Source organism: Bos indicus, chromosome 25 (assembly GCF_029378745.1).
Source record: "Bos indicus isolate NIAB-ARS_2022 breed Sahiwal x Tharparkar chromosome 25, NIAB-ARS_B.indTharparkar_mat_pri_1.0, whole genome shotgun sequence".
Classification (NCBI taxonomy): domain Eukaryota; kingdom Metazoa; phylum Chordata; class Mammalia; order Artiodactyla; family Bovidae; genus Bos; species Bos indicus.
The window spans coordinates 4,536,402-5,672,058 of record NC_091784.1 but is presented as its reverse complement, the minus strand read 5'-3'; the positions used below and the strand labels follow the sequence as shown (position 1 = coordinate 5,672,058).

At 50.5% G+C, this 1,135,657-nt stretch overlaps 28 protein-coding genes, 4 long non-coding RNA genes, 2 other non-coding genes and 4 pseudogenes across 99 annotated transcripts in view; 21 read left to right on the top strand and 17 right to left on the bottom strand.

Annotated features, from left to right (window-relative positions):
* RBFOX1 (RNA binding fox-1 homolog 1) overlaps nt 1-412,787 on the bottom strand; it is a 2,439,741-nt gene extending 2,026,954 nt beyond the window's left edge. The window contains exons 1-3 of one of the 7 annotated variants that reach the window (XM_070779612.1): nt 412,504-412,787; nt 209,560-209,598; nt 83,260-83,319 (exon numbers count right to left, since the gene is read on the bottom strand). In XM_070779612.1, the coding sequence (XP_070635713.1) occupies nt 83,260-83,319; nt 209,560-209,598; nt 412,504-412,713 (309 nt within the window). In that variant the 5' untranslated portion in view covers nt 412,714-412,787. The remainder of the gene's footprint in view (nt 1-83,259; nt 83,320-209,559; nt 209,599-412,503) is intronic. The other 6 variants (XM_070779617.1, XM_070779611.1, XM_070779616.1 and 3 more) reach the window with 6 other exon arrangements.
* A 55,710-nt stretch (nt 412,788-468,497) lies between these two features.
* Nucleotides 468,498-506,651, top strand: LOC109578085 (ectonucleotide pyrophosphatase/phosphodiesterase family member 7-like). Its single transcript, XM_019987073.2, has 5 exons — nt 468,498-468,750; nt 487,342-487,487; nt 496,371-496,997; nt 500,733-500,970; nt 506,521-506,651. The coding sequence occupies exons 1-5, from the start codon at nt 468,498-468,500 to the stop codon at nt 506,649-506,651; spliced, it is 1,395 nt and encodes a 464-aa protein (XP_019842632.2).
* A 281-nt stretch (nt 506,652-506,932) lies between these two features.
* Nucleotides 506,933-517,848, top strand: EEF2KMT (eukaryotic elongation factor 2 lysine methyltransferase). Its single transcript, XM_019988121.2, has 8 exons — nt 506,933-507,060; nt 508,611-508,673; nt 509,989-510,069; nt 510,633-510,734; nt 513,885-514,018; nt 514,103-514,398; nt 515,550-515,699; nt 517,586-517,848. Exons 1-8 carry the CDS (start codon nt 506,965-506,967, stop codon nt 517,684-517,686), a joined length of 1,023 nt encoding a protein of 340 aa, XP_019843680.2. The 5' UTR covers nt 506,933-506,964; the 3' UTR covers nt 517,687-517,848.
* On the top strand, nt 514,406-515,480 carry LOC139179698 (uncharacterized). The gene is made up of 2 exons (XR_011564006.1): nt 514,406-515,338; nt 515,425-515,480. It is a non-coding gene; the product is annotated as an uncharacterized lncRNA (long non-coding RNA).
* ALG1 (ALG1 chitobiosyldiphosphodolichol beta-mannosyltransferase) lies at nt 517,013-531,165 on the bottom strand. 2 transcript variants are annotated; one of them, XM_019988119.2, is made up of 14 exons: nt 530,920-531,056; nt 530,619-530,795; nt 529,870-529,947; nt 529,415-529,518; nt 527,635-527,783; nt 525,383-525,472; nt 524,792-524,902; nt 523,924-524,045; nt 523,734-523,772; nt 523,364-523,423; nt 522,146-522,256; nt 520,702-520,816; nt 519,750-519,825; nt 517,013-518,624 (listed from the first exon to the last, which is right to left on the bottom strand). In XM_019988119.2, exons 2-14 carry the CDS (start codon nt 530,647-530,649, stop codon nt 518,493-518,495), a joined length of 1,218 nt encoding a protein of 405 aa, XP_019843678.1. In that variant the 5' UTR covers nt 530,650-530,795; nt 530,920-531,056; the 3' UTR covers nt 517,013-518,492. The 2 variants fall into 2 exon arrangements, with proteins under 2 accessions (XP_019843678.1, XP_019843677.2); XM_019988118.2 differs by lacking the exon at nt 530,619-530,795 and having other exon boundaries at nt 530,920-531,165.
* Nucleotides 526,652-526,985, top strand: LOC139179697 (large ribosomal subunit protein eL33 pseudogene; annotated as a pseudogene).
* A 3,473-nt stretch (nt 531,166-534,638) lies between the features above and the next one.
* On the top strand, nt 534,639-549,284 carry C25H16orf89 (chromosome 25 C16orf89 homolog). 2 transcript variants are annotated; one of them, XM_019988393.2, is made up of 8 exons: nt 534,641-534,887; nt 538,489-538,638; nt 539,737-539,887; nt 541,613-541,730; nt 544,034-544,169; nt 545,471-545,575; nt 546,185-546,271; nt 548,932-549,284. In XM_019988393.2, exons 1-8 carry the CDS (start codon nt 534,680-534,682, stop codon nt 549,060-549,062), a joined length of 1,086 nt encoding a protein of 361 aa, XP_019843952.2. In that variant the 5' UTR covers nt 534,641-534,679; the 3' UTR covers nt 549,063-549,284. The 2 variants fall into 2 exon arrangements, with proteins under 2 accessions (XP_070635709.1, XP_019843952.2); XM_070779608.1 differs by lacking the exon at nt 538,489-538,638 and having other exon boundaries at nt 534,639-534,887.
* Nucleotides 549,285-549,957: 673 nt separating this feature from the next.
* NAGPA (N-acetylglucosamine-1-phosphodiester alpha-N-acetylglucosaminidase) lies at nt 549,958-559,609 on the top strand. Of its 3 annotated transcripts, XM_070779606.1 has the most exons (12): nt 549,960-550,996; nt 551,104-551,559; nt 552,021-552,089; nt 552,491-552,630; nt 553,576-553,684; nt 554,729-554,857; nt 555,399-555,604; nt 555,709-555,756; nt 556,833-556,961; nt 557,120-557,251; nt 557,340-557,403; nt 558,811-559,609. In XM_070779606.1, exons 1-12 carry the CDS (start codon nt 550,911-550,913, stop codon nt 559,019-559,021), a joined length of 1,779 nt encoding a protein of 592 aa, XP_070635707.1. In that variant the 5' UTR covers nt 549,960-550,910; the 3' UTR covers nt 559,022-559,609. The 3 variants fall into 3 exon arrangements, with proteins under 3 accessions (XP_070635708.1, XP_070635707.1, XP_019843809.2); XM_070779607.1 differs by lacking the exon at nt 554,729-554,857 and having other exon boundaries at nt 549,958-550,996; XM_019988250.2 differs by lacking the exon at nt 552,021-552,089 and having other exon boundaries at nt 549,961-550,996.
* Nucleotides 559,610-564,415: 4,806 nt separating this feature from the next.
* On the bottom strand, nt 564,416-604,399 carry SEC14L5 (SEC14 like lipid binding 5). 4 transcript variants are annotated; one of them, XR_011564005.1, is made up of 18 exons: nt 604,135-604,399; nt 603,385-603,497; nt 588,607-588,756; nt 587,986-588,117; nt 586,886-587,014; nt 585,851-586,043; nt 579,791-579,903; nt 578,379-578,568; nt 576,511-576,599; nt 576,342-576,412; nt 574,602-574,773; nt 573,106-573,240; nt 571,961-572,095; nt 571,100-571,327; nt 569,709-569,887; nt 567,182-567,286; nt 565,744-565,888; nt 564,416-564,817 (listed from the first exon to the last, which is right to left on the bottom strand). XR_011564005.1 is itself a non-coding variant. In XM_070779604.1 (18 exons), exons 2-18 carry the CDS (start codon nt 603,445-603,447, stop codon nt 564,732-564,734), a joined length of 2,256 nt encoding a protein of 751 aa, XP_070635705.1. In that variant the 5' UTR covers nt 603,448-603,497; nt 604,135-604,399; the 3' UTR covers nt 564,416-564,731. The 4 variants fall into 4 exon arrangements, 3 of the variants coding, with proteins under 3 accessions (XP_070635705.1, XP_070635706.1, XP_019843906.2); XM_070779604.1 differs by having other exon boundaries at nt 565,744-565,829; XM_070779605.1 differs by having other exon boundaries at nt 564,416-565,888.
* Nucleotides 604,400-606,439: 2,040 nt separating this feature from the next.
* LOC139179696 (uncharacterized) lies at nt 606,440-607,865 on the top strand. Its single transcript, XR_011564004.1, has 2 exons — nt 606,440-606,909; nt 607,551-607,865. It is a non-coding gene; the product is annotated as an uncharacterized lncRNA (long non-coding RNA).
* A 2,529-nt stretch (nt 607,866-610,394) lies between these two features.
* Nucleotides 610,395-610,467, bottom strand: TRNAS-GGA (transfer RNA serine (anticodon GGA)). Its single transcript has one exon. It is a non-coding gene; the product is annotated as a tRNA-Ser (tRNA).
* A 3,006-nt stretch (nt 610,468-613,473) lies between these two features.
* On the bottom strand, nt 613,474-616,980 carry LOC139179614 (uncharacterized). Its single transcript, XR_011563939.1, has 2 exons — nt 616,833-616,980; nt 613,474-613,704 (listed from the first exon to the last, which is right to left on the bottom strand). It is a non-coding gene; the product is annotated as an uncharacterized lncRNA (long non-coding RNA).
* A 5,601-nt stretch (nt 616,981-622,581) lies between these two features.
* PPL (periplakin) lies at nt 622,582-670,810 on the top strand. 4 transcript variants are annotated; one of them, XM_019987426.2, is made up of 22 exons: nt 622,582-622,853; nt 645,953-646,052; nt 651,705-651,859; nt 652,513-652,633; nt 653,208-653,321; nt 653,419-653,460; nt 654,679-654,840; nt 654,938-655,045; nt 656,639-656,734; nt 657,993-658,115; nt 658,213-658,359; nt 658,960-659,111; nt 660,068-660,165; nt 660,333-660,493; nt 661,449-661,627; nt 661,721-661,859; nt 662,593-662,786; nt 664,117-664,267; nt 664,981-665,064; nt 665,777-665,893; nt 666,378-666,470; nt 667,297-670,810. In XM_019987426.2, exons 1-22 carry the CDS (start codon nt 622,792-622,794, stop codon nt 669,967-669,969), a joined length of 5,271 nt encoding a protein of 1,756 aa, XP_019842985.2. In that variant the 5' UTR covers nt 622,582-622,791; the 3' UTR covers nt 669,970-670,810. The 4 variants fall into 4 exon arrangements, with proteins under 4 accessions (XP_019842985.2, XP_019842988.2, XP_019842986.2 ...); XM_019987429.2 differs by lacking the exon at nt 622,582-622,853 and having other exon boundaries at nt 645,810-646,052; nt 667,300-670,810; XM_019987427.2 differs by lacking the exon at nt 622,582-622,853 and having other exon boundaries at nt 645,811-646,052; nt 660,336-660,493.
* A 157-nt stretch (nt 670,811-670,967) lies between these two features.
* UBN1 (ubinuclein 1) lies at nt 670,968-704,169 on the bottom strand. Of its 2 annotated transcripts, none has more exons than XM_019987430.2 (18): nt 703,466-704,169; nt 699,934-700,221; nt 696,633-696,719; nt 695,977-696,072; nt 695,508-695,642; nt 694,716-694,819; nt 693,630-694,068; nt 686,736-686,806; nt 685,408-685,537; nt 685,111-685,232; nt 684,846-684,974; nt 684,519-684,662; nt 678,626-678,676; nt 678,488-678,530; nt 676,238-677,458; nt 674,977-675,220; nt 674,657-674,746; nt 670,968-672,996 (listed from the first exon to the last, which is right to left on the bottom strand). In XM_019987430.2, the coding sequence occupies exons 2-18, from the start codon at nt 700,180-700,182 to the stop codon at nt 672,947-672,949; spliced, it is 3,405 nt and encodes a 1,134-aa protein (XP_019842989.2). In that variant the 5' UTR covers nt 700,183-700,221; nt 703,466-704,169; the 3' UTR covers nt 670,968-672,946. The 2 variants fall into 2 exon arrangements, with proteins under 2 accessions (XP_019842989.2, XP_019842990.2); XM_019987431.2 differs by having other exon boundaries at nt 685,111-685,229.
* Nucleotides 704,170-704,316: 147 nt separating this feature from the next.
* Nucleotides 704,317-736,112, top strand: GLYR1 (glyoxylate reductase 1 homolog). 7 transcript variants are annotated; one of them, XM_070779596.1, is made up of 16 exons: nt 704,320-704,443; nt 705,488-705,524; nt 706,460-706,539; nt 714,652-714,790; nt 715,337-715,579; nt 719,082-719,168; nt 720,029-720,085; nt 720,797-720,847; nt 720,936-721,009; nt 723,384-723,483; nt 727,876-727,970; nt 728,655-728,751; nt 729,453-729,615; nt 729,932-730,111; nt 730,723-730,847; nt 733,979-736,112. In XM_070779596.1, exons 1-16 carry the CDS (start codon nt 704,406-704,408, stop codon nt 734,051-734,053), a joined length of 1,641 nt encoding a protein of 546 aa, XP_070635697.1. In that variant the 5' UTR covers nt 704,320-704,405; the 3' UTR covers nt 734,054-736,112. The 7 variants fall into 7 exon arrangements, with proteins under 7 accessions (XP_070635700.1, XP_070635699.1, XP_070635697.1 ...); XM_070779594.1 differs by having other exon boundaries at nt 727,858-727,970; XM_070779595.1 differs by having other exon boundaries at nt 704,321-704,443; nt 727,876-727,968; nt 728,650-728,751.
* A 340-nt stretch (nt 736,113-736,452) lies between these two features.
* On the top strand, nt 736,453-742,289 carry ROGDI (rogdi atypical leucine zipper). The gene is made up of 11 exons (XM_070779602.1): nt 736,453-736,604; nt 736,689-736,760; nt 737,457-737,539; nt 737,779-737,833; nt 738,510-738,590; nt 739,231-739,326; nt 740,526-740,624; nt 740,974-741,087; nt 741,163-741,212; nt 741,317-741,443; nt 741,739-742,289. Exons 1-11 carry the CDS (start codon nt 736,560-736,562, stop codon nt 741,778-741,780), a joined length of 864 nt encoding a protein of 287 aa, XP_070635703.1. The 5' UTR covers nt 736,453-736,559; the 3' UTR covers nt 741,781-742,289.
* Nucleotides 742,290-742,553: 264 nt separating this feature from the next.
* On the bottom strand, nt 742,554-749,718 carry LOC109578748 (male-specific sperm protein Mst84Dd-like). 3 transcript variants are annotated; one of them, XR_011563999.1, is made up of 5 exons: nt 749,628-749,718; nt 747,758-748,040; nt 747,371-747,518; nt 742,781-743,007; nt 742,554-742,669 (listed from the first exon to the last, which is right to left on the bottom strand). XR_011563999.1 is itself a non-coding variant. In XM_019988232.2 (3 exons), exons 1-2 carry the CDS (start codon nt 743,142-743,144, stop codon nt 742,808-742,810), a joined length of 261 nt encoding a protein of 86 aa, XP_019843791.2. In that variant the 5' UTR covers nt 743,145-743,344; the 3' UTR covers nt 742,554-742,669; nt 742,781-742,807. The 3 variants fall into 3 exon arrangements, 1 of the variants encoding a protein (XP_019843791.2); XR_011564000.1 differs by lacking the exons at nt 747,758-748,040; nt 749,628-749,718 and adding an exon at nt 747,596-747,743; XM_019988232.2 differs by lacking the exons at nt 747,371-747,518; nt 747,758-748,040; nt 749,628-749,718 and adding an exon at nt 743,084-743,344.
* Nucleotides 749,707-762,754, top strand: SEPTIN12 (septin 12). 2 transcript variants are annotated; one of them, XM_019988073.2, is made up of 10 exons: nt 749,707-749,817; nt 750,174-750,364; nt 752,786-752,911; nt 752,986-753,067; nt 753,792-753,929; nt 754,037-754,154; nt 754,255-754,350; nt 760,945-761,041; nt 761,716-761,767; nt 761,853-762,754. In XM_019988073.2, the coding sequence occupies exons 2-10, from the start codon at nt 750,202-750,204 to the stop codon at nt 762,064-762,066; spliced, it is 1,086 nt and encodes a 361-aa protein (XP_019843632.2). In that variant the 5' UTR covers nt 749,707-749,817; nt 750,174-750,201; the 3' UTR covers nt 762,067-762,754. The 2 variants fall into 2 exon arrangements, with proteins under 2 accessions (XP_019843632.2, XP_019843631.2); XM_019988072.2 differs by lacking the exon at nt 749,707-749,817 and having other exon boundaries at nt 749,836-750,364.
* On the top strand, nt 756,166-756,794 carry LOC109578662 (U4/U6.U5 small nuclear ribonucleoprotein 27 kDa protein pseudogene; annotated as a pseudogene).
* LOC139179695 (uncharacterized) lies at nt 758,414-777,015 on the bottom strand. Of its 3 annotated transcripts, XR_011564001.1 has the most exons (3): nt 776,875-777,015; nt 760,889-761,066; nt 758,414-758,561 (listed from the first exon to the last, which is right to left on the bottom strand). It is a non-coding gene; the product is annotated as an uncharacterized lncRNA (long non-coding RNA). The 3 variants fall into 3 exon arrangements; XR_011564003.1 differs by lacking the exons at nt 758,414-758,561; nt 760,889-761,066 and adding an exon at nt 762,879-772,593 and having other exon boundaries at nt 776,879-776,997; XR_011564002.1 differs by lacking the exons at nt 758,414-758,561; nt 760,889-761,066 and adding an exon at nt 762,879-772,593 and having other exon boundaries at nt 776,875-776,993.
* ZNF500 (zinc finger protein 500) lies at nt 766,855-785,913 on the top strand. 5 transcript variants are annotated; one of them, XM_070779587.1, is made up of 9 exons: nt 766,945-766,978; nt 772,040-772,129; nt 774,654-774,869; nt 777,953-778,456; nt 779,955-780,138; nt 780,334-780,401; nt 781,379-781,487; nt 783,088-783,201; nt 784,210-785,913. In XM_070779587.1, the coding sequence occupies exons 4-9, from the start codon at nt 778,049-778,051 to the stop codon at nt 784,833-784,835; spliced, it is 1,509 nt and encodes a 502-aa protein (XP_070635688.1). In that variant the 5' UTR covers nt 766,945-766,978; nt 772,040-772,129; nt 774,654-774,869; nt 777,953-778,048; the 3' UTR covers nt 784,836-785,913. The 5 variants fall into 5 exon arrangements, with proteins under 5 accessions (XP_019843625.2, XP_070635688.1, XP_070635689.1 ...); XM_019988066.2 differs by lacking the exon at nt 772,040-772,129 and having other exon boundaries at nt 766,855-766,978; XM_070779588.1 differs by lacking the exons at nt 766,945-766,978; nt 772,040-772,129 and adding an exon at nt 769,491-769,608.
* Nucleotides 785,914-787,473: 1,560 nt separating this feature from the next.
* On the bottom strand, nt 787,474-797,814 carry DNAAF8 (dynein axonemal assembly factor 8). 2 transcript variants are annotated; one of them, XM_070779600.1, is made up of 10 exons: nt 797,479-797,814; nt 796,217-796,358; nt 795,696-795,824; nt 794,061-794,546; nt 792,448-792,565; nt 790,307-790,571; nt 789,495-789,623; nt 789,008-789,094; nt 787,919-788,190; nt 787,474-787,838 (listed from the first exon to the last, which is right to left on the bottom strand). In XM_070779600.1, the coding sequence occupies exons 2-9, from the start codon at nt 796,322-796,324 to the stop codon at nt 787,923-787,925; spliced, it is 1,590 nt and encodes a 529-aa protein (XP_070635701.1). In that variant the 5' UTR covers nt 796,325-796,358; nt 797,479-797,814; the 3' UTR covers nt 787,474-787,838; nt 787,919-787,922. The 2 variants fall into 2 exon arrangements, with proteins under 2 accessions (XP_070635701.1, XP_019843628.2); XM_019988069.2 differs by having other exon boundaries at nt 790,430-790,571.
* Nucleotides 797,815-798,197: 383 nt separating this feature from the next.
* Nucleotides 798,198-818,190, top strand: ANKS3 (ankyrin repeat and sterile alpha motif domain containing 3). 6 transcript variants are annotated; one of them, XM_070779584.1, is made up of 17 exons: nt 798,198-798,461; nt 799,403-799,704; nt 800,917-801,115; nt 801,270-801,391; nt 802,540-802,621; nt 804,444-804,579; nt 806,647-806,805; nt 808,479-808,616; nt 808,947-809,050; nt 809,280-809,447; nt 810,651-810,775; nt 811,200-811,341; nt 811,553-811,725; nt 811,948-812,033; nt 812,409-812,492; nt 812,584-812,673; nt 817,253-818,190. In XM_070779584.1, exons 2-16 carry the CDS (start codon nt 799,535-799,537, stop codon nt 812,661-812,663), a joined length of 1,968 nt encoding a protein of 655 aa, XP_070635685.1. In that variant the 5' UTR covers nt 798,198-798,461; nt 799,403-799,534; the 3' UTR covers nt 812,664-812,673; nt 817,253-818,190. The 6 variants fall into 6 exon arrangements, with proteins under 6 accessions (XP_070635685.1, XP_019843423.2, XP_019843422.2 ...); XM_019987864.2 differs by lacking the exon at nt 817,253-818,190 and adding an exon at nt 812,761-813,058; XM_019987863.2 differs by lacking the exon at nt 817,253-818,190 and adding an exon at nt 812,741-813,058.
* On the bottom strand, nt 813,232-815,794 carry NUDT16L1 (nudix hydrolase 16 like 1). The gene is made up of 4 exons (XM_019987867.1): nt 815,604-815,794; nt 815,261-815,521; nt 814,336-814,558; nt 813,232-813,503 (listed from the first exon to the last, which is right to left on the bottom strand). Exons 1-3 carry the CDS (start codon nt 815,790-815,792, stop codon nt 814,337-814,339), a joined length of 672 nt encoding a protein of 223 aa, XP_019843426.1. The 5' UTR covers nt 815,793-815,794; the 3' UTR covers nt 813,232-813,503; nt 814,336.
* Nucleotides 818,191-826,832: 8,642 nt separating the features above from the next.
* On the bottom strand, nt 826,833-863,492 carry MGRN1 (mahogunin ring finger 1). Of its 8 annotated transcripts, none has more exons than XM_070779592.1 (19): nt 863,262-863,491; nt 850,265-850,383; nt 848,829-848,917; nt 848,044-848,190; nt 846,921-847,038; nt 842,874-842,940; nt 842,415-842,464; nt 840,805-840,852; nt 839,458-839,526; nt 838,727-838,886; nt 836,924-837,033; nt 835,346-835,375; nt 834,802-834,867; nt 833,178-833,416; nt 832,586-832,685; nt 832,395-832,440; nt 831,052-831,150; nt 829,595-829,639; nt 826,833-828,335 (listed from the first exon to the last, which is right to left on the bottom strand). In XM_070779592.1, exons 1-18 carry the CDS (start codon nt 863,347-863,349, stop codon nt 829,599-829,601), a joined length of 1,686 nt encoding a protein of 561 aa, XP_070635693.1. In that variant the 5' UTR covers nt 863,350-863,491; the 3' UTR covers nt 826,833-828,335; nt 829,595-829,598. The 8 variants fall into 8 exon arrangements, with proteins under 8 accessions (XP_070635693.1, XP_070635690.1, XP_019843157.1 ...); XM_070779593.1 differs by lacking the exon at nt 826,833-828,335 and adding an exon at nt 828,351-828,985 and having other exon boundaries at nt 863,262-863,492; XM_070779589.1 differs by lacking the exon at nt 829,595-829,639.
* Nucleotides 863,493-864,881: 1,389 nt separating this feature from the next.
* Nucleotides 864,882-865,015, bottom strand: LOC139179855 (small nucleolar RNA SNORA1). The gene has a single exon (XR_011564204.1). It is a non-coding gene; the product is annotated as a small nucleolar RNA SNORA1 (small nucleolar RNA).
* Nucleotides 865,016-869,157: 4,142 nt separating this feature from the next.
* UBALD1 (UBA like domain containing 1) lies at nt 869,158-873,589 on the top strand. The gene is made up of 3 exons (XM_070779582.1): nt 869,158-869,396; nt 872,679-872,741; nt 873,005-873,589. Exons 1-3 carry the CDS (start codon nt 869,277-869,279, stop codon nt 873,356-873,358), a joined length of 537 nt encoding a protein of 178 aa, XP_070635683.1. The 5' UTR covers nt 869,158-869,276; the 3' UTR covers nt 873,359-873,589.
* A 6,782-nt stretch (nt 873,590-880,371) lies between these two features.
* Nucleotides 880,372-939,768, bottom strand: C25H16orf96 (chromosome 25 C16orf96 homolog). 11 transcript variants are annotated; one of them, XM_070779574.1, is made up of 19 exons: nt 939,631-939,768; nt 927,660-927,711; nt 927,451-927,582; nt 907,099-907,203; nt 905,900-905,980; nt 905,613-905,699; nt 904,207-905,491; nt 899,928-900,013; nt 899,509-899,619; nt 895,167-895,241; nt 893,754-893,918; nt 890,556-890,674; nt 889,782-889,844; nt 888,352-888,444; nt 887,158-887,338; nt 886,952-887,054; nt 883,140-883,220; nt 882,081-882,306; nt 880,372-880,520 (listed from the first exon to the last, which is right to left on the bottom strand). In XM_070779574.1, exons 4-19 carry the CDS (start codon nt 907,120-907,122, stop codon nt 880,505-880,507), a joined length of 2,796 nt encoding a protein of 931 aa, XP_070635675.1. In that variant the 5' UTR covers nt 907,123-907,203; nt 927,451-927,582; nt 927,660-927,711; nt 939,631-939,768; the 3' UTR covers nt 880,372-880,504. The 11 variants fall into 11 exon arrangements, with proteins under 11 accessions (XP_070635675.1, XP_070635677.1, XP_070635676.1 ...); XM_070779576.1 differs by lacking the exon at nt 939,631-939,768 and adding an exon at nt 936,028-936,460; XM_070779575.1 differs by lacking the exon at nt 927,451-927,582.
* On the top strand, nt 939,583-963,960 carry CDIP1 (cell death inducing p53 target 1). 2 transcript variants are annotated; one of them, XM_070779580.1, is made up of 6 exons: nt 939,583-939,715; nt 960,450-960,532; nt 961,008-961,112; nt 961,217-961,372; nt 961,713-961,986; nt 962,094-963,960. In XM_070779580.1, the coding sequence occupies exons 3-6, from the start codon at nt 961,028-961,030 to the stop codon at nt 962,203-962,205; spliced, it is 627 nt and encodes a 208-aa protein (XP_070635681.1). In that variant the 5' UTR covers nt 939,583-939,715; nt 960,450-960,532; nt 961,008-961,027; the 3' UTR covers nt 962,206-963,960. The 2 variants fall into 2 exon arrangements, with proteins under 2 accessions (XP_070635681.1, XP_070635682.1); XM_070779581.1 differs by lacking the exon at nt 939,583-939,715 and adding an exon at nt 939,922-940,072.
* A 263-nt stretch (nt 963,961-964,223) lies between these two features.
* HMOX2 (heme oxygenase 2) lies at nt 964,224-992,396 on the bottom strand. Of its 2 annotated transcripts, none has more exons than XM_019987742.2 (6): nt 992,262-992,396; nt 968,031-968,141; nt 966,833-966,950; nt 966,005-966,496; nt 965,055-965,235; nt 964,224-964,973 (listed from the first exon to the last, which is right to left on the bottom strand). In XM_019987742.2, exons 2-6 carry the CDS (start codon nt 968,114-968,116, stop codon nt 964,846-964,848), a joined length of 1,005 nt encoding a protein of 334 aa, XP_019843301.1. In that variant the 5' UTR covers nt 968,117-968,141; nt 992,262-992,396; the 3' UTR covers nt 964,224-964,845. The 2 variants fall into 2 exon arrangements, with proteins under 2 accessions (XP_019843301.1, XP_070635679.1); XM_070779578.1 differs by lacking the exon at nt 992,262-992,396 and adding an exon at nt 977,265-977,372.
* Nucleotides 992,397-1,004,194: 11,798 nt separating this feature from the next.
* NMRAL1 (NmrA like redox sensor 1) lies at nt 1,004,195-1,010,153 on the top strand. 2 transcript variants are annotated; one of them, XM_019987650.2, is made up of 6 exons: nt 1,004,195-1,004,335; nt 1,004,501-1,004,574; nt 1,004,723-1,004,961; nt 1,007,312-1,007,561; nt 1,008,682-1,008,872; nt 1,009,865-1,010,153. In XM_019987650.2, exons 2-6 carry the CDS (start codon nt 1,004,535-1,004,537, stop codon nt 1,010,042-1,010,044), a joined length of 900 nt encoding a protein of 299 aa, XP_019843209.2. In that variant the 5' UTR covers nt 1,004,195-1,004,335; nt 1,004,501-1,004,534; the 3' UTR covers nt 1,010,045-1,010,153. The 2 variants fall into 2 exon arrangements, with proteins under 2 accessions (XP_019843209.2, XP_019843210.2); XM_019987651.2 differs by lacking the exon at nt 1,004,195-1,004,335 and adding an exon at nt 1,004,354-1,004,372.
* Nucleotides 1,010,154-1,012,543: 2,390 nt separating this feature from the next.
* On the bottom strand, nt 1,012,544-1,043,895 carry DNAJA3 (DnaJ heat shock protein family (Hsp40) member A3). Of its 2 annotated transcripts, XM_019987649.2 has the most exons (12): nt 1,043,666-1,043,895; nt 1,034,827-1,034,960; nt 1,029,874-1,029,957; nt 1,028,900-1,029,100; nt 1,027,730-1,027,882; nt 1,022,319-1,022,466; nt 1,021,206-1,021,270; nt 1,019,646-1,019,774; nt 1,019,083-1,019,198; nt 1,018,239-1,018,336; nt 1,014,259-1,014,375; nt 1,012,544-1,013,720 (listed from the first exon to the last, which is right to left on the bottom strand). In XM_019987649.2, the coding sequence occupies exons 1-11, from the start codon at nt 1,043,874-1,043,876 to the stop codon at nt 1,014,272-1,014,274; spliced, it is 1,443 nt and encodes a 480-aa protein (XP_019843208.2). In that variant the 5' UTR covers nt 1,043,877-1,043,895; the 3' UTR covers nt 1,012,544-1,013,720; nt 1,014,259-1,014,271. The 2 variants fall into 2 exon arrangements, with proteins under 2 accessions (XP_019843208.2, XP_070635666.1); XM_070779565.1 differs by lacking the exon at nt 1,014,259-1,014,375 and having other exon boundaries at nt 1,043,666-1,043,894.
* Nucleotides 1,031,709-1,032,126, top strand: LOC109578034 (small ribosomal subunit protein uS10-like; annotated as a pseudogene).
* On the top strand, nt 1,032,845-1,033,288 carry LOC109578445 (large ribosomal subunit protein eL37 pseudogene; annotated as a pseudogene).
* Nucleotides 1,043,896-1,052,464: 8,569 nt separating the features above from the next.
* Nucleotides 1,052,465-1,105,546, top strand: CORO7 (coronin 7). Of its 5 annotated transcripts, none has more exons than XM_070779559.1 (28): nt 1,052,466-1,052,626; nt 1,054,961-1,055,057; nt 1,055,857-1,055,931; nt 1,059,503-1,059,573; nt 1,059,956-1,060,139; nt 1,063,372-1,063,448; nt 1,071,526-1,071,576; nt 1,077,037-1,077,123; nt 1,077,579-1,077,661; nt 1,097,587-1,097,641; nt 1,098,035-1,098,092; nt 1,098,181-1,098,326; nt 1,098,408-1,098,500; nt 1,098,619-1,098,729; nt 1,099,185-1,099,311; nt 1,099,625-1,099,800; nt 1,100,286-1,100,394; nt 1,100,508-1,100,594; nt 1,100,675-1,100,817; nt 1,100,893-1,100,997; nt 1,101,075-1,101,160; nt 1,102,055-1,102,196; nt 1,102,286-1,102,375; nt 1,103,320-1,103,436; nt 1,103,700-1,103,835; nt 1,104,248-1,104,336; nt 1,104,657-1,104,743; nt 1,104,871-1,105,546. In XM_070779559.1, the coding sequence occupies exons 1-28, from the start codon at nt 1,052,567-1,052,569 to the stop codon at nt 1,104,874-1,104,876; spliced, it is 2,748 nt and encodes a 915-aa protein (XP_070635660.1). In that variant the 5' UTR covers nt 1,052,466-1,052,566; the 3' UTR covers nt 1,104,877-1,105,546. The 5 variants fall into 5 exon arrangements, with proteins under 5 accessions (XP_070635658.1, XP_070635660.1, XP_019843229.2 ...); XM_019987670.2 differs by having other exon boundaries at nt 1,098,619-1,098,750; XM_070779557.1 differs by lacking the exon at nt 1,104,248-1,104,336 and having other exon boundaries at nt 1,052,465-1,052,626.
* On the bottom strand, nt 1,081,624-1,092,332 carry VASN (vasorin). The gene is made up of 2 exons (XM_019987671.2): nt 1,092,181-1,092,332; nt 1,081,624-1,084,303 (listed from the first exon to the last, which is right to left on the bottom strand). Exon 2 carries the CDS (start codon nt 1,084,292-1,084,294, stop codon nt 1,082,273-1,082,275), a length of 2,022 nt encoding a protein of 673 aa, XP_019843230.2. The 5' UTR covers nt 1,084,295-1,084,303; nt 1,092,181-1,092,332; the 3' UTR covers nt 1,081,624-1,082,272.
* A 2,277-nt stretch (nt 1,105,547-1,107,823) lies between the features above and the next one.
* Nucleotides 1,107,824-1,113,574, top strand: PAM16 (presequence translocase associated motor 16). 3 transcript variants are annotated; one of them, XM_070779562.1, is made up of 6 exons: nt 1,107,868-1,107,973; nt 1,109,964-1,110,179; nt 1,111,722-1,111,806; nt 1,112,598-1,112,734; nt 1,113,069-1,113,134; nt 1,113,416-1,113,574. In XM_070779562.1, exons 1-6 carry the CDS (start codon nt 1,107,971-1,107,973, stop codon nt 1,113,500-1,113,502), a joined length of 594 nt encoding a protein of 197 aa, XP_070635663.1. In that variant the 5' UTR covers nt 1,107,868-1,107,970; the 3' UTR covers nt 1,113,503-1,113,574. The 3 variants fall into 3 exon arrangements, with proteins under 3 accessions (XP_019843232.1, XP_070635663.1, XP_070635664.1); XM_070779563.1 differs by lacking the exon at nt 1,107,868-1,107,973 and adding an exon at nt 1,108,092-1,108,229; XM_019987673.2 differs by lacking the exon at nt 1,109,964-1,110,179 and having other exon boundaries at nt 1,107,824-1,107,973.
* A 615-nt stretch (nt 1,113,575-1,114,189) lies between these two features.
* On the bottom strand, nt 1,114,190-1,134,939 carry GLIS2 (GLIS family zinc finger 2). The gene is made up of 7 exons (XM_070779561.1): nt 1,134,428-1,134,939; nt 1,120,403-1,120,652; nt 1,119,362-1,119,534; nt 1,118,691-1,118,867; nt 1,118,480-1,118,613; nt 1,118,264-1,118,382; nt 1,114,190-1,116,933 (listed from the first exon to the last, which is right to left on the bottom strand). The coding sequence occupies exons 2-7, from the start codon at nt 1,120,572-1,120,574 to the stop codon at nt 1,116,134-1,116,136; spliced, it is 1,575 nt and encodes a 524-aa protein (XP_070635662.1). The 5' UTR covers nt 1,120,575-1,120,652; nt 1,134,428-1,134,939; the 3' UTR covers nt 1,114,190-1,116,133.
* Between the last annotated feature and the right edge of the window lie 718 nt (nt 1,134,940-1,135,657).

Genomic DNA, 1,135,657 nt, shown 5'->3' with positions numbered 1-1,135,657 from the left:
CGGGGATGGGGGAGCCTGATGGGCTGCCGTCTATGGGGTCGCAGAGTCGGACACGACTCAAGTGACTTAGCAGCAGGAGGACATGGAAGCCAGGGTTCGAGATGAATGGAGAGAGTAGCATGGAAGCATATTCATGACCATATGTAACACAGATAGCCAGTGGAAATCTGCTGTGTGACTCAGGGAACTCAAACTGGGGCTCTATAGTGACCTGGGAGAGGGCGGTGGGAAAGGGTGGGAGACGGAAGGGAGGTTCACGAGGGAGGGGACATATGCACACCTATGGCTGATCCATGTTTATGTATGGCAGAAATCAAACCAATATTGTAAAGCAATTATCCTCCAATTAAAAATAAATTAAAAATTTTAAAAATGAGTGGGTGGAGAGGGTAGTTGGCAGGTGGACACAGCAGGTAGCTGGGGCAGGGGAGTGAAGAAATGCAAGTCATAGGTGGGGGGGTGCATATGTGGGGGGAGAGTGCCTTCTACCCGAAGGCAGACATGACTTAACTGAGTCAGAACTGCTGCATCACAGACCCCTTAGGTTTGATGGGACAACCAGTTCCAGTCTTGATAACGGTGATACCAATATCTGGAGACCAAGCAGAGGCCTCGTTGGGGCTGGAACGTGGAAATTCACAGTGAAACTGACCTTTCCTGGGAGACAGGGAGGGGAGGGGACATGCAAGGGATTAGTTCCGTCTTCAGGACAGTTTGACTTAGGGAGACAGCAACCTTCTGCACCTTCCCTTAGTGACTGTTGACCTTGAGCGAGACCCTGTCACCCTTGCCGCCTGTCTTCTGAGTAGCAGGCTCCCGCTTCCTTGTGACCCTGTAATATGAGCTGTTTCTCGTTGACTGGCTCCGTCCTTGCCCCTTTTCTGCGACTCCTACTTGAATAATGAGCTCTAAATATATTTTTCTTGTTCTAAACCATTTTTCTTTTCTAATGCTAAATTATAAGGCTTGTGTGTGTCAGCAGGAAAACATGCCCTGCTTTTCCAAGGGATGCAGAGATACTGTTCGATGTTCTTCCAAACTGCTGTGAGAGGGTGGGGGTGGGGTGTTCTACCCACTGAAGCACCAGCCCTGGAGTGGAGGCTTGTCTACGGCCAGCACATCGCCTCTGTAATTACTGGTCCAACCCCAAGTCCCCCAATTATTTCTGAAAAAGTTCAGGATAAAGAAGGACCTTCTATTAATTATTAAAAACAAAAACCCAGAGATACACACATATAGCAGAAGACTTCTTATCATGCCTCCTTTATTCTAAACATCTGGCCAAAACCATCAGATACCACTGAATTTAGCCAGGCTTCCTGTAAGTCACACAAATTACTGGCAACTCAAAACAGCCAGAGTTTTCCCCTCTTGATAGCATTATCTCCAGCTAATGGAGGCAGTGATTATGAAAAAAAAAAAAAAATTCAGAGATGGATGTTTCTGGCTCTTTCACGGCTGTGCTCTTTCCTGGAACAATATGACTTACTATTAGTACCCTGTTTGACTTAAAAAAATAATAATCAGGTGAAGTAGCAGTCAAGTGAAGATTCTGGAGAGTCCCTTGGACTGCAAGGAGATCAAACCTGTCAATCCTAAAGGAAATCAACCCTGAACATTCATTGGAAGCACTGATGCTGAAGCTGAAGCTCCAATACTTTGGCCATCTGATACAAAAAGTTGACTCATTGGAAAAGACCCTGATACTGGTAAAGATTGAGGGCAGGAGGAGAAGAGGGCAACAGACGATGAGATGGTTGGATGGCATCACTGACTCAATGGACATGAGTTTGAGCAAACTCCAGGAGATATGAAGGACAGGGAAGTCTGGCGTGCTGCAGTCCATGGAGTCACAGGGTTGGACATGACTTAGCAACTGAACAATAACAACACTCAGTCTTGTAGGTAATATACCACACTTACCCTTTTCTATAAGTTGGGTCCTTTCTAGGGTCTAGAGAGGAATGTATGTCCTTTAAGAAAGAAATACGCCCAAACCCAGACCCAAGAAGTTCAGCATAACAGATATAGCTTACAGTATGTGCCAAGGCCCTGTGGCATGTCCAGAACAGTCAGGAAGCAGTAGAGTGAGGTACAAACAAAGACAGGCAGGAAGTCAGGAGTCCTCCAGACACTTGCATCTGAATCACCCTTGGGCAAGTTTCATGACCCCTGAAACTGAGTTTCTGCATCCGAAACTGGGCTGGATCTGCCCAGATAGCCTCAAAGGGCCATTCTAAGGCTCATACAAGGCGATACAGGGAATTACGGTACTGACAATGGAAACTTTACATCCCTAAGGTTCTATCTGGTCCATTTCCAGCCTCTAGATTGATGCAAATATCCCAAAACAAATAAAAAGCCCATAAACTTTTAACTGGAAATCTGAGAAAATTCAGAGAAGTAGCACCTCTTTTATTTCAGTTCTCAAACATGCAAATCTCTCTACCCATTTAACTGGGTTATCCAAAGAACACAGCATGGGCTTTTATTATTCATCGCTTTGAGAGAAAACTGATTATATGTATGACTTTTACCTGGGAAAAGGCAATGGCTGTGATTTAAATTTGAATATTCTGCCAGGCTGGTGGGTGGCATCATTTACCACCCCACACCACCCACCCCCACCAAACACACACACTCCATCTTACATGAATATAGTGGGAAAAATTGAGTAGTAATTTTAAATTATAAAAAGACAAGGAGTCTTATATTGACTGGATGGTCTCCTCTCTCTGGGCAGCTCTGAATTAGCAAAAGCTTCGAGTCCTAAAAATAACAGGGTGAAAGAGGCACCGCTATCACAAAGGTTTGCATTAGCACTTTGATCACTTGCCCATCAAACTGTGCATTTCTGTATAGGAAATGGAGAACAGCTTGTCTCCACAGTCTATTATAATTACCACTAAATACTCCAGAAACTTGGCAGTTTTGAATTTCATAACACCCATGACTGACATTCCTAATTAATACTATTGTTTTTCTCCTCTGGCTGAATTTCCTGAATGCCAACATGCATCGCATACACTAAAAACAGACATTAAAGAAAATAACATCAGTGTTAATCTCCAGCACAAATATATCAAATGCCTCAGTGAAGTGTATAGAAAAGAGCTGGATTCCTATAAATAATGGAGCTCCCCTGCCTGATCATCTTTATCCTCCTACGCTAATAAGATGGTAATCTTTCTCCTCCTGTGTCCTTGCTCTGAGATTTCAGGACAGCTTTTGGTGAAGTGCACTCCCAGCTCTTTTCTTCTCTTGCTTTGCTTTTAAGTTGCGGATTGAAACTTTCAAAGAAAACCTTCTAGCTTAAGTTAGAAATAGCATCCACTGGGCACTCTATAAATAGGGGATCTGCAGAAGAGAGCAAGATGGTCTAATTTGTGCTTTCTAATGGATGTTTTTCTGGTTTGCGTGGGGCTAAGAGCACCCAGCATTTGCTGACGCTTCTCGTTTACTATGTGGGATGGTTCAGAGCTGGGACTTCGGCGTTTGGAGGCTTCGTGTTTTGAATCCTGCCTCTGCCATCCAGAAGCTGGGCCATTTTCTTAAGTTCTCTGAGCCTCAATTTTCTCATCTGTAAAATGCAAATTACCAACAGTACCTATTTCAGAGAGCTGTTCTGAGAATCCAATGAGAAGGTAAATAATGACTTTGGCAGAGGCTCTGACACATAGGACTACTTAAACTTAGTTATTAGATTTACCATTCAGTTCAGTTCAGTCACTCAGTCGTGTCTGACTCTTTGGGACCCCATGAATCGCAGCACACCAGGCCTCCCTGTCCATCACCAACTCCCAGAGTTCGCTCAGACTCACGTCCATCGAGTCAGTGATGCCATCCAGCCATCTCATCCTCTGTCGTCCCCTTCTCCTCCTGCCCCCAGTCCCTCCCAGCATCAGAGTCTTTTCCAATGAGTCAACTCTTCGCATGATGTGGCCAAAGTACTGGAGTTTCAGCTTCAGCATCAGTCCTTCCAAAGAAATCCCATTGCTGATCTCCTTCAGAACATACACTTAAGTGTGGAAAATAAGTCTCAGAAAAGCGGTGGTGTTAGTCACTCAGTTGTGTCTGACTCTATGACCCCATGGACTGTATTATATGGCCAGGCTCCTCTGTCCATGGAATTCTCCAGGCAAGAATACTGGAGTGGGTAGCCATTCCCTTCTCCAAGGGATCTTCCCAATCCAGGGATTGAACTCAGCTCCGCTAGATTGGCAGGTGGATTCTTCACCACCTAAGCCACCAGGGAAGCCCATCTAAGAAAAGTACCAGGCACCTAATAAGAACTCAATAAACTCATATGGCTGAACCGACAAGAAAGACATCTCTATGAGGTGCCCAGGACATTAAATTGTATTTAAATTAAAAAGAAGGGAACATACATGAGTCTAGGACTCACATTGTAAAGAGTGACAGCTGCCTCTTCTCAGATGGCCAGGACCTTGGACAGTATCAAAGAGCAGAAACTTGCAAGTGAAAATTAGACCTCGCAGCTTCGGAAGTGAATACACAGTTGTCTCCATACCTTTCATATCTCACTCCATGATCACAGTTTTATTGGTGTTGGTTTTGCTCTTGATGAGTTCCCTGTGGATATAGGCGATAGCAGGATTTCACTCACTCTGCATTTCTGTCTTGCTTCCTCTACTTTTTCTAATTCAAGATGGATTGATAGTTATTTTCTTATTGTGGCAAAATTAAGAAAAAAAAAACTTACCATTAGCAACATTTAGTACATTCACAATGGTGTGCAGCCATCACCCCTATCTAGTTCCAGAACATTTCAACACGCCAAAATGAAACCCCACACCCATTAAGTCCAACCCAGCCTCCCCTCCTCAGCCTCTAGCAATCATAAATCTGCTTTGTGTCTCTGTGAACTTTATTCTATTTAACAGATGCAGACACATACGATATTGGACGTTTTGTCTGGCTTCTCTCATTCAAGTAGAATGCTTTCAAGGTTCATCTACCTTGCAGCATGTATCAGTACTTCATTTCTTTATATGGCTGAATAATATTCCATTGTATGGATAATACCAAATTTATTCCTCCATTCATCCATTGATAGACATTATTATTTCCGCCTTTTGGCTATTGTGAATAGTGTCACTATGGACATTTGTGTACAAGTCTTTGTGTGGGTCTATGAACTAGGAATGGAAACAGTGTCAGACTTTATTTTTTGGGGCTCCAAAATCACTGCAGATGGTGACTGCAGCCATGAAATTAAAAGATGCTTACTCCTTGGAAGGAAAGTTATGACCAACCTAGACAGCATATTAAAAAGCAGAGACATTACTTTGTCAACAAAGGTCCATCTAGTCAAGGCTATGGTTTGTCCAGTGGTCATGTATGGATGTGAGAGTTGGACTACAAAGAAAGCTGAACACAGAAGAATTGTTGCTTTTGAACTGTGGTGTTGGAGAAGACTCTTGAGAGTCCCTTGGACTTCAAGGAGATCCAACCACTCCATCCTAAAGGAAATCAGTCCTGGGTGTTCATTGGAAGGACTGATGTTGAAGCTGAAACTCCAATATTTTGGCCACCTGATGCGAAGAGCTGACTTATTTGAAAAGACCCTGATGTTGGGAAAGATTGAAGGCAGGAGGAGAAGGGGATGACAGAGGATGAGATGGTTAGATGGCATCACAGACTCAATGGACATGAGTTTGGGTAAACTCCAGGAGTTGGTGATGGACAGGGAGGCCTGGCATGCTGTGGTTCATGGGGTCACAAAGAGTTGGACACAACTGAGCGACTGAACTGAATTGAACTGATGAACTAGGAATGGAATTTCTGGGTCATATGGTAATTCTATGTTTAACTTCTAGTGTTGATACCCTATATTTCTACTCAAGAATCACCCTTTCCTCACGATCCTTGACCTCAGGCAGTCAGTTTATATGATCCTGTGGCTTGACCTCAGGCAGTCAGCTTACTCTTACTCTGACAGGACTGGTTTAGGGATGGGTATCTGACTTGGGATAACCCAAGGAACAAAAACCCTGGGGCTTTTGCAGGAACTTAGCTCCCACATGGAGGTGGGTGGGCAAAGGTAGTAAAACTCAAATCTGGAGCTGCTGGCGCCCATTATCCCACTGAGAGGAGAAAGCCTGTCTGAGAAGGCAAAACAGAGGAAAGGAGTGGGATGAGACAGGTTCCTCAAGGCATCATTAGAGGACCCAGATTCCATCAGGGTAACAGGAAAACCCCACCCTCTAGAGTGTTCAGGTTTGTATGGTAACATTTCATTTTGTAGCACTTAGTTTTAAGTTGAGACTTCCTTGTTGCCTTGTCCAGCTGTTTACATGGGTGCTCAGATTGAGTGGGCAAGGGTCATTTGAACTTAAATTTTGTAATGCAGCCTGAATACTACATACGCAGCTGTGATGGTTATTTTATGCATCAACATGACCAGGCAAGAGAGTGCCCTGCATGCTAAGTTGCTTTAGTTGTGTCTGACTCTTTGTGACTCCATGGACTGTAGCCCGCCAGGCTCCTCTGTCCATGAGATTCTCCAGGCAAGTATACTAGAGTGGGTTGTCATGCCCTCCTCCAGGGGATCTTCCTGACCCTGGGACAGAACCGGCCTCTCACGTCTCCTGCATTGGCAGGTGGGTTCTTTATTGGGAAGCCTGTGTGATGGTTAATTTTATGCATCAACATGACCTGGCAAGAGAGTGTCCTGATATCAGATTAAATACTATTCTGGGTGTGTCTATGGAAGAGCTTCTGGATGAGATTAATATCTGAATCAGTGGACTGAGTAAAGCAGGCTTCTCTCCCCTATAGCCCCACCCAAGTCCTTGAAGACCTAATAGAACAAAAAGGCTGAGTGAGAGAGAATTTCTAGTCTCTCTGCCTCAAAGTCTTCCAGCAGGGACACTGGTCTTCTTCTGTCTTTGGACATAGACTCAGCCTGCACTTAAACCATCCATTGTCCTGGTTCTCAAGCATGTAGCCTTGGATTAGAACTCTACCTCATTGACCTTCCTGGGCCTCCAGCTTGTCAAGTGCAGTTCTTGGGACTTGTGAGTCTCCATCACTGTATAAGCCAACTCTTTGTAATAAATGAATATGTGTGTGTGTGTGTATCTACACACCTATATAACCTATTCTTTTGGTTCTGTTTCTCTGAAGAATACTAACAACAGTATCTAATTATGGTAATGATTTCTCTACTCAAAACATGGGACAACCAGCTCCAGAGCAACTGAATGAGACTTGAAAAAAAAAACAAACCAGAGGGAATATAACATATCAGGGGAGTCAAAAGTGTGCTCCACCTTCTACCAGTCCAGTGACTTCAGACCAGGTAGACGCATTTCCAAGGTAACAGTGCATGACCTCACCGTGTTAAGAGGCATATGAAACAGAAGCGCTTGGGAGAACAGGGTGGAGCCTGCTGTCAAAAGCTTTCTCACACACAAAGGAAAAACTGACATCTTTAGGACAGTGGGAAGGGGGAGAGAGAGGCTGCAGGTTGGGTTAAGTGAAGAGTTATGCACACCCACCTCCCTGTCACTTCCCCCAAAGCATTCAGAGGCTACAGTTTAATCTGAAGAGGAAAGAAAGGATCCAGCCTATTTATGCTTCCCAGCAAGATAAGGGGTTGCAGAGATGCCTGGGAGTGTAGGACTGTATCAAGGATCCCTCCAGAAGTACTTCCCAGCAGCCCCTGCAGTTCTTAGAACCACCTCTAGTGTTTCAGGCTACCAATCAAGCCTTCTGTTCAAAGTACTGTTCTTTCTCACAGACCTCTAAAGCTCTGCGATAAGCTTCTGAGAAAGATACGATTTTTGCTTCAAGGTTTATTCAGCTCAACCAAAGACCTCAGAGATGACCTTAATTTTATATATATATTTTTCCCCAGTCCTTTTCAAAAGTCCTTTTCTAAAAGTGTGCTGGTTGATAATGTGGTTGCTAGAATGTTTTTCCCCTCCCAGAGGACAAAGCGCAGCATTTCTAGAAATGCTTCATTAAGAAGCCAACCCACGCAACCACCGCCACCCCCTGATAGTAATCCAGAGGCAGACCCTCTGCCTTTGCAGAAACGTCCCCGCCATGGGCAGTTTCACTGCATCGACCAGTTCATTATAAAGTCTCACTGTCAGACCCATTCCCTCGACTAATCCAGAGAGGTGATGAAAGGGTTCTTTCTTTTTATTCTTGTTACTTTGGAATTTCTGCCTTGGTGGTAGAGATAAGCAAGAAGAAAAACTAATCCTAAAAGAGCATCCTCATAGAAACACCAACCAAAAAGGATAAATTAAAAGATGAAGCAGGAAACTAATCTAGAATATCTGATCAACCTAAATAATACAGACAGGCTACATATGATCTTTAGTAGATATTTTTATTATTGACTACATTGTTGTTGTTGTTTTTGTTGAGTCGCTAAGTTGTGTACGGCTCTTTGAGACCCCCATGGACTGCAGCACATCAAGCTTTCCTATCCTTCACTATCTCCCAGAGTTTGCTCAAATTCATGTCCCTTGAGTTGGTGATACCACCCAACCATCTCATCCTCTCCCACCATCTTCTGATTTACTATATACCAGACTGCTCAAGGCTATGGTTTTTCCAAAGGTCATGTATGGATGTGAGAGTTGGACTGTGAAGAAGGCTGAGTACCGAAGAATTGATGCTTTTGAACTGTGGTGTTGGAGAAGACTCTTGAGAGTCCCTTGGACTGCAAGGAGGTCCAACCAGTCCATCCTAAAGGAGATCAGCCCTGGGATTTCTTTGTAAGGAATGATGCTAAAGCTGAAACTCCAGTACTTTGGCCACCTCATGCGAAGAGTTGACTCATTGGAAAAGACTCTGATGCTGAGAGGGATTGGGGGCAGGAGGAGAAGGGGACAACAGGGGATGAGATGGCTGCATGGCATTACTGACTCGATGGATGTGAGTCTGAGCAAACTCCGGGAGTTGGTGATGGACAGGGAGGCCTGGTGTGCTGCAATTCATGGGGTCGCAAAGAGTCGGACACGACTGAGCTGCTGAACTGAACTGAACTGAGACTGCAAAAAAAGATGTCTCAAGATTTTAAGTTGATAGTTAATGAAGCACCTTTAACTCCATAAATCCTATGAAATTAGAAATAAATAACCCCAAATTGGCCCCCAGACTACCTATCTGTGTGTGTGTGTGTGTATGCACACTTGGTAATTTAAAATCATACTTTTAAAGAGAAAATCAAAATGGAAATTGCAAACTATGTAGAACTGAGTGGTAAGGTTTTTGCAGAGCAACAGTGATAGGGTACAGCCAAAGCTGTTCCCAAAGGAAAATATATAACCTTAAATGGATCTGTTAGACAACAAGAGAGTAGTTAACTAAACCGGGTTTTCAACTCAAAAAAAAAAAAAAGCAAGGGGTGGGGAGGGGATGAAATAAACCCAAAGAAAATACTAAGAAGATAATTACTAAAGTTAAAAGCAACTGTTAACGTAACCAGAAAACAAAACAAGCAACGATCACCATGAAAACAGTGGGATATACCAATAGTCAAATGCTTTTACTTTGTAAGTATCAGTAGAATAGGTAATGATTTTTCCTAAAAGTAGGTGGAGGCACCTTTAATGACCTCAGCTTAATTCTGGGGTGGACCCTGAACAGCCTTGCAAAGAAAAAGCCAGACACACAGAGCCGCACATCTGTAAGCTTTTCACCACTTTGTCCATATATTTGATTGGGAGATGGAATGAAACACTCAGAGCCACAAGCTGAAAGGTATTTAACGCATACAAAATGAGCTGTGGTGAAATGAGCTCAGTGAAAAATCCTGGCATAGCTCACAAACATCACATCTCTGCCTTTCAGCCCGACATTTTCGAATCATGATTTCTCTTTGATTCTTTAAACAGAAGTAGAGATCTCTTCTCTATTCAGAAAAAAAGTACAAGGGAGAGGGAAAATATGGGTCATAACTCATCCTTCAGGTTTCCAGCTTCATCCATCTAAAGTGGACAACCCCACCCCACCCCTAGGCCACTTCTTGTCACATCACCTGCTTCCTTCTTTTGTGAAATTTGTCAGTCTATAAGTGCCTTATTTCCTCGTGTCTGTCCCTCCTGGAATTCAGGTTTCAAGGAAATGGATCTGCTCTGTCTTACTTACTCTTCTCTCTCCCATACTCTCCATAATACCTGAGACATCCATGGAATATTAATTAAATGGAGTCATGTACCTTGTCACGGGAATAATATGCAATATTATTGAAGACTCGCCTTAAAAGACGTTTGCTCCTTGGAAGAAAAGCTATGACAAAGCTAGACAACATATTCCAAGGCAGAGACATCACTTTGCTGACAAAGTTCCATATAGTCAAAGCTATGGTTTTTCTAGTAGTCATGTACGGATATGAGAGTTGGACCATAAAGAAGGCTGAGAACCAAAGAATTGATGCTTTTGAATTGTGGTTTTGGAGAAGATCCTTGAGAGTTCTTTGGACTTCAAGGAGATGAAACCAGTCAATCATAAGGGAAATTAACCCTGAATATTCACTGGAAGGACTGATGCTGAAGATCCAATACTATGGCCACCTAATTTGAAGAGCAGACTCATTGGAAAAGACCCTGACTGAGAAAGATTGAGGGTAACAGGAGAAGGGGCAATGGAGGATGAGATGGTTGGATGGCATCACTGACTCAACGGACACGAATTTGAGCAAACTCCCAGAGATAGTGATAGAGAAGCCTGGCGTGCTGCATTCCATGGGGCTGCAAAGAGTCAGACACGACTGAGCGACTGAACAACAACTGAAGTCTCCCCTTAGCTCTGTTTGTTGTGCCAAGGGACTGCGGGGCCTTTGCTTTGTTTTGCGGGCACCCACATGGAAGAAATGAGAGAAGCGGAAATGGGATAACGAGTCTCATTCAGGCATCTGTTTCACACGTTGAGAACTTCATCTGACTCCACACTGATGGAACCCCCTCCCCTTCCTCCCCAGCTGCCACCCCCTCTGCACCGCCTTCATACCCACATTGGATTTGCCCGGCTGGGACTTGAGAAGGCCCCGGTCGATCAGCACCAGCCTCATGAGTCGCGCTTGGGTGCGCACTTTTCTCAGTCATTAGACACGTGAAGAAGCTGACACGTCTGGAGGATTTCTCCTGTGGAGTCTGGCAGGCTTGAGTGGGTGGCAGTTTTGACGGCTGGGGCCTGATTATCCCATTCACCCTATGACATTTCCTCAGCTCTGCTTCTCTCCCAACACTCATGCCAACAACTGCTTTCAGTGGACGCCTCCGAGACGTGGGGCCTGCTGGCACCTGCCCCCATTTCTGTGGGCTCTGAGGGCATGGCATGGCCCTGTCTGGCCTCTACAGGCATGTGGACAGGAGGCCTGGGAGGCCTTGGAACACAGGCCCAGGACCCCGTGAGAAGGCTCGAGGTGGGTGCAGCGGAACCTCTCCTTCTACCTAGCCCGAATTTTCTGGGATCTTCTCTAAGATTAGTGGTGCCAGGAAACAAACACAGGAAAACAGCTAGAGAAACACTAGCCACTCACCCACTCCCTCATTCATTCATTCATCCACTAAGTGCTGAACGAGTGCCAACTATATGCTAAACACTGAACCTAGTGCTGGGCTCACGGTGTGGTCCCAAAGCTCCCTCCCGCTGCAGCACTTGCTGGTTGGGGACACAGCAGAAACACACAGTCCCATATATTATGTCACTGTGACTGCTGCTAGAAATAGAAGGAAGAAGATGGTATATAAGGTAACAAAGTATGGTTTGTTTTTTTTTTTAGCAGTGAAGAGCTCAGAAACAACCTGTCTGATGGGATGGCCTTAAAGTTGAGACTAAAGCAGAATCAGCCGGCTGCCTGGAAAGCAAGAGGAACCACTCACAGGTGCACAGATTCTCAGACAGAAAACAGCTTGTCCGGGGGAACTGGAAGAAGACCACTGCAGCTGGTGCAGCGTGAACAAGGAGAGAGCCGCCGGGGGTGATGAGAGGGGTGGACAAGGAGCAGAGTGCACAGGGCTTGTATATCAGAAAAGGCCCGGGGTTATTTCACGCTGAAGACAGTGAGACACCAGAGGAGGATTTTCACCTGAAAGCAGCATTATCCTTCTATATCCACCCAGTCCCTTCAGTTGTGCCTGACTGTGCAGCCCTATGGACCCTAGCCCGCCAGGCTCCTCTGTCCATGGAGTTCTCCAGGCAAGAATACTGGAGTGGGTTGTCATGTCCTTCTCCAGGGGGTCTTCCTGACCCAGGGATCGAACCTGCGTCTCTTATGTCTCCTGACTTCTCAGGCGGGCTCTTTGCCACTAGCACCGCTTGTGAAGCTATTATCCTTCTATGGGTCCCAGGAATTAGGGAAAAAAAGGAAAAGGAACTTGGACCCCAAGCACCCAAGAGCAGCATTTCCCAAGGGCAGAATTCTCATTTTCTGACATGAAATGCACATTTTCTGGGACAAAGTCATGTATTCTAGACCTCAACTACAGGAATCCTTAGAGGAGTTTGTTAACATTAAGAGTACAGAGTCCTATTGCAGAATGTCTAGGAGGAAGCACCATACTCTGTGTTCTTTAACTAGGTCGTGACTGATGCTGGTGGACAGCTTGGCTTGAGAACCCCTGAGCCAAGACATGCAGTCTCTCTCAAGTGTTACAATTGACAAGTCAGCCAGTAAATAAACCAAGCACAAAGCAGGCAAACAGCCAGGGTGAGAAGGTGAACACAAGAAGGGCAGGATCCATGGGAGAAGACAGGGTGCCATAAACACCTGTCTCCTCAGTGAAAGGAGCACCAGGGAACCTTTCTGATGCCCACATGCCAAGGAATTCCACAGCCTCTGGGACATCTTGAGCACTGGCTGGTCCCTAAAGAGAAGGCTGCCACCCCGTTGATGAACACCTGCTTCACTGGGAACGAAACAGTAGAAGAATCCAAGGCAGGCTCCCTGATAAATTTCAACTACTGACTTGAAGACTGCTAAGACCCACGGGTGCCTCTTAATCATCTATTATGCGGAAAGCACGAATGTTAGGGTAAGTGCAGACCCAAGTGGTGACCCAGAGTGTGACCTGGTGCCTCCAGCTTTCCAACCACGTTCATGCTGGCTGGCCCCAGAGCGTTCTACCCGCAGCTGCATCCTCCACAGCACTGGGCACAGTGCCTCGCACTACGTAGGGGCTTTGTCATTGCTGACTACAATCAGTACATAACTAGTTTTGGAGGAGGCTAACATCAAAACTCAGATTGCATCTCCCAAGCTCTCAACTGATGATCGACTTGACTATGCCCATTATAGCTGGCTATAGAGAGCAATTTCTCAGCCTCTGCATTACTAGCATTTGCGTGCTAAGTCTCTTCAGTTGTGTCTGATTCTTTGTGACCCCATGGACTGTTGCCTGCCAGGCTCCTCTGTCCATGGGAGTCTCCAGACAAGAATGCTGGAGTGGGTTGCCATGCCCTCCTTCAAGTGATCTGGGATCAAACCCACATCTCTTATGTCTCCTGCATTGGCAGGCAGATTCTTTACCACTAGTGCCACCTGGGAAGCCCTGGTGGCTCAGACGGTAAAGAATGTGCCTGCAATGCAGAAGACCTGGGTTCAATCCCTGGGCTGGAAAGATTCCCCAGAGAATGGAATGGCTACTAGCATTTGGGGCTGCATAGCATAACTGTCCTGTGTATTATCGGATGTTTAACAATATCCCTGATGTTATGGAATGCTTGCATCCCCCACCAAAATACACAAGATGAAAGCAAACCCCCAGTGTGATAGTATCAGGAAGTGGGACTGAGAGATTGGATTAAGTCATAAAGGTGGAGCCCATGTGAATGAGATGAGTGTCCTTATAAAAGAGACCCCAGAGAGCTCCCTCAGCCCTTCCACCATGTGAGCACACAGCGGGAAGATGGTCATCTATGAACCAGGAAGCAGGCCCTCGCTAGACACCGAATCTGTCAGGACCTTGGTCTTGGACTTGCGGCCTCCAGAGCTATGGTATGATGTCCCGGCACAGCAGCCTGAACAGACTAGGACATCTGGCCTCTACTCACTTTATCCCAATAGTACATCCCCTCCCTCCACTTACAACTAACAAAAGTATCTCCAGACATTGCTCAATATATTCCCGGGGTGGGGGAGGGGTACAAACCACTCCCCACTGAAAGCCACTGCTATGGATAAGTAACATTTATCCAGCATTTATTCTATGTCAGGCACTGCCTTTGCCATGTGACACACACTTATTATTTAATCCTTGCAACACAGGGGTGAGAAAGGTGCAACTATGCTCATTTTACAGATGAGAAAACTGAGGCTCAGAGGTGGTGGAGCCGGATGTTGAACTTAACTGTCCAGCTCCAATAAGTTACCACTCCACCCACCACTTCCTGTGTCACTAGGGACTCGAGTATCACAAAGAGGCAAAAGAATCCCATGCAATTTTCTACTTTTTGTGTGTTTAAACTTCCTTAACAAATTTTTACAGAAAGAACAAAACTATCAGAATATAGAAGCTGTAGGGGATGACTTCAGGGCATTGGTTCTCAAAGGGTGCTCAGGCCCCCAAGTCTCCCACTGGGGATCTTCCAGGTCAAAACCCTTTCTCAGGAAGACTATGATGTTACCTGCCTGACTCACTGTCCTCACTCATGAGTGCACAGTGGAGTTTCCAAGAGATCACAGAGCATGTGATGATACCACTGCTGTAACAGATAATGGAATCTGTGGTCACATATTCCGGCATTTTAACAGTCCTCAGTTTTGAATTCTAACATGGTAAGTATCAACAGACAGCACTCACCTAAACAAAAGCTCTTCAATATATTTAAGAGTGTAAAGGGATCTTGAAACCAAAAAGATAGGGAATCTTTGCTCTAGATTTAAAGAAACTCAAAGTATACTGTAATGGTGTTTTTCTTTCCGGCTTACTTCACTCTGTATAGTAGGCTCCAGTTTCATCCACCTCATTAGAACTGATTCAAATGTATTCTTTTTAATGGCTGAGTAATACTCCATTGTGTATATGTACCACAGCTTTCTTATCCATTCATCTGCTGATGGACATCTAGGTTGCTTCCATGTCCTGGCTATTACAAACAGTGCTGCGATGAACATTGGGGTACACGTGTCTCTTTCCCTTCTGGTTTCCTTGGTGTGTATGCCCAGCAGTGGGATTGCTGGATTGTATGGCAGTTCTATTTCCAGTTTTTTAAGGAATCTCCACACTGTTCTCCATAGTGGCTGTACTAGTTTGCATTCCCACCAACAGTGTAAGAGGGTTCCCTTTTCTCCACACACTCTCCAGCATTTATTGCTTGTAGACTTTTGGATCGGAGCCATTCTGACTGGTGTGAAATGGTACCTCATTGTGGTTTTGATTTGCATTTCTCTGATAATGAGTGATATTGAGCATCTTTTCATGTGTTTGTTAGCCATCTGTATGTCTTTTTTGGAGAACTGTCTGTTTAGTTCTTTGCCCCATTTTTTGATTGGGTCATTTATTTTTCTGGAATTGAGCTGCAGGAGTTGCTTGTATATTTTTGAGATTAATCCTTTGTCAGTTGCTTCATTTGCTATTATTTTCTCCCATTCTGAAGGCTGTCTTTTCACCTTGCTTATAGTTTCCTTTGTTGTGCAGAAGCTTTTAATTTTAATTAGGTCCCTTTTGTTTATTTTTGCTTTTATTTCCAGTATTCTGAGAGTTGGGTCATAGAGGATCTGGCTGTGATTTATGTCAGAGAGTGTTTTGCCTGTGTTCTCCTCTAGGAGTTTTATAGCTTCTGGTCTTACGTTTAGATCTTTAATCCATTTTGAGTTTATTTTTGTGTATGGTGTTAGAAAGTGTTCTAGTTTCATTCTTTTACAAGTGGTTGACCAGTTTTCCCAACACCAATACAGTATACTAACACATATATATGGAATTTAGAAAGATGGTAACGTTAACCCTATATGCGAGACACCAAAAGAGACACAGATGTATGAAAAGTCTTTTGGACTCTGTGGGAGAGGGTGAGGGTGGGATGATTTGGGAGAATGGCATTGAAACATGTATAATATCATATGTGAAATGAATCGCCAGTCCAGGTTTGATGCATGATACAGGGTTCTGGGTCATCCCAGTGGGTGCACTGGGATGACCCAGAGGGATGGGATGGGGAGGGAGGTGGGAGGGGGTTCAGGATGGGGAACATGTGTACACCCGTGGCAGATTCATGTTGATGTATGGCAAAACCAATACAATATTGTAAAGTAATTAGCCTCCAATTAAATAAACTTATATTAAAAAAAAACAAACAGAAAAAAAAGAAAGAAACTCAAAGATACAATGGTCACAATGGAATGTGTGAACCTTGATGGGATCCTGGCTTTTAAAGGAGGATTTATGTGAATATTTAGGGGAGCAACTGGGAAAATCTGAATATTTATTGTTTTTTAGATATCATGAGGGAATCTTCATTAACTTTTTCTTGAGTGTATGAAAATCCTTGTTATGAAGAATGTTTTTTATTCTCAGGAGGCACAGGCTGAAGACTTTAGGGTTGATAACCTGAAGCTTACAGCAGTGTGCATACACACACACACACATGAACATGCCCACAAATAAAAACACACACATGCACACACATACCAATACACATATATGTTTAGACAAAGCAAAAGTGGAAAAATGTTCATTGGGCTTGGGTAGCGGGCTTCCCCAGTGGCTCATTGGTAAAGGATCTGCCTACAATGTAGGAGATGCGGGTTTAATCCCTGGGTTGGGAAGATCCCCTGAAAGAGGAAATGACAATCCACTCCAGTATTCTTGCCTGGAGAATCCCACGGACAGAGGAACCCAGTGGGCTGCAGTCCATGGGGTCAAAAAGAGTCGGACGTGACCAAGCACACTGACCAGGGCCTGACCGGTGGATCTGAGCCTACACTGCATGCCTCGTGTATTATATTATTCTCTTAAATGCTGTGCATGTTTAATAATAAATAAGTTGGAAAAATAGACTCAACTTCGAGTCATGAAACAATATGGGGAGGGAAGACAGGAGGCTTTTCTGTTTTCCAAAATGAAATCTCACAGGAAAAGTGGCAGCGGTGAAGTGGGCAGGTGACTGACTATATATGCCCCCATCATTGAATCAGAGCCACTGGCCAGGCCAAGGCACCACTTAAGGCTAATCCAACATGGCGCGCAACTCCTCAACCCTGTTTCAAGCCATTCCTGGAGGGACAGGACTCCCTCCTAGATGCAGACAATCCGCACACACAGATTCAGTTTCAATCTGCACACACAGCAGCTGCGGCAGCAACCGAAGCCAGTTCCTTACTTCTCTGTGTTGGGACCCTCATTCCCATATACTGTTCTGTCCCTTCAGGACCATCTCTCAGGCACAGCAGGCATCTCGAAGGATCGTTCACGGCCCCATTTATGGATCTGTTAGCTTTATCAGTTTAGCTCTAAACTAGTTACTTTAAGCATTTTACTTCTATGGCAACTACCAAAAAAATAATGAACCGTGCAGAAGGAAAAAAAAATGTCAAAACTATCTAAACAGAGAAAACTGCAACCATAAATTGTGTCTCTCTCCAAGAAATGATGAAAACACCCAAACAGAATGGCACCCGTGTGGTTTAATAAACCACACACACCATGAACACACTGCACAACACGCGGCAGTCATCACTCATGTTGAAACGGTAACAAATTTGAAAGTCTGGTACAAGCATCTGGTGGGTAGCACCTGCCTCTGGGTTCGAGGTGTGACGTGACGGGCTGAGATGTCCTTTCTAATCAATGGGCTTTGCCAGGGAGGCCCACTAGGGGACAGTGAAGGAAGCTCGGGAAGCTTTTTCTGGTTCTAAGGAAATCTGGTTATAAAACTCAACAGGAAATCAAGAGATTGCATGAAATTACCTTCTCTCAAGGCGGCACTTGGGAATACCATTTAATACCAATCGATCAGTTGAGTGAAGGAGCAGGTAGGTGAAGAGAAGATTTTGGCCCATGTGGTGGCCTCTCTCTAGCTCAGATCCATACTCCATCAGTTACTAATGTGGGCAGGTGATGGGATTTCCTAAGCAAGAATACTGGAGTGGGTAGCCATTCCCTTGTCCAGGGGATCTTCCTGACCCAGGGATCGAACCTGGGTCTCCTCCACTACAGGTGGATTTCTGATCATCTGAGCCACCAGGTACCCTCCCTATGCCCTTACCAGGCCTCAGCATTTGTTATTTTCTTCTTGGTACATCTCTGTATATTCTAAATTGTCTAAAATAAACATGCTATCCTACAATTAAAAAAAAAAAATACCAGCCAGTCAACCAAAACACCTTAGCTGTAAACATTGTCTCCCTGACCTCCTTCCTCCTGCAGTCCCAATAAACCTGAGTCTTATGCTCTCCAAATGCAGAAAAAGGGGTTTGTATCCTAAACCATATGTTCTTCACTTTGTGTTTATGCCTTGAACCCTTCTGGCCTAATGAAGACCATGAATCTCTTCTCAGGATGTTTATAAGTTCATAAAGATAGAATACAAAGGACTACAAAGGGTATCAATACTATTGCAATTGAGTTATCAAAATATTTTAAAAATAAATTCATAATTTGGCAAGAGATCATTTTCTTTATTAATGCATCAAATAATAAGATCCAGAAGCAGACCTAATAACTACCATAATTTCCAAGCAGTGAGTGATGGGCATAAATAATATTTGGGGATAACGGAAACAACTGTAATGTGATATGAAAAGATCCATGATTCGATTGATGACAGTCACAGATTCTGCTTAAAAAAACCACTGTAGTTTGCTGAATATGTTCATAATTAAAGGAAATGCTAGCTTGCAGTTAGAGTGAATGTAAACGAAGATGTCATTTTTTTTTTTTTTTTACATCAAAGTTAACAGACTCCTTGAATCCTATTTTCAGATCCCAGGTTTACAATGTCTGGTCCAGAACCTTCAGGAATCTAGGCAGTGGTTACTGAAAATCACAACCAGTTGGAGGAAGATATTTCTGGCTCACCCTCTGAATTCTTCTCTGCCTTCCTAGCTCTACCAGCTAGGAAGCTCTAAAATGGTGTCCTAACCTCATGCCCTGTCTCCCTAACTGGGCTGAGCTTCCTCTTCTCCTGACCTTGCATTCTTTTAACACTGTCTAGTGGTTTCTTCATTCATCCATCCATCATACATTTCTTGTGTGCTTATTACATAACAAGGAGGGTGTCAAGCCTAAAACAAAGATAAAAGACACAGTTCAGTTCAGTTGCTTAGTTGTGTCTGACTCTTTGCGACCCCATGGACTGCAGCACACCAGGCTTCCCTGTCCATCACTAACTCCTTGAGCTTACTCAAACTCTTGTCCATTGAGTCAGTGATGCTATCCAACCATCTCATCCTCTGTTGGCCCCTTCTCCTCCTGTCTTCAATCTTTCCCAGCATCAGGGTCTTTTCAGATGAGTCAGTTCTTCACATCAGGTAGCCAAAGTATTGGAGTTTCAGCTTCAACATCAGTCCTTCCAAAGAATATTCAGGACTGATTTCCTTTAGGGTGGACTGGTTGAATCTCTTTGCAGTCCAAGGGACTCTCAAGAGTCTTCTCCAACACTACAGTTCAAAAGCATCAATTCTTCAGCACTCAGCTTTCTTCACAGTCCAACTCTCACATCCATACATGACTACTGGAAAAACAATAGCCTTGACTAGACGGACCTTTGTTGGCAAAGTAATGTCTCTGCTTTTTCATATGCTGTCTAGGTTGGTCATAACTTTTCTTCCAAGGAGTAAGTGTATTTTAATTTCATGGCTGCAGTCACCATCTGCAGTGATTTTGGAGCCCAAAAAACATAAAGTCTATCACTGTTTCCCCATCTATTTGCCATAAAGTGATGGGACCAGATGCCATGATCTTAGTTTTCTGAATGATGAGCTTTAAGCCAACTTTTTCACTCTCCTCTTTCACTTTCATCAAGAGGCTCTTTAGTTCTCCTTGGCTTTCTGCCATAAGGGTGGTGTCACCTGCATATCTAAAGTTATTGATGTTTCTCCCAGCTATCTTGATTCCATCTTGTGCTTCATCCAGCCCAGTGTTTCTCATAATGTACTCTGTATATAAGTTAAATAAGCAGGGTGACAATATACAGCCTGACGTACTCCTTTCCCTGTTTGGAACCAGTCTATTGTTCCATGTCCAGTTCTAACTGTTGCTTCTTGACCTTCACACAGATTTCTCAAGAGGCAGATCAGGTGGTCTGGTATTCCCATCTGTTTAAGAATTTTCCAGAGTTTGTTGTGGTCCACACAGTCAAAGGCTTTGGCATAGTCAATAAAGAAGACACAGTTCCCAACCACAGTTCCCAACCACCTTAATCCTAAGACCATAAACTTTCTGCAGTCAGAGAACCATGTCTTTGATGCTTACTTCATACCCGCAGTGCTCAGTATACAGAAACACTCAATAAATATTTGTTGGATTGATGGATATTGCCAATATCTGCTGGATCATGGAAAAAGCAAGAGAGTTCCAGAAAAACATCTATTTCTGCTTTATTGACTATGCCAAAGCCTTTGACTGTGTGGATCACAATCAACTGTGGGAAATTCTGAAAGAGATGGGAATACTAGACCACCTGATCTGCCTCTTGAGAAATCTGTATGCACGTCAGGAAGCAACAGTTAGAACTGGACATGGAACAACAGACTGGTTCCAAATAGGAAAAGGAGTACGTTGGGGCTGTATATTGTCACCCTGCTTATTTAACTTATATGCAGCATACATCATGAGAAACGCTGGACTGGAAGAAACACAAGCTGGAATCAAGATTGCCAGGAGAAATATCAATAACCTCAGATATGCAGATGACACCACCCTTATGGCAGAAAGTGAAGAGGAACTCAAAAGCCTCTTGGTGAAAGTGAAAGTGGAGAGTGAAAAAGTTGGCTTAAAGCTCAACATTCAGAAAATAAAGATCATGGCATCCGGTCCCATCACTTCATGGGAAATAGATGGGGAAACAGTGGAAACAGTGTCAGACTTTATGTTTCTGGGCTTCAAAATCACTGCAGATGGTGACTGCAGCCATGAAATTAAAAGATGCTTAGTCCTTGGAAGGAAAGTTATGACCAACCTAGATAGCATGTTGAAAAGCAGAGACATTACTTTGCCAACAAAGGTCCATCTAGTCAAGGCTATGGTTTTTCCAGTGGTCATGTATGGATGTGAGAGTTGGACTGTGAAAAAGGCTGAGCACCGAAGAATTGATGCTTTTGAACTGTGGTATTAGAGAAGACTCTTGAGAGTCCCTTGGACTGCAAGGAGGTCCAACCAGTCCATTTTGAAGGAGATCAGCCCTGGGATTTCTTTGGAAGGAATGATGCTAAAGCTGAAACTCCAGTACTTTGGCCACCTCATGCGAAGAGTTGACTCATTGGAAAAGACTTTGATGCTGGGAGGGATTGGGGGCAGGAGGATAAGGGGACACATAGGATGAGATGGCTGGATGGCATCACCGACTCGATGGACGTGAGTCTGAGTGAACTCCGGAGTTGGTGATGGACAGGGAGGCCTGGTGTGCTGCGATTTATGAGGTCACAAAGAGTCGGACACAACTGAGTGACTGAACTGAACTGAACTGAAGTACGTGGAAGGGTGGATGGAGGAATAGGTGGATGGATGAATGGATGGGTGGATGGATGGGCATACTACTGTTTGTGTTTTTGATATTCACATTGCAGGTGTACCACCACACCTCAACTAAAATGTCCAGTTAGCTTTCCCAGTATGATACTGAGGCCCAGAATTGCTCTCTGTGTAATACCCATAGTCAAGCTCTGTCCTAGTGAAGGAATAGCAGAGATGGATGACCCCTCAACAGACTGATTGAGGTGGAAACTCACAGCATATTGTCCTTAATCAACAAGCCCCAATCCAAGTTTTATCAAGTAAATCAAGTGTACCAATGTGATGATCAAAAGTTCATGGTGACCCTAGATGTTATCTATTCGTGATTCACATTCAGAAGTACAGCCTGCATCCTGCCGGCTTGCTTCAGCCCCAGACTTGAATCACAGTGAGAATTTTGCCCTGCTTCTACCGGGCTACATTTCCAACCCTCACTGGCATCTTGGTCTTGGGGTCTAAATTTCCTAGCAGATGGTTTGCCTAAGTTCTCAAACAGCTGAAGAGACTAAAACACCCCGGGTCTGCTGGCATGTCTTCATCCCCTCTCTCCACCTCACTTGCTCTGTTAATCTTGGCGTTGCTTGCATGCATAACTGACTTGGAACCCACAGCAGGAATCCTCTCCAGCCCTGCCTAACAGACTAGATTATGAAATATGATCAAGAATCTGCAAGTCAGGCTTCCCTAGTGGCTCAGTGGTAAAGAATCTGCCTTCCAATGCAGGAGACATGGGTTCAATGACCAGTCCAGGAAGATCCCACATGCTGCGGAGCAACAAAGTCCATGTGCCACAACTACTGAGCCCGTGCTCCAGAGCCCGGGAGTCTCAACTACTGAGCCTGCGTGCTGCCGCCATCAAAGCCTGAGTGCCTGAGAGCCTGTGCTCTAGAGCCCGGGAGTCACAACTACTGAGCCTGTGCTCCAGAGCCCGGGAGTCTCAACTACTGAGCCTGTGCTCTAGAGCCCGGGAGTCACAACTACTGAGCCCACATGCTGCAGCCATCAAAGCCTGAGTGCCCGAGAGTCTGTGCTCTAGAGCCCGGGAGTCACAACTACTGAGCCCGTGCTCTAGAGCCCAGGAGTCTCAACTACTGAGCCCACGTGCTGCAGCCATCAAAGCCTGAGCGCCCTAGAGCCTGTGCTCTGCAACAAGAGAAGTCACTGCAATGAGAAGCCCATGCCCTGCAACTAGAGAGAAGCTCCCACTCTCTGCAACTAGAGAAAGCCCACCAAGCAACGAAGGCCCAGCACAGCCAAAAATAAATAATAAACTAAATATATAAAATTATTGAAAACCAAAAGAATCTGCAAGTCTCCCAATCTATCTCCTCCTTTACTCCACAGCTGAACGCTAAGAGTATCTCTGTGTGAAAGATAAACTGGAGTGCATAGGTCAATATTCCAGACTCTGGAGTCAGACTGTCTGGGTTCACATTTTTATCCCACTGCCTCCGACTGGTGCTGGGATTGTGGGATTATTCACTCAAGCTTCAGTTTCCTCCTCCATAAAATGGAGATAGAAAGGATGCACCACACTCTCTCGTTAATGGATTAAGTGTGAGAAAGACCACAAAGCATTTGTCACACACTAAGTGTTCATGTGTTAGCTGTTATATTAGTGTTGTTAGAAAATTATGGTTCTTAAGATCATTAGAGCTTGCTCTTAAGTTGGTGAAACCACATGGTTACAACTCTGAAAGGCCATTTCCAAAGAAAAATTAGTAAATAGGTCCTCAATTAGCAACATAAACCATACATACTGGGTGTTGAGTGTAGGAGATATAGACCTTATGGTAAGTGTTCTTATCATCATCATCATTAATATGAGCACAGGGGGAAACTTCTGGAGGTGATGGATAGATTTTTAGTATAGACTGCAGTGATGGTTTCAAGGGTATGTATTTATCCCCAAACTTATCAAGTTATACACATTTAATATGTATAGTATTTTGTATGTCAAGCATACCTCAATAAAGTGGTTTTAAAAATAATAATGCAACCTTCTCCAAACCAGCATTTTTAAATGAATGTGATAGAGTTACAAGATACACTAATGGTGAAATTTTATTAACAACAAATAGCAATTTTAAACTGTACGCTAGCCACTCTGCCAAGTGCTTGAGATGCATTATTTCTTTCAGCTTTCACAACAACCCTTTAAGGCAGGTGTTGCTGTTCACAATTTCTAAAATAAGATGCTCATGACTTCAGAGTTAAAATGATTTGCCTGAGCACACCCACTTCACAAGCAGTAAAGCAAAGATTTGAACCCAGTTTTTCCTGAGTCCCAAGTCATTCATGTTATTAATATTTTTGCTATTATTGATAATAACTGATATTATTATTCATTACTCTAGAATGGTGATTCCCAGTTAGTCACTCAACAAGCACACCTACCCCAAGCTGGACACTGAAAACTGCTGATGGAATGAATAGTGATGGACAAGACAGACAGCATGGACACCGTCCTTCCCCTCTCCTGGAGCTCAAAGTCTAGAGATACCGGACTATAGCAATATTCAGTCAATAATCACATGTCCTCTTAAAAATAATTTTCAGTGTAAAAAGTAGTTTCAAGGAGAAATCAAAACAATATAAGGGCTTCCATGACACCTCCTGCTAATTTATACAGCTGGGGAGCTAAGGCTTAGGTGTATTCTCAAGTTCCTAGAAGCTGCTGAATCCCACTCCGCATCCCTACCCTCCTCAAGGGTTGTGCTCTTGAGATGTGGAAAAAGTGAAAAAAAAAAAAAAGCACACTTGTTTCATTCGCCTGAAAAGCTTAAACAAGGACAGACGAGACACTCTGCCATGCAGAAGACAAGTGTGACAGCTCCTCACCCAATTATTCCCTCTGTAGCTGTAGCAGGACTCGCCTCAGAAAATTCTGGGAAGGAATACAAAGCACTATTCATCACTGAACCTGGCCCCACCCCATCTTCAGTTTCTTTGCAGCCAGCTGTTGCTACAGATGTCACTTCCTGCCAGATGTGTTCATAAAAAGCCTCAATCAACCTCCAGTCCCAACCAGCGGTAGAACGCTTGCAACTTTCGAGGTCTTTCTGCACTCGGGAAGCAAGACTCTTGACCAGTTTTTCCACACCAGTCTAGCTCCAAGAAATCAGTAAGAATTGTCATGAAGTCTGTGCTGAAAAGACCCATGGGACCCGTTTGTCTGTCAATAGTCCATGAGCCCACTCTTTCATCACAAACGCTGGTTTTCATAATTATAGAAGCTACGTCATTCTAGGAAATGCAAATCTCCTATTATTCACAATTTCTTTTCTGATTCTGAGGGTGGAAAATTAAAGGAATGAATTTCTCCTCACTTTATCAAGTGCTGGGAAAACCCCAAACTTCAAGTGAACTCAATCCCTGTTATCTGAGGAACATTAAAATGGTTAATACCCTCCACACAACTCAGTGGTAAAGAATCTGTACGCAGTGCAGGAGACCCAGGTTCGATCCCTGGGTTGGGAAGATCCCCTGGAGGAAAGAAATGGCAACTCACTCAAGTTTTCCTGCCTGGAAAATCCCATGGACAGAGGAGCCTGGTGGGCTACAGTCTATAGCCTTGCAAAGAGTTGGACACAACTGAGGAACTGAGCACATGTACAAAATGGTTAATGAGATACATGATTTTATATTCTGATCCAGCTATTATACAGTCTGGTGTAACTCACACAAACTCTTGACTCACCAGCTTTTTCACCCATTAAGTAGAAATCATCACACTACCTATTTCACTGAGATGCCAGGAGGATGGAATGAAATAATACACGAAAATGGTCACTACTTCTGGCACCCAGAAAGTATTTCATTTATATCTTTCCCCCATGCCCCCTCCAAACATAAAATATCAGTTAATAGAAGAGTCTCCTGTTGAAGATATCACTTCTAACTCCAACATACAGCATGAAATGACTTAGGGAGAGAGACCAAATTTATTCTGGGTTTTCAGGGCAGAACTAGGATCATTCATCATTCATCCGTTCATTTGCTCAACAAATATTTGCTGAGCACCTAATATGAGCCAGGCCCTGTGTCTGGTGCTGGAGGAACAGTGGAGAGGAAGACAGACATGATGTGACCTATTGTGGAGCTCAGATTTTGGGAAGAAATGGATGGAGTCACAAGAGACCCCAGAAATGCATTGTGTGGGTAACATTCCTAACAATTAAAGCTGAGAAAGGAGTGAAATAAAGTAAGTTTGGAATACATGGGTTATTGCCTATAGCTCAAACAGTAAAGAATCTGCCTGCAATGCAGGAAACCAAGGTTCAATCCCTGGGTCCGGAAGATCCTCTGGAGAAGGGAATGGCAATCCACTCTAGGATTCTTGACTGGAGGATCCCATAGACAGAGGAGCCTGGCAGGGCTACAGTTGCAAAAAGCCAGACATGACTGAGCAACTAACACATGTTCACTGGGGCTCTTTGGACATTGTAGTGGACACTCTGCATGAGGCTGAGGGTTGAAATTCTAAAACTGCTTCCAGCCTGGCAGTCCTTTGAGAACCAAGAGCCCAGAGTTCATTGCCTGGAGTTCATTTAAATTCTCTGCCCTTCTTATCCACACACCAGTGTTTATTAACCTACTTTAATGCCTAGCACGTGGCAGCAATTAAATACATATTCAATCTATCATACCTAGTTCCATCGATTTAATATCCATTTCACACATTATTTACCATATTGCTGTTTCTTTTAAAGCTATCACATATTTTCTTCCTTTCCCAAGAACAGACATTTTAAAAATATTGCTAGATTACAAGAAAAGGCACAAGAAATATGGACAGTCAGTCAATGCATTGATAATTACCCAGGTTGCGACTTTTAGATACAACTGTATGACCTTGGAAAAGTAACTTAAATTCTGGGAGATTCAACTTTCCCACCTGGACAATGGATAAAGTTAAATACTTTCTTGAACATTTAATATTGTAGGGATAATTAAATAAAGCAACAGAGTATTCAAATGCTCAGGTTTCTGCCTGGCATGTGCTTCTCCCCAATACCAGATACAGCAGAAAGTCATCTGAACTGGACAAGAACCTATAGGTCCCAATTGCTGGTTAACCAGACTGTCTGTGGTTGATTAATAACATCGTCTAGATGTCAGGGGAAAAAAATGAAAAGGCAAGTTAGTGTAATAGTTAAACAGCTGGACTGTCATGTAAGACTAAGTGTGCCCAGACATGCTGCTAAGGCGCATGCTAAGTCAGTCGTGTCCGACTCTGTGCGACCCCATAGATGGCAGCCCACCAGGCTCCCTCGTCCCTGGGATTCTCCAGGCAAGAACACTGGAGTGGGTCGCCATTTCCTTCTCCAATGCATGAAAGTGAAAAGTGAAAGTGAAGTCACTCAGTCCTGTCTGACTCTTCTCGACCCCATGGACTGCAGCCTACCAGGCTTCTCCATCCATGGGATTTTCCAGGCAAGAGTACTGGAGTGGGGTGCCATTGCCTTCTCCGGTGCCCAGACATAGGCATCTTCTTAACTGAATGACCATGACTAGTGCACTTCTCTGGACCTCACCATCCCCTTGTGTAAAGAGGTAATGAGCATTTTAACTATGGAGTGATGTAAAAATTGTTCACAAAGAACAGTGAGCCTGGCACAGAATATTCACTCAATGAAAATTTAGCCCTATTAGCCATGAACTTGGGCAAACTCCAGGAGATACTGACAGACAGGGAGGCCTGGTGGGTTGCAGTCCATAGGGCTGCAAAGAGTTGGACACAACTGAGCAACTGAACAACAACAAAGCTATATACTAGTTATCAGGATTCTTCCAAAATGAATACAGTCTGATAGTAAATGACTTAAACCAACTGGGACCTGATTGTTTTCCTCCTGTCTTTTTAGCCTGAAGTTGGGAATAGAGTAGAGACTACCATCAAGGGTGGCGGCAGGAAGATCTATGAGCTCCTGAGAAAAGAATTACTGGGATCTTTTCATTTTTTTTTTTTTTTTCTGAAAACTTCAAGCAAAGTCTTGCGCTCTTCGTGGAAGAGCATGATGCTGACATAATTGAAAGGAAAATGCTATAATCTACTGAAGATTCCAGCACTTAGACGGCACTTGTCCATTCTAGCAAAATCAAATCAAGAGATACTAATCTGATTCTTGCTTATTTCTAAAGGTTCATTAAAAGAAGACAAAGGAATTGCAGATGATTGATTCATTGATTCAAATATTTATGAGAACGAACCACTGTTGTAGCCATTTAGGTTCTGTGCTGGATCTGGCATCATGGTAAGGCCCTGTGAGTGCACCCTCACTTGGATCTGTAAAGGTTGGTTTGGGGTAGGAGGTACAGGCTGGACACAGAGTTCAGTGAAATACAGTGCCAAATACAACCCACAGCAAGAGAGTCGCAACTGACTGGGGAGCTGTCCTAGGTGCTGAACAGGTGCCATGGTGTAGAAGAGGCTCTAGGTCTAGGAGCTTATAAACAAAGGCAGGACACAGGAGAAGCCAGAAGAGTTGGGGGAGAGGAAGGAAGGGAAGGAGAACTACATGAGCTGCATGAGGCAGGGGAACATTCCAGCCAGTAGGAGCCTTGCGGGCAGGGTGGTCTCGATTGTATCAGCCCCAGAATGCCATGCCAAGCTGTGAAGGAAATGTGAGCAAACCTGAGGCTTTGACAGACTCACAGGGGTTGGGCAGGAAAGGAACAGTGTGCTTTCATGTCCAGTGCAGGCCAGGCCGACACAGAAATGTCTGCACTTTGAGTCTTGGGGGATAGTTCTGATCAGAAAAGAGAACATAGCTGGAAGGGAAAAAGTGAAGGAACAAACAATGCTTCAGCAACCTCCACACACAATCCTGTGGGTTCCAGGGAGGGCAGGGGAGGCCTGATCGGTAGTGTTTGCTGATTCCCGCAGTGTAAATACTCCCACTATGGTATGACAAGTTTCAACCTATAGTGGTTCAACCACTGACTTGCAAGATGCCTAAAAATTTTACAATTAGTTCTTAGAAGCTCATGTGGGGTGGCTCACTAGTACATCACTAATTATGGGACAAAGAGTAGCTTGGAGCACTTTCCATGTATTACCTCAATGATCAGTCACAGTCCCACGAAGTTGTCACTGTGAATCCATTCTGCACATGAGAAGACTGAGGCTCAGAGAATAAACTGACTTGTCTCAAGTGACACAGCAAGAGAATCATAGAGCAAGGATTTGACCCAGACTTATCCCACTGCAGAGTGTATGCACTTTCCATGGCAGGCATCAACCTCTTAACATCAAATTCATCAACCAAAAGCTGGGCCCCGGCCAGCCCACCCTGCCGAGTGAGTGACAGACCAGAAGGGATCTCAGAACATCCACAGAGCGAGAAGCAAGATAGACGAGCAGACACCAGATTTACTCCCTCATCCTTCAGGAGCTGAGAGAAGTCCTCCTGCCTACCAGCTTTGGCTGAGCTCTACAGAGCCCCCTGAACTCAGCATCCTTTACGAGAGGGCACATATGGCCTGGACTCCATGGCTGCAGGTAAACCAGCTGGACCTGAGCCACCCCAGCCTTGGCCTGTGGAAATGAGCAATTCTAAGCACTTTTGGAAGATGAATAAACTCTCCCTTACCCTGCACCTGCCCCTGAAGTCAAGCATTCTAAAGAGAGAAGGGCAGCTCTTTTTAAGGCAGAAAAGGCTATTCTGTTAGAACAGGGATTCACAAAGGATGCAGGCAGGAGGAAGTCACCACAAGCCCAACTCGGGGCTCAGTACCCCAACTTCTCCACATAGGTGAGCTCATATGTACATATGCAGGATGGGGCAGAGAGGGGCCTGGGGGAGGGTCCCCATTCACCCCTGACTTGATGCCAACCACTTATGTACTGGGTACATTACAGACAGTAACCCCACCCACCCCTACAGTTAACCTGTGAGTTGGAAAGCTTCTACAGATGCAATGAGCCAAGAAGGAGATATCTGTAATCTATCCAAGGTCCTATAGCAAGCAAGTGGCAGGACAGGGAATTGGGTTTCAGCTGTCTTGTTCTAAATCATATCTTCTTGCCTCTATACCTCCACAAAAGGGACACAGTGCACCTTCTACATAGCTGAGCTCCTGCACTCACTGGTCCTGGCCAAGCTTCTGAGTGCCAGGAGTCTGGAGCAGGATGTGCAAAGACTTGTGGAATGGAGGTCATGCTTATAGGGTCTTGATGGTAGAGCACAAAGAGGCTACACAAATATGGTCTTGTCACCAATCCTGCTGAGGGAGGACTCTGCTAAAAAAAATAATAACTTATTCTTGGCCTCCTGTATCATGTGGCTCCTCCCCTTGTCCCTACCATGCTCATGATCATGAGCACAGGCTTCGGCATCAGACAACCCTGCACGAGAATAAGACGGCTGGATGGCATCACTGATTCAATGGACATAAACTTGGGTGAACTCCGGGAGAAGGTGAGGGGCAGGGAGGCCTGGCATGCTGCAGTCCACAGGGTCACAAAGAATCAGACACAACTAAGCGACTGAACAGCAACAACCTGCATTCACCTCCTACACCTGGTCCTCTGTGTGAGTTCATTACTCGCACTGAGCCTCAGCTTTCCCTTCTGAAAAATAAAGGTTGATGATAGCAGCCACCTTCTGAGGCTGTTGCAAAAACTAAATGAGATCAAATATACGAAGTGCCACATAGTGTCTGATGACTGGCAATCTCTCAGGCTATGTTATCTCTGTAAATATCATCATTATTAAAAATATTTTGCTATCATTATACGCTTTCACTGATATGCAAATGAAGGTAATGTTTGGGCAGGACTGATTAGAAGAAATTATGTAACAAGCACTCCCCATGTATATGCAGACAGGAAAGCCTAAAAGATGGAGGAGGGGATGGCAGCCAGAGTGGACAGAAGCAGGATGAAATGGCTCACGGGGGGGACACCAGGAGCGTCGTGCTGGAGGTGGAAGACCAGGGCTGAGTGGGTGATAAACCAGGTCACACATAGAACAAAGGGCATTCCTTCCCCCAAAGGAGTGCTGGCTCCTCTCAGCCCTGGGAGGGCAGAAGATGATACAGACCCGAAAGGGTCCTGCAGCTCTGGGAGTGGCCAGGGGCAGGATCCCATGTGTCTCTGCATGGGGTGGACTCAGAGGGGCTCACTGTGTCCTCCAACCAACACCCTGCAGGTTGCTTTCGAGGTGGCTGTGAAGATGCTAGGACTCCGCCAGGGAAGAGAGGGAGAAAGGGAATGATGAGAAGGGGAGAAAAAACTGACAGCAAAGGAGGAGGGCAATGGGGGGAAGGAAAGAGAGAGAAATGAACCAGAAGGAAAGGAAGGGGTAGAAGATAAGAAAGAAGGATGGTGAGGGGGTGCAGATGGCAGTTGGCACTGCCCTGAGGAGTTCTCGCTACATCCTGTGTTTGCCGGGTTTCTGTCTCCACTGCCTGCAGCCTCAGCCTCCATGACAGCAAAGACAGTTCCTATCTGCAGTCAAGGCACACAGTCAGCACTCGATAAATGTGAGAGGGAAGGAGGGAGGGACGGAGAGAGAAACAGAGGGAGGAAAGAAAGAGAGAGGCCGGTGCCTCTGGAACCCCTGTTATCTGGGGAGAATAGCCAAGCTGTCCCCTCCCCTCCAGTGTTTATCTAAGCAGCTGGCAGAACTAAGGCAGTTTTGCTTAAAAATCATTTCCCAGGGGATTAGCATCCCCTTTCACACTTAAAAGCCTTCCCCAAAGCCAAAGAATGAATTGATTTTCCTATAACTAATCACACTCCTGTTTAATAGCAGGAAGCCGCTGCTTTATTTTCCATCTCTGTCTCTAAAAATGCAGCCTGGGCATTCACCTCGCCTCTCCTCCACCGAGTGCAGGACGCCAGGATGATGAAGATGGCCTCTCAGTGGGGTGGCCAGCCTCTCCCCTAAATCATTGCGGCCACAGCTGTCTCTGAAGAGCCTGTTGAGAGAGGCCAGAAAGCCCAGGAAGGGCACTTGACATTTCGTGATGCCGTCAAGACAACCTCTCGGGCCAAAGCATGAGTCTGTTTGTACAGGTAAGACCACGAGTCTCGACTTAAAGTCATTTCACCAGGAGTATAGGGCTGGAGGCTGTGGAGTTCCTGCCCAAACCACAGGGGTTGCTGAGAGCAGAAGTTAAGTGGCAGCTCATTCACAAGGACCCCAACTTGTGCCTTCAAAGCCTGTGTTGACTTTCGCAGCCCGAGGGCCAACGGGGGATGCAGAGAGAGACAGGGGAAGTGCGTGGCCTCTACTCTCAGCTAATCTCAGGGACTCCCGCCCTCTGTGGGAGGTACCAGACCCGAGACGGTTCTCAGGAACATGAGTGCCACCTCACCCCAGTGAAGCAGTTAAAATTGCTCTACATTATCAAGGACTAACAAGCTCCACTCCAAGGCAATCAGCTAGACTGCAGGGACCCAGATCAAACCCAACCCACCTACATGTTGTCAACATGAGTCACTGCTGAATAAAAAGAGCAAGTTGCAGGTGATACCTTTCCATCTGTGTTCACTGGGGAAAAATGTAAATGCACACAATGCTTTGTTCATGGTGACTGATGTATATAAAATACAAAAAAAAAAATGGGTGGAAAAGATGAAGATGAATTCATGATAGAGGCTGTGTCTCTGGAGGAGGGAAGGGAAATGAGAAAGGGAGATGATGGGGTAGCTCATCTGTGATATTTTTTTTAATTTATTAAAAATATCTGAAGAGAAGTGTAACTGCCAACTTTGAGTGGTGAGAACATGATTGTTTATTTTCCAGTTTTTAACATTATCTGCACCTTTAAACTACATCTGATATTTTTAATATGAAAAAAAAAAAGAGCATGGAGAAAAGGAAAACCCTCTCTGCATCCTCAATGGTTTCCTGTCCGAATCTCCACGTGTTACCATCTTCCTTCTAGGTCAGTTCCTCGGCACTGCTGACATTTTGGGCAGGATCATTCTCCACCGTGACGGGCTGGAGAGGTGTCCCGTGCACTGCGAGGAGGTTAACAGCATCTCTGCCCCTGCTAGACACCACCAGCAGATCTCCCCCAGCTGTGATGACCAAGGTGTCTGCAGACCTGGGCTAGGGTCCTCTTAGAGTGAAATCACTCTTAGATAAGAACCACGGGCTAAACGAAACCCTCTCTATGGCATCCCACTTCCTCTTCTGGTGCGGTGCACCACACCCACATAGCACTTCAGCGTTTCCTGAGGACAGTTGCCTTCATTTTCTTATGCTGATTTTGAGGTGTACCCACCCGAGGAGGTGGGGTTATTATCCCATTGCCTAGATGTGGAAACTGAGGCTCAGAGAAGCCAGCCAGCTTGTGCCAGGCCCTGCAGCCGAGCCGAGGCAGGATGTGGCCTTGACCTGGACCTTCAGGTTCTTGATGCTAAGCTGTGTGTCATCGTTCCTACCTGGATAATCCGGAGAGTCAACTCTTACTAACTTTCGCCCTTCTTCCCCCCTCCCTCCAATACAGGAGAAGTGGGGATGGGGGAGGAGAGGTGTTTGGGGAAAAGGACTAACAGTTCTGAGCACCTACTGTTTCCCCTGAGCTTTCAATAATCTATCTCTATTGACTATAATAATCTTGCAGAGTAGACAACAGTATTCATGTTCCACAGATGAAGAAACAACATAAAATCAAAGAATCATATTTAATTGTGGCAATCGCAGGCACACTGAAGAGTAAAAGGGGCCTTCTGGTATTTTGAAAATCCAATTTCCTCCAAGGCAGTTTAATATGATTAGATCCCAGCTGTGCTGCTTACAAGCTGCGTGACCCTGGGTGAATGACCCCACCTCCCTACACCCCACTGTTTTTACCCAAAAACCCAGAGAGGATCATATTCAATAAAATGGTGCGTGTGTAACCCGAAATATAACTGGGCTGCCTTGAGGTCCACTTCTGCCCACTGATGCACTAAACACCCACACCCATATGCCGTGAGTGAAACGGCGTAGGATCCTATGGTTCTGTCCCTCCTTGTCCTCTGCCTGCCTTTTGTCAGTGGAAACACTTGACTAGAATAAATTGAATCAGAGAAGTGAGAAAAGGCATAAGCAAAGGAAAGCAAACAGGACAAACTAATAACAGTTTAGTCACTAAACAAAGTCAAGAACCTTTAGTTCCTTCTCAAGGGCTTATAGATAAATGTTCTGAGCCATGTCCTGTGAGCCGTTTTGTAGATACCGAAACCTCCACTAGGCAGAAGTTAACTACACAGTAACCAGACATGACATAAGCTGCCACAATTCTGAGAACCGGCCTTGAAGAAATGGGAACAAACTGACCCTGGAACTGAAGTCTAACTTTATTTCCAACCGTCAAGATGACACTGATCAGACCATGGCAGGACCGATTTCAGGATGACTGTCAGAGCTGACTGTGCTGTTTCTGCTTAGAGCCCCCTCCCCCTGCCCATACCCACCCTCCCGAGACTCTCCTTTAAAAGTAGGAATGACATTCATACTCCACCCTGTGTAAAATAGATACCTAGTGGGAAGCTGCTGTGTAGCACAGGGAGCCCAGCCTGGCGCTCTGCAAAGACAGGAGGGTGGAATGGAGCGGGTGGGAGGGAGACTCAAGAGGGACGGTACATATATATATATATATTGCTCAGTCTTTTCAGTCATGTCTGACTCTTTACAACCCTACGGACTCCAGCCCGCCAGGCTCCTCTGTCCACAAGATTCTCCAGGCAAGAATACTGGAGTGGGTTGCCCTGTCCTCCTCCAGGGGATCTTCCCGACCCAGGGATCAAAGCTGTGTCTCTTGTGTCTCCCGCATTGCAGGCAGGTTCTTTACCCACAAAGCCACTTGGGAAGCAGTTAAGAACAATGCAGCATCCCTGGAAGAGGAGCGCAGGTAAAGGCAGTGCGCCACCGCAGAGTAGCACCTGCATCTGCCTGCTCCCTCGCAGCCTCCGCGCAGCCCCAGCTGTCGCCCTCCCAGTCTCCAGGCTGGCCCTCCTGCCATCACCTGGGAGATCTGCCCGCCTCTGTCTGCCCAGCCCCTGGCACTCCCCTCCCACATGCCAGGCCACCTTCCAGCAAGGCAGAGCTCCCTCCACACACTTCTCTCCTCCCGAATAACACCTCCAGAAACTGGGAAACAAACTCTTCATCTCCTCATCCTTACTGTTTTTTGTATTTGTTACTTACTTATGCTTGACTGCGCTGGGTCTTCGTTGCATGCATGGGCTTTCTCTAGTCGTGGTGAGCGGGGACGACTTTCTAGTTGTGGTCCACGGGCTTCTCTTCGCGGTGGCGTCTCTTGATGTGGAGCACGGGCTCTAGGCACACGGGCCTTGTACTTGTGGCCCACCAGCTTAGTTTGCTCTGCAGCCTGTGGCATCTTCCTGGACCAAGGATTGAACCTGTGTCCCCTGCATCAGCAGGAGGGCCTATTCTTGACCACTAGAACACCAGGGAAGTCCCTCTCCTCACTCTCAGGAAGGGCCTGGTCCAGTATCCAGCAGGTCACACGTTCTCAGTCAAAGTGGTTGGCTCTCACCGAGAGCCTACAAGTTGTCAAGCACTGCTGGAAACCAGGATTTCAAAATAAACAAATGTGGATTCTGTCCCAAGGAAGCTCAATACACGAACAGGCCAACTTATACAGCCTGTTCCAATACACATGGGTTTTTTAAAAAGAGAGAGAAACAAAAATCACATAACATAAAAATCTACCTACACATAAAATCAACCGTTTTAAAGTGAACAGTTCAGTGGCATTTAGTGTAGTCCGTTGTTACACAAGAATCACCTCTAATTCCAAAATACACACGGTCCTGAAAAGAAGCCCCCGTCCCACTCAGCCATCACTCTTCACTGCTCCAACCTCCCGGAGCCTGGAAACCACTAGTCTACTTCCTGTCTCTGTGGATTTGCCTGTTGTGGACACTTCATAGAAATGGACCCACAGAATGTGTTGTCTTTTGTGTCTGGGCTCTTTCACTGAGCATCACATGTCCAAGGTTCGTTCATGCTGTGACAGGTATCGGTACTTTATTCTTCCCAGGTATATATCCAAAACAATTGGAAACAGGGATTCGAACAAAAACTTGCACACGGATGTTCACGGCAGCATTATTCACAGTAGTCAAAAGGCAGAAACAACCCAAATGTCCATCAACTGATGAATGCATAGTCAAAATGTGGCAAAAACAAACAATGGAATATTATCCAGCCATACATGGGGCTCTTCATGTACATGACTTCAGTGAATCATCAGAAAGAGGCTGGAGAATGCATCATGTTTTATTTCCCCAGTTTCTGGAGGAAAAGATAGACTATCGGTCCCATCTTCAGCCTCATGTCTCCTAGCCAAACCTGCTTCAAAGTCAGCTGTGTCCCTGAAAACATGGGTATCGCAGGCTGACCCCCTGGCTCACATCCCTGGAGCATGCCCGCGCAGGTGGTTACAGAGTGTAAGGTGGAGCTCGCCTCCCCTCCATATAGTCCAGCCTCAGCCTGCATCTAACCCAAGAGCCATTGATGATGATGGGTGTGCTCTCTAGTGTCCAACTCTTTGTGACCCCATGGACTGTAGCCCACCAGGCTCCTCTGTCCATGGGATTCTCCAGGCAAGAATACTGGAGTGGGTTTCCATGCCCTCCTCCAGGAGATCTTCCCAGCCCAGGGATCAAACCCATGTCTCTTGTGTCTCCTGCATTGGCAGGTGGATTCTTTACCACTAGCGCCATCCGGGAAGCCCCAAGAGCCTTTAATGTGATCTTACAAAATTCTCCCTCCTCCACCACCCCAAGGGTGTTCCCTCCCACACTGGCCAAAATCACACTTTCACATTCAGGGTAACATTACTATGCCCTTGTCAAGGATCGCTGGCTTCTTATGAATCACAAATTCACTTTCCTGAACATAAATTGCATTCTCTTTCATATGTAGCTTTAACCTACTTAATTAGAGTCCTAATTTACTTTTTTTTAAGGGGGGGGAAACACACCTTAACCGTACCATGGGCTAAAATTATACCTTAGGAAGACGCGATTGTTTCCTGACCATGAACTTTTGCTTTTATGAATTGCTAATTTGGCTAATGGGCTCATTCTGCTCAGAAATTTGCATCATGAAAATTACTAGCTTCGAAGAGTCCTCTGTGTACGACGCAGTTTGCACGTTTTGTTGTAAAGGTCACATTTGACATCGTAAAACAGCGGGCCCTTTTGAAAAGGTACAAATGTAAGAATTTAAGTGGCCCCATTGGTATAATGTCATTGGGAAGGAGGGAGGAAAGATTTTTAAGTTAATTTTTATTCATGTTGTTTACGTAAATGCAGGCTGAGCTGGGTTCCATGTGAATCCCTTCTCATACCTGACACGTTATCAGCTGAACTTGTGGTCTGGGGACATCAGTGACCAGAAAGGTCCTGCCACAAGCACCGGTGGCATGGGGGGGGGTCTCAAGTCAACAAAAGAATAAACGATACAGAGGGCGCCATCGTCCTCATCTGAGTAGACCCAGGGTGTGGGCAACGCAGACATTGGACATCAAATCGTTATGTAAGTGCTGTCAGGGGGCCCTGTACTTAACACTATCTTGCTGGGATTCAGCTGTGTCTGACAGCGATGAGTCAAGAGATGTTCACCACCCTGGTTGATGGCGGGGCAGGAGTACACTTCTGGATATCCTTGGGCTGCGCACGTGAAGTCAGATATACATAGCATCTCCATCCCTCGGGGCAGAGCAACCTTACCTGGGGCTTTTAGAAAGCCTTGCAGGGCTCAGGGGAGGAGGAAATGGAACCCGGTCCTCATGCACAGAAGCACTGAGAAGAAAGTGTTGTTGCAAGAGGCTCGGTCACCTTCCTGAGCGCTTGAGGAAAGGAGCAGAGGCCAACAGTGCCCCAGAAAAAAGGGTGGCCACGAAAGCACATACATTTTTATGAAGAGGCAGTCTTATGTTAATGGAGGGGCACCCAGTTCATAGAACATTGATCCCATTTCTTCACTGTCTTGATCTGGGAGTCATTTTGCCTTGATTTTATGTCTCCACTGGGCGTGGCAATCTCCCACAGGGTGGGGTATTGTTGCAAAGCCCTTTTCAGCAGTAACACAGAGCAGACACCTCCCCGTGTCACCTGACTTGTAGGAGAGGGGACAGATCATGCGCTAATGTAAGGATGTAATCCTTTTGCTTCCTGCCAGGGCTTTAAGAAGTCCCTCCCAGAGGAGGCAGTGGGCGCCCTGCCTTGGGCATCAGGGGGTGGGTCAGGGGACGGCACTGAAGCAGGCATTTTGCTGGATGATGCGTGGGTTCCCAGGGAGGACAGGAACCCCACTCCTGGAGTCCCACGCATGCTGCCCTTGGGACTGGAAGCCCCGGGTGGAACTAGAAAGGAGGGCCACCTGGGTACACGGGCAGGGCCGAGTGAAATGGGCATGGAGCATGTGCTTTCGAATACACATCTCCCGGGGTCACAGGTGGCACCAAAGAGCACCCTCCCTGTGGTGCCTTCTCTTAACCAAGTCCTGGTAGAAAACGGGCTCACGAGAACAGCATCTGAGCAAACAGTCCTTTGTGACAAAGAGAAAGAAAGACCCCTTCCTCTCCCCGGAGCACGTGGGGCCTCCCTCCCCTCCTTCTGTAATTACCTCTAGTAAATTCCCCATTCATCTGCACAACGGTTTCTATTCAGGGAGGACTTGAGGCTGTGCTGTGGGGAGGCGGGGGGTGACCAGGCACATTCAAACTTGCACAATCTCCAATCACCGCACCTGATGGGATGAGCATTTGCTTATGTGAAATTTTCATTTCAATCCCAGCCTCAGATTGCACCATTTCACAGCCATGCTCCCCAAGCACTTACACACAGAAGGCTTTTCATTCTTCAAGTCCTGCACAAGTGTTACCTAATTAATGTTCAACAATGTTACCAAACCTCCCTCTTTTAAGATGTATCAACCTGGAAAGGTCTGGAATTAAGGATTTTGATCTCGAATGGATTGCTTTCATGTATTTCGGATAATTCACACAGCTGCTTAAAGACAGATATTCATCAACTATAAACAGCCTCAAGTTCGAGTAGCTACATAAATAAATCTTTTCCTTATCTCTCCCAGCAGCCTCCCTCTGCCTGCTTGGGCAGCGAAGGGATCAAAAATGCTCCCTCATGGACTCAGTCGATGAACACTTGGACTCTAAAGTGAAGGATGCTTCAGCCAAGCAGAATAAACTACCAGCCTGAGACTCTCCGGCAGCTTCCCTGAGTCCAGATCGCAGGCTCCAGCCTTGCTCCTCAAAGTGTGGTTGAGGCAGCATAACTGGGAGCTCACCTCAGACCTACTGGGCCAGAATCTGCATTTTAGCCAAATCCTCAGGTGACTCAAGATGCTCTGGTGTTAGAAGCCCTTCACGAACTGAACCCTGACCACCTCCAGGCATGGCACGGGTCCCCTCTCTCTATTTCACGGGCCTCCTTGTTGTTCCTCAAACTCAGCACGCATGCCCAGTCTCAAGACACTTACCCTGGCTCTTCTCTCTGCCCAGGTTGATTCCTCAAGCCACACCTGCAAACACATCCAGGGGGTGCCCTTCACGTGGCCACGGACATAAATGGCACCACCCATGGCCCAATTGCTGTCTACCATATGAGTAGTGTCCCTGGAGCTGGGCGGCTCAGCTACCCTGTGCAAGGATCCGGGTCAGTTCTCACCCTTCGAGGAAGACTCCCTGCTCACCATTAGCTGAAGAAAACTTCTGCAACTCTGTCCACCGCACCCCACTTCATAGCACTCACCACTGCCTGACACACATCATACACCCGTTTCCTTATGTAGTTTACTGCCTGTCTTTCGGAGAAGGCAATGGCACCCCCACTCCAGTACTCTTGCCTGGCAAATCCCATGGATGGAGGAGCCTGGAATGTTGCAGTCCATGGGGTTGCTGAGGGTCGGACACGACTGAGCAACTTCACTTTCACTTTTCACTTTCATGCATTGGAGAAGGCAATGGCAACCCAGTCCATTGTTCTTGCCTGGAGAATCCCAGGGACAGAGGAGCCTGGTGGGCTGCCGTCTTTGGGGTCGCACAGAGTCGGACACAACTGAAGTGACTTAGCAGCAGCAGCTGCAGCAGCCTGTCTTTCTCTGGTAGGATTCATTCTCTGTGAAATCAAGGACTTTGTATTTGCCACCACACACACGCACGCACACACACACACACACACACACACACACAGAACTTTCAGCACCTAGAACAGAGCCCTTTTCATAACTGGTACACAATGTGTGTGCGCATGTGTGAAGATGTATGTGTACACATGTATATGCACGTATAAGGTTAAGTATTCTCTCTCCCCTGGTTCACAATAGCTTGGGACGGATGGAAATAGTGAACTTTCGTGTAAAATAACCCCCTTCATTTCTGCAGATCTCTCAGAGAGTCACATGGTCTGGCTCAATGCCAAGGAAAGGGCGCCCACACCTGGGCAAGAGGCCACTTCTGTTCCTCAGCTGCTACAGAAGCCTCTCTATATTCTTCCAACGTCCCTCGGCTGCACATGTAGCAAAGATGACCCACATGACTCCAATCAAATGCAACTCCCAGCACCAAGGAAAGAAACAGTCAAGTGCCCAGTGAGCACCACTGATGGGAAAGTAAGGCTCTGTGCAGGCAGGGACCAAAGAGATGCTTGGTTTGTCTGGTTAACACAACAGTTCTTACGTTAGCGGGAGAGAGCTCATGACCAAAGTCTGTGTGGCTTCAAAGGCACAAGTGAATGAATCCTCAATCATAACGAGAAGAACAAAGTGGTGCCGACCCAGGGCGCTGGACACTATGATTACTCTCTGTCGACACCCAGGTAAACACAATCATCTGGTTGCAGTCGTGTGTTGACCAAGCTCCTGCCTCAGGACACACAGCCTGATAGAACCTGTAAATAAGTGAAGCGGTTCAGATGAAGACGGCGTCATTAGAGTGATGATGAATGGACACTCCCCTGATGCTTGGGGCAATAGAGAGTGGTGGGGACTGTGGCAGAGGGGTCATGCTCTTGACCAGGGTCAAGGGGGCAGCTGCTGACCGGTTGACCAGCGTTGTTTTGGGGTTTGGACCCAATGTTACCAGATCCTCTTCAGACTTTTTTTTAAACCTCCTTGTTTTGAAACACTGAGACATAGATCCAAACTTTTAACAACTCTGCAAGCAAATAAAGTACATCTGTGGGTGAGACGTACTCATAGGTCATCCTCATGAGGATTTCCAGCCTTTATGTAGTTCTTCATTAGTGCAATTGTGGGCACCTCCTATACACACATGCATGTGTGTGCACACACAATTCTAGAACATCTGTGATAGGAAGACAAGGAAAGGACCAAGCATGTAGTCAAAATCCATTCTGCCTCAGGATTACCTCAGTCTCTAGGCTAGAGGGGTGTAGGGGTCTCACCACTGGGAAAGGAGTACATCAAGGCTGTATACTGTCATCCTGCTTATTTGACTTATTTTACCCAAAGGACAGAATAGCCATGGACTTCCTGTATCTTCAGAGAGGAAACATTGCATAAAACTGGATTCCTCAGCACTTTTTCAAAGAGGCTTGGTGCTCAGCCAAGGAAAAGGTGGCATTTCCCCCGGGGGATGGCTGTTGTCTATAGCTGAGCAGGTGGGAGAGGTCCCTGGAACCGGAGTGGGATAAACCCTCCTTCCTCATCTTTCAACCAGGGACAGAAAGCTTTCAACATGGAACATGAGTTCTTTCTTATTACAGCCTGGGTGTAGGAATCTTTCTCCACCCTCGGAGGGCTCGTCCCCACCAGCTTCCTCAGTGAACTACTGAAATGACCGGAAGTGGAACTAGACAAGTGCCATCAGAGCCTCGTGCAGAGCAGGGTAGAAAGGGATCATTCCCTAAACAGTTCATAAGGGAACGAAAAATAATAAAAGCCGTATTTATGGAGCACACGAGGTGCTCAATATACCAGGTACATTACATTAAATGTGTTACAGACATTCACTCAGTAAGTCCACACGACTCTTATGAGTAGATATTATTTTATCATCTGAGGCTCAGAGACATTAAATTACATCCTAAGGGCCACCTGGAGGAAATAGCAGAGCAGAAACAAGACCCCTGGACACCGGGCTCAGGAGATCACCTCTCTAACGAGTGAGGTATGACTGAATACACTGCAGTCAGAGACGGGGATTCCAGGAAGCCAGCTACCCTCTCCCACCCTGGATGGTGACCCAGTGCTTAATTGTCAGAGGCAGTTTGAAAGCTTGCTTTAGGTTGATTTGCTTCTTTCTCAGCGGCATGTCAGCTGCTGCCCGGCATGATAGCTTATTTAAAATATCGGGTAGAAATAAGATTCGCTGTGAAATTAGTTGTAGACAAGCTCAGAAACTGCTAATGATGCAGAGATAATAAGGGGATTTGCAGAAAACACTGATATTGCATTATGATTAGTGAGCGGAGCTTCACCCCTTGAAGCCTGCAGGCCCCAGCTCCCACAAGAAGAACAAATGCATATGCATTAGCGGCGCACGCTGGCAGACCCAGGCTCCTGGGGCCAGCAGGCTCAGGCCTCCCGGTCAGGGGCTCAGAGCTCAGCTCTGATTTGCAAAGATGATTAATTTGTGGGTTTTGAGAATGAGAAATGTTTACTTCCCAGGTCTGAGAGAAACCAAAGGCCGGTCCTAAATCAAACTCCAATTTGAAAATGAGAACAAGCCACAGCAGTTCCGGAAGGAGGGCTCGCCGGTCCTGCCTGGTCCGCTGCCCAGGGCGCCTCAGGCAGCTCTCCCGGGGTTTGATCTCAAGTCTACCAAGAACTTCAATAGGTCCGTAAGCCTGCACAGCTGCCTGCAGCCCATTGGCACCAGAGAGGTGAGGCCAGCTGGGAAATCACGGGCATCTCGCACCGTTGTTGTTCAGGCGCTCAGTCGTGTCTGACTCTTTGCGGTCCCGTAGACTACAGCACACCAGGCACCAGGCTTCCCTGTCCTTCACTATCTCCCAGAGTTTACTCAAACTCATGCCAAACTCAATGAGCTGGTGATGCCATCCAACCATCTTATCCTTTGCCACCCCCTTCTCCTCATGCCCTCAACCTTTCCCAGCATCAGGGTCTTTTCCAATGAGTCAGTACTTCACATCAGGTGGCCAAAGTATTGGAGATTCAGCTTCAGTATCAGTCCTTCCAATGAATATGCAGGGTTGATTTCCTTTAGGACTGACTGGACTGATCTCCTTGCAGTCCAAGGGACTCTCAAGAGTCTTCTCCAGCATCACAGTTTGTTCTTTGGTGCTCAAACTTCTTTATGGTAAAACTCTGACATCCATACATGACTATTGGAAAAACCATATTGCCATACCAATTAGTAACAAATGGTTTCCCTGACCTTATGACATGGCCTGGCCTCATCCTCCCACCCTCTCTAAGACCCAGCAACTGAAGGGCTAGTGTTTGGGACCGTGAAGGTCTTCAAATTCAATTCCAACACTTTGGCCCAAGTCCATTTGGATATGTTGGTGTCCACACCTAATTGGTTGTTAACTTCTTTTTTCTTTATTTCTTTTCTTGGCTGCACTGTCTTTTGAGGTGGCACAAGGCTTCTCATTGTGGAGCACGGGCTCCAGAACACACGGGCTCAACACAGCTAAGCCCATGCAGGGTGGGCTTAGCTGCCCCACAGCACGCAGGATCTTAGCTCCCGGACCAGGGATTGAACCCACGGCCCCTGCATTAGAAGGTGGGTTCTTAACCACTGGACTGCTGAGGAAGTCCCTGTTAAATATTTTTAATATCACCCCCGCCTCCAGACCCAGCCCCAGACATGTCTGGTAGAGCTGTATCCTTCACATGAAATAGGCTACATGCTAGAAATCAGATAAAATCCTCAAGAAAAACCTATTAGTCCAAATCAACAGGATCTCAGTCCTGTTCTGGCTGAGCCTGTCCCTCAGTATTTACAGATGCGCCCAGGATGGCAGTCTGTGCACCCAGGGTGTGTAATTTGGCCAAGTTACAGCCTCTGCACTTTTGGCAGAGAAGGGGGAAAATGCAAATTGCATGCATGTCAATGACTAAGTCACCTGCATAATGAAATGCCAGAAAGTTTGAGGCTAAAACACTTATTTACATGAAAAACAAATCTGTATGGAATACGTATTTCTCTCCTTCACATCTCAACACATTTGTCACTCAAAGCCAGAAGGCTCTACTTGACAAAGTCCCTCAAGTCCCTGGCCCCATTTTCATTCTCTTTAGCCTTCAGCTTACCTCCTTGAGGGATGGAGGCCACCAGGTGTTCAAAACAGACGCCGCTGCTTTGCTGCCTAGGGAACCACATGCTGAGAGAGGGCTGGGCTGAGATGATGCAAATTCCCACCATGCCAAAACTATTTGTATGATCCTTGTACAGAATGTAAATTATTTATTCAATTTATGCAGCGAGGTTGATACAGCTGAATGGCTTGGGACTCTGTCAGATGGCTGACCACCAATACCATCAGTCCTTTTCTTTTAAATGTGATGAAACTGTGCACCAAAGTCAAAAGTGAAATATTAAATAAAGATAGGGAGGGAGTGTGGTTCCGTGATGGACGGATGGTACCCAGTGATGGGAGGGTTTGGCATATTTTTCCTCCATTCTTCCTCTCCCAGCAACAGACTCTGGGACTTCCAGATCACACAGGTGATCATGTGACCCTCCCTGAACAATCATGGCAACTCCTTCTACTAGACACAGTGACTGGGGAATGGGTGGATGCAGCATCCAAGGACAGCCCATCGGAACCTGTCATGGGAGTGATATGTAAATGCTCTGAGTAGAATATTCTCTTTCCTCTGGTGTTGATAAACACGAAGTTATAAAGCCAAGGAGCTGTGGATGCATCCTCTGCCATCTATGCCATCTGCAAGAGTCTGTCTGCAGAATGAAGCCAATCAGAAATTAGCAGACATGAGCGACAGATGCAAAGAGCGTGGTGGCCCTGACTCCTGGGTCTCCACCCGAAGCCCCTGTGCCCTACAATTCCTCCTTAACTCTTCAAATGACCCAGGATCCTTCCCACCTATGTAAGTCAATAAATTTCCCTTGGCTTAAACACTTTGAAATTGTGTCTGTCACTGAAAACATCCTGGCTTGCACCCAATCACAAAAAGGATGGCTATGTATCTTCCACACTTAGGTGTTTGATAATGAATATTTAGCATTTTGTGCAAGTTCTCTGATTTTGTTTTTCCCCCTTTGCAATTTAAAATGATTAATTAGTTTAAATCTAGTAAGTATCCAATTAAAGCTAAATAGTCTCTATTTTTGTCTCAATTGTACTTGAGGTCCCTGCTTTTGATCACTCATATGGGCATTTTAATTTGCCTGTTTTCCACTCTTTGTAAAATATTAAGGGTGAAAGCGGAAGGAAACAGTCAAACGAAGGCAGCAACACTGCATTAGGGACAAAACTGCAGACCTTCCCAAAGCCGAACCAGTAGCTCGCAGGCACCACCAGCGTGCCGTAATCCAAAACGTCAATTTGTTAACAGATAAAGAGTGAGGGTCAGCTGAAAGCTGGACTTCAGAAATTGCGCAAGACCACATCACTTATCACTTAGGTTCAAACCCATAGGTGGCCGTGGAGGGATGTGTTTAGTCACATCAGTCCGACTCTGTGAGACACTATGGACCGCAGCCCTCCAGGCTCCTCTGTCCATGGGATTCTCCAGGCAAGAATACTGGAGTGGGTTGCCTTTCCCTTCTCGAGGAGATCTTCCTGACCCAGGGATCGAACCCAGGTCTCTTGTATCTCCTGCATTGGCAGGCGGATTCTTTACCACTAGCGCCATCTGGGAAGCTCCAGTGGAGGGAATACCCAACATTATATTCATGGTGAGTTTGCCAATGGTAAGGAACTGGCTGTGAAATGTGCATCTATCCATGCTTTGGGTTGAGAAAAGCAGCCATAAGTGAGTGGTTTCCCAGCCCTGCATAGTTACTTAATGTCTACAGCTTCAATTTTCTCACCAGTTAAAGAAGGATGTAACAGTGCCTACCTCACAGGGGTGAAGAGCGGGCTAAGTCAAGACCATTTCTGCACAGCGTTGGCCATACAGCAAGCACTCACTAAAGCATGGACACAGGCCTCACTGTAGCTACCCCTGCCACTGCCCCCACCCCAGAGGCTCTCAAAACAGAAGACAAAATAAACACAGGCAGGGTTAGGAGGCCTGTAGGCAGAGACTGGAGATGATTGTCATTTCTGGATGAATCGCCACTGATACATGAAATGTTGAAATTCAAATATTCCTAAAAGATACCAAAGCCCTTGCCTCTCTGAGCAATAAAAAACAACAACAAATAACAAAAACGATGGCTCTCACTCACTAAGTCATTCCTATGTTAGGCACTTTCCATCTACTTACTTTGAACCTCACCACAAAGTACAGGCTAGGTATAGTTGTCTCCAGGGCTTCCCTGGTGGCTCAGGCGGTAAAGAATCCACCTACAAGGCAGGAGACTAGGATTTGATCCCTGGGTTGGGAGGATCCCCCGGAGAAGGGAAAGGGTACCATCTCACAGGGTGTACAGAAATATTGACCAGGACAACTCAGGTTCAGTGACTTGCTTGGGGGACACAGTTAGTGATGTGGAAGAGGAACCCAGCAGAAATCCATCCTGCTCTCAAACATCACCATGGCTCGTTGAGTTCTCTCACAACATCGTCCCTGCTATAAAATAACTTTAATGGTAACAATAACAATAACAGATTGACTGTGTACATGTGACCAGTGGACGTGTAAGCCGCTGACCTGCAGTCTGTGTCATTTATGAAAAGACCTCTGGTGTCTCCATGCCTTCCCTGGCTCACTAAGTAGCCTTGGGAAAATAAACCTCAGGTGTCCAGTCCTCCCTTGAGATCTCTGGACAGAAGCTTACAGAGAGCACACGTGTAGATGTCTAGCCCTTCTTTGCAGTGTGGGAATGCCATTTCACCTATCTGCCATCCCAGTATCCACCACAGGAAATGATACCATACTGGGAGATGCCTTTGGTCAAAACTCTGGCTCTCAAGAGAAAAGCCCACATGATAAATTATACGTAGGAGAACTAAAAGCTGCAATGGATACATAGAAGAAAGACTTTAAAACACATATTGGAGAGGGGAATTTCCTGGCAGTCTAGTGGTTAGATTTCACCTTCCAATGCAGAGGTAAAAGGTTCAATTTCTGGTCGAGAAGCTAAGATCCCACATGTCTCATGGCCCAAAACTCAAAACATAAAACAGAAGCAATACTGTAACAAATTCAATAAAGACTTTAAAAAATGGTCTACCCTAAAAAAAGAAAAAGCATATGGGGGAATTAGGAAGAGCCTCTGAGAGCCTAACCAGTAAGAGAAATCACCAACGTCATCACGATTATTGACACCATCACCTTCATCAGAGAAAATCCGGACATGCAGTTAACAGCCAGAAGAGCTTTGTTCTCTTTTCTTTGTATTCAAAGCAGATACAGCATCTCCAAGTGTCTACACTCACAGATTGGGAAACTGGTTTGGCCATTTGTCGTGGACAACCTCCAGATGCAAGCATGACCTTTCCAAGGGAAATAACTCCACTGACCTGCTTTCCCCTCTTAAATGTCAACTGTTGCCATTCTGTGGCTGTTTTGCAATAAATGGAGGAAATAACATCAGAATCCATCTAAAAACCAGATTTGGTCATTAAACATCAGCAACTGAAAGATGTAAAGCTCAAGTTGCTCCTCTTTGAAATGACTTCCTCATCCATACAGGCTTTCCTCCAACAGTTAAAGAGACAAGAGCAGAGTTGAGGGTCGGCCCCCTAGATCCTGCCTCAGTTTCATTGAGGTGGAAAAGGCATAAAAGAGTTGGTCTGTCTTCAAGAAATGATGGTTGATGAGGGCACTGGCACCAAAAATGAGAGACCCAAGTCCTGTCCATAATAATATCGAGCATTATTATGAGGGGAATCTGAAAAACTTTTATAGACACAATGATTATTAATCAGATGTTGGGGAGTGATGGCTAAAGTCCGGATGCCTGCTCCTCTCTTGCTTCTCCTGTGTGAGCGTGCTCAGTCACGTCTGACTCTTTGCGACCCCACGGACTGTAGCCCACCAGGCTTCTCTGTCCATGAAATTCTCCAGGCAAGAATACTTGGAGTCTCTTCCAAGGGATCTTCCCGACCCAGCTGGCATCTCTTGCGTCTCCTGCATTGCAGGTGGATTCTTCACCACTAGCGCCACCTGGCAAGCATACACTCCTCCTGCAGAAGGTGCCATACCCTGAGCTCTGAGCCTCAAATGACCTCTGAGGAATAGATGGAGACAGAGAAGGGAAAACAGAGGGTCCTGAGATGCATATGCACTCATCTGCAAGGAATACCCCCAGGACAGGGACAGATCCCCTCCCCAATCTAAAAAGAAGGGTTAGCAGGTGCTGTGTGCTGTTCAGAGTTAAGTAAGTGCAGGCTCACTGAATCATCCCTACAACGCTGTAAGGTGGGTACTCTCACAGTCACCAAGACTTAGAAAAATGAGACTTGAAACTAAGTTTGTAAGAACTCAGGATTTGACCCTGGTTCTAACGGACTCTGAAATCTGCCCTCTCGACCTTTTTGCTCTGCTGCCTCCAACTGAACTCAGGGGGCTAAATGCTGAGCCCAGGTCCTCCTGCTGAAACAGACAGCTGGGTAAATATGACCTTGCTTCCCAGGTGTCGCAGTGGTAAAGAATCCGCCTGCCAATGCAGGAGATGCAGGTTTGATCCCTGGGTCGGGAAGATCCCCTGGAGGAGGAACCAGCAACCCACTCCAGTATTCTTGCCCAGAAAATTCCACAGACAGAGGAGCCTGGTGGGCTGCAGTCCATGGGGTCACAAGGAGTCGGACATGACTTAGTGACTGAGCATGCACACGTACAACCTTAAGGCTGAAGGAAGGCAGGTGAGGACAAAACACTAAGGCTGAGGGGAAACACTGCCATTCCAGGACCCAAGCGGTGCCAAGGGTGAGACTGTTGGCGTCAAGAAGGAGGCAGCTGCAGTATCAGCCCTCAGCTGCACCGGCTTCTTCGTCTTTACTCAGACACCGTCCACCTGCCCATTACTGAGTTTTCTGTGCTCACCCGCCCGGCCTATGCATTCTTCTTTGGGCAGTGGCTTTGAGTCCTTGGGGACTGTCTGAGAATCTGTACACAAAGTCCTAAAGATACAACAGGGGGCATGAAACACTGCTGTTTTCGTCAGCCAGTTCACCTGGCACAGCTCTACAGGCTTCACGGTGCAATCTGTTCTGTTCCATTGCTGCCTCTATTTGATTTGACTGGCATCTGAGTCCTATGGGTTGTTAAACATTGAATACTACCCTGGTACCTCCTTAAAATATTGAGGAGTGGAGAAAGAGGGAAGGCCCTTCCAGATCACTTTTGGGTTGAATTCAGGTCCTGGTGGCATGCCTGTCACCACTGAGTCTCCTAGCCTTGCACTCTCGGAGAATGTAGAGTTGGTGGCTTGTTCCCTTTGGGGCTTGAGCTTCTCCTTTCTCTTCAGTGTCTACTGCAGCTCCAGTGCATTTGTTGGCTCTGTGATGGCTGCTCAGGGCCTGGACAGCATCATTAGAAAGGCATTCAGCCTCATTCACAGCTTACTCTGATGGCACTGGCATCAGCCTCACAGCGTGCCATATCCACACAAAGCTACAAGCCTCCTTTGTGCCTGATTTGATTAAGCTGAGGGCCGACTGCTCAGATGCCACAGGACTCATCACCGCACATGGAGCAGAGGCACTGGGACAAAGGATGAGCACGGGCCCCGTGGGATCTCACTTTAGCCATGAAGCTGCTCAGATCTGTCATTTCTTGGGGGGATGTGAAATGCTGTAGTCGGAACTTGGCAGGTGAAAATCAGGAAACAGCTCTGCCAGCCCTGGCTGGCTATCAAGGACTGTAATAGCAAGGTTCCCACCATCATTTATTCTAGACAGTTGAAAGTTCTTGGGAAGTCTCCACTCTCACTGGGGATGAAGAGAGAGCTATGACACCAGGAGATATCACGCCTCAGATCTGGGATCTGACCTAGAGCTAACTGCTACTCAGCCGGCTTAAAGGGTTCCTTCTCCAGCCTAGATCCTGGGAGCCTGAATGGTTCCTATAGCAATGGTTCCTTTCCTCCAGAACTTAGGAGCTTCTTCTGATCTGGTTCCCAGTGCAGAATGTTTCCAGGATCCAGAGAGGGCAATAAAGAGCAGAAATAAAGAAGAGAAAGAAGAAAGTAGTCTATGAAAACTGTCATCACAGATAGGACCACCGTTTGCATGTTAGAAAAGAAGAAAGAAAGAAAGTGAAGTCGCTCAGTCGTGTCCGACTCTTTGTGATCCCATGGACTGTAGTCTACTAGGCTTCTCTGTCCACGGGATTTTCCAGGCAAGAGTACTGGAGTGGGTTGCCATTTCAAAAGAGACTTCAATTCTTGGGTTCCTTCGGCCCTGAATCCTTAATTCAGACACTGGGCTGCATTATATTTATCAATAAAACATCTGATATGAAAGTAGTTATCCAGTACCAGACACAAAACTCTTCCAAGGATTGAAACTCTGTACAAAGTTTGTACTGATTGGGATGAAGATGGCAGAGGCTGAAAGATCACCATGCTTACACCAATTACCTTAGTACTCATGCATGCGTACTTAGTCCCTCAGTCCTGTCCCACTCTCTGCAGCCCCATGGATTGTAGCCCACAGGGCTCCTTGTCCATATAATTTTCCAGGCAAGAGTACTGGAGTGGGTTGCCATTTCTCACTCCAGGGGATCTTCCTGACCCAAGGATCAAACCCACGTCTCTTTTGTCTCCTGCATCGGCGGATGGATTCTTTACCACAAGCCCCACCTAAGAAGCCACGTTAGTACTCAACATATAAGAAATTCTCTCAGGTGCAGAGATGGCCAAACCTAAGGCTATGACAATGCCTCTAAGTACTTCTTTGACCACTTCTCACACGTTATAATTATGTGCTTCTCCTGTGAAATATTCTCTTCTTAATATCAATGTTATAAATGAGCTTACTGCTTTACTTCCAAAGGTTTAGAATTTTTTGTATAATAAATCTGAATCATTCGTTTTTAGATCTACTGCTCTGTGCTCAAATCTATTGCATTTTCTGTCCTTTACAATTGATTGTTTTCTTGGGGATACATAGACACTCACACACACACCATGATTACTATGATCAAAAGCGAAATTCTTATCTGTGAGGTACACAATTTGGTATATGTTTTGCAATTCTGCCTGATGAATTGTATTAGTCATTATTTCTCCATTTTATTCATTTGTTTACTAAGTCTGACACATCAATAAAATGAGACAAATTTTGAAAGAAAAAATAGTGACTTGGTGCCACTACACGGGATAGAATAGAATCATTTTCAGCTCAAAGTATTTAAAACTACAGAGCCATGAAGCTGAATTTAAAAAAAAATAATAATAAATTATTTCTAGTGGTGGAATTTTTCAGCATCTTAATTTGAGTAAAGGAAAGGTTTAAATAGATTTGAGGGCTTAAATACTTCTGAGGAAACAAGGGACTGCAGCCGGGATGTGTAATTCACCTAAAAGTAATTAACAAAAAGTAAGTTAGATCATTATTTCCTCCAAGATCATAATTTAAAAGGAAGCTGATTTATCTGAACTGATTGGGGCTTTCAATCCCAACAGAAATGTAGACGGTTGGTTGTTATGGGGAGAACAGAAATGAGACCCAATTAAGCAAAATTCTTTCTTATGGGAAAAAAAAAGACTTAGATAAAACGATTACTTAAATATGCTCAGAAGGGAGCTGAAAAAAGCAGAACTGAGGGGGGTTTTTTTTAGCCTCTGGTTGAAATCTCCACCCAATTCACAAGTAACATTCATCACAAGAAAATAAAGGAAATGGGACCTCCATAGTGGCCTAGCAGCTAAGACTCCGAGCTCCCAATGCAGGGGGCCCGGTTCCATCCCTGGTGGGGGAACTAGACCCCACACGCCACAGCTAAGACCCGGTGCAGCTAAATAAATGAAAATAAAGGTTTTAAAATGGGGAACTCATTTCCACCTAAACATTTGAGTGTAACCAGCGGTTTAGAACTGGGTATTATGTTGACATTTGACATCTGACTGCCATGAGAGGGGCAGGGAGCTGAGGACAGAAACAATATTGGAGGAATTTAGAAGCAAGCTTCCTGATCCTCTGTGAAGTGAAGTGAAGTGAAGTGAAAGTCACTCGCTTGTGTCCGACTCTTTGTGACCCCATGGACTATATAGTCCATGGAATTCTCCAGGCCAAAATACTAGAGTGGGTAGCCTTTCCCTTCTCTGGGGGATCTTTCCAACCAGGGACTGAACTCAGGTCTCCCACATTGCAGGCAGATTCTTTACCAGCTGACCCACAAGGGAAGCCCGACCCTCTGTGATTAGGGTCTATTATGGGCTGAGCAAATAGGGTCCCCCTAATGTTTGTATGTTGAAGTCCTAGCCTCCATTCCCTCCAAATGTTATCGTATCTAAAGACAAGGTCTTTAAAGAGATGGGTAAGGTAAAATGAGGTCATTAGAGTGGGCTCTCACCCAGTGTGACTGATGTCCTTGTAGGAAGAGATTAGGACACAGACATGAACAGAGGGAAGACACAGGGAGAAGATGGCCATCTACAAGCCACGGAGCAAGGTCTCAGAAAAACTGAGCCTGCTGAACCTTGATCTCAGACTTCTGGCCTTCAGCATTGTGAAGAAACAAAATGTCTGTTGTTTAACCCACCCAACCTGCAGTTCTTTGCTCTCACAGTCCTAGCTGACTAATACAGGGTCTCAGACAATCCTGGCTAGCCTACCAATTCTGTCTCTTCTCTTCCAATTACACTGCAACTCCACTGAGAGCAGAGTCTGTGTTTATTTCTGCATCACTGTACCAGTGGTGAATAAAGTAGATTTATTAACTGAATCATTCTTTCCTCAGAGGATAAACTGGAAGACTCGGGAAATTATAAAGTAAATTCAAACTAGTCCTCATGATTTGGCTGGTTATAAAGGACCTCGCGGTGGTTAGATGTGCCAGTCTGGGAGGAAATGCCCAAGTTCAAATCCCAACCAAACCACTGAGGATCTGTGTGACCCATAGCCAGTTCCCTAACCTCTCTGAGAACCACAATCAGGATCCAGAGTGGCACCTGACTCAGGGGGACTCAGCTAATGCACTGCTTCATTCACCCGCACAAATACGTCCTGAGCCCACACTCCATCCAGGAACTGCTGTAGATATGAGGATGTTGACAAAAATGTCCTGCCCTGTGGGGCTAAAATTCTGGTGTGTATGTGCTAAGTTGCTTCAGTCTTCTCTGACTGTTGGCGACCTATGAACTGTAGCCCGTCAGGCTCCTCTGTCCATGGGAGAATACTGGAGTGGGTTGCCTTTCCCTTCTCGAGGAGATCTTCCTGACCCAGGGATCGAACCCAGGTCTCTTGTATCTCCTGCATTGGCAGGCGGATTCTTTACCACTAGCGCCATCTGGGAAGCTCCAGTGGAGGGAATACCCAACATTATATTCATGGTGAGTTTGCCAATGGTAAGGAACTGGCTGTGAAATGTGCATCTATCCATGCTTTGGGTTGAGAAAAGCAGCCATAAGTGAGTGGTTTCCCAGCCCTGCATAGTTACTTAATGTCTACAGCTTCAATTTTCTCACCAGTTAAAGAAGGATGTAACAGTGCCTACCTCACAGGGGTGAAGAGCGGGCTAAGTCAAGACCGTTTCTGCATAGCGTTGGCCATACAGCAAGCACTCACTAAAGCATGGACACAGGCCTCACTGTAGCTACCCCTGCCACTGCCCCCACCCCAGAGGCTCTCAAAACAGAAGACAAAATAAACACAGGCAGGGTTAGGAGGCCTGTAGGCAGAGACTGGAGATGATTGTCATTTCTGGATGAATCGCCACTGATACACGAAATGTTGAAATTCAAATATTCCTAAAAGATACCAAAGCCCTTGCCTCTCTGAGCAATAAAAAACAACAACAAATAACAAAAACGATGGCTCTCACTCACTAAGTCATTCCTATGTTAGGCACTTTCCATCTACTTACTTTGAACCTCACCACAAAGTACAGGCTAGGTATAGTTGTCTCCAGGGCTTCCCTGGTGGCTCAGGCGGTAAAGAATCCACCTACAAGGCAGGAGACTAGGATTTGATCCCTGGGTTGGGAGGATCCCCTGGAGAAGGGAAAGGGTACCATCTCACAGGGTGTACAGAAATATTGACCAGGACAACTCAGGTTCAGTGACTTGCTTGGGGGACACAGTTAGTGATGTGGAAGAGGAACCCAGCAGAAATCCATCCTGCTCTCAAACATCACCATGGCTCGTTGAGTTCTCTCACAACATCATCCCTGCTATAAAATAACTTTAATGGTAACAATAACAATAACAGATTGACTGTGTACATGTGACAAGTGGACGTGTAAGCAGCTGACCTGCAGTCTGTGTCATTTATGAAAAGACCTCTGGTGTCTCCATGCCTTCCCTGGCTCACTAAGTAGCCTTGGGAAAATAAACCTCAGGTGTCCAGTCCTCCCTTGAGATCTCTGGACAGAAGCTTACAGAGAGCACACGTGTAGATGTCTAGCCCTTCTTTGCAGTGTGGGAATGCCATTTCACCTATCTGCCATCCCAGTATCCACCACAGGAAATGATACCATACTGGGAGATGCCTTTGGTCAAAACTCTGGCTCTCAAGAGAAAAGCCCACATGATAAATTATACGTAGGAGAACTAAAAGCTGCAATGGATACATAGAAGAAAGACTTTAAAACACATATTGGAGAAGGTAATTTCCTGGCAGTCTAGTGGTTAGATTTCACCTTCCAATGCAGAGGTAAAAGGTTCAATTTCTGGTCGAGAAGCTAAGATCCCACATGCCTCATGGCCCAAAACTCAAAACATAAAACAGAAGCAATACTGTAACAAATTCAATAAAGACTTTAAAAAATGGTCTAGCCTAAAAAAAGAAAAAGCATATGGGGGAATTAGGAAGAGCCTCTGAGAGCCTAACCAGTAAGAGAAATCACCAACGTCATCACGATTATTGACATCACCTTCATCAGAGAAAATCCGGACATGCCGTTAACAGCCAGAAGAGCTTTGTTCTCTTTTCTTTGTATTCGAAGCACAGATACAGCATCTCCAAGTGTCTACACTCACAGATTGGGAAACTGGTTTGGCCATTTGTCGTGGACAACCTCCAGCTGCAAGCATGACCTTTCCAAGGGAAATAACTCCACTGACCTGCTTTCCCCTCTTAAATGTCAACTGTTGCCATTCCGTGGCTGTTTTGCAATAAATGGAGGAAATAACATCAGAATCCATCTAAAAACCAGATTTGGTCATTAAACATCAGCAACTGAAAGATGTAAAGCTCAAGTTGCTCCTCTTTGGAATGACTTCCTCATCCATACAGGCTTTCCTCCAACAGTTAAAGAGACAAGAGCAGAGTTGAGGGTCGGCCCCCTAGATCCTGCCTCAGTTTCATTGAGATGGAAAAGGCATAAAAGAGTTGGTCTGTCTTCAAGAAATGATGGTTGATGAGGGCACTGGCACCAAAAATGAGAGACCCAAGTCCTGTCCATAATAATATCGAGCATTATTATGAGGGGAATCTGAAAAACTTTTATAGACACAATGATTATTAATCAGATGTTGGGGAGTGATGGCTAAAGTCCGGATGCCTGCTCCTCTCTTGCTTCTCCTGTGTGCGCGTGCTCAGTCGCGTCTGACTCTTTGCGACCCCACGGACTGTAGCCCACCAGGCTTCTCTGTCCATGAAATTCTCCAGGCAAGAATACTTGGAGTCTCTTCCAAGGGATCTTCCCAACCCAGCTGGCATCTCTTGCGTCTCCTGCATTGCAGGTGGATTCTTCACCACTAGCGCCACCTGGCAAGCACACACTCCTCCTGCAGAAGGTGCCATACCCTGAGCTCTGAGTCTCAAATGACCTCTGAGGAATAGATGGAGACAGAGAAGGGAAAACAGAGGGTCCTGAGATGCATATGCACTCATCTGCAAGGAATACCCCCAGGACAGGGACAGATCCCCTCCCCAATCTAAAAAGAAGGGTTAGCAGGTGCTGTGTGCTGTTCAGAGTTAAGTCAGTGCAGGCTCACTGAATCATCCCTACAACGCTGTAAGATGGGTACTTTCACAGTCACCAAGACTTAGAAAAATGAGACTTGAAACTAAGTTTGTAAGAACTCAGGATTTGACCCTGGTTCTAACGGACTCTGAAATCTGCCCTCTCGACCTTTTTGCTCTGCTGCCTCCAACTGAACGCAGGGGGCTAAATGCTGAGCCCAGGTCCTCCTGCTGAAACAGACAGCTGGGTAAATATGACCTGGCTTCCCAGGTGTCGCAGTGGTAAAGAATCCGCCTGCCAATGCAGGAGATGCAGGTTTGATCCCTGGGTCGGGAAGATCCCCTGGAGGAGGAACCAGCAACCCACTCCAGTATTCTTGCCCAGAAAATTCCACAGACAGAGGAGCCTGGTGGGCTGCAGTCCATGGGGTCACAAGGAGTCGGACACGACTTAGTGACTGAGCATGCACACGTACAACCTTAAGGCTGAAGGAAGGCAGGTGAGGACAAAACACTAAGGCTGAGGGGAAACACTGCCATTCCAGGACCCAAGCGGTGCCAAGGGTGAGACTGTTGGCGTCAAGAAGGAGGCAGCTGCAGTATCAGCCCTCAGCTGCACCGGCTTCTTCGTCTTTACTCAGACACCGTCCACCTGCCCATTACTGAGATTTCTGTGCTCACCCGCCCGGCCTATGCATTCTTCTTTGGGCAGTGGCTTTGAGTCCTTGGGGACTGTCTGAGAATCTGTACACAAAGTCCTAAAGATACAACAGGGGGCATGAAACACTGCTGTTTTCGTCAGCCAGTTCGCCTGGCACAGCTCTACAGGCTTCACGGTGCAATCTGTTCTGTTCCATTGCTGCCTCTATTTGATTTGACTGGCATCTGAGTCCTATGGGTTGTTAAACATTGAATACTACCCTGGTACCTCCTTAAAATATTGAGGAGTGGAGAAAGAGGGAAGGCCCTTCCAGATCACTTTTGGGTTGAATTCAGGTCCTGGTGGCATGCCTGTCACCACTGAGTCTCCTAGCCTTGCACTCTCGGAGAATGTAGAGTTGGTGGCTTGTTCCCTTTGGGGCTTGAGCTTCTCCTTTCTCTTCAGTGTCTACTGAAGCTCCAGTGCATTTGTTGGCTCTGTGATGGCTGCTTAGGGCCTGGACAGCATCATTAGAAAGGCATTCAGCCTCAGTCACAGCTTACTCTGATGGCACTGGCATCAGCCTCACAGCGTGCCATATCCACACAAAGCTACAAGCCTCCTTTGTGCCTGATTTGATTAAGCTGAGGGCCGACTGCTCAGATGCCACAGGACTCATCACCGCACATGGAGCAGAGGCACTGGGACAAAGGATGAGCACGGGCCCCGTGGGATCTCACTTTAGCCATGAAGCTGCTCAGATCTGTCATTTCTTGGGGGGATGTGAAATGCTGTAGTCGGAACTTGGCAGGTGAAAATCAGGAAACAGCTCTGCCAGCCCTGGCTGGCTATCAAGGACTGTAATAGCAAGGTTCCCTCCATCATTTATTCTAGACAGTTGAAAGTTCTTGGGAAGTCTCCACTCTCACTGGGGATGAAGAGAGAGCTATGACACCAGGAGATATCACGCCTCAGATCTGGGATCTGACCTAGAGCTAACTGCTACTCAGCCGGCTTAAAGGGTTCCTTCTCCAGCCTAGATCCTGGGAGCCTGAATGGTTCCTATAGCAATGGTTCCTTTCCTCCAGAACTTAGGAGCTTCTTCTGATCTGGTTCCCAGTGCAGAATGTTTCCAGGATCCAGAGAGGGCAATAAAGAGCAGAAATAAAGAAGAGAAAGAAGAAAGTAGTCTATGAAAACTGTCATCACAGATAGGACCACCGTTTGCATGTTAGAAAAGAAGAAAGAAAGAAAGTGAAGTCGCTCAGTCGTGTCCGACTCTTTGTGATCCCATGGACTGTAGTCTACTAGGCTTCTCTGTCCACGGGATTTTCCAGGCAAGAGTACTGGAGTGGGTTGCCATTTCAAAAGAGACTTCAATTCTTGGGTTCCTTCGGCCCTGAATCCTTAATTCAGACACTGGGCTGCATTATATTTATCAATAAAACATCTGATATGAAAGTAGTTATCCAGTACCAGACACAAAACTCTTCCAAGGATTGAAACTCTGTACAAAGTTTGTACTGATTGGGATGAAGATGGCAGAGGCTGAAAGATCACCATGCTTACACCAATTACCTTAGTACTCATGCATGCGTACTTAGTCCCTCAGTCCTGTCCCACTCTCTGCAGCCCCATGGATTGTAGCCCACAGGGCTCCTTGTCCATATAATTTTCCAGGCAAGAGTACTGGAGTGGGTTGCCATTTCTCACTCCAGGGGATCTTCCTGACCCAAGGATCAAACCCACGTCTCTTTTGTCTCCTGCATCGGCAGATGGATTCTTTACCACAAGCACCACCTAAGAAGCCACGTTAGTACTCAACATATAAGAAATTCTCTCAGGTGCAGAGATGGTCAAACCTAAGGCTATGACAATGCCTCTAAGTACTTCTTTGACCACTTCTCACACGTTATAATTATGTGCTTCTCCTGTGAAATATTCTCTTCTTAATATCAACGTTATAAATGAGCTTACTGCTTTACTTCCAAAGGTTTAGAATTTTTTGTATAATAAATCTGAATCATTCGTTTTTAGATCTACTGCTCTGTGCTCAAATCTATTGCATTTTCTGTCCTTTACAATTGATTATTTTCTTGGGGATACATAGACACTCACACACACACCATGATTACTATGATCAAAAGCGAAATTCTTATCTGTGAGGTACACAATTTGGTATATGTTTTGCAATTCTGCCTGATGAATTGTATTAGTCATTATTTCTCCGTTCTATTCATTTGTTTACTAAGTCTGACACATCAATAAAATGAGACAAATTTTGAAAGAAAAAATAGTGACTTGGTGCCACTACACGGGATAGAATAGAATCATTTTCAGCTCAAAGTATTTAAAACTACAGAGCCATGAAGCTGAATTTTAAAAAAAATAATAATAAATTATTTCTAGTGGTGGAATTTTTCAGCATCTTAATGTGAGTAAAGGAAAGGTTTAAATACATTTGAGGGCTTAAATACTTCTGAGGAAACAAGGGACTGCAGCCGGGATGTGTAATTCACCTAAAAGTAATTAACAAAAAGTAAGTTAGATCATTATTTCCTCCAAGATCATAATTTAAAAGGAAGCTGATTTATCTGAACTGATTGGGGCTTTCAATCCCAACAGAAATGTAGACGGTTGGTTGTTATGGGGAGAACAGAAATGAGACCCAATTAAGCAAAATTCTTTCTTATGGGAAAAAAAAAGACTTAGATAAAACGATTACTTAAATATGCTCAGAAGGGAGCTGAAAAAAGCAGAACTGAGGGGGGGTTTTTTTAGCCTCTGGTTGAAATCTCCACCCAATTCACAAGTAACATTCATCACAAGAAAATAAAGGAAATGGGACCTCCATAGTGGCCTAGCAGCTAAGACTCCGAGCTCCCAATGCAGGGGGCCCGGTTCCATCCCTGGTGGGGGAACTAGACCCCACACGCCACAGCTAAGACCCGGTGCAGCTAAATAAATGAAAATAAAGGTTTTAAAATGGGGAACTCATTTCCACCTAAACATTTGAGTGTAACCAGCGGTTTAGAACTGGGTATTATGTTGACATTTGACATCTGACTGCCATGAGAGGGGCAGGGAGCTGAGGACAGAAACAATATTGGAGGAATTTAGAAGCAAGCTTCCTGATCCTCTGTGAAGTGAAGTGAAGTGAAGTGAAAGTCACTCGCTTGTGTCCGACTCTTTGTGACCCCATGGACTATATAGTCCATGGAATTCTCCAGGCCAAAATACTAGAGTGGGTAGCCTTTCCCTTCTCTGGGGGATCTTTCCAACCAGGGACTGAACTCAGGTCTCCCACATTGCAGGCAGATTCTTTACCAGCTGACCCACAAGGGAAGCCCGACCCTCTGTGATTAGGGTCTATTATGGGCTGAGCAAATAGGGTCCCCCTAATTCGTATGTTTGTATGTTGAAGTCCTAGCCTCCATTCCCTCCAAATGTTATCGTATCTAAAGACAAGGTCTTTAAAGAGATGGGTAAGGTAAAATGAGGTCATTAGAGTGGGCTCTCACCCAGTGTGACTGATGTCCTTGTAGGAAGAGATTAGGACACAGACATGAACAGAGGGAAGACACAGGGAGAAGATGGCCATCTACAAGCCACGGAGCAAGGTCTCAGAAAAACTGAGCCTGCTGAACCTTGATCTCAGACTTCCGGCCTTCAGCATTGTGAAGAAACAAAATGTCTGTTGTTTAACCCACCCAACCTGCAGTTGTTTGCTCTCACAGTCCTAGCTGACTAATACAGGGTCTCAGACAATCCTGGCTAGCCTACCAATTCTGTCTCTTCTCTTCCAATTACACTGCAACTCCACTGAGAGCAGAGTCTGTGTTTATTTCTGCATCACTGTACCAGTGGTGAATAAAGTAGATTTATTAACTGAATCATTCTTTCCTCAGAGGATAAACTGGAAGACTCGGGAAATTATAAAGTAAATTCAAACTAGTCCTCATGATTTGGCTGGTTATAAAGGACCTCGCGGTGGTTAGATGTGCCAGTCTGGGAGGAAATGCCCAAGTTCAAATCCCAACCAAACCACTGAGGATCTGTGTGACCCATAGCCAGTTCCCTAACCTCTCTGAGAACCACAGTCAGGATCCAGAGTGGCACCTGACTCAGGGGGACTCAGCTAATGCACTGCTTCATTCACCTGCACAAATACGTCCTGAGCCCACACTCCATCCAGGAACTGCTGTAGATATGAGGATGTTGACAAAAATGTCCTGCCCTGTGGGGCTAAAATTCTGGTGTGTATGTGCTAAGTTGCTTCAGTCTTCTCTGACTGTTGGCGACCTATGAACTGTAGCCCGTCAGGCTCCTCTGTCCATGAGATTTCCCAGGCAAGAATGCTGGAGTGGGTAGTCCCCCTCCAGGGGATCTTCCCAACCCAGGGATCATACTTGCATCTCCTGTGACTCTTGAACTGCAGGCGGATTCTTTACCGCTGAGCCACTGGGGAAGCCCCAATCTTCTGGTGGATGTTAGCTAATAATTACAGTGAGGGCCCTTGAGTAAGAAAGGGAAGGATGGCATAAGTGCAAAATTCTAAAGCTTGGTTCATTTCCGTGCCCTCTGTGTAGTGACCCTGAATCTCGTTTTAAATCATCATCATAATAATAATCTGAGTCGCCCACCATGGGTGTCATTAATACTCTCTGCTGGCAGGCTCCCTGGCACCACAGTCACCCTCCATCACCCTGCTCTGCCCCAAATCAGGGCAGAGCCCTTGCAGATGCCTGTGCACTTTGCCGTTTGGCTGCAGAGAAACCTATTTGTTGATCTCAGAAGGTCAGTCTCCTCTCCCAGAGCCATTCAGCGAGCGACTCCCTCTGTCTCCCTGTCCCGCAACAAGAGCTCTGTGGTGCCAGCCGGTACTCAGCGTACGAGGTCCCTGAAGGGTCCCTGAGGCCCTGTCACCCCTCATGGGCGGCTGTGTCCAAACCAGCCAGGCTGATGTGTATGCAAGACGGGGCTGTGCCAACCTTTCAGGGAGTGGCTGGGAGCCTGGTTCCAACACCCTGGCCATCTCCACCACCTGTCTCTGTGCCTCCCGGGTGATGGGGGCAGGGGTAGGGACTGGCATCTGTGCTTAAGAAACCTTGGGAGCCCAGAGATTCCACAGGCTTGTTTCTAGGGACTCCCTGGCACCTTCAAGTATTAAAAAGGACCTAAAAGCTTCCCCTCAACTTCTGCAAATCATTAAACCCCCCAAGGCTTTGTTTGCCCTTCTGTAAAATGGGGGTGGAAACTGCCCTGCTCTTTTCATGCGGTTCTGCAAGGATAAAATAAGTCTGCAAAAGCCTTTGTAGGGCGTTTCTTTCTGGGGTGAAGAAAGTGTTCTAAAGTTGGTTGCAGTGATAGTTACATGACTGTAAATATACTGAAAACCATTGAATTGTACAGCTAAATGGGTGGGTTTTATAGTATGTGAATTATCTTACAATAAAGCTCGGTTTTTTTTAAGCTTTTATAAACTGTTAAGGAGTATGGCCATCCTATGACTTCAAGTCAGCTCTTAATCAGATGCAGTGTTGGGGGTAGTGGGTGGAGTGGGAGAGGTGGGGGACAGAGAGAGACACTAAAGGAGCTGGGGTCGGGGGCCAGGGCGGGGTGGTTACCAGCTTACTGAGAGGGACACAGGAAGAAGCAGGAGAGGATAGTGTCCCAGAGAACAGAAGACAGTGGCCATCACTCTGTGGTCCTCCACGGCCAACCAGGGACCGTGTCAGGATGCAGACTCCATTCCCAGACCTTCCCTCCATGCAGTCTTTCTGCCTCGCCTCCCTCAGGCCTCCACGCAGATGCTGCCACAGCAGCAGGGCCTACTCTGCAGCCCGTGTCACGGTCTGCGGCCCAGCCTTGCTCTCCTCTCTTCAGAGACCTCGTCCCCACTCCCCCTGTGCAGGTATGTGTGTGTGTGATGATTCTTAGTGCCCCCCCCCCCCCCCCCCCACTGAATGCAGGCCCTGCACGAGCTGGGACTTTGTCTGCTTCTTCCCTGGGTACACGGCCCCTAAAATAGCTCCTGGTATATAGTAAGTGCTCAGTATGCTGCTGCTACTGCTAAGTCGCTTCAGTCGTGTCAGACTCTGTGTGACCCCATAGACGGCAGCCCACCAGGCTCCCCCATCCCTGGGATTCTCCAGGCAAGAACACTAAAGTGGGTTGCCATTTCCTTCTCCAGGAAGTGCTCAGTATACATCTGATGAATTAATAAAGAAGACTAAGCACTGAAGAACTGATGCTTTTGAACTGTGGTGTTGGAGAAGACTCTTGAGAGTCTGTCGGACAGTAAGGAGATCAAACCAGTCCATCCTAAAGGAAATCAACCCTGAATATTCATTAGGAGGACTGATGCTGAAGCTGAAGCTCCAGTACTTTGGCCACCCAACACGAAGAGCCAACTCATTGGAAAAGACCCTGATGCTGGGAAAGATTGAGGGCAGGAAGAGAAGGGGACAACAGAGAATGAGATGGTTGGATGGCATCACCGACTCGATGGATATGAGTTTGAGCCAACTCCAGGAGATGGTGAAGGACAGGGAAGCCTGGCGTGCTGCAGTCCATGGGGTCGCAAAGAGTCGGACACGACTGAGCGACTGAACAACAGCAACAAATAACTGAGTAAATTCCTGGGTCCATCCCACAGTCACGGGTAGAAAGGCCTAGAAAGGCGCATTTTAAGCAACTGCTTAGGTGATTCTAACCCCCAGGACCTCAGAATGGGACCATTATTGGGAGGTAGGTTGTTTAAAGAGGTAATTAAGTTAAAATGAGTTATTAGGGTGGGCCCAAGATGACTGATGCTCTTATAAGCAGAGATTATGACACAGACACCGACAGAGGGTTGACGTATGAAGACACAGGAGGGAGACAGTCGCCTGCACGCCAAGGAGAGAGGCCTCAGAAGAAACCAGGCCTGCCGACACCTTCATCTCAGGCTACAGTCCTCCTGAGCTGTAAGAAAATGTATTTCTGTTGTTTAAACCACTCGGTCTGCGGGACTTCGTTATGGTCCTACATATGGAGGCGAAGACAGCACCTGGAAGAAAAGGTCGCAGTAGATGTTACCTGCTGCCTGTCTGCAGAGCGGCAATGCGGTGAAGAAAAAGGAAGAGGGATCAGACGGACCTGAGTTCAGACTGGGTGTGTCACGTCCCTCTGGGTCTCAGCTTCCTTGCCCATGAAATGCTGATCACGCAAGGACAATGTGAGTGTCACACAAAAAAGTGTACAAAGCACCCAGCCCAGAGCCTGGGCTACAGTAACTGCTCTGCAGGGTTCTGGAAGCATGGCGGCCAACCCAGGCCATCGTCCGGGTAAAATCTGACTTGACCTCTCCAAGTCCGGGATGTACGGAGAGACGGAGCTGGAGCCTCCTTTGCCAGCTTGAGCCACTGCCACTCTTCCCTGGACCAGGAGAGCAGACCAGGGCAAGGGGAGGGTGGGCATCAACCCAGGGGGCGCCATGAGCTCAGATCTTGAGGGAGTTTAAGAAAGAACTTTTTAGTGTAGCCCAGGAATCTACCACACTGCACAGGGATTTAATACAAAGCAGGATGGGTACTGGGAGAAGGCAATGGCACCCCACTCCAGTGTTCTTGCCTGGAGAATCCCAGGGATGGGGGAGCCTGGTGGGCTGCTGTCTATGGGGTCACACAGAGTCGGACACGACTGAAGTGACTTAGCAGCAGCAGCAGGATGGGTACGGGTTTCCAGGTGGCGCTCGTGGTAAAGAACCCACCTGCCAGTGCAGGAGATGCAGGTTCCATCCCAGGGTTGGGAAGATCCCCTGAAGGAGGAAATGGCAGCCCACTCTAGTATTCTTGCCTAGAGAATTTCCGTGGGCAGAGGAGCTGGACAGGCTGCAGTCCATGGGGTCGCAAGTGCGCAAGTGTCCAACATGACTGAGGGACTGAGTGGCAGTTGCAGAATGGGCGCAGCAAAAACAACAGGTGTCTCAGCACAGGTGCGCCCCTCCCCAAGCCCCCTGGGGCACCTGCAGAAGGCCTGGACCCCCATGTCCCCAGGCGACTCGCCCAGGTGTGACTGTCTTCCTGGAGACCTGTTGAGGGACGCACACAGGTAAGGGGGTGACTCCAGCACCGACAGGGGAGGTGACTCCCCACATCCTGCCGCGGGTCAGGCAGCAGCCCCCCATGGGGACTCCTGTCCAAGCGTCTCTGACAGCCGCCGGACAGAGGGACGCCCTCCCCTCTGTCACCCGCTAATGATGTGTGAAGGAAAGCAAGTCTCCCTGCCAGAGGGTCACCCACAGATGATGGAAAAGCTCTGTCCGGAGGCAGTCTGGCGAGATTTTTTCAATCCAATTTCTCTTGAGTGAAAGGCTAACAGGATAAGATCTCTCCGTGTTAACAACCTGGATTGTAAGTGAAGTCTCCAGGTTGGGGTGAGAGATGAGGTCATGAAATCAAGAGCTTACCTTGCAAAGCAATCTAGTCAGCGCTCCAGGTCCCCAAGCCACCCTCCAGAGCCTGTTTTTCGCATGTTGAACATGTCCCTCATGGGCACTTCCTGTCCAGGGACTCAGGCTGTCTACCCCAGGCTGGCCATCCGCCCTGGTGTCCAGTGGGAACCTGGAAGGCTTGTCACAGGGCATCCTACAGACTCCTCAGTGGGGAGAGAGTGGGGTGAATGCTACTGTCCAAGAATGGTCAGAGTCTCAGAGCTACAGCCTCGCAGGTGACCCCTCAGGATGGCTTGTGAACCAGTCAGTGTCCTCCTGAGGCTCCTGCCCTGTGGCAAACAGGCCGTGAGCTGCGTCCACAGTAGACGCACAAGGAATTGCGTCCAGTAGAGGCTGTCTAAGGAGGCTGGTCTCCCTGAAACCACAGGGAGCAAGTATCTAGGAAGAATTAGAGTCCATCAGTGACCCAGTGTACTCCACCCACGCCAGGCTCTTAGGATCCCACAGTCACACCTGGCCGCCATGGGAGACTGGGTGACACATTCTACATTCACTGGTGCCCAACTCAGTGAAGCTAGGGTGAAAGGCAAGGAGAAGTGAGGTTGAGCTGAAACTAACCTGATTCAGCCTCCTGAGATGGGTTCCACTCAAGCCAGTGTGAGAAGTCCAAAGCCAGGAGTTAAGTTCGACGAGCAGGTTCAGATGTGTCAACCTTCTGCAACATGGTCGGCGCTCACGGATAATGCAGAATGAAAGAAGTCAGGGGATTCCATTTATGTGCAGTGCAAAAGCAGACGAAATTATTCTAAAGAGGGGGCGAGCAGAGTGACGGAGACTCTGAGTGGGGTGGTCTGACTGGGAGGGGCACTTGGGAACCTTGCAAGTATGTAAATGGTCTCTTGAACTGGGTGGTGGTCTCCCAGGGGTAGGCACATGTGGAAATTCATGGAGCTGCCACTTAACCTGTGTACTTTATGATCTGTAAGCTATACCTTGAGCTTTCAAACTGCTGATGATTTATTGAGCACCTAGTATATATGCCAGAGCTTAGACACCAGCATCAGGACATTATCCTCTATTCAAATGGGATTGGTAAAACCCAAGGATGCAGAAAAACTTTTCATCTAACCATCCCATGTTGGTGCTTCAGTTTCTGGATTTCTGGGGATGCTATTGTGTACAGGGTGCCCTCAGGGAAAGAAACAAGAGTAACCACTGGAGTGCACAGAGTCCCAGGCAGTCAAAAACCAGCTTTGGGAGAGGGTGGGGGTTGACTCAATATAAGGCTGGCTTTGACTTCTGGGAAGCCCTGGACTGGGTTTGGAGGAAACAGAAGCAGTAAACTTTCAAAAAAAAAAAAAAAAAAAAACACCCAAAGCTAATGGGTGGGAGGAGTGATCACACACAGCCTAGTCTTTACCTCAACTTCAAAGTGAGTAGGAGATTTCCAGGCAGAGAAGAGAGAGCAAATGTTCTGCTAGACATCCAGAGTCAAAGCCAGAAGTGGGGTACATGCCTGGCATGATGCTTTACACACAGCTGGCCTCAAAAATATTTATTGAATCTGCATGCCCCTGTGAATGAGTGAATGACTGCATGCAGGTACCCCTGCATGAATGAATGAGTGAATGAGGGTGATCTCAAACCTTCAGCATCCACAGCTGGGCTCCTGGCTTAGCATCACGCAACTGACCCACACCTACGTTCCACCAAATATCGGAACCACTCAAAGTAGTTCATTAAAGGAAGGCTGGCTGAGCCAAGGGAAGAATGAGGAAGGAGGTGGGGGGCGGGGAGGAGGCAGGACTGGGAACAAGAGGACAGGATGGCGTGGGGAGGAGTGAGGGAGTCGGGGGAGGAAGAGACTGGGAAGGAAGACGGGGAGGGGAGGAAGAAACGAGGAGGAGGACCATGGAGGGGAGAAGAGGCAGGGAGGTGTCACTCCTGGGAGCCCATGTTCACAGAGGCAGGCTCCGCGGGAGCATCAGGGGCCAGTCTGACCTGAGTCATCCTGCCCTCAGGCAGCAGCAAGATGCTCCTCTGAGCCACACCCTCTCGGAGAGCAGCCGGGTCGGGGGACCTTGCTGACCAGCACACCCCGACCTCATTCCTGCCCAGAGAGACGTTTCCTGTTTCCTCCTGGACAGTGCGGGCAGTGGCAGTTCCGGCAAATGGTCACTAGGTGGCGAGTGCTCCGCGTGGTCCCTTCCCCAGGTCTCAGCTGTGGGATCCCGAGGCGGACACCTCAGCAATGTGAACGGTCCCAATGATGGATGCCCACAGCCAGCCCCCCCGGGGAGGGCCGGCAGAGCAGCCTGTGGGGCCAGATCGTCTCCCCGTCTGCCCGTGAAGGGGGTCCACGCTGTCCCTCTCATAACAGGGCTTGTCCGAGAGACGCCCCCCGAGATACGTCCAGAGAGGGGAGAGGGGAGGAGGAGGCCCGGATGCGTCCTGATCCACTCCAGCCCAGGGCAGTCACAGAAGTCGTTTCCTGAAGGTGCCTGCGAGCCCAGTCTGGAGAGGAAGGAAAAGGGCTCCCAGATGCAGAAGCTCCACTATTGTCTGTTTTACACCCCGGGATATTCATGCAACAAATAGTTTGGGAGGAAAATGAGTCCAGGGCTTAAAAAGCATTGAAGACCTTTCCACTTACCCTTGAGGACTCCACCATAGGGCAGAAACCCAGCCAAACATTCATAACCCGAGGTTCCTTTTCTTAGAAGTGTTACTCAGTCGTCCGACTCTTTGAGATCCCATGGACTGTAGCCTTGCAGGTGCCTCTGTCCGTGGGATTCTCCAGGCAAGAATTCTGAAGTGGGTAGCCATTCCCTTCTCCAAGGGATCTGTCCAAACCCAGGTCTCCTTCATTGCAGATGGATTCTTAAAGGGCCCCCCAAAAAATTGCTTCAGGTCCCACAAAACATGGATCTGCGCCTGCCAGGCACATACTAAGTGCTCAACCCACAGTAGCTAACCAATGAGCTGGATGAGTTCCATTTTACAGATGAAGAAATTAAGGCTCAAGAACACTGAGTGGTGAGCTCAAGACCAGGAGCATGAGAATCAGCTAGAACTCCCACCACGTCCTGGGGACCACAGTCGGCTGCCTTGTCAAAGCAGCACACCAACGGGCCATCGCTGCAGAGACCTGGCCCCACCCACCCCTCACCCTCTTCTCTGCCAAGCAGCCTCTGGAGCTCTTGGACCAAACCCCCGTGGCCGCCTGTCATGTCATGTGAGTCCCTATGTGGATTCTCCCTTTATCTGAATGGAAATGGACTGGAATGGGTGCATTTAACTCAGATGACCATTATATCTACTACTGTAGACAAGAATCCCTTAGAAGAAATGGAGTAGCCATCATGGTCAACAAAAGAGTGCGAAATGCAATACTTGGATCCAATCTCAAAAACGAGAGAATGATCTCTGTTCGTTTCCAAAGCAAACCATTCAATATCACAGTAATCCAAGTCTATGCCCCAACCAGTAATGCTGAAGAAGCTGAAGTTGAACGGTTCTACGAAGACCTATAAGACATTTTAGAATTAACACCCAAAAAAGATGTCCCTTTCATTATAGGGGACTGGAATGCAAAAGTAGGAAGTCAAGAAACACCTGGAGTAACAGGCAAATTTGGCCTTGGAATATGGAATGAAGCAGGGCAAAGGCTAATAGAGTTTAGCCAAGAGAATGCACTGGTCATAGCAAACACCCTCTTCCAACAACACAAGAGAAGACTCTACACATGGACATCACCAGATGGTCAACACCGAAATCAGATTGATTATATTCTTTGCAGCCAAAGATGGAGAAGCTCTATACAGTCAGCAAAAACAAGACCGGGAGCTGACTGTGGCTCAAATCATGAACTCCTTATTGCCAAATTCAGACTTAAATTGAAGAAAGTAGGGAAAACCACTAGACCATTCAGGTATGACCTAAATCAAATCCCTTATGATTATACAGTGGAAGTGAGAAATGGATTTAAGGGACTAGATCTGACAGAGTGCCTGATGAACTATGGACGAAGGTTCGTGACATTGTACAGGAGACAGGGATTAAGACCATCCCCATGGAAAAGAAATGCAAAAAAGCAAAATGGCTGTCTGGGGAGGTCTTACAAATAGCTGTGAAAAGAAGGGAAGTGAAAAGCAAAGGAGAAAAGGAAAGATATAAGCATTTGAATGCAGAGTTTCAAAGAATAGCAAGGAGAGAAAAGAAAGCCTTCCTCAGTGATCAGTGCAAAGAAATAGAGGAAAACAACAGAATGGGAAAGACTAGAGATCTCTTCAAGAAAATTAGAGATACCAAGGGAACATTTCATGCAAAGAAGGGCTTAATAAAGGACAGAAATGGTATGGACCTAACAAAAGCAGAAGATATTAAGAAGAGGTGGCAAGAATACACAGAAGAACTGTACAAAAAACATCTTCACGACCAAGATAATCACGATGGTGTGATCACTCACCTACAGCCAGACATCCTGGAATGTGAAGTCAAGTGGGCCTTAGAAAGCATCACTACAAACAAAGCTAGTGGAGGTGATGGAATTCCAGTTGAGCTATTTCAAATCTGAAAGATGATGCTGTGAAAGTGCTGCACTCAATATGCCAGCAAATTTGGAAAACTCAGCAGTGGCCACAGGACTGGAAAAGGTCAGTTTTCATTCCAATCCCAAAGAAAGGCAATGCCAAAGAATGCTCAAACTACCACACAATTGCACTCATCTCACACACTAGTAAAGTAATGCTCAAAATTCTCCAAGCCAGGCTTCAGCAATACATGAACCCTGAACTTCCAGATGTTCAAGCTAGTTTTAGAAAAGGCAGAGAAACCAGAGATCAAATTGCCAACATCCGCTGGATCATGGGAAAAGAGTCCCAGAAAAACGTCTATTTCTGCTTTATTGACTATGCCAAAGCCTTTGACTGTGTGGATCACAATAAACTGTGGAAAATTCTGAAAGAGATGGGAATACCAGACCACCTGACCTGCCTCTTGAGAAACCTATATGCAGGTCAGGAAGCAACAGTTAGAACTGGACGTGGAACAACAGACTGGTTCCAAATAGGAAAAGGAGAACGTCAAGGCTGTATATTGTCACCCTGCTTAGTTAACTTCTATGCAGAGTACATCATGAGAAAGGCTAGGCTGGAAGAAGCACAAGCTGGAATCAAGATTGCCGGGAGAAATCTCAATAACCTCAGGTATGCAGACACCACCCTTATGGCAGAAAGTGAAGAGGAACTAAAAAGCCTCTTGATGAAAGTGAAAGAGGAGAGTGAAAAAGTTGGCTTAAAGCTCAACATTCAGAAAACGAAGATCATGGTATCTGGTCCCATCACTTCATGGTAAGTAGATGAGGAAACAGTGGAAACAGGGCAGACTTTATTTGGGGGGGCTCCTAAATCACTGCAGATGGTGATTGCAGCCATGAAATTAAAAGATGCTTACTCCTTGGAAGGAAAGTTATGACCAACCTAGATAGCATATTAAAAAGCAGAGACATTACTTTGCCAACAAAGGTCTGTCTAGTCAAGGCTATGGTTTTTTCAGTAGTCATGTATGGATATGAGAGTTGGACTGTGAAGAAAGCTGAGTGCCAAAGAATTGATGCTTTTGAACTGTATTGTTGGAGAAAACTCTTGAGAGTCCCTTGGATTGCAAGGAGATCCTACCAGTCCATTCTAAAGGAGATCAGCCCTGGGATTTCTTTGGATGGACTGATGCTAAAGCTGAAACTCCAATACTTTGGCCACCTCATGCAAAGAGTTGACTCATTGGAAAAGACCCTGATGCTGGGAGGGATTGAGGGCAGGAGAAGGGGATGACAGAGGATGAGACGGCTGGATGGCATCACTGACTCGATGGACGTGAGTCTGAGCGAACTCTGGGAGTTGGTGATGGACAGGGAGGCCTGGTGTGCTGCAATTCATGGGGTCACAAAGAGTCGGACACAACTGAGCGACTGAACTGAACTGAACTGAACTGAAGGATGCCATTGGAAGAAATGTGTGCTTAATATACTGTGTATCTCCACTCACCCACAGCCTCTAGTACCCAGATATGCATTCAGTAAGCACTCAATAAATGTGTCTTCTTGCTGTTGGTACAGCCTAAGTGCAGAGAGTAAGGGCAGAGTGTTGACGACTGGAAAATGAGAGTGTTTCAGAATTACAGAGCAAATGAACAGGGAAATGTCTCGTCTATAATAAATATACCTCTGAAGAGTCTTAAAAGAAATCAATGAAGCACAACATCAAAGTCCCAGGGAGTTATAAATCAGCAGCCTGGTAGACAAAAGTGCATCTGAAATCATTTAAAGTGCACCAGAAATCATTTATGTCTGAGTAATTAGAACACATTGGAATGACTCTGTGCCATTGAACTGAAATTGAGCAACATAACGTTTAGAAATCCCCACAGACTCGGGGAGGAAAAGGAAGAAAGTTGCGTTGAAAACTCCCCCACCTGTCCGGAGCCCTCTTGAATGGTCCCCAGGAGGCCTGGAGGGAGACAGTTGTTATTTAGTTACTAAGTCTTGTCTGACTCTTTGGGACCCCATGGACTGCAGCAGGCCAGGCTTCCCTGTCCTTCACTATCTCCCAGAGTTTGATCAAACTCATGTCCACTGATTTAGTGATACCATCCAACCACCATCATCTTCTGTCAACCCCATTTCCTCCTGCCCTCAATCTTTCCCAGCATCAGGGGCTTTTCCTAAGAGTCAGCTCCTCCCATAGGGTGGCCAAAGTATTGGAGCTTCAGCTTCAGCATCAGTTCTTCCAATGAATATTCAGGGTTGATTTCCTTTAGGTTTGATCTCCTTGCAGTCGAAGAGACTCTCAAGAGTCTTCTCCAGCACCACAGTCTGAAAGCATCAGTTCTTCAGCACTCAGCTGGTCCAATTCTCACAACCTACATGACTACTAGAAAAACCATAGCTTTGACTATATGGAACTTTTTCAGAGAGACACAGAGTTTTTTTCTAATGTTTGCCCAAACTGGCTTTTTCCTTCTGGTTTAAAGATGTCTGTGGCCCCGGTTGTTGCAAGAAAAATGCAGGTCCCAGGCTGCATGTAACAGACTAGGGTCCCTCATCTGACCTCACTTCCGAACTGAGAGGGGTGTTTGATAAGACAGAAAAGACACCAGGGGAGTGTGAGAACTCATGTGTTTTCCCAGAGAGGTGGCCAGTCTTAGCAAGGAAAAGGCTGGACTTTCTTCCCAGGGCTCCCACCGGAGGTGACACTCCCTCCCACAGCCTCACGAGGGGGAAACTGATGGGGACTGGGGTCCTGGTGGGTGGGAGCAGAATGAAGGGTCCAAGGGCACCCCAGATGGGGAGAGCAGGAGGTGAGAAGGACCAGACAGAGGGGCTTCTGAAGGCTACCTACCAACCCAGTGGCCAGATTGATAGCTGGGAAACATAACCCTACCCTCTTTGATTTGGGGAATAAAATAACGAAATAGCAGGAAATAGCACATGAGTATTAAACACTCTTACAGCCCCTGCACTCTGCGATGGAACCTGGCCCGCCTCACATGGCCCCAGCATGGCCCCAGGACTGGAAGGCTTCCGCAGTCTAAACTGCCCCACGAGCCAAACCTGACATTCTTGAGTCACTGTCAACTTGCAGACAGAGAGGAATAAAAATCCCTGTCCGGGCCATGCCTCCCTCATTCTCTCCCCTGCTCCCCACTATTTTTAGACAACCTAACCTCAGGCTCTGGGAGTCGTGTCCTGGGCTGTCACCCGGCTCCATCAGCAGGTGGGCAGACATGAAAGTAAGCGGAAGACCCTGCATGCAGCATGGGATGGGGAGGGGGTAATGCTCAGCCCATTTACAGAAGCATGTCTACTCATGCCTCCCTGCCTAGAATCCAGAAGGTTATGTTGGGGAATCCATCTTCAACCGTATGACTGCAAATGTGGTGCGGGCATACGTGCACCTGGACGGCACATAGAGGTCCTGCTGGAGTCTGGAGAGGATGACCGCTGCCATGCCAACAGCTGTTTTCCCTTCTGGAGCCTTTGCAATCCTGCTCCTGCTCCAGATGAGTGAGACCCCTCAAAGGAGCCACAGGGACCTTCACAAAATGCGAATGGTGAAGCCTTTCAAGGCCTTCCAGGGCTTTGGGATAAAGACCAGTGTCTTCCCACAGCCTGGGAGCCCTGTGTGGGGTGACCCCTGTCCTCACATCCCTTTGGCCTCATCTGGGATACTGCCGCTCAGGCAGACTTCTGACGGTTCCTGGAAATAACCATGCCCCTTCTGGTCACAGGGCCTTTGCACATACTGCTGCCTCTGTCTGAAAGGCTGTACTCCCTACCTTAGTCCCAATCCTATTCTCCTCCTTGAGGCTTCAGCTCATGAGTCCCCTCCTGGGGGGACCCCAGATATGCCCCTCCATCTGGGCCAGCTTTCACTGTCAGAGGCCCTCCCAGGAACGCATCCCTCCCTTTGTAGACTCCTTTAGTGTTTATCTGCTTACTCTCTGTCTCTCCCACTAGACTTCAGGGTCTGGGAGGGCAGGGCTCGACATATCTCAGGTGATGACTGTAGTCTGAGCATCTACGCAGGGCCTGACACATGGTGTTGCCCAAAACTGGGCAGATGAATGGCTAGATGAATGTGCAGATGGGTGGATGGGTCACCGGTTTTTGTTGACAGTGGTTTGGGAGACTGATCATTTTTATCAGCTAGAAGAATACGAGGACATCAAAATACAAAGCAAAGGGTACTGGAAGTTGAAAAAAGCCAAAAAAGAAACAACAGCGATAATGCTGGCAGGGGGCAAGCCCACTAAGTCATTCATTCTGTCAGTCATTGACTCTCTCATAATCTGCTAGGCTCCTCCAACATGTGGGCTCCGGGATGGTGCTGGGGTGCAGGGAGCTGCTGGAGCCCACCTTGTGGACCAGGGTTTGGATCTAGGTCATGGAGTCTCACCAAGTTTGGCCAAGCTCTGGCCTGTGGTGGCCCTGGGTCAATGTTGGCCAAACACCTCTAAATGCATGGCACCTGCCAACCTTCCAGGAGGGTGCTTCCCCGTGTCCCCACATAAGGGGAACACAACCTTGGGGGACAACAGCCTGAGGGCTGACCTCTCCTTGGCACCCACTTCTCTCCAGGGGGGCACTCAGCATTCACATTCCACTCCCATCTCAGACCAGCGGTGAAAGACAGAAGTTGGCTCAATGTGTTTTGCTGGTAATGGGATAGACGGATGGCATATTGGAAATTCACATTTAAAATACATCTCTCCCTTCTGTAAATGAGATTGCATCTACCAATTCGGGTAATGAACATCTACTTAGATCCACGCCTCGGGCTGGAAGCAAGAGCCTAGGCACGGTTCAGCCTGTTCTGGGTGGTCCATCCCATTTCGGTGCTCATCACAGAGCCTCTCCCCTTCCTCTGGTCATTTTATTTCTTAGCAAAATCATTACTGAGAATATTGAACTGCCTTACAGAGACATATTTACTTCCCTTATCTTCCCTCCGTCTCTCTTGATTAAAAGCTATGTGTGATATTTGTAGTTATCAAACATCAATATTTGGCCTGGATTTGCGGGAGGGAGGTGGTGGAAGGAAAGGCGTCTGACCGTTTCTATAAAGGGGAAAACCTTGAGCAAACAGGCTGCGTTTCTTACCAGGGGCACTAAAGAGCAGGGACTCATTTCGGAAGGGACCGGCCAGACTGCACCCCGGCAGGCTTCGTGACACCAACGACTGGGGCTAGAAATTAGATTCCAGATTTCATCTGGAAGGCCGGCTACCTTCAGAGGGTTGGGAAAGGGGGTGACAATTATGCAGCCTGCCTGACAACTTGATCAGAGCGACTACAGCCTTCTTCCCCAACAGCTGAGTCCAGCAAAGTGCACAGAGCTGAAAAAAACAACAATAATAACAATATGAGTTAACCCTTCTGAAGTGCCCACCCCCTAACATTATATCTACATTAACTCAATCCTCACAACAACCCGATTTATCAACTCCAGACGTGGAAAGTGTGGGGCAGAAAGGTCCAGTCGCTTGCTCAGTCCTTCCATCTGGAGTAAGAGGCAGAGCTGGAAGTCAGTGCCCGCAGCCCAGCTCCTGAGCCTGTGCGTGTAACCACTCCACAACCCTGCCCTCTGTCTCACAGGCACTCCTGGACCCCGGCACCTCCACGGCAGAGCACGGTTGCCCAGAGTCAACCATGCCCTGAATTCACAGAACAAGATGCTGGTCTAAGAGCTGCTGTTGTTGCAGAAGTGGAGTCCTTGCTTTAAGCCCTCACCATCACTGACTCCATGCGCCCCTATGTCTATCAGTCAGCATGGTAATAACCACATCTGCCCTCTGGGGCATGACAACAAATCACAACTTATACTTTCAGAGGGCTTTTAGCATGCAAGTGGGATTTATATTCATTGATGGTAGGAGTGATCATTTGTAAAAACGCTTTAGAAAAGTTTAGGGGTCGCATCTACTGAAACTGAATGTGCATCCCTTCCACACCCAAATATACCCTGTGGTGGATTCCCAAGATAAATGGGTGCATATGTCCATTAAACAGCAGGCACATGAGAGTGTATAGCCCCAAACCGAAGACAGCCCAAGCGCTCATCAGTTGGAGAGCGGATGAATCAAGCATGGTATAATCAATCAATGAAATACTATTCGACAATTTTACCGAAAACAGTCAATGATGCATGCAATAATGTGGCTGAATCTCCCAGGGATGAGGCTGAATAAGGTAGATGTGTATAGGGTCCATTTATATGAAGTTCGCAAATGAGCAAAATCTATCTTTGGTGGTAAAAATCAGGAGGGTAGTTGGCAAAAAGTAGTAGCGACTTCGGTGAGGCACAAGGGAGCCTGTTGGGGTGTCCTCCACCCATAAGACTGATCTTGTTATTCACTCATTCATGTCAGCAGCAAGCATTTATTGAGCACCCACTGTATTTTACACGCCCCCTCTGGAGACGAGGAGAACACTCATTCCCAACTGGAAGTACGACGCTCGCCTTGGAAACCTCTCAGAAACCCAGTATCTCCAGGGGGCACAGCCAACTTCGGGGACCTGGGGACATCGCTAAGGAGATTTCCCCCTTTTATCTGGCAGCGAGTGGTGCAGAGAATGGCAGCGCGGCTCATTAGAGCCGCAGACCTCTGCACTCGCTGAGCCCGAGGTCGCGAGCACCACTCAGCATTTCATCGTGGCAAGCCTGGCTTGCTTTCATCAGAACCACGTGGCCAAAATCATGTGCGACATTTTGAAGGGAAAAGAATTTAAGCCTCCATGTCTCACTGCCCTGAGTATCAGCTTTGTCCTTCTGCTCTTAATGCTGTTATCTCGTCCGCACACTTGGTGTTCTGCTGAGCAGATGCTATGGAAAGGCAGATCAGCGAGGAGAAGCAGAGTGCGCCTGGCGGCCTGGGTATCGAGCCAGTGACCCCTCTGCTCTGGAAGCCAGCTCCAGTGGGGTGCAGGAGAAGATAACGCCTGAGGAGGACCAAGGCTTCCCCCAGTTCCACAGCTCCCAAGCCCGGTCCCAGGGAGCTCTTTCTCAAATGCAAATCGGATAAGACAATCATGAGCTTAAAACCCTCCAGTGGCCCCACGTGGATCACAGCCAAAACCCAACTGCTTGCCCACCGTGGAGCATGGGGCGGGCGGGGAGGTGGGTGACAGTGTCCACCCCTCCTGCTCATCCCTGGCATCCCCTACTCTAGAACCTAAGCCAGGTGTAAATCCATGCCCACGCTTCCCCTGCTCCTCCACAAGTGTGATGACCCACCCTTGTCTTCAAGATGCTTTGACATCTCTTCCATGACGCCTTCTCTGACTGCCTATTTATGCCACTACTAAATTTTGCATTGTGCCTCCGCTAAGAAGCAATCAGATGGTGCCTCCACGATGGGTTTCATTGTCATCTTCCCTCGTAGACCACAAGCACTCAGAGGGCAGGATCTGGGTCTCTTTCATCTTTGTACCTTCCGACTTTCACCAGTAACTGCAACAGAGTTTGCTTAAGGGTGGAGGGTGGAGAAGGGGAGGAGCGTGGAGGAAGGGAGAGATGAGGAGGAGGGGAGGTGAGCAAGACAGCAGGTGAGGAAGGGAGGGGGAGTGGAGGGGGGGGCATCTAGTCGGGGGAGAAACTCAGTGCAGCCACAGAGACTTGGGAAGAATTGGAGGGCAAAGCTTTTCCGAGGGATTTGTGTGGACGGTTAGGAATCCAGACAGATTTGGAAGGGGTGGGGGTGGGGGCGGGTGACCTGAAGCAGAGGAGATGACCTGGGTAAGGTCCACAGTTGGGGAAGATGGCAGGTGGAGACAGGAGGACCTGGGCTGGAGGAGTGGCAGGGTGGGGCCCACGGCCAGCTTGGAGGGGTCCCAGTGTGTTCTCACATCCCAGGGAGCCACTGAAACGTGGAGGAGAGCGAACCCTAGTCAAGAGGCTGACCAGCTTGGGGGGAAAGAACTGGAAGAGGAGGACGGGTTAGAGCTCGTTATGTAATCCAGACGCAACGTAAGGAAGGCATGGACCTGAGCCATGCATCCACTGGGGATGTGCTGATGGGGGCATGGATAAGCTGTGCTGACTTCAGAGAGGGGAGTGCCAAGGGTACCAGGGGCCAGGAGGGCGGCAGCGCATCTGAATGCACAGGAGGAGAAGCACTGGGGAAGGTGGGCAGATGGGCAGCTCCAAGTGAGCTCCGGGAGACTCTGTGTCTCCAGGAGGCACCTGGCATTGGGGTGGTGCCAGTGCAGCCTCCCCTCCCCAACTACCAGTTATAATCGATGGTTCCACTCCTTCCTGCTGAGGACAGGAACAGCCTTAGGTGCACTGGGCCCACTGACTGGCATCCATAAATGAGGTGCTACCTGTCTCCTACACCTGGCCACAGGCATCACGACCTGGGGTCAGGGGTGGGGAGCTAAAAGAGGCTGCTGGACCCACATTTCACAGGTGAGCTGTGGGCAGAACTGGGGATGAACTCCAGCCAGATGCACCAGAGCTCATTCTCGTACGTTCTGCTCCCTCTTGGAAAGTCAAACAGGCCTGTCAGGACTCACGGTAACTATGAACCGGAGAAGAAACGACCAGCAAATCCGCCTCAAGAAGAAACTGGCTCCTTTTCCTTTTTTTCCTCTAGAATCTGACACAAAACCTTGGTCAGCTCCCATCAGAAGTAAAGTCTGGGCGAACCGGTGCCAGTGGAAAAGAGAAAGGGATTGTGTTTCCTTTCCAGAGCTTCCTTCACCTCCATCCTTTGAAACAACACAGATCACTTTTGCTAAGTTCCAAAAGGTGGCAGCATTCTATTAAATATTCATTTGCTGCTGAGGCAAATTGAGGAGGAAGTTGAGACAAGCAGACGGCCAGATGGCCAAGGTCAGGATATCTGGGGGTATCCAGCACTGATGGGGGGCTGGTGTGTGTGGGGGAAGCTGTGAGCCCTCTACTGGGGCAGGAAGGGAGGATCCTGGACAAAGAGACCCCAGACCACCACCCTTGACCCCAAGACAAGGAGTGTTTTAGACTCATCTTAGGACTGTCATAGCACAGGGGTAGCGGAGATCAGACCCCAGAGTGTTCCCCTGTTTATGCCGCTTACGGTGGAGAGTATTAGACCTGTGACACGCCTCTCACCAACAGCGAAGGTGATGGGTCCCACTCAAATGATTCTGCCAGGATGGGCAGACCCAAAGCAAGCGTGCCCTACAGACTGTCCCACCGGCCTTGAGAAGGGAAGCTGCCATGAGGGGGGCAGATGGCCGGGAGATGCAGGCAGCCTCTGGGAGCAGAGGTCCACCGCCCTCCATCCACAAGGGACTGAATTCACCACAGCCAGCTCCAGGTGAGACCCCAGCCCAGGCTGACACCTTGCTTGCAGCCTCGTGAGACCCTAAGCAGAGTACCTAGCCATGCCAGGCCTGGGCCCTGGACACACGATAACTGCGATACAAGCTGCTGAGTGTCTGGTGAATTTTTAGGTCACAAAAGGAAGTGAACACAGTGCATATCTGTCACAGAGACACATACAGGTTATGGACTACAGCTCTGGAATGAGAGAGAACAAAATGCAATAGAAATTTGGATTCTGCTAGTGAACTGCGTCATGTCTCCTGGATAGTACAGAAAGAGAGAAAAATGCAAGCAGAATGTTATTGTGCTGGGCAATGTCACCGCCAACTGCTTAAGGAGGCATTTATACCAGAGAGAACCCCCAAATCAAGTGTGGGTCTATCTCATGCCTTTTCTATTTTGTTTTTTTTTTTTCTTTTGGTCTCATTTCTCATGCACCTCTCGTCACGTGACCTTTTGGCCGCAGTGACCCCGATGTTTACATACAGGTAACATGACCTCAACACAACTACTTCACCCAGCACCTAAGCAAAGACTCTAGTCTGTTCTAAGATTTGAGGAATGCATGGCTCACTCAGATGTGGGTGCGGAAAGGCTGGTCTCCAGCCTGGAATCTTCCTGTGGGGTCTTTAGCAGGTGACTCTGACCAGGTGTGAGTCACCAGCCTTACCTGCTGACTCTGAAGTCAATCTGACACCTAAAATGTTCCCAGAAATGCTCCCTGAAATGCCAAAACAGAACCAAGTGGCCTTCCCCTCAGCTCAACTCAGCTCGGGAAACAGCCCAATCCAGGTTCAAGTTCAGACCCAACACCCATGAGCTGTGAGGCTCAGCATGTCACTCTCTGCTGAGTCCCCTCACCTGGGAAGTGGGGTCAGGAACATTTCCCCCTCAGTGGGCTGCTTCAGGGATGGGTGAGATCACGCACTTGAAATACTGAGCACAATGCCAGCTACTTCCTAGGTGCCTAGTAATGCTGGCAATCATTATCATTTCCTTATTCTGGATGCAAGTGAGTGGCACCCAACGTGTCCAGGAAAGACCCTTTCTGGGAGGCAGGACTACAGCAGAAAGCTAGTGCCAGAAGCTGCAGCGCCGGCTGGTACCAAGGGGCAGTGAGTGGAAAGACACCAGGGCCTGAGGCGTCCTTTCTCCTGGGGCAGCCAAGGGTCAGAAAGTGTCTTCGGACCCTGGTCCAGTCTTATAAACTGCATTTTCACTCCTCTAAGGGGACTGCAACATTTCTATAACAACTGAGAGTGAAACTTTATTAAAATGCCATCAGCTGTCCTAGAAATCTCCCTTGACAGCTCAGAACCCACCACTTAATTTTAAAAATAGTCATTGTCATTATTATTATTATTGGGTTGGCCAAGAAGTTCATTTGGGTTCTTACAGAAAAATCTGAACAAACTTCTTGGCTGATCCGATACTTTTACTATCAAGGAAAACAACTACATACTATAAAATAAAACAAAACCTGTAGAGTCAAAAAAAAAAAAAAAGCAAAACCAACCAATTTAGTTGATTTTCCCATCTGCCTCTCTGACATCTCTCTCTGCTTTTCAGAGAAAAGGAGATATATGAATCTAATTGCATATAATTGAAATTATATGCAATATAATATATAATGTCATCCAGAAAGGTTGGTCACCATATGACATAGGCTGCATTTCTCACTCCACAATATGTCACGAGCATCTTTCCAAGTCAATAAACATAAATCCTCACCATGAAATCCTAGCAGCAGCTTAGAACTGGACTTTATAGATGCTCATAGTTTACTTTTAAAAATTCCTTATTGACAGATATTGAGGGTGTACCTTTTTATTATTTTTGCTAATAGAATTACCCCTCAACAAACACTGCTTTCTCACACTCATACAATCAACCGCAAGGTGTCCATTCCTAGAAGTGTAATTACTTGGATCAGAGAGTGAACACACTTTGCACACTGAGACAGGTGCCATAAACCACCCTCCAGAAAGGTTGGTCACCACGTGCTGCCACCGACGGAGGTCATGCTGTGACTGCTTCTGCCCGTGACACGCTGGCCTGGGAGGCTGACCTGCGGATTCCAGGCAGGGAGACCCGGACCAGAGAACTGGGAGGGTCGAGGGTAGGGAGAGAGGGGATGCTTACCATCCTCTGATCTTCAGAGCTCGAATCCCAGGGAAACTCTAAAAGTCTGCAGCCTCCAGGGGGAAACACGTGGGACAGTATCCCATCAGCCTTAATGAGGCGAGGCTGGAGGCCGGAGGCTGGAGAATACCCAGCCCAGCCCAAGGAGGCTGAGCATCCAGGGGTGCTCTTTTGGAAAACAGAGCTCTCGGCCACCACTGGTCTTATTGTGAACAACAAGCATTATGAGGTGGGGGGTTTCTCCCCACCTATACGACTACTTCCGAAGAAGCTTCTGCGCTGCACCCCCAACTGCAGGACTCTTTGGTGAGTCACTTTCCTGCTCCCCATTTCATCTTCTCACCTGCTAAATGTTTTTAGGACCGTTTTATTTTATTTCCATAGTCTTAGTGAGAGGTTACCAGAATCCTGCATGGAGCATGGATGGTTCTTTTAAAATTATGAAAAGTGTGGTAGCCAACCTCCAAAGTGACCCCCCAGTAATTCAGCAGAGGTGACGGCACGTGACTCCCCAGGGCACAGGAGGCATCCTGGTTTCTGCCTTGCTCTCTCTCTCCCAGGATTTCTCACCCTGGGGGAGCCCGCCAGCCACGTCATAGGAGCCTGCCTCCACGTCACAGCTTTATGGAGGCGTCCACACACGAGGAACTGAGGCCAGGTGACAACAATGACCTAAGCCATCTTGGAGGTGGATCCTCTAGCCTCAGTCAGGCCTCCAGGTGGCAGCAGCCCTGGCTCATGAGAAACCCTGAGCCAAAACCAGGCACCAAAGCCATTCCCAGAGTCCAGAGGCACTGACACTGTGAGATCACACACATTTCTGCTTTTACCCTGGACTGAAATCTAGGGTTCCTTTTCAATGTGGCAAGAGGTAACTAACACACTTTCCCACTCTATCAGTTAGCTTCCCATCCACAATAGGGAGAGACAGTTTCATGGGCTTGGGGTGAAGCCAGAAGACTGTGCCCCAGCGACGGAGTGGCTCAGTAGGTAGATGCAGCCTCTGAGCCCTGGGGTACATTACTGCACTCCGGTCTTGATTTCCTCATCAACACAGTGAAGACAGAGATGGTGTTTACCTTATGGGGTTGTTGAGGGGGCTTAGAACAAAGAAGCAATGTCTGGTCAGTGGCCAGGTAGCACAAGAAAATCGGTTGTGTGGTTGTCATTTTTCATCATCTTTCCTCTTCTTCCTCTTCCTCTCAGCAACTCAGATAAATGTCTCTTTCAGGTGACCCAGCAGTGAGGTTTATTATTTTAAAAAAAAAACAAAACACAACCTCAAAATCTTTTAGGGGGAACAGACAGAGGCCAAAAGGTGGGACCTTGGAGATCCAGCTTTGTACAAAACACCAGCGTTGACTGGGGAAAAAGAAGGAAGCATTTCAAATACACAGCACACATATGGACCCTGCCCAGGACCGCATGAACATCTCTGATAAAGGAATCCACTCTTAGCCATTAATTTGTCACTACCACAGCATCTTGCCATATTCTTTCCATGTTCTTCTTATTTCCATACTATTTTTTTCTTTAAGTCAACTCATCTTTTTTAAAACTTTAATATTTTCAAAATACATTTCACTACCATAAAGAGAAAGCCAGTATCCGTTGCTATAAAGAGAAGATCATCATGAAACCACATAACAACAGTCAATACAAAACAACAGAAACAAAAGCCCATGTGCCCCTTGACGTCATCGCGGGGTCACCACTAATACACAGGCTGACTGCACTTCGGGATCTCACCACGAGGTTAAACATCCTGGAGACATCGGGCAGGAGTGAACTTGGAACTGTAAAGGCAGGGAACATCTCTGGTACCTGGTTGACAGGTGGCGAGGGGGAGGGGGAGGGCGGGTGCACAGAAATCCACAGAGATCCTAATACCAACCACGGTCACGTGCCCTGAAGCCCCCAATCCAACGCCACAAGGTGGGCCCCCCAAGGCACTCAGTACGCATCCCTTTCTTTACCGTGGGGACAGTCAAATGATAAACTTCCTTCCCACTTTCCCAGCACCTTGGGGCCCACCGTCACATCAAGAAGTAAAGAGATTAGCCCGTGGCCCCTGCCCTGGTCACTGTTTCTCCCGGGTTTGCTCTCCCAAGGGACCTGGCCCTTCTCAGAGGAAGGTTCTTGTCTTTCACATCATGTGCCAGGGCTGAGGCTCTGGCCCCAGGTGTTTCCTAACAGAAATTCAGTGAGTGCCTGGGAACATTTATTCCCCTCTCAAACCCAGTTACTTCTCCAATGAGATCAGTTTTAAGTTACAAACACACACACACACATGCACTCCCAGTGATGGATGATGGTGACCAAGAAGGCTGAAAAGGATGCAAACGCAGTTTCAAACTCTAATCTGTTCAACAAAATGCTTCTACTTACTGAGGCATGCGGACTGTTGTTGGCACTGGAGAAGCAAGCTGAATGTTCAGATGTGTCGTCCTGGCGAAAACAAAGACAGGAGTAGGTGGGAAAACGGGTTGAGGAAACAAATTCTGATTTGGAGTATCCCAGTTTAGCACAATCCCACAGCAAGCTCGCGCGCCCTCCCATTCCCCCTCTCCAGTAGGGGGTCTAGACCCTCACTGCCCAAAACGGCAGCCGCTAGCCACCACGTATGTATGGCTAGTCTCAACTGAAATGTGCTGCAAGTATTAATTACATAGCAGATTTTGAAGACACAAGAAAAAAAAAAGAAATGTAAAATATCCTATTAATATTAATATCTCAATAATATTTTATATCGATTACATGTTAGAATGATAATACTTAATAATATATAAAAATAAAGCATTTTAGCATGCTTAAATATATAAATATATTATGCATATTTAAAATAAAATATATTGTTACAATTAATTTCATCTGTTTCTTTTTACTTTTTAATGTGTCTACAGGAAACATTTGAATTGCGTACATGGCCCTCATGACATCTCTATCAGGCAGCACCGGTCTAGATTTTTTTGAATGTGGACACTCCATCCTAGCCTGAGGACACAGGTGGCAGTTTCATGGCTTCCCTGGTGGCTCAGTTGGTAAAGAATCCGCCTGCAATGCAGGAGACCCAGGCCCAACCCCCGGGTCGGAAGAGGACACAGGTGGTCCCATGAAAACCATGCCCACCGTTACTTCCACTATAACTTGCCACTGTTTCACACTTGCGACAGCTCAAGCCTATGGAGCAGCTGGGATGCTGTGTGCCTAGAGATCTTCACGCATTTTCTTCTTTAACCCTCACAAGGACAGAGGAAGGAGGTTTTGCTCTCAGCCCCATTTTACAGGCAGAGAAACACAAGAGAGGCTGAGAACTCATCCAAGGCAACTCAGTAGGGATGCTGTGGAGCCAGGGCCTAAACCAAAAAGTTAAATGGATGGGTGTTAAGCGCTGTGGCTCCACTCTCCCTGTGGGGCTTTTACCCACTTCTCCATGTGCAGCACACAGGAGCCTGTCATAGCCACTCACTAACCAAGTCTGGGGAGCTTGCCGCCCGAAAGATGCCTGCAGTGCCTATAGCTCCAAATTTTCATTAACGTCATCAGGTTTCACCTCAAGTCACCCCTTAAACCTCCTGGACAGAGACAGGGGCAAGTATATGTGTGTGTGTTCATGCACAAAAGAGATGAAGATATAGACAGAGACACAGAGACCAGAAGAGAGAGGGAAGGAGCTGGACCAGGCAGTTACTCAGACCCACCACACAGTCCTGAGAGGGCGGTGTCCGTAAACAGATCTGAACTCACAATGAGGAGGCAGACCCCGCTCGTCACTTCCCTTTCTGCAGTTTTCCCACAGCCAGTGGTCACGGGAAAAGCTGACGACCAGAAAGTCAAACCCGTGTTTGTGCCTCTCCTCCCTCTACAAGGAGCAGTCCTCACGCCGCCCCCCACCCACCACCCCCAGGTTACTAAAATGAAGTAATGAATTAGGGAAAGAAGAAAGGAAGGGAGGGGTGGGCTTAAGCATGAATCAGAGCCCCCAGACAGGGACTGCACAAAGCAGCCCCTGAGTGGAGAGGAGGAAGATGTGGCCAAAGGGGTGATGCTTCTAAGAAGACACACTGATTCTCCTTTGACGGGTGTCCTGTGGCCTGAGAAAGGCTGGGCTTTCTTACTTCCTTCTTGGCCTCATCTTCTAAATGAGCCAACTAAAAGCCCTGCTTGAGTGATGAGTTCAGCCCAACGGCAGATCTCAACCAGGACCACATCCAAGCCGTTACAGACCCCCAGGGGCCCCTGCCTCCTGGGCACTCCTTTCTTTGAAAGGGATCCTGAGGCCACAGCTGCCCCAGGAGGACCCGGCCTCCACGCACTTCCCGCTGGTCTAGGGACACACAGCCACCCAAGAGCACCCATCTCGGGCTCTCCCAGGAACAGGAACCAAGACAGAGACAGCCCCCAGGCTCAGGGATCTGAAACACTCCCATTCAAAGCCGGGCTTGGGTCCATGAGCTGAGCTGCTCAGTCGTGTCCAACTCTGCGACCCCATGGACTGTAGCCCACCAGGCTTCTCTGTCCATGGGATTCTCCAGGCAAGAATACTGGAGTGGGTTGCCATTTCCTTCTCCAGGGGATCTTCCTGACCCAGGGATCGAACCTGGATTTTCTGCGTTGGCAGGAGTGTTCTTTACCACTAGCACCACCTTGAGTCCATAGCAGCCACCAGCTCTGGAAAGCTGAACTCAGGGTTAAGCCTAAATTAAGAGCCTTAATTTTAATAGCATCACGGATTCAACGGACATGAATTTGGGCAAACTCTGGGGGACAGTGAGGGACAGGGAGGCCTGGCGTGCTGCAGTCCATGGGCTTACAAAGAGTCGGACACAACTTCATGACAGAACAACAACAAAAGAGCCTCCCAGAGGAAGCTGATTGGAAAGGAAGAGAGGCCCCTGGTGAGCCGTTCCTCCCACCGAGGCAAGAACCCCTGGGCCTGGGAAGAGACAACTTGTACTCAAGCATGACCTTACTTGGGAACCTGGTCACCCAAGAAATTTCTATCTGCCTGGCCCTGTGAGCCTCTTCCTTCCCTCTGCCCCCTCCTCACTTCCCCCACCTCCCACAAGCAGGGGCCTCCTCTCCCCCAAGACCTGAGCCTGGGATCCCAGAGGCCCGGGCTCTGCTCAGCTGACCCTCCCTCACTATGCCCTACCTCCTTCCCAGGTCCATTATCGGGAGTAGAGACACCTTCACCCGAGGAGGTGCAGGGGGCACCAACTCAGTCTGTCGCCCTCCACGGGCCCCTTCTGTCCTCCCACCTCTTGGCGGCGTCTCACACCCGCAGGGGTTCACACACCTGCTGCACTGGCAGCCCCCACACCGCTCAGCACGGTCCCTGTTTATCCTGCACAAAGCAGCTGACTCTTCGCCCAAGCCCCTGGGTTTCCTTTACCTTGAAAACAGCGAGAAGCATGTGAATAGGTTCAGAACTAGATTACGGAGACAGAGATGAGAAAAGAGATGTTGTCTCTCAAAGAAGGGTGAGGAAGCAGCCGTCTGATGCTGTCCTCGTTTCCAGAAAGCCCCTCTTGTTCCCACCCCACCCCCCACCTATAAACATCTACAGCTTCTGACTCAAGCTGGTCCATCCTGATGAGATCTTTCAGCAGGAGAGAGACCTAACTGCCTCCCCTTCATGGGTCAAGGACCAGGCCCCCAAGCTGGCTGTATCCCTAGATGCCAGCTGTCTCCTTCCCTGGGCCTCACGGCCTCCCTGGAAGTCCAGTATTCTGCCCCTGGAATTATTGTCTTTTTTGTGACTGGGTTTACAGCTTTCAGAAGCTGGGGTACAAATTGCCAGCAGTGGGCACTGAGCCAGTTCAAACAATGACCGAGGTGGAGAGCCTGCAGAACCACCAACCATCACCTTCTCAGGGATTTGGCATGAACTGGTGTGAGCTTCCAGAGAGCCATGATTGGTGGCATTAGAATGCGATGTTCCCTGCACAAAAATGAACTGTAAAGGGTTTATCCTTCAGGTTGGGCTTCCCAGGTGGCGCTAGTGGTAAAGAATCTGCCTGCCAATGCAGGAGACACAAGAGATGCAGGTTTGATCCCTGGGTTGGGAAGATCCCCTGGAGAAGGAAATGGCAACCTGCTCCAGTATTCTTGCCTGGAGAATCCCATGGACAGAGGAGCCTGGTGGGCTACAGTCACGGGGTCACAAAGAGTCAGACATGGCTGAGTACACACACCACCACCCCATCCTTCAGGTTAACAGTAGGCCATGACCTTGGCTAGCTAAAGCCTCCTGAGTAATGGACAGAGGGTGAGGTGTCGGGGGTATGGTGGGGACCCAGCAGTGGACAGTAAGACCTGCAGGAAACTCAGCTATGAAAGAGAGGTGGGATCAGCTCTTCAAATGGCTGCTACCCAATTTCATTACATCCTAAATCATCCTGACCATGAGGGTTTGATACTCCTTGAAAAGTCTGAATGCTGAAAGAAACAGGGAGGGTTGAGAAGCCTGTGAGGCCAGATCGTGGTCCCTACGTGATCCCAAGCAACACACATTTTCACCACCCCATGAAGACTGCATTTTCAAAAAAAAAAAAAAAATCAAACCAATGCCTTAATTTGTGGACCAATTAAAGGACATAATGTATTCAAGCCACTCATGTAGGTATTTGTCACCTCAAAGTGGTGACGAGCTCTCTCATTACAAACCCCAAACCCATAAGATAAAAAATTTTGAACAGCTTTCTGCATGAAAAATAATACCATAATGTGAAAGATGACAAAGGTAACATAAAAGAAAAATTAAAACTCAAAGGAAAAAACAAGCAAAGGCGATGGACAGCCAGCTCACAAAGGGTGTGGTGATGCAAATGTCTGTTGTTGACATTAAGAAACCCTTAACGTCACACATAATAAAGCAAATGCAAATTAAGATGGCTTTTATTTGTTTTACCAAGATTGATAAAGATAAAAGCTGGACAAAGGATCATAGTTGTAGGAGTGCAGAGAAACAGGAATTCCTTTTCTTTAAGTGTGTTTATTTCTCTTTGTCTGCGTTGGGTCTCCACTGCTGTGCACGGGCTTTCTCCAGTTGCGGTGTGCAGGCTTCTCACTGTAGTGGCTTCTCTTGCTGGAAAGCATGGGCTCTAGGGTGCAGGCTTCCATAGTTGCAGCTCACAGGCTTAGTTGCCCTGCAGCCCGTGGGATCTTCCTGGACCAGGAATTGAACCTGTGTCCCCTACATTTGCAGGAGGTTCTCAACCGCTGGACCACCAGAGAAGTCCACTGGGCAACATTTTAAAAGTTGATAATATTTAAACCAGCAATTCCACTTCTTGGAATCTCTGCGATAGAGTGTCTGCACATGTGGGAAATGCCTGATGCCAAGGATGATCACTGAAGCAATTTTTTTGTGACTACAAAATATCGAGAGTAACCAAAATTTCCATTATATAGGGACCAAGTAAATAAGTTACGGTGTATCCAGACACCCCCAGTAAAGATAATGGGGCAGCTCAATACAGAACCTATCGTTCAAACAGTCAAATGCAGGGTGGTATGTATAGCAAGCCACAATCCGTGCCCTGCTTTAAGAATATATGCATATGTATCACATGCATTGAAACCTCCAGGAGATGGATAAGAAACTGACTTTAAAAAAAAAAAAAAAAGAAAAGCTGACTGTGGAGAGAGGAACTGTGCAGGATGGAATAGGAGAATTTTATTCTTCTGATGTTTGAATTACATGTTCCAACATGTATTAACAATTAAAATTTTTATTTAATCTCAAAATTTTAAGTTTATTTTGAAAAGAAAATAATTTGAGGGAATTTCATGCAACACACTAGCAGAGTCCTTTGGGTAGAGATTCGTTTACAGACATTTTCTGAAAAATAATTCAGCCTGCAGGATGTGTCGAGTGATTTGGGGTCACTTTGGGGGACAACAGCCCTGCCAATGTGGTCTGAATACAGAAATGTTGGTACTGGGGGGAACACTTTAATTTTTTTTTTTAAACCAGGAAATTCAAGTATGTGGCACACCAGCTACACTCGCCCATCCTGTTCCCAGGGCAGGCAGTATTAATCGAGTGCTGCATTTTCCTGCCAAACCCAGATGCAGCCTCAGAATCTATCCCAGCACATTCAGAAACGCTGCCCCATCCATGCATGCTGCCATGCCGGCTGAAATCAAACCCCACCCCTGAGAGGGCAGCCAGAAACCAGAAGCAGGGTCCCCACTCACATGGTTCCCCAGCAGATCCACCTGGGCCTGAGTGCAAGGTTATGTCACCAGCCGAGTCTCAGGGCCCCAGCTCCTCCTCCACAGGTGGGAGTGGGGCAGCCGCTCCCCAAGGCCCATCTTCTGAAAATGTCACCTGGGTCCCACCTGCCCTCCCTGAATGAAACCACCAGAGCCCTTCTGAGTAAACACTGGTTAACCTTCAGCAAGGAACTCGAGCTCCCTCATTCCCGCCAACTTAGAAAATTCCATGTAAATGTCAGATTAAGCTCTTCAGGCCTCTGCTTTTAAAATGAGAGATAAAATTTAGCTCCCTATTCCCAGATGTTAAAATCTCTGCTTCTCCCTGGGGCAAAGAAATCAATGTGAGTAAGCTCCGTATGCTTTTTCCCTTGGAACACGACCACTTCCAGCAATTTATTTGACTGACTATGCCTTCTATTACCATGTAAATTGTTTCAGACTGAAGGAAAAAAAAAAAGTATTAATCTCCTCTCAGTAAGTCATAAAATAAAGAAATCAATTTCAAGGTCAATTTAGCCCAAATAACACCTGCTGCCCTTTTTTTGTAACATGCAGACTCCTCTGAAAGGCTAGGCTGCTGTCTAAGGCATCAAATATGCAGCAATGGAAAACTGAGTTTCACACCAGGGAGACCCTGGCCCAGAGGCCCCATGGCTCTGAGAGTGAACTTGGGGAGGACAGGGTCAACAGGACTCAGATGAATAATCCTCTTCAGGTCAGGGCAGGACGATGAAAGAGGAGCTGCAAAGGGGGCCAGGTAGAGTTCCAGGAGGGTGTCTGGCTGACTTGCTGTGTGACTCTGGGAAAGTTACTTAACTTCTCTGAGCTTCAGAATCTATATCTGTAAAACTACTTTTTAAAAAACTGGAAAGAAAATGAGGGCTAGGTTATCTCACAGGACCCATGAACTCAGCCCATCATGGACTTTGTCCAAGGTTAGACACTCAGGGTTTTGTAGCCACCCTTCCCTAGTGGCTCAGACAGTAAAGAATCTGCCGGCAATGCAGGAGACCTGGGTTCAATCCCTAGGTCAGGAAGATCTCTTGGAGAAGGGAATGGCTACTCACTCAAGTATTCCTGCCTAGAGAATTCCACGGACAGAGGAGCCTGGTGGGTTACAGTCCAGGGTCAGACGCAAAGAGTCAGACACAACTGAGCGACTAACACTTTCACTTTGCACCGGTGGCGCTATAATGGTAAAGAATTCGCCTGCTAATGCAGGAGATGCAAGAGACAGGGCTGATCCCTGCGTTGGGAAAGATCCCCTGGAGGAGGGCATGGCAACCCACTCCAGTATTCTTGCCTGGAGAATCCCACAGACAGAGGAGCCTGGCGAGCTACAGTCCATGGGGTTGCAAACAGTCAGACATGACTGAGCGCGTTACACACACCCCTCCATACCCCCTGCCCTTGGTGACCACTGGTCTACCTTCTACCTCTATGGATCTCCCTGATCTGGACTTTCATAAAAAGGAATCATACAATATGTGGCCTTTTGTGACTGGCAAACTGTTTCAAGGCTGACCCATGTTGTGGCATGTATCAGAACTTTGTTCCTTTTTATGGCTGAAAAATATTTCACTGTATGAACAGACCACACTTTGTTCGGCTGCTAATTTGTTGATGGACATTTGGGTTGTTTCCACCTTCTGGCTATTAAGAGTAATGCTGCTGTAAACATTTGTGTGCATGCTTTTACGTGGATATATGTTTCCTTTCTCTTGGGTATATGCCTAGGAATACCGTTACTGGGTCCTATGGTGACCCACATGGCAAAGCATAATGGTCACATGGTTTAATCGTTTTAACAAGAACATTGTTTTCAGAGGGGCTGCACCATTTTACATTCCCAGCAATGGTGTATGAGGGCTCCGCTTTCTCAGCAACACTTGTTATTACCGGTGGTTTTCAGGATAGCCATCCTAGTCGCTATCAAGTGGGATCTCGTTCGTGGTTTTGATTTGCATTTCCTCGATGACTAACAATGTTGGACATCTTTTCGTATGCTTGTTGGCCATTTGTGGATCTTTCTTGGAGAGCTATGTATTCAGACCCTTTGCCGATTTTTAAATTGGGTTATTTGTTTTTATGTAATTAAATGGCAAGGGTTCTTTTTATATTCTAGATACAAGTCCCCTATAAGAGAGATCATTGGCAAATACCAGGGACTATCCAGTCACTTCTGAACAAAGCCTTATACTAAAGAAGCTGGGCCACGTCTGTTACAGGTAAGTAACCACCGGGGCAACGTCACAGCACTTTCTCAGAGCTTTCTATCCCGGCTTCCTCTGAGAGGTAGGACCCGGACTTGCATTTTGGAGGCCACTATTCAACCTTTTCAAGAGACAAACAAAAAAATGCCAGGACTTGACCCCACATAACTCAAGACAGACTCTCTGGAGGTAAAGTGGGAGTTTTAGTAATTCTTTTTTAAAATTTTTATTGGAGTATAGCCACTTCACCGTGTTGTATTTTCTGCTGTACAGCAAAGTGAATCACCCATGCGCATACATATATTCCCTGTCTTTTGGAATTCTTAAATCTCCCCAGGAAATGACAATATGCTGCCAGGCTGTGAACTATGGGTCTAAACCCAGAGGGGAGGTTTGGTAGGGGCTGTCCTTTGAGGAGTCAAGGCCACCCCCACGGAGTGGCAGGACATGTGCAAGCAGCCATGCCAGATTCCCCGTCGTGAGGCCCTGTAGCTCTCACTGACCACAGCAGTGCCCGGACCTCTTACCGCTCTCTCCGGAGAGAGGCAAATGGGTTAAGACGTAGGATATTCATGAAGAAAAAATCAGCTAAGAGCAGAGGGCAGCCACAGATCCCAGACAATGTCTGCAACGTTTAAAAACCCCAACTAGAGCCAGAAGGTGGAAACAACCCAGACGTCCATCAAGGAATGAATGGATAAACAAATGTGGTCCAGCTATGCAATGGACTATTTACTCAGCCATGAAAAGCAACGGGGTTCTGATTCATGCGACAACATGGGTGAACCTCGGAAATACCATACAAAGTGAAACAAACCAGATACGAAGGCCACAGAGTGTACAATCCCACTGAATTGAAATGCCAAGGGTAGGCAAGTCTATAGAGACAGGCAGTGCACTAGGGATCCTGAAGAGCTGGGAGAAGAAGGAGTCAGGAAGTAACTGCCTGACGGATACAAGGTTCTGTTCTAGGAAACAATTATGTTTTGGAACCAGCTGGACATGGCAGTTGCACAATACTGTACTAAATGCCACTGAGTTGTTCACTTCAAAAATGATTCATTGTATGTTATGTAAATTTTACCTCTTTTTATCTTAATAAGAACAACAACAACAACAAATCCCAACAGATCCAGACGTCTCTCTTTTCCTGCCTTGACCATATTTCCTTTCAAATAAAAATAAATCTATAAAGCCACATTTCTACATACATCTGAACAATCAAGAAAAGCTTTCTCCTCTATTCATCTCAAAAGCTGTTAAAATTAATTGAGTCTGTATCAGGAATGTCTAACAGAGTTACTGACTCACTGACTCAAGAAGGAAGCCTGAGTAAGAACAGAACTGTGGTCCCCGAAACGCCTGGAGAATTTCAGTCTCTGGTGAGCAAGCGAGGCGTGGGTAACTGCAGCCCCCTCCTCGTCCATCTGTGGCACAGGGATGGCCTCTGACCCCCCAGGGTACCCCACGCTCAGGAGAGGACAGTCCACCTGCTCATGCTGCCGTGTGAGGGATGCATTTTGAGAACAGAAGAGTTTTAACAGTCCTGGGAAGGACACAAGTCTGGGATAGAAGCAATGATTCATCGCTGCGCCCTTGCGAGGAAAACTCAAGGCATGAAAAGCATCTGCTGGCACATGGGCAACAATATCCAATGAGACGAGGGGTGACGGGACATTCAGAAGTCCCGGAAAAACGCTGGGAGATGCCGCGTGGAGAGAGAAGAGGGCATTAGGGATGCAAGAGGAAACCTGGACATATTTCTGGCTCGAGACGCTGAACACAGCACTCAAGTGTTCCCAAGGACGAGAGCAGCAGGGATGGCCGGGGGGCGGCGTTGCTGGTGAAGGAGACGTGGGTTATTATTACAGGAGCTTTTGCAAAATGAAGTCAGGGAGAATGGCAAAACAAGTGAAGTGTTAAATAAATACTTCCTGAATGGAATCACAGGGGAGAACGCTAAAATCAGGATGTCTGACAAGGGCTTTTTATCCAATCTGCCCAGGCTTTCTTCAGGGTTCCTGGGAGAGACGTTGTCAGTAGCCCACACAACATCATGGGCCATTTAATGCAGAAATGGGGCAGTTGGGGCACGGAGCACTGGGCAGGCTGATTAGAGGGAGGTGGACTGGACTCAACAGAATCTGAGGTGTCTGGGGCAGGCGGAGGTCTTGGGCCAATCCTGGAGGCAAGTCCCTGCAAAGGAAGAGGGCGCCAGCCAGAGAACCACTGTGATGCAGAGGTTAAGAGTGTGGGCTCTCGGTCAAGCATGCTACGCTGACTTCAAGTAGATGCATGACCTTGAACATCTCTCTATTTCCCTAAGCCTCAACTTTCCCAGCTGGCTGTTAAATGAGGTAATCATAGAAGCCCAATACAACCTAACACTATAGCTCACACTACTTAGGGAACTGCCTGTTCTTTGTACACAGCTCTGACTAGGAGGAAGAAGTATATTCTCAACTTATATTGTTTATTTTATTAAAGTTCCCATTAAAAAAAAATCAATAAATCACAGCTGTTGTTATCCCCATTTCACAGAGAGGAAACTGAGACTCAGGATGGTTCAATAACATTCATGGATGTCCCTGAACTATGTACTAGCTTTTGTTGTGTGTGTGGCAGGCTGTTGCAAGAATTTTGCATGAATCATGCCATTTGAGCTCTAGAGCAACCTAGGAAACTCAAGAGCCAAAGTGGACCTTTCCCTTGCTGTGTGACCTTGGGCATGTTACCTAGCCTCTCTGTGCCTTGGTTTCTGCCTCTGATAAAAGGAGGATAACAATAGCACCTTCCCCAGAGGGCCACTGCAAGGCTAAATGAGTTACTATGCGTAAAGTCTGAGAACAGAGCATGGCACATTCCTGTAAATGTGGCCATCAATATTATCACTGAAACTGGTTCATCTTACAAGACCCAAGCTATGGTTTTCCCAGTAGTCACATATGGATGTGAGAGTTGAACCATGGATGTGAGAGTTGAGCACCAAAGAACTGATGCTTTTGAACTGTGGTGTTGGAGAAGACTCTTGAGAGTCCCTTGGACTGCAAGGAGATCAAAGCAGTCCATGCTAAAGGAAATCAACTCTGAATATTCACCGGAAAGACTGATGCTGAAGCTGAAGTTCCAATACTTTGGCCACCTGATGTGAAGAGCCAACTCACTGGAAAAGACCTTGATGCTGGGAAAGACTGATGGCAGGAGAAGGGGGAAGCAGAGGAGGAGATGGTTGGATGGCATCACCAACTCAATGGACATGAATTTGAGCACGTTCCGGGAGATAGTGAAGGACAGGGAAGCCTGGGGTGCTGCAGTGCATGGGGTCGCCACTGGACAACAACAAAAACAAGACTCAGAGAAGGTAAGCAAGTTGCCCAGGGGTTTGCTTGGCTGCATTCGCACTAAGCTGATGAGGGACAGTCTGTCTGACTACAGCTCTCACTCTTCTTTCCTTTGCAACACTCGGTAGGCACTTGGGGCTTAACTGGCAGCTGCCTCTCCTAGGAAGCTCCCAGCCCCATCAGGGACACTGAAGTTAAGACGATGTGCTTCAGGCCCTGACATGCCTGGGTTCAAACGCTAGCTCTGCTCTCTCTTCCATATGTGACCATGGAAGGTTATGTAACCTGTCTGTCTTGATTTTCCCATCTTTAAGGGAATGGGGACCCCAATAGCACATCAAAACCTTGATGCGTGGTAACATTGATGCTTTCTGTGGCTCCAGTTAAAGTCCTGCAGAAGAGGAGACACTGATTTCAATCCCAAGCTGTGTCATCACTCCCTTTCACTCGGCTGCTCTGAATGCATCCAGAGTCCTTGCTAAGATGGCCCTTTCCCTTCCTCAGCCCCCCTCTACCTCATGGGCCACGTGAATCTGTCTGCGTGACCAGCCAATGAGAACAGCTTTGTGGGAGTGTGGTCTGGGGCTCAGGGGGCCGGGAGAAAGCCAAGTCCCTGGGATTAGAGCTCCCTTGGGACTGCCTCCGGCACAAGAGGGAACCGTCAGCTCTTTTAACAGTGAAATAATTGCAAGTTTGAATGTGGATTTGATGCCGAACAACTGCAATTAGAAGCCACCTTCTGTTCTCAACAACTGCTGCTTAAATGTAATCCCTGTCTCATGCACAAACCCCAAATGAGTGTTTCGATTTTTCTTTCAACTACACTTATTCGTCTACATCAGAGCATCCTCGCTCCCTTTCCTAAAGCTCACATGGCTCCCACCTCTGGGTGCCTCTCCCTTTTCTGGGTCAAGTCCACGTGCCCTACTCGGAGCAATAAGGCCTTGCCCACGGTCTGTCCCCAGCTCCCTTGTTCATCCTCTTCCTCCTCTCGGGACCCTCTCATTCTCTGAGCTCCAGCTCCAACTGCTATCACCCCTGCTTGGAAAGTGCTCTCGTTTGATTGTGCTCTTGAACTCCTAATGCACCATTTTGGCCAAAATCTAAACATCACCTCCTCCAGGAAGCCTTCTGTGATGTGCCATACCAGGTAAGATATATCCTTTGATTACCCTTGCAGCATCGTGTACAGCATGGCACCTCCTAAAGCTCACGATTACTAATTCACATTCATTACTTACATGATTCTGTGGGTAACTGTCTCCCCCAAGAACTGTGCCCCATCTGTGACGCCCAGATGCTGCTCTTTCTACCCCCAGTGCAGTCCCTGACGGCACATAGGAGGTATCACTGTGTGTGTGTGTTCAGTGTTATTTGATCATGCCAGTGGTTTATTCTCCCTACTGAGTGCCACCTGCTCAGGGTAGGGGCTGGGTCTTAGCTGTATTTCCATTCCTTGTGGAATGGAAAACCTGGCCTGGTCCCTGGCACATGAAAAGTGCTCAATCTGAATTGGCAGTATTTTTAAGCAGACTCATGCTTTAGCTACTATTTTTTTTTTTTTTTTTTGGTCAGGACAAAAAATGCAAATATGAGTCCAGGGCAGTCCTTCCCCCTCTTCCTCTGAAAGTGAAGTCACTCAGTCATGTCCAACTCTTTGCGACCCCATGGACTGTAGCCTGCCAGGCTCCTCCATCCATGGGATTTTCCAGGCAAGAATACTGGAGAGGGTTGCCACTTCCTTCTCCAGGGGATCTTCCCGACCTAGGGATCAAACCCTGGTCTCCCATAGCCCAAGCAGACTCCTCACCGTCTGAGCCACCAGGGAAGCCCAAAGAGATAGCACTAAATGCCTGGTACTTGGTTATAGGCCAGAATACTGGAGTGGGTGGCCTTTCCCTTCTCCAGGGGATCTTCCCAACCCAGGGATCAAACCCAAGTCTCCCGCACTGCAGGCAGATTCTTCACCAGCTGAGCCACCAGGGAAGCCCCCTCTTCCTCTAGATCCAGTCAAGTACAGTCTCCAGGGGTCCTCAGCTCGGGTGCCTGCACTCCCCCAGGAAGACAGACAACCCTGGCTATCTCATTAGGAACACTTCACAGCCCTGCCCAGATGAAGTCCCTTGAATCTTCAAGCCTGCAGACTTCCTCCTGGGAGAAGTCGAGATAAAGGAAAGGCCCCTGGTTTGGCCTGTGTGGGTAGAGCCCTGGCCTGTCCTCACCACCCCTCCACCCCAACCCGGTGAGACTGAGAAGGGCAGGGATGAGCCCGCCTCCAAGAGGAGGCTCCAGGCTCACCGTGGAGGAATGGGATCATTAAGGCAGGTTATGACATAAATGTAACGCCATCTGCTGAACAGATTCCTGCCTCTGGGTTGCCCTTGGCCTGAATCCCACCAGTTTGCCTTTCATTAAACCTGGATGTAGAAGTCCCCAGTCCCCAGGCAGACGATGGGGTCTGGAGGCACTGCCCGCAAGCACAGTCAGGGCAGCCCCAGACACCACAAAAGGTGAGGTTTCCACCTGCTCCCCAAAGAGGGTGTTGCAGGGAGCTCCAAGCCCACAGGAGGCTGACGTGTGCAGGCTCAGTGCCTCCCAGGGAGAGTGACGAGCTCCGATTCAGGACCAGCTGGAGGAGGCAGCCCCGCCGAGCAACCCTGGCCTTAGTCTAACGCCCGCCTTGCTGGCAGCTGGCACGGGCGCCATCCAAGTCACATGGGTGATGTGAAAAGCCTGCCCCCCCCCACAGAGGGGGAGGGGGTGGATGGGAGAGAGCCACTCCCCTCCAGCCCTTGAGAAGATCCACAGACTCTGTGGGCACTTATCCCACAAGGAAGCGGTGCTGGGCGAGGCTGAGACCCACGCAGCTGGGGATGGTTTCCCACAAGCTGCCTCACCAGTGAGTCCCACAGCTGCTCCCAGATCAGGGTGGATCCAACCAGCCAGTGTCATGCCCAGAAGAGCAGAACTGCACTCCCTGCCCCTCCAGGTGCAAGCTTTGCCCACCCCATCAGTGGCTGGGGTGCCCCCCCGCCCCAGCACCATCACTGCATGAGACCTGGGGAGCCCGCTACAGAGGAGAGAGGGGGGTGCTTGCCCTCTCGGGGCTTAGAGTCTATTGTGAGAGAAATTAAGTGGGGGATTACAGAAGTAATTGGGTAGTTAGGGGCATGAGAAGAGCCATATAAAGAGGAAGTCCTGGGAGCTACGAGATCGCCCCTGGGTGATGTCCAGATGTCCATCGGCAGATAGATTGATAAGGAGGTTGGGGTACACATACACAATGGAATATTACTCAGCCATAAAAAGGAATGCATTTGAGTCAATGCATTTGAGGTGGACAAACCTGGAGCCTATTATACAGAAGGAAGCAAGTCCCTCTCTAATATACATATATTAATGCATATTATATGTATACTGTATATTAATACTGTATATTAATGCATATATATGGAATCTAGAAAGACAGTAATGATGATCCTACATGCAGAACAGCAAAGGAGACACAGATGTAAAGAACAGAGTTTTAGACTCAGTGGGAGAAAGTGAGGACAGAATAATTTGAGAAAACACTATTGAAACACGTATATTACCATATGTAAAATCGATGACCAGTGCAAGTTCGATGCATGAACCAGGGCACCCAAAGTCAGTGCTCTGGGATAACCCACCAGGATAGAGTGGGGAGGGATATAGAAGGAGGATTCAGGATCAGGGTGGGGAAACATGTGTACCTGTGGCTGATTCATGTTGATGTATGGCAAAAACCATCACAATATTGTAAAGTAATTATTCTCCAATTAAAATTAATTAATTTTTTTAGAACAGATATGAAGAATGATGGGAGTTGGCAGAAGAAGTGGAGTTGGAAGCAACCCTGCCAGAGGGAGCAGCCTCAGTGAAGACCCTGGGGTGGTCCTTTCTAAACCAAACTGGTGTCGCTGGAGTGTGGCAATGGAAAGAGCTGTAGAATCAGGCAGGACTGGCAAGCCGGGGTCCTAAAGGGTATGCTAAGAACTTCAACCGTCCTCGGAGAGCAGCAGGTGTTTGAGCAAGGTCAGGTCTGCTGGCAAAGACTGCTTTTGATCTAAAGGGGTGCTGGAGTGGACAGGAAGGAAGCAGGAGGAGGCTTCAGGGGGATCCAGGAATCCAAGATGCTGGGGAAGTGGACAGAACAGGGGGATGGAGGGGAATGTGTTCGGGGATTTCCTAGGGTGTGGGAGTTGGGGAGGAGAGGCAAGGATGACTCCAGGGTCTCGGTATGAGCACCCAGGCAGCCGTCCACGCCGCCCCCTGAGCTGAGAGACCCTTGTGGATGCGTTGGTTGGGGAGAAGAGGCCAGGTTCCATTTTGACCTCATTGGAGAATTAGGGACATACAGCCTCCAAGCATGAGGATCTCTGGGGTGGAGGGGGTGTCTACAGCCTGGCCCCATGGAGTTTTTATCTTCATTTAACCTCCATTTCTTACATGATTCATTACTGGTACTTCACAGAGGGGTTCCCTAGGATTCGTTTAATATCTGCTGAGAACCTTGAAGGCCTCAGAACTAACAGCTGTCAGAACTAAATTAATAAAACAACAAGGCAGCTTTTCTTTTTCTCTTTTCTTTTTTCATAGCGTGAGTCACTCTGCAGGAATGTTTGCAGAAAGCACCTGATCTCCCACTGGCTTTTCATGTTTTGAAATTGACAATTCTTTCATTCCAGTCAATAAACTTCTAAATGTCAGGCCACGGATGGGGTTTTCCTGGTGGGGTTTGGGGTCCAAGGCTCTTCTTGAGAAGCAGGAAGGATGAGGGAGCTGAAACAGATCTGTCTCCCATCCTCCCTCTCTTTCCACACTTAGATTTATACTTACAGTTACATAAACACACACACACACACACCCTTCAATAAGTAAAATTCGGTTACTCAAAAGAACAGAGGCCAGTGTGCCTTCTGACAAATGAGGGCAAGTACATAGAAACCCAGGATATCCATCAGAAATTCCAAAACTAAAAAAAAAAAAAAAAAGAAATTCCAAAACTGAAAACCTCTTTGCAAATGGAAACTTTCTTCTTGAATCTTAGATTCTTCTGCTGGTAAACCCCCCTGACTTACTGTGAGACACTTTATATATGAACCAAAAGAAATCTCCAATAGCCTGCTGGCCTGTTTATGACCTAAAGAATAGGCATTCATCAGCCTAATGATATTTGTTTATCCATCTTAGTGTGGATATTGGCTGATTTGCAGAAACTCCTGTGTTTGCTTATGGAGTGCTGCCCCAGGCGCCAGGGAGGGGTGATGTCGAGTGCAGCACAGGCACCTAACAGCCTTTCTAAAATTTCAACAACGATGAATTCCAGACCATGACTGGCCCTGGGGTTGGCAAACCTGTAGTAATAGAAGTCATTAAAACTACTTATGGGACACATTTCATGTTGCAAGGGACTGGACATCGGATGATCCACTGGGAGTGAGGATGCAGAGAGACCATATGAATGCTAATTATATAGAAAAACATGAGGCACCAGTGTTCCCACTAAATACTAGCGGATGAAGCCCCGCACTGTCTTGACATCATGATGCTGGGGTGAGCCCACCCCTAGGACAGGTCTATGCCTCCCTAACACCCGCAATATGAAGGAAACCGCTGATTCAGTTACAAAGGGGTTGCTGTTGTTTAGTCAGTAAGTTGTGTCCAACTCTTTGCGATACCATGGACTGTAGCCCACCAGGCTCTTCTGTTCCTGTGATTTTGCAGACAAGATTATTGGAATGGGTTGCCATGCCATCCTCCACGGGATCTTCCCAACTCAAGGATCCAACCCACATCTCACACGTCTCCTGATTTCCCACATCTCCTGCACTGGCAGGCAGACTCTTTACCATTGCTCCACCTGGGAAGCCCAGCATCCAGTGGACGACAGGCCTGACACATCCCTTCCCTGTGTAGCTCTCCAGTACTCAGACGCTGCAGCACCTCACTCACCAGGACACCTGCCTCTAAGCCTCACTGCCTTTACCGACAGGGCAACTCCTAACACATCAGCCCAGAAGGTGCGCCTTTGAGAAATGGGTTCTGATGGAAACTCCCCATAACAGAGAAGCAAGAAGGACCAAAGAGATAAATGAGTCAGCTCGTGTGCAGCGTCTCCAAAACCAACCTAAAACTGATGTTGACCCTTCTCCTAGTTCCCCTTAACTCAAACTGTCATCAGGATGTGTGGGAGAAAGGGGCCAGAGTGTGCATCTTTTTGGATTGATCTGGGAAATTATCAGTACCCAGTTAACCAGCTTGAAGTATTGACAAGCGGAAATTTCTTTCTTTTATTTTTTTTTTTAAGTTCTTTTCTTGGGTGGGTAGGTAGATGCTATTTGGTTTGATTTTTAAAACGATTTTCTTGTTGGATATAGGCTTTGGACTGAACAGAAAGACAAGCAGGGAGGGAGCAAAGGAAAAGAGGGAGAAGGAACATGAAGTCCATCTTGACAGGACTCCATCAATAGAAGAAACAGCTGCAAAGCCCCCAACCCCAGAAGCCCCAGCCCAAATGAGCAGATGGCCTCACCTCAAAGTGCAAACACTGGGGATCCATTTGCTGCAAACTTCATATAATGCCAGCTCTTGATGCTACGATAAAAATGAGGGGAAATCGGGCACCTTGGCACCGGATTTCTCTGGGTGGTAATTCCAGCTTAAGAAGAGGTTATTACATCCTATTCCCTGGTGGCTCAGATGGTGAAGAATCTGCCTGCAATGCAGGAGACCTGGGTTCAATCCCTGGGTCAGGAAGATCCCCTGGAGAAGGAAATGGCAACCCACTCCAGTATTCTCGCCTGGAGAATCCCATGGATGGAGGAGCCTGATGGGCTACAGCCCATGGGGTCACAAAGAGTCAGACATAAAAAAGTGACTAACACACACACACATTCCAAGTAGAGATGAAGCCCTGTTTTGACAGAGAGGTGGTCAGCCCAGCTAGATCAGTCAAGGTTAATGGATTATCTACTGGTTAAGTCTATACCACATGGCACTTCTGGCCACTCCACATGCCTCTGGAAGGTGTACCTCTGAGACAGGTGTCTCCAAGCCTAGCTGGCTTGGGATGCATGTTCCACACAGATCAGATAGGAGTAGGTGTCAGGGAATGTGGTGCCTGAAATGGCCATTTTCCAGAGAGACCTCGACAGCTTTGGACAAGGAAGCTGACTTTTCCAAACTCCTGTATATCATCCACGAAATGAGAAAAATCGTACCATCCTGACATGGAATGGTTAGGGTGATCATCTGAGATAGCCCACATGATGGACAAGTTACCAGCAAACGGTGACTTTACTGATGATGCTGATGAAAATGCTGATAGTGATAACAACGGTAATGGGGATGACAACGGAAATGACTGTGATAACGGTGACAACAATGACAATGATGATGAAAGTGATGATGTAATGCTAATGGCGGTGGTGATGACGACGATGGCCTACTTTTCCTTTACTTCACCCATTCCTCAATATCCGATTTCTTAGAATTAAAATTAAGACACAGCCTACTCACCCTGCTTATTTAACTTATATGCAGAGTACATCATGAGAAACACTGGGCTGGAAGAAATACAAGCTGGAATCAAGATTGTCGGGAGAAATATCAATATCAATATGCAGATGACACCACCCTTATGGCAGAAAGTGAAGAGGAACTAAAAGCCTCTTGATGAAGGTGAAAGTGAAGAGTGAAAAAGTTGGCTCAAAGCTCAACATTCAGAAAACGAAGATCATGGCATCTGGTCCCATCACTTCATGGGAAATAGATGGGGAAACAGTGGAAACAGTGTCAGACTTTATTTTTCTGGGCTCCAAAATCACTGCAGATGGTGACTGCAGCCATGAAATTAAAAGACATTTACTCCTTGGAAGGAAAGTTATGACCAACCTAAATAGCATATTCAAAAGCAGAGACATTGCTTTGCCAACAAAGGTTCGTCTAGTCAAGGCTATGGTTTTTCCTGTGGTCATGTGTGGATGTGAGAGTTGGACTGTGAAGAAGGCTGAGCGCCGAAGAATTGATGCTTTTGAACTGTGGTGTTGGAGAAGACTCTTGAGAGTCCCTTGGACTGCAAGGAGATCCAACCAGTCCATTCTGAAAGAGATCAGCCCTGGGATTTCTGTGGAAGGAATGATGCTAAAGCTGAAACTCCAGTACTTTGGCTACCTCATGCGAAGAGTTGACTCATTGGAAAAGACTTTGATGCTGGGAGGGATTGGGGGCAAGAGGAGAAGGGGACGACAGAGGATGAGATGGCTGGATGGCATCACTGACTCGATGGACATGAGTCTGAGTGAACTCCAGGAGTTGGTGGTAGACAGGGAGGCCTGGTGTGCTGCAATTCATGGGGTCGCAAGGAGTCAGACACGACTGAGTGACTAATCTGATCTGATCTGATCTACTCAGGGAGAGCCATTTAGGATGAAAGATGTTCTTAGGGTAAAGGAGGGCTTCCCAGGTGGCACTAGCAGTAAAGAACCTGCCTGCCAATGCAGGAGACCTAATAGACGCAGGTTCAATCCCTGGGTCGGGAAGATTCCCCTGGAGGAGGGCATGGCAACCCACTGCAGTATTCTTGCCTGGAGAATTCCATGGACAGAGGAGCCTGGAAGGCTCCAGTCCATAAGGTCGGACACAATTGAAGTGACTTATCAAGCACATGCACCAAGGGTAAAGGAAGCTTCACAATTGTTATGAAGGAACGTCCCATTTATAAAGCAAATATGCTTTCACGATAATACAATGCGACCCCAATGTGAAATCCCTCAGCAGAAGCAGTTGCACCACAATGTAAATGACCCTTATTATCACAAAATTATTAAAGTACCTATTTGTAATCTGGTGAGTCAGGGGGATGGGGCCAAAGTCAAAGTCCACATAGCATGGAATTTATCAAGCTTCAAGAGTAGAAAAAGCAGGCTCTCCGCACAGCAGTTGGGCTGCCAGTCTCTACAGCTCACATCTAGCTTTGTGAAGCTTCCCCTGCTGGAGCCAGCACATTAAAATGGAGGGAAAAAAAAAAAAAAAACAAGACTTTCAAGAGTTTTTGATTTCCCTAAAAACATCTCCGATGTCCTGATTTTCCACAGCTCAGAGGGGTCAGGGACTGTAACGTGGAGGAGTTAGGAAAGTGCAGACACTCCACTCAAAAACAGTTTCCTTCAGTTAAAAATAAAAGCAGCGATTGAGGTGTGGCAGGACAGCCTGTGAGGGGATGGAACACCTTCCAGGGCTGCAAGGGGAGTCCTGTGAGGCAGCCTGCGGTCGGATCTTACGTTTTCCAGGCCAGGGCTACTAGCAGCGTTACTTGTTGGGTCGAACAGCACAAACTCACTTCTTCTCCTTCTGAGCCTTAGTTTCCTCGCCCAGGAAAAGCGATGAAACAGATGATCACAGCGTCCTCACGGGTCCCTTACCAGTGTGAAATTCTACCATTCTAAGATGATAGCTGTGCCTGCTGTCAGCTTTCTCAGGCTTCCACCCGAACAACAGATGAAAACCTGAAGATCTCATCAGAAAGGAGAGAAAACTACGGAGCTGAAGGATAAACACGAAATGGTACAGGACAGACCCATTTCATAGAGAGGAGCCTTGGGAGTCTGGCAGGAGGTAAGGGGAGGATAAACACAGGGATCAAGGTTTGGAGGCAGCCAGGCAAGGACGGCTCTGCTACAGGAAGCTAAAAACCTATTCCTGGGCAACGCCCCGGGACTGCAGCTCTCAAAACAAGCTGCGTCCAAATCATCTGGAGCTTATACCGAAATGCAGTTTCCCAGGCTCCACCCACAGTAATTCTAATTCAGTGTATTTGGGGTGAAGGGAAGGAATCTGCATTTTAAAAGCACCCCAATGTGATCATGATGCAGGTTGTGGGGCAGCTCAGGCCAAGCAGCGATGAGAAAACTGAAGAGGAACCACTGTAATGGGGGCTTCACCACCCCACCCGAGGGGACAAGGACCGGCGTGTCCAACAGCTGCTGGGGGGTGGTTCTGACAGGCTTTTCTTCCAGTGCTTGCTCCAAACGCCCCCAGAGTCAGCCCTGATGCCTTTCCTCCCCTCCCACCCCACCTGATTCATCAGTAAATCCTCCAGCTTTGCCCTTAGAACAACACAGCCAACAACCAGAGTTTCTCCGTCTCCACCTCCACCACCCTGATCTGGACCACCATCATTACAGCCACCTCCTCAATATCCTCCCTACACCCGCCCTTGCCCCACATGGCCAGGGCATCCTTCATAAAAAGAAGTCAGGTCACCCTGCTGTACTGCTTAAAGCCCCACCTCCCCCGTCCCTCAGAGGAAGAGTCTGCTGTGGCCTTCTGCCCCCAGCTCCCCCCACCATGACCCAGCAGGCCTCATGCCCTGGTGACCTTCCCTCCTGCTCACTCCATATCCTACACATTCTCCTGCGCTTGCTGGTCCCTCTGCTCAACCTCTCCTGCCGTGGATATCCACAGGGCACGCTCCCTCACCTCTTTACATCTTGGCTCAGATGTCATCTCAGTGGGCTTTGCTTGGCACCTTCTGTAGAAGAGCCAATCCTACCCCAGGTACCCCTCTCCTAGTCAGTGGTTCTCTATGATGCTGTTTTACAGACCATCCTCTCCCTCCCCACAGAAGAATGACTCCCAGCCATGGGTGGCTGGCCCCCCAGGGGCCATGTGGCAAGGCCTGGAGAGATTCTGGTTGTCACAACAGTGGGACGGGATGCTTCTGGCCTCTAGTAGGTAGAGACCAAGGATGATGCTAAGCACCCTACAAAGCACAGGACCATCTCCCATAACAAGACATCACCTGGCCCCAAATGATGATAATGCCAAGACTGAGAAAACCTGCCAAGAACATGAGATTGATGGGATCAGAGAGTTTTGTCTGTTTCATCCACTGCTGTGTCCCCACTGCTCACAAGAGCACTGTGAACATAGTGCCCACTCAGTAAATTTTGTCCAAAGATATGAAAAAACAGATGACTGGGTCCTTCCCACAAAGCCTGGAGAACTGAGCCACATTCACGTCTCCATCCTCTGATACAGGATGGGCTTGGTGAAAGATTCCTGGGGCTTCGTGGAACCACTTGGATTGTTGTTAATTGTTTAGTCGCTCAGTCATGTCCGACTCTTTGCGACCCCATGGACTGCAGCACACACAGGTTTCCCTTCCCTCCACTATCTCCTAGAGTTCGCTCAAGGTCATTGAGTCAGTGATGCTATCCAACCATCGCATCTTCTGCCACCCTCTTCTCTTTTTGCCTTCAGTCTTTCCCAGCATCACGGTCTTTTCCAAAGAGTCAGTTCCTCGCATCATGTGGCCAAAGTATTAAAGCTTCAGCTTCAGCATCAGTCCTTCCAATGAATATTCAGGGTTGATTTCCTGTAGGATTGATTGGTTTGATCTCCTTGCAGTCCAAGAGACTCTCAAGAGTCTTCTCCAGCACCACAATTTGAAAGCATCAATTTTTCAGTGCTCAGGCTTCTTTGGTCCAACTCTCACATCCATACTTGACTACTGGAAAAACCATAGCTTTTACTAGACGGACCCGTGTCAGCAAAGTGATGTCTCTGTTTTTTAAAATGCTGTCTAGGTTTGTCATAGCTTTCCTTCCAAGCAGCAAGTGTCTTTTAATTTCATGGCTGCAGTCATCATCCGCAGTGATTCTGGAGCCCAAGAAAAGAGTCTCTGTCCTCAGATGCAGAATGGACTTGGTGAAAGATTCCAGGGCTCCATGGAACCACCTGGATTGAGCCCTTCTGTTCCCAGGAAACCACAAGGGAGGGCACACATCTGAGATGTGCAGCAAAGGCTTGCTCTGCATCATAAGAGCACGCACCATGTGCCTTGTGATATTCCTGTTGGAAATAAGAAAGGGTCCACACCTCACTTATGAACATTGAAGATGAGTTGCCTCATCACTGGTCCACAAAGGAGAAAACACTCTCAGCTGATCTCTGACTCTTAGAGTTCTGGATTCATGGTCTTATTTTCTTAAAGGCCTCCAAGATATTTAAACATATGATACGTGGAATGCTTTTAAGATCCAACATTAGTCTGCCCACAGGGGGCTAACCTGGCCTGACCGGTGGTTAGGCACTCAGAATGGTCAACTGGCTGACATTGACTGAAGGCCTGCCAGGAAGCAGGGACTATTCTAAGGACATGACATGTGCTAACCCACACTGAAACCTCATGACAGTGACTTTATCCTCATTTTATTTTTTAAACTTAATTTCTTTTTAACTGGAGGATAATTGCTTTAAAACATTGTGTTGGTTACTGCCATACATCAGAGTGAATCACCCATAGGTATACACATGCCCCCTCCCTCCTGAACCTTCCTCCCACCCTCCCACCCCACCCCAGCCCTCTAGGTTGTCACAGAGCACCAGGAGCTCAAACCTGGTGCCCTCTATCCCCATTTTAGAGATGACAAAGTGGAGGTTCAAGGCACACAGCAAGGAAGGATTCAAGTCAGAATCAGAAACCAAACTTGAGGGACTCTCCCATGGTCTAGTAGCTAAGACTCTGCACTCCCAGGGTGCAAGGGGCCGGGTTGGATCCCTGGTTAGGGAACTAGGTCCCACATGCCACAACTAAAGCTCACGCACACCATGCAGCAAAGACCTAGAGCAGCCAAATAAATGAATATTTTCTTTAAAAAAAGAAGAATAAACCAGACCTGGCTCAAACCAATCAGGTGCTACATGTAACCGGTCTGTATATGATACTTTGGATTAGAAGGAAAAAGCAGATAGAGGAGCAGCCTTGGGAGGCTCTGATGCCTGGTCACGTGTTGGGTGAGTCAGGAGGACACACCCAGGAGCCTCATGGGGTGTCGCATTTCCATACCCTACAAAGTACTCCTCTGAATGTCACCGCACAGTGGTGCTAGGAAAAGGCCAATGAAGTTTAAGCGAAGTGAAGTGAAAGTCACTCAGTCACGTACAACTCTTCTATACAGTCCATGGAATTCTCCAGGCCAGAATACTGGAAGGGGTAGCCTTTCCCTTCTCCAGGAGATCTTCCCAACCCAGGGATCGAACCCAGGTCTCCCACATTGCAGGCGGATCCTTTACCAGCTGAGTCACAAACACCAGTCCTAATGTGGAAATTCTCCCTTAATTGCCAAGCTGCATCACTCTGGGTTTTTAATCTTTATGATATCTGAAATATGACGGACATTATGTCCTATTCTTTTATTAGGATCCTCTTATGTAGGAGACAGGACAGGAAGAAACTCAAACAGAAAGAACTGCATCAAGAAAGGAAGAGGGGGGAAAAAAATCCTTGTTTCTCATCCCCACCCAAAGTGAAATTGTTAGTTGCTCAGTCATGTCCCACTCTTTATGACCCCATGGACTGTAGCCCACTAGGCTCCTCTGACCATGGGGCTCTCGAGGCAAGAATCCTGCAGTGGGTTGCCATGTCTTCCAGGGGATCTTCCCGACCCAGGGATCAATCCCCATCTCCTGCATTTCAGGTGGATTCTTTACTGTTTGAGCCACCAGCGAAGCTCCATCCACAATGCCCCAAATAAAGACCGTATAGAGAGACCACAAGGAAGGGAAAAAGAAGAGTCACCAAATGCCTGACACGCTCCTGCTGAGAGGCTGAGAGAAATGGCTTTGGAGTCATACATGTTCCTGATCCCACCATTTCCCTGACTTTGGGCATTTTATTTCATCCCTCTAAGCCTCAGTTTCCTTATCCGTGAAATGGGGACAATAAAGTACCTACTTCACAGAGCTGTTCTGAGTTTCCAGTGAGATGATGAACTCAAGTTCCTAGCACAAAGACCAAAATATAGAGTGCTCAGAAGGAACATTAACTTTATCATTACTCCTTACCAAAAGTTTCTGAAAAGAATATCATTCCTTCCATTTTACAGAGAAGTAATCAGATAATCAGCTGATGTTGGGACCTGCCCTCGGTGAAACATAGGCAGAACCAGGTTTCAAATGTGTCTGTTTTCAAAGCCCATGCACTTACCTCCAAGGACACCCGCCTCACGCACACTGGGGCAGTCAGCCCCTAAGAGACAGTCTACCTTCCCTGACTAATGCCTCGAGTCAGGAGAGAAGTTTCAAGCCTTCACGAGAACATATGAAGAAGAGGTGCCGTGACTTCCCAACCCAGTCGTTTGGCACGATGAGTGAAAAAAAATCAAACATTTTAAGTATTGACATCAAAACATGAGTTCTTCTATACTCAACATCCTGTAATAAACCATAATGGAAAAGAATATGAAAAAGAATGCATTATATATATATATATTTATATATATATATATATATCTCCTGGAGGAGGAAATGGCAGTCTATTCCAGTAGTTTTGCCTGGAGAATCCTATGGACAGAGGAGCCTGGCATGCTACAGTCCATGGGTTCGCAAAGAGTCAGACGTGACTGAGTGACTGAGCGCACACACACACATATATACACATTTGCATGTAAAATTGAGTCACTTTGGTGGTACAGCAACAATTAACCCAACACTGTAATTCAACTATACTTCAACAAAAAATAAATTTAAAAAGACATGAGTTCTTCAGGCCGTCACTGAACAAAGTTGAGGACACAGGGAGAGTCTGATCAGAGAGAAAGCACAGGAGAGGAGAAACCCACACAGACACTGGGCAGAGAAAGAAATGCAGGAAATCTTGGAATTTATCCAAACGCTGCCAGCCCACTACCGATGACAAAAACTGATAAAGTGACAACTCTGCCCCAGGCCTGCGTCACTGTGTACCTAACTCTTAAATCCCGAAGTGCCAGGTGGTCACTCCCACGACCTTCACTCTGCTACCCATCCCATCTGCACCAACACTGACAATGAGTTTACCGACAAAACACAGCGATGATAAGTGGTGGAGGGGCGATGATGGTGGCTTCAGTGGTGACTTCACTTAGATGTAGACGTAGCCCTTCCAAGCAGAAGGTTCTTTTTCTGTTAATCTGCATGTCCCACTGCTATGGTTCGAGTTGGTGTCTCCTCCATCTATAGATACAGAAAGTAGCCCCATTCCTTATAGAAAGCCTAGTATTGAAGACCTGACTCCCCACCACCTCACTGTGGGACTCTGGATGCCTCATGTTCCCGTCTATAAAGCGGAGACTATACTGTGACCTGGGCTTCCCTGGTGGTCCAGCAAGTAAAGAATCTGCTTGCAGTGCAGGAGACGAGGGTTCAATCCCTGGGTCGGGAAGATCCCCTGGAGGAGGGCATGGCAACCCACTCCAGTATTCTTGCCTGAAAAATCCCACGGACAGAGGAGCCTGGAGGGCTACAGTCCATAGTGTCGCAAAGAATCAGACAAGACTGAAGCGATTTAGCACACATGCATAGTGCTACCTACTTCATGGGGTGGTCATAAAGATTAGATGAGTTGGTACTTGTAATGCACTTGGAAGAATGCTTGATGCCTCATAAAGATTCAGTATATGTTAGCTATCAACATGAGCATTTACTCTGACGTTAACTCACAACTGTTCCAAAGTGATGCAGTCCTGGGCCCACGCGTGCCCATCTGTCCCCCAGGCCATGGGGTCTGTGATGCAGCGAGATGACCCACCCTTCCTCTCCCAAGTGCAGGCTCCATCTGGTTTCCCGCAGGTGCTTGCAAGGCCTTTCTGTTTCATCCAAGCCAATCCATCTGGGGGCCTTTTTTTGGCATTTCCAGTCTCACTAATCACGAGGCTTACCGTCTAAGGCAAAAAACCCAATGTCTTTTGCTGGTTAAAGTGAAAGCGGGACCAGAAATGTGTTAAGAGTGTTTGGATGCCCAGCGGTGAAGCCACTTCCTTCTGATGAATTGCGACACGCGGAAATCAATCCAGGTCACTTAGGAGAACAACCTGGTATTTGGGGTCCAGGTGAATCGCTGCTAATTTATTATGCTGCTAATTGATTAAATACACAGGAAGGGAGAGCGTCGATATGGAGTGTCTGTGGTAGATTGTCTCATGGCTCATTTTGTGAGTGTCTCCCTGTCTACTGTGCAACAACAATGGAAAAAAAGAAAAACCCAACAGTTTCAAAGTACTCTAAAGCTATTCAAAAGGTTTCTCCTGATATTGAGTTTGATTTTTGTTTTATTCTTGTTCTTCTGAAATCTCTGGGAAACTGGACATATCAGGAAACCAGCCAGAGGCAAAATGTAATAACCAGAAGGAGAGAGTCAACCCGTATTGAACGCCATCTCCAAAATTTTTATTTTTAACCGCTCCATGCCATCACACACTTTACATTTGGCACCACCTTTAGCAAGTAGATAGCTTTGTGTTTGACCATGCATCTGTAGTCTATCTTCCTGGCGTGTGGAAGGCAACTGGAGAGATGACAAAAGCCAGTCTAAACAGGCTCGCACGTCAACCTCAGTATGAAAACTGAGAGTGATCAAGAAGAGCAAGACCAGGCTTGGCTAGATCAAGAGTTCCACCCCCAGGAGCCTCGCTGATGTTTCCTTTCCACATGGCACCAGCCTAAAGAGACTAGCTGTTGGAAAATATCTTAGAACAGCTTAGAGATGAGATTTCATAGGTTGCCATGAAGGAAAAGGAAGTGGGACCTCTAAATTCTGATGCAGAACAATTCATTCATACACATACACACACACACACGTACCACTTCTGCTTCTGAATCCCAGAATGCCATGGAGGCAGCTTAGCCAAGAACAGGAAGAGGCAGTTCTTGTTTACTCTATTTATTCGACCAGCCCATGTCATCTTTCTCACCCAGTATCTCTGTAAGGTTGCACCACAGTAAGGAAGCCCAGATGGTCTCCTTTTCCCAATATCACCAGTGCCTCCTGCTCCGGTGACAGGCAGAGCAATTGTTGGGTCTGGGTGACTGGAACCCTTTCAAGTGCTGTCCTTCGACCTGCAGGAGCCACAGAGCCAATCCACATAGGAAACTGGTTGTGGCTGCCAAGGTAGAGGTCTGATTCAGGGGCCTCTCACCAGCAGGACACCAGTCTCCAACTCTTTGTTTAAGAGGTGAGGTGACCACAATGATTGTGCATCAGCTAGAGAAGCAAGAATACTGGGGGGTAGCCCCAAAGTTTACCTTTGTAAAAAATGTATGGTTTTCACCTTATAACAAGTCTTCTTGGGGTTGTAAAAGATCATCTATTCTTTAGGTGACAGGCAGTCGGGACTGTACTTTTGCTCCCAGCAAACCCACAGGTGGCCTTGCATGACACAGAAAGGAGGGGATAAAGCCAACAGTAGAAGGATTCATTTCCTTAGCAAAGAGGGAGAAGTTAAAAGAGAAAGCCCACAATACTGAACAGAAATATTTGCACACAGCCAGGAACAAATACAGGGTGGAGGGGAACAGGTGAGGGTGGCTAAAGGCACTCTAGACAGGGAGTCAGTGACAGACAGCACACACACATACACGTGCACACGCATGCACACACACAAACACACATCAAGTTACATTTATAAATGATGGTAAGGGACAGAAAGCAGATCAGTGGTTGCCAGAGGCTGGGGATGGGGATGGGAAGCGGGAGGTGAGTGCTAATAGGTATGAAGATGTTGCAGAGTGGGGGAGGGGGTGGAAATGTTCTACAACTTACTGTGAAAATGGCTGCACAACTCAGTACACATCCTAGAAAGCACTGAATTGTACTCTTTAAATAGGTGAATTGTACAGAGTTTGGATTACAGCTCCAGAAAGATGCTATTCCAAAAACAAAAATCTATAGACTACAGAGGTGGGCACACCAGGAGCAAGCGTGCGTGGCCAGCAGGGCCCTGGATCCATTGTCGCACCCAGGATGCAAAGGTGGGTTCCCCAGCCCTCGAAAGTTTGAGGGCCTTGTTATCCACCCCCGAGAAAAGAGGATAGTGTTGCCAGCATGTCTGATTCTCTGATCCTTAAGAACAATTTCGCCTGAAGTTTTCTCTCCTCCCCCGTTTCTCTCCACTTCTTCTCCTCCCGACCCTGAAAAATTGCTCTGTACCTTTCGCGGGTTTCACAGACGCTCCTGGCACCAGAATCGACCATCACAGCCTTGATCTAATGCGTAAGCAAAGGTGACAAGACCAAGAGGTTCTTTCATTGAGTCCTGACCCTGGCAGTTCCAATATCTGGGGGAAAAGGCAGCCTTCACAGGCTCTTAAGTAAAATTGCTGGAGGCTCCGGTCTGACTTGACATATCACTGCAGATCCCCAATTACCACACTTTGCCACGGATGGTGTCCTTGGAAATAAAGTTGGATGGAACAGAAATAAATCTGTTCCATCAAATCTTTCTTTTTCCTGAATGATGAGAGGTCATTCTGACCTTGCCGCGAGCTCAGGAAGAACTCTGCCTTAGAGCTGGAGACGAAATTAGTGACGGGGATTTCAAAGCTTCTCACTCTGGAAATAAAAGACAGTCAATGAAAGATCATCTTTCCTGCACCCTCATAGCCACAGCACCATATTGGATGAGTGAATATATTAGCCAGTGAATAAACAAGTGACCAGGGGAATGAGGTCCTGGAAATAATAGTACAGGGTGGACTCAATAGATGTGATACACTGAGGGGAAATATTCTCATCAATTCCAGGATCATAACTCGAAACTTAAGTTGTAAAAAACACACACACACAAAATCCTAAGACCAAGATCCTCAAGTAATTTCTATTGAAATACATATGAAGGTAGAACAGATGACACTTCCATCCCAGAAGGGAGAGGACTGTCCATCAGAGAGGACCTGGGATCCTCCTAGAGAAGAAGCCCGGGAGCTTGTCGAGGGCGTATTATTGGTAATAGCCAGCACACAAAGGTCTGATGTGAAGATGGAATTGGAAACACATTCAAAAGCTTCCACTTTCATCCTTTCCCTGGTGTCCTCCAGAGGCCTGACATTTGCATAATGGCTTCCTTTTGTACTTTTTCTTCCCAGCTAATTGAGTTAGAACACCTCTGTTAAATAGAACCGCTTCCAGAAATCTCTATCAGGCATGAAAAGAGGAAAATGTCTGTTTCTCACCATGTGGTCTTCAAAATACGGAAGTGAGAATCTGAGTTTTGACCACGGGCCACAGAGGAGGATGCTTATGATCTTTCAGAAACATTCATCCAAGCCCCTCCAACCCCATTTCCACCTCCACCCCCAGATATTAAGGATCAGGCAGCAAACCGCCTCCATCCATTTTCCTGCCCTTCCAGCCTTAAGAATGGTCACTGTTTTGTACTGGAAAGGGGACAGAACTGGTAGAAGGAATGTGGAAATTTACAGACCTCAAAATTATAATAAAACCTTGATGAAATTCCCAGTCTTTGCAGGAGGTTATGTCTCAGCATTACCCATTCTCATGTCATAGGGCTTTGTGAGTAGCCAATGAAATCCATTCTCTGCCAGAATGGCTCTGCTTTGCCTGCATGTGGCAGCAAGATCTGGGCAACCACATTGCCATTATAGACAGACCGTCAAGGAGGACTGGTTGGCGGTATGAAGTGCTCCCAAAGAGGACAAATACGGTTAAGGCTGGAGGGTGTCTGATGGGTCTGGCAGCATGGAACCCATGGGAATCTTGCCCAGAAATGTTCAGTGACAGTCCCAAGAGTAAACTTGCAGAAATAAAAGAAGACATTGAGTATAGGGCTTCCCTGGTGGCTCAGAAGAATCTGAAGAATTCCTCTGGTCTCAAGAATCTTCCTGCAATGTGGGAGATCCAGGTTCGATCCCTGGATCAGGAAGATCCCCTGGAGAAGGGAATAGCAACCCACTCCAGTATTCTTGCCTGAGAAATCCCATGGGCAAAGGAGCCTGATGAGCTGCAGTCCATGGGGTCACAAACAGTCAGACACAACTGAATGACTAACACTTGAGTATGGACTACTTTTGAGATGTTTGAGGGGAAGAAAGGTCTTAGAGAGAATCAAGACAGAGGGTTAAAAATCAACATTCAGTCAATATTTATTGCATACTTACCAGGTACAGGCACTATGTTAGACTTTGTGGGAGGGAACTTAGGAGTCAAAAGTACACAAGAATCCAGGACCCTACAGTCCATAGAGGAATAAAACAAATGAATAGGTGATTGTAAATAGTGTAATAAGTACTATGGGAGCACACAGGAGAAACCCACCCCAAGTTGGGAGGTCATATAATGATTTGGACGAAGTGACATACTTCCTTCACATACTTCCTGGAGGAAGTAACATACATCTCTTGGAAAAGAGACCTATGAATTGAGAATTTAAGGATAAGTAAGAGTTAGCATTCAGATGCTTATATCTTTCCTTTTCTCCTTTGCTTTTCGCTTCTCTTCTTTTCACAGCTATTTGTAAGGCCTCCCCAGATAGCCATTTTGCTTTTTTGCATTTCTTTTCCATGGGTTCCAAAGAATAGCAAAAAGAGATAAGAAAGCCTTCTGCAGCGATCAATGCAAAGAAATAGAGGAAAACAACAGAATGGGAAAGACTAGAGATCTCTTCAAGAAAATTAGAGACACCAAGGGAACATTTCATGTAAAGATAAAGGATAGAAATGGTATGGACCTAACAGAAGCAGAAGATATTAAGAAGAGGTGGCAAGAACACACAGAAGAACTGTACAAAAAAGATCTTCACGACCCAGATAATCACAATGGTGTGATCACTGACCTAGAGCCAGACATCCTGGAATGTGAAGTCAAGTGGGCCTTAGAAAACATGACTACAAACAAAGCTAGTGGAGGTGATGGAATTCCAGTTGAGCTATTTCAAATCCTGAAAGACGATGCTGTGAAAGTGCTGCACTCAATATGCCAGCACATTTGGAAAACTCAGCAGTGGCCACAGGACTGGAAAAGGCCAATTTTCATTCCAATCCCAAAGAAAGGCAATGCCAAAGAATGCTCAAACTACCGCACAATTGCACTCATCTCACATGCTAGTAAAGTCATGCTCAAAATTCTCCAAGCCAGGCTTCAGCAATATGTGAACCGTCAACTTCCAGATGTTCAAGCTGGTTTTAGAAAAGGCAGAGGAACCAGAGATCAAATTGCCAACATCCGCTGGATCATCGAAAAAGCAAGAGAGTTCCAGAAAAACATCTATTTCTGCTTTATTGACTATGCCAAAGCCTTTGACTGTGTGGATCACAATAAACTGTGGAAAATTCTGAAAGAGATGGGAATACCAGACCACCTGACCTGCCTCTTGAGAAACCTATATGCAGATCAGGAAGCAACAGTTAGAACTGGACATGGAACAACAGACTGGTTCCAAATAGGAAAAGGAGTACGTCAAGTCTGTATATTGTCACCTTGCTTATTTAACTTCTATGCAGAGTACATCATGAGAAATGCTGGGCTGGAAGAAGCACAAGCTGGAATCAAGATTGCTGGGAGAAATATCAATAACCTCAGATATGCAGATGACACCACCCTTATGGCAGAAAGTAAAGAGGAACTAAAAAGCCTCTTGATGAAAGTGAAAGAGAGAGTGAAAAAGTTGGCCTAAAGCTCAACAGTCAGAAAACTAAGATCATGGCATCTGGTCCCATCACTTCATGGGAAATAGATGGGGAAACAGTGGAAACAGTGGCAGACTTTATTTTGGGGGGCTCCTAAATCACTGCAGATGGTGACGGCAGCCATGACATTAAAAGATGCTTACTCCTTGGAAGGAAAGTTATGACCAACCTAGATAGCATATTCAAAAGCAGAGACATTACTTTGCCAATAAAGGTCTGTCTAGTCAAGGCTATGGTTTTTCCAGTGGTCATGTATGGATGTGAGAGTTGGACTGTGAAGAAAGCTGAGTGCCGAAGAATTGATGCTTTTGAACTGTGGTGTTGGAGGAGACTCTGGAGAGTCCCTTGGACTGCAAGGAGATCCAGCCAGTCCATTCTAAAGGAAATCAGTCCTGGGTGTTCTTTGGAAGGAATGATGCTAAAGCTGAAACTCCAGTACTTTGGCCACCTCGTGTGAAGAGTTGACTCATTGGAAAAGACCCTGATGCTGGGAGGGATTGGGGGCAGGAAGAAAAGGGGATGACAGAGGATGAGATGGCTGGATGGCATCACTGACTTGATGCACATTTGTTTGAGTGAACTCCGGGAGTTGGTGGTGGACAGGGAGGCCTGGGTTGCAAAGAGTCGGACATGACTGAGCGACTGAACTGAACTGAACTGAAGAGTTAGCAGGCAAATTGTGCATCTGGAGGGGATACGAGAAGAGAGATTGTTAGACAGATGCAACAGTATATGCAAATACCCAGAAGAAAGAGAATGAATGTGTTCATTTAAATAATAAATATTTATCATCTATTTACATAAGGACTGTTTTAAATGCTTGGAATAGAGCAGAGAACAAGACAGATAAGATTTCCAAATTCATTAGTCTTTCATTCTAGACAGGGAGAGGTAAGCAATAAACAAGCATGATCATCCAGACACAAATAGATCGTTTAAGAAAGGCACAAGGTGGGGGGAAGCGCTGAACAGAATGAGAGGACTTCAGGATGGTTGGAGAGCAACAAGCAAGGGAATTTAGGGTAAGATGTGAGCTGGGAGAGGCAGGCAGGGGTAGTTTATGCAGAGGCTTATCAGGGAACTGGACTTCATGCTAACAGCAATGTGCTCACGGCAACATGAGAGAGTGAATCCCCACTGAAGAGTTGCACAGTTGTGCAAGAGAGCATAGTGAGTAGCAAGAATGAAATTTGAGATCAAGGGGGAATTTTCCTTCTTAGGATGAGAAAGGCCACAGTTTATTTATATTCCAAGAGGGAAAAAAAAGTAGAAAACGGATAGAACAACTTTCAGAAGAAGCGAAGGGGGTAGAAGGGTTCCCCTTTTTGGGGGGCCTCACCTTGCAGCCTGGGGGATCTTAATTCCTTGACTAGGGATCGAACCCATGCCCCCTGCATTGGGAGAGTGGAGTCTTAACCACCCAACTGTCAGGGAAGTCTCTGGAAGAGTCCCTTTAGAACAGAGGGTCTGATCAGGTTCAAAGAAGGAGGTGTAGACCACTCTCCCCAGTTTCAAATGACTATGCCCCAACCATGCTGGGACAGCTCAGTGTAGGTTTCATTTACCTGCAGAAATTCTGTGGCTTTGTTTTTCTTGTTCTAAGACTGCATAAATAAGTCTGTTTACTGATTTACAATCCCTCCAGCTGCCATATTCCAGATTTGGGGACCAGAGCCACACTAGATCACAAATGGAATGGCTTCTAAATCAAAGTTTACTATGGCTCTTAAGATGTACCTAGGCTCCCCTGATGGCTTAGCTAGTAAAGAATCCGCCTGTAATGTGGGAGACCTGGTTTCAATCCCTGGGTTGGGAAGACCCCCTGGAGAAGGGAAAGGCTATCCACTCCAGTATTCTGGCCAGGAGAATACCATGGACTGTATAGTCCAAAGAGTCGGACATAACTGAGTGACTTTCACTTAAGATGTACCTAATGGAGTTTATAAATCAAAAAATATACAGACTGTGCCTAAACGTCCCAGAACCAGAATAGGGACCAGAATGTTGTAAGCCTAACCAGTATGTCTTGGGCCTAGGTGTGCAAGCATCCTAGGCAGGTCCTGGGGAAGGGGGAGTGGGGGATGGATTGCGCATTAACAAATTCTCCATGTGTCTCTTTCATACACGGATAGGTGAGAACTCCTCTAGAAGTCTAACACCTTTTCATTCTCATTGCACACATGCTCAGTTGCTCAGTCGTGTCCGACCCTCTGTGATCCCATGGACTGTCGCCCGCCAGGCTCCTCTGTCCATGGGATTCTCCAGGCAAGAATACTGAAGTGGGTTGCCATTTCCTCCTCCAGGAGATCTTCCCAACCCAGGAATTGAACCTGCGTCTCCTGCATTGCAGGCAGACTCTTCACCACTGAGCCACCAGGCATCCCTTCACTCTCATTACTACACTTCAAATGGAGTATAAATTATATGGCTTGACGTGAACTGGGGGCTTTTACCAGAGAGCAACAAAGGCTGACCCTTTCCACTCCAGGGAGGGCAACAGTCTTAGGGTCCCACCCCACACACTGCTGGGTGAGCCTAAGATGATGCAGGAACAAAGCCATGGGGCTTACCTAAGACCAAGGCCTTTCTAGATGGCCATGCTCAGAATCTGTGGGACAAAGGAAGGGAGGGGGCTGATTCCACTTGGATTGGATACATTGTACCAGTCCCTTTGTAAAGACCTGAACAGTTTCTCTGGACGTAGGGTAGTTTACAAAAGCTATAGATCTTCAAATTGCATTTCTTAGAGCAAGAGCGTGTGATACCTCAGGGCCTTTTCACATGCCTCCTCATCTTTCTCCCCTACTTCCCAGGCTGCCTCTTTCTCGTGCTTTGGTTATCAACTACAGGTGGACTTATTGGAGCATCCCACCCTGTCCTCCACCAAATTCACCCTCCCACTATTCCATATCACAGCACCCCACCTATTTATTTCTTTAAGGTACACAATTCATAACTCTTCATTGTTTTATTTGGTCACCTGTTTGTTATCTATCAATAAGCTCCATGAGGCTACACAAGGCCCATCCATCTTCCTTACCACTGTATGTCTTGTCTGTGAATTATAAAATGACAGCTACATAACAGAAACTCAAAAATCTTTTTGAAAATTTCAAAACTTCTGATAAATTTGGGAAATTCATGATTTAAGAAAGTTTAACAAGTTTCTTTCCTGTAAGAATCCTCAGGGACTTAAAATGCTAACACAAGGGACATCCCTGGTGGTCCAGTGGCTAAGACTCTGTGCTCCCAGCACAGAGAACCTGGGTTCAATCCCTGGTCAGGGAACTAGATCCCATGTGCCTCCAGTAAGACCTAGCACAGCCAAAAAAAAAAAAAAAAACTAATATGAATCGTGTGTCAACAGAAATATAGTATGCAGTGTGTTTCAAACTCATTTGGCCACAGAACATTTTTTTTTTCATGGCATTTTTCCTTTGCTCGGAACATCTTGTGTGACTAATGTCCCATGTCCCGAGGAACAGTCTTTGGGAAACATGGCTTTTTAGGACTGTCAGCGTGTGCACACTTGAGCACTGAGGCTTGGAACGTAAACCCAGGAGGGGCAGGGCTGGCACCCTCTCCCAGCACCACCAGCCACCCCAGTAAACGTCTTCCTTCAAACACACAGGCAGCCAACCTGGAGAGCTGTCACCTCCTACTTACCACCAAGCAGAAAACATTTTTTTAAGCTTTAGGGGAAAAAAAACAGAAAAAAAAAAAAGATAAATACTTTCCCATTCTCTGAACTAATGTCAAATGACCTGGAAACGTTGCCTCTGGGAGCTGAAGCCATAGAACAAAGTAGCATTTCATCTTCCTCGTCTGACAGCTCAATTTCAGCAGCTCCCGGGGAAGGTGGGCGAGCCTCCACCGCAGCCAGTCTCAAATGTCACCGTTTACACCGTGATCCCTTTGATAACTCTCTCTATAGATGGCAGGCTTGCGATTATTCCTCAGGCAAAGCAAACTCTGCATTAATACAACGAGGACCCTCTGCAGACTCTACCTACACACCCACAAGAGGGAAATGTGTTCTTTAACTAACATGTGTTCATTTTTCCCCGTATAAACTCTTAACACTCCGGCTTAGGAATAAATCATAACAGCAGGATAGAGGAAGGGGTTCTTTCCAAGAAAAACACTTGATGAAAAACTTCCCAACCTCAACCCTCACTTCAGAAGAGCTACAACTAGGTCCCTGCCTCTATAAGACTGAAAAGGTACAATGTTATAAAATCATTTTATTACAAAAACTTGAGATCTCTCCATGTATTTTATATAGGGCCCTCTTTCTCCAGTGCAAGTCTCAAGCCATGGGCATTGGCTTGCCTCGGCCACAACCAGTGTCTTAGAAACAGAAGGGGAGTGAAGTTGGTTCAAGGGTAAGATTTCCATCTGCCCAGGGATCATATTGTGCGTTTAGGGGGGCTTTCTTCAACCCCATCTTCCATGTATTTCCACTGATCTGGGCTGATTTCATGCTTCTATGGGGTCACAAAGAGTCGGACACGACTGAGTGCCTACCACCACCACCACCGAGAGCTGGCTCAGTGTGGGAGTGAATACCTAGCGTATCCGTGAAGAGCTACCCTAGAGCCAGGGGTCCTACTGGCTTTTATTGGGGCCTTTCTCTTTTATGTGTTGGGCACATTGGTAATGAATACATACAGCAGGATCAGTAGCATGAAATCAGCCCAGATCAGAAGAAATACATATAAGACAGGGTTGAGGAAAGCCCCCCGCCCCAATGCACACTCTTACTGAACTACAAAACATGGTCTGCTCCAACCTATATTCTGAGGGATGACGTATCTTTACAGAGACATTTGAGGAGGGTATGGAAACCCACTCCAGTATTCTTGCCTGGAGAATCCCATGAACAGAGAAGCCTGGCGGGCTACGGTCCATAGGGTCGCACAGAGTCGGACATGATTGAAGCGACTGAACAACGCACAGAGAGACACTGAGGGGACCCTTCTGTACCCACTATTGTTTAGAGCAATAAAAGTATCAGATTCAAAGTATTTCTGGAGATTTATTTTTTCCTCACTTCCCATCATCCATCCATCCAGCATCCCGCATCTAAGCCCAGCATGATTCCACATACTCTTCTACCCAAGACTCATCTTCAAGCCATATCCCACTCCACAGGCTCCTGAAACTGTAAGCATAGACACACCATTTTACCAACAGAATCAGAAGGGAGTTGACTGGCCAGCAGGTGAAATCCCCTCTGCTGGACAGCATGTCACCAGTCAAGGCCAACCCCAGAGAGACCTATGTAACTATGCAACAAGCTCCAGAATTACAGTAACTTTCAAGGCCCCTTCCACTAATTCTATTCTGTCCATCGAATTGAAACCACCACAGCCACAGTGGGGAGATGGGGTGGGGGCGGGGGTGGCGGTGCAGCTGGGGAAGGGTGTGGAGAACTCCCCCACCACAGACCCAGGCAAGAGGGGCTCCTATCCTATGCCTGAACTTCAGAAAGCCCACACGTCACAACAACACGAAATTGTATGTCAATTATCTCTCAATGAGAAAACAATAAACCTAAGAGTTTAAAGATGTACACCCCGCCCCCCAGCCAAAAAAAAAGTAATTTTACAAAAGAAATGTGAGTACTTCTATCTTCCAAGATTTGGTGGTCGGGCTGGCCCAGCACAACTTGGGACCATAAACATCCACTCTTAGGACTAACTCCGTTCAACATCCAGGGAACCTCATCTCTGTATCATATCCTTAAAACAGCTCTTGTCGAATTTTCAGGATGGTGAAGGAGAGTGCTCATCAGAGAAAGTCTCTCACCTTTGAGATGGAGTTAAAGCTCCGCTTGCCCCACACCAGAAGGGAAGCCACCCCCAACTCTCAAGAGTTTGGAGGGGAAAGGGAGGCAAGCGTGGAAGAGAAGTGCCCAGTAAGGAAGGACCAGGGAGTGGGTATTTAGGAATATACTTTAACCTAGGATTGCTCACATAACTAATGGCTTAAATCAGCTCTCCTAGCTTTTAATATACAAGAGTTATGGTTTAGGGGCTTCCCAGGTGGCGCTAGTGGTAAAGAATCGGCCTATCAATGCAGGAGAGGTAAGAGACACAGGTTTCATCCCTGAGTCGGGAAGATCCCCCCAGAGGAGGAAAGGGCAACCCACTCCAGTATCCTTGCCTGGGAAATCCCATGGACAGAGGAGCCCGGCGGGCTACAGTCTATAGGGTCGCAAAGAGTCAGACACGACTAAAGCAACTGAGCACGCCCTCTCGGCTTACGAACAACAAAACAAAAGGCAGGGGTCGCAATTCAGTGTTCTTGAGTTCTCAAGGCTCAGTCCTACCCTACAGCCTTTTCCGTGTAACCTCGGTCTCTGGCACCAATGCTCCTTTCAAGTGCTCCTGCGCACAGCCCCTCTCTCCCTGTGGCACAGCCAGATCTGCAGTAACACTTGTTTTGAAAATGAATTTGTTCCAATGTGACTGATCCATTAGGGAACAATCTCAGCATAACACATATTTTGCATTTGCTTATGCATGATTTTGTCTGCAAGAGAAACACAAAGTGAATGCAGAAAGCTGTAACCAGCTGAACTGAAGCACTTATAAGGATGCAGAACACATGTATGTGCATACACACACACACACACACACTCAAACACATACCAGCCAGCTCAGTCCATTGCCTGTGTCAGGAGCCATACCCATCCACACCTGGGATCACTTCAGGCAACCGTGCCTCCACCAGCCTTGGCAACTCACAAACCACATTGCTTCTTCCAATGCCCACTTCCAACCCACAGGCCTTTTTCAAAGTAAAGTGTGATATTCATTGTAGTCTATGGGTACTCCTTATCCATTTAACACATATAAAACGGTGCTACTGTTTTTATTAGGTTTCCATCTTTTAAAATGTCTCACTGTTAACATTATTAAACTACATGCTCCGACACTGCTTTTTTCTTTTCCCCCAGACACAGTTTTACTGTGCGATTTTGTATATAGCACAGTGACTTTTAGGAGCACACATGTCATGGACAGCAGAACTGACTGTGTAATATTCCAGTTATCACATCACCATCTCCAAGCATCTTGCCAGCTAAGCCATCTCTACCAAAATGTTTCATAACCACTAAGTATAACTTTGTTTTAACAAGTAGAACCACCTACATGATATATTTCCTACACCTGTTAACTTTCCAAATTCTGATACAGTAAAATTTCCTTCTGATCAATATTACCTCTCTGACCTTAGTTACGGAGGTGACCACAAGCAAACCCAGTTCCCAGCAGAAAGGGCAGAGTTCACTCCAGAATGGTCAAACAGTCAAGCTCAGAGAACGTGACAATGAGACAGAGATGGGGCTCCTGGCTCTCCCAAACACTGACTACATTTCAATTCCTTCTCAACAGCTTCTCCATTTGCTTACAGCCACATCAGGGACAGCCCACCCAAGATGTGAAGACAGAGGAGGAAGCAAATGCGTTCAAATTAATCCTCAAATGCTGGGTTCCTCCAGGAGCCTCTTCCTCTTCAGAAGACGATCTACATAGCACTGCTTGGCAACCCGCATATAGATATTTCAGAATCCGTGTTAAATGAAGTCACCCTTCATTTAGTATCAGTAAGTGACAATCTTCACAAACAGCAAAGAGAAGATGTACAACGTGGAGGGTGTTTCATCTGGCAGAAACCCACTTGTGGGCCACCCCCCCATCTTCTTCCTGGCTGATTCTCACTTGATCCCTGAGATCTCATCTGAGATCAGGTGAGAATCAGGTGTTTTCATTTATACACACACACACACGATACCATCACCACATTCAAGACAGTGAAATACCCTTCAGCTCATCCCACCCTGGGCAACCAGTGATCTGCTTTCTTCCCTACAGATTACTTTGCATTTTTCAAAATTCATATAAATGGGATCATATAGTAAGGAGTCTCTTTTATCTGGTATCTTTCACTCAGCACAAAGCTATTCAGACTCATCCACATCACTGCATGTATAAATAGTTCATTCCTTCATGCCTGTGCCACAAATGTTTCCACACCCACCTACTAATAGACATTTGGGCTGTTTCAAGGTTTCAGTGATTACAAATAAAATGGCCATGACCGTTCATGCAAATGTCTTTGGGTATATGCTTTCCTTTCTCAGAGTGGAATAGCTAGATCGCATGGTGGGTGTATGTTTAATTAAGAAACTGCCAAGCTGTCTTCCCAAGTTGTTACACCATTTTCCACCCCGACCAGCAGCATATGAGAATTCCAGTCTCTCCCCATACTTGTCAGAACTTGGTGTGGTCAGTGTTTTTAATTTTAGTCATTCTACTAGATGTGTAGTGATATCACATGGTGGCTTTAATTTGTATTTCCCTAAAAACCAATAAAGAGAAGGCAATGGCACCCAACTCTAGTACTCTTGCCTGGCAAATCCCATGGACGGAGGAGCCTGGTAGGCTGCAGTCCATGGGGTTGCAAAGAGTAAGACACGACTGAGTGACTTCACTTTCACTTTTCACTTTCACACATTGGAGAAGGAAATGGCAACCCACTCCAGTGTTCTTACCTGGAGAATCCCAGGGATGGGGGAGCCTGGTGGGCTGCCGTCTATGGGGTTGCACAGAGTTGGACACGATTGAAGCGACTTAGCAGCAGCAATAACCGATAATGCTGAAAACCTTTTCATGTGATAATTTACCACGTATATCTAATTTGAAGTCTCTGTTGAAATATTTTATTGTTATTACATGTTTTCTTTTCTTGAGTTGTGAGAGTTCTTCATAGATTCTGGATACAAGTTCTTTATCAGATATGCAATTTGCAAACATTTTCTCTGAGTTTATGGCTTGTCATTCTCTTAATGGTACTTTTCAAGAAAGCAGAGTTTTCAATCATAAATTAAATTTATTATTTTTATGAGTCAGACTTTTTTGGTGTCACATGTATGAAATCTTTGCCTAATCAATGTCTAAGTCATATAGATTTTTCTCCTATAGTGTCTTCTAGAAGTTTATAGATTTAAGTTTTACACTGGGATGTAAAACACATTTTCAGTTAATTTTTGTATGTATTGCAAGCTATAGTTTGGAGTTGTTTGGTTGGCATATGGATGTCCAATTGTTCCAGCTTCTTTTGTTGAAAAGACTATTCTTTTTTTTATGATTCCACTGATCTAATTATCTATCTTGATGCCAGTATTCCACTGTTGATTACTATAGTTTTATAATAAACCCTAAAATCAGCTAATGGTAGCCCGCCAAGTCTGTTCTTTTTTTTTTTCAGAGTTGTTTTAGCTATTCTGTCTTTCATTTTACATACAAATTTCAGAGTTAGCATGCCAATTTCTACCCCAGAATTCACAAAAATCCTCAAAACCTATTGAGATTGTGATTTGGATTCCATTCAATCTGCAGATCAACTTGGGAGAAATGACACCTTAACAATATTTAGGTTTTTTGCTTTATAAACATCTGTCCATTTATTCAGGAAAAGGCAATGGCACCCTACTCCAGTACTCTTGCCTGGAAAATCCCATGGACAGAGGAGCCTGGTAGGCTGCAGTCCATGGGGTCACTAAGAGTCGGACATGACTGAGCGACTTCACTTTCACTTTTCACTTTCATGCACTGGAGAAGGAAATGGCAACCCACTCCAGTGTTCTTGCCTGGAGAATCCCAGGGACGGGGCAGCCTGGTGGGCTGATGTCTATGGGGTCACACAGAGTCGGACACGACTGAAGTGACTTAGCAGTAGCAGCAGTCCATTTATTTAGATCTTCATTGATTTCTCTCATCATTTTTTATAGTTTTCAGTGTACAGATCCTGTATAAACTTAGTCAGATTTGTCAATAAGTATTCTATATTGTTTGATGCTATCATAGATGGTATTTTTTTAAATTGAGTTTCCAATTTTTCATTGCCAACATATAGAAATACAATTGCTTTTCATATAATGATCTTGTTTTTCTGCAATCTTGCTAAAACTAATGTATTTGTTCTGCTAGATTTTTTTGGTAAATCTCACTGAATTTTCTTCATAGATCAACATGTCATCTACAAATAAACACAGATTTATTTCTTCATTTCCAATCTTAATGTCTTTTATTTATTTCTATTATCTTACTACAGTGACTTATTCCACAATAGAATTGAAAGCAGAAATCCTTGACTCATTCCTGATCTTAGGAAGAAAGCGTTCAGTCTTTTCACTATTAAGTTAGCTGGGAATTTCTCATTAATGTCTTTTATCAGGTTGAAGAAATTCTCTTTCATTACTAATTTGTCAAGGATTTTTTAAAATCAGGAAAGTTCATGCTAGATTCTTGCAAATAATTTCTTCTGTGTCTATTGAAATGATCATATGTTTTAATGTTTTCTTTTTTGTTTTTTTAATTAATTAATTTTATTTATTTATTTATTTTAATTGGAGGCTAATTACAATATTGTAGTGGGTTTTGCCATACATTGACAAGAATCAGCCATGGGTGTACATGTGTCCCCCATCCTGAACATCCCCCCACCTCCCTCCCCATCCCATCCCTCAGGATCGTCCCAGTGCACCAGCCCTGAGCACCCTGTCTCATGCATCGAACCTGGACTGGCCATCTATTTCACATATGGTAATATACATGTTTCAATGTTATTCTCTCAAATCATCCCACCCTCACCTTCTCCCACAGAGTCCAAAAGTCTGTTCTTTATCTCTGTGTCTTTTTTTGCTGCCTCGCATATGGGGTCATCAATTACCATCTTTCTAAATTCCATATATATGAGTTAATATATTATATTGGTGTTTTCCATTTTGTTTCTTAACATGGTGAATTATATTGATTGATTTCTGCATGTTAAAACCAACCTAGCATAACCCAGCATACTCTAGCCACTTTTGGCTGTGATACATTATCCTCTTAATATATTGCTGGATTAGGTTTGCTAAAATTGTGTTTAAAATATTTTCATGTATATACATGAGGGACATTGGTCTGTAGTTTCCTTTTCTTGTATTTTATGTCAGGTTTTGGTATCCGGGTAATGCTGGCCTCATAAAATAAATTAGTAAATATTCTCTCTTTGATTTTTCTGAAAGCATTTGTGTAGAATTGGTACTATTTCTTCCTATAATATTTGTTAGAATTTAATAGTAAAGCTAATTGTACCTGGAGTTTTCTCTGTGGGAAGATTCTTAACTACAAATTCAATTTTAAAAAATAGATAAACAATTAATCTGGTTATCTAGTTCTTCAGTGATCTTTGGCAGTTTGTGTTTTTCAAAGAATTTGTCCATTTCATCTGTGTTGTTGAACTTACGTGCATAAAATTGTTCATAATATTTTCTGATTATTTTTAATAGCTAAAGAAATCATAGTATTGTCACCTCTCCTAATGCTGTTAATTGGGATTTTTTTGTCTTTCCCACTCTGGCTAGATATTTCTTAACTCACTGACCTTGTTAAAGAACCAGCTTTAGATTTAATTGAGTTTCTCTATAATTTTTCTGTTTTTCACTTCATTGATTTTACCTTGTGTGTATTAGTTGCTCAGTTGTGTCCAATTCTTTGCAATGCCATGGACCGTAGTCCACCAGGCTCTTAATGGAATTCTCCAGGAATGAATTCTCCAGGCAAGAATACCGGAGTGGGCTGTCATTCCCTTCTCCAGGGGATCTTCCCAACCCAGTGAATGAACCCAGGTCTCCCGCACTGCAGGCGGATTCTTTGCCATCTGAGCCACCAGGGAAGATGATTTTACTTTGATGCTTATTATTTTCTTTCATCTGCTTACTTTGGGTTTAATTTGCTCTTCTCTTTCTAGTTTCTTAAGGTCGAATTTGAGACCTTTCTTCTTGCCGAATATAGGCATTTAGCGCTGCAAAATGCCTATATTAGAGTTATTTTAGAGTCTAAAATCTTAGAGATTTTCCAGAGATCCTTTCATTGTTGATTTCTAGTTTAATTCCATTGTGACCAAAGAACATACTTTGTGTAACTTGAATCCTTTTAAATCTACTGAGATGGGCTTTATGGCTCTGAACATAATCTATTTTATTAAATGTAATGTGTGTTCTTGAAAAGGATGTATATTCTGTTGTTGCTAGGTAAAAGTCAATTTAATCAAGTTGGTTGGTTATGTTGTTCAGGTCTTTTATATCCTTACTGATTTTCTCTCTACTCTTTGTATTAATTGTTGTGAGAAGTGTATTGACATATCCTACTATAATTACAGATTTGACTATCTCTTGATATTCTATCAGCTTTAGTCTATGTCCCCTTATACTTATATCAGTTTTGCATCATGCATTTTAATCTCTGTTATTTGGTACACAAAAATTTAATATTGTTGTGTCCTGATGAAATGACCCCATCATTATTTTTAAAAAAGCCTTCTTCATACCTGATAATAATGAACACTTTGAAATCTATTTTGTCTGAGATGGTTGGATGGCATCAGCCACTCAATGGACATGAGTCTGAGCAAGCTCCAGGAGATGGTGAAGGACAGGGAAGCCTGGCGTGCTGCAGTCCATGGGGTCGCAAAGAGTTGGATATGACTGAGTGATTGAACAACAACAATATAATCCCTTTGGCTTTTGGGGGGCATTATTGTTAGCATTCTGTATCTTTTTCTATCCTTTTCCTTTAATTCTATTTGTATCTTAATATTCAAAGTAAGTTTCTTATAAATGCATGTAGTTCAGTCTTAAACTAATAATCTAATAATCTCTGCCTTTTAAGTGGGGGTGGTTTTAATCATTTCCATTTATTGTGATTATTTTGTTATGTGTTATGTGTTTACGTGTTATTTCTTGTCTATCAGCTTGTCAGTTGTTTTCTGCTTATTACATCTGTTCTCTGTTCCTGTCCCTTTTTTTTTATGGCTTTTTTTCTTACCTTCTTTTTCTGCCAAAAATACTTTGGATTGATTACTTTAAATGATTCCTTTTTATCTTCTTTGTTGGCCTATCCACTATAACTCTTTTATTTATTTTTTTTCTTTTGGTAGTTGATTCCAGGTTTACAATATAGTCCTTTGATTTACCACAGTCTGCCATCAAGCGGCATTGTATCACTACTATCAGAGTCTTACACTGGTGTACTTCCATTTCTCTCCGCCTAGCCCTTGGGTTATTGTTGTCATACATTATACTATTACATACATTACAATCACCACATCATGTTGTTATGTTTATTTAAATAATCATTATTTTAAGGTAACTCCTGTATTATCCATGTAATTACTATTTCTAATGTTTTTGCCTTCCTTTTTGTAGAGTCCCTATTTCCATCTGTGGTATCATTTTTCTTCTGCCTGAAGGACTCCCTATAATATCTTTTATAGGGTGGGTGTGCTAGTGATGAATCCTTTCAGCTTTCATATGAAAAAAAATGTATTTATTTTGTTTCATTTGAAGAAGGTTTTTTGCTAGGCATAAACTTTTATGTTGATAATTGTTTTTTACAGGGAGGCCTGGCGTGCTGCGATTCATGGGGTCACAAAGAGTCGGACATGACTGAGTGACTGATCTGATCTGATCAGTATGTTAAATATTCTGTCATACTATCCTTTTTTAACCTGCACTGTTTCTGATGAGAAATCTGCTGTCAACTTATCTTCAGTCCTTCGCAAGTGACCTGCCTTCTGGATGCTTTTAAATCTTTCTCCTTGTCTGTCTATCTCTTTCTCTGGATCTCAGTGCTTGATCATGCTGTGCCTTAGTGCAGTTTTCTTAATTTCTCTTATGCATGGTATTCATTGAGCTTATTTGAGGGGGTCTCTGAATTTATGATTTTCTCAAACTTGGGCCACTTCTCCAAATATGTCTTTCCTATCTCTCCATCCCTCTCATTCCTTTAGAGATTCCAATTACAGATATATTAAATTGCTTGAAGTTGTCCCAGAGATCACAGGTTCTATGCTCACTTTTTCCCCCCATGATTATTCTTTTTTCTGTTTCATTTTGGATAATTTCTATTACTACTTTATTATGGTCAGTGATCTTGTGTCTGTGGGTGTGGGTGCAATGTCAAATCTGTTATTGATGACATTCAGCGCATTATGTCTTGGAGATTATAGGTTTCTATCTCCGGAGTTTTTATTTTGGTCTCTTATATGTCTTCCATGTTTCTCGTTAAACTTTTTAAACTTGTCCTTATCTGCTACTTCTAACATCTGTATAAGTTCTGTACTGGTTTCAGTTGATTGATTTCCCCCCTCATTTTACATTGTATTTTTAAGATTCTTATATATAATTCAGTTGGGCTGAACATCTTTGTATTCTTGAGCTTTGTTCTGCAATACAGTTAAGTTACTTGGAAATTGTTTGATCCCTTTAAGTCTTATTTTTAAGGTTTGTTAGATGAGACCAAAGCCATGTTTAATTTAGGGCTGACTAGTCCCACTGCTAAGACAGGAAACTTCTGAGTACTTCACTCAATGTCTCATGAATTCAGAGGTTTTCTACTCTGACTGGTAGAAACAGGCATTATTCTCAGCCATGGGTGACCACCAAGTGCCATATCCCCTAATCCTTATGAACGACCCTGAAAGTAATTTTCAGCTGCTGGATTATGTTTCCTGGAATGGGTCACCGAGTCTTCTGGGACCCTGCCTTATCATCGATTAACATGGATGGTCAAGTATCAAATCAAAGAACCTACAAAGAAATAAAGCATAACTGTGGCCTGCTGCTGCTGCTGCTGCTAAGTCACTTCAGTCGTGTCCGACTCTGTGCGACCCCATAGACGTAACTGTGGCCTACTTACTCAAAAACTCATGAAGCTAGTATTTTAAACTGACAGTTTTGGCTCTCTTTGATAGAAAACCAACATTTATAAAATACCGGCAGAAGTGTTAGGTGGTCTTTTTGTCCACTCAAAATCTGTTCTTTCATTGTTTTCCTAGACTGAGATGTAAGGTGGTTATATTCAGTAAAATCAATATACGAGTTATTAAGTTGAGATGACTACAAGCATTTCACAGATGGTATGGAAGGGGAGGTGGAATTAAGCTATATAGAGTCAATTACTCTTGACAGACATTCCACATTCTATACCTAAGAGTTATCATTATGTCCGTAAATTTGGAATAAAGCCAACCCCTGAGAGACTATTTTCTTTAGGTAATCTGAATAAAGTCAGTATACACTAAAGGCAATAGAACAGTGGTGTTTTTCAAAAGGTTCCTGATCTGAACAATAATACTTGCCACAGAGTAAACAAGAGAGAGGTCATCAAGTCTATCTCTTCAATTATGATTTCAACTAAAATAGAACTCTTTATTCAAATAGCTTTTCAAACAAAATACATAATTAGAGCAAGATATAAAAATACATAAATACCTAAGTAAAATGAGATGTGTCATTCTCAGAGTCACTGCTTCTCATCTGAAGTATATGTGTCACCTAGGGATCACCTAGGGATCTTGTTAAAAATACAGATTTAGAGTCAGTAGGAGCAGGATCGGTTTGCAGTTCTGCATTCTAACAAGTTCTGCATTCTATCCAGGCCATACGGATGCTGCTGGTCCACAGAGCATTTTAGCAGCGAGACTAAAATTTTCAGAATCCATGACATTAGCCCCAGAGATTCTTATACATCTAAAATCAAGCCCAGATCTCTGGATTTCTAACAAATGCTTCAGATGGTTCTGATACAGATGGTCTCATGAGCCACAATTAGAGAAATGCAACCCTCGTACAATTACCAGATTTCCCAGGTTTTACTGAAGCATTCCTTTCAACTTCAACCAGATGTCTCCAGAGAGAAATGTGCAATACTCCTCAAATCTACTTTTGGAACACTAAGAGTAAACCGGTGTGCTACACACCAAACCAAGGGGCAAATACATAAAGGCGTGGTCAAAGAGGTAGGGGAAATTTTGGCTACTTATTCCCACTCTTGATGTCAAAATACACATCATCTCTGAAAATTTTTGTAATATTAATAAAAGTGGTTCAACTTACTTATGTTATTTTTTTTTCCAAACTTTTTTGAACATGGAATTTTCCACCTCCCCTCTCCTATATATTTGGCTTAATAGCCTGCAGGCTAAAGTCAATAGTTTGGAGAACTCTGTGCTCCAGGGCATAAACAAACTGATATTTTACAGTGTCAAATGGTGTCTAAGAGCACCTTCAGTTTTTTGTTTTTTTTTTTTTAAGGCTTCTGCTTCCTCTGTTTTCCTGTTCGGCACTCTTGTTTTTGACATCTTCATCCTTACCTGGGTCTTTACTTTAGAAAAACAACTGCCCTCCAGTCAAGAAGACTGGGAGAAAGCAGAACAAAGAACAAATCTGTGAAGTAATGTAACACTCTGTTCTTGGTTAAGTGCTCAAATGTACTTCTTATAGTCAAAAATAATTCTACCCTTTTAAAGTCAAAATCCTCCTTTAAATACACATAAAAATGCTTATTTGCCTCTTGCAATGCTAACTTCATAAATTCCCTTGTGATCAAAATGAACTAAGTCTTTTAAAAATTTCCACATCACTTTTGCAATTATAAATACAAGTTGCAAGATCATAATGCTTAAAAAGTATATCTAAGCAGAATTCAAGTTTTGGTTTTAGGTTCTTCTTCATTGCCCAACATAAAAACATAATCTGGAGTGGAAAAATGAAAAAATTTCTTGTAATCTCCTCATACTTGTGAATCAATGGTTTCTATCTCTTTCTCAGAACTAGATTTTAAAACAAATAATCAGGGATATAAAGTTATTCCTCTACATTCTCCTTGGAGATGAAGCACTTTGCAGCATCCCCAGGGCCTCCCCCTAGACCTATTTTCTCCCATCATTTCCTGCTATTCCTGAACCACAGTGGTGTCTTAGAATTATGAGCCCCTAGGCAGGAAGAAGCAAGGACGAAAAGAGCTATTTTGTGTAACCCCTGGTGCATTTAACAGATCAACATGCATCTCCCAATCTCTTCTTCAAGAGCCCTCAGAAAGTCACTTATGTGTGAAAGATGTGGTATCAACACTTCATAGAGTTTGTTCCACTGAATTCTCTTCCAACAGTTAGTCTTGATGTAGGTGTTTTCATCATCAGTTCAGTTCAGTTCAGTTGCTCAGTCGTGTCCGACACTTTGCAACCCCATGGACTACAGCACGCCAGGCCTCCCTGTCCATCACCAACTCCGAGAGCTTACTCAAACTCATGTCCATTGAGTCAGTGATACCATCCAACCATCTCATCCTCTGTCATCCCCTTCTCCTCCTGCCTTCAATCTTTCCCAGCATCAGGGTCTTTTCCAATGAGTTAGTTCTTCACATCAGATGGCCAAAGTATTGGAGTTTCAGCTTCAGCATCAGTCCTTACAATGAATATTCAGGACTGATTTCCTTTAGGATTGACTGGTTTGATCTCCTTGCTGTCCAAGGGACTCTTAAGAGTCTTCTCCAACACCACTGATCAAAAGCATCACTTCTTCGGTGCTCAGTTTTCTTTACAGTCCAACTCTCACATCCATATATGACTACTGGAAAAGCCATAGCTTTGACCAGACAGACCTTTGTTGTCAAAGTAAAGTCTCTCCTTTTTAATATGTTGTCTAGGTTGGTCATAACTTTTCTTCTAAGGAGGAAGCATCTTTTAATTTCATGGCTGTAGCCACCAACTACAGTGATTTTGGAGCCCCCAAAAATAAAGTCTTTCACTGTTTCCACTGTTTCCCCATCTATTTGCCATTAAGTTATGGGACCGGATGCCATGATCTTAGTTTTCTGAATGTTGAGCTTTAAGGCAGCTTTTTCACTCTCCTCTTTCCTTTCATCAAGAGGCTCTTTAGTTCTTCTTCACTTTCTGTCATAAGGGTGGTGTCATCTGCATATCTGAGGTTATTGATATTTCTCCTGGCAATGTTGATTCTAGCTTGTACTTCATCATACCCATTTACATATGAGAAAACCAAGGCACAAAGAGGTTAGTTAACTTGTTCAATAAATTGTTCAAAGTCAAGTAGACAAGCTAGAATTTGAATCCATAGCTATCTAACAAGTTCAGGCTCTCAGCCTCTATGCTTCATGCCTTCACCCCCTTTTCCAAAGGTACAGACTATCTGATTATCAGTGTCTCCATAAATGACCATGCCCCAGTCAACCACAGCTTTGTGTCTCCAGAGCCCAGGCTGGTGTGCCACCAAAAATATGGAGAGGGAGAGGTTCTTGGTATCTCTGTGACTTTTACCTTGACCTGATTATCTGAGGATTACAGCTTTCAGTGAGTGTAGAAAAACTGTAAGAATCTTAGGCAGAATGACTCCTCAGTGACATCCACATACTAGTCTCCAGAACCTATGAATATGTTATTCTATATAGCAAAATACTTTACTTTGTTATTCTTTATAGCAAAAGACATTACTTTCCAACTAAGGTCCATCTAGTCAAGGTTATCGTTTTTCCAGTAGTCATGTATGGATGTGAGAGTTGGACTATAAAGAAAGCTGAGCGCTGAAGAATTGATGCTTTTGAACTGTGGTGTTGGAGAAGACTCTTGAGAGTCCCTTGGACTGCAAGGACATCCAACCAGTCCATCCTAAAGGAAATCAGTCCTGAATATTCATTGTAAGGACTGATGTTGAAGCTGAAACTCCAGTACTTTGGCTACCTGATGTGAAGAGCTGACTCATTGGAAAAGACCCTGATGCTGGGAAAGACTGAAGGTGGGAGGAGAAGGGGACGACAAAGGATGAGACAGTTGGATGGCATCACCAACTCAATGGACATGAGTTTAAGTAAGCTCTCGGAGTTGGTGATGGACAGGGAGGCCTGGCATGCTGCAGCCCATGAAGTCACAAAGAGTCAGACATGACTGAGAGACTGAACTGATATAGCAAAATCATGTTTGCATATGTGATTAAAAGCATGGACCTTGAGATAAGGAGATTAGCCTAGATTATCCAGATCAGCTCAACCTAATCACATGAGTCCATAAAAGCAAAGAACATCTTTCCCAGCTGAGTTAGGAAAGAGTTAGAAAGATGGGACATGAGAAGGACTCAATCTAGCATTGTTGGCTTGAAGATGGAGGGAGGAGGACACAGGTAGGTCAAGGAAAACAATGGCTTCTAGAGGCTGGGAACAACCTCAGTTTATAGCGAGAAAATAGGGCCCTCAATCCTGTAACCACAATGAACTGAACTCTGCCAACAACTCGAATGAGCAAGGAAACAGATTCCTCCCTAGAGTAAGGAAGGAAGTCCTGCCAACACTGATTTCAACATAGTAAGACCCATGCCAGGCTTCTGACCTACAGAACCATAAGATCATAAAAGTGTTCTCTCTTTTAAGATAATAAGTTTGTTGTAATTTTTAAATGTATTTTTATTTTTAATTGGAGGATAATTGCTTTACAATGCTGTGTTGGCTTCATTTCCTCGAGCGGCAATAGACAATTAACACAGATTTTGGTACCTAGAAGTGAAGTGCTACCGTGTGTGCATGTGTGTAAGTCACTCAGTCATGTCTGACTCTTTTCAAACCCCCTGGACTATAGCCCACAAGTCTCCTCTCTCCATGGAATTTTTCGGGCAAGAATGCTGGAGGGGGTTGCCATTTCCTACTCCAGAGCATCTTCCTGACCCAAAGATAGAACCCGCATCTCCTGAGTCACCTGCATGAGTAGGCAGATTCTTATCACTGAGCCACCTGGTAAGCCTGAAATGCACTCTGACAAATACCTTAAAATGCAGAAGGCGCTTTGGAGTTGAGCAATGGGTAGAGACTAGAAGAATTTTAAGGACAGAAGTAGTCTTGGTCACCTTGAAGAGTCTTAGCATTGATGAAAATATAAATGTCAAAGACTCTGCTGGTGAGACTCAGAAGGAAGTGAGAAGCATTATAGAAAAACCCAAATTGCCTTAGAGAACACCTAACTCAAGATGAACAGACTGTTGATAGAAATATGGGCATTAAGGATGCTGCCAGTGGGTCCACAGAAGGAAGGGAGAAACATGTTATAGAAAATGGGAGTAAGATGTTATACAGTAACAGAAAGTTTAGCAGTGTTTTCTGCACTTCAGTGGAGAGCAGAACTCATAAACAACCCTGGATACTTAAATATTTCCAAGCAAAAGGTTGAAGGTGCAACCTGGTTTTTTCTTGATGCTTATTGTAAAATATGAGAGGAGAGAAACAAATTGAGGGGAAAACTGATAAAGGAAAAAAAAAAAAAGACTGAATGATCTGAGAATTTCTAGGCCTCCCCAGATGGCAAAAGATGCTAAAATTAAAAGAGTCACACTCAGGAAAGGGTGCTCTAGAGAAAATGCTAAGGGTGTGACTGTACTACATCTGATTAACTGAGCAGGAAGCTTAAAATTTCAGGTTTGAAAACTTAGTCAAAAAAGGCTCTTTGACTAGTAAGGACCTACTGTTTAGCACAGGGAACTCTACTCACTACTCTGCAATGGCCTATACGGGAGAAGAATCTCAAAAAAGAGTAGATATATGTTTATGTATATAAACATATGCATATGTCTACACATGGACATCACCAGATGGTCAACACCAAAATCAGATTGATTATATTCTTTGCAGCCAAAGATGGAGAAGCTCTACCCAGTCAGCAAAAACAAGACTGGGAACTGACTGTGGTTCAGATCATTAACTCCTTATTGCAAAATTCAGACTTAAGTTGAAGAAAGGTTCCGTTCAGTCGCTCAGTCGTGTCTGACTCTTTGCGACCCCATGAATCGCAGCATGCCAGGCCTCCCTGTCCATCACCAACTCCCAGAGTTCACTCAGACTCATGTCCATCGAGTCAGTGATGCCATCCAGCCATCTCATCCTCTGTCATCCCCTTCTCCTCCTGCCCCCAATCCCTCCCAGCACCAGAGACTTTTCCAATGAGTCAGCTCTTCGCATGAGGTGGCCAAAGTACTGGAGTTTCAGCTTTAGCATCATTCCTTCCAAAGAAATCCCAGGGCTGATCTCCTTCACAATGGACTGGTTGGATCTCCTTGCTGTCCAAGGGACTCTCAAGAGTCTTCTCCAACACCACAGTTCAAAAGCATCAATTCTTCGGCACTCAGCCTTTTTCACAGTCCAACTCTCACATCCATACATGACCACTGGAAAAACCATAGCCTTGACTAGACAGACCTTTGTTGGCAAAGTAATGTCTCTGCTTTTGAATATGCTATCTAGGTTGGTCATAACTTTTCTTCCAAGAAGTAAGCGTTTTTTAATTTCATGGCTGCAGTCACCATCTGCAGTGATTTTGGAGCCCCAAATAATAAAGTCTGACACTGTTTCCACTGTTTCCCCATCTATTTCCCATGAAGTGATGGGACCAGACGCCACGATCTTCATTTTCTGAATGTTGAGTTTTAAGCCAAGTTTTTCACTCTCCTCTTTCACCTTCATCAAGAGGCTTTTTAGTTCCTCTTCACTTTCTGCCACTCTACACATGGACATCACCAGATGGTCAACACCGAAATCAGATTGATTATATTCTTTGCAGCCAAAGATGGAGAAGCTCTATACAGTCAACAAAAACAAGACCAGGAGCTGACTGTGGCTCAGATCATGAACTCCTTATTGCCAAATGCAGACTAAATTAAAGAAAGTAGGGAAAACCACTAGACCATTCAGATCATTCAGGTATGACCTAAATCAAATCCGTTACGATTATACAGTGGAAGTGAGAAATAGATTTAAGGGACTAGATCTGATAGAGTGCCTGATGAACTATGGACGGAGGTTCATGACACTGTACAGGAGACAGGGGTCAAGACTATCCCCAAGAAAAAGAAATGCAAAAAAAGCAAAATGGCTGTCTAAGGAGGCCTTACAAATAGCTGTGAGAAGAAGAGAAGGGAAAAGCAAAGGAAAAAATGAAAGATAAACCCATTTGAATGAAGAGCTCCAAAGACTACAAAGGAGAGATAAGAAAGCCTTCCTCAGTGATCAGTGCAAAGAAATTGAGGACATCAACAGAATGGGAAAGACCAGAGATCTCTTCAAGAAAATTAGAGATACCAAGGGAACATTTTATACAAAGAAGGGCTTAATAAAGGACAGAAATGGTATGGACCGAATAGAAGCAGAATGTTAGGTAGGTAGAATAGGGAAAAGGAGTCCAAAATGGCGGTGGCTAAAAGACAAGGAAGGTCAAAGGAAGGTCCGAGGACCAGAGTGAAGACCTCAGGCAGAACAAACAGCACTCCTGGCTAAGCCCAATTTGCATAGGGCAGGCCCAGGTGGAGGAAAAAACATATAAAAGGAGGAGCCAAAGCGCTTTCTCACAGACTCTCTCTCCTGCATGGGTGCGCTCTTTTCTTTCTCTCTCTCTCTCACTCTCTCTCTTCTGCTATCTTCTAAATAAAATAGAGCTGTAACACTGATTTGCCTAAGAGCTGTAGCACGGTTTGTCCAAGACCCGAGAGCTGTGACACGCTGTGACACGCCGAGGGCTTTAATGTCCATCACTCCAAATCTTTGTTGTGACGAGACAAAGAACCAAGGAACATACACTTGCATGACAAGAAGATATTAAGAAGAGGTGGAAAGAATACACAGAAGAACTGTACAAAAAAGACCTTTATGATCCAGATAATCATGATGGTGTGATGACTCATCTAGAGCCAGACATCCGGGAATGAGAAGTCAAGTAGGCCTTAGGAAGCATCACTACAAACAAAGCTAGTGGAGGTGATGAAATTCCAGTTGAGCTATTCCAAATCCTAAAAGATGATACTGTAAAAGTGCTGCACTCAATACGTCAGCAAATTTGGAAAACTCAGCAGTGGCCAAAGGACTGGAAAAGGTCAGTTTTCATTCCAATCCCCAAAAGGGCAATGCCAAAGAATGCTCAAACTACTGCACAATTACACTCATCTCACACACTAGTAATGTTCAAAATTCTCTAAGCCGGGCTTCAACAGTACATGAGCTGTGAACTTCCAGATGTTCAAGCTGGTTTTAGAAAAGGCAGAGGAACCAGAGATCAAATTGCCAACATCCGTTGGATCATCAAAAAAGCAAGAGAGTTCCAGAAAAACATCTATTTCTGCTTTATTGACTATGCCAAAGCCTTTGACTGTGTGGATCACAATAAATTGTGGAAAATTCTGAAAGAGATGGGAATACCAGACCACCTGACCTGCCTCTTGAGAAACCTATATGCAGGTCAGGAAGCAACAGTTAGAACTGGACATGGAACAACAGACTGGTTCCAAATAGGAAAAGGAGAATGTCAAGGCTGTATATTGTCACCCTGCTTATTTAACTTATATGCAAAGTACATCATGAGAAACACTGGGCTGGATGAAGCACAAGCTGGAATCAAGATTGCCAGGAGAAATATCAATAACCTCAGATATGCAGACAACACCATACTTATGGCAGAAAGTGAAGAACTACAGAGAACCTCTTGATGAAAGTGAAAGAGGAGAGTGAAAAAGTTGCCTTGAAGCTCAACATTCAGAAAATTAAGGCCATGGCATCCGGTCCCATCACTTCATGGCAAATAGATGGGGAAACAGGGGAAACTGTAAACAGTGACAGACTTTATTTTTGGGGGGCTCCAAAATCACTGCAGATGGTGATTATAGCCATGAAATTAAAAGACGCTCACTCCTTGGAAGGAAAGTTATGACCAACCTACGCAGCATATTAAAAAGCAGAGACATTTGCCAACAAAGGTCCATCTAGTCAAGTCTATGATTTTTCCAGTAGTCATGTATGGATGTGAGAGTTGGACTATAAAGAAAGCTGAGCGCTGAAGAACTGATGCTTTTGATCTGTGGTGTTGGAGAAGACTCTTGAGAGTCCCTTGGACTGCAAGGAGATCCAACCAGTCCATTCTAAAGGAAATCAGTCCTGAATATTCATTGTAAGGACTGATGTTGAAGATGAAACTCCAACACTTTGGCCACCTGATGCAAAGAACTGACTCATTTGAAAAGACTCTGATGCTGGGAAAGATTGAAGGCAGGAGGAGAAGGGGATAACAGAGGATGAGATGGTTGGATGGCATCAATGACTCAATGGACATGAGTTTGAGTAAACTCTGGGAGTTGGTGATGGACAGGGAGGCCTGGTGTGCTGCAGTCCATGGGGTTGCAAAGAGTCGGACACGACTGAGCAACTGAACTGAACTGATGTTTATGTATAACTGATTCACTCTGCTGTACACTCGAAACTAACACAATATTGTAAACTAACTACATGCCAGTAAAACTTTTTTTTAAAAGAGGTTCTTTGAAGAGATACAGAGTGTGATTCCTAGGCCCCTTCAGCTATCTCAGTAGAAGCCAAAATTAAAGATTATCTCAGAAATATCTATGAACAAGCCTCTTGTCTAAAGCAGTGAATCCTGGTGCAAACAGGAGAGATCTACAAAGTTCTTAAGAAACTTGTATCAGCAGAAACACTGTCATCTTGGACTGAGAGGAGAGTACAAAATGGAAGAAGACTATCAGTTCCCAAAATTCTATAGTCAAGAAACACACTGATAAAACAATTCAATTGCAAAATACTTGCTACCTGTCAGGGAAGAGGAAGGAGGGCCCCAAGGGCAGAGCCTTGAGCCTGGAAGGCAGAGATATGTATCTGAAGGTTGGAGCTGCAAATAGGAGGATTATTCCTGGAGCTCAAAACCTTATGGAACTCGCTCAGCTAGTTTTATAAGTTGCCAAGGACTAGTGATTCCTTTTGACTTTCCATTTTTTCCCCTTTTTGAACCAGAACGCCTATAGGTATTACCCTAAGCCTGCCCCACAATTGTGGTTTTAGGGATAGGTAACTTCCTTTTTTATATTAATATTTATTTATTAGGGCTATGCCAGGTCTCAGTTGTGGCATGCAAACTCTTAGTTGCAGCATGTGAGATCTACTTCCCTGACCAGGGATTGAACCTGGGCCCCCTACATTGAGAGCACACAGTCCCAGCCCATAGACCACAAGGAACTCCTGCAATAGGTAACTTCTTCCTGCACTTCTTTCTGCACTTTCTTCACAGGCTCACAGATGGAAAGGAACTGTCCTCCAGGGTGGATCATAGTCATAGTTTCCCCATACTGAATTTGGATAATTTAGATGAGCTGATGAGATTTTGGACTCTGGGTTTATAAGTTGTCCAATATAGTAGCCACTAGCCACATAGGTGATTGACCATTTAAAATTGATTACTATTGTCTAGCATGACTGAGTAACTGGAGGTTTAATTTTATTTAATTTAAATCAATTGTATACGTCTAAGTAGCTGCACATGGCTATTGATTACCATATTGGTCAACACAGTTCCATAATTTACTTCTCTTCTGTCTCCCCCCAGTAGAATATAAACCGTATGAGAATAGCTATTTTTGTTTTTTTTGCTTACTACGATTTCCCGAGCACATAGAACTGGCTCATAGTAAGGCCTCAATGAATATTCTGAGTGAATGAATGTTTATTCCACTATCCTGAACATTTGTCATTTTCAGTGGCCACAGAGCGTCTGCAGCCTCCTCCTTGTGTTTAAAAAATCCCTTCCTGGAAGGAGCAGGTGAGAGGAATTGAGAGAATAGCATGAATATATACAACGAAAGTGAAAGTCACTCAGTCGTGTTGATTCTCTGCGACCCCGTGGACTATACAGTTCATGGCATTCTCTAGGCCAGAATACAAGAGTGGGTAGCCTATCCCTTTTCCAGCAGATCTTCCTGGCCCAGGAATCGAACCAGGGTCTCCTGCCTTGCAGGCGGATTCTTTACCAACTGAGCTATGAGGGAAGCCCAATCGTGTGTAAATTAGTTACTGGGAAGCTGCTGCGGGCTCCCCAGGTGGCACTAATGGTAAAGAACCCATCTGCCAGTGCAGGAGACATAAGAGATGCAGGTTGCATCCCTGGGTCGGGAAGATTCCCCTGGAGAGGGGCATGACAATCCACTCCAATACTCTTGCCTGGAGAACCCCATGGACATAGGAGCGTGGTAGGACATGTGACCCGGTAGGTCACAAAGAGTTGGACGTGACTGAAGCAACCTAGCAAGCAAGCACAGGAAGCCACTGTACAGCTCAGGGAGCTCAGCTTGGTGCTCTGTGATGACACGGAGGGGTAGGGGTGGGGTGGGGGTGAAGGTGTGAGGGAGGTACAAGAGGGAAAGGGTATATGTATAGCCGATTCACATTTTTACATGGCAGAAACTATCACAGTTAAAGCAATTTAAAAAATAAAAATAAATTTGGTTTTTAAAAATACCCTCTTATTGTGACTAGTTTAATGGTACGATTTTAGGTAATGACTCTGCTACAGGGCCTCTAACTATGTGGGCTCCTTGTCACCATCTCAGGAATTCCTGTTCTCCAAAATCACCCTGCATCCCTTTCCATCTCTTGCATCTAAGGGCTTTAATGAGAACCCCTACCCAGCTCACCTTGGGAGAAGGTTCTCAGCTCCACTTCCAAGCCACACCACAAACCAAATCACACACACCAACCGCCCAGGCCACATCATACTCGGTGAGCTAATCACTCTGATGGGTTCAGAATTTCCCCAGTAACCTTGAAACACATTCCGCACGGTCGTTTTACAAGGCCGATTAATCTAATTGATTTCCAGAATTAGGATCTTCGAGAACCCAGTTATTTTAAAATCAATCTTCATCAGGAGTTGATAATACCTCATCCATGCTGAGATGGCCACTGGGGCTCAGGAGGGATTTCAGCCAAGCCTCTGTTTGAAGTTGTCATGGAGGCTGCTCAGACTTTAAATGTTCTGTTCATCTCCAGTGCATGCACACATGCACACAAGCGTGCACACGCCACCAACAGAAAAATGTGTTTTCAAGCAAGGAGCCTCCCTCTGTCTACCTGCAGCAGCCCATCGTCTCCTCCGCAGCAAGATTATCCACACCGAAGGGTAACTCTCACCATTCCCATCACGAGTATTTATTACGGCACATTTCCTCTTGGAATTGGCTCAGCAGCTATCATAAACCCTATTAAAACATAACGCTTGTTTCTCAAAACATCAGTGTTCAATCTCTGTGATTCAGCTTAACATTTCAAACCTGAGGCTTGCGAGAGGGGCTCAGTGACTGTCTTCATGCACCAGTGCAAATCCACCAGCCCCTGGCCCCAGATAAGAAGGTTCACCTCGCTTCTAAACGCTTCTGCCTTCCTCTTTTGCCTCCTTCTCCTACTTGAGATGAAAAATATGGCTTCGCCTGCTCTGTTCACCTTTGCTGAACTTTTAGGAGCAAAACAAGAAAATTTCTGAAGCATGTGCATGTATGTGTGCTCAGTCGCTTCAGTCATGTCCAGTTCTTCACAACCCCATGGACTGTAACCTGCCAGGCTCCTCTGCCCATGGACTTCTCCAAGCAAGAATACTGGAGTGGGTTGCCATTTCCTTCTCCAGGGGATCTTCCTGACCCACGGTTTGAACCCGTGCCTCTTGTATTTTCTGTATTATCAGGTGGATTCTTTACCATAAGCACCACCTGGGAAGCCCAGAAGCTACTACACTTGAAGCTTTTTCCAGTGTGTTCTCTTATAAACTCATTGCAACACAAACTTTAAAAATAAAAGCGGGGGGTGGATATAATTAATTCATATGCTTTAGCTCCTCAGCCATCACTATGAAGACCTGGGAAGCATTTAAAAATACTGCATCCATGTCTCCCGGATCATCCATATCGAGGTCACCAGGTGAAAAAGGAAAGGGAAGAACCCACTCAGGGGCTGGGAATGCACTGCACAGACTTCACAACCCTGCCCACAGCTATCTCTGCCTGCTCCACCATCCATCACCCCAATTCACCCTGACCCAGGAAGGCCTGGATGAATTAGGATCCCTGGGCAGAGACATTGACAAAGCATCGACCTCAGGCCTGTATCTGAGCCAGCAAACTCAGAGCATGGTAGTGGAAAATGCAGATGACTGTTAGAATCTTAAAGGGAGAATTTTTATGTTGGCCACAATTCACCTGTTCATTCCTTTAACACACTCAGTGCCTACGCTGAGCAGTGCCCTTCAGATCCACGCCCAAAAGCCCTGCTCCTCAAGCCTCAGGATGCATCTGACTTGCCTGGGGATCTTGTTGAAATGCAGCTTCTGATCAGTAAGCCTGGGACAGGGTTTGCAGTTCTGCATTTCTAACAAGCTCCCAAGTGAGCTGCTGAGTAGAAAGGCCTCAAGGAACTTACAATTGAGAATAGTGGTTCTTAACAAAGGGTAATATTGTCCCCCAAGAATGTTTGGAATATTCAGAGACATCTCTGGTTGTCAGGACTGGACTAAGAGAGTGCTATATGCATACTAAGTTCAGTCATGTCTGACTCTTTGCAACCCTATGGACTGCAGCCCCCCAGGCTCCTCTGTCCCTGGGATTTTCCAGGCAAGAATACTGGAGTGGATTGCCATACCCTTCTCCATGGATCTTCCCAATCAAGGGATCAAACCCACATCTCTTATGTCTCCTGCATTAACAGGTGGCTTCTTTACCACTAGTACCACCCGGAAAGCCCAAGAGAGTGTTCAGTTCAGTTCAGTTGCTCAGTCATGTCAGACTCTGTGACCCAACAGACTGCAGTACACCAGGCTTCCTTGTCCTTCACCAACTCCCAGAGCTTGCTCAGACTCATGTCCATTGAGTCCGTGATGTCTTCCAACCATGTCATCCTCTGTCGTCCCCTTCTCCTCCTGCCCTCAATCTTTCCCAGCATCTAGGTCTTTTCCAATGAGTCGGTTCTCCTCATCAGGTGGCCAAAGTATTGGAGCTTCAGCCTCAGCATCAGTCCTTCCAATGAATATTCAGGACTGATTTCCTTCAGGACTAACTGGTTGGATCCCCTTGCAGTCCAAGGGAGTCTCAAGAGTCTTCTCCAACACCACAGTTCAAAGACATCAATTCTTCAATACTCAGCTTTTTTTATGGTCCAACTCTCACATCTATACATGACGATTGGAAAAACCATAGTTCTGACTATACAGACCTTTGTTGGCAAAGTAATGTCTCTGCTTTTGAATATGCTGTCTAGGTTTTTCATAGCTTTTTCTTCCAAGGAGCAAGTGTCTTTTAATTTTACAGCTGCAGTCACCATATGCAGTGATTTTGTAGCCCAAGAAAATGAAGTCTCTCACTGTTTCCATTGTTTCCCTATATATTTGCCATGAAGTGATGGGACCAGATGCCCTGATCTTAATTTTTTGAATGCTGAGTTTTAAGTCAGCTTTTTGACTCTCCTTTTTCACTTTCAACAAGAGGCTCTATAGTTTCTCTTCACTTTCTGCCATAAGGGTGGTGTCATCTGTATATCTGAGGTTATTGATATTTTTCCTGGCAATCTTGATTCTAGCTTGTGCTTCATCTAGCCCATCATTTGGCATGATGTACTCTGCATACAAGTTAAATAAGCCAGGTGACAATATACAACCTTGTTTATTCTTTCCCAGTTTGGAAGCAGTCCATTGTTCCATGTCTGGTTCTAACTGCTGCTTCTTGACTTACATACAGATTTCACAGGAGACAGATAAGGTTGTCTGGTATTCCCATCTCTTTAAGAATTTTCCACACTGTGTTGTGATCCACACAGTCAAAGGCTTCGGCATAGTCAATGAAGTAGAAGTAGATGTTTTTCTGGAATTCTCTTGTTTTTTTCTATAATCCAAAGGATGTTGGCAATTTGATCTCTAGTTTACCTGCCTTTTCTAAATCCAGATTGAACATCTGAAAGTTCTCAGGTCACCCACAGTTGAAGCCTCGCTTGGGGAATTTTCAGTATTACTTTGCTTGCGTGTGAGATGCATGCAATTGTGTGATAGTTTGAACATTCTTTGGCATTGCCCTTCTTTGGGATTGGAATGAAAACTGACCTTTTCCAGTCCTGTGGCCACTGCTGAGTTTTCCAAATTTGCTGGCGTATTGAGTGCAGCACTTTCACAGCATCATCTTTCAGGATTTGAAGTAGCTCAGCTGGAATACCATCACCTCCACTAGCTTTGCTCATAGTGAGGCTTCTTAAGACCCACTTGACTTCGCACTCCAGGATGTCTAGCTCTAAGTGAGTAATCACATCATTGTAGTTATCTGGGTCATGAAGATCTTTTTGTATAGTTCTTCTGTGTATTCTTGCCACCTCTTCTTAATATCTTCTGCTTCTGTTAGATCCATACCATTTTTTTCCTTTATTGCGCCCATCTTTGTATGAAATGTTCCCTTGGTATCTCTAATTTTCTTGAAGAGATCTCTAGTCTTTCCCATTCTGTTGATTTCCTCAATTTCTTTGCACTGATCACTGAGGAAGGCTTTCTTATCTCTCCTTGCGATTCCTTGGAACTCTGCATTCAGATGTATATCTTTCCTTTTCTCCTTTACCTTTTGCTTCTCTTCTTTTCTCTGCTATTTGTAAGGCCTCCTCAGACCTTGTCTTTGCCTTTTTGCATTTCTTTTTTTGTGGGGATGTTTTTGATCACTGTCTCCTGTACAATGTCATGAACCTCTGTCCATAGTTCTTCAGACACTCTGTCTATCAGATCTAATCCCTTGAATCTATTGGTCACTTCCACTATATAATCATAAGGGATTTGATTTAGGTCATACCTGAATGGTCTAGTGGTTTTCCTACTTTCTTCGATTTAAGCCTGAATTTTGCAATAAAGAGTTCATGATCTGAGCCACAGTCAGTTCCTGGTCTTGTTTCTGCTGACTGTATAGAGCTTTTCCACCTTCGGCTGCAAAGAATATAATTAATCTGATTTTGGTATTGACCATCTGGTGATGTCCATGTGTAGAGTCATCTCCTGATTGTTGGAAGAGGGTGTTTGCTATGACCAATACGTTCTCTTGGCAAAACTCTGTTAGCCTTTGCCCTGCTTCATTTTGTACTCCAAGGCCTAACTTACCTGTTATTCCAGGTATCTCTTGACTTCCTATTTTTGCATTCCAGTCCCCTATGATGAAAAGGACATCTTTTTTTTTGGTGTTAGTTCTAGAAGGCCCTAAAGCATTACTGGTTGGGGCATAGACTTGGATTACTGTGATATTGAATGGTTTACCTTGGAAATGAACAGAGATCATTCTGTCATTTTTAAGATTGCACCGAAGTATTGCATTTTGGACTCTTTTGTTGACTATGATGGCTACTCCATTTCTTCTAAGGGATTCTTTCCCACAGTAGTAGATATAATGGTCATCTGAATTAAATTTGCCCATTCTGGTCTATTTTAGTTCACTGATTCCTAAAGTATCGATGTTCACTCTTGCCATCTCCTGTTTGACCACTTCCAATTTACCTTGATTCATGGACCTAACATTCCAGGTTCCTATGCAATATTATTCTTTACAGCATCGGACTTTACTTCCATCATCAGACATATCCACAACTGCACGCTGTTTTCACTTTGGCCTCTTCGTTCTTTCTGGAGCTGTTTCTCCACTCTTCTCCAGTAGCATATTGGGCACCTACCGACCTGGGGAATTCATCTTTCACTGTCCTTCTACTCCACTATCTATACTCTTACTCAAGAGAGTTCCACCTGTATGTATTAAAAGCAGGTAGAGGCCAGAGATGCTTCTCAACATCCCACAAGGCACAGGACAGCCCCCACCACAAAGAATTGTTAGTCTCACATGTTAACAGCTCCAAGGTTGAGAAACCCTAATCCAGAAGAGCTGGCTGTGTCCCTGTGACCTAGCTTCACCACTGGAAATGAGGCCTCATAGAAGCTACATATTTGATGAGCTCCTATATTGAACCAGGCAAGCATTAAGTACCTTAAATACATTGATTCATTTAATCCTCACAACAACCCCTTAAGGTACATGGTGTGATTAGTCCTACTGCACAGATGAGAAAATTGAGATGTTAAGAATATGGTCAAGGTCATCAGTTTGGATGTAGCAAAGCCAAGACAGTCCTTAAACAAAGTCCTTCATCACTGTCCCGTGCCAAAAGGAACACAAGAAGTGAACTGAACAGTGAGTTAAAGAAATAAACTAATCCTATCTTCCCCATTCCAATTCTCTTCCTTCACTGTAAAGATCTATCACGACATGGACAGATGGTAACCAAGGTTAGCATCAGAACCCCAGTCTTTCCTTTCTCTGCCTCTTTGCTGGAGCCACAGTGCACCCTCAGGCAGGCAAAATATTATCATCTCCATTTTAGAGATGGGGCAAGCAAGACTTGAAAGGTTAGACACTTTGCCTAAGTTACACAGCCTAAGAGAGTCTTCAGTCCATTTGACTTGCCCTGAGCAGGAAAATTCTACAGGAGTTCAAGAGAGGGAAATGAGGCCTGTGGCCCAAGAAGAGACCCAAGGAGAGAGTCAGGGAGACACTGGTCACTCTGCTTCATGCAACTAGACTGAATCAATTTCAAGGTAATAGTTGGAAAATTAGAGAATTAAGGATTTTTCCAGTAGTCATGAATGGATGTGACAGTTGAACATAACGTAGGCTTAGTGCCAAAAAATTGATGCTTTTGAACTGTGGTGCTGGAGAAGACTCTTGAGAGTCCCTTGGACTGCAAGGAGACCAAACCAGCAAAACCAGTCAATCCTAAAAGAATCAATACTGAATATTCATTGGAAGGACAGATGCTGAAGCTGAAGCTCCAATACTTTGGCCACCTGATGAGAAGAGCCGGCTCACTGGAAAAGACCCAGATGCTGGGGAAGATTGAGGGCAGGAGGAGAAGAGGGTGACAGAGGATGAGATGGTTGGATGGCATCATTGACTTAATGGACATGAGTTTGAGCAAACTCCGGGAGATAGTGAAGGACAGGGAAGTATGACGTGCTGCAGTCCATGGGGTCACAAAGAGTCAGACACAACTACGCAAATGAACAACAGCAACAGATCAGGCAGGGTGGAACGAAAAAACAAAGAACTGTGGGGAGGGATACTCAGGACCACACATTTGCATTGCCTTACAATTCTGTCCCCTTTAGGCAATAAGCACCACACACACAGCAATGTGGTCTGTTCTATTCTCAGATACAGCACAGAGCCTCACCCAGGATAAGTGTGCAATTCATGGACTGAAGGAATTACTTGGGTCTTTTTCCTGAAAATACAGGTTTCACACCACAGACCTACTGAGTCAGACTCTCTAGGTGGAGCCCAGGAGTGTACATTTCCTACACTCCTCCACGGAAAATGGACAGACACTACAGCTTCAAAACTCTGGCAAAGAGGAAAGTCTCTTTGGTCCCCATCAAGGAAGCTCATGGGAATGTCTGTAGCTGGAGAACCTTAGGACCCAGAAGGACAGCGCTGGGCACATACACTGAACTTAGATACTTTGAAATCATGTATTATTTAATCAGAAATAGGTCCTCCAGGATGACTAAATCCACGCTGTAAATAGGTGTTTGGAAAGCTCAGCACCCATTAGTGGTGGGTAATGACTATGAGGGCACTATTAGGCGCTCTGAGGGGCTGTTTAAACATCCTGACAGGCAATTTGGAGTCATAAAATCTCTCATAAAGGTAGAAGTCGCTGTGCATGCTCTTAGGGGAGCATCTATTTTTTACAGTTAAACTGATACCTAATATTTTCTTTGGATAAACCCACTTTGTTACCTGGGAAATCAAAGACAAAACCCAAAGGCTCATGACAACGGGGTGTCATGTACAGGGCCTCTAAGAGCGCCCTCAAACACGAAGTGTGAGGATTCCAGGAGAGATGGGCAGCAACTTTCAGGAATCAAGTCTCCTGAGGTCTCTCTCATGTGTCTGCTGCTCAAACTTAGAGCCAAGACCACCCTAACCCCTGCCCTGACTGCCAATGGGAGGAAGGGAAGAAGGAAGGGTGGCGAGACAACACTGGGGGCTGCAACAAACAAGCTCTTCCACGTATAATGGCTCAAACACAATAGAAAAGCACTTCTTGCTCACATAAAGTGCAAAACAACCACTCTAGGCCAGAGAGAAGCTCTCCTCCAACAGCGACGCAGGAATCTGGGCTCTTTCCACCTTGTTTCCATCTTTTCATTGCAATTTCCAAATGTGGCTGCTGCTGCTGCTGCTAAGTCGCTTCAGTCATGTCCGACTCTGTGTGACCCATAGACGGCAGCCTACCAGGCTTCCCGTCCCTGGGATTCTCCAGGCAAGAACACTGGAGTGGGTTGCCATTTCCTTCTCCAATGCATGAAAGTGAAAAGTGAAAGTGAAGTCGCTCAGTCGTGTCCGACTCTTAGCGACCCCATGGACTGCAGCCTACCAGGCTCCTCCGTCCATGGGATTTTCTAGGCAAAAGTACTGGAGTGGGGTGCCATTGCCTTCTCCATGTGGCTGCTAGGATGCCCATTCTCATCTACATCCAGCCAGTAAAAGAGGAAAGAGCAAGGAGGATGCTGTGTGGGAGAGGGTTGTGGACTCCATTTCCCAGCCTCCCTTGCAGTCAGGCGTGGTCATGTGACTAAGTCCTAGCCAATGAAATATGAACAGAAATGTTAGGGTCCAGTTTGGACCCATGAAGGGGAAATGGATTTGAAATGATGACCTGTTTTCTTTCACATTCACATACCTATTCAACCCAACCAGATTATTATGAAAGTGAAAGTGTTAGTTGCTCAGCGGTGTCCAACTCTTTGTGACCCCATGGACTGTAGCCCACCAGGCTGCTCTGTCCATGGAATCCTCCAGGCAAGAATACTGGAGTGGGTTGCCATTTCTTTCTCCAGGAGATCTTCCTGACCCAGGGATCAAAGCTGGGTGTCCTGCATTACAGGCAGATTCTTTACCATCTGAGCCACCAGGGTAGCTCAGATTATCATGCAGGAGTGAAAAATAAAGATGATAACAATCAGGATGACAATAATAGTATCAAGTGGACATTTTCCAGCTCCTCACCCAGGGTCCATTCACCCTGATTTGGGGATCAATCCTCCCCATTTCTATGACAATGCTGTCCTCATGGGGTTGTCTCCCCTTGAGCCCAGCATGGAGTCATGTGACCCAGGCTGCCTTGCCTAGGCCATGGCAGAGAATGGCTCAAAAGTGGGCATGTGATCTGAAGTAGGACGGTCAGAAGCAGTGAGTCCCAACGTGAGGCCTCTGTCTTGCTCTTAAGGAGGTAGCATTGGTCAGTCTGATACCGGAGATCTGGAATGCCCAGGACCCACCACAGTGAACTTAGCGCTCAGACGAGGAAAGACCCACTGAATGCAGCCAAGCCTCAAGTGTCAGTCTGCCACCAGACTCTCCAGTTACCGGGCTACCTAATTCCCTATGGTATAATCAAAGCTATGGTTTTTCCAGTAGTCATGCACGGATGTGAGAGTTCAACCATAAAGAAGGCTGAGCACCGAAGAATTGATGCTTTTCAAATTGTGGTGCTGGAGAAATCTCTTGAGAGTCCCTTGGACAACAAGGAGATCAAACCAGACAATCCTAAAGGAAATCAACTCTGAATATTCATTGGAAGGACTGATGCTGAAGCTGAAGCTCCAGTACTTTAGCCAGTTGATGCAAAGAGCCCACTCATTGGAAAGACCCTGATGCTAGGAAAGATGAAAAGCAAAAGGAGAAGGGGGCAACAGAGGATGAGATAGTTAGAAAGCATCACTAACTCAATGGGCATGAATTTGAGCAAACTCTGGGAGATAGAGAATGGAAGGGGAGCCTGGTGTGCTGCAGTCTATGGGGTCACAAAGAATTGGACACAAGTAAGCGGCTCAACAACAACAACAATTCCCTTTAAAAACTGATGAGAGTCGAGTTTTTGTCGCAGTTACTGAAAGAGCCCCCACTAACATTGCTAGTAATTCACTAACTCCTTTAATCCACCCCCAAAATCCCATGAAGGAATGTTGCTGTGGCTACCCCACTGCCATGATGAGGAGACTGAGGCATGAAGAGGCTAGCAAGCGTGTCCAAGGTCACACAGCCCATCCAATCTGGATTCCCATCCGTACATTCTTATTTTAAAGCCCTCAGTGTTGATGCATCATGACATGCATGTTGCCACAAATCCTGCTGCACACCAGGCACTTGGCCATGGGCTTTCTAAGCTGTAGGTCTGGCGAGTTCCCCAGCGGTCTAGTGGTTAGGACTCCACACTCTCACCGCCAAGGGCCCGGATTCAATCCCTGGTTGGGGAGCTAAGATCCCACGTTCTGCCAGTAAGAATAACAATAATAATAAAGCAAAATGTAAGTTTATACTGGGGGAGGAAGAGCAGGTACAGCAGGGGTGAGCTGTTCAGACTCTGCAGTTGAACAGACCAGGGTGTGGATCACAGCTCTACTCCCTTGGCTGTACAGCCTTAGGAAAATTACCTGGCCTCTCTGAGCCTCATAAAAGGGAGAGGAAACAGTTCCTGTTGCACAGGGTTGCTGCCAGGACACAGACGATCCTGGAAACTAAGGGAAACTCGAGCTTTCTTCTAAAGGCTTGATTATAAAATTAGCATGCAAATATCAGGACAGAGAGTAGCAGAGACATCCTGGAGACAGAGCAGCTCCCAAAGCATGTGGCTTAGTTGGATCCAGGCTGGGGGTCTCAGCCTCCCTGAAGGCTGAGGGGCCTGGGCAGCCAAGGAGACTGAGAAAAGGGTAACAGAGGGACTGGCAGATCCACTCTCGCACTGCCCAGGGATCAGTGTCCTCCACTGTGACAGCTCATCCCCGGCCAGGACTAGGGTCACTCACACCGCGGATCAGACTGTCGCAGTCACAGGGTCCCCAAGCATCAGCCTTGACACCTATTACCTTCTGTCTGTGGTCTCGCTTCTCAAGCAGCCTTCACATGGCACTTAGTTTACAAGAGGCATGCGTTCCAGGGAAGAGGCAAGCCTTGGACATTTTATGTCTTGGTTTAATGAACTGAAGCCTGCCAGGCTCCTCTGTCCATGGGAATCTCCAAGCAAGAATACTGGAGTAGGTTGCCATTTCTTTCTCCAGGGGATCTTCCTGACCCAGGTATCAAACCCAGGTCTCCTGCATTGCAGCCAGATTCCTTACCAACTGAGCTACAAGGGAAGATAATTAAAAAGCTAGCACTTGGTATATGGATCAACTGGGCTTCCCTGATGGCTCAGACAGTAAAGAATCTGCCTGCAATGTGGGAGACCTAGATTCAATCCCTGGGTTGGGAAGATCCCCTCGAGGAGGGCATGGCAACCCACTCCAGTATCCTTGCCTGGAGAATCCCCATGGACAGAGGAGCCTGGCTGGCTACTGTCCATGGGGCCACAAAGAGTCGGACATGACTGAGGGATTAAGCATAGCACACATGGAGCAACCAGGGAGCTTCAGAGTGAATCACTGTGTTAAAAGTGTGGTCTCTAAAGCTGGCCAGTCTAGGTGTGAACCTGAGCTCCACCCTTCCTGTGTGACCTTGTGTAAGCCACTCACCCTCTCTGTGCCTACTTCTTCCACTGGAACATCAGAGTAATAGTACCCTCTTCCTAGGGCTGTCGTGGGAAACAAAGGAGAGAGCTCCTGTAAAACTCTTAGAACTGCTTCATAAATGGCGGGGCTGAGTATTAATCCCCATGTCTGCTCAACTGAGGGACAGTCACCAGACCAAGTCCCCGACCCTGCAGGGAGGAAGGCCAGGCCCTGGGCCCCCTGACAAGCCCTTCTTCCCTGGGAACATTCCTCTCCCTGTCCATTCGTCCAGTGGACATGTTTACTGAGCACCTATTTGTTAGGCACCAGCAAAGCAATACTGAGAAAGAACACATTCCTTGACCTGAAAAATGTTAAGCTTTGCTGGGGGAAGACAGACATTAATAACATAATCACACAAACTTAAAGTTACAGCAAAGATACTGTGTCTGAAAGAAACGCACCCCATGGGGTGGGAGGATGAAGGAGAGAGAAGAGGGGACTCGTCAGGAAGATCTCCCCAAGGAAGCAACAAATGCACTGAAAGTAGAAGGAGGAATAGGAATTAACGAAGTGGAAGAGGAGAGGACCGTGGGCTTCCCAGGTGGCGTTATTGGTAAAGAATCCACCTGCTAAGGCAGGAGATGTAAGAGACATGGGTCCAATCCCTGGGTCCAGAACATCCCCTGGAGGAGGGCATGGCAACCCACTCCAGTGCTCTTGTCTGGGAAATCGCAGTGGAGCCTGGCGGGCTACAGTCCAAGGGGTCACAAAAAGTCGGACATGACTGAGCATGCCCGCACGCACTCAGCGATGATCCTGCTAGGCGGCTGGAACCGTGTGTGCCAAGGTCCTGGGGAATGAGGAAGGACAGACAGCAAGCCTGAGGGATCAAAAGGAGAGCAGCTGCAAGCAAGCACATTTCCACAGTGGGAGAAGAGGCTTTGCTGACTTTAAACTATCCCTCTCTCCATTTACATCCCACTTCAGGGCTCCTGAATCCCCAGACGCACCCCAAGAAATCCCAGTGGGCCAGCTCTCCAACCAAATAGGAGATTCACACATTTTAAAGTGACTTCCCGGGTTGATCCTCCCCAGAGAATTGTAATGGAAGAGCTTATTGAGGGCAATGCTTGACCCAGAGGAATGATGACTGAATGGTGGGGAGGGGGGTCAGAAGTTTCTGAGTGTGCTTCTCCTCCAGTGACACCCGTGGACAGAGGTCTACACTCTGCTCAGGTGACCCTGGTCTGGACATGAAGCTCAGACACTCAGGAGCTAAAAAGCTCGGCTTTGCTTCAGCTGTTAACGACTGCCTAGCTCACATTTATTCTTAAAATAGGTTCTCCCAGAGTGTGTCTTTGCTGCATCCTGTGGGGCTGGCAGGAGGAATTTGGCACTTTCTCAACCACAAACCCTTTAAATTGCTAACAGCACAGTTTATGAGGTGTCAGTGGGTCGTCTAGCTTTAGACAGGCCGCACACTTAAAGACCATTTGTCTTGTTCTGGGCCAGCCGGAGGTAAGGGGGCTGCTGAGGGCTCTTAACCCTCTCGCTGGCCGGCTCTTCAGTAGGACCAGATTGATGTAATAGCCTCTAAGAGACCCTCCGCTTTGTCTTCCAGGGGGCTCTGCGGTTTGTTCCCTCCCCACTTCCAAATCCTCTGCCCACCCTGGAGGCAGTGAGAAAGGAAAGTACTCTTTCTTGTGAGATAACCACACTCTAGGTATGTAAAGAGCTTTATGCACATTATGACACTGAGATAAGACCTATTACGGGACTCATTTACAGATGAGCAAACAGAGGCTCAAGGAGACATAATGACTTGCCCAAGGTCACACAACAAAAAAGTGAAAGAGTCAAAATTTGAACCCAGATTTTAACTTTCAGAAATGGAGACAAGGTCCTTAAAGATGAATGAAGCAGATAATTACCCCTAGGATTTGGCTGCCTCCAGCATGTATACAAATATTCTCTCAAAAAACCCCACCCCCACTAAATCCTGGGCACTGAGAATACAGAGGCGAGAAGTCACCGCCCTCGTGTATCTTACCACCTGGCTTTTCCCTCCTCAGCCCTTCCACTGTCTGACAGCTCCAGTGGATCATCTTCTCCATCCACCCATCTCCACAATTACTGGGCTCTTGCTATCAGCCAGGCTCTGGACAAATGCTGGGGTACAGAGAGGGATAAGATAATGACCTTCCTCAGGTGACAGACAGGTTAGTAAATAATAGCATTGTAGTAACAGTATGAAAAAAGATGAGTACCCAGAGATGGAAGTCCCTGACTCAGTCTTGGAGTCAGAAATGGTTTCCGAGGAGAGTCTAGGAGATGCTATTGCTTGCTCATCCAGCGGCAAGTTTCCCTTCCACGCCAGCACAGCCAATCATTCTTTCTGCAGTCCACCTGTCCCCTTGTGACTCTGCAAAATTCTAATTTGCCTGGACAGATCATGGTGGTCTCATGTACCATCCTAAGTGATAGATTCAGAATTTGGCATGTTAACCAGTGCAGTTCAATGAGATCCTGGGACAGGGTGTGGGTGGAGGGAGGGAGATGTCTGCTGAGAACTTATAAGAAATGATTTTAGATCCTGAAACCAGATGTGCATGGCTGGGATGATCTTTTATTTTCTCAGCAAAAGTTTTTGAGTGTGCATGGATTGTTGGACTTGAGACAGTAATTGTACAGATCTGCAGACTTGAGGGGTTTCACTTGCGAATACAGGAGATATGGCAAATGGCAAGATGAAAAGAGCTTGGGGCCCTGGAGATTCCACTGGCCTCCGAGTCAGTTCAGTTCAGTTCAGTCGCTCAGTCGTATGCGACCCCATGAATTGCAGCACGCCAGGCCTCCCTGTCCATCACCAACTCCCGGAGTTCACTCAGACTCACGTCCATCGAGTCGGTGATGCCATCCAGCCATCTCATCCTCTGTCATCCCCTTCTCCTCTTGCCCCCAATCCCTCCCAGCATCAGAGTCTTTTCCAATGAGTCAACTCTTCGCATGAGGTGGCCAAAGTACTGGAGTTTCAGCTTTAGCATCATTCCTTCCAAAGAACACCCAGGTCTGATCTCCTTCAGAATGGACTGGTTGGACTAATCTCAGTTGGGAATGCTTTTGGCTGCAAGGATCAGAAAATTCGACTACAAAAAATTAAATAGGGGCTTTCTCACAAAAGAAGAGTCTCAGAAATAGGAGCAGGTCAGGGCATCCTCTTGGCCTCTAGTAAGCCACTTTGCTAAAGTGATGGATGACCCCAATCTCTCAGGGGTCTTCAACAGCAATGTGCATGGCTCACTCAAGGGACATAGAGGCTGCAGTTGGCTGTGGCTCTGCCCTTGTATGACTTCATCCAGACTGAAGGAGTGGACTTTACATGGGCAAGGTCCATCTTACTAATCAAAGTGAAAGTGAAGTCGCTCAGTCGTGTCTGACTCTTTGCGACCCCATGGACTGTAGCCTATCAGGCTTCTCCGTCCATGGGATTTTCCAGGCAAGAGTGCTGGAGTGGATTGCCATTTCCTTCTCCAGGAGGTCTTCCTGACCCAGGGATCGAACCCAGGTCTCCCACATTGCAGGCAGATGCTTTACCATCTGAGCCACCAGGGAATACTAATCAAGGGAGTTCTAATAAAAAAATCCAACTATACAACTGCATTTGAGGCATCTGCTCAGACCATCAAAGATCACATCTGCTCACATCCTATTAGCCAAAATTATACATCCATACTTGGCAGTGGAGAACAAAAGAATGCTCCTTTTACAGGGAGGCTTTGTAAGCCAGGTACCAAGAAGAGGGTATATAATGTCCTTATAAGAGAGGGACAAATAGATGTGATCAAGACCACAATCTACCACATGGCCTTTTTTCCTTAAAGTTGTAAGATGGCTGCTGGAGCTCTAGCCATCTTGTCCCAGTCCGGGCAGAAAGAAACAGGGAGAGAAAAGTGCCAAACTTTCCCCAGAACTCCAGAGCAGCTTCACTTTCAGCTCATGGCCAAAATTAGATCACATGAACACTCGTGTATGGAAGGTGGCTAAGACAATGGTGGTTGAGTTAGTCATTCAAAGGAGCTGGCCCTACTCCCCTGCCTCCAGATTACTTATTGATATTTATCTCTATATTGTTTAAGCCATTTCAAGTTGACATTTCTGCTACTTACAGCTGAAAAAAATTCTAATGGGTAAGAAATCCAAAACTTTATCTCAACCTACAAGATCCTGGTCAGTCAGCCCACTCCCTGCCTTTGCCATCACCTCCCCTTCACTTGCTACGCCAGCCACGCTGACCTCCTCTCCCTCCTCACGCACAGGCAGTTCCTTCCATCTGGAATGCTGCTCCCCACATCCTCTGAATGTCTTTATCCCATCCTGCCACCTCTGCTTCATCGCACAACACACATTCCGTAACTATATGGCTATTGGTTTATCCCTCTACTATCTGCTTCCAAAAGACTTCAAGTGCCATGGAAACAGGCCCCGTGTTGACCACTGTCATGATCGCATTTATGCATTACAGTACCTGGCACAAAGCAGGGGCTTCATACAGAATTCACTGATGAGTGAATGGGATGAGATGAGACTCAAGAGAAGTCTTAAAAGAATGAGAAATTTAACAAGTCATCAGGAAGCAAGTCTCCCAGCCTGCCTTATCAATAGGTAATAATTCTGGGGTACTGCATAGCCTTTTTTGTCAGTGAAGCATGGATGAGCACACCCCTTCCTCCTGTATGTACCCCACAATGATGAGAGAGAGAGACGCTATAGATCTCCCCCTTTCGTACAAAGAGCAAAACCAGAAAAGGAAGATAAGTGCCCCCAGGCATGAAATGGGAACCCACTCTAGTATTCTTGCCTGGAAAATTCCACGGACAGAGAAACCTGGCAGGCGGGTTAGAGAGCCCCCAGGCATGAAAACCACTGTGCTAGCAACGTAACTCTGAATCTGCACACCAACTTGCCAATACTTCATACTAGCCATTTTTCCCACTTGTATTAGCTTTCTAGGAGCTTCCTAGGTGGCTAAAGTGGTAAAGAATCCATCCACCTGCCAATATAAGAGATGTAAGAAATCTGGTTTTCAATCCCTGGGGCAGGAAGATCCCCTGGAGAAGGAAATGGCAACCCACTCCGGTATTCTTGCCTGGAGAATCCCATGGACAGAGGAGCCTGGCGGGCTATAAGCCATGGGGTCGCAGAGTCAGACAGGACTGAGCACAGCCGCACACACACACCATTTTCCAGGGCTTCCATAACAGAGCACCTTACCCTGGGTGGCCTGAATGACAACAACTTGTTTTCTCACACTTCTGGAGGCTACAGGTCTGACATCAAGGTGTAAGAATGTTGATATTTGAAGCCTCCCTCCTTGGCTTGCAGACGGCTGTCACCTCCTTGGGTCCTCACGTGGTCATCCCCCGTGTGTGCCCATATCCTAAACTCCTCTTCTTACGGAGGCACCAGTCCTGTTGGACTAGGGCCCACGCATATGACCTCATTTTGGAAATGGCGACCCAGTCCAGTATTCTTGCCTGGAGAAGCCCACAGACAGAAGGGCCTAGCGGGCTGCAGCCCATAGGGTTGCAAAGAGTCGGACACCGCTAAAATGACTGAGCACCTCTTTAAAGGCCCTGACTTCAAATGCAGTCACATCCTGAGGCACGGGGAGAGGGAAGGGGTTAGGATCTGAATTTCAGGGCAACGAATGAGGAACGCTATTCAGCTCACAACCACCACTTCTTGAATCTGTGGTTTTCAGTGCAATTTCAGAAACTCAATTTTATGTGTTCCTTACACTAGGCCACTGCCTTAAACAGAGCAGGAATTCCTCATCCCCCTTCACAAGTGAGGAAATCAAGAGATAAAAGAACTCCCCTATGACGGTACTTCTGGAGAATCATGAAGTTAACCAGAACTCACTTAGTCCAAATCTCATCCTGGAGTTTTGGTATGGACATACCCTCGTGGATTTATGAGCTTCCTCTGAAAATCTTTTTACTTTAATAATTCTAAACTTAAATTTCAAGGGTAATCTTTTCAAATTGAACACATGCATTTCCTGTATCACCTGGCTGATTCCCTTAATTAGCTCATCCCACCGCATGCTTGAGCACTTGCAGTGGTGTTTGCAATCTCTTTGGTGCCACACAGTACAACCTGAACTTGAGCTGATAGGGAAGAAGAGAAGCAGTCATAACACTTCCATGATGAAGGTCAACAGTCAAGGTCAAACCCCATCATTTTGGAGACAGAAAGTGGTGGATGAACAGAATATTCACTTGGCAAACAGTAGTCCAGACAGATCTAACACACGCAGAAAAAATACTCCAGCCATTAGTACCCATTGCACTTTATGAGAAGTGATTCAGTTTCAGCCAAGGAACATCATCCATCACATTAAATTAATGTTGCTAATTTGGATTTTATTGGTTTTATAGGTTTGTTTGTATTCAACTTACAAATTTGTTTTAGCTTTACAGCTGTATAAAAGCAATAAGCATAAGGCATTTATAGGTAGTTTTATGTTTTGGGGCCCGCTTAAGTAATATTAATTTAAGATTAACATTAATATAAAATAATTTAAGTCAACAATGGGGCTCCATGAGAAAATCTTTTCCCATTAAGACCACCATATATATAATGTTTGTGTGCTAAGTTGCTTCAGTCGTGTCTGACTCTTTGCAACCCCATGGACTGTAGTCTGCCAGGTTCCTCTGTCGATGGGATTTCCCAGGCAAGAATACTGGAGTCTGTTGCCATTTCCTTCTCCAGGGGAATCTTCCTGATTCAGGGATCAAACCCACATCTCTTAAGTCTCCTGCATTGTCAGGCAGGTTCTTTACCACTAGGGCCACCTGGAAAGCGAGCTTGAGGAATACTGCAGTATATAACATTGTTCTACAGTCCTTGAGCCCCTGGATAAGAATCACTACATGAAATAAAAGGACATGAGCAAAGGGAGGATAGTCCTCAATCTACTGGATTGGCCCAACAGTTCATTGGAGTTTTTCCATTAACATCTTACAGAAAAATTAGAACAAACTTTTCAGCCAGCCCAATGTTTCTGATCTGGTTTGTTCCTTATCCCCTTAATGAATTTGCATTAAGTTCAACACATTGGAGATGCCAGACATTACCTCCTCAATTGCATGTCTTAGACAATGTGCCCTGTCCAACCCCTGGGAGAAGCAGAACCATCATTCATAGTCGATTGGACTAGGGTCAGACAACTGTTCAAATATGGACAAATCAGATTCTCCCTTCTGGGATTTTGGAATCAATGTATTGAAAGACTGAGCCAGTAAGCTGTTGGAAGCCAAGCCAGCAGGTCCTACAGACTCAGAGCAGAGGCCACAATTCAGGAGAAGCCATCAAGGGCTGGTGTGGATGGACGAGTGAGCAGAGAAGGCCAGTCTGTAACGAGATGAGAATGAAGTGGCTGGGCAGAGAGAAGCAGGCCTGGCAGCCTCTACGAGGGGGGCTGAGGCTGGCTGTGCAATCCTGCTGACTTCCCAGAGCCCAGCTACAGGCCCGGGAGATCAGCTAGAGATACAGCTGTCTTCTTTCAGCAAACCCCTCGGACTTGAGCCAGTCTGAGTGGGTTTTTGTCCCTGGTGACCAATGGAAGATAAGAAATGATGGAAGATAGGGGGACTTTGGGTTTCTCTGGTGACTCAGATGGTAAAGAATCTGCCTGCAATGCAGTAGACCTGGGTTTGATCTTTGGGTTGGGAAGATCCCCTGGAGAAGGGAATGGCTACCCACGCCAGTATTCTTGCCTAGAGAATCCCCATGGACAGAGGAGCCTGGTGGGCTACAGTCCATGGGGTCACAAAGAGTTGGACATGACGGAGTGATTAAACACAGCACAGGGGGACTTTCCTGGTGGTCTGGTGGTTAAGACTCTGCACTTCTACGGCAGGGGGAGAAGGTTTGACTCCTAGTTGGGGAACTAAGATCTCACATGCCATGCAGCACAGCCAAAAAAAAAAATTTTTTTAAAGAAAAAAAGAAATGATGGAAGACAGGAAGTGATGTGAAACAGGAAGTGACTGGGAGACAGGAAATGGTAAAACACAGAAAATAATGGATGATTGGAAATAGTGGAAAATAGATTGATCTGATTTCACAGCTTATTCATTTCCCATGAAGTCTGACTTCCTTTGGAGGGATGGCATTGCTGTACTGGGATCAGATACAAAACTCAGAATGCCACCCACAGTTCATCAGTATTCTTTGCTGACCACCTCCAGATAGAGGTGGGAACAGGTGCTCAACGAGCACCAGCTACCTTGGTAAACAGTTAAGAGGGAAGCAGTATAGTGGTTGAGATCGTGGACTCAGATCTTGGCTGTCACTCACTGTTTCAGGGACACCATCTTGGGCCTCAGTTTCTTTCTGTATAAATTGGAAATAATAATAGAATACCTCACTGGGCTGCTGTGAGGATTAATTAAGACAATGCATGCAAAAATGCCCGGCACTGAGCCCAAGAAGCCCCTTGAGGGGTGATAGGGGTTATTTAACAAGGTCTTAGAAAGTAAACAGAAAGTTACTTATCATGAACCAGCAAGACCCACCAGTCTTGATACTTCGCAAAGCTTCTCTATAGCAGAACTTGCCACATTTCCCTCAAACTATTGGGTATTGATTTCCAACGCGAATAATCTTAGATGAACTTCATTTATAGCAGCAACTGCTTCAAACTGACCTGAATTGATCAGCTGTAAAGATTTTCCATTAGGCAGAAATTAAGAAAATACATCTTCCAATATCTCAATTAAAACAGCCTCCATTTTGCAAAGGTTGGAGCCGCTGATTTGATTTTCGTGAACAAGCAGATCGATAAGACAGAAGGCCCGGGAGAGGACAACATGCCTCTCTGCACACCTCCTGGAGGCTGGATTCCTTCTTTGCACAAGATACCCAACCCCCCTCCATGGCTGATGGTGAAGCAGGACCCCTCAAAGCACTGAATCCTGTGAGAATAGTGCCAATAACCACTCCACTCGGCCACGTGGGGCTGACGGTTGCCACAGTCCTCTTGAGAGACTGAACAAAGTTGTCTCTTCTTCACTGCCGTCATCGTCATCACCACAGTGAGCTCCCCCAGGGCAGAGATCCGAGTCTGCCTCGTTCAGTGCTGTCCTGTCAGCGTCAACAGCAGTGTCCAGGTGTGGTGGACCAACAGCATAAAGGGCCTGGGTTCTTTGCCCCTCCCTGTATCCACACCTACGCCCTTTGCCACGTGATTTGTGTTCCTCTCCCTAATGAGGAAGATCCTGCCACCCCTTCCCCTTGGAACTGGGCTGTCCTCCTGACGTGCAGCAGAAGATAAGCAGAAATGATGACGCACCATTCTGAGCCTTGACTTCAGAAGGCTTTACATGCCTCCACGTTCCCTCTTAGTCTCTGTCATCACCAGGAGAAAGACACAACCCAGACGAGCCTGCTGGTCTTACAATCAGGATGAGGGTCACGGGGGGCCAAGTCAGGCTTCCCTGGTCATTCCAGCCGAGGCCACCCAAGATAAGCCAACAGTCAGCCAGCTGACCAACAGACACATAAGTGAGCCTGGGCAAGCTGGCAGGACCTTCCAGCTGACCCGCGGACCTGTGGGCTGAACTAAAGCTTGCTGTTTTAGGTCAACATGTTTTGGGGTAGTTTCTTTGTTTGGGAAAGAAATCACTGATATACTAGCACATCCATATGAATTGATAGAATTAATCTATTAAATGCTGTTAAAATATATATTAAATACTAGGCACCTGGTTAACTATTAATATATGTTACGGATCCTGACCTGATATAAAATGTTAATATTTTGTTCATCATGAAATCTGTCTCATTAATTTTTATCTGTTTTAAATCTTGCATTAACATATTATTTATCTTGGGACTTCCCTGGTAGTCCAGTGGCTAAGACACTGAGCTCCCAACATGGGCGGGAGCAGGGTGCAGGTTCTATCCCTCGTCAGGGAATTCGATCCCACATGGTGCCACTGAAGACCCCACATGCTGCAGCTGAGACCTGGCACAGCCAAATAAATACAAATAATTTTTTAATTTTAAAAAATACAATTTATCTTGATTACTGATCTCTTCGGTGCCTCCTTAAACTGGGTACCATTCAGGCTACCATATTTTCAGCCCAGATTATCACCACTTATTTCTTATTAAAGATGAATCTATCAAGAAAGTAAGGTCCCAATGAAGCTGGAATAATTTGCGTGACAAAATAAATAATGTGGTATTGGATTATAACTCAAAGCATAAAATTAATATCCATATTGATGTAAATAAATGACTGAATAAGTAAATATGGAAGAATGAATAAGTATCCCATACAGAAGAATCCTAAACAATTATGTAGACACCCACTGCCCTCAAGAAAGGGGATCATCAACCCTGACTCCTTAAGTGTGAACTGACACAGAGACTTCCTTCAAGGGCTACAGCTGGGAAAAGCGGGAAGGACGAACTGCACTGTGGAGACAGCTGACCGACACACCTCAGCCAGGTGACTGAGGCCAACAGCAGCAGCGACAGTCGTGCTGAGAGCTGGCAACCCTTGGTAGCGTCTGATGAGAATGGCGTTTTATCTCCGCGGTCTTCCTCGCCCAAACCCACGGCTCAGTCTAATCATGAGAAACACATCAGACAAATCCCAACTGAGGGACAGTCTGCAAGACACCTGATTAGTCCCCCTCAGAACTCTCAAGGTCACTAAAGACAAGGACTGTCTCAAACTCATAGAGACAGAAAGCACGCTGGTAGATGCCGGGGCCGGGGGGAGGGGGTGGGGAGGGGGAACAGGGAGTCGGTGTCAAATGGGGACAGAGTCTCAGTTTAGGAAGGTGAAAAATTCGGGAGACAGACGACCGTGAGAGTTGCACCACAGGGAGAATGTACTTAGTGCCACTAAACTGGACACTTAACTATGGCTCAAATAGCACATTTTGTATTATGTGACTTTTACCACAATTGAAAAAAAATGTTTAAAAAAACAAAGACAGCCTGAGGACTGTCTGGTGACTGTCATGGTGCCCTGGAGAGGATCCTGGAACAGTAAACAGGCAGGAGTAGGCGATAAGGAAAACTTGGTGAAGTATTTAGTTCAGTTCAGTTGCTCAGTTGTGTCCGACTCTTTGCGACCCCGCAGACTACAGCACGCCAGACTTCCCTGTCCATCACCAAGTCCCGTGTTAGCTGATGACAGCGCGTCAATACTGGCACATCAACTGTGACAAAGGTGCCATGGTGAGGTAAGGCGTTGACAATGGGCGAAGCGAGTAACAGGATATACGGGCGCACGCTGAGCTATCTTTGCAACATTTCTGTAGATGTAAAACTATTCTATTTTTATTTAAAAAAATTTTAAAATAAACCAAGGCCAAGAGAGATTAAGTAAATTGCCCAAAGTCACAGAGCTAACACACGACAAATCTAGGATTCTAATCCAGGACTGTGTTGGAGTCAACATCTATACCCCACAGCTCACCTACGCCCACTGAGACACTCCCCATGTGACAAAAATAGGGAGGGAGGCAGGGGGAGGAGGAGGAAAGAAGGGATGGATGGAGGGAGGTGGGAAGGAGAAAAGAGAGAATAACAGAGGGAGGGAGTGTGATTGCCACGTATTCGCCAGCTTTTCACTTTTTGATGAAACTGGCCGTCCAAAATGCCTTTTGTCTCCTCCTAAATGCATATTCAGCAGCTTTCAGCTGCACCGGGGGTTCTCATCCAGCTGTGCTCACTCTCCTGCAAACTCCCATGAAATCAATAGCACACATCCATCATTTTATCTCCACCACTTAGCGGAAGCAAAAAAACCACTTTGCCAAAGTACCCTCCACCGGACAAGACGTATCACCCCACTGCCATCGCACCCATCCATCTCACATACAATTGTTTAAGTGGTTTGGGGTCCTTTGGAATCAGAGATTTATTCCTGCTTCCCTTACGTTTTATTGGGGAAGGTTTATCATCGATATGAAACTTTAATTCCTCCAAAGCCGTGGATTAATAGACTCATAAACTTTAATACCTGGTGCTTTACACACTTCATTCAGGCTGTACTCCACACAGCTGGGGAGTAACAATTCACTTCAATCTTCTGGTCTCCCCCCCACCAGCAAGATTCTTAGACCTTTAGGGACATAGTTAGATTCACCCTGATAAAGTATTGTGTTGTGTTTAGGAGGCTGAACACTAGAATCAAACCAACATGAGTTCAATTCACTTACTTGCTGTACAACTCCAGGCTAGCTGCTTTACCTCTCTCAGCCTCAGCTTATTCATCTATAAAATGAGAATAATATTTGAAGCTATCTCCCAAGGTTATTAATTGCTCATGGGGTATGTGTGTGTGTGTGTGTTTATGTGTGTGTGAAGAGGGATGGAGGAGGGCTAGAGGGAGGGAGGGAGAGAGAGAAAATAATGAAAACCTTACATATGACAAGAAAAATAAAGGCACCCCCTGAGGATCTCTGCAGAGAAAACAAAGAGACCAGAATGCTCACTCCTCTAAACTTTGCACACGTCCTCAAACCGGAGGTTCAAAACTAAGAGCATTTGTGTTCAGCCTCTGCCACTGTTTAAGATGCAGCTACTAATGCTTCTAGGGACAAGAATAGCTAGTCTGAGCTTCTAAAACCTTTGGGAGCCAGGGCTTAGTCTGAGCTCTGTGTAACTTTCTAATTCCTTTGAAGACAAATTAGAAAAACAAACTGCACTGCTTTTTCACAGCTGACTGTTTCATGACATGGCTCCTCCCTTTTACAGCAATGGCTTCAATAAAACAGCAAAAGAGAACAATAATAATAATAGTCACGTGGATCCATGATATGCAGTGACTCAGATAATACTAAGGATGACTAACCTTTACACCAGTGGCTCTCAACCAGACGACCTCTGGCCAAGTCTAGAGACATTTCCGGTTGTGGTTGTCATGGCTGGGCAGTGTTACTGGCATCTACTAGGTGGAGGTCAGGGAAGCTGCTAAACACCCGACATGCAGGATGGGCCCCCACTGCTGCTGTGCTTAGTCACTCAGTCGTGTCTGACTCTTTGCAACCTCATGGACTATAGCCTGCCAGGCTCCTCTGTCCATGGGATTCTCCAGGCAAGAATACTGGAGTGGGTTGCCATGCCTTCCTCCAGGGGATCTTCCCAACCCAGAGATCGAACCCAGGTCTCCTGCTTTGCAGGCAGATTCTTTACTGTCTCAGCCACCAAGAAAACCCAAGAATACTGGAGTGGGTAGCCTATCTCTTCCCTAGGGGATCTTTCTGACCCTGGAATCGAACAAGGGTCTCCTGCATTGAAGTGGATTCGTTACCAGCTGAGCTACCAGGGAAGTCCCAGGGTAGAGAACTATTTGGCCCAAGGTGTCAACAATGCTGAGGCTAAGACATTCCAGTTTACACAGATCATTTATGACCTGCCAGGCTGGGTTCTAGGAGCTTTGTGTGGAGTAGCTCATTGTTCACTCTACTCATCAGAGAAACAGAACCAATGCATTAGGCAGAGAGACAAAGACAGACAGACAAAGAAACTTATCACAGCAGTTGGTTCATACAACTAAGGAGGTTGGTAAATGCAAAATCTGTAGGTGGGCCAGTAGTTCAGGAGCCCCACGGAGAGCTTATAGGCCAGTTCAAAGGCCAGTCAGGACTAAAAATCAATGCTGCAGAGGAATTCTGAAAGCTGTCAACTGGAGATTCCCTCTTGCTTGGAGGAGGCTGGTCTCTTGTTCTGTTCAGGTCTTCAGCTGATGGACGAAGCCCACTCACAGACAGACGGAATCTGCTTTACTCAAGTCCACCTATTTTTCAATGTCGGTCTCATCCTAAGAGGAGCACGGAGAATGTTTGACCAAAAGACAAGTACCCAGGGACCCAGCCAAGCTGACTCATAAAATTAACCGTCATACCCATCTCTGAGGAGGGCAACTCTATAGGTTAACAACCTTGGAAGACTGAACTGACGGCCTCGATTCTTCACCTCCCTCTATGTTCTCACCTTCACTCTGCCTTCACCCTGGGCAGAATGTTCTTCCCTGTCCTGAGTCTGGACTTGACCGTGTCCCTTGCTTTGGCCACTGGTGCCAGGTCCAGAGGTGACCGTGGGCCTTCAGAGGTTCCACGCCTTTCTGCTTCCCTCTTGCATCCTGCCAACTCCATGAGGTCAACAGGCCCTGCCTGCTGCACTGATCCCAGCGGGATGAGAAACACAAGGAACAGAGCCACCCACGGACTCACACGCCTGCAGGAAGAAGGACTTGCCCCACACCCAGCCAGGATCATCCGGGGCCCAGGTAACCCACAGCGACGTGAGCTAATGTGATTGCCATGTAAAGCCACCGAGTTCTGGAACGGTCTGTCCTGTTACAATCGCAGAACAGCAGGCTCTGTTTTAGCAACCAGGGAACTGAGGTGCAGAAAGGTTAAGCAGCCAGCCCAAGTCACACAGCTGGCAGGCTCTGGGCCAGGCCCTGTGCTGCTGCCTTCCCTCATTTGACCATCATGGATCTTTACAACGGTCCTGATAAGCAGGTGTGTCAGGCCCCTCGCGAAGGGAAGGTGATGAAATACCAGAAGTTTTAGCGACACGTCCTGGGAAGGGTGCAACTGAGCTTTGAACTTCTGTACTTGTGCCCTGATGCCATGTGGTCACCCTCTAAAAGCAAAGGATTAAAAGATAGACAACCTTCTGATTCAGGGGACACTCAACCAGGTCATGACACAGGCTACTGGGCATGATCTCAGCCTCTTACTTACATATCCACTGCCAAGGCATCACTTTTACCTCCGACAGAATCTCTTGGATCCATCCACTCCTCTCTGTGTATGTGACCACCTGGCTCTGAACATCCACCAGCCTGGCCCAGGGCCCTGCCCCTGGTCTATGCCCTCCTGCAACCCCTCTCTTGCTCCTCAATCCATCGTCCACACGACAGCCACGGGGACTATTGAAAATGCATCCCAAAGGCGGCTCTCCCCTGGAGAGCGGGGTAAACCTCGGAGGGCCCACCACTGCTCTTTGGAACAGGGACAGAGTTTCACAAAGCCTGCACCCCGGGCCCCCAGCCGCCTCCTCTCATTCCACTCTCCCCTTCACTCTCTCTGTTTTCTCACTTAACAGATATTCCTTGGGTGCCAACAGCACAGTGTGAGGTGCTGGAGACACATGTGTGACGATGACTGAGGGCCCTGCTGTGCTGAAGCTCACAGTCTGCAGGGGAGACAACAGAGGGCGCCCGCCAGCCTTCTCAGCCCAGAACTCGCCGCAGTCCATCCAGCTGCGGGACCTGTCCATCTGTGGCTTTTCCTGCTTGTACTCACCCCTCATCACCCAGGGCCACGTCTGATCCAAAGGCCCTCTGTTCCCACACTGCCCTTGCACGATACAGCACAGATCCCAGTGGGTCATCACACGCTCCGAGGCACGTGGCTGTCTACTGTCTAAATCTCACACTGGATGCTAAGGCTGTGAGAGTGGAAACGCAACTCGTCTCTGCTTCATGACGCATCCCTGGCATTTCAGACACAGTTACACTCAGTATGACTGAGTGGGTATAGCTGTGAGAGAAATCAGCTGAGTTTACAACAAGATCCCCAAGCTTATGTGCACCTCTGGCTTGAGCTGCTAAGTCGCCTCAGTCGTGTCCAACTCTGTGCGACCCCAGAGACAGCAGCCCACCAGGCTCCCCGTCCCTGGGATTCTCCAGGCAAGAACACTGGAGTGGGTTGCCATTTCCTTCTCCAGTGCGTGAAAGTGAAAAGTGAAAGTGAAGTCGCTCGGTCGTGTCCGACTCCTAGTGACCCCATGGACTGCAGCCTACCAAGCTCCTCCGTCCATGGGATTTTCCAGGCAAGAGTACTGGAGTGGGGTGCCATCACCTGAGAGGAACAAGCAAAGACAGAGTTCCCATGACCTTAGGGACCTGGCAGAACCCCCAGACTGTAAGTTGCCATAGGAACTGCTCCAAGTCTGCTTGCCCACAAAGAACACAATCCCACCAGATGTCAGAGGTCTGGTTGGCTCTCAACTTCTGCCAACCGGACTCTGCTCAACACGCTTTGAGGTGGCCTGTCATCCTCACCTCTTGAGAGCCATACTGTGCACTCCCCTGCCCTTGAGTGTGGGCAAGACCTGTGATTTTCTTTAAGTGAATAGAATATGGCAAAGGTAATTGTTGTTAGTTTCTAAGTTGTGTTCAACTCTTTGTGACCCCATAGACTGCAGCACACCAGGCTTCCATGCGTCCTTCACTATCTCCCAGAGTTTGCTCAAACTCATGTCCATTGAATCAGTGAAGCTGTCCAACCATCTCATCCTCTGTCATCCCCTTCTCCTCCCACCTTCAATTTTTCCCAGCATCAGTGTCTTTTCCAATGAGTCAGCTCTTCGCATCAGGTGGCCAAAGTATTGGAGCTTCAGCTTTAGCATCAGACCTTCCAGTGAATATTCAGGGTTGATTTCCTTTAGGATTGACTGGTTTGATCTGCTTGCTGTCTAAGGGATTCTCAAGAGTCTTTGCCAACACTACACTTTGAAAGTATCAGGGTGATTACACTACATGAAAACTGCAATGTCCACCTTCTGGAAACTCTCTCACCCTTTGCTGGCTTTGATGAAGCAAGTGGCCATGTTGGGGTGAGAAGACCCACAAAGCAAAGAATGGTGGGTGGCTTTTGAACAGAACTGGGGCTCCAGGACTCAGAGCAACAAGGGGTAGGATTCCTCCCAGTTGAGCCTCAGATGAGACCTCAGCCCTGGCCGACACCTTGATTGCTGCCTATATGGTTTAGAAGCAGAGGATCTAGCTAAGACCTGCCCAGAGTCCCGACTCACAGATGCAGTGAGATAATAAATATTTTATATGTGGGACTTCCCTGGTGGTCCAGAGACCAAGACTGCATTTCCAATGCAAGGGGCCTGGGGTTCCATCCATGGTCAGGGAACTGGATCCCACAAACCATACCTAAAGGTCCCACATGCCACAACAGAGATCAAAGATCCCTCAACTAAGATCCAGCAGAGCCAAATAAATAATAAACATTTTTTTTTAAGAAGAAGATAAATGTGTTGTATCAAGCTGCTAAGTTTGTATAATTCTATGGAGCAATGGAAAATGAACACACTGACTTGGGCTGACTCACCCACTTCTTTCCCATCCCGATGGGACATGAGCACACGGAAAAAGCTGTGCTAGCTCCCTAGGGGCTACCATGACAAGTCACCACAAACCAGATGGCCCCAAACAGCAGAAACCCTCTCTCTTACAGTTGTGAATAGCCAATGACTGGAATCAAGGTGTCAGCAAGGCCCTCCAAAGGCTCTAGGAAGACTCCTCACCTCTTCCTGTCTCCTGGTGGCTTCGAGTAACCCCTGGCATTCCCTGGTTTGCAGATGCAGCTCTCAAATCTGCCTCCATCCTTGCATGGCCTTCTTCCCTATGTCCATGTGCGTGTGTCCAGATTTCCTCCTCTTATAAGGACACCAGTCACTGGAGTAGTCATTTGAGTCATTTGCTGGCACAGAGGTCCTACAAGACCCCTCAGTCATGTCCGACCCTTTGCAACCCCATGGATAGTAGCCTGCCAGGCTCTTCTGCCTGTGGGATTCTCCAGGCAAGAATACTGGAGTGGGTTGCATTTCCTTCTCCAGGGGATCTTCTCAACCCAGGGATCAAACCCACGTCTCTTGCATCTCCTGCATTGGCAGACGGGTTCTTTACTACTAGCGCCACCTGGGAAGTCCACTGGAGTAGGGCAAACCCCAATCCAGCGTGACTTCATCTTAACTTGATTACATCTACGAAGACCCCATTTCCAAATAAGGTCACTTCCACAGGTACCAGGGGTTAGGACTTCAACACACCATTGTTGGGAGGGCGGGTGGATACGACTCAATGCACAGGAAATGCCGCCTTCATATCCAGAAAACAGAGCAGGTGGGTCTCTGCCACCTCCAGCCTCTTGGAAAATTGCCCATTCAGCCCGATGTCCACCAACATCTGGTTCATTCGTTCACCCCATGCTTACTGAACACCCACACATGCTCCCCACGGCAGAGAAACCGGAGGGAACAAAGGCGAGAAAACCTCTGTTCTCGTGGAGCTCACATGTTGCTGAGGGAAGAAAGACAGATGATCGACACCAACAAATAAGGAGATGATTTCCAGTCATGGCAAAGCATTCCAAAAATAAGAGCAGCAATTGTAGCAGGACAATAACCTCCACGCCAGGCATTGTTCTAAACACTTGACGTGAACATGTGCCCTTCGTCCTCACCACAAGCCCGTGAAGTAGCTTCTGTTCAATTCCATTTTTAAAGGTGGGGAAACCGAGGCACAGAAAGGTTGCACACAACTTATAGCAGAACCTGGATTCGAACCCAGGTTGTACTGAGCCCCAGGGACCCCCTATGAGGAAAACAAAATGCTGGGGGCAAGAATAGGACTCTAGATCTGGTGGTCTCTGGAAGGGGACTTTTGAGTCAAGGCTTGAGCGAACAGTAGGGCAGATGCCTGATAGTAGCAGATGAAAGAGGGACTATAAAGGGGGGTGTGAAGATGGCAAAAGAAGGGTTCACGCCCATTCTGAATGGGATGACGTCCTCCCAAACAGGACAGCTTCTGAAGCATCCATCGGCCACATCCGATAGAATCAAGATTGGTAGGGGCTCAGATGGTGAAGAATCTCCCTGCAATACAGGAGACCTGTGTTCAGTCCTTGGGTCAGGAAGATACCTGGAGAAGGGAATGGCAACCCACTCCAGAATTCTTGCCTGGAGAATCCCATGGACAGAGGAGCCCGGTAGGCTACAGTCCAAGGCGGGGGTCCCAAAGAGTCAGACACGACTGAGCAGCTAACACTTTCTTTACAGCACATTAAGGAAGGGTTTCTTAGAGAGCAGGTGCTGCCTCCCCCAGGGACACTGTGATCACTGGGTTCCCTTCTCACTGACTCATCTCCGTCCTAAAGCCTACCTTCCCAGGCTTGGCTCAGGCCAGCCCCACTGCCAGGGTTGATTAATAGGTTTAATTTATCTTTACATTCCGTGGAGCTGAGCTAGGCCGACGACGCCTCTGGAATGGTGTGTGAGTAATCAGTGGGCAAGCAGAAGCCTCTGCATCCTTATTTATATTCATGTTACTCTGGGGACATTTCTAATTTGTTTGTTTTTCTCTGATCTGGCTTCACCCACCCAGACTTGGATGACTGGGAAGAGACCAGAGAAGGGAAGGTCCAGGAGACCAGGAGACAAAGGAAGAGAGGCTGAGTCCATGAGGACAGAGGACAGAGGCAGGAAGCGACTGGACGAGGGCCTGTCAACCCTCCATCTCTGTGCCCACCAGCTGCTGGCACTGTATTCATCCACACATGGTCTCAGCCAGTTGTTGGTACAGGGGCCCAGCTGAACACCGGGAGGGGCTGACAAGAGGACTTTGGGGTCCTGCCTTCACAGGGCTCCCAGCAGGCAGAAGAGATGCACATGTTGAGGATGTCAAAGCCCAGCCGGCCCACCGATGGGTTCAAGGCAGCACAGGCTCAAAGTCAAGGGCAGGGCTCCTCATTCTCATTACTGGTAGGGGTTTCTGGATCCAGGACCCTCAGAGCCAGCCTGAAATCTGGGCAATGTCATCTCTCCTCCCAGGACCGGAATGCACCCAGCTCAGGGAATCGTGACCAGGCAGAGCCGGGAGAGAGGGTAAGAGAAGGTCTCCAGCACAGGGAGGGTGAGGCTGCGCCTGGGTTTGCTGGCTGATGCGTCCTGGCTGCGCGAGGCTTCGGCCCCTCCTAACACACCCCCACAGGGGATCCCCAACCAGCCCTGCAAAAGCCACAGGCTTCCAAAGTGTGCTGGGCGGGGTTTCCTTCGCTCTCACCCCTCCTGTGAGACAGATGTCTGTCATGCAGTCAGGGCTGACAAGGAGACAGAAACCTTCTCAGCAAAGTGAGAGGCAGGAGCCCACACAGACGAGGTGGCTCTCAGCGCAGAGCCTGGGTCTGTCTGTGCTCAGACTGGTCCCCAGAGCTAGGCCTCGATGAGGGCAAGCAAGGCAGCAGAAGAGGTACTGTGGGGTGGGGGTGGGGGCTGGGAGTCGGGAGGGGGTGTCTCGCCCACACACACATATCACACCTAGAATCTCAGACTGCAAAAGTTGCTCAGGGACCAGCCAGGTGGATTAAACCCAACCCAGACCCTCCCCGACTCTGTGGAAACATGTAGCTGGGATCCGAAATAAAAGACGGCACATTACCAGGATCCTGTGAGCAGCGATTGAAGTCAAACGAGACAGCAGCCAGCTGGGCAGGGCAACCAGAGGCTCTAGACAATGGTTTCTGCCATCTGGGGTTCAAGGTTATCCGAAGGACCGTTGAGTTAAATGTGAAGACGAGAAATTCCAGGTTTTACCTAGGGGGTGGTTGCGGAAGGTGTGGGATAGGAGGTTTACACAGCCTTGCAAACATCAATTCCTCATTTCTTCCTTTTTGGCCATAGCTTTATTGAGATATGATTCACCAACCACCCAGTTCACCCATTTAAGCGTACAAGTCAGCAGTTTTTAATCTATTCCTGGGTCATACGACCACCACCACAATTAGAACAGTGTCACACTATTATCTTCAGGAGGTAGAGGGCCTGTGCCATTCCCACCAAGCAAGCTGGGCAGCACACAATAGCAGAAAACCTCCTGGGGTGATGACAATGTTCTAACTGTGGTGGTTAGATTGACTGTGGTGGTCACACAACTTTTTGATTGCACCCGAGAGGATCTCCCTACCCTTAGCTATCACCTTCCAAATGCACCAATATTCCCAGCCTCTGCTGCTGAGTCGCTTCAGTCGTGTCCGACTCTGTGTGACCCCAAAGACAGCAGCCCACCAGGCTCCCCCGTCCCTGGGATTCTCTAGGCAAGAACACTGGAGTGGGTTGCCATTTCCCTCTCCAATGCATGAAAGTGAAAAGTGAAAGTGAAGTTGCTCAGTCATGTCCGACTCAGCAACCCCATGGACTGCAGCCTACCAGGCTCCTCCATCCATGAGATTCTCCCGGCAAGAGTACTGGAGTGGGTCGCCATTGCCTTCTTCTCCCAGCCTCTGGCAACCACTAATTTACTTGCAGCTTCTGTGGATTTGCTCAGGCTGGATGTTTTAAAGAAATGGCCTCCTTCCTTTGCTGGGGGTCAGCATGAGTTCTGCAGCCAGAAAGTCTGGCTTCAGCCCAGATCCGACCTTGCCACTCATGGCCTGGTCATGCTTCTGTCCTCCTAAGCTTCAGCCTTCTCACTGAAAGTGGAGCCAAGCGCTGGTCCTCACTCATCATGTGGCAGGGAGGAGTACAAAAGTTAACATCCACCATGGTGTCTGCACCCTGCGGGTGCTCAGCAAATGAGAGACACACATCTGCTCTCGTGTGTCTGCCCGGCTTGCTCGATGGAAATGGCACAGGCCCCCTTCACCACCTCATGGTGATAAAAGATAGAGTGCTAAGTTACACAAAAATACAAAGGTTCACACATGGAGGTCAATCCAAGCCTCAATGAATGGGGCCTATGGAGGACTGTGCCGACGTGGACGGTGAGTCTGGCCAAGTTTACGGTCACAGCAGTCAGGACCACTGGTCTCACTGTAGGAAACTGTCTCTACGTGGCCTGAAGACAGAAGCCAAGGGCAGCCTTGTTATCCAGGAGCTGGGGCCAGGCTGGGCAGGCTCCACTGAGCAGAGACGGAGGCCCAGCAGGCTCCTGGCAGGCCCCAGCTCGCTGGGCAGCTGTAGGTCCTGGGAGGTTGCCTGCTGCATGGTCCAGGCCCCCAGAGCCCAGGGTGGGTGGGTAGGGGGGCGGGAATAATCGGGTTACATGCTCAGGGGACGCTGCTGCTCTTGGCAGAGCCACAAATTGAGTTTGAAATGAGTAATCGGGAGCCAAGCTTCTTGTGCTGTGAGCGACAAGGCCTGGCTGGCAGGTTTCCTCCATGCCAAGCCCTCTGGGCAGGAGGAGGGGGCTGGGGAGACAGCCCCAAACCAGCTCCGGGGGTAACAGGTAAGCCATTTCCCCTCCCTGTCCTAGGGGGCAGGGCAGGGGCAGCTGACACCCAACCAAAAAGGAAGGAGGTCCTTTCTTTCTTTCTTTTTAAATTTTATGTTACATATATTTTGTTGTTGTTGTCTAGACACTAAGTCATGTCAGACTCTTTTGTGATCCTATAGACTGTAGCCTGTCCATGGGATTTCCCAGGCAAGAATACCAGAGTGGGTTTCCGTTTCCTCCTCCATGGCATCTTCCTGACCCAGGGATGGAACCCAGGTCTTCTTCATTGGCAGGTGGATTCTTTACTATCTGAGCCACCCAGGAAGCCCCAGGAGGTCATTTCTATGAAATGTCTCCTGCTGCTGCTGCTACGTCACTTCAGTCGTGTCCGACTGTATGGGACCCCAGAGATGGCAGCCCGCCAGGCTCCCCTGTCCCTGGGACTCTCCAGGCAAGAACACTGGAGTGGGTTGCCATTTCCTTCTCCAATGCATGAAAGTGAAAGTGAAAGTGAAGTCGCTCAGTCGTGTCCGGCGCTTAGCGACCCCATGGACTGCAGCCTTCCAGGCTCCTCTGTCCATGGGATTTTCAGGCAAGAGTACTGGAGTGGGGTGCCATTGCCTTCTCCGATGAAATGTCCAGGAGAGGCAAATCCAGAAACAGAAAGTAGATTAGTGGCTGCTGGGGGTCTGGGGGTGGGCAGGGTGGGAGGACTGGGGTTTGATAGCTAAAGGGTATGTTTCTCTTTTGGGGGGTGATGAGAATGCTCTAAAACTGATTGAGGCGGTGTTTGCACAACTGTGTACACTTGAAACCACAGACTTGCACACTTTGAGTGGGTGAAGTGTGTATAATATCTCAGCTCAGTGATACCTTCAGAGACCCATGCACTTCTCTTCCTCAGTCATGTCTGACTCTTTGGGACCCCAGAGACTAGCCCACCAGGCTCCTCTGTCCATGGGATTTCCCAGGCAAGAATACTGGAGTGGGTTGCCATTTCCTGCTTCAATGAAATGTATAAGATGTGAATTAAATCTCAACGTTGTTACAAAATGAGACAGTTTTTTGGGGGGTTGGGGAGGGGTGGGGGATGAAGAATGACTTCCCAAAGGCAGGCTGCTTTGTCCATAAAACCAAAGGTCTTCTCAGATCCTCCCATAAGAACAAAAATGAGAGCTAAGATGCAGGCGGTATATCTCACAGAGGAGAAAACTAAAGCACAGAGAGGTTAATTCTCTTGCCCAAAGTCACACAGAAACAAATAGCAGTCAAGCCCATCCCCTGCCCACCCAGAAAGAGGCCTGCACCTTAACCACTGGGCTGCCTTGCCTCTGGATGGCATCACTGACTCAATGGACGTGCGTTTGAGCAAACTCCAGGAGTTGGTAATGGGCAGGGAAGCCAGGTGTGCTGCAGTCCACAGGGTTGCAAAGAATCGGACACGACTGAGCGACTGTACTGAACTGTCTTGCCTCTGAGCGATAAGCACCTTAGGCACTTGCCTGGGGCACCGGGGAAAGAGGAGACAACACCGTGGAGGAGAGGCATGTATTTGACACCTCTGAATAGAAGAATCAAAGCGCCCGTCAGGGGCAAGAACAGAACTTGGCTGCATCAGTATACACTGCAGTGGGGAGTCGGTCTTTTCCGGGACTGGGTCTGTGAAGGTCTTGATCCAGCTCAGCATCTGTGCCCTGGTGTCCCTGCTCTGGCCGTCTCTCAGGGTCCCCCGGGGACAGGGGGGCAGGGGGCACCTGGAGCCAACAGAAGTCGATCTGATAAAGATCCAATTCGCGGGGCAGGCTCCGGCGCGGCAGAGTCCGCACACATCTGCAGAAAAGACTCTAACTCAATAGAGAAATCTGTTAATGCGGCTGCCGCCAGCCTGCACCCCCTCAGCTCCCAGTCTAACCACCGTGGTGATAACAGAGGCTGGAGACCACAGGGTCCTGATTACATCTCCTCCCCTCTCGCTGCCCTAAAGAGACAGGCTTTGTCGGGCTTCTGCTGCCACCTACAGCAGCTGCCACAAAAGGCAGGTCTCCAGCCAGACCTGGAGAAGCAGAGCACGGTGGTTCAGGGGAGAAGCAGGGCGCCAGGGGCCGAAGCCTGAGATCTGATACCTAAGTCCTCCCCATGGTCTCGGGCCGGTCTGGGGAAGAACACTCAGCAGCCTCTCACATCCTCCTCTGGAGAGGCCCCACCCACCGGGACACACCACCCAGAAGGAGGACCAGCCTCTCTTCTCTCCCTGAGGTTGTTCTGATCTTTCTGAACGGATCAACCATCCTCTGCACCACCTCATTCACCCCCTCCTCCAAGAAGTCCCTCTGGACTCCTTCCCGTGGTTTAACTAAGCCCACAGCTCCCTTCTGCCTGCCCCACTGATCAGTCTGCACTATAGCTCCTTACCTGCCTGTACCCCCCACAACAATGAAAACAGTCAGACTGACCTTCACTAAGCACTGACCATGTTACTACTTCCCATGTTTAGAGATTTGCACACACCTTCTCAGTTAATACTTCAGCAACTCAGGAAGGAGATGCCACCGTTGCCCTCATTTCGCAGGTCAGAAAACTGATGCTCTGAGAGCTTAAGTAACTTAGCCAAAGCCAGCTTGAGGTCTGACTACAGCCCCATCGGCTTCCAGAGAAAACCCTCTTAACGCAGGAGTCTCCCTGCCTACCCGCCACCTCCCACCCTCCACCAACCCTTTCATTTGATGGGCAGGGTGACCATATAGTTCATCTGCTATTAATTGATTTAGAAACTTGGGAGCCTGCTTGGCTGGGAAATGAATAATCATGTTTTCTTTTATGGGGCTCATGTAATGCTGAAAGCAGTTGCTGTAAAAAAAATATATTAAAAATTATGATGTCTGGTCACTGCAAGACACCTCTGGGGCATAACTTCTCTTAGTCACACATTCCTTGTCCTTACAGTCTGCTTCACTGGGATTTGGGGAGGATGAGAGGTAAAATGGAGCCAAAATTGCAATCCTAAAGGCAATGCAGAATTATGGATGGAAGCTGTCTTTAGGGAGACCAGCAAGCTGGTGAATCAACTGTGTGGTGAAGAAGTTACCATCCCAGGAGTTGATGGAATTGACACCAACAGGACTGCTTTGCCCTAATGGGACCAGACCTGGAGCCTCCGAAGGTGGCTCCACATTCGAAGGAGCACTGGCTGAGGAGGGTGTTCCCTGAGAGGTGCCCAGGGTAGGAGAGAACTCTGAGTCAGGAGGTATCATACATTAAGAGTCAAAAAACATGGGGGAAACCTAAGAGCTGCCTACAAACATTTGAAGGGTTGACCCTTGTACAGGGTAGACTAATCTGTTCTCCCCGAGGGCAGACCCGGGAGAATTTGAGGGTAGGAAGAGGGAAAAGGGAGACAGCGGGAGACTGGTGCCTGGCACGTGATAGGCACACAATAAATATTTGCTGATGGAGGGAAAAGAAGTGATGGGGGGTCCATTTTGGAGTCAGAGAATTCTGGGTTCCAATCTTTATCCTACCCTAACTGTGGGGTCTCGGTCAAGGGATCTAGCTTCTCTAAGCCTCCTTTTGTCCTTCTAAAAAGTGGGAGTGAAAGAATCAGTGCAGAGTTAACTTTCAAACCTGGACTGAGCAATCAGCAGGTATTACCAAGTAGAAGGAAGGGGGAAATCTGGGATCTGGGTAGGAAGAGTCCAACAGACGGGGAAGGGGGGCCATGCTGTCTGTGCCAGGACAGGCTGACCAGCCACAGGACAGACACTTGAGCACCTCTTCCTGCACAGCACTGGGCACAGGCACAGCAGGATGACATACATGAGGTAATGTCTGGTTCTACCCTCCAAGGGCGCATGATCTAGAACAGAAGATGCAGCGTGAGCTGGTTGAAATGTCAGAAGACAGAACAGAGCCAGACGGGGCTGCCAGCATCAGAACCAAGATGCTGCTTGTGAGAAGTCAGACTCCTGGGACCCGGGAAGACCCAGCGAATCAGAGGCCGCTGCAGGACAAGGTTCTGGAGACTGCATTTCATCCAGCTGACCTGGAGCCATTTAGCCACTCCACCCCTGAGAACCACTGACTTAGTGCTTTCTGAAAAAGGGCACAGGAGCTGGGGGTGAGGTCAGCAGACCAGCAGCAGCCAGAGAATTCATAGAGGAAAAATCGTGGGTCCCATCCTAAGAACCCAGGGATGAGAACAGGTGGAGAGGAAGTGCTGAGCAACATGGAGGGTGGGAGCAGGAGATTCAGCCCCACATTGGGATATTGCGCATCATAGGTAGGGACCATCGGGCAGAAAGAAGGTTTCTTCTGGGAAATAAGCCACCATCAAGCTGGATGTATGACTGTCCATCTCTCAACATGCCCACCTCTCTCCATCCCCACCACCAGTAGCCTGGTCCAAGGTACCATCGTTTCATCTCCAGCCTGAACAAAAGCCACAGCCTCCTCCATGGAACCACAGCCTCCGCCGAGGTACCAAGACTTCCCTCCACCCTACATCATCCTCACAGTAGCCAGCATGACCTTCTAAAAACACACACTAAACTGAGCACTAAACTAGCACTCATACACCACGGGGCTTCCCAGGTGGCTCCAGTGGTGGAGAACCCACCAGCCAATGCAAGAGACTCGAGAGAAGTAGGTTTGATCCCTGGTTCGGGAAGACCCCCCTGGAGGAGATGACAATCCATCCAGTATTGTTGCCTGGAAAATTCCATGGACAGAAGAGCCTGGCAGGCTACCGTCCACGGGGTCGCAGAGAGTCTGACATGACGTAATACACACAGAGTGCATACACCACTTAATTAAATGTCCCCAACCCACACTCTCAGAATAAAATGCAGTCCCTTTAATAAGACCTCCAGTGCCCTCCAGGGCCTGGCCTCTGCCTGCTTCCCCCCAACCCTTACTCACCCCAGCTACTCTGAGGTCCTTTCTATCGCTCAAAAGGGCCAGCTGGCCCCCATCTTCCAGCCTTTGCACCAGCTTTTCCTTCTTCCACAAATATTTTTCCTCCTCTCTCTCTTTGACGGGTTCCTCCTGATCTTTCAGGTGTCATTTCAAACGTCACCTCCTCAGAGACGCTCTCCTCAAAGCCAACCCACCTAGAGCGTCCTCCCCCTAAATTCCTATTTCATCACCCTGTTCCTGTGGGGCAATGATCAGAATCTGTAAATTCTCCTGCCCAAATCTGTTTCTTCATTGCCTGTCTCCCCAGCTGTATTGCAAGTTCCAGAAGGGGAGGAGAAATCTGTCTCGGTCACCATTGGATTTCCAGCACCCGGAACACACAATGCGTGGATGAGGCTTAACAAGCATTTTCTGAATCCATAAAAGATGCATCAGCCATAGGAGGCCTTGAATGCCAAGCTAAGGAGTACAGCGATGTGCCAACAGCTTCACAGAAGGAGTAATACCCAGCGTGATGAAAAGAAGAGCTTGTGTTATCTGAGAAAACCCTCCAGAGGATTTCTAAGATAATAATAGCAAAGTAAATTTCAGGAGTGAATCTAAATTCACCAACCCTGATGAAAGCTGAAAATTACTATCCCAGCTGGTGGAAATGTCAATTCAAACTTCATTTATAAAACCATTTCAGGCTCTGATTGCTAAATTATTATTTCATATGAGAATAAGCATTGTCTGGACAAAAAGTGATGGCAAAAAGAAAAAAAAAATTCAATTTAGTCAACATCCCCCTCTCCTCCCCAAAATAATATATTTTAACATTAAAAGTTACTCCAGATAATTGCAGATATAAATATCACTTAGTGCAGATGTTGTGTATAAAATGTAATTATTACTCATGGAAAATCAATGGTGGCAAATGATAAAATCCATGATCTGGGTCTTTCTACTGGGCAGAAACATATTAGTGCTTTGGCTGTGGTTTATGCACTTTTTAATTGAAAGTGATCTCTAACTAGAAAAGAATCGCAACACAGGCATGGAGCAGCCGGTTGCAAATAAAGATGCAATGACCATCAAACTCTCCAGCAATGGACGGAGTTCAAAGAAGGAGTCATTTCCCCACAAGGCAGCCCCTGCTTCCTCTCACTTGTTTGCTGAGTGCTTGCTCTGGGCCCACCCCGTGGTCAACAGCCATAAACCAGACAGATGAGGTTCCTCCTGATGGACATGTGCGAACAATGAGATGAGACACTGACAGACTGAGACAGGAGATGAAGGTACTAAACAGGGGGCTGGAATGCAGTGTGACCACAGAGGCCGCTCTCGGCTGGTGGGAAGGCCGCTCAGAGACGGGGACACGTAAGACCAGACCAAGTGTGAGGAGGAGCCAGACGTGGGAAGACAGGGCTGGGGGCGGGGGGTGGTGGCGGGGGGGGGGGGGGGGGGGGCAGGGAGAGAACAAGAAAAGGCAACAGCGAGAATGCCTGGGAGACGATCGGTACGTTTGCAGCATAAAGAACAAGGGCTGGAGAGGGTGCCATCCGGGGTCATATCTGCTACTGGAGCTTTCAATCACCTTGATTCCCCCAGCTTCATCTCTGAGCTCCCTCAGCTGGTCCACCTCAGATGCTCAGCAAGCAAAAGCTGTTGGGCACCTGCAATGAACTGAACACTTGTGTCTCCTCCAGAATTCATACGTTGGAACCCTAACCCCAAAGGCAACGGTATCAGGAGGTGGGGCCTTTGGGAAGTGATTAGGTCATGAGGGTGGAGTCCTCATGAATGGGATTAGTGCCCTTATAGATGAGACCCCAGAGAGCTCCTTCATCCCTTTTGTCCCATGAGGACCCAGCAAGAAGACAGCTGTCTCTGAACCAGGAAGCAGACCCCCATCAGAAACCAAGGCTGGCAAGCATTATGACCTCGGACTTTCAGCCTCCAGAACTGTGGGAAATAAATGTCTGTTTCTCACAAGCCACTCAGTCTATGGTGTTTTTGTTAGAGCAGCCAAACAAACTAAGACAGGACCTGAACCCAAATTTCACCTTGATCCCTCTGCACCCTTTTCTACTATTCAGTATCCCCATGACACCCGTGCACACAGCCCACCAACTGCCGGGTGGATGTGGCCCTCCTGTCATTGGCCCAGAGGCCCCAGGAACACACTGTCTCCAAGAGACCCTAGAGGAGTGGGGGGAAGAGGGAGCATGGCAAAACCCCCTAGTCCACTCCTCCCCTCACCCTACTGATGCAGCACCTGCCATCAGCTGCCCAGCTCCCCCATGGCCCCCAAAGCAGGGACTCAGAGTCAGATCTGGGTCCACAGATGCCCCTGGAGTAATTCATTATTGCCAGATTCCGAGCATGCAGGGGAAAGCAGTGATACAAGTCCTTCCTTCTCTCGTGCAGTCCCTGACACGAGGGGGGTCAGGGTCTGACAACCCTCCTTTGACACAAAAGTCAAGTGTCTGCTCCAGGTCGTGCAGTCTGCAGATTCTATGGCAAGTGTGCTTAGTCACTCAGTCAGGTCCTTGTAGCCCCCTGGAACGGAGCCCTCCAAGCTCCTCTCTTCGTGGGAGTTTCCAGACAAGAATACTGGAGTGGGTTGCCATTTCCTCCCCCTGGGGATCTTCCCAACCCAGGATAAAACCCACGACTACTGCATTGCGGGTGGATTCTTTTCTGCTGAGTCATCAGGGAAGCCCCTCTAATGCGAGACTGGAATCCAAATGTCTGGATTTGAGGAACAAGGTCCACCAAAGAGATGGCATCAACTGTTTGGGAAGAGAGCACAGTAAGAGTTCAGACTCATCTTCCTTAAGACACCAAGGCACACAAGCAAGGACGAGGCTTGTTCACTCAGTCGTGTCTGACTCTTTGCGACCTCATGGACCACAGCACACCAGGCTTCCCTGTCCTTCACCATCTCCCGGAGCTGGCTCAAACACGTCCATTGAGTCGGTGATGCCATCCAACCATCTCATCCTCTGTCGTCCCCTTCTCCTCCCACCTTCAATCTTTCCCAGCACCAGGGTCTTTTCCAATGAGTCAGTTCTTCACATCAGGTAGCCAAGTACTGGAGCTTCTGTTTCAGCATCAGTCCTTCCAATGAATATTCAGGACTGATTTCTTTTAGGATTGACTGATTTGATCTCCTTGCAACCTAAGGGACTCTCAAGACTCTTCTCCAATACCACAGTTCAACACCACAGTTCAAAAGCATCAAGTCTTTGCCACTCAGCCTTCTTTACAGTCCAACTCTCACATCGGATGAAAGAGAACAAAATATATGTCATTGCACGGGGACCCCCGTTCCTATTCCATCGTGAAGTAAATCACCATATTCCAAAGTCTTCACAAAGCCCCACAAGAAGGTTGTTTATCTCTGCCTTTCCAAAATCCTTTTCTTTTCCCTTTCTTTCCTCTTCTGCTGTCCCTTTCAGAACAGCCACAAAGGAGACAGGGTGATTAATTTCTTATTTTGGCTACTTTGCAGAAATACCTTCAAACCCTGATGCAAAAAGGAAAGATTTAATCAGTCTCTAGTGTGGCAGCCTCCTGTCTTTGAGATCATCTCTGATGGGAGGCAAAGAAGTTTTCAAGCATTAAACTTTAATGAGAAGAGCAGGCAAACATATTGCTGTGTCAACACCCAGCTTGGCCTCATTGGGGAGAAACCTGCGCTAGTCCATCAATCTCCCCAGATTGGTATTGTCATCACTCTCAGCTCTTATTACATTTGCCAAATCTGGGTGTGCATGGAAAATACTCTGTTAAATCAATCAGCGCCAGGGAACGCCAATGGGAGTGGGAACTTTGCAAAGTTTTGCCAGGCTGATGGAGACAAGGGATTTTTTTTTTTATGCTTCAAAATGGAAGTTAATTCTTTTGAGTTCTAAGTCACATCTTAGCTTTCAGATGGTTTTTATTGCAGCAGGAGAAAAAGCAAGGAGAGAGCAGAAGGTTTCTCTTGAGGAAGAAGATCAGGATGAGCGAAAGCTATATAGGTCTTGGGGATCTGAGTTTCTAGGATTATCTAGGCTAGTATTAACAGTCAGCAGTCTTTTCTGTAAAGGGCTAGGCAGTCCCTATTATATCTTTCAACTCTGCTCTTATACCATGAAAGCAGCCACAGTTAGTTAGTTCTGTCGCTCAGTCGTGTCCGACTCTTTGCGACCCCATGAATCGCAGCACGCCAGGCCTCCCTGTCCATCACCAACTCCCGGAGTCCACCCAAACCCATATTCATTGTGTCGGTGATCCCATCCAATCGTCTCATCCTCTGTTGTCCCCTTCTCCTCCTGCCTTCAATCTTTCCCAGCATCAGGGTCTTTTCAAATGAGTCAACTCCTTGCATCAGGTGGTTAAAGTATTGGAGTTTCAGCTTCAACATCAGTCCTTCCAATGAACACCCAGGACTGATCTCCTTTAAGATGGACTAGTTGGATCTCCTTGAAGTCCAAAGGACTCTCAAGAGTCTTCTCCAACACCACAGTTCAAAAGCATCAATTCTTCAGTGCTCAGCTTTCTTCACAGTCCAACTCTTACATCCATAAATGACCACAGGAAAAACCATAGCCTTGACTAGACGGACTTTTGTTGGCAAAGTAATGTCTCTGCTTTTCAATATGCTATCTAGGTTGGTCATAACTTTCCTTCCAAGGAGTAAGCGTTTTTTAATTTCATGGCTGCAATCACCATCTGCAGTGATTTTGGAGCTCAAAAAAATAAAGTCTGACTCTGTTTCCATGTTTCCCCACCTATTTCCCATGAAGTGATGGGACCAGATGCCATGATCTTCATTTTCTGAATGTTGAGCTTTAAGCCAACTTTTTCACTCTCCTCTTTCACCTTCATCAAGAGGCTTTTTTAGTTCCTCTTCACTTTCTGCCATAAGGGTGGTGTCATCTGCATATCTGAGGTTATTGATATTTCTCCTGGCAATCTTGATTCCAGCTTGTGCTTCTTCCAGCCCAGCGTTTCTCATGATGTACTCTGCATAGAAGTTAAATAAGCAGGGTGACAATATACAGCCTTGACGTACTCCTTTTCCTATTTAGAATCAGTCTGTTGTTCCATGTCCAGTTCTAACTGTTGCTTCCTGACCTGCATATAGGTTTCTCAAGAGGTAGGTCAGGTGGTCTGGTATTCCCATCTCTTTCAGAATTTTCCACAGTTTATTGTGATCCACACAGTCAAAGGCTTTGGCATAGTCATAAAGCAGAAATAGATGTTTTTCTGGAACTCTCTTGCTTTATTGATGATCCAGCGAATGTTGACAATTTGATCTCTGGTTCCTCTGCCTTTTCTAAAACCAGCTTAAATATCTGGAAGTTCACAGTTCACATATTGCTGAAGCCTGGCTTGGAGAATTTTGAGCATTATTTTACTAGCGTGTGAGATGAGTGCCATTGTGCAGTAGTTTGAGCATTCTTTGGCATTGCCTTTCTTTGGGATTGGAATGAAAATTGGCCTTTTCCAGTCCTGTGGCCACTGCTGAGTTTTCCAAATTTGCTGGCATATTAAGTGCAGCACTTTCACAGCATCGTCTTTCAGGATTTGAAATAGCTCAACTGGAATTCCATCACCTCCACTAGCTTTGTTTGTAGTCATGTTTTCTAAGGCCCACTTGACTTCACATTCCAGGATGTCTGGCTCTAGGTCAGTGATTACACCATCGTGATTATCTGGGTCGTGAAGATCTTTTTTGTACAGTTCTTCTGTGTATTCTTGCCATCTCTTCTTAATATCTTCTGCTTCTGTTAGGTCCATACCATTTGTGTCCTTTATCGAACCCATCTTTGCATGAAATGTTCCCTTGGTATCTCTAATTTTCTTGAAGAGATCTCTAGTCTTTCCCATTCTGTTGTTTTCCTCTATTTCTTTGCATTGATTGCTGAGGAAGGCTTTCTTATCTCTTCTTGCTATTCTTTGGAACTCTGCATTCAGATGCTTATATCTTTCCTTTTCTCCTTTGCTTTTCGCTTCTCTTCTTTTCACAGCTATTTGTAAGGCCTCCCCAGACAGCCATTTTGCTTTTTTGCATTTCTTTTCCATGGGGATGGTCTTGATCCCTGTCTCCTGTATAATGTCATGAACCTCCATCCATAGTTCATCAGGCACTCTATCTATCAGATCTAGTCCCTTGCAGCCATAGACAAAATATAAACAAATGGGCATAACTGTATTCTGATAAAACCTTATTTACCTGATGCGAAGAGCCAACTCACTAGAAAAGACCCTGATGCTGGGAAAGATTAGGGTAAGAGAAGAAGGGGGCAAGAGAGGATGAGATGGTGGGATGGTAACACCAACTCAATGGACATGAGTTTGAGCAAACTTGGGAGATAGTGAAGGACAGGGAAGCCTGGCTGTGTGTTGCCGTCCATGGTGTTGCAAAGTCAGACACGACTTAGAGATTGAACAACAACAATGATGATAACAGGTGGTTGACCAGATTTGGCCCATAGGCCATAGTTTGCCAATCCTAATCTGGGCTCTAAGGTTGAAAGAAGTGAATAGGATCCCATAGCAAATATGGACAAAACTAAGATCCACTTTTTCCTTCCATAAAGATCACTGCTTGAAGGGCAGAAGGAAAGAGTCTAGTCCTACCTCACTTCAATGGTTGATGGTTTAGTGGAGAAGGTAAATGTCATTTCATCCAGTGGCTCACCCATTATACCTCCAGCCAGAGGACCTTCGTACATGCTGTACTCCTTCTACTTAAAGTGTTCTTGGTTTCCCTTTTACTCAATTAAATCACCTTCATCTTCAGATCTCAGCTAAGATTACACCCTTCAGAGAAGATCTGCCTGGTGTTTCCCACTGCTGCCAAGCACTGAGCTTTCTGCACTCTGAAAAAGTGAAAGTGTTAATTGCTCTGTCGTGTCCAACTCTTTGCAACGCCATGGACTGTAGCCCATCAGGCTCCTCTGTCCATGGAATTCTCCAGGCAATAATACTGGAGTGGCTTGCCATTCCCTTCTCCAGGGGGTCTTCCTAACCCAGGGATCAAGCCCCAATCTCCCACATTGCAGGCAGATTCTTTGCCATCTAAGCCACCAGGGAAGCCTACGGTTCTGTTACAACTGTGTTTTAACAGAACAATGGCTCTTCCCTCATTTGGACTGCAAATCAGCACTGAGCATGTAGCAAGGGGAATGGGCAGTAAATAAAGGCTTTCCTTAGACCTAGGAAATGATTGTCTGTGATCTTCGAGTTCCCCTCACCCAACAAGTCTTCACCGAAACCCTCAGTCTCTGCAGAGAGAGAAGGGGATCCACTTGACTGTGCAGCAGCCCCCCATGGAGGGCTCTGTGACACAGACCCCACGCCCCACACCCTGAGTGTCTGAGTCAGCAGGTCTGGGATGGAGCCCGGGAATCTGCCATTTCAACCAGCTCACAGGTGATGCTGCTGCTTCTGGTCTAGGATCAAACTTTAGAGTCTCAACTCAAGTCACACATGAGAATCACCAGGAAAGCCTTAAAAAAAAAAAAAAAAAAAAAAAGACATCCGGTCCCTCCCCAGACCAGTTATATCAGAATCTCTGATGTTTTTTATCTTGTGTTCTCCTTTTGTTTTATAAAGCTCTGGGGAAGACTCTAATTTATAGCCAAGGCTTTCGACCAACTGAACTACAGGATGTTTATAGTATAAGAACTGTCCTGAGGGGCTGGGCTCCTGCCCTCCTCTGCAGTGGCAGTCTGAGAATGACCCAGGGAGTGCCCCACCAACCCACCCACCAACACACACCCCCGCCCAGGGCTACCTGCTGGGACAGCTCCCAAGACACACCTGAGAGGTATCTGTTGTTGTTATTGTTGTCACTAAGTCATGTCCAACTCTTTGCAATCCCATGGACTGCAGCACGCCAGACCTCCCTGCCTTTCACTATCTCCCAGAGTCTGCTCAAACTCATGTCCATTGAGTCAGTGATGCCATCCAATCATCTCATCCTCTAGCACTCCCTTCTCCTTCTGCTTTCAATCTTTCCCAGGTTCAAGGTTTTTTCCCAATGAGTTGGCTCTTTGTATCAGATGACCAAAGGATTGGAGCTTCAGCTTCAGCATCAGTCCTTCCAGTGAATATTCAGGGTTGATCTCCTTCAGGATTCACTGGTTTGATCTCCTTGCAGTCCAAGGGACTCTCAAGAGTCTTCTCCAGCAGCACAATTCAAAAGCATCAATTCTTTGGCACTCAGCCTTCTTTATGGTCCAACTCTCACATCTGTACATGACTACTGGACAAATCTTAGCTTTGATTATACGGACCTTTGTCAGCAAAGTGATGTCTCTCTGTTTTAACATGCTATCTACGTTTCTCATAGCTTTTCTTCCAAGGAGCAAGCATCTTTTAATTTCGTGGCGTAGTCACTGTCCACAGTGATTTTGGAGCCCAAGAAAATAAAATCTGTCACTGTTTTCACTTTTTACCCATCTATTTGCCATCAAATGATGGGACCGAATGCCATGATCTTAAGTTTTTGGAATGTTGAGTTTTAAGAAGCATGTGAACACCAAGTAAAGTTCAGTGAGGATTCATTGGGCATAGCAGTTGTTAATCTGTTTCCATTGCTGTAAAAACTTCACTGTATAAATATACTACAGTGTTTTCATCCACTCGCTGTCAATGACTTAGGGCTTCTGTGAGCAATGCTACTGTAAACATTCTTGTACACATCATCTGGTGAACGTATATGTGCATTTCTTGTGGGCAAAAGAAGCAGGTACAAAAGAAAGCACACTGTGTGACTCCATTTATATGAGGCTGAAACATGTAAAATTAATTATGGAAGTCAGTGCTGGGGAGGGTACATGCTGGGAGGAGAGTGGCCCTGGGTAATGTCCTGGGTATATTCTCTCTGTGATAACTCATCAACAAGCCATACTGGAGATTGTTTGCCTTTCTGTAGGTATATTATACTTCCATTAAATTAGAGGAGAAAAAAAAGGGTTGTTAAAAGCAAAACACTTGCTGTGCAAAGGCAGGTGCACTGCCAGCCCAATGGCCTGCAGGGGGCGCAGCGGCCTCATGAACTCTGTTCTCCCGGCTCCCGCCCGGAATCGCCGGCCAGGCCGCCTTGAAGTTTCGTCTGAAGAGCAGCAGATGCTCTGAGCTCACAGGCCGGAGGCCCCAGAGGAGCCGGGGCAAAGCCTGGCCATGCTCACCTCCCCCAGCCCTCAGCTCACCACCCACGGCAGGCTGGAAATTCTGTTCTCAGAAGTTCTTAGCCTCCCAAAGCAATACTACCCGAAAGAGAGCCCAGAACAGCAATGCTGGGTTCCCAGGCCTTTCTCCTCTCTCCTCCATGAGGCCATGAACACACACAGACACTCCTGAGCACAGGGCACTGTGCTCAGGAGTGAGGGCGACCTGGGTTCAAGTGCAGACACTGCCATTGCCAGCTGGGTGACCTTGAACAAACCACTTTACCTCCAATTCCAGTTCTGTTTAAAGAGAAGGTAAAACCTTCTGTAAACCCTCATGGGGTTGCCATGTCTAAGTGAGAATGTAACTGGTGGTTCTTATTCCTGGGGCTTCCCGTGTGTCGTTAGTGGTAAAGAACCTGCTGCCAATGCAAGAGACATAAGAGATTCGGGTTCAGTCCCTGGGTTGGGAAGATCCCCTAAAGGAGGGCATGGCAACCCACTCCAATATTCTTGCCTGAGAATCCCATGGACAGAGGAGCCTGGTGGGCTGCAGTCCATGGGGTCTCACAGTCGGACATGACTGAAGCCACTTAGCACGCACACATACACAGACATCTCTGCCAATCATAACTAGACACCAGCAGAGAGAGTGACCGCAGAAGGGCAGCTGGAATTCATCTCCTTGGGCCATCCAGCCCCGCCTCCTGGGGAAACTGAGGACAATGTCCTGCCAGGCCAGTGGCTGCAGCTCACGACCTTCTGCTCTGAGAGACCATAGCCGAGGTCACACTTATCTTGGTCAGCACCAAGATGGACGGCAGTTGGAAACAGTAGCCCAGGCCTGAGGCTGACCTCCTTCCAGATGCTCTGTGCTTTGAGACGTCCTAGGATTCAGCACTTATGGTGCCAAGAAGGTTGGCGGCTATCTGGAATGCCTGGGTCTGGTGGAGGGAAGATACCGGCTTGGGAGCCCTCTGAGTTCCACATCCCAACTCTGGTACCTAATTAACTGCATGGCCCTGAAATAGCTACTTGACCCCACAGGGAGCCATCCACTTCCCGGTGAAGTCTGTCATCTTATAGGATTTACACGAGTGCCCGGTGCAGTGAGTATCAAGCATCTGCCACACACTAGAGCTCAGGGGGTGTTGCCCCCACTCCTCGGTGGCTCTGCATTCATGAAACAGTAACAATACCAATGGTAATAATACCAGCTCCACAGGTGGAGACTCCATGCCATGACATCCATATGGGTAGGCACCAGTCCCCATTAAGAGTCTTAAGACAAGGAGATAAGGTCATCGTCTTACCCAAGGTCACATGGCCAGTGGGGGCTAAAAGTTGGATTTGAACCCAAACCTGTCTAATCTCAACACTGTGCTTTTTACCTACCTTGCTGAATTAGAACTTAAGCCACCATCTCGTCCCCACCGTGGGGAGCAAGGCTTGGACACTGAGGATGTTCACGCCGAGTTACTTGTCCTCTGTCCTCTTTCCAAGAAAGCTAACAGCTCTCACCTCACCACATGGTCCCTGAGTCTTTACCTTCAGTGCAGAGTCGAGCACAGTCAAGGGAGAGAGGACAGGAGGTCAGGAAAGAAAGCTGTATGAGGCTGCCAGTGGCCTGCGACCGCCACCCTGCAGAGATGCCACAGCCTTCTCCCTGCTCTGCCCACAGAGCCGCAGGGTCAGCCAGAGCAGGAGATCAGGCTTGGCTCTGCCACTCACCAGCAGAGTGAGGCCAGGCGAGTTAGACGATCCCGCTGTACTGTGGCGTCCTCATTTATGGAAACACAAATAGTGAAGGAAACGCAAACTATCAGAAAAAGTCCTTGCGAGGACAAAAGGAAATAATGTGTGTGACGCACTTGGTGGAGTACTGGCATTATAAGTTGGCCATTATCTCATCAGCAGCAGCGCCAGCAGAGCCATCCTCACCTTCTTTTTCATCATCATCCTCCTCTGTTATCGTATCACCAACATCACCCATTATCATCATCACCACCACCAACACCATCCGTTAACGTCACCATCGTCATCCGCACCACCTTCCATGATCGTCATGGACACTATCAGCATTCCAAGGGGAAAACGCAAGCAGAGCTCACTGAGGGCAGGGTGAGGTGTGGCAAAGCCCAGAAATGGAGTCTTGGATTTTATTCTTAAATTCCTGGAAGCCATTAAAAGAGAAATTTAAGTTAAAAGGAGAAAGTATCTGAGTCACACCAATGTCTGCTTCATACTCAGAAATAAGAAAGGCATGAGTCTTGGCCAATGTCTTCTCTATCTCCTGGGAGTGACCCAGGTAAAACCACAAGTGGACTCACACTCTCAGAGAGAGAGAGAGAGAGAACACCGACAGGCTGGTCAAGTTGACCGGGAAGGAAAGAGACACTCCAGGTACTTCTCTGAGCAGAGCACTGCTTCCTCCAAATCAAGACCTGACCGCCAACTGGCAGCTGGGCATCCCATGCACCTGCTGCCATCTGCCCAAACCTCCTGTCCTCCAGCTTCCCTGTCTGCCCCTGCCAGGGAGTCCATACTTAAAACCATTCACTCCCAACAGGCATGCACTTGAACACCGATGTCTGCCAAGAACATAGTTTCTCAATGGTCCCCTTGGCTCCTCTCACCTTGCTCAGAAGATAAGACATCCACCCTGGAGGTCAGATGGAGAACAAGAAGCATCATGGAGCCCCCTTGCCTCTCCCTCTGAATGTACTCTCCATCTCAGGCAGCTTCAGGAAGTCAGACAACCCTGGATGGATCTCAGAAGCTGACAGCCCTGCAGTCAGGTCTCTGCCAGAGACTTCTGAGTCGGGAGGCACTCTGAGTTGCAGAGCACTTTTTATAGGGTTTTAAGTGTTATTATTTTAAAGAATGACTGGTATAAAGCAGTTCCTAAAGGAAATGCTTCAGGGGAGAGAAAAGCATTGTCGAAATTAGAATAAATTATTGGGAAGAAGGGAAACTAGCTTGTACTGAATTCCTACCAGGAGCGGCATACTTTACACACGCTGCCTCTCTCAATTCTCACAAAAATCCTACAACAGAAGAACTCCACTTTGATCGTCTCCACTGCAGATGGAGAAAATGAGGTCCAAGAGGATAATAATATCCTTCAGGGCACAGTGTTAAGTGGCAGAGAAGGAAACCAAGCAAAGATTCTATCTCGGTCCCCAACCCACATCCGTTCTTATATTCCCAACACAGGCTGTGCATTCACTTCTCAAGTTCTTGTCAGTGTTTAAGGAAACTCATCAAAGTTGTTCAAAGGTAATGGAGCCTCATGGTTAAAAACCTGGGCTTCAGAATCAGGCAGCCAGGGCAAGTTACCGAGCCTCTGGAAGCCTCTAGTTCCTCATTTAGGAAATGGAGACAACCTCCAAAATGGCCCTAATGATCCCCACCTCTGGGTATCCACATCCTCATATAATCCCCTCCACTTGAGTGTGGGCTGAACTCACTCATTTGCTTGCTTTAATTCTAATGAAATTATTTTAATTTCATTCCTAATGAAAGGAATAAAGCAGAGGCAATGAGATGTCATGTCCAAGATTATGTTACAAAAATCTGCCCTTCTGTCTTGAGTGCCCTCTCTCACTAGCGGAAGCTAGTACCCTATGAGCTTCCCTTTGGAGGTGGGGGGCCCATGTGTCAAGCAACTAATGTCTCCAGCTAACAGTCAGTGAAGACCTGAGGCTCTACCAGCCTCCTGTGTGAGTTTAGAAATGACTCCTGCCGAGCAAAGCTTCAGTATGGCTGCACTCCTGGTTGACAACTTGATCAAAGTCTGCAAGAGATCTTCAAACAGAGGCCTCTGCGAAGTCACTGCACAACTTGTGACCCACAGAATCCATGAGATGATAAATGTTTGTTGTTTTAAGCTGCAAAGTTTTGGGGTAATTTGTTACACGGTGCTAGATAACTAATACATTCATCCATATTTGTATTCACTCGACATGCCTGTGCTTTATCAGCAGATCCAAAGGCGAATTGCAGCTCTGATCCTGTCTGTAGCATTATAAAGACAAATTGGCACATCCAGAAGTAGTGAGGTACACTGTATTTCACACTTCAACACATGGAGTCTGACAGCCAAGACAGTCATACAGATAGGAAGCCGTGGGTCTACAGGATGAGATCTGAAGGGTGTGGAAACCAAAGACAATTGGATCTGAAAGAGCCTTAGAAATTAAAGCAACTCCAGTGCGTTATCAGAGAAGGCAATGGCACCCCACTCCAGTACTCTTGCCTGGAAAATCCCATGGATGGAGGAGCCTGGTAGGCTGCAGTCCATGGGGTCTCGAAGAGTTGGACACGACTGAGCAACTTCACTTTCACTTTTCACTTTCATGCATTGGAGAAGGAAATGGCAACCCACTCCAGTGCTCTTGCCTGGAGAATCCCAGGGACAAGGGAGCCTGGTGGGCTGCCGTCTACGGAGTTGCACAGAGTTGGACACAACTGAAGCGACTTAGCAGCAGCAGCCAGTGCGTTATAAGTGTGGGTGGAGGGCGGGGTTAGGGGACATGCCTTATAGGATTAGTTGAGCAAGGCTTCCCCTAGGGGCCTCTGGAGCCAGGCTTGGGAGGAGTGATGAAGAGTGCTCACAGACCAAAGAGACCATCGAGTGCATCCTGATGGACTGACGATGCCTGCCAGGAGCACGGCGGCATGAACGTCAGGCTTGCCACCCCTGCTACTGGTGCTTCCAGAATGACTCCAGAGAAAATGCGACTATACCCCACCCTAGGAGCCCCCAAGTCATGAAAGATGATGAGAATATCTGCATCAATCCCCTCTAGCCCAACATCATGCTTTGTAAAATATTTTATGTACTCCCCTACACAGGGCCACAGACATTAAAGCTCTTGCTGAGGGAAGAGCTTTGTGACACCGATGTGTGACCCACTTCTTTGGCTGTGACAGATGATGGGCTGTAACTGCCCAGTGGTCACTTCTCAGAGAAAATTCAAAAGCAAGGGGTTGGAAAAGGGGCTTCTAACCCACAAGCTGCTCAGAGTCTCGGAAGAACAATGGTTCTCATCTTTCATTTGCCATCAGGACCCTGAGACGATTCCCTGTCCCGGAGCCCACTCAGCCCAAAGACGGCTCCTTCTCGCTTCCAGGAACAGTTGTTTGCTGTTTGCCAGAGGTGGCTCAGCAGGTAAAGAATCTGTCTGCAATGCAGAAGACACAGGAGACACAGCTTCTTCGATCCCTGGGTCTGGAAGATCCCCTGGAGAAGGAAAGGGCAACCCACTCCAGTATTCCTGCCTTCCACAGACGGAGGAGCCTGGTGGGCTATAGCCATGGGGTTGCAAAGAACTGGACATGACTAAACAACTCAGCAGCAGCAGAGGTCTCTGGAAGGCGACTTCAGGCCAGGCTGGCCTGCTCTGTGCACAGCTGTGGCAGGCCCGGATGGCCTGCTCTGTGCACAGCTGTGGCAGGCCCGGATGGCCTGCTCTGTGCACAGCTGTGGAGGCCCGGATGGCCTGCTCTGTGCACAGCTGTGGAGGCCCGGATGGCCTGCTCTGTGCGCCGCTGTGGAGGCCCGGATGGCCTGCTCTGTGCACAGCTGTGGAGGCCCGGATGGCCTGCTCTGTGCGCCGCTGTGGAGGCCCGGATGGCCTGCTCTGTGCACAGCTGTGGAGGCCCGGATGGCCTGCTCTGTGCGCCGCTGTGGAGGCCCGGATGGCCTGCTCTGTGCACAGCTGTGGAGGCCCGGATGGCCTGCTCTGTGCACAGCTGTGGAGGCCCGGATGGCCTGCTCTGTGCGCCGCTGTGGAGGCCCAGATGGCCTGCTCTGTGCACCGCTGTGGAGGCCCGGATGGCCTACTCTGTGCACCGCTGTGGAGGCCCGGATGGCCTGCAGGCTTAGAAGCGGGAGTAGCACCAGCGCCCCACATACTCTGCCCTCTGCCCTTGGCCGGCGTCCTGAATCGATCAAGACATTGTTTTTTAATGAACCCGGGCATGGTGTCAGAGTCCACGTACACACAGCACTTCCAGCCCTGCCTACAGTCGGCCGGTATTAACGTGAAAATCAGATCTGAGTCCAGGTCTGCTTTGTCTTCCTTCCTGGCTCACCCGCTGAGTTTTGCAACGAGCTGCCCTGGCTCTCTTTCCTCCACAGGCTTCACCTGTGAAAAGTCGCACCTCACCACCCAAGCCTGGTTGGGCTCCAAGAGGCAGGAGAATCGGCCAAACACACATCTGTCCCTCTTCTCCTCGGCCCAGGAAGTAAACTCTTTGTTTCTAAGTGTGGCGTGAAGTGTATAAGACTCCTTCAACCTGCAGGAGCACCAGGCATGGGACAGCCATCCGGGTTCACAGCCTGAGAAGTAATAAGGTCCAAGTTGCCCAGCCTCGGACACTTCAAGGTCCACCTGGGCCACGAGTCTTACAGGGGCTATAGGTCTCCAAAAGAGATCAAAAAAGACATCGTGATGGTGAAAAGTGCTGTCCCGTGGTCTTGTCATGTGACTCACCGTAGTGAAAGCTGTAAGTGTAGGCTCCTACCTGGGACGGGCACGCCGTGGTCACAACCCAAGAGGACAGCTGTTATGGGTTGAACTGTGCCCCCTCCAAAATTCATATGTCAAAGACCTGACCTCCTGAATCTAAGACCGTGACTGCACTTGGAGAGACAGTCTTCAGAGAGGTAATCAAGGTAAAAATGAGGTCACATGGGGAGCCTAACCAACATGACTCGTGTCCCAATAAGATGCTGCTGCTGCTAAGTCACTTCAGTCGTGTCCAACTCTGTGCGACCCCATAGATGGCAGCCCACCAGGCTCCCCCGTCCCTGGGATTCTCCAGGCAAGAATACTGGAGTGGGTTGCCATTTCCTTCTCCAATGCATGAGAGTGAAAAGTGAAAGTAAAGTGCCTCAGTTGTGTCCAACTCTTTGCAACCCCATGGACTGCAGCCCACCAGGCTCCTCCATCCATGGGATTTTCCAGGCAAGAGTACTGGAGTGGGGTGCCATTGCCTTCTCCGCCCAATAAGATGAGATTACGACAAACACTCACAGTGGGACGACCGTGGGAGGACATGGAGAAGACAGGGGCCCCAGAAGAAACGACCCCATGGCACCTTGATCTCGGACTTCCAGCCTGGTTTCTGTTGCTTCAGGCACCCAGTCTGTGATGAACTCGTTATTCGTTACAGCAACTCGAACACAGTAATCCAAAGACTGACCAGAAATTTCAGCCTAAGGAAGTACACGGTATCTTCCTTTTCTAAGACACAGCAACTGGCCATGATCAAGAAGAAAGACACACAGCTGGGGGATAATCGAATCCTTGAGAGTTGAGAACGTGTTTCCATGGCAGTCGTCGTATGGAACAGTGGAGAGATTCAAGCCAGCGTGTATGGTTATCAGCTGTAATCTCACTGCAGAGCTGGGGAAGGATGCTTAGTTTAAGACCCCCATCCAGCTTTAAAGGGCACTAGTGTAATGACGGAGCCAAGGGGAGTCAACAGGGTAAGTACTACCAGTGCAAGAGGAACCACAAACCACATCCTCCACTCCCAACAGTGACAGTCTTTGAGTGTTTTTAAACTTAATATACTGGTGTGGGGGTGCTTCCCAGGTGGTACTAGTGGTAAAGAACCCACCTTCCAACACAGGAGACATAAGAGACACAGGTTTGATCCCTGAGTCCAGAAGATCCCCTGGAGAAGAGCGTGGCAACCCATTCCAGTATTCTTGCCTGGAGAATCCCATGGGCAGAAGAGCCTGCTGCTGCTGCTGCTGTGTCGCTTCAGTCATGTCCGACTCTGTGCGACCCCATAGACGTCAGCCCGCCAGGTTCTCCCGTCCCTGGGATTCTCCAGGCAAGAACATTGGAGTGGGTTGCCATTTCCTTCTCCAATGCATGATAGTGAAAATTTAAAGTGATGTTGCTCAGTCGTGTCCGACTCTTAGCGACCCCATGGAACGCAGCCTACCAGACTCCTCCATCCATGGGATTTTCCAGGCAAGAGTACTGGAGTGGGGTGCCATTGCCTTCTCCGCATAAGAGCCTGGAGGGCTACAGTTCAGGGTCACAAAGAGTTGGACACAACTGTGGCGACTTAGCACGTACTTAGCCTTGTGTGGGGAACCAGGCTCTGATACTCAATGATAAGGTTATGTGTGCAGCTACAACCATCATGAAAGGTACTTTTGCAATATCTGCGGGAATTTAAAATGTTCTCATTGGGACTTCCCTGGTGAACCAGTGGCTAAGACTCCACACTCCCAATGCAAGGGACCCAGGTTCCATCCCTGGTTGGGAAACGAGATCCCACATACCACAACTAAAAGTTTTCATTCCACAAATTAAAAAAAAAAAGTACTGAATGCCACATCTAAGACCTGACACAGCCAAGTAAAGAATTTTTTTTTTTAATAAATAAAATGCTCTGACCTTTAACTGAGCCATTCCACCATCGGGGATATAGTCTGTACATGGATTTCTCTACAAATTTCAACTAGATGTATACACAGTGATGTTCACTGGAATATTGTTTCTGAGGACAAATCCGTGGAAACAGCCTACCTGTCGAGATCAAACAAATCATGACACAGACACAAGATGCCATCTCACAGAGCCATCGAGAAGAAAGGGATAGAGCTGACTGTGCTGATAGAGAAAGGGCTCCCAAATACAAGAAAAGAAAATCACATCTGAAAGAGTGTGTTCTGTGTGAGTACTCTGGTATCCGTGTTAAAGGCTGCTGTACACATTCACAGACACACTCACACACACATTCACACTCACACACACTTTACGACCCCATGGACTATAGACCGCCAGGCTCCTCTGTCCGTGGAATTCTCCAGGGAAGAATACTGGAGTGGAAAGCTATTCCCTTCTCCAGGGGCTCTTCCCAACCCAGGCAGGATTTGGACCCAGGGATCAAACCCGAGTCTCCTGCATTGCAGGTTGAGCCACCCAGAGTGGTACACACACACACACACACACACACACACACACACACACACACACGGCTTTCTGGAAGGAATTCTGGAGATGCTGGAAAGCAGGAGCTGTTGGGAAGTAAGATAGGCTGGAATAGGGTGGCCAGGGGGTGAGGCAGTTCGTTCCTTTCTGTCTCCCATGAATTGCCTAACCAAGTACATTTATAAAGTCAGCAGGAGTTACCTAGGTGATGGGATCACAGGACATTTTTTTGTATTCTCCTCTGCACCTGTGTTTTGGGGAGACAACGCTGCGGGTGTGGTTTTTTTAACCCATACATGATGCACAGAGGAGTGAGGAATTTCCAGACATGTAACAGGTAGGTATGTGCTTTTTATCTCAACCTTCATGGAACCTCAGACGGAGATTAGGAGGAAATACCCCATGGGCCTCAGCCTGTGGACAAACGCTTCAATACACATCATTAGCAATTCTGTAGAGCACAGCAGGGATTTCTTTTGTGTTTCTCCCTTGAAAGGAAACCAGATCACAAATTGCTCCATGAATCCGAGACAGCTCCTGTCTCTGGGGAGGGCCCAGCCACCTGAGCATCTGAGCAGCCCCGGAATTCCACAGACCCAGGCAGGGGAACCACCTCTGTACTGGAGAGCGCAGGGCTTGTGGACAGGGGTGAAGCTCCTGGGGGGTGAGCTGGAGGATGGGGAGAGGGAAACAGAAGGGAAGGGCCCAGGGTGCTGACGGCCAGTCTCTGCCTCTGCACCTGGGCGAAAAGCCTGGTGGGGAAGAAGAGTCAACTGTAGGCTCATAGATGTTTCAGCAAAGCCAACTTTCTCTGTCCACCGTGAATACAGGTAGCAGGGGTGGAGTGGTTCTAAGAAAATACTGCCCCACCTGCAGCTCGGCCTCTGGGCGTGGCTTTGGGGGAAGGTGGGTCTTTGAAATCAGAGTCCAGAGCTCAATCTAGCTGTGCAGCCTTAGACAAGTCACTTAACTTCTCTGTGCTTACATTTCTTCTTCTCGGCAAAGAAGCAACAAAGAAGCCAACAAGCCAGTCTACTGACAGCACCAAGATATGACAAGTGCCATAAAGGAAATCAAACAGATGCTGTGACCTCAAGGAGGTCTTTCTAAAAGGATGGCATTTAAACTGTGACTCCATTTATATGAAGTGAAATAAGCCATGTCTTGCCCATTGTATGAGCCAGGGCTTCGGGAGGGAACAAATGGTACACTCGAGTTAGGATCAGTTGACAGGAAGTTAATAAAGGGGCTGTTTATAAAGGTCGAGGTGGCAGGTAGGGCAGCCACAAGAGATGCAGTGCCCTGGGGCTGATAACAGTGGGATTTCAGGCTCTGCCCCACTGGCCCCCCTCCCACACCATCTCTGAGCCTGAACACAGAAGGAGAGAGTTGCCTGTTGTTTGTTTAGGAATGCAGCAGTCCATGGCAGGGAACAGGGTCTGTAAATGCCCTGCCCTCTCCTCCCTCCTCCCATAACCTGCTGTGGTTCCCTATTGCCCAAACCCAATCAGAAAACAGTGGGCAAGAGAGCCTGGTGTTGTGGTCTATACAGGGAAGGATCCCAGGACATGGAGAGGGTAGAGAAGAGCAGTGGGTGGATCTGGCGAGAGAAGCAGATGCTCTCCATCCATCCATCCATCCTTGTGGCACATCTGAGTTGGGCTGGCACCTCCGAGTTCACTGGCACTCCTAATCCTGCACGCATAAGGCCAATGAGAATTACCTTGTGTATGTCTTATGCGTGTCTGTTTAACTTTAAATGCTCAGTGATTTGCTACAGACACACTTCTTCATGCAAGGGGCTCTTGCTGTCTAGAGCTTTAGACGTTCCAGGTAATCGATGATGCTGCAGCTCTGACTCCAAATTAAATAACTGCACATTTATTACCCATTACTGGAAGGCACGCCGGGAACGCTACAGCCAGCGGCCCGCAGCCCCGCAAATGCTCACAGCCTTCCCTCTCTCTGTTGGTTCACTCGGATGAGACAGTGTAGAGACCATCGCACTTTTCAGAAATCAAACTCCCTCTTGCCAGTCTAACCTAAATGGGGATGAAGAACACCAAGGCTCTGAAATGACTCCACGGAGCCGAGCCTCCAAGGAGGAGGTAACATCTGGCTGTGGAATCGGGCAAGTCTGGCAGGCTCCAAGGCAGGCAGGAATGCAGAATTTCAGTTCTATGGGCTGTGGATTCCTTCCTTCCTTTCTACTGAGCCGCTGAAGCAGAAAGAAGGGGTCGCCTACAAGTGGGGAAGCCAGACTGGCTTCTCCCAGATGTGCAGTGAGAAGAACGGGATCTACATTTGGGTTGGGTAAGCTGATGGCCCTTCCATCACGTCCCTTCTGCCTGAGTGGACAGACGGAAAACTTCATCCTAATGGGTGGGGAAGAACAATAGAGCCAGAAATTCCCTTCAGGGACAAGACTCATTGTTTTGCAACTTTGCCTCCCTAGTAAGCCCTTTCTGCAATCAGAAAGCTGGTGAAGCATCCACCAGAGGAGCCAGAAGGAATCCATCCGGAGGAATAAGCCCATGGTCAGAGGGGAGAGTTAGGTACCAAGTGTACTCCAGCTCCTCCATGTGGGGCCTGCAATTAAGGAGAACAAGAAGGCAGTGCCTGGGAACAAAAACAATCTAGAGAAAATCAGAACTAACTCCTTGAGCTGTCCCATCCCTACTCAGCATCCTGTAGATTAAGAGAAACAGTCAGTGCAATTACTTCAATCACTTATGCAAAGTAAGACCGACTCCCAAATTGGAAGTGAGAGTCTGGGCCACCTGGTTAGTGAGGGCGGGCTGTCCCCAGGGGGCGAGTTGTGCTTTTCCTTTTCGTTCTTTGGGTCTTTGCTTGGTCGTGAGATGATCATAATTAAAATCACTACTCCTTCACCAGCACCACCATCATCATCAAATACACCAAAGTTAAAGCACCCAGAGGAACTTTCCAGTTCCCCTGAAATGGGCTCCAGGGACCACAGAGAAGCAGGCATCAAGTACCCACATGCTAAGAGATACTTCTCAAAAAAGTTGTATGGTCACAGCATATTATAAGCATAGTAAAGGTGCTGATAAGCCCTGCAGTGAAGATATCAAATTAGCTTTGTTCCCCAAAGCTTTGACCACCACCGTTTTTAGAAAATTGCTTTGGGCACTTAACATCATGAACACCCTACAGAACAAATGTGGGGAATGTGGCTTGATGTTGGTAGTCTCCAACCTTGGTTGTACGTCAGAAGTTTTCAAAGATACTAATACCTGAGTCCCATCTCAGAGTAGATGAGCTACCAATGCAGATGGCGGCCAACATGTCAACCTGACCCTGCTGTTCTGCTTGAGACCATACCTAGCACTTCACCACCATCCCCCAAACAGAACCAACATCGCAAAACACTAAGAGGAAATGGACATGGTGCTGAACTGTTCACGAGGTGACGGAAGGGGAAATGTTGCACACAAGGGTGCAAAACTTCCCAACAATTCCCTTTTAAAAAAAAAATCTTTGATTTTTCCCCAAAGTTTTTTTCCAAATGGCAGCTCCTTTGTTCTCTTTTCCCTTCTCCCATTGTTCTCCCTGCTGGATGGTCTCTAAAAGCCTCTATTATTCTGCCAATTCCCTTTGAATCTAAGCTTATACGATTCACTCACGAATAATAGTAGCACTCTGTTCTTACTCAAATCGTCCCCCAGGGGTCTTGCCCCCCAGTCCAAAATAGCTTATCAAAGTGTATTTTCCAAATCCACATCCACTAAAACATCCTTTACAAAGAGTTCAACATGAACTCTTACGGCTAGGTGGAGCCGAAGACATTTTTGTAAGACTAACTGGGGGGACTGGACTGAGAAAGATGGACCAGGAAGGTTGCATGGAAGAGGTGAGATTCCAGTCACCTTGAGGCAAGGATTCATGCAGAGGAAAACAGGAAGGACCCGGAGGGTAAGGACAGGGCCTGCACAAACCTCATCATCTGAGAAAGGAGCTGGGGAGCAGGGAGGAGGAAGAGAGGAGGGAGGTAGCGAAAGGTTTGTGTCGTGATAGATTGAAGAGCTTCAATGGAACAAATGATAATACCAAGCAAGTACCTTGCCCTCACCGTGTGCCAGACACCGTTCTAAACACTCCATTTGTCTTGCTTTGCTTAAACCCCACAACAACCCAGTGGAGTGGGCACTGTTTTCCCAGTGAGTGAGCAGCTGGGCTGAGATTTGAGTGAAGGCGCTTGTCTTCAGGGGCCATTTGCTTAACCACTGCATTAAAGAGTAATGAGCTAGAGCACCGATAAAAACCAAGCCAATTAAGCAGCCAGAGTGACAGGGTTCTGGAGTAACCCAGACTCTTGCTGTCACAGACAGGCACTCGGACCAAGAGCCTCAGCATCACCTGGGAGCTTATAAGAAATGCAGCATCTCAGGCCTCCCTCCAGATGTACTGAGTTGGATTCTGCGTCTTAACCAGAGCCCCCAGGGGTTTCCCCGACACGTGCAGTGTGGGTGATGCTGGTCTGGAAGTAGGGGGTCAGTGTCTAATTGGAGAAGAGGCACTGCAGACAGAAACAGAGCAGGTAAGAGCCCCCACAAGCTGCTGGGTATAAATACACTTCCACAGCCACACACAGCTGGCAGCTGGCATCTCTGACAGTGAGCAAGACAAGCGTGGCTAAGAGCTAGAACCAGACCCAGGTACTAATGGCTGCACAGCCCTCTCAGATGTGTGACCTTGGGCAAGTTATGAAATGCTGAAGACTCACTTTCACTGTTTAAATTGGAGGCGAAGGACAGTTCCTAGTGGGCTTGCCTAGAAGATTAGGTGAGAAACTCTATACCTGGTGCTCAGCACAGTGCCTCAGACATATTAACCCCTCTGCAAGCATTATCTGTTACTATGACCATATCAACGTGATAACTTACGGGCATTACGCTAGTTCTGAAGTCTCAATTATAGTGGCAATGCCTGGGCACACGAAAGAGGGTGCAGAGAAATGCAAAGTGCAGGTGAGCTCCTGGTCCTCATTGTGCCTGGATGGAGTTCAAAGATGCCATTTCACTCTTGACTTTGACTGTTAGAGAAACAAGGGTTACAGCCTCCTTTTCAAAGACGCGAAAGGCGACCAACATGTAGAATTAATAACAAGATGCCTACCTTCCAAATCAGCAGGTAAGATAAAAACAAATCGAACAGAATCTGCAGTGCCAAGAGACAGAAAATAAATGAAATGGCAAGAAAAGTTCTTTTTAAGGAATAACTTTTTAAATGACAGGTGGTCAAACTTACATAATGGCATATAGACTGGAGATGAACTCCTCAATTAAAAGGCTAAGATTCTCAGACGGGGAGCATAAACAAGATCTATCCACAGACTATTTCCAAGAGACATCTGCATTTCCAAGAGGAAATTTAAAAAGAGTTACAATGAAAAGATGTGCCCAGGCCTTTGGAAACCAAAGATGGAAAGCAACACTGATTTTAGAAAAAAAAACCCAAGGCAGAAAGCATTACCCAAGCTCAAGATAGTCGTTGTATATTAATAAAAACTTCAGTCTATAACCAGCACTAGTCAGTAAATCCCCCTTGTAAGTCAAAGAACATGGACTCAAAATATATAAAACATAAACCATGGACATTACCAAGAGAAACCAATGAAATATGGTAGTGTGGGAGACTTGAACCAACCCATCCCAGATCAACAAAAAAAGGATCCAAGGCCTTTATTATAAAATTTATAAGGTTTGTCAGATACAGACCACAACTTTATAAGTGTTCAAAAGAGTATCTCAGGAAAATTTAGCCAGACTTGCCCATTTATCAATTCGTTCACCCACCCACCCACCCAAACATCTACCCATTCACCCACCAACCCAAACTTCCACCCACCCATACATACATCCATCCACCCACCCACCCACCCAAATACTCACTTACCCACTCATTTACCCATCTATTCATTCACCTACCCACCCATTCATTCACCCATCCATCTGTCCACTGATCCATTCACACTCCCACCCGCCCACCCATCCAAGGTGCACTGAGAGTCTACTCCATACCAGGTACTACACAAAGTGCTGCAGCTCCAATGGAATAAAAGGTATGGTTCCTGCTATTAGGAATTTTACAGACCTTCTTCAAGCACAAAGAAAGGTGAGTAGACAAAGTTATTAAAAACAGAGGTGTGAAGACAAACAATGGGGTGTGACCGAGTGTAACAGGAATAATAAGGTGTCAGCAAAGGTCTCAGGTTTTCATTCAACAAGACATGTGAAGACAAGTGAGAAAGACATGGTTCTTGACCAAGCTTATATTTTAGTAAGACAGTCGAGTAAATAAACACGAGCAAAAGAAAAGAATACTATTCCAGATAATGCAGAGTGCCAGGAAGGAGGTAAAACAGAGCAATAGGAAAGAATGTGAGAGGGCCAGGAAAGACGCTGGCTCTTTGGCCAGTCCTCAGAGGCTCCTTAAAGGAGATGGCATTGGATGTGAGAGCCTCCAAGGTCAGAAAGGTGCCTGGGAGCCAGCCCCGGTCAGGGTGCCTGGATATTATTCTTAGAACCACGGGATGCCTCTGGATCTGCCTAGGTACTTTGAGCGGGTAATTCCATATGGTTCTTCGGGGCCCAGAAGACACCTCGGGTTCCCTGGGGAACCAGACACCTTTCGAAACCAGAGCTACCTATGCTGGCAGGCTTGCAGCATCCACAGAGGCTCAGATGGTAAATCCTGCTCTAATTACACTGGTAATTATGAACCGACACTTGCTGAGCTGGAAAGAGCATTCCTCCTGTTAGGAGATGATCGCTGGGAAGCCAGCCCCAGCCGCTCAAACAGGGAGGATGCCGTGAATTTACAAACGGCTGATGAAAGGAGGTGAGATGGGGGCACCGGAACCACCCTGAGAAGTGAGTGAGGAGCCTGGATGCTGGGAAGGAGACTCACTGCTGGCTCTCAAGGCAGCATCAGAAGGCATGAACACCATGGTTGGTCAAACCTGCATTTAGTCCCTGTCCTGCCTCCAGAGAGCTGGGTGGCCTGGGATGGTAATTTCCCTCTCTGGGTGTGAGGCTCCCCACCTGCAAGTGCGTTCACTGATACCCTTTCTTGCGGGAGTCCACCTGGCACACAGAGGGTCTGAAAACGCCAGACCCTTCCCTCTGGGCTCTCCCGCACTCTTGGTCGGAAGCTCTGGAGGGAGGAGGAAGGAAAGGAGGATAAAAGGAAGGGAACTGCCAACCACAGGGGTTATTATGCTCCCTGGTGATGCTGCAAGGGAGTTAAAGAACCCGTGATAATAAGATTCTCGCCCTGCGTTCCCCGTGACGGAGAACAACAGAGACACGGGAACAGAGCATCCATCAGAACTCACAGAGAGGAGGCAGGCGAAGGCAGGTGATCAAAGGAATAAATCCACTGCAATCTGAAAAACAGCCTGCCTGCTTTCATCCATCTGGGAGGTGATGGAAGGACTCACACTCCAGCCAAGAACACGCTTTTTTCTACCCAGACCACCCCGAGTGCGGCCATGGGTGTGGCAGGTTTCCAGAACAGACCCCTCGGGGCTCATCAATCTTCTCCTTGGTCTGGCCATGTCTCCCAGCTCCTCGGCCCCCACTCTGAGCTAAGCTTTGAGAAATATGCCACTGCCAAGGAGATTTATCCATTTTAAAAGGTCAGAGAATTACTGCCATTGAAACTTGTGCACGGAGCAGGTGTAAATATGCCCCAGCTCCCCCTCATTCTTTATCACGCTCAGGAGAGGAAACCTGGTGGAAGTTACCCCCCAGGCAGAGCATTTAACTGCTTGGTGCCTGGGGTGCCCGGGACTCCCCGGGGCAGGACCTACCTGCCCTTGTCACCCCTTATCACCCTCTTCCCCTGTCACCTGAGAAGCCTCCCGTCTCCAGCTTCCTGGGCTGCCTGCAATGCTGGGGACTGAGAGCCTCCCTGTGCAGTTTTGTGCAGCATCCCGCTGGCGGGAGAAGGATGAACAGCTACACACACAGAATACGGACCACACCCCAGTTACTGCCGAAGCACTGAGAAGGCAGGGCACAAAGTCAGCTCAAAACAACCACCTTGACCGTAGATACCAGATCATCTGTCCTGCAATAGGCCTCCTTGTGGTTTTACCAGGAAAAGAGAAGAATGGAATGTCTTCCTCCCTGCCCCGCCCCCACATAGGAATTCTCATTTTCTCACAACCAACTTAGAAGTTCTCAGCATCTCAAGATGTTCCAAGGACTATGTGGGTCCGGGAAAGCCCAAACAGTAGTGAGGTTTTAAAAAAAATCACCATGTGCGTGTATGCGTGCTCAGTCGCTTCAGTCGTGTCCGACTCTTTGCAACCCCATGGACTGTAGCCCATTAGGCTCCTCTGCCCATGGGATTCTCCAGGCAAGGATACTGGAGCGGATTTCCACGTCCTCCTCCAGGGGATCTTCCCAACCCAGGGAATGAATCCATGTCTCCCACAGCTCCTGCATTGAAAGCAGTTTCTTTACCACTGAGCCACTGGGAAAGCCCCCAAATCTCCACACCCATGTGGAAAATGCCTAAAGGAGTCTGGAGAAACCTGCAGACACAGCTGGGAGAAGCCAGGCTGCAGAGATGCACAGACTTGCATTCAAATTCTATCTCTGTCGCTTACAAGCTGTGTGACTGTAGGCAAATTACTTCACCTCTCTGGGCTTCCAAACCCCACCTCCAGTAGGAAAAGAAGGATGAAGAGATTTAGTCTGTGCAGGTGCTGTCTAGAGACTGAGACTATTTCAAGTAGTAGCACACAGCTCACAGCTGATACCCAGAGAGTTGTTATTATTTTGTCAAGTTGACTCTGTCAGCCCTGAGATACAGAAAGAGATTGAGTACCCGGGTCAAGCAACCTATCAACCAATCAAGTGACTGCTTGATCAAGTGGCCCAGCAACTGCAGAGTCTCCAAAGTGTAGAGGTCAAGATGCCACATGGACCGAGGGAGACTGGCTATGAATGACACAACAGTCCCTCAAGGTGACAGGAGCCTGCGCGCCCTCCACTCTTATTCCACCCCAGTTTTCCCCGGGGCAGTGCCCAGAACAGGACATGTTACACAAGGCTGGCACCCCCAAATGCAGGACGGATGGTGGTTGGAGACAAGGGCCCAAGAGCCAGCCTGCCAGGCTTCAAATCCTAGCAAACACCGGAGACCTTGCCGAGACTCTTTTTCCTCTTGTAATGGATGGGAAAGTTCTCCAAGAAGTTAAACAAAGTTGAATACAGTTCTTTGAAAAGTTAAACACAGAATTACCACATGACCATGCAAATCCACTCCTAGGTACATGCCCAAAAGAAATGAAAACAGGTGTCCAAACAAATACTTGTACACACATGTTCAGAGAAGCAATATTGACCACAGCCAAATGGTAGAAAAAAACCCAGATATCCACCAAGAGACAAATGTATAAACAAATGTGGTCCGTCCGTGCAATGGAACATTATCCATCCATAAAGGGGGTGAAGGGCTGACATGGCCACCATGTGGACAAGTCTCATAAACAAGATGCTCAGTGGAAGAAATCAGTCAAAGAGGCCATACATGGTTGGTTCCGTTTATCTGAAATGTCCAGAACAGGCCAATCCAGAGAGAGAGAAAGCAGATTGGTGGTTACTTAGGGCTTGGGAGGAGGGGGAAAGGGAAATGGGTGCGAATGGGGTCATCTTTTGGGATGATGAGGCGGAAGGTGATCAACAATATACCCGATGCCACAAAATTATCTGCTTTATAATGGATATTATTATGTTATATGGATCTCATATCAATGAATTGCTATGCTAAGTCACTTCAGTCATGTCCGACTCTGTGTGACCCCCATAGACAGCAGCCCACCAGGCTCCGCCATCCCTGGGATTCTCCAGGCAAGAACACTGGAGTGGGTTGCCATTTCCTTCTCCAATGCATGAAAGTGAAAAGTGAAAATGAAGTCGCTCAGTTGTGTCCGACTCAGCGACCCCATGGATTGCAGCCTACCAGGCTCCTCTGTCCATGGATTTTCCAGGCAAGAGTACTGGAGTGGGGTGCCATTGCCTTCTCCAATCAATGAATTACTTCCCCCCAAAAAAACCCACAGTTCCTCAGACTCTTCTGTCAGTAGCTTGCAGCAGACAGCAGGAGCCTGGGGAGCATTGCTTCAAATGATAGTGATGCTGGGAGGTGGGGAGGGGGCGGCGGAGCACAGAGCTCTCTCTAATCACCACTCAAACGACAGAGACCACTGGTTCAGTCTCTCCATGAAGCCTCTTCCACCACTTACCGCATCTCCAGTCCACTCGAGAGCCAGCCACACCCTCTCTCCAATCCCATCAAAAAGGAAATTTACATGAGTAATAAAAAGTTGCCGCCTTGACACTGATCTCAGAGAAAGGAAAAAAAATCCTTTACATCTGTATTAATTTTCCTTCCCGGGTTTTAACTGAAGAGACGAAACAGCATCACGAGGGAAATAAAACCTGCCTTTGTCTGTCTGAGGGCCATGTGGCTTCATTAGAAATTACATTAGTTCCTCATTAAGCAACAATAATAATGTAGAGTTGGAATCAATAAAAAAAAAGGCTTTGCCCCAAGGTATAGATCCGTTTTGTTCAATTATATTCTTATAAGGCCAAGCTCTGGTGGCTTGAACGCTAAAAAAAATGTGGCAGGGGTAATGCTGGAAGACAGAGGAAAGGGCAAGATTCCTGACAATTACTCTCATTGTTCCTAAAGAGAAGCCACCTAACCACCCACCTAGAGCGCATACATCAAGGGCGCAAGTAAGCGTCATCTCACCAGCCTTCCCTGATCAATCAGTAGTAACTGTTCTCTGGAAGGGTTGAATTGTGCTGTAGATGATTAGAGATGTCTGCCTTGAGCATGGGATTGGACATCTGCGCCTGGTAACAAGGTTAAAAAAAATGATAGGCTCTGAGCGCTGGCAGTGCCCACCCGCCTCCTTAGCCACGCCCACTGCATGGCTGGGCTGGGTTTGCACAGTAATAGAAAACAAGAGACGTGTTTAGCTCTTTCCTTTCCACCAGACTTAACAGCAATCCTAAGTCAGGACAAAATGAGTACTTACCTGACCCTCGACCAGGCTGTACGGCAGGGACGGTAGATCCTGCATAGAAAAAGACAAAGACAAGAAACGTTGAGTTTTGCATTGAAAACAACTGCTTTTCCTTTGTTTTTCTTTTTAAAGATTTTTTGATATGGAACATCTTTAAAGTCTTTACTGAATTTGTTACCGTATTGCTTCTGTTTTATGGTTTGGTGTTTTGGCCCCGAGGCATGTAGGATTTTTAGCTCCCTGACCAGGGATTGAGCCCTCACCCCTCACACTGGAAGGCGAAGTCTTAACCACTGGACCACCAGGGAGGTCCCTCCCTTGTTTTTCTCTTAGACAAAATAACTACATTCCTTGGAAAGAAATATTTGATCAATTCATTCCCAAGATACTGATGTGGTGCCAGCACATGCCAGATGCCACTGCTGGCTCCATGTCTTTCACAATAAACAGGATGGCAGGCCCCTGCCACCAGGTGGGAGAGAGGAAGAAGGACATAGCAAATAAGGAAGGTAATAAATTACCAAAAGTGAAGATAATGTCAGGTAGTGAAAAGTCCAACAATGGTTAAAAAAACAATGGGATGGAGAATGACGGGCGCTATTTTATGCTGAGGGTGAGAGAGGGCTGAGAAGCAGGCGGCGAGGAGCTGGACACATCTGGAGCAGGTATGTTCAGTGCAGGAACATCAGGTGCAAAGGCCCCGGGGCAGGCAGGAGTGGACAGGGGCAGGAAGGCTGGAGTCTCTGGGGACGGTCAGACATCAGAGAGGCAGGCAGGGGCCAGATCACGTCTGGCCTTGAAGGTCAACACATGGAATTTGGTCTTTTTTCTAAGCAGTTCAGTTGACTGTAAGCACACTTTCACAGAACAAAAAGCCACACCCTACTTGGGAGCCCCAAAGAGTCCCCATGCTTCTGACTGACTCACGCACATGCTCCACTTGTTCTCAGAATGCCAGGCCAGCTCCCAGCACAGAAGGGGTCCCAGCTGAGATGAAAGGGAAAAGTCGAGTTGCAAGGACACTTTGTGAAATGCAAACCCCAGGGCCAGCCTGCCCCCGAGCCCAGGACATCACTGTCCATGCCAAGTAAACCTTCCCTCCCTTCCTCTCTCCCTCTGCCCTTGGCTCGTGTTTCCATCTTATTTCCTATTGGTCCAGATGGTTTCCCAATGAAAAGGAGAGAAGACACTACGTCCTCCCCTTTTCCCCACGTTAAATCCAGATCAAGCCCCTTCATCACACGCCTGTGACCTCCACCAGCACCTCAGATTCACGGAAGAGAAGCAAGAGAAGCCCTTTCCTGGACCCTGCTGGACAAAAGAAAATGCCCTGGCACTGGCTAGTCCCAGTCCCCAGGCTTCAGGCCCAACAAGCTGTGGGGAGCTTAACCAAGCCAGTACCTTAAAGACAAAGAGAGGGGACGTTCAGTCCAAGGTCTCGGGTACAGCAGAGCTCTTCTCACAGCCACTGAGAAGATAACATTCCACTGTGACCTCCCACCCACCCCTGCTGAACTCCAGGCTCCCCTCCTACTTCACTGGGTGGTCGTGGGGATTAAATACCACACACCCAGTCCACAGAGGGCACTCATCAAAGATCCCAGTCTCAAGAGATGCTATCAGCCCGGACCAACGTTTTTTGCCATAAGCATCTTTGCCGCAAGCGTTTTCACCACAAACGTTTTCACTGCAAAACTAATTGACCATGAAGCGATTTGCTGTAAAAGATAAAATAACAAAAAACTAAAGAGGGACATTAAAAAGGACATAACGAAACAAGAAAAAATGAGTAACAAAATTTAAGAATTTATTGTGAAATACAAAATATTTGCACACATGTATAAAATGCATGTAGATCTATGCGATGGAACATTATTCATCCATAAAAAGGACACGTGACGGCCTTTGCACTGACATGTATGGATCTAGAGCTTATCACACTGAGTGAAGTAAGTCAGGCAGAGAAAGACAAATATCAGACGGTATCCTTACATGTGGCGTCTAAAAGCACTGGTACAACTGAACGTATTTACAAAACAGAAATAGCGTCACAGATATAGAAAACAAACTTACAGTTACCAAGGGGGCAAGGGGCAGGGAGAGGGGTAAACTGGGAGACTGGATTGAAATATGCACACAATACTATATACGCTATGTATAAAACAGATAACAGGAAGCACAGGGGACTCCATTCAGTGCTCTGTAATGACCTGTGTGGGGAAAGAATCTGAAAAAAAAAGTGGATATACGTATCAGTTCAGTTCAGTTCAGTTGCTCAGTCGTGTCCGACTCTCTGCGACCCCATGAATCGCAGCACGCCAGGCCTCCCTGTCCATCACCAACTCCCGGAGTTCACTCAGACTCACGTCCATCGAGTCGGTGACGCCATCCAGCCATCTCATCCTCTGTCGTCCCCTTCTCCTCCTGCCCCCAATCCCTCCCAGCATCAGAGTCTTTTATAACTAAATCACTTTGCTATACAGCAGAACCTAACACAACATCGTAAATCAACTATACACTAAAAAATTAATTTAAAAAATAAAATTCATGCAGATTCACAGCGATACTGGACAAATAACCGAGAGTGATCAGGTTCAGACCCCAGGATTTGCTGCTGTTGTTGTTCATTTGCTAAGTTTGCTCAAACTCATGTCCATTGAGTCAGTGATGCCATCCAACTGTCTCATCCTCTGTTGTCCCCTTCTCCTCCTGCCCTCAATCTTTCCCAGCATTAGGGTCTTTTTCAGTGAGTCAGCTCTTTGCATCAGGTGGCCAAAGTATTGGAGCTTCAGCTTTGGCATCAGTACCCCAATGAATATTCAGGTTGGTCAAAATGAATATCCTACAGCAGTTGTTTTTCTGAGTGTTGGTCATCTCGGTTTGCCATGATGTGGTTTTAAAGACATCTGATGCATATTGGAGAGGGTATCCATTCCCTTCTCCAGGAGATCTTCCTGCCCCAGGGAGTGAACCCAGGTTTCTTGCATTGCAGGCAAATGCTTTACTACCTGAGCCACCAGGGGAGCCCAAAGGCCAGGATGCATGCTTGTAACTAAACCATGAGTCACTGCTGTTTCTTCTTGGCAGACTGACATGTGTCCACTGGCGCACATTCCAAGTTCTACTGGAAACATGGGATCAACTCTGGTCCTTCAAATCACAAAAGGATTTGCAAACTAGTGTTACCATTTTCTAGTATAATATGTGACTTGGCTTTGCATTATTTCACACTTACAGTAAGTTTTATCTATCAAGTATTTTCTATCAAGTCAATGTACATATTTGTCACCATTCACTGTTTTAAGACAACCGTCTACTCATCACTGTTTAGACCATCATGAGGGCTGAGATTGACGAAAGACAAAAATGGGCGGCCTGCGTCAATGGAGAAATGAAACCAACTGTTAACCAGTTATTTTATCCTTTATGGCAAAATTTCCCTACAGCCAACTAGTTATGGGCAAAAATGTTTGCAGCAAAGGTGTTTACAGCAATGAAGACTTAGGACAAAAATACCCAGAACTGCTATGAGTATTTATTATCACCGTTGGTCAAGTTCACACACCACAGATTAACAATGAACATGGGGGAGGACCAGTCAGCACAGATCGTCCACATGAAAAGAAATCTTTGGGGACATGACAGAGCTACAGCTACAGTCTGGAAGCAGGTAACTCACAGAATAAATGTTGAGCTGTTTTTCCTACCCCTCCCAAAGACTGTTAGACCAGGCAGGACTCTGGTGTTTTTCTCTCCCGTTTGCAAAGTACAAACAAGAGGGCTCGTCCTGCCTGCCTGTGTGGAAAGGCACAGACGGGGCAGGTCGCCTGCCTTCTCCCCCATCGGTGCCTGGTCCAGGGTGCAGGCTCAGGTGGGTCTCTGACCTCGGCTTACAAGGGAGGCGCTCGGCGAGAGGGCAGGGGTAAGGTGGAGCCCAGGGTCTATGTGTAATGGGGCGAACCAACACAGACCTCTCTCCTGGGGTCTCAGAACCAAGCCCCGTGCCTACTCTGTCCAACCTCCCTCCCTGTATCTTCAAGCCCTCCTTCTACACCTCCTCCTTCTCTGGGCCCTTCTCTTCCTTACCCCCTCACCTCCATTAGACACTGTAAAAGCTGGGTTCTCTTTCCTTTTTTCCGTCTTCCCACCAGAACTATGCACGATATTGGAGACACAACGAGAAGCACAAGTGGACACGGTCCCCGAGGGCACCCAGAGTCAGGGAGGAGGAGCAGACAGGAACTCGGGAATCACAAACACAAGAGAGGCCACAGCTCTGCAGAAGAGCTCATGGGGGCTCCCACCTTCTCACTTACTCCTCAGTGCCCACCACCCCCTCCCACCCAAACAGCTTCACCACACAGCCCAGGACCCTCATCCCCTCTCACCTTCCGTAAACCCTCTGTAGTGAGTCTTAAAGCTCCATCTGTCTCCTCTCTGACATCCTTTCCCAACACCCTTCATCCTTCGGGCTCCACTTCCTACCCTATCCAGGGAACTCCAGCGTCCTCTAGGACTCACCTCTGCAAGCACACAACGCCCCCTCCCTTGGAAGCACTTATGGTCCCACCCAGACCGCAGCCCCCACCTTCTCCAGGACCCAGTGTGCGTGTCTGGTCATGGCTGCCGTCCTGAGCTCCAGACCCAACAAACTGGCTGTCCTCTTGCTCTGTCCACACAGGCATCCCACTGACATTTCAACATCACACGGGCCAAGCTATGCGCGCCTCGTTTCACCAGCTGCGCCTCTTCCATCTCCCGGGTGGGAGAAGCACATCCCAGTTCTGCCAGCCCACGGAGCCCAAAGCTGGGGTGCCTCCTCTCACTCAGCCCCATGTTCAGTTCCTCTTGATCCACAGCAGCTGTGTCTCTTGCACTGCGCCCTCCTCCCTGGTCTGGTTACCGCATAATAACTGCATAATAATAGATGCTTCTGGAAAAGTCTCTTTGTGCTACTGAAAACCGCTTGGCTGAAAGCAAAGGACCAGCAGGACCATTTGGTCAAAATGAATATTCTACTGCAGTTGTTTTTTTCTGAGTGTTGGTCATCTCATTGTGCCGTGATGTGGTTTTAAAGACTTATTATGCCTCTTTAGCCACTAGGAGCTGTTTAGTCCCCCATAATCGGAGTTTCATTTTATTTTGTTTGTTTAAGAAATCAAGACCTAGTATTGCCAGGCTCGGCTGTAACTAATGGCAGACACTGGGCAATGAAAAGAAAGAGTCTCCTATAAAAATCTCATTTATAGCATTCATCTAGATAGCCTCACATAACAGTCCCTTGAAAAGCAATGTATGTGCTGCCCCTGTGAAAATCCATTTTGCAGCGTGTGTGATCCTGGAAAGGTAGGGTGTCCGTCGAATCTATACAAATCAAAATCAATGTGATTTTCCTACCATTCTTTTCTGAATTATAAATTAAGAAAGCCCCCTACTATTCACCAAGCTCACCCCTGAAAAAAAAAACAATACAAATTAGACATGTTATTCTTCTGGTCTTTTCCCTAAACTTGCTCAAATATATCTACCTATGCATACATATACAGATGCCCACAATGTACACTTTTTAATTTAAAAACATGGGTTGGTGCTATAGATGCTGAACTACATAGTTGCTTTTTATAAACTTAACAATAGAGTATGAAAATTTTTTCCAGACAACTCACGTAGGATGGAGTTTCTTGATTGCAGCACTGTTGAAAATTTGGACGGGAAAAGTCTTTGTGGTGCAGGGCTGGGCGGTCATGTGCATTGTAGCATAATGCTGTTAACCACTGTTAACAACAACGGTTATTAACAACACCCCTGGCCTCTACCCACTAGATGCCAGGACCACATCCTCTCCCCCAAAGGCGACAACCAAAAATGTCTCCAGACACAGCCAAGGGTCCCCCCCAAGGGGATCACCAGCTGAGAACCCCCGGCGTGGAGCCATCACTTCCTTTTTTAGCAACTGCGTGGCATTCTGTTCTACGAATGTACTATCGTTTATATACTTATTCTTCGGGGCTTTCTAGGTGGCACTAGTGGTAAAGAACCCGCCCGCCAATGCAGGGATGTAAGAGATGCGGGTTTGACCCCTGGGTTGGCAAGAAGGGCATGGCAACCCACTCCAGTACTCTTGCCTGGAGAATCCCACAGACAGAACAGCCCAGGGGGCTACAGTCCATGGGGTCACAAAGAGTCTGACACGACTGAAGTGACTTGGCACGCATACATGCCTATCCATCAACATTCAACATCTACTTTAAAGGAGTCAGAGGGACTTGATGGTTAAAAAAATATTACAGCATATAAAGAGTCATTGTACTTTATCCTTCTCATAAAATCTGCACAGCTGTGCATCTGGGTTTGTTTAAAACAGACAGGTACTCTGTGTGCATTAGGCAGCTCTATGAGTTTCTTTTATGTTTGTTTCTATGATGTAGGCGTTGACAGAATTCCACCCTATGTCAGAAAGAGACGGGTGATCTTCCAAGCCGTGATGGCGTGGGGAAGCGACGCTCTCATCCACGGTTGGTGGGAGGGCAGCCATCGGTACCAGCTTTCGGGTGGCTGAGCAATCAGGCAAAACAGATCAAGAGCCATCACTGTGTCTAAGTATCTATTTCTTGTTCAGCAAAATTAGGTGGACAGCCACGGTCAGCCCCTCCTCTTCTCTTTAGCCTGGATGAACTCAGTAAGGCTAGATGGCTCTCAAAGATAAATGCCTGGCTCTTCTCAGAAAGACAATTAATGAGCTCCGAGACTGCTTAAACGGAGATGAAATGTGAGATTAACAGACGCAGGGCCATCTATCCACCCTGCCACCAGGTTCTCTCCTTCTCCCCGCGCTGTTTCATTAGACACCACCAAGGAAACCCACTGAATGCACCGTGGCTATCCGGTCTATTTTTGAGATAATTACAAGGCGCGGGCTTGGATCCACTTAGAGGCAGAAATATGGGACAGAGAAGGATTAAGGTGAACTCTACCCCTTTCTGCTCCACTGAAGATACCCCCACAGGCTTTAAACGGAAGAAAAAACCACATGAAACTTTCGTCAGAGCCTGGTTGGCTGCTGCGGGAGCTGTAGGGCCCACAGTTCTGATTCTGAGCAGCATCCAGTGCAGTAATGAGGTACTGTCCCCTGCTGCAGGCTCGTCTCCCCACCTACCCCCCTACTCACCCATCTGGGGGCGGAAGGAAGTGGTGAAGGAAGGAGTGGGGAATGAAAGAGAGAAGGGAAGAGGGGGAGAGAGGGGCAGAGGGCAGTGCAGAGCAGGATCCTGGTATCTAATGATCACACCACTCTCTCTCGGGAAGCTCAGAGGTCACTCCTCCACGCAACTGGACCTATCCTCTGCTCTCACGACCCTGCAAACAGGAAGACCAGGATGAGGTGAAGTACCTCTGAGCAAGCCTACCATCTCCTGTTTCCTGCCCAGCCTGCCATCTCCTAGAAGGCACAGCAAGAATGCAAACCTGCAGGAAAGAACCGGGCTTGCTTGCATCATCTCCATCCATCCCCCGCACCACAACCCAGCAGAGCATTTCTGCAGACACTTCTTCCATGTTGCCCATTTCATGAGCAGAATTTCCACCTTGACATCCGAGCGTGTCCTTGACTCCCCGCCCTGATGACGAAAACAATGACACTGGGACACGGAGCAACAATACTCATAACAGCTGCTACACTATACCCACATAAGGGGCTTCCCTTGTGGCTTAGCTTGTAAAGAATCTGCCTGCAATGCAGGAGACCTGGGTTTGATCCCTGGGTTGGGAAGATCCCCTGGAGAAGGAAAAGGCTACCCATTCCAGCATTCTGGCCTGGAGAATTCCATGAACTATACAGTCCATGGGGTCGCAAAGAGTCGGACACAACTGAGCGACTTTCACACGATACCCACTTTGCTCCTGCAGCAGGATTAGAACCTGGATTGAACTTGGTGCTTTTCCTTGATGCCTTTCCTTATATAAGACTTTCCATCAATCAGAGGCCTCTTCCTTGCCTCCAGGAAGATTAGGGTTACTTTAGCAGGAGCGAAAAGAAAAAGAAACAGTACTCAGTCTTTCTGATATCCAAAGGCAGCTGCCAAGCCAAGGCCTACAGAACAATCTTGCCCCTTTGAGGGAGGTCACATAACCCAAGATAAGGAGCCCCAGCAACACCTGGAAAGAGCCTTCCACGAACAGCTGCCCCAGGACCGTCGGTAGTCCAGAAGGACTCCTACTGCCCCGACGGAACCTCTCCATGTGCCCCTCACTTTCACAGGTGCCCCTCCTTCTTCAAAGGAGATTTATAGACCCTTTAAAAGATGGACAGGGGTGAGGAAGAGAAGTGGTAATGCTGCGGAGAGAACAGGGGCAACCCCCACCCACCCCCCTATCAAACATGAATTAAAATATTTAATCCTCACAAAAAGACCACATGGAAGGTGAATATTATTATTGTGTCTGATTCACAGAGCATGAAAACAGAGAAGTAAAAGGTCTCAGGGTCCCCGTGGTTGGTGAGCTGGGATTCAAACCTGCTTCATCTAATTCCAGGTCCTCTCTCATTCCCAGATTCTTTCACATACATGAAAGGTCATGCTTGGCCTTGTGCAGAAGGACACACGCTTGCCCTCAGGCAACTTCCAAGTGACTCAGGAAAGCAAAAAAAAAAAAAAGTTATTTAAGCAGAAGTGGAATATCATAACAGGCAAGGAACAGAACACTCCAGATGAGGGAAGAAAGCCTGTCAACTAAGTCTCCTGAAAAGCAGATGCCAAGGGGGTGTCAGGCGTGCAAAAGACTTACTGGGGAGTAACATCTGAGTGGGAGCTCAATAGTGTCCTCCCCCGAAAAAATATGTTCAAGTCCAATCCCCCAGAACCTGTGCATGTGACTTATTTGGGAAACGGTCTTTGCAGATGTAATCAAGGTAAGATGAGGTCACACTGGACTAGGGGGCCCTACATCCAAAGACAGGCTTCCCTAGTGGCTCAAACGGTAAAGAATTCACCTGCAATGCAGGAGACCTGGGTTCGATCCGTGGGTTGGGAAGATCCCCTGGAGAAGAAAATGGAAACCCACTCCAATATTCTTGCCTGGAAAATCCCATGGACAGAGGAGCCCGGCGGGCTACGCTCCACGGGGCTGCAAAGAGTTGGACACGATGGAGTGACTAACACATAAATCCAAAGACAGTGTTCTTAAGAGAGAAAAGGAAGGTTTGAGACAGAACAGACTCTGAGAAGAGGGTGATGTGAAGACAGAGGCAGAGACTGGAGTGACGAAGCCACAAGCCAAGGAAGACCTGGAGCCACAGAAGCTGGAAGAGACAGGTGGGGTCCCTCTCAGAGCCTTCAAGGGAGTACAGCCCCCTGGACTTTGGACTTCCGGCCTCCAGAAGCACGAGAGGAAAAAATTCTGCTGCTTTAAGGCACCCAGTTCATCATCAGTTTTTACTGCAACCACAGGACACTGACACAGCTGTGAGAGGAGAAGGCAGGAGGCAGCATTGGACAAAGGAAGCTGTCAGGCCGGGCTGCAGACCCGACAGTTTCTGGCTGCTCACCGGGGACTCCAGACTCAAGTGCCCCTTAGAGGAATCCTGTGTCGGGCAGAAACGGCCAGGCCCTAGGCCCACAGCCATGCAGTCAACGGCTGGGACCGGGCAGAGCAAGGCAGCTCAGGGGCTGAGGCGGCCCCAGGGTGTTGACGCTGGAGGCTGTCATCTGTCCACACTGCTCAGAGCTAGGTTCAGTCCCTTCTCAAAGGGAGGGTTCTGCGTCTGCCATAGCGTGGACACGGAAAGGACAGCATCCCAGTTCCACTCCACTTTTAAATCCCTCAGTGTGCGGCCCTACAAGTGAGAGAGCCCCAACTTGGAAGGAATCATCCTCTGTTCTGTCACCTGGCTGCCTCATTCCTTTGTTCATTCATTCACTCGTTCACTCATTCATTCATTCATTCCTTCACTTACACATTCATTCATTCACTCATTCATTCCTTCACTGCACCACTATTTCCTGGGGCCCGCTGTGTCCTGGCACTGTGCTTGGTGAACTGGCAATCCACAGGAGCCAGGGGCACTTCCTGAACTCTGGGGCTTGCATCCAAGTTGGAGACACAGAGCACCTAAAAGGTGCTATTAGGTGAGGTTGGAGGGACAAGTGGGTCTAAATTCCACCATGTTCCCTTGTTCTTAGGAGTAAAGACAACCAAAATTTAAAATTCCTTAAAATCCTTGAGTCCATTTTTATTAACATCAACCTGTAAGCTCCTCCTTCAAGAAAGAGCAAAGGATCATAGTTAAGAAAGTGATGACTCTGCCCATGATCACCCCACCAAGACTATGAGTCCCTGTGCACATCTCCCAACCTCTCTGAGACTCACCTGTGTGAGGTAGAACAATAAACATACCTGTTTCATTGGTCTCTAAGGAAATGAAATGAGATAATCCATGCAAATCCCTTAGGACAATACATGGTAAATAATGTTGTTTAGTCTCTAAGTCATGTCCGACTCTTTTGCAAACCCATGGACTGTAGCCCACCAGGCTTCTCTGTGCATAGGATTTTCCAGGCAAGAATACTTGTGTGGGCTACCATTTCCTTCTCCAGGGAATCTTCCCAACCCAGGGATCAAACCTGCATCTCCTGCACTGGCAGGTGGATTCTTTACCACTGAGCCACCAGGGAAGCCCTTGGTAAATAATAGATGCACAGTAAATTATATATCCCCCTGCTCCTCTCCTCTCTTCCCCCCTCCTCTCCTCTCTTCCCCCCTCCTCTCCTCTCTTCCCCCCTCCTCTCCTCTCTTCCCCCCTCCTCTCCTCTCTTCCCCCCTCCTCTCCTCTCTTCCCCCCTCCTCTCCTCTCTCCTCCCCTCCTCTCCTCTCTCCTCCCCTCCTCTCCTCTCTCCTCCTCTCTTCTCTTCTCTCCTCCTCTCCTCTCTTCCTCTCCTCTCTTCTCCCCTCCTCTCTTCTCTTCTCCTCTCCTCTCCTCTCTTCTCCCCTCCTCTCCTCTCTTCTCCTCTCCTCTCCTCTCTTCTCTCCTCCTCTCCTCTCTTCTCCTCTCCTCTCCTCTCTTCTCCTCTCCTCTCTTCTCTCTTCCTCTCCTCTCTTCTCTGCTCCTCTCCTCTCTTCTCCCCTCCTCTCCTCTCTTCTCCCCTCCTCTCTTCTCTTCTCCCCTCCTCTCCTCTCTTCTCCCCTCCTCTCCTCTCCTCTCCCCTCCTCTCCTCTCTTCCCTCCTCCTCTCCCCTCCTCTCCTCTCTTCTCCCCTCCTCTCCTCTCTTCTCTCCTCCTCTCCTCTCCTCCTCTCCTCTCTTCCCTCCTCCTCTCCTCTCTTCCCTCCTCCTCTCCTCTCCTCCTCTCTCTCCTCTCTCCTCCTGCCATCAGACACCAACTATCCCTGTGCAGCACTGCCCTGCTAGCCACACCAGCCATCTGCAAGCCCCTGAGGACTCTCGCCTTTCCCCTTGTTCCTATGGACTCTAATAAATCAACAGTGACACAGAAAGCAACCACACACAGTCGGCACATGCTGGGATGTTGTGCTAAACCCTTTATAATCCAACTTCAAGGAAGAGCATCTACTATTCAATTTTTAAAATGCAATATATATTTAATGCAATATTAATATTTAACTCACTTAATGCAATATTTAATTTGATCTCTAATGCAAATAAAAACAGTAAACAGATTTATTAATGATTTACACAAGCGTTTGCCTATTCTGTTTTTAAAGTGTTTTTCCGCCTAGAAGACAACTTTCTACCCCTGAGGAATTAAATATGGAAGGGCTTTCGAGCTGTTCTTGTTCGTGGGTGGGAGTTGTCATCTCGTAAGTGAGCTTGGTCAGCAAGCAGCAGCCGAGGCTCTCACATACTCTCACAGTTAATGAGGTATCCTCTGTCCTGGGCGCTGGGCTGAGCTCTGGTTGAGAGACAGAAGGGGGCACATGCTCTCAGAGGACAAAACAGAGTAGGTCTACTTCTTCCACAACCTTTCAAATCTGTTCCCCAAAATAAATGTAACCCGCGAAAGGTGCCAAAGGTCATGACAGACAAAGTGAGCTTCACTCGGTCTCATCCTACCTGAGCCAAACAACCCACCACAATGTTGAAATAACCCAAACGTCCAACGACAGGGGACAGGTTAAGTGAAGTACATCACAGTCATACAATTCAACATTATGTAACCTTTGGAAATCATGCTCCAATGTTATGTTTAATGACATGAAGAAATGGGCTTATGCATTACATCTTTTAAGCATCAGAGTACATAGAATCGGAGAAGGCAATGGCACCCCACTCCAGTACTCTTGCTTGGAAAATCCCATGGACAGAGGAGCCTTGTGGGCTGCAGTCCACGGGGTTGTGAAGAGTCAGACACAACTGAGCGACTTCACTTTCACTTTTCACTTTCATGCATTGGAGAAGGAAATGGCAACCCACTCCAGTGTTCTTGCCTGGAGAATCCAGGGACGGGGGAGCCTGATGGGCTGCCGTCTATGGGGTCACACAGAGTCAGACACGACTGAAGCAACTTAGCAGCAGCAGCAGCAGCAGCAGCAGTACATAGAATAATCTGCTTGTTTTAAGCACATGGTTGCAGTTTTTTTAGTGACATGTGCCACAAAATTAACATTTGTTTTCTGTTCATTTTCAATTTCTTTTATATTTTGCTATAGTCTCCATTTTTCCCACAGTGCATATTTATTGCTTTGGTATTCACAACATTATAAACATAAACAAAACTTATTTCATCCAAATAATACCTAATGAAAACCCTAGAAGCTTTGGGCTAATGCTATGAATTGTTCTCCCTAATGTGAGTGGCAAAGTCAAGGGCTAATTACTTTCCAAGACCAGTAGCCTTTATTTTAAGGACTTATTTCTCAAGACCAGGGCTCTCTGGCCAAGCGCCCTAAACCCTCATCTCTAGAATGCATCTAAGAAAATTTCTGCAGTATTGAAGGTGTCACTGGGCTTCTTCCAGATGCCTGTATTAAACTGGGCAAGGACATAGCTCGATTAAAGAATAAATGATATCATTTGGGGGAAAGCTGGCAGTAAATATAAAAAATCCAGGACAATCTTTCCAGCCGGCAAAAGGGCACTCAAAGTAAGAAAGGACACGGGTGAACTCCAGATTGTTATCAGAACATTATGTTTGTTTCAGAGTAAAAATGAAGCCAATGGTGACTGAAATCCTTTTGTTAAAATCTCAGAAACGCCGAAGAGAAGAAAGAAGGAGAGTGCAACAAATTAGGAGTTTGGGATTAATAGATACAAACTACTATAGATAAGCAACAGGATTTGCTGTCTGGCAAGAAGAATTATAGCCATTATCTTATAATAATCTGCAACAAAGTATAACCTACAAAAATACTTAATCACTGTGCTATACACCTGAAGCTAACATAATACTATAAATCAAATATACTTCGATTTTTTAAATCTCAGAAATATTTAAGGTGGTGCCTCCTAGACCATTTCAGTTGAACAAAACCCCATCTGAGGCTCTTAAGGAGGTACTGGAAGACAACCTAGTTGTCTGGTTGTCTTGGTTTTCTGAGGATATTAAGTGTGCTATTCCACAGAGGCCCTCCAGGGGGCCCAAGGACAGAGGACTCATCTCAAAGAGATGGGAGTGCCATTGTTCAAATGACATAGACAATGAATTGACACATAAGAAATCCACAGAGTCTTAAAAGGACTTATACAAGCTTGGACTAAAAAGAACTGAGATAGTGCTAATAAAATGAGTCCTTCAAATCCCCAAGGGGTTCCCTGGTGGCTTAGATGGTAAAGAGTCTGCCTGCAGTGTGGGAGACCCAGGTTTGATCCCTGCATCAGGAAGATCCCCTGGAGAAGGAAATAGCAACCCACTCCAGTATTCATGCCTGGAAAATACCATGACGGAGGAGCCTGGCTGGCTACAGTCCAGGGGGTTGCAAAGAGTCGGACACAACTGAGTGACTTCACTTCCACCTTCACTTTTCAGACGGCCAAACTTCTATGGGTAGAAAGAAAGTTGAAAAATCTACTCAGCTGCAAGTATAGCCTATTTCTTATGTGGGAAAAAATAGGTGACTCCAAGGTCAGAATCAAGATCTCAGAGGATGGAGCCAAAAGCCACAAAAATCATTCCCAGAGACCTGTTTTGAAACTTAGCCAAGAAATGGTCCTTTTATGCCAAGCTGAATTTCAGAATTACTAGGGCAACTGACTGCTATGTTTTCCCTTTTTTGAATGAGAACTTTCATTACAGTTATCCTACAGTTGTCTCATCATTTATTATTGGGTATAGTGGGGGAGTAGATAATTTGTCTCTTCAGTTTACAGGTCTTCAGATCTAGAGGAATTATATCCAAGGAACCCAATTCAAGGATCTTCACCCATATCTAGACCTTATATAAATTTTACGAGATCCTTGGTGTTAAGCCAAGCTTGATGGCGTAATGGAAAATAGTGTTAAGGGGTCTTGGGAGAGTCAAGTGTATTTTGCAGGTGAGATAAATGCAAATAATTTACAGCCAGATAACATACTGTTTGGGCTTTGTAAACATGGCCCCAAGTCCTTTAACACCCTACTGAGATAAGGGATCTGCCTCCCCGAGTCTCTAGCCCACTGGCCAACCTTAAAGATTGTAGACTTTCCAAGCTCCATAATATGTGAGCCAATTCCTTTTAATAAACGTCTTTCGATATATTACTTATCCTACTGGTTCTGTGCAGTTCAAGTCCAAAAGCTTTCTGCTGTAGAATTCCCTCTTGCTCAGTGTAGGGTTTTGGTTCTATTCAGACCTTCAACTGATTGGATAAGGCCCACCTACATGACGGCTAGCAGTCTGATTTACTCAAAGTCCACCAATTTAAAGGTAAATATCATCTAAAAATACCCTATCTCAGGAAAGCTCAGAAGAATATTTGGCCACCTATCTGAGCACTGTGGCCCAAGTCAAGCTGACACACCAAATTAACCACCACACTGGTCCAAACCTCTAACCCAGAGGTCAGAGGTCTAATAAAATAGTTATTGTTATATGTTTCTAAGTTGAAGGTTGATTGTTATACAGCAAGGCAATATTAGAACACCCCTTGGAGACACCGCTTTAGGAAAAATCCCAGTGTTCTCCTGGCTTGCTTCAAATAATAATAAATCCTTCCTCTAAAATAAAAAATAGAACACCCCTTGATACAAACTCTTACAGAGGAAGGCATGAAGGACTTTGGCCAGGCAACTCCGTAGCTGAAACACTGGGAGTGTGCATTCACTCTGTGAGAACACTGCATTTCACTCTAAGTGAGCAAGGACAAGGAATAAAATTCAAACTTCCCATAAAACCCAAGCTCCTCACACAGCATGGTATCACCCCAGCCCACCTCTTCAGCCCATTGCCTATGATTCTCCCTTTCACTTACCCTCCTGGAAAACACCAAACACTTCCCATTTTCTTTGAACACGATGCTCTTCCCCGCCTTTTTCCTACTTGGGAACTAAACTAAAACAGTATGATCCCTGACCACTCTATCTAAGGAAACCCCCCAGTGAGAGACGGGATAACAAGTCCCTTCCTCCGTCTGTATGAGAACTTAACCTTCAGTTAACTTCCTTACACTGTCTCCCTGGTAACCTAATTAGCTGAGATGTCAATTCTATTACCAAGCAACATTACCCAGGGTATAAATGACCTCTCACTGGTATGCTGCATCTGGCCTGGGAAGAGCTATAAATGGACTGCAAGCACCTGATGGGACGCCGTGCCTTGGACGTCACTGCTTGGTAATAAGATGCTCCTTGCAGCATTCCTGAGAGCTCTGCCTGTGGCACCGTGACAAGAGATACTGGCTTCTGTGACACAGGCATCTTCTAAGCCGGGACAGAGTCACCCCTGCCCAAGGTGGACTCATCTCCTTGCACTGGAGTGATGCTGCGTGGACCACTGAGGAGGAGGAACACCTGGTGTTGCCCTAGCAACCAGCTGGGTTTCCCATCCTTTATCTTCCTAGAGCTTGTGATGCTAAGCGTGAAGCATGGAATTCTTATGAGTCTGAATGTTTAGCTGAATCTTGGAAGACCCTTGGTTCACCTCCCCTCTCCCTTGTATTGCCTTGTATCTCCTTGTATTATTCTCTCTTGTATTGCCCTATTTTTGCTTCACCACACCTTTCACACTTAATTTACTAATTACCCATTTGTTTATTGAGAGGGAACTTGAAGAGGTCAAGGGCCATGTCCATCTTGTTCACCACTGTAAACTCAGCACTTACACGACTGCTTGTCACATAGTAGGAGCTTGATAAATACTGTATGGGTGGATGGATGGATGGACAAAATTAGGGGAGGAAGTTGCTAGAAAGTTGTAAGAGGCAAAGTAAACAGAATCCAAATTGCAGAAGGTCTTATTTGAAGTGCTCATGCACGAGCAGTGAACTACCCTAAGGACCTTGGAGAGATGCAGAAGAATTTCAGGTAAAATAGAGTAAAAGTATATGTGTATAAAATGGATGGCTAACGAGGACCTGCTGGGTAGCACAGGGAGCTCCACTTGGTACTCTGGCAATATGAAAACAGAGTGGACGTGTGTAAGCATATGGCTGAATCTGGTTGCTGTACAGCAGCCACAACACTGTAAAGCAACTATACGCCAATAAAAAATTAATTTAAAAAGAAAAGTAAAAGTCTATGGCTTACATTGCAGAAAGGTCATCCTGACAGCAGTGAGGATTGGGGGAGGAGAGAAATGAGAGACTCAGGAGTGTGTATGCATGCTCCCTTAGATGTGTCCGACCCTCTGTGACCCCATGGACTACAGCCCACAAGGCTCCTCTGCCCAGGGAATTCTCCCTCTGGAGAGGGTTGCCATTTCCTTCACCAGGAGATCTTCATGACCCAGGGATTGAACCCATGTCTTTTTGCATCTCCTGTGTTGGCAGGCAGGTTCTTTCCTGCTAGCGCCATCTGGGAGGCCTGAGACGAGAGACAGAGAACAGTTAGAGGAGTATTGTGGCTAATAGTCCTGGTCAGAGGCAGTGGGATGAGGAGGATAAAACAGTCTCAAGAGTCATTTAGGAAGCAAACTCTGGAGTACTCGGTGACCAAATTAGACATGGGAGGCAGAGAAATGGAGGAATCCAGAGTGGCCACAGAATGGACACTTATGACACTGGGCCCATGTGGTCACATTAACGTACAGAGGGACTCGGAATGGGCAACGGGTCTGGGGGTGGGAGAGACGGTGAGTTTGACCTTCCAGCAGAGATGTCAGCCAGACAGTTGGAGCCGGGAGATAGGGAAGCTGGGCGTCAGCACAGATGGAGGTAGCTGGCCTCCATTAAACCCACCCAGAAAGCGTGGAAAGTGGTATTTTAAAAGGCCAGTGACAACTCTAGGGTAGTCTGCTGCAGAAAGAAAAGCTGAAGAAAGGAGTTAGGACTATAGCCCACCAGGCTCCTCTGTCCATGGAATTTTCCAGGCAAGAATACTGGAGTGGGTTGACATTCCCTTCTCCAGGGTACCTTCCCAAGCCAGGGATCAAACCCAGGTCTCCTCCATTGCAGGCAGATTCTTCACCATCTGAGCCACCAGGGAAGCCCAAGATGGATCCTACATGGAGTCAGAGCAGACTGAAAGAAGATGCATGTCTTTGATTCCTCCTGACACTGAGCCCCTACATCTATCATGGAATTGATTTCTTTCTTAAATAATAGTCATTTCTGTTTGCATCTAATCTCTCTAGATTAGAATTTTTTTTTACCATCTTTGAGTACCCTTAAATCCTGCACATAGTAGGTACTTAATAACCTCTCCGTATCTGAACTGTCCCAAGAAGGGGAGGGGAATCACTAATTAGTTTCAATCCAGACTAATTGCTTTTCTAAACTCTCATATAAATCTGACTTTTAATAGGTTCTGAGAATCGATGTTTCATTATTTTTTGCCGCAGTGGAGTTTATCCCTGTTGATAGGTCATTACAAATCATCGGTCTCTGAGAGGTCCCCTTCCTATCTCTCATTTCCTGATCTTTCAGCAGGGTATCTGTGTTCTTGAGAGTGAAGGGGTAAAAAATTAAATGGGTCTTGGAAATTAACAACTGGGACCAACCAGACCAGAGGAAGAGACGCTTTGGTTTTCTCAAGGAGCCTACTCCAGACAGAATCCTATCACTCAAAAGGAATAAATGGAAGGCTGTATCTGCGGTCTCTGTCAAACAGATATTTTCGGTATATATCTGTCATTCAGTGAGCGCCCACTACACACCAGATGCTGGCTGAGCAATTTACGTGTGACCTCATTTAACCATCACAACAATGAGAGGCATGGACTATGGACCATAGACAATGATCAGTCCCATTTTCCAGATGGGAACACTAAAGCTCTGGGAAGCTGAGGAGCTCACGCAGGTCACGGAGCTATCACATGCCACACTCCTGCCTCACAGCCTGTCCACACTCCCACAAAGCATGCTGTGCCTCTCTGGTGCATATGGTTCAGCTCTGAATCACTGGGGCCCCAGAGGACCCCACCTGGAAGTTGCAAGGAGTCCCAGAGGACCCCCTACACGAATGTTACCCTGGAGTAAGTATTGTGGCAAGCTTCCTCCTAACTCTGACCTCAGACAACAATCGTTTCTCTTCTCCCTGGCACCAAGATTCCCCCGTAGAACTGTTTGTGTACAGCCAAGCAAAACACTGCACCCTGGAGAGCAAAGAAAGATCTGACGCCAAAGAGGCCTCTCCCACAGTCCCCCGATTTCAACCACAGCAGGGTCTGAGCATGAAAGAACCATCAAAAGGGGAGCTCCAAACTGGCTCAGATTCTCTCAGCTGTCTACATGCCGAGGCAGAAGGAATCAACAAGCAATAAACCTGCTTCAGCCATCTCACCGGAAAAAAATGAGGGTTAGTCTCATTCAGTCATTTACAACTCTTTGCAACACCATGGAGTGTAGCCCACCAGGCTCCTCTGTCCATGGAATTCTCCAGGCAAGAACACTGGAGTGGGTAACCGTTCCCTTCTCCAGGGGGCCTTCCTGACCCAGGGATTGAACCCAGGTCTCCTGCATTGCAGGCAGATTCTTTACCATCTGATCCACCAAGGTAGCTCCCCTTCGCAAATCTCAGGGTCTGTGGATGTAATCAGGGCCCAGGGCAGTAGGCTGGCCCCTTGTTATTCCACTTTCATTTCCTTTCTGGATGAGAGTGCCAGGAGGGAGACAGCAGAAGCTGTGGTGGCTGGGGATCCAGCAGGGCCAGGTTCAAACCCTGCCTCCTACCCAAGCCTCAGCTCTCTTATCTGTGCAACAGGGTTCATTATAGTGCTCCTGCCTCCTTAGATATACGGAGCTAATGCCTGGAGGGCACATATTTATCCCGGTGCCTCGTAAGCCATGCAACCTCAGCAAAGGGTTGTTGTTGTTTAGCTGCTCAGTCGTGTCCAACTCTTTTGCGGCCTCACAGACTGCAACTACCAGGCTCCTCTGTCCGTGAGATGGGGTTTCCCTGACATGAATACTAGAGTGGGTTGCCATTTCTTTCTCCAGGGGAAACTTCCCAACCCAGGGATCGAACCCACATCTCCTACACTGGCAGGTGGATTCTTTATCACCTGGGAAGCCCAGCAAAGGGTAGCTGTTATTATCTTCACACAGATTGCAAGTACAGAACTGTGCAAAGGTGTAGATAAATTAGGGAAAAAGATGTAAAAAGCCTCCAGGTGGCCCACATGCTTCCACATATTTCCAGCTCAATGTTAGACTATATAAGGAGCACAGAACAGACCTGCCCAAATCCTGACTCTCTCCACTCTGTCCCTGTGGATCCTGGGCAAGTTACTTAACCTCTCTGAGCCTCACAGAGTTTAGGGTCTAGTGTGAGAGAAAGGTAGACAAATAATGATGCAAGTAAACGTGTAAGGAGTGTGATTACTTTCTCACGTGTGCTACTGTGGGAAAGGGAAAGAAAGCAAAATGATTGTGAGTGTACAAGATAACCGAGCAACCTGGGCATGGACTGCCAGCCCGGGTGAGGGGCAGCAGTGCCAGAGACTTCTCTGAGGAAGCTGGGGTGAGTCAGAGACGGTCAGGTAAAGAGGCTCGAGGGAGCATTTCAGGCAGAGGAAAGCCACGTGCAAAGGCCTTGTGGTGGGAGGAAAAATGGCCTGGATGCAAGTTCCAAGCTGAAATTGGAGGGGCAGACAGCAGGCAGACCCTGCCAGCTTCAGGAATGAATATCTGAAAGGGCAGAGACTTTTAGCTCTTGATTTAGCCCAGGAGCCTAGAGCCATGCCAGGCACATCAATGGAGCTCAAAAAAATATTTGCCGAACCTAAATGCCCATCAACAGAGGAATGGATAGAGAAGGTGTGGTACATATATACAATGGAATATTACTGAGCCATAAAAAGGAAGGGAACTGGGTCATTTGCAGAGATGTGGGTGGACCTAGAGACTGTCACACAGAGTGAAATAAGTCAGAAGGAGAAAAACAAACAGTGTACATTAACACATATATGTGGAATCTAGAAAAATGGTACAGATGACCTTACTTGCAAAGCAGAAATAGAGACACAGACACGGGGAACAAACATAAGATGCCAATGGGAGAAGGGTGTGGTGGATGAACTGGGAGATTGGGACTGACATATATACACGACTGATGCGTGCTTGCAGGCATCCAGCTCTTTGAGACCCTACGGACTGCAGCCCAGCAGGCTCCTCCATCCATGGGATTCCTCAGGCAAGAACACTGGAGTGGGTTGCCGTGCCCTCCTCCAGGGGATCTTCCCAACTCAGGGACCGAACCAGCATCTTCTGTGTCTCCCGCTTTGGCGGGTGGGTTCTTTACTATTAGTGTCACCTGGGAAGCCCATACAATTGATGCTATGTATAAAATAGGTAACGACTGGAACCTACTGTCTAGCTCAGTGCTCTGTGGTGACCTAAATGGGAAGGAAATCCAAAAAGGAAGGGATGTATGTATACATACAGCTGATTCACTTCGCTGTGCAAGAGAAACTAACACAGCACTGTAAAGCAACTCCACTCCATTTAAAATTAATTTAAAATAAACAAAAAATTAAAATGAAACATCAAAAAAATGTATTTGCTGGACTTATAAAGTATGAGCTCATATAGTTTATTTTTAGCGAGTCAGCCATCTAGGGGTGGATGAACCTTGCTTCACTTTGACCCGTGGTGGGTGGGCAATGCCAGAGGGAGGTCAGGGGATCTAGACTTTCAACAGTCATGAGAAGCCACTGCCCAAGGACTTAATCCTGCCTCCTGCTGGGCCAGAGGCGCAGCAAACACAGGTATGCCATGGCAGGTCTTGGAAAGTGAGAAGCTTTCTTTGTGAAGTGATTTTCAAGGAAATTCTACACTTAACAGCCCACATAAGAGAGATGTTTCTTTCCCAGCTGTTCATTATATTTCAACGAATAGCCCCATTTTGTGGTAAAATGTCCCCAAACATCTAACTCGGGTTTTTTGCCTCTGGAACACAACACGGCATTTCCCTTCTTAGACTCAGTTAAGAGTGTGGGGTCGGGGAATGACTTAGAGTAGATGGCCCTGAGACCTTAAATTGGGTCCAGGAGTGGTGGACACAGTGTCTGTCTAATATAATATCCTGAAGAGCTGAAGAAATGGAGGTGTCGTTCTCAGAATCTCAGAAGACTAGGCCGTTCCTCCTGACACCCTGAACACCTCCTAACTTAGGAACCTGAGGTCAAAGGGCAGCTGCAGTCCACAGTTTAGGAACTGAACTCCGTCACACATCACTTCCCACTTACGGGGCTGCCACGTTGCCCCGTAAGACGTCACCACCAGCCTCACCTCACTGCACGAAGGCTGAGACCTGACCCAAAGGGAACAAGTCGACTGGATGGCAGGCAACCAAGCAGAGTCACTCCGTGCAGAATGAGTGGGAAGAGGCCACAGTCTGAGTGGATGGCCAATGAACTGAAAAGTCGCCACAGCAAAGGGTGGTGGCCGCCGCTTTGGCCCTGTGCGTCCACGCACTGGACACAAGAGACTGAACAGTGAGCAAAGCCAGATGGCCACTGGCTGCAGAGAAAAGGGGTCGGGGGGCAGGGGGATAGATACATTCTGAGAGAAACTGACGGCAGACTGCACAACCTGGAGAGAGAAGGGGGCACAGAGAGGGCAAGTCACAGACCTAAGGCCACACAGCTGTGCCCCAGCCAGGATTTTGAGCCCAAGCCTAACCCCGGTCTACTGAGTTCTTGCAAATGCACACACTGTTCTCTGCAGGAGGATGGCAGGATAAAACTGCTATTTTGTTCGGTTGCTAAGTCATGTCTGACTCTTTGCACCCCATGGACTGCAGCATGCCAGGCCTTCCTGTCCTTCACTGGAGTTTGATCAAAATTGTGTTCATCCGATCAGAGATCAGCCAAGAGGTATCTGCTGTTCTTACAGCATCATCTTCTTTGTCGCTAATGACGGTGTGTTTTCTTTGGGATTTCACCTTGACTGACTGCACAGATGTGCCAGGAAATGTCCCAAAGGCTCGCACCACTTATCCCAGTGATCCCCCCATTAGAAGTCTATGTGGGAGTCATTATTAACCTACATTACAGATGATACAGCCACTCCCTGGTAGAGCTAGGGTGTGTGCCCAGGGCTGTATGCTGCCCAAGACCACGCAGCTGCCTGGGATGTGACTTTCCCATCAGACTGAGCCAAGTAAGAGGCCAGCGAGGCTGCAGGAAGGGAGAGAAGGGACCCCAAGGACATTTCAGGAGATGAAGTGTCAGCTCACCCAGGGGACTATTTGGGGAGACGACCAGGGATGCTCAACAGGCTAATGAGGTGAAACCTTCCAAAATTCTTAGAGACAGGTGAGGACCAAAAAAAGGAAATAACATGTCTAGTTTTTGCTTCTGAGTCTTGAGAACTCCCAGATTTTTCTATAACTGCTAACACCCTCCATCCTTCTGTCCACATCCCTGTTTGGATTTTCTGAGTGTTTCTAGGCCACTGCACTCTCTGATGCTTTTCCAACAGAAGCCAGAAACCAGATCATCGTCCCTTTTACCTGACAAATGTCTCCACTTGAGTGTGAGGTACTCAACTTCTATTGTCCCTTGATGTGAGTCATCAGTTGGAATTGTTACGTTTGTGGCAAAATTTGTCTTCCTTCATTCACCATTAATGTCTTATAAGGGCAAAGTACAAGCCTGGACCAAGTGGGTCTTGCCCAGGGTAAAAATTCATGTTCAAAACCCTTTACATCCATCAGCAAAAATCAATGTGATTGTCAAAGGGTCTTTCACTTGTTTGGGCAATAAAGATTCTTTAAACTAAATGTTTTTACTCCTCACATTTTCATTCAAAAAAAAAACTGTAAGAAAGATTTTTTATTCTGCAGATGACAAAACTTCCCTTGTTTAAAAGCAATTTAGCATATAGTAATGTTCAAAGTGTTCCTCATTAAATAGTCCAGAAACATTTCATGGAAATGATCCAAACTAGCTGAGTTAAATGGATCAAGACATGTCACCCTGTAAACATGAGTGTTGAGTAATCGGTTGGTGAGTTCAAGATAGACCCACCAGGGTTACTGAGACGACACTGCAGAAATTGAAGGATGAGTGCAGGGTGGGTCATGAATATTTTTTTCCTCTTTTGACTGTCTCCATGTCAGGAAATTCAAAATTTCAGGAAACGGATATTCACTGATGAAGGCAGGATTCAAGACACTTGTAACTGAGTGCTTGTTCTGAAATCTTTCATCTTTTCAACGAATTCTGACTGCCTCCTAAGTAGCAGACACTATAATAATCCTATAATACCTGTGTGCTAAGTAACTTCAGTCGTGTCCGACTCTTTGTGACCCCATGGACTGCAGCCTGCCAGGCTCCTCTGTCCATGGGATTCTCCAGGCAAGAGTACTGGAGTGGGGTTGCCATGCCCTCCTCCAAGGGATCTTCCTGACCCAGAGGTCAAACACTTGTCTCTTATGCCTCTTGCACTGGCAGTCAAGCTCGTTATCATTAGTGCCACCTGGGAATGATGGTCCTAGGGATACCCTTAAAGGAGAGACGTGACTCCCACCCTTAGAGAGCTCACAGCTATTGGAGGCATGCATAGCAAAGACAAAATGGCAAATGTTATGAACATGCATTACACAGAGACACAGGAGCCGGGGAAGGAGAAGCCGGGGATGAAGTCCTTCCATCAAACACCGTGTCCTATCAATTCTCACATCTAAGTATTTCCCGAGTGAGTCCTCTTCTTGACACCTCCCCTGATGTCACTCTAGTCTAAGCCACCAAGTCATTCTACTTGGACTATCATAACAACTTCTTAAAGAGTTTTCAGGCTTCTCTGGTGGCTCACTTGGTAAAGAACCTGTCTGCTCATATGGGAGACACAAGAGATGTGGGTTCGATCCTTGGGTCAGGAAGATTCCCCTGCAGAAGGAAATGGCAATTCACTCCAGTATTCTTGCCAGGAAAACTTTATGAGTTGCCAAGAGTCAGAAATGACTGAGCGTGCGCGCACAAAGAGCTTTCTGGAATCCACTCTGGTTCCCCACATACACCCCCACAGTGCTACCAGTGTAACCCAGAAGGGCCTTCAAAGTGTACATCTGATCATCCACCACCACCAACCTCTGCCAATAAAAAGGAGAGGAGGGGGAAAGAGGAGAAAGAGGAGCCGGAGAGGGGAGGAGGTAGGGTGCTTTCCCAGAGGCAGCCCTGAATTGCGGGGAACTTTCTGGCATGTGATTCTAGGCAAGTGCCTTCGGCCTTCCTTTCCTCAGCTATAAACTAAGGATAAATATACCAGAGGTTGGGCTAAACAAAAATTGCCAATATTCAGCTCTTCCTGACTTACAATGACATTTTCACGTAGTTCCACCCGATGCCTCCATCACGGAGCTGCTGTGAGATGAAAGGAGATGAGCACGGTGCCTGGCACACAGGGATGCTCCTCGAACACTGGCTGTCGTTCACTTCCTGATTCCTCCCTCTGCTCGGTCCTACCTTCTTGCTTTGCAAAACCCACTCTGGCCATTTTGTGAAGCCAGGCTGCCAGCTCCATGGGCATCTGGGCTGGAGGGGTGCCCGGCGGCCTCCTTCTCCTCTTGTTACAGCCCATCAGTGGAGCGATCTTTATTTCTGGCCACTTCTGCAGAGCTGACATCTGCCTAGCACAGAGGAAAATTGTTTCTGCCACGTCCTCCAATAAGAATGATTTTCTTCATGCTCCGTTTGTCTACAACTGTCTTTCCGATCATTCTCACTGTTAGCACATGGTCTACATGCTTGAAATTCAGCCAGAGGAACTGGGTAAAATTTATGATCTACTGACTACTGAAGCTCCAAGCCATCAGATTTGAATATAAATGTCGGAATGAGGTCATCAGAACCAACAGGTAGCAAGACAGCCAATCTGCAGATTTGCATGGCGCAAATCCATACTTTAATCTGCTGCCAATTAAAAATATCGATCGGACAACTATGTTAATTAATAGAACACAGAAACTCTCCCAGCCTTTTATTTTGATATTATAATTTTTGATGGAGTTTCAAATGCCTCGATGTCACTATTAACGTCAGCATTTTCCCAATAATGCTCTGCTCAAACAGAACAATTCATTAGTGCTAAAACCAATTTACTGGAATGGTCTGAGAATCACCTCGGTTTTCTCTATTAATGTAGTACAAGATGAAATATTTCATGAGTCGCTGGTTGACATGCTTGACACTCCTCTCATACCGCTTAGCTCACTCAAGGTGGAAAGTCTCCATTCGGAAAATGAGATGCAAGGGACAAAAAAAAAAAAAAAAAAAGAAACAGGACTTTAAAAATAGTTTACTGCCCTTCAAAATTGAGACAGTCCCCATCGATATTTTTTAATGAACTTATCTCTTGCAAGGTAATCCTCAAGATACATGAAATCATTGAAGCAAAAGGCTTAAGATGGTGCTTGACTCAGAGTCATTGTTAAATAAATATTAGCTATTAATTGGAGGAGGCAGGAAGATTAGAGAGGTTGAGATCATAGACCACAAGTCACATGATTAAGTCAAAACCTATCTCTGCCATGTCTTAGGAGATTTAGAGAAAACTCTCCATGCATGAGGTTTTCTCCTAACTCTGAAATGGGCATTATTCTATCCTATTATTTTATTACTTTCCCGAGGCTGCCATAACAGGTTATCACAGACTCGGTGGCTTACAACAGTAGAAGTTTACTCTTGCAGTTCTTAATGGAGGCCAGCCGTTCCTCTGAAAGCTCTAGGGGAGAATCCTCCCCAGCCGCTTCCAGCTTCCGGGGTTCCTTGTGTCCTTGGCTTGGGGCCACATCACTCCAGTCTCTGCCTGTCTGTTTATCTCCTCAGAAGGACACTGGATTTAGGGTCCACTCTAAATCCAGGATGATTTCATCTCCAAATTATTAACTAATTACATCTATGAAGATTTTTATTTCCAAATAAGGTCATATCCCAAGGTTCCAGGTAGATTTGAATAAGGGAGGGAAGGGGGACACTATTCAACCCACTACAGAAGGAATGATATAATATGCTTTGTGGAATGGCAAGGAGGATTAAATTAGAAAATTGTATATAAGGTGCTTAGCCAGAAGTTCACATACAATGTGTATGTGTTAGTCGCTCAGTCATGTCCAACTCTTTATGATGCTATGGACTGTACCCCACCAAGTTCCTCTGTCCATGAGATTTCCCAGGCAAGAATACTGGAGTGGGTTGCCATTCCTACTCCAGGGCTCGAACCCAGGTCTCCCATATTACAGGTAGATTCTTTACTGTCTGAGCCACCAGGGAAGCAGGGTTCAGTAAAAAGAGCTAGACTTGGGACTCCCCTGGTGGTCCAGTGGCTAAGACTCCATGCTCCCGATGCAGGGAGCCCAGGTTCAATACCTGGTCAGGGAACGAGACCTCACACGCCACAGCTAAGACCTGACATAGCCAAATAAATTTTTTTAAGAAAAAGAAGAAGCTAGTCATAGAAACAACTACTCTAATGTACACTTCCCAAGACCACTTGGCTTTAAAGAGTTGCACATCTTCTAGGAAGCACAGCCATCCTCGCTTCCCTTGGTTATCTGGTTTTTCTCCCCCAACTTTCATGCCCAGTTTGGGTCATTATCATCGTATCAGCAGTTTACCTTTGCCATCTCTCCTCTAAATGTCCTGCAATGCTTCCCAGAGACACCAGAGGGGGCTGCCCTACAGGCAGGTAAGTTTGAGTGCTCATGGGCCCTTCCTGTGGTAATGTCCATCCCTTCTTGGCTTCCCAGAGCCCGCAGGACAGAGCCTAAGCTCTCTTGGCCTCATGATCCGACCCTGCCTCCCCCACCAGCTCTGGCTCCACCTCCAATCTCCTTCCTGAATGTGTCCCCACTAAGTCAGGCTCTAGTTTGCACTCTCAGATAAGGCATCACCTCCTTCAGGAAGCCTTCCTGGTTTGAGCCTCCAGGTCTGAGCTGAGTGCCTTGTTGTGTATTCCCTGTCTGCCTCTATCAAAAACCTGTGTGTGTGTGTGTGTGTGTGTGTGTGTGTAGTGTAATTGCTTGATTACATGCCTAGCTCCTTGGCCACAGGAAGAGTTTCTTATGGTCAAGGATGGTGTCTTACCATTGTGTATTCCCAAGACCAAAACTAGAGCCAGGTTCAGTGTAGAAAACTCAGTGAACAAAAGAATCAACAAAAGAGTTCTCACAGCTCTACCTACAAGAACCTGATAAATATGAGATTGAAATTGTGGGTGTCATTTAATTAAGGACCCACCACCTGGTTTTCTTGTGGCTCAGGGCATTAGCCGGAAGAGTCCAAACAACATTATCAGAATGATGGCCCAAATCAAGGCACCAGGATCCTGGAAAAGACTTGAATTTTCACATTAATTTGTTCATGGAAAGCTATATCTATACTTGCATACACACACACACAAGAAGCAAAGAGGAGTTTGCTGCTTGGGAGGAGTATGACAAAGTTGAGTTGGGAAAATGTGGTCTTAACCAGGACTGATGCTGAAGCTGAAGCTCCAATACTTTAGTCACTGGATGTGAAGAGCCAACTCATTGGAAAAGATCCTGATGCTGGGAAAGATTGAGGGCAAGAGGTGAAGGGGGTGACAGAAGATGAGATGGTTGGGTGGCATCATTGACTCGATGGACATAAGTTTGAGCAAACTCTGAGCAAAGCAGACAGGGAAGGACAGGGAGCAATTGAATAATAAGAACAACAAACCAGCCTTGTGACCTCTGAAAAACCACTGAACCTCTCCAGGCTTCAGAAGCCTCAACTATTAAACAGGTGGGTCAGTCTGGAAGACTGACTCAGAAGCATCTCATTCTGTGCCTTTGAAATTCACATAACTGCCTTTGAATTCATCCTCACCACCCACACCAACAACTAAATTTTTTTTAAAAACATATGCTCAGCTTCCTGAAAAAGAGATCCATTTGTCATGTGGTCCCTGGCCAGGTAGAGCATGGCCTCCAGCCAATCCTGCTGCTAAACCATAACCTCCAGAACTTCACAGGGATAAAATATTGACTGTTTACCCAGAGCCATGGAGAGTTCCAATTTGGCCTCAGCCAAAAAGCCCCTGGAAAAAAATGAGCATTGCACATTCACTGAACTCCCCTGCAAGTCGAGAGAAAACCCCAGAGACCCTGGTTCTTTTAGATTAAGGCTAAAATAACTCAACTGAAATTTTTTTCAACTGAACACAAGTCATCTTTGTCTCTGAAGCCTTATCTGTGTTTTCCAATATTCTGACACTTGGTAAGAATTCTTTCTAAAGCATTGGGCTACATTGACAGGCAGGTGCCCTCTAAGGAATCCGAAGGGGAGTATCTGATGGGGAGGGGATTTTGTGCCTGAGATCAAAGCTCAGCCCAGAGAACCGAAGGTCCCAGGATTACAGGGTGGTGGGAGGACAAAACATGATGGTGGTGTGAACAGTTACTGCGTCTGCCAAGCGTTGCACAGTTTCCAAGTGGTCTTATTACACATTTTTTCCAGTGATATAGTCAAACTTATATCTAACATGACATTCACTCGAGGAGGATAAATCATTCTGAATTTTTTATCATCTCCCCATATTATGGAACCAATTTAAATACTATCAAATGGTGGTAATGGCCAAACTAATATCTTCAGCTCTGGCATTTATCCTGAGCTACATACATAATATGATTCCCAGCTGCCAGCTTGACATTGCTGCCTGCATACCTACTCAGATAGTGCAAAGCCTAAACCAAACTCTCCATTTCCATCTCAGCCCCCACCCCAAACGCATGCTCTTCCCGTCTTTCTCATTTCAGCGAACGGCACCACTCTCCACCCAGCCGCCCAAGCCGAAAACCTCAAGGACGTCTCATCTGTGTCTCCTCATCCCTGGTGTCCAGTTCATCAGCGAGTCTCACTGGTTCTGCCTCTAAGATACATATGTTGGGTATGTTCTCCTGATTCAAACCACTGTGGTCCGTGGTACACACAAATAATGGAACATTACTCAGCCATAAAAAAGAACAAAATAATGCCATTTGCAGCAACTTGGATGGACTCAGAGAGTGTCATGCTGAATGAAGTACGTTAGACAGAGAAAGACGACACCATATGATCCCACTTATACCTGGAACCTAATAAAAGGGTACAAATGAACTTCTTTATAAGGTTTATAGAGTTTATTGACTTATTTATAAAGTTCAAAGAAATGGAGCCACAGATGTAGAAAATAAACTTGTGCATACCAAGGGATGGCAGAGGGGGCAAACTGGGAGATTGGGATTGACATATACACACACTATATAAATACACAATATATAACCTAGATAGATAATAGATGGATAACCTAATAGATAACCACAATAGATAATAAAGACCTACTATATAGCATAGGGAATTCTACTCAATACTCTGTAATGGGGTCTATATGGGGAAAGAATCTTAAAAAAGAGTGGATATATGTAACTGTATAACTGATTCACTTTGCTGTATAGCAGACACTAACACAACATTATAAAAAGCTATACTCCAATAAAAAATTTTAAAAAAAGAACTGCTGCAGGAGGCTCCTAACTCAACTATTTCCCCCTTCCCTTCTCCATCATCCATTTTCCACCCTAGAACCAAAATAATGTTTTATAAATATGAACCATGTCATGTTACATGCCTTCCTGGCTTAAAGGTCTTCAGCAAGGGATTCCCCGTTACATGTAAAATCCAGTCCAGCCTCTGCACCGTGGCCTCTAAAGCAAGGTGGGTTTAGTGCCTGACTACCTGTCCAGGGTCCTGCTGGCTCCTCCTCCTCCTGACTCTGAGGGCCTAGCCACGCTGGTCCAGCCCTAGCTCACCCAGCTCGCTGCTGCCCAGCCTTCCGCAGGGCTGGCTCCTTCCCAACCTGCAAGTTGAGCCCAAAGTTATCTTCTCAAAAAGCCTCCCCTGGTCGCCGACCCACAGCAGAATCACGTGTCCTCATTGCTCGTGATCACATCATTCTGTTTCCTCCATGATATTCAATATCGTTGGAAGTTAGCATAATCATTTATTGGACTTCCCTGGTGGCTCAGCAGTAAAGAATCCACCTGTAATGCAGGAGACTCAGGTTCAATCCCTGTGTGGGGAAGATCCCCTGGAGGAGGAAATGGCAACCCACTCCATTGTTCTTGCCTGGAGAATCCCATGGACAGAAATCCCATGGACAGAGGATCCTGGCGGGCTATAGTCCACGGAGTAGCAAAGAGTCAGACACGACTGAAGCAACTGATCATGCACACACACATACTTATTTATTACTTCCTCCCCATCTTCCCACCCACACTCCTACTAAAACACTAGCTCTGAAACAACCCGTCCTGTTATTCGGATCACCTCCCATTGCTGAGGGAGGGACCCTCATCCTCAATGATACGGGACACCTGACCCTGGACAGGGGAGAGCCACACATGTGCTCACAGCTGGAGGAGGAAACCTGTGTAGTAACAGAGGGTGGGATGCCCCCTGGTTCCTGCGGAGAATGTGATGGGCCGGTTGGAATAATTTTACAGGCTGGCTGGGAACTGAAGACTCTCAGGTGGAGGATGGGTGATCTGGCTGGTGGGGTGGAGGGCATTCCCTGCTGGTCAGGGGCATATCTGACAAGAGCAGGGGAATCCAGGGGGGCCTGGGTGGCTCGGAGATGTCCAGGCAGCACATGAAACTTTAAGCTTTACCATACGCATGTCCACTGGTTTATGTCCATTGCCTGCAACACTGCCTTTATAAACACTGGACTGATGAAGGAACGAACCCCAGGCAATAGGCCCTCCCTCTCCCCCACTTCTGGCTTGACTATGTGGACACTTCACGACTCAGAAGGTGGCTGAGGTGGCTGGGTGGGGACTATGACTCTGCTTCCCTGGGTTGCCCTCCTGTGAGTGTGTCTTCCTCCAGTTTCATCACCTAACCAGCTCTGTTTCTTTAGGATTCCCTGTGGATCGGAAGTGTAAAATCCATAAAAGAAAAGATCAATGCAATCTTTTATTTAAACTACAAATGTACGAGTGTTATGGCTGAAGCATGAGTCGTCTATCCAAGAACCTGTTCAACGTTTCCATTTATTTTTCATCTGAACCATTTCATTCCCGGTACTTTTACAACATGGAGACTTGGTCAGACTTTCTGTCTGAATATTCACCCATTAGCACTAGAAGGGGAAAAAATGGACATGCAAATATAATGTTCAAAAGCCAATGAACAATGCCCTGTCTTCATTAGTGCTTCTAATGTATATTTCAGTGGTTCTTCTAATACTTATTTTTAATATGAAAGAAGGGCATGCTCGTTAGAGAAGACTTGAAAAGTACAGAGCATAAGAAAGAACAGAATAATTGCTTGCAGCCCCACCACCCAAATTCAGCCACTGGGGGATAGTTTCTTCTGATTTATTTCCTAGGCATAAGTATCTTTAACAGAGCTAGATTTTTACAACATTGTGTCTTATTTTTAATTGATATCAGAGTACCACTATTTTATATTCGACTCCTTAACATCAGCATTTTTAACGGCAGTAAGAGTGCACCCCTGGATGGACCTTACATCCTAGAAATTCACCTGAGGTTGTATGTTTGTGTTGTTTGCAATTTAGGTTGTTGGCAACGTGAAACCAGCTCTGAGCACATTTTTATTCGTAAAGCTTTTATACTTCGGATGATTTTCTTCTGAGAAATTCTCAGACTCTCTGGACTAATGTTACAGATATCTTTAAGGCATTTGATCTGTATTATCAAGTTGTTTCCCAAAAGAGATGTGGAAAATTACCCTTAAAAAAAAAAAAAAAGAACAAAAGGGGTTTGCTTTTAAGCAGAGTGACATTGACTTTGGTTCTCTCTCTTCTGTTCCTAAGGATTTTTTGACATAATTCAAAAGACTCTTTCGATGCCTTACCTCCCATTTCTATCCTATGAAATTCTCACCCATGAATTTCCATTTATCACCACAGAATCCTGAGTCAATGCATTTTCCTGCTACAGTGTGTAAAAGTTCACAATCCAGCCCTGCGACGTAGGCAATAGCTCAGGCCGCAATCCCAGATGCCAGATTTAACCAATCAGAATGCCTGTCTCTTGCAGTCTTCTAAGCATGGCACTACAGCCCTTCCTGCCAGCAACAGGGGTGCGTACATATCCAGGGCAGAAAACCCAACATGGAAGAAAAGACTCTTGAGATTGACTTGGCCTGAAATGAAATTAAAAATTCAGTTCAAAGAGTTTAAGTGATCCGAAAGAACTATTTTCTTCTGGCATTTCAAATATAGCTCTGTCTTAGACACACACACACACAAAAAAGATGAGTTCTGAGGATTCCTTTATCTTTTCAAAAGAAGCACTTCTTAATAATTGAGCCTGAAAGCAAAGAGCTTAGAGAAGAGAAGCCCAGGCTTTGTACAAGTCTGAATCACTCAGCTAGGCAAAGTGATGGGTATTTCTGACCCTGAGTCTTCTGCAGCCCTGGACCCATCCACCAAATCCAGTGCCTACACCTTGAAACCAGGGGTACTGAACTACCAGATGGCCTCTTTTTTCTGTCATTGTTGAAGAAAAGCAACACAGGGCAGCCTAAGTCACAAGCCACTGTTTGAGTGATCCTGGGTGGGGATCAGAGCACAAGCCCCTTCCCAAAGGAGGGAGGAAAGTATTGGGTCCTCTCACGCTGCATTCCCCCCACTTGTCCTCTTTCCCACCCCCACCAAACCCCACCTCCACCCCCTTCAACCCCCTCTCCCCCCGCCAAGACTGATCCTGCAAAGGAGATTTTTTTAGTTTGTTCTCTGCTTTAAAACGTTCCCTGTGATGGGCAGTCTAGAGCCATGTGCCCAAAGCCTTCAAAGAGCTTCAAATTTCTAAGGAAATAACCTAAGGTATGTATCCAGATTGAGGCACCAGGGTTGGCCATTGCAATTCTTGCAATTTTCGTCAATTCCCAGTTGACAGAAACAGAAACAACCAGAAATGGAGAGCTGGCTGAGTAAATTGTGTACCTGTGTCCATACAGTGGAGCACCATGTGATCTCCAACAATTAAGTGACTAAACACTTCGTGGTTACAAAAAAAGAAAAAAGAGGCCCTGGGTGTTGCCTGTGGGGGGCACCCAGAAAAGGAGCCTGAGGGGTCCAATTTCTGACCCCAGTGGTGGCAGGGGCTTTGTCAGCCTGCCTAAGTGAAAGCCGCTCAGTCGTGTCTGACTCTTTGCGACCCCATGGACTGCAGCCTGCCAGGTTCCTCTGTCCACAGGATGCTCCAGGCAAGAATACTGGGGTGGAGAGCCTTTCCCTCCTCCAGGGGATCTTCCCGACCCAGGGATCAAACACAGGTCTTCCACATTGCAGGCGGATTCTTTACCAGCTGAATCACCATGGAAGCATGTCAGCCTGACTACTCTGGCCAAAAAAAAGCTGTACCTCTGAAGATCTCTAGAGTTGGCGGGGGTGAAAAAGGGCCAGCTTTCCACAGGCTCAGGCACAGGGAGCACTTCTTGAGCCCAGGTAACCCTGCCAGCCTCACACCGGCAGGGAGAAGTGACCTGCTCCCTGGTAGATAGGAGTTCCAGCCCCGCCCCTTCCCAGCTATGAGCCCCACTTGTCCCAGACGTCCCAATCTGGAATCTCCTTAATTGGAATCACTGTAAAGTTACTTTAACAGAATACTGCTACTTTGGAAAATGCTTTAAAGCCCAACGCACACTGTATCTGCCTTACTTAGTCACCCGGTAATTGCTGCAATAGGAAGATTTACTGATTGGGAACTGTCAAATGGTGTTTGCTTAGTGGTCAAGAATCTGCCTGCCAATGCTGGAGATGCAAGGTTTGGTCCCTGAGTCAGAAAGATCCCCTGGAGTAGGAAATGGCAACCCTCTACGGTATTCTTGTCTGGAAAAATCCCACGGACAGAAGAACCTGGAGGACTACAGTCCAAGGGTTCGCAAAGAATCAGACACGACTTTGCAACTGAGCACAGCTATCTAAGAGCCCTCAGTTCACTGTGAAGCCACCTGCCACATGAGACAAATTCATTTAATAAAGATTGAATATCACTGTTTTTAAAAGCAGGAAAAAAGAAATAATGTAATTGATCCAGCCTTAGAAAAAGACTGGCTATTTCAATATGGTAGCTTGAAGACACATGTTTACCTTCTCTTACTTCCCAAATCTCATGAAAACAAGAATAAATGAGATGTCTATGGTGGTGCTGGGCCTCCCTGGTGGCTCAGATGGTAAAGAATCCACTTGCAATGCAGGAGACCTGGGTTCAATTCCTGGGTTGGGAAGATCTCATGGAAGAGGGCATGGAAACCCACTCCAGTATTCTTGCCTGGAGAATCCCCATGGACAGAGGAGCCTGGTGGGGTACAGTCCACGGGTTCACAAAGAGTCAGACACGACTGAGCGACTAAGCACGTGATGGTGCTAAGGACTGGAAAGAGGAGGGTGGCTTTGCTGGATCCTACCTGTGTCCCAACTGGTAGTGATGGAATTTACTGAATACTACTGGAATGGAATTTGATTAAAGAAACTGAGCCCTCTCCATAAGGGCGATCCAGTCTTCCTGTCCCTCATGGGAGCCCTGTTCCTGCTGGCATTGGGGAAAGGTTGACCAGACTGCCTCCAGTTCCACTCTTGCACATCCTAAATCAAAGCCTGTCAGACACACATACACACACACCACGATCAGCCCTCAAACCATGGGTGAGGTCTAATGGGGAAGCAGACTCACACTCAACATAGGAGACCCACCTCAGTGTCTGTAAAGAGACATTCCCTTCTCTCGAGGCCAGTTGGATCATTTGTTCTACAGTAAGTATCCTTAACTGTTTTTAAGTTTCCTTAAATCAATCTACAGGCAAAGTTTGGGTGACAAGGCCAGTTACAGGAGGAATAGAAATGTTGTAAACCCTGACAATGTAAAATTAATTGGAAAAAGTATTAGGGCCCTAACCATTGTTCATTTTACTTAGTGGGTAATCAGGAGTTACAGTGCAACAGAGATTAAAAAAAAAAAAAAACACAGAGGCTGAGGATTGTTATTCAAAGATCTGAGTGTGTCTTAGTTATTCAGTCGTGTCCAACTCTTTGGGACCCCATGGACTGTAGCCTGCCAGGCTCCTCTGTCCATGGAATTCTCCAGGCAAGAATACTGGAGCGGGTTGCCATGCCCTCCTCCAAGGGATCTTCCTCACCCGGGAAGCGAATCCACATCTCTGCAGCTTCTGCATTGCAGGCGGATTCCTGACCATCTGAGCCATCAAGGGAAGCCCCATTTAAAGGCACAGAGGTAACCAATAGGATGTCTGATATTAATGACAGAAGGACCAAAAATGAGGCTAAGGAGACAAGAAGGGAAAGTGCAAGGTATTACAAATGAGCTGAAGTCCTCATTTGTCAATAGACAGATATTTGTCTGGTAGAGTCAATATTGATAGAGTCAATAGATATGGCATTTTAAATTGGGAAGGAGAAATAAGGGTATTGGTGCACGATTTAGAGGAACAGAGGTGGCCATCAGAACTTAATACAGAGTGCTCCAAACCGTTACCTCCAGTGTGTGGGGCGAGGGTGGGGGCACGTAGGAAAGTTTTTCTTCTAAAGCAATACACTCGTGCACTTCTTGACTTGCATAGCACAGACATGTTACATAAAGTGAAAAGTGAAAGTGTTAATCGCTCAGTCACGTCAGACTCTTTGTGACCGCATGGACTGTAGCCCACCAGGCTCCTCTGTCCATGGGATTCTCCAGACAAGAATACTGGAGTGAGTTGCCATTCCCTTCTCCAGGGGATCTTCCCAAGCCAGGGACTGAGTCCAGGTCTCCTGCATTGCAGACAGATTCTTTACCGTCTGAGCCACCTCCAGTGTATGGGTCGAGGTGGAGGCGCGGCTCATAGGAAAGTTTCGCTTCTAAAGCAACATACTGGTGCACTCTTCGACTTCCATAGCACAGACATATAACAACAACACAATTTTAAAATGAAGCTTTGACACACAGGACATACATCAGATTCGCTGCCTGTCTGCAGATGGGAGTCAGCTGGGGCCAAACTCTGATATCTGAGCACCGCACCCCCCCAGCTCTGATTTCAGATTGGATGGGTCTGGGGCCCAAGAATGGCTCAATTTGAAAGCTCTCCTGGGGGACTCCAATGAGCTGCCAGAGCTGAGAACCACTGCCTGCTAAGAGCAGTATTACCTTCCTCCTAATGTCTTCCATCTCTTAAATGTCCCAACCATCCCTGCAACAGCTATCTATTGAGTACCTCCTGTCCAGACACTGGGGATCAGATGGTGGACAAGAGCTTTACCAAGGGACTCACTGTGCAGAGAGGATGGTGCAGGAAGTCATTCAGCAAACGACTAACTCACTCATTCATTTTTTTTATTTAAATTTATTTTAATTGGAGGCTAATTACTTTACAATATTGTATTGGTTCTGCCACACATCAACATGAATCCGCCACAGGCGTACACGTGTTCCCCATCCTGAACCCCCCTCCCACCTCCCTCCACGTACCATCCCTCCGGGTCATCCCAGTGCACCAGCCCCAAGCATCCTGTATCGAACCTGGACTGGCGATTAATTTCTTATATGATATTATACATGTTTCATTCATTCACTTTTCACGGCAAATGCTACACAAAGAAGAAAGGGTATGAGAAAACAATGCATTATTTTTGTACATCAGGAGGAAATGGATATTTTTAAATCCACCTTTTTTTTTTTTTAATCCGTTAATGATTCTGCCCCTCCCTTTCCCAGAGACTGGAGGTCAACAGCTCCGTCCTTCCTGAAGACGCCATCAGGAGCTATAAATCCATCTCCAAGCAAGGGCTGGAATCCTGCCCCTTAAGCCATCATGAGCTACAACCATAAAATCCGTGTCCTGCCACCCTGGCAACTGGCCAGAGTGACTGCATGCTGCATGCACGTGGCTTAAATTCTCACCCCCAGCAAGGAGTGGAAAGAGCAGACAGCAAGCATGAATGAGGACCTCTCACCCCCAAAAAACATGCCTGCCTCTAGTGAGGTTCTGATATGACACCAGCTTGCAGTCAGGGTTTCTTTTTGAAATTTCCACGGATTCCTCCCCGGCCATAACAACCATCCTAGAGAGCCAAGGAAGCAATGAAAAATATGGATCTCGTTAATCCAGGGATAGCTAAAGGGGGGCGTCCATAAAATTGGGGCTCTGGACATCCACAGTCACCACCCCCTGACCCGCCGTGTTCTCACTTTGAAAAAAGCAAAGTGATTCTTTTTGTTTTGCCAGTTTATTTTTGCTGGAGGGGGAAAAAAATACAGCGAAAACTAAGAAAAATCTCCCTGGTTGTAAACTACAAGTATAAAATGGGAAATCAGAGAAAATCAGCGCCCTTAACTTAATCCAGAACCAATAAAGAGCAATAGAGAAGGCTAATGACCAACAGTAAACACAGGTACATCCTACAGTTGACTCACAGGGGCCGGACAGAGACCGAGGCGGCCGGGAGCTTGCCGCCAGGGCTATTACAGGCTAATTTGGTTAGCAGCAATGACAGGCTCCTTGTAGCGAGCACCTGCCTCTTTCCATTTCATCTCATTTTTATTGTAACCATGTTTTTATTTTCACAGGCCAATTCGATTCTGCCCCACGCTTGCAGAATTGAGTTTTTCAGATTTATGACACGAAAGCTTTCAAGTGGTCATGATGTCCAGGCTTCCTCATGCAGATCCCCACAGCCCTTCTCTAGATCTGAGACCACACGGTCCTACAAGGGGCTCCCTTGCCCGGAACCCCAAGGTCTCAGGGCCACAGAGGCTCCAAAAGAAACATCGTTATTCCCTTCATGAGAGAACCATCTGTGGTCATAACTCCCCTCCTTCCCCCTCCCCATGCCAATAGGCTGTATCTGTAGACATTTCCTGTCCCCAAACTCCCTCTATTATTATAACTCATCAGGACTTGAGTCCTAAGAGAATTGTGGCCCTGGGTGGGAGAAGGTGCTGCCCCCTAGAGGGAGCTCTGGGAATTTGTAGGGTTGATTTTGGTCCTCAAGGTGGTTCTGGGGACCCATCTGGCCTTTAGGGAGCAGAGAAGCTAGGGACAGACCTACACACATTGTCCTGTACATCTCTGGATCGCAGCCTCAGTGGAAAATGAGAATAATAAAGAAGCCTGTTTAAAATTATCTTCACTTATAGGACTTCCCTGGTGGCCCAGTGGCTAAAAGTCCATGCTCCCAAAGCAGAGGGCCTGGGTCCCATCTCCAGTCAGGGAACTAGATCCCACATGTGGCAACTGAGAGTTCACGTGCCACAACTTAGACCCAAATAAATAGTAAATACATAAATATTTTTTTAAATGATCTTCACCTAGAACCTAACTCAATTTCACGTGTAGATGCAAAGTATGTTTGCACGGTTGAAATACACACTGTTCAGACACAACATTAAAAGACTGTACTTTATGCCATTTAGAACTTGACCAATGGCTGTTCAGTATTTTGGGGAGTCAAGTCACCAAGAAAAATACAACCTGTGTTTCCAAGTTCCCAGGACAATGGGTCAGCATTGGTAGATGTCACAGTCAGAGTAGCTCAGAGTACCTATGCTTTCTTATATACTTACAGCATTCTGATGTGGCTCCCGTCCCAAAACATCATTTAAAGAAAGGGCATAACTACTACTCATTTGGACATTGTCATCTTAAATCCCAATATCCATTAGAAGTAGATTTGAGAGCAGTTATTCATCATGTCTCTGCCATAATCGATCATTTACATATTGAAGTACCTCCTTATTATAAATCTCCTTCTTTCATTTCTCCTTTATATTACGGCAAGATTTCTTTTGATGCTGTGTGTAAAGGTGAGTTTACACACCTTACACACCTTTATGTTCTTCAGGATAGGAAAGGGTTGAGGCAAAGTTTTTGTTCTAAAACAAGGGCATTCACTGTGATCATTTTTGCCTCACAAACAGCCTGCAATGCTTACATGCAGACACCTTGGCCAGGTAAGACTGGCCTGGGCTCTGACCACTAGGCGCCTGGAGTCACCCTACCTGAAAGTCCAGATTTCACACCCGAAGCTGGGCTTGCCCTTTGAGCCCAGGACAGGGTCTTGAAATCCCTTCCCACTCTTGCATGCGCTGCCTCCCCTGGCCCATGCCCAGCCCACCCGTCCATCCTCACCTTGCCTCCCTGGCTCACCACACCCTAGTCAGCTTTCCCTCTGACTATTTCTCAAACACTATGCTTCTTCCAACTCAGAACCTCTCCATAAGCAATTCCCCCCTCCTGGACTGTTCCTAGATGAGTGAGTGAGTGTGTTAAAGTCGCTCGGTCATGTCTGACTCTTTGTGATCCCATGGACTGTAACCTGCAAGTCTCCTTTGTCCATTGAATTCCCCAGGCAAGAATACTGGAGTAGGTAGCTGTTCCCTTCTCCAGGGAATCTTCTCAACCCAGGGATAGAACCCAGGTTTCCTACATGACAAGTGGCTTCTTTACCACCTGAGCCACCAGGGAAGCCCGTTCCTGGCTAGCTTCCATTTTCCCTCAGCTATCACCCTCTTTGACAGCCTTCCCCTGACTCTCAAACCCAGGTCAGGTCCTACCACCTGCCTGCATTTCTTGCAGAGCAGTGACCACGACTGTAATATGATTATCTGCATGACATCTACCTTCCTCTGCAGCTCGGTGCCCCATGAAAGGGACTTCCTCCTACTTTCTTCCTCACTGTGTGTTGAAAGTGTTAGTCACTCAGTCGTGTCCGACTCTCTGCAGCCCCATGGACTGCAGCCTACCAGGCTCCTCTGTCCTGGATTCTCCAGGCAAGAATACTGGAGTGGGTAGCCTTTCCCTTCTCCAGTGGATCTTCCTGACCCAGGGATCAAACCCGGGTCTCCAGCATTACAGGCAGATTCTTTACCATCTGACCCACCAGGGAAGCCCCTCCTTCCTCAATGCATCTCCCTAAATGGATGGTGACCAATCTATAGTTGGTGCTCAATAAATACTTCCTCATGTGTGAAACCCAAACTCACCATGAAACGTTCCTAAGATAATAACAGCCTTCTACCTCCCTGTGTGGTCAGTGCAATGGAAAGCTGCCCCAGATGCCCACCGGATGAAGACTTTCTAGGAAAGTCTTCACAGGGACATTGGCCTCCTGAGCAGGGACCTGGGTATGCTCCCGTCACTGATGCAACCCCAGCAGCTGACACAGTGTGTGACCCAATAGGGACCCAATAGATACTCATCCAACCAACTGATCAACCACCCCAGGCTAGACGCTGGCACTGGTTTCTTATCGATAACACCAGAATTACCCTGCAGTGGGGCATTTGAGATGGTTTCCACTGCCCATCCCAGGCAGGGCTGAAACTTCCAGGCCTTTGTGGTTCCCATCCCTCGTTGCCATGGGCTCCGTGCAGGACCACGGACTGTCGACATGTTCACCCCACCCTCGTCAGAGATAACACCTGCTGAAGTGCCCAAGAACCCCCATGCCCCCCAAATCCTCCTGAAACCCCCAGATGACTGAGTCTAAGGATCCTTGCCACTTCGGAGCTATCCTTCAATAAATGCCCAGAGCCTGAGCATCTGACCAGCACAAGGATTCATGGGGGCAGACTGACCCCAGTGCAAGCAAATCCTAACAAATCACAAAGGACCAGGAGCCGCAGAGAGCTCAATACACCCCCCGCCTCCTGCCCACTCCCCAGAGCCACTGCCTTAAGCAAAGAGATTACTGTGGGTAAATCATTATGAAAAGGCTCCCGCCGGAGACGATGAAAGGAGAACAGAGAGAAAGCAGTGCTTCGGCGGTCAGACAGGGGCAGGAGGCTGATTTTCCTGGCCCCTCCCCACCCGGAGAGCCAGGAGTGGCTAACTCCTCATTGCTAAGCAGATCCTCCTCAAGGCTTCCCATTAAAAAAAAAAAAAACAACACACACTGACGGTGGTCCTGAAGTAGAGGAAACCTCCTGCTTCTCTCACACAGGGACAAGCCAAAAACAACCTTGTCGAACAAACAAAACACTGAGGGTCCAGAAGAGATGCTTCCGTGTAACTCTGTCTGGGCATATGGTTTTCAACTTGGCTACACTCCCAAAAAGTCATACATCACTACAAATTGTTATATGCGCACGTGCTAAGTCACTTCAGTTGTGTCTGACACTGCGACCCTATGGACTGTGGACTCCCCTGTCCATGGGATTCTTCAGGCAAGAATACTGGAGTGGGTTGCCATGCCCTCCTCCAGGGGATCTTCCCAACCCAGGGATCAGACCCAAGTCTCTTATATCTCACTGCATTGGCAAGAGGGTTCTTTATCACTAGGGCCACCTGGGAAGCCCACAAATTGTTATATATTGAATTCTATTCAACAGAATAGTAGAGACATCATTTTGCTGACAAAGGTCCATCTAGTCAAAGCTATGGCTTTTCCAGTAGTCATGTACAGATGTGAGAGATGGACCATAAAGAAGGCTGAGCACTGAAGAATTGATGCTTTCAAACCGTGGTGCTGGTAAAGACTCTGGAAAGTCCCTTGGACAGCAAGGAGAACAAACCAGTCAATCCTAATGGAACTCAACCCTGAATATTCATTGGAAGGACTGATACTGAAGCTGAAGCTCAAATACTTCGGCCACCTGTGAAGAGCTGACTCCTTGGAAAAGACTTTGATGCTGGGAAAGACTGAAGGCAAAAGGATGAGATGGTTAGATAGCATCACCAACTCAATGGATGTGCATTTGAGCAAACTCTAGAAGATAGTGAAGGACAGGAAAGCCTGGCGTGCTGAAGTCCATGGGGTCACAGAGAGTCAGACATGACTTGGTGACTGAACAACAACAAAATTCAACTTCTCTTGAACCCACCAAGATCTCAGCTTCCTCTCCACCTGGTGCCCCATCTCCCTAAAGAAATCTTCCCAGTTCCTCCTCTCCCATCAAGTTTCAGCTTAAATATCACCTCCTCCCAGAAACCTTCCCAGACCTCCTTCTCCTGGTCCCTCTATCTCAGTAGGTTGTTTGCTTCCTTCATGGCTCTCAGGATAATCTGAAAGCTTTTAACTGAACTGCTTGACAACTGTCTTCCTGCAACTTTCCTACTAGAATGCAGCCAGCAGGAACCGTGGAGGCAGGAACCGTGTCTCTCAGTCACCCTGGAACGTCGTTGGCTCAGCTCAGTGTCTGGCACTTCACAGGCACCCACTCAGTTGTGATTGAGTAAAGGACTGAAGCTCTGTTGGGGACACTTGCTACTTAATCCAGCCATGTATTCATCCACGTATTCACCCTTACAGGGGTAACCACACTGTGCAGGGGCTGTGCTGGGTGCTCGAGCCATATTGTGAGTCATTTCACCAAGCCAGAAGAGACACGTCCACATCTGTTTGGCTCAAGAAGTGTGCCCAGGGTTGTTTCTGAAGTAGGGACAGTGCAGGTAAGGCGTCCCACCATCTACACACACACACACACACACACACACACACACACACACACACTCAGGAAGCCTATTGCAGCCCCCAGGGCTCCCCTGCTTCTACTCCCCAGGAGACAGCACCCTCAGGCAAAACCACCTCTGCAGCCTAACAACACTGCAAACCCCTGAGTCCCACAGTGTCCGTGTGGAGGGCAGCAGCTTCTAGTCAATGGTTTCCACTCTGGGCTGACTCTACTTGTGCTTGTTAATTTTAAGTGTTAACTTGGCTAGACCATGCTGTCCAGATATGCGGTCAGATGTTATTCTGGATGTTTCTTCTATGAGGATGTTTGTAGATGGGATCAATGTTTACATCAATGAACTCTGAGTAAAGCAGATTGCCCTCCATAACGTGGGTGGGCCTTGCGAAATCAGCTGAAGATCTAAGTAGAACAAAAGAATGACCTCCCCAGAGCAAGCATTCTGCGCCAGACGGCTCTTGAACTCAGACTGCACCATTGGCCCTTCTGGGGCTGCAGCCTGACAGTCCACCCTGCATACTGTGGGCTTCTCACTGTCCATCAGCATGTGGGCCAATTCCTTAAGACAAATCTGTTTACACACACATATACAGGGAGACAAAGACAGGCACACCCTGCTGGCTCTCTGGAAACCCTAATACCTCTCAAGGGCTCCAACCTTCCCTCCAAGTCACAACTGGCCCCAGACACATCAGGAAGATCAGGGACGCGGGGAAGGGACGGCTGGCCCCCAGGCCTGCATGAGACACACTCCCAGGGGGAGAGACAAGAAAACAGGGAAGCACCCATGAACGGAGGCAGGGTGCTGAGGGGCCCTGGGACTGGCCCCAGCTGGATACCAACGTGGATTTGAATACAGGCATTAACCACTCACTCAGGAATTAACTTGGTCCAGTTTCCTCATCTGTAAAAAGGGATTATTTCAGCTTCTGGGCCCTTGAGTTGCTTGTTTCCCACCTGTCCTGGTCCCCATCCCCAGAACTATCTGATGGTAATGGGGTCTGAGAGGACACCTCCTCGCAAATGCAGAGCCCTTGGCTGGTGAGTAACTGCTCCTCTGGGGTCAATCAGGAGAAGTTTCTCTGCCCTCCTCCCTGGAGCAAGAACAGAAAAGGCTGCCGGGTAGCTCTTTGCTCTCCAGAGAGCCCACGTTAGTAGCAAACAACCTGGTAAAAAGCCACCTCAGGACTCAACGCCGAGCAGGTAACAGCTGCTTCCTCCAGCAAAGAATTCAGTAATGAAAAGGCAGAATCGTGTTTCTGCATCATCTGTAGTATCTCCGGAGAGGAGGCAGCTCGGAGCACCTTGCTGACTCGAGGAGCTCCTCCCACAGACCTTCCATTACTCACAGCTACCCTGGCAGCGGCTGCAAACACTGGGTCCAATTTGAGTCTTTTAGGTTCAGTGTAATTGCTTCTTTTATCTGATGGTTTTAAATTAGTTATTCCTTTCCAAAGAAATATGCAGCAATTCTCTTCTTTACAGATGTCCTAATCAGATCGGGAATTCGGGGATACGCCACACACCCCTATGAAGGTGTGGGTCCCTGCAAGTTCCCTCGGACACACAGCAAACCAATTCCTCAGGTGGGACCACAAAGTAAGTCCTCCTGTGTGTATGCAGGCTAAGTCACTTCAGTCATGTCCAACTCTGTGTGACCCTCTGGACTGTAGGCTCCTGTCCATAGGATTCTCCAGGCAAGAATACTGGAGTGGGTTGCCATACCCTCCTCCAGGGGATCTTCCCGATCCAGGAATCGAACCAGCATTTCTTTACATCCCCTGCATTGGCAGACAGCTTCTTTACCACTAGCACCTCCTGGGAAGCCCCCGAGCCACAAGTGAAGCCCCAAGTAAGTCCACATGTGTCCTAAATAGAAGTGGGTGGGTTTGGAGTCACTGTAACTTCATCTGTTAAGAAGGGACTCATTTCAGGGAAAAAGAATCTTTGAATTTCACTTGAACATTAAATCAGATGTACAGAAGCGAGGAGGCACAAAGAATTTCGCTTTGGCGCTTTAAGCCTCGCTGCTTTCTGCCGGCACCACTCCAGCCCTCACACCCACCCCCTGCCCTCTTCTCCCACAGGTGAAATGAACTCGAGGCAGCCACCAGGTTTGCATTAAGGCCCAGGAAGGCACGCACTGCTGCACCCAGGGGAGGTTTGGGTTTGGGATTCCTCAAGGAGCAAAAAGCATGTCACTAAGAGCTGGAGTGAGCCGACTCAGGTCTTACCAAGCCCTCTTTCAGGAATGAGGCAAGGAGTTTCAAGACCAGCTGCGAGGGGTGGATAGCAGAAACGAGCGAGTGAGTATGTGGTTTCACTCCACGTATGCACAGATGCTCCACAGAAGCCCTTTCAGGTCTCTCCACTACTCCTGCACAGACCCCCCTGCTCTACACAAACACTGCTCTGCTTAGCCAAACACATTTGCCATATTCAAAAAGAACAGACATAGTCTCCGTTTCTTGCATGTGGGAACCACGATGAAGCAGGGGAATCCCACGGTTGACTTGGCACCAGGGTCCGCTTTGATAAGGAGCACCACTGCATCCTCTTTTCCTGGGAGCATCGTCAATGCAACAAGAGATTTGGCGGCTGCAGCAGGGAAGGCCCGTCATGCAGCAGGTCAGGGGCCCATACAACACTGACTGTAGACCCTGGACCCACTTTCCTCTCCAAACCCAGATTCTGGCATGGCATGCATCTTCCCAGTTGGTGCAATTATGGTCCTTGAGAGTATCAACTCCACCCCAATAAAGCTAACTGAAAGTGCTCCATAGTAAGAGTGTGTCTGCGTGCCAACTCACTGCAGTCGTGTCTGACTTTTTGAGATCCCGTGGACTGTAGCTCACCAGGCTCCTCTGTCCATGGGATTCTCCAGGCAAGAATACTGGAGTGGGTTGCCGTGCCCTCCTCCAGGGGATCTTCTCCACCCAGAAAATGAACCCCATCTTCCACATCTCCTGCTTTGGCAAGCGAGTTCCTTACCACTAGCACTACCCACGGAGAAGGCAATGGCACCCCACCCCAGTACTCTTGCCTGGAAAATCCCATGGACGGAGGAGCCTGGTGGGCTGCAGTCCATGGGGTCGCTAAGAGTCGGACACGACTGAGTGATTTCACTTTCACTTCTCACTTTCATGCATTGGAGAAGGAAATGGCAACCCACTCCAGTGTTCTTGCCTGGAGAATCCCAGGGACGGGGGAGCCTGGTGGGCTGCCATCTATGGGGTCGCACAGAGTCAGACACGACTGAAGCGACTAAGCAGCAGCAGCAGCACTACCCAGGAAGCCCAACAGTAAGAGCACAGGGAGAGAACACTTTACACAAAATTCCAAGGGACAACTCTGTAAGGCTGTATGAAATTCAACCATCTCTTCTCAAAGACTCAGACAGCCCTTTCCTCATAAACAAAGTATCATCTCACACACACACACACACACATCCAGTGATCGCAGGGGAAAGCATTCAAAATAGAAAACTAGTTTCACTTGGCTAGCAAAGAGGTGTTTAGTTTCTTTATCCATCTGACCAAAATTTGCAGAGTGTCCACTGTGGATAAGCCATTGGGTGAGAAATCCAGATGGATCAGAACCTCATGGAAACAATGCTCCATCATCGGGGGGACAAAAAGGCGGGGCATGAGCAAGTAATTTCAAGCCATCATCCAGTAGGAGATGAGGTTGCTAAGGTGGAGATAGAGATATTTACTGCCAGCATCTCCTGGGAGAAAAAGGCAAAACCAGCCCTGAGGAAAGTCCATCAGAATTCTAACCTGCCTGATGCAAGCACCAGCAGCCCCAAAAGGCATCCAGAACCTCCATGAAATGGGATTTTGCACAGTCGGTATTTTTAGAAATTTCTCATTCCTTTTTGCAGTCCTGATTTGGCACAGAGAGATGCACACCTTTTACTCTCCAGACGAAAGGAACACAGGGCTTCTTAGGTGGCACCAGTGGTAAACAATCCACCTGCAATGCAGGAGACACAGAAGATGTGGGTTCAGTCCCTGGGTCGGGAAGATCCCCTGGAGGAGGGCATGGCAACCCACTCCAGTATTCTTGCCTAGACAATCCCATGGACAGAAGAGCCTGGCGGGCTACACTCCATGGGGTCACAAAGAATTGGGCACGACTGAAGTGACTTAGCACAGCACAAAGCAACGCAAGTGGAACTTCAAGTTATATGGTAGAAAACCCAGGACTTCCTGTGACCCTGTACCTTAAGTGCAGAATGGACACATAGCAGGGGAAGAGGAAGGTGATCCTGGTGTGGCCATTCCCCCACTCCCCAAAGAGCCATCCAGGGGGTCCTTAGCATATACCTGGGGATAAGGCTGGCCCACGCTGAGTCCAGGCTGCTGCTGGACAAAGGCATGTTTTCACTGCAGGTCAGTTTTTGAGGGCTTTCTCCATCATTTTTTCAGCTCTGTTCCTATGGAATTGATATTAGCAAGAGTTATCACCCCTACTTTATAGACGTGGGAACAAGCACACCCTTATTTCCTACATGGAAGGCAGCACAGGGCACTGATTGGGTCGATGGACTCTGGCCCAAGACTGCCTGGATTCAATAACCAGCTCCGCTGCTTCCTAGCTCTGGAGTCTTGGAAAGACGCTTAACCTCTCTGTGCCCCTGTCCCCCCATCCAGACCCACAGAATTGCCAAAAATGTCAAGCACTGAAATTATCACCTGGCAATGTAAAACCTCTCCATAAATGGGAGCTACTGCATGCATGCTAAGTCATTTCAGTTGTGTCCCACTCTTTGAGACTCTATGGACTGTAGCCCGCCATCGTCCTCTGTCCGTGGGATTCCCCAGGCAAGAATACTGGAGTGGGTCAACATTTCTTCCTCCAGGGGAGCTTCCCAACCCAGGGATCAAATGTGCGTCTCTTATGTCTACTGCATTTTTAAGCAGGTTCTTCATCACCAGTGTCACCTGCGAAGCCCAAATGTGATCTATTACTTTACCCACCACCGAATAGGTTACCCTGCTTTCCAAAATCACATTAGGTAGCGGCGGACTTAGCCAACAGTCCAAGTTTCATACTACCCAACTCACTGGATTTTTTAAATTGAATTCTGCTGCTTCCTTTCAGTCCTCCTTTAAAGGAATGTGGTAACCCCCCTCTCCCATGCACAGGCTCAGCCATGCCTATGCAACATAAAGGCACTTTCCAACCACAGGTGTCTGGTCACCCGGCTAAAACTGAGCCAATCTGATTCCCTAGGAATTTGGAGTTGAAACAAGAGCCCAGTTTTTCTGGCTGCTGTCTTGAACGGGGGCCATGAGAACTTGAGGGCTGTTGATGGCAGCTGTTTCCTGTCATATAGACAGGAAAATGACAAGTTAGCCTTCGACGAGAGAGGGAAATGTGCTCAGTGTATGGAGGGCGGCAGTGATGCAGGGTGGAGGGAAAGAGGGGCAACCTGGGTCTCCAGGAGCTCTGGTGCTGGCTCCTCAGACCCAGCTGCGCCCTGACTTCAGGGTTCCCAACACATTCCCCGTAGTGACAACAAAGCCTGTCCTTTCCTTAGGCTACCACAGTCTGGTTTCCATAGTTGCAACCAGAGTCCTAGGGCATACCCGGAGATGCCCAATTACCTACTATGTGTGCATAGCTCAAGAGTCACAAGGATCAGGAGATGACAGTCTGAGCACCGAACAGGAGCAGATGCCTGGACCTCTCTGGACATCAGTCTCTTTTTCCCCTGCCTGTGGCATCATTAGAAATACCCTAAAAGTCCTGAAAAGAACATCAGTGTGGTGAAACGATATGAAACTAAAGTCTGGGAGTCCCTGAGGAGGCAGTGTGACCTAGAAGAAAGGGTACAAGCACTAGAATAAAAATATCCACTGTGTGACCTCAAGAAAGTTACTTAATCTCTCTGGGCTTCAGTTCAGTCGCTCAGTCATGTCCAACTCCAGAGAACGCAATGGCACCCCACTCCAGTACTCTTGCTTGCAAACTCCCATGGACGGAGGAGCCTGAAAGCCTGCAGTCCATGGGGTCGCTAAGAGTTGGACACGACTGAGCGACTTCACCTTCACTTTTCACTTTCATGCATTGGAGAAGGAAATGGCAACCCACTCCAGTGTTCTTGCCTGGAGAATCCCAGGGACGGGGGAGCCTGATGGGCTGCTGTCTATGGGGTTGCACAGAGTCGGACACGACTGAAGCGACTTAGCAGCAGCAGCAGCATGTCCAACTCTTTGCGACCCCATGGACTGCAGCACGCCCGGCCTCCCTGTCCATCATCAACTCCTGGAGATGACTCAAACTCAAGTCCATCGAGTCAGTGAGGCCATTCAACCATCTCATCCTGTCGGCCCCTTCTCCTCCCATCTTCAATCTTTCCCAGCATCAAGGTCTTTTCAAATGTGTCAGTTCTTTGCATCAGGTGGCCAAAGTATTGGAGTTTCAGCTTCAGCATCAGCCCTTCCAATGAATATTTAGGAATGATTTCCTTTAGGATGAACTGGTTGGATCTCCTTGCAGTCCAAGGGACTCTCAAGAGCCTTCTCCAACACCACAGTTCAGAAGCATCAATTCTTCAGCGCTCAGCTTTCTTTATGGTCCAACTCTCACATCCACACATGACTACTGGGAAAATGATAGCTTTGACAAGACAGACCTTTGCTGGCAAAGTAATGTCTCTGCTTTTTAATATGCTGTGTAGGTCGGTCATAGCTTTTCTTCCAAGGAGCAAGCATCTTTTAATTTCATGGCTGCAGTCACCAACTGCAGTGATTTTGGAGCCCCCAAAAAATAAAGTCTCTCACTGTTTCCATTGTTTCCCCATCTATTTGCCATGAAGTGATGGACCTGATGCCATGATCTTAGTTTTCTGAATGTTGAGTTTTAAGCCAAATTTTTCACTCTCCTCTTTCACTTTCATCAAAAGGCTCTTTAGTTCTTCGCTTTTTTGCCGTAAGGGTGGTGTCATCTGCACATCTGAGGTTTCTGATATTTCTCCCAGCAATCTTGATTCCAGCTTATGCTTCATCCAACCTGGCCTTTCACATGACGTACTCTGCATATAAGTTAAATAAGCAGGGTGACAGTATACAGCCTTGACATACTCCTTCCCTGATTTGGAACCAGTCTGCTGTTCCATGTCCAGTTCTAAGTGTTGCTTCCTGACCTGCATGAAGATTTCTCAGGAGGTAGGGAAGGTGGTCTGGTATTCCCATCTCTTTAAGAATTTTCCACAGTCTATTGTTATCAACACAGTCAAAGGCTTTGGCATAGTCAATAAAGCAGAAGTAGATGTTTTTCTGGAACTCTCTTGCTTTTTCAATGATGCCACAGATATTGGCAATTTGATCTCTGGTTCCTCTGCCTTTTCTAAAACCAGCTTGAACCTGCCAGGCTCCTCTGTCCATGGAATTTTCCCTGTGAGAATACTGGAGTAGGTAACCATTCCCTGCTCCAGGGGATCTACCAAACCCAGGGATCAAACCTAGGTCTCCTGCATTGCAGGCAGATTCTTTATCATCTCAGCCACCAAGGAAGTCCGATAAACCACACAGCCCTTCATCAAACTCTGGGTAATTGGGGCTTGCGTGGACAGGTTATAATATGTGTAATTTGGCCACAATTAGGTGGTATTAACTTTCAGTGCAATTCAGCAGATATTCACTGAGCACTTAGCACTGTGCTGAGTCACTCCCGAACTCCTTAGTTCCTCAGCATTTAGTGAATATTGAACACCTTCTAAGTTAGAGGCACACAGTGAGCAAGTGTGGAGAAGGCAATGGCACCCCACTCCAGTACTCTTGCCTGGAAAATCCCATGGATGGAGGAGCCTGGTAGGCTGCAGTCCATGGGGTCGCTAAGAGTCGGACACAACTGAGCGACTTCACTTTCACTTTCCACTTTCATGCATTGGAAAAGGAAATGGCAACCCACTCCAGTGTTCTTGCTTGGAGAACCCCAGGGATGGGGGAGCCTGGTGGGCTGCTGTCTATGGGGTCGAACTGAGTCGGACACGACTGAAGCGACTTAGCAGCAGCAGCAGTGGGCAAGTGAGACTAGAGGACGAGGAAATGCATGTTGTTGAAAGTGGCTAGTGGGCCCGAGCAGGACCAGAAGGACAAAGAGAGGCACAGGGCGCCCCTAGACAGTCAGGATTAGTTGAATTGCCTGAGAAATGGGAATTGTAGAACCCCTGAGCTTTGGGTAAGAACACCCAGACTTCTCAGGGTTGTCAGAAAAATGCATTTTATTTCATAAACTACTGTGATATGCTTGGAAAAAAAAAAAAAAAAGACAATGCCCAGTCCAAGGGAGTCAGGGCACTGTAGCTCCATAGGATAACAAGAACCCTTCCTGCCCAAACCAGGCCGGATACAGAAACCTGAGACAGAATGATGGGCAAGACTAATGAATGACCAGGGCCAGTTTCACAAGATGAGTCCAGGAGCTGCTCAGAACCACAGCCATCAAGGGAAGGGGGACAGAGCAACATCACAACAGATTTGCACAGCCAGGATGAGCCGCCCCTGGGCACAGGGAGGGGTGGGGAGGGACTCGGAGCAATAGCAGGCCTGGCATCTGCAGAACCCTTACCAGGACACAGTGGGGAGCTGAGGTTTCTGCTCCCATGATGCTTCTTATGGGACGACAACGGGAGGGTCCTTTATAGGAATGGGTCAATCTGTATCAGAAAGGTGGTGGTTACACAGATCTATACACGGGAGAAAATGGCATGGAACTACAAACACACACACACGAGTGCGTGTAAAACTGGAGATAACTGAATAGGGAGGGTCTGTAGGGCAGTCCACAGATTTCGTCAATGTCAGTTTCCTGGTTGTGACACTGCTACAAGCTGTCACTCCTGGGGTAAGCTGGGGAAGGGGTCACTGAACTCCACTTACTGTCGTTGCCTTCCTGAGTGTCTACAGTTGCTTCAAAATAAAAAGTTTTTTAAAATATGTTCCTCATTGTCTTTGCCTCTTCCCCTCCTTCTCCTCCTCTTTCCCCTCCCCCTCCTACCCCCTCCCTCCTCATCTTCCTCCTCTCTCTCTCTCCCTCTCGCTGTGCGCTCAGTCCCTCAGTCGTGTCCAACTCTTTGCAACCCCATGGACTGTAGCCCGCCAGCCTCCTCTGTCCATGGGATTTCCCAGGCAAGAATACTGGAGTGAGTTGCCATTTCCTACTCCAGGGACTTTTCCCAACCCAGGGATCAAACCTACATCTCTTATGTCTCCTGCCTTGGCAAGTGGATTCTTTACCACCTGGAAAGCCCTCTCACTACTGAGGACAATCTGACAATGTCACCAGGATAAAAAGGCCTCAGTGGATTACAACAATTACCCTGTTCAGTGGGCTTCCCTGTTGGCTCAGACAGTAAAGCGTCTGCCTGCAATGCAGGAAACACAGGTTCAATTCCTGGGTCGGGAAGATTCCCTGGGGAAGAAAATGGCAACCCACTCCAGTATTCTTGCCTAGAAAATTCCACGGACAGAGGAGCCTGGTGGGCTACAGTCCATGGGGTTGCAAAGATAGGGCTGAGCACGCACACATCAGCAGGATGACTCATCCCTTTGGGGTCATGTGTGTCTGAGCTTCATGTAATAACATTCCTGCACCTTCTGGCATTCTTTACTCACTCAACAGTATTTCAGAAATATCCATTTTCTTGATCCATTCTTTTCAATGACAGAAAAGTTTCCCTAATTCATTCATTAATTTAACCATTTCTCCAAAGTGATCTTTCACAGTCTTTCCCTCCCTCTCTGCCTCTGCCAACAATGCCACATTAAACATCCTTGGACACATATTCTTGCTTATGCTTATGCCTTCAGTTACACAGGCTGGACTTCCAGGAGTAAGAGAGCTCAGTGGAAAGGTTCGCATATTTTCATTTTAACTAAAAGCTACAGCCTGCTTTTCAAGGAAACCCTTCACTTCCTGGCAGCAAGGTATGGACATCCTTTCCCCGAATTTCCACCTGCAGCAGGCAGTCGCTTTATATTTTAGACTTTCCGAAGGACATAAACTGATACTGGATTTTTGTTCCTGCATCACTAACTGTGAGTGTGCTTCCAAGTTGTCTGTTGGCCTTTTGAATTTGCTCATCTGTCAGCTGCCTCCTCCTGCCCATTTTTCTAGTCAGCTTCTTAAGCTCGTCTGGATGACTTCTAAGATTCCCTTGCATATACTTGGCGTAATATTTTCCAAGTCTATGATTCATCTGTTGACTTTATTTATGATATGTTTTGCCATTCAAATGTCTTTTCGAATCATTAAGAACTGAATTTGCCTGACTCTTCTGTATGTCTGCGTGTTCCCAGGTTCTGATGGACGGGGCAGGGTGTATCTTTCTTAGGCTCACTGGGGCAAGATGCTGCTCTCCACTCTCCCTCCAGAGCTTCACTTCTCTCCTAGGGACCATGATCTACCCAGGGCCCGTGGCATTCTGAGCTTGCGTTGTTCTCCCTGCTGGGACTCCGAAGCCAAAGACCACGCCTGCATCCAGCCACCCGCAGGGCCCTGCAGCCATGTGACTCGAGATGGATTAGTGTTGATATCCCAGGAGAAAGAAGTCAAATTCGACCTCCATCTGTACAGCATCCCATTTTTTTAATTTAAGGAAAAGGTAAATGCAAAGTCTATATGAGGGTTGTGTATGTGTGTGTGATAAATTCAGCTGAAATTCACCAAAAAAATCTTCACTGAATTTTTAAATGGCTTCCAATAGAATGGAAGTGTGCATATTGAAGGGTTTCTATTTCCTTATTATTCCCTGTTTATCTAAGGCAACCAAGCCATGTTAACCAGAAGTAAAATATAAACGTTGGTGGCACAGTGGTAAAGAATCTGCCTGCTGATGCAGGAGATGTGGGTTCGATCCTTGTGTCAGAAAGATCCCCTGAAAGAGGAAATGGTAACCCACTCCAATATTCTTGCCTGGAAAATTCCATTGACAGACGAACCTGGCAGGCTGTAGTCCATGGGCTCAGAAAGAGTCAGACATGACTGACCAACTGAGCGCAACACACACAAAACATAAACTTACCTTGTTTATTTAAATCCACCTCAGTGCCCCGATCTAGACTTGCATTATGCAAATTTAGGTATGAATCTGGTCAAATCAGGCCCAGTGTGTTAGTCTGCTGTGGCTGCATAGCAAATTCTGGTAACTTTGGCAGTTTAAAGCCACACCCAGTGATCACCTCACAGGTGGGGACTCCAGTAGCCTCCACTAGGCCCTCTGCTCAGGGTCCCCCAGGTCTAAGTCACAGTATTGGCTGCCCTGAGCTTGTATCTGTGGAGAACTGGGGATGATTCTGCCACCCAGCTCACGCAGGCTGACATTCCTGTGACTGTAGGACTGAGGTCCCTCTCCGCTCCAAGATGCCGCCCGCACACTTTCTGGCCCTGCGGCATCTCCAGCCTGACTCTGACTTCAGCCAGATGCGCTCCAGGCCGCCTGGGGCTAATCCGTTCCACATTGTTTGCTTGCAACACTGTACAATCGACACTTTGTGCAGCTCTTCCATAGCATGTGAAGTCGCTTCAGTCGTGTCAAACTCTGTGCGACCCTATGGGCTGTAGCCCACCAGGCTCTTCTGCCCATGGGGTTCTCCAGGCAAGAATACTGCAATGGGATGCCATGCCCTCCTCCAGGGGATCTTCCTAACAGAGATCAAACCCCCATCTTTTATGTCTCCTGCACTGGCAGGCGGGTTCTTTACCACTAGCACCACCTCTTCCATAGACGGGGTTCTATTTTGCTAAGAGACACAGCACTACTGTAAGTTCTCCATAAATAGTGAGGGAGGAAGGGATGGGAGAAAGGAATAAAAGGAGAGGGAATCATAGGAGAAGGGATGGAAAGAAAGGCAAAAGGGAGGGGAGTAAGGAGGCATAGGAGGTCGAGCAGGAACCTCTCCTTGGCTTATACAGTTTAACTGGTTCACCTTCTCTCATGCAGGCAAAGCCCAAGCATTCTCTGATGGCCTCTCTCTCTCTGTACATTTTATTTTTTTAACTTACTTTTATTTATGTATTTTTGGCCGCACTGGATCTTCGTTGCTGCACTGGAGCTTTCTCTACTTGCTGCGAGCTGGGGCTATCTTCACTGAGGCGTGCGGGCTTTTCACTGCGGTGGCTTCTCTTGCAGAGCATGGGCTCTGGGGCACACAGGCTTCAGTAGTCATGGCTCCTGGGCTCTAAAGCCCAGGCTCCATAGTTGTGGTGAAAACGCTTAGTTGTTTTACCACATATGGAAGTTTTCCCTGTGTAGCATACAGAGGGATCAAACTTGTGTCCCCTACATTGGCAAGTGGACTCTTATCCACTGTATGCCACAAGGGAAGTCCTCTCTGTACATTTTAACACCTGCAGAAATCTCTCCAGAGTTCATCTCCTGGCCTCTGGGCTTTGGTCTTACCCAGTCTCACCCAGTCATTACCTGTGGCTTGATCACGTCGGACCTGATGCCTCACACTGTGCCCGGCTCCACTGGCTTCTCCTGGGAGGCCTCCTGAGCTCCCCCCTTGTACCCCACTGACACCTGTGGGCCCACCCCACCTCACTCCCTGACACCACCCAGGGCCAGACCCCAGCCCACCCACCCCACACCCCCTGCCTTGCCACAGTTTCCCAACACCGGCATCATAAGCAGATAACGTCTGCTGCATTTGCCACTAAACTACTGACCATTTACTATTCCTGCACTTTTAACTGGGCCTGGAAGAAGGTTTCGGGGCAGTGACATCATGTAGAATATTCAAGGACATTTCTGCATATTTTATTGATCTTAGTGGGGAACATCGGGCACTCTCTGAAGACACATTCACATCAATGCACCTGTCCATTATTTAAGTGCCTGCTTCTTTCCAACTGGGCAGGCCTCCTGCAAATAGCAGTCCTCACCAGATACAACCTGAAAACACCTTGCAAATAAGATCCCACCTGTCCACTCCATGCTTGCCCACCTGCACTCTGTTAGGGTTCCTTCTTCATCTCAAGCCAAGAATGCAAACTCCATGATTGATGAGACTTGTCCAGAAGCCACACACAAGGTGGGGAATGGGCACTTCATTAACCCCATTCTTGATTCTCACCATGCTCCTTCACCACTGAAATCTTAATTCATTGTCAGAAATGTGCTTTCTATCCCTTGGTGGAAGAAATAATGACTTTGTCAATCACTCCTCTTTTGCTGGTCTTAACCGAATTACCTAAAATGTCAAGATAATGTCTCCCCAGCCTGTTTTCACTATGGTACCAGTTTCTTCTCATTAAATTATGTTCAGATACATTGATTTCCTTCAACAGGGAGTAATGGAACCCTGCCAGAAATTAACACTAATCTTCTAATTCAGTAAGAATAAAATATGTGACTGATTTAATCTTAATTAACAGTTCACAAAAGGCTGCTTAATGTCAGGTGGCATATGCATCTTAATTATATAGCAGTGCTAATGCCGTGTGCAAGATAAGGTAGGGGTCTTTCAGAATTCTGTAGGGTTGGTTGTGTGTGCTTTTTTCTTTTTGTTCCACAGAATCTTCCTCCTTACTACCCCTCCATCATTGTGGTTGTTAGTGGGTTAGGTTTACATGCAAAAACTTCTATTACTGGGCTTTCTCCCACAAGTCATTCCTTTATTTCATCTGAAGGAAAGTGATAGAGTCTATTAGACAGGGTAGGCTGGGTTGTGCTACAATAACAAACATCCCTTAAAACTTGATAGCCAGAAAATTTATTTACTGCATGCTACATGCTCATGATGAGTCAGCTGGAGTCATTGGTCCACCCTGTCCTCACAACAGAACCTGGATCTAGAGAGTATCTTAAATGTTGTTTCCACTTTCCATGGGCAGTGGGAGAGAGAATATGGGAAAGTCTGTAAAGTCTCTTGAACCTTTGTTCATGTTCCACTGGCCAAAGCAAAGTTTCTTGGTCCTACTTACACTCATATGCCAGGAAGGAAGTTCAGTCCAACCATGACCCCAAAAGAGGAGATCAAGATAAAGTCCTGAAGACAACCAGAGAAAAAGGACACATTACATCCAGGGAACCAAGGATAAATATTTTTTAATTTATTTATTTGGCTGTGCTGGGTAGTTGTGGCATGTGGAATGTAGTTCCCTGACCAGGGATAGAACCCGGACCCCCTGCATTGGGAACTTGAAGTCTTAGCCACTGGACCACCAGGGAAGTCCCAAAGATAAGTATAAGAGACCTATAGTTAGAAACCACACAATCCAGAGGAACATGTAGAGACAATTTAAGGTGCTCAAAGAAAACAACAACAACAAAAAAAAACTGTCAAATCAGAATTCTATACCTTTCAAATTCTATTCTATTCTAATTCAATTCTATATCTTTCAAAAATGAAGGCTTCCAGTCCAGCATGGAAGGAGCTTGAAAGTCATCAGTCTCATCCAGACAACAAGGGGGGAAAAAAGAAGAAAAAATCCACAACTCTTCTTAGATCCATCAGAGAACTGAAGTCAAAAGAAGAGAAACAGAATATGTATAAGCAGCTCCAAGGATTAACCATGATGGAGATGCTAAGAGCAGGGTCTCTGGGGTCACGCTTCCTGCATGTACACCCTGCTCCACTGCACATAAATGCGTGGCTTAGTCAGATAACATCCTTCCAGAGCCTCAGTGTCCTCATCTGTAAAGTGGGAACCACCATGTCCAGGGGGATGTCGTCAGGATTCAATGAGATGCCGAGTATCAGTGGCTGGAACAAAGACCTCATGTCAACTCTTATTTAAAGAGATGTACAGGTGTTTTCCAGGGAGAGTTAAAATTTGGTCCTGCCCTGCATGGCCACAATTGAGCCTCCAGTTTCTAAGACTTTCTAGAGAAGTCTCCCATCTCCAACATCAATGCATTCCAACTTTCAATTCCACCACAGTGGTCCCCAAGCACACACACACACACACACACACACACACACACACAAATACACACATGGGAGGGCTCAGCATTTCACCTTCTGAATGCCCAGAAGCCCCTCCTATGATGCCCTGAAAATGAAAGTGTTAATCGTTCAGTCATGTCTGACTTTTTGTGACCCCAGGGACTATAGCTTGCCAGGCTCCTCTGTCCACAGGATTCTCCAGGCAAGAATCCTGGAGTGGGTAGCCATTCCCTTCTCCAGGGGGTCGTCCCAAACCAGGGACTGAACCCATGTCTCCCACATTACAGGCAGATTCTTTACTGTCTGAGCCACCAGGGAAGCCCTTTGCCCTAGGAACCAACAAATCAGTTGCCTTGCGTCTCAGCCTTCCCAGGAGGTGTGGGCATTCTCATGCCCCTGTCACTCCCTTTGCCACATCCACAGCACATTTAAATTACTCTCTTCATATTTTTATTTAAGTAGGACCACTTTTTTTTTTTTTTAACATAGAATACCTTGACGTTTAGAGGAAACTTTTATCACTACTGTAAATTGGAAGCCAGTATCATTTCAAGTGAAAACAAAAGCAATGAAAACAAACAGTGATACTGAATTCCGGCAGGGCACTATTTGCCTGCCAAGCCTCATCTCCTCGGCGTTTTCTGTTAAAGGCATACCCACCCCAGTGAGGAGAGTCGGTTCTGGATCTGGGCTCCGATACCGCAATCATCGTCTATGGCTCCATCACCCTGTGACTAGACATTATCTCAAACGTCTGACCTTCAGCTTGCTCGCCTGTAACGTGGGCAAGATGAATGGGGCCAAACGTACAGCACCGTTACAAGGACTGAGACAGACAACCTGGAGGATGGGACATACGGCCTAACACATAGTAAACACACCACAAATAAAAGCTATGAGACAGAGAGAATGAACGTCTCCACCAAGGGTAAAGAACAGGCACAAATCATTTCCCCAGATCCCACACTCCTTACATAAAACATAATCACAGCCTCCACTGGCTCCATAATTCCCTCCAGGAATGCCACCCAGGATTTTGATTGCAACAAGATACCCCAGCCTTTTTTGCCACCTTGTATCCTGTCAGTTGCCCAACTTCATCCATGATTTTCAAGCAGTAATCCTCTGCTCTGACTGATGGTGAATAAACAGCCAGAGGTCATTTCAAATTTCAGTGTTTTAAGTCGGAAGACATGATATCGCTGACTCCACTGTGGATATTAGAAGAAGCTGTGGGGGTCCACCTGTCACCTCCAGCTAAGCTCTCTGCAATTGGACACCAGCTGGAAGCAATGATTTAAGACACAATGCCCGGAGTGCCCCCCAACCACTGACCAACCCTCATCCAGGACCCTACCCCCCTAGGCAGAAGGAGACAGATGTCCACTGTAACCCTTCATTCTGTTGGTTGGAGGTAATAAATCTCCTCTCATCAGTGACAAGTCGCTTTGTTGCTTTAGGCAAGTCCTTCATTGTTTTAGTTACTATGTCGTGCTCAACTGTTTTGTGACCCCCATGGACTGTAGCCCACCAGACTCCTGTCCATGGGATTTCCCAGGCAAGAATGCTGTAGTGGGTTGCCATTTCCTCCTCCAGGAGATCTTCCAGACCCAGGAATGAAACCCGAGTCTCCTGAATTGGCAAGAGGGTTCTTTACCACTGAGCCCCCTGAGAAGCCCAGGCAAGTCCTTTATAAGGAGGAAAATGTCAATCCATGGTGTTGGGGGGTGGAAGAAGGTCCACTATAATATAAAGCTGGACTCTAATTCCTTAGCAATTAAGTGGTAACTGGGAAAGTCTGTGCTTTAGAGCAGAGACCACACCCACCACGTGACAACACTCTCTCTTCCCCTCAAGGGAAAGACCTGACACTCTGCCTTCACCAGCCTCTCAAGAGGTGATACACAAGCCCGCAGAGAGGAGAGGTCACCATTCCAGGGACACACCTGTTCATTCCCCGAAATCTGAGCAAGCACATCTGGACCAAACAGTGGGGAAGTCAAGAGCTTAGGGACACGGGTCAGCACTCACCTTGTGCTTGCTTTCCCCAACCACACCTATGACTGCCACTCACCATCACTCTGCATTTCCTCACCTTTGCTGGTTTCCTCGGGGCTCTTTTTGTATTCTGCAATGACTTTTCTGTTGATTGTCTCACCCACCATGGAGGTCACTCTGTAAGGGAAGAGATTTGCTTTTCCTTTTTTTTTTTTTTCTTTTTTTTTGGCCATGCCGCATGGCATGTGGGATGGTAGTTCCCCGACCAGGGATCAAACCCGGGCCCCCCTGCATAAAAAGTTCAGAGTCTTAATCACTGGACCATCATGAAAGTCCCGAGACTTGCTTTTCTTGTTTGACCATTTACTTCCCAAAACCTGGAACAGGGTCTGCCACAGAGCAGGTATTCAGTTAAGGAAGAGCTGAATGAGCCAATGAACGAATGCCCCAGACCCAGCGCTATCCAATAGAACTTTCAACGATAGAAATGCTCTGTCTGTGGGGGCCAGTGTGGCGGCCACAGCTGTTGGTCACATGGCTAGCCCAGTGGTAAATGATCATTGGGGATATGGCTCCTGCCACTAAGAAGCTGAGTTTCTCTTTTATTTTAACCAATTTAAATTTCAAAAGCCACAAGGGCAGTTCAGATACAGTATTGAATGCTGCAGTGGCAGACCAAGGTGAAGACGGAGTCCCTTCAATAGCAAGAAAGAGGGAAGAAAGAACAAAGGAAAAAGAAAGAGAGAGAAAGCTGCATGGTGCTCTCTGGGGAGTGCTGTGGACACCTTGTCAATGTTATAAGGAGCTCTAACAGTTGGGGCTCTTGGTAGAAAATGCCAGTATTTTTCTCTTCTTAGTTAAGAGGCACCCCACTTTCTGGAGCATGAAGCAATTTGGCGGCTGCACTAAGGACTCCCGAGGCTCAGGGACCAGAAATGAAGAAACTGTAAGCGTCGTGATGGGAAACATCAATAGCACAGCCTCTCTTCTACGCAGCCCCCTGGGGCAGCCTCGCTTCAAAACACACGCCCCGGTGGCGCTATCCGGAGCTGTCGCCAGGAAGGCTCTGCCAGCTCCACTCCTCCTCCTTCCACGGGGAGAACGGGGGCTGCCCTGTTTCAAGGGGAAAGCTGTGGTCCTGGGTGGGCTGCATCTCTTCCCTGGGGCATTCCAGCAACCGTTCACAGCCGTGGTGCCAGGCACTCCTGGACCCTCCCCCAGGAATGTGAAGTCCTGGAGGCATCAAGGCGGGGTAGGCTCTGAGCGTGTTCAGGTGCCAGACCTGGGGCGAGCTGCTTGACCTCCTTGACCTCTGGGGATGCTAATTCCCACTCTGCAGAGGGCTGTTAGGGACCATGAGTCAGCAAATGCATGCAAAGCCCTTAGCACTGGGCAGAGTGAGGGCTCGGTGTTACTTATTATATCAGATAGCCTCACTGCCCCACCCAAAACTCTCTTGAGGGACAGTCTTGCCCATCCCTCTGTATTCCATTCCTTTCTACATACGTGTGAAAAGTGTTAGTGGCTCAGTCGTGCCCAACTCTTGGCGTGACCTCATGGACTGCAGTCTGCCAGGCTCCTCTGTCCATAGCATTTCTCAGGCAAGAATAGTGGAGTGGGTTGCCATTCCTTTCTCCAAGGGATCTTCCCAGCCCCTGCCCAAACCCAGGTCTCCTGCATTGCATGCAGATTCTTTACTGCTGGAAGCACCAGGGAAGCCCCTACATATGTGTAACAAATCGTCCATGTGTGTGCTGTGTGGAGCATCAAGCAATAATATTTGGGATTTCTTAGGACGACAGCATCTACAATCCTTGAAAACTCACAAATTACCCTAAAACAGTCACAAGCCTGTGATCACATCAGAGTAAAAAAAAATAACAATTAAGGATAATAATAACAACCACTAATAGGTACTGAGTACTTGCTATGGAGAAGGAAGTGGCAACCCACTCCAGTGTTCTTGCCTGGAGAATCCCAGGGACGGGGGAGCCTGGTGGGCTGCCGTCTATGGGGTTGCACAGTTGGACACAACTGAAGCGACTTAGCAGCAGCAGCAACTTGCTACGCACCAGGCATGGCACTGAGAGCTGTATACACAGTGCTTCCTATATTCTTTAGAACCATCCTGAAGTAGTGTTTTTCCTAATTTATAGATGATGCGAAACTGGAGACAGGTAGTCCCTTCCCCAAGTCCTCACAGCAATTTAGGGGCCTCCCAGGATTCAAACCCAGGTCTGTGTGGGTTCAGAGCTCAGGCCTTTGACCTCTGGCCTCTGTCAGGTACTGCCAAGTTGTTCCACCTCTACAATGCAGACCTCCTCAGACGTAAGCAAGGCAAGAAATTCCTGCGCATCTAGGTGGAAAGTGCCCCACGGCTTTCACGCTAACTAGAAATACTGACTAGATAGTAATAACCTCCATAGAATCTTCCTGGTTTACCAAAGAGCATGAATCCCTGAAGATGGTTGAGCATTCAACATCACTCACTATCATAGAATTGCAAATCAAAACCACAATGAGGTACCATCTCATGCCAGTCAGAATGGCTGCGATCCAAAAGTCTACAAGCAATAAATGCTGGAGAGGGTGTGGAGAAAAGGGAACCCTCTTACACTGTTGGTGGGAATGCAAACTAGTACAGCCACTGTGGAGAACAGTGTGGAGATTCCTTAAAAAACTGGAAATAGAACTGCCTTATGACCCAGCAATCCCACTGCTGGGCATACACACCGAGGAAACCAGAATTGAAAGAGACACGTGTACCCCAATGTTCATCACAGCACTGTTTATAATAGCCAGGACATGGAAGCAACCTAGATGTCCATCAGCAGATGAATGGATAAGAAAGCTGTGGTCCATATACACAATGGAGTATTACTCAGCCATTAAAAAGAATACACTTGAATCAGCTCTAATGAGGTGGGTGAAACTGGAGCCTATTATACAGAGTGAAGTAAGCCAGAAAGAAAAACACCAATACAGTATACTAATGCATATATATGGAATTTAGAAAGATGGTAACAATAACCCTGTATGCGAGACAGCAAAAGAGACACAGATGTATAGAACAGTCTTTTGGACTCTGTGGGAGAGGGAGAGGGTGGGATGATTTGGGAGAATGGCATTTAAACATGTATAATATCATATAAGAAATGAATCACCAGTCCAGGTTCAATGCAGGATACAGGATGCTTGGGGCTGGTGCACTGGGATGACCCAGAGGGATGGTACAGGGAGGGAGGTGGAAGGGGGGTTCAAGATGGGGAGCACGTGTACACCCATGGCGGATTCATGTTGATATATGGCAAAACCAATACAATATTGTAAGGTAATTAGCCTCCAATTAAAATAAATAAATTTAAATTAAAAAAAAAGAGATGGTTGAGCATTAGTTTTCTATTGCTGCAGTAAAAAATCATCACAAACTTGGTCTCTTAACACAATTTGTCATCTTTTGTTGTTGTTGTTCAGGCACTAAGTCCCGTCTGACTCTTTGTGACCCCATGGACTACAGCACACCTGGCCTCCCTGTCCCTCACTCTCTCCTGGAGTTTGTCCAAGTTCACGTCCGTTGAGTTGATGATGCTATTGAAGCATCTCAGCCTCTGCCGCCCTCTTCTACAGCCCTGTAAATCGGAAGTCTGCAATGAGTCTCACGGGGCAAAAATCAAGGTGTCAGCCAGGCTGTGCTCCTCTGGAGGCCCCAGGGGAGAAACTGTTTCTTTGACTTTCCCAGCTTCTAGAAGATGCTTGCTTTCCTTGGCTCATGATGGTTCCTCCATCTGAAGCCAGTAGAGTCTCATCTTCCAATCAGTCCCTGACTTCAACCTTCCTGTCTCCCTCTTATGAAGACGTTGTAACTTCATTAAACCCACCCAGATAATCCAGGATATCTCCCCATCTGAAGATCCTTAACTTGACCACATCTGCCAAGTCCCTTTTGCCAAGTAAGACAATGTATTTACATTTTCCAGAGATTAAAAAGCTGATGTCTTTGAAGGCCTTTTTTTTTTTTTTTTTTTGTCTACCACACTCTACCCTTGGGCCCCAGAAGACTCATCAACGTGCAAAATATGTTCACCCCATCCCAACATCCCCAAAGTGTCAGCTCATTACAGGGGGAAGTAACCATGGCTCACTCTTAATGACCGCTTGCTATGTGTTACCCCATTAACCTTCATACCAACCCAGTACACAGATAAGAAATCAAAGGCTCAAAGCGGCCAAGTGATTGGCCCAAACTGAGGCAGGCCTTGAAATCAGGTATAATTGACTCACTCTGAACTGAGTTCAAATACTGTCAGTACTTACAGCTGGAGTTGGTTTTTTGTTTGTTTGTTTTCATTTCGCATCTAGTTCCCTGACCAGGGATCAAGTCTGGGCTCCCTGCATTGGGAGAACTGAGTCTTAGCCCCTGGATCACCAGAGAAGTCCCTGAAGTTGGGTTTCAAAAGTAGACTGAATTCAGAAAGTCCGAAAGGAGAGGAGAGGGCATTCTAAACAGGAAGAAGGGCTAGAGCGAAGGCTTGGAGGCAGGAAAGCACACTCCACGTGCAGGAGTCCACAGATCGGCTTGGTGTGACAGGGACATGGAGCTCATGAAGGGAAGGAGCAGGGACAAGACTTAGACAGGCACGTGGAAATCACAGTGAGGACCTTGAGTGACAAGTGACAGGAACGGATCTTCTCCTGCATGAACGTACAAGAACTGAATCTAGGGTTCAGGATGGGGAACACATGTATACTAATTAAATAATTTTCTATTAAAGAAAAAAAAAGTGAAAAAAAAAAAAAAAGAACTGAATCTCAGACTGGGCCACTCCGGTTGCTTTTCAAGAGATGCTCCATGAGGATAAGACAAGACGAAATTTTGAACTAGTCATTCTGTGCCTTTCTGTTTTACATCTCCCACTGGTCAAGGAGTCACATATTTTTTTACCTCTCCAGATTGGAATACGAGTTTCATGAGGGCATGGAGGTCTGTTTTATTCTCTGCTATACTCCCAGCACTCCGAACATCTTGCACATAACAAGTTCTTGATAAATACTTGCTGGGCGAGTACAAAGAGAAGAAAAAAAAAAGTTCCTTTTTTTTTTAACTTTTAAAGAGGACTCTTGATGCTACCTCAAAATCCATCATTTGGAAGTTCTAAACTTTTGATTTTCAAGATGACAGCTTGTGGGAAAAGAAAGAGCCTCTTAGGACTTAAAAGTCCATAAAAGCAAATTTGGAAAGTATCAGTTAGACTGGAAGAGGGTAGAGAAGGGGAGGAGATGCCACCTAAGGGGCTCAGTGGGGTCTCTGAGGGGACCAGACCCGGGGGTGGGGGGCACAAGGGGAGGAGTCATTGTGGAGAGGCAGCTGAACTCTGTCCACCAGCCCCAAGGATACACAGGGAGGCCAGCCGATGCCTCCTGTCCATCCCTGGCCATTTTTTTAATTAATTAAGTTATTTTAATAGGAGGCTAATTACTTTACAACATTGTGAGAGTTTTTGCCATACATCGACATGAATCAGCCACTGGAGTACATGTGTCCCCCATCCTGAACCCCCCTCCCATCTCCCTCTCCACCCTATCCCTCTGGGTTGTCCCAGACCACATTGAAACATCTATACTACCACATGTAAAATAGATGACCAGTGCAAGTTCGATGCATGAAGCAGGGCATCCCTGGCCATTTAAACAGACTTGTCACATGTCCCCTGCCCTGAAGACCCTGTGACTATGGCCTGTGCCATCTGTTGAAGGCATCCTTCCTGCTTCCTCCTTCCTTCTGCCACAGACGGTCCAGCAGAAGTTACATCCACTCCACCGAGACCCTTTGCACAACCCCATCCAAATGCCAACAGTGCAGGACATCCACAGGTCTTAGCTACCCACCCAAAGCCGGAAGGACTTTCCCTGATATGTGGAGGATTGTCCATGAGGAAGAGATATTTCTCAGAAACCAGGCTTGAGCGAGACAGGAGAGGAGCAAAACCCACTCCCACCACAGAGCACAGGCTGCAGCTTAAGGCCCTGGACAGTTCAGATGCTCTCCACACCCCAGTGGCCTCCCGTTCTGCCCACAGCCTGCCTTGCTTTTTTAGAACATGCATTCGAATACCGTGAGCAGCAGAAAATACACCACCATTCTCCTCAAACAGAAGCCGTAGTCGAAAATAAAGGAGAGAAACAAATCTGTGCCAAATCAAAGATAATTCACTGCATCAAAATAAGCAACCGCATTAAACACATAAGCACACAGAGTTCCCATCGGGGCCACATGGGGAGGCAGAAAGGGGCCCACAGCCCTGCCGCGATTTCAGAAGTCATTGTACCGCAGGATCGTGCTACAGCTTTTCAATCCACATGGTGGTTCTGTGCAATGATCTTCCAGAAATGTGGATCTGATCCCATCAAACCACTGCTTCAGTGACTCCCAGGGGTCTTGGGACAAAGTCCAGAGTGCTTGGTATGACACCCGCGGTTCCAAGTAGGCCAGCCCTTCTCGGCTTCCCTCCTGAGTCTGCACATGATGGTTAAATTTTACGTGTAAACTTGACTGGTCTAAGGCATGCTTAGTAAAACACTTCCGGGTGTGTCTATGAAGATGTTGCTGGAAGAACTGGCATCTGAGTCCATAGACTGAGCAAAGAAGGTCACCCTCACCCTCACCCACCAGTGAGGGCAGATGGGCACCAACCAATCCATCTAGGCAGGAAGAAAGCAAATGGCACAGAAATGGTGAATTTGCTTTCTTGCTTCAGCTGAGACATCCTCCCACCCTCGGACTTCAGTGAGCCTGGCTCTTGGGCCTTCGATCTCAGACTGGGACTTACACCACTGGGCCCCCTGGTAATCTGCTACACAGCCACAAAAAACTAGCATATCATTTGTTGTGCTTTTCCCTTGTTTAAGCAACACATACATGCATATATGCAGACTCCCTGATCCTACAACAGAAGTCTGCACCCCTGCCCAGCCTCATCTCACCTTGGTTCCATCTCCAGCCCCCATGTCCTTCCCCCAACCCCCGAAGACTCGAGCAAGACAAGCTTGCTTCCATCTGCTCTTTCCTCTATGTGAAGCTTTCTTCCCACCCACCCCATGCACTTCCCTAATCTGCACACAGTTGGGCGTTCTTGTCATTAGACGTCCTTCCTCAGAGGCATCTTCCCAGTGCACCTGACTAGAGTCGTGACCAGGTTACTCTCTTTCACTCTGCTCCTTGGCACAGTATGTTACACGGACTCACCCGTCCTGCCACTGCACATGAGGACCCAGGAACCAGGCATGGAATCATTTGAGTGAAAGCAACCAATAGGGTTTTCTCTTTTCTCTCTCTCTCTCTTTATTTTTAATTAATTTTTATTAAAGTATAGTTGCTCTACAATGTTGTGTTCATCTCTGCTGTACAGTGAAATGAGTCAGCTATATGTATACGTATATCCCCTTTAGGACTTGCATCTCTTTCAGGCCACCAGTGTGTTAGGAAAGCTCCCTGTGCTAGAGTGTGTTCCCATTAGTTACCTATGTTATATATAGTATCGATAGTGTATATGTATCAATTCCAATCTCCCAATTCCTCCCACCCACCACCTTCCCACTTGGTATCCATATATTTGTTCTCTACGTCTGTGGCTCTATTTCTGCCTTGCAAATAAGATCATGTATACCATTTTTATAAATAAAGTGAATTAGAATAGAAAATATCAGAGCACTTTTCATGCGCTGCTGTCCACATAATGAAAATTTAATGAAACTTTTGTTTCTGTGTGTCTGTGGAGACACAATATCAAATTAATTTCCTAGCGTGGGATGAGTTCACAAAGTTTGAGAAATGCTGCTCTGATATTTTTATTGTTCTTTTTTGCTTGTTTGCTCACAGCCTCTCTTGTTTGCCACTGAAGTGCCCAGTGCTTGAGGGTGGTTGGCACTTAAAATATTAGATGGATGGTTGAGGGGAGGGAGGGGAAGAAAGAAGGACAGAAGGAAGAGGAAAGGGAGACTAAGCCATAGGTTGCTCATGACGCTCAGAGCTGAAATTAAGTCTCTTAAAAGGGCATCTTTAAAACCATATATGACTTTATGGCAGCTCAGCTCCTACACTAGAAACAGGAAGTGAAATACACAACCATTGGAAGCAGGAAGACAAAACCATTACTTGTAGCTCATATAACAACACAGTGGGAATACCCAAGGGAACCAACTAGAAGATTCTTAGAATTGGCAAGACAGCAAGAATTTAGAAAAACATTTGGGTAATAGAATGAAGATAGAAACATCCGTTGCTCCTGGACAAATACGGATGGTATAGATGGTGGGGGAAGAACACAGGCTGGGGGAAGGTTGCTAGGTGGGTATCTTCCATCTGTCTCCATGCCTCCTCTCCTCTCATCTCCATCCGTTCCGGAAGCTGGTCCATGCGGACTGCATCGATGGGCCCCTGGATCTCTAGCTTCCAGTTGGGTTTAGCCAAAGGAGAACACCAACAGAATGTCAAAGGGAGGGAAGACAGCTTGAAGTATTCACTCCCCAACTCCCTTCTCTCCCAGTGTCCTCTGATAGGCTGGGTAGCATGCTTAGTCGCTCAGTAGTGTCCGACTCTTTGCGACCACCAGGATTATAGTCCACCAGGCTCCTCTGCCCATGGGGATTCTCCAGGCAAGAATACTGGAATGGATTGCCATGCCCTCCTACAGGGCATCTTCCCAATCCAGGGATCGAACCCAGGTCTCCCGCATTGAAGGCAGATCCTTTAGCATCTGAGTCACCAGGGAAGCCCAGATAGGCTAGGTATCCCAACATAAGGTTCCAGTTCCTGTGAAGGGGGCCCTCTCCACAGGACTCACCCTTCCGTGTTCTCATCTTTGCTGCCTCTTCTTGCCTCTTCAAGTTGGAGTGCAAACTGCCCCCTATTAAGGGATTCTCTAATGCCTTATGGTTTTCCTATCGTCTCCCTACCCCACATCTTGGTAAACAGTCCATGTATAAACTCCCTTTGAGTTACCCACCTTGAGTGTCTTTTGTCTCCAGCCAGAACAGCAACCTATATTGGGTGCGAGGGTTCCATTCCCAATAGCAATAAAAATCGATGAAACAGAAACAGCGAGTGAGAGAGAAGCAAAACAATAGTCAAAAATGAATTGGACCTACACAAGCTTGCCTGGGTGGGAAGACTAAATAGGTAAGGAAAAATATCAATTCTGCCCAAATTAATGTATACGCCTAAGACAGTCCCAACCAATTGCTCTTATGGGAAGAGTGACAAAACTACTCTGAAATTAAGAATCACGCCAACAATGCTTAAGAAACAAGCAAGAGTGCTTAAGAACCACAATACAAAGGAGGACAAATGCAAAGAGGATTCTTTCTATCATAAGGCTTGACATAAATACACTAAAATATGTGTGAAATAGATAGCTAGGAGAACCTGCTGCATATCACAGGGAGCTCAACCCAGTGTTCTGTGATGACCTAAATGGGTAGGATGGTGGGGAGAGGTCTAAGACAGCGGGGACCTAGGTATACTTATAGCTGATTCACTTCAATATAAGCGGAAACGAGTGCAACATTGTAAAGCAACAATAAAAATTAAAATTAACTAAAATATTATTTTAAATAAAATAATAAAAGTGAAAAAAAATAAGGCTCTAGCCATGGGATCACGTGAGAAGTGGAAGAGTTGATGGGAAACAAAGTTAAATTATAGAGATGCCTGAACCACACCAGAGCACAAACAGAAACATCTATCATATGTTAAAGGAGGCATCATAAGCCAGTGGGATAAGGAAAACTACTCACAAATCAGTCTCTAGAAAATTGGTTGTTTGTGGGAATATAACCCAGTTAGATCCTCAAACATATATCAAAACAAATTCCAAATCTATATAGGATTTAAAATGTAAAAACTGACCTGTAAACACTTAAAGAGAATCTAGATAAATTTTTAGCTGATGTTAAGAACGGAAAAGCTTTTCAAAGCATAAAATCAATGAGTGAAAAAAAAAAAAATCACCAAAGAAGAGACTGAATGAACTGATTACCTAAAAATAAAAAAAAATCTCTATTTCAGAACCATAATAAACTCAAATGAAAGCAAATGACAAACCTGGAAAAAACCCAAAATAACTATGACAGATTAGGAGTATCTTCTTTTATATATAAAGACTTCTTCCAAATCGATAAGAAGAACATTAATGCCCCAGTAGAAAAAATGAGCTATGGACATGGATGGAGAATTCACAGAAAAAAAATATATAAACAGCCAATAACACATGAAAATATGTGTTTTTTAAAAATAAGTTTAATAGCACTTTCCCCATATCACGCTGGCAACATTTTTAAAAAGACTTGCTGGGAGTGAGGGACACAGTGGGAGGCAGACAGCGATGTTTTTTACAACCTTTCTTAAAAGCAATTCAACAAAATACACTGAGAATCCTTCAAAAGTTTATATGGCATTATTTGCAACAGAAAAGAAATCAATTGGGAGTTTAGGATTAGCAGATGCAAAATATTATATATAGGATGAATAAACAACAAGGCCTTACTGCAGAGCACAGGGAGCTATATTCAATACCCTGTGATAAAGCATAATGGAAAGGAATATGAGAAAGAATATATATGTATAGCTGAATCAGTTTGCTGTACAGCAGAAATTAACACAACATTGTAAATCAACTATATTTCAATAAATTTTTTAAATAAAAATGTTTAAAAATGGGGAAAAAATCAATCAAAAATGCCCAAGTAGAAGGGGAAATTACAAATAAATGATGGTCCAGCCACAATATGGAATATTATGCAAGTATTACATTTTCTATTCCCAGAGACTTTTTAATGAGAAAGGGATTTATTCAGGAGGTAATGCTTTTTAATCAGGACCCAAACACCTACCTTACGGTATGATATCCATTTTGTTTTAAAAGAGAATTGTATGAAAACTGGAAAAAATAAATATCAGGCTTTGCAGAAATATATATAGATGCAAAAAAAAGAAAAGCAAGCAGTGCATGCTGGTTTCAGGTGATGGGTGTCTGGTGGGGAGGGAGGCATGAAGGGCAGTTGGACAGAAGTCCCTGTCGAGGACATAGCTCTTGTTTGGGGTGGTGGGTCTCATTACACTTCAAAACTGAAATAACTATTAAGATAAACCATATGAGATTGCTAACAATCAACTGCTTCTGATCTTCAAAAGTGGCAGAGTGAATATGCAGATGACAGACGGACAAAACTGGCCACAACAGAACCAAGGCTGAGATTATGTCATGACTAAGGGCTGTGATTAATTCAATTTTAAGAAGAGAAAGATTCGGGAGGCAATTCAGTAAAAATGTTAGTGGTACTCATCTCCCAGTGGGATAATTAAAAGTAATTATTCTTTTCTCCTTTATTTTCTACTTCTCAAATTGTCTGCCAGGAAAATGGAATATTTTACAGACTTCGAAATACATGTCAGTTTCCTTGCCCTTCTATCCTGCTCTAATATCTAGCCCTGGCTCAAGAAGACAAAAATCACGGTTTGAGCCCTTGACCCCACCTATGGTTAAGGTCCAGATCCTGGAGTTGTATAATGATTGTTAATAATTAAGTAAAATTGGCAATAATATCATGATTATTGGCCATGCACATGCTCTGTTTAACTCACTGACTTCTCCTAATCACCTGTGAAGGAGTGACTATAATTGTCCTCTTTTTACAGATGGAGAAACTGATGCTCTGAACAGTCAGGTAGCCTGTCCAAGGTCACAGAGTGAGTGAATGGCAGAGCTGGGAGTTGTACCCAAGACTCCAGAGACCTCTGTCTCTCCTGGCACACAGACCTGCTAGTCCCCTAAGGATAAATAAAAAGCCAAAAGCGTTTATTCTTATCAAACAGCAAGTCAGAGAGGCTCTGAGGAAGGGGCTAATCCCCTAGAGAGCAGCTGTCACCGAGGCAGGGCCCGGAACATGGGCTGAGAAGGAGAGCGCCCCAAGCAGAGAGCAGGGTGCCATGTCTAACACCAACTGCGGCCGCCTTTCTGGTCCAGGGCCTCGCCTGTGCAATGAAGCATCTAATAGGGTCCCTGGACACTGTGAGTCATGCCTGAAACATTTAACTTGAATCAGACTCAAATTCAATTCCTCAGAAACGAGCCCAGGGCTCTCAGGGTGCTGCTGCTCTCCAGAGTTGTCTTGAATATCCTCCCATGAACCCCTGGCATCATCGCTCACTCCAATCAGGAGACCAGACCCCAGCCTCCTCCCCTCCACCCTCTCTATTCACTCCCCTTCCACTGGCCACCCCTCAACACTGAATGTGCCTCCTATTTTTGCACAGCTGTTACTCTGTCCCCCGGTTCCCTCCCAACACATGCAAATACACACACACACCCATGTGCAAACACATGCACACTCATATGTGTACATGCACAAACATGCATACATTTGTCCAAGCTACCATCCTTCAAGTCTCAGCCTGCACATCAGGAAAACAGGAAAGCCTCTGTGATACTCTTTATCTGAGTCTGGGTCAGATCTCCCTACAACCATCTCTTACAGCACTGTGTGGTTTTCCTTTGCAGCTCTGACCACAGTTTAAGTTAAATGTTTCCCTGGGAAAATGTCTATTTAACATCTGTCTCTCCCACCAGGCGTGAGTTCCATGGGGGCAGAGACCCTCTGCCTTGCTCACTAAGCACATAGCACACACAGATACAGTGCCTGGAAGCCACTGAAGAAAACAAGGAGAAAAGGAGGTGTTGTGCCCATTTGAAAGATGGAGACACTGATCCCAGAGTGAATCAGCAGTCCCCAGGACTCAGCCTCCTAAACCCTAGGAGGTGACAGACATTTAATTCATTCACATTTGTTAAGGACATTTTCAAACACACACAGAAAAGCGAGCACCACCAGACTTCACGTGGCCATGGGTCAACTGCAACCCATCTTCTGCAGTTCTCTCATCTGCCCATCCTTGCCACTTTGGTTGGTTGGCTAGTTTTCTTAGAATATTTCAAAGCAAACCCCAAACATTATGTCATTTACCCGTAAATACTTCATTAGGTATTCCTAACAAGGAAGAGCCCATAACCATGACATCATTGTCACCCTCAACTTAATTGACAATGATTCCTTAATAAAATCAAATTAGTTCAGGTCTCAGAAATACCTTTTCAAAAAAAAAAAATTGGTTTGATTTCTAAATGGACTAAAGACCTAAATGTAAGACCAGAAACTATGAAACTAGAGGAAAACATAGAACACTCGATGACATAAATCAAAGCAAGATCCTCTATGATCCACCTCCTAGAGTAATGGAAATAAAAACGAAAGTAAACAAGTGGGACCTGATTAAACTTAAAAGCTTTTGCACAGCAAAGGAAACTATAAGCAAGGTGAAAACAGCCCTTAGAATGGGAGAAAATAATAGCAAATGAAACAACTGACAAAGGATTAATTTCCAAAATATACAAGCAGCTCATACAACTCAATACCAGAAAAACAAACAACCCAATCAAAAAGTGAAAAAAAGACCTAAACAGACATTTCTCCAAAGAAGACATATAGATGGCTAACAAACACATGAAAAGATGTTCAACATCACTCGTTAGAGAAATGCAAATCAAAACTACAATGAGATATCACCTCATACCAGTCAGAATGGCCTTCATCAAAAAGTCTACAAACAATAAATGCTGGACAGGGTGTGGAGAAAAGGGAACACTCTTGTACTGTTGGTGAGAATGTAAATTAATATGGCCACTATGGAAGACCATATGGAGATTCCTTAAAAAAGCTAGGAATATAACCACCATATGACCTGGCAATCCCACTTCTAGGCATATACCCTAAGGAAACCAAAATTGAAAGAGACACATGTATCCCATTGTTCATTGCAGCACTATTTACAATAGCTAGAACATGGAAGCAACCTAGACGTCCACAGACAGATGAATGGATAAAGAAGTTGTGGTACATACACACGATGGAATATTACTCAGCTGTAAAAAGGAACACATTTGAGTCAGTTCTAATAAGGTGGATGAATCTAGAACCTATTATACACTGTGAAGTAAGTCAGAAAGAGAAAGATAAATATGGTATTCTAACCCATATATACGGAATCTAGAAAAATAGTACTGAAGAATTTATTTACAGGGAAGCAGCGGAGAAACAGACATAGAGAATAGACTTATTATGGACAGAGTAACATGGAAACTTACATTACCATATGTAAAACAGATAGCCAACAGGAATTTGCTGTATGGCTCCAGAAACTCAAACAGGGGCTCTGTATCAACCTAGAGGGGTGGGATGGGGAGGGAGATGGGAGGAAGGTTCAAAAGGGAGGGGATATATGTACACCTATGGCTGACTCATGTTGAGGTTTGACAGAAAACAGCAAAATTCTGTAAAGCAATTATCCTTCAATTAAAAGATAAATAAATTTTTTAAAAACTGGTTTGATTTCTGCCATATGTCAACATGAATTAGCCATAGGTGTATATCTTCCAGTGGTTTTGTGTGTGTGTGTGAATCAGGGTCCTAAGAAGGCCCACACATCACATTTCGGTGATGAATCTCTTAAATCTCTTTTCATCTGTAACAGTTCTTCTCCTGTTCTTCATGCCCTTCATCCTTTGATGAAACTGGTTCATTTGTCGTCCTACATTTAATTTTCAGGAACAACTTCCCTATCTTGAATCAATGCCTTTAGCAGGGACCCACGGTGGGGGATTGCTGACACGGCATCTTCCCCCTGCCAGGACTCCCGGGGCAGCGCCCTGCCCTCTAGACTCTGCACGTGTCACCCTCCTTACATCTAGCCTTTGTTTCAGGTCAGCTCAAGGCAGAGAACAGCTGTCTGATCCTGTTCTGATAAAGTGAACCCCAACACTCCATCTGGGAACTGTCCAGAGTTGGGACCCAGAGGCCTGACAGCTCCAGAAGGTATTGAGCTCCCAGGTATTGAGCACCCGGATTAGAGAGGACACCGTGGAACCAGAGGAGGTACAGGGTTTCAAGAAGATGCCCTTGAGAATCCTCCTCTTTTCTCTGTGGATTGGAGAGTTAATCCAGGGGTGGGTCTAAGTAACCAGATGTCTGCAGTCTGACTTTGCTCCTACTCTGGCTACTGATCCCCCATATGCTCTTACCTAGATGGCCCAGAAAAACTAGACACCTTGGTCCTTACAAGAAGCTGGTATGAGCTACAGAGGGGCTGGAAGGTGGAAACACGTCCAGAGCTGTTGACAGGACTCTGGCCAGGGAGGCTGAACACTCCCTTCTAGCTGAGGGGCTCTATAAATCATGGCGGAAGTTTACCTCTTTGAGACAAGTGAGTCCAAGAAATCAATCTACTCTCTCTGCTGGAGTCTCCAGACTTCAAGGAGATAATAAAATGTTCCAACTAAATACAAATCACATTTATCTTTGGTTTTCCTAGGTGAAGCTAAGATCCCAATGAGCCCATGACTGCAGGGACACCGAGTGAAGCATTTTCACTCGTTAATTCATCCGTTCGGCCACCTACCAACCATCCTGATTGTCTGTTACAAGGTCAGGTCTAGTGGACATAGGGATGATGACAGTTGCAATGACATCTAACCGCATTCACATTTTACCACGTGGTATCATGCTATATCCTTCAGATGCTTCATTTCATTTACCCATCACGATGAGGACCGCCCACTTAGGGTAGATGCTGACACACTCATTGTATAAGTTCTCTCTGCCTCGTCACAGATTCTCATAAATTTAAAATGACCATATTAGGATTTCCGTGGCGGTCCAGTGGTTAAGAGTTTGCCTTCCATTGCAGGGGTTGCAGGTTTGATCCCTGATCAGGGAGCTGACATCCCACATACCTCATGGCCAAAAAAACCCAGAAAACTTAAAATAGCAATATTGTAACAACTTCAATAAAAAAATTTTTCTTTAAATGCTCCATGTTAAAAAAATATTTTTTTTTTAATAATCTGCCTCATAAAACAAAGGAATTGATAAATGACTCACCAACAGCAGGAAGCCGAAATAGTCTGGATAGACTCAGAACTCAAACCTTAGTTCTTTTGATTCCACATATTGTGATCTCTTACTGAACACAAACTTTTCCCCACACTCTTCCCTTTGTGGCTCGGACAGTAAAGAATCCGCCTGCAATGCGGGAGAGCCAGGTTCAATCCCTGGGTCGGGAAGATCCCCTGGAGAAGGGAATGGCAACCCACTCCAGTATTCTTATATGGAGAATCCCATGGACAGAGGAGCCTGGTGGGGTCCATGGGGTCACAAAGAGTCAGACATGAGTGAGTGAGTGACTGACACTTTCACTTTCTTTCAAAATGAAAACACAGGTACTGTATTTATTTTTTTAAGCGGCATATAAATGGACCTACACAATTCAAAAAAATTAAAAATTAAATAAAACAACAGCATTTAATATCTCACAGTTCCTGTAGGTCTGAGCACAACGTAGCTGGACCGCTACATCTGGGTCTCACCAGGCTGTGACTCAGATGTCAGTAGGGATGTGGCCTCATCAGAGACTCAACTAACGAAAGACCTGCTCCCTCACCCCCTCAGGCTGTGGGCAGAATGTACTTCCTTGTGGCTACAGGACAGAGGGCTTCAGCTTCTTGCTTCAGAGCAGCTTGCTTCTTCCAGGGCAGCAAGTCTGCTGGCAAACGGAGCTTTGTAGAACATAACATAATCATGGGCGTGGCATCCCATCTGTGAGTTAGAGGCAAGTCATGGGTACCATCCGCACGCAAGGGGAGGGCACCCCACAAAGTCAGGAACATGAGGAGGCTGAGATCATAAGGGCCACCTGAAAGTCTGTCCACTGTGTGTATTACAGAGACCAGGAAAGAAAAAAAAAAAGGCTCAGAGGGTGCATAACACTTCCCTTCTGTCACAGAGCCAAGTGACCTGGAATTGGAAGCCAAGTTTAAAGCACTTCAAGGCCCATGATCTCATCCATAAGTGCATTATTCAGAGTCATCACTACCCTTAAGGAGTCATGGTCTGCCTCACCTACAGTAGAGACAGCAAAAGATCCTGCTGATCCAGTTTGGCAAGAATCTAACAGATGAATAAACAGAGAGCTTGGTCTGGGGGGAAGATCGGTTCTGCCAGGGACCCTTTGTCCCTGGTCTTAGGACGAGTTAGATCAACAGAGAAGAGATGTGAGAGAACTCCGAGTAGATGTAACGAAAAATATGAAAATGAAGCAGTCTGAGATGCTGGCGTGTTCCAACACCTCCAGAAAGCTTTGTGTGATTGAGATCTTAATAAAATGAAAGAGGCTGGACAGGACCTGACAGGGAAAGGGCAGGTTGTAAAGAGTGTGGACCTCTTCCACCTGGAGTGGAGAGGGCCCTTACATCTCTGACACCATAGTAGCAGCAGCGGTGCCCATCACATGATGGATTTTTAAAATTTGTAGTTACACCAAGCAGGATGTGAAATCTTAGTTCCCCAACCAGGGATTGAATCCGCACCCCCTGCAGTGGAAGCATGAAGTCTTAACCACTGGATTGCAAGGGAAGTCCCTCACATGATGGACTTTTAAACTTTAAAAACCAAGAAGGTTTGACCAGCAACTTGAGAATGTTCTCTTTGGGCAAGGCTACTCTTTGCTGATCTAATAGTTCTCCAGAGATCTTGAGAAACGTGTTCCTACCATGGTCAGGCTACTTAACTCTGGGTTAGCAGGGATGTAAAACTATGCAGCAGGCTGAGGAAGGGAAGGGAACAAGGCCTGTGACAGTCCCAGGAGTAACAACGTTCAGACCAGCCCACCTTGGCCACCACCGCCAGAAGCACTGCCCACTAGCTTTGTGTTCCAACAGCCCAGGGCCTAAGCAGGCAACTGATACCCAGATTTTGGTTGGAAGGACTGACTCTGCTGCTGCTGCTGCTGCTGCTGCTAAGTCGCTTCAGTCGTGTCCAACTCTGTGCGACCCCATAAACGGCAGCCCACCAGGCTCCCCCGTCCCTGGGATTCTCCAGGCAAGAACACTGGAGTGGGTTGCCATTTTCTTCTCCAATGCATGAAAGTGAAAAGTGAAAGTGAAGTTGCTCAGTCGTGTCCAACTCATAGAGACCCCATGGACTGCTGCCTACCAGGCTCCTCTGTCCATGGGATTTTCCAGGCAAGAGGACTGGAGTGGGTCTCCACTGCCTTCTCCTGACTCTACTGAGAACCAAGTCAAAGAAAGGTACACCTCAACTACATCTGGACTTTCTTTCGTCTCCTCTTTGCTGGGAACAATAGTGTGATTAATCTGTCATTGGTTTGGATGGTGTTATTCCTTTATTGGCTTATTAAGAGATGTTATCCTCTATGTTATTGATTTGTGAAAAATTATTATTATAAATCATAATTCCTACAGAGAACCTGTGTCAAATAAATTACTGGCAAAGACAGCCTCAGTCTCTGAGCATAATTTGCCCCGAACAGAACATGGGGGCACAGTGCCTCCTGCTGTGCCAAGGAACCCAGGGAAGGCAGAGAACGGAGAAACACGGGCTCCCTGGAAATCGTTCAAAAGACATTGTTAAACTCCCCGTGCTAAGGGAAAAAGCCAGACCCAAAAAGATTTCCTGGTGGCTCGGATGGTAAAGAATCCCTGGATTGGGAAGATCCCCTGGAGAAGGGAATGGCTGTCCACTGTAGTATTCTTGCCTGGAGAATTCCATGGACAGAGGAGCCTGGTGGTCTATAATCCATGGGGATGCAAAGGGTCAGAAACAACTGAGTGACTAACATTTTCACTTTCAAAAAGACTCCATTTACATGAGGTACCTAGAATAGGCAAATTGATAGAGATAGAAAGTAGAATGGTGGTGACAAGGGCCTGAGTGGGGGAGGGGCAGTGGGTAGTATTGAATTAGTGCAGGGTTTCTGTCTGGAAGTTGAGAAAGTTCTGGAAATGAGTAGTAGTGACACAACATTGTAAATGAACTTAAAGCCACTGAATCATACACTTAAAATGGTTAAAATGATCATTTTATGTTGTGTGTATTTTATCCCAGGTATAAAGGGGGGGTGGTATGGAGAAGGCAATGGCACCCCACTCCAGTACCCTTGCCTGGAAAATCCCATGGATGGAGGAGCCTGGTAGGCTGCAGTCCATGGGGTCCCTGAGAGTCGGACACAACTGAGCGACTTCACTTTCACTTTTCACTTTCATGCATTGGAGAAGGAAATGGCAACCCTCTCTAGTGTTCTTGCCTGGAGAATTCCTGCTGTCTATGGGGTCGAACAGAGTTGGACACGACTGAAGTGACTTAGCAGCAGCAGCATAAAGGGGGGAAAGATCCTTTTCTTTTGGGAAAGGCGACAGGCAGGCGTTGGAAGGAAAAGCACAACTGAGTGTTCTCCAAACGCCGGCGCCCTGTCTGCTCCCCTCCAAGGGAAGCCACGGTCACAGGACAAAACCCCCAGGTGCCAGCTTTCAGAAAGAGCCATTTATCAAAAGTGACAGTCTAATGGATATCCCTGGTTGTCAGCTCCCTACCCACTGTCTTCCAACTTTGTCAAAATCAGAAACTAGATGTACTTGCTTAATGACTTAAGGGGCAGGAATAAAAGCAGAGAAGGGGAGGGTTATCTCCTTGCAAACCCTTCCCACAGAGCTGCCCTGCTTCCCTTAGACACATCCAGGCAGACAAGTATCGGCCACACTCTTTGAGGAAGCCAGGCCCAACCCCCAAGCACTCATTCAATTGATTGAGTGAGTGAATAGCTGTGGGGCTTCTAGGTTCTTTCTGTGCCAATGCTCGGGGCCAGAGACTCAGAACAGCCACCGCCTGGAGCTCAGAGTCCAGGGGCTGGGGAGACAGGAAGAGAGCAGAGACCATTCCCACGCAGAGACTGCAGATCCAGGGCCCTGCCCTGATCACTCTCCTGGATCCTGGGCTCTCTCTCCAGCTGACTTTGTACCATTTGCCCCTGAAGGCCTAACCTGCCCCTCAGGGTTACAGTGTCCTGTTCGACAACTCTTCAGTGCTCCATTATATTTGCATGAAAGAATGAGATCAGCCTGGCCCATGTATTGCAAAATGAGTAGATAAAGGCAAGGTTATAAAGGCTGTGGACGTGTGAACTGGCGGGCAGAGGAGCGTGCAGGCTCCGTGAAGTGTTCCCACTCTCCACACAGGCTCCGGGGGTGATTCCCCAGCCAACAGGCTGAGGATGAGCCATATTTGTTCACATGGATTCATTTGTTTCCGGACCTGCATTTGTTTCTCTCCCAAAAGTATACAAATTGAGGATTGAGGGAACTTCAGAAACATCTTGAGATGACATAGAGAACAGACTTACGGATCCAACAGGGGAAGGAGACGGTGGGACGAATTGAGAGAGCAGCACTGAAATAGAGAGATTATCACGTGTAAAACAGAAGCTAATGGGAGGTTTCCGTACAGTGCAGGGAGCTCAGCCTGGTGCTGTGTGACAATGTAGAGGGGTGGGATGGGGTGGGAGGTGGGAAGTGGGAGGGAGTTTCAAGAGGGAGCGGACATGTGATTCATGTTGATGTACAGCAGAAACCAACAAAGCATTGTAAAGCAACTATCCTCCAGTTAAAAAGAAATTTTAAACCGAAAAAAAAAAAGCAAATATTGAACTAATTAAAAATTTAAATGATCAACTAAAACAAAACATCCTGAGACATACTCCATCCCAAATGCACTAGAAAGAACAATAACCCTCAAAGACAGCGCTATGGTTTGAACCGTGTTCCTCAAAAGATGTCCAAGTCCTAACCCCCATACTTGTGAACATGATTTTATCTGGAAACAAGGTGTTTGCAGATGACCAAATCAAAGTGGGGTGCTTAGGGTGAACCCTAAGCTAATATGCCTGTGTCCTTATAAAAATGAGAAATCTGGAAAAGGAGACAGATGTGTATAGAAGAAAGATGATGTGAAGGTAAACGGAGACTGTCATCCACAGGCCGAGGCACCCTGGAGACTAGCAGAAGCTGGCAGAGAGTCATGGAACATATTCCTCCTCGGCCCTCACAGGGAAACCTGTGATACCTGCTGACACCTTCGTTTTCAGCCTTCAGAACTGCAAGAAATACATTCCTGTTGTCCATAAGGCTCCCAGTTTGTGGTATTTTGCTAGAGCAAACAAATTCGTACAGAAAAGTGGGGTGCCACAGTAACAAATACCTAAAAATGAGGAAGTGGCTTTGGATGTGGGAGATCAAACCATTCAACCCTAAAGGAAATCAATTCTGAATATTCATTGGAAGAACTGATGCTGAAGCTCCAGTACTTTGGCCACCTGATGCAAAGAGCTGACTCATTGGAAAGGACCCTGATGCTGGGAAAGATTGAAGGCAAGAGGAGAAGAGGGTGACAGAGGATGAGATGGTTGGATGGCATCACTGACTCCATGGACATGAGTTTGGGCAGAATTCAGAAGACAGTAGACGACAGAGAAGCCTGGTGTGCTGCAGTTCATGGAGTTGCAAAGAGTCAGACATGACTGAGTGACTGAACAACAAGTAGAGACTAGAAGAGTTTTGAAAGGCAGGTGTATGTGTCTGTGAACAGACCATTGAGGGCATTTTGGTTTGAGCTCAGAAAGAAAACAGAAGGGTTTTACAGAAAGCCTCCACCTTCACAGAGAACAACTAAGGACTCCTGACAGAAGGTTGGTAGAAACAAGGATGGCAAAGGCCATTCTGATGAGGCCTCAGACAGAAATGAGGAGCACATGGCTGGAAAAAGAGGAAACTAACTGAGAATTTATTTTCTTAACCTCTTCCAGCTTCTAGAAGCTGGCTACATTCTTTAGCTTGTGGCCCCTTACTCCATCATCAACTGTGGCAGCAACTGGTAGAGTCCTTCTCACGTCACATCACTGTGACTCTGATTCTCCTGCTTCCCTCTTCCCTGTTTAAGGACCTCAATGATTTGGGCCCACTTGGATAATCCAGGATAATCTCCTCATCTCCAAAGTCAGACAATCAGTAACCTTAATTTCTTCTGTTACTTTCATGTCCTTTGCTGTGTAACAGAGCATATTCATAGGTTGCAGAAATTAGGGTGTGGACATCTCCAAGGGTCATTATTCTGCCAACTATATCAGATCTCTACTCCTCTACCCCTCTGAAAGAACTTCAGCCTCCCTTGCAGCTAGATGTCCGCAGGATATTATGTATCCTGTGGGGGTTTTTTTGCAATTTCCAGAAAGTCTTCTTAAAAGGAGAGGATACTCCCTTCATTGCACCGCCTCAATTCTGCTATCCCAAATCAGATGTGATGGCTGGAGCTGCAGCAGCCATGCTGGGCCAGGACAATAGCACCTCATAGGCATGACAGAAGAGATAGCTGAAAGGAGCCTGCATCTGTGATGACGTTATGGAGTCACCACATCAACCTAGAGGGTCTGCCTTGCACCTGTTTATATGTGGTAACATAAAAGTTTGTGCTTAAACCTCTATGGGGGTGCGGAGGGTGCAGGTTCTCTCACAACAAAAAGAACATCCTCAACATTGTCAATCAACCATGTGTGGCAGTCACACTCAGTCGTGTCTGACTCTTCTCAACCCCATGGACTATAGCCCACCAGGCTGCTCTGTCCATGGAATTCTCCAAGTAAGAATACTGGAGTGGGTTGCCATTTCCATAAAAATTTTTTAAAAAGGGATGATGAGAAACCAAGAGAGGGTTTTGAATGGAGATTCAAATGAAACAAAAAGATAAAAAATAAAAATGAACTTCCTTACAGATTCTGAGGATGAAAACATTAATTTATTCATTTATTTTTCAACATGCATAAAGAGCCTACTGGGTGCAAGCAGAGTGCTAGATGTTGGATATACAAACAGAAACCTGCCATGGGCAGGTCCTTGGACCCCGTGGGTTTATGGCTTCGTGGAGAGAAAGTTTAAACATCAGTTGCCACACAGTGTGGTACTTGCTCCTTAGAAATAGGACAGGTGGGCTGGGGAGGCTTCAGCTCTCTCTGGGGAAAAAAGGACGTGTAGGAGCTGCAGCTGGTAAAGGGGAGAGAGCCATCCGAGCAGCAGGAACGTTGTGGACAAAGGTCCAGTGGGGAAGACAATGACACATCAGTGGGTCAACAGCCAAGTGGGCAGAGTGGGGAGGGCAGGACCAGCAATTTGCGGGGAGGCTATGGTTTTTCCTGTGGTCATATATGGATGTGAGAGCTGGACTGTGAAGAAAGCTGAGCGCCAAAGAATTGATGCTTTTGAACTGTGGTGTTGGAGAACACTCTTGAGAGTCCCTTGGACTGCAAGGAGATCCAACCAGTCCATTCTGAAGGAGATCAGCCCTGGGATTTCTTTGGAAGGAATGATGCTAAAGCTGAAACTCCAGTACTTTGGCCACCTCATGCGAAGAGTTGACTCATTGGAAAAGACTCTGATGCTGGGAGGGATTGGGGGCAGGAGGAGAAGGGGAGGACAGAGGATGAGATGGCTGGATGGCATCACTGACTTGACAGACGTGAGTCTGAGTGAACTTCGGGAGTTGGTGATGGACAGGGAGGCCTGGCGTGCTGTGATTCATGGGGTTGCAAAGAGTCGGACACGACTGAGCAACTGAACTGAACTGAACTGAGCAGAGTTTAGATGTGTGAAGCTAAAGAGCTTGGCTTGTATGTTGGGGCCACTAGGAAGGACCAACTGGGAGGCTGAGCAGCGAGGGGACAGGTATTAAGCATCTGAGCCCATTTCCCTGTTCCTGTGAGCCCCCCGTGATGCAAATGCTCTCAGGACCCTTCCCCACCCCCACCCTCCCCAAGCCCCACCCTACCCCCCATAGGTCTGTCCGTGAAGGAGGAAGACGGCCTCGCCCCCTCAGGCTTCCAGAACCTAGTTCTTATCACTAAACCTTCCACATCACAGCTGCTGATTTTATTTCCTATTTAAGTTTCCCGTTGGTAGCTTCGACCTCTCAGTTGGTGATTATTAATAAACCTAGATAAGACAAACAACTTTTGACCCCCACCCCCTCCCCCCCCCAAAAAAACTTGCAGATTTTCAAAGTTCAAAATGGTATCTATAAATGATTCGTCTTGGCAAACACAGTCCCTCCCCTAGGCAACGTGAACTGTTGGCAGCAGCTTAAAAAGAGGCATTCATTTCCTCCTCTCTTTGCATCTGTGGTTTAGATGTGCAAAAATATGGTTCAGCATTTTTACTCTAACGCTGATCTCGCCACACTCCTGCCCCCACTTGTCTCGCTGGCAGAGGACGAGGCCAATCAATCAGGCATTATATCAGTCGGGCTCGCCTGACAATTTCAATAGTGGTGCTGATTGAAGGATTTGCAGAAAACAGACAAGGTCATTGCTGAAGTGCAGGGTCAAGGGTGGCCATAACAAATAGCCCATTAAATGGGATGGTACTCACCTCTCTTCCCTGAGCAAAAAAAAAAAAAAAAAAAACGGAGAGAAGCTACAACCATACAGATAATGGGATGGAGTGGTGAGGAGCCTTCCAGCAAATTGTCATGTACATGTCATTTTGGCTTGTAAAGGACACTGGCAGCCCATTAGGCAGCTGATCCAGGTAATTTAAGGGGGAAAAGCAGCACGGCTCTGTGAGGACAGTGTTCTCTGATTGACTTTCTCTGTGTCACTTTATGGATGAAGACCTCCTCACTGCCTAGTGTCACTGTTGGTAGTGTTTAAGCATGCTCTGCTCAAAGGCTGGTTTTCATAACCCATAAAGTACACCAGGGGTCAAGGGAGGCTTTGATTCAGTATCTTTAGTATCTCTGGGAAACATTGTATATTCTCTCTACCTTCAAGTTGGACATTTCCAGGTTGAGAGAATATACAATATTTATATGTGCACATGTGACTATAAAGGCTCTGAGAAGGCCTGCAGAAAAGCATCATCGTAGCCTTAGAAGTAATAACTAGGTATCTGGAGTGATTGCAGCCATGAAAATAAAAGACACTTGCCCCTTGGAGGGAAAGCTATGACAAACCTAGACAGCATATTAAAAAGCAGAGACATCACTTTGCCAACAAAGCTCCATATAGTCAAAGCTATGGTTTTTTCAGTAGCCATGTATGGATGGGAGAGTTGGACCATAAAAAAGGCTGAACACCGAAGAATTGATGCTTTTGAATTGTGGTGCTGGAGAAGACTCTTGAGAGAGTCCCTTGGACTTCAAGGAGATCAAACCAGTCAATCATAAGGAAAATCAACCCTGAATATTCATTGGAAGGACTGATGCTGAAGCTGAAGCTCCAGTACTTTGGCCACCTGATGTAAAGAGCCAACTCATTGGAAAAGACCCTGATGCTGGGAAAGACTGAGGGCAGGAGGAGAAGGGTGTGGCAGAGGATGAGATTGTTAGATAGCATCACCAACTCAATGGACATGATTTTGAGCAAACTCAAGGACATGATGAAGGATGGAAGAGAAAGGCGTGCTGCAGTCTGTGGGGTCATAAAGAGTTGGACACAACTGACCAACTGACCAACAACAATCCAGTGGCCTTGCCACTTGATACTGTGTAACCCCGCAGGTTGTAAGAATTAAATTAGACAGGAAAAACATGTAAAGCATACTGCCTAGTACATGGTAAGCATATAACACATATGTACTAGAATAATAACTATTAATATTGAACCCAGTGTTTAATACAACTGACTCTCCTATCCATTTCTCAGGCAACACCTTTTATAGCCTATGAAACTGGTTTTCCTCAAAACACGATTTGGGAAAGACTAGAACAATCTCTAAACCTTAACTGAGTCTCTGAAAATTAACCCTGTGTAACTCATCTTCCCAGTGCCTGAGGCACAGTCTAAAATACCCTGCAAACATATGTCGAAATAAATTTGGAAATTTCAACCTGTTTCCCTGAGCACCAGCTCAGTTGATCCTGGGAACTTCATGTGCAGTCTTAACCCATTTCACAGATGGGGACAGTAAGGCCCAGAAAGTTTAAGAAACTTGCTCCACATAATCATAGAGCCCATCTGTGCTTTGCCTTCGACAATTCTCCTGCTGTTTTCCAGTGTGTGCACAGTTGGTGCTTCATCAGGGCCAGTTGCTCTCGCGCTGGCATTCTGCTGTCCTGGTTCAGCAGAGACTGACTGAGTTCTGGCAAGCGAGGCGGTGCCGGCTCAGATCTAAATGGCTGTCATCTTTCAGGCCAAGCACCTTTTCCTTCCACCCCACCTTCCTGGAGGGCCTAGAGCCTGAATGAATGAACACAGCCTACTTTTTGCCTCAAACCACCGCCACCGCCCCTTGCTCCTGAGCCCACTTGAGGAAGACTCACATGTATGTACTCTGGCACCATATATCCACTTGTGGATTTCAGATTCCACCAGGCCCTCAAGGTTGTGTGAAATCCTTCTGTTTCCCTAAGAATGAATGAAGACGTGTTGGCTGTATCTCTGTGGCTTTGGATATCCAGCTATTTCTCAGCAGTTGGAGTGTGAAATTAGGCAGATGGAACATCCAGATAACGGACGGCGCTGCATCTGGAAACCGTGGCATCAAACAGACAGTCGGAGCTGGTTGTTTTAGTGCGTGGGCAGAGAAGGCATTAATTCCAGCCCATTCCTGACTGCTAAATGCAGGCGTGCAAAGCAGAAAAGAGCATGAACCCTGTGATCTTTGGGCTCAGATCCCACCCCTATCACTTATCCTCTGTGTGATCATAAGTGGAGACTTAAGATTTGGGTTTTGCCCATAAAATAGGCATAAAATACCTCCAAGAAATGTTTGGAGGATTCAGAAAAATAAACCACCGTGGCACATTGCAAGCACTCAATAAATTATCTGATGTTTGCTCTTTAATATTCTTAAACATAAAAAGACACCCAAACCCTTGCCAACTGCATCAGAACATGGGTTTTACAAATAATTAAATGAGGTCAGCGTGATTTCATTGAAGGCTGTCAGGCAGCTTCCGTGATAAATAAGGCAAATTTTTACAGGCACATCTATTAGACCCTTAAATTAGTCAAACATAAGGAAGCACACTAGGAAAACACAGACTAGGAGGTGGATCCTGCTTGCAAATCAGAACAGTATAGAAATGGCCACAGATTGCAAATCATAAATTCCATTTTCCAGAAGCTCCATTATATGTAGATACCAGAAGGCAAATAAAAGCATACTTAAAGATGGTGTTGGCAACATCTATTTAAAAAAAAAAAAAAGACGAAAATGGCATGATTTCACAGCACCAAACTCAAACCAGCGGTAATATATAATATCAGACCCCAAATTTTTCAATGCGCACTGAATAATGATTGAATAACCGCTGAATTGGAACCATTCAAGCATTTAAAAAGAAAAAGCTGTGACTCCTGCAGTCACTGCATTAGAGATGATTCTTTCAAATACCACGTGTCTCCATTAACCCTTAGATGGCCTGAGTGTCAATATGACATCTCCAAGATGCCCTGGAAAAAAGCCTGAACCTTTGGGGTCGGGGGGACACAACTCAGGCTAGAGCTGATGTTCCCAGTTGTGGGGTGGGGGGTGATCTTGCCATCCCAGGGGCATTTGGCAACATCTGGGAACAGTTTTGATCATCACAACTGGGGGAAATGGGAACGCTACTGACATCTCTTGAGTAGAGACCAACAGAGTAGAGACTGGATGCTGCAAAGTTTCCTAGGGTACAGGATGTTCTTGTTGCTGCTGTTGCTACTGTTTAGTCACTAAGTCATGTCCGACTCTTTTGCAACCCCACAGACTGTAGCCCGCCAGGCTTCTCTGTCCATGAGGATTTCCCAGACAAGAATACTGGAATGGGTTGCCGTTTCCTCTTCCAGGGGATCTTTCCACCCCAGGGATCAAACCTGAGTCTCCCACATTGGCAGGCAGGTTCTTTACCAACTGAGCCACCTGAGAAGCCAGGGACACAGGATGGCCTCTGTAAAGATTGATCAGCCCCAATGTCAGCAATGTTGAGAAGGGGAAGCCCTGCTCTGGAGTTAGCCAGAATGCTTTTTTTTCTTCAGTTCAGTTGCTCAGTCGTGTCCAACTCTTTGCAACCCCATGGACTGCAGAACGCCAGGCTTCCCTGTCCATTACCAACTCCCAGAGCTTGCTCAAACTCATGTGCATCGAGTCAGTGATGCCATCCAACCATCTCATCCTCTGTCATCCCCTTCTCCTCCCGCCTTCAATCTTTCCCAGCATCAGAGTCTTTCAAATGAGTTAGCTCTTGGTATCAGATGGCCACAATATTGGAGTTTCAGCTTCAACATCAATCCTTCCAATGAACACCCAGGACTGATCTTCCTTAGGATGGATTGGTTGGATCTCCTTGCAGTCCAAGGGACTCTCAAGAGTCTGCTCCAACACCACAGTTCAAAAGCATCACTTCTTCAGTGCTCAGCTTTCTTTATAGTCCAACTCTAACATCCATACATGACTACTGGAAAAACCATAGCTTTGACTAGACAGACCTTTATTGACAAAGTAATGTCTCTGCTTTTTAATGTGTTGTCTAGATTGGTCTCATCTCACATGCTAGTAAAGTAACGCTCAAAATTCTCCAAGCCAGGCTTCAGTAATACGTGAACCGTGAACTTCCAGATGTTCAAGCTGGTTTTAGAAAAGGCAGAGGAACCAGAGATCAAATTGCCAACATCCACTGGATCATTGAAAAGCAAGAGAGTTCCAGAAAAATATCTATTTCTGCTTTATTGACTAAGCCAAAGCCTTTGACTATGTGGATCACAATAAACTGAAAAATTCTGAAAAAGATGGGAATACCAGACCACCTGACCTGCCTCTTGAGAAACCTGTACGCAGGTCAGGAAACAACACTTACAACTGAACATGGAACAACAGACTGGTTCCAAATGGTAAAAGGAGTATGTCAAGGCTATATACTGTCACCCTGCTTATTTAACTTATGTGCAGAATACATCATGGGAAACACTGGGCTGGATGAAGCACAAGCTGAAATCAAGACTTCTGGGAGAAATATCAATAACCTCAGATATGCAGATAACACCACCCTTGTGGTAGAAAGTGAAGAAGAACTACAGAGCCTCTTGATGAAAGTGAAAGAGGAGAGTGAACAAGTTGGCTTAAAACTCAACATTCAGAAAACTAAGATCATGGCATCTGGTCCCGTCACTTCATGGGAAATAGATGGGGAAACAGTGGAAACAGTGACAGACCTTATTCTGGGGGGCTCCAAAATCACTGCAGATGATGATTGCAGCCATGAAATTAAAAGACACTTACTCCTTGGAAGGAAAGTTATGACCAACCTAGACAGCATATTCAAAAGCAGAGACATTACTTTGTCAACAAAGGTCCATCTAGTCAAAACTATGGTTTTTCCAGTAGTCAGGTATGAATGTGAGAGTTGGATTATAAAGAAAGCTGAGCACCGAAGAATTGATACTTTTGAACTGTGGTGGTGGAGAAGACTCTTGAGAGTCCCTTGGACTTCAAGGAGATCCAACCAGTCCATTCTAAGGGAGATCAGTCCTGGGTGTTCATTGGAAGGACTGATGTTGAAGCTGAAACTCCAATACTTTGACCACCTGATGCGAAGAGCTGACTCATTGGAAAAGACTGATGCTGGGAGGGATTGGGGACAGGAAGAGAAGGGGATGACAGAGGATGAGATGGTTGGATGACATCACTGACTCAAATACATGGGTTTGGGTAAACTCTGGGAGTTGGTGATGGACAGGGAGGCCTGGCATGCTGTGGTTCATGGGGTCGCAGAGTCGGACACGACTGAGCAACTGAACTGAACTAGGTTGGTCATAGCTTTTCCTCCAAGGAGCAAGCGTCTTTTAACTTTGTGGCTGCAGTCACCATCTGCAGTGATTATGGAGCCCAAGAAAATAAAGTCTCTCACTGTTTCCATTATTTCCCCATCGATTTGCCATGAAGTGGTGGGACTGGATGCCATGATCTTCATTTTTTTAAAGTTGAGCTTTAAGTCAACTTTTCCACTCTGCTGTTTCACTTTCATTAAGAGGCTCTTTAGTTCTTCTTCTTCCATAAGAAAACTTCTGCCATAAATTTTCTTAAGATTTATTAATGTATTTATTCATTTATTTTTGGCTGTTCTGTGTCTTTGTTGCTGGGCACAGGCTTTCTCTAGTTGCTGTGAGCGGGGGCCTCTCTCTGCTGTGCTGCAGGAACTTCTCACTGCGGTGGCTTCTCTTCTTGCAAAGCATGGGTTCTAGGCATGTGGGCTTCAGTTGTTGTGGCACACGGGCTTAGTTACTCCAAGACACGTGAGATCTTCCAGCACCAGGGATCGAACCCATGTCCTCTGCCTTGGCAGGCAGATTCCTTACCACCACACCACCAGGGAAGCCTACCAGGATGCTTTTTAGTGGCGTGAGACTGACAGGCCGTTTAACCTTTCCAAGCCTCACTTCCCTCATTTGTGAAACGAGGGGAATATCATAAAACCTGCCTCTTAGGGTTGCAGAAGGTTTTGATGAGATATTAATAATAATAATCACTCCCATTCAGCAAGCTCTCACTGGGCACCAGGCACTGAGCCAAGAGCCTGTATGTGAGTTATTTGATTCAATATGTGTGACAACTATATAAAGTAAATAACACGGCTAAGATTTCGCTAGCAAGAAGAGATAAGAAAGCCTTCTTCAGTGATCAATGCAAAGAAATAGAGGAAAACAACACAATGGGAAAGACTAGGGATCTCTTCAAGAAAATCAGAGATACCAAAGGAACATTTCATGCAAAGATGGGCTCGATAAAGGACAGAAATGGTATGGACCTAACAGAAGCAGAAGATATTAAGAAGAGGTGGCAAGAATACACAGAAGAACTGTACAGAAAAGATCTTCACGACCCAGATAATCACGATGGTGTGATCACTGACCTAGAGCCAGACATGCTGGAATGTGAAGTCAAGTGGGCCTTAGAAAGCATCACTATGAACAAAGCTAGTGGAGGTGATGGAATTCCAGTTGAGCTATTTCAAATCCTGAAAGATGATGCTGTGAAAGTGCTGCACTCAATATGCCAGCACATTTGGAAAACTCAGCAGTGGCCACAGGACTGGAAAAGGTCAGTTTTCATTCCGATCCCAAAGAAAGGCAATGCCAGAGAATGCTCAAACTACCGCACAATTGCACTCATCTCACACGCTAGTAAAGTAATGCGAAAAATTCTCCAAGCCAGGCTTCAGCAATATGTGAACCGTGAACTTCCAGATGTTCAAGCTGGTTTTAGAAAAGGCAAAGGAACCAGAGATCAAATCACCAACATCCGCTGGATCATAGAAAAAGCAAGAGAGTTCCAGAAAAGCATCTATTTCTGCTTTATTGACTATGCCAAAGCCTTTGACTGTTTGGATCACAATCAACTGTGGAAAATTCTGAAAGAGATGGGAATACCAGACCACCTGATCTGCCTCTTGAGAAATTTGTATACAGGTCAGGAAGCAACAGTTAGAACTGGACATGGAACAACAGACTGGTTCCAAATAGGAAAAGGAGTTCGTCAAGGCTGTATATTGTCACCCTGTTTATTTAACTTATATGCAGAGTACATCATGAGAAATGCTGGACTGGAAGAAACAAGCTGAAATCAAGATTGCCGGGAGAAATATCAATAACCTCAGATATGCAGATGACACCACCCTTATAGCAGAAAGTGAAGAGGAACTAAAAAGCCTCTTGATGAAAGTGAAAGTGGAGAGTGGAAAAGTGGGCTTAAAGCTCAACATTCAGAAAATGAAGATCATGGCATCTGGTCCCATCACTTCATGGGAAATAGATGGGGAAACAGTGGAAACAGTGTCAGACTTTATTTTGGGGGGCTCCAAAATCACTGCAGATGGTGACTGCAGCCATGAAATTAAAAGACGCTTACTCCTTGGAAGGAAATTTATGACCAACCTAGAGAGCATATTCAAAAGCAGAAACATTACTTTGCCAACAAAGGTTCGTCTAGTCAAGGCTATGGTTTTTCCTGTGGTCATGTATGGATGTGAGAGTTGGACTGGGAAGAAGGCTGAGCGCCGAAGAATTGATGCTTTTGAACTGTGGTGGTGGAGAAGACTCTTGAGAGTCCCTTGGACTGCAAGGAGATCCAACCAGTCCATTCTGAAGGAGATCAGCCCTGGGATTTCTTTGGAAGGAATGATGCTAAAGCTGAAACTCCAGTACTTTGGCCACCTCACGTGGAGAGTTAACTCATTGGAAAAGACTCTGATGCTGGGAGGGATTGGGGGCAAGAGGAGAAGGTGACGACAGAGGATGAGATGGCTGGATGGCATCACTGACTCGATGGACGTGAGTCTGAGTGAACTTCGGGAGTTGGTGATGGACAGGGAGGCCTGGCCTGCTGCGATTCATGGGGTCGCAAAGAGTCGGACACAACTGAGCGACTGATCTGATCTGAAGATTTCGCTGCTGGGGGAGGGGGCAGGCTTCAAACCTCAGCAGTATATGTCTTGACCTCTTCATTCATCATGCAGTCCACAGACTAGAGACCTTGTTAGAGATGTAGAATCTAAGGCCCCACCCAGACCAACAGAGTCTGAATCTGCTTTTTGGGCGTATTTCCAAGTGATTCATGTGCATGTCAGAGTTTGAGAAGCAGTATGCTAAGGACAGTGCCTGGCTCCTTAGTAAACACTAAATAAATGTTCACCATTTGCTCTGTCATCACTGTTCATGGCCTACAGAGAAATCTGCTAAAGTCCGACTCTGAGTCATAACAGACATGGACGTGGCAAAAGATCTCACAGAGAAACCTTGTCAACACCAGGCACCCCCAAGGGCATCGGGTCTGCCCTGCCCTTTAGGAAGTCTCTCTCTATATGAATGAAGTCTGGCTGTCACAAGGGGGAAGAGCTGCAACCCTAGTCCAGCCCTTCTGATTCCTCAGCCATCATTCTTCCCTCCATGCCTCTCTCCTTGGCTTATCTATTTCACATTATGGTGTGAGTGACTCACAGCTGCCTGTCCCAGGGATACCTGCAAAACTCAAATCAAGAACCCAGAGCTCTGGCAGGAAACCTCAAGCACTGAGCTGTGCCCTTCTCTCATTAGCTGCCTCAGGGGCCTTAGAGGGTGACATCAAAAGGCACACTCCATCTCTCTAGCTTTGTCTACTTTTTTTTTTCTTTTTCTTTTTTTTTTTAATTTTATTTTATTTTTAAACTTTACAATATTGTATTGGTTTTGCCAAATATCGAAATGAATCCGCCACAGGTATACATGTGTTCCCCATCCTGAACCCTCCTCCCTCCTCCCTCTCCATACCATCCCTCTGGGTCGTCCCAGTGCACCAGCCCCAAGCATCCAGTATCGTGCATCGAACTTGGACTGGCGACTCGTTTCATACATGATAGCTTTGTCTACTTTTAAAATTATATAAACAATGCATGTGCATTCTCAGTGTAAAATAGTCAAATTATACACAACTGTACTGTATATGCTGCTAAGTCACTTCAATCGTGTCCAACTCTGTGTGACCCCATAGATGGCAGCCCATCAGGCTCCCCCGTCCCTGGGATTCTCCAGGCAAGAACACTGGAGTGGGTTGCCATTTCCTTCTCCAATGCATGAAAGTGAAAAGTGAAAGTGAAGTCACTCAGTCGTGTCCGACTCTTAGCAACCCCATGGACTGTAGCCTACCAGGCTCCTCCGTCCATGGGATTTTCCAGGCAAGAGTACTGGAGTGGGGTGCCATTGTCTTCTCCGGTACTGTATATAGTACAAAGCAAAAGTCCTTTTCATCAGAGAAGCCATCAAGAGCTCAAAGTAGAGACTCTGGACCCAGACTGCTTGGATTTGAATTCCAGCTCCACTCCTTAATAGCTGTGTGTCCTTGGACAACTTATTTAACCTTTCTGCGACTCAGTTTTCTCATCTGGGCCTCAAAGATTGGTTCAAGGATTAAATGTGACAATGCCCGCAAGATGCTTAGCTCAGAGTCTAGCACACATTATGTGTTAATGATCCCTGTTGCTCCCATGTCCCTCCTCAGAGGAAAGCCCTATTAAAGGCTTGGTGTAAAAATTTCCTACAAATGGGACTTCCCATATGGCTCAGCGGTAAAGAACCCACCTGCCAATGCAGGAGCCGCAGGAGACATGAGTTCTATCCCTGGGTCAAGAAGACCCCCTGGAGAAGGAAACGGCAACCCACTTCAATATTCTTGCCTGGAGAATTCTATGGACAGTGGAGCCTGGTGGGGTATAGTCCATGGGGTCGCAAAGAGTCGGACAAGACTCAGCAATTAATCGAGCAGGTAAATACCCTAAAAATACAAGTGCACTTTCGGCATAAAGATGACCACACCAGACCTTGGTTCTGCAACTTCCTTTACAGCTGAACCAAACCATGGGAATATTTTAATACTAGTCACACAGACATATCCCTCGTTCTCCTTAACAGCAAGCATCCTTTGGGTGGATGCAGCAAAGTATACTGAACCATTCCTCCTATTGGTGGGCATTTAAGCTGTTCCCATTTCTCCCTGCTGGAAGTGAACTGGATATGCAGAGGCAGCCGAGCTCTGAGCACGTCAGACTTGGGAAGCAGCACAGCCAGGAAGCAAAGCCAGGCGGAGGACGGGCTCATCAGCGTCTCTGCCAAGGACGGGAAGGATGACGACAATCTGTGGCACACTCAAAATAAGTCACTGCCCCCAGCCCTCCCCAAACTGAGAAATGCATCATTACTCTCCTGTCGGCTTCCTGTCACAGCTGGCGGCTGTGCCGCCCCTCACCCCCAAAACCTCCCACTAACAGGCCACGCCCAGGCCTCCAGGTTTCCATCAGCAAGGGTCCTGCTCCCTGAAACTTCTCCCTCCTACGGCGCCCCAAGTGCTCATCCTCCCCGGGACATACAAGATGCCTGAGTACAGAAGTTTCAAGGCTTGGTTAACACAGGACACTGAAACCTTACTCAGAACCCTAACTGCTAAAGCAGAGGCCTTGGCTGGACAGAGCTGGGTGCTCAGAGGAGCTAATGAAGAGCCTCATCTTCTGCCCAAGACCCCCATGTTCCTCTGGAACGCAACTGGTAAACCACTCATCTGGTCTGATCTGTTCTCCAGATTTGGTGGCTAGAGCTCATGGAGGGGAAGTAATTCAGCAAAGGCCACACAGAAAGTAAAGTAGCAGAGTGCTGGCCTTGATATCCTGACTCCTGACTCCCAGGCCACTGTGCTTTCTGCTACCCTCTGCAGCTACTCTAATGTTTGGGCTTGTTTAGACTAGGGTGTGAATGACTGCCTATCAGAGATGATTTTCTTTCCATGGACATTTTTCATGAGAGCCAGACTTCTCAACCCCAGAGCACAAGTATAACCTCCAGAATAAAACAGATCTTCCTGGATCAGGGGTTTCAGTGTGCAAAAGCTAAATATCAATTAGGGAAAAAATTATAAATATTGTTTTTATTTTTTTTTAAATTGATAGAAATCAGAAATGAACATGCAATTTACTGAACTTCTATGATTAAACTAGGAGGTTCAAATAAATCTTGCATGACAGACGGTGAAATGGTTGGATGGCATCACCAGTTCAATGAATATGAACTTGGGTAAACTCTGAGAGATGGTAAGGGATAGGGAGGCCTGGCGCGCTGCAGTCCATGGAGTCATAAGGAGTCAGACATGGCTTGACAACAGAACAACAACTGTAACCAGTGCCTTCAGGCCAATCCTCTGGCTCTAGCCCCTCCCTAATGATATGAAGTCACTCTCCTCTGTCACTGAGGTACTTTGGTGGAAAAAAATCTGAGAAACCCTGAGCTAAAGGAATGACTCTCTAATAGCAATATTATAGGCAGCAGAATAAAGGAGAGATTTTAAATGGGTGGAAGGTCATCCTAAGCCCCTGAAATCTCATGTATAACTTCCACTCTACCTAATACACAATTATAATAGCAGTAAACATTTATTGAGCACTTACTTCATGCCCACCACTAAGCGAAACACTTTACGAGGATGAGTCAGCACTAACATCATCTCCCATTTTACAGACGACAAAACCGAGGCTCTGCAAGCATACATCACCCAAATCCCAGTTCATCAGTGGTACAAACAGGATCCTTCCAGAAGGATGACCAGCCATCCCAGTTTAACCAGGACTGTCCCACTTTGAGCCCTAGAAGTACCACACCCTAGAAATCCCATGGACAGAGAAGCCTGGATGGCCTACAGCCCATGGTGTCTCAAAAGAGTCGGACACGACTTAGCAACTAAACAACAAAACTTGGAAATCCCAAATTCCCAATCTAACTGGGATAGCAGTTCACCCTAGTGGAGGGCTGGCTTGAGGCTGCTCAGAGAACAGAAATGTTTACTGTGAATGGTAAAGTTTTTCGCTAAGGGGTGCCTTTGGCAAAATTCCATGGGGTTTTTCCTGGGGAGTTAGGAGAGGTGCAAACTGCTGCTTCTGGGCTGGGTGGGATGAAAATAAAGATTGCAAGTGTGGATGCAGGCGCTGAAGAATGACCGTTCATCTGAGTGACACATTTCTGATGCATTGAGTGGGGTGACCAGCTAGCCTCGTTCTGCCAGGGACTTCCCAGGTTTAAGCTCCAAAAGTCCCTGTGACTCCCTCAGCTGAGGCAAGCCAATCACACACCCTACTTCCCTACTCACCATTATGGCAGAAAGTGAAGAAGAACTAAAGAGCCTCTTGATGAAAGTGAAAGAAGAGAGTGAAAAAGTTGGCTTAAAGCTCAACATTCAGAAAATTAAGGCCATGGCATCCAGTCCCATCATTTCATGGCAAATAGATGGAAAAACAGTGGAAACAGTGGCTGACTTTATTTTGGGTGGCCAAAATCACTGCAGATGGTGACTGCAGCCATGAAATTAAAAGACACTTACTCCTTGGAAGGAAAGTTATGACCAACCTAGACAGCATATTAAAAAGCAGAGACATTACTTTGCCAACAAAGCTCTGTCTAGTCAAGGCTATGGTTTTTCCAGTGGTCATGTATGGATGTGAGAGTTGGACTGTGAAGAAAGCTGAGCGCCAAAGAATTGATGCTTTTGAACTGTGGTGTTGGAGAAGACTCTTGAGAGTCCCTTGGACTGCAAGGAGATCCAACCAGTCCATCCTAAAGGAGATCAGTCCTGGGTGTTCATTGGAAGGACTGATGTTGAAGCTGAAACTCCAATACTTTGGCCACTTGATGCGAAGAGCTGACTCATTGGAAAAGACCCTGATGCTGGGAAAGATTGAGGGCAGGAGGAGAAGGGGAGGACAGAGGATGAGATGGTTGGATGGCATCACGGACTCGATGGACATGGGTTTGGGTGAACTCCAGGAGTTGGTGATGGACAGGGAGGCCTGGTGTGCTGTGGTTCATGGGGTCACAAAGAGTCGGACACAACTGAGCGACTAAACTGAACTGAACTGCACTTCCCTATTAGAAGCTGTTGCTGAATATTCCAGAAAATGCATACAACTTCAGCAACTATGTGTTCCACATCTCTGTCTCACTTCAATTTATTTTCCTTAAAAATTTTTTTTTTTAGTTTTCTTCCCCACTTAAATTGGCAGGCAAAGTGACACTGTGAGCTGTTGTCTTTCTCTCACCGTGAAAGACTATAGAGAGAAAAAAAATCGTAAAGGTCACGGTGCTTTTAAATGAGTCTTCTTAAAAAAAAAATGAGAGAAAGCAAAGAAAATTGCCTGAATGGGTTCCTATCAGTGGAAAGTAAGAAAAGGTTCCAAGTGGAAAACTGTTCTCAAGAGAAAGCATGTTGACCCTGTTACTGTATTTTAAACTTGTGTTTAAAATGTTCCCTGAATGTTTCAAAAGTCTCTTTTTGCATATTTATTTTCCCTTCCCTGCTAAAAGTCAGCATTAGGAGCACTTAATGACTAACACGGAGACAGGTTCCCATCTTCAGTCCCCCTCTGACACTGCTAAATCCTCCCCAGGGTGGCAAACCCCATCAGGAGAGAGGCGGCCCCACCATAAACAGCCGCCCATCTGCATTAATCTCAGCGCTCCCCTCCCTGTCTTTCTCCCCCTCCTCCCCACTCCTTGCTTCTCCTTCTCCCTCCCTCTGAACAGCCCACACTGGCTTTCTTCCAGTTCCGGCTTCTCATCAAGCTCCCTCTGGCCTCCACAACTTTGCACTTTCTGCTCCCTCTGTTCACACGCTCCTCCCCTTGTGCACTGCCTGACTGGCTCCTTCTCCTCCTTCAGGTCTCAGCTGGTGGGCATCCATCACCTCTCTCAAAAGGACACCCCACCCTCTACTCCCCACCAGCTCTGCTTCCTCCAGGCACGCACTCTACTCCTTATAATTACTTCATGTTTGTTTGTTTAATTGAACTATATTAGTTTGGGGTACATAACCCTGAGATTCAATGTTTCTATAGACTGGTCAGTTGTTAAGTCATCTCCAATTCAATTGCAACCCCCTGGACTATAGCCCGTCAGGCTCCTCTGTCCATGGGATTTCCCAGGCTAGAATACAGGAGGGGGTTGCCATTTCCTCCTCCAGGGAAATCTTCCCAGCCCAGGGATGGAACCCATGTCTCCTGCATTGGCAGGTGGATTGTTTACCACTGAGCTACCATTTGTAGATTACAAACCATTTCAAATTATCATAAAATATTGGCACTATTCCCTGTGATATACAATATACTTGTAGTTTATTTATTTTACATGGTAGCTCTTATTTCATAGGTTTGATGTGTGCGTCTCCATCATCAGGCCTTCTAGTCCACGGTCCCACAAGAATGTGAGCTTGGTGAAGGCAGGCACTGTGTCATTGCTCACATTTGTATCCCCAGGGCCCGTCGCTGTGACTAGCAGACACAGCAGTGCTCCATGGGGATATGCAATTGCATGATTGAGTGAATGACTCCCAGCCTCTTTCCCAACCTGCTCTGTGGATGGTGAGTGCAGGTAGCTGATCCCAGACAGGAGAAGGGAGGTGGGGAAGGGAAGGAGGCCAATACACGGAATGTCATCAAGAGGGCTATTGATGCAGTTTTTCCAAGTAGTTATGTATGGATGTGAGAGCTGGACCATAAAGAAGGCTGAGCGCTAAAGAATTGATGCTTTCCAATTGTGATGCTGGAGAAGACTCTTGAGGGTCCCTTGGACAGCAGGGAAATCAAGCCAGTCAGTCCTAAAGGAAATCAGTCCTGAATATTCACTGGAAGGACTGATGCTGAAGCTGAAGCTCCAATACTTTGGCCACCTGATGTGAAGAGCTGACTCACTGGAAAAGACCGTGATGCTGGGAAAGACTGAGGGCAGGAGGAGAAAGGCACGACGGAGGATGAGATAGTTGGATGGAATCACCAACTCGATGGACATTAAGTTTGAGCAAACTCCGGAAGATAGTGAAGGACAAGGAAGCCTGGTGTGCTGTAATCCATGGGGTCACAAAGAGTCAGATACAACTGAACGACAAACAACAACCACCTATGTGGGCAGGCGGGGCTCAATCAGGGGAGTCGGGAAGAGAATGCAGAATATGCCTCAGAGTTACCTGCTCCCCTGCCAAGTCCAGCACCACTGACTGAGAGCTGGAGCCCCACAACAGAAGACAAAGCCAAATAAATAATAAGCACATAAATAAATGGGCTTCCCAGGTGGCGCTAGTGGTTTTAAAAAAAACCATCTGCCAATGCAGGAGACATAAGAGACTCGGGTTCGACCCCTGAGTCAGGAAGATCCCCTGGAGGAGGGCATGGTCACCCACTCCAGTATTCTTGCCTGGAGAATCCCATGGACAGAGGAGCCTGGCAGGCTACAGTCCATGGCATCGGGAAGAGTCAGATAGGACTGAAGTGACTCAGCACAACAGTAACAGGTACGGCTTAGAGCAGCGTGGTGTGGGGTTGAGAGCACACTCTTGAGGTCCAGCCAGCGTCCACTCCTCACCAGTTCTGGGCTTGGACAAGTCACTGACTCTCTCAGAAAAGGTGGATAATGAAAGCCCCACCAAAAGGGCAGCTGTGGGCTTTGGACAATCTCAACTCCAGTAGATTGAAGTGTCCATCGTAGAGCAGAGGTGGGTGGACTACAGCAGGCAGACCAAATCCACCCGCCCGCTGCCTGGTTCTGTAAATAGGGTCTTGGAACAGCCTCGGCCCTCAGTTTACAGACAGCGGCTGCTTCCACATTACCACGACAGATCTGAGTCATGGGGACAGGGACTGGACAGCCCCGCAACGCAGAAGATATTTGCTATCTTGTCATTTACAGGAAAAGTTTACCAACGCCTGGCACACTGCCTGGCATGTGGCTACTGGTGTTTAATGAATATTGGATATCACAGTATTAGTATTATTTGTACTCCTATTAGAATTTGCCAGGCGCTGTGCTAAGCACTTCACACGTGTTATCTTATTTTCAGTCCTCATAAGGCTGAACATTGTGAACTCTTGTTACCCTCATTTTACAGACGAGGGCAGCGGCCAGGAGTCTCTGCCTCACACGATTCTCGCCCTTTTACAGTGCACCCCTTCCCCGGTCACTGCCACCGTCAGCAGCTCCAGGATCTCAGGCTGGGAGCCTGGAAATCCTTTTTCACTCGTCCTCTCACAAGTCCAGGAGATCCAGCCTCTGTGTGACCACATCCATTCCCTTCCTGCCATTTCCACTCCCTTCACCCACATTTCCCAAAGCGGGCACCCTGGTCCCCACAAAAGGGGTTCCACAGTCAATTAACTTTGGGAAAAACCCATGTCATATGCCCTTCCCCGAGAGTCACAATGAACATTAACATGGAAAAGGCTCTGAGAAGGCTCCTGCAGTGAGATCTGTTTGATTCTTTGTAACCTAGCATTTGGGACTCTCCTGGTGGTTTTGTGATAAAGAATCTGCCTTCCAATGCAGGAGATGCCAGTTCAATCCCTGGGTCAGGAAGATCCCCTGGAGAAGCGAATGGCAACCCACTCCAGTATTCTTGCCTGGAGAATCCCATGGACAGAGGAGCCAGTCCGTGGGATCACAGTCCGTGGGCTACAGTCCGTGGGACCACAGAAGAGTTAGACATGACAGAGTGGCTAAACAACAACAACAACCCAGCATTTAGAAAACACACGTGCTACACAATCCTATTTTTCCCAACTTGAAATCTGTTTCCACGCCAGGACACAGACTGGGAGCTGCTGCTAACGTCTCTCACAATGTCAGCCCCTCTGGAATTCCTGACCAGGCTTCTCTTCCCTGTCATCCATTCCAGGAATTCACAAACTTCTTCTGTGAAGAAGTAAATATTAGGGAGTATTTTCAGTTTTGTGGGCCAAGAGGCAAAGCTGAGGAATAGCACATCAGTGCTTATGTAACAAGACAGAAAACACATTTCCGTGTACTTTTTACTGGCAGGGTTCAGAACTTCATTGATGAGCACTGAAATTTGAACCTTGTATGATTTTCACATGTCACAAAATATCATTCTTCTTATTTTCTTTCCATCAACTTTTTAAAAGTGTGAAAGCTGATCACACGCAACAAGGCAGTGGGTGGAACTGGGAGCAGCCTGTAGTTTGGCCAGCCGTGACCTCCCACACAGCACCAAGAAGTCACATCTCCTGGAGTCCAGTTCCTAGAGCATCTGTGCTGAAGGACTGTTCAGAGACTCTGCTTGCCCTTCCAGAGTAAGTACCAGCCTACCCCAGGCATTCAAAGCCTCTTAGCCTGACCCCCACCAATCTGTTCAATTTGATATCCCACCTCCCCCTCCTCACCCCCGCTGTGTTTGATCCAGTTAATCTCGCTCACTGTTCCTCATGTCCCATCCTTCCTGCTCCTATGTCTTCGCTCACACAGCTCCCTCCTCCTACAATTCCTCCTCACAGTCTCTGCACATTCAAACTCTTATCCTTCAAGGACTGATTCACAGGCCACCTCCTCCAGAAAGCCTTCCCTGATCTTCACAAGTGGAGCTGACATTTCTTTTTTCTCAACCTCGAGGCCTTTTTATCTGCATATCACACAGGGCTCCGGTCACTATCTAGCTAAAACAGTGAGTACATGTCTCCCTGACGCAGTAATCTGTGCACAACACAGCACCTTGAAGCTGCAAAAATGGGTGCCCGTGAGTAATTTCAAAGCTGGGGGTTTCAGGGGTGATGATTCTGCCGAGAAAAACTCTTCTCAGCCTCCTCCCCACTCCATCCCTTCCCCTAGTTGCCCCATGAAGGCCCCTACATAAATGGGGAGGGCTGGTATAAGGACAGGAAAGATATTTCTTTAAACTCCAAAACACTTTGAAAGTTGAAGTGGAAAATGTAGAGCAGAGGTTGGCCCGAGTCTAGGAACTTCTTCCACTGGTGGTTCATCTCCCCAGCTGTGGAAGTGTAATGAAGCCAAAATCACAGTAATACACAAGATTGAAATAGTGAGTATGCCTAAACTCCAGAGGGATTCTAAAATGTTATCTTGCGGGTCAGCACGACCCAGCCTGAAGAATGTTCTCATCTGCTAATCTCTCCTCCCTGTGTAAGATAAAGTGGTTGAGCTAATGAGACATGACCTGGGTCTTAGGGGAGAGCTACCAGATGGGCGTGCAATGGCCTTCGAGAACTCAACTCCACGACTCTGTACAAAACCCTTCCTGTTTTGACTGACAAGAGAATAGGAGCTGAAGCTCCTCTACTTCAGCCACCTGATGCGAAGAGCCGGCTCATTGGAAAAGACCCTGATGCTGGGAAAGATTAAAGGCAAAAGAAGAAGACAGTAGCAGAGGATGAGATGATTAGATAGCATCACCAATTCAATGGACATCAATTTGGGCAGACTCTGGGAGATGGTGAGGGGCAGTAAGCCTGGTGTGCTACAGTCCATAGGGTCACGAGGAGTCGGACCCAACTTAGGGACCGAACAACAGGAGGGTCACGCCACAGCAGGCAGATGTGAGCCCAGCTCCCCGCTCTGCCTGGAGCATCACATCCAGCCCCAGTGCACAGAGACGCACGGGCCGGCCTGTGGACCACAGAGGGAGCAGCCAGAGTGTCGGCGGCTGGGTCCTTTCCAGCTTCTCTCTTTCATCCACACACCCAATTTGTAGGTCTCACTCCCCACCACCACTAGCTTTTTCAGTGACTTGTATTAAGAGGGCTTTACTTGGTTGACTCCTGTGGGTGGATGCAGGGAAAACTGAGATAAAGTTCTGCAGTTTATTACAGTAGCCCACAAACCCTTCTGATCCAGCATATCGTCCCCAGCCAGTCTCAGCTGCCACCAGTGCGGCCTAACCCACGTTAAAGCTGCTTTCAAACGTCTTCATAGATGCCCTGAAAGGAGACAGCTGAGGTCAGCACCCAGGCCCACCCCGTCTGGCTTTCACAAAGCCGTATCCTGACAGATGTGGTCACTTCCGAGGGCAGCACTGCTGGCCATTTAATCCATGAAAACCCTGAGTGGAAAGACTGGGGTGGGAGGGAGCTATAACAGGAAGGGGAAGCTGGATGGGGGCCGATTAGCCACCTTCGCCCTCAGGCAGCACCCTCTCCCAGTTAATGGCACCCACAGCTCACAGCAGCTGGCGCCAAGGATGCACTCGGATATTTGAATAACTGAAGAGAAAGAAAGGAGACAAAATCCTTGACAGTGCCGGAGACCTTGTGCTCGGGGACTGGGTCTGTCTCAGGGGTGGTTCTCCAATGCTGGGCTGTGCTGAATGGGGAGCACACAGAGGGTCCATCTCTGGGTTCTATAGAAGTGATGCTCTGAACTTCACCCAAGGGTGGGCAGGGGAGCACCCAGGAACTCCATGAGGAGGTGAAACGCCAACAAGAGCAGGTCTTTTCATCTCATTCCTTCCCTGCAGTATCTCTAGTGAGTAGAAGAGTATCCAGCCCAAAGCAGGTGTTCGGTGAGCTGAATGGGTGCACAGAAGGACACCCCGAGGAGGTTCAGAGCCACACTGCCCACCACTATGATCCCACCGCATTGCTCTTGCTTACATGATCCATCTTTTATATCCCATTATTTTAAATGACCATTTCTATGAGCAGAACCTTCCTACCTAACTAGAAGAGAGGGTAGGATATAAGGGAAGGAAAAGGATGAGAGGCAGCCAAACCCAGTGTTCTGACTGAGACCCATCTTCCAAGCAGGTATGCTCTGAAAATACCTGTAATTCTCTTAAAGGTTGGTCCAGCTTCCTAGGAGAGTGGTTCCCCTGGAGGTCAGGGAGGATGGATTCTCAGCATTGGGACTTTGTAAGTGTATGAACATTTAGGCACATTGCTGAACAATTCTACACCTCAGTCTCCTCCCTGAATCGGAGGATCACAGCACATACCACTGAGGGTGTCCAGGCCTTCAGTGAAGCCACGCACGTAGGCACTTCAGCATGCTGCCTGACACAGAGCAGCTTCTCTGTAAATGCAAGTGACCCGTGGAAACACGTCCACCTATCAGTTGCTTGTCCCTGGCTATTTCAAGCATCCTCATTGACCTTACAAAGAGAAAGAGGCTGGAGAATAGATAGAAACTAGCTGTTCATTTAAAACTTAGCCCTTGTGTTCTTTGCTTCTTCAGTGCTCTTGAGAGTACACAAGGAAGGGCTTTTCCTGGTGGTCCAGTGGCTAAGAATCTGCCTTGCAATGCAGAGGACGTGGGTTCAATCCTTTGTCAGGGAACTAAGATCCCACATGCCTTGGAACAATCAAACCTGTGTGCTGCAACTAAAGGGCCCAAGGACCACAACTGAGAGCCCATCAGTCGCTCAGTCGTCTCCGACTCTTTGTGACCCCATGGACTGCAGCACGCCAGGCTTCCCTGTCCTTCACTATCTCCTGGAGTTTGCTCAAACTCATGTCCATTGAGTCGGTGATGCCATCCAACCATCTCACCCAACCTTCTCCTCCTGTCCTCAGTCTTTCCCAGCATCAGGGTCTTTTCCAATAAGTCAGTTCTTCACATCAGGTGGCCAGAGTATTGGAGTTTCAGCTTCAGCATCAGTCCTTCCAATGAATATTCAGAGTTGATTTCCTTTAGGGTGACTGGTTTGATTTACTCATAGTCCAAGGGACTTTCAAGAGCTTTCTCTGGCACCGCAGTTAGAAAGCATCAGTTCTTTGGCACTCAGCCTTCTTTATGGTCCAACTCTCACATCCATACATGACTACTGGAAAAATCATAACTTTGACTAGATGGGCCTTTGTTGGCAAAATGATGTCTCTGCTTTTTATATGCTGCAACTAAGACCCTATGCAGCTAAATAAATAAATATTTTCAGAAACATCAGTAAAACAAAAAAGAACATATGAGGAATGTGGGCTAAAGTTACAGCCGTAAGATTGAGGGTAGAGGCCAGGGAACCCCTCCCAGCTCGTATTACTAAAAATGGGACTGTCACTGCCATGGGATGGTCTTCCTTGATGATAGACAACACACTTGGAGGTCTAGGGAGGGAGAAAGATCCAGAAGACTCTGAATTCAACTCAAAGGGAAGAAATCGACACTAAGACCCCCTGGTTGGAGAGGTCCCATGGAACCATGGCAACAAGAGACAACTTCTTCCTGCCCCCTGTGACAGCCAGATTTCTTTAAAGGAAGAGATTTGGGCTTTGATTTCTTAAACAGAATTCAGAAATGTGCACAATGGTGAGAGTTCAAAAAAAAAACATGTACTGCAGCTTGTTAAATCATTGGAAATATAAGCTAAGCAAGAATTGCTGAATTAGATTATCCAATATGAAGGAAGCATACTTTCATCTAAAGTTCCTCTAAATAGATGTTCTTTTCCCTTGCTGTAAAGGTAAGCTATTTCCCTTATTACTCTTTACTCCAGAAAAACAAGGAAGAGAGGAGGGTACACACACCCACACGGATCAGCTGCCTCCGTGTTACAAAAGCAATTCTTATCAGCATTAAAGTTGCAACAGCCACGCAGAAGACACTGGGAGGTTTTCCTTGTACAAGAACAAAACTGAGAGATGAAAATACCGTCGCAAGCATAAAGAAAGTTATTATGAAATCTGCTCGAGCCTCATGTTTCTCTAGTGATTCAAGATAATCGCATTAGTGGCTTCAAACATTATACAGTGACATCATTCCACAAGATAGCTCCCAGAGGTTGGATATCAGAGCAGGGAATTACCATCTGTCACATGCCTGTGACACACCTGACGGTCTGACCTGATTTGTTACCACCAGGAGCTCGTGTGGGTCTCTCCAACTGTGGTCACCTTTCTTGCTTAACGATCCTGTCTGACTATGAAGGACCCCCGTGGAACCCATAACCTCTCATTGGAATAAGGGATGGGGAACTCCTTACGACCCAAGGTCAAGTGAGCGAGGTGTTGACCTTCTCATTGCCCAGGGTCTGTCATTCACAGAGCAAGTGGGAAAACCTCCCCGCATCTCACAGACTGGTTTGAGCCTCACTAGACTGCAGGTGAAGTATTGCTATTCAGGAAACAGGCCCAGGTTGGCTAACCTGTTGTGCTTCTTTCTGGATATGGGACTCTGCTCACTTCCAACATCATGATAAAAATGGCCTCTAACTCTCAGGGTGGTTGTGAGAATTACATGAAATAATGTACGTATAGTATTTAACACAATGCTTGGCAAAGAGCAAGTATTTAATAAACATTAGCTAGGAGGGTTATTAAAATTTGAAATAACGCAGGAGCACCCATGAGGGAGGGTTTGCAGGAATCTAATACTCCCATGACTGTCTCAGTGTCACTCTGGGCTCCTCCTTCTCTGCTGTCCATGGAGCAGATATACGTGGGGCCCATACTGCTCAGGCCAACTCAGCTATCACAGCAGCTTCAGCAGACAGTTCCCACCCACACTCACTGGCTCCCTTCTCCAGCCCGGGTGCATGGTCAGCCTGTGTTCTGGGCAGCCTGGGAGTTGCAGAGTGACACCCCCTGGAGTGTCCTCAACCAGTGAGAAATGGGAACAGCTGGACCTCAGATGGGAAAGCTCTTAGGGGTGTCCTGGGCCATCCCCCCAAGGTCCCCCAGGGGGCAGAGCACAGGCTGCCCTCAGAGGGAAGCTGCTCACTGGCCTTGTTCATTCCCCCTCCTCCCCACTCTCTCATCATGCTGTTGCTGTTCAGTTGCTAAGTTGTGTCAGATTCTGCAACCCCAGGGACCGCAGCACTCCAGGCTCCCCTGTCCTCCACTAGCTCCCAGAGTTTGCTCAAATTTGTGCATTATTCTGTACAGCATCGGATTTCACTTTCACCACCAAACACATCCACAACTGAGCATCACTTCTGCTTTGGCCCAGCCACTTCATTCTTTCTGGACATGGGATCACCCCAAATAAAACCCTGCATCCAAATCCTTGTCTCAGAATCTGCTTTTTGAGGAACCCAAACCAAGACAAGCCAAAAGAGGCTCCCTCCTCCTGGGCATCTCCGAGCTTCTATGCAACCCCGTCCATCAACAAGGCATAACAGAGGGACCTCCTTGGGCAGTGGCGTTTGACAGACTGGGTTCAGATCCCAACTCTCCCGCTTACTAGTGGTGCAAGCAAACTAAACCCCTTCTCTGGACCTCCATCTCCCCATCAGAAAAGCAATACCAGGACTTCCTTAAGAATCTGCCTTGCAATGCAGGGGAGGTGGGTTCAATCCCTCATCAGGGAACTAAGATCCCACATTGCCTCAGAGCAATTAAGCCCTCGAGCTGCAACTAGAGACTGTGCACCGAAATGAAAGATCCCTCACGACACAACAAAGATCCCATGAGCCGCAAGTAGGACCCAACGCAGCCACATCAGTAAATAAATACTTTTTAAAGAAAAAAAAAAAAAAGGAAAGCAATACGTACCTCATAGGGCTTTTAGGGAGGATTCTGGCACAGAGTGGGTTCCATCTCTGTCACTTTTTATTACCTGGTTGGAGCATCCTAAAGAGAAGTACCCAAGGTTTCCAAAGATGCTGGGAGACCTTGAGAGCTTGGCACAAAGGAATGAGTGCCAATGAGTGACATTGCAAGGATTCACTGGGGAGACATTTTTAGACAGAGAACAAGGTGACTGTCATCATAGGGAGAGAAGCCTTCTCTAGGAACATAAAAGGCTGGTCCCCCTGCCAGACCCTTAGCACCAGGGGCCAGAGAAGCTGGTTCCTTGGCCGAGACCACACTTCCATTGGCAGCCAGTAATTGGAGCTGGAATGTTCCTTAGGTTTTGCCAAGTCGATCGGCAATTGATTTATTTTTCTAGGAAATGAGTGACAGCTGCAGAATAACTTGTAAGTCTTCAGGAGGGAAGGAAAAAAGCACAACGCCGCGGCTCTGCGTCCTCCCTGCTCACCCTAGGGGACCACTGGTAACTTCAGGTCTCAAATCGGCACACATCCAAGTTAAAACTTAGCACTTGGTTGGAACTTCTGGAAGGAGCTGTCCTTAAATAAATGTGAAGGAGGCTTAAAAATTAATAGAGGTATGGGCAACCTGAGCACTGACATTTTTCAAAACGCCCTCCAACGCTTTCCTAATTAAGGGGATCTGGCCGCCGGCTTCTGCGTCTGGTAACCTGAGTCGGGGAATTCCTGAGAGAGGGAAGGAAGAACTACCAGCTCTAGGTTGGGTTTTTGGTTTTTTGGGTTTTTTTTTTTCTCCTTCTCTTGGAAAAACCAACAGTGCAACTGTGAATTCACTTGTGGACTCTCTGGATGAAGGCTCTGACTAGGATGACAAAGGAGACCATTTGGGAGCTATGATTCCAGGGGAGAGCCCCATGCATATGCATGGCCCAGCTGAGCAAATATCTTGGCAGAAAAGTGAGTAGACAGAATCATTCAAGCAACCGAGAAATGGAAGTTTCCTGGGAGCCTGTGACTGCCCAAGGGAGGTGCCCCTGCCTCTTCTGATCCTGGTGAAATAGCAATCAGACAGACAGGGTCTCTGCCCCAAGGACATGCACATGTAGGGGGACAGACAGGCAGACAATCAGCAAGTAATCTCCTCCTGTGTACAGAAGAGCCACAGTCCCAAAGCATAAGGTGTTACCTTGGGGGTTGCAAAGTCAGATCAGCTGAGACCCGAAGGGTGAGTTCTGCAGGGATGGAGAAGAAAGGAAGACTGTTCCAGACAGAGCAAAGAGTCTGCTTGGAAGCACTGAATTCCATAACCAGTCCATTCTGAAGGAGATCAGCCCTGGGATTTCTTTGGAAGGAATGATGCTAAAGCTGAAACTCCAGTACTTTGGCCACCTCATGCGAAGAGTTGACTCATTGGAAAAGACTCTGATGCTGGGAGGGATTGGGAGCAGGAGGAGAAGGGGACGACAGAGGATGAGATGGCTGGATGGCATCACTGACTCGATGGATGTGAGTCTGAGTGAACTCCGGGAGTTGGTGAGGGACAGGGAGGCCTGGCGTGCTGCGATTCATGGGGTCGCAAAGAATCAGACACGACTGAGCGACTGATCTGATCTGATCTGGAGGATCTGAAAGAATGCTCTCATAACTGAACCTGGAGAGGGAGGGTAGAGTTAAACAAGATAACTCCTGCACTGTGCCTGGCACGTTGTAAGCTCTCAATGTTAATTGAGATACTGACTGTGGTGGCATCTTTACTGGCTCTCCTCAGGGGTGCTGTCTGGACACTCTCCATTTGTTGTTAAAACTGCTCTCAGAACATTGAGATGATTCCTGTGGTCACTCATGAACTCTGAGTTGGACAGAGGCCATCCTGCAGCCCCAGAAGTACCTTCTCTATGCCTCAGTGGCCTCCCTAGCTCTGCAGGTAACTGGGATAGCCCTTCTTTTTTTAAATGAGATTCAGTGTTATTCAGGGTCTTACTGAGGACTACAGCTGGGGAGACAGCCTCTCAGTAGCTCTGAGGAAATTGCTCCAAAAAAGTAGGGGAGGAGTATATTTGATTTTTTAACACTTTATTTTATATTGAAGTATAGAGAAGAATCTTGACAGTCCTTTGGACTGCAAGGAGATCAAACCAGTCCATCCTAAAGGAAGTCAACCCAGAATATTCATTGGAAAGGACTGATGCTGAAGGTGAAACTCTAATACTTTGGCCACCTGATGCAAAGAGCCAACTCACTGGAAAAGACCCTGATGCTGGCAAAGATTAAGGACAAAAGGAGAAGGGGGTGACAGAGGATGAGATGGTAGGATGGCGTCATCAACTCAATGGACATGAGTCTGAGCACACTCCAGGAGATGGGGAAGGACAGGGAAGCCTGGCGTGCTGCAGGCCATGGGGTCACAAAGAGTTGGACACGACCTAGTGACTGAACAACAGAAAGCCAATGAACAATGTTGTGATAGTTCCAGGAGGACAGCAAAGGGGCTCAGCCATACATAAACTTGTATCCATTGCCACTAAACTCCCCTTCCAGGACGGCCCTTCTTGATCAGGTTCAGCAACAGTCATCCATCATCCCAGGCCCAGGGCTGGATTCACAGGTTGTGCAACCTGAGTGGTCACATGTGCTCCACTGCTGCCTTCTAGAAATTCTTCACTTTTAAACAGGAGGCCTCACATTTTTACTCTGCACAAAGGAACCAGGCCATTTCCTTCTAGCATACCTCTGGGGCTGTTTTATAACCTGGCCCTCTGGGCAGCTACCCAGTTGGCCCACTCTTTAACCTATTTCTGGGGCCAAGAACTGCTGGGATCCCTGGGCAGCAACTGTGCTCATGTTTACAGCTCTTCTTTTCACCATGTTGGGAAATCTGGCAGCATCAGAAGCCAGAAGCTCATCACCAATAAAAGTAAAAACACCGGACCTGTAGTGTGTGTGTGTGTGTGTGTGTGTGTGTGTGCACGCGCGTGCGTCCGTGTTGTACTCAGTCGTGTCTAACTCTCTGCAACCCCACGGACTGTAGCCCAACCAGGCTCCTCTCTCCATGGGATTTCCCAGGCAAAAGTACCAGAGTGGGTTGCCATTTCCTCTTCCAAGGGATCTTCCCAACCCAGGGATCAAATCCATGTCTCTGTGTCTCCTGCATTGCCTGGCAGATTCTTACCAGTATCACCTGAGAAGCCCATGGACCTGCATAGACTTGGGTCCAAATCCCAGCTCTGCCTTTGACTCACTGAGTGACCTGCGTAAGGCACTTAACCTCTTCTCAAGCCTCCACTTCCTCTAAACCTCTAATGCTGACGTCTTTTCAGACGTCAGAATCCCAGGACTGTCACGGAGGTTAAGTGAGACCAGGACGCAGTGTGTCGCACACGTAGATAGTGCTCTGTGTTCACCACCAGCCTGTCTTGAGTTGCCATTGTCTCTCCCCACAGGGTGCATGGTCCTGGCACAAACATCCGTTGGGATACACATCTCCTCATCCCAGAAGCCAAAAGCGGGCTCTGGACACCTCAACCACTAAATCTTCCTCATGAGGTGCTTGTACCGCTGGGGAAGAGGCTATAAACTATGCCGATCATACTCCTGTCTAAGTGAGCTAGAGTGATAAAGATGGAAGACCTGGGAGCACGCTTTCATTGATTATACCATCCACCGATCCCAGACAAGACTGCTGGGCCATGTCAACCATGGAGACCTTCTGGATAGACCTTCTGGAGCTGTCTCCAGCCTTCCCTTTGGCCCTGGGAGCTCCCCTGCATCCTTCCAATAAGCCCCCTTCTTTCTTACATTAGTCACAGTGGCTACTGTTGCTGGCAACCAAACACTGTAACTCAGGCACCACTCACTCTTGGGGGAGTGAGGGCAGACATCCAGATTTTCAACTCGCTCAGAGCATCAGGCACAGCCCAAGGCAGCGCAAAGCTGATCACTGGAGTAAAGGAGGATGCGTTCACTCCCAGTACCTGTGCAGGTGGGAGGCGTGTGTGTACCTAGCCCAAGGGAAGGCTCTGGCAAGCCAGCCAGCCCAGGACCCTTCCTCCCATAGGAAAACACTTAGCGGGTTGAGTCTTGAGCCGTAGAACACAGCAAACAGGCAGAGCTGCTTGGCGCTGACGTGCTCCCCGAGCACAGGGCCCTGGACTCTGCAGCAGTGACCTCAGGAGGGAGGGGATATATATATATATAACTATGACTGATTCACGCTGCAGTGCAGCAGAAAGCAGCACAACATTGTAAAGCAAGTTTCCACTCGTTAAAAAATAAATAAAATTAATTTTAAAAACCAAGATCTCTATTATAGGTTAAATTGTGCCTCACCCTCACACACATACACAAATTCCCATGTTAAGGTCCTAACCTCTCTCATTACTTCAGACGGTGACTTATTTGAAATCAGGGTCATTGTAGACATAATTAGTTTAGATGGGGTCATACTGGAGTAGGGTGGGCCCTACTCCAATATAACTGGTGTCCTTCTGAAAAGGGGAACTTGGAGACAGACATGAACACAGGGAGAATGGGATATAAAGATGAAGGCACAGATTGGGGAGATGCATTTTCAAGCTAAGGAACACCAGAGACTGCCAGCAAACCAGCAGAAGCTAGGAGAAAGGCATGACACAGACTCTTTCTTCCTCACAGCTCTAAGGAGGAATTAGTCCTGCTGACACCTTGATCTTGGAACTCCAGCCTTGAGAACTATGAGATAATAAATTTATGTTGTTTAAGCCCCAGAGTTTGTCTGGCAATCTTAGGAAACTAATAAAGTCTCCTGGAAACTCTTCATGTATCCCAAAATCATTATTATTATTGTTACTCATTGTCATTTTTATATGATTTATATCCCATCTCATTCCATTAAGGATTTCAACACCACTTAAAGAACAGATGAAAAATACACATATATAAATAAGAAAAAGTACCAGGAAAAATAAAAAATGAAACAAATCAAGAATAGAGGGTAAAATGAGACCCACGAAGTCCTACCCAAGTACTAATTAAACCGCAAATTGGACTATAAGCTTCCTATCAGGCAAAGGCAAAACAGAAATATGATCAAGCAAGCAAATCTTTCTGAGTGCCGAACAATGTAAAGATAAAAGGATGCTGAGAAATCCAATGGGTCATGTTCTCAACAACACCCCTATAACAAATGGCATAACAATTTTATGAAGCAAAAGATTTATCCAGAAAGTCCCTGCTGGACTCAGGGTTTTTCCCATGGGATTCCTGCATCCTATGTGATGCTCTTTCTTGTATTCATTCAACAAACTCCCTTACTTATCGCCTGTGTGCCAAGTGCAGGGCACACAGTGATGAACGAGATACAACATGGCTGCAAGAGGCCCATGACCCGGGCTCTGGAATCTAGTGGGAGTGGGGTCAGACATACAGACAATGATCACGCTCTGAGACAATAGCTGTGGGTCCACAACCCCAGTACAGAGGTTCTGCCTGGTACACTATGGTTGGGAATCTTGGTTTCAAAGAACAGAAATTCCCTGTGATAACTCACAGAAAAGTTGCTGAATCAGAATCTGCATGTTTACAAGATCTTAGGGGGTTCCCATGAATGAACACTGAAGTTTGAGATGCGCTGCTGTGGGACTTCAGAATTCTCTTTCTCTCTCTTTCTCATGCACGTGCGCGCGCACACACACACACACCCCTTCCAGTCTCTACTGGCCACAAACCAAGCCACAGAGCCCTGAATGACCCTCTAACTATGCCAGCCAATGCCACCATATGGCTGCCAAGCTCACGCTGACAAGTGGCTCAAGTGACAAGAGTCTGAGAAGCTCTCCTTAGGTGGGGTTGGACTCTCCACTCCTTCCAACCTTCCCTGGTACCTTCCAAATCAATGAGATTCCCTGAGATTTGTCCTGTGGGCAGGGCTGCACTCAAAAGACAGCGTGCTCCAGAAAGGCAGAAGTGTCCTACCCAACGGTGACATGCAGATAAAGGGCTGGCACACACACTTTGTACAGAGGATGAGGCCTGGAGAGCAGCTCAAGATTAAAGAGAAAAATATTAACTGTGCAAATGTATTGATCCCTTCTCCGCCAGGCCCCACACAACATGTACTGCCTCACTCCATCACCACGGTGTCCCTGTTGGGGGAGGTGCCACTGTAACTCTATCCCCACAGGAGAAAACTGGGATTGAGCAAGGTGAGACAACTTGCCTACGGTCACACAGCCCACAAGGGGTGCAGGCAGAGCTGTAAATCAAGTTTATCACTTTTCATGGTTGGACCAGGTTACAAAGAGAGGGAGACTGAGAAACGGTGGAGAGAGAAAAGGTGGTAGGTCCAGAGTCAGTCCTAAGGTCTGACGAGAAACAAGGAGACTCATCCTTCAGTGCTCAGTGAAGTGAAAGTCGTTCAGTCGCATCCGACTCTTTGCAACCCCATGGACTATATAGTCCATGGAATTCTCCAGGCCAGAATACTGGAGTGGGTAGCCTTTTCCTTCTCCAGGGATCTTCCCAACCCAGGGATTGAACCCAGGCCTCCCACACTGCAGGTGGATTCTTCAACAGCTAAGACTACGACGGGCACCCAGGGCCCCCGTGTCCATCCTGCCCCAGGCACACCCTCAGTCTCACCACCTCCCCTGCTGCTCTGGGCTTATGTGTCCCGCAGCTGCTCCCTCCAGATGCTAGTCCCTCTGGGACCAGGGGCTGTGTCTGTTCACCTCACTCCCCCAGCACCTGGAGCCGTGCAGAGCTGGATGTGAGCAGCAGCACAGCATCGCCAGCCGTCCCACACAGGTGCTCAACGGCCCACGCGGCATTCTGGCCCTCAACAGGAAATCAGTTTCCAGCCTGGGTTTCAAGCAAGGAGTGACTCTTTCTCACCGGAGTGACTTTTAAAATGCCTTAATATGGGGGATAATGTCACACGCTGACATCATGCATCTCTTGATGTGATGCACCGGGAAGGACATGGCACGGCTTATGCAGGACTCCGGCCAAAACGGCTCACCTGAGGCCAAGCAAGAGGCAGCAGGCGGATAAACCCACCCTGCATCTGCCAGCAGGACGTTCTGGCAAACACCTGACCTGGACTGTTTAAAAACGTGGATGGCCTGAAACACAGATACAGACACACACACATACACACATACGTACATATATACACATGCATACCCACACACATACACCACTCACACACAAACACACATACATATTGTTGCTGTTCAGTCGCCCAGTCGTGTCCGACTCTTTGCGACCCCGTGGACTGCTGCACGCCAATAATATATATAATTAAATTTCTCAAGTGTGGTCGTTGCATTGTGGTCCATGTAGGAGAATGCTCTTGATCTGAGGTGATATGTGATCAGGTGTTCAAGTGTCATGGTGTCTACTAGTTACTCTCAATTTAGTTTAATAAAAATTGTATATGTGCATGCATGTATAGAGAGGTACAATGATGGAAAATACCTGACCCCTGGAGAAGGGTATATAGATACTCATTAAACTGTGTTAGCAACTTTTCTCGGAGAAGGCAATGGCACCCCACTCCAGTACTCTTGCCTGGAAACTCCCATGGATGGAAGAGCCTGGTAGGCTGCAGTCCATGGGGTCGCTAGAGTCGGACACGACTGAGCGACTTCACTTTGACTTTTCACTTTCATGCATTGGAGAAGGAAATGGCGACCCACTCCAGTGTTCTTGCCTGGAGAATCCCAGGGACGGGGAAGCCTGGTGGGCTCCCATCTATGGGGTCGCACAGAGTCGGACATGACTGAAGCGACTTAGCAGCAGCAGCAGCAACTTTTCTACAGGTTTAATATTTTTGAGATTAAAAAAAATTGGATGTGTTAGCAACAAAATCAAATGGAGACCCATCTAGAAACTTCCCTGGGCAGAAAAAAGCAGTTCAGTCACACAAGCAAAGTTTCTTTTAGCTTATTTTGCAAGACTAACTTGACCTGGGTCATTTCTGGCTTGTGCCTCTGGAAATGATGAGTGAAACTTAAACTGTTTCCTGAGGTGAATACACGGTGACCACTGGCCAATTCCCTATCATTTAATAAAAGCCTAATATTATAACCAATCACTGTGAAGAATAAACCACCACTGCTTTTTCACTAAGAAGCTACTTCCGAACAATATACCCCGGAGCCTCATTCTACATGTTAGTTTGAATGCTCTTGGTTTGCAGTCTTTTTGGCATGTGCACAATAAACTTGTACTAATTACCACTTTGGTGACTCACTGGTTTTGCTTCTGTTATTTCCAAACTTTTGACAAAAGAGATGCCTAGAAGTGGAATTGCTGGGCTATATGGTAACAGTATGCTAAAGTTTTTTTTTTTTTAACTCCAAACTGTTTTCCACAGCAACTGAACTATTTTACATTCCCACCAGCAATTCATGAGCGTTCCAATTTCTCCACATCCCCACCGGTGCCTGTTCGTGTTCATCTTCCTTATCACAGGCAACAAAGGTCTGTCTGGTCAAAGTTATCTTTCCAGTAGTCACGTACAGATGTGAGAGGTGAACATAAAGAAGGCTGAACACTGAAGAATTGATGATTTCAAATTGTGGTGATAGAGAAGACTCTTGAGAGTCCCTTAGATTGCAAGAAGATCAAACCTGTCAATCCTAAAGGAAATCAACCCTGAATATTCACTGGAAGGACTGATGGTGAAGCTGAAGCTCCAATACTTGGGCCACCTGATGTGAAGATGTGACTCATTGGAAAAGACCCTGATGCTGGGAATGATTAAAGGCAAAGGAAAAGGGGCCAGCAGAGGATGAGATGGTTGGATGGCATCACTGACTCAAAGGACATGAATTTGAGCAAACTCTGGCAGATAGTGAAGGACAGGGAAGCCTGGTGTGCTGTAGTCCATGGGGTCACAGAAAGTCAGACACAACCTAGCTTGTGTTGTTGAACAACAACAAAAAAAGCCACCCTAGTGCTATCTCAGGGTGGTTTTGGTTTGCATTTGCCTCATAGACTGATGATGCTGAGCATCTTTTCATATGCTTATTGGCCATTGGTATAACAGTTCAAAACGGGATCTTGATGATGGTCACACAACTCTGTGAACTTAGTAAAAATCACTGAATTGTGTCCTTATGTCGTGTGAATTTTACAGTATGTAAAGTGTACTTCAGGCTTCCCTTGTGGTTCCTGGTGGTAAAGAATCCACCTGCCAGTGCAGGAGACACAGAATCCATCCTTGGGTCGGGAAGATCCCCTGGAAAAGGAAATGGCAACCCATTCCAGTATTCTTGCCTGGGAAATCCCATGGACAGAGGAGCCTGGTGGGCCACAGTCCATGGAGTCGCAAAAGAGACATGACTTAGTGACTAAACAAGAACCACAGAGAATATTTCAGGGAAGTTTTTTTTCTTAAAGAGAGGGAAATAAATCAGTCAATACCATTTCCATCCCAGGAGAAGACTACAAAGCACCGATAACAGCAGGGCCACAGTAGCTGTGTTCTCACGGACACCAGTGACACCACTGAGAGGAGTGACAAGGGGCATGCAAGCCGGGTCCCCAGGCCTGGGAGATGCAGGGGTCCAAGCTGACTCCCTCCCTCAGCCACGGTCAGTAGCTGGAGGGTTTCATCAGCTCCTAAGTTCACAGGCGTAAAGTTAGCTGCACACAAGTCCCACTAGAGGGCAAAGGCTTACCCATGTTCAACAAAATCTTATGTCATCATCATAACACCTTGGGTTGAATGTATGCCATCACATGTAAGTTGGAGGGCTGTGTGACCATCCTGAGCCCCATCTTTTTTAATATTTATTTGTTTTATTTTTTATTTGTCTGCTTTGGGTCTTAGTTGCAGTGTGTGGGATCTTTAGCTGCGGCATGTGAGATCTAGTTGTTTCCTGACCAGAGATCGAACCCGGGCCCCCCCCCACATTGGGAATGTGGAATCCTAGCCACTGGACCACCAGGTAACTCCCCTGAGTCTCATCTATGAGAACAGTTTGACAAAATGGTTAAAACCCTAGCATCACATAGTCCCAAGTTCAAGTCCTGCCTTTCCCTTCCGCTAGCCATGCGACCCTCATCACTTCTCTGAGCCTCACTTACTTTCCTTATCTCTAAAGGGGGTATAATCAATGTACCTACTTTATAGGGTGGTTGGAAGATAAAGTGACGCCATGCACATTAAATTCTGGTTCAGAGCTCAATAGATAACTACCACCATCATCTATTGAAATAGTACCTGGAAGGTGCTTGGAGCCATGCCTGCACATAATAAGGGGAAATAAATCAGTAACCCAAGACTGACGCAGTCAAGATCCTGACTCACATCATGGGCAGACTCAGGGCAGCAGGCTCCCCTGAGAGATTCTCATCTTAACAAGGTGTGAGCCTGTCAGTCCCCACCAGCACAGTACCTGCTTCATGGTTGTGCTGCGTTGTGCTTAGTCACTCCGTCATGTCTGACTCTTTGTGACCCCGTGGACTGTAGCCCGCCAGGCTCCTCTGTCCATGGGGATTCTCCAGGCAAGGATACTGGAGTGGGTTGCCATGCCTTCCTCCAGGGGATGTTTCCAACCCAGGGATCGAACCCAGGTCTCCCACTTTGCAGGCAGATTTCTTACCATCTGAGCCACCAGAGAACCCCAAGAATACTGGAGTAGGTAGCCTATCCCTTCTCCAGGGGATCTTCCCAACCCAGGAATCGAACTGTGTTACTGCTTAACAAATGCTGGGTAGGTGAGCAATGGCTTCTGATACAGACATAAACAGCAGCTAATGTTTCTGTCATTCTTGACACGTATGGGGCAGTCTCCTGAGCTCATTTACTTCTCAACCACAGTCCTGCAAGGCCGTCCATTTTACAGAAGAGATTGAGCTTCCAGTGGATAGAGCAACTTGCAGAAAGACACATACATCTACCAAATGCAGAGGTGACGTGAGAACCAGACGGTATTGGACCCAAAACCACACAGGCCCCTTAACCATGGCACAGTCCTGGAGGCACCTCACCTCCTGTCCCCACAGTGCATCAGGCAGACACAGTCCATGAATCACTCAGAACCAAGAGCCATTTACCAGAACCTCCCCCTGGAGGTCAGAACCCACAGCCGACAATATGCTTTGAGCCCTATTTCCCTCCAAAGTTACAACCTTCCTGTCAAAACTCAAGAGCTGGTCTGAGTTTCTCATGACAAAAGGACTCCCAAGTTATTCTTCTCACCAGACAGCTGCTGTTTCCTAGTTAATTCTTTTTTTTTAATTAATTAAGTTATTTTAATTGGAGGATAATTACTTTACAGTACTGTGATGGTTTTTGCCACACATCAACATGAATCAGCCACGGGCGCACATGTGTCCCCCCAGCCTGAACCCCCCACCTCCCTCCCTCCCCACCCCATCCCTCTGGGTTGTCCCAGAGCACCGGCTTTGAGTGCCCTGCCTCATGCATCGAACTTGCACCGGTCATCTATTTTTGTTTCCTAGTTAATTCTGACAGTGAGTGCAGACATTATGCACACACACAGGGAAACAAAACCCCCTGAAAAAATTATTTTTCTTGAAAGTTAAAAGATCCCACTTCTACCCGGGGCTTTCATTTCCTCTCACTCAAGCGGTGGTTCTATTAAAGCCAAATTACAGCACAGAAATGACTGTGGAGTGTACATCAGCAGATCAATTTATTTAATTAGCCTGGGTAATTATAGAGGAGTGAAAAATGCCTGGTGGTGGGAACGAACGCAGGGTGAATAGGAACTGGAGGGCGCTACACGTGTGCTCCTGGCCGGTGAGGGCTCTGCGGAGCAGGCTGCTTCCCCAGCCTCTGAGCGGCGCTGGCGGAGGGGACCACGGCAGCCATGGAACAGCTCAGCTCCCAGGGTCTCTGCCAGACCACCCAGACATTCACAGCGGTGGTTTCCGAACCAGTCACAGGCTGGGAGGTTTTCTCTTCATTCTTTCTGTCTTTTGATCAGAATACACAAGGTCCACCCTCTTAACAAAATTTTAGGTGCACAATATAGTATCTATAGGCATCACGTTGTAGAACAGATGTCTAGAACTTACTCATCTTGTGTAACTGAAACTTTCTGCCCACGAACACAACTCCCCATTCCTCCTCCCCCAGCACCTGGCAACCAGCATTCCACTCCATGTAATAGAAAGCAGGGTCCGGCTCCTTGCCACTCAAAAGCCAATAAAGAGACAAGGTCAGTGGAAATGAATGTTTGCTTTCTTTTGGAAGCTGGCAACTGGGGGGGACAGGAGAGGGCAGACTCAAGAATCTGCCTGCCAATGCAGGAGACTTGAGTTTGACCCCTGGGTCAGGAAGACCTCTTAGAGTAGGAAATGGCAACCCACTCCAGTACTTTTGCCTGGGAAATCCCATGGACAGAGGAGCCTGGTGGGTTACAGTCCATGGGGTCACAAAGAGTCAGACAGGACTGAGCGACTAACACACACAGACACACACACTGCTCCACTAACAGTCAGTGGGCAAGAGCTTTTAGAGACAGAGGGAGGGGGTCACATGCAGAAACAACACACTCAGCTCTGACAGTCATCTTGAAATTGGTCATGCGGTGGCCTGACCAGTGTCATCTGGATGGTTCTCAGTACAGTTAATCTTCAGTTCCAGCGTCGGCTTATTCCCGTCTCTTGAGGGCAGTTCTCAGAATTGTGGTGATTTATGTCACGGCTACAGTCTGGTCATCATGCAGTTAACTTCTTCCACCTGGTGGGGGTTCTAGTATCTATAAGGCAGCTCACAGGACATGGCTCAGAACATTATCTATAGCCCTCAAAAGGAATAAAGGTCTTTGACTATTCTTACTTACTAAACTATTACTGTTTTGTCCTTTTTGATTATTTTCCTTTGTTTCTGTATTTTCTCATTTCTCTGATTAAACATACTCTTTGGCTAAAACTTTTCCACAGACAAAAGGCAGATGGAGGACGTGGAGAGGAAGGACCATCGGGTCCTGCTCCATTTCATCTGATTCTATGAGTTTGACTATTTTTGGTTCCATGTCATGTAGAATCGTGCACCATTTGTCCCTCTGTGACCGTTATTTCACTCAGCATGTCCCCCAGATCCATCCATGTTGTCACAAAGGACAAGAATCCCTTCTTTTTGAAGGCTGAACAATATTCTATTGTAGACAAGTGTTGAGAAGAATGTGGAGAAACTGGAACCCTTGCCCCCTGTTGGTAGGTGTGTAAAATCCAGGTGCAGCTACTTGGAAAACAGTACTGAGGTTTTTCAAAAAATTAAAAATAAAACTACTATGTGATCCAGCAATCCTACTTCTAGGTATTTATCCGGAAGAACTTAAATCAGGATCTCAAAGAGATGTCTGCACCTCCAAGTTCACCGTAGTGTTCCTCACAACAGCCAAGATACAGAAACAGCCTGAATGTCCATCCACACATGAAAGGGTAGAAGAAAAGCATCAAGGGTGGGAATCTTTACAAACCGGCCCTCTGCCCAGAAAGGGAGCCTCCATTCTTAACCAAGGTTCAGACAGCACACGTCCATTAAATACATTTATTGAGTGCCTGCTGTTTGCACAATTACTTGTTCCACATCCGTCTTTATTGTCAAGCTGTGAACTCTGTGTGAACAGGGACACAGAGGGGTTAAGGAAAACTGAGGTGTAAGCTGCCAACCTCAGTCTAAACCCAAGCTCTTCCTACATGGGTGATCGGGGGCAAGTTGCTAACCTCTGAGTGCCTCAGTTTCCTCATCTGTAAATGGGGCATGTGTCTACTTCATGAGGCTGTTGAAATACAATATTTTTTGCAAAATGCTTAATACAGTGTGTGGCATATGGTGAGTTCTCAGTAACTTTTGCCTGTTAATTTTGGTCATTAGTATTATTCCAATGCCTAGTAATCAATACACATCCAATAAGCATTTATTGCTGATGGACGGATGGATGATGGAACAGGATGGAATGAGATGGGTAGGTGAGTAGATGGATGGGTGGATAAATGAATGGGTATATGGATGACAGATGAACGAACAGATGGATGGGGTGAGTGGATGAGTAAATGGATGGATGAACGGGGAATGGGATAGCATGGAATGAGAGAGATGGGTGAGTGGATGGATGGAAGGACATATGGCTGACTAGGAGAGTATGTGGGTGAATTGAGGGATGAATGGATGAGTGGGTGGGTGGATGAAGGGCTGGGTGGGTGGGTAAGTGGATGGGTGAATAAATAGTAGTTTTTTAAGTTTATAGTGTCAATAAGAAAACAAACAACATGATCCTTGCCTTCAAAGATAGTTATCTAGTCCACATATCTAGTACTTTGTTACTTATAAAGCAGCATATTATAGTCTATCTGACATAGGCTAATAGTTCTATTTTAGAGGATAAAAGTATGGCTCAAGGAGAGTGCTCATCCAACGAGTATTTATTGAGCACCTATGTGTCACACACTATTCAACACGTACAGATCCGGCACCAAACTAAACAGATAAAATCCCTGCCTCCATGAGGCTTATACTCTATTTTGGAGAGACAGACAATAACGGGCAACTAAGGAAAACACACATATGAAGAAACATGAAGGAGGAAGAGAAGTTACAAGGTGCCAGGAGGTAGTTTCTGGTTTTTAATAGCGCAGCCAGGTAAGGTCTCACTGAAAAGGTGCACTTGAGCAAAGACCTGAGGGAATGAGAGAGCGGGCCCAGTGGGGAAGTGCTTTCCAGGCAGAGGGAGAAGCCAGCGCCAAGGGCAGACATCCGCCACCGGTGACAGGGCGCTTGCCCTACGTCCAGTCCTGATCCAAGTGCTGAACGTGTGATCAGGTATTTAACCCACAACAGCTCCTGAAGAGGTGCTGTCATCACACTCACCTTGCAGACGGGAAAACTGAACAGCAGAGAGACAAGGTCACCTGAGGAAAGAGCGAGGAGTGGGCTGGGGCGGCTCGGGTCCAGAGACCAGGCTCTGTGCTATGATACCCTTGACAAGGTGGGGATCACACCTTAGGAAACAGCAGAGCCAGGACTTGACCCACCGTCCCTGGCAGGCCATGTTCCACTCCACTTCAGGGCATTTAAAACCTAGGGGAGATGGTGGGACGTGCACACGGGGGAAAAGCAAGTGACAAACTCAAGAGCTGAGTGGGAGCACCAGGCCAAGCAGGGCCTCGGGAGCACCTGGTGAAAGGGATGAAAGGCCTCTGCTCCAGCTCTCACCCCTCTCTGCACGGCACCCTCTCCTTCTCATCCATCACGTGACAGACATCCGATGCAGCCCTTGAGTTGTGGTTCAAATGTCTTCAATTCCCCATAATTCACTACAAAATTAATTCCTCCCTCTTTTTTTTTTAATCCTGTGACAATTTATATAATGATAATGATTTAAATCAGACACTTTCTGAGCACCGAAGATGTGCTGGGCATGTGCTCACTAATTCTCATCACAGCCTTCCACGATGATACTGTTTTTATTCATCTTACAGCTGGGCATCCTGAGACCAGAGGCTGCAACCTGCAGGAGGTCACACAGACAGTAAGGACCCAATTCAGGATCTGACTCCCGTCTGCCTCTAGAACCCAGGAGCTCTGCCGACATAACACAGTTTGCCAAAGTGGTCTGCATGCATGCTTATCTGTCTCCTCTGCCACACTCTGGGTTGCTGGAAGGCATAGAGTCTTTGAGTTTCCCAATTCCAGCACCGATTCCAAAAGGCACCAATCAAGCATTTGGTGACTGTCCTCTAAACCACATTGTTTCACATGTCTTGAGAGAAGCAAGTTTCTCTGGTAGTTTCACACGGGCATAATTAGCAGGGTTTCTCCCACGCAATACGGTGGGGGAGCTTCCGGAAGTTCAAGCTCTCCTAAAATATCTCCCCGCAGCCCACTCATCATTCAAGTCTAGGCATTAGGTCCAGGAGACCCCTTGCTAAACCATTAACCTGGAGGGGGGTGGGGTGGGGTGGTGTGTGCTGTGCTAGCCCATCAGCTCCCACCCAGCTCTCCCACACATCGGAAGGAAATTCCTCCTCTGACTGAGGGGCTAAATGCAGACGGTAATTAAATTTTCCTAATGCTCCTGCTTCACACGAACAGAAATCCTCTGCTGAGAGTCAGGGAGACAGACAGAGCTGTGCTTCATGGTTTGGGAGCTGTAGTCCCTCAAGGCTATCTCAGCCCTCAGCCTTTGACAGAATCACTCAAAACCTGAGATTTGTCACATGGCAGATTTGAGTTTCCGAAGCCAGAGCTGCTAAGCCTCCTCAAGTCTCCAGGGATTGTGCAGAGCCCTTCCTTTGGAGCTGCTGGTCACCCCAGGCACCAGCAAAATAACGGTGTTGAGGGAAAGGGTGGATAGGAGGAAAGCAATCAGAAGAGGGAAACTATGCTTGTCCAGTAAGTCAGTGTGTACTGTCCATCCTGAGCTTTGGAATAAAAATGAAGACAAAGGCCACACTAAAGGCCATAACCAGCACCCTGCCCGCCACCAACCTCTTTTCTGTGCAGATGGTGGGGACAAGACATGGCGTATCCTCTTCTCAAAAGGCCAGTTCAAATCTCACCTGTTTCAGAATGACCTCCATGACTCCAGTCCTGACCAAGAGCCTTTCCCTTCTGAAGACTCTTCTAGACAACTATCTCAGCAGCTCCACTGGGGTGCCTATCCAGCCTCTCAAACTGACCATGGTCCAAACTCCATATCCTCCCCCAGATGTCCCTCTTCCGGCCCCCTCTATCTTCATAAACGGGGCCACCATTCACCTCCTGGCTCAAGCAAGGCCAGCTGCATAATTTGCAGGACTGAATGCAAAATAACGTACAAAAGCCTCTGTTCAGAATTATTGTGAATCTCAAGATGTCAGCGCAGAACACTAAACCAAGCACAAGGCCCCTGTAAGTCCTGGGCCCAGGCCACTGTACAGAAATTGCTTGTCCATGAAGCTGGCCCTGGGCTCAAGCAAAAAAATCCTATGAGCTATCTCAATTTCGCTCCACAGCCCATGTCTAACCTATCAGTGTGTGCTGTCAGCCCCAATTCTAAATATATCCTGAACCCACCACTTTCCATCAGCTCCATCATGACTACCTCGTTCTCGCCAGCACAATCTCTCCTGGACAATACTGCCGCTACCTCCTAAGGGAGCACCCTGGTTCGCTCTCATCCCTCGAGAGTCTAGTCTTCAAATAGCACCCAGTGCAACTGTTCAACATGAATCAGACCATGTCATTCCCTATGCAAAACCCTCCAACTGCTTCCCATCCAGCTCAAAGCAAAACTCTCAACTCCTCACCATGATCTAAGAAGGCCTGCACGCGGTGTCCCTTGCCAGCCTCTCCAACCTCACCTCCCTATACTGTTCTGTCACTCACTCTGCTCCAGTTACCCTGACCTCCTTGTTACACCTCTAATGCACCAGGTTGGTTCCTCCCTTGGGGTCTCTGTACTTGCCGCTCCCTCCACCTGGAACAGTCTTTCCACGGACCTTTGTGAATGTTTTTGTTTATTTGGCTCCCTCATATCACACAGATCTCTGCTCAACTGTCATCTTTTCTGAAAAGATATCCCTGAAACCTTGTCTAAAATAGCCATACAGCTCCCTCTGTTTCTTCCCACTCATCCAGCTGTACTTTTCTCCTGAACACTTGTCACTACCTGGACTTATATAATTTGCTTGTTTTTGCTTGTTGCCATTTTGTCCCCCACTCTAAAGTAGGAATTTGATCTGTCTTGTGTATGCATCACTGTGTCTCCAGCACCATGGACAGTGCTTGGCACATGGTAAACATTCTGTGTGAACTGATTAATCATTGGACTATTAGTTGCTGCTATTTAAACTATTAGGTCCTGTTCCATGTCTATACGCTTGATTTATATCAATTTTAAGTTCTCCAAGCCAGACTTCAACAGTATGTGAACTGTGAACTTCCAGATGTTCAAGATGGATTAGAAAAGGCAGAGGAACCAGAGGTCAAATTGCCAACATGTGTTGGATCATCAAAGCAAGAGAGTTCCAGAAAAATATCTACTTCTGCTTTATTGACTATGCCAAAGCCTTTGACTATGTGGATCACAACAAACTGTTCAAATTCTTCAAGAGATGGGAATACCAGACCACTTGACCTGCCTCCTGAGAAATCTGTATGCAGGTCAGGAAGCAACAGTTAGAACAGGACATGGAACAACAGACTGGTTCCAAATCGGGAAAGGACTACATCAAGGCTGTATATTGTCACCCTGCTTATTTAACTTATATGCAGAGTACATAATGAGAAATGCTAGGCTGGATGAAGCACAAGCTGAAATAAAGATTGCTGGGAGAAATATCAATAACCTCACATATGCAGATGACACCACCCTTATGGCAGAAAGTGAAGAGGAACTAAAGAGCCTCTTGATGAAAGTGAAAGAGGAGAGTGAAAAAGTTGGCCTAAAGCTCAACATTCAGAAAACTAAGATCATGGCATCTGGTCCCATCACTTCATAGCAAATAGATGGGGAAACAGGGAAAACAGTGGAAACAGTGGCTGACTTTATTTTGGGGGGCTCCAAAATCACTGCAGATGGTGACTGCAGCCATGAAATCAAAAGACACTTGCTCCTTGGAAGGAAAGTTATGACAACCTAGACAGCATATTAAAGAGCAGAGATATTACTTTGCCAACAAAGGTCCATCTAGTCAAGGCTATGGTTTTTCCAGTAAGAGTTGGACTATAAAGAAAGCTGAGGGTCAAAGAATTGATGCTTTTGAACTGTGGTAGTGGAGAAGACTCTTGAGAGTCCCTTGGACTGCAAGGAGATCCAACCAGTCCATCCTAAAGAAAATCAATCCTGAATATTCACTGGAAGGACTGATACTGAAGCTGAAACTCCAATACTTTGGCCACCTGATGCAAAGAACTGACTCACTTGAAAAGACTCTGATGCTGGGAAAGATTGAAGGCAGGAAGGGAAGGGGATGACAGAGGATGAGATGGTTGGATGGCATCACTGTCTCAATGGATATGAGTTTGAGTAAACTCCAGGAGTTAGCAATGGACAGGGAGGCCTGGCATGCTGCAGTCCATGGGTCACAAAGAGTCAGACACAAGTGAGTGACTGACTGAATTGAACTAGTGGAATTTTCCTAGAGGCAAGGGCCAGTACACATCTCTAAAACCTTTACATCACTGACCTCAATTCCACCCATAAACTAGATGTTTCATGAATGTGTTCATTGACTATTACCAAAAATTTCTCCAGGAGTTGAGGAATGAAAAATGCCAGCAGTCCCTATTATGCGTCTGTGGCAGACATCACTAATATATCACAGAATTCTTTCCCACTAAGCCTAGACACAGTCTCAGAATCCTTCTCAAAACAGCCTTCCAGGAAACCTTAACTAATAATAAAAGTTCATGCTTAAAGCAACATTCTTAGCACCATTATAGGATCTCAATGATAGGAAGAAAAAGATTTGCAAATCACTACTCTGGTCCAATTGTCTCCCTCCACCCCACTTTTTAATACATAGTCTACTTAATAGTCTGAAGACAGTACATTAATGCAGCCATACAATGTACTCTGGGTTTATGGGCAAACACAGAAAACCCTGTATGTGGAAAATTGCCTTTTGTTATAATTCAATCTAGAGTAAGTTAGACCTTTGCAGAAGAAATGCACTTAAAACAGAATACCAGGAAAAAGAAGGATAGATTAAAGCTCAGATTCCTTTGTGGTTGTTCAGTCGCTCAGTCATTTCAACTCTTTGTGACCCCATGGACTGCAGGTCCTTCACTATCTCCCGGAGTTTGATCAAATTCATGTCCATTATTCTAAGGTAATTCAAATCTAGTCCCGTGTTGATTTAACTGACACTGCTCACTGGGTAAACAGGCCATTTACCTTTCTCCACTCATTTCTTAACAGCTTGAAATTTAAATCTGGCACCACCCCCAAGGGCTGATGTGATTCCCAGGGTCACCTGAAATTTGGGGTATGGGTCCTCACCTTCAGCCTCCTACATCCTACAGCCTCCTTGGGTCCTGTGGCTTCTTCTCAGTCCCCAGGCAAGGAAAGGTCTCCTACTTGGCTCCCAAAGCATCCTTGTCTTAGCTTCAAGGCACCACACTGGCAGGTTTGTTATCACCTCTGACCCATTTTCTCTGGCCATTTTTCTCTGAGGACTCTACTACCAAGGCTGGCTCTAGCCTTTGAAGACATCTAAATTCTTCACCAAAAACTAACTTGAGATTTGTCTCTTAATGATCATTGCCTTTGTTGAGGTCATTTTAGTTGAAAGTGACAGATGTACACATAAACTGGTTTAAACTCTCATGTTATAATGGGATCTTCCCAACCCAGGGATTGAACCTGGGTCTCCTGTATTGCAGGCAGATTCTTTACAGTCTGAGCCACCAGGGAAGCCCAACAGTAATTATAACACACTAAATATTACAGTAACATCTCATCCAACCCAGTGGCAGGAGGAGCATACAAGACTCCAGGGGAAGCTGTCACCAAAGTTACTCTCACCATCTCTCTGGGATCAAATGACCTTAGCTTCCACTTCTCTCTCCAGGTCTCCTTCACCTTCTTTCTGCAAATCAGTCGTCCCCACCTCTCCTTGACAAGAAATACCCAACTCACAGCTCTCAAGTTCACACAGAGAAGCAATGGTGGAAATTAACAAGCATGCCTAGCTCCCAATTATAAATTCCCAGGAGACAGAATCTGATTGGTCCAGATTTGGTCATGTGCTCATCTCTTATCCAATCAGCTTTGGCCAACTTTTTCTGCATGAAGAAAAATAAAAAATGAATACCAAGGCCTACCATGAGGTTTTCTGTTCTCAGAGAAGAGGAGCTCTTACCTGAAAGACTCTTCAAAAAGGGTTAGTAACAAGTACAGTGGCCAGCACCATCATCTCCAAAGCTTCTTGGCCTATGTCACACTCTTTGCTTAAAAGAAGGCTATAAATTATTTATATTCTAAAAATTCATCCCCCTTCTTGCCTTCCCAGTGATTCTATCTTCAGTCAGCAGGCCACTTCTGGTTCTCAACTATGTAGTCAGGCACAGAGCTCATAAGCCTAAAGAAAATTCCATCTCCTCCAGAATCATATTATCAATTTATTCTTTAACTTACATAACAAAGGAGTAAGATGATTCCCAAACCAGATACTCAAGGATATTTATTAGGCAAATATTGATTGAGTACCTAACTCTATGCCAGATAATGTTCTTGGAACCAGGCTACAACAAAACTAACAGAGATATTAGGTTGCATAGTCTGATGAGGGGCTATTTTTAATTTCTGCACTCATTTATGCAAGAAAAGAAAGCTTTTAAAGGGTCTATAAACTAATCCATGCATGCATGCTAAGTCACTTCAGTTGTGTCTGACTCTTTGTGACCCTATGGACTGTAGACCTCCAGGTTCCTCTGTCCATAGGATTCCCCAGGAAAGAATACTGGAGTGGGTTGTCATGCCCTCCTCCAGGAGATCTTCCCAACCCAGAGATGGAACCCACAGTTTTTATGTCTCCTGCATTGGCAGGGGGGGGGTGGTTCTTTACCACTAGCACCACCTGGGAAACCCCCAAATAATCCATACACTTAGCAAATCACTTTGTCTGAAGACATTCTGAAATCAGAATGAACTGGTTAAATCTGACACATGCATTCATCAATGTCCGGGAGCACCCCCCCCCCCACCCACCCCAGGAAAGGAGAATGATCTTTAGGAAAACTCACCATGACACATTTACAAAATAAAAAATACGTATCTTAAACACATCCCAATGGGCCATCATTCTGAAGTGGTAAAAGGAGAGTTTCTTCAGACCCAGTCGACAGCCCCGCCAGCCAAAGCCCAGTGAGGGGAGGTTCTTCATCACCTGAGCCATCTGCTCTGTCTAAACCCTGGACTGTCGAGGCTGCTGCTCGCAGGTCAGCCATCTCCTCAGCTCTGCAGGGAGCTCCTCTGCCCCCCACCCCCGGGGAGAGCAAATAGCAAGAATCTGGCTGCCTTTCTGAAGCTAGGCTTGGAAAAAGCAATTAATTTGGTGCCTCTTAAATCTCCCTGCACTCCAGCAAGGAAGGTACTTATGGTTGTAGGACTCAGCCAGTGAGAGAAGAGAAGCCATCTCATACATCCCTGGTGGAAGGAGGAATCTATAAATCCATTAGCTCTGGCATCTGAGAAGATAAAGCAGTCTTTTAGAAAGCCATGAGCATGTTTAAAGTCCACCTGAGAGTCGTGAGTGAAGGCAAGGCTGGCCCAGGAGCACGCGCCTATAGGAGAGGGGCCGACCCGTCCAAGCTCTGCCAGCTGCTGGAGACGTCTGTGTCCAGCAGCTTCACAAATGAGCCATCACTGCCCGTCCCCAAGGGCAGCCAAGCACACCTGCTTCACAGACGAAGGTGAAGACAGAGGTTGCCTCCCTACCCGAGAAGCTGCAGGACCAGGGGTTAAGCTCTCCACAGTGCTAACCAATGACAGTCCACATGTATGGAGACCAACTGTGAGCATGGAGAAGGAATGGCACCTCCATGCATGATCTCATCCAGCCCTCAGAACAATCCCATAAGGGAAGTCTGGTGTCATCTCTGGTTTACAGATAAGAAAACTCGGCACTCAGAGGGGTGCTAGCTTGCCTAATGTCACACAGACAATAAAGAAGTCTCCAGGGCCTGTCTGAATTGAGAAACTGTACCCTGAGTTACTATCTGGAAATGCCCAGGAAGAAACACCCATCTCCAGCCTCCTTTGTTAAGTCACTAAGTCATGTCTGACTGTTTGTGACCCCATGGACTGTAGTCTGCCAGGTTCCTCTGTCCATGGAATTTTCCAGGCAAGAATAATGGAGTGGGTTGCCATTTCCTTCTCCAGGGGATCTTCCTGACTCAGGGATAGAACCCACATGTCCTGCACTGGCAGGCAGATTTTTCACCACTGAGCCACCAGGAAAGTCCCCTAACTCTTGCCCAGTTTCTGGGGTCTCAGTGCTGCCCCCTTCTGTCGGAGAGTAGTAGCACAAGCATTCTGATCCTAGTTCTCAGGGTCCCCGAGATAAATATCCAGCGTCTTAAAGGAAAGACAAGCCCTGACCCAGGAGAATGCAGCGATCAGAAGTTCACACATTGGGCCACACATCCTTGGGTTAACTCCTTTCTGTGGTGCCTTGGGAAAGTCACTTAGCCTTTCTGAGCCTGTTTTCTCACCTGTAGAATGGGCCTAATGATAACCTATACAACCCAATTTTGCTGGGAGGGTTACATGAAACAAAGAATGCCCAGACCTTGGCAGAGTGCCTGGCTTCAAGGAAGAGTTCATAGATGGTGAGATATTATCATCAACAGCATGATCAACACCCCAGAATTTCCACAGTCTGAGGACACCCTATGAAAGGATCTAATCACTCATACAATAAACACTGGCTAAGTGCCAGGCAGTGTTGCTGAGTCCTCTGGACACAGCAATGACTGAAGAAGATGCAGGCTCTGCCCTCACAAGTTTACCATCTAGTGGGGGTGACCCCACCCCAATAAAACACAAGCGTTTTTCCATTTTGTCTCCTAATCTGGTCACTCATGTACAATGGAGAAAATGGAGGTGACAGCAAAGTCACTGCCATCAAGGTCTCAAATGGCCAGGAAAACCAGCCCCACGTTTCCCCTTCTTCAATCTAAACCCCTAGATCGCCCAGGGGCCCCTGGAGCTTCACCTCTGTCCCACCCCAGCAAGCCATCCAGTCAACAATTCAGCCAACAAATAAACAAAAAGACTAATATCTGTGAAATACAGTGAATTCCCTTGAATCTGTAAGAAAAAAGGAATCTCTTTTTAAATGATAATAAGGTAAACTGGCAGTTTTAGGGGGTAGAAAATAACCAAAAAGGTAAGAAATTTATAAATCCTGGTCTCAGCAAGTTTGTGAGAAAAGAGACACTCCAAACACTGTTGGTAAGAGCAGAAATTGAAACAATTTTTGGAAGGCACTTTGACAGAGCTTATCAAAGAGAAATTGTACAAATCCTTTGATTTAGCAAAATAAGACACTGGATATCTATTCTATAGGAAAATTAAAAACAAGTGAACAAAACTATGCCTTCAATGCTCTTCATTAGAGCCTCATTTATAATAGCAGAAACAAAATTTAAAAACAGGCTAATTTTTACCAACAGAGAACTGGTAAAATAAAGTTTAATGTGTTTATTCACACAATGCAACACTATGCAGCTGTTTTCAAAAATGCATCCAATTCTTTGAGAAAGAAGACTACCATACAATATATTGTTGGAAAAAGCAAATGGCAGAATAATATGGATGATACCAGCTTGTTTTTGTAATTGTGTGTTATGTTGGCACAGAAGAACGTCTAGAAGGACCATATAGAACTGTTAGAAATGGTTACTCTGACAAGTGGAAAATAGGGCAGCCATCTATGGTGTCACACAGAGTCAGACACGACTGAAGTGACTTAGCAGCAGCAGCAGCAGGGATAACTTTTAGTTCTTACCTTCTACATTGCTGAATTTTTAAAAAATTACAAATTAATACGCAATCACAATTTTAAAAAATATCTTTAGTAAGTTTACTAAAAATTATTGAATTATACAGTTAAAATAGGTTAATTTTATGGTATATAAATCAGGGACTTCCCTGGTGGTCCAGCAGCTGAGACTCAATGCTCCCAACACAGGGGGCCCATGGGCTTCCCCGGTGGCTCAAATGGTCAAGAATCCGCCTGTAATGCAACAGACCAGGGTTCAATCCCTGGGCTGAGATCCCCTGGAGAAGGGAATGGCAACCCACGCCAGTATTCTTGCCTGGAGAATCCCATGGACAGAGGAGCCTAGCAAGCTACAGTCCATGGGGTCACAAAGAGTCGGACATGACTGAGTGACTCACACATACACAGGCTCGATCCCTGGTCAGGGAACTAGATCCCACATGCCACAACTAAAGATCCCGCAACAAAGATGCCACATGCCACAACTAAGACCCACCACAGCCAAATAAATAAATATTTTTTAAAAAAGAAATCACATATGTGTTCAATGTTCAATATTTACCAGTAATTATTATGTGCTAGACTCTATTCAAGGGTTTGGGGGGAAGAATAATAAATAAGACAGAAGCAATCCTGGCCCTCAGGAAGCTTGTGTTGTCACGGGAAACCTTTCACTGTATTAAAATTATCTTCTATTATATTGTTTTATTCTATGTGCAATCTTAGATACATAAGATATATATTGGGAAATAAATATGTATCTCTTAAGCACACGGCCATGCTTGGCATACTAGAACATAAGAAGACACAGAGGATAATAATCACATCTGACTCCTGAAAAGCAGGTCTCAATTCCCAAAGATTCCCTGACAACCCAGCAGGCATCCAGTAAGTAAGGCATCACCCCTGCTCACAATCTGGGGAGACAAACGCATCAAAGGTCATGCCACTGAGACGAGAAGAAAATCACATCCCAATTAGATGTCACCAGCACCTCCCAGTGAAATGCCAAGTGTGTGGCCCAGAGAACAAGCGTATCGTGGACACAAGGACCCCAGGAAACCTCAGGGGAGGTGGCTCAGGGGCTGAGAGGGGTCTGTCCCAAGGGCAATGAAAAAGGAACATCTGTCCTGAACCAAAATGCATGGAGAGCCTCACATTCAGACTTTTGATACCGGCTCCAAGTTCGACTATACGCAACCACCAAGATCAACGGACAGTGTTGAGAGAAAAAACGATATTTATTTCCTTAACCTGTGTCCTGTTGCCAGACCACACTCTGAACTGACTTCTCCTTAGGAACCATAAAATTATACTGTAAGGAGAACAGTTGATTGTGTGCATGTGTGAGTGTGCCAGGAGTTTAACTTAAAATACACCATAGTGTCTTTAATCCCATTTAAAAATTATTTCTTCTCCTTCCTTCCATCTCTCCTTCTTTCCTCCCTTTCTTCTTCTTCTTCATTAATTTACTAGAATCCTCCAAACCTAGACACAGCCCAGACACTTTTATTTGTGTGTTTGTTTTGCTCAGTCATGTCCGACTTTGTGAACCCATGGGCTGGCTGTAGCCTGCCAGGCTCCTTTGTCCATGGGAATTCCGAGGCTAGAATACTGGAGTGGGTTGCCATTTCCTCCTCCAGGGGATCTTTACCAAATTCTTTACCACAGAGCCACCTGGGAAGCTGGGCCCAGACACTGCCTGACCCCTGTGAGAAGCTCTAGACCTGAGTCAGCCCTCGAGAGGGGAGGACACACACTTAGGGACTTGGCTCCTCCCTGAGGAGCACTGGGGCCCCTTGAGGCATTTTTGCATCTTTGGAACTTCTAACCAAAACCAGAGGAGTCAGAGAAGGGGTAGATCCAGTGAGAAGCATCTGTTGCATTGTCTACATAGTCAGGTAATCAGCAAACTCATCCTGTGAACGGCCAGACAGGAAATGCTTCAGGCTCTGAACCCGATGGTGTATGTGTCCATCACTCAGCTCTACCTTGGACTTGACAGCACCCATACATGACATGCAGATGAATGGATTATGTGGTTGTATTCTAATAAGACTTTATTTTTTAAAAAATGGTCTCAGATCAGATTTGATTCACATATCATAGTTTGCCAACCCTTGTGTTTAATGCTCAATTTAACCTTTTTAATGTGGTTTATTGAAAGAAACCTGGAGAAGGAAATGGCAACCCACTCCAGTACTCTTGCCTGGAAAATCCCATGGTCTGAGAAGCCTGGTAGGCTACAGACCATGGGGTCGCAAAGAGTCGGACACGACTGAGCGACTTCACTTCACTTCACTGAAAGAAAGCCTGTCTCTACCTGGCCTCTTAGAAACAGGAAGTAATAGTGCTAGTTTATTTACACCCACCTGGGGGTCAGGCCATAACTATAAAGAGGTTGATAAAAAGGACAGGTAACACACATAGAAATGAGACTCTCCGGGATTCCCTGGCAGTCCAGTGGCTAAGACTGCACACTTTCACTGCTGAGAGGCCAGGTACGCTCGCTGGTTGGAGAACTAAAATCCCACAAGCCTCGCAGCAACGGCATAAAAAAAATATATATAAAGAAATGAGACTCTGGATGATCTTAGTGGTAAGTTAAAGGCATCTTATATTAGTTTGATTAAAGGGTTACAGATTAATTCTCCCCTCCCCTTGATGTTCTTACTTGTTCTGTTTCATTGCATCTATGATGTCGTCGGTTTTAAAATGCAGTATTATTTTAGGAACCATCAAGAGAGACAAAGCACTGACAATTAGACTATGACATGTCCCTGTGATTTGAGACATATATATAAAAATGAAGGGGGGTGGCAGTGCATCCTAGAAGCACTGAAATATGGCACATTCTTCCTTGAATACAAATTTAGTGACCTAGGCTTACATCTTCTTTTTTAAACAGCTTTACTGAAATATATTAATAATTCATGCACCTTACAAGTCACCCCTCAGAGTGGAAGATTCAATGGCTTTTGGTATAGACACAGATTTATGCAACCATAATCACAGCTAATTTTAGGATGTATTCATTACCCCCAAAAGAAACTCCATACTCCTGAGCCGTCACTTTCCAATCGCCCCGTACCCCTAAGCCTTGTTGCTGTTGGTTGTTTTTAGTCACTCAGTCACATCTGACTCTCTGCAACCCCATGAACTGTAACCCACCGGGCGCCTCTGTTCAAGGGATTTTCCAGGCAAGAATATTGGAGTGGGTTACCATTTCCTCTTCCAGGGAGTCTTCCCGATCCAGGGATCGAACTCGCATCTCCTGCACTGGCAGATGAATCCTTCACCACTGAACCACGTGGGAAGCCCACACTTAGCCCTCAGCATCCATCAGTCTCCTCTAGCTCCATTAACTGATGGATGAATCAATACAAGATGATGAAATACTATTCAAACTTGAAAAGAGATAAAACTCATACATGCTACAAAAGGATGAACCCTAAACACATGATGCTGAGTGAAGGAAGCCAGACGCGAAAGGCCACATGGCATATGATTCTACCTGGATAAGATGTCCTGGAGAAGGCAACGGCAGGCCACTCCAGTGTTCCTGCCTGGAGAATCCCAGGGATGGAGGAGCCTGGTGGGCTGCCGTCTATGGGGTCGCACAGAGTCAGACACGACTGAAGTGTCTTAGCAGCAGCAACATATAATTATATGTAATAATTATAATATATAATTATACATTCTACAATCATTCATTATAATATATAATCAATTTCTTTGGATCTTAAATGCTTTTCTGGCTTTTAAAAGCCTCCTGTTAAGAGGATGGAGAAGGAAATGGCACCCCACTCCAGTATTCTTGCCTGGAGTATCCTGTGGACGGAGGAGCCTGGTGGGCTGCTGTCCATGGGGTCACAGAGTCGGACGTGACGGAAGTGACTTAGCATGTTAAGAGGAAAACGCTCCTGAATCAGTGACAACCTAAGTGTTGTCATGTGCGTGTTCGGTCATTCAGTCACGTCTGACTGTTTACAACCCCATGGACTATAGCCCGCCAGACTCCTCTGTCCATGGGATTTCACAGGCAAGAATACCAGAGAGGATTGCCATTTCTTCCTCCAGGGGATATTCCCAACCCAGGGATCGAACCTGCATCTCCTGCATTGCAGGTGGATCCTTTACCACTAAGTCATCCAGGAAGCCCCAAGTGCTGCCATGTAATACCTAAAAGTGGCTCTGCTCAAAAGGAGCCAAGAAGAAAGGTGGAGATTTACAGGAGTCAGACACAAGAAGAAGAAAGGAAATCCCAAAGACACCCTGCTCCCAAGTCCATTTGATAAAGGCTGACCCTGGTTTGGGGTTAATTCGAGTCTTTATTTTATATTCAGAGACCTAAAACCCCTGCCCTAGGACCTGACATCATGGGGGGGAAGTAAGAGTTCCCACCTGAAGGTTACAGAGGTGTTTTGATGGAAGGGAGGAATTTGTAGATCCCACTGGGGTAACAGGGTAGTACACGGAGTAGCCATGATTATAGCCTGAGGGTCAATGGCTCCTCCTTCCAGGTGGATGTCTCCTCAGTGACTCCCCAGAAGCCATCACCTGAACTGCTGAGAGCCTGTGATGGACTGCAGTCACAGCTCCAACTCTTCATCCTGTTCTGCAGCCATACCTTTTGGCCATGGCTTTGTAGCTTCTCTCACTAAAGAGGGTGAAGCTTATTTCTCCACCTTTGACTTGAGTTTGGCCAATGAAATGTCACCAAGGCTTGAAAAGAGTTAATGTGACTGGGCTCTGCTACTGCCATGAGAAGCACATGCCGGGGCTAGTCTACTAGCCCCAGAACAGCCCGGGGGACAGGCAAAGGTGTGGAACAGAACAAATCCCCAAGCCAAGCCCCATCTGGAAGACCTCACCCCTACTGGAACTTCACATGCAGGTGGGAGGAACTGGAATCAAGGCATGGCCTCTCTTTCTCTCTCTGGGGTCACATGGTCTCATCTCTATCTGGGTTTCACATCTCCCCATCTGATTCCTGGATGTAGGAATCTGATTGGCCCAGCTTGAATCTGATTGGCCCAGCTTGAATCTTGAGTCTTAGGCCAATCAGCTGAGGCCAGGGGGTGGGCCTAAGCAGCCAGCTGGCAGCTCAGCACAAGCCTGGGACCAGTTAGGACTAAGAAGAGCCGGATGTTTCTATGTTACACCTGCCATGTGCAGATGTGGGGCTTGTTGGACCTGGGAAATTATGTTTGACTGAATTAAATAGCTTAGAAATTCAGAATCACATTTATTTAGATCCTGAACAGTATTACAAGAATCTGATTGGTATTCATCACCTTTATTTAAAAACTGGGGCTTCCCGGATAGCTCAGCTGGTAAAGAATCCACCTGCAGTGAATGGGACCCCAGTTCAATTCCTGGGTTGGGAAGATCTGCTGGAGGAGGGATAGGCTACCCACTCCAGTATTCTTGGGCTTCCCTTGTGGCTCAGCTGGTAAAGAATCTGCCTGCAGTATGGGAGACCTGGGTAAAACTAGCCTGCACACTTCAAAGTTATTAATGTCAACTGGTTTGACCAATAACCACTGTTTGAGCCTTACCATTAAATTTTGTAACTAACAAAAATAAATAAATAGCCTAGTAAAAGCCCTGTGGTCTGGGTCTCTGGGCATTATCAATTCTTTGCCATCAGGACAGCTTTCTTTGAAGGCACCGTGTTAATTTGCTAGGGCTACCATAACAAAACATCACAGGCTTGGGGCTTAAATAACAGACATTTAGTTTCTCACAGTTCTGGAAGCTGGAAGTTCAAGATTAGGGTGTCAGCAGGCTTTTATGATAAGACCTCTCTCCTTGGCTTGCAGACAGCCACCTTCTCGCTGAGTCCTCACACCATCTCCCCTCTGCATGTGCCTCCCTGGTGCCCCTGTGTGTCCATATTTCCTCTTCTTATGATGACACCAGTCAGATTGGGTTAGGGCCCACTCTAACAGCCTCGTTTTAACTTAACTACCTCATTAAAGGCCCTGTCTGCAGATACAGTCACACTTGGACTCTGGCTCAGGAGTTGGAGCTTCTACACATAAATTAGGGAGGTTGAGGGGGGAACACATTCAGCCCATCAGGCTTTAATTTAGCTGAGGAATCACTGGTCCTGGTGCCTGACTCCTAACCAACGTCGGGCTGCGTTTGCCTACTTTCTGGTCCCCATTCAGGGCCTTCAGCTCTTCTGAAATCTCTCTCCCCAGCCCATAGGAGTCTCCTCATTCCTAGATACAACCACAGGCAGGAAGATGTAAACCCAGGGAAGGATGACATCGTTCCTAAGCTTTACTTGCGAGCATTCCCAGTCACAGACCATAGCAGCTTAGGAGGAGTTTTAACTATGGATAAAGCTGCCAGTGTCTTTATGAGGGGTGCTAGGAAGGAAATTATCTTCTTGGATTTCATTTTGGTTTAATGAGTTTAGAGACTCTCGTTCTGCAAAGTAGGGCAGCTCACAGCTGAGACCAGGGATTTGGGTAGGGGGACGCAGCTCTGCTGTTTCCAAAGTTAGGAGGCTTGCGCCCCTGCATAGGGCGGGGAGGTGGGGGGCAGGGTGTCTGCCAATCAGGGTCCCAGAAACCAACTGAGAAGGCCGGGGTATTTCTGAGGGCTAAAATTAAGCAGTGACAGCTGCAACGTTAACATTTGCGTGTTTCAGAGCCAAGCAGTGTCAAGACTTGAATTAAACCAGTGAATGCTCTTTTAATTGGACCCAGCTTGAGATGATTCTGATCATTTCCTGGAACCAAAAGCTTATGTCCTATTTTAAACTCGGACTCTTAAGAGAGTGGTCTTCAAACTTCCTCCAACTTCAGGGTCCTTTGTAACCACCCAGGAAGCTGTGGGACATACAGATTCCCCGTGGCCCCAGGCCCCACCCCACCCAGGCAGGCCCAGATTCTGCAGACTGGGGCAGGATCTCATTAGCACTAGAGCAGGGTCTCATCCCTAACTCCTAAAGGAAATCAGTACTGAATAGTCATTAGAAGAACTGATGCTGAAGCTGAAGCTCCAATACTTTGACCACTTGATGCGAAGAACTGACTCACTGGAAAAGACTCTGATGCTGGGAAAGATTGAGGGCAGAAGGAGAAGGGGACGACAGAGGATGAGATGGTTGGATGGCATCACCGACTCGATGGACATGAGTTTGAGCAAGCTCCAGGGGTTGGTGATGGACAGGGAACCCTGGCATGCTGCAGCCCATGGGGTCACAAACAGTCGGACACGCCTGAGCAACTGAACTGAACTGAGAGTATGTTGATGTAGAGGGTCCATAACCCAGACTTTCAGAATCTCAAGATGAAAACTTATTCAACAACTACTCAGAATCTGCCATCCCCAGTTCTTTCATAAGGAACAGTAAACGTTCTTCTCCTGGATCAGGTTCCCGTCCCCAGCATTTCCTATTCCCTGCCCTCCTTTGACTTTTCCCACAGTACTTAATCACTCTCCAACATATTTCAACAATCAAGGTCTCCCTGCTTCAGAATATCTGCTTCACAAGGCAGTGATTTTTTTGTATTTGTTCACGACGGAACCCTCAGTTCCTCACACGGTGCCTGGCACATGATACTCTCTTGACGTTGCTAGATGAATGAATTAATTAATATCTGAGTCCATGCTGTGCTTTCTGCTGAGATATAATATTAATCATCTAGATGTCTGATATTAAAATGGAATTAGCAGATAGTGCCTAACAGGCAGAAAACTTTCTTGTATCAATATTTTCCCTCCCCCACCTGCTGCCAGACACCATCATCATCAAGGCTGTACAGTTCTGAATTAACAGACTGCTTCGAGACGTTTCTCTTTTTAATGGAGATGGATTGCCTTCACTAAACAGACATGCCTACAGATGTCATCAGAGCCACAGCCCTCTGAAACCTGGCCAGGAAGAGTGAGGGCCGTCTGCCTTTCGTTTTCTGTGAGGTGTGGTCCAGAATTGGGGTGGAAGGCCTGGACATCAGGAGGTCTGCCTAGTCACGGCCAATTTCGAATGCCAGAGAAGAGGGAAAGTACTTATTGAACAAATACATGTAACAGAAACATTGTCCTTCTGAGTTCCTATAACTTCTCCCTATTCTCAACTGTGTGAGTGGGGCTCAAAGTGCTCGGAAGGGACTTGGAAAATTACTTTGTTATTGTCGGTGCTGATAAGACCTTTGTGTAAGCCTCTCTAAGTCTGTCTGGTGGGAGAATGACCTGACTCCCGTGTCTATGCCAAGGCTTATAAATTTTGAGACTCTGCTAGTCACATTCTCCCTCTCTGAATTTAAAATATCCCAGGACCCAGGGGGCCCCATGCCAGAAGCAGAGTGAGCCCTAGAAAATAAAAAAATGTTGAAAAGGGGTTCAGAGATGCTATCAGAGGAACTAAAATAAAAGATACTGACAGGGGCTTCCCTGGTGGTCAGTGGTGGGGAGTCCGCCTGCCAATGCTGGAGACACAAGTTTGATCCCTGGTCCAGGAAGATCTAACATAACATGGAGTAACTAAGCCCGTGTGCCACAACCATTGAGCCTGTGCTTTAGAGCCCGGGAACGGCAACTATTGAGCTCACACACCCTGGAGCCCACGCTCTGCAACAAGAGAAGCCACTGCAATGAGAAGCCCACACACCACAAGAAAAAGTAACCTCCCCTCCTTGCAACCAGAGAAAGCCTGCACAGAAGACACAGCACAGCCAAAAATAAATTTAATTAAATTATTTAAAAAATAAATAAATACGAAGTGTTGACAAAGATGCAAAACAGCTGGAACTCTTGTACATTGCTGATGGGGATGTAAACCAATACAGCCCCTCTGGAAAACAGTTTGGCATCTCTTATAAAGTTAAATAGGCACTTACAATGGGACCTAGCAATTCCACTCATAGGCATTACCCTAGGGAAATGAAAACTTATGTTTATATAGGAACCTGAACATGAATGTTTTAAAACAGCTTTATGCACAATCGCTGAAGATTGGAAAAAACCCAAATGAGTTTCATCAGGTGAATGGATTAAACTATGGTACATCTATCCATGAACACAGCACAGCAATAAGAAGGAATTATGGATACATTCAACAACGCAAATGCATCCCAAAGGTGTTATGCTTATGAAAGAAGGTAGTCTGAAAAGGTTTACATATTATATGATTTCATTCTCAAAAAGTCAAAACTACAGGGACAGAAAGATTGGTGGTTGTCAGAGGTCAGGGCTGTGGGGGAGCATGTGGCTAAAAAGGGGCAGCCCTAGGAAGTCTGGGGCGTGATGGAACTGCCCTGCATCCCGACTGAGGTGGTGGATACATGAAGCTGTGCGTGCATTAAATTATATAGAACGATACACCCTCCCCCCAAAAGTAAATTTTACTGTGCACTAATTTTAAAACGAAATAAAAATGAATGTGGTAGAAAATTTACTGGATTGGACTAAATTTAGTTTTCACACAACTGTGCAAGAATAGGAGCTTGTCAAATAAAAGCGAATACAGATACATAGAATCAAGTGAGTCTCAGGTTCCCACGTGTCAGAGCCATGACTGCACATCATACCTTTTGTAAGCAGTTGGGAAAGGGGTGGGGGGAGGATATCGAGCTCCTGCCACTGGTCCAGGACCCGGGCGCTGAACAGAAAGACTCTGCGCTCAGCAAAGAGACTCGACAAGAAAGGGGGCATGTACGTGCAGATCTGCCAGGGCTCCATGACCCACTCCTTGTCATGGCAAAGGGACTTGCGTAACAGTGAAACTATGAGCCATGCTGTGTAGGACCACCCAAAATGGACAGGTCACACGGGAGAGTTCTGACAAAACGTGGTCCACTGGAGGAGAGGACAGCAAACCACTCCAGCATTCTTGCTGCGAGAACCCCATGAACAGTACGCAAAGGCAAAAGGCTATGACACCAGAAGATGAGCCCCCCCACCCCCCAGGCTGGAAGGCGTCCACTATGCTCCTGGGGAAGAGTGGAGAAACAGCTCCAGAAAGAATGCCACACCCAAGACAGGGCACATAGGAAAGCACTTCAAAAATGTGATGTGATGGGATCCACAAACATAACACAGTACCCATCAGCATCAAGATCCAAATGCTGGGAAAGACTGAAGGTGAGAGAAGGGGACGACAGAGGACAAAATGGGTGGATGGCATCACTGACTCAATGGACATGAAAGTGAAAGTGAAGTCGCTCAGCTGTGTCTGACTTTGCCACCCCATGGACTGTAGTCTACCAGGCTTCTCCATCCATGGGATTTTCCAGGCAAGAGTACTGGAGTGGGGTGCCATTTCCTTCTCCAGGGGATCTTCCCAACCTAGGGATCGAACCTGGGTCTCCCGCATTGCAGGCAGACGCTTTACCCTCTGAGCCACCAGGGAAGCCCTCGATGGACATGAGTCTGAGCAAACGCTGGGAGGTGGTGGAGGCGATGGAAGCCTGGAGCGCTGCAGTTCATGGGGTCACCAAGAGTCGGACACGACTCAGTGACTGAACGACATCAGCATCGCAAGACTCAGTGCCCAATGAAGGGGTTCGGACTAAACCAAACCAGAGCTCGCACACCATCCTATCTGGCACCTTCCACTCACTTGTTCCTAGTCTGTGGGGACCCTGGTGATAGCAGGTCTTCACAGCGCCATCGGCGAGGCTGCGCGTGAGTGGCTCAGGCAGGATGAAGGTCTGCTGAAATGCTGAAGCTCATCAGCTGGCTTCTGAAGCCCCGGTTGGCTTATTAACATACAAATAACTGAATTTTACTTTTCAGGGCTTCCAGCACAGCCATACTAATGAAGCTATGGCTTTAAAAGTCCATCTCCTCTGAAATATCTAATTAATCTGATGCTCACAAAGGTGCACAGAACAATGCATCTGCCGAGCCCGGTGGGGCGGAGAGAACGAGGCAAGGCTGCTGACGTGGGGACAGATGTTTCGGGGGCCAGGGGACCTGACGATTAATGTGAGTGAGGCGGGAGGGAAGGGCCGGTGCAACAGTGGTTTTTGAACTGCAGGCCATGACCCATTCACAGATCATGAAATCAATTCAGTGGGTCACGACCACCAGCTCTTATTAATTAAATGGAAAAATAGGAAGGGGGCGAGAAAGGAATGGAAGAATGTGAATTAGGTGTAGTCAAGGTAAGTACTGTGTGAAATCACACTCTATATACACCTATACAAACGTGGACTGGCTTCCCAGGTGGCTCAGTGGGTAAAAAATTTGTCTGCAATGCAGGAGATGTATCCCTGGGTCAAGAAGATCCCCTGGAGGAGGGCATGACAACCCACTCCAGTATTCTTCCCTGGAGAATCCCATGGACAGAGGAGCCTTGCGGGCTACAGTCCACGGGGTTACAAAGAGTCAGACACGACTAAGCAACTCAGCATTCAGACACACATACATGGACTGAGTGACCAAGAAAATGCATTTCTTATAATTCACACACACACACACACACGTGCATATATAGCAGTTGGTCATATGCCAAATTTGCTCCAAGTGTTTCAAGAACATTAAACCATTTCATCCCTATAAGGTGGATATTCCTATTACATTTCATGGTTCAGGAAACTGAGGCACAGAGAGGTAGAATGACATGCCCAAGGACACCCAGCTAGCGGATGGGGATTCAAGTCCATCTGACTTCAGAGCTTACAATCTTCAACAAAACTCCAGGTCCCCAAGGACACAGTTCAGGAGAGAGGGCCACCTACGCACGCTGGAGTAATGATAGCTAGCAACAATCGCTACCATGGGAATGTGATTCCTACTCTGGCTGTTCTCCATGCATTGCCACATCTAACCCGCAAACTAAATAAAATGAGGAAGGCGCTATTGTTACCCTCATTTTTCAGAGCACAAATGGAGGGTCAGAGGGGAAAACGAAGTGATTCACCCAAGGCCACAGAGCTAAGAAGTGAAAGAATCGGAGGAGGATCTGAGCTGATCCTCGAAGGATGGGGTAGATCTAGACACTCAAGTGTCCCCGATGCACATAAGCTCTGAGAGAACAAAAACTCCTGAGCAGAGCTTTTCTGATGTGCTGCAAGCCTCTCTGCTCGAAAGGGATGGCTCAGTTCAAGCTGCCTTGGAGACTGGCCTCACTAGGGGAGTGAAGGATGCCTCCCAAGACAGGAGCGATGCCGTGGAGAGAAACAGCTAGACGCTGAAGTGAGCTGCCACCACTCACACGTCCCAGGGAGCCCAGCCCAGCACCAGATTGAAGGCTCACCTACCCCTAGCCCCCAAGTGTGCATGCGCACACACACGTGGAAGCTCGTCCAGCTCTGCCATCCCCAGCAGCAGTGCACACTCGGTTGAGTCACGGTTGCACCTGATAGGAGATCTGAGAGATGATTTCCACCATCTACCCTTTTGGAGCTTTTTCTACTGCTTCTAGTTATGTTTCTAATTTGTTTTTTTTCCTCAGAAGCTCCCAGAGCAGGGGGGTGGAAAAACACCAAAATGCTCTTTGTTAAGGGTAAAACCAGATCAGGAAATTTTAGTGAAGAGCCTGAGCTTCAGAATCAGACGTGCCAGGGTTCAGGCCCTACTTATGCTCTGGGGCTCGGGGTGATATGCCTCACCTTTCTAAGCCTCAGTGTCTTCCTCTGTAAAATGGGAATAACCCAGGACCCATAGCAGATGGCAGATATGGTGGCGAAGCCAGAGAAAGCCTACGAAGGGCTTAGAAGGGTGGCTGGACACAGGACGCTCCGTGGGCGATCAGTGATTAGCATCCACATCAGGAAGCTTAACCAGGTGTGAGGTCCCTGCTGCCTTCTGCAGAGGTCACCCTGGGGGAAGTCAGGCCCAGAACCTTCGTCCGACTCTGGTCATTGCACAGAGCAGCACATTGTGCAGATTCCCTTCTGTTGCCAGTGATCCAGGTTCCCACTCACCCAAATCACCACCGGGAGTCCCAGGTGTGGCTGGAGGACCGGCTGTGGTAACTTCTGTTATCTGTTGCAGATTAATGAACCACCCCAGAACTTAGCAGCTTAAAGGAAAAGACGATCTCTGATTTCTCACTACTTTAATCCAGTGATTATCAACCAGTGTTTTTGGGCTTCCCTGGTGGCTCAGACAGTAAAGAATCTGCCTGCAGTGTGGGAGGCCAGGGTTCAATGTCTGGGTTGGGAAAATCCCCTGGAGAAGAGAATGGCTACCCACTCCAGTATTCTTGCCTGGAGAATTCCATGGACAGAGAAGCCTGGCGGGCTACAGTCCATGGGGTTGCAAAGAATTAGACACGACTGAGCAACTGACACTTTCACTTTTTAATTAACCCATGGCAAGTTTGCCCCCACCTTTCCGGGTCCTGAGACTTCGGCAGTGTCTGGAGGCACTTTTGGCTGAGGGTTGTTAGGGACATGGTAGGGGCCAGGAGCGCCGCTCAACATTCTGTAATGCACAGGACAGGCCCCATGATGAGGATGATGTGACCCGAAATATGGAGCAACTATGTCCAGTCAAAATGCGTCCAGTCCCCAGTGACTGGACACAAACAAGTACAGTTTCTCTGTGACCCAAGACCCAGGATCAGCATCTGAGAATCAAAACCCCTGGCCACAGACAGAAGGCCCCTGGAGCCACAGTGATGAACCAGAGACAGAGCACCCCCTGAAGCAGCGCCAGGGAGGACAGTGTAACAGGGGGCTCAGCTGTACATTCACACCCCAGAGCCCCAGAGCCCTGTCATGCCCAGAGCTTCCTGGTGACTCCCTGGAGTCCCCATCCTGCTCTATCCAACGCTTGGGGCATCAGGCTGTGGCCCCAATATGGACAGACTCCAGGCCACTTCCTGGCAGTCACACAAAAAGAGCCATGACCATACCTGCCCAGAAACATCATTCCTGCGTCCTCTCTAGATAGAGTCAGAGCTAAGGCATGTTGGGGCACCTCCCTCTCTCTCTCTCTCAAGACACATTTCACAGGCGCTCCAACAAAAAGTATGGCAGACTTGGTGTCTGTGAGACGTGATGAGTTTTATGGAGACTCTCGAGCCCCATAAAAGACTTCCAAGAAAAATAAAGGAGTCTTTGGAGGGCCTTGTGCTTGGACCTACTGCTTTCTATTCTGGGCTTTCTGTAAACTCCAGCAAAGCACTGAACTTGCTCAGCATAATCGCTCCTGCTCTGAATAGATACTGGTCGCTCCCTACCCACCGATGCATTTTCCACTCCATGCCTTTGCCTGAATGTCACGCCCACTCACATGTAGGGGTTTCCCAGGTGGTGCTAGTGGTAAAGAACCCTCCTGTCAATGCAGGAGACATGGGTTCGATCCCTGGGTCAGGAAGATCCCCTGGAGAAGGGAACGGCAACCCACTCCAGTATTCTTGCCTGAAGAACCCCCAACAGAGGAGCCTGACAGTCCTTGGGGTTGCAAAAGAGTCAGACAGGACTGAGTGACTAAATAACAGCAACTCAGTTCAGGCACCATCTCCACCAGATCCTTCTCAGAACCTCTAGAATTGAATTTCCCCTGTCCCCCCAGAAGCTCTGTGCACACCTGTGCTCACCAAGCCTCACTTCCTTTTCCTCTTGGGCACAAAATTCAGTTTCCTGTTGACAGCCACCCCGGGGCCACTCTTAGTTCCACTAAGGCACTCACATTCCTTGCCACGTGACCAACCACCAGCAACAGGGGGTCCAGTCTTTCTCATGCTTCAAGTCTCTGATGTGTCCAAAAGCAGAAAACTCTCTGCTTTTAAAGCATTCACATAGATCAGGCCCACCTAGATAATCTCTCTGCTGCTGCTACTGCTGCTGCTAAGTCGCTTCAGTCGTGTTTGACTCTGTGCGACCCCACAGACGGCAGCCCACCAGGCTCCCCCGTCCCTGGGATTCCCCAGGCAAGAACACTGGAGTGGGTTGCCATTTCCTTCTCCAATGCACGAAAGTGAAAAGTGAAAGGGAAGTCGCTCAGTCATGTCCGACTCTTAGCGACCCCATGGACTTCAGCCTTCCAGGCTCCTCCGTCCATGGGATTTTCCAGGCAAGAATACTGGAGTGGGGTGCCATTGCCTTCTCCGAGATAATCTCCCTACTTAAGGGTAACTTATTTGGGATCTTAATCTGCAAAATCCCTTTACTGAAGTAGCTGATTGGTGTGTGAATGACCAGGAGAAGGGGCATGGACAGACATCAGGGGCAGGAATCTTCAGGAACCATCTCAGAATTCTCTCCACCACAGTGAGGACTCTCAGTCTCCCTTTTGGCTTTAAGTCAACACAAATTCCAACTAAGTAATTCCAACCCCAATTCACAGAGTAAAGATATCAGGAAGGATTCGTTTACCCCAGTGGGAAAATCTGAGGCCCAATTCAGGAGCGCTGGCCAGATTTAATAACAGTAGGTAGAAATAACCTAGTTAAAGGGCCTTAGCTGAAATCTAGACCTATGCAGATCCACATTAATTTCCCAAAATGTGACTCTGCTCTTTTATATCAGGGTTGAAGGCCCAGGACTGCCTTCACAGACCAGCCCTCTCCTGCCTCTTAAAAAGCAATATTTTCAGGGACCTCCCTGGTGGCCCAGTGGTGAAGACTTCATGCTTCCAATAATGGAGGCCCAAGTTCAATCCCTGGTTGGGGAACTAAGATCCTACATGCCATGCACCATGGCCACACAAAAAAGTTAATTAATAAAATTTTTTAAATTTTTTAATTTTAATTTAAATTTAAAAAATTCTTTAAAAAGCATTATTTGCAGGCAGAAAGTAGAATAGGAGTTACATAGCACTGGTAGCAGGGAAGAGGAAGGAGGAAAGGGGAGTTATTGCTTAATGGGCACCGAGATTCTATTTGGGATGAGAAAAAGCATTTTGGAAATAAATAGTGGTCACAGTTGCACAACAGTATGAATGTACTTAATGCTACTTTACACTCAAAAATTATTTAAATGGCAAATAATATGTTACATGTATCTTATCACAATTTTTTAAAGTTTAAAATAAAAGGAAAAATCCATATGGCATCTGACAAAGAGGAGAGAGGGAGAAAAAGTGTCCTTGAGTTACCATTGATCTGAGATTCAAACAATGAATAGGAGTTACCTGGGTAGAGAGAGCATGTCTGGTAAAGAGCTGCAGATGCAAAGGCCCTGTGGCACAGGTGGGTGGTGGTTTAGTCACTCAGTCATGTCTGACTCTCGCAACCCCATGGACCGTAGTCCACCAGGCTCCACAAGGCTCCTCTGCCCATGGGATTCTCCAAGAAACAGCCATTTCCTTCTCAGAAGTATGGTTCAATCCAGGAGACATAAGGCAGCCCGTGTGGCTGGAGCAGAGAGAGAGCAAGGGGAGGGGTGGAGCAGACGAGCTCTCTCAAGGCTCGAGGAGGAGAAACCTAAAGAGGAGAGGACTTGAGACAACGGGGGCCAGGAAGCATCTGTCACAAAAATCCCTCCTTGTCCACTAGCAGGTGGCTCTCCAAACTCAGGTTCATGAGCATGTATGACAGGCCTTCTCTGCGCTCTGGCTTCAGGTGCTTCTGAAGGTTCTAGACGACATGAAAGCAGAGAGGGCTGGACATCCAGTGTGACCATCTGTTTGGTCTTAGGGGAAAGACAGAAGGTGCCCCCAACCTCATCTTCTGGAAGGAACAATGCAGGACAGCAACTCAGCACAGTTACCTCCTTGGCGCTCTTCAAGAACACATTTATCAGCAAAGCACACTTAAAAGGACTTTAAATTTCCTGCAAAAGCACCCACTGTGCTTAACCAATGGAATCCCCGCTAAACGCACATCAGGCATAAGCGAGACTCTTGTCCCCTGACACTGCCAGACCCCTGAAACAGAGGGAAGTCAGCCCAGCCCCAAACACCTGCAGAGGCAGCTCTGGGCCTAGCTACACAGAGATCACTCCCCAGGAGCTGCTCCAGGAAACCCCAATCATTTCCACTTCTGGGAACTGAAGAAAATGGTAGTGGTCCTTTCAACACTGTTTGTTTAGATCCTGGCAGATAGGAATTCCAAGCACATCCCTCTGTCTCCATTTAATCACCAGAGATGACGTGGCCCATGGGGCAGTAATGGTGGAATTAAACATGGAAATGCTCATCCTGACTTGAGACATCTCACCTGGACAGACGGGCAGCCTCCCCGCTATTTCCACAGCAGATGGGCCACGTTGAGAGTTCATATCCAGTGTCTCCCGCTCCACACATCAGCGTCATTGGCCTCATCAGCCCCCAAGCGCTGCACACAGCTGTCACCCATCCTTCTCACTTTACACATTTTCCAAATGGCTCCATCATGATTCACAAGGCTCGAGAATCCAGATGAATTTCCCAGGCAGATAAACCAGCTTCTGATATGACCCACACTGCCCTTTCCAGGGTGCTACATGACTTCTGTGGGCCTGAGGCAATTCTGCCTTCACGGGCTCCTTTCCTCCATAAATATACAATATTTTTGTTGGTGGTGGTATAAAGATGAATATATCACTATCGTATATTTAAATTTTTCTGAACTTTCTCTTTTCTTCTTCTGGTTTTAAAAGAAATTAGAACATTTTCTGGAGAAGGCAATGGCACCCCACTCCAGTACTCTTGCCTGGAAAATCCCATGGAAGGCAGAGTCTGGTAGGCTGCAGTCCATGGGGTCGCTAAGAGTCAGACACTACTGAGCGACTTCATTTTCACTTTTCACTTTCATGCATTGGAGAAGGAAATGGCAACCCACTCCAGTGTTCTAGCCTGGAGAATCCCAGGGACGGGGGAGCCTGGTGGGCTGCCATCTATGGGGTCACACAGAGTCGGACACGACTGAAGTGACTTAGCAGCAGAAGCAGAACATTTTCAGAGCCCTGGGGCTTCCCAGGGGGGGCTAGTGGTAAAGAATCCACCTGCCAATGAAGGAGACGAAAGAGACTCGGGCTGAATCCCTGGGTGGGGAAGATCCCCTGGAGGAGGGCATGGTGATCCACTCCAGCATTCTTGCCTGCAGAATCCCACAGACAGAGGAGCCTGGCAGAGTACAGTCCATGGGGTCACTAAGAGTTGGACGCGACTGAGGTCATTTAGCACACATGCACATGCCTGCTGTCCCTCATGGAGAGGTCAGCCCTGGTGCCTCCAATCTCCAGATGCCCCACGAGATGGGACTGCCCCCAGCTGCTCCAAAACCAAAGCCCATGCCATGCGGCAGAGGCTCTGTGGCCCTACCTCCCCGCATTTCCCTAGGGAGCCCTCTGAGCTGCAGCACCCACATTTCCCCAACGAACCACAGGGACGCAGCCACCCAAGGACTGGTTTCCTATTTGGTCAGCAGGATATATATCCTAAAGTCAGAGTGGTGGCTGGGACATCAGCTCTAGTCAGTACCAGCTGTGTGACCTTGGCCAAATGACCTCACCTCTCTCTCTAGCCCACCATGTCCTTGTAGTTAAGTGGGGAGAACAAAGCATGCGCCTCACCAATTCACCAGGAGGGTTTAATGAGAGAAAAACCAAAAAAGTGCGCCATGAACAATTTATGTAACCAGCGATGAGGTGGACCCCTCCCTCTTGAGAATCTGATGGGAGCTGCAACCTTACCCAGAGGAAGGACACCCGAAGTGCCCTGTACATCCAGGGGAGTTCAGACCATCACCACCCACTCCCACCTCTAAAACCCGCCCACCCATCCATCTTGGAACCCATGGACCACAGAATAAGAAGCCTCCACTTAGACGACCCTCTTGGCTCTGCAGGAAAGGGGTCTGGTGAAGAAGGTGAGTCCGACCAAGACTCTGCTGCTGCTGCTGCTAAGTCACTTCAGCCATGTCCGACTCTGTGCAATCCCATAGATGGCAGCCCACCAGGCTCCCCCGTCCCTGGGATTCTCCAGGCAAGAACAATGGAGTGGGTTGCCATTTCCTTCTCCAATGCATGAAAGCAAAAAGTGAAAGTGAAGCCGCTCAGTCGTGTCAGACTCTTCTCTACCCCATGGACTGCAGCCCACCAGGCTCCTCTGTCCATAGGATTCTCCAGGCAAGAATACTGGAGTGGGTCATCATTCCCTTCTCCAGGGGATCTTTCCAACCCAGGGGCTGAACCCAGGTCTCCTGCACTGCAGGCAGATTCTTTACTGTCTGACCACCAGGGAAGCCCTTTTTTTTTTTTCCTGCAAAATGTCTGGTCAAATCTGTGCCCACTTTTTTCCTATGGGTTATCTTTCTCTAGATGAATTTGTGGGAGTAAGTTTCATATCTCAGATATGAGTCTTTTTATCAGATAAATATATGGCAACGGTTATCCTCTGTGCCTGTGTCTTTTATTCTCTTGAAGGTGCCTTTTGATGAACAGAAATTCTTAATATCAATAAGACCCAATTTATCAATTTTTCTTTATGGTTCGTGTGCTTTGTTCTAAGAAATCTTTGCCTACCCTAAGGTCATGAAAATAGTCTATGTTACCTATTAGAAATGTTACTTTAAAGTTTCACATTTAGATCTAAAATCCACCTGGAATTGATTTTTGGTTTATAATGTGACAAGTCAAGATTAATTTTTCCCATATGAATAACTAGTGGACTCCAGGTCATTTACTGAGAAGTGTCCTCGCCCACTGCTCTGTGGCGCCTCTTTGATATAAATAAAATATCTGCATGTATGGGGAAAATAATAATGCAAACTCCAGATATGAAAAACGAAGTGATAGATGATGGCACAGTAGGAAATTAACTTCTCAAGTCTAGCGAGATCTTGCTATTTACAGACAACGTCACCCTAGGTGAGCACCAACCCTCCTATTCAAGCTTCTCATGAATTGGGAATTGAGTCTAAGCACACAGTGGTATGTGGGTGTGGTCTCTGCCCACAAATTTCTAACCCAGCCAAAATGACACTGATAGGTACATTTTCCTCCCTCATTCTACTGGTGAGCGAACAGAGACTCACAGGTGCTAAATAACATGCCCAAGTTCAATATCCTTGGAAAATGTTGACACTGCTGCCTAATCCCCAATCCACGCTTTTCACCTCTGCCCTCTGCTGCTCATGCCCGGGCAGGTGGGGAAAGTTTCTGGAGAGGAGGTGACCTTGGCTCAGCAGTAAAGAATCTGCCTGCCAGTACAGGAGACACGATTCAATCCCTGGGTCAGGAAGATACCTTGGAGAAGGACATGGCAACCCACTCCAGTATTCCTGCCTGAGAAATCCCATGGACAGAGAAGCCTGGCAGGCTACCGTGCATAGGGTTGCAAAGAGTTGAACATGACTTAGCAACCAAACAACAACAACAAGGGAAAAACAGGAATAGAGCATGCGTGATTTTCAGGTTCCCTATCTGCTCAAAGTGAGCAGACAGAAACCAGCATTCACTCGAAATCATAGTATCAGAAGTCAATGTATGGCAAAAACCACTACAATACTGTAAAGTAATCAGCCTTCAATTAAAATAAATAAATTAATTTTTAAAAAAGAGAAAAAAAAAAGTAGAAGTCCCAGCTCTAGTTTAAATTTGAAAATGGCTCAAAGGAAGATGTCCATGATACAAAAAAAAAAGTCAAGCAGATAAACAAAGTCTTCAGGAATCAGATAAATTATGGTCTTATACATCTATGTCCATATTGCATGTACGTACATATCTATGTCCATATTGTATAATTTAATAAAATTGCTCTCCTATGTTTCATCACTTTATAAAGTCACACCCTCCTCATATATAACCATTGAAAGTGAAAGTATTAGTCACTCAGTTGTGTCCAACTCTTTGCCACCCCAGACTCCTCCATCTATGGGATTCTCCAGGCAAGAATACTGGAATGGGTTTCCATGCCCTCCTCCAGGGAATCTTTCTGACCCAGGAATTGAACCCACTGCATTGCAGGCAGATTCTTTACTGTCTGAGCCACCAGGGAATGGCATACATAATCACTGAAAAGCATTAAATGATATTACCAAAATGTAGATGGCTCCAACAGTTAAAAAGCATGAAGCAGCATTATGAACCCCTAGGTAAACTTCAGGATGAATGAACCCTGATGATATTCACTGTGGCATATAAGCACTAAGTTCTATCTAGCTTTATCTGACAGTAGTGTCATCAATCACTAGATTATACCTAAGTGAAAATAATAATACAGAGAGAGACACACAGAGAGACAGAAATTGCAAGAGCCTTTTTTTAACCTTAAGTGGGACTTCTGGTTCAAAACAGCAGACTAAGTACATGCATTTCTCTCCTCCTAAAAACCCATTAAAATGACAGTGATGGAATTTTAAAAGCAATAGATCTGTAAAAATTAAAAGAGGAGGAATCATGGGTTAAAGATAGATTTTAATAAATCCTTGGAGGAGTGTGGTGAGGAAGTGGGAACAGGAAGCAGGGTAGGAAAAACTCCAGCAAAGACAACATGAGAAATGAGAGGCAGCAGCCACCCAGGAAACCAATCTGCCTTCAGAAAGCCCAGAGAGCCTGAAAATCTGAAGTCCAGTGAAATCCCCAACATCCATCAGGGAAATCCAAGGATTAAAGCTGTACAGTGTACACTGGACCAGCATAAATCTTAGAAAAGTGTCATCAGGAAAAATAAAAAAGACCTTCACCACATATGTAACATAAGAAAAATCTTGGAAAAAACATTTTAGACACAACAAAGACGAGTAGTTTGAAAAAAGAAAAAGAAAAGGCAACTACAAACTCCAGGGAAAAAAGAAATAAAATATCATCTTAGTGTAGCTCTGAAAAGAACACTATTCACAAGGCCAAAATAATTAAGTTCTATTTATTATTTTTACTATATATAGTAAAAACGACAATCTTTCAAAGTTGAGAGATGAGGCGGTATAGGATAGAAATGAAATTAAATCTCATCTATCAAAGCCAGAAATCTGAATTAATAATAACTGAAGTTGATTAAGAACCACAGACATACCCATAGTTTCTGAGTCATGGTGCTAAGTCCCACCAGGGGCTTGACACTAAAAGAATTCAAGGTTATTATTGCCTCTGGGCAGTGAACCAAGATAGAAATAATTTTTTGTTCATTATAAGCCTTTGTGTACTACTTTATTTTTTTATCTTTTTAAATTTATTTTTAATTGGAGGAAAACTGCTTTACAATGCTGTGTTGATTTCTGTCATACAGCAACACAGATAGGCCATAATTATACACATAATGGGCTTCCCAGGTAGCACTAGTGGTAAAGAACCGTCCTGCCAAAGCAGGACACATAATGAGAGACAGGTTCAATTCCTTGGTCAGGAAGATCCCCTGGAGCAGGGCATGGCAACCCACTCCAGTATCTTGCCTGGAGAATTCCATAGACAGAGGAGCCTGGCGTGCTACAGTCTGTAGGGCTGCAAAGAGTCAGACACAGCTAAAGCGACTTAGCACGTATACATACCACCTCTGTCTTGAGCCTCCATCCCCTCCCCCCAACCCCACCCCTCCAGGTCATCAAAGAGCACCAGGCTGGGCTCCCTGCATTGTACAGCAACTTCTTAGCAGCTATCTCTCTTACCCACAATAGTGTGTACATGACTGTGCTACTTTCTCCAATGTCCCCCAGTCTCCTTCAGCCACCATGTCCCAAGCCCATTCTCTATATCTGAGTCTTCATTCCCTCCCTGCAAATAGGTTCGATACCATTTCTTTTACATTCCATATATATGCGTTGCTGCTGCTAAGTCACGTTAGTTGTGTCTGACTCTGTGCCATCCCATAAACAGCAGCCCACCAGGCTCCGCCGTCCCTGGGATTCTCCAGGCAAGAACACTGGAGTGGGTTGCCATTTCCTTCTCCAATGCATGAAAGTGAAAAGTGAAAGTGAAGTCATTCAGTCATGCCCAACTCTTCGCAACCCCATAGACTGTAGCCCACCAGGCTTGCCCATGGGATTTTCCAGGCAAGAGTACTGGAATGGGGTGCCATTGCCTTCTCCATATATATATGCGTTAATATACAATACTTGTTTTTCTCTTTCTGACTTCCTTCACTCTGTATAACAGGCTCTAGGTTCATCCACCATCACTAGAGCTGACTCAACCACAAGAATGACCATGTAAAATTACTTGTATTTCAAAGGCAGTGTGAGAGGAAGCAGGACACTGCTGTGCTATTACACTGTATATGCTGCAGCACCATCTACAAGATTGTATGTTGTGCAAAACAAGAAGAACTGAACAAAACAAAGAGGTGACCCATGTCTATGAGAAAACATTAATTGTACAATATGATTCCAGCACATTCTAGTGTACATTTTGGTCTTGTTTTCTTTCTCCTCATTGTTGGTAAGAGGCTGTGAACTGTACTGTTTCCAGCTAGTTACCCATGCTGGAGAAGAAATTTTTTAAAAAAGTATGAGAAGAAAGCAGGAGAGAAAGAGCTTTTGTGAATTACAGTTGTCCAAAAAAATAAATAAATAAATAGCCTAGCTGGTCTTATTTGTGAAGCATAATTGTCTTTATCATATGGAAGTATTCTTTCACATTTTCTTTGTATAAAATTTTTGTTAAACTTAAATGTCTTTTTTGATAATGGTGTGACTAAGCCAGTGGACTCACATGGTATGCTCTTTCGGAGTCCTCCTTAACTTTTTCAGATTCTTAACCCTTTTTAAATTAAACTGTTTTGGAAAAATGAAAAAAATAAAATAACTGTATTTTAAGACCCTTGGGCACAGTGTCTATGTCTGAGATCAGGTATGTGCTAGTTAATGCACCAAAAAGTCTGGAATAAATACTCCACACCATCAAGGGGGAGGGGATAAGGGGCATCCTCAGGAAAGGGTGAGGTGAGGAGAAAAGAGAATATATACCTTTCTTCTATGAACTTCTCTGCTCTTTTCATTTGTTTCACCCACAAGTAAGTGTTACTTTTGTGATTCTATTTTAAGTGGGCGGTGGAAAGGATGGTGGGGAGAGAATCAGGAGCCCAGGATATGGATCAGATTCAAGAGAAGAGAGAAAAGGTCTGCACACCTGAGTGCCCAGAAAAATCTCCTGGTCTGAGCACAGAAATGAGACTTGTCAAGCACCATCCTCAACCCTGCCAGGCATGAAATGCAAGCAGAGTAATGACAGTGACTAGCCTGGGGACCCACCAGCTGAAATTTAATAAGCGAGTAACCAACTCCATTGCCAAGCCCCAGGAACAGCCGGGTTTCTTCTTTTTTTTTTTTCCACTGAGAAGCTTAAGTGGAAGTGAAAATACTAATTTCATATTTCTGTTCCAACCAGCCAACTGAGATTGCCAAAGTTTTGCTGAGATGCCAGCCATGGGAGAGGCGAAATAAGCCTCACTCCCAGTGGCTGCTGCTTCTCGAAATGATTCTTCTCATTTTACACCAAATTATCTTGCAAACCCCGATGATGGAGAATATGGAGGAGATTAAAGGCTGTTTTGACCCAGTGGTGATCTGATACTTCACCCTGAGGTCTTGCAGAGAGCAGCACAGACAGAGTGGGGGCTGCAGCCGACAGAGAGAGAGCATAAAAAATCCGTTGGTGCAGGACAGCACAGGAAAGGCATGCTCTCTGGGAAATGACCCCTGCATCTGACTTAACTTTTTATGATAAATCTCCCATCATTACAATTCTGCAAGGTCCCTCCCTTTCAAAAAAGAGTGTCTGGTAAGAGCTTGTATCCAAATCAGCAAAGGTTCTAAATCGTCTTAAGATTCATTCTAAAACTTCAGTGTAACTCCCTGTCTGGGCTTCCCAGGTTCCTCAGTGGTAAAGAATCCACCTGCCAATGCAGGAGACACAGGTTCAATCCCTGGATTAGGAAGACCCCCTGGAGAAAAGAATGACACCCACTCCAGTATTCTTGCCTGGGAAATCCCATGCACAGAGGAGCCTGGCAGGCTACAATCCATGGGGACACAAAAGAGTTGGACATGACCTAGCGACTAAACAACTCCTTGTTTAGAATCTTAAATAGCTGCCATCACCAAGAGAAAGAGCATGAGCCTGATTTGTATACACAGTAACAACAGTGGCAAACATTTAGCACTTACTGTATGCCAGGCATTGTTCTAAGCATTCTACAAATACTAACTCAGTTATACCTCATAATAACCCTATGAGGGAAGGACTATCATGATCTCATTTTACAGATGAGAAAAAAATTAAGCCACAGAGACACTGGGTCGTTTGTCCAGGGTCACAAAGCTAAAAAGCGGTTCAGCAATTTGACTCCAGAGTCTCCGTTCTGCCTCTCAATACTTCCACAGGCCTGTTTAATTGGCATCTCAAACCTAAAATGTCCTGAATGAACTCGTGATATCCTCCCCATGCTATCTTCTCCTTTGTTGTCGCTGCTGTTCAAGTTGCTCTATTGTGTCTGACACTAACCCCATGGGATTCCCCAGGCAAGAATACTGGAGTAAATGCCATTTCCTTCTCCAGGGGATCTTCCCAACCCAGGGACTGAACCCATGTCTCCCACCTTGGCAGGCGGATTCTATACCACTGAGCCACCAGGGAAGCCTCATCTTCTCCCTTCCCTCTCCCCCTAAAAATCTTGTTTCTTTCTAAATCTTCCTACCTCCGGTGATGACAAGTCCATGCTTTTTACTAGTTTTACTTTCTTTTTGGCTGTGCTGGGTCTTCATTAGTGTGGCGAGCCCGGACTATTCTCTAGTTGCGGCGCGCAGGCTTCTCGTTGCAGTGGCTTCTCTTGTCGCCGAGCACAGGCCCTAGAGCACGAGGCTCAGTCGTTGTGGTACACAGGCTTAGTCACCCACAGTATGCGGGATCTTCCTAGAGCAAGGGTCAAACCCATGTCCCCTGCCTTGGCAGGTAGACACCCAACCACTGGACCACCAGGGAAGTCAGACAACTCCATCCTTAATTGTTTGGACGCAAATCCCTGAAAGCATCCTTGACTCCTCTGTTATTTTCACATGCTCCACAACCAACCTATTAGGAAAGCCCACCTTCAAAATCTACCTTCAGAATACATTGAGTTTTACCACTTCTTATCACCTCCAGGGGCCTAAGCCACTGTAATCTCTCTGAATCATGCCACTGATAGCCTCCTCAAGGATTTCAATTTACACCATTCTGACTCCCAAAGCGAAAGTCCAAGCAATCACAAGGTCCCCTGAAGCCCTTCAGTCCTCCTCATCTCATTCTCACCCTTTATTTTTTCCACTGCAGCCACACTGGCCCTGTTGCTCATCTTGTTTTTTTTTAACCTTAATTGAAAGCAATGTTGTGATGGTTTCAGGTGGACAGTGAAGGGACTTAGCCATAAATACACATGTACCCATTCTCCTCCAAACTCTCCTCCCATCCAGACCACCACATAACACTGAGTAGAGTGCCCTGTGTTAAACAGCAGGTTCTTGTTGGTTATCCGTTTTAAATGGCTGATTCATGTTGAGGTATGGCAAAAGTCATCACAATATTGTGAAGTAATTATCCTCCAATTGAAATAAATAAATTTAAACATATATGTGTGTGCATATATATACACATACATATAGCAGTGTGTTCATGTCCATCCCAAACTCCCTAACTATCCCTTCCTCCCTTCTTGCTAGCAACCGTAAGTTCATTCTCGAAGTCTGTGAGTCGGTTCCTGTTTTGAAAGCAAGTTCATTTGTATCATGTCTTTTCAGATTCCACATATAAGGGATGCCTTACGATCTCTCTCCTCTGTCTGAGTAAGTTCATTTGTATCATGTCTTTTCAGATTCCACATATAAGGGATGCCTTGCGATCTCTCTCCTTCTCTGTCTGAGTAAGTTCATTTGTATCATGTCTTTTCAGATTCCACATATAAGGGATGCCTTGCGATCTCTCTCCTTCTCTGTCTGAGTAAGTTCATTTGTATCATGTCTTTTCAGATTCCACATATAAGGGATGCCTTGCGATCTCTCTCCTTCTCTGTCTGAGTAAGTTCATTTGTATCATGTCTTTTCAGATTCCACATATAAGGGATGCCTTGCGATCTCTCTCCTTCTCTGTCTGAGTAAGTTCATTTGTATCATGTCTTTTCAGATTCCACATATAAGGGATGCCTTGCGATCTCTCTCCTTCTCTGTCTGACTCACTTCGCTCAATATGACACTTTCTAGGTCCGTCCACGTTGCTGCAAATGGCATCGTTTCATTCTTTTCTGTGGCCGAGTAATATCCCACTGTGTATTCGTGCCGCATCTTCTTTGTCCACTCCTCTGTCGACAGACATCTAGGTCGCTTCCTTGTCTTGGCTATCATAAACAGTGCTGCAATGAACACTTGGGTGCATGTATCTTTTCAGATCATGTGTTTCTCCAGATGTATGCCCAGGACTGGGATTGCAGGGTCCTTGTAGCTCTTCTTGAACACAAGAGACACATCCCTACCTCAGGCCCTTTGTGCCTGCTGCTGTCTCTGCCTGGAATGTCGTTTCCTGGTTATCAACACATCTCACCCCCTCATCTCCTCCATGTTCAGGTACCATCATTTCATCCTTGACCATCCTGCCAACACTGAAACCCCTCAACCCTGCAATGTTCTATCCACCTTCTCTGTTTTATTTCTCTCTAGAGCACCTATCACCCAGAATAGTACCTAACACAGAGTAGCTACTGTAATATCAATAAATATGTCTTCAATTGGTGAATAAGTTAAACACCATTTCTGACAACAAATTCCATGCTTTTTAGGATGCTGATAAGTGCTATTTTTTTAACTTTTTTATTCTGTATTGGGGTATAGCTGATTAACAAACAATGTTGTGATAATTTCAGGTGAATAGCAAAGGGACTCAGGAACTATTTTTTTAAGTTAAATAAATTACGCACATTTTTCCACTCCAGTAGTAAGGATCCTTTAATGATCTGAGTGTGTGGTATTTCCTTTTTTTTTTTTTAACTTCAAAACTCTTTTATCAGATTAGTGCTTCTTGGAAAATTGTAGGCTAAAGAAATATAGAGGGCCCTAACTGGAGTAGGAAAGTGAAAGGGAAAGATTTCTGTTGAGGAAGGCAAAGATGGTTCCTTTCACATGCCAGCTGCAAATTCTTGGTTTCCTAGAGCACTGCATGGAGGACGATCCTGAAGATCTGACCGGGACGGGCGCTGGGATTCCTTAGCGATGTCTGCACAGGGCACAGCCTGAGGGGACAGCATCACAGGAGTCTGCCTTCCGAGTGCACGGGCTTCACTGACAGATCCAGAAGGACCAAGACGTGGGCTTTCCCTTCTCCTTGTCTACGGCCTTTATTTTCACAAGAGAGGCATTTCACAAGAAATTTCTTGCAAGGGCAAGAAATATGGAGAAGAAATATTCAATAAAATCTCATAGGTCCTAACACCAGGCTCTAAGTGCTGTTTTGTTTTGCTGATCAATAGAGTAAAATATGGTCTTTAAAGAAGTCAGGGGAAACATCTACAGATACAGCGTTGAGGAGAAAAATAGCACCCTAATGTTTACTACCGCAATCAGTTACCTTTTGTACAAGTGAAAGTGCCCCTGCTCGCACCATGAAAGATAAGCAGGTGTTTAGAGGCTCCGTGGACTTCCCTGGAAGCTCAGCTGGTAAGGAAGCTGCAATGCAGGAAGATCAAGGGATAGGCTACCCACTCCAGTATTCTTTGACTTCCCTGGTAGCTCAGCTGGTAAAGAATCCGCCTGCAACATGGGAGACCTGGGTTCGATCCCTAGATTGGGAAGATCCCCTGGAGAAGGGAATGGCTTTACCCACTCCAGTATTCTGGCCTAGAGAATCCCATGGACTCCATGGGGTCGCAAAGAGTCAGACACAACTAAGAGACTTCCACTTTCACTTTGGGCTTCCCTGGTGGCTCAGACCGTAAAGCATCTGCCTGCAATGCGGGAGACCCGGGTTCGATTCCTGGGCCAGTAAGATCCCCTGGAGAAGGAAATGGCAATCCACTCCAGCACTCTTGCCTGGGAAATCCCATGGACGGAGGAGCCTGATAGGCTACAGTCCATGGGGTCGCAAAGAGTCGGACACGACTGAGCAACTTCACTTTCACTTTATAGGCTCCATGGGATGAATTCCTGCCAGGATTACTGATTCATAATAGAAGCCCATGCAGTGCGGGGCTCAGTATAAGGAACACTGATTTCTCTTCAAGACAAGCCCTGGCTTCTGTAATCCAGTGCTGCAGATAAAACGAGCCCCACGCAGACTCTGAGACACATCGCACCCACTTGGTCCCAGACTGATTCAAGTAAACTAGCATTCTTCAAGGCCACCAATTCAGACTGCTCCATGCAGTGCAGTAACCACCCAGTCTCCATCCACATGCAAACCCACCTGGAGAATACCACACAGTACAGGTGGGTCAAAACCTCCCTGTGAAAAGCAAAACTCCTCCAAATCAACAAGCAAAAGACGACTCACTGAAAAAAAAAGAGAAAGGACGTGAAGAAGCAAATTTCACAAAACTAGATCCAAGTTGCCAATAACTACACAAAGAGGTTCAAATTCATGGGGAACAAGAGAAATGTGAATGAAGGCATCTCTCTATATTGTCGGAGAAAAATCCTTTCATCTGGCTAACCTCCACCCATCCTCCAGGTCCCAGCTGAAACTCCGCTTCCATGAGGATGTTCTTTTCTTCAGAGCTCTCATCCCCAGTTATGATGGGCATATGTTGTGTGTTTTAGTTTAATTTCTGTCCTCTCTACCAGCCCACAAGCTCCACAAGGCCAGCGACAATGTCTGACCTACCCACTGACATGTCCTCAAGACTTAGAAGAGGCCTGGCGAAAGCTGGTGCTTAATAAACATTCGTTCGATGAATGAAGTACAATCAGCTCTTTGCAGCAGCTCTGGGACAGGATTTTGCATCCGTGTTCACATCGCCAAGACAGACCAGCCTTCCCTTGGAAAGTACATTGAACTGAAGGGCACAGCTGTTTCCTTCTACTCCTGCTGCCCCAAAGAGAAAGAGGCCAAAAGGCTCTTCCAAGCCCCACACACCTATCTGGAGATAAACGCAAGAGGATTACCTAACACGTTTCCACAGGAGTATCACTGGGGGAGTTTGCTGATTTAATGTTCCTAAAAGGTGTAGCAAAGGATGCTACCAAAATGTAAATTCTCCCAAAACTTAAGCCTTTAAATTCCACTGCACAGGGGCTGTCATAAAGTAATATTTTGTGAGCTACAGATTCCAATAAAACTCACTCTGAGATGATGAAGGCTTTCTTGGTAGCCTAAGGGCTGGTGTATGAATAATCTGCCAGCATTATGCTGTGTCACTTAAATATTCCTTTGGAGATTTGTCAGAAGAAAATTTAAGTAAAATTAAAGTTCAAATGGAAATGAAAAATTAAGTTATGATCAAAGCTATAATCTCATATTGGATTTTTTAAAAGCTGTAGAGAAAAGTCCCGTTAAAGATTTCCTGGTTTGTATTTATGGATCCAAACAGAGGTATTCCCACTGTGCCCTGCTTAAAAGGCTGATGTGCAGAGTCTGGGCCTCCCCCTTTATTTAGATGCTGAACCTGCTGCGGGGGGAAACAGCATCTCAGTTTCTACAGGCAATCCAATTTTAATCATTTTTGCTTTATTGGAATTTTCATAGGAGTCCAGGTACAAGAGGTTCAGAATTAATCTAAGTCATAAACAAAGCAGAAATGGAAAGGAATAGAGTGAATGATAACACCTAATAAGTCATGGTTCTTTTTTCCTAAAATAAGCACCATGGTGTGGGATAGAGGAGGGGACCAAAGCACTGTTTGCATTCGAACCCCTTAAAGTCAGAGAGGTTTTATATAAACTTCATGTCTGAAGTTTATGTAAAACACTGGCATCTGTGACTCCCACAAACAGCTTTTCACTAAAGTTTCAGAATATTCCCTGACACTTTTCAAACTGAGGGAAGCAGCTGTGATGGAAAGGGATGGTGACAGCAAGCAGAAGTCTGGAATCCCCTGGAAAGAGACCCAGCTTGACATGGGACTGAAATGCACACTCCCAAAGAAAGCATTAACCGCAGACTGAGCCCTGTGTGGACCGTCCACATAGAATCCACTGCCAGTGTGACTCATGGGCTAGAGCCTGACAGAAAATCCCAGAGAGAACAAGAGTCATATCCAGTGTGCCCTGTGCTGTGCAGATCCATCAACACCACGACGATCACATTAACGAAACTAGTGAATTACCTCTCTAGTCTAAACCAACAGCCTCTCTGAGCATAAGCTTAGGGCAGGACTTTTCCTGATCAAAAATAATAAAGATTATTTTCTAACTTGAAGTTTTCTTATTAACCAAAAGAATACTTCAAACCACACAGAGACTATAAAATATATTTGGTTAAGCTAAAAGAAGGTAGAAAAGGAGAAATAGAGGAACAAGGGACAGAAAATACAAATAAAAAAATAAAACCCAAGAAAGTAGACTTAAATCTAATTATATCAGTAGCTACATTAAATGTAAATGACCCAAACACTCCTTGTAAAAAGGCACAGATTCATAGACTGAACTAGAAAGCAACATTGATTATATTGCTATTTATGAGAAACACAAGCAAAAGAGCAAGAAAGGATGTGCAAAATGGAAGCAAGTCACTTTGTAAACCAATCTCCAAGGTAACATCCCATCACATTTTCCATATTCTATTCACTGAAAGTGATTCACAAGATTCAGCCCAGACTCAAGTGATGGGGATTACACAAGGATGTGAATACCAAGAGGCAGATACAACTGGGAACCATTTCAGAGGCTGTCACACAAAGCTAGTGAGGGTGACCAAGGGGGAAAAAAGAGAAAACACAAAATACCAGTATCAGGAGTTAAAGAGGTAGTATCAGTACAGATCGTATAGATACTCAAAGGATAATAAGGAGATAAAATGAAGAACATCATGTCAACCTAGATGAAATGGACAAACTTCTTGAAAGACAACAGTACCAAAACAGAGAAAAAGAAGACATTTAAAATATAAGTAGCCCTATATGGCTTCCCAGGTGGCTCTAGTTCTGAAGAATCCGTTTGCCGAGGCAGGAGATGCAGGAGACATGGCTTTGATCTCTGGGTTAGGAAGAGCCTCTGGAGTAAGAAATGACAACTGATTTCAGTATTCTTGCCTGGAAAATTCCATGGACAAGGAGCCTGGCAGACTACAGAATGTGGGGTCGCAAAGTATCGGACACGACTGAGCACACACACACACACATAGCTAGGAAACAAATTGAACCCATAATTTAATATTTCCCAACAAAGAATAGACCCAGTCCCAGATGTCTTCACTGGTAAATTCTATCAAACACCTACGAAACAAATAATACAAATATACCCACACTCAGAAAATGAGAGAACATTTCCAATTAACTCTACAAAGCCAGCCACATACAAAACAGCAAAAACAAAACCACATACGAATATTCTTCATAAACATCGATATAAACATCCTTCATAAAATATTTGCAAATTAAATCCAGAAATACATAAAAGGGATAATGTGACAGGAACAAATGAGGTTTATCTCAGGAATGCAAAGTTGGTTCAACATTCAAAATGCAATTAGTGTAATTCATCACATCAAGGAAAAAAGGAAAATCATGATTTTTTTCAACAGGATTTAAGAAAAACACCTGACAAAATTTAACACCCATTCATGATTTAAAAAAAAAAACTCACAGCAAACTAGGACTAGAAGGAAACTTCTTCAATATGACAATGAGCATCATTTTAAAACTTATGCTAACTTCATACTTACTGGAAAACAATAAATGCTTTTCACTTAAGATAAGGAATAAAGCAAAGATGTCCATTATTACTTCTTTTACTCAGCATTTTTCTGGAATTCCTACTAGTGCAATAAGGCAAGAAAAATAAAAAGCATAAAGATTACAAGAGAAAGATACTGTCTTTATTTTCAAATGACATGACTGTGTATGTAGAAAAACCTGTAAATCTATAAAAACGTCACCATAATTAAGGAGTTCAGCAATATTTCTAGACATACAGTCAATATATATAAGTCAATTAAACTTTTGTATACTAGGAACAATTTGAAAATAACACTTTAAAACAATACCATTTAAAACAGTATCAAAAGACACCAAATAACCAGGAATAAATCTGAAAGATTTACAAGACCTCTACACTGAAGATTACTTAAAGACAACCAAAATAAAACAGAAATAACATGCTCATGGATTGAAAGTTTCGATCTTATTAAAGCATCAGTCGTCCCCAAAATGAAATATATATTCAATGCAATCCCAAACATGATCTCAAGAATTTCTTGTGAAACTCAACAATCTAACTCTAAAATACATATGGAAATGCAAGCAACCTAAAATACCCAAAATAATCATGAAAAACAAGACTGAAAGGTTTACACATCCTGCTTTCAAGACTTAATATAAAGTCATATTAACCAAGATAGTGTGGTACTGGCATAAGGATGGATAATAGATCAGTGGAACAAATTTGAGAATTCAAAACTAGACCCACACGTATAAGATTAATAGGCCTTTTATAAAGATACCAAATCAATTCAATGAGGAGAGGAGTGCTTTCTTAACAACTAGTGGCAAAACTAGACATCCACATGGGAATAAAAGAAACTGACCTTTACTTCATACCAAACACAAAACTTAATTTGAGATAGATCAGAGACTTAAACAAAGCTGAAATGATAAAACTCCTATGGGGAAAAAAAAAAAGGAGAATATCCTTTGTAATCCCAAGGGTTAGCAAAGTTTCTTAGACAAACACAGAACGCACTAACTAAAAAAGAAAAAATGACAAATTGGAATTCGTCAAAATCTTAAGGGGTGTCGCATCAAAGAACATCACTGAGAAAATGACAAGGCAAGCCATGGACCGAAAGAAAATGTTTGCAACACATGCATGTGACGATGGACTGTTACCCTGAATGTCCAAAGGACCTTGTGAATCAATGGGAAGAGGTGAACAACCCCACTGAGAAATGGACAGACTTGAACATAAACTTGCCAAAAGAAGATAAGGCAACAGCCAACAAGCACAGGAAAATCTGTTCAACCTTATTTAATCAACCTTATTTGGGAAATGCAAATTGAAACCATGATGAAATATCACTTCACATTGGATGAGATGGCTGTAACCAAAAAAAATGACAATAGTAGATATTGGTGAGGCTATGAAATAACTGAAACTCTCCTTCTTTGTTTATGAGAATGTAAAATGGTACAATGACTTTTGAAAATGCTTTGGCAATTTCTTACAAAGCTAAGTACACACGTACCCTATGACCCAGCAATTCCACTCAAACACAAAGCAATTCCACTTTATATTTACTGAATGCAAAGACTTGGGAATAATTGTTTATAGGAGCTTTATTCAGAATAGCAAAACACTAGAAACAAATACCCACCTACTGGCAGATGAATAAACAAATTAGGGACTATTCATAGAATGGACTACTGCTCACCAATAAAAGATAAAAAGAGACTGATACATACAACATGAATCAATCTCTAAAACATTTTTTTGTGGGGGAAAAAAGGCCAGGCAAAAAGGAGAACATATACAATTCCACTTATATGAAGCCCAAGAACTCACAAACTTAATCTATGGTGATGGAGATCAGAGCAGTGGTTTCTCCTAAGAGGTGACAGGATGGTATTAGCAGGGTCATCAGGGCCTTTCTAGGGCTCTGAAAACATTCTACATCTTGTTTGGCATGATGGTTACATGGAGGTACACAACTGTCAAAATTCATCAAGCTTAAGATCTGCGTTTGATGTATGTTTTTTGAAAATCAAGTAGAACACACAAATTCAGATTTCTCTAACAGTGCATTCCGCAGTATATTGAATTTTTTCAACACTCCCAGTGTCATTTTCATTTCTTTTTTGCCTTTTGATTTCTGAGTTTCTTCCAACAAGACAAGCCCTGGCATACTATGCAGTCTTCATGAATGTTTCTAGCCATGCTATACAGAACTGGGCTCTCACATATCAGTAGCAGAAGTCTTTGCTTTGGGGAAATCTAGAAATCCAACTCCATGATTTTGAGACTTATTTACTGTTAACACTCCCTTAAGATTTGATCTTACTATTACTTCAAAATTAAATACACTGCCTAACCCTTACAAATAGCTGTGAAAAGAAGAGAAGCGAAAAGCAAAGGAGAAAAGGAAATATATAAGCATTTGAATGCAGAGTTCCAAAGAATAGCAAGGAGAGATAAGAAAGCCTTCCTCAGCGATCAATGCAAAGAAATAGAGGAAAACAACAGAATGGGAAAGACTAGAGATCTCTTCAAGAAAATTAGAGATACCAAGGGAACATTTCATGCAAAGATGGGCTTGATAAAGGACAGAAATGGTATGGACCTAACAGAAGCAGAATATATTAAGAAGAGGTGGCAAGAATACACGAAAGAACTATACAAAAAAGAGCTTCATGACCCAGATAATCAAGAGGGTGTGATCACTCACCTAGAGCCAGACATCCTGGAATGTGAAGTCAAGTGGGCCTTAGAAAGCATCACTATGAACAAAGCTAGTGGAGGTGATGGAATTCTAGTTGAGCTATTTCAAATCCTGAAAGATGATGCTGTGAAAGTCCTACACTAAATATGCCAGCGATTTGGAAAATTCAGCAGTGGCCACAGGACTGGAAAAGGTCAGTTTTCATTCCAATCCCAAAGAAAGGCAATGCCAAAGAATGCTCAAACTACCACACAATTGCACTCATCTCACACGCTAGTAAAGTAATGCACAAAATTCTCCAAGCCAGGCTTCAGCAATATGTGAACCGTGAACTTCCTGATGTTCAAGCTGGTTTTAGAAAAGGCAAAGGAACCAGAGATCAAATTGCCAACATCTGCTGGATCATGGAAAAAGCAAGAGAGTTCCAGAAAAACATCTATTTCTGCTTTATTGACTATGCCAAAGCCTTTGACTGTGTGGATCACAATAAACTGTGGAAAATTCTGAAAAAGATGGGAATACCAGACCACCTGACCTGCCTCTTGAGAAACCTGTATGCAGGTCAGGAAGCAACAGTCAGAATTGGACATGGAACAACAGACTGGATCCAAATAGGAAAAGGAGTACATCAAGGCTGTATATTTTCACCCTGCTTATTTAACTTCTATGCAGAGTACATCATGAGAAATGCTGGGCTGGAAGAAGCACAAGCTGGAATCAAGATTGCCGGGAGAAATATCTATAACCTCAGATATGCAATTGACACCACCCTTATGGCAGAAAGATAAGAAGAACTAAAGAGCCTCTTGATGAAAGTGAAAGAGGGGAGTGAAAAAGTGGGCTTAAAGCTCATCATTCAGAAAACGAAGATCATGGCATCTGGTCCCATCATTTCATGGGAAATAGATGGGGAAACAGTGGAAACAGTACCAGACTTTATTTCTGAGGCTCCAAAATCACTACAGATGGTGACTGCAGCCATGAAATTAAAAGACGCTTGCTCCTTGGAAGGAAAGTTATGACCAACCTAGACAGCATATTAAAAAGCAGAGATACTACTTTGCCAACAAAGGTCCATCTAGTCAAGGCTATGGTTTTTCCAGTGGTCATGTATGGATGTGAGAGTTGGACTGTGAAGAAAGCTGAGCGCTGAAGAATTGATGCTTTTGAACTGTGGTGTTGGAGAAGACTCTTGAGAGTCCCTTGGACTGCAAGGAGGTCCAACCAGTCCATCCTAAAGGAGATCAGTCCTGGGTGTTCATTGGAAAGAATGATGCTAAAGCTGAAACTCCAGTACTTTGGCCACCTCATGCGAAGAGTTGACTCACTGGAAAAGACTCTGATGATGGGAGGGATTGGAGGCAGGAGGAGAAGGGGACGACAGAGGATGAGATGGCTGGATGGCATCACTGACTCGATGGACATGAGTTTGGGTAAACTCTGGGAGTTGGTGATGGACAGGGAGGCCTGGCATGCTGCGATTCATGGGGTCACAAAGAGTCAGACACGACTGAGCGACTGAACTGAATTGAACTGAACTGTGTTACACCTTTAACTACCAAGGTTACAAATCAGCCGCCGACAGTATATTTTGTTTAACCCACACAGCATTTTTTTTATTTGAGCCAACATGTAATAATTAGACACTTTCACACAAAATCCAGACTTCCAGATCTTTTAAAACCATCAGCAAATTCAGCAATAAACTGGTGCTAAAATACGGCAGGCCTCTTTTCAAAGGACGATTGATCACTTTTTCACTTAAATACATTTCTTTTTAAAGGACTCATTTACTGCTATGCCTGAAAAAAATAAAGTCAATGGCAACATAATATTATTATTCAGTTCTAGCTGGATACTTGGAGAAAGCGATGGCACCCCACTCCAGTACTCTTGCCTGGAAAATCCCATGGATGAAGGAGCCTGATGGGCTGCAGTCCATGGGGTCGTGAGGAGTCGGACATGACTGAGCGACTTCACTTTCACTTTTCACTTTCATGCGTTGGAGAAGGAAATGGCAACCCACTCCAGTGTTCTTGCCTGGAGAATCCCAGGGACGGGGGAGCCTGGTGGGCTGCCGTCTATGGGGTCGCACAGGGTCGGACACGACTGAAGCGACATAGCAGCAGCAGCAGCAGCAGCAGCTGGATACTGCTGGCTACAGAAGAGGCTGAGCTATACCCTGCTCTTTATGTTTAAAAGGGAGAGTATAAAGCATTTAAGACACTTTAGCACCTAGACAGTTTGTTCTTGACACAGTCATAAAGATGAGAATTAAGAAGCACAAAACTTTATCACATTGTGACTGAACCATTGTTTAATACCAAGTCTGTGCAGCACCTTCACTCAGCTAAAAATCTCTTTGTATGCTAATACTAACATCAGTCCTGAAATGAGAAACACGACCACAAGTCTAAATTCTTCCACCAAACTCTGAGCTCCTCAAGGAATAGGGATACATCTTACTGATTTTTACATCCCTGGAACCAAGCACAATATCTGGCCCTGAAAAACATTAACATATTTTTTTCACTAAATGCACTCAATGAGCACTGAGTATATAAACATCTCTCAAGTAGGAAACTAGCATGCAGTGGAGAGGCAGACTTTCAAAACAGGAAGGGAGCTCCCTCCTGCTCTTCTAGTGAAGAACCCAAAGTCGGAAAGAGACCAGAATTACAGATACCATCAAGGACAGAGTCCCTCAGATATATCTGAACTTAGGTAAAGATGCTGCTTTTTATAAAACATCACACCCAACTTTAACGCCCAGTTAATTTAGTCCATGTTCCAGACAAGTCAAACTGGGGAAAGGATTACAGGGTTCCGGGTTAGCTCTCCAAGGAGGGATAAAAGAGATTCTGTGATGACGGCATAGGAAGATCTCAGCAGGAACTCTGGGGCCATTAGAGGGAGGTTCCTTTCATACCCAGGAGACCAAAGACCAATAATGTGTGTGTGTGTGTGTGTGTGTGTGTGTGTGTGTGTGTGTGTGTGTTCAGTCACTAAGCCGTGTCTGACTCTTTGTGTCCTGATGGACTGCAGCATACTGGGCTTCCCTGTCCTTCAGTCTCCCAGAGTTTGCTCAAATTCATGTCCATTGAACCAGTGATGCTATCTAGCCATCTCATCCTCTGCCTCCCCCTTCCCCTTTTGCCTTCAGTCTTTCCCAGTATCAGGGTCTTTTTCAAAGAGTTGACTCTTTGCATCAGGTGGCCACAGTATTGGAACTTCAGCTTCAGCATCAGTCCTTCCAATGAACATTCAGGGTTGATTTCCTTTAGGCTTGACTTGTTTGATCTCCTTGCAGACCAAGGGACTCTCAAGAGTCTTCTCCAGCACCACAATTCAAAAGCATCAGTTCTTTGACACTCAGCCTATTTTATGGTCCAACTTGCACATTCATACATGACCACAGGAAAAACCAGAGTTTTGACTATACAGATCTTTGTCAGCAAAGTGATGTCCTGATAATATTAACATTGGACGTAGCACGGGACTTCCTTGGTGGTCCAGTGGCTAAGACTCCACACTCCCAGTGCAGGGGGTCCAGGTTTGATCCTGGGTCAATAAACTAGATGCTATATGCCGCAACTTAAAAAAAAAAAAAAAATCCTGTGTGCAGCTAAGACCCGGAGCAGCCAAATAAATAAATATAAATATTTTTAATTGGTAATAGTGATGATAATAAACAATAAATAATCCTCTCACTTAATCTTCACTAAAATCCAATCAATAAGAAACGAACGCCCTGGGTCCAGCAGCCTGCAAGGAACTGAACGCCACCGACAATCACAAGAACTTGAAAGCAGACCCATCACCACTGGAGCCTCCAGATGAGGGCACAGCCCAGCCAACACCTCACATTGCAGCTTGTGAGACCCTGAGCAAGGGACCCATCCACGCCCCCTGCCTAGATGCCTGACCCACAGAATCTGTGCCCTAATAAGTGTGTGCTATTTTAAGCCACCAAGTGGGTAGGTGCAACGAACATAAAAACAGGCTTAATAATTGACAGAACTAAGGAAGATGGAATGGTAACCCACTCCAGTATTCTTGCCTGGAGAATTCCACGGCCAGTGGAGCCTGGCGGGCTACAGTGCGAGGGGTTGCAAAGAGTCAGACACAATTGAGCGACTAATGCTTTTCCTTTTCAAGGAAGACGCAGAACTTAAGATTTGAACCTGATTTCAGACTTGGCTCTCAACCTCCCCAGGGAGACCCAACCTGGGGAGAAAGTGACGCAGGGCTATGATCACTCTCCTCTTTCTGCCCAGGAGTCTTCCATGAGTATGTCAAACATGAGAGCCCTGCTGCCTGCACGAGATGTGTTTTTGACGAGTAAGAAAACATCACACGCTCTCCTGCTTCACTGAGAGCTCCGTGAGACAGGGGCCACCTCTGTCGTGTTCAGGCCACGTCCACAGGGCAACAGCTTAGTGCCTGATACATGGAGCGGTGAACAGTGGGGAAACCTAAGAGTTTACAGCAGTAGTTCTCAGATCACTCTGCACACAATGGTTGCCTGAGATGCTTGTGAAATGTGTACCATCCTGGGCCCCATGTATAAGATTCTGACTTGACAGGGCAGAGCTGGGTTCAGAGAAGCTACACAGTTAGAAAGGATCCCGGGGCATTTGGTACAGCTGATCTTTAGGCCAGAGTATAAAAATTACTCCAAAAACGTGAAGGAAGATGGAAAGGCAGAGCTGTGCCAGAGGCTAGAAATGAATACAAGTATAACATGAAAGGTCAGTTCGAGGAGGCAAGTCTTAAGCAGGAGTTCTCAGCCCAGGCTGCACATCAGAAGCACCTGGGGGCTTTTAAAATCCAAATCCAGGCTCCACTCCCCAGTTACCAACACATTAGAACTTCTGGAGATAGAACAAGAGTGTGGGATTTTTTTCTTTTTTGAGGTAAAATGCATATAACATAAAAGTCATCCTGTTAAAGTGTGCAGACAATTCAGTATCATCTGCTATATTCATGGTGTTATGCAACCACCACGTCTATCCAATTCCAAGATATTCTCAAAAGGAAACCTCACACCCGTTAGCAGTCCCTCCACCTTCCCTCCAGCCCCCAAACTGCTCTGTGTCTCACAGGTTTGCATATGCTGGATATCTCATATAACTGCAATATTATACAGTGTATATATACAATAATATACCCCGCGTGGTTTCCCAGGTGGCACAGTGGTAAAGAATCTGCCTGCCAATGCAGGAGATGCAAGAGACACAGGTTTGACCCCTAGGTCAGGAAGACCCCCTGGAGTAGGAAATACCACTCCACTCCAGTATTCTTGCCTGGAAAATTCCATGGGCAGAGGAGCCTGGTGGACTACAGTCCATGGACCCACAAAGAGTCAGACGCAACCGAGCCCACACAATGTATACAACAGCCAAAAAGCGGAAACAGCCCAGAGGTCCATCAACGAATGATGACAAACAAAATGTCTATCCCTGAGGTGGAGCAGAATTCAGCCATAAAAACTGAATGAATTCTAATATATGCCACAGCCTGGATGAACCTCGAAAACACTACACTGAGTGAATGAGACATCAGTATTTGTTTTAATCTCCCAGGGGATTCCAAGGTTCAGCCAAGGTCAAGACCCACTGGCCTAAGCCAGGCTGAGTTAAATAAGGCAGTCGGGAGACGGAGGGACATTTCATTGAGGATGACCATGTGTGGATACCCGGCCAAGGCAGGGGTGGGGGTGAGGTGTGACGACGACAGCACACAGGGACACACTTCAGCTCCTTCAGGTCCTCAGCGAGTTGATACCTTTGTGGGTTTTCCAGCCCTAGAACACGGGATGCCAAGGAACCCAGGGAGAGGACGTTTGGAAAGAAAATTCATGCTATTTTACCTTGAGGTAGAGTAAAGAATCCGCCTGCAGTGCGGGAGACCTGGGTTCAATCCCTGGGTTGGGAAGACCCCCTGGAGGAGAGCATGGCAACCCACTCCAGTATTCTTGCCTAGAGAATCCTATGGACAGAGGAGCCTGGCGGGCTACAGTCCACGGGGTCGCAAAGAGTCGGACACGACTGAGTGACTAAACACAGCACAGCACATACAGACACCAGCCTTGATCCCAACCATAGGCTCAACCAAAGCTCCCAAATGCCTTCTGAAATGTGACTTGCCACTTCTGGAAAACCCAGAATTCTGCCCCAAAGTCAAAGTGGGACACCCCAGAGTTCACTTAAGGGGAATTAGCTTCCAAAAACAACCCTGGTGCAGGTACCCAACCAGAATCACCCTCAGCTGCCTTCCCTTCCCAATCAGGGGAAGTGATGGTGCTGGTGCTCCAGAGTCTATTTGCATTGGGTTTTTATAGAAAATATGGTCATGTCAGTCACAGGAAAAACAAATCACAGCCCACGCTGGAGCTGCGACTTAATAACACGGCTGAGCGTCAGTGCAGGCTTTCCACGGCAATATCAAACCTGAGAGAACCAGCAACAAGCTCCCGGCAGCATATCTGCCAAATGATTTGGGAGAAAAGACAGCAAAGGCGCCCCTTAACATTGCCTTCTCTGCATGAAAGGGTTCGGTTGGCAACACCAAATGTGTTCGTTGCTGGGGTCTTTCAATTCGAAGCAAGCTGGGTGTGGATGGACCGTCCTCCTACAGCTGAACAGAAGTGGATTTAGGCCAAAATAATAATGGTGGCGCAAATCTGAATACAGTCCACTCCCCCACAGCAATCCAGATTATTTTAACATGTTCTCTCAGTGGCATTCGTAATTTCTTGCGAAAGCAAACGAACATCCCCCTCTGTGATGAATTAAAACAAAGAATTAATAAGTTCAGGACACAGGGCAGGGGGTGGGAGTTGCTGGCAGTACGAGAACATACTGCAAATGGCATTTCCAAGTCTAGACTTCTTCATTATAAAGACCAGCACTCCTGTTTGCAGAGGCTCTGAGGCTTCTTAGACTGCTGCTGCTGCTCCTGCTGCTAAGTCACTTCAGTCGTCCGACTCTGTGCGACCCCATAGATGGCAGCCCACCAGGCTCCGCAGTCCCTGGGATTCTCCAGGCAAGAACACTGGAGTGGGTTGCCATTTCCTTCTCCAATACATGAAAGTGAAAGTGAAGTCGCTCAGTAAGTGTCTGACACTTCGTGACCCCATGGACTACAGCCTACCAGGTTCCTCCGTCCATGGGATTCTCCAGGCAAGAGTACTGGAGTGGGTTGCCATTGCCTTCTCCGGAGGCTTCTTAGACTGGAGGATCCAATTAGGAAAGCTTTTGTTCACATCCTTGCTCTCCAGACCTCCTCCCCACTCAACCCACCTTCAATGGCCAAGTGCTGCTGGTTTTACCTCCTGAATCTGTCTGGAATCCATTCACTGCCCAGCCACCCTCTGACATCATCATAAGTCAAGTCCACAGTCTCCACCTGTTTGATCATGCGTGCATGCATGCATGCTAAGTCACTTCAGTAATATTCAACTCTTTGCAACCCCATGGACTGTAGCCTGCCAGCCCCCTCTGGCCATAGGATTCTCCAGGCAAAAATACTGGACTGGGTTGCCATGCTCTCTTCCAGGGGATCTTCCTGACCCAGGGATCAAACCTGTGTCTCTTATATCTCCTGCAGTGGCAGGTGGGTTCTTTACCACTAGCACCACCTGGGAAGCCCTGTTTGATCATAAACACATTGAAACAGGTCTCTCCATCTCTCCTTCTCCTGTTGCAATCTGTCCTCACCCAGAGGCCAAAGGAGTACCTTGAGAATGCACACCCAAACAGATCACTCCCTTCTGATGGCTCCCCACTTAATCTTTGTGGGTCAACAATCATGCAAGCTCCTCTTTGCTGAGCAGGGTCGTCTCACTCCGTGCTTACAACAGCACTGTATTCCACCAATGGGCAGTTGGGCAGGATGCCCGCAGTGATAGGGTTAGTGTGTGGTCCCAGGGCCCCCACAGGAGATCTGCAAAGGCCAGCCTCTGCCTCCCCCAGGTCCTCTTCCTCTTACCCACCCCTGCCTTCCAGGCTCCAACCACATGAACCCCTTCAACATCCCTCAAGTTTGCGCCACTCCCTTCGACCCCAGGGCCTCCACGTGCAGTGTCCCTCACCCTGAAGTGCTGTTCCAACCTTTCTTACCTGGTTGACACTTTCACCCTCCAGGCCTCCCTCTAAATGTCATCTCATCAAGGAAGACTTGTGTTTTAATATAACAGCTTTACTGAAATATAATTCATATACCATACAATTCACCCACTTAAAGTACACAAGTTAATGGGTTTTAGTATATTCACTGAGCTGGGTAAGCACCACCACAATTTTAGAACATACTCATCACTCCCAAAAGAAACCCTGTATCCATGAGCAGGCACCTCCCACTTCCCTCACGCGCCCCCACCCCCAGCCCCTGGCAATGACTAACCTACTTTCTGTCCGTATGGATTTGCCCACTACAGACATTACATATAAATGGAACCAAACCGTCTGCAGCCTTTTGTGTCCAGTTTCTTTCACTGAGCCTCATGTTTTCAAGGTTCATTTATATTCTAGCATGCATCAGTGCTTCATTCATTTTTATGGCCAAATAATATTCCATTGAATGCAGGGGCCACACTCCATTTATACAGTCATCAGTTGATAGACGTTTGGATCCCTTCCATCCTTTAACCACCATGAATAGTGCTGTTCTGATGTGTCTGTTCACACTTGTGTGGGCATGTTTTCAAGCCTCTTGTATCTATACTTAGGAGTGGGATTTCTGGGTCATAAGCAAACTCTATGCATAACCTTTTGAGGAACTTCCGGACAGTCTAAGGAAGGCTTTCCTGACCCTCCGAGACTGAGGGTCCCTCTCCTTATTTGTGTATTCTCTTCACAGCTTTTACTTCTCTCTCGGAGCAGTTGTGACAAACACACCAGGGATCTGGCTAAGTCTCTTCATGCCTGTACTTCCTCCGGACCAAGGAGATCCAGCCAGTCCATGCTGAAGGAGGTCAGCCCTGGGATTTCTTTGGAAGGAATGATGCTAAAGCTGAAACTCCAGTACTTTGGCCACCTCATGCGGAGAGTTGACTCATTGGAAAAGACTCTGATGCTGGGAGGGATTGGAGGCAGGAGGAGAAGGGGACGACAGAGAATGAGATGGCTGGATGGCATCACTGACTCGATGGACGTGAGTCTGAGTGAACTCCGGGAGTTGGTGATGGACAGGGAGGCCGGGTGTGCTGCAATTCATGGGGTCGCAAAGAGTCGGACACGACTGAGCGACTGAACTGAACTGAACTGATCAGCCCAATATAAAAACAATGTAACCACTTGCTTCCTTTCACTAAGTCACATAAAAAAATAACACTAATAAAATGAAATGGGTGAAAGTATTACTTATTTGACCAATTATATACAAAATAACATTTCAGCATCTAGTAAACATTTTTTAAAATGGTAATGAAGGGCTTTCCAGGTGGCCAAGACTGTGCTTCCAATGCCGGGGGCGCCTGTTCAATCTCTGGTCAGGGAACTAGACCCCATATGCCACAACTAAGAGTTTGTCTGCGGCAGCTAAAGATCCCGCGTGCCACAGCGAAGACTGAAGATCCCGAGTGCCACAACCAAGGCCCGTCACAGCCAAACAAATAAACAAAAAAATTTTTTTAAAGTGGAATAGTAATGAAACATGTCTCATTATTTTTTATACTGTCTTCAAAATCTCGGGTGTATTTTCACTTCCACACATCACAGTTCATACTCACCCCATTTCAACTGCTCGGTGCCTATTTCAACCCCAACACGGCTAGTGGCTACCTTACTGGGAGGTGCAAGCCTAAACTTCTCACTCCCTGAAGGCAGGAACCCTGTCTGCTTTTTCTAGTTATCATTTCCTCAGAACCCATTACAGTGTCTAGGATGTATGGTGTCAGAGGCATCCCGCAAATATATGCTGAGTACTGAATAAATGAATCCAACCCAACCTCCACTCTTCCAAAAAAATCTCAAAAGTTCACATAGATCCATATGGTCTTTTCCAGCAACTTGAATATGTTACGAAAAGGCAATGTTCCTTCTACTTTTCTATATATTTATTCTATTAATTTTTGAGAGCTTGACATTGAAATTCCAACTAAAAATCTTATCTAATCTACTTTTAAAAATCATTTTAATATATAGCAGGACAGGGAGGCCTGGCGTGCTGCGATTCATGGGGTCGCAAAGAGTCGGACACAACTGAGTGACTGATCTGATCTGATCTGATAGTAGAACTATATGTAACTTTGTTCTGTATTTTCTGTCTCCTGTCTCCTGTAAAAGTGTTACCATACTTTCATAATTTAAAAAATTTAAAACTTTTAAAGTGACAATGAGATGTGGGAGTAGTACCTTGGGTCACAAGGACCTTCCACTCTTCAGGAAAACAGAGGTTTTGTTGAAACCAAAACCAATTTAATAAAGAGTTTGTTTTTGTTTTTTTTTTTTAACATGACTGTGTTTTATTTTGTTTCATTTTACGATGTGTGAACCATTTTGAAAGGGCAGAGTGGCTGTTTGGGGAAGCGTATTTAATTTCTTCCCTTTAGTTTAAAATGTTGGCTAATGTTATTACAAAAGAAAGTAGCTCCAACAAGTAGGTGTGTGCGCACACACACGCACACACACGTGACTCATGAGTCCATGGGGCAAATGAATGCAAAAGCAGCTTCCTAATTAATACCCAGCCTTCTTTGTGGCGTAGAAATAATTACCAGCATGTAAAAGTGTATATATATTCAACCATTCTCACTTCCTGCAAAATTCAAATCTACAATTGATTTTCTTTCCAGGCTCCTGAAACCAGCTTTGTCAAAATTACTCAGGAATGGAATGAGGCCAAGCATTGCCCTTCGGGGACTGAGGACAAAGCAAGTCAGCCATGGACGGTGCGGAGCTGGCCACGTGCAATTACACCCAGACCCACAGGACAGCCATGCATGGTCCCTCCCCAGCCAGGTCCCCGATGCCTGGGCCGCAGCCAAAAGCATTCAGGCACAGGTGCATTAAACAAGTATTTATTGGATTTTATTGGTGGTTAGAGGGTTGTAGTCGATTACAGTGCATTAATGGACCCAATTCTTCACAATGCCCTAAATCCAGGCTCTTTGCCATATGATTTCACAGTTCTTCTCACTAAAGAGTCACTGTGTTCTTTCCCCAGCACTTGATGCTGGGTTTAGTCATGTGTCTCGCCTTGGTCAATGGAATGTCAGTCTGTGATATGTGACCAAAAGCTTGCGAAGTGGGTGCTCCATCCTTATTGCTCTCTTGTTCCTTTCTATCACCATGAGAACACACCCGGGCAAGCTTGCTGGTCCCAGGAGAAAATAAGAGACATCAGAAGCAGAGCAGAGCTTCCCAGATACACCCAACCTAGATCAACCACCCCTCAGCTGACCTGCAGATCCACAAAAATATATATGTTGTGTTAAGCCACCAACTTTGGGCTTTCAGCACTTTTGTGGCCCAAGCTAACTGATACGGACAGTTCTGTGTGAATCCTCCAACTGCCTTCACAGAATGGACTAGAGCACTGCTTTGGCCCTGACACTACCAGTTACCTATCCAGAAATTGCTTATTCCTTTCTCCTTCCTCATTCACAGAGCTCCTGTTTCACTCAGGTATGGGATTGTCTTGTTTCTTAGAAGTGTTGGCCTCAGAGAATGAATCGTGATTGGTTTAAGTAGGGTTTGGCAAAGTACAGCCTGAGGGCCAGATCCAGCCCACTGCTTTTGTAAATAAAGTTTTATTGGGGCAAAGCCATGCCCATTCATTATGAATTGTCTGCGGCTGTTTTCACACTACAAAGGCTGAGTTGGGTGGTTGCAGCAGAGGTTGTCTGATCCAGAAAGCTGACATTATGACCACTTTTCAACAGAGAAAGTTTGTTGTTCCCTAGTCTGAGGCTTACACCCTAATGTTATTCAAACTCCCCTTAGCCAACGATTGGTTTAGGACTGGACCCAAGATTCCATTCATCTACTGAGGGCTGATGTGGCTAAGATACAGGAAGTCTGCTGGGGTTTTCTGGGAGACGCTTTAATACCGAAACGTTCAGGGATATGCTGTATACCGTTCTTCTTGCCTTTGTCTGCTGTCATGTGAGGACTTCATGTTTGGGTTGTGGCAGACTCTGTGACTGTGGAAGAAGGATGACAGCATCACAGAAAAAGCAAACAAGGACCCTGCTGTCTTGAGCTATTCATTCTGCAAACCCTTGGAGTCGTCTACCTCTGATCTTAGTGTTTGAGACAATTGTTGTTCAGTCACTCTTTGCAACCCCATGGATTACAGCACACCAGGCTTCCTTGTCCTTCACTATCTTCCAGAGTTTGCTCAAACTCATGTCCACTGAGTCAGCAACGCCATCCAACCATTTCATCCTCTGTTGCCCACTTCTCCTCTTGTCCTCAATCTTTCCCAACATCATGATCTTTTCCAGTGAGTCAGCTCTTTGCATCAGGTGCCCAAAGTATTGGAGCTTCAGCTTCAGCATCAGTCCTACCAGTGAATATTCAGGGTTGGTTTCCCTTAGGATTGACTGGTTTGATCTCCTTGCAGTCCAAAGGACTCTCAATAAACATCTGGTGTTCAAGATGGGTGGACCGAAAAAAAAAAAAAAGATAGGTGGACCGTCACTTGCTGGTTTGTTCTGCCAGGAAGGTCTTGTCTTACTCACCCCCAAAAGCCTGGAATCTGTACAAGGGAACAAGGAGGTGAACCCTGCTGCCACAGTTTAGGCAACAGAACCCACCCACCAATATGTGAACAGGGTCGGATGGAGTCAGCATTTCCTGTCACTCCAACCAGATCAACGTGTCCTCTCACAAAAGAGGCAGAGAGAGAGACGTGGAAGCCCCTCTCCCAGTTCATCCCCAAGAGGATAAAAGTGATGCTAGAGCCTCCCCAATCTATGGGCAAAAAAGGGAAACTGGGGAGAGTGCTGGGCAGGAGAGAACAGCAGCGGTCGCCGTGTTTATGGGGCTCTGGTCTGTGGACCCAGGAGGAAGTATGTTTCTAGACATGGGCTTTAAGAAAGGAAACCTGGAGTCACATCTGCGACATTCTCCTTTCCTCCAAGACAGAGGGAATACATTTTGCTCCACCATGCAAAGGTGTAAGAAATGTCACATTCCTATTTCTGTAACTCCAGTTAAATCTGCTCTGAGTCCCTGCATGCCTGACAGGTGGGGACTTTGGTCTCGTCATTATCGGGGCTTCTTTTCCTCTGTGAGTTTACATAAGAACTCTGGGCTTGCACGCTGTTGGAAAGTCAGGCAGGACCTAGGCCCCTGGAGGTCACCACTGTTGCAGCCACAACTGACCCATAACTTTCGGAGGCTGTCTGCCGCAAGCAGATTGTCGTATGGTCATTGTAACTGACCACAGACTCAGTCACAAGAGACCCTCCCTGTAGCAGGTCTCCACTGCACATGGAAATTCCAAAAAGCCTCCTGTTAATCTCAGCTTCCTCACTTTTTCACCTGAAAACACAAACGCTCCTCCTAATCACCCCAAACCTTGATGGTAAGTCAGCTAAATCCCCCTCCAGGGCCTCAGACACCAAAGCTCTTCACCTTCTCTCTTTGGGGAGACAATACAATGGAATCTGAGATCTTCAGAAGCACAATGGTGGCCTCTCTCTTTGGTGGAGGGCACGGGCCAGGGGTGGGGAGGGATGACAGTGGAAACTACAATCGCTTGTTCAAGCGCTGTGTATCACCAGTAGATCCCCAGGGTCTGGCACACAGTAGGGGCTAAAAGGACAGCACTTAGTAGGTACTGTTAGAGTCTGTTGAACTGAACTCTTGAGGTTAAAGCTATCAGCAGAAACTAACCAAGTAACAAAATGGAAAACCAACTATTAAAAAATATATACAAGTAATCATGGCTTTGAGCTCTGAACACACAGGGCACCAGCCCAAGTTTGGGCAATTTTAATACAACCACCATTTTGCCTCCAAACAAACTGGCATCAGCTCCAGAAGCCTCTCTCGGCCTCTTAAAGAGAGCCAGTTTCTCCTCCTTTAAGTGGCGGCATTCCTCCTTGGGTGGCAAAGGAGCAGTGTCCACCCCCACTCGCCTCCAGCCAAGGACAGCAGCCAGGCCTCAAAGGTTTGATAGCTAAGCAGTATATTTTAGAGAGAAACACAAAATTATGTCTCATCAATCTGTAAGTACCACCACTTTCCAGAGCACAGAGATCCTGTCTGTGGAATCCTCCACAGGTCGAGCACTGACTTGGCGCAACTACACACTTTGGGGATTTTTGCAGGGAATAGTGAAGGTGCTCAGTGAAATAAAGGGACAAGAACTCAGAGTTCCCAGAGCAAGCCAGGAGGGCAGGAGGGTGTGGGAAATGCAGAGTGAAAGAAAGCAAGAGAGTCGGTGAATCAGGCCAAGACCAAGCGGGGAGCACTATGACTCTGTCCTTGGCCCCAAACCTCAGCAAGTCAACAAAATACAGTCACACTTGGGGCCAATGGTTTATGGTCTGGAGACGAAAGCAGCTGGGGCCGGGGGGTGAGGGTGGGTGTGGTGGGCAGAGGCAGCAGACATGGACTCAGATGCCCAGGACTTCAGGGAGGCTGTGAGGTACAGAGCCCCCACCCCAGTCTCAGCAGAAATCTCAGGCAGGGCTTCAGGCATCTGCAGATCACGGCATTCGTGGCCTTGAGAGCACTGGCTCCTGAGTAGATGCTCCTAGTACATTTTCCAGCTCAACCACTTCCTAGTGGATGTGTAAACAAGTTACTCAAGGGTTTATAAAACCTCAATTTCTTATCTCTAAAGCAAAGGACATATCCTCTACCTTGCTGTTTAGTCACTGTGTCTGACTCTTGCGACCCCAAGGACTGTAGCCCACTCCAGTCCACGGGATTTCGCAGGCAAGAATGCTGGAGTGGGTTGCCATTTCCTTCTCCAGGGGATCTTCCCGACACAGGGACGAACCCAAGTCTCCCACATTGGCAGGAGGGTTCTTTACCACTGAGCCACCAGGGAAGCCTGCATTATCTACCCTGTAAGGAAGTTATTGTGTGGTTAAGAGGAAGTGAGACTGTTCCAGCACAGAGCCTAGAACAGGGCGAGCTCTCCATAATATGAGTCTCCATCACCTGACCACTAGATCTCAGAGGACAGAGGGTTCGCCACAGATCAGGCTGAATGGTGGAATCCTTTGGGGATACGTGAGCCCTAACCAAGACCAACTGAGGCAGAATCACTGGAGGTAGGGCCCAGAAATCTGTATGTTTTAACATAATCTTCACTATTTATCTATTTTTGGCCAGGCAGCATATGGGATTGAACCCATGCCCCCTGCAGCAGAAGCACAGAGTCTCAACCACTGGCCTGCCAGGGAATTCCTGGGAATCTGTATTTTTAAGCCCATCCAGTGATCAATAGAATTGCAACTTGCCTTCTTTTGGTTTTTCACATTTTACACTTTTGTCCTTTCAATCATTTTAAATATATACACACAGATACACACAACAATTACCACAATCAATTTGACAACATCTCATCACATCAAAAGGAAGCCCCATATCCTTTAGCTCACCCTCCACCCTTAGTCCCACACCCCCGGCTTAATGCTGGGCTGGAAGAAACACAAGCTGGAATCAAGATTGCCGGGACAAATATCAATAACCTCAGATATGCAGATGACACCACCCTTATGGCAGAAAGTGAAGAGGAACTAAAAAGCTTCTTGATGAAAATGAAAGGGGAGAGTGAAAAAGTTGGCTTAAAGCTCAACATTCAGAAAACGAAGATCATGGCATCTGGTCCCATTACTTCATGGGAAATAGATGGGGAAACAGTGGAAACAGTGCCAGACTTTATTTTTGGGGGCTCCAAAATCACTGCAGATGGTGACTGCAGCCATGAAATTGAAAGACACTTACTCCTTGGAAGGAAAGTTATGACCAACCTAGATACCATATTGAAAAGCAGAGACATTACTTTGCCAACAAAGGTCCGTCTAGTCAAGGCTATGGTTTTTCCAGTAGTCATGTATGGATGTGAGAGTTGGACTGTGAAGAAAGCTGAGTGCCAAAGAATTGATGCTTTTGAACTGTGGTGTTGGAGAAGACTCTTGAGAGTCCCTTGGACTGCAAGGAGATCCAACCAGTCCATTCTGAAGGAGATCAGCCCTGGGATTTCTTTGGAAGGAATGATGCTAAAGCTGAAACTCCAGTACTTTGGCCACCTCATGTGAAGAGTTGACTCATTGGAAAAGACTCTGATTCTGGGAGGGATTGGGGGCAGGACAAGAAGGGGATGACAGTGGATGAGATGGCTGGATGACATCACCGACTCAATGGACGTGAGTTTGAGTGAACTCCGGAAGTTGGTGATGGACAGGGAGGCCTGGCGTGCTGCAATTCATGGGGTCACAAAGAGTCAGACATGACTGAGCGACTGAACTGAACTGAACTGAATCTACTTTCCTTCTCTATACATTTCCCTACTCTGGACTCTCATATTAATGGAATCGTATAATACGTGACCTTTTGTGTCTAGCTTCTTTCATTCAGGGTAACGCTTTCATGGTTCATCAATATTATAGCACGTATCAGAAGTTCACTCCTTTTGTGGCCAAATAATATTCCATTGTGTGGCTCTACCAGGTTTTGCTTATCTTTGCGTCTGTTGAAGGGCATTGGGGCTATTTCCACCTTTCAGCTATTATGAACGATGCTACTCTAAACATTCATATGTAAGTTTTTGTGTGGACCTATGTTTTCATTTCTAAACAGACCTACCTCCAAGTTAAGATATACAAATGTCCAATATGTATATGAAAATACACTCAACACCCTTAGCCACTGGAGACACGCAAGCCAAAACCACAATGAGATCCCACTTCACATCCATAGGATGGCTAGAATCACAAAGCCTGCCAGCATGGAATTCCCTGACGGTCTAGGGGTTAGGGTTTTGAGCTCTCACTGCTGAGATCCCAGGTTCAAGTCCCAGTCAGGGAACTAAAGTCCCACAAGTCATGAGGCATGGCCAGAAAAAGAAAGACTGCCAACAACAAGGTTGGTGAGGATGTGGAGAAATTGGAACCCTCACACACTGCTGGTAGGAGTGGAAAATGGTGCACCCACACTGGAAAACAGCCTGACCATCCTTCAAACAATTAAATACAGAGTTATATATGACCCAAGATTCCATTCCTAGGTATAGATCCACCTGGGCTCTTTTACTCTGTGGGAAATGAACCATCAGTACTTGGCAAGAACAAAGGGGAAAAGAGAGAGAAGAAGGAGTTGCGAGCACAGCCTTCATGCAGGAGCTTGTGCTTGCTTTCCTTGATGAGAACGTCTCACTTTGATGAATGATTTTGGGGTTGAAGACACAAATATTCATAAAAGATAGCCCCAGGATGACTTCATCAGCTGCTCACCAAAGAAACCACTGTCTATTCCAACCCAGGAGGAAGACGTGCTGGGTGGGAGCTGCTGAGCTGTGCTCAGTCTGACCTCTATACTCTATGAAAGATGGAGATGATTTTCAAGAGTAACATGAACCGTATTGAATTTTTTGCTTTGCCCACTGACTTGAGAATCTCCTGCATGAGGTCTGGCATGCCTGTGCTTTTTATTGCTTCAAAATAAATTTCCAGTTCCGCATAGTCGAGAGATGATATGCTAAGAAACAAATCTCTCTCAAAAAAAAAAAGCTAAGAATATAGGCATAATTATACTGCAGAGTTAACACAAATTGCACTGGTATATATGAAGTGCAATATATTTTCATGTGTAATTGTTTTTAAGTCCTTCATTCTCAAATAGGCTGCAGGATGAGGTCTCCAAGACCCTGGGTTCTCATCTGATTTGTGTTACGGTAGAGTCACCTCTGATGGGTCTATGTCCCATTCATTTTTTTATCCTTTTTCCTCAAAAGTTCTAGGCACACAGCGGTTCTGTGTATGTTTGCTGAATAAACCATAGACAAATGACAACTGGGAATTCTGGACGTGCAGTCAGGACTCCAGAAACTGTGGGTGTCTCCAAGACACTCTGGCTGAATCCCTCAGTCTCACCATGATTTTCCGTCTCAACCTGAACCCTATGCATGGCCTTTGTTACAGAACTCCTGCCCAGGACAGGCCCCCTCAGCAGGGAAATAATCTGACCTAAAATGTCAATAGTCTTTAGGTTGAGAAACCTTTATGTAAATAGAATCACATGCTATCTACATGTTTGTGCTCACGATCAATTTTAACCCTTTGATTATGATCACTTAAAAAAGAAACAAAAATGTCATATGGAGGCGGGTAGAATCCCAAACAAAGAAAACCCAGAGTTGCCCACAAATCTGGTGTTTGTAGAGCTTGGATTTGATTTCAGTTCTTTTCGTCTAGTTTTTTGACTGATTTTTCTTAAAATGGCATCCATTGGGCTCAAGGCCCTAAGATTCCCGCAAAGATGAGGTTCACATGGGAAATTTGCACACACCCACGCAGGTACACACTGTCATTTGCATGCAGACGTCCACCCACAGACACACACACTCAAAGACACACACACCACCAAAGACAGAGAGCAAACTTCACCAAAAAAGCACAGTCCCACAGAAGAGCAGAAGCTCACCCTTCTTTCCAGGGGGACGTCTATTTCATCGGTCTAACTCAGACCCCGATGGTCAAGCTGTTCCTAAGCCCAGTTCTCAGTCTTCCCCGCCTAGGAAGGAGAGATGGATTTTTTTTTCCCTTCAATCAAGAATATAGATTTTTAAAATAAACACTTCTGCGTCTCAAAGCAGGCTGTACTTCCTAAGCTGCACATATTGATCAGCATTTTATTGTGAGTTTTCTTTCAGTTGAACTGGAAAAAATATAATCTAATTATGTCCTTTGTGACAGTTGGAAATCAGTTGCACCAAATCCGACGGGGTGTGTTTGTGTGATTGAGGTGTTTAATTTGGAGGACAACGAAGCGGAAGCCATGGCCATGTTTTAACATAATTAGCACAGAATCTCACTTAAGGGCTGACCTATCACAAGGACGCAAAGCTCCCTCTGAAGCTGGAAAAGATTCTACCCATAGAACTGAGTCAGGGTGGTCCGAGGCCCCTAGAGACATTTAAGCATTAACATTTTACCAACGTCTCTTCAAGAGTCCCAGGTTGTGGCACAGGAAAGACAGAAATATCCAAGTCTTGGCTAAGATTCTATAAAGAGAAATAACCTGGGCTTGTAAATACTCCACACTGGTTCTCTAAGCTGCTGACTCCCAGGTTGCTCTATTTCATAAGCCAATAAAATATTTTTTTTTAATTTGGAAACTAAGATAAAGTTGCCTTTTTTTAGAGGGGTAGAGGGTTAAGAGGGCTTCTCTGGTGGCTCAGATGGTAAAGAATCCGCCAGCAACGCAGGAGACCCAGGTTCGATCCTTGGGTGAGGAAGATCCCCTGGAGAAGGAACTGGCTACCCACTCCAGTATTCTTGCCTGGAGAATCTTAAGGACAGAGGAGGCTGGCAGGTGATAGGCCATGGGGTCGCAAAGAGTCGGACACAACTGAGAGACTAAGCACGCATGCACGGTACAAGGAACACCATTTGGGGGCCACTGCTCTGAGCCAGGTGATAAAAGGGCCCCAAAAATAGAGCATGGAGTCCCTAGGAAAGATCTGACAGAGCCAGACTGCTCACATTTCTCACCATCAATGAGCAGACACTCACCAGGAGCATCTACACATCCAGCCTCAAAAGGGGCTATATGCCTTCATTGTAATGCCCTCGTTTTGATCCTCATCATCACTGCAAAGCCGTTTGGTCTCAAGATCTAAAATTCCCACTGTAACTACCTTCTCCTGTCTGCCTCCCCACTCCCACACCTTCTCTCCCTCACCACCCCTTCTTGCTTTGCCTTCCTCATCAGCCTGGACCCTACTACACTCATCTCCAGCTTCCTGAGTTTCACTTCAGTTTATTTGTCTTCAATTATATTCATGCACCATTAAATGTAGTACTTTTTCTTTAAAAAAAAAAAAAAAATCCCATTGTGTCTGATTAGAAGTGTCTGTCCATCTCTCCACCCATCTTTCCATCTGAACACAGGGTGAGTCTGGGACTTTGTTCACTTTATAGGAAGGAGGTTTATTTCCTGGCATGGTAAGCTCTGAGATGATCTTTCTTTCTTTCCTGTAGTTTTCTGTATTCCTTGAATTTTTAAAGCACCTATTTCATTAGAAATAATCAAGGAAAGGACTTCCCTTGTGGCCCAGTGGTGATAACTCCATGCTTCCACTGCAGGGAGCACAGGTTCAATTCTTGGTTGGGGAACTAATATCCTCCCCATGCTGTGTAGCATGGCCAAAATTTTTGTTTAATGAATAAAAACTTAAACATTAAACAATCAAAGTATTTTTTTAAATCTACTCTGTGTTGCACTTATTCACATACTCATCTAATCTCCCTACTTGATTATAAACTTCCTGAGCTATCTACTGACGCTGTGGTCCCAACATCAGAGATTCGGATTCAAAAAGTGGGACCTTGTAAACTGTAGGCCTAGAAACCACCTCAAATGAGTCCCTCACAGGGGTTCTAAGGGCATCATTCTGAGAAGCACTGATACAAAAGGAAGAACCCTCAGGAAGTTCTTCCTACAGTTCATTTTCCTGTCCTGCTTGTGTGTGTGTTAGTCACTTAGTCGAGTCCGACTCTGCAACCCCACGGACTGTAGCCCATAAGGCTCCTCTGTCCATGGAACTCTCCAACAAAACTCTGTAAAGCAATTATCCTTCAAAGTTTTTTAAAAAGCAAAAAAAAATATGGATAATAAACATATTTTTAAAGTTCTAAAAAAAAAAAAAAAAACACAGGAGTGGGTTGCCATTCCCTTCTCCAGGGGATCTTTCTGATCCAGGGATGGAACCCAGGTCTTCCACATTGCAGGTGGATTCTTTATCATCTGAACCACTAGGGAAGCCCTCTTGTCCAGCATAGGAAGCAACTGAAATATTATATAATCCATACCAATTATGGTACTGATTGTGTGTGTGAGGAATTCAGAAATGGTTTGATCAAGGTTGATGATTGTAGAAAAAGGTTCCTCTTTTGGATGCCAAGTCCACCTCACACACAGTGGTAACTAAAGATGGTAACAAAAGCTTTCTCCAGCTTTGTATTTCATGTTTTTTATCATAAATGAAGTGCATCCATCCCCAAACCCAATCCCAGTTACTCACATACATTTGTACAGGAGATCTGATAGTACCCACCCTGAAGGAGAAATCAACACAGCTCCCATGGTGGGGTGAAATGGAAGTGAAATTTTGAGTTCAGTTAGTGAGGATGACACTGAAACATTTCCCAAGAGGTGCTTTCAGCAGCTCTGCCCATCCACAACCTCACTCCATTTCAGGGCAAAGCCTTGCTTAAGCTGCACTGGCTTCCATTAGAGTAAATCACACTGACTCACAGAAAATGCAGATGCGAGACAGAAAGGTGCTTTTAACAAAGGTTCACATCACACACAGACACACACACAAGCCTCCCTAGAGCCTGACCCCATTCAGCAAGCAATCCTGCTCCTCTGAACACCTATAGAAACCTTGGTTCACTGATGCAAATGTGAGAGAGAACCCTGACATCAAAGAGCTCACAGTCCGGGGGAAGAAACAAGCTTGAACGCAAGTGAGGATAAGACAAGATGGAGTGGATAGTTAAACAAAGCAGCACCATGGACAGTTCCCAAACTGGGTCCCTGAGGCAGAGCCAGGCCTGCCCAGGAGACACCTGGGAGCTTTTGTAACCAGAGATCCTGGCTGAGCGTCTAAGCTTCAGAAACTCTGGGCATGAGCTCCAGGAATTGGTATATGTAATAAACATCCTCCCCCGCATGATTTTGATGTTCCTCAGGGCTGAGAAATGTGGAACTATGGAGAACACCAAAGAAGGCACTAATACAAACCCACAAACGTTGATTTCTGTGCAGAACACAGTGTTAACAGCCCGAGTGCATGATCCCTGATACTCAGCAAACCATGTAAGGGAAGCATCTGTGGGAATGACTGGGTGTTACGGGTCAGAGCAAGTGCCCACAAGACTCAAACCCTGCCCTGCTGGTCAGCCCTCGCCTACAGGGGCCCAGTGGGAGTCTCCCTGGAGGTTTTAATACAATGCAACCTATTTTCCAAAGTCACTGGGGCCCAAGATGTTATTAAACAATCTTCCTGAGTTCTCCCAGCTTGTAGCTGTCCAAACCTGGGGTTCAAACCCAAATCTATCTGACTCCAAAGCTGTTTCCACTTGCTTCATCCCCAGAGTTGTCCCAGTTACCGACTGACTGAACACACCCAATGTCACTTTTCTTTTTAGAAACGGTCTCAGGTCCCACTTTTAATATTAGATGAGGGCTATTTCTTACAGAGTAACCCTGTATCGAGAATATGAAGCAGTTCCCTCGCTTAAGCTCTTACACAGACAGACTCAGGAGTCCAGGGTCCTGGTCCCTTTTCTGCACCTTCCTTAGTTTTCCCCAGCAACCACAATCTTTTGACAGATTCCCTCTGCCAGAGGATACAGGGAGGAAGGGTTAACTCCACTTGGTTTTTGAATAGACAGCCTCAGGGTTAACGATGATTCCACAGGATAGAAAATATCAGTCACAGAACACTTTGCATTCAAATAGAATGTTTTCGTTTTCAGAGAGCCCTCACTTACCATCTCATCTTATCCTCTTAACAGTCCTGAAAGGGAAGCAGGCTTGATATTCCTAACCTCACTTCCCAGACAGGAGACTGAGGCATGGGCTTTCCTGATTCCAGACATGGGGTGTGATGACAGGTGAAGCCCACCATCACTGCCAGCCCCCTCACCACCGAGTGACTCCTCGATCTGGTGGACTTTTGGCAGAGGAGACAAAAGGGCTGGGTCACTCAACTCTGCTCTCTGAACACCCCTTTTATTAACGAGGAAAGTAAAATCTTGCACTGATAATTAATACAAATTATGGTTATAACTGAAGCCTGATGAACTGGTAACAGTTGGAGAATCAATAATCAATGCCTTGGTGGAGTCTCGCTGCTGACATTCCAGGTAAATTCCACCAAAGGATCCTCATCAAATTTAGCAGCCTTGTTACCCAGTCCAAGCTCACCCAGCTCACCACACGACAGGCCAACGAATCCAAGAGATGAGGTGTTGAGGCAAGGAAAATGACTATTTGGAGAGCCAGCTGACCAAGAAGATGGCAGGCTAGTGCCTCAAAATAAACATCTCATCAGGGTCTCTAGATGCCAAGTTCTTTTATAGATTAGAGAGGAGAGGAGGTGAGGAAGTAAAGTAAAAAGGCCATTAATCTTGCAAACATCTCCTAGAAGGGCAAGCCTCAGGCAGGGGATGTGTTAATTTCTTCCTTTCTGCTGTCTACAGGTGGACAGGGTTCTGAACAATGGCACTTCAGTTTAACAGTCAGGCAGAGGGGCAGGATTCTCTGAGGCAAGCCATTCGGTATGATTATACTAACAAAAACAAGTCAAAAACAGTTCCAACATGGAGTCAGAAGTGGCTTCTTCTCTGCAACAGTCTCATCAATTATTCCCCAACCGTGAGGAGAAGGAAGGTTTATTAAATACTTAAAGTTCACCTGGGCAAACTCAGACCCGTTTGTCCACTTGGACCTGACCCTCAGCCCTGAGACTCACTCAGTCCTCCAAGTCAGTCCTTCTTCCAGCCTCTGGATTAACCCTAGTGACTGCCCACCCAACACGTAGCTTCACCTTATTTACATATCTTCTATTTTAAGGCTTTCCTTCAATCTCAGTTCAGTTCAGCCGCTCAGTCGTGTCCGACTCTTTGTGACCCCATGAATCGCAGCACGTCAGGCCTCCCTGTCCATCACCAACTCCCGGAGTTCACTCAGACTTACGTCCATCAAGTCAGTGATGCCATCCAGCCATCTCATCCTCTGTTGTCCCCTTCTCCTCCTGCCCCCAATCCCTCCCAACATCAGAGTCTTTTCCAATCTGGCCTTCACCAAAAGCTGGAGTAGTTGTTGACAAAACCAAGTCATCCTGGGTAAGGGATGGGAATAAGGGAGCAGGCCTCACTTACAGGATCAAGTTCTAAGCAAACTTGAAGAGGGAAAAACAAACTGAACATCTACCAAGGGAGAGAGCGTGGATTTTGTGTAACTGAAGCTAAAGATGATCAGGGGGCTATGGCAGACCACAAGATCTAAATATGATGTAGATTCCATCCTCCCACAGCAACAACTATGCTTCAAATATAATGAAGGCCTTTGCTAAGGATAAGTCAGAAAGATGGGGCATTCTATGCCACACAATAAGGAGGTCCATTGGCAAATATGTTCCAACATCATCTTCCAGGGGTCCTGCTAACACAAGTCCTACACATTCTCTCCCATTTCTGCTGTTGGAGAGCTGTCATAGTTAGGGGGTGAATAGTGTGCCCCCAATCAGGTGAGCATATGCTAAATACCAGAGATACAGTGGGAATCAAGACAGCATGGCCCCTGCCCTCATGGTGATCTTAGTGTAGAAGAGGGCAGATATGCATCACAGAATCATGCCAAAAGAAAGACGTATATCTAGTTGGGCCCAGGCCTAAATAGAGAGACAGCTGGTGCTATGAGAGGTAACAGGGGGCCAGGCTTCCCTGAGGCAATGGTGACTCAGCCAACAAATGAGACGTTTACCTGTTTACCTGCTGAAGCGGGAGGCTGAAAGAGCTTTCCCAGGCAGAGGCAGCATATTCCCAGGATATGCAAAGGCCCTGTGGCAGAAAAGGGCACAGCAGGGGTACAGGAGCTTTAAAGAGACTAGAGAGAGCAAGTGGGCATGCAGATGATCACAGCACCTGCCCCACAGAGGAGCTGCAAGGAGACAGAGGCCTTGTCCATAACAAGTTCAGTAAAAAGATTAAGCAGTAACACAGAACAAGGTTCCTTCCCGGATTTTCTCATGAAGAGATGCAGCAGACTCAGAGGCCCCTCTAACGAAGGTCCTCCTTGACAGCCCCCCAGCCAGTTGGATGCAAATTCACCCTCTGATCACAATCAAATATCAGGAACCACGGCGGAACCTGCCTAGGGGGAAGAGGCAGCTTTCTTCCAAAGCTGTGGTCGGTTTCTACAGTCTTTCAGATGGAAATTAGGCAGCTCATTGCTGGGACCTGAGAGGAGAGCCTCGCACCCCTCCTGGTGAGAGAGCTGATGAATCAGGCACACTAGTGGATCAATCAGCCCGTGCCTGTGAACAAGTTTATGGTGGCAATGAAGGGCTTTATTTGTTTGGCAAAACACGGGGTGGTTTAATCTCCAGGAGGAGTGTCTGTCGGCGCAGGTTTTCTGGAAGGCGGGAGCGGGGCAGACGAGGCTTCCGTTTCATCTGCAGGCCCCTTGCAGAGGGAGCTGGGGAAGGCTTTGCAGCCATCTGGCACACTGTTTGCATCTCGTCTGGCTGGGCGGCTGTGCTCCAAACAAGGGTGGATGGGGTAGTTCTTGCCCTGTGTTTGGAGAGGAATGGAAGGGAACCAACAGAGGTGGGGAGTAGGGGGGACAGGTGCTGGGGAGCACCGCCCAGGCCCGGGGACCAGAGCATCCAACCCCACAGACTCTGGGCCACTAAGCAGCCCTGGAGAATCTTCCCAATTCCTCCCCAACCTCGTGCCTGCACACAGGCCCTCCTGTGGACACATACCCACACATACCCACACCCCCCAGAGCACTGCCAGACAGAGCAAGTGGAAGGACAGGACACCACTCACACCTGAATTTCAGATAACAACAAATCATATTTTAGCGTAAGTATGTCTCAAATATTGCTTTGGGACATACTTATTCTTTAAAAAAAAAAAAAAAAAAAAACTTGTTAATTTGAAAGTCAAGCTTAACTAGACCTCCTGCATTTAATCTGGCAACCGTAGTCCTGAATAAACAACCCAAGACTTGGGTACTCACAGAGAAGGTCACACACACACAGGAACACCAACATACAGGCACACACATGTACATGCACACATACAAGCCCATGTGCCTCACAGGGTCCAAGGCAAAAGGGAATTCAAAGGCCAAATTGTGGGTACTTACCCCCTACACTTCCCTGTCTTCTGTGTCTGGGCTCAGAGGCACCAGAGTCCCAGCCACCTCAGGGTCACCTGGAACCCAGGACCAAGCTACTGCGGGAGATGCCCTGAGGCAGCAGGACACTCACTGACCTGCCCCCGCCTGGACTCCAGTGTAGAAGACACTGCAGAGCCCTGTGGGCCTCGGCAAGCACAGCAAGGGGCTGAGACTGTAGGTTCATCATGGAGCCTACAAGCTGGGGATCCACTGATGAGCCCATTTTTTGTCTGTACCTGCTGCCTGCACCCCAATCTCTTCCCCCACCAACCAGGCACTGAGACTTTACTGAGCAGCTACTAAGGGCCTGGCATTGGACTCGACACCAAAGACATACCTACCCACTGTGAATTCACAGCCCAGCATGCTGAAAACTCAGCGATGACCTGCCTGGCACTGGCTGAACATGCACAGCAAGCCAAGCATTCAGAAGTGGTGGTCATTCCCTTGAATCCTCCCAGCAGCCAAGGAGGCAGCTGCCATTGTTCTATGATCCCCATTTTACCTTTGAGGGACCTGAGACCAAGAGAGCTGAAACAGCTTGCTCGAGGACACATGGGGGGAAGCAGCAAGACCTGGAGGAGGCGAAAGCCAACCTTGGAACTTGCAGTAACATAACCAAGAATGTTCAGGAAAGTGAACCTTCCCACCTGCCAATCAGAAGCCAGGGTCCTGCCGGCGGGAGCTGGAGGGACAGCTGGGCCCCCAGGGGTGGCAGGGTGTAGACCGACCCTAACAGAAGTGAGGCGGGCAATGCCATCTCACCAGTGCCCCCTCAGGCTTCAGAGGATGACCCCCACTGAGGATGGCACCTGTGAGCCTTAGGGTGCCGAGAGGGCAAGAAGATATTTACACAGGATGCAAAGACCCGGGATGCACAGTAGCACCGATGCCCCTCTGCCCTGGTTATCCTGTCCCTGGGAACATCTTGGAGAAGCACAGGCACAGAACACCAAGCAGTGTGCACCAGGATACTCATCACAGTGCCATGAGCAACAGGGAGGAAGAAGGAACAGTCAAAGACCCATCAGTCTAGGGTCAGCCAGGAGCATCCACACAGCAGAATAACTGCCGTATGAGTAAGGTGGAGCCCAGGTTCCCCCATGAGATGATGCCAAAGACACATCACTGAGTGAAAAGGAAGCTTTTCTAGACATTAAATGAAGCGTTATCATGGCAAATAGATGGGGAAACAGTGGAAACAGTGTCAGACTTTATTTTTCTGGGCTCCAAAATCACATCACTGCAGATGGTGCTTGCAGCCATAAAATTAAAAGATGCTTACTCCTTGGAAGGAAAGTTATGACCAACCTAGATAGTATATTAAAAAGCAGAGACATCACTTTGTCAACAAAGGTGCATCTAGTTAAGGCTATGGTTTTTCCTGTGGTCACGTATGGATGCAAGAGTTGGACTATAAAGAAAGCTGAGCGCCGAAGAATTGATGCTTTTGAACTGTGGTGTTGGAGAAGACTCTTGAGAGTGCCTTGGACTGCAAGGAGATCCAACTGGTCCATCCTAACGGAGATCAGTCCTGGGTGTTCATTGGAAGGACTGATGCTAAAGCTGAAACTCCAATACTTTGGCCACCTGATGCGAAGAGCTGACTCATTGGAAAAGACCCTGATGCTGGGAAAGGTTGAAGGCAGGAGGAGAAGGGGAAGAAAGAGGATGAGATGGTTGGATGGCATCACAGACTCAATGGACATGGGTTTGGGTGGACTCTGGGAATTGATGATGGACAGGGAGGCCTGGCGTGCTGCAGTTCATGGGGTCGCAAAGAGTCAGACACAACTGAGAGACTGAACTGAAATGATCCTATTTGTATTTTTAAAAGATTAAAATTAAACTATACATGTGCAACTATCCATGCCTGAATACACAGAGAAAGGCGTGGAAGGGTACATGTCAACCCCTACTCCTGGTGTCACCTCTGAGAGGCAAGCCTGAAGAGAGGCAGACAAAAGAGTTGCTTGCTCCTTGTTTTATATATACTTGTGTAGCCAAAATTCTTTACAATGAGCAAACAATAATGTGTATTGCTAATAAGCAGAACAAAGACCAAGGAATTATACTCATACCGTGTAGGTGCTTTCATCCAGCCCAATTCCTAGAGGCCAGGGCTTACAACTCCACCAGAGCAACACAGAACACGGAATCAAAAAGAAAAATGAAAAGGGCAATAGATTTTCCCTCCCAGGCATCACACACCTTCCAATTTAAGCCAACACATTACCAAGTCACAGAGTTTTCCTTATCAAGAGACACAGGACACAAGCCCCGGAGCAGACACAAGCCCTGCCTGAGTTTCTCCTGGAAGGAGGTCTGACAGGCAAGGCAAGGCATGTCCACATGTGGTCAGGGGTGGAGGGACCCGGCAGGAGGGGCCCACAGAGCCAAGGAAACCCAGTGGGCAGCCCCTTCACCCCACAAAGGTCTTCAGAACCCAGAGCTGCATGGAACCCCTGAAAGCCTGTTTCTATGACATCCTGGAACACAGAGAGAGGAGGCAGGGAGAAGGAAACATGCAAGATTCACAAAATCCAGACACACGTGGAGCACACTGATGGTGTCTGCTCTTCTCTCTGCTTTCGGAAATCCACACTTTCTCCCTCATGACTTCAAGGCCCTTGTTGTGCACGTGAGCTCTCCTCTCTGTCTGTCTGCCTCTACCCTCTGTTTGGAGTTCCTCCCCCGCAGGTCTGCCCGGGCCCCCTCCCCCTCTGCTGGCACTAGTGGTAAAGAACCCGCCCAGCAATGCAAAAAACCCAAGAGACACAGGTTCGATCCCTGAGTCAAGAAGATCCCCTGGAGGCGGGCATGGCAATCCACTCCAGTATTCTTGCCTGGAGAATGCATGGACAGAGGAGCCCCTACAATCCATGGGGTCACAAAGAGTCAGACACGACTAAAGAGACTTAGCACGCATGTACACACCCTCCCCCTCTGAGCACACCCTGACTGGGACACTGGCTCCAAGGCAGTGAGGTCTAGGGGTCAGCTGTGGCAGACACTCTGCGGAGAAGGAAAGACAGGAGCCTTGTGGACTTGTGAGCAACCTGACAACTTTCCCGCTGGAGCTGATAAGGGAAAAGGCCAGCTCCTCCTCTGGGCAGTGCTCTCGTTGGCCTCTCGGGGGATCTGTGCTGCTGGTCAGAAGTACTGTCGCCTCCACATGCAGTTGCCTGCAAGGAAAGCAGTGCAGGAAGCCATGTGTTCTCAAAGAAAAAAAAAGTGGAATTAAATGTACCATCTGCTTATTAGCGAGAGATTTTGAGGCAGATGCTTAAATATGCATGCCCAGACATTAAAAAACTTGGGGGTAAATGTTAATTTCAATAACCCAAATTCTTATGCTTGCAAAAAAAAAAAACCTTTCTTTTCTCTCAGTGATTTAGAGGCTCTGTATCCCACAGCACCAATAAGACTATCTCAGTGGACTTTGGCAGCTGTGCAAAGTGGGACCCCAAACACTCGCTGGGGACCCATCTTAGAGGGTTGCTGCCAAGTCTCCATTCCCTCCCTCCTTTCTCACCCCCATCCAAAAGTCAGACAGCAATAGGTGGGTATCTGGCCACAGGGATGAGGAAAGCCCACTCAAAGCCTCAGTCTTTACCCTGACACCAGAGACCCGGAAAGGTGAGAGTAGGGGAGCTGAGTCCCTCTCCCTCTGGATTCCCACAAGGTGAACCCTCATCACAAACCCAGCCCAGAACTGCATGTATTTCAAGAGCAGCTGTACTCATGGCCTCCATAGGACACCATCGGGGTGCAAAACCCTTCACCTAAGATTCTCAGTGTAAATATTTTCAGCTTTGTGGGCCATACAGTCTCCGCCCCAACTATTCAACTCTCCCATTCTAGCAAGAAAGGAGCCACAGACAATAAATATACTTGTGAATGGTTGTGGCTGTGTGTCAATAAACCTTTATTGACAAATACAGGTGGGGAGGGCAGCTTAGGCCCATGGACCAGGGTCTGTCTCCTCCGCTAGAGTAAGGTCTCCAGAAGAACAAAGACTGATCCGTCCTGTAGACCAGCACCCAGCCTGGCACCTGGTACATAGAAGCTGCTCAAATACTTGAAGAAGGGATGAGAAAGCAAGTGGCCCTCAATGCAGAAAAGTGAGGGCTCCCAATGGTACCCTCTTGTGCCGGGGAACACACCAGGGCAAGCCTCTCCACCAAGGCTGGGTCCTTTTCCAACGGAGCATCGAAAAGTGACAGCTCAGTGTTCTAAGAGCACCAAGGCTTTGGAGTCATACACACACACACACAAACTAATGTTTTCCAAGAGTGTCAAGGCCGTGGCATGTCCTGTGTTTCACTGCACATGCCCTGACTGGGTGCCGAAGTGTCTAGACTCAGGGTGAGTCTTTGTACCCCCACCCTAGTTGGCCTCCATTAAAATTCCAGCAAAAGCCAACAAGCATATTAAGTCCAGTGGGCGCTTTTCAACACAAATGACCCTTGTTCTTCTCCCTCGTCTGTCTGTGGAGCCACCTGTGCTCTGCCTGCTGGTCCTCTGACCCTTCTCCTCTCGTCGTTCGGATTCCCCGAGCTTCCGCCAAAGCCTCTTCTCTTGCCACTCCTCTCTCTTCCCAGGCAATCTCGTATGTCCTCTTCGCCTCAACTACCATCGACCCTGATGACCTTCAAGTCTGAATCTCCATCCCTGACCCCTCTGTCCATTAGATGCTGCCACCTGGGTGGATCTCAGAACATCAGCCAGAGCCTAGAGTCAGATCCATGGTCTTCCCTGCTTTTCTGGAAGTTGACTTGACACTGCATCTTGCTCACTCCCATTACCCAAAAGATCCTTAAGTCCTCTGAAACATATCTCCTAAGGTATGCAACTCAAGGTCCTCAATTCAGGCACACAACTCCACCATTGTCCAGGCCACCAGTAAAGCAGAGACTCCTGTCCCAGTGCCCAAACTGGTCTCCCTCCTATTCCCTGAGCTCCAAGTCATGTTCCAGAGGACACAACGGAACGATGGCCATCTTGATTAAATTTTTTAAATTAGGAGGACCCTGGCCTGCAGTCTGAATTTCCCCTGAGAATCCCAAATCGAGTTCCAGTTTGTGAGCACTGGGGTTAAATCTTTCTGAAATGATTAAGACCAAGGGCAACACAGCTCACCCTCAAACTACTCTAGGCACAGAGTCATCTGCCTCCCCAGGCTGTGAGCCGTCGGAACCATCTAGTATGTGCCTCTCTGCTCCGGCTGAAAGGAAAGTCCTCCAAGCTTCTGCCTCCCCCAGGACCCTCCACCATCTTGCACCCCACTCTTGGTCCCTGGAGGATGAGGAGACCTCCTGCCATTTCCCACTCCAGCACAGCATTCCGCAGATGAGTGCCTCACAGATTACAGAAGAGCCGAGGCAGACACACCGCGCTCCAGTGGGCGGCCATGTCTTCATGTCAGCTTGAGAGATCGTTGCCAAGGAAATATCTATATCTCGGCAGAGAGAGCTTCCACCCTGCAGAGTCCAGCTGTGCTCAAACGGGAATCCTGAAACCCAGATGTTGGTCCAAATGCCCTGCCTCGGCAGCTGGCTTTGGAACTCTCCACTGTGGGCACGAACCCTTAGTGCCACCTGCCCTGCCTGCCCACAGCCCTGCCTCCCTGGGATCCTGGACCCCAAGAACCAAGAAGGAAATCGGGGCAACCCAGTGAGATGCTACCTGAACCCAATATAAGGTTCAGGTGAATGGTATACCCCACCCCCACAATTACAGGGCTTTCCAAGTGGTGCTAGTAGTAAAGCACCCATCTGCCAATGACGGAGACATAAGAGACATGGGTTCAATCCCTGAGTCAAGAAGATCCCTTGGAGAAGGGCATGGCAACCCACTCCAGTATTTTTGCCTGGAGAATCCCATGGACAGAGGAACCTGGTGGGCTACAGTCCATGGGGTCACAAAAGAGTCAGACATGACTGAAGCAACTTAATGCAGACACACACATCCTGCTTTATACATCACCAGTGGCTAAGGGGATGGGGATGGAGTCTGATTCACTCAAATAATTTAGAATGGCGATGACCATTTGTTTCGTGCTTTTTCCATGTCTATATGCTATGCCAAGCATTTTCTATTTACTAACTTGTTGTTTCATCAAAAGCATATACAACCCACCACTGAGGTTATCCCCATTTTATAGATAAGAAAACTGAGGCCCCTGGAGATTGTATAAATTTATCAAGGCCACAGAGCTCATAAGTGGTACAGCAGGGACCCAAACCCAACTACCACACTCTGAAATATTTTTTGCAAGTGTAGACTTGTGCCTCTAAGCCAAGGTGATTTTGCCCACCTCTTCCTGGATTGTCACATTTGGGGATAGGGTATCAGTGCTACTGGCCTCTGTGGGTAGAGGCCAGGGATGCTGCCAAGCAGCCCAATAATGCACAGCGCTGCCCCCCATAACAGAATAATCTGACTCCAAATGTCAACAGCACAGTGCCAAAGTTGAGATACCCAGGTGCAGATCCTCACCAGAAAGAAGGGGAAAGATCTACAGTCTGGATTCACCCCTACAGGGAGCCTCACGCTGACAACAACCTTCTGCTCCAGTCTCAACCCCAGAGACACTTTTTTTAGTCATGACATGCAGCATGTGGGATCCCAGCTCCCCTACCAGGGATCAAACTCAAACCCTCTGCACTAGAAAAATGAACTCCCAACCACTGCACCAGCAGGGAAGTCCCAACCCCAGGGACTCTGGAGCAAAGAGTCCATCAGGGAACTTCAGGCAATCCGATGAGTTATTACTCTTGAAAGCTCAACTCTGCCCAGCAACAACCCAGAAATCTATGCCAAGCTGCCTGATCATGGGAAAATCTGAACAAACACCTGGGGTTGATAACCAATTACATTGGAAAGACTTTTCTCTCCTTCCAGGAAGAGCTATAGGTCAGACTCACCCTGGGGTCACTCTAAAGGAATCAATAGTTCAATTGTCATCACCAATAGAATGATACTTGGATATGTTCTTTCTATAAAATTCTATAAGTAATAAAAAGAGAGAGAGAGAGAAGGAATCAATAAATGCTCTAGGGGGACCAGTTCTTCAATATCTCCTCAGCATCACTGGTCCTGGAGGGGGAAAAAGGAGTCTGTAAAACTTCTGATCCTGGTGGGGGGGTCAGCCCTCACGAGTCATATACCTTCCTTCCACCACACGTCCAGCAGGACCTGGGTGCTGAGAGGCCTCCTGGGGCTCCAGTTTAGCTCCTTAAAGCATCCCCTAGCAAACCAGCAGAGGATGAAACCCCCTCCTTAAAGACAGGGGCTGAGTCCAGGAGCCACTCTGAGCAACAGCCAGTCACACATAAACCTCAGCCATCCAGGACATCAGATACAGTGATGGGAAGGGGTATTTTATCCTTAAAAACATCTACATGCAACACGGACAGGGAGGTGTTGACCGTGCAGCTTCTGCAGAGAAAAGCCCAAAATGATCTGCATCCAAAAATAATCTGCTATCAAAGAAAAAGGATGTTTTTGACATTTTGGCCAAGCTAATGGTCTACACAGACAAAATCTCATGAAAAAGCATTCTGTTTTTCTTGATCCATTTGGACATGGTCTGTGAGTGAAGAAATGGTTCTCTTCCTTAAAGAAATAGCTGCTGCTCCTGGCACCAGCCTGAAACTGCTTCCAGGTTCTTTAAAGAGAATATTCTTATAGACATGGAAAAGGAGAAATCTGTCTGGTGGGCATTCTGGGCAGCCTGGACTTTGGCCAACCTTTGGACTTAAAAACCAAGACACCATCTTCATGAGGGGCCACTGTCCCCAGAAGATCTGGGTATCCCATGGAACAGGGCCTGGTGACATATGCTTTGCACCACAGAGGCCATTAAGGCTCAGAGAGGTTAGGCAACTTGCCCCCCGTCACTCAGCTAAGGAGACCCATAACCAGGATCCAAACCCGAGTAGTATGGATCCAAACCCACATTCCTAAGCAGCCCACTGCACCTGGTCACTCCATTCCATTCTGGTGTCCTGGTTTTGGGCAAAGTTCCATGTGAAAGAGGGAGGTGACAGGGGCAGGGAAGGGCTTCTGACAGCGGAAGTTTCATGGCACTGCACGGCCCCATCATCACGTCTCAGACCCGGGACCTCTCCTCTCATCACACTGCAACGCATCCCTTTCCATGACGTGTCCCGGAAAACCTTCCCCAAATATCATCCTTCTGGCATCGCAGAGAGAAATTCACCTGGTTCTGGTGTCTAGGTGGCCCACGATCTGAACTCAACCACAGCCACAGGAGGCGAGGGTTTGGGAGCAGCACCTGAGAGCAGCCCCCTCCCCGAGTCAGCCGGCCTTTGATGCGGCCCAGTGAAGGGGAAGCAGGCAGCTGACACCGGCGAGGATTTGGGAGAAACAAGGGGACCTCTTCCTTGTGGGGCTCACTAGTCACCAATCAAATTTTTAAGGTGAGCTCAGCTGAGCAAACGGTTGGAAGAAACAAAAAGGTCAAACCCATTATCAATTTAAACTCTCAAGGTGGCAGCCCTCGCCAAAAGGACAGCCGTCCAGCCAGCCCTCATTTGTCCTCAGACATCTGTGACCCCCAAATGTGAGGTCCGCAGGGTCACGACTGGAAGATTCAGAAGAGGAAGCAAAAAGCAGAGGCCAGGGAGGGGGTCAAGCTGGCCAAGAAGCTCTGCCCCACACACACCTAGTGAGTCACATACCCCCGTAGGTATGCAGCAAACCACCCCAAATGTACCCTCGGCCAGCGGGTACCAGAGCCAGAGCACCCCAAGGGAATGCACAGAACTTTGCTTCACTGTCCTTCTCTGGAGAGATGGGCAGAGAAGAGTGACTCCAGACTGGGAAGCCCTCACCTGCCTCCTCTCTCAACTCTCCCTGCCCTGCCAGCCTGGAGAGCGGTGAGAGGAAGATGGGGCGGGGGTAGGGGAGGAGCGGGGGGGGGGGGGGGGGGGGGGGGGGACGGGGGGGAGCGGCGCGGAGAGGCAGGGGGGCTTGGTGAGCTGCCACCAGTGCACGCGCGGACCGGGCACGGTTTTCAGAGCCTGTGCCCCATACTTCCCACCCAAGCCCCTTACCAGGTGCAAGGTGACCAGCAAAAAGTCCCAGAGAGACGCCTCAAACCGCTCTGCCCAGGATGAGGCTCTGCAGGGTGAGGGCTCCTCAGAGTAAAACCCCCACCCTCTACCCCCCTCTCCTTTCCCTTCTGGGTGCCCCCAGGACACAGAGCGCCCTCTCCCTTTTCGAACAACCCCAGAGTCCACGGGTCTCCCAGCCAGCAACAACGACGACGTGGCAGAATCAGCAAGTCGATCCTACATAAACAAGAAGGGAGTTGCCACCAACAACAGGGCATCTAGTTTCTCGGGAGGTCCCCACAAGCTACCACACCGCGCCCGCACGCAGGAGTTGCTGCCCAATTACCAACTTGGAGCTGACCGCCGACGGGGTGCAGCCCTGCCCTCCCAACCCCCACCCCGTCCCTCCTGCGCCCCCGCTCACTTACGCCTCCGTCCTCGACACCTGTCTGGGTACCGGTCTCTTCCCTGCCCAGATGCGGCGCGTCTTCCCCTTCCTCCCTCGCCGCGCTTCCTCCTTCCAGCCCCAGCCTCAGCCTCTTCTCCTCCGGAGGGGCGTCCTCCGCCTCCCACCTCTGCCGGCCATCCCTGCCTCGGAGCTTGCCCGTGTCCTCGGGGCTGCTGGAAGGGCTGGCCATGGCTCAGGGGGCTCTGCCTGCACTTGAGGGAGAGGAAGGACCCAGCAGCCTTCCGAGCCGAGCGGCCTGTCGGTGGGAGACCGGGCTTCTGAGCGCGAGCTCGGTGGGTTCGCGCGGCTGGGCTCGGAGCTGGGCTCCTCCGCGGACCACTCCTGTCTCTCTGCCGCCCCCTGCTGGCTGCTCGCGGGCACAGCGGGCACTCGTGGACGAGGCCTGCGCGGGTCTCACCTGCCCTGGGGCCAGCCAGGCCCGCTCAGAAAATCCTGGCCGCCCCCCACCCGCCAGTTCGCCCACACGGACGGTCTCCCTGCCCAAGGAAGGGAAGGGAGAAGGGACAGACAGACGTCTACTTGTCCAGTGCCCTGCGACAATGGACACCCTGGTCCTTGGTACTGTTCTGCATCTTGAACGGTTTGGAGGTGACTGGAAAACTGAGGCTGCTCAAAATGCCAGGAGAATTCAGCCTGGAGAATGATGACCATATTTCAAAGCTGTGCTTAACTATCAAGGGTGATTATTGAGCATCACTATGAACCAGGCATGGCGATGGAGGGGTGGAGGGGGTGGGGTGAGGGATGGTTTACAACAGTGACCATTACTGTCTCTGCCCTGGTGGAGCCCAGTGCAAGGCGGGTGGGGGGAGGTGGTGACTGACTGACATTGCCAAAGGACTGCAAAGGAAACGTGCTGAGGAGGATGTTAGTCGCTCAGTCGTCTCCAACTCTTTGCAACCCCATGGACTGTAGCCCGCCCCCCAGGTTCCTCTGTTCATGGGATTCTCCAGGCGAGAATATCAGAGTGGGTAGCCATTCCCTTCTCCAGGGGATCTTCCCGACCCAGGGATCAAACCCACGTCTCCTGCATCGCAGGATGCTGGGGAGAGAGGAGCCTAAAACAGCAGCACCTCAGAAGGTCTAGGGCTGGGTAAGGGGCAGAGGAAGTGAACCCTGAATGGAGGTGACCAAGATGAGTAGTACTCAGCCAGGTGAAGGGTGTTCAGGCAGAGGGAACAGCACATGTGAAAGCCCAGAGGCTGGGAGGGAGGCAGCAAGAAGCCTGTGGGGCCGCAGCAGGGTGGGTGAGGGGAGCACGGAGTGGGGGTGGAGAGGTTTCCGGGGACCACTGGGGGCTCAGCACAGCAGCAGTGCAGACGGACAAAGGGAGGAGACATTAAGAGACATTTTGGAGTGATGGGCTGGTAAATCTGCGTGGGCCCCCAATGTTCCCTTAGCACCAGTGTGGGGCTCCCTCCTCAGCTGCGTGACGAGTTGAGCCAGGAGGTACGTTCCAGACATTTAAGTGTCATACCCAGAGTCCAGGACAGGCTGAATGAGCGCCAGGCTCCGACGTGTCCTGAGCTTCCCCAACCAAGAGCTGAGACCATGTTGCACTTGCTTGTTAATTTTTTTCTGCCACTAAGCTCCTGCAGGCAGTTGCTGCCTCTGCCTTGTTCACAGTTTTATCCTTAAAAAGCCCTCACAGTGGGTAGCACACAGTAGGTACTCAAGAAACATTCGTAAGATAAGTAAATGGATCTGCTCCCATCCAGTGTTCCCTGCATCCTGCGTGTTCCCCCTCTTGCTTCAGCTCCTTCCCCTCTCTTCCACCTCTTCCCTCTGCCCTAGCACAAGTAAAGCCCTGTTGTTATCCCCAGTACAAAGGAGGAGACTGTGGCATGAAGAAGGCACCCTATAGTGGGAACGGCTGCCACTGAATTGGGAAGCCTAGATGCAGTGAAGGGGTCCCTGCATCCCAGAACGGCAAAGACCAAGTGGCAGCCCTCAGTCGTCACGGCAAATGGTCGTGGGCTGAGTCAAAGCATAAGTCAGAACAGTCCGACTCACACGGACCTGCAGCAGTGGCCAGTCGAGCACGGTGATCCCACATGTGATACAGATCGCGGTCTACTGAATTCTTAGTTGATCTGTACAAGCAGAGGAGCTCTAGGTCAAGGGAACGAAAGCCTAACTTGAATCATAAAAACAGATGGCCATGACCCCTCAATCAATTCCCAGACTTGAGCCAGTTTACAGACTCCAGGAGGCTGGGTCCCCTTGAGAAAGGACCTGGATATACTGCCAAAAATATATACTCTTAACCCTTCTCCCAGCCTTCCCCAAAAGGACCTATGCCTTTTATCAGAGTGACTACGTGGGGAAACAAAAACAGACATTTCCAGGATCACTGATCTGACGCCAATTCCAGGAGACCACATCATTGGATTGGAGTTCACAAGTAAGAGCAAGGCTTATGTAGGTCAGATGATCAGCACAATTTTAGCTCCACCATCTCACGGTGCTCACAGGGGGTCGCCAAACCCATCCTGTGGTTACTAATACAGTGGCAGAGCTGGGACTCAAACCCAGGGTGTCCAGCTTAGAGGCTGTGCTCTTAACCACAAAACAGTGTGACATCTCTAGGAAGAAAGTATTGACTATAATTCAGGATTTCAGTCCCAGGCCCCACGCCCAGCCCAAGGTCATCGTGTCAACCCTATTTTATGCAGTATTCGAAACTAGGCAGGAAAATTGGGGATAATCAAAAGGTCACAGGACCTGACATCAAAAGAAAGGGCATGAGTTTACTAAGCCAGCAGGGCTGGATCCCCGAGGGACCACTACTCACCTCCCTGGCAGTTTGACTAGATCTGATGATCAAAGTGGGAGAAAGCCCAGAACAAAAGTAAGCAAGCCCTTTCACCATCTCACCTGAGAAAAGGTCTGTAAATTCTTTGGGAGGCCTTTCAGATATAGACTAAACCAGCAATAAAACAAGCTACAGTGACTTGGACTGCAAAAAGGTAAAACCAGTCAATCCTAAAGGAAATCAATCCTGAATATTCACTGGAAGGAGTGATGCTGAAGCTGAAGCTCCAATACTTTGGCCACTGGATGTGAAGAACCAACTCATTAGAAAAGACCTTGATGCTGGGAAAGATTGAAGACAGGGGGAGAAGGGGACATCTGAGGATGAGATGGTTGGATGGCACCACCGACTCAATGGACATGAGCTTAGGCAAGCTCCAGAAGATGGTGAAGGACAGGGAAACCTGGAGTGCTGCAGTCCATGGGGTCACAAAGAGCTGGACCCAACTGAGCAACTGAACAACAATGGTGATGGAAACTATAAGAAGTTATGGACCATTTGAAGGAAGATACACCTTCTGCATTGCCGGGGTCTTTGGAAGGCCATCCTAAGCTACACACCCACAGAAAAGGTGCATCTGACTCCAAAGAGAGCCTGGAAAGGCAGATTCCAACACAAAGATTCAAATGCAAGTACTTAGACCAGGAAACTGGTTGAGGATGTGGGATGGAGCAGGGAAGGCAGTTTATAAGGCAGACAGGTTGCCACTGTGGACCTAGCGCTAATCCAACTGGGAGAAAGTATAGATAGTGCACCTCAGAGTTATCCCAAAGAGGGGTGCGGGAGCTGGGGGCTCACTCAGGCTTGACTGACAGCTACCCCCTGGAGGTTCCTGACTCCCATGTACTTCTGGCGGTGATGGCCACAGAGCGCCTCAGGCAAAGGCAAGTCAGCAGGTGCAGCAGTGCTGAGGGCAAGGCATGTGGGCAAGGGCTCCAGCAACGACCCTGCAAAGCCCGCCTCTCTCCTTTGGCAGGTTCCAGCGAGGCCCGGATTCCCACTCTTCCACCATGGGGCTTAGGGAGCAGATTAGCTAAGCTGGGACTCTGGGGGCAGAGCTTGACTGGGGTTCTGGCTTCACTCTTAATCACACAACCTTAGGCAGGAAAACGGACCTCTGGGAGCTTCAGTTTTCTCACCTGCAAAATGGGTGTAATAGTACTTTATGGGTTATTGTGATAACTGAACAAATTGTGCACATAAAGCTCTTAGCCTAACATATAATAAGGGCTCAAGTAGAAAGTGTGTTTATTGGGACTTCCCTGGTGGTTCAGTGGGTTAAGATTCAATACTTTCACTGCCCAGGCCTGAGTTCAATCCTTGATGGAGGAATTAAGGTCCTACAAGCTGCATGGCACAGCCCAAAAAAAAGAAGGAAAAGGAAGGGAAAAGAAAGGAAGGGAGGAAGGAAGAAAGAAAGAACAAAGGAAAGGGAAAGAAAGAAAGGAGAAAAATTAAGCACGTTTATTAATGTCATCAACTCATGTGCTTTTCTTACAGGGAAGGCAAGGCTGGCCCTGAAGCTGACAGGCCCTGAGGCCTCCAGATGCAAAGGTGGAGAGAAGGAGGGAGGCTGAATAATGATGAGCGTGACAGCCAACGTCAGGAAGCCAGAGGCAAGGGCCGGGGTTTTGCGACATCCCGCACTGCAGCCAGGTCAGCCACGAAAAAGTGCAAGTCTGACTGCTTCAGCTGGTGATAAATCAGCACGTGGGAAACATTCCCCCCACAGCTTCCCTGCTCAGATCCCCGTTGTCAGCACCTAGCCATCTGAGAGGTGGAAGGAGGAATCCAGCGGTTGAGACCACCCTTTCCCCACTGGCACCAGCCTTGGGTTGTTAGCTGAGGGCCAGGGCTCCATCAAGGTGAGACACTCTCCTCAAGCTCCCATCCACCCAAGCTTCCGGGGCACTGATCCTGCCATAAGGACGGACCCCCTATCCAAGGCACTGCCGCCTCCTCTCCAACGAGAAATCTCAGTTGGGGGTACTGACCCCTCCGAACCCAGAACTTCTTCAGGCAACTGATCCATATATCTCCTGGTGCCACCTACACACCATCCACAGTATCTTCATCGGCTGTATGAACCCCCAAGGCCCACCCAATGCTAGCCATGACCACCAACATCAACCAGGACACCCAAGGTACTGAACCGAAAAGTCAGGATTTGTGCTGTTCTGCACCACTGCTGAGAATCCCATCTTAGTCCCCATCAGCGGTCACTGGGGACAGGTGTCTGTCTCCTCCTTACTGTACCCCAAGTCACCATGCGTTTTTGCTCACAGACCCTCGGCTTCTACTTCATTTCAAATGCACATGTATCCATGCGTCCTGCACCTATAATTACACAGGTACTCATAGGTCCTACCAGGGCCATCAATGAGCTTTCCACCAGCCCAACTGTAAGGACATAATCGTGCTGGTGGTTTATTCTTAACTTTAACGTTTTTGTTAAATATCACCAAGATGCAAATGACAGTCCAACAAGTCACCAGGTTCCAGGTTCAAGAACGTCACTCTTCACCTCTGTCACAGCTCACCTTTAATTCTGGGACATGACTGGATGTGTTTTTCTTCTCCTCCCAAGGAACATCACAACCCAACCCTTCAGCTGCTTAAACAGTTCACACACAAGATTTCAGAGGGCCTCTCCTAAGCCCCCAGCACCCAAATTCTTCCCTCCTCAGCTCTGAACCAAATTGGTGAGCAGGAACCTGCCAGGAGAGAATGCAAACACTGGACCAGACGGACGTCAGCATTTATCTAAACCATTCCTGCCAGCCCTTCCTACAGGCACATGCGTATTTGTCTTAATGATCCAAATCGCCTCTCCTCTTGTTCTTACTAAACGGGTACGTGCTGTGTCCCATTGTTTGCTGCCATGAGGTGCTGATTGCTGCAAGAGCCTTTTAATACACACACAACACTCAGAACAAAGACGAATCCCTGCCTTCTCTCTGGCACAACTGCGCCATAAATTGCAGAGTTTAGAGAAGAGAGCTTCAGAGGCAGCGCCCACACAGCCTGTGTGTGTGTGAGAGAGAGAAAGAGAGGGAGGGAGGGAGAGAGACAGCCCTGAGAGGAGGGGGGCAGCCCCCTCCCCAGCACCGTCATCTTGAACCCTCAGACAGGGCCACAGGGCAGAAACAGGAGTGAGCACAATGAGTCCTGGGGCTGGCAGAGGCCCTGACCTCAGAGCTTCTGCACAGACACACCCTCAAACCCTCTGGGCCCCTGGGACTCTCGACAACCTCACATCGTCATCTCAATGCTGAAGGGCTCATTTTCGTGTGTCACTTGCTTTTTTTTCCAGAAAACTTTGTGTAATTCATTGTGTGGCCGTGCGTGTGCTCAGTTGTATCTGTCTCTTTGCGACCCCACGGATTGTAGCCCTCCAGGCTCTTCTGCCTGTGGAATTCTCCAGGCAAGAACACCGGAATGGGTTGCCATTTCCTACTCCAAGTTCGTTGTGCAGAGGGGAGATCAAAGTGAGTTTCTATGGGCCACGGGTTAAAAACCCATAATGGCTCAGGAAGTATTGAACCAACTGAGATTATATGCATGTGTTTCTGTTTCTCTGAGGAATACTCTGAATTCAACTTGACAAAGGGTTTCAGGATCACCGCCCCCCTTCCCAAGACAAGGCAAGAACCACCAAAGTGTGCCTTCATTTCAATATTTAATATACCTTGATCTTGACTGTGACAGGGAAAGGAGAAATGTCATTGTTTGGGGCACTGATGTGAACTGCTCAGCGACTGGAGACAGAGAGTAAAAGTTACCTCCACATGCCATCCAATGGTAAAAGTTTATGGTAATAATATTAGTCAGATAATATTAATAGCTGACGTTCCTGAGAGCTTATATTCTAAACTGTTCTAAACACTTTGTGTATGTTAACTAAATAAATCATCAGCCCACTAAAATGCTTATTATTTTTATTATTACTATCACCATTTTACAGATGAGGAAGCTGAAGGATAGAGCTGGAACTTGCATCTCAGTTATCTGCCTTGAGCCCATGCTCTTAACCATTCAGTGACACCACCTCCCAGAACCTCCCGGTGATCACTGTAACTGTAAAATCAAGCTGACTTGACTGTTTAGAACCAGCAAAGACCACAGCGTGTTCTGTGATCATTCCAGGTTTAACATTAGCAAAAGCATGGTCCTTAGTTCTGTGTTCAAACACCACTCCCCACCCAGAAGCATACACATTCATGTTAGTAACAAGACAAGAGGAAAAGAAAGCTCACCCAAGACCACAGTGAGTGATGGAAATTAGGTTTTCACCCAGGTATGCCTGTCTTGTGAGCCTGTGCTCTTAGCCACCTGCCCAACATCTCACCCTCCTGTAATGAAAAGCTCTGGCTTAAGAGAAGTCAGCGAGGTCCCTGGGATGTCCAAGTGAGGCACAGGAGGCACACAGCAAGCCCCTGGTCACCTCCAGAACATTATACCAGAGAAAACCAAAGAGCAGCCACGTGGGTTAGAAGACACCCTCGATTAACCAGACAGAGGAGGAAATCCCCCATCTCTTGGAGTGCGTCTCCTAAGACAGAAGGGAAGTAGCTTTCATCTCCCCTCCCACACTGCTGCCAACATTCAGCAAGAGGTCCAGTGGGTAAGACCACCTGTGTCTGCATCCAGCCATGCCGCTAGACCTAGTCTATGAGCATGAGTGAAATCAATTTCCAAGCAGTGCTTCCAATGCTGAGTAGAATTCATACCAGTAATAAGTGCCACTGTTCTTACACAGAAGCACACACACACTCACACACACACAGAGAGACAAAATTTAAGAATCTTGAGGGAGTGAATGCTTGCAAAAAAAGGTACATATTATCTCCCTGTCATGGAGCTGTGGCATCTGACCCCTCATCTACACCTAGGTACAATCCATCTCTCTCTCTCCCTCTCCCTCTCTCCCCCTCTCCCTCTGTCTCTCTCCCTCTGTCTCCCTCTGCACCACCCCCCCCCACCATCCCTCTCCCCTTGTCTCTCTCCTAACTCTTACCTCACTTCCTGCTAGGCTTCCTCCTATTTTTATCAATACATAAACTCTAATAACCTGAGCCACATACGCCTTTTCTCGCTGGTGTCTCCCGGCTTTCCCTCGAAGCTGGACCTCAACTTCAGCACCATGGCCAGAGCGAAGCTCCCCTTCCCCTCAGGGCGTGGATGAGGGACCTCTGATTTGACCTCTGGCCCCATCAGTCCCTCTCACTCCCTCCTGCTCTCCCTCTCTCTACTCCCTCCCTCCCCTTCACTTCCTCTCTCCTACCCTCTCCTTCTCTTCCCCTGTACCTAATGCTGTTTGCGCACACCTGCGGTGATGTCAAAGTTTTGCCCAAGGAGACAAGTTGCTATGACAGATACAGGGACACAGACCGGCTGGCCAAGAAAACACAGCTTGTGCGGGTCCCAGACACAAGCACCACCTGGGGATACACCACATCTTGACTCTGTCATCTGACTGATTTGGGCACCAAGTCCCTGTAGAAGGGGCAAACATTGAGGACCGCACCGCTCTCACCAGCCTCGGGACACACTCACTCCAAACACGACATTTCCATCCCAGAGCAGGGAAAACGTGAAGAATAAACGGGCTAAGAAGTGAGCACTCAGGGGAGTTCCCTAGAGGTCCAGTGGTTAAGACTCCGTGCTTTTAATACAGGGGACGCAGGTTCAATCTCTGGTTTGGGGATGAAGATCCCACATGCCTCACAGTGTGGCCAAAATGAATAAGTAAAACTGTAAAAAGAAGTGGACACTCGGGTTCTTCCTCACTACCCTCTCCTACTTGCAACTAAGAAAGGAGAGTGTGTGTTGTGCAAGCTCAGGTGTGTGTGTAACAGGCTCGGTGTACATGTGTGCTGTGCAGGAGGCAGAAAGGATCAGGGAGAGAGGGAGGTGTCCGTGAACAACTCTAGCAAATAGGATGGGAGGTAGGCCAGATCTGAGAGCAGAGAAAACAGCAGATGTTAACCACCTGGGGAGAGGTTCATTACCCTGTGAAAATAATCCTAAAAGAGCTGACATTTTTGAGCAATTGACATAGCTAGGCACTGCTAACTGCTTTATATGCATCATGCCATCCAATGAGGACAACTCTGTGAGGTAGGCACTATTCCCGTTATACAGATGAGAACGCAAAGGCTCAGAGAGGTTGAGTAACTTGGTCAGAGTCATACAGCTAGTTAAGTGACAGACAGATGGAAGCATGAGCGTCAAAAAGGCAAGAGAAATTTGCTGTAAAGGGAAGAAACTAGTCCCACATAGAGAAATTCAATTAATTTGGGTTTGGCGAGCTTGGAGATTATCTTTTCCCCTGTCTTCCAATCTCAAGAAAGAATTTTTATAAAGACAATGCTGATGAGCTCTCCATGTGTTTGGAAAACCAGAGAAAAGGAAAGTGACAAATCAAAGCATGGCTGTTTGTAGTTGGAGAAACAATAGACCTTACTGTCAGGGTGTATTTTTTTAAGCCAGGACATTAACACAGTGATGCAAACAGCAGCGGGCAAGGGAACTGGGAGACTTGAATTTGAATCTGGCTCTGCTGGTAACTTGCTGGGGCCTCTGGGTCTTAGTGTCCACTCCACCCACCCTCTAGCTGCCAAAAAGGAGGGGCTCCAACCAGGCTATCCTTCTAGCTGCTGAGCTCACGTTCCCAAAAGGTGCCCCAGGACAAGGCCTCCTTCCTTTCAAAAGAAAAAAAAAAATTTAAAAATCCAACAGCAGCACTGGTCCCTCTTTCCCTGCCCAGGAGACTAAGGATCAGGGCATCCCCAGACACCAACGGGGACCACATCTGACGAGTACCCCAGGAAAATGCTTGCTGAGCCTGTCTGAAGTGCCAACCGCCCCCCAGTCCCCTCCAAAGCCAGCCACACACCCACCCCACTTCAGGTGCTAATCTATCAGCCGGGTTTCCTGGGGAAACAGAACTCATTCTTAAGCTCTCTTTTATGGCTTTTACCCAGAATTGATTTGAATAAATCAGTCTAATGCTCTCTCTACAATGGAACCAATTGTAAAAAAAAAAAAAAAAAGCTTTATTTGCTCAGCTTTAAAAGCAGGTTGGAGCTTTCTTCTTCCCATTCCTGGGCTGATGGAAGAAAAGGAAGCATGCACATTAAATTTAACAAAGGAGGAGTCCTCAAAAGGTGAGGACCCAAGACCCTCCCAGGATTCCTAGGCAAGGGGTCCCCTGCAGGATTCATACCTGGAAAAGGAAGCCAGAGAAGACCAGCTGGGGTTTATCTGCTCCTGATGCTAACACCTTGACACCAGTTGTGCTCAGCCAGAGGCTTGAGGAAGCGAGGCTTCCCTGAAAGCTCCTGTTTTCCTGGTTCTTCCGTCCTCTCTCAGAAAGGACACAGAAAAGCTAACCTCCACTGAGTGCTGCCAATGTGCCAGGAGCTGCATCAAGTCTCAAAGGCACCTCCGGTTCCAGGATCCCAGGGATAATGGCTTTCTTTCTATTCTGCAAATGCACCCAAAGTCTTGTGCTCCTCAGGACCTTTGCATGTGCTGTCTGAAGTTCCCACACTCTGCAAGCCTGGCTCCTTCTTCATGTTCCTTAAGCTCTCTTTCCCAAGGCCACCTCATCATAGGAGCCTTACCCCAACACACTGGAATAAATGTTGCTCTCTCATGCACCATCCTGTTCTTTTTCTCCATGTCACTTTATAGCACAGAAGCAAGACACTGCTTTGTTTAAGGATGAAAGTTTGGGAGCCAGGGACCTGAGAATGAACCGCCTCTTCTCCTCTTATTAGATGTTAACTTGGAGAAAGGTACTTTATTACTCTGAGCCTCATTTTCCTCACCTGTAAAATGGGAGTTATGAAAGCACCTACCTTTAGAAATGTGCCTGGCAGGAGGTAGCATTCCATGAATGTTTGCTGTTACTTGTGAAAATTCTGAAAGAGATGGGAATACCAGACCACCTGACCTGCCTCTTGAAAAACCTGTATACAGGTCAGGAAGCAACAGTTAGAACTGGACATGGAACAACAGACTGGTTCCAAATCGGAAAAGGAGTACATCAAAGCTGTATATTGCCACCCTGCTTATTTAACTTATATGCAGAGTACATCATGAGAAATGCTGGGCTGGAAGAAGCACAAGCTGGAATCAAGATTGCCGGGACAAATATCAATAACCTCAGATATGCAGATGACACCACCCTTATGGCAGAAAGTGAAGAAGAACTAAAGAGCCTCTTGATGAAAGTGAAAGAGGAACATGAAAAAGTTGGCTTAAAGCTCAACATTCAGAAAACTAAGATCATGGCATCTGGTTCCATCACTTCATGGCAAATAGATGGGGAAACAGTGGAAACAGTGGCTGACTTTATTTTTCTGGGCTCCAAAATCACTGCGGATGGTAATTTCAGCCATGAAATTAAAAGATGGTTGCTCCTTGGAAGGAAAGTTATGACCAACCTAGACAGCATATTAAAAAGCAGAGACATTACTTTGCCAACAAAGGTCCATCTAGCCAAGGCTATGGTTTTTCCAGTAGTCATGTATGGATGTGAGAGTTGGACTATAAAGAAAGCTGAGTGCCGAAGAACTGACGCTTTTGAACTGTGGTGTTGGAGAAGACTCTTGAGAGTGCCTTGGACTGCAAGGAGATCCAACCAGTCCACCCTAAGGGAGATCAGTCCTAGGTGTTCATTGGAAGGACTGATGTTGAAGCTGAAACTCCAGTACTTTGGCCACCTGATGCAGAGAGCTGACTCATTTGAAAAGACCCTGATGCAGGGAAAGATTGAGGGCAGGAGGAGGAGGGGATGACAGAGGATGAGATGGTTGGATGGCATCACCGACACAATGGACATGGGTTTGGGTGGACTCCAGGAGTTGGTGATGGACAGGGAGGCCTGGCGTGCTGCAGTTCATGGGGTCGCAGAGTCGGACACAACTGAGTGACTGAGCTGAACTGTGTTGCAACTGTTTGATGCGTGTCTGCCCCACCCACCCACCCCACGCACCTGCCTGTGTGGTCCAAGAGCACCGAGCTTGGTCATCCTGTTTCTGATTAGAGCCTCAGGGCCGAGTTCAGTGCCTGGAACATCCGGGTACTGAAAAAACATTTGTGAAATGAACAGAAATTTTGTTTGTTTTATGTTTACTTCAGCCAGACTTTAAAGCAACAAGCAGAAATGGCACTGATTTTTTACCATTTTACAGATGGAAAATGAACACTGAAAACCTCGATTTATCTAAGCCTGGACAGTCGGGTGTCCAAGCAAAGCAAGAGCCCATGTGGCCAGCACTTTTCCCACCGGAGGTCAGGAAGCAGAAACCCGGGATTGCCTCTCTCCATCTGGCAACTGAGGCCACCACACCTCGGCAATAAGGAAGTCATAGGTCAGTTCCAGGCCCACTGAATAGGCTTACAGGGCTGAGGCAGACTTGCGCCCCCGCCCTTCCCAGGGCATCTTGAAAAGCTGCAAGGATCAGGCCCAGGGCTCTGGCTGATGGTACAAGAGGGTGGCAGAGGCCTTGGTGTGGGGGCTGAGGACTTAGGGCTCAGAGGATTCTCATGGTCAAATGAACACGTGGAACAGGGAAGCACACTCACAAAGCACATTGACCTTCAAACATCAAGCAGACGTGGGGACCATGTATACTTTTGTTCACTGCTACCTAGCCCACACGCTCTCGGCAAAGGACTTCCCTTGATAATTACTAGTTGAATAAGTGAGTGAATAAGCTGATGCTTGAATAAATGAATGAATGACAACAACAATAAAAGCCTTTGTTTGTCCACCTTCCTCTCTCTTCCACCTCCTGACCTGGAGAGGCTGAGTCTCATAATAGCTAAGAGGGCGTCCTGTGACCCTGCGGGGGTTCAAATCCTAGCTCTACCATTTTCTAACCGTGTGACCCTGAGCAAGTAACCTAGCCCCTCTGTGCCTCTGTGTCCCCATCTATGAATCGAGGGTATTAATTGTGACTTCCTAGTAAGACTGTGAGATTTAGATGAATTCATACGTATAAAGCACTTGGAAGTGTCTGGCACACAGCAAGCACACAAAACAAGTATTAGCTGTTATTATCATACAGGCTTTTCTCTGTATGTTTATTATTTTCAGACTTTATTTGATTTGCCTCTTGCTATAAGCTTTCTTGAGCCCTTTTGGGGAAGAAGCAGAACACAAATCAATTTAATAAATGAACTACTCAAATATAACATTTACAGGGTGGACTTAATCTAACAGATTTTCTCCTAATAAGACACACTTGCAAATTAAACTGTCTAATTTGGTAATATCTTTCGAAATGTTAAATGCTCATACCCTCTGCCCCAAAAATCTCACTTCCAGGGACTGGTCTTGGAGATACGTTCACATGAGTGAGCCAAGGTGGCGTACAAGGAAATTCATTGCAGCATCTGAGAAAGCAAACAGCCAGAAACGGTCTACATGTCCATGCACGGAAGATTGGCTAAATGAATTTATGGTCTAGCCTAAAGCAGGATGTATGCTGCTACTAAAAAGTGGAGCAAAGTTCTATGCATTGACATGGAAAGATCTCCAAGATATATTGTTTATGGGAAAAAAAAAAAAGTTGCAGAATGTTGGAGAGCACTCGACTTCATTTGTGTCTCTAAGTACACACACATACACAGACACACAGACATGTGCACAAACAGATGTGCATACACACAGACACACACACACACACACTCACACACACCAGTCATTATGCACATTTTAAAGATGAAGAAACTGAGGGACTTCCCTGGTGGTTCAGTGGTGAAGAGCCCTCGCTTCTAATGCAGGGAGCCCGAGTTCGATCCCTGGTCGGGGAACTAGACCCCGTATGGTGATGATAGTTTAGTTGCTAAGTTGTGTCCAACGCTTTCAACGCCTTACGCTGGAGCCCACTAGGCTCCTCTGTCCATGGGATCTCTCAGGCAAGAATACTGGAATGGGTTGCCATTTCCTTCTCCAGAGGATCTTCCTAAGCCAGTCTCCTGCCTTGCAGGCAGATTCTTTACTGACTGAGCCACCAGGGACACCCCTAGATCCTGCATGTCACAACTAAAAAAGATTCCAAGTGCTGCAACTAAAAGATCCTGAATGATGCAGTAAAGAATAAAGATCCCACGTGTGGCAGCTAAGACCTAGCACAGTCAAATAAATTTTTTTTTAAAATGATGAAGTAACTGAGTCTCAGAACCCTAAGATTCCACAGCTGGGAGATGACAACCTACACTCTTCCCCTCTCTGCCTAGTGACAGAATCTCAGCGCAGATCAGAGCACAGCTGCAAGGAGCCATCCTGGTAACAGATAAAAAGAAGCTGAAACAGCCCGAAGTGCTGACATTGAGCAGTGTGTGTGTGCTGTCACTTCAGTCGTGTCTGACTCTTTGCAACCCCATGGACTATAGCCCTCCTGGTTCCTCTGTCCATGGAATTCTCCAGGTGAGAATACTGGACAAGGTTGCTATGCCCTCCTCCAGGGGATCTTCCCAACCCAAGGATCAAACCCAGGTCTCTGTACATCTCCTGCATTGGCAGGCGAGTTCTGTACCACTAGCAGAGGGCTTCCCCGGTGGCTCAAATGGTAAAGAATGCAATGTGGGAGACCTGGGTTCGATCCTTGGGTTGGGAAGATCCCCTGGAGGAGGGCATGGCAACTCCCTCCAGTACTCTTGCTTGGAGAATTCCATGGACAGAGGAGCCTGCCGGGCTACATTCCATGGGGTTCGCCAAGAGTCAGACATGACTGAACGACTAAGTACAGCTCAGCACAGCGCCACCTGGGAAGCCTGTCGAGCAGAGTCTGGGGGTATGAACTGGCTCTTTTTTTTTCTCTGCTAGTTTCAATGTCTTGCTATTTCTCTCTCTTTCTGACCTCAGCATTTGGGGTAACACTTTCTAAAAACTACCATTCTCCAATACAGAAGTCAATAAAATAAAAAGGTAAAAATAAAAAACAAGCAAAATGTAGTATATGAACATATGAAATATTATTCAGTCTTAAAAATAAAATAGAATTAACACATGCTACAACATGGATGAAGCTTGAGGACATTATGCAGGGACATAAGCCAGACACAAGGGGACGAATGTTGCATGAACACACTTATATGAGGTTCTAAGAGCAGTCGAATTCCTAGAGTTAGAAAGTAGAATTGTGATGGAGGAAGGGGAGAGTGGGAATGAGTATTTAATGGATAAGGAATTTGTGAAGATGAAAAAGTTCTGGAGATGGATGGTGGTGGTGGCTTAACAATGTGAATGTAATTAATGCCACTCAACTGTACACTTAAAAATGATTAAAATGGTAAATTTTATGTTACATCTATTTTACCACCCAGAAAAAAAAAATGTGATTATGCTATTCTCTTAAACCACATAGAAAATCCATGTGGGGAAAAAACCCGAGGGAGATGAGTAGGACCAGGGTTGGAGACGGACCTCAGCTGTGTGAACCACCGGCTCACCCCTCACCCCAGGTATCTCTACCCTACCCACCGCCTTCAACCTAAAGCAGTTGGTTGAAACCTTTGGTTCTGATTTTCTTCAAGAAAACATCTCATCCTAAAATCAGTAGATCCATGACAATTATAAGTTACTTTCAAATTTAGTCAATAGATCAGATGGTGGAGATGGTGGCTCCATGACAACACTCACGGGTCCCACGTTGACACTCTGCTGCTCTGAGCATATTTTCCACATGACAGGAATTTACACCCAGCTATGGGGCCTGGTTTGGGGTAGCTTGAAGGATGTGTAGCTTCCCCTCATGACGTCACCCTCAAACGTTTTAGGCCTTGTCCCCTAACCCACTTGGGTTCACTCAGTGACTGGTAAGGTAGACTCATCCAGTCTCCTTGAAGCTTGTGTTAGTTAGGTTGCTTTTGGAGCTAAGTAACAAGAAAATCTGGACTTGAGCTGGTTCGCCCAGCAAAGAAATGTATTTTCTCATACAAGTGGCGGGCCAGAGGGACAGCAGGGCCCAGGTGCTTTATGCATCTGGATAATTCCAGCAAGATCTCGGCTCTTTCCGTTGCTCTCCTCTGCTGTTGTTTGCTGTTGCTTACTCACTAAGCTGTGTCTGACTCTTTGCCACCCCGTGGGCTGCAGCACACCAGGCTTCCCTGACCTTCACCATCTCCCTGAGTTTGCTCGCATCTCTGAGTCGGTGATGCTATCTAACCATCTCATCCTCTGCCACCCTCTTCTCCTTTGGCCTCTACCAACCTCAATCTGCACTTCCTCCTGAGGCTGGTTCCCTTCCTGGTCCATAAAAAAATAACCAAAATGCTGTTGACTTATGTACGCAGGAAGCTTGAGGGAATGATCCTAGCTTCATGCTCAGCTGGATCCAGGTCCAAACAGTGTCATCGGTGCTCTCTGTATCTCTCTCTTCTTATCCCTCATCTCAGCTCTGCTTTACTATCAGACAAACTTGATCCAGGTGGACACAAGATGGCAGTTCACAGCCTCTAGCCTACATCCCAGATACATGCCAATTTATGAAGAAGTGTCTTTCCCCAAACCTATAAGAAAGGATGTGTGGGAAACCATGATGGGCCCCATTCTTATAACATGCCATTCCTGAATCCGTCAATAGCCGTCAGGATCAAGCCTTCTAGTTGTACGAGCTTGAGTCACATGACTACTTTGGACCAGAGGAATTCCAGCCAGCGTAGAGGTGCTGACCTATCTTTCATACCCAGAGGCCAAAAAGCATGATCTGAAGAAGCCAGGAGACCATGAAGGGCTCTAAGATAAGCATCAAGTTATGCTCCAGGACCCTAAAACCACAGCTGTTCCCAAAGTCCAAAAGGACAGACAGCTGGGTGAGCCACTTGTTTGCTCATCGGTTTTGATTCAGTAAAGAAAGATGTGAGCTCCAGGATCTCTTGGGAGGCTGCCAGATAAAGAACCATGTGGTTTTTAAAACTCCCTCTTGGAGCTCACACTCACGACAAATGCAATCATGGTTCTATACGTCTGGCATCAAGAGACAGTAATCTTTCAGCAAGTTTGAAATCTCACTTGGTGTATTTTTTCTCAGCCTTATCACTAGAACTTCAAAGTTAACCCGAAGATACTCCTGAGTTAGTAGGAAGCCCAGCAGTATTTCTTTCCTGACAGATCTTTGAGCTCCAGCTCCAGCGATCTCCGGGAACGCAAGGTGACTCCTCGTTGGGAAAATACTGCATTTGTCCCTTCCATAGGAAGGGCTGTTGCTCACCATATGGAGTGAGGCTTTTCCAAACCCAAGAAAGAAATATGTCCCATTTGCTCCATAACCCAAGAAGAAAATAAAACACAGATTCTCACAAATAGGAGAGGGTTGAATTGTGTTTGTTATTCTCAGCTTCGAAGCAGCATTGATTACTTCTAGATGAAAAAAAAAAAAAAGAGTTCCATTTCTAAAATACAGTCACTCCACATCAGATTTATATACTTGAACTTAAAGGAAGCCAAGTAAAGTTATCTGTTCTTGTTGTACCTGATTAACCTCAATACACAAATCCTACAAATCAATAGTTAATTAAAAATGTGGCACTGCCTCCGTAGTTCCGTCACCTCATCCCTCTGCAAACACTACCTACCTTGTATATTATGCAGCTAAAAGCCACATGGGCCACCCTCTAGGGCAATGTAGAATTGTACATACAATAAAATAAACATATTTCCAAAATATTTCTACTCAGGGACTTCAGATGTCATTTTCAGGCTGTATTCGTAACTCTAGGCTTCCCATAGAAGCTGCCTCGGGTGTTCTGCAGAGCTGCCCAAGCCTTGGAATCACCCTCATATGGACATGAAGCCCATATTCTCTGCATAGTCAAGGTTTGTAAAGATGCTCCCATGGCGATTTGAAGTACTGGGTTTCCATTTTTCAAACTGTCTCCGGGCTGAGAGCCTAAGAACTCACCCACACCTCATACTCACCCACGCCTTCTAAGCTAAAAATAATCAAGAACAATAAGGCAGACCTGATTTATTTGTCATTTCCTGGTTACTGGTAACTCTTTGTTGGGTTTCTTTGTTTTTTACTTCACACTCTTTTCTGCTATAACTAAATCATCTATATATATATGTATATTTTTTGATAAGTGTATGGGTGCCCTACCTTATTCCAAAGGGGAATTGCAAACAGTGCAGTGGAAATAGCTTTGCCAGAACCACGCATTGAAGTAGAGTCAAGTCACACACTGATTTCACAAGTGATTTCCTCTGGTGGTCTTGCCTGTGCTCCCCCACAACCACCATCAGCCTTCTGGTACCAGGTGCATCCACCCCTGCCCCTGGACTCAAGTTGGGCCAACCATAGCATCTCAAACCCCTGGTCTACAGGTGGACAAGCAGCCCAGGAGAGTCCATCACAACCCTTTCCTGGGAGTTTTCATACTGGAGCTGGAAAGAAGAAGCCAATTTTCTTCTTGGTGACAAAGCCATCAGAACGAATAGCCAAGACACATCTGCCAAGATCCCCATCATACACAAAAACTCCATCTATGGTAGGAGGAAAGAAACTAAGACACAGAAGTGAGAGATGGAAAGAAAATGGACAAGAGAGAGCTGCTCCATGGTCTGGTTATTTCAGCCAACATGTTCCCTTTTCTGCTTCAGTGAGTCAAATGCTTAAGCCTGGAAAAAATACCCCATGAGGAGATAAAGACAAGACACCCACCCCTCTGGCCTTTACTGCAATCGATGTTTATATACTTTAACCTCAATCCCCAACATAGGTGACAGAATCCAAAAGACCAAGAACCTCAGCAGCCAAGAGCAAAGGCTGGGACTTCCCTGGTGGTCCAGTGGCTAAGAATCCACGCTCCCAATGCAGGGGGCCCAGGTCCAATCCCTGCTCAGGAAACCAGATCCCACACGCTGCAACTAAAGAGCCCACATACCGCAGTGAACATCGAAGATCCCGTGTGCCACAACTAAGATGCACAAATAAATGCATTAAAAATATTTTTTAAAAAGAGCAAAAGCCGTTGGTTCCTGCTCCTCCATCCTCCTAGTTGCAGGAACTGGAAAAGATTTCACTAGTTTCTATAAACCAACAGTGAGGGGGACCTGACCACTCCTCTTGGATTGCCTGGGGTTAGACTTTCAAGAACAGGAACTTGGCACTTTGTGGGCACCCTTAGCCAATGGGCTACCTAAAGAGAAGCAGAACTGTGGGAGGCAGGGAAACAAATTGGGTCTCCAAAGAGTCTAGGCAGATTCATTTTGATATTTGGCAAAACTAATACAATTATGTAAAGTTTAAAAATAAAATAAAATTTAAAAAAATAAAATAAAACTATAAAAAAAAAAAGAAGGAAGGGATCTGAGGATCCCAGGGGGTGGAGTATCAAAGAGAAATGGGGGGGCTTTGGGGGGACTGTCCATGGAGATGAGATAGTGGTTGTAGCCATTTTATAGGAAGCCTGCAGCCTCAGAATGGGCACTAAAGATGTCAATGCAGTTTGGACAAATGAGCTCAGATCATCAGCAGTGGTTCCTGGAAGCCACCTTGCAGATGGAGAGTTAACTGAAGTGGTCCTGAGATAAGCCAAGAGCATCCACCTTCATGCCCAGCAGGTGACAGCCTTCTCAGTCTCTACTAACAATAATTAACATGTTTTGAGCACTTTCTAGGCACCAGGAACCATGGTAAGAGTTTAGCAGGCATCATATCAGTTATTTCTTGCAATAGGCCTATGAGGTAAAGATTCCACTTTTATCTCCATTTTACAGGTGAGGAGAATTCATAGTCTTACAATTCAAAGAAATTAAGTCCATTTCACCAAGTCAATGGCACAGTCAGGATTCCAAATGAATTCTTTCTGACTCCAAAGCTAAGATGCCAGGGTACCCTTCTGCCCAACCCTCCCAGTTCTCCTCCAAGACACTGGACTCTATCGCTGACACCCACACCTTCAGGCCCTGGACAGCACCTTTGCTCCAATTCTCAGGCCACCAAAATTGGATCAAGGATCGGCACTGATTCACAACTGCAGTTGCTGGCTCTGTGACCATGGCTGGACCACTTTGGATCGCATCAACCCCCACCAAAGCCTGCCTACATTCCCCACCCTCTCTTTACATAGTGATGAGAATGATGGGGTTCACAGCCCACTCGTTAAAGTTAACTCAGTTCCCCTAGCCCCACTCTGCTCAATCTCCCTGCCCTTCCCCATCAACCCACCCCACGGAGGCCCAGAACACCTCGTGGTCAAATCCACCTATGTATTGACAAAGGGTCACAATTTTCCACCTTAAGTTCAGAGCCAAGGTCTGTGCACTGGGCACAAAGGAGAGAACGCTTTGGATTATTTCCAACGAAATGAAAGTAAAGAGCAGAGAAGAAATGAGGGAGACCAGGCCTGACACTGCACTGAGTCCTGTAAAATGACAAATGCTGTACACTCATGTCAGGAAGCCAAGGCTATAAAAGCCACAAGTGAATTAGGAAGGAGTCCAAAGCAGTGATGTCATGTGAGAACACTGCTGCCTTGCAACAAGGCTGGTGCTCACTTCCTGGTCAGACAAGTTCTCAGACCCTGACGGTGCCACTCATCAGGAGAAGGTAGGAGAAAGGCAGAAATGCATCCCAAATGAATTCTGGAGTCACTACTTCTCTCAGGGAAGCCAGGGTGACCAGGGAACACAGCCACCCTCTCCTCGATGAAAAGCGTTCCAAGAAAGATGTGAGCGTGGACATTTGTCAGTCTGCGGCCAACATCCCCATGAGCATCCTGTCTGTCATTGTGTACAGCCTTGTCGTCGTCGTTCAGTCATTAAGTCGTGTCCGACTCTGTGACCCTACGGATTGCAGCACACCAGGCTTCCCTGTCCTTCACTATATCCTAGAGTTTGCTCAAACTCATGGCATCATCACGAGTTGGTGATCCCATCCAACCATCTCATCCTCTGCCACCCTCTTCTCCTTTCGGTTTCAATCTTCCCCAGCATCAGGGTCTTTTCCAATGAGTCGGCTCTTTGCATCAGGTGGCCAAAGTATTGGTGTTTTAGCTTCAGCATCAGTCTTTCCAATGAATATTCAGGACTGATTTCCTTTAGGATGGACTAGTTGGATCTCCTTGCAGTCCAAGGGACTCTCAAGAGTCTTCTCCAGCACCACAATTCGAAAGCATCAATTCTTCAGGGCTCAGGCTTAAAAAACTACATAATTTGTTCAGAGCTCCACAAAAAAGGCTTATTTCTACTCTTCACAGTGTCAGCTGGGATGACTTCAGTGGGAGTGGAGGGGCCATTCTCAAGACGGCTCATTCTGTGGCTGGAGAGTTGATGCCAGTGTCAGCTGAGAGCCCAGATGGGGCTGTGAGCCAGAGGCCTCAGCTCTTCCACGTGGGCCTTGCGGTGGGCTGCTTAGTGGCTGGGTTCCAATCGTGAATTTGCAGAGAACTTGGGCTCCAAAGTCACAGAGAGAGCTACTGCCGCTGTGTCCTATTTATGGAAACAGATTCAAAGGTACTCCACCTCCCCATGGGGGTATAACAGGTTTCTAGAAGAATCCTTATGATGGGAGATAGCATTGATATTACAATCCGCCACAGCCAACAGGGTATTTCATGACTTCACCAGGCTGTCCTAACTTACAAAGTGAAAGTGTTAGTCATTCAGTTGTACCTGATTCTTTGAGACCCCACAGACTGCTGACCGCCAGGCAAGCCAGTAACTTACAAACCGGACTTAAAATAACTGCTTCAACCAATCATCCACAAACTCCCCAACTAAGAGTTTTAGAAAACCACTGGACTCAAAGAAAGGAAACCAGAGACAGTAGAAGTCACTCATGAAGCAGGCTTAGAGAAGGAAAACTTCCCCAAGATATTTACATATTTTCACTTCATTTCCCTACAATGCCTGAAGCTCTACTCATTAGAAACTCATTTGAGATAACTAGTAACCAATTAAAAAATGCAAACACCTCAGGGTCTAGCGTGAGTCCTCCAACCCGTCCTGTAACTGTGATTCATCAAGGATTTCCTCCTGCCCCCTGCTGAGAGGTAGCCACAAGGGGAGACTGGAGAAGGGTAACTGTTGCTAAAAGCCCTTACAGATAGAGACCTGGGTAAAGGAGCAAGTGGAGCTCAGCAGAGGGTGTAGGGAGGTAAGTTTGGTTATGCATCGGAACAAGCTCTACAACTGATGCTTTCGAACTGTGATGCTGGACAAGACTCTTGAGAGTCCCTTGGACAGCAAGGAGACCAAACCAGTCAGTCCTAAAGGAAATCAACCCTGAATATTCACTGGAAGGACTGATGCTGAAGCTCTAATACTTTTGCCACCTGATACGAAGAGCCGGCTCATTGGAAAAGACCCTAATGCTGGGAAAGACTGAAGACAGGAGAACGGGATGACAGAGGATGATATGGTTGGATGGCATCAACAACTCAATGGACATGAGTTTGAGCAAACTCTGGTAGACAGTGAAAAACAGAGAAGCTTGGTGCAACTGAGCAGCTGAACAACAAAACACAGCCCCAATCAGGCTGCAAGATCCGTCGCTCCTGGTAGGTCAAGTCACTTTCCAAAACACCCTCGCACAGCTGCGCTGATGGCCAGCTCCACTGGCAGCTGGTGGAGCCATGACTCACGCTGTCACCACTCCCCCCAAACCTCTCCTGTGAGCACTTTGAATCAATGCAACAGGAATGGACTTTTGCCACAGATTGGCATATGCTGCCAAGAGCATGCTTCCTCTCTGCTCAGAAAGGAAAACTCTCCAGGTGTTCATACCAACAAGAAACCACAAGAAAATATTTTTATTCTGCTATAGCCATGAGGCTGGACACATTTTCTCCAGGGGGTGCATTTCTCTCTCAAGAGTTAATTTGCACTCTGAGGTACCATCTGTCTGTTCTCCAGCTGACTTTTCAAAGCATCGCTGCTCCCTAAATGGTCACCAGCCCTGCCCTGCCAGCCCCCAGGTGATGCTGAACTCAGGTGAGAAAGCAGGAGGTTTCAGGGGAATTCCATTAGGCATCTTGGAATCTCAGTATGCTTTGAAATTTTTTTTCCCAAGCTCTGGGCCAAACCAGAGGTTGGGAAAAATTACTTACAAAGATTACTTGTTTGTAATCTGCTTTGGTGTTGGAAAGTGCTAGGGTAAGGATCTGCACAGGCAGTGGAAAGGGGCCCCTAACTGAGTATCAGGTGGTTTTCTGAAATACTTCCCCCATCAGACAACCCTTAAGTTAAAGACTAGAATGTGATATACGAGTTATCTAGGTGATGAGGCAAATGGTGGAAGATTCTTCCAAGCGGAGAACCAGCATATCCAAAGACTGAGAGGTGAAAAATTGTTTGAGGAGCTGAAAGAAGTTCATATAATTGTTGGAATAAGGGGTGAGGAATGTAGAAGTAAGCTGGACCCAAACCAAAAAGGTTCTTATCAGCCATGTTCATCGTGTGGGAAAAAGGGAGCCAGAAAGTGCCCTTAAGCAGAGGAGTAAAATCCTCTTTGTACTATAAAAAGAGGAATCTGGGGGTGCCCCTGGCAGTCCAGTGGTTAAGACTCTGTGCTTCCACTGCAGGGGGCCCAGATTCAATCCCTGGTCAGGCAAGTAAGATCCCACATGCTGGGGTGCGGCCAAAAGAAAAAAAAGCAAAAATCTAAGAGGAGAAATCTAAGACTCCCCTGGTAGTCCAGTGGTTGAGAGTCTGCCTGCCAATATAGACAGTCTTCCCGGGTCTGGGAAGATTCCACAGGCTATGGGGCAACTAAGCCCTCACCCAGCAACTACTGAAGCCCATGAACCACAGCGCCCATGCTCTTCAACAAGAGAAGCCACCACAGTGAAAAGCCCATACACCGCAGCTAGAGAGCAGCCCTGCTCGTCACAACTAGAAAAAGCCTGTGCACAGCACTGAAGACCCGGCACAGCCAAAAATAAAAATAAACACATAATTAAAAGTTTTTAAGAAGAGAAATCTGGCTAGAGGGTGGGAAGGAAGGCAGGTTATCAGGGGGGGAGGCTGCAATAATCCAAGTGAGATGAGATAGTTGGCCAAACCAAGGTTGTAGCAAGGTGGATGGAGGGGAGAAGGTGGATTAACTTGACAGAGGTGGGGTTGAAGGAAGAATGCAGGATGGTGTCTAAGCTTTTTGGAAGCGCGATGGTTGGTGGGGTGAGTTGGCCCTGATGAACCCAAGCATAAAAAGGAGGTCAGGAAAGGAAGGGTAAGCTGAGGTCAGTGCAAGAGGGACATTCAAGTGGAGGTGACTCAAGTGCTATTTGATACACAGTGGGGTCATGCAGAAAGTTCCAGAAGGTAAATAAAGACTGAAGTGTTAGGGAACTGTTGACTGAAACCACCCACCTTGGCCAGGCACGATGATGACCACTTATGTGAGCTGTCTCACGAGAGGTCCTGATAGGGAACACTGTGCTGCTGCGAAAACTACCGTGGAGAATTCAGGAGTGGGGGGAGACACCAGGCCACGTGTTCTACCAACTTCCCAGAATCCTTCTCCCTGGAATCCGTCTTGGCTGAGAGATGCTCTCACCACCAGAAAGGACCCTGAGTCAGACCAAAGGTGTGACTAGCAAGATAACTGGCCAGAGGCAAACCAGAAACTAGCCCCATTACAATAAAACAAACAAACAAACAAAACAACCTGAGGCTGTGAGCCACGTGGCAGAGCAGTTCTCCCGGTTTCCCTTACCCTGCTGCCCTCCCCCAGGCACCCCTTCCCAATAAGGTCATTTTTTTTGTCAATGTATGTTTATCCTCAGACAATTCATTACCAAGTGTTAGACAAGAGTCCACTCTCTAGCCCTGGAAGGGGTCCCTCTTCCTGCAACAGAAGGACCCTGGGAGTAGATGATCCCCCACAATAAGGTTCAGAGGAATAAGAATAGAACCCAGGGGACAGGTGAAGGGACCTGTGATTAAAACCAACCAACCTTCAGATACCTTCCCCAAAACACCCACTGATTGTTCGTTTCCTCGGTATGAGTTATTCAGGACCATATTTAAATATCATATTCAAAATAACTCAAAACATTTAATCCTGCCTTTTTTTTTAAATTAAATCTAAAAAACAGGAGTTCAACTTATTGCACAGACCCTGAAGCAATTTTCTGGCAAGTATCTATCAAACAAAAATCCGATGTGACTCAAGAGGGTGTCACATCAAGTGTAAGAATCCAATCCCATTGTCTGTAAGAGCCTTTCTGCCAGGTACAAGACCCTAATCCAGTTGAAGTGATTTTCCATTGATTAACAGGCTGGGAATACACGTGTTGGTTTTTTGAGATTCTTTCCCTCTGTCTTGATGCAAGCTGTGTATAATTTTCACAGTCAAAAAGCTCCCAAACGTCAAAATAAAAATGACGCTTGGTCACTGGGGAGGCAGAGTATAGGTCAATAACCTTGATTATTTTTTAACTGTGAGGAGCCATTAATGTTAGTGAATAAGCAAATCTGTTTGCATAACCAGATTTTTATAGGCTACTGGGAATAAAGGTTTTCCTAAGTGGATGATTTGTACAACGATAGCCTTTGGGTCTCTGATGGTACAGCTCTGATGAGGAAATGTTCCTTTAATTATGTGGAAGGCCAATTACCATGTTATAGCCACATTGTTTTGCAGATTGCATACAATTTCACCATCTCCATAGCTTCAGCACTATAATTCTAGAGAAAATGCAGGCACCAAGAAGACACTTGAGGCACATTATGCTGGAGATGAAGATGTTTTAGCGAATTCAATTTAAGCTACAACATTAAAGTTATTTTGTTGAATAAAACATAACGCAATAATGAGCTTGTGTATGTCAACTCTATAGTGGAGGTAATAATAGCTCAAGAGAGAGCGTCCTCTCTCTCCTTTTTCATGCTCATTAGAGTAATAGATAATGCTATGGAGAGAACCTTGCTCTAATATGTACTTCATCTCAGGTTAAGTGTGTTTCTTGCAACTGCACTTCATGGGGGGAAAAAAAACAGTAAAGGGACTAATTTGGGAGCCATTCACATAAGTGCTACTACTTGGTATTTTTCATCCACTGAGATTTCTTGTTCCTGATGCCAACTAGGAACGGACTTTCTTGAAAAGTGCAGATTAATCACTGTCTTTTACTACTCAGCACTCGGAGGCTTGCAGAGAGAAATTTAAGAAATCAGTAGAGTGGAGATGGGGAAGAACATGATGGCAGAAAGGTGAAATGATTGCAGTTTTGATCTCAATCCTGCCACTAAACAGTGGAACCAATAACTTCCCTTCTAGAACTCAGTTGTTCTTGTCTGTGAAATGGAGGAGTAGGAGGGTCTTCAAGCCTCCTTCAAAGAACTACCATTCCATGATCACATCCTGAACATGCAGGAAGACTACATTTCCCAGCCTCCCTTGTGATTACCACGTGACTGCATTTCCACCAACAGGAATGTAAGAAATCACATGCTGCTTTTGAGTCAAGGTAATTAAAAGCAAGGGTATGGATGTGAGAGTTGGACTGTGAAGAAAGCTGAGCCCCGAAGAATCAATGCTTTTGAACCGTGGTGTTGGAGAAGACTCTTGAGAGTCCCTTGGACTGCAAGGACATCCAACCAGTCCATTGTGAAGGAGATCAGCCCTGGGATTTCTTTGGAAGGAATGATGCTAAAGCTGAAACTCCAGTACTTTGGCCACCTCATGCGAAGAGTTGACTCATTGGAAAAGACTCTGATGCTGGGAGGGATTGGGGGCAGGAGGAGAAGGGGACGACAGAGGATGAGATGACTGGATGGCATCACTGACTCGATGCACGTGAGTCTGAGTGAACTCTGGGAGTTGGTGATGGACAGGGAGGCCTGGCGTGCTGCAATTCATGGGGGTTGCAAAGAGTCGGACACGACTGAGCAACTAAACTGAACTGAACTGTGGGTTCTCCATGCTTCCTCTGTTTCCCATCCACATGGCTACAAGAGATGGCAGATTTACAGGCTGGAAACCTCCAAGATCTCTGAAATGCTGTTGGAGAAGGCCTACCAAAAGAGCCCCTGCCTTGCACTGGACTGTTATATGGGTGATATTAAATGGTTACTGTGGGAAACCTCTGACTTTCCAGGATTTCTTTGTCACAACAGCACTGTCTAGTGTTATCTTGACTAACATACAAGGTTCTGAGAGATCTAACGACAGAGAAAGAAGTCAGACTTCAATTACACTGCTAATCTTGACTACATCTTTAAAAATTAAACAGATCATCCTATAAAACAGACCATCCATATTCCTTTTAAGCATGCATGGCACATATGCAAAATATTAAGCACATATAAAGCCATAAGAGAAACCACAACCAAACCCCCATAATTGGCATTATACAGATGACATTTTCTGACTATAATGCAGCAAAATTAGAAACTGACAGTAAAAAGACAGTTAAAACACAAGCATACATTTGGAAAATTAAAAATACCCTTCTGAATAACCTGTGAGTTAAAGAAGAAATCACAATAGAAATTACTAAATATTTATAACTGAAAGACAACAAAACTATATATTTATGTCTTTTTTCACATGGACTCATTCAGCTACTTGGCTTTCACTTTCATCATGTCATTCTAGGAGGCAGTGGTTGTTTTATTTCAACCCTACCTACTTTTACAGCAACTGGGAATTGATAAGAACATTCTTATTTCTTCCAGAGAACTAAACACTGAGCTGAATTGTGCAGCAATACAACCATGGAAGGAACAACTCTGTGTCGCTGGTGGGCAGGACAGCAGGGGCGGGGGACGGTAAGCATGCACATACTTGCAAACTTGTGCAGTGACAGACACAAATAATCCCCTTGGCAGCTCTTTTGCTATGCTGAGCATCCAGACAGAAACTAAAAGTCAGTCACTGAGTTATCTCAACACTCATTTTAACTTTTGGCAGCAAGTTGCAACTGAGAGATAGAAAAGAGACAAGAGTTAAAATAATGTACGTGCGTTCATGCGTGCTCAGTCGCTTGGGTCACATCCAACTCTTTGCGACCCTACGGACTGTAGCGCTCCAGGTTCCTCTGTCCATGGGATTCTCCGGGCAATTCTACTGGAATGGGTTGCCATGCCCTCCTCCAGGGGATTCTCCCAACCCAGGAATGGGATCAGCGTCTCCTGCATCATTCTTTACCCACTGAGCCATCTGGGAAGCCCAAAATAATGTACACACATGTGTAAAAGAAAATGATGACACCAATTGTATATTTCTTTCTCTTTAGCTCTCAGGTCAGTTGTCCTGTCATATACCAAGGGGCCACACACAAACTTGCTCCTGGGGTAGTGTCCTGGCTAGAAGCCACCACACAGGTTAGTCTGTGGGGCAAGCACGTGCTCGTGGAATCATGTGCAGGAAGGAGCTTCAGAAGGTGCTGCCCTCCGGGAAGGAGGGATATGGGATCAGGTGAGATGGCTTGACTGTATCTGTGATGTTGTTTCTTAAGAAACCAGAAAAGGTCTGAACCAAATATTGCAAAGTTATGTTGTTAATGGGGGTATTATTTCCTTATTGTCTGGGGTTTTTTCCTGCATGGGCTTATTACTCTCAGAAAAAATGGTGCGAAAATTTGATAAGGTGAGATACCAAAGTTCTGGTGTGTGACAGGGAGGGCGCTCTCTTGCTGATAACATGTGGACACAGCAGGTCAAAAGTACTTTTTTATTGTTCTGGAGCCGCTCAGTGTCAGAGTTCTACAGCAGCGGGCTGAGTCAGCTCGTTTCAGCCACTCAACCTTCCAGAACATCATCTCTGCAAATCTGCAGTGCAACGCTGACTTCTTAGATCACCCTCTGGGTGAAAAGGAACCACCTCTAGGGGTGGGATGGGATGGGCCACCATCTCCACAACAAGCAGCAACAACAGTAGAAGCCCAGGCTTGCCCGGGTCGGGGCGGAGGGTGGGGAACTGTCCTAGGATCACAGGTGTTCCAAATGTAACATCTAAGAAGGATTCTCCTCTCTGTTGCGTCCCACACAGGAATCTCATTAACAGATGTTCCCATGTTTTACTATACAGAGTGAGGTAAGTCAGGAAGAGAAAAACAAATACCATAAATTAATGCATATATGTGGAATCTAGGAATATGATACTGATGAACCTATTTGCAGGGCAGCAGTGGAAGTGCAGACATAGAACAGACTTATTGTCATGGGGTTGGGAGCAGGGGAGGTGTGTACCAAGGAGAAGATGGGACTAACAGAGAGAGTAGCATGGAAATACATACATTAACATATGTAAAAGAAAGAGCCAGTGGGAATTTGCTGTGTGAACCAAGGAACTCAAACCGGGGCTATGTGAAAACCTAGAGGGGTGTGATGGGGTGGGAGGTGGGAGGGAGGTTCCAGAGGGAGGGGACATATGTACTGCTACTGCTGCTAAGTCACTTCAGTCGTGTCCAACTCTGTGCGACCGCACAGACGGCAGCCCACCAGGCTCCCCCGTCCCTGGGATTCTCCAGGCAAGAACACTGGAGTGGGTTGCCATTTCCTTCTCCAATGCATGAAAGTGAAAAGTGAAAGTGAAGTCACTCAGTCGTGTCCGATTCTCAGCGACCCCATGGACTGCAGCCTTCCAGGCTCCTCCGTCCATGGGATTTTCCAGGCAAGAGTACTGGAGTGGGTTGCCATTTTCTCTGGGACATATGTACACCTACGGCTTATTTATATTGATGTATGGCAGAAGCCAACACGATATTATAATTATCCTTCAATTAAAAAGTAAATTACGGCCCAGAGGGATGGTATGGGGAGGGAGGAGGGAGGAGGGTTCGGGATGGGGAACACATGTATACCTGTGGCGGATTCATTTTGATATTTGGCAAAACTTTAAAAATTAAAAAAAAAAAATACAATGAGAAAAAAAATAAAATAAAAACGATAGTTTTTATTTAGAAGTAACCAATTCTGACACACCCTCCTACTGCCTTATCTACATAGCTATATATAATATGTGTATGTATCCATCTTTATTAAAACAGTGAGTTATTTGTTTTAATCTTCAAAAAAAAGAAAAAGTGCTACCATGTTTAAAACTTTAAAATCTCTCCTTTGACATATATGATGTCTGGGTTTTACTTCTATATTACAGAGGCTATGGGGGCAGGAGTGGGAGGATGTAGATAAAACAAGGTTGGCCACAAACTAGGAATTGTTGAATGGCTTCATGGTTACAGAGCAGGCATTAAACTACTCTACTTTTTATATATTTGAAATTTTCTGGAATAAATTTTTAACCGCTTTAGAGCAATTTGGCAATATCTAATAAAATTACATTCCCTTTGACACAGCAATTCCACCTCTTGAAATTCACCAGATATACTAGCAAAAATGCCAAATAAAGTGTCATTCCTTGTAGCACTGGTTCTAAGAGCAAGATGCTGGAAACAAGTGTTCTTCAGGAGAGGATTGGTTAGGGACTTCCCTGGTAGTCCAGTGGCTAAAACTCCATGCTCTCAATGCAGAAGGCCCAGGTTCGATCCCTGGTCAGGGGACTAGGTTCTGAATGCTGCAACTAAGAATTCGAACGCCAAAACTAAAAGATCTCTCATACCGCAACTAAGACCTGCAGCAACCAAATAAATAAATATTCAAAAAAAAAAAGAGGGGGTTAGTTACAGTATAGCCCATCAAACAATGGAATAGATCTGTGCAGCAGATAAAAGGTAATGAACTTTCTAGGTCCTAACATGAGACAAACTCCAAGATAAAATGTGATGGGCAGGATAATGCGCCCCCCAAAAAATGTCTAAGTTTTATTCCTGGAACCTGAAAATATGTCCCTTCACATGGTAAAAGGGATTTTACACGTAGGATTAAGTTAAGGATTTTGTGATCAGGAGATTATTTTGGATTATCCAGGTGAGTCCAGTGCATCACAAGAGATCTTATAATAGGGAAAAAGAAGGGTCAGAGCCAGAGAGGGATCTGAGGATGTTACACTGCTGAGTTTGAAGGGGCCCCGAGACAAGGAACACAGGAACCTCTAGAAGATGCACAAGGCAAGGCAGCAACTTGGTTTTAACCCAGGGAGACCCATGAGGATTTGGGGCCTCCAGAGTATACAAAAAATAGTTGGTGCTGTTTTAAGTACTAAGTTTGTGGTGATTTGTTATAGCAGCAGGAGGAAACCAACACATCATGGAAAAAATAGATGCAAAACAGGTTTATAGCTTCATTTATAGGAGATGGTATGTAGAGGTATAGATATAGTTATAAATATACTTTCTGGAAGGAGACAAGAAACTGATTGCCTGTGGGGAGAACTGGAGGCAGAATAAAAGGGATGGAAGTGGGCCTTTTCCATGTGTCCCCCTAAGTCCGTTCAGAATGCCATAACAGGACCCATAGGCTGGATGCCTTACAAACAATAGAAATTTCTTTCTCGCAGTTCTGGAGGCTAGGAAGTCCATGGGCAAGGTGCCAGCAGATTTGGTGTCTACTGGCTCAGAGACAGGCGTCTTCTGGCCGTATCCTCACATGGCAGAAAGGGGTGAGGGGGCTCTCTGGGGTCTGCTTCGTAAGAGCACTAGTTCCATTCATGAGAGGTCCACCCTTATGACCTAATCACCTCTCAAAGGCCCCACCTCCTAATACCATCACATGACAGGGTAGGGTTTCAACATATGAATCTGAGAGGTGGTGGTGCGGGATGGGACACACACATTCAGCCCTTTGTATTAACACCTTTTTGAGTTTTGTACCACTTGAATGTTTTGGCTAGGGAAAACAATAAAATTTCCATTAAAATAAACTTCCCTAGGGAGTTCCCTGGTGATCCAGTGGCTAAGACTCCACACTCTCTGCGCAGGGGACCCCGGTTCAATCCCTAGTCAGGAAATTAGATCCCACGGGCCACAGCTAAGACTTGGTGCAGCCAAACAAAGAAATAAATTTTTCTTTAATTTAAGTTTATTTATTTTAATTGGAGGCTAACTACTTTACAATATTGTATTGGTTTTGCCATACATCAACATGAATCTGCCGTGGGTGTACACGTGTTCCCCATCCTGAAGCCCCCTCCCACCTCCCTCCCTGTACCATCGCTCTGGGTCATCCCAGTGCACCAGCCCTGAGCACCCTGTATCATGCATCAAACCTGGACTGGTGATTTGTTTCTTATATGATATTATACATGTTTCAATCCCATAAATTTTAAAAGAAGAAAAAAAATTTAAAAGCCTCCCTCTATTACCATGACATGCAGATTTTCAAGGTTTGGATTGTTTTTAGGTGTATAATAAGCTCAAGAAGCATGGAAACGAGTGATCACTACTCAGTGGGCAGGGCTCCTGACTGAGAAACAGACAAAACTAGGAGGAAAATCTGACCGGATTTCACTGACTACATGGCATTCACCAGCTCACAAAGGGAGTTGCTCAGTGGCCCCCTTCAGGACTGACTTGGGATATTTCTCCCAAATAATAAATAAGCCTGCACTACAGACCTTCTCCAGTCTCCTCAGGGCTCTTCTCCCTCCCCCAGCACATCCCAAAATGGCAGAAGGAACAAGGCCAAAGACGCTTTTCCTGGAGTCTGTTCCTCCATGTGGGCCATAGCTAGACTCTGCAACACCCCTTGTTCAACCTGAAAAAGTCCTCAATTGCCCTGATTTTATACATCAGCTAGGAGGCTTCCCAGGTGGCGCAGCGGTAAAGAATATGCCAGCCAATGCAGGAGACGCAAGAGACAAAATTTCTATCCCTGAGTCAAGGAAGATGCCTTGGAGTAGGAAATGGCAACCCACTCCAGTACTCCTGCCTGGAAAATTCCATGGACAGAGAAGCCTGGCGGGTTAAAGTCCATGGGGTCACAAAGGGACATGACTGAGTGAGTGACTGAGTGTGCACACACACACACACAGGACCAGTGGAAGACTGTAATAGTCCCAGGCAAAAATGCTTCCAGACCTAAAATGATTAGCTTTATGGAAGTTATTATGCAAATGTATGGTCATTTCAAAGCTATTCAGCCTTGTAAAGGCCTAGCAGAGAAAGAGGAGTCGAGTTGGACTCAAAAGTTTTTGATTATCCAAGTACACTCGAATTCTAATTTGAATATTAATATTAAAATACACTACAATTATTATGTGACCCCCATACCCTCAGATCTCTTTGAGCCTTACTTTTATCATGCTCAAAATCAGGGTGGTGGAGAGCTGACTAGAGAACAAAGGTTGGCCTAGTGTTATCAGTCCCTGGGGGTTTTCTCTCCCCTCACCTTTGCGCCTGGACCACGGCATCAGCCTGACCTCTTGGACAACTGAGCGGAGGCAGCTGCAGGCACGCCCAAGCTCAAAGACCATGAGCCGGGTCCAGACTGGAGTTCAGAAATAGACAGGAGAACATTGACTCAGCACTTGCTACCAGCCGGACACACTTCAAAATACATTACTTGTGTTAAGTCATTTATTCCTCTAGGCAACCCTATGAGACAGATATTGTTATTACTAACCACTCTGCCAAATGGGGAAACTGAGGCACCGCTGATGCTTGGCACCGCTTGGCCTCCATCCAGTGATTCATCCACTCACCCCATCATCTCCTGGACCCATGTATGTTTCCCTTCTAAAGCAAATAAATCTAGTAATTTGGGGTTTCCTAGGTATGACATGAACATATCCCATGTGGATGGACAAAGGTTTGGACAGAATTAAACTAGACCCTTGAAATAACCTGAGGTCAGCCTTGGCCTGGACTTCCCTGGTGGCTCAGATGGTAAAGAATCTGCCTGCAATGCAGGAGACAAGGGCTTGATCCCTGGGTCAGGAAGATTCCTCTGGAGAAGGGAATGGCAACCCATTCCAGTATTCCTACGTGGAGAATTCCATGGACAGAGAAAGCAGGCAGACTATAGTCCATGGGGTCACAAGGAGTCAGACACGACTGAGAGACTAACACTTTCACTTTCTTCACTTCAACCTTGGCCTTGACAATGAAAAAGCCAAGATCTTCCTGGATGAGTCCAAACCCTGCCAGATGACTCCTGGACCCCACACCCAGCAAATGGCTTGGATATGATGGTCTCATTCATTTTGGAGTAAAGTCGCCTCAAAACTAGCAGGACCAGCCAGCTGCTCACTTTCCACCCTCACGTGCTGCTCTTGGCAGACAAGAAGGAATTTTTAAAGACTAATTACACATTCTTTTTTATTGGTGCCATGTCTGAGTATTTGCTGTCCCCAGCTGGTGCCACAGTAGGTGATATAAAAAGATGGATGAATAATGTACACAACAGCTTCAGAGTCATCAGAGAACCTTGCTGCCAAAACAGGGAAGGCACGCCGGGGCCGAGATAATGGATTTGAGAGGGAAGTGAGAGATATGCATATTCCTGTTCGGTTTTCCCTGAAATCTGTGGGCTACCGTCAGATGAGCAAGTGGGATCTGCATCTAGCCCTAGAGAAAGCTCCCATCAAGACAGTACAGGGTATTCAACACAGCAATCCCACATCCGGAAATGCAACCCACCAAAATACAATCGCTGGTGTACAGATATTTATGGACAAGGATATGCATTTCAGCACTGTCCTAATTGTGGAGGAAAAAATAACTAAAGTTACTGATTTAATACGGTTTCTCCAGAAAGATCCCCTCTTGGGACAGGAGCCCTCCAAACAGAGGCTGCCTTGTAATGAAACAACCCCTGATGTGAGCAGATGCCCATAGGTCCTTAGAAATAACAAGATGATAGTGCTTTCCTGCTCCGGGGAAACTGAATATAGTGAAACAGAAGAGCAGAAGGGGTCAGCTGGAAATTTACTTGGAAGAGCTGTGGTATGGGGTTGTTGGTCCGTGAGTAGAGGCCCCTCCTCCACTCTTTCCCTCTTAGCTTCATCGACAGAGGTTGAGCAAGAGAGATGTTTGCTTTCCCAGCCTCCGTTATAGGGAGCGGCCTCGTGACCCAGGGGCGGCCACATGACCCAGTCTTGACCAATGAGATACAAAGGGAAGTCTCCTGTGAAAGCTGTCTCCCCCTTCATAAGAAAACTGATCTCATTTCATCTTCTCCTTCCTCCTCCTCCTCCTCTCCTTCCTCTTCCTTTATCTCCTTCGCCTTCTTCCTTCTCCCTCTCCAGCCCTTTTCCTCCTCCGCCTCCATCTCCTCCTCTTCCTCCTTCTTCTCTGCTCTCTCTTCCCAGACCTTTGAATGGAACTCTATAAAAGGTTTTTTGCTTGAGCCACAGCAGCCATCTTATAACCATAAGGACAAGGCCAAGAGAATTGCAGAACCCCCAACCCAAAGCCCAGACATCATGTAACTTCTGAACCATCCCTAGAAACACCAACCTCCAGGCTTCCTGTGGATCTTCCCCATCACGTGCTAGTCTCTTGGTTGCTTCGGGGTGAATGTGTCCTAACCGCTATGTGGCCTGGCTGCCACAGAAGCACCCATTCAGCCTCAGAAAAGTCCTAGCCTTTTGCCTGGGCACTTGGAAATATCAGGACAATCCCTGTAGTAGGCTGCTGAAGAGTATCCCCCCCACCCCCACCCCTACAATGTAATCAAATTTACCCCAAACCTCAGAATATGACCTTATATGGAAATATGTCTTTGCATATATAATTAAGGTAAGAATTGAGATAAGATTTTGGGGGGGGGCGGCGTAAATCCAATGACAGTGTCCCTATAAGAAAATGACATACAGGTATTCAGGGAAGAAGGTCATATGAAGAGGGAGGCAGGGATTGGGGTGATGCAGCCACAAGCCTGGGAATGCCAGGAGCCATCGGGACCTAGAAGAGGCAAGAAAGAATTCTCCCCTAAAGCTTTCCGAGGGGGCAGGACCCTGCCAACACCCTGATCCCATACATCTGGACTTCAGAACCATGAGAATATATTTCTGTTGTCTTAAGCCCCTCAACTGTGGAGATTTGAGGCAGCAGCCCCAGGAAGCTACAACATTCCAACCTGTTCTGTGTCCCTAGAAGAAATACTTGGGACTAAAGTAGAAATACTTCTGCATATGTTTGAAAGGCTCTGTCATAAGGACTTTTTTTTAAATGAGGCAGGCTTTCTACATTGTCTTAGAAAGAGGTTGATGATATATTCTTAATTAAAAGAAGCAGCAAATTAAAGAATAATATATGCAGTACAACCCCATTTATTTGTGTGTGAGTGCTTTAATGACTAAGTGTGGAGAATCATCTGTAATCATTATTACAGGTAATAATTACAAGATGTATAATGGTTTAATTATGAAATTTATAAATTCTGTAATAATCTATATGACAAACCCAGTAACAGTGATAAAATCTGGCCCGCTGTTATTCTCTCTCAAATCACCATTTTTCTTCCACAACAGCACGTCTCAACTCTGTGATGACACAAGGCCTGTGCATATTAAAACTCCATAGATATTTGCCAGGTGAGTATGTGGCCCCACTGCCTCATACCTGTGGAGCCCGAGAACTTGCTGAATTCACCAAATGAGTAAGTGAGAGACTGGACCCCAGGAGACTCTGAAAGTTTATTACCATTCTGGAGAGGTTGATTATTTACTTTTTTAAAAAAAATAGAAATTCTGCTCTTGGCAGAATAGCCTGTGGGCTCAAGTGCAAAATTATAACATGAAGGCAGACCTTGGGAACCACCCAGACAGCCGCAAACAAGATCACAGACTCAAAATCGATCAACACAAAACCCCTGCAAGCCTTCCCACCAGGAAAAGTAGGTTTTGACAGAAGCATTTTGCTGGTACCCAGAGGTCAGCTCACAGGGGTGGCAGAGGAGAGGAGGAAGGAAGGCAGTACTTAGGTCAAGAGCAGTTGGGGGGGGGGGGGGGGCGGGGGGGGGGAGGCGGCGGGGCTCCACCAGAAAGGGTCTGTTTTGCCAGGAGGTTGCTCTTCATTCAGCCCAAGTCATTATCAAAAGGCTTGGACACAAGTGAGCCAGGCTCCAGGTTGGCACACTGGCTCAACACAGGGTGTGGTGCCTGATGTCAGGGTTCTTCCCTTCTCTACCTGTATTGTAAGTTTAAACGTGTACACCCTCTCAGCTGGAGTGGGGGAGAGGGGGGAGTGGGGAGTGGCAAGAGAAGACCAGAACTCGCCCAACCTAATACACACCATGCACCAACCACTACTTACCCAATAACTCCACTGCACAAAGTACAGGCTGAGAGCTTGGGCATTGGAGCCAACAGACCTGGGTCCCAGTCCTGGCTTGGCTCAAGTAGCTTTCATTCTCTAAGCCTCCACTTCATCTATAAAGTGGGGCATGATGATTCCTACTGGGCTGATGTGAAGATTAAATGAGATGATGTCCCAGAAGCAAACCCCTTGAGATAAGGGGTTGGCAGAGCACCAAAGAATTGATGCTTTTGAACTGTGGTGCTAGAGAAGACCCTTAAGAGTCCCTTGGACTGCAAGGAGGTCAAACCAGTCAATCCTACATGAGATAAACCCTGAATACTATTTGGAAGGACTGATGCTGAAGCTGAAGGTCCAATACTTTGGCCACCTGAGGTGAACAGCTGACTCATTGGAAAAGACCCTGATGATGGGAAAGATTGAGGGCAGAAGGAGAAGAGGGTGGCAGAGGATGAGATAGTTGGATGGCATCACCAATTCACTGGACATGAACTTGGGCAAACTCTGGGAGATGGTGAGGGACAGAGAAAGCTGATGTGCTGCAGCCCATGGGGTCGTGAAGAGTCAGACGCAACTTGGCGATGAAACAACAACAACATAAGTAGCTAATCGGGGAGACGATCTTCAAAAGCACTGAATGGGGAGTGGGGATATGAGACAGTGGGGAAGCCAATACAGGAGGTGTCATGAGCTGGTCCCTGTCGTGGGCAACAAGAACTCAGGCACAGTGGGAAACTGAGGCAGACGACCTCAAGTGAGTCTCGGCCCCTTGTCTGCTGAAGGGTAAGGAAGCTGGGTTGTGGAAAGAAGCTGCCTGTGTTTGGCTTTAGGATGTTCCCGGCGTGATAACTGTCTGGTGCATCTGGTCTACCCCCTGAATGGCTGAGCAAGCAGGTGGTCACGGGAGCAGGAAGAAGCTCTGTGCTCACAGGAGTGTCTGTAACAGCCACATGCTATAGTGGACAAGAGAGCAGACTTCAAAGCTGGGCTGCCTGTGGTGGATTCCTGACCCTACCACCTACAAACTGTGGGCCTCGAGGGAGTAAGGGAGACAAGAGACCCCAGCTGGTAACCAGGGCTGATGACGGAACAGGAGGACATGAAGGTGAGCAGCAAAGGTCACTCCACTGGGCCACAGTGTTCATGTAAAAACGTCAACCCAGCGGTCCTTGAGAAACATGAATGCTTGGTAATGTAAAATACAAGCCTAAGCAAGACAACAACCCCACAGACATGCAGAAAGGATGCTGCGAGTCACCTACAGCACTGATTCTCTAGGTTCTGTGCACCAGGGTCACTAGGGAGGGCTGATAAAATGCAGGTTCCTGGGCTCTGGCACCAGAGATTCTAATACAGCCATTCCCTGCTGGGGCCCAGGAATCTGTATTTTTAGGAAGTTCTCCTGGTGATTCAATACAGGTGGAACACAGGACCCCATTTTGAGAAGTAAGGTGCTAACAGAACAAAAGTTTTCAGATCTCCTGGCAACACTACGTGGGTAAGAGATGCTTCCAAGAAGAGATCACTACTCAGCTTTTAAAATGAGCACAAACACGTGACCAGTCCATCCTAAAGGAAATCAACCCTAAATATTCATTGGAAGGACTGATGCTGAAGCTGAAGCTCCAATACTTTGGCCACCTGATGTGAAAAGCCAACTCTGATACTGGGAAAGATTGAGGGCAGGAGGAGAAGAGGACAGCAGAGGATGAGATGGTTAGAGAGCATCACCAACTCAGTGAAGATGAATTTGAGCAAACTCCGGGAGATGGTGAAAGACAGGGAAGTCTGATGTGCTGCAGTCCACAGGGTCACAAAGAGTTGGACACAGCTGAGTGACTGAACAACAACAATATGTACGAGTGAACTCACATGATTACATGCACACATCAACACCACCAACAAACAGGACTTGGAACACCAGTTGTGTTGACTCAACAAAATAAATGACTGTGTTCCTGACATACTCAGAAATTATCAAAGAATAATTCATGTTCCACCACCACCACAACCACCACCAATTCTACCCTCCCCAAAAAAAAGCCTTGAGAATGAACCAAGGTTAATGAGGCTGGTGGTTATCTGCTGAGTAAGTGCTGGCCATGCAAGTTATACTGCCTAAAGGTGGATCCAATATTTCCAGGAATGCAAAGAGAAATGTTTTCATGAGAAGAACAGTCAGATGCCACAGGCCTGGGTGAGAAAGAGAAACAGCCGCATTCCACCAGGACGAACTTGGAATCTGGTCTGGGGAAGGTAGCCGGCTCTCCAGATGCCTTTGTTTGCTATTTCCAATTCACTCTTTTCCCACTCCATCTCCTGAGCCAAAGGCAGCAAGAGGAACCTCTCCAAACCTTTCTGCCACCTTGAGCGATGACACTCCCTAGCCCCTGCTTCTGAGAGTGAAAGTAGTTCCCACCTTGCCTGCTTATCCCCCCATCCATCTCCAGACAGTGGGCAGACAGGCTACGTTCAGTGCATGTCAGAGCTGAGGAATTTCCCCTCTGATGTGCACACAACCTTGAAAACTTTGCAGCATCAACAGCACCTACTCAGGATTTCGCCAGAAATGCAGAACCTCAGCCCCCACCCGCCGACCCCCATGCCACAGAGGCACTGAATTAGAATCTGCATTTTAGCAAGATCCTCACGTGACTTGTAGGCACACATCAAAGTCTGAGGTCCTCACTGTCCTCAGAATAAGGCCTGGAGTCCTCTCTACGTTCAGTGACCCCTGCCTCAGGAAGCTTAGGGGTCGGGGCGGGGCGGGTAAGGACCTAACTGTCTCCATGAGAGTCATTCTAGATCTCCCTGGAGACCGCACCCAGGTCTTCTCCAGCATATGTTTTTTTCCATATTAACGGGAAATCGGTCATTTTTATATACTCCCCAAACAAACAGAGCTGTGTTTGGCAATTTACATAGATGATTTCACTTACTTTTTTTTAAGCTCCTTTTAATTTAATTGTATTTATTTATTTATTTGGCTGTGTCGGGTCTTAGTTGCAGCACGCAGGATCTTCGTTGCATCCTGCAGGATCTTTCATCGCTGCTCACAGACTCTTTAGTTGCCGCTTGTGGCCTGACTTGCTCCTAGGCATGTGGGAATCTTAGTTCCCTGACCAGGGGTTGAATGCGCATCCCCTGGCATTGCAAGGTGGATTCTTAACCACTGGACCACCAGGGAAGTCCTGATATCACTTAAACTTCTGTCATGAGGTCTCAGATAGTCAGACCACAGTCCAAATCAGGGCTGCACACCAGTTCAGTTTCACCTGCACAGTGTTCTTACATTTCTGTTAACTAGCTGCCAATACTTTTAAGTGAGGATTTCCATGTGCTTTTAAAAATCTGATTTATAGCTTTTACTGGAAAACCAGACTACGTGGCACAGTCAAATGAAGCTGAGGGGTGGCCGTCGCTCTAGGTTGGGCCTCTGTTTGCCCCCAGCTCCACCAAACCCCCGAGGGCGATGGTGTCATCAACTCCCTATATCACATTTCTGATGTTCATATGGCTCTCCTCCTCGGGGAAACTGGAGGAACAGGTCTACCCCCTTACACATTCCACCCATCTGTGTCAGTTTTCCATGGCTGCTATAACAAACAAGCTGGCTTAAGACAACAGAAATTTTTTCTATCACATTTCTGGAGGCAGGAGTCTGAAATCCAGGTGTCAGGAGGGCTGTGCCCCCCTCTGAAGACTCTAGGAAAGATTTCTTCCTCACCTCTTCCAGCCGCTGGTGGCTCCGGCGAGCCCTGGTGTCCTCCGCCTGTAGCTGCATGGCTCCAGTCTCTGCCTCCATTGCACATTCCCTTCTCCCTGTGTCTCTGTGTCTCCAGACCTAAACCTCCCTCTCCTTTGCCTTCGAGGACACAAGTCACTAGATTAGAACTCCCTGCTCCCAATCCAGTGGGATCTCACCTTAACCTGATTGTTCGGTCACTAAGTCGTGTCCGATTCTTTGCAACCCATGGACTGCAGCACACCAGGCTCCCCTGTCCTTCACTATCTCCCAGAGTTTGCTCAAATCTATGTCCACTGTGTCAGTGATGCTATCTAACCATCTCGTCCTCTGTTGTCCCCTTCTCCTTTTGCCTTCAATCTTTCCCAGCATCAGTGTCTTTTCTGATGAGTCAGCTCTTCGCATCACATGGCCAAAGTATTGGAGCTTTTGGCTTCAGCATCAGTTCTTCCAATGAATATTCAGGGCTGACTGTATCTGCAAAGACCCTATTTCCAAATAAGGCCACATTCATGAGTGCCAGGTGTTAGGACTCAGACACATCTTTTCAGGTTAGTGCTCACCACTAATCACACTCCCCTCCACCTCAGTGCCTACCCTTCCCCCTGCCCATCCCAGTTGCCCACCACAATCCTCAGAAGTTCTGCTCTGTCCCCTGAACCTTCTTGGAGATGCTTTTCAGCATTCCTCCTCCTGGCCCCCATCTCAGTCTCAGCCCAGCCATCACTTCTCCTGGGAAGCCTTCTCACCCCCAGGCCCCCTTTAAGGGGCCCTTGTCTTTTCCCAAGTCACACACCATGTCTTAAAGTTGCGTTTTAGAGTATGTCTCCTACCACAGTCTGTAAACTCCCAGAGGGAGTTTGTCCACTGTTTTCACTCTAGTATGCATTTCACTCTAGTATTCATCCTGTGAATGTGTAGTAGTTACTCAGATGTTTGTTAAATGAACGAATAAGAAACAGAATGAATGGAAGGGAGAGCGTGAGGAAGAAGAGGGGCTGACAATAACACGTATCACAGCTCAGATTTACAAGGATGGATGCTGTGGCAAGAGAATCTTTAAACAAGATGCCTAGATTGTCAGGAGCTGCTCGGCACTTTTTATTTCCTCTCTTGATCAATACTGCCCCATCTCGGTGCTTGATCCTGTCTCATTAACATTTTTCAACAAGCTCGATGATAACATGGGCTTTTGCAATTGTTTCCCGGCTCTGAATTTTAGTTCATTTTGCAGACAGCCCATTTAGCATCAGGCGAGGACAAACGCTTCTTCTAATCTGTATCCCATGAGCGACATGGGATTTATCACTGTCATTCCCACCCCAAGCTGGCCCTCCCTCCTCCTTTGGAATTATATCGATCTGAAGAATCCTTCATAATCCAAGCTGACACTCCATCTTACTCTGTCATGCCACTTTTTTTGTTGAGAGAGGGAGGGTCCCCCTCCATCCTGCCTGGCAGTGATGTACAAGAGAACAATTCCTGTCCCTTCTGTGGGACAGACGTTGGCAGGTACTGAGTACATTTCAAAGAGCAGAAGGAGCTGCATTTGCAGAGGGGAGGGAGGGGGGCTCTGGAGACAATCAAGACATCCCCAGGGGTTTCCTCCCCTACAGTCCCATTAGTGGAACTGTGAGCATCTGCCACAGGCCCAAAGGGGTCTCAGAGTGACCATCTTGGCTTGCTCCCTGGCAACAACCTCATTACACTCAAGCTTTCACTGAGAAGGATCTAGAGACCTCAGGGTGAGTGGCTTTTTGTGTCTAGCCGACCTTGACTTCTATATGACTTGTTATCGAGTGTACCCCACGGCCCTGTGAGCACAAAGAGACTGTTTCTGCACAGGTGGTTGGTAATTTGGTTCTTGGCACCTCACAGCAGCTTCTCTGAGCCTCCTCCTGCAGAACTGAGAGAGCATTTGTGTTGTTTCAGAGAGCCTCTGACATCTGGTAGATTCCAAAAAAAAAAAAAAATCACCACTTAAAATTTGTCTTCTCTCTGGGTTTTATCCCATCCGAGACTTATTTCGCTCAGCCCGCACTCTGCGGAGCCATTGGGAAGAAGCACAGGGGTGCTGCTCTGTTTCTGGGGTCCCAGCTGTTCCTCAGCTGCATCTCTGATCACAGCACCTCGTGATTCCAGCTCATGGCTGCTAGGTCTTAGGTAGGGAGGGGCAGGGCTGGGGGGCGACAGACACTGCCTCAGGAGGAAGAGAGAAAAAGATTCTAAACAACCAGGTCTTACCTTGGATGTGGCTAGATGGGAGACTGTAGCCCCAACAAAGCTGGACAAAGTTCTCACACTTCAGACAAAGTTTCTCACACTTGCCTCTCAGCCTCCTCCATCCTAGCCCAACACCAGGCTCCCTCTGGGAGGCACTTATCTGTTTTAATCCCTCCTTCCCCACCCACATCAGCTCATGTGGGAGGAAGGAAGCTGTGGTAGGCAGAATTTTAAGACGGCCCCCAAGATTCCCACACTCTGGTGTCCATGACCTGTATAATCTCTCCTTGAGTAGGGTCAGACTCTGTGATTAGGTTACACGGCAAAGGGGAAGGGATTTTCTGATGCAATTAAGGACGCTAATCAGTTGACCTGGAGCTAAAAGAGAGACCATGAATGGGTGGGCCTGACCTAATCAGGGAAGCCCTTTAGAGCAGGTGAAGTTTCAGAGAGATCCACCCCCTTGGCCTTCAAGGAGAAGCAGGGAGTGATGCTGCAAGCTGCCTGTGGAGAGAGGGGCAGCCTCTAGGAGCTGAGCGTCTCAGACCCACAACCATAAGAAACTGAATCTGGCCCACAAACTGAAAACACTTAGAGGAATAGCCCAGGCCTCAGCTGAGACCCTGCCTCAGCTGACACACTGACTGTAGCCTGTGGGACCCAGTTAGGTCCTGCCCAGGCTCTTGACCCATGGAAACAGTAAGGTAAAAAAAAAAATAGGTGCTATTTTAAGCTGCCAAGTTTATGTTAATGTGTTGCCCAGTAATAGAAATTTAATACAGAAGTAAGCTAACCCTTTTGACCACTGGTGGAAGTTACTTCCACTCCCTCTTAATCATCTTTATCTCAGCTCTGAAAAATGGATGCTGTTAACTCCGTTTGTTGCAGATAAGTCTGAAGCCCAGGAAAGCGAAGGAATTTACTGAAGGCCGCCATGCTGTCTGGCACTTGAGCTAGAACTCGGCCCCAAGCCCAACAAATAAAGTCCACAATCTTTAAGACATCCACTAAGTTTTGCCCCTCCCCCTCAGCCTTGCTCTTCAGAAACCTGTTCCTTCAGTGAGAAATCCCAACCAAGAGTTTCAAGGTATCGTACTCTTCATTCTGACAAAGTTGAGTAACTAACCCCCCCAGATCAACAACAATAATAATAAATAGTATTTTGAGCCCATGTGTCTCCATCACTGGGCTCTCCCCTTAGGAATAGATGATATTACTACTGTTGTTGTTACCTCTACTTTATTGATGATGCATAAAAAGGTAAAGGAACTTGCCAAAGATCACACAACCAACAAGCAGTAGAAATAGCACTTGAACCCAAGCCACTTTAACCATCACACCAAACTGTCCTCCCACAAACCTAAGTCTGACATTCTGAAACAAGTGGGTGCCTGATCATAGCTTGGAAATACACGTATCTTCTGAAGGCTAGTGGATTACAATTTGCTTCAAACTTGTAACTCTGCTCAGTGTTAACACGACAGCCTGGATGGGAGAATGGATACAGGTATACGTATGACTGAGTCGCCCTGCTGTGCAGCTGGAACTATCACAGCATTGTTAACCAGCTATACTCCAATATAAAATAAAAAGCTAAAGAGAAAAACTTGAGGGGAATCACAAATAAGTAACCATATGTAAGTGAGTTCTTCTGTGTAACTGAAGAGCAATGAGGCTGTTCACAAATATTTTGGCTCTCCTTCCAGGCACGTGGAAGTTGGGCATGACCATGTGACTTTTTTGTCCAATAAAACAAGAGCAGACGTAACGTGTGTTGTTTCCAAGTGGAAGACTGTGTGATTCCCCTGCACTAGTGATCAAGGAGACACATACAGATGGACTTTCCATCAGCCTGCAACCCTGAGTGTCTACGAATGGACAGATCACCCCCTAAAATGCCTAGATATACACCAGACACATAACATGACCGAGAATAAAACTTGGTACACTGAGCCGCTGTGATTTGGGGATTGTCGTTACAACAGCGTAAGCCAAACCATCCTGACTAATACACTGCCCAACTCGGGCTTCTTACCAAAGACTAAGACAGTTATTAAGTTGATGACATTGTGAATAACAGAGCAAATACCAATAAAATCTGCTACTTTGTCAGACTAATGAACCCCAAAGAAGCCAACAGCCATAAAAGCAACAAATCATTAGATTGGAAACAGAACTGTCAAAAGAGGCACAACTGACTAATTAAGCGATTGGCGAAGAACATCAGGCAAGACACAGATGTTGTCATCATCATCATTTATTGTATCCCCAGTTGCACATAATGTCTGACTAAGGAAAACACAAAGTGTTTAATCTCATTATCTACAGTTCAGAGAAGTAGCTCTCCGTTTGTTTTTGTTTTGTTTTTTTTTTTTACCCCTTCACTCTAGATTTCTTTATCGAGCAACTATCATGTGTCAGGCACTGTGCTGGGTGCTGATGATGAAACGATGAACAGGGTAGCTGTGCCCCCACCCTTGAGAAGCTTATGGGCTACTGGGGGAGACAAATGAAAAATAAGAAAGTCCATGAAGAGTAGCAAGAGGCTGAGGTGGAGAATCATAAGGAGTCTGCTTTATAAAGGGGGTCAGGAAAGACCTCTCTATGGAGTGGATATTTTTTTAAACATGCATTTACTTATTTGGCTGTGCTAGATTTTAGTTGCAGTACATGGGATCTTCGTTGCCACGTGTGGGATCTTTAGTTGTGACATGCAGGATTTAGTTCCCTGACCAGGAATCAAACCTGGGCATCCTACATTAGAAGCATGGAGTCTTAACCACTAGATCGCCAAAGAAGCCCCTGGAGCAGATATTTAAGCTAACACTTAACGGATGATCAGAGGCTAGTTTAGGCAGGAGAAGAGGAAAATCATTCCAGGCTTAAACAACAGGTCCTGGGGTGGGAAAAAGTTTGTTGGGTCCAAAGAACCAAAAGGAGGTCAGTGTGACTGAGGAGAGTAGGGAAAGGGGAAGAGGCAGGAGGAAGTGGGGAGCTGGGCAGGAGCCCGCAGGAAACCCAAGGTCTGGATTTTATTGTCCACACAGTGGGAAGCCAAAGCAGGAACCCTAAGATCCCATTAGCTTCCAGGTGGAAAATGGATTGCTGAGGGTTGAGAGCAGGGGCAGGAAGACCGGTTCCAATGCTGCTGCCATGGCCCAGCTGAGATATGATGTCCTGGGCTAAGACAGTGGCAGCAAAGATGGAGAGAATGGAAAAGTTGAGGTCAAGTTCAGAATCACAGGACTTGCTGATGGTGGGGAGAGGGGGAAAGAGGACAGTGCCTGGGTTACTGCCTGGAACAGCCTATGTGCTATTTAAGGAATGGGAGACACGGCTGGGGCACAGGGCAGGGGGGAGGAAAAGCAAGGGTCTAGCTTCGGTGACTTTGGATGTGTTAAGCGTGAGATGTCGACTATTGACAAGGGGGGAAAAGGCAAGAAAAACGTTGGATGCATAAGCTGGTGATTGAAGGAGAAGTGTGAGCTGGAGATGCACCTTTAGGAGTCATCGGCCAAGGAGTGGCAGATAAAGCAATGGAAGTGCATGGACCCACCTAGGAGCAAGTCCAGAGGGAGAAGGAGAGAGTGTCTGGACTAGGCTGTGGGAACAGCCAACAGCTAAGAGGTGATTATGTTGCACAAGCAAAGACGTGATCCGGTGCCATAGCCCTCCCTCCCAACCCTGCAACGTGCCAAGATGCGGCTCAGCCTCTGCAGACTTCCAGCGATCCCCCAGGTATCTCTCTTTCTTCTGAGACCTTTTCCAAAACGTCCCTTCCATACTTAGTGAAACAGGATTCTCAACATACCTGCCTTCTCCTCCTCCATCCAGCCTAAGCAAAACCTTGAGTATGAGAGGAATAAAGAAGACTTCAGCATCTGTTCTGCACCACTAATTCCATCAGATTTCTCGTTATTCACGCCTGGCAGTCTAATTTTCTTTGTTAGACTCTCCCAGCACAGTCATCTCCTTAATTATTGACCTTTTCACTCTTCTCGCACCACCCCTTCCTTCGTCTTTGTTCTCAGAAAGTTCTGCTTACACAGTTATCTGCTGGTTCCTCACCTGGGGATAGCAACTGTTTTCTGAGGACAAGTCCTCCCCCCTTCCAATCTCAATCAGACAAGTCAAAGATCTCTGTACATCAGACATTAAGTTCATGCTCGACAGGCCATGCCTCTGGTTTCTTTCCTACCAGCCCATGGGTGAATAGGTTTACATCCTTCTCAGAGATGTCTCACCAAATTTTCACGAGGTTGGAGCTTACAAGGGTGACAGTCGCCCCTGCTCTCTTTCTCCCGCTCAAAACACAGCAGGAGAGAGTGTTACATCATCACATCTGTAGAGCATGTACCTTGTTCTCAGGGCCACATTTTAGGAGAGGTGGACAAACTAACAGGCATTCAGAATATGATTGCCATGATGGAGAAGAAAATCAAAGATACACCAAAGAAGCAATGGTTGAAAGAGTTAGAGATATTAAGTCTAGAGAGAACATGCTGGTGCGGGGGTCAGGAAAATTGCGAGCTACCATTTTTTTTTACAAATAAAATTTTATTGGAACTTAATAGCCATATCCATTTGGTTACATATTGCCTATGGCTGCTTATCATGCTGTAGTGGCAGAACTGAGTAGTTGTGACAGAGACTGTCAGGCCTACAAGGTCTATCTGGGTCATCATAGAAAAGGTTTGCCGACCCCTGCTCTGGAAAGAAAAAGGAATGAGAGAAGGAAGGAGGGAGGGAGGGAGGCAAGAGAGAAGAGACAGAATATGGCTGTATTCCAAACATCTACTGTAAGAAAGAGGAATTTGATGTCTTTAGCATGGCCCAAGATATTATAAAGAAAGCTGAATGCCAAAGAATTGATGCTTTCGAATTGTGGTGCTGGACAGGACACTTGTGAGTCCCTCGGACTGCAAGGAGATCAGACCAGTCAATCTTAAAGGAAATCAACCCTGAATCTTCACTGGAAGGACTGATGCTAAAGCTGAAGCTCCAATACTTTGGCCACCTGATGCAAAGAACTGACTCATTGGGAAAGACCCTGATGCTGGGAAAGACTGAGGACAAAAGGAGAGGAGCAGCAGTGGATGAGACGATGAGAGAGCATTACCGACTCAACGGACATGAGTCTGAGCAAACTCCAGGAGAGAGTGAAGGACAGAGAAGCCTGGTGTGCTATAATCCACGGAGCTGCAAAAAGTTGGGGTGACTTAGTGACTGAAAAACAAGAACAACAACAAAGATTTCAAACAAGGAACAACAGATTCGAAGCTACAGGACAAGAGTTCAGCTTGTCCTTGCTCATAAGGATTAGCTCTCCAGCTGGCAGGACTCCACACCCAAAGGGCTGCCTGGAGCAGTGAAGATGATGTCACTGGGTGTGTCAAGTGGACTAAGGTCCCACAGAGGCATGCAGGTTTAGCTAGAGATTTTGCTAAAGGAAGCACGCAAGCTGAAGAGGTTTGGAAAGGCAGAGTGAGGTTGGAGAAAGGGCTGTGGCTACAGAGAGCAGAAGGGAGAAATTATGGGGAGGAGGGAGAGTGAGGTGGCCATAGAGTGAGGAACTTTACGAAAAGTGGAGGCTTAACCATGCAATGTAAGACATAATCTCTTTGGGACTTCCCTGGTGGTTCAGTGGTTAAGAATCTGCCTTGCAATGCAGGAGATGAGGATTTGATCCCTGGTCCAGGAACTAAGATCTCACAGGCCTTAAACCTGCATGCTCTAGAGTCCACAAGGCACAACTATGGCGCCCACATGGTACAATAAAAGATCCCGCATGATGCAGGAAAGATCCCATGTGCTGCAACTAAGGCCTGGCACAGCCAAATTAATTAACTGATTTTTTTTAATGACAATCTTTTCTATGTTCTCTCAAAATCTTCAGTTAAAGGAATATTAATATTTTTTCAATGCTTTTGGGGTTGTATTTGTGAAGATTTCAAGGAGTGGACGAAATGTGGCATTTGTCTTAAGGAAAGAGCATATTAACCCAAAGAGACCTGGGTCCCTTCCAGCTGAACCAACCCTTGCAGGTAAGTCACAGATGCCGGGAGGCCATTCGAATCCTGCCAACCCTGAGGCTGAAGGAGTCTTTGAAAACATGATCTGGCTTAACATTCAGTTCAGTTCAGTTCAGTTCAGTCACTCAGTCGTGTCCAACTCTTTGCAACCCCATGAATCGCAGCACGCCAGGCCTCCCTGTCCATCACCAACTCCCGGAGTTCACTCAGACTCACGTCCATTGAGTCAGTGATGCCATCCAGCCATCTCATCCTCTGTCATCCCCTTCTCCTCCTGCTCCCAATCCCTCCCAGCATCAGAGTCTTTTCCAATGAGTCAACTCTTCACATGAGGTGGCCAAAGTACTGGAGTTTCAGCTTTAGCATCATTCCTTCCAAAGAAATCCCAGGGCTGATCTCCTTCAGAATGGACTGGTTGGATGTCCTTGCAGTCCAAGGGACTCTCAAGAGTCTTCTCCAACACCACAGTTTAAAAGCATCAATTCTTCGGCGCTCAGCCTTCTTCACAGTCCAACTCTCACATCCACACATGACCACTGGAAAAACCATAGCCTTGACTAGACAGACCTTTGTTGGCAAAGTAATGTCTCTGCTTTTGAATATGCTATCTAGGTTGGTCATAACTGTCCTTCCAGGGAGTAAGCGTCTTTTAATTTCGTGGCTGCAGTCACCATCTGCAGTGATTTTGGAGCCCCCCAAAATAAAGTCTGACACTGTTTCCCCATCTATTTCCCATGAAGTGATGGGACCGGATGCCATGATCTTTGGCACTTCAAGAACAACCAACGTGAATCTTGCCAAAGTGAAGCCACAGGAATACCTTTTTTGAAAAATTTCCTTCATTTCAGATCCTTCTTTGGAATTTCCAGGGCTCAACAACATGTGAAAGATTCCAGAAAGCAAAATAATTTCTGAGCTTTGGAATTTCCCTGAAGATAGTCCAAACCTGTGAAAATTTCACAGGAATTCACCCCAAACCCATACAATGGACAACACTAAGAGTGAACTGTAAAACTGTAGACTCTGGGGGACTATGATGTGCCAATGCAGGTCCATCAAGTATAACAAATGCACCGCTCGGTGGGGATGTTGGGCGTGGGGGAGGCGGTGCATTCATGGAGCAGAGAGCTTATGGGAAATCTCTGTCCCTTCCTCCTGATTTTGCTGGGAGTCTAAAACTGCTCTAAAAATGTTGTCTTCAAAGAAAATTTTCATAAAAGTTTCAAACAAAAAGGACATTGAGGACATAAGTTGGCTCTGAGTTGGATCCTAAGAACTCATAGATCTTCATCAAAAGGGATCTGTGTACCCCACAAGCTCACACCCTCATGGGCTATTTCTATAGCACCCAAAACTTAGTAACTTTGAACCACAACCATTTATTATCTCTTGTGATTCTGTGAGTTGGCTGGGCATTTCCTCTGCTGGTTTCATCGGAGTTCACTTGTAGCTGGAGGTCCAGCTGGGCTGGAAGGTCAATAATGGCCTCACAGATGTGATTGGCAGATGGTGCTGCTAGTGGCTGGGAACTTGGTTTTTCTTCATGTGCCCTCTTGTCCTCCAGAGCCCATCTCCACACGGCACCCTGAGCAGGAGAGTCAGGGCTTACTTGGTGCTGCCTGCCGTGAGAGCCAAAATAAGCTAAGCTTGAAGGGTTCTCAAGACGCAGGACCAAACGTCAGACACCATCAGTTCAGCTGTGTTCTGTTGATCAAAGCAAGTCGTAGGCCAGTGCAGGTTCAAGGAGAGGGAAATAAACTTCATCTCTTAAGGAAGAATTTGCAATCAGAGTGCAAAAAGGCATTTCTGGGGTGTTGCACTCATCTTTGGAAAATACCTAACACACCCACACACTCCTTTATGTGCAACCATCCCTCCAGGTACATCTGTTGCCAGCCAGACCCTGAACTGGACAGTACTCAATGGAAGAAAGAGATGAGAGTGTCCTGCATGCCAGCTCTCCTCTTGCTTGACTTCAGCCCCATCATAAGCAGACCCCATCAGAGTTTACATCCCTTGAGAAGCACTGTACTTGATCTTTGGATCAATCGGTAAGTATTTGAATCTGCAGCAACAGCCTGCCCATAGTAAACAGTTCAGCCCATGCTAAGTTTTTCCCTGCTGCTAAATCAAGCTGAGAGAATCACAGTGAGGTTTTATATTCAAAGAAATGTTCAAAGCCCCAATCATCAACAGGTTTAACAGGATACATCTCCTAATCCTTTCCTTTCATCAGGTATCTTTTTTTTTTTTTTTTTTCAGCCTACCACCCTCCCTTCTGTTGAGATTTGCATCTCTTCCTACCATAGTCACATGGCTCTGGTGGGGTTCGCAAAGAGCTGGACACGACTGAAGCAACTTAGCACACATGTTCCATGTTCTTACTTGACTCCACCCTCCCCCACCCCCTCATTTCCCAGCCCCCATGCAGTTGATTGGTCCAGGGATGGCAATCTGACCCAAACAGGCCAATCAAAGTTCTTCCCTCAGGTTTGTTTTTCCTAGCTGGAACTGGGAAAATGCAGTCATCCTCTGTGATGACAGGAACTATGGAGTGAGACAAAGAGGAACTTCTGTGGCCACACTCCTCACTTTTGGAGAAAGCCAGTCCCAAGCAAGAGGAAACTGAGGTGATATGCAAAGTCAGACACAGAGATGGGGAGAGAGATCTGGGGTGTGAGTCCCTGGAGCCAAGCTGTGAGCCTGCCTTTCTACAGAGTGACTTCCACCACCTGGGAAATTACACCCAAAAAGGCCACATGCAGATGCCATGTCTGCAGCCCATTGGCAGTAACTGCTCTAGACCTACACACACCCCAGGCTGAAACTCCCCACAATGACCTTCTTCCCTGCCTTGAGTCACTTCCCCACTCGCCCATGGGCGCTCCCTGGGGATGCGCCCAAATAAGCCACTTGCACTCCCATCCTTGTTTCAGGATCTGCTTTGAGGGAAAACAAGACTAAAGCATGGTCCCTTTTCTTACCTACCCTAGTAAGAGATAGGTTTTTGTCATCTGCAACCAAGAGTTCTGACCATTACCTTCTGCTGGGATGATTCCTAAAATGTGTTTGGAAATTTCCTCATCTACATTCCAGTGACTATGTCATAAATATTTTTTTTTTAAACAAAGTCTAATGGGATTTCAACCAAAGTTTCACAAAATGCACTGTACTTCTGTACAGATTCCCAGTGACTGATATAAATGTCATGCAAAAGAAAGTAAGAGTCAAAGATAGCTCTACTGGGCTGGCAAAGAAGAATCTAGTCCAAGATGGCATGGGTGGGAGATGTTTCCAGAACTGGAGGGCCCTCAAGCCTGCATGAGCCACAGCTGAGTGCTAGAACAGCTTGAAAACGTAGTGGCCAGGACGAGATTTGCCCTCTCCTCCATATTTCATTCTCCACCACATCCAAACTGCTAAGTAAATATTTGCTAAAACAGATGGTGGATTTATACCTTCCAAACCAGAGCTCAACAAAGAGAAAGCAAGATATCAGTGCTGTGACAATAAGCATCACTGTGGCCACCCTTAGAATTCTCTCTAGCCAGCCACCTCCCCCAGTCTCTGCTGATTGCACCAAAGGTTGCACTTTGGGGAAGATTCAGGAGACATGGTGTGTTGTTGCATGACTGCTGGCTGTTTTGTATCTGTTTTCTGTATTTCCAGAATGTTAAGATGTATGTGGATTGTTCCTAAAAAGGCCTAAATGATTAACAAACAATTCTCAAAGGGCCAAACTACTTAATACAAATATTCACATTCCCTCCAAGAATCTACACACCAAAGACTCAAGATTCTCTTTGAACCAAAGAACATCTGGCCTGGGACAGTCCTGATCCCAGCGTCAACAGCAGCTCTCCTCCAGGCCTGGCTTTCCCAGAGCAGCATACATTGTTCTTTGCCACCAAGGATATCCAGGGACACAAACTAAAGATAATGATGCTTTATTGGCCCTCAGTCATCTGTCCTTTCCATGTGCTGGAAGGAGTGCCAAGTCCAATTTGTCCAAGCACAAAATAGCATCATTGGCATCATTAGATCAGATATGGAAGCTATCAATGGCAATTTATTATTGTATAAAAAGTAAACAACATTGGCTGAACACTTAACCAGTACTAAGGACCAATGTAAGTGCTTTACCTGCTGCATTAACAAGATAAACTAAGTTATACCACAGTAACAAATTATCCCAAAATCTCAGTGGCTTGGCAACAGAGGCTGACCTCTCACATTGCACATCCACCATGGGTTAGCTGGGAACTATGATCTATTTGACCACTCAGAAACCCAGCATGATGGAAATTCTACTGTCTCAACACAAGGCTTCCACAGTTCCTGTGGCAGCAGTTGACAGGGTGAGGCACTCATACACCAATCCTTGAAAGCTTCAGGCTGGAAGTCATACATGTGGCTTCCACTCAAAACACAAGGGCCATGATTACAAGGGGGATGGGGAGTGGCAGGGGTGGGGGTGGGGGCAGGTGGATATTCCATGAGCAGTAAACATTCATGTCAACATACATCATTTCACCAGCGCCTCATGACTTCAGGAAATATATCATTATTCCTTTTGTACGGAGAAGGGAAGAGAGGCACAGAGAGGTTATAAGATTTTCCCCAAGTGTAAAATGTAAGCCCAGAGCAGAGCTGTGAGCCCAGCCTGCAGGCTGCAAAACACCCTCAACTGCTTCGCTGCACACTCATCACAAAATTCTACAAAATTCCATCCTAGAGCAAAACACCATGGTAATTAATAAGAGAGGCCAAGTTATGCAAATACAGAGTGGAGCTCTCCTGATGCTCCACCTCCTCACCCCAAAAACTCAACCTAAGCAAATACCTGGATCAAAATTCTCAGGCAGTTTCAGGAAGAGGGAAACAGGTCACCTCATCTGGGTCTGATACTCTGCCTGCAGTCCACCCACATCAAGACAAAAACCTGAAAACTTCACCCGAAAACCTGGGCAGACTGTCACCTCCTGTCACTGGAAAGTCCACTGATGACAGCTTTATACAACTCACAGATCCTTCAAAGCAGAAAAGGTAAATGTCATCCATGTACTTGTAGAAAGCGGCCACAGGCAGGTCTGTTAGGAGACGGTTGTCGCATCCAGATGAGCACCCCAAGTTAGATGTTACCAACAGGCTAATTCCTCCCAGCCTGCGAAACCCAAGTCTAGCGCCACCTCCTCCCGGGAACCCTTCTCTGTCTGGCTTCCCCAGGTGAGGACCCTCTCCCTGTGCTCCCACATCACCTCCAATGTGCACCTGTGGCAGGATTCCCCTTTATTTGTCTGCCTGTTCCCTGGACTCTGAGCCACACAGGCAAACTCTGCATCTAAGCTTGTGTGTATCTGGCACCTAGCATATATCGCATGCGTTCTCAGTCACTAAGTTGTGTCCGACTCTTTGCGACCCTATGGACTGTAGCCTGCCAGGCTTCTCTGTCCATGGGATTTTCCAGACAAGAATACTGGAGTGGGTTGTCATTTCCTGCTCCAGGGGATCTTCCTGACCCAGGGATTGAGCCCACGTCTTCTGTACCTCCTGCATTGGCAGGCAGATTCCCTATCACTGAGTCACCGGAGAAGCCCATAGCACAGAGAATGTGCTCGATAAATGTGGGGTGGAGGGATAGATGCTTAAGCCTGTTCACAGCCATTTGTTCCCTTGGGGAATTTTATATTCCTGTGTGCACCAAACATGTAGCCAAGTATTAAAACGACAGCCACAGCCTCACTTCTGCTGGGTGGCCTTGGAGAGGTTCTACAGCCTCTCTGAGCTGCTTATTCAGCTACAAAGTAAAAACTGCCTCTTAGATATGTTGTAAAAATTAAATTGAAAGTGGGGAGTATTCAAACAAAAGCTCATATGCAAATGTTCACAGCAACACTGTTCACGACAGCCAAAGCGTGGAAGCAAGCCAAATGCCCATCAGCTGGTGAACGGATGTATAAAATGTGGAACATCCATACAGTGGAATATTATTCAGCCATAAAATGGAGTGAAGTACTGACACATGCCACGGCACCACTAAAGAACCTTGAAAACACGGTGCTCGGCAAAAGAAGCCAGACACAGAAGCTCAGATGCTGTACGACTCCACTTATATGAAACGCCCAGAATAAGTCAATCCAAACAGACAGGACTTCCGTGCTGGCCCAGTGGTTAAGACTCTCAGCTCCCAGTGCAGGGGGCCCAGGTTCGATCCCTGGTCAGGGAACTAGATCCCACATGCTGCAACTAAGACCTGGTGCAGCCAAATAAATGAATATAAAAAAAAAAAATCCAAACAGACAGAAAGCAGATTAGTGATTGCTGGGGACTAGGGGAAGGGAGGAATGAGAAGAGACTGCGAACGTGCATGGGTGAAAACAGCCTGAAGCCAGAGAGCGGTGAATGTGAATGTACTAAATGTCAGCCCTGCGAATGTACTAAATGTCGCTGAGACTGTCCGCTTTCAAGTGATTAAAATGGTAAATTTTATCTTATGTGTATTGGACCACAGTGATTTTTTTTTAATTCTTATGGGGAATGTTCAACTTAATAACCTTTCTAGAATTTCAAAAAAAATTAAATGGGATAGAACAGATGATGTATGTACAGTTCCCAGACCTCATGAGCATGCAATCCACAGTGGCTGTTTTCATAACGAACAGTAATTTGTTCTCCCTATAAAAACAGGCTATATCGAGTAAAGGAAAGCACCAACCTCATTTGTTCTCCAGATGTTCACAACAGTGGAATTTGTACAAGTCCAAAACATTTCACGTGGTTTGCCTTTTTATATCATAGTAAGATGCACATAATCCTGAGCATGTTTTCACCATTTTAGAGTACACGGGGCCGCAGCATTAAGCGCATCAGTGTTGCACCACCACCACCCGCCTCCAGAGCTCTCCCATCATGTCAGACGTGTGCCATCTCATTAGGCTCCAGGTGTTCTGGTCCACAATAGAGCTGAGGCAGAATTATCAACGTGGACTTTGCTCAACTGCAGATAAAACAAGGGAGAAAACGGGAGCAGGCTGTGACCCCAGCGGTGAGAGCGTGGGAGGCGCTGAGACATGACAGGGCCCCGGGCCCTCGCGCTGCTGCTGCTGCCCGTCCTGCTGGGCTGGGCCGGTGGCCATCCCGTCCCCGGGACGAAGAGCTTCCGCAAGCTGCTGCTCATCTCCTTCGACGGCTTCCGCTGGGACTACGACCAGGACGTGGACACCCCCAACATGGACCGCCTGGCCCAGGAGGGCGTCAAGGCCAAGTACCTCACGCCACCCTTCGTGACCATGACCTCCCCATCCCACTTCACCACCATCTCGGGTAAGCTCTGCCCCGCAGCCAGGCCACTGTGCCGGCAGAAGCCTGGCGTCCACCGTTCCCTGAAACAGAGAGTTCTTCTCCGTTCCCTGAAACAGAGAGTTCTTCTCTGGCACCTCTGGGGAGACTGAGGCAGCCCACACGACCTGGGATCACTTCCCTGGAAGAAGTGCTAGCTTAAGCGTGCTCGGGCATGCACAGGGTTGTCTCTAGAACCCATGGCCTGCAGACAGGATGGGGGCCACAGCGGCAGCCTCCAAAGGCATCTCTCTGATGCCCTAGGCCCACCCTGCCCTCCACCCTGCCTTTCATATCATGGCCGGTGATCTTGTATACAGTAAATCATTAAAAGGTTTTTATTGAGAATAATAAAATATTAAAGCCTAAAGTAATCAGTTAGATCAGGTAGCTCCCCTGCTTAATGCTGGTGCACTGGAGGGACATGTACGATCTTTGAAGAGAAGTTAAATCTTGTCTTTCAATGACCCAGAAGGTCCACACAGCCTGGCCCCTGACCCACTCACTCTGAGCCTCTCTCATCTCTCTTCCTCTCACAAGCTTCCCTCCAGATCACAAAAGCCCCCTGCACATGCCTCCAACCAGCCCCCACTTGCCTCGGGGTCTTGCCCAAGCTGGCCCCTCCAGCTCACCTGGAGCATGCAGGTCACTGGGAGAGACAGACTTCAGAGAAGTAAACACATGAATAGATGTCACTGCAAGCCAGAGAGGCACCAAGACGGAAGAGGACAGCCTCTCTGGGAGAAGACAGCAAGGGCAAATGGACTGGAAATCAGAGAGACAGGGAAGGGCTCCTGGAGGAAGACGGCAGTTGAGCTGCCAGTGAAGGAGAGGTTGGACTTTTCTGGTTGTCCGGTGGTTAAGACTCAATGCTCCCAATGCAAAAGGCCTGGCTTCGATCCCTCGTCAGGGAACTAGATCCCACATTCTGCGACCAAGAGTTTGTATGCCGCAATTAAAGATCCCGCATGCTGCAAGGAAGATCAAAGATCCCGCGTGCTTCCCTGGTGGCTCAGTGGTAAAAAGTTTGCTGGCCAATGCAGGAGACATGGGTTCAATCCCGGGTCCAGGAAGATTCCCCCAGGCCGCAGAGCAACTAAGCCCGTGCACCACAACTACTGAGCCTGTGCTCTAGAGTCAGGGGGCCGCAACTCCTGAGCCCACGTGCTGCAACTACCGAAGCCCGTGTGCTCTAGAGCCCGTGCGCCACAGCAAGGAAAGCCACCACTATGAGAAGCCTGCGTAGCAATGAAGACTCACCACAGCCAAACATAAGTAAATAAAAAGAAAGAGACCTCGGGAATCCAGAGGAAGGAAAAGTGTTCCAGGCAGAGGGAACAGCATGTATGAGGTCTCTGTGACAAGAAGGAACGTGATGGATCCAGAATGCCAGTTGCCACTAAGCAAAGAGATTCCAGTCTAAACGAGAGGCAGAGGAGGAGGCAGTCCGGATGCGAAGGGCTCCCCTGTAATTAGACTCACAGTGGCTTCCGTTTCAAATTGAGCCTGATGTCAGGCTCTGTGCCACAGGCTTTGCCTTGGGTATCTCCAGGACAACACTGCAAGCAAGTGTTGTCCCCGATCCACAGGTGAGAAAACAACAACTCCACAAGGCTGAGTAAAACTGACCAGCCACTTGGTCAGAAAGTGGGAAGGGAGAAGCCAGACTAGGAACCAGGGTGGCCCTGGACACACAGAACTGGTTCTGCTCGTTCTGAACTGGGAATCGGCAGACCCCTCTCGCTGGGCAGGGAGGGGTGCTAGTAATGTGACCTCAACACACACACACCCAGAGAACCACTTGCTGGGGTCCAAGCGCAGCTCTGGGAACCTCTGACATGATGGGCAAACTGCTGGTGCCTTTTGGCTGGGACTTCCACCCAACTCTCAAAGGGACCCTTGAATCAGAAACTCGAAAAATAAAGCTGAGCAACCACTCAGAGGGAGATTTGCTGAGACGGATTTTACTACATGTAAACTCTTCCAAACACAAGTCATTTGGGAACCATTAGCACCAGGAAGCAGGAACAAAAGAGCACTTTTCTCTACTCCCCAGCGGCATTAACTTCATAACACTTAAAGATCTCCTGTGGGCAGATTCTGGGTCCTTGAGCGCTGAGAATACAAGGGGCACAAAATATTGTAAGGGATGCTCACCTTTTACTGATCCCAAGAAGGCTTTTGATGAGATGATACACAAGGTGAGAGCAAATTTTTTTAAATTACAAAATCACCCCAACACTACTGCCAGCAGGAAATGGAAGCCTTACAGCTTCAATGGAGGGTAATTCAGCAGCATCTCATACATTACAAACACACACACTTTCTTATTTGGCAGTTCCACTTCTAGGACTCTATCCTACCATTATAATTTGCTTGGTGGAAAATGATACACATACAAAGTTATTTATTACATTAGTTTGCAACAGTGAAAGAAAATAGAAACAACCTATCCATCAGAGGGGAGTAGCTAAATAAAATACTGGACATGCATAGAATGGCATACTCTGTCACCTTTAAAAGAAAAACTGAGAGGGGTTTCCCCAGCAGTCCAGTGGCTGGGACTCTGTACTTCCACTGCAAGGGGCACAGGTTCAATCCCTGGTCGGGGAACTAAGTATCCCACAGGCTGTGCAGCACAGCCAAAAATACTTTTCTTTTAATTTTTTTTTTAACTAAGAAGAACTGAGGAAGCTTTTTGTGTCTGGTAGGAAGTTATCTCCAAGAAGGATTAAGTGACAAAAGCAAGATGCAAAGAATATGTGTAGCACGCGTATTTGTGCACATACGTGTGGGTATATGTGCATATAGTTGCTTATAGATGCACAGAGAACCTCTAAAGAAATAAACAAGGAACTGGTATCACTGATTCCTCCAGGAAGGGGACAGAGTGGAAGGGAGACTTTGGATTGTACATTCTGTGTACCTTTTAGATCTTGGACCATGTGTATGTATTGCCTATAAAGTACTATAGGTCTATAAAGGGCCTATATACATAAATTCACCACTTTATAGAAAAAAGCATGTTCTTCTATCCTTCTTATTTATAACCAACCTGCCATGTATTGAGGTGGTGAACAAGTCACTGCCTTAAAACAGGTTTTGCAGCCTCAGCACTGTTGGCGTTTGGGACCAGACAGTCCTCTGTGGTGGGGACTGTCCTGTGCAGTGTGGGATGTCGGGCAGATCCCTGGTCTCCATCATCTAGGTGCCAGGAGTGTCTCTTCCTCACATTGTGACAACCAAGAATGTCTCAGACATTGCCCAGCACCCCCGGGGGACAAACTGGCCCTCAGCTGAAACCCCTGTTTTAAGTGACTGAACCACAACCTGGCTTACAAAAATGCTCAGGAAGTACCACAGTCACCATATCCTTCAATTCTCATAGCAGTGATAAAAAGTCAGAACAGGTGAGATATCCGAGGCCCATGAACATACAAATCTTTCCTGAGGTCCCACAGCAGACCTTCTGCTGAGAGGCAAAGCAGGACTTGAACTCAGCCCTGGATGGTCCCAGACACTTTAGCACGGTCTCCCTACTTTTAGCATGCCTACAGCCATTTGGTGTTCTTCCTTCTAATTAAGTAGTCATCCCAAACACCTTTGAATGTTGCACATCCTCAGAGCTCCCAGGCAGCAGGGAGACATCCTGAATATGTTGTGTTAACGACACAGAGGCCACCCTGGACCCAGCAAAAGCACCAGCATCTGTCTTAGTGAGCTGGGCTCAAGCCGACCTCTGTCTGACTCCTACGTGGAAAAGGATCATCTGTAATAGAAAAAAATAATGGATAAAAATTGGTGTTGCCAGCACCCAAAGACCTCTTCAGATTCCAGGGGGTAGGCCTGACACAAAGTATGATGTTCTTACGAACACCTCAGGGCCAGTTAAGTCAAGAGAAGGGTGAGGAGACAACGCTGCTGTCCTGCTGCTCAGCTCAGCTGCACCGGCAGCTGCTCCCACAGGAGCTCACGGAGCCCAAAAAGGCAAGCAACCACTCCTTCAAGCTTCCCAGACAGAGGCTAGGAGATTAGGGACCAGGCGGTCCCAGGCAAGGAGCGTGCAGCAGGGAAAGGCCGTGGCCCAGGCCTGAGACGTAGCTGACTTGCCTGATGAGGTCAGAAGTCTGAGCAGCAGGGCCTTCTTGTGCCTAGGGGCTGTCAGGTGTGTGGTATCTGGGCCCTCATCCCAGACCTAGGATCCCTCATCAGTTGTCCTGATGCTGGTGAAGAAAGTCTTCCTGGAGAGTTTGTTAGGACTGTATTCATCCTATCAACTAACGAATACTGTTGGAGCATCCCTGTGGAGCCGGGCAGGGCAGAAGATGGCCAGCTTCCCACTAACGTGTCTCCAGAGTCTGGCCCTCTTTGCAGGGCTTGACCCACAGTCCCAGGCTCCTGCCCACTCTGCTCCCAAACTCCACACATCTTTTGGGAGGTTTCGCTTCCTTCTCGCTGGAACTCCACCAGAGTCAAGGACAAGGAGCCCCTTCCTTGGCGATCCTTCTGCCTCTGGGCTTCCTTTCTCAGGGAATCAAACAGGAGAGATTTGTTCTTACTCCCGTGTGTCCCCCTGAAGCCTTTTTCTACACCCCAACTCCTCCATGGCTCCCAAAAGAGGCTTAGTATGTAAACCCCAAAGCCAAAAGGAGTCTCTGATTTCTCCACTTTCCCCCATGGGATCCTTTCCTCGGGAAATGAAAACAGAAATCCTGACTGCTTGAATGATGGAAAGACTAAAGGAGAGAAGTTTGTTTTTTTTTTTTAATATTTATTTGACTGCGTCGGGTCTCAGTTGCAGCATGTGGGATCTTTGACACTGCGGCATGCAGGATCTTTTGTGGCAGCATGCAAACTCTTGGATGCGGCATGTGGGACCTAGTTTCCTAACCAGGGATTGAACTCAGGCCCCCTGAGCTGGGAGCATGGAGCCTTAGCCACTGGACCACCAGGCAAGCCCCAGGAGAGAGGATTTTAAAAACAAAGCTGGCTATTAATTTAAAATATCCCACTTCATCATCATTCCATGTCAGAAGATCTTTGCATCCTTACAAAGCATGTGTTTTTCCTCCAAGTATTTGCCGCCAGCACTGCCTGCAAGTGGGACTTCTGGGCAGGATGGAGGCTCCTAGGACCTGGGTAATGTTCTCCCTCCAGCCCCGCAGGGCCGGGCACTGGGCAGGGCTGCATGTTGATCAAGCTGCTTCCCTCTCTCATCGGAAGGGCTGTTACTTCCTCCAAGGTAGTTTTGTTCTTCCCACCTGGTTCCACCCTGCTCCTTTCATCATCCCCCACCTCCCTGAACACATACACACACACACACACACACACACACCCAGGGGTCTTGGCCACAGCACCTGACTGTTCCTTTAAATGGAATGGCACATTCATTTTCTATGGCTGCATAATAGCCACACAAACTTAGCAGCTTAGGACAACACCCATTTATTCTCTCTCAGGCCCCATGGTCAGGACTCTGAGCATGGCTGACTTTAGTCCTCTGCTCAGAATCTCACGAGGCTGCAGTGAAGGTGCCGGCTGGGGTGGTCTCATCTGAGGCTCTGGGTCCTCTCCCAAGGTTATGTAATTGTTAGAAGACTTCCTTTCCCCGCAGCTGCAGAACCCAGGCAGCTTGCTCCTTCAAGGCCAGTAGGAGAGGATCTCCTCCAGACTCTCTGCTAAAAGCGCACCTGCTGAGGTCAGGCCCAGCAAGGATAATCACCTCTGGATTAACTCAGAGTCAACTGGTTAGGGCTCTTAGTTATCTCTGCAAAATCTCTTCAACTTTTCCATGTCCACTGGTTAGAAGCCAGGCACAGGTCCCACCCATGAGCAAGGGAAGGGAATTCTACAAACGTGTATATCCGGAGCATCAATCCTGAGGCCATCTTAATTCTGCCTATCATGAGTAGGTCATGGTTGGGGCTCAGACAACCAGGGGGGAGCATCGGTCTTTGTGGAAAGGTGACAGGTAATAGGGGATGGTGCCCCAGCATGGAGCCCCAGAAAGCCCCAGAATTACGGTCTAATCCCTAATGCCAGAGGGCACACTGACTGACCATGGAGGCTGGACTACCCCACATCACAGTCTCCACATCCATAGGAGACCCCCTCTGTTGCTTAAACAAAGGTGATGATAACGATGATGATTCTGAAGAAGGAGAAGGAGGAAGACTGCTAATTTGAAAGTACATATACTAATCTCCTAGGGCCGTCATAACAAAGCACCACCAAATCATGGGGCTTAAAACAACAGAAATTCATTGTTTCGTGGCTCTAGAAGCCAGAAGTTTGAAATCAAGGAGTCAGTAGAACAATAAAGCTATGGTTTTTTTCCAGTAGTCTTGTACATATATGAGAGTTGGACCATAAAGAAGACTGAGAGCCAAAGAATTGATGCTTTCAAACTATGGTGCTGGAGAAGACTCTTGAGAGTCCCTTGGTCTGCTAGGAGATCAAACCAGTCCATCCTAAAGGAAATCAACCCTGGATATTGATTGGAAGGACTGATGCTGAGCTGAAGCTCTAATATTTTGGCCACCTGATGCAAAGAGCCAACTCACTGGGAATGACCCTGATGCTGGGAAAGGTTGAAGGCAAAAACAGAAGGGGGACGGTAGAGGATGAGGTGGTTAGATATAGCATCACCAACTCAATGAACATGAATTTGAGCAAACTGGGTGATAGTGAAGGACAGGCATGCTGTAGCCCATAGGGTTGCAAAGAGTCAGACACAACTTAGCAGCCAAACAATGAACAAGAGCGATACTCTCTGAAAGCTGTAGGAATCCTTTGTCTCCTCCAAGCTTCTCGTGGTTTGCCCATGATCTTTGGCATTCCTTGACTTGTAGGTACACCCCTCCAGTCCTCTGTCCAGCCCATGGAGTTCTTCCTATGTCTCTGTCTTCACGTGGCTGTCTTATTAGGACATCAGCCACTTGGATTAGGGGCACACCTTCCTCTCTAATAACCTCACCTCTGCAATGACCGTTTCCAAATAACGTCATATTCTGAAGCTCTGGGGTTTAGGACCCCAAAATATCTTTTTTGGGGAGCACAGTTCAAACCCATATTCCCAAGACTGACTCCCCTTGCACCAGTTTGCTTCTCAGAACCAATCTCTGTGGCCAGGGGAATGGAATGATGCTAATCACGTGCCCACACCCAGGTCAGGGTGGGGAATGGCAAGCCTGACACAAACCATGTCACCCATGGGGGACTAATGGGTCCCAGGTGGAAAGTCATGGACTGTCACCAGAGGGAGAAGCAACAGAAGTAGGACTAGCATGAACCTCAGGGATCTACCACCCAGCCTGGGCCCCATGGTGTGGGGATGTGGGGGTGCACTCAGTGAGCCAAGACCGAGTCCCAAGAAATCCCAACTCCGTCCATGGGTCTGTCCACAGGGCAGGAGTGCCCAGTGGATTCAGTGACCACACCTCCCAGCTGTCCCTCTGTGTCCCTGAACTCTGTCATAGTTTCCCTCAGACCTTGCTGAAACGAAAAGCCATTCTCTGGGGGCGAGCAGCTCATTCCGCTAGTTTAAATCACACAATTCCCTCTCTCTCCTCCAGAAGCCTGTACTTACTGCTCCATCACTGGTAATGACAATGAACATTTTCTGCAATCTCAGTTTTTATTGCAAAGTGATTGAGGACCAGCAAGATTAAGTTATGCTGCTGAAACTAAGGAAATCCCGCCAAGCAAATAGTGGGTGGATAGGAAGTCTTATGGCAGCATGTACTTCCTCCCCCAAGGAACTGACTGAAAATAAGAAGCTAACACCACCACATTTCAGATGAAAGCCACAATACTGTAATCTGACAATTTTAGATCTAGTCAAATGGATACAGCCCGGGGGCGAAAGAAGATGCTCTATAATGAGATGAAAGTGAAAAAGTGAAAGTGTTAGTCTCTCAAGTACAACTCTTGCGACCCCATAGACATTAGCCTGCCAGACTCTATTCCCTCCTCCAGGGGGTCTTCCTGACCCAAGGACTGCACCCAGGTCACCTGCATTGCAGGCAGATTCTTTACCGTCTGAACCACCAGGGAATGAAGGTCTAAAATAAAGCAAGTGAGGTCCTCACAGTCCCACATTTCCTCTTTTCTTGAAAGGACACTTGACAGCATTCTCAGGGCCTCTGGCGGCCAGAATAAAAAGTCTATCTCAGTTCCAGAACCACCAGGGCAACCCCAAAACTGGAGCAACCACTTACAGCTTTGTCAATTCTGTGCTGCACAATTTTGAGGGGGTTGTTTTCATTAATATCATATGGATGGTGCCCCCTGGAGGTGTGCAGGGCACCACTTGCACAAATGAGCAATCACAGTCTATCCCAAAATCAACCTATGAGTAAATATTCCTCATTGATACTGCAGTCAATCATGAGACCATCTCTCCTTCATGAGACAAAGCAAAAAATTGTGGCCAAAGGCACCTGGATGATTTCTTTTTTTTTTTTTTTTTTTTGGTGTGCCAAATCTTTGCTGAGGCATGTAGTTATCTGCACAGGGATCGAACCCAGGCCCCCTGCATTGGTAGTGCAGAATCTTAACCATTGGATCACCAGGAAAGCCCCCGCTTGGATGATCTTTAAGACTGGATCAGGGTTTCTCATTGTCCTGCTATTGATATGTGAGGCTAGGTCATTGTTTGTCTTGGGGCGTGGCCTGTCCTGTGCACTGTAGAGGGTGTAGCAGCATCCCTGGCTTCTACTCACTAGACCAGCAGCATCCCTCTCCTAGTGCCTGATGTTCCTTAGGAGGTAAAACCACCCCCTAATTAAGAACCCCTGAACTAGAAGTGTAATATGCAAATCACATGTAAATCAGAGACCCAAAGGTCATGTACATGACACTGTAGCCAGTGGACAAAAAAGACTGAATGAAAGAGGTGGGAGAGGTAGGGAAAGAGAAAGGAAATCAAATTCCTGCTGCCGGTAACAACACAAGCCCAGCGGATGTTGTTGGAAACCCAGTCAGATGATGCCATAAACCTTCACCAGCTCCCATCCTGCTCCCCCGGAAACAACACTCTGACAAAAATGTCCTGAAAGCCAACAAAACCCACAAACATGAAGAAGCAAAGCAAAGAAAACCACAGACTGCAATAGAAAAGGTGTCCCTCCAACACCAGCCATTTCCACAAGAGGATAAAAATGGGATTCATGGGGGAAAAAAACTAAACATAAAGGATGGCTGGGAAAACAAGGCATTTCCTAACTTTTCATTGTGGCAATTTCCAACTTGCAGAAAAAGTAGAGAGCATTTCACAAGGAAGCTCTGTGTACCCAGCACCGAGCTGCAAAAATGTGTCCACATTTCACCTCACCTGTCCGTCACTGTCCCCACCCAAGGCCCTTTATTTCCTCTTTCCTTCTTTCCTTCCTTGAATCTTTTAAAGCAAGTTTCAGACATCATGTCACTGCATGCATAACACATTGGTGTGCCATTCTATCCCAAGCGTTTGGTTTGTATCTACAAAACTTCCACTTCATATTTAACAGATTTGACGTGAATAAACTAGAATCCTTGCAGGTAGAGAAAAGATCTGATTGTCACCAAACAGTTTATCCTACTAGAGCTTCTCAAATTTGAACGTGTGTATGAATCATCTGCCCCCCAGGTGGCTCAGGGGTAAAGAACACGCCTGCCAATTCAGGAGACACAGTTTCGATCCCTGGGTCAAGAAGACTCCCTGGAGAAGGAAATGGCAACCCACTCCAGTATTCTTGCCTGGGAAATCCCATGGACAGAGGAGCCTGGCAGGCTACAGCCCCTGGGGTCGCAAAGAGTCAGACATGACTTAGCAACTACACAACAACAAGCTCCCAGTGCTGCCAGTGCCACAGATCCATGCATCACACAGAGGAAGGGTTAACCCAAAACACCAGAGCAGTGAAGCAGAAAATGACTGCTCAGGATCACAAGGCCTTGAGTGAGAGAGGAAGCTGGGACCACTTGAGACTGAGGACTCAGGTGTATTGGTTTCCTGCAGCTGCTGTTAACAATGTACTGTAAACTGGGTTGCTTAAAGCAACAGAAAGTCTGGAGGCCAGAAGTCCAAAATCAGGGTTCCAATGGGCCAGGCCCTCTCCAGAGGCTCTGAGGGAGAAGGCTTCCTCGCCTCTTCCACTTCTAATGGCTGCCTGCATTCCTGGGTGTGTGGCCACATCACTCCAGTCTCTGCCTCTGTGGTCACATTGCTTCCTCCTTTTCTATCTGTGCCTTCTTCTCTTCTGCCTCTCATAAGGACACTTGCTTTTGCATTTAGAGCCTATGCAGATTGTTTTTGTTGTTCAGTCACTAAGCCCAACTCTTTTCAACACCATGGACTGTACCATGCAGTCTTCCCTGTCCTTCGCTATCTCCCAGAGTTTGCTCAAACTCAAGTCCATTGAATCAGTGATGCCCTCCAACCATCTCATCCTCTGTCATCCCCTTCTCCTCCTGCCCTCAATCTTTCCCAGCACCAGGGTCTTTTCCAATGAGTCAGCTCTTCCCATTAGGTGGCCAAAGTATTATAGCTTCAGCATCAGTCCTTCCAATGAATATTCAGGGTTGATTTCCTTTAGGATTGACTTGAGCTCTTTGCTGTCCAAGGGACTCTCAAGAGTCTTCTCCAGCACCACAATTTGAAAGCATCAACTATTTGGTGCTCAGCCTTCTTTATGGTCCAACTCTCCCATCTGTACATGACTACTGGAAAAACCATAGATTTGACTATACAGACCTTTATTGACAAAGTAATATCTCTGTTTTTTAATATGCTTTCTAGGTTTGTCATAGCTTCCCTTTCAAGGAGCACCCATCTTTTTAATTTTGTGGCTGCAGTTCACTATCCACAGTGACTTTGGAGCCCAAGAAAAAAAAAAAAATCTGCCACTCTTTCCACTTTTTACGTATCTATTTGCCATGAAGTGATGGGACCAGATGCCATGATCTGTTTTTTGAATCTCCTCATCTCAAAATCCTGAACTGAATTACATCTGCAAAAACCCTGTTCCCAAATAAGGCAGTACTCATAGGTTCTGAGAATAAGAATATGGACGTATCCTTGAGGAGGGGTGGGGGGACCGTTCAGGCCATTGCACCGGTAAGAAGGGAAAATGAATTGGGAAAAAATGCAGAACAGAGGACAGATCCCATTTCTGTGACAGTGGCCAGTAAGGCAGGCCAAGGGTAGAACTGGGTGCTAACAGGGTTCCCAGACGGAACGCAAGTGTGGCTGTCCGCTGCCAGCTTCTTGAAGAGAGAATGTTTCTGTTTCTGACAGAGGATTAAAGGAAGAGGTGGGGAGTGAGAAAGCTGTTCTCTGCTGGCCTAGTTCCTGAGGAGTCGTGTCTCTGCCTTCGGGCCATTCTCAAGTCCTGTTCAGGGATAGAATGATTTATTGATGGTCATAATTAAAAAGCAATGCCAAAAAAGAAGCAGTCAGCACTTTTCATCTGCACTTACACATGAGAAAGAGAAGTTTACTAAAATGGACGCTAAGGTCTTACTTCCCCATCCAGAAAAGGGCTCCCACTGTGAGGTGCCCTGCTGGGGTCAAGCCTCATGACTGTAGCAGGAGTTGATGAGGTTTTAAATTTTGAATGGTACACTGAGCCACCTGTTCTCATCCCCAGCAATTTTATTACAGGTCCAATGGATCATCCATGTGGCACCCTGAGTGTGTAGACTTCGGTTGAGTGTGGTTTTGAGCCCCACTGGGGGCTATTTATCCACCAGTGTCTTGGCTGTAGGTCTGACTGAGCTTCTCTGCTCCAGACTGGAGCATTGAGTTGATTTAAGGTGGTTGATTGACTTCATTTAAAGGCTGTTCTTCCTCACTGATTCCATATCAGCTGGTTAACAAGACCTTTCTTCTTTGGTTTGGGGAATGTGAACTTAAAGAAGCACTGGACCCCACAGATCGGGAGGAAAATGAAGATATGTTTATAGCTTAATATGGTAGGGTGGTTCAAAGGAATTACCGACTGACACACAGTAGGTCCTTAAAATTAAAGTTGCTCAGTCGTGTCCGACTCTATACAACCCCATGGACTATACAGTCCAAGGAATTCTCCAGGCCAGAACACTGGAGTGGGTAGCCTTTCCCTTCCCCAAGGGATCTTCCCAACCCAGGTCTCCCACACTGCAGGCGGATTCTTTACCAGCTGAGCCACAAGGGAAGCCCAAGAATACTGGAGTGGGTAGCCTATCTCTTCTCCAGGGGATCTCCCCTACCCAGGAATCAAACCGGGGTCTCCTGCTTTGCAGGCAGATTCTTTACCAACTGAGCTATCCAGGGAAGCCCAGTAGGTCCTTAAAATATCATTAAATAAATGAATGCATGACAAAGTGTGTCTGTGCCCATATAATCTATTGGCAGACAGTTACCGTTGCACCTGAAAATTTGTGGTAGGAATTGAGCAAATGTTTGGGGGCATGAATGTATGATGAATCCCTACAGTTGTGTCCGACTCTTTGCAACTGTAGCCTGCCAGTCCCCTCTGTCCAGGGGATTCTCCAGGCAAGAATACTGGAGGGGGTTGCCATGCCCTCCTCCAGGGGATCTTCCTGACCCAGGGATTGAGCTCACGTCTCTTACGTCTCCTGCATTGGCAGGAGGGTTCTTCACTGCTAGTGCCACTGGGAAGCCCCTTGGGGGCAGGGGGATGCTCTTATTGAATATATTAAGTTATGCATTTTATTTTAATTCCACTAAAGGTTTATTTTATAGGTTTATTTAATGATTTTAACTATTCTTTATAGGCTTATTTTCATCCCACTATAGTAATTTTTTTCCCAAATTGAGTTTGGACTAAATCAAGGTCTGCTTCCTACTTGTTCAGTTAGTACTGGCCGTCTACTGTTGGGGCAGAGGGGGGAGGGAATTTGTTCAATTAAATCCAACAAACATTTGTTGAATGCCTACTATGGGCAAAGGTCTATGCTTTGTGCCAGGGAGACACCAAAATGAATGAGGCACAGCCCTACTCTCAACCACATCAGGAAGTAACAGCTGTAAGAAACAGAAATCCATTCACGCTAGCACAAGGAAAAGGACGGCAAGGCAAGGCTCTTCATGGGCAAACTCATGATCGTGGGAACCAAATTAGAGGCAACTGGGGAATAGAAACTGCAGTTATAGAAACCAAACTTCCTCCTCTGGCTCTCAGAAGCCCTGTGGGCTCTCTTATCTGCCCCGTGGGCTTTCTTGTCTCTGCTTCCCTCACTTGTGACCACCTTTCTCTTTTCACTCCTGGTTCATTGTGGGAGAAAGCAGAGCCTACCACCAGCTGATTAGTTACTGTGTCTTTTGGTTCAGATTTTAAGAAAGAGAGAATTGGGTTTCTGGCCAACCAGCTGAACAAAGGGAGGAGACTTGGGGCAAACACGGTATACCTAGACATGTCTGTTAGCAGGGCCTATTAGTAGAGGAATTTCAAGAAAAAAAAAAAAAATAGCTGTATTAGAAGCACCCAGAACACATTCTATTTTTAACTCTCTCCCGCCCCCTAGAGTATAAATACCATGAGACAGTCTACCACAGTGCTTGGTTGAAAATATCTGAGAAGGGGAGAAAAGAAGGGATAGAATTCAACTCTGGTTTCCTAAACCATATTTGAGAAATAAATACACATCAGTCCCTGAGAACCAGGTGAAGGAGTTGAATCTAGCTGGGTTCACTCCCAGACCTGAAACACTCAGCTGGGTGACTTACCTACACCTTGCCGTAACTGATACAGTGTGGGAGTCTGCATTGTACCCTAATTAAAGTGTAATTAGCAAGCAGCAGGAATCCCATTCACTAGAAGAGCTCATCCTACTTCCTGTTTCACTTGCATAATTACCTTCCTCGCCAGACACTGAAATGACAGCGATGACAGACTCTCAGAATGATGGAGCCTGGAAGGCCCTTGGAAACCATTAACCCCGCTCGTTCTTTAGACAGGAAAACTGAGGTCCGGAGAGAGATCAAGGGCTCACAAGCCCAGCCATCCATCCTCCCCACCACCCCACACACTCCGCTTGTGCAGCATCATGTGAAACCAGCAGGCTCTGGAAGTCTAGGCACAGACAACGGCGTTTGTTGCCTTCACACAGTATTCCCAGCCAGGTCCTCCCGATTGTCTCCAGAGAGTGTGTGTGCTCAGTCATGTCCAACTCTGTGACACCATGGACTGTAGCCCGCCAGACTCCTCTGCCCATAGGAGTCTCCAGGCAAGAATACTGGAGCAGGTTGCCATTTCCTACTCCAGGAGATCTTCCCAATCCAGGGATTGAACCTGTGTCTCTTGTGTCTCCTGCATTGGCAGGTGGATTCTTTACAACTGCGACAACTGGGAAGCCCCAGAGTATAATGCAGAGAAAATGCAATTCAAGTAAATCCAGGGTGGCTGCTCCCGGCAGCCACGTGTTTTCTAGTTTCCCCTCTCCTCTGTCTTCTTTTGCTCACGTTCCAGAATTGGCCTTTGACCAGGGTAAAAAGGCTTGAGCAGCAAGGAGGAGGAACCTACAGGGCAATGGAAACCTCTCCTGGGTGATGAGTGGTTCCCGGCCACTGGTTGGATTGCCTTTAAGTGTCAGGGTGGGAATAACCCAACCACTACAGAGCAGATTCCCTTTGTACAATTACTTGGAATGAGCCATGCCACAGAATGGAAGCATCATCCTCCCCGAGATCATTTTAGGTTAGTTGTTTGAAACTCAGGTAATATTATTTTGAGGGAGAAATGGATGCTATGATTGGTTAGCCTACTTAACTGATGCTCCAGGGCATGGAAGCCAGAATTTGTAGGGTGCAGGAGAAGTTTCTGTGCCTACAGTGTGTGTGCATGCTGAGTTGCTTCAGTCATGTCCGACTCTATGGACTCTAGCCCGCCAGCTTCCTCTGTCCATGGGATTTTCCAGGGAAGAATACTGAAGTGGATTGCTGTGCTCTCCTCCAGGGAAGTCTTCCTGACCCAGGGATCAACCCACGTCTCTTGCATCTCCTGCACTGGCTTCCTCCAATCCCTCCTCCCATGTCCTCCCAGTGGCTCTGGACACCTCCATCCCCACATTTCTCCAGATACCAGAATGATCCAGAGTCCAAGGGCTCCCTGGTCCCTTAGGGAAGAGGGTGTGGGTTTACAGTCAGCCCAGATTTTGGAACAAGGGGCAGTCTGCTGGAACTAATCCACATGCCTGTGTGAAGGACTAACAGTCCCTGAACCAGTGGTTCCAACATGTCAATGTGCACTGAAACCACCCAGAAAGGTTGTTAAAATGCAGACTCCTGGCCCCTACCCACAACTCTGTATTCAGCAAGGATCAGAGTGGGGACCCAGGAATCTGTGTTTTTAACAAGCAACTCAATTGATTCGAATGTTGATGGTAGTCAATACCAGGGAGAAACACTAGAATGGGTGAAATGGTGGGCATTCGTAATTCCACATGATTTGCTCTTTCCTGGGTGAAGAGAGTCACATAGAACAGGATTCAGGATATTATAGTTTTTTTAAAAAAATAAAGGCAAAGGAGAGCTCCCTGGGTATCTATGTCTGTGCTTCCATGTCATCTGCTGCGATGACATGGCTCAGTCGTCAGGAAGCTGTAACAAGAGGGCTCCTGGTAGATTTCAGAAGGCTTCCATTATTTATTTGTGAGGCTCCAAAGGTTCTTGCCCATGTGACCTCTACCTGCTCCTAACAGAGTACTCTCACTCACGGGATTCACAGGCTGCAAAGCTCAACATCATCAGGCATTCGGAAATGCATTTCAGAACCACAGTGAGTTACTCACACCTGCTAGGCTGGACATAATCAAAAAGAGGAAAAGTGTTGAACATTGCTAACAGGAAAGTAAAATGATACAGCCACTGTGGAAAATAGCTTAGTAGTTCCTCAAAAAGTTAAACATAGAGTTACCATATGACCCAGCAATTGTACTCCTAGGTATTTACCCAAGAGAATTGAGAGCAGGGACTCAAACAGATACTTGTACATGAATGTTCACAGCAGCATTATTCACAGCAGCCAGAAAGTGGAAACAACCCAAATGTCTACCAACTGATGGATGAATGTCTGGTCTATCGAGACAATGGAATATTATGCAGCCATAAAAAGGAATGGAGTATACATCCATGCTACCAAGGAAATGAAGCCAGGAAACATGAAGCTCAGTGAAAGAAGCCAGACACAAAACACCACATACTGAATGAGTCCATGTCTATGACATGTCCAGAATAAGTAAATCCACAGAGATAGAAAGCAGATTAGTGGCCACCAGGAGGTGTGGAGTGGAGCACTGCAGAGTGACTGCTAATAGGCAGAGTCCCTTTCTGGGGTGATGAAATGTACTAGAACTAGAAAGAGGTCCTGGTTGCACAACATCGTGAATGCACGAAATGCTGCAGAATTGGTCACTTTAAAATGTTAATGGTTAGTTTTATGTCACTGCTGCCGATGCTAAGTCATTTCAGTTGTGTCAGATTCTTTGCAACCCCATGGACTGTAACCCACCAGGCTCCTCTGTCCATGGGATTCTCCAGGCAAGAATACTGGAATGGGTTGCCATGTCCTCCTCCAGGAGATCTTCCCGATCCGGGAAGAATTCGACCCCGGGATCAACTTCATGTCTCTTATGTCTCCTGCACTGGCAGGCAGCTTCTTTACCGCTAGCGCTTTATGTGAATTTTACCTGGGGGTCGGGGGAGCAGGGAGTTGTAATTAAACCTCGCAGGTTCCACCCCCAGCTCTGCCACATGACCTTGAACAAACTCTGTGCTCCATTTCCAGCAAAGAGTGAAAGCTTTAATCAGGGATATAACAGTTCCCACCTTGCAGGGCTATTGGGAGCTTCACATGAGCTAATGTTCCCAAAGTGCATTGCTCTTTGGCGTGATGGTGAATGTGAGCCATGATTCCCTCACACAGACCCTACCCGTTACACATGCAAATCAAGGCTTGTTCACGTGCACACAGCAAGTTCAGAAGCCAAGTCAGGAGGGGAACCGAGCTCTCATGGATTCGAAGTCCATGCTCTTCACCTGTCAATTGTCTGACCTGATCCCTGACCAGGAATCTTGACACCTCCAGGCCCCAGTCCCTGGCAGCAGCACAACTTACTTCTGGTGACCCCACGCCTGGCTGGCTCTCAGGCCTGCCTGCAAGGCAGAAACGATAAAGCCACAACTAGTTTTGCTTCTTCCCCATTGAAAGCCTTGGCCTTGGCCACCCTAGGGGGACTTTACCCATCAGCAGTCTGGCAGTGGGAGAAGGAAATGGCAACCCACTCCAGTATTCTTGCCTGGAGAATCCCAGGGACGGAGGAGCCTAGTGGGCTGCCATCTACAGGGTCACACAGTCGGACACGACTGAAGCGACTTAGCAGTAGCAGCAGCAGCAGTCTGGCAATGACTCTAACCCAGCAGAGAGCATTTCCCTTCTCTGTGCCCATGACCACAAGTCCCAGTCACAGACGGTCCTTCTTACTGTGGACGTGGAGGAATCGTCACTGTTTTATGATCAGCAGGGTTACCCAGAGGCTTCATCGTCCCAGGAGGAGAGGGGCGTGGACCCTCAGCTCTCCCCTTGAACCTTTCAGCCCCCCTTTAGACTGACCCTCACGTGCAGTCCCTTTTTCCCCAGTACAATGTAACATCACAGGGTTTTTTCCCCACATCTGGTTCAGTTCCTATGTGTTCAACAACAACCTAGCTTACTCACATTCCCCAGTACCTGCCTTCCTCCCTTGTGTGTGTGTGTTAGTCGCTCAGTCTTGTCCGACTCTTTGCGACCCCATGGACTGTAGCCCACCAGGCTCCTTTGTCCGTGGGATTCTCCAGGCAAGAATACTGGAGTGGGTTGCCATTTCCTTCTCCAGCCTTCCTCCCTTAAACAGAGAGAAATAAGTCTGCCTTCATCTACTGACATGTCTAGAAACCCTTCCTGGGACTTCCCTGGTGGTTCAGTGGTTAAGACTCCGTGCTTCCAATGCAGGGGGCATGGGTCCAATTTCTGGTCAGGAAACTAAGATCCCACATGCCATGTGGCCCAAAAAAAAAAAAAATTTTTTTTTAAACAAACCAAAAAAATTAAATCCTTCCTGATTCCCTTGGTTCCCTCAAACAGCCAAGCCTGTGGGAATCCTGGGAGAAACCCTGGGATGTTTGCATAGACTCAAGTCCACTGGATATTCCAGGTCATCACAAGCCAATGAGGAAAGCCATCCCACAGGAAGTGTCCCAATCCCAGACTCTTAGCTTCTGGACACAGAATAACCTGAGGAACTTGGCCTTCCTGTGCCCGGCTTCCCACCGCCCTCATCAGCTTCCACAGCCAACACCAACTTCCCCCAGGACTGTGAGGTCTGTTCCAGGAAGCAGATCCAATCTGGCAGGTCTGAGATATAATGACCCTTCCTTTGTGGCTGCCAATGTTTGCACCCCAGAAAAACAAGTCTGAAGCCCAGAGGGTCAGCCCTCGGATTAAGTAGGCCAACTGGAAGGATGTTGGGAGGGGCCATCTTAAGAACACGTGGACACCCATGGCAGCAACATTCATAGAACTTACCGATACCTTCCCTCCTTTATTCACCTCCAAGGTCGCTGGATCGAAGATCACGGAGTCATTCACAACATGATGTTCAACACAGAGACACAGTGGAAGTACTCCTTCAAGACCACACAGAACAAGACTGAGTGGTGGGACAATGGCGTTCTCCCCCTCTGGATCACAGCCCAGAGACAGGTATTGCCAGAAACCCTGGGCTGACTTCCTGGGACGTCACCTCTCATTCCTAGGCATGTTGTGGGGTGAGGGGCTTAGAAACTGTGTGGTCTTGAGCAAGGGTCTTATCTCTAAGCACCTGTTTCCCTAAATGTGGCACAGGCATCATGATAATGTGCTCATTTAATGGAGTTGGTGTAAGGATTAAATATAATGTGTACTTTATGCACATCTCAGCAAGCTTTAGCTGTTATGGATGGATAAGTCCCCATGAGGGCAGAGTCGGCTTGATCTCAACTGTACCTTCAGGGCTCATAGGGTCTGGACCCAGCCACTCTTTAATAAATATCTCTTCTCTTGCCTCTGGCTTAGGCATGAAAGCCCTTAGGAGTGAAGCTGACCACTCAATGCATGAAAAGCTCTAATGAGAACATTCACTTGAAAGTAGTAATATCCCAGCACCCATTCACTATTGCTTCGAAAAGGCAAAAATCAGTTGTACTTTGAACTCCAAGCCCCAAGCCTATTGCCAGTTTTGCGTTTTCTCTGTCAGCTTCCAAAGTCATCACTTCAGAACAGATCCTTCTTCTCTTCCCCCAAGATACCAGCCTTGGCTCCAAGCTTCCCTGAGTCCTGACCCTTCCTCTCTGTGCTCCCAGCCTACGCTGTGCATGCTACTTGGCAAAGGGGTGTGACTGCAGCAGCTCAGAACACAGCCTTCAGACTCTGACTCCCAGAGCAGGATCCAGCCAGCCCCACCCTTCTCCCGCAGCCTCACCTCAGGCAATGACCTCTGCTCTCTGCTTCATTTGCTCCCACCCTTAAAATGAGGGTTGTCAGAGTTCGTGCTTCACAGGCTCATTGGGAGGATTAACTGTGATAACACACGTGAGTTGCTTAGTGCTCACTGCCCGAAATGATCAGTCACTGTTATGAATGGAAGCTGAGGCACTTTAGCAGGACTTCAGCTGGTCACTAGAGCTTTAGGTCAAGACTATCCAACAGAACATTCTGTGATGATGGACATGTTCTATTCTGCATGGTCCAATGTGGAAGCCACGGGTGGTAATTGAGCCCTTGAAATGTGGCGAGTGAGACTGAGGGACTGAATATTTAGTTGTGTTTCATTTTCATTAGTTTCAATTTAAATCTAGATACTACACAAGTGGGACTCCCATACGGGACAACACAGCTCTAGAAGAATCACAGGAGGTTGGCCATGACCCTTCTCTACCTCAGGTTCATTTTCTCCTATTTGTTGTGCCCTAGTTTCCTTCCCCAGAGAAGGCAATGGCACCCCACTCCAGTACTCTTGCCTGGAAAATCCCATGGACAGAGGAACCTGGTGGGCTGCAGTCCATGGGGTCTCGAAGAGTCGGAAACGACTGAGCGACTTCACTTTCACTTTTCACTTCCATGCATTGGAGAAGGAAATGGCAACCCACTCCAGTGTTCTTGCCTGGAGAATCCCAGGGATGCAGGAGCCTGGTGGGCTGCCGTCTGTGGGGTTGCACAGAGTCGGACACGACTGAAGCGACTTAACAGAAGCAGCAGCAGCAGCAGCTTCCTTCCCCAATCTATCACATTTTTAAATTTTGAGGAATAGACCATGCAAATAAACTCTGTCCTTATAATAAAAATAACATCCATAACACTCACTATGTGCCAGCGACTGATTTAAGTGCTTTACGAATATTAATTTATCACAACCCTGAGGTGGTGCTAAGGTTATGCCCCTTTAACAGATGAGTAAACTGAGGCACCAAGTGACACCATAACTTCTCAAAGTCACAAAACTAGTGAGAGGCAGGGCTGGGATTAGAACTCACTCTGGGTTCAGCAACTCTTTAACGCTAACCATGACATAATTTTTATTCTGTGGCCAAAGCATTTAGTCATGGACTTCAGAGTGATTCTTATATCTGCCAGGCTGCTAAGAATGTCTGTAAAGCCCTGATTAATTCACTACTCAAAACCCAGAGCCTCGCTCACTACAGAATTTGTTCACTGGCATGAGGCTTCTGGTGGCATTCTCCCTTCCTGGCACTTTCTTATGCATGGTTCTTGTCTCCTTGTCATTTATTTGCAGGACTTTTTTCCTCCTGCTCAATTTATAATCAGAGTGCTTTTCCTCTTTGCTGAATTCATAAGTGGTTGTGCAAAATGAGGATCTGGTGCAGGGCCAGGCAGCTGACAACACACTACTCATTTGGCAAGCAAATGTCAAGTTGGTGTATCTCATCCTGCCCAGGAAGGGCCATTCAGCCAATTCCCTGAGGAGCTGGCTCAAAAATCTCCTGTAATCAGAGCAAACCTGTGGTCCCAGGTCAGCAACCGCCCCTGCCAAAACAGGGTGACAAATGCCAAATGCCATGGGGTGGGCACATTTGCATTGCCAGGTGGGGTTGCAGGAAGGCGGCCCACCCTGTATCCATCACTGGGAAAATCCATCCTTCTTCTGAGTCTCTTCCAGGTAGGCTCTGTGGATACTGATGCATTCACCTTTAATAGGACTAAAATGTTTTTCTTCAGTGACACTAATGCTGCCAGAGTCCATCAAGATTCATGAGAATCAGTGTCTCTTGGCAGATGATGCCTATGAGATGGGATTCTCAACCACCTTTGCATCCAATCTCCACAGTCCACGAGGGTATCCTCACACCATCGGGACTTCCCTAACGGTCAGGCTATGAATGGAGAGGCTCCACTGAAAGCAAGTTGGGACTTTTTTTTGGCCTGCACTGGGTCTTAGTTGCAGAGAAGGCAATGGCACCCCACTCCAGTACTCTTGCCTGGAAAATCCCATGGACGGAGGAGTCTGGTGGGCTGCAGTCCATGGGGTCGCTAAGAGTTGGACACGACTGAGCAACTTCACTTTCCCTTTTCACTTTCATGCATTGGAGAAGGAGATGGCAACCCACTCCAGTGTTCTTGCCTGGAGAATCCCAGGGATGGAGGAGCCTGGTGGGCTGCCATCTATGGTGTCGCACAGAGTCAGACACGACTGAAGCGACTTAGCAGCAGCAGCAGGGTCTTAGTTGCAGCATGCGTGATCTTCACTGCCATGTGCAGGATCTGCGTTGAAGTATGCGGGATCTTTAGTTGCAGCATGCTGGATCTAGCTCCCTGACCAGAGATCGAACCCAGCTCCTCCGGCATTGGGAACACAAAGTGTTAACCACTGGACCACCGGGGAAGTTCCAGAGAGCAGGCTGGGATTTTAAACAAGCTCCTGGGATAACTGAACCTGATCAATGACTAAGGTATTTCACCAAGTTCAGAAGTCCTAATTCTCAGAGAAAGGCAGGCAGCTATGGCTGTGAGACCCAGGAAGGTGAAAGTGTTAGTTACTCAGCTGTGTCCGACTCTTTGCAACCCCATGCATGGCTGTAGTCCACCGGGCTCCTCTGTCCATGGGATTCTCCAGGCAAGAATACTGGAGTGGGTTGCCCTTCCCTTCTCCAGGGGATCTTCCTGACCCAGGGATGGAACCCAGGTCTCCTGCATTGCAGGTGGGTTCTTTACCACTGTACCACCTGGGAAGCCATGAAAACCTAGGGGCATGTTTCTCCTCTTATGGAATAGACAGAGAGAGTATTAAGATGTGAAATGGTGTGGGTGAGATACTCATGTCTGCCAAGAGTCTGTAACAGGACCGCGGTAGGCTGCCACCAGGAGGGGATTTGGAGAGACGGTGGGGAGGGCAGCTAAGGTTCTCAGTGTCAGCCAGATCTCCTAGACAAAAGCTTCCAAACTTGGAAAAGCTGTGAGAAAGAGGGTGCCAGCAGTTTTTGCTTAGAAGAGCATTAATAGCAACATAATGCATCCCAGTACTGGTACAAATTGTGTCTCCATCACACATCATAAAGGTTCTAAGAATAATACTCCGACCTCCAAAAGGGCGTGGGAGGGTTAAAACACAGACTCTTGGCCCTCTCTATTCCTTCTGTTCAGTGACGCCTCCAGAACACAGAAGAACAATGAAAACACTCAGAACCAACTTATGGTTTCAAATATTGGATTGGTCAAAAACTTTGTTTGGGTTTTTCCATAAGCTATTACAGAAAAACCCAAATTTTCTGGCCAGCCCAATACATGGAGTCCATCTCTTTCCACTCAGTCATTCCCAAGAATGTGTAACTAACTCCTTTCCCTAAACCACTAAACATACTATCCACCAAAGTACAATGGGATGAACACTTCAGGGACCTTTATAAAACCTATACATCTTGGTGACATTAATTCCGTCCACTAAAAGAAGAGACAAGACAAAACACAAAACCAAACTGAAACTCTTTCACTAATGATTGGTTCTGAAGAGTTCTGTTAAGTGTTTGTTGCTCAGTCTCGTCCAACTCTTTGTGACCCTATGGCCTATAGTCTGCCAGGTTCCTCTGTTCATAGAATTCTCTAGACAAGAATACTGGAGTGGGTAGCCATTTCCTTTTCCAGGGGATCTTCCCGACCCAGGGATCGAACCCAGGTCTCCTGCATTGCAGGCAGATTCTTTACTGTCTGAGCCACCAGGGAAGCCCCAAAGAGTTCTGTAGATTCTATACAAAAGCCAACACTCAGGCTTTGCCCTAAGAAGTATCAACTCTCGTTTTAAAGCAGCAGCTTAAGAGTAATAGCCACACTGATGCAATAGTACACTAAGGAAGAATAATGCACCTAATAAAACTAGTGATTTTCCAATTGCTATTGCTTCTGGAAACACTGATTATGCTAATTAAAGGGTAGAATAGTAAATACCCACTCTTTTGCATCCAATTAAGTGCTCAGATTGTTTCTCAGAAGTATTTGTTGAAAATAGCACTTTTGATTATCGTAGATCCCAAATAAACAGAGTCAAGTGTGTGTGTATGTATGTGTGTGTATACACATGCTCACATATATATTTCTCTCTGGAGCTCATTTCACAAAGCATCATAAATCCTAAAATTTCTATGGGACCAAGCGAGAAAAACCATAGCTTCCTAAGACCACAGCTTGGATACCTTTAAAGAAAGAATATGTGTTAAGAATATAGCAGGAGAAAACAATTTTAAGTCGGGAACATCTGAGATTTAACAGGCAAATACCTAGGAACTTAACTAATATGCAGTGCTGCCTAAGTCCCTCACAATGTCAATGTCAGCTTATTCTAAATAATAAAATAGCCAAACTGTGTTCTACAAAATGTTGGAAGTTTCATCCTTCCAATCAATCCATACTTGAGAGCAAAGTCAATTTACACTTAGAGTTAAACAAACTACCATCGCTAAAAACTAAGAATTATGTCTAATGCCAATCAGAAATGCAATAAATACATATTAGAGGATTTGCAAGTTAAAGCAACCATAGAAATTTTATTATCAGAAAGGAAAATGTGTTACCTGTAGAGGTTACAAATAAGACACTAGAACCCAAAAGAGAAAGCATTTATGAAACTATTTCCATAAGTTAATCAAGAGAGAAGAAGGTAGGTTTTCTGCCCCTAAAAGGAGATGTGATTCATGCATTCATGCAGCATGCACTTAATCAGCAGTCAGCACTTAAGTCTGAGCTAGGCCTGTCCTAGGTCCCAGGAAAAATGCATTCAACAAAAACAGCCACACTTTCTAGAGGAGGGAATTAGATAGTTTTCAAAGCAAGCAAATTAAGGTAATTTCAGGTTGGGGAAAGTGCTTTAGAGAACATAAAACCGGATCCCAAAATAGGAAATGAACGCTGGAGGGCAGAAGGGACAATATTTCACCTACAGCTATGGACAGAACTTCTGGAACTGTGCAAAGCGTTTAGTGTTAGGACTTCTGTCTTGGGTCAAGCTTCCTAAAACCAGAGCCTGAGGCAGGGACGCAGTGCATGTAACATATGGAGAGAGAGCTCTCAGGAGACGGGAGTAAGGAAAACTGACGTGGCAGGAGAATGAGCTAAGTGAGATGTGCCCTCTGCTGGACACCAGCTTCAGCCTGATCCCCCAGGAGCACAGGAACATGAATTGCACCCCCATGTTATCCCACCCTGAAGCCAGGGAGCTGGCTTTATGTCCTGCTGCTGGTCACTAGCCGTGGGCTGCTGAGGATAAAAGACCAGTATAGGCTACCTACTCAGGTGAGGCAGGTCTGGCCACTTGGCAACGGGATTTTTCCAAAACATGGAGGAACAGTGAGACATTAGCAGCACCCCCACAGAAATGGATGCGGGTGCACAAGCCCAATAAGGGGATCTGGATGGGGCCCCAACAGCATCCCCTACAACTTCCAAATAGCTTACCTGCCTCTTTCTCTCAAATGGTACATGGTAAGTTTGGCATTACACTTGATTATACTTTTATACCCAGTCGTATGCCACATAGCCATGACCCAGGTGCTAATACCCCACAGTTCATCCCATAATTTATTCCCTATACCAAATTGACACCATTACACCAGTACCCTCTCTTGGCTCTACTAAAGCCATTGAACTGTAGAGAGTTTTTCAGAATATCCAAATCTTGGGTAATACAAGAAGAGTCACAAAACAGCCCTCAAGTTAACAGCCAGGATGAAGAAAAGTAGTTGCTCCCCAAATAAGCAGGTCAGTCATTTATGGAACCAGAAATTTATCAAGTGCCTAGTATGTGCCCAGTCCTGGTCAAGGAGCTGCTTTACAACAACATATTTAGTGATATGGGTCCATCTTACTGTTAACTCGTTGGTGAGTGTACATAAAATTATTTTATTTTCCTAACAATTTTACCAGGCTTTATCCAAAAAAAAAACACCTTTCTGCCGAGGAGTATTATCGCTTAATATTTTCATGACTTTGAAATTACTTGTGTTGCTAACACAGCCTCATTTTCAGTCTGAAGACTCAGTTCTGCTCATGGTAAAACCTTCATCTCAGATCTGAGTCAAAGCTCTGATCCCCAGCATGCTCCCTACCCCACCACAGACTCTCTGGTGGCCCCAGATGCCTGGGAAAGAAGGAGCGTGACCCATGGTCCACTCTCTCGAGCCCCCACCCCACCCCTCTTTCCCCAGTTTACCCACTGGAGACAAGGAGAGGGAAGAGACAAGCAGCTCCTCCCATGACGGCTTTTAAGGAGGCTTTTAAGGAGGCCAGGGCTCTTCTGTCGGCTGTGATCTAGTGCCTTGCCTGGTTTCCCGCAGTGTGACAGAGAGGTTGAAGGTGGCTGGGCCACTGACAACAGTTTCAGGTCAAGCAGCAACCCCAGGCTCTGGTCAGGCCTTGCAAGATTCAGCAGAATTTCATGGATGACCCACCACCTTCCTCGGACGTGAGGAATCCCATGCTCCCTGCTGCAGCCATTCCTTCCATGACCAGAGCCTCCAATCTCAGCTTCCTTCTGCAGACTCCAACCCGGGGGTCTACAGGCACATTTCAGTTCCACCTTCAATGCCCCTCATGAGACAGAAACTGGAGGAAATAATCATCACCCTTCTACCTGATCGTGCGGTTGGGCCCAATGCTCTTTGTTCCTCTCCAGGAAAGACAAAAGCTGAGCTCACTGAACGCTTACCAATGTGCTCCATGTGCATTTAGTCCCTGCAACCACCCCACGAGGTGGCATTAACATCCCCACTTTACAGATGAGGAGACAGAGGTGGAGAGCGTTTTGGCAACACACATCCAAATGAAAGAGAAAAGATAAACCCAGGCAACCCAGCAATAAGCACACCTTTAACTGCTCTGTTGTCTGCCTCTGGGTCCGGCATCAAGCAGACATCTGCACAGGGAATAAGATGACAGCCTTCGCTTTTGCAAATACCCCAGAGTCTATAAACATTAGAGATGGGAACAGCTAGGCAAATTCTTTCATCTCTAACAGCCCCAGAGGGAGTCCGCAGATCTCATCTCGTTGGCTCTGGCTGGGACATGGGCCCAAGGCTCAACCAACTGCTGTGGCCAGGGGACACAGTGTCCCCTGACTGGCCAGCCCAGAGCCACACCCCACCTCTGGAGCCTAATGTGGGACCAACACACCCCAAACCAGGCATGGAGCAAGAGCAAGGAGGAGAGCCTCCAGGGGATGTCAGATGCTCCAAACCTGCAGATGGTGGAGTGGGCGCTGGGCAGGCAAATATATTAACTGCCCACTGCACACACTGGACACACTGGGGAAGGCTTGTGGTGGCTTGTTAGGTCTAGAGGCAATGAAAAGAGTGCCTGCCAAGGGCCAAAACACAATGCCCAACACTTTATCTTAAAGCTATCTGGATTAATCCTCAAAAAAGTCCCATCGGCTTCTTGGCATTTTACAGGTAGAAACACTGAAGCACTACGAGATTAAAGAACTCACTCACCACCGCCAGTTTAGAAAGTACCATTTCTCCTCCAATCCAAGGAACTTTTTTATTTTTTATTTTGCCATCCCAAATTGGAACACATCTTCCAGTCACTGAAGTGTCAGCGGTTTCACTGGCAGCATTTTTCTTCACTGCTGCTGCTGCTGCTGCTGCTAAGTGGCTTCAGTCGTGTCCAACTCTATGCGACCCCATAGACGGCAGCCCACCAGGCTCCCCCGTCCCTGGGATTCTCCAGGCAAGAACACTGGAGATGGTTGCCATTTCCTTCTCCAAGGCGTGAAAGTGAAGTCGCTCAGTCGTGTCCGACTCTTAGCGACCCCATGGACTGCAGCCCACCAGGCTCCTCCGTCCATGGGATTTTCCAGGTAAGAGTACTGGAGTGAGGTGCCATTGCCTTCTCCAATAAAGGCACGTCTTCCAATTATCGGTGTTTTAGATTCCAGGAGATCCTGGTGATGTCAGGAATGAAGCCCAATCCCATCTGCCTCCAAAGCCCACATGTTTTCTATGCATGTTTCTGGACTGGGGCAGGGCTGCCAACATGTTGGGCTTTGCATATGATGAAAAAGACAGAAGAAACAGCTCTAACAGGCTTTTATTCTTGCACTCGCAGGGGAGGAAAACAGCGTCATTCCACTATCCCGGGGGAGGCGCCAAGTACCAAGGGGAGGCTGTCCAGCGGTCCCTGGTGGAGTCGCACACCCACCCAAATGGCAACGAGACAGAGTGGAGACAGAACATCGACATCGTCATGAACTGGTTCACCAAGGAAGATTTTGACTTCGTGACCCTGTACTATGGAGAGCCAGATAGCGTGGGACACCTCTACGGACCTGACACAGAGAATAGGAGGGCAATGATTCAGCAAATCGACAGAACCATCGGGTACCTGCTGGAAGCCATTGGGAGGCACAGCTTGACTGAGCACCTCAATGTCATCATCACGTCAGACCACGGCATGACCACCATGAAAAAGAAACCCAACATCACCGAGATCCTCCTGAGAAACTACATCAGCTTCAAGGACTTGGTCCAGTTTGACATTGTGGACTACGGCGGCTTTGGGATGCTTCTGCCCAAACCAGGGCAAGAGGAAGCTGTTTACCAAGCGCTGAAGAACGCTCATCCTCACCTCAATGTCTATAAGAAGGAGGAATTTCCAGAACGCTTCCATTTTGCCAAACACGAGCGGGTCCTGCCGATCGTGATGTACGCCGACCCTGGTTATAGCATCAGCGGGGTGAGTGGATTCTAAAATAGAGTCCATCTTGGATCTGGAAGGCAGCCAGTAGGGAAGGACTGTTCTGAAAAAAATTAAAACATAAGTGCATGCATGATGAGTTAGTAGTAGCCCACTATTTTCTGAGTGTTCCCCACCTCCCCGCATCCCACCCTACCTACCCTGCTCCATCTTACCATTATGCAACAATAATGACATGTATCTCTGACCAAGGTTGTGTCTAGGGCTGTGTTAAAAATTTAACATGAGTTATTTCATGTTTGGGCTTCCCTGGTTGCTCAATGATCTACCTCAATGCAGGAATTATAGGAGATGTGGGTTTGATCCCTGAGTCGGGAAGATCCCCTGGAGGAAGAAAGGGCAACCTACTTCAGTATTCTTGCCTGGAGAATCCCATGGACAGAGGAGCCTGGCAGGCTATAGTCCATCAGGTCATAAAGAGTCAGAAACAACTGAGCAACTGAGCGCACACACACACACTTTATTTTTGTTTTCCTAACAACCCTAAAGGTTGATTCTCTTATCTTCCCTTTGTAATAAGGAAGAAACCAAAGCTGGAGAGGAGTGATTTGGTATTAGAAATGTAAGGCTGATGTACAAACCCAAGCCTATGTGTTGGATCAACAAGAGATTAACACCCCTCCCTCCCCCAAAAAAACACCTTCTCGTTCCCATTTGCATATAGTCAAAAGAAAAAAGGCAATCCTGATCACATAAAAATTTATACATAGATGCCCATGGCAGTATTATTCCTAATAAACAAAAGGTGAAAACAACCAAAATGCCCGTCAGCTGATGAATGGATAAACAAAAGAGGGTCTAGCCACACAGTGGAATACTATGTAGCCATTAAAAGGAAATGAAGTACTGAAACATGCTATCATGTGAATGAACCTTGAGAGCATAAGGCTCAGTGGAAGAAGTCAGATAGCAGAGACCACATATTGTATGATTCCATTTAAATGAAATGTCTAGAATACACAATTTTATAGATACGGAGCATAGATTGGTGGTTGTCTAGGACCAGGGGAAGTTGTAGGGAGATTGGGGAGTAACTGCTGAGGGGTATAGGCTTTCTTTTTGGGGTGATGGAAGCGTTCTAAAATTGACTGTGATGATAGTTTCACAACTCTGTGAATACATTAGATACCATTGAATCGTATACTTTAAATGGATACATTGCATTGTATATGAATTATATCTCAACACAGCTGTTACGAAAAAAATAAGAAGCCTAAAGAAGAAAATACCAAAATCAATGCTAATTGTGAGACATACATAAGACATGCGCATCAAGGCAGGCAGAAGATTAAATTGATCACTGCATCCCATTTTTTTAAAAACTACCAACCAATAATTCATGACAGAACAAAGTTTAAGTGATGCTTCAATATCACATGACAGAAGACTGTCTCAGGTACAACCTGAAGGATCCTTGTCTAAGGCTATGAACAGAAGCCAAATGTCATAATTACATTTGCAATCTGTATACTCTTCAGTTGCTGAAAGTCCAGAGTATAACAGGTCTGGGAAAGCTCATAAGGTTATTGTTTAATATTGGTGGAAACATTTACAGTAAAATGCAAAACTTAATTGGTATTTTGTAAGCCCCCTCGTGGCCTGGAGCAAAGGCCCTGCCAAGAAGTTTCCATAGTACTGACCCCTTTGTAAACCTGGTTAATGATGTCACAGTTTGAGAGGGATGATAAGACATTTAATTGGACAGTCCTATTCCCAGCATGACCAACCAGATAGTTTGAGGGATGGGATGCAGTGATCAGTTTAATCTTCTGGCAAACTATCTGTTAGACAGAAAATCTTTTGTGTCTCAATGCTCTAATTGAGTCCACTGCTCATATTCCCACCCACCTGCCTGCCTTGATGTGCAGAGCAGAGTGGGTGTGACTCTTCTCTCTTAGGATTCAGTTCAGTTCAGTTCAGTCACTCAGTCGTGTCCGACTCTTTGCAACCCCATGAATAGCAGCAAGCCAGGCCTCCCTGTCCATCACCAACTCCCGGAGTTCATTCAAACTCATGTCCATCGAGTCGGTGATGCCATCCAGCCACCTCATCCTCTGTCATCCCCTTTTGCTCCTGCTCCCAATCCCTCCCAGCATCAGAGTCTTTTCCAGTGAGTCAACTCTTCGCATGAGGTGGCCAAAGTACTGGAGTTTCAGCTTTAGCATCATTCCTTCCAAAGAACACCCAGGGCTGATCTCGTTTAGAATGGACTGGTTGGATCTCCTTGCAGTCCAAGGGATTCTCTAGAGTCTTCTCCAACATCACAGTTCAAAAGCATCAATTCTTCGGCGCTCTTAGGAGCTTGCAAAGAACATGAGGCCATTACTGGGATCACTTAACTGTTCTTAACAGGCTGCCCCATGGCATCAAGTTCTTCCCAGGTGGCGCAGTGGTAAAGATTCCACCTGCCAATGCAGGAGACACAAGACATGGATTTGATCCCTGGGCGGGGAAGATCCCCTGGAGTAGGAAATGGCAACCCTGCTCCAGTATTCTTGCCTGGGAAATCCCATGGACAGAGGAGCCTTGAGGGCTACAGTCCATGGGGTTGCAGAGTTGGACATAACTGAGTGACTGAGCACAAGAGCATAGCATGGCCTCAAACGCCTTTGGACTGGTTTCTTTAGCCAGGTGAGGGAGCCTGAGCTGAGCAGACAGGCATCAAGACAACTATGAGACCAAGTTTTCAATACACAGAGATCACATGTCTGACATGCCAGAGTATCTGTTGGTCCTAAGAAAATAAGAAAATATAAACAGTGCTGTGGTGTGACTGATGTTACTTTGTCCCTTGAAAAGGGGTCAGACAAAAATCTATCTAGTACTCATTAAACAATTACCTACAATCCTGATACCCTCCTCTTTAATCCTCCTCTCCCCTGCTCCCCCAAAAAAATATGCAACTTTGTGCCATAAGAAACAACATACCTGGGGACTTTCCTGTTGGTTCAGTGGCTAAGACTCTGAGCTCCCGATGCAGGGGCCCAAACTCAATCCTCAACCCCACAAGCCCCAACTAGGAGTGTGCCACAGCTAAGATGTGGCGAAGTCAAATAAATAAATAAATATTTTTGAAAAAGAAAATAAATGCTCCTAGCTCTAGAGCCAGTCTGGGTTCAAATACCTGCTCCAACATTGGCTACTACATGACTCAGGGTAGTTTATTCATCTGTAAAATGGCAGTGATGAGGATAGAGCCTTCACTTTATAAAACATTCAAAACACTTCTTGGTGCACAGTGAGCCCTCTATGTTTGCACCTATTAGGACCGTCAGTATTACTATCTTATTACTGCTTCCAACAGGTGTGCTTTTCTTTGAAAAAGAAAGTGTTAGTCACTCAGGAGTGTCTGACTCCTTGTGACCCCACACACCAGGCTCCTCTGTCCACAGAATTCTCCAGGCAAGAATACTGGAGTGGGTTGCCATTTCCCACTCCAGGGTATCTCCCTGACCCAGGGACTGAACCCAGGAATCCCAAATTGTGGGCAGCTTCTTTACCATCTGAGCCACCAGGGAAGTTGTGAGCTTTATTCTCTTCTTTAAAGATCTTCCATGCCTGCTCCTTTCTGCCACTGCAGAGAGCAGTGTCCTTCCTTGTCATTTAAGTGCTCAAAGATTTCCTGGATCTAACAACTATGGAATTAACTAAGGGGCAATTTTCTTTCAGAGGACTGGAATCTTAAATGACTGTTTCGTTGTTATTATTTTTCAGCGAATTATACTATATTTCAACAAAGGAGATCATGGTTTTGATAATGTCTACATGGATATGAAGACCATATTCAGAGCTTTCGGGCCTGATTTCAAGAAGAATCACCTGGCTGAGCCCTTTGACAGCATCCACATCTACCCCCTCATGTGTAAGCTCCTGGGAGTTACCCCTGAGCCCCACAATGGCTCCCTGGCAGTCACCCAGGAAATGCTGGTAGACACTTACGACCAGCACACAGGTGAGACACAAAAGCCACCACCAAGAGATTGGTAGTGTGGTTTGTTCTGTCCTGAGATAGAGAAGATTCAAAAAGGGGTTTTCTGAATCGGGGAAACATCAAGCAGAACAATCCTGTTTCCTGGCAGCTTCAGTGCCCCCAGCACAAGATTATCAGCAGCAGCTGTGAACAGGTAGCAGATGAAGGAGGAAGTCCCTTGCTGTGTTGGTGACATTTTATACAGTGCCTACAGGGCAAAAAGGAAGGCTCTCCATAGAGGGTATCAGGCAATAATCCTTCTGAGCCTCAGAAAACACGTAGAGTCTGCCCCCCAGATGCCCCTGTAGATTCTGAAAAGCGGCCTTCCTTCAGCAACTCTGCATGCTGGTACCCAGAGAAAAGCTGCTCACAGGAGAGGAAAAAAGCTTTAGTGCTCTTCTCATGGCTAGACATGGGGGCAGGGGTTCCTGTAAATGAGGCTGAGAATCCTTAAGACTTCAAAAAACTAAATCTCGGTGATATAAAGAAAGGAAGCATCTCTGGGAATTTGGCTGTTTACAAACACTCGCCAGCATTTCTTCTGTGGGGAGACTTAGTGCCCAGTGATTTATCAGATGCTTAGAGCAACCACACTCATTCGAAATGGAGTACAAGGAACAGCTCCCTGCACTCTTCCCTTCTGCCAAGCCACTACCCACAATCTTCTCTGGTGGCTCAGACGGTAAAGAATCTGCCCACAATGCGGGAGACCTGGGTTTGGTCCCTGGGTTGGGAAGATCCCCTGGAGAAAGAAATAGTTACCCACTCCAGTATTCTTGCCTGGAGAATACCATGGACAGAGAAGCCTCACAGACTACAATCCATGGGGGTCATAGAGTTGGGAACACAACTGAGCAATTAGAAACTAGACCCACAATCTTCATGTGAATTTACTAGAAACAGGATGTTTGCAGAAAACTAAATGAATGGCAATTCTCTAAGTTATTGAGAATTTCTTTTTAAGTTTTAGAGTTTTGCTACAACTCTTTGGCCCCTACACCTGCCCCATATGTAATCCTGGGAGCCTGGGGTGAGGTGTGTTTGATCATCCGTTATTGATAAGCAGGACATCCTACCAACTGATTTTCAGTGAATTGGGTTTTAGCAAATCGGTCATTTGGCAAAGTGGTCATTAGGCAAATGGGTCATTTGGCGAATAGGTCATTTAGTAAATTGCTTTCAATGACTTGTCCTATGAGATTTCTCTACAGTGAGCACTTTCTTGGGTTAAATGTACATTTCGTTTCCATAATTAATATTCACCAGTGCCTGGATAGGAAACTTCCCAGAGACCCAGGAGCAGCCTCTTAATCAGATCATTTAAAACCATCTGATTTTTTATTAACAGGAGCAGAGATGAAGAGGGCATCTGCTCTCCAAAACACAGCAATCAGTCTCACAGTTGTCACAGGAGTCCTTGTGGTTCTGTTTGTCGCTGGTGTGACATTCACAGTCTTTTGTCGGAAAAAGACGTGAGTAGTCTGAGAGTTTTCTGTGGTTGATCAGTGCACACTGTAATAACCCATTTCAACCACTTTCTGAGTGTGTCAGGGTCCAGCACTTTGAGGACCCAGCAACCAGAGATATCTTTGTGAACTTGCAGTCTGGGCAGTAGTACAGGGACCAAGACTCAGAAGAGCCCCCAGCTTGGTTTGATCTCAAAAATCCTGATTTTTAACAAAGACCCCATTTTCATTTTGCACTTGGCACCAAAAACTATGTTCCAGTTTCATTCGTTTCCCAGTATTGCCATAACAAAGCACCACATACTGGGGTGGATTACAACAATAGAAACTTGTTGTCTTGTGGAACTAGAGGTTAGAAGTCCGAGATCGAGGTATTCACTTGATCCCTCTGAAATGTGTAGGGGAGAAGTCTTCCTGGCTTCTACTAGCTCCTCTTGGTTGCCAGCAATCCTTGGCATTCCTTGGCTTGTAGACACAATCTCTGTGTCCACCATCACATAGCCAACTTCTCTCTGAATCTCTGTCTTCACATGGAATTCTCTCCTCTTAAAAGGACACCAATCATGGAATTCACAGCCACCTGTATTCCAGTATGATCTCCTCCTAACTTAATTACACATGCAGAGACCCTATTTCCAAATGAGGTCACATTCCTAAGTACCAGGGGTCATGACTTCCAACACATCCTTTCAGGGGAACACAGTTCAACCCTGGTTGAACTGGTCCTGCCATCAACAAAAGCACTCAACGGCCCTGGTACACTGCTTTCTACATCTCCATAGTTACATCAGGAGACTGAGCCTCTCACATCCCATGTGACACTCAATCCTGACCATGCCTCTGCTTTCAAAGAGCTCCTGTCTCAACAGCATGGAGGCCTCCTGAACACCATAAACAGCCTAAGGAAAGTCAGAACTTTACTTAACCTTAACTCCATTACAAAGCCCACATTTAATGTAATTTATATTTGAACTATAAAATTTTCCTATAAGTTGAAACATGACCTATAAAAGTCTCTATACCCTGAAGCAACATTTTAGAAAGAAATCAATTGGTCCTTTTCTGCAGAAACCATTAGCCATAGAAGAAAGAAAGGAAAAACCTCAAGGTACTGATTGAATGGCCATTCCCACAGCATAATTTCTAAAAGGTAACCATTTCATATAGTTAAAATGTATTAGTTTTTCATCATCCACCATCACCATCATCATCATTATTAAAGCAAGTCTCAAATCCAGAAGTTGAATCTTTACTATAGTGTGTGCATATATGCATGTCTTCTGCCACTGAAAGGACTGTTTAGATATACCCTAAAGCTTCTCTCCACATCAATACCACTGGAATTTTCACTTTCTATGTTAAATAGCAGTCCTAATCTTCACTAACACCTGAACACACCACATCTGTGAGGTCCATGGACCATTACAAATCCCTTCAGTGCCTTGATCCTTCCAAGCTCAGGTGTGAGAAATGTTACCTATGACCTTTGTCCCTCCCAAGAGCCCACAGACAAAGATAAAGGTATTGTCTGTGTGTAGGTCAATGGTGTGGCCCACTTAGGGGTCTTCCGCAATCTGCCTCCCATCTATGGCGTCAGGGAGGCTAGACAAGCCTAGATTTATTAATATCTTAGTATAACATCATACAGCATCACTTACTCTGGTTTGACCCTGTATGCCCTTTGGTTCCTCAGAAGAAAGGTAATTAATAGCTATTATGTGTGTTAATAGAAAGCTTGGTATTCATGAGTTTGACCCATTCCCAATGGTTTCCACTCACCACTGCAGGCAGAGAGCTGACCAAAACAGCACAAGTGAGCCAGTACGCATGACCGAGCTCTAACATCGTTCCTTCAGGACCAAGATCCAATCATCTTACATCAGATGTTTCTACCCCAGGATGCTGTGACTCAGAGGATTTATGCAACATCTCAGACCCAGAAACCTTTAATTCCTTGTAAAAACACAGCAATAACCACAGTTCACACTCTTTACTTCAATCAACTGTTGATGGAATAAAGGACAATTTTTGTCAGATCCTGTGCTCACATGGTTCTTGTAGAAGAACAGATATAAGAGAACAAATGCATTCAATTAGAATTAATTTTCCTCTCTTGTTCTCATAACTGAGCAGGGCTCAAGTGTTTCTCATCTGAAAGGGGTAATAAGACTCATCTGTCCCCATCAACTGCATTGTGCAAGTATATTTAACAAATTAGCTCCCAAGATGCTTCCAAATAGTTATTTCAAGAGATTTATGAAGGTAAACTTATTAGACTCTGAACACAGTTCAAACTCCAGGGGCAGCACCAGCGCCTTTCACTGTCCTGCTTTTTACTCAAGACATAATAAGGTCAAATGGAAGTAACTTTTTTTCTTTTCTTCCCCATCCCCACCTGTGTACCATTCTAACTCCTTTCTGGATTCTTTTCCCTGCAAAGTCAAAGCTCCCACTGTAAGCCCTCATAGTTCCATGTGTTCACTGGCACTGTATATATTGCCATGGTGCTTCTACATTTATTTGTGTGATAATTAGTTCAATACCTATTTCCCCCATGAAACCCTGAGCCCCTGGAGGGCAGGGAACCACTCCTGGTTCTTCTCACTGTTGCATCCTCAGCACCTGATAGTACCAGGCACATGAGGTGAGGTATTAGTTGCTCAGTCATGTCTGACTCTATGCGACACCATGGACTATAGCCTGCCAGGCTCTTCTGTTCATGGAATTCTCCAGGCAAGAATAATGGAGTGGGCTGCCATCCCCTTCTCCAGGGGATCTTCCCAACCCAGGAATCGAACCCAGGTCTCCTGCATTGTAGGCAGATTCTTTACTACTGAACCACCAGGGAAACCCTACCAGGAACATAGTTTATGCTTAAAAAGTATTTGGTGAATTAAAGATTCTGTGGGTTAGAGACAGACCCTAATTGGGGTCTGGGGGAGCAAGGGTTCCTATCTGTGTTGGGAGAAATCAATGAAATCAGAGTAATCACGGTTAAACCCATCACACCTATAGCCTGCCTTCACTGTTCAAGTTCACTTTATTTGTTGCTACAAATGATTTCACGTCCCCCCAAGCCTAAACAATAAGATGTTCACCCAAGTTGTTTTCCAGGAAGTTGGAGTCAGCTGTGTCTAGTTCAGGCCAGTTAAGACTGATTAGGACCACCAACCCTCCAACTGGGCATGCGGGAGCTTGGTGATCTTTGACGTCAGAGGGTCAAAAACTCCACCATCAGAACCTGCTGTTTTCTGACCGATGGTCTCATGAAGAAGCCTATAGTTTAGTTGCCCTTGCATGAAACAACTATGACCTCACCTTTTACTTATTTCCAATCATCTCACTCCACACCCACCTTGGTGCGAAACCACCCTGCTTCTTTAGCCCATAAATACCCCACAGCCCCTCGCCTGCCCGTCCACAGGGAGGCAGATTTGAGGTTTGTTTCCTCGTATCGAGTGGCTGCCTCATGAATAAATCCCTTCTCTGCCTCAAATCTCAGCGTCTGGCAAACGAATCTGGTTGGGTAATGAGGTGAGCCTCCTAGCCGCACCCAGGCAACCAGGGCCTCCTCATCCCTCTCCCGCTCTCAGAAGTACGGCCTGCCCATGGTTCCCAAGGTAGAAGCTGTTTGAGGAATGCAGCCTTCAGAGAGCGAGGCGCTGAGGAGACACTGGACCACGGGCTGACTGGACCCGTGAAGGCCTCCACATGCACTGTTAGCGTTCTGTCAGGAGGCTGTGGGGGTCTATTGGCCTTGGGTGCCCAACACAAGCCTCTTAAGCAAGCTCCCTCACGTATTAAAACTGCCACCCACCAACCTGGAGGGGCCTGCTGTTCTCTTCGGTCTCTCCTCGCCCTCCGTGTACGGGGCAGGGCTGAGGTAAAGGTGCAAACCAACAACTTTACCTCAGCGCCCTTGGCCAAGGAGAGGAAGGGCAGCGCCGGCCTGAGACCACAGGCCCTGAGGCGACCCTCGCACCCGAGACTGGGCTTGAGGCCGAAGTCCCAGAGGAGTCGGGGGAGGGCTAGGATAGGGCTCAAGGGACGACGCTTCTGCACGTAGGGGCCTTGCCAAAAAGACTGTCGAAAAAGTGCTGGAACAACGAGAAGCATTACCTGGCCCTCGGCCTGACTGAACACTCTCCCGCGGAGCCCTCGCTGCCCCGCCCAGCGAAACTTGGCGCTAAATTCTGACTCCGCCCCACCGAAGCCATGGCCCCGCCCCTTCTGCCGTGGCCCCACCTCCAAGGCCCAGAGCCCGCCTCCAACTTCCCCTCGACGCCCCGCCCACCACGGCACTAACCACCTGCTGAACTGCACCGCCTCCTGAACAGATTCCTTCCTTAAGCCCCACCTCCTGAGCTCTGCGCCCCGCCTCCCAGGGCCCCGGCGGCGCTTGACCACGCCCCGAGCCCCACCCCGGCCCCGTGCGCCCGTCTCTGGCCGCCTCGAATCACAGCCCTGCTCCCGCCCAGTCTACTGGGCAACGCCGCGGCCCCGCCCTACCATGGCGCAGGAGGAGAGAGCGGATGCCGCGCGCCTGCTGCGGGGTTTCGAGCGCCGCTTCTTGGCGGCGCGCGCCCTGCGCTCCTTTCCCTGGCAGGTGGGCGGCAAGGGGCGCGGAAGGTGGGTTGGGGAGCACCGAGAGTTCGCGGTGAGCGGGGCTCCGGAGTCACACACCCGCCCTCCCTGCCACGTGATGGCCTCTGCTACCTCGCTGGTCCGAGCGGCACGTCCGGTCCCCCGGGATCCCCGGGGCCGCGCGGGCTGGCGGCGAGGGGGCAGGCGCTCCACCGGTGCGCCCCTGGGCCCTCCCTGCGCGCCCTTGGGCCCACCCTGCGCTCAGCCCTCAACAGCCTCTTCCCCTGGACCCTCGCCGCCCTTCACCGCCTTTGCAGACAGAATTGGAGGAATGTGAGATTTCCTCCCAACTCCCCTTTTCTTTGGGTTTTTTAGGGTCATGGACAGTTGGTTTAAAAAAAAAAAAGGTTTTTTAGCCTATTATCCTGACCATTGGGTAACAGCTGCTGCTGCTCGTTTAAACAGCCAGCATGCTCAGGACAGCGGGAGATCACGCTGTGTTGAGTTCAGTGACCAGGTCACAGGCCCTCTCGGGCCTCCAGCTTTTCATGTGTATCAGCAGCTTTGGACAAGTCCTCTCAGAGGCAGCTGATGGAAGAGGCAGGGAGGTACAAAACAGTCCCTAAAAGACAGAAGAGCTCACATCCCTGCCCTAGGGACCTGCCATTTGCACACAGGCTCAGGGCCGGGGTAGCAGCTTTATTCTGCCAAGGCAGGGGCTCTAATGACACTGCGTCCTTCATAATTCATGTGCGGTGAGCTCACTGGGATGACTCAGTTTGGACACAGAGTCCTCCCCAGGTCTGCCCCTTCTTAAGAGGGGAGGTCAGTCATCTGTTCTTTCACTGACATAAATCATTTGGCATCCTAGGAGATCATTTCCCGTCAGAAAGGAATATGTACATTTTTTAACCCAAAATTTAAACCTTCGTAATTGCATCTGTGAGGCCCCATGCGTATCGCCTGTAATTGTTTACAGTGCTTACTCTTCACCAGGCCCATGGTAAGTGCTGGCGTAGGCTCACCCACAGCACCCATGCGGTGAGGACTATTGCTGTCATTGGTTTGACTAGAAAAGAAGTCAGAGCTCAGATCTGAGAGAGAGCCTGCCAGCTTTGAATCCTGGGCCAACCCCCACAAGCTGTGTGACCCTGGGCAAGTGACTTTGTCCAAGGACATGACACAGGAGCTAGGACCTGCACAGTAAAGCAGCCTGCCTGCCACGGGGAGGTCTCAGGGAGTCCATCAGGTGTTAAGGCCATGGCTCCTCCCATAATTCCTGGCCAACCAGTTCAGTCACAGAGCTGGTCTGTGAGACCCAGGTGAGACTAAGCTGCCATGGCTAATGCAAACCAGCAGCCTGTCTTCTGACATTTTCTGTGACTCATCCAGGTGTAACTCGGGACTTCTCAAGGTCAGGCTTTCAGCTGTCTGTGGCTTCTGCATCATTTGGCCCCAGGTCCCTGGGGAGAGATCACTTAGCACTTTGCCAACAATTCCTTTTGCATGTTTAATGTTGCTGTGATAATGCCCTTGAGATTTCTTTCTCTTACCGCCTCTCTCTTTGGATAGAGCCTAGAAGAGAAACTAAGGGACTCGTCAGGCTCCGAGCTGCTGCTGGATATTTTGCAGAAGGTAAGAATCACAGAATCCCTGGAATGCATCGCTGGCCTGATTTCCCGGTGAAGAGGTAACAGAAGCACCCTGGGTGAGCATGTGTCCTTTAAAAAGAAAGACGTTGCATCTGGCGTGACCAGCTCAGACAACTCGGGCTCTTTTGTTTTCTCAGATAAAGACATCAGAATACACAATATGCTGCATGAGAGGAGGAAATCTGGGCGATGTTTTTAAAACCGTCCACAGAGGAAATGGGGATGACAGCTGTAGGTACATCTAGCCTTTACTCACTGCTCAGAGACTTTCTTCTTTACGTTTAAAGGGAAAATAAGCAGGCACGTCTTGCCCACCGGGTCTTTTTCTAGTTGTGGGTGGGGCCCTGCTTTTCAGAGGTGGGGTTTGAACATACCAAGGGGTATATCTTAGTCTTAGTATAACAGAACACAACACACTGTTTGGCTTATAAACAACAGGAATTTCTCTCTCACAGTTCTGGAGGCTGGGAGGTCCAAGATCAAGACTCCAGCAGATTCACTGTCTTGTGAGGGCCCACATCCTCATTCATGGAGGGCTGTCTTCTTACCATGTCCTCACATGGCTCGGGGCAGAGGGAACTCTCTTGAGGCCTCTTTTATAAGGGCACTAATTCCACTTATGGAGGCTTTACCCTTATAATCACACCCCAAAGTCCCCTCCTGATAGCCTTGGGTGTTGGAGTCAACATGTTGATTTGGGGTGGACACAGATATTCGGCCTATAGCAGAGTGTTAGCGTGAATCCATATGCTCCATGTTCCTGCCCAGAAAGGGCATTAGAAACACTGCCGTGGACTGTGCCAGTGTTGTTCAGTCACTGAGTCGTGTCCAACTCTTTGCAACTGCATGGACTGCAGCATGCCAGACTTCTCTGTCCTCCAGTATCTCCCGGAGTTTGCTTAAATTCATGTTCATTTAGTCAGTGATGCCATCTCATCCTCTGTCGTCCCCTTCTCCTCCCGCCTTCAGTCTTTCCCAACATCAGGGTCTTTTCTGATGAGCCAGCTCTTTGCATCAGGTGGCCAAAGTATTGGAGCTTCAGCTTCAACGTCAATCCTTTCAGTGAATATTTGGGGTTGATTTCCTTTAGGATTGACTGGTTTGATCTTGTGCCACTGTAGTGGAGAAATATTTTTAGGAAAGGGCTGATATCTAAAACTCTTTCCGATGCATGAGGATCACCCAGGGCCAGAAATCCAGGGATTGGGTAACTGGGGTTTTCCCTGTATTCGCTTGAAGCCCACGGGAGACTTAAGACAAAGTCTCACCCGCAACCCACACTGTGTTCCTTCTCACAGACCGTGAAGCACCCTCTGTGCGTGAAGCACCCACCATCAGTGAAGTATTCCCGGAGCTTTCTCTCTGAGCTCATCAGAAAGGTCAGTGATGGGCACTGTCCACCCAGTAACCAGGAAGCGTCTGGGACCCAGCCGGCTCTTCAGGGGTGGACTTTGCCTGTTGGAGCTCAGATCCATCCTGTTCTCTTTTCCTGCTCTGCAGACCCCCGTAGAGCAGGGGCCTCCCCATCAGTGAGACACTGTGGGTGGGGCGGGAGGAAAGGAAAGGCCAGAGTCCTTCCTGCCTGCTTCCAGGGGTCTGCAGCAGTGGCAGCATCTCCTCTGTGGTCCTGCTTCCCCTCGCCCCACAGAACCTTCCCAGTCCTACCAGGCAGCCCCTGAGTGTGGGAAACCCCACCTGCTCCCTGCTGCCCTACACTGCACCTTACCTGCACCCTCTCTACCCATCTCGGAGGTGCCCTCGGCTCCCCCCACCAAGTGACCTATATTAAGTCAATCACATCCCAAATCTCACCTCCAAATGTGGTGAAAATCCTCCAGCCGTTTTTACAAGTCAGAGTAAAAGCAAAGAGGTGGAACCTTGGTTTGAATCACAAGGGTCGACTTAAGCCTCCTGCGAATGCTGTCTCCCTGCCCACCCCCAGCACGAGGCTGTCCACACGGAGCCGTTGGACGAGCTGTACCAGGCGCTGGCCGAGGTCCTGACGGCCGAGGACCCCACCCACTGCCACCGGAGCTATCTGCTGGTAGGAGACGCGCGCCCTCCACACACACAGTTAATTCAGGGTCCCGTCAGCCTCATGGGGGTTCAGTCCCTGACTCTTCTGCTCTGTGGTCTTAGATGAGGTCAGTTAACCTTCCTGGGCCTCGGTTTCCCCACCTGTAAACCAAGCCCTTCTGCAGATAACACCTCTCTTCAGGGCGGCTAGGGTTAAATTAGGTAACACACTGAATTGCACAGCAGTGACCTGGTGCTCAGACCTCAATAAATATTTGACGGATATATGTGGGCTTCCCAGGTGGCTTAGTGGTAAAGAACGCGCCTGCCAGTGCAGGGGACATAAGAGACACAGATTCGATTCCTGGGTCAGGAAGATCCCCTGGAGGAGGGCATGGCAACCCACTCCAGTATTCTTGCCTGGAGAATCCCATGGACAGAGGAGCCTGGTGGGCTGCAGTGCCTAGGGTCTCAAAGAATCAGACTGAAGCATCATAGCATGCATGCATTCCTACTGCTGTTGCAGGACGGCAGTCTCTCCCTGCTGTCCACTGCCACCATCACCAGCCTGATAAATGCTGTGGCCTCGTGACTGGTCATCTGGCTTCCTGCCCCACAAACGTCCATGTTGCACACAACAGTTTTTGTTTTGTTTGTTCTTTAACCTTTTATTATAAAACACAGATACAAAAAACCACGCAAAGAATTAGATTATCAAATTGCTGTAACTACCAGTCTAGCCGAGGACTTTGGCAGCCAGCCCACAAGGCCCCCATCTGACCCACCTGCATCCCAGCCTGCCCTCCCTCCCTTTCAGAGTCATCACTCAGAGGTCTTTTCGCTGCCACATGCACTCAACTCTAAATGCCTGCACTTAGTCTTGTCCATTAACAAGGTTGGCTCAAAACCTCCCTTCATCCATGGTTCCCCCAGCTCCTTCTCTTCCTGGCGGTTTGGGCTGGACAGCTCTGTGCAGGCTGACTTTCATTGCACACACGTGATGCTGTTCACCCTGTTCCTTTGTCCTCTGTTCCCCACAAACTGGAGGCTGGATTCCAAGGCCCACTGGGACGCTTGTCTGTTTGATCCCTTAGCAAGAACACTGCATGGGTCCCGGAAGGCTCATCATCTGTTTTTATCCGCTTCGTGGTAGCACTTACGGATGCCTAAAGCTTAGACCCATTAATTCATTGGAGGATGTAAAAGTGACTTTCTGAATCATTTTGTTTCCATTGGCTGGAGAGATTTTGTAAGGAAATGCCTCCTGTTGGCTTTACTTGGTTGCGGAGGAAAGGCCGGACACAGACTTGACCCTCCCCCTTTAAAGAGAGTGAACTGGCCTCCTGTCGTTCCATTAGGGCTTCAGTCTGTTGCAGGTCACATCACTTTGTTGCTGTCCAGTTGCTCAGTCGTGTCTGACTCTTTGCAACCCCAGGAACTGCAGCACGCCAGGCTTCCCTGTCCTGCACTGTCTCCCAGTTTGCTCAAACTCATGTCCGCTGAGTCAATGATGCCATCCAACCATCTCCTCTGTCACCCCCTTCTCCTGCCTTCAGTCTTTCCCAGCATCAGGGTGTTTTCTCGTGAGTCAGCTCTTCCCATCAGGTGGCCAAAGGATTGGAGCTTCAGCATCAGTCCTTCCAATGAATACTCAGGGTTGATTTCCTTTAGGACTGACTGGTTTGATCTTGCAGTCCAAGGGACTCTCAAGAGTCTTCTCCAGCACCACAATCCAGAAGCATCAATTCTTCAGTGCTCAGCCTTCTTTATGGTCCAACTCTCACACCTGTACATGACCTCATGTCCATATAGTCAAAGGTCCATATAGTCAAAGCTATTGGAGAAACCATAGCTTTGACTATAGGGACCTCTGTTGGCAAAGTGATGTTTCTGCTTTTTAATATGCTGTCTAGGTTTGTCATAGCTTTCCTTCCAGGGATCAAGCATCTTTTAATTTCATGGCTGCAGTCACTGTTCTCAGTGATTTTGGGCCCAAGGAAAAATCTGTCACTGCTTCCACTTTTTCCCCTTCTATTTGCCATGAAGTGATGGGACCAGATGCCATGATCTTAGTTTTTTGAATGTTGATCTGAAAGCTGTAAGTCCAAAATCAGGGGTGTCGGCAGGGCTGATTCTGAGACTGCAAGAGAGGGATGTGCTCCAGGCCTGTCTCCTTGGCCTCAGATGACCATCTTCTCCCTGTGTGTGTGTCCTGATGTCCTCTTCTTACAAGGACCCAGTCAGATTGGAGTATGGTCCCCTTATGCCCTCATTTTAACTTGATTCCCTCCATAAAGAGTGGTTAAGATTCTGTGCTTTCACTGCCAAGGGCCCAGAGTTCAGTCCCCAGTCAAGGAACTTAAGATCCCACAAGTCACACAGCGTGGCCCAAAAAAAAAAGGCCCCATCTCCAAAAAAAGGTCATATTCTGAGGTGCCAGGGGTTAGGACTTCACCATACAAATTTGCGGAGGAAATGATTGAACCCGTGAAAATCTCTTAATTTCTTTTCAATTTTTAAAATTTCACTCCTTTACATGTTCTCTCTTAAGGGTTTCCCTGGTGGTTCAGACAGTAAAGAATCTGCCCACAATACGGGAGACCCAGGTTTGATCCCTGGGTTGGAAGGATCTCCTGGAGAAAGGAACAGCAGCCCACTCCAGTACCCTTGCCTGGAGAATCCCATGGACAGAGGAGCCTGGCGGGCTACTATCCATGGGGTCACAAAGAGTCAGACATGACTAAACGATTAAACTTAAGGGTTTATCTGATTTTATGTTTTATTTTTATCCTTACGTTCCTTTGAACAGCCTTTATTTCTGAAATGCTGTTTTCTGTCATTTATCACACATTCCTGAGTGTTTCTAGTGGCCTTACAGGCCTCGCCCCGGAAGTCTCACTGCCCCCACTGCCAGAGCAGGCCGATTCCCTCCTAGGTGGGCACCTTGGCTTTTCCAGCAAATGCCTGTTGGCTTGGGTCCTCCTCAAGCCCCACTACTTCCTCTTCTGTCCACCGACACGCTGAGCACACAAGGGTTGTATCACCCGCCTGCTCAGAACCCGCCAGTGGCTCCCATCACATTTAGACTCCAATCCTACTTCCTTACATGGCCCCCGAGGCCCCCCCAGGCCCGCCCTGGCTGCTGGATTAGTAATTGTCTCTCCTGGTTTCCGCCCAGCCTTCAGGTGACTCGGTCACCCTCTGCGAGAGCACGGCCATCGTGTCTCATGGGACCACAGGCCTGGTCACGTGGAACGCCGCGCTCTACCTGGCCGAGTGGGCCGTGGAGAACCCAGCGGTCTTCGCTCACAGGTGAGCTGGGGGCGCAGGGCCAGGCCCCCAGGAGGGTCTGCTGCCGGGTACTTGTGGACACAACGCCTTCTCCTCACCTTCCAGAATGGTCTTAGAGCTTGGCAGCGGAGCCGGCCTCACAGGCCTGGCCATTTGTAAGACATGCCGGCCCAGAGCGTACATCTTCAGCGACTGTCACAGCCACGTCCTGGAGCAGCTGCGAGGGAACGTCCTTCTCAACGGCTTCTCGTTGGAGCCAAGCATCGACACCTGGGCGCAGCACCCAGGACCGCATACCCCCGAGGCAGAGCGCCCCTGGGTGACAGTGGCCCGGCTGGACTGGGACACGGTGACGGCGCCGCAGCTCGCGGCCTTCCAGCCGGACGTCGTCCTTGCCGCAGGTACCGCCTGGCTTTCAGCAGGGACACAGCAGTGGACGCTGCCTGGCGGGAAGAATGGCGGGACCTGGGTTGCATGGGCCTCCAGGGTGACGGCACAGCACGGGGCGTGCCTCCTGGGGGCCCTGAGGCCGCAGCCGCCCCGTCTGAGACAGAGGCCACGTGTCCTCCCACGCAAATGGTCCCTCCTATGGAGGAACCAGCTCTGCCCAGCAAGGCGTGCGATGAGCAGAACAGGCCCCAGGGCACCAGACCAGCGGGACCAGTCTTAGCCAGGCCACAGCCCAGCGGCCAGACTTCACATCCCTCTCCAGCAGCCTGAGGGAGGCCTCTCAGTCTCTTCCAGAACAAAAAAGAGAAAGCCAGAGTAGCCCCAGGGCCCACCTACACCTGTCTTCAGATGGGGTGGAAGTGGCCGCGGCAGCCTCGTCTTTCCAGGACCACGGACAACGACCTGATCCCAACTCCTCTGTGTGCCCTGGGCCGGGCCGCGGGTCACAGAAGGGGTTCGGGGGGCCCCCCCATCTGCTCCGTGCACACCTGTGCGTCTCTGAGGCCTAGGGCCCTGCCTGTATGCCTCTGTCCTAGTCCACGAAATGAGCCCCGCAAGCAGGGCCCACCCACTTCTGGTGCAAGGACGGGCCCATGAGAGAAGTGGCGTGTGGCCTGGCCACCAACAGGCCCATCCTGCTCCGCAGAGCTCACCCAGCCCGTCTGGCCATTGGTGCTGCCCTCTGGCCCGGCCATGGCCCTGAGACTCAGGCTGGGGGCAGCAGAGCACGCAGTCTAAGCGGTATACCCCCGCGGGCCCAGCTGGCGGGCGGGAGGGGCCCTGTCCCCACAGGAAGGAAACCAGAAGTCTGGGGCAGAGTCAGGTTTGCCTCATGAAGCATCTTCTAAACAGGCCACGGGCAAAGACTGGATTTCTTGTGAAGGAATGCCAGTAAGTCCTGGATATATTTCACGTGTTGTAGTGTCTTTCAGCAGCCTTTTTGTTCTGCTAATGTTTTCTGTTTTTACCCAATGTAGTCTTCTTACCATCCAAGAGCACAAACCTAATTAAACCACTGCTTTCTGGGCCTTCACCTCCAAGTGTCAGCATGGAAGCCCTCATCCTGGGGGAGCCCTTCCAGTAACCTGGGTTTCCATCACAGACGTGCTGTATTGTCCTGAAACGGTCCTCTCCCTGGTTGGGGTCCTGCGGAAGCTCTCCACCTGCCGGAAGGACCAGCGGGCTCCTGATGCCTACATTGCCTTCACCATCCGCAACCCGGAGACGTGCCAGCTGTTCACCACGGAGCTGGGTGAGCCCCGGGCCCCAGGCCAGGCTGCTGTCTGTGAGAGGCCTGCAGGGTCACTGCACTGGCCCCATACAGGACTCCAGGGAGCACAGAAACCAGGAAAGTAAAAGGTTGGGGGTGACCTGGAGACAAACCAGGAAGACCCAGACCACCGTGTGCTGGAGCGACACCTGCACCCTCTGCCCAGGTCAGCAGGGGATGAGGGGGGCAGCTTATGCGGTGACCTCACAAGTCTGAGAGCAGCAGTCCTACTGTGTGTTTGGGGGTTCTAAGAGCCTTCAGTCTTTGTCTATGGAAGGGACAGGGCGGTGGGCGCCAGCCAGTATCAGGGTAGACGGGAGCTGGGCCACTGTCTCCAGGTCCTCACTGTACAGCAGAAACATCTCCCTCGGAGGTGGGACAGGGCTGGCAGGCAGGGGCCCTCAGGGAAACAGCGACCACCGTCACTGGGTCACACAGTAAGAGTCAGGGGGGCCTTAGAGGAAGGGGGTCTGCCTGACTCGGCTGTGGGGAAGTGGGGGGCGGGGGCGACACTGTCCTTAGACCTGACCTGTGTCAGCCCCTGTAGCACCTGGTGGGAGCATGGGGGTGCTGTCATCCTGTCTCACCCAGAAAAACACCGGGGTGTAGGGCAGCTAAGTAATCATCCAGGCACCCAGGGACTAGACCCAGGCACCCAGCTTGCAGTCTCCACCCGCTACCCCATGACCCCCGCCCTGCAATCCCCAACCACGTGCCAGGCGTCATCAGGGCTTCCCACACAGACCAGACAGCCATGCAGAGCCTTCCCACGGCTGCCTCTGCCAAGAGAGATGACCAGTGCCCACCCACATATACCATGTCTCACTGACTCGTGTTTGGCCTCAAAGAATAATGAAGTCCTTTTTCAGATGCTTACAAGGAAAAATATCCATGCTGTATTTTTTAATACAATTTTTTAATATGTATTTGGCTACTCCAGGCCTTAATTGCAGCACACGGGATCTCTAGTTGTGGCGTGTGGGACCCAGTTCCCTGACCAGGGGTGGAACCTGGGGCCCCTACATTGGGAGCGCAGAGTCTTAGCCACTGGACCACCAGCGAAGTCCCCTCCAGGCTGTTTTAAGTGAAGAAATCTGAGTACTAAACAGCATATACATATACTGTATGTGCTGTGTGTGTGTATATATATATATGCAGCATATGGGAGAAGGAAATGGCAACCCAGTCCGGTGTTATTGCCTGGAGAATTCCATGGACAGAGGAGCCTGGTGGGCTGCAGTCCATGGGGTCACAGAGAGTCGGACACAACTGAGTAACTCACACTCACACATGCAGCATATACAGCCCATTTTTATTTTTAAAAATAATCACAGTAATACACACGGGGAAATTTCATACAAGCTAATTAACATTATTAACATGTTATACTTGGACAGCAGGATCATGAAACTTACACAGTATGTCTACTATTTCATTTTTATAAATACTGATTTTTCATTCATAAAAAACTGATGACAAAACCACCCTTGCCAGGGACTTGTCAGACATCTGTGCTTACAGAGAGGACGTAATCCCCTCTGACACAGGCCCAGCCTCTGAAGGCACCAGGCTGAGCAGTCAGGCAGACGTGGGTTCAGACCTCGGCTCCTACTGAGCTGTGCCCGGTGAGAGGGTGGAGCCCAGAGGCAGAGAGCGACGGGGAACCGACAGGGCCATGACCTCTGAGGGACACACACAGCCCAGTGTGCAGATGCAGGAAAGCTGGCTGCTGTGAGCTGCTTACCAAGGGGATTCCTGGTCCCACCCTGGAGGCTGGTTCTGGGTGTCTGTCCCAAAGCCCCACCCTGATAGGGTGGCGTCCCGCCCCCAAACCCCAGCACCCTGAGATGCGTCTGTTCTGTTTCCAGGCCAGGCTGGGATCCCGTGGGAAGAGGTGCCTTGTCATGACCAGAAACTGTTTCCCTACGAAGAGCACTCGGAGATGGCGATTCTGAAACTAACGCTGTAGTTTTTACAGATGGTTCTGAAGGACAACCTGAAAATCAAATCATTGTCCTGGAAAGAGTCTGATAAAACTTCCACTGGACTTGAATGTTCAAAGGATGTTAAATTCTGAATCCGGAACCGTAAAGTGTTCTAACAAAATATAAACTGCTCGAGTGTGTGGGTACCCTCTCTCTGCCAGCTGGCTTATTTCTTAAGCAAACCACCGTTAAGTCAGAAGTGAAATTTTTGGCTCAGACAGGATTTCATTTGTGCAGATAAAAACATATACCAAGTGTGTTTTCCCCAACCTGGACACACGTCCCTCAGAGCCATGCTGCAGTGGGATGCATCCTAAGGTCCCCTGTTGGGGGACCGGGGGGGGTGGGGGAGGACCTGCGGTGCCTGTTTTCAAGGCAGGAATCAAAATATTAGGGACACGCCTGGGCAAATGCAGCGGGAGACAAAACCGGGATCTTGAAGATGCTGCAAGCAAGTAACAGGAAAGTTACTTCCCTCCTCACAAACTGAGGGGGGAAACACTCACAGAAGATAGAAAAGAAGAAGGAATTCAGAGCCTCCAAAGAAGGTAGGAGGCTGAGCCAGCTTCCTGGGCCACCAACCCCTGATTACCAACAGTAGCCTCATTCTCCAGGCGGCGCCCACTGCTGTCTTTCCAGTGGCCATCCACCAGGCGGCACCGCCCCACGGCATCCCGCCAGCAGCGCCAGCCGCGAGGACAGGAGGGGGGTGCTCCTGAGGAGGAAGGGGAAAGGCGAGGGGGTGGGCATCCAAGGCGTCCCGCACGGGACACCTCACTGGCCCGAGGGGTCACGTGTCCGAGATCAAAGGGAGCACCGTCCGCTCCCAGCTCTCATCCCAGCGGAGCTGCTCTGACTCCCGGAGGCTCTCGCGGAACTGGTACAGTTTGCCAGCAGGATCAGGAAACTTTGAGAAAAGAGTCTAGAAGAGATGAGAACTTACCTCATCACCGCTTCCCATTTCCCACCCCATGTCCCCCCACCCCCTGAGCTGCCCCGCCTCCCCCTTCCCAGCCGCACCCCAAACCCAGGTGCCAGACATCACCCCCCTCCAACCCCGTTATCCCACTGAAACCCTCCCTACTCCCCAACACGTGCAGAACCACCCACGTCCTAGGGTCTCCAGCGAAACTCCCACTCTGGCCCAGCTTCCCCACCAGGCCTGGCTGATAACCCTTCTCATCATCTCTGACCCCCACTGCCGACCCAGCAAGCCCCCACTTCATCGGACGCAGGGGAGCCCTCTGGCCCCAGCCCACTCCACCCCCTGGGGTTCCGACCTGACAGCACAGCCAAGCGTCAGTGTTCACATCCACACCATCCACATACTGTGACCTGTGGCAGCCCCCACCCCTGCTCCTGCCAGGCTCTGCTCCCGCCAGGAGTACCACCCTCTTGCCATCTCCCCAGCACCCTCCTGTCCATCTGCTAAGATCCAGGCAATGCCTGTGTTCTCGCCAACCTGGCTAAACTAAGGTGTCTGCAAATGCCAGCCTGTGGGACACCTGTGGCCCTCCACTTGTCTTTGTAAATAAAGTTTTACTGGAACGTGGCCATACGCCTTCATTCACAGACTAGATGCTTTCACATTACAACAGAGTTGAGATATTTTGACAAGAGACTATGGCAAAATCTAAAATTCTTTCTGGGCCTTTCCAAAGTTTCTTGCCTTTGGGCTCAATTGTCAAGAACGACGATGTATTACTTTTTGTAATTTGTAGTAAGAAAGAAGTACCCTTTGAATACGCCCACCCATCTTGCAAGGCTGGTCCAGGAAGCGCCCCTCGTGCCTCCCTCTTCCTCCTCTGATCCAGTACCCCTTAAATGGCACATGGTCCACTCAGCTCTAGCATCACCTGTGTGGTATGAGCTCCGTAAACCCAGATGGCAGGCGGGGCAAGCCCTGATTCCCCAGGCCCTCTGGGGCCCAGCCTCTGAGACTGCTACTCCTTCAGCAGACCCAGCCCAGGCCCACCCGCCCAGCTGCAGGAACAACAAATCACCGAAACCCCACGAGCCCTGGTGTGGGGCGGACAGACAACGCCACCTGTAGCTGAACTGCCAGCTCCTCCGAGTCCTCGAAGACCAGCCCGTTCTCCTCGTGTTTCACAAGCTCGTGTAAGCTGTAGAGAGAATGGCGGAGGGTATGAGAGCTCCCGGGAAGAGAACAGAACCCACCCCACCCGCGGGCTAAGGTGGGAGTCAGGAACAGTTAGTCTGTCCTTCCCTTTAGGGAGCCTGTCCTTAGACTCAGCATCTGAACTGAAAAACGACCTGGAAGGACACGTGTTAGGAATTCAAACTGATTTGGGGAAGGAGAGGCAGTGAAGGGGCATTCGGACTTTTTGTGCTGTGTGCGCTCTTCTTGGTGAGTTCTGGGTTTTTTTTTCTTAATTCTACAGCAGAGAAATCAGGTAAAGGGCAACCACGCTGGAGGCAGGCTCAAAACTGATCAGGAGCTGATCCCAAAAGGATGTGAACCTAGAGTCTAACATGCTGGCTTTCCCATTTAGAAGCTGGCCCCTCCGCTCATGGTGGGGCCACTGCACCTAAACCTCTTCTAACACTGACCTCTCCTGCCCATCTTTTCCAAGAAGAGCAGAGACAGAAATAGACACATCCAACTGACTCGAACCCAACTACGTGAGCTGAGACAAAAGGGACAGAGAGAGAAATCCCTGAGTCGGGTGGGCAATCCTGGCCACCATGCCACGCCGTGAGCACACGCCCCCAAGAAGAGTATCTGATTCATCATTTTTACTCTCCTCCCCGCCTGCCTCAACATCAAAGTGGAAGCCACCCCGTTTGGTAGGGCCACAGCCCACCCACGGGGACTACAGGGGCTCCTGTTCCCTAGGGGTGGCCGAGCTGCACAGATCAGAAGCGGCACCCTCCCAGGAGGTTTCCCAGGCAACGCTAACCATGCTGGCTCCCCACACCGCCCCCACCCAGCTGCTGATTTGAGAATATAACCCGGTGGGATTATTTTTCACTCCTACCACTGAAATTTCACGGCACACACTGGCAGGCAGCATCCGAACATGTCCACCACCTTCATGGGCAGGTCCAGGCCGCTGGAGGACCGGTGCAGGCAGACACCCAGGTCTGCAGACCCTGCAGGGCGAGGACGAGAGTGACGGGGCCGTCAGCGCCGGCCGTGCGCCCAGTGACCACGCATCCCGCAGGACCGTGGACAGAGGCAGGCGGGGAGGAGAGGAAAGGGGCTAATCACACCCCCAACCCCGCGTACAGATGCCTGGAGCTGGCCGAGTGCCCTGGCCTGAGGCAGGGACACAGGGGCGCTTCCCACATGCTGCTCCTGGCTGCTCCGCCCTTTCTGAGAACTCCCGGCCCATCACCAACGTTTTTATATAAACGGACCCTCTTTTTCTCCTTAACCACAATTTAGTTTAGAAGAAGCTGCAGCAATTACTGCTTCCTGAGTTCAGATCTTCTGCTCGGGGTAATGAAAATGTTTTGGCGAGACACAGTGGCGGTGACCACAAAACACATATTGCATATTTTTGTTTGTATTTTATCACAATAATTACAGTAAGAACCCAAAGCAGACCCAACAGAAAACCAGCTGTCACTGTGAACACAGAGCCAAGGAAGCACCCTCATATCACTCAGCGCCCTGGGAACTCCTATCTAGAAAGGAACTTCCCGCCTGAGACGGATTATTTAGATGCTGAGATCGATCAGCACTGAGCCAACAAGCTCTCCCCGAGGGATCAAGACGGCAAGAGCCAGGCGGCTGTCCTCACTGGCTAACAGACTGCACTGTTGAACTCTTGGTCTCCGCACCGCCCTGACTTGGCCCTACCCAGCCCCGCCCAGCCCTTCTGCCCATGGGAACAGCAGGACTGAGCTGGAGGGCGTGGAGCCCCAGAGCACTCAGACGTGACCTTGGCAAACAGACAGGGAGGAGCAGGCACACCGGGAAACTGCCTTGTCTCCAGGAGTCCAGCCAGGACCCATCCCAGCCTGAGGCCTGTGTGTGTGTGTGTGTGTGTGTGGGGCGGGGGGGGGGGGGGTTGCCTAAGCAGAGAATGGCTTTAAATCTTTAAAGAGTTATAACAACAGGGAATATGCAAAAGAAGCTGGTAAAACGTTTACCATCTGGCCCTTTTCAGAAAAACCATCCCCTGCCCTGGATTATTTGCTGCTATTTAGTTGCTAAATTGGGTCTCTTCTGTGACCCCACGGACTGCAGCCTGCCAGGCTCCTCTGGAAATGCCCATGGCATTTCCCAGGCAGGAATACTGATGCGGGTTGCCGTTTCCTTCTCTAGGGGATCTTCCCGGATCAGGGATCGAACCTCTGTCTCCTGCACTAGCAGGCGGGTTCTTTACCAAGGAGCCCCTGGGAGGCCCGCTGCCCTTGGGTATTCCCCTGTAAAGCCCTCCCTCCTCCCGCAGGCCTCCCACCAGACACTCTCACCCAGAAGCAAGGGATAGTCCTCAGCTTCCAGCCACGGGGTGCAGACCTGGATGTGCCGGAAGCCCTTCTGACAGATGAGGCGGCTGTAATAGTCCTTCAGAGGTCCTTTGCCTGGCAGGGGAAACTCAGTCACCCACTGGGCACCCCTCCGCCCCGGCCCACGCCCCCTAGCCTGGGAAGCCCCTGCGAGGGCATGAGCAGCAGGCCCACACTCAGCAGCTCCCATCAGGCCCCAGCCAGGCGCCCTCCAGAAACACCCGCCCAGGGGGGTGTGCACCCTGACGGCAAACACCACAGCCCTTCCCCCAGCAACCTGTGCCCAGGGAACCTCAGGCTGGGAACGTGTCTAGGATAAACTCTGGCCAGTCACCAGCGTGCCCTCCGAGACAGCTTCTCACACAGGCTTCCCTGGCGCCCTGCCCAGGACCCCCAGGCAGCACAGCCTGAGTGGTGGGCCCCTGCCACCCCTGGGAGTCTGGGGGCCAGGAGGAGAGCAGTGTCCAAAGCAGGGCTGCTGGCCCAGGGCCCTCCTCCTCCAACCAAACCTCCTCTGCTTCTCTCTCTCCACTAGGAAACAGTTTTACACTGGACAGTGGACTCTCATTTAAAAAGAAAGAGGGTTTTCCTGGTGGCTCTCAAGAATCTGCCTGCCAACACAGGAGACGTAGGTTAGATCCCTGGTCCAGGAAGCTCCCACGTGCTGCACAGCTACTAAGCCGGTGTGCCACAGCTACTGAGCTTGTGCCCTAGGGCCCGGGGGGCCAGAACTACTCAGCCCGCACGCTGCAGCTACCGAAGCCCACAGGCCCCAGAGCCCGTGCTCTGCAACGAGAGAAGCTGCCAGAATGGGAAGCCCACACGCTGTAACTGGAGCGCGGCCCCCACCCCCCGCAACCAGGGAAAAGCCTGCACAGCAATGCAGACCCACTGCAGCCAGGAAGAAATAAGTAAAACCATTTTTTAAGAAAAGAGGCTTGAAAACCACTGTATCTCTGAGGTTGCCCTATCTGAGGTTCAAATCTAGACTCTGTGCCCTGCCGTGAAGTCCCTGTCAACTTCAGCCTGCCCCTCCATTAAGCTGGCAGAGAGAACCATGCATCAAAGAGTTAGGCTGACAATCAACGAGACAGCAAACATCACAGGCCTGACGTGGGGAGGGCCTTCTGTCCCCTCTAGTGACCCATCTAATACAGAACAGGGACGCTCCCGGGTGGGTACCTGTTATGACACAGACCAGAGAAGGGAGGCTTTCTCCACTGTCGATCAAGTGTTCAAATTCTGCGTTAAAAAAAAATAAATACGTGATAACCAAGATCAGGGAGTCGGGTAAGTAAGGGGCTAATGGGAGGGGTGGAGGGCAGGGTGCTGCTCCTAGCCACACAATCCTGGAGGGGACGCTTCAAAGCCAGGGGGTCACTCACTGACCCAAATGGGGACCCAGGCCCGCCACTGCCACCCTGTGTCCTCAGGCTGGCCCACCCAGTGGCCCTGGAACATTCTGCCGAGGACATCACGTGCGGCCGGGTGAACATCCCGCAGCTAAGGACACCCCGGCAAGCCCAGCTCCTGATCACAGCCACACACCTACTTTCTAATGCTGCCAGCAAGATGGAGAAGTCTTCGTCCTCTACAAGAAAAGAGAACTGAGTGTCATGGGTCGGTTTCCCGTGCTTCCCCCACGAGCTCGTGCGCTCCCCTTTCTCATCGGGGCCCCAAGTACGTGGGGGCACAGGACTGACACTCGTAGGAGCCCCAAGTGCCCGGGAGGGTCCTGAGACCTGTCCAGCTCGTGCTGCTGACCAACAGGGCCGGTCGCCCGCAAAGATGGGTCACCGCTCCACTCAAGGCATCCCGCTCCGTGAAGGCTGACCTCTCCGTGCCCGGGTCTGAGGATTCTGAGCTGAAGGAGCGGAGAGAGCCCGTGAGCTGCCACAGAGCAGGCTCTGGGGCCCCGAAACAGCTGTCTCCTGCCGGCGAGGCTCGCAGGCAGTGGCCGGGGTGCAGCCACAGCCGAGCCACCAGGTGGCCCAAGCACCCGGGGCCTGGGCACTGGCCTGCCCCCGCTTTCTCTCATCATCCCTATTACTGATGTGTCGCCAGGCACCGAACCCACAACAGCAGACAAGACTGACTCAGCCGTGCCTTCGGGGGCTTACTGTTGTAATCACCCCGTCGGCTTAAGACGAGGATGCTGTGACCACCTCTAACAGCCCCCAGATTACTGAACAAAGACCAGGTGTGCGGAGAGCCGCTCACAGAGGCTCTCCTCACCCCCCAGGAGGTGCCCAGAGAACACACAGGTGCACAGACCCTGCCACAGGGTCAGGAACCGTGGCAGGAGGGTAAGGACACCCACAGCCTAGTGCGGGGCAAACACCTCCCTAAAGGGCCAAGGAGTAAGCCCTGTAGGCTTTGGGGGCCACATGGTCTCTGTTGCGGAGCTCAGCTCTGCTCTTGTAGCGCGGAACCAGCCACGCACGATATGTAAATGAACGCACACACTGCATTCCAATAAAACTTTACTTATAAAAATAAAGAGAGCAGGCCTGCAGTCATAGGTTGCCAACCCCTGGTCTGATGGATCCCCAAGTCAGCAGCGAGCATGAAACAAGGCACCTGAAAGCAAGCTGAAGACGGCAGACTTACCAGGCCCTGAACACAGGGTAGGTGTGGCTCAGCTTCACAAAGAGCTGATGTTGCAGGTCCAAGGGCGTCTCTTTAAAGAATGATGCTGGCTTGTCGTACACAGTCACAGCTCTGCAATGAGATCGTTGGGGTGGCTCTAGGGAGGGGCAAAGAAAGGCCTAAAGAAGAAAAAACCCAGGAGGATCCAGAAGAAGGGTGCTTGGAGATCCAAGTCTCAACAGTAAACTTCAGAATGACTTGGAGAGGGACTTCCCTGGCAGTCCAGTGGTGAGGGCTCTGCACTTCCAACGCAAGGGTCCTGAGTTCAATCCCTGGTTGGGGAACTAACATCCCACCTGCCAGATGGCGTGACCAGACAAAACAAAAAACCCAGATACACAGTTTAAAAGAGTCCAATTAAAAAAAGAATTACTTGGGAGAAGCACAGAGAGAAGGTTCAACACCAAAACTGCCTGGACCGCCTGGCTGGCTGGCAAAAAAAACTCCAGCCTCCTGCCCGCTCCACTCCCCCAAACCAGCAACCACTCCCCGGAGCCCCAGGAACTCCCAGTGCCTTGCCAGCACGACACAGCAGCTGGGAGGGACCCCTACTTGATGCCCCAGTTCTCAGCCAGGTCGTCCCGCATCGCGTTGGTCACACACAGGTTCAGGTGGGACAGGCGTCCGCAGAGCTTCTCATACCTGAAGAGAAGTATCAGTGTTCAACCTGGAGCCCTGGGCCGAGCACCACCACCCGCCACCAACCGGCATGGGACTCGACACCTTCTGGTATCGAAGAGGCTGCACAGCTGGGGTCTCTCAAACCAGGTCACTGGCAAGGTGCCTTCCCAGTGTTTGCACTGAGTTCTACCACCTATATTTCCTTCACACCTTTCTGTAAATCAGATTGCTTTTCAGCTTAAACACAATTACTTTCGGGAGAAATCATATTATCACTAGGGAAGGGAAAATCCAGTCTCTCCTGCCATAAAATGAAGGAGAAATACAATAAAGGCCTCATCATCAAATCTCAGCCACATTGCCCTGTTCCCTGCAAAGGCTGTGGGGCTGACGCTCACTCCCACTGTGTTACAGAGGGAGCTGGGCAAATGTTGTGCGTGCGGGGTGCTAAGTCGCTTCAGTTGTGTCTGACTCTTCACAGTGCTATGGACTGTAGCCCGCCAGGCTCCTCTGTCCATGGAGATTCTCCAGCCAAGAATACTGGGGTGAGTTGCCATGCCCTCCTCCAGGGGATATTCCTGACCCAGGGATCAAACCCACGTCTCTTACGTCTCCTGCATTGGCAGGCGGGTTCTTTACCACTAGCGCCACCTGGGAAGCCCTATCAAATGTTAGAAAGATATTATCAAGAGATTAGTTCCACACTGAGACATGAGCCCTGGCGACCGGAAGAACTGAAAAAGAACTGGAAATGAACAGGGTTATTGAATGTGTGTGTGAACCAAGGCCTTGTCCTCACTCAGGATGCAGAGAAAGCTCCAGAGAAAGTCCATCCCGGGCATGGAAGGTTGGCGCTCACACTTATCAGCTGTGTGGCACGTGACGTATGGGCCCCCAGCCCCAGTTTCCTGGTTTGTAAAAGGAGAGCAATCACGGGACGCCCTCACTGGGTGGCAGTGGAGTCTGGATGGGAGAAAGGCTTGGGCTGAAGCCGTGCAGCCAGTGCATGCTGACAGCCGCAGTGACTACTACCCACGAATGACCCATGAGGGGAAAGGCCGCAGCCGGCCGATGGCTCGAGGCTGCAAGTCCACACCGAGGCAGGCGGTATAACTCGCGCTCAGAACCCGGCACTGGCTCTTTCAGACACCCTGGACCCTGTGCAAGCCTGCTGGGAACAGGACTTCTAACACGACCAATATGTCTGGCAGGCGGTGGTGGTCCAAGGCCATTTGTGCTGGCCGTAAGTGGGGTCTACAGATCCAGAGGGAGCACACAGCTCTCCCGAAAACTGAGGGTGTATGTCCTCGAGATGAAGCTGAATTCTATCCAGGTAAGAGATGTACTTGTGTGTACAAAGCAAAGAACAAGTGACGCCTGGCGGAGAACCTCACAAACCAGAGTAATCTGGGGAAAGACAAATCACGCTCATGGAAACATGAGTGGCATGGTTTCTGCCAAATTCTGAAGCAACCTTCCTGCTAAGAACACTGGACACAGAATCCATGTGACACTGTACCCTTGGAGGATTTAAACTTATTGAAAAGTAAATAAATAAAAGTGTGGATTTGTTAAAGAAAGGAACATGGCATTGCTTCCTCCTGCAAGCAGAGCCTGCTCCCGAGGCCCTTCTTCCCTCCCCCCAGCTCACAGCTCACAGACTGTGGCCCACACCCCCAGCTGCCAACAGCGGCCCCCACTTTGCATCTGGGGATCTGGTCTGCGTGCACCAGGGACCCCAGCTCTCTAGCTGAGCACTCGTCCCAAGCCTGAGACAACAGGGTATTGAAGTGCCCCAGGCTCAGTGGGGGTCAGAGGACACCAGGTGAGCAGGAGTCAGGCTTGCTCTCTCCAGAGCCGGATGAGATGCAGATGAGAGCAAGGGGCTCCCAGGACCTGAGAAACACCTCCACAGGGAAGTGTGGGAAGAGAAAGGTCCTGATGACACCCTTTCTGAGCTCAAAGTTGGCCCTTTCTCAAGATTTCTCAGTTTCATGGGCCAACAAATGCCCTCCTTTGCTCAGGCCTGTTTTTATCACTGGTCACGAGCATCATGCCAACACCCAGCCTTGCCCTCACCCCTACAGGGCACACAGGGGACCAGCTTCCCCATGTCTCTGCACTGGCCCTTATTCCCACTGCAGTTTGGAGTCAGTGTCTGCACCCTCCTTCCAGACCCTCACCACTTGGCCAGCAGAACGAGGGGGTGGCTGGGGCCGTGCACCAGACCCATAATGGAGTAGCCGTAGTTGTGCCAGTCGACAACAAGCTTGCTCCCACGGAGGCAGCCCGCGAACCAGCAGACCACAATGGCGGGCAGGCCTGGAGGGTTCTAGGAAAGAGAGACTTGAATGAAGAGGAGGAAACCAGACCATGGTTGAGAATAAACCAAGCGAGAATAACGTACATGGCAAAGAGTCAATTCTGTTTACAGAGCTCTTGAAAACAGATAAGCAGAAGACCCCTCTTCTTCACCAAAAAGTATAAAAAGTCATAAAAAAGAAAGCTGATCAGATGTCCATGATGGTCCAGTGGCCAAGACTCTACATTCCAATGCAGGTAGCCTTGGTTTGATCCCTGGTCATGGAACTAGATCCTACACGCCACAAATAAGGCTCAGCACAGCCAAATAAATAATTAAAAAGAAAGAAAGAAAAGAAAATTGATCAACATAAAAAGTCCAAGAGCACTGATACCCAAGGAGACAAAAAATGGAACAAGGAGGTACCATTTTTCACCTGTCAGAATGGAAACTCAAAACACTTATGATGCCTGGTGGTGAGGATGAGGGGGGAAAGGCCTCTCTGTTGGGTAGGGGGATAAAATGACCCAACCTTCTCTAGTACTATCCAGTAACCACATTTTACAGTATATGGACTCTGACCAAACACTTCCCTTACTGGGAATTTATCCTAAAAGAGAAACTGCTGCTGCTGCTAAGTCACTTCAGTCGTGTCTGACTCTGTGCGACCCCATAGACGGCAGCCCACCAGGCTCCCCCGTCCCTGGGATTCTCCAGGCAAGAACACTGGAGTGGGTTGCCATTTCCCTCTGCAATGCATGAAAGTGAAAAGTGAAAGTGAACTCGCTCAGTCGTGTCTGACTCTAGCGACCCCACAGACTGCAGCCTACCAGGTTACTCCATCCATGGGATTTTCCAGGCAGGAACACTGGAGTGGGTTGCCATTTCCTTCTCCAATGCATGAAAGTGAAAAGGGAAAGTGAAGTCGCTCAGTCGTCTCCAACTCTTAGCGACCCCATGGACTGCAGCCCACCAGGCTCCTCCGTCCATGGGATTTGCCAGGCAAGAGTACTGGAGTGGGTGCCATCGCCTTCTCCGAAAAGAGAAAGTGGACCCATGCAAAAGACATATGTTCACTGATGCTCTTTGCCACTTTGCCAGATATGTTTTAAAAAAAAAAAAAACAGGAACAATCTGAGTGTTTATTAAGATGATACCAAATAAATACATCAGGGTATATATCATACTGGGATACGATACAGTCAATTAAAAGAAGGAACTTTTCTGTTAAAAAGCAGTGACAATAAGAAGCTAAAACCATAACTTCAGAACTAGAATGAAGACCTAGTTCAAATCCTGACTCCAGCACTTCCCAGCTGTGTGACAACAGAACCTCCCTAGGTTCAGGTTTTCTCATCTCTAAGTGTACATAACACAAGAACCTATTTCTTAGGATTGTTGTGAGGAATTAAATGAGATAATGCATGTAAAACATTCAGATATGTGGTAAGTAACTATCTGCAATGACATTGAAAAACAGAAAGGATGGGTATCATAAAGAGGATGGACACAGACCACAGGCTCCTAGTCAAGTGTTTAGAAGTTTATATACACACACATGAATATGCAATTCATTTACCAGTTTGTACATTTTTAAGACTAGAATGTAAAGAAAATTATTAACAGTGGTTCTCACAGTGGGAGGCAGGGCTGACACATACCTGGAGAAAGATGTAGGCTGCTGGCTCCGTGCACATCAACTTCCACAGCAAGTGTACTGCCTGGAATACAACTTTGACCCCGTACTGGAGGACATGGGGCCCAACTGCAAGACAGAAAACAGCTGTCACTAGTGAAGGCTGTTGGTGTTTAGTCACTAAGTTGTGTCTGACTCTTTGTGATCCCATGGACTATAGCCCACCAGGCTCCTCTGCCCATGGGATTTCCCAGGCAAGAATACTGGGGTGGGTTGCCATTTCCTTCTCTGTGGGATCCTCCCCAACCAGGGACTGAACAGGCGTCTCCTGCCTTGGCAGATTCTCTACCAGTGAGCCACCTGGGAAGCCCCGCTAGTAAAGGAATTCTTGGTGATTTGCAGATGCCCCCCCAAACACCCAAACACACACACACACACACACACACACACACACAGAATCTAGAGTTGAGTGCTTCCTACCTGCAAGTCTCTGAAGGTCTGTCAGACCCACAATCTGAATTTTGTCGCTCTGCAAGAGCTCATCGTGGGGTTTGGAGTCTGAAAAGAATGTCCTCTTTAATGTGCTGGACAAGACAACCTAATTTAAAGTCTGATGATCCCTGTCCCACCCCTCACCCCCTCCCCAGACTGAATAAGGAAGAGCCATTTTGGAAAGTAAGACTTTCCCAAACCTCTCTGTTCCTCAGTAGCCAAAACAGAGAATGAGGCCAGTTCTTGTCCAGACTTCTCTAGACCAACGACAGAAGGAGGGCCAGAATCTTACCCACTTTCACTTAACACAATGCCAGGTACACAGCAGGCACTAAAGCTGACCTAGGTTTCCTGGATGATGGAATTATCACATCCCAGGGAGACCTCTAGGAAGTCCCACTCCCACCCCTGACCCTGGGGTAAAAGACTCTAAACAAGGACCTGAGGCAACCAGTGCTATTCCGGCTTTCCCCTGATATGGGGTATGTTTAGAGCTACCTCCTGAAAATGTCAACGTGGGGTAAGATGGAGGAGCAAACACCGCTGCCCTCTAACACTAAGGGAAAAAGCTGGGCATGCTGAGAAAATGAAACATCTCCTGCCTGCAGAACTCTGCACTGAGGGTGAGGAATGGAGACAAGTTGCCCGTCGGCTCAGACACAGCCTCAGAGATGTGCTTACCAGCACTGGCCCTGGGGTCACACCCATCTGGGTTCCAGTCCCATCTTTTCACTTACTAGGAAGAATAAGACTATGCACTGAGTTCATTTAGCTTAGCACAGTCCTGGCATATGGCAGGCGCTCGGTTAATGCTGATGTGTTCCTAGGTCTCTAGAACATCCCGACTGGAGCGGGGGCGGGGGTGCAGAAACCTGGCAACATCTGTCCAGGCCAGAACAGTCTCAGAGGCCGGCCTGAGGGAGGAGAGAGAGAAAGCGGGCGCCCTCGGTGCGGCCACCCTCTCCGACCCCGGGGTGGTCAAAGCCGAGGGTCAAAGGCTGACAGAGCAGCCTCCCTCCCGGAGCCCCGGATACTCACTGCAGAACCCCAGGAGGGTCACGGAGAAGCCGCTCTTGGCCAGTGACAACGCGTGGTACTGCATGCGGGGGCTGCGGCCCACGTCGCCCAGCACCACGACAATAACGTGGCGGGCCGTGCGCCCCCACCGCCAGTGCTTCCACGCCACCAGCAGCAGCGGCGGCAGGAACAGGGACAGCGCCAGCAGGGCCACGATAGAGGCCGCCATCTTGGCGGGTCGGCGTCCGTCACGTGACAGCGCTCCCGACGGCCGGGCGCGCAGTGCGCAGCCGCAGACCGGGCCTCCGAGGTGGGCGGAGACAAGAGGGGCGGGAACCTGGTTCCCTAAGCTGGGGTCCACGGAACCTCCGAGGAGCCCCTGGGAGCCGAGCTTTGGTGGTATTAGGGTAAAGTTGTTATTATGTAGGGAGCTAGGAACATTTTTTTCCCTTCATATTTCTAAGATAATTCACAATATAGTGAAATAACAGTTCGTTTGAACCTTGTATAATGTTGAGAAAAGGGGCGAGATGCCAAAATGCATACCTGCTGGTTCTAGCATATAAAAATCAAAATGACTATTGTACGAAGTCAGGGGGTGATCTGCTTTGGAGGATTAGGGAGTGAGTTGGGGTGGGGGCAGTTGTGAGCTGGTGGGGAGGCGGGTGGTGGGCTGTTTCTCGATCTGAGTGCTCGTAAGGTGGGTGTGGTCCGTTTGGGAAAATTCATCAAGCAGCGAACTTACTCATTTTTCAGGATGTATGTTGTACTTGAGGTAGCGCTAGTGGTAAAGAGCCTGCCTGCCAATGCAGGGGACTTTAGAGATGCAGATTCTATCCCTGGGTCAGGAAGATCCCATGGACGAGGGCAAGGCAACCCACTCCAGGATGCTTGCCTGGAGAGTCCCATGGACAGAGAGGAGCCTGGTGGGCCACAGTCCATAGGGTCGCAAAGAGTTAGACAGGACTGAAATGGCAGCTCAGCACATGTTGTACTTGAATAAAATGTTTAAAATAGAAAAAGGGAATTCCCTGGTGGTCCAATGGTTGGGACTTTGCCCTTTCACTGCTGAGAGCTGAGTGGGGGAACTAAGATTCCAAAAGCAACATAGCATAGTCAAAAAAGAAAAAAAAAATAAGAAAAATAAATATATATAGAGAGAAAAAAGGACAAGGAAGGAAGTAAAAACCATAATGATTTTAAGTATCCACTGTAGTAAGGGAAAGTTTCACTAACCCTCCTGTCTCACCTCCCAAGGTAACCACACTAAAGAATTTTGTGTGGGTTTCTGTGACAGCGTTTTTACTTTAAAAGGGGTCCCCTTGAAGTCACCCCACTGCCCTCACCTTGGGAGCTGCCCCAGAATCTGCACAGTGACCACCTGCTCTAGAGGGTTCCCCCCACCCACCCACTCACATGTTGGACAAAAAATCAACACAGCACCTCCTCCATTAATGAGAACCCAGACAGAGCAGCACCAGGGGCCCTAGAGCCCAGCTCAGGATGTGGCACGTAGGTCATTTGCTTCTCACAATAGCCCTGTGACTCCTGAAGGTCACATCCTTAGTGAGTGTGTGGCAGAGGCAAGGCTTAAAACCCGAGCAGAAGAGGGTGAGGAAGGAGGAGTAAATATGTATAGATGGAAGGGTGGACAGACAGTCACCTGTGGGCAGCCTCAATGCCCCAGTTTCCAGGGAGGCCCTGCCTTCAGTTGTCTTGCTGGGGTCATGAGACCGGAACACGGACTCCGCCCCTCCAGGCCCCCTCTCTGGTGGGACCGGGCTGGGATCCAGAGACCCCGGCCTCAGGGGCTTAATGTTGAGCACATCCCTCTCTGTCAGCTGGCTTTCCTGACCTGTAAACTAAGGGAGGGGCACTTTACACCTGAGAGGCCCCCTCTTGTTCTTATGATCTAAGAGGTTAAGGACCAGGGGCCCCAGCTGTGACAAACCAGGAGCAAACACCTTGTCCTGGAAGATGAAACCCTGATTGGGGAAGGCGTTGGGATCGTTTCTCTAGGGAGAGAGGAACAAGATGCCGCACCTACCAGACCTGCTTGTCCTGCTCGCCCACTTGGCCGACATCACACGTGGAATTCAATCCTTCCGTAGGTCAAGAGGGTATTGTTTCCCTTCCAGATACAAGGCTGGACCCTGGCGGGATTTCCCAGTGGTTACGTGGACTGCAGCGTGAATCCCTGTACCACCCTAGCTGTGAGACAGTGGGTTGTAATAAGTCATTTACCCCCCAGAGCCTCAGACTTTACAGTATAAAAGAGGACAAGTATAGTACCCACATCAGGAGTTTGTTGCAAGGATTAACAGAGGGGATGATGGTGACAAGCTTCTCCTGGAATAGTTGTGCTCAGTGGCACACCCAAGGGAGCAAATACTGGTTCTTGAGAAATAAAAAAGACTTTATACTTTTTTTTTTAAGCTTTTTTTGCATGAAGCACAGATACAGGGACCTCCCTGATGGTCCAGTGGCTAAGACTCTGTGTTCCCAATGCAGGGGGCCCAAGTTCAATACCTGGTCAGAGAACTAGAGCCCCCCGTGCCGCAGCTGAGAGTTCACATGCAGCAACTAAAGATCCCATGTGCCACAACTAAGACCTGGAACAGCCAAAGAAGTCAATAAATATGTGATGTGCGCGTGCGCAGTGGCTCTGTCATGTCTGACTCTTTGCAACCCCATGGACTGCAGCACTTCAGGCCTCCCTGTCCTTCATTATCTCCCAGAGTTTGTGCAAACTCATGTCCTTTGAGTCGATGATGCCATCTAACCACCTCATCCTCTGTCACCCTCTTCTCCTCCTGCCTTCAGTCTTTCCCAGCATCAGGGTCTTTTCCAGTGAGTCGGCTCTTCAGGTGGCCAAAGTATTGGAGCTTCAGCTTCTGCATCAGTGCTTCTCATAAATATTCAGGGTTGATTTCCTTTAGGATTGACTGGTTTGATCTCCTTGCAGTCCAAAGAACTCTCAAGAGTCTTCTTCAACACTATAATTGGAAAGCATCAATTCTTCGGCACTAAGCTTTCTTTATGGTCCAACTCTCACATCCATACATGACTACCAGGAAAACCATAGTTTTGACTATATGAACCCGTCAGTTTGTCAGCAAAGTGACGTCTCTGCTTTTTAATACACTGTCTAGGTTTGTCAGGGATTCCCAGCTGGCACTAGTGTTAAAGAATCTGGCTGCCAAAGCAGAAGATATAAGAGACCCGGGTTCCATCCCTGGGTGGGGAAGATTCCCTGCAGAAGAAAACAGTAACACACCCCAGTATTCTTCCCTGAAAAATCCCATGTAGCCTGGCGGGCTACAGTTCATGGGGTTGCAAAGAATTGGCTTTCCTACCAAAGAGCAAACCTCTTTTCATTTCAAACTTATTTCAAACAAAGCAAAATAAAGCCAAACCAACTTTGCAGTTGCTTAATCAGAGATGTAGCCTGTGGGCCTGGAGAGTCAGGGGTGAGAGGAAAGGATGGTTCCACTCCCAAGCCTGCAGCCAGCTGGCTCCATGTGCAGGGCTGGCCTGACTGTGGGGCTCTGACCCTTGCCTCCCCCACCATACCTCACCCCACCCCCATCCCCACAATCAGTCCCTGGCAGCTGCCCTTTTCCGAACCCTCTGCCCAGGCCATTCCAGGCTACAGGATCAGCCCCGCCTGGCCACTCCTCTACTTCTCCGCGGGTGGAGGGGGAGGAGGCGGGAGGCTGGCTCGTGGGGCGGGCCGGCCCGGGGCTGAAGCGCTACAGCAGCCTCTCTCAGAAGACCAGCCATGTCCAGCCCAGGGCTCCGGCTCCTGCTCTTGCTGCTGGCGGCCCCACCACTGCAGCCCTCCTGGCTGCCACCGCCAGACACCCCGGAGGGTAAGGCCACCATCACGGGCTTCATCCTCTCCGCGCTGGACAGAGCCACGTCCTTCCTGAAGAAGAGGCTGCCTGAAATCAACCTGGATGGCGTGGTGGGGTTCCGGATGCTGGAAGGTGGGTGCACTGTGGTTGCCCTGGACTGGCCATCGAGAAAGCAGTTCTCAGCCTGTCACCTGCCTGCTCTGCATCCCGGGACCAGCCCACCTACTGGTCCCCGAATACAATGCTCTGACTATAAGGAAAGAGGGGCAGAGGGTGGCTGGCCCCTTTTAGGGTGTCTAGAGACCCTCTGTGATCAATTAATTTTTTTTTCAGAAGCAGGAAGGATTCAGAGGCCTCTCAAGAAAAGATTTGGAAATTATTATTTTCCAGGGAGGAAATGATTCATTTGACAATCCCTCCCTCCTGACATGCCAGGGCTTCCCGATGGCTCAGCAGGTAAAGAATCCACCTGCCAATGCATGGGACACAGGAGATGCAGGTTTAATCCCCAGGTTGGGAAGATCCCTAGGGTAGGAAGTGGCAACCCACTCCAGTATTCTTGCCTGGAAAATACCGTAGACATGGGACTCTGGCAGGCTACAGTATTTGGGGTCACAACTGGGCTATTAAGCACACCCCCTCCAGACATGCCAGGACCAAGGCTAGCAGAGGGAGTGTGCCCGCCCTGGCTCCCTCTACATCCAGCCAGAGCTGCCTGAAGGCTCCGAGAAACGAGCCAAGTGTTTGTTCAGCTTTGAGGGATATAAGATCCCCGAGGAGTGGGCTGGAGACAGGCCAAGGCAAACAGGTAGCCACCCCCGACAGTCACCAAGGGTTTCAGGGAGCCCCTCCCTGACCCCAGCGACAAATCCCAGGCTCTGGCTGGCCCCACTCCTGTGTCACCCCATCTGTGTTGCCACAGCAACTTTCCACACACCGAGACGCTAGATCCCAGCAGGAGGTGGGGCTCTGGGACCTTCTGCACTGTGTCCTTGCGGCCTCCCCACGCCGCTGACCCCCATCCCCAGGCTGCGTCCTGGAGACCCTCAAGACCCTGGTCCCCTCCCCTCCAGGCCAGGATCAGGGTGGGTCTCCTTCATGTAACCCTGGTCCCGTCTTATAACTCCTCTGTTGTTGTTTAGTCACTAAGTCCTGTCGGACTCTTTGTGACCCTATGAACTGCAGCCCACCAGTCTCCTCTCTCCATGGAGTTTCCCAAGTAAAAGTACTGGAGTGGGTTGCCATTTCCTTCTCCAGGGGATCTTCCCCACCAAGGGATCAAACCTGAATCTCTGGTGTCTCCTGCAGTGTCCAATTCTTTGCAACCCTATGGACTGTAGCCCACCAGGCTCCTCTGTCCATGGGATTCTCCAGGCAGGAATACTGAAATGGGTTGCCATTTCCTACTACAGGGGATGTTCCCAACCCAGGGATCAAACCTGCATCTCCTGCATTGGCAGGTGGATTCTTTACCACTAGCACCACCTGGGAAGCCCTATTGCTGCACAAACTGCCCCAGGATTTAGCTGCTTGAAACAACAATTATCTCCTGGCTTTTGTTCGTCAGGAATCCAGGAGCAGCTTGGCTGTGAGGTTCTGGCTCGGGGTCTCGTGTGAGGTTCCCATCCAGATGGTGGCCAGCACTGTGATCATCTGAAGGCTTCCCAAGTGCTGGCAGAGCTGCCCCATTCACACACAGGCCTGGTGGGTTGGTGCTGGCTGGCGGCCAGAGGCCCCTGTTCCCCACCACGTGGGCTCCTCCAGGGACTGCTTGAGCATCCTCATAGCTCAACAGCTGCTTCACCCAGAGCAAGTGACCCAAGAGAGAGCTGGGCGGAAGCCTCAGTGTCTCTTACAACCTAATGCTGGAAGTCACAAGGGCTTCCCAGGTGGCTCAGTGGTAAAGAATCCACCTGCCAATGCAGGAGACGCCAGAGATGCAGGTTTGATCCCTGGGTCAGGAAGATCCCCTGGAGGAGGGCATGGCAACCCACTCCAGTATTCTTGCCTGAAGATTCCCATGACAGAGGAAACTGGCGAAGAGTCGAAGATGACTGAGTGACTGAGCACACACTTGGAAGTCGCATGTCGCCATTCCCCCAGTTTCATGTTGGTTTCACTGACTGGCCCCATTCCAAGGAAGAGGGGGCCGAAAGGATGGGAAAATGAGCTGGCTACCACAGCCCACCTTCTAAGGATCCTGCCTGCATTCTCAACCTTCCTGGGAGAGAGGGGGCGGTTCACATTCTGGGAGGGGTCCGGTGATAAGAGATTGCCCATCGATCTCCTGGGTCCTTTCTGCTTGGGGCTGGACAGGCAGACACTCACCTAGGAGAGCAAAGGGTCCCTCCAGCTGCTTCCAGCTGCCTCAAGGGGGTTCCAGAATGCGGCATCAGCTGCCACACACGCAGGGAGAAACAGGAACAAGCCGAAGGACCTAGGATCACCATGAGGTCAGGTTGGGCTCACCTGGTCTCTCTGATGATCAGCAACCCTCCTGGGACTCTCCATCTACAGGTTCAGCCAAACGATCTAGAACAAGGCTTCAGAACTAGACTGCCTGGTTCAAGTTCAGAGAGGGAGCAGAATTGGGGGAGGGGTGTTACAGAGCCCATTATCCCACCAGACTTGCTCAGCACCCTCCTTAAACCTTGTCCACTCTGCCCCACGCAGTGCCCAACCTGACGGCAGCTGCCCTACCTCATCTCACTGCTCAGCTCTGCCCTGAAGCTCCCCCTCACATCTCCTCTCTTTCTGGCTACCCCATGACCTTCTCTTCCAGCCACCCCATCCTCTCCCACCCCTTCTGGGCCACTGCTAGTCCACAGGGCACCTCTGTGAGAATTAGAAAAGGGTACCACCTTTCTCGAGTCACTTGACTGACATCTGCTGGAAAATTGTCTTAAAACATATACAAACCCATGATAGGAATGTGTGTTGCACTTGTGCAGTGTACAACCTGCTCAACTGTACACAGCGCCTCTCCACTCTGCAATCTGAGTCTCTCCCTCATTTTTCCCCTCCTGGACCACAAAGCCTAAGTCTCTAACAAATAGTAATAGCTAAACGTTATTAAGTGCTTTTTTTTTGCACTCTGGACAATGCTAAGTCCTCTATACACATTAGTGCTAAGTTACTTCAGTCATGTCCAACCCTTTGTCTAACCCCATGGACCTCAGCCCACCAAGCTCCTCTGTCCATGGGATTTTCCAGGCAAGAGTGCCAGAGTGTGTTGCCATTCCCTTCTACAGGAGATCTTCCCAACTCAGGGATTGAACCTGCATCTCTTAACGTGTCCTGCAGTGGCAGGCAGGTTCTTTAGCACTAATGCCATGCATTAGCTCATTTAATCTTTATAACCCCATCTCCAAGAAGTAAGGAATATCATTACTCCCATTTTACAGATGGAGAAAGTGAAGCAGAGAGAAATTAAATGACTTCCTCAGGTCACCCAATGAGAAAGCATTAGAGACAGGATCTGAACCCTGGCCCCCCTCTCCAGAAATCAAGCTCTTAGCCACCACCTTCCCTCACTCTGACCACCACTCCCCGCCCCGCCAGTACCCAGCTGAGCTCCACAGAGGCCTAATTTCCAATAAACTCAGCAAATATTGTCCCCTCAAGAGCTGGAAGAAGCCGAGAGGCTCAGCATGTATTATAACGGGGAGTTTATTTTCCTGTCCATGTGGTTTGTCCAATGTTGGGACAAATGAACTCTGCTTCCCCCTTGCAGTGCAGCTCAGAGGCGTTCAGGAGAAGTGGGCTCTGGACTCCCAGCTGCAGCCGCTCAGCCTGCGTGTGGGCAAGCTGGTGGAGAAGTTGGCTCCTCTCCTCCACGATTCCATCTTCTACCTCAACCTGAGTGACCCCGAGTACCTGAGACGTAAGAGCGTGGAGGGGGTCCCATTTCTTCAGGAGCACACACAGCTCCTGGGGGCATCCACCGAAGACGCCTGGTGCAGCTTCAGTCAGTGTCAGGGAGGCTCTGGGAGGACCTGTAACCATCTGCCCTGGGGGGTGTTCTGTCATCCTTGACTTCAGCTTGAGAGGGCAGGTGGAAGGTAGGGAGCGACTCTCCCTCATTTTTTCAGCTCATGTCCAGGCTTGGGGGCAAAGGATCATCCCAGAACAGAGGAGAGGGAGGGTTGAGATCTAAGAGGTAATCTGACCCTTTGCACGGCAAACATTAACATCTTGCCAGTATCTTTCTTCTCGGCCTAGAATGCAGAGCCTCTGTCTCCTTGTCAGCCTGGAGTCATCCTACCAAGGGCCCCCTCCCTATAAGCCCTGGCCTGAGTTGTTCCTGGGCGGGGGCGGTGGGGGGTATAAGCCAGCTCCTTGTGTGGTCCAGCCCTGCCTCCCAGGCTCCCTCTCCCAGGTCCAGGAGGGTAGGTGGGGAGATAACTGGCCCTCCCAAGCATCGGCCTGCTTCTCTGTATGTGGGGTGCTCCACCCTCTCCCCCGGAGGAGGAAATGGCAACACATCCCAGTATTCTTGCCCGAGAGATCCCATGGATGAGGAGCCTGGCGGGCTACAGTCCATAGGGTCTCAAAGAGTCGGACACAACTTAGCAACTGAGCATACACCCTCTCCCAGGCCTGGTCCCTAAGACCATCCCAGTCTGGCTCATCCTGAGGTTGGTTCTGTAAGAGCTCCATGTTCTAATAGAACCAAATGAGGCAACTAACCCTACCTAGATATCTCAAGCTTCCATGGGGTGCAGTAGATTTACTCAGAGCCTGTCCCAACATGGTTCCTAGTGATTAAAAAAAAATTCAGATAAAAAGATTTTGGAATATTTCAAATGCAGTGCTCAACCCTCAGGTAATGCTCAGAGCCCTGAAGGCACCCAAGTGCAGTCAGGGCTGCCAGGGGAGGGACAGCCAGTTCCTGGGCTCAGAACCACAGGAGCCTGGGGGGTGGTTAATCATGGAATGGCTCACTGCTCCTGTGTCTTCCCCCACTCCCGCCTCTCTACAGAGTTCCAGCTGACCATCGAACCTGGGTTTTGGAAGCTTCCACATGCCTGGACCCGCACCGAGTCCTCCATGGTCTACCCCACTTTTGAGCAGGAGGACTCCTTCTCAGAGGAGCTCAGTGACTTGTGCCTGGTGCAGCTGCTGGGAACCGGGTGGGTCCCCTGGACCTGCCTCACTTCCTGAGGACCCCAAAGTGCCTGCCTTCCGCCAGTCCTCTGGTCCCACTTGCTTCCCAAAGTCCCAGTGCTGTGCTGTGCCAAGTCACTTCAGTCATGTCCAACTCTTTGTGACCCTATGGACCATAGCCCACCAGGCTCCTCTGTCCATGGGATTCTCCAGGCAAGAACACTGGAGTGGATTGCCATGCCCTGCTCCAGGGGATTTTCCTGACCCAGGGATCAAACTTGCATCTCATGTTTTCTGCATTAACAGGCGGGTTCTTTACCATTAGTGCCACCTGGGAAGCCCCCAAAACCCCAGGGGTTTTGGGCAAAACTAGGTGCCAGCTCCCCTGAGAGCTGTTCCTTGTCCCACCCTCATCTCTGAGTCAGCCCCCACCTCCACCCAAGGCTTCCAGACACCCATCTCCATGCCCTGCACCTCCCAACTGACTAGTCTCCCCATACCAGAGGGATCTTTCCAAAAAGCACATCTGATCACCCCACCCCAGTGTGAAGCTTCCTTGGTCTCAGGTAAAGCCTCAACTCCTCTGCCCTCCCCTGGTGGCTCAGATGGTAAAGAATCTGCCTGCAATGCAGGAGACCCAGGTTCACTCCCTAGGCTTGGAAGATCCCCTGGAGGAGGAAATGGCAACCCACTCCAGTATTCTTGCCTGGAGAATCCCACAGACAGAGGAGCCTGGTGGGCTACAGTCCATGGGGGTCGCAGAGAATTGGACACGACTGAGCAACTAGCACTTCCTCTGCCCTCTCAGGTCCCCAGGGTCCTCTGGTCAAGCCCCTGGGGCCTCTTTTCAGACCCTCAGATGCACCTGTTCCCTCCCACTGCAGGCCTTTGCCCATGCCCAGAAGTCGCCTCTGTGGGATCTCTTCCCCTCCTCACTGCCTCACCCCAGCCCCTGTGCTTAAGTAACTGCTCACACGTTAGGCCAGCTCCAGCATCCTGCTTCCAGAATCTTCCCTGACCCCATAGCAGGAAGCTGACCTCCCACGGCAGACCAGTTCTCCTAGCCAGGTGCAGTTCACACTTGTTTTATGGTTCTGCAGAACAAATGTGAACTGCATCCGGCTAAGAGAACAGGTTCCAAAAAGCAGGACAGGGCTGTAAGTTCCAGAAAGAAGGACCCAGCCTTGTTGAGCTCACCATTTTGTCCTGCTGTGCAGAAGGCTTGGAGGAAACCCTCCAGGGCTAGCCCTAGGTGCAGGGACCCATGGAACCCATGAGCAGAAGAGGCAGCAGGTGCCTGGGCCCCTGCTGTCTCAGCATCCTTCAGAAAGGTGTTTGGGCCAGGACACGGTTGGGCTTGCAGAGTGGCTCTGCTACAATGAGGGACCTGCCCCTTCCCTTCTATGGCGCAGGCCTGGCACAGGGGATGTGGGGGACAGGACGGGCCCAGAGATCTGCTGTTTAGGGCAATTCTGGGAAAGATGGTACTGGGGAGTCCCACGGAGAAATGGGATGTCACAGCCCCTGGTGGCTCCCCTCAACCCAGAACAGCTCCAGCGTCACCTCCCTGTGCCAGAGAGACTGATTCAGCTGGTCCAGAAAAGGACACGTGTTTTTATCTGGCTCAGCTGCGAGCCTGGACCCTGCTGGGGGCTGTAGTAACTAGAGGGGAAATCAGGACCTGGGAAGGCTCCAGACCCCCAGGCTTGATTCAGGACGCTCTTAACAGCCTGGAACCACTTCTCCCGCAGGACAAACAGCAGCCAGCCCTGCCGGCTCTCCAATTTCTGCAGGAGTCTCATGACCAGGCCCGGCTGCTCTGGCTACTGCCTGTCCCACCAGCTACTCTTCTTCCTCTCAGCCAGAATGGTAAGTGCCCGGCATAGGCCCAGCCATAGCTGGAGAAGGGGAGAAAATGACCAGAAGGCGCTCTCGACAGTGTGGTTTTGCACATTCACGCCAAGAAAATAAGTGGGTTTTAAACCTGTGCTTCAGACCTCAGGAGTGGGAAATTGCATGCCACTCATCGGCCGTGAAATCCAACCAAACTGGTGGCGAGGTTGGGGGTGGTAGTGTTGAGGTTCTGTTGGACAAAGAGCTTTGCTTGCTGAACTGGATCACAGGGCATCAACGAACCAGAGAAGGGCTGGGAGAGGAGCCGCAGAAGTAACTCAGTAAACAACAGATGGAAAAGGTCTTAGAACAAAGTCAGTCACTAGCTGCTTCCAGAAAACCAGGCCAAGACCAAAAGAGACCCACCATCACCTCCCTGTGCCTAACACTCTTTCAACCCCAAGCACTCAGATTTTTGCTAAATACTCATTGTATTTTATTTTGGCCTCATCACATGACTTGCAGGGTCTCAGTTCCCTGACCAGGGACTGAGCCAAGGTCACAGCAGTGAAATCACAGAATCCTAACCACTAGACTGCCAGGAAACTCTTGCTAAATACTCATTTTAAACATATATTTATTTATATACAAAGCAGAGCTTGCTATCTCTATTCAAAAATGTTACTCAATGACCAGAAATTCTTAATCAAGAAAGGACTTGTTGATTTTAATAGATTTTTTAATTATTATTTATTTGCAAATTGTCACAGCCCAGTGTTTTTGTAAATACAATAAAAGCCAAATTACAAGGAAAATTGTTGTGATTATTAGATTCAGCAGATAGAAAATTAGTCGGACATATTGCTATAGCAGTTTTTAAAGCCTGTTCTCATCACCTGTCCTTTTCTCCATGTGGTGAGACCAATCTGCAGTCCAGGCTCTTTTTTTTTTTTAATTGGAGGATAATTGCTTTACAATGTTGTGTTGGTTTCTGCTGTACAATAACATAAATATATATATATATATGTCCCCTCCCTCTTGAGCCTTCCTCCCCTCCCCCATCCCACCCCTCTTGGTCATCACAAAGTACCAGACTGGGCTCCCTGTGGCATATATCAGCTTCCTACTAGCTATTTATTTTACGCACGATAGCATATATATGTAAATGCTCCTTTCTCAGTTTGTCCCACCCTCTCCTTCCCCAGCTGAGTACACAAGTCCGTTCTCTATGTCTGCATCTCTATTCCTGCCCTGCGAACAGGTTGATCAGTATTATTTTTCTAGATTCCATATGTATACATTAATATATGATATTTGTTTTTCTCTGACTTACTTCACTCTGTATAACAGGCTCTAGGTTCATCCACCTCACTACAACTGACTCACGTTCATTCCCTTTTTATGGCTGAGTAATATTCCATTGTATATTTTTACCACACCTTCTTCACCCATTCATCTGTCAATGGACGCCTAGGTTGCTTCCATATCCTGGCTATTGTAAATAGTGCTACAGTGAATGCTGGGGCACATGTGCGTTTTTTGGATTGTGGGTTTCTCAGGGTGTATGACCAAGTAGCGGGATTGCTGGGCCATATGGTAGTTTTTTCCTTTGTGAAGCACTGTAGCTGCCTGCTACAGCGTGGTTAGGCTGGAATCAGCTTGCAGTGACAGCGGCTAACAGCTTTAGAGAGCCCCCTGGTGTCCGGCACTCCCACCCACGCCGGCGCCCCTCTGGTGCAGCACCCAGAGGCATCACTTTCTTCTCCCCATGAAGACCCTTGAGGCTCATGATAGGTTAACTTAGGTGGTAGAGGTCGCACAGTTCCTAAGTGGCTGAGCCAGGACTTGAACCCAGCTCTCTCCGTCCCCCAGTGACTAAGCCTCCCATGGCTGGGAGCACAGAGGGGGAAGAAATTTGGGGAAAAAGGAGAAAGATCTACTGTCAAAGGCTGCTGCGGCTGCTGCTAAGTCGCTTCAGTCGTGTCCGACTCTGTGCAACCCCATAGACGGCAGCTCACCAGGCTCCCTCATCTCTGGGATTCTCCAGGCAAGAACACTGGAGTGGGTTTCCATTTCCTTCTCCAATGCATGAAAGTGAAAAGTGAAAGTAAAGTCACTCAGTCATATCCAACTCTTAGTGACCCCATGGACTGCAGCCCACCAGGCTCCTCCATCCATGAGGATTTTCCAGGCAAGAGTACTGGAGTGGGGTGCCATTGCCTTCTCCAGCTGTCAAGGCAGCCACTTGCAAAACCATTTCAGAATAGCAGGTGTTTCCCTGTAACAGAGAGTGCATCTGCCGCCCACTCTCTGACTTGTCTCTCTGTTTGTTTCCCCAGAGGGGGTGCACCAAAGGGCTGTTCCGCCAGAGCCAGCGCTACATGAACGTCTTCTGCGCCAACATGATGGACCTGAACCGGAGAGCCGATGCCATCGGATATGCCTACCCGACCCGGGATATCTTCATGGAAAACAGTGGGCCCCACATTCTACTCTAGGAACAGAGCTGCAGGGTGTCCCTGATTTCAGGCAAACACACACACACACACAACACAGAGTAGGGCTGCCAGGCTTAGCAAATGAAAATACAGGATACGCGGGTAAATCTGAACTTCAGATAAACAATGAATGTATTCTTAGTATATCCCCAACATTGCATGGGCTATCCTTAACTTTTTTTTTAATTCATCATTTTTTTGAAACTCAAATTTAAGTGCACATTCTGTATTTTTTCTGCCACTGTTTTGACTGCTTCCTGCCCCCAAAAGCTGACCCAGTGGTGGAGCTCTGGACAGACTGACCAACTAGGTGACTGGCAAACAGACCCTTAAAGCCTGAGAGAGGAGACTGAAAGAGGAATACCTGGTGGCTGCTCCTTTGCTTGGGTGTCCAGGCCCCCGTACTGACCCTGACTCTTGAGCAGCCCTGACCGAGGCCCTAAGTGGAAGCAGGACTTGGGTCTAGGGGCCCCTGCTCACTAAGGCAGGCCCTCAGGGCTGCCTCCTTCCAGCCACTGTGGGGTTTGTTTGTTTTTGTTTTATGGCTGCACTGGGTCTTCATTGATTTTTTTTTTTTTTTTGGCAAGGGCTTTCTCTAATTGCAGTCAGCTAGGGATACTCTTCCGGAGAAGGCAATGGCAAGCCACTCCAGTACTCTTGCCTAGAAAATCCCATGGATGGAGGAGCCTGGTGGGCTACAGTCCATGGGGTCGCTATGAGTTGGACACGACTGAGCGACTTCACTTTCACTTTTCACTTTCACACAATGGAGATGGAAATGGCAACCCACTCCAGTGTTCTTGCCTGGAGAATCCCAGGGATGGCAGAGCCTGGTGGGCTGCCGTCTATGGGGTCGCACAGAGCCGGACACGACTGAAGCGACTTAGCAGCAGCAGCAGCAGCAGGAATACTCTTCACTGCAGTTTGCAGGCTTCTTATTGCAGTGGCTTCTCTTGTTGCAGAGCACACGCTCTAGGGATGAGCTTCAGTAGTTGCAGCTTGCAGGCCCTCAAGCTCAGGCTCAGCAGTTGTGGCACATGGGCTTGGTTACTCTGAGGCACGTGGAATCTTCCTGGACCAGGGATCGAACTGGTGTCCCCTGCATTGGCAGGCGGACTCCAATCCACTGCACCACCAGGGAAGTCCCAGCCACGGTGTTGACTGCCCACCTCCTGGTGCTGCTTCTCTCTAGCAGATGGCACCATGGTGGCCTTGGGGAGGGGGAATAGGTGGGCCTGGGGGGCAGGCCTGCAGAGGGTCCCCTGTCTTTGCTTCCAGTCGTGTTCTGTGGGATGAGTGGCTTCTCCGACTTCTACAAGCTCCGGTGGCTGCAGGCCATTCTCAGCTGGCAGAAGCCGCAGGAAGGATGCTTTGGGGAGCCAGGTGAGCTGCACTTCCTCCCTGTCTGGGAGCAGGGGTGGGGCGGGGGGGTGCTGGGCTTCTAGGCCAGGTGGGGAAAGGATGCAGTGGTGTTAGGGATGTGGAGAGAGACGTGCACCATGCGTGTCCACACACACACGTGCACACAGATACACACAGGTGTTGGGGATGTGGCAGCAGATCGGTGCTTGCGGAAACTTCCGGTAGTGCCTCCAGATTCAGGAGACCTGTGTTGCTTGAGGTGTTGTGAAGAGGAGGGGGCTTAGCCAGTAGTTATTTCAGTGTTTATTTATTTAGCTGCACCTGGTCTTATTTGCCACACATGGGATCTTAAGTTGCAGTACCCAGGATCTTTTTTTTAAGTTGTGGCAGATGGGACCTAGTTCCCTGACCAGGGATGGAACCCAGGCCCCCTGCATTGGGAGCTCGGAGTCTTAGCCACTGGACCACCAGGAAAGTCCTAGCCAGTAACGTTTAAAAATCCATTGACTCGTTGTACACCAGAAACTAACACAACATTGGAAAGCAATTATACCCCAGTTGAAAAAAAGAAAAACAGAAATACAAAAAAAAAATCCATCTTGAGAAGTTCACCTTCTACTCTTCTCCCAGCTGCTGAAGATGAAGAATTACCTAAAGCCATTCAGTACCAACAGCATTTTTTGAGAAGAGTGAAGAGGCGAGAGAAACAGTTTGCAGGTAATGAAAACACCCAAGGGACCTTCTTGTCAAGAGGCCCTAGGAAGGATACACACAGCTCACGCTCCAGGAAAACAGGCCCCCAGCACCACCGAGGGGCCGGACTGGAGGGTCTTTGTGTTTAGGAGCTGAAGGGAAGGGTAGGAATCAATGATGCCCTCCTCTTTGAAAGTGGGGAGTCCAGAGATGCTGTCTCCCGTGATGGGAATGTAAAAGAGATGTTTAAGTGTATTTTACACTGAACATCACAGAGGTAACCCCTCTTGGTCAAAGTCTAATCAGGAAAACAGAACCTAAATTGGGAACTTCAGCAGAGGGAATTGAATATGGGAAACTCATCTCAGAGGTGCTGCAAGAGCTGAAAACAGAAAAAGTAAGAGAACACAGAGGTTAGCCACTGCAGGACGCCCCCGTCCTCCCTGGATGCAGAGCTGGAGGGACCGTGGGAGGAGCAAAGCCTGTGGAGGCTGGATGCAGAGGAGATGGGGCGGGGGGCAGGGGGAGAGACACCTGGCTTCTCCCCTCATCCCACCTGTGCCTGCCTGTGGTGGGCAAGGCAGTCTGGTAAACGTATTGAATAGTTTGGAGGGGTTGGTGCACTGGGATTTGGAGCAAAGAAGGGCGTAAGGGGGATCTTTGACCCAGTGGACAGGTGACAAGCACAGTCCTGGTGGCCACATGTCCTGGTGTTCCCAGTTTACACCTGCCATCCTGGAGCCCTTTTATTTATTTTTTGGCTGTGCCACATGGCTTATGGGATCTTAGTTTCCTGACCAGGGATCTAACCAGGGTTCCTATCATTGAAAGCCTAGAGTCCTAACCACTGGACCTCCAGAGAATTTCCCTGGAGCCATTATGAACACTGCCCCCTTCCCTGCCAAATGTGTCCTAGTTGAGATGAGTTCGCTATGTAGTCAGTCCATCAATGTAGAGAAAGAGAGAACACGCTACGACTATTAATGCATTCCAGGTGGTGCTAGTGGTAAAGAACCTGCCTGCCAATTCAGGAGACAGAAGAGATGCAGGTTCGATCCCTGGGTCGGGAAGATCCCTGAATGAGGGCATGACAAGCCACTCTAGTGTGCTTGCCTGGAGAATCCCATGGACAGAGGAGCCTTGTGGACTACAGCCCATAGGCTCGCAAGAGTCGGACACGACTGAAGCCACTTAGCACAAAAAAAGATTTCTTTTATAATTATTAATAAAAATTAAAATAATTACAAGGCAAGAACAGGAAGGGAGGTGAGCTGGCCAGCACAGAGATGTCCAGCACACACTGGGAATGATTCCAACAACTAAACGTCTCACCAGGAACCCCACCACGGCTTCATCATCTACCTGCAAGTCACAAGAGAGGAGAGTGACGACGGGTTTGTTTTGTAGCTGCCACCAAAGGCTGGGCAGGGAGAAGGGGGAGGGGGAAGAGTTCTCAGGAGACCTCCAGGGCCCCCTGCCTTGGCAAGGTCTGCCTGACCCAGGGGCTGGGGCTGCCTGTAGCCAGCGGTAGAAGACCCACTGTGCACTTCTGGAGAGCTGGTTGCTCCCTCGAGACTGACAGCTAGACACTAGGACCGCCCTGAGGGCTGGAGAGGGAGCTGCAGAAATCCTACAGCCTGAGGTCCTTCCTGGGGCCCCTGAAGGTTGACCAGCAGCCCGGGAAGCTGGGAGAGGCGTGTTCCTTCTTTCATTTATGACATGCACACCTGTTGACTAAGGGCACCAGATTTGAAGTCAGACTGTCTGGGTTCAAATCAGCTTCTGCCTTTCTTTGCTGTAGGAGTTGCTCAATCTCTCTGAGCCTCAGTTTCCTCATCTGTAAAATGGGAACCAAGCAGTGCCTCATTCATAGGGGACTTGGGAGGTCAATTTCAGATCATCATGCAACGTGCTTCCCACGACATTTGTCCTATGAAGGTCGCCAGTAAGCATGGATTGCCAGGCTTAGTAATTAGGCTCCCTGAAGTCTGCATCCTCTCTCCCTCAGAGGGGCCTTCCCTTCTCCAGAGGAAAGTAAAGTCATGGCTGCCTTCAACCTGCTCAGAGACTAAAGGTGGACAGCTCATTTTGAGCTCAGAGGACTCATAATAAGAGGCCATTATAAATAATGTCAAAGGAGCTCCTGGCCCAGGTTGCTGTTTGGACAAACATGGGAATGGGTAGGCCCCAGGCAGGACTGAGGGAGGCTGTCAAGTAGAAGAAATGAGCTATAGTCTCCAGGGTTGAGATTTCAGCTCTGCTCCCAGACGCTCTGTTTCCGCATCTGTGAAATGGAGCCATAGGGTGTTGTTCTAGAAGGTCTCATGCAGGTCCTGAGCATAGGGGAAGGTGGAAAGAACTGGACCAGGATGTGGCCTCCAGGAAGGGGCTCTGGAGCGTGAATCACAACATACAGTCACCCCTGCCCATGTAAGGAAGTGTTTCAGATAAGACATAACCTCCCAGATGAGGTTCCAACTGGCTGAAGACATTTCTTCCCAGAGGGGAGACTTTAGCAGCCAACATTTATGGAGATTGGCAGGTGGGTGCCCAGCCCTGCAAGGGGGATCTGGGGACACCAGGCTGGCCAGCAGAATATCTGAGAAGTTCTCACAGTGGAGCAGTGGCTGCCTGCTGCGCCCCCCTCCCAGGACTCACAACAGGACCTCTGTCTGTCTCCCCAGACGGCTGCTCCTCCCACAACACAGCCATGGCTGTTGCAGCCCTGGGTGGCTTCCTCTACATCCTGGCGGAATACCCCCCAGCAGAGGGAAAGCTGCGGCCACCCACAATGACACCGCCCAACGGCCACTGACACAGTTCCACGCCTGCCACCACCAGGAAGATGAAGCCCAGACCTTTAGTCCATCATATTCTTAAGTCCTGGGGTGCAGGTCGCATCCTGAGGCGGAAGCAGCTGAAGCAAAGAACCCAGGGTCATCGCTGTCCCCCTCACCCCCGGGGATCTGGGCCAGGGAGGTGGGGCCGGAATGGACCCAGGTGTGGGAGCAGATGAATAAACGTAGAGTGCAGCTGAGTGGGGTGTTGGGTCTTGGTTCTCAGCCTTTCAGACTTCTAGGGCTCCAATTCAGACACAACTGAAGTGACTAGCACACACGCGCATTACACTTATAACAACTTGGCAATGGAATGACAAACACCTAAGTGGGGAGAAAAGTAAAAGTCAGAAACTTGCCAAAGACTGCCTGCCACCTGCAACTCCTGGTTGATTGAGAACAGAGGATTTCCGGGAAGTTGACAGCAGACCAACTTGTTTGCTGATGAGTTTTTGGCACCTGAACACTTGTGCTGGCTCCTGTGTGGCTTGTGCATTACAGAGGCACCAAAAGGCCACCCTAACCCAGGACGCTGCCTTTGGCTAGCTACATAGGACATTATGTGACCTGTGGATTAGTTAATAGAATTCTATCGGTGTGAACCATCCTAATATTACTTGACCCGTGCTTATGTAAGAAAATCCTCACAGAGGCTACATAAAGTGTTAAGATGCGGTACATAAAAGTGTCTAGGTGATGCTTCATGATGTCCACAGCTTGGCTGAAATGGTTCCAAAAATGTGTATTATGAATGAAGCACAAACATTAACAATTGGTAAAGACAAGTAAAAAGTACACAGAGGTTCTTTATGCTGCTGCTGCTGCTAAGTCGCTTCAGTCGTGTCCAACTCTGTGAGACCCCATAGACGACAGCCCACCAGGCTCCCCCGTCCCTGGGATTCTCCAGGCAAGAACACTGGAGTGGGTTGCCATTTCTTTCTCCAATGTATGAAAGTGAAAAGTGAGAGTGAAGTCGCTCAGTTGTGCCGGACTCTTAGTGACCCCAGGGGCTGCAGCCCACCAGGCTCCTCCGTCCATGGGATTTTTCCAGACAAAAGAGGTTCTTTATACTATTTTCTCAACTTTCCCGTAGACTTCAATATTCAGTTCAGTTCAGTCGCTCAACTGTCTCCGACTCTTTGCGACCCCATGAATCGCAGCACGTCAGGCCTCCCTGCCCATCACCAACTCCCGGAGTTCACCCAGACTCACGTCCATCGAGTCAGTGATGCCATCCAGCCATCTCATCCTCTGTCATCCCCTTCTCCTCCTGCCCCCAATCCCTCCCAGCATCAGAGTCTTTTCCAATGAGTCAACTCTTCGAATGAGGTGGCCAAAGTACTGGAGTTTCAGCTTTAGCATCATTCCTTCCAAAGAAATCCCGAGGCTGATCTCCTTCAGAATGGACTGGTTGGATCTCCTTGCAGTCCAAGGGACTCTCAAGAGTCTTCTCCAACACCACAGTTCAAAAGCATCAATTCTTCGGCGCTCAGCCTTCTTCACAGTCCAACTCTCACATCCATACATGACCACTGGAAAAACCATAGCCTTGACTAGACTTTACTTGACTAGACTTTGTTGGCAAAGTAATGTCTCTGCTTTTGAATATGCTATCTAGGTTGGACATAACTTTCCTTCAACAACTTAAAGCGTTCCCGCCATTCCAGAACCCCGCCCCCTCTAAAGAAAATTAACACAGCAAGTTATCAGGACGATATCTCGCGATATCCGAAGAAGTACAAATGCTTCAGAGCTAAGAGCTGCCACCCTTGCGTGGTCCTGGGTCACGTGGGGTAGGCTCACGTGACCGGAGGTCCGAGTCCAACATGGCGTCCTCCATGGGTCGCTTCCTTCTCTTCTTCATTGCGCTGCGCGGCTTCCTACTGGAGGCATCCGGCGACTTCGGCTCGGGGTGAGTACAGCTCTCGCGGGGGCAAGTCCGGTTGTTGGCGGGGGCGGTCCCGCAGCCCGGGGCACAGCACTCCGAACTCTTGTCTGCCCCTCCCCCAATCCCCGCAGGGCCTCCCGCGACGACGACGTGCTCCTGCCCTACTCCCGCGCGCGCGCGCGCCTCGCCCGGGACTGCACAAGAGTGCACGCCGGCCGCCTGGAGCACGAGAGCTGGCCGCCGGCCGCCCAGACCGCCGGCGCCCACCGCCCCTCCGTGCGCACCTTCGTCTCGTACTTCGCAGACCGCGCGGTGCCCGGTCACCTGACGCGAGCGCCCGAGCCCCTGCGCACCTTCTCTGTCCTGGAACCCGGCGGACCCGGCGGCTGCGCGTCGAAGCGCCGCGCCACTGTGGAGGAGACGGCGCGGCCGTCCGGCTGCACCGTCGCCCAGAACGGCGGCTTCTTCCGCATGGAGACGGGCGAGTGCCTGGGCAACGTGGTGAGCGGCGGGCGGCGGGTGAGCAGCGCCGGGGGGCTGCAGAACGCGCAGTTCGGGATCCGCCGCGACGGGACTCTGGTCACCGGGTGAGGAGGCAGGGTGTCCGGTAACTGTTTAGGGCAGAGGGCCTGAGAGGAGATGTAGCCGTGCCGCTGTGTTCAAGTCGCCTAACCACGCTGAGCCTCCGTTTCCGCATCTCCAGGAAGGGGAAGGTAGTACCTTCCATGTAGAGTTTATTCGTCTTCCTGTTTGGTATGCCGCTTGCTTTGTGTCGGTCTGTGTGCTGTGCACCGGGGGTATGGCTGTGAACAAGCAAACAGTCTTTGCCTTCAAAAAAGGACACACATAGCACCCATTACTAGTGAAAAATTAAACAAAATCCAGAGAAATAATTAAGTTAATTTAAATTGTATATAAGCAGTGAAGCAATGAACAGGATGAACTGACTGTAAATAGAGAGTTGAGTTTAGAGAAGGTAATCAGGAAAGACTGGTGTGAGAAGGTGACCTTAAACACATGAGAAAATTAATGTGAAATTTAATCACAGGTCAACCAGGGTCAAAACTGGAGGAAGAGCATTGCTGTCAGAAGGGACGGCAGGTGCTAAGGCTCAGAGGTGAAGAGGGGCTTGGTGTGTGAGGGACGGAAGGAAGGAGGAAAGTGTCAGAGGAGGTCACTTAAGAGCTTGCTCTGACCCTGCTGGACACTAAACAGGTTGAGCCATAGTGGAAGCAAGGAGGCCAGTTAAGAGGCTGTTGCAGGCATCAGATGGTAATTTGGCTGGGGTGACAGCCTGAGAGATTGAGGGCTATAGGTGGACTTGAGATCTATTGGGGTTGGTTGTTTCTGTTAAGTGAAGTGTAGACTGGGATATGTGGACTGTTTGCTTCTAGGACCAGGCAGGTTCCTGGGCATCAGGAGGAATCCAGTAGCCAGGCAGCGGGTGGGGATGGGGAGCCCCACTACACACAGTTTGCCGCTGCTGTTGACTGAATCTCACTGCTTCCGTGTGGCCAGATACCTGTCTGAAGAGGAGGTGCTGGACACTGAGAATCCGTTTGTGCAGCTGCTGAGTGGGGTCGTGTGGCTGATTCGCAATGGCAGCATCTACATCAATGAGAGTCAGGCGGCTGAGTGTGAGGAGACCCAGGAGACAGGTGGGAAGGGGACACTGAGTATCATAAGATGTGGGTGATGAGTGGGGGTGTTGGCAATAAGTCTTTTGAAAACCAGGGTGGTAGGGGAAGTCTTTCCACAAGTACCATTCTAGGTATTGGGAATCAGTGGGGAATCCCTGCTTCATGAAATGTATAGAAAGGAAATAGATATGTAATATACTAAAAAGAAGTGGTTAGTGTTAAGACAGAAGAAGTTGGAGGAACGGAGCTATGAACCAGGCAGTAGAGGAGTGTTCCTAAAATGTCTGTGGACCAGCAGCATCAGCGTCACCCAGGATCTTGGTATAAACACCGAACTTCAGTCCCCTCTGCCTTGAAGCTACAGAATCAGAATCCTGGGGTGAGGCCCAAGAGTGTGTGTTCTAAGGAGCTCCCTGGGTGATTCTGGTTGACATTGGATTTTGAGAACCACTGAGATGTGAAATACTGGGGCAAAGAAGGTCTGCCGTGGCCTAGGTGTTTAAACGGGCTGTTTTAGATTGTACGGTCAGGGAAGACCTCATGGAGGAGGTGATGTAGCTCAGAAGGAGTAAGCCATGGGAAGAGCTGGGGAGAAGCCCAGTCCGGCCAGAAGAAACAGAAGGTGTCTGCGTGGAATTGTGGGGAGACTGCCAGGAGATGGGGTAGAGTAAGCAGTGCAGGGAAGTCATGCCAGGCACCCGTAAGGCATTTGGAGTTTGGACTTGGGACAGTGGAGGCCATTGGAGTGTTTTCACCTGGAGGTTGATCTTGCTTGATTTACACTGAACAATAGCCCTTTGCCTGCTCTGTGGAGATAGACTGGGGCGGGGCTCGGGGGCAGGCAGATAGCTGGGTGCACAGACCTAGAGGTGCAGAGTGGTGTCAGACTGGCAGGAAGTGGCAGGCAGAGCCCAGAAGGCCTCCCGAAGGGCCAGGCGATCAGCCAGGCTGCCTCTCCTTCAGGTTCCTTCAACAGGTTTGTGAACGTGATCTCAGCCAGGACAGCCGTGGGCCACGACCGGAAGGGGCAGCTGGTGCTCTTGCATGTGGATGGGCAGACGGAGCAGCGGGGGTGAGTCCTGCTCTGAGGAGCTTCAGCCCACCATCAGCTGCCTTTCTGACCCTCAGGTGATCCCTGGGGATCTTCACACTCACCCGTCCCCTGTCTTCCCACCGGCAGAGGGTCCCTAGGTCTGTCCCACTTCCACGAACTCATCACCTTCCACACATTTGCTCTCAGTCTCCTTGACTTAGAGCCTCGTCTCTCCTGAGCTCTGGTTGGGGTGAAAGGAAATTATCACAAAGTGTCTATTCACAAATCCGGGAGTAGACCTCAGTTCCCATTCTAGCTCTGCCATGTGCTGGCTCTGTGGCCGTGGACAAGTTACTTGGCCCCTCTGAGCTCATTTCCCACTGTGTAAAGTGAGTGTGCTCTGCTGTTGCCGTGTAACAGATTAGCACAGGCAGCACTGATTTGTTAGTTTGGGGTTCTGTAGGTCGGGAGTCGGCGGAGAGTGGCGGTGCTCAGCTAGGTTCTCTTGTTCAGGGTGTCCCACAGACAGCATCCAGTTCTCGGCCAGATAGGGGGCTTATCTGGAGCTTCTGGGAAAGAATTGTCTTGGCAGCTCACTCAGGTTGTTGGCAGAATGCAGTCCTTGGAGTTGTAGGACTGAGGTCTCTGCGTCATTGCTGTCTGGGGGCCTTTGCATTCATGAGGCTGCCCATGTTCCTTGTCATGTGTATACCCTCCTGTTGTATATCTTCAGGGTCCAGAGCTGTGTCAAATCCATCTAACCCCCTCGTATTTCCAGTCTCCCTCACTTCGTCTTTTGCCTCAGCCTGAGAAAACTCCTGTGATTCCGTTGGGACCACCCCAGATCATCCAGGACAGGGTCCCCATGTGTGGACCGTTGTGCTGTGTATCCTAACACGATCATGAGGGTGATGCCTGGTTACAGTCATAGCTCCCAGGGATTTGGACAGGACACTTTGAGCGGGGGGAGCACTGAGAAATTTGCCTGCCGTAGCGGGTGTGCGATACTGTCCACTGTGGAAAGTAATGCACTAACCCGGAAGCAGATGCCGCAAGGTCAGCAGCGCTCATCTTGTGCCACAGCATTAACCTGTGGGAGATGGCGGAGTTCCTGCTGAAACAGGATGTGGTCAACGCCATCAACCTGGATGGAGGAGGCTCCGCCACCTTCGTGCTCAATGGCACCTTGGCCAGTTACCCTTCTGATCACTGGTAAGCCCACCAGAGCCCCCTTGCTGAGGTCCAAGGCCAGGCCTGTCCCCGGCTGTCTCATTCAACAGATACTGAGCGCCTGTCATTTGCCAGGCTCTGGGGGTTCAGTAGAGAAGCAAGAGAGGCCGAGATGCCAGCTTCCCGCTGCTTACACAGAGTGGCATACATAATGTACCAGCACTGCCCAGGGCCAATGGAAGGGGCGGGTGATGATCAGGAAAGACCTGAGGATAGAGAAGCATGAGCTGAGAGCTGGAGGGTGCAGAGGTGACTGGGCCCAGAACAGCGTGTACAAAGGCCCTGGGGTGGGAAGCACCTATAAAAGGCTGGAGAAGAGATGAAGCGGGGAAGCCCTCAGGCTCTGCAGTGGGTGATCAGAGGCGTGGCCAGCACCTCAGCCTCTCGTCACACTCCTGTCCCCCAGTGGGTGATCTGAGAGGTGGCCAGCACCTCAGCCTCTCTTCACACTCCTGTCCCCCAGTGGGTGATCTGAGGCGTGGCCAGCACCTCAGCCTCTCTTCACACCCCTGTCCCCCTGCAGCCAGGACAACATGTGGCGCTGTCCCCGCCGCGTGTCCACCGTGGTGTGTGTGCATGAGCCCCGCTGCCAGCCACCAGACTGCAGCGGCCACGGGACCTGTATGGAGGGGCGCTGCCAGTGCACGGGGCACTTCTGGCGGGGTGCTGCCTGTGATAAGCTGGACTGTGGCCCCGCCAACTGTAGCCAGCACGGGCTCTGCACGGAGAGTGAGTGGTGGCTCTGCGGGAGGCAGCTCCAGCCTGGGTGCCCCGCTCTCACGGCCCCAGCGCAGCCCAGCCCTCACCTGGTTTTCTCGGTCTTGTCTTGGCAGCTGGCTGCCGCTGCGAAGCTGGATGGACAGGGTCCAACTGCAGTGAAGGTAAGCGCCCCCAGGCCAGCCTCCCCCCTGGCACCCCTTGGGGCTCTCGGGCAGGGGTGATGCTGGGACCTGCAAGCCTCAGCTGCCTTAATCCCCGCCTCCTGGTCCGCTAGTCTCTTCACTCTTGTCTCACCTTTTGCCCCATGTGTAAATCACCATGTCAGTGTCCTGCGGCTGCTGCAGCAAGAGTCCACTAACAGGATGGACACAGTCCTTTATTCTCCCACAGTTCTGGAGGCCAGCACTCCATAATCAAGGGCTCGGTAGAGCCGCGCTGGCTCTGAAAGGTCTAGGGGAGGGTCCTTCCTGCCTCTTCCAGCTCCTGGTGGCCCCAGCGTTCCTTGGCTTGTGGCTGCCTCAGCCCAGTCTCTGCCTCTGACTTCACAGGCACAGCCTCCTCCCTTGTCCAGGTCCAGTCTCCCTCTCCGTTATCTTACATGGACCCCAGGCCCCTGGGATTTGAGTCCGTGTTAAATGCAGGAGGCTCCCCATTTTGAGATCCTTAATTGCATGTGCAGAGACAGTATTTCCAAATAAACTCACACTCACAGGTTCTGGAATTTGAAGCTGTCTCTGGGAGGACACAGTTCAGCTGTGACCTACAGGACTGCTGTCACCCGTGGCTTAAATCCTTAGCAGCTTTCTTTGGCACTGAGTGGAGAGTCTGCACTCCTCAGCATGGCCTGCCAGGCCCCGGGTGCTCTGGCCACATCCCCCTCCCTGCCCCAGATCAGGCCCTCTGCGGCCCCTCCAGCCTGCCGCCTCAGTGCTCCGCTACTGCCTCACTCGGCCCCCTCCCTCCAGCGCACATGTCCCCACTCGTCCTGCGATGCATGCCTTCTGGCTCACTGGCTGCCTAGACCAGAAGCTGTTGCCCAAACAGAGCAGAGGCTCCACGAGGGCGTGGCCTCAGGCCTGCCACATGGCACGTTCTCCGGAACTGCCTTTTGGGAGAACACGTGAAGCAACAGGGCCCCTTGGGGTGATGAAGATGCGTTTGCAATCCCCTGGGCCCCAGCCTGGGATGGGAGGGCAGGGCCAGGTTTGGCAGAGACCCCTCCCTTCCCCCACCGCAGCTTGCACCAGTGGCTTCTTCGGGGAAGACTGCGCCCAGAAGTGTCAGTGTCATAATGGAGCCACCTGTGACCCCGTGCAGGGGACCTGCGCCTGTCCCCCTGGCTTCACTGGAGACACCTGTGTGCAGGGTAAGCGGGAATGTCCCCTGAGTCAGCCAGGAGGGAGCCCCACCCAAGGGGTGCTCCTGCGTCAGCCCGGCTCTGCCCACACCCGGGTGCATCCTGGCAGTGCAGAGAGAGGCCTGGCCACCGGGCCCCACCACTGTCCTCCTGGCTCCTCCCCGCAGAGTGTCCGCTCGGTTGGTACGGGCCAGGCTGCCAGAGCCCTTGCAAGTGTGAGCACCAATGTCCTTGCGACCCCCAGACCGGCAACTGCAGTGTCAACTGGTCACCCACCCTGAGCAGCCTCTTCTCCCGAGGTACGGCCCCTCCCAGGGCCCCCCCTGGGAGCAGGAGCGGGCAGACCCCTCTTCTCCCAGCCTTCAGCCTCTCCCTGACCTCTTGCAGTGAAGGAGTGTTTCCCACCTCCCGAGGTCACTGTGCAGGCAGAAGAACTCTCCCTTCTCACCAGGTAGGTGCTTCGGTGGGACCTGGGGCAGGGGCGAGAAGAAGTCCCCCCACCTCTCCACCTTTGAGGTGTGGCCTCTGCTCAGGGCCCAGGCAGGGCTAGGAGGTGGCTGCTAGGCACCCAGGTGACGGTTCTTCGGCGTAAGCTCAGGGAGAGTCCCAGCTGATGCAGCCACCTGAGCCCTCCGGGGAGACGCTGAGCAGGACCCTGGCCACCCCCACAGTGGAGTCTAGGGGGCTGGGTGTGGGCTTGTTTTCTCAGCTTTCAGTTCAGAAGCTCTGAGCATTTCACGTCATTTCTGTCGCACCTGGGGATGTTCACACCTCATGTGGGGTCTTTATTTTCTAGCACAGGTCTCTAACTTGACGTCCAGGTAGGGGGTGTGTATTAGAAGACAGAGCTGGGCTCAAGAACCGATGCTGTGGGTCTGGGAGCCCCCTTTGGAGAGCCTCTGTTCATGGTTGTCCCTCCCATAGCCCAGGGCAGTGCCTGGCCCGCCCCCTCGAGGTGGAAGCCAGGTGTGAATGAAAAACCCCTTGGCCTTGGCCTTGGCCTGGAGGCAGCGCCTGGGAGCTCATCACAAAACGCAGATCCCAGGTCCTTCCTGCGGATCCTGACCTGGTGCTTGGGGGAGGGCTGGGAGGAAAACCCTGGAGGTGTGCTGGGAAACGCACTGGCAAGGACGGGGGCGCCCAGGAGCCCTGCACCCCAGGCTCGGGTCTCAGGCATGAGACCACGGGGTCCCACAGCAAAGGGAGGGGAGCTGTGGGTGGCTGAGAGACAGGCTGCAGGCCCCGCCCCGGGCAGTCAGCTTACATCTGCTGCTGCGTGAGGATTTCAGACCAAGAGTCACAAGAAGGAAGAAGGATCACTGAAGGACCGCCCCCTGCTTCCCTTTGCCCCGCCCCCCACCAGCTCCCTGCCTGGGAAGAAGGGGTGCGGGTCCCCGCTGCTCTGTCTGCTTTGAGGATTCTGGAGAGAGCCCAGCTTCTGTTGCCAACATTCTCGGGAACCCAAGATGCGAACCGCTGCGTCTTGGGGTGGATTAGGTCCCCAGCTGTGTGTTCTGTGCCCTGTATAATGTAACATTTGTTAGCAGCGTCTGAAACTCAGGGAGGTGCACATCAAAATCTTTGTTTTTCCCTATTTCTCTTGAAACACCAGGCAAGCTGGGAGCCTGATACCAGGCAAGGTTTGTCCCACATAATAACTCCGCACTGCTTCCGAATGTGTCTGTACACTCCTCACCCCCGCAGGCCCATTTGCTTCCCCCTGTGTGGTCCCTGGAGGCACCTGATCCTGTGCTCCTGTTCTGGGAGGAAGAGTAAAGTGGGAGGGGGAGCCCCTCCAGCGCTGCCCCAGCCCGAACCGCATCCAGCACCCCTGTTCCGGGTTCTCTCCCACCCGCAGGACCACCTGGCTGGCCATCACCTTGGCCCTGGCGTTCCTCCTGCTGATCAGCACAGCGGCAAATGTGTCCTTGTTCCTGGGGTCGAGGGCCGCACGGAGGCGGCACCTGGACGGGGCCTACGTCTACCACCCGCTGCAGGAGGTGAACGGGGAGCACCCGGCCGCCGAGAAGGAGCAGCTGGGTGACTCCAGTAACCCCTTCAAGGACTGAAGTCTCCTGCTGCCGGTTGTGTCCTATTCCCGAGGCTCATTTCCAGGAGCTCTGGCTTCTGCAAGAGGAAGTCCCAAGGCCACCGACCCATCTGGGTAGTCACGACCTGGGTGCCAAGCCAGGTTTCCGACAGCAACATGCCTCAGCCCCGCGCCTGGCCGCCTGCCGTGGCACATGCAATCCAGCGCTCCCGGAGGGCCTGCCTCCGTCCCCGCCTGCCTGTGTCTGCTGCTCGCAGGGCCTGCCCCCCCAGGGCCTGCCCGCTGCTGCCAAAGAGCCTCCGCCTCCCGGGGCCGGAGCCGCTGTGAACGGAACTCGTGATGACCATGCCGCAGCCAAGTGGGAGGGTCCAGCTGTTCCCCTCGGACGGGGGTGGACTCAAGAGACGACAGCCACATCATGGGACCCTTTTTTAACAGACCTCATCATCAAACTTGCCCACTGGAATGGTGTTTACTGTCGTAGGAAGCTCCTTAGAAGGGAGGAAGGATGAAATCATGTTTACAGGCTCTCTCTTTTGCCCTGCCGCTGAGAGGGTTTTTCTACCACTTGAATAAATTGATAAAATAAATTGATATAATAAAAGAACCTTGTCTGAATTAGCAGTCATGGACTTGAGGGGCCCCTAGGCCTTAACACGTGGGGGACTGCTTAACCAGAGTCAGAGTCGGGATGTGCCCGTGGCACGTCCAGCTCCCTGATTGACTTTGTTTAATCCAGAGGTTTCCCAGGTGGTGCTAGTGGTAAAGAACCCACCTGTCAATGCAGGAGACAGATGCGGGTTCTGTCCCTGGGTCAGGAAGATCCCCTGGAGGAGGGCATGGCGACCCACTCCAGTATTCTTGCCTGGAGAATCCCATGGACGGAGGAGCCTGGTGGGCTACAGTCCATAGGGCTGTAGAATCAGACACGACTGACGCAACTTAGCACGCACGCACAGGGGTTCTCACTTTCAAGTGTACTTGAATCACCAGGTGGCTCAGCTGGTACAGAACCTGCCTGCAGTGCCGGAGACCTGGGTTCGATCCCTGGGTTGGGAAGATGCCCTGGAGAAGGAAACAGCTACCCACTCCACTATTCTGGCCTGGAGAGTTCCAAAGGAGTTGCAAAGAGTCAGACATGACTGAGCGACTTTCACTGAATCACCTGGAGAGCTTGTTAAACATGTAGACTCTGGCCTGGAGCGGACTCCAGACTACAGGTCTCCCCAAGCTCCCAGGTGATGGCTGTGAGCATCTGGACAGCACTCTGAGTTTGCACTGTTTTAGTAAAATTGAGTTACCAACAGTTACAAGTCAAGAGATAACAACTCCAGATTTCTGGTTTTTCTTTGAAAGGAGTGAGAGAAGGACTTGCAGTGGTTAAGAATCCACCTTGCAATGCAGGGGACACAGGCTCAGTCCCCAGTCAGGGAACTAAGACCCCACAAGTCAAGGACCAACTAAGCCCACAAGGAACAACTACCGAGCCCACACACCACGACGAAAATCCCTCCTGACGGAATGAAGTTTCCCCTGTGCCGCAACTAAGACCACATGCAGCCAAATAAGCAAGTAAGTAAATATTTTTTAAAACGCTTGACGTCCCAGCATCAGAGGACGCCCTTGGAGGTGACGAGATAAGTTGTCCAAGCCAAGAGTGGCCGGTCCCCATCTGTGTCCTCTCCAGCTCATCGCAGCCCCAGCGGTTGGCTTCCCTTGACTGTGACCTGTATCCTTGTGAGATTAGAGCTTGTAACTTGTGGCCTCAAAGGGTCTTTAGGAAGTGCCTGGCGACACCCTGCCTCGTAAAACACCCCACTGTGTGCTTGGCAGCTTTATGCAGAGGGTACCTGGAGGGAGGTGCTGCTGCTTCCAGCAGGTTCTCAAGCAGATCCAGGCACATGGTGGATTGAATGTTTGCATCCCCCGAAGTTTGTATGTTGAGACCCTGACCTGCAGTGCAATGGTGTTAGGAGGTGGGGCGTCTGGTTTCATTAAATGAGGTTTAGATGAGGTCGGGAGGGTGGTGACCTTATAAGAAGAGACGAGAGCACCCTCTGCAATGCGACACACACAAGAACAAGGCCACGCGAACTCATGGTAGAGGGTGGCCGTCAACAAGCCAGGCAGCGGGCCCTCACCAAATGTGCTGTCATTTCAGTCATGTCCAACTCTTTGCAACCATATGGACTGTAGCCCTCCATGTTCCTCTGTCCACGGGATTCTCCAGGCAAGGATACTGGAGTGGGTTGCCATGCCCTCCTCCAGGGGATCTTCCCAGGGATCAAACTTGTGTCTCATGTCTCCTGCATTGGCAGGTGGGTTCTTTACCACCTGGGAAGCCCCATCAACTGTAGTGGCATTTAGTGCTGCATAACAAACCAGCCCCAAACTGGTGGCTTAAAATAACCACCAGTCACTGCTTCTCAGGAAAAATAGTAGTTTTTCATGCTTCTAGGGTCACCTGGGTGATTCTCTTGACTTGGACTAGAATCAGTGAGTCCAGCTGGGCTCACTCAGGTCTCTGCCATCCGATAATGGGCCAGTGGGGGCCTGGTCTGGAGTGACCACAGCTGCAGATGTAGCTCTGATACCTCATCCTCCAGGATCAGGTTCAGACTTGGGGTCAAGGTGGAGACAGGGATCCAGGCAGAGATGTGAAGCTGCTTCTTGAAGCTTCACCCCTTGATGAAAAGCTGCAAAGGGACATGAATGCGGAAAACTGACTGAGCCCATCGCTGCAGCCGAGCTGCTGTAATATGGGTCTAGTTCCATTTTGTTGTTGTTGTTCTGGTTTGTTTTGGGACCATGCTGGGTAGCTTGCAAGGTCTTAGTTCACCAGTCAGGGATCGAACTCTGGGGCCCACAGCAGTGAAAGCACCCAGTCTTAACCATCGGACTGCCAGGGAATTCCCTAGTTTCACTTTAGAAAGGGAGAATTTGGTTCAGAGAAGTGGAATGTCAAGGCCAGCTCCCAACCTCTGAGTTCCTGCAGGGATGTGTCTGTGGGTCTCTGTGTCTGTCTCCCCACTGAAGACAGCAGGTGGACAGCCTGTGATGTTCCCTACAGGGAATAGGATGCTTGGGTCCTACAGTAGGTGCTGCAGGCCAAAGTGATGGAAGTGGGGTGATGGAAGACCCCTGGACACAGAACGTGGAGGGTGGACTAGAAGTCCTGGGGGTCTGACTGGGAACCTGGAGAGTGCTCTGTGCTGGGCAGTTGCCATGGTGACAAGTATCTCAGCCGCTGGGCTGCTCCGTATACAATCTGAGCATCTGGAGAGACCCCAGTAAAAGATTCCGATCCTGGAGTCACTGGGTGGGTTCTGTGGCCCTGATGCAGCTGCTATCATCGGATTCTCGAGGGGTCTGTGTCCTGCCTCCAGAACTCTTAGGGGTTTTAAATGGTGCTTTTCAGGGAGCCACATTTCTCAGCAGTGTCTTGGTGGGCACTGAAGGGAGGGGAGGGAAATGGCCTGGGGAGAAGTTAGAGAGCCACCCAGTGCCTTTCCTTCCAGCTCTTTCCAGCTCCTTCAAGGCTCTGCCCAAACTCCCACAGGAACCCCTTGCACCATAAAGCCTGCCTCCTCTGTGGAGGCCCCTGGCCTTGGAGGAAGAATTGGTCCCAGAGGCAGCCCTCAGGCCACAGGGAGGCAGGTTGTGTTACTCTCTGCTGTCTTCGGACCCAAACCCCAAGGGCCTTCCTGGGAGGAGACTGACGTCATCAGGGCCTGTGGCTCAGACCTGACCCCAGCTTGCCGGCCGCAGGGAGCTCTTTCTGATCACCCACCAGGCCCATGAGCGGCTGGCTGTCCCTCAGAGAGCCCCCACCCACAGCACCAGGACAGCATGGAGAAGCGGGAGGGGTGAGTGCGGTGGGCCCGGCTGGTAACCGAAGGCAAAGTGGGCGGGGGTCCGTCAGGGCCACAGGAAGCACACCTCCCCTGCACCTCTCAGGCCTCCTTGGCCTCCTCCTCCTAAAACAAGGGACCCTTCCCAGAATCCCGTGACATCTGGTGGCCACTAGGACCCACCTCTGGGTCCCAGGGGAGCTCGAAGGAAGGATGGGCAGCACCCCAGACAGGCCCCACCCACTCCTGACATCAGGACTCTGGTGCATCTCTGGGACTTGGGCAAAACCCAAGGGAGAGGGGAGAGCGGCCCAGGAAAGTAGACAGCAGGGCCCTCTCCTTCACCTGGACACCTGGCCAAGAGCCTCCGGCAGCCCACCCCCACAACTCCAGGTCAAGTGGGGCCCTGAGTCCTGGATTTAATACTCTGATAAACTGCACATGTCTGTTCTTGCACAGTATGTATATGCGGTGGGTTGAACAGTGTCACCCAAGAATCCGTGTCCACTCAGGACCTCAGAGTGTGACTTTATGTGGAAGTAGGGTCCTTGGTCGGAGAAGGCAATGGCACCCCACTCCAGTACTCTTGCCTGGAAAATCCCATGGACAGAGGAGCCTGGTAGGCTGCAGTCCATGGGGTCGCTAAGAGTCGGACACGACTGAGCGACTTAACTTTCATGCATTGGAGAAGGAAATGGCAACCCACTCCAGTGTTCTTGCCTGGAGAATCCCAGGGATGGGGGAGCCTGGTGGGCTGCCGTCTATGGGGTTGCATAGAGTCGGACACGACTGAAGCGACTTAGCAGCAGCAGCAGCAGCAGCAGGGTCCTTGGTCAGTTGTGCCCGTGTGCTTGCTTCAGGATCTTAAGAGGAAATCATTCTGGATTTAGACTGAGGCCTAAATCCAATGACTGGGGTCCTCATCAAAGAGATACACAGAGGAGAAGCTGCGTAAAGACAGAGGCAAAGGGACTTCCCTGGTGGTCCACGGGCTGAGACTCTGTGCTTCCAGCGTAGGGGGACCTGGGTTTGGTCCCTGGTCAGGGATCTAGATCCCACGTGCTGTAACTGAGTTTGCACACTGCAACTAAAGATCCCACACCAAAACTAAGACCTGGAGCAGCCAAAAAACTAAATAAATAAATATTGTTTTAAAAAACTGCAGAAGCAGGTACAGGAGTGATATGGCCACGAGCCAAGGAACACCAGGCGCCCCCAGAAGCTGCAAGGATCCTTCTCTACAGCCATGGGAGGGAGCCAACACATTTATCTCAGACTTCTGGCCTCCAGACTGAGAGAGAATCCATTTCTGTTGTTTTAAGCTACCAAGTTTGTGGTAATTTTGGTTTGGCAGCACTAGGAAACTGACACAGTGTGTCTGTGCTTCGATATTAAACATGGGATTTTTTTGTGTTCCCCAAAATTTCTCCAAAAACCAATCTGCAACCCCTTGAGAGTGGCGTGGTCCCTGTTAAACATGCTCTTGAGTCTTTTAAACAACAGCTGAGTTATTCTTGAACAAACCCAGGGAAACCTCCTAGGCAACAGACAACAGAGGGGTATCCAAATCTAAAACGTTTAATGCTTCTGGTCGGAGCAAACAATTAGGTGCATTTAATGCTTCCAGTCGGAGCAAACGATTGGGTGAACAAGAAATGCTGTATTTTCCTGGCTGAAACAGACTGTGTGATCAATTCATTTTACAGGGGGAGAAATTCCAGACACAGGCTTGGGTGGGGTTGGGGGGAGTCTCAAATTCCCCTTATTTCAACCTGTGGGGAGACCACTGTATAGCCAGTTGAGGGAAACACCACTCGGAATGAGGCCCTTCTAGATGAGTGGACGTGCCCAGAGAATGCAGTTTCTGCAAAGGGAAAGTCAGAAGGAAACAGCATCCATGCTTCTCCCCAGATGCATGGTGAGTATGACAGTGATGGGCGTCCTCACAGGATGGAGTCTGGGATCTTTGGATGAGAGGTATTAAACAATCAGAATAACCACCTACTTTTATTAAGAGCTTTCCGTGTGCTGGGCGCCAGGCCCAGGACTTCACATCCACTCTCATTTGTCCCACTGCAACCCAGAGAATGAGGTAGGCACTATTCTATCCCCATTTTACAGATGAGGATGTTGAGGCACAGAGAGGTTAAGTCACCTGCTGAAGGTCACACAGCTCGTGTGAAAGGATGGCTGGGGCTCAAACCCCACCTTGTTGAAGTTTTAAGACTCAGGCTCTTAAACTCAGTGCCTGGGCAGGTCCTATTGCTAAAGGGTCATTTGTGTCCTGGCCACAATACGCTAATGAACAAGATGGAGAAAGAAGCCATACCCAGGGGGCTTCCAGCCCTGAGGTTTGTGGAAATTGAGAAGCCAGGAGCTCAGCATCTCCTTCCTTGCATTTTTAATCCCAAGCCTCTCAAGGGTTAAGAAGAGTAGCTGTTGGTTGCTGATGCTCCAGCGTGGGCCCCAGCGACCTCCAGCACAGGAGGGAAACCGTAGCAGATGCCAGTGTGGTCATCTGCTGCTCCTGTGGCCCACCTCTCTTTGTCCGTTGGGTGACTGGCCCCTCCCCCATCCATCTGTTGCTTCTGGAAGAAATGTCAATCACAGGGCTCCCAGCTGCTTAGCTAATATGCCCACAGGAGTGAGCACATGACTTCCCCAGGGCCAGTCAGAGCCTTCCCTGGGATTTGAGATGGAGAGTCTCTTTCTGCCTTAGAAACTGAGAGCCCTGTGGTTGTAGGCTAGGGGCCGCCAGCAGTCACCTTTCCCTCCATGGAGGAGAGGACAAGGTCAGCACGCAAACTGACACAGAGCCAAGGGGCCTACGTGAGGCTGAGGATGGGCACAGGAGCCTAAGGACACTGAGGGCTCCTGGATGCAGCCATACCTGAAGCAAGGCCCAGCCTGGGCATCCCAGTTACTGCAGACAGGGAATTCCCTTTGTTGCTTAAGCCTGTTTGAGCTGGGGCTTTCCTGAGGGAGATGAGGAGAGCAGGCTCTCAAAAAGAGAGGCATAAGACTCCTTATTGCTCCTGTTAAGGCAAAAACCAAAAACACTAAAGGCAGGTCAGATCAGATTGTGGGATGCCAGTGATGACCTCTGACCTGTTACCTGTTTGCAGGCCCAAGGAATGAAAGGAGAAATGTCCTCAGACCCATGCCCCTCCCATGAAGGAACTTAACGAGAGTCTTTCAATATTGCAGCTGGTACTGAGGATCAGATTTGCCCCCAGTGCAACTTCGACAAAGTCATAGACCCTATCCCACAGGGGAGTCCTGATGCCATGTTGAGAGCCTGGATCCAGCCTTAGCTGAAGCAAGACCTTTTAGACTGGTCAGTTACAAGTGCCCATGAATGGTTACCCTTTTTTGTTTAAGCTGCTGGGAGGTGACTTACAACCCAAAAGGCATAATAAAACAGGAGATTCCCAGGAGACAAAGGGACCTTCAGAGAATATAAAGATAGCCAGAACTGCTTCATCATTGCCTGGAATTCAGAAAAAACACTGGGCCTTCCACTGTCTTCAAGTCAGGGGTGGTCAGGATTAGACCTTCCAGCCACATGCTGTGAAAATGCATTTCACGTCCATGGTGGGTGGCTCCCCACAAAAAGTGGAGCCTGTAACTTATATAACTGCTCGCCAGCATATCCTGGGACCCAGGGCTTCATTGTAGGCTTAGATGCTAGGGTGTACACCCGTCATTTCTGCTTCTTAGGGTGGGGAACCCTAAGAGTCTTGGGAGAACCCACCTTGTGCTTTTCAGACCAGGTGGTGGGAACAAGCATGTGGTCTGGGCGGGCCCATCACTGTACCTCCTCCCCTTACAGTGATTGGTCCAGACTGAACACAGACCCTGCAGGCCAATCAGTGTTCTCTGTTCCCGCCTGGAAACCGTGATTGGCTCAGGGACTAGCCTGGGACTCAAGCAGGCTGATAAGACTCAATTCTGGGAGGCTGGATGGAACTTGGTCAGGAGACAGATTCTCTTCTGCAGCTGAGCTGCAGGAAAGGGAAAGAGGGAAACTAACAGTGCCGGGGTCACCTGAGGAGGAGGCCACCCCAGGGAAGCTGAGGGGGGCACTGAGTCCGACGACCTCCCTGAGCCCCCAGACCTGAATGGGGTCCGCCCACCCCTTGGCTTTTTGTACTCAAAGCCCGGTCATAGAGGTGATTCTGTCCTCAACACCCCAAGAGCCAACAGGGGCCTCCAGATAGCCCAACTTTGGCAGCGTCCAGACCCAGGGCTGCAGCCCACACAGCCTCATGGACACGTGGGGACGTGGGAGGCGAGCAGGCTGCCCCACGGGGCTCGGTCCCTACTACCTGGAGACCAGGGAGCTGCTGTGGGACGGCGCCGAGGAGGAGGAAGTGGCGGCGCTGAGCTGGGAGAAGCGGCTGGTGCAGGATTCCAGGCTGGACATGGAGCCCCTGGGGAGGAAGGACACACATGTTGCCTTTTGGTGGTGACATGGCCCTGGGGCCACTGGGAGCTGCAGGAAAGCTGGGGATGATGCCAATGAAGCCCCAGGGCTCTTCCCACAAGGCTGCTAACCCTCCCTGGGTGCAGAGGGTAAGTGCAGAGGGAAAAGCAGGCGAGACTGTGATGAGACGTGAAGCCTGGCCCACCGCCTTGCAGGACCTTCCTTCCCAGCCGAGCCCTGCTGGCCACCCACCTCTCAGGGGCTTTGCTGACCCAGAGGCCCAGCATGGCCCAGAGGGCACCCCGTCATCTCCAGCCTCACCCCTCCGCCTCCTTTCAGCTCCTCCAACACCTGCCTCCCCTGTCTCGGGACCTGGTGTCTGCGCCTGCTGCTGGAAGCCTTTCTCTCTCACCTACTTTATCCAGTCAAATGCCACCCGGACCACAGAGCAGCACCATCCAGGGGACATTCCTGTGATGACAGACGTGTCCCATAACTGCGCCTTCCAGCACGGCTGTCACAGGCCATGTGGGGCTGCTGGGCACTCGAGATGTGGCTAGTGTGACCGAGGAACTGAATTTTTAATTTTTAGTTCTAATCGCTATGTTTAAATTGCCCTCTCTGGCTCGTAGCTGTCGGGTTGGAGAGTACAGACTTAGGGCCTAGCTACTCAAAGCATGGTCTGGGAACCAGCGTCTCCTGGAGCTTGTTGGAGATGCCTCAAGAGCTAAGCAATCCAAGTCTGCGTTTTGACAAGCGCCTCCCCCACAGCCATGTGATCATGTGCACACGGCCTAGATCTCAACTCCACTGTCACTTCCCAGAGCCTCCCCCAAACCCCTGCACTCTCACCCACCCTGTGCCCACCCTGGTCCTGGGCTCTGACAGCACTCTGTGTTCAGGCCACCAGCACCTCCTGGAGTATGACCATGGGGCGAGGACCTTCATGGCATCATCACTGCTCGTGTGTGGCTACGTGGTCTCCTGCTTCAGGATGGCAGACCCTGCCTGCCTGGTCCCTCTAGGACCACCAGTTGCCCACCAAGGGCAGCCTTGAACTGGAACTCTCCCAAGGCTATTGAGGGTCAGGGCAGCAGGTTCCCCTACACTGACCAGACAAGACTGGCAAGCAGCTTCCAGCCCACCCCTTGGCCTCCGCCTGCTGTCCTGGAGGCAGCAAGCCCCTGATACATGGGTCTATGGGTCTGAGTCCCTCTGGGCCTCAGTCTCTCTCCCCCATACTGAGGCCCAGTGGCCAAAACAGGCCACCTCCCAAAGAGGGAATCACCACCCTTTGACACACTGTGGGGTCTCCCTTTGGAGTAAAGATGCTGGTTCAGCATTACCTTTCTTTTGTTTTTCTTTTGCCTCGTGGCTTGTGGGATCTTGGTTCCCTGACCAAGGATTGAACCCATGCCCTAGGTGGTGAAAGCACAGAGTCCTAACCATTGGACCTTCAGGAAATTCCCAGCCCAACATATCCTGTGCCAGCTACACATGCCCCTAGAATCCCTACAGCTCCACCTGGGATGTAGGTCCAGACCTGACATCCTCTTGGAGCTTCAAATCTACTCCACGGTAAAGAGTCGGACATGACTGAGCGACTGGACAACAACAAAAGAATTTGAAGCATCGTTTTTAGAAGGAAACTGACACAGCCATGTCATGAGGCCGGATGCAAAATCACATTTGTTTTTAAAAGATAGAACACGAGCTGTGGCCGTTTCATGTTGATGTTTGGCAAAAACCATCACAATATTCTAGAGTAACTATTCTCCAATTAAATAAGTTTAAAAATTTTTTAAAGATAAAACCCAAGGCCTGGAAGAAACCACTATTGAGTGCTTACTGTATGCACAGACTTTCCCCACCCATCTTATCCTCAGGACAACTGCATGACGTAGGGGATCCAGTGGTCCCCGTCTAACAGCTGGGGCTCAGAGAGGTAAAGTGACTTGCCTGATGTCACAGAGCAAGCCAGAAGTGCTTGGAGGTCTTAACCTCCCTGTCTCTCTGTCAGCAACACTGGGGGAGAGTTGTCCTGTGAGGCATAATTCTAGACTGTTCTAGAGCAAACCAAACCCAGTTTGATGGAATTCTAGGAGTGAGGAAAGGTACAAATAGGAGGGCTCAGGCCCCTCTTCTCCCACCCACCCAATCAGTCTGGTGTGTTGGGCCTCTGTCTGGGGTTTCATTTGAAGGGAAGTTTCTGCAGCTGAGGCTGAAGCAGAAGAGTGATACGATCGCTCATGATAAGGGGCTGAGCCACTGGAAAGTTTATCGGTGCCCACGTCAGGGCCCCACCCCTAGAGAAGCTCAAGGGCAAGTGGAGGAGGTGAGTGAAGTGCCCCCAGCCTGGAAGGAAGAGACCTCAGGCGTGATGCAGGCCTGGCCCGGCAGTAGGGGTGGGGAGTCGGGAGGCCCCATACCTGAAGTCCTCAGACGCCAGCACCTCGTAGTAGTAGAGGAGTTTGCACCTGGGGCCGGGGCTGTGCAGGGCCGTCAGGACATCCTCTACGCCCGGGAGGCTGCAGGCCATGTGGGCAGGGGGGCTGTGCATTTGCCACTGCAGCAGGTAGATGCCAGGCCACCGGGTCACATGGGAGCCCTGAAACACAAAAGCCAAGCCTCAGGCCCCAGTCCTCCTGGGGAGAGGGGCCCCTTTCTAAACCAGCCCGCCAGAAAATCCTTCCTTTTGGGGTGTCCCAAAGTCACCTGTGCTTCCCCTCTGCTGTTACCCCATATCCATGGCAACTGAGAGCCTCCCTTTTAATCTGGTGGGGAAGTCAGGGCCTAGGGGGTGCAGGAACTACAGATGTGTGGTTTGGCTAAAAACCTGGATTTTCTTGGGCTTTCGTCCTGCTGAGTGGGATTTGCAAATTGAGGAAACCTGGAGAAAGGGGTGTATGGGCTTCCCAGTTGGTTCTGATGGTAAAGAACCTGCCTGCCAATGCAGGAAATGCAGGTTCGATCCCCAGGTCGGAAAGATTCCCCTGGAGATTCTAGCCTTGCCTGGAGAATCCCATGAACAGAGGAGCCTGGCAGGCTGCAGTCCATAGGGTCGCAAAGAGTCAGACATGACTTAGCAACTGAGCCTACACACACAGAGAGGGAGCTTAAAGGTGTTTAGAGTTTGCCGAGAGCAGAGGGACAGCCAGATAGGAGGGTGTCAGTCTTTATAAGAAGAGCAACTTTGTAAAAGGGCTGATGTTCAGTGGGACCCCGGGGCAGAAGATGCTGGTGTGTGATGTGACAGCCATCTGCCCAATTCACCTATGTCACCTCCAGCAAGATCTCCACTGCTCACCAGTGCGTGCGTGCGTGTGTGAGTGTGTGTGCGTGTGTGTGTGTGTGTGTGTGTTTGGGGCCAGTGATGTTTGACCTGCAAGCACCATGGAGTATGGGGGGGAGGGTGGTCAGCAGGGTGGCCCAAGTTCTGGTGGCATGTCCCCAAGTGCTGTTTCCAGACCTACAGTCTCCCTGCTGCGTGGGTGCTGAAACGTGACCGTGTATCAGGAAACCAGGCCGACGTGAAGGAGGCAGACATCAGGCCCCAGCCCAGGGCTTCTGAGCCGACACAGCATGGGGCCAGCAACCTGCATCTCTGACAAGAGTCTCGGGAGGATGCTGAAGATGGGGCCCTGGGGTACCAGGTCTCGGACCTGCCCACATCTGTCTTTCTCCCTTACTGTCCTGCGGGGTCTCTGAGGCCAGGGACCGGGTCCAATCTGTGCACTGCTGTTCCCCCGGAACCCTGGCACGCGGCAGACACTCGGTCCTGCGTGATCGTGATGAATGAATAAATGACCCAAGAGATGACCTGGATGCTCTCCCCTTCCCGGCAGATGAGCGGGGCCTCCACACAGCTGAAATTTGCACCCAGAGCCCAGCCTCTGTCCATCAGCTGCCCACTGGCCCTGGCCCCAGGCTCCCGGGGGCCCGGCATGGACGCCTGCTTGGCATGGTACAGACTGAACACCACGTCCCCGCGGAGGATGTCGAAGTCCCAGGTGATTACTGACTCCCTCTCCAGAATCTCCACGGTGACCTGCAAGGGGACAGGTGACAGATGAGGTCTGAATGTCTGGTCTGGAGGGGGCTGGGATGCGGAAGTCAGCTGCAGGTGTGTGGGTGCCCACCCTGGTCTCTATTCCCCACCCCAAGTCCAAGAATTGCTCTGGACAAACAGATCCACCTCTGTCTGAATCATCTGGGACGATTCCCTGCACCAGGGTGACCACAGCCAGTGACAAGCTGATGTGAGGCCAGCCCCCTGCACCGCTCTCCCCTCGGATCAGACTGGGCTAGACCATGGCTGCAGCCAGCTCGTGGTTTAGCTTCTGTCCCTAGTGGTAAAGAACCCGCCTGCCAATGCAGGAGACGTAAGGGATGTGAGTTCAGGAAGATTCTCTGGAGGAAGAAATGGCAACCCACTCCAGTATTCTTGCCTGAAGAATCCCATGGACAGAGGAACCTGGCAGGCAACTGTCCATAGGGTGGCAAAGAGTCGGACACGACTGAAAAGACTTAGCACACACACCGCCCTCCTTAAGGGTTTCTCCTGAGGCTGATCCTCTACAAGTCATGGGCACAAGAACCCTCATCTCAGTCTCTGCTTCAAGGTCCCTGATCTAAGATGACACCCAACCCAGCGGGCCCTCCCAGCCCAGGACCCCAGCACCTCGTGGGGGGCCCCGCGGAGCACGCTGGCCGAGTGGTATGTCTCTCTCCACTGCCACAGCTGGTCTTCATTCTCCTGATCCTCTTCCGTCAGATACAGGGACTTGGGGACCAGTCCTCCTTCAGGGACATTACACTGGGGGACAAAGACACCGGGTGACAGTCAGGGCCCAGCCAGGCCTGGCTGACCCAGAGGAAGGCGCTCTGTGACCCCTGAAACCACACTTACAACATGCATACAGAGCCTGACGATCGGAGAGACCTGGCAAGCTTGGCAAAATTCCTAGGAAATGTCTCTCTCTCTCTCTTTTTTTAACCCTGATGCAGGATTGCTCTTTGAGATTTTATTTATTTTTGGCTGCACTGGGTCTTTGTTGCTGTGTGTGGGTTTTCTCTAGTTGCATCGAGTAGGGGCTACTCTTTGCTGCAGTGGCTTCTCTTGTTGCGGAGCTCAAGCTTAGTTGCTCCGAGGCTTGTGGAATCTTCCCAGATCAGGGATCAAACCCATGTCCTCTGCATTAGCAGGCAGATTATTAACCAGTGGACCACAAGGGAAGTCCCGTTTGAGATTTCTGCTGGAAAAGGGAAAGGACCTGCCCTCCCGCATCAGATGAGATAAGGGTCACCCCCTGCCTCACCCCCAGGGGAAATGATAAAAGGGGTCTGGGGGCACCTCCCCTGGAACCTGTTGCCTGATCATCCCTTGCCATGTAGCTGTAAGTTGGGAATAAATAAATCCCTTTGGGTACACTAGCTCCTGGGTCCGGGCGGCTGGGACATTTGAGTCTCCTCCCCTTGCAGTAGAGGCTGCAAAGTCAGCAGCTAAATGCTAACTTCTGCCTGGCAACCTACTGGATGGGGATTCAGAAGGGTAAGCCCTTGACTGGCCTGGTCTCTGAGCTTCCGGGAAACTTCAGCTTTGCTCTTGAAAGCACCAGCATAAGGTCCCTTCTTCAGAGAGGAGTCACCTCTCGTAGGGGCAGCTTCTAAGACCAGCTCTGCCTCCAAAGAGCCAGCAGGGTCTTCCCCAGCTCAGAGCACGTACAGGGGTCTGCCCTCCCCCAGCCTCCTGCCGCCTGTGGCCGTGTCTCCCTGAGGCCACAGACCATCCCCACCATGGGTGCAGATGGTCCGCTGAGGCCTCACCAGGCACTCTCCCCCAAGGAAGTCAGGAATCACATCTTTGTCCAGATAATCGACAAGGCCTCCGGGGCCCTGGTAATTGCTGCCACTGTAGATGAGGAACTTCTGTCTGGTGTTCTCGTTGATGAAGGGGCTGATCTGAAATGGGGGAGATAAGGCAAGATGGAAAGATTTTTTTTTTTAATTGAGGTGTAATTTACAGAACACAGAGTTAACTATTTTATTTTATTATTATTATTTTTTTGCCGCCCTGCAAGGCTTGCAGGATCCTAGTTCCCCGACCAGGGATCGAACCTGTACCTGCTACAGTGGAGGCTCCAAGTCCTAACCACTGGACTATCAGGGAAATCCCAGAATTAACCATTTTAAAGTGAACAATCCTCTGGTATTCAGTTCATCCACTATGCTGTGCAGCCATCACCTCTAATTCTAAGACATTTTCACTCCCCCAAAAGGAAACCCCAGATCTGCCAGCAGTCACTCCCCTCTCCTTCCCCTTCAGCCCCTGGAAACCACCAATATGCTTCCCATGTCTATGATTTGCCTGTTCTGAACATTTCACAGAAAGGGAATGCCGCAATGTGTGGCCTTCTGTGGTTGGCTTCTTTCACTGAGCCTCACATTTTCAAGGCTCATCCATGTTGTAGTGTGAACCAGAACTCCCTTTTCATGGCAGAATAATATTCTATTGTGTGGATAACATGTTTTGTTTATCCCGGATGGAACGTATTTCAATACTGAACTCTAAGCTGCGTGTCAGTCTGGTTTTTCATGCCATCCCAGTTCTGGGGTGGTGTCTGACTCAGTGAACAGTTGGGGAAGGGAGGGAGGGAGGAGGGAGGTGGGTAACCAGGCAATTGGCAGAGCAGAGCACAGGCCAATGTCGCAGGCAGGAGATTAATGGGGGGCAAGAAATTCCACTTTGGGTGGGTCACACTTCTTCAGACCCCACCCCAGGAGGTGGTCCCTGTGGGCCTCAACAAGCTGACTGTCATCTGCTGTGGCCAGTGAGGGCGTGGTGTAGGCACTGGGAGGTGGGTACTGCTTTCCCCGCTCCCTCCCTGCTCCAGTGCCCCTGGAAGCACCCCCCTCATCTGTGCCAGCTCTCACAGGGCTCTCGTAACAAGGACATCCCTTCCTCTTATCTGTCCAGCCCTGGGGTGGTCAGGGCCTGCAGCAGTGGCCAGCCCCTGGGGCCACTCCATCCTGCCCACCCTCCTGAGAGTGGGTCACACCCCCACCGGAGCCAGCTGGGAGTCCTGATTCTGACCAGGGGTTTGCGGAATCTCAGTTCCCCGACCAGGGATTGAACCCGGGCCACGTCGATGAAAGCCCAGGACCCTAACCACTAGGCCACCAGGGCAGTCCCAGAAGGGGTGAACTTTATGGGAAATGAATTAAACCTCAGTCAAGCCGTTACTGAGAACTGATACAGGATCATCGGACAAGCAGATCCCAGAGGGACCCTCTCCCATCTCAGGCTCCTTGCTCTTTCTCACCAGCGTCCAGAGCACGGGGAAGACGCGGGGGGCTCGCACGATGAGCAGCCGGCCCAGGGTCTCGGGGTAATTGCCCTCCACCACCTCGATCATGCGCAGCAGGGCCTTCACCCCTGGCCGCCACAGGTGCCGCAGGCTGAGACCCTCCAGGTCCACCAGGCAGGTCCAGGAGCTGCGGCAGAGATGCCCGCCTCACTCCACCTCATTCTGCCACCCCCACCCCTCAGAGCCCCCAGCAACATCCACGGGGACCCAGGGGCCCACAGACAGGGACAGACAGAGAGTCTCAGTGAGGCAGCTGCTGGGGCAGGGACCGCAGGACAGTCTCGTGTACCCTCCCCCCATGGGGAGGCCACATGGCATGGGGGTTCTCAGCGCACACACCAAGGCCAGAGTGCCCAGATTCAAGTGCCTGAGAGCTGAGTGATGGGGCAGAGTCCTCATCAGGACGTCAGCAGTGTGTTACTAATAACTGTTGAAAAGAGGTGCCTGCGTGCTAAGTCGCTTCAGTCCTGTCCTACTCTTTGCGACCCCATGGACTGTCACCCACCAGGTTCCTCTGTCCATGGGATTCTCCAGACAAGAAAACTGGAGTGGGTTGCCATGCCCTCCTCCAGGGGATCTTCCCAACCCAGGGATCAAACCCACGTCTCCCGAATTACAGGCAGTTTCTTCACGGTCTGAGCCACCAGGGAAGCTGTATCACCTCTGGTGCTGGTGCTGGTTTAGTTGCTCAGTCGTGTCCAACTCTTATGCCCTATGGACTGTAGCCCGCCAGGCTCCTCTGTCCATGGCATTCTCCAGGCAAGAATACTGGAATGGGTTGCCGTTTCCTTTTCCAGGGGATCTTTCCCACCCAGAAATCAATCCTGGGTCTCCCACATTGCAGGCAGATTCTTTACTGACTAGCTATGAGGGAATCCCTGGTATGTATCCCCTCTTAAGTCATTCTTTTTGATAAGCCATAAGGAAACCCTAGGGCCTCCCAGGTGGCACTAGTAGTAAAGTACCAATGCAGGAGACGCAACAGACATGGGTTCGATCCCTGGGTTGGGAAAATCCCCTGGAGGAGGGCATGGCAACCCACTCCAGTATTCTTGCCTGGAAAATTCCACGGACAGAGGAGCCTGGTGGGCTACAGTCCATGGAGTCACGAAGAGTTGGACTTGACAGAGGCGATTTAGCATGCATGCAAGGAAACCCTTGGAAGTGTTTACAGAAGAGGAAGCCCCAGCTCAGAAAGGTTAAGTGCCTTTGCGGGTAACACCCCTGTGAGGACTGGTGTGGGAAACTCCACTCAGGAATAGGAGAGTTTGGGGCAGCCAGAGGGGGCAGTGGGTCAATGGATGAGCCCTGACACCTGCGAAGTTCACATGCCTGGGAGACAGCCAGGGTGGATCTTGGGGGTGGGAGAGCCCATCTCAAAAAGCCAAGTCCAGGAGGCTGCGTGGCACAGGCAGAAAACCCATGAGCCAGAGCCAGCCGGGACCAAGTTCCAACCCCAGCTCCGCCCCTCCCCCACTCAGCAGCCTTGGATGACGTCACCACTCTCAGCCTCGGTTTCCCCCTCCGTAAAGAACAAGGACAACTTGCCTCATTAGGGTCGCTGTAAGAATTAGAGGAGGGCATCTCTATGAAGCGTCTAGCAGGCTGCCCGGCCTGGCATCCATGCCCAGTGAACCTTGGCTGTTTTTACTATTTAGGGGGGAGTGCCCCCGCCCCCCTAGCCTGGGTTCTTGCCTGATGGGACGGCCAAACTGTTTCGTGTTCCCTTCACACCGCTTCTGTCCTTCCTCGTTGACGGAAAGAATCTAGAAGGCAGAGAAGGGGCTGGCAAACGTTCTCTTGGCTGCTCCGGCCACGGGTAACCCCGGGGTGGGGGCTCCTGGGAGCGGGGACCCCGACTCACATGCCGCAGCAGGACCTCCTCCCCCACGGCCTTCATCAAGCCCTTGGTGTCCATGTGGCCCAGACGAAGGATGTACAGTGGGCGGCCATCTTTGAGGTGGGGGAGGGAGGAGGGGAACAACCGGAGACAGAATTACATAATGCTTAGGACACATTATGCTCTATGTGCATGGTCAGTCGCTCATAACACACGATGTATATTATGAAAGTCGCTCAGTCGTGTCCGACTCTTTACTACCCCATGGACTGTAGCCCCCAGGCTCCTCTGTCCATGGAATTCTCCAGGCCATAAAAATGGAGTGGGTAGCCACTCCCTTCTCCAGGGGATGTTCCCAAGCCAGGGACCGAACCCAGATCTCCTGCATTGCAGGCAGATTCTTTACCGTCCTTCTGTGCCACCAGGGAAGCCCATATATAACATACTATATATATTGTATATATATATTAAGTTTAATACTTTATACATATTATATACATACAATCAATTCTTATTATTTGCAGTAGTTAATTTCTATAAAATCACCTCGAATACTGAATCAGGAAACACAGAACCACTTCTAAGGTGGGGGAGACAGGAGGTTAAGTTCCTGCCAGCCTCTGGCCATGACATTTTTGTCAGCCGACCAGTATTAACTTTGTTTTGCATGTGTTTCTATTTGAGGACATCTTGTTTAATTTATGTTGTTGATTCATTAGTAACTCTGCCTGAAAGGAGCTTATCAAACATGAATTTTCTCCATAAGGCACATCACAGCCTTCTTGCACTTAGGAGCGTAGCACTTTCCCATGACTTAAAATCAACACACACATAAAGCACAAAATGCAAAAACACACAAAAAAGTAATGGCACTAAATAGACTGCAGAAAGGAGACTCATTTATAGTAGGGGCTGAGGCAGGGAGACAGGAGGACACTCTTTGGCCTCAGGTGGGAAGGGACGCCCACTTTTGGTCACTCTGTCCATGAAGGACAGTGAAAGCACCTTGAGCATTGATCTGTGGGTTAAAAGTCAATTTTAATGAGCAGACAAATTCACAAATACAGAATCCATGAAGAACAAAGATCGACTATATATTGAAAGCAAATGTGCCAACCGGTTTTTCGGGAGACTCGAGCACTTGCCTTGATCAATACATATGAATTTTTAACATTTTAATTTTGAACAAGGACATTGAAAAGTGTAACCGGTGCTGGCTTCAATGGCACTTTCACTTTGAAAAACCCAGAGATGATATTTGTAGTGGGTTGCCCCCAAATTCATGTCCATCCACAACCTCGGGATGTGTCCTTGTGTGGAAATAGGTTCTTTGCTGACATGACTAGTTAAGGATCTCAAGATGAAGCCATGCTGGATCAGCTTGGGCCCAGCAGAGAGAACAGAGAGATACTGAGTGGGGGAAGGGTGGTGAAGACAGAGGCAGAGACCTGGGGGGAGGGGAATGTGGCCCCAAGCCAAGGAACACCTGGAGCCACCAGAAGCCAGAAGAGGCAGGAAGGATCCTTCCCTAGAGCTTTCAGAGGGACCACACACCTTGCTTTTAGACTTCTTGCCCCCAGAACTATGAGAGGATGGATTTCCGTTGCTTTCAGCCACCCAGTTTGAGGTCATTTGGTATGGCAGCCCCAGGACACTAATACAGTATTCTGCAGACAATAAGCAATGATGGGCTGACCCTGCCCCTGGGAGAACTGTCTCACCTCAAGCCCATATGTCTACCCCAGCTCCGCCTTCACATCAGCTGTCATCTCAAAGGCATCTCCAGATGCCCAGAAGAACCAAAAGGAAAAATAACAAGCTGCTAAAGGAAGAGGGGCATTCAGAGCACATTCAGTGGTGACCCCAGTGTGCCCTCCCCGTCACGCATGTACCTATGTCCTGGTAGTGCCAGCCTCCAGCGTAGAACTCCTCCAGGAGGGCGGGGGGTCGCCAGGTCTCTAGGAGGAGGTCCACCTGGTGCTGCTTCCGCCAGCTCAAGGACTGACACAGCATCTCGCGGGCCCGGTCCAGGTGGAAGTCTCGGGCCCGGAGGAAGCGAAGGATGTGTTCATCTTTGGGGATCTGAGGGAAGAAGGAGGAGAAAGCCCTTAGCAAGGTATTCCCTAAACTGAGATTGTCACTTGTAATTTGGTTGTGTGTGTGTGTGTGTGTGTACGCAAGCACATGTGCACTAATGTTGTGCCCATTTCACAGATGAGGAAACAGCAGACAGGTTATATCCCAACCCAACACTAAAGTAATTCCCTTGTCGGCCTGCCTAGTAGGGGGAGGGGAGGAAGGGCAAGCAACTCATAACGAAGCTGGAAGCTCTTATTCAACAGAGCTGAACGTCAGGATCTACATGGTGGACCATGATGTTGGAGGCTTAGAGTCTAAAGGCAAAGTTCATGTGCAGTCAAAAATCAACCCTCCCAAGTCACTAAATCTCTTGGGGGGCAGGGGGGCTTCCCTGGTGGCTCAGTGGTGAAGAATTCACCTACCAGTGCAGGAGACATGGGTTCAATCCCCGGCCCGGGGAGATCTCACGTGACACGGAGCAACTGAGCCAGTGTGCCACAACTACTGAGCCTGTGCTCCAGAGCCCAGGAGCCGCAACTACTGAGCCCATGAGCCCAAACTACTGAAGTCCACATGCCCTAGAGCCCGTGCTCCGCAGCAAGAGCAGCCACCACAATGAGAGGCCCACGCATTGCAGCTAGAGAGTAGCCCCTGCTCGCCTCAACTAGAGAAAAGCCCACGCAGCAACAAAGATCCAGCACAGCCAAAAATAAAATTTTAAAACAAACAGTTAAGATGGTAAATTAAAAAAATATAAATCTCTTAGAAAAGAACAGTATGCATGTTTTGTAAATGTAGGGCTACAGAGCAGTGACTGGGCTCCCCAGGGGACACTGGTAAGGTCCGGAGCCACTTTTCATTTCCACAACCTGGGGAGAAGAGCCCCTGTCCTCTGGTGGGCGGGGGCCAGGAATGCTGCTCGACACCCTATGTAACAACCCGGGGAGAAGAGCCCCTGTCCTCTGGTGGGCGGGGGCCGGGAATGCTGCTCGACACCCTATGTACACAGGACAGCCCCCCAGAGAGAGCTGCCCAGCCTCAAATGTCAACTGTGCCGAGACTGGGAAACACTGCTGTCGGTGCTCTGCACAGAACGCACGAGACGGGATGTAATAAAAAGAAGATGAGAGAGAAGTGTCCAGCGTTGCTAATCACCCAGCCTTGCGTACCTGGCCCATCACCCGGTGCCCGAGGCTGAGGGGCTGCAGCCCCGGCCCCCACCCACCTTGCCTTTGTGGGTCTCCTGCAGCCAGCGTCTCAGCTGGACCAGGCAGCTCTCCTGCATGGGCGTGAGATGGCCCAGGCACCTGTCAATGTAGTCCGCATCCAGCTTGTCCCCTGGAGGAGAAGAGGGGGTTCAGGACAAGCAGGAGACACTGCACTGTCTACCCTTTCTGGAGCCCTCGCCTCACTGGCAGAGTTCAATTCTGAAATGTCGCTCCACGTGTAGGGCAGTCCTTTCACCAAAGAGCGGCTGGTCTTCAGATCTTCTAGAGTTGGCAACCCATTTGCAAGGCAATCTGAAAACTCAGGCCAGGGCATGCCTGGATCTCACCGTGGTGAGTGAGATGCCCCTTTGACTCTCGGAAATCAAGATCATTCCTCCCTCTGGGAATGTCAGTTGGTGCTGCCACTATGGAAAACAGTGTGGAGGTTCCTCAGGAGACTCAACGTAGACTCACCATATGATCCAGCAACACCGTTTCTGGGCATACACACAGACAGAACTCTAATGCAAGAAGATACATGCACCCCAGCGTTCACTGCAGCACTATCCACAACAGCCAAGACATGGAAACAAACCTAAATGTCCATCGACAAGATGAATGGATAAAGAAGATGTGGTACATATATACAATGGAGTATTACTCAGCCGCAAAAAGGAACAAAATAATACCATTTACAGCAACAGGGATGCAACTACACAATATCATACGAAGTGAAATAAGTCAGAAAGAGAAAGACAAGGGCTTCCCCAGTGGCTCAGTGGTAAAGAATCACTTGCAATGCAGGAGCTTCAGGAGACAAGGATTCGATCCCTGTGTCAGGGGTATCCCCTGGAGGAGGATTATGGTAACCCACTCTAGTAAAAAAAAAAAATACAAATAAAATACGGTATCACTTATATGTGGAATCTAAAATATGGTACAAATTAACCTATCTACAAAACAGAGACATAGAGAACAGACTTATGGTTGCCAAGGAGGAGAGAGGGAGGAAGACGGATGGACTGGAAATTAGAGGTTAACATGTGAACTATAATATTTATTTTTGTATTTATTTTATTTAGGCCATATCATGTGGGATATTGGGCCTCCCTGGTAGCTCAGCTGGTAAAGATTCTGCCTGCAATGCAGGAGACCTGGGTTCATCCCCAGGGTTGGGAAGATCCCCTGGAGAAGGGAACAGCTATGCCACTTCAGTATTCTTGTCTGGAAAATTCCACAGACAGAGGAGCCCGGCGGGCTACAGTCCATGAGGCTGCAAAGAGTCAGACATAACTGAGCAACTTTCACCTTCATGTGGGATCTTAGTTCCCCGAACAGGGATGGAACCCATGTCCCCTGCACAGGAAGGCAGATTCTTAACCACTGGACCACCAGGGAAGTCCCACTGTTATCTGCTCTTAACTGCTGGGGTGGCAGATGCTGGCATGGTGAGGCACATGGGCATCTTAGACCCTCAGCACTTGGTGGAGATGGTCCACAAAGAGCCGGCTCCATGGGCACAGCCCTTTCTCCACGTGTGGAGGGCGCAATCAGAAAACAAACGGAATGACTGCACCCCCAGCAACAGGACCCAGCATTTCCCCCAGAACAAAAAGAGCTCAGGGCTGGTGCTCATGACAACGGTGCCAGTAGGCACCTGGGTAAACGGATGCTGCGAGGGGAACCACCCAGACTCTGCAACCCCTCAGGGTGGTCAGAAGTGGAGATGCTGCTGATGGGGAGAGGGCAAGGGGGGGATGAGGGCGGAAACACGAGGGAGGCAGGAGATAGCAGCTTCCTTCCGGCCTCCAAGAAGATGTGAGGCCCTTTCTCCCGAGCACAAAGCCCCACTGGTAGAGATCGTGGAAGGGGCAGGACCCTGCCTCCCACCAGCCATCCTGAGAACCAGCTCTGCTGGTGGACAGCACAGGCAGAGAAGGAAGGGGAGGCCTGGTGCAAAAGGGGGAGCACACGGGGCATGACCTGCAGAGTATACACAGGAAAGGGCAGAAGAAGTGCAGGTATTGTATAAATTTTTTTTTAATATTTTAAAAGCACACGTACAGCAGCAGCCAGCTAGGGCACACAGCTGGTGCAGAATAAATACTGGTTGAATGAACGAATTTTGTTGTCCCTAAACACAGCCCCCTAGATGTATTTTTGGTTACATGGTATATCTCTGCATCAGGCAAACCCTTACACTTCAATGGCCCCAAAGAGAAAAGAATCATTGTGAGCATTAGGGCATACGGTTAAAACTGGATTCATGGGCCATGTGCAATTTTGTGTCCCAGGTATTTTCCTTTAACAAATTATTGTGAACATTTCCCAGATCAATAAAAGTCAGAAATATGACAAAGGACTAATTGCCTTAACATGCAAAGAATTTTCACAAAGCAATAAGAAATTGATGAGAAAATAGGAAAATGGATATAGGACCAAAAAAAAAAAAAGGAATTCACACACAAAAATAAAAGAAGAAAGGAAAGAAAAAATAGTCACCAAACATGAAAAAATAAAACTTGACCTCACTCATAAAGAACTGGTCACTAATTCACCAGTGGTCAGCCTTCGCCTTTCAGAAGTTTAAAATATTTACTAATAGTCTTGGGGTAGCTGGAGTGAAGTCAGGAATAGATACAGCTACTCATTTTTGGTGGAAACATTGATTAGTACAACCTCTTACAGGCCTAATTGGTAAATCTACAAAAATTTTAGTTGCCTATAACATTTGACTCAGCAAATCAACTTTTAAAATTATACATGCTTCATGCAAATATTTTTTAAATATTTTTTTAAAACCTTAAGCACAAAGAGGTACCACATTATTTGTATTTAAAAAGAGAATGGAGGGACTTCCCTGGCAGTTCAGTTACGACTCTGTGCTTGGGGCTTCCCTGGTAGCTCAGAGGTTCAAAGAATCAATGGAAATAAAAGTGAAAATTAGCAAGTGGGACCTAATTAAACCTAAGAGCTTTTGCACAATGAAGGGAACTATAAACAAGGTGAAAAGACAGCCTTCAGAATGGGAGAAAATAATAGCAAACGAAGCAACTGACAAAGAATTAATCTCAAAAATATACAAGCAGCTCCTGCAGCTCAATTTCAGAAAAATAAATGACCCAATCAAAAAAATGGGCCAAAGAACTAAACAGACATTTCTCCAAAGAAGACATACAGATGGCTAACAAACACATGAAAAGATGCTCAACATCACTTATTATCAGAGAAATGCAAATCAAAACCACAATGAGGTACCATCTCACGCCAGTCAGAATGGCTGCTATCAAAAAGTTTACAAGCAATAAATGCTGGAGAGGGTGTGGAGAAAAGGGAAACCTCTTACACTGTTGCCGGGAATGCAAACTAGTACAGTCACTATAGAGAACAGCGTGGAGATTCCTTAAAAAACTGGAAATAGAACTGCCATACGACCCAGCAATCCCACTTCTGGGCATACACACCAAGGAAACCAGAAGGGAAAGAGACACGTGTACCCCAATGTTCATCACAGCACTGTTTATAATAGCCAGGACATGGAAGCAACCTAGGTGTCCATCAGCAGATGAATGGATAAGAAAACTGTGGTACATATATACAATGGAGTATTACTCAGCTATTAAAAAGGATGCATTTGAATCAGTTCTAATGAGGTGGATGAAACTGGAGCCTATTATACAGAGTGAAGTAAGTCAGAAAGAAAAACACCAATACAGTATGCTGCTAAGCTGCTGCTAAGTCACTTCAGTCATGTCCGATTCTGTGCAACCCCATAGACGGCAGCTCACCAGGCTCCCCTGTCCCTGGGATTCTCCAGGCAAGAACACTGGAGTGGGTTGCCATTTCCTTCTCCAATGTATGAAAGTGAAAAGTGAAAGTAAAGTCACTCAGTCATGTCCAACTCCTAGCAACCCCATGAACTGCAGCCTACCAGGCTCCTCCATCCATGGGATTTTCCAGGCAAGAGTACTGGAGTGGGTTGCCATTGCCTTCTCCGCCAATACAGTATACTAACGCATATATATGGAATTTAGGAAGATGGTAATGATGACCCTATATGTGAAACAGCAAAAGAGACACAGATGTAAAGAACAGACTTTTGGACTCTGTGGGAGAAGGCGAGGGTGGGATGATTTGAGAGAAGATCATGGCATCCGGTCCCATCACTTCATGGGAAATAGATGGGGAAACAGTGGAAACAGTGTCAGATTTTATTTTGGGGGGCTCCAAAATCACTGCAGATGGTGATTGCAGCCATTAAATTAAAAGACACTTACTCCTTGGAAGGAAAGTTATGACCAACCTAGATAGCATATTTAAAAGCAGAGACATTACTTTGCCAACAAAGATTTGTCTAGTCAAGGCTATGGTTTTTCCTGTGGTCATGTATGGATGTGAGAGTTGGACTGTGAAGAAGGCTGAGCGCCGAAGAACTGATGCTTTTGAACTGTGGTGTTGGAGAAGACTCTTGAGAGTCCCTTGGACTGCAAGGAGATCCAACCAGTCCATTCTGAAGATCAGCCCTGGGATTTCTTTGGAAGGAATGATGCTAAAGCTGAAACTCCAGTACTTTGGCCACCTCATGCGAAGAGCTGACTCATTGGAAAAGACTCTGATGCTGGGAGGGATTGGGGGCAGGAGGAGAAGAGGACGACAGAGGATGAGATGGCTGGATGGCATCACCAACTTGATGGACGTGAGCTTGAGTGAACTCCAGGAGTTGGTGATGGACAGGGAGGCCTGGCGTGCTGCGATTCATGGGGTCGCAAGCAGTCGGACATGACTGAGCGACTGAACTGAACTGAACTGAACTGAACTGATGGGAAATAGATCTCCAGTCCAGGTTTGATACATGAGACAGGGTGCTCAGGGCTGGGACGACCCTGAGGGATGGGATGGGGAGGGATGTGGGAGAGGGGTTCAGGATGGGGAACACATGTACACCCATGGCTGATTCACGTCAATGAATGGCAAAAATCACTACAATATTGTGAAGTAATTAGCCTCCAATTAAAATTAATTAATTAAAAAAAAAAAAGAAAGAGTCGCCTGCTGATGCAGAAGATACAGGTTCGATCCCCAGGCTGGACAGATCCCACATGTCTCGAAGCAACTGAGTCCATAGGCCACAACTACTGAGCCTGCTCTCTGGAGCCTGTGCTCCACAACGAGAGAAGCCACTGCAGTGAGAAGCCCGTGCACCGCAGCCAGAGAGTAGCCCCCACTTGCTACAACTAGAGAAAAGCCCAGGCAGCGACGAAGACCCAGCACAGCCAAAACAAATAAATCAAATAAAAAGACTTCATGCATGGGTTCAATCCCTGGTCGGGAATACATGCTGCCCGTTTCCAGGGTGTGGTCGGGGGCGGGGGGTGGTGTGCAAATAAAAACAAAATTTTAAAATAAAAAGGAATGGAAACAATCTACATGCCCATCAATACAAGACTAGCTAAATAAACTAATTAAAATAATAAACAATGTTTGTTAACAAATTATGGTGCAACCACGCCACAAAATACTGCAAATACCAAGATACATGCACTGATAGAAAAAGTTCCAGCAACATTAGTAAATTTTTTAAAAAAGCAAATTATCAAATGGAATGTATATATGCTCTCATTTGATCAATGTAAGTTCCACGTGTGTATGAGTCTAAAAAGTGTGTGTGCGCGCGCGCGCGCGCGCGTGTGTGTGTGTGTGTGTGTGTGTGTGTATTATGTATGTATATGTGCCTAGATAGCTTCAGGAAAACTTTCCACAGAGAGGAAAGGAGTCTTACTTCCTACTTCACATCTGAGCAGTTTGAATTCTTCTCTACCACAATCATGCATTCCTCATTTAATTTAGAATGCTAATAAAACCTGAGGAAAGGGAGGATCAGCCCATTCCTGATGGAGGAACGAGCCAGTCCTGGCTCTTGGGCTGGAGCAGAGAGAGGGTACAGCAGTTGAGGGAGGGAGGAAGCTTAGCCTGACCCAAGGAGGACCCCTGGCCACCCTCCCCACCCAGCCCCTCCCAGGAATAAGCAGGCCCACTGTGCCCCCCCAGGGCAGACCTGGCCGCTGCCTGAGACCTACCATCAGTACTGACTGACTCGGGAGCCAGGTCCTGGGCATTGCTGGGCCCACAGACCTCCAGTGAGTCGGGTTCCCTCTGCCTGGCCTGGGAGGGGGCGTCCTCTTCTCGGGCGAGGGCAGGCGTCCACCGGGGAATGTGAGAGGTGCCCTGGGAGATGAGCTCATTCAGGTAATGCTCGATCACCTCCTTTCCCTGGAAGCCAGAGACATATCGGTACTGCAGAGGCCGGCCAGGGAGTCAGCCATCACGGGAGTCACCCGTCACTGGCTCCTACCCAGCCCAACACGTGGCTACAGGGCAGTTGGAATCAGCAGATCCAAGTGGAGAAGTGCTGGGTGCGCTAAATACACACTGATTTCAAAGACTTAAACCCAAACAAAGAAAGTGAAATAGCCCACAAGTATTTGTATATTTTATATTTTAAAGTATATGTTAAATATTATATATTTATAAATATATTATAAAATATTGTAATAAAATATTATAAAATAATATAAATGTTTCTTTGGCTACCTGATGCTAAGAGCCAACTCACTGGAAAAGACTTGATGCTGAGATAGACTGAGGGCAGGAGGAGAAGGGGGTGGCAGAGGATGTGATGGTTAGATAGCATCACTGATTCATGAATATGAGCAAACTCCAGGAGATAGTGGAAGACAGAGAAGCCTGGTGTATTGCAGTCCATGGGGTTACAATAAGTTGGACACGACTTAGCAATTGAACAAATTTTATATTAAAAACATGGATAGAAACATAACTTAATTAAAATGAAGTTCACCTGTTTCACCTCTAACAAGTCTCTACTCAGTGATGGTCTGAGATCTTTAAACCAAGCACCGCAACAAAGTCCCCATCCTGGACCAGATGCTTTCCATGCATCATCTCACATGATATGACTTGATTAGAATACCCATTGTACATATGAGGAGACTGAGGTTGAGGAAGGTTAAGGGTCTCGGGGTCGCAGATCAGAGTCTGCAGGCTTCAAGGTCTGTGCACCTTCCTCCCCATGACCGAAGGAACCCGCTTTTTACCCTCTTGACATTGGCCGTGTACTGCCTCATGGCGATCTTCTCCAAGGCACTTTCAAAGCCAAAGAAGGACCGGATGTCGAGTGAGGCAGACTGCTCAAAGCACGTCCAGTCTTCATTCTCAGGGTGGACCTGAAAAGCCAGGCAGGGGCGGCAACAGTCTCAGTGTGGGGGATGACATGCCCTCTCGGGGGGCTCTCTTGGTGACCTGGACCCGGGCAGAGCACACAGTGGGCAGCATGTCACAGCAGTACCAGGGGGCTCTGTCCAGAGAACAACGCAAGGTCTAAACCTCAGAGAAGACGGCCTTTTCAGGAAGGACCAAGAAAGTGAGTCCAAAGTTCCAGTCCCTTAAAAATTATACATACACAATGATGGGCTTCCTGGTGGTCCAGTGGCTGGGAATCCACCTGCCAATGCAGGGGACACGGGTTCGATCCCTGGTCCAGGAGGATTTTACTCACCATTGGGCAATGAAGCCTGTGCACCACGACTACTGAGCCCATGGACCCTAGAGCTTATGCCCTTTAACAAGAGAAGCCACTGCAGGGAGAAGCCTGGACACTAGAGAGCGACCCCTGCTAGCCGCAACTAGCGAAAACTCACGTGCAGTGACAAAGACCCAGCACAACTAAAAATAAAATAAACTTTTAACAAAGTATACATATGTGATATATTTAAATTAATATTTAATATATCATAAAGTATGCATAAATACTATATTTTAAAATGTATTTGTTGTGAAAGTGTTAGTCACTCAAACATGCCGACTCTGTGACCCCATGGACTAGTCCATGGAATTCTCCAAGAATGCTGGAATGGGTAAGCCATTCCCTTCTCCAGGGGATCTTTCCCACCCAGGGATGGAACCTGGGTCTCCCGCATTGCAGGCAGATTCTTTACTATCTGAGCCACCAGGGAAGCCCCACATATTAACAATGTATGTATTTATTTCAGCTGTGTCTGTGAACTGCAGGTGTCAGGAGCTCCTGCATCCTCTCTGATATCTCCCTGGGAGGGCCGGAGCCGTCAGGACTTCACCGACCTCAGGGCCCAGCCCGGTGCGTGGGGGATCCAATCCCTGCAGCCAGCCCCTGGCTCACCCTGTAGCTGCAGTTCTCCTTGACCACCACGCGGCTGGCGAAGGTCTCGTTGTGCGCTTCAATGAAGAGCGTCCTCTCCTTCCAGTTCAAGACGTTTCTTTGCACGAAGACCACGTGCTCCACGCCTGCGATCTGCAGGAAAGAGACAGCAGGGGTGTGCAGGCTAGACGTGAGGTGGGGGCTCGGGGCGCGAGTCCCGAGGACTGTCACCCCCAGACCCGGGAAACCCCGGGGTCCCGCCCTGACCACCAGCCCAGTCCGGATCCCTGGATCTCTGAATTCGGGGATCCCCGGACTTGTGGACCTTTGGTCCCCTGCCCGACGCCAGCCCACCCGCCGGAGCCCGGAGCCCTGACTCCAACCCCTTTCCCCCACCTCCGGGACCCTGGGACTCCCTGTTGGCCCTAGTTCTCTGGACAATATCCAGTCTCAGCCCAGCCCCCCGGCCCTCCTCTCCCCTGGATCCGGGAGGGCCCCAGTCCAGACCCTCTCCAAGCACCGACACACGCGTGTCCCCACGCCTGAACCCCGCCCCCAGGTCCCCGCCCGCCACGCCCCACCCCGGTGCGGGCCCCTCCTCCGCGAGGTCCCCGGTTCTCCAGGGACCCCCTCCGCGCCCACCTTGCGCAGCAGCCGCGGGGCCTCCACGCGCAGCCGGCAGCTCCGCTCCACCACGTGCACCGCGCCGTCGGCGCTGCGGGACTCGCGCAGGACCTCGCTGCCCAGGAAGACTGGGATCTGCGGGCAGGTGGGGAAGCGCTTCTCGTAGGCCTGGGGCGGAGGGGCGGGGGCCAGGTGAGTGCCAAGGGGGCCGGGGGCGGCCAGAACACCTCCTCCCTCCCCCCAAACCTGGCTGGGCCCTTGTCTCAGTTCCAGGACTCGTCATCCAGAGAGGAGAAGGGCGTCTCCCCTGGGGAAAGAGCGGTGACCACTGACCGTATTACCGCAACCGTGGTCTTAACCTCTGTTCCGGAGCAGGGACACAAGCGTGCCTGAGCGCTGACTTGGCAAATCACATTTTGACTCTATGTGTGAAATGAAATATTTTCTGTCCTACAGCTCTACGGGGGAAACAAGCCTTTTCCAAATGCAAATATCTGAGCCCAGGTGAAACAAAGCCAGCTGTCTGGAAGACATTGAGTACTTCCTCCCCATTGAGCAGCTGGGGAGAGGAGAGGAGACCTTCCTCCACACTGGCCATCTCTTACCGTAAACAAGGGATCAAGGAATTTGTATGTGAACAATAAAGAGAGCAGGATTGGTCCCAGATAGCTAGATGCATATGAAAGAAATTATTTCAGCAAGCCCGGACTCTTCTATCTTCCTATACATAGAATATCGCTAAATTTCTCCATGTGAGAGATTTAGCTTTTCTTAAATTAAGAGTAAGAGTTTAATATTCAGATTACCTGCCCCTTGCTGCAGACTTGTATATAGCCTGGCTCCTCCCCTGCCTCCTGGGAGTCAGCTCTCTCCCTGTCATCTGAGATGCTATCCCTGGGACTCCAGTCCTAACATTCCCACAGAATAAAACCTAACCCTCAGCTTTTAGGTTGCAGGTATTGTTTTTTTCCAGTTGACATACATTTTCGTTTTTGACCTCCGAAGTGGGCTAGTTTGGGGCATTAAAGAAGGCATGTTTTGGCGGGGGAAACAAAAAGATGACAAAACCAACACTCCTTCACGATTCAAAAAACAAACAAGACTCAACAAAGTAGGAATAGAAGGGAACTTGCCCAGCCTGATAAAGGGCACATACAAGAACCCCAGCTAGCAGCACGCTCAGTGGGAAAAGACTGACACTTTCCCTGAAGATCAGTTTGAACTGTGCTGTTGGAGAAGACTCTTGAGAGTCCCTTGGACAGCAAGGAGATCCAACCAGTCCATCCTAAAGGAAATCAGTCCTGAATATTCATTGGAAGGACTGATGCTGAAGCTGAAACTCCAATACTTTGGCCACCTGATGCAAAGAACTGACTCATTTGAAAAGACCCTGATGCTGGGAAAGATTGAAGGCGGGAGGAGAAGGGGACGACAGAGGATGAGATGGTTGGATGGCATCACTGACTCAATGGACATGAGTTTGAGCAAGCTCCAGGAGTTGGTGATGGACAGAGAGGCCTGGTGTGCTGCAGTGCATGGGGTCACAAAGAGTCGGACACAACTGAGCTTCCCCTAAGATCAGGAACTAGGCAGGGATGCCTACTTTGGATGCCCACATGTAGCCCTCTCCTGGGGGTTCTAACCAGGGCGGTTAGGCAAGTGAAAGAAATAAAGAGTCTCCAGATTGGAGGATGAGAGGCCAGTTCCCCGAAATGCCAGGGTCAGAGCCAAAGCGGGAATCAGGGGCGGGTGTGGGGGGTGGGGGCATGCCAGCATCGGTGGCTGACAGTATTCAAGCAGGGTTTGCTCCAAGAGCCTGTCACAGTCACATGTCACGGAATCAGGATCAAAGTGAGCTCCAAAAATAGGTGTGAGCTCCAAAAATAGTGCCGGCATCTGAGGACACACACCTCCTCCCCGTCCCTACGGGGAGGGGGCACCACCCCGCTCAGAAGGGCAGAGGCGGGGGAGGGGCAGGAAAGTAACGCTTGGAGTCACTCAAGGTCCCACGAGGCCAGCCTAGCGCATCCTCCACCACGGTCAGGAGGTCAGGGCTGCCTCCATGTGTAGAGGCCGGTTGCTTTGTGCAAACACACCAGGGTCAGACTAATTCTCCTCGGGGAAGAATGCACAGTGGGGTTCCTGGGGGTCTGGACTCAGAGGGCTGATACGGAGGCCCCCTGAGAATGGTCTCCCCGCTACACATCTCAGGCCACCTTGAACTCTCTCTCAGAGGAAGGCATTCTGGACTTCCCTGCTGGTCCAGTGGTAAAGAATCTGCCTTGCAATACAGGGAACGGGGGTTCAATCCCTGGTCCGGGGCGATCCCACAGGCAGTGGGGGAACTAAGCCCCATGCACCACAACTACTGAGCCCGCGCCTAAAGCCTGTGCTCCACAAGAGAAGCCACGACTAGAGAGTATCCCTCACTTGCCACAACTGGAGAAAGCCCACGCACAGCAACAAAGACCCAGCGCGGCCAAAAATAAATAAAGAATAAAATTAACCAGCAACAAAAAAGGAAGGCATTTCTCCACTAAGCAAGGTGCTGCTTTAAGTAGAACTTGGCATGGGGTCCAGCACCTGGTTTGAAGCCCAGCTCCACCCTCTCCCAGAGGAGAGGCAGGTCCGTCTTTTCTCTAAGCCAGTTTCATCACCTGGAAACTGGGCACAGACCAGATTGAGTATCTCATGCAGAGCCTGGCACATAGTAGGCACCCAGGATTTTTATTCTCCAGGCAACAGGACTCAAATGGTATAGCACAGGTTTTCAAGAACCGAAAACAACTCCCCCGCAGGCCCTTCTGAGCAGGGCGTGCTAGAGGAACTGGGCTCGGCCCCACCTCTGTGATGGGCAGAGGGGTGCTGACTCTTTTGTTTTTTTAATTATATGGAGGGAAAGGAGTGCATGTGTCACAACTGGTCGGGCTCAGTTTGGGTTTCTGCTTCACTGGTGGCTCAGATGGTAAAGCATCTGCCTGCAATGCAGAAGACCCAGGTTCGATCCCTGGGTCGGGAAGATCCCCTGGAGAAGGGAATGGCAACCCACTCCAGTACTCTTGCCTGGAAAATTCCATGGATGGAGAAGCCTGGTAGGTACAGTCCATGGGATCTCAAAGAGTCAGACACGACTGAGCGACTTCACTTTCTTTCACTTCTTTACCTTCTCATTGGGTGATGTTGGGCAAGTGATTTGCCCTCTCTGAGCCTCTGTCTCCTCATCTGTAAAATGGGCTGGTGGTAAGGATGTCATTAGATCGCCTCTCAGGCTCACAGTGAGCCTCAGCTCTGCTCTTCCAGCTGTGTGCTTTCTTCCATTTAATCCTCTAAATGGCATCCTCGTTTGACAAATGAGGAAACTGGAGCCCAGAGAGGCTAAGTAACTTACCCAAGGTCACACAGTGCAAAATGGTAAACCTGGATTTGAATCCTCGGCTGGCCCAGCCCCTACTCCCTCAGGAACCTCTTGCTTAGCAGTTGGGAAACAGCCCAGGAGTTGCAAACTTGCCGATGGCCCAAACAGCTCCAAGGAAGGGGACCAGGGAGAGGAACGACAGTCTGTGAGCTCAGTGCACACGGGCCGGCCAAGCGTCACTGACTTCCTGTCTTAACAGACCTCTAGTTGGAAGAGCCCTGTCTGGAGCCCCCAGATAACACAGGGGCTGATCCAAGCAGGACACATGCCCTTAGCCACAACTCCCCTTGACTGTGAGGGGGAAGGCACTTCTGTTTCAACAATGGTGCCACCCCCACGCACTGGGGGGACCCCAGAACCTAGGGAAGGCAGAGGACCCTGAAATAAGGAGTCTATCCCAGTGCCAGTTCCCCAGAGTCTGAGGCTGTCAGCCGCAGATCCCCTGGGGTTGTGAAGACTGGCGTTGGACACCACTGTTATGGTGACAGTTACGGAGGGCTGACTGCACCACTGTGTCCTCACGAGATCCTGTTGGGATGGAGACCAGTATCCCCCCATTTTACAGATGAGCAAGTTGAGGCTCGAGAAGGCAGAGTGACCCAACTCTGACATCACAGGACCGGTAAGTGGAGGGGCTAGAGTGCAGGCCCCACTGACCCAGACCCCAGTCCTGAATGCCTGGTCCTGCCTCTCAGAGGATGTTGGCTACATCACAAATATCAGTGGTTTGGGAATCCTGAGTCCTGCTGGACCTCTGCCTTTGGCAGTTCGCAGGGTCTTACAGGACCATCCCTGTGTGGAGACCAGTTCACACAGCTAGTTTTATCCTTGCCGAGAGCCTCAGACGCTGACCGCTGTCCCCACCAGTGAGGCCTGAGCTTCTCCCTGCCAGATGAATGCATGGGGTGGCCGCCAGAGGGACACAGGGCAACAGAAGCATTCGATTTCAGCTCTTCTGCCAAGTGGCTGGAGAGGGACATCACACCTGGCCACTCAGAAAGGAAGCTGGTCCAAGGCCCAGAACCCACCAGGACAGGGACAGAAGCTGGGGCAGGCAGAGGCCAATGGACACTGCCAATGAAGCTCTCCCACGGGCTGTCCATCCTGCTGAAATCTACATCAACACACTAAGCACGTGGACATGGGAGCTTGGATTCCTAGCTGGACTCATCCATCTCTGGGCTGGGTAAACTTAGTATATACATGTATGACTGCATCAGGTCTTAGTTTCAGCAGGTGGGCTTAATTTCCCCAGGACATGAGGGATCTTAGTTCCCCAACCATGGATCAAACCAGCTTCCCCTGCATTGGAAGGCAGATTCTTAACCACTGAACCACCAGCGAAGTCCCAGGGCTGGGTAACCCTTGAGCATGGCATTTCCTGTCTCTCCCTGTGTGCTCAGTCCTTCCGTAGTGCCCGACTCTCTGATCCCATGGACTATGGCCCGCCAGGTCCCTCTGTCCACGGGATTCTCCAGGCAAGAGTACTGGAGTGGGTAGTCATTTCCTACTCCAGAGGATCTTCCCTACCCAGGGATCGAACCCAGGTCTCCTGCATTGCAGACAGATTGTTTACCACCTAAGCCACCAGAAAAGTCCCATTTCTTTCTGAGGCTCATCTATTAAGGGGAGTGTCGTGAAACTGCCCAGTGAGTGCTTGGTTGTACCATTTTCCTTCTTTCCTGTCTCACAGCCGCTGAAGGAAAAAGTCATCAGCCCTGAATCCCTAATGCTCGTCACAATGACTAGCACGCAGTCGACACTCAGCAGACATCACACAATGAGTGAGTGAATGACAGGGTCACTTAGCCAGGAAGGGCATGGACTCCGGGCTTGGGTCCGAAGCTCCACTCTGCTCCTGAGCAGCTCTGTGACCTTGAACAAGCCTACATGCTCTCCGTTCCTACCTCCCTTCATTTGTTACAAGGAGAATGAGAAAAGTGTTATAGCTCCCTGAGTGGACAGGGGAATAAAGGAACCGGTTTGGTAAACTGTTGAGAACAGGGCCTGGCGCATGGTTCATTCTACAGAAGAATTTGTTCAATAAATTTAAATTTTAAAAAAGAGTGAGAGTCTGTAAAATACAGAGAAACTATTTCTGCTAATCACTTGACAAGCTGCTTCCTCCTCCCATCCCTCCTTCCTTCCTGCTCTTCCTCATGAAAATTCAAAGGAAGCTGGAACGCTGCTTACCCCAAACCTTCCAGAGTAGGGGAAGAAGATGCAAACTGCAGCCACGTATTTTAGCCCCATACCTCACCTTTCCTTTCCTGTGCAGGCTGGACCCACGCACTGAGCACGTGACCATCGCACAAAGTCCTCAGGGGACTTCCTCGTCCACCCCCAGCTTCCCCTGCAAGCCTGGGAGACCCCAGGACCAAGGTATCAATCCTCTCAGTGCCCCCCTACTTTTTAAGAATTGTGATACCATACCATAAATGCACCATACTCATTTAATACTCATACCATACCATGACACTCATACCATAAAATGCTCCCTTTAAAGTGTACAGTTCAATGGATTTTATTAGAACATTCACAAAGTTGTGCAAACATCACCACTGTCTAATACAAGAACATTTCATCACCCGTGAAAGAAACCCCACACCTGGACCACCCTGGTGGTCCAGTGGATAGAAGTCTGCCTGCCAGTGCACGGGACGTGGGTTTGATCCCTGGCCAGGGAAGATTTCGCATGCCGTGGAGCAACCAAGCCTGTGCACCACACTACTGTGCCCATGTGCTCCGATAGCCTGTGCTCCGTAACAAGAGAAGTCACCACCACGAGTAGCCTCCGCTCGCTGCAACTAGAGAGAGCCTGTGCACAGCAACAAAGACCCCGCACCACTGAAAACTAGGTTCATTAATTAAAAACAAGAAACCCTACACCCATCACAGTCACTCCCTGCCCAGGAAACCACTAATCCACTTTTTTTTAAGATAATTTTTTATGTAGACCGTTTCATTTTCTGAATTTGTCACAATATTGCTCCTGTTTCACATTTTGGTTTTTTGGCCATGAGGCAGGTGGGATCTCATCTCCTCCATCTGGGATGGACCCTCACCCACCTGCACTGGAAGGCAAAGTCCTAACCACCGGACCACCAGGGAAGTCCCCTAAATCTACTTCCTGTCTCTTTGGATTTGCGTTTTCTGGACATTTCACGTGAACAGAATCATAAAATACATGATATTTTGTATCCGGCTTCTTTCACTGAGCATCAGGTTCTCGAGGTTCATCCATGTTGTAGCCTGTGTCTGTGCTTTATTCCTTTTCACAGCTGCATAATATTCCATTGTGTGGGACTCCCAGCTCTTGGCAGAGTTGCTGAAGGAGCCATCAGACACTCAATGGCAGCAGGGTCATCTCAGCTGATGAAGGGAAGCAGGCATGGGATCATCCTAGAGTCTTTTGAAATGATTGCTGAATACAATATATAGAAACAGCTGTGTCCAGATGGCCCTGTAGCTGAGCAACCTGCTGCTATTCCGGTTGAGGTCAGCTCAGGAGACAAAATGATGGAGACAAAGGGTCAGAAGGACCCTGCAGGGGGCAAGAGTGGGATGTGGTGAAGTGGTGGGGACAAAGCCCTGGGTTTAGAGGCTGCCCATGCTCCCTGCCAGCAGGGTGACTTCAACTTAACCTAAGAATCAGTTTCTTCAGAAAAAAAAGAGGATGATGATGATAATGACAGTGATATCAACTTTGTGAGAGTTGCTGAGGAGACTAAAGGGAGCCATGATATGTAAGGCATGTAGCAGAGTGCCAAACACATTTTTCTTAAATGAGCACCAGTAAACCAACAGAGACCTGACTTGATATTTGTACAACCTTGTTCACAACAACATTATTCACAAAAGCCAGAAAGTGGAAACAACCCAAATGTCTGCTGAGGAATGAATGATGAAACAAACCACGGTCCAGCCACAGTCCCGTAGGGGAGTATTATGCAGCCGTTAAAAAGAACAACATGCTGACACAGGCTAAGACGTGGATGCAGCTTGAAAACAATGCTCAGTGAAAGACGCCAGTCACAAAAGAACACACGCTAGATGATTGCACTTACGTGAGATTCCTAGAGTCATCAGATTCATGGAGACAGAAAGTAGAACTGTGTTTGCAGGGACTGGGGGAGGGGAAAATGGGGAGATAGCATCTAATGAGAACAGAGTTCCAGTTTGGGAGGATGAAAAAGCTGTGGCCGTGGATGTTGGCGATGCATGCAGAACAATGTAACTGCACTTAATGCCACTGAACTGTACCCCTAAAAATGATCAATTTTGTGTAATGTATATTTTACCACAATTTTTAGGAAAAGTAAGCCATCTGATGGATGGTTTCTAGCCCCAGCAGATTGGGATTTGCAATAGGGTTTCAGGTCTGTGTTTATTTGTCTGTAGTCAGCATCTCTGTCTCTAGGTTGCTTCCCTCCCCACTGGATTTCCCAGTGGCCTCGTACGTACCACACCTGGGACACTGTAGACAAACAGCCAATATTTGCTGGAGGAGGGAAGGAAGGAAGGAGGGAGGGAGGGGTGGAGGGAGGGGAGGAAGCCTGAGTGGCTCCCCCGCTGTGTTCACAACAGCGGTGCATCCACAGCTATTGGCCAGTGCATCAGCACCCAACAAGGTGCGGGGGAGCAGTTTGGTCCGTCTGTCCCAGGTTCCCAGTCCTGAAGCTGCGGCGTGAGGCACCGTTAGCAGGGCCTGGTGGCTATTCCTTCCTGCTTCTGTCCCTTCCTCTAAGGGTGGGGCCTCCTCTTGCCTGGCCTCTCCTGCCCTGGGGGAGCGCACAGCCCAGCTGCCCTGCCCCGGGCACTGCTCACAAGCCTGCTGCAGCTTCTCACCCACTCACAGGTCGCATTGGGGCAGGGACTCTCCTGCTCTGAACACGCTCCCCATGCTCCCTGCCCACTGACTTCCAGGATCAGCTGGTGCCCCTGGTGGATCCGGGAAAGACAGGGTGGTAGCGAGGCCAGCCCAGGGGGTCTTGACATTTAGCACTAGGTCAGGATGGTAAAGCGTCTGTCTGCAATGCAGGAAACCCAGGTTCGATCCCTGGATTGGGAAGATCCCCTGGAGAAGGAAACATCAGCCCACTCCAGTACTCTTGCCTGGAAAATCCCATGGACAGAGAAACCTGGTCGGCTACTGTCCATGGGGTTGCAAAGAGTCGGACACAACTGAGCAATTTAACTTTCACTTTCACTTTCACTTTTAGGATGGTGATGGGAGGGAAACACTGTTTTAGATTTTCCAAGTGTTTCAAGAATGCACCTGGCCTTGGTCACTTCTCCTTCCTGCCCCATCCCCTACCAACCCCCCAGCCCGCTCTCTCACCTCCTGGATGAAAACCCCTCCTCCAACCCACTTTCCACACCTTCCCAAATCTCCCAACATCCTTGAAGGAACAAACTGAGCCCTGTGGGCTCACAGAGGCCCAACTAAGCTGCATTCATTTCTTCAGAGAGACAAGTTCTGCCCCAGGAGCCTTGGCACAGACAGGCAGGCAGGCTGCCTCTCTCCACCCCTCACTGCAAAGTGTGGCTGACTTAAAAGGCCTCTGGCTGCTGACCAATGGGCCCTTCTCTGTGTTCCCACATGCATGTGTGCTTAGTCACGTCAGTCGTGTCCCACTCTTTGCAACCCTCTGGACCGTAGCCCTCCAGGCTCCTCTGTCCACAGAATTCTCCAGGCAAGAATACTGGACTGGGTTGCCATGTCCTCCCCCAGGGGATCTTCCTGACCCAGGGATAGAACCCACGTCTCCTGCATTGCAGGTGGATTCTTTACACCAGGAAAGCCCCTGTGTGTTCCTGCAATGCCCTATTCTTTCTTTCCCAGCTACAAATCTTGCTACATGGTATTGCCTGGAATGACTCTCTCTCATACACACACACACACACACACACACTGCAAGCTCTGTGAGGGCAGGAAGGGATCATGTCAGGAGAACCAAGTCAAGACAATGAGAACAAGACAGACAAGGTCTCTGTCTTTCTGAAGCCTAATGAAAAAGACTCATGTAAACAAACAAGCAAATTCCGTGTAAACAAGAAGGCGAGCAAATTAACAGAATAACGATGCATTTCAGAAAAAGTGCTAAGAATGACACTGCTCTATAGCCCTGGCACCTGGTACGATGCTTGGCATACTGTGCAAACTCAATAAATATCTGTGGAATGTATTCATGTGTGCATTAACGCATGCATTCACGAATGAATGGGGGCCAAAAGCTGATCTCAGGACCCCCTGAAATCAGAAGATGACTTTGCAGTGGATCAGCTCCGGTCTCCCAGCCCCAGTAGGAGCCGGTCAGGGCCCTGGAAGCAATCCAGGGTGGAAAATGTTGCTTCCCTTAATCTGTTAGCAACGGGATCAGATGACAGGCTCCAGGGAACTAATTTAAACACATTTAAATAAGGCCCCTGCTGCTTTATTAAAACTACATCCCTAACAATGATTCCAACTGCAACTCTCGTTGACCTGGGCTGCAAGGATCTACCTTCAATAGCTACTCCTTATTAATAACCCATTTGCTAAATTACAAGCTGTTTATCAATACAAAAATCCAGGTCTTTAAATATTTTAACACAATTGCTGCCTCTCACCTCTATAACCCTTCCTCCTCAGGATCAGCCAGCCTATTGTCCAGGAAATTCTACTCCATGCCATCTTCCTTCTTAAGGTTTGCAGAATCTGAGATGACCTGAAGCCACAGTGCTTTGAACCCCACAGGGACCCCGGGGCAGTGGACACACAAGACGCATGCAGGTCACTTCTGAAGCCACCTCAGCCACGGGCGCACAGATGTTTACTGAACATCAGAGTCAGAACCTGGAATGTCTGACCATGTGCCCAGGCTATGGGGTCGTGCACGCATGCGTGCTAGGTCGCCTCAGTTGTGTCCGACTCTGGGCAGCCCTGTGGACTGCAGCCCGCCAGGCTCCTCTGTCCATGGGATGTTCCAGGTCAAGAATACTGGGATGGGTTGCCGGGCCCTCCTCCAGGAGGCTTTCCCCACCCAGGGATTGAACCGGGGTCTCTCATGTCTCCTGCACTGGCAGGTGGGCTCTTCACCACTAGTGCCACTGGGAAGCCCCTCTGAGGAGCGGGGACTTCATTACTTCCATTTCACAGGTCAGAACCCAGAGCCAGGGGCCAGCCTGGAGAATCTGACTCGTAACCTCCACCCATTCAGGAGAAGAGCCCAGAGGAGCTGGAAATCATTCACTACGGGCTGTAGGCTGACCAGAAAGTGACCTTCAGAGAGCAGGTAACCAGAATCCGCCGTCCAAACCACAGTCTTTCTGTCCATACCAAGGTCTCCACAAAGACCCTGCCCCACCTCCAGGGACCCCACATTCAAAGGGACCAGGGATTCTGCCAGCCTTGGATATCAGCTGCCTCCATTGTCTTAACTGTTTTCCTCTACTTACTGAGAGAATACAAGCTCATTGTTCTGAACCCAATAATACAGAAGGCTATCAAGAAAGGAAACAGCAAAGGTCCCTGGAATTCCATGCTTCAGAAACAGAATTCATGTCAAGGAATGACACCCATTCATTGAATTAGTTACAGTTTTGAAGTGGAAGAGAAAAATAACTAAAAAAAAATAATGCTGGGTCTAGAAAGGTTACCTTAGTATTATTTTATAACCAATTCCACGAACACAGTTTCAGTGGTATGGTGGAATTTCTGCAAAGGGACGTTTTGATTCTCAAGTCAGTTTTGTTAAACAGAAAAACCAAAAGGCCAGCTCGTCTGGTCACTCGGATGTGGTCAAAATAGCCGAGTTCATCCGAAACTTCCTCGGCATCTGACCCAAACTGAGGGCAAGTGTTTAGCTGAGAAACAAAGACCAACATTAAGTGCAGAAAACCCCTTTTGTGCCCACACAGCAAGCAAGTTATGTTGAGTTATGCAGCTATTTTGGGGACAATGATGTTTTGAAAACAGTTGGCAAAGTGGCTTTGTCTGACATTGGGGTAGTTTGGGGCCATTTTGCCGAACAAGGACTGTATGGAGATAAGGTAACACAGTATTTGAAAAAATACAAATGACAAACTGGCACAATACAGGTAATACATATCTGAAAATGTCTATTTCCTGTTGTACCCACAAGTATTTATCCATCAGCACCTAAAGATTATTAACAGCTATAGGAGTAAACTGAGCCCTTCAGCCTGCACGTGTGGAACTCAAAGCTGATGAAATATGCTTCATGTATTCCACTAGTCTTTTTTTTTTTTTGGCTGTACTGGGTTTTAGTTGTGGCACGTAGGATCTTCGTTGCCGGGATCTTAGTTGTGGCATGCAGGATATAGTTCCCCAACTGGGGATCAAACCCAGGCCCCCTGTCTTAGGAGCACCGAGTCTTAACCACTGGACCACCAGAGAAGTCCTCTAATAATCCTATTAATACATTCTTAAGTGCTACCTTAGGGGACATTTTTATTTTAAAATGCAATGATTGCAATTTTTTTTTTGAGAATATTTGGAAAACTCAGCAGTGGCCACAGGACTGGAAAAGGTCAGTTTTCATTCCAATCCCAAAGAAAGGCAATGCCAAAGAATGCTCAAACTACCGCACAATTGCACTCATCTCACATGCTAGTAAAGTAATGCTCAAAATTCTCCAAGCCAGGCTTCAACAATACGTGAACTGTGAACTTCCAGATGTTCAAGCTGGTTTTAGAAAAGGCAGAGGAACCAAAGATCAAATTGCTAACATCCGCTGGATCATCAAAAAGGCAAGAGAGTTCCAGAAAAACATCTATTTCTGCTTTATTGACTATGCCAAAGCCTTTGACTGTGTGGATCACAATAAACTGTGGAAAATTCTGAAAGAGATGGGAATACCAGACCACCTGACCGGCCTCTTGAGAAACCTATATGCAGGTCAGAAAGCAATAGTTAGAACTGGACATGGAACAACAGACTGGTTCCAAATAGGAAAAGGAGTATGTCAAAGCTGTATATTGTCACCCTGCTTATTTAACTTATATGCAGAGTACATCATGAGAAACACTGGGCTGGAAGAAGCACAAGCTGGAATCAAGATTGCCGGGAGAAATATCAATAACCTCAGATATGCAGATGACACCACCCTTATGGCAGAAAGTGAAGAGGAACTCAAAAGCCTCTTGATGACAGTGAGAGTGAAAAAGTTGATTTAAAGCTCAACATTCAGAAAACAAAGATCATGGCATCCTGTCCCATCACTTCATGGCAAATAGATGGGGAAACAGTGGAAACAGTGGCTGACTTTATTTTTCTGGGCTCCAAAATCACTGCAGATGGTGACTGCAGCCATTAAATTAAAAGACGCTTACTCCTTGGAAGGAAAGTTATGACCAACCTAGATACCATATTGAAAAGCAGAGACATTACTTTGCCAACAAAGGTCTGTCTAGTCAAGGCTATGGTTTTTCCAGTAGTCATGTATGGATGTGAGAGTTGGACTGTGAAGAAAGCTAAGCGCCGAAGAATTGATGCTTTTGAACTGTGGTGTTGGAGAAGACTCTTGAGAGTCCCTTGGACTGCAAGGAAATCCAACCAGTCCATTCTGAGGGAGATCAGTCCTGGGTGTTCATTGGAAGGACTGATGCTAAAGCTGAAACTCCAGTACTTTGGCCACCTCATGCAAAGAGTTGACTCATTGGAAAAGACTCTGATGCTGGGAGGGATTGGGGGCAGGAGAAGAAGGGGATGACAGAGGATGAGATAGCTGGATGGCATCACCGACTTGATGGACATGAGCTTGAGTGAACTCCAGGAGTTGGTGATGGACAGGGAGGCCTGGCGTGCTGCAATTCATGGGGTTGCAAAGAGTTGGACATGACTGAGTGACTGAACTGAACTGAACTGAACTGAAACATACTAAGGGTGGCTCAGTGATAAGGAATCTGCCTGCCAATGCAGCAGATGCAGATTCCATCCTTGGGTCAAGAAAATCCCCTGAAGAAGGCAATGGCAGCCCACTTCAGTGTTCTTGCTTGGAAAATCCCACAGACAGAGAGCCTGGCAGGTTAGTCCATAGGATTACAGGAAAGTCGGACACAACTTAGTGACTACAATAGCAATAGGAGTCCTCAATTTAGACACGGAAGGTGTAGGTTCAGAGAGGTTGAGTAACTTGCCCAAGGTCACCCAGCTTGTCGATGAAACCCCAGGCTTGCCCCTGCTACTTCCCTGGCCTGGCATCATCCGCACAGCACAGCACAGCATGATTACTCCAATGGTGCTTCTTAATCTTTTATGTGACTATAAACATATATGTAGGTAGATTCACAGCAGAGATGTGGGAAGGACACACACAGAGCCTTCTATCCAACAATGAAAGCCATTGGATTGAAGGCTGGGATTGAGCAACCAAGAGTGGGATGAGGAGGATGGGGGTGGATTCTGGTGTTTCTTACACTGTCACTGATAACACCATGCGGTGTAATAACAGGGATGGCTGCATTTAGTGAGCACCTACTGTGTGCCAGGCACTGAGCCAGAGGCACCAGGCACTGTTTCATCACAGCCCCAGAGCATCGCCCCTGTTCCATGGAGTAGGGAAGCTCCGAGAGACAGAGTGACCACATCAAGAAGGAAACCCACAGCGGCCCGACCCCAGCACCTGCCCCGGGGACTCAGACCTCTGATCCAGGAGGCCGAGGGCGCGGGAGCCAAGTCTACGTCACATAGCTCTTCTGAATCCCAATAAACAACTGCTCCCAGGCCCTTCCTGCCCACATGTGCCCCCTCTCCCCCTGGTCTCAGCTTCCTGGAAGGGGAGGGCAGGGGGTGTGAGAGCAGAGGGGGACACGGAGGGTGCTGTGGTTAAACTCAAGGCTCTGGAGTCCCCCCCATATGGATCCCAGCCCAGCTCCACCTCTTCCCACTGCCGAATCTAAGACCATCCTTGTCCGAGCGTCAGTTTAATGCAGCAAAATGAGAATAATAAGAGCTATTGGGAATGAAACCAAACAACGTCTGTAAAGACTTAGCAAATCCTCAACAAATGGCTGCTGTCATCATCTTCATTGTATACGTACCATTATTATTATTATTATCAGTACACAAAGTGACAGCAGCAGCTTGCCCTGATACCCTCTTTCGTGTCAAAGGAGACTGAGATAACAGAAGAGCTTCAACAAGGAAAATAAAGACCTTATGTCTTGCTCAGTGCGCAAGGGTCCTAGAAGTTGGGGCAAAAGATAGGATGGCAGAGGGGTCCTGGTTAGAAACTGGACCCATCCGGTCAGTGGAGTAGCTCATTAATTCCTTCTGATCTAGGGGTTTGAGGGTTTCCTTCTCCTCCCCATCATGGCTGACCTCTTGGGGCCCTCCAACTGTCACACAAGGGGCCCCGGGATCAGGGGTCACTCACCACCATGACCAGCTCAAATGGGTGCTTGTAGACTCGGATGGGAGACTGGTACTTCTGCACCATGTTCTCGAAGGACCAGGCAGGAGCCGGCCAGGCAGGAGTGGGCACTGAGCCTGGGTGAGGGCGACTGGTGAGGGAGCAGCTCCCTCCAGCTGAAGCCGGAGCCCCGGCCTCAGCTCCCCCTGGCCAGGGGCATGCCCACCACCCCTCTGGACCCCCCCCCACACACACATCTCCCCAGCTCTCAAAGCAAGGGGGCCAATGTGAGCCCCAAGTTACTTCCAGCCAGACCCCCAACACTTGCCCTGCCCATTTACCAATGCCCCAGACCACACTCGATCCTCAGGAGCAATCAGTATCCCCCAAACTTTCCTCCCTTCTCGTCCCGTCATGCTGGGGCCCCAGTAAACTCCCATAAAGCCACCCAGCTGGAAACATGCCCACGATTCATTCGCCCATGCACCCCACAAGAATCATTGCACTTGCGCTCCCATTTTCCTCCAAAATCCCCTAACATACATACACAGTCTTCACCAGATTTCTCACGCACTGTCTCTACCACACAAGCACACACATGCAGGACTCCCTTCCCACACTAGAGAGCCCTTGCACACGAACTCAACTTTGCACACACACCCACCTCCACACGCACAGTTCCCTAGATGCGCACAGACGTTCACACACATGCACACACACAAACCCAAACGCACGCACGCATGCACACCCAAGCCCCCCAAAAGCCCAACTCACCCTCGCCCTCGGAGTCTCCGGTGACGCAGACCCGGGGCTGAGCCAAACTGAGCCCACCGGAGTCCTCCGCCGCCGCCTGGCTCAGAGCGCAGCCCCTAGGGCGGGGCGAAACCGCGATCGCCAGACCCTGAAGTCCGAGCCAGCGATGGCTGATCCCGGGCTGTCGGGTCTTGTACACCCTGCACCCTCCGGGTTGTTCTGGGAGGGGCCTGCTGGGCGGGAGCGCTCCAGGACCCAGGACAGCGAAGATCCCTGCCTGGCCTGGCTCCACCCCCTCCCCACCCCCCCGACTCTGCCCCGGCCCCGCCCAGATTTACCTCCGGACAGGCCCCGCCCCAAACTGACTCCACCCCATCTTAGCTCCGCCCTTCATTTTACACAGCCTTCTTTAACCGCGCCTCCACCTCGGCCCTGCCTCCATACTGGCCACGCCTCATGCAGGGCCCGCCTCCACCGGGTCCCGCCCCTAAAGCACCCAGCCTCGGGGGTGGCTCGGCCCCAGGGAGACCCCGCCCCAAGGCTCTAACCCCAGTCTCGCGCCCCAAGTCTAACCCTTGCCCCTCCCAGCCCGGCTTGCCCCAGTTCAGTTCACGTTTGGCCAGTTCCCTAACGGGCAACCCCCTCCTCCTGGGCTCTGAGTCCAGTCCCTCCACTGGCCACACCCCAGAGCCCTCCTGACCCCGCCGGGGATCTTTCGTTCACTTTGCCCGCTTTACAGAGCGCCTGCTGAGTGTCAGGACTTGCCAGGCGCTGGAGAGTTCTCAGTGAACAAAACAGGTAAAAAGTCCTTGCCCTCGTGGAATTTACCTCTCAGTGAGGGAGTGTGTGCGTATGCGTGCTAAGTCGCTTCAGTCGTGTCCAACTCTGCACTCCCTGCACTGTAGCCCACCAGGCTCCTCTGTCCATGGGATTCTCCAGGCAAGAATACTGGAGTGGGTTGCTGTTTTTCCTCCTTCAAGGGATCTTTCTGACCCAGGGGTCGAACCCGCGTCTCTTATGTCTCCTGCATTGGCAGGCAGGTTCTTTACTGCTACTGCCACCTGAGAGGGAGAGAGACATTAAATAAATAAGACAAATACAATACTGTGTGTGATGCGGGGAAATGCCAATGTGAAAAAAAATAACTAGGGAAGGGATTCAAGAAGCCAGCAGAGTGAGGGTGCAATTTAATACACGGTGGACTGGTAGAGTGAAGTTTCGCCCATCATTCATTCTCATTTTGGCTCACACACAAACCCTTCTGGCCTTTGCAGTATCCAGGAGACCCAGCATCCCTTCCATAGCTCCCCCCTTCCTCTCCCTCTCTGTTTGGCTTGGAGGAGCCAAGAGGCTGGCTCTAGACAGCTGTCATCCGTGTATTCATTCATTTGCCATGTACTGGGCACCTACTATGTGCCAGCACTGTGTGACTTTATCCATTTGCAAGAGGGAATCGGACAGGCTCCCCTGCTCCTGCGTGACCCAGAGTCCTAGGCAGGGAGAGGGTGTACTGGGAGACAGCGCTCTATTTAGCAAATGCATTGTTGCCCTTTGTGATAATCAGCCCCTAGCTTCCTTCCTAGCTTGTGTCACACTCTGTAATCATCTTATTTACTTATTCATTTTAATCTCTTTGTAGCTCTGACCCAGGAGATTATGAGCTCCACAAGGGCAGAGACCTTATCTATCTTACTCATGTGCCCAGCGTCCACCGGATCTTACTGGGGACCTGGCACACTGGTGCCCAGTGCGTTTTCTTGATTAGGGTTTTCAAGGAAGGTGAAGCTGAAGCTCCAGTACATTCACCACCTGATGCAAAGAGCCGACTAATTAGAAAAGACTCTGATGCTGGGAAGCATTGAAGGGAGGAAGAGAAGGGGACGACAGAGGATGAGATGGTTGGATGGCATCACCGACTCGATGGGCATGAGTTTGAGCAAGCTGTGGTCAATGGTGAAGAACGAGGAATCCTAGTGAGTCTTCCATGGGGTCGCGAAGAGTAGGACGCGACTGAGCGACTAATCAAGAATGGAAAAGGAGCGCCCCGGGTCCCATGCCTGCCACAAGATGGCAGCACAGTCCATGGCTCCTGGAGTCGCCACGAAGGGGAACGATCGGGGGAGATGGGACCCCCGAGGTGCATCGCGGTATCCAGGGTTCATCAGGGAAACCCCCACGCTCCTCCTGGGTGTCTTGCAGGGCGCGCTGTTATTACAGCACGATTCCCGTTAACTGGCACAAAGTAAGCCTAGATTGGAATGCTAACCCCTGGAAGGAAGCTGAGCGATGGATTCCAAACTCTCCAGCTCCGAAGACCGCCCCCTACTCCCCAGGGGGGCGAAGGCTGAAATGCAGATTCCCGGGCACCAATGGAAGAGCCTAGGAATTTGCTTGTTTAACAAACTCTCCAAGTGGTTCTTCAGAGTGGACACGCCTGGCAGTGCTGGAGGTCATTCCCAGCTCTGGGGGATTCCGGGACGCTCAGAGGCATTGCGGGCCCTGGGGAGTGGTTGGCGCGCTCATAAGTTGGGGAGGTCAGCTCTCAAGAGCTCCTCCCAAATGAGGGGCGTGCTCACTGCTCCCAGTACCGAGTTCTGCCCAGACCGAATCTGCCGGATCACCTCCACGCGTGTTTCCTTTGCCACAGAAGGTGCCGGCTTGGGGGAGCAGGAGCGGGCGTGAGAGATGCAAGGAGTGGGAGCAAGAAAAGCCTCAAGGAGCAGAGGAGAGGCCCTGAAACTGCAGGGAGGCTCTGGGACTCCTGGCTGCCGTTAGCGCCGCCCCTGCCCACAACCCGTGAGGACACCACTGAGGGGAGGGGGGTTGGGGGAAAAGAGGTGCTACAGCTGCCTGGGCCCAGGAGCTCAGAGTGGAAAATGGGACCCAGAGGGGAGGGAGAGCCTAACTCCCCCCTCCTCCAGCCAAGGCAAAAGAATCAGTAACAGCACCACCGGCCACCTGCTTCTATCACAGCACTGTTTTCCTATCAGTCATCCCTACCTTTTATTGAGCACTTACTTGGCACAGTGCTGTATACCAGGCAAGGGGCTTCCCTGGTGGCTCAGTGGCTAAGAATCTGCCTGCCGTGCAGGAGACGCAGGTTCCATCCCTGGGTCGAAAAGATCCCCTGGAGGAGGGCATGGCAATCCACTACAGTCTTCTTGCCTGGAAAATCCCATGGACAGAGGAGCCTGGCAAGCTACAGTCCATGGGGATCTCAAAGAGTCAGACAAGACTGAAGCAACTTAGGACTCACGCAGGCACATACCAGGCATGGTTCTAAGGCTTTACAAACATCCAAACACTTAATCCTCAAAAATAGCCCCTGTAGTGATGAAACGTTTTGGCACTCCACAGAGGTGGTGGTTGCACAATAGTGTGAATGCTCTGAATGCCACTGAATTGTACACATTGAAATGGTTCATTTTATGTTTTAGAACTACACCTACCCTGAATATTCATTAGAAGGACTGAAACTGAAGCTCCAATACTTTGGCCACCTATGCGAAGACTCAACTCATTGGAAAAGACCCTGATGTTGGGAAAGACTGAAGGCAAAAGGAGAAGAGGGCGGCAGAGGATAAGATGGTTAGATAGCATCACTGACTCAATGGACATGAATGTGAGCAAACTCCAGGAGATAGTGGAGGACAGGAGCCTGGAGTGCTTCAGTCCATGGAGTCACATGGAGCTACTGAACAACAACAACCAACTATACCTCAATTAAAACAAACAGCCTTTTCAGGTCAAAACTCTGTTAATCCTCATTTAGTTTAACAAGGAAACTAAGGCACAGAAAGGTTGAGTAACTTGCCCTAGGTCACACAGCTAGCAAGGAAATCAAACCCAGGACTTCTTCCCCCAGAGCTGCCTTGGAAGTACCCAAAAGGTGTGATTTTCCCAGCCTGAGCTTCGGAGATATCCAGGCATCCTGGTCAGGACTGAGGAGGTACCAAAAGGATGGGCTGATCCTATGGGAACACTGGGCATGAAGTCAGTCCCAGGGGCTGGGCCTTCAGCCTCCACCTGCTGCTTCCTACTGGCCCTCAGAGTGATCGAGCCACAGCTGCCTATTGTTGTGGTGGGTTTTGAAGACTCCAGGAACTACCTCCCATCTGTGAATATCTCCCTGCAGCTGAGTGTGTGTGCGTGAGTGTGTGTGCGTATGTGTGCGTGTGTGTGTGTGTGTGTGTGTGTGTGTGAGATAAGGTACACAAAACAGGACTTCCAGGGTAATCCAGTGGTTAAGACTCTGCGCTTCCACTGCAGGGCCCAAGGTTTGACCCCTTGTCAGAGAACTGTGATCCCACATGCCATGGCAAAATAATAATTATAATAATAACATGAAAATTACAAGTTTTAGCCACTTTCTTTCTTTCTCTCTCTCTCTCTTTTTTTTTTTTTGCTGACAAAGCCAGAGACTTTATTGAGAAGTGGCACCCGGATGGAGAGCAGGAGGGTAAGGGAACCCAGGAGGACTTAGTTATTTTCAAGTGTACAATTCAGTGGCTTTTCGTGTATTCACAAGGCTGTGCACCCATCACTGCTATCTAGTTTCAGAACATTTTTATCACCACAAAAGAAAACTGGTACCCATCAAAGCACTCACTCCTTCCTACTCCCCTTTCCCCAGTCCTGGCAATCCTCAGTCTGCTTTCTGCACCACATCTCATTTGTCCTGGGGCTGCTTCTAATCCTGTTCCTTCTTCCTCCTCCCCAGAGCTCAGAGACCTCCCAGACTGGGGAACCTCCAGGGCCATCAGGGTCATTGGCAAGAGTGGTCATGTACGGATGTGCAGGTTGTAGCCTGTACAACTCTGTGTGGTTGTACTGGTCGCTGGGCAGCTTCAATGGAGCAGAGGCTGAGTCTGGGGTCAGCAGGAGTCAGAGGAGGGGAGCGAGGGGAGGGGAACCTGACCTAGAGGGCTGCACAGCCAGACCCCACCGACCTCAACCCCCAGCCCACCCCCAAGTCCAGTCACTTCCACACAAACGCTCTGGGATTCCAGCAGACACTGAATGTGGAACGGGGTCCAAAGGTGAGCAAAAGTGTCGGAGCCCAGGAGCTCTCAGCGAGGAGGAGAGGAAGCGGAAGGGAAGGTAGGATGCCCTAGCAGACGCCCTTGAGAGGGGGCGGGGTAGCAGGGAGGTGAGTGGCGGGTGCCGGAGTCCAGACAGGCCTGTGTGCAGGTTCTGGCCCTGCCACCTTCCAGTGTTCCTGCAGTATATGTGGCTGCAGTGTCCCCTCCTTTAAAGTGGGGATAATGTGGAAATGTTTCAGCCTTCAAAAAGGAAGGACAGGTCCATGCATGAACCTTGAAGACATTATGCTCAGTGGAAGAAGCCAGACAGAGAAGGACAAATATTGCGTGATCCCATTTACATATCATCAGGTTCACAGGCACAGAATGTAGAGGGGTGGCTGCCAGAGGTGGGAGGGGGATGCAGGGGCAGGGGGAAGGGGAGTTAATGTTTAATGGATGCAGAGTTTCGGTTTTGCAAGACGAGAAATTTGAGGAAGCTGTGGAGGTAGATAGTGGTGACGGTTGCACAACAGTGTTGAGTGCACTTAATGCCACTGAACTTGTACTTAAAAATGGTTAAGGGACTTCCTTGGAGATCTAAGACTTATCCTTTCAGGGCAGGGGATGTGGGTTCAATCCCCGGTCAGGGAGCTAGAATCCCATATGCCTAGTGGCCAAAAAGCCAAATCAGAAAACAGAAGCGGTATTGTGACAAATTCAACAAAGGCTTTCAAAATAAAAACGGGGCTTCCCTGGTGGCTCTGTGGTAAAGAATCCTCCTGCCAGTGCAAGAGACATGGGTTCAGTCCCTGATCCATGAAGATCCCACATGCCTCAGAGCAACTAAGGCCGTGCACCACGACTATTGAGCCTGCACACTAGAGCCCAGAGTTGCAACTACTGAAGCCCTTGTGCCCTAGAGCCCGTGCTCCGCAACAGGAAACCATCACGATGAGAAGCCCACACTCCACAGTTAGGGAGTAACTTCCGCTCACTGCAACTAGAGAAAAGCCCACTCAGCAACGAAGACCCAGCGCAGCCAAAAATAAGAAATAAATTTTAAAAAATTTTTAAAGACTTCAAAAATGGTCCACATCAAAAAAACCTCTAAAAACATGATTGAAGGTGAAAGTGAAGTCGCTCAGTCGTGTCCGACTCTTTGCGACCCCATGGAATGTAGCCTACCAGGCTCCTCCGTCCATGGGATTCTCCAGGCAAGAGTACTGGAGTGGGTTGCCATTTCCTTCTCCAGGGGATCTTCCCGACCCAGGGATTGAACCCGGGTCTCCCGCATTCCAGGCAGACGCTTTAACCGCTGAGCCATCAGGGAAGCCCCATTAAAACAAAAACATGATTAAAATGGTAAATTTCATGCTATGTGTATTTGATCACAATAATTTAAAAAAAAATCTCATTGGAGAAGTCGATAAAACACAATAGTGCTAAATAGTGCCAGCTTGGAGAGAGGGTCCATTTCCCTCGAGACTCTGTTGAGAGGGTGGCGTTGAGATGCAAGGGGAAGGAGACACCCACTCCCCAGCCCCTTTCTCTCCCACCTCCGTCATGACCTTCCTTTGGCCCAAAGTCATCTGGATGGTAGGGCAGACAAAGCCCCCTGCAGGGCAGGGAAGAAGGGCCTCATGTGTGAATTCCCCACAGCCACTGTCATGGATCAGCACACTCTTAGTGGCTTAAAAAAACAACACGAATGGGGACATGCCTTGGTGGCCCAGGGGTGAAGAATCCAGATGGCACATGCGTCGGGGCAGCTAAACCCATGAGCTCCCAATGCAGGGGGCCCCAGGTTACATCCCTGGTCAGGGAACAAGATCTCACATGCTGCAACTAAGACCCACAACAGCCAAATAAATCAGTAAATATTAAACACATACAAATGTATTATCTTACCTTTCTGGAAGCCAGAAGCTGAAATCAGTCACCCTGGGGCTACAGTCAAGGTGTTGACCACCTTCATGCCTTCTGGATGGTCTGAGAGGAGAATCTGTTTACTTGTCTTTTCCAGCTTCTGGAGCCCACGTTCCTTCGCTGGGGGCCACTTCCTCCTTCCTCAAACCTCGTCGTTCCCATCTCTGCCTCAGTCGGGCGTCCCATGGCCTTCTCTTTAGGCGAGTCTCTGTCTCCAGCCTCCCTCTGCCTGTCTCTTATAAAGACATCTGTCATCGGACGCAGTGCATGTGGGCTGTTGCCTCAGTCGTGTCTGACTCTTTGTGACCCTTTGGACTTTAGCCACTACTCCCCTGCCCCCCGACCAGGCTCCTCTGTCCATGGGATTCTCCAGACAAGAACACCGGAGTGGGTTGCCATTCCCTCCTCCAGGGGGTCTTCCAGACCCAGGGATCGAACCCAAGTCTCTTATGTCTCCTTCATTGGCAGGCGGGTTCTTTACCACTAGCGCCACCTGGTAAGCCCCACTGGATGCAGTGAAAGTGAAGTCGCTTGGTCAATTCTGACTCTTTGTGATCCCATGGACGGTAGCCTACCACACTCCTCTGTCCATGGGATTTTGCAGTGAAAGTGAAAGTGGAAATGAAGTTGCTCAGTTGTGTCTGACTCTTTGCAACCCCATTGACTGTAGCCTACCAGGTTCCTCTGTCCATGGGATTTTCCAGGCAAGAATACTGGAGTGGGTTGCCATTTCCCACCCTAAATCCAGAATGATCTCACCTTGAGATCCTAAATTTAATTGCATCTGTAAAGACCCTTTTCTCAAATGAGCTCTCGTTCCCAGGTTGCAGTGGGTTAGAACTCGGACTGTCTCCTCTAGAGGGACCACCATCAGCCCACTGCAGGACCCCCACCCCACCCCGTCGATGTACTGCCCCTGGTATGCTCTCCACCCACTTCCCTGCTCCCGTATCCCAGGGTCCCTTCCAAAAGCGAAGTCCCTGAACCCAAGCTCTGCTTTCCGGGGGACCTGGGCAAGGATGTTCAGCAGATCAGATGTGACTTCTTCCCCCTCATCGGAGGAGGGGTGTAGGGACCGGCTGAGGGAGGGCAGGACTACGATACAGGCAGTCAGAGGTCTAGGAGGGATGAGGGAGGCTGGCCCCTGGATCCTGGAGCCCACACTCCAGCGCTAGGAGATCAGCTCAGGTCATGATTCTGCCCACCACACTGGGTCAGACTAAGGGGCTAGGAATGAACAGCCACAGGTACGGAAAGTTAAGCTTGACCTCTTCAACAGACCCCAAGGGACCCCCAGCTCCCTCCCGGAGGCCCTAACTGCCCCTGCCTTGGGGAGAGGCTATGGTTCCAGGACGTTGACTTCTCCCCCACCCCCTGCCTGGAGCCACCCAATGTGATAGTCGCCAGCCACAGGCAGCTATTTAAATTCATGAAACAGATAGGAACATGTCAGATATTTATGTAAATAAGAAATATAAACAGCAAAATTAAACACGCAGTTGCACGAGCCACATTCTAAGTGCTCAACAGCTACGTGTGGCTCGTGCTGAGAGGACAGAATATTCCAGCACTTGCAGGAAGTTCTTTTGGCAAGGGCTGCTCCAAGTCACCCCCCCAGGGGCCGGCAGAGGCTGGGCCCTGACTCGGGAACAGGATGGACTGGGTGGGCGTGGAACAGGGACCCCAGGGCCGGGAGGAGGGGGGTGTTTGTCCAAAGCCAGCTTGAGTTGACTCATCACTTCCGAGGCCCAGGCCCGGATGGGGGATTAAGCCTGAGCCGGTGACCAGAGGTTGGCCCGGGGTGGGGAGGGGGTTAGCCTGCTGTGGCTGGGCCTCCTGGGTCCAGGGCAGGAATGTTTGACCTCAGCAGAGACAGTAGACAAAGAGCCTGGGCAGGTCCAGACCGGGTAGATAGGCCAACTTGCCGAGTTAGGGGCAGCTCTAGTTTAAATCAGAAATGGTCAAAACATCTGCTGCTTCACTTGTTACCACCTAGACTTCCCTCCTCGTGAGGCTATGGACCCCTGTCTTTCCGACCCCATCTGCCTGTCCAGAGCCTGGCAGTATCATTGTTCCTCTGCCCACCTCCCCACGGATGAGCAGTTAGGTCATTTCAGTTCTTTTTTTTTAAATCACAAATCATGCTTTTAATTATTTAGTTTCTTACAGTACTCGTATGACAGAAACTGACAAATGCATGTTGTTGCTTAGATGCTAGGTCACGTCTGACTCTTTGCAACCCCATGGACGTATAGCCTACCAGACTCCTCTGTCCATAGGATTTCCCAGGCAAGTATGCTGGAGTGGGTTACCATTTCCTTCTCCATTCATTTCTTTTAAAAAAAAAATTTTTTTTTTTGGCCGTGCTGCATGGCACGTGGGATCTTATTTCCCTGACCAGGGATGGAACACACGCCCCCTGCATTGGAAGCACAAAGTCTTTTTTTTTAATGTATAATTTTATTTATGTATTTATTTTTGGCTGTACTGGGTCTTCATCGCTGCTCAGGCTTTTCTCTAGTTGCGGCAAGGGGAGGCCACTCTCTAGTTTCGATTCCTGGGCTTCTCACCGCTGTGGCTTCTCTCGTTGCAGAGCACCGACTCTAGGGCACTTGGGCTCAGCAGTTGTGGCTCCCGGGCCCTAGAGCACAATAGTTGTGTCACATGGACTTAGTCGCTCCGCAGCATGTGGGATCTTCCCAGATCAGGGATGCACCCATGTCTCCTGCACTGGCAGGCGGATTCTTTACCACTGAGCCTCCAGAGAAGCCCCTGAAAGCGCAGAGTCTTAAGCCACTGGATCACCAGGGAAGTCCCAGGTCATTTTGTTTCTTTATGTGTGGTCATTAGCTTGCTCTTCTATCCCTTTCTCTTCCCAGACTGGGTTGTTCAGGCTGTATCTTGCTAGCTCCTATATCCCCAGGACGGGGCATTAGGTAGGTGCTCCACAAATGGGAGGCACTCTGGGGGCAAGATCCTCCCCTCAGGACAGGGAAGCCTGGTTCCCAAGGAAATATCAGTGATGGTTGGCAGGGAGGGCCATGATGAGGGAGCCGGGGGTCCCTGCCTCCAGCGAGGGCCTCCAGCCACCTTCAGCCTGGGGTCTGGCTGCTTTCTTCATGGTGTCTTGGGGCCTGGTCCATGATTTTGTCTGCCTGCAGTGCTCCATCCTTGGGGATATTGGAGAGATGCTGTGATCTCCCCCTAGGGATGTCATGCTTACACTGTCTCCTCATTCCTGCCCTACTAGCTCCCAGAGAGGAGGAACCTATGTCCATTGTGTTCCATTTGCACCCTGAGCACCTAGAACAGGACTTGTCACATAGTAGATACTCAATAAATATTGAATGAAGGGACAAATGACTCCCTTCTCTTCCACCCCAGTTCTGACTCAGGACCTACTAGCTCTGCTTGGTCCTCCTCTGGGGACCTTCCCTGGGACCACGGTGCAGTGACCCTCTTGATCACACCATTCATTCATTCAACATGACACTGGGCACCTACTCTGTGCCCGGCACCTGCTGCTGAATGGTGGTTGAGGTAGGGACGAGGGTGCTGGCTCAGACTGCAGGGTTTAAATCCTGAGTCCCTTCCTGACCTTTTTGAGTAGGCGTTGAATGCACTGAATGCCTCGGAGCTTCAGTTTCCACACCTGAAAAGTGGGGAGAGGAAAAAGGCCAGATTGCCCTCTTTGTTGTGGTTCCACTTCTGTGTGCTTTTGTCAGAACCTAACAGATGATACACTTGAAATATATGTACTCTGTTGTATGTCTATCACATCTCGATGAAGCTAGAAATCACAGTGCTAACATGCTTCCCTGAGCTAAGGACTTAGCACAAGGCCCGGCACACAGTAAATGCTCAACAAAAGTCGTTATTTTCTGTCATTATTACATGTTTTACTTCACCTAATCCTTTTAAGGCCCTGTATGAAAGTGAAAGTGGAGAGTGAAAAAGTTGGCTTAAAGCTCAACATTCAGAAAACGAAGATCATGGCATCCGGTCCCATCACTTCATGGGAAATAGATGGGGAAACAGTGGCTGACTTTATTTTGGGGGGCTCCAAAATCACTGCAGACGGTGACTGCAGCCATGAAATTAAAAGACTCTTACTCCTTGGGAGGAAAGTTATGACCAACCTAGATACCATATTAAAAAGCAGAGACATTACTTTGCCAACAAAGGTCCGTCTAGTCAAGGCTATGGTTTTTCCTGTGGTCATGTATGGATGTGAGAGTTGGACTGTGAAGAAGGCTGAGCGCCGAAGAATTGATGCTTTTGAAGTGTGGTGTTGGAGAAGACTCCTGAGAGTCCCTTGGACTGCAAGGAGATCCAACCAGTCCATTCTGAAGTAGATCAGCCCTGGGATTTCTCTGGAAGGAATGATGGTAAAGCTGAAACTCCAGTACTTAGGCCACCTCATGCGAAGAGTTGACTCATCGGAAAAGACTCTGATGCTGGGAGGGATTGGGGGCAGGAGGAGAAGGGGACGACAGAGGATGAGATGGCTGGATGGCATCGCTGACTCGATGGACGTGAGTCTGAGTGAACTCTGGGAGTTGGTGATGGACAGGGAGGCCTGGCGTGCTGCGATTCATGGGGTCGCAAAGAGTCGGACACGACTGAGCGACTGAACTGAACTGAACTGAACTGGAGCAAATGCCAGAGTGTCCACAGTTTTGCAGATGGAGAAACCAAAGTTCAGAAGGTCGAAGACATTTCCCCAGGGCCACACAGCTAGGAAATGGAGGAGTGAGGATTTGACATCTTCGCTCACAGGCTCTTCCCAATTTTACGGGTGGAAAAATTGAGGTTCAGAGAGGTTAAGCCACTTGCTTAAGGTCACACAGCTGGTGATATGGCTGAGGCAGATTTCAAACCCAGTTTGGTTTCAAGCTAAAGCTTGATTTGATTTTGTGTTTTGTCCCCTGTGGCCTGGCCTGTCCATCACTCAGGTCCCCAGGTGCAGGAGGGAATGGGGTCCTGACCTCCTGACCTGGGCCATCCCCAGGAACTGTCACACATTGGCTCCAGAAATGTAGCCCCACCGGTCTGGGCAGCATGGGCCCTGGCAGGGCAGGGAGGAAGTAGGCTTGGTCGTGGGGAGGGGAGTTTTGGAGTTGGGTTGGGCAGCCTGTCCTGCAGTGGAGATCCCAGGCCTGGCAGAGCCAGTCTGGCCCCAGGACCCCACCCAGCTCCACTCTCTGCCCTGACAGCATGACCTCCTCACTGGGTGGCCCTCACAGCTCCATCTGGGAGGCCCAGGGATGGGCTTGAAATGAGGCGTCCAGAGATGTAGAGTAGGTTGTGCCGGCAAGCCATCCAGGGTTCACGATGAGGCTCAGATCTGCAAGATGCTATTAGGGTGCAGTGTGGCTGGGCCAGAGGGGCCATCAGCCTGTGGGTGAAGCCAGGTCCAAGAGGCCCCTGCTGAGCAGAGGGTTAACCCCTCCATGGCTGGGTCCTGCAGAAGGGCCAGGGTGGCCAGGGGCAGTGGAGGCTCAGTGCTGCCACTTTTCAGGCACTGGTCAGGAGCTGTTCTCATGTTTTGACAGCAGACACCGTCATGCAGGTACACAGCCCTCCAGAGAGGGCTGGCAGGAAGGTCATCTGAGCCGCAGATGCCCACTTGGGGGGCATCAGGGTGGGGCTTCCTGGCAGGCAGTGGGGAGGTGGCCAGGTTGGGGCAGCCTGCCAGGGGCCCCAGGCGAGTTCAGGCCAGAGGCACATTCCTGGGGGATGACTCGGGCAGGCACAGGGGTGACTCACCGTGGACCCTCTCTTGTCTCTGCTGCCAGAGGCCAGCCTCCTCCCTGGTCCCAGGGGGGCCGTGGTGGGGAGCTCACCGGCCCAGGGCTGAGTGTGACTCAGCCCATCTGGACTGGACGGCCAGCATGATTTTCCATCCATTGCATTGTTCTGCGAGGAAAGTAAATACATGTTACAAAACACGGGGTGAAGCCAGGCCAGCCCCCTCCTGTCCCCTTGGAGGGCGGGGAGGAGAGGGCCCTCCACGCCACGCCATCACGGAGCACTGGCTCATCCACATTTTACAGATGGGGACGCCAGGTTCAGAGAGGTTAAGCCACCAACCCAAGGTCACACTCTGGGCAGGATTCAGACTGAGGTTGGCCTCAAGCTACAGCCTGCGGGTTCTTCCCCAGAGGGTGTAGACCAGGCCTGCCCATGTGCTGCATCTCTCTGCTCACAGCTGTGTCTCTCAGGGCAATCCAGAGACCCACAAGCTTTAGCATCCTGGGGTGGGGGGGGTGGGGGGGGTATGTGCTTGTTAACATGCAGATGCTGAGGCTCTAGCCAGACCCACCAGCTGCAATCTCAGATGGGGGCCCTGGAATCTGCATTTCTGAATGCCCTCTAGGTGGGGGTGAAGCTGTACCCCTGGAGATGGGAGAACAGCTGTCTGTCCACAGAAAGCCTGGGCCTCTGCCCTGGGAGGAGAGGCTCCATGGTGAGGAACTGGCCTTCCATCCTGCACACCCCTCTCTCTGCGGGAATGCTGCCCTTCTTGTTTCAAACTGGTTCACCGAAACACCTGAGCCAGCCAGGGAGTGAGCGAGCACCTCTCCAGCTGCTGGGGAAACAATGATCGCAAACAGGGAGGGTGTGGGTGACCCTTCAGATGTGGTGGCCTCCTGGGAGACAGCCGCCTGGCCCAGCTCTAGGCAGGGGATGGGGTTCAGGGGCCAAAGGTGGCCTAGTTGCCAGGGAACAGAACAGCTGGGCAGGTACCATCCCTTCAGGGTGAACGTCAAGTCAACCCCCCGGGGAAAGCAAACACGCTCCCCGAGCCCCCACCCCACGGCACAGGCAGAGCAGATGAGTCACTTGGCATACGAGGGCTCCTCGAAACCAAGCAAATCCCATCTGCCCACAGGAGGATCCACAGGGGCCAGATCCCAGCTCCCACCCCATCCGGCCTACCCACAGAGTGTCTTGCACACGTGTGTACACATGTGCACACACTCACACACACACACACACATGCTGCACCAGCTCAGAAACCCAGATTCTAGAGGCTGGAGGGAAGAGGGATGGTGAAGGACAACTCAGTTCCTCCCAAAATCTACTCATTCTCCCCAAAGCACTTGGGCCGGGCCCAGCTGAGTCAGCCCATGAGGGTGGAGACGGGTGGGGGTCCGAGAGCACGGGGCCAGAGCAGGCTAAGCCAGGAACCAGCCCAGCTGGCACTGGGCCTCTCGGGGCCTCAGCGAGCTTCCCTGGAAGATAAGAGAGCTTCCTCTTGGGAGGGAGGGTCCTCGGGGAGTCAGTGGGGGTCTCTGGGGAGTGTCAACCTGCTGAAGTATATTGGCTACATGCTGTGTTGCCTGGCATAGAGTCGGTCCTCAATAATGGAGAAATGGCATTAATATCATCAATGTCAAACATCATCAGTGTCACGGCTGTTACAGCAGCTGAGCTATCAGCCTGCTCACCTGGAGGTCCCTAGTCTGGTTCCCTCCCAGAAGCCAAACTTCACTTTTCTAGGTGTAGGGAAGGAGGATTTGGAAGTTGGGAGAAGTCTGGAGTTCTGCATTGTCCTGTAATTGCTTGTAACCCTCAGCCTCACAAGCATGGAGCCTCCACCTGCAGAGGTCAACCCCTCCCATTTGTGGGACCCTCACTCAGGGCCTAGGGGCATGCCAAGTGCTTAACACATGGGATCTCACCTAGGAGGTGGATACTATAGTTGTGTCCATTTCACAGACGGGGAAAACTGAGGCTCAGAAGGACAAAATGACCTGCGTACAAGCTGCAACAGCTGAAAGGGACTGAGTGAGAACTCCAGGGCTCCCTGGGCTGCTGCCCCTACCCCATCTTTGGAGCCCTGATAAGGTTCATCTCCCTAGACTCAGCCCAGTTGGCTTTGTAGTTGCTGTCTCTTTGTCTCCAGCCTTAGACTATCAGCAACTTGAAGGTAGGGAGGCTTCCTTCCTTAACATGGGTTCTATTTTGCCCAAATGTTGTATCTTCCATAATCCTTATCAACCAGTATCTTTCAGTCCAGTAAGGAAGACTGGCAAAGAAGGAGGTTAACACCATAGAGTGTAGTGGACCCTAACAGAGGGGCATGAAGTGGGGAGTGGAGGCAGGGAAGGGTCTGGGAAGTAGGAATGCTAGGCTTGGGTCATTTTGAAATGAGTCTTTTAAAAGTAACTAAAGGACTTCCCTGGTGGTTCACTGGTTAAACCTCTGCATTTGCAATGCAAGGGGTACAGATTCAATCCCTGATTGGGAAATTAAGATCCCACATGCCACATGGCTAAAAAATAGAAAGTAATTGAAAAAAGACATTGAAAAATTAATCCAAGCACATATAAAAACAATATCCAAAGGAACTTTTAAAAAATAAGACAAAATCCAAACACTATGAAAGAGCGTACAATGAAAATTCAGATTTGTCTCCTGAGGGGACTCATGGCTAACAGAGTCTTGTGGATCCTTCCAGAAATTTTCTGTACATATGGGCATATATATTCTCTGTTTCTCTCTCACACTTTGCTCCTGGCGCCTGACAACGAATTCCACATCTCATTCATTTCCAGCTGCACGGTCTTCCAGAGTAGATGCACTCTGGGTTATTTAACCACCTGATCCCCATCCCAGTGGCCATCAGGCTGTTTCCAGGATCTCCTCCCTAGCAACGGTGCTGCCGTGAATGACCCCAATTTACTCTCCAAGGGAAAGGCAATCCGGAGAAGGAAGGAAAAGAGTTTCCATGCAGAGTTGTGCCATAAAACAGGGGGTTGGACAGTATTCCCTCCTGAGCCCTTTGGCTCACTTAGGGGCACAGGAAGGGGTCCAGGCTGAGCAAGTTTTGTCCTGACTTCAGGCCAAGTTTAGACCCCAAGTCACCCCCACCACCACCACCACCAAGCTGTGTGTTCTGAAGCCTTGGGCTCCTCCCTGACACCTATTCCCAATGGACTTGTAGTCTGGACTTATAGTCTCTAGGTCTCCTGCATTGCAGGTGGATTCTTTACCATCTGAACCACCAGGGAAGCCCAATGCTTGTAGTGGGACTCTAGGTCCCACCCCACTCCCACCCCCGGAGCTAACCTCAGACTAGGGGAGGGAAGTCCCTTCAGGTTGGAGGGAATTGCTCAAGCACTAAGCTGCCTGGTGGGGAACTCCCCATCTAGAAGGGGCATCTGATAGAGAAGCCAGGGCAGTGCTAAGTTCAAAGAGGAGAGAAGGGTTAGGTGTGGCTGGAAGGTCTGTACAGGGTTCCCTATCTGAGAGCTGCAGGCAATATCCCTCACTCCTGGTTTCTCATAGAGGGGCCAGGGACCACCAGGGGGACTTGCTAAAAGTTTAGACTCCTGAGACCCTTCCTGCACACGGCCCCCCAATCAGAAGGGGGGTCATGCCCCGGAATCTGCATTTTACAAGCTCCCCTGGGGAAGCTGAGCTGCTGCTCCTCCCAGGGTCCTTTATCCTTTTTAGGTCTTCAGATCCCAACTTGAGTTTGAGTTTGTCAATGTATTGTTAGTAGTATTAGCATGTGTCTTTCCCCCTCCCTTAAGAGAAAGGCCTTTTACTGTTTTTGTTTTTTTTCCCTTTCCTCATCTACGTAGCAGAACCAGGCAGCCACGGCTGGGAGAATACCTGTATCTGTGGAATGAGCCAATGAACGAGCCCACTGAAAGCGATAGACTCTTGCCCTCAAAATGTGCATTTGGACACACACACATTTTGAAAGCAACTGTAGGAGGATCCACAGACCCCCTTAAGCCCACCGCAGCTACCCCTTAACAAATAAGGTTTTCCCAGAATCTCTGTAACACTTCAACACTGAAGTCCTGTGACGGCAGGGACAACAGATGACCTAAAGCAGCCGTCCCCAAACTTTTTGGCACCAGGGACTGGTTTCATGGAAGACAATTTTTCCAAGGACGGGGTTGGGGGGGATGGTTTCAGGATGATTCAACCACATTACTTTTTTTTTTTTTTAATTGGAGGATAATTGCTTTGCAATGTTGTGGTGGTCTCTGCCATACATCAACACGAATCAGTTATATATATATCCCCTCCCTCCCCACAATAATAAACTCTCTCCTCCTAGTAAGGAGAAACTCCTAAATGGAGGTGCCAGGCATTGAACCCGGGGTCTCGAGCATGCTAAGCACACGCTCTACCATTGAACTACACCCCCTCTACTATACTTACTGTGCACTTTATTTCTATTATTATTACATCAGCTCCATCACAGATCATCAGGCATTAGATACTGGAGGTTGGGGGACCCCATGGCCTACAGGACACTGTTCTCAAATGCTCTGGGGTCTGGGGAAGGAAAAGCCTGTAGGAATCAACCTCCTTATTTTTTAAACAAAAAGCAGCTGGGGAAGTGACTGGCCTGAGGACTCTGGATGCTCAGTGCGGGGGTGGGGGGGCCTGCCTCCTTCCCTCATCATTGCTCCCCATCTGAGCCCTTTGGCATCTCCCCTGAGGACTGGGTGCTCCTCCTTCCCAGCTGGGCTCAGGACCCGCAGTGCCCTCCAGAGGGACGCTGAACGCTCCCTGCTATCGGGGCCCCACTCTGGCTCAGGGCCAGACCCCGGGTTACCGGCTGTCTAACTGCAGCCTTCTCCACGGGCACACAGCGCAGCAGGGCCCCGGCGTGACTGGCCTCTACTGGCACAGATGTAACTTGGCACATAGGACTGTGTGAAGTGTTGTGTGAATTATCTACAGGAATCCCCGATGGCGTGGGGTGCGGTTGTTACCACTGTTTGACAGAAAAAGGAAACTGAGGCTGGGAGCAGAGAGAAGCCTTGCTGAAGAGTCAGCTGACCGTTCATAACAGCAGGATTTGAACTCAGGCAGGCGCACTCCGGGGCTTCCCAGGTGGCTCAGAATCCGCCTGCCAATCTTAGAGACGCAAGTTCCATCCCTGGGTCTGGAAGATCCCCTGGAGAAGGAAATGGCTACCCACTCCTGTGTTCTCACCTGGGAAATCCCATGGAAAAAAGGAGCCTGGCGGGCTACAGTTCGTGGGATCGCAACGAGTCGGACACGACTTAGCGTCTAAACAACATCAAGGTGCACTCCCAAGCTCCCTTTTCTCAACTGCCATCGACAGTCCTACCACCTGAGAGTAATTCACTAGCTATCGGGGCATAGAGATCCGTCAGGCTGTCCCATCTGACTGGGGGCCCCACCTGGGTGTCAGCCAAGAAAAGGGAGCCCCGGTGCCCAAGAGGGGCATCCGAGACCCGGGTGAGGGTCCTCAGTCTGGGGCGCGTGCGCCAGGCCGAGAGTCAGGGGCGAGGGGGCTGAGGAGCGCGCTCGGGAGAGCCGCCAGCGCGCCTCCGCCCGCCTGCCCAGCTTCTCGAGTGTCCAGGCTGGGAGGTGGGGTGGAATGGGCCGGGTCCTCCCAGGACCCCGTGTCCCCACCCAGATTCCAGGCCGGGCGCCCAGCTCGCTCCAGCCTGGCCGAGGGCGCGCCTGGAAGCCCCGCCCACCCGGCGCCCCTCCCCCGGGAAGGTACGCGCCACCTTCTCGGGAGCGGCGCGGGGAGCCGGGGCCTGCGGGCGCCCCGCCCCCCACGAGTAGTGACCGGCCGCCGCCGCCGCGCCGCACTCGGGGCTCCCGCGTCGCCGCCCGCTCACCTGCGCCAGCTGCCCTCCCCTCGGTGCGCGCCGGGGCCTCCGCCGCCCAGTGCCCAGCCCGGCGCAGCGACCCGCCGCCCCGCCCGGCCGCCACCATGAACTCGCTCTTCAGGAAGAGAAACAAAGGCAAATACAGCCCCACGGTTCGGACCCGCAGGTGAGGGGCCGCACTGGGCCGGGATGCGCGGCCCGGGCCGTGAGGGGAACGGCCGGGCCTCCGGGGCTGCGGCGGCTGGGAGGGGGTGCGCACCGCCCTGGGAGCCCCGCGGGGCGGGGAGCCCTGCCTGGAGTGCGCGACGCGCGGGGACGCGGGCGCCCGAGGGCTACCCTTGAGCTGGGAAGCACGGCCAAGGTGGGAATGGAGGTGGGCCGGGGGCGCGGAAGGAAAACACGCTGTTTGGCACCGGAAAGTTCTAGGAGCCGGGAGAGTACTGGCTTGGGCGCTTAGAGACCAAGGTACTGAGGTGGAGTCACAGCGGGGTGGAGGGGTTCTTCACGTCCCGCGGTCGCCCTTGGGCCAGGGGTCCTCGCGGGCCAGGAAGCACCGCCCGGGTGGAGAGTGGTGTGTCGGGCGGACGCTACACCCAAGGCGGGGGCGGGGGCGGGGGTGTGTGCACGGACAGAAGCACCGTCTAGGGGCGCACCCACGCGGTGAAGTTGAGCTGGAGCGGGGGGGCGTGGCTGGGGACGTTCACCAACGCTCCTTGGAGGGGCGCGCAGGTGCTTCTGGAGTTGGGGAGGCGAGAGGTGAGGGGACGAATTGGGGGGCGGGGAACGTGCCACCTGCAGCAGAACTTTCCGGCACCTGCCATCCTGCGCTCCAGAGCCTGGTTCGGAGGAAGCCGTGGGTGTGGGGTTGGGGGAACCCGGGCTGAGGCACCCCTGGTCCACACTCGCTACCCCACCCCGAGGTCTGCGGAGCTCCTGGAAGGGCGGTGGGGCCTTCTCCCTGAGTGATTTCTCAGGGGCGTGGCTGCCCCTAGCACCCCCCCGCCCCCCTCCACCAACCAGCGCCGAAACTGGCGGCGTCTCTGAGAGCCTCCGGTTCCCAGGGCCGCCTGGGAAGGGAATGACATGTCTCGATGTGTTTGCGTTGAAAGATGTGTTTGCGTTGAAACGGCAGCCCATGTCCGCTTGGTAAGCCTAATGTATTCACTTAATAACCGGTTTAGGGGAACCTCAGTGGAGATGCTGAGATTGAGGGAGGGGGCAAGACCTCAGACCCGTCCTTGGCCTCTCTCTAGGGAAAAGGAGGCAGGGGCTATAGCTGAGAGGGAGCCTTTATCCAACAAGGGGCTTCAGGCAGGTGGGGAAACTAAAAAAAAATTGCAGAGCCCACCTGCCCCAAGTGTATCCACCCCAAAGTGCCCTCATCTGAGACCCCTTCCCCTGGAAGCAGTCCCTCACTCCCTCCCAGGTCAGGGATGAAGGCGAGGAGACCCGGGCCTGCACTCCCACCCTGCCCCTGTGGTCCAGCCCAGGCAGACCTGTCTGACAGGTGCAGGCGCCCTGGGCATGGCGTGGAGAGGGTGGGCCCTCCATGTCTTTGTTGTCAGTTCAGTCACTCAGTCGTGTCCAACTCTTTGTGACCCCGTTGATTGCAGCAAGCCAGGCCTCCCTGTCCATCGCCAACTCCAGGAGCCTGCTCAATCTCATGTCCATCGAGTCAGGGATGCCATCCAGCCATCTCATGGTGCCCTCACCTGAGACGTAGAGGGTGGGCCCTCCATGCCTTTGAATTCTAGGCTTTTCAGAAACTCCACTCCCCTGTGACCACACTGCCCCTTCTCCCCTCTGCCTTGTTTCAAGTTCAGAAGTATTTCTTTCCCTCCCCTCCCGGGGTCCCCCTCCCCCACACACACCCCCGCCACACACACATACAAGCCTCCCTGGTCTTTCCCAACCCCAGGGATTGGGCAGGGCTCTGCACGCTGCTCCTCAGTGGCCAGGTCCAGCTGGCTCTCCAACCCAGCTGGGGTCCCATCCAGTCCCTGAACTATTCTTTCAGATGTTGCACAATCAGGCGCTCTGTGCCAGCCAGGGAGGGCTGTGCTGTTCTTCCCTGACCAAGACCAGGGCCCCTCCAGTCCTCCACACACACGCACACACCCACACACCAGGAGATAGGCCAGCCTTGCCCTGTTCTCCGCCTCCCTCATCCCTCTGAGCCTCCCCTTCTTCCAGCTCTTCATCCGTCCAGTCCCCCAAGGGCTGGGCTTGGACCTAACAAAAGGTTATAATGAATCTGGACAATCTGGGAGGGTCTTGGCCTTCCCAGCAGAGAGCAGGAAGGAAGCAATTAACATCCTTTACAGCTTCAGGGACTCAGGGTTAATGGGCATGGGTCCTGCACTTCACAATACCCCTGGCCCAAGGCAGCCACCCGCTGCCCCTAGTTGAATGTGTGATCTCAGCTTGGAGGTCTCTTTCTCCAGGAAGCCCTCCCCGATTCTTCCCAAGATGGGACGAGATTCTTCCTTTGGGCCCTGTGGTCTTGCACAGTCACAGCCCTGTGTAGATGCCAGGTGACCGTGGTCTTGCCAGCCCAGCATGTTCCCCTTGGTGGAGACAAGTTCATGGAACAGATTGCACAGTTGAAGGTAGCCTCTTGAGTGTTACCCAGTGCTTGGCTCTGTACCCATAGCTCTAAGATGTGCTCGCTGGTCACAGGATGCTGGCCCCCAAGTTACTCTTGCACCCTGAGTTTTCTGGGGGCTTCCTCTTCTGTCTGGGGGAGGGCAGGGTTGCCAGTGAGATTCAGCATTGAGGTGGTCAGTTGAACACCTCGCCTCTGGTTCCAGAAAGGCTCAGGAACCTCTATGAATCTCAGTTTCCTCATTTGCAAGGCAGGCCTGGTACTAATATCTTCCGTGTGGGGTTGCTGGGAGGAGCCAACATAACAATGGGGAGGATTTCCCCCGCCCTGCCCTGCGCTCCCCGCTCCGCTGCCCCGGGGCACATAGGAAGTGCCCAGAGTGAGGGTCAGCATCCCTGCCCCCAGCAAAGGGAATTCAGGAGCCAGGTGACTTGCACACAACCCCGCTGTCACAGGCTTTGGATGACACAAGTGAACAGAAATTCGTGGAGAGCCCCTTAGGAGAAAACTGCCCCTCCCTGTTTGTCAGCCTTGTAGCAGCTGGAACTGGGTGTGAACTCCGCTGCTCCTGCTGCCCTGGTTTCTAATGACAGGTGTCAGAACTGGTGTTCACACCTGAGCTAATGACAGGGGCAGGCTGCTGCTGCAGGGTCACCAAGGATAGTGTCCAGCTCAGCGGGGAGGGCCTTGAGGGGCCCTGGTCCTACCGCCCTGCTTGGATGCTGAGAGTACAGCCCTGGCCAGTCCTTGCTCTCCAGCTGTGCCACCTGGGGACAGCTGCATGGCCTCTCTGAGCCTCTGCTTTCTCAGCTGTGGAATGGGCATAAAAATACTACCTGCCTGGTGATATTGTTGGCATGAGGATTAAATGAAATAATGCAGGGAAAGGGTTGAGAATTACAGGAAGCCTCGATCCACAGCAGCTGTGATAGTTATAACTGTTGAATACATTTAAATAGGCACCTGCTATGTATCTGGGATTGAGCTGACTCCGCAATGGACAGGCAGTGCACTGCACAACTCCTGGGGTGCCATTCCGAGGAGTAGGGGAGGCTGTGGAGGAGACGTTGACAATCTCTACATTTGATGGAATTTTGCTTAATTACCACTGTGGTTGCAGGACTGTGTCATGGTGGTGATGGGAACCACTGAGAGTTTGGGGGGACATAGAGCTGGACAGATGAGATTTCCAGCCTGACGGCCCTGTTGCTCCCTGACTGGTCTGAAGTGAGATCTGTCAGGGTTAGGGTGGAGACCTGGATTATCGGGGAGGACTTCCTGGGGAGGTATCTGACCTGTCATTGCGAGGGATGGATGGTTAGACCCAGCTCTGCAGTTAGACTGAACTCTGCCTGTGTTTGAGCTTGGCAAAGAAATTTGGCCTCGCTAGGAGCCTCAGCTTCCCCCTCAGTAAAATGGGACTAATTTTGCCCCTCTACCCAGACCTGGGTCCCAGTGAGCACCCAGCAGCCTGGCCTCAGTTCTTGACCTCACCTAGGCAAAGTCCTACAAGAATGGCCCAGTCCTAATGGGGACATCCTGTGGGAGAGGCAGGGCCCAAGGGTTTGGAGGCTGGTGAAAGGGGCGTGTGTCCTCCTGGAAGCTAGCTGGGGTACCCTGGGCCCCTCGGTGATTAAGAGCGTGTCATCCAGGTGTGGGTCCAAGCCCCAGCTTTGCCTCTCCTGAGCTGTGTGACCTTGGGCAGGTCACGAAACACTTGAATCTCAGTTTCCTCATCTGTGAAATGGGAGTGTTGCAGCAGCCATCAGTTGGTGAGGTCGCTAGTGGCTCAAGTGAGAGAATGCATGTGACGGGCCCAGCTCCCAGTGAGTGCTCACTAAGTCATGGTAGAGACAGTGGTGAGTGCACACTGCTGTTAAAGATGAAAAGTGAAACTCGCTCAGTTGTGTCCGACTCTTTGTGACCCCATGGACTATACAGTCCATGGAATTCTCCAGGCCAGAATACTGGAGTGGGTAGCCGTCCCCTTCTCCAAAGGATCTTCCCAACCCAGGGATCGAACCCAGGTCTCCCGCATTGCAGGCGGGTTCTTTACCAGCTGAGCCCCAGAGATGAGGATGGTGCTAAGAACGGAGCTGACCAGGCAGCTGGGCTCTTTCCAGCTGTGGAGGCTGTTGCCCCAGGGGCACAGGAGGTCAGCTGACTCCCATTCATTCACCCTAGCATTCATGTGGACCCCACACACACCTTAAGAAGACACATGGAAAGACACACCTGCATGCATTGATTAGTGTCAGTTGCAAAGCTCGAACAGTCTGCAGGAGGGTCCTGTCAGCAAAGTTCCCCTCCCACTACGTGGGTAGCCAGGACTGGAGTGATCCGCCCAGCCATTTCTCAACACCTGCTGTGCACCCAGCACAGCCATGGATGTTTTATATATATATGTATATATATAAAATCTCATTCTGACACCGAGCCTGTAAGGCTGCTGCTGGTATCCCATTTCACAGAGAAGAACACTGAGGCCCAGAGTAAAGGCACTCGCCTTGCATTCACGGCTCACACATGGCCAATGTTGGGGCCCTGGAGAAGGAAACTAGGGCTCCCCACCTCAACCTGGGGCTGGTGCTATCTCTGGGGACTGCCCCAGGCCAGATGGTGGAGTCACTGGGTTTTGTATCCCTGACTCCGCCCAGCAACCCTTTCCACCTCCCCTCTCTCTGGCTTTGCCCTCACTTGCCCAGTGCTGTTGCAGAGGGAACGAGACCTGGTGAACTAGATTCAGGACAGAACGGAGCTGAACATGTAACAGTGCTGCTAATGGTGGCATTTCAGACACAGTCAGGGAGCTTCTCTGGGGAGAGGCTTACCTCAAGTCATACCTTTTAGGCAACACTCCTAGGAGAGTGAGGGGCCTCTGGAGGGCCCTGGGGGCTGGGGGAGAAGCTGCCTTTGAGAACATGTCCAAAGCTCCTTGTCAAGAGATTTCTGGCTCCTCTCTGCTCCAGGCAGCACTGTGTGGGGTGTTGCCAGCGCCACCTGCCACTCTCCAGCCTGCCTGCCTGCCTGCCCTGACCTGTCTTAGGAATGGGGAGACGGAAATGGCCCCTGGTCTTTGTTCTCTCTGGTTTTAATGGGTCTTCTGTCCTCCTGAGCCTAGGCAGCGAGGCCCCCGGTGCCCCTTCCTGCCTCCAGGTAGACTGAGCCCTGCCCTGGCCTCTTGGCTCCCTGCCTCCTGAGCGGGCAGCCCCGCTGGGCCCCCAGGCCCTGTCACCAGTGCCCCTGCTGCAGCTGCTTCACCATTCCTGCCTCTGCCCCATCACCCCACTCCCTCCTCCCCATGGCAGCCAGGGAGCTCTCTCTTGTTGTTCAGTTGCTCATGTCCCATTCTTTGTGACCCTATGGACTGCAGCACACCAGGCTTCCCTGTCTTTCACTATCTCCCAGAGTTTGCTCAAACTCATGTCCATTGAATTGGTGATGCCATCCAACCAACCTCATCCTCTGCCATCCCCTTCTCCTACCCTCAATCTTTCCCAGCATCAGGGTCTTTTCTAGGCAGCTCTTTGCATCAGGGGGCCAAAGTATTGGAGCTTCAGCTTCAGCATCAGTCCTGCCAATGAATATTTAGGATTGACTGGTTTGATCTCCTTGCTGTCCAAGGGACTCTCAAGAGTCTCCCTGCCAGATGTCAGTCTGGTCCTGTCCACCCCCTCCCCGCTGGTTCATCCCAGCCCAAGCTTCCCTTTCCTCTCAGGCCCTGGGAACCGCCACCCTGCATACTATGAGTTCATTCCCCTCTCCTTTCCATGACCCTTCCAGCCCCTGAGCCTTTGCCAATGCTGTTCCTCCCACCTGGAATGCCCTTCCCACCCCTCCGGGCTCACTTCTCTTCCTCACCTGGTCTCTGTTCCTTGGGGAAGCCCTCCCTAAACCTCTCTTTCCCCAGGCAGATCCACTTCCTGCATTGTCTCCCCCATCTCCTTGGTCACTCTTATCTCAGCGGCCGTTGGGTGGGCTGATGGAGATGAAGGTCTGTCTGCCCCAGAGACTGGCAGGGTGGCACGTGTGCTGAATGAGTGAATGAATGAGTGAGGGTGGCCCTGGGGGCCTGCAGAGGTTTCCCCCTCCTGAAACATCTCAGGCTGATGCAGACACTCATGCTCACACACAAGACACGCACGCACTCGTCCCCACCAAGAAACGGGGTGGGCGGGTGGGGCTTCTATCTAGCAGAAAAGAATAAGGGATCCTGAGCAGAGGGCCCCGGGCCCCCGTCCCCACCCCCATTTTCTGTGCTCTCTGTAAGCAGGCTGCAACAATGCTGTGTGACAAGTGCAGAGACAGTGGAGGCAAAGGAGGGGGATGGGTGCAGAGGGGGCAGCAAGGGTCACGAGACAGCGAGGCGGGCGTCCACGCGCGTCGGCCTGCGGAGGCATCCCATGGTGTGAACAGAGCAAGCTAAGGATGCAGACAGCACATTTGTGTGCATTTGCAAACATTCGTTCCGGGACTTCCCTGGTGGTCCAGTGGCTGAGACTCCGAGCTCCCAGGGCAGGGGGCCTGGGTTCCATCCCTCGTCAGGGAACTGGGTTCCGCATGGTGCAACTCAAGACCCCACGTGCTGCACCTGAGACTCAGCACATCCAAATAAATAAATGTTAACAAAAGAAGAAACTGAGAGATCATAGTAACAAAAACACTCTTTAAAAAATAAATAATTTAAAAATTCATACAAAGTAATTCCATGTATGTTTATAGAAGCAGACGCCGATATGTAGTGAAAGTTTAAGACAGGCTTAGGAAGAAACCTGTGTAGATCACAACAAACTGGAAAATTCTTCAAGAGATGGGAATACCAGACCACTTTACCTGCCTCCTGAGAAATCTGTATGCAGGTCAAGAAGCAACAGTTAGAACCAGACATGGAACAACAGACTGGTTCCAAATTGGGAAAGGACTACATCAAGGCTATATCTTGTCACGCTGCTTATTTAACTTATATGCAGAGTACATCATGCAAAATACTGGGCTGGATCAAGCACAAGCTGGAATCAAGATGGCCAGGAGAAATATCAATAACCTCAGATATGCAGATGACACCACCCTATGGCAGAAAGTGAAGAGGAACTAAAGAGCCTCTTGATGAAAGTGAAAGAGGAGGGTGAAAAAGTTTGCTTAAAACTCAACATTCAGAAAACTAAGATCTTGGCATCTGGTCCCATCACTTCATGGCAAATAGATGGGGAAACAATGGAAACAGTGACAGAGTTTATTTTCTTGGGCTCCAAAATCACTGCAGATGGTGACTGCAGCCATGAAATTAAAAGACGCTTGCTCCTTGGAAGAAAAGCTATGACCAACCTAGACAGCGTATTAAAAAGAATACATTTGAATCAGTTCTAATGAGATGGATGAAACTGGAACCTATTATACAGAGTGAAGTAAGCCAGAAAGAAAAACACCAATACAGTATACTAACGCATATATATGGAATTTAGAAAGATGGTAACAATAACCCTGTGTACGAGACAGCAAAAGAGACACTGATGTATAGATCAGTCTTATGGACTCTGTGGGAGAGGGAGAGGGTGGGGAGATTTGGGAGAATGGCATTGAAACATGTATAATATCATGTATGAAACGAGTCACCAGTCCAGGTTTGATGCAAGATACTGGATGCTTGGGGCTGGTGCACTGGGACGACCCAGAGGGAGGGTATGGGGAGGGAGGAGGGAGGAGGGTTCAGGATGGGGAACACAGGTATACCTGTGGCGGATTCATTTTGATATTTGGCAAAACTAATACAATATTGTAAAGTTTAAAAATAAAATTTTAAAAATGAAAAAAAAAAAGCAGAGACATTACTTTGCCAACAAAGGTCCAACTACTGATTTTTCCAGTAGTCATGTATGGATGTGAGAGTTGGACTATAAAGAAAGCTGAGCACTGAAGAATTTATGCTTTTGAACTGTAGTGTTGGAGAAGACTCTTGAGAATCCCTTGGACTGCAAGGAGATCCAACCAATCCATCCTAAAGGAAATCAGTCCTGAATGTTCATTGGAAGGACTGATGCTGAAGCTGAAACTCCAATACTTTGGCCACCTGATGCGAATAACTTGGAAAAGACCCTGATGCTGGGAAAGATTGAAGGCAGGAGGAGAAGGGGACGACAGAGGAGGCGATGGTTGGATGGCATCACTGACTCGCTGGACATGAGTTTGAGCAAGCTCCAGAAGTTATTGATGGACAGGGAAGCCTGGCGTGCTGCAATCCATGGGGTTGCAGAGTCAGACACGACTGAGCGACTGAACCGAACTGAGGGAGAAACCAGCGGCTCCAAAATTATGCTCCCCCAGAGGAGGGGGCTCAGAGGGTACTGAATAATAACACTGTTTTTGAAAAAAATCTGAAACACGTATGGCTGAGTGGGAACATCAGCGAAGTCTCGGTGGCATTCTTTTCCATACTTTTCTGCACATTTGAGCTAGGTTAAGAGTTTTCAGTTTTTAAAAGTGAGGGGTGGGCTAGACCAGGGGGGTTGGCAGCTGATCCAGCCTGGAGGGAAGCCTGCAGTTCTGGATCCAAGTCCAGTCAGCAGGTAGAGAGCAGGGAGGAAGAGGGAGCGGGCCTCAGCAGGGGGAGATGTCCAAGGCCTGGGGAGCAAGAATGGAGGGCTCTGGATGCAGAGACTCAGAAGTGTGGGAGGGAACCACGGCCAGGAGCGGGAGAGGTGTGGACATGTGACAGCCTCTGAGGCTGAGGTGCAGAGGAGCAGCCGTCCTGAATTATGACTGTACTGTCCTTCTTAGACATCAGTGCCCTCGTCTCTCTTTTCCAGGTGAGGCTCAATGTTTTAGAGTCTCAGCGGCTCTGAGCTGGGAGCAGATAAGCTGGCTGCAGAGGTGTCCCCTCTGGTCACCCAGCCCATTCTTTCCTGGACAGAGGGCTTGTCAGGTCTTATAAATGCACAGCTGACTGGCCAGAGGCTCCACCCCACCCACAGCCCGCTGACTCTGGAAGGCTGTGGGGCTGCAAGAAGACAGCCCTGTGCAGAATTCTTTGCTGCTCCAGCAGCCGGGGCTCAGATGTCAGACTCGTGGCTTTGAGGGCTTTTCACTTCTCCATGCTGGGATGGGAACTTTCGGGTTCCAGCTGAAGGTTGAGAAAGGATTCAAAGTTTGTGCCGCCAGGAACAGCGGAGGCTCCAGTCCTGCTGCTCTGCACCAGGAACTTGACTCTTCCCAACTATAAACTGGGCAACGAAACCCCCATGTTACTGAGAGGGAAGCTGAGGCTGAGGTCAGGGATGGAGGTGGAGTAGAAAGAGCCTGGGTTTGGGAGCCATGGATCCGCTTTCCAGGCCCAGTTGTGCCTCTTGTCAGCTGTGCTGCTGCTGGCCACCTTCCTGCCCCACTGTGGGCTTCACGAAGGTAGGGGCTTTGCAGACCACGTGGTCACTCCCACAGCCCCCGAAAGATGGCTCACACATAGTAGGTGCTCAGTGAGCAGCAGTGAGAGGTCTGTTTTGAATCTACAAATTAGAGGCGTGTAGAATCACGGAGAGAACTGGAGATGATGTGTGTAAAGGCAGCAGGCACATAGTAGGTGCTTCCTATTTGGAGGCCAGTACTCCTTGTCCACTGGTTTTGAACCTGGAATGATGTCCTAACAACTGGGGTTGTCACAGTTGGCTTGAGGCCCATTTAAATCTTGGAAAAATCTCCAAGACACACCCTGGTGTTACTCAAAGAGGTTTGAACTTATGTGTGTGTGTGTGTGTGTGTGTGTGTGTGTGTGTCTGTAACGAGAGCCCAAAAGCACAAGCCTGACATGAGGCCCCGAGGTGGGGAGGCCTTCCCCGGGTGGAAGCAGATTAAACCATGAAACAGAGCTATAGTTACTCCACCAGCAGCCTTCTCACTGTAGAATCTACTTCCGCAGGATTAGTAGACAGTAAATTCCTCCACACCCAGCTAATTATCACTGAGGTTTCTAGTAGGGAGCCCGTCAGTCAGTTGACCTGTCAGTCTGGTAATTTTTGGATGCTTTCTGAGTACTGTTCTCTACAAGACTTCCTTCCTGCAGAGACCTGGGAATTCTTCCTCGACCTTGCAGCACATGACTCTGGTTCGTTTCCTTGTTCCCAGCCCTGCCAGCGCGTTAGAATCACCCGAGTTTTGGGACTTCCCTTGCAGTACAGTGGTTAAGACTCCGAGTTCCCAATGCAGGGGGCCCGGGTTCCATCCCTGCTCGGGGAACTAGGTCCACGTGCTGCAACTAAGACCTGGTACAGCCAAATTAAAAAAAAAAAAAAATTACGTGAGCCTTGCAGGTGATGTCCAGGTCCTATGGCAGACCAATTAGGTCAAAATCAGTGAGGCAGGGCCCAGACTTCAGTCTTCTGACTGAAGAAGCCGTCAAACCCTGTGTTTACGTAACTTGTCCGTAGAGTTACAGGTACCTTTGTTGTTGTTTAGTCGCTAAGATACATCCAACTCTTCTGCAGCCCCGTGGGCTGCCCATGGGATTTCCCAGGCAAGAATACTGGAGTGGGTTGCCGTTTCCTTCCCCATGGGATCTTCCAGACCCAGGAATCAAACCCATGGCTCTTGCCACGTCTCCTGCTTTGCCGGCGGGTTCTTTACCGCTGAGCCACCACTGCACCTTGCTCTTCCTTTCAAACAGCTAAAGCAGCAGTTGCCTGGTCTGTCGCACTCTATTCTTTTAGTCCCAACCTTCCTGTGTAATTTTATTTTAGATATGTGCCTTACAAAATGGCGTAGAGTTGGCTTTTGTCTTGTTTTCCTATTCGCCCCTGAGAGTCTTATCCTTTAGCGGGTGAGTTTAACTCATTCTCATTTATTGTACTGACTGCTGTGTTTGGACCTGCTGCTGCCATATATTTTGTATTTCCTATTTATCATGCTTTCTCTTTGTTTCCTTCTTGCTCTCTTCTTGCATTTTATGGGACTGACCTTTATTTTCACAATTAAATTAGGATACAAGGTCTGAAGTGGGCAGAGTGGATGAAAATACCCTGACCCAAACAGTCTGAATCTCTGGAATTACAGTTATTGGAGAGCTTTTCTAAATCCTGCCTATTATACCATAAACTTTTGGACAATAGGACTTAACTTACCTTTTGGTGGAGGTTCTTCTGTGGCTCTTAATTCCAGGATTTGTATAGGCTGGGGGCTCAACAAATAGGTGTCGAATTAAATAGACATTTTAAGCATGTTGACAGCTCCAGGGACTTGGTGATGGAGAAGAGCCTGTCCCCAGGGCCTGTAAGAGGGGCAGAGAGATGACAAGGAGTTGGGGGTGTGGTGAAAATTTATTCAGCAATTACTGAATATCTGGAAATCTTGGCGATCTGGAAAGCTGACAGGGGGTGGCAACAGTCACCAGCATGGACACTAACCTTCTGGCCCCAGGCAGGTCTCCCTTCCTGCCCAGGCTCAGTTTATGTATCTGCACTGGAAGCAGTAATAGTACCAAGCTTAATGATGGGTTGTTAGGATCAAAGCAGGAACGCATGTCAGACACTGGGGGAGGGCGTGGCCCAGGGAGGGGTTCCGTCATACCAGTTCCTTCCCCCTGAATGGCCTGTTCAGAGGGACAGGCTGGGAGCCCCTCATGGTGGCATCTTAAGAGAATGAATGACTCAGCCTCACCTACCACCACTGATGGTTACTCAACCACTGGGATAATTATACTGCTGAAGATGCCAACGAGATGTAAGTCACTGTGCCTCCCCTGGGTGGTGAACGCCTTTCTGCTTTGTCTCATGTCCTTGATCTCTCCGCATCAGTTTGTGGAATAGTATTGACAGACCCTGATGCTGGGATAGATTGAGGGCAGGAGGAGAAGAGGTCGACAGAGAATGAGATGGTTGGATGGCGTCTCCAACTCAATGGACATGGTTTGAACAAGCTCAGGGAGATGGTGAAGGACAAGGAAGCCGTGTGCTCCAGTCCATGGGGTCACAAAGAGTCGGACACGACTTAGCGACTGAACAACAATATTGACATCCCTTTTGTTCTGAGGAGGTGGCTCCGACACCTGTTCGGATCGTGACACCCTCACTTCCTAACAGTGTGACTTTGAGCAGGTTTCTTAGCCTCAGTTATCTTCATCTGAAAAATGAGGAGAGAAGAATTATTCACATGCTATAAAGTGTCTGCTCAATTCAACATGTATTTATTGAGCCCCAGGCCTGTGCAAAGCCTGGAATTAAAGGCTACAGAAGGGTCCTCCCAAAAGATGAGTAAATCCTTACTGTCCAAAAGTTTATCACCTAATAGAATTAAGAAAAGTACCCCCAATTACCATGAGGGCATGTTTCTCCCAAGATTGCCAGGTGTCAGGAGGTGCTTCAGGAATAGGCCGAGCAGGTGACGGGCACCTAGTGAGTCCTCTCAGTGTCTGGCTGTGCGTTTCTTCAGTCATTTCCTGCACCTCCTGTGTGTGCCTTTGCAGTAGAGACAGGGCAGGTGTCCTGGAGTGAAAGCCTTTGCTCTCTCTAGCCTGGCAGTGTTTAAAGAAGGTGGGGTCTGGGGGCCACCTAGCACCCAAGATGAACTTGGAGGTTCCTCTGAGGGCTGCCTAGGCCCTGGAGGCAGGCAGGACCCAGAAGGGGTTGACCATGGGGAACAGGAGGCCAGGCCCCTTCTCTGGACTCTAGGAGGGGCGAGGCTGGGACAGGCTGGTTCCCAGGAGAGGTGTGGGCTCCTGTGCATGCCAGACATTCCGAGACTGATCATCCGGCTCCGCTCGCACCCACTGAGACAGAATTAACCCCAAAAGGGAGGGACTGTGGACATCGTCAAGGACCAGAACGTGGGGACTGACTCAGGCCTGGAAGGTGAGGTGGTGCTGGCCAGGGAGGAAGGGCCATCACCATCAGCCACACCTGGTCCCTGCTGGTTCCCATCTTGATGCCCAGAAAGAAAAAGCAAGTTGGGCGTGACCAACAGGTGACAGAACAGTTCTAGGCAGGCAGCGACTGCTGGGGTGGGGGCTTATGGTAGGGCTGTGGCCCCTCTGTAGTGGTATGACCCCCTGGAGGTGGGTCAGGAAAGAGGCCATTCTCCCAGGAAGGAGGATGGCGTGGCTGGAGCAGGCTACATGGCAGACTCTGGCCTGTGGCCGTGGGCAGAGACACTGGAGCTCTGGGGGCCCGGGAAAGGGTGTGGGGCTGTGGTCTGTGTGCTCTGGCGCTGCGCACCCAGGCACCGAGCTCTGCTGAGCACAGCTGGGAGCCCTGGATTGTTTTGAAGTCAGGCAGCCAGAGACCCATAGACGAGACCTGCCCTTGGGCAGGTGTCTGGCCAGTCTGGACACTGGCAAAGCAAAGGAAATGACCTTTTTTTCCCCCAATTAATTAATTTACTTGCTGTGTCAGTTCTTCGTTGCAGTGCACAGGATCTCCGCTGTGTCACAGGGCATCTTTCATTGTTGAGGCTTCTAGTTGAGGCTCAGTGGCCGCACGGCATGTGGGATCATAGTTCCCCCACCAGGGATCGAAGCCATATCCCCTATATTGCAAGGTGGATCCTTAACCACTGGACCACCAGGGAAGTCCCAGGAAATGACCTTTTATTAAGTGGCTCTAGGGCACTAGTGGTTAAGAACCCACCTACCAATTCAGGAGATGTAAGAGATGTGGGTTCAATCTCTGGGTCGGGAAGATCCCCTGGAGAAGGGCATGGCAACCCACTCCAGTATTCTTGCCTGGAGAATCCCATGGACAGAGGAGCCTGGTGGGCTACAGTCTATTGGATCATGAAGAGTCAGACGTGACTGAAATGACTTAGCATGTACGCATGGATGCTGATAACTACCTTATGATGTACGCAGGTGCCAGGCGCTAATGTTCCAAGCCTCCTCCAGCTTCATTATGGCAGAACTGATGGGCTGCAGTCATTGTGGGCTTATTGCAGAGCGGTCCAGGGGCTGCAGAATCACCCAGAACTATGCCGTCGTATTTGTTAACCACTTGCCATGTGAGATGTGCGTAGAACAACCTGAGATGCCCTGCAAGTGTAAACCACATGCCAAGTGTTGAGGAAAAGAGAATGTAAACCATCTCTTTAATAATGTTCTATTGACTATCAGAATAATGGTTTAGCTCTACTGTGTGTGAGTGTTAAGTCACTTCAGTCGTGTCTGACTCTTTGCAATCCCGTGGACTGTAGCCTGCCAGGCTCCTCTGTCCATGGATTTCCCAGGCAAGAATACTGGACTGGGTTGCCATGCCCTCCTCCAGGGGATCTTCCTAACCCAGGGATTGAACCTGCATACCTTATGTCTCTTGCATTAGCTGCTGCTGCTGCTTCTGCTAAGTCACTTCAGTCGTGTCCGACCCTGTGCGACCCCATAGATGGCAGTCCACCAGGCTCCCCCGTCCCTGGGATTCTCCAGGCAAGAACACTGGAGTGGGTTGCCATTCCTTCTCCAACACATGAAAGTGAAAAGTGAAAGTGAAGTCATTCAGTTGTGTCGGACTCCTAGTGACCCCATGGACTGCAGCCTACCAGGCTCCTCCGTCCATGGGATTTTCCAGGCAAGAGTATTGGAGTGGGGTGCCATTGCCTAATACAGCATTAGCTGTATTAGGTTAAATCAAATGGTGTATAAAAGTTGAGTTCACCTGTTTCTTTTTATGTTTTTCAAATGGCTACTAGGAAGATTTAAACTACAAATGTGCTCACATTCTGTTTTTATTGGACAGCGGAGGCCTTGAAAGCAAATCAACCTAGCCCCCACCCTATCTGCCTTGGGAACATTTTCCACCTATCAGATATGTCTTTCTGTTTGCTACCCAGTCAGTGGATCCAATAACCTCATTGTGCAGACAAGGAAATTAAAGGTAGGCAGGTGAAACAGCACATGTTGTTATTCCAAATGCCAGCAGCTGTTCATTAGATTACTGCTGGGACGAGCTCTGTGCCGGGCACCATGGACACAGCAGTGAGCCAAACAGACCAAAATTCCAACAATCCTGAGCCTTCCTGGTGTGACATGCACGTCCAAGGTCCAAAGTGTTTTATGAGGCTCCTCTCTTTGAACTGTCTCCATCCTCTGGATGGGGCTGATTCTTATTCCCATTTTGCAGATGAGAAAACTAAGGCACAGAGAGGCTAAGGAACCTGCCCGAGCTCTCTCAGTCTCTGTTCTTTCCCTGGGCCAGGCTGACTCAGTTTCCTTCCCTGCAGGCAGGATGGAGAGGAATGGACCAGTGGGTGCAGGGAGAGCTGACAGCAGGAAGGGCTGGGCCGGGTCCCGGACAGGAGAGCGAGCTCTCTTCTGAGTGTGTTTAGAGCATCGACGAGCCTGAGGCTGGACAATGGCAAGATCTGGTTGAGTCTTTGAAAGATCTCTCCTACAAATGTGCAGAAGTTGGCTGGAGGCAGCAAGGGTCAGAGTGCAAGGAGATGGCTGGGCGTGGCCGTTACATTGGTCCAGGCGAGAGGTGATGCTCTTGATCAAGGTGAGGGCCTTAGGGCCAGAGAGAGGATGGAGGCACAGGGCTCTCTTCCCAGGCACAGGGCTCTCTTCCAGGTGGAGTCAGGGGCGGCAGAGGCAGGGGTCTGGGGTGGTCTTGGGGTTCTGCTTGAACAACTGGGTAGCAAAGCCTCTCCACCCTGCACGTCTGCAGTGTCCCTGCTGCAGACCAGGGACGGCAAATCTCATGGTGGAAACACCCTAAACCCCTCAAATCCCAGACCTAGTGACCTAATGCTTACTCCAAACCCAGGAGGGTTCCTCCAGACTGGGGCTGGGAGCTACGCCCTCTCATTGCCCATATATGTGCATGGCCCCTCCCCTCAGGAGCTGGAGGAGACATTCCCAAATGTCGAGGTGACTTGTGAATTCTCCATGCCCGGGCGAGGTGACATCCACAAGGCGGAAGCAGAGTGTGTCTGGGCTTGCATGAAGATCAGTGTGGATGGCCCGGGTGGCCCAGGGACTTTTTTTTTCAGCTCCCCCATGCCTCTGGGTTCTGACATGGGGCCTTGGCTGTCAGCTTTTATCAACTCCTTAAAAGGAGCCCAAATCCCTGGGTGGTGACTCTGGGTGGAAGCAAAGAACCTGGGCTGCCTGCAAGGCACCACTTTGTATCTGTTCTCTCAACCATGCCCTAGCCCTGAGGGGTGTGGACTACCGTGACCCCCAGTGACAGACGGGTAACTTGAGGCTCAGAAGGTTAGGTGACTGACAGCTTAATAAGGACTGAGTCAGGATCCGGATCTAGGTCGCCGGCCTTGGTCCAGATGCTTAACCACCAGGTTATACTGCAGTACGGCTTATCATGGAAAAGGGCCAGGGGCTCCCCACCCAAAGTAAAGCATGAAGGAGTGATTGGCGGTAGGTGGGGCTGAGGGTCCTGCAAGAGCCCTGGGTGCTCTGTCTTTCTCCACGTGGAGCATCCGCAGAGTCTGGGTGACCCGGAGTGCCACCTCTGTCCCCACTTCTCTGATCGGCTTTCCTGCCGGCCCACTGACCAGACCCCACCCCGCTGGGCTTCACAGCACGGGGTTCCAGCCCCGGCTCCCAAGTCTGCAGCTGACCTCCTGGGCTGTGAGCAGCCACCCGCAGAGCAGGCCAGGCTGTGCTTCTAGAGTTTCTAACTCCGGTGACAGAGTGAGGGTGCCCGATGCCCCGTGAGGCTCCCAGGCCATCTCCCCGCAGCTCTAACTCCGAGAGCACATCCTGAGGGACAAAGAGACGCCTGTTCCAGGCTGGTGCATGCGGGCTCAGACCCAGACAGCGATTGTTTGTCCCCGAGTGTCCTCAAACCCAGTCATGGGACTCTGAGGCAGCCCCAGACATCCCCCTGGCCGTGCCCTCCTCGCACCAGGAGTCTCATACGCAGACTGGGCCAAGGAAACGGGGTCCCTTGTCATGCCTCAGATGGGACCTGGGCCCTCCTGGACCCTCGCCAGACTCTAGTGTCCTCAGCCTTGGAAAAGAAAACAAGGGCGGATTCTCTGGAAAAACAACCCCTGTCTGCAGGGTGTGACTCCACCTGGCTTGTGAAACCCATTCACCTTGTCTGATCAAAGTCTGGGCTGGGCTGAGAGGACCGTTTCTGGAGACAGCCAAGACCTGGGTCCCATTGCCCTTTATTAGTACCAGGTGGGGTCTCGGGCCATGGCACCCACTGCCCAACCTGTCAAGGTGGGCATCCTAGACACACCATTGCCCAGAAAGATCTGCTCCTATAGGGTAACCTGGAAACCTAGACGTGAAAAAGTGAGTGTTAGTTAGCTCAGTCATGTTTCTTTGTGACCCCATGGACTGTAGCCCACCAGGCTCCTCTGTCCATGGAATGCTCCAGGCAAGAATACTACAGTGGGTTGCCATTTCCTTCTCCAGGGCATCTTCCCGACCCAGGGATCGAACCCCCATCTCTTGCGTCTCTTGCGTTGGCAGGCGGGTTCTTCACCACCGCGCCACCTCTATGGTGGGGATACTGACCACGCCGGTGGAACGCCACCTCTCCCACAGCCTCCTCTTGTTGATCTGTCCTTTGCCTTTCCTGGCACTGCATTACGAGGTTACACGGATGGTTAGCACAGTCAGGATTTGAACCCTGTCTGGCTATGGACACTGGCTGCTCCCTGTGTGACCTTGGGCGGGTGCCTGCACTTCTGAGGGCCTCAATTTGCTCACCTGTGTAATGAGCAGGTGGGGCTTGATGACTTCTGAGGCACCTACCAGTGCCAACGGCCACTGCCCTCAGCATCTCTGTCCATGTTAAACTTCTGAGTGAGTGGAGGGAGGCTGGGTATGTCCCTCTCCCAGCCTGTCACTCAGATCTACTTCCCTGGTCCCTTCCCTTCTCTGGTGGGGTCGGGATGGGCACCTCAGCTTTCCTGGCTCAGCCCAGAGATCCCCATCTCCATGAGTGGGACCGGACTCGGAAGAGGCTGGTAGGGAAGAGCTGTATCTGGGCCTCCATCAGTTGGGCTGACAGCCCCCAGGGGCCGTGTCTGGCTGCCTCAGTGTGGCCCATTAGCTGGATGAAAAGCTGGACCGGCCCAGCCAGTTCTCAACCCTCTTGGGATTTGCACATATACACACACACACACACACACACACCACCCACACACACACACTCACACCCGGTGCCCCTGCAGGTTCCTGACTCGCCCACATTCCTGTACTCCTGGTGTGGGGCTCTGCGGCTCTCAAGGGAACACATATCTGCTCCTATGGCCAGCTGGATGGCGGGAGGAAGGCAGGACCCTTTGGGGCCTCTCATTTGGGACTCCAAACCCAAAAGGCAGAAGTGCTGAGACTGCTCCAGAGGCGTGGGTTGGAATCCCAGCTCTGCCTTGCTTTAGCCAGTGAGACTGTGGCCAAGCTAGCTAATGGCTCTGTGCCTCAGTTTCCCCATCTGTAAAATGGGAGAACAGTGCTACTTCAGGGGGTGGTAGGATTAATGAGCTCACTTGGATGTGATTTGCTTAGCACCGGCCAGGCACATGGTCAACCCTCTGTGAGGTTTTAACTACCACCTTCCAGGCAGCTGGGTGTAACCCAGAACTGGCCCAGCCTCCATGGAAAACAGGATAAAAGCTGGGGACCATTCAAGAGGGTGAGGGAAGAAGAAACACATCCCTGCCACTTGTAAATGGCACTTGCCAATGTTTTTATAACAGTTTTATTGAGATATAACTCACATACCATATAGTTCACTCATTGTGCTTGTGCCTAGGTGGGCAGTCGTGTCTGACTCTTTGCGACCCCATGGGGTGTAGCCCTCCAGGCTCTTCTGTCCATGGGAATTCTCTAGGCAAGAATACTGGCCTGGGTTGCCACGCTTTCCTCCAGGGATATTCCCAACATAGGGATCAAACCCAGGTCTCCCACGTTGCAGGCAGATTCTTTACCATCTGAGCCACCCGGGAAGCCCAGTTTGCTCATTAACAGTGTACAATTCAGTTGTTTTGAGATATTCACAGAATTATATGACCACCACCATAATCAGGGGCTTCCCAGGTGGCACTAGTGGTAAAGAACCTACCTGCCAACACAAGAGATGTGAGAGACGTGGGTTTGATCCCTGAGTTGGGAAGATCCGCTGGAGGAGAGCATGGCAACCCACTCCAGTATTCTTGCCTGGACAGAGGAGCCTGGCGGGCTACAGTCCCTGGGGTCGCAGAGAATCGGATGCGACTAAAGCAACTTAGTACGCATGCACACCATAATCAATTTTAGAGCATTTCGTCACCTTAAAAAGAAACTCACACCCTTTAGCACTCACTCCCCTTCTGTCTCCCCATCCCAGCCCCTCCTGACTATTAACCTACTTTCTCTTTCTATGAATCTACCTACTCTAGATAATTCGTGTAAGTGGACATTTTGTGTCTGGCTTCTGTGACTTAGCCTCGTGGTTTCAAGGTTTCTGCATGATGTAGCCTGTGTTAGCGTTTCATTTCTATTTTCCATTGTATGGACGTTCTGCATTTCGTTCATCTGTTCATTAGTTGAACTTTCGTGTTGTTTCCGCTTCCTGACTATTGTAAATACTGCTGCTGTGAACATTTGTGTACAGGCTTTTACGTGGGCCTGTGTTTTCATTTCTCTTGATATCTATCGGGTAGAATTGCTGGCTTCCTTGCTTGTAAAGGGGCACACACACCTCCCCCAGAGACCTGGGGTGAGGATGCTATCGGGGCCGTGTCTGTGGACGTGTCTGATGTCTGGTGAGGCGTGTGCACTAGGTTTCAAGTTACCACAGTGACTCTGTGGTCATCCCCAGAAGACAAATGGAGAGGCTGAGGTGCTTGCCTGGGACGGTCCAAGCAATAAGTGGTCCAGCAGGCCTTGGAAGCCACGCCTGTCTGACCACACGCTCCCACCGAGCTGTCCTTTATTCCCCACCAGGAGCACCAGGTCCATGGAGCTGGCTGTCCCCACCCCACCGCCCTGTGTCCCCTTCTGGTGCTGGGTTTCAGCTGGAGTAAAGGGCTGCCCAGGGTGCAGTCCAGGAGGCGCTTTCCTTGAACCTGTCCCCTCCAGTGAGGGGCCTGGTTTGGGAGCTGGCCCCGTGCCCTGGGGTGCGGCTGGGCTGGACCCGAGAGGGATAGAGGCCCCCACCTAACCCACACTGCAGGATCGCAGCGGTGGCCCTGGCTGTCACGGTTAAATATTTGGGTTGAGACTCACCATGTCTGACTGCTGAGGCCACAGTGTGGGTCAGCGGCTGGGGTTGGGTTGAGGGCAGAAGTGTTCAACATTCGCCATGTGGTCTGCCCAAGCCAAGGTGGGGGGTGATGGGAGTTGGCCCATGGCCTGGCAGCCTCACCCCACCTTACCCAGAGCCTCCATGCACAGTCCCCTCTTCTGAGCCTTCCTGGGTGCTCCACTGAATATCAGCTTTCTCCACCACAGGACTTCTCAGAGCCTTTACTGACTTATTGAGGGGTCGGGTTTTCCTAACCACCTGAGTGACAAAGCTTTCATTCCAGGAGCAATTTACAAGACCAGGGTTCCTGGGGCCCCACTTTGGGAAAGGCTGCCTCCTTGGTTTTCTTCACAAAGGGTGTGGCCTGGGTGTTGTTCGCCAAGACCCTAACCCTCTCGCCTCCTAGCGCCTGTGTATCCAGACCTGGTACAGAGCAGACCCCCAGGCAAGGTTTGGGCCTGAGCTGGACAGTCTTGCAGCTTCTGTTCGTGTGCCTGTTTCTGCCACCACTCCGGCTTCTCCCGCAGCATCAGTAGTATCTGCAGTGTTGAGCCTCAGACCCTGCTGTTGTTCAGTCGCTCAGTCGTGTCTGCAAAGTCGTGTCTTTGCAGCCCAGTGGACTGCAGCATGCCAGACTTCCCTGTCCTTCACTATCTCCCAGAGTTTGCATAAATTCGTGTCCACGGAGTTGGTGATGCCATCCAACCATCTCATCCTTTGCTGTCCCCTTCTCCTCCTGCCCTCAGTCTTTGGAGTCAGTGTGTGAGGTCTTTGATGGAGACTGGAGGACTAAGTACCGATCTCAGCCACTGCTGGGTAGCCGTGTGGCGGGGACCAAGCTGCTTCCCTTTCTGGCCTTCGTTTCTTCCTTTGTTTAAAGAAAACAAGGAGCTGGACAATCATCATTAAGGCTCCTTAAGTATAATCATGAACCTTCATGAGGCTTATGGGGCACCCAGCTCTTTGCCTGCATAACCTCACTCCCATTCCTAACACCCAACTGGGAAAGGTCCATCTGATAGCGGGAAGCAGAGGCACAGAGAGGGACAGCAGCTTGGCCAAGTCACACAGCCCCAGCGCACATCTGAGTCCAAAACCAAGGTCTCCTCCACTCCCACATGGTGTTTGCCAGGGTGGGCTGAAGTGTGATTTTGCAGGGCAGACAGATACAGCCAGAGGGAACACAGAAACGCCAAATGAGAAAGCCTTTCCGATTTCAAATCTCTCCCAGACACTCTGAGAACTCTCAGGAGGTCTCAGCTCGGTGCCAGCAGAGCTCTAGCTTGGCTGCAGGGCGTGCATGCCAAGCTCTGCCTTTAAGCAGGAGAGGGCAGGGCTCAGTTTCAACGTGTGCAGGCAGCCAAGTGTCCAGCTAGAACTTAATGCCATCCTTTTATTTCTATGGAATTTATTTTGGCTATTACCTCTTTATGGCAAGGGCTTCTGGTTTTCTGTTTACAATGGGGAAGCAAGTCCTCTTTCTTAGGAAGTTTATTTAAATATAAAGAATGAGTAGATTGAAAGAAAAGTATCAGGTATTTAATAATAAGACTGCTGACACAAAAACTTGTACCCAAGTGTTCAGAGCAGTCTGAGCCATCATGGCCAAAAGGTGGAAACAGCCCAAATGTCCCATCAGTGGATAACCAGATAAATAAAATGTGACATAGCCAAGCTGTGGAATATTATGCAGCCATAAACAGGAATGGAGCACGGTCACACACTAGCTACAACACGGATGACCCTCAAGATATTGTTAAGTGAAAGAAGTTAGACACGGAAGGCCCCATGTTGTACAGAGTAGGCAAATCCATAGAGACAGAAAGTGGATTTGTGGTCGCTAGGGGCCATGGGGTGGAATGGTGAGGAGTGAGTTGCTGAAGGGGGTGGGGTTTCTATTTGGGGGTGGTGAAAATATTCTGAGATTACATAGCAACGATGGTTATACAACCTTGTGAATATACTGAAACCCCTGAATTATGCACTTTATTTTTCAAATTTACTTTTATTGGTTTATTTGGCTGCACCGGGTCTTAGTCATGACATGCGGGATGTGAACTCTTAGTTGCAGCAAGTGGCATCTCGTTCCCTGGCCAGGGATCGAAGCTGGGCCCCCAGCACTGGGAGCGTGTGGTCTTAACCACTGGACCGCCAGGGGATTCCCAGAATTAGCACACTTTTAAGGGGTGAATTTTATGACATGTGAGTTATATCTCAATAAAAAAAGTGGGAGAGCACAGTACACTTGCTCTGCCAGCATGGCAAATAGAAGCACTGGGGTGACGGCCAGAGCAGAGGCTGATTCCCGGACGGCGCCGCCTCACTCTGTGCCTTTAGTGACATTGCCCTGGGGGTACAGCCAAGCTCCATTCCAGGCTCACTGGGCAGCTTCCCTCTGAGCCCAGGGCTGGGGATGGCCTGGGAGGCCGGGGCGCTGGCGGGACCCCGCCCCTGCCCTCCGGCCCCATGGCTCACCTCCTGGCTCTCTGCCTGCAGCGTCTCTAACAAGGAGCTGTCGGAGCTCATCGAGCAGTTGCAGAAGAATGCCGACCAGGTGGAGAGGAACATCGTGGACACGGAAGCCAAGATGCAGAGAGTGAGTGCCCGCCTCCCACTTGGTGCCCCCGAGATGCCAGCCCCCTGGGGACCCGGGGCTCAGATGACCCCGAGGTTCTCACCTGGGCGTGATTCTGCTCCAGGGGACATGTGGTCATGTCTGGAGACATTTTTAGCCACGGCACCCTGGGGAGTGCGGGGTCAGGTATCTAGCGATGGAGGCCAGAGAGGCTGCTATGTAGCCTACAGAGCACAGAATGATTCAGCCTCAAATGTCCAGTGCCCAGGTGGAGACACATTGAAGAGGAGCCTTCTTAGTGCTGTTAATACCAGCTCCTCCACCCCGGATACCGAGTTCCTGCAGCCTGGGCCCTGTCTGGAGCAGAACCACAGTCTCAGGAGCCAGGCCTTGGCTAGGACCTTGGTTTTGCCACTTACTGTGTGACCTTGAGGAAGTCGCCTTACCTCCCTGTGCACCCGAAAGGGGAAACCATCACCCGGTCTCCTGGGCTGCTGGAGAGATTTGATGAGATTATGCAGGTGGCGCCAGTGGTTAAAGAACCCTCCTGCCAATGCAGATAGACCTTAAAGTGAAGTCGCTCAGCCGTGTCCGACTCTTTGCGACCCCGTGGACTGTAGCCCCCAGGCTCCTCCGTCCGTGGGATTCTCCAGGCAAGAACATTGGAGTGAGTTGCCATTTCCTTTTCCAGGAGATCTTCCCAACCCAGGGATCGAACCCGGGTCTCCCACATTGCAGGCAGACGCTTTACCATCTGAGCCACCAGGGAAGCTCTTAAAGACCCAGGAAGACCTTAAAGACCCAGGTTCAATCCCTGGGTCGAGAAGATGCCCTGGAGAAGGAAATGGCAACCCACTCCAGTATTCTTGCTTGGAGGATCCCATGGACAGAGGGGCCTGGCGGGCTGCAGTCCACGGGGCCGCACAGAGTCGGGCACGACTGAGTGACTGAGCACAAGGCACGTATGCGGGTGCCATGCAGGGCTTCCTTTGATTAACAGCATCATCATCCTCGCTTCCCTACCACTGCCACTACTCAGACGCAGGCGGGCCAAATCATCTCCCCACTCTATGCCTCAGTAACAACCGGCCCGAGCCCAAAGGTTCTCCCAGGGATCCTGCTCCACGGGCAGCCGTGCAGCCATGCTCACACCTGTGAGCTGCTAAGCTGGCTGCCTCCTCTTCGAACCCCTCCCCACCAGCCCAGAGTGGTTGAGTTCATACCTTCTTTGTAGCTAGAGAGGGCCAGGATGGACTGTGTCAGTGACAGAGCTGACCTCAGAGCCATTCCCCCACCCCTAGAGGGGGTGTTGCCAGATTTAGCAAATGAAAATACAGGATATCCAGTTCCATTTGAAGTTTAGGATGCAAATTTTTGTGGGTATGTCTCCCATGCACTACTTGGGATATACTTATATTATGAATTATCCATTGTTTACCTGAAATTTGAATTTAAACGGGTGTCTGTATTTCATCCACATTCCAGGCATGACTAAGACGCAGGTCCAGAGGAGCGCAGGGGCGTTGAGGGTGGACAGGTCATGAGGCTGGCTGGCCCCATGGCTGGCCCCAGGCCCAGACATGGCTGCCTCTCGGCTGACCGCCCAGGTGTCCACTCCCCTGAGGAACAGGGGTGGGTGGGGGGAATGACACCCTTCGGGTGAGAAGTAGGGGGTGGGGAGAGCTCGGGACAGGGGCAGGGTGGACGAGAGGGTGCTCTGCGCCCCTAGGGTCTCCCTCCCCCAGGACCTCCCTTCCCCCTCCCCGCTTCCACCCCTCCTCTTTCTTTCCGGCCTCAGCTGACCCTCCAGCATCCCTCCCTCTGGCCGTGCCCTAGCCCTGATGCCCAGTCCCTCTGGCATTTTTTTTTTGTCCCCACTCTCATGATTGCTATGGTGGTGTGTGCGCTTTCCTAAATGAAAACAGCTTTTTGGGGTGTGTCATTTTTTCCTCCTAATAAAAGTAATATGTGTTCGTGACAAACATTTTGGGGCCAATAAACAAGTATAAAGAAGCAAATTAAGATGGCATATGATTCCACCAGCAGAGGGGAAGACCATCCCCTCACATCCGGTGTCTCTCTGACTTTTTCTGGCCTGTGAGAGTGTGAGGGAATAGACCCCAGCCCTCGTCTCATGGTATTTGCTTAGAGTCATGACTCAAAGTAGCAAGGATGTGTTTGGAAGATCATTTTGAATTTGTTCTTTGTTTTAATTCAAATGAACAAACTTAAACCAGATTTTGGAGATGGCACGGGCTAATCTTTTTGTCTTTTCTCTTCCTTCTTTCAGAAGAAAACATCATTATTAATTTTATTTTATTTAATGTTTTATAAATAATAATTTAAAACTATTCATAAATAAATATATCTATTCATTTATAAGTTAAAATTAATTTTATTAAAAGAGAACCCAAAAGTTCTCTTTAATTTTCCTATTTTCTAAAATGGAAGTGAGGTTCACATGAGATAAAGTGAAGCATTTAAAGTGTAGAATTTCATGGCATTTCATACGTTTATGATATGCAATGACCACGTCTTTCTGGTCCCAAGGTGCTTTCATCCTCCCAAAGGGAACCCCTGTGCCCATCTGCCCGCGACTCTGCCTTCTGTCTCTTTGAATATACATATTCTGGGTATTTCATAGAAACAGAATCACACAGTGTGTGGCCTTGTGCACTGCTCTGCTTTCCCTGGTGGCTCAGATGGTAAACAATCTGCCCACAATGCAGGAAACCCCTGTTCAATCCCTGGGTCTGGAAGATCCCCTGGAGATGAGAATGCCAACCCCGTCTATTATTCCTGGGGCTTCCCTGGTAGTTCACATGGTAAAGAATCTGCCTGCAATACGGGAAACCCTGGTTTGACCCCTGGACTGGGAAGATCCCCTGGAGAAGGATATGACAACCCACTCCAGGATTCTTTTTGTACCTATCCCAATTTTTAAATGCCAGAAAAGCCGGAAGGCTTGGGGAACACCTGTAACCTCACCACACAGATCCTACCAGTAACCGTCTCCTGGATTTGCTTTATTGATTATCTGTCCGTCAGTGTGGGCAAAATTTACAGGATACGTCGGTCCCTATGACTTTTTTTTTGTACTTAAAAACACTTGCCTGTGGTAAGTGTCCAACTTTTAAGAGTTCACGCTTGTGAGTTTTCGCGTCAGTCGGTACCCATGGAACCTTTACTCAGGTCAAGTCAAAGGACATTTCCCGAAAGGTCCTGGGGGACCTTTGCAATCAATGTCACCCCCCCACCCCCAAGGTAACCACAGCGCTGACCTGTCCTCATTGATCAGTCTTGCCCGACTGTGGACTCTTGAACGCCTGTGTGGCATCTTTTGGCTGGATATTCTCTCTCGTTTTGGCTGGACAGGTTTTGCATTCCCACGAGGCCCTGCACCTCTGGGAATTAGGAGATGATTAATTTACTTCCTCCTTTTGCAAAATTAATCTTTGACACGGTCATTGCCCAGCAGAGCTTCAGATCAACTGGCGAAGATGGAGCCGATAAAATTCCACCCAAGCCAAGAACCATGATGTTGAAACTTTTTAACCAGCCAGACCTACCCGCAGTGGGGCGATGGTCCAGCGACTTTGACCTTCTGCCACATGGGTCTCACCTCCAAAGCCCCACCCCTGGCTGCCCAGCCCTCCCAGAGTTGGCCCAGGAAAGACCTGGAATGTGGGCTGGATACCATCTCTTCCTCCAAGAGGGAGCTGAGTCATTTTACACTGTACCAGGCACACCACCACCTCCGTTCACTTCTTTTGCCTTTTGCTGTTTCTGCCTTTTGTGCTTTTTCTTTTTTTTAACAGCTTTATTGAGGCGGGTTTTACAGATCAGAAAATGCACCCCCTTCGAGCACACAGTGCAGTGATTTTTTTAGTAACATCACCAAGGGGTGCAGCCATCCTCACAGGTCGGTTTCCAAAACTGTAATCCCTTTGTAAGCTCCCCTGTGTATTGACTGCGGATTCCTGCTCCCATCTAGCCTCTTTTATGGATCCACCTACTTGGGGCAGTTCCCATAAACCAGTCCTGAGGGGCGTGGCCTTCAGTGCCCGGCTCCTCTCACTTGGTGGTTTTGAGCTCGTCCCCATCTGTACTCCCATCTTCTGGCAGCTGAGGGATAATCCCCTGGTCCCTTGGCTGCCTCTGCTGAAACATGGGTTTCTCTTACTGCCATTGCAGAGATGGGGACACTGACCCCCAGCTGGGGGTAGAGAACTGGCCTCCGAGGTCCCTTGTGTGATCCCCCCCGCCCCACCTGTGCTCAGTCCAGTCTCTGACTCGTCCCCCCGCCCACCCCCGGGCCTGGCTCAGAGCCCATCTGCACTCCATGAAAGTCCACTAAGTGGATTAACAGGCTGTGTTTAACCTGCTGTTCCCACTGCCAGTTCATCATTCTTCCCTAAATTATCAGAGACCCTGGACTCATAAACCCTGAATATTCGTGGAAAGGTTGATGCTGAAGCTCCAATCCTTTGGCCATCTGACGAAAAGAGCCAGCTCTTTGGAAGAGACCCTGATGCTGGGAAAGATTGAGGGCAAAAGGAGAAGGGGATGGCTGAGGATGAGATGGTTAAATAACATCACTGACTCAATGGACATGAGCAGACTCCAGAAGATAGTCAAGGACAGGGAAGCCTGGTGTGCTGCAGATCCATGGGATTGCAAAGAGTCAGACATGACTTAGTGGCTGAACAGCAACAACTGGGACTCATCATCGACTGAGCAACTGTACCTCCCAGACGTCCACCCACTCTGTTCATTCTCGCCATTTCACTGGCAACACCCCAGCACGGGCCACCCTCAGCTCTCGCCTGGGCCTTGTCGCAACACCCGACTGTGCCCCTAGCTTGGACCCGCTCCCCTGAGGACCCCCTGGAGGAGTCGCCTTTAAGGATGGGTGGCACCATGCCCTGTCCCACCCCCAGCTTCCTCCCCTGACCGTCCTTCCAGTCATCATTTCCTGCCACAGGACCTTCACACAGGCCACTCCCTCTGCCTCCAATACTCTTCCCCTTCTTCCTTCATTCTTAGCCTGTGTCACTGCCTCGGGGGAGGCCTCACTGAATCCTAGAGCCCGAGCTCAAGCAGGTCCCCACGTTCCACCTCTGCTGTGCTTCCTTGGTAAACTCCGACCGGTGCAAACTTTGTCATCTTTGTTCCCTGACCAGGGAGCGAACCCATCTCCCCCTGCAGTGGAAATGTGGAGTCCTAACCACTGGACTGCTAGGGGGTTCCTGAGGTTTATTTATTGACAGGCCTTTCCTGGGGTCTCCCTCCTCCCTTGGTGGCACAGTGGTAAAGAATCTGCCTGCCAATGCAAGAGATGCAAGAGCCGCAGGTTCTATGCCTGGGTTGGGAAGATCCCCTGGAGGAGGAAATGGCAACCCACTCCAGTATTCTGGCCTGGAAAATCGCATGGACAGAGGAGCCTGGCAGGCTACAGTCCACGGAGCTGCAAAGAGTCAGACAACTGAGCTCGCGCACACACTGCCCTCCTCCCTGGGCTGGATGGGCCATGTCTCTCTGTGCACAGCCGTGTCCCGAGCCTGCTATCTCAGAGCAGGGGCTGGGCAGGGCCAGGGGAGCCCCCCGATCCTGGCTGTGCCCCCTGAGTCCCTGCCCTCTGTCTTCCCCACCCCTTTCTCGTGCCTCTCGCAGGACCTGGCCCGGCTGCAGGAGGGCCAGCAGCCCGAGCACCGGGATGTGGCCCTGCAGAAGGTGTCAGACTCTGAGAAGCTGCTCTACGTGCTGGAGGCGGACGCGGCCATCGCCAAGCACATGAAGCACCCCCAGGGGGACATGATCGCCGAGGAGTAGGTCCCCTCCGCTTCTGGTCCTGAGGGAGCCACTCGGAGTCAGAGCAGCGGGGCTGTAGCCGCTCAGTGTGCAGACACCTGAGTCAGGGTTTGTGGAGGGCTGACGGTGGGGCCAGCCCTAGCTGAACACTTCACGTGATCCTTCCAACAACCTATTTCACAGCTAGGGAAATTGAGGCTTGGAGTACCCGGTCCCCTGTCCTGGTCACAGTGTGATCGCAGTCCCCGACCTCCAAGCTTGTGAGTGCACTGTCCCCTGCCTGATGCCTGGCTGGCTTTCTGAGCTCCTGGCTCTTGCCTCAGCTCAGACATGGACAGAGCACTGTCCCTGTCCCAGCCCAGCCCTGGGCCCTGCCGGGTGGATAGTGGGCTCCAGAGAGCAGCAGACTGGCCTGTTTGTTCTGGAAACCTCTATGGCACATAGTAGGCCCTGGGGAAATATTGGTGGGGGAATGCAGGATAAAAGAAAGTGGGCAGGAGCAGGGCAGGGAGTGACTGCCTGGACCCAAGGCCACTGTGACCCTGACCTTCCAGGCCACTGAGCAGAAACCTGAGACTGGGGCCTGGGTGGGAGACCCACCTTGAGGCAGAAACACTACACCTGCCCACCAGCCCTGCTAACCAAGGTGGTCTCTCCCCTTCCCACTCAGCATCCGTCAGCTGAAGGAGCGTGTGACCAACCTCCGCGGGAAACACAAGCAGATCTACAACCTGGTGGTGAAAGAGGTGGACCCGCAGGTCAACTGGGAGGCGCTGGTGGAGGAAAAGCTGGTACGGCCCGGGCTTCGGCTGGGGTGGGGCCGTGTAAGGGCCAGGAGCCCTCCCTCCATTGCATGGGCACTGGTGTCCTGCTGTTCCTGGTTATTTCCTGATGTCTTTGTTGATGAGATGAGCAAGGCTCAGAGAGGTGCAGTGCCTAGCCCAGGGTCACACAGCAGATGTGCTGGAGGTTGGAACCCTCCCAGGATCTTTGGGGTGCTGGTCAGCTGGGGGCAGCAGCCAGGTTTCTGGCTGGCCGCTGGTCTTCCTGTGCCCTCACCAGCCCATCTCCACCTCGGAGAAGCCCGGCCACTGGTGTGATCCTGAGCAAGTGACTCCCCCAGCCGAGCCTCTGTTTTCCCATCTGTGAAATGGAAACCACAAGGGCCTCTGAGGTTGCAGTGAGATTAAATGTGATCAGGGTGACAACCTCTTCCCTCCTCCCTCCGGGGCTACTTAACTGCCTCCTCGGATGGCGCTGTGAGGAGGAGGGCTAAGGTTCCCGGGGCATGGGTCCTGGGTGGCCTGCGAGTCCTGGGCCCCCGGCCCATGCCCATGTGTGTCGTGCCCCCGCCTCCCTGGCCAGGACGAGCTGAGCAGCCAGGGCTTCGGGACGGAACTCCCGCTGGTAGGCCAGCAGGTGGAGCAACACAACGTCTTTCACAACGAGGTCAAGGCCATCGGGCCCCACCTGGCCAAGGTGTGTGCCTCGGGGGAGGGGTAGAAGGGACCCTGGGGAGGAGGGGCTGCTGCCTGCAGCCCCCCACCCTAACCCGTGTCCTCGGCCTCATCCTCAGGAGCAGAACGGTGAACTCCAGGCCAAGTACCAGAAACTGCTGGTGAGACGCCCCCAGGACCGGGATGGGAGGGGATGGGAAGCCGGGCTGTGGGCAAAGAAGTGTGTGCGGTTAACACTTCAAGCAGGATGGAGGGGGATGAAGTGGGGAGAAGCAGTATCCCGAGCCCCTATCTGCGAGGCAACCCTGATTGCCCTTTGCTCATAGGAAATCCCAAGAGACCCTGTGATATAGTTTATCCTACTGTTTGCTGCTTAATTTTTCATTGAGCACCTACTATGTGCCAAGTACAATGCCAGGTGCTTAATAAGCAAAAGTTCTCTATTTCTCTTTTCAAAACCTTCTTTTTTATAACTGCACGTGATGCGTAAATGCTTTCTTGTTGTGAATGTTACAGACACCTCAGACAAGAGAATGTAGGGACGGTAACAGTGTAGCTCATAGTAGGAGGCTCTGGAGCTGGGCCGCCTCCACCCCCTTTAGGTGGGGAGACCTCAAGCATGAGCTGCTGAGTCTCTGGGGACCTCAGTCTCCTCATCTGTAAAATGGAGTCACTTCCACTCCTTGGCTTACAGGAAGCTTTCAGGGTTGCATGAGTTGATGTTGGATAAGTCTTTGCACAGTCATGGGACATGGTGGGCTCCCCCGTACGTGTTCACCACTGTTCTCATTTGCATAGTGGAATTCAGACACCCCCTCCCCACTGCCCTGTGGTAGTTTGCACCATGACATGTTAAAGACAAAAGCAGAAGCGTAGCTGCTGACGTTTATGGAGCACCAACTGTATGCCAGGCTTGGTGCCCTATGAGATCTGTGCTGTTATTCCCATTTTGCAGATGAGTAAACCGAGGCTCCACAAGCATGTCTATTCTGTGAGGGTTTTGTCTCGCTCACTGCTATATCGCAGGGCCTGGAGCCATGCCCAGCACTTGCATACATGCCAAGTTGCTTCAGTCATATCTGACTTTTGTGACCCTATGGACTGTAGCCCGCCAGGTTCCTTTGTCCATGGGATTCTCCAGGCAAGAACACTGGAGTGGGTTCATGCCCTCCTCCAGGGGATCTTCCCGACCCAGGGATAGAACCCAAGTCTCTTTGTGCATTAGCCCAGCACTCAGTAGATGCACAATAAACGTTTGCTGAATGAATGAAGGGGTTTGGGAGGGTCAGATGACTTATCCAAGGGAGTCCAGCGGGGCAGGAGGTGTGGAGGGAGTCCCTTGCCGGCGAGGCTGCAGCCCTGTTCTTGCCTGCCTGCAGGCGGCGTCACAGGCACGGCAGCGGCACCTGAGCTCACTGCAGGACTACATGCAGCGGTGCACGAACGAGCTGTACTGGCTGGACCAGCAGGCCCAGGGCCGCATACAGTATGACTGGAGTGACCGCAACCTCAACTACCCCAGCCGCCGGCGCCAGTACGAGGTGGGTGCTGGGCTCTGGGGGTGTGGGGCAGGGGGCCCCGGAAGGAGCTCGGGGCTGCCCAGCTGGGCGCTGAGCCCCTCCACTGCCCTCGCTGCAGAATTTCATCCACCGGAACCTGGAGGCCAAAGAGGAGAGAATTAACAAGCTGCACAGCGAGGGTGACCAGCTGCTCGCCGCCGAGCACCCCGGGAGGAACTCCATTGAAGTGCGTGAGCCCCAGGGAGGGACACTTGCTTCAGGCTGGCCTCCAGGTGACCTCTGCTCTGGGCTCCCTGCACTCAGGCAGGCCCCAGGGTCCTGTGTCCAGTGTCTGTCTGTCTCTCCACTTTGCCGTCTCCCTTTCCTCTGTCTGGCCCTGCCTCCTCTCTCGATGCCCTGGCCCTCGGTCTCTAGACTTCTGAAGCCCACGTGGTGCCTGTATTAGTTTCCTGTTGTTGTTGTAACAAATGACCACCAATTTGGAGGCTTTAAACAATGGAAAGTTATTCTCTCATAGTTCTGGAGGCCAGAAATTCAGAATCAAGGTGTTGGCAGGCTTGTTTCTTCTGAGGGCTCTAGGGGAGAATCCTTCCTTGTCTCTTTTCTTGAGTCTGGTGACTGCTGGCAATCCTTGGCTTTCCTGCAGTTCAGTTCAGTTCAGTTGCTCAGTCGTGTCCGACTCTTTGCAACCCCAAGAATCGCAGCACGCCAGGCCTCCTTGTCCATCACCAATTCCCGGAGTTCACTCAGACTCACGTCCATCAAGTTGGTGATGCCATCCAGCCATCTCATCCTCTGTCATCCCCTTCTCCTCCTGCCCCCAATCCCTCCCAGCATCAGAGTCTTTTCCAATGAGTTAACTCTCTGCATGAGGTGGCCAAAGTACTGGAGTTTCAGCTTTAGCATCATTCCTTCCAAAGAAATCCCAGGGCTGATCTCCTTTAGAACAGACTGGTTGGATCTCCGTGCAGTCCAAGGGACTCTCAAGAGTCTTCTCCAACACCACAGTTCAAAAGCATCAATTCTTCAGCGCTCAGCTTTCTTCACAGTCCAACTCTCACATCCATACATGACCACTGGAAACACCATAGCCTTGACTAGACGGACACCTCCTATCTCCACCTCTGTGTCCACATGGCCTTCTCACCTGTGTGTCCTCTTCTCTTCCTATAAGGACACCCTGAATCTAGGATTTCATCTTGATATTCTTAACTGATTATATCTGCAAAAGTCCTATTCCAAATAAAGCCACATTTTGAGTTCTGGTGGACATGAATTTGGGGAGTACCCTGTAAGATTTTTTTAAAAGCACCACGTGGTCTGGGCAGACATAGCCCCTACTTGTCCCTTGTGCAGTGCACAACCTGTGTGCCCGAACATGGCAGCCCTGCTTGACTCCTCAATACATCCTCCTCTCTCCTCCTCCCACTCCTGGGCAGGAACTGGCTGGGAGTCACACCCATGCAGAAGCCAGATGCCCCTCTCCTCTACCCTTTTCTGGTCTGGAATCCTGCCATCCCGCCCCTGGTGTCCCAGATACCTGTGTGTGTGTGTGTGCTAAATCGCTTCGGTCATGTTCGACTGTTTGCTGCCCTGTGGACTGTAGCCTGCCAGGCTCCTCTGTCTGTGGGATTCTCCAGGCAGGAATACTGGAATGGATTTCCTTGCTCTCCTCAAGGGGCTCTTCCCGACCCAGGGATCGAACCCACATCTCTTACATCTGCTACAATGGCAGGCAGGTTCTTTATCGCTAGTGCCACCTGGGAAGCCCTGCCCCAGATACCTGGCCAGCAGCAATGTGCCCCCTTTCTCCTGGCAGGCTCACATGGAGGCTGTCCACGCAGATTGGAAGGAATACCTGAACCTGCTCATCTGCGAGGAGAGCCACCTGAAGTACATGGAAGACTACCACCAGGTGCCTGCCAGCCGGGCCCCATGGGGGGAGCACCCAGCGCCCACTTGGCTCCCTTGTGGGCTCAGCACCGCTTCCTTGGGAGCCTTTCAGAGCTGCCTTCCCACGCCTCCCGATGTCTGTGGTTCTCATGGTAGACATGCATGTGCCCTAAGATTTCCAGGCCCTTGTCTGCCTCCCCTGGGGGCTGGGACTGGAGAGTCTTAACTCACCAAGATGGCACAGGTGCAGGAATAGGTGTGTGGGGTTTTCGTTTTGGGATATGTATTGTATGAAGTTTGCCATTTTAGGCATTCTTAAGTGCACAACCCAATGCAGTGATTATATTCACAATGTTGTGCAACCGTCACCACTGTCTTTCCAAAACGTGTTCACCACCCCAAGTAGAACTTCTGTACCTAATAAGCAGTCACCTCCCCCGTTCCAACCCCTGATAACCACCCCTCTACTTTCTGTCTCTTTGGATTTGCCCATTTTAGATATTTCATAGAAGTGGACTCACATGATCTGTGGCCTTTTGTGTTTGGTTCTTTCACTGAACAAAACGTTTTCAAGGTTCATCATGAACCAGAACTTCATTCCTTTTCACGGCTGAATAATATTCCATCGATTCCATTGTATGCGTGGACCATGTTGTGTTTCTCCATTCACAATGTTGATGGATACTACAGTATTTCCACTGGAATGTGTTTTTAATAAGACAGCTGCACGTGATTCTTGTGAGCAGGCAGTTTGGGGACATTGGAACTCAGATGGCACTGACATAACTAACTCGGCGTCATAGTGTCTCAGTCCTGCCGGGCTGTGGACTTCCCAGGGATCCCAAAATCATGTTCAGCTGCAGCCCAGGGGACAGCTGTCAGTGAATGATTCCAGAGCTGATAGGCTGAAAAACGGGCAAGAGTTTCCCAGAACCAAGTGGGGAGGCTTGCCTTCCATGTACTGAGGCTTAGAATAAGTCAGGGTGTTCCCAGCACAAAGACAGGAGTGGAATAGAGGAGAACCCTAAGGTTTCTGGTGTATGGACATGAAACCAGCTTGTCATAGAGGTGGCATTGCATGGATTCCTGAGAAGGGACCCAGTCTCTCCCTGTGAAGCCCCCCAGGAAGGTGGGCTGGGGAGGGCTGGGGGCATCCCTGTGATTCAGGGTGAGTGGGAGGCCCAGCCCCACCTGGGAGTGGGCTTCAAGTCACAGCCAGGATGAGCCTCAGGCATCCTGGTGGACTCCCACCCATGATGGGGCCCTCTGGTCTCCCCTAGTTCCACAAAGACATGAAGGATGCCCAGGAGCTGCTTCGCAAGGTGGACTCAGACCTGAACCAGAAATACAGCCCTGACTTCAAGGACCGATACCAGATTGAGCTGCTGCTGCGGGAGCTGGATGTGAGTGCTGCCCGCCGAGTAGGCCCTTCCCCGACTCCCTGCCTGCTGCCTGGAGAGGGCTGCGTGGTCTCACCTGGGCACTCCCCTCCACATCCAGGACCAGGAGAAGGCTCTGGACAAGTACGAGCATGTGGTGCGGGGGCTGCAGAAGCGAGGGCAGCAGGTGGTGCCCCTCAAGTACCGCCGGGAGACGCCCCTCAAGCCCATCCCCGTGGAGGCGCTCTGTGACTTCGAGGGTGACCAGGTGAGCCCCTGCCCAGGTGTTCCAGGTGCCCCAGGCAGACTGGGCCCAGATTGGCCTCTGCTCCACTCACTGAAAGGTCTAAGGGATGACAGGGAGGAGACATGACCTCAGATGTTTTCAGGAGCCTGTGTTCATCTCCATCATTGGGGTCACTCTCTGCCAGCGCCCCGTCCCCCGCATGGTCCCACCTGCTGCCCTGGCCTTCTGTCCCACCAGCTTAGAGGCGCCAGTTATTCCAGCAGATGTCTCAGGGAAGGTTCTCATTGGCCCACTCTTGAGTCATGTGTGCAGCCTGAACCAATCACTGCGAGTGCCATTCTCTCATTGGCCAGACCTGAGTCACACGTTCACCCTGAGCAGTCAGAGGATGAAGGGAGGAGACTCCCTGGGCTGGGACTGCATGGGCGGAAGCGGGTCCCCAGAGGGAAGTCCAGGTGGGTGTTAGGCTGGCAGAGCCTCTCTTTATGATGAAACGTCTTGAGGAGTTTCTGAGAGACAGGCTAAGGCTCCCCAGGTCCCAGAGTTCGGCAGTGACTGGGCTTCCGGCCACCAGCTGTGATAGGTCTCTCCATGTGTCCTGACTGGCCTGTTCCCCACCAGGGCCTGATCTCTCGGGGCTATAGCTACACCCTGCAGAGGAACAATGGGGAGAGCTGGGACCTCACCGACAGTGCGGGGAACAAGCTGACCGCCCCGGCCGTCTGCTTCATGATCCCGCCCACTGACCCCGAGGCCCTGGCTCTGGCTGAAAGGTATGGGGTAAAGGAGGAGGAGCTGGTGTGGTGTGTGGCCGCACCCCCTTGGCTCCCAGGCCCCATTCACAGCCCTGGGCACCACAGCTGAGCCTCAGGGTGCCACTTATGTCCTACACGTGCACCCCCTTTGGAGGCTCAGGTGGGACAGCAGCAGATCCCATTGGCCTGGCCAACTTGTGTGTGAGTGTCTGGCTCTGGGCACATTGCAGGGAGGGGCCTCTCTGCAGGTGCCCCTGGGCCTGGGCACGCGTAACTCCCTCCACCTGCACGTCAACCCATCGCTTTGTTGACTCAGACCTTTTGGCTTGAAGACCCCAGCCCCGGGGGCCACGTCTTCTGTGAAGCCATCCCTGATTGCCCCCTCCCCTTGTCCTCCACTCTGGCTCCAGGACAAAAGGCTGCCGCCTCTTGGCTCCCAAGCACCTTCTCCCACCTCGTGTGCTGCTCTCATGAGGCTGCTCTGTGTCTGTGTGTCCATCCCACCGGGCAGAGGTTCCTTGAGATGTGGTATACTTTCAGGGTCTTGTTCCATACCTGGTGCAAAGCAGGCACCAAAGAAATCTGTGTTGAATGAGCGATTCAGGAACTCCTTCATTTATTCGTTCAGCGGATATGTATTGAACATCTGCTATGCATTGCTCCCTCGGAGAAAGCATCGTGGCGGGGAAAAGTTATGAGCAAACAAGACCATTGTAGGTCGTAAGACTTGCTACAAAGGAAAAAGAGAGGAAGAAAGGAGAGGCGGAAGGGGCCCACTGAACCTGGGAGCAGAGAGAAACCGGTGTTTCAGCAGATCCTCTGTGTGCATGTGTTGTGTTGACTTTTCAAAGCATTTTGAGGAGCTGCCTGACTCCTCAGGGCTGCCTGTTGAGCCAGAGCCCAGGGTCCCGCTAATGTGGGTGGTGGGGGCATGGACTGCCTCAGGGTCTCCAGCCCATTTTTTGCTGTCACAGCCTGGGCAGCCAGTACCAGAGCCTGCGGCAGAAGGCAGCTGGGAGCAGAAAGGCGCTCCAGGAGCAGCATGAGGTGCTGAAGGCAGAGAGCTCTGGAGGTGGGTACCAGGGCCACTGCCTGAGGCTCTGGGGGGACGGGGAAGGGGCCTGGATCCAGGGTCTGTGCAGCAGACGGAACAGCACGGTAGGTGGGGGGGGACACGCTGAGCTGACCCCTAAACACCCCCAGGGCCCCCACGTTCCCCTGACTCTGACCTCCCTCCAGCAGATGCCTCGGACCTGCAGGGCCGCCAGCTGCTGGCCGGCTTGGACAAGGTGGCCAGCGACCTGGACCGGCAGGAGAAGGCCATCACGGCCATCCTGCGGCCGCCGCTGGAGCAGGGCCGGGCTGTGCAGGACAGCGCCGAGCGGGCCAAGGACCTCAAGGTACCCAGGGCTGGGGGCACAGGCTGGCCCCGTGGGCTTCCCAGGGGCCCTGCCCACGGTCTCATGCCCGTGGGAGCTCTGGATGCTCCACGGGTCTACTTGCCATGTGTAACGGGAAGCCGTGAGTCGCAGGGAGAGGTGCTGTTCCTAGGCTGAGAACTGAAGAGGTACCAGAGGCCTGGTACCCCCAGACATGTCTCCAGGAGAAAGGGCTCTTGATAGAGCTGATGACGGCAGCACTACAGCCCAAGCAGGTCAGCACCCAGCTGGGAGAGAGGCGGGGCGCCCGGTGGCCCAGGGGCTCTGGGCCGACAGAGCCGGCCCCCTTGCCCTGACTGCAGACCTCAGTTTCTTCAGTAAAATGGGCTGGCTGCCCACTCAGGGGGCCTCGGGAGGATGGAGCACAGGAACTCCTTCACACACACACACACACACACACCCTCCTACACACATACACACACACCGTCCTACACACACACACACACACACACACACACACACACACACAGTTTCTGGGGTCCTTGGCCCCCTCCGTTGTGGGTGCAACCTTCCCCGGTCAACAGAGGAGGCTTGGAACTCAGAGCAGCGCCGTGGCCCTTGATGGGGCTCGTGCCAGGGCTGGGAGGGGCTGAGCCAAGGCCTGGTACGGGGGTGGGGGCGTGGCTGCAAACTCCTAAGCCACATGGAGTCGTACGCATCTCGTCAGGGTTCCCCCTAAAGATGAGTAGCACCATCCCCGTGGAGTAGTGGGAACTGGAAGTGCTTGGTGTCACCTGTTGGTTTTCATCAGTCCTGAGTCCCCGTCGGGTGCATCAGAACCCCCAGGGATGCTCATTCTAGACCCCGACTCCTAGGCCAGTGCCCCAGACGCCCAGGCAGCCTCCACCCCAGGGAGGGTGTCCCAGGGGAGAGGGGCCGCTGGTTGCGGCCAACACGAGGGCTCTGGTCCCCACAGAACATCACCAACGAGCTGCTGCGGATCGAGCCCGAGAAGGCGCGCAGCACGGCCGAGGGCGAGGCGTTCGTGCGGGCCCTCCCGGACAGCGGCAGCACCGCCCTGCTGAGGACGCGGGTGGAGGACACCCAGCGCAGATACGAGCGCCTGGTGCAGCTGCTGGAAGCCGCCCAGGAGAAGTGGGTGCAGGCGGGCAGCGGGGAGGCCAGGCCGGGTGGTCAGGGGCCGGGCCACCCTCCACCCCTCAGCTAACTCCTGACTCGTGTCCTCAGGCTCGACATCGCCAACCGCCTGGAGAAGAGCCTGCAGCAGGGCCGGGAGATACTGGCCACGTATGAGACCCAGCTGGCCCAGGAGGACACGGTGCCCGAGAGTGGCCAGGCCCTGGACAGCAGGAGGCAGGAGCTGGCGGTGAGTGTGCGGACTCCGGGCCCCGGGAGCCCCTTGCTGAGCTGGGCGTGGGCTCTAAGGGCCCCCGTTTGCTCTCCACCTCTGGACAATCGAGGGACCCAAGGCCCAGGACAGCAGGTCTCTCCAGGTTTGGAATCCCAGCCACACAAGGGGTTTGTGCGGCCTGCGGAAATCAGGTGCTGGTATCTTCAAATCAGGTATCAGCGTAGCCACCCCCTCTCCCTGTTTCTCTGAAGGAGCAGACCTGGCCACCTGTGCTCAGACGCCCGCCGGGCAGGTCAGCCGAGCAGAGGCAGCTCTGCCCCTCGCCCGGCACCTGCCATCTTCATGGTGCCACTGGGCCACTCTAAGCGCCAGTCTGTGAGCCCGTGGGAGGCCCCTCATTCACGAACCACCTCACAGACCCCTTGCCTTGTAGCGACAGCCTCACTGGGAGTCCAGGAAGCATGCTCGGAGGGCAGCCCCTCCGCCGGGGGCCCTTCCGGTCCGTGCGCGGCGTCACCGGCCTGCGCTGTGCGCCACAGGGTTTTAGAAGCTGTTTTTCCCAGGTGGTGTTCATTGTCACGGGACGGAAATTGTAGAAGTGACCTCAGGTTTGAGGACCAACTCAGAGGCAAAGCCCTGGTCACTGACCGGGCCAGGCCTACCACCCCTTCTAAGCGGGCGGCCCCAAGCACTCTGGGCCCTGGAGCCCTTGGCCACGGCGCCCGCCACCTGCCTCTCCACCCTGCAGGCCATGGCCTCCGAGCTGCAGGCCCGGAAGGCCCTCCTCGGCGAGGTGCAGCGGAACCTGCAGGCCGCCAAGCAGTGCTCGGGCTCGCTGGCCAGCCGCTTCCAGGAGCACTGCCCGGACCTGGAGCGCCAGGAGGCCGAGGTGCACAAGCTGTGCCAGCGCTTCGACGGCCTCTGCCAGCAGGCGGAGCTCAGGTCAGGGGCCACGGGGCGGGGCTGGGGGTGGGGAGGGTGGTCTCGGAGGCCTTGGCTGAGCTAGTCTGCCTGAGGTACCCAGGGGGGATTTCTGTGGACAGCGCTGAAGGCTGTTTGTTTTCCAAATAATTGCCGCTTTTGGGAAAAAGCAATACACATACAAAATTAAAAAACCCAAAGGGGTTGTAATGACCAAACCGTTCCCCCGAAGATCAGCCCTGCTGTGAGTTTCTCGTGAGTCCTTCCAGAGCCACTCTGTATGAGCCAGGGTTGGTAGGAAATGTAGGAACACCCAGCGTGTCCTACTATTTCCCCATCGTGTATTTTCCTGGCCTGAACAGTCAGGAAGTGCTCCCTCCTCCTCTTGTGTTTTCTGAAAAAGGGTCTGTGAAGACTGGGTATTACTTCCTTAAATGCGTGGTAGAATTCACCCCGGAAGCCATCTGGGCCTGCAATTTTTTTTTTTTTTTTTTGGTAAGAAGGTTTTTAACTACAAATGCAACCTCTTTTATTAGATATTGGACGATCTGGGTCATCTGATGCTTGAGCAGCTTCACAAGTTTGTGTCTTTCAAGGACACACTGTACACCTCGTCAAGCTGTTGAGTTTTTGGCATGAGATGGTTCATAATATTCTCTTATACTTGAACGTCTGCGAGATCTGAGGGAACGTCCTCGCTTTCATTCCTGACATCGTATCTTCTTTTGTCGTGTTTGTTTATTCTGTTTTCTCCCCCGATGATTCTGTCTGGGGTTGATCACTTCACTGACTGTTTCAATGAAACAGCTTTGGTTGCAGTGATCTTTCCGTTTTCCTGTTTCCTGATTCACTGAATTCTGCTCATCATTATTTCCTACTATAGCTGCTCACATTAGGTTCAGTTGGCTCTTCTTTTTCTTCCTGAAGTTAGAAGCTTGGACTGTTGATCTGAGAGTCTGCTTTGTTTTTTTTTTCTCCCTCATCTAAGCATTTAAGTACATCTCGCTAAGTACTGCATTCGCTTTGTCCCACAAACGATGTTTTTATTTTCAGTGACTTCAAAAGATTTCCACACCTCCCTTGTGATTTCTCCTTGGATCTGGGAGTTATTTAGGTCCTGAGATTCACAGTGGGCATCACCTCAGGTCCGCACACTCGGGCCTGCCTGCCTTTAATGGAGGCCGTGCAGTATTCCCACCCAATACTCCATAATTTACCTGACTACTCCCCTTCCTGGTAAACGTTGCGCTGACTCCCAGTTCAGTTCCCTTTGGTAACCTCTAGAAAGGGACAGCAGGCAGCTCTCGGTGCAACCCGAGCGCTCAAAGGCCTGGCTGGCTTTGCCCCGCAGGGTCCAGAGCCTGCAGAGCGCCCGGGCTGAGCACGACGCCTTCTGCAGCGGCCGTGACCGCCTGCTTCAGTTCCTGTCCCACATCCCCAGCTACGAGCCCCAGGAGACGGACGGCCTCAGCCAAGTGGAGACCAAGCTGAACAACCAGAAGGTGAGCAGGCTGGGGGTCAGCAAGCCCCTTTGTGGATGGGCGCCTGGTCACGGTCCTGGACCAGTGGGTTCCCAGCGCCCACGTCTCTGAGCTTGAGGACAGGGCCCCCCTCACCAGTCCCTCCCCGGTCCCCTGCACAAGGCCTGGCCTGGAGCAGACCCCCCTCCCCCCCACAACCCCGCGCAGGTCTGCTAAATAAGCGGATCACTGCAGGGTCACCAGTGAGCCCTCGTGGGGGGAAACCCATTTCCACAGCCCAGAGCCCTGGCTCCCCAGAAGACAGCAGGGCCTTGGGATGAAGGACGAGGAACGGAAAAGCCAACAGCCTGGGCTCCCCGGAGCCACGCACCCGCAGGCCAGGCACTGCACCGCTGGACCTCCTAAACTGGAAGTGAGGACGGTGCTCGTCTCAAAGAATGTGGGGAGAGTCAGGGAGATAATCTCAGAAACACACGTGCTTAGCCTTAGCACCGTGCCTGACACCTCCATGCACTCAGTAAACACTGCCTTCCTGGCAAGGTTCGTTAGCTTGGCCCTTCTTCACAGGCCCTTAGAACCACCTTTTGGAACCAACAAACGTAAACAAGGAAGCTGCTCGTTATACCCTATGCTACAGAAGAATTCCAGACTCTAAGGAATTCAGCTACTCTATCTAGGTTTAGGATTTTTTTTTTTTCCAAGTTTTTATTTTTAAAGTCTCTGTTGTTGTACAGAACCTACTAGATGAAATAGCAAGAAGGGAAGAGGAAGTGCAGAAAGTCCACACGCACTCCCAGCAGTACCAGCAGGCTGTCAAGGTGAGATGCGACACCCCAGCAGCAGGGCCTCTTCCCCACCATCCCCACCCCCAACCCCCGGGCTGGCCCTGGGGGTGTCCTCAGGCACTGCTGGTGGCTGTGCAAACCGGCACCACCCTTTGGGAAACAAGATGGTACCAGGCATCAAATATCAGAAGGGTTTTCTACTGTTTAAAGCAGTAACTGGGGGGAATTTATCATAAAGGAAAAGATGTGAAAAAATGATAATGTGGGATTAACAAAATCAGTATGAAATAAAAAATTATTTACAATAGCCAAAGAGACAAACTAGAAGTAATCTAAATGTCCAGTATTAGCAGTAGAGACAGCTAGGAAGTTATCATCCAGCTACTTGATGGATGTTTAAGTCATCAAATTGACCCACAGAAGGATTAGGGCAGCATGAAAAAAAGCTTACGGTACAGAGTGAGATGAAGACAGCAGGAAGCCACCTTCTCTGGGCCAGGGGTGGCCTGGAGGGAGGGAGTGCGCTTTGGGGACAAAGGGGTTTGTGGGCCCGTTTTCTTTTGTCTCGTGGGTCGTCCAGGGATGTGGTTGTGTGCCGTTGATGGAGCGACAGTTCTCCAAACCTCCTGGCAGTCAGAGCAAGGTGTGGCTGAGCGGAAGACCTCCGCGGTCAGCTAGAAGGGGCACAGGAACACTTTGGTCTCACCTGCTCTGGTCTGCCCTTTGCCTCGTGTCTCTTACCCAGGACTACGAGTTGGAAGCAGAGAAACTCAGGTCCCTCCTTGACTTGGAGAATGGAAGGAGCAGCCACGTGAGCAAGCGGGCCAGGCTCCAGTCCCCTGCCACCAAAGTGAGGGAAGAGGTGAGCTTCGTGGGCCCAGCCTCCTGGGGCTCCATTCCTCCAGGGAGCATGGCATGCAGGCCTCAGAAGGGCACGCACAGTGGTAAACGGGGCTGGGGGCCCTCCTGGGTGCCAACAGTCTCAGTGGGAGAAGACGATGAACTTACTCTGGGCCAGCAACAGTGCCACACCTGGAAAGACAGCCTGCTGGGAGTCGTGGCTGGGGCAGTTCCCCTTGCTCCACGCCGAGTGGATCCGCACACAGAGGGCTGACGTTAACCTGTTCCTTCCGAACACGAGCGCCTTAAGGCTCAGAGACGGACCTGCTCAAGGTCCCTGGGGGTTCAGGCTTCTGACTCTAAATCCAGTTTTCTCTCTCACAGTTAAGACTAGCAGAACTCCAGGTAGGAAGTGGCAACTCTCTTTGGCATCTCTGCCCCAATGCCAGGTTTTACTCAAACACCTTACTCAGCTTGTTGATTCCTGTCTGTCTGCTCTCCTGTAGGAAGCAGCTCTTGCTGCCAAGTTTACGGAGGTTAATGCCATCAACAGACAGAGACTGCAGAACCTGGAGTTTGCACTGACCCTCCTGAGACAGGTAATGGGTCTTAGGAAGGCATCCTACTGAAAACTATCCCAACAGCTAAGACACTAGGCTCGCTCTGCCTCAGAGAAACAGAGGTGGCCAGAGGGCGTGTGCCCTCGCTGGCAGGGCAGGGCAGTGGGTGGGTGACTGAGCCAGGGTCTGTCCACACGATGGAAAACGATCGAACTGTCGCACGACAATGTGGTCTTCTCTGGCTGCTGCAGATTCTCTCATAAGCGCAATCAACAGGGTACATGCAGATTGGGGACCACCATTAGCGTGGAAAAGATAAATACACATTGCACACAAAAATATATGTGTGACAAAGGTGACTGTATCCTGTAGGATGCTGAGCTGCCTTGGTGGCTCAGACGGTAAAGAATCCGCCTGCAATGAGGGAGACCTGGGTTCGATCCCTGGGTTGGGAAGATCCCCTGGAGGAGGGCATGGCTACCCACTCCAGTTTTCTTGCCTGGAGAATCCCCATGGACAGAGGAGCCTGGGGGGCTGCAGTCCATGGGGTCGCAAAGAGTCGGACACAACTGAGCGACTAAGCACAGCACAGCACATCCTATAGGAACAGGACCAGAAGGGACAGGTGGCCTTCACGTCATACCCTTCTGTGGCTTTAAGATGTTTCCCCAGATGTGTTTAAACTAGTGTTTTTAATTTCAAAAGGAAGCCTAGGGCTCTACCGGCCCCGACACTGAGCAGGGGGTGGGGGTGGGGATGTCCCTTGAGGACCACAAGACAAGCATTGTGAGCCTTGGAGGGTGGGGAGACGGGGACCAACTGCACGGAGTCCAGCCCTAACCCTGCATGGTCTCCCCCTTCCCAGCAGCTGGAGGCAGGTGCAAGCCAGGAGGCCCTGCCCGGGAGCAAGCCAGGCCCTGGAGCAGAGGAGACGTGGAAGATTCAGAAGGAGCTGGATGAGGAGATGGAGCGGCGGCAGCAGCTGGAGCACGAGGTCCGGAGCGCCCAGGAGGAGATCCGGGCCCTGCGGAGCCAGAGCCCGCAGGAGGCGGTGGTGACCAGGGAGGTGCTCAGGAAGGTGCCGGACCCAGCACTGGAGGAGAGCTTCCAGCAGGCGCAGCAGACCCTGGCCGAAGAGCAGCACAAGAACCGGCTGCTGCAGGGGGAGGTGGAGGCGCTGCGGCTGCGGCTGCGTGCCCTGGAGGAGGCGGCCCGGGCCGGGGGCCAGGAGTACGTGGTCAAGGAGGTACTGCGCATTGAGCCGGATCGGGCCCAGGCTGACGAGGTCCTGAGGCTGCGGGGGGAGCTGGAGGCGCTGCGGCGGCAGAAGGGCGCCCGCGAGGCGGAGGCGCTTCTCCTGCAGCAGCGCGTGGCCGCCCTGGCCGAGGAGAAGCGGCGGGCGCGGGAGGTGGTCACAGAGAAGGAGGTGGTCAAGGTGCACAATGACCCCCAGCTGGAGGCCGAGTTCCGGCAGCTGCAGGAGGACCAGCAGCGGGAGCAGGGGCTCCGGGAGAAGCAGGAGGAGGAGCTGGGCTTCCTGCAGGACAAGCTCAAGAGGCTGGAGAAGGAACGGGCCATGGCCGAGGGCAAGATCACAGTCAAGGAGGTGCTCAAGGTGGAGAAGGACGTGGCGGCCGAGCGGGAGGTGGGCGCCCTCCAGCGCCGGTATGAGGATGAGGCCGCCAGGGCCCGTGCCAGCCAGAGGGAGAAGACCGAGCTGCTCCGGAAGATCTGGGCCCTGGAGGAGGAGAACGCTAAGGTGGTTGTGCAAGAGAAGGTGCGTGAGATTGTCCGGCCTGACCCCAAGGCTGAGAGTGAGGTGGCCAACCTCCGCCTGGAGCTGGTAGAGCAGGAGCGCAAGTACCGGGGGGCTGAGGAGCAGCTCAAGAGCTACCAGAGCGAGCTGGAGGCGCTTCGGAGGCGAGGCCCCCAGGTAGAGGTCAAGGAGGTGACCAAGGAGGTCATCAAGTACACGACGGACCCTGAGACGGAGAAGGAGCTCCAGAGGCTCAGGGAGGAGATCGTGGACAAGACCCGCCTCATCGAGAGGTGTGACCTGGAGATCTACCAGCTGAAGCAGGAGATCCAGTCCCTCAAAGAGGCCAAGCCCCAGGTGCAGACCAAGGAGGTGGTCCAGGAGATCTTGCAGTTCCAGGAAGACCCCCAGACCAAAGAGGAAGTGGCGGCTCTGAGGGCCCGGCTGGCTGAGGAGCACAAGAAGCAGGTAGACCTGGAACGGGAATGCGTGTCACAGGAGGAGAAGATCCAGGAGAAGGAGGAGGAGCTGGCCCGCGGGAAGGAGGTGGTGGTGCAGCAGGAGGTGGTCAGGTACGAGGAGGAGCCGGGCCTCCGGGCGGAAGTGAGCGCCTTCACCGAGAGCATCGATGCAGAACTGCGGCAGATCGACGGCCTCCGCGGCGAGCTGCGGCGGCTGCAGCGCCGGCGAGCCGAGCTGGAGCACCAGCTGGAGGAGCTGGAGCGCGAGCGGCAGGCGCGCCGCGAGGCTGAGCTGGAGGTGCAGCACCTCAAGCAACAGCTGGCCCAGCTGGAGGCGCAGGAGGGCAAGGCCCACGAGAAGGTGACCCTCACACAGAAGGTGGTGCTGCAGCAGGACCCCCAGCAGGCCCGGGAGCATGCCCTCCTGGCCCTGCAGCTGGAGGAAGAGCGGCACCGCCGGCAGGGCCTGGAGCGCGAGCTCGAGACCCTAAAGCAGCAGCTGGAGCACCTGGAGAAGATGGAGGTCAAGGAGAAGGTGGTCTTCTCCGAGAGCGTCCAGGTGGAGAAAGGCGACACCGAGCAGGAGATTCAGAGGCTCAGGGGCAGTCTGGAGGCCGAGAGCCAAGGCAAGAGGGAGCTGGACGCCGAGGTGAGCCGGCTGGAGGCCAAGCTGTCGGAGCTGGAGTTCTGCAACTCCAAGTCATCCAAGGAGCTGGACTTCCTGAGGGAGGAGAACCACAAGCTGCAGCTGGAGCGGCAGAGCCTGCAGCTCGAGGCCCGCAGGCTGCAGTCGGAGATCGAGATGGCCGCGGCCGAGGCGCAGAGCCTAAGAAGCCTGCCCACAACGACTGGAGCCGACCCCGGGGCGCAGCTCGACTCACGCCTGCGGTCCCTGGAGCGGGAGCTGGACGACCTCAGGAGGCTCTCCAGGGACAAAGACCAGGAGATCGAAGAGCTGCAGCGTCGCCTGGGGTCCGTGGCCGTCAAGCGGGAGCAGAGGGAGAACCACCTGCGGCGCTCCATTGTGGTCATCGACCCTGACTCGGGCCGTGAGCTGTCCCCCGAGGAGGCCCACCGCGCCGGCCTCATCGACTGGAACATGTTTGTCAAGCTCAGGAGCCAGGAGTGCGACTGGGAGGAGATCTCCGTCAAGGGCCCCGGAGGCGAGTCCTCCGTGATCCATGACAGGAAGTCCGGCAGGAAGTTCTCCATTGAAGAGGCCCTGCAGAGCGGGCGGCTGACCCCCGCGCAGTACGACCGCTACGTCAACAAGAGCATGTCCATCCAGGAGCTGGCCGTCCTGGTGTCAGGGCAGAAGTAGGCCCGCCCCCGCTCTCGGGGAAGCCGCCACTGGCTCGCCCCTGCTCGGAACCCTCCCCCGGGTCGTCTCTCCCTGGCCCCCCGCACAGCTCCAGTCCGCTCAGAGCCCCGTGTGCTGCCACCCCAGCTGCTGGGCCCAAGCACAGGCGGGACTGGCCCCCGCTGAGCTATGTCCCTCAGCCTGGAAAGCAACCCACTTGTCCCCCAATCGTTCTCGCCTGCAGTGCCCGTCTTCCTCCCCGCCTCTCCTACACTCCTCTATCAACAGACTCCCCGGGTCACCTGGAAGCACTGACGTCTACCACTAAAGCACAAGACAGGCAGCAGCCCCATGGGCCAGCCTGCTCCGCACCGCACTGGCCTCCACACCCCAGCCGGGGAAACTCAAGGCAGGGAGGGCTCCATTCAGCAAAGCCCCGGCCCCTGGGGGCCGCCACCTGCATTCACAGCCCTCCGGATTCCAGCTGACTCGCCATCGAGGCCTCCTGGGGAAACCGATCTCGGCGCTACGCCAAAGGAGGCGCAAAGAAACCAGAACAGCGTCTGACCCTGGTGCTTGGGTGAAGCCGAACTGTCGAGCCAGACTGTCCCAAGAGAACGCACCGTCAGAGGACGTGTTGTGGTTCTGTAACTGAAGTACCTTCCTAGTGGACTGTCGCTGTCGGCCTTGGATTCGGTGCCTGGTCCTGCTTATTCTTTCACTGCCACTTAAGACTCCACAGTTGATTTTTTATCAAATGAAATTTGGGTTCTCTGTATCTCACGTATTATGTAAGAAAATGGGAAGTAAGAGGGAACTCTATTTATAGCGTGAAAATAAACACCTGCTGGCTTGATTCTAATTTCATGGAAAGTGTGTTTCTTCCTCTCTTTCGAGTGAGGCTGATTCCCCAGGGCCTGCTTGGCTTTCAGCCAGAATGAATGTTCCCCAACTACCAGCTCCTAAGGGAGAGAGAATTACTTGCAAATATGGTAAAAAGAAACGCGAAAGAAACGATGTTCTGGAAACCTTGAAACAATTTATTGTGTTGCTTTATACAAGATTAACAATTTCCACACCACCCCCAACACCAACATAGTCGCTGCACAAAAGCCACAGCCCTTTCACACCCAAGAATCGCCAGCAAGGGGAGCCCGCAGCATGGTGGCCGGGACGCCTCCGCCTGCAGCCCTCCTTGCCGTGGCTCAAGTCACTCACTCTTCCGTTACCACAAATAAAGCATCAACAAGGAAAAGAAACCTCATCAACTCCCCATCAAAGAAACGTTTCCCTGAGGCAAGAGGCATCGCTAGATTCCTAGGAGGAGGGCATCCTGCTCCGGCGAAAGCTGGGTGGTGCCGGGAGGTGGGGGCGCGGTGGGGAGGGGCACCTCGTGTCCTCCCGCCGCTCAGCGCTCTTGGACGGACGGCCTCTGCGCCGCTCTGAGCTCAGCAATACCAATCTCTTCTTTGGCTCTTTTGCTACTACCTAAGACTAGTCTGTAAACTGGAAACCCAAGTTGCAAAAAATAGATATAGTAAAGGGACAAGGATTCCACTTGGCCCCATGTGACACACATGTTGGTTTTTCTGTTAAAAAAAAAAAGTCAAGCAGAGGCCTGGCCGGCTGGCTGGCCAACCGCAGTCTTGCTCCCTGGGCAGCCGGACAGCCTCTGAGAAATCGCGAGACACCAAGAGTCATATCCTGGGAGTCAGGACCCAAAAGAACTGCCCATGTCTCCACGTAGGCAGGCGCACATTCTGAGGAGGCTATTTACTCTCAACATAAGGGAAATGACTTAGCTGGAACAGTCGGTTCAGACTTCACAGGACAGGCAAGCGCCCGAAAATCCTTGAGAAGCAGCCGCTGGCTGAGTGGGGCGCGGCCTCGTCCACCTCCCAGTGAAGGCAGAGCCTGCTGTCTGGAGAGCGCGGACCTCAAGGCCTGCTTCTGCACAGCACACACTTCCCAGGGGCCTGTTCCCGGAGCTCTGCCTGAGCATGGTTTTACGATAAACTGGAATGTCTACCTGCAGCCTGGAACTCCTCACATCCTCAGCCCTCAAAGAGACGAAGAAGGAATTCGGGGCTCTGCAGCCCACCTGCATGAACTTGGGAGAAACAAAGTGGGGGGCCCTGGCTGAGCTGGGACCTGGGAGGCAGGGCCCAGGTGACCTTCCAGTCAGGATGGCCCAGGTTGTGATGTGCAACCATAGAAAACTCAAATAAGCTGGCTCTGTCTTAAATACAGACATGTCTTTAAAAAGGTCTTCATCTGAGACCCACTCAGAGGGCCGAGTGGACGTGTCCAGTCCTGCTCCACCATAAAGGCACTGGAATTATGTCTTTCTAGGAACAACATGAAGTGCGGAGAACAGTCCGATTCTATCCAATGCGTTTAATGGTAAGGATCAAAACTGAGCCAAAAATAAGTGTCTTTAAAAATCCTACCATAATTGTTGAATCTACAAAGGTCTTTTCTCTAAAAGAGCTTCATTGTCATGTTCAGTGGAGAGACTGGCCCCCACGATGAGCACACATTGGGTGTTCTGAGTATTTTTCAGAGAACAAGGTACCTCTCCCAGCTGGGGTGTGAGCCCGGAGGATGGACGGACACTCTAACCAACCAGGGAGCCCACTGTGGCCAGAAGGAGCCCCCGACCAGTACGCTGCGCTGAGGTACTCTGGCCAAACGCGAGGAGCTGGGCCACCTCCTCTGCCCCGCCACCAGAGCGCCCAGCACGAGCTGGCATGCTCCTTGGCCTAGCGCTGCCCCTCCAACGATTGTCTGCAACAGAGCCGCGAGGCGCCGAGCACCAGGCTGGCTAGGGCCCCCAGAGAAGCACAGGGCTGCTCCCTGAACTGAAGGCACATCACACGTGCCAAGAGACGCTCCACTTAGCACTCACGCCTTCTCCAGAAGAAAACCAATGGCAGAGCGTAGTTATCATCCAACTTCTGAGACCTCCTTGTGCAGCTTCCAGCCTTTGCCCTGAAAATCACAATTTCCTTGGTACACTGGGCCCTTTCCCATGAAGCTGAGAAGCATCTGAAAAACAGTAAGCAAAAACAGAACACAAGACTCTCAGGACCTCCTTGAAGGCAGCAGTAACCAAACCTCAAGGGGACCACTTCTGAAATAGCAAAAGTCCCCGAACACCGAGTGTTCTGGGGCTCAAAGGAGCTGGAAGCGCTGGCAGGTTATCTGCGGCATGGGCAGTATGCTGGCGCTGGGAGGGCGGCCGCTGGCTGAGCATTGCCTGTGCCGCAAGGGCTGCTCCTGTTCCCAGCCACAGCTGCCATCCTGGGGCAGAGCCCGGCTCCTCGTGAGGCCTGTCAGATGCAGTGAGCACCTCTCCACTGCACACCTGGGGCCTGAAGGGCAAGCTCACAGGTGCTCATGTTCTGAGCCCACACGGGGAAGAAAGCAAAGCAGACATGAGTCAGAGCTGAGACAGCAGAAGGCTTCTCACCGATGACCACTCAGTGTAATCCTACAACACGACGAGTGTCATAAGAGAGACATTCAAGTGGTCTCTTACAGCCCAGATGCTTTTCAGACAGCCTTTTAACTCCCAGAGGAAAAACAGGAAAGAAATGGTATAAGAAAACACTTTTCCCTTTTTTCCTGAAAATTCCACACATCAGCAGTCACGTTTCCAATAGTACTCCAATTATTCTCTGTTTGAGAGTGTTACCAAAAGCAAACAGGCGGTGCAGTCTTTCAAATGTCACCCGCTTTCGCCTGGATGGCTCAGAGACCACCAGTTTGTGGACCAAGTCCCTGCTTTCTCCATAGGAGCAGGGAGTAACTGCTGGTAAGGCTTAGCCCCGCTTTCTTTCTCTGAAGAAAGCATGGTTCTGTCTGAGAGACCTGCAGTCCACGCCTGCACACAGATGGCCTCTGGCATTCACTGTTAGGCATCAGCCTCAGGACGCCGAGCAGCGCAGCCCCCAGGCCGTGCCTGGAGCAGGTGCGGAGCAGCAGGGAGCAGCCGGCCCTGCACCACCTGCACGGAGAGCCACGGTCCCGGGACGGGGCCAGGCAGACCGCCCACTGGGCACGCGCTGGCTCGGGGCGCATGTGCCCTCTCCTTGCGCTGTGAGCCAGGGCTTGCAGGCTGGCCCCTTCTGCAGCCACTGCTGTGTGCAGGGCAGACGCAGGGAAGGACGCTGCTCAGTCCTGCCGTGCTCCCAAGCCCCCGCATCACCCCGGACTGAAGCGCACGCTGCTCCTCTCCTGGACACACGCTCCGTGAGGGGTCAGGGTCCCGCCTGAAGCCCTGCCACTGTCACCTGCCACTGCGACCGGACTTCCCCTTTCACTCACACTAAGGTCGAGTCCTGTTAGCTGGTCCCACCTGGAAGGGGTGGCAGTGTGAACCGAAAGGCCTGCAGTGCCCCAGCTAGCCCCTGGGAAATCAACACCATCACCCCTCCAGTCTTGGTTACGTTGAAGAGGAAACACTGAGCTGAGGGCAAGGAAGTCCTGAGCCGAGTACTCAGGCCACTGCGCCTCCGTGATCACATAGGGCAAGGCAGGTGTCAGCGTGGGAGAGACTGCATCCCTCGTGCCAAGTACCACAAAGACGCTCGAGCCTCCGATGACGAACCCAGATGACACAGTGATGACAGGGGGAGACATTGTCCTTGGCAGCAGAGAAGGCCTCTGATGGAGGGGAATGGCCCGCAGTGCACCTGGAAATTACCTGGCAGGCTCTGCGGGAGGTGGGTAGACACGGCAGTGTGCGGGAGAGGCGCGGCACGAGGCGGGCTGGAGTGCACGCCGGCCAGGAGACCTGAGAGGAGACAAGAGGGAGAGGGAACAAAACACACGCTGAGACGGAGGAGCAGCCTGGGCCCGGGTGCAAACCCCAGGGTGGGAGGGCTCAGCACAGTGCCGGGGAGGCTGCCCACACTCACACACCAGACACACACAGGAACCCAGCATGGGAGAGCAGAACCCGCCAGCACAGAGGCCCAGGGGTCCCTCCTGTGCTCCAGTACGAGGGAGAAGGGAGACACTTACTGTGGCCGAGGCCGTGGTGGAACGTCCCGGGGGCAGGGCCGGTGACGATGGCATCCTTGGAGACCCCCGCTTTAGCAGAGGAGTCAGCACTGAAGGAGATCACGTGGAGGGGAAGCTGGGAGATAATCCCCAAGGGGCTCGAGTTCAAGGCCCCAGGGAGCTTGGGACTGCCAGCCTTGTAGGATGAAGACAGCAGGTTCAAGGATGAGGAGCCAGTCAACAGCACAGCCCCACTCGCTCCTTTCTGGGGAAGAAGCACAGAGGGGGGTCAGGAGTCCAGCCCCGTCCGAGCCCACTCACAAACCAAAGCTGGCACCGCACCAGGGGTGGGTTGGGGAGGGTTACGTGCATGTCAGCTGCCCCTCCACTGCGGCCCCGAGGAAGGACCATTGCAGAGAACCAGCACAGAAGGGCTCCCTGAGCAGCGTTCACTTTACAAAGCAGGTATTAATTATGCCTCCTTTGTGCAAGAAAGGAATGAGAGAGTATCCTACGTGGATACCCACCAATACAGGGATATAGCAATGGCTGTATACTTCTCTCCATCACACACACACACAGGCATTTACCTTTGGTTTTTACAAAGAAACAGAAAAAACCTAGAAACTAAGGAAGGCAGTTACAAGGGCTGGGGAAGGCAGACAGAGACGAGTGAAGCTTTGCTAAACACACCTTTCTACATGTTTGCTCTTTACAACCACACGATCTTATATATGGGAAAAACGGAGGAGAAAAGAAGCTCTCATTCCCCAACCTTCATGCAAACCTCCTGTAATCAATCACCTGAGGCGAGCCTCAGTAACCAGGGGCTGGGTCACGGCACCTTTGTCTCACATGTGGAGTCTCCCCAGACCCAACAGAATCACCCTGAGGACAGTCTTCTGGTCATGACATCTCTATAACTGACACCTGAGGGCAGGACTCGCTTCACATGCTCATTTGGAGAGAGGACAGGCAGGAGGCTGTGCAGGGCGAGTTTCCTGACTCCCTCTGGCCATCCAGATCCACAGCCTCCCTGCACGTGCAGTGCTGCCCAGTCCTGCCCTGTTCGTCCTCCCCGGGAGACTTTTCAGGCTTTCCTGGGAGTCTGGCCACCAGAAAAGTAAAGGCCTGAAAACAGGGAGCCCGGTCCTCCTTCCAACTGGCGGGCTCGCTGTTCCTACCTGACCGTGAGCATCAGCTCTCACTCTCAGACCAGGGCGAGGCCAGTGGCCCCGCCCACAAGGCCCACAAGGGCGGCGGGCTGCAGCAGGACACTCACTGGCAGGGAGGTAGACGATGTCACGCTGCTCACCGCGCTGGGCTTCAGGGAGGAGGTCAATAACTTGGCCACACCCTGGGTCCCCCCACTAGAATCTCCATTGGGACCACCGGGAGGGGCCACCAGGGTCAACTTCTGGGGTACAGGTGGCTTCTTCACTGCAGGGCCAGGGACGGGTCGGCTGGTGGACTGTCCTGTGGAGGGAGGCTGCGTCGTGGGGAGCAGGTTCCCAGAAGCAGGGCTCTGAACTGGCGTTCCTCCAGACGAGGGGCTGCCGGACGACACCCCATGTTTGGAGGCAGAGCCCAGGAAGGGACTGGTCTTGTAGGGTGGTCCTGAAGAGCTGGCTGAGTGTGGTTTTGCTGGATGGCTCACGGCAGCAGAGCATGAAGCTGGGGTCTTATGAGAGCTGCTGCTGGAGGCTGGCGTGCCCGAGGAGGCTGGCATGGAAGCATGGAAGCTCTGGCTTTTGGTTGCTGTCTTGACAAGCTGCAGGAGGGATCGGTGACACTGAGGGGAGCCAGGCTTCGGGCCCTGAAGCTTATTGACGAATGGAGCCGGAGGGGTGAAGCTCTTCTGCGGCTGTGTGCCAGCATGAAAGACCTTGACCTGGGGGCCGGGCACAGCGGTGCCTGCCGGGGGCACGTGAGACGTCCGCGGCAAGCCGTGGTGCTTGGCTTTCGGCTGCTGCCCTTCCGGCGGGCCCTTGCCAAGAGCAGCCTGACAGGACAGCTCTTTGTAGCCAGAACTCTCTGTTTTTTTCTCCTGAGAGGACTGCCCCAGAGCCAGAGCCTGTTCAGCCAGAAAATTGAGGGGTGACTGCAGAGAGCTAGAGGGTGGAGGGGCAGAAGAAGGGCTGGGCTTTGGAAAGTTCCTTTTTTCTTCTGGACATAGAACACCCGCGAGCTTCTCTGCAGGCACTTTCACAGGTGTGGGCAGCGGGAACTCTGAGCTCCCACCAGCCCTGCTGTGCAATACAGCCAGTTCCTTGGACACTGCCTCCAACGAGGAGGCAGAATTATGGACCAAGTCTCCATCCAACGAGTCCTCCAGGTTGATAGGAGCAGGGTGAGCGAGGCTGCCAGATGCCTGGGACGAGGGCTCCCTGCTTGCGGCCCCCACGCCCAGGCCTCCTCCCAGGTGCTCTGAAGGCAAAGCCAGGGGGCTGCCCGTCTGGCCTGATGAGACGGACACCTTCTTATCTGGCTTAGCAGATGATTCCTAGAGGCAAGCAGAAAGGCTCGTGTTTACAAATGTCCAAAGATGCCAACCCTGGCCCTGCTGAAGGGACTCGAGCGTGAGAAAACATACAGGCAGCGGGCCTTCCAGCGTGATCGCGAAGCCAGGGAGGAAAGGAACAGGAGGCCTGCGTGGATTCGGAAATGCTGCAACCCCACCACCCTCTGGCCACAGCTGGGCGGGCTGGGCTGACCCAGGCATTCTGCCACCGCAACACACACAAGGAAACCGTTGTTTCTGAAAAACTGTACGACTTGAACAACAAGATGTGCTCCGTTCCGGCCCTCAACCCACCTCAGCTCCCAGCCATGGTCAGGATGAAAGGGGACTGCTTTCGCTCTCTCCCTCCTTGGTTTCGCCAGCACCTAACTCCCCTCTGGGCTCACAGTCCTGTTACTCCTGCCTCCCCAGCACCTGGTGCAGTGAGTCTTAGGGACATCAGAGGAGATCAACAGACACTTGGGAGTAACTGATCTGCACGCTCCTTCCCTCGGGCTGTTCAGGGACGGTGAGGGGCGCTACAGAGCCTCAGGAATTGGCAAAAATTTTGGTGAAACGGCAATTTTACTACATCGAGAGAGCTCTGCAACATCGAAGTCATTTTGCAGTTTTCAGTCTCCAGCCATCGCACTCCCCTCTGCGTCTGTCAGTCAGCTGGACAAAGCCTCCTGCCTGCCCGATGCCAATCCAGGCTCACCTGCACTTGGCTCAGGGGCGCTCTTCTGTAAAAGGTAAGGACAATTCACCAAGAAGACCTCATTTAACTTCACAACAACCCCAGGAACTGGCCAGGTAGGTGATGCTTCCTAGACCTGGGGCTGGAGGGCACTGGTGGCCCAGGTCAGGTCTCTGTCCTGCAGACCCCAGGCCCCTCCCTGTGGGCCAGGCTGCCTCCTGGTACAACCTCATCCCGAAGAGCTGTCCCCAGACCAGCAAAGCTCCATGAGCTGCCAGGAGCATGGCCGCAGAGAGCTAAGAACAGGTGGCACATGACTGGGCAGGCTGACTCACCTTCACCTTCATTTTGCAAGAGGCCATTACTTTCTTCTTGGCCCTGTGCAAAGGAAGGAACACAGGAAAGATTCAGAGGAGATCCTCAGAGATAAAAATGCCAGTAGTCCTAACAAGTGAAAACACTGAGACACTCACAGAATTGACGTCAGGTGCCCGTGGCCTCGTCTGCTCTCCTTAAACAGAGTCCTGGAACAAAGAGACACGGGGAAGTCCTCACGAGCCCCTGAAAGCAGTCTGCTCCCCGAGCCTCCCCACCTCCCCGGTATGCAGGGACTGTCACCCATTAATGTCAGGGGGCTGCTGAGGGGGCCTTATGTAGCTGCCTGGCCACCCGAAAGCCACAGAGCTAGGATTCCCCCAAAAAAGCGAGGACTCTGCCCCCAGACCTCTCAGAGTGATTCTTCCCCTAAGGGCAGGAGCACTCTCCTTACTACCTGTTCTCATCCCCCTTCAAATGCCCAACTTTTCCCAGAGAAGCTCAACAGAATTTTCTTTATGCCCTTCCCTACGTACCGTCGGGAGTTCAATCTACAGTGAGAAGAGCAATTCCACTTGAAGGGACTCTAAGAGAAGGCCTACTTGACCAAGAACACTCCCTATCTCCACGGGGAGGGTCCTAGGAAGACGCCGAGCAGGAAGCACCAGGTGTGATCTCCCACCTGGACAACTACACTACACTAGCCGAACCCATCTGATGGAACCACTCTATAATTTCAGAGGCTGGTCAAGCTTGCAGCTTCCAGGGGAGGACTTAGACAAGTAAACTGTGGTTCATCCTGGCTCTCAGCACAGGAGCAGCCACCCACCCCCCACCTGGTGGCCCGCAGCTGCAAGTGTTCCTGGAGCAGCTTGCACACAGCTTGGAACCAGCGTGGGAAAAAGGACCTTGTCTCCAAAGACCAGGGACCTGTGCTCTGATGGCCAATCGCTGCTTCTGATCATGGGGGTGGGAGGTGCACACAGGGCAGCAGCCCACTGCTGTCGCACTACTGGCTGAAGCAACTGCCAGGGGACTTAAAGGGCCAGCACCCCCTTTGCTGCCGCTGCTGCTAAGTCGTTTCAGTCGAGTCCGACTCTTTGCGACCCCATAGACGGCAGCCCACCAGGCTCTGCTGTCCCTGGGATTCTCCAGGCAAGAACACTGGAGTGGGTTGCCATTTCCTTCTCCAGTGCATGAAAGTGAAAAGTGAAAGTGAAGTCGCTCAGTCGTGTCTGACTCTTAGTGACCCCATGGACTGCAGCCTACCAGGCTCCTCCATCCATGGGCTTTTCCAGGCAAGAGTGCTGGAGTTGGGTGCTACTGCCTTCTCCGAGGACCCCCTTTAACCTCTTCCTTTTTATCATTTCCGCCCCCTTTGGAAGTTAGACGTTAAAGACTAGAGCATTAAAAAAAAAAAAAACTACATATGTGGGAGAAATCAGACAGTGACTGCATGTGGCTAGGGAAACGCTTGGAAAAGACGTAAGAATAACACGTTAAGTTCACACCTCAGGCTGATCCTTGACATAGAGACAGCCTATGCTAAAAACAAAACTCAAAACAAGCAAACTCCAGGAAAAGGGGAGAATCTGATTTTCGGAGTTACCACATTATTAGATTCAAATGTCTGCTGTTCAACAGCAACAACAAACACAAGGGACATGAAGAACAGGAAATACGGCCCGTTCAAAGGAAGACACAGATCACAGAAACTGTCTGAGAGAAGTCCAAATGGCAGACACACCAGACAAGATCAACTGTCCTAAAGGTGGACAAAGAACTAAAGGAAGACGTGGAGAAAGAAAATAATGTGAAATAATATCAATAAAGAGATAAGAAACCTGAAAAGAAACCAGAAAGAAATTCTAGAACCGAAAAGGACAATAACAAATGAAAAATTCAGTAGAGAGATTCAAAGGCAGATTTGAGCAGGCAGAAAAAAAACAAAGAACCTGAAATAGGACAATGAAGATGATCGAGACTGAGGAGCAGAAAGAAAAGACTGAAGAAAAGTAATCAGAGTCTGAAGGACCCATGGGACCACCAAGCGCGCGCACACCCTCACAACATGGACGTCCCCAGAGGACAGAGAAAGGGGCCCAGAAGAGTGAAGAAATAATGGCTGAAACTTTCCAAATGTGAAAACAGACCACGTAAGCGTAAATATATGAATATAAATATCCAAGAAGTGCAAAGAACTCCACATAAGATGAAATCGAGAGACCCACACCAAATACATGATAATCAAACTCTCAAAAGCCAGAGACAAAGACAGAATACTGAAAGCATCCAGAGACTATTGAATCATCACACACGAGGGATCCTCAATAAAATTATCAGCAGATTTCTCATCAGAAACTTTGGAGGCCAAAAGACGGTGGGCTGATACATTCAAAGTCTAAAGTAAAAACAGTGTCAACCAAGAACCCTGTATCTGACGAAACTGACCCTCAAGAGTGGGGGAGATGTAAATCAACTATACTTCAATCGAAGAGTGGAGGATATCCCCAGATAAGATAAAATTTGAAGCTGTTCATGATCAAAAAACCTATCCTGTAAAAAATTCTCATGGGTCCTGAGGGTGAAATGAAAAGACAGCACCTCAAAGTTACATGCACAAATAAAGATCTCAGAAAGGTGAATATACGAAGACCACTATAGAAGCCAGTGTCATTATAACAATGGTTTGTAATCGTACTTTTTAAAGTATGATTTAAGAGACTAATACTAATTTAAAAGCTGGTAAATATTATGACGACTTTGGTTGGTAACTCTAAATCCTGTCTTCTACATAATTTAAGAGGCATTTCTAAAACTACTAGTTGATGTTTTGGGGCACACAATGTATAAAAATACTTCTGTGACAGCAGCAGAGCTGTATGGGGGCAGTTTTAAGATGTTAATCAACTTACAGAAGTATTAGTAACTACTTTAAAAAATAACAATTCAACACTCTAATCAAAAGACAGAGACTGGCAGAATAAATAAAATACATGATCTGATCTAACTATATGCTATCTGTTGCTGCTGCGGTGCTATGCTCAATCGTGTCCAACTTCGTGTGACCCCATGGACTGTAGCCCACCAGGCTGCCTGGGACGTGGGATTTCCAGGCAAGCTACAAGAGCCAAAGACAAGAACAGACTGGAAATAAAAGGACTGAAAAAGGTACTCCATGCAAAAATAACCAAGAGAGCAGAGGCAGCTATATTAACATTAGACAAAACAGACTTTAACTCGAGAAAGGTTACAAAAGATACAGAAAGCTGTTACATATTAATAAAAGGCTCAATACCGCAGAAGATACAGCGATTGTAAACACTCATGCACCTGAAAAACCTTTCAAACATACGAAACAAAACTGACGGAACGGAAGAGACGAGTAAACAGCTTCCCAATAAAAGCTGGAGATTTCAGTACCCCTCACAAGAGAGAATAATCAGATGATAAACCAACAGAGGACTTCACACAATAAACCAATTAGATGTAACAGAGAGACTCAAGACACTGTACCCAACAACAGAATACACTTTCTCAAGTGCACATGGGACATTTTCTAGGATAGACCATATGTTAGGCCACAAATGAACTCTCGGTAGATTTTAAAAGACAGATACCATACAAAGTATCTTCTCTGATCACATCGGAATGAAGTTAGAAATCAGTAACAAAAGGAAAACTGGAAAACAAAATTTTAAGAAAAAAAAGGCAGATACATTAGACAAAACAACTTTTAACAACATACTTTTAAACGATCAATGGATCAAAGCAGAAATCACAAAGACAATTAGAAAATACTTAAAAAAAAAAAAATGAAAATGAAAACACAACATACCAAAATCTATAGGACAAAGTGAAAAGTGGTGCTAAGAGAGGAAATTTTTAGGTATAACTGTTTACATTAAGAAACAAGGAAGGTCTTGAATCAACAACCCAATTTTATAAGGAACAGAAAAAAGAAAAACTAAACTTAAAGCCAGCAGAATGAAGGATATATTAATAATAAAGATTAAAGAAGAAATAAGGAAAACAGAGAATAAACAATAAACAATAACAGGCCTATTTAGACTTCCTATTTTTTTCTGATTTAGTCTTGGTAAGTTTTGTGTTTTTAGAAACGTGTCCATTTCATCTATGTTGAAAGACACTATCCATAGAGTAAAAAGGCAACCCAAAGAACAAAGAAATATTGGGAAATTATGTATCTGATAAGGGATTAATATCCAGAATACATAGTGAACTCTTAAAACTTAACACAAAAAAAGCACACCAATTTAAAAATGGGCAAAAGACTTGAATAAACACATCTCCAAAGAGGATATACAAATGTACAGTTAGTACGTGAAAAGATGCTCGATATCACTAATCACTAGCAAAGTGAACTATGGGGCACCACCTCATATCCATCAGGATGATTACTACCAAAAAAAAAAAAAAAAAAACCAACAACTGTTGGTGGGGATGTGGAGAAACTGGAACCTTGTGCACTGCTGGTGGAAATGTAAAAAGATAACAGCTACCATGAAAAACATTATGGTGGTGCCTCAAAAGTTAAACACATCATCATACGATCCAGCAATTCCAGTTCTGCTGCTAAGTCGCTTCATTCGTGTCGGACTCTGTGCGACCCCATAGACGGCAGCCCACCAGGCTCCCCCATCCCTGGGATTCTCCAGGCAAGAACACTGGAGTGGGTTGCCATTTCCTTCCCCAATGCATGAAAGGGAAAAGTGAAAGTGAAGTCGCTCAGTCGTGTCTGACTCTTAGCAACCCCATGGACTGCAGCCTACCAGGCTCCTCCGTCCATGGGATTTTCCAGGCAAGAGTACTGGAGTGGGGTACCATTGCCTTCTCCAAATTCCAGTTCTAGGTGTACATGAAAAAGAACTGAAAGCAGGGTCTCACAGAGATGTTTGTATGTCCACGTTCACAGCAGCATTATTCACAATAGCGTAAATGTGCAAGCAACACCAAGTAACATGGATAGATGAATGGATAAACAAATGTATATATACAGGACGTTATATTTCAGCTTTAAAAATGAAGGAAGTTCTGATCCATGCTATAACTGATGAACCTTGAGGACATTATGCTGAGTGGAGTAAGCCAGACACAAAGACAAACACTTTGTATGAGTCCACTGATTCGAGGTACTTAAAGTAGGCAAAGCCACAGAGAGCAGAATGGTGGCCTCCAGGTCTGTGGGGGGGATGCGGAGTTGGCGCTGCTGTACAAACATGTGAGTGTATCTAACACCACTGAACTGTGCCCTGAAAGATGCTAAAGTTTACATTAGGTATATTTTACCATTCCTCCCCCTCCAAATTTTTTTTTAAAGAACACTAGTTATAGGAGCCTGGTGGACTGCCTTCAATGGGGTCGCATAGAGTCGGAAACGACTGAAGCAACTTAGCAGCAACAGCAGCAGCAGTTACAGGAAACTTTCTCTGTGTATTGCAGATACAATCCACTCATAGAAAGCTAAGGAACACAAAGTAGCCTGTTAGAAGAGTCTGGCACTTGGCTCTAAGTAGTAGTCACTCCTGCCAGTTTCAAATAAGAATTCTGTTCAGAAAATTAAAATGTTCCTGACATGCACCTGTCTCTCAACTTCCAGTAGGTGCCATCATGTCACAGCAGAAAAGGGCATACAGCTACAGAACTAAGTGGGATAAAGAATGACAAAGACAAAATCCCACAAATAACTCCCTCTTCCCGGGGAGACAGAGAAGCCCCTAGTTTCTCAGGTGAGATCAGAGTCCAATCCACCAGCCTGTGACTCTGAGGGTGGGGCTCTGGTGGCCTGGCACAGAAGAATCACTCACAACATCTCTTTACCACAAGAATAGGCTTCCCTTGTAGCTCAGCTGGTCGAGAATCCACCTGCAGTTCGGGAGACCTGGGTTCGATCCCTGGGTTGGGAAGATTCCCTGGAAAAAGGAAAGGCTACCCATTCCAGTATCCTGGCCTGGAGAATTCATTCCATGGTCTGCAAAAATGCTCCACCCTAAGGTCACACTGACTACAATGGCTGCCCACGGGCCTCACCTGGCCTGCATCCAGCCTTTGGGCCAGAGAGGTTTGACCTCAGCATCCAGAAATGCCTTCACGTAGTCCTCCCAGGACTGGGCCTTGTTCTTCTCCAGGTCAAAGCTCTCCAGTTTTATCTTCACCACTTGACAGAGCAGCTCCCTGCAGAGTAGGCAGAAGTCACAACCTTTAAACCACCCAAACGCTTCTTCAAGGTTTCAATCATGTGCTTTCAGCAGCCCTAATTAAAGAAAAAGATTCTAACCTTCATTAGAAACACAGGAACATGCTCAGACACTGGCCCCACAAACCCTCCACTGAGGCAAGGTCCCAGTTTGGGCACACCTGATTTCATCACTCCACTGGAACTTCTTCCGGGGTCCCATTATCCTCCGGCCCCCTTTCTCTTCATCTTCCTCCTCATCAGAACAGACCCGTTCTCTCTGCTCCTTGTCTTTCTCCTCTTCCAGCATCCTAGAGAGTGGGAAGAATTAGGCGGGACCCTAAGGTCACCACAGACCCGCTTCCTCCTGCCCACCGCCCCCGCCCCCACCCCCCGTGACTTCTCAGAAGAGTGAGGATGCCGAAGGCAGCAAGGGGACGCACTTACTTGGCGACCTTGGCTTGCGTGTGGGCCTGGCACTCGTCCTGGTACTTGGCCATCTGCTCGGGCATGGCCCTGCCGATGGCTTCCTTAAGTTTCTGGAGCGGCTCCTTCAGACGCCCACCCTGCTAAGAGCAAGACCAGTCATGAGTCTGGTTTACATGTCACTTTTTAGGCTGAGGACACACTCTAAGCATAACCAACTGCACGGAGGCCGTGCAGCAACAGCTGTGGCACCTGTGAGCGTGTGCCACCCTCTCCGCTGGGCCCGAAGCCACAGGGCTCCACTGCAAGGTCACCCACCTGCTCACAGAGGTGCAGTTTTCGCGCGCGCTTGACCAAGGTGTCTTTGCTGCAGGGCAGGAAGGAAGCAAGGTAGGCATACACTCCAGAACGGGTCTGGCTGCTCAGCTCCCGGGTCTGCGCCTCTATGCTGAAGAACAGAGCAGAGTCACCCACCGCAGCACCCCTTGTCTGCAGGAGCCAAGAGTGGGCGAAGCCTTATCTCACCATTCACACAGCATCACAGAGTGGCCAGCACAACAAACCCGATGAACTTAGCTAGGCAGAGTGCACCAAGGTTCTCAGGTCAAAGACAAGACCGAGTCAAGGTGTCAAGAAAACCGAGTCTCGAAGAGTACAAGCTCTGAAGTTCTAAGTTTCATAAACAAAGAAAGCATAAGTGCTTTCAAGCTGGGAAGTAATCGAGTTGCTTGGGGTTACAGCAGAGCTTCCCCTTTTTTCCCCTACAGTTCCAAGTTCTGTCCCTGACTACGTGGTCAAGGAAATCCTCACACCTGCAGCATCCCCAGAGACGAGCAGAATGCGGTCTGTCTTCCATCCCTTGAGCTCTCTGGATCTGGCACGCTCCAGGGCACAAACCCCTCACCTGTGCAGACCCTCAGGTGCTCCTTGACCCAAATGGCCAATCTCCCTCTGTCCTGGCCAGGCAAGGTCCTTCGCTAGAATATCCCCTGGTCTTGACCACTGGTTTCACACATGCAAAACCCTCAGCAGTTGCGTAATCAGCTTCGTCTGGTACACGATACAACCAGGAAAGAAACTGGCAAAGCTGGAGGGCCAGATACAAAGAATCTGGCTCGGATTTTTACGTGTGTTTTGGCTTTTTTTTTCTTTTTAATCCAATTCAGACGGTAGGGTGTCCCAGAGGCTGGCGTGTGTGAGATGGGGAGTGGGAGGGTGAGCACTGGCCTCAGAGCACAGGTGCGACTAGGAGGAGAAGGACCAGGCTCGCCGAGGAGTGCCCCCGAGGGCAGGGCCCGGGCCTGCACCGAGCCGTCTCTCCCTCTCCTCAGAGACGGGCAGGCAGCGCCTGCTCTCTGCTCTCACCTCACAGGTGGCACAACACCCTCCCCAGCATGCCGTGATGAAGACACAGAGTCCCAGCAACATCTGCTGCCTCAGGTGAGGGTGGTCTAGCAGTTCCTAGATACAAACATCTGATGTCCCCGCCCCTGACCTCTATTTTAAAAAACCACAATAAAGCAATAGAAACCAATTTTTAAAAATCTCATCAGGGCTTTCTTTTCCCTCAGTTGTACTCCCACTTCCCCGGGTCTGCTAAACCCCTGCATGGTAACAGCAGATGCAAAGAAACGAAAGATACTCACTCTAGGAGGATGCCGTTAACATCGTGGGTGAAGAACTTCTGCCTGCTCTCTCCCTCCGCAGCTCTGGCAGCCTGGTTCACGGCAGACAGAACAGCCATTAGTGCCCTGGCCCCATAGCGCCCGCCACTCACCCACAGGCCTAGAGAACTCCGGATGACCAAACCCTCCCCGAGCCCCGCCCCGCCCCGCCCTAACCCGGACTAGGTTCACCTATGACCACTGCACGCTCCCAAAGCGGCGCAGCCAGCTCTCTTCACAGGCTGCCACAGCATCTACGGACACACAGTCCATTCTTCCCAGGACTTGACACAACAGTCATGTAAGAGGGTTGAGTCTTATGCGAAGAAAATTAGAGTCAAGGGACTCGTGAATCTGATTCAGTCAGCGAGCGAGCTCCTCTGCCCAGCACTCTATCATCTAAACGGTGAGTTGTGTTTTCCATACCATCTACAGCACAAAACAATCAAGAACTTTAACAAACCTGCCATATTTGAAGGCCTTTATTCACCAAAATAATATTAGTAACAATAATAATGTGCTGCTTCAGCATTTAAAAACCACAATTCTTTGAAAATTCATAATCTATTTAGGGTATGTTATCACAAACAGACCACTGGAATGACTAACCTGACTACCCACTAACACAGATACAGCAGGCTGCTATGGTGCTATGCTTCCCATGAGTGCACAGTTAACAAGACCCTGGCTGGCCACCCTGGAGACCCCTGAAGCAATCACAGGAGGCAGCCAAGCCACCAAAAGCATAAGAGAGGAAAGCAGCATGCAAAGGTCTGGACCAGGGGTTCTCTATTTGGCCACGTGCACCGAGCGGCCTTCCGCACTCTAGATGCATCCCATCGGAATCTCCCGGGAAGGCCTGTGTTCCTTAAAAAAGGCCCCAGGATTAGGACCCACCAAAAGAACTCTGGCGACGAGCATGTAGAGGATCGAGAACCACTGACCTACACCCAAGAGGTTCCTGGTTCAAAGTCAGTTGCTCAGTTGTGTCCGACTCTTTGTGACCCCATGGACTGCAGCTCACCCGGCTCCTCTGTCCATGGGATTCTCCAGGCAAGAATACTGGAGTGGGCTGCCATTCCCTTCTCCAGGGGACCTTCCCAACCCAGGGATCGAACCTGGGTCTCCTGCATCATAGGCAGATTCTTTACTGTCTGAGCCACCAAGAAGCTCACTGGTCCAAAGGCTTTAGGCAAAATAAAACGTCAGGCTTGACATATAATACTGATGGTAAACAGAGACAGTAAGGTGACTGTCTACAGTGAAATGATCAATCCTGATCAACCCCTGGGAACACCTACCTTTCTCTAGCCCCTTAGGCCGTCCCCTCACCACATCCTCTGGGTCCTGTCCTGACCTCCTAGCTCTGCCCTGTCTCCTCCACTAGCTCTTAGCTGCAGGCACGCTCCCAAGTTCCATCGAGAGACCTCTTCACCCAACAATGTCTCCCCCTCAGCTTCAAAATAATACATATGCACAAAATAACAAACACAACCTAAACCTCTATCCTCAGCTCTGGACCAGAACTGTCAATTATCTCCCTGAATGAAAGACCCTGGAGTATACAAATCAACTTGTCCAAAATCTAAACCACTCCTTTCTGCTCTTCCTCCCAAGTTCCTACAACAGCACCTCACCCTTCTTAAATCCTCTCAGTTTTCTTTACAACGCTTCGGGAGGCCTTCCTGAGCCTAGAATCAAACCCAAACTCCTCCACCTGGCAGTCAGGGTTCTCCAGGACATGGCCTCACCATCCGCTCCAGCCCCCACCTCCCACCACATACCAGGAGTCCCTGTTATCCAACACGTTGCCTGTTCTCAGCCCTGTGCCCTGGCTTACCAGAAGGCCACGTCACCCGAGAGGCTGGCCAAGCCTGCTGCTTCCAGTCCTATCCCTATGGACCCCCAAGAGCCGCTCTTTCCCTTCCTCAAGTTTGGCGGTCCACTGGACCATCCTGTTGGCCGTCCAATCATGACAGCTTATTTCACCCTGCTCTGTCCCACAGCCCGCTGTTTACATGGCTATTGGTCTGTTTGTACAACAAGCTCATGGAGAAACGTGAACTGAATCTTACTCATCAACATGTTTCCCACAGCAGCCCATCACCTAACAGCTACTGAGGAAAAGTCAGCTGAGTGGGTGATGAATGAACACACAAATGAACAGATTATCGCTGCAAGGATGAAAACTAAGAGGAAGGAAAGCTCAGTACCAGACAAAACTTGAAGAGGATGTGAAAATTTAGCTCGGCTAGGGGAGGGGCAGAGGCCGGAGATGGCTGGCAGAGAGGGAAGGAAGAGAGGGCGACACTAACGTCTCCCGTTACGCCTTATGCTGTCAGGGAGTTTGCAATTCCCCTGTGGCACATTTAATGTACTGGGATTGTGAGTTCAGTTTGCAAGAAAACAAAATGGAGTCATTCTTTCAACTTAGAGACTGCTGGTTACAGGGCTTCTCAGGTGGCGCTAGGGGTAAAGAACCCACCTGCAGGAGATGTAAAAGACATGGGTTCGATCCCTGGGTCAGGAAGATCCCCTGGAAGAGGGCACAGCAACCCACTTCAGTATTCCTGCCTGGAGAATCCTGTGGACAGAGAAGCCTGGCAGGCTGCAGCCCCTGTGTGCTGTGCACAGGGTCGAAGAGTCAGACACGACTGACGGGACTTAGCACCCTGCTAGTTATAAGATGCAGAAGCGCCTCTAGATTAATTCAACCTAATTAACATGCACTTCAAATGCCTGTTTGTCAGACCCAACACCTCCTCAGGCTTCCAAGTTTTATTTGTTTTTGGCTGCACTGTGCGGCTGGTGGGATCCTAGTTCCCTGACCGGGGACTGAACCCAGGCCCTGACAGTGAAAGCAAGGCATCCTAACCACTGAGCCACAAGGGAATTCTCTCCAATCAAGTTTTTAGATATCAGCCATTTCAGAAGCTTTCTGGCTATATAATTTTTTTTTTTCCTGATGCCTTCTGAATCATGCAGAACAGTATCTCTGAGGATCTGGCTTTATGCTAAAGTAGTCAAGGGCTGCATTTTTAAATAAATCTAAATAAAAAAGCCACTGACTATGTAGTTGCTAGTGTGCCAGGAAGAACTGAGATCCCTCAACCCTAATGAGAAACACCCTTGCCGGAGGTGTTGTATGAATCAGTTAAATCACTCCGAGATTAGCTAGGAAATGAAATAAAACCAGACAGCCAGACTGTGCTGATTTACAATAGTTCCAATAGCCTTTTAATGAGCTCTTTATTCATTATTAAGAAGAGCCACTTCTAGCCTTTCAGCACCTAGATCACAACTTTATATACTGTACCTGCTTTTACTGAATAGAGTGAAATCTGATATGATTTTCTTTACAAAGACCAAACCGGTTTGTTTGTTTTTAGGTTGCACCGTGAGGCATGCAGGATTTTAGTTCCCCAACCAGGGATCAAACCTGTGCCCCCTGTACTGGAAGTGCAGTCTTAACCACTGGAGGTCTCAAACAAAGTTTTTTTTTTTTCTATCTTATTCTCCGTGAATCCGTGTCTCTCTAGTTTTGCAATGCAAGGGTTCTAACTGTACAGGAGGGTAAGCAGTGAGCAGGTAGAAGGGTGGGCAACATGTGTCTCTGTTTCTTTTCTATTTTTAGTATCACTATCCTTTCCATTTTATGCTTGAATGAAGAGGAAACAGACATGGGTCATCTGCACAGAGGAGGGTGAGTAGCTGCCAAACTCTATCAAGACAGTTACCTATCAAGGGGCAATGTTATCTGAGCTTTCCAACAACCAAGACAAAAGACACAACCAACACATATTAGGAGCAGACAGACAGGGGCAAGGCCATCAGGTCAAACCACTGGGCTCCCTGGGGCCCATAAACAGGCACAGCACAGGGGAGTAGGAAGTGGAAAGTGGGCTAACAGTGCTGGAGTGCTCCCTCTCAGAATAGCTCTTTCACACATGTACATTTTCAAATATATTTTTTGAAGTTTTAAGAATAACATCTAGTTAGAAGACAAATCTTATTTCTGCTTCCAACTGTAAAATATTTTTCCCTGGGAGACTGACGCACATCACACTGGAATCTGCTTCAGCACCATGGGGGACCGCACACAGGCCCACGGACTCTCCCGTCCCAGGACGGGGGTCCCCAGGGGAGGGGCCGGTGGCTGGTGACTTACTTTCCCAGCACAGGGCAGCAGAGGTGCACACCACCTCCAAGGCTAGGGCCTGAGGGTCTGCTGGCTTTCACCTTCACCCTCTGGAGATACTACCGCGAGACTGTCCTGCCCAGAACGAGAGACGGGAGAGGCCCTGTTGTCCCGGCTGTCCCAACGCCCAGCTATCTTACCAGCTGAAGGCGGCCTGAAAGCCACCACATTTATGGGGTGGGGTAGGGTGGATTTAGACACAGTAGAAACTGATACATGTACCCCCTAGGCCAAGATTTAAAATCTCAACAAAGTATCACAAAAACAAAGCAAGGAGAGAAAAAAGAAAAAGAAGGGAGTGAAAAATAAAGTGAGAAACATAAACACTGCCCATGTTAGTTATACACACCAAGTTTAATTTAAATTAAAAAAAAATAATGTCCACTTCAAAATCTAGGACAGGGCTTCTTATTAATGATCCAAAGATCCACACGTGACTTTTGAAAATCATGTGTAATTTCTGTGTACACAGGCGTCTTTCCCTGGGAGGAACCTCTGCCAGCGACTCTCACAGCAGGGCCTGGGGATAGAGTGCCTGTGCACACATGCAGGCGGCGCCAAGTGCCCCCAGCGCCGGGAGCCTACACAGCGGCATTAAGTCACTTTCTAAAATAAGCCTTCTTTGTCATGCAATCATTAAAAATAATGAGGGCTTTATAATAATATTTATTAAGTGAAAAGAGCAGAAAACAATTATTCACAACTACAATTACAACTGCATAAAAACATATACACAGAGGCTAGAAAAGAGAGTGAGTTGAAAATAGTTTTCAGAGTGGCAGGATTTTCCCAATTTCCCGTTTCTTAATGCTGGCACTGAAGGGCCAGGTGATGACTTAAGTAACAGTTTCACACGTGAATATATGTTCAAGCCAGTACAGTGACGTCTCGTCACCACCTCCTCACCAGGACCTGAGCCTACCTTACCTATGGGCTCCTGACCTGTCTCCATCACGCCTGAAAGACGACCGAGACTCGGCAATTCCTGAGGAAGGAGAGCCTGCTCGGTGTCCACCTGACAGACTCCACAAAGTAAGGTTTTCTCACATCACGACCCAACGCTGTTCCACATGACGCCGCTTTGTTTCCACCAGACTTGTCCATCCTTCCCAAGAAAATGCAATAATGATTCTCAGTTATTAGACTAGGACACCCCCTGTGGTAGAAGCAGAGACGCATACAGAGCCACTTTAACTTTCCTCTAAGGAATGACTGGCCTCTGCCACACACATCTGACTTGACTCAAGGCTTTCAGAATCTACAGGATAATCTGATTACAAACCACAAGATTGAAAAGAAGAGATAATTTTTTTTTTAACATATATTCTGAGTGCAACCATAGGACAGTAAACTCATACACACCAAGTTCCCATTTAACTACTTCTCCCTTAACATCCTGTTAAGACAAATCCTGAATCCTGACAGGGCATAATTTATTTAAATGGGTACATTCAAACAACACTGTGCTCATTCCATAAGGATGAACAGAGCTCCGAATAAGACGTCTGAATTATTTCACATGCCATGTTCAAGTATTTTTTGCAAATGAGAAAATCATTTGCAGAAGTTGTTAACATTTTATCCTGCCCTGGTCCTAGTGTATATGAGGACTAGTATACACAACAGAGATTCTGAAACACTGAGAGTCACTGGTTTAAAACCGAAGCTCTAGAGTGTAAGTGTCCCCAGGGTTGTCACAAGTCATGATGTCCAAGGTGAAATGGTATTTTAACTAAAACACACTATAACTAATGACCCGTGCTTGGCTTATCATCAGTATTCATGGATCACGGAATCTACAGTCCTTAGTGCTCTAGTACTAGATCAACTCCCCATCCCCAGGGGGGAAACACGCGGAATGTCCGCTATTTTCCAAAGACCGTTATTGTTTTTAACGTGGGGCTGTTGGACAGTACTTACGGTTCAGCCCTTCTTACTTATCACAATTCCAGATTCCTATAATCACTGCTGCTGCTACTGCTGCTGCTAAGTCGCTTCAGTCATGTCTGACTCTGTGCGACCCCACAGACTGCAGCCCATCAGGCTCCCCTGTCCCTGGGATTCTCCAGGCAAGAACACTGGAGTGGGTTGCCATTTCCTTCTCCAATGCATGAAAGGGAAAAGTGAAAGTGAAGTCGCTCAGTCGTGTCTGACTCTGTGTGACCCCATGGACTGCAGCCTACCAGGCTCCTCCGTCCATGGGATTTTCCAGGCAAGAGTACTGGAGTGGGGTGCCATTCCCTTCTCCGCCTATAATCACTACCTAACACTAAACCCAGAGGCAACTAAGCATATGCCCCACGCCCAACATGTCTGCAAACGTCTATGAATGTTCAAAACCTTCAGAAGATTACTAAAGAGACGTATCTCTGCCTCAGCTGCCTGCTGCCAACATGAGTATCTGTCACACAAAAGGAAGGATAGTCTGATAGGCACGAAGGAGGAGAGAAAAATCTCTCCAGAAGAAAGTAAATTTTCCAACGTGAAGGAATCACAAAAGGACAGGCAGAGCTGACCCTGTGCCCTTGCTTGGGATGGGAAGCCCGCCCAGAAAAGCAGACAATGGGAGCATCCACTGACTAAGGGCTGCTCTGGGCCGTGAGCTGCAAGTGGTTCCGGACCAGCAACGATCCGCCCGATCGCTTCCAGGAGAGCCCAGCCACTCCATGTCACCATACCTGAGCCAGCTCCTTAACGCGCTTCTCCAGGGGTGCAGGCAGGCCTTCAGGAAGGGAAGAGGGCTGCCTGAATTCCTGGTCCAGTCCCACCCCAAGGGAATCGCTTTCATCATCCATATCGCGGAAGGGGCTTCCTTCTGGAGACTCACTGAGCAGTTGCTCCAAGTCCAAATCCGTCAGCGAGTCCATGGCAGTGGCCGCCTGCAGCAAGTCATTGTCAGAGGCAGAGCCGAAGAGCGAGAGCAAAGGGTCGGAGGCACCTTCCAATTCCCGCAAGCCCTGCGCTTCCGCTGATGACACTGCTATGGGCTTATGCTCTTCGTCCCTCTTTCTCTGAGCCTCTTTCTCCTTTTGGAATTTCTTCAGCATCTCTTTAACACTCAAAGCCCCAGAATACTTCTTTTTCTTCTTCTCCTTACTGGCATTGAGGGCTGTAAAACTGCAAGTAAAAGGGAGAAGTCGGTTACTAAGACTGCAGGACCCCTCGCAAGGGAAATTTCCAGAGGGGCTTCAGCCCCGCTCCCAGCACAAAGGTCTCCGGGAACCTCAGCCACAAGTCCACCCCGTCACTCCTCACCCTCCTCTTGGCACACGGAGCTCCTCCTTGCTGGGACCAAAGCTTGAGACTGAATACAGGTTAGCAAAAAGTAACACAAAATGCTAAACATCCGATGGGTTTTTTAAAACCACTGCCAGGCTGAAACAAAAGGTTGGAAAAACAGGAGGGGCAAGAAAGACATTTAAAGGGAGAAAGCAGGAACAGCAGCAACTTGGAGGGCGGCTGGGGTGAGACGGAGGCTGAGGAAGCAGGACCGGAGAAGACAAAGGGGACAGAGACAGAGGAGACCGGGGGCAGAGGAGGGTGCTCAGAACAGGAACGTCAGCAGCCACACAGTGACAGAGAGACCCGCCAACACTGACGCGGGACAGAGCGCACTCTGATGCCCGACACACACACGTGAGGGCCCTGACAAGGCCGCGTGGCACCGTGACCCGCGGCCCCGCGAGGCTGTGAGGAGGTGGGCGCGTGGCCGGGCGGCCCTGACGGTGCAGAGTCCTCCTAGCAAAGAAGCTGCTGCCTCTCACCCGGCTTTGGAAAACTTGGACTTTTTCGATTTCTTCTCCTTGTCATAAGTGTCATCTTTTTTCTTCTTCTTTATCTTCTCACCACCTTCCTTCAACTTCCGCTTCTGAGAATTAAAGACAAGGCACAGTTACACAGCTCCCGAGCTCCGGGAGCAAGTGCACTACGCAGCACTGGCCTTCTCCGCCCGGGGAACATCCTGAGAGCTGTCTTACTTCCTCCACGAACACACGATTTCAGCTCAGTCCTTGGACCACAGACCTGCAGGTCAGGACAGCATTCCCACTGACAGCGGCTCCTAGGAAACCCAGGCCAGAGGCAACAGAGGCCCTTCTGCAGCCTGAACCATTTCTGTTTTAAAATGAGCTGTGTGGGGGCCTACCTCACATTTTAAACACCCAGGCAGTCACAGATAGCTTTCAAAATAAGCTTATCTTAGGGCTGACTCATTTTCGTTGGGGTGAAGTCCTCTAATGTCCACAGGTGAGATACAGTGAGCTGGTGCACACGTCCCTCACTCCACACCCGTCACTGCCCTCGTCCCCGCCCTGGGGCCACCTCGAGGAGCAAGTCCCCGCTGAGCCTGCTGGGACACAGGCACGGACACCATGACTGAGCCTCCAGGGTCACGGCACACGTGTGAGAAGGGAACCGCCAACCTCGGCACAGCTGGTGCCTCTCCGCCACTCTCCTGAGCCATCCTAAACCGCACAGATTCGGGCAAGTCACCTACTGATCTCATAAAGGCATGTCAAAAAGCACTTCTGAAGTCCAAAACCGAGCAATGTTCTAACCTTGGGAGATTTTTTCTTCTTTTCCTTAATGAAGTCATCCTCAGATTCTGACGCTTGTCTAAACTGCAGGGTCCCCGAGTTGATGTAAAATCCTCCATACTTGGTAGTCAAAGAAGCAGGAACAAGCTCATCGTACTGAAGGAGAAACAAACCTGGGTCAGCTCCAAGGCCTGTGCTACGGCCACAGGTGCAGAGTGCATCTTGACAGAACAGATGTGACTGCTCCTCTGTCACTTTTCAGACAGCATACGAAGGTATGCTTCCGGTCAGTCACCAACATCCAAGTTAGGAGGTGTGTTGCACAGATCTGATCACCAGAGGCCCAGATCAAGGTGTCACTTCCTGTCCCTTCAGAGCAGCTCTCTCCACTGCACGGGCACCCCCACTGACCCAGCCCAGCTCCAGCACTGTCAGGAGGGGCCTGGGTGCCCCACTTGCGGTGGTTTCAGTGGTCTCACTAAGTACTCACCGCTTCAGAGTTATCAATGAAGGAATCGGATTCATCATAACCATAACCCATATCAATCAAGTCCTGTATTCGGTCTTTTCTACGTTTCTTTCCACCCTAAAATTTAAAACAGATCACATGCTTGTTTTTATACTTGTGATAGGAACAGACAACACAAAATCTAAACTTTAAACAAATTTTTAGGCCCAGGGTCACAGGACTTTTTTAATACACAGAATTATTTGTTGCCTTGAACTCCAACAGCTAATGACTAAAGGTTATAAAACACAGGACCAGTCTCTTACACATCCCCCAAAACCTTGTTCCCTGAAGACCTTTCAAAATAGGACAGATTTGTAAATGCATAAAGTGGCCTAAGACTGAAGAAAGAACTAAATGGCCTCATATGCCTTGCATCAAAATACTTATTCTCAGGATAAATTCTAAGGGTAAAAGCCTCTTTATGTTTATTTATCCATTTAGCGCCACATGAGTTCCTGCCATATGCACTTTCTGTACCTTAATGCATTTGTTTAATAACTTCATTCTGTTCTCTCCAAGCTCTATACTTGTTTCACATTAGTGTTGATTAGATAAACCACTAAAGGAATATGAAAATGTCTGAAAACCTCTCCCACCCGACAAGGTTGTTCTGTTGCCCAAGAGAGAAATCTTACATATTTTTCTTCAAATTTCCTAGCAAGGGCCTCCACTTTATGCCTTTCCTTTTCTTCATCATTGAAAGGATCCAAGAGATCTTTCTTCTGTAAAGAGACCATTCCACAAAAATAAGATTCACAAAAAAGTTCCCACAAAGCTATTCATTGTACCTTCATTGATTCCACACTGATAAACTGTATAATAAAAACAACTTTTTCAGAAAAGACAAGGTAAAATACATATTACCTCCTCATCCGTGTTTACCTTACTTGTTTGAAAGTAAAATTCCCATTCATGAGACTCAACAGAACTTGATTAAATACCTACAGTCACCCACTGCAGTACTAGGTCCTGCTGCTGCTGCTACTGCTGCTAAGTCGCTTCAGTCGTGTCCGACTCTGTGTGACCCCATAGACGGCAGCCCACCAGGCTCCCTCGTCCCTGGGATTCTCCAGGCAAGAACACTGGAGTGGGTTGCCATTTCCTTCCCCAATGCATGAAAGTGAAAAGTGAAAGTGAAGTTGCTCAGTTGTGTCCGACTATTAGTGACCCCATGGACTGCAGCCTACCAGGCTCCTCTGTCCATGGGATTTTCCAGGCAAGAGTACTGGAGTGGGGTGCCATTGCCTTCTCCCAGTACTAGGTCCTATAGTGCTCCAAATATGGCAAAGGGAGTTTAGTCGGGGGATGCTCACCCAGTGTAAAACTGCGTTCGAATATAACTGGTTTCCTTTGTAATACTAAAAATCATTTTATGCATTTAAAAACATTATTCTAAGAAAAGGTCCAAAGGCTTCAACCAGACTTGCAAAGCAGCCACTGGCTCAGAAAGGTTAAGAACCCATTGAGCACAAGCTCCTGACAGCTATTCAACCTTAGTGGTTAGAAGAGTGGTATGAACCTATTCTTCTCTCAGTGTTACCGATAGTCAAACCCAAGTTCGTGCCATTACTTTTCCTTGGAAGCCTATCTTGAAGGATCAATAATCTCCCTTCCCTCCCAATCTCAATACTACCTCCAGATATTTTCAAGTAGTTTTCCAAAGTTTATACTCCATAAACCTTTCTATTTTTTCTCAAATTTTACAGAGTTGGACCTTAAGCTTCCATGGCAAGGAAATCTTAATTTTAATAAAAGACTTCTGTATCAAATACACTTAAGACTTTGGAGTCCAAAAACACTAAGACTGGACTTTTACTTCTTCTACAATGATCACATATAACCTAAGTGGTTCAAATAATTTTAAGAAACCCCACTCGTCTGGAGCAGCACTGGATTTCATGTTTGCTCCTTAACGCCCTGCAAGCAGCAAGCAGCAGTCATCCACTATTTCCTGAATGCATGAAGGTCTGCCTCTGTCTAAACACAGCATCTGGAATGTAAGCTCCTTTCTGTCCAAGCCCTCCAGGGCCTGTATTCGTACCAGACTTAACAATTACCACACTGTGATTCCTGTTACTTGTGTAGGTATAATTCTCCTAAAACATCTACAAGAGTGCAAAGTTCCTTTGAGGTTCCTTTGAGGACAGCAGCCTCCCCACCTTTACTCGTCCTCAGCATTCTAGCACAGGGCCTTAACATTCTAAGACACACGTGCTAAGTGAGTTAATATATAAATGTGTCAGATTACATTGTGCTTGGAACGCTGCAGAGTAGACAGGGTAATTTAGGAGTTCTAAACCTGATGCCAGAAGTGAATCCCCTGAAATTGGATCTGAAGTTCTCTGTGTAAGTCCCACGCATTTTTCTGCAGTTGAGGAGGGCATCTGAACCCCACAAAAGGTGAAATCAGAGCACTGGAGTTCTAATCTCAGTTGACCTACTGATTTAGTTTGAGCCCATAAATAAATCACCAATTCCTGCTACTTTCTCTTCCTCTCAAGGAAGAGGATACTGTTCCTACTTTGGAGAAGAGTTGATGAATGGATGTGAAATTACTTTTTCTCAGCCTACCTACTGGCCCTCATACAACCTGGCACAGACTGAAATGGCTTTCATTCAATCAATCAGATCTTTATTAAGGAAACACATTTTTATCTAAAAAAAGTGGGTAGTCCTTCGGACCAAAGGCAGCCCAAAGAGCACAACCACAGATCAGACTGAAGGAACATGGCCCATAGGAGTCAGGCACCTGCATGATTTCTTCAACCCCAGACAGACACTGTGAGCCATGCCAGCCCAACCCCCATGTCCCTGGAGCCAGTCTAGAGACTGGAACGCTGCCAGCACAGGACCCTGCTCACCTTTCCCACAGAGGCTGGCAGAGCACACAGGCTTATAGCAGGTGCTTAAAATAAATGCTCATGACCCAGCTCCTACTCAAACTGCATGGTTCCATTGACATGAAATACAGAAACATGCAAAACTGATCTCAGCTATTAGAAATCATGACAGTTGTCACCCTTGAGGGCTGAGGTAATATTTTGGGAGGGAAGAAGGAGGGTTTCTATTAGCCCCAAAAATGTCGTATTTTGTAATCTAGGTGCAAGTTACAGGGGTATTCGTGGAAAGTCCATCAAGTTGTGTGTTTATCACATTTGCACTTTCATTATGCACATAATTCAGTTAAAAAGTTTATAAAAAATTGTGCAATGTTAATGAATTGCCAAAACATCAGTAATAACTGAAGCTGGGTAATGGGTACATGGGGGCTTATCATATTATTCTCTCCAGACTGTACACATTTGCAACGCTGCATACTAAAAACGTAAAACAAGTCTGCCAGGAAAATAAACAGATCATTTACAAAACATTTTAAGAAATCAAGCTGATTATCAAAAGCCATAAAGGCTGCCCATTTCTGGCAGGGGAAAAAAAACTTCAAAACTCCCAACAAAAACAAACCCCACAAAAATAGGTTTCTATCCATCCAAGTAAAGAAACTGTCCAGAATATTACTGTGCTTAGAAGAGAGGAGCAGTCTGTATCTTTTTTTGTCTGCCCTTGTATTAGGCACAATGAGATTCCCTCGGAAAAAACTAATGCCCAGCATGAAATTCCAGCTCTGGAAAAGGCAGGGGCTAGTCACACTAAGATGCAACATTTATAGCCTTGGCATGAAAAAATCTGGTGTTTATTCGTATTAATTAGCCATAATACAAATTAGCCTTGGATGTGCCATACATTTTCTCTAGCCTAAAAAAGGAAAATGGTTATAGAAAGAATTCTAACCCTTCCCTCCAGAGGCAAAACTGGCAGACCGTGAGCTTGCTTTGTGGGGGAGGCCAAGCCTTTGTATGCTGCTTCCGCCCTCCAGAGCCCTTCTGGCACACTACCCTGAGCATCAGACCCGCAGAGCGAGCTGGGGCCACGGTGTACCTTGTCTGCGGGCTGAAGTCCTTTCACCTTCCCTCGTAAGTTCTTCACCAGCTCTGGGTAGAAGAACTCTGGGCAACGTTTGTGATCCGGCTCAAAGAGGGTGAGTGTGATCCGAACAGCGGCCGCGGCCGGCTCCGAGTCCTGATGCTGCTCTGCTCCCCCAACTTCCTCTTTCCGGGATTTCTTCAAAAACGCAGGATTCAAAGAACCTGGGAGAGAGGTGAACTGGACCCTGTGGGGCTCCGACATGGCTACCAACAAGTCTTAGCGGGTGTCACTGCATGGCTTCTGTTAACATTGAAAACAAGAGCCAGGTCAAACCAAGATGATAAAAATGGTGATATTTTTCCTGTTCAGTTTTACAGATTTAAATTAAAAAAAAAAAATTCACTGTCAAGAATCATCGTTAATTTATCTTAATTACCGTTTACTGCTTTTTTCTGCCTAAATACTATTTACTTTAAATATAAAAAACTTCACATAGATATGAAAAGCATCCCAAATCCTATACTCAGAGATAATCAGTGTTTAGCATATTTCCAGTCATTTTGTCCAATGCATATTCACTAGATCCTTGACACTAGAGAACGCATGCTGATACAGCCTTAAAGAATCCTCAGAATTGCAAAGGAACGTAGAGAAAACTGGTTTTCATTTAATTTATCCAATATACTTTTTTTAAAACTTCGGACTGAGAATAATCTCCTTCTTAAAACCTCTTTATTTTCAGCAGTTTACTTTCATGTAGGGCCATTCTTCACAACGACAAAGTTTTCATCAGTTCATAGAAGCTCTGCCCGCCCCAGGATAAGTTTAAGACCACTGTCTAAAGAGCAGTGTGGCTGGACTCACTTCCTCATACCAGTCTGTCACTACCCAAATTTGGGCCTCAGCAAAGTGACAAAATATCACAGGCCAAAGAGGTTCCAGGGGCTTCCCCAGTGGCACTACTGGTAAAGAATCCTCCTGCTAATGCAGGAGACGCAAGAGATGCGGTTTGGTCCCTGAGTGGGGAAGATCCCTTGGAGAAGGAAATGGCAACCCACTCCAGTAGCCTTGGGTGGAAAATCCCATGGACAGAGGAACCTGGCAGGCCACAGTCCATGGGGTCACAAAGAGTCAGAACGACTGAGCATGCGCACAGTATCCGCATACATTATGGGTATGTGTATACGTGCAATATTCACTTTGTGACCATAAAATTGTGACCTATAAAACCAGCTAAGGGAATAAAATATCTAAAAATGAAGAGTTAAAATTCTAATTAGGGAGAAAAGCAACTGGCAGCAAAACAGGTTGGTTTTTGGCAGGAAAAAACCACCATGCACTAAGATGTCAAAAAAATTCCCCTAAAAGAAACTTCAAGGCCCCCACATCTGTGATGCATTGGATTATAGAAACAAACTCAAGGTGAAGACTTAAAAGTACGCACTCATAAAAGCAGGCAAAGTCCCACCATATGAAGAGAATCTGCACATTAACCAATGGAGGATGTAGAAAGGTCAAATTGAAGTGCTAACTAGGTCCCTGCCTGACCAGTAGGTAATTTAAAAATGTAACTTTATCTTGGCCCAAATTTTAGATAGTATGACCTCAGTCTACCTAATAGTAAAAAATACATCTCGTGGTTATTAATTTGAAATCCTTAGAAAAATATAAAATTGAAAGTGTGTTTTTAAAAGACCTGACTTACACCTGTAAGTTTATTAGACTTACAAGAGTTAAGCCTTGGAAAGATTTAACTTTAGGTTTACGAGTTCACTGTTGTAGAAGTTTTAGGTACTTGGGAGAACAACCATATAGAACTTTAAATGCAGTTTAAAACACTCAAAGAAATTTTATTTTTTAAAAAGTTCATTGTTTATGAGAATTTAATGTATTAAACTTGAACTGTGGTGTTGGAGAAGACTCTTGAGAATCCCTTGGACTGCAAGGAGATCCAACCACTCCATCCTAAAGGAAATCAGTCCTGGGTGTTCACTGGAAGGACTGATGTTGAAGCTGAAATGCCAATATTTTGGCCACCTGATGCGAAGAGCTGATTCATTTGAAAACACCTTGATGTTGGGAAAGATTGAAGGCAGGAGGAGAAGGGGACAACAGAGGATGAGACAGTTAGATGGCATCATTGACTCAATGGACATGAGTTTGGGTAAACTCCGGGAGTTGGTGACAGACAGGGAGGCCTGGCATGCTGCGGTTCATGGGGTCGCAGAGAGTCGGACACGACTGAGCAACTGAACTGAATTGAATCTATTAAACTAGTGCTTTAATTGAAACTGTCAAAAATCAAATTTTTTTTCAAATAGTTGAAAAAACCTAAAATGTTTATTTTTATGTATACATTCTTAAGATTTATAAACAAGATTTGTTTAAAAAGCTTAAGAGGCTTAAGTATTTAAATACTCAATTGTAAGAGTTGACTCTTAATTCTAAATAAAAGCACAGTATTCTACAAATGAAAGCACCCCTCTTAAAAAACCTCAACCCAGGTTATCCAAGAAATTCAGGCCTCCTTTTGTATCTCAGATTATTCCAAGGAATGGTACTTTTTGTTGTTTCTATATACCCTCTCAATCATATTTTCAAACTGATTATTGGTGAAATTTAGAAAAATCCACCGAATATTGAATGCTAATTTTGTAAATAGTCTCTTCAATGAATTCCTATTTTAATGGTTTTCCCTTAATTCTGTTTTTCAAAATAGGCTATCCTATCCTATCACAGAAATAATAATTTTGTCTCCTCCTTTCCGAAAAATAATGTTCTATTTTTGTTTCATGTCTTATTGCATTGGCTAGAACTACCAAGATAATATTAGACAATATATTTACTCATTACCATGTTCCCGGCTCTATCACAAATGTCCTTAGGGTCCAGTCTGATATGATATACAATTCGTGAATTTTACTAAGTCATTATTTCTCAAATTTCTCAAAATTTCTCAAAAATTAAGAGTTCTTAAACTAGGAAGATGTGTTTAATTTTCTTATTTCCTGGAAACTTAAATATGCTTTCAAAAAGATCGGTCTAGTCTCTAAAACAACATGAAATAGTTACCAGTGAATGACAGCTCCTGAAACTAGCTGTCCTGAAACTAGTACTTAGAGGAAGCTGACTGTAAAGAGAAACCGGGCCGCGAGTTCGCTAAAACCCCATTCTTACAACCAGTATACCTTTGGGAGACAGAGTGTAGACCTGCCACCTTTTTTTTGAGCATAGGATGGCTCAATAAAAGTCCGGTTCTAAATTAAGTCAACATCGACCTTGAGTTCTTTGGGCTCTACAACTAGAACTGGGGATCTTAAAATTTTTTTATTTTCTACCTGGGCTGTTGACGTGTAGGCATAGCTGTGCTCAACTGCTGTCCCCACTTCCCCATTGAACGGCTTAGTCTTAACTCACTGATAAACTACGCCTTAGCATCTGCTGCCTTCCTGCTGTCAAAAAACAGCCTGCTCCCAACTTCCCCCAAAAGTGTCAAACTACAACAAGACTGACATGAGAGCCCGAACCCGACAAAGACACGCACCTTTGTCCCCGGAGCAATGCAGCCTACGGCCCCGCGGGTCGCTTTCGTGCCCCCCGCTGCCGTCTTCATGCCGGCCCGAGAGCCCGGGCGGCGGCTCCGCTAGCGGCCGGCCCCCGAGCCATGCCTCCCGGCGGGCGGTCGGCCCGCGCCGCGGCCCATGGCCGGGTCCCCCCGCGCGCCCGGGGTAGTGAGCGGAGCGAGGAGGGGGCGGATCGCCGGCTATGCCGGCCCAGGAGGAAGCGGACAGACGCCGGCTCCACGTCGGCCGGGCAACTCGGAACCTCGCGGCGGGCAGCGCTGCGCCCCGGGGAGAACTTGCGGCGCGGAAGCAGGCTCGGAGCGGCTCCCGCAAGACGCCGGCCGTTAGAGAGCGCGCCCCGAAGGACCAGTCCGTCCCGCAGGAGCGACCACGCAGAGCCCGCCGGGCGCGGGGCCCCGGGCGCGGGCGGAGCGCTGGCTTCCAGGCCGCGCCAAAGTCCGTCAAGGCAGCTACCGGCGCGCCGACGCGGCCGGCCCCGGGGCCCGCGCCGGACTAACGGCCGTAACGGAAGCGCTGTCGGGGCGGGCGCCGGAGGCCAGGGCCCGGGGGCGGGGCGGGCCGCACGGCCGGCTCCCTCGCTCGTTCCGCCGGCCGCACCGTCGCCGTCGCCGCCGCCGCCGCCGCCGCCGCCTCAGACCGCGGCGCTTCGTTGTCACGAGCCGGAGGGAGGGGGAAAGGAGCCGGGAGTCTCGGAGATCCGGCGCGCGGAGACCGCGGCGCCCAGGTCACGTGCCGCTCGGCCGGCCAATAAGCCCCGACGGGCGCGGTGACGTCAGAGCAGCGGCGTGGCCGGGGGGGACGGCCGGCCCCTATCACGTGGTCCGCCTCACTCCAATGGGCGGCGCCGGAGCGACCTGATGTTCCCAACCGCCCGTGCGTCGGCGGTGGTTGGGTGGTAAGATGGCGGCTGTGAGTCTGCGGCTCGGCGATTTGGTGTGGTGAGTCCGGGCGGCCGGGGCCAACAGCGGTGCGCTGGGGAGCTGCTTCCCCGGGCGTGGGGTGTGTGGCCTGCCCCGAGGCGGCCTTTCTACGCGCTCCAGGTCGTGGAGAAAGGTCGAGATGAGGTGCCGGCGCTGGGAGTGAAGCCGGGCGGAAGGGGCAGCCTGGCCCCGGGGGACTGAGGCCGAGGGTGGCCGCGGTGGGCCCAGCTCCGAGCACCGAGGCCGCCTGGGGAGAGCAGTGCTCCGGACCCCGACGCGTGGCGGCCCACTGTGAGGAGAGTACCCGGCGCCGCGCGGCTTCCACGGACGTCCGATTCCTCGCCCCGGGGTCTGGGCTGGGGGGCTCCCAGGAAGAGCAGGAGAGCCTGGGAGCCCGCGGGGCCGTCTCGTCTGGGTAAAGCGCTTCGACACCCGCGTTGCGCGACGGAACCCACCTGTGCGGGCGGCTCGGCCCGGGGGTGTCGAAAGCTGACTGCCGGCGCTGCGCTTTGAAGAAATGAAGGGAACACTTCTCCATTACAACCGAAGGCTTGGCAGTGACCGGTGCCTCTCGTTGTCAGCTTCTGTGTCCCGGACAACCGCCCGGACCGAGACGGGAGCCGCCTCCCTCGAGCTGCGCAGCTCGTCTCTTCGACCCGGAGGAAGGGCTTCTCTTAGCGTTTTGTCAAAGCCAGGCTGGTGAATTAAACCAGACTTTGTGAAGGGGAAGTCTTGTGTTTACAGAGCGAGCTGCCCCCCACGCCCGTCACGTCACGGGCAGGCTCTAGACAAATGGCTCTCGGTGGTTTCAGAAGGATGCACATACCTGGCGCACCGAAGTCTTCGATTTTTTTTTTTTTTTTTGCATTGCGTTTCTGAGGAATTTGGGCATCTTGGGCCCAGCTGTGGAAGCCACGTTTAAGAATTCCTTGTTGCCAGCTTTTAGTCTGGCAGTGGAGGGTGAAGGTGGAGGTTTAGGAAAAATAAATTGCATGTTGAGTGTGTTGAAGGAGCTGGAGTTGCTTTTCCAGGGCAAATGCTGACTCTCTGTGTTTTCTCTAGGGGGAAACTCGGCCGGTATCCTCCTTGGCCGGGAAAGGTGAGTGTCTTGCTACTGAATGAAGAACGTCTTAAGTTGACTTTGAGAAGGGGGAGCATGTAAGATGGAATTCCCCACAGACTCTAGCATTGAGTTAAACTGGGCTTATTTAAATAACACACGGGTTTTTGTTTTTCTTTTTTTTCTTTAGTATCAGTTTATTTAGAAAAGGTAGTATACATAAACCAGATCTTTTAATCTGCAGTGAATTATTATTTCTTGACTCAGAAGTGGTTTTTGATAAAGTCTTTTAATCCTGAAAATCCATTATGACTTGAATTTAGCTTTGCATAAATCGAACAAAAGGAGAAGAAAATAAACTTTCCGGGAAGAAAAAAAATCTAAATGTAGGTTAGTGAAAAGTCAAAGTATTTTTGTCCCAACTAAGTTTAAATCTTCTTCCATTTTACCATATGTGCTGCTCCAGTGCATCTCTGCAGAAGTTGGCATTCCACATTTTGCATGAGGCGATCCTTCATAGCTTTCCAAATGTTCTGTTTTTATATTCCTGATTGGAGCCCAGGAAATGTCTTTAGACTTTGTCTTTGCAATATGGCATTTGCAGTGCCTGATTTATTCATCACTGTTGTTGTCACCTGTCTCAACTCTTTGTACAAAAGAATTTTCAGGAGTGTCTCGTATATTTCTTCAGTGATGACAGGGTCATGTTGCAGGGAGTAATACTTTTAAAACAGGATCATTTTAGTTAAAGAGATATTGTATCTACTGAACACTATAGAAAATAGTAGATGTTGGGAACTCCTGGAATATTTGCACATTTCCACGTATCTCAGTAGAAAAGCACCAGGTTTGGACATAAACTAGGCCCTGTGTTTGGTTTTGTTTTTTAAGACATATTTCTTTTATTTCATGTTTTTTCTTACCAACTTATCACTGTGGAAGAAAACTTTTTGTTTTCCTCTTTCATCCTCTAGATTGTTAACCCACCCAAGGACTTAAAGAAACCACGCGGGAAGAAATGCTTCTTTGTAAAGTTTTTTGGAACAGAAGATCAGTGAGTAGTACTCACGAAGAGTTTCACTTTCCCTATGTTTGGGAGTTTCCCTGGGTTGAAGCTGCTTTGTGAATATTCTAATTCGGACTCCTAATTCAGTCTTATCATGGTCTATGAAAATGGCATATCCTTCTGGTTTCTGCCTAAATAAAAAGTGTTATTCTTATCTCCCACACGTCAGTTGAAAAATAGGGCGATGCCTTCTAGATGTGATCACCTCTTTGAGATAGGTTCTCCCATCTCTTTACTCAACGCCTCTCCCCTCCAGGCAGATCCTTTTGTTTTTGTTTGGTTCTCTTTTAATGGCTGTTTATCATTGTGGTTCGGGCATGAGTTATACAGTGAAAGCTAAAATTTCTTTTGTCTTAATAAAAGTAGTTGTTTAGCCTTGTTCTTGTAAAACTAGATGATTTGATCTAGCATTGTAACAGTAAAGCTTTTTAACCAGATGTGTTCTAGAGTTGAAATCAGGACTGTTAATTTGAGATTCTTTGATAGGCCATATAATAAATTGCAGCAAAGGGAGGAATGTGTTTTCATGTTTCCAGTGACTTGTTTAGCTTTTTCATCACTCCATCAAGTTGATTGCCTGGTTCTAGCTAGATGGTTTAATTTCTCTAAGTAATTGTGTTTGTATATGTGGTTCTTAAAGGAAAATGTAGCTTTGGGTTTGAAGAAAAATATATGCTTGTAGAAAGTGATATATGATATTCCATAAGAAAATCTCTTATAAATGGTATTCTTCACTAGCAAGTTTTTGTGTCAGAGTGCTCATCCTGGTTTAGAGTTTGCATGGCATGTCTGCATTCACCATACACACATGTACCGACATACCCAGCCCCAGTGCTTGTCTCAAACCAACTTAGCAGCCTTTTGGTGGCAATATTTCAAGGGAGTCACTGGCCCAGAGCTGTGAGAGCCAGAGACAGTCTGGAAGAGGGAATGCTCTGCTAGTGCCGTGCGCGTCATGAGAAAGATCATCTGGATGCATAAAACAAGTACTGAATGCGCAGCCAGACACCAAAGAGAACTTCTGGGAAAGCAAACACCATGGTCCCTGTCTTCTGGGAACTGAGGTAACAAGACATAAACACTTCAGATGGGACGAAGTGTAGAAGGAGTGGAATTAATAAAGGATTCTAGAACAAGGAGAAATCAAGAACAGCAGGGAGAAATTTGGACAGGGGTCAAAGGAGTCTTCTTGAAGAGACATGATTTGGATCAAACTCTGGAGGATGGGTAGAATTTGGAAAGGAACAGTAGGGGTGTTCCAGGCAGTGAGGATACCATAAACCAGGGGAGATAAGTTGAACGTGTGAACAGAGAAAGACTTCCTCCCAGAGGTAAAGAACCTGTGCTTGAGGAGAGCAGGGCAATATTGTTGGCCTACCTTGATTAGCTAAATGAAGAAGTCACCAGTCTGGAACACAAATGGAAACTCATAGAAAGTGGAGAGTTAAACAGCTTACAGGGGACCTGAAAGCCGTTGTGTTTTTATGATAATTTTTAACATGCTGAAAGTCTAGAAAAATAAACTGTCCTTGTGTATAAATAGGACACAGAAAATGGGAGCTGAGTGTATCTCAGCACTCAAGCACTCAGCCAGGCAGACCAGTGAAGCCAGTGAAAAGGATGTGCTTTCTGGACACGAAAATAGCGTGTTAGTGATGGTGATGATGTTAAGAAGTTCTTTGAGGAGACTCATAAGCAGGCGGATACACCATACACAGCAGTGGCTAGATATAGTATCTTTAGCCTTCTAAACTGCCTTGATACTGTTCTTTATAAAAAGCCATTAAGTTAAGAGGGGACTAATATGTTGACTTTTTGTGGCTAAGCAGTTGCCTTAGTGAAAGGAAACAAAGGAAGGATCTCCAGCACTTCTCTAAACAGAGAAGAGTTAACTAGTGGTCAGCATTGAGGCAGAGTTTAGAATCTTTGTATCTTCTGAAGGCGAAATCTCCAGATTGTTTCTTAGTAGCAGATTACTTTGGTGACAGAGCTCTGGATTGTTACCGGCCTGATGTATATTCAGATACCAGTTTCACCTGCTCTGTGATTTGGGCTGTTTGACTTTTAAGCCTCTGGGTCCTTGTCCACATGTGGGGACAACAATCTACTCGACAGTTATGAGAAAGTAGCATCACTTACTCATTGTATTGGTTGGCATAGAGCAGGTGTTCAACAAACATTGGGTTAGGGTTAGATCTGTTACAAAAAAAAAGTTGATGAGAAGCAGGTGGCTTTAAGTAAAGAAAATATGAGAGAGAAAGAACAGGACCCTGACCATGGTAGGGTAGGATGTGGAGGGTCTGTTTGGGAAGGGCGGTCTGGGACCTTAAAGGCTTTGAACACAAAATGATACGTTGTGCCCCCTTTTTTGTTTGGCTGATGTTTTGTTTTTGTTACTCTTTGTTTCTTATTTTTACACTGTTTCACCTTTATGGAAAAACTACATTGTTCCCAGCCAGGGGTACTGTGTGCTGTCTAGTCTGTGCTCCTGATGGAATCTGATGGAGTTAACATCCGGAAAGGGGACTAAGTCCGGTGAGAGAGAGAACTCTTTAATGTGAAAAAGCAAAAACTGAGGAAAGAACCTGAGCAGAATTGATGAAATAATTGACCTTAAGGAGAGAAACACTGACTTGACCATAAATCCTCAGGTGTTTTGACAAAGGGCACCGTGAGTAGAATAAACATTGTGTGACTGTTTAGGAGGGCTGTGTTTAGGACTGTGTGTAAGGAGGGCTGTGTGAGATACAGTTCAGACAGGAAGTGCAAGTGGACTTCAGGGGTGAGAACTGCTTTGTGACGGACAGAGCTGTGAGTGGCTATGGCAGAAGCCAGACTCTACCTCCCCTTAAGGCCTGCTCCTGCACATCCTGGAGGCTCTGTTGGGCACCGTGTCCTGACCTCGGTGGACATGTTCCTATCTTTTAGAAACCTGATTTTTTTTCTATTCTTCCTTCCAAAACCTAGAAAATTGTGTTTCTCTCCCACTGAAAGAGAGAACCAAGAAGAGAGGACCTGAGAGTGATGTCACCAGGATGCCAACAGAGTTCGTTCCTGACTTTGCTCCCCCCTCACAAAAAGGAAGAGAGGATTAGACCTTCCCAGCCAGCCTCCCCTGTGACAGGAAGGACTTAACAAGATGGCCCGATTGCACTCTCTGAGCCTGGGTCGCTACATGGGAACTGCCCACAGCCCTTTTCTGTTTCATGAAAATGCAGAGGGGAAGATAACTCCACCATGTGACCACAGCCCAGGATTAAATCTCTGGTGCATGAGGGCCCACCTTGAACAGGTGGTTGCCCGTCAGAGCAGAAACTGAGCTCAGGGTTTCAAAGTTTCTTCAGTGGCCATGGATGGCAGAATGGAGGGAGTTCATTCAGCTTGCAGGTGTGCAAAACCCACGGAAAACAAACCAGTTCAAAGAATACTGTGGGCAAACTGTGTAAGTCCGTAACAGCTCTTTGTATAGCAGCCTTCACATCTGCTCCTCACAACAGCCCTTTCAGGAAACAAGGTAGTTGTTCCGGTTCTTATTTTTCAACAGATATAGAAACTGAGAGGCAGGAAACTTAAGGACTTAAGTGATAATATGTCCGAGGTCCCAGCCTGAAGTTCTTTTTACATCAAGCGAGATATAAGGTGGGAGGCCGGTTGTGAGGTGTCTAAGTGAGTGCTGAAATATCAGTAAATTGTAGAAAAATCTGTGCCTCGTAATTAGGGGCACGGCAGGTTGGACCCATCTGAGCATCCCCCTTTCACTTGTCGCCTGACTGACCCACTTTCCCTGCCTCCAACACCATATAATGGTTGAAGGATTGAGCCAGGCAGGGAGTAAGAGCCGCTGCCCCAGTGTTTGAACTGAGCCAGCAGTGTCCTTCTGCCAGAGCTGGACAGCCGCGATCCTCGAGAGCGCTGGCAGCGGCTCCGGCCCTTCAGGTGAGACGCCCTCCATGGCTCCAGCAGGGCGCCCGGGGGCAGGGGGCAGGCCCCTCGTGGAGACGGGCATGGAAAGCAGTGGCTGGCCATGTCGGTGGTGCAGCTTGAGAGCCTTATCCAGCACTGGGGAATGTTGTCCAGTTTTGGAAACAAAAATTTTCTTTATCTTACAGGCAAGTCTTTGTTGACATCTGTATGATAGTCATTGCTTGTAATTAACTGAAATTGTTACCTGTTTTGTGACTTTTTTGGTCTTTTGATTTGCATTTGAGGGGAGGTGTCTTGGTTTCTGAATAGTTTAGACTTGGACTTGTAACAACTCAGTAATCCTCAGCCTCTGTGACTGGTTTAAGCTGGCGGGAGGGGGGCCGAGAATTATTTACTAAGTACTTCTCACCAAATCCAGATGGAGGGCAAACATACCTGTCTGACCGTGTACTTGTTCTCACCTGTGGCCTCTGCCTGTATGCTCTCTCCCCCCTCAGGTCACTGTTTCCGGGAGTCTGAGACATATATGTGGGTGTTTGAGATCATTCATAGACTGGCTTCTTCCCTATGGTATCTGTACAGTCTAGTTTTAATTAAGAGGAAGGTGGGTCAGAATTATGAAAGTGTTTGAAAATGTGAGGGTTTTTTTTTAATGTTTATTTTTGGCTTTTGGGCCTTTGTTGCTGTGCAGGCTTTTCTCTGGTTGTGGTGCGAGGGCTTCTCACTGTGGTGGCTTCTCTTGTTGCCAGGACTAAAGTAGTTGTGACCCACGGGCTTAGTTGCTCCACAGCATGTGGCCAGGGATTGAACCCATGTCTCCTGCATTGGCAGGAGGATTCTTTACCACTGAGCCACCAGAGAAGCCTGAAAATGTGAGATTTTTACATTCATTTTGAATGTATAATCAGAGGGTGGCTTAGGGGAAGTTTTCTGTTCTCAAATGAAAAGTATTTGTAGGAGGTGTATCGGATTACCAGGGTAAGTTTGCTCTTGGCTGTGTTACAGGTATAGTTACACCGGCAGCCAGGCAGTAGTCACCCACCTGAGCAGACCTACACAAGGAAGTCATGGGGAGAGCCCCCTTCTCAGTAGAAATAGCTCATGTGCTACAGCATGGGCCCTTGTTGTTGATCTGTTGAGGGATATTTTATTTCATTTATGCAGATTTTTAATATTTATTTTTTCATTTGGCTGTGCCAGATCTTTGTTGTGGGATCTTAGTTCCCCCACCAGGAATCAAACCCAGGCCGCCTGCACTAAGTGTGCAGAGTCTTAGCCACCGGACTACCAGGGAAGTCCATGATTTGTTGTTTTTTTAAGATTAATAGATACTTACGGTTTCTCCCCAAATCAAGCTTTAAACTGTTGAGACAGTTCCATTCCTCCTCTTCCCCTCAAGTCTCTGGCCCACAGGCATCTAGTTATGCTAGTTTCTTACGAGAGGGCCTCGAGACACTGGGCGCCTCATCAGGAAGTTGCATGTCCCTTTTTCCTTGTCTTAGTGCAAGTGCTCGCGTACCAATACACTGCTCTGTATCTTGCCATTTTCCACTTAGCCGAGTATCTTAAAGGACCTTCCATTTCATTCTTTATAGTGACCTCACTGATTGCCAGTTAGCTTGTTTTCGGGCATTTACTTCTACAAACAATGTGTAATTAACTTCCTTGAATACAGAAGCAAAGCCAGTTCATTAAACACAACTTGACTAAGCGTGATTTTTTTTTTTTTTTTGGACTTCTCAGCCTGCAGCAAATTGGTTGGAAAAAGTGCAGCTCCATCTAGGCATTAGGAGCACACTGAGGGAAATCAAAACTTACAGCTTAAATGAAGCAAAGAAACAGAATGCTCACTTTAAAAACACATAAACAACAGCAACAACCACAAAAAGCCTGTATAGCCCAGAGGCCAGCAGTCCAGCCTCCCTGACGTGCCTGGAAGATTTCATTTACTGAGGAATTATTGAGCACCAGTTGCATGCCAGTCCCTGCCTGGCTGGCCTCAGTAGGGCCTTACTGAAGCTCCAGCTGAAAAGCACACCCTTTTTAAGGAGATAGAGTTTTGGAATATAGCCTTTGGAGAAAAAATTAGTGAAATGGCCAAAGTGAATTTCAGTACATCGTGCTTTCAGGAGGTAATCCTACTAGGGCTCTGCTGGGCTCGTGTTTTATTTACTGTTTTTCCGAGATGATAGGATGTTTCTCCAGCAGGAGGTGATTTCTTAGATTAACATTTCTCTTGAAGTCATACTTACACTGTCGCTTCTTGCAGCAAACTTATTTTCACTTTTCAAATATGGTCATAAGAGAGGAAAATGTCATTTTAGTATCTCAAATGCTGGTCTTTATTTAGGATGAATGAACTTTGACTGTTACTGTTCTCTTGGCAGAACTCAGTAATCCACTTAAGATGCTTCCACAGAAGATAGGCCTGGGTTCATTGGGGCTTCCTCCACAAATATCCTCACCTTTCCACTTACTCTGAGTCCTGCATTAGTATGACGAGATTGGAGAAGAGGGATTTAGGAATCCCTCTTAGGATTCTTACAGTCCTTTCTCAGGGAGGCTTGATTAAAACCACCCTGTCCATCTTATGCTAGGAATGCGTGCAGGTCTCAGCATCTGACCTGAAGCTGGGAGAGGGAGGAGGTCTCTTTGAGGACTGTAGGTCTCTAAGATCACTGATACTGAGTATTTGTCACCTCAGAGCTCCCAGTTAATCTGAAAGTTTGACTTGCTTTTCATCTGATTGTGCTGGTGGTTTGGCCTTAACGGTGTAAACACACTTGCTGAATAATATGGGGTCAATTTAATTCCATTTTTCCTCCTTATAGATTGGACCCATGGGTCTATTGTGTCCAGTTTCAGACTTCAGGATGAGATGGTCACTTGGAAGGTACCTGCTTACCTCATCTTTTTGGAAATCTGCAGTGAGACCAACGTCCAGGTCCCCATTCACTGTTTTGTTCTCACTTGTCTTGTTTACCCACAGATAATATGCCTAGTCTTGGTTTGCAGACTGATGGTTCCAGAGGTTGTGTTTATACAGACCCATTATTACGACCACTAGCACAACACTTGACGCGCAGGTGGCTGCTGCTGGGTGGTAGCACTGTTTTTATGTGCAGAGGCTAGCACTTGACTATTATTAGTGAGTGTTCTCTAGCTTTCTCTAAAGAAAAGAAGCCTAAGTTCATGTAATAGCCCCATTTCTATATCCTTGACCTGACCCACTTTTTCTGAAGGTTATGCTATGAAACCTCTTGAGTTTTACAGGGTAAACTATGTAAATAAACTCTTAACCTTGCCAAGCCTATAATTCTCTCCATTGTACGGTGTTTTGGAAACTGACCGTCATTCAAGGAAACCACAAAAGCCAATGGGGGCAGATTCATGCAGGTTAGTGTGGCAGGCCAGTTATTCCAGGGTTGATGGCTCTTTTCATTCTCACATGTTATGCACTGGTGGTGGGAATCAAAATCTGAAGATTATGTTCCTCTCCCTTTAATCACAGGCAGAGTTGTATTTCTGAAAGCCTCCTTTTGTGACTGCTGCTCTTGTTCTGAACTGTGTGTCACCTGTTTTGTGTGGTTCAGTAGCCGTGGGTACAATCATTCATGAACAAACACAAGCTCCGAGACTGCAGACGTCTGCAGGAGCAGCAGGTTTTTGAAGTTGTTGCCTTTCTTTAGCTCTCGGAGCATTCCTGAGTCGGGATTGACAGGTCATCGGTCTGACTGAGGTTTTTGACTGGCAGTGATGCTGCTGTGGTTGATAGAGCCAAGAGCCCTGATTTCCTGGGATCCACATGGAGCCATGTGTGCTGTGTTAGTGAGGGTGGGGGTGCATCTCCAGGTCTCCTTTGTCCTGAGCTAGTGGCAGTGTGTGTGTGTTTCAGCGTGGAAGGCTGGTGAATGATAGTGGAAATGACCCGCAACAGTGACTTTATTTGGAGGATGCTGATTTTGGTGGTGGTGGTGGTTTGACTTGTTTCCAGAAAACATACTTTGAGGCTCAAGAGTCTAGGGGGTGGGCAGTACTATGTTTTGAAAACATGGCAGGCCTGTTTCAAAGACCAGTTAAACTGAGTGGATACTTGCAGTCTGCTGGGATGAGGACTTGGATACTTGTGGCACAAGCAGTGTGGATCATGTCCGTGCTCTGTATGTTTTCTGCCAGTGCCTGGATCAAAGTGGAACAGCTCAAGCCCTATCATGCACATAAGGAGGAAATGATAAAGATCAACAAGGGGAAGCGATTCCAGCAAGCTGTGGACGCCGTGGAGGAGTTCCTCAGGAGAGCCAAAGGGAAGGACCAGGTGAGAGGCCTCATGATTCTCACTTTGTGCCGACTCTGGACTGGTTATTTTTTGCATAGTAACTAACAGATTAAATATCACCCGAACCTGAAACTCTATTCTCATGAAATGCCAGTGGGGAGAGAGCTACTTCAGGTCTAAGGCGTCAGCATTTTGCTGGTCAGATTGAAACTCCATGCATCTGGTTGACCTTTCTGGAATAGATTGTTGGCCTCAGGAAAGTCGTTTGGACCCAGCAGAAGTCCCTCAGCTTTTGAGTACAGCACAGGCCTTCTCCCTTTTATGGAGGTTAGGAGCATGCCTCTGGGATCTGTCCACTGCCTGAATGTAAATCCAGTTTGGGGACTGTGGGCAAATGACTTGAATTTTATTTTACTCTACTTGCCCAAATGTAAGCAGAGATGACAGCAGCGCCTACTTCATAGGATTTTCATGTGGATAACGCATGTATAGAAAGTGCTCACCACCGGGAGTGGCCCGTGTAAATAGGGGTCTCGATGGTAGCAGCCATTGTGGTGGTTATCACTATTATTATTAAACTTACAGACATCATCCCACAGTTCTGCTGATGACAAGAATCGGCGTAATTCCAGTGAGGAGAGAAGTAGGCCAATCTCAGGTGATGAGAAGCGCAAGCTTAGCCTGTCTGAAGGGAAGGTGAAGAAGAACATGGGAGAAGGAAAGAAGAGGGTGCCTTCAGGCTCCTCAGAGCGAGGCTCCAAGTCCCCTCTGAAGAGAGCCCAGGAGCAGAGTCCCCGGAAGCGGGGTCGGCCCCCCAAGGACGAGAAGGTTGGTTCTGTCTCTAGCTTCTGGGACTGGTGACTGTCCTTCGTACAGGGCAGAGTCGAGCTCTCCTGTGTGCTTCAGCTCCCTGAACGGACGTAGGGCCCCCTGCTCTGTGCTGCCCTAAAGAATTCTGCAGACAGGGAAAGGGTACTGCCTGGACGCACAGGCGTGAAATAGGAACACAACTCAGGCATTCGACCAGACACATGGTCAGGAGTAGAAGGGCCACTGAGCCAGCGTGCAAGGGCTGAGCAGGAAAGAAGGGAAGGGCTTCCACGGACGAAGGGCACAGCCCACATGGGCTTGATGTTGGCGGGCATAGTCTCAGTCCTAGTACAGGACGAGGAGGAGGACAGACGGGTAAAGGCAGCTTGTCACTAGGTCGTGGAGAGCCTCCAGGTCTGCTTAAGCAGTGTTGTACTGCCACGGAGTCAGTAGGGTGGCATGAAGGTGTTAGAGCTGGACGTGGAGGTGGCGGTGTTCGCCAGGCTGTGTGTTACGGGTCACAGCTGGCAGTGAAGGAAGGCTCAAAGCTGATGAGAAGGGTAACGTCAGGTGTGCATTCATAGTAGGATTTCCTTGGGCAAGGGGAGGGGGACGTTAGCAAATACTGAAAGGAACTATGTGAAAAGCACTTCAGAGGAGGAGTTGGTAAGATTTGGTAACTGGTTACATCTAGGGGATGATGAGAAAAGGGGAAAGGAGATGATTTCAAGTCTGTACCTGGAGAAACTTGCCTTTCTTCTGAGCAGAGGAGCTGGCTTTTGGGGTGAGAGGACCGGTTCTGTGTGTAATGACATTGAGGGATGTCTAGACTACCAGGGAGGCATCCAGGAACGTAGGATGGAAATGTTGGTGTGGGGGAGCGAATATCTAGAGAGGACATTAGATCCCAGAGCCCTGATTGTGGTTGTCTTGAGGGAAAGCCAGGAGAGAGGAGAGGGGAGGGAAGAAGTTGGCTTTGCAGAGAGCATGCCCACAACTCAAGGCTGGAAGAAGTGGGTGGAGCCAACGAAGGGAAGTGAGGCAGAAGTAACATACCTCTCACCTTTCCAGAAAGATCTGTGTGGGTCTTGGGAGCCAAAGGAGGAAGATTTGAGGTGGAGCAGGTAATCTGTCAGCACCCAGGGGAAGATTGTTAGAGCAGGATCGGAGACTGAAAGCCACATGGCCGGCACAGACCTGGGATGATGGGGCTGTGATGAATGCTGGATGTCAGATGGAGGCGCACAGGTTGAGACACCAGCGAGACCAGGCAGGGACGGGAAGAGGGTGCTTAAGCAGGAGACTGAGCCGAAGGTGTTAGGGTGGCAGCAGCTGCCGTCTGGCGAGGCCGTGCCCCACCCTCGGGCTCCCAGCCAACTTTTGCCAGATCCTTTGGTTTTTCTCAAGAGAAGCTGGAAATACAGATTTTAAGTGAAATGTTCCTATTTTAAGTATTAGAAGCTCATTCAAATTTTTACAACGCTTCTAAGTACGAAGGAGCATCACTCTGGACTACATTCAGCCTGTCGGCTGCCGCAGTACAACCTCTGTGTTAGAGCAGGCCCTTCTGGCTGCTCAGTGACCTAAGACACGATAGATGAGAGCAGCTGAGTGGTGGGGACCTCCGGCCAGAGTGAGGGGAGCTTAGAAACTGCCGGGTGTGGGGCATGAAGGACTTCCAGGAGATGTGATCTGGATTGATCCGGTTGAGTTGATTTCCTGGGGACCCACAGAAATCTGGGCTGTCGGGTTTTATCTGTTCTCCAAATGCATAGTGTCTGGCATCTCACACCATGGATCTCACCACCTCCTGTGCTCACCCTGAAGAGAAACAGTTTCTTTGGGGGTAAAGGGAAGTATGAAGGAGAGGTAAGGAAGAGGCCCTGGGGTCTCCATGACCTGCTACAGCTGTGCGACCGTGGCCAGCTCCCTTCACCTCAGTTTCCTTGTCTGGTCATTGAAGATAACAGTGCGTCTTAGGTTTAAGAATTAAATGAGTAACACAAGCCAAGCAGATAAGACAGTGCCTGCAACACTATACATTTGACAAACATTGCACATTTATTATTTTTCAGCAGTAGCCTTTGTGCGGTGAGAGTGTGGTGGTTGTAGTGCACTCCTGGGGGCTACTGCCAGTCTTACGTGGAGGACTCTTCTCACACAAGCGTGTGTGTTGCTATAGTGATTGTCATTTGGCTGCGAGCTCCTCACTGAAGCAGAGTGAGTAGTCTAGCTAGGCAGAGCCCCAGATGAGTGCTGTTCTGAGCTATAATCCTCTGTCCCGTGAGGATTAACGGAAAAGGCTGAGCTTGACGACAGGGGTGTTGATTACGTGTGGGAAGGCAAAGGCTGGGTTTGTGTCCAGCTGCACGGGGGAGCCATGCTCGGGGGGTGCACACTCACCCTCTCTCTGGGGCTCGAGTCCTGAGCGGAGAACTGGGACTCTGGGCACGGACCACAGGGCAAAACAGAACTATCCTGTGGCTCTCCTAAAAATCCAGACTCAGGCAGGGAGTCCGGGGTGGAGGCCTTTGCTCAGTGCTGGGTGGACAGCTGTGTTCCTGCTTTACCCTTGTTCTGTTGTTGTGGTCACTAGGCTAGTGACTATTTACATTTAAATTAATTTACATTCAACACAAATTAAAATCCAGTTACTCAAGTCACACTGGCCACGTGATAGGTGCTCCATAGTAACACGTGCCTAGACCGAGCGGATACAGAACACGTCCATCGTGACTGCAGCTTCTCTGGGGCAGCACTGCTCTGGGCTGCTTTGTTTCGTCTTGCACATCTCCACGCCGGTCTGGAGATCTAGGGATAAAGCTGTACAGCTCGTCTGCTCCTGCCCCTCTGCCCGGCTTACCTCGTGTCCCTGTCCCCATTTGCTGTCTCCCAGCCTCAGTGGTCCTCCTGACACTTCATCTCAGCTATCTAGTGGAGAGCTTGACCTGCTGCACTGAGCTCTTGACTCCCTGCCCCCACGGCGCCTGCCTTCTGTCTGGGGGGAGAATGAACTCCTGGATCCTGACTGCCCCAGGATCTAATTCTGGCTTCATCACTTACTGGCTCTAAAATGTTGGGCCGATCTCCTCACTGCACCACGTGGCTTCCTTAGTTTCTTTTCAGATACGATGGATTCCTTTTGAAGCCAGTACTGTTTTCCTAATGCTCGTTATTTGCAATAAGGAGTTTTCCCTGTGACCTGCTGATCACACTGCAGACCACAGTTGGTCTTTCAGGTTACCTCCATCCTTGAGGAATTTTGGCCCAGGAGCACATTTGTCATTCTGGACCAGAGAAAAGAGAACTTCCCTCTGTGTTGACAAAGACTTGCCCTGTTTCTCCCAATAAGACAGTCATCAGAGCTGTGCCTGGGGAGACCATGGAGCTGGCTAGGATAGTTTGGGACGGAGTGTGACTGAAGGAAGCAAAGCAGTGAAGAGGGGCCCCCAATTGAGGGAGGAAGACAAGTGCTCCTGAGGTGCCACAGTGTTGTGACCACCTGTCTTTCCCTCTGTAGGACCTCAGCATCCCTGAGTCTAGTACTGTGAAGGGGATGATGGCTGGACCCATGGCCACGTTTAAATGGCAGCCGAACGTGAGTGAGGTAATGACCCCTCCCTTGGGCCATGACAAGCCCAGCCTCAGAGCTGGTTTCCCAGCCTGACACTGTGGTGTGCTTTTCCCGACACTTTTTAATTGCCAATGAATACAGAAGTGTGCGAGTCCACCCTGGCGCAGGCTTGCTGTCAAGTTTATTTAACTCGCTCCAGACCGTTTGGCATACCCACTTAACCATCAGGTATATAATCACGTATCCATGTTACAGGTTTTCGCTTTGGGGAGTAGTGTTGATTTTTACAAAAGTGGGATCATTCTGCAGTTTTTTCCCACTTGGTACTTTATAGACATACCTTGGTCACGTGCGCGGCTGTGATGTTTGGTCACCTGCACGCTGCCTTACCCTTGGCGTGGGTGCGCCCGCTGCTCCCCTGTTGCTGGGCCTGTGTGTGAAAAGCCCTTGAAAGCCTTGCAGTCGTTGCTTCCTCCTTCCTGTTAATATTAACCCTCTGTGAGCATTTGGCGCCAGGTACGAGGGGTCCAAAATCCTATGACTTGGAGGAGCCTGAGAATTTGGCTTGGTCTGCTGGGTCATCTGAAGTGACTGGTGAATGCTGGATTTGAAAATCACTGGTACACTTTTTAATTATTTTTCCACAGTGTTTGGGAGTAATTTATACACCAGCCTGGCCGAAACATCCATTCTTTTCCACTTGAAGCCAGTTTTCCTCCAGTTGGAATGGGCATTGTTTATGAAAGGCTTAGAACCAGAGTGGGAAACGAGCTCCCAGGTAGTTGTAAGCTCAGCTCCCAAAGGTGTGTCAGCCAGGGGAGAGACTGGTTATCAGTAGGAGGTGACCTCTGGTAGAAGATAATTTGTTTTATTCAATCATTTTCTGATTTCAGCCTGTTAAAGATGCAGACCCTCATTTCCATCACTTCCTGCTCAGCCAAACTGAGAAGGTAAGCTTGTTCCTTGAGGTTCCCGATCCTCCCTTAGGAGCTAGCCTGAGGGGAGAGTGCTGCTTCGCTGGAGCCTCACCCTAGTCCGCTGCCTGTACTCTGTCCAGAGCAACTAGTTAAATTTAAATCACGTAGAGGACCACTCATGAATCAGGCATTGTTAAGATTTAAAAGGAACCCAAAGAAGCTTTTAAAACTTCGTGGCTGTGTGCTTGAGACATATGTGGTCGCCCTCAGAGTCTAGGACAGAAAGCCAGCCTCAGGAGCCGGCATCCACCCATGGGTGGCCAGTGCTGCTGGATGAAGGCAGTCTTCCATGAGCCCTGGGGGTCGGGGGCGGTTTCCCCAGGTGTCTCCCCAGGGCTGTCGGTTAGGCTGAGCCCTGATAGGATCTGCTGATGGTGTGTGACCTTGGAGTTGACACATCAGGATTCCAAGGCTGGGTACACTGACCATGCCTATAATTTTGGACATATAAACCTCTGATTTTCAGCGTCATCACCAGCAAAAAGCAGCTTGTAGAGCTGCATGAGAACTGAGTGGAGTAATGCAAGTTAAGTTTTCATGTGTTGGAGTTCAGCAAAGTTGGACACCAAATAAGTTTTGATCTTAACTTTCTGTTTTGGGTCTCACCTCAGTAGGGAAATAGTAACTAAGACCAGTTAAATGTTCAGTTTAATAAGTAATTTTTTTTCACTCCCTCTTTATTAGCCAGCTGTCTGTTACCAGGCAATCACAAAGAAGTTGAAAATATGTGAAGAGGTACGTAAGTTCTACGCCTCCTCACTTGTATTCTCACCAGGGCCTGGCATGGGCAGGCCGGCCTGACGACCTGTGTTTCCTCCCCCAGGAGACGGGGTCCACCTCCATCCAGGCCGCAGACAGCACGGCGGTGAATGGCAGCGTCACACCCACAGACAAAAAGTAGGGCCTTCGGGGGAGGGCTTCCTTGGTCTCTGGTTCTGTGGGTCTGGGGGTGACTTCAAGGCAGCTTCTTAAGGGTTGTGTCCCAGCCGTTGCTGGGACTAAGTGGAAAGAGAAAGGGAAAATTGTAATTCTTAACGATTTGCCTGGGAGTAACTTGACTTGCGGAAGACAGAAATTGCCCTGTACATTCGTACCATGAATTTGCTCACTAGTGAGTCTCCTAAGCAGGGAACACTTGGGTCAGTGGTTCTCAGACCTTCCTGAACCACCTGGAAGACCCTTCGTAAAGCACCAGTTGCTGGGCTGCACCCCTAGAGTTTCTGGATCAGTCAGTCTCAGGTGGACCAGTTCCCAGATAAGTGGCTGCTCATCAGGAGACCACACTTGAAGAACTCCTCACCTTGGCCCTGGTGGGGGCAGGTGGGAGCAAAAGATGAAGGCAGCCTGTTGTCCTGCCTTCCCCAGTCCTCCCAATGTACCTGCCGGCTGCCCTCCGCCCCACCCAGACAAGTGGGGAGCCTTGACTGCGATCCCCAGGCCTTAGCTGGCATCCACCCTCGCCTTTGCCTGTATTCTGATGCCCCCTTGTGCTTCTGAGTCGTGATGATGAGGGCTCTTAAGGAAGGAGCATTCTCCTAAAGAACGTCTGAATCTCCCATCTGAGTCTTCTGTGCGGTTCTTTCTCAGACTAAAACACTTTTTTTGTGCTGTTGAAGTCTCTTGTTCAACCAGATATATTTGGTGAACTTCCATTGTGGTGTGAAGGAGCTGGAGGCATGTGCTAATTAAAGGAGGAATGGGTGTTGCCCATTAAATCAACGAGGAATGTGTTGGCTTATTTTTTTAAAAAATCCAACTCCAGGCTGAGGACAGAGTCCAGTGTTTTCTGCCATCACTCAAATCCTTTTTTATTACAAGTGTAAAGCCAGCTGCTGAGCAGATTAGCTGCGTTGCACCCAGTGCGCCTGGTCCACATTTTCCTTGCCTCAAGGACACCGCGAGCAACTGTCAGTGTACAAATGCATATCCCCAGGTCTTCCGGGTGTCCTGGAACACTGAACAAAGGAAAGAGAATTAGTCTGTCATGATTTACAATCCTAGAGAAAACTGGTTGCCACCCACCCAGATAGCTGTGAATAACAGATTATACCTTTGGTGAGGAGAGTGGTGGGTTCCATTTTCAGCATTTAATTCAGGTGACTTAGAGCAGGCTAGACAGAGAACACGAGAAACATGAGAGTGTTGTATTCCCACAAGGATTGGGGAACCTTTGAGCCCGTTAGCAGAGGTGGCTGCAGATATGGCTCCCAGGAGACTGAAAATACTGAAGGATAACATCGGTCAGAGTGGAGAAGCTGCAGACAACATTAGAGCTGAGAGAGAGACAAGCTGGAAACAAGACCATGAGGTAGTAAATGAAGAAAGAGGCGTTGCTTAACCATGTCTTATGCAAGGAGAGAGAAAGAATTGTAGGAACCAAGAAGAGACATTTGAGCAAGATAAAATCATCCATTGAACCATGTGGCAGCTATGAGCCCCAAGTTCTGGGGCTGCAGGAAAGAGCAGGCGAGCTGTAGCAAGTGCAGGTAAGCAGCACGTACTGACCACCTGAGTTTTAGTCACAGAAGGAGCATAACGGGCTTGCAGTTAGAAAGTGTGGGGAGAGTAGAGGACGGGCCCAGGTTGAGCAATGGGAAAGAGGTTCAGGAGAAGACTCCACGTACCGGGGAAGACTGACTCCAAAGAGCAGGTGAGGCTTTGAAGAGGCGTGGCGAAGCCCATCCCTGCTGACTGCATGAAGAGAGCAAAGGTGGTGCAGAGCCTGAAGCCAGGAAGGGGAGGTGAGCACCAGGACGTCAGCTTGTGCAGGCAAGGACGGTGGGGGCTCCGCACGTGTGGCGCCTGTTACGTGTCATGGATCCCAGGGTGCTCGAAGTTGGCACCTCAAGGCCTTGCACCTGAGGTGGCTGGCGAGGAACTGTTGCATGCGCTGAAGATAAATGTCTGGCTTCTCACTGCAGTGGAGTTGTAAGCTCAGCCCCTCCATCAAAGCAACAAGGAAATGGTTGGGAAGACTTGCCATAACCTGTATGAGTCATACTTCTTGCAGTGGCAGTTGAGGGTTTAGAAATGCTTGTGTAAACTTCTGAGCACTTCTGAACAGGGCCAGAGTGAGAAAAGGCGCACTCTGCCAGCCCTCCCACTGGCTCTGCGGTCATGGTATCAGCACACTGCAGAGCAGTGTGCGTGGTGGACTGAGGTGAGGTTCCCCAGGTTTAAGAGGAACAGAGCCAGGGTAGTAGTCATAATCCCACCCTGTTCTCCCCTCCACCCTGTTCCCCACTCTGAACTGACCAGTCTGTCTTTCTAGGATAGGATTTTTGGGCCTTGGCCTCATGGGAAGTGGCATTGTCTCCAACTTGCTAAAAATGGGCCACACGGTGACTGTCTGGAACCGGACTGCAGAGAAAGTAAGCATTCATGGTGGCACTTCTTGGGTGTGGTGGGGCCTGGGCCTTGGAGTTGGGGCAACTAAGGATAGGAGTCGCCCTGCTGTCTCTGCTCCACGTTCTGTGTGCATGGAGTAGAAGCCAAGCTCCAAGTCCAGGCAGGGGAGGATGCAGATAAGCCAGCATAGGATGCGATCATAAAAACTAAATATTGAAAATACCCAGGGGTATAACATGAAACAGAAATTTATCCGTCTGTGCCATTACCTGAAATAGGTAACAGGAGGTAAAAGAGAAAAAAACCTGTCAGGTTTTTCCGTGTGTGTGTGTGTGTGTGAGTGTGTGTGTGTGTGATGAATTCATTGATATGGAGAGTGCATCAGCAGATCTGCTTCATCTGAGTTAATGGCCATGCTCTGTTGTGTTTGGATTGTGTTAACAACCCTGTGCCACAGAACATTCTGCGGTGAAGGAGCTGTGCTGTATCTGCACTGGCCTCTATGAGAGCCAGTGACCTCATGTGGCTCTGAAATACTTGGATTCGTGGCTCATGGACTGAAGAATCGAATTTTAAGATTATTTCACTTAAAATTAAGCAGTCCTAGTGGCTACCACGTTGGACAGGACAGGTTCAGGAATTCTTCATCTAAGGTGGTCCGTGGCTTCACGGGGCCTGTGCATACCCTGAAATGGAATTCCAAGTCTTGTGTAATGGAGAGAGGTCATGGCTCCCCTCAAGTTCTCATCCAGGAAAAGGTGAAGAACCATAATCTAAGTACCAGAAAAATAATTCACTGTGCTTGCCAGGGACAGAGAGACAAAGAAGGAACCAGCCTCTTGAGGAACAAGGTGTGGCTGAGCGTGTGTTTGTGAAGTGATGGGTGAGCATCCCATGTATGCAGCAAAGGGAGAGCTGGAGTGAAGGGAGATGGTAGAGCTGATGGATTTAGATTAACAAAAATGTTCCAGGCGAGGTAAGCAGTTCACTTGGTTGAAACAGCCCCTTTTCAAGAATAACAAGGAACTGGTTGGAGAGTAGGTGGAGCCTGGGAGAAAGGGCACTGAAGGCTGTTCTAAGAGATGTGGGCTTCAAGTGCTGGGCATGAGGTAGGCGTTGCAGGACCTGGGTCAGGAGTGAAATCCTGGAGACTGTTGGCAGATACTTTGTGATTCAAGGCCAAGGCAACCAGGAAATCTAGACACACACAGTTGAAGGACATTGGGAAACTCCAGGTGTATGTTCCCATTTGATAGAAGTGCCTCTGGTCAGCTTGTTTCCTTGATTGGAAAGCCTGTTAATAAACATGGCTATGCCTTTCAGATTAATTTATGAGAAGGCAGTACAGCAAAGCAGTTATGAATGTGAGTTTGGAATCAGCTGTTACCCTCTTTCTTCAAAAGAAAAAACCAGAAGAAAACAAAATTTAATATTAATATAGATCTTTTTAGAAGTCTAAAAGAGTTACCAAAGGAAAAGATGAATGGGTGTTGATACTACTTCCCACAACAACAAAAAAGAAAACTTGAAAACAAGGTTTTGTATTCTTAAATTTTCCCACTATCCTAACAATTTTTGTGTTTTTCCCTAGTTTTTCTGTGTGTGTGTGTTTTTATTGAAGTACAGTTGATTTACAATAGTACGTTAGTTTCAGGTGTACAGCACAGTGATTCAGTGTTTGTACAAGTTATGCTGCATTGAAAGTTATTATGAAATAATGACTGTTTTTCTGTGCTGCAAAATGTATCTTCGTAGCTTATTTATTTCATACGTAACAGCTTGTACTGTCCCCTACTCCTGTCTTGCCTCTCCCTGATTCCCTTTCCGCACTGGTAGTTTGTTCTAAATCTGTTTCTTTTTTGTTATATTCATTCATTTGTTTTACTTTTTAGGTTCCATATGTAAGTCCTGGAGAAGGAAATGGCAACCCACTCCAGTATTCTTGCCTGGAGAATTCTATGGACTAAGGAGCCTGGTGGGCTACATCCATGGGGTCTCAAAAAGTCAGACACGACTGAGCGACTAACACACACATAAGTGCAGGTGTAGAGTATTTGTCTGTCTCTGTCTGACTTATTTCACTAAGCATAATAGTATTCTCTAGGTCCATCCACGTTGTTGCGCATGGCAGAACTTCCTTTTTTTATTCACACATAGTGTGAATGCATGTTCATCCATTCATCTGTTGATGGGCACTGAGGTTGCTTCCATATTTTGGCTTTTGTAGTGCTGCTTTGAACATGTGGGGTGCATGCAAATTAGTGTTTTTATTTTCTTTAGATATAAAACCAGGAGTGGAATTTCTTATTAAACAAATAGTTTAATAATGATATAAAGATTTTTAAATAGGTCACGAGACAATCAACAAAGGTATTAGATATTTTGTACTTAGAAATAATCAAAATGTATCACACAAAGAAGTTGCTATTTTTGGCTTGTTAAATCACAAGTAGGACAAAACGTTAATATATTTATGGGTACTGTGTTGTTTTTAAATAATGTATTCCATGCTGCTGATCTTATAAAACCATTTTCAGAGCCTGTTTTTTACCCTCAGTTCAGTTCAGTTGCTTGATTGTGTCCAACTCTTTGCAATCCTGTGGACTGCAGCACACCAGGTTTCCCTGTCCATCACCAACTTCCGGAGTTTGCTCAAGCTCATGTCCATTGAGTTGGTGATGCCATCCAACCATCTCATCCTCTGGCATACTCTTCTCCTCCTGCCTTCAATCTTTCCCAGCATCAGGGTCTTTTCCAATGATTCCTTTCTTCACCTCAGGTGGTCAGAGTATTGGAGCTTCAGCATCAGTCCTTCCAAAGAATATTCAGGACTGATTTCCTTTAGGATTGACTGGTTTAATCTTACAGTCCAAGGGACTCTCAAGAGTCTTCTCCAACACCACCATTCAAAAGCATCAATTCTTCAGCACTCAGCTTTCTTCACAGTCCAACTCTCACATCCATACATGACCACTGGAAAAACCATAGCCTTGACTAGATGGACCTTGTTGGCAAAGTAATATCTCTGCTTTTCAATATGCTGTCTAGGTTGGTCATAGCTTTTCTTTCAAGGAGCAAGCATCTTTTAATGTCATGCCTGCAATCACCATCTGCAGTGATTTTGGAGCCCAAGAAAATAAAGTCTGTCACTGTTTCCATTGTTTCCCCATCTATTTGCCATGAAGTGATGGGACCAGATGCCATGATCTTAGTTTTTTTAATGTTAACTTTCAAGCCAGCTTTTTCACTCTCCTCTTTCACTTTCATCAAGAGGCTCTTCAGTTCCTCTTTGCTTTCTGCCATAAGGGTGGTGTCATTTGCATATCTGAGGTTATTGATATTTCTCCCAGCAATCTTGATTCCAGATTGTGCTTCATCCTGCCCGGCATTTCTCATGATGTACTCTGCATGGAAGTTAAATAAGCTAGTTGACAATATACAGCCTTGACATACTCCTTTCCCAATTTGGAACCAGTCTGTTGTTCCATATCTGGTTCTAACTGTTGCTTCTTGACCTGCAAGAAGAAGTTTTACCCTTCTTGTTGTTTTAGTCATTAAGTCATGCCCCACTCTTTTGCAAAACTATGAACTAGAGCCCACCAGGCTCCTCCATCCATGGAATTTTCCAGGCAAGAGTTCTGGAGTGGATTGCCACTTCCTTCTTCAGGGGATCTTCCAGACCCAGGGATTGAACCTGCATCTCCTGCATTAGCAGGTGGATTCTTTACCACTGAACCACCTGGGAAGTCCCTTACATGTATTTGTTGGGGTCTTTTATAATTGGGCCAGGAGAGCCATTAGGTAAATTCAGATATGTCTCTCAGTGGGGCAAATAAGATACAAAATCATAGGTCCAAATTATTCTAAATACTTTTTTTAGTGCCCATAGAACAAGGAAATAGACCAAGATGTTAATGATATATTCTGTTATGAGATAGTTCAGGTGATTTTATTTTTTTAAAAAGAAGAGTTAGTGCTTTTTGTGCCGCACCCCGACCCCCACCCCGACCCGAAGCAATTCAATAGGAAGTGGCAGCCTGTTGGCCCTAGCCCTGCTTCCCCGGCTCACACAGCACTGGGCAGATTTCACCACAGCTGAGACAGCCACAGAGAGCTGTGGACAATTACTTTTCACGTCCCATTCTTGGTTCAGGAAGCCTCCAGCAGACACTTGTTTTGTGCTTCCTGTGGAGCAGAATGTGGAACGTGCATCCTCGGCACCAAGTTTGCAGACACACAAGACTGTCCTTAAGGGGCTCCCATCCACTTCCCCTCGAGCAGTCAGACCGCCTGCCTTGGGAGGCCACACAGGAGCACTGGGCGCTGTGTCTCTGGCCTGGCTAGTGTGTGTGTTGTGCACTGCCTGCAGCTCACATTAGGATCTGTGACTTTTGCAGTGTGATTTGTTCATCCAGGAGGGGGCCCGCCTAGGAAGAACCCCCGCTGAAGTCGTTTCAACTTGTGACATCACCTTTGCCTGCGTGTCGGACCCAAAGGCAGCCAAGGACGTAAGGATCCCTCCCTCCCCTCAGCGTCTCAGGTTGTGGCCAGGAACGCTGGCTGGCCTCCTCCCCTTGTCCCCTGCACACCGAGTGAGTGTCTGCATGTGGGGGGTTGGGTGTCCCATTTGGGGGCCATCTCCCATTGTGAAGGATGTTTGCGTAGACTGAACACAAGACTTCCTTTAATTCAGAACAAAGAACGACACTGACTGGGGTCCCTGAGGTCTGTGCTGAAATGGTTCCTGACAAGCTCACGTGTTCCTGGTGAGCTGGAAGCTTTGAGGCTGAGTGTGCCTTGGTCCATGTGCCAAGTTCCTATATTTAGCTGTCACTGTATTTGTATGCTTTAAAAGTTCAAGTGCAGTAGTTATCTTGTTGAACTCGTGACTAAACTAATCCAGGTAAATCCAAAGAAGCCAAAAAATAAATACTGACCTTTCATCTTTTCAGTGGGAGGCTTTTATTAAAAAGAAATACACACATATTCTTTTTGAAGGTAAATGGGAACATAACATAAATTCTTCTCTTTCCCTTGCTTATTTACATGCTCTTCTCTTTTGAGCTTTAATAGCTTCTGTTTGAGAAATGAGCCAAAAAAAAATCAGCAGGACATTGACCTTAGATCTGAGGGTCACCTGGGTTCTGGCTGGGAGCCTGGGCTATTGCTTCTCCCTTGTGTCCCCACAGCTGGTGCTGGGCCCCAGTGGCGTGCTTCAGGGGATCCGCCCCGGGAAGTGCTACGTGGACATGTCGACGGTGGACGCTGACACAGTCACCGAGCTGGCCCAGGTAGCAGCCTCGTTCAGGCTGGCCCTCCAGCGTCCTTTCAGTTGGAGCCCAAGGCCCAGGCTCACCGCACCCCAGTGTGGGCCACATAGTTACTCCAGAGCCACAGCAGAGACTATGGGATTCTAGCCTGTTTTCACTCTCTGCCTTCAAGTCTACAGCTAGTCTGCATGGCTGAGACAGGAGAAGTGCTTCTTAGCTGGGAGAGGCGTCAGGTCCCGTAGCTGCTAGCCTCTCAGTTGGAAGCAGTCCAATCTGCCAGCAGGGTCTTTGTGGTTTAAATAGCTTTCTGCAGTTGATACTAGCAGGATATTCCCCCACCCTGAGCCTCTGGGCCAAGGTGAGGAGGTGGTGGTGACTTGTGGCCCATGTGTGTTCAAAGAGTGGCTGAAATCAAAGAAGGGCAGTGTCTGTCCTAGAAAGTGTGGTCGGCCAAACCAGAGTGTGGTCGTGTTGCTGATATCTTTGTAATGGGAGCCTCTGAGGACCCCCAGCTCCTCGCTGTCTCCTGCATGGGATTCGGGCATCTGGTGGAGGACAGTCTGCTGGTCCTCCCCCAGCATCAGCCCAGCACCTTGGTACACATGTCCGCTATGGGGCTCAGCGTGGAGGGCCTGATGCTCCAGCCCCTGTGTGCTCCTTGCTTCCTGCCCAAGACCTTCGTGAGAGGCACAGCCTCCAGAAGCTGTGACTTTTCTTTCCAGGTGATTGTGTCCAGGGGGGGCCGCTTTCTGGAAGCCCCGGTCTCAGGGAATCAGCAGCTGTCTAATGATGGGATGTTGGTGATCTTAGCGGCCGGAGACAGGGGCTTGTATGAGGACTGCAGCAGCTGCTTCCAGGCAATGGGGAAGACCTCCTTCTTTCTAGGTAACACGCCTGCCCACCCGTCAGGCCACTGCAGGCCTGGAGGCTGGGTGGGCCACATCCCCTCTAGACCACCCTGAGGACAGCGTCAGTCCCGCACGGCCTCTCTGCCTGGGGCCCCCGTGGGAAGGTTTCTTTGACTTGCACAGTCAGTGCCTGCAAGGAGGAAGAGCCAGAAGGGTCAGAGCCAGTTCTGTCAGGGGCAGGTGAATGGGGCCTCCCCTGGGTGTAGAGGTGGGTCCGAGCAGGGGTGAGGGTGGGCAGAAAGTCCCTCCCCGTGGGATTCCTGGGTGTGACCGCAGTTCTTTGCCCTGGGCAGGTGAGGTTGGCAACGCAGCTAAGATGATGCTGATTGTGAACATGGTCCAGGGGAGCTTCATGGCCACCATTGCAGAGGGGCTCACCCTGGCCCAAGTGACAGGCCAGTCCCAGCAGACACTCTTGGACATCCTCAATCAGGGACAGTTGGCCAGCATCTTCCTGGACCAGAAGTGCCAAAGTAAGTTGCCTTTGACCGCTCTTGCTGCGTTTTAGTTTTGGTTCTAGCTGGGGAGCTGGGTCAAGCAGCCATCACAGAGCAGTGTCTTCTTGGGGAGCTCCTTCTGTGTGAATGACACATCCTCTCCAGTCAGTCTGGCCCCCAGTCAAAGTGAAGTGAAAGTCGCTCAGTCGCGTCTGACTCTTTGCGACCTCATGGACTATACAGTCCATGGAATTCTCCAGGCCAGAATACTGGGGTGGGTTGCCTTTCCTTTCTCCAGGGGATCTTCCCAACCCAGGGATCAAACCCAGGTCTCCCTCACCGCAGGCGAATTCTTTACCAGTTGAGCCACAAGGGAAGCCCAAGAATACTGGAGTGGGTAGCCTATCCTTTCTCCAGCGGATCTTCCTGACCCCAAAAATGAACTGGGGTCTCCTGCATTGCAGGCAGATTCTTTACCAGCTGAGCTCTAAGGGAAGCCCCGTAGGATTTGGGGGTGCAGGCTGGGAACTTGTCTCTTGGGTGTCTGAGGAGGAGGAAATGCTAGGTGTTGAGCCCTGACAGTGCTCCAGATGTTTTCTTATTTAGGATCCTTTTAATTCTTCTGGTGGATGCCTTTCCCTCCTCAGATATCCTGCAAGGAAACTTTAAGCCCGATTTCTACCTGAAATACATTCAGAAGGATCTCCGTTTAGCCATTGCGCTAGGTGATGCCGTCAACCATCCGACCCCCATGGCTGCTGCAGCCAATGAGGTAACTGCAGGAGGCTGTGGGTGGGGCCTGCAGAATTCCCTTGTCTCCCTTGCACTGCCCCTCTGCGACTTTGCCTTGGCTTGGCTGTGTCTGACCTCTCCAAGGGGGAGTCTTAGGTTGTTGGTTTTAGGCTTGTGTGTCTCCTCCAGTCCATGCTGACTTCTCTGGGAATTCTTTGACCTGTGGGTTACTTAAAAGTGTGTCAAATATGAGTAAAAATCCTAAAGAATTTCCTAGATATCGAGTGGTTATTGATTTCTAATGTATCTTTGTGGTCAAAAAATACACTCCATATGGCTTTTAACTCTGCATCGATTCAGACTTGTTTTGTGGCCTAGCAGATGGTCTGTCTTGGTGGGTGTGCCATATTCACTTAAGAAGACTGTTTTGCATATATCAGTTAGGTCGAGATAGCTGGTAGTATTTTTTCAGATCATCATTACTGACCTTTTTCTCCAGTTCTTTTAATTGCCAAGACAGGGATGTTAAAATCTCCAACTATCATTGTGGGATTATTTGTTTCCCCTTTAATTTTGTCCATTTCACTTAGTATCTTTGGAAGTTTTTGTTATTGGGCTCTTAGCCGTTTATGATTGTACTGCCTTCCTGATGAATTTGCCCTTTTGTTATTAAGAAGTGTCCATCTTGATCTTTGTCTTGAAGTCTGTTGTCAGACTTTCATATGGCCACTATAGCCTTCTCAGGTTTACAGTTTCCGTGTGTTATATCTTTTATTTCAATCTGATAGAAGTATAACCTTTCAGAACAACAGCTGAGCAATATTTATCTTTGAATTGCAGTAAGAACCACATTTTGTGAGACACATACATATATAAATCATGTGGATTCATTTTAGAAGTTCTCTCTTCCAAGTGCTATAAGCTGTATACATTTTTATCCAAGTTAAATAGAGGTCTCTAGTGGCTTTTCCTGTAGAGGCAAAGAAATACAGATACACAGTACTGGGGAGCTCCCTGAGGGTCCAGTGGTCAGGACTCTGTGCTCCCACTGGTAGGGGCCTCGGTTTGATCCCTGGTTGGGGGACTAAGGTCCCACAAGCAAGCTGAGCAGTGCAACCAAAAATCAGTAAAAAATACACAGCACCATTCTTCAAACCTGCCTTTTCATAGTTGACTAATCTTCAGTCCTTGAATTCTGTGTCTCTCTCTTCCTTGTCTGTCTGAACATCTGAGTACTTACTTCACTCTTCCAGGCTGCAGTACAATTTCTGGTTCCTCTTGTCTTACCTTCAGGTTCTCTCTTGGCAGTGAAGTTCCTGGCTGTTGTATAGTTTTTCGTTGATGAGTTTGTCTGTAACTGGTTACTTCTGAAGGGTTCTGTGGTATCTTGTGTTGGGAGCACTTCTCTGCCAGGTGGTCTCCACTTGCCCCTCCCTGACTCTACAGGATTCATGGACTTGGAAACAGACATTTTGGTTCATTTCTCAGTGGAGCATGGTGGTTTCTGGCCATTTAGATGTTGTGAGTTTGGGTTTTCCACTGTTTTGGAGTTCAGGATCTTAAGGCTAAGTAGTCCACTACCACAGAGACTTTGTCTTGAAGTCTGTTGGTGTGTGGTCGAATTTGGAGCTGGTGTTTTATCATTTGATTGCCATTTGTCCCCCTGGCTTTTGTCTGTCTCTTTCTCCTTTCTTTTGGAACATTTGAATGTTTTTTAGCATCCCATTTTTTATCTATTGGCTTTTTTTATGGCTTTTTTTTTTAACAAGTGCATCATCTTTATTTTGTCTTTCCTCTTGGGATTACTGTATGCATCTTAACTTCACGTCCTAGATTGGCCCTCTACGGAAAATGTGTATCCATTTACCACTTCCTCCCTCTCATCCTTGGAAGTGGCTCCTCAGCCTGGACACTGCTGACACTTGCTGTGGGAGCTGTCCAGTGCATTGTAGCATCCCTGTCCTCTACCCACTGGATGTGACTGCACCCCCTTGGCTGATAGGAGATGTCTCCAGACATTACCAGATGTCGCTCCAGGTGGGGAGCAAAAGGACCCCAGGTTGAGAACCCTTGCTTTAGTGTACAAGTGTCCTATATTTTATGTTTGCTTTTATTTTAAGCCCACCATTGTTGGAGTGTCTCGCTTTAGTAACCATATGAATTCTAAAGATATTCAGAGAAAAGATGTTTCTGTTTCTCTACCATTTCCAGTTCTTTCCTTTCCTTTCTGAAGAATTGAATTTCTCTCGGTATTGTTTTTCGTTCAGCTGGAAGAACTTGCTTTAGCATTTCCTGAACACAGGTCTGCTGGCAACAATTAGTTCTCTTTTATCTGAAAAAGGTCTTTATTTAGCCTTTGTTCTGAGTTCACAGCTATACGTGAGCTGTAATGGACATCAATCATGATGGCTCCAACTGAACTATGTTTAAAAATAGAAAAAAAATACACTTGTGTCCAGCTGCATTTTTTCAACATGACTGGACATGGGCCTGCCCTGATTGAACGATGGCTTTTTTAAGTTTTCTCACACTGTTTCATATTCACCTGGTACCTTTGGAGTGGCTGTTTGTTAATTGCCAAGGACCATTCTAGGCTCTGGGGACATAGTACAGCCCCTTCTCTTCCTTGTAGAGGTTACATTCTAATGGAAGGAGGCACAAGGTAAGCACATAAATGTTTCAACAAGGAAGAATTCCAGAAGGTTAGAATTGTGAATAAAATGGAACAGAGTAAAGGGATGGAGGTGGTCGAGTAAAGTGGCGCAGCTGGTACTTCAGATGGATGACGGGGAAGGCCCTGGAGCTGACGGGGCAGGACAGGGGCAGCAGCCCAGAGAGAATGGGGAAGGCCTCGGAGCGTCTTCAGATGAAGGGATGTGATTGTAACTACTAACCAGTGTTGAGCCCTGAGCACTTTACATCCCTCAGTCCATTTAACCTTCACTGTAACCCTGTTAGCCTCCCCATGAAATCAAGAAGCAGTGCTGGAGGCACAGAGAAACTGAGGTACTTAGTCCAAGGTCAGGCCAGATCTGGGAGATCCAGGAGTCACACCCAGACAGCCTGGGGTCCAGAACCTACCCACCTAACCACACCTAGAACCCCTCTAGGAAGCAGGTCTTCTGTAAGTCAGCTCTGTGGCCAGACTAAACCTGTGTTGTTTTTTTCCAGGTGTACAAAAGAGCCAAGGCACTGGACCAGTCTGACAATGACATGTCTGCCGTGTACCGAGCCTATATACACTAAGTCCTTGACCCCAACCCACCCCTGTCTTCCCTATGACCCCCTCTTCCTCACATGGAGTTGGGGTCCTGGGACTTAACTCTGGACCAGTCCACCTGTCTCCATCTCCTTTTATACAGACTTTGAGACTTGCCATGAGCACAGCACACAGCATCGCTCCTCCCCTGGAGGTCCTGGAGAGAGGAGGGGTGTCAGCAGGAGTGGCCTGTGGGGAGGCTCTTGAGCTGGGCACTGGCCATGGACTAGGTGGCTGTGTGTTCTCACACACACACACCCCACACACAAACACACACACCACACTGGCTCTTGCCCCAGGATAGAAGCTGCCCAGAAACTGCTGCCTGGCTTTTTTGTTTTCCCTTCTTCCGAGCTGTCTTATCTCCGACCCTTCCAGTTGAGGAACTCAAGTCAGCAGTGAGAACTGGAAGCTTTCCCACTGCTTCCCTCAGAGTGAAGAGGCTGTGGTTCTGTCCACTGTCCCCCACTGGATTCCACGCGGAGAGGAGCTCTAGGCTACGATGAGCCAGCAAGACTCTTAAGCAGAGGGTCGCATGGCCCCTCCAACCTCAGGTGACCCGCTGATGAGGATTGTCACGTTTAAGCTACCAGTGTGCAACCAACTCTCCATAAATGCCTTTGTGAGCTGAAAAGAGATGGACACAGTCAAGCAAAGACAGGCCTCTGGCTTTCCAGGGAAAGCGGCAAACAGCCCACCCTAGGCAAACCTCCTGGAAGCCTGCTCTCCTCACTGCTTTTGCGCACCTGTCCCAGATGTCACTGTCACTGTGGAGCCTGGGCTGGGATCTGACTTCCTCACCAGGCTGTTGTAGTATTTGGATTTGCATTCCAGCCCTTGGGAAGGGGTCCTGAGGGCAACCACTGAGGAGTGAATGGGGGAAGGGGCTTCCTTCCTGTTTCCATTATGCCACAGACCCTCCACCTGGTTCTGAAGAGCCACTCTGACCCAGGTCCCCTCACAGCAGTCCCCCCTTTTCCAGCCTGTCCCTGCACAAGTCCTCTGTGTGCCCACCTCTCTCCATTTGCCTCCCTTCCCCCTTTCCTCCCATGGAGACAGTATTTCATTCTGTCTGTTCCTCCGTTGGTCCATACCCAGCCTGACCAATGACGACCATTTCTTAGGCTCTGCTCTTGAAACAGAAATGAGTGTCTTCACTTAAGCCAGCAGCTTGGTCTTCGGTGCTTTCAGGGCCCTGGGGTCTGTCAGGAGAGAAGAGGAGGTCTAGGCTTGACATTACCAGAGCTCACTGACCCTCAGAAGTGAATCTGAGCATTTCTCCTTGGATAGGGGACCAGAGGGGCTTGGAACGTGGCATGAGAACAAGGAGAAGTCACCCAAAGGATGTCAGTGTTCTCTCCCCCTGCATGGGTTGGATTCTCCAAAGTCAGGCTGTGCGGAAGTTCAGCATTTGTAGTGAATATATAGTGATAAACACAATTTGAGGTGGCCACGCTGGTGTGTGCCCCTCCCCCTCGCAGCTTTGGCCCTTTTCCACTGATCAGAACCCAGGATAGGGGATCTCAGAAAACATGGGGGTGGGGAGGGCAGGGGAGATGCCTGTGGTTTTTGACACAGTTGTTAATTTCACTGGGATTTTGAATTCTGTATGAACACAAAGCCTGTTCTAATCCTAGCGGGACACGGGGGTGGGGGTGGGGGAAGATGCTGTAATGAAACTGGTTAGTCAATGTTGTCTTAATATTGTTGACAATTCTGTAAAGTTCCTTTTTATGAATATTTCTGTTTAAGCTATTTCACCTTTGTTTTGAGATCCTTCTCTCTTAAAAGGAGAAAATGTGACACTTGTGAAAAGCTTGTAAGAAAGCCCCTCCTCCACCACTCCCCTTTTTTTTTTTCGTTTAAACCTTTAAATGACAAATCTAGGTAATTAAGGTTGTGAATTTTTATTTTTGCTTTGTTTTTAATGAACATTTGTCTTTCAGAATAGGATTGTGTGATAATGTTTAAATGGCAAAAACATGATTTTGTGCAATTAACAAAAAGCTACTGCAAGCAAAATAAAAACGTTTCTTGGTAACACAACTGTGACCTTGGTGGGGTGGTCTGCGCCCTGACACCGAGCACCACGCGGGAGAGGAGGGGGTTGTCCCTCCGGGACCAACGGAGCTAGGAGACAAGACCGGGGTAGAACAGGCTACCCAGGCGGCCAGTCGCCGGGTGCGGCGAGAGCTAGCCATACCGTCGGCCAATCGCCGAGCGTGCCCAGTACAGGGCGTCCTATCAGAGCCGAGGAGGGGCGGGACGAGCGAGCGCCGCGCCCAGGCTGGTGAACGGCTGCGGATGCTGCAGCCAGAGCTCGCGGCGCCGCGGTGTTCGGGGCGAGCCGGCGGGGGCAGGTCCGCGGCGCTCGCGGCGTTGCGAGCTGGAGGCGTGGCGGGTGCCCGCGCAGCCAATCGGCGGCGAGGGTGGGCCCGGGCGCCACCAGCTGACCGCGCACCCGCGACGGTCGCTGGGCAGCGAGCGGCGGCGATGGCGACCGTGATGGCAGCGACGGCGGCGGAGCGGGCGGTGCTGGTGAGGCGCGCGGGCCGGGCCGGGCCGGGCCGGGAGGGAGGCGGTCGTGGGCCGCGGCGGCTGACAGCGGGCCTATCCCCTCAGGAGGAGGAGTTTCGCTGGCTGTTACACGACGAGGTGCATGCCGTGCTGAGGCAACTGCAGGACATCCTCAAGGTAACCTCGAAGACCTGTGCGGGCGCCCACCCTCCCCCAGCGCGGCTACCTCCTCGGCCTCCTGAGGCTGCTGCGTACCCGACGCGCGGTGTTCAGACCAGGCCCTGCCCTCAGGCCCCGGACTCAGTCCTAGGACTTAAAAAGCGTCTACCCCGGGGCGCCAGCAGATAATTACCCAGTTCCACAAGCCGTCCTGCCAGGGCTGCGGACCTGGATTGAGCCCCGGAGTCGGGGAAGCTACTCTTTGAAATTGACGTTTAACTTCCTATCTGAAGGACCCAGCATTTTGACCTCAGCCAAGTCCTCGATCTCTTTGGGCCTCCCCTTTGCAAAAGGGAGATAGCAGTACCGCCCTCAGGGCTGTTGTGAAGATTAAAAAAAATAGCCAATGGAAATACAAAAAAATGTCCAGGCGGTGCCTGATAAGGCCAGAATTACCGGTTGCCATGACTACTGTCTTGCCAGACTTTGCTCCCCACTTCCAAGCTCGTCAACCAAACGGGGAGGGTGTCTCTGGGTCCTCTATCCTGTATGGGACACACGGTAGACCCCCAGAGAATGTAGAAGGAGCAGGTATGGGTTCAGGTAGGAACTGAAACTGGCCGTGGGGGAGGGGCCCTGGGAGCGGAGCTTATGGAGCAAAGGCTGGGCTGGAGCCGGTGAACTTTATTTACCCCACTCCCCTTTGCCCCCCAGGAGGCCTCGCTCCGCTTCACTCTGCCAGGCTCAGGCACCGAGGGGCCCACGAAGCAGGAGAACTTCATCTTGGGCAGCTGTGGGTGAGCCTGGGCTGGGTGGAAACCGGGGTGGGGTTGAGGGGTGGACTTCTGGGAGGAGGGACCCTTAGGGATACCTTCTAGGACTGGTGGTGTGGCCACGGCCCAGCCCTGCAGACTGATCCAGCTCCAGCGTCCAGAGGGTGTGCAGTGGGACAGGCTGGACTATCCTGTGAGAGCCCACTGAGAGGCTGGGGTGGTGGGGCAGCTGCAGGTGCTGCTCTGACCCCCACGTGTTGTAGCACAGACCAGGTGAAGGGCGTGCTGACTCTGCAGGGAGATGCGCTGAGCCAGGCGGTGAGTCCCCCGGCCCCTGGCCCCTTCCCATGCCACCAGAGCAGCCAGCGGGCAAGAGTCGGGGGGTGGGGGGAGGCCTCCTGCTTTAGCTCAGCTCTGCCACCCACTAGCTGTGTGACTCTGGGCAGGATCCTTGACCTCTCTGGGCCTCGGTTTCCTTGTTTGAAAATGACAACAACCCCCGTAACCTGCTTCTGAGATTGATGTGTTACTCCATTGAGAGGTGGGTGGTGGGTGGTGCTTTGCACACGGCACTACCTATAGCCTGGCCCCGGGGTTAGGCTGGCCCCAGACCAACATCTTAACTCTCTCTGCACTTGATCCTGTAGCCGGTGCCAAGGCCTGGGGGAAGGTCCTCCTCCTCCTCCTCGGGTGGGCATTACGTCCCTTGGCACCTGCAAATGTTCTCCATCTGCCCACAACCACTCACCTCCTCCCTCCCAGCAGAAGCCACCTTTCCCTTTCATTTCTTTGTGGTTCCTCTTGGCCTGAGTTCCTGTTTCCTGTTCCCTGTTTGCCCCAGCCCAAATGGCCATGTTCTTCCCCCTCTCCCACATGGAGTGGCTCGGGCCCGAGCCAACACACACACAGTTTCTGCCCCCTGGCTCAAGGGCTCAGAGTGGCCAGCGGCAGGAGGACATCCTTCTGCCCGGCTTAGCCCACCCTTGCCTGGCAGGACGTGAACCTGAAGATGCCCAGGAACAACCAGCTGCTGCACTTTGCCTTCCGGGAGGACAAGCAGTGGAAACTGCAGCAGGTAACTGGGCCCTTCCCTGGCTGGGGCCCAAGGCACAAGGGCAGGTAGGAATAGGCCCTTGCAGCGCTGAGGCCTCCAGGGCTGGCCGCTGCGGGGCCTTGTGGCTGCAGCAGGCTTACAAAGATGTTTCCTAGCAGTGCAGCTGGGGTGGGCAGTGCCTGGTCTCCTAGCCTGTCCTGTAATTGGGTCTGGCTTCTGCCACCTCCCTCTCCCCTCTCACTGGCCACCAGCTGTCTCCACTTCACGGCCTTTGCTTGGGCTTGTCCCTCTGCCTGGAGTCCACTCCCCCAACTTTTGCCACTGCACAGGCTTCAGCTAAAGAGTTGCCTTCCCTCGCCGCCGCCCGCCCCCCAATCACCTTGTTTCCTTGTGAAAGCTGAGCAGTCTATTATCTTGTGCCTTTCCTCTGTTACCCTCTGTCCTCCTTTGGAAAGTGAGCTGCAAGGGACCGGGGACTGAGGCCACCTCACTGCACCAGCCAGGCCCGGCAGGCGGCACCCACCCCAGCCCTTCTAGGAAGATAGGCCCCCTCAGGGTAGGGATCCTAGGTTGGGCCCCCAGAGACCATGGGTGTTCTGAGGCTGGCACCTTTCCCTGCCGAGGCCAAGCCCACTGACCGCTCAGTGGGCCCTGCTTTTAGATCCAAGATGCCAGGAACCACGTGAGCCAAGCCATTTACCTCCTCGCCAACCGAGATGAGAGCTACCAGTTCAGGACGGGAGCAGAGGTCCTCAAGGTGAGCCACCTCAGGAGTGGGAGAGCCCGGTTCCCTGACCACCGATTGGTCCCCTGGGAAGCTCTGCCCCCACCCTCAGGTGAAGCTGAGTGTCAACCCTTCACCTCTCGGTGTACACCATGTCCTTCCAGCCAGTTGAATGGCTCACGGCCCAGGCCCCAGAAACAGATGTGGGTTCTGATCCCAGGGCCTGCACTATGAGCCAGGCCACCTCAAATCCCTTACTTAGCCATTCTGTGCCTCAGTACCCTCACCTGATAAAAGGAGGGGACAAGCTGTCATGCCTGCCATCATGACAACGCGGGTGATGTTGCCTCTAGTAAGCACCCAGTAGATGGGAGCTGCAGGTATTACTGTCAGGAACAGAAAAGCTTCTGTAATTAACAAAGTGAGTCCACGTGGTGTGAAGGGACAAGATGAGCTCAGGTTCCCTGAGTTCACGCTTTAGCCCTGCCTCCAACTTGCTGTGTGTCCTCGGGTTGTTTGCATGCCATCTCTGGGCCTGATATGAAAACTCGAAACCAGATGGACCAAAGTCCCTTTCAGAACTGTGAGTGTCCTTTGGGGTGTAATGTGCAGCCCAGTAATTCTGCCTTTCCCAGGAGCCAGGTGACCCCAGCAGCAGCTGGGTGAAGAGCTGGAAGCAGTGGGCACTGGGTCTCTGAGAGCTTTGCTCCCACACAGAGGGAGGGGATGAGTCTCCAGAGGTTCCACCATTCCCCAGCCGTGCGGCCTTGGACCTATGGAGCTTCAGTTTCCTTCTTCACCTGTGAAAACAGGGCTCCTGTCCACCTTAAGGCCTCAACTCACCCATCCCAGTGCCTCCTCAAGGAAGCCCTCCCTGACTCCTTACACCCAAACTGAGTTAGGGTCCCTCCTTGTAAGCTCCTTCACTGCCTGAACCCTCATCCTCAAAGCCCTTGGCCCCCTGGGACTGACTTCCGGGCTCCTCCACCCCAACTGGACCAGGACCCCGGGTCCCAGACAATAGAACCTTCCGGATGGGTGGTCAGCAGCACAGATGTCCTGCCCCCACCCCCAGCTGGAGTCCGATCAACCGCATCTTTAGCAAGCCCCCTGCTGCAGAGGTTCAGGGCCTGAGTCTGTGAGCCCCAGGGAAGGAATTGGGAGCTCCCGTAACTTGGTTCCTCCTGATGGGGCTGCCCTGGCAGCCACTGTGACCAGCTCTCCTCCCCCAGCTGATGGACGCCGTGATGCTGCAGCTGACCAGAGCCCGCAACCGGCTCACCACTCCCGCCACCCTCACTCTGCCGGAGATTGCTGCCAGCGGCCTCACGGTCAGTGCCTCAGGCCCACCCCTGCTCCAGGAGAGGCGGGAGGGACACAGGGGTGCCAGGGCGTCCTGCAGGCCCCAGATTGTTGACAGAGTTCTCTGTGCGGTTTTCTTGGATTGGGTCTTTGGCTTCCATTCTGAATCCCCAAAATATATCTCCCCCCACCCCTCAGACGGGTCACTGGTGTCCAAGCCCAGTGGTGCAGTAAGTTACCCGGAGCACCTGGCAAGAATCAGAAGGCCCCAGTCCACGGGCTGGGGACTGGGATTCCCCCCATAATGGTTGGAGGGGCGGGGGTGGGACATGCCTGCTGGCCCTCATCCCCCCTGGATGCCCGGCCCTCCCCCAACAGCGGATGTTCGCCCCCACCCTGCCTTCTGACCTCCTGGTCAACGTCTACATCAACCTCAACAAGCTCTGCCTCACCGTGTACCAGCTGCACACCCTGCAGCCCAATTCCACCAAGGTGAGCCCCCACCCAGCCTGCCCTCGCCCACCCTGTGGTCCCAGGCCTGACCCCACCTGATGCTTTCTTGTTTAGAACTTCCGCCCAGCCGGAGGCGCCGTACTGCACAGCCCCGGGGCCATGTTGTAAGTATGCTACCTGAGAGGGGTCTCAGGAGCGCCCCCGCCCCTCCTAGGGTGGGGCCCTGGCCCTCTGGGCCGCCCTCAGGGCCCCTCTCGTCTCCCCTCAGCGAGTGGGGCACGCAGCGCCTGGAGGTGAGCCACGTGCACAAGGTGGAGTCAGTGATCCCCTGGCTCAACGACGCCCTGGTCTTCTTCACTGTCTCCCTGCAGCTCTGCCAGCAGCTCAAGGATAAGGTGGGGACACGGGGTCAGGGCCGGGCTGGACCTCACCCCGAGGAGGCCAGCCAGTCCACGGGCCATTCAGCCCCTTTTGGGGTGGGGGCAGGGATGCCAAGGGCTCCTTGTGTGTCTCCAAAGCACCCCCTGATCTTAAGATCTGTTACACTCTCTGTGCACATCAGTCAGGGGTGGGCCATGATGTCACTCAGTAGCACTGTCTTCCGGCTGCTTGGCCCTTGGGTGACAGGCTGCAGCAGGGCAGATCCCCGGCCCGACCCCTCATCACGTCCTCCGTCTCCCTCCTCCCCAGATCTCTGTGTTCTCCAGCTACTGGAGCTGCAGGCCTTTCTGAACAGAGCGCCCAAGAGCCTGTCCCCTGGGAGTTGAGCCCAGGACGTCCATCCTCCCTACACACACCCCCACCCGAGCGCCGGCCAGGGCCGGGTACTGCAGGCTATTTATTTCCCCCTTCACACGACCCTGCCTGTCACCCCTGCACAGACAGGATGGAACACGATCCGCTGGGAGGAAGGGACGCCGATGGGCTTTTTGTTTTGGATGGGGGAGGTGAGGAGGCACAAAGTGGCCTCCAGTCCACACCCTGGCCTCCCAACAGGGCAAAAGCCTCTGGACTTGGGCTGGAGCCAGGCTCTCCTTCCTTCCCCCTTTACCTTCTGCCTGGCCCCACCCCTAGGAGGGCGAGGGGCAGCCACACACCCCCTCACGCTTGAGCCTGAGGGGTGGGCTGGGAGAGAATAAGGACAGAAGCCCCCCACCACAAGCTATAGTGTCCTTGACTGCATTCACTCAGCAGCCCTGGTCGGGTGTCCAAGAAATAAAGATTGTCCGACTTTGCCTGGAGCCCTTCTGTCTGTCTGTCTGGGTGGGGACCTGGCCAAGGGCCCCTGATAGTGAGCCAGGCCGAGTACCCAGAGACTTGGCCTCCCAGGTACTGAGGGGCTGAGTGGGCTGGTGAACAGACAGTGGCTGGGTGGCTACAGCATGTCACCTAAGGTCTCCTGGTAACAGCCATGCCAGCTGAAGGCTGGGGAACCCAGTAGGCTCTCGGTGAAGCCGTAAGGACCCGCACTGCCCACCCTGATGGGACGAGCTCTAGACTCAGGCTTTGGCTGAACAAGGTTTTGTTATTACTCTCCAGCAGGGCAAAGACAGGGAGGCAGGGACTGTCCGCATTAAGGGTCCAGGCGAAGTTATCAAATCCCTGGGGTAGGGGTGGATTCCTGCAAGAGAGGCACAGTCGGGCCAGTGACTTCACTCCTTGGCCCCCTGCCCAACCTACTGCAGCTCCTCGCTGTCCCAGTGCCCGCCCGGCCCTGGTGCTCGGAACTCACCTTCTGGGACCCGAAGGAGCAGCTTTGTCAGCAGGGTGTGCAGGGAATACAGCTGCCACAGCCGGGAATACAACTGCCACAGCAGGGAATACAACTGCCACAGCAGGGAATACAGCTGCCACAGCCGGGAATACAGCCGCCACAGCCGGGAATACAGCCGCCACAGCCGGGAATACAGCCGCCACAGCTGGAGTTGATGACAAACAGCAGCAGGAGCAACACGACCACTGTGGGCAGGACGGGGGTCCAGATAAGGCCCTGGGCCTGGGAGGCTGATGGGGGCCGGGGCTGAGCGGCACTCACCGAGGCCGAAGACAAAGGCGATGGTCCACTTGGAGTGGAAGAGCAGGATCGTCCACTCCATCTCAGCTGGGAGGTCCTGGCTGCCACCTGCTCCAGCCACCCCCAACAGAGGGCCCCTCAGAATCTTGGCTTCACTGGGGCTGCTGCAGGCCAGCCCTTGCACTGTCCTCCCACACCACCCCCTGGAGTCTGACCCCTACCCTGCTTCTCTCCTGCACCTCCCCTGACCCTGGCCTAGGCAACCCCCTTCCCACCCGCCCCCCAAAGCAGCCCCATCCCCGGACCCCCACCTACCTTGGAACTGCCCCAGGCGGCTCCTAGGTCCAGGGAGCACAGATTGCCTCCAGCTTCCAGGTCCACAGGACCTGAGGCCTTAGCAACCTGCCCCGCCTCCCACCACTCCCCCAGCACAACCCCACCCCCCAGGAGCTCAAGAGAGGGCGGGCCCTGTGCCCCACAGCTGTGCTTTCTGCCTCTGAACCTCCGCAAGTGCTGCGGGAGCAGGCAAGAGGCCACAGGCCTGGTGGCCTTTTTACTCTGGGTCACTTTTTCTCAAAAGACCAGAGTAGCAACCTGGGACAGCCTGGCCCTCAGCCTCTGTTGGCTTCACAGGTGAAAAAAAGACAGAAAAAGACGGTGGTGGGTTGGAGGGATCAGTTCAGGTCAGTAGCTCAGTTGTGTCCAACTCGGCGACCCCACGGACTGCAGCACATCAGGCCTCCCTGTCCATCACCAACTCCCGGAGTTTATCCAAACTCATGTCCATTGCGTCGGTGATACCATCCAACCATCTCATCCTCTGGCATCCCCTTCTCCTCCTGCCCTCAATCTTTGCCAGCATCAGGGTCTTTTTCAATGAGTCAGTTCTTTGCATCAGGTGGCCAAAGTATTGGAGTTTCACCTTCAACATCAGTCCTTCCAGTGAACACCCAGGACTGATCTTTAGGGTGGACTCTGGATCTCTCTGCAAGTCCCAGGGACTCTCAAGAGTCTTCTCCAACACCACAGTTCAAAAGCATCAATTCTTCGGCGCTCAGCTTTCTTTACAGTCCAACTCACATCCATTCATGACTACTGGAAAAACCATAGCCTTGACTAGATGGACCTTTGTTGGCAAAGTAATGTCTCTGCTTTTTAACATGCTGTCTAGGTTGGTCATAACTTTCCTTCTAAGGAGTAAGCGTCTTTTAATTTCATGGGTTAGAGGGATGCTGCTGCTGCTAAGTCACTTCAGTCGTGTCTGACTCTTAGCGACCCCATGGACTGCAGCCTACCAGGCTCCTCCATCCATGGGATTTTCCAGGCAAGAGTACTGGAGTGGGGTGCCATTGCCTTTTCCGGTTAGAGGGATAGAGGGAGGTAAAATTGGAGACAAGGAGGTGAGGGGAGGGAGAAGCAGTTAACCTGTCCACCACCCGTGCCTGGGCAGCCGTCTTGTGCCTGGTGGCACAGCTGTAGCCTCCAGGGTTCTCGCTGTTCTGACCCTCACAATGACCCCGCAAGATGATAGTTAAGGTCACTTGCATGAGCTCTCTCCCCAGAAACTGGGGCCTGGGGGCCCCTGACATAGCAGCTGGAGGCAGCTCTCACCGGCCCCCTGTCCCCATAGCAGGGGCCAGGCCATGTCAGCACTTGGGACTGGCTGTAAACCAGGTGGACACATCTGCGTGTCCCTTGAGCTTACAGTCTTGCTGGGAAAACATGTTGGCTAGCATTAGGCTCTGCCTGACCCTACATGGGTTCACCTTTGTTTACTGCACTTTCACAGATGGTGTGTGTTTTTGACAGATTGAAGGTTTGTGCCAGCTTGAGTTGAGTGAGTCTTGTTGGTAGCATTTTTCCAGCAGCATTTGGAAACTTTCTCATCATTACTATATTTGTTAGGGCACTCTGTGATTAGTGGTCTTTGATGTTGTTTTGGCATTTTTCAGCAAAGTATTTTTTAGTTAAAATTTGTACATTTAGACACAATGCTGTTGCACACTTAATAGACTACAGTATAGTGCAAACAGCTTTTATGTGCCCTGGGAAACCAAAAAATCCATGAGAATCATTTTATTGTAGTATTTGCTTTATTGTGAGATTCCCGCTCCAGAATTCTTGCCTGGAGAATCCCATGGACAGAGGAGTCTGGCAGGCTACAATCCATGGGGCTGCAAAAAGTCGGACATGACTGAGAGACTAACACTTGCTTTATCGTAGTGGTCTTGAACTGAGAAGAATGGCTGTACGTACATTACCCAGTTGATTCCTCACGGCAGTCCTCAAGCAGGTATATTTGCTAGTCCCATTTTACAGATGTGTACACTGAGGTCTTGAGGAGTTCACCAGCTAGTTCAGGTCATACATGTAATGTGTTCATTTCCTGTTGTTGCTGTGACATACTACTGTATACCAACTTAGTGACATATTGCAAGTGTATCATCTTACAGTTCTGGAGGTCAAGGTCTAAAATGACCGAGTAGGACGGCTTTCCTCCTGTAGATCCCCCAGGGGAGAATCCATTCCTCGGCTTTTCTAGAGGCCTCGCACCCCTGTTCCTTGGTTCATACCCCATCCCCATCCTCACACCTCTGGCTCTGCCCTTCCTGCCTCCCTCTCATAAGCATCCCTGTGATTGGTTCATAGGATCATCTCCCCATCAAAATCCTTAGTCACATCTGCAAAGTCCCTTTTGCCACGTAAGGTAACATATTCAGGAGTTCAGATGAGAATGTCTTTGGGCACCATGATTCTTCTGATCACACCCAGCGAGCAGGGAACTCAGAACCCAGACCCAGGGATTCAAACCTCAAACCCCGGAGCCCTTGACCACTGTAACAAAGTCTCCTGTGCTGGGATCCTTGTTTTAAACCCTCCATACCCCGCCCCCAGCCCCGCCCATCCCATTCTGAAATCTCAGATTGGTGTTGCCCAGGAGCGGTAGCTTTGAAATGACTATTCTAGTGCAAAACGGAAGGGATGCAGCCACTGTAGAAACCAGTTTCTGGCAGTTCCTTGAAAAGTTACGCATGGAGTTGTCAGGACCTGACAGTTCCACTCCACTCCATGTCCACACAGGAACTTGTATGCAAATATTCACAGCATCATTTTTCACAGTAGCCCAAAAGTGGAAACACCCCCAAAATATCTGTTAACTGATGAATGAATAAACACAACGTGGTCACTCCACGGGCTTCCCATGGAGTGGGAAGGTGGCTCATTGGGTAAAGAATCCGCCTGCAATGCAGGAAATGCAGGCAGACTCGAGTTTGATCCCTGGGTCAGGAAAATCCCCTGGAGGAGGGCATTGCAACTCACTCCAGTATTATTACCCGGAGAATCCCATGGACAGAGGAGCCTGGCGGGCTGCAGTCCATAGGGTCGCAAAGAGTCGGACACGACTGAAGCGACTGAACATGCAGCCAGGGTCTCTCCATGTAATTTAATATTATTCGGCCCTGCAAAGGAATGAGGCATCAACCAACACACACTACAAAGTGGAGGAACATTGGAAAGACGGGTGAAAGAAGCCAGACAGAAAAGGCCATGATTACGTTTATAGGAAATGTCCAGAGGAAGGGAATCCATAGAGACAGAAAGTACTGTTTGCCAAGGTCTAGGGCAGGGGTTGGGAAGGGGTTGCTTAGTGGTGATGGAATTCCCTTTTGGGGTGGTGAACATGTCATGGAGTTGGATAGGGGTGGTAGCTCTGCAGCATTGTGAATGTGGCAAAGCACAGATCTGTGCATGTTAAAATGGCTAGCGGTTAATTTTATGTTCTGTGGATTTTACCTCAATTGAAAAAAAAAAGCAAGGAGGGGAGGTTAACAACTGGTCCCTGCCCACCCCTCGGCCTGACCAGTTAGGCAGGGGCCACTGTCTTCTCCTCTCCCTGCTGACTCTCAGTCTTCCTGTCTAGACCTCCAGGTGCTTCATTTGTTTATTTTCATTAAAGAAAATCTGAGGTACTCTTGAGTCATCAAAAGACAAAAAATTACCGGTACAACCCCCACCCCCCAGCAAGATCCAAGCAGAGCGATGATGGGGGACAGGCCACAGCAGGACACGTTTCTAACCGGTCAGACCCCGGACTGGGGTCCTGTTCCCAGCCCTAACACCCACCTGTGTGTGACCGGAGGCCCAGCCCCAACCCCTCTCTGCCTCAGTTTCCTCATCTTAAATGGGTGAGTGGAGATCTCCCCCCTCGGGCCTCTGTGAGGGTTGAATGCAGTAATCGATACAAATGTTCCCTTGGCACAATGACCGCAGTAGAAAACGCGCACTAAATGGCCACGTGTCACTCACCCCACCTGTGCGTGCGATCCTCTCCAGTCTTGGTTCTTTGGATACGCTGGGCTCACCTGCCCTCTGCCGTCTGCTCTGATCACTTTGCCCTCAGCTTTTCCCAGTCCCTGTGGGGCTTCCCTGGTGGCCCAGATGGTAAAGAATCTGCCTGCAATGCAATGTTCGATCCCTGAGTGGGGAAGACCCCTTGGAGAAGGGAATGTCTACCCATTCCAGTATTCTTACCTGGAGAATCCCATGGATAGAGGCACCTGGCGGGCTGCAGTCCACGGGGTCGCAGAGAGACAGACACGACTGAACGACTAACATTTTTTCCCCAGTCCACAAGGCCCAGTGCCTTGAATGGTCCCTGTGGGCGTCTTCCCACCAGAATCCCACATCACTCACATGTGACACTGCCACAGAAAGTGTTTTCTGGGCAGAGGCGCTGATTTGCTTATTCCCAGAGGCAGATCCTTCTCCTGTGCCAGGTGGGTCCCCATGTCAGTGGTGCTGTTGGGTCGTCCTCACAGATCATCCTCCTCTGCGTGGAGGAGGAGGCCAGGCTCGCCGAGTCCCTCTAGCTGTGGCGTCCGTCGTAGCTTGAGGGAGTTCTCCAACGGGAGCAGCATCGTGTTCTGGGCAGGCTCTGTCCCAGGCTCCAACAAGCCCCACTCCTGTCCTCCAGGCCCTGAAGGTGACATTTAAGCCTCTGTCTTCAGATGTGTGGATGGTAGGGGAGCAGAAGACAAGGCAGGCAGGCAGGGACAGAGGTTGCTGGGGCTCAGGACAGAGGAGGCGAGTGGGTCAGGCAGAGGGGCTGAGTCTCAGTGAGAAGAATGGGCACGACAAGCCACCACATGCTCCTGGAAATGGTCTGACTGGCATGCATCCACGCCTGACCCTCTGCTGTGGCTGCTGTTGCACCGCGACAGTGGAGTCAAAGAGCAGTTGCAACAGAGATCTTATGATGGGCAGAACTTAAAATCTATACTATCTGGCTTTTTACAGAAAACATTTGCATACATCTGAGACAGAAGATTGCTTGTGGCTTAGAAACTCAGGTGCCAGGAAACAGGCAAGAAAGAACTTAGTGAAGCAGACTTATTATGAGAAGGATCTTATTGGGGAGGCGTTAGGGAGAGGTGAGGACTCTGGCAAACTGGAGAGCATGTAGCCCATCTAAAGAGGGTGGCGAGGGACTTCCCTGGAGGTCCGGTGGTTAGGACTCAGCACTTTCATTGCCAGGACCTGGATTCAATCCCCGGTCATGGAACTAAGATCCTGCAAGCCATGCAGCATGGCCAAAAAACAAATAAGTAAATAAAATAATAAAGAGGGCAGCTTGAGTCAGCTGTGGGCTGGACCCAGAGTTGCCAGGGATTATAAATCTCTTTGCTGTTCAGTCGCTAAGTCATATCCGAATCTTTGTGACCCCATGGACTGCAGCACACCAGGCTTCCCTGTCCTTCATCCCCTGGAGCTTGCTCAAACTCATGTCTATTGAGTTGGTGATGTGTCAGTCTGTCGGTCGGTGAGATATACCAGAAATCTAGACATCGATGTGAACAAGAAAAGAGACTGTAGAGGTGAGCATGTGGACACAGCTCCCAGTTCTGCCACTTCCTCACTGTGTGACCTTGAACCGCTCTCTGGACCCTTATGTAAGCTGGGGCTTCCCAGGTGGCACTACTGGTAAAGAACTGCCTGCCTGCCAACGCAGGAGACAGAAGAGATGAGCGCGTTCAGTCCCTGGTTCGGCAAGACCACCCCCCCCAGCCCCGGAGGAGGACAGGGCAACCCACTCCAGTGTTCTTGCCTGGAGAATCCCATGGACAGAGGAGCGATGGGCTACAGTCCTTAGGGTCACCAAGTCAGACACAACTGAAGCGACTTAACACACTCAGGTCTAGTAACAACACTTACTCCCATGAAGACCATTGACAGGTTAACATCCTAAGGCTCCTAGAACAGTTGTTAACACAGACACAACACAGAGCGTGTTGACAGAATGACACCAGCAATGGACGAGCCAAAGAAAACACACACCCAGGTGTGCTTTCCGCTGTCTTTTCTGGTCACGGGTTTCCTTCCCTGACAGAGTGGTTTAAGGGCATGGAAGCCAGAGGAACCCTGGGCAGTCCCGCTGTGCCTCTTACCAGTGACCTTGAGCAAGGGAGTTGCCCCGGGGCCCTGGCTTCCTGTCTATAGAACCAGGCTGGTGTCATTGTGAGGGTTACAGGGTACTGGCCTGAAAGGGCCTGGAGGCATGACTTACCTGTCCCTGTCCCCGGCCCCCTGCTGCAGCGGAGCCCTGGGTGGGGGGGTGGGGCGGGGTTCAGGGGAAGCAGGTGGAGCTCAGATTCTTCAGTTAACTGTCACCTGTCCCCTCCCCCTCACCACACACACCAGGGTCTGCCAGGACAGGGCAGTCCCCCAAGGCTTCCACAGGGACCCAAGGCCACCAGGTGCCACACGAGGCTGCCTCTCTCCATCTGTGTCCCCACCATGGGTCCAGCCCCTGGCTTTTGCCAGACGGGCCACACAGCTGCGGGAGCCTGCTTGGGCCGAGGGTGGGGGAGGGACAGATTCCTGGGGCTGGTGCATCTCAGAAAAGGGGTTCAGTCTCCCTTGAGAGGCAATGCCCCCAGGCACCCCGTGCCAAGCTCCATGGGCCATGGGGACTTAGCGGGATACATAAGTCAGGGGATGTGAAGCATGGGAATGTCTGGGAGCAGGTCTCAGGAGTCAGGGTTCAGAGATGAGAATTCAGATGGTCCCCCTCTGGAGCCCCAGCGACCCCCTTCTTCCCACCCTGACCCAGATGACAGGCATCGTTGTTCCTTGGCCCCATGGACCCCTTGAGGCAGTCCCCCTCACCCAGTTCGTCACGGGCCTCCAGCCCAAGGACCCTCTCCTGCGAGAGGCTTGGTTATGTGGGCATCGAGGCTGTGCTAGACCAACTCAAGATCAAGGCCATGAAGATGGGGTTTGAGTTCAACATCATGGTGGTGGGTGAGTGAGGGGTCGGGGCTCACAGGAGGACTGAGCCACGGACACCACCCTGTGGGCCTGGGCGTGTCATCTCTCGGAGCCTCAGTCTCCCCATCTGTAAAGTGGTCCTGACAGGTGTACCTCAAAGGGATGTGGTAGGTAGAGAAGTAGGAAATGCTGAGTCATGAAAAGACAAAAATCACCCAAGAAGCCCTGACTAAAGCCAATCAGAACATGCAAAGAGGAGGCTGTGTGTGGCAGGAAGTGGGGGCACCCAGACTTAGATGCTGGTCCCAGGATTTTAATGCCCACCAGTGTGTGACCTGGGCCCCTGACCCCTCGCTGCCTCAGTTTCCTCATGGGGTTTAGCATAGTGCCTGCCATCTAGGAGGCTCCCCATGGGTCAGCTGACCTGGAATTGCATTTTTATACATGCAAAATTTGGTCGGTCAAAAGCTACACTTCTCTGACTTCCCTGGTGGCCCAGTGGTTAAGACTCCAAGCTCCCAATGCAAGGGGCCCACGTTCCATTCCTGGTTGGGGAACTAAGATCCCAATTGCCACACAGTGCAGCCAAAAAAGTAAATCAATATTTTTTTTAAAAAAAGACATCAGTTAAAAAAAGAAAACTACACTTCTCACAAAATAAACTGGATGCAATGGAACACGAAATGTCAGATATATAGCACCAACTAAGCGTATTATTCTAAGGAGGGGGCACCCAATAGAAATGTCATGAGAGTCACATCCATAATTTTAAATTTCCTAGTAGCTTCCTTTAAAAAAAGAGAAACGAGAGAGATTGATTTTAATCATCTTTTTTACTTAACCCAATACGTTCCAAAAATACTATCATCTTGACATATAATACATAGAAAACATTATCCACGAGATTGTTTGCATTCTTGTTATCATATCAAGTTTGCAAAATATGGTTTATTCCTGTACACTGACAGTGCATCTTGGTACAGATTGGCGCGTGACCGTATTGCCGGTAACAATAGCCAAGGGTGGCTCCCACTCTGAATATCGAAGCCCAAAGGGCAATTTCAGCTGTAGATACAAACGTGCATCCTGCCCTGTGATGTAGGATGTTTCCTACTGCAGGACAAGGTCTGTGGAATTGAGAAGCCAGCACAGCAGGGAGAATGGACCATCTACAAGTACAGACAGCACGGAGATTGTCGTTTTTCAGTCACTCAGTCATGTTGGACTCTTTGCGACCCTACGGACTGCAGGACGCCTCGCTTCCCTGTCCTTCACTACCTCCCAGAGTTTGCTCACACTCGTGTCCATTGAGTCGGTGCTGCCATCCAACCATGTCATCCTCTGTCATTCCCTTCTCCTCCCGCCCTCAATCTTTCCCAGCATCAGGGTCTTTTCCAACAAGCTGGCTCTTTGCATCAGGTGGCCAAAGTATTGGAGCTTCAGCATCAGTCCTTCCAATGAATAGTCAGGGAATATTCAGCATGAGGGAATCTCACCAAGAGAAGCCAGAGACGAAAGAGCACGTGCTGTGTGATTCCCAAGTAGAGGGTGGGTGGGCAGAGCTGCTCCTTGATGGTGCAAGTCAGGAGAGTGGCTGTTAACAAAGATGTGACTGGAGTGGTCTTGGGTAGAACCACGTGTTCTGTCTCTTCACCTGGTGCTGCATCTGTCAGTTGTTTCATTTGTAAAAAGGCACTGACCTGCGCATCCGCAGAGGAATGGATAAACACAGTGTGGTCTACCCATCAGGTGGAGTATTACTCAGCCATGAAAAAGTATGAGGTCATGGTGCATGCTACAGTGTGGATGATGCTGAGTGGGAGCAACCAGATACAAAAGGACAAGTATTGCATGATCCCACTTCTATGAAGCATCCAGGGAATTCCCTGCAGGGCCTGTGGTTAGGACTCTGCGGTTTCAGTGACGAGGGCCTGGGTTCGAGCCCTTGTTAGGGAAATAATATCCCACAAGCTGCACAGCATGTCCACAAGAAAAAGGGAAAAAAAGAAGTATGTACACAATAGGCAAATCCATGAATGGAAAGCAGATTAGTGATTGGGGAGCGTGTGGCTAATGAATGTAGAGTTTTTGTTGGGTTGATGAAAATGTTTTGGTGCTAGAGAGAGATGGCGTTTGAACAGCACTGTGAATGCACTCAATGCCCCTGAACTGTACACTTTCAGTGGTTAATGTTAATTCTTATTATATGTGTAAAATAATTTTTACACATTCATATTTTATATAATCTTATATTTTATTTAAAAATAATGTTTTAATTTATTTCTGCCTCAATAAAAAATGGGGAAGGCATTGAGCTGGAGACTGGATAATACATGCTTTTCTGTGTTTATGTTATACTTAAAAAATGGTTGACTTTCTGAAAGAGTTTATTTGAGAGTTTCAGAAACATGCCTAGCTCTTCTGCCATTGTTGCTGCCCTGTGGTTACTCGCAGGACAGAGCGGGCTGGGAAAGTCCACCATGGTGAACACGCTCTTCAAGTCCAAGATATGGAAGTCCACGATGCCGGGTCTGAGGGTGCCCATGCCCCAGACGCTGCAGCTGCACTCTGTGACTCATGGTGAGTGAGCCCCCGTCACCCCACCCCCACCCTACCCACCCAGGCCCACTCTTCCTCTCCACTCTTCCCCACAGTCATCGAGGAGAATGGTGTGAAGCTTAAGCTGACCGTGACCGACACACCTGGCTTTGGGGACCAAATCAACAATGACAAGTGGTAAGTCCTCAGGGGAGGAAGGGAGGGCCAAGCCCTGGCTGCCCCTGCCCCTGCCCCTCCAGTCTCCAGGAAACATCAGGCCTGGAGCCACCTGGATGTGGCAACTTTGAGGCTCAGTTTATTCACCTGTACAATGGGTGTGTGCAGCCCTCCTCCCAGGATCATAGGGAGTCAAGTATGTAAAGGTCTTAGCTTGCTCTTAGCTTGCTGATGAAGGCATCGCTGATGAGTATGGCAAGGCAATAGAAGCCCACACTCCAGAATCAGGACCCCTGGGTTAAACTACTTGCCGGGTGTACAACCTGGGCCAGGCTGCAGATGCTCTCTGAGCCTCGGCTTCCTTTTTTGTAACTTGGGGATGACGACATCCCCTGTCCAGAGTTGTTTTAGGCTCTCAAGGAGATGAAACACACTCAAAGAAGCACCTGGGTGAGGCCTGGGATTCTTCATCCATAGACACCTGGCCTCCACCCCTTCCCCAAGGGACCCCGCTAACCTACACAGCTCTTTTGCTTGAATTAGAAAAAGGCAGTAGCATCCTTCACAGACAGGAGCCTGCATGGGATTCATCCCTACATAGCCTCATGGCGGGTTGCCTTTGTGCAGTGCGCAAACTGCACATCTGTACAGGGAAGCCCTGCAAGGGCAGAACACCCAGAGGACCTGGGGGGTGGTGGTGGGCACTCCCGGCAAGTTTCTGAGGCTGGGCCATCTCCCGCCCCAGCTGGGACCCCATCCTGGGCTACATCAATGAGCAGTACGAGCGGTACCTGCAAGAGGAGATCCTCATCACCCGCCAGCGACACATCCCTGACACGCGAGTGCACTGCTGCATATACTTTGTGCCACCCACTGGGCACTGGTGAGGTGGCTGAGCCGGCGGGCGGAGGAGGAAGGGACCCTGGCATGGGCTGTGGGCTGGCACCCGCTCATCGTGCCCTCACCACCATCGCTGCCCCACCTGAGCAGCCTGAGGCCCCTGGATCTTGAGTTCCTGCAGCGGCTCTGCCGGGCTGTGAACGTGGTGCCCGTGATAGCCCGGGCTGACAGCCTGACCATTGAGGAGCGAGAGGCCTTCAGGCACAGGGTGATCTGGGCACCTGGGAATGAGTTTGGGGTCGGTGGGGGTGTGGAGGGGGCAGAGTTCACCTTAGAGTGGGCTGAGGTCACCTGTGTGTGGTCCGCAGATCCAGGATGACCTGAAGACTCACAGCATCGAGGTGTACCCTCAGAAGTCCTTTGACGAGGACGTCAATGACAAGATCCTCAACAACAAGATCCGGGTAGGAGGCCATCTGAGGTGGGGAGGCTGGTGGGACTGTGTCTGGGTGATGCACTGTCCATTCATTCTTTTTTTTTTTTTTTTTGTACTTTACAATATTGTATTGGTTTTGACAAATATCAAAATGAATCCACCACAGGTATACATGTGTTTCCCATCCTGAACCCTCCTCCCTCCTCCCTCCCCATACCATCTGTCTGGGTCGTCCCAGTGCACCAGCCCCAAGCATCCAGTATCATGCATTGAACCTGGACTAGCGACTCGTTCCCTATATGATATTATACGTATTTCAATGCCATTCTCCCAAATCATCCCACCCTCTCCCTCTCCCCATTCATTCTTTCCATCTGAAGATTTGTCTCTCTGCAACTTGGGGAAAGGTCATAGATTTCTGGCAGACACAAATCTCCACTCGCAAACAAGGTGAGCAAGAAATTGGTCATATCAGCAACACCCAGAATGGAAGAAAATGTGCTCAAATGATATATTTGATAAGGGACGTGTATCTTGAATATAAAAAGAACTGTTACAGATCAACACTAAAAGACAGGTGGGACTTCCCTGGTGGTTCAGTGGTTGAGAATCTGCCTTGCAATGCAGGGGACATGGGTTCGATCCCTGGTCTGGGAAGATTCCACATGCCCCACCCCACCCCTGGGGCGACTAAGCCCATGCACCACAAGTACTGGGCCCATGCTCTAGAGCCCATGAGTCACAGACGTTGAGCCCATGAGCCACAACCACTGAAGCCTGCATGTCCCAGAGCCTGTGCTCTGCAACAAGAGAAGCCACAGCAATCAGAAGCCCGTGCACCACAACAAGAGAGTAGCCCCTGCTCGTCCCAACTAGAGAAAGCTGGCACCAAGCAACAAAGACCCAGGCAACAAAGACCCAGGGCAAAAATAAGTTACCCAAAAAAAGAACTCTGACAAGCCAACAATAAAAGACAAATAGCTCAATTTAAAAATGGACAAGGAGCTTCCCTGGTGGCTCAGGGGTAAAGAATCTGCCTACCAGTGCAGGAGACTCGGGTTCAATCCCTGGTCTGGGAAGATCCCACATACCACGGAGCAAGCCCATGTGCCACAACTACCGAGTCTTCACTTAGAGCCCGGGAGCCGCAACTACAGAGCCCAAGTACCACAATTACCGAAGCCTGCTGACCCTAGAGCCTGTGTGCCACAAGAGAAGTCAAAATGGACAGAGACCTCCCCCACCATCCATTGGTTAAGACTCATGCTTCCGGTGCAGGGGGCGTGGGTTCAACCCCTGGTCAGGGAACTAAGATCCCACAAGGCATGGCAAAAGAAAAAGATAATGACAAGTGCTAGTGAGGGTGTGGAGAGACCAGAACTTTCACACACTGCTTGTGGGAATGTCAGACGGTGCAGCCACTTCGGAAAATGGTCTGGCAGTTCTTCAAAGATTAAACACTGTTATGATATGGCCCAACAATTCCACTCTCAAAAGAAATGGAAATCTCATGGCATTTTAAGACCAAAAAGAAAAAAAATAAGTAAATGAAAACCTATTTTGGTATAAAAACTCATACACAAATGTTCACATAACAGAACATTTAGAATGATCTGTAACAAAAAGTGGAGACAATCTAAATGTCCATTAACCTGTGAATGGACAGACAAATGTGGTCTATCCATACAAGGGACTATTCCTCAGCCATCAAACGGAATAAAGTTCTGACAGATTCTACCATGTGGATAAACCTTGAAAACGTGATGTTAAAGTCAGACACAGATGCTATGTGTTATATGATTCTGTTACATGAAATGTCCAGGATGGGCAAATCTACAGAGATAGAAAATAGATTTGTGGGACTTGTACTGGCGAAGGATTCCAAATGGGTCACAGTCGCAGCCGCTCCCCACGGAGGGAGCGTAGGCGGTCCCGGTCCACATCCCGGGAAAGAGAATGCAGGCGCCAAGAAAGGTCCCGGTCCCAGGAGCAAGATCGGAGAAGCCGTTCCTGGTCCCCACACAGAAGTTGTTCCAGGTCCCCAAGACGACATAGATCCACATCTCCTTCCCCTTCTCGACTGAAAGAAAGAAGAGATGAGGAAAAGAAAGAAACAAAAAGCAACAAAAAGCAAAGAACGTCAGATAACTGAGGAAGACTTAGAGGGCAAAACAGAGGAAGAAATAGAAATGATGAAGTTAATGGGATTTGCCTCCTTTGACTCCACAAAAGGGAAAAAGGTGGATGGCTCTGTAAATGCCTATGCCATAAATGTATCTCAGAAGAGAAAGTATAGGCAGTACATGAACCGAAAAGGTGGATTCAGCAGACCTTTGGATTTCATTGCATGAGCTGAAATGTTGAAGAATGATGTTTTTTCCCTCATCTTGATCAGAACAATGGATTTTTGTATTTAATATGCATCAAAAACAAGATCAGAGTCCTTCCTCCTTGTAAAGTAAGAAAATTTTATTTATGATGTGTGTAGTTCACTTACCCAGCCTCAAAAAAAAAAAGAAGTTAAATATTACATTTTTTTCCTTTAGGAAATATCATTTGGGGCAGTCGTCAACCCCATTTTTTGGTCCTTATTCCTATGGAAACTGTATATGTTTTTTTCTTGGATGCTCTTTATGACTTTTTAAAATACATAAAAGTAATCTGGAAGTAAGTTTCTCAAATAAAGCAATAATTTCTAAAAAAAAAAAAAAAAAGAAAGAAAATAGATTTGTGGTTTCCAGGGGCTGGGAGGTTTACAGTGAGATGGGGAGTGACTGCTAAAGGGTTCCGGCTTTCATTTGGGGTGAAGAAAGCGCCCTGGAGTTAGATTGTGGTGACGGTTGCACAATCTTGTGAGTATACTGAACTGAACCTCTAAAGGGAAGAATGTTATAGTGTGTAAATTATATCTCAATAAAGTTATAGAAAGAAAGAGAGAGAGAGAGAAAAGGATGGAAGGAAGGAAATAACTCATATCTTCATTTTCCCTGAAGCAACTGAATTCCACGTCCAAGCCCCAGTCTCCCTGTCCTTGTGGTACATTCAAAGTCAGTCTGTCTTGTTCCTAAAAAGCACCTGGGTGAGGCCTGGGATTCTTCGTCCATAGACACCTGGCCTCCACTGCCTTCCCTAGGGACCCCGCTAACGTACACAGCACTTTTGCTCAGATTAGAAAAAAGCAGTAGCAGCCTCCACAGACAGGAACGTGCATGGGATTCAGCCCTATACAGCCTCGTGGAGGGTTGCCTTTGTGCAGTGCACAAAATGCACATCTGTACATGGAAGCCTTGCTTCCTGTCTGGCCCCCAGTTCCTCCACACAGTCTCTCTTTCCGCTCCCCACTGGAGCAGTGAACAGTATTTCCTGTGAAAGATCCAAAGAGCTTTGACCTTCTGCTTTCTGTCCCAAGGCCAGCAAAGACAGCAGCCTGGTCACAACTGGATTAGAGCTGGGGGAATAAAGAAAAGTTTTTCAAATTAACCTCTCAATAAATCATCCAGACATATAACATCTGTTGAGGGTCGAATACTGGCTGGTGCCTAATAAGTGTGCAACAGATAGCTATTTTTTTAATATTTATTTAATAACACTGGGTCTTAGATGCCTCACAGGAACTCCTAATTGGGGCATGTGGGATCTAATTCCCCAGCCAGGCATCAAATCCGGTCCCCTGCATTGAGAGCTCGGAATCTCAGCCCCTGGACCACCAGGGAAGTGCCCAACACATAGCTATTTGCCAGGGTCCAGCCCCAGTTGGATCCAGGGATTCCCTCGGGAGGACGGCATCAGCAACTGAGAGAAATAGAGAAAGAGATAGGAAAGAATTTTGCAGTTAAGAAGATAGAGGAGAGGAAAGAGGCTGATATTCCTTGGTTTACGCAGAAAGCCAATAAAGCCCCAGCACAGGACTTGCTCTGTTCACGGAGGCCGCAGGTGCCCTCTTGAATAGCTGAAGGTGCCCAGCCTTAGGCACCTTCTCGAGTGGGTCTTAGAAGCCCAGGCAGGAAAGTGAACGCAGAGGGCCCCTGCGCTCCAGGAAATCAGCCTGAAAAGGAAAAGGAAAGAGAAAGAACAACATGGGGAGACCAAGCTTGATGAGCATGGCCCACACTTTATTTTCCAAAGTAGTTTTTATACCTTAAGTTGTGCATAGAGGATAATGGGGTGGTTGGGTTGGGGGGCAGGTAGAGTCATGCAAGGTCAGCAGTCCTTGATCCTTATTGAAGCCAGGCTTTCTTTCTGCAAACATATCATATGCAAAAGCTTTAGGTGATTTACATCAACTTCTGGCCAGGAGGACTGTTAACATTTTATGACCCTTTCTTCAGAAAACTTACTTTTCTCTAAAGGTGATTATTCTAAAGTCAGGCACCACCCTCTGAAAGCATTAGATAAAGCTGCATTCCTATAGGGCAAAATCGTGGTGGGCTATAACAAGAAAAGAATTAACTCAAGGGTCCAAGGTTACAAACATTAAAGCTACTACTTACATTTCTATACCAACTATATTAATCAATACACTCCCAGGGACACAGTAGGTAAGGGGTATGGACACTTGGCAGCAAGCATTAGCTCAACAAAGAAATCCTCTACTAGTTCTAACAATTTTAACTCTCTGAGAAGCTCTGCATTGTTAGAATATCTTAAGCTTCCCGTGCCTCTCGTGGTTGGGAGGCTGTGAGCAATCACATGCGTAGCTGCAGGAGTCCGAACAAACCTGTCAGGCAAGCTAGAAAGTCTTCAGAGGGGTTTGAATTGAAACACTCCTATTATGCCCAGGAGACTTATTAACTAGAGTTTTAAGTTGATTTTCTTACAGAGAAAGGTGGTTGGGGATAACCCCCAGTTAATGTCAGAGGAGTTGGTAAAAGTCATAAAATAGTAAAACAGACAGATTCTGGTTTTGGGGTAGATGCTCGGGCAGGTCCAGGGAGCCTCTCGAGCCCTGACTCGCCTTGCCCATCAGGGCTCTCCTGCATGACCTTGTCACGGGTAGGAACTCCCGTGCTGGCTCCTGGCAGTTATTATTAGCATCAATTTATTCCCCATCACAGCCTAATTCTTAAAAATAAAAACAAACCCCCATGCTGCACTTGAAAGCCTAATCTCCACTTGTAGCCACGAATGGGCTTCCCTAGTAGCTCAGTTGGTAAAGAATCTACCTGCAATGCAGGAGACCCTGGTTCGATTCCTGGATTGGAAAGATCCACTGGAGAAGGGATAGGCTACCCACTCCAGTATTCTTGGGCTTCCCTTGTGGCTCAGCTGGTTAAGAATCCGCCCACAATATAGGAGACCTGAGTTTGATCCCTGGGTTGGGAAGATCCCCTGGAGAAGGGAAAGGCTACCCACTCCAGTATTCTGGCCTGGAGAATTCCATGGACTGTATAGTCCATGGGATTGCAAAGAGTCGGACATGACTGAGCGACTTTCACTTTCTAGCCATGAACAAGCAAGAAACTGGAATTTACAAAAGGGCTTAGCAAATCTTTTTTTTTTTTTTTTTGGTGAAGGGCCAGACAATGGTATTTTAGACTTTGCTGCAATTACTCAGCTCTCCCAAAGTAGTATGAAAGCAAAATAGACAAGAGTAAATGAATGGCCAGGGCTGTATGCCCATGAATTTGACTGCTTTGGTCCAGGAGCCATAGGTTGCTAGCCCCTGGCTTACAGTGTTCTCTCTTTCAAATTTCTTTTATTGAAGTATCGTTTATTTACAGTGTTGTGTTAATTTCTGGCTTACAGTAAAATGATTCAGTTACATATATAATTTTCCATTATGGTTACAGGATATTGAATACAGTTCCCTGTGGTATACAGTAGGACCTTGTTTTTATCCATTCTATATATAATAGTTTGCATCTGCTAATCCAAACTCCCAACCCCCCCTCCCCGACCCTCCTTCCCCTTGGTAACCACAGCTCTGTGCTCCACGTCTGTGAGTCTGTTTCCTAGGTAGATTCATTTGTGTCATATTTTGGATTCCACATATAAGTAATATCACATGGTATTTGTCTTTCTCTTTCCGACTTACTTCATTTAGTATGATATGGCATTGCTTCATTCTTTTTATGCCTGAGTGATATTCCATTGTGCGTGTGTGTGTGTGTGTGTGTGTGTACACACCCCACATCGTCTTTATCCATTCATCTGTCAAAGGGTGTTATGCTGGTTCCATGTCTTGGCTATTGTAAACAGTGCTGTCATGAACATAGGGGTGTATGCATCCTCAAATTATAGTGCAAAATTGTCTCTTTTAGCCTTATAAAAATGGTTAAAGGTGATTGCTTTTCCTGTTTCACAGGTAAGAGATAGGACATGAATGGAATTGACATCACTAATGTACTCTGAGTAACGCTTGGTTTCCAAGACTTGTCCTGCTAAGCCTTTCATCATGCTAAGCCCTTCCCAAATATTCAGAGCCCTGCATCAGTGCTATCGAGTCTCCCATTTTACAGATGAGGAAACCGAAGCACCGATCAGAGTCTGTGCCCTCCGACTTCAGACATCTTGCTCCTCTTGCCACTTTCTGTCCCCACAAAGGGCAGAATCCTAAAGGTTCATACCTCTCTCTCCACGTCCCCAGTGGGGCCAACCCTCCCATCTTGTCTCCTCCCTGCAGGAGAGGATCCCCTTCGCTGTGGTTGGGGCTGACCGAGAGCACATGGTGAACGGGAGGTGTGTCCTGGGCCGGAAGACGAAGTGGGGCATCATTGAAGGTCAGTTCAGGGACCCTAGGGAGGGCTCAAGGGAGAACAGATTGAAAAGTGAGGCTCAGCCTCTTGCCCTTGCCATCCTTACACCCACCAGAGAGCCGGGTAGGGGTTTAAGCCCAGAGCTGGAAAACAGGCAGACCTGGGATCAATTTCCTTTGTGCTTCTGGGTGGCCCCGGGCAAGATACCCAACTCCCTGTTTCCTCACAATCAAATGGGTATCATGAAATCCTCAGTCTCACAGGGTGGGTGGAGGGGGAAGAACCACCACTTTGCATTGAAACCTGGCACCCAGGAGGCACCCTATTCATTCACCAGAATTTATTGTGGGCCTACTATGTGCCGGGCGCACTACGTGCAGTTCCTGAAGGGATACAGTGAAAGTGGGACCGACAAGGTCCTTGTGCCCACAGAGGTGGCCAGACAAGGACAGGTGGGGGTGCACAGAGAAGGAAACGTGTGGGGTCGGGGGGCACCTGAAGGAGCAGAGGGAAGTCCTGTGACTCAACAGCCGTCTATAGGAGCCACCTGTACCAAGGGCTGGGGACACAGCAATGAATGAATGAATGAATGGGAGGGGGGTTAACACAGGGAGAAATGTGGGGAGGGGCAAGCAGCGGCCGGGGGTGGGGGGTGCAGCATACAGCCCACACTCAGGGTTTGGTGCCGTGTCTTGCAGTGGAGAACATGGCCCACTGTGAGTTCCCCCTCCTGAGAGACCTGCTCATCCGGTGAGCCAGTGGGGGACCCGGGAGGCTGTGGGGGCCCCGGGGGATGCCCACAGCCCGCCCCACTGATCTGCTGCCCATCTCCCAGCTCCCACCTCCAAGACCTGAAGGACATCACCCACAATGTCCACTATGAGAACTACCGCATCATCAGACTGAAAGAAAGCCACGCACTGCCCCAAGGGCCTGGCTGGGTGAACCTGGCCCCCGCCCCACCCCCCGCCCCCACAGGCACCCGGGCCAGTCCAGGGCCTGCGAAGATGTGCCGGTGGGCCGAGGACAACTCAGACGAGGATTTCTAAATGAGTGCTGGGTGGCCCCGCCAACACGCAGCTGTGTACTTGAGCATGTATTAAAGGTGGACATTGCTTTTTATGAAAAGCTGTGCTTTGAAAACATGAGGCATTTTGTAAATGACTTCTTTGAGCTATCCTCCAATAAAAGTATGGTTCTTTCTAAAGTAATAGTGTGAGACCCCAGGCCCTCGGGAGTCTTGAAGACCTGCGAGGGCTTGTCTTGGACAACTGGCCCCCTCTTCTGCCCAGAACCGGGGTCAAGGTCCAGATCAGGCGCAGCCCTCGGTCACAATGCCTCCCTCCCACACAGGCATCATAAGATGTGACCTGGAGCAAGCTGCTTCCTCTGGTGGGCCTCAGTTTCCTCATCTACGAAATGGGGATGAGACTATCCCCACACTACAGTGCTGCTGTGCAGATAAAACGAAGTGACTCAGGGAATGTGGCTACCACCTAGGAGACACAGTTCTCAGAGGCGACGGGATAGCACATACCACCAGTCCAGGGAAGAGGCTGTGCCCCATAGGATGTGTGAGCACTTGCCAGGGCTCTCGGGATCCCTGCAAAGGAAATGGATCCCTGCAAAGGAAATGGACTTCACCAAAGTCCTCACGGTACACCTGAGCTCCCCCAGGGCCCGGGCAGGGGTGAGCACCAGAAAGTGACCCTGGGGAGCATCAGTGGTGTCCCAGCTCCTGGTCGAAGCACTCCTCATCACCGGGGCAATCTTTCTTGGGGTGGGGGGTAGGTATTCCAAGTGTTACTGAAAGAAGAGGTGTGTCCAGCAGCTCACCGCTCAAAAGCCAATACCAGCCAGGTGGATGGAAAGGAAAGTGTGCTGTATTTCAGATGCCAGTAACTGGGGCTGGGGGAGGGAGGATGTCTGTCCAAAGGCTGACTCTCCCCGCCCCACCCCCACCACTGGCCTCCAGTGGGACATGAGCTTTTCTAGACAGATGGACGGGGCTACATGCAGAACCAGCAGCCAGCTCTGACAGTCATCTTCAGATTGGTCACTGGTGGTCTGACCAGCGTCATCTTGGTTGTTTTAGGTAAGTTAGTCTTCAGTTTCAGGGTCCATTTGTTCCCATTTCTTTGAGGCCAATTTTCAGAATTGTGGCAGCTTCTGTGGTGGGTGCAGTCTGGTCATCATGTAGTTAACTTCTCCACCTGGTGTTTCAGTATCTCTAAGACAGCTTGGCAATCCACTCCAGTACTCTTGCCTGGAAAATCCCATGGACGGAGATGCCTGGTAGGCTACAGCCCACAGGGTCGCAAAGAGTTGGACCTGACTGAGTGACTTCACTTTTCAAGACAGCTCTCAGGATGTGGCTCAGAATATTATCTATAGCTCTTGAGAAAGAACGAACGGTCCTTGACTATTCTTAATGACTACATCATTATTATTTGGTCTCCTTTGACCATTTTCCTTTGTTTCTGCATTTCTCATTTCTCTGATTAAACTTGTTTTTTGACTAAAGTTTTCCACGGACAGAGGCGGGCAGAGGACATGGAGGGTAAGGACCACAGGATCCAGCTCCGTTTCACAGGGACAGTGGTCTTGTTCTCTGCTGACAACTTTCCCTCCAGTTCTGGAAGCTCTTGCCATGCCCACAGAGATGCTGCAGTGCATGCCTGGCATAGACTCAGTTGTGGGCCCAGTAACAGTAATGACTGTACACAGATTTCTTCTGCATTTCCTGACCTGTATCAGCTGGGTGAGGGCGGAGTGGGAGTGGGGCCTCAGCTGACACATCTCGGGATTCCCCAGGTCCAGCAAGTGTGAATGACATGTCCAGCTCTGCCCCTTTTTATTTTTTTTTTTTTTTCTGCCCCTTTTTAACTGAAGGACTTTGGGACTTTAGCAAGTCACCTGACAACCTAGATTCCACTTCCTCCTGCAGAAAACACGGACAGTACCCCCAACCTACTCTCCCAGGGTGTATGAAGACAAGCCTGCTCACAGATGCCTAGGTCCCATAAGGGCCATTTATCTGAATACTTTGTTCCATTTTATAGGCATGGGGGGTTCCCGTTGTGCTGCATGCTAATCAGGTCCTTGTCATAATGATAAAGTCATCGTATCAACTAACAATGTTGTTGTTTAGTCCCTAAGTCACGTCTGACTCATTTGCAACCTCACAGACTGTAGCCCACCAGGCTCTTCATCCATGGGATTTCCCAGGCAAGAATACTGGAGCTGGTTGCCATTTCCTTCTCCAGGGGATCTTCCCAACCCAGGGATCAAACCCTGGTCTCCTGCAGTGACAGGCACATTTTTTTGTTTTTAACCACTGAGCCACCAGGGAAGCCCAATAACTAACAATAGTGGGCCTTTTTAAAAACAGGGAATCACAGATGAAGTTAGTTGCAAAGCAGAAAGAGACGGAGAGGTAGAGACCAAGTGTACGGTCGCTGCTGCTGCGTCGCTTCCGTCGTGTCCGACTCTGTGCGACCCCGTAGACGGCAGCCCACCAGGCTCCCCGGTCCCTGGGATTCTCCAATATCGGCTTCCCTGGTGGCCTAGTGGTTAGGATTCAGCACTTTCACGGCCCGGGTTCAATTCCTGGTCGGGGAACTGAGATTCCACAAGCCGCTTGCTCAGCAGAGCTAAAATAAAAAAAATTAAAAAAAACAGGCAAACAAAAACTTGCATTTTATGCCACCTGCACTCTTTCCCTACCACATCTCTCTCCAGACCCTGCCCCATCACCAGGGATAAACATCATCTTGAATTAGGTGTTTACCTGAATTCCACCTTTCTTTACCCTCTACCACCTATGTTGTTGTTTAATTACTAAGTCATGGCCAATATACATTTAGGGATACCACACGTGTATATATTCCTAAATCATACACAGCATCGTTCTGTGTGTTCTTATAATTCATGGAAATGATTTCATTCTGTCACTTGCTTTTTAGCTCAACATAATCTCTGTGAGATTTATCCATCCATCATTCTATTGATCGACACTGAGACTGTTTTCAGGTTTTTATCATTACAAACATTGCTCTAAACACAGAAGCAATCTTTATTATTTTAAAAACGAGAATGTATTAAGCTATATATTAAGCCTTTATTGGGCTTCCCCAGTGGTTCAGCACTAAAGGCTCCACTTACAGTGCAGGAGACATAAGAGATATGGTTTCAATCCTTGGGTTGGGACGATCCCCTGGAGGAAGGCATGGCAACCCACTCCAGTACTCATGCCTGGAGAATCCCATGAACAGAGGAGCCTGGTGGGCTACAGTCCACAGGGTGGCACAGAATCGGACACGACTGAAGTGCTTTAGCACAAGCCTTTATTATGTATTAGGCATTTTGCTGCTAAGTCACTTCAGTCGTATCCGACTCTGTGCGACCCCACAGACGGCAGCCCACCAGGCTTCACCATCCCTGGGATTCTCCAGGCAAGAACACCGGAGTGGGTTGCCATTTCCTTCTCCAATGCATGAAAGTGAAAAGTGAAAGGGAAGTTGCTCAGTCGTGTCCGACTATTGCATATTTAAACCACAAGTTTACCTACCCCGGGTGTTACTATCCTAATTTTACTAATGTGTTATTCTTGTCTTCTCCCTCCTTCACCCCAACCCAATCACTTCCAGGGGCCTGTGGACTCTGCTTCAGGAATCTGGATCAGATCCCTCCCTGAGTGACTACCACCATCATCAGTATTACTTCAACTTCAGACCTCAGGGCTTCCCTCATAGTTCAGATGGTAAAGAATCTGTCTCCAATATTGGAGACCTGGGTTCGATCCCTGGGTCGGGAAGATCCCTGGAGAAGGGAATGGCTACCCACTCAGAATTCTTGCCTGGAGAATCCCGTGGACAGAGGAGCCTGGTGGGCTACAGTCCATGGGGGTTCAAAAGAGCTGGACAGATGGAGTGACTAACACTTTCACTTTCAGACCCAGGAGCTTCCAGCTGGTTTCACTGATCCCCTCTGGTCTCCCCGACATCTGTATTCCACCAAGCTTCCTCTCCTACCAGGACACTATCCTGCTTAAAAGCCCAAACTACTCCTTTCTCCTGGCTCTTGGGATATAACATTCAATCCTCCTGGGAGCCTTCCAGAGACCCCTGATTGGTCCCACCTCTTCAGCCTTGTCTCCCAAGGTTGGCGCCCTGCACCGGGACCACACTGGTCTCCTTTCTGTCTTGCAAATGCACCCCGATCTCTCGGTCCTCAGGATCTTCACACTTGCGGTTCCTTCTGTGTGGGCCCTTTCCCCACAAATCCCCAGGCTAACTCTAAGTTACCTTCCCTCTGACACATTCACCCTAAGAGGATCAGGTCCCCTCTCCTCTACTGCTTTGGCAGCATTTACCAAAGGTGACTAAACAATTATTTGGGCAATTATTTGTCCAGTGTATACCTTTTTCTTGATAGAATATAAGTTTTATGAAAGAAAGCACTTGAGCATCACCGCCGAAACCCCAGCGCCTAGCAGAGCTGGCGGATAGGATCGCTCAATTGGCGGCTTTTAAAAAATATATGTATGAATGGATGAAAGGATTTTGAACGAATTAATGTCCCCCATTCACAGATGTGGAAACGGAGAATAGGAGCACGCAAGGGACCGGCAACGACAATGTGGCGCCCAGAGGCTGATGCCCCTTTTCGCCCGCCCCTCACCGGGTCACCTCCAGGAAAGACCCTTAAAGCAACACGACCCCGCGCCCGGCCGCAGGTAGCCCTCTCGGCATCTGCCTGAACGGCGCCGCGCGGCGCACTCTGGGAAATGTAGTCTAGTTGTCTCCCCGATTCCGGGGTCCGCGACTTCCGCTTCCCGCGGGCACCAGCCTTGGGTCTGAGTTGCCGCACCGGGCGCGCTGGTCTTCGCTGTGTAGCGAGGTACTGTCTCCTTTAGTTGTGCGCTGCGGCTCCTTCCCGGGCGCAGCCGTTAGGGCAGAGGTGAGTTCCGTGCGGTCGCAGCCGTTAGGGCAGAGGCGGGAGTCGAACCTGGAGTGCCTCCTCTTGCTGGCCTCTCTTGCCGGTGAGGTCCAGGCCGCGCCTCAGAGCGAGTTCAGAGTCAAGGGTGGTAAACTGAGTCAGGCCTCAGGTTGTCAGCGTTGTTATTTCGGGCTACAGTGGATTAGCCCGGGACTTATGACTTCCCTGGTGGCTCAGACGGTAAAACGTCTGTCCACAATGCGGGAGACCCGGGTTCGATCCCTGGGTCGGGAGGATCCTCTGGAGAAGGAAATGGCTACCCACTCCAGTACTATTGCCTGGAAAATCCCATGGACAGAGGAGCCTGGTAGGCTACAGTCCATGGGGTCGCAAAGAGTCGGACACGACTGAGCGACTTCACTCACTTACTTACTTATGAACTGGAGTTCTGGAATGAAAAATTTGTGTTCCAGTCTCATTGCTATCACTTCACAACCATATTATCCTCCGTGGGCTCTATACCTAAAACTCGTGGAGCTTCAGGGTTATTATTATTTTTAACATGTAAAATAGAGATACAGCACCTTTGGCGTTAGTAAGTTAGGAACAAACAGTGGAAATGGGTATTGCCCCGTGCTGAGAAATTGGTGGCCTTTATTATTCTTGTATCGGGGAGAAGAAGCAGGCAGGACAAGGAATTGGGGTTGGAAGTTGTTGGGCTCTTGAGGAGGGTGGGTCTTGACTCCGGAGGCCGTTGTCTCCCTGGCAGAGGGTAGGCAAAAGCACTGACATCTCTTTCAGAGGCTTAGCCTGAACAACTTCGGCCTTTGGAAAAGAGAGTCTCCAGAGGCCACTTTGCTCCAAAGGTTACTTTTTTCTCCAAAGCAGTCTTCTCTGTCAGGGATAGGGAGGCGGGTTACCCTGGACCAGTTGGCAAAGGGTCTCTTCTTGACCAGACTCTACTTGGGCTCCTCTGAACTCTCTTCTCAGCTAGGCCCTGATTTCTGGGCTTCCGTGTTTATTTCTTCATTGTTTGCTTGTGGCCACTTTAGCCAGAACCACCCGCCTCCCCCGAATAAATTGGGTTCCTTATCCTTCAGCATCCTCCAGGTGATGTCTCGTCATCATGACTTTCCTTCAGCAAGAAACCCTTCTTACTCCTTACGTTTCCTTTTACTAATTTTCCATCCACTACCACCCACCCCCCCAACCTCAGTCCCAGCCCTGCACCTTGGCTGTAAGTTCCCACCTTTCCTTGTATTAGGAGTTGGACTTGATCTCTCTCTCCATTGTAGCGTAATAGGGAAGAACCTTTGTAGTCTATTGCAGTCTAGAGATGCTAGACTGCATCTAGGGATGTTGCCTATAAGCTTAAATTATCCATAATGACCCATCTCTGGGAATGCTGCCTTCCAAGTAAGGAGCATTAAGCTCAAATAGCTTTGTTTAGGGCTTCCCAGGCAACTCAGTGGTTAAAGAATCCCCATGTCAATGCAGGAGATGCAAGAGAGGCTGGTTCAATCCCTGGGTCCAGAAGATTCCCCCGGAGGAGGAAATGGCAACCCACTGTAGTATTCTTGCCCGAAAAATCCCATGGACAGAGGAGCCTGGCTGGCTACAGTCCATGGGGTCACAGAGAGTTGGATATGACTGAGGACTAAGCACACAGGCACCTTTGTTTAGCTCACTAGAAATATCCTTACCAGACCCACGTGTGAATGACTGCAAGAAATTAACACATCCGCTCAGGAGGCTGACCAGAACCAGGAAATGTATGATTTTACACCCTCCCCTTTTTAGTATAAATGAAGCCTCAATTCTAACTAAGGCAAGGTTGTTATTCGGGACACAAGTCTGCCATGTTCTCAGTCTGCCAGCTTTTCGAATCAAGTTGCTGTTCTTGCCCCAACAATTCGCCTCAATTTATTGGCCAGTTGTGTGGTGAGCAGTACAAGCTTGGACTCGGTAACAGCAGTGATCCCTAACAAGTGGCATCAATAATTTCTTTTCTTAGAAGTGGCTTAAGAAGCTCCATTCCTCAGCTGTGGCTCTCTGTGTGTTAGTCTCTCTCACAGACTGGCTTTCCTCTTTGTGGTTGGCTTCAGCCCGCAGCAGATTCTTGGAGGGAAGCTAGACATTTTACCTCTATTTCTCTTCCCTAGCTCTGGCCTCTTGCCCTTTTAAGGAAGCCTTTGGAGAAAATACTGAAGCCAAGGAGGTGCTGGCTTCCCTTCCTGAAGTGGAGGCCAGATGAATGAATGGTCCTTTGTCTGAATATTTTCTATCTAAAAGAGCAGCTGCATTGACTTTCTCTTCCCCCTGGTGTGTTTTTCTGCAAAGCAGTATCATCACCTGCATCATTTTTTTGTCTGTGTATAGACTTACTGGTGGCTCAGATGGCAAGGAATCTGCCTCCAATGCAGGAGACACAGGTTCAGTCCCTGGGTTGAAAAGATCCCCTGGAGAAGGGAATGTGGCTGCCCACTCCAGTATTCTTGCCTGGAGAATTCCATGAACAGAGGAGCCTGGCGGCCTACAGTCCATGGGGTTGCAGAGTTGGACATGACTGAGCGACTAACACACACAGGCATACCTTGCAGATACTGCCAGTTTGGTTCCAGACCACCGCAAAAAGAGGCTATCACCATAAAGTAAGTCATATAAATTTTTGGTTTTCCAGTGCATATAAAAGTCAGGTTTATATTATACTGTAGTCTATTAAGTATGCAATCAGTTCAGTTCAGTCGTTCAGTAGTGTCTGACTCTTTGTGACCATGAATCGTGGCACGCCAGGCCTCCCTGTCCATCACCAACTCCCAAAGTTCACTCAGACTCACGTCCATCGAGTTAGTGTTGCCATCCACAGCCATCTCATCCTCTGTTGTCCCCTTCTCCTCCTGCCCCCAATCCCTCCAAGCATCAGGGTCTCTTCCAATGAGTCACCTCTTTGCATGAGGTGGCCAAAGTACTGGAGTTTCAGCTTCAGCATCAGTCCTTCCAATGAACACCCAGGACTGATCTCCTTTAGGATTGACTGGTTGGATCTCCTTGCAGTCCAGGGGACTCTGAAGAGTCTTCTCCAACACCACAGTTCAAAAGCATCAATTCTTCGGCGCTCAGCTTTTTTCATAGTCCAACTCACATCCATACATGACTGCTGGAAAAACCATAGCCTTGACTAGATGGACCTTTGTTGGCAAAGTAATATCTCTGCTTTTGAATATGCTATCTAGGTTGGTCATAACTTTCCTTCCAAGGAGTAAGCGTCTTTTAATTTCGTGGCTGCAATCACCATCTGCAGTGATTTTGGAGCCCCCAAAAATAAAGTCTGACACTGTTTCTACTGTTTCCCCATCTATTTGCCATGAAGTGATGGGACCAGATGCCATGATCTTCGTTTTCTGAATGTTGAGCTTTAGGCCAACTTTTTCACTCTCCTCTTTCACTTTTATCAAGAGGCTCTTTAGTTCTTCTTCACCTTTTGCCGTAAGGGTGGTGTCATCTGCATATCTGAGGTTATTGATATTTCTCCCAGCAATCTTGATTCCAGCTTGTGCTTCTTCCAGCCCAGCGTTTCTCGTGATGTACTCTGCATATAAGTATGCCATAGCGTATGTCTAAAAGATGTACATATCTTAATTTAGAAAAATATTGCTAAAAAATGCTACCATCATCTGACAATACAGGGTTTCCTTCACAACCCTTTTCCTTCCTTTCCTTTTACAAACCTTCAATTTGGAAAAAACATAATGTATGCAAAGCACAATAAAATGCAATAAAATGAAGTCTACCTATACATCTTTGTGCCAGAAACAGCCCAGAAATGTGTTAGTGGGTTTGGTTTATCTCACACAGGATTTAATCCCATTTTGAGTCTGCATTTAAACTTGTTAGTTTTCACCGAAAAATCCAAATATTTCGATTCTGGGAAGTGACCAAATTGGCAGGCAGTGTTGGGCCTGCGTCTCCCACTGCTTCCTGAGGCCTTGTATCTGCTCCATCTGTCACCCGGCACTGTTACGTTTCTTGTAGAGGGAAATTCTCCACACTCAAGTCACTCTCACACACAGTAATACAGAAGAAAGCCCAAGAGGGACGTGTTTAAAGAAAAATGGGAGAGAGCACCTGTCTTTGTAGAAAGCAAGAATATTCCAGAATGTTTAGTATCTGTGTCAAAAACCCGTTTTTACCTTCCTCTCTGACCCTTGTGGGTATTTGAGCAGGTGACCCCAGGCCCAGAGTGGGTGATAGTCTGAGGGGGACTTTTGCCATTCCAGGGACTGGTGGTGTTTGTGGGTTCTGTGTGTTATGGACTGAACTGTGACCCCCACAACTCACACTGCAGCCCTAACATGACTGTATCTGGAGACAGGGTCTATCAGTTCAGTTCAGTCGCTCAGTCGTGTCCGACTCTGCGACCCCATGAATCACAGCACGCCAGGCCTCCCTGTCCATCACCAACTCCCGGAGTTCACTCAGACTCACGTCCATCGAGTCAGTGATGCCATCCAGCCATCCCATCCTCTGTCGTCCCCTTCTCCTCCTGCCCCCAATCCCTCCCAGCATCAGAGTCTTTTCCAGTGAGTCAACTCTTCGCATGAGGTGGCCAAAGTACTGGAGTTTCAGCTTTAGCATCATTCCCTCCAAAGAAATCCCAGGGCTGATCTCCTTTAGAATGGACTGGTTGGATCTCCTTGCAGTCCAAGGGACTCTCAAGAGTCTTCTCCAACACCACAGTTCAAAAGCATCAATTCTTCGGCGCTCAGCCTTCACAGTCCAACTCTCACATCCATACATGACCACAGGAAAAACCATAGCCTTGACTAGACAGGGTCTATAGGAGGTAATTAATATGAAAAGAAGAGAGAGAGCACCTTTTCTTCCTACCAAGTGAGGGCACAGAGGAGGCACCATCCATGAGCCAAGAGGAGAGTCTTCACCAGGAACCGAATCTGCTGGCACCTTAATCTTGGACTTCCTGCCTCCAGAACTGCGAGATATAAGTGTCTGTTGATTAAGCCCCCTGTCTCTGGTATTCTGTTATGGCAGCCCAGCAGATTCTAACACTGTGTTTTTCCCAAGAGAAGCATGTGAATCATCACCCTGTCCTGAGCCACAACTGAGCCGACCTTGAACAGGAGACTTTCCAGACTTGACTTTACATCTCCACGGGTGAGGATTTCCAAGCACGCCTGGTAGTCCTTGAGTCCCTTCCTCCAGACTCCAGCCTTTCTCCGTGAATCTGTATCCTTTGCATCCTTCATGCTTTGCACACCTGTTGTCACTCATCTGCTTCTTATTTAACTTGCTGACTTCAGGGAAAAGACACTTTCAAATGCTCGGTGGTTCGAGGTGTAAATGGTATCTCCTGCCTTCCTGTTACAGAGAAGGCAGTGGCACCCCATTCCAGTACTCTTGCCTGGAAAATCCCATGGATGGAGGAGCTTGGAGGGCTGCAGTCCATGGGGTCACTAAGAGTCAGACACAGCTGAAGCAACTTAGCAGCAGCAGCAGCCTCCCTGTTAACTGATGAATCCTCTTTTGTGTCTAAAATTTCACGATGGAACCAAAACACAGCCAGACTCCAAGGAGAGATTTCATAGTATTGCACAGCACACTCTTATTCTTCATCCTTCCTGTTAATGAAGATAATAACAAGACATTTGCTGTTCACTGAGTGCTCCTGTGTTTCAGTCTAGGGCAAAATATTTTAATGTATTCTGTCATTTAATTCTATTATAGTAAGTATCCTCTAAGAAATAGGTACCATTAACCCCCATTTATATTATTGTCAGAATTAAGGTGTGTTTTTTTTTTTTTTAATTTTTATTTATTTTTGGCTGTGCTGGGTCTTTGTTGCTGGGCACAGGTTTTCTCTAGTTGGGGCGAGCAAAGGTTACTCTTCATTGCAGCTCAAGGGATTCTCATCGCGGTGGTTTCTGGTACCAAGCACCAGCTCCAGGCACGTGGGTTTAGTGGTTGCAGCTCACAGGCTTAGTTGCCTCACGGCATGTGGAACCTTACCAGACCAGGTTTTGAACCTGTGTCCCCTGCATTGGCAGGCAAATTCTTAACCACTGGACCATCAGGGAAGTCCTGGAATCAAGTTGGTGATGAGGCTGGGCAACAGAGTTCAGTGTCTAAAGAACAGATTCCACCCACTTATTTATTTGATTTCTCAGCAAATAGTTACTGAGCCTCTACCATTAGTATATGCTAAGCAGATCTACTTAGTGTGTTGAGAAAACTAGAGGGGCCCTGCTTGGGCAGCTCAAAGGAGAATCTTGGGACAAGACTAGAGTCTTCCAAGAAATAGCTTGCATATGTACTCTGAGTCAAAGCTTCAATTACCTGGGTGGCATTCAAGTTTACCTTTACAAGAGTGTTCTAAGGAGCAGAGTCTGAAGCACACTTGCCCGAGTTTGTCTTGGCTCTTACACTTTCCTAGCTGTGTGGCCTTAGGCAGGGGTCTGCACCTCTCTGAGCCTCAGTTTACTTAACTAAAATGTGGGTCACAATGATGTTTACATGATTGTCATTGTGAGGATTTAAGTAAGTAAAAACATGAGCTCCATGGACTTAGGAAGTACTTAAAAAACCTTAGGTTTTATTGTTAGCTTGCAAAGGCCTTAGAAAAAGTATAACAAAACACCAATTACATATCAGTTTTGGAAAACTGTGGTTCTCTGATGACTATCTGATATAGTTGAATTATGGACTGTAGCCTGCCAGGCTCCTTTGTACATGAATTCTCCAGGTCAGAATACTGGAGTGGGTAGCCATCCCCTTCTTCAGGGGATCCTTCCAGCCCAGGGATTGACCCCAGGTCTCCCGCATTGCAGGTGAATTCTTTACTGTTTGAGCCACCAGGGAAGCCCAGGAATACTGCAGTGGGTATCCTATCCCTTCTCCAGTGGATCTTCCCAACCCAGGAATCAAACTGGGGTCTCCTGCATTGCATGCAGATTCTTTACCATCTGAGCTACCAGGGAAGCCCATAAAAAAACGCCCATCACGTATCAAGTTTTGAAAACTGTAGTTCTCTGACGACTCAGAGAATTCAGTAGGATTAGGTAAACTGTTTGACTTGTACTGAGTTGTTGGCCCTTAGTTATTTGGGCTTTGGGAAATTGCTAGCACAGATGACTCAGACCCACAGAGAGATGGGTCACAGACCATCTCTTCCCAGCCATAATTAAGTCGTAGGAGTAAGTGTGAGCTGAACCAGTGCCCAGTATGTGACAATGGACTGTGTGCCACCTGTCGGAAGATGATCTCCCCCTGCCTTCAGAGAAGGGCGTGTGTACCTTTCACGTGTGTGTACCTCACGTGTTGTTGGCCTGCTTCCATGACTGTGAGGCTGCCATTTTATTTATTTATTTTTAATATCTATTTATTTATTCGGCTATGCTGGGTCTTAGGTGTGGCATGTGGGATCTAGTTCCCTCACCAGGAACTGAACCCAGGGCCCCTGCATTGGAAGGGCAGAGTCTTAGCCACTGGACTACAAGAGAAGTCCTATGGCTCGCATTTTAAATCGAACTATTTTGTAAACTCCATAAATGGTACGAAAACAAGCTACATTTATAAGTGTAAATAGTTATATGTGATTATAGATACATGTGCAGCAATAAATACTTTTCCTTTAGACTCTACATGGTGCTTGGCACTTTAATGAATTGTGAACCTCTTACAGGAACACCACGGCCCCAGGTATCTGAGATCCACAAATCTGGAGGCCTGCAAGCTTCATCCCAGTATGGTTGCAGGTCATGAGCTGGTGTTTATGGAGCATCTGTTACATGCTAGACATCATCAGAGGGCCTTTACAAGCTCAATCTCATCGAATCCCATCTGTCATCTCTCAGAAGCTGGAGCTATAACAATCCCCATTTTACAGATGAGGTAAAAGGTAAGGCTTACCCAGTTACTAAGTGGCAGAGCCAGGATCTGAAGCACTGGTTTGGGTGTATGTCAGTGTAGGTCCAAATTCATACTGGTGTACTGGTGTGCATTGGTTATGGAGTGAATGTGTATCCCCCTCAAAATAGATTTAAGAAAGAAATCCTGGGCAAAGTAGAAATGTATCCTTTAAAACTCTGTTGGCTGCAGTCACTGAAAACTGCCCAGAGAAGAGAGGACCAGGACTATGTCAGTCAGGCCGTGGTCACCACATGGACTTTGCTGACTTGTGTGTATCTGGCCCCGAGGAGATGATACAAGACACAAGGCCAGGGCCCCGCAGCTAAGCAGGAGGCCATTAGAAACTGGAAGGTGTGGGGCAACGTTGAGGATGGTGGTGTCCCCACCCGTCTGCCCCTCTAGACAGAGCCCAGCGTGTCTCTTCTGTTCTGTTCCTTTTCCCTGTTCTCTCTTCCTCCCCTGCTACATACCTCTGTGACTTGTTCAAATTTCCCCTTTCCACTCCCCGCTGAGGCTGACAGAATGGCAGGCTGCTTGTGCTCAGCCTGAGTGCCAGTGCTCTGGACCGCCCCACACCTTGGTTTTGGTTCCCTCCAAGAGCCTGGCTTTCCTGACCAGCAGTCCAAGATTGTAAGGGGAAAATGCAGCACATGTGGTCCTGCCTTGCTTGAAGCCCCACCACGAGGCTGCCCTGAATCTGGTGTCTTCCCTTAAAGAGGCGTCCCACTATGCAGGGGTGGTCCCCAGAAGCCAGGGGGTGGGCAGCCCAGCATCTTGTTCTGCCTGCGTGCTCACAAGAAAAAATGGATGTTGGTTGTAGCGGGGGAAGTGGAACGTGAGCGAAAATGGAAAATGCGAGAATGAAGTGGATGGAAAGAAGGAAGCCAGTGGAAGGTGCTAGGCCTGGGGATGCCAGTGCTGAAGGACTCAGGGTCGTCTGGTGGTTAGTCAATGATTTTATGGAGCTCTTACTACTCACCGCCAGGCACACAAGCCTCACCGTGATCCTCTACCTGCTCAGAGCTCCCTATCTGCCTACACTTCCCTCCTCCAAGCTCCACAGGGACACAGGTGACTGTCCAGTTCACCTCCTGTTCATGGTGCCTGCAGAGCAGAGCCCAATAAATACATATTTGTTGATCAAATTAACAAATGAAGAAATAAGCAGTTGATAACCAAGATGCACCAAACAAGTAATTTTGTCAGTCTTCATCTTCCAGCCTCTAAAATTGGGGTTGAACTAAGATACCTGAATTCCAGCCTCACCCCAGCTCTGCACCTACTGGTTGTGTCTTTGGGCAGGTCACTGACCCTCTGCACCTGTGTGTGTTGTTGCTGTTTAGTTGCTAAGTTGGCTAAGTTGTGTCCAACTCTTTGGCGACCCCATGGACTGTAGCCCTCCAGGCTCCTCTGTCTGGGTTTTCCCAGGCAAGAATATTGGAGTGGGTTCCCATTTTCTCCTCCAGGGGATCTTCCCCACCCAGGGATCAAACCCAGGTCCCCTGCATTGCAGCAGGTTCTTTACCGTTCTTGCCACCAGGGAAGCCCTGCACCTCTGTTTACTGACCTTATAAAACAGGGATAATAAAACCACCTTTGTTTCAAAGAGGAACCGATTTAATAATTACAAAGCATTTAGAACAGAGCCTGGCATATACATTGTACTGTGTAAGTAAAACAGTAAATTTCCAGGGTCCCCTCCACCTCGAGACTTGCTCAGGTCGGGGGCAGTGGTAGAACGAAAGCTGGGAGGATGGCCAAGTAGGTGGGTAGCCTCTGGAGCACTCACACATGCGCACTGAAGGTGCAGGGCTGTTACCGCCTACAATGCCTACTGGAGTGGATAGCCTATCCCTTCTCCAGTGGACCCAGGAACCGGGGTTCCCTGCACTGCAGGCGGATTCTTGACCAGCTGAGCTACCAGGGAAGCCCACAGCGCCTCGCAGGACCATTCTAACCCAGGGCGTGGCTTAACCGGGGGAGGACTACATTACCCACAGTGCATCCCGCCGGGCCTCAGTTCAGATCAGTCGTCTCCGACTCTGCGACCCCCCGTGGACCGCCGACCGCCAGGTTTCTCTGAACTGAGCGGGTCCCACCTCGCGGAGCAGAGTCGCTACGTAGTTCGTTTCTTTGCGTGAAAGTCGGTTCAGCCAATAGTGAAAGGGCTGCGTTACCGAAAATGCCTCCCTTTGGCCCGCCCTCCAAGACCCATTCCCATTCAACAGCGAGCTGGAACGAGCGAGGACTACGTTACCCATAATGCTTCCCGTGGCCGCCCCTCGCGGCCTTGCTCTCCAGCTCGACGCGCGGCTCAGCCAATGGTCGCTTCTGAGCGTCCGGGTCTGTGATGCACGGATGCTGGTCCTAGTTTCTGGACCGCCTAGACCTCCGTACCCACTGTTCCACTCCGGTTCCACCCCGCAGCACCGGCTCGCCGCGAGCTCCCCACGAGTCGCAGCGCTGTCGGTGAGTGCGGACGCAGGGTCCCCGCTCGAGCTTCTCTGTCCGCGGCGCTTGATGGAGCGTGGTTCGTGTTCGGCCTCTGTCCTAGCTGTCCCTCTTGCTGAAGGGGCGAGACGGGAAAGCGGGTCGGCCAGGGAGCCCTGACCCTGTCAAGACACTGGAGGGAGAGGGGCTGTGGTGGGGCTCGTGGAGCCCGAAATCCGGGTTCAGGTTGGGATACAATCTAAGCCCGCCTGGGCAGAGAGGTCCCAGATTCTCATTACATTTTCAAAGGACCTCGTCCAAAAATGGCAAACTGTGAAAATGAAAACTCAGCGTTTCTCGAATTCTGACCACGTTGCAGACTCTGTTAAAGAAAACCCTTTTAAAACATCCTGTTTAGTCCTCTCAGCAACCTCCTCTTTCACTTGAAGAACTGAGACCCAGAGATTAAGAAATTCTCCTGGGAATTATGGGGTTAGTAGTGAAGACAGGTTGATCTACTTTAACTTTTTCTTTTGCCAATAAGGGGGAGTTGGCCTTGGGGCCAGGGCAGGGGCTTATGGGCGCAGACGCTTATCCAACCTCTGTGCCGCACCCCATATGAGTTTAACTGTCTCTCCACAGAGACCTGAAAACATCTTTCCCAGTGTCTGGCCAGAGGTGCAGGGAGAGACAGGCGTTATCTCCAGGCCGGAGAAAGGGCAAGGGCTGCCAGGAGCAATGGCGACCTCTCCCGGCCCCCAGCCTCTGGCTCCCCTGGAGCAGGATGAGGGTGATATCCTCGTTGTCAAAGTGGAGGACGACTGCTGCTGGGAAGAGGAGCCCTCCCTGGAGGCGGAAGACCCTAGCCCTGAAACCTTTCGCCAGCTCTTCCGGCTGTTCTGCTACCAGGAGGTGGCGGGACCTCGGGAGGCCCTGAGCCGCCTCTGGGAGCTCTGCTGCCGCTGGCTGAGGCCCGAGCTGCGCACCAAGGAGCAGATCCTGGAGCTGCTGGTTCTGGAGCAGTTCCTGACGGTGCTGCCGGGGGAGATCCAGGCCCGGGTGCGGGAGCAGCAGCCAGAGAGTGGTGAGGAGGCCGTGGTCCTCGTGGAAGGGCTGCAGCGGGAGCCCAGGAAGCAGAGGCCGCGGGTGAGGTGGGGGGCATTTGGGCCCTGAGGTGAGGAATTGGGGCCCTGCTCCTGAGGTCTGCATTTGTAGGTTCCATGGGCTCTGGGCTGACACTGAAGAAGGTAGCTGCAGTTTCCCAGCCGTGGCTAGTGTGCATGCATCTGTTGTTTCACCACTGTTGTCCCAGTCGCCCTTTCTGAGCTATATGGTTCGGTTCCTTAACACCATCCCAACATACACAGGTTTTGATGGGAGGGAGGCTGGAGGCCTTTTAAGGCTGGACCTTGAGAGTTGAAAAGATTCCCAAACAGGGAAGAGCCCTGGGAAGAAAGACCAGGTGCTGATGGGTGCCCTGGTTGGAGCCCCAGTGTCTCCAGAGCCGTACCATTCAATACAGTAGCCACCATGTGTGGTTTTTCTCATAGTTAAATAAAATGGAAAATAAATTCGTAGGTTGTACTTTACCGCCTTCCAGAGGCTCAGTCGTCACATGTGGCCAAGTGCTACTTGCTGGACAAGGATAGCACAGATATGGGGCACTTCCATCATCATGGAACATTCTCCAGAGAGCACCACTCTTGAGCACTCTCCTCCTCCTCAGCAAATCTGGGGAGTAGTGGGGAGTCTCTTACAAATCTCTTCTGCTTGGGTCAGATTGATTCCTTCTGACTAGATACTTGGCAGACTCCGCAGGTCACCTTCTTCCCGTGGCAGTGCCATTGGCTGCACACTGCTGTTCTTTTGCATCTGTCAAAAGAGAGCAGCACCCACCCCACCACCAAAAAAAAAAAACAAACCCTGACCACAAGGTGAGTCGAATGCAATAAGCAAATCCTGCCTTGAGATGGCCAACAGGAATCCAGGAGCCCTTCTCAGACCCCTGGCAGCCTGGGCGCCTGGGGTCCCTGGCACGGGCTTTCCTCTGCCACTGTGCGCCGTCACCTCCGGGTGACAGAGCTGTGGAATGTTAAGCCTGGGATAGGGTCCCTGGTGCTTGTTTCACAGTTCCCCAGGGACATCTCTTGTCCTTGGTACGGTTACGGAGGTCAGTGCACTCTGAGACCCAAGTTCGTCTGATTCACCTTCCTTGGAATTAGGAGGTAGATGGTTCCAGAGGGCTTGGAGATGACCTTAAGAAGTGGAACAAGTGCAGTAATTCAGACTTCCAAGACGAAAGCTGATTAGGGGCTTCCTGGCTCAGTCCTTTCAGGAACACTCACGGAAGGGAGGAAGGGTGAGAGTGTGCTACGGTGTGATGGAGCGAGATGCAGAGTTTCAGGAGTGGAGCAGGCCTCCCCTTCCCCAGCTTGGAAGCCTGACCTCTTCCTGGGTCACTGGCCTTCTCCCTGGGGGCTGGCTGAAGGGCAGCACATGGATGGTTGCAGAGGCCGTCAGACTGAACAAGGCGGCCCAGTGATGAGGCAGAGCCTGGGACCAGGGTGCCCACGATGAAGGGTGGGGCACCTGTGGGCACCCCCAGCCTCCTGGGAGCTGGTGGGCAGATCTCTGTCTGTTGTAGGATCCAGAGTTACTCCCTAATGACGCGCTGTCCCATGGGACAGAGGAGTGGTTCTCAAAACACCAGGTGGAAGCCCAGCCAGAGGAGCTGTCCCTGGGGGAAGGGGCTCAGCACTCCAGCCAGCCGCCCCTAGCCCAGCTGAGCCACAGGCCAAGAGGAGGCCCCTCGCTCTGGCCAAACAGGGGTGAGTAGCTGCCCCTCTCGAGGAAAGTGTAGCCTTGCACCCAGGAAGGGAAAGGGGAAGGACTGTGGCTGGTCAGACCTGCGTGCCTGTGGGCTGGGCGGGCTCCCTGCAGGTGAGTGTCCATGAGGGGTGGCTGGACCTGTCCCGCCTTCGCTGCTGTGGCCACGGGTGGGTGACTCTGTACTCTCTCCCCAGGCCCTGCAGCTTCACAGCATCAGGAGACAGCAGCCCTGGCCACATCCTTCCTTTCAGCCTGGTCCCAGGTGAACAGCTTCCCACTCTGCAGCATCCCCGTGCATCCCACGCCCTTGTTACAGGCACGCTTCTCTCAAGTGGTCAGGTCTGTGGGTTTTTGAGGCAGACTTTCACCCCCTGGGAAGTCTTACCTGCTCTCAGATGCCACCTGAATATCAGGTTTGTGCTGGAGGATTCTGCGGTCCCAGTGGTAAGCTTGGGCAACCGCTTCAAACCAGCTGTATGTTAAAATCTCCTAGGATCAGGGTAAAATTAGAGAATTTTCCCCCAGACCTGGCCTGACATCCTAATCTCCTTTGTTTCAGTAACAGCTCTGTTGAGATATAATTCACATACCATGCAATTTACCCATTTAAAGTATACAGTGTTTAGTATATTTACACAATCACATTTTAGAACATTTTAATCACCTCCCCAAAATACCCCCCACCCATTAGCAGTCACTCTCCATTTCCTTTCCCTTAGCCCCTGGCAGCCCCCAGTCTCTCTGTGCATTTGCCTCTTCTGGATGTTGTTTGCTTGGGTGTTAATTGTGCTTCCAGGTAACTCTGGTGCTAGACTTGGGTACCACTGGCCTAGAGGCATCCTGAAGTCCCCAGGTCACCCCATTCAGGTCTTGGGGCTGGCTTGAGCTGAGGCAGGGCGGGCTAACTTGTGAACCTGAATAGTGTCAGCTCCAGTGGGTGAGATCTCAGCAGACGCAGCTGCTCCCCGCAGCATGTCTGTTCATGGTCCCTGGCCGTGCGGCACTGGCACGGAGCTTAGTGGTGACAGTGTCCTGAAAAGCAGGGTCCAGCCGTGCCTGAGCTAAGCTTCGGAGGAGGGAGTGGATAACAGCATGCAGAAAGGGAAAGGGTGGGAAGGGAAAAAGGCGGGGGAAGCAGGACCTTCCATCATCACACGAGAGGAGGAGACGGGCGAGCCCACCAGGCTGGCCCCGCCTGCAGGAGCAGGGGCATTGACTCAGCAAGCTGCGTTCCCGCAGGTGCCGGTGACCTTGGAGGACGTGGCGGTGTACCTGTCCCAGGAGGAGTGGGGCTGCCTGGACCTGGCTCAGCAGGACCACAGCTGCGACGTGCTGCTGGAGGATGCAGGTGCCGTGGGGAGACGCTGTCAGACGCCACGCTGTGTCCCAGAGTGGGCAAGTCTCTGGGAGGGTGCCGCTTCCTTTGGGCTTATTGGGGGTGTGTGTTGGTCTCCAGAACCCGAGGCCCCTGGCCACCTCCCTGTTCAGCACTTTCCCTGGCTCCCGCCACCTTTAGGAGCTGCTCTGGCAGTTCTCAAACTTTAGTGGCCTGAAGAATCCCTGGAGAGGCTGTGAACAGTAGGGACTCGTGGGCCTTGTGCCCAGGGGATGGCTGTGTGAGTCAGGGCTGCTCCCTGGCGAGTCTGCTAAGCAGCCGCTGCATGCAGCCTGCACTGCCAGGGCCACCAGGTGTCCTGTTGGTGCCCCGCCTGCATCGAGGGCAGCGTGGCGCTTGCCCCGTCTCAGGCAGATGCCCAGAGCCGCCCTGGGTGCCTTCTTTTCCTCTTCCACCACACGGCTTGTCCAGTGTCAGTTCAGCCTCTGTGCCACCCTTGGCCCCTGTGGGCAGGGCTTCTCTTGACCAGGCTCTGGCTGTCCACGGCCTTTCCTCCCCACCCCATGCTGTCCCTTCTCAGCTGCCCTGCTGCTCTTGACACTTGTTTTCTTCCTGAGATGTTTTCTAAAGGAGTTGAGACCCTGCTTTGTATCAGTTGGAGTTCTCCAGAGAGAAAGAACTATTAGGATGTGTGTGTACGGAGAGATTTATTTTAAGGAATTGGCTCTCATGATTGTGGTGGCTGGCAAGTCTGAAATTTGTACAGCAAGCCAGCTGGCTGGAAACCCAGGTAGGACTTCTAGGCTGCCATCTGGAGGCAGAATTTCTTCTCCAGGAAACCTCAGGTTTTGCTCTTAAGGCCTTCAGCTGATTTGGTGAGGCTCACCCTCAGTGTGGAGGGTAATCTGCTCTATTTGTAGTCATCTGATTATAGATACTAATTACGTCTACAAAATAATCTCCATAGCAACATCTAGACTGGTATTTAGGGAATTCTCTGGTGGCCAATGTGGTTAGGGCTCTGTGCTTTCACTGCCAACAGTCCCTGGTTGGGGAACTAAGATCCTGCAAGCCCCATGGCCAGGAAAAAAAAAAGCTTGCTAGCTTGCTATATAACCAGACGGTGACACCATAGCCTGGCTGGGTTGGCACAGAAAGTTAATGATCAAATACTTTCATTTATATCCTCACTTTTCCCAAACTAACTGTGTACACAACGAGTAGAGATGAAACTTGTCCATTGCCGAGAACGCTGGCCTGCTGGGTGTGCAGCTTGCTGCCCCACCTCTCTCTGCCTCTGTGGTGTCTGCCTCCTGCGTGTTTTGTAACTCTTGGCCGTTTCCCCTCGGTTATGGTGACACCCTGACACCTCAGGGCACCTGGTTTCCCTCCCAGAGTCAGGGAGAGCCGTTGGCCGTGTTTCCTCACTCACTTCCTCCTCTCCGAGCAGCTAGTCTGCACAGAAGCAGAGCGCCTCCCTGTCTTTCAAGGTATTGAGCTTGTCCTCAGGTCACCCCTGACACCCCTTTGCCCTCACGAGGAGGAGGTTGTTGCAGTCCCATGTTCCGTCCCGGCCACACTCACATCCTCTCTTCTCTTTCTCCACGAGCAGGACTCCCCACGCCCGGGCCCTGTCTGACTGCCCTGCAGGGGCAAGGAGAAGACCCGCGGGACTCAGCTCAAGCAGCCTCGGGGCCAAGGGAGGTCTCTGGTGGAGCCAGTTCAGGTAAGGCATCTGCGAGGAGATGGGATCCCAGATGAAAATCTCCCTTCTCCTGGGCTGAGACCTTGGTGACTGTGTCTGTGGGCTTTAAGCTCAAGGGCTTAGAGCAAGAGTTGGCAGGCTTTTTCCAAAAAGGGCCAGAGTGAACAGGTTTTAGGGACCATGCAGTCTCCCTTGCAGTCGATGCCTCAGCTCCACCGTCCTGGTGCAAAAGCAGCCACAGATGGTACAAAAAGACACGGGCATGTGTGTGAAACTTCCCTTGCAAAGACTGACTGAGCCCCGCCTGAAGGGAAGGCGAGGGGAGACAGGGGCTTTAGGGGCTCGAGAGGCACGCCCTCAGGGTCGCAGGAGAGAGTCCTACCAGCTCAGCTGGGACAGTGTGCTGCACGCGGGTGCGACGGGGAGCCTGGTCCCGGGGAAGACATGAGGGGCCGAGTGTCGCCCGGCCAGCAGAGCTCACTCTCCGGGGCCTACACTGTGGGTGGAATTGCAGTCATATGGTCACTTGGTGTGACCATCTGAGGAGCTGCCAGACTCAGTTCTCTGTAAAAGCTCTCCCCAAAGGCCAGGGCTGTGGCTCTGTCATGTCTCAGTTGTACAGACAAGGTGAACGTGAGCTCCAGCCCACGCTTGGCTTCCCCGATGAGCCATTGTGGAAACAGGAGGGGCCCAGGTGGGGGTTCGGGGGGTGGATGTTTCTCGGGGGGCCTATCCCTCCCCTATTGAGTCATGGGCTTCCACATCCTCAAGTGTGGATGGGACCGTCACAGCCCCATCTCACAGGCCTTGATGAGTTACTGTGTGCTTCTGAGTGTCTGCCCGTGATTTTAGTTCCTGGAATCAAGCTCTGAGTGTTGTGTGCCCGAGGAAGGTGTGGAAGGGTACTTGAAGGCACTGCTATCATCTGCCTCACATGGGCCGCCCCGCCCCTGCCCGCCTTCTCCAAGCGTCCCTGTCCCTCCTCCCCTCCCCATGGAGCCCTCAGCCACTGTGCTCTCTCTGTCTCAGAGCGTGGGAGGCGATTGGAGGATGGCGAGGACTCTGGGGAGGACGCCTCGCTGAGCACAGCATGGGCCCAGGCACTCCCAGATCTGGGTCCGGGGCCCGGCCAGGCCAGACCCCAGCGGCCTCAGGACAGAGTGGGGCTCCTCGGGGTCCGGAAGCCACACACGTGCCCCGAGTGTGGCAAGGCCTTCCGCAAGACGTCGCACCTGACCAAGCACCAGCGCACGCACACAGGCGAGCGGCCCTACCAGTGCCAGGTGTGTGGGAAGCGCTTCGGCGACCGGTCCAACTGCAGCACGCACCAGCGGGTGCACACGGGCGAGAAGCCCTACGCCTGCGCCGAGTGCGGCAAGCGCTTCAGCCAGAGCTCCAGCCTGGTCATCCACCGCAGGACGCACACGGGCGAGCGGCCCTACCAGTGCCAGCTGTGCGGGAAGCGCTTCAACAACAGCTCGCACTTCAGCGCACACCGCAGGACACACACGGGCGAGAAGCCCCACACCTGCCCAGCCTGCGGTAGGGGCTTCCGCCGGGGCACTGACCTCCGCAAGCACCAGCGCACACATGGTGGGGAGCAGCCGCCACGCAGACCCCCAGGGCTCCAGGACACGCCCGGGGCCTGGGCCTGATCATTCGGGGAGCTGCAGGGTCGTTTCATTCCCGGAGTCCATCTCCGGGCGTCTTCAGACTCTGTTCCCGTGGCCCCAATGTGAGCAGGAAGCCGCTGCAGGTGGATCAGGGTCCGGGGCTGCCATGAAGAACACACACGGGGGAGCACCTAACGGCAGCAGGAATTCTCAGGTCAGGGGCCAGAGTCTGAATTCAAGGTGCCTGCGGGCTGCTCCTTCAGGAGGCTTGGGTGGGGTCCGTCTGCGCTCTCCTCCGGGCTTATGGCCACAGGGCTCTGCCACCACCTCCCTATCCCCTTCTGCGTGTCTCCACATGTGCTCCTGTCTTATAAGGGCGCTGTCATTGGATTTAGGGCACACTCAGTCCAGAACGACCTGATCTTAGCTCTTTACATCTACAAGGACCTGTTTCCAAGTGGGGTCCCCGCTAAGGCTCTGACTGTTAACTTGGGGGACACCCTTCAGCCCACTTGGGAGGAAGCCTTGGTGGCTGTGGCCTCTTGCAGCTTTACGTGTCCCCGTCCTCCAAGGGTTTCTCTTTCCTTCCAACCTCGCCACGCTTGCCAGGTGTAGCCCATGGGGGTTCTCCAGCATCACAGTGGTTGGGGGTTCCCCTCACAGATCCATGGCTGTTCTGTTGGATCCACGGCTGTTCTATTGGATGGGCGGCTGATGCGGGAATGCTTCCCTGAGGACCCTTCCTTCTAACCTCCCCTGCTTGCCGGGCAGTCTGGGGGTTTCCCCAGGAGAGGTGCCAGGGCTGCTGTTGTCCGGCCCAGGTGGCCATGTCCCAGGATGCAGGCTGGCCTTGGTTGTGCCACTTTGTCTTTCTGATGTGGTCATGCCTCTGATCGGTTCCCATCTGTGGCCTCACGCATGGCTGAGTGGCTCAATAAGAGGCCTTATTTGCTGTTGTCATGAGTGAAGTGGTGGGGCAGCTCTGAAACCGCTGGGTTTCAGGATGTCCCATCCAATCAGTAGACATACTGTTATTTTTCCACACACCCCACACACCCCGGGGGTGTGAGCTGCTCTCCTCTGTTCCCTTAATAAACAGCGTCTGTCAGTTGTCCTGGCACCTGGGCTCTGTCCTGCATGTTCACTGGGGCCACCCAGTTGAGGGATGGCTTCTCCCTTCTGGGCCAGCTTGTGGGGCACGTAGCGTCCACTCAGATCCAGCCACGTCAGTGTCGCCAACGGCCCACCCACCTGCCCCTCACAGACTCACTTCTCACATCCCGTCTGCTGCTGGAGGTAGCTGCCCTCTGCCAGGCCTGAGAGCTGGGCCAGTCCAGTGCCTGTTCCCTGACGTTCTCTGTCCTGTAACAGGACTTCACGTTCTAGATGGAGACTCAGACCTGGGAGCTTGAAGCACCTTGTCCAAGGGGCAGGGCCCACTCTCGGCCCTCACCCTCCTGGCCTGCTGCTTCAGCAGTTAGCAGAGTTGAACCTGGGACAAAGATTTTGTTTTCTGTCACTGTTATGGAAACATCTTGAGTGAACTTACTGCCATTGAAAAGGGTAGAGAGAGTAGGGGAAATGGAATTTTAAAAACAGCCATTGCAGGACTTCCCTGGAAGTCTAGTGGTTAAGACTGCATGCTTTCACCGCAGGGGGCACAGGTTTGATCCCTGGTTGGGGAACCAAGATTCTGCTTGCTGCACAGTCTGGCCTTCTGCCTCCACCCCCACCCCCGCCCCAGTAGTTCTTGCTCTTGAGAACTAGTGACTGGTGGAGGCTGTGTGCCCAGTGCCTGAGCTATGACCGTGCTCTGTGCGCCTTGGAGTGGAGGGTGGGGGCCTCCGCAGCGAGGAGAGGGCCTGGGGGCCCCCGGTGATAGTAGGCTGGCTCCAGTCCCTGCAGGACAGGCTCACCGAGGCCTCGTGTGGCCTCGGAAGCCAGCTCACATCTGACTTGTAATAAAAATGCTCCTTGTTTTCAAGAATGGGGGCTGCTGGTGAGGCCCCCGTGGCAAGATCAAGTGGAGTCTGTGGCCCCAATCTTGGCTGCCTGTGGCTGGGCAGGGCCTGCTCTATCTTATGGGGGGCTGGGTGGGAAGGGGGCCCTTGCCCACCCTCAGGGCCTGGCAGCCAGTGGTGACCCCAGCTGAACGCTGGAACACATGCCCAGAGGCCAAGGGTTGTGCTGGGCTGCCTGAAGCCTTGGCACAGGGGGTCCAAGCTGACCACTCTGCTCTTCCCATGGGGCAGACAGGGCGGAGGGGCGCTGAGACCTTGAAAACAAGTTGGAGTCAGAACAGAGTTGTCACAGAGTAGGGCTTCAGCCTGTTGGGAGCAGCTAGGCCAAGAACTGACAAAAGGACTGAAAATTGGTGGCGGTCGGGAATAACGCTAGGAAAGGGTTGGTGAGGGAGACGGCAGAGCCTCCTCAGCTCTTGCTGGTCGTCCACGAGAGTAGGCATGGGTGACAGTTTCCAGCGTTAGAACATTCATGTTCTGTGTTTAAAAGTCAACCCACCTTTACTTTGGAAGGACCCTAGAACATGATTATATACGTGCCGCCTTTGTGTCTTGGTTAAAGAAAAAAAAGCAAATTTCAGTCCACCCTTCCATCCAGACATCTGTGTGTGTGTGTTGTGGTTTGTTCAAAACAGCCAACATCAAGGACCCAGAAAATCAAGCTAAGTTTTCCAAGACCTTTTCAGCCCTGAAATTCTCTAAAGAAGTTTTACTTAAGTTTTGTAGTTACAAGAAAAACAACAAAAAAAAAACCTTGTATGATGGAAATCAATAAATGCACATTAAAGAGGAAAAAAAATGCAGAAATGGAAAAAGCTGAAAAAGCACCCTAGTCCCACCGTCAGAACAAATCCGTTGTCTCCGTGGTGTTCCCTCCGGCTGCTTTTTGGAGGGTGTGGGGCCGTGTGACACGTCTGCTGTATGTACAGGTCTGCACTGGTGTCCTTGCCGTGAGTGCGTGAAGATGTTCTGATTGATTTCCAGCAGAGGGCTGGCAGCAGAGCCCCAGCTGGGGGTCCCCGTGCTGCAGATGGAGACGGGAGAGTGAGGGGACCACCAATGCCTTGGTGCTGGTGTCGAAGGCAAGTCAGATCACCTGCTCACCTCCTCAGACCCGAGGCATCTGCAGTTGACCCCAAGGAGGCACCAGGCCTCCCGGGCTGTCGCTGGGACGTCCCCCTGCGGGTCTGGCCTGTGTGCCCCTCTCGGCCCAGAGCGTTACGTGTTGCTTCACCCCAGGGCTGGACCCGGCCGGATCTCCAGGGGCCTGAGCCTTCTGACTGACAGGACTCTTGCCGGCAGGCGGCTGAGGCCAAGCGGACGCCTCCCGAGATGCCCTGAGCTGCTGGAGGAGCCGACTCTTTCCCGTGCAGTCCCTGTGACACGGGAGACGTGACCGCCATCAGCGCTAAGTGGAGCCAACCTCCCAATGCTGTGCCACAATATTGGGGTACTGTGCCCAAAACAGGACACCAGCAGAGGGGAGCCAGGGTGCTTCCGGAGTGTGTGCCTGGTTCTCAAGACACTAAAGAAATCAAGACTGCGGCCTCCCAGCCCGCGCTGTCACACAGCACGTCAGCACATTAAAGGCCTCTGGGAGGACACCTGTGTGGCACTTCTCAACCCCAGTTCGTCTCCCCTTTTTGTGCCTGGGATGTCCAGCCACACACCACGTGGGAAGAAAGCTGCAGTGGACTCTGACACTCCTAAAGGGCAGAATCTGCAAGGTCTGGAAGTCCAAAAGCGACAGAGACTGCCAGAGCGCGTAGTGCAAATTCACCCCACGGCCCTGGGGTGGCCTCTGCTCCTCAGAGACCTGAGCCTTCCCTGAATCTGACGTTTCACTTAGTTGACCTGAGCCTTTCCTCTCTGGCCGTTAACCAATCACGTAGTCCCATCCCTACAATATCTCTTCACCTCTGTTGCCATCACTGGCAGGGAGCAAGTCAATTTGTGGAGCTATTTTTCAGAAAGAAAATGTAATCCCTTCTTGAAACCAAGCTAAGGCATCCTGGGGGTTGTCTGGAGGGGAGCAGGTCAGGCTGGGCTACCCTGCCAGCCTCCCAGAGCAGCCCACACCCTCCTGTGCAGGCTCTGTGTGTGCAAGATGCTGAGAGCAACAACGTTAGAAATTCGAGCTGGGACCAGGTGAGCATCCCCGCCTGTGACGGTGAGGGGCGCCCATGCGGTTACCGTAGCCTGGCTGGGCCCTGCGGGTCTCTCTGAGCTGCTGTCTCTTCCGCCTCCTCGCTGTCAGAGGAGCTGGAGTAGGAGCTGGAGCTGCGGGCAGACGAAAGGTGGGTTCCTCTGGAATCGCACAGTCTACTCTGGCCAGGCGTGGCTCCCGCCAGGGACTTGGAGCACCCAGGGCTCCCGTGTGACACAAGGCAGGAAGATGGGCAGCCAGCCAAAGCCGCAGGGCCAGTGAGCTTCCTGCAGGTGGTGGAGGGGTGCGGCCAGGGCCGGGTACCCCAGCCTCGGCTGAGTGAGCCCCCTGTGCCCCAGCTTCCCCACTCCCTGCAGGGAGGGCCTGTGGCTGTGGCCCTGTGGGACTGTGGGCCAGGCTCAGTTCCTGGCTGGAAGCCCTTCTCCAGTGAGGAGAGCTCCCAGGACCTGCTGTCCAAGTCCCCTTCCTCCTGAAGCAGCAGGTCCGCCGCAGGGCTGTCAGCGTTTTCTGTACCTCTCCAAGGGCTCCTGGTCCGAAGTCTTCGTTGGCCGCAGGTCAGTGAATATGGTGGGAGGCTCTGCCGGGTTCCTCAGCTGCATGTCCTGGGCTAGCGCCTGGAAGCCCAGCTCCCTGGAAGCACATCTTGGGGGTGGGGGTGGCTGAGTCACTTCCTGGTGGTCACTGTGAGCTGCCCGTGCTGGGCTGAGCACCCCTGTGCAGGACCCTGAGAACAGCCCTCAAGATTCAGGCCAGCGCTGTCCAGTGGAACTCTGAGTGGCGCCTAGATGTTCTGTGTCTGCACTTTCCAGTGTGGTAGACACTCACCAAAAGCTATTTAAACTTGCATTTAAGCTAATATAAGTTAGAAATCCCATTCCTCAGCTGCACTAGCCATGTGTAGCCAGTGGCTACTGACTGGACAGTGCAAAGTCCTTTCTACCGGACACATGGGTTGTCAGGGACAGAAGCCTGCTTCAGCTAGCTCAGGCAAGAAAGGGAATTCCTGGCTCTCAGACTTCTAAAAAGGGTGGGACCACCAGAGTGTCGGAAGTTGGGATGCAGCTGGGCCTTAAGGGACCTCAGGGCCCTGTCCCTACCTCTGCCCACCCCATCCCCCAGCTGACCTGGCTGGGGACAGGTGCTTGGGGCTAGCCCAATCAACAGTGGCCAGAGGGAGAGGGTCCTCCCCTAGGGAGGATTCCCATGGGGTGGGAAAGAGCAGGTGCTTTGGGGCCTGAGTCCCAGCCCTGCCACTTATGTCTGGGCAAGTCAACCTCGCAGCCTGTCTCCCCCTCAGTAAAACGGGGGGTGATAGTAATACTGACCTGATCACATTCTTGAGATGAAGAGAAATACACATCAGGTGCCCCGCCTTTAAATCAAGGCACCATAAACGCCGAGAGAAGCTACCACTAGGGAGGATGGGGCCAGGGGCCAACAAAGCCCACCTGCTTCCGCTTTCCCGTGGCCGGGCTTCCCGGGCTGTATCAGCAGGCACTCTCCAAGCAGAGGCGGCGGTTCTGGACTGCCTGGCACACAGGAGGCTCAGGCGTTCCATGAGCCGGTCCTGGGTGCTGGGCTCGGTGTGGTCTGCAGAGAGGGCGAAGGCAGCTTGGTGGGGACACGGCCCCCACTTTGACCCACTGCAGCCTGAGCCTCAGGACTCCTCGCGTGGACGTGCTGGGCTTATGCACAGAGAAGTGCCAGGGGCCCAGCCCACCCTCTGCGGCTCACAACCTTAGTGCGGCCCCCTCCAGCTCAGCAGGGTGAGGGGCCCCTTCTTTCACAAGCAGGGAGCTGTGTGCACCCCGGGAAGCAGAGGTGACCACGTGTTCACAAAGTAGTCTACTTCCTGGCTCCTGTCTACTTGTCAGAGGGAACCATGCTTAACAGTTCTGTGTGTTTTTTCCTTTTTTTTTTTTTTTTTAAATAGCAACAGGGGGAGTTTCCCTGGTGGTGCAGTAGTTAGCCTTCCAATGCAGGGGTGCAGGTTCAATCCCTGGTAAGGAAGCTAAGATCCACGTGCCTCCTGGCCAAAAAACCAGAAACATAAGAAATAAAAAATGCAAACAAACCCAAAACAGAAACAAAATTGTAACAAATTCTATAAAACCAGCCCACATCCAAGAAAAATCTTTAAAAAATTTTTTTAAATGGCAACAGGATCATCCTCTATAGGTTTTTTTGTTGTTATTTTTGCCTCACTTGGTGGGACAAGACTGAGCAACTTCACTTTCACTTTTCACTTTCATGCTTTGGAGAAGGAAATGGCAATCTGCTTCAGTGTTCTTGCCTGGAGAATCCCAGGGACAGGGGAGCCTGGTGGGCTGCTGTCTATGGGGTCGCACAGAGTCAGACACGACTGAAGCGACTTAGCAGCAGCAGCAGCAGCAGGTGGGATGTGGGATTATAGTGCCCTGACCAAGGATGGAACCCATGCCCCCATGCAGTGCAAGCGTGGATTCTTAACCTCTGAACCACTAGGAAAGTCCCCCTCTATAGACTTTTTTTCACTGAATATACTTTATATCCTTCTGTGTTGACATAGATGTGTGATGATAGATTGTAGAAGTGGAATAGCTTAATTAAAGGCTTGTGTGCTTTTAAATGAAGAATGGGGGAGTGGTAAAGAATCCACCTGCCAATGCAGGAGATCCCTGGGTCAAGAAGATCCCCTGGAGCATAGTGGAAACCGACTCTAGTATTGTTGCCTGGAAAATTCCATGGTCAGAAGAGCCTGGTGGGCTGCAGTCCATGGGGCTGCAGAGAGTGGAGCAGGAGTGAGACTGAACGCACAGCACACAGACGGATAACAGATCCTGCTACACTGCCGCCCCAGCGGGCAGCCACCGAGGCCCTCAACCCTGCCCCGGAGAGTTTCTCCATATTGTGCTCTAAGAGGTCAAATTACAAACAAAACCCTTTTTAAAAGGAGCCTTTGCTCTGGAACCAGGGGCTGGAAATTGCACCTTCTTTAACTCAGGCCTGCTTCCACTTGCTTTTATGGGCCAGAGTGTCCAAGAGGGATGGGAAACTCTTTTAGGAAACTGCCCAGAGCCAGGCCACAAGCCCAGTGAAGGAGTTACCCCTGGCTTTGTAAACAGAGGCAGTGGAAGCAGGATTCTGTTTAGGAACTGGCTGAAGGGGGCACAAAATGCAGGATTACTTGGCTTCCAGAGGGAAAGAGGAAGGCTGAGGAGGTGGGAAGGAAGGAAAAGGCAGTCACATATATAGCGGGTGGATGAATGAGTGCATTGGTGAGTGAATGAAAGGATGGATGGATGGGTGGATGAAGTCTAGCGTCCTGCGTGTGTGGGAAGGTGAGGCCTGAGCAGCACAGAGGCACGGCAAGCTGCTGAGGTGACCCTGCCCAGCCCGCCTCCCCGTTTCACTGGGAAGCCCTGGAAGGAGCCGCTTGTGGAGATGTACTGGCCCCCCACCCCATCCCCAGGGCTCAAGCTCAAACCTTGGCCCTGGAGGCGGCCAGCTGCCCACCACGCAGCTCCAGGAGCACCATCTCCCCGGTCCTCTTCTCGCCCAGTCAGACTCAGAAGGACTTGATCCAAATCCCACTCTTCAAGTTCCTGAAATAATTAAAGCAGTGATGATGAGGCTGCCTCGGGATCCCAGGAACAGGAATTCTGGATCCACCGAGGCTGTCCCGGGGCAGAAACCAGGGTTGAGATGAGGCGGCTCACTCACCCACCCCGGCTCACCCACCCCACACATAGGCTTTGCAGAATGAACCACCCCCGTGAAGGTGGGTGGGGCCTGCCTTTCTTGCCACCCCCTTTCCTGTGCCTTTTTGGGGGCAATACTTCTATTTCTGGCACAAAGACATTGTCTGGCTTGGAGGAAGCTCAGTGTCAGTTTAAAACTAGGTTCAGACAGGTTTAGAATGTTGGGAGGTTAGAACGTTTTGCTTCTTTAAGAAACACAGCAGCAGTTGGGATTGGAGGGCTTGGAAGAGGGCTGTGGGGGCGGTGATGCAGTGGGCACAGAGATGTTAATCAGGAGTAAGGATGTCCTGTTAAGACAGGGGCTGAGGAAAGAATGGAATTGACAGGAGAGAATTGGTGAAAGTGACCTCCAGGTACACTTGATGCCAGTTTTCTCTAGGTTGTTACGAAAATCTGTCAAATAAGGCAACAAAGATAATTTTGTGATGTTTCTATGTCATATGGGGGCATCTTCTAATGAGCCCATCTTTCTCGGGGAGGGCTGGTTTGACTGACCAGGGCTCACCTGTTTGACAACTTTGTAAAACTGAGAAATGCAAGAGTTTTCTTTTCCCTCCATTGGAGCAGCTAAGCCCAAAGGTACCGGTTCTGTTGCCCCATTGAGCCTACTCTACTTAGTGTAGCAATTTAATCTCCACATTCCCCACTCCCCTGTTGAACAAAATCCGTTTCTCACGATCTCTTTGAACCGGCTTTGTCATCTTGCTGGTTCTCGTGGATGATCTAAATAATAGCGTTAATGGGGGCTCACTATTTGTTTGAGAATAAGGGCTTGAACATTTTCAGATGCTGCTTTGTCACAGTCTGCTCTATCTTCTATGTCTTCAAGATGATGCTTGGGATGGGTTTTTTCTTTCTTTCTATTTTAAGAAAGCTGGGGACTACCTGCTCCTCCCTGTTCACTGTAACTCTGAGGATTGTCTGTCTGACAGGTAGGACCTGCTTGCCTGACGGTAGGCCTGGTGCCGTGGGCCTGATGTCATTGCTACGAACTGAATCTGTGTCCCTCCAAAATTCATGTGTTGAACTCCTAATCCCCAGTGTGATGGTATTTGAAGGTGATGAGGTCACGGGGGTGGAGCCCTCATGAATGGGATTGGTGCCCTTAAAAGGAGACTCCAGAGAGCTCCCCCTCGTTCCAAATGAACCAGGAAGCATGCTTTCAACTAGACACCAAACGTGATGGAGCCTTGACCTTGGACCTCCAGATTTCAGACTGTGAAAAATTAGTTTCTGTTGTTTAAGCCCCCTGCCCAAGTCTATGGGACTTTTGAGGGTAAGACAGGTGTAGTGGGGAGGACCACCACCTCGAGGAAGCCTGGGCTGGGAGCACGCCTACCTGGAGGGAAAGGACGGGCAGACACCCTGGGGGCCCCTCTGAAGGCACCTCCACAGCGTCGCAGGCCTTCTCCTTCCCTCGGCTCGCGTCAGGGCAGGCTGGGTTGCGGCCGTCCCAGGTGACTTTGTGGAGGATGTCTTTCTCGATCATCTTCCTCCTCTCCCTCCGCAGGGCTTTGCGGCTGGCTGCATCTGAGCCTTCCTGAGCCTGTGAGGCCGCGCCCAGGGGCTCTGTCTGCAGGCCTGCTTCCTGAGGGGAGCGGGTGGCCTCTCCCTGAGGCCCCTGGCGAGGACTCTGTGACGCACTGGTGTTGAGGGTCCCACCTGCATCATCATCCTGCCGTGGGGGGGTCTCTGCAGACATCCTGAGAAGAGAGCTGCTCTTGCTGGGGGCCCTTCCTTCCAGAGGGGCCGACTCCTGGGGCCGGGGCCATGCGTTCCACTCACCCCAGGGCTCCATGGCGGATTCTACAGGCACTGCAGCTAGCTAGGCAGGAAACAGGTGTTCCTGGTTAGCAGCCTCCAAACATCCCTCGGGGGCGGGGTGGGGGGGTGTGTGGTAAGATGCGCAAGGAACATAAAATCTGCCATGTCAACCATTTTTAAATGTACAGTTCCGTGGCATTGACTCTATTCCTAATGCTGTACAAACCATCCCCACTGTCTATTTCCAAAGGTTTTTCATCACCTGGAACAGAAACCCTGTCCTCCCCTCCCCCAGCCCCTGGTGAGCTCTCATCTACTTCCTGTCTCTATATTTGCCTGGTCCAGACATTTCATAGGCGTGGAATCACACAGTATTTGTCTTGTGTGTCTTTCCACTTGGCTTCGTGTTTCCAAGGCTCCAGTGTTGTGCTGTGTGTCAGGACTGCATTCCTTTTCATGGATGAATTCTATTCTGTTGTATGGATACACTTCATTGTATCCATATTGTCTGTTGTTTATCCAGTTGTTTATCCATTTTGTCTGTTGATGGACACTTGGGTTGTTCCACCCTTTTCGCCAGTGTGCACAGGTGCAAGTGGTTAGAGGTAGAAAAGACAACACCCAGGCCTCAACCCCCGTGAGCTAGTACAGGCTTTTCCATCCCAGGTTAAACCATAATTGTCTGGAAGAGTAACTGCCGAGGTAATTGTAGAAATGAAAAAAACACAAAATTAAGTGAAGTGGATATGGTTCCAACTGAACTAACCAGGGCGCTTGGCAGCCTTGGCAGTTTTCCGGTTTAGAGTTATTTCAGGTGTATTTCTAGGCATGGCTGGGGGTGTGGGTGACTTCTGGTGTGGACATGCCCTGGCTGCATGTGATGACCCTGGGTCGGTGCTTGCACTCAGGACTGTGTGTGGTGAGGGGTCAAAGGGAAGAGCAGGGGGTACAATCAGAAAATCATGTCCCTGCCCCCAGCTCTAAGCGTTCTGGGCTCCTGGGAGCATGACGTGCACAAGGCCAGTAGATGTCTGGTGTGTGAACTCCTTGGGCTGTACCTGGAGAAAGGCCCAGGTGATGCTAGACCGGAGGCGTTAATCTCTTTAGAACCACACTGCTTTAGAGCCCAGTGAGGGCCAGGAGCACCCACACCCTATTCTGACGGGACAGTCCAGGGTTCATGGACCCCTGGAGCCTGCATTTAACAGACCTCAGGAGGAGACCCAGAGGAAGTGACCCAGGCCCCAGCGGGGTCGTCGGCCAGTTCCTCTGACAAGTCTGGAATCAGGACAGTTTGATTTCGCTGGAAGATGAACAGCTCCTCGTCCTCGCAGTCTGACTGTGGACAGATGAGAAGGCTTTGGGTTAAACGGCCGGAGGCAGAGCCAGGAGGGCCTCAGCTTCCACCCACCTGCCCTGCCCCGGGCTCTCCGACTGTCTGGGGGGACCAGTTCTCTTCCAAAGGGCCTTGCTGACACCGATTTCAGAGGCTGACTTAGAAATGGGCTCAGCAGCACCACCTGCTGGAGGTGAGATCCAGGACACCCAGTTCTGGGTTACCTGCCACCGGCTAAGCCCAGTTAATGCCTGGCACAGAATGAGCAGGGCAATGAGGTGACAGCTTGGTACTTCACTTACATGACACAGAGCTCTCCGGTTAGCATCGTGTCTGTCATGGGAGGAAAGGACAGTGGGGGCCTTAGAAGATGTCGGAAGAAGGTGCTTGCTTACCGCAGAGGAATCAGAGTCCAGAGACGGGAGCTGGTGCTTGACGGCCTCAAGGATGGCATCCCAGGGGTTGGGCAGTGAGGGCCGCCCATCTTCATCAGGAGATGCCATGGGGTGCCTCTCAGCGTACCATCATCCAAGGAACCTTGCAGAGGACATGGAGTGAGGTGAGGGGGGTCCCAGAGACAAGGGTCCAGAGCTCAGGGTGCTGACTTTTCAAAGCATACACATACCATCCCTTGCCTTGGGAGGTGTAAACAGATTGGGGGACCACATACCCCATCTCCCTTCTAGTTGGCAGGCTCCTGTTACTGAGTGCCAGGCACTGTGCCATCATGTACTGTGTGTGTATGTCCGCGTGCACAATGCAGGATGGAGCCACAGATGAATGGATATGATGATAGTTTACAATAATATGTAGATATATGTACTTGATATGTGGGTATATGGATATGTACAGAATGATACATATATATATAGATATATGTATAGATATATGATACATATAGATATATGTAAACCATATATGTCCAATATAACATAGATACTATTATTATTTACAGACAGAATTTGTATCAAAGTCAGAGGGGATTTCAAGCCACTACTTTTTACTGCCCCCTTACAAAGGAACAGAATAGACATTTTGGAGTCCCCAGAACACTTTTTTTGGAGTTGACACTCAAATTATCAGGCACTTGGCCAACACACCCCTTTTGTATCCCAGAGTCTTAACAGACCCCCTTCAGGGGTCAAGGAGGCTTAGAAATGTGGGGTGATGGCACTTTAGAGCTGGCGTCTTGAGAGTACTTGCAGCCTGAGAGGCCTCTGTCACTATAAAATGGGAAGAGGACACTCCTGCCCCAGCCCTGGCCCCCAACAAGGGAAGCAGCAGGCGAGGTGAATGGGGGCTTTTTGCTTTTTCTGTGCTCACAAGAGTGGGGCAGGAGCTTGGTGTACCCTGATCTGGGAACAGAAGGGCAGGTCTCGTATATACATCACATGATGTTCTCCGGCTGCAGGGCAGATCAGAGGGCAACAGAATCACCTGGTTGAAGGGGACAACCAGAAACTCTTAAGTTCTCCAGGAGGACAAGGTAACAGAGGAAGAAAAGGCATTACAGGCTGCGGCAAGAGCACCTAAGAGCTCAGAGGAGTGAAAAGTACCCAACGTGTTGGGGAAAGAAATTTTCAGTTGCTGGAGTTTGCGGTGCAAACGGACCAGACCGTGAAGGGTCCTGAACACCAGGTTGAGGAGCGTCGCTCACCGAACGGACTGCCGAAGGCTACGCGAAGCAGCAGCCCCAGTCCGGCAGAATCCTGACGGTTCCTCCACGTCCGTTTCTTGGCTGCAGCCCGTTAGCCCCGCCCACCGCCGGACCGCGGGTTGTTATGACAACTGGACGCCACCGTCCACTCGGGTGGGGCTTTTAAATTCTAAAGTTCGGAAACAGGAAACCATCGCGCGTCCTCCCACCGATTTCCCAGCTCGTTTCCCCAGCCCCCACCCCGTCCACCACCCAACATATATCTCCGCAGCTGCGGCCTCGGTCTCCGCCTCTCTTCCCGGCCTCGACAAGGACGAAAACGGCCCGCCGCCTTTTCGGTCGTGTTCTCCTGCTTGGGCAGCGGCGCGATTACTGAGGCCGTCGCCGCCTTCGGAATCCCGGCTCCGCAGTCTTACATCACTGGACGGCCAACTCCTTCCCACCCACCCCCCCGCTCGTCTTTCGGGACTTAGCGCGTCCTGCCGCTCCTGAAACACGATTTGTTCCCCTGGCCAGCGGAGGGGCGGAGCAAGGCGGACTCCCCCTGCTCATTGGCTGCTGCGGGCGTCACACAGCAAGCCGGGCTAGCTGACCGGAAGGTCCGGGTGCGGGACGGACGAGAAATCCACAGCGCCGGGAGAGGCCGAGGGGCACCCGCGAGCGTCCCGGCGTGCTCCGCGCCTCCCGCAACCACTTCCGGGGCGGGAGCGGGCCGCTGGGTCCGCGCGCTGTGGCGGCGACCGGCGCGTAGGGAACCCGAGCGGGCGCGGCCGAGGGAGCGCGGCGGCGAGCGTCGGTCCAGGGCTGCCCGGGGCCCGAGGCCCAGCGCGGGGAGGCTCCGCGGCGGCCCGGCCCCTGCCTGGTGCTCGCACCTGCTGCCCGTTCGCGGGGCGTCCCAGCCCTGCCGCTGGTTCGCCGCGGAGTTTACAGCTCAGAGCGTCCTCTTCGCAGCTGAGGAGCCGGGACGGAAAGCCACGTGTGGGGTAAGGTTACTGGGAGGAGGCGTCGGCGCTTGGGTAGTTCCCTAGGTTACCCTCCCTGGGGCCGGAGAACGAGGTGGGGATGTCTGGAGGCAGCGGAAGGCCCACGCCCCGGGGCAGGACGCGGTGCCCTCGGGCTTTTACAGACCTCCCTGTGGGCGTGACGGTCACCACCAACGTCATTTGTTGTTGTTATTTACTACTTTGGTGTGCTTTAAAAGTAACAGATACTTAGCATTTTACCAAACGGACAGAACGCAAAGGTGGAAGGAAAATTAAAAGATCTCATTCCCAGTGCTACTTCCTGGAGATAAATTCTAGAAACGATAAGCAAAAGATTTTCGACAAGTATACGTGATATATACCTGGATATGACTTTGTTCCTAAGGAATACCCGGTTGTTTTAGAGCGTCTGGCATGGAGCAGGGTGATAAAGCAGCTTTACGGTCCCTGGGCATCCGCGTTCTCGTTCCATGATTCTGATAGACCCTCAGCGTTGTGCCCGGTTTCAGACAGTTGAAAGTGAAAGTCGCTCAATCGTGTCTGACTCATGGGGTCTGACAGACCTCATGGACTGTCCATGGAATTCTCTAGGCCAGAATACTGGAGTAAGTAGCCTTTTCTTCTCCAGGGGATTTTCTGAACCCAGGTCTCCCGCACCGCGGACGGATTTTTTTACCGGCTGACCCACAAGGGAAGCCTAAGAATACTGGAGTGGGTAGCCTATCCCTTCTCCAGCTCATCTTCCTGACCCAGGAATCAAACCGGGGTCTCCTGCATTAAGGTGGATTCTTTACTAACTGAGCGAGCCTCCAATAAAAGAGAATGTGGGTCCTACCCTGGAGGAGGCATTTGGAGTAGAAGAGACACCCCCAAAGAAGGCTGAAGGGGTGTTCTGAAAGGAGCGCAGAACTGACACTCAGCTGATTTGGATTCTTGTTCAGGTTTGGCGGCCAGGATCGTTCAGCTGCTGTGGGCGGCAGTCTGCTGCGGCAGGAGTGTGACCATCGCGTTTCATCCCCTGGAACTACCAGGAAGGAAAGACCTAACCGACCCCAGCATCCCCCTCCACAGCGATGTCGGAGCTCAGCGATGAAGCCAGTGAGCCAGAGCTGCTGAACCGCAGCTTGTCCATGTGGCACGGGCTGGGCACGCAGGTCGGCCGGGAGGAGCTAGCTGTCCCCCTGGATCTTCACACAGCGGCTTCCATTGGCCAGTACGAGGTGGTGAAGGAGTGTGTGCAGCGGTAAGAGGTCTTGGGAGGCATTCCTTCCTCTTGGATGTTTGAGCACCATGGCCCAGGTGGAGTCATCAGGAGACTAGTGAGGCCTGGCCCACAGCTGTAGACATTTAACCCATGGGTAGATTATGGACTTCACTGGTGGCTCAGATGGTAAATTGTCTGCCTACAATGTGGGAGACCCAGGTTCACTCCCTGGGTTGGGGAAGATCTCCTGGAGAAGGAAATGGTAACCCACTCTAGTATTCTTGCCTGAAAAATCCCATGGACAGAGAGGAGCCTGGTAGGCTACAGTCCATGGGGTCACAAAAAGTCAGACACGACTGAGTGACTTCACTTCATGTCAGATAAACTGTTCTCTCAGGCGGTTGTCAGGGATGGTTTATGCTGGGCACCAGTGAGGAAGGCAGTTTTGAATAGTGGTGTACAATCAGTAGTGTCCTGATTTCAGCGTTGCTGACAAGCTGGGCCAGCTCCTCCTTTGCTCTGTGGGGTGTTTTGTGCACCTCCAGATACAGAGCCACAGAAGGCAATGGCACCCCACTCCAGTACTCTTGCCTGGAAAATCCCATGAACGGAGCAGCCTGGTGGGCTGCAGTCCATGGAGGGGTCGCTGAGAGTCGGACATGACTGAGCGACTTCACTTTCACTTTTCACTTTCATGCATTGGAGAAGGAAATGGCAACCCACTCCAGTGTTCTTGCCTGGAGAATCCCAGGGACGGAGGAGCCTGGTAGGCTTCTGTCTATGGGGTCGCACACAGTTGGACACGACTGAAGTGACTTAGCAGCAGCAGCAGATGCAGAGCAGCACGCCCGGCCTCCCTCCACCCCTGGACGCCAGTAGCCTTTCCCTTCACAGTTATGACAGTCAAAAAATGTCTCTAGGCTTTGCCAACCGTCCTTTGGGGGCAGAACCTCCCCTGGTCGAGGACTGTCTCTGTGGCTGGTGGGAGGAAGGAAGAGCTGACTTTGGGGTAGGAAGAGGGCACAGATGAGAACAAGAAGTTGGAGCATGGAGGCAAACTCAAGGTAGCGTGCAGAGGCAATGGTCCAGAAAGTGGAGTCACCCCGGAACCCTGTGATGTCCTGGGTGGCAGTTGACTCTGCTTCCTGCCAGCACTCCCCACTCTTTCTCTTGGCCTGGCCTGGCCACTGGGTTTGGTAAATCCCACATGTGCAATGCCTGGCGTGTCTAGCATGTCTTGCATTTGTTTAGGAGAGAGTTAGATTTGAATAAGAAGAACGGTGGTGGCTGGACCCCGCTGATGTATGCCTCCTACATTGGACACGATACCATCGTGCACCTCCTGCTCGAGGCGGGGGTCAGTGTGAATGTGCCGACCCCGGAAGGGCAGACTCCACTGATGCTGGCTTCCAGCTGTGGCAACGAGAGCATCGCCTATTTTCTTCTCCAGGTGAGCTGCGAGGGCCTCAGGCCGCTCGGCAGAGAGGGAACCACTGCAGCGCGCCTGGGTAATCACTTCGATTCTTTCAGTGTGATGGCCTAGAGGGTGCCCGCCCTGTGCGGAGGAGACGTGGCCTTAACAGGCATTCTCTGTTCTCTTAAAGCAAGGTGCTGAGCTGGAAATGAAAGACATTCAGGGCTGGACTGCCCTCTTCCACTGCACCAGTGCTGGGCACCAGCAGATGGTCAAGTTCCTTTTGGACAGTGGAGCGAACGCCAACGTGAGGTCATTACCAGGTCTTCAGCAGCTGTGGGAGTCGGGTGGTCAGGTCTGACTTTGAGGAGGGCAGCTGGCGAGGTAGCTAGAGGCCAGAGTGCGGGAGCCCCTGCCTCGGTGTGACAGGCTCAAGACCTGGGCTGGTGGGGACAGTGCTGCCCAGGGCAGAGGCACAGGGAGCCTCCTGGCTTTCTCACCTATCTGTTGGGTGACACTCGGTGCAGCACTTTGAGCTCTGTGTGCCTTGTTTTCTTTATCTGAAAAGAGGATGGTAGGGCCTATGTCACGGCGTTGTTAGAAGATTTACACGTCCCATCATATGCCAGGGGCCTAACAGTGAGTGACACTTAACTGACGTGTTAAATGCCAGTCCCTTTCTCTTTCTTGTTTTCTGTATGTGTATATGTATATATCATTCCACATACACGTATGAAGTGATACTTCGAAAGCACTCTTGAGTTTTTTAAGCTGGAAGTAGTGGTGCTGTCTAAAGCGTGTCACCGTGATAATCCTCTTTCAACCCAGCATCCACCTGACTCTGCACATCCTGGCTAGTGTCAGCCGGGGTCACACACTGTAGGTTTCCAGCCCATTAAGTAAGAAAAAAAAGGCTTCTCATTAAATTGCAACTCGTTTATTGACATTCTGACTTCAGTGATGCTAAAACCTGAAAGCTCTGTGTCTCCGAACATGAAAACCAGTGGTTGGCTCGCTTCCTGTCTCCTAGACAGGGCGACACTAGTCAGAGCCAGGGGCGCTCTGAAGAGGTGAGCATGCGCCTGGTGCAGGTCAGCTCCGAGTTAAGCGTAAGCAAGCACCAGCTACATATGGTGAGGGCAGCGTCGGTTCTTAGTCCTGGAGTCCCGGGAGGGTTCCTGTAGGGTCTTGATCTGCAAGGTGGGGTATCTGGAGAGGTGGAGAGGAGGTGCTCACTATCTGTGAGCAGTGAGGGGTGACAGCTGCTTTTTGCTGTGGTTAAGTGGAGGTTCAGATCACAGCAAGTGGAAACAGCTGTGAAGGAGCAGAGATGGCAGGTGGATTGTCTTTGGAACAAAAGACTAGCGCTGGGGGTAGAAGCCAAGGGAGCCCTCCAGGCTGGGCAGTGGGGGAAGGTGTCACTGTCGCCGAGGTTTTGTCTGACCGAGGTCCCCATGCAGGGAGCCGGTGTATGGATTCACTCCGCTGATGGAAGCTGCGGCCGCCGGCCATGAGATCATCGTGCAGTATTTTCTGAATCATGTGAGTGACCCTGTTTATTAGCTTGTAATTCCATCACAGCAGCTGAAGCATCTTATCACCGAACTATAAACTGCAGGAGAACTTTCTCCTACACAGAAATAACGGCTCTGCATCCGTTTATTCAGCACATTTTTCACTGAGTGTCTGTGGATACCCAGTGCTGAGTGCCACTTTAGGCATTAGGGGTACAGTCATGAGTCAGTATAGAAACCTATTCTTATAATAACTTCAAAAATACTGTTATTTGAAAAGTGTGGAAAAAATTTTAAAACAGTGAATAGCACTCATCATCCTATCACTTACAAAATTTGTACAGAATCAGGAGGCCACCCCTGTTCCTCAGGATGCCCACTGGGTTGATAAAAGACGACGTCTGTAGACACCTGCAGACACATGGCTTTATCCATTGAACGAAGTGGGATTCTACTGCATGTTTGCTCTGCAGCTTCTGAAAAATAACTTAACGTCACATAGACATTGTGCTCTTTTATGGTATTCCATACGGTATCCATGCCATAGTTAGTTAAATCAGTTCCTTATTAGTAGAATTGAGGTTTCCAACACTATGCAATTACAGGCAGTGCTCCAGGAAATATCTTGGCACACACAGCTTTAGCATGCATGCAGTTATTTCTGTATGCTGTGTTTCTGTTTTTATAAATTTTTTTAAAAATGTATTTTTAATTGGAGGATAACTGCTTTACAATGTTGTACTGGTTTCCTGCCTGTTGTCATGCTCAGTTATGTCCGACTCTTTGTGACCCCCATGGACTGTAGCCTACTAGGCTCCTCTGTTCATGGGATTCTCCAGGCAAAAATACTGGAATGGGTTGCTCTTTTATATATGTATATGTTTGTGTGTGTGTGTGTGTGTGTGTGATTTTATTTATTTATTAATCTGTGCTGGGTCTTAGTTGGGCCATGTGGGATCTTAGTTCCCTGACTAGGGATCGAACCAGGTGGGGTCCCTGCATTGGGAGCATGGAGTCTTAGCCGCTGGACCACCAGGGAAATCCCTGGGACTTTTTGCATCATAAAATGTTAACATGCTCTTTCTGAAAAAGAATTTGGGGACAGTACCTGCACATGTAAAAATCTGGACGAGACAGAAGGCGCACATGAGCCTGCCTCTGCCTCCGCCTCAGTCTCCATGCTCTCCCCACGGCTGCTCCCCAGCTTGTTTATTTTAAACTGGATTGTCCTAGCTTGTTCTTCACCAGTGGACATAAAGCTCTCTCCTCTCGTGCGTGGCAGCGTAGTGCTCCCTTGTCGGGTTGAATTAGGTTCTCCAACCCTGGCCTGCAGATGGCATCAGGTCGTGTCTGCCGTCACTCAGTGCCCTGCAGGAGGTCTGCGCACATGCATCACACACATGTGCGACCACGTCTGTACAGTTGGGTACTGCAAGCAGGAGTTTTGGATGTAGCCTAAGGACAGCCTTCACTTGCATGCGGCCAGACTGCTATGCAGAGAGCAGGTCGTACCACCCTGAACCCTGTTCACGGCAGTGAGAACCACTGTGAACAGTGAAGCGCTTTAAACAGACAGAACGGTAACACCAATATAACCCCCATGGATCCAGAGGTAACCACGCTCCCCTGACTTTATAGTCTCCTCACGTGCTGTGTGCAGGCTTGTTTTACACATTTTAAAGATTTATATATATAAATATGTGCTTGTTTCTGCGATGACTCTGTCACTCAGTGCGGTGTGGTGCGTGTGGATGGGGCTCGCTCGTCTCAACCTTCTCCAGAGTCTGCAGCCGGGAGTGGGGCTGCTCTGTGGGTGAGGCTCCTAACTCTCCTTCTGCAAACTGTTCCAGGGAGTCAAAGTGGACACGAGAGACCACAGTGGAGCCACAGCCCGGATGCTGGCCAAGCAGTACGGACACATGAAGATCGTGGGACTGATCGATGCCCACTCACCTTCTCTGCCCAAGAGCCTCTACCGGAGCCCAGGTACCTGTGTCTGTAGCCCAGCCTCTGCTGGCGCCCCTTCTTCCCCTAGGCTGAGGCACGAGGGACCGCCCAGCTGAGGATGGGTGGGCAGGCGGGAGGAGGGCAGCTCAGACGGGGTGGCTCTGGTTTTGTTCCTTGACTTTGCTGTGGCGTTTGTTGCCATGCAGATGCTTTAGTCATGTGTCAAGTTCATCAGCGTCGTATCGCCTAGAACTGCTTAGACAGAGGAAGGAGGTCGCTGTCTGTCCACCGTGCTGAGTTCTGCTGCCTGACTGGATTCTGTCATTGTTGGGAGTTTATCATGGTTTTATTTATTGATTCTCTAGTGTTTTTTCCGGGTACACTACCATAAAACCTGCACATAGAGAAAAAAATTACTACTTTTTCCCGTGGTTCTTATACCTCTGATTTCTAGGCTTTCATCACACTCAACTCACGCCTCTAGTTCCCTGTTGAATGAGGTGGAGGTAGTGAGTGGACTTTCACTTTGGCCCTAATCTTAGCAGAAATGCAACGTTAGGTAATACGCTGGCTTGCAGAGTAAAATTTGCATATATGTCATCATGTTAGGAAAGTATCCATCATTTCCTAAATTCTTGAATGTCTTTATACGTGCCAAATTTTGTCAAAGGTCTTTTTTTTAACATCTGTGGAGATGATTGTGAATTTTCTCCTTAGACCTGTTAGCACAGCATATTAATGAATTTTCTAAAAGTGAATCAACTTTACATTCTTGGCATAAATCCTACTTGGCATATTATAATGTTTTAAAATTATTTTTATTTGGCTGCGCCCAGTCTTATTTGCGGCATGTGGGACCTAGTTCCCTGACCAGGGATCAAACCTGGGCCCCCTGCATTGGGGGGACAGAGTCTTAGCCACTGGACCACCAGAGAAGTCCCTTATTTTCTTAATGTGGTTTTGCAAGTATCTTTTTAATTCTGTGCGGGTATTCATAACTGATACTGCTCTGTGATTCTTTTGTTCTGTCTTTACCAGCTCTAGGTCTCAGTATTGAATTTGCTTCATAAGCAGAACTGGAAGCTCCCCTTCCTTTCTGTGCCCTAGAATGGTGTATGTAGCGTTGGTCCCACGTGGTCCTTGAAGGACTCTCCTGGGACCCTCTCCAGGCCTGGCCTTTGCCCTCGTTTCTCTTGTGTGGTTTTCTTGAAGACCCACTAGTCTCTGTGCAGTGAATGGGGTGTGCTGGGCCCCTGCACTCAGGGAGTGGCTGCCGGCTCCTCCCTGCCCTCTGGACCGCGCTGGGGCGTGGGCTTCGCCTGGTTCTGTCTCTTCCATTGAAGGACGGGGCTGCGGCAGCTCAGCGTCGTGCAGCCACCGTTGCCTTGGCTCCCCTCCCTGAACATTCACGTTTTGTGGCTCCTTCGCCCTCTGCTTGGACGGCCCCAGCGTCCTCCTGGCGGCATGGATCCATTCAGAGCCACTGCCCCAGCTTGGGGGCGCTCAGGCAGTGGCCGGCTGGGCCTGCAGTTCACGGCTCGGTGAGCTGCTCCCCTCCTGTCTAGACAGCACACATGGCCCGGGGATGCGGTGGTCACCAGGGGCTTCTGTCTCTGCCCCAGTCCTCCGGCTCCAGAGTGAGACCCTCCCCAACGGGAGCCTTTACCAATAAGCTGCTGAATTGTGCCCTCTAAGCATCACGATGTTTGGGAAATGATGAAAAGCTATAAAGTGCTGACGACTGTGGGCACACTGAGCTCTTCGGCTCAGATGGGTGGTGATTTGAAAAATTCAGTGAAACAGCACATGAGCCCTCACGTGGCCGTTGTTTCCCAGTACATTGTTGAGGTTGAGAATACACACTTGAGAGGAGGATGGGCTGGACCCCCGTGATGCTCAGCGGTCTTGTGACCCCTTCCCCCTACATCCCTGTGGCCCCCCGAGCACTGGACCCGCCCACTATGGCATTTCTTACAGGTGACAGCCCGGGAACACTTTGCTTAATTTAGGAAAGTCAGTTACGATGATTTTTCTTCCAGCTCATTATGAAGATTAATTTAGTCCATCACTGATCAGGCTGTCTGAATCTTGGTGTTTGACCCACAGAAAAATACGAAGATCTGAGCTCTTCAGACGAGTGTGGCCCTGTCCCTCAGCGACAGAGGCCCTGCCGCAAGAAGGGGCTCAGCATCCACGAGGGGCCGCGAGCCCTGGCCCGCATCACAGCCATCGGACTTGGGGGCCGGGTGCAGCAGCCTTGCTACGGTGAGCGCCCCACGGCCCTGGAGTCCGGGATCCCATCCCAGAGAATGAGCGCTCAGGCTCACGACATGGGGGCCCCGGGAAGCCGGGTGGGGGCAGCCGCTTGAGGACTCAGAATGGGTCACAGGGATGGAGGCATGCCAGGCCCCGGCTGGCTCTTCGGGCTGTCCTTTAAACTTCCTTTCTGTCGGGTAGAATTACAAATAGAACTCTCTCTCCTGGACAAGTGTCGCTGAGCTTAGGTCTGTTCCTCAAGGGGGCGGGTCTCGAGGGGGTGAGAACTGTCAGAAGGTAAACGCACATGGTGGGCCAGAGCCTCAGACCCCAGTGTCCAGGTCCCCCGAGCTTTGTCAGAGTGTCTGCTCCTGAGTGTCACGCACAGTGCTCGTGAGGAGCACGGATGCTGAGTTCTCGGGGCACATCAGGGTTGACACTCTTGTGCTGGTCTGGCCATGTGACCAGATTTAGGTGTGGTGTCTTGCTCATCAGTGACCAGGCCACCCTGGGAACTCCCTCCCAGCTAGGAGACCATCCCAGCCAGGAGACCATCCCAGCCAAGAGACCACATGAGGACTTGATTCCCTTCTCAGACCCTTGGGTAGGGGTCCTGGCGCTGGCTGGAAGCTTGAGGCCTGCCTCCTCCCAGGGCCGGGGGTTGACCAAGAGCTCGTGCCTCAGGCGAGGGTGTGGGCGGTAGTCCTGGCGGCTGGGAGCACAGGACCCTGGGATGAGGTCTGTTCCTTCGGGGGCGCCCAGGCCACCTGTCCCGCCTGCACTGTGGTGGGGGTGGGGTGGGGTGGGGTTGACGGTGGGAGGGAGCGCCCCCCAGTCTCTTAGCTGTGGCCTTTCAGGAGATTGCTTTTCGTCTTACACTGTGTGATAGTTTAACTTTTTATAAGCACGTATATTCTCTTCCCCAGCAGTTAAAAAACATTTTTGAATGATAAAGGTATAAAAAGGAATTAAGTTACCCCTGGTCCCACCAGCCAGGCGCTCTCGTGCACACACACACACTTCCTGTGGGGGAGGGGGAAGTGAGGTGAGAGTCGCTGTCGTGTCCGACTCTTTGTGACCCTATGGACTATACAGTACATGGAGTTCTCCAGGGGATCTTCCCAACCCAGGGATCGAACCCAGGTCTCCTGCATTGCAGGTGGGTTCTTTACCAGCTGAGCCACCAGTGAAGAGCAGAGAGGGGCAAAGTAGGGGTTAAATGCTTGGGTTTGTGTCTCGCCTCTCCCCCTTGTTTTCTCACAGGCAGATACACTCACAAGTTATACTTCACCAGCTCGCTGTTAACATTTAGCCAGAGCTCCTCAGCTTCCTGCTCAGCCAGGTCGTTTGGCCAGGGGTGTGTGTTTCCAGCTACAGGAACGCTTTGCGGCACAGTTCTTTGGCCCAGCAATCTGTAAACACAGCTTACGGGCTCCTCCTCTTGGCAAGGCGTCAGTGTGGCTGGAGGGAGAGGTGGTCATGCGCCCGTTGGGCACACACTTGTCGGGGACCCCTTGGAGCCTGTCGATGGCGTGGCTTGTCCAGGTCGCGGCAGCAAGTGGACAGTGCCGTCCTGGGGCTCCCCTCCCCGAGGCCCCAAGGAGGAGGTGGTCGCGTGCGGGAGGAAAAATGCCTCCTGCCTTTCATGTGCGGGGGGTTTACGTGCCCCGTTCTGCCCACAGAGCAGGTGCCTCCGCGGGGCTACGTCAGCTTCAACAGCAGCGACGAGCACCCCCTGGAGGGGGGCGGCCTGTGCTACAGGGACGTCACCTCGCCCATCAACGAGCGGGATGTGGAGAGCAGCAGCAGCAGCAGCCGAGGTGCGCTTCCCTAGCCGGCAGGGCGGGGGAGAGGGAGGGCGCTCCTGAGGAGTGTGGCTTGGGGCCACAGTCTCTGAGCAGGTCTGGGGGTCGGTGCAGACAGGTCTCACCCCTGAAGTGGCGAGTCCTCGGGAGTGTGTGCGTGCTCCTGCGCTGCCCGCTCTGCGTGACGCCTGGGTCTCCCTGAGAATAAGCAGACGAGCCCTGCTGTGCACAGAGGGCGTGTGGCCCAAGCAGTCAGCACGGAGGCAGGGAGGGCGGGGGCTGGGCTAGGCTGGGCGTTGCCACGGCCAGGCCTGTGGTCAGGCGCCCTCATCTCCCCTCCCTCAGAGGAGCAGGCCTTCTCTGCCAACCCTGTTGCGCGGAGCAGCAGCAGCGAGGGCCTGGCCCGGGCCCCGGGACTCAGCAGCGAGGCCTCCCTGGAGAGCAACGAGGTGACCCTGCCCTGCCCTCCCCTCCCCTCCTTGCCCAGCGTTGTGGGGGCGCCTGATGGCTCAGCCAGGTGAGCGGGGCTGGCAGGCTGTCTCAGAGGCACCTGGAGCTCCGTGGGGCCGCGGTGGCAGGCGGGGCTTTGGTAAAGGGGCCAGACACTGGCGGCGGAGCGGGGAGTGGGGCCTGGAGGGGCCAGCCCAGAGCCACTGTAAACACACACCTCTCACCCAGGATTCGGATCACGTGCGGAGAAGCTCGGTTCGCAAACAAACTAAAAGTTATGTGAAGACCAAGAACCGTTACAGCAGCAATGACAGCCAGTGGGCTCCCAGCGCCGTGACGTCCTGTGCCCCGGGAGCGAGCCCCCAGACTGACAGGCCCCCGTATTCAGGACCCCAGGTAAAGTCGCAGGTGCTCTTGGATTGCTGAGGCATTTATTGGTACTTACTGTGGGCTGGCACTGTTGAGAAGGGTGGGGCGGGATTCTCCACACGACCTAGAAAACTATTCAGGCTGGGAGGGTTCTCGCTGGGGAGAGGGGCCAGGTATCTCTCGCCTCTACGGAGGTTCCTGTCTTGCTCCCTGGTTTCCATGCTTCTCTCAGCCTCCCTGAGCCTGGGGAGGAGAAACGCTGGACCAGCATCAGCACTGATGTCAGGTGACAGGGACAAGCTGCACGAGAGGCAGAGACAAGGTGACACTCAGGACTGTCCACTGAGGGTCACTGGGGCCGCCGCAGAAGAAACCCTGCAGGAAGGCTACAGCTGCAGGGGTGCGAGTGAAGAAAAAATAATCTCTGAGACCCTGGACGCTTTGGTTTTGTGATCCAAGCACTCGTGAATCAAACACCAGGCATTGGTACTTGCGGCCCGGACCTCAGCGATGCCGGGGAGGCTGGGTTTCGACACCACAGACGAGAAGCAGACAGGCGGCACTGGGGCCAAACAGAATGAGCCAGGTAGAAGCCGTGCACTGGTCCCAGCAGAGCATCGGGGCCATCCTTCCTGGGAAAAGCCAGATCTTCCCAGTTTGATCAAAAAACACATCTGTACATCCAAGAAGCCAAATCAACTCTAAGTTGGTTAAACTCCAGCCACATCGATGTGTGACCTGGACACATCACCATCAGTGTCAGAAACAGTCCTGGAGCAAGAGCCTAGTGGCTCAGCACAGACACGGGGACCTCCGGACGGTTTAACAGTGTATTTCTCATCAGTGTCCGCGGGGCCCAGAAAACATGGGGCGACATGTGAACCAGGGACGCGACATCCTGCAAAGCCTCCCGCCAGAGCACAGGGGACGTGGGGACAGCCCCGGGTGGCAGAGACTGAGGGCCACTGCCGCAGCCTGCAGGGCTGTGCTTCCCGCTGAACTGACGAGGCTGGCCTGAACACTGATGGGCTGACCGTGTCCCTGGACGCCCTGAGGACGCGGCTGAGGACACAGAGCGGACGGCCTGGGCTCCCTGCCACGCCTGGGGGTCAGCAGGCTCAGGACGGGCCGGGTGCTGAGCGGGAGGACGGTGGCCCCGCATGCAGGGTGGTCCTTGTCCCGCCCACGTCTTCAGGGCCGCCCATCCTGACGCGGCCTGCTCACCCCCAGGACCTCGCCACGCTGCTGGAGCAGATCGGCTGTCTCAAGTACTTGCAGGTGTTTGAGGAGCAGGATGTGGACCTCCGCATCTTCCTGACCCTCACCGAGAGCGACCTGAAGGAAATTGGCATCACGTGAGTGTGGGCCTCTGTGGCCAGCTGAGGTTGCGGCTCCCAGCGGCGGGGTGGGGTCACCCTATCCGGAAGCCGGCTTCTCCCTGCCGTCAGCTGCCCTCCGTCCACTCCAGCAGCCGCTCCTGGCTCGGATGCCGGCGGCCTGGGTCCCGAGGCCCGAGCTGGCCCAGCGGACACCGCTGTGCTCAGGACACCAGACACTTCCCACCTCGCCCCTGAGAGCATCTGAGCAGCCCGGCTCCCCGTGCTGTAAGAGCCGGGCAGGGCGAGGGGTCACGACTCCCTGGGACACTTAGGTCCTCCCCCCAGGATCCTGGGGGCTCCCCGCCCCTTCAAGGCTGGGCCTCTGCAGCGGACGGTCGGCAGGATGGCCCGCAGGGCCTCTGTGCACGGCAGGTGCTGAGCGGCGTCCTCCCTGATGCAGGTTGTTTGGGCCCAAGAGGAAGATGACGTCCGCCATCGCCCGCTGGCACAGCAGCGCCCGCCCCCCCAGTGATGCCCTGGAGCTGGCCTACGCCGACCGGCTGGAGGCCGAGATGCAGGAGCTTGCCATCCAGCTGCACAAGGTGAGGGTGGGGCAGGGGGCAGCAGAGAGCAGCAGCCGGGCCCATGACAGCTTGGGGGCAGGAGGGGGCGCCCAGAAGGGCGGGCACATGAGGCACACCGTAGGGCTGGGGCAGGGCTGAAGGCGATGGGCCCCCAGACTGGGTGGGGCGGACACAGGCGTGGAGGCCAGGGCGGGGAACCCAGCCTGAGGCGCTCTCCCGCCCGCCGCAGCGCTGCGAGGAGGTGGAGGCCATGCGGGGCCTGGTGTCCCAGGAGCAGGAGCTGCGGGCCGTGGTGGAGAGCTGCCTCTTGGAGCAGGACAGTGCCCGCAAGGATGTGCGTGCGCAGCTGCAGGAGGCCCGGGCCCTTGCCCAGGACGCCGCGCTTGTCCTGGACCAGCTGCGGTGAGTGGGTGTCCGGCTGCCCCCGGCCAGTGCCAGGCTCTGTCTCTGTCTCCTCTGAATTTCCCACCAGTGGGTGGTTTTCAGGGCCTCCTGGAGTAGCTGCCACCCTAGGCCGTCCCTCCCCACAGGCAGCAGAGGGGCCCCTGTGGGCATCCCTGGCGGAGGCTCAGAGGAGATCCCCTGGCCTCGCCCCTCACCGCTGCTTGGTGTCCTGTCCGGCAGAGCCTGTCAGGCCGAGCTGTCAGCCCGAGTGAGGCGGGACGAGTTCCTGCGTGAGGCCCCCCTGTGCCCAGGCCTCCCTGCAGCAGGTAAGGAGGGCGGTGTCCCGGCTGTGGGGCAGGCGGATGAGGGTGGGACACCTCCCAGGCCGGGTCTCGCCGCCTGTCTCTGCACTTGTCATGGGGACGCCTCCCCGGTCCCCTCGTGCTCCACACCCACGTCCTCTCGGTCTCTCCTGGGAGGCCTTGGCTGCCGGCACTGTCCAAGATGCCACAGCCCAGCAGGCCGGGCCCTGGCACACTCAGCCCTGGGGCCAGGCCCCTACTGGCCGGCAGCACTCTGCTTCACAAGCGGGCAGAGAACACACTGACACGCCACGGGGACATGTGGCTCTAGAGGGCCAGTCCTGTTGCAGTGGTTCAGGGTGCCCAGAACCCATGCCCACCTGGCTCTCTGCTCCACAGACCCCAAAGGCTGGCAGGCCTCCTTACAGGCCTTGAGCCTCCCGGAGCTGTCGGGAGCCCTGGAGGAGCGAGTCCAGGAGATGGGTGAGTCCAGGGTCTGCAGCCCACTAGCCATGAGGTCCACCCTGCCTACGCCCCAGCTTGTGAAGCCATGACTGTGCGCTCCTGTCCTCAGGGCGAGTCCTGTGCTCGGTGACGCAGAGCCTGGAGAAGCTGCAGGCGCTGAGCGGGAAGGAGAGCTGGCGGGAGCCGTAGCCAGGGGATGGTGAGTGTCCAGCAGCCACAGGCCCAGAGAGCAGGGTCGGCGGGGCGGCTAAGGGAGCCCCCTCCAGTCTGCCTTTTCCCTTCTCAGAACCGGACGTGGGGTGACTGATCCACCCTGAAGCTGTGTGCCCGAGGACAGGAGGGCAGCGAGCAGGCAGCTGCGGCGGCCAGAGGAGCAGCAGCAGCAGGCGGGCAGGCCAGGGCCAGTGCAGGGCAGCGAGGCAGGATGGGGTCTCTTGTCATCTCGTCAGACCCCGGCTGAAGCCCGGAGCCGGCAGGGCCGCGGGGAGCGTCCCCAGGCCACGCTGAGGTTTGCCCAGGTGGGGTGGCCTGGGGCCCTAGGCAGCGTAGGTCATTTGTGGGAAAATAAAACTTACACTCCGGTGGTGCGGGTTCGGTGCTGGCCTGTGGTCCTGGCTGATGAGGCACAGTGAGGGGAGGGCAGCGCCCGGGTGACCTCCGCTGCCCCATCCCTGGCCCTGCGGCAGGACCACCTGTGCAGAGCCCCTCCTGACAGAGCTACCTAGCGAGTGAAGCGCGCCCCAGAAAATCAGAGGAATGAGGTTCAGGTGTTTTATTACGGAGCCAGTGCTCCTGCCCACACGTGCCAGCGCTGCACCAAGGCTCCAAGGCGGGTGCCCAGGCAGGGCCAGGAACCTGCTGTCCTTACCAGCCAGGCCGGTACCACGGAAACTGTCAGCTTCACTGAGAAGTCTTCCCGTACCTAGGAGACCGCCAGTGGTGACCCTCCTGCCCCGGGGGCTCCGCTGTTGTCACTGCACGCTCAGCTGGTGCTGCCGGACCGTCTCCTGGGGGCGCCCGCATAGCGTGCTGCCAACAGAGGGGAGGCTCTCAAAGCAGGCCAGAGCAGAGCCACCCAGACCGGGAGAGAGGAGGAAGGCCTGTCCGTTTCCATGGAGAAACCACCGGATCAGGCTCACGGCCCAGCGTCCACGGCAGGCAGGGCCACAGTAACCACAGGGAGGTGGCCGCAACCTGCCTGGGAGGGGCAGGCAGCCTGGGCTCCACGCTGAAGGGCCCAGAGCCCCACTCAGGCTCAGTCCCTGGGAAGCAGGGAAGGGACACCTCCTGCGTCTACCCCAGACCTGCAGCCAGAACCAAAGAACACACGGCCTCCCTGTCCCTCCAGCAGCTCCTCTACACCTGGGCCCCACGGCCCTGCCTGTCCACAGGGACCAAACCCGAGGAGGTACAGCTGCTCTGAAAACTCACAAGTAAAGCTAACAACCAGAATTCACAGTGTCACCTCCTAGCTCAGGCTAGGGCTGGCTCAGGGCAGGATGCAGGAAAAAGTCAACCTAGCGGTAGCCTCCTCAAGAACAAAAGTGCCCTGAGAACAAACCAGCTTCTCCAGGGCCCTGTGCATGCACCCATGGGCGGTCAGACAGCCCCTGGGCTCCCCCCCAGTCCACAGTGAGATGTGTGGAGTGAGCCTCAGCATGGGTGTGCCCAGGCCACCCCCCAGTAACTGCTCAGGGCATTGGAAGTGACAAGATGCCCACTTCCCCAGTCAGGTGGGGCAAACGTAGCACATGCTAGAAGACATGCCCGCAGGAACACAGCCCACAGGCAGAGAGAGCTGGGAAAGGGCGGGGGGGGGGGGGGGCGGGCAGGGGGCAGGGGCAAAAGGGCACAGGAGCACCTCAGGAGGAAGACGGGAGCAGCTTCTCCAGGGCTTTCTTCTGCTTCTCTGTGGCAGCGGCCAGAGCCTCAGCCAGCTTCTCCTCTGGCATCATGTTGAGCACCTTGAGGGCGAACAGGAGCTGGTACTTGGCCGTACTGATGAAGGCGTTGCTCAGGAAGTTGGGAAAGCCCCCGACTCGGTCCTTCTGGGTGTACAGAGGGACACGGACAAGTCCCAGTACCTGTGGACAGGAGACTAGGGTTGGGACCAGGAGTCTGGGGACGGCAGGGCCGTTGCAGGAGGAGCTGGTGAGCCACTAGGCTGGGGACAGAGCAGCCAGGTTGCCCAGGACATAATGTGAGGCCCCGGCACGGGTGGGGGGCAACCGGCTCCCTCGGGAAAGTGCAGCCCCTCCCTTCCCCCAGCGAGTTTCAACCCCCGCCCCCATGCACGTACCCCGTCCCCAAATCCCAGCCCTCAGTCCCTGGCGGGAAGCCCCCAGTCCAGACCCCATGCTCCCTCTTCCACCTGATGAATCCTGAACACCCCAAGTGTCACTCCCAGGCCTTCTAGGCGATGAAACCCACAACTAGAGTCGTCGTGCCCCCACCACGAGAACCCAGACCTCTGTACTCTGCAGTTCACACCCCCCGGAGCAGGCACCGCCCCTTCCCAGCCTCCCACCGATCCCACGCCCCCACTCCCAGGATTGGCAATGGCAGGCAGCAAGGCAGATGGAACACAGCCCCGAGGGCGCCCCGGCCCGCCTCCCACCCTACCCGGCCCCTGGTCCCTCTCCCCACCCCGAAGCTGAGACAGCGTCACCCTCCCAGCCCGGCCAGGGAACCCTCAGGGAGACGTGTTACCCATCGGTGCCTTCCGCGGGGCCAGAGCCAAACCCCGGGGCGGGGGGCGGGGCCCGGGGCCCGGGCGGCGGCCCCACCTCCAGGCCATGGTCCCGCGAGTGCACCGCGCTGATCTCCACGGCATGCAGCTGCTCCAGCGTCAGCTGCCGCGCGTACAGGTGCGCCACGACGCGGTGCGGGCCCTCGGTCAGGTGCGAGCTCAAGTAGTCAGCCTCCGTGAGGCGGAGGCAGCCCAGGCCCAGGCCCAGCACCCGGTTCAGTCCGTCCTCCAGCGACCAGAAACGCCGGTCCACGAAGCCCCCGGGGAAGCCCAGCAGCCCGTCGAAGCGCATCTGCATCTGCAACGGAGCGCCGGGTCACGGGCGCGGGTCCGAGCGGCGGTGCCCCGTTCCCTGGCCGCCCGCACGCCCGCGTCCTCACCAGCACCGAGAAGCGCATGGGGATGCGGCCGAAGAGCTGACCCGGGTTCGCGGCGTACAGCATGGCGTGGCACGAGTGGCTCCAGCCGGGGCCCAGGCGCATCGCTTCCACCCGACTGATCCGCTTCAGCTCCGGGACCGCCGCCGCCGACATCTTGGCACCAGCGCCCGCGGCCGGACACCGCCCCATAAGTGCGTGCGCGGCCCGCCCCCGCTCGGCGCGGCCAATCCGCGGGCAGCCGCGCCCCGGCCCCCGCCCCTCCGCCAATCGCCGGCGCGCGTCGCGGCACAGCCGTAGCGGCGCCCCGGCGCGTCGTTGCGAGGCGCAAGGAGCGTGCGCGGGGGAGCGGCGGCGCGCGCCCTAGCCACCACCCAATAGCCGCGCGCCCAGAGCGTGCCCCGCCCACGGCCCGAGCGGACCAAGGGCCCCAGAGGCCCGACGGCCCGAGCTCACCCGAATGGAGCGCGGACGCCGGGTCCCCGGCGCGGGGGCGGCGCCCGCGGAGTCCAGGCTCAGCCTACCCGCCCTAAGAGGGAAGAAGTCCCAAGATCACTTTGTGCCGGGGCTTCCCCCAGCGCCCCCGGTAGCGCCGCCCTGCGGGATTCCCGCCGCCAGCTCCAGGCTCGACTGGCGCCGGCCTCTGGGGGCTCAGCTGAGCCCTGGCACCACAGGGCGAATCCTCCCCTGCAGGCATGCCAGCCCCATCGTTCTGCCACCGGCTGAGCACTGGAATCCAAGGTTGCTGCCGTCGGCCTGCCTCTAGAAGAGCAGGACAGTGGGGCCCATGGTCCCAGTCCACTCTCAGCTCCGAACTGGGTGGGGGTGCATGCTGAGGAGCCCTGGGGCTCCCTAAGCCCAGCCTGTTGGGACAAAAGTGATTGAAATCCCCGGGCAGGGAGCTTCCCAGCTTGGCAGGGGAAGCACACTGACTGAAACTGCCCACCGTGGTCAGGCACCATAGTTCCTATTTGCATGAGTTGTTTTAGGACAGGAGGTCCTGGTAAGGAACAGGAAACTAATAAGCCACCACCAACTGGGAGAGTTCGGGAAAGGTCAAAAAGTGACACCACATGTCCAACCACCTCTCAGAATCCATCTCACTGGCATCCATCTTGGCTGAACAAGGCGTGTGCCACAAGAAAGGACCCTGAGTCAGAACAACTGGCCGAAGACAACCCGGAAACTAATTACATCACCATAAAACCCGAGACTGCGAGCCCCAAGGCAGTGCAGTCTATCCTGGCTTCCCTTACTCTCTTGTTCTCCGCCCGGGCGCCCCTTCCCGATCAAGTCTCTTGCTTTGTCAGCAGGAGTGTCTCCTCGGACAATTCATTTCCAAGTGTTACACAAGAGCCGACTTTTGGGCCTTGGAAGGGGTTTCTCTTCCTGTAACAAATAGCGACTCTGGACGGGACTCCTTTGCTGCAGCTGACATCCTGACCACTTGGGGTACTCAGGGACCAGCTTGCCTGCCGATGGACCAGACCCAGCGGCCGCAACTGGGACCTTTTTGTCTCTGCTCTGCTCTTGACATGGACAACTGGCCAGAGTGCCCTGACGGGTTAAGGAACAAGAGACTTTACTGACCTTTCTCCCCTTTGCTCCCTTTCCTCTCCTTAATCCTTCCTATACTACTTTTTTTTTTCTAGGCCCCTGGTCCTGGAAGCAGGAATCTGGTCGAAGGGCCGCAACGTGAGCTGAGGATTGGAGACTGATCACCTCCTCTTGGCAGAGAACTCGAATTCTGGTTCTGTTCTGTTCTGGTTTCTGTTAAGGATGAGCTCCAGTCCCCCCTTCTCTGGAAGCCCAGGGTAAACTCCCGTCTGGTTTCTGTTAAGGCCGAGCTCCAGTCCCCCCTTCTCTGGAAGCCCAGGGTAAAACCCCGTAAGGCCTGGGTATCTGCAGGTGGCAAGAGACATCTATAAGGCCACCCCTTTGGCCCTTCTCTCCCACCTCCTCCCCACTCTTCTTTCAACCTGGCTTCCTTTCCTCCCTTTGAAATCTTTGAAGACCTGAGGTAGTTTCATTTACTCTGTTAGTACTTGGATCTGAAGTTCTGTGTCTCTATAGGAGGTTTTCTTAGAAACTGTAATCTTGTATTTAAGGGAGTGTTTTATGAGAACTTCCAGGTCTACGTGTGTGTTTTATGTTCTGTGTTCTGATTTGTGATGCCCATTTTGCTTTGTGTGGCTACCATTTGGTTTAGACCTGCTGCCATTTTGTTAGAACTTGATTTTCTTTCCCTGTGTCTTGAGACCAGGGTTCTCAGGAACACTTATCTAGACCATCTCTAACTCCTGAGACTGAGGAAAAATGGGAAGAAGTCTTTTTAAAATTTATATATTCCAACTGTTATTTATAAATTAGTGAATTTTATATCTTAATGTATAATTCATGACTAAGTTTAGAAAATGAACCTAGATCTTGCCTTGTATCTGTCTGAATATGTGTATGTCTTGGCATGTCTTTGTTTCTGGATAACATTTTTGAGATTAATTTGTAAATGAGCTCTATTTAATTGACTTAAATAAAAGTAAGCAGCTTACAAATCAGATAATTCTAAAATAAACTAAATGAATTCCAGGTTCTCATGAAGTGGGAAATATTCAGTATTAAATTAATACCTGGTAACATAGACATCCATCAATATGTATAATATTTCTGTTGTACCTAGGTTTCAGTTAGTTTAGTTGCTCAGTCATGTCCGAATCTTTGCAGCCTCATGGACTGCAGCATGCCAGGCTTCCTTGTCCATCACCAACTCCTGGAGCTTGCTCAAACTCATGTCCATTGAGTCGGTGACACCATTCAATCGCTTCATCCTCTGTTGTCCCCTTCTCCTCCTGCCTTCAATCTTTCCTGGCATCAGGGTCTTTTCCAGTGAGTCAGTTCTTCACATCAGGTGGCCAAAGTACTGGAGCTTACTATAGGTTTAGAGGTCAAAGAAGACTATTCTGATACAAATTTGTCAACAAGAAATGTACCTCATTGTGGAAAATACTTTAGGGAAACTAAGATGTGTCTTCAGTAGAAGGTATGAAAATACTGAAAAGAGTTATACATGATCAGGATTTTCTAAAATTGGATCATAATTAGTTGGATAAATGGATTTTGTTAGGAATGACACAGCCATAGGAAAACTGGTTAGAGCCAACTAGGTCCAGTATGACGGAGTCGACTTTCACTAGCTCTTGAGCCTTGGTATATACACCTATTGTGACATCTCAGCAAGCTAAATGATATACCCATCAGCATTGACTGAATCTGACCAAATGTTCTAAACCCTTTTGATTGATTTTTTTGACAAAACTTCCTAAATCAAATTCTGTTGAAGTTCTTTTGATCTCTAGTTAATTTTGTGGTACTTCAGAGCACCCCTGAAACATCCCATATAGAGGTATTAAACGAATTGTTTATTTGGTTAGTTAAATTACATGGGAAATATTATCAAATGAGTGATAAATCCTCGCAGGTTATAATGTATGGTAAATTTTACTAATATAGATATCCTAGACATTATATGGAGTTCCTAACATTCTGATACGTCCTAGAATTCTAATGAGAAGCCTGATGACTTCACAAAAGTTAACAAAAGGACTGAATGAACCAGCGAATATGCATTTAACTTTTATGGTTTCTATCTGAAAAAATCACAGGTTTGAATCTGTGTTTTGGGGGAGTAGGGAAAACCTTCCCTTCAAACTAATTATGACAAGAATTTGGTAAAATCAGATGTTACAAGCAAATAACAATTATATTTTCTATCCGACTCCTCCAGAGATTGGACACTCTTGCTTTCTAGTAATTTTATCAGATGAGTTACGGAAGTTATCTCACTAACAGGTACAGAAATCTCAAGGAATTTTTAAGACATTGAAAACGGAAGAATTCACCTACTTTTGTTAGGTGAAATCTATAATAAGCTTTTGGCATGACTTTCCCAGTCCTGAAAGGTTTTATTTTAAAAGTTTAGTCTGAGACTTTAACAGCAAAGTAAAAAGTCTACGATCAATTGGTTATGTAAACCAGGTTAGGCCAAATTTTTGAGAGCATAACTATTTTGCAAACAAACTAGCCTTAATTTGGTTATATTTGATAAAAATGAGGGTAACTTTAGGGAGAAAAAGATGTTTTGATAAATGTTAAATCTGTTTGTTAATGGAGGTCTGTATCTAGTAAGACTCATTTCCTGGATAGTTCTTTGCTGTAATGTGATATTAATGTAAAATTTAATTGAATTCCTAAAGAACACCCTAAGTTTGTTTCTGAAACTTACCTCAGTAATCTGTCTTTGCATAAAGATCAGATGTCTCATGAGCTGCAACCAGGACTGAAGAAGGACATAGTTTAAGGAACTGTCTCTAACCTGGATGGAAGGACCTTTTTATCAGGTACTCTTAACTAGCTCATGCACAGTGAAATTGAAGGGAAATTGACTCAGACTAATTCCCACTTTCAAAGGCCCCTACAGTGGACTGGTCTATAGAGAGGACAGCTGACTTGATGTCACCTTAAAACGATGCTCAAACAGAGGAGAAACTGCAATACCCAGGACGAGAAGATGACATCAGAGATAAGACAGCTTGCCCAAGATGCTGGACCTGACTAGTATGATCATTTAAAATGTTTTTTTGACTTCTTGGACCTTTGCATATAAATCAAATGCTTTTCTATCATAGGCCTGATCCCATGCTAGTTTTAGAAACAATCCAGTTGTTGGGTTTGTGGCCAATTACCTGTGTCTAGTTCTGGGTTACCCTGGTGAATTTCTCTACTCCAAGGCGCTAACTGGTTGACCCTGAGAAAAGACTGGTTGACTTTAAAAGAAAAGAAAAATTATAGTCAGATCCAGGTCACTATTGATAATCACTAGATAGGATCCCCTCACCTGGCCAATTAATGATGCCTGCTGTGACCCTGGCCATGAGTTTATGTTCAGTTCAGTTCAGTCGCTCAGTCGTGTCCGACTCTTTGTGACCCCATGAATCACAGCACGCCAGGCCTCCCTGTCCATCACCAACTCCCGGAGTTCACCCAGACTCACGTCCATCGAGTCAGTGACACCATCCAGCCATCTCATCCTCCGTCGTCCCCTTCTCCTCCTTCCCCCAATCCCTCCCAGCATCAGAGTCTTTTCCAATGAGTCAACTCTTTGCATGAAGTGGCCAAAGTACTGGAGTTTCAGCTTTACCATCATTCCTTCCAAAGAAATCCCAGGGCTGATCTCCTTCAGAATGGACTGGTTGGATCTCCTTGCAGTCCAAGGGACTCTCGAGAGTCTTCTCCAACACCACAGTTCAAAAGCATCAATTCTTCGGCGCTCTGCCTTCCTCACAGTCCAACTCTCACATCCATACATGACCACTTGAAAAACCAGAGCCTTGACTAGACGAACATTTGTTGGCAAAGTAATGTCTCTGCTTTTGAATATGCTATCTAGGTTGGTCATAACTTTCCTTCCAAGGAGTAAGCATCTTTTAATTTCATGGCTGCAATCACCATCTGCAGTGATTTTGGAGCCCCTAAAAATAAAGTCTGCCACTGTTTCCCCATCTATTTCCCATGAAGTGATGGGATCGGATGCCATGATCTTTGTTTTCTGAATGTTGAGCTTTAAGCCAACTTTTTCACTCTCCACTTTCACTTTCATCAAGAGGCTTTTTAGTTCCTCTTCACTTTCTGCCATAGGGTGGTGTCATCTGCATATCTGAGGTTATTGCTATTTCTCCCGGCAATCTTGATTCCAGCTTGTGCTTCTTCCAGTCCAGCATTTCTCATGATGTACTCTGCATATAAATTAAATAAGCAGGGTGACAATATACAGCCTTGACGTACTCCTTTTCCTATTTGGAACCAGTCTGTTGTTCCATGTCCAGTTCTAACTGTTACTTCCTGACCTGCATACAAATTTCTCAAGAGGCAGATCAGGTGGTCTGGTATTCCCATCTCCTTCAGAATTTTCCACAGTTTATTGTGATCCACACAGTCAAAGGCTTTGGCATAGTCAATAAAGCAGAAATAGATGTTTTTTCTGGAACTCTCTTGCTTTTTCCGTGATCCAGCAGATGTTGGCAATTTGATCTCTGGTTCCTCTGCCTTTTCTAAAACCAGCTTGAACATCAGGAAGTTCATGGTTCACATATTGCTGAAGCCTGGCTTGGAGAATTTTGAGCACTACTTTACTAGCGTGTGAGATGAGTGCAATTGTGCGGTAGTTTGAGCATTCTTTGGCATTGCCTCTCTTTGGGATTGGAATGAAAACTGACCTTTTCCAGTCCTGTGGCCACTGCTGAGTTTTCCAAATGTGCTGGCATATTGAGTGCGGCACTTTCACAGCATCATCTTTCAGGATTTGAAATAGCTCAACTGGAATTCCATCACCTCCACTAGCTTTGTTCGTAGTGATACTTTCTAAGGCCCACTGGACTTCACATTCCAGGATGTCTGGCTCTAGGTGAGTGATCACACCATCGTGATTATCTTGGTCGTGAAGATCTTTTTTGTACAGTTCTGTGTATTCTTGCCACCTCTTCTTAATATCTTCTGCTTCTGTTAGGTCCATACCATTTCTGTCCTTTATTGAGCCCATCTTTGCATGAAATATTCCCTTGGTATCTCTAATTTTCTTGAAAAGATCTCTGGTCTTTCCCATTCTGTTGCTTTACATAAATATTGAGTTTATTGTTGTTCAATTAGAGCAACAAGCAAAGTTTCAGTGAAGGAAAAAAAATCTGCAATTATGGGATGGATTTATGTAGATAACACCAGGCTACAAGACCTTTTAGACTAACACCCAAGAAAGATGTCCTTTTCATTATAGGGGACTGGAATGCAAAAGTAGGAAGTCAAGAAACACCTGGAGTAACAGGCAAATTTGGCCTTGGAATACGGAATGAAGCAGGGCAAAGACTAATAGAGTTTTGCCAAGAAAATGCACTGGTCATAGCAAACACCCATGGACATCACCAGATGGTCAACACTGAAATCAGATTGATTATGTTCTTTGCAGCCAAAGATGGAGAAGCTCTATACAGTCAGCAAAAACAAGACCGGGAGCTGACTGTGGATCAGATCATGAACTCCTTATTGCCAAATTCAGACTTAAATTGAAGAAAGTAGGGAAAACCACTAGACCATTCAGGTATGACCTAAATCAAATCCCTTATGATTATACAGTGGAAGTGAGAAATAGATTTAAGGGACTAGATCTGATAGATAGAGTGCCTGATGAACTATGGAATGAGGTTCATGACATTGTACAGGAGACAGGGATCAAGACCATCCCCATGGAAAAGAAATGCAAAAAAGCAAAATGGCTGTCTGGGGAGGCCTTACAAATAGCTGTGAAAAGAAGAGAAGCGAAAAGCAAAGGAGAAAAGGAAAGATATAAGCATCTGAATGCAGAGTTCCAAAGAATAGCAAGGAGAGATTAGAAAGCCTTCCTCAGCGATCAATTTGGAAAGAAATAGAGGAAAACAACAGAATGGGAAAGACTAGAGATCTTTTCAAGAAAATTAGAGATACCAAGGGAACATTTCATGCAAAGAAGGGCTTAATAAAGGACAGAAATGGTATGGACCTAACAGAAGCAGAAGATATTAAGAAGAGGTGGCAAGAATACACAGAACTGTACAAAAAAGATCTTCACGACCAAGATAATCACGATGGTGTGATCACTCACCTACAGCCAGACATCCTGGAATGTGAAGTCAAGTGGGCCTTAGAAAGTATCACTACAAACAAAGCTAGTGGAGGTGAAGGAATTCCAGTTGAGCTATTTCAAATCCTGAAAGATGATGCTGTGAAAGTGCTGCACTCAATATGCCAGCACATTTGGAAAACTCAGCAGTGGCCACAGGACTGGAAAAGGTCAGTTTTCATTCCAATCCCAAAGAGAGGCAATGCCAAAGAATGCTCAAACTACCGCACAATTGCACTCATCTCACATGCTAGTAAAGTAATGCTCAAAATTCTCGAAGCCAGGCTTCAGCAATACGTGAACTGTGAACTTCCTGATGTTCAAGCTGGTTTTAGAAAAAGCAGAGGAACCAGAGATCAAATTGCCAACATCCGCTGGGTCACAGAAAAAGCAGAGAGTTCCAGAAAAACACCTATTTCTGCTTTATTGATTATGCCAAAGCCTTTGACTGTGTGGATCACAATAAACTGTGGAAAATTCTGAAGGAGATGGGAATACCAGACCACCTGACCTGCCTCTTGAGAAATTTGTATGCAGGTCAGGAAGCAATAGTTAGAACTGGACATGGAACAACAGACTGGGTCCAAATAGGAAAAGGAGTACATCAAGGCTGTATATTGTCACCCTCCTTATGGCAGAAAGTGAAGAGGAACCAAAAAGCCTCTTGATGAAAGTCAAAGTGGAGAGTGAAAAAGCTGGCTTAAAGCTCAACATTCAGAAAACGAAGATCATGGCATCTGGTGCCATCACTTCATGGGAAATAGATGGGGAAACAGTGGCAGACTTTATTTTTTTGGGCCCCAGAATCACGGCAGATGGTGACTGCAGCCATGAAATTAAAAGACGCTTACTCCTTGGAAGGAAAAGTTATGACCAACCTAGATAGCATATTCAAAAGCAGAGACTACTTTGCCAACAAAGGTCCGTCTAGTCAAGGCTATGGTTTTTCCAGTGGTCATGTATGGATGTGAGAGTTGGACTGTGAAGAAGGCTGAGCACCAAAGAATTGATTCTTTTGAACTGTGGTATTGGAGAAGACTCTTGAGAGTCCCTTGGACTGCAAGGAGATCCAACCAGTCCATTCTGAAGGAGATCAGCCCTGGGATTTCTTTGGAGGGAATGATGCTGAAGCTGAAACTCCAGTACTTTGGCCACCTCATGCAAAGAGCTGACTCATTGGAAAAGACTCTGATGCTGGGAGGGATTAGGGGCAGGAGGAGAAGGGGACGACAGAGGATGAGATGGCTGGATGGCATCACTGACTCGATGGATTTGAGTCTGAGTGAACTCTGGGAGTTGGTGATGAACAGGGAGGCCTGGCGTGCTGCGATTCATGGGGTCACAAAGAGTCGGACACGACTGAGCGACTGAACTGAACTGAACTGATGGTAATTTCGGCATCCGTCTTGGCTGAACAACATGTGCGCCACCAGCAAGGTCCCTGAGTCAGAACAATTGGCCAAAGACAACCCAGAAACGAATCCCATCACCATAAAACCCAAGACTGCGAGCCACGTGGCAGAGCAGTTCTCCTGGCTTCCCTTACCCTCCTGCTCTCCGCCCAGGCGCCCCTTCCCAGTAAAGTCTCTTGCTTTGTCAGCAGGAGTGTCTCCTCGGACAATTCATTTCCGAGTGTTACACAAGAGCCCACTTTTGGGCCCTGGAAGGGGTCCCCCTTTTCCTGCAACAAGCCCAGCACACCAAGTACCTTCCACGTCAGACACCACAATGCCAAGTACTGTTCGAGGAAACAGGGTCTCCCCCATCTAAGGGGGGACCTGGGGCTCCAATGAAGGGGGTTTGTCTGAGGGCACCCGGCAGTCAGTGAGAGCCAGGGTCCCACCCTAGACTCCCACCATCTCCCACCCAGTGTCCATGACAGAAAACCTGCGGAAGCGGGCCCGAGTTGCTTACCCGGTGTCAGTACTGGAAGGAGGTCGCTAGGGCTCAGCAGCATCAGTGGGGCTCCCCTGGAGCTTGTGGGGCCACGCACTCCACCAGCTGGCCCAGCTTCATTTTTCTCCCATGGTGGACACCGATTTGCATCCCAGCCTGCATTCAGAACAGGCGCACCGTGGCACAGGCTCAGTAGAGCTCTGCGGTGAGGGCAAGCCCTGGGCACAGCGAAGGCTGCCCTGGGCAGGGCTGAGCAGGAGAGGGCCAGAGGGCAGGCGAGGGTTGGCAGGACCCACCAGAAATTCACTTGCATTGGGTCCACAGTGGGCTTCCGTCGGGAGATGTCGGGGGTGGGGACCCAACAGGGAGGCTTCGAGGCCTGGCGCACTGCAGTCCATGGGGCCGCACAGAGCAGACGTGACTTAGCGACTGAACAGCAACAGAGAGGCTCTCCCCCACCGAGGCCCTCTGCCAGGGTCAGGGCCTGGCTGGGGCTGCTTACCGGGTTCGAAGGGAGAGCTCATCAAGGGGAGGGGCCAATTCAGAGAGGACGCTGCCTCCAGGCTGCACACATGTTAACAAAGGAGGCGGGTTCATCCAGGGTCAGTGTGCAGGGGCATCAGTGCAGCCCACGCAGGAACCCATGTTACACTGAGCATCCTCCCACACTGCGATCACACCTGACCAGGCACAGCCGAGGGTGGCAGCCTTGCCTGGAGCAGGGACAGGCTGCCGGACTCAGAGGGCCCAGGGGAGCCACTCGGAACCGTGTGCAGAGGAGCCAGGGCCCACCTGACAGGTGGTTCTGGTGGTGGGTATGCCATGGCCCAGCCTTCCCCTACTGGGAGGCTTGCTAGTCAGGGGAGCCAAGGCCAGGCAGGGGGTTCCGGTTGGGTGCCAGCATCCTGGCAGCCAAACCTGCCCCTCTTAATTTGCTCCCCACAGGACGGCTGGAGAAACCTGCTCCCTTGCCAAGAAGCCTCTGATCGCTCCTAGACTGAAACTGCACCCCACACCCCCAACTCTGATGCTTTGGCCACTCAAAGCAGACACGCCAGGCCCACTTTCCAGGCCTGTGTCCCTGCTGGGCCATCCGCCGGGGGGCAGCCTTCAGGGCTCAGCTGGAACGTCTCCTCGGTGAAGCCCTCCCCAATCACGGTTAGACCCGCTCCGTCTCATGACCTGCCAACTCGCTTCCTAACGGTCCCCAGACCTGGGAAAGACTTGGATGACTTGTGTGGCGTCTCGCTGACAGAAGGCAGGCTCCTGGGGGGCCTTGCCCGTTTCGCCCTCTGCTGGCACAGCAGGCACTTGGTTCACAGTAGCGGAATGAACTGGCGATGGGTATGGTGATGTCATTGACACACCTGGGGGCCTGGGGCTTCACCAGCCTCTCAGGAGGCAGGGCCGAGGTCCGAGGGTCCCTCCCCTCTTTGTTCCAGGCCCACAGTCAGCACGGTGACGGCTGGAAGAGGAACAGCAGCTGTCTTCACAGCCTCCTGGAAGCTGGAGGTTGCTGGCATCTTAGACACAAGGGAACCGGGGCTGCAGCCATGAGCAGGCTCCCACACCACCCGGCCTCCCAGGAGGGAACCCGAGCCTGGCAGAGCTGGGTATGGAGGGAGTGGACAGGATACTGCTGCGTGGTTTTATTACTATAAATATACAGTAAAAACGAACAAAAACTAGCCAATCAGAGTACGTCAAATGATAGCACATGTGAGTCCAAGACAGGCCAGTCTGCACCCTGTCCTGCAGAATCACTGACACCAACACAGATGGTGAGATGTTGGGGTGCTGACCGCGAGAGGAGTGAGCAGCGGGACACGGCCTCCCCGCCTGTGTGTGCAGGTGTGCGTGTGTGTGCATCGCCACGTGTGCACCCAGAAGCACATGGTGGCTGAGAGGGGAGGGCACGCAGGGAGCCAAGGGGCTGGGGCAGGCTGCCCTGGCCGTGGCCTCTGCTCACAGGCTTGACCGGAGAGAAATGGCGTCCACCCTGAGTGCCCCGGGGCGGGGCTGCCAGCTGCCCCGGGACCGTGCTCCCTGGGGCAGCTCCGCAGGGAGCCGGGCCCTCTCTCGCTGGCCGAGGGCTAGCTCCTGGGTGCTGAGACCCACCCGCCAGGCTCAAGACCCTGCACGGGCTGCTGGTCCAGGGCACCAAGGCCAAGCGCCCCCTCGGCCTTTCTGCTGCCCAGAAAATGTATCTTTAAAAGATGAGGTCACCTCAGATGGGACCCACAACCCCCAGGCAGGTGCCACCACAGGAACCCCAAAATGAAGGAATCAAGGAGGGATGATAAGTCACGTCTACATGGCAAAGAGGGCAGAGGGGCCCAGAGGCCCATCACACCCCCCGGGGACAGCAGTGTCACCGGCAAGTGGAACCCCGCCTGGAGGGTCTGGTAAGGTGGGCGAGGCTGCCTCTGAGAAGGTGCCAGGCTCAGAGAAGGGCCCGGACAGAACCACTGCCAGTGGCCGGGCCTGCGGGAGGAATGGCTGCCCAGCCGGCCGAGCTGAGGGAGGTGCCCCCCAAGGCCAGTGGGGAGGGGGAGGCCACGCACACAGTGGGGGACAGGCACTGCTTCCTTCATTGGCTGAGACTCGGACCCCGCTTCCTGCCCTCCCAGAGTCCTGCATCGTTTCCTGTCGAGGCTGCACTTGGTCCACCACTGAATTCTCCGCTTTGTTGCGTTCACTGGTGCCAACGGGCCCCACGGGCCTGGGGGCTGTGGAGGCCCATCCAGGCTTCTCGTGGGCAACCAGCCTCCCGGGGCGTGTGGGGGGCGCCCCAGAGCTCGGTGCCCCGGGCAGAAAGCTGCCGTCCTTCATCGTGTACCATCAGCAAACACGTTGACCGTAGAAAAGGGGAGTGGGCGGAGGCAACGGCCAGCTGTCCTCGCGGATGGAGGGTCACACGGCCCCTTGGAGCCGGAGACCACACCGCTGTGCAGACTGGAGGGTCCAGGGTCGCGCTGGGATCTTGGCGGAGGTGGGGGCTCCGTGCTGCCAGCTGGGCCAGGCTCAGAGCGGGGTCAGCTCAGCAGCCCTGGGGTCGGGGCTGGGGCCGCCAAGTGGAGGCCGGGGGTGCCCAGCGATGTGGAGGCTGCGGGGAGTCTCCATGGAGGTGGACCATCCTGCGGGGCCAGAGAGCGAGGGTCAGCGGGCGGCCCGCGGGCTCTGGGCTCCCACAGCCGCCTAGCATGTCCGCAGCGGGGCACATGGCGGGCCCGGCGACCCCGGCCAGCCGAGGGGTGCCCGCCACTGTCCCCTACCCACGCCCGCACTGAGCTTTCTGCTTCTGCCGGGCCACTGTCCCGTCACCACTGGGTTCAGCTGGAACTCGGCACCCCCGGCAGAGGGGCACACGCAGCGGGGCCCGGGACACCCCGGGAGGCACCCCCAGGGTGCTATGAACTACCCCTGTGTTCAGGCCACCCCGGGGCACCGGTGCCCTGGGGCGCCACACCATGTAGGCCCCAGGCAGCTTCAGGGGCAAACCCAGGTGCCCCTGGGGCCAGCAACAACCCTGGGGGGCCCAGCGAGGGGCCTGTCTTCTTAGGAGCTGAGGCTGCACTTGGGAAGCCAGCTCTGCCGTGCAGCCCAGAAGACAAGCACGGTCCTCCACAGCTGGGTCTGAGCCGTTTCCCACTTCCGGAAGTTTTACCCAAGTGGCAACACTATCTTCCAAGGGCGAGGCTGGGGCCAACGTCATAAAAGTGCCAGGTGCCATTTCAGTTGAAGCTAAGCGTTGTCACAAAAAGCGACCAAGGAAGACAGGAGAGGTCTGTGGGAGGAACGCTGCTGGTGGCAGACCCCGCGGTCGGGCAGCACGGCTGACCGGGACGGGGGCCAAGTCCTCCAAGGCCGACAGCCGGGGGCGGGACCCCACCACATTCATCTAGAAACCCTGGGCCCTCGAAGGCGCCAGGTTCCTTCTCTCCAGACTTCCCAGCAGGCTGAGGGTGCCTGGAGGAGGGGCAGGGGTCCCCCAGTGCGTCCCCCTCTTTGGGGGTGCTCTCGGAATGGCTTTCAGTAAGATGTCCGTTTGGGCTGTCCGGGGACCACTCAGAGACTGACCCCACAGCATGCTGGTGTTCCAGGAGGTTCCAGAGGTGGGGGACAGGCTAGCTGTCAGCCAACAGTGGGGTCCTGGCTGGCGCTGAGTCACTGATTCTGGGACCCTTGAGGCTACAAGAGCCTGACTGGGCCGCCCGGTCCAGAGGGAAAGTCCTTCGGTTCCAAAGGCTGGTTGGACCCCTCCCGAAGGACCACCTCTCTGGAGCACCCCTGCTGTGGCCTTCGGAAGCCTCTGGATTCAGAATCCAGGGCCCCTGAGAAGACTTCCCCATATGGGGAAACAGCCCCCCGCCCCGTGTGCGAAGGCGTCACGTACCGGCTTACTCCTCTAAACCAGCGGAGCAGGAGCCGGGCCCCAGGGCTGCCAGAGGAGGAGAGAGATGGAAGCTCAGTTAGCAGGGCACTCAGAGGGGCCGCACGCTCCAGGCAGAGGCGCCGGCAGAGGCGCCGGCGGCTGACTGAGGTGCAGGTGCGGGGGCAGGTGTGATAGGAACAAACGCCACACACACACACAGGCTGACGCATGAGAGGTGCCCAGCGCCTTCCCCGAGAGCGTGCCCGGGCCTGGCGCTAAGGCAGAGGACGCCAGGCCGGGGAAGGACGCGGGCAGGCGGCAGGGACGAGGGGCTGGGTGTGGTGGGGCCCAGCAAGGGCCTCCAGCCCGCGGGGCTTCTGGGGCACCGGGCATCACGGGTCTCTCCGTTTTACGGATTTGCCCGCCCCCCCTTTATCCCATCTGGCAGGTTACACTAAGATCCACTAAATCACGCTCCCTCCACCCAGAGGACACCATGCAATTGCTGAAAAGAAGGCACCCCTAACGTGTGGGGGCTCGCATTCTTAAAGCCACACAGTGCGCGGGAGATGCTCAGGGTCTCTGCTGAAGGAGGAAGCCTGGGGGACAGAGGCCGTGGCGTGGGGGTGGGCGGTCACAGAGGCGATGGGTCCCTGAGGGCCCCGGCCCGCCCCCAGGAGCAGGCAACCAAGCTGGGGTGAAGCGGGTGCAAGACAGCCCAGCGTGGCCCCCGCTCCACTCTGGCATTGAGAACCAAGCCCACCCCGCTGTCCAAACAAGCACCAGGGCCAGCCAATGGCCTCTGCCACTCTCCCCACCCCGCAGCTGGCCAAGATCCATAGGAGGACTGAGACACGCTGGGGGTCCCGACCGCCAGAGGTCCCGGGCCCACTGATGGGCCGGGCCAGCCCTGCAGATGCCTGGACGCTCTGTGGGCCGCTCAAGGGGTGAGAAGTGGGGGTGGTGGCCCTGCACTGGCTAAGTGTGCTCGGGGTGCCCCCCAGTGGCACCCAGGGGCCAGGGCAAGAGGCCATCGGCAGGATCAGGATTCGCTCAAGGCTCCAGGAAGTGGAGCCTTTCCTGACCCCTCCATCCCACTCTACCCGACCAGGTTTTCATCCTCAGGAAACACCAGGTCCTCTGGAGTCCCGAGTTGCTCTAACAGAGCTTTGCCTGTGGGTTCCTCTGGGGGGGCCTGTGTGCGCCGGTGAGCCACCTGCTGCCCTGCTTCCTCACACCAGCACCCCGACCTCCAAGCCCCCCGTTTGCACAGGCTCCGCTGCTCAGCCAGAAGCCCAGGGACAAGAGACCCTTCCGCACTGAAGCCCGTCTCAGCCCCCCAGGGCCCGGCCACAGCTCAAGGTGGTGTGGCTCCCGGGGCAGGCGGGGGCCCTTCCCCGCCACCAGGAAGGAACCAGGCTCTGAAGCCAACAAGGCTGCTCGTCTCGACTCCAGAACCTCAGGTGTGCCGCCCTTACCTGGCAGGTAGACGTCGGCAGGTGCGCCAGGCTGGCTGCGACCACAGGGCTCGGGGCTGCCATCCTGCAGGACATTCTCGATGGATGGCACGCGGCTCCCTGCAGGGGATGGAGGCAGGTGGGGGGCCTGCGGGCAGGAGGTGGTCCAGCCGTCCCCCCGAGCCCAGACCCTACCCCAACTCCCCCGTTCTCCTGGGACCGAGGCAGACGGTCTATCATATTTTCTTCCTTTTTCCTTTTCTCCTGCCCCCCACACCCCTCCCAGCATGGGGCTCTGTTTTGTTTTTATTAGAAAGACATCCCATGCCCATATTGAAAAGAACGTCTGCTATCTTCCAGAACGGGCAGGTGGGCACACAGCTCCAGGCCCACAGCAGGGCGTTCACGTGGGGAGTGGATCCTCCTCTTCACGTGTCAGACCTCAGCTGGGACCTGCCCTGCACTTCTGGGGCCCTCAGAGTGGCCTGCATCCCGAAACAGGGACCTGGAGGCCCCCGGTCCTGGCGCAGTGTGCAGGCAGGAAGGAGCTGCCGCCACCGGAGGGTGAAGCCGAGGCCTGAGGGGCAGAGGGGCCTGCCTGCACGGTGAGCAGGGAGCGACAGCACTGGACTCCCGGGGGAACACCCCTTCCTGGCACCACTCCCAGGGGCCTGCAGGCCGTGGTCACCCCGTGACTCTCGAGGCCAGGGGCCACGCAGCTGGGAGGGCTCATGACACCAGAGACGGCAGGGTGCTCTGGGGATCTTGACCACACCTGGGCCTCCCCCGACACCAAGCCTGGTGAGCCTCTGTCTCCCTGTCTGATGCGGGGAGGAACCACCGGGATGGCAGAGGGATGGCGTCTCCACGTCGCATCACCTCCCTTGAGGCCCCACCGTGCCTTGGTGGGTCACCGCCCTACCCAGAGCCAGTGCCTGGCAGCGGTAGCTGGGACTGGACCCCAGGGGCCACCGAGTGCTAACGAAACCCTCTGCTCAGGAAGGGCGCCAGGACCCCCGCATGGGGGACACACAGGGGAGGGGCTGGCTGAGCTGTGCACACCCTCTGGCTGTTGGCCACACCAGGCCCGAGTCCCAGAGGCCCCGGTGCGACCCCGCCACGGTGGGACAGGCAGAGCCCCAGGCCAAGAGCATGGGGCACCAACCACAGCAGAACCGTCCAGGGGGGAAGAGAACAAACGGCTGTTGCCACTAAAGGACAGGCAAGGAGGGAAACCGGGCGGCCGAGGGCCGTCCTCCGGGAGACGTGCAGGAACCGCGGTGTGTGGTCGGCCAGCACAGCTCAGAGAACCCTCAGAGGAGCAGGGGCGGAGCACAGCAGGGCTCAGGCCCGGGAGCACTCACCTTGCTTCAGCGACGAAGTCTCATCCACTGTCTCCGTCATGAAGCTCTAAGACACAAGAGACGTGCTTGGACCCTGGTGCTGACATCTGGGCCCTGGACACGGGGGCCCCCACGGCCTTCACCCACGAGCAGTGGGGGCTGGGAGGCCAAAAGGCAGGAGGCGGGGACAGATGGACAGGGAGGGGCCTCACCTCGGGGGAGCTGCTCAGCGCCAGCCCCGCCCCACCCGGCGCGGGCAGAGCCTCTGAGTCATCCTCCTCGTGGATGGGGGACGACGGGGACCGGAGGGTGCTGGGGACAGAGCAGGCAGAGGACAGGTGGGTGAGCTCCACCAAGCCAGCCCCAGGGGCCCCAAAACCCGGGGAAGGGCCAGCACAGGTGCACCAGGCCAAGGAGTGTGTGCAGGAGGCCCCCAGGGCCCTTACAGAAGGGAAGGGGGCCACAGTGGCAAAGCCTGGGGGGAGCGCAGGCGGCGAGAGGACAAGCCCGGGGCCTCCCCATCTGTGGAGCCACTCTAACACGCAGAAGGCGGCGAGGCCGTGGGAGTTCTACAGAACCTGTGCCTCTTTTCTACTGTTCTAGAAAACCCGTGAGCGTCTGAGAAAAACTGAGCCCAGCAAGGCTGGTCACCAGCACCTCCAAGGGCGGCCTGGAGGACCCATGACTGACCCGTGGCCAGATCCCAGGCACGTGGCCCCCGGCTCGTGGGGGGCAGGCGGGGTGGGGGAGGTGCACCTGGCAGGGCCGCACGCCGCCGCAGGGGGCTGCCGGCGCCGGGCTCACCTGTCGGGGGACTTGTTCCGGGGCTTGCCCTTCTGCAGGCTGCTTTCCACCATCCGATCGATCCCGGCAAGTGGACAGCTGGCCTGCGACAGGCCATCTGAGACGCCCGAGTATGTGATCTCCTCATAGAGGGGAGCCGTGGGGACGGCTGGGGGGACGGCCGGGGGCACCGCCCGAAGGCCGTTGAGTGCCTCAAGCAAGGAGATGGGCTCGTAGCCGGGCGGGATGCTGTCGGCGCTCTGCGGAGGGAGGGGCGTGAGGGGCCAGCCGGCCAGGCGCCCGCCCACTGCCCATGGCGCCCCCGAGACGGTCTGCTCCCCAGAGCCTGCTCTCTGACCGTCCCCTGTCCACTCCACCTTCCAGGGTCTCATCCCCCGCCCTCGGGGGGCACCCCTGCCCAGGGAGGCCTCGGCCATCAGCCGCGACCCTGGACATCCAAGTGTCCGTGTGGCACCCAGGATGGAGGCAGAGAAGGCGTCCACAAGGCCGCCCACCCCGGCCTCAGCCAGCCCCTGCCTGGCTTTCTGCTCCTGCCCGGTGGGCGCAGAGAGTGGGGGGCGCGGTTAGTAAGAGGAAGGGCCGGAGCAGGAGGGCAGCAAAGCCATGGGAGAAGCCGCTGGGAGCACGCGGTCCAGGCCAAGAGGACCCGCCCGACACAGGGGTCGGGCCTGGAGACCCTCTGGGGCTGCGCAAGCACTGCTGGGCCGACACAGGCTCCCGGGGTCTAATGGGCCCAGGACTGGTAGCCCACGCTGGGAGGATCCAACCAACGGGCTAAGTTCAGGGCTAAAGGCGAAGGGAGCGGGAGGCCAGGCACCAAGGGAGTTAGCTGGGTCGCCAGGGCCGTGGGTGGGACGGCCACCTGCCATCAGCTTGTGAGCGAGGTGAAGGGCAGCGTGCTCTCCTCGGAAGCCCTGCCTGCCCCGCTGGCCTGCAGGAGGTGACAGGGTGACCCTGGGGGCCGGGCGGGCAGAGGAGCCAGCTGGGGCTTCCTGTCCTCAGCGGGTACCTCTGGGCCACCTGGGACCATGGCGCCTGCATCTGCTCCCAGGCCACCTGCAGGTTCATGTTATTACTCTGATCTCCCTCACCCCTCGGAACAGGGGGAAGAAAAGGAAATCTCTGTGTCTAAGCTGACCCTTGGGGACCCTGACTCTCTGCCTTTTACCAAGGGGGGTCCAGGCAGAGGCCCGGCCCGGCAGCTACTCACTAGCTGGCCCCTGCCTGCCCCCACCCCGAGATGCAGGGAAAACGAGAGAAATACGAGTGTCGGCCCGCAGGGCAGGGGTGCAGGGTGAGCAAGCGTGAGGGACGTTCGCAACAAGAGCGGCAGCCTTAATTCCACCTCCGACGTCATTCCACTGCCAGCAAGAAAAAAAAGGGAAACAGGACACTCGGGAGGAAGCAGAGCTGGCGAGAGGGGTGCCGGGGCTTCGTGCCGACAGACCTTGTGTTCTGCTTGTTCCACAAAACTCCCTTCCTGGGCGGGCACGCCGGGACTGGGGAGAGTGGGTCTGACAGGTTAAAGGAACTGGACACACTGGCCTGGGTGAAAGTGCATGCCCGTCACTGCAGTCATCGGGGCACGGGGCAGAGACGAAGCCACGGGGCCAGACACACTTACTGTTTCCCCTTTAGGTTTCTTGCTGGCCAGTGAGGCGGGGTGCGACTTTGATTTTTTAAAGGGACACTGTCAAGATAAAAATCATAGGTTTTACCGCTGCCACCCCCCGTGCGGCGCCGAGCGGGCTGGACGGGGTCTCCCTGGCCTTCTGGCCTCCGGGCAGGCCGGGAGCCAGCACTTTGCAAACTCTACCAGCCTCTGAGCCGCGGGGACCTGGCTGAGCACAGGTTCTACCTCGGGGCCTGGGTAGGCTGGGCCTCTGCGTCCTGTTGGCACTGGAGGAGCCGGTCCCTGTCCCTCGCGGCCACTCCTGGTCTGGGCTACCCCCCACCCCTAGCTGAGCAGCAGGTCCTGGCTGGGGCGGGCATGACAGTGGCCAAGCACGCCCCACGAAGGGGCCCAGCTGGGCACAGAGAAGGGACCTGGAGGCCCCAACACAGCCTGGTCGACTCATTGCCAAGCCTGACTCCTAAAGATGGAGTTAAAGCCCCTGATCGCTCCCATTCGGTGCTGATCTTAAGATTCACCGCAGAAAATGGCTCACGTGGGCTCTGGTGCTTCGTGGAAACCGCTCCTGCAGGGAACGTGGTGGAGAACGAGGGCCACTTACTTGGGATCATAACCTCCAGAGAGGGCGGCGCTGGCCCTCGGGAGCGTGCGACGTTAACCATCCGTGCCCCGGGCTGCCCTGCACTGTGGGAGGCGCCTCAGCCCTCTGGACAAGAGGGACAAACATGGGAGGGTCCCACCTGACCCTCGGACACCAGGGCAGAAACCGGGAGCGGCGGCAGTAAGAACCCACTGCCCGAGCCCCACCCTCCGTGGAGCAGCCAGACTCCTGCCTCGGGGTGGGAACCCCAGCACAGTTCTCTCCACCAGAAACATGGGCAGTACTGGAGAAAGTGCTCACTGCTCTGAAATAAAGTCCACCGGTAAATGACCGAGGGCCTGGTTTCAGAGCTAGAAGCCCTGGTGCCCACAGGCCTCGCAGGATAAACAGTGTGGCTGGCCAGGGAGAAGTGGGGAGATGGGTACCCCCCACAAGGGGCATCCTTGCCCCTCGTCCAGAGGCACACAGCACCTTCAGATACTGAAAGAGAAGCTAGAAAGCTGAGTCTCCAGGAGGATTCTCAGACTTAAACACTGGCCCAGTTCTCAAACACTGGGGCAGAACTCATCACACCTGCTGGCCCAGGGCAGGCACCGTCTGTGGGGATGCCAGGCCGGGCAGTGTTGGCTCATCTCCCTTTTAGAGCATTGGCAGGGCCTCTGAGAATCACGGGATCCAAACAACTGAATCGAGAGCCAAGAAAACAGGCTCACAGGCCGACAACGCTCGAAGCCAGCGGGGACCCGAGAGCCGGGCCTGCCCCACGTCCATCCCGCATCTTCTGCCCCTTTGCCCACCTCGGCGACCCCCAAACCCCTGCCCCGTCTCTCCACATTCCTTCTGCTTCTCCTCCTGCCCTTCTCTCAGGACCACCCTGTCAACCTTCATCCCCATCCGCCTATGTCTGTTTGTGTCTGTCTCCCTCCCCTTCTCTCGAGGTTCCTGAAGCCTGATCTAACTCCCCTCGTCCGCTGCAGCAAGGTCTGACCCACGGTTCCTCGGGAGCAGGTCCAGCGGACGGCTGCAAGTGCCCTCCTGTGTGCCTGGGCAGGGGCTGGGAGGGCAGGGAGCAGGGGAGGACACGCCACTGCCGCCCTTCGGAGGAGAATTCTCTTCCTAAGAGCACACAATGCCCCTGGCTGTCTGGTGTGATGGAACAGAGGTGACCGACACCATGACTCAGGCTCAGCCAAAGATCACCTGCATCTCAGAACCTTGCTATTGGAAGAAGCAATGTCCTCGGGGCAGCCAGCGCTCACGGGGCCAGGGCCGGGGCCAAGCCCCCAACTCAGCCTCACAGCTGCCCCCTGGGACCAGGCAGGTGAGCCAGGGGCCCCGAAAGCTCGCAGGGCACAGCCCTAAGGGCAGAGCCTGGGCAGTCCCCTGCTGACCCACCAGGCCCACTGTCCTCGCTGTCAGAATGTGAGGGCGGGGCCTTACAGTGGACGGGGCTTCTCCCAGGCCCCACCCCTGCCCACTCCAGCTCTGACACAGAAAGGAAGAAGCACTCACAGAATGCTCGTCGTGGTCCATGCTCTGGGCCAAAACGGGGCTGAAGGAGATGGGGGACAGGGCCCCCGGCTTCTTGCGCACCGCCCGGATCTGCAGAAGAGCCCGGAACGCTGCGGGGAAGGGATGGGTTCAGGTCAGGTGGGGGCGGCACCCTGAGACCCTGCTGAGTTTCGCTGACCCTGACGACCACCCACCCCGCAGTGATCCCAGAAGAGGCCCGGGTTAAGGTTAAAGGAGAAAAAAAAAAGAAGGGAAAGAATATAAGTTGATTCCTCCCCGTAGAAAGCCAGAGGCTCCAGGGAAACATGCCACCTTCTTGGAATCGAATATAAGAATGAATTCCTAAGGACCATGATTCTCAGACACGAGGAGTTTCAGTCAGTCCAATACAGCCGATGAAACAGATGACCACCATTCTATTTTAGTTTTCAGGTGGATGAAGAATTTGTTTTGTGAAAAGTACGGTAGTCATGAAATAACACTTGTTATTGAAAACGAAACAAACGATTTAATCACAACAAAAGCCTTCAAAATGCCCTGCCTTGGTCTCCTTTGACTGTATATACAAACTGAACGCCTTTAAGCTGGAATGCAATTCACTAAAAACAGAAGTAAATCCAATCGGGAAACAAAGGAAAATGACATGTTATTGATACTTACTGAATGTAAGTTAGGTTTTTGAATATGCTATTCATAGGGCAAAGAGCACTTAGTTACAAAGACCAATTTGCATTAAAAAAAAAAAAAACCTGGACTTTTTGGGTTTTTTACTAGGCTTCAGGGGACCAGCTTGTAGGATCTCAGTCCCCACCAGGGATTAAACCTGGGTCACAGCAGTGAAAGCCTGGAGCTCTAACCACTAGGCTACCAGGGAACTCCCTGAGCTTTGCTATTTGTAACTCACACTTTCTTTTTCTCTGCCAGGGCTTCCCAAGGCCATGAATATTGATTAACTGCTCTGGAGCATGATTTTAACGTAGCTGTAAACTATCCATCAAGAGAGCTTTCCAGTGAACAGTCACTGACCAAAGAACTAAACACAGCAACAAAAACATGCTTTTATGACCCGAATTTCAAATCTACCGATGCATTGCTTCTGAAAGCAACAATGCACCTGACAGCCCCCTATGACTGGAAAAAAAAAAAAAAAGCCATCCTTTATTTATTCAGAGAGAATGTCCCGCAGTGGCCACATGAGGGCGCCCTCGCTGCCCACACCCAGCACCCACCAGGACCCGGCCAGGACCCCAGAGACACCAGCAGGACCCACCCCCTGAGGACGTTCCTTCTCTGCTGGAGGATGGATGTTTTACTCAGAATTCAGCCTGATATGACAACTTCCTCCAGATGCTCCAGGAAACCAAACTAAACTCCGTGATAGTTTACACTCAGCACACTTTCCACTTTATTGTCGTGTCTTATCAGACGCATTTGAAAAGACCCTGATGCTGGGAAAGATTGACGGCAGAAGAAAGGACGACAGAGGATGAGATGGTTGGATGCCATCACCAACTCGATGGACATGAGTTTGAATAAGCTCCAGGAGTTGGTGATGGAGGCCTGGCGTGCTGCGGTCCATGGGGTCGCAAAGAGTCCGACACGACTGAGCAGCTGAACTGAACTGAACTGCTCCGAGTCTGTCCCACATACTCCTTGAGAAGCTGAGTCGCTGATCGCGTCTGGGCAGCTCCCTGCACACACCGGCCGCCAGTCCCTCCTAGACCGGGTCCGACCTCCCTGGAGGTGCCGGCCATGACCGCAGGGGCCCTGCCCGTGCCCCCCTCCACCACCCGCCCCACTCACGCAGCCGGCAGATGGGGCAGTTGCTGGCCTGGTAGCGCAGCGTGTCTGCACAGGAGTTGCAGAGGCAGAGGTGGCGGCAGGGCAGGATCAGCGTGTCCCGCAGGTCAGACAGGCACACCACGCACTCGTTGCTGTTGTCGCTGTTCTCCTCGTCCGAGGGCTGCGGGGACACGAGGCACCCAGGGTCAGTGGCTCCTGAGGCCAGAGGTCAGGGGCTGTGGGGGCCAAGTTAAGCCCCTGGGGGAAGAGGAAGGTCACCGAGGAGCAGGGTGCCCCCCCATCCACCCCCCAAATCGAGAGGACTCAGGTCTCCTGTTTCCCACAATTAAGGGGGTCTGTGCCCCCACACCCAGGCTCTGTGGGCCACCAGGCTCCCCTCACGGATGTCGCACCGCAAGCTGAGCCACTGCTGTAGGGGGGAAAGGCCAGGGCCACCTGGGCAAGGTCTGGGGGCAGGAGCAGGCCCGGCGTCCCAGGCTGCCCTGACAGCCAGAGCCCAGTGATGGGAAGGAGGCAGCACATTTGCTGGAAAAAGGACAAAACGTCCCACAGACTCTGATGACTCAAGAATGAAGGAAAAGTGATGGAGCCTGGGGTCCTGGGGCCTCCAGGGGAAGGCACGTCAGGGCCCTGGCCAGGATGGGGGAGCCAGGCAGGTCACCACCTCCTAGCAGCCAGCGGAGCGCGGAGGGCACGTGGCCTGGCCCACCTGCGGGGTCGCGAGCACGCACCTTGGTCTCCTGGTTGTTCTTGTTCTCGATGCCATAGATCTCCTGCAGCAAGTAGCTAACCCGGTCCACCTGCAGGGCAGAGCGGCCTCTGGGCACTCGCCCCCACAAGGGCTCCTCTGCAACCCCCGGCCCGACACCCCCTCCCAGAGGCCGGGCTCGGGTCCTGGGGGCAGGCCTGGGCGTCTACTCTGTCCAGCCCCGCCCCCCTCCCCCCTCCCAGCAGGGAGCAGATACTGCTGGAGACGGGCAGGGCGAGGTGCCCACGGGAAGCATGGACACTGGGCTCGCCAGGCCCTGCCCAGCCCAGAGGGCATGGAGCCAAGCTCTACTGGGGCTGGTGACCACACCTTCTGCTCACCTTATCAGGCCCAACCCCACAGGAAAACGACTCCAGACCCTCCTGTCACCCTCCCCGCTCCAAGACGGACCAGAGTCAGGCCTCGAGCTGACTACATTTCAAAGTGCCCTGAGTTGCTGCATTTCCCACCACACAGACAACCAAGACCCTCCTGAGAGCCATGGTGTGCCAGTCAGCTCTCCTGAAACCCGTGCCTGGACCACCACTGGGGTCTCCTGCCCTCCAGCCACCTCCAGGCGTTGGCCCTCCCAGGGTTCTCGCGAGCCCTCTCTTAAAAAACTGACCGCCGCCAGCCCGGGCCGTGGCTGACATGCCTGAGCAGCGGCACACGAGGACAACCTGATCATCACAGCTCTGGAGAAAGACCCCACCGGGGCCACAGTTAAACCAGCCTCTGGGCTCGGCTCAGGGCCCCGGCCTCTAAATCCTCACAGAGCGTACTGCAGCAGGAGACCACCAGGGTAATTCTTCCTGGGGCTGGAACATGGAGTTACTGACTCCAAAGAAAGGCCGTACTGGTCTACAGCTCCCATGGGTTCCAAGAGATTCCATCCTTGCCTTAAATACGGATCAAGTCAATTCAAGTCTTTATTCAACATGGAGGTCATTTCAGCAAGTTGGAAGGATGAAGGAGGAAAACTGCAGTGTTTCTTTCCTAACTTCTTCCTTCCCTCCCTCCCTCCCTCCCTTCTTTCATTCTGTCCATTCACATGTTCAGCTAACATTTACGCAACGCTAAGTTTAAGCTGGACAAGACTCAGGACTACAGTGGTCAACGCAGGTATGTGGTGGGTACGCAGTACACGCAGACACACGCTGTGACTCTGACCCTGACCTTCTGGAGCCCAGGGCCCACTGCAGCCGTGTCACCAGCTAATTCCTCAGCAGCCATGGTGGCCTCGCAGAATAACCCATAGAGATCACAGGGTCACGTGTGTGCACAAGTCTCAAATCAAAACAGCTCCCAGTGTTCCCTCTGACGGACTTACGATTTGCTTCTGCTTTAAAGGCTTCACGGAGAAGCTGCCGTCCACGTGCTGTGGGGGAGAAAGACCCAGACGTCAACCCGGCCGTGCTCAGGCCCACCCTCGGTCAACCCACGTCGCCGGGTGAAAAAAGGACCCCACTGAAGACGCAAGAGTCAGGCCAGGGATCCTCAAATCAACCCTCTGACCTGGCTTCGAAACTACCCAGACAATCTTCTAAACATACTGCCACCTGGGTTCCACCCTGATCTACAAAATCCAGCTCTCCCTGGGTAGTTAGTTCTCCAGGAGGCTCAAGTTCACCACCATCAGCCTCGTCCCGACGACGGTGCCTCCCTAGAGCGAGAAGCAGCACTTGGACAGCAAGAACTAAGACGGGTGGCTCCAGCCCTCAGAAAACCTGGTCTAATCGTGAAGACAGCCCGAGGGCATCACATGCCCGCATCAGCAGGGAAGCCCAATGCTCAGAGCCATTAGGACAGGCGGGCCAGGCGGGGTCTGGGAGCCACACCGCTCCGAGCCACAGTTCATCAATCACAGAACCTGGTCTGAGCTCCTGCTCCCCAAACACTCCTTCTGAGTCCACCGAGACCAGCACCCGGACTTTTCTGTAAGCCTCGCAGGTTCTGAGCCAAGTTTCTAGTATACTGCGCCCCAAAAATAAGGCCGTTTCTCGCGGGGCTCTAAACACAAAGCACAGAACGAAACGTCTGCCAGCGACGGCCCATCGCCGGCCAGAGCACACAGATGGGGAAACAGTCACCGTCCCTTCCGACCAGGCCAGCCTGGGGAGTGTAGCTGGGGGTACCAGAGAGGGAGAGGGCTGCCCCTGCTCCTCACTAGAGGGGCCTCAGGCTGGCTGACCGACCCTCCGGGGGCAACGGGAAAGGCCCGGATCACAGGGAGGAGCCGGGCTCACACAGGAGGCTCTCAGGGCTGGACACACAGCTGAGGGAGCCAGGGTCCCACAGGACGTGCAGGTCTGAGCCCGGTGTCCTCGTCGGGTCCTGCTCCTCAGCCACCTGGGCCACAGGCTGATGCTGAAATCTGCCCGGTGCTGGCCGATGTCCACAGGTGGTGGGGGTCGGCCGTGGCCTCTGCAAACAGGGGCCACGCCCCACGACTTCCAGCACGGCTCAGTGAGCAGGCACCCTGTCCCCACACCGCCAAGCCCTCACTCGCTGTGTGCATGGATACACAGAACTGCCTGGCCCCCAGGAACAACAGAGCCAGCGAGAGGACCATCCTGAGACCCCGAGACTCCCTCGTGCAGAGTTGGCGGTGAAGGTGACTATAATACGTACCCCCACCACACACTGAACACATGAACAGCCAGGGCCTGGACTCGGGTCTGGGTGGGAAGAAAGGGGCAAACACCTAAGCTCAAACACGTGTAACGCCAGTAAGTGAATCCTTCCGTGTAAATGGTATCTTTCTATGTGGGGCACCCCCAACTCAGGGCCCCCAGGAGGGCGTGAGCCTCACATCCAGGGCCGTGCCAGGCAGACAACAGACCCTCGGCCACCCCACCAGCATTCACTGGGCGCCTACTGTGTGCAGGACACGACAGTAAAGAGAGTCAGCGGGGCAGTAAGGAGCAGGATGGGACTTACCTTTTCGAAGGCGGCCAAGAGCACGTGGGCATGGCCGGTCACTTCCACAACTGCCCGGGAGAGAGAAGGGTGGTCAGAGCCGGCCTCTGCCGCCCCAGCCCCAGCCCTGGGCTTCTTCTCTCAAGACGGCGCTTCCCCAGCTCGCAGCCTGCATGTGGAGCCCACCCCACCGGGGACCCCGTGGCCCACGGCAGCGGGAGGTGGCGGTCGGCACTGTCCGGGTGCTGACGGCCTTTGTAGCTCCCCCGCAGGGTGGATGCCAGCGCCACTGGCCTGTCTGCCCTCGGCTCCACCCCGGGGGAGCGGGGTCGGCACTGCCCGCGGGCAACGGGGCGCCTGGAACCCTCAGCCTGCTAAGCCACATGGGCACTGTCTCTGGACCGAACCCCGCCGCCCCCGACGGATGGGATGAGAAGGTCCTCGTGCCTGGAAAGGGTGTTGAGGGGAGATGCCACTCACCATCCCCCTCATCCACCACGGCCTGGATGACCACTGGAAACACGCCCCGGTCCAGGTCAAAGTTCAGCTGAGGAGGGAAGGAGGGAACAGTGGTCAGAGCAAGCTGGAGGAGCGGGTGCCCTGAGTTGGGGTGTTGTGGCAGTGGGGCCAAAGCATGCAGACGCCAGTTCTTCTCTGTGGGAAATGGAGTAAAAGGGCGCACCTGTGCTCTGCACGTAACTTGGGGCCACGGGGCACGTCTATGCCACCTTTTCCAGAACGTCCTCACCTGCCCTCCCAGCCCCGGGACCTCCACACTGCCCACGTGCGGCCCCCCAACCCTGAACGGTCCCGGAAACACAAGCACTCGCGCCGGCCCCCTGCGACGGGCGCCCCCTGACACAGCAGCATTGTCACGGCGCGGCCGCCGCCCAGGGAGGCCCAGCCAGGCCACACCGTCTCCCCCACCTGCTCACGGACGCCGGGCTGCGTGGGCTGGCCTCTGCCTGACCTGCCCGGTGCACCTCCAGGCACCGGGTGCCGTGGCGACCCCGTGTCTAACCTTGGGAAGAACAGCTCCCGCCTGGCCCAGCAGAGACGGACGCAGAGTAGAGGAGCCCGTGTGGCTGTCTGGGCTTGCAGAAGGGACTCCCCTCACCATCCCTCCCCTCCAGCTTAAACACGCCTGCGATCCCCACTGCCCTCCCGCTGCCGACCACGCTCCACCCATGTGTCCACCCGGTGTGGCCCTACGTCTGTGCACCAGTGGGGCATCACACGGAGCCCACGGGGCGTCACACGAAGCCCACGGGGCAGAGGTGCTCAGTGAACACACCTGCCTCAGGGGGGTGCCCGGCGGGTCCCCAGCTGCAGCGGGGCGGGGGGAGCCAGTGCTGGGACGGGGCAGATAGCCTGGCCAGGTTCGGGTCTGGCTCTGCAGTGCGAGCCTCTGGTCCGAGTCCTGACCCAAAGACTGTGAGCTGGGAGGGCAAGCGGGCCACGGCCGGAGGGTGGCACGTCCCCGAGCACCCTGGGACGCAGGCTGGGAACACACATCTCGCCTAGTGTCAGGCGCCAGCTGAGAGCGTGGTCAGCTCAGCAGGGGCACACCTGTCCTGACGACATGGGACCCGGCACGCAGCCATCCAGCTTTTCATGATCGATACCAGTGGGTTCCTGATTTTCTTCAGCCAGACTGAGGTGCTTCTGCCACTTGTGAACAAAGAAGCCCTGACACAAACCCGGCTTTGAAGGCCCCTGCAGCTTCCCTAGTGCTCCTGTAAGCATTCAGTGCCCAGAGTGCAGGGCAGCGCCCAACATGGGACATCTGTCCAACAGATGGACCCTGCAAACCCCGAGGGTGACTACACTGGTTGACCGGGGCTAAGCCAGAGGACTGGGGTGGTGACGACAGGGCACCTCGACCCCGCCGCCCCCGAGACAACAGGACCTGGTTGGGGGGACCCAGGGAGCATGGGTACCCAGGGAGCAAGGACCACCTCCCCTGAGACTCCTGCTCCCCCGAGCTCAGCACGAGCCACAACCCGGAGCCAGAGCCAGGCCTGCAGGGAGAGGACAGAGACACCCGCCCACCCAGAGGGTCTGCGGGATCTTTTCTTAAAATGCTTTTTTGTCGTGCCAAACGGCATGTGGGATCTTAGTTCCCCAACCAGGGATAGAACCCGCACCCGCTGCGGTGGAAGCACGGAGTCTTAACCACTGGACCACCAGGGAAGTCCCGGGAGATGAGGATTTTTAACGCAGGGGGCGAGGCTTTCTTAGGGAAAATGGGGGCCAGGTTAGGAGCTGGAGCAGCAACTAACACCAGAGGGAGTCCTGCTAGACTCTGCTGTCACAGAGGAGCCACCACACAAGGGTCTGCAAGCCCCAGGCCAGACGGACACGGGGAAACGTGGGAAGGCAAGGGGCTAGGGGAGGCGGGGACGTGGCTGTGACTGAAACAAACGGAGGCCCATGAGGGGTTGGTGGGGAAACTTTGAAGAAGCCCCACCAGCCACAAGGAGACCTGTAGGTACCGACTTGGAAGACCACATCGTGGTGCAGGAATAAAACAGAACGACAGGCGTGCGTGGCAGGCGGCCACGTGGGAAATCTCTATACCTTCCTCTTAATTTTGATAACCTAAAATCACTCTAAAAAAGCCTTTAAAAAACAAACTAAAACAAAAATAAATGAAAACACACATCTAAAGACTTGCATGCAAACATTCACGGCAGCATTATTCATGGCAGCCAAAAGGTGGAAGCAAGCCACATATCCATCACCAGCCAGTGAATGGACAAACGAAACACGGTCGCGTCCATCCCGCGGGACGCTATGCGGTCACACAAAGGGACGAAGGACCGATATATGCCACAGTGTGGACACGACGTGGACGAGCCTTGAAGATGTGACGCTGAGTGACAGAAGCCAGACACCAAAGGTCACATCTTGTACAACTGCATTCACGAGAAATGTCCAGGACAGACAAATCCAAAGAGACAGGAAGTGGACGAGTGGATGCTGGGGGCTGGAGGAGGAACGAGGCGGGACTGCTAATGGGCAGAGGGTTTCTCTTGGGGGTGACGATCATGTTCTGGAGCCAATAAGGCAGTGACAGTGGCCACACAAGTCTGTGAAGGCAGTAAATTCCATCCAACTGTACACAAGCTTCCCAGGCGGCGCTAGTCGTAAAGAGCCCGCCTGCCAATGCAGGAGACATAAAGAGATGTGAGTTCGATCCCTAAGTCAGGAAGATCCCCTGGAGGAGGGCATGGCAACCCACTCCAGTGTTCTTGTCTGGAGAATCCCATGCACTGAGAAGCCTGGCGGGCTACAGTCCATGGGGTCGCAAAGAGTCAGACACGACTGAAGCAACTTAGCACACATGAATATTGTTATCATCTTTAAAGATGCAAACCTGGGGGAAAATGGCTTAAAAAAGGGAGGACGGCAGGTCTCTGACTCCACGATGCTCGCGGCCGAGGGGACATCTGGCTGCGTCTGGAGGCACTGAGTGTCACTAGTGCAGCAAGTGACGCTCCTGACACCCGGCGAGTGGGGGCCAGGAATGGTGTCCCCACCAGAACCCAAATGTCAACAGCACCGAGGCTGAGAAACCCCGGCACAAAGGAGAAGCCTGGGCTTGGTGCCAGAGTATCTGTCACGTCCCTAACACCTGCCAACGCCCCCTCCATGCCCACAGCAGGCAAGGACGTCATGCCAGAACGTGACAGCATGGCTCTGTTCCCCATACAGCCTAACTTCTGGAACCTTCTATTTATGGCAGAGCTGAGCCGTTTCCCAGCTACAGTGATGACTGATGAAATTTCCACTTAAAAATACACGTAACAGAAGGAGGCATGGGCATGACTGCGAGTGGGTGCAGGACGTCCCCCCAGGTGATGAGAATGTCCCAGAAATGCCCCACGGTCATGCCCTGTGAACCGTCTGTCACTGATGTAAGCCTATGCTGTGTGTATTTTATCATGGTAAAAAATGCGTGCCAAGAGCCCTGCCTGGCGGTCCAGCGGTTAAGACTCTGCACTTCCAATGGAGGGGACACAGGTTCAATCCCTGGTCAGGAAACCAAGATCCCACATGCTGCACAGTGCGACCAAAGCAAACAAACAAACAAAAACCCACACGTAAGAAAAACTGAGCCTATTTCAGGAACGTGTTAGCGGAGGTAACGATCAGAAAAGAAGAGACGAGGACAGTGTCCCAGGATAGCAGCTCTAGACAGGCTGAGTCCACACCTTGGACCCGCCAGGCCTCACGCTGACAGGCCAGGGACGTGGTTCTCCGACGCCTTGAGAGAGGAAAAGGGGGCGGACCCGAGGAGCACTCAAGGCCGGCTTGGCACGCAGCCTCTCACGGCCGCGACCATCCGGTCCTGCCAACGCCCAGACCGACCGTGCTCCACTGTCCAGGCACCCGGCGGGGTCCAGATCCCGGTCAGCAGCCACAGCTGACGCTTACCGACCACTGAGGAATCTGAGCAACAGGCCACTGCACTGGGCCCCCGCCCAGGGCAGGAACGTGGGGCCCAGCCGGGAGGCTTGTTACCTCGTCGTCCTTCCACTCCGAGAAGTCGATCTTGAAGGAGGGCAGCGAGAACTGCTGGCTCACACCACGCTTGTAGTGGACGGTCTCGGACTGCAGGGCCGGGCTCTTGGGGCTGTACCTAAAGGGGCCGCATGAAAAAGGACGGTGAGACGCGCTGCCTGGCCCCGAGCCCGCACCTGCCGCCTTCCCAGGCTGGGCTGCACCTCTGCAGGCAGCTTTCACGGTCTGTGTGCTTTTCTGAATGAATGGGGGACAAAAAGTGCACAGCGACCCGTCCCCTGCCTCACGCTTGCCCCGAGCCAACTGCTTCTCTGCCCCATCTGCAACCAGGGAAGTCAAGGCATAATCACACCTGTAGGTGCAGGAACTACTTTTTAGTACTCAGGCTGCAGTCCACCTGCACTCTGCTCGCGTGCCTGAAACTGTCCCACAGACATCACGGACACAGATGCCGTGTTCTGAGGACCCTGCGTGGGCTCCACCGCAGTTCTACTCTGACTGATGGGATCAGACCCCCGCTGGTGGACACCGGGCGGTCACCAGCATTTTACTATTTCAACGTCTTGACCATGTATGCGAGCACAACCCCAGATAAACTCCCAGGAAAGGAACAGCCGGGTCAGGCAGCACACTCTCTTCCCATCCTAATAAAACCCTGGCTTCCGCCTCTGCAGGGGTCCCACACACGACCCTCACCTGCCTCCCTCCGCCCCACCCACAGCCGCGGTCCCCAGGGCCTCGCTCCATCTCCAGGACAAAGGACACTCTCGAGGGTCTTGGCGCGTCTTCTTTGACACTGGCCCTGGGGTGGGGGCGGGGGCGGGCAGGTTGCTGTTACATGATCAGGGACTCAAAGGCTGGGCTCTCAGCACTGACCACCCCGCTTCCGACCACATCTGCCCTCTGAGGGGACTCCTCCAGCAGGACGGGGATGGGTCTGCTGGCCCTGCCGGGGGGTTGGCCCTGCTGGAGGCAGCGCCGCTGTGGTCCTGCTCAAGTTGCAGACTTTGGACCCTCAGGGCCAGCAGGACCCTTATTTCAAATAAAACCTCCGCCCCAACAGCTCAAGCACGGGACACAGACAGAGCAGAGCGCCTGGGCCCGGAGCCACGGGGGGACTCACGCAGCAGTCCCGTTCAGGAACTCCTCCACCGCCTGGCAGTAGACAGTGATGGCCACCCGGGCGTCGGCGTCGAAGGTGAACTCCAGGCTGTAGAGGACGCGGGGCTTCTCGCCGTCCTCAGTGGGGCTGTCGGCGCCGTCCTTGTACCTGTGGGGGACGCGGAGGGACAGGGCAGGTGAGCGGCCACGCCTCTGGGGCGTTCCCACCCTGCAGGGGACAGGACTCCTCTCCCTCGGGAGCCCCGGAGGCAGGGGCCTGGCTGTGCCCCACCTTTTGGGGAACGTGGAGGCCATGCTGGGTTTGGACGACGAGGCCCAGCGTTGCAGGGTCCCCTTTCCTTTGCCTCCTGCCCCGGAAAGGGAGGCTGATGCGTTCTCATGGTTTGGGGACGGCCCAGGCACCTCTGGTCTCCCAGGTTGGAGGCGGTTTCTCAGCCCTCCAAGATCTGGGCTGCATCGCCCAGGGCGGTGGGGGTGTCCTGTGAGCTGTGGGGTGCTGAGCAGCAACCCCGATTGCTGCTTGCCAGGGGGCCAGCGGGACTGCCCCCCACCAGCCCCAGTTGTGACAACCAAGACTGTGTCCAGACCTGGCCCACAGCGCCGGGGCACAGTGGCCGGCTAAGACCCTGGGTTACAGGCTGCAGCGCCCCAGGCTGAACCTGGTGGCCCCGCCCCATCCTCAGCTCTGGATTCCAGGCCTGATTCTGCACGCGGGCGGGCAGGCTGGGAGCCACTCTCTCCCAGACATAGGGCACCCCTGGGGCGGGGCGGGGCGCGGAGGCTCACCTCACGAGCCGGAGGGAGTCTTTGCGGATGTTCACCAGGCTCCTCAGCGTCTTCACGGGCTCGTGGGGCGCGGGCGTGACGTAAGGGAACTAGGAAGGAAAGGGAATTGCAGGGGAGTCCAGGGCTCAGCAGAGGACAGAAAACAGGGCTTCATCGAGGCGACGGCCAGCCCTGCCTGGTCACCCCTGGGCCCTCACGCCGACCACAGGACAGCGCCACCCTCATCCGCATCCGAGGAAACCACAGAGGACGCGGCCAGCACAGGGCATGGCTGGAACCAGAACCACCCCGAGGTGTCTGGGTCCCCAGTTCCAGGAAGGACCCTCCGCTGAGTCCCCGGGGCAGAGGTTAGGGCTGGGGCCAGGATAATGGTCAGTACAGATTCTGGCGGGGACATGTGCTCTCTCTCTCTCTCACACACACACACACACACACGTGCTGTAAGACTGGCAGTCTCTGGAAGGCGTGGGAGTGAGGTCAATCTTGGTGACAATACACTGAGTCTTGGGAAATGCTGTCACTGGGAGGCCAGGTAACGGGCACCCAGCATTTCTGCATTAGCGCAGGTGATGCTACGGTGGTCTCGAGATGAAAGTCACACGAGAACGCGTCTGCAGGAGGCCTGTGGGCCAGGCCCACAGGGTCAGAGCCAAGGCTGCAGAGACACAGAGGCAGGTCCTGCCTGCTGTCATGGACGCGGGGGGCGGGGGTGAGCAGCTCAGCAGGGCGTGGAGGCCCGCCAGCTCTGTGAGTGGGGGGCCATCACTCTGGGTCCCGGGCCCTTGCCCCCCATCAGTTAAAAGAATCTGGACTCTGTATCAACCAAAGGAGGCTCCACAGCTAAAACAGCCCACAACTCAGCAGCCTTAGGGGCTGAGTCATGGCTCCTGAGAGAGGGCCCCCGCCTGACCCCTCGCTGGTACTGGGGACCATTATCTCAGGACGCAAACCCCAGGGCAGGTCCCTGCTCAGCAACCCCCCACGGCCCTCATTCTCTCACTTTCTACTCTCCATCTACTGAACACTCCCTTCTTTATCATCTGTCCCCTGCCTCCAGCCCCTGGGAGAGTCCTGGGCACCCGGCAGGTGCCCAAGGGTGGAGAAGGAAGGGACAACAGCGTGAGAAGTCACTTCTCTGGGGACTCGTGGGGGACTTGCAGAAATGGCGCTGGCCATCTTTCTGCATTTCTGTTTGGGTCTTGTCTCTTCCCACTGCTCTACAGAACATGGACCTCCTCTTTTCTCTTTAAAGACAATCACCCGTGGGGCCTGGGATGAGTCTCAGATGAGACTCTGAGTCTCGGTGGCCTCCGGGGGCCCAGGCCTCACGCACACGTCTTGACGGCACCTCTGTCCCGTGGGGGGGAGGCCTGGTGCCCGCTGGCAGCCGGTGACCTCGCCATGCCACCCACGTGCCCAGCCCCCACAAGACCCACCTGGACTGGGCGATTGCCCAGGAAGTTCAGGTCCATGTTCTCTCCAAAGAGGTAACCTTCAGGGTGGGGGGTATCGAATTTCTCACCTCCCATGAAAAAGTGCGATGCGAAGTAGTTTCCTGGTTAAAAAGAAAGGAGGCGTGGCTGTAGACGACGAGGCCCAGCGCGGCCCACCGGGAGCATCTCGCGGCCCCGCAGCTCCGCCTGAGAGGGGCCGCTCCACACACGGCCCGGCCCCTCCACAGGCCTGGGCGCCCCCGCCCCACTCAGGGACTCACCCCGCTCCGACACCACTTCCTTCTGCAGCAGGTTGAGCTCTGTGCCCAGCAAGGACATGTCCCAGCCCCAACCCCTGGCACGTGTGTGCCTGACCTTGTATGGAGATACGTGCAGATGTAAGTTCAGAGGAGGTCAGACAGGACGGGGGTCCTAAACCCAGAGACACCGGTCTCTAAGACAAAGAGGGCGAGGCGGACACAGACACCAAGCGGGGCAGGCCCTGTGAGGACGGAGCAGAGGCTGGAGCGAGGGAGCCACAAGGCAAGGAAGCCTGGAGCCGCCGGAAGCCTGGGGACAAGAAAGGAGCCTTCCGCAGAGGCTTCAGAAAAAACCAACCCTGTGGACACTCGATTTAGGATCTCTGGCCTCCAGAGCAGTGAACATAAATTCTGCTGTTTTAAATCACCCAGTCTGAGGCACCTCATTACAGCAGCCATAGGAAATGAGTGGGCTTTCCTGGTGGCTTAGACGGTGAAGAATCTGCCTGCAGTGCAGGAGACCAGGGTTCGATCCCTGGGTCAGGAAGATCCCCTGGAGAAGGAAACGGCAACCCACTCCAGTATTCTTGCCTGGAGAATCCGGTGGACAGAGGAGCCTGGTGGGCTGCAGTCCATGGGGTCACAAGGAGTCTGACACGACTGAGTGACTAACACACACACCCCCCCAGGAAATGACACCTTCTCTGACCCCCAGACTAAGTCAGCACCCTCCTCCACCTCAAATCTGAACCCCAAGGACCTTTTGTACCTCAGCACTGACCACAGTTTAAACCGTGTGGATCTGAGTTACCTCGTTCCTACCCGACTCCCTGCAGGAGACCTGAGGCTATATACCCGCAGAATGCATGCACGCATGCTAAGTCACTTCAGTCGTGTCCGACTCTGTGTGACCCCATTCACAGCAGCCCACCAGGCTTCTCTGTCCCTGGGATTCTCCAGGCAAGAATAGTGGAGTGGGTTGCCATGAGTATCTAAGCACTAAATCCACATTTCTTATAAAAATAGATGGACGGGGCCTCAAACATGGGTCAGCTTCAAAGGACTGAGCTCACAGCCTCACTGGGGGAAAGGCTAAGAGTACCACCTCTGCCAAGCTCTCCGATCTGATACCTGCCCACTGTCGCCCTTTTCTCTCTGACACAGAGAAAGGCAGGGTGGCCACAGGGCCCTGTGGAGTGTGAGCCAGAGGGAATTCTGGGCCCTCGAGCTCTGCTGGGTGCCCGGCATGGATCCCAGTGTCCCTCCTAAGAAACGCAGCCTTGGTTACAGGGGACACAGCCAAGGTTGCCTAGGCCGGAAGGCTCAGAACCAGGAGTCCAGCCTGGTGGCTCCATCCGGCAGAGAACACAGATAGGACCGTATGAGGCCACGGTGTACTCCCGGCCCACGTGTGGACCAGGAATCAGAGCAAACCACAGCAAGAGAAAAGGAATACAGTGGTGACAAGTTAAAGAAACATCACAGCCCTGATTCACGGAGCATCACACGTATGTGCTCACTCGTCATGTTCAATTCTTCGTGATCCTGTGGACTCTAGCCCCCCAGGCTCCTCTGTCCACAGAAGTCTCCAGACAAGAATACTGGATTGAGTTGCCATTTTCTTCTCCAGGGGATCTTCACGACCCAGAGATAGAACCCAGGTCTCTTGCATTCCTACCAACAATGTAACTAGTTTCCCTTTTCTCCACACCCTCTCCAGCCTCTGTTGTTATATCAAGTATGTGTGAAAGTCACTCAGTCGTGTCCGACTCTTTGCGACCCCAAGGACTGTATAGTTCATGAAATTCAAGTATATCAACTATATTTTTTAAAATTATGGCTAAAACAAATCCACGCCTCCGTCCCCTCTCTGCTGCACGGCCGAGGGACAGTCGGCCTTGAACGGCTCGCCCCACCTCTGCCCGAGGCACTCAGACTCTGCCCTACTCACGGGCGTCCCAGTGACCTGGGTGACAAAACAAACGGCCAGCAAAACAGAGACCGAGCGCGCCTTCCTGGGAGGCTCCCGGCACCCCCGCGCGTGGCCGTTTTCCTTTATACACGTCAGCCGTGGAAGGACAGGTCAGGTGTAAAGCCTACCCATGTTCATCGTCTTCCAGGATGAGGAAAATCACGGTTGTTTCCATGACGACCCGTGGAGGCCGGCAGCGGACTTCTGGGGTTCCTTTCTGTGTTGTGTGTTCACTTTCACACGTCTGGCTGTACACATGTGTGTGACCATCATTTACAAACGAAAATTGGAAACATTTTAGTTTCTTAAACGAACTAACCCTGCTAAGGAGCTAGGTGCCAGGATGTGCAAAGATCTCCTTGGGATCAGAGTCAAAAGGCAAAGTGCTGGTCAGCGTGGAGAACGAGCCTGACTCAAGTGGAATGAGAGGGGTGGGCAGGATCCACACCACACAGTCAGGCATCTTCGAGGAGGTGCAGAGAGTAGGAACGTAAACCAGCCCCCTCTATGTTCTCCCCAAAACATCGGCTCTGCACCCACAGTGCTATCAAGACCCGAGTTGACCAGGAGACCAGAGTCTGAGACCCCACTGCAGACTGAATGTTTGTGTCCCCCCCGAATCCACATGTTGAAACCCAAGCCCCAACATGATGGTGTCAGGACGTGGGGCCTTCGGGAGGTGATCATGTCATGAGGAGCTCTGATGAACGGGGTCAGCGCCCTTGTAAATGAGGCCCCACAGAGCCCCCCACCCCTCCCGCCATCGGGGACACAGAAGGCAGCCATCTATGAACCAGGAAGAGGGCCCCCAGACAAGGAATCTGCTCGCATGCTGCGTTCTGGCAGCCCCAGGGGACGAGGACAGACCCCAGGGCCAGAGTGTCCAGATGTCTGGACCCACGTGTGCGCGTGCTCAGCCACTCAGTCACACTTTCCAAAGGTCATTTCATTAATATAAACTCGGGTGTGGTTGCAAAGGGTCTGTTAAGAAGATTAAAAGACACCCATTACACGATATCACTCTTCCCCAAGGAAATTCCAAGGGTTTAAGGAATTCTGTGCCAGAAACAGGTGAAGACCAAATGTACATTTCTTATTACAAATCACGACACCCCTGCCAGGTAAACTGTGATATGGACTGAGACACCCGGGGACCCTGCTAAGAAACGCAGCTGCCCTGGAACCTGGGCGGCCAGGTGTGGGCTTCACTCAGCCACCCAGGTGTCTGTCTGGACAGAGGGGAGCAGGAAAGGCGAGAAGGCCAGGAACGGTCCATCCATTCCCCTGGCCGAAAATCCTTTTCGCTTTACCACTGCACAGAAGTTCCTGGCTTGCTGACACCCGCTGCCGTCACACCCTAGCTGGGCCTGCACCCCAGGGGTCAGGAAAGCACTGTCCGCAGAGAGGGCTGACCACGGAAAGCCTCTCCAGGGCCATGAGATCACCTGCCAGGTGGGAGACAGCCCCTCGGACTATGAGCCTATGCCCCAAAACTCAGAGGAGCCAAACCCCAGGGCCCACCCACCGCAATCGGCCTGCTCAGGGATTCCCCAGGGTCGTGGTCACACATGTGCACAGAACAGTTCTTCTGCTCCCCACGCTCAGGTTGGGGAACTCGGTGCAGCCCAACCTCCTGGGGCCTCAGCATCCCCAGTAACACAAGGCCTCGGTCAACAACACCGGCTTCAAATGGAGGGCTGCTGGGAACGCCCTGAGGACAGGAGGAGCCGACTGTGCAAAGGAGCTTTGCGTGGGTGAGGAGATACCTGATAAACACCAGTGCTTCCTGGCCTCCCTGCCACGTGAAAGCCGTACCAGAGTGGACAGCGTAAGTGAAAAGCTCTCACCCGCCCTCCATGGAGGGAAGAACATTGAGTTGAGAAGGGTTCTGACGGAGCAAAGCCTCTGCTTTGGTGAATCCCCACTTCTTTCGGGGGGAGAGGTCACACACACACACTTCTTTGGTGGACACGGCCTCCACACACGGAGCTGGGCCCTAGCGGCCACCAGCACACTCAAGTCCCAGCCGCTGACACAGCTAGGGGGCTGCAGTCGTCACCTGACCGTGCCGGGCCGTTCCCAGATTCTGCCCCCAGCCCCGGGAGCTGGCCCAGGACCGCAGACTTGGTCCCTGAGGGCCCTGGGGGTGAAGCCAACTCTGTGCCTGTCACGGAAGGGCGACACTGAGGCCCAGGCGGCTGGGGCTCCGTGGTCTCCTCTTCCTGGCTTCCCGTGCTGGGTTCCCCATCCTGGGTTCCAGAGACCGCCCCCACCCCCGCCCCCGCCCCCGCCAGGCTGTCAGCGCATGTTCCACTGGGAGAGCTGGTGTAAGCGCCAGTCTCCAAAGAACTCACAACGAAATAAACAGCACTTAGGAAAACGCTCCTGCCACTGAGTGAGGAGACAGAGGAAATCCAGTATTACTTCTTTTTTAAATATGCAAAAGATCCCACAAAAAGAGGAAGAGAAATGAATGGCAATTTACATACAAAAACATACCCAGTCTAAGTAAAAATAAATAAACTAAAACTACCACAAGATATCCACGGCTAACATCAAAAAGAAGAGCAACGTAACAGAACACGCACACACACACACACAGGTGAGAATGCAGAACCCCTGCAGCTCTGGTGGGGGTGTGAACGGGCCCCCACCACACTATAAAAGCTTCGGACTCTGCACACACACAGGGCCAGACCCATGGCCAAGAATGAAAACAGCCCAAGGGACAGGCGTTCAGGGCTGTGTCAGGACAGACACAGAAAGCAGCATCGCGGCTGCCAGGGGCTGGGGGAGGCGGCAATGGGACGGAGTTTCAGCTCCGCAGGAGGGCGACGGTGGGGCTGGCCACACTGCCATGGACGCGTGCTGAATGCCTCGGAACTACACATTTACAACGGGCAGGATGGTAATTGTCACGTGGAATTCACCGCAATTATTTTAAAAAGTGAAAAAGCCAAGGGCACCCAAGGAAATCAGACTGGTGGGCACAGAAGCCAGTCACAAGAGTGTCCTCAGCGGCATCACTCGCGAGCCTGAACTAGAGCCCCCGCAGCACCCTCCACGCGAGCTCACTGCTGTACTCACAGATGCACCCACAGACGCCAGGGCGTCACGTGGCACAGACAGGAAACGCTGCCGCCCGCCCACAGCCTCAGCCTTCGCGTTGCCCGACATGCAGCCAAGAGCGTCTGTTTCCATTTACACCAAGTTCAGGAGCAGGCACGACTCATCTCCGCTGGAGCCCGAGCGGGCCTCCCAGGGAGGAGGGGGCAGAGACTGGGGAGGGGCACCGGGGGCTTCAGGGGCCGTGGCTGCTCGAGTCCACCAGCCCGCCCGCCGGGTGACGACCCAGCATATGAAAGCCCCTGCCCTGTGCGTCTCCCCAGTATGTGACACTGTGACCGTGGACATACATGTGCACATGGACATACGTGTGTACACACTGCATGTTTCCGCAGCACCGAACTGAACACAGTTCCTCCTTTCAGGTCCTCCTAAAGCACCGAGGGCACCCGGTCACTCAGGGCCATCACAGGATCGCAGGGACAGGACCCCCAGGGTAACAGAAAGTGGAGGCTATCTGAACAGTGGACCCCAGGGCTGACCGAGGGGACCCAGCACCCTCTCCGGAGGCCAACATCTCAGGCACTGGGCACGGAGGACCAAGCCAACACTGCGTGGGATGAAAGGATAAGAAACCACCATTCCCCAGCCGTGCGCCTACTCCCAGCTCAGGGTCAGTTGGCCAGTGATCTCTAGACAGCGAGGGACCCCCACTCCACTCCACACCATCAACTCATCTGCAGATGGGCAGGGTGCAGGCCGGGCTCCCCCAGCTCCCAGGAGCCGAGCAGATGCCAGGACAGTTGGCAGAACTGAGCGATTCCACTGCTGTTCACTGAGCCTGCGCCCAACGTTGCGGGGGCGGCATGCAAGGCCCCACTGCCCTTTGTTTCACAAAATAACACGGAAACGTGAGGCCCGACGCCTGTGCCAGACCACACGGGAACACACAGGAATGGCCCCATGCCGGCGGCCAGACTGGGGGGTGAGGCGGGTGGCAGTGGTCACCGCCCGGCAGGTCATCCAGGAAGTGCAGGACTTTCCCAGGAAGCTGCCAGGCCTGGGAACACTCGGGCCGGGGCCAGGTCCCGCCCGCCAGCTCCCGTGGACTCGCCGAGTCTGGACTGAGGGGCCCGGGCACCAGAGGTTAACTTAACGCTATAGGCGCGGAAGTGGGGCCTCACTGCAGGCGACCGGCCCAAGGTCACGGGGCAGCTCAGGGCACAGGGCCTCTGGACCCCGAATCCAGGCCCCTCCTGCCATGGCTCCACAGGCAGGAGGTGACTCCCTCTCCCAAGGCTGGGCCGAGCTCCGCCTGTGCCCACCCAGTGCATGTGGTCAGCACAGCTAGGCCACCCCAACCGTGAGGAAGTGCACACCCATACCCTTTTGACCCTGGGTAGCCGGGCCCTCCATGCCACAGCCAACCTCCAGGCACGGGATGAAAAGTCCACTGGGCAGCCGGCCTGCCCAGCACAAGCCCGGGCTTCCTCCCCTGATGCCAGCTGAGGGGGCAACACAGCAGAGCCCAGGAGCCACGTAAAGGATGCACAGACCCCCAGAACCCCGAGGGCAAGCGCCACGATGAACCACAGCCCCAGTGGGCACAGGGCACAAGCATCCACCGCCGAGGTGTCTAAACCCGAGCGACCCACGGCTTCTCCCTCAGCGAGACAGGTCCTCGCGTGCCCACCGCCACCTGCAAGGGCTTTTGCTTCCGCTTCTACCTAAAGCAGAAAGGTTCCTTGTTGCTGCATAACAAAAAACGTCACCAACCGAGGCTCAGAAGATACCGCTTGTTTATACAGCTCTTTCAACGACAGAATCCAAACTGAGTTCACGTGAGCCAAAGCTCAGAACCGGCTCTGCCACGTGAACGGTGCAGGGCGCACGATGCCAGCCACAATGGCATAGAGCTCTGAGACCACCGAGAGCAGGTGCAGCCCCTTCCCCACCCCCGCCCCTCCACCACCAACCTCGGGGCTCTGAATGTAAGCTCACGGCCCCCAGGACATTGATGGGGCCCAGGGACCCAGAGGGTCCCCTGGGGGATACAGAGAGTACTCCCTCGTCTGGAACACCTGCCTCGGTTCTTCCCTTTAGGCACCAACTAACCAGAGTCAGCAAGGCCCCATCCAGAAGGGCAAACCCAACACAGGTGGCAGCGGTCACGAGCAGACACCTCTAGATGCCACCAACACAGAAGCATACACCCAAAGTCTCCTGGCACGCACCTTGGGCCCCTCATCGTGTGGCAGGCCCAGAAGTCCACGGACCCCCGGCTGCCACCTCGGGAATAAGATGCAGCCCAGCGACTTCTCTGGTGGTCCAGTGGCTAAGTCTCCGAGCTCCCGATGCCTGGGGCCTGGGTTCAACCCCTGATCAGGGAACTAGACCCCACATGCCACAACTAAGACCCGGTGCAGTCACATAAATAAACCTTGAAAAAGGAGAAAAGTGAGCAGCCTGCACACTACAGAAGCGGGTGTTTCCTACAAGGCTGGCTGCACAAGCATTTATTAAACACCTGCTGTGTGCAGGCCCGGGTGCTGGGAGACAATGGGCACAGTCTGATTTCTAGCTCCTTTGCCAAAGAGAACAAAAGTCTAGCGTCATGAGGACATGGCAACGTTCCAACGAGATAGTGAAAGTGTTAGTCGCTCACTCTTTGTGACTCCATGGGCCGTAGCCCGCCAGGCTCCTCTGTCCCTGGAATTCTCCAGGCAAGAATACTGGAGTGGGTAGCCATTCCCTTCTCCAGGGGATCTTCCAGACCCAGGGATCAAACCTGGGTCTCCTGTGTTACACATTCCTTACCGTCTGAGCTACTAGGAAAGTCCCTCTGATGAGATAAAGGAGGTGAAAATGCTCTGAAAGGACACGCACCTGACCCACAAAAGGCTCAGGTCCGGGGCGTATTTCACGTCCACCTGAGGTGCTGGTGGGTCAGGTGGCTGGCGCCCCTCCTGGGTGACCCATCCCTGCCATGACCTCCCTCAAACACCAGGGCAGGGCCGCAAAGAAGCACAGGGCTGGGAAGACACGCGAGTAACCCAGGAGGAGGAACAGCCAACCATGGAGCAGCAGCCCATGGCCAGGCGCTCCTGTGGGGACCCTGTGCGCCCCAGGCTCCCCCGGCAACAGCACCCTTCTCCCTCAGGGCTCCAGCCAGGTGTCTAACGCCTGCTCTAGCCCTCGGCTGGGGACCGGCCACCTGTGTGAAGGGGGCAAGGGACAGCAGGGCAACAGCGTGCAGAAATTTACCATCAACTGATCTCCGATGAAGGTACAAAGGCAATTTGATGGGAAAAGAGAAGTCTTTTCAACAAATGCTGCTGAAGTAACTGAATATCCATATGCCGGAAATAAAAATACAAAAACCGAGATCTTGACCTCAAACTATACGTTAAAAGAATTAACTCAAACTGGACCACAAACCTTAATGTTTCAGCTAAAACTATAAAATTTTAAGGAAAAAAACAGAGGAGAAAAATCTCTGTGGCCCTGAGCTAGGCAAAGATCTTTAAGGCATAATTCCAAAAACATTAAACGTTAAGACAATTGGGGAATTCCTTGGCAGTCCAGTGGTTAGGACTCCACATTCTCACTGCCAAGGGCCCAGATTCAATCCTTCCTTGGGGAACGATCCAACAAGCCACAGGGTGTGGCTAAAAAAAAAAAAAAGAAACATGATAAACTGGACTTAACCAAAATTTAAAACTTCTGCTCAAAAGGCACCATTAAGAAAATGAAAAAGACAACCACAGACTGCCGGAAAACATTTACAAATCACAGAGCTGATACATGAATTGTATCATCGTATCCAGAACCCATAAAGAACTCTCCCCACTCAATAATAAGACAATGCAACTTCTGAAAAGTGAACTAGCCTAGTAGAGCCACGCCCACCCCATCCCTAACCTGCCCCCCAACCCCGCACGCAAAGGATATACAAAGGCCAATAAGCGCAGGAGAAGACCTCAACAGCATTAGTCATCAGGAAAATGCAAATCAAAACCACGCGATACCACTGCACACCCACTAGGACGACTCTAATTAAAAAGGTAGACGATAACAAGGGTTGACAAGAATGCCGGGAATTTGGAACCCTCACACACTGCTGATGGGAATAAACGAAGCAACCATTATATTATGGAAAACAGTTCGGCAGTTCCTCAAAAGGTTAAACAGATGACCCAACCCTTCCACTCCCCCGTATATACCCAACAGAACTGAACACACCACACACATGGCCACGAATGTTGACAGCGGCATTATTCCTAAGAGCCACAAGGGGAAAACACCTCAAGTGTACGTTAGCTGGTGAACAGATAAACAAAACGCACTACAGCCACACAGTAAAGTACAATGTGGGTGAGCCTCAAAAACATCATGCCAAGTGGAAGAAGCCAGACACACACACAAAAGGCTGATTCCAGCATCCGAAATGTCCAGGAAGGACTAACTTTAAAGACAGAACACAGATCAGGGATGGGGCGGGGGTGGGGGTGACGGCGGAGAGCGCCTGTGAACGGCAGGAGGCAAGGAGACGTTGAGGGGTGATGGGAAGGTCTGAAACTGACTGTGCTGACGGCATCAGGATTCTGTAAGCTTACAGAAAGTCGTCAGACCACGGGTTTACAAAGAATGAGTTGTACGGCACAGGACTGATACTGCAATAAAGCTGTTACGAGTAAAATAAATAAATACAATGAAAACAAAGTGAATGCGGTTAAATTCAAGTTACGTACGTTAGTATTACAGTGTGCGCTGAAAATTGTGAAGTAAAAGAAAATTGGACAGGAGATTTTTAAAAGTCCTCACCCCACCCAACCCCCCCACACACAAATGATTATTGCAATAATCATTTCCCTGATATATACATATACACCCATGTCAAATCATTACCCTATATACTTAAAAGTTATACAATGTTATGTGTCAATTATATCTCAATAAAGTCAGAAAAAAATTGGACAGTGTTACAGACATGTTAAAAATAAATATTAGCAGGGGTTCTTGGGTGGCTCAGTAGTAAAGAATCCATCTGCCAATGTAGGAGACATAGGTTCAAGCCGTGGACTGCAGCCAGCCAGGCTCCTCTGTCCATAGGACTTTCCAGGCAAGAACACTGAAGTGGGTTGCCGTGTCCTCCTCCAGGGGATCTTCCCAACCCAGGGATCGAACCCACATCCCTGTGTCTCCTGCATTGGCAGGCTGCTTCTTTACAGCTGAGCTACCAGGGAAGCCCAACTGAGCCCATACGCCACAACTACTGAGCCTGGAAACCCCAAGTACTGAAGCCTGGGAATGCTTAGAGCCGGTGCTCTGCAACAAGAGAGCCACTGCAGTGAGAAGCCCAAGTCCCCCAACTTGAGAGTATCCCCCACTCGCTGCAACTAGAGAAAAGCCCACGCAGCAACAAAGACCCAGCTCAGCCAAAAATAAATAAACAACATTTTTAAAAAAAGATCTCAAGCAAATTCTAGCTCCCAATGATTGTCCATAACCGAATCAACAAAATTGGCAGAGACCTGAAAAGATAACAACTTTCTCATAAACTGATTGTACAGTCCAGAGGTCCCAAAAATCATATCAACCCCCCCTTTCATCCCCAGCCCACTCTTGAGGAAACATACTCAAGTCTTGCTTAGGTCGCCGACTGCCTCCCAGAACAAGGTGGCCTGAGAGAGAAGGAAGCAGAAAGGGCAGCCTTTGGACTGGACAGGCCCAGGAGGGCACTAATCTCGCTGGCAGCAAAACCGAGGTGCACATGGCATTCACTTGGGTGCCAGCCCCAGTCGATTAGTTGTGGCTGACTCGGGTGTCCAGGATCGGTAGGGGTGTCTGGACCGATTAACAAGGTCAGCCACGCAGAACACAAAAGCAGTGCTCTAAGTGCCTTGCATTTGTGATTTCTTCTCCAAGCGTCCAACTGAAGGGACATGAGGTTTGCTCTGGTCCCAGGTGACCACCTTAAACTTATTGCTGTCTCTGCCAAGCCACAGCTAACTGCTATTAGAGTCTGAATGGATCACCTAATTTCCTCTATAAGCCAACACAGCAGCTAACAACTTGTGAAGACGTCTTAGGTGCTAAGCACTGTATGAGGATCAGCCCATTTTACAGATGAGGAAACTGACCCAGCGGGCTAGGTGGCTTGTCTAAGACTAGGAAGACTCAGCCAAAGGTGATCAGGAAGAAGATCAGAGATGGAAGAGGATGACTTCAAATAACTGCTCCATCAGGTCTGGGATGTCAGCCTCCAGGGGATCCCCACACCAGCCGGGGCTTCCCTGTAATGTGCCAGGGACCAAGAAGGCATGGAGATCTCCCACGCCTATCAGGGAACAGGGCTCTCTGGCCCAGCTCTGACCGACCCCAGCTGTGCTGGTCCCCACCCTGTTTATTTCTGGTGGCCCCAGACACTTACCTTCTCTCCCCTTCCAAAATGAGAGCAGAGCAGTTCTCAAATTTGAGTGCACAGTCAACTCACCCTGACAATGGGTTTTAGATGCAGGTTCCTAGGCCCCCAGCAGACCCCTAGGAAATCTGAGGCCGGACCTAAGGAACACACCTTAAACAAGCTTCCCCATGGTCCTGGACCATACTCAGGGGACACGTGGCCTGGGGGATGCCCACAGGCCAACTGAGAGGCCAAGAAACCACCAACAGGATACAAATCTGTAGAAGCCAGAATCAAAGGCCCCAGTCTGAAAGTCCCCACGAGGCCCAAATACCCTGTCCTCCTACCCGGCAAACGACCAGATGAGGAGATGGAGCATGAGGAACCCGAGCTAAATCCCCAGGTCAGGCCACTCTGATGGTGACATCAGAGGCAGGAGAACAGTGTGTGTGTGTGTGGAGTGGGGGGAGTTGGGGGCTGAGGTGGGGAGAGGGACAGCTGGCCTGGGAGCCAAACTCCTGGTCCAGCTCTGAGACCCTGGGAAAGTCACTTCCTCCCTGGTGGCCCACATCTCTCAGGCACAAAAACGGTTGGCTGGAGAACCTGGTAGGTCCCCTCCAACTATCCCCTGGTTCTTCAGCAGCGACTCCCAGCTCCTCTCCCAAGGGCAGTAATGCCTCCTTGGGCCCAGGCCCACTCCCCAGCGCCTTCCCACCCACCCACTAAACACACGCGCCAGGCCACGGGAGAGCTAAACCTCTGTCCAGACGGGACAGAGAGGGGACCGTACAGAACCCTGGCCGGATCTCCACACCGAGCCACCGAAGAAGGCGAAAATTGGAGATGGAGTGATGTCGATCCCTTTGACAATGACCACTTTGTAAGCGCAAGCAAAGAGCCGGGCACGGGGTTGTCCTTGCCAGCTGCGCGCCCCAAAACCTCACCTGGTCCTTGGGGAGGTTTCCTATCGAGTGTCTCCCGGGTGTGCAGCCGTGGGAGCGTGCAGCGCGCAGGGGCGAACTGACTGACCCAAGGTCACCCGGCCGGGCAGCGGCAGTCAGCGCCGGGCCGACCCTCGCCCCAGGGTCCGGGTGGAGGTCGCGTGGAGCCCCAGACAGGGAAGCTGCAGGAAGGGCCGCGGGGCTGAGCAGAGCCCCCAGCCCACCCTCCGCCGCGGGGCCCGCGGCAAGGCCCCGCTGCCCGCTGCCCAAGCGCTCCAGCCCGCGCGCCTCGCCGTCCGCGCCCGGGGCAGGAGCCCCGGGCGGGGCCAGGGCTGGAGTCGGGGCGGCCACTCACCGGACTTTGGGGGGTAGCGATAGGCCGAGTTCGCTTGGATATCGATGTCCTCCACGCCCGCGATGCGGCGGCTCAGGATGGAGCCCATGATGGGCGGCGGGCCGGGCCGAGGCTGGGGCGGCGGCGGCGGCGGTGGCGTCCTCACGCGGACATGGCCCGGACCAGGCCGCACGGACGCTCGCCCACGGCCGCGGGCGCACGGCCTCCCCGAGCCCCCACCCCCGGCTCGGCCCGGGGCCCGACGCCACGGCAGCCCCCTCCCCCCCCGGAGCGCGAAGCACCTCGGGAAATGGAGTCCCCTCGTCGCAGTGGGGGCCGAGCGGCGGCGTGGAAAGCCCAACGGGGAACTACACTTCCCAGGAAGCTCCGCGCCCGGGCTCTCCGAAGTTGTTGACAAACCCTCCGGGACAAACCAAACGGACCTGAGTCCAGAGGGGAGAGACCATCAACCACCCTGCAAAGTATCCAGCCCTTTGCATTCCAAAGCATGAGACTAACATCATAAGTCTTTGGCTTTTTAACAGTTTGTTCGTACATACACCTTTCGAGGAACCAACCCCTTCCATTTACTCTCTCTTTGAAATACCTCCCTGAGCTACCATGGTTCTCCCCACTTCCCAGGGTTTGATCTCCTGGCCCGGCCAGCAGAGGGCAGACCCTCACCTGCCACCCGGCAGAAAAGAGCTGGGGGTGGAACCCAAGGTTGCTTGGAGGAGTGCCCACATGGGAAGCGAAGCACCTTGTCCAGAACTCAAGGCATCTCACCGTCTCCACGTCCAGGACAATTATTTTGAAGACATCAAGTCCCTCGCAGAGGCAGTAAACCTCTCCCCATTTTAAAGACAGGGAAACTGAAGCACAAAGAAGAGAGGGCTTAAGGGTGCTTAAGCCACGTTCAAAGAATCCGGGTTAGACCCTAACTGAACCGCCAGGGAATTCCCCAACTTTCCATTTGAATAAATATTTATAAATAAACAAAAAGAATCAGGGTTAGAGTTAAAGCCTCCTCACAGGTTGTAAGGTGCTTTCCTGGCTTTTAATTCGCGCAGAACTCTGTAAGCAGGCAAGTGAGGATCTGTTTTTGCCAACTTTTCAGTTGAGAAACGGCTCTTCTGAGAAGAAAGTGGCTTCCCAAGACAAGCCTGTTCTATTAAGAAAGGAGCTGGGGGACTTCTCTGGTGGTCTGGTGCCTAAGACGCTGTGGTCCCAACGCAGGGGGCCCAGGTTCCATCCCTGGTCAGGAAACTGGATCCCACATAGTGCAACTAAGAGTGTGCATGCCTCAACTAAAACACTACACATGCCTCAGTGTAGACTGAAAGATCCTGTGTGCCACAACCAAGACCCTGTGCAGCCAAACAAGTAAGTTATATGTATATGTATAAAGGAGCTAGGGAGGGCAGAGGCTGGCTACGAGTCTTAGATGGTAAATTCACCACTGTCCACATTAAAGTGAGTCTTAACACCTTTCAGGACTCCAGAATCCAACCTTCCTATTTTTTTTTCTTTCTAGAAGTTAAATATAGCAAGTACAATTTTGTTTATTCCTTCATCTTTCCTAATATTGAAAAGCCATATTATATCCAATTTTTACTCATGAGCCTAGTCAAAAAAAAAAAAAAATGTTACAGGTCTCATTGTCACCACTGCAATAAAATTACAGTGATGGAAGCAAAACCTGTGTTCTCAACGTAGCCACATTAACAGTTTTATGGACACCATGAACAAGTGCCCATTTTCAGAAGAATGAGGCTTCAACCTTCCTATTTTCATGGGGCCTGGGAAGCCAAAAGTCAAAGGAAGTGAAGGACTTGTGTGATTGTAAGGGAGAGTGCAGGTCTTGGGGGAGCCTGATCTAACTAACCTCTCTGCCGTGCAGGCAAGAACCCCGTTTACTGAGCAGCTACTATGTGCCAGATGTTGGTGTTGAACCCTATCCACAAATTCTCTGCTGTAGGTTCTGTTTTCATTCCCAAGAAAACAGAAACAGGAACAGGAAAGGGGCTGGCAGAAATGAAGTATCCCACTCAGTTTGCATAGTAGATAAGTGGTAATAAAGCTGGAATTTGAACCAGGCCACTCCTTTTAATGTCACATTCCCCTGTCACCCCCAGCCCCCATCACCCAGACACAGGAATGCTCCAGTACCAGATTTCTTGTCTCTTGCTCCTAGATAGGCCTGAAGATACCTCCACCCCATGCGACCATTCTTCCTTCACTTCAAATTTTTTTCTGTTGAATCACATAGCGTTGTTCAATCATACATACACAAACAGATAATACCAACACAGCATTCAATTGATCGGTCTCCCTGCTTGCGGGGAGGGAAGGAGGGTATTGTGGCTCCAGATGTTCCCACTGACAAATAATTCTAAGAGAATGTCCTCCCTACAGATCATGGCCAGGGCAGTCATTTCCATGGGCTGATATTGGATCAATTAAAACACTCCTCTCAATAGAGCTTTGGACTTCAGGTATATTTTTCTGTGCTTATCCATGTCCCAGTGGGAGATGGGCACTTCCTGATTTGATACTGGTTCTACTATCAACATCTTGGCTGATTCATTTATTCACTCAACAAATATTTATCATGCAGCTACTATATGAAAAGCAGTGAGCCAGGCAAAGAGCCAGGCAATAGAGATTAAATGGTGAAACCACCAGATACAGAACATCTAGTGAGGAAGCAGACACTAAAGGTGAGCAAGTTTTACACGCAGCGGGTGCTATAGGGGAGTGGCCTGAGGTGCAGTGAAATACTAGGAGAGACCTACTATTGCTAGGGGAGTCAGGGAAGGTTTCTCTGAGGAGGTGATATTTAAGCTAGGACTTGAAATACAAGGAAGAGCCAACCAGGCAAACTCTGAGGGAGTGGGTCAGCCCAGATTCCAGGCAAGGATAACCACCTGTGCAACGGCCCTGAGGCAGCAGGCCCTGAGAAGCTGAGTGAGATCGATGAGCTCAAAGGCCAGTGCAACTAGAATCTAGGAGGCATGGAGAGTTCAGGGACATGGATCAGAGGTCAGGCGGTGGCCACATCTTAAGGCCCCTCAGTTATTCAGGGATTTCCTGGTAGCTCAACTGGTAAAGAATCCACCTGCAATGCAGGAGACCCCAGTTTGATTCCTGGGTCAGGAAGATCCATTGGAGAAGGGATAGGCTACCCTCACTCCAGTATTCTTGGGCTTCCTTGGTGGCTCAGCTGGTAAAGAATCCGCCTGCAATGTGGGAGGCCTGCATTTGATCCCTGCGTTGGGAAGATCCCCTGGAGAAGGAAACCGCTACCCACTGTAGTATTCGCAAAGAGTTGGACCAACTGAGTCACTTTCACTTTTAGTTAGGCAGCATCTGGTCCTTTTAAACACAAAGGAAGACCCCAGCCACACTCAGGGCCTCAGAGTGTAAGTCCCTCAAGCCCCTAGACTTCTCAAGCCTTCTGAGGGTGCATGATCCCTAATTCTAGGCACCCTGTGGATGTGTGATAAATACATCTGTGGAGTGATTGAAAAAATGAACTCGGAGAGAAGGAGACTGGGATCCCGGGCCTTCCATAAACTGGTAGTGCCAACTTTCCCAAGGGCCTCAACCTCCCTGGACCTCAGGTAAAAAGAAGGCACTGCCGGAAATGCCCTTTATACCGCCCTCCCCCCATCTACTGGCCCCAGCTGTCAGGCCCCATCTGAGCCTGCTAAGAAATCCAAAGTCCACTCTCTAGCCAGTCTGATCCTGGCTGAAAACAAGGTTGTTTTTTCCCTTCCCCAAGGCCCCTTGGAAAACAAGTTGGCCGGGGGGCCACAGCAGGCAGAAGTGGGGGCCACAGGGGGCAGAAGGGTGACCTTTGCTCCTGCTGTCCCCACCTGCCCCACCCCAGCCAGCGGGCTGGCTTGGAAAAGTGCCTTCAGGGCTGCGCAAGTCTGGGCAGGTACCCGAATGGTGCTCAAATGAGGGTGAAGGACGCACAGGGAGGTACTTCCTGCCTTTCTAAGCAAGAAAAGTCCCCAGTGGGCCCTGCCAGGACAGCGCCCACCCTCCTGTGCCAGGAACACACCTTGCTGGCCCACTGGTGCCTGGTCTTCTCCACTGGCTCTGAACACTGTCAAGAGTGTAAGGAGGTCTGGATCCCAGCCTCAGTTTCCTTATCTCTAAAATGGGCCTTGAGTTCCCTACAGTTGTCCAGATGGAAGCACAGAGGTGCTAGAAACGGTGTTCTAAGCACCACAGGCATTAATGCCCCAGAGCAGTCCTGGGAGAACTATGAGGATTCTACAAATCAGGAAACTGAAGTTTAGAGCCAATTGTGCAACAAGGCCCTGGGCAGGGACGGGCTCCCCTGGAACCAGATAATACCCAGAACATCGCCTAACAGTACTGAACCTCTCTACCACCATTTGGTCTCCATACTGTTCAGCCACAGTGATTCTAACGCGGATAACGGATCAGATGTACCAAAACCCCTCAATGGCCTTTAACCCGCCATCTCCAGGGCCTGTCCCTGCTTCCTGAAGACACTTCCCACACTGGCAAATTCTACACCTGTCCTAGGGACTTTTGACACACGTCACACTCCACCCTAGGCACCATCCAACCCTTCTACTAGAGTTTGTTCTCTGCATGCCTGGGGCCAGGTGAGAGCCAGACACAGAGTAAGGGCCCAATAAAGAGTTGCTCAACTACTGAAACGGGTCCAGGCAGCGCGGGGAACCGGAATAAGCTCAGAGCCGGGGCAACCGAGCCCCGAGCCCCAGCTCCAAATACGCTGGGCCTCTCCCAGGCTCCCCGCACACCCGACCGGCGACCTCAACCGGAAACGGCGTGTGTGGAGCTGTAAACACAGCCCGCAACCAACCCCCACCCCCACGCGCTTTTCAGCCCCGCCCCCGCCCTCCACGTGATGCGCCCCCGCCTGCCCCTACTCAGTGCCCGCCCCCGCCGCTGCCTCATTGGGCAGCCAGCTTTGTTTACCTTATATGGCCAGGTCCTAACACCTCGCGGCCATCCATTGGCCAAGGAGCGGCCTCACTCACTTGACGTCACTCGGGACTGAAAGATGCAAATAAACCGGGGCATCCTGGGAGTGGAAGTTCGGGGGCCGCCCCGGAACTGGCTCCGAGCGGTCCTAGCGCCCGCACATTAAGAGTCGAGATTTCCGGCCAAGCGCACGAGATTTTGCGTGGGAAAGTGAGAGCGTCGCGCGGAGGGGTACCCCGGGGCTCCAGAGACTGCGGGCCTCCCTTGTCAGTCCCAGCCCTCAGCGCTTCCTCCAGCGTTCTTCAGGCCTCCTGTGCCTGGTCCAGCATCGGGCCAGGGAGGGAGGGACCAGCGTTACAAGTGGGAGATGCAGGCTTCCAGTCCACGGGTGTTGGGGAAGGCTTGGAAGGCTCCCTGGAGGCGGTGACTCGAAGTAGAACTCTAAAGGGCAGATTCATTCATTCACTGAACAAGTATTTGTAGGCGCCTGATGGACAGGCAGGCCTGGCATGCTGTAGTCCGTGGGGTCTCAGAGTCGGACACGACTGAGCGACTGAACTGAGTGCGCCAGGCTTTCGGTGCCTTATGGCCCTCGTGTTGATGATTTGTGCAAAAATAAGGCGCCTAGTCAACACGGGGGATGCCAACCACACTGGGGTTCGGGATCCTGGGGTCTTGGCCAACAACCAGCGTTTGCGCCCGTGCCCGGTCTGTAGCCCCCGCCTCCGGACCACCCGCCCACCCACCCAAATCGGTGCAGTCACGGCCTGGGCACGCGCCCGTCCAGCTTCTGCACACTAAGTAGGCGCCTAACACTCAGGACACACCCTCGGGCCCGGCCCGCACGCCCGGCCGAGCGCGGCGGAAGCGGCGCGGGACTACATATCCCAGCATGCCGCCCGCGGCCCGGAGCGAGGCGAGGCTCGGTGAGTCAGAGCCGCACAGTAAATATTTGTATTAGCCGGAGCCGGCTCGCTAATGGTGGACGCGTGAGGCGGAGGAGAGCACCGTGGCGGGAGGCTGGAGCGGGCAGGCGGCGGCGGCGCCATGTCCGTGAACATGGACGAGCTCAAGCACCAGGTCATGATCAACCAGTTCGTACTGACGGCCGGCTGTGCGGCCGACCAGGCGAAGCAGTTGCTGCAGGCGGCCCACTGGCAGTTCGAGGTAGGCGGCCGGGGCTGGGCCGGGCCCGGGGCGCTGGGTGTCCGTCCCGCGTGGCGGCGCTTGCTGTGGGGCGTGTGCGGGCGGGTGTGGACACGTGCCGCGGCGCGCTCCGCCGGGGCCGGGCCCGCGCTCTCGGCCCCGGTGTCCAGGCGGCCGCGCGCCCCGGCGTCCGGGCCCCGGCGCGCACACGCGGCGTGCGGGTCAGGCCCAGCGGCGCGGCCGCGACTACGCGGCCCCCGGAAACGCCACCCGCGCGGGGTGGGCGGGAGGGGCGGCCTGCCCTCGCCGGGTCCGGAATCCCCGCCCCCCCCAACCCCCAGATTCCCCAGGCGATCGGGTTCCGGGGACCCCCTTTTTTGTTCGGTAACGGCCAGGGCGGGGCGGCGCTGAGGCCCCGACGGACAGTCGGCTCGGCAGCCGGAAGGAGGACGCCCGTGGCCTGGGCCGAACTGGGCCCGCGCCGCCCCCGCCTTGGAAGCCCTGAGCCCGCGGGTGGAGCCTCCGGTGTGTGTGGGTCTGAGGGTCTGCGTGCCCGGTGGGCAGCTCGGCGGCGCGTGTCCACGTACTTGTGCATTTGTATTTACGCACGCGCCACGCTACGTGTGGGCATGTTGGCGTCTGTGTGTGTAAACACTCAGTCCAGCCCGCGGCGCGGGTGCGGGCTGTGTGCGCTCCGTGTACGCACAGGTCACCGTTTTGCAGACGGTACTCAGGCGTGTGCACACATGGGTGTCCAAGTGGTGTGTCAGAGCCCCATACGACAGCTAAGGGTGTGATCTGTGTACCCCGCGCCGGAGGCGTATCCAGGTGCCCTCCTGTGCTGGCTGCTGAATCTGCCTGCACAGCGCACGGCTTGGTGTACACGGTTCAGTGGCTTTCGGCCAGCTGGGCGGGAGGTGGGGCTGCCCCAGCCTGGCCCCCACCTCCCCAGGCCTCCCTGACCCATAGAGCACTAGTGCCCAGGGCTTGCCAAAAGGCCACCTGGCCTTCCCAACTCGACTGCCCCAGAAATAACCCGGGATGGTATCTAGGAAGGAGGCCAGAGCCCCTTGAGCTCCACCCCTCACAGGTGTAAGGTCACAGTCTCGGTCTGTAGAGTCCTCTGTAGAGTCCGTGCCCAGCCTGGGCTGGGGAGCCTGGTTTCTAGATGGGAAGCCAGCTCAGGGAAGGTACTCCCCGCCAGAGGAGGGACAGGGAGCCTGGGGGCTGTGTTCAGGTTCCTGTGGGGTGGGACAGAGATAATAATTCCTGCCCCAAAGTTGGGACAGTCTGGGGAGGCAGTGGCCTGTCCACTCAAAGGAATCCTTGCTCACTTTCCCACCAGAGATCTCAGGGGGACCTGACAGCTAATCTTGGGGTGGTCCTCAAATCACAAGATGGGACACTGCTCGCTCTCTCTGGGCAGGTCCCACCCTGTGGCCTCAGTTTCCATCGCTGTACCTGGGGGCCGTGAGCTGTGAGCTGACCTCTGAGGAGTGCATGGGCAGCCCCCCCTTCCCAGCCCGGCAGCCCCACCCTGCAGGAAGCTTCCTAATCTAGAGCTGGATGTGGCAAAACTTGCAAAACCACATTCATGGTAGTTTGCTGGAGTCCCACATCTGCATTCATGTCCCCCGCTCTGGCTGGGCGGGCAGGTGTCCGGTGGGAAGCAGCCCTGCCCACAGAGCCTGGCAGAGGCTGGCAGTCGCTCAGGGTTGGTGTCTCCTGGTCACTGGAATTGAAAATGTATCTTTGAAGATTAAAATGCCTGGGGAAACTCTGACCTCAGGACGGGCAGGAACAGCTTGCAGACTGGGGAGCTTTGATGGCCCCCCATGGTACAAGTCCTGGGCTCCCCGAATCTCAGCTTCACTATGTGTAAAGTGGGGATGTGGTTAGTAGGGAGGTTCTCAGGGTAAAAATGGGGTGTGAACATCCAGCCCTTAGGTCTTCCTGGGAGTGAGTGGGATTCCTTGCCTCTACCCCTGGCTGGCAGCCACTTGGGCTGAGGGCTGGACCAGCAGGAGGCCTGTTTTGGGGTCATATTCTCTGTGATTCAGGTGTTAATGGGGACAGAAGGCTGCTGGGGGAGGGGGACCTCTGTGCTTTAAGTTTGGGGGTGCTCTAGGAAGGCAGGCAAAGGGCAACCGCCTCTCCCTGGAATGCTCACACACTGCAGCTGTCTATGGGGCTGCTGCTGGGGGAGGAATAGGTTGGTGTCCCTTGGGGCTCCTGGTCCGGGAGGTGTCACAAGGAGGTGCTTAGAGACCGAGGCATTCTCCCCCCGCCCCCAGCTCCCACACCCCTGTTTAGGGACGTTGGGGTAGGGCGTCTCCAGCAGGAAATTCCCAGAATAATTCATTTGAATTTACTCTAGTAATAAAACCCCTAGGGTAAGCCTGGGAGCCAGGCTGGGTTTCTGGGTGTGTTGGGAGTGGGGGAGGGGGCTGACAGCCCTGGGCCGCAGTGGGCGGGGAGCCCAAGGGGGGCGGCGTGGAGGGCAGAGCTGCCCGCAGACCCTTCACATACTTGACGGGCTCCCTCACCCTGCACTTTCGCAAGAGCAGCTGGTTCCCTTATTTTCCTGGATGCCTGTCCTGCAAGGGGCCGAATCAGGACACACCAGTACCAGAGGCCACCGCCCTGGGGGCCCTTCCCCCCAGCCCCCCAGGGCCACTCGAGGAGCTGGTTTGACCCAGAGCCGCTGCCACCCCCTTTCCCACCCGCTTCTCACAGTCCTGGGTGCGAACCCCACTGCAACCTACCTCTTGCTCCACCAGTTTGTTGGGAGGCTCCGACGACTGGATAGGAGTGGGAAACCCACAGCACAGTACTTAATCCCAGCCTGGCCCGGGGACCTCAGGAGCATGGCTGCCAGCCTCCTAGTCCCTTTGGTGCAGAAGGATAAATCGAGAGGCAGGGCAGGGTCCCTTGGCTAGCCCAGGAGAGGAGCGGTGGGCTACAGGCTCTCAACATCGGGGTGCCTTTGCCATCCTCTGGTTCGTAGACAAGGAAAGTGAAACTCAGGGAGGAGTAAGGAGTTGCCGCCCATAGAGTTGGTGACCATAGGGCCAGAGTCTCCTGGAGCCCTTTCCCCATGAGACAGGCCCTCACGTCACTCATGGTGATGAAACCAGGTAAGCTGGACGCACCTGGCAGCCAGCTTGCAGGCAGTGTCCTGAGGGTCCTCCCTGCCCACCAGCCCAGGGCTCCACAGCACCTCTCCGGGTGGTGCTGAGTCAAGGAAGGCCAGGCCAAGGCCACTGGGGTCCTGAAGGTAAGCATGGGCCTTTTTTCCTACAGACGGCCCTCAGCGCCTTTTTCCAAGAGACCAACATCCCGTACAGCCACCATCACCACCAGATGGTAAGTGTTCCCTGTAGCCCCAGGGGCATCCCTGCGGGACTCTACCAGTGCTGGGGGGTCGGGGGTACCCGCCCAGGCCTGAGGAAGGAGCCGCTGGGAGGGACTCCTGGGAGCTGGGCAGCAGGCCGCGTGGGCCTGTGCACGTGGGCACCGCTCTGCTCCCCTGTGAGCTCCGGGCTGGGGGACCGCCCGCGGGGGGTGCTGCACTGGGGAAGGGGCCCTTCTGGAAGGGGCACTCATCCCCCTCCCTCTTCCCCCTACAGATGTGCACTCCTGCCAACACCCCCGCCACGCCCCCCAACTTCCCCGATGCCCTCACCATGTTCTCCCGCCTCAAGGCCTCCGAGAGCTTCCACAGCGGAGGCAGCGGCAGCCCGATGGCCGCCACGGCCACATCGCCGCCGCCGCACTTCCCGCTCACCGCCACCGGCAGCTTCGCGGCGCCCAGCTGGCCAGCCGCGGCCTCACCCCCAGGGGGCGCACAGCACCACCAGCCGCCGCAGCCGCCCCTGTGGACTCCGGCCCCCACTTCCCCGGCGTCAGACTGGCCGCCCCTGGCCCCCCAACAGGCCACCTCGGAACCCAGGGCCCACCCCGCCATGGAGGCCGAGAGATAAGGGAGGCCCCTCCCCCCTCCCGGAGGCCAGGACCCCGTGGGGCGGGGGAGAGGACGTCTCTGCGGGCCCCCTTCACCCTCCTCTGTCTGCACCCCTTTTCCCCGGAGCCCTGGAGGGGAGAGACCGGACCCTCGAGCCAGCCCACAGGCTGCCCGCACGCCTGCCCGGCGGCACAGGCCTGTGGCGCCCCGCTTCCATGGATTTGGTTTCGAGTCACCTGGGTGCTGATGGACAAAAGCTCGGAGAACAAGCAGCCTTCCCCAGAGGACTCGCCCACCCTGCCCCGCCGGCCCCGGGGGCAGCGGAGCATCGCCACGCCGGAGACTGGGCGGGCTCCTGCCTTGGAGCTCCCTGGGGCCGGCGGGCCTAGATCCCCACCCTCGGGAACGCAGAGCCTTCTCCGCATGTGTGCGTGTAGCTGTGTCTGTGTATTTATACGTATGTCGCTCTTCGAGAAGCAACCTAGTTTATGGGGCAGCTGGACTTTGCATGTTAGAGTGAGCCCCCCTCGCCCGCCGCCCTTCCCCCCAGGGCCCTGCCCCTCTCTCCTGCTCCCTGGGCAGCCAGCCTTGCTCTTCCCTGCAGAGAAAAGGATTGTGGGAAACTCCAGGACTCTTCCCACCCATCCCCCAGCGCCTGCCTGCTGGGGCTGCCTGCATGCCTCCCCAGAGCCCGGGGGTACCCCATCCCCAATTCCTTTCCCCCTTTTAACAAAGGAGAAGAAAGAGTTCCAAACCACCACCAGGCTCTGTGGTCGTGCCTCATATCCTAAGCTTTGCTGCCAGCTGGCTCCATGTGGAGGGGGAGGGTGCCAGCCGAGCCCAGAGCAGAGGCCAACCCCCGAGTCCTGCCTGGCTCCACACTGCTCCTATCTGTCACTGTCTTTTCAACCACAACGTGCTCTGGAATCTTCCTGCCCACCCCAGGCTTTTCCCATGAAGTTAGTTCCTGCCTTGTGTTCCCAGAACCCCTGCCTCTGTCTGCTCACCCTTCCCCCTGTCCAACTGGACAGATCCCGGCCTCCAGGGCTAACAGCTGCCTTCCGGTCTGCCTGGGTTTCACACAAGGACTTTTCTTGCTGTCTTTAGGGCCCCAGTGGCCAGTTGCAGGCTGGACCCTCAGCCCCACCTCCAGTAGCCACGCTGGGTAGGGTAGGGCCCTTCCTTGGGGGAGGCGCAGGCCACAGCCCCCGTGGTAAGATAGCAGGCATGGATGCAGAGCCTGTGGGCCAGCAACAGTGACTGGATGAGGCTGGGCAGAGTCCAAGCTGCAGCTCAAACCTTTGGTTGCCAAGGAGACAAACCACTCAGGGGCAACAGACAGTGGATCCCCAGCTGCTCCCACGCCAGGCTGGGCAGGCACCTACTCCTCTAAGGGAGAAGCTGGGCACGACTCTGCCCTGGGGCAGCTTTGAGAGAAGGCAGCCTAGACCTTGCACCCCTTGGTGAGGCTGGAACTTGGGGGAGTAAGGGGACGTGGGCCCCTGCAGATGGTCACCAGTGGACTGACTTCCTAGTCAGGAGGCCTACCCCACTCAGCCCATTGGACAGTGCCTGGGGGTGGAGAGTTCTGTTTCAGAAGATCTGGCTGGCAGGCACCTCAGCACCTGCCAGCGGCAGCCCCGCTGCCACTCCCGGGGTCACCACACAGCCCGTTGCTGCCCTGTTGGGGTCTGGACAGCCTCACTAGAGGCCCCCACTGGTCACAGGACTGACTGCAGCACCCCCACTGCAGCTGTTGCTCATGTCCTCACCTTGAAGCCCACCCTTCTAATGGCCTTTGGGGGCAGGGGCACAGCTCTGCCTCAGGTGCCTGTGGGGGGAGAGAGGAGGCTGTCCTGAGCTCCTGAACATTCACTGCAGCTCTTTCATCCTTTTGGAGGGAAGACAGTTCTCAGGTCGCTGAGGGTAGGACAAGACTGAGTGACTTCACTTTCACTTTTCACTTTCATGCCTTGGAGAAGGAAATGGCAACCCACTCCAGTGTTCTTGCCTGGAGAATCCCAGGGATGGGGGAGCCTGGTGGGCTGCCGTCTATGGGGTCACACAGAGTCGGACACGACTGAAGAGACTTAGCAGCAGTTCTCAGGAAGCTGCCACACCCCCTTCCAAGTGTAGGAGGCAAGGAAGTGCTTCTGTGGGTGAGTGTGAGCTCCCCAGTGGCCAGACGACTGAGGTGGCCATACCCACTGGAGCCATGCAAGAGGGTGCACGGTCCAGAATGTCCACTCAGGCTCCCCACCCCCACGCTGGCCTCAGGGTGGCCTGTGGGAACTATACCCTCACTCCTCAAGTGTGGTCACCAGACCAGCTGGGTCCCACGGGAGCTTGTCAGAGATGCAGAATGACCTCTCTCTCTAACCCCAGCCCAGACCTCCTGAGTCAGAATCTGCTTTGAACAGGATCCTCACGTGCCCTGTGGACATTCAAGGGTGAGAATCCCAACCTGACCAAGCCCACTTCTGTCTCCAGAGGCCACCAGGGGCCAGGCCTGGAGGCCCCAGGAGGAGGTCCTGGAAGGACTTAAGTTTCCTGTAGATGCAGCTTTTCCAGTGTGGGCACTCCAGACACTGGGGTGTCCTGTGCAGCACCCCTGACCCCTTTCCATGAGTTCGAACCAGTAGCAGCGCCCAGTTAGGACAACTAGAAGTGTCTGCAGGCAAAGTCACCCCAGTGGAGAGCCACAGGGCCTCCGGGGAGCCCCCTGGGGGCCCACAGCATTGGTCTCTGGGGTGGAGTCCTGACAATAGTTTTAAACATTCCCCAGGGCATGTGATCAAGTTGTGAATGTACTAGAAACCACTCAATCATACACTTTAAAAGGGTAAACTACGGCACGTCACTTATGTCATAGCTGTTCTTGAAGCAGCTTCCAGGTGACTGATAGAAAATGACTCATGGAACACAAGCCCCTCGTGGCAAGCGGGAGCCCACTAGACTCGTGACCCTCCAGCCTGTAGAGCACAAGTGTCCCCTGGGTGCTTGAGGAGGAGGGCCCAGGAATCTGATTTCTAATGAGGGCCCTGGGCACGCTGGGAACCAGAGCAGGAGGGAGCGGAGAGTGGGGCTAGAGCTTTCCACCAGTGCCCGGACCTTGCCAGGTTTGCTGGAAGCCCCACGCACACCCTCCCTCCTCCTCCGCTGAGCACCTCCCAGACAGGCAAAGGGCTGCAAAAGGGGGTGGGAGACGTGAGGGGAGGCAGAGGCGGGCCCACATAGATGTCAAGCACTCCGGATGGAACTCAAGGGCAACACAGAACCTGGAACTTCAACTTCTCCAAGCCTGGAGGCTCAGAAGCAAGACAGGAGGAGTCAGTAATCACCTCCCACCACATGTGCAAGTGCAAACTGGCTAAAATGCAAAGATGAGGTACAAACGGAACAGTCACATTTACAGCCATTCTTAGCTGTCCGTTTCAGCACTTTCTGGAGCCTCCTCAACAACACATGAAGACCAGCCTCTGGGCTTCATCACCACCCACCTGATCACCAGACTTGAGCTCCATCACTTTGTTTCCAAAAATTCCACTCTGAAAACACCATTTGCATCCCAGAGGTTCCGGGAAGAATGTGATTGGAGCTTTCCTTTCTGACGAGGGGACACGACTGCAGATGGACATGGAGGCCTAGCCTCCCCATGTGACTTGACGTGGGTGGGCCCTGTTCTTCAATGATTGTGCATGCATGCAAAGTCACTTTGGTCGTGTCCGACTCTGCGACCCCATGGACTCTAGCCCACCAGGCTCCTCTGTCCATAGGATTCTCCAGGCAAGAATACTGGAGTGGGTTGCCATGCCTTCCTCCAGGGGATCTTCCAACTCAGGGATCAAACCTGCGTCGCTCATGTCTCCTGCATTGATAGGCGGGTTCTTTATCAATAGCGCCTCCTGGGAAGCCCATTAAATGATCAGACTCGGAGGCCCCTGGTGTGTGCCGTTGGGCTCGATTTGTTGGCCAGCACTCTAAAATCAGTTTACATGAAAAGCTCCACTTCCAGCTTACCTTGGACGTTTGTCACATCTGGCCCAAGTTCCCTTAAGGCCACAGCTGGTTGAAGTTGACCCATCACGGCGGGAGGCCTCCCAGCCTGGCCCTGGCTGGCCAGCCACTCCTCTGGCCACCATGGTGGCTGTGTCTGCCTTGCACCTCAAGTCAGCTGGCGTCTCTGAAAGAGATTTGCTCTTCCCCAGGAGCATCTGTGAAAGTAGATGTCCTGCTCTGTCAGGGGAGGGGGGACTGGAGGGGTGAAAGGAGGCTCTGAAATGCTTTCTGCGGGCAGGCAGGGTGCCTCCTTCAGAGCTGTGAAGAGAAGGGCTTGTTCTGAGATTCCCCTGGATGGAGGCAGACACTCAGGGCCCCTGAGAACACTGTAGCCGAAGCAGAAAACCACGCGGCTCCCAAGACTGCTCCCCCACAGCCTGGCGGCCGGCGGGGCCGCTGTGGCCCTGGAGGTCTCTGAGGGTCTTTTCATAGCCAGACTCTTCTAAGGACAGATGAGGGCTTTGACTCCAGTTCCTCCTGGTGTCTGTGTTGGGGAGGCTGCCCGGGTTGGCCAAAAGGAGATCTTTTGAGGCAAGGGCTATTTCCAGTTCCTGCATTTGGAAAGGCCTCCGGTTGCTTAGCCACAGTTGATGTTTGGGAAATATATGTATTTCAAGTAAGTCTTAGAAGAACGCAGCTCTTTTAGGGGTGTAAGGGTGCTGGGTCCCTGGATGGCTGAGGCCAGCCCAGCATGAGGCACCAGGAGCCTGCTGGCAGAGTTCTGCTCAGCTTTCTGGCCCTTTCTCATCTCCTGGGAGATATGAGGTGCAAATATTGGGGGGGGGGCTCATTTTCTATGGATCTAGGAAAAGTTGAGAGCAAGAGGAAGGGGAGAGAGAAGAGAAGCCCTTCTCTGGAGGTTGTGTGTATTTGGAGGGTCTCTGCTTAGAGCTCTCGAATCCATGGAAAGTCAGGGCTCAAGTCAGCCAAGGGAGTGGTGCCAGGGAGACCCATGTGCCCCTAAGACGTCCCTGCCCAGAAGGCCTTTCCTCCGGTGCCCCCTGGCGGCCTGCTTTGGGGTCCTGAAAGTGAAAATCCCTCAGCCATGTCTGACTCTGCGACCCCACGGACTATACAGTCCATGGAATTCTCCAGGCCAGAACACTGGAGTGGGTAGCCGTTCCCTTCTCCAGGGGATCTTCCCAACCCAGGAATCAAACCCAGGTCTCCCACGCTGCAGGCGAGCCACAAGGCGGGGTCCTGTGGTGCCTTCTCCAAGGCACACCATCTGGTCTGGGACACATGCTGTCGTCAGTGGTGCATACCTTAGGGTTAATGAGTCTGTGGTCTTTGAAAGGAAGAGAACCTTCAGTGACCCTTTCATTTGCATTGGTGGGTTGTGGAGCTGGGTTTGGGGTGCAGAGCAGTCACCATGCAACACACCGAGGTAGGATCCTCTGCTTGGCCAGAGCCATCTCATCTGTGCCAGGCCAGCCTGTGTACCTCCCTCTCCACAGGGCTGATTCATCTCAGTCTTTTTTCTTTTGGCTGCACCTCAAGGCTTTGGGGATCTTAGTTCCCCGACCAGGGATTGAACCTGGAACCTTTGGCAGTGAAAGCCTGGAGTCCTAACCACTGGACCTCCACGGAGGCAAGTTTTAATGTGCTTTTTTCACAGCAACAACACCATCAAAATAGCCATTATGGGGAATTTGCATTCCTGCAATATTGAAACCTAGCAAATGTTTTTATAAAGAATTTTTTTTTTTTTTTGGGCTGCACCACACGGCTTGTGGGATCTTAGTTCCCCAACCAGGGATTGAACCTGGAACCTTTGGCAGTGAAAGCCTGGAGTCCTAACCACTGGCCCACCAGGGAATCCCCTCATCTGAGCCTTAAAACAGAAAGTTCCAGGGATCCCTCTTCACTCGAAGGCAGACCAGGACAGTTGGTCACGCTACTCCTTGTCCAGCCTGGCCCAGCCAGGAACTGTGGTCCCCCAGCAGAGCAGGAGGTGGGACCCAGGGCCTTCAAAAGTGCCCCCTCTACTGACCCCACCCCCGGTTTCACCCACTCCTGAAGCACCTTCCCCTGCTGGGGGGTGGGCACCCTGCTGAGCATCGGCCCCCGCCCCAACCCCCTCAGCCCGACAGGAGGAGGTGCAGCACCGCCCTCCCAGCTGCCAAGGCCAGCAGGTCCCCTGCCCCCGGGGTCCGGAACAGGGCAGGGGGGTTTCTGCCCTTCTCCTTGGCAAGGATTCTGCCTCCAGCTCCCGCCTGCAATCAGGCCAAAAGCTGGCTTCCCCACCAGCCCCCATGGGGGACAGAACTGTCATCTTCAAGACTGCTCCTGGCTGGCTGCAGGTGGGCTCACCGCCCCCCTCCTTCCCAAGCACCCAGGAGACCCGTCCCTGGGCAAACAGTTACCCAGGGCCCTACCTGGCTCACCCCTCCATCCCCGGGCTTCAGGAGCCCACTCAAGCACTGACTCCATCTGTAAATTGAAAAAATGGGCTGGAAGGCAGCTACCAGGGGCTGAGAGAGCAGGGCTTGGCTGCTGTGAGTCCCCACATGTCGAGGCAGCAGAACACAAGCCTGACCGCGCCTGGCTCAGGCGCTTCCCTGGGGCCCCCACCTCTCCTCTGGCCCAAGCCCAGGCCACACGGGAGAGGTGTTGGAAGTTGGACTCCTTACACCAGTGTCCAGCACCCAGGAAGCACGGCCTCCTGGGCAGGTGGCTGGAGAGCTGAGGCCTTACCGTGTGAGCCTGGGTAAGTCACACCACAGCCTCCTGGGTAAGCCACACCTTACCGTGTGAGCCTGGGTAAGGCCCACCACTCAGGGCCAGGGCTGCACAGGGCACTGTGCCGTGGGGGCGTGTGTGATGGGGCAGGGGAGGGTTGTCATGATTGTGGAGATTCAGCCCCGGTGGGGTGGTGGCTGGCGCGGGGCTGACAGGCCCACCCACCCATGTGGGACGGGCAAGGCCAGCCACTGCAGAGGGTATGGGGCCAGTCACCCTCATCCACAGTCAGAAAAGTAAAAGGTTTTATTCTGGGGAAAAGTTGATAAAAATACTCATCTCTGCTACGGGGGTGGGGCCAGGGCTGCACTGGCTGATGTCCCCCAAGGAGGCGTAGGTCACGGGGCTCAGGAAGCGCTCGGCTTCATTTGGACGCAGTCCTTGGAGAAAGAAAAGAGAAGTCAGGTCCAGGAGGGGGTGCGTGGGAGGGGAGGCAGGGCTGGGGGATCATTGGGGGTCGGGGGGGTAGGCACTCAGCACCCAGGACGCCTTTGGCCACTGGTCCAGAGGATCCTCTGCCATGCCAGCGCCCTGATGCTCCCAGGGGGGATCCCCAGGGCAGCTCGCCGCCCCCCACCCAACTCCCTGACTCGCTCCACCACCCCAGGGGCCTCTGGTGGATGCTAGGGGGAGGTGTGCCCCAAAACCAGGCAGAAGGAAGCTTTTTTTTAGTCTTTGTGGAATGTGACAGAAGTGTCAGGAAGCATACAAAGGGTGGAGGGTGCAACTGGACAACCTAGGGGTGGAAAGGGAGAAACAGCCAAACTGAGAGGAAGAAGCGTGCGTGCTCAGTCGCTTCAGTCGCATCCGACTCTGTGCAACCCTCTGGACTATAGCCAGCCAGGCTCCTCTGTCCATGGGACTCTCCAGGCAAGAATACTAGACTGGGTTGCCATGCCCTCCTGCAGGGGGATCTTCCCAACCCAGGCATCGAACTTGTGTCTCGTACATCCCCTGCCTTGCAGGTGGAATCTTTTTTTTTTTTTTTTTTCAGGTGGAATCTTTACTGCTGAACCACCAGGGAAGCCCAAGAGAGAGAAGGGGGACTGATAAACCACCCAGGGACTTCCCTGGTGGTCCAGTGATTAAGACTCTGCGCTTCCGATGCAGGGGGCAGGGGTTCGATCCCTGGTCGGGTAACTAAGATTTCCCAAGCCCTGTGGTGCGTTCACACACTCACAAAACCATCCCAGGGACAGAAACCACACGGCCTGAGGGACCCATCAGGCAGGTATGAGCGCGCTGCTCTTTGCCCCAGGGCCAGTCACGGAACCCCAGATGAGCATGCTTTGGTGGTCAGTCCACCAAGCACACGAACAGTGAGCACATGACCCAAAGAACCAGCAAGATGCCAAACAGGATGGAGCGGTCCTGGAGGATTCCAGGGCTTTTGCTCCAAGTGTCTCGTGGATTAGCCAGAAGTAAATACAAACAATCAGATTCTTTAAACACCCAACTCATAACAGTGATTACTGGTGGAAAGAATCAACAGACAGTAAAAAAGCATGCATGCAGTAAAACCCGGTTCCCATGAGAAAACCGGTCCTGGGAGAAATAACGCTCGCTAAAGAAAATGGACAGCGGTATCGGCTGTGATTGGAACGCATCCTGATGAAATCATTTCAGCAAAATAAAAAGGAAAGTGATTGTTTTTTAAAACCACTGTAACTGTGCTGTATTGAAAATGGGTCAAGGAATTCAATTGGTTTAGTGGAAAATTCAGTCTAGCAAGAAAGCTGCGTTCTCCATGAAATGTAACATGAGATGGATTGTGTCGTGTGTATCCATACCAAGTTAAAAGCAGCTACTGGGTCAAAATGAGTCCCTTGTGGAGACCCCTCCCTTAAGCCCAGGACCCCCGCACCTTGCCCAGGGCAGTGTCTCTGCCTTGCGGGGGAGGGTGGAGATGCCGGTGGGGAGGGGGCGGGCGCAGGGCTCACGGGTTGCTGGGCTCCTTGGCGGACTGCAGGCTGGCTCGGGACTCGAGGCGCAGGGACCGTGGGTGCCTGGCAGCCCCTGGGGCCGGCTGGGGGCCCAGCTTGGGGTCCTGCAGAGATGGCGTCAGTGGTGGCAGCAGCAGCACGGGCGGGAGAGACGGAGGCCGAGCGGGCATCGTCGGCAGAGGGCCCGAGGCGGCTGAGCCCATGCTGACGCGGGGGGGCAGGGCTGCAGTGGGCGGGAGGGGCAGGAGAGACCCACGAGGTGTCCCAAGAACATTCTGGAGAGAGGCTGGCCCGACGGGGCCATCCCCTCTAAGGAAAAGAGAAGCCCTAAGACTGGGAGTGTTCACCTCTGATGACCCAGCCAGGGCATCTGACACTTCCTGGGTTGGGGTAGGAGTATCCATCCTGGGGGATGGGTAGTTTCATCTATCCATCCAAGATAGATGAAACCAGAGGTGGACGAGGACATGGAGCAGGGCAGCCTAGAGAAAACGAGGCTTGGAGGCCGGGATTCCCCAGTTTGAGGTCGCTGTGCCTCAGCTCCCCTGCTGTAGCGGCCTCCCCAGCCGGGACAGTAGATGAGATGAGGACGGGGTGAGGTGAGAGTGGAGGAAGTACTCTGTGTGCTGTAAAACGCGCTCAGGTTGGTGATGAGACTCGAGGAGTCGTGACCTCAGCTGCCCCCCCACCCCACCCCCCTGACTCGGCTCTCGGTCCCCCAGTGGAGAGGCCCGAAGGAATGAATGGGCACCCTTATCCCAGCCCTGCAGCCAGCTCGACTCCGGGAATACAGACTCCAGCCCTGGGCCCCAGGGATGGCACCTGGACCAGGAGGCCTGGCTGGAGGGTGAAGCTGGAGCCCTGGATGGCTGGGAGCCCCTGCTCAGGGCACTGGGTGCCAGGAGGAGGTTGCTGAAGGGACCTTCTCTGGCCTTCTGGGTCTGGGCAGGGGAGAGATGGGTGAGGTGGGGCTGGAAAGCCTGAGGCTGGGAATGGGGGCCCAGACACGCTACTGGAATCCCAGCTGGGCCAGGGAGCTGGGGGGCAGCTACTCACCGGAGGAGATGGCACCAAATAGGGTGCTCAGGCGGGCACCCTCATGCGGGCTTCGGGCCGGGGGATGTGGGACCTTCACAGCTTAGCGGAGAAGAAAGGGGAAGAGACAAGCGTGGGTGGGGGCGCCCCCAGGGCTCTGCCCACCTGGAGGCCCACATCCCGTCCTCTGGTGCCCACAAAGGCCCTTCACTCCAATGGGACCTGCCCTGCTGCCCCATCCCGCCTCTTCACACACCCAACCCCCACCTACTTGTGCAGGGAAGCCTCTTCTTCCCTCCCCGCCTCCCCTTCTCAAGGCAGAGGTGTTAGGAAAACCCTTTCTGAAAGTAACTCAAGGCCAGGGAGGAGAGAGCCCTTATTCTAGCGTAGACAGATGGAGGCTGCCAGTTCTCAGCGACTCCCACCAGGGCCGGCCACCGCAGTGCCCCGCTCCACCTCCCTGTCCTTCATCTTCTCTGTGAGCACTTTTTTTTAAAGGTATGTATGTGCTGAGTCACTTTAGCCGTGTCCAACTCTTTGCAACCTCATGGAAATAGCCTGCCAGGCGCCTCTGGCCATTGGATTCTCCAGGCAAGAATACTGGAGTGGGTTGCCGTTTCCTCCTCCAGGACATCTTTCAGACCCAGGGATCAAACCCACGTCTCTTAGGTCTCCTGCATTGCAGGTGGATTCTTTACCACTAGTGCTACCTGGGAAACCCTTTTTTGAGGTAAAATTCACATAAAATTAATTATTCAAAGCGAACACTTCGGTAGCATCAAGTTCATTCACAAGGCTGTGTGGCCGCCATACCCATCCAGTTCCCGAACATCTCATCACCCTTAAAAGAGGTTGGTACCCATGAGTGAGTCACCCCCGTTCTCCCCTCCCTTGAGCTCTGGCGACCACGAACCTGCTTTCCGTCTCGAGACCTGCCTGTTCTGGACACTTCATAGGAGGGCGTCGCACAATACACGGCCTTTGGGGTCTGGCTCCATCCTTCACCCTTTCTGGACGGGGGTCCAGCCAAGAATCTCCATGGCCGGCCTCCCAGACCAGAGGCCAGTGCATGAGGTGGGAACGTGCAGGGAAGAGGCCGTGAGAGTGAAGGTGCTGGAAGGATGAGGGGGTGAGGAGGGGTCAACGACGGCCATCCACCCAGGGCTGGTGAGGACGGCAGCCAGACTGGTGAGGCGCCTCCGCCTCCATCTGTGACCCAGCCACCTCTGCCTACCTCAGCCCTGCCTATTCTCAGCCCTCCCTGCACTGAGACTTCTCTGGAAGTCCAGCCTCCTGTTGGGGGCACTGTTCACTAGGCACCAGGGGTTCCTCTGGCCCGTCTGAGATCCTGGCCACAGTGTGGGCATCGGAGGGGAGGGCACAGGCTGGCGGGACGGCCCTCAGTGGCCCTGCGGGCAAAGGACAGATGGACGCATGAGACCAGGCTGGCCCTGGGCAGGGTTCGCGTCAGCTAGTTTAGGTTTAGGTTCTGGGTGTGTCTTGGATTGGGCTTCCCAGGTGGCGCTAGTGGTAAAGAACCTGCCTGCTAATGCAGGAGATGTAAGAGACACGGATTTGATCCTGGGTCGGGAAGATCCCCTGGAGGAGGAAATGGCAACCCACTCCAGTATTCCTGGCTGTGGAGTCCCATGGAGAGGACCCTGGTGGGCTACAGTCCATAGGGTCGCACAGTTAGACAAGACTGAAGCGACTTAGCATGCCCAAATATTCTTTCGAGTAACAAACGAGCAATAACACAACCTGGTCAAAAAAATCCAGCCACAGGCAGGTTTTAAAGTGATCCCAATTGCCAGTTAGACTTTGTGGCCCCCAAGCAAGATAAAGCAATGAGGCGTCCTGGTTCAGTCCTGCTTTGTTGCGTGGAACTGGAGGGGAGAAAAGCCCCTTGCTCCGGGTGACAGTCTGGGGCAGCTGGGTGGAGGGGGTCACCGTCTGACCGATGATGGGGGACGAGGGTGGGGTCTGTATGTCACTCTGGCCCCTCCACCAAAGGTGCACTCCAGGCAAGCAGCCCTCACCTGCTCATTTGTGCAATGCCTCCCTGGCTCTTGCAGAGTGAAAGGAGGCAGTGCAGGGCGTGGCAAGGAGTTGGATTCATTAGAGACTTCCCTGACAGTTCAATGGTTAAGACTCTGCGCTTCCACTGCAGGAGGCGCGGGTTTGATCCATGGTCAGGGAACTAAGATCCCGCATGCCATGTGGCGTGACCAAACAGAATAAATAAAAATATTTTTAAAAAGAAAGAAGTTGAGCCCATTCAGTGTTCGCCACCGTTGCTGTCATCCTGCCTGGTGGTCCTAGAGGCCTGGCCTGAGTCTCTTTCTGATAGTCTCTTTCCCTCTCCCGGGGCCTGGAGCAGCCAAACCTTGTCCACATGGAGCTGTTAACACTGCAAGGGTGACATGCATGGTCTGGGGAAATAAAGGGCTCGAGATGTGTCCTGCCCCACTGGATCAGGGCAGGGGCCTGTGGTGGGTTGAATGGCAGCCCCCCAAAAGACATGGCCCCCGGAACCTGTGAATGTGACCTTGTTTGAAGAAAAGGTGCCTGCAGATGTAAATAAGTGAAGGATCTTGAGATGGGAGGAGGAAATGGCAACCCACTCCAGTATTCTTGCCTGGAAAATCCCATGGACAGAGGAGCCTGGAGAGGGTTGCAAAGAGTCGGACGGACGTGACTGAGCAACTGAGCACACACACTTCTTGAGGTGAGGCCATCTGAGTTAAGAGACAGAAGAGGAAGAGACACGGGGAGAAGCCACTCAAAGACAGAGGCAGAGATGGGAGTGATGCAGCCACAAGCCCAGGAATGCCTGGGGCCCCCAGAAGCTGGAAGAGGCAGGAGGGATCTTCCACTGGGGCCTTAGGAGGGCGCACGGCCCTGCCCACACCTTGATTTGGGATGTCTGGCCTCCTAACTGAGAGAGCTCACTGCTGTCCTCTCCAGGCGCCCAGCCTGTGGACGTCTGTTGCGGCCCCAGGGCACTAAAGCAGGCCGCAGTCTTCTCCCGCACACCAGGGCTTAGGTGTCTCATGCTTGTTCTCAAGTCAGTGGAGGCAAATGGGGTGATGGGGGACACCACAGCCGGGACTCTGTGGCTCCTGGACGAACCCCACTAGGGCAGTGTGTGGAGCCCCTCTTCCCAGACAGGGGAACCTCAAAGGCACAGAGAAGGTGCCCCTTTGGGTGCTTCTGGCCCAGTGCTGGAGCTGAGTCCCCAGGTCCCCAGCCAGAGCCAGCTGGAGCCAGAGCCACAATGGTGCAGCAACCGGAGTGACTCATTCCCCGTCTCCCTCGGGCCCAGCCCTCCCTGACCTGTGACAGTCCGGACACAGGCCTCCCGGCCTGTCCTTGTCTTCTCCTCATCACGCCCGACCCCGGCCCAGGTAGAGTCACCTTCCTGAGTCCCCAGCCGGGCCTGCCTCGCACCCAGCACAGCTCCTTTGCGGCTGCTATTGCCCGTACCCCCTCCCCAGAGCACTCTCGTCCCAGCTGATTCCTTCATCCAGCGAAGCTCTCTTCCCTTTTCTGAGGCCTCGGGACAACAGCCTGGGACCTCTCCCTTGGACCAGTGTCCCTGTCACGACTCTCCCATCGTACCCAGCACTCCAGGGAGGCCCTCTGGTGCCCTTCCCCAGCCATTCCCCAGTACTACGCCTGGCACACAGAGCCACGTTTGCCAGCGGCTATGTGAAGAGCCCCCGTCACAGGTGTTGCCAGCTCTGGGTCCCACCTGTCTCACACGGGGCCTCACGCTGCCCAGCAAAGGCAGACCCCAGGCAGGGGTGCCCAGGCAGGCTGACACTCCTCACCTGCCAGCTCCTTCTCCGCACTGGTCAGCGGCCGCATCTTGTCCTTGCTGGTCATTCGGCCCTTGTACAGGATCCCGTCCACTCCCAGGAGGTCCACCTCGGCCTGGTTAAGGCAGCCCAGGCCCCAGGTCAGGGAGTGTCCACAGAGGCAGCAGGGCCCGCCTCCCTGGGGGTCACCCACCTCCAGGGGCTGTGGCCTGACTCACAGAGTCATAGTCCAACAACTCAGGGTCCCCATAGGGGTAGACTGTCGACAAGCCGTATGGCTTGAACTCGAGGTTGGTGTCGTTTCTGGGCCCATCACCCCAGTCCTGCGGGGGGCCCAGTGAGTCTAGGCTCCTCTCAGGGACTCCGAGGTTCTGCAGTTTCTGCAGCTGCTGTTGTTCCCTGGGGGCAGGACAGGGGGGTCAGCAGCTACCTGGAGGCACCTCCGCCCCAGAGGAGCCTCAGGTTGGGTCCCAGGGCCTGGCCAATAGCTGGGGAACTCTGGACAGACAGACACCATTGGGGCAGAGAGCAGAAATTGAGAGCTGTGTTCCCCGAGACCTGGGGCCCTGGTCTGGCCTGCCAAGAACAGGCTCTTAACCTCTTTTTTTTTTTTTTTGATCACACTGTGGGGCAGGTGGGATCTTAGTTCCCAGACCAGGGATCAAACCCAAGCCCCCGGCATTGGAAGGGCTAAGTCTTAATCACTGGACCACCCGTCCCTCTTAACCTCTCATCTCAAGAGTCAGGCGAGGGAAAGGGGCATCAGGCACAGGCCCCCAGGCCCCTCACCTTCACGTGGCCGTGGCTGCTGTCCAGCTATCACTCCCCACCCTCGAGCCTAGGGGCCTAGGTGTCGGAAGCACTCATGAAGCCATGGGGTGTCAGGGGCTGAGGAGCGGGGCTGGGGCTAGGGGGCCGGCCGGGGGGCAGAGAAACATGAAGGTTGAGGTGCCAGGCCTGCCATACGCTAGCTGTGACCTCAGGCCGGTGGCTGAAACTCTCTGAGCCTCAGTTTCTTCAACTGTGAAATAGGACGATAGCAGAATGACCTCAAAGGGAAAGTGTAAGGTTTCAATGAGGTCCGAACTATCAGAGCACTTGGCACAGAGCCTGCCCAATCACGGGAAGCCCCCCGAGGACCCCGAGGGGTCATGACTCACTTCTTCCAGCAGGAAGCCAGTCTGTCAACCTCACTCACAGGGGCGTGTGAGGTTTGAGACCCTCCCTCACCTAACAGTTCTTGGTCCACAACAGACGCCTGAGAACCTGTTCGTTCTTCTCCCCGTGAGTATCTCACGCACCCGTCTGCAGCCCCACCACCCGGGACAGTGTCCCTCACAGATGGCTGCGGTGCCCTGGACAGTCTTTGCGTCTTGGGACTGCAGTTTGCGCCCGGACCCCTACCTGCTCACCTCATCTGTTGGCGCTGCAGGTACTCGTAGCTGTTGGCGCTGGCCGGCCGCAGCCATGGCAGCAGGTGGGTGTTGCGAATGGTGATGAGTTGCCTGTGGAGGACAAGAGCAAAGGGGGGGTGCACGTGGCCAGCAGAGGGCCCGGCTCCCACCTCCTCCTGGAAGCCCACCCTCAAACGTGGCCTTTCCTCCAGAAAGATCCACAGCGTGGGGCCACCATCCTCTTCGTAGGTCATTGAGAACAACTGTTCTGATGATAAAAGGAAAACTCAGAATGGGTGAGTCCTAGAAATGGGACGTGGGTTGGAGGGTGCCATGGGTTCAGCGGAGGAGAATGTAAAGTGACTGCGGATGGGCACGGGGTTTCCTTTTGGGGTTGGGCCATATTGTCAATGTACTAAATGTCCCTGAACTGTTCACTTTCTTTTTTTTTTCTTAGGCCACAACACCCAGCACGTGGGATCTTAATTCCTCGACCTGGGATCAAATTTGTAACCCTTCCCTGTAATGGAAGCAAGGAATCTTAACCACAGGATAGCCAGGGAAGTCCCTGAACTGTTCACTTTAAAACGGTTAATTTATATTATGTGTATTTGACCTCATCACAAAAAATTAAAGCATCAGCCTTCTGAGGAGCTGGAACTGTTCTACATCTTGATCTGAGTGGTGGGGAGATGAAAATATTTTGGAATTTGAGGTGAATGGGCTTCCCTCAGATGGTAAAGAATCCTCCTGCAATGCAGGAGGCCCCAGTTGATCCCTGGGTCAGGAAGATTCCCTGGAGAAGGGAATGGCTACCCACTCCAGTATTCTTGCCTGTAGAATTCGATGGACAGAGGAGCCTGGCGGGCTACAGTCCATGTGGTCACAGTCAGACACGACCGAGAGACTTACACTTTCATTTGGGGTTTCCCAGGTGGCGCTAGTGGTAAAGAACCCACCTACCAATGCAGGAGACATAAGAGACCAGGGTTAGATCCCTGGGTTGGGAAGACCCTCTGGAGGAGAGAATGGTAACCCACTCCAGTATTCTTGCCTAGAAAATCCCATGGACAGAAGACCTTGGCAGGTTACAGTCCATAGGGTCGCAAAGAAGCGGACATGACTGAAGCCACTTAGCATGCACACACGTGCACTAAATCCCACTGAGTTTTCCACTTTAAAATGGCTGATTTTGTATGTGAATTTCACCTCAATACATAAAGTATTAGACTATAAAAACATGTGCAGGGAAGTCCTACAGGGTTCAGCTTTCCCCGAGCTTCCTCTTACCCTTTTCCTCTGGAGTCCACCCTGTTCCTGGACACAGCGGGCAGCAGACGGGACTGGGGAAGGGAGGGGCACAGTACTGCCCAGGGAGCTAATGGGATCGTGTGCACAGAACGGTGTGCATGGATGTTCCCGTCCCCGACCACCCCCGCAGTACTCACGGGCTGGTCATCATCTCCACGGGCCGGTTGCAGGAGATGCATTTCACCCGCTCAAACAGTTTCCTGGAAGACACCCTGCTCCGTCAGCCGCCGCCCTGGCTGGGTCCCATGAGGCCACCCCTGCCCTGGGCAGTGCTTGGGGGAGGCTGCAGGTCCGTCCGTGCCTCAGGGCCAGGGCTTCCCCCCAGATCCCACTCCTTCTGGCCTGGCCTGGCTCAGCTCAGCTCCACTGGCCCCAGCTGACCGTCACGTGGGGCCACTTGGGGTCTCAGTGGGGGATAAAAGTGGTTGTAGTTTCTCTCCTCGCCCCAAACACAGTGGAGGCCTTCTCAACCGGGGAGAGCGACCCTTCACGGTGGGACACTGGAGGGCATGAGGGGTGACCTGAGGACAGGAGCCCCCCAGGAAGATCGGGTCCCTCTGCCGGGGGCTCTGTCTGGATGGGGTGGGGGCCTGGCTCTAGTTCCAGGTCTGCCCAAGCTCCCTGAGTGGCCTCGCAGGGGCCCCCTCCCTCTCTGACCCTCTGTTTCCTCATGAAAGAACGTGGAGCCCAGGCCAGGGAGGCCCATCTCCGAGCTCTGGTGCTCTCTGCCTCATCTCTCCCTCCACTGGGAAACCCCACATCCCCCCTCCCCGGGTTTACAGGTCTGAGTCCTTCCTCCCAGAGTCCAGAATCTGCCGGGAAACCTCTCTCATTTCCTCTCTGGAGGGAGGGCTGTGCAGCCTCTGGGAGCTGCAAGGGCTGCAGGGGACCCCGCCCCTGGAGGAACTCACCTCCTAAAGCCAGCAGCATTGTCGGGGTCAAAATGGAAGCCTTCAATCAGCAGCTTCCTGACAACTTTCCAGACCTCGTCCATGTCTTTCTTCAGATCATCCAAATCGCTGGGAACCAGCTGCCAAAAGCCAAAGGGAAGAGTGTTTAGTCAATTAAGTAAACACTCCGCCTCCCTCCAGCAACCTGCAAAGTTATAGAGAGAGTAACAAGATTGACGGCAACCCACTCCAGTAGTCTTGCCTGGGAAATCCCATGGACAGAGGAACCTGGAGGGCTACAGTCCACGGGGTCCCAAAAGAGTTGGACACGACTTAGCAACTAAACAACAATAAGCAAGATTGACCAAGAAAAGTGAGGTGGTTGTGGACTTCCCTAGTGGTCCAGTGGTTAAGAATCTGCCTTGCAATGCAGGGGATGCAGGTTCGATCCCTGGTCAGGGAACTAAGATCCCCCATGCCACGGCGCAGCTAAGCAACTAAGCCTGCAAGCCACACCTAGAGATCTGTGCACCGCAATGAAAGATCTCATATGATGCGATGAAAATCCTGAGTGCTGCAACCAAGACCAACTACAGTCTTTTAAAACTACACACACACACACAGACCAAAACTATACACAAGTTGCAAGAGTAGTCCAAAGAACACTCCTATATCCACTTAAATTCACCAATTCTTAACATTTCACAATGTCTTCTTTATCTGTCCATATGTATGTAAGTGTTTGTTTTCTGAATCATGTAAGAATAATCACAGACATCACAATATATTACCCCTACAAAAAGTTAAACATGGAATTACCATACGACCTAGCAATTCCACTCCTGGTGGTCACTAAACGAACACAGGTGATCATTAAATGATGAATGGATAAATAAATGACCACTCCTGGGTATCTACCCAAAGTCACGGGAAACAGGTCTTCAAACAAAAACTTGCTCACGAATGTTCATAGCAGCATTATTCACAAGAGTCCAAAGGTGGAAATAACCCGTGTCCGTCAGCAGATGAACAAACAAAATGCGGTCTGTCTGTCTGCCCATGTTATTCAGTCATGGGAAAAAATGAACTTCTGATTTATGTGACAACATGTGTATGTTAGTTACTCAGTCATGTCTTAACTCTTTGCAAACCCATGGACTGTAGCCTGCAAGGCGCCTCTGTTTATGGGATTCTCCAGGCAAGTATACTGGAGTGGGTTGCCATTCCCTTCTCCAGGGCATCTTCCCGATCCTGGGATCAAACCCGGGTCTCTGGCATAGCAGGCAGATTCTTTACCATCTAAGCCATCAGGGAAACCCATGTTGCAACATGGTGAACCTTGAAAGCATGATGCTGAGTGCAAGAAACCAGACACTAAAAGTCACATGCTGTGTGACTCATTTATATGAAATGTCCCAAATTGGCCAATCCAGACAGTAGATTAGTGGCTGCCAGGGGCTGGGGGAAGGGGGAGTGAGGGGTCACTGCCTCACGGGTCTGGGGTCTCCTTCTGGGGGGATGGAAATGTGCCAGAACCAGAGAGAGGTGGTGCTAACACAACACTGTGAGTAACAAATGCCACGGGATTCATCACCTGAAAATTGTCAGTGGTTGATTTTATGTCACGTGAATGTTCCCACAATGAAAAATACACAAAGAAAAGGAGAGCAGTGAGGGCAGGGCCACTTAAACCAACAAACAACAGAAAAGCTTTCAATCAGGAAAAAAATTTAGACACATAGAGAGGAAAAAGACTAGAATCATGAACCCTGAAATACCCACTATGTAGATTTAGTCATTATTAACATATTGCTCCATCTGCCTTTTTTTTTCCCCCTCTCTATTCAGCTGTGCTGTGCAGCTTGCCGGATCTTAGTCCCCAGACCAGGGATCGAACCCCTACAGTGGAAGTGCAGAGTCCTAACCCTGACCTCCAAGGAATTGATGCAGTGTTGGTTTTTCCTTTAAGTTATAGAAATCACAACATTCCACCCAAATATTTTAGTGATTTTCTTATATGACTGCAGTACCATTATCCCACCTAACATAATGAGCACTCATGCCTGAATTTGATCTAATTTCCAGCCAATTTTCAGAGTTGGAGCAACTGAAACATGGGAAGTCTCCTCATGTATTGCATTTGGTTGTTTTGACTCCTGAGACTCTTTCAATCTAGAGCAGTTTCTGTCCCACTTTTTTTCACCCTGCCATGCAATTATGGGAGAAAAACAGGTCAGTGGTTCTGCAGATAACTGAGTTACTTCAGCTGTAATTCTGCACTGATTTGTATGATTTTTACGACAAGTGTGTCCTGTATCTGTTTTGCTTATCGTCGTATCCTTCTTAACCAGAGGTACCCAATAGGTGGATGATGAGTGAATAAATCCTCACTTTACAGATGAGAAAACCAAGACTTGAACAGGTTCTGTAACTCAGGACACAATGCTGATCACGGCAGGGCTGGGACTCAGACCCCAAGTGCCTGATTCTAAACCCCAGTGCTTTTATCCACACCAGTCACACCAGCTGCAGGAACCACACAGCATGGAAGGGGTTAGCCTGACTTATCTTGTCTCTCTAGTGGACAGTACAAATGAAGGCTATGACTCCTTATCAACGTTTCCCCAGGGTCTGGCTCAACACAGGTGGTCCTTAAATGATGAATGCATAAATAAATGACCAGCAGGACGCTCCCTCTGCCCGCCACGTCCCTTTGCTTGTCCAGAGAGGAGTACTATGGTGGTCAGTGTCCCACACGCTCCCCGACTATCACACTGAACAGGTCTGACCTGCGTAACCAACAGGATATCACAGAAGTGATGGAGTGTGACTTCTGTGGCTAAGTCAGAGAAGACATTGCAGCTTCTGTCTTGCTCTCTTGGATCATACGCTCCTGGCGGGGGGAACACTCGTTGCCCTGTTGTGAGGCTGCTCAAGCAGCCCTAAGGGGGCCACCGCGTGATGAGGAAGTGCCAAGTCTTGCTCACAGCTATGTGAGGGTGCTATCTTGGAAGTGGCTCTTCCAGCCCCAGTCAAGCCTCTGGACGACGCGGGCCCTGGACGACACCCTGACTGCAGCCTTGTGGGAGGCCCTGAGCCACCCAGTAAGCTGCCCCCAAATTCCTGACCCTCATAAACTTTGAACGTTGCTGTCTTAAGGCACTAAATTTCAGGGTAGTTTGTTATGCAGGAGGTGGTGATTAATACAGAGCTCCTCACCTTGGTACGTACGTCTTTGTCCAACTGCTCCAGAGCCTTCTTCCAGTCATCCTCATTGGCAACCACCCTGAAGAGCATGCCCTGAATCATTTCATTCAGCTGCATGGCCACCGTGTCCAGGTCAGCCCGGCTTGCCTTGCCTGCCAGGGAGCTCTTGTCGGCCTTCTGGGGAGAGATGGGACTCAGGGAGGCAGGGCTGTGGGGGTGGGAGAAGAGGGGATCTTGGGGAGGTCAGATCACTTTGGTCAGTTGTTCTAGATAGGGACCCTGGATACCCAGCCTTGGCTTAAATTCAACCTTGGGGTCCGGCTCAAACACAGCTATTAGATCAAAGCCAGGGTTTTCCTGTGATGGGGAAGTTGAGGTATGGTTTTTAAGTTCACTTAACAAATTGACACAAACTATAATTCAGAAAGATACATGCAGGCCTGTGTTCATAGCAGCACTATTCACAATAGCCAAGACATAGAAACAACTAAAATGAACGACCAAAATCGACAGATGAATGGATAAAGATGTGGTGTGTGTGGCATGGAATATGACTTGGCCATAAAGAAGAACAAAATAATGCCATTTGCAGCAACACGGATGCAGCTAGAGATGAGCATACTAAGTGAATTAAGCCAGAAAGAGAAGGACAGGCACCACATGACATCATTTACATGTGGAATCTGAAGCATGACATGAATGAAGCTGTCTGTGAAACAGAAACAGCATCACAGACACAGGGAAAGACTGGTGGTTGCTGGGGGAGGGGTCGGGAGAAAGACGGAGTTGGAGGTTGGAGTTAGCAGATGTAAGCTTTTATACATAGGATGGATAAACAACAAGGCTCTACCGTATAGCACAGAGAACTATATTCAATATCCTGGGATAAACCATAGTGGAAAAGAATGCATATACATGTATATATACCATGTACATTGGGCTTCCCTGGTGACTTAGATGGTAAAGAACTTGCCTGCAATGCAGGAGGCCTGGGTTCAGTCCCTGGGTTGGGAGGATCCCTTGCAGAAGGGAATGGGAACCCACTCCAATATTCTTGCCTGGAGAATCCCATGGACAGAGGAGCCTGGTGGGCTACAGTCCACGGAGTCACAGAGAGACAGACACGACTGCGTGTCTAACACTTTCACTGTGTGCATCGCTTTGCTGTACAGCAGTAATTAACATTGTAAAACAACTAAACTTCAGTTTAAAAAATTGTCACTAATCCTGAGTCGCTGACAATTAGAACTGGTGGGACAACTTTTGAGAACTTCCCCCGGATTTTCTATATGATAAAGGTGGATGGAAGCTTGGGAAGTCTGTGTGCCTGGCTTCGTGCTGGCTGGATGATTCCATTTCCCTCAGTGGGAGAGCCGGGCTCGGGGTCAGGGATGGAGTAGGGGAGAGGAGTCTCTGCTCACTCACCTCTTTCAACTCCTGCTCCATCTCATTTCGGTCTGCCTTGTACATTTCTAGGTTTCTTAGTTGAGCATAGACAACCTAAGAACAGAGGCGGAGGGATGTCAGTCGTCCTCAGGGGTCCTGAGGACAGCCTCTGCCTTCAGCCTCCGCCCTAGGAAGGGAGCAGTGGGGCGGGGTGGACAGCAGGCGGGCTGGCACAGGGAAAGGCTTGAGCTCCAGGTTTCCAGATCAAAAGGGAAGGAACGGGGGCTCGGGACAACCTGTCCCCTTGGGGGTGGCATCATAGAACTCTGCGACACAGGAAAGGAAGGAAGACTGGAGGAAGGAACGCACAAACCAGAGCTGATGCTTTGGGCCCCTAGATGTTTGAGGCAAGCGCATCTCTTCTGATCTGTAATGGAGTCTCTACATCAAGCAAGCACTTATATGCGACACGCACTGTGCCCCGTGTCAGGCGAAAACCCTCACTTCCCACCCCCATGACTCCACAAAGAACCAATTCCCTGCATCAATTCTGCCCTATCTCCACTGACTGGACCCTCCACACGACAGGAGCAGCCAGCTTCCCTGTTGGGAAGAGCCTCGATCTACTGGGCCATGTCCCCAGCAGTGGGGGAGGTCACTCTCCCTCCAAAACTGGAAATAGGCTTCTACTTCTCCCTTCATATCTGGTCTCCCTTTCACTCTCAGAAACAGAACCCCCATCTTTCAGCTGGCATCTGGCCACCCAGAATCATGACTGTATTTCACAGCCTCCTTTATAGCTTGATGTGACCACTGAAGTATAAATGGAAGTGGGTAGCTGTTCTCTTCACTGCTGGCTTAGACACAGAGTTAAATCATTGGAGCACCAGCAGCTGTCTTGGACCATGAGGTGACCTTGTGAACAGAAGTCACACACCAAGGAGCTCTATACCAGCTCTGAGTTTCTTGAACATAAAAGAGAAATACGGGGTTTCCCTGGTAGTTCAGTGGTAAAGAACCCGCCTGTGAAGGCAGGACATGCAGGCTCCATCCCTGGGTCAGGAAGATCCCCTAGAGAAGGAAATGGCAATCCACTCCAATATTCTTGCCTGGGGAATGCCATGAACAGAGGAACTTGGTGGGCTACAGTCCATTGGGGTCGCAAACAGTCAGACATGACTGAGCGACTAACAACAACAAAAAACAAAAGAGAAATACACTTATGACTTAAGTCAGCTATTTGGGGGGTTTATGTTATTTGAAGACAAACCTAATTTTAATTAACACAAAGCTTCTTCACATCGCCTTGCGCCCAGGTGGGTCTCAAAGTCTAGTACAGGTGGTGGAGGTGGGGACGGGAGCTCCTGCCCTGCCTGGAGTCAGGCTTTTTCCTCCAACCCCACGTTAGTGGGGAGCTGACCTTTTGGAGTCATCAGGCCCGACAAGAACACTTAGAGCCCCATTTGGCTGATCCTAATTAAAATCTAGAAATATAGAGAAGATGGGACCCTCTAACTTCCACTGCCAGGGTTACCCATGCACGGGGTAGACTAAGGTCCTTCCCAGAATTTACACCTTCCCAGAACCTATGAACGTGGCCTTATTTGGAAATGGCTCTTCGCAGGTGAAATCAGTTAAGATGTGCTCACACATGGATGAGGAGGCCACGTGAAGACACAAAGAAGAAGGTCACGTGACAATGGAGGCAGAGACTCGAGCGATGCGTCTACAAACCAAGGAACACCTGGAGCTGCTAGAAGCTAGGAGAGGCCAAGAAGGATCCCCCCTGAAGCCTTCAGACAGCGCGAGGGCCCGCCAGGACCTTGGTTCAGGGCTTTCAGCCTCCAAGAATTGGGAAGAGTACATGTCTCTAGTTTTAAGTCACATGGTTTGTGGTTATATGTTACAGCAGCCACAGAAAGCCCAGTAAGTGGCAGAATCGGGATTGAAACCCAGGCCTATCTAACCACAACGGAAGGCCGCCTCCCAACTGGCTGGTTACTCTGCCTGAATCTGTTTCCTCCTTGCTCAAATGGCATTAATATCACTCCTGCTCCGAGGAAGCCGAGGGGACTAGAAATGGCATCTTCCTAGAAGAGTTAGCATTCGATACATGTCACCTCTCGTATCAGTCCTCTCCTGCACCCAGCCAGAGCCTTGGATATCACTGATTGTTCCAAGAACAGCTTTGGATGTATATAACTGATTCACTTGGCTGTACGGCAGAAACTAACACAATATTATAAATCAACTGTACTCCGATAGGAACTTTAAAAAAAGAAAATAAAAAGAATGGTTTTGGGGATTTCCCTGTTGATCCCGTGGTTAAGACTTCACCTTCCAAAGCAGGGGAGTGTGGTTTGATCCCTGGTTGGGGAGCTAATGGTCCCATACGCTTCTCGGCCAAAAAACCAAAACATAAAACAAGCAATACTGTAACAAATTCAATAAAGACTTAAAAAATGGTCCACATCAAAAAAAAAAAAAGAGGTCCTGGAATGCAGCCTGTAGCTTATAAAAGATGCCTGCCCGTTTGCAAAGGGCAGATAGTGTGTTCACATTTCCATACTGAGTCGGAAAGAGTTCTGTTCTCATTCACTTTCCTGCTGCATCCTTTGTGAGAAACGCTCCCAAAGCAGCAGTCTGAGGTGATGGAAATGCTTCCATCTGGATGGTGCTGACATGGCTGCACAAAGAGGCAAAAATGAGTCAAGCGGCTATGCTTCAAGCCTGGGCATTTTACTGTGTGTAAATCATGCTTCGATTAAAGACAAACATATGCTATCACTCCCCCGCGAGAAACACAGAAGGGCCCGGGCGTTGTCCGTCTTCTTGACCGCTGTATCGCGGGACCCTGGAAGGTCGCCTGGTGCGGAGTGAAGGCTCAGTCACGTGGGCCGAATGACGCAGGGGTGATGGGGTTTCTCGTGCCACTTGTTACGTCCAGAACGTTTTCTCCCAGCTTTCCAGGTAGAAGGCAGTGTTGGCGGCGTTTCTTCACTAGCCCCGCTGCTGCAACAGAACCCGGGAGGGTGTCTGCCTCCCTCCTCTCTCTGCTGGAAGGGCTCCATGGGGCTGCTGATGATTCGCAGCCTGTGTTCATTTAAGAACTATTTGATGAAGTGTGCTATATACAAAGCCCCGCTCCAGATCCTTCTGGGGTCCACTTTTAGAAGCAATTAGCTCTTGTGGGCACGAGGGGCAGGAAGGAAGTCTGGACAAAGGCTGACTTAGTCCATTCAGCCTGTTGGGCCAAACTCCTCTTGAGCTTCTCTCAACGAGGGACCAGTGACGGCTTTCTGGAGGCAGATTCTGAGCCCCCTTCTCCTACCCTGAGCGGAGTGGGATGCCACATCAGACATGCCGGATGAACTGGTCCTGGTCTCCAACCAGGAAGGGTTCCAGTAGGTCCCTAGGACACAGCATCCCAGCCTTTCTGAAAAGCAGTGGCTAAACAAGAGCCCAGGGTTGGCAAGAGACGGCGCACTTCCTGATCCTAGTACTCACAAGTGTCTCAGCCCAAGACTGTGTATCCTGTGCCCACACACGGCCCTGGCGCTCCCTTCCTCTCCGCTCAGGCTGGGCATCAGCTCTCCTTCGATAAGCTTTCCTCCCGTCCAACTTGCCCTGTGCAGGCTGGCTTGGTCACTCCGTGTGATGACCTTGGGAGGGGAGCTCTGCCCTCCCCTCTGGCTCCCCACATCCTAGGGCGTCCCACCAACAGCCCCTGACTTGGAATGGAAAGCCCCCACAGGAACCACCTCAGGTGGCTCTGTTTGGGATTTTGTCTCATTACACCCCCGGGAGAAAAGGTCACCTCCTCCCCACTGCGAAGGACGGTGATCTTTTCTCTGAAGATCTGGGATGCCTCCAGGACAAGGCTCAGACCGGAATGGTCCCGAGGACCATCAGGCTGGGGTGGTCAGGGCAGCCCAGCCAGCCCACGGGAGGAGGTGTCTGGCTGAGTGACCCCTGGGAGGTGCTTTTCAGGGTCCTCACATTTCTCATGTCAGACGCCGCTGTTCCATCCAGTCCCTGTGGCGTGAGCGCTCAGACAATAAGCCAGTTTAGGGGAAAGGTTAGAGACATGCACAGCTGGTGCCAGAAATCCTCCTATTCATTCATTGATTCGTTCACTTGGCGCCAGGTGGGTGACCCCAGTGGTGAACGAGAAAGACCGTGTTCAGGTGCTCTGGTGTATGTGTGGGGGTGGGGGGGTGGGGTTGGTTTGCTTTTTGTGGCTGTCTACTTCACACACAGTGAAATGCCAGGAGAGTGTCCCTGGTTCCCCTGCCTTTGGGCTATCTGTGAAACCTCTGGGAAGAGTCTCAACGTCCCGATGAGGAATCCTCCCCACTCTGGGCCTCCCAGACCTCCGGACCTTTAACTCATCCAGGCGAATCTGGAGCCTGTTCACTGCCCTGTCCAGCACGATGTGGTGGTCCTTTATCATCTCGATCTGGTGGCCCCAAACTCTCTCAAGTTCCTCCTCCTACACAGGAGACACAGACATCTGAGGCCTCTTCTCTTGAGGTTGCCACAGCAGGGAAGGGACTTGAAGAGGGTACTAGCCTGGGGTAGCTTCCAGCCCACAGCCTCCTAAACCCTGTCAGGGGAACCGTACAGCCGCCCAACCTTGGGAGCCCCGCCCCAGATGGAGCAGATCGGCTTTCTTTCCGCTCCGGGACAGATGGTGCTTCTTCGTCTGGAAGGGCAGGACCTGCCCTGGCTCTGGCCATGGACTCTGCGGTCACCTCAAACCATCATCTTCTCAATGCCTTTTCTGGCCAGGACACTGACCTTCATCCTGGATTTCTGGAGGTTGCCAATCTTTTCCTGCAAGATGTCCAATGTTGACCCAAGCTTGGAAGAGGCTCCCATGTTAGCTGAAAGCAAAGGAGTGGGTGGCTGTCAGGGACAGGGATGGGGAAAAATGCTTCTAGAGCTCTATCTGCTTCTGTTATGAAGTATCTAAGATGATGTCTTCCAATAGAAGGAAGCTGTGAGCTTGGGGGCCTTTGAGGTCATCTAAAATTTTCTAGTGACATCTTTTAAAAGAAAAATCTAAAAATTAGCAGGTGAAATTAATTTAAAAAATCTTTTTAACCCACTCTAATCCAAAATTGTACAGGAGGCAGTGATCAAGACCATCTCCAAGAAAAACAAATGCAAAAAGGCAAAACGGTTATCTGAGGAGACCTTACAAATAGCTGAGAAAAGAAGAGAAGTGTAAGGCAAAGGAGAAAAGGATATACCCATTTGAATGCAGAGTTCCAAAGAATAGCAAGAAGAGATAGGAAAGCCTTTCTCAATGATCAATGCAAAGAAATAGAGGAAAACAATAGAATGGGAAAGACTAGAGATCTCTTCAAGAAAATTAGAGATACCAAGGGAACATTTCACGCAAAGATGGACACAATAAAGGACAGAAATGGTATGGACCTAACAGAAGCAGAAGATATTAAGAAGAGCTGGCAAGAATACACAGAAGAACTGTACAAAAAAGACCTTCACAACCAAGATAATCACGATGGTGTGATCACTCACCTAGAGCCAGACATCCTGGAACGTGAAGTCAAGTGGGCCTTAGGAAGCATCACTACGAACAAAGCTAGTGGAAGTGATGGAATTCCAGTTGAGCTATTTCAAGTCCTAAAAGATGATGCTGTGAAAGTGCTGCACTCAATATGCCAGCACATTTGGAAAACTCAGCAGTGGCCACAGGACTGGAAAAGGTCAGTTTTCATTCCAATCCCAAAGAAAGGCAATGCCAAAGAATGCTCAAACTACTGCACAATTGCACTCGTCTCACACACTGGAAAAGTAATGCTCAAAATTCTCCAAGCCAGGCTTCAACAGTATGTGAACTGTGAACTTCCAGATGTTCAAGCTGGTTTTAGAAAAGGCAGAGGAACCAGAGGTCAAATTGCCAACATCCACTGGATCATCGAAAAAGCAAGAGAGTTCCAGGAAAACATCTACTTCTGCTTTATTGACTATGCCAAAGCCTTTGACTGTGTGGATCACAACAAACTGGAAAATTCTTAAAAAGATGGGAATACCAGACCACCTGACCTGCCTCCTGAGAAATCTGTATGGAGGTCAAGGAGCAACAGTTAGAACTGGACATGGAACAACAAACTGGTTCCAAATTGGGAAAGAAGTATGTCAAGGCTGTATATTGTCACCCTGCTTATTTACCTTATATGCAGAGTACATCATGAGAAATGCTGGGCTGAATGAAGCACAAGCTGGAATCAAGATTGCTGGGAGAAATATCAATAACCTCAGATATGCAGACGACACCACACTTATGGCAGAGGGTGAAGAGGAACTAAAGAGCCTCTTGATGAAAGTGAAAGAGGAGAGGGAAAAAGTTGGCTTGAAACTCAACATTCAGAAAACGAAAATCATGGCATCTGGTCCCATCACTTCATGGGAAATAGATGGGGCAACAGTGGAAATAGTGACAAACTTTATTTTTCTGGGCTCCGAAATCACTGCAGATGGTGATTGCAGCCATGAAATTAAAAGACGCTTGCTCCTTGGAAGGAAAGTTATGACCAACCTAGACAGCATATTAAAAAGCAGAGACATTACTTTGCCAACAAAGGTCCGTCTAGTCAAAGCTTTGGTTTTTCCAGTGGTCATGTATGGATGTGAGAGTTGGACTATAAAGAAAGCTGAGCACCGAAGAATTGATGCTTTTGAACTATGGTAGTGGAGAAGACTCTTGAGAGTCCCTTGGACTGCAAGGAGATCCAACCAGTCCATCCTAAAGGAAATCAGTCCTGAATATTCATTGGAAGGATTGATGCTGAAACTGAAGCTCCAATACTTTGGCCACCTGATGCGAAGAACTGACTCATTTGAAAAGACCCTGATGCTGGGAAAGATTGAAGGCAGGAGGAGAAGGGGACGACAGAGGATGAGATGGTTGGATGGCATCACCGACTCAATGGACATGAGTTTGAGTAAGCTCCAGGAGTTTATGATGGACAGGGAAGCTTAGCGTGCTGCAGTCCATCGGGTTGCAAAGAGTCAGACATGACTGAGCAACTGAACTGAACTAAACTGAATCCAAAATAGTATCATTTTGGGAATTCCCTGGCAGTCCAGTGGTTAGGATTCCATGCATTCATTGCTGAGGGCATGGGTTCAATCCCTGGATGGGGAATGAAGGTCCCAGGAGCTGCAGGGCCAAAAAAAAAAAAAAGCATCATTTTAACATGTGATCAACAAAATGTTTAACAATATTTCACATTTTTGTTTTTGTAGTAAGCCCTCAATATCCAATGTGCACTTTTAGATTAGATTTTTTTTTTTAATGTGGACCATTTTTAAAGTCTTCATTGATTTTCATACAATGTTGCTTCTGTATTACGTTTTTGTTTTTTTTGGCCATGAGGTATGTGGGGTCTTAGCTTCCTGACCAGGGATCAAATCCATGCCCCCTGCATTGGAAGGCCAAGTCTTAACCACTGGACCACAGGGAAGTCCCTGGTGTGCACTTTATATTTGGATCACATGAGAACTTGAACTTGCCCCATTTCAGATATTTGACAGTTTTGTGGTATCCTACTAGATAGCTCAGGCCTAGGGAAATCTCTCTGGAATTTACTGCCCTTCCAGAAATGGTCCTGAGTAAAACTATGGCATGTTTACTTCTGGGAGTTCATGAAATGTATTATCACACAACAAGATGCAAAGACAGGTTTAACAAGAAAGGAGTGGGGTAACAAAAAGTACCCTATATCCCGTTTCAGAGGAGAGGCCAAAAAGTGATGTCCAGGGCACAGCTAGGAGGGTACGAGAAGCTGCAGCCAGGACACGTTTACAAGCTATCTTTAGTTTTCTTAACAAAAGTGGCAGCTGGTCAGAGGTAGAGTTTGGGCTACTACGACTTTATGTTTTATATTTAAATTCATGACCGTCATAAACTGAGCTGTGCCCCAGGATTCAGAAATTGACGTGGATCTTTTTGGCTGCTCGAAGTTCTACTTTTTCAGGATCCGTGGGACGGCACCTGCCCACCAAGGGTGGTGCCACATATGGATTCAACTTGGGCTAATTCAACTATTACACTTGGCAGAGAGCACAAAAGCAAGATAAGGATTCAAACAGGCGAGGACAGTAGAGTTCAAAGTGGGTTCCCTGGGTCACCAGCGTTATAAGCAGCATCCCCTGGAATGGGTTAAAAAAGAAAGTCCAGGGTCCTACCCAGATCAACAAGCCAGATGTGGGGCTAACCCCAGCAGTCTGTGACTTACCAAGACCCCCTGGGATGCTGAGGCAAGCTTAAGGTTCAGAACTTCTAGGGTAGGCCACTCCCCACCCTCCATTTCCCACAGTGAACATATGCTCATGGTGTGCGTGAACTGGGAGCATAAATCTATCAGTCCTGTGTGCTCAGTCGTGTCCAACTCTGCAGCCCCATGGACTGTAGCCCACCAGGCTCTTCTGTCCATGGGGATTCTCCAGGTAAGGATACTGGAGTGGGTTGCCATTTCCTATTCCAAAGGATCTTCCTGACCCAGGGATGGAACCTGTGACTCTTGCGCCTCCTGTACTGGCAAGCGGGGTCTTTACCACCAGCACCACCTAGGAAGCCCCCTGTTGGTCCTACTGCCCCCTAGAACATGACTGGCCTTTAAGGAAATATATGTTTGCCCAGCTATTGTTCCTAATCCCAAACTGACCACATCATCCGGGGTCTGTTCAGTGCGCCTAGAAACTCTGGGTGATCTGAACTTATCAAAACACTGTAAGGCAGTAGTGTTTTATGGACGATTGAAAGGGAATTTCCAAGAGTAATTCTGGCTAGTGCTTTTCCTCCTTAGGCACCAACTTTAGACTGTAACTACCCCTCTCCCTTAAGATAAGACCTCACTGTACATTCATTGTAAGAGAATAGACTAGTAAGAGATTAATTCTTAAGCCAAAGGAATGTTGGCTAATGGTGGTATTAGCCAAATGGTAACATTTTGTTGGGGTAGCTCAATGGAGAGGAGGTGCCTCTCAAAGGCCACAAGGAGGGCCTGAGCCCTCGTTACCCTTCCAGGAGTCAGGCCGGGCCTACCTAGATAAGTCATACGCTGCTGCAGGTTAGATGACAGCTGGGCAAACTCTTCTTTCAGGGTGTCGTGTCTGACAGGCATCTGGGCTATGTGGCTCATGGAATACCTGACGGCCTTCTTCTTGTCTTCGGGGGTCGTGGCATGTTTAGCGGCTAGCATGGCCTGGGACAGGGCCGTGTCGGGAGAGACAAAGACAGAAGAGTATGCAGGAGAGAGCAAGTCCTCATCCTCCACCTCCAGCAAGTCCTCCACCTCGGCCCCGGAGAAGGCCCCGCGCGAGGGCCCCGCTCCCAGAAATTCTGCAAGGACCCCTAAGGGCCCGGCTGTGGCCGCGGCTGTTGCTACAGTGGCCAATTTGGTGGCAGGGGCGTCCCTGATCAGCTTGGCAGTGGCCTTGGCCGCCCGGGCTGCTGATGTGGCCACATCAGAGGTGTAGGAGGCAGCGGCCGCGGCCATGAGGGCAGCGCTGGGTTTCATCTGCTGAACGGCAGACCGGAATCCCTTAGGGAGGCCTCCTGGCGGGACCTCAGCCCTCGGGGCTCTGTCCCGAGGGCCTTCCCTTTCCACGGAGGAGGATTCTTCCTCCTTTTCTGAGAGAGCAGAGAGCTTGGACATGTCTCCCGGGTAGTACATGGACTGCTGCGAACGAGGCCAAGCTGAGCCCAGCTCCATGGCTGGGGGTGGGGCCCTGAAGTCCCGCAACCTGGCAGGCGGGAAGCCCATTGGGCGTAGGCCAGGCTGGAAGCCCCAGAAAGGCCCAGGGCTGGTCCCGGGAAAGCCTCTGGGAGGAGGCCAGCCTTGTGGTGGTACAGTCCAGGATCCTGATGGTGTGGGTTGAAGGCCCAGGGCAGGTTCCAATTCAGGGGCAGGCCCGGGTCCGAACGCAGGCCCAGGCCCAGGAGCAGGCCTGGGTCCGAACACAGGCCCAGGTCCAGATAAAGGCCCAGGTCCAGGCGCAGGCCCAGGTCCAGGTGAAGGCCCAGGTCCAGGTGCAGGCCTGGGTCCCAACACAGGCCCAGGCCCAGGCGCAGGCTCTGGCACCTGGGGCTGGTCTGGCCCCTCGGCCCCAAGGAGCAAAGCTGCTTGGGCAGGCTCCTCCTCCAGCAGCTGCCCTGGCGCCTGGTACTGCCAGACGGTCTCCAGGAACCTGGGGTGCTGGATGGCCTCTGAGAAGTGGCTGGGACGGCCTCCTCCGCGGTCCTCGGCTGTCTGGGCAACGGCGGTCTCCGAGGCGAGCTCCGCGATCTGCCACAGTTCGGAGTCTCCCAGCAGTTGTGGAGCAGCTCCCTGTGGGATGTGGGGCTGGGCTGGTGGGGCTGCTCTGGACCAGCTCATGGTCACCCTGCCCCCTACCCTGTCACTCGTCCCTCCCTGACCCCGGTCCCCCTCCGCCACATCCTTCACTTACTGGGATGAACATGGCCTCATGGAGACTGCTCCAGAGCACCAGGTCCTCGGGTTTGGGGATGGCAGTCACCTTGCTCTGGAGAGAAGTCTGCAGGTGGGATGGGGAAGGAGGTGGGGAACAAGGATTGTGAACCCAGAGGGTACGGTGCTCTCAGTGGCTTCCTCCTCCACACTTGCAAATAGAGGGGCCTTTCCAGACTGTTCTCCTCTTCCCCCCTCCCTGCCGCCACGCACCCCTGGGCCTGGAGGGCGTGGATCTGGGGTGGGAGTATGGGGCTGGACCCTCACCACTTCCCGCTGCAGTGCACTCATCTTCCGGTTCTGCCCTCTCAAATCTTCTGAGAAGGCATCTATTCTTTGTGGACTGATCTGTCAAATGAGCCAAGCCTGTGAGCCAGAGGGTGCAGGGTCTGGTCCCAGCCCAGGTTCTTCCCCAGTGCAAATGCAAGGCCTTAGACTGAGAAACCGAGAGGGAAGAACAGTTTCCAAAACAAGTGTTTCTCACGGAGTGGGAAAGGGTTCCTTGGGCAAATGGGAAATGCTAGGCTTAAAAATCATGTAAGGGGTTTCTGTATGTAGGACATTGTGGAGCCTTCAGTGGACCAAAGTACATTAGGAATCTCCAAGAAGCAGGCTGAGAAGGCATTGTTGCCAAACAGATTTGACCAAGGATCCTATTTAGCATTTCATAATACAGTTTCCTGACAGTCCCCTTGCTGCTACAGAGGGGAGCTACCCAGCCCAAGAATGAAGTTCTCAGAGTTGCCATGATGACCAAATGTGTACACTGACCTGTACATTAGGGATGATAAGGTAAATAATGTTACTGGGGGCAAGTTGTAAAACCTCAGCCACAAAACTAGCTGGAGGGTGTGGAGGCCTGGCTTTCGAGCCCAGGTCTGACTCACCGGCTGTGACCTTACATTTCAGGGATTCCATATCCTTTCACATCATGGTAATGTCTGGGTTGATATCCTTATGGCTACAGAAGCTAGAACATATGCCTATGCAAGGTTTACTCTACTTTTCAGTGTGAACAAAGTTTCCCAGACAAAGAATAAGTATTCTCTTTCTGCTAAGTTGATGGACTTTAAGTCTGCAGCTTCTAGGACTTGAGAATGAAGCCAACCTGGAGGAAAGTACCACTGAAGGAGAAACCTTGATGTGGTATGAGCACCTTGATCTGGCTGTACCTGACAGCATTCCTGACATTTTTAGTAAACGAGACAATAAATTATTTTGCCTAAGGCAGAATGAATTAGGTTTCTGTTACTCACAAATGTCTTTTCACAGTAGGATGAGGGTCATGGTGGAAACTGCAGAGTTCAGTGGGATGGGCCAAGTGGCTGGGCCATGTCAGTCCCCTTCTCTTGCCCCCATATCTGTGTTCTTTGACTAAGAATAGGCTTCTTGGATCTATCTGGTCACCCCAGCCGCCAGAGGTTCAAGCAGCAGGACCACTATGAGGGATGCTGGGGAGGATCTACCTTCTCAAACACGTCTTTCAGCATGGCCACCTCCTTCCCGAGGGTTTCAACGGAGACCTTGAGTGCATAAATGTCTGTGAGCAGATCCTGCAGGGTTCTTATGGACTGAAGAGGGAAGAGGAAAGGAAAATGTGAAGTAGAGTGTAGTTAGCGGAAAAGACAGGTAAAGTGTGGAAGCTCTCTGGTGATGGTCATGGTTCTAGAAGTCTTCTTGACTCTTCCAAGGCCGAGGCTGGAACATATTCACAAGTCATAAAATGACAGTGATGTCAGTCGTGCTCTGAGCTCTCAGGGGGCCTAAGTGGGAAGGGGGCAACCCTGGGTGTGAATGTGTTCAGTAAGCAGGAGTCATTCATCATGAAACACCTCATGCCCTTTAGTGAGAACCACTGGAGGGTCAACAAGGCAGTTACTGGATTTACATTTTTGCTATGGTCTCTTTTGTTTCTTTTGCATTTATTTCTGCTCTAATGTTTAAGATTTCTTTCCTTCTACTAACAATGGTTTGTCAATTTTATTTATCCTTTCAATGGATTTACATTTTTAAAGGGTCCTTATGGCTGCATGTGTAGATTCACCCTGGGAGGTAAGGGGAAAAGCCAGAGGAGGAGGGAGGAGACTTCAAAGCAAGTGCTAATGGGTGCATTATAGCTCAGCTTCACCGATGACCCGGGCTGTTACTGCATTTTCCTAGATTTTGAAGTCCTCGATCATTAAATGGGTATGAAAAAATGTGATAATGTATATAGAGGGTATAGTGCATAGTTAGGCATTCATATTAACACAAATAAAAAATGGTGAAATGGCAGAAGTCCTTCTTATCTGTGGCGGCAGTGGTGGCGGTTTAGTTGCTAAGTCATGTCTGATTCTTGTGACCCCATGGACTATAACCTGCCAGGCTCCTCTGTCCACGGGTAATTACATTAAATGTAAATGGTTGAAACTGAATTACATTAAATGTAAATGTAAACATTAAAAGGCACAGATTGGCAGAATACATAAGAAAATATGATCCAACTCATATTATCTATAAGAGACACGTTTTATTATCTATTTATTAATTTTAGGCTGTGCTGTGCAGCATGTGGGATCTTAGTTCTCCAACTAGGGATCTTTTAGTTATGGTGTGCCGGATCCTTAGTTGTGCCATGTGGGATCTAGTTCCCTGACCAGAGATTGAACCTGGGCCCTCTGCATTGGGAGTGCAGAGAGTCTCAGCCACTGGACATCAGCCAAGTCCTAAGATATAATAATTATAAACATACATACACCTAGTAGGGAAGCCCTAAAAACATATGCGGCAAAATCTGAGAGAATGGAAAGGAGAAATAGTTAAGACTTCAATATCCCATTTTCAATAATGGATAAAACAGCTAGACAGAAGATCATCAAGGAAACAGGAGATTTGAACATCACTATAGACCAACTGGATGTAGCAGACATCTGCAGGACACTCCACTCAACAGCGGCACGATGCACACAGGACATCCTACAGGATCGCCTATACTAAGGCTGTAAAACAAAACTCAGTACATTTAAAAAGATTGAAGTCATACAAAATGTATGATTTTTGTATAACAAAAATATATAACAATGGAATTAAATTAGAAATCAGTAGCATTTGATTTGGAATTTGAAAGTTCACAAATATATGGAAATTAAACAGCCCTGTCCTAACTAAACAAGGGGTCAAAGAAGAAATTGCAAAGGAAATTAGAAACACTTTGAGATGAATTAAAATGAAAATGCTAGGACTTCCCTAGAGACCCAGTTGCTGAGACTCCCTGCCCCCAAGGCAGGAGGCCTGGGTTTGGTCCCTGGTCTTGGCACTAGAGCCCATATGCTGCAACTGAGTCTGCACGCCACAGCCGAAGATCCTGTGTGCAGCACAGCCAAACAAATAGATGAATAAGCTTTTAAAAAATAAATAAGATGAAAACACAAACACACCAAAACCTATGGGATGTAGCTAACACAGTGCTTAAAGAGAAATTTTAGCTGGAAGTGACTATATTAACAAAGAAGAAGGATCTCAAATCAACAGTCTAGCCGTCAACCTTAAGACACTGGGGAAAGTAGATCAAAATAAACTTCAAAGGGATAGGAAAAATGAAATGATAAAGATTGGAGTGGAAACCAATGAAAGAGAAAATGAAGAATAACACGGGGAATCAATGAAACTAAAAGCTGGTTCTTTGAAAAGATCAACAATAAACCTTTTGCTAGATTGACCAAGAGAAAAAGAGAAGATTCAAATTACTAGAATGAGAAATGAAATAGGGAATACCGCTACTGACCCTACAGAAATAAAAAGAATTATGAAGGAATACTATGAACAGTTGTATGCCAACAAATTAGATAAGTTGGATAAGATGGACAAATTCCTAGAAAGACATAAACTTCCAAAGCTGACTCAAGAAAAAAATAGATAATCTGAATAGACCTGAAACAAGTAAAATGATTGAATTATCAAAACAAAAACAGCACATGAAAAAAGGCCAAGCCGGGTGGCTGCACCAGTGACTTTTATCAAACCTTTAAAGGAGAATTAACACCAACTCTTAACACATTACTGACTAGAGACGTATTAACGCTACCGGTGTTCGTTTCTACAAAAATCCCCGGATCAATAATGTGTTAACAAACTTCTCCAGGGACTTCCCTGGTGGTCCGGTGGTTAAGAATCCACCTGCCAATGGAGGGCACACAGGTTTGATCCCTGGTCCAGGAAGACCCGACATGCCACACAGCAACAAAGCCCACGCGCCACAAGTACAAGGACCACTCGCCTGGAGCCCGTGCTCAGCAACAAGAGAAGCCTCCTCAACGAGCAGCCCCCACACCACAGCGAAGAGTAGACCCCACTCACTGCAACTGGAGAAAGTCTGTACACAGCAATGAGGATGTAGTGCAGCTAAGAATGAATACATAAATAATAGATCTGGTAAGAAAAAAAAACAACCCCAAACTTTTCCAAAAAACAGAAGAATTCCTAACTCATTCTATAATGAGGCCAGTGTTGCACTGATAAAAATCAAAGACACCACAGGAAAACTACAATATGGATGCAAAACTCCTCAACAAAATGCTATCAGCCTGAATCCATAAACATAGAAGACAAATAATCCAATTAAAAATGAGCAAAGATCTGAACAGACATTTCTCCAAAGATGATATACAAATGACCAATAAGCACACGAAAAGGTGCTCAACATCGTTAGTGACAGTCGCTCAGTCCTGTCTGACTCTTTGCAATCCCATGGACTGCAGCCCGTACAATTGATAAATACAATTATTTAGCAAAAAAAAAAAAATTACTGATACATGCTACAGATAAACCTAAAGATATTATGGTAAGTGAGGAATGGGGCTCAAGGAGGCACAGGAATGGAGAATGACAGTTAATGGTTTAAGGGGGTTCTTTCCGGGTTGTTGATAATGTCCTAAAACTGACTGTGAAAGTTGCACACGTGTGAGTATACTAAAATCACTGCATTCTACGTGTGTGTGTGCTAAGTCATTTCAGTCATGTCTGACTCTTTGTGACCCCATGGACTGTAGCCTACCGGGCTCCCCTGTCCACGGGGTTCTCCAGACAAGAATAATTGGAGTGGGTTGCCATGCCCTCCTCCAGGGGATCGTCCCAATCCAGGGACTGGACCCATGTCTCTTATGTCTCCTGCATTGGCAGGCAAGTTCTTTACAACAAGAACCACGTGGGAAGCCCTGCATTGTATACTTCATTTTAAATTGAGGTACAGGGACTTCCGTGGCAGTCCTGTGCTTAAGACCTCACCTTCCAATGCAGTGGGTGCAGGTTTGATCCCTGTCCTGGGAGCTAAGATCCCACCTGCCTTGCAGCCAAAAAAAACCAAAACATAAAACTGAAGCAATTTGGTAACAACTTCAGTAAGCACTTTAAAAATGGTCCACATTAAAAAAAAAAAACTTAAATAAATTGAGTATAATTGGTATATAACATTGCTATACACTTTAAATGGATGAACTCTCTGTTATGTGGAATTTATCTCAATAAAGCTTTAAAAAACAGCATTTTTGTTTTACCTGGGGGAAACTGTCAACACTGTCTATTGGATAGTATTCATGAGTTATTGTTAATTTTGCTGGGAGTGATAATGGTATGAAGAGACCAGCTTTCCAAGGCCTTATCTGCTGGAGGTGAAAAAATGCTTTTCAGAGGAATCTACAAGGACCAGGTCCCCCATCCATGCAGGACTTCTCTCCCTCCCCTTGTCTCTCCAGGTGTAACCAGGAGGACTGAGTTACCTGAGCAGGTATCAACCTCCCTCCCATGGGGAAGTGCAGGGCAAACCCAGGAAAAATGGCCTGGCTGCCCTGAGGGCAACGGCTGCACCAGAGAGGAGGAAGACTCATCTCAAGAGGCGCTGGTCTCAAAGGCTCAGAGGTAAAGAATTACCTCAGGAGACACGGGTTCGATCCTTGCACTGGGAAGATCCCCTAGAGGAGGGCATGGCAACCCACTCCAGTATCCTTGCTTAGAGACTCCCAGGGACAGAGGAGCCTGGCGGGCTAAAGTTCTTAGTGTCACAAAGAGTTGGAAATGACTGAAGCAACTTAGCATGCACAGTGGGACCTACGAGTGTATTTATGGAAATAGGGTGAGCCCGAACAATCTTAATATTAAATAACAAACAATGGTCCTTCATTTTCCCCCGTGAGGCTGGTGGCGGCCGGCCAGCAGGGGTTATCATCACAGATGAGATAACCGAGGCCTCAAGGAGACAGGCAGGGTCTTCTGAACAACTTTCTAGAGCTCCTGGTCAGGGCTGCCTGGGAACCTGTGATTCTGGAAGACTCCCTGGCGCCCAAAGTCTGGGTCGGCACCCCCATGGAAGTTATGGAGACGATGTACAGTGAGCCAGGAGCCCATGCTTTCTAACTCAGCACTTCTCAATGGGGCAGTCTGGCCCCCGTGGGCGTTTGGCTAAGTCTGGAGACATTCCTGGTTGTCATACTGAGGGGTGCCCTGTCCTCTAGTGGCTGGAGGCCAAGGATGCTTAGTGTCCTCAGTGCACGGGACACTCTCCACCACAGAGAAGCCTCTGGCCCCAGATGTCAACCATGCCGAGGGCTAGAAACTGCAATCTAAGCCTGCTTAGTGAGGCCCTGCTGTCCCGCCCCTGAGCCCCCAAACCCGGCAGTGTGCTGACCAGGAGCACCAACCCTCTTGCCATGCCTGTAGGTCCTTCCAAGCCATCTCTGCAGACGTCCCCTGGGTGCCTGCCTTAGTCTCCAGGGCGCCATTCACCCTGTCTGGGATGGATGCTGGGGCTGGCAGGCTTGTCTTTCCCCATAAAGGGTGGCATTTGCTCTGCCAGACTGACTGATGCAGGCGGAGGTGGGGGGGATGGTGGGGGTAGGTTGCAGACTCTTAGCTAAGCAGCCTGTACCGCCCTAGAACCAGCTACCATGGCAACCCTAACAATGGGTCACCGTGGTAACCCCAGCATCCTCAGCCAGGCTGGGACTTGGTGACATTCTGTAACGGTAGTGGGGATATTCTTAGGTGTACAAGTAGTCCTCTGAGGGCGGCGTGACCAGTTCCGAACCTGTCCACCAGTCCACTGTGTGAGCTGGCTGGGACATTCCGGGTAATCGTGATTTCTAAAAGCCTTCATCCATTAAGGCAGGTTGCTCTGGAGGGGCTGACACCTCAGACACCATGCAGCTCTGAGGCCTGTGTAACCTGCCCTCAGCCACCCCTGCAGCCTGCTGTGTGTCTAGTAACAATTCTTGTCTTAAGGTCTATCTGTCTGTGGTTAGTACAGTCACTCTGGCTCTCTTCTGGCGGTTACTTGTGTGCAATGTCTCTTTCTATCCTTTTATTTCCAACCTGTTTGTCTTTGAATCAAAGTGTGTCTCCTGGAGACAGCATATGGGTTAGATGATGTTTTTTTTTTTTCTTTCTTTTAACTGCTTCTGCCAACCCCTGCTTTTTGTGCATATGGGAAAACACACAAAGCAATACTAAAGTGCACAATTTGGCGGCGTTCGGCACATTCACGAGTGTGTACGACCATCACCACTGTTTAGTGTTCCAGAACGTTTTCATCACCTCCAAAAGAAAGCCCGTTCCCACCAGGACTCAACCCCCAGCCCCTGGCAACCGCCACTTTCTGTCACTACGGACTGGCCTATTCTGGGCAGATTGCCTGTGAACAGAGTCATGCACAGCGCGGTCCTCTGTGCCCAGAGGCTCTCACTGAGCACGGGGATTTACGGTTCACACTGCGCCGCTTTGCCCTCATCTCATCAGGCCACCTTGGCCAGAACAGACATCCAGCTCTGTGCTGAGCAGTTCCCACGCTTTATCTTGCTTAATTGTTGTAACAATCTTGGAAGGAGGAAGCCACGGACGCCCCTCACCCTTCCGGGTGATAAGTGGCAGGGCATCTCAGCGTCCACATTCCTATGCCTTCCGCTTGCCCACTCAGCACAGGCTGAGTCTGGCTCCCCGTTTTGTAACCCTGACCTCTCTGCACCTCCGTTTCCTCATGTGTAAGCTCAGGATAATGACAGCACCTGCCTCTTAAGAGTCGCTAAGAAGACTGACGGAGGAACAGATGTAGCGCCTGGCTCACCTGGTACGCAGTGAGCTCTTATTCTCAAGATCACTCCCCCGGGGATGGGCCCAGTCGGGGAGCTAGGGCGAAAGGGAAATGAGGAGAAGGGGCATGAGACCCAGAAAAGTCAGACTGGTGAACTCTGGCCTGTCCTCCTTGTGGCCCAGCGACTCTGGGTTCTAGGAAGGGAGTTAGGCTTGTCTGATATCTCTACAAAACCCTGGCACCGGGGCTCCCACCTTTCTCAGCTTAAACGTAAAGCCTGGTGGCCCCTGTGTGTGGATACCGTCTGGGGTGCCTGCTAGTCGAGGCAGCGGGAACAGGCCCCGGGGGGCTCTAATTCTTAGGCACCACCCTGCCTGTCCGGCTAGGAGTGGACGTCTGACCCCAGGTATGCTGTCTCATTCTCTTACCTAAAAATTATAATCAGAAAACCTGGAGACTGGTGGCTGGAAGCTGAGACGTGTTAAAGCCATATTCAAGATGTAGGTTGAAGTGAAGGCTTTCACCCTATCAGGCCCGCCCACCTACTTTCTTCCTTTTTTGCTGCTGCTGAGAAACCCCTGCGTCCTTCAAAGTATACACTCCTTTGTTTAGAAAGAGTCTCAACCCAAATGCCCGTCAACAGCTGAGTGGTTAAACCCGATGTTGTCTGTCCCTACAACAAAATACTATTTAGCCATAAAAGGGGGTGAAGCACAGACCCAGGCTACAATGTGGGTGAACCTGGGAAATCTGGTGCTCAGAGAGAGAAGCCAGACACAAAAGGCCACATATTGCACAATTCCATTTATGCAAAATGCCCAGATCTGGTAAATCTTCAGAGCCAGAGAGCAGGTGGGTCTTGTAGGGGGATGGGGAAGAGACATGGACACAGGGTTCCTTTTGGAGCCACGGAAACAGTTTAGAAGGGGGCGGGGGTGGTGCTCATATTACATCATCAATGAGCCAAAATGCCACGCGGTTGTTCGCTTTATGCTACGTGACTTGCACCTCAATTTAAAATAGAAGAGTGTTGGGGAGTTTCCTGGTGGTCCAGTGGCTAAGACTCCATGCTCCCTATGCAGGGGGCCCAGGTTCCATCTCTGGGTTACAGGGGACTAGATCCCACATGCCGCAACTAAGACCCGAGCTGCCAAACAAATAAAAATATTTTAAAAATAAAAATAAATTTAAACACAAGAGAGTTAACCTAAGACGTCGTGAAATGGTCCCTCCGTGTGATGGATGTCCTCTGGCACCCCCGCACACCCATCCTCTGCCCCCACTCAGTGCCCCCAGGAGCTGCCAGCAAGCTGTGCCCTCCACACCCCGGGGTGCTCTGACTTCTGGCCCTGCTGTGTGGCCATGGGAGGAAGGCAGGAGAGAGGAGCCAGGGTATTTATTCCCCAAGATCCAACTCTTCCCTGAGGCTACAGCTCCAGATGTATAACTGTGCGGCGTGGGGGGCAGGCGAGCGAGTGGTCCAAGGTGGGTCCTGAAACAGGAGGCCTCGGCTCACTGCCTGTTCCACCGTCACGGGCTCTGCACCCTCAGCCAATCCATGAACGTTTCTGGCTATCAGTTTCCTCGCCTGTAGGTCCTATGCTTCCCAGGGGGCTCAGATGGTAAAGAATCCGCCAGTGATTCAGGAGACCAGGGTTTGATCCCTGGGTTGGGAAGATCCCCAGAGAAGGAAATGGCAACCCACTCCAGTATTCTTGCCTGGAAAATCCTGTGGACAGAGGAGCCTGGGGGCTACAGTCCATGGGGTCGCAAAGAGTCAGATATGACTGAGCAACTAACACTTTAGTTTCTTCACCTGCAGATCTTATAGGTCTTCGATTATTATTTTTTTTCCACTGATGTGAGATTCACATAACATACCATTTCAAAGTGTATGGTTCAGTGAATGCATTTAGGGCATTCACAATACAGTACAAACGCCAGCTCTATGTGGTTCCAAAACCTCATTATCACCCCCAAAAGGAAACCCCGTAACCACTAGGCAGTTCCTCCCACCCCTGCTCCCTCCAGCCCCTGGCAGCCACTCATCAGCTTTCTGTCTCTGTGTATGCGCCCCCTCCAGACACTGTGGCCTTCTTACCTCTACACTGATGAAGGATGCAAACCTGGCCACTCAGGTTGCAAACTCAAGGTTCCACCTGAGACCAAAGCTAAATCCCTCCCCGTTTAAGGGAAGGGCCTCTCATCGGGGGTGATGGGGGGCGGGTAGGGCTGAACACCGGGCAGGAGAGTCAAGGTGAAGGGCCGTGTCTGGAGGCTGGGTGGCTTACCTTGGCCACAGCCTCCTCGTTGCCCTCCACCTTCTTCCGGAGCCTGATCAGGTTCCACAGCTCCTGGGCGGGCTGCCTGGTGCCCTGGCTGCTCTCCACCAGCTGGGCGGTGGACGGCATGTCCCTCAGCGCAGCCAGCTGGCTCTCCAGCATGTCCACGCGGCTCACCAGGTGGTCGAAGATGTTGCCGAGCCTCTTCAGGGGGCTGAGGGTGGGTTGGGCGTCCCCTTCCCGTGACGGGAATGTGACTGACACAGAGGCTTGGAGGAAGTCCTCATCCCCTGAGAGGTCCTTCTCGAGCTCCGCCATGTGGATGTGCTCCAGGATGCCGTGGAGCAGGAAGTGCAGGGCCTTGAAGTTCACCACCCCGCACTGTGGGATGGCGATGTTGACCAGCTCCGAGAACTTGAGTGAGAAGCTCATTTTGCTAGGGTCATGGGCTGGCCCCAGCCGGCCTTCTGGGCATGCGTGGGGACAAATGGTGGCTTTCAGTGGGCCCTTGGGTGGCACGGACAGGTACTCAGGCTCCTGGGGAGCCTGCAAGTCACAGTGGTCAGGGAGAGAATGGCTTCTGCCCTGGTTGGAGCTCAGATCACTTTCCAGTTGCTAGGACACCAGAGAATGTGGGCGAATGGGTGAGCTTCCGAGAGCCTAGGGTGGGCAGAGTAGCTGCTCAGTTAGTCACTGAGGAATGTTCCGACAGACCCATGGGCCGTCTTTTATAAATACGCTGTGCATGCTGAGTCGCTTGGGGCTTCTCTCCAGTTGAGATACGGAGGTTTGGTAGTTGTAGCGGGCAGGCTTAGTTGCCCTTGTGACATGTGGGATCTCGGTTCCCTGACCCGGGATGGAACCTGTGTCCCCTGCTTTGGGAGGCAGATTCTTAACCACTGGACCTCCAGGGAAGTCCCCAGGCTGACTTAATTCAAGTCCTTCAGTTATGTAAGAGCCGATGACCCCTTCTGGGAAGCAGGCAGAGGGGTGAGAGAGAAGCAACTCACTTCTCGGAAGCCTCTAGAATCAGGACTCCTCCTTGGAGTTAGGAAACCCTAGGTTCCTGCTCTGGGAGCCCAACAAACTGAGTAAATGTCAGTTCACTAGCAGATACCGAAGCAAGCCCTGAATTTCTCCTTGTGTAACTGAAGAGAATTCATGTTGGAGCAGACACTTTTTGTAGCATCAGTGTAAATTTCACATAAACCATCGATCAAGTATGCAGTTCATGATGGGCCTCCAAAAAAGTCAATAGAGTCTCTAGGGAAAGACCAGCCTCACTCTGGGGTGGTTTTCATGGTCTGGGTTTGGCAATCAAGGTCTCTATCTTCAGGATCTGGTACTAGAACCAACAGCCCATTTTGTTTCTGACAACCACTTGCGTTGTGGCGGGTGATGTCCGCTGTCCAAAGCCTGAAGTGCAGGGCCTGCTCAGTGAGAGGACTGGACAGCTCATGTGTACAAAAGCAGGAGGTCTAACCACACACAGTCCAGCTAATGACCTCCTGCCCCGCACGCTTCTCTCTAGGTACTGAGATGAGCATCCTGGGGTTGACTTCAGCCACCCTCAGCTACAAGGGGGTGCAAAAGAGGAGAGAGGCAGCTTGGACGGGGAACTGGCCCTGCTAGGCGGGAGTTCACTCCTGTGATGATAACTTCCCAGGAGCCCTGACTGACAAGGCTGCTGTGCCCCGTGATGAGCTCAAGACCTAACAAGACCAGTCCCGGTCATGCCTGAACTCAGCCAAGAACAGAAAGTCGTCCAAACTACAAACATGACCATGTGTAACAGCGGCCTCCCGGTCCCAACCCGAGGGAGGCCTCCTCCCTCTATGGCAGGGGCCACACGCCCTTAAGCCAGGGGCCGCTCCACTGAACCTCTCCTCACAGGGCCGGCCTCGCCCAGCCCACCGGACCTTCCCCCCCTCCACCCACTGCATAAACAGGCAGGCAGGAGCTGCACTCTGGGGACTCCAGCTCCCAGGCCACCTCATCAGTGACCCTTGAAGCCAGCATCGGGCTGAGCCCATGGCGCCTGCCACCTCAGACGGAGGTCCCAGTAATGGTGGGTTCAGCTGCCTCCGAGTGGCCACCACGATATCTGGCTGCTACTTCTTCAGACCTGGCCTCTTTTTGGTGCAGCACCTTTCTGCTCAGGGTGTAATACCCACCAGGCTTGAGCCACCCCAGCAGCCCTGCTCAGCCATTGGTTGGTGCTGCAGCGGGCCCCTCCCCCAAGTAAGCTACCCGATATTGAGCGACTGTCCACCAGCAGCCATTAGTGGTCCTGCTCAGCCACTGGTCGGTGCCACAGTGGGCCCCACCCCCTCCTGTATAAACAGGAGCTGGATTTCCACTGAGGGAAGATGGTGTTTTTGAGACACCAGTCTGCCATCTTCTCAGTCTGCTGCATGTGCTCATTCGCTCAGTTGTGTCCAATGCTTTGCAACCCTATGGGCTATAGCCCATCAGGCTCCTCTGTCCATGGGATTCTCTAAGGCAAGAACACTGGAGTGGGTTGCCATGCCCTCCTCCAGCATCTTCACGACCCAGGGATCAAACCTGCGTCTCTTATGTCTCCTGCATTGGCAGGCAGGTTCTATAGCACTGGCACCACCTGGGAAGGCCCTCTGTCTGCTAGGTTTCCAATTTAAGTCATCATTCCTTGTTCCAACAACTCAGCTCCCGATTTACTGAGCAGAAAGACCTTGGGCTCAGTAACAACCACACGGCCCCTGTCCTGACTGAGCTGAGTGGCTACTTCTCGACCAGTTAGACCGTTAGACTGGCTTTGTCCCTCTAGCCTTCACAGTAAGACTGGTTAGAACACCAGTCACAGAACTCCTGCTTCCCAACCACACCAGCCCACTCCAACCGCATCACAACACTCCCCACATCGCCCCACAAGGGCTGAGTCCCAGAACAAGTCCTTCTGCCTTAGCCCTCCTGTGAGATGCCCCAGGGGTCCCCACTGTGAGGTTAGACCAAGATTTCTATTTATTTTGGCCATGTGTGCAGCTGATGGGATCTCAGTCCTCCAACCAGGGATTGAACCTGGGCCATGGCAGTGAAAGCACCGAATCCTAACCGCTGGACCACCAGGGAACTCCCCGTAGACTAACAGTTCAGGTGCTACTTACCTTGACATCCTTGGTCTCACAGGCTCCCTTGGTTTCCCCTGCTCTCATCAGACATATCTCCACTCAGCAGGAAAGCACCCCCTCACCGTGATAGATCCCCCTTGAGTCAGACCAGCTGCACTCCAGCCCACCCTCAACCTGAGGGTCCTCAATTCCCTACCAGCCCGTGAAATTATTCAGACAAGCCCACCTGAGAGTTCACCTGCCATAACTAAAACTCCTGTACTACAACTAAAGACCCTGCAAGCCACAACGGAGATCAAAGATCCTGCTGCAACTAAGACCTGGCACAGCCAAATAAATAATGAATATTGACAATAAAATAAAAATCATGTCATTCACCATAAAATTCCTAGAAGAGAACATGGGCAAAACATTCTCTGACATAAATCACAGCGATGTTTTCTTAGGTCAGTCTCCCAAAGCAATAGAAATAAAAACAAAAATATACAAATGGGACCTAATCAAACTTACAAACTTTTGCACAGTAAAGGAAACCATAAACAAAAGGAAAAGACAACCTATGGACTGGGAGAAAATATTTGAAAATGATGCAACCGACAATGTCTTAATTTCCAAAACATACAAACAGCTTACACAACTCAAGAACAAAAAACCAACCCAAGTGAAAAATGGGCAGAATACCTAAATAGACATTTTTCCAAAGAAGACGTACAAATGTCCACTAGGCACAATGAAAAGATGCTCAACATTGCTAATTATTAGAGAATTCTAAATTAAAACCACAATGAGGTACCACACTGGACAAAATGGCTAACGTCAAAAAGTCTACAAATAATAAATGAAGAGGGTGTGGAGAAAATAGAACTCTCATACACTGCTGGTGGGAATGTAAGCTGATACAGCCACTTGGCAAACAGTGCGGAGGTTCCTCAAAAAATGAAAAATAAAGTTGCCAAATGATCTAGCAATTCCGCTCCTGGGCATATATCTGGACAAAACTATAATCTGAAAAGATACATGCACCCCTATGTTCATAGCAACACTATTCACAACAGTCAAGACACAGAAACAGCCTAAATATCCACTGAAAGATGCATGGATGAACAGGCTGAGGTACATATATACAATGGAATATTACTCAGCCCCGAAAGAATGAAATAATGCCATTTGTAACAACATGGATGGATCTAGAGATTACTAAGTGAAATAAGTTAAATACCATATGATATCATTCATACGTAGAATCTAAAATACGACACAATTGAACTTACTGACAAAACAGACAGACTCACAGACATAGGGAACAGACTGGTGGTTTTCGAAGAGGGTGGTGGCGGAGGGAAGGACTGGGCGTTTGGGATTAGCAGATGCAAACTGCTCTATGTAGGACGGATAAACAAGTCCTACTGTAGAGCACAGGGAACTATACTCGACATCCTGTGATAAACCAGAATGGAAAAGAATACGAAAAAGAACACTGTGCACATGTATAACCGAATCACTTTGCTGTACTGCAGAAATCAGCACAACATTGTAGATCAACTATACATCAATAAAATGTTTTAAAAATCGTGTCATTTTTGGTCTGAAAATGTAACATTTGTTTTAAAAATGAAAGACTCAAAGACATGGCTGCTGGTGGGGAAGAGGCCACTTCACAGGGTGCTCTCAGCTTCCTGGAGGGTCTGCTGTCCCCAGGGACCCTACCCGAGAGGGACACTACCCTTAGATCAGCAGATAGCCGCTGTGAGCTGGCACCACTCCATTTTGGTGGCAGAACCCTAACTCAGACAATTTTGGTAAAGACTTCTCACTGAGACGTTCTCTGAGTGGCTGGTCAGAGCCAGAAGCCAATCAATATGATGGGAATCAAACAGGAACATTTTTTTCCTCCCAAATAAATTGAGGTCAATGATTAAATCAGTTCTGTAAAGTTTCGTTCTTCTGCTTTGCCCAGACAAACCATTTTTCTCACTGGATAAACAGATAAGAATGGTAACTAGTCTTATCTATAGTGTTCCTTTCTTCTCTTGCTCTGGAAAGAACCCAAAGGAGGAAAGACTTGGGTCACTGGTGGAGGATTAGAGCTTGTGATGAACGTCTGCACTTTCTGGCTGCCGGGTATCTGGACATTCTGCTTATTAGGGGTGGGGGGAAGGTGGGGGATCTCAGGACAGGTGCAGGCGAGCTGCCCCCTACTCAGAAGCTGAAGGTCTGGGACTTTCCTGGTGGCCTAGTGATTAGGATTCAGGGCTTTCACTGCCATGGCCCAGGTTCAGCCCCTGGTAAAAAAACTGAGATCCTGCAAGTCGCAGGGTGCAGCAAAAGAAAAAAAAAAGCTCTGGAGATTCCACTCCACCCACCGAGGTTTATTTTGTAGTTAGATGGGAGAAATCAACAAGGCAACTGCTGTCTCTGGTTCTGAATTTTGAGACCAATGTTTCATTTAATATTTACTTATTTTTAAAATTTTTTGCTGCACTGGGTGTTCATTGCTGCCCGCAGGCTTTCTCTAGTTGCTATGCCCTGGCTTCTCACTGCCTGTGGAGCACAGGCTCCAGGTGCTGTGGGCTTCAGTCGTTGCGGTACACGGGCTTAGTTGCCCCTCAGCATGTGGAATCTTCCTGGACCAGGGATTGAACCCATGTCCCCTGCATTGGCAGGCAGATTCTTTCCCACTGGACCACCAGGGAAGTCCACGATCCCAATGTTTTAAAAAACCTCTTTCAATGTAAATCGGCTCCGGCCTAACCCACAGGAAGCTGTGGGCTAAGCACTGATCTGGGATGGTCTGTGGGATTGCAGTGACTCTGCCCCTCCTAACCACGCTGGGAGGCCACTCACCTCCCTGAGCCTCAGCTTTTTCATCTCCTCCTCGTCTCATCAGGATGAAGGGCCAATGGACAGGGAAAGGGATTCTGTTCAGGGACACTGCACTGTAGGTGAAGGTCCAGTGGCTGGGTCACCGGGTAATGGCAGGCTGAGCTTCCTCGCCAGGCTGTCTGGGGTGGCATCTTGGCCAGGCCCAGCTTCCTGGTTCTCATTCAAGCTGGGTTCCCAGCCAGGAACATAGGTTCATAAGTGACCGTGACCTTCCAATCAAACCTTTTTCTGCTTACGTAATGTGAGTCAGTTTCTGTTGCTTGCAACTAAGAACCTCCAACTGGTCTGAAGTGCTCATTTGTGAGGCTGGCTGAACATAAGGAAACTACAAGTGGAACCTGGTGGTGAGGGGCAGCTGGGTGTCCAGGGGAGGCCACAGCCGATCCGAGCCTGCACTTGCTGGGTCTCAGGATGCCCTGATGCAGAAAAGCGTGTCGAGCGGGGAACAGGGGCTGCAGGGTCCACATATCTGCCTGGGGGAGGTAAAATATGAGTGCACATTTGTGCACTGGGGCTTGGACAAGGCACAGTCCAGCTCTCTTAGCAATACCGTAGAGAGGCTTCCCAGGATGTGAAGGAGGAGCCCAGAGGCCTTCCAGATGCAATCCCCTCCCTGCACCCTGCCAACCATCCAGCTCACACCCTTCATCAAGCCCTGCTGACGTTCCTTCCTCAATATCTCCCAGTTCCATCCACTTCCCTCCTTGTCCGTGGCCAGCCCTGCAGTCCTGTGCTTAGGACAAAGACCAAAGCACTTGACACAGTCCCCTCGACCTCCAGGATCCCATGCCTGATGATCTGAGGTGGAGCTGAAGTAATAATGACAGAAATAAAGTGTAAAATAAATGTAATGCTTGAATTAGCCCCAAACCATCCCTGACCTACTACCCCGTCCATGGAAATGTTGTCTTCCATGAAACTGGTCCCTGGTGCTAAAAAGGTTGGGGACCACTGGTCCACAGGGTTCAAGGCTGGATTCAAGGCTCTTTTCTTTTTTGCCACACCACGTGGCATGAGGGATCTTAGTCCCCCGACCAGGGATCGAACCTGTACCCCCTGCAGTAGAAGCGTGGTTAGTCCTAATCACTAAACCACCAGGGAGTTCTCCCTACGCTTACCTCTTTGGCCTCCACACATAGCAGCTCTCTCTGTTCTCTGATTACAGCACATTAATTTTTTCTTTTTTTTTCAATTGTGATAAAATACACATAACATTAAACTTAGCATTTTAAGTACACAGTTCCCTGGTGGCTCAGCTGGTAAAGAATCCCCCTGCAATGTGGGAGACCTGGGTTCAATCCCTGGGTTGGGAAGATCCCCTGGAGAAGGGAGCGGCTATGCGCTCCAGTATTCTTGCCTGGAGAATTCCACGGACTGTATCGTCCATGGGGTCGCAAAGAGTTCGACACGACTGAACGACTTTCACTTTCAGTGGCATTAAGTACCTTCACACTGTCGTGTGACCATCGTTTCCAACATCAGTCTCTAGAACTTTTCTCGTCCTCCCAAATGTAACTCTACCCCCAGTAAACAATCAAGTAACTCCTCATCTTTTCTTCTCAAGGCCCTGGCAACTACCCTTTTACTTGCTGTATCTGTCAGTCTGAGCAATCGAGGTACTTCATACAGTATCTGTTCTTTTGTCACTGGCTTATTTCACTGAGCATAATAAAGTCCTCAAGGTTTATCCAGACGGGTAGCATGTGTCAGAATTTCCTTCCTTCTTTTTAAAAAATTAATGAATGAATGAATTTCTGGCTGTGCTGGGTCTGTGTTGCTTCACAAGCTTTGCTCTAGCTGTGGCGAGCAGGGGCGGCTCCCTGTCGCCATGGGATGCGGGCTTCTCACTGGGGTGGCTTCTCTTGTTGTGGAGCACGGGCTCTGGGACCCGCGGGCTTCAGCAGTTGAGGCACGTGGGCCCAGAAGTTGTGGCTCGAGGGCTCTAGAACACGGGCTCGATAGTTGTGGTGCACAGGCTGAGTTGCTCTGTGGCATTTGGGGTCTTCTTGGATCAGGGATCGAACCTGTATTTCCTGCATTGGCAGGTGGATTCTTTACCACGGAGCCACCAGGGAACACCCTCCTTCCTTCTTAAGGCTGAATAATATTCCACCGTATATGTAAGCCACACATTGCTTATCCACCCATCCCCTGATGGACAACAGACACTTGGGCTGTTTTCATATTTTGGCTATAGTGATTAATGCTTCTGTGACCATCGGTGTATTTGAAATACCTGTTTAAGTTTCTGCTTTCACTTCTCCTGGGTATATACCCAAAAATGGAGGTGCTGAGTCATATAGTAATTGCACGGCTAATTTTTTGAGGAACTGCCATACTGTGGTGCATCATCTTACATCCCCAGCAGAAATACACAAAGGTTCTGATTTCTCTGCATCCACACCACAACGTGCCATTTTCTGCTTTTCTGATTATAACCATTCTAGTGCTGCTGCTGCTGAGTCGCTTCAGTCATCCCCGACTCTTTGCGACCCCATGGACTGCAGCCTGCCAGGCTCCTCTCTCCATGGGGTTCTCTAGGCAGGAATACTGGAGTGGGTTGTCATGCTTTCCCTCCAGGGCATGTTCCCAACCCAGGGATCGAAAGTGCATCTCCTGTGTCTCCTGCATTGGCAGGCGGGTTCTTTACCACTAGAGCCACCTGGGAAGCCCAGCCGATACATGAGAGGTAATATCTCATCGCAGTTTTGACTTTGTATTTCCCTAATGAGCAAACTCAGGGAGACAGTGAAGGACAGAGAAGCCTGGCAGTGCTGCTATTCATGGGGTCTGAGAGAGTCAGACAGGACTTGGCTACTGAACAACAACAATTAGGGATGTTGAGCATCTTTCCACATGCATGTTGTTAGCCATCTGTATGTCTTCTTTTATAATATTTTTATTTATTTGGCTCAGTGGGTCTTAGTTGGGGGACTTTAGCTGTTTGTTGTGTCACGCGGGATCTTTCCAGCACCACAGACTCTCTAGTTCCGGTGCAAGGGCTCAGTAGTTGTGGTGCATGGCTTAGTTGCTCGGCAGCCTGTGGGATCTTCCTGGGCCAGGGATCAAACCTTTGTCCCCTGCATTGGCAGGCGGACTCCAAACACTGGAAAAGAAACTGAAACTGAAGTTGCTCAGTCGTGTCTGACTCTTCGAGACCCCTTAGTCTGTAGCCTACCAGGCTCCTCCATCCATGGGATTCTCCAGGCAAGAGTACTGGAGTGGGTTGCCATTTCTTCCTTCTAGTAAAACCAGCTCTTGTCCCCTTTAATCAAGCATCAGTAATTTGCTGTTATCTTCTTAAGGCTTCTATTCTTGCTCTCCCAACTCTCTGCATTGCCAGAGACCAAACCTTTGAGGAGAGGGACTGGGACACAGTGTGATAGAGGAGCCACTGGATCAGAAGGTTGGCAATCAGAGGACTGAACTCGAGATCTGCCCTGTGAGCTTCCCTGGTCATAAAAATGAGCAGTCACTTCCTTGCACCAGGGCCTGTTCTCTGTGTCTTAGCCTGGGATCAGCACAGGGGATGAATCAGGGAGTCAGATGGCCGGGTGAACTTGGGTAAGCCTTTAACTTCCCCCTGGGTTTGAGCCTTGGTTTCCTCATCCGTCCAGTGGATGGGGTTGGGGCTGGGCAGTGGAACAGCAATATAAAAGAAGGGTTACTAAAGGAATCAAATGGTATTTATTAAATGCCTAGCATGGTTTTCAACAAATGGCCAGCTAGCTATTCGACAGATAAAGAAACTGAGGCCCAGAGCGCTAGTGGTAAAGAGTTTGCCTGCCAGTTCAAGAGACATAAGAGATGTGGGTTCGATCCCTGGGTCGGGAAGATCCCCTGGAGGAGGAAATGGCAATTTGCTCCATATTCTTGTCTGGGAAGTTCCATGGGCAGAGGAGCCTGATGGGATACAGTCCATGGGGTGGCAAAGAGTGGGACACGACTGAGCACACACACACACCCACTACCAGAGTAGACAGGTGGGTGCTTGCTAAACTGGATGACAGATGCAAAGCGGATGACATGTGAAAAAGAGCTGTTAGCTCCCATGGGCCATACTAATGACAGAAATGTAACAAAATAGATGTTAACATTGAAATCATTCATGTGTCCATTTAGGATCTTTAGCATTTAGATTCGAAGGTCTGGCAATACCAAGTGTTCTCGAGGATATGACCAGCAGAACCCTGATGCTCTGGGGGAGTGTACGTTGGCAGAAGGACTTTGGGAAACCTTGTGCCAGGATCTACAAAGCTGAACAAAGGAGCACCCTATGACCCAGCCTCTCCCCTTCACTGGGCACCTGACAGAATTATGCTCATGCCATGCACTGGAAAGCTTGTGACAGCACTATGAGAATAGCCAAAAATTCCCACCTGGGAATTACCTGGATGCCCATGAGCAGCAAAACAGACAAACTTCGGTCTATTCACACAATGGACCATCACACGACTGTGAGAATGAACACGACAACTGTGTACAGCAATATGGATGACTCATGGGTGCAAGACTGAGCCAAAGAAGCCACAGTCAAGAGTTCATACTACATGAATCCATTTCTATAAAAACTACAGAAAGGAAGAAAGCTAATCTTTGCTGCTACAAATCAGGAGCATGGTGACCCCAGGGTGACCTTGTGCTTGGAAGGGAGTGCAAGTCAGGTCGCTGGGAGGTGGGCCCATTGGCATGTTTGGTTTGTGGGAGTGCATCATGCTGCACCCTGTTCTTATCTGTGTCAAAGGTCTGGGAACCTGCAACGATTCAAACAAATCAATCATCCAACAGTGTGGCTCCCGCAGGGGTGGCGGGTTCCCCTCCTGTCCTGTGCAAAGCGTGGGCCTGCGTCTGACGGCTTCCTCTCTCGCCCCTTCGTGCTGGCTCTCGTTACCTGTGGAGGGAGGCAAGGGTGCTGGGGGATCAGCCTAGAGCCATAGGAGCTGGCTCTGCCGGCCACTGGCTCCGCCGGCCACTGGCTCCGAAACTCCGAGTACACCACCTCTCTGCTCAACTTAGGTAAACTCGCACAGGATCCTTACAAGTATGGAGGGAGGAATGTGCTAAAGAGCTTAGCCTGGGGACTTCCCTGGTGGTCTGGTGGCTAAGAATCCACCTTGCAATGCAAGGGACATCAGTTCGATCCCTGGTCTGGGAAGAACCCACATGCTGTGGAGCAACAAAACCAGTGTGCCACGACTACTCAGCCAGTGCTCCTGAGCCAGGAAGCTGCAGCCTGCATGCCTAGAGCCCACGCTCCATGACAAGAGAAGCCTGAGCACCACAACGAACAGTAGCCCCCATTCCCCACAACTGGAGAAATTTTGTGCACGAAGACCCACCACAGCCAAAAAATTTACCAAAAAAATAAATACATCTTAAAAAAAAAAAAGACTCTGATCTTCCAAGGCAGGGGGCCCAGGTTCGATCCCTAGTCAGGCAACTAAGATCCCACAAGCCGTGTGTTGTGGCCAAAAGAGCTTAGCGTGGTACCTGGTGCAAAGGAAGTCCTCAGTGCTGTTAGTTGTGTCTCTCAGAATGATCACAAGATTGTGTTTGAGGCTTTCAAGCCAGTGTGCGTCAGCCTGGTGGGTGGAGGCCGGGTGGTAAGGAGGACGCGGAGGACTGTGGGAGGAGAGAGGCACCCACAGGGTCTCAGGCTCTGCTCCAACGAGCCGAACCCTCCAGGTAACCCTCCTTACCTGGAATGTTAGATTACACAGCTGTACTCAGTTCACTCCAGTTGCCTCCAACCTGTAACAGAAGATACAAAAACAGGCAACATGAATCTATTCATAGAAGCTGGATTGGAGGCTTCCTCCTGAGGGGTGACAGTGAGTGGACGAGGGCACAGGGAGGCTGCTGGGGAGAAAAGGTCACGCTCTGTGTCTTGAGTGAGGTCCGTGAAAATGCATCAAGCTCTATACTTAAGATGTTCACCTTTCCTTTGGGTCTCAGTGTCAGAATCGGGCTCAATTTTAGCTCTGGCCTAAGAGAACTAAACAAAGTCAGGAAGGACAGGCCACGGGAGGAAGCCACTTCCCCACGTGTGTCACCGTTTTGCCAGCAGAGGGCAGTAGTTCAGAGAGGATGGAAGCGCTCTGATTTTCCCCACTACGGGGTATTTTCTGCACAACCTGGGAAGCTGAGGAAAGTTATCTGGAATCCCATGGGCCACCCAGTTGAAGGCCTACAGGGGTTCGTCTAGAGGCAGGATGACCTAATGGCAGGGGCTGAAAGGCACCCGTGGCGGAAGGTGTGCTGGCCCTGAGGCACTCCAGCTGCCCCAGTTCAGTTCAGTCGCTCAGTTGTGTCCAACTCTTTGCAAACCCATGGATTACAGCACGCCAGGCTTCCCTGTCCATCACCAACTGCCGGAGCTTACTCAAACTCATGTCCATCGAGTCGGTGATGCCATCCAACCATCTCATCCTCTGTTGTCCCCTTCTCCTCCTGCCTTCAATCTTTCCCAGCATCAGGGTCTTTTCAAATGAGTCAGTTCTTCACATGAAGTGGCCAAAGTATTGGAGTATCAGCTTCAGAATTATCCTTCCGATGAATATTCAGGACTGATTTCCTTTAGGATCCCAGCTGCCCCAGTTAGGGTAAAATCAGGACTAAAAGGGCGGATGGCTTCGAAGTTCAGGTATGTGGTCAGTGGCAGGTGGAGAAGAGGTAGATTTGGGTGTGTTAGGGAGGAGGGAGGGGTCTGCAGAAAGTGAATGCTCCCCAGGAGAGGGTGAGACAGGCAGATATCCTGCAGGACAGCTAATGACAGCTCTTGCCAATTCCTGGGATGGTCGGATGTAGCAACATGTTAATAATGAATAAATCTACAAGGTGAGTGTATCGGAGTTCATGATTCTCATCTTGTCACTTCTCTATGTATCTGAATTTTTTTCCTGGCTGAAAGCTTTTTTGCTGTTTATTGGTTTAAGTGATCCTGTCCTCATTGCTTTTTGTATATTTTTTAAAAAAATATTTATTTATTTGGCTGCACCGGATCTTAGTTGCGCCATGCAAACTCTTTAGTTGAGGCACGTGGGATCTAGTTCCCTGACCAGGGACTGAACCCAGGCGCCCTGCACTGGGAGCACAGAATCTTAGCTGTTGGACCATCAGTGAAACCCTCTATTAGTTGACGGGTTGTTTCCACTCTTTTGCCTACAGTGAACATGAACGTTCATGCTATAAGTTTGAACAAATGCTATGGACATTAGTGTATGGGTTTTCGTGTGGACGTATTTTTCTTTTCTCTTGGGTATATTCTTAGGGGCATAATTGCGAGTAACCCTATATTTAATCTTTTGATGAACATTTGCCTTTAGTTTTAAGTCAGATACAATTCAATTGCCTCATTTATTCCTTGACTCCTTTAATAGCAAGGGGGAAATGCCAATTTCATTTTTGTGCATGAAGGAATGGAGGCCCAGGGCATTGTAAAGACAGCAGATACTAACACTTCCATTTGTATCGAGTGTCAGTAAGTGCCAAGATCCATGCAAAGTGGCCTAACTGCAGTAAGCCAGTCCATCCTCACAACAGCCCCACGAAGCTGGTCTTATATTCAATCCCATCTGTGGTTGGAAAAATTAAGTACTTTGAATGAGGCCACACAGCTGTACAGTCCAAGACTTAAACCCAGTTCCGTCTTAATAAACTTAGGCTTTCAGTGGTGCTCAAGGTGAAAGCGAAAGTGTTAGTTGCTCAGTCATGTCAGACTCTGTGATGCTATGAATTGTAGCCCGCCAGGCTCCTCTGTCCATGGAATTCTCCAGGGAAGAATACTGGAGGGGTTGCCATTTCCTTCTCCAGGGTATCTTCCCGACCCAGGGATCAAACCCAGGTCTCCCTCTGCTGTTTAGTGGACTCTGGAGCATCAGCAAATCCTCACCAGCCTCTGGCATAGTAAGGTTTGCCTGTACTCTTCTACTGCGCGGGACGCTCTGGACCACCCTTGACCTCCCTCCTCTCTGACCCTTCTCAGTCTCCACAATTCTTCCCTCTGGATCCATTCTAGAGCCCTCTCCCTTCCTAATGGGTCTTCCTGCCTCCAGTCTCTGCCCCTTCCTCACTGCCAGATGGTCTGTCCAAAGCACACATCTGGTCACATCACTCAGCTTTAAATCCTCACCATTCCCCACTACCACCAAACAGGATCAGTGCTACTTGCCATAGACGGGTCCAGAAGACCAGTCTTTCCTGACCAGAACCCTCCCATTTAATATCCTGTGAAGAACTGCTTGCATTTTTCCAGAGATTCTTGGCGTCACTTCTCTGGGACTTTGCAGGAGCAGTTCTCACTGCCTGAGTGCCCTTCCCCACTTCTTCCACCTGGGGATCTGTCACACATCTGTCAAATCCCAACTTCAATGTCTACCTCCTCTGAAGCTTTCTCCATTTGAGTGCTTCCTCCCTGACTTCGCAAAGCACTTGGTCTTGCAGTCTTCAACACAAACTACTATATTAGCCTCCCTAGCTGGACTGTGCACTTCAAGAACAGAGACTGGGCTTTATTCCATTCTGTGTATTTCCAGGCCTGGAACAAGATCTTGCTTGGTTGAATGAGTAAATGAATAAATGTTTGATATCTGCACTATCTCATACAATAGCTACAAGCTGCATGTGGCTATTGAGCCTATGAGATGCAGCTGAACCAATCTGAGATGTGTAAAATAAGTATAAAATACACTGGATTTTGAAGACTTGGTGTGAGAAAAATAAGAATGCAAAATATCTCACTGATAATTTTTTATGTTGATTAAATATTGAAACAATAACATTTTGCATTGTGTTGTGTGTGTGTGCTCAGTCATGTCCAACTCTTTGCAACCCTATGCACTGTAGCCCACCAGGCTCCTCTGTCCATAGAATTTCCCAGGCAAGAATACTATTTCCTCCTACTCCATGGGATCTTCCTGACCCAGGGATCGAATTTCTTGTGTCTCCTTCATTGGCAGGCGGATTCTTTACCACCGAGCCACCTGGGAAGCCCAATATTTTGCATATTAGGTTAAATAGAGTTAATCTCATCTGTTTCTTTTTACCTTTTAAACATAATTAGTAGAGACTTTAAAAACTACATGTGTGCTGGTCTCCCAACTTCCTAATTGCTTCTCGGTCTAAACCATGCTCCTCACAACAATCAGAATAATTTTTTTTAAAAGTCAATCAAATCATATGGAGTTGAGTCTCATTGTTAGTGGTATTTATGTTCTATAAAGCCGCTGCAACTTCCCAGCCATAAAAAGGAATGAAATAATGCCATTTGCAGAAACATGGAGAGACCTAGGGATGATCATATTAAGTAAGCTAGAAAAACAAATATCAGGGACTTCCCTGGTGGTCCAGTGGCTAGGACTCCCCACTCCCAATGCAGGGGGCCTGGGTTTGATCCCTGGTCAGGGAACTAGATCCTACATGTTACGATGAAGATCGAAGATCCCATATGCCACACAAGACCTGGCCAAATAAATTAATAAACATTTTTTTAAAAAAGAAAAACAAATATCATATGATATTACTTATATGTGGAATCTAAAATATGACACAAATTGGGAATTCCTTGGCAGTCCAGAGAATTAGGACTCCGTGCTTTCACTGCCAATGGTGTGTATTAAATCCCTGGTCAGTGAACTAAGATCCAGCAAGTTATGAGGAACAGCCATAAACAAAAAATTTAAACGTAAAATAAACATAGAAAACTCATAGGCTCATGGTTACTAAAGGGGAAAGAGAGTAGGGAATATAAGTTAGGAAGTTGGGATTAGCAGAAACAAAGTACTATATATCAGTTCAGTTCAGTTCAGTTCAGTCACTCAGTCGTGTCCAACTCTTTGCGACCCCATGAATTGCAGCACGCCAGGCACCCTGTCCATCACCAACTCCCGGAGTTCACTCAGACTCACGTCCATGGAGTCAGTGATGCCATCCAGCCATCTCATCCTCTGTCGTCCCCTTTTCCTCCTGCCCCCAATCCCTCCCAGCATCCGAGTCTTTTCCAATGAGTCAACTCTTCGCATGAGATGGCCAAAGTACTGGAGTTTCAGCTTTAGCATCAGTCCTTCCAAAGAAATCCCAGGGCTGATCTCCTTCAGAATGGACTGGTTGGATCTCTTGCAGTCCAAGAGACTCTCAAGAGTCTTCTCCAACACCACAGTTCAAAAGTATCAATTCGTCGGCGCTCAGCTTTCTTCACAGTTCAACTCTCACATCCATACATGACTACTGGAAAAACCACAGCCTTGACTGGACAGACCTTTGTTGGCAAAATAATGTCTCTGCTTTTGAATATGCTATCTAGGTTGGTCATAACTTTCCTTCCAAGGAGGAAGCGTCTTTTAATTTCGTGGCTGTGGAAAAATCTGAAAGAGATGGGAATACCAGAACACCTGATCTGCCTCTTGAGAAATCTGTGTGCAGGTCAGGAAGCAACAGTTAGAACTGGACATGGAACAACAGACTGGTTCCAAATAGGAAAAGGAGTTCATCAAGGCTGTATATTGTCACCCTGTTTATTTAACTTATATGCAGAATACATCATGAGAAACGCTGGACTGGAAGAAACACAAGCTGGAATCAAGATTGCCGGGAGAAATATCAATAACCTCAGATATGCAGATGACACCACTCTTATGGCAGAAAGTGAAGAGGAACTAAAAAGCCTCTTGGTGAAAGTGAAAGTGGAGAGTGAAAAAGTTGGCTTAAAGCTCAACATTCAGAAAACGAAGATCATGGCATCCGGTCCCATCACTTCATGGGAAATAGATGGGGAAACAGTGGAAACAGTGTCAGACTTTATTTTTCTGGGCTCCAAAATCACTACAGATGGTGACTGCAGCCATGAAATTAAAAGACGCTTACTCCTTGGAAGGAAAGTTATGACCAACCTAGATAGCATATTCAAAAGCAGAGACATTACTTTGCCAACAAAAGTTCGTCTAGTCAAGGCTATGGTTTTTACTGTGGTCATGTATGGATGTGAGAGTTGGACTGTGAAGAAGGCTGAGTGCTGAAGAGTTGACGCTTTTGAACTGTGGTGTTCGAGAGGACTCTTGAGAGTCTCTTGGACTGCAAGGAGATCATACCAGTCCATTCTGAAGGAGATCAGCCCTGGGATTTCTTTGGAAAGAATGATGCTGAAGCTGAAACTCCAGTACTTTGGCCACCTCATGCAAGAGTTGACTCATTGGAAAAGACTCTGATGCTGGGAGGGATTGGGGGCAGGAGGAGAAGGGGACGACAGAGGATGAGATGGCTGGATTGCATCACTGACTCGATGGACCTGAGTCTGAGTGAACTCCGGGAGTTGGTGACGGACAGGGAGGCCTGGCGTGCTGCATTTCACGGGGTCTCAAAGAGTCAGACACGACTGAGCGACTGATCTGATCTGATCTGATCTGAATTTCATGGCTGCAGTCACCATCTGCAGTGATTTTGGAGCCCCAAAAAATAAAGTCTGACACTGTTTCCCCATCTATTTGCTATGAAGTGATGGGACCAATGCCATGATCTTTGTTTTCTGAATGTTGAGCTTTAGGCCAACTTTTTCACTCTCCTCTTTCACTTTCATCAAGAGGCTTTTTAGTTCCTCTTCACTTTCTGCCATAAGGGTGGTGTCATCTGCATATCTGAGGTTACTGATATTTCTCCTGGCAATCTTGATTCCAGGTTGTGCTTCTTCCAGCCCAGCGTTTCTCATGATGCATATAAGGTAAATAAGCAGGGTGACAATATAAGCCTTGACATACTCCTTTTCCTACTTGAAACCAGTCTGTTGTTCCATGTCCAGTTCTAACTGTTGCTTCCTGACCTGCATATAGGTTTCTCAGGAGGCCAGTCAGGTGGTCTGGTATTCCAATCTCTTTCAGAATTTTCCACACTTTATTGTGATCCACACAGTCAAAGGCTTTGGCATAGTCAATAAAGCAGAAATACATGTTTTTCTGGAACTCTATTGCTTTTTCCATGATCCAGCGGATGTTGGCAATTTGATCTCTGGTTCCTCTGCCTTTTCTAAAACCAGCTTGAACATCTGGAAGTTCACGGTTCACATATTGCTGAAGCTTGGCTTGGAGAATTTTGAGCATTACTTTACTAGAGTGTGAGATGAGTGCAATTGTGCGGTAGTTTGAGCATTCTTTGGCATTGCCTTTCTTTGGGATTGGAATGAAAACTGACCTTTTCCAGTCCTGTGGCCACTGCTGAGTTTGCACATTTGCTGGCATATTTAGTGCAGCACTTTGACAGCATCATCTTTCAGGCTTTGAAATAGCTCAACTGGAATTCCATCACCTCCACTTGCTTTGTTCGTAGTGACGCTTTCTAAGGCCCACTTGACTTCACATTCCAGAATGTCTGGCTCTAGGTGAGTGATCACACCATCGTGATTATCTTGGTCATGAAGATCTTTTTTGTACAGTTCTGTGTATTCTTGCCAGCTCTTCTTAATATCTTCTGCTTCTGTTAGGTCCATACCATTTCTGTCCTTTATTGAGCCCATCTTTGAATGAAATGTTCCCTTGGTATCTCTAATTTTCTTGAAGAGATCTCTAGTCTTTCCCATTCTGTTGTTTTCCTCTATTTCTTTGCATTGATCGCTGAGGAAGGCTTTCTTATCTCTTCTTGCTATTCTTTGGAACTCTGCATTCAGATGCTTATATCTTTCCTTTTTTCCTCTGCTTTCGCTTCTCTTCTTTTCACAGCTATTTGTGAGGCCTCCCCAGACAGCCATTTTGCTTTTTTGCATTTCTTTTCCTTGGGGATGATCTTGATCCCTGTCTCCTGTACAATGTCACGAACCTCATTCCATAGTTCATCAGGTACTCTATCAGATCTTGTCCCTTAAATCTATTTCTCACTTCCACTGTATAATCATAAGGGATTTGATTTAGGTCATACCTGAATGGTCTAGTGGTTTTCCCTACTTTCTTCAATTTAAGTCCGAATTTGGCAATAAGGAGCTCATGATCTGAGCCACAGTCAGCTCCCGGTCTTGTTTCTGCTAACTGTATAGAGCTTCTCCATCTTTGGCTGCAAGGAATATATTCAATCTGATTTCGGTGTTGACCATCTAGTGATGTCCATGTGTAGAGTCTTCTCTTGTGTTGTTGGAAGACGGTGTTTGCTATGACCAGTGTGTTCTCTTGGCAAAACTCTATTAGCCTTTGCCCTGCTTCATTCCGTATTCCAAGGCCAAATTTTTTTGCAGTCCAGTCCCCTATAATGAAAAGAACATCTTTTTGGGGTGTTAGTTCTAAAAGGTCTTGTAGGTCTTCATAGAACCGTTCAACTTCAGCTTCTTCAGCGTTACTGGTTGGGGCACAGGCTTGGATTACTGTGATACTGAATGGTTTGCCTTGGAAACGAACAGAGATCATTCTGTCGTTTTTGAGATTGCATCCAAGTACTGCATTTTGGACTCTTCTGTGACCATGATGGCTACTCCATTTCTTCTAAGGGATTCCTGCCCACAGTAGTAGATATAATGGTCATCTGAGTTAAATTCACCCATTCCAGTCCATTTTAGTTCGCTGATTTCTAGAATGTCGACGTTCACTCTTGCCATCTCCTGTTTGACCACTTCCAATTTGCCTTGATTCATGGACCTGACATTCCAGGTTCCTATGCAATATTGCTCTTTACAGCATTGGACCTTGCCTCTATCACCAATCACACAGCTGGGTATTGTTTTTGCTTTGGCTCCATCCCTTCTTTCTGGAGTTATTTCTCCACTGATCTCCAGTAGCATATTGGGCACCTACTGACCTGGGGAGTTCCTCTTTCATTATCCTATCATTTTGCCTTTTCATACTGTTCATGGGGTTCTCAAGGCAAGAACACTGAAGTGGTTTGCCATTCCCTTCTCCAGTGGACCACATTCAGTCAGACCTCTCCACCATGACCTGCCCATCTTGGGTGGCCCCACAGGGCATGGCTTAGTTTCACTGAGTTAGACAAGGCTGTGGTCCATGTGATTAGATTGACTAGTTTTCTGTGATTATGGTTTCAGTGTGTCTGCCCTTTGATGCCCTCTTGCAACACCTACTGTCTTACTTGGGTTTCTCTTACCTTGGACGTGGGGTATCTCTTCATGGCCACTCCAGTAAAGTGCAGCCGCGGACTCTTACCCTGGACGAGGGGTATCTTCTCACCGCCTCCCCTCCTGACCTTGAACGTGAGTAGCTCCTCTAGGCCCTCCCGCGCCTGTGCAGCCACCGCTCCTTGGACTGGGGTTACTCCTCTCGGCCACCGCCCCTGACCTCGGGCAAGGGGTAGCTCCTCCCAGCCGCCACCCCTGGCCTCGGGCGGAGGTAGCTCCTCCCAGCCGCAGCCCCTGACCTTGGACTCTGGGAAGCTCCTCTTGGCTGCTCCTGCGCTGTCGCAGCCTGGCACTCTCAGCCGCTGCCCCTGACCTTGGACGTGGGGCAGCTCCTCTGGGCCGCTACCCCTCGGGCATGGGGTCCTCCCGGCTTCTGCCCCTGACCTCGGACGTGGGTTAGCTCCTCTCGGCTGCGCTTGTGCGCCATCGCAGCCGCCCGCGACGACGCACAAGTACTACATATAAAACATATAAATAACAAGGTCCTATGGTATAGCACCAGAGAAGGCAATGGCACCCCACTCCAGTACTCTTGCCTGGAAAATCCCATGGACGGAGGAGCCTGGTAGGCTGCAGTCCATGGGGTCGCTAAGGGTCAGACATGACTGAGCGACTTCATTTTCACTTTTCACTTTCATGCATTGGAGAAGGAAATGGCAACCCACTCGTTTTCTTGTCTGGAGAATCCCAGGGACAGGGGAGCCTGGTAGGCTGCTGCCTATGGGGTTGCACAGAGTCGGACACGACTGAAGCGACTTAGCAGCATGGTATAGCACAGGGAACTACATTCAATATCTTGTAGTAAACCATAATGGAAAAGAATATGAAAAAGAATATATTGTATAACTGAATCACTTCACTATACATCAGAAATGAAAACAACCTTGTAAATCAACTATACGTCAATTTTTTTAAAAAGTGGTGGGAATTCCCTGGTGGTTCAGTGGTTAGGATCAGTGCTTTCTCTGCCAGGGTCCCGGTTCAATCCCTGGTCAGGGAACTAAGATTCTGCAAGCCATTCGGAGTGGGAAAAAAAAGAAAGCAGGAACATCATCTGGGTAAATTAAAAATGACCAAAGACTTACATATTAACAATAAACTATATCTAAATCCCTAATTACCTGATTAAGAAAAAAAGAAAATAAAAATTATTCTTAAAAAAGTCACTGTAAATACTGAAAGTGAATACAGTAAGTCCCCTACATATGAAAATTCAAGTTTTGAACTTTCAAAGATGTCAACGTGTTTGCATGTTCAGTCACGTGCCTGCATGCTCTACACGTGGCTGTGCTTTACTGTACAGTATAGAGCACAGTAGTACAGCAGCTTTATCTCAAGCCCAGGATGTCCAAAAGCAAGTGCAAAAGCAGCAGTGATGTAGCTGTTACTGCTAAGAAGCACCAAGTGATAACGATGGAAACAAAAGTGAAAATAATTGAGTGGAGCGACAGGAGGAAGAAGTAACTGAAGAACAGGAGAGGGTCATGATGCAGGAAATGGTATGGGGATTTTCTTATTTGAGGAAGCACTGTTCGGGTTTGAGGCACAGGAGCTGAACGCAGAAAGGTACACAAAGGTTGCAGCAGTCATTCAGAATGCGATCCAGTGCTACCTGTCATCTGTGATGACAAAAAAAGAGTTTCTACCCAGACATCACTGGATTGTTTTCTCAGGAGGGTAGATAGAATTGAATCCAGCAAGGAACCAGAACCTGTGCCATCTATGTCAGGAGTGAAACTGCAGCTTGTCCTCCATCTCCTATTGCTGATGACCCATCAGCTCTGCTATCTCCCACCCGCTTCCCTTCTCCAGTCAGTAACTCTTCTTGCCTGTTCACTCGATGCCGGCCCCTGTATGCCAGCTGTTAAATAGTATACTACAGTGCTTCCCTGGTGGCTCAGAGGTTAAAGCGTCTGCCCGCAATGCGGGAGACCTGGGTGCGATCCCTAGGTCGGGCAGATCCCTGGGTCAGGCAGATCCCCTGGAGAAGGAAATGGCAACCCACTCCAGTATTCTTGCCTGGAGAATCCCATGGATGGAGGAGCCTGGTGGGCTACAGCCCATGAGGTCACAAAGAGTCGGACACGACTGAGCGACTTCACTTTCACAGTGCTTTTCAAACTACTTATCCTGTAAGATTAAAAATGTGTTTTGTGTTTTTCATCTATTATTTGTATGAAAGTATTATAAACCTATTAGAGTACAGTATTATATAGCCAATCGTGTCAGTTGGGTACCTAGGCTAACTTCGTTGGACTTAAGGAAAAAATTGGACTTACAAACTCATTCTCAGAATGGAACTTGTTTGTATGTAGGGGACTTATTGTACTGAACCACTGCTCCCAGGGAAATGCAGGGTAAGATACCTGTCAGCTATTTGTCATAATATTTGCATCAACTAATTAACACATAACCATGTTTTGAGTATTTCTGTTTAAAAATACTTTAATATATATTTCACTCAATAACATTGAACTCAAGTCCAACAACACTATAACTCATGTCTGCACAGCTGACCTAACGTAAGTATTTTTTGTGTAAGATCTTCTGGTACTCAGAAAAACTGAATGCACCAGTGCTCGGGGGCCATTTTAAACAGCAGAACCAATCAAAAGCATAAAAATGTGAATATGGCATTAAATATGCCCTCTAGAACTTCCCTGGAGAAGTCAATGGCAACCCACTCCAGTACTCTTGCCTGGAGGGTCCCATGGACGGAGAAGCCTGGTAGGCTGCAGTCCATGGGGTCGCTAAGAGTCGGGTTATGACTAAGTGACTTCACTTTCACTTTTCACTTTCATGCATTGGAGAAGGAAATGGCAACCCACTCCAGTGTTCTTGCCTGGAGAATCCCAGGGACAGCAGAGCCTGGTGGGCTGCCGTCTATGGGGTCGCACAGAGTCCGACATGACTGAACCGACTTAGCAGCAGCAGCAGCATAACTTCCCTGGTGGTCCAGTGGTTGGGACTCCACGCTTCCAATGCAGGGGCACCAGTTGGATCCCTGGTCAGGGAACTAACATCCCACGCGCCTCACAGGGCCACCAAAAAAAAAAATAATAATAATAATTAAAAAAATGCCTACTAACACGCTGAACAATAACAAAACACTTAACGGTATGAGAGCTGAAAGGAGAAGACGGAGTGTTGTCGAAGCTCTGCTTCGAATCTCCATATCACGCAACCACCACCGTTCCCACCCGGGTTTGTCCACATAACGCCCATTGCCTACACAATAAATACTTTTGGAATAAAGGAACAAACGTGCCTGGAAAGGCAGGAGGTGCGTTTTGCTCTGGCAGATACGGGAGTAGGGGGGGTAGTGTAGGGGCGGGGACTGGTGCACCGGGAGGTAAACCTCCCGTGATTTTCCAGTCACCTCACCTGACAAAGTCACCTCATCTGACAACCCCTAGGTCCCGTTATGTGCCTCGCCTGGGCCGAAACGCTAGCGCTCGCCTGAGGCCCGCAGGGATAGTCACGTGCGGCCGTGCGGCCACGCCCCCGAGCTGACCTCACGGCCCCGCCCCTCGCCGTGACGCCTCGGGCCTCGGCCCTGCTCCAAAGCCTACCCGCCTCCTTCTGACAGACGCCCGACTGCGAGCTGCGGAGGTGGTCGCTCTTGGTATTGCGGCTGCCGCCGGTGCCGCGGCGACGGTGAGTCGCCCCGACCATTCTAGACGGCTTCCCGTGGAGTCCCTCGGGAGCAGGGCTGGGCGCTCGCGGCCCTCGCAGGGAGAGGGACGACCTCCGGCCGCGAAGCCCCCTCTCCGCCCCCTCCCGCGGCACCCGCGCGGTGCACGCCGGGCACCGTGGTCCCCGCTGGCCCGCAGAGCGCGTCTCAAGGGCCTGGAACGGACTACATGTCCCAGAGGCCTTTGGTTGGAAGTAGGGGGGGGGGGTGCGTTGTGCGCGCAAAGCCCCGCGGAGCTGAGGGTCTTGTCCTCCGAGACAGACAGCCTGGACCAGGGCTATCTCTGCGTTCTTCCGGCCTGGGCCGGCCGGCTTGTCCAGGTAAAGGAACCCCGGGGGCGGCGCAGCGGGCCAGTAGCCTCCTCCCAGGCCAGTAGCCTCCTCCCAGGACGCCGATGCGATCCAGAGCGGCTTTGGGGTTTTGATGTCGTACCGTTGTTAGGCTGGCCGGCCACCCGCGGGGCTGCGGTGACACCTTAGCCAGGCCCGGACGGGCGGCGGGCTTGGTGCACCAGGGGCTGCCGGCCCGACACTGGGGTCCCGCCATCATGCCTCCCACATCCTTGCAGGCAAGCTTGGGGAAGTACCACCCCCAGTTTTCTGCAGGGGCTGTTCCCTCAAGGAGGGGGCTCGAGCGGAGGGTCTCGGTGACAAAGAAGCCTCTGCTGGGCTCCGTGGTGACCTTGGCAGGCCCGCCGGGCCTCGCGCGTCTCTGCCTCCCCCGCCCTCCCCCGCCCGCTTACATCTGTAAATCTCTGTGCCCGCTTTCGGCCACACATGCTGGTGCTAGGGCCGGGGGGTGGAGGCAGTGACCTGGCCTGGCTTTGGGCCCAGCCTCATGCCATTGAAGACCTTGTTGTAGTTGAACTCACAGCATCATGCGAGTCCGGGTTTGGACCCTTGACTCAAGGGTAGGCATGTTTTTGCTTTCTTATAAATATTCCCAGGTATCCTTTCAACAGGTGTCAGGTAAGGAGCAAGGGGCTGTAAGTTTCTCCATTGTGGGCCTAAAGTCCTCTGCGTCAGTCACTGGGGCCCTTGTTCAAAAGGCTGATTAGGGGGACCCACCCCCAGAGGTTCAGATATAGCAGTTATGAGATGTGCCCCAGGACTCTACTTAATAAGTTCCCCAGATAATTCTCGGGCTCCTCTGGGGTTGAGAACCTTTGTCTTAGAGTGAGGAGGGTGGAGGACCTTGAGGATAGTGTCTTCACAAGTTTTGTGTGTTTCCTGTGGGCTGCTGAGCAGGGCAGTGCCTGGCAAGTGTGACCTCGATTCTACTGCTTTGTTCCTTTCCTCAGGGCTGATCTAAGATAAGAGTTGGATGGGGAGAGACCCACCAGCTCTGCCTTGGCAGACGTTTAATACTGAAAAATTCCAAATGTACAGGAAAGTTGAAAAAATTTTACAGTGACTGCCCATAGAACACCATCTAGAAATGTCCAGTATTGTATTATACTTATCACCATTCTAACCATCCCGCCACATCAGGGTGAATTGAGGTTATCTGTCTGTTTCCCTCCCAGATGGTTAAACATGCATAGCATTCAGTAGTCGTAAAATTCTTCCCTTTGTTTTTTAACTGTCCGAATACTTGGAAGTCTTTCTGTTTCCCATCCCTGAGGACCCGAGGACTCTGGATGGGCCTCTGGAACCAGGACAGGACTTCATATGTGCTCTTGCAAAGATTTGAAAAAAACAGCAGGCAGTTGTGGTTCTAGAATCACCCTAAGGGCGAACGCATAAACTGTGCGAATGCTACTTCAGGAAACAGAACTGTTTTGAAGGGGAGCTAATGGAAGGTGTCCTTATGGCCAGGTTGTCCCTCAGATACAGTTGTTAGGAACTGATGCAGGTGGTCAGCTTGGAAGCCATTCCTGCTTTCTTGCTCTGTTTGAACCTGCTGGTTTGGTGTGTTTCCTAATGCTCGAGGGGCACAGGGCTGCGTAGCCCAGTTAAGCTCTGAGTCCCTTGGGCCCAGGTACTTTATTCCACAGCCATAGACACCAACCCTAACCCTCTCTCTTCAGTGATCTGAAGGGGAGAGAAGAGACAGGGCCTGGGAAAATTCATCTCCACTCTCAGAAACACTACTGAAAGGGCACAGACATAGTTTTACTCCTATAGGACACAGGGAGGTGTGCCAGTTAAAGTCATGGCATCGTATTTTGATGTCTCTACCCTCATGAGGAGGGAGGCAGCTGTGCCAGTGAGCAGCCAGCATGCCATGGGAGCACCGCAAAGGACAGTGGCCCTCAGTGGGGAGGAGAGAGGAAGAGAGCCAGGTTGGCAGTGGTGGCGTGAGGCTTATTTTGCCCCCACAAAGAGACTTGGAAGTGGAGTGCACAGCATGGAAATGGGCCTGTTTCTAGGATCCCACAAAGGCCTGCGGTTTCCTCCTCCCTGCATAGACTGTATCCTCCAAGACACATCTCCCCTGAAGGTGATAGAGGCTGTGGTGCAACTTAGTGCTGCAGAGGGCAGGGGGCACCTGGCCAGGGACCTCTGGTAGGCAGAGCCTCTCTCCCTGGGAGGGCCACCCACGCGAGGAGATGCAGGATCCATCAGCTTCTGAGCCTGTGGGCCTACTCCCTCTCCTTCTCTGGGTCATCTGTCTCCGGTGACAACGCTGGGGTCCTGGGACCAGCACTGCCTGGACTCCATAGCCCACACTGGAGGTCCTTCTGTCACTTCCAAGCTGTGCAACAAAGCATCTGCCTTTCCAGAGATTCATTTTTCCAGAAAATGTGTCTCATCACTTTTTCTGGTGCTCCCGATCTGTGGGTGTTATGAGCTCTCATGTGGTCTGTCCTCTGGGTGGTCCAGACCATCCATTCTTACCCCCAAGGAGGTGTCATGAGGGGCCAGGAAAAGCTGTGAACGTGCTGGGTCCATGTTGTGTCTGTCGACTGAAAACAAAGATGTACAACTTGAGAGTTGTGAGTTAAGTTTTATTTGGGGCAAAATGAGGACTGAAGCCCGGGAGGCAGCATCTCAGATAGCTCTGAGAGACTGCTCCAAAGCAGTGGGGGAAAGTCAATATATACGGTTTTGGTGAAGGGGGAGTTCAACACCATGAAGCACTCAATTTACAAAAGGTTTTTTGTTAGTCATAGGATCTGATGTCACCATGTAAGGATTTAATGCTTCTCTAGATATGAGGAGATGCAAGGATTGAGGTCATAAAGTCTGTTTCAGAAGATAAGCAACTATCTAAAGAGCTGTCCCATCAGATTCCCTGGAACACAGAATGCCTCACTCCGCCCTGAACTCCCTCAGGGGTTGTTGAAGGTCAGCAGCCGTAGCAGCATGGGGTTCAGTCTCAGTAGAGGCAGATGGCAAACGCTTTTGTTGTTCCCTCGTTGGCAGTGCTCTTGGTAAGTGCCAATTTGTAGTTGACATGTCCAGTAAGTTTTGATTCAGTCCAAACTCAAATCTGCTTTGTTGTCTGTGTCTTTCCTTCAAGGAGAAAACAGGCCAGGGAAAGTGGAAGTAGGTAGGGAAGGGTGGAAGAGTTGCCCTGGGTGGGGTTTGAGGAGAATCCCAGCCTGTTACCACTTCAGGAAGAAGTGAGATGGTTGTCACAGTTCAAGTTAACAGTAAGAGCAGCAGCCTTGCTGGCTGGGGAGGCAGCAGGAGGGAGGTTCCGTCTGCAGTGTGTGCTTTGTATGCGCCCTGTGCCCACCTGGTCGAGCCCTCATCCGTGTGTGGTCATCATACTCAGCGCCAGGGCTGCAGACCTAGCTCGATCACCTCTGTGTCCCCTGGCCGAGGACGCAGGCAGAGGACCAAGTGACTTGCCAGGGTTGGCATGTAATGGCAGAGCAGGGTCCCAAACCCAGCAGTCCTGAGACGGCAGGCCTGAAGGGAAATGGGGGCTCCCCTGTGAAGATGGCTCCGTTGACCTGACTGTGACTCAAGAAAAGCATTTCTTTTCTTGTCTGGATATTTGACACACTCATTAGAGAGCCAGTGCGGGCCTTCTCACCGGAGGCTGTGCTCTGGCCCTGTGGGGTGGGTTAGGCTGGTGGGAAGCCTTCCCTCACTGACTTGCTTGTTCAGCACCACTCTGCTAGGGGCCGAGCTGCACCCTCGGGCAATGAGGTACTCTCCAGCGGGGCCCCAAGAGTGAGGGACAGGGGATCCCTCCGCAGGGAGGTACAGGAGAGGCTCAATTTTCTGGAAAGAGGGTTTGGAGGCAGAGGGATGGGTCTTTGGTGGGGGCAGGGTTTGGTTTGTTTGCAAGAGTAAGCTACAGTCAGGGGTGTCTGGAGTGTAGTGTGGTAAAGAGATCTGGAACACACAGCCAAGTCCAGACTTTTCCCTTTGAACCTTGACCTTAAACCTTGACAAGCAGATAAGATCTGAGAGCTCTTTGAACCATGATGTTCACTTGGCTTGCCTACAGATCAGGGTTTAGGGGCAGAGACGGCTCTGGGACACCTCCCAGACATCCATCTTGAGGCCTGGGGTGCTGCTCCCTGAAGCAGGGCCCACGGGCTGCGGGCAGAGCTCACGCCTGGTGTATCACTTTGTCAGCTGATACTTGATGTACTGCCTGGGGCTGTGGAGAGACTGACCCTCGGCACTACCCCAGCCTTCCAGGAGCTGCCGGCCTGCCTGGGGCAGCTGGGCCCTTGACCACAGTTCTTTCCTCTTAGTGATTCTTAGTTCCAGTCCTGGAACCCCAGCCCACTTCTTTGCAGGGCCTACTTAGGGCTCACCCGGTCCTCGAAGACTTCCCAGGGCCCCCACCCACAGACCGACCCTTCTCTCACCTGGAGCACCTGCCATCACAGGTCTCCTTGGGTTTTGCCGAGTATCTTTTGTAAGTTTTTCTCAAGTGTGAGCCTTGCGTTCGTCTGCAGCTCCCTGAGGGCAGGGACCAGGGCAGTGAGTGGCCTCCATGGAGAGGCCTGTGAAGTGTTGGCTGAATTAAAGAGTAAAGAATCTTAAGTCTTTTCAAGCAGGTGGTCACTTGAAAGAAAGAATAAACAAACAAACTTGGGTAGTAATGGCTCTGCCGAATACAGTTGGCTAATCCCAGAAGAAAAGTTATGACCAACCTAGATAGCATATTGAAAAGCATAGACATTACTTTGCCAACAAAGGTCCATCTAGTCAAGGCTATGGTTTTTCCAGTGGTCATGTATGGACGTGAGAGTTGGACTGTGAAGAAAGCTGAGCGCCGAAGAATTGATGCTATGAACTGTGGTGTTGGAGAAGACTCTTGAGAGTCCCTTGGACTGCAGGGAGATCCAACCAGTCCATTCTGAAGGAGATCAGCCCTGGGATTTCTTTGGAAGGAATGATGCTAAAGCTGAAAGTCCAGTACTTTGGCCACCTCATGCGAAGAGTTGACTCATTGGAAAAGACTCTGATGCTGGGAGGGATTGGGGGCAGGAGGAAAAGGGGACGACAGAGGATGAGATGGCTGGATGGCATCACTGACTCAATGGACGTGAGTCTGAGTGAACTCCGGGAGTTGGTGATGGACAGGGAGGCCTGGCATGCTGTGATTCATGGGGTCGCAAAGAGTCGGACACGACTGAGTGACTGAACTGAACTGAACTGAACTGAATCCCAGAACCAGAGGCATTCCGTGTTGTTCACATGACCACTTCTCAGCTCTGGCACTTGGGGCAGGCCTTGGTTTCTAAGCTCAGATCGTCTGTCTACCTGCCCCTCCTGGAGAGCGTGGGGGCCACACTGGGACCCATTTCTCTGTGGTCCCAGTCACACTGGCCAAACAGAACCTGTGTCTACTGGAGGTGGGGGCCAAGCACTGTAGGGTTCAGGACTCAGGGACCCACGTTAGCATCCTAGACAGTGCAGGGACCCCTCCACCTCACTCCCCTTGCATGGGTGTATGGGCACGTTCCAGTCTTCTGGGTGGAACCGCTCTGGTGCTTGGTCTCTCATTCGTGTCTGACTCTTTGCAACCCCGTGGACTGTAGCCCACCAGGCTCATCTGTCCATGGGATTCTTCAGGCAAGTATACTGGGGTGGATTGCCATGCCCTCCTCCAGGGGATCTTCCCAACCCCGGGATCAAACCCAGGTCTCCCACATGGCAGGCAGATTCTTTACTAGCTGAGCTATGAGGGCCAGCCCTGGGGGAGGCTCTCTCCTCAACTCAGTCCTGTCTTTTTGAAGATTCGCCTCAGAAAAGCCCTCCCTTCCCTGCTTATCCTTCCACCGTGGCAGGCCTCACCAGCCGACCTACTAATGTATTTTACCAGTTTTTGTGTTTTATGGCCCCTCCCCCACTAGTTTGTGGACAGCTGTTTCCTCCTCTTCAGGGCTTAGAAAAGAGCCTGATGAGTAGTCCAGGCCTCCCTTTGTGGGCTCTTAGTAATGTCTGAAGACCAGATGTATGTCAGTTGACACCTTGGACTTGGTGATCCCTAGAGACACTTCCGGCCTGAAAGGTGACCTCTAGATGCATGAATACACACATGGCTAAAAATAAGGCAACCCCAGATATAACATGAGTTCCCACTTCCTCAAAGAGGAGATCCAAAATAATTCTGTTCCAAACGGCTTGGGTCAACTCTTCAGGTCAGATGTCCATTTAGAATGACAGGAGTGTAGTTAAGCTTCCTTGTACTATTTCATGGAGTGTAATTTCAAATTCTGGTTATATTTGCTCCCCACTCACATTTCCCAGAGTGCTTTTCCCACTCTCCCCTTCACCTCTGCGGACATCGTGTCCTTGTCCTGGACACCAGCCCCTGGGGATCGTCAATGCCGGGCGTGTGGGCGCCCCTTGCTGCATGTAGGGACGTTTCCTCCGGAGAGTGTGCCCCTGGACTGCTGTGTGCCAGCCTGTACACAGCTTCTTACCGCATGCCCTTTCAAAGGCTGTTTACCGTTGGAACGGTGAGGTCCCACCCCGGGAATAATTACTAGTCTGCTGGCTTTGGGCTTTTTTCTTTTCACTGACTCCATCCAGGTGACCTCTAGAAGCGTGCCATGCTGGACTGACCGAGGCAGACGTTCTCCTCCCGGCGGTGTCTAGTGTGAGAAGTGAGACTGTCTGCAACACAGGGACTTGCGTGACACAGAGACACTCCCGAGGGGTGCATATAGGACCTTAGAGCTCATGAGGGCAGAAAGGCAAAGCCTTCTCTCGGGAGTATAGAGATCCACTCCTCCCTGACGGAATGGGGGGACCTGGGCAAGGCCTGGCGGCAGGCCGACTCCTCACTTAGGCTGGTGAGGCCAGCAGGCATCTGTGTCCAAAATAGGTCTTACAGCCGGGAGACCTTGTAGTGGCCATGTGGCTGGGCTGCACTTCAGGGCCTAGAACCTTTTTCCTGGATTGGGCTGGTGTGTCTTGATCTGAGATAACCAATTAAAATAGAGTCAACTGCAAGGCTGTCCATTTTGCGTCAACTCACCGTGGTGGTATAGTGGGGCACAGAGCTGCCTTCCATTTCGTGTCGGCTCAACAAAGGCAGAGGCAAGGACTTCGTCTTTTCAGGTTCCACTCTGATTGCCTAAGCGTTGGTTCTTCAGACTCATCGCATTTCTAAAATTAGTCCGCCTTCTGGTTACCGAGCCCTGCCTATCCAGCAGGTGTGGCTGTCCTGTTTATTCAGTCGTGGTTGCAGCTGCATCTGTTTTTGGCCCTGGCTCCTTGTTCCCTCCTGTCTGTACTTCTTCCTCTGTGCCAGCGGTAGAAGCAGAAACTGAGCTCCTGAGCCTGGTCCTGCCGGGGTGGGGGGTAGGGGGCTCAGGGGCAGGAGGAGCTCTCTCCAGCTTGTGTCTTGGGCAAGCCCCGTCTCAGTTTGCTCATGCATCTGTCTTTTGGGATTTTCTCACCCACCCCCTCTCCCAGGTGACCTCCTGCTGGCTCTCCAGGAGGGGTATCCAAGGCTGGAACTACCTGTAGCCCTCCAGGCTCCTCTGACTGTTGGGATTCTGCAGTCAGGAATACTGAGTGGGTTGCCATGCCCTCCTCCAGGGGATCTTCCCCACCCAGGATCAAATGCACATCTCTTACGTCTGCTGCGTTGGCAGGCGGGTGCTTGGCCTCACTGTGTACCATGTGGGATCTTAGTTCCCCGACCATGGATTGAACTCGTGTCACCTACATTGGGAGCGCAGTCTTAACCCCTGGGCCACCAGGGAAGTCCCTTGGCAGGCGGATTCTTTACCACCAGTGCCACCTGGAACTACCCTGGGTGGTCTTCGTGTCCCAGCTTCATGGTCTGGATCCCCCCGGTTTTACTAGAGCACTGGGAACGGGCTTGGCACGGAACTGAGCGGTGTTACCAAATTCCTACAAAACTGAAGTAGAGACTCCAGCGCATGAGTGGGGCACAGCCCATCCGTGCGTGTGCCTCGAGGACAGGTGCCTTGAGATGGACTGAATGTGGGAGAAGGTACAGGCAGTGGGGTTGTCCTCCGGAAAAGCTATGTGCACCCGCCTGATCTGCTGTGGCCCAGGTGCCCGTACCTCTGTCCCGGGGGCTCAGACTGGTTTGCCTCAGCTCCAGCCAGCTTCCGCGTGACGGACACCGTGTGCTCGTTATTGTCGTCATCGTGACGGTTCCTAGAAGTCTTACAGCTTTTTTAGCCCAGATGATTCTTGGAGTCCTGTCGGCTGTTTGATTTTCCTTCTGATGAAGAGCAACCAGCATATTCTCTTTTCTGTTTCATTGTATACTTCCTTTCCCACGCTCTGCTGAGGCTCCATAAATACAGCTGTTTGTATGTATGCAAATCATTGTTTGTGTTTGTGGAACACAGTGCTGCCTGCTCTTCTCATCACGACCTCACTGACACAACCCTGTGGGTCTGGGGCGGCTGCTGCCATTTCACAGATGGGAAGACAGACTCTGAAGTATCGGGTGGCCAGACACCTGGGCACTAGCAGGCGAGGCGTCTGCACTTTCAGGTTGACCTGTGCCATCAGGGCTCCAGCCTCCCCGGGGAAGGGCCCAGGCTGTGGTATTTGGGGCCATTGGCTTAGGCTGATGTATCAGCTCCATGGAGCTGTGATATTCATCCCAGAGGAGTGTGTGGGGCTGGTGAGAGGAGAGCAGCCAGATGGGAAAACCACATCTGCTTTCTGGTCCTTTCTGTGTCTTTAGCCTGTTTTGAAGTGTTTAGAATTCCCAAGGCATCAGATACACCCATGTTCAAGTATAAAGATGAAGAAATGGTTCGCAGCCACCAGTGATGCTGTCTGGGCTCCTGCCTCTTTCAGGAAGGACAGTGGAAAAGGGGCAGAGTTCAGGATTTCCAGTCCCACCAGTGCTGAACTTGGTGGCCCGGGGCCTGCTCAGTAAGGCAGTGTGGGCTAGAGGAAGCCAAGGCCTCTGGAAGTCGCGGGAGCTTTTTAGGGAGGGGCCTCTTGTTTACAAAGCCTCAGGCCCAGGGAGCACTGTTTATTGTTAATAGTACTTGTTTTCCTTCCTTGTTAAAATAATCAGCTGGAAATGTACCAATCAGAATCAGTAGATTCTGGCTGCTGTGGGTTGAGAATTGCTGTAAACCAGCTTCACTGTTTGCCTTCCATACTGAGGTTGGGTCTGGCTGCATTTACTCAGAAACCCAAAATAACTGGTGAAAACAAGTGAGCTTGTTTCTCACTGCAGGGTAGGGGAGGTGGTCAGTGCCGGGAGGGTGTCTCCATGGTCATCCGGGGCCCGGGCGCCTTCAGCTGCCCTCAGAACGGCTTCCATTCCCGAGGTCGTCTCGTGGTCAGCGTGTCTACGGGGCTGTAGCCTTCAGCCTCCTGGCGGCGGGCAGGAGGAGGGCCCGAGGACATGGGGTCCATCTGCAGGTGAGGCAGCTCCCTTTCAGCACCTTCCAAGAATGTCTGTCGCCTGTGTGACTCAGTGGCCAGAACCGAGTCACATGGGCACCTGTTGTTAGACAGGCTGAGAGCATCTTCACACAGGTACTGCTGCCCTGGTCCTCCAGGGGCTCCCAGGTCTGAGCGCGGCAGGGCAGCCCCGGGCCCTGTGCCTCTGAGGCCGCCCTGAGACTCGATGGCTCCAGGCTGCTGTCTGGCCGCCCATCCCGGGCACAGCCTCCTTCCTGAGGCCTGTGACTCTGTCCTGCCACTGTCCCTGCCCTCCCCCTCAGCCTGCATTGACCCCACCTCCTCCCCCTGCCCGGCTCGCTTGGAGAGATGTCCCCTGACCCCCGGAACAGGTCTGGTCCGCCTGTACTTTCACGGCATACTTTCTTATCCACCACTGGTCTCGCTGTGTCCTTGGGGTTGGGGTTTGGGGTGTGTCTTTGACTCTGGTCTCCCCAACTCAGTTGTGAGCTTCTGGAAGGCAGGACCAAGCCTCTCACTCCCTGCCACCACCCAGCCTGTGCCCAGCACGAAGTAGGTGCTACACAGCAGTCAGCACCAACAGACCTCTGGTTATTCCCAAAAGAAGGACCATCCGTTCCAGGGGCTTCTGTTAAGTGGCCATCACACAGACTGTCCTCCAGCCCGCCCCTGGGGACTTGCGAGAACAGGAGGGTTACGTGGCGCTGCCCAGGGAGCCAGTGGCCATCCCTGGTAAGCAGCCCTCAGGCAGAGGGATGCCTCCAAGAGGGTGGGGGGTGTGGACGGTGGGTGTCAGGCCTCCAGGAAGGTCTGCATGCTCAAAGGGCCTGAGTGCTTCCGTCCTCTGGTGGACCCTGGGACCCCCCACCCTTCACAGAGCAGTGGGCGCCTCCTTGGTTCAGCAGACAGGAGCTGAAGACAAGGCGAAAGGCTGCCTTTCTGTTTTCCCGGCAAAGCCCCAAGCCCTTCTGGCCAGCTGCCTAGAACCTGCCTCCTGGGGACAGAGGAGCCCCCTGGGGCCAGCTGGCATCATGGTGCTGTGGCTGCGGGAGCTGAGGGGTGAGCTCCTGGAGCAGCAGGCAGGCCGGCCCAGCTCTGGGAAACTCGGCCCTGCAGCTGCTGCCTCCAGGGCCCCAGGTGGATGCCAGGGTCCAGGCCCAGTACCCTTCCCTGGGCACTGCAGCCGTGGAGTGCCAGGGCAAATGCTGGGAAAGAGAGCTGACCCTTCAGGAGGACTGCTGGGCTGTCTTCCTTTCCAGAAGGTGTCTCAGGGGCCCCCAGGTCGGCCTCCACTTGCCGGGCCTCGGTGACCTCTGCAGGCCGGGCTCTCAGGCTGGACTGGGTCACCGGTCCCCGAGATCCTGGGGGACCAGAGGCTGCTGTGGCAGAGGCGGCAGTGCCTGTGTTGTTTTCCTTCCTGTTGGATGTTGTTCATAATAATCAACCCCGATAACCGGGGCCATTTATTCAGTGTTCTCGTGAGCGAGGCCGCAAGCTACTGCTCTGGGCAGTTCGAACACGCTCTTTATTATAAAACTTGCTCCAGCCCTGAGTGGTAGATGTGATTACAGATGAGGAAACAGGCTTAGTGAGGTCACACAGTTGCAGAGTGGGAGAGCTGGGTCTGAACTAGTCTGGTGCGTGTGGCCGCAGGCACATCCCTGGAGTGACAACAGCCCGCTTGGAGGCCCCCTGGGACAGTGCCCTCTCGGTCCCTCTGGCTGTGGAGCCCTGACCTGCTCTGCCTGCAGGTACCTACCCCCTTACCAGCTTGGGGCTCCTCTCGTCCAGCAGCTCTTGAAGAGTGACTTGCAGTCGCCTGGAGGCTTCCTGAGATCTTCCAGGGGCTGAAGGTCAGAACTGTGTTTATAAGGACACTCGGAGGTTATTAGTTATTCTGCCTGTTTCCATCATGTTGGCATTCGAAGGGGTGGTGCAGCAGCCGTGGGACTTAGCTCAAGGTGTGGTACCCGCTGCACCAGTGATTGTTGTGGCTTTGTTCCTGCAGGCTTCACTGAAGAAAAAGCAGTAAAAATGACTGAGTGTATTAGCTGGACCCTTGGGTGCACGTTGTTAATGTTTTGTGTGGTGAAATGAGAGGAGGCGCGTGCAGCATGCTGGGTCCCTCAGGAAGCACGGTGCAGCTGTTGGAGCTGTGAGCCCAGCTACTCAGCTGGTGTTTTCATGGAGCTCCACGTTTACTTAAAATAACAGCTGACACACAGACTATAGTTATTCGGACTTGGGGATTCAGCCGACAAAGTGAGCCTTCAAGGAAAATAACTGACCTTTTGTTTTTGTATTTGTTGCCAGTGATAAAATTTGAGCTTTCAAGTGAAAATGTTAAAATCTTGGAAAACTTTTTGCTGCTGTGAGCTTGACAACATCCCAGTAGTAAAGACTTTTCTGATGGGATTGGTGGTGATACTAACAATGTGATTTTTTTTTTTTTTGAGAGGGGCATATCATATAATGAGATGCCTTGACATTGCCAGATCTACATAATAATCAGGCTCATAAATGTGGGCCAGAATTTTCCAAATGACCCAGGCATGCTGTTATAAAACCAGCCGTGTGTAAAAGAGCCATTCCAAATACCAGGTAGCCCAGTGATTTTTTTCAGTGTAACAGGGAAAATTTTGTTGTGAAAGATTCGTATTCCATATTTAACTGTCAAGTTTGGGTGTGGTGTTGAAGAATGTCCACAATAAGCTGAAAAGACTATTCAGTCCCTCTCTCCCTTCCAGCTGCTTACTGTAGGAGGCTGGCTTTTCTCATACTTCATCCAAAACATCACAACAGATTGGATGGAGAAGCAGATACAGGCATCCAGCTGTCCTCTCTTAAGCCAGACTTTTTTATTTTATAGAAGTATAGTTAATTTATAACACTGTGTCAGTTTCTGCTGTACAGCAGTGATTCAGTTACACATACATATTCATTATTTTTCATATTCTTCCCTGGTTCATCACAGGCTACTGAGTACAGTTCCTGTGCAGTCCAGTAGGCCCTCGTTGTTTATCCTTCTGTAGCGTCTGCATCTGCTGATCCCGAACTCTCAGTCCTCCCTGCCCCTCCCCCCGCCCCACTGGGCACCCACAAGTCTGTTCTGTCTGTAAGTCCGCTTGTGTTTCACAGGTAAGTTCCTTTGTGTCATGTTTTAGATTCCCGGGTGGCTCAGCATGTAAAGAATCCACCTGCAGTGCGGGGGACCTGGGTTCGATCCCTGGGTTGGGAAGATCCCCTGGAGAAGAGAAAGGCAACCCACTCCAGTATTCTGGCCTGGAGAACTCCATGGACTGCATAGCCCATAGGGTCACAAAGAGTCGGACATGACTGAGCGAGTTTCACTTAGATTCCACATATAAGTGATACCATATGATGTTTATCTTTCTCACTTCCTTCATTTAGGGTGATCATCTCAGTCCGTCCATGTTGCTGCAAATTGCATCACTTCATTCTTTTTTTATGGCTGAGTAGTATTCCACTGTGCATATGCACCACATCTTGTCCATCCGTCTGTCGATGGACATTTAGGCTTTTTCCACGTCTTGACTGTTGTGAATAATGCTGCTGTGAACGTGGGGGAGCATGCATCTTTTTGAATTAGAGTTTTGTCCAGATATATGCCTAGGAGTTGGATTGCTGGATCATTTAGCAACTTTATTTTTCACTTTTTGAGGAGCCTGCATACTGTTCCGCAGTGGCTGCTCCAATCTACATTCCCACTAGCAGTGTAGGAGGGTTCCCTTTTCTTCACATCCTCTCCAGTATTTGTTATTTGTAGACTTTTTAATGATGTTAAGCCAGACTTGTAAAGGGTTTGTGGAAATGTAAAACGATGCTAGTCTTCTTATTAAATCTTGTTTTGGAAAGTAGTTACTTAAAATTTTTGTTAACATGCTATGAGTTAATTTTTTTAATGAACAAATACTTTTAACAGTTCCTTATTTTTGGTTTCTAGTAGCTAAGTATTGATAGGTATAACCTACAAAAACAAAGTCATTTTGGTGTCCTTAATAATTGAGGGTTAAGGGGTCCTGAGACCAAAAACCTTGAGGACGGCTGCTGTAGCCGACCCTGGCGGAGCTGATGTCAGAACATCCTCCGTCTGGCCGCTGCCATCCTCCCGCTTGTCTCTGTCTCGCCTCACGCCCTTCCTCGTCCTCCAGGAACCTGCGTGTGTGTGCTGATGGGGCTCAGCCCCACGCTGCCCTCCCAGCCTTCCTCCAGAAGACGCTGTTGGTGTTCCCTCAGCAGGTCCTGTGTGGGGTGGGGACCCCGGAGGCAGGGTAGGCACCCTCCCCATACACAGGGTGCGTGTCCTGACGGCTCAGACTACCAAATGGAGTTTCTACCAGGGGATGGAGCCAGGGAGGAGCACATCCTGCTGGCTCGGGCCCAGGCCCTCCCGGCTTCCTCTGGGAGACCCCGGGCTGCCTCTGGCTGCTGCCAGTTGGCCGGGCCCTGGCCCTGGCTCAACAGCCGCGTGCTCTGCAGTGAACCAGGAGGAGCTGGGAGCAGAGCAGGATGCCAGGGCTGCCTCCCGGGGCCAGAAGTCTTGTACTTTTAACTCCACGCAGGGGCGTGGGGAGACCGGGCTCTGCAGAAAGTGCCTGGCCCTGTGTCCCACCCCAGAGGCCCCCAGCACCTGCTGTTCTGGGGAAGGCGAGATGAGACTGTAGCAGGAAATGGGTCCAAAGACAGGCAGACATGGAGATGGGCTTCACCCCACTGTGTGTGTGCGTGTGCTTAGTCGTGTCCAGCTCTTTTGGACCGCATGTGCTGTAGCCTGCCAAGCTCTTCTGTCTGTGGTATTTCCCAGACAAGAATACTGGAGCAGGCTACCATATCCTTCTCCAGGGGATCTTCTTGACTCATGGGTAAACCTGAGTCCCCAGCATCACAGGCAGATTCTTTACTCGCTGAGCCACTGGGGAATCTCACTTTAGGGTGACTGAAATATTCTGTGCTAGGCTGTGTTGGTCATAGGTACAGAGGGGCCTGCCTCCCAGGCTCCGCTATGGCTTCGAAAGGCAGCTGCAGGGTGGATGTGGAGGGGAGAGGAGACAGGAGCGGCAGGGCCTGGGGGGAACCGGTGCCCCGTGGCAGCGCCTGCCCCAGGTTCGGTGTTGGGCGACTCCGGGGGCGGTGTCTTCCCTCTTACTGATGCAGGAGACCAACAAAACCAAGTGTCATCTTAACATTACAAATCAGTGATTAACGGTACTCAAAGTGTGCGCTGTAAGTCAGCATCATCCTTCACAGAAGGTATAAAATGTCTATATTTTTTGACCTAATAATCTCACTTCTGGTGTGTTTAGGCCAAGGAAATAATCCAGGAAAGGGAAAGAGCGTTAGTCAAAGGTGTTGCATTGTTTCATGACAGTAACAAGGAGCCTTCTAAATGATTTAATAGGGATTGGTCAAGTAAACAGGGATGGGCCCCTTTTTGGAAATACTAAACTCTATGATCATGGAGTCTTAGAGGATAGAGGAAATATATGTGACACAGTGTTAAAAGGATTTAACTTTGTCACAGCAGAAACTATATAAAAACCTGGCTGCCTGTGCAGACTGGCAGGGACATGCCGAGACTGGCTGCATTAGGATGATAAGCTTGGGCAGTTGTGTTTTCCTTCAGTTTAATAAGTTTATTGACGTATAATAATCTGCATACCATATGATTTCCCCATTTAAAGTGTGCAATTCAGGGACTTCCCTGGCGGTCCAGTGGTTAAAACTCTGTGTTCCAAGTACAAGGGGGAACAGGTTCAATCCCTGGTCAGAGAATTAAGATCATGCCTCAGCTGAGAAATTTTAAAGTGTGCAATTCAGTGGTTTTTAGTTTAGTCACAGAATCATGCAACCATCATTCCAGTTTTACAACATCTACAGCGTCCCAAAAGGAATTCTATACTGGCCATAGGCCAACCCCCCAAACCCCTGGAAACCACTAATCTGGTTTCCGCCTCTGTGGATTATCTGGATTTACCTCATATACGGAATCATACAATACATGGTCCTTTGTGTCTGGCTTCTGTTACTGAGCATCACGTTTTCAAGGGTCATCTAGGTTATAGCTGTGTCCATACTTAATCCCTTTTCATGGCTGAATAATATTCCACTGTATAGATACGGCCAGTCTGTTTATCCACTCATCAGGTGATGGACACTTGAGTTGTTTACACTTTTTGGCTATTATGAGTAATTCTGCTATGAACATTCTTGCACACGTTTTTGTGTGGACATGAGTTTTCAGTTCCTTGGGGTATATACCTAGGAGCGGAACTGCTGGGTAATTCTTGAAGAACTGCCAGACTATTTTCCAGAGCAGCTACACCAGCAGTGGGGCGGGGAGAGGTTCCAGCTTCTCTGCGTGATACTCACTGTTGCCCTGTTCATCTTAGCCGTTCCAGTAGGTAGGAAAAGGTACCTTGTAGTTTTGATTTGCAGTCACCTGTTGACTCAGAATGTTCAGGTTCTTTTCATGTGCTTGTTGAGCATTTGTTTATCTTTGGAGAAATGTCTGTTCCCATCCTTTGGCCCATTTAAAAAAACTGAGTCATCTTTTCTGTTAATGAGTTAGAAAAGTTCTTTATGTATTCTAAATGGTGCAGATCCCTAAGATATTTGATTTGAAAGAATTTTCCTACATTGTGTGGGCTGTCTTCCCACTTTCTTGATAGTGTCCTTAGAAGTACAAGTCTTATATTTTGATGAAATTGATTTTATCTTTTTTCACTCTTGTTGCTTGGACTCAGTCCTTCTGGCCCTGCCACTGGTTTGTTACATTTAATATTTAAACTGACTGACTCCAGACTCGTCCTTCAGGAGGATTGTTCAGTTCAGTTCAGTTTAGTCGCTCAGTCGTGTCCGAATCTGCAACCCCATGAATCACAGCACACCAGGCCTCCTTGGCCATCACCATCTCCCAGAGTTCACTCAAACTCAAATCCATCGAGTTGGTGATGCCATCCAGCCATCTCATCCTCTGTCGTCCCCTTCTCCTCCTGCTCCCAATCCCTCCCAGCATCAGAGTCTTTTCCAGTGAGTCAACTCTTCGCATGAGGTGGCCAAAGTACTGGAGTTTCAGCTTTAGCATCAGTCCTTCCAAAGAAATCCCAGGGCTGATCTCCTTCAGAATGGACTGGTTGGATCTCTTGCAGTCCAAGGGACGCACAAGAGTATTCTCCAATACCACAGTTCATAGCATCAGTTCTTCGGCGCTCAGCCTTCTTCACAGTCCAAGTCTCACATCCATACGTGACCACAGGAAAAACCATAGCCTTGACTAGACGGACCTTTATTGGCAAAGTAATGTCTATGCTTTTGAATATGCTATCTAGGTTGGTCATAACCTTCCTTCCAAGGAGTAAGCGTCTTTTGATTTCATGGCTGCAGTCACCATCTGCAGTGATTTTGGAGCCCCAAAAAATAAAGTCTAACACTGTTTCCCCATCTATTTCCCATGAAGTTATGGGACTGGATGCCATGATCTTCGTTTTCTGAATGTTGAGCTTTAAGCCAACTTTTTCACTCTCCACTTTCACTTTCATCAAGAGGCTTTTTAGTTCCTCTTCACTTCCTGCCATAAGGGTGGTGTCATCTGCATATCTGAGGTTATTGATATTTCTCCCAGCAGTCTTGATTCCAGCTTGTGCTTCTTCCAGCCCAGCAATTCTCATGATGTACTCTGCATATAAGTTAAATAAACAGGGTGACAATATACAGCCTTGATGTACTCCTTTTCCTATTTGGAACCAGTCTGTTGTTCCATGTCCAGTTCTAACTGTTGCTTCCTGACCTGCATATAGGTTTCTCAAGAGGCAGGTCAGGTGGTCTGGTATTCCCATCTCTTTCAGAATTTTCCACAGTTTATTGTGATCCACACAGTCAAAGACTTTGGCATAGTCAATAATGCAGAAATAGGTGTTTTTCTGGAACTCTATTGCTTTTTTGATGATCCAGAGAATGTTGGAAATTTGATTTCTGGTTCCACTGCCTTTTCTAAAACCAGCTTGAACATCTGGAAGTTCACGGTTCACATACTGTTGAAGCCTGGCTTGGAGAATTTTGAGCATTACTTTACTAGCGTGTGAGATGAGTGCAATTGTGTGGTAGTTTGAGCATTCTTTGGCATTGCCTTTCTTTGGGATTGGAATGAAAACTGACCTTTTCCAGTCCTGTGGCCACTGCTGAGTTTTCCAAATGTGCTGGCGTATTGAGTGCAGCACTTTCACAGCATCAGTTTTCAGGCTTTGAAATAGCTCAACTGGAATTCCATCACCTCCACTAGCTTTGTTCGTAGTGACGCTTTCTAAGGCCCACTTGACTTCAAATTCCAGAATGTCTGGCTCTAGGTGAGTGATACACCATCGTGATTATCTTGGTCGTGAAGATCTTTTTTGTACAGTTCTGTGTATTCTTACCAGCTCTTCTTAATATCTTCTGCTTCTGTTAGGTCCATACCATTTCTGTCCTTTATCGAGCCCATCTTTGCATGAAATGTTCCCTTGGTATCTCTAATTTTCTTGAAGAGATCTCTAGTCTTTCCCATTCTGTTGTTTTCCTCTATTTCTTTGCAAATAGATCGCTGAGGAAGGCTTTCTTATCTCTTCTTGGTATTCTTTGGAACTCTGCATTCAGATGCTTGTATCTTTCCTTTTCTCCTCTGCTTTTCGCTTCTCTTCTTTTCACAGCTATTTGTAAGGCCTCCTCAGAGGCCTTTTTTGCATTTCTTTTCCATGGGGATGGTCTTGATCCCTGTCTCCTGTATAATGTCACGAACCTCCGTCCATAGTTCATCAGGCACTCTATCAGATCTAGTCCCTTAAATCTATTTCTCACTTCCACTGTATAATCATAAGGGATTTGATATAGGTCATACCTGAATGATCTAGTGGTTTTCCCTACTTTCTTCAATTTAAGTCTGAATTTGGCAATAAGGAGCTCATGAGCTGAGCCACAGTCAGCTCCCAGTCTTGTTTTTGCTGACTGTATAGAGCTTCTTCATCTTTGGCTGCAAAGAATATAATCAGTCGGATTTCGGTGTTGACCATCTGCTGATGTCCATGTGTAGAGTCTTCTCTTGTGTTGTTGGAAGACGGTGTTTGCTATGACCAGTGCATTTTCTTGGCAAAACTCTATTAGTCTTTGCTCTGCTTCATTCCGTATTCCAAGGCCAAATTTGCCTGTTACTCCAGGTGTTTCTTGACTTCCTACTTTTGCATTCCAGTCCCCTATAATGAAAAGGACATCTTTTTTGGGTGTTAGTTCTAGAAGGTCTTGTAGGTCTTCATAGAACTGTTCAGCTTCTTCAGGTTATTGGTTGGGGCATAGACTTGGATTACTGTGATATTGAATGGTTTGCCTTGGAAACGAACAGAGATCATGCTGTCGTTTTGAGACTGCATCCAAGTACTCCATTTCGGACTCTTTTGTTGACCATGATGGCTACTCCATTTCTTCTAAGTGATTCCTGCCCACAGTAGTAGATATAATGGTCATCTGAGTGAAATTCACCCACTCCAGTCCATTTTAGTTCACTGATTCCTAGAATGTCGACGTTCACTCTTGCCATCTCCTGTTTGACCACTTCCAATTTGCCTTGATTCATGGATCTGACATTCCAGGTTCCTATGCAATATTGCTCTTTACAGCATCGGACCTTGCTTCTATCACCAGTCACATCCACAACTGGGTATTGTTTTTACTCTGGCTCCATCCCTTCATTTTTTCTGGAGTTATTTCTCCACTGATCTCCAGTAGCGTATTGGGCACCTACCAACCTGGGGAGTTCCTCTTTCAGTATCCTATCATTTTGCCTTTTCATACTGTTCATGGGGTTCTCAAGGCAAGAATACTGAAGTGGTTTGCCATTCCCTTCTCCAGTGGACCACATTCTGTCAGACCTCTCCACCATGACCCGCCCATCTTGGGTTGCCCCACAGGCATGGCTTAGTTTCATTGAGTTAGACAAGGCTGTGGTCCTAGTGTGATTAGATTGCCTAGTTTTCTGTGATTATGGTTTCAGTGTGTCTGTCCTCTGATGCCCTCTTGCAACATCTACCATCTTACTTGGGTTTCTCTTACCTTGGACGTGGGCTATCTTCACGGCTGCTCCAGCAAGCGCAGCCACTGCTCCTTAGCTTGGACGAGGGGTATCTCCTCACCGCCCCTCCTGACCTTGAACGTGGAGTAGCTCCTCTAGGCCCTCCTGCGCCCGCACAGCCACCGCTCCTTGGACGTGGAGTTGCTACTCTCAGCCGCCGCCCCAGGCCTCGGGCCGGGGGTAGCTCCTCCCGGCCGCTGCCCCTGACCTCAGACGTGGGGTAGCTCCTTTCGGCCGTTCCTGCGCTGTCACAGCCTAGCACTCTTGGCCGCCGCCCCTCCGGCATGGGGTCTTCCCGGCTTCTGTCCTGGCCTCGGACATAGGGTAGCTCCTCTTGGCCACGCTTGTGCGCCATCGCAGCCGCCCGCGCTACAGGATTGTTGGGGACCCCCTATTCCTGTAGCTCTTTTTCCTAGTTCACATTATTTCAGTTAAAAACAAATAATTCTCACTTTAAAATGCTACTAATTTAGGGGCTTTCATGCTGTTGAAGAGAGTTGAAGAAGTGTCTTACTAAAGGAGACAGAATGCAACTCTGTGGGGAGATGCCCTCAGTTTTGATTGATTCCCGCAGGGCATGTGGACGTGTGGGGGCTGCTCTGGGCTGGTGGGGAGAGGATGGAGGACCGGCCGTGGTCCTGGGGGACAGCAGCTGTGGGGAGGGGAGGGGGAGCTTGGGTGTGGGTAGGGACACAGGATGGCACCGTGGCTGCGTGGGGCCAGGTGCCCAGGGCCAGCTTTGCCCTGGTGCTGAGGGCACTGCCTGTGGGTCTCCCCCTAAAATAGCTCCCAGAACTCTGCGTGTTCGCCCAGGCCAGCGGTGGAAGGAGCCTCACCTGCCTGTCTCTTCTGAGTACCTGAGATCAGAGGTAAAGCATCTCCCGACCCTCCACGGGCAGGCCCTGGTGCGAAGGTCAGCCTGGTGCCCCCTCGGGGAGGGGTGGAGAGGACCCAGTCGGACTGCCCTTGAGACACCCTAGATGAGGTTCCCGAGCTGCTGGGTTCCACCCCCTTCACCAGGCCACCCCCCTGCCCTTGGCTCCCACACAGAAGTGTGGGTGACCCCTGAGGCTGGAGTTCCTGGAGGTTGCAGGATGGTGGCTCTGGGTTGGGTTACCTTGGCAGTGGTGGGGCATCTCCAGGGCCTGGGGGCAGCCGAGGCTGTGCTCCCAAAGGTTTGGCCCTGGCCCATACCAAGCGATGACACCTGTGTGGGGAGACAAGCGAAGGTGACCTGAGGCCAAGAGCAAGGGACGCCCATGGGAGGAGCCACGGAAGGCCCTGTGGGGGTGGGGGGGGCGGGGTTAGCTGGGAGCACAGCCTGCACCCTGGTTTCACCTCCAGGCCCAGGAGAAGCAGCGAAGATGTCGAATGATCCGCCCCCTCCTTATCCTGGGGGTCCCACAGCCCCGCTTCTGGAGGAGAAAAGTGGCGCTCCGCCCACGCCAGGTAGGGTCCCATGCCCTTCACAGCTGCTGGGAGCTGCACCTGGAGCCGCGCCCCTCCAACAACTAAGCCTCTGCGCTTCCTCCCCCGCCCCCCGCCCCATCCAGGCCGCACTTCCCCAGCTGTGATGCAGCCCCCACCGGGCATGTCGCTGCCCCCTGCAGACATTGGCCCCCCACCCTATGAGCCGCCTGGTCACCCGATGCCCCAGCCCGGCTTCATCCCCCCACACGTGAACGCAGACGGCACCTACATGCCTTCAGGTAAGACGGAAAGGAACCAGCCCAGCCCAGCACCCCGCGTAGGCAGCTGGGCCAGCCTCTGCTGCCAGCCGGCAGTCTGTGTGGGTGTTTAACATAAGGGCAGAGGGCCGACCGTGCAGGTGGACAGCAGACACGGGAAGGTGCCCAAGAGCACGGTACAGGGAGCTTCTGTGTGCTCTGGGACAGAGACCAGGAAAGGCTGGGAGAAGGACAATGGTTGCCTGGGCCCCAAGCCTGTGTCCTGGGGTGCTGGAGGCTCGGGGATTTATGTTCACCTTTCCCGTGGGGCCAGCGCCCCAGCCCGCCAGTGACCCGCCTTTGCTCCGTCTTCTGTTTCCAGGTTTCTACCCTCCTCCGGGTCCCCATCCACCCATGGGCTACTACCCACCGGGGCCCTACCCGCCAGGGCCCTACGCTGGCCCTGGGGGCCACACGGCCACGGTCCTGGTCCCCTCAGGGGCTGCCACCACCGTGACCGTGCTGCAGGGAGAGATCTTCGAGGGTGCGCCCGTGCAGACCGTGTGCCCTCACTGCCAGCAGGCCATCACCACCAAGATCTCCTATGAGATTGGCCTGATGAACTTCGTGCTGGGCTTCTTCTGCTGCTTCATGGGGTAGGTGGTGCAGGCACCCGCGGGGTGGCGCCATGCCCACGTCTGCTGCCCTGCAGGGGCCGGACTCTCGGCCCCTGATCTTCAGGCCCCCGTCTCTCCTGATGCAGGTGTGACCTGGGCTGCTGCCTGATCCCCTGCCTCATCAACGACTTCAAGGATGTGACACACACGTGCCCCAGCTGCAAGGCCTACATCTACACGTACAAGCGCCTGTGCTGACGGGCTGGGCCTGGACTCCCCGCTGTCCGTCTGGCCCCCCATGCTTCGCCCCCCGCACTCAGTGGCTCACCTCCCTGCTCCCACTGGGGGTTGGAAGCCGTTCCACTAGTCCGTCCCCTGGCAGTCTTGTCCTCTTCGCCTTGCCCTTCCCTGAGCATCTGACTCTGGTGGCAAAAATTCTGTTGGATTTCAGGCCAAGGGCCAGTGAGTGGTGGGGGATGGCGCTGAGCTTGCGTGCTGCTGCCGTGCTAGGCATTTGTGATCAAGAAGACAAGAGGGAGTGGTCTCCTCATGTGGTCCTCCCTGCTGGGGTCTCTTCTCCATTTCTGTACCAGGTACAGGTTTGGTCCAGAGTCTCCCTGGGACCAAAAGTAGCCAGAGCCGTGGCTGGTTCCCCAGACCGGGGCCTGCAGTGGGGCCGAGCCCATAGCCACTGTCATTTCTGATCTGTTGGGCTGAGAATGGCGGATGGACCCAGGCAGGCCTGAGTTTGTGGATGCTAGAGGCAGGCACGATGGTCAGAAGCAATGACTCTGGCCCTCAGAACTCAGGAATTCTTAACTGTGCCCAGGAATTACCTGGGGTAAATGGAGGTCAGCACACCTGCAGGCTACGGAGTGAGGGACTGGACCCTAGCTTGCCAAGAAGCGATTCTCCATGGCCCCTGCCCAGCTCCCTTTCAGCCACACCCCGTGAATCCCAGCCTTTGCTGGGGCCAGAAGGAATGCCCAGGAGCCAGGCCATCTGGCTATACCGTGCCCTTGCAGGGTGTGGGCACAGCCTCTGCCTGGAGTGTCCCAGGTGGGACCAGAGATGACAGAGCGGGGATTCCTTGCAGGCACTCTGGGCTGTGTGGTGCACTCTCCACGGGCCCTCCTCCCGGTGCCCACAGGGCCCTGCAGCCTGGCTGGTTCGCCGTCACTGCTCTTGCTCCATCAGCAGGCGCTGCAGCAGGAGCAGCCGTGGCGCTGGACTGGGACAGGCTTGGGACAAGGAAGGAGCAGCCACAAGTGGCAGAGGTGTCCCGGTGGCCACCAGCCCTGCCCTGGGCCTGAGCACACACTGTTTCCTGAAGGGTTTGTCTGTGAACTTGCTCCCATGGACCGCTGTATCCTGCCGCCCCCTCCTGGTCTTGCACAGTCACTGCATGGCCTCCTGTCACTGTGAACCGTGGCCAGTCTCAGTTGATAGTTCCTTATTAAATTGGCCCTTTCACTCCCCCACCCGAGGCCTCTGCTCTCTTGCCTGGCTTCCTTCTTTTGTGAGGGAAAGAGGGTGGGGGGCCTGCAGGTAGTTGGAAGGCAGGGGGTCAAGACCTCAGGGTCTCAGTGCTTCTGCTGAACCCACTACCCAGGGACAATGCTGGTGTCTCAGTCCCTGGTTAAACCCACCAGAGCCCAGCCATGACTGCGCCATCAGGCTTCCTTACTGATAATGTCACCTGTCTCCACACCATGCGCTTGCCCATGGGGTCTGCAACCTAGAGACCCTTGCCAGCCAGAACTCGGGGTCATCAACCCTGGGGGGAGGTGCCCTCGCTGCCTTGAGCAGGACAGAGCCACCGGGGATGAGGCGTCAGGTCTGCAGGCTGCTGGGGCAGGCAGGCAGCTGGGCCCCCACCCCTCATCTGACTTGTGAAGGTGGGTGGGCTTGGTCAGTTCCTGGAAAGTGTCCCCACCACTTAATTCTTTTTTGAGTAACACTTTCCCAGATTCTCAATATATAGAACAGGTAATAAACTCCTATTAAAATAAATATTTAAGTTCATTTCTATTTTAGACAATTGTTATATAATACAAGTATATGCTCTTTTATCTTAGGTATTAAAAAAAAAGGAAAACTAAAGCACTCTTGAGAACTAGAAAACCGAGGGACCACATGGATGTCCACGTCCCTGAGAGGCGGCTCACTGACTGCCCTGAGAGGCTGGTGCTGGGTAGGGACTGGCAGTGTTGGGAGAGCGAGGGGCTGCCGGGCACCGACAGGGATGGCGTCACACCAGAAAGGAGGGAGGCGACTAGCAGAATCCACTTTATTGAGTGCAGAAGCATTTTCACAGGTCAGAGGAGACAGCCCACGGCCAAACTGACCCCAACTCGGGTGTCTGCTTGACAGGCGTGAGGACTGGCTGCCCAGGACGGAGCTCCAGGACCTCTGAGGCGAGGCGAAAGCCCAACTTCTGGCTGCTAACCCCAGGAGAAGTCCAGAAAAAGAGCAGCCCATCTGGGGAGGCCCCCACCCTCCCACAGCTCTGGGGCCTGAACTTGCTGGCGATCTACTCCCAGCACAGGAAAGACACCCACCTAGGTGCAGACACAACAAGGAAAAGGGGAGCGAGCCAGCCTTGGGTCAGAGGTGCGGGGGCCCTGGCAGCAGCGCTGGTCCCAGAGGCCTAGGCCAGCCTGCGGACTGCTCCTGCTGCCAGGGCCGGGGGGCTCGGGGGGCGGGCCTGCACCCAGCTCAGCGTTTGGCCCGCAGGCAGGATGCTGACAAGCAAAGGCTTCAGTCTCTGGCTTTTATTGGTTGCTTGTTTTCTCAAGGCCAGCATTAGGAAAGTCACCTGAGGTGGCAGTTTGGTCGTGGGTGGAGGCAGGGCGGGCCGGTGGACAGGAGGCAGCGCAGTGTGGAACGGTGGGTCCTTCACATGGAGTACCAAGCCAGGAGGCCGGCAGCCAGGGCCACGCTGGCGGCCAGCAGGAACTGGAGGCCGGGCCTTCGCAGCACAGCCAGGGCTGCTCCAAAGGGGCAGCTGCTGCCTTCCAGGGCACCTGCGCAGCAGCACCGAGGGGACATGCCGTGAGTGGGGGCCAACACACCTGCCCCGGGCGCGCAGGACACGTGAGGCCTACCTTTGTCTAGCTGAGCAGCGTAGTAGGGGCACTTCCGCAAGTCTCCTTTCCCGTCGTGCACGGGAAGCCCGTCCTGCGTGGGCAGTCTGCCGTGCGCAGGAAGCCCGTCGTGCGCAGGGAGCCCGTCCTCCAGGGTTTCTTTGGCCAGCAAGGAGCCAGCCTGGTCCAGTTCATTGAACACCTGCAGGTGCAAAGGATCAACAGCCATCACCAGCCTGTGTCCCCAGACGGGCCGAGCAGGCAGGGACGGGAGTGTACGGGGTGGACACCTCCCCCGAGGGGGAGCTCTGGGAGGTGTGGCTGCACCTGTGCTGCCCAGGCTGAGAGCCCACGGGCGGACACCCCCAGGGGGCAGACAGGAGAAAGGAGAAAGCACTGCCCCCCATGCCGTGGGATCCCCAGCACGTTCTTGCTGGGTATTTCTAGCAAGAAACAGGAAGGTGGGAGGAGGCAGCCCTGGCAGGGCTGGCTGGTCCTGAGGGGCCCTCAGGCCTATGCTCAGGCCGGCACTTCCCTGGAGCGGAGGGCAGGGCCTGGGCTCTGGACACAGAACCGGCCTGCCAGACTTGGGCCTGTCTAACAGCTACTTGTAAACGGAATCATTCTCTTTGGTTCTCTCTCTGAACTTACCAAGCAGGACTTTTCACAGCAACCCTTGCTAAAAAGGGGGAACTCCACATTCCTTCAGACCAGAAGCCTGGGGTGAGAGGGAGGGAGATAGCTCCCACCTTCCCGACCCTTCAACATGCTGGGGTGTCACCTTCCCAAAGCACCACACACAGGCTGTTGATCACACAGGGTGGAAGCCTGACTGGGGTTGTGCCTGCTGGCCTGTCTAGTTGCTAGACTTGCGCTCAGGCAGCCTATCTGTCTGAGGGCACTGATGCCCCTCAAGCGGCTCTGGGGCAGCCCTGCCGGCAGACGCCCTTCCCGCCTGGCCCTGGCAGTACCTGCATGTTGAACTCAAAGGCCTTGTTGGCCTCCTCCACGATCTTCTCTTTGGTCTCTAGGTTCAGGTCGAGGGCGTTCATCCTGGCCCGGTACAACTGCTTGAACTGCTGTGCGTTGTCCACATTCTCAAACAGGTAGAACTGGGTCCCTTCCCCCGTACTGGGGAGTTTCAGGGCCCGCTGGGCCACCTTCTTCAGCACCTGGCCCCCCGAGAGGTCCCCCATGTAGCGGGTGTAGGCGTGGGCCACCAGCAGCTCTGGTTCGTTCTGCCCCACCTCGTGGATCCGCTCCACGTACTTCCGGGTGGCCTCGGAGCACTGCGCCTGCTCCTCCCAGTGCTCGCCGTAGAGATACTCCATGTCCCTGATCAGCGCCTTCTTCCGGTGTAGCTCCGTGGGGAAGTACAAGGGGGCAAAGGCTGGGTGGTCCTTGTTCCGGTCGATCTCCTCCTCCAAGGCGGAGTAGGTGAAGTACAGCGCGGTGGTGGCCAGCTGCCAAGGGCGATGGGGAGACCATGGGAGAGGGCCAGGGCCTGGGCCAGCAACTCCCAAGCCCACTGCCCACACTCCTGAGCACCCCCTCCGCTCCCCACTTTTACAGTGAGTTATTTCACGTGTGCAGGAAGCGTTTGTTTCTTAAAGGAATGACATGGTGAATTCTTTGGAACACAGATCACTTCCTTTACATCACTACCTTATTCCTTTTAAGACATGAAACCACAGCCTGATGCTGAGAAAACATGAGGTGTGGAGGAAAGCTGGGGGATAGGCAACCCTGTGGGACTAAGGGCCCCCAGCCCAACCCAGTTCACGACTGAGGGCACAAACCTTGAATAGCTCCTTCCTGATGTTGCCTTTCAAGAAGTCCTTGACAAACTGGGTGTTTTCCGCCCGGTCATGTGATTCCTTGGTCCCTTCCTTCAGGAGCTCGGAAAGGTCTGCCATCCTATGGAGAAAGCATGTGCGAATTAGCCTTCCAACTCCAGGCTGACCACTCGCCGAGCTCGAGGCAGAGGCTGCTCAGAAACGTGATTCCAGCCTCTCAGCAGGGAGCAAAGCACAGGCAGACGTGGGTCTGCTCCCAGGACTCGGACTCTGGATGACTCTGACCCACTCCACCGTGCCCGGGTCTCTCTGAAGCACCCAAATGAGTGATGCTTGGCTTCTGTGCCCGCCCGAAGAAACACATACCTCACCCTACCACAGTGTGTGCTGACCTCAAGGAACAGACGACTTTGGGGAAGGTGTCTCCCAGGATCCACACCCCTGAGAGAACAGACCGTGCACCTCCTGGGGTGGCCCAGCTGCTTTCCTCCCACCTTGGACCCACAGCCCCTGAGGATGACATGAAGCTGGGACCCGGCACAGAAGGATGGGACTGAGAGCGAGGCTGGGGAGGCAAGAGCCAGGACCAAGGCCTGTACTGCTGAACAAAATCACACGACAGATGCCAGCACCAGACAAGGCAGAGAAGGTGCTGGGCAGGGACTCCTGTGCATCCACACACCTGTCGACCAGAGCGAGAAAAGCCTGGCGTCTCACGGCCCAGGCTCTGCTGGCCTCTTTGGGAGATTGGCTCATATCACTCATGTGCTGCCAACAGTTTATTTTCAGCAATTATTCCAAGATGTAAAAAGAGAACTTTGCCAATGACAGGGCTATAAGGAGAGGCTGAGAATGATGAAGAACAGGCCCGGGTGACTGGAGGCTTCAAGTGAATTGCCCCCAACCCAGTAAGGAAAGCCCTGGAGTTAAGAGCTACTCCCACATCTGAGGGGTGGAAGACACTGGAAAGGTGCCAGCTTTGCCTCTGATTACCCTTGCTCACCCCAGATGACAAAACGCTCAGAATTCCAGGAAGAAGAAACGGCCAGGAGCATCATCAAATCCCATGACTCAGCACTTGGAGCAGTGCCTGTCCTGCCTCCCTGCGTGGGCCGGGGGCGAGGGCGAGGCGGCGGCGGGGCACGGAGCATCCTGGGGCCCGGCAGCACGACCTGACTGCACCACGGCTGCCACCACTCACCTGGTGTGGTTTTCCTTCTCTGGGACCCCGGAGATCTTTTTCTCCGGCTCATCCAACCCCTCTGAGGTCTCCAGTTCCGCTGACATGGCTGCTGCTCTCACGCCTCTGGTCCTGCGGAGACAGGGGAGCAGGGGATGTGGCGCCTGCGGCAGTCACTCCCCAGGTGCCCGCCGGTTCTGCTCGCCCTGAGCAACACCACAAGGAGGCGCCACAGGCCTCGGGGAAGTTTTCATAAAAATAAAGCTCTGCTGTCACGGGACCGTATCTGCACTGGACAAAATGTGAATATGGACAGTGGTAATAGCACTGTATTGATGCTGAACTTACTGATTTTTATAACTGCACTGTGCTTATTTACAAGAATGTCCTTGTTTTAGGAAACACACACTCGCATAGTCACAAGTAATGGGGCATATTACCTGCAACTTGTCAAATGGTTCAGAGACAGAGTGTGTGCGCGCGCGCGCGCGTGTGTGTGTGTGTGTGTACAGGCACATACACTGCAGCGGGGGGGACATACAAGTGAAGCACTAGAGTCAGTGCTGACGGTGAACCTGGATGAAACATACACAAGGATTCTACGTACCGTTCTTACAACTTTTCTGTATTTTTGAGATTATATCAAAAGTTACGTAAAACATAAAATAACAAAGGAATATGACTTAAATAAAAAAAGCAGCAGTGCGGCAGCTCTCAGTGTGGCAGCGAGCGCATCGGAACCAGCCAGCCTGCCTGTTAGAGGCGGGCGCCCTTGTGCAGAGAGCATCCCCTCGGGGCGGCTCCAAAGGCCCCTGACGAGCTGCACCGAGTCACCACGTGAGCAGACTGCCTCCAGCCCACTCCAGACTCTGCCGAGCTAGAAGAAGTGACACATGTAGGCCAGTCGATGCCCACTGCCTCTGCGTTCGTCAGCCCGGGAGATCTGGTCCTGGAAGGCGCCAAGTTCACGCTCCACCTGACTGTGCGACGGGGGAAGCCCATCTGGGAATAGCAGCACAGCTGCCCCAACACCAGCAGTAACACAGGACCAGAGCTACTATCACTGGGGCCAAATCAAGCCAAAGGAAGGAGAGACCTGAACTTTCTACCTCAACCAGTGTCTTCTTACCGAGCGTTACTGAGCTCTGCCCAGAAATAGGTGTCTAGGGGGACAAAGAAGTATAATAAATGATCCCCGAAAGGATAAAAAACCACTTCTATCTCAGCCCACAGATAACCACCATTAGTATGTTGCTGCATTTCCTTTCTGAGTTTTCCCTAGATGACATCTCCTTTGTTATCTTTGGAGATATTACAAGGCCTGGTTTCGCTCAGCAGTCTTTCTGAAACTTCTCTCAACTTTAGATTTAGCATTTATACAATGGAATTAATGACAGGAAGGATTAAGAACACAGAAGCACAGTGCCTGCCACGTGGTAAGCACTCAGTAAATATTAGGTATGATGGTGCACTTGTTCCAGGAACGCTTAGAAAATAGCAGAGAGTAAAATAAGCCAGACAAGGCATGATACTCTTTCTGTGTGCAATCTTTTTAAAAAAAGGTTCAATTCAGAGAAAACAATGGAATGGGGATTGCCTGGGAGTGGAAGAAATGGGAATGGCTGGTAAAATGGTAAAAATTTTCAGTTATATTGTGAATAAGGTCTGAGAATCTAATGAAAAGCATGGTGACTATAGTTGATAATTGTTGTTCAGTCACTAAGTCATGCCCTACTCTTTGCAACCCCATGGAATGCAGGACTCCAGGCTCCTCTGTCCTTCAGTATCTCCCAGAATTTGCTCAGATTCATGTTCATTGAGTCAGTGATGCTATCTAACCATCTCACCCTCTTCTGCCCCCGTCCTTTGCCTTCAATATTTCCCAGCATCAGGGTCTTTTCAAATGAGTTAGCTCTTCGCATCAACTGGCCAAAGTACTGGAGCTTCAAGCATCAGTCCTTCCAATGAATATTCAGGGTTGATTTCCTTTAGGATTGACTGGTTTAATCTCCTTGCTGTCCAAGGGACTCTCAAGAGTCTTCTCTAGCAACCCAGTTCAAAAGCATCAATTCTTTGGTGCTCAGTCTTCTTTATGGTCCAACTCTCACATCTGTATATGACCACTGCAAAAACCCTAGCTTTGACTATATGGACTATAGTTGATAATACTGAACTGCATAACTGAAATCTGCTAAGAGAACAGATCTTGAATCGTTCTCATTTCTTTAAAAGGGTAAATATGTGAGGTGATGGATATGTTAAGTCAATGTATACATATACCAAGTCATCACTTTTATACATTTTTAAATATATTACAATTTTATTGTCAATGATACTTCACTAAAGCTGGAAAAAAGAGGGAATAGAAATAGCAGAATATAGAAAATGGGACCTCCTCCTGACAAATCAGATATACTCTCCTCTATAAAAATGCTGGTGAACACTGTGGTGCAGACTGTTTTTTTCTGCAGCAGCAGTTTATTTGTGCCAGTACCTCCTCTGGCACACCCTCCACCCTCTTCCACTGGTCCTGCCCAACAGCCCTGAATTCTGCATCCCCATTCCCAGAAGGCCAGACTCTAGCCCCGGGGACAGGGCCGCAGCTGTCTGCTTCACTGCTATAGCTCCAGGGCCTCGGAAATAGGCTCTCCATAAAAACACTTGCTGAAAACAAATCAAAGGAAAGAAGGCACACGGGAAATACTGTAAAGCGTTCCACCAACAGCAGGCGCCAATGGACAGCAAGGCACAATCTGCGGTCTACCACCTCAACAGGTTCTAAACTCAGAACAGGGTTGAAAAATTTTGCTTTGAAGGAAGGGTAGATACCAGTTTATCCCATTCCAGCAGCAATTATACTGAGTCCCTAACGCAGGCTGAGCACTTCCCTGGTGGCTCAGTGGTAAAGAATCCACCTCAAATGCAGGAGCCACAGGAGAGGTGGGTTCGATCCCTGGGTCGGGAAGATCCCCAGAGAAGGGGAGGGCAACCCACTCCAGTATTCTTGCCTGGACAACCCCATGGACAGAGGAGCCTGGAGGGCTACAGTCCATAGTGTGGCAAAGAGTCGGACACGACTGAAGCAACTTAGCAAGCACGCACACAACGCAGGCTGAAAGTGCCCTCTGGCAGGAAGGAGAACATTCTCAGGAAGGCTCATTTAGCATCTTCACCCTACACGGGCTGAGTTCCAGAAAGAGGGCCGCCTGGAGGCCTGGCCACTATTCCTCGAGGGAGTGGCCGGGGTGGGAGGGGCGGGGCGGGGGGATTTAGGAGCCACCTTGTATGTCAGAAACAGAATTCACTTCATTCTTTGAAAAGCTACATGGTCAAACTTGGTCAGGCTGACTTCTACACTCCAATCCTTTCTCTTTGCAGGAACCACTATAATCCTAGAAAATCAAAGGCCAAATCAAGAACATGGAGCCTTTCTAGACTGTAATCCATAAGAAGCTGCCCCACCCTGCATCCGACAAAAACAAAAAGATCCCAAAATAGTCCACTGTGGGAAATATACCTCAAGAGGTATTAACAGTAAGTAATCTGTACCAAAATGATAAATAGCTATACTATAACATTTGAAAAAAGTCACCCAGCCTAACAATACAGGGCAGGGCTATTTAAACAGCAGCAAACAATGGAATCCTGGCACCACGGCAACAAGTTGACGGGCAGTACCCAGGCATGAAAACGTCTGCATCAACTTCTTTGTTTAAAATAAGTGGCTGAGACTTCGCCTTCCAATGCAAGAGGTGTGGGCTCAATCCCTAATCGGGAAGCTAAGATCCCACATACTTCCCAGGCAAAAACCAAAACATAAAACAGAAGCAACTGTTAACAAATTCAATAAAGACTAAAAATGGTCCACATCAAAACAAAAAAAATCCTAACAAAAAAAAAGACCCCAAACACTGACTAGGACGACGGATAACTAAGTACACCAGTGATGGCAGGAAGGGACTCTGGAAAACTATAAATACCTGTTGTTTGTTGGACATTTTAGCCAATTGGCTCCTTCTATGCAAAGTGGCTCCATTCTTTTGAAAGCAGGAGGGACAGGCAGGGGAGAAGGAGGAGGGGGACAGAGAGAACAGGACTGGGGGAGCCGTCTAAGTCTCTGTGCTACACCAGTGAGTCCCCAGAAGTCCCCAGGGCCCTTCACTGTGCTCCTACTAATTCCAGAAATGTCTATCTATAGAGGTCAGGCCCTCTTCTTCTACTTCCCGACAACACCGTGACCCTCTGTGTATAAAATCTGCTTCCACAACCCTGTAACCCCTGTACTCCTAGCTATTCACTGATCATGACTGGTTTTCACTCCCACACCTGCTCTGAGAGAAACGGCAACACTGTCCTGATTACCAGTGTTCTCTCTGGTGCACCTGGCCCAGCAGATCCAGAACACTCATTTCAAAGCCTCTGCCCTGGGGAATGACAGGCTCAAGGCTCTAGGGCTTCTTAAAGAACAGACAAGTTCAAAGACGTTAAGGCCTGCTCTACAAACTCACGTCAGCAAACCTCAGGTCAGTCAGCCTGGCTGCCAGACAGAAACGTGATCCCCACTCCCTCCCCCAAAGGCACAATGGAGACTTCAGCTGTCACAATTCTTTTCTTCATGCCCATTCTTTTCCTTTGCCCTGGGAAACCACAACCAGGGAAAGGGGCAGGCTGCAGAGTTGGCCAGCACGTGAGAGGGAGGGGGAAGTGAGGCGGAAAGGCAGTGACCGGTGGCTGGAAACAGTATAGCTCTCCTGCCTACTGGAATCGAGGTGGCCAGACACCAACTGCCACAGCGCGCAGATGGAGGCCCATGACCTGAGGGGGAGCTGGTCTCCTGTGCGCAGAGATGGCGGCCAGAGGGAAGGTGAGGGGCTGCTCGCTCCCTGCACAAAGGCCTCCACTGGACACCGGAGGCCCTGGCTGCCTCGAGAGGGCTGTGTGAGGCTCAGGGTCCACTCCAGTCTAGAACTGGCATCACAGCCACAAGGGCCATCATCCTGTTTTCCCTGTTAAGCTGGAAGCATATCCTACAAGACAGAGCAAGACTCCCTCAGGCTGAGCTGCTCAGAATCCAACACCACGTTCCAAATCACGTACAGCCCAGCGCCCTGGGGAGCCTCCAGCTTGAGCTGTAATGGATGCCGTTGCATAAATGAAATGCCTACCGACCAGGCTAGGTAAACGAAGAGGGTGGTGAGACAGTGACAATAAGTTATGGATTCAATTCTAAAATACCAAACAAAACAATAAAAATTTTAATTGGGTACTACACCTCTGAGTTAGATGGTGTGAAATCTAGTTTTACTTTTCTTCAGCTCTGACTCCATCCCCTCCTCCTTCCCTTCTCCCCACCTCCACCCCTCTCTCTGGTGGTCCGTTTTTTTCTAACTACAGACTTGTTTGTAATTCCTGTGCCTCTGAGCTGGCCAAGGCCATTCTCACTCACAGGGCCCAAGGGGGCTGGCACCCTCGTTGAGCGGCCAGTGCTGTGTTTCTCCTGCGGCTCCCCGAGAGTTCACTGCTCCCCTCCCAGGGTCTGCCCCAGAGTCCCTGCCCCCGGCTGCTCTCCCCGTATCAGGGCTGGGCACTGGCCCCTGACCTCTCCACCAGGCCCAGTCCACATCCACACCCCCCTGCCCAGGAAGGCTGCTGCTCCTCGCCTGCAGGCCTGTGAGGGCAGGCCCTTCCTGGGGCTCTGGCTGCTTTTCGTAGCCAGCACTGCAGGTAAGGAGGCCCTTGGCTCCTTCTGTCTCAGTCCTGCCTCTAGTCACTGGTGCAGCTTTCTTCCCACAGCCCGTGGATGTGGGGGGTGTGTGTGCATGTGTGTGTTTTCCACTCTTCTGGCTGAACTAATAGCTTTCATCACATCCACCTCTGTTTATGATCTCACCCCACCTACTTACACTGTGACATTCAGGAGGGTCACGGGTAAAAATGATGCCTCACTGCTCACAAAAACCATGTACAACACAAATGTCTTCAGCACGTAAATACGAGCATGTGCCCTGAAAATGTCTTCAGATGATAAACACAGAACAAGACGCTCCCTTTCCTGGGCTATAGGAGCTGTTCCTTCCCTATATCCCCTGAAGGCTTTTCACCCCTCTGTTCTTGTTGAACAATCCCATAAAGCAGGCTAAGTCAGTTCTTAATGGTGCCACATACTCTTTATCAGGCAGGCCTCAGCAGCTATGAAGAAACAGGTTGTTTACCCATCACACATATTCCTTTCTGAGTGTCTATGAAAGAAGAGTAAATTCTAACATGCTACTTATAAGCCTAACATGATCTGGGGGACAAACAACGCCAGGACAAACAAACACAGGAGCCAGGGCTCCTGTGGAGGCAGCAGGAGGGAGGAAGCCGGGAGCGGGACAGTGCAGCTCTCAGCCTCCTAACCTCGGGCTCTCTCCACGTTTCACCTGTGAAATGGGAGGAACACCTACCCAGCACTCAGTACAAGACTACTATGAAGATCAAATAGATGACGAAGATGAAACCACTTTACAACAGGTGTCAACGTTACAGAAAAAACTGAGAGTGAGCTGTTTATTAACTGGTCTACCCTGGGAGACGAGACACTTCTGGTGAGCTTTTTTCAGACCTTGCTACGACACCAGGAAACTCAACAAGTGGAAGAAGCCCTATTCCCGGATGCAACGTGGAAATAGACTTGCTCTCCTGAGCACTGTTTAAAATCCAGTATTGAGAGGGGTAAACCTCACACCGAGGGCCAGTTTTGCATCTCATCTGGCAATGGATGTGAAGAGGGGTGCAACCTGCTTCCTGCAGTAAACGACCACCTGACCGTCCCTGCGCTGCTCCCAGACCTCAGGGAGGGCTGGAAGTTGGGGGGCAGGAGGGAGCTCAGTGAACCTGTCAGTTTACAGGGGTCACGTCCGGGCTCCCACCTGCTGTTGATTACTGCTCTAGACCCAGCTCACCTTGAGGAAGGGAAAGGTAGATGGGCCCTGTCCAAAGGATGAGGTCTTTAGAGTTAGAAAGGTTTGGGCTGCAATTTCAGTGTTTAGTAGTTCCATGGCTGCGGTAAGGCGTATCGTTCTGAAAGCTGAGTTTCCACATCCATAAAACTGGGTAACAAAACTCTCTTTGCTCCACATTCTCAAGTGTGCTGTGAAGACTGAAGGAGCTAACGTGTGTACAAGGGCTTCATGAAACTAACGCGGCTGAAAAGTGCTGATGATCTCTTGAGAAGTTGTTGGACAAAGTGAACAGGTGGGTGGTTCTGAAACACTGAGGATGAATATGAAATCTGATGTATCCAAAGGTAATTCTGGGCAGTCAGTTACATGTGAGGACTTGTGACTCTGGCCTTTTCCTCTGCCAGTGTCAGGAAAAGGGAATTCCTGTTCTTTCTGAGGTGAGATCTGTGACCGCTGCAGCTAGAAAATTCTCACTGCAGATGCTGCTGGACGCTGGCTGAGCTGGGTGTTGGGAGCAGTGCACAGGGCCGACTCAGCTCTAATCCAACAAAGCAGCCGAGAAGAGGGGCCTCCCAAACCCCTGAGGAGACCATATCCTATAGGTCACCACCTTCTGAGTCTATAGAATGAATGACATGAGGTCTCTGAACTCTGGTGCTGCCACACCTCAGGAATTCTTATACACAAGCTTCACCCCTTTCATTTTGGTTACTGGGTGAATTCAATCCCACAGTTAATTGAATGGATGACTATTAACCTCTTGACAAAGAGCAAGTTCAGACAAGCAATTTTGGAAAAGTGAGGAGTCTAGGGACACAAAGCTCTTGCGTCAGGTTTACTCAACACACACCTGCATATCTGGCAACAAGCAACCAGAAAGCAACTAAGGGCACTAGCCTCTTAGTAACTTCAAAAACTGGACTCAGGAAGTCTAAGACTTCTCAGGCAGGTTGTGTTCGCTGGGGAGCGGTGGGCTCATCTCTAGCACGTTCAAATACAGCTGAGCAAGAATTCAGACACTGCGATGATACCTGAAACGTTAAAAAGAGCAGAGAAGGGGCCAGAAGTCCACTGGCTGCTGGCACCAAAGATGCCACTTCCTACTACAAGACCTGCTCTGTTTCCTGAGTGTCACTGGGTCTTGGGGCTGAGAAGACAAGGCTTTTTAGTCCCATGAGAAGCACCTGAGGGGTGGGGGCTGAAGTCATGACTGAATTCTAGAACAGTCAGGCTGGGATTTTATAAGAACAAAGCTTAGGCACCAGATAGCCACAAGGCCAGTTGTAACAGCATAAGTTCTGATGAGACTGTGGGTCACCCCTAGGCACAATCAAGCAAAAATCCTTCCAACTTTGGAACAATCTAGAAAGCATGTGTCCTATGGATTAAGTGGTCAGCCACATTTTCTTTCATTCAGGTGCAACAACTGTCACCTGTGACCTCGGCTTCTCTCATAAATGATGACATAAACAGTGTTGGGAGTGGCAGGAAACCATGGGGGCTTAGGATGCTGCTGCCAAATTTCCACCTTGGAAAACCTAGAAGTGCTATGGGCTTCCAGGTGATTTCCTCTTTACATGCATGTGTCCTCTGTACATGCATCATGTCTGACTCCTTTGGGACCCCATGGACTATAGCCTGCCAGGCTCCTCTGTCCATAGGATTCTGCCTGCAAGGATACTTGAGTGGGTTGCCATTTCCTCCTCCAGGGGATCTTCCCAACCCAAGGATCAAACTGTCATTTCAGGTGTCTACTGCTTTGGCAGACAGATTCTTTTGCCACTGAGCCACCTGGGAAGCCGTTTCCTCTCTACAAACAGACTCAATAGAGCCTCCCAGCAGGGACCAAAGGCCCTCAGGTTCACCCAGAAGGGGCGGTGCAGAGGAAGACCACTGGACTGAAGTCTAACAGATGTGGACACGCCATGTTAAGTCACTTCTGAGCAGGGTCCCATGACTATGAAGGAAGTAAGATCAAGAGAACTGAGTAACACAGCCAATGTCACTCAGAGTGAACAGTCAAGCTGGGACCAAACTTGAGTCCTTCGGAATGCAAGGTGGTTCAGTGTCCACAGCCAGGCCTCAGTGGCACACAAAGGTGACACCGGTATGGTGTCTACTGACAGGACTACTAGCCACATGGGAACTGAGGTTATGTTACATGGCACTTCTGCTCACAGTGGAGGGGTTGGCTAAACCACTGAGTGACACTTGTTTTTTAGTAGAAAAGCGAGCTCAATCCTATGGTTGCTGAGAAGTATATGCTCAGGTTCCCATCTGAAGACTATACCGCCACCCCTAACACACTCACCTTGGCTCACTCAGATTACAGGGCAACCCGAGAAGGCTGTCCTCTGGCGGGCCCTGCTTTTGTTGACTAGCAGGGCAGGCCAAGGCTGGAAACGGCTGGTCCCAAGGGGGAGGATGGCGCCCACCCCCCCACCCCCCAACCTCAGTGCTTGGAGGGAAGCAGCCAGATCTGCCAGGTCCTGGCAGACGCTGAAGCCGAGGCTTTGGGCATCCTGACCCCACGGGGAGGTCACAATAGGTAAGGCCTGCAGATTTCTATAGTACCTATTACCATAGAAACTACAGAGAATCAGAAGAGCTGGTTTTAAGAACCTGAAAGCGTGTTCTCCACATGTTGAGATCTATTCAGTCCAATCTTCCTGTCTACTGAAAATATACTCTGCCTTGGTAACAGGAGTGTGATGGACAGAAAATATATCAACATATAGGTCTTCTAAAATCAGCAACTCCACAGGCCAAGGCACTGGTCAATCGAATGAGGCGGCTCCTCTGGCTCACCTTGGACCTGTTTGGGACCCTAACATGCTTCCACAGGCCTCAGAGTTAGGTATTATTCTCAGGCATTTTCACAACTGCCTAGACTCTGGCAGTAGAGGGGAGGGGGGGGTGAAGTGGGTGCAGACAAACAAGCCCTGACCAGGAATGGTAACTCCCAAGAGGCTGCCCTGTCCTCACAGACATGCGTCTACAGTGGCAGCGGACCAGGAGCAACAGCCACCGGCCTCTCCAAGGGCAAGAGGCTCGGCTTCTCCTGGCTCCCCGCAGGCCCGGCCTCCCAGGGGCAGCAGTCAGGGCCCCAGAGCAGGCAGCCCGCTGCCACTCTGCTCTCTGGTTCCCTGTACTAATAACAAGGCAACAGCTCAAGGAATAGGGGTGCGCAACTGTCTTCCTCCCTCGGTGTATCGGGCCCGATTCGTACATGGATGAACATGTCCCTGAGGAGGAGCCAGGAGTGGAAAGGTAGAGAAAATATACTGCAGGTGATGTGAGAGTATTAGCAGTCAGGTGTAACACCAGCCCTCTCTTCCAATCTAAAAAGCCTCTCAGAGTGACAGCTGACTTACAAGGATAATCTTTAACTCAATAAAATTTTTCTTAACAGACAAAACATTCAGAGTCTTCACTGTTAGTAAAACTCAGGGGGACAGTGAAGGACAGGGAAGCCTGGTGTGCTACTGTTTACAGGGTCACAGAGTCAGACAAGACTCAGTGACTGAACAACAACAATCCACCTGCAACAATCCTCAAAACCACACTTGAAAGGCAGAAAAATCAAGGTGGCAGAGTGATTACTTAACAAAACACCCTTAAACTCTCTTTCTAGACACCCCAGCTGTTCGCTAAAATCTTCTAGGATCCAAGGTCAGAGATAACAGGTCAGCACATACCACATCAATAACCTCAGATACGCAGATGATACCACCCTTATGGCAGAAAGTGAAGAAGAACTAAAGAGCCTCTTGATGAAAGTGAAAGTGGAGAGTGAAAAAGTTGGCTTAAAGCTCAGCATTCAGAAAACTAAGATCATGGCATCTGGTCCCATCACTTCATGGCAAACAGATGGGGAAACAGTAGACACAGTGGCTGATTTTATTTTTTGGGGCTCCAAAATCACTGTCAATGGTGACTGCACCCATGAAATTAAAAGACACTTACTCCTTGGAAGGAAAGTTATAACCAACCTAGACAGCATATTAAAAAGCAGAGACATTACTTTGTCAACAAAGGTCTGTCTAGTCAAGGCTATAGTTTTTCCAGTGGTCATGTATGGATGCGAGAGTTGGACTGTTAAGAAAGCTGAGCACCAAAGAATTGATGCTTTTGAACTGTGGTGTTGGAGAAGACTCTTGAGAGTGCCTTAGACTGCAAGGAGATCCAACCAGTCCATCCTAAAGGACATCAGTCCTGCGTGTTCATTGGAAGGACTGATGTTGAAGCTAAAACGCCAATATTTTGGCCACCTCATGCAAAGAGCTGACTCATTGGAAAAGACCCTGATGTTGGGAAAGATTGAAGGCAGGAGGAAAAGGGGCCGACAGAGGATGAGATGGTTGGATGGCATCACCGACTCAATGGACATGGGTTTGGGTGGACTCCAGGAGTTGGTGATGGACAGGGAGGCCTGGAGTGCTGTTCATGGAGTCGCAAAGAGCTGGACATCACTGAGAAACTGAACTGAACTGAACACACTACTCTGTCTGCTCTAGTTTCCTTACCAGTACAAGATGCCCAGATCACAGTCTCCCTGTGCAGTAGTTGCTGGCAGTAACTCAGCATCTGTGTAAATGTGACCACCATCTAGATACAAACATAAGTATCTGTATTTCAGTATACATCCAAGGACATGGAGACCAAATCCCTCTATCTTAAAGTTTCTGGAACATGGGCTCAACAAGGCTAACGGCAGCCACACACACACAAGTCCCACCTGCACAGCACAATGCTAACGTGCTGACCAGACACCAGAGGGACTGAGGCAATGAGTGAATTGCGTGGTGGTCTTTAGAGCTGGCCTATAGTTCAGTTCACTTGCTCAGTCATCTCTGACTCTCTGTGACCCCATGGACTGTGGCACACCAGGCTTCCCTGTCCATCACAAACTCCCAGAGCTTACTCAAACTCATGTCCATTGAGTCGGTGATGCCATCCAGCCATCTCATCCTCTGTCATCCCCTTCTCCTCCCACCTTCAATCTTTCCCAACATCAGGGTCTTTTCCAATGAGTCAGCTCTTTGCATCAGGTGGCCAAAATATTGGCGTTTTAGCTTCAACATCAGTCCTTCCAATGAACACGCAGGACTGATGTCCTTTAGGATGGACTGGTTGGATCTCCTTGCAGTCCAAGGCACTCTCAAGAGTCTTCTCCAACACCACAGCTCAAAAGCATCAATTCTTCGGTGCTCAGCTTTCTTTATAGTCCAACTCTCACATCCATACATGACCATTGGAAAAACCATAGCATTGACTAGAAGGGCCTTTGTTGGCAAAGTAACATCTCTGCTTTTTAATACGCTGTCTGGGTTGGTCCTAACTTTTCTTCCAAGGAGCAAGTGTCTTTTAATTTCATGGCTACAGTCACCACTGACAGTGATTTTCGAGCCCCCCAAAATAAAGTCTGTCATTGTTTCCATTGTTCCCCCATCTATTTGCCATGAAGTGATAGGACCAGATGCCATGATCTTAGTTTTCTGAATGCTGAGCTTTAAGCCAACTTTTTCACTCTCCACTTTCACTTTCATCAAGAGGCTCTTTAGTTCTTCTTCACTTTCTGCCACAGGGTGGTGTCATCTGCATATCTGATGTTACTGATACTTCTCCTGGCAATCTTGATTCCAGCTTGTGCTTCATCCAGTCCAGCATTTCTCATGATGTACTCTGCATATAAGTTAAATAAGCAAGGTGACCATATACAGCTTTGATGTACTCCTTTCCCGATTTGGAACCAGTCTGTTGTTACATGTCCAGTTCTAACTGTTGCTTCTTGACCTGCATACAGATTTCTCAGGAGACAGGTTAGGTGGTCTGGTATTCCCATCTTTTTAAGAATTTTCCAGTTTTTTGTGATCCACACAGTCTTTGGCATAGTCAATAAAGCAAATGTTTTTCTGGAACTCTCTTGCTTTTTCTATGAGCCACAGGATGTTGGAAATTTGATCTTTGGTTCCTCTGCCTTTCCTAAAACGAGCTTGAACATCTGGAAGTTCACGTACTATTGAAGCCTGGCTTGGAGAATTTTGAGCATTACTTTGCTAGCGTGTATAGGAGCCCAACAAACCTGACTTCAACTATGACTGGCCAAGAGTCCACTGCCACACAGGCCGAGAGGCAGTGCAGGCATGTGGTCAAGGCACAGGCTCAAGTCAGGTACTGCAGGGCAGGCCCTGGTTCTGCTGCACACCCACTGGGGGCCTCGGACCAGTTACTCTCAGAATCTCAGTTTCTCCATCTGTAAGGGTAATGATAACAGCTCTGCATGGCAGGTGTGAAAACTGAATGAGATAACCATAAAACTGCTGTTTCAGTCTATTATTTAGTTTACTTATAAAACTGCTGTTTTCGTTTATTTATTATTTTTAGCTTGCCATATGATGCTGAATAGTAAACTAAAGCAAGTGTCACCAAAAGTTAACTAATGTTTCTGAATATTTTTAGTCAAGAAATGGAAAAACCGCTTTCTCTATGAAAGGTCCTGTAGGTAGCATGAAATCTATTCCAGGGTCACAGGCTGAGATGAATGCTCACTATGAAGAAACTGTTTTCTTTCTGGTAACATTTCTAATACCAAAAAAGGAACAGAAAAACCTGGGCATATCTAGCAAAGTAAGTTTTGCAAAGAACGCAAAGGAAGATGATTTCCGGAGTTCACCTTCTATTCAGGGGCCTCTGAACCTGAGTTAGGTGAAGGCCCCCCCATGCTCTAGACGGGTCAGAATCCAGGATGGGACATGTTCTTGTTTTGTTTCTTCAGAGCAGCTCATCACTATAAATCAAGGTTTAGGTAAATGAAAACTTGACTTTATATAAATATGGTAACTCTCATTTGCAGTTAGTTCTCTTGACAATCAATCCCCACCCAGTGGTTCTCAAGGGGACATCGGTCACACCCAGAGCGATGTCTGCTTGCGAAAACTGGAGGGTGGGCTGAGCTACTGGCATCTAGTGTATAGAGGCCAGGAATGCTGTTCAAATCCCACAATGCGCAGAAAGTAAAAGCACACGTGTGCACACACACACAACACACACACCAGACCACCACCACCACCAATTATCCAGCCTAAAATGTCAAGAGCACCAAAGTTGAGAAACCCTGCTCTAACCTCTCATCCCTTCATCAGTTTAGAGAGAGACAAGAAGAGGTTTGTTTTCACAGTAAGCTTCATGCCATCCATCACACCTTCATCAAATATCCTTTACAGCGATTTCTGGGGAAACTGAATTTCCACCAGAAAACAGAAGAGGCTGTAAGTGGGGCAACTTGGCACTCATTGCCCACAGATGACAGGGAAAAGGGTCTTCCTGGGAAGAGGACTGATTTGTATTTAGCCCACAAGGAGGCAAAACCTTTCAAGCAGGCTCAGTTAACAAAGCCAGGAAGAGGAGAAGCCCCTGACAGAAATGTGTTCACTGACTTCTTGAAGGAATAGAACACAGAACTGGGAGAAAATTGAATCATTGTTTATCAGTCTGGTGTCTGACTGACATGTAGGCTAAAAAGCTCTAATACGAGGTCTGCGCCAGTGAGCTGTATTACAAACACTGCTGCTCTGGAACTCCAACAGCCTCATTTATAAAATAAGAGGCACGTCTCAGAGAGCTGCAGGGAGGATGGCATTTAACAGAAGGTAGAGCAGGAAAGACCATGGGCTTCCCCCACCCATTTCAGACACAGCAGCTCGCATACTCCTCCGAAAATGGAGTTGTGCTGCTTCTAAAAATAAGGTCAGATAACAATGAGCTGGATGATCTTGGAGACCTGATATTACATTAAGAGCCACCTAAGCAAGCTTTTCATCATCTATTACAGCACGTGTATCCTGCTGCAGCATTTCTTTGTACCTATGTTTTTCCAGATCACAGCTCATTTATCTTCGTGTCTTACTTCAACACAGGGTACCTACCTAATCAGGGTTTGCTGAGTGACTGGATGATTTCCAGAATGTGAGGTATTCTCAAAATCGAGGTATTCTCAAAGAGCAGATGACAAAGAGAACATTTAAAAGTGAATCCCAGACATAAGAAAATTGGCTGGCTAGTGAGTAAGTATCTTTGAGCACCATATTTACTACAAAAATTTCTACTGATGAGCAGTTGCGGGTGGTGGGGGGGGAGGTTACATGGGCCTTGTAGGGGGTCTGAAAGAGAAAGGTTGCACTGCATGGTTTTAAACTGCCTCCCTCACATTCCACAGATATAGCTATTAAGGACATACCTTTTAGATTTTAAGGACTCTGGAAGCCTGGTTAAGAACAGAACACTGCCTTACTTAAAAAAAAAAAAAGAAAGAAAGAAAGAAATGGAGGGCTTCCCTTGTGCCTCAGTGGTAAAGAATCTTCCTGCCAGTGTTGGAGACACAGATTTGATCCCTGATCCGGGAGAACCCCACATGCCTGGGAGCAACTTAGCCAGTACATCACAACTATTGAGCCTGTGCTCTAGAGCCCGTGTGCAGAAACTACTGAAGCCCAAGTGCCTGAGAGCCTGTGCTCAGCAACCAGAGAAGCCACTGCAGTGAGAAGCCGAGGCACCGCAACTAGAGAGTAAGGCCCTGCTCACAACTGGCAAAAAGCCCGAGCAGCAATGAAGACTCAGCACAGCCAAAGTGAATAAATTTGTTAAATTATTTTTAAAAAGGAAAAGGAGGCTAGCAGTGTAGGGTGAGACAGCAGACACAGCTGTACTTTAAAAAAAAAAAAAAAAAAAAAGAGAGAGGTTTTGGGCTGGGAGGTGAGGGAGGGAGAAAAAGAAGGGTGGGGGAAGAAATGGCTAGGCAAAATTTTAACAGTCTAGGTAACAAACACTTGCCAGCACTGCTCCACCTGATGCAGACGTAAAGCGCCGGCCCTCCCTGCTGTCCACCTGGGAGACCCTTTACTCCCCCAGCTGGCTTCAGGGAAGGGGTTTCACAGCACTCTTCTTCTCAGGTCTGTTACTCTAGGGAAGGGGGAGGGGGGTCAAGCTTCTCTTAACAAGCCCACATTTTTAGAACATTTTGGAGGAAATACACCAAGGCATTATGTTGTTATGGTTACTGCAGGGGGGTAAAGCAAAATGCTACAAAAATACCAGTTTACCAAAAAGAAAATTTAAAAAAACAAACAGCAGTTTGCCACTGTAAAACTGAGCAACTTCCTGTTACATGAGACAGCCCCCACGAAATACATGAAGATACATAAAGTGGGTGCCTCTAATTCCCAAGAGGTCTCCAGAACTGGTCAAACATCATTGTAAGCGCTAATCATTACTGAGAAGAAATTCAAATGGCCCGGAACATCTACTGCTGACTAAGGACCTGATTAGGCAATACTGGATGAATAACTAGGGGAAAAGGTAGACAAGATGAGGAGGACAACTGACAAAGCAGAAAATCATGTGCTCCAGGGCTTGCTTTAAGGTGTGCTAACTCCAGTACTTTGGCCACCTCATGCGAAGAGTTGACTCACTGGAAAAGACCCTGATGCTGGGAGGGATTGGGGGCAGGAGGACAAGGGGACAACAGAGGATGAGATGGCTGGACGGCATCACTGACTCGATGGACGTGAGTCTGGGTGAACTCCGGGAATTGGTGATGAACAGGGAGGCCTGGCGTGCTGTGATTCATGGGCTCGCAAAGAGTCGGATACGACTGAGCGACTGAACTGACTGAACTGACTGAACTGAATGCCTTTCCCCCAACCCAACCCTACACAGAAGGCTGATACCGGAAGCATGGACAGTGGAGCATCCACAGTTAGAGCAGGGTGGTGGTGGGCGATGCGGGGCGGGGGTACAAGCTTGGCCTACTTGGCTGGCTGAGCTCTGGGGAGCTAAGGCACTCATCTGAAACAGATAGTTTGCATGTCTCACTGCGTGTGCTACTCGACAGCAGTTCTAGGACAGTCTTTTCAGGCTGTATGTCCAAAGCAGCAGAGGGGAGCTAGTTCTGAATCAGTCACCACTCCCGAACCTGCGCAGGGCTCCCTCCCTCTTTCATATCTTGTTTCCAACAGGCCAGTCATTTCTGAAAAAAATGGCCTGACCTTCCAAAAAGCACGTGATTTCTCACCCCATTCCCAACATTCCTACTTGGCTCTAAATCTGTATTGTGGACAGGCACACACTCTAAACAGCTGCACTTGACTATAAGGTCTCCGAAGGCAGAGCTGAGCATCACCCCCACTAGTTAGTAAGTGCATTTTAGCTGTGCCACGCCTGGCAACCAGATTAGACCACTGTGTATGTGGGAACATGCTTGTATGTGGGACATACAAGCACTCATGTATGTCCCATGACACCTGGTGCTGGGTAGAAGGTTGTTTACAAAGGAATCCTTGGGTTTCTCTCTCTAATCTTCCACCCAGTTACCTCCTCATCTGAAGATACAAATTCAGAGATGTGTACTTCTGAAGACTGGTAGCAAAGCTATTTGTCAGATTATAATAATCATTACCCTTTTGGGGTTGCAAACCCTTCTGAGAATCAGAGGAAGACTTCTGACTCTCTCTCCAGGACAATCACAAGTTAAAAAAAAGTTGCCTCATGTGGCTAATGCCTCCTGTGTTGAACTTCTGCAGATACAGAAGAAATAAATTTGGAGAGAACAGATTCATTAATAAATAAATACATGTTACCTATGCAATTCCAGAGCACCGGTAGGCCCCTCAAGTTCAGGAATCCCTGTTCTAGACAAGCCATTTATGAAAGACATTCTTTTTGTGGGTGACATGTTTCCAGTAACTCTCTGAATGCTCATTCACTAATGCTCATTCATTCTCTTCTGTTCCTGCTGTCTTTTAGGCAACGCAGTGGATTCAGTTCAAATGACTGTCTTTTCCATTTCTCAGCTCTTCACTTCCCTGACCTCCCAGAATATTGAGTGTCAAAACAACAATCACAAACCTTACAAAGTGAATTTTGTCTGGCGCCTCCTCAAGGTGACTGCCAATTCTTGGTGAACAAGGATCATGGGTTTGTTGTTTTTGTAACCCTCTCGGTGCACACTACAGAGGCAATACAAGTGTGCCAAGTGGGCAGAGAGTGCGCTGCTTCTCTGTCCTTTTACCTGTAGGCATTTGAACTTGAACGTATTGACTTTAAATCTGGGCATGTGTCCCAGAAAAGTCACATGCAAAAGGGAAGAAAGCATAACCCAGAGCAGCCAATCATCTCACTGTTCCTTTTGGGTGCACCAGGAAGACTTTCTGCAAACACAAAAAGTGTTACAAAGCAAGACGAACATGACATTGAGCACAGACACTTAAGAGATTTCTCTGAGGCTGACAAAAACCCAAGTGTGGTAGAGGAATCAGTTCAGTCGCTCAGTCGCGTCCGACTCTCTGCGACCCCATGAATCGCAGCACGCCAGGTCTCCCTGTTCGTCACCAACTCCCGGAGTTCACCCAGACTCACGTCCATCGAGTCGGCGATGCCATCCAGCCATCTCATCCTCCATTGTCCCCTTCTCCTCCTGCCCCCAATCCCTCCCAGCATCAGGGTCTTTTCCAATGAGTCAACTCTTCGCATGAGGTGGCCAAAGTTATTTTCTAATTAGTGGGACACCTGCAATTACTAAGCAAAGAGAAAGACTGACCCTCCCCTTGTCTCCTTCTAGAAAATTGAAGGAGCAAAAGTGTAACGTCACTTCACTATCTTTGCTTTTCTCATCACCTTCAAACATTGCTACCCAGAACCCCCTCACACTCTAACTCAGTTCTGCTCACTGATCCTTCCCCTTCCTCTGCCTGCCCTCCCCCAAGCTGCTCTGGAAATAGTTTCAGATGACAACAGTTCCTCCGCAGCAGCTCCAAGTGGTCTTGCCAGAGAGAACAGCAGATGCAGTACTAAGGAAGGGATGAACACGCTTGGGCATGTGACATGCCATGTTATCATCCACAAACACTTATAATACTCATGGGGCTCCTTGACTACAAAGAGGCCTAAGATCTTGTTGGGGATTTTAAGCAGCTTTCAATAGAGAGAGAGAAAAAGAGAAACAGAAAGATAACTAACAGAACAGGTGTATTATACTATAAACGCTAATTGTGCTGTACAGACAATGGTGTTAAAGATAGAGCTTTATGTTCCAGATTTTCCAAGACTGTTCTGACTCAAATATCCTGTCTCACCAACTCCTTCAGTACACCTGTATGTTCAGACTATGGGTCCCAGTGTTTGTCATAATAAACAGGATCACCTCAGTGACTGATAAGGCAGGCCAGCCACCTAGATTAACTAAAAGCATGATGGCAGATTGTTCTAATCATGCCAGCACCTTCCCACAGCCCTCAGGTAATCATGGAATTGAATATAATACAAGACAGTGAAACGTGAGGCTTCCAAGACTGAGAGAGAGCTCGCTGGGAGAAAGGAAGCTGAGGGTATTTAGCAGAAGTCAGGCTGGCAAGGTGCTAGACACTTGTCTCTTTAGGCCATTCTTCCCCAAAGCCCTTTTAAAGTTACTGAGAACTATGACAATAATTAGGCTTATTGATATTCCTGGGAAGGAAACAAATCTATTCGTGTGTTGCTCTTGTTGTCCCCTGGAGAAGGAAATGGCAACCCAATCCAGTATTCATGCCTGGAAATCCCACAGACAGAGGAGCCTGGCAGGCTACCATCCACCGGGTCGCAAAGAGTCGTAAACAACTTAGCAACTAAACAACAACAACAGAGAGGAGACAGTACCCACTTGCTGGGCCTCTGGCAGAACGGCAGATGGCAGGCACTGTGCGTAGCAATCCATCCTTTCCTGTCACTACTTCTCTGCCTTCCTGCCAGTCTGCTTTCTCTTATGTCCAGGGAGGCCCCAAACAATAAGCATGAGGGAAATTTTAAAAACACAAGTTCCCAACCCCTAACTTCGTGAAACAGAAAGATTTGGAAACCCCTTAGATTGAAGAACAGCATTCTAAGCACCCAAGACTTGAAGGCTCATCAAGTATTAACTTCATTTTTCAGACACAGAAACTGCAGATCAAGGGGTTTAAATGTTTTTCTCATGATCAAAAATACTCCACAGTTTCCTTTGGGGGAGAAATGAACCATTTATTTGTCACTCTTTCTAATATAAATTAACATGTATGTATTTAGAAAACATACATGAATATGTAAAACATTATCTAGTGCTGAATAGCTGTTTATGAGTGAAAATAATGGTTACCAACTGATTCATCAACTCAATTTTGTACTTAACAATTCAATCATTTTGAAGTGCAAACAAAAAGTCAGTGTATCTGTAGACTTTCACAGGGAGATACTTAAGCACATATTTGAAAAAAGAACCCTCCTCAATGAATGCAAGAAGACATGCAATTCTGATGCAATTCCTACTCCATAAGCCAACTATTCATTGGAAGGACTGATGCTGAAGCTCCAGTACTCTGGCCACCCTGATGCAAGAGCTGATTCACTGGAAAAGACCCTGATGCTGGGTAAGTCTGAGGGAAGTAGGAGAAGGGGGCAACAGAGGATGAGATGGTTGGATGGCATCACCGACTCGATGGACATGAATTTGAGCAAACTCTAGGAGATAGTGAAGAACAGGGAAGCCTGGCGTGTTGCAATCCATGGGGTCCCAAAGAGCCAGACACGACTTAGTGACTGAACAACAACAAACTGACAAAACAGCCCTTGAATTACTATTAAAATATTTGCTTAAAAAAACGATCACATAGGGAAATGCATGTTTGTTAAAAGCCTTCTAAAATTACATCAAAGTGACATTAAAACCTGCTCACTGAAAAGAGCCTCATGAATTTAACTGCTGTTTTGAAACGCCTAGTTAAGGTTCAGAATGTTATCTTGTAAGGAAGGTCTGACTATAGATGTGGTTGATATGATGACCCAGAAAGCGTCCTTTGCTCCACTGCAGTCAGCCAAGATCACAATTAAACACCAATACAGTATACTAACGCATATATATGGAATTTAGAAAGATGGTAACAATAACCCTGTGTATGAGACAGCAAAAGAGACACTGATGTACAGAAGAGTCTTATGGACTCTGTTGCAGAGGGAGAGGGTGGGAAGATTTGGGAGAAATGCATTGAAACATGTATAATACCATGTATGAAACGAGTTGCCAGTCCAGGTTCGATGTACGTTACTGGATGCTTGGGGCTAGTGCACTGGGATGACCCAGAGGGAGGGTATGGGGAGGGAGGAGGGAGGAGGGTTCAGGGTGGGGAACATGTGTATACCTGTGGCAGATTCATTTTGATATTTGGCAAAACTAACACAATTTGTAAAGTTAAAAAAAAAAAAAAAAGATGCAGTCCTCTAATGGGCTGATTGTAAATGAACTCCCTTTACAATAGCTATGCACCTCTAAATTATCTACAGTGAATTCCAAAACCATTATTATTCTTAAATAGAAAGAAGCTGGTCATATAGAAAGGATTTATGAATAAATGTAATGCATATTCTGTAAACATATATAACATTGTTAGACCAGACCATCAACAATACTGCTAAATTTCACTGGCTTTACAATGTGTAATATAATAGGAGACATTTTATGGTAAATAAACGAAGTCAATATGAAAAAGTAAACCAAACTGGAGTCAACAACATCACAGAGTACCTGAATGGTCACCAGAGTGAAATATCTTCACTATAAAAAACAGAAAGATCCCAGTATAAGCAGTTATACTAATTGTTCCAATTAAAGATATGCACCCCTCCTTCACTGTTGGCAAGAATTAATCAGTAATGGCACTGCTTCTCAGCAGGGCAAAAATATCCTGAGAGATTATTCAGGTTACAACAAAAGACAGAGTTTTCATCCTCTGCTTTTACACAGACAAACCTAACAGATATAATAAAGTTAAAAAGCAAATAACCTTCACTGTGTTCGATACAAAAGGAGATGTGACTCAGATTTCTCAATTCTCCCATTAAGTACTATCAGAATAAGAGACTGAATTAAGTGTGTACTTAAAATTTTTTAGTCCAGTAATAAACAAGGAGGTAATTTATGGTTCAAATTTTTCATCTTTTCTCTCCAAGGAGTTATAGCTACATTCTAAATTTTATACTGGAGAATTTCCTGGTGGTCCAATGATTAGGACACCACAATTTCACAGCTGAGGGCATGGGTTCCAATCCTGGTCAGGGAACTATGCTGAAATATACAATTTCAATATTCAAAAATGTCTTCCTCCTAGATGGATGATATTTTGGTTTTTGCTGCAAACCTGATACACAGCCCAACTGTTCTCTGAAGAGAGTCAGCTTTTCAAAAGAAACCAAAAAATCAAGGTAGCCAAAGGCCCTGGCTGTTTTGCTTTTTGACAGACTCAACGAGCGTAAACCAAAGGTGATGAATACTTTACTTTCTGTATTTCATCTTATGCTTGGCATTGTCATTTCTGGAGTAGCTCATATTCCTGACTCTGGAGACTCACAGGCTATCATCTTACTGGCCCAGGCAAAGGAAACAAGGAAATCCAGTCAGACAATGGGGAAATCACAGATTCTTCCCCTTCACATCCCCAGTCAGATGAAGTCACTCAACGAGTGTGTCCTTGAAATCCCCACACCCTCACCAGTGTTTTGCCTTATCTGCATGAGTGCCCATTTGCTCATTTGAGTCTGACTCTTTGCTACTCCATGGTCTACAGCCAGCCATGCTCCTCTGTCCATGGTCTTTTCCAGGCAAGAATACTGGAGTGGGTTGCAATTTCCTTCTCCAGGGAATCTTCCCAAACTAGGGATAGAACCTGCATCTCCTGCCTTAGCAAGCAGATTGTTTACCACAGAGCTACTCAGGAAGCCTTTGGCTTAGCTACTGTATTTGAAAACTTTTCCCAGTTTCACCAAGTAAACTTGGAAATGACCAACTGAACTGAGAGCTTCTGGTAAGCTTGTGATGTTTCTTCAAAAAAAAAAAAAAAAAAAAAACTAAACTAAAGAATAAAGCACAGAATTACTCATTTATATTTCTTATCCCCCTCCTCACAAAAGAAAAATTAAAAATTTTAATGTGGCAGTTAAAATTTTAATCAAAATACCCTGATTAATGCCATAACAGAAATTCAAAAACATAAAACCAGTAAGCTCCTGTTTCCTTCTACTTGGGAGGACAGTTTAGGGCGAGGGGGAAGACTGTCTAGTTTAAATAACATAAATTCATTTCCACTCTAGGAAAAAGCATGGGATCTGGGGGCAGATAACCGGGTACAAGACCACCTGTGCCCATTTCCTGATTGTGGGAGGCAGGTTAAGCGTCTTAATTCCATTCATCATTAACCCCATTTCACAAGTGGAAAAACTATCAACTCACAGGGTTTTGTTAGGGGCTGAGAGTGAGAACGGGACGACAGAGGATGAGATGGCTGGATGGCATCACCCACTCTATGGACGTGAGTTTGGGTAAACTCCAGGAGTTGGTGATGGACAGGGAGGCCTGGCGTGCTGCAATTCATGGGGCCGCAGAGTCGGACACGACTGAGCGACTGAACTGAACTGAGAGTGAGAGGGCTTCCTGAGCTCTAGAGCACTATAGGATGTCTCTCTTTTTTTCAACCATGCTCCACCTGGTGCGGGTCATGGGAGCCAATGATACAACACGATAAGGATGAACAGCCACAGGCCACAGCAACCAGTTCACCAGAAGTCATTAAAATGACAAGACGCTGACAGGCCTTGTGCTAAGACACGGCGGTCCTGGCAGCTTTTACAGGGCAATTAACACACCGAGGGCACCGCGCTTGTGAGGTGACAGGTAGACTCCCTGCCAGACTAACCAGCTGCCCCTGACGTTGCTCCCTTGCAACCTGGCGGCCGCGGGTCATTAGGGAAGTCACGACAGTGACTCAAAGGGCCCTTTAGGCAGAGGTGAGTCAGGAGGAGGAAGGTCAGAGCCCGGTCCGCGCCAACAGCCCGGGTACGACTCTCGGACGCCAAGCTAGGTCTGGGTCCTCGCCGGCCCAAAGTGGACCGACGTGCTGGCTGGGGGGCCAGAGGCTGCAGGCCCGGCGGGAACGCCAAGTCCTCCCGCGGCGACCCGGGGGTCGGGTCACCTCCTGTGGGGCGCAGGAGACGCCGGCAGGGGGTGTGCCCCACGCGGACCAACGCCTACGAGCGGCTCAGGCCTCCCTCCCCGGGCCTCTGAAACGCCGTCTGGGAAGCGAGGTCCTCCCTCCCGGCCCCTGGCCGCCCCTCGCCCCGGCCCGTCCGGGCTTCCTCAGGCGGGCGCCGGGGAGCGGCGGGCCGTGTCGGCCGAGCCGAGTTCCCGAGAGCCAGGGGTGGCCAGGCTCGCGGAGAAGCCCCGAGGAAGGCCCTGCAGGGCACCGACACTCACCCGCCGCAAGTCCGCTCCAGCGTCCGTCAGCACCGCGTCCGCGCGTAAGTCAGCGACTGGCTCTGGCGCCGCGACCGCCGCAGCCTAGCAAGCAGCCCGACGTGCGCACGCAGCGGGGGCGGGGCCTGCGCAGGACACGCCCCTGCGGCGGGCACGCGGCAGCCGTCCTCGCGCGCTGGTCTGTGGCGGAAGTCGAAGTGCGGACAGGAGAGTTGTTCCCTTCGTGAGAAGGGGTGTTCATGAACGCCTCTCCGGGCTCTTCTTGCCCTTTATCACCACCGCTTCAGGCTTATCTCGTGCGTTCTCCTCCTGTCCCATCTGTTTCTTTAACCAGCCTGTCCCATCTGTCATTTCTTTAACCATCCAACTGGCTTCAGGACTGATATTGTCTGGTATTGGCAAAGGTATGGGGAATGTTATAATTGGCAATAGGCATTCTCTTTGATCTAGTACTTCCATTTCTGGGTAGCTTTTTCTAGAGAAACGCAAGAACCCAAAGAGACACAAACAAGCAAGTTCATTGCAACAGCATTTCGGTGAAAACCTTGAAAGAGCCTGAACGTCTAGTGGGATGGTTGGTTGACAGGTGCACATCTCCCTATTCAAGAGAGTTGTGCTGGATAAAAAGGAATGGCAGGGTGTTCCCTGGCAGTCCAGTGGGAACTAGGATCCCGCAAAAAAAAAAGTGGGGTGGGGGGGAGGGCAGACACCCCCTTAAGGGAGGCAATCAAGTAGAAGGGAATTAGAAAAACAAGTTGTAGGAGAATATAAAAATACATTCAGACGACTTCCCTGGTCCTCTAGTATGCATTATGTATCTGCATTATGCATTAACCAGACCTCCCCAGGGGCAGAAATACCTGCTCAACCATAAAGATCAATTCTTCTCCTGCCACTGGCCATGAAACTCCTGAGATAATAACATTCCTTTCTCAATCCTGTAAGGAGTCAGGATGTAGATATCTTAGGGCGGTATTGGGCTGCACTTTATTAATGTTACTAGATATATTACTTGTATTCTGCCTATTTTATGAGATTGAAGTTTCTTGCATTACCAGACCTGTGACTGGGCCTCCGATAAAATTAATGACAATTAAACAGCTTGAGGTTTCTTGCATTACCAGATGTGTGACTGAGCCTCAGATAAAATTAATGACAATTAAACAACTTGAAACAATTGACCTTATAGATGATTCTATAAGATCATCTATAAGATGATTATAACAGTGTAACTCTAGATATGGGAAGAAGCAGCAAGCAAGAGCCATTTCCCTGACCATGACCAACGGTAAGACAGGTGGTACAGAGGCTTATGGCTATTCTTAACAGGGCCCTTTGTCAGCTGGTGCTAAGTCGCTTCAGTTGTGTCTGACTCTGTGCAACCCCATAGACGGCAGCCACCAGGCTCCCCCACCCCTGGGATTCTCCAGGCAAGAACACTGGAGTGGGTTGCCATTTCCTTCTCCAGTGCATGAAAGTTAAAAGTGAAAGTGAAGTCGCTCAGTCATGTCCAACTCTTCGACCCTGTGGACTGCAGCACGCCAGGCCTCCCTGTCCATCACCAACTGCCGGAGTTCACTCAAACTCACATCCATCGAGTCGGTGATGCCATCCAGCCTTCTCATCCTCTGTTGTCCCCTTCTCCTCCTGCCCCCAATCCCTCCCAGTATCAGAGTCTTTTCCAGTGAGTCAACTCTTCGCATGAGGTGGCCAAAGTACTGGAGTTTCAGCTTTCGCATCATTCCTTCTAAAGAACACCCAGGACTGATCTTTAGAATGAAATGGTTGAATCTCCTTGCAGTCCAAGGGACTCTCAAGAGTATTCTCCAAACCACAGTTCAAAAGCATCAATTCTTTGGTGCTCAGCTTTCTTCACAGTCCAACTCTCACATCCATACATGACCACTGGAAAAACCATAGCCTTGACTAGACAGACCTTTATTGGCAAAGTAATGTCTCTGCCTTTTAATATGCTGTCTAGGTTGGTCATTACTTTCCTTCCAAGGAGTAAGCGTCTTTTAATTTCATGGCTGCAGTCACCATGTGCAGTGATTTTGGAGCCCAAAAAAATAAAGTCTGACACTATTTCTCCATCTATTTCCCATGAAGTGGTGGGACCAGATGCCATGATCTTCATTTTCTGAACGTTGAGCTTTAAGCCAACTTTTTCATTCTCCTCTTTCACTTTCATCAAGAAGCTTTTTAGTTCCTCTTCACTTTCTGCCATAAGGGTGGTGTCATCTGCATATCTGAGGTTATTGATATTTGTCCCAGCAATCTTGATTCCAGCTTGTGTTTCTTCCAGTCCAGCGTTTCTCATGATGTACTCTGCATAGAAGTTAAATAAGCAGGGTGACAATATACAGCCTTGACGTACTCCTTTTCCTATTTGGAACCAGTCTGTTGTTCCAGGTCCAGTTCTAACTGTTGTTTTCTAACCTGCATATAGGTTTCTCAAGAGGCAGGTCAGGTGGTCTGGTATTCCCATCTCTTTCAGAATTTTCCACAGTTTATTATGATCCACACAGTCAAAGGCTTTGGCATAGTCAATAATGCAGAAATAGATGTTTTTCTGGAACTCTCTTGCTTTTTCCATGATCCAGAGGATGTTGGTAATTTGATCTCTAGTTCCTCTGCCTTTTCTAAAACCAGCTTGAACATCAGGAAGTTCACGGTTCATGTATTGCTGAACCCTGGCTTGGAGAATTTTGAGAATTACTTTATTAGTGTGTGAGATGAGTGCAATTGTGCGGTAGTTTGAGCATTCTTTGGCATTGCCTTTCTTTGGGATTGGAATGAAAACTGACCTTTTCCAGTCCTGTGGCCACTGCTGAGTTTTCCAAATGTGCTGGCATATTGAGTGCAGCACTTTCACAGCATCATCTTTCAGGATTTGAAATAGCTCAACTGGAATTCTGTCACCTCCAATAGCTTTGTTCATAGTGATGCTTCCTAAGGCCCACTTGACTTCACATTCCAGGATGTCTGGCTCTAGGTGAGTGATCACATCATCATGATTATCTTGGTCATGAAGATCTTTTTTGTACAGTTCTGTGTATTCTTGCAGCTCTTCTTAATATCTTCTGCTTCTTTTAGGTCCATACCATTTCTGTCCTTTATTGAGCCCATCTTTGCATGAAATGTTCCCTTGGTATCTCTAATTTTCTTGAAGAGATCTCTAGTCTTTCCCATTCTGTTGTTTTCCTCTATTTCTTTGCATTGATCGCTGAGGAAGGCTTTCTTATCTCTTCTTGGTATTCTTTGGAACTCTGCCTTCAGATGCTTATATCTTTCCTTTTCTCCTCTGCTTTTCACTTCTCTTCTTTTCACAGCTATTTGTAAGGCCTCCCCAGACAGCCATTTTGCTTTTTTGCATTTCTTTTCCATAGGGATGGTCTTGATCCCTGTCTCCTGTACAATGTCACAAACCTCTGTCCATAGTTAATCAGGCACTCTATCTATCGGATCTAGTCCCTTAAATCTATTTCTCACTTCCACTGTATAATCATAAGGGATTTGATTTAGGTCATACCTGAATGGTCTAGTGGTTTTCCCTACTTTCTTCAATTTAAGTCTGAATTTGGCAATAAGGAGCTCATGATCTGAGCCACAGTCAGCTCCCGGTCTTATTTTTGTTGACTGTAAAGAGCTTCTCCATCTTTGGCTGCAAAGAATATAATCAATCTGATTTCGGTGTTGACCATCTCATGATGTCCATGTGTAGAGTCTTCTCTTGTGTTGTTGGAAGACGGTGTTTGCTATGACCAGTGTGTTCTCTTGGTAAAACTCTATTAGCCTTTGCCCTGCTTCATTCTGTATTCCAAGGCCAAATTTGCCTGTTACTCCAGGTGTTTCTTGACTTCCTACTTTTGCATTCCAGTCCCCTATAATGAAAAGGACATCTTTTTTGGGTGTTAGTTCTAAAAGGTCTTGTAGGTCTTCATAGAACCATTCAACTTCAGCTTCTTCAGGTTATTGGTTGGGGCATAGACTTGGATTACTGTGATATTGAATGGTTTGCCTTGGAAATGAACAGAGATCATTCTGTCATTTTTGAGATTGCATCCAAGTACTGCATTTCAGACTCTTTTGTTGACCATGATGGCTACTCCATTTCTTCTAAGGGATTCCTGCCTGCAGTAGTAGATATAATAGTCATCTGAGTTAAACTCACCCATTCCAGTCCATTTTAGTTCACCGATTCCTAGAATGTCAACGTTCACTCTTGCCATCTCCTACTTGACCACTTCCAATTTGCCTTGATTCATGGACCTGACATTCCAGGTTCCTATGCAATATTGCTCTTTACAGCATCGGACCTTGCTTCTATCACCAGTCACATCCACAACTGGGTATTGTTTTTGCTTTGGCTCCATCCCTTCATTCTTTCTGGAGTTATTTCTCCACTGATCTCCAGTAGCATATTGGGCACCTACCAACCTGGGGAGTTCCTCTTTCAGTATCCTATCATTTTGCCTTTTCATACTGTTCATGGGGTTCTCAAGGCAAGAATACTGAAGTGGTTTGCCATTCCCTTCTCCAGTGGACCACATTCTGTCAGACCTCTCCAACATGACCCTCCCGTCTTGGGTGGCCCCACAGGGCATGGCTTAGTTTCATTGATTAGACAAGGCTGTGGTCCTAGTGTGATTAGATTGCCTAGTTGTCTGTGAGTATGGTTTCATTGTGTCTGCCCTCTGATGCCCTCTTGCAACACTTACTGTCTTACTTGGGTTTCTCTTACCTTGGACGTGGGGTATCTCCCTGATAAGAGTGGCCAAAGGTCCATATAGTCGAGGCTACGGTCTTCCCAGTGGTCACATGCAGTTGTGCACACTGGACTGTAAAGAAGGCAGAGCACTAAAGAGTTGATGCCTTCAAACTGTGGTGCTGTAGAAGACTCCTAAGAGTCCCTTGGACAGCAAGGAGATCAAACTAGTTAATCTTAAGGGAAATCAACCCTGAATACTCATTGGAAGGACTGATGCCAAAGCTGAAGTTCCAGAATTTTAGTCACTTGATTCGAACAGCCAGCTCATTGGAAAAGTCCCTGAAATTAGGAAAGATTGAGGACAGAAGGAGAAGAGGGTGTGTAAGGATGAGATGGTTGGATGGCATCACCGATGCAATGGACATGAACTTGGGCAAACTTTGGGAGATGGTGAAGGACTGGGAGGACTAGTGTGCTACGATCCGTGGGGTCACAAAGAGTTGGACACAACCTGGCAAATAAACAACACCAACAGGGCCTAGTCCAGTAATAGCTCATTGAATGGCCTATCAACGAAATTCTGACCTGAGAATGAGCATTCCTAGTACCAGGGGACAAACTATTCATGAAATGCCTCCTGAACTTTGGTTGAAGTTGAAATCAAAAGGGAAGGAATTGTAAAATAAAGAATGTTGCCCACCATCCAGTTCTACAGGAATTGAGTCATTAGTCACAATAGTCACTGACCTACAACACACCCTGAAATGGTGAAGATTGGGAGGAGGCACTTTGTGCTCTAGGAACACTGGCAGAAATGGCCCTCAGGTAGATATTTTCAGGAGAAATTTTTATGAACCCAGTTTCTTGTATCTTCCCATACTTGGAAATGCACTAAAACCATTAACTAAGATATTCGTTCCTCAGGAAGAGCAGTAACTTTCTCCCAAGACGTGTGCTTGGTTGCCTGTGCGTATGTGCTAAGTCTCTTCAGTTGTGTCTGACCCTTTGTGACCCCATGGACTGCAGCCCATCAGGCTCCTCTGTCCATGGGATTCTCCAGGCAAGAATACTGGAGTGGGTTGCCATGCCCTCCTCCAGGGGATGCCAACCCAGGGATTGAACCTACTTCTCTTATGTCTCCTGCATTGGCAGGTGGGTTCTTTACCACTAGGGCTGTGTAGGAAGCCTGTAACCTGTAACCTTTTCTCAAAATCACACCCTCATCTCTTCACAACAGTTCTCAGAGCTCAGGTTGACTGGAATAAAATTTTCCATTTCTTTCTTAGATTGGCCATTGTTTAATTTTTTTAGTCAATAATCCCTTTTTTTTTTAATATATTTAACATTTTTTCTGTTTTATTTTTTCAACTACAAAACATTATCTTTGGGGCTTCTTGGTGATCCAATGGCTAAGATTCCACCCTCCCAATGCAGAGGGCCCAGGTTAGATCCCTAATCAGGGAACTAGATCCTACATGCTAAGACCCTGTGCAGCTAAATAACGTTCTTTAAAAACAAACAAACAAATGTTATCTTTCTACACATTTGCGTTTAGGTGTGTAAATGCATCCAAAAGAGGGAAGGTTTACACACTAGAATGACACAGGGATGGGAAAGCTCATTTGTGCTACGTATCTGTACCATTTAAATTTTTTATGAGAATGAATAATTGAGTCATGCAAAATCAAATTTAAAAGGATGAATCTTGAGACTTCACTGGTAGTCCAGTGATTGAGACTCTGAGCTTCCACTGCAGGGGATGTGGGTTCAATCCCTGGTTGGGGAACCAAGATCCCACATGCAGTGGAGCAACTAAGCCTGCATACGCAACTCCTGAACCTGCATGCCGCAACTAGAGAGTCCTTGCGAAAGATCCTATATGCTGCAACTAAGACCTGACACAGCCAAACAACTATTTTTAAATAGATAAGTAAAAGAATGAATTTTAAGGCTGCCTTCTGTCTGAAACACGCATACATAAAATTGAACTAAATCAAGTGGCAGTGATTGGACGAGGGGTTGCCTCAAGGTTCCAGTGAGATAACGAGGTCCTAAGTCTGTGTCTGACACATAGGAGAACCCCAGAGAAGAGTTCTCACTGTTATCATCATTAGTACATGGGCTGGCTGGACTGATAAGTGCTTTGCAGGAAGTCCCTTGTCGGATATAAGGTCCCACAGGAGGTGCTGAGTCATGGCTGAGCTAATGCCAAGCAGTTGCCAAATCTTTTCCCTTAGGCCTAGGGAACCTCCTGAGGTGGGTAGCTGGGGCTTCAAGAAACAAGAACTTTGTCCAGGCTGCCTGTCTGCCCACCCACTTCGGGACAGCTCCCTAGTACCAGCACCATTGACCAGAAGCCGAGGGCAAAGATGCTCTTCTCTGCCACTCACTATCTGCACTGATTTCCAAGCTTTGGGTTCAATGATGCCAAAGGGCATTGGAGTTACTCAAGTCCCAGTGTGGGAGGCTCCTCTCAAACCCAGCGACCAGGGCTGATCAGCTTCATGGGCTTGTAACTACAGCAGTTATACTGGGTCCCCAGGCTCAGAAGGATCTTGGGCTTGGTTTAGGTTCTGCTACCACAGTCTTGAAATTCTCGGTAATTTCTAAAAAATGGGTCCTGCATCTTCTTTTTGCACTGCGCCTTACACAATATGCATCTGGTTCTGAGACTTTCCTGATGGTACAGTGATTAAGACACACCCTTCCACTGCATGTGAAATGGGTTTGATCCCTGGTCTGGGAAATTAAGATTCCAGATACTGTGGGGTGAAGCTGAAAAAAAAAAAAAAAAGATTTCTGCAGTTGGTCCCATTGAGGATCTTCTTGTTTGGATTTATTTCCTTAAAGTGGAGACCTCAGAATATCGAGTTTTGTGGCTTAACCCACACAGTTGAAGAAAAGTCCCATCTTTTCACAGAATAATATGCACTTGGGTTCCATTCAGTAAGTTATTGAGTTCCTACTAAATGCTGGACATTGTGCCAGGAAGGAGAGAGAGAGAGATAAAAAGACATGGGACCAACTCTTAGGAAGCCCACAGTCTAAAATGGTAGAGACCATGTTGCCAGTGGAATAGAGATGGGAATGAAATAGTAGCTATCTTAGCCTAGGAGTCAGAGAGGGCTTCCTGGAGGAAGTGATGGTTATATGATGCATTATGGAATGAGTAGGAGTTAGCCCTATAAATTGAAGAAAGTAGGGAAAACCACTAGATCATTCAGGTATGACCTAAATCACATCCCTTATGATTATACAGTAGAAGTGAGAAATAGATTTAAGGGACTAGATCTGATAGACTAGTGCCTGATGAACTGTGGACAGAGGTTCGTGACATTGTATAGGAGACAGGGATCAAGACCATCCCTATGGAAAAGAAATGCAAAAAAGCAAAATGGCTGTCTGGGGAGGCCTTACAAATAGCTGTGAAAAGAAGAGAAGCGAAAAGCAGAGGAGAAAAGGAAAGATATAAGCATCTGAAGGCAGAGTTCCAAAGAATACCAAGAAGAGATAAGAAAGCCGTCCTCAGCGATCAATGCAAAGAAATAGAGGAAAACAACAGAATGGGAAAGACTAGAGATCTCTTCAAGAAAATCAGAGATACCAAGGGAACATTTTGTACAAAGATGGGCTCGATAAAGGACAGAAATGGTATGGACCTAACAGAAGCAGAAGATATTAAGAAGAGCTGGCAAGAATACATGGAAGAACTGTACAAAAAAGATGTTCACGACCCAGATAATCACAATGGTGTGATCATTCACCTAGAGCCAGACATCCTGGAATGTGAAGTCAAGTGGGCCTTAGAAAGCATCACTACAAACAAAGCTAGAGGAGGTGAAGGAATTCCAGTTGAGCTATTTCAAATCCTGAAAGATGATGCTGTGAAAGTGTTGCACTCAATATGCCAGCACATTTGGAAAACTCAGCAGTGGCCACAGGACTGGAAAAGGTCAGTTTTCATTCCAATCCCAAAGAAAGGCAATGCCAAAGAATGCTCAAATTACCGCACAATTGCACTCATCTCACACGCTAGTAAAGTAATGCTCAAAATTCTCCAAGCCAGGCTTCAGAAATATGTGAACCGTGAACTTCCTGATGTTCAAGCTGGTTTTAGAAAAGGCAGAGGAACCAGAGATCAAATTGCCAACATCCTCTGGATCATGGAAAAAGCAAGAGAGTTCCAGAAAAACATCTATTTCTGCATTATTGACTATGCCAAAGCCTTTGACTGTGTGGATCACAATAAAGTGTGGAAAATTCTGAAAGAGATGGGAATACCAGACCACCTGATCTGCCTCTTGAGAAATCTGTATGCAGGTCAGGAAGCAACAGTTAGAACTGGACATGGAACAACAGACTGGTTCCAAATCTGGAAAGGAGTATGTCAGGGCTGTATATATATTGTCACCCTGCTTATTTACCTTATATGCAGAGTACATCATGAGAAATGCTGGACTGGAAGAAACACAAGCTGGAATCAAGATTGCCGGGAGAAATATCAATAACCTCAGATATACAGATGACACCACCCTTATGGCAGAAAGTGAAGAGGAACTAAAAAGCCTCTTGATGAAAGTAAAAGAGGAGAGTGAAAAAGTTGACTTAAAGCTCAACATTCAGAAAAGGAATATCATGGCATCTGGTCCCATCACTTCATGGGAAATAGATGGGGAAACAGTGTCAGACTTTATTTTTTGGGGCTCCAAAATCACTGCAGATGGTGATTGCAGCCATGAAATTAAAAGACACTTACTCCTTGGAAGTAAAGTTATGACCAACCTAGACAGCATATTTAAAAGCAGAAACATTACTTTGCCAACAAAGGCCCGTCTAGTCAAGGCTATGGTTTTTCCAGTGGTCACGTATGGATGTGAGAGTTGGACTGTGAAGAAAGCTGAGCGCCAAAGAATTGATGCTTTCGAACTGTGGTGTTGGAGAAGACTCTTGAGAGTCCCCCTTGGACTGCAAGGAGATCCAACCAGTCCATTCTGAAGGAGATCAGCCCTGGGATTTCTTTGGAAGGACTGATGCTAAAGCTGAAACTCCAGTACTTTGGCCACCTCATGTGAAGAGTTGACTCACTGGAAAAGACTCTGATGCTGGGAGGGATTGGGGGCAGGAGGAGAAGGGGATGACAGAGGATGAGATGGCTGGATGGCATCACTGACTCGATGGACGTGAGTTTGAGTGAACTCCGGCAGTTGGTGATGGACAGGGAGGCCTGGCATGCTGTGATTCGTGGGGTCGAAGAGAGTCAGACACGACTGAGTGACTGAACTGAACTGAAGGTGGTGGGAGGTAGGTATACAATCTGAGCTCTGAGAATAACATAATAGCCTGTTGAGGAGGCAATGCAAGGTTTATGCAAGATCAACATTCTATTTAGATGACACCTTCACTTATAGACACAAAGGTGTATTTATTAAAATAAATACATACATCTTACAATACATAATGACCACTATTTTACATAGATAAAATACACATTACTTCGTGGGTTATTTCCTCCAATGAATTCGGGAAAATAACACCAGTTTTAGTTTGATTTCCCTGTAACTCCAGTGCCTAGTAAATGTTTAGACAACCAGTCAATCAGCAAATATTTATTCAGTGACTACTTGTGCCAGGTACTATTTTAGGTGCTGGGAAATTCAGCCATGAATGGAGACAAGTGCCTACCATCATGAAACTGACATTCCGGAGCGGTTAGTACACATTTTGGAATTAAGGGAGGGGGGAATAATGCTTTTATCTGAGTCAGCAATACAATTTCAGAAGAGGAGTGAGAGGGTCATTTTTGAGTTTTAGTTGAACAACAAAGAAATATATATATATATATATATAATTTGCAGAATCCCCTGGTTGTCCAGTAGTTAGGACTCCTTGCTTCCACTGCAGGGGGACACCTGTTCCATTCTTGGTCGGGGAACTATCCCACATGCCTTGGGGCATGGCCAAAAAAAAAAATAGAGAGGAGAGAGAGAGAGATCTTTTCTGTTGAAAAGAATTCAAGCTCAGGCAAGGAGTAGCAGCAACCTCAAGTATGAGTCAGGCATACAAGAACTGAGACAGAGCCTTGGGTGTTAAGAGCACTGCTGGAGAGGGTGTGGAGAAAAGGGAACCCTCTTACACTGCTGGTGGGAATGCAAACTAGTACAGCCACTATGGAGAACAGTGTGGAGATTCCTTAAAAAACTGGAAATAGAACTGCCTTATGATCCAGCAATCCCACTGCTGGGCATACATACTGAGGAAACCAGAAGGGAAAGAGACACGTGTACCCCAATGTTCATCACAGCACTGTTTATAATAGCCAGGACATGGAAGCAACCTAGATGTCCATCAGCAGATGAATGGATAAGAAAGCTGTGGTACATACACACAATGGAGTATTACTCAGCCATTAAAAAGAATGCATTTGAATCAGTTCTAATGAGGTGGATGAAACTGGAGCCTATTATACAGAGTGAAGTAAGCCAGAAAGAAAAACACCAATACAGTATAATAACGCATATATATGAAATTTAGAAAGATGCTAACAATAACCCTGTGTACGAGACAGCAAAAGAGACACTGATGTATAGAAGAGTCTTATGGACTCTGTTGCAGAGGGAGAGGGTGGGAAAATTTGGGAGAATGGCATTGAAACATGTATAATATCATGTATGAAACGAGTTGCCAGTCCAGGTTCGATGCACGATATTGGATGCTTGGGGCTAGTGCACTGGGACGACCCAGAGGGATGGTAAGGGGAGGGGGGAGGGAGGAGGGTTCAGGATGGGGAACACATGTATACCTGTGGCGGATTCATTTTGATATTTGGCAAAACTAATACAATTTGCAAAGTTTAAAAATAAAATTAAAAAAAAAAGAGTCACGAATATAGATTTGTCTTTGGGCGACACCCATATCTCAAAGATCAGATGTTCATGCAAAATAAAAATTATTTAGTTACTCATTTTTGCTTGGCGCAGCCGTCACCACCAGCATTCGCCTATGCAGTGCATTTCGGTCAGACCTGATTGACGCAAATTCGGTTTACGTAGGCTTCGGGCCGGCGGCTCCAGACCTTCGGCCGAGTTCGCCCGAGTCGGGACGAACCATCTGTGCCTGCGGAGGGGGGTGGCGTGTCCGCTTCGCGCAGTGAGGGCCCGGACGGCGAGGATTCGGAAGCAACCCAGCCTGGGGTCCCTTCATGCAGGGTGTCTGGGAAAGCATGGCTTTGCCAGGTTGCCACTGGAGCTGAGGGCGAGGGTCGGCGCCACATGTAGGGTTGCATCCCCCCTCTGCCGTGGACTCGGCTGCAGCCTCACGGGTCCCCAGTTCCCGGAGCGTTTCACGCCTAGGCCTCCACTGGGAGGTACAGCTGGTCTGGAGGGCCCGGGAAAGGGTTGCGGGTAGGACCCGGAGCCAGTCCTAGGGGAAGGGGGTGGCGGAGTCCCTCTATTTCCCGGCCGAACCGCCCCCTGGGGCCTACGCGACGCGCGCGCCCTTTCGCCCACTCTGCGCCTCTCACTGCCCCTAGACTTCTCGGGACCACACCTTCCGCTCCCGCTCACATGGCGGACAAGAAGCTGGTGGTGGTGTTTGGAGCCACAGGTAAGCGAAACCCCAAAAGGAGGCGCTGGACCCCTTACCCAGGACAGCCCGGGGGTCCGGCCGGCCCCGCCCCCCAGCGCTAGGGGCGCCACCCTGCGCAGGCCTCCCATGCAGGTTCCACCCTGCAGGTCTTTCTGATTCTCCGCAGGTGCCCAGGGAGGCTCAGTGGCCCGGACACTCCTGGAAGATGGGACATTTAGGGTCCGAGTGGTGACTCGGGACCCTGGGCAGAGGGCAGCGAAGCAGCTGAGGCTGCAAGGTGCAGAGGTAGTGCAGGGAGACCAGGATGACGAGGCCAGCATGGAGCTGGCCCTGAGCGGGGCTCACGCCACCTTCATTGTGACCAACTACTGGGAGAACTGCAGCCAGGAGCAGGAGGTCAAGCAGGTGAGGCCAGGCCGCTGGGCGTCAGGAGGCCAGGGCAGGAGCCAGGCATCTTCGAAGAGCTCCCAGGTCTCTCTGCTGGCCCTTGCAGGGCAGCTCTGACTTGTCAGAGAGGGGCTGCCCCCTGCCTGTGACGACGGACACTGCAGCCTTTCCCCTCTTCCATGCAGCCCTCCTAGACTTTGATAAGGGCAGGAGGTGGCTTCTTCATCCAATGACATAAGATATCACCATACTGTTCACCCTTTTGAAGTGAACAGTTCAGTGTTTTTTCACACGTTTGTAAAGTTGTGCCGCCATCACCACTACTAATTCCAGAACATTTAATCACCCCCAAAGGAAAACACCATAGCTGGTGGCAGCCCCTCCCCATTCTCCCCTCCCCAGGCCGAGGCAACCCCAATCTGCTTTATGTCATCCAGTGACTTCACATTTTTCTCAACAACTGTGCTGACCCATAATTTTCTTAAAAGGTACACATTTTAATTGTACAGTTTGATGAAATTTGAAGATAAATATACCCATATAACTGACTTCCCGGGTGGCGCTAGTGGTAGAGAACCCACCTGCCAGTGCAGGACACATAAGAGACATGGGTTCAGTCCCTGAGTTGGGAAGATCCTCTGGAGGAGGGCATGGCAACCCACTCCAGTATTCTTGCCTGGAGAATCCCACGGACAGAAGAGACTGGAGGGCTACAGTCTACAGGGTCGCAAAGAGTGGGACCCAGTCGAAGCCACTTAGCACACACACAGCACACATACGCATGGAACTAACGTTCTAATCAAAATATGGTGAGGGACAGGGAAGCCTGGCGTGCTGCAGTTCATGGGGTCGCAAGAGTCCGACACAGCTTGGTGACTGAACAACAACAATCAAAGCATAACACGTCACCGTCATTCCCCAAATCTGCCAGGTCCCTTTTAGATGTTTCACGTTTCTCTTTATTCTGTTTTCCACCCAGCTTCTCTTTGGTCGGTGGCGTTGAGCCCAGGCTGCTGTGGGAGGGATGTGAGACAAACATGCATCTTTTTAAAATCCCCTGGAAGGTGGAGACACTTGCAGCGGGCCTGTCACATAGCAGGCGCTTGGGTGTTTGTAGAAGGTATGACTGGTGCAGCCAGGGTTCCAGGGCTGAGACCCCTGGCCATCGGCTTTCAGTCCTGCCTCGTCCACAGCTCCCACCGCCTTGGCTGTGGGCGTGACTTCCCTGAGCTGGTCTGTGTTTCCTCCCATGGAGAGGGGAGCTTGATTGGACCACTTTGGTCCATAAAGGGAAGCTGGACTGGACCCCTGGTCTCTGTTTTTAACCTTGAGCCTTCAGTTGCTGTCGTACCTGGAAGCCCATCTCAGAGAGTGGACAAAGACAGCTTTTCTGGTTCATGCAGATCCCGTCAACCTGACCGCCTGCACCATGACAAATGACCACAAGCCAGGTGGCTTAAAACAACAGGAATTCATTCTCTCCCAGCTCTGAAGTCCAGGAGTCCAACAGCAAGGTGTTGGCCCTGCCCTGTCTGGAGGCTTGCCTCTTCCAGTCTGGTGGTGTTGGCTCTCCACGTGGTCACGTCACTCTGGGCTCTGCCTCTGTCTTCACGCAGCCTTTCCTCTTCTCCCTGTCTCCTCTTCCATCTCTCATAAGGACAACTTGTCATTGGGTTGAGGGCCCACCAGGGTAATCCAGGATGATCTCAAGTTTTTTAACTTAAAAAATATCTTTGGAGACCCTTTCCCAAACGATGTGATATTCCCAGGTTCTGGCGGATGGGAGGTGGACATATCTCTTGGGAGGCCACCATCCAGCGCCCTACACAGCCTTATGCACCAGGTGGTCTGTCCCCATTTAACCGAGGAGGCAGAGCAGTTAGACCCTTTGTCCTGGAAGGCACAGCCAGGGCGCTGCAGAGCCAGTCCGGATCCCAGGTGGCGTGTTTTGTGTGCTCGACAGCTGAGCCATAGCGCTTCCCGAGGGGACGGCTGGGGCTCTCCAAGGAAGACAACACAGCATGGGGACAAGATGCTGTCTGAGCACAGGCAGAGACGGGAAGCCTCTGTGCGCCCCCTCCCGGGTGGCACACGGTGGACTTCGGCCCAGTACCCTGGAAGGTGGGACAACCTGGATGATCTGGAGAAGGGGTGCTAAGGCTGTTGGCTGGTGGGAGGCTTATAATCCTGGGGTAGAGGATGTGATGCTGTGGGAGCTGCACAGGAAAGGGGGAACCTTATCAGAGGGGTTAGTGGCCTGTGGCTCTTGGCACAGTGGCCTCTGGGGGGAGAGCCAGGGCCACGATGGGGACACACGCCCTTCCTCTGAGCTTTGTGGTTTCTCCTTTCCTGCCCACTCGCCCGCCAGGGAAAGCTGCTGGCTGATCTGGCCAAGCGCCTGGGCCTGCGCTACGTGGTCTACAGTGGCCTGGAGAACATCAAGAAGCTAACGGCGGGGAGACTGACAGTGGGACACTTTGACGGCAAAGGGGAGGTGGAAGAGTATTTCCGGGACATCGGCGTCCCCATGACCAGTGTGCGGCTGCCCTGCTATTTTGAGAACCTCCTTTCCTACTTCCTGCCCCAGAAAGCCCCGGATGGAAGGAGCTACTTGCTGAGTGAGTGTGTTCCCTCGGGCGTCTGCTGGCACCATGCAGAGCCACGGTGGCCCAGAGAGCGGGCTTGTCCTCCGAGGGCTCCAGGTCTGAGCCCCAGCCCTCTCACAATAGACCCATGACCCTGTTGGGCGTCCGTGTCCTGTCCCATGAGACGGGCATGGCCCAGACTTCCCCAGGGAAGATCTGCCCAGTGTGGGGATACTGTGCTGTGTCTTTCGGAGAGCTTTGCAGAAACAAGCGTGGTTCTTGTTTCTGCTTCATCAGTGAGGAGAGGGTTTGGAGGGCTAGGTCCAGTTGTAGATTTCCCAGGGGTAGGAAAGCACTTTCTTCTCAGTGCCTGTCTCCAAATCTCTAAGCAGCTTGGAGGGCACCATGTCCGACCTGTGTCCTGCCGCCGGCGGGGCAGTGCAGGAGGCTCGGCAGGCAGAGCAGGAGGGGTCAGCACCCTCCCCTGGCTCCTCACCTCTGCATGATCCCTGCTCACCCTCCCTGGGCCTGGCACCCCAACACCACCCTTTACAGTTTGCAGAGCCATCGTCAAGTCACCTGTGTTCCATCACTGAGCTGGAGTTCATCCCCACAGGCTCCTGGGTGGTCTGAATGGGCAGCCGTGGAAACTTTACAGGCAGGGCCTGAGAGCTCTAGGTGCCTCATCTAGACAGAGCTCTGCTTCTCCCTCCTGAAAGCCACACTGCGGCCGGTAGAGTCACTCATTAACACGTTTATCAGCACCCACCCACCATGTTGCTCTGGGCTCGGCCCCGGCCTTGGCCACCCGAGCTTTCTTGCTGGCATTTACATCCTCCGTGGGCGTCCACGTCAGGAACTGGGGTTTGCACCCATTCTTGGGCAGAGCGCCTTTCAAAGCCCCTTGCTCTCCTTCTGCTTGTTCCTGTCCCAGGCCTGACGGGTGGCAGGCCTGGAGTTCTCCCCGGCCGGGCTCCCAGGATTTGAACAGCCTGCCAGTGGCAGAGCTCCGTCATGTCCTGTTTCCTGACTCAGTTCTGCTGCTGACCCTGAGGTGTCTGAGTTAGGCCAGGTGCTGACCTGTGCGCCAACCAGCTGGTGGAGACGGACCCCTCAAGAGACACAGGCCAGCACATCCCTCTCCCCCTCCCAGGCTTGCCCATGGGTGACGTGCCCATAGACGGCATGTCCGTGGCCGACCTGGGTCCCGTGGTGCTCAGCTTGCTAAAGACACCAGAGGAGTACGTCGGCAGGAACATCGGGCTCAGCACCTGCAGGCACACGGTGGAGGAGTACGCCGCCCTGCTCACCAAGCACACTGGCAAGGCGGTGCGCGACGCCAAGGTGAGAGGCCTGGCGGGAATGCGGTAGCCCCATCCGAGGGGCTTTGCGGGTAGCAGGGGAGTGGCATCCTGGGCTGCCCCACGCTCTGAGCATCACAAAGCCAAGTTCATCCTCAGAGAATGCTGACGTTGTGCTGTCCTCAGGAGTGAAGTGTGGCTGCCGAGTGAGATGTCTGGCTCTGGCAGAGGGCCAAGTGGCAAGAAAGGGCTCCAGGAAGAGGGCCCAGCAGGGGCCAAAGCAAGGAGGGAGAGCACGGGGTGTCTTGGACTGCTTGGCGGAGGGGATGGAGGCTGCAGTAGGCCCCATCCGGCCCCTTCCCTCACCTGCCCTGTCCTGTCCAGACCCCTGGGTTTGTTGTTTCTAATCATTTTGAGAGTCTGGGATACTCAGTCATTAAATGACAGAAACCTCCCACAGAGCCCCCCAGACGCAAGCAGAGCAGTAAAGAGGGGAGAGACCAGGGCAGGACACGTTTTGGGCTCACATTTTGCTCCCAGCCCTTAACACCCACCTGTGTATGACCAGAGGCCCAGCCCCTGGCCCCTCTCTGCCTCGGTTTCTTCATCTGTAAAGTGGGTGTACGGAGGGTATCCTGTCCTCAGGCTACTGTGAAGAATGAACGGAATAATGATGTAGACGCTCCCTTGGCACAATGAACGTTCTACAAAACGTGCACTAAAGGGCTGTGTATTACTATCTAAACAACGAAAGCCTGAGGCAGCCATGGAGGGTTTGGGAGCCAAGGAGTTAAGGTTCAGTTTGGTCAAGAAAGGGGAACAACAGCTTTGGTGTTTTGAGCAACAAAGTGACAAAAGCAGAGTCCTGATATGGAAGGGACTGAGATGTCTGCACCTCGTGATCTTGGAAGAACTGGATATAAATTGCCCTGCAACAGTGGTTTTTGAAGTTTCATCTTTTTAGCATCAACAGTCTTCAGATGAATTCAAGGGGACAGAGTAGGGACTGAGGTACTGACGCCCCTCTGCTTGCAGACAAGCCCTGAGGACTACGAGAAGCTTGGCTTCCCTGGTGCCCAGGATCTGGCCAACATGTTCCGTTTCTATGCCCTGAAACCCGACCGCAACATCGAACTGACCCTGAAGCTCAACCCCAAGGCCAGGAGGCTGGACCAGTGGCTAGAGCAGCACAAAGAGGACTTCGCAGGGCTGTGACCCTGCCCACCTCTCAACCCCGTCTCGGGGGGCTGGGGGTGCGGTCACAGTGACCCTCTCTCGTGTTACAAGAAAGTTTATTTTTTAAATAAAGGCCATTGTTCTCACAGATGGCTTCCAAAAGAAAAGCGCTTTGTTTCATGGTTTGGGGTTGGGGTGGCAGATGCTAGGGCACCAAGGCCATGAAAATTCCAATAGGAAGCGTCAAGTGCCCAGCCAAGTGTGGGGGGCCAAGAGCACCCCCTGCCCCCGGCCCTGCAGCCAGGGACGTCTGACACCCCTGTACGCACACTCTTCCACCCCAGAACATCCGGTCATCTCCGTGTTCCTTCTGAGTTTCAGGGTGGGAAGACCAGCCCCTTCTTCCTCTCCCTTCACCTGCCTCCTGGGCCCCTGGGTGCAGCAGCCTCGAGATGTGGTGATCTCAAAACATGCTGGTAAGAAAGAAACCCCTGAAGGGACGTGAGAGAGCTGTGGACCCCAGGGCACGAGAACTTAGCCCTATGGAGAAGAGGTGATGCTGTCCACAGCACAGGCAGGGAGGGGAAACCAGGGACGTGACCACCCAGCCCTGCTCGGTGGGCAGAGCCCCCCAGGCATTTGGACGGCTTCCCTCTCCTGCTCACTATAGAGAAGAGAAGCGAAGGCCCGGAGGACACAGCCGGCGGGGAGACTGGTGTCTCTGTGGGCTTGCAGGACGTCCCCTGCGGTCTCTACCCTGCTCTGGCCTTGGGACCTGCAGAGGCACTGAAAGGATAGCAGGGCTGCCAAATTCATTCGACCTGTTGATTCATAAGCACTTCTTCAACAACTTATCCAGCGTGCTGGACCCTAAATACAGTGTTAACCAGGAAAGTTACGCACCGTGTCTTGAGTCTGGTTTAGCAGGAGAGCCAGATATCAGTGTGCAGGACGACTGCAGACCGACATCAGGCTGCAGAGAGCAGGGGGTGATGAACACTGGAGGGCCCACTTTAGGGGCACAGGGACAGCCTGAGGGAGCAGCCTCCCAGGAGGGTAGGAGGGAGCAGACGTGATGACATGGGCTTCCAAGCCCACCCGTTATCAGCAGGAGAACCCAACAAGTCATCCGTGTCCAGCCCTGTGATGCCCAAGTACCCCAGGCCCTCTGGAGGGGAGACTCACCTGCTGGAACCCTGACTCATGATATCGGGATCCAGGAGTGGCCCTTGGTCGGCACGAAGCCTGGGGAGAGCCCACCACGCCGGCTCCAGGGTGAGCTGCAGGGAGCTGAGGGCAGGCTCCGGCTGGTGCTGGCCGTTTTACCAGGCCTCTTGGGGTGGGTTGCTCACTTGGTGCCCCCTGGCTGGGCTGCTGTGAAGACTACATGGGGGAACTGGGGAGAAGCAGCGTCTAACTCCCCGGGCCCCTTGTGGTCAGGCCTCGCAAGCCTCCAGTGCCTTCCCCTGTCCGCCCTCCTCCCAGCACTTCAGCAAGTGCTCACCTCCCAGCCACAAAGGCCCAGCGGCCTAGGGACACTCTCTTGTGTTTCTAAATGGCTCAGCTCATGCTCCAGCCCCACCTCAGGCTGCAGAGGGGTCGGGAGACAGATCTCAGGAGCCAGCTGTGGGAATGAGCCAAACCCAGTCCAGCCAGGCCTCGAGGGGGACCCGAACCTACAAATGCTGCCCCGCCACCTTCTGACCATCGGAGGGAAGAATGCCTTGGCACAGCCGTGAAGATGTCTCACTGGAAAGAAAATCCACTTTCCCCTTTCCAAGTCTAGACTGCTAGTTTCAAAAAACATGGCTTTGGTTGACTTCTCTAGGAAGAAGACCTGAGCTGCCAAGAGAGACGTGATCGAGCCCTCCACCACCGTACCCTGGGGTCTCAGATCCTGTCCAGCCCACACTGAGTCCACAGCAGGTGCTTGGCAAACTTCTGTTCAACGGAGGAAGAGACTAGAGACTGGCAGGAAGTCGCTGAGCCTCCTTCTTGCCCACCAAGTCTTCCCAGCCTCTTCACCCAATCCAGCAAGTGCCCACCCCCGCCTCCACTACAGCCTGCTCAGCCCAGAACCCTGGGGCAGGGCAGAGTCATGTGCTTGGGGCCCACTCAAGCCACCATAGCCCAGACGAAGACTGCAATACACACAAAATACCTTAATATTCCTCTGAAAACAACGGAGAAAACAACAGTATCTAGTGATGGCAGTGGTGACGCTCAGGGACCTAAGGAGGCCACACCGCAGGTGTTTTGAGGAGTGGGCTCCCAGAGTAAAAGCAACACGCTGGATCCTAGAACGTTCGTTCAGATCAGCACATCACTGCAGGATAAGCTCCCTGCTCCAGGTTAGGAGGGTCGGTGCCTGTCAGAGCGACACCTGTCCCTCGGTGGGGTTGATGCTGAGGAAAGCCACCTCCAGCCACCCCCAGGAAGGCCAGCAGACGTGGGGTGGCCTGACAGGCAGGTGAGCACCCGCTGCTGGGCCACCTGCAGAGAGCTGTCCAAACTCTTTCAAAGAAGAGATGACCACAATTCAGGTTTTAAATATCTCTTTGCAGTAGATAATCTTATTTACATTGATACAGAATCATTTTACATTCTTAGAGCAGACACTAGCAGATGCTTTATTTTAGTAAATTATGGGGGGGAAACAGAAAGCACACTAATCAGAAGGATTCTCCATTAGCCTGTCTTGCCACAGCGGGGGGATTTGGAAACACAGGGGAACCTGCACGTCCCAGGAGCCAAGGCTGGGAAATGGTGCTTGGTCTGACTGGATGCTGGAGAACCTTCGATTGCCGAGACCACGCTCTCCTCTGAACAAACACTCGTACGGGAAAAGACAATGATTCTCAGCATTGAATAATTTAAACACACGTCTGAAAACAAGTCAGTAGTGAGTGGTGAGACCCAAGGCCCTGATGGCAGCGGGGCAGGGCTGGGGTTGAGAGGCCCTCAGTCAGCCCCAGGCCACGCCAGCTGTGGTCCAGCAGAAGGGCAGGAGCCCCCCTTACGCGTGCCTTAGAACAACACAACTCCACTGTCGGGGGGCAGGGCCACCCTGTCCGTCCTGACGGAGATCACAGCCCATGTGATCAAGAGTGGCCTCTGCAGGGACTGTCCTCTAGGCGTCACCCCAGGCCCCAGGCCCCCAGGTTCCAGCTGCTCAGTACCTTTGGGAATTAAAACCAACTCCAGCTGAAGGGTGGGTGACACCAGTGGGGCGTGTGCCCCAGGTTCCCGGAAAGGACAACCTGTCAGGAAAGACTCATTCTGGAACGTCCCGGAGGTTTGCTGAGAGGGAAATCAATCACGTCACAACTTGGTGCAGCTTAAGGCTTCATTTTCAAGCTGTAAGCATGGCCTTTAATTCTTTAACCACATTCAGTTCCAAATTAAGAGTTTCAGCTCTGCAGGAAGTGTCCAGCCGTCTGACTTTGCCAGAGCCTGAAGAGGCCAAGTTACCTACCCACAGACAGGAAACTACCAGCCCTGAGGCCGGCCATGCCTGACTGCCCAGGGTCTGTCCCGTCCGCAGTGACCTTCCATGAAGAGCTGCGTGGTCACGTGAGTTTGCTGTTGCCAAGGCGGTCCGGAGGCCTCTGCAGGCAGGGGCTCAGTGCTGCCGTGGGGAATCCTCCTGCGTCCAAGGTGCCTGGCCACGAGGAGGTGCTGCTGCTCCCTGCCTAGTTCCCAGTGGACCGTTTTCCTGAGCCAAGACACAAACGGGTACAGTTCACCGGCCTCGCAGGAAGGACACGCCCTGCTGGTGAACTTCCGTGGTCCCCAGGAAGGAGCCCCAACATCCGGGACCAGCACAAGTGAAAGGTGAGCCCCGAGACACCGTGCTGAGCAAGCAGGACTCCCGCCCCGCCCCACCCCGCCCACACTAAAGCTGACACTCCCTAGACGTCCCAGGCAGGACGGGGCGGGGCTGGAGAGATCTGAGTTCTAGGCCTGGCTCTGCTGTGACCTGCCCTCTGTGACTATGGGCAACCTGGTTCCCACCACGGCGGGATGCAGTGCCCCCGGGAGCTGGTGGAAGGAGGGCTGGGGGGCTCCAGGAGTGGTTCAGCCCTGCACTACCGGCTAGCTCCCCTTGGGCTGAGGCTGGGCTCACACCATGCCTGAGATGGGAACCTCTTCACCTCTGGGGGTGGGGGGATGATACTGGCTAAAATGAGGGAAAACAGGGATTCATTAGTTCAGAGGGGCATGAAGGGGAGGAACCTCAGGGATTTTCCTACCTCGGCTGGGATATCAGGAGGTAAACATTCTCTTAAGTTTGGAAAGGAATCCCTCCTTGTCCTCCCCAGCCTCAGGCCTAGCCTTGCCTCCCGCGGAGCTATCCATGGTGCTGCCACCTGGGCATAAACAGCAGAGAGAACTGGGGTCAAGGGTGCAGATCTCCTCGCAGCCCACCCCAGGCCCCGTCTGGCCACCCAGGGCTTGCACTCCAAGAGCCACCAAGCGCCACCCCGAGAGGAGAGGTGGCCGTATCAGGCTGTCCAGGGTTGTCCCATTCATCAGATGACTCAGCACTTAGAGCATCCCAACTGCTCCCCAAGTCACTGGCCCTCGAGAGGAAAACAAGGAACAGAAAAGGACAACAGGCAGCTGTCCCACCTTAAGAACCATAACAGAAAAACAGCCAGTGCCAATGCCTTCCAGGCCAGGCTACATGGCGTCCATACCTCATTCAATCCTTACGATAACCTTACAGGTAAATTCCACATAAAAGAAACAAAAACCAGAGGCACAAAGGGGTTAGGTGGCATGACTAAGGTCACAGAGCAAATAAACGAGCAGGAGGTCTGAGTTCAGACCCAAGCAGTCAGACACCAAAGCCCAGGCTCTGAAAAGGTGAAGAGCATGTGCCGAGAGCCACCAACCAGCTTCCACACCCGGCCAGTGCACACGGACCATCTCCAGGGCACCCGGGACCCCAGGACATGTGCACTGCTCATCTGGGACGGGGCAGCCAAGGGCCCCGCGTGTCACCAGTCAAACACCTGGCTCCAAATGCCCCAAGATGGGGTGGCCGCCCTTCAGTTTCCAGAGGGGCCGTGAGAGCCCCTCTGCACAAACACGTCACAAGGCAAGAGGACCAAGGGAATTAGTGCACGTCGACGTGCAGGGGGATGTATGTCAAGGACAGTGTGTAGAGGGGACAAAATGCCCATGTCCCCAGGATCTCAGTCTCAGACGTCTTTGTCGGTGAGAGGCCCACAGCTTTGGGCAGCAGGCCTCCGGAAGAGGTGGGGAAGGTAATCCATGGCTCTTTACAAGGTGATGAATAGCCAGGTAACGCTCATTCCACGAATCTGCACCACCTTTTCCTCCACAGGTACAAGCTCCTAGTGTCATAAGCAAGTCTGGCACTTACTTGGGGGTTCAGTGCCTGCTGGCCTCCCCGCTCACACTGTAAGCTGGGCAGGGCAGGGACCCCGTCTCTCTGGTCATCGCTTCTGAGCACATGGCAAATGCTTGGTGACCATCAGTGCGAGAAACAGAAGCCAACAGGACTCCAGGGTGACATCTGAGGACCGGACCCACCCTACAGGCAGAGGTGCGGGGTCTACACGCACAGTCTGACTACCTGAGCTGACTACACGCTCAGAGCCAGCAGAGCGCCTCTTGTTCCACTAAAATGTCTTTTTCCTCATCTTCCTCTTGCCTCCACCCCGCCTAAATAAAGGGGCTCAACAGTCAGTGGCGTCAGCTCATCAGAGAAGAGACCGCAGGTGGATCCAAGCTCTGGAAGAGGTTCCTGCACGACAGCTAAATGGACGTACAGGGGTCGTCGCAGGAGTTAACGACGGCCCACAAGCACAAACAACGAGCCATGCTGTCTCTACACCCAAAAGGTCACTTGGTAACCTCAGAGTGCCCCAGGCCCCCGGCTCGCTGCGGTGTTTCTGCTTCTCAGGCTGGGAACAAAGCCAGGGTCAGCCATTATTAAGGTTTTCAGCAGGGGCTACAGAGAACAAAAATAAACAAGCGATACTAAACCCACCAAAAACGTTTAGGTTGTTTTCCTACATAGTGGTAACTTTTCCAAATGCCTTCCCGATACCTTTCCCGTGGTGAAAGCAAAGACACCCAGGAATCAGTCTGCATCTGCAGTGACTATCTCCACGGGCACTTGGGGACTATTAAGCGATACGCTAGCCCAAGAACCACTGATGACTGCAGGCAACTGCTTCCAGTGTAACTTTAACAGCAGAGATTCAGGCTCTACTGAGTAAGCAGGATGCACCTTAGTACAGACGTCGGGAAAGGTCGTTGTGTGCACCGGTGTGTCCTCACACATGGACGGCAAAAGGAACTTTCTTCACAGTAACAAGAGGCTTAACCACACCCAGGCTGCGGACTGACCGACATTGCATTCCAGTGCTAAGATTCTTAAAAGCCATTTAAAGAATTATATCTGGGAGCCAAATTTCCCACTGAATACAATTCTGAAATGACAATGGAAGTGAGTGGAAAAAAAAAATAATTCAGGACACTCATTTCACTTTATGAACTCTTCACAAACACATGCAACACATATGTTAACATTATGATATATTCAGCAAAATTATGTCAATAGAAATTTAAAACAAAGAACTGGCAAAGTGTCTGGCACATAAGAGCCTCCCAATAAATCTCAGCTGAACGCGGGGAGAGGGAATGAGCTAACAGGATAAGAACCATGGACGTTACTCAGAAGCCGATTGCAGGATCAACTCCCAATCTGAGCTCTCAGGAAGGGGCTTGATAACAACTGGTGGATAATACCCGACATGCAAACAGTGAACAAGGCCCAGGGTCTCACTCAGAGCTCAGTCAGGAAGACCTTGAGTTCCCCTGGGGGAGGGGCACATGGCTGAAAGCTGGTTGCAGAGCAAATCTCGCATGCTCTGTGACTGTGGGAATGTTTGGGACCCAGGAAAAAAACCTAGAGGTGCATAAGTAGAGTTATGTGGAAGAATCATCCCCACTTCTTTTTAGTCCATGGGATAGTAATAAGAAAATATGAAAAAGTCTATGAACCAAACCACTACAGTAAGTGCTCACTTTATGCCCAGTTGGCCACAGATAGAATCTGTGGCAGCTGTTTTTTCACAGAGGACTTGGTCCCCTGGATTTAGGGGAGCTTGGCCAACTCCAAGCAAAGGCTGTTGCCACTAGGACCCCCAGCCCTGTCCCAGGGCTCCCAGACCAAGACCCCACCCTCAGCTCTGATCACCTGCTCTGACTGTACACTAATCTAATACCATTCAAGTTCCAAGAAGGTGAGAGAAAATTCAGGACCCAGACAAAAACAAAGTGATGCAACCAGGAGCCAACACGTTGGGCAACAGAAGCCAACTCACCCTCAGCATGGCCTGTCCCAGCCCAGGAGGAGGCCCAACCGACAGGGAACAGCGTTTCCTCGGCATAACACCCCATCCCAGCAGAGCACCCCATCCTAGCAGAGCACCCCATCCCAGCAGAGCACCTCATCTGGGCAAAGCACCCCCATCCTGAGGGACGAGGGCTATAGTCACAGTGCCTGTAGCTAAAGCTTCTGCCTGTGGTCAGAGTTGGGGGAACATGGCTACTCACCAATCACCAATATTTAACTGCACTCTATAGATGTTTAAGCTCAGAGTAAACAAGGCATTTTGTTTGTTCACGGCCCTAGACGCTCAGAGTTTAGACCTGCTGCACACAGGCAGATCTGGGGTTGTTAAGCCTGTAGCAGCTGCTGTTTACAGGACACTCTGAAATCCAGGGAAAGCCACCTGGGTGAGGAAGACATGCATCTTCTCCTTTAGTGGCTACAAGCTAGAGCTGGAAGAATCTAGCTGGTGAAAGATCTCATGCAGGAATGAGATGGAAGAATCTAGCTGGTGGAAGATCTCATGCAGGAAGGAGCCCAAGGTCACAGGGCAAGTGGCAGAACCAAGGCTAGAACTCAGGAGAGCAGTCCTGAGACACAGAGATGCTCCCTGGAGGGAAGCGTCACAGAACTCACTGACCTCGGCCAGCAGCACGTGCACAGAGGATGAGGGCCAGAGCGGGGGCCAGCTCTCCCCAGAGCGTGGCGGCCCCGCGCCACTCTGCCCCACACTCAGCCCCTCTTACTACTGGGCCCTCTGGAGACTCCAGGAGGATTCCCCAGTGGAAACCCCAACATGTTTCCAAACCATCTGCCCTCCCAGGTACTGAGGGGCTCCCACGGGCCGCAGGGCTGTCTCACCAGTGCTTGTGTTGGTGACGCCGTTCACCGTCCCCTCCACGTCGGTCTCGTCCTCGGCGTAGCTCAGGATCAGGCTCTGCTGCCGGCTTGTCAGTCTCCTGTGGACCGAGCGCAGTCAGTATCCAAGCGGCTCCTCTGGGCAGCTCTTCAAAAGGATGTGGACGTGGCCGGTCCCCATGCAGCATGTGGGAAAGGCAGGACCCTCGACCCAGGCACTGGGCACACCCTGAACCCAAGAGCCCACACCCTTAAAGCTTCTGTAAAGTAAACCTCTTCAACTACCCTGAGTTGTTCTAAACAACTGCCACTGTGGCCATGGTGAACAGTTTACCAGAGGGATGAAAACCTGTTACAAGTGTGTGTGTCAGAAATTATCTAATTAAAGAGAGTGCTGGAAATCCAGCCCACTGAGAGGAGTTGGCAAGCCCTGCTCCAGATGTCTACAGCTCCCCCTAGGACTTTTCTCCTGAAGGCCAGACACGATACCTGCCGCCAGCTGGTTCTAGATCATCTCTCAGATGGAGGGCGACCCGAGAGTGATAATAATAAAACCAACAGCAGCAATAATAGCTAACTGCTCCCTATGGGTTATTCATTTCATCTCCCAGCAACTCAGCGAGGTCGAATTTTTTATCATGTCCGCTTTCAGAAGGAGCACCTGGGCAGGACAGACTTAGCGGGAGAAGTAACCTGCCTAAGCCTCAGTGCTTACAGCAGAAGTGCCACACAGGCCGGGCGGTCGGGCTCAGCACCTGCCTGGCATGTGAGAAGTCCTTGACCGGCTCCTGCTGGTGCTGGAAGCTGCAGAGAGTGGGTGGACCTCATCACACCAGGAGGCACTTACTTTGGAACTCTGATCTTGATGTGAATGTAGTGGTCTCCATAGCCATAACTGTTAATCCGCGGGATGCCCTTCCCACTCATCCGAATCTTCTGATCTGACTGAGTCCCAGGGGGGATCTATAAAGAAAGGAACCTCAGGTTTTCCTCCACCTCCACCCAAATGAAAACATCTCACGACATGAAGACAATCTTACTCCCGAAAAGAACTCCATTCAGGTTTCTAGATAAAACCCACCAAACACCACACAGAAACTGGCTAGGCTGGGTCCACCCTGAGCAGAGCCTGTGATGGGCTTGGGGGCCAGGAGTCTGGGGTGGCGAGCCCACAGCAGGAGGAAAGGAGCTCAGGGAGCAGGACCTGGGAGGAAGCAGAGCCAACCTGGGGCGCCACTGAAGCTGCTGCCAAGCCCGCCAGGATGGACACGGCCCAGGAGCTGCTTCCCGGCCAAGTCACACCCAAGGCGTGGCCCACACTCCTCCTGCCTTCCGCCAGGTTGTTCCCAGGTTTCAGCCACTTCCCGTTTTAGAAAGAAAAGAGCAGTGAGAATGTGCTTGCACTCTTACCGTCACATTGATGGTCTCGTACAGGCCCTGCGTTCTGGCGGTGCCCCCGAGGATGGCCTGAGCTATGGAGATAAAGAGGTCCGAGTGGATGTCTGCGCCGTCCCTCCGGAACACAGGGCTTTTCTGCACCTACGGCCAAGCACGGGAGGGTTACCAACGCTCAGAGAAGTCCTTCTGGAGAGCAGACCACAGCCGCGGCTCAGCGTGCAGCATCCAGGGAGACAGGGTACTTTCACCAAAGCGCCCACCTCCCCCAGGCTCCGGGAGTTACAGGGCAGCTTCTTCCTTCACTGCAATGCCACAGTGTCCTCTCAGATGAAGCTATTCAAGTCTTGAGGGAAATAAAACTAAATTTTGAAAATTAAAAAAAATATAAAAATCTTACTTTACTAGAGACACAGATTAATACAGTCTACAAAGGAAGAAAGGGTTTACTTTCCAGAGTCTTTTGGTACAAGCTACCTTCAAGTCAGACTAGCAGCACTGGAATGATTCTGATTTTATAAGCACTGTTTTTTTTTATCTCAAAGACATTCTTTGTCTTCCAGTAATTTCTTCTTTTCTTCTCTACTATCAGCTGGGAACAATCTGAATTCTCTATCAAACCTTCTTCATAGACTGGCTTCCAGACTGAGACCTTTCTCTTCAATTTCTCAGTCTTAAAGATTCACCCTTTACATTATTTTTGTCTTTGTTTTAAACTATGAAATATTTCACACATATGTAAATCAGCACAAGTAATTAGCACACGCTGTACACACAACCCTGCTTAGGTCACAGAAGACCAGGACACAGGTGACTTCTCCCCCTCCTGCTCACCCCTCCACAGCAGCTGCTACATTTAGTCTTTATCTTTCCTAGGAGCGTCTGTTTACCTTTTCTACATGTCCCTAAACAATACATGACACCACCTTGCGTGGTTTGAAACTACACAGATGACCTCATTCCTCGGCCTGCAGCCCGCTCACTCCCTGTCCGTAACCGAGAGCTACCAGGGCGTCTCACGCCAACATGTGTGTCTCCAGCTTCTGCTCCTAGGTGCCCACAGTGCAGCCCCCTCGCCATCTCCTCCCGAAGGCAGCAGGCCACTGGCAGTGCTCACAGTTGTAGACGAGGCTGGCACACACCTTGCCTCCGCCTGCCGCACCGCCTCAGGGACATGCCTGGTGGAATCAGTGGCAGAGGTGCCACTTCCTCTGTTACCCTTGCCTCAGAAAACTTTGCCTGCACGTCACATGTAAATCTGTAGCTCTGGCACCTACTGTCCCCATGAACAATTCAATACATCAATAAAAAATAAAAGATGTTTTCTGTATTTTTATGAGTGCTTTGTTGCCAACTTGTAAACACCTTGGGGTAACTTTGTTCTCTCCACATTTAGCACAAAAGCTTGATGTAACACATGTTTGATCACCCTGCTGAGGTGGCCACCACTTGCCTTAGAAACTTGAACAGCCAGGCGTATTCCATGAAGCTCCCATCTCACCCATAAAAAGCCTGGTCTGCACCCTCTCCACGAGAGCAAGGGCCCAAAAGAGGCCGTGCAAACAGAGCACCTACCCTGAATGTGATGAAAATTTCTCGTTTTCCTACAGGCATCCTCACAGTCTGGCCATCCTCAACTCCTGTAAGCAAGAGAACAATTATTTTGGGATGTGTGAAGGCATTTTCTATACTGGATCTATTTACAACCCACCCACTTACTCATTCCTGTTTCCTGTTAACAAGGAACAACACAGTCACCCAATACGGCAACAAGTAAAACAAGTGTCACTTTTCAAAGGTGCGGCATATAGTACTCAATAACCAAATGACACTTATTCAAGTTTACCAGCAGGTCCACCTAGTACCCCAGTGAGTTTAGAGTCTAGTGGGGCACAGCACTAAAGAATCCGCCTGCCAGTGCAGGAGATGCAGGAGAAGCAGGTTCACTCCCTGGGTCGGGAAGGTCCCTTGGAGAAGGAAATGGCAACCCACTGCAGTATTCTTGCCTGGAGAGCCTACGGACAGAGGAGCCTGGCGGGCTACGGTCCCTGCAATGAGTTGGATGACACTGAGCACACCCACAGGGGAGACAGTTATTAGCTGAATAACAACACCACGTATCACTACAAACAGAGATAAGTGCTTAGAAGGAAAAGATCACAGCTCCAAAGGAACATCTAAGGAAATGCTTCCAGAAGGCTCCCCTGGGGATGAGGAAGCTGCAGGCAGCAAGGCAACAAGGGGGAGCCTAAGAAGATAGGAGGCTGAGACCAGGAGGGGCTAGAAGAGGAGGCCAGTGTTTGGCCCCTGAGAATCGCCACCGAGTCTTCAACAGTGTGAGACGTGATCATACCACCCTGTGCAAAGACCACTCCAGGAACAGGATTGGTTTGGGGTGGGGGGTGGGGGTCATAGGCTGGCCCTGGGCGCAGAGAGGGTGGCTTGGCCAGCTGGGCGGGCAGTGGGTACAACGTTGGCCTTGGGACAGAAAGAGGTGGAGGAGCTGCTTCTCGCAGGAGCAGGACAGGCACGCGAGGTGCCGTTTCCCTATGACACGCGCAGATCTTAAGGGTAACTGGTGCAGACGAAAACGCAGGAGACTGTGGTTTCTCCTCGAGTTTCGGCTCCAGAAACAAGGGCAGGTGGCCTCGGCTCCCAGCCCCCGTGCGTGGAGGAGCCCAGACCCACCGGCAGGCACGGGGATCACCACCTTCTTCTTCTGCTTAGCCTGTCCTGCTCCTCTGCACACCACACAGGGAGACGTGATGATGGAGCCCCGGCCACCACACCTCCGACACGTGGAGCGCATCACAAAAGGGCCTGTGTTTATGGTTTCCTACAAAGACAAAAAAAATGGGACCCTTAGATACCAGTGCACCCTGACAGCAAGGCCCTAGGACCACAATGAGCATGAGAAACGTCTCACCGAAGACCCGTATGTGTGGTGTGAGCCTGTGCTACAACACACTGCCTGAGGACAAGCTGCAGGAGCTCAAACTGACCTAGAGCACACTGCCTCCTGAATTCCGAACCAAACCTGATTATATGAGACAGAAAAATGAGACAGTGCCTCTCTACAGAAGGTCCCCAAGCCCCCAGAGCTGAGCAAATCACTTTAAAGAGAACCCTCTCTTCCTTTACAAAAGGGACAGCTGGGAAAGAAAGAGGGAAGTGACAACTGAAGCAACTCCCACCCAGAGCTGCCCCTGCCTGCCCCAAGGGAGGAGCAGCACAGGCCTCTGTCCCCCACAGCCCCCAATAGCCCCACCTCATCACAGATGCCCATAAGCAAGGAGGCAAGTGGCTCCTCTTGCAGCCACCCTCACCCCAGTCCTCCAGGAGCCTCCTCGGCTCCCAGCCCCTTGCACAAGTGGGGCCTTATGGTCTGTGGCCACTCTCATCAGCTCTTCACTGGACAATGGAACTCAGTTACCATTTTCTTTAACTCAACATCCTTGGGATTTTTTAGGGGGTGAGGGTAAATTATCAACACGCTGTTGTAGCAAATCAGATACAGAGATATATAAAAAAATTAATCTCCCCCTCACCTTGACTCCCAGGGTGACCTGCTCATAAGAGCTCAGTTTTGAGGTGTTCTTCCCATGACTCACTCACTCTCCTTCTCACCATAAAGAAGTTTTTAAGTAAAAATTTTACAAGAAGAGTGTATTGCATTCTCACTCTGCAACATGCCTTTCCCTCTCACCTTCATGATGCATCATGACCAATGGACACAGACCTCAATTTCCATTTTAATATTTTTGTTTCAATGCTAAAGAAAAAATATCTCTGCACATAGACACCCTTCAGTTTTACCGTATTATTTCAATGTTCACCAAAGAAATATGAAAAAAGAAAGTCACAACAATTCAGGACCTTGGAGAAAGGACCTCAGATGTGAGAGGAACTGGGATCAATAAAAAGTATCTGTAACAAGAGGCAGTGACTCCGATGGTAAAATGGTAGCCACAACAATCTTCATCCTCTCCAAGCGCGCCCTCTAGAGGAAAGCAGGCACAATTTTACTTTTTCAGACTAAGCTATAAGATTGTGTACAGGTACTGCGGACTCCCATCAGCGGATTTTTTTTTTTTTTTTTTTTTAAACTTATTTTTATTTATTTATTTGGCTGCTCCCAGTCTTAGTTGCAGCACGTGGGATTTTTAGTGGATGCATGTGGGATCTAGTTCCCTGACCAGGGATCGAACCCAGGCCCCCCGCATTGGGAGCTCTGAGTCGCAATCACTGGACCACCAGGGAAGCCCCCATCAGTGGACTATTATTCAGCCAACAAAGAGAATGTTTAAAAGTACTCAAAGACACGGAAAAATGCCTTCATTATAATAAATGAAAAATAGGAAAAATTTCCCTATGATTCTCAACTGATGAAATCTACATACAAATAGGCGAAAACACATCCAAAGTCAAAAGACAAATACAACTAAAATCAATGACAAACACTGGTGATCCAGTGGTTAGGGCTCTGCTCTCACTGCCAAGGGTTCGGGTTCAATCCCTGATCTGGGAACTAAGATCCTGCAAGCTGTTAAGCTTAGCCAAAAAAACGAAAAGATGAGAACCCAGGCATCCAGCAACAGGGGTCTGGCTGAACAAAAGGGGATGTATCTGTATGGAGGAATACCATGGCCACACGTAGACTATTTCCCAAACACAGTGAGAACTAGAAACAAAACAAAACCACCAAGGTACAGATGGGGCTAACAGTTGTATTCTATCTTTGGTATGAAAACAAGGCACACACAGACATACATGTCTACACAGGCTTGCATCTAGAAAGACAGACAGGATGTTTTTGGAGAGTAGAATTCAATGGGTAAAAGTCAAGAATGAAAGGGAGATTCATCGTACACAGTTTTCAATTTGTACCCACTGAATTTCAATGATTAGCATATACAACCTGTTCAAAAACTAGTTAATATAAGACAAAAATGATATTCCTCATCAACAACTGGCAGGAGACACATCAAAACACTAACAGTTGTGGGATTATCAAGGACTTGTTTCCTTTTTTATGCTTTTCTTCTATGCACTCAAAGACAACTTCTGTGCCCCCTACACACTTGGCGGTGGTTTAGTCACTTGGTAGTATCCAACTCTTGTGACCCCATGGACTGTAGCCTGCCAGGCTCCTCTGTCCATGAGATTCTACAGGCAAGAATACTGGAGCGGGTTGCCATTTCCTTCTCCAGAGGATCTTCCTGACCCAGGAATTGAACCCAGGTCTCCTGCATTGCAGGTAGACAAGGATTTTATTTTAAAGGTGGGCAGTAGAGAATCTCCCAACCCCCTTAAAAAAAGAAACCATATAAATGGAATACAAACATAGTCAGTGGAAACCTACCTGCATTTGAAGCAGATAATATAATCACAGTGAAAGGGGAGAAAAAGAAGTGATCTGAGTAAGCTGAGCACAGTACTTTGGCCATATACCCAAATGCCAGTAAAGCAGGATTGCTTTTTGCAGTGGTATGAATGACAGTTCTCAAATTACTTTTTGTATGTTATAGGACTGAGCAAATGAGTAAATATACAGGGTAACTGAGCCAGATTTCTCTTTGTTAGAAATTAATAATCTCTCTTTATTATTTAGTTTCAAATATGGACAGGCAGAAGACTAGACAAGCCTTGCGGTGTTGGGCTGAAAGTGGAACTATCAGTTTGAACTCACTGGTTTGTTAAATGGATGGATCAGTGTACACATATATGTATATATATACTCTATCACATGAAAAACACAGAAAGACAGATAGGTATCGAACATATGTCTATAAGTGCACATGTGTGCATGTGCTAAGTCGCTTCAGTCATGTCTGATTCGGCAACCCTATGGACTGTAGCCTGCCAGGCTCCTCTGTCCATGGGGATTCTCCAGGCAAGAATACTGGAGCAGGTTGCCATGCCCTCCTCCAGGGGATCTTCCTGACCCAGGAATGTGCGCTCACACACACACACATACACACTTATTTCCTGTCTCAGTCAGCTGAGAGGACTTGGAAGCAGTGACACTCCAGATACAATGAGTACACCGAGAGCACAGATCTTGGTTCCTAAATCCTACTAGACAGTTAAAAGGAATCAGGACTCCCTGGAGAAATGGCTGGTTCCAGGATTTGGCTAGGAAAGTGTATGCAAGCTGGGACACAAAGTAAAGAAGTGCTGAAAGAATGATGGGACACACCGAAAGAATACAGGAGCCAGCCAGAAGAGACTTCTACAGGCACAGTCAGGGACAGCTTATGCATCAAAGTAATAGTGATGATGGTTCAGTGAATGAAATAGGAATCCGTGAGTTCATACTGATACAAATGAAAGAATACATAAATGGAGAAGAAAAGAAAGCTCTTCCTTTTAGTAGAATGCCAACTAATAAACGGAGAAAGGGGATTTCTCTAGTGGTCCAGTGGCTAAGACTCTGTGCTCCCAATGGAGGGGCATGGGATCAATCCCTGCCAGGGAACTAGATTCCACATGTTGCAACTAAAACTCAGCACAGCCAAATAAATAAATAAATTAGAAAAAAAAAACAAAAAACAAAAACAGAGAAGGGACATTAGAATCAGAAAAATCACCATTTTGCAAGTAACAGTAATAACTGATTTAAGCAAGACTGATTAACGGATGCTGTAAGTACTGGGATAAGTTTGATGGGACAGGACACTTACATAGTGTCAAAGAAGAATGTGAAAGTGAAGTCACTCAGTCATTTCGGACTCTTTGGACTGTAGCCTACCAGGTTCCACCATCCAGGGGATTTTACAGACCCCATGGACTGTAGCCTACCAGGTTCCACCATCCATGGGATTTTCCAGGCAAGAATACTGGAGTGGGTTGCCATTTCCTTCTCCAGGAGATCCTCCCGACCCAGGGACTGAACCCGGGTCTCCCACATGGTAGGCATTGTAGGCAGACGCTTTACCATCTGAGCCACCAGGGAAGATCCATATAGTGTCAAGGTAAGTCACAAATTCCTTGTTAATTTCAAAGGGAAAAATAATAACTTTATAATGAAGAAACCCGGTGGACAGTTCCTTAACTAACTGACTGGGTTCAAATGTAATTATCATCGCTAATGGGACAAACTGACACCTCATGACTCCTGACATGATCCACGCAAAGGGCACTATATGTCTGTGCTGTTTCTGCCAAAAATGCATAATCTGAATCTTATCATGAGGAAATATCAGATGACCCAACTGAGGGACATCCTACAAAGCAGTTAGTCTGCAATCCTAAAAAAGGTCAAGGTCATAAAAGAAAGACTGAGAAATCGTTACTGATTAAAGGAGACTAAAGATATGACAACCAAACATGACGCAAGGTCCTAGACCAGCATCCTGAGTCTGGGGTAAAAAGAACATTATAAGGACAAATGAAAAACTCTGAGTAAGTACAGATAACAATATTGTTTGGACATTAAATTTCCTGATCTTGAGAACATACTGTGGTTACATAAAAGAATGTTCTTGCTCTTAGAAAATATACACTATAAATGACAAACCAAATGGGGCAAAATGTTAACAACTGCTGAGGCTTGGTAAAAGGAATAAGGGAGTGGTTATTCATACTAGTCTTACAAGTGTGAATTACATCTAAAAGTTACCAAAAAGAAAAAGGAAAAAAGATTACACTTCAAGCAAAATTTAAGTTCCCCTCCCCCAATTTTAAATTACCAACATACCCCGAAATGTATTTTCAGAGAAGACAGCAGAATTTCCTTGCTCCTTCTGTACAGAGCTCTCCTGGGACAATGTGGAAGGTTCTAGATCACAGAGTCCCACCCACTAAAGAGCTCTCAAAGCCCCATGTACACTGGCACACAGAGGAGAGGAGAGGTGGGGAAGCACAGGCAGGCGGCAGAGGCAGGAGCCCGGGGAAGGCAGGGCGCACCAGGCTCACCGTGCCAGAGCCACCGCAGTAGTGGAGGTGGGGAAGCACAGGCAGGTGGCAGAGGCAGGAGCCCGGGGGAGGCAGGGCACACCAGGCTCACCGGGCCGGAGCCGCCGCAGTAGTAGAGGTGGGGAAGCACAGGCAGGCGGCAGAGGCAGGAGCCCGGGGGAGGCAGGGTGCACCAGGCTCACCATGCCGGAGCCGCCGCAGTAGTGGCAGTGCTGAACCTTGGTGCCGGGCTCGTTCCCTTTGCCATCACACCGCTCACAGGTGTCAGTGATGTTCACGGTGAACTCCTTGTTGACGCCCTTGGCAGCTTGATTGAACGTCAAGTCCATGATGTACTAGAGAAATCAAGGGACCACTGTTACCGCTCTGAAAGTAAGGGAGAGCGCTGGCTAGGAGTTCACAATTACTGTTTCTTTTAAAGACTCTATTTTTTAAAGCAGTTTTAAGTTGAAAAAACAGTGAGGGAGGTAGAGATTTCTCTCATACCTTTGCCTCCACAGGTGCACAGCCTGCCTACCCTGTCATCAACATCACTCACCAGAATGATACATTTTTTTTTTATCAAGGATGAACCTACATTGACACAGCATGACCATCCAAAGCCCACAGTTTACATTAGGGTTCACTCTTGGTGCTGGATATTCTATGGGTCTGAACAAGTGTATAACAACACACATCCTCCTCATAGAATCATGCAAAGTATTTTCACTGTCCTAAAAATCCTATTCATGGCTCCACCAATTCATCTGTTCCCCTAGTCACTTTTTACTTTCTAACTTGTACTCTGTCAAGTTAAGAACAGATGGGACTCAACTGATTCTGCTCTACTCCTCACGATTTTCAACAGATAATACCTGTTGTGTAAATGAAAATGTGCTTTTCAACAAACTGAAAATGTTCACAGATAATATTTGTACATGGTCCTAACAGTTCAAACGATCCATAGTCATAACTTACATCGTAAAACACTTTCCCCGACCCTTGGGTTCTCTTCTGATAATGCCTGAAACAAGACATAAACACGGAAGAGGCAGGACTGGCAGTGCCTCCCTATGGACTACGCCTCCCAGAATAACGAGACAGGCTTTACATAAAATAATCACTCTAACTACGGACGCTCAGAGCCACGGGCCTGCTCTGATTAAGCAACTAAGAATACAGTAGAACTGAATGTACACATTATTAATGGTTTTTCAAATACTGGAACCACTTCCTACAAAGATGGCTGCCTCCCAATCACTCCATTTAAGCTGCTTTATCTTTTTCTTTGAGAAACAGAAACTGCTAAAAAATCTGTTTGCATCACACTTAGCAGCTGAAATTTGAACAATTCTTCAAAATGAGGGGCTTACCTCCTGAGGCTGATTGAACACACTCTGGAAATCGCCAAAAGAGGAGGATGAGAATTCCCCAAAGATCTTCCTGAAGAGCTCCTCTGGGTCAACCGTGGGACCTCCTTTCCAGTAGCTCTGCCCAGAGCTGCCGGCCCCAGGATCGAAGCCAGCGGAGCCATAGGTGTCATACTGCTTCCTCTTCACTTCATCACTCAGGACCTGCCGAGAAAAGCCCAGCAGTCAGTGCCCTCGAGGCTCCCGGGGCCCAGGGCACGGACACCAAGTACAGACGGTGGTGGCGGCCTATCAACATTAAACGTCCTGATCCTGTCAACTGTACTGAGGCTATGCAAATAGCCTGCCCTTAGAGAACACACAAAGAAGCACTCAGGAACAGAGAGAGAACACATCTGTGACTCACCCTCCAATGGTCGGAGGCAGGGCGGGGGATGCACACGCATGCGTGCACACACACAGACACACATACACAGCTGATATACGACACCCTACATATCCCCAACCCCTTCAGCACGGCCGAGTCTGAGAAGCAGGTCCGCTCTCATTTAACTCTGCACTTGTTCAGCAACTGTTTCACACCCTCTTCGCTCTCAGATGACATTTTACACTCCTCCAGGGCAGTGGTGGTTTCTTCTTTTACAACATCCACCATCCCTACAAGGGGGAAGTCACCAAACAGGCATGGAACTGTTTAATCTGACAAGAAGGTCCCAGACCCAGCTAAAGTCCCAGTGACTGGGACTGGGAAAACAGATTATTGGGTTCTGTTCTTTGTTGAGATTCCTAGTGAGAGCTCACGTGAGCATTTTGGAATTGCGAAGTTTGTTTTTTTTTTCCCCTTCAACAAGGTGATCTGGAGGGGGACATGGCCTTCCCACTGAACCTTCTCACGCATCAGGTTGCCAGTGCAACACGCTCTGACCCACGCACACAGCTGAAAGACAGGGACTGCACACACTGGTGGGCCGTGTTACCTCATAGGCCTCTGCCAGCTGGGAGAACTTCTCCTTGGCTTTGGGATCATCCTTATTCGTGTCTGGGTGATATTTCTTGGCAAGCTAAGGGAGGAAATGGTCAATTAGTATGGACACAAGATGATCACTGAAACTGAACCCCAGACACCAGTCACACCTCACCTCCTTTGTAGCAGTTGTCAGACTTCACAACAGCAATTCTTAAGACAAGATTTAAGACTAAATCATCCCTAACTAGACTTATTATGATGATCATGTCATAGTGTATACGAATGTTGAATCATTATGTTGTACACCTGATACTAATATATCAACTATACCTCAATAAAAACACACTAAAAGCAAAACACACACAGCCAGGACTAAGAACATACACTCCATGAACTGTGCTCAGTTTTCAATTCTGATCAAAAGTTTATTACAAAATGGCAAACTGAGTTTTGGGAAAGGGAAAGAAAGAAAACTATCTCTTCAACTCTGAGATGTGTATATGTTTTTCAACTGCAACAAATCTCTCAACAGAAATAACAACTAATTTTTTAGAACTTGGGGTCCTTTGTGAGAGATGCCAAAGAGTAAATCTGATTAGACTATCATCTATGTAAAAAGAGGGAAATAACTGGATAAATAAGTAGATATATCTGCTGTATAAATTAGTTTTGGAAGAGCAGACACTAAGCTGGAAAGGCTGACTGCTACAGCGGGGAGGGGATGGATGGGAAAGAGAGGTCTTCTCACTGCACGCTCCTCTGTACTATCTGAATTCAGAACAAGGGGAATGCATTACCTATTCAAAACACAGATTTAAATATTAAAAATTCAAACACTATCCTCACTTGGCTGTCCCGCGTACACAGGAGACCTGAGCAGCTCTAACACAAAGGTTTCCTCCTGGCCACGCTGAGCAGTGCTGTGCAACACCTTTGTAGGTGCTGACTGTCTGCTGCAGCTTACTGATGCCTTCCCAGTCTGGGTTTCCCTGGTGTGAGGGCAAGGAGGGCTCAGAGTCCTGAAGCTGAAAGGAACTGTGGGGACGGCCGGCCCCATCTCTGCCCGCAGCTGGCTGCTCACTCTGCACCAGAGACACTGATCCTCACACCAGCATGTGATGGAAGCACGGCAGAGGCTCGGCCGGAAGGGAGCTCTCAAGGCAAGAAAGTAGATCACGGTGGGTCGCAAGGTTGGTTCCAGGCCAAGGTAAGAAATGCCGATGCACTTGTGAGATCAAAGAAAGGCCCTTTGCACTCAGAAAGACCTGCATTTTAGTCTCCTAAATGCCACTGATCGGCTGTGTGGCCTCGGCAGCACATCATAACCTAACCAAGTCTTCTGCCTGGAGGATTAAATGATGTAAACGTGAAAAGTTTTCATCAAGGTCCAACCCCAGCAATTGCTCCGTAAAGCCTACTTTCTAAATTTTCAGTTTCAAATTACACAACTTTACCCAATTTTTTTATTTTCACACCTAAAAACTTGGATGGTTTCTACTCTCTCTTAAATGAAATCTCTAGTACGTGCTAAGGGCCTCACATGCCCCAATAAGTTGGTCCCAGTCTCCATCTCGCCAATCTTCACCTGCCTTTGCCGCCAGGTACCTGACCTTCCAGCTCAAAAGGAGAGACAAGCTATTTACTCTCCCAAGACGGACAAGCTAATCAAAACCACAGTGAGATATCACTTCACACCTGCTAAGGTGGCTTGGATCAAAAAGACAGGCTCTTTCAGGAAGATGCAGTTGCCTCTGCAGTGGAGCTCGATGCCACCTTCTCCTGCTCCTGACTCACTGCTGTTCGCTCTGGCCGAGGAACAAGGCAGTCAGGAAGCCGCGCCGCACCATGGCCTTTAAAGATACCGGCAAGACTCCCGTGGAGCCAGTGGTGGCCATTCACCAGATTAGGATCACCCTCACCAGCTGCAACGTGAAGTCTCTGGAGAAGGTTGTGTGCTGATCTGATCAGAGGCACGAAGGAAAAGAATCTCTAAGTGAAAGGACCTGTTCGGATGCCTACCAAGACTCTGAGAATAACTACAAGGAAAACTCCTTGCAGTGAAGGTTCTAAGACTTGGGATAGATTCCAGATGAGGATCCACAAGCGACTCATTGACCTGCACAGCCCTTCTGAAATTGTCAAGCAGATCATTTTCATCAGCATTGAGCCAGGAGTCAAGGTGGAAATCACCACTGCCGATGCCTATTACAACCTTTTTAATAAACTGATAATCAGTTGTTTAAAAAAAAAAAAAAAAAGATAAGTATTGGCGAGGATGCAGAAAAATCAGAACCCTCACACACTATGGTGAAAATCCAGAATGGTGCAGCCAGTCTAAAACAGTCTGGCACCAGAAACAAGTCCATACATCAATGGTCAATTAACCTACAACAAAGGAGGCAAGACTATACAATGGAGAAAAGACAGCCTCTTCAATAAGTGGTGCTGGGAAAACTGGACAACTATATATAAAAGAATAAAATTAGAACACTTTCTAACACCATGAGTGATAGTCCCTCTGTCATGTCCGACTCTTTGAAACCTCATCAACTACAGCCCGCCAGGCTCCCCTGTCCGTGGAATTCTCCAGGCAAGAACACTGGAGTGGGTTGCCATTTCCTTCTCCCTCTAACACCATATATAAAAATAAACTCAAAATAGATTAAAGACCTAAATATAAGACTGGATACTATAAAACTCCTAGAGGAAAACATAAGCAGAACACTTTTGACATTAATCACAGCAGTATCATATTGGATCCATATCCCAGAGTAATGGAAATAAGAACAAAATACATTAATGGGACCAAATTATACTTAAAAGGTTTTGCACAGTAAAGGAAGCTAAACAAAATGAAAAGACAACCTACAGAATGGGGGAAAGAGATTAATTTCCAAAATATACAAACAGCTTATATAGCTAGCTCAATATTAGCAAGAAAAAAAAATCCAATAAAAAAAATGGGCAAAAGACCCAAATAAACATTTCTCCAAAGAAGACAAACAGATGGCCAAAGGGCACATGAAAAGATGCTCAACACGGCTAATTATTACAGAAATGCAAATCAAAACTACAGTAAGGGCTTTGGTCTCGGCAGCAGAAGCAAGATGACAAAGGGAACATCATCGTTTGGAAAGCGACGGAGTAAGACGCACAGGCTGTGCCACCGCTGTGGCTCCAAGGCCTACCACCTTCAGAAGTCACTTGTGGCAAGTGTGGCTACCCTGCCAAGCAAAGAGAAAGTATAATTGCAGTGCTAAAGCTAAAAGACCAAATACCACCAGGACTGGTCGAATGAGGCACCTAAAACTTGTATACCCCAGATTCAGGCATGGATTCCGTGACAGAACTGCACCTAAACCCAAGGGAGCAGCTGTTCAGCATCCAGTTCATCTTAAGGATTTCAACGATTAGTCATGCAATAAATGTTCTGGCTTTAAAATAAAAACAACAAAAAAACTATAGTAAGGTATGACACACTGGTCAGCATGGCCATCATCAAAAATTTTACAAATAAATGTTTGAGAGGGTATGAAAAATCAATATCCATCAACTGATGAACAGATAAATAAAATGTAGTATACCCATGCAACAGAATATTTGACCACTAAAAGGAATGAAGTACTACTATCTGTTACAACGTGGAGGAACCTGGTAAATATTATTCTAAAGTTAAAAAAAAAAGTCACAAAAGTCTACATATTACATGATTTCATTTCTATGAAGTGTCCAGAATAGGCAAATCCCTAGAGACAGGAAGTAGGTTAGCGATTTCAAAGGCAGAAGAGAGAGGAGAACGGGGAATAAGGGCTTATGGCGTGAGGTTTCTTTTCGAGGTGCTGAAAGTGTTCTCAAATTGATTGCAGTGCTGCTTATACAACTCTTCGAATAAACTAAAGACCAGTGAGTTCTACCCATTAAAAAAAGAGAAAGAGGGAGAGAGAGAGTGGAGAGAACAGCTACTTAAGCCATAAGCTGTTAGGTTTGGTCTTGATCAGTACTGGTTCACAAATATTAGGCTTAGCCAAAGTTTTTATTTCCCCACCAAAAAAAATTTAAAAAGAAAGAAAAAAAAAAAATCAAGACTCATAGCAAATTTGCACAAAAATAATTTTAAAAACTTCTCTTCTTTCTGGCCACACTGTGCACAGCTTGTGGAATCTCAGATCCCCAAGCAGGGATTGAACCCAGGCCACGGCAGTGAAAGCTTGGAATCCCAACCACCAGACCACCAGGAACTCCAAGTAACTTTTAAAATTTAAATTGTATTTATTAACCTTATTAAACTAATCTTCTTTATTCTGACATTATGGCTTCCCTAGGTTTTATGGTATTAAGGTGCTTTCTTCCATCAAATGATATTAACAGATTGTACCTAATTATTTTTAACATCTATATTAGGCAAAATACAAAAGATAGCATTCCTACATTGGCACCCTTGCTCTTTAGTTTTTTTAAATTTTTATTGTGTTGTGTTTTATTGTGTTGTGTTTTATTGTGTTTATTGATCAGAGCAAAAGTCTGGAAACCACAGATTGAGATAACTCACAGGCCACTTCACCAATCAGTCCAACACATTCTGGGATATGATGATGGGAGTTTCACATTTATTGAGTTAAAAAAATAATAATAATTCTAAATTCATAAACTTGTATTTGAATGCAAAGAATGAGTATCTAAAACTTAAGACCACCACATCTACCGATTCAGAAGACACAGAATAGACTTAAATACAAAAACAGCCATGGAAAAGATTAAAAGAAAATCTCTGGTTGAGTCTCCATTTCCTGAAGCATTAACCAGCATGGCCACAGGCACTGAGAAACATGGTCTAGCAAAGCCAGCTTTATCAGCCAGCGCACAACCTACATGTATGGGCGCATGCACTGCACGGCTCAAGGTCACCTAGATCCACACCATCGTTTCCACAGTCTCGGCTCTAAAATCTGGCTTCTACACAGACCTGGTAATAGGCTTTCTTGATCTCCTTCTGGCTGGCATTCCGGGGCACTCCTAGTATCTGGTAATAATCTTCTTTAGCCAAATGGGTGCTCGTGTGGAAGGAGGCAGTACAAACAAAAGGGTACCGTTTTACTCCTGAAAAAGAAAAAAGGAAAGAAAATCACTCTGGGAATGTACTCAACAAATGGAAATTGCGAGTAAGCAACCAGCCAGGCCACACCTATGAAGGAGCTGAGGTAGGTCACAGCTTTTGGAGGCTGTTCTCCTCCAAGCCTTCTGGAGACCAAACTCACTGCACCTCAGAAACAGCTAAAGGGACTTCCCTGGTGGTCCAGTGGGTAAGAATCTGCCTGCCAATGCAGGGGACATAGGTTTGATACCTGGTCCAGGAAGATCCCACACGCCGTGGGGCAACTAAGCCCGTGAGCCACAGCTACTGAGCCCACGTGCTCTAGGGTCTGTGCTCCATAACAAGAAGCCACTGCAAGGAGAAGCCTGAGTGCAGCAACAGAGAGCCGGCGCAGCCAAAAACAAAACCAAAAACAGCTAAATCCAGAGTATACGGAAAATACAAAAATCAGAGTGCGGGGTGTGGCTAGTCCTCCTGGACTACACAAGGGCTGCAGCCTCATTACCTCTCCAGAGATGGGGCTGCACCTGGCGATGACTGAAAATCGACTTCACTCTCCTGTTACACAGCTGGCAGAGCACTTGCCACATCCCAGGTGCTGGCAGAGACTCACCTCACTTAAAGCTCAACAGCTCCCCAGGTTCTCTCCCGCCACCATGCGACCCTGAACATCTGCTTACGGGGTGGTTTTCAGAGTGTGGTCCCTGAACTAGCAGCATCATCGGCCTCCTGATGTACATTTTTCAGGTGCCACCCAAACCTGAATCCAAAACTCTGGAGGTAGGGTCCAACAAGCCGTGTCTAACAAGCCCTCCAGGGGACGATTCTGCTGCACACTGTTTGAGAACTGCTGGGCTAAAGAAATGATTGTTGGTCTTCAGCGTCACAGATCTCTTTAGGAGCATGTGATAAAAGCACTGACCCCTCCCCTAGAAACAATCAATACATATATACAGACGCACAAGCTTAAACAACCTTGTGCCAGAACCTCTGTTGACCCCAGAGCACGTCAGAGCATATGGCAGCCCCGCCTCCACGCCCTGCCTTCCTTTCAGGCCTCTTGCATCAGCAGCAGGGAGGAGGCTGATGGGACACAGCTACTCAACCTCCCTCTACTCTACCGACCTGTCACCAAGTGAAGGTGGGGGAGCCGCTCTACAACCTGCCTCCTAACCCCCAACCCATCCTGTGACAACTGAAGATGGGGAAGGCGGGGCTGGGGTGGTGCAGAACAGGCCAAGTTAAAGCAGAGGGGAGGGCCAAGAAAGAGAACGAGGACCAAGAGGCAGCTCCAGGTTTTTAAGTCAAAGGTTCCCCTGCCAGAGATTCAGCACTCATTCAGCAAACATGCCTGCCAGGCACTGGGCTCCTTGCAAGCAGAAAGCAGCAAATCACGCCAAAGGCCCTGCCCTCTGGGAGCTTGCATTCATTCATGATCTCAACACTGGACTAGGCATTGAGGACACAGACTGAGTGAAAGACTCAAAGCCAGTGCCCTTAAGGAGCTTCCAACCCAGCAGGGGCATGTGGGAAGCAGTGTGAGAAGGGATGTTAGTGCACAGGGACGTGGAGTGAGAACTCACAACAGTATCCCCTAACCAGGGCCTCTCAACCTCCACACTGTTGAAGATGGGAGGATCAGATTCCCTGCTGGGGGGTGGGGGTGCTGTTAAGGGCTGAATTCTGTCCCCCGCCCAAATTTATATGCTGAAGTCCTAACCCTCAGCACCTCAGAAAGTGACTGTATTTGGAAACGGGGATCTTTAAAGAGGACCCTAACAAAAATCTCGAACTACAGCCTTCAGAACTGTGAAAAAAGTAACCTTTTTCAGCCACTTATTCTCTGGTACTTTCTTATTGCTGCTCTGTGTATTTACTTTTATCCTAACATACCTATGTGCTTATTGGAAGATGTGTTAGCAGGATCCTCAGCTACCTAGTTACCAGGAGCACCTCCCAGTCTCAAACAGGTAACTAAAATTCCAGACACTGCCAGTTGCCCCCTGGAGGGCAGAATCACCCGCAGCTGAAAACCAGCACAACCCAGTCTCAGAAGTTTCAATGAAGGTATTCTAAGGCAGCTGCTGTTAAGCTGCAGAAATTAATTTGGCTAAGGAGGGCCGGAATCCGTCCAGATTTATGCCTGCAGTCCTGGCGTTGTTTGCAATAGCATTCTCATTCGCTTTCAAAAGTTCTCCCTTTGGTCTGGAGGGAGAAAGTCGTTGTGCAACTGCAGGTGCTACGACATGACTAGAGACTCAAGTAAGTGTGTGTGGAGGTGGGGTAGGGTAGAGGGGTGGTTAGAGATATAATGATAGGTGCTGGGAATAAACAGAAGGGCCTCTGAGCATGTTAGTTGTTGCTGTTGTTCAATGGCTAAATCGTGTCTGACTTTTTGTGACCCCATGGACTGCAGTACACCAGTCTTCCCTATCCTTCACTATCTCCCCAAATTTGCTCAAACTCACATCCATCGAGTCAGTGATGCTAAAGTTTGGATTTTATCCTGAGGACAACAGGGAGCTACTGCAAGTCTTAAACAGAGACTTGATCAGATTTGCATGAAAAAGAACTCTCAAACCATTAACAACAAGGACTGGGAAACTACTTAAAATCTGTGTAGGCACAAAAGACAGCCAAGGGTATTGAGCATATCCAGGAAGGGTGCCAAGATTAAGGATAATCAGACAAGAGAACGAGTAGGAAACGGTCAGTTCAGTCGCTCAGTCATGTCTGACTCTTTGCGACCCCATGGACTGCAGCACACCAGGCCTTCCTGTGCATCACCAACTCCCAGAGTTTCCTCAAACTCATGTCCATTGAGTTGGTGATGTCATCCAACTATCTTATCCTCTGTCATCCCCTTCTCCTCCCGCCTTATCTTTCCCAGCATCAGGGTCTTTTCCAATGAGTCAGCTCTTTGCATCAGGTGGCCAAAGTATTGGAGTTTCAGCATCAGTCCTTCCAATGAATATTCAGGACCAATTTCCTTTAGGATGGACTGGTTGGAATTTCTTGCAGTCCAGGGACTCTCAAGAGTCTTCTCCAACACCACAGTTCAAAAGCATCAATTCTTTGGTGCTCAGCTTTCTTTATAGTCCAACTCTCACATCCATACATGACCACCGGAAAAACCATAGTTTTGACTAGACGGATCTCTGTTGGCACAGTAATGTTTCTGCTTTTTAATATGCTGTCTAGGTTGGTCATAACTTTTCTTCCAAGGAGCAAGCATCTTTTAATTTCATGGCTGCAGTCACCATTGACAGTGATTTTGGAGCCCAAGAAAATAAAGTCTGTCACTGTTTCCACTGTTTCCCCATCTATTTGCCATGAAGTAATGGGACCAGATGCCATGATCTTCGTTTTCTGAATGTTGAGTTTCAAGCCAACTTTTTCACCCTGTTTCACTTTCATCAAGAGGCTCTTTAGTTATTCTTCACATTCTGCCACAAGGGTGGTGTCATCTGCATATCTGATGTTATTGATATTTCTCCCAGCAATCCTGATTACAGCTAGTGCTTCATCCAGTCCAGCATTTCTCATGACGTACTCTGCATATAAGTTAAATAAGCAGGTGACAATATACAGCCTTGACATACTCCTTTCCAGATTTGGAACCAGTCTGTTGTTCCATGTCCAGTTCTAACTGTTGCTTCCTGACCTGCATACAGATCTCTCAGGAGGCAGGTCAGGTGGTCTGGTATTCCCATCTCTTTTAAGAATTTTCCAGTTTGCTGTGATCCACACAGTCAAAGGCTTTGGCGTAGTCAATAAAGCAGATGTTTCTCTGGAACTCTCTCACTTTTTCAATGATCCAACGGATGTTGGCAATTTGACCCCTGGTTCCTCTGCCTTTTCTAAATCCAGCTTGAACATCTGGAAGTTCACGGTTCACATACTGTCGAAGCCTGGCTTGGAGAATTTTGAGCATTACTTTGCTAGTGTGTGAGATGAGTGCAATTGTGTGGTAGTTTGAGCATTCTTTGGCATTGCCCTTCTTAGAGATTGGAATGAAAACTGACCTTTCCGGTCCTGTGGCCACTGCGGAGTTTTCCACATTTGCTGGCATATTGAGTGCAGCACTTTCACAGCATCATCTTTTAGGACTTGAAATAGCCCAACTGGAATTCCATCACCTACACTAGCTTTGTTCATAGTGATGCTTCCTAAGGCCCACTTGACTTCACATTCCAGGATGTCTGGCTCTAGGTGAGTGATCACACCATCATGATTATCTGGGTCATGAAGATCTTTTTTGTATAGTTACGTGTATTCTTGCCACCTCTTCTTAGTATCTTCTGCTTCTATTAGGTCCATACAATTTCTGTCCTTTATTAAGCCCATCTTTGCATGAAATGTTCCCTTGGTATCTCTAATTTTCTTGAAGAAATCTCTAGTCTTTCCCATTCTACTGTTTTCCTCTATTTCTTTGCATTGATCACTGAAGAAGGCTTTCTTAAATATCTCCTTGCTATTCTTTGGAACTCTGCATTCAAATGGGTGTATCTTTCCTTTACTCCTTTGCCTTTCACTTCTCTTCTTTTCACAGCTATTTGTAAGGCCTCCTCAGACAACCATTTTGTCTTTTTGCATTTCTTTTTCTTGGGGATGGTCTTGATCCCTGCCTCCTGTACAACGTCATGGACCTCCGTCCATAGTTCTTCAGGCACTCTATCAGATCTGATCCCTTGAATCTATTTCTTATTTCCATTGTATAGTCATAAGGGATTTGACTTAGGTCATACCTGAAAGGTCTAATGGTTTTCTCTACTTTCTTCAATTTAAGTCTGAATTTGGCAATGAGTTCATGATCTGAGCCACACTCAGCTCCTGGTCTTGTTTTTGCTGACTGTATAGAGCCTCTCCAACTTTGGCTGCAAAGAATATAATCAATCTGATTTCGGTGTTGACCATCTGGTGATGTCCATGTGTTGAGTCATCTCTCATGTGGTTGGAAGAGGGTGTCTGCTATGACCAGTCCGTTCTCTTGGCAAAACTCCACTAGCCTTTGCCCTGCTTCATTCTGTACTCCAAGGCCAAATTTGCCCGTTACTCCAGGTATTTCTTGACTTCCTACTTTTGCATTCCAGTCCTCTATAATGAAAAGGACATCTTTTTTTGGGTGTTAGTTCTAGAAGGTCTTGTAGGTCTTCATAGAACTGTTCAACTTCAGCTTCTTCAGCATTACTGGTTGGGGCATAGACTTGGATTACTGTGATACTGAATGGTTTTCCTTGGAAACAAACAGAGATCATTCTATTGTTTTTGAGATTGCATCCAAGTACTGCATTTCAGACTCTTTTTTTTGACCGTGATGGCTACTCCATTTCTTCTAAGGGATTCTTGCCCACAGTAGTAGATATAATGGTCATCTGAGTTAAATTCACTATTTCAGTTCATTTTAGTTTGCTGACTCCTAAAATATTGATGTTCCATCTCCTGTTTGACCATTTCCAATTCGCCTTGATTTATGGAGAAGGCAATGGCAACCCACTCCAGTACTCTTGCCTGGAGAATCCCAGGGATGGAGGAACCTGGTGGGCTGCGGTCTATGGGGTCACACAGAGTCAGACACAATTGAAGCGACTTAGCAGCAGCAGCAGCGTGGACCTAACATTCCGGGTTCCTATGCAACATTGCTCTTTACAGCATTGGACTTTACTTCCATCACCAGTCACAACCACAACTGGTGTTGCTTTGGCTCCATCTCATTCTTTCTGAAGTTAGTTCTCCACTGATCTCCAGTAGCATATTGGGCACCTACTGACCTGGGGAGTTCATCTTTCAGTGTCCCACCTTTTTGCCTTTTCATACTGTTCATGGGATTCTCAAGGCAAGAATACTGGTTTGCCATTACAAATCAGAAGCAGGAAGCAGATCCATATTTTCTGGATCCCCATCCCCCGACTCACCCTAGATTTCCTAAAATATGAAAAGCAGACAGTGAGGGAGCAGCAGGTACCACTTTCTTTGGTCATATTTGAGAAAAAACAGCAGAGCTAGTCTCTGAGCGCTTCGCTTCACTGCAGGGGTGAGGGGTTACCTTGACCCACCCTGCCTCTTCCCCCCATCCCCCTTTAATCCAGAAGGCAGAGGTCGGTAGTGGCAAAGGTTCTGGAAGCTGTAGGTTCAACATCATGAGGAGACCACTTGGGCTTGGGTTAAGAACAGGAAGACAGTAATGTGTAAAACTGAATATAAAGACAAATCACACTGAACTAGAAGTTTGATGGCTTCTGACACCATCCCCAAAGCATCAAAGATTAGCAATGATACAGCAAGAGTTCACTTAATAGATACATTCCCCGCCACCCAAGATATGACCAATAAATGTCTGGACAATTTCAGAACAAGCCAGAACAGGATAAGCCTCCAAAGTCATTCCAAGGATAGCCAACCTTCCACTCTGGGAGAAGGTGTGAGGAAACTACCTTCCACTCTGGGAGAAGGTGTGAGGAAACTACCTTCCACTCTGGGAGAACAAGTCAGATATAAAGTGTTGTTTTAACATCATCTAATTGTACTACTGGATTTGCGATGAGATCGCAGACCAACGTTTGGGAGCTGAGTTGATGCCCTAAGATGTGATAGGTAACAGAGCACCATGAAGGACACTACCTCTCACACATGTTCAACACCTGATACAAAACATGCCCACTGTGGGCACTGGGCTCACTTGAGGAAAAGGACAGCTGACCGCATAGCTCCTCAGTAATGACCCCATGCCAGGCTCCCATTTAGCCCTTGTCTGTCTCCTTTCACACATACACAATCACCAAAAAATGTTCTCCAAATGTGTACATATGTGATATGAACAAATTTACCTTCACAGATATCTAAGGAATTATATTTCAGCATAAAGATGCAGGCAAATGCTATTCACAACAACCCTGATATTAGAAAATGTTGGCAAAACCTAAAAATGACCACTTTTGCTCATACTGAGAAATACAGCATGACATCACTTCCAAATCCTGAGGAAACCAGGGCAGACTACTGTGAGGAAATATAGGTAGCAGGAACAGAATAAACAAATGGGATCACCTGACCAAAATCACATCCCATCTCTTTGTTCTCTGCTGTATCTCCAGTACCTAGAACAGAACCTGGCATATGACAAGTCCTCAATAAATACCTGTAAACTAAAATATTTTCATTAAGGAATGAGCAGCACAAAAGGATTTAAATAATCCACCCAGGTTTCTCTGTCTCTCTCTCACACACACACACACACAACTGGAACCAGTGTTCACTGTACAAGGCAATCACAATTACTGATACATAATGACTGGCTTTTATGTAAGCATTACAAAACTGGATCTTATTAGGACATTATCTTAAGTAAATTACCTTGTCAGGCCCCTCTAATTAATCATCTCTGTAAGTTTATAGATAAATAGCATTTGCATAAATTCTAGGGGACACAAACATCAAGCACAATTCAGGCACATAATTAGTGGTTCAGTTTCCTCCTTCCTTATCTCACTATAAAGGACATTGCCCAAACACACAGCATAAGAAACCACCATGGCTAAGCTAAAAAGGTTAATATATGCTAATTCAAGATCACCCCCATCAATTACAGAAGCAGCAGGCAAGGAGCAATCCCTTTCTAGTTTTGTGACATTCTAAGGTTAACATCTAAGACTCGGTTTCTTAACCTATAAAACAGAATAACAGTAGGAATTCCCTGGCAGTCCAGTGGTTAGGAGTTTTCACTTTCACTGCAGGGGCCCAGCTCCACTCCTGGTTGGGGGACTAACATCCCACAAGACCACCAGCTTGGCCAAATAATAGTAAGTGTTTACCTCATGGAAGCAATCCATGCCTCATACATAGAAAGTGCTTAGTAAATATTAGTTTGCATTTTTATTGTAATAAGCAACACACTGTGCTCAGTCCCTAAAGTGTCCGACTCTTCCCGACTCCAAGGACTGTAGCCCGCAAGGCTCTGCCCATGGAATTTCCCAGGTACCAATAATGGAGTGGGGTGCCATTTCCTTCTCCATGGGATCTCCCCGACCCAGGGATAGAACCTGCATCTTCTGCACTGGCAGGCCAGATTCTCTTCCGCACTGAGCCACCAGGGAAGCCCAATAACCAACATAAAGACCTCTAAAAAACAGTGTGCCCTTCGATCTACACCATGTGGCAGAAGAGACTAAGCTCTGAAAGAACAATTCTAGGTTCGAGACAACTCTCCTTATCTAACTTTATGACCTTGGGCGGGTCAACTCTGCTAGAACCTCAGTTTCCCATTCTTTAAAATGGGGATGATTATCCCCACCTTGTAGGGCTGTTACCATCAAGAGAGACCAGGTACACAGTGCCCACGGAGCCAAAGAGCCGGTGCTCACCGAATGGCAGTTACCTCTGCCCCGCCGCTACAGGCTAGGAAGTAGAGGGATGAGAAAGGAATTGGGCAGGGGAGCACTAGATGGCGGGAAAGAGGCCTCCAGAAATATTGCCAGAGAGGTGAAGGTTCACGGCCTCGGAGCGTTTCGTCCCCTCCGCTCGAGGCTCCACGCAGCTCTTCCTCCTTCGCCGCTTCTGAGCAGCCATTTGGGCCTCTCTGCCTCCTACCGGCCCACCTCCCCAAAGCGGTTCCGCAAGTAGGTCAGAAGACACACTCCATCCCGCCACCCTCGTGGCTGGAGCGAAGAGAGTCACTCCTTTACAGGCCTTGGGCGCTAGAGCCTACCCTCACCTGTGAAGCTGACACAGGGTCTCAATGTCAGCAGCGCCCCGGGACCGCGACCTCCCAGGGAAGGCGGGAAGGCGGTGACGCTCAAATTGCGGCCCAGCGACGCCCCCACCACGCCCCCCATGGGCGGCCGGGCCCCTCTCCCCGCTGCAGCCGGCAGCCGCGGGGTCCCCACAGCCACCAGCAACCAGCGTGTGGAGTGCCGCGCCGCCATCTTGGCCCGGGGACACTGCGCCTGCGCCACCCGGCTAAAGGCGGCCTCACGAGGACGACGCACGCGCGCGGAGCCGGCGCTCCCGGGGGCGGGGCCTGCTGCGGGCACTCTAGCGGGGAGGGGGAGGGGAAAAAAAAAAAAAACTACTAGCGTTGCGCGTGCGCTTCCGCACCCAGTGCGCTTTCGAGGTTGCCGACGCCGAAAAGGTATTTACTCTAAAACGTGCTAATTGGTAACTTGGCTTAAGAAGACCCTTCATTCTGTGCTGGACGATCAATACTTCACCTTATCTGTGTAAAGACGTGGTTGAATGTAGCCGAATGTAACGGGTCTGAAGGGCCTGGCCGGGGCGCGTGGGGGGGGGGGGGGGGGGGGAGGGGGCAACCGGACTACAAGTCCCGGCGTGCAATGCGGCCTTACATCCCACAGATCCCAGCATGCCGTGCGGCTTCCTTTTTCTTGACCCTGAGTCTCAGGTTTTCTAGCTGAGGCTTATTCACTCGTGTGCGCAAGCGGTTACCTTGGTTAACCTATTTCCCAGAGCCAGGCTCCACGCTCACTCTTCCTCTGGCTGATTCACCACGAAAAGGACAGATCGCTCGGCTTTCTGCTAAGCGTTATTTGTCTTCTCCAAACCTGTGGTAAACTTGCCGATCGCGGACTGTGAGCCGAGCTACCCAAAAACGAGTTTAATAAACGTTGTGGGTACCTACACGGTGCCACGCGCGTTCTAGAACGTCGAGGATACAGTGATGACTGACACACCATCCCTGCTTTGGAGGAGCACACAGTGAGGCGAGAGGCATCTTAACCACTGAGATAACGTGGTCGGTGCTATCGAAGGTATAAACTGTTACAGGCACACAGGCGAGGGGGTTTCTCCGACAGATTGGTGTCAGGGAAGGCATCTAAGAGGCAACATTTGAGTTGGACTTTGGTGAAAACTGCGCCAGGTTGGAGTGGAGGGGAAGAGTGTTCTAAGTAGCAAGAACTTCAAAAGCAGATGCGAAAGTACTTGCCCTGTACGCGCTAGCTAAACTTGGGATATATGACTGGAGATGAGTCTAGAAAGAAGAACCTGGCCTGGTTAGTCCTGCAGAGGGGTTTCCGCTTTCACACTCCCACCACCACCACCCCTAACAATAGAAAGGAACCTGAGGACTCCTGGATGGATCTAAGGTGATGTGTGCTCCTTGCCCCTCTCCCATTACACATGATTTTTGTGTATGTGGTTATTAATCTGGGGAAATATCCATAGCTTTCATCAGTCAAATTCTCCACAGGCTCTAAGATTGAAAGAAGGTTAAAAACCACTGGTCCAGTGAAGAACGGTTAGGAGGCTGCTGTAAACTGCAAGGAATACTTGAGAGTTTGGGCTAGGGAATTCAGAGAACTGAGGTGAGCAAGGGATATCATAGAGAAACAGGAAAAGATTGACATGGAATGGGAAGTGGGTATAAGTTTGTTTGATATATTCAACAAATATTTAAATGTCTCCAGCATAGTGCTTTTGGGCTTCCCTGGTGGCCCAGGTGATAAAGAATGCGTCTGCAATTGGGGAGACCTGGGTTCAATCCCTTGGTTGGGAAGATCCCCTGGAGAATGGTGCGGCAACCCATTCTAGTATTCTCGTCTGGAGACTTCCCATGGGCAGAGAAGCCTGGCAGGCTACAGTCCTTGGGGTTGCAAAGAGTCAGACACGACTGAGCGACTAAGCACAGCACAGCATAGTGCTTTAAGAGTGTGGGCTCTGGAGTCAGACTGCCTGGGACCGAATCCCAGCTCTGCCAGTTAACAGTTGTGTATCCTTGACAATTTACTTTACCTCTCTGTGCCCGTTTCCTTTTTCTTAAAATGGGCATAGTAGTACCAGGGCATAGTGATACCTCAAGGGATCATCTGAGGAGAGAGTGAGATAATCCGTGTGAAGCCTTCATACTGTATTTGGCATGTAGTAGGTGCTCAGTATGTGCTGAGGCTCTGTGCTAAGCACTGGGACACCAGAGAAAACGCTGATAGTTACTTGCCCACAGGGATTCCAAAACCTAAGGGGAGGCGGGAGGGTGCTGGTTGAGAGAAGTACAGCTTTGAGGAATAAAAGTTGAGAACAAGAGCCAAAGAGATTTTCATTTACCACCTCAGAGTAAGTTAGGAATGAGGGCTCACTAGTATGGAAACTTTGTCAGCCTTGTAACCCTCATTTTTTGGTATTTTAGTCCCCCTCCTCCATCTATTTCCCCGTAGTGATTAACAGCGAAGATCCTCCATACAGAAAGTGGGTACGTATTCTTGTTTTAGTGGGTAGCTGGAAGGCTATTTGTCAGAGAGCCTATATCTCCTCTTATGAAGCAGAGAGCCCCAGGGTAGTGGAGTGGGTGAGGGTGGATACTAAAGGAGGGAAGAAAGGCCCTCAACACAACACAGAAAGCCTCTGGCAAAATTCCCTGGTGAGGGGACTTCCCTGTGGTCCAGTGGTTAAGACTCCACCTTCCAATGCAGGGGACATGGGTTCAATCCCTGGTCGGGAACTAAGATCCCAGACGCCACGGGGCAGCTATACCCGCATGCCTCAACTAGGGGCAACTATACCTGCATGCCTCAACTAGAGGCACAGCTGGAAAAAAAAAAAAAAGACTCCCTGGAGAGAATAGCCTAGGCCTGCTCCTGGTTTCTCTCACTGCTGATCACCATAGAAAAATAGGAGATGATACAATTACTAAATGTGAGTATGGTACAAAGCTTGGGAAGTCTCCACAGAAGTGGTCCTTGGTTTGTGCTTCCTGAATCAGCCTGAGTCATGGTTGTTTGGAGACAATGAATATGCTCTTTTTATGTTCTTTAAGCAGTGGTCATGCCAAACTAAAAATCCTGGGAAAGGAGCGGTTTGGGGGAAAAAGATAATGAAGTGGTTTTTGTTTTTTTTTTTCTTTTGGCTACGCTGGGTCTTCACTGCAGTGCTTGGGTTTTGTTGGTGCAGAGCACAGGCGTTAGGCACGTGAGCTCAGTGGTTTTGGCTTGCTGGCTGTAGGGTGTGCGGGCTTCAGTAGTTGCGGCACAAGGGCTCATTAGTTGTGGCTCTTGGGCCCTGGAGCATACAGGCTTCAGTAGTTGTGATGCACTGGCTTAGTGGCTCCGCAGCAGGTGGAATCTTCCCGGACCAGGGATCAAACCCCTGTCTCCTGCATTGGCAGGCAGGTTCCCATCCCCTGTGCCACCAGCAAAGTCTGATAATGAATTATCTTTATTTGGACGTAACCACCTTGAGATATCTACGGGACCAACTTCAGGCAATCTCTTTCCGGTTCACAAAGAACTTCCTCATGTTTTCCCTCCTGATACAATCACAGCCCTCTAGGTTAAGTAGGGCAGAGGCTAGCCCCATTTTTACGAATGGACCCTCTCCCCAGCGTCCTGCAAAACACCACCAAACTAAGCCCTGAAAAGTGGAAAGACTTCTCCAACGACACACAGCTTGTGGGTCAGTGAACCAAGATCTTCTAACAGTCAAACCAGAGCTCTTTCCTTTAAACCATGTGCCTTCATAGATTATGATCAATAGTTCCCAGTCATACAGCTCTGGATGGCTTACAGAGCACTTCCTCATGCAGAATTTCATTTGCTTTTCACAGCGAAAGGAAGCAGGGCTAATATTTACTACCACCCTCACCTACAGACTATTTCAGTGCCATACAAGTCTTTCAGCTGTGATGAAACGCAAACAGATCCTCCCCAGGCTTGTGATTAAAAAACTGGGATGAGCACACAGGACACAGCTACCCACACTGTCGGGCAGAATATGTCCTGGGTCTGCTTCCTCCACCACCTCCCCCCAACTCCCGCTGCCCCCCTTTCCAGTCTAAAGCCAAAAACTTGAGCTTTAAGGAGAAACAAACGTTTTGCAAGAGGCAGACAAGTTGCGCAAGCCTCTCCCCATCTTCACTTCTCATTTTACTATCCCACTGGGCCCTCTCCGGCTCCCCCAAGTTGAGGAGGTCTGTGAGCGCTAGCAGGGAATTGAAGCATGGTCCACCAGGACATGCCGGACTGAAGGCCAAGGGAGACCAGAGGGTCTGCCCTATGATTTCCAGTGGACACTGGCCACCTGAGGTACAAGGGACCTCCCAAGTCCTTGGCTCTGTGATGGAGTGGCTGGTCCTCCTCCACTGTGAGTGAGGAGCCCTTCCAGGGAGGGCAAAAGGGCCTAAGCCTTCAAGGGCAATACAAGCCAGCTCACCGTTTCTCTAGTAGTGTTTTCTTTCCTCCCCAAGAGTGTGTGTGTGTTAGTTGCTCTGTCATGTCTGACTTTATGATCCCGTGGACTGTAGCCCGCCAGGTTCCTCTGTCCATGAGGATTCTCCAGGCAAGCATACTGGAATGGGGTACCAATCCCTTCTCCAGGGTATCTTCCAGACCCAGAAATTGAACCCGGGTCTCCTGCATTGCAGGCAGATTCTTTAACCATCTAAGCTACCAGGGGAGCCCAAGAGAGTCTGGGACAATTCCAAGGAAGTGTGGAGTGTCGGGCCCAGATGTTCCCAGGCCTGACCTCTGCAATGGGTGCTGTTCCCTGCAGCAGGAGATGAACTGTGTCCTTGCCTGGCTCACCCAGGTACTTCCAATGGGACTTTCGTGGTAATGATTTCCTTAAAAGCCCTTTAAACCACAAGTGACTCCAGCTTCCAGCTGAATACCCTTCTGCCCAAACTAGGCTTAAACTTCAGCAGTGTTTTACAAACCTGAAAAATGAAAGGAACTTTTTTTTTTTTAATACTTATTTAATTTGGCTCTGTGGGGTCTTAGCTGCAGCACCAGGGATCTTCTTCATGTCACGGAGCTTCTTTCGTTGTGGCTCATGGACTCTCTAGTTGTGACCTGTGGGCTTAGTTGTCCCGTGGTATGTGGGATCTTCGTTCCCCAACCAGGATTGATCCCATGTCCCCCTGCATTGCAAGGTGGATTTTTATTTATCATTTTCTTTTAATTATAGGGGGGTGGTTCCCTATGCCGTGTAGCCCGCCGTGCTCCTCTCTCAATGGAACTCTCCAGGCAAGAATACTGGAGTGGGTTGCCATTCCCTTCTCCAGGGGATCTTCTCAACCAAGAGATTGAACCTGGGTCTCCCACATTGTGGCCACATTCTTTATGGTCTGAGCCACCAGGGAAGCCCTGCAAGGTGGATTTTTAACCATTGGACCACCAGGGAAGTCCCTGAAAGGAACTCTTAAATGGAATAAAAAGGTGAGGTGGGGGGGATCACAGATGCTGAGAACTCTGGATCCCCCAGTGATTAGCAGACTCCAAAGTGCAAAACATCACCTTAGAACATGACAGACTTTTCTATGGAAATGTCCTTTAGTTGTGAATTATCACCACAAAAGTTAAAGTGTGTGTTTCTATTAAAATATTCGGGGACTTCCCTGGTGGTCCAGTGGTTAAGACTGTGGGCTTCCATTGCAGGGGGCATGGTTTCGATCCCTGGTCATGGAACTAAGATTCCCCCATGCTGCATGGTGTGGCCAAAAATAAATATACATAACTTGCAAAAAATCAGAACAAATCACTAGATGTAGTAAGACTCCTGAACCCCAAGACTACGTGGGTACACCTCCATAAACAAGAAAATAACAACACAAGCTGCACTGTCATGTTTTTCTCCATTTTTGAAATGTATTTTCTTGCTTAATAGTTCTTTTCCTGTGTTGACATAACTACACATGCCTTTCTATGCCAGCTCCTGAAATGAACATGGCTTATGCATAAAAAAATGTTTTCAATGTATATTTTAATAAACAGTCATTTCAGGGGCAGATAACTAGATCTAAATAATTTGCTGTTGGCACTGCAGCTGGCCTCATCTCTCCCTCTCTCGCAAAAATTCTACTTTACGGAAACCATTGACCTTGCTGAAGATTAAGGGAACACCATGTCAGATACTTCTTTTCTTTAGCATCATAGTATAAAATAAAGATGCATCCTAAGGCTCTTTAATGCTTTTGTGTGTGTGTGTGGTTTATTTTTGCTTGTCCCTTTTCTTTCTGCTGAAGTCTCTTCCTGTGGTTACATGAAGCACTTCTGATTTTTCCAGAATGAGGACTTCACTACAACTGGACTCCCAAATTCTTGTTCATTATTACTCTTGGAAATAGGACCTGTGAAATCGACATCATCTTGCCATGCACCTAGCTAACCAGACATCCTCCCTTTGTTGAAATTTGATCCATATTTTGATAGACTGCCTTTGAGGGTGGAGAGGTGTCTTCCAGTGTCCTTATAAGCAAACAGAGAGGTTGGGATTCTAGGATTGCAGAGACAAAGCTAGTAATTCTAGCCCTAGGGGGCTAGAAAGAATCCTGCAGGCTGTGAGTTGAGTTTTGCAATCCATGAAGAAATGTATTCTGCTCAAGTCTGCAGCAGTCTTCCAGGTCTGAACTCTCTACTAGAATCACTCTCTCCAGCCAGAATGGACCTGGCTACATGTGGGATGGTCACTCTCTGGGCCTTGATGATGTCCCTCTGGCCCTTCCCTCTCCCCTGCTATGGCACTCAAGTTGGTCACTATGGCAATCGAAAAGTTGACATTCTTCTAGTTTTTTTCCACCAGCCCCTAGTTTGTAGCAAGAGTTACATGACCCAGCACAGCCAGGGTCAGAACTTTAACCCCTAGAGGTAACAAATGGACACGATTAGTCACTCTGCTGTGTCTGACTCTTTGCCACCCCATGGACTGCAGCACACCAAGTTTCCCTGTCCTTTACTATTTCCTGAAGTTGCTCAAACTCATATCCATTGAGTCGGTGATGCCATCCAACCATCTCATCCTCTTTTGCCCTCTTCTCCTCCTGTCCTCAATCTCTCCCAGCATCAGGGTCTTTTCCAGTGAGTTGGCTCTTTGCATCAGGTGGCCAGAGTATTGGAGTGTCAGCTTCAGCATCAGTCCTTCCAATGAATATTCAGGATTGATTTCCTTTAGGATTGACTGGTTAGATCTCCTTGCTGTCCAGTGGGCTCTCAAGAGTCTTCCCTAGCATCACAGTTTGAAAGCATCAAATGGACATTCCATGGGCTAAATTTGGTCTGCAGATATGGGGACCTTACACCAAAGGAAATAAGCCAGTCACAGAAGGATAAATGGTGTAGTATTCACTTAGATTTGGTATCTAAAGTAGTCAAATTCATAGAAACAGGAAGCAGAATGATGGTTACTAGGGGCTGGGGAGAAGGGGAAATGGGGAGCTGTTGTTTAATGGCTATAGTTCCAGTGTTGCATGAAAAAGTTTAACACTCCTGAACTGTATAGGTAAAAATGTTATATTTTTTTTTTGCCACAATTTTTTATAAAAAGCACAAGCGATGTCTGCAATAATTGAACACCACAACCAACCAACTGAAGATTGCACTAATGGTTCCTTTTGCAAAGCTGCTGGAATTCCACTGTCTGAAGAGTATGTCGTGGGAAAGCTACACTTCAGTGGCTGCCAGCCTGCTCAAAATTCAAAATCCCAGCTCAGTCAACTTAACCTGACAGTCTATGGAGATCAAAGTTCCCTCGTAACTCAGTAATGGCCTCTGAGTGGTCACAGTTTACCTGTGAGAACTGAAAAAAAGAACTTGCATTTTAGGGATCCATGCATGCTCGTCGCCAGGCCGAGCTTTCAGAATGACACTCTAGGCATTCTGCCTCAGCTGAAGCTGTTGTCTGCAGCCGGCTGCGGAAAGCGAGTTTTCACAGCAGCTGGCCACTGCGACTGATCATTCGTCTTCCTCAGATCAAAGTCCCCTTTCCAGACACGCCTGAGCAGGTGTTCTGTCTGGTATCAAGCAGAAAGCCTATTCTGGAATTACAGAGTCAATTTTCAAAGCGAAGAGAAAGGCTTGTGGAATGAATGACCCCAGGTTTGTTCGGTAACTAAACAAGAAGCGCTGGTTGGGCAAATTGGCCATTCAAGGGATTCTCCATAGCTCTTATCTACTGCCGTTTCAGCTTATCTGTAATTGATTGATTGCCTACCAGGAGTCTTGGCCCACAGCGCCCAAGGCCTGCTGCCAAGACTTGCCCTTATAAGGGACGCTGAAGGCTCCATTACCCACTCCTACGGAGCCCACCTGACCTAAGCAGGGTGGGTGAGAAGCGGAGCCTTTAGGTCCCACCGGCAGGGATTTGCATCAGATACGGGCTCTCCTCTGCTGCCATTCATTATCCCTGTGACTCGGTGCCAGCGGCGCCTGAGAGCGTTCCCTGTCTCCGAAATGGAGCTAGTTCATTTCTGCTTTCCCTCCTCCCGGAGAAGGGCGTGCCCCGAACCCTGGAAAGCCTCCCGGGGACAAACCCTGCCCACGAAATCGCAGCCGTGGTCCAGGGTCCTGCACGCCCAACCCCGCCGGGGGCGGACAGCTCGCCGCACGTGACCTCTCGGTCCGGGACTCCAACCCTCCGGCATTGGGGCGTGGCCTCGAGGGGCGGTCGAGCGGCGATTGGCCGGGAGGTGGGGCCTGCGCCGTGCGCTCGGAGGGAGAGGGGGATGAGGGTGTGGCCCGACAGGCCGGAGAGGGCTGCGATTGGCTTGGGGGAGTGGCCACGGGCGGCAGGCGGCGGGTGGGGCCGGAGGCGGCGGGAGTCCCGGCTGCGAGCCGTGCACCTGAGAGCCGACGCCCGTGTCCCCGAAGCTGCACCCGCCGCTGTCCCCGCCGCCATGAACCGCTTCAAGGTGTCCAAGTTCCGGCACACGGAGCCTCGGCAGCCCCGCCGCGAGGTAAGCCCGGCTTCCGTAGCCCCTTGCCCGGCGGCAACCCTTCCTCCGCCCCTGGCCCAGCGCGGGGACCCCCCCACCCCGAGCCCGCCTGCCCCAGGGGCGCCCCCTTAAGGCCCGGGTCAGGCGTCCAGGCCGCCCTGTGGCCGCGCGGCGGTCAGAGCCTGAAGCTCCTGGGACACTGGGCTCTCGTTGAGCACCGAGGTCCTGCCTCGCAACGGGACCCCCGAGGCGGCGCCGCCCGCCTGGTGGGGCCGAGGCCTGAGGCCTACGAGGCTGCCTGCCTTCCCGGCTTCCGGTCGGCCTCGCCTGGGAGCCACAGCGCCTCCTCCCCGCCTCCTCGATCGCCCCTGCCCGGGGCTGGGGTGCGAGAGAGATGCTCCTCTCTGTCCTGGCCTTGGAGAGTCCGGGTGTGTCACTGGAGAGGGGGAACTCCTCGACCAGAGATGCGCGCCTCCCTTGGGTTTCCGCCGGCATTTCCTCTCGCGGCTGGCTTGAGCTCTTCCCCTACTCAGGGTGATGCTGCCAAAGCCTGGGTGGGGCGTGGGAAGCCGAAGCAGGTGGAGGCCAGAGAAAGAGCTGAATCAGGTGGCGGGGGCGTCCCCAGGGCCCCCCGGAAAGGCAGGAGGCCTGATGAGGGATGTGCTTCAGAGTCGATGCCAGCCCCGGTCTGCAGTGAAACATTATTTGGAAGGCCTGGGAGTGTCTTCCAATAATGAAGAGGAGAAACTGACCTCTGGTGACCCCATCAGAGGCCATCTCACCTCAGGACAACCTGAAGCAGAAGCCTGGTTCTGATCTTCCGGACAGTGTTTCCGGGGCACGTCCCACGTGCCGTGTGCAGCTGCTGGAACCACAGTGGTGAACACAACAGCAATTTCCTCCCTCTCTGGTGCTTACAGGCTCAGGAGAGAGACAGACAGCAAGCATGCAGGCAGGCAAGGGCAGTGTAAGTTTTAATAAGTGCACTGGAGAACACACACGGTGGCGCTGGGATTAAGATGGAGATGGACCTAGAGGTGGAATTAACCTCGGTAGGGTAGTCCAGGACGTCAGCTGGGAGGAGGTGACATTTAAGCTAAGGCAGGAAGGGTGAGAAGCAGCTGGGCACTCGGGAAGAGTGGGGTGAGAAGGAGCCAGGTGGAGGAAGGAAAGTGGGGCAGGGTGGTTGGAGGGCAGTGAGAGGGAAGCATGATGTCAGATTAGTGCAGAGTGGGCCTGCAGAGCCCGAGAGCCCCAGGAAGAAGCTGGGTTTTCTTTTGAGTGCAGCGGGAGCCATCGAAGGGTTGAAGGGGTGGTGGCGGAGAGGTTCTCACATTTGCACTTAAGACCGTCGCTCGGTGTAGTCAGTATGCTTGGAGAGGTCTAGAGTGGACTTGAGGGACTCAGGTGGACTTGTTCCTGGTGGACTTCAATGCAGAAAGGCAAGCAGGCAGGTGTGGAACTAGAGATAGCAGAGAGAGCTTAACACGGTTTACATGTTAGGGAGATGGGAAGACAGGTGGTCTGTTCTCTTTGTCAGAACTATTGTATTTCCTGTCACTGTATTTGTACAGTAAACACGAGTCCAGAGGGAAGAATAATAGTGGATGATAACATCCTACCCCAGCAGGTGAACATTGAAATAGAAACTAGGGTGGTAGAGGTGGTTTCCGGGACACTGTCAGTGGGTGGGCTGGGACATGTGGGTGCTCGATGATCGTCAGGGATCCTGTGAGGTGCTGATAGAAGAAACATTGGGACCTCGCTGAGCTCAGTCTTAGAAAAAGAGTTGCTCTGTTCTTCTCCTGGAGGTGTTAACATTATTGTCTATTCGTGGGGGTGCATCGTTCACCTGACTATAGGACTTCGTGGAAAGGCCTTGACTATCCCCTTTCTGAGCTTGTGTATTTTCTCCCTCCGGGGCTTGGAGGAGACTCGTACTTGGTGGAGACCTTCAGTAATGCCATTGAGGAAGTTGAGTCCATCTATCTTAGATGCTCACTTCTCCTTTCTCTTCTCTCTCCCTTTTAACAGAGTCAGTCCCCACCCCCAGCCAACACACACACTGCCCAGTTAGCCCCTTAACTTCGTTCAGCCTGAGCTTCCTTCTGACATTTTCCTGCCCCTTATTAGAGAACTTACTTAATACTCAAAATTGACCCCCTTATGACAGGTTGTTGTTTCAAGGACATTTTTTGTATTTTCTAAGGGACTGTGCGTGGGGACAGGGTTTGATCCAAAAGCTGCATCTCTAATGGTGCAGCTTTAAGGTAGAGTCTCCCTCCAGTATGCCCTACTCCCTGCTTTAGGCAGAGCCCTAGCCAACCCTTTTTTTCTGTTGTTCTCTATTTTCAGGCCTGGATCGGTGACATTCGAGCAGGCACTGCCCCCTCATGTGGGAACCATATCAAAGCCAGCTGCAGCTTAATTGCATTCAACTCTGACCATCCAGGTAGGGAGGTGAACGTGGATGTGGAGAGTCAGACGTTGTCACCCTACCAAGGGCAGAAGGACAGCCTCATTGTAGGCCAGAGGCTTGGAGGGACCTCTCGGGGTTCAGAAGTCAGCACCATGAAGGGCCTTAGACGCCTGCAAAGCGGTCAATGTGCAGTAAGCAGATGGACTTCAGTTGGGCGTTTGACAGCACACGTTGTATAAACGTGTTGGCTGTGGTCTGGGGTGGGGGTGGGGGCTGTTGCTTTTGTTTCCAGCAGTCCCAATATGCAGCCCACTCCTCATGTCGGGGCAGCTGAGATCAATAGGGAGGTAAAAGCTCCCTGTGTTAGTTGGGACTCTGAAGGTTGCTAGTGATGACTCAGACCTCAAATTGACTTAAGCAAGAAACGGATAAAACAGATACAATTTGGTTTATATAACTAAATTTCAGGGGGTTCAGGCAAAGCTGTATCTCACTGTATCCTGTCCCTCAGCTCTGCTGCTCTTGGGTGACGGCTTCTTTCTCAAGTAGAATTGGGAAGGTGGCAGCTGGTGGCCCCGAGCCGACTACTAAGGCCAAACAGCGCCGTAAAGAGACAACTGTGTCTTTGCATAGTCGATGTCACAGAAGAGTCTTGTGTGGGGCAGGAACCGAACCCGGGCCAACCACTCCATCCAGAAGGACGTGGTCTTACTGTTGGTGGAGGCTCCGGGAAGGTCCGAGGCCAAGCTTTTGGGTCTTGTGTCCTCTGGGAGCCCTGGGCAGTAGATCCCCCATTAGGCCTGAAGTCAGAGCCCCTGTGTTTGTTTGATAGGTGTACTGGGCATCGTGCCTCTGGAAAGCCAGGGAGAGGACAAGAGACAGGTGACCCACCTGGGCTGCCATTCAGGTGAGTAGAGACTGGACCCAGGAAGCCTGCAACTCACCCCTCCTGCCCTGGGGCCAGGGATTCCTGCTCACCTGTTCCTGCACCCCCGTGGTTGGCTGGGCCCCTCCTGTCATCCTCTCTGTGGGAGAGCTGTTGCTGGTTGAGAACTCCAGCCTGGGCAGAGAGGAGGGAAGCTGGTGCTCCAGGTGGTCAGGCTGGAAGGAGGAGGGGTATGCACTGGCCTGTGGTCCAGGCTGATGATGGCTCCCTGTCACCGTGGAAGACTCAAGCCCGTGTGGTTCTTAGCCCTGTGTTCTCGTCTAGAGCCCAGCAGATCACCTCTCACAGCAGGCATCCTCCCAGTCAGGCAGGCTGCTGAGGGCCCTCCAAGGAGGGGGCGGGTTGGGCTGCAGAGCCAGAGATGGGCCCTCACAAAGAGAGCTTTTGTCCACCCCTGCAGCTGCTCTGGGGGCGCCCAGCAGTCCGCCTGGCAGTCTGCCCGCATCGAGGGAACAGTTTGGTCTTCTCAGGCTGCAGCAGCGCCTCTTCTTTCCCCGTCCAGCTGCAGTGGCCACGGGCCCAGACCCTCTGGCCTGTGTTCCTGGCCGCCTGTTGGGTGGCCTGGGGTGAGAGAAGGGCGCTGATCCTTCATCCCCAGTCTGGGTGTACAGCTCAGTGTCTCGGTCCTGATGCAGAGGGTGGCGGTTAATAAGATGATGGTAGTGAAGAATGATGGAGCTTTCCGTGGGCACTCAGTGCTGTCTTCATTTTCTTACCCCATCCTTGTTTAAAACTTAAAACTTTGTCAAGGTATTGTTTACACACTTATAAACATTGCTTGTTTTATATGACGCATTTGATGACTTTTGTTAAAGTAACAGGGTCGGGTATCCCACCATTGAGTTTTAGAGCATTTCCATTATCCTGGAAAGACCCCCCTCATGTCCCTTGGCAGTTAATGTGTTTGCCTCGGGCGCTGAAGCCTCAGGCATTCATGGACCTTTCTGCCTCTGCAGGAGGGGCTGTGAGCTACTGTGTGGCCAGAACTGGCCCGCTGCCTGTCTTTGTAAATAGTTTTATTGGAACACGGCCACGCCTCTTCATTGACTTACGGTCTGTGGCTGCTTTTCCCAACAACTGCAGAGCTAAGGAGATGGGTACCGTATGTCCCTCGAAGTCTGAAATGTTTTCTGTCCCGGCCTTCACAGAAAACGTTGGTTGATTTCTGCTCTGTGGACTGGCCTTCTCTGGATGTTTCACATAAATGGATTCACGTTATATGTAGCCTTTCAAATCTGGTCTGTTTCATTCGGCGTTATGTCTTTGCGATCCATCTAATGTGGCCCATAGACGAGTTCTGCTTTCTCATACTTTTCTGAAGTAGGTTTCTATTTTTATTTTTTATCTGACTGCGCCATACAGTTTGCAGAATCTTAGTTCCCCGACCAGGGATTGAACCTGGAACCATGGCAATGAAAACACCAGGTCCTAACCACTGGACCACCAGTGAATTCCCAAGAAGTAGGTTTTTAAATAACCGATTTTTCAGCTAAGAAAACCAAGGCTCAAAGGGATTATTAGGAACTTAGCGATTTTGGCATTGCTGCTGGCAGAGCCAGAGCCAGAACCCAGATATTTTAGGTACACTGCTGTTGGCTTTGTGACTCTTCTTCACAGGGAAGCAGCCCCAAGTTGGAGCTGCATGTAGGGTGGTGAGGGCCCTGTTACTGGAAGCCGGACTGGGCTTTGTTGGTGGATCATAGCATCTCTGTGGCTCCAGCTTTTCAGCACCTCTGCCCAAGGGAGCAGCCTTGCCTGGAAACTGCTCCTGGGGGCGCTTCACTCCAGCTCCTCAGAATCTACCCTCGGGGCACAGGCACTCCTCTCCCCTTTGGGTGCTGGTTGAGGGTAGGGGGGGACTGCAGTGACAGGGGTTTTGGCTGTTTCTCTGACTTTGGGGTGCCCTGCCTTCTGGGACACCTTCTGCCTCTCAGCTCTCAGGTGGCGCTTTGGTCCGGGGAGCAGAAGGCTGGGCAGTATCTGGAGACCGTTTCTGCAGGACTGGGCTGGGAAGCAGTGGCCAGCAGCCTGCTCTGATGTGGGAAAGGCCGCAAGCTGTTGTGTTGAGGTTGTAGGTTCTGAAGCTGGGCTGACTGCCTGACCCTCAGCCTGGCCCCTTCTTAGCTGTGCAGCTCTGGGCAAGTTACTTAACCTCTCTGTCCTCGTGTTTTCATCCTCCACTTGGGGATGAGGTCACACTGCCATCCTGAGGGTCGTTGTGAGGATTTGGTGAGATGGTGAGGATTTGGTGAGATGTAGGACCATGGTCAGGCCACGGTCCTACAGCCTAGCACAGCTGGGTGCCCAGATCGACTGCTGCTCATTCCCTTGGGGAGGCCAGAGTCTACACCCAGCCTGGGCCCTGCCCCGTCCTGTCAGGAGCCCACAGGGTTGGGTGGCAGGGATTCTGTGATCAGGAGTCCAGATTGGGGTTGTCCCAGAAGTGCCTGTCCCTGTCCACCCCTTCTCTTCCTTGTCTCCAGGGTCCGCTGGCCTGGGACGACAGTGTATCTGCTTGGCCCTGCCAGGGAGGCTGACAGGAGGGTGGTCGCTGTGCTCCTTGCCTTGGTGACTCGGGCCTGGCTGTCCTGCTCACATCTCAACCAGCTCTACCCCGCTGAAGCCCCCAGTCTCACTTCCCTTCTGGGCTCTGGCTCATTCCGTGTGCTCCATCCCCCCTCCTCATCCCCCTAGAGCTCAGCAGTTCAGGTTTTTTCAGTTGCAAGGATCTGAGACCAACTCCAGCTTTCATAAGCCACAGAGGGGTTTATTGGGAGACTCTTGGGAAGCTTCCAGAACTGAAGGAGCAACTGGACACACAGGCCTTGGGAGGGTCCTGCTCAGAGCTGACCGCTGCCTCCCGGCTGGCTGCTCTCCACCCGGGCCAGTCCCTAAGGTGCCCTGCCATTCGGCCTCCTGTTCCCGGTCTTGTTCCCTTCAGAGAGAAGCTGGCACCTGGGCTTGGGGCGAGTGAGCTCCTAGCACCCCAGCCCCCTCCTGCCCGGTGCCCTGACCTGTGCCACCCTCAGTGTTCTCCCGGGCCCACTGTGCCCCTCCAGGAAGCCCCCCTCCATGCTCAGCCCTCTTCTGGCTGCATCCGCAGAGAAGTGCATGTCCCTGTGGAGGTGGGGAGGGTCCATGAGCGCTGAGTGGCCTGTGGTCTGTCCTGTTTGTGATTCCCTTGGGGGCTGACACTTGTGTCCGTTCACCTGAACTGGGCTCTGGATTTCGGGCGAATGCAGGTGCCTGGTGACGTGGGGAGCTTCCTACCCATCCTACCAGTCTCCTGCTGCTGGGCCCTTGGCCACTGGGGGCAACAGGGCTCTGGGCCTGTGTCTGGCAGGTGGGTACTGTGGCGTTCGCCCACCATCTCTAGAGTGCACTCCCCTTGAGGATTTCCAGCCTGCCATCGTGTGGGCAGAGGGGTCAGCCCGGAGGCCCTGGGCTGTGGTTCGGCCTTGGGAGAGGGCACAGTGGATTGGAACAGGACATTCGTCCTCGTCTGGCCATGTCAGCTGTTTCTCTCCCACAGACCTGGTCACGGACTTGGACTTCTCCCCCTTCGATGACTTCCTCCTGGCCACGGCCTCAGCCGACAGGACGGTGAGTAGAGCGGCTGGAAGACCTGTTTGAGGCCTTATGAGGCCCAGGGCCCTGCTGGTTCCCAGTCCAACCCCTCCTGCTAAGTCCCGCCCCCGCCCAACATCAGCTTTCGTGTGCCTCCGGGAACTTGCTCTGAGCCAGGGCCGTGACCCATGCCCTGCTGCTCGGCTCCTGCAGACAGGAGGGCCCAGGTGGTGGGAGGCCTGAAGGGAACAGAGCAGAGCACCTGGCTCCCCCACTCCCACATCTTCCCCTCGGCCCCTGAGCCCTCCCCCTCCCTTACCCTGGGGTGGGGGCACCCAGGACAAGGCTGGATGGAGGCAGCGAGACCCCCTCCTGCCCCACGCCAGCCCTGGGCTTAGAGACTCACTCTTTTCTGCAGGTGAAACTGTGGCGACTGCCGTTGTCTGGCCAGGCACTGCCCTCGGGGCCCGGGCTGCTGCTGGGCCCCGAGGACGCCCAGGTGGAGGTGCTGCAGTTCCACCCCACCGCCGACGGCGTCCTGCTGAGCGCGGCGGGCAGGGCCGTGAAGGTCTGGGACGCCACCAAGCAGCAGCCCCTCACAGGTAGGGCCACCGCAACGGCCCCTCCCCGGGCAGCCCCGTCTGGCAGCATTTTCTGTCTGTTTGCAATTTTGGTAACGTGAGTTTCAAGACATGTGTTGGGTTTCACACGTGTGTGATATATATGTATATGTAGCTACGTGTATATGTGTGTGTATGTATCTGTGTATTTGTTCACCTGTGTACGTATATATAATTTACAAGACTTGTTAACAAGCACCCTGACCCTCCCCACTTTCCATAGACGTCTGTTTTCACCTCATTTGGCTGTTTTTTCTGCTCTCTCTTTCATATGTCTAAATAACTTCCTTATACTGTTATTTCTTGAATTGTGTGTCATTTCAGTTTTGAAAGCCGACTGCTAATTTCTCCTGTAGGAGATAAGAATTTTGCTGTCTCCACTACTTGCCCCTCCCCCCTACAGAGCTGCTTCTTCATTTCCCCCAGTGTAGTGTCCTGGTTCATTGGACTGCTACAACAGAATCCCACAGACTGGGATTATAACTGGGTTGTAAACAACATTGATTTCTCAGTTTCGGAGTCTGCAGGTCTGAGATCCAGGCACTGGAGAGGACCTGGTTCCTGGTTCGCAGGTGGCCGTCTCTTCACACGGAGGCAGGAGTGAGGGAGCTCTCGGGGGTCTCTCTTCTAAGAGCACTGAGCCCTTTCATGAGTGTGACCTCATCATCTCCCAGAGGCCCTGCTTCCAGATTCCATCCCAGTGGGAGTTAGGTTTCAACCTGTGAATTTGGGGGCACACCAACATTTAGACCACGAATAAGTAGCGACAGCTGTGGGTCAGATTCTTTAATGTTTGAGTGGTTTTGACCCATCAGCATGACCCACCACGGAGCCTAGGCGTTTTCTGTGACAGCATCACCAAATCCTTTCTGTGGAGTCCTCCTGGACAAGCTCATCCCCTTTTTAGGGGAAAGACGTGAAGCTCAGAGAACTGAAGGACAGACTTGCCCTGCAGGGCTGTGCAGACTGTCCAGGGTTGTGCAGGGTCACCATGGTGGTGTCCCCTCCTCTGGGGCAGGGACAAAGGGCCAACAGCATAATGGGGTGTCTGAGGGACCTGCCTTCTGACAGCATCAGTTCCTGAGAAGTCACTCAGTGTTCACCATGGAGCTGTCTTGTGCCCCAAGGGACCTGAAATTCAAGGTGCTCCTCGCCCCCAGCATGCTCCTGGTGCAGTTGAGACCAGCCCGACCTTGCAGTGGAGGTGAAGGCCACCAGGCGGTGTGTCATCAGGGAGTCACCGCAGCTGTAACTTCCATCTCAGGTCCTTCTCGTCTGCCCAGCACTGTGCCGATGGCTCCACACAGGGGGCTGTTGCCATTCCCGTGTAGTAGCTATGGTTAAATAACGTGACTGAGGCCGCAGTGCAAGCGGGTGACAGGGCTAGGATTAACTTGGGGATAGACCTTGGCATGGTAGTTACCTTGGGCTGCAGAAAGAGTTACCCCCAAACCCAGAGGCTTAAGAGAACTGAAAACATTTATCAGCGCCAGGGATTTGGGAGCAGCTTAGCTGGGTGGCTCTGGCTCAGGGTTTCTCATGAGGTCAGGGGTCCCACTGTCAGCCGGGGCTGCCGTCACCTGAAGGCTGGACTGGGCCAGGAGGATCCGTGTTTTAGGTGGTTCACTCTCGCGGTGCAGGCTATGGGTAGGAGGCCTCAGTTCTCCCCTGTCGGCCTCCCCGTGGGCTGCTTGATCACCCTCACCACATGGCAGCTGCTTCTCCAGGGGACAGTCCCAGAGAAGCAGCAGGGAGGAGGCCACGGTGCGGTTTATGCTGCAGCTTTGGGAGATGCATGCCCTCTGCAAAAAGCCAGTCACCAAGTCCTGCTCACACTCAAGAGGAAAGGACTTGGGCTGCACATTTTGTTCATGTATATTTTACATTTGTTTGGCTGCACCAGGGCTTAGTTGTGGCATGTGGGATCTAGTTCCTTGACCAGGGATCGAACCCAGGCCCCCTGCATTAGGAGTGCCCAGTTTTAGTCACTGGACCACCATGGAAGTCGCTGGGCTGCACATTTTGAAAGGAGAAGGTGTTAGTTTCCTAGGGTTGCCATAATAGAATACCACAAATTGAGGAACCTAAACATAACATTTATTATCTCGCAACTCTGGAGACCAGAGTCTGGAATCAAAGTGTCGGTAAGGTTAATTCCTTCTGAGGCTGCACAGGAGACTCTGGACCAGGTTCCCCGCCCAGTGCTCCCATGGCTCCCATGCTCCGTGGCTTCTAGTGCTCCCATGGCTCCCGTGCTCCATGGCTTCTGGTGCTCCCATGGCCCCAGGCTCCATGGCTTCTGGTGCTCCCATGGCCCCAGGCTCCATGGCTTCCGGTGCCCCGTGGCTCCCAGGCTCTGTGGCTTCTGGCGCTCCTGTAGCTCCTGAGCTTCTCAGCTTCCAGTGCTCCCATGGCTCCCGTGCTCTGTGGCTTCTGGTGCCCTGTGGCTCCCGGGCTCTGTGGCTTCTGGTACTCCCGTGGCTCCTGAGCTTCACAGCTTCCGGTGCTCCCACGGCTCCCGTGCTCCGTGGCTTCCGGTGCTCCCATGGTCCCTGTGCTCCGTGGCCTGTGGATGGCCGTCTTCCTCTGTTCACGTCTTCTCTCTGTGCATGTTTGTCTCTCGGTCTGATTTCACAAGGGCACCATTCATACTGGATCAGAGTCCGTCCTAGCATTATCAGCTTAACTTGATCATCTGCGAAGACCCTATTTCCAAATAAAGTCGCATTCACCGGTGCTGAGGATTGGGACTTTCACATCTTTTAGGGGGAGACACGATTCAGCCTGTAATTGGAGGGGTGTCAAAGAATTTGTGGACACATTTTAAAACTGTCATGCTATTCGGGGAGAGAGTGAGGAGGTTGCCCAAGCAGGTGCCCAGGGCAGGGGTGTGTGTGACACTTCCATGGGCTGTGTGGCCCACTGCAAGGGAATGGGGAGGCATGTTGGTGGCGGAGTGAGCGAGGTGACCCAGGATCAGGGAGCTGGCTGGGGATGTGGCCTGAGAAGGGTGGGGCTGAATGAAGCCTCACCCTCAACCTGGAGGCCCTGCTGCCCTGGCTCCTGCACAGAAGGCACCCTCCCAGCGGCTGCCCCTTCCCCAGAGATACCCCCAAGCCAGGCCCACCTGCACCCGCTTCCCTGAGACCTTCACTGCCCGGGACAGAGTCGGGGGGACCCTGGACCCCTCCTGACCTTGGCTGCTTCTCTGCAGAGCTGGCGACCCACGGGGACCTGGTGCAGGGTGCCGCCTGGAGCCGGGACGGAGCCCTGCTGGGCACGACATGCAAGGTAAGGGTGGGCGGTGAGACGCGAGAATGTGCCTGCCAGGGCCTGAGGCATGCCCGGCTCTGCCAGGGCCGTCACGTCGCAGAGCCTAGGACCCCAGCAGTACCTGTGAGGCTCCGCGGTACTTGGGGGTCAGCAGAGAACTCAAGCCAGGATGGCTGTTCCTCTCTGCTACCCTCACTCCTCGGGCTCATACTTGTCTCTCGAAGCCCCCGACCCACTAAGGAAAGCCCTGCACTGGCCCTTGGGGGCTCCCATCATCACCCTCAGCCAGCGCCTCCTGGCTGCTGGCTACTTTGTGACCGTGGCGGAGGGTTGTGTCAGGCAGCATCCACAGCGGGGCACTGTGCCTGCCCCCCTCCCCCAGGCAGTCAGCAGGCCTCAGGATCCTCTGTGACATCAGGTCCTGTGCTGGTGGGGGCGGCCGATGTAGGTCCGGGGATCGTAGATGAAAAGACAGTCGTGACCCCTGACGGTGACCCAGGCTGTTTAAAGAGGGATCAGAGGTGCTTTGAGTGGTTGGAGAGGCCAGGGAGGCCTGGCCTCCGACTGGGGGCTGGGAGGGGAGGGCTCCTGGTGCGGGGCCGGGGGAGCAGGCTGTGGCGGAGGGCAGAACCGTGAGCACACCGTCACGCTTGTTACTGTAGAAGCAGCTGGAAAGCAGCGGAGTGTTTAAAGCCAGACAGGGTGGGGTGTGAGGGGAGCAGGTCTGCACCGTGAGGCTCCCCGGCCACAGTGTGGACAGGGGAAGGAAGGAGGGGTGTCCAAAGCAGAGGTGGAACGACCTTCGAGGGAGGGAAGGAGGAGCCTTCTGGGCGGGGGGCGATGCAGGCAAGACAGAATACCCGTGAGGGCTGGGAGGGTCACGAGGCTGGCTCCCCGGTTGCAGGCTGGAGGAGGGCCTGCCCCCAAGACTGGGGTCGGAGGCCCCTGGGACGTCCCAGTGATGTCCGTTGAGTCCAGGGACTGGGCTTTGGGCAGCGGTCTGAGCTGAAGGTGGGGGCCTGTGTTCATGTGGCACCCACAGAGGGACTGGAGCCCCGAGTGGGAGGGAAGGGGTGAGAGGAGGGAGAGGGAGCGAGGAGGGACAGAACCCGCGAGGAGACAGGGAGCCCCTGGTTGGGGGAGGACGCATCCGGGGCGGAGTCTGCATGGAAGCAGCTGACAGCGTACCCGGGACTCGAGTCTTGCAGGAGCCTGTGGGGTGTCTTCTGCCTGAAGCCGCCCGTGAAGGAAGGAGCCTACACAGGCTCTTATGGGAAGTGTGGCTCAGGCTTCCCAGGGACAGAGGTCGGGGCTACCCAGCTGAGGAGGGGACAGGTGTCCCAGGCAGAGGGACTGACCTAGACACAGTCCTCACAGACACCGAAAGAGACAGGGAGGGAGGAGACATGGAGACAGGGAGGGAAGGGGATTGTCACCAAGTGTTTCCTTTGGATCACCCAAGTACAGTATTTTGCTGTCACTTCAGTCGTGTCTGACTCTTTATGACCCCATGGACTGTAGGCCGCCAGGATCCTCTGTCCATGGGATTCTGCAGGCAACAATGCTGGAGTGGGTTGCCATTCCCTTCTCCAGGGGATCTTCCTGACCCAGGCAGGGATCAAACCTGCATTGGCAGGCAGGTTCTTTACCACTAGCGCCACCCGGGAAGCCCAAGTATAGTGTTGGGTTGACCGAAACGTTATATCTGGGTTTTTCCATAGCATCTTTTCTCTTTTTTTTTTCCCCTTAATATTTATTTATTTATTTGGCTGGGCTGGGTCTTAGTTGTGGCATGTGGGATTTTTAGTTGGGGGCTGTGGAATCTAGTTCCCTGACCAGGGATCGAACCCAGGCCCCCTGCCTTGGGAGTGCAGTCTTAGCCACCGGACCACCAGCAAAGTCCCTCTGTACATAGTATCCACATTACTCTACCCTGTACTTTTTTTTGTCCAGCATAATAATCATTTTTTCTTTCAGCTTATCAAAAATTTAAGGCATGTCACAGGAAACATTTTATCGCATAGATTCAGTTTGCTTAGTGGAGCGCCTGCTCTCAGAAGTGTGGATCGCTTCTACTTGGCCCCACCGTGTTACAGACTATAACATTTGGATGTATCTCTATAAAGGGTTGTTTCCCTGTGTTCTGTGACTTCCTTAGCTTGGAGCAGGGGCAGACTTTTTCTGTGAAGAGCCTGGTGGTAGAGACTCCAGGTTCTGCAGGCCAGACTGTCTCCCTCAGTGCCGCCTGGTAATAACGCGGCAGCCGTGGACAGTACATGTGTGACGTGACAGCTGCAGCCTCGTGGCCAGTCCAGCCTGTGGCCTCTGCCCCACGTCCCCTCGGCTCCAGGCCCCCACCCCAGCCCCAGGCAGGATGTCTGGGGAGCAGGTGTCCAGGGGCTGGACATGGGTCATTTCCTGTGGAGCAGCCAGAGGTGCCAGCCCTCCCCGGAGCTCATGGCCCAGCTGGGCCTGGTGTGAACCGGACCGCAGTGTGGTTGGAGCCCCCAGAGGGGTCACAAATGAGGCTGCAGAGGGATTAATCGGGAGGCAGGTGTGTCTCCCGGGGGTCCTGCCGTGTTCAGAGGCCGCCAGTGAAGGCGTGCGGCCACGGGGAGGGGAGGGTGGGCTGAGGGCAAGTGAGGATGTGTTTTGAAAGGCATTAGGCACCCTGGCTGGGGGCCTAGCATACGGGGTGACCTGATCAGATGGCGCTGTGGGGGTGGGATGATGGCGAGGAGCACGGCGGCCTGCGAGAGGGCAGGACAGTGAGGAGTGACTCCCTTGGGAGGGACTGCCAGAGCCCAGGAGAACCTAGAGAACCCCAGGCGGAATGAGAGCCTCCGGTCTGGGGCTTGTGTATGGAGGGCTTGGGGCTGCATGGGAACTGTCCCTATTGAGACAAGGGGCTCACACTGTCCCCACGCTGACCGTGTGTGTGGCTATGGGTGGCGATGCGGGAGGGGTGACCGCTGTGGGCCCTCAGCATCCAGGGCTGAAGGCTGTCACTACCCAGCCTGTGGCCAGGCTACCCCCGAGGTACCACCCCCAGGGGCTCCCAAGCTCCAGACTGGCCTCCTGCTTTGCCAGGGTGGAGGTAGGGGGGTGTTGTCCAGCCCCTTCTCCCCAGCGGTCTGAGCTCCATTTAGCATCAAAATTGGGTGCGAACTGGGGCAAGTGGAGAGAGAAGATCCATCTAGTCATAGAGCCCCACTTCCCCATCGGGTCCCAAGGCGGTGACTCAGATCCTTGCCTACTTGGTGTCTTCATGGGGAGGATTGGTGGGGCCATCCAGCTCCGAGTCTGGTGGAACTCTGGCCCTCTGCACCCGGAGCCCAAAGGCGCAGGGACAAGAAGCAGAGATTGCCCAAGGGCATCGCTGGGGTGGTGCCCGGTGGAGGCCCCCCCGCCCCCTCAGTTGCTCTGCCTGTGGTTGCTCAGTCCAGCTCTGCGGGCTGGACCCCGCAAGCCCCTTCCTGCTCTCCTCCCAGCTGCTGCCACTGTGGGAAAGAAAAAGTGGCCGCTAGGGGGCACACTGCCCCCACAGATGGTGGACGTGTCCAGCTAGGCCCCCTCGGCAGGGTGGGCTGAGCCCGTGAGCCCAGTGCTGTGCTGACCCCGCTGCCCAGCCCTGCAGCCCCCATCAGCGCTGCGCCAGCCCCCAGTGCCCTGTCTGAACCCTGGTCTGGACCTGACACTGGGATTCTAAACTCCATGGCCCAGCTCCCCAGGTGCCTCTGACCTCTGAGAATTGCTGCTGTCACGCCCAGCCCACCCTGGCTTTTCCCAGGTCATGGAGCACGTGAGTGGTGGAGCTGGAGTCCTAACCCTGGCCCTTTGGTCGCCACGGTGGGGGGAGTGCCCTTTGCTGCCAGGAGGCCTTCTCTCTTGCCTGTCACCTCGAGATCCAGTCCCTGCCACTGCTTGACCCGCCCTCCGTCTGGCTCCTGCTGCTGTCTCTGTCCTCAACCTCCGGTGGTTCTTTCCTGGCCCCCGCTGTCTTTTCTGAGTCTATTGCTGTCTCTCTCTGTGTCTCTGTTTTTCCCTAATCTCTCTGTCTCTCACTGTTCTTTCTGCCTCTGTCCTGTGTCCCTCACTGGCCCCATCTGTCTGATCTCTGTCTCTAAGCAAACTCGTCCCGAACCTGAGATTGTGGAGTGGACAGTGCCTCAGGGTTAATCCCTGGACTGTGCCTGGTGCCCACCTGGCACATAGCAAGGGCTCAGTAAACTACAGCCGCAAGGCCGTGCTGGGCGAGACCCAAGAACCCTGGGACCCTGCCGGGTGTCAGGAAGACGTGGCTTTCAAGGACTTTCCAGGCTGGACCCCTGCCTTGTCCATCTGTGTGCTTGCCCAGTCCCCCTCATTTATGCCATGCCCTCCCCACATGACTTTGTCTTCCCTACACATCACGTGCCAGCAGACTCCCGTCTCCTCATGTTCGATCATGCTCTGTCCTCTTCCTTGAATGCCTTTCCCTTTCCAGCCCAAGCTCCACTTGTCCTTTGGGCTCAAGTCAGGTCTGGTTCCTCCCTAGAGTTACCTGTGACCACCTCTGAGTGGCAGACACCAGCACTGTCTGCATCCCAGGCACCCGGGAGGGACCAGGCAGTCAGGGCCGGGAGTCGTATATCCCCTTCCATCCCCGCTCCATCTTGCATCAGTGAGGTACTGTTGTTACAGTTAAACCAGTGTTGCTACAGTAACTAAAGCCCACAGTTTACATTAGGGTTCACTCCACGTACTTCCTGTGGGTTCCCACAAGTGCACGACATCATGTGTCCCTCATCACAGCATCACACAGGATAGTTCTGCTCCTCTAAGAAAGTGGCCCGTGCTTAACCCGTTCAGGCCTGCCTGCCTCTTCCCAGACCCCCAGCAACCACTGATCTTGGATGTTGAGTGTCACATAGGTGGAATCATGGAATGTGTAGCCTTTCCAGATTGAATTCTTTCATTTACTTAGTAATACGCATTTATGTATGGGTCTTCCCTACCTTTTTGTGGACTGATAGCTGTTTTATAAATTTTGGCGTAAAAACATATAAAGTTTACTACTGTAACCATTCTAAGTGTACAGTTATCATATTAAGTATTTTACATTGTTCTGAAGTTGGAACTCTGCACCCATTGAACAACTTCTCTTTGCCCCCTTTTCCAGGCCCTTGTAATCATTTTACTTTCCACACCTAGGAATTTGACTATTTTAAACACCTCATATAAGTAGAATCGTACACTGTTTGTCTTCCTGTAACTGACTGACTTTATTTAGCATAACGTCCCTCAGTAGTGTTAGTCGCTGTCGTGTCTGACTCTTTGTGACCCCATGGACTGTAAGAATACTGGAGTGGGTTGCCATTTCCTTCTCCAGGGGATCTTCCTGACCCAGGGATTGAACCCAGGTCTCCTGCATTGCAGATAGATTCTTACTCTGAGCCACCAGGGAAGCCCGTAATGTCCTTAAGCTTCCTCTGTATTATAGCATGTGACGTAATTTCCTTTTTCATTCTGAATAATGTTTCACTGAATGCGTTTTGTTTATCCATTCATCAGTCAGTGGACCCTTGGATTGCCTCTGGATCTTGGATTTTGTGAATAATGCTGCTATGAACATGGGTGTGCAAGTATTTCTTTGTGACCTTGTTCCCAGTTCTTTTGGGTTTATACACAGAAGTGGAATTGCTGGATCATATGGTAATTCTATTTTTAATTTTTTGAGGAACTGCTTGACTGTTTTCCGTATCATCTGTACCGTTTTATATTCCCACAAACAGCGCATAAGGGTTCCAACTTTCCACATCCTCACCAACACTTGTTATATTCTGTTTTTTTTTTTTTTAATTAATTCATTTATTTTTGGTCACACCCAATGGCATGTGGAACTGGCCCAACTAGGAGTCAAACCCATGCTCCCTGTATCGGAAGGGTAGAGTCTTAAACTCCCGACCACAAGGGAAGTCCTATTCTGGGGTTTTTTGACAGCAGCCATTCCGTTGATGTGAGATGCAAAATCTTAACCATGATTTTAATTTCTGTTTCTCTGGGGATTAATCGTTCAACATCTTTTCACATGCTTGTTGGCCATTTGTGTATCTTTGGAGAAATGTCTATTGAAGTCCTGTGCCCATTTTTAATTGGATTATTTGGGTTTTTTTTGTTGTTGTATGAGTTCTTTATATTGTCAAACGCAAGGTCACCGAGGTTTTCTCATATGCTGTTTTCTAGAGGTTTTCTAATAAAGGTTTGCGTGTTAACGTTTAAGTCTATGACCCAGTCTTAGTTGATGTCTGTGAATGACGTAAAGTCCGTGCCTAGATGGACACCCAGTCCCACACCTGTGCCTGTGGACACCCAGTTCCAGTGCCGTTTGTTGCAAAGACTGTCTTTTTGCTCCTGTGTTGAAGACCAGCTGGCTGTGGCTAAGGGGGTCTCTCTCTGTGCTATGTTCTGTTCCGTTGGTCTGTTTGTCTGTCTTGTGTGGACCCACACTGTCCTGACTCCCAGAGCTCTAGGATATACTCCAGAGCAGCCATCCTCCACCATTGTTCTCCTCCTTTTCTGCTGTGTCGACATTCTGAGTCTCTTCCCTGTCCACATAAAGTTCAGAATCAGTGGGTTGATATTCACAAAGTAACTTGTCAGGATTTTCATTGGGATCGTATTGAATCTGTGTGTCAAGTCGGGAAGAACTGATATCTTGACAATACTGAGTGTTCCTGACTGTGAACATGGATTAGCTCTCTGTTTAATTCTGTGATTTCTTTCATCAGAGTTTGATAGTGTTCTTATACATATTTTGTTAGATGTATAGCTAAATATTTCTGGGTTTTTTTTGGGGGGGGTGCTGGTATAAGCAGTATTGTTTTTCATTTCGAATTCCAGTTGTTCATTGCTGGTTGATTGTTGTTTAAAGTAAGAAAATATGAACTATGCTGATTGAAACAAAGGGGAGCCATGCTAAGATGTAAAAAGGAAAAGCTGACCGCCCCTCACCTGCCTCAGCCCTGGTTCCCAGTGTTAACACACGTCCCGTGCCTGTCAAGACCTTTCTCCTTACTCAGCACTCTTGCAAAACATGCAGGAATGTGGTCAGGCAAATGGAGGTTTTGTTTATTTTTAACCACAGTAGAATGACACCACCACGAATTACTGGGCATCTTCCCTTTTGCATTTAACAATTCATCACGGCCAAGCCTGTAAACAGTCAGTGGATATAGATTCTGTCCCCCTCCCCCAGTTCTTTATGCATGTGTGTTTGTGTACACGTTCACACACACACACACGCAGAGAGATTGTTCCACAGAAATAAAGCTGTTTAAAGCATGGGCATTTTATTTTGTTTTTTTTTTTTTTTTCTTTTTCTATCTGTTCCCATCCCCACCCTTGGGTATTCTGAACCAGTAACTGCATGCTGAGTGGACAGATGTGTAAGCTTGCCGTCCTGGTTAGACGCCAGGTTCAGTGTAGAAGTGATGTTGTCCCATGAGCCCCTCTAGCCTGGACAGTCCCAGACACGGGTGGCAGCTGGGAACCTCGAGTTGGGTTCTGGGCTTTGGTTTCTCTGTCTGTGACAGGGTCGTGGAATAGCACAGCTTCGCAAGGTGGTTAGAAGATGGGGTGAGGTCGTATGCATAGGAGGTGCTCGGGGATGAGGTCGTATGCATAGGAGGTGCTCGGGGGTGAGGTCGTATGCATAGGAGGTGCTCGGGGGTGAGGTCGTATGCATAGGAGGTGCTCGGGGGTGAGGGGGTGAGGTCGTATGCATAGGAGGTGCTCGGGGGTGAGGTCGTATGCATAGGAGGTGCTCGGGGGTGAGGTCGTATGCATAGGAGGTGCTCGGGGGTGAGGTCGTATGCATAGGAGGTGCTCGGGAAATGTGAACCCTTGTCACTGGGTTCTCTGTCTGGCAAGGGGGCCTGCCCCTTGCTGTGAGGAGGAGGAACCCGGGCTGGAGAGGGGTTGTCTGCTGGGTAATGCCTCACCCTGTGTACTACGGGAGGACCATCAGAGCCTGGGGTTGGGGGAGGCTGGCCTACCGGCCCCCAGAGACCCTCCCTGCCCTAACTGTGCTGTTTTCTCTTCTCGGCTTTTCCAGGACAAGCAGCTGCGTATCTTCGACCCCAGAGCAAAGCCCGAGGCCGCCCAGGTGAGTCGTGTGGGCAGCAGGGCTGGGTTGAGGCTGCAGCAGTGTGGGCAGGGCAGCCGGCCTCTGGCACACAGGTTCTGCCATGCCCATGCCCTGGCCCTGGCCCGGCGGGCACATGAGGGTCACCTGGGTGGTGGTTCCTGCTGCTCAGGCTGTTTCTGGGAAGCGTGTTGGACCTTGGGAAGGGAAGGTCCAGCTTTGACCACAGGGTGGGGCGCAGCCAGGCTGCCCACAGGCCTTCCGTGGAGCCATCCTGTGGCTTCAGGAAGCTAATTTGAGAGGCCAAGTTCCTCTTCTTTGAGACCCTCATCCCCACCCAGCTTTCCTGTTACTGTCAGCGGAGGTTGGCCACAGAGGAGCAAAGAGACCCAGCCCCTGCTCTCTGCACCCCTCCAGGTCCCGGGCCCTGAGTGTGTTTGGTCCAGTGTCCCAGCCAGTGCTGGGGGGCCTGCCCAACCCATAGGCTGTGGGCCCTGAGCATGTTTGGTCTGTGTCTGGCTGTGCACAGGTGCGTGTGGCCCCTCAAGTTCCAAGAGGGAGGCCGGGCTGCGGGTTCATGCTGCAGGCACCGAGCCACTGGGGACTTGTTCAGTCATTCGAGGGCAGCCCGCTGCCAAGCACGGAATGTTCTGCAGTGAATAACACAGGGCAGTTGCTGGGGGCTTCTCTTGTGGGAGTGCTTTGACGCTTCCCTGGGGAGCTGGCTCGGGGCAGAGGCTGGGGTGATGCTGCGGACAGCCTGGGGCAGGACAGGCTGGCCCAGGAGCCCGAGCGAGGGGCCTGTCACCTGTATTGGGGGAGCCGTTGGGGTTATAAGGCAGCAGTGAGGTGGATGGGTTTACATTTTTCAAAGTTTTTCTAGAAGCTGAGGTGCTATCTTTCCCAAGGAAGGTGCAGTGCAGTTCAGGGTCCTGGCACCAGCTGGTGTGAAGAGCTCCCCAGCGAGGCCCCAGGCCCAGCACAGATGCCTCAGATCCGTATCTAGGGCCTGTTCCCCGCCCGAGGTCAAGGCTGAACCACCAGTCTAACTCCAAGCAGCAGTAGCCAGGGGGCTGTATTCCCTGAAACACACACACACAACACACAGACACACACACACACATCCACCAGTCTAAACCCAAGCAGCAGTAGCCAGGGGGTACATGCCCCCGACCCAGTACGCACACACACACACACACACACACACACAGTTCCCCAAGGCGCACACGCACACATACCCCTTCACACAGCCAGCTGCAGCTCTTTGCCTAGGACAGGGCGGTCAGCTCCACCTCCAACTGGACAGCCACCTAAAGGAGGCCCCGTCCTGGCAGGTGAGCCAGGCCCAGCAGAAGTGGCTTTGGCCCCACCCTGGCCGTGCTTCCACCCACAAGGCCGGCCCCTGGTCCTTTGGCCTCATCGCCCTGTGACCAGTGGGCCAGCCGTTTGAGCCTCAGGGCAGCCTGAGCAGCTAGCCTCCCTGCAGCTTTCTGCGGCACACCTCCAGTGTTTGCCCGAAGAGAAGGACCCGGCTCGGCTCGAGGAGAGAGACAGGACACTGTCCGCTCAGCTTTCTCCAGTCACCCTCTCCTTGCCAGGGTCTGTGCAGGCCCCGGCGCAGGGCACCTCCATCCCAGCCCCAGCCAGGCAGCGCCCCTGGCCCATCCCCCAGCTGAGCGCTTTCCTCCCCTCCATCCCCCCCAGTGAGGGGGAGGCGGCAACCGGCACTGAGGTGGAGATGCAGTGGCCGCCGTCCAAGGGCTGCAAGTTCAGTGAGGCGGGGGGAGCCCCCCTGAAGGGGGTTTCTGGGCCGAGGAGACCTGGGAAGAGCGTGGGTGGCTGCCACCCCCTCGCCGCTCCTGAGCCGGTGCCTGTGCTCGGCCCCTCAGCCTGCGGGCGTGGGGGCAGCGGGGCCTGGAATGCCGCCCTCTGCCCAGCCCTGCCCCCCGCTTCCGCCGGGGCATCTGGCCCGCACCTGGCTTCCATTAGGAAAACCGCTGCTGGCGGCCGGGTTGGCGTGAGCCGAGGGGCCAGCTTGGGGGAGAAGCCTTCTGGGAGCACCTCCTCCCGGGACCCTCCTCGCCCACCAGAGTGGGCACTGCCCTCCCTCCGGCCTCTGCCCCTCCTGCCCCCCGGGCCATCCCTGTGGGCTGGGACCTGGGGGCTCCTCCCCCTACTGTCTTTTCTGGGCCTGGCCCCTGGCAACCGGAGCTTGGAGCAGGAGATGCTTGGGCGGCTCCCTCCTGCTCACGCCCCCTGCTTTGTGTTTTGGGTCCATTGATGACGGATTACTGTGTCCCAGGCCCTTGGTGTGCACAACCTCCTTCCACTCTCCTGAACATCCTGTCAAGTCAGCCATTTGGTCACTTTTGTCCCCAGGGTTACAACAGCTCACGGCAGAGGCAGGTTCGGTCCATCTGACTCTGGAGCCCCGGGGCTTCAGAGCCCCTTCACTGTGCCAGGGCCCCAGGGGCTGGGGAGAGGGGGTGGCTGAGGCCCTGAAGCCACGGCCATGCCAGGGAAGGTAGCTGCTGTGGTGAGGGGGTGCCCAGGGATGGGGAGGCTTGGGCTGGCCGGTCTGGGCAGGAGCAACCAGAGGACCCCTGGTACGGACAGAGGCAGGTCTGGGGGCTGGCATCGTGACTGAGGAGGGGCACGGGTGGGTGATGGGGGGGTCTTACCACTGGAGGAGGTCCCCTCAGCCCAGACCAGCTCAGGGCTGCTCCTCCAGCCGCCCTGCCCCTCACAGGAAGCGTCGCCGTGGCGACAGAGAGGGGGTTTGGCGGCACTGCAGCAGCTGGAATGCCGGGTATGCGCCGGAGCTGGGCAGGCACTGCCTGGCCGCAGCCCTCCTGTTCTCTCCTTGGGGCCAGGTGTGGGGGAGACATGGACGGAGGAGGGGGGGCTCCTCCGACTGCAGGACACCCAGCCATCTGTGAGAGGGGAACCCCAGGGCCTGGCCCGCAGGCTTGGCTCACCGTCAGGGGCTCCGTGTGACGAGGCTGGGTCCATGCTGCCGCCTGCCCTCTGCCCCAGGAGTAGGAGAACCTGGGGATCCCTCGGGGAGGCTCCTCCTCCCAAGTCCCGCTGAGGTCAGCAGAGAGCTTGCCAGGTTTGAAAACGAAAGTCACTTCAGACCTCTGGGACAGAGGCCTCTCCTAGTTGCTGGGGCTTCTCGTGGTCCCTGGGCAGACTGAGTTGAGTGTACCCACAGCAGGCGCGCTGGGCCCAGGCTAAGCTCCGACCTGGCCTCTGCTTCCTGAGTGCTGTGCTCTCTGAGGCCCGAGGCGGGGATAGAGAGCCGCGGGGCGAGCTGGATGGGCCTGTCCACACCGCCCTGCCTGTCGCCGCCTGCTTCCCCAGGGTGACAGCTGGACACCCGAGCTGCCTGGTGGGGGTAGCCGGCTTGCCGGGCAGCTCCTGGTCTGGGTGCTGTTGCCTTTGGTCGAGCCTGTCCCCTCGCCGGTCCTCCGTCAGCTCCGTCTACTGAGAACAGGAAAGGTGGTGGGCGGGCGACTGCCCTGCTGGGTCACTGGGGGCAGATGGCTTCCCCTCTCTGTGCCTTTGGTTTCTCCAGGCCTGGAATAGGAAGGTGGGAGACACAGGCCAAGGAACGTTCTGTCCAAACCTGTGCCTCTAGAGGGAAAGGCTCCCCCACTGCCCACAACCTCTGCAGACCCTGGGTGCCACCGCCTCCCCTGAGACCCCCTCCCCTGAGACCCCCGTGCCGGCCTCCTGAGTCTCCGAGGCCCCATCCTTCGCAGATGCCGGTCCCCACACTGGCTCGCGCCCGTCGATCTTTCACGTCTTTCAAACCCTAGCCCTTTCCTCAACTGTACTTCGTGTGCCCCATGACCATGCTTCTGAAAGCGCACATTGCCGTGTGCTGGACTCACCCCCAAACACTTCTGCAGTAGCAAGTCCGTTACGGTGCTCAGGTCAGAAAACTGACCTGACGCAGTCAGGTGAGACACCCCCATCACCCACCCGCGCCTCCTCCGTCACGATGCGCCTGTCAGGCACACGCTGTTGGCAGCAGGGCTTTCCCCTAGCCAGTCTGACCCGAAGCTTGTGCCCTAACCTGCTGACGTCGTTGCTTCTCTTTGGTTCACGTGGGCCCTTCAGCCTGCGTGTTCCGAGTGTGGGGACCCTTTTCTGTTTCACTGTGTCCCCAGTGCCCAGTGTCACGTGCAGCTTGGATATTCACATTACAAAAGAGCAGATGAGTGTGCAGTCCTGCCTCACCCAGGACGTGACCGTCCATCTGAGAAGTGTCCAGCCCCACCGCCAGCACCCAGCGCGGTGCCTGGCCAGGGAGAGGGCTGTGGAATGAACGAAGGGTGTGTGAAAGCTGTGCGAGCCGTCTGGCACTCCTTACACGGGATGTTTGCACACTGATGAGAGGGCGAGAGAGCCCAAGTGACGCTGATGACTGACCCTGGGTGCCGGTTCCGGAACTGACCCTCGCCCCGACCCCTCAGCCCATCTTGCGTGAAGCGAGGGATGTCGGGCCCCAGTTCTCAGGCTCCAGCCTGACTTCCTGTGCCGACTCCAGCCGGGTGGGAAGGGAGCAGTGAGAAAAGCTACTCGAACGACACGGAGCCATTTCCGACGGGCTCCCACGCCGGGGTCGGCCTCCGCAGGCTGAGGAGGGGGCGCTGGGCCAGCTCTCCTCAGCCGCCTCCCTCCCTCATTCATTCCCAAGGAGATCGTGGGAAGCCTGGAGGAAGCTGGCCACGGTTTGGGGTGAGCTATTTTTGGTAACAGGGTCTTTCGTCTCAGGCTCCAGGGGCCAGGGTGACTGGGAGGGAGCTGTTTGCATTTCCTCTGGCCCCCTTGGCTCCCCCCCCACCGCCTGGGCCCCAGGGACAGGGCCGCCCGCGGTGTGAACTCGCCTCCCCTCCCTGGGCCCGGGAAGCCTTCCTACTGGCAGCCCCAGCACCACAGGAGGGCCGTGCTCTGCCCCCTCCAGTGACTGTTCCCTGCGCTGGGCACCAGGCCCTCTCCCCGGCCCCCTGGCAGTGTCAGGAGGCAGCAGTAATTCTCGTAATCCCCCGATTTGCACGCCGCTTTGTGGCAGGCCTGTTCCTATCACATGTGGTCTCAGTTGATCCTCGCGACAGCTCTGGGAAGCAGGCGGCTTGGGCCATGAGCCGGGAAAATGAAGTTCTAGGAGGGCACTGGGTCCCAGAGCCTGAGGACGGTGACCGGCAGAGGTCGGTGACCAGCAACCAAGCGCCCCCTCTGGGTCACCCACAGGGGCAGGGATGTGCCACCATCCCGAGCCCCATGGCCGCGTCAAGAGGGCCCTTGGCAGTGCACAGAGCAGCCGGACAGAGACTAAGCCCAAGCTTGGTGGCCAGGTCGGCCCTCTGGGTGCAGAGCTGGCCCCAGCTGGCCGCTCCTGCCCTCCAAGGGGCCCTCGGGCGAGTGGACCCCTGAGGAGGGCCCTGGAACTCAGTGCCATCTTTCTTCTCCCAGAGCACACCAGCCCATGAGAACAGCAGGGACGGCCGGCTGGTGTGGACGGGCACCCAGGAGTACCTTGTGTCCACTGGCTTCAACCAGGTAGGGCTCCTCGTGGCCAAACTGGACATACACACCACGAGGGCGGGACAAGCCCCTCTGGAAGGCAGGGGCCGCAGCCGGCTCCAGGCCTGTCCATATACGGCCCTGCCCCGTGTGCAGCTGGGTCTCAGAGCCCCAGGGGACCGACGGCCGCTGAGAACTGGCAGATTCCATTTGCAATAGCTAAGCCTGACCCTGGGAACTGTGGTGGACACCCCCAGGGACCAGAGTCCACGGAGGGCCCCGCCCCCTTGTCACCTATGGGTTCTTAAAGGGGCAGGACATGAAAATCCAAATCCTCCCTCCCTGGCATGCCTCACCACCTCCCCGCCCCCAACTCTCGTGACTGCCCTCCAAGCTCTGCTCTGGGGCAAGTGCCCCCGTGCCAGCCCGTGTCCTTGGCCCCGGGGTTCCTGCACGGGCCCTTCTGAGCCCCTCTCTGCCCCTCCTTGCAGATGCGAGAGCGTGAAGTCAAGCTCTGGGACACCCGGCTCTTCTCCGCTGCCCTCACCTCGCTCACCCTGGACACCTCTCCCAGGTAGGAGTGGCCGGAGCGTCGGGTCGGCTGGCGGTTGTCGAGGGCCCTGTGATGTATATAAATGCGCGCCGCTGGTCAGGGGCAGGCTTCTGCACGGGGGCTTGTGCCAGTGTGTTTTGGCCTTTGGGAAGAAGACTGTGATTTGGCAGGTGGGGGACAAGGTACGTGGGGATGCGCTTGATTTTCTGTGAGTGCTCTGGTGGGGCTGAGGACTGGGACACCGAGGCTCCGATCGAGAGGTGGACGTGGGGTGACGTGGGGTAACGTGGGGTCTGGAGGCAGGCCTTGGACCCGCAGGCTCAGTGAGACCCCAGCCCAGGCCCCAGGCTGTCACTGGTAGTCCTGGCCGGGTCAAGGGTGCGGGTAGTCACTTCATCCTCCCACCCTCCTGAAGGTGCATACAGGAGGGTTCACAGTGGCATCCACGGGGTCCTGGCCAAGCCAGCTCGGTGCCGAGACTGCCCGGGCCTGAGGAGGCCGGCTCAGGGGATCAGGTACAGGGGGCTGGGGGAGGAGGAGGCGGAACCTGGTCCCCGAGCTCTGACTCGGGGTGGCTTGCTGAACCCCCTGCCCAGGCAGGGACCCGCAGAGGTCAGAGCCAGGACAGGGCCTTGGTCCTTGGATGTCCATCCAGCCCCTTCCTCTCCCATTTTACACCTGGGGAAACTGAGTCACAGGTGGCGCGGCACTCCGCCCAAGCTCCAGGAGCAGGGCGGACCGTGAGGGGGCAGGCTGAGTGCCCAAGGAGCTCCTGCCAGGGTGGCCCCGCTGAGAGCCCCAGGGAAGGGGAAACGGTTGCGGGGCAGAGACCCTCCACTCACGTCCTCTCTCACGACACAGGGAGAGGACGGGGAGCTGGAAAGCCCTGTTTTGCAGATGAGGGGGGTGAGGGTGAGTGAGGTCCCCCCACCTTCCTTTTAAGTGCACAGTGGGCATGAGGCCTCTGCCTGCTCTTGGCCATGGGGATCCCAGGGGGTACTACCAGGACCTCCTCCCTGCACGAGAGGACTTAGGGCTCTCAGGCCTCCTGGCTTCGTGTCCAGCAGCCCCTCCCCCAGCCCTGATGCTGCACTGGTATCTCATCCCCCAGGCCTCCCCAGGCCAGACACCCCCTTCTCTGTGGGCCCCCCAGCAGAGGGAGGGGACTGGCCCAGCCTGGACAAGGGAGTCCGTGCTAACCATCAAGGGCTCATCACCCCACCACTTCCTGCCTTCTAGACTCTGCCCCTGATCTCTGCTGGTTACCCACCCCCACCCCGTAGGAGCGGCCCCCGCCCAGCCCCAGCGTGGCCCCTGGGGGAGTTAACGATGCCCAGACCCCATGGTGCCACTGGCCAAGGCTGACCCTGTAATTATAGCAGTTAAGAATAGCCTCGCAGGGCCAGCGAGGCCTGGAATTTCTCAAATCACTCCCAGATGGGCGGCCAGGCCAGTGTCCCGCCCCTTTCATCCCCCAGTCCTGGCCGCTGCCCCACTGGGCCCACGCCCTTGGCAGAGGAGCTGGGACTCTCCAGCTCTCTGCAAAGCTGGTGGACGCCAAGGCTGCATGCCAGCCTCCAGGCCGGCCTGAGAGCTGGTGGGCCCCCTACCCCCAGGCTCCCCAGAAGCCAGAACCCCACAGGGACCCCCTGGGACATCGGGGGCTACTGACTGGGCTGAAGGTGGGAATCGTGCAGGGTGTCAGCTGCGGGCATCACCTAGGCCTCCACCACACCCGCTCGTTTTCTTTATCTTACAGATTTTCCACCTTCATTTGGGTAGAACAGTAAGAGCCACAGGAGGCCAGGGAGGGGTCAGGCACATGCCCCTGCCTGCCCCCCTCCCAGGGAGGACCCAGGGCCCCACCCTCCCAGGGGTCTCTGTCTCTGCTCCCACCTGTGCCCTTCCCCGGGGGCGGCAGGTCCTATCCCTAAGGCTGGGCCCAGGCAGACGGCCACCCCACACTTCCTGTGCAGGGTGGAGGCGGGGGTTACCGTTGGGGCTGACCTAGCAGCTCACACTCCGGCCCTGGAGAGGCAGAAACACCACCTGTCCCGGGTGCCCTGCCCCTAGGCTGGGTGAACAGTCAGCAGTTACCGGCCCCGGCTGAAGGCTAATGGAGGTTTTTCTCCAGATGTTACCAGTGCATAAAAGCTGAAGCCAGAGAAATCAATTCTCTGTTGAGGTCACCCCGGGAGCCAGCATAAGGGTGGAGGCTGGGAGCATGCTCTGGCCAGAGGCACCCACCCCACATCCCAGCGTGTTCCCTGGAGGCCCGGAGCTTCTGCGGCCCCTCCCAGCTCCTGGAGGCAGGAGGCTGACCGCCCCTTGAGGGCCAGGAAGCAGGTGTCGGCTCTGCGGTGGGCAGCCCGGGAGCCCCTCCTTAGAAGGATTGAAGGGCACGCATAGCCCCGGGGTCTCGAGGACCCGGTCGGGGGCTGGTGTTTCCCCACCCAGGGTCACCCTGGGTCGCGGCTGCCTCCTGGCTGCGTACCCTACTCGGTCCCCAGTCCCCCCTTCCTTTCCCAGCCCCTCCTCTGATGGGAGGCCCAAAAACCTTTTCTCGGGGGGCTGGCATGAGTGCCCCGCCTGCCTCCTGCAGGCCCTGCCACCCACCCCCCTTGCCGCCCCACTCGCCAGGTTTAGCTTTGCAGCGAAAACATTCCCTCAGCAGCCACTGCGCTGAGCAGCACCCCACAGGCCCACAATGGCCCCTTTGACGGGGCCGCCAGAGGGGAGGGCCGGCCTCGCCAGAGCCGTTCTGCTAATGGGACCCAGGCCTACAGGAAACCCACCTGGGCCGCCGCCGCCGCCGCCGCCTCAGGGGGAGGGCCCCACCCCAGTCCCTCTGCCCACCGCGGCCCCCCGCCTGCCTCCGCCTTGCTCACGCCAGAACCCTCTGCAGCCGATAATTGAATCCAGAGCCTCGCGTGGCCGGCGCTGACATCAACGCCCAGAGCCACAGGGCCTGCTCCGCAGGCCTGGCCGGGCCGCCTCCTTCCCGCCAGGGTGAGCCGAGGGGCCAGGGGGCCACAACCTGTGTAGGGCGGTGGGCAGGGGCCTGGGGGAAGCTCGCGCGGGCCTCTGCAGGACCTCCGTGGCCCCAGGGCCACCTCCCTTCTCGCCAGAGGGTGACCGGAAAAGGTGGCGGCGTGTGTCTGTGTCTGTGTTGGTTCCTCTCCCCAAGCTCCTAGTGCCTGGTCCAGCCAGGGCTGTGCACAGCCTCCCTGGTCCTGCCCCGCCTCGGCCGGTGGCTTCCAGGAAAACATTCAAAGTCCAGGGTTTCTGGGAAACCTGGGTACCCCCCCAGTGCAGAGAGTAGAGGGGAGTCTCGGGTCAGCAGACCTCCTGCCTGTGGGTGCCGCCCCTCGCAGCCCTGGCTGGGACCCCACCTGCTTGCCCACGGGGTTCCTGCCACTCAGGACCTCGCTCTCTCCACCACGGCCTCGTCTCTGTGGCTGGAGCAGAAAGCTGGGCTGGGGTCTCCCTGCCTGAGCCCACGTGGAGGGGCCAGGGGGCCATAGGCAGGGCTGACCCCACCTGGTCCAGGGCCGTCGTGGGCCTGGGGGACATAGCTCAAGGCACCCCTCCCCAGAGGAGGGCAGGCGGTGCACTGCTGGTCACACCAGTCCCTGAGGAGGGACCCCTGGGGGTCTGTGTCTGCTGCGAGCCTCTCCCAGGAGCCTGGCAGCTCCTGCTGGGAGAAAACTGGGCCTGGGGAGGGGAAGGCTGCCTTCAGCGTTCCCCTGCCCCGAGGCTGAAGTGGCCCCTCTCCCTTCCCTGCTCCCACCTGGTCCCGTCTCCCTGGGAGGCTAGACAGGGCACCTCAGATGAGCTGGACAGCCCAGGGCATGCCGACTGGGGCCCTGCACCTGCTGGGAAGCGGGGTCCCGGCTCCCAGCTCCCCGCTTTAGGCCGACCCTACAAGCCCTCACCCCGCCTCCGCGCAGGTACCCTGGGGCCGTGCCGAGAAACACACGTGCTGCTTCTTTTCATCTTTTATTTTTCTTACAAAAGGCCTTCATATCATCATTTGTCTTTAAAAAAAAACCAAAGTCCTTGTCTCTGAGTTTGAAAAACATTTTCCCAGAATAAATGGGAAAAGATCTTTATAAATACATTAAAAAAAAAAAACAAAAGTGAAACTTGTTCCTAAAGCATCTTTCTTTCCAGTTTCTTTTGCTCCTTCGCTCTCCAGGGCCGAGGCAGGATCACCCGCCCCCATCCCCAGTCCCATTCTCCCTCTGCTCTCTTTTCCGGGGGCTTTCTTCACGGGCCCCCCAGAGTCTCCTTGGGGTGTGGGGCTTGGCAGCCCCAGGCCTGTGTTACCAGCACACAGCCGGGCCGGCCCCACCCCAGGGGCTGCACATTGCAGAGGACGAGGTGACACCATTCTCCGGACACTCGGGCAGGGGGACCCTTAGAGGGTCATCCCCTGGGTTCCAGGTCTCACAGAAGAGGAGACCAAGGTCCAGAGACGGACGGGATGTGCTGTGGTCACCCAGCCCGGGTCCTGACGTGTCCTCATGGTCTGGATCTGAGAGGCTCCTTGATGTGGCAGCAGGAACCAGACCCCCTGGCTGGTCCCAGCGGGGCCAAGGGCCCGGCCCTGGCGGTCCGTCCCTCCCAGGCTTAGATGTAGGGCTTGGCTGGGAGGGGCCCCTGTGGGCCAGGCCCCGAGTAGCCCATGAGCGGCACCTCACACTCCAGCCCGCCAGTTGGGGCCTCCCCACCACCCTCCAATGCCTTGGGGTCTGGCTCCAGGGGGGCCTTGACCCCCTCCAGCTCCAGGGGGCCAGCCCCGGGTCCCACTTGCCCTTTGCCCTGCACCACAGCTGCAGCGGCCCGCCCCCGCCGCACACAGAAGGCTGCCCCGACGGCAGCCAGCACAGCCAGGAGCACAGCGGCCAGGGCGGGCGCGATCAGGAGCGGCAGGTTGCCCTCGCGGGCCTGGGTGACCGGGGCATGGTTGGAACGGACGGCCGGTGGTGTGCGGGCCTCCCCGCAGGCCTCCTCGCCCTCAGGCACCCTCCCAGCCCCCAGGGCCCGGACGCAGATGGAGTAGGTGGCGTTGGGCCGCAGCTGGGTGACAGTGTACTCGGCGAGCGAGGCGGGCAGCCGCAGCGTCACCGGCCGCTTGTCAGGGCCCGAGAGGTTGCGATAGGTGAGGCGGAGGCTCTTCAGCTGCACGGCGCTGCCCTGCTGGAAGCGCTGGAGCCCCACCCGCAGGGACGTGGGGCTGGCGGGCTCAATGCCCAGGGGCAGGGGCCGCGGTGTGGCCGGGGCGGGGCTGGGCCTGGGTCCTGGCCTCACCCGGCCCTCGCAGTACAGCCCCGTGAAGCCCTGAGGACACAGGCACTCCAGGTGGCCCCGCGCCCCCAGGTGGCAGGTGCCCCCATTGAGGCAGATGGACGCCGGGCAGTCCCGGGGCGGGGGCACAGGCCCCGCAGTGGGGGGCGCGGGAGGTGGCTGGCTCGGGGCCTCAGTGGCCAGCTCCGTGGGGCGGAGCTGGGTGGGAGCCAGGCTGGAAGGCGGGAGCGTGGGCTCCTGCACAGGGGCTCTCGTGGTGGGTGCTGTGGCCGTGGTGGTGGTGGCCGGGCAGCCAAAGTCTGAGTAGTCGAGGTCCAGGAGCAGCCGGCCGGCATTCTTGGGCGGGAAGTGGCAGCGCGTCTCCTCAGGGCTGGCCAGGGTCAGGCGGCTCTCCCGGACCCAGGGGCCGAACCAGCTGAGGGGGCACACGCAGTTGAAGGGGTTGCGGGCAGCCTCCAGGAGCCTCAGGCGGGGGAAGAGGGTGGAGAGCTCGTGCGGCAGGGCCTGCAGGCTCAGGTTGCTCAGGTCCAGCTCCTGCAGGGCCGCCAGGCCGGCCAGGTCCTCCAGCCACAGCTGGGCGATGCGGGTGTTGCCAGCCAGCCGCAGGCGTGTCAGGCCCCGTAGGCCCCGGACGGCAGGGGGCACGCGCTCCAGCTGGTTGTCGGCCACGTCCAGGTTGTGGAGGTTGCGCAGGCGGCCAAAGAGCCCCTCATCCAGGTGGCGCAGCCCCAGGCCGGCCAGCCGCAGTGTCTCCACGTTGGCAGTGTCCAGGACACCGGGCTCCAGGGCCGAGAGGCCGTTGTGGCTGAGGTCCAGCAGCAGCAGGCGGGGCAGGCGCAGCGGGGGCAGTGCCCGCAACTCGTTATCCTGCAGCTTGAGCTCCAGGAGGCGGTCGAACACATCAAAGGCACCAGGCTGGATGTGGCGGATGCGGTTCTTGCCCAGGTAGAGGCGCTCAAGGCGGCGCAGGCCGCGGAAGGTCTCGTTGGTGATTTCCTGGAGCCTGTTGGCAGTCAGGTCCAGGTTGCTGAGGTTGGCCAGTGGCTGGAAGACCCCCCCAGGCAGGCTGGCGATCTGGTTTTGCGACAGGTCCAGGAGCTGCAGCCCCGGCAGGCCAGCAAAGCTGCCCGCGTCAAGCGTGGTGATGCCGTTCTCAAAGACGTACAGGCCCACGGTGTCGGGCGGCACGTCCAGAGGCACGGTGGTCCCCCGGCGGGCGGTGCAGAAGACGGTCCGTGGCTGGTTGCACTGGCAGCCAGATGGGCAGCCTTGCACCCCAGGCCCCAGGGCCGGCAGAAGCAGCAGCAGCGGCAGCAGCAGGCGCAGGGGGGCCCTGGAGTGCATCTCTGGTCCCTGGGAGCAGAGAGGGAAGCGGGAGACCGTGAGTCAGGGGCCACAGGGGACAGCCACTCCAGGAAGGGTCAGGAGGGGAATTCCCAGCCCCCGTCCTCTCCCCACCCTCAGACCCGACAGCACACAGGAGCTGTGAGTCAGGTCCCCTGAGCCGGGGCCGGGCTCCTGGCGCTGCCCCGTCACTCCCTTGCTATGTGACTCTGAGTGGTCACGTGGCCTCATCATGGTATCAGTTGCCATTTCCTGCGCTGACACCAGGGTTCGGTGGGCTGACTGACGCACACAGAGGGGGCCCAGCCCCCAAACGCTCAGAGACCACGAACAGCTGCCCCCCTTCCCCTTAGCTCCAGCCCTCCAGCCTCTCTGCGGCTCAGAGAGAATACGTGTTGGTCAAAAAGCATCAGGCCCTGTGCCCTCCCCCGAAACACCCCCCCAACAAAAATCTCTGCGGAGGCAGACGGGAAAGGAGGGAGAATGCAGGTCCTGGAGCGGCAGCCCCTCCCGCAGCATCCGGGAGAGACGGGCGGGCAGGCGGCCGAGCGCGTAAGTAGAGAAGCTGGCTGCCCCCGGCCGCCGCCGCCACGCTCCGTGTCCTGCAAGTGAGGAGAGACCACAGCAGGAAGACCTCATGTGGAAACTATGGGATCGGTGTTTTTCCACTTGCGAAGTCAGACCTGCCCAGGACGCAGCCAGCAGGAGAGTTCCTGGGGAGGGGGAGGCAGGGAACCTCGGCCTCCAGGCCCCCCATCTCTGAGCCGTGATGACAGAACTAAAGGTGGGGGGCTCTGGCCTCCCTGGAGTGGCCCAGGGTGCAGGCTGGGGGATAAGGTTTGCGTGGTGTCCCCAGAGAGAACACCAAGCCTGGAGATGCTCCAGAGTGGATCCCCCGCCATTTCTCAGGATGCACTCTGGGCCAAGTGTGGCACGGGAGCAGCAGCCGCCGTCCCCACGCACCAGCGGCACCGAGCGTCGCCCAGCAGCTCCTCCAGGTGGGAGCTGTTCTCCGTGATCCCAGATGACAGAAGAGGGGCTCCTGGAGGCACAGGCACTTGCTGCCTTCACGCCGCCAGGAAATCTGAGCTGGAGCCCAGCTCCTTAACCACGTCCAGGTGCGGCTGGGCCTGCCCTCCTGACGCGGGGCCCAGTCCTGCCCTTGTGGGGGTAGCTCTCCTAGCGGCTCCAGCTGCCACTCGTAGCCGGAACTGCCTGAGACAGGATGGGGCCACAGCATGGGCCCCCTTCATTTAGGCTTCTGCGGGGAGCCGGGGGCCACCCTAGCAGCAGTCCCCCCGCCCTGTGGGCCCCTAGACCCCCTGAGAGGCCGGCACACGTCCCCTCCAGGTGTCTCCAGCTCACACAAGGGCCTTTTGTGCTGAGGCTCAGCCTCCCCTCCCGCACACTGGCCAGCCTTCCAGCCACGCAGGTAACAGGGCCCCCCCGGCCGGCATGCTGCCCACTGCCATGCATCAGGCTGCCTTCTCTGGGGTCGTGGGATCCTGGACCTGAGTCCAGGAGGGGCAGGTTGTCCCCCAGAGGCCGCGATGGTGTCGGGCCAGCTCTGGGTAAAAGCCCGTAACCAGGTTGGGCCTGCCTAGAGCCGCCCACCTGCGGGGTCCCCTCTGCCCCTCGGTCGTTAACGCTGATGACCACCCTCCGGAGGCCTGACCCTGGCCTGTGCCCTGGTCTGTGCTCTCTAGGTCCTGCAGTCCTCTCCCAGAGGGGTGGCCGCGTCGGCTTTTGCTTCCCCGCATCCCAGAGAGTATCTCTGCTGAGTGAACTGGGGGAAGCTCGGCCAGAACCCAGAGGCCCGGCGCGCCGCGGCCCCGCTGGCGCCGTCCCCAGGGGGCTCTGGGCCGCACCCAGCCTCCTCCCCCGCCTGGGCCCGCTCCACCCGTACTGACTCAGAGGGGCGGGTACGGCCTGGCCACCAGATGTGCTGGGAGCGACCCCCGCCCCCTCACCCGCGTCTGGGGTGAGCCACCTCCCCTTGAAGTCGCCCTCCTGGCAGGGGGCAAGCAGGGTCAGGACGGGAGTAGGCAGGCTCGGGGACAGGGGGCTCCCTACCCACAGCCAGCCCGGCCACCCCTACAGCTTCAGCTCCCCCTGGGCCTTACACAAGGTCACAGCTAAAAGCCCCACACTCCAGTCTGGCAGCCCTGGGTCAGGGGCATTCGAGGTGTGAGGTCACAAACAGCAGGCTCCTCTCAGCACCCCAGTTTCCCCGTCTGTCCACCCGGGCATTTCAGAAAGGACACCTCCCAGGGCTGGGGTGCTTGGCACCGAGAGGCCAGGCACGGTCTCTGGGGGCCTGAGATGCATATTGGGTGTGTTTCCCGTTCTGCATTGAGGAGAGGTCCGGCATAGACTCAGCTTCCCTCTATAGTCTGCTGGCCCTTTAATCATTGAAGTCCTCCTGGGCGGGGGGAGGCAGGGATGCTGGGGGTCTGTCTGGCCGAGCTGGCGGAGGGTAGGGGGTGGCATTCTCTGCTGGGGAGACCCCACAGGCAGCAGCCACCCTGCCTCCCAGCCCTGAGGTGCAGGGCTTAGTGTTTTCACCTGAACCCCACTTCCCCCATCCAGAGAGCGGCTGGCACTGAGGCTTGGGAAGGTGACATCTCAGGGCAGTCAGCTCTGGGGGCTCTGCCACCAGGAACCAATGAGAGGGCCCCAGAGGGTAAAGGCTGACCATGGAGGGGCGGTGGTGGGGCAGCCTAAGGCCAGTTCCGCCCCTACACACGTTCTGAGCTCCCTCCTCACCTGTGGACTGTGTCTCCCCAGCCCTGCTTCACCTGGACTTGGCTCTGAGCACCCGGGGTTGTGGTTCCATGTCCTCCTGTTTGTTTGAAATGGGGAAGTTCCTTTAACAAGTTCTGGGAGCGATTCCGCCTGTCTGGGCGCGTGCTGGTGTGTGTGTGTGTGCGTTGGGGGCGGGAGCGTCTCCCCGGGGTCACGGCTGCCCTGGCCCTTGCAATTTCAGCAGCTCTGAAGGACCAGGGGCCTGGGCTTTGATATCTGATCTGCTGACTCCAACAGGGCGGTGGGACCTCGCCCTCTGCAGAGGGTGTGTGGGGGTGCTGGCGACAGCCCTGGGGTTGGGGGCAGAGTGTCCAGGGCCTGCCCACTCCTCATGGACTTGCCTTGGCCTGGCCCCACTACGGGGCCCACCAGGGGACCGAGCCGGGGTGGGGCTTTGGGGTCCAACTGCCTGTACTGGCCGCCTGGCCCCAGCCCTTCGCCTCAGTTCCCATCTGTAAAGCAGGGGGTGTGGGGTGGGTACAGCCCCTGTGTCTCAGGGCTGTTTAGTTTGTATTTGGAGAACATTCTGAGTGGTTTCTAAATAAGTGGGTCGGTAAACATTACCTACTGAGGGTGTCACCCGTGAAACCTCTGCACGCGTGGGGTGGGGGAGCCATGATGCATACATTTCAGCACAGACAAGGCTCCTGTGGGCCCAGGGTGGGGCCTCCACACACGGGCTGCCCACCGTGCTTGGGCATGGAAAAGTGGGAGAAGCTGGAGCAAGCAGGCTGGGGCGGTGCTGGGGGCGTCTTTCGTTCTACAGGGGGGTGGGGGGAAGTGAGCTGTCTTTTGGCTGGCACTTCAGCATGTGATGGGGGGTGGGGAGCAGGAGGAGGGACTCTGTGAGTAAGAATGTGGTCATCTCAGCTCTCAGGGACCCAGAGTGTCCCCACCCACCCCTTAGCATGGGACACACCTGCGGGCACCTACTCACACAACAGGCCCTGGGTCAGGCAGGACTGGCGAGTGGGCGGACCCAGGCTCCAGACCTGAGGCTGGAGCATCTTCCGTGCCTATTCAGTGGGCAGGGGTGGGTACAGGCAGACAGCAGTGGGCACACGCCCTTCCTGCACCCGACGCTTCAGAGTGGGTACCCAGGGTCTGGGCTGTGGCTCTGACCCCGCAGCTCCCAACGCCGGCCGGCCGGGCCTGGCAGTAGCCCAGCCCGGGAGTCTGCCAACCCCCCAGGCAGGCGAGACTGTGCCGGCAGCCAGGACGGCTGGCTCCGGTTTCGCTGACGTGTCTGAGGAGGCTCCAGGTCCGGGTTGGGTCCACCCGCCTCCCCATCCCTAGCGGGCAGCAGCCCCTGGCCCAGCAGGCAGGGGTCTCGATCCTGGGCCCTGGTGGATGGGGCCAAGGGGACTGAGCCTCAGGTTCCCCAGAGATAGCCCTTGGGGTGAGGGTGGGGGGGTCCTCGCCCTGCCCTGTGATTAAGCCAGTGGGGGGGTGGGCCCACCACTCTTGGTGTTACCACCTCCAGCCGGTTCTATTCTTGCTGTGGATAGGGCCCGACACACCACACCACGACTTCATCCGGGTGCTTTCCCTTCCTTTCCCTTCCATCTCCCACCTGTAGGGCTTCTCAATTCCAGCTGCATATTGAAAATCACCAGGAAGCTTTAGAAAAGTTCTAGTGCTCAGACCCAGCCCTCCCACAGGCAATTTAGTAAGATTTTCTGGGGTGAACACCGGGCAGAGTTGTGTTTCAGAGAAGCTCTTTGGGTGGGTGGGTCTCCTTGCCTAGCCTGGCCTGGCCTCACAGATCCTCGGGCAGAGGGTCGCCGAGGCAGGCAGTCTGTATGGCAGCCTGTCTCCCTGTCCCCGGAAGCCTTGATCCCTGAGCTGGCAGCACTGGAAGAGCCGGGCCGGGCCCCCTCCCCGCCCCACTCCACGGCAGGAGCTGCTGGCTCTGGGTGGGTGCCGTCTGGGGCACTGTGGGTGACTTGGCAGCCACCGGACCTGTCAGCCCAGGGGAGGGAAACCAGTGACTAAGGCCAGTTGCCAGCTCCAGGGAGCCCTCGGGGCAGCAGGACGCGCCTTCTTGGTCAGTGCAGGTGCCACCCTGCAGGACACCTGCGGCCCAACTCAGAATGGGCTGGTCCAGATGCCACCATCGGCACGTGCCAGTATGATGCCACCGGGGCTGGGCTCAGAGACGGGGCCTCCTCACCGCCCTGTCACCACCCAGGGCCAAGACACCCATCAGGTAGGGCCCTAACCCTGCAATTAACCCTGAATTTGCCAGGGGAAGACAGACCTTAGTCACCAAGGGAGGCCACCAGCCCCAAGTGAGCTGGGCCCAGGCTGTGTGCAGCCTAGACGGGGTGTGAGAAGGAGGTAGAAGCCCCTCCCCCAGAGGGACGCTTGCTCTTCTGATGCCCTCATGCCTGGGGCTCTTGGTCACCCTGCCGCAGAGGTGGCCCTCTGCAGGGTCTGTGAGCTGATCGGTGGGCAGGTGGCGTCGGTCGAGGGGCGGGCCACGACCCTGCCTCTCACCTCTCACTGCTGCCCATGTGGGCCCCAGGGCCACCGCAGCCTCTTCTCAGCGCAGGCCAGCTCCCTCCTTCCTTCTTAATTAAATCTCTCAGGCAGCCTCCAAGGAATGTCAGAGCCTTATTGCGTTCCCCGGGAGGAGACTGGTGGGGGCTGTCTCCCACCTTAGGAAAAAACTGGCCCCTCGCCTGCCCCCACTTCCAGTCCTAAGGTGGCCTGGTGCCTGTGTGGGGTACCCGCTCCAGCCTCCTCATACCCGGGGAGGCTGGAATGAGGAAACGCGGGGGAGGCCCACGGGCCTGGCCGGCCAGGCGGCCCAGCCAGCTGAGAGAAAGCAGTCCGGCTGCCTCTGGAATGTGGAAACCGATAAAAGGAAGGAGGCCGAGCCCCCGCCCCCCCTCAGGGCACCCCTGCCTGCCCCTAAACACAGCCGTGCTCCGGTCACGCGCGCGCGCAGACACATGCCCACACCAGACACACACCCACTGGGCTGTGCTTTGAGACACACATACACACACGCCCTCCCCCTTCTCCAAGAACTCTCAAATTCCACAGCAGTGAGGGGAGCTGGTTTTCTTGGCAGTGCAGAGCCTTGGGCTCCCTGGCCCAGGGAGGGGACTTGAGGGGGGCTCCAGGAGGGATCATTAACCCCGTAAAGTGGCACTGCTGTCCCTCCCATGAGCTCAGGGCCTGCCAGTGTCAGGGTTGCTTCTGTGGGCAGAGGGCTCACCCAGCCTTCCCTCCGGTCACTTAGAAGAACTGGCTGGCTGGCCTGCTGAGGTGGGAGCTGCCTCCAGGGCCCAGCTGAGACCCTGCCCCCCTGATCTCAGGAGCTGCCTGGCCCAGGGGTGGCGTCCACTTAAAAGTCCCCACAAGGACTCAGCTCTCTTTACCTGGGACTTGACCTAGCTCCCCAACCAGTGGAGGTGGTCAGGACCCCTCTCCTGCCCAGGGCATCTCCCTGGGGACATCTGCCTGGGGCAAGCACAGGTGTGGGCACTGTCTGAGGGACTTTATCATGTCGAACCCCTCCTCCTCCACGTCCAGGGTCTGGAGAATGTGGTGCCATACCAGCTATTGCCCTGGGCCACCCACCCAAGCTGACTCTCTGGACCCTCAGGTCCCAGTCTGCAGCTGCAGGAGGCCAGGGGAGGTAGGGACAGTCAGTGCCCGGGCCCCCAGCCTGGCACGCGTGTGCTCATCCTCCCTGGACCGGGGGGTGGAGGGGCAGATAATGGTCTGGAGGGAATCCAGCTGGGCTGCTCATTACCAGAGCCCTCTTCCTGCCTCTGACACTCTGTTTACAGAAGCTCTGGGGGCTGATTCCCTTGGGAGAAGACCGCAAACTCAGGAGACTGCTCTCCCATCCCCCTGCGCCTGCCTGCCTCAGCCCTCTTGGGCCTTGCCAACAGCTGGGCCCGTACTGGACATCATGGCCCGCTGAACCTGCTGACCCCACTCGGAGGTCACCTGCCCAGCCACCCCTCTGTGTCCCCAATGCCCAAAGTCTAGCCTAGTGGGATGGGACCTCGAGATTTAGCTGAGTCCCCCCCCGCCCCCGGCCCTGGAGGCTCTTGGCCTGGAGAGGGGGCGCTCTGGGTCTTGGTGCCACACTCCGTCCGGAGCCTCACCTGCCCTTGGTGCAGAAGTTGAGCAGAGTGACCCTCAGGGCCACTTCCTCCTTCCCACCTTTCACACTCCACCCCTCAACCCCAACGGGAGGGGTAGTCAGCGACCCTGGTGTGGTAATCGTTAACGAATGAGGGTGAGGCAGAATGCTTGGCACCAATCAGCTGGCCTGCCAGTGACCACAGGGGACCTCGCAGCCTTCAGGCCCCAGGGCTGCCAGCCCAGGGACACAATAGATTAGGCTGGTTCCAGGCCACTGGGTTCTCAGCCTGAGCAAAGCCCCTTCCCTGGAAGAGGCAGAGATGGGCCAGCCTAATACCTGGAGTACGACCCTGGCCGGCCAGGCAAGGTCCATACCCGGCTCCAATGGGGCTGCATGCCTGTGGCCCCCATGCTCTGCCCTGAGTGACAGGGGCCCTCAGCGCCGAGCCCAGGCCGTGGATCTGCACAGGGGGGCGGGGATCGGGGTTGGGGGTTATCTGTGACCAGAACCAGACTGTGTCACTCCAGGAGGTAGAAGTAACCTAAGACTGTCCTAGCCAGCCCCTCAAAGGGGTTTGATTCATAAAACTGGTCATGCCGGAGGGCCCAGCCGTGGGAGGAGGAAGCGAGGGAGGGGGTGTTTATTTCGTCTGCTCGCAGCCCCGCAGGCCGGTGAGCCGCGTACGCGCGCGCGCACGCGCGCGCGCCCTCACCCCGGGCTGTGGAGCTGTCGGCGCCCGAGGACTACCAGATAGGGGGACGGGCTGGGGCGCACGGCGAGTTGGCCCAGGTGATCTTGCAAGGACTTGGGGGCCCGCGTGCCCGCCCTGGGTGCGTGTGCGCGCAGCGGACGGGGGTGGTGGTGGGGGGAGGCGGTGGCGGGAGGTCCGCGCGCGTGATCGGCGCGTGTGCACAGCCCGCCCGGGGCGCCCTGCGTTCCCACCCCGCAGCCCCCAAACCCAGCAAACACTCACCGGGCGGCGGCGGCGGCGGGAGCCGGGCGGGACGTGCCGCGGCCTCAGTGCTTCCCAGCCCGGCTACCGGGGTCCCGAATCGCGAGATCCTGAGGCAGTCGGCGTCCGTCTCTCCCTGCCCCGGGCTCGGGCTGCGGAGTCGCCTGGCCCGAGGCGGGTCCCGCCTTAAGAGCCGGGGGGCGGGGCCGCCGCTGCCGGGGGCGGGGCCGCCCCCCAATTGGCCGGGGCGGAGCCGGCGGAGACCCGCCTCCTCTCCTGGCCGAAAGGGTCTTCAGGCCCGGCAGGCTGGTCCTCACCCGGCCGCCCTCCCGACCAGGCGACCGGGAGAGAGTCATAGGAGTCCCGCGGTCCAGCCCGGTCCAGTTTGCAAACCCCTGTGTTTTGTGGAAAAAAAAAAAAAAAAGAGCGAATATCGACTGAGACCAAGCGTTCCAAACCTAGATGGGGTAGGACACACCAGGCAGGTGATTTAAACTCAAGGAATGCCCCCCAACCTGCCCAGAGCCTCTCGAGACCTAGGGAGGGCAGCCCCGATGACCTGTCCCAGCCTGCCAGAACTTGCGATTTTTCAGGGAAAACTGGAAATCTGCATTTTTAGGTGAAATCTCTTTAAGTGTGCTGTTGTTGGTTGCTAATCCCAATTTCAAGAACTTCTGGGAGGCCACACACACACAGCCCTTCTCCGAGCCTCATAGGCACAACCTTGATATGCCAAATCTGAGTCCTGGGGTCCTTTTGCCCGACCTTTGCTCTGGACCGCTTTCCCTGTGTCTTAGATGGAGGGGCTGAGACACAGGAAGGGAATGTGACACACCAGCCACAGATACTGGCAGCGTAAAGGCCAGATGTGCTGGGGGATGCCGGATTGAAGCGCCAGGTTGGGCCTCACTGTCAGTAGGTGGGGCCTGAGTGCCGCTGACAGTGGCCCTTTGATGGGGCAGAAGGGGAGGGTGCCAGGGGCTGGACTAGTCCAGAAAAATCCCCTGCCTTGGAGGCTTCCAGGAAAACACTCTGCTCTGCCCTCCCCCCCACCCCACCCCCTCGGCACTTGTGGTCAGAATTGTGCCTTGGAGCCTTTGGGGACCAGCTCAGCTCCTGACTTGCAGCCAGGCTCCAGGACACCCACCACCCCATCCAGCCCAGCCTGCAGCCAGCGCCTTTGGCTGGGCCAGCTCAAATCTCGGGGGGCCTGATGGCTTATCCCAGCAGACGGCCACACCAGTTCGGGAGGGGGGGCGGTTTGAGTGGCTTTTGAAGAACTTGATGGCCCCCAGAAGGCAGGACGGCCTCCGTGTCTAGTCTCTAGCAGGGCTAAGCGGGATTCAGCCACAACAGTGACCTCCCAGACTTTCCTTTTCAGCTCTGCTCCTCCTCAGGACCTCTCCCCCCACAGGGCCGCCTTCCAGGATGGACAGAGGTCTGCACCCCTCGTTTTTGTTGTTTTATATGGATGTGGGGTGTGCCTTGCAAACCCCTGAATGTCCGCTCCTAGGTCAGTGTGCAGGCCCTCAAGTGTATTTCATTTGACTCACACGGGACTTTTTCAAAGTTGGAAGCTACTGGCAACGCTGAAAAGTCCAATGCTTTCACATTAGAATGGAACTTCCCGACTTGCCTTGAGCGGAAACTGTCAGCTGAGGCTGGGTGGCTGCTGCTCCCTGTGACCAAGGCCCAGACTCACAGGTCACCCCCGTCCCCACTGTGCCCAGTCACCCCAGCCCAGACTGCTGCACTCCCCCCGCTCCCTTCAGGGTTTGAGTCTGCGGTCGGTACCGTGTGGCTCTGCTCAGACTGTCCCTATGCCTCTGCCCTTGGGCCTTGTGTCCCCACTAAGGCTCTCAGGGAAGTCCAGCCCGACGCTCCTAAAGGAACAGGACTAGCTGACAGGTCCGGGGCATCTCGCCTCTGTGACCTGTTCTTGCTGGTAATGAGATACCCCCTGCTTAAAGCATCCAGACCCCGCCCTGATCCCAAGCCTAGGCTCACACTGGCCATGCTCCCGTCCACCCAGAAATTGAAGGAGGTTCCAGGAGACACCACCCCCCAGTTTCTCTATCCTGTCCTCTTTTGGTGTCAAGGCACTACCCTGTCTTAGGCCCTTGTTCTAAGGGAGCAAGGGAGTGGGGGTGGGGGTCAGGGCTTGATTCGGGCAGACCCCAGTGGCCAGCCTGGGTGATAAGAACAGAACCAAGGGAGCTGGACTGCTTTGGACCAGTGGCAGTGCCCGGATGTCTAGGTGGTGGGTCTGAGTAGAGTGATGGGCTAGCGGAGAGAACTAGGGGAGGGTTCTTAAAGCTGCTTTTCCTGGCAGGCTCCCTGCAGTCCTTCCTGTGTTATTTGCAGCAGCGTTGGGAAAGCTGGTGGGATTATCAAAGGCTGACCCCTCCCGACTCAATGGACGTTGGAGCAAGTTCCGGGAGATGGTGAAGGACAGGGAAACCTGGAGTGCTGCAGTCCATGGGGTCACAAAGACTGGGACACGACTTTGCGAGTGAACAACAAGCCCTCCCCCACAGGACCCACTTGACACCACCCTTGTTCTCCCATCTTCTGGGACCTGGGCTCAGAGGTCGGGGGCAGATCCAGGCTTTAGACTTTCCATGGCTTTGAGTCCAGAGCAGACCCCCAGACCCAGGTCAAACCCATTCCTAGTGGCAGGCCCAGATGCCAGCCCTTCCCCCAGTGCCATGGCAGCAGGAGAGATGCCCTCGCCAGCTTTCATGCCCTCTGGCCCCGTGCCAGGCTGGGGCTTGGTTCTGCATTCCAGATCCAGACCTGGCTTGGCTGTCTTTACAAGGCCTGGGGTCAGGCCCGTGCCAGCTGTTGGCCAACCCTCGGGGCCGGGTGCCATGACCCCGTTTCATGGCCTGTGCGACAGCAGAGGCAGGATGCTCCTGCCTGGCGGAGCTGCTCAGGTAGCTCCGCCCGAGGTGAGGAAGACTGGCCTGACCTGTCAGAGAAGCCAGCCCTGCCCTCCATGACTTCCTGCCCCCGCGCCCCTAGCACCTGAGTCAGTGGGCCAGCCAGCCAGGGCCGACGGGGCCGGGGTGGGGGGGTGGGGTGCCAGGTCACGCCTCTACAGGAGGTTCGTTTAGAGCACCAGTGAGCCACCGATGCCAGGGTGGAACCGGCAAGCCGCTCCCCCATTTCTCGCCATGACAGCAGCAGGATGGCAAGACTCCCTGCCCAGCCCACTTGCTCTCAGACTCTTGTTTTCATTCCTCCTGCCCGTCTCTACACTGTGATCTCTGCTCTGCACAAATCTAATCCTACCTTTCTCGAGATGTGTCATTTGCTCTTTGTTGCTCACCTGATGGGAGGAGGCTGAACTCCCTTCCTGATGCCCCAGGCCTTGCTCTGGGTGGCCTCTGCCACCCTACCCTTGGCCTCAGACCCTCCCTCACTGCCCAGGCCACCAGCCAGGTTGTCCTACTTCCTGTTCCTCAAACAAGGCCGTGCACCTGCCTGCCACAGGGCCTTCGCACGTGCGAAGTTCCCTTCCTGCCTGCTCCCTCCTTAACCTTTGGGTCATACGAAACACCCCCTCCTCTGTAGCCAGCCAGAGTCAGGCCCTTGTGCCCTCTTGCCATGTGTCCTCAGAAAACCCTTCCTTCATGTGTTTGCCTGTGGAATTGTATCTGCCTATCACCCAGGCTGTGAGCTTTTGAGGACAGAGGTGGGGGCCTGTTACACTCACCTTTGGTCACAGCTGACAGCCCAGCTAAGGTCTGGGCACCAACCAGCTCAACCAGGAATGAATGACGTGAGTGAAAGTCCAGTTAGAGCCGCCAAAGGGACCTGCCTCTGCCCCCACTGGAGCTGGTGTTAGGGCCAGAGACGTCGGAGATCACACGACCACTTTGTTCCCCTGCTCCCCCTCCCCCCTAACAGCGGGCAGTGGTCAGATCAGGCCAGGAATGGCAGTTCTGAGCCCAGTTCACCCTGCAGAGCCCGAGGTAATTAGAGGCTGTGTCGCTCACAGGTGACCGGCCCCAGGCGCTCAAGGAAGCTGTTGGAGACACCCAGGGCCCCACCCAGCTTCCCAGTCCTCCCTGGCTCCCTTCCAGTGAGGGCGGGGGCGGGTGGGCAGCTGGCTGGCAGGGGACCGGGTAGGCTGGGCCCTTTGTTGCCTGGGTGAGGGCCGAAGGCAGCTGCCACAGCTGGGCGACCTCTGACCGCTGGGACCACCACGAGGGCGGCGGGGTTGCATCTGAGGATGAGTGTGTCCGTGTCGAGGTGGGGGCCCGGGCCCGGGGGTCCCCAGGGATGTGACACCAGACCAGGAGCAGGAAACAGATGAAGCCGCCTGTCCGAGTGCTCCTGGGTGTCTCCCCGCCTTCCTCCCCCCAACTCAGGGCCTGGAAGGCAGCACTCACAGGGCTGGTGGGCTGCCGGGGGCCCTGCAGGGCCCAGGGGAGAAAGGGGAGTAAACCCCTGGGCGGTGACAGGCCATTGGCCGAGAGCGGCAGGGACGCCAGGGGCTTCCAGCCTGGCCCCTCTGACCCCAGCCTCTGCCCTGCCCCAGGGCCCACCTGGGGAATGGGGGGATGGAGAGCACAGAGGCCGGGAAGCAGGGCAGGAAGGAGCCCTTGCCCTCGGCCCCTGGCTCAGGCTCGAGCACAGGGGCTCAGAAGTGCTGCTGAGGCGGGTGCTGGGCCTCTACGAGGCCATCGAGGCCCAGGAGCCGGGTGACCAAGGCTACAGCCCCAAGCCCTAGTGCGGTCCGGGCTGTGCTGGGTAGGGATGGAGGGATGGAGGCAGTCCTCGGTTCCAACCACCCCCCACCTTCCCTGGACTGGTGTCTAGGCTGTTGGAGTGAGACTACAGACAAAACCTACATTGGGGGTTGGTGGGGGGTGGGGTGGTTTCCTGGCACTACTGAGCTTGGGAGGAGATCAGGGCTGAGGTACAGAAACGGGGGGGAGCAGCTCCCTTGTGCCAGGGCCTGGCACAGTCCTGGGAGGAAGCAGCTGGGCAGATGGAAATGGTGTTAGTCACTCAGTAGGGTCCGACTCCGTGACCCCGTGGACTGCAACACACCAGGCTCATCTGCCCATGGGCTTCTCCAGCCAAGAATACTGAAGTGGGTTGCCATTTCCTTCCTACCCAGGGGTCGAACTCTGGTCTCCTGCCTTACAGATGGGTTCTTTACTGAGCCACTAGGGAAGCCCTGGGCAGATGGACCCCAGAAAAGAAAGGCTGGGAAGCGGGGGCATGTCGGGAGCACGGGGAGAGTGGGTGGGTGGAGGGTCCCCGGACACCAGCGTGGACACCACTGCACCCCTCTGGGCCACGGTTGAGTTTGGCCTGAGCCCCTGTGTAGTGCTGTGACACTCAGCCCTGCTGCCGCCCCTTGGTCATGGGGACTTGGCTGCATCCCCACAACCTGCTGTCTCCCTCCCCCAGGTCTCTGGTGCCCCTGCTGGACCCAGACTCGGGGCTGCTGGTCCTGGCAGGAAAGGTGAGGAGAACCCACCCACGTCAGGCCAGAGCTGGTCCTGACTGGCAAAGTAGAGATGTAGGATGCTCACCACCCCCACACAGAGGGGGAGCTGGGACAGTGCTGCCTGGGCTCCAGCCTCTGCCAGGGGCTGCGGGCACACAGTCAGGGTCACAGCCTAGAGTGTGAGCTGCCCGAGGACGAGGCTGGGAATGGAGCAGACGAATACCCAGCAGGCACTTGTGATACTGATCGCCGGGGGGTGGCACCCCGGCTTGGCTTGGCGCTTAGTAGGCGTCTGCCATGGTGGTGCTGTGACTCAGTCCTCAGGGAGGGATGGGGCGGCCAGAGTGGAGCCAGGCAGCCCGGACCGCCAGCACGGTCAGCATGGCACGTGGGTGGGCTTCGTTACAGGGAGAGAACCAGCTCTACTGCTATGAGGCGGCCCCCCAGCAGCCAGCACTGAGCCCGGGTAAGCTCTGCTTGCCTCCCCCACCCTGCACCATCACCCCCTTCCCCGGCCTGCCCTGACAGTCCTCCGCCCGCCATGTCCCCACCAGTGACCCAGTGCCTCCTGGAGAGTGCGCTGCGGGGGGCGGCCCTCGTGCCCCGGCGGGCGCTGGCCGTCATGGGCTGCGAGGTGCTGCGAGTCCTGCAGCTGAGCGACACGGCCATCGTGCCCATCAGCTACCACGTACCCCGCAAGGTGAGGGGTCCTGCGGGAGGGGCTGGGAGGGCCTGGGGTGGGGGACCTCGAGCTCACCAGCCTGCCCCTGTCTGCCGCCAGACCGTGGAGTTCCACGAAGACCTGTTCCCGGACACCGCAGGCTGTGTGCCCGCCTCTGACCCCCATGCCTGGTGGGCGGGGAGCGACCAGCAGGTAAGGCCGGGGCCTGGCTGACAGCCCCTCCAGCCGTGACTGGCATTCAGCGGCCCAGTGTCCCCCCACTCCCTGGGGCCCCGCCTCTTCTGCCTCCACTGTGGACCTCTCCCCACAGGTGCAGAGGGTCAGCCTGCACCCCGCCCGCCGGGCCCACCCCAGCTTCACTTCCTGCCTGGCACCCCCTGCAGAGCTCACCCCTGCCACGGCCCAGCCCGCGGGGACGCCTGTAGGTGACGCAGACCCCAGCGTGAGTATCAGCAGGGGGCAGGGGGCAGGGGTCCAGGCGGGCCGCAGCGTGTGGCCTGCCCCACAGGTGTGAGAAACTCGAGAAGCAGAAGTGAAGAACCCCAGCGTTTTCAAAATCGTGCAAAACGCCTAGGAAGTGAGACTTTCACACACACAAAAAAAATCTAAATTTCTAGCCTCTCTTGAACAATCCTGACCACTCCGGGCCCGCTTTTCCACAAAGTCAGGAGCTGGCAGCTGCCACCCGCTGCCCCGTGCGCTAAAGCTCGGCTCACCCCCGTGTTACCCCCTGCCCCACCAGTGATTGCGTCCCCAACCCCACATCCTGCAGTGGGGATTCCCGCCCACCCCAGTGTCCCAGGGTGATGACCCCAGACCCTGGCCGACCACCCACCCACAGGGGGCCCGCTGGCTGACCGGATGCTTCTCCCCTAGGAGGGCTTCTCCTCCACACCCAGCTCTCTGACCTCGCCCTCCACGCCCTCCAGCCTGGGGCCCTCGCTCACCAGCACCAGCGGCATCGGCACCAGCCCCAGCCAGCGGTCCCTGCAGAGCCTGCTGGGTGAGCGTGAGCCCCTAGCACGGGCGCCCTGGGCTATCCCCCACCCCAGCCACCCTCCTCTGCACCCCAGTCCTGATTCCCTTCCAGTACCAGTTACTTCCTTGTGGGGTGAAGTGAGTCTCGATGGCCTGTACTTTCTGAGATCTGGGCAGTTGTGTTGGCCAGACCAGCAGAGGCTGGGGTCCTTTGCCGAGGGGAGCAGGAGGCCCAGATTCAGGGCTCGCCCAGGCGCCCCTGCAGGACTTCCCAGGGTGGGCAGGCCGGGGACCCTCACCTCACGTGGCTCCATGTCCCTGCTGCCCCCTGCACCCAGGCCCCAGTTCCAAGTTCCGGCACGCTCAGGGCAGCGTCCTGCACCGAGACAGCCACATCACCAACCTCAAGGGGCTCAACCTCACGACGCCCGGCGAGAGCGACGGCTTCTGCGCCAACCAGCTGCGTGTGGCTGTGCCCCTGCTCAGCAGCGGGGGGCAGGTGGCCGTGCTGGAGGTGAGGGCCAGCCCCACCACTCAGTCCCCATGTCCCCCTGCAGGATGCTGAAGGCGTTGAGTGCCCACGCCAGCTCACCTTCTCTAGGCTCAAACCGTGTGCCAGGCACCCCGCCCAGTATCCCATGCTGGGGGTGCCATTCTTATCCTCGTCTTACAGATGAGAGTGATGAGGCACAGAGAAGATAAGTGACCCATGGGGTCACATGCCGTGTAAGTGTGGAGCTGGGAATCAAACCCAGGCCCCCTGAGCCCCGAGCCTGAGCTCCTCCCACCACTCCAGCCGCCCCCTCACTTCCTGGGGGCCTCACGGTCTGCACTTGGGGCTCAGAGCACAAGGTGGCTGAGCAGAGAGCTTGGGCATCACCCTGGGGGGTCGTCGGCTGCAGACAGTAAGGCCCAGACGTGCCACTTGCCCTGCAGCCACTGGGACTGGGCTCTCCTGCCTGTTACTGATGGGCCTCGGGGTGGGGGCACCTCCCACAGCTGCGGAAGCCTGGCCGTCTGCCCGACACTGCACTGCCCACGCTGCAGAATGGGGTGGCTGTGACCGATCTGGCCTGGGACCCCTTTGACCCCCACCGCCTCGCCGTGGGTAAAGAGGCTGGGCTGGGTGCTGGGCTTGAGGGAGGGTCCCGGGGCCCCAGATGGGCTCAAGGGAAGCCTGGGGGCCTTGGGCCAGCAGTGACGAGCCTGCTCACCCCGCAGCCGGGGAGGACGCCAGGATCCGGCTGTGGCGGGTGCCCCCTGATGGCCTGCAGGAGGTGCTCACTATGCCTGAGGCTGTACTCACAGGTGAGGGGGGCCTGGGTGGGGGCTGGGGGGTGGGTAGAGGCTCCCGGGGGGCTCAGTGTCACCCCACACCTCAACCCCAGGCCACACGGAGAAGATCTATTCTCTGCGCTTCCACCCTCTGGCGGCCGACGTACTGGCCTCCTCCTCCTACGACCTCACTGTTCGGATTTGGGACCTCAAGGTTGGAGCCGAGCGGCTGAGGCTACAGGGCCACCGGGATCAGGTAGGATAGTTCTGGAGGGCAGGTGCCCAGCCATGGGGCAAGAGGCTGCTTCTCAACCTTTCCACCTGCCCCCAGATCTTTGGCCTGGCCTGGAGCCCCGATGGGCAGCAGCTGGCCACTGTCTGCAAAGACGGGCGCTTGCGGATCTACGAGCCCCGGGGTAGCCCTGAGCCCCTGCAGGTGAGCAGGATGGGCTGGGGGCAGCCCTCAGACCCCGTGGGGGTCCCGGCTGGGCCTCATATGCTGTATCCTAACAGGAAGGCCCAGGGCCCGAGGGGGCCCGTGGAGCCCGCGTTGTGTGGGTGTGTGACGGTCACTATCTCTTGGTGTCAGGCTTTGACAGGTGAGGACTCTGGGATCACCATTCCCATCCCCAGACCTCAGCATCCACCGTGCCCCGTCCCCAAGATACACATACACCTGTTAGGTGTGCAGAAGCTGTCCCCACCCTCACTTACTGGATGGATAGTTGGGTGGATGGATGGATGGATGGATGGATGGATGGATGGATGGATAGATGGATGGGTGAATGGATGGTTGGGAGGATGAATAGATGGTTGGGTGGATGGATGGATAGATGGGTGGTTGGGTGGATAGATAGATGGATGGTTGGATGGATAGGTAGGTCAGTGGATGGATGGTGGGGTAGATAGATGGTTGGGTGGATGGATGAATGGATGGGTGGGTGGGTGGGTGGGTGGATGGATGGATGGATGGGTAGGTGGATGGATGGATGGTTGAGTGGATGGATGGGTAGATGGATAGATGGATGGGTAGATGGATAGATGGATGGTTGGATGGATGGTGGGGTGGATGGATGGGTGAATGGACGTGTGGATGAGAGGGAGAGAGATGGGGAGGAATCAACTGGGGGCCCAGAAGGATGAGATCTGTCCCAGGTGCGAGGAGCCCATTCCTGGTGGGGACCACAAAACAGAAACAAGCCTCCTGGAGAGGTCCAGGGGAGGGGCATTTTGTGCTCTGGGGGGAGGATCGGCGGGTGGGGGCCCTCCTAAGAGAGGTATCTCTGACCTGGGTCACAAAGGAACCGGTAACCACAGATCCGGAGGAGAGGGCAGTGGACTCTGGCTGGAACGGCCCAGAGGGTGTCAGCCTGGCTGGAGCAAGGGCCCTAGAGCAGGATGTTGGGGAAAAAAGCCCAGACATGCTGTGGAGTCCTTATCATGCCTGCCCCAGGCCCCTCCTGCTCTGAGGACCTGCTTCTGTTCTCTTGCAGCCGAAGCGAGCGCCAGCTCCTCCTGTACTCAGCCAAGGCCCTGGCTGGTGGCCCCTCCGCAGTGCTCGGGCTGGACGTGGCTCCCTCAACCCTGCTGCCCAGCTATGACCCAGACACCGGCCTGGTGCTGCTCACCGGCAAGGTGGGCCGGGGCGCACAGGCAGGGGCTTTGGGCAGGTATGGGGGGAAAGGCACCTGAAGCTAGCCGCTTCACTGCTGCCATACCCCTAGGGCGATACCCGTGTGTTCCTGTACGAGCTGCTCCCCGAGGCCCCCTTCTTCCTGGAGTGCAACAGCTTCACATCGCCCGATCCCCACAAGGTGAGCCAGCGCGCGGACTCCGGGTCGTCCCCAGGTAGGACCGCGGGCTCTCCGCCCCCTAGTGGCCTTGTGGGCAAACTGCACAGGCCCATGGGACCCGCGGGTCGCCGGGCACCGGCTGGCAGGGTGTGCCCGGCAGCCTCAGGACCTGGTTGTTAAACTCACCCATTACTGAAAATTAAACTACGTAAGGTTAAGTTTTATGAACCCACAAATAAGTTGCATTAAAGACCAAGGCAGGGACTTCCCTGGTAGTCAGGTGGTTAAAGCTCGGTGCTCCCAACGCAGAGAGCACAAGTTCAATCCCTGGTCAGGGGACTAAGATCTCACATGCCAAGACAATAAAAATTTTAAAAAAAATAAAAAAATAAAAAAAAATAAAGACCAAGGCAATAGATACTTAATTTATCACTTTGCAGTTATTTTATTTGACTTCACTGTTATTTGTGCTGTTGAGGTTACTTAATCTGTGGGCCCTTGTCTGCCAGGGATCTACCACGAGCTGTTACAGCACTTCTCTTCCTGTATCTGCATTCCCCCAGTCACATTGTCGGCGTGAAGTTGGCCAGGCGGGCAGTTTTTACACCATAGAACTAGGCAAATGCTACAAACCAGGACATTGTTCCTCCCAAGAGCTAGTTTTTAAACATTACACCACCATCCAGGGCTAGGCCTTCTCCTGGAGGTCCTAAGTGAGGGGTACTGGGGGTCCGGGTGTCAGCGAACTCTGGACTCTAGCGTCAGCTGTGGCTCAGCTGGTAATCAATCTGCCTGCAGTGTGGGAGACCTGGGTTCAATCCCTGGGTTGGAAAGATCCCCTGGAGACGGAAAGGCTACCCACTCCAGTATTCTGGACTGGAGAATTCCATGAACTCTACAGTCCATGGGGTCGCAAAGAGTCGGACACGACTGAGTGACTTTCTCACACTCCCCTGCCACCCCAGGGATTCATCCTCCTGCCTAAGACAGAGTGTGACGTGCGGGAGGTGGAGTTCGCCCGATGCCTGCGACTTCGCCAGACCTCCCTGGAGCCTGTCGCCTTCCGGCTGCCCCGAGTCAGGGTGAGTTGGGGATGCAGCATGGTAACGCCCAGCCCTCCCCGGCCCCTGTTAGGGGCTTTGGGGCCTGGCTGGTCTTGTCACCAGACTGCCCCACCCACTGCTCTGTGGGGCATCTGCGCGCCTTACTCTGCTGACATTCTGAGCCCCGTAGAAACCTCAGATTGGGGTCCTGGGTCTCGCCATGCCCGCCTGCCCAGTGGAGGCCTGTGTGCTCTGGGCCTCTGCTCAGTGCCTCAGAGCATCCCCTTCCTCCGTCGCTGCAGAAAGAATTCTTCCAGGACGACGTGTTCCCCGACACCACCGTGAGCTGGGAGCCGGCACTCAGTGCTGAGGCCTGGCTGGGAGGTGCTAATGGGACGCCTCGGCTTCTCAGCCTGCAGCCCCCCGGCATGACCCCAGGTAGGAAGAGGGCCTGGGCGATGGGGGAGGGGAGGACGAAGGGAAGCAGGTGGGGGTTGGAGAAAGGGGCAGAAGGTCCAAGTCTGACCCTCCACCCCTGCTGGCACTCAGGAAGCTCTAGCGTTCCTGGGGACAGGTGGTTATACTTTGGACTTGGTCTCTGAGCCCCTAGAGGGTAGGGCCCAGGGTCTGTGTTTCTGTCAGAAGCCCCCCACCCCACATATGCATGAGCACATGCACACAGCCTGGTGCCGAGGGCAGGCCACGTGAACCGAGGGTTGAGTAGCTGTAAGTGCCACCTCTGGATTCTGTGCCACGGAATCCTACGGGCTGGAACCCAGGGGTTGAACCAGGAAGCCTGGTCCCAAGGGGCCTCTCTCCTGCCTGATGCTTGTCCTTGGTCCCGCCCCAGTGAGCCAGGCCCCCCGTGAAGCCCCTGCCCGGCGGGCCCCCTCCTCAGTCTACCTGGAGGAGAAGTCAGACCAGCAGAAGAAAGAAGAGGTAGGCAGGGAGAGGGCTGGCTGCAGGGGGGGAAGAGGTCCTGGCTGCACATGGCGCAGCCTTTCAGCTCTCTAGTCCAACCCCGAGTGGGCCAGGAGCTGGTGTCGCCCATCTGTTAGTTGGACAGCTTGATGGGGAGGTCTTCCAAAATTCTGAAACTGACCGTCGTAGCGGGGTGGGGCTCAGGAAGCCAGGGAAGGGCAGGGAGAGGCCCTACCCTGGCCTGGCCTGGCCCGGCCCAACCCAACCAGACCCAAGTGCACTTGGGACCTCCGTATGCAGAGACCATCATTCACTTCCCACCTCCACCCCATCCCCAGCTGCTGAGTGCCATGGTGGCGAAGCTGGGGAACCGGGAGGACCCGCTCCCACAGGACTCCTTCGAAGGCGTGGACGAGGACGAGTGGGTGAGTGGACCGGTTGGGGGCCAGCATCCTCTCCCATCCCTCCCCGACTCACGCCTGCAGCCTGCTCGCCCACCCCCGCCTCCCGGGCCCTCCCAACTCCACCCTGCTTCTTGGTTCATTTCCCCAGGACTAGCCTGCGCACCAGCCTGCACACCAGCCGCCTCTAGCCTCGCCCTCCACTGCCGCCTCCAGGAAAGCCTGGTGCCCCCGCGCACCTCACGTCTCTCCCTCAAACTGGAAGCCACCTCCTGGCCCTGGCACACCTCATTCCAGAAGCCCCATCTGTCAGTTGACTCAAACTTCCTTTGAGTGTTGGGCATTTCCACAGCCTCTGGGCCCTGCTGCAGTCTCCATGGATTGTCCGCATCTCTGCTCTTTCTGGGACTGGGCGCTTCTCCTCACTGCCTGCTAGCATGCGGAGCCAGGGGCATAGGGGTGGGGTGGAGTGAGGGCTCAGGGGCATGTCCCTGGGCAGGCGCTAGGCTCCCTGTCCCCCCTTCCTCTGACCTGGGCTGGTCCCAGCTTGGGCTGGCTTCGCTCAGCACCTTCAGTTATCACATGCCATCCCATCTTGCCTGCTGCCCCAGTTCCGGTCAAGGGTCTAGGGGGCTGGCCCCCACCTGGCCATTTGGAGCAGCTCCAGCCTCAGGGGCCTGGGATCAGTCACCCTGCTCCCCAAACTTGAAGCCAGGAGAAATGGGTGTCACAGAGCTAATAGCCCAATTAAAGGGGGTGTGAGCCCCGCAGGGACTGGCCTGCACGTGTCCTGGATGTTTTCAACAATTAAACTTTTCTAAGCTGGCCACCCTGGTGCCACTGTGGTCTCTGAGCCGGCTGGAAGGGGGAGGGGACAGCGGTAAGGGTGACGGTAGTCTGGCCCTGGGCTCCACCTGGTCCCAGGCCTCATTCTGCTCCTGCTGGGAGTTCATTCATTCATCCGATACACGGGTACCTGGCCAGGTTCTCTCTGGATGGCAGCTCCGGTCATGAACCGGAGAGACAAGGCTTTTCAAGGCACTTGGCACAGTTTTAGTAGGCAGAGGGGAGCCAGACTATGCTCGAGTTTGCAGATAGACAGTGTGCAGAGAACTGTGAAGTAGATAAACTTCATGAAAGGGAGCCCCTGGGATGCAGGGGGAGACCGTGGTCAGGGTCTGAGAAGTGATGAAGCTAAGAGATAAGACCTAAGGGTCACAGAGCCCTGGAGAGAGCCCTGAGAAGAACGTTTCAGATGAAAGGAAGGGCGCTGAGAAAAGACTGCATTTGGAGACACAGAGGAAAAGAAAGAAGGGTGGTGGTCCAGAACACGGTAGGAGGCAGCCGGACTCTTGTTCATTCAACAGGGAATGAAGGACTTCCCTGCTGGCCCAGTGGTTAGAAATCCATCTGTCAATGCAGGGGACATGGGTTCCATCCCTGGTTGAGAAGATTCCACGTGCCGTGGAGCAACTAAGCCCATGCATCACAACTGCTGAGCCCACGCTCCAGAGCCCATGCTCTGCAGCAGGAGAGTAGCTCTGCTCACCCAAACTAGAGAAAACCTGCGTGCGGCACGAAAGACCCAGTACAGTCGAAAATAAAATTTTTTTTAAAAAGCCACTCTTCCAGGTGTTGATGTCCAAGAGTAGAGAAAAGGAGAAAAGAGGTCTTGCCCACCAGGAATCCACATTCTAGTGGGAGGGAACAGATAAATGGTATAATTTGATAGAATGTGATAGGAGTTTCAGGGAAAAAAAAAAATAGGGATCAAGAACGGAGGTTTAAACCAGACACATGCGTGCATGTTGAGTCGCTTCAGTCGTGTCCAACTCTTTGCAACCCTATAGACTGTAGCCCACCAGACTCCTCTGTCCATGGGATTCTCCAGGTAAGAATACTAGAGCAGGTTACTATTTCCTTCTCCAGAGGATATTCCCACCCAGGGATCAAAGCCACCTTGCTTACATCTCCTGCATTGGCAGGTGGGTCCTTTACCACTAGCACCACCTGGGAAACCCATATAGTATGATTCCATTTCTGTAAAACACCCAGAAGAGACCTTCATAGACAGAGGAGGCAGTGAGTGGTTACCAGGGACTAGGGGAGGGGGAAATAGGTAGTGACTGCTCATGAGTGTGGAGTTTTAAGCAGGGAATGAAAATGTTCTGGAACTAGTGGAGATGGTTGCAAACTGTGAGTATACTAAAAAGCATTGAATTGTGAATTTCGAAGGGGCGAATTGTGTGGGGTGTGAATTATCTCCCAATAAAGCTGGTAGTAGAAAAACAAAGAGGAACTTTCACTCCACCGTTTACACTGCCAAGGCCATGGGTTCAATCCCTGGTGGGGAACTAAGGTCCCCTAGGCTGTGTGATGCAACCGAAAATTTTTGAAAAAGCAAAGGAATGGAGTACAAGTTGCAGCCCTGGTAGGGGGTCAAGGTGGCCTCGCTGAGAAGGTGACATTGGAACAGACTTGGAGGAGTGAGAAGAGCCCTCCTTCCTAGACAGAAGGAACCTGGAATGAAACCAATTTTTCTTTTTTCTTAACTACTAGTTATTTTTTTATATAATTTATTAATTTATTTATTTGGCTGTGTTGGGTCTTAGTTGCAGCACGTGGGATCTTTGTTGTCATGAGGGTTCAGCAGTTGTTGCCTGGGCCTAGTTGCCCCTGTGGCATGTGGGATCTTAGGTCCTGGACTGGGGGATCAAACCCGTGTCCACTGTGCTGCAAGGTGGATTCCTAACCATTGGACCACCAGGGATGTCCCTGAAGCCTTTTTTGAAGTTTTCCTGTCTTAAATATTGGTGAGAATTTAGCATCTTACTCCTTATCACGTTTGTGAAATGTATGTTTATTCTATGTCTTTAAGTCCCAAATACTTTGGCAAAATGTAGGGAAGAAGTATCTGCCCCCCCGCCCCAGATAGAACAGGCGTTATTCTTTGTTTCTAGAACCCCAGGGTAGTCACGGGGCCTACGGTGTCCGGTGTCCTGTGTCCTAAGCCTCAGGAGGTTTCCCCAGCGTCTGAGGCTGAGGCAGGCCCCGCCCACGGCCCCACCTACAGGCCTTAGGTCTCCGCCCACAGACCTTAGGTCTCCGCCTACGCCCCGCGCGCCTATGGAGCAACGCGCATGCCCGGCGCATGCGCTCTTCTCAGGCTTCCTTGACCTTTGACCCGCCGGCCGCCCTTGAGCCGGGGCCGCGGGGCCAGGAAGTCGGACCCCCGAACCTGAGTGGTCGCCATGGTGAGCCCGGAGGAGGGGGCAAGAGGCCGTTTCGAGTCCGGGGGCGGGGGCCGGGTCTAGGAGCTCCGGCCGGGCTGCGGGCGCCGCTCGCCCCGCTGTATGCCCGGCGGGAAGCCGGGACTAGGCGGGAGTCGCCACCGGGCGCCCTGCTGCGGGCGCTGGCGACCTCGGGGCCCGAGGAAGAGCCATCTGTCTGGAGAGCGGGGCGGGCCAGGGAATACCAAGCAGATGCGGTCGCCGCGTGCACCAGCCTTGTGTAGGGGTCCTTGTTCGATTCCCGAGCTAGTTGATGGTGTTGCCCCATTATTCCCATTTGAAAGCTGGTTAATTGGGCTCCAGGACTTTTCACGAGCAAGTGGCAGAAGTGGGACTTGAGCCTGCGACACCGATAATTGAGCGTATCTGCGGTATCATCCCGAGCCAGCCCACAGATCTGGGCCACCCTAGCAGAGTCAGGTCACCTGGGGACCTTTAACAGTGCAGAGTCCTGAGATCTGTCCCCTGATAGAGGATTGTTCCCCAAGTTATTGAGGCAGTGGGTTTGAGGAAGCACTTATTAATTGATCGTGAGAGCTTTCTAGTGCCAGGCCCGGAGCCCTGGGGCTTATGTAGATTCTCATTTAATTCTTAAGCATATGCCCTCATTGTCCCTGTCTTCCAGGTAAACAACCTGGAGCTCAGAGAGTCTGACTTCTCCAGGGTCTCTCGTCCTGGTTTTAACTGATACTACACACTTAGTGGTTGTTCTTGTCTTGTAATAGTCACTGCCATTTTCTGAGGACCACTCCCCACTACCCCCCCAACTGGGTCCCTCACAGATGTTCCTGCACGTGACTCAGTCAGCCTTGAGGGACCGAGTAAAACGTGGCCCCCAAGGAGTTTGTACCTTAAAAGAGAAAACCAACGAATCCATAAAATAGGACAATATATTAATGGGAAAAGAAAGACAGTGCAGGATGGGTTGGTAGAAATGGGGGGAGCCTGGGAAGGTTTCACTCCAGGAAATGGGGGTGATGTGAGTTTTGTCTTTATTTTTGGTGGTGGCACGTGGGATCTCAGTTCCCTGACCAGGGATTGAACCTGTAACCCCCTGCATTGGAAGCATGGTGTCTTAACCACTGGACAACCAGCTGTGTCCAAGCCAAATCTTGAAGGATGTTGGGGTTTGACAATATTGGCATAGGAAGGAGGGTATTCAGTGGGTTAGTAGGTATGGAGTTTGTTGGGGATAGGATAATGAAAATGCTACGTGCAGCTCAGTGAATATCCTAAAAAGTGCTGAACTGTGCACTTGAGAACAGTGACCCGAGGTGTATGAATTCAGAGTTACCGAGACTGTGGAGTAAGGAAGTAGGGGAACTGATCTTGGAGTCAGGGAGTAAAGGGCGTGGCTGTAGTGTGTGGGGTGGAGAGTGGTGAGGGAAGATAAAACCAGAAAAGTCCTTTGTAACTAGATGGAGCTGGGGAGTGGACTGTATTGGCTGCAGCAGCAACAGAAGTGGGGAATTGTGTGTGTGTGTGTGTGTGTCTGTTGTGGGAAGGCCAGAGCCCTCCTTCAGCAGAGGGAGGCATTGGGAAGCCCTGTCAAGGGTCGCATTCATTCAAATATGTATTGGGCACCCACTGGTGCCCACCATAGCCCAGACCCTGGATGTGCCCTGGAAGATGTGATGGTCTTGGTCCTGACCTCCTCCTGCCTGGTTGTGATGCCCGCAGCTGTTTGCAGGCGCCCTGGGCAAAGACAGCCTCCTTTCTATCCCGGTGTGTCCTTGACAAGAGGGTGGGTCCATGCTGGCTCGGCTCACCAGCCCAAGGAACTGTGCCGTGAAGGGAGCTTTGCACATCAGTCTGTCCGGGTCCAGGTTCCCTTCTTGATGCACTTGACGTGGGACAAAGCATGTTCCCAAGTGCTCCCCAGCCCCCAACGCCACCTGCGGTCCTTTGCCAGCTGCAGGGCTCTGGTCCCATGTTGGGCTGTGTTGTTCCCCAGACAGGGCAGTGCAGGCGTGTGGTGATGCAGGCTCTCAAGTGTGGCAGCAGGAGGGGAGGTCCGAGGCCTGATGGGAGTTCCTGGCCAAGGGAACCCTCGGAACCACTGGCAGGCCTGTTAGCCTCTCTGTCCCTCAGGCAGGACCAGCTGTCCATCTCAGAGCCTCCTGCCCCACGTGGGAGAGGCTTCAGGCAAGCCGGAGTTGGGGGAAGCCAGGTGAGACTCTCCGACCGGAAGCGCATCCTCCTGGGCCTTTTCACCTCAGCACTTGCAGCCTCGCCCCCCCCTCTGACCACTGGCGAGTCTTCACAGAGCTTTGCCTTCTGGTGTGAAACATGGGGCTTGTGAAATCCAAACTCACCTCTCCTTTGGCCCAGAACCACACCCACCTCACCCATCAGGGAGGCCCAGCAAGGCCAATTCTGGAATCCGGGTTCCGTTGGAATCTGACAAGCCCGTCTTGAGCCTCTGAGTTGGGTCCTGCCCTTTTGTTCGGTTGCGCTCCCTGCCGACCCTACGTGAAGTGGGCAGCCTGGGGACACCACAGCTGAGAGCACAGGCTGTGGGTTTTCTGCCCATCTTCCTCCTGGGTGCCAGCTATGTGTCCTCAGGTTGGTCACTAAACTCTGTGTTTGCGTGTCTCAAGCTGTCGGGATCAGATGGCACAATAAAATGTGTCCGTCACAGCGCTCGACACCCTGGCTAAGTTCTTGTTGGACACCAACACTTGGAGGCGCCACGTGATCCGTGGTGACCTGCAGCAAGCATTCGCCAGAATCCTTCATGCACATGTGTGTACCATTTCACACACGTGCTGTCTGTTATCCCTAGTCATAGTAAGGTCTGTAGGTTTCCTGTCTCAGCCACCCTACTCGTCTCGCCTCCCAAGTCCCCCAGGCTCTTGGCTGCTCCCAGTCATCCCTTATACTCTCTTAGTCTGGGCTTCCCCCGGTCCCTCTGCCTGAAAAAGCCCCCGTGTAACCATCATGATCCTACTTGCCCAGGAGAAGTGCCCTCACCCCCCAGAGTCCCCACGTCCTTCCTGAGGGCTCCCCTCCCTCCGTTGACCGTGTACACCTCTGGTCCTGCTTGATGCCCCACTCGCCTCCGTGGGGCACTGGACTACGTGGTCTCAGAGTGGAAGCCTCTCTGAGACCACGTGGTCCAGTGCCCCACGGAGGCAGTGGGGGGATTCCCGCAGGGCTGGGTCCTGTGTGTCTGATGCCCTGGCACTGACTCAGGCGGGGTTTGAGTGAAGCGGTGAGCCAGTGGAGGAACGGGGGCCTAGGGTGGAGGGCATTTTGCTCTCTTGTTGTGTTGAATGGAATGGACTTGAATAACGTGGGGAGAATCAGAATGGCCCTGCATCTCACCACCAGCAGATGAAGGCTGGACCCGCCAAGCTCAGATGCAGAGCTGGCGGTGAGTCCGGGACCAACCCCAAGTTCTGGCTCCCAGGCCACGTTGCCTTCACTCCTGTCCGCCTTGTCCGAAGGCTGAGAGAGAGCCCCATCTCCCTCGGGGGGACTCTTTCGGGTACCTGCCCCCCAAAACTCAAGACTGCTCTCCTGTGAGCCTCCGATGCCTCCCAGAGCAGAATCTTGTATCAGGCGCTGGGAGGAAGTGGCCTGTGGCCGCCGCGCTGGGGTCCCTCGCCTCAGCCTTCCAACAGCCTTGCCACTTGGCCAGCACCTCCAGGACTCATCTCCGGGGCCCTGAGAATGCAGTCCACTTACCAGGTGCCTTCTTTGCCCACAGGCCAAGTACCTGGCCCAGATCATTGTGATGGGTGCGCAGGTGGTGGGCAGGGCCTTTGCCCGGGCCCTGCGGCAGGAGTTTGCAGGTAAGCTTGGGTTCCTTCTCCCTGTGCTGGGAGATCCTGCTTGGGTCAGATTTTCCCTGTAGCTGTGGGCCCCTTCCTCACGCTGGGCCACCTGTGAATGCAGGGACCCCTTGTGGGCTGGGTTCTGGCAGCTTGGGTAGCCTGGGACACTTCTTCTCGGGGGCAGTGCTTGATCTTGGGACATTCCCAGAGAAGGGAGACCTGATTGACACGATCATCCGGCCAGAAGTGGGCACACTGGCCGGCCTGCCTGCCTGTTTTTGCAAATAAAGTTTTATTGGAACAGTCAGCCAGCGTCCAGTAATTGCAACACAGACTAATTGACCTGCAGAATCTAAAACATATTCACTGACGCTTTAAGGAAAAGTGTACTGGCTCCTGAATCGAGAGGTCACCCAAGGCGGCCTGCTTCAGTGGCCTCGGTGACCACAGGGCAGCCGGGTCTCATCTGGGCTGCCACCCCTGCCCACAGCCTCACTCTGCTCCCCTAGCAGCCTAAGCTCCCCGACTTGCTGCGTGCCCGGGGTGAGAGGGTGGGGAAGACGAGGGACAGGGTCATCTCCTGGTCTAGGCTGGAGACCTGATGCCGGGTTTGACCAGCCCCTGCCCCGTCCTCTGGTGGGGAAAACCTGTCCTCACTTGCCTACCCACCCCTGGCGCCCCAAAATCCCCTCCTGGAGGACATGCCCCCTGGCCCTGCTCATCTCCCGTACCCCCTGGCGGGGATGAGCTGCTCCCCAGGGCAGCCCTGGGCCGCTGGGAGCTGGGCGCTCACCCACGTATTCACACAGCCAGCCGAGCAGCGGCGGACGCCCGGGGACGCGCAGGACACCAGTCTGCGGCCGCCTCCAACCTCTCAGGCCTCAGCCTCCAGGAGGCACAGCAGATTCTCAACGTCTCCAAGCTGAGCCCCGAGGAGATCCAGAAGGTAAGGCCCCCCCGGCCGGCTCGGAGATAAGCCGCCCATAAATGGGGAGAGGGTGGCAGGTTGCCAGCTGGTCGGGGGAGGGGAGGGGGCAGGAGTGGGGGCCCTGAGCATGGCCGGCTGGGACTCGAGGAGGCCGCCGTCATTTGTCGGTGTGCAGGCCGCAGAGGCGGAGGCACAGGCCTTGTCTCATGGGCGCCTGTCCGCTTCTCCGCCCCTTAGTGGCTCCCAGCGTTGGAGCGCTCTGAGGGGCGAGCCCTTTCGCTTTCCTTCTTTGTCATCTCCTAGCTTCCCCCGCTTCTGTAACCAGGGACTCACCGTCTCCCCTCCTCTGCAGAACTACGAACACCTATTCAAGGTGAACGATAAATCCGTGGGTGGCTCCTTCTACCTGCAGTCAAAGGTGAGCGCGGGCAGGGTGGGCCGGGGCATCCCTCACTCCTGGGCGGTTCAGAGCTTGGCAGGAGAAGGGTGCCCAGGGCTCAGGGGGCCCCCTGAACTGCCTGGGCCCTGTGTCACCCTGGATGGTGGCCCCCAGCAGCCATGGCCTCGAAGAGCCCGGACTGCTAGCTGGCGGGGTGCTGGAACCAGCTCCCTGACCTGCCCACAGCCCTCCAGGAAGCCAAAGCAGGACCTGGGGAGGGAGGGGGCGCCCAGCCTAACTGTTTGTGACCCCCTCCCCAGGTGGTCCGAGCGAAGGAGCGTCTTGAGGAGGAACTCAGAATCCAGGCCCAGGAGGACAGGGAGAGACAGCAGCCGCCCAAAACGTGACCGCTTGGTTCCTCCCGCCCACCCGCCCGCCCGCCTCTAATTTATAGCTCAGTAATAAATGTCTTTTCCGCATTTCTTGAGTATGCATGTCCAGATTCCAGAGGCAGGCCGCTCTTCCTGCCAGCTGTGGGGCTGTGCACGGAGGGGAGGCGGTGGTGTTCACCCGCCCATGGTCTGGCCTCTGACACCCAGCGGGGCCAAGGCAGGCAAGGGTTGCTGGTCGTGCCGCACCAGACAGAGGAGCCACTCCCGCGCCGCCCTCAGGTCAGCCCTGCCCGCCCCTCTGTGGACGGGGCCCCGGCTCTGCCACAGGCCTCCCTTTGCTGAGCTGGGTTGGGCGGTAGCCCCTCAGTAATGTGGGGAGTCAGCTCCAGGATACAGCGGAGGAAGAGGAACCTTTCCAGCCTGACGGCCCCGAGGAGGCCAGGGAGCCCGGCCCCTCCCAGAGCCAAGGTGCTCGTGGCAGGTGCAGCTGAACCCACAACGTGTGGTCCAGAACCTTCCATCTCAGCACCGCGTGTCCCATCCAGCTCCCAGCAGCAGACGGAGAGCTTGTGGCGCCCACAGGGTTGGGAGAAAGCCCCGGAACAGGGCCTTGGCCTGGGTGGGGGACCCCAGAGCCAGGCATGGGCGGCCGGAGGTGGTCTCCTGTGCGTGGCCAGCTCCTGGCACATCTAAGACAAAGCATGTTTGTAACGCACTTTTATTTCATTTCTTTATAAACTTCCTCTCACATGGAGGAATATATTGTTATAGTCATTAGCTTATCTCTCTTTTCTTTTTTTAAACTCTATGCTAACAGCAATGGAGCCAAGAGGAGGAAAAACAAGCTACGATAGAAAGGCACTTAGAACCTGTTAGAATACTGATATCCTGGAATGTGCAACAACAGACCGACAACAACGACACGTACACCGGCCCCCTCGGGCCTGGTCTATCACCGAGTCACATGCTGAGCTAATGTCGCCTTCCTATGCCCTGTTCCTCTGCTCCTGGGGCTTGAGTCCAACCCCTCGCCCCAAAGGGGACTTAAGGCCTGGGGCCCTTGTAGGGGTGAGGGGCCTGGGTCCGGGGTGGGGCGCGAGGGAAGGAGACCAGCTCCCTCCTGCTCTGCTTGTGGCCCCTTCAAGGGGTAGAGCCAGCGCTGCGGGCCCGTCAGCGGGCCGGGTCAGGGTAACCCCTCTGGGATAGAAGGGCGGTCCAGGAAAGGGCGGGTGAGCAGAGAAGCAGCAGGGAGACCCCAGAACTGCACGGGAGCCAAGGGTCCCCCTGCAGTCCCACAGCTCCCCTGTCCTGCAGCTGGGACGTGGAGGGTGCAGCCCAGGGCAAGGCCAAGGCCAGGACCCCCCAGACTGAAGCTGGGCCCCTGACAGGAGGGAGCATGAGGGCCCAGGGTGGGGCACGAGACGAGCTGCTGCCCCTTCAGGGCCTGGTAGGGAGAGCCCGGCCCCTGGGCTGGTCAGCAGCATGGGCTGCAGGGGCATGTGGAGACCCTGCACCCTGAGGTCCCCTGGTCCCTGGAGGGCAGGAGCTCAGTTCAGAGAAGCCAAAGGAAGCCGGCCACAGGGCCAGCTCTCCCCTCTGGCTTCCCCTGCCCCCGCGGCCTCCGTGGCTGCCTCGCTGCCCCTCATCCCTTGTCAAGCCCAGGTCCTTCATCCATCCGTCCGGGGCCACTGGGACGCTCCCATGCCCAGCACCGGCCTAGAGCCCCCTCCCCTGCACCAGCTCTGCCTTGGCGCCCAAAGAACAGAAGCTGTGTCTCGGCCTGGGGTTGTCCCTAGCCAGCCTCCACGCTCTAACTGCCCTGCAGGCCTCCCCCGTCCCCGGGTGCAGGGTCCCAGGCCAGGCCCAGCCCCGTCTGTTCCCTGAGCTGGGCACCTCTCCCGACTCAGGGCTCCCTGAAAGCAGAGGGACGCGGGGGCAGACGAGTGGCCAGCCAGCCCAGAGCAGGGACCTCCACCTCGGGCAGCGTGCTGGCCACCGCAGACGGCAGGCAGTGGGGGGCAGCTGGTCGAGCGGGCCTCCCTCCCTCAGCCGGGAGGCACCTTGTCATGGGGGGAGGTGGCTTCTTGCTGTGGCTTAGCCGCGGCCTGCGTCTGTCTTGCTCTCCCTCTGGAGGGTGGACCAGAGGGAGAGGGGTCAGGAGCCTCCAGAGCAGGGGCCCGATGAGTAAGCAGGATGGGGTGGGACCTCGATCCCAAGGGGCTCCTCCCAGCTCACCACTGAAGGGGATGGGAGGGCCGAAGTCACCCCCAGCCCCACCCCCACTGCTGGGTGAGGGCTGGCAAGTGGGCAAGGGAGAAAGGGTGACCTGCCCAGCTGGCCACGGGATGAGGGAGACAACCAGAGTGGGTGGGGGCCGGGCAGGCGTGGGCTGGAGGTGAGCCAGGCCTCAGCTCCCAGGGGCATGCTCTCCCCCGGCCGGCAGACCCGGTTACCCCGCTCAGGAGCCCGGGTGCCCGCCATGCCCTTCTAGCACCATCCTTGCTGCCCAGGGGCGCCCCCGGGGCAGGAGGACATTATTGCTATTTCGCAGAAGAGTTTCCGTTCGTCGTCAGGGGCAGGCAGGCAGGCAGGCAGAGCTGGGAGCTGCCGGCTGGGCTGCAGGTGGTCAGCGTCCACCGAGCGGGTTCAGTTCACCACGGCTGGTTTGAGCAGTACGGAGCCTGGCGGGATGACCACCCAGCCAGGGGCGAGCGCCTCTGGGCTGCTGGCGGCAGAGTTGACACCCGTGGACAGGTCCAGCACGGTGCCCGGCAGCAAGGGCAGGCCGTCGGGGCTCGGCCGGGAGCGGCTGCCCTCAGTCCTCTCGAGGGGGGTCTTGCGGCCTTCTGAGCTCAGGGCCCTGGCCGGCATGGCCCCACGCCCCTTCTCCCCCTCAGCCTTGCCGCCAGCGGAGCCAGCGAGGAGGGAGACCACGGGCAGGCCCAGTCCGCCGGCCCCAAAGGGCGAGGGCAGCAGCGGGTTCTTGGCCAGGTTGAGGGGCAAGACGGGGCCGGGCAGCCCAGGGCCCATGCCCCCCGCACCCCCGGCGCCCCCGCCGTTGCCACAGGCCAGGGCGCTGAGGTCCAGGGGGCCGGGGGCCAGGGGCAGGGGCAGACCGGGCAAGCCAGGGCCGCCAAAGAGGGCGGCGGGGTTGGGGATGATGATCTGCGCCCCGCTGACGTAGGGGCTGCCGTCGGGGGCGGGCAGCGGGGGCTTGGGGGGCGGGCGGAGCTGCAGGAGCTCGTGCTGCTCGTGGGACACAAAGTGGCCGTGGGCCTTGATGTGCTTGCGCAGCGAGCTGGGGTCCGTGTAGCGCTTGTGGCAGCCGGGCATCTTGCAGTAGTAGGGTTTGTCCACGTAGTGGGTGCGCGTGTGCTTGAAGCGGTCGCTGGAGTTGGAGTAGCGCTTGTTGCAGCCCTCGTAGGGGCACACGTACGGCTTCTCGCCTGCGGGGCGGGGCGGGGCGGGGCCTGCGTGAGGGGCTTCCGCCGGCCCAGGCCAGCCCCGCCCACCCACTCAACTCCGACAGAGACCTGTTTGATTTGGGGCGGCCGTGTCCCCAGCACCTACACGAGCTCTGACTCCAGTGGCCTGGCTGTATGTACCCTCGGCCTTGGGCCTATGCTTCAGGCTGTGATGACAGCGACCCCTTTCACAAGTAATGACACACAGACCCTGGTGTGTGTCTGGTGGTGCCTAGCTCACAGTGAGCGCACAGGGGTGCCCTTGACCCTGACTTAGCAGTGGCTCCAGGCTTACACCAGGGCTTCCCTGGTGGCTCAGACAGAAAAGAATCCGCCTGCAATGCAGGAGACTGGGGGTTCAATCCCTGGGTGAGGAAGATCCCTCAGTGAAGGGCATGGCAACCCACTCCAGTATTCTTGTCTGGAAAATCCCATGGACAGAGGAGGCTGGTGGGCTACAGTCCCACAGTCCCCATGGGGGTCCCAGAGTTGGCCACGACTGAGTGACTAACACTTTCACTTCATTTTAACCAGTGGCTCCAGATTTACTAAAGGGCTGTCCCTGCCGACCAGGGCTGGCCAGAACCCCACAAGGCTGTGAGCTTTTAAAAGTGCCTCGAGTATGAAATATACACCAGAGGGACTTCCCTGGTGGTCCAGTGGTTAAGAACCAACCTTGCAATGCAGGGGACATGGTTTCGATCCCTGGTTGGGGAACTAAGATTCCCACATGTCTCAGAGCAACTAAGCCTGCGTGCCATGGCTACAAAGTCTGTGCGCCGGCAACGAACGATCTCTCACGATGTAACTAAGACCCGAGGTAGTCAAATAAATAAATAAAACACATCCTGGAGTCCGCAGACTTTGTGGGAAAAGAAGAATTTCAGTGTCCCGTTGATGTTTTAATATTAAAATGATTGCATTTTGAATATACTGGGCTCAAGAAAATGTATCATTGTATTAATAACTCATCTCACCATGTATTTCTTTGTACTTTTTTTTTTTTTGCAGTGAGGGTGATTAGGAAATTTAAAATTAGGCATGTGGCTCTGCTGGCCAGTGCTGGGCCTACTGTGCGTGCCAGGGTCCATGAGGGGTGAGCGGACCAGCCACAGTCAGAGGGGGAACGAGTCGACAATCACACGAACACAGTGCTGAACGCGACACAGGAAGACACGTCTGTGCCCCGAGAGCAGGTGGGGCGGGTCTCCCCCCCACAGGACAGGCCCACCCCCCACAGCATGTGGTGCTCAGGAAGGGATGGCCACACAGTGGGGTGCGCGCCCATCCCCTGGCTGCCAGGGGTCCTCACCTGTGTGTGACCGGTTGTGGATCTTCAGGTTCTCCAGGCGGGAGAAGCTCTTGCTGCAGGTGGGGCAGCGGTGTGGCTTCTCGTTGGTGTGAGTGCGAATGTGGATAAGCATCTTGTACCTGCTCCGAGGGGGGAGGCGGGGGGGAAGGGGGGTGGGGAGCACGGCTCAGCCGCTGGACACTCAGGCCCCCTTCCCGCCCCCTCGCCCCCCCTCACCTGGCGTTGAAGCCGCGGCCGTGGCGGGCGCAGCCCTCCCAGTGGCAGCAGTAGCCCGCGTCCTTCTCAGGCTTCACGTGGTAGTCGTTGACGTGGTCTACCAGGTCTTGGAGGAGCTCGAAGGGCTGGTTACACTGCGAGGCCAGGAGCGTGCTGAGCCCGCGAGGGGGCCGCCCGCCCCAGACCCTGCCCCGCCCGGCTCCCCGCTCACCTTGGCCCAGCGACACACCAGCTGCTTGGGCAGGGGCAGCTCTGGCGAGAGGCACTTGTCCTTGGGAGGGGTGAGGAAGGAGGAAGCAGGCAGATGCAGGGCCCCCCCAGAGCCCAGCGGCAGGAAGAACTGGAAGGAGCTGGGGACACCGTCCAGGTAGCGCAGAGGCTGGAGGTCCTGGGGGAAGCAGGGGGCAGAGTGGGTCAGCAGCTGCCCACCTGGCCCATCTCCCTCTGTCCAGGAGCTGAGCGGTGCCCCACACAGGACATGTCCCAACCCCAACCTCTGGTACCTGTGCACAGGACCTCTGTGGAGAGTCCATGCAGATGTAAGTTTAGAGAAGGTCAGGCTGCCTGGGGACCCTAAACCCAGTGAACAGTGTCTCCACAAGAGAAAGAGGGAGATTTGGAGACACACACAGAGGGGAGGAGGCCATGTGATGACAGGCAGAGAGACTGGAGTGACGTGGCCACAAGGCAAGGGGCCAGAAGCGGCCAGGAAAGAGCCCTCCAGAGCCTCGAGAGGGCACACAGCCCCATCAGCACGGTGATTCTGGACTTCAGGTTCCAGAATACACTTCTGCCACTTTAAACCACACAGTTTGTCGTCCTTTGTAACAGTGGCCCCAGGAGGTAAGTGCACCATCTTGAGAACGCGTGTCTCCCCCTTACCGGGCCGGCGGGCGCTGTGGGCAGGTCCCCGTTGCCCTGGCGCTCCGGGGACAGCGAGCTGCTGCCGTTGGGGGAATCCAGCCCAGACGGTGGCGACAAGCTGAGGTCCACCAGGGGGGCTGCCGAAAAGCGTCCCTCCACCTTCTCGGGGAACTTGGGGTTCAGCAGGAAGCCTAGGGCAAAGGCAGGATTTGGGGGTACTGGAGCCAGGAGTCCCGCGGGCCAGGCCCTCCCGCCCATGACTCCTCTGCTGTGACTCGGAGCAGACGCTAGCCATGGCGCCCCCATCCCCGGCCACCCCGGAACCCAGGAATTGAAGCCTCCACAGCCAACAGGTGTGGCGTCTGCCAAGGTGGGAGCCTGGCCATTGGTTAAGACAGGAAGTACCCATTCTTCAGATGGGGGTGGGCTGGCACACAGGGTAAGTAACCGAACAGGAACTTGAATCCAGGGCCCATGGCTCCCGTCACAATGTCAGGTTAAGGACTTTACTCACTTTCCCCCCAAGTCCCTTTCTGCTTCAGTGCCCACTTCTGTAACATCAAAGGTTTGGGCTGGGTGGCCCAGCTCAGATATGGTAGATCCAGTTTTCAGGGTCCACATTCAGAAATGGAGCAGAAGACCTGGGCCTCAGGTAACCCCCCCACCCAGAGAAGCACCTGCTGGGCTTGATCCCCCGTCTGCCTGGCTGGCCGATCACACTGCCTCAGAGCGCAGACACAGGGCCACAAGGCCTTCTGTTACTACCTGTGCATTCCCTGCTGCCCCTTAAAGCTCCCCCAAATCCAGCCAGAGGCCTCAGTCTGAATACTAGCTCTGCCGAGCCAGCTTCAGGAGCTGGGCTGGTCAGTCGCCTCCTCCCAGGGACAGTGATGAACATGCAGAGATGAACTGCTGGGAGGGTGGGTAGACAGTGTCAGGGGCGGGGCACCCTAAGTGAGGCTGTGAGGGGCTGCGACTGCGTCCAGGTGAGCCCATCGGGGGACGTTTTTCCTATCGCCAGGGCTCCGAGATCGCTGCTCTGCCCCAGGCATGCAGTACCTGACGGTGGGGAGCCCGGGGAGCCGGGCGTGGGGCTGTCGTCCGCAAGACCAAGCTCCCTGTGCAGGGCTCGGTGCCGGGCTGCGCTCAGCGTCCTCTCCCGCTTCTCTCTCGCCGCCCGGAGCTTGGTGATGCTCAGCTTCAGGTCGAGCGGCTCGTCCAAGGAGTGCATGGTGGTGGGGGCCGGGGGGTGGGGGCGGCGGCAGCGGCAGGCAGCGAAGGGCCCCGGAGCTGGTATTCAGGCAGGAACCTGAGAGCAAGCAGGAGCTGTGCTGTGACACTGGGACCCCAGACTCATCCTCAGGCTGCCCCCACTAAAGCCCAAAGGAGCAGAGAGGCAGTGTGTGCAGGGCAGTGTGAAGGCTGTCTCCTGGGCACAGAGACCCTCTCGGTGGCCCCAGACAGCAGGTATATCAGAGAGAGCCAACCACTGACCCGGATCTAACGCATTCATCTCCCGCAAGGCTTTCTGGGAAGCAAAGCTCACAGGGTCCAAGCCTGCCACAAACCGAGCCTTAGCGACGGCCTCAAGCTGCAGAGCTAGGCAGTAGCACAGCCTTCAGATCCAAGGCCAGATCTTCTCCCTGGAACTGGCCAGGCAAGTCCCAAAGGTCATTTCTGACTGGGTGGGAGGTCATGCCTGGGACACATGCCTGATTTGAGCCAGAAGACCCAGAACCAGGCCAGAAGGGCATTGAGTGTCTTCCCAGATAGCCCTCAAAGGGCCTAGCTACTGACCAATGAGCCAACCCCTCTAGGCAGCCCCCAAAACTCCAAGGGAATGAGGCCCAGAGCCCGTCCCAGGCAAGCCTTGCAAAGCACGGCCTGCTTCCAAGGGTTGGGCGGACAGACGGGTGGCCTTGTGTTCCAGGACGGAGGGCCCCACCGGCTGGGGAGCCAGAGGCTCTGGGCCACCACCAGGGGGCAGCTGGGGACTACGGCCCAGCCAAGACCAGCGTAGGGGAAAGTGATCAGCTGTCTAGTGGTTAGTAAAACACATACATACATAATTTTTTAAATAGAGATGATACTCTTATTTTGAGTGGTACATTTTCACCACTTCCTTAGAATTTCTCAACGGCATAACATTCTTCACATGTAAAAAAACCCAAGAGCAAGATCAACTATTCATTCCAAATTCAAACATCATTTTTCACGGCAGCAAACTTCACATGCTGGGAAACGCTGTTTCCTTGTGTTTGTTCATTGAGATGATTGCATCCTGACAATCTATCTGCCAAAGAAGATAATCCCTGCCGTTCACCGACTCCAGCTCTTCACAATTTTATACAGAACATCCCCAAGACCACCACGTGGTAAAAAGACTTTGTATATTTCACTAGTGTGTGTGCTTGCTGAGCTGCCTGGAGCTTTCCATGGAGGGTGGGGACCCATGTTCCCAGTCATCTTCTCCAGGACAAGCCGCCTTGCCCCAGCTCCAAGCCTCCTCTCATCCATCTCCCAGACAAGATCCTGAGTGCACACAGGTCACAAAGTCCTCACTTAGGGCCCTCTGCTTCTGAGGACACATCCCAAGACCCCAGTACATGGCGAAACGACGCTGGAGTCTCTGAGCCTGGGGAGGGGGCTGCATTATCATGGTACTGATGGTTGCACTTGGCCATGGGACCGAAATCTGTGACTTGACTTGTTCCTACATCAGGTGGGAGCTGGCAGATCCGTCTGGATGAACCCGCACGCAGGGCATGCATAGGTCGGGAGTTCTCAGTGACGCCGGGGGCTGGGACCACACTGCCACCTTGTCCCCTTAGGAGCTCCAGCCCTAGACAGGCAGGTGGGTGGGTGAGAGTGATAAATGGACCTGGGCCCCCTCCACTCTCCCTCTGTCTGGGCAGGGAGCTGCCCTCTGCCTGACCCACCCCCCAGTGATGTCTGTCTGTCTGTGTGTCTGCCTGTCCCTCCACCTGTTTATTTTTAGACACAGGCCCAGTCCAACCTCCCTGAAGCTCCTCTGTGCTGGGAGCCTGGAAGGGGAGGAAGGAAGTAAATATTTATGCTGATTAAGAATTCAGGAGCCAGGAAGGGCTGGTGGCCTGGTCCTTCAGCTGGCCTAGGGCCACAGGCCTCCCCACAGCCTGTCCCCTGCCCCCTACCCGATCTCTTGGAGGAGACCACAAGGGCAGGAGGGTTTGGGAACTGGGAATTCAGACTGACATTGACTTAACAGCAACACTGCTCAAGTAACGTCCTTTGGCACCTGCCTACTGCACCCCACCCCACCCCAGGTCCCCGCCAGAGGGGAATCAGGGAGGAACCATGGGTCACCTGGTTTGGAGACTTGCAGGAGACACTGCCTCAGCTCAGAAAGAGGGAGGACCCCAAAAGGAGCTAGTCTCCCAGGGTGAAGCTGGGACTCCAGCACCTCCTCAATCAGCAGACCCAGTCCCCAGAGACCCCACCCTAAGCCCCCTACTTCCTGCCACTGGTCCTGCCCTGGGAACAGGGGTTCATTCTGATGGAGCCAGAGTAAAGCCAGGAGACCAAAACTGGTCACTCCTAGAAAAGAAGGAAGGATCAGCCACCAAAACCCACAGCTCCCAGCACTCCCCCACCCCAGGCTGTCCCCATCCATCCAAGGGTAAGACGCCTGTGACCCTCCTTCCTGCTTTGACTGTGGTCAACCTGGAAGTGTCCCCTTTCACTCCCCACAGGCAGGGAGGTGGCCAGTTCTGGGCTCGGGCTCTGCTCTTTGTTCCCGGGTTGGATGAAGAGGGGCAGGCGAGAGCCAGTGTCACTTCTCTGGGGCCTCAGAGGCCCTGAGCCGGACGCACCCGCGCCAGAACCCCGGGACTGGCGCGGCAATCACCCCCCTGGAGGCCGGCTAGCCAGCCATCACTGGATTGATTTTCGGGGGTGGGCGGGTGGACATTCGGTGTTTGTTTTCGGGATAAGGACAGGGACCCGCCTCGCCGAGAGCAGAGGCAAGTTTCTTAGGCAGCGCGGAGCCCAGAGAGGGCCGGTGCCCAGCGGGTGCCGGGCGGAGCCTGGCTGCAGAAGCCCCGGCCCAGTTTCCCGCTAGTCGCGAGGTGACCCCACGAGCGCCCTGCTACCGCGGGGTTGTGCGATTCCCCGATCGCAGGAGGGGGCGGTTAGGGAGGCGGCGCCGAGGTGGCCGCGCGGCCGGGCGCCGCTGCTCCAGCTGCGAAAGGAACTAATTAGGGCGGAGGGAGCGGGAGCGCGCGGGGACCACCGGGGAGGCGGGGGCGGGGCGGGGTCACCCCGAGGGTGGGCCGCGCTGGCCCTCAGGGGGCCGGCCCCCGCCCCACCGCGCCCGCCCTCCTGGCGCAGACAATGGCCGCTATTGTGCGCCCGCCCGCCGCGCGCAGACGGCCCCCAGCTGCAGCTCCCGCAGCGGCCGGCCGGCCCTACCTGGCGGCTCTGCCGGCCCCCGGCGGAGGGGCGGGGCGAGCGCGCGGCGGGGCCGGCCCCCGGGGAAACTGAGACCCGGAGGAGGCCCCGCCTCCGCCAGGTCCCGCGGCGAGGGGCGGAGCGCGGACCCTAAAGGGGGTCGGTGGGCGGTGTCTTTATGTACTACGTTCCCACCATGTGCCGGGAGCCATCTGTGCGCCCCGAACCCTCTAAAGCCGCTTCTGCTGAGCACAGATGAGGAAACTGAGGCTCAAGGTCACCAGGCTAATAGGAGGCGCTGGCAGGAATCTGTCCTGGAGAAAGCCCCTCGTCACTGTTTGGGAGAGGCCCGCTGGCTGGCCCTGAGCCGGGAGAAGTGCGGGTGTGGATGGAGGCGTCGAGCTCGGTACACCTCACTGAGAGGCACTCGGGGTCTCCTTGGCAAAAATAGAGGACAGGGCCCACTGTAAGATGGCCCCCCACCGTCCCACCCACCCCACAGCTGCGAGGAGCCAGGTGAGTGGAAGCCAAGATAGCAGTGTTGTCAGGCAACAAAAGGCACACCCCTTATTCCCAGGTGATGGGGGTGTAAGGTGTGGGGGCGTAGTCCTGACTCTGCCCTTTGGTCAGCCATGACCTGTCCAGCCTAGGACTTGGGGACAAGGGCCCAGGAGGCACTTCTCAAAAGTCCACGTGGCTTTCTTGCTATGGCATGAAAGCAGAAGCAAGTCCCTGGCTTCCCCTGTGCCCATCAGCTCCCACCTGCTCAGAGGATGCCCCTTGCGTCTGGTACAGGGACCAAAACCATCAGCACACGGGTCCTGTGGGGGGAAGCTGAGGGCCGGGAAGGGACACCGCTCGCCCACATTGCACAGTGGGTGGCAAGCCTGGGACTGGAAGCCGAGGACGAATATCACCACCATCCACCAGCTGTTGATAGTCGGGCAATGTACCAGCACCTGTTTAAGTCAGGTGCTGTTTCATCCCCATTTTACAGATGCAAAAACTGAAGCTCAGGGAAATGAAGTGAACTGTCCCAGGTCACACAGCTCGTCTCTGGCAGAGCTGAGTTTCAAGCCCAGGTGAACCCAGAAGCCATGTTCACCCATCGGTACCCCTGGGGCCCCTGGATGTGGGAAGGGGCAGGCAAAGGGGCTCTGGCTTCCCACCCCTGCCCTGCCCAGGGGTTTGTGGGAGCTGCGTGTCAAACCCCGGAGGGGCAGCAGGCAGTGAGTGGGCGCTGGAGGGGCCGACTGTTGGGGGGCCCACAGGGAGGCTTGGAGAGCTGAGGGCAGACGTGCTGCCAAAGCAAAGGGCCGCACAGCCCCGCATTCCTGGGAACCGCTGCTGCACCCTGCTCCAGCCAAGGGCTCCGCCCTCCTCAGGCGCCCAGCGGCGGGAGCCAGAGACAGGCGCAGGCCTCATCTCCTCCGACCCGCTTCCTGAGCAGGCTGCAGAGCAGGGCTCCAGTATGGGTCAGACCACCCAGTCTCCAATTTGGCTCTGCCACGTCCTGCCCACACGAGTCAGGGCAAGTCACCTCCCAGTCTGGGTCTCATTGTCCTTATCTCTAAATTAAGATGATGATAATACTGCAGGGAATGGCACCCCACTCCATTGTTCCTGCCTGGGAAATCCCATGGACAGAGAAGCCTTGTGTGCTACATACAGTCCATGGGGGTTGCAAAGAGTCGAACATGACTGAGCGACTAAACACACACACAATAGTGTAAGATGCCCCCCTCCTTTGGATTTTGGGGAGAAATCAATATGATGATGCCCATCCAATGATTACTCTAGTGTTTCCCCCTGTTATATAGTGTTCAGCACCTAGAACAGTGCCGGGTGCATAGTAGGTGTGTAATTAAACTTGTAAATAAAGTGTCACCAGCACTTGAGTCCCCCAAGTCTTTGGCCAGTTGGGGGGCTGTGAGGACAGAGGGGGCCGGCCCTCCTGCTGTACCCACAGACCTAGAGCCTCGACCTCACCTGGGACCACCCCTGCTTCAGCTGAGGACACAACCAAACAAGCTTGCGCCCTGGAGAGGGAGGGCTGCAGGCCCTGCTGGCCCACAGGGTGGCCCCAGCTGGCCCCAGACTGCTTCCAGAACCTGACTGCATCAAAGAGAGAGCGCTGGGAGGTCCCGGACAGTCTCTGAGCAGCCTGGAAGAAACAGGCCTCCTCCCAGGACCCAGGGAGGGGCTTATCCTGAGGGCTTGCCCCTGCACGTCCCAGGAGAGGGCCCAGTGTGGGGCGGACATTACTTCCTGGAAGTGTGGGGTTTCGCCTTTCCCGGGAACCTCCAGATGGGAAAGCAGACCCTGCCCTCACCCCAAGATGGGCGCTCAGCCAGCACACAGATTGGAGGGGGGACAGCTTCTCCAGGTCCCCTGGAGGCTAGACCCTGCCCAGGTGGGAACCAACGGCCCCCAGGTGACACAGCCAGGGCCAAGCTCTCTGCTCAGCCATAAACGGGAAAGCTCCCAGCTGGGCAGCACCTGAGCAAGGGTGCAGGCTGGCAGCCCCAACTTGGGAGCGTACCCAGAGTCAGCTGGAGCAGGGCATAGCAACCCACTCCAGTATTCCTACCTGGAGGATTCCATGGACAGAGGAGCCTGGCAGGTTACTGTCCATGGGGTCCCAGAGTCAGACACACACACACCCTTGCATGCCCCTGTGGTTCTTGCTAGTGGCTTATGGACCCTAGGGACCCAGAGTCTGGATATCAGGTCCCAGTCTCCCAGCCACCCCTCTGCAACTTGGTTTCCTCATCAGGAACACAGGCACCATGGATAAGGTGCCAGCTCACGGGGCAAGCTTGCCTGGCACCTGGCACACAGGCGGTGCCAGCAACTGGTAGCCCTGAGGATTCTTGTTCCCAACCCCGGGCTGGGGGGGGGGGGGCCCACACAGTCACTCCAGGGTCACCCCGATGGGTCAGGCAGCACAGCTGCTGGAAGGCCAGCAGCTGGCTCACCCACGCCCCCCCAGCTCCAGCTCCCTAGGATCCACACTTCCCTCCCCAGCGCCAGCAGGGTGACTCCAGGATGGGGTGGGGGGTGCAGCTCAGACACACACACCCGTCCAGCTGCAGGGCCCAGCCTGGCACAGAGGCCTCCCCTGCCCGGTGGCTCCAGACCCATCAAGGCGGGCCCCCGCCCCCTGCTGCCTGCCCGCCTGCAGCCACCTTTGCACAACTATGTCTGGTATTTTCCTGTCTGCCCAGCTTGGGGGGAGGTGGTGCGTGGGGCTGTGAGCACTGCCCGCACCTGGGCCTGGGCCAGAGGGGAGCCCGCCAAGCAGCCCCTACGCCCAGGGCTGGGGCCGGGGAGGAGGGGTGGGGGCGGGTGGAGAGGGAAGGGCTGGGCCCTGGGCCGCCCAGATCCCAGGGAGGGGCCAGCAGCAGGGGAGCCAGACGGAGACACACACCCGGAGGCAAGGCTCAGGCACGGCCCTGGACCCTGCCAGGCAGCACCGCTCACAGTAGGCAGGCAGCGCTGGGCGCTCGGCCAGTGCTCTCGAGGGCCTGTAGAGGCGTTCGCCAGCATCCCACAGGACATGGATGGGCACCCCCAGACATAGAGGCACACGCATATGTGTCACACCTGTGCACGCGGGACACGGCAGGTAACCAGCATCAGGGTCCTGGACCCAGGACTCTGGGGCTTGTGGGCGGGAGCAGGGGTGAGGTCCAGTCCCCACTGAGGAGGAAACACTGTGCTTCCCACACCGACCCTGGCTGCAGGACGAGCCCAGGAGTGCCTCCCGCGTCCTGGGAAGGCCCACCCTCCCCCCTCAACAGCCCCAGGATAGGGATCAGGCCCACTGGGAACAGCACCCGCCAACTCACAGGGCAGGAGGCAGTCAGCAGGTTCTGGACTTCGGCCCTTCCCTGCGCCTCATTTACCAACTACTCAGTTATGCATTCCAACACCAGGCCCTCCGCTCGGTCCTGGGGGCCCACAAATGAATGAGAATGAAGGTCACCCAGCCTGCACAGATGCGAACAGTGTCAGGAGTGGGCTGCTAAGATCCACGTCGGCCACATGGACAGGGGGGGACAGGCTGGGGGCCTCAGGCATGCGGCAGGCCAGGAATGGCCAGCGTGCCTCCTGTGCGCCATCTTTGTCCATCCTCAGGACCCTGGGAGTTAGGTGCTGTCCTCTCCACTTTCCAGATGGGGAGACCAAGGCTCAGAGTGGTTCCACTATCTGCCAAAATCACAGAGCTTATCAATAGCACAACTGGGATTTACCTCCAGGCTCCAAAGCCCACAGTCTGCACCCAACACAGCAGAGGCCTGGAGGTGTGGCCCCAACTGACCCACAGCAAGTCTCCCTGTCATTCAGCAAAGGAGGAAGCCCAAGAGAAAGGCCAGGCCAGTGGCCAGTGACCTGGAGGGCACAGGGGAGCCACAGAGTACTCTATACAGAAGACTGCTGTCTTCCTTTCCAGCCCATCTTCTGTCCCCAGACTCTCCCCTTCAGCACCTCCTTTCTCAGGAGTCCCTGCCTCTTGCCAGCCTGATGCTCCCCCCTCGGGTGCTAGCTCCTACCCCACAACCTTCCACACTTCCATATTCCTCCTCCAGCTGTTACCCTCCTCTGACCTCCAGAAAGTCTCCCCAGATTCACCCTCTCTGATCTTTGCCTTCTGCAGCCACACGTGGGCTGTTCTTCCAGGTGCCTCAGAGTTAAGCAAGGGGCCTGCCTCTGTCCCCACAATGCTGAGGGTAGCCTCCCTGGCCTGCAGTGCCTTGTGATGCCTGGCACAGGTGCCCTGGTCCAAGTCCTCACTAACACCACTCCTTCAACCAGAGGGAACTGGGCAGCAGTTGAAGTGCTGCTGGGGACTCAGACCCAGAGAACCAGGCCTGCTCCTAATTTGACGTGGACAGGGCTCTGGGCTCCTGTTCCCCCATCAGTGAAAGGCGGGGGCCGGCCGAGAGTAGGACCAGAGCTTGAACTTCCAAACCATCCCTCCAAGGGCACCATCATATCTGCCCTTCACTTTTCTCGAACACCTGGTACTGAGAGTTTGCTGAGGGGATGAACCCATTGGCGGCACCTACCAGCCGGGTGAGGTGTGGAAGGGCTTAAGGCCCAAAGAGGGAAGTGGCTTACCCACAGAGGTTTGGGGCGAGGGACCCAGGAGCAGATCTGGGTGGTGAGGGTAAGGCGTAACCCTGGTGGGTTAAGATGACCAGAAGGGTCCAGTTCCCCAGCTTCATCTCCTGCCACCGCCCCCCTATCCCCCTAGCCTTGGCACAGAGCCTCCCCAGAACAGCTGGCTTAGACCAGGCCCAGCAGGGGCTCCAGCATGAACTCTGGACTCCACCCCCTGCGCCCTCTTCCCAGCCACCCTGCCCCGCCCCTGCTCCCACTCTGGGCAGGAAAGCAAGTCCAGAAGCCAGGGGCTGTCTCTAAACCCAAAGGAAACACCCACTGGGTGGGGCCGTACCAGGCCTGGCCTGTTTCAGGCTCTTGGGGCCCAGGGCCCACAGAATCACTCAGGGTATCCACTAGGTGTCCTGAACTGGGGATTTAGGGGCTCGGCCTGGAGGAGGAGATAGCCAGCAGCACTGGAGTGGGGAGCACTTTGGAGCAGGCCGGACAATGAGGGGCCCCACAGCCTTGTGACAAGAGGGACATCACAGCTCTGGGTCAGTCAGCTTAGGAGTGTGGTGATAGGGGTTGGGTCAGCGGTGGGGGGTCCTGGACACAGGAAGGAGTGGCCCTGGGGAGAAATGGCTCAGGCAGGCTGGGACTTGCCAGGCAGACCCAGGTGGACTGTGGGGGGAAGGGAGAGAGGCTTCCTCTGGACACAGCTGCCCCCACACTGTGCAGGGGACCGGGGGGCAGCAGAGAAGCAGGAGGGGCTCTGGACTGAACTGCCATTTCAGGAGCCAGAGCCATGCAGTCCAAGGCTCTGGCTCCCCTCTGGCCCTCCCCGACCCCAAGTGACCTTGGGCCAGGCCCTCAAATCTCGAAGCCTCAGTGTCTGCCTCCCACCTCCTTGCTGCCAGAGTCCCAGTGGAATGCTAGCCTGTGACCCTCAGTCAGCCAGGCAGGAACGTCTTCCTGGAGGCTCCCAGGGCTGAGTCAGGCAGCTCAGCAGTCTCCTGGGGCCTCCGCAGGTTCCCACCCGCCCTTGGCCGAGACTGGAGGAGGGGGGCCGGGGGCCGGGGGCCGGGCCTGAGCCCTTCTGCAGACAGCCATCTGCTGGGACTGGAGTTCCGTGGACACAGGCAGGTCACACGCCAGGCCCGCCCTGTGCAGGGGACTACCTGGCTGTCTAGCAGGAAGACAAAGGACCTTGGGAAGCTCCAGCCAACCACCCCCACCCCCACCAGTTATGTCCCTGGAAGAGTCTCAGCTCCCGCCGCCCATCCCCCACCAGGGGCACGTGGAGCAGATGGAAGCCCTCCCCCATTGGAATCACCTCCCATCTCTGTACCCGGGAGGCCCCTCCCCGCCTGGCTACCAGTTAACCAGACCCTCCATCCATCGGGGGCGGGGGGAGGGGGGGGGCAGAGAGCCAGAGCTCCCTGCCCCTCAAGGTGCCCAGAGCCAGGGCCTCTACTCGGCCCAGCCTGAGGAAACTTGAAGAGACATGTCCCAGGCAGAAGGTAGGTCAGACCCCAGGGAGGGGGGCTGCCCAGAGCTCCCTGGGAGGGGTCCCACAGCCCCAGAGCTGGAATGGGAGAGAGGACCAGGGTCCCCTGCAGCCCTGGGCTGGGCCTCGGCTCCCCCATGGAGAAGTCTGGAGCTGAGGCCAGGAGGATCAGTGCCAGGGAAAGGATGGAGGCGTGGGGCCCGGTGCACACAGCTGCTAGGGCCAGCTCGGGCTCCTCTCTTGTGCCAGGCTGGGAAAGTGGCCACCAGACCCCACCGCCACCCTCCAGAGCCATGGCAGACCCAGGAACTCAGGCCCAGATGCCCATCAGCCCTCCTCCATCCTGTGCCTCTGTTTCCACCAAATAGGGCTCACTGGGTCTCTCTCAAGAAGCTCACGTAGCAACTTCAGGTGATGGGTGTCAACGCCTGCGATGGCCACCGGCAGGCATCCTGCGGATTTTCTCAGGAGCTGTCAGAGGCATCCCCCAGCTGCTGCTCCATCCTCTGACCCACTTCACCTCCCCACCCTCACCTCACCCCACCCCCCCGCCCCCGGGACCTTACCCTGGCATTTTTACTAGTTGGAGAGACAGCAGGGGTTTGTAGGGCCAAGTTGGAGCCTGGAGACAAATCTGGGTCTATATCAGACTGTGCCATTACATAAGACACCCCCCGACCCAAGTAGTCCTTTCCTGTCCAGGTGTCAGGGTCACCCCAACCATGGCTGATGAGCAAAGCACGAGTGTCCTGGTTGAAAGTGCAGGTCCCTGCCCCCAGAGAGGGGCTGAGGCAGCCACCTGGGAAACCTCGGGGGCAGCTGTGTCTGAAGGTCCTTGCAAAAGCTGTGATCTCTCCCACCCAGGGCTGGCCCTGGCATTCTCAGAGAGCTCAGCCCCCAGACTCATGTCTGGGCTGTGGCCCATCTCTAGGACCCTTTCACAAGCCCAGAGAGGGGAGGCAATTTGGGCTGGGGGAGATCAGCATCTTTTGGCTGGCCCCAGAGATCCCCCTCACCAGCCATGGAAACCTCCCACCTCTGAAAAGGGTGCTTATCGAGATGAAGGGAGGACCAGCCAGCATCTTCCAGGGGTCACCCCTCTGGCCTCACTGTGAAATGTAAAATAACAATAACCCCAACAGAGGAAGACCCAGCCCCATTGCGCCCAGCTCAGGGCCTCTCCACTGCAATCCGAATTTCCCACTTGGGTAAGGGGCCTCCTCAGCACCGCCTGGGACATGGAACCTGGGGAGGCGTAGGGCACTGGAGACAGCCCCCACCACCAGCGTGCCTCTCAGCGCCGGGGTGCGGGGGCCCACCCCATACGCCTCCCAGAGAGCTCAGCTGCACGCCCCAGTCCCACATCTGGTCCCCCGGCCACAGCTGTCGCCACCCTCGCCCATCTTGGGATTGCCCCAAACTCTGCCTGGCACCCGTCCCCGCCCTCTCGCCCAAGTGGGAAACTCGGATGCCTGGCGAGCCGAGCCGGGGTAGATGGAAACGCACATGGGAAAATGTTGTCAGGAAAAACACATTCTTCCTTCTGTACCACAGCTCAGACCCTGGGAGGATTAGGTGGTCGATGACACTCCCACCGCCTGGGCCAAGGCCAGGCCAGGAAAGGAGGGAAGAGGGATCCACAGGGTGGGGCTGAGAGGGGTCCAGGCCCTCTGACATGCCCCAGGGAGGGGCCCTGGCAGAGCTCTGTCTTCCCCAGGCCAGGGTGCACCGTGTAGTCCTGTCACCCTCCGTGGGCGGGTGCTCCCAGCAAGGCGGGGAGCCCAGGCAAGAGAAGACATCTCTGTGGCTACCCATTTGCAGTTGGGCTTTTCAGAAACAACAAAAGCCTTGGGGGGGCGGGGGGGGGGGGGGGGGGCGGGACTCAGTTCACACGATTGTTTAAAATGAGGTTTCTGGATGTCTGTGGCATTCAGTTATTCATCCTGGCTCCACCCACAGATAATTGAGAGTTGGCTTTTGTTGGCCTTAGCCCCCCTCTCAGCACCCCCCTACCCCCAGGTCTTCTCGTGGACTCTGCAGTTCTGGAAGATCACCTTGTACAACCCTTTGGTTTTACAGATGAGGAAACTGAGACCCAGAAAGGGGAAGAGCCTGGCTTGGCCAAGGACCCTTGGGAGTTGGTGGCGCAGCCAGAAGTCAAATCCAGGATGTCAGACGCCCAGGCCAGGGGCTTTTCCCAATCACCCTCCAGGCTGTGGCCCAGTTCCAGCAAATCCCCCAAAGCCACTGACCCCAAAAGCAGTGGTGCCTGGAACTGGGGTGACTCACTGTCTGGCTTCCTGGGGCACTACCTCCCCACCAGTGAGGGAGAGACTGGCAGGTGTCCCTGTGTAGAGAGCCAGGAGCAGGAAGAGGACGCCCCCCCCCCCCCCCAGAGGTCCTACACCAGGGTCACTTAGGGGCCAAAGAGCCCCAGCTGGAGGGATTTAACATCAAAGGTCAAAGGTCACAGACAGGGAAGGGCGGGCAGGCATAGGGGTCAGAGGGTCAGCGCTAATGGCAGCTCCGGAAAGAAGGGGGAGGGGAAGTAGCTAAGGAAAACAGGGCTGCTCCCAAGGGGTCCTCAACTCCCATAAACGGTGCCCAAGCCCCTGGCACTGTCTCCAGCTCAGATGACTGCAGAAGGGGCCAAGCCAAGCTGGGCTGGAGCTCAGAAAGGGATGTCCCCAGGAGGGGGTCCCCAGGTGCAGCCCTTCCCCCAGTGCAGGCCAGAGCCAGCTGGGAGGCCCAGCCTGGGCCCAGAGGGGAGAAGGAGCAAAGGGGAGGCTCAGAGGTCGTGGAGAGGATGTGTGAGTGGGGCTGGAACAGATGTGGCGGGTGGGCACACTGAATCCCCTTCCCCGAGCTTCTTCCAAAGCTGCCCGTGAAGCCCCACTCTCCCTCCTGGATGCCAGAACCAGGCATGCTGGATCTTCACATGGCCGCCTCCAAGGACCACAGCTCAGGCCCTCTCCCTGGCCTAGACCAAGAACCATGGGAGCCCAGGCCTTGGCCAGGTCCCCAGCTGGCCTGGCTGCCCCCTCAGTGTCAAGCGCTCCCTCCAGAGCCAAGATCCTGGGCTGTGATGGCTGGGGGCCCAGGGCTCCTCCCAGGATCCCTTCCCGCTTCCCAGGCCCCAGGGTAGGGCTGGGCAGCTCCCTGCAACCATCCCTGCCCAGGGTGGCCAGCCAGGCAGGCCCTCCTGGACAGGCCTACGGACGGCAAGCTGCCCTGCTGTGGCCTGAGTACCCGGCTGGGCAGGGCAGTGTGCCAAGGCCTCCAGGTGCCAGCCTGGATTCCAGCCCCATCCCAGGGGGCCTGCGGGGAAGCAGGGCGCAGGCATCTCCCTCCTTCGGGATGCACCTGCCTCGCCCCCTCCTCCCGCCCCCTCCGGACCCTCCCTCAGGTGGGCTGGAAACCCCTGCCCTCCCTACTCAGCCCAGCCCTCCTGCGAGCACGCGGACAGCAGGGGGGAACAAGTGCTGGACAGGACGCCAGCTCCCAGTCCTGACCCCCGGCCCGAGGGAGGCCGGGGCGAGTCAGGGGCAGCAGGGGGAGGCTTCCCTGGACCCGGGAGGAGACACCTCTCAACTCCCGTCCTAGGAACAGCCCCGCCGTGGGAAGGGGCGGCTGCCCGGCTGCCCCAGACAACTTCGTGCCCGGCCTTGGGGTGGGGGGGGCCCTCTCACCCCGCAGCGCGCCCCCCGTCGCGGCGGCCCAACTTCCCTGCCGAAGTTTGCTCCCTCCTGGGGCCCGGCCGCGGCTCTGCCCAGCCTCCGGACGGACGGAGGTAAGGAGGGAGGAGAGAGCAACAGAGGGACGCGGCCGGGGGAGCCGGCGAGGGAGGGAGCGCGCGAGCCAGCGAGCGAGGGAGCGAGCGCTGGGGCCCCGGCTAGGGCTCACAATGGCCCGGGGCGAGGCGCGGACTCGCAGGGGAGGCGACCCCCGGGTCCCGCAGCCCCCGCCGACAGGCCGGCCCCTCCCGCCGGTCCCCTTCCCCACGGCGCGATGCCCGGGGGGGGCGGGGGGGCGCTTCTTACCTCGGCGGCGGGGGGCGGTCGGGCTCCCGGCTGCGGGCTCCGGCGGTCGGGGGCGGCGGGGGAGCGAGCGGGGGAGGGGGCCGGGCGGGCGGGGGCCGGGGCGCGAGGCTCACGGGGCGCGGGCTCCCCTGGCACGGCCGCCCGGCGCCCGGCCGCTCCGCCACATCTGCAGCTCCGGCAGGGAAGGTGGCCGCGGCGGCCGGGCCGTGCGGGGATGTCTTAGAGAGGGAGGGAGGAGGGAGCCGGGAGGAGGGACCGGCGGGCCGCGGAGGAGGGGGAGGAGGAGGGGCGCGGGGGGCGGCCTCCCCCCCGCCTCCCTCCCCCGCTGCTTCCCTCCCAGCAAACCCCTCTCGCCGCCGCGGCCCCAGGCCCGGGGCGCCAGCTGCCAGGCGGGGCGTGCGCGTCGGGGGGAGGGGGCGGCCGGGAGCCGGCGCTGAGCCGGGGGAGGGGCGGAGGGGAAGAAGGGAGGGTGGCGCGGCCCCGGGGAGCGGGAACCGGGAGGGAGGGGGCGCCGGGCCGCGGCAGGGCCGCGCGCGCGTCCTCTTCTGCCCCATCCTCGGGTCCCCCCCCCCGCGGCCCCGCCCCCGGCCCGAGGGCAGCGCTAGGACACGGCCTGGGCGGGGGGGGCGGGCGGGCGGGGTGGTTGGCGGGGAGGGACGTCCCGCCCTCGGGGAAGCCCGGAGAGGGGGCGGCGCGCGGAGGAGGACCGGCGGGAGGGCGTGTGGGCCCAGAGGAAAAGACCCGAAGACCGGGAAGATGGAGGAGGTCGCGGCGGCCGAGGGGGCGGGGGCCCCTCGTCTGCCTCCCGCGGGGTCACCTTGGCCAGGCCCCCAGCGGCCCGGGGCTGCGGGGAGGGCGGCGGCAGTGCCTCTCCGCGGGCCCTGATTTCTCCGCCCAGCCCAGTTCCAGGAACGCGCGGGCAGCGCCCGCCGGGCAGCGGCTCGAGCTCCGGATTTGGGGCGGCGCAAGCGAGGGTTCGAGGCTGGTCTCAGCCCCTCCTTCCCGTCCGACGTCGGGCTGCTGGTCCTCGCCTTGTCCTCGGCCTCAGTTTCCCTCTCGGTGGAATAGGGAGGAGTCCCCACCGCGGTCTTGGTGCCAGCAGTTGGGGACAACCTACATCGTCAGCGCGAGCGCCTGCGAGGGTCGTTGATCGCGCCTGGACCCTCAGCGCCCAGCGCGATGCGGGCGATTAGGAAGTGCAAGGAGTGAGAAATCAGCTGCAGCAGGCTA

Excerpts from the sequence above, each read along its gene's own strand:
- LOC109578085 (XM_019987073.2), top strand. The coding sequence starts at position 468,498 with ATGACAGGGCCCCGGGCCCTCGCGCTGCTGCTGCTGCCCGTCCTGCTG. Across the intron at positions 496,998-500,732 it reads CTGGTTATAGCATCAGCGGG|CGAATTATACTATATTTCAA; the intron begins GTGAGTGGATTC and ends ATTATTTTTCAG. Across the intron at positions 500,971-506,520 it reads CACTTACGACCAGCACACAG|GGGCCTTGCCAAAAAGACTG; the intron begins GTGAGACACAAA and ends TTCTGCACGTAG.
- EEF2KMT (XM_019988121.2), top strand. The coding sequence starts at position 506,965 with ATGGCGCAGGAGGAGAGAGCGGATGCCGCGCGCCTGCTGCGGGGTTTC. Across the intron at positions 510,735-513,884 it reads GCCACCGGAGCTATCTGCTG|CCTTCAGGTGACTCGGTCAC; the intron begins GTAGGAGACGCG and ends GTTTCCGCCCAG. Across the intron at positions 514,019-514,102 it reads CCAGCGGTCTTCGCTCACAG|AATGGTCTTAGAGCTTGGCA; the intron begins GTGAGCTGGGGG and ends CTCACCTTCCAG.
- ALG1 (XM_019988118.2), bottom strand. The coding sequence starts at position 531,127 with ATGGCGGCCTCTATCGTGGCCCTGCTGGCGCTGTCCCTGTTCCTGCCG. Across the intron at positions 525,473-527,634 it reads CTCGTTCTGCTGGCCAAGTG|GTATGAGAAGCTCTGCGGAC; the intron begins GTGAGGGTCTGG and ends ACTTCTCTTCAG. Across the intron at positions 519,826-520,701 it reads TGTGCCGTGAAATTTCAGTG|CTTACACGAGCTTGTGAAAC; the intron begins GTAGGAGTGAAA and ends TTCTCTCTACAG.
- C25H16orf89 (XM_019988393.2), top strand. The coding sequence starts at position 534,680 with ATGTCCAGCCCAGGGCTCCGGCTCCTGCTCTTGCTGCTGGCGGCCCCA. Across the intron at positions 541,731-544,033 it reads TCTTCCTCTCAGCCAGAATG|AGGGGGTGCACCAAAGGGCT; the intron begins GTAAGTGCCCGG and ends TTGTTTCCCCAG. Across the intron at positions 546,272-548,931 it reads GCGAGAGAAACAGTTTGCAG|ACGGCTGCTCCTCCCACAAC; the intron begins GTAATGAAAACA and ends CTGTCTCCCCAG.
- NAGPA (XM_070779606.1), top strand. The coding sequence starts at position 550,911 with ATGGCGTCCTCCATGGGTCGCTTCCTTCTCTTCTTCATTGCGCTGCGC. Across the intron at positions 553,685-554,728 it reads GGGCAGACGGAGCAGCGGGG|CATTAACCTGTGGGAGATGG; the intron begins GTGAGTCCTGCT and ends CTTGTGCCACAG. Across the intron at positions 555,757-556,832 it reads AGGGTCCAACTGCAGTGAAG|CTTGCACCAGTGGCTTCTTC; the intron begins GTAAGCGCCCCC and ends CCCCCACCGCAG.
- SEC14L5 (XM_070779604.1), bottom strand. The coding sequence starts at position 603,447 with ATGGTGCAGAAGTACCAGTCTCCCATCCGAGTCTACAAGCACCCATTT. Across the intron at positions 578,569-579,790 it reads AGGAGACCCACAAAGGCAAG|ATCCCCAAAGATGAACACAT; the intron begins GTGGGTGGGGGC and ends TTCTTCCCTCAG. Across the intron at positions 576,413-576,510 it reads AGGAGGTCCTGCTGCGGCAT|ATTCTTTCCGTCAACGAGGA; the intron begins GTGAGTCGGGGT and ends TCTGCCTTCTAG.
- PPL (XM_070779583.1), top strand. The coding sequence starts at position 645,870 with ATGGCCTGGGAGGCCGGGGCGCTGGCGGGACCCCGCCCCTGCCCTCCG. Across the intron at positions 660,494-661,448 it reads AGCGGGCCAAGGACCTCAAG|AACATCACCAACGAGCTGCT; the intron begins GTACCCAGGGCT and ends TGGTCCCCACAG. Across the intron at positions 666,471-667,296 it reads CACTGACCCTCCTGAGACAG|CAGCTGGAGGCAGGTGCAAG; the intron begins GTAATGGGTCTT and ends CCCCCTTCCCAG.
- UBN1 (XM_019987430.2), bottom strand. The coding sequence starts at position 700,182 with ATGTCGGAGCCCCACAGGGTCCAGTTCACCTCTCTCCCAGGTTCTTTG. Across the intron at positions 686,807-693,629 it reads GCGTTAAGGAGCTGGCTCAG|GCTGCCAGAGCTGCGGAGGG; the intron begins GTATGGTGACAT and ends GCCGTGAACCAG. Across the intron at positions 684,663-684,845 it reads CAGTGGAGTGATGAAATCAG|GGAGCTGCTCTGTCAAGTGG; the intron begins GTGTGCCCAAAC and ends CCTACTCTGCAG.
- GLYR1 (XM_019987565.2), top strand. The coding sequence starts at position 704,406 with ATGGCGGCTGTGAGTCTGCGGCTCGGCGATTTGGTGTG. Across the intron at positions 715,580-719,081 it reads GGCCCCCCAAGGACGAGAAG|GACCTCAGCATCCCTGAGTC; the intron begins GTTGGTTCTGTC and ends TTCCCTCTGTAG. Across the intron at positions 721,010-723,383 it reads GTCACACCCACAGACAAAAA|GATAGGATTTTTGGGCCTTG; the intron begins GTAGGGCCTTCG and ends CTGTCTTTCTAG.
- ROGDI (XM_070779602.1), top strand. The coding sequence starts at position 736,560 with ATGGCGACCGTGATGGCAGCGACGGCGGCGGAGCGGGCGGTGCTG. Across the intron at positions 736,605-736,688 it reads CGGCGGAGCGGGCGGTGCTG|GAGGAGGAGTTTCGCTGGCT; the intron begins GTGAGGCGCGCG and ends CTATCCCCTCAG. Across the intron at positions 741,444-741,738 it reads GCCAGCAGCTCAAGGATAAG|ATCTCTGTGTTCTCCAGCTA; the intron begins GTGGGGACACGG and ends CCTCCTCCCCAG.
- LOC109578748 (XM_019988232.2), bottom strand. The coding sequence starts at position 743,144 with ATGGAGTGGACGATCCTGCTCTTCCACTCCAAGTGGACCATCGCCTTT. Across the intron at positions 743,008-743,083 it reads CGCCTTTGTCTTCGGCCTCG|TGGTCGTGTTGCTCCTGCTG; the intron begins GTGAGTGCCGCT and ends TCCTGCCCACAG.
- SEPTIN12 (XM_019988073.2), top strand. The coding sequence starts at position 750,202 with ATGGACCCCTTGAGGCAGTCCCCCTCACCCAGTTCGTCACGGGCCTCC. Across the intron at positions 752,912-752,985 it reads GCTGCACTCTGTGACTCATG|TCATCGAGGAGAATGGTGTG; the intron begins GTGAGTGAGCCC and ends TCTTCCCCACAG. Across the intron at positions 761,042-761,715 it reads GAAGTGGGGCATCATTGAAG|TGGAGAACATGGCCCACTGT; the intron begins GTCAGTTCAGGG and ends CGTGTCTTGCAG.
- ZNF500 (XM_019988065.2), top strand. The coding sequence starts at position 777,143 with ATGCTTCCCGTGGCCGCCCCTCGCGGCCTTGCTCTCCAGCTCGACGCG. Across the intron at positions 780,402-781,378 it reads TCCTTTCAGCCTGGTCCCAG|GTGCCGGTGACCTTGGAGGA; the intron begins GTGAACAGCTTC and ends GCGTTCCCGCAG. Across the intron at positions 781,488-783,087 it reads CGTGCTGCTGGAGGATGCAG|GACTCCCCACGCCCGGGCCC; the intron begins GTGCCGTGGGGA and ends CTCCACGAGCAG.
- DNAAF8 (XM_070779600.1), bottom strand. The coding sequence starts at position 796,324 with ATGGCATCTCCTGATGAAGATGGGCGGCCCTCACTGCCCAACCCCTGG. Across the intron at positions 795,825-796,216 it reads TGGACTCTGATTCCTCTGCG|TCAGACTGCGAGGACGAGGA; the intron begins GTAAGCAAGCAC and ends ATCTGTCCACAG. Across the intron at positions 789,095-789,494 it reads GACCAGGAGCCCTTGGAGAG|CTCCAGCTCCTACTCCAGCT; the intron begins GTACAGAAAACG and ends GTCTGCCCGCAG.
- ANKS3 (XM_070779584.1), top strand. The coding sequence starts at position 799,535 with ATGTCGGAGCTCAGCGATGAAGCCAGTGAGCCAGAGCTGCTGAACCGC. Across the intron at positions 802,622-804,443 it reads TGCAGTATTTTCTGAATCAT|GGAGTCAAAGTGGACACGAG; the intron begins GTGAGTGACCCT and ends AAACTGTTCCAG. Across the intron at positions 811,342-811,552 it reads TTGCCATCCAGCTGCACAAG|CGCTGCGAGGAGGTGGAGGC; the intron begins GTGAGGGTGGGG and ends CGCCCGCCGCAG.
- NUDT16L1 (XM_019987867.1), bottom strand. The coding sequence starts at position 815,792 with ATGGGGCGGTGTCCGGCCGCGGGCGCTGGTGCCAAGATGTCGGCGGCG. Across the intron at positions 815,522-815,603 it reads CCATGCGCTTCTCGGTGCTG|ATGCAGATGCGCTTCGACGG; the intron begins GTGAGGACGCGG and ends GCTCCGTTGCAG. Across the intron at positions 814,559-815,260 it reads CGCGGGACCATGGCCTGGAG|GTACTGGGACTTGTCCGTGT; the intron begins GTGGGGCCGCCG and ends TCCTGTCCACAG.
- MGRN1 (XM_070779589.1), bottom strand. The coding sequence starts at position 863,349 with ATGGGCTCCATCCTGAGCCGCCGCATCGCGGGCGTGGAGGACATCGAT. Across the intron at positions 832,686-833,177 it reads CGGAACAAGTCCCCCGACAG|CACCCTCCGGTCCCCGTCGT; the intron begins GTGAGCCCGGCG and ends CTCTGTCCCCAG. Across the intron at positions 828,336-831,051 it reads TGCCGACGTCTACCTGCCAG|GATGGTCCACCTCCATGGAG; the intron begins GTAAGGGCGGCA and ends CTGGCCCCGCAG.
- UBALD1 (XM_070779582.1), top strand. The coding sequence starts at position 869,277 with ATGTCCGTGAACATGGACGAGCTCAAGCACCAGGTCATGATCAACCAG. Across the intron at positions 869,397-872,678 it reads CGGCCCACTGGCAGTTCGAG|ACGGCCCTCAGCGCCTTTTT; the intron begins GTAGGCGGCCGG and ends TTTTTCCTACAG. Across the intron at positions 872,742-873,004 it reads GCCACCATCACCACCAGATG|ATGTGCACTCCTGCCAACAC; the intron begins GTAAGTGTTCCC and ends TTCCCCCTACAG.
- C25H16orf96 (XM_070779566.1), bottom strand. The coding sequence starts at position 916,402 with ATGAGCTTCTCACTCAAGTTCTCGGAGCTGGTCAACATCGCCATCCCA. Across the intron at positions 905,700-905,899 it reads GTGCACTGCAGCGGGAAGTG|ACTTCTCTCCAGAGCAAGGT; the intron begins GTGAGGGTCCAG and ends TCCCACCTGCAG. Across the intron at positions 900,014-904,206 it reads GCAGCGTATGACTTATCTAG|CTAACATGGGAGCCTCTTCC; the intron begins GTAGGCCCGGCC and ends CTTTGCTTTCAG.
- CDIP1 (XM_070779580.1), top strand. The coding sequence starts at position 961,028 with ATGTCGAATGATCCGCCCCCTCCTTATCCTGGGGGTCCCACAGCCCCG. Across the intron at positions 961,113-961,216 it reads TGGCGCTCCGCCCACGCCAG|GCCGCACTTCCCCAGCTGTG; the intron begins GTAGGGTCCCAT and ends CGCCCCATCCAG. Across the intron at positions 961,373-961,712 it reads CGGCACCTACATGCCTTCAG|GTTTCTACCCTCCTCCGGGT; the intron begins GTAAGACGGAAA and ends TTCTGTTTCCAG.
- HMOX2 (XM_019987742.2), bottom strand. The coding sequence starts at position 968,116 with ATGTCAGCGGAACTGGAGACCTCAGAGGGGTTGGATGAGCCGGAGAAA. Across the intron at positions 966,951-968,030 it reads GAGAAGGAAAACCACACCAG|GATGGCAGACCTTTCCGAGC; the intron begins GTGAGTGGTGGC and ends CTTTCTCCATAG. Across the intron at positions 966,497-966,832 it reads TCAGGAAGGAGCTATTCAAG|CTGGCCACCACCGCGCTGTA; the intron begins GTTTGTGCCCTC and ends CGCCCTTGGCAG.
- NMRAL1 (XM_019987650.2), top strand. The coding sequence starts at position 1,004,535 with ATGGCGGACAAGAAGCTGGTGGTGGTGTTTGGAGCCACAG. Across the intron at positions 1,007,562-1,008,681 it reads TGGAAGGAGCTACTTGCTGA|GCTTGCCCATGGGTGACGTG; the intron begins GTGAGTGTGTTC and ends TCCCCCTCCCAG. Across the intron at positions 1,008,873-1,009,864 it reads AGGCGGTGCGCGACGCCAAG|ACAAGCCCTGAGGACTACGA; the intron begins GTGAGAGGCCTG and ends CTCTGCTTGCAG.
- DNAJA3 (XM_019987649.2), bottom strand. The coding sequence starts at position 1,043,876 with ATGGCGGCGCGGCACTCCACACGCTGGTTGCTGGTGGCTGTGGGGACC. Across the intron at positions 1,034,961-1,043,665 it reads ACCCTGTGTCAGCTTCACAG|GAGTAAAACGGTACCCTTTT; the intron begins GTGAGGGTAGGC and ends TTTCTTTTTCAG. Across the intron at positions 1,019,199-1,019,645 it reads ACGAGACCATCAATGTGACG|ATCCCCCCTGGGACTCAGTC; the intron begins GTAAGAGTGCAA and ends CTTTCTTTATAG.
- CORO7 (XM_070779556.1), top strand. The coding sequence starts at position 1,052,567 with ATGAACCGCTTCAAGGTGTCCAAGTTCCGGCACACGGAGCCTCGGCAG. Across the intron at positions 1,059,574-1,059,955 it reads CGGCCTCAGCCGACAGGACG|GTGAAACTGTGGCGACTGCC; the intron begins GTGAGTAGAGCG and ends TCTTTTCTGCAG. Across the intron at positions 1,100,595-1,100,674 it reads GCCTGAGGCTGTACTCACAG|GCCACACGGAGAAGATCTAT; the intron begins GTGAGGGGGGCC and ends CCTCAACCCCAG.
- VASN (XM_019987671.2), bottom strand. The coding sequence starts at position 1,084,294 with ATGCACTCCAGGGCCCCCCTGCGCCTGCTGCTGCCGCTGCTGCTGCTT.
- PAM16 (XM_070779562.1), top strand. Across the intron at positions 1,111,807-1,112,597 it reads CCTGCGGCAGGAGTTTGCAG|CCAGCCGAGCAGCGGCGGAC; the intron begins GTAAGCTTGGGT and ends GTATTCACACAG. Across the intron at positions 1,112,735-1,113,068 it reads GCCCCGAGGAGATCCAGAAG|AACTACGAACACCTATTCAA; the intron begins GTAAGGCCCCCC and ends CCTCCTCTGCAG.
- GLIS2 (XM_070779561.1), bottom strand. The coding sequence starts at position 1,120,574 with ATGCACTCCTTGGACGAGCCGCTCGACCTGAAGCTGAGCATCACCAAG. Across the intron at positions 1,119,535-1,120,402 it reads CCCGGGCTCCCCACCGTCAG|GCTTCCTGCTGAACCCCAAG; the intron begins GTACTGCATGCC and ends CCTTTGCCCTAG. Across the intron at positions 1,118,383-1,118,479 it reads GGCCGCGGCTTCAACGCCAG|GTACAAGATGCTTATCCACA; the intron begins GTGAGGGGGGGC and ends CCCTCGGAGCAG.